Consider the following 1,153,433-nt stretch of genomic DNA (forward strand, 5'->3'; position numbering starts at 1 on the left):
CCCTCGAGAAGATAAAATTCTAATAATCCATTCAGAAGAGACTCAACCGAAGATAATCACCGACCAAACCACATTAACACTATCTACAGTGATTTAACCCATGTAATAATAAGATTACCATCTTAATGGTACATAATATTCACAAAGCGTATTCATTTGTATCATCCTTTCTGATCCTCCTGAAAAGTTTATGAAGTTGGAAGGGCAGGAAATATTATCATTTTTAATATTATGTCACCATCATCCTCTCCATTTTTATCCATAATACTAATTTCTAGTAATTTGCAGGTGGCATGTAGATCTAATGAACAGCGAAAGGAGGATTCAAACCTGGGTATTCCGTTGTTGTTTTTAATCATACAGAAATCTTTTTATTATACAAGGAGTCCACCTTCAGGAAAACAGCAGAAATTGTTGCCTGCATAGGACATTAAACTCCACACTTCACATTTGAAAGCTAATCTGAAGAATGGTCTAAATTGACCCACGGTGGGTATCGCTCTTGCTTTGTGAGCAGATTCTTTAAGCATCACCCACAAAACCTTAGGGAATTTAGATTTTGCAATGAGTGCTCCATTTTCTTCACATTCTAGCTCAACCTGTCCATGCTTGGAAGGTATTTTGCCACCTACCTGCCTAGCATATTTTCCAAGCTTGAGATCACAGTTAAGCATTGTTTTATATGTGTACATGTTCAGAAAATGAAGAAATTAATATACCTGAGCATCTATCAAATTTAGCTATTACTGTTAAGTATTAGCATTTCTCCCTAAGGATACTGTACAATTTAGTCATTCAAGATAAATCAACACATCTCATCTCATTGTGCTAACCTATGTATACATCAAGGAAATGCTTTTATGTCTAAAGACAAAAGAAACCAAAATAATATCCCAACCTCTGAAAGAAACCATTTATAAGAAATACAAAGCAGAAATTCATCACTGATAATGGAATGCAGAAATAAATCCTGCTAACAAAACTCCATTAACTAAAAATACTCAGAACGATATTTATAACTATGATTTTTATACAACTTCTTAATGTCAGGACTGGAGCCTAAAACCTAGAAGAGGAACAGATTAATTAACAAATTAATTAACTCTGCTTAGCTGAAGCTTCCCCTTTATGAGCTGACATTTTATTTTTAATTTTAATCTTTTGGGAATGAGAGCTTCCCAAAATGCGTCCCCACATACTTAAATGGAGTTAGTGATCACAACTGAATTTTTATCAGTGAGTCAGGCCTTATGGTGAATAAGAACTCATCCTGCAATAACAGCTACGTCTTGGAGTCTACCGATGCATCAAGAGTTTGTCCTTGCCCTAAAATTATGCCCAAAGAGGAGAACTTTCTGAATTTCTGTGTCTACTTTCTAGTTTTTCAGTCTCCTGCTCTCATATTTCAGTTGTTGCTGCCTTGCCCGCCATTTTGGGTCTCCCATGATCTGGGCAACTCCATAGATTGCGTTCACTAGGCTTTGGCTTAGTGCCTAGGGAGTTTTGGAAGAAGTGAAGTATTTCAATCTTAAGTAAACTCCATACTGTCTATCTTGGATATTCAGAGGACTCCCCCCCGCTTACTTCCTGCTTCTTTGGCTGTGTTCCAAATACTCACACTTGCCAAGGAAGTGTTCTATGAATAATAAAGTATGATCGAAGATAATACTTGAGAATATAGAGATAGGCAGAGACCTATCTGCTTATGCTGCCAGGATTCTCTGATTGGCTGCAGTTAAAAAAAAAAAAAAAAAAAAGAGCAAGGTGGGGTCTTGCCTGATGGCCCCGGAGTCTTTGGGTGTGCTGACATGCTCAGCTCCCACTCTCTCTGCAGCACCCCCAGCCTCACTGTGGGTGTGGCTGCTGAGGTCACCTTCATCATAGGTTTCAGAAAACTCCATAACATTAACTCTAAAGCCCAGTCTTTGTATTCATTGTGGAGACCACTTGGAATCTCTCTCCGCTCTTGGATTTTTCACCCTCCTCTTCACTTCCTGTTCTGCACCTGACCCAGTGATAGTGCCAAGCACAACCATGTTTTTTTAATTTTTTTTTTTTTTTGCACAACCATATTTTGGACTGAATGGATAGATGATTCCCTAGCAATCGATGCAGCCAACAGGACTCATGACTGTCTCTTTTCCACTAATTTAAGTCCTCATGACCCAGCTTGTTTTTCGGAGCCTGGGCAGCCTTTGGTCAGCACATTAGGCTGGCCAGCCCTAAATGCTGAGTGGACAGTGAAGTCTGTTATTTATAGGACTGAAGAAGGTATTTGCCCCTATTCCCTTAGATCTTTTCCTGTATTCCTAATGGGCTATTTCTGCAACTTTCACTTACTCCTAAACATTTTTCAATCATTATTGGTCAATTCTCACAGAGTATCCTGTAAAACAAGCTTAGGTTTTTCACAAAAATTTTACTCATGTCAATTGTCAATCTCCAAGAAACAGACATCAAGCTTAGTTGGCCACAGGACGTTTTTTGTGTATATGATGTATCCTTCAGAATTAGCATTCCCCAGATTCACTTGGGGAAACAGTGCTTTCGCTTGTGAAGATTGATTCAACACTGAGCAAATACTTATTTAAGGAGACTTTATTTATAAAGCGCTATTCTAGGTGTTTGGAATACACATCAGCTACAGACAAAAATCACTCCCCCAACGGAGCTCACACTTTAGCAGGGGAAGACATAAACAATAAAAAAATATTAGTAAGCCAGAAGATGAGGAGTACATAGAATAAAAGAAAAGTACAGCAGGGTAAACAATGTACATACTCAATAGGGTGGTCAGGGTAGGCTGCACTGAGAAAGTCACGTTTGAACGAAGACTTGAAGGAAGCCAAGGATTTCTGGGCACAGAACATTCCAGAAAGAGGAATTGTCTAGCGCAAAGACCCTAAGACAGGAATAGGCCTGGCAGGATGGAGAAACATCAGTCTGGCTAGGAAGGCTGGAACAGAGTAAGTGAGGGGAGAGAGAAAGCAGATGGGCCAGCAAGGCATTGGGGAATAGGCTATGGGGACCTTGGAGACCATTATAACAATTTCTACAGCTCCTTTGATTGCAATAGGGAGCCACTGCAGGGATTTGAGCACAGGGCTGTCTATACCCTTTAAATAATCACTCCCTTTTTCCCCTCCCTCTAGCCCCTGGTAACCACCATTCTACTTTGCTTCTGCGAATTTGACTACTTTAGATATCCCATATAAGTGCGATCATATGGTTGTGTCTTGTGGTTACTGGCTTATTTCATACTGCGTAATGTCCTCAAGGTACATGCATGTCATAACATGTGACAGGATTTCCTTCCTTTTTAAGGCTGAACAATATTCTATTATATGTATAGACCACATTAGCTTTTCATCCATCAACAGACACCGTTTTGTTATTGTGAATTGTGCTGCTATGAACATGGGTGTGCAAATACTCTTTGAGACCCTGCTTTCAATTCTTTTGTGTATATACCCAGAAATGGAATTGCTGAATCATTTGATACTTCTATGTTTAATTTTTTGAGGAGCCATTATACTGTGTTCCATAGTAACTATGCCATTTTACATTCCCCCCAACAGTGCGCAAGGCTTCCAATTTCTACACATCCTTGCTAACACTTACTATTTTGTGTAATTTTTTTAAACAGTAGTCATCCTAATGGGTGTAATGTGATATCTCTCATTGTGGTTTTGATTTGCATTTCTCTGATGATGAGTGATGTTGAGCATCTTTTCAGGTGCTTGTTGGCTATCTGGATATCTTCTTTAGAGAAATGGCTATTTAGGTCCTCTGCCCATTTTTAAGTCAGGTTGTTTGATTTTTTGTTGTGGAGTTGTAGGCGTTCTTTATATATTCTGGATATTAATCCCTTCCTTATCAGATATTTGATTTGCGATTATTTTCTCCCATTCCATAGGTTGCTTTTCCACTCTGTTGAGACTGTCCTTTGATGAACAAAAGTTTTTAAGTTTGATGTAGTTCCACTTATCTCTTTGTACTTTGCTGTTTATGCATTTGGTACTGTATCCAAGAAAACGTTGCCAAGTTGTTTTGTTTTGTTTTGTTTTTAAAGATTTATTTATTTATTTATTTGAGTGACAGACAGAATGAGCGAGAGAGCATAAGCAGGGGGAGCAGCAGAGGGAGAGGGAGAAGCAGGTTCCCCCCTGAGCAGGGAGTCTGATGCGGGGCTTGATCCCAGGACACTGAGATCATGATCTGAGCCGAAGGCAGACAATTAACCAACTAAGCCACCCAGCAACCCCGTTGCCAAGTTTAATGTCATTAAGTTTTCCCCTGTGTTTCCTTCTAGGAGTTTTTAGTTGTAGGTCTTACGTTTGGGTCTGTAATTCATTTTGAATTAATTTTTGGATATGGTGGAAGATAAGGTCCAATTTCATTCTTTTGCATGTGAACGTCCAGTTTTCCCAACACCATTCATTGAAGAGATGGTCATTTCCCCGTTAAGTGGTCTTGACGCCCATATGGAATATCATTTAACCATGTATGTAACAGTTTATCCAAATTCCTTTATTTTTAATGTAAAACGATTGAACTATCGCTTTGCTTACCAAGTTCTTTAAAATCTATCCCATTAAAGGGCTCATTATTTTCCTACTTAAGACAGTTCTCTCCCTGAGATGAATTGTCCTGCCAGCTATGAAAATTTTACATTTTTCCCAACTGTCACACTGTGTGAACCAGACTAACACCATCTTGGACAAATCTGCTATGATGGCCTTTTTGCGACCTAAAACCTTCTTGAGCACAGCCCCCCACCGCACATTCTTTCGTTTTGTTTAACCACATCCTTAAGTACTCCCTGGTGGCATAACATCCTTGATCTGCCTTGGAGAGAAGACGGTGACCCACACCTATCCTCAAACATTCTCCTCCTGGGTGGTCTCCAGCATGTATTCCCAGCCTCTAGGACTATAAAAGCAGGTCTTAGCCAGAGGTGGAATTGCAAAGATCTATTCCTGTCGCAGCTGTGCAAGACATATTTCGGTCCCTAAGTCCCCCTAATAAACCATTTCTCATCAAGCTAGACTTATTGAACTTTTCCTTCAGTCTTCCAGCTCCTTTGGCCTTTGGAGGTCATTTTGCATATAGATCCCTTTCACGGAACACACGCCTATTGATGCAGGCAGGCCAGGTCCGAGGACCCAGAGGGGGTCCCCCGCAGGACCAACTAAGAGGATCCTTGGCTTCCTCCAGGATGGAAATCAATCCCGAGGCAGCAGGAGGTGAAGGAGTTTATTAAAGGTATAAAGAGAATGCAGGCACAGAGTGTCTGGGAGACTCAGAAAGGAAAGGAGGGAGTCTCATCTTTGTTCAGGGTCTGGAAGTTTTTAGTGAGGACAGTAGTCTGGTGTATGTGGAACAAAGACAAAGGCCCAGGTGTTTTTCCTTGGAGCCATGGGGCCTTCATGTCAAGATGTCCAGTGCACTTGGTCTGGAATATGCACATGATGGCTTTATCCAGTCATTCTCATCTGGTCCTTCCTTAAATGTTATCGGTTTTAAAGAAATCAGTAACTCTTTGTCCCTTACAAGGAGGACAAACCCTATATGCATTATGAGGCTTGTGTAAAGTGGCGTGAGGTGCCGGGCCTAACAAGAATAGAAGAAAAGGAGCAAAAACAGATTTTTATGGAGTCCTTCAGCTTCTCTTTCTCACTATGAACCCAATCTTCCTGAGCTGCCGTTTCCCCTCGTGTGTGTGTGTGTGTGTGTGTGTGTGTGTGTGTGTGTGAGAGAGAGAGAGAGAGAGAAAGAAAGAGAGAGAGAGAAATAAAACTGCCTGCAAACATCATAGATTTTTTAAACTATATTTATAGAAAGATACGTCATATGTATGTGTTATCATATATTTAGTTTAAATAAAAATAGTAAATAGTAATAGTAATTTCAATAAAAATAGTAAAACAGGTATGCATGTTCCCTCAACCCATTTTAAGGAACAGAACATCAGGAATACCATCAATAGTGCTCTTCAAATAGAGACTCACGCTCCCATCCCCAGGTACATAAGGACTTTCTAGGATACATAAGCACCTACCAGTTTTAGGAAGTCTACTGCTAGATACCCAAATTCCGTATATACTCTTCCTAAAGCCATTTTGCCTAAGAACTCTTGAGTTCACAATAATCCTTCCACTTGACCAGAGCAACCCTTGCAAATCTCCCAGTGGACCACCATTCCTGGGGTGTAAACCTTCTCATCTCCAGATGGCCAGGTCTCCTGAAGGATTAAGGGTACAGTAAACCCACAGAGCTTTCTTTGTTTCCCATTTTATATATATTTCTGTTAAGAGTAAAGCATGAGTTTTAGAATCAAACATTTCAGTTCCTGTGGAGATGCTCTGAAATCGGATCGACGGTGATAAGGATGGAGGGGTAGCAATGATGATTTTCACCTCTTCCTTCCCTGGACCATTTTCAAAGAGTGGGGAAAACATCCCAGCAGGCCAAAACAAAGAGAACATGGACAAGAAATATTCAACACTCAAAACTTGGGCTTTTTTCCCCATATCTTAAAAGTAAGCATTTATTTTTAGCTATTCGCAATACTTTCTCCTAGGGTGTGTCATTTGCTGGAAATAAAAACATCTTGATCAGCTAAAGAAGCAGAATGATTCTGATTCGTTTCAATGTAACCGGAATGTTTTCTGGGACTGCCAACATTTTCAGGATAACTTTGGGTAAAACCCAAAGATAAAACTTTTATGTAATTTTGTTCCATTTTGATATGTGGCACTTAATGGAGTAATTAAAACCTATTTTAATGATTATATTATTATTTTTTTGGTAATTACTGAGATTCCTCCTCTTATTTCACCCTATAAAATGCTTATAATTTTCTATCTCCTGGTTTTTTTCTTTTCTTTTCTTTTTTTTTTTTTTTAGCAATCTCTGCACCCAACAGGGGGCTCGAACTCATGACCCTGAGATCAAGAGTCACATGCTCCACTGACTGAGGCATCCGGGTGCCCCTCTAGCTTTTATTTAAATAAACTAACTGCTAGTCCTACCAGTTCTTAACAGTAGAAACTCTTCTCTTCATTAAAGGCATAGAAATAAGATCATGATTCTTATAAAGAGATGTATTTCTAGTAAATTTTACTTTTCATATTATTATTTATCAATATTTATAACATATTTGAGTTTGATCAAGCATTTAGTAATAATTATAAAAGATAACTCCATCTAGAAAAATTTTTTTAATTTTTAAAATATTTTATTTATTTATTTGAGAGAGAGAGCGCAAGCAGGAGGGGGCTGCAGGCTGCAGGCAGAGGGAGAAGCGGGCTCCCTGCTCGGCGAGCCCAACATGGGGCTCGATCCCAGGACCCTGGGATCACGATCTGAGCTGAAGGCAGATGCTTAACCGACTGAGCCACCCAGGCGCCCAAAAGATTTTTTTTTTCTTATAGCCTTATGATGTCAGGAAATTAGATGAATGTCAAGAATTACATTTACATGCATCTTGTTTTGAAAAATTTGAAAGGGTGGGCGCCTGGGTGGCTCAGTTGGTTAAGCGACTGCCTTCGGCTCAGGTCATGATCCTGGAGTCCCTGGATCGAGTCCCGCATCGGGCTCCCTGCTCGGCAGGGAGTCTGCTTCTCCCTCTGACCCTCTCCCCATCTCATGTGCTTTCTCTCTCATTCTCTCTCTCTCTCAAATAAATAAATAAAATCTTTAAAAAAAAAAAGAAAAATTTGAAAGGGTAATCAGTAGAAGACTTTCAAGCATACGTATGTATCAGGACAAAGATTTGTGGAGGAAGTGGAGTAGAAATATGATTCAAAGAGAAAGAGGGAAGATTTACATATTTTTTCACATTAAGAGCTTATTTGTGTGTGTTTTAAATGGTTGGTTGGTGACAGTATCAAATCATTACCGTTTTATATTCTATTAAATACTTTTAAGAGGAAAATATAGCAGTTTTACTTTAAAATGTCAATATTTACAATATGTTGGAAACTACATTCTTTGCAACTTTTTCAACTTATAATGGAATATTTTTGATGTTAACTTTAAAATGTAGGAGCAAATGCATGGTTTTTCAAAATTCTTTTAGGGAAAAAGTAAACACAATATTTGAAAGTCAGTGCCTTAAAAAGCCCTGTGTGCCCTTTCCCAGTGCATCACCGCCTCACAAAGGTAACAGTTATTTGAATTTTTTTTAGTTTTATAGTTTTTTTTATATTTTTAATTTGAGTGTAGTTGACACACAATGCTACATTAGCTTCAGGGGTACAACAGGTGATTCAACAATTCTATATGTTTTCTGTTGCACTTGTAAATTTTTCTTTTTTACCTTACGTGTCCTGTTTGCTGTAATGTACTCTTGAAATTGATTTATCATCTTATACATGGCAACCTTTAATTTTTTATTGTTAGTGTATTTGTATATAGCTTCTTTTAAGTTTTCTACATAGAAAGCCATATCATCTTCCTTTAAAAGTTACAGTTTATTTCCTCCTTTCTCACTGTTCTATTTCCATTTCTTATTCTCATCTTATTGAGCAGGCTAGAACCTCCCAGTACTTTCATACTGAGTTCGGTAAGACATAGTCCTTCTCCAAGAAGTGTTTTTTGGGGGGAAGTTACCCCATCAATATGATACAGTATGAGAGGACATAGGGATAGTTTATATAAAGTATATGGAAACTAAATGAAGCCATAATTCCTCTTTAGTAGACAGAGGTCAAGTCCTGCTATGTGCTTAGCATTGTAGCATAAAAGTATAAATTAATATTTTGCTAATCTAAGTCAATTATATAAATTCACCAAGTCTTAAGACAGGTAGAACTGTGTTTTTGAAGTAACTTTAGAAAGCCAACAATACTTTTATTGATACATTTTTGAATATATATTATAACACTCTTATCCAACATTGTCTCAGACCGTACAGATATAATGATGCACAGACACAGTCTGCTCTCAGTTATTAACTGGAGGATGGGAAGGAACTCTGTTTAAACAGTGAAAACACTTTCATGTCAACTGGTTCTTCCAAGAAAATAACCAACAAATGGGGCTCATATGTAACCCATGATAGACACAGGGGAAAGAGCATACTATCTAAAACTTTTGCTCATATTGAGTTAAAATCTGCCTTTCTGAAACTCTTAACCACTATTCCTAGTTCTGCCAAAGAAAAGAAAATGATAAAATAAATTTTCTTCCAATTGACAGCAGTTAAAAATCTATGTAAAGATCCCTCTTTATTCTAAAGATCCTTTCTTTAACAAACTGAGGGTTCTAGAGGGGAGGGGGTGGGGGGATGGGTTAGCCCGGTGATGGGTATTAAAGAGGGCACGTACTGCATGGAGCGCTGGGTGTTATGCACAAACAATGAATCATGGAACACTACAACAAAAACTAATGATGTAATGTATGGTGATTAACATAACATAATAAAAAAATAGAATAAAATAAAGATCCTGTCCTTATTCTAAGAAAGTGAAGGCTTAGCCTTCCTAAAGGAAGGCTTTAGAAGCCTTCCTTCTAATAAAGGAAGGCTAAACTTTTTTTTAAAAGGTTTATTTATTTTAGGAGGGGAGAGAGAGAGAGCATGCACCTGCTCAAGCAGGGGGGAGGGGCAGAAGGTGAGGGAGAGAAAGTCCCAAGCCGACTCTAAGCTAAGCCTGGAAACCGACGGAGTGGGGCTTGATCTCATGACCCTGAGATCATGACCTGAACTGAAACCGAGAGTCGGTCACTTAACCGACTGAGCACTCCAGGTGCCTAATCTTTTTTTTCTTTTCTTTTCTTTTCTTTTTTTTAGAGAGAGGGAGGTGGGGAGGGGCAGAGGGAGAGGGAGAGAGTCTTAAGCAGGCTCCACACCCAGCACAGAGCCTGACCTGGGGCTTGATCTCAGGAACCTGAGATCATGAGATCATGACCTGAGCCAAAATCAAGTGTTGGATGTTTAACTGACTGAGCCACCCAGGTGCCCCTCTTATCTAAACTTCTATTCCTTCAATAATGGTGTGATTTTAAGATCCTAACCCATCCCAGCCCCCTCCTCCTGAGACCCTATTCTTTATCCCCAGCTCTCTTAAAATCATTTTCACAAAACCGAGAATAATCTTCCAAATGAGAAATGGCCAGCGCAGTGTAGACGGAAACTATCATCAGCTTTTTCTAGAACTTAATAATATCCCTGCCATATAGAAGTAAATTTTCATTATTTCATTTGGTTCCTCAGTATAGAACTGAGACCCAGTACTACCTATTTCACGAAGTCAGATTTCAACTAAATATGAGTTAAGAATTTCTACCAAGATCCTTTTCCACACGAATAGCTATTAGGCCATGTCTCCCAATCCTATACTTATCAACTGGCCTTTTGATCAAGTTTTCATTGTTTCTTTCTGTTGCAAGTGACAGAAATCCCATTTCAAGTATTCTTTTTTTTTTTTTTTTAAAGATTTTATTTATTTGACAGAGAGAGTGAGAGCAGGAACACCAGCAGGGGGCGTGGGAGAGGGAGAAGCAGGCTTCCCGCGGAGCAGGGAGCCCGATGCGGGGCTCCATCCCAGGACCCTGGGACCATGACCTGAGCCGAAGGCAGGCGCTTAACCAACTGAGCCACCCAGGCGCCCTCAAGTATTCTTACCCAACTAAGACAAACAAACAAACAAACAAGACAGAGATTCACTCTCTCACATAACTAATTAGTCGGATAACTGAAAAGCCTAGGAGTAGTCACACTTCAAAGACCTCTAGATCTAGGGTCTCAATGTTTTCAGGACTGGCCTTCCACCATATCTAGGCTTTGTGTTTCTCTAGAACGGCCCCATTCTTGTGCAATGCTCCCCTTAAGATGGCAAGATGGCTGCCTGCAGCTCCAGGCTAAAAGTCCTACCTTCTCAGTAACCTGAATGATTCTGTCCTCTTACCAGAAATCCCAGGGCTGAGTCTCACAGGCCCACCTCAGGATGGGTCACTTGGTCTCCCCGGACCCAAGCAAGGAATGCACCACTCTGATTGGCCAGGCCTGTGCCACATGCTCATCTGCGGAGCGGGGATTGAATTCACTCCATCCACAGTCGGACTGAAAAGAAAAAGGAAAGTGGGGGCGGGGGGAGTAATTTTCCAAGAAAAGATAATAGGGTTCTCTGACCAAAAGAAGGGGCAATGGATATCAGATTTTAATAAAAACAAATGCCCACTCCGGCTCTAAATTTCAGATATATTTATCCCTGTTAAATTGAACCCATTTTTCTCATTCCGATATTGATGTCCTCACCAGCTAGCTGCCCAGGTTTGGTTTACTCAACCCCTTTGAGTTCATTTGCTTTGTAAAATGGAGGAGAAAAGGAGGTGAAAACAAAACTTTCAAATGTATTCTCAAATGAAGGCAATGATAAAATTAAAATTCCTGTAGCTATAAGGTTTATCAAGTATGCTGGCTCCCTGGGAATCCCTAAATTAAATTCTAAAAATCTTCATTGAGTGCCTACTATCAATTAATCAGCAAGTCCTCCTCCAAATGGAAAAAGGCTCTTGGGAAGTATTCAAGACAGGAATTCTGATTTCATAATTGCAAATGGATCACCAAAAGGGTTAGAGGTTGGAGGTAGGGGGTCTAAGGAAATAGTTTCAGTTGCAGGCTCTGTTTAACTTTGATTTTTAAAAAGATATTCAGGAAAGGTGGAAGGAAGGAAGGAAGCAACCAAACACAAATAAAATATGACACTGACCTATAAGAGATAACAGGGAGTCTAAAATCCAGAACGATTTGAGGCCTGCCATGTGAGAAGTGGCGTGGACTAGAGAAGGAAAACACTGGCCTTTGAATGCAGACAGACTTGGATTCAAAGACCATCTCTATACTTACTATTCATTGGTTTCAGGAATTTGAGCAACTTGCAAACCCATCTATGTCCTTATGTGTAAAATGGCTATAATGATTTCTTTCTCAAGAGAATGGGATTATATCAGCTAGCACCAAGAATCACTCGGTAAATTCCCCTTCTTCTTCCAACAGGCCTGACCTTATGAACATTTTTATCAATCACTTGTCCGAAATCACGGAGACATTCATTCGATTTCACAAAGGATACGAAACTAAAGGAATAGGAATTGGATGAAAGTTGGAGGTCAGAAAGGTTTCCCACCACATTGCTCTGCGATCGTTGGCATTTGTTAAACATTTGAATCCGTTTCCCCACTTAATAAAATTAAGATGATCCTATTTACCTCTCTCACAGACTACTGTGAAGAGCAAATTAGATCACTTTTGTGAAAACCTATCTAAATGTAAAGCATTGTATAAATCAGTGGTCGCTCAAGGGTCCCACAATGGGATGTGCAAATGATGCCCAGCCCATAGGGCTGCATTTAAGGGGTACCATTCGCTTCAGAGACACCATGGATCTGTACATCTAGGGCAGCATTTTTCTGACCGGTGGCAACAAAGTGCCTGGTGCTACAAAATTGGTACATTATAACAATTTTCTTTCTTTTTTTTTTTAAAGATTTTATTTATTTATTAGAGAGAGAGAGACAGACAGTGAGAGAGGGAACACAAGCAGGGCCAATGGGAGAGGGAGAAGCAGGCTTCCCGCCAAGCAGGGAGCCCGATGCGGGGCTAGATCCCAGGACCCCGGGATCATGACCTGAGCCGAAGGCAGACACTTAACGACTGAGCCACCCAGGCGCCTTGGTACATTATAACAATTTTCTAACAGAGGAAAGAAAAGGGCCTTGAAAAGAGGTAGTCTCTTTTCTGACTTGCACAAAAGCAATTTAGAGGCTAGCAGTGTCCACGTGGCTGTTTATTCCAATTAACTCCAAAAGACAGAATAAAACTAGTACATAGAAACTGGGGAGAAGAGTGCAATAACAATCAATTAGAAAACAGAAGTAGTGGAGTGAGCTCCCTGTCATTCAGGGTACTCAAGAAAAGGCTGACTCACCATGAATCAAGGATCTATCAGAAACCCCTAGGGGGCGCCTGGGTGGCTTAGTCTGTTCAGGCTCCGTCTCTTCATTTTGGCTCAGGTCATGATCTCAGGGTCTTGAGATCGAGCCCCCATTCGGGCTCCACCCTCTATGGGGAGTCTGCTTCTCTCCTTCTCCCTCTCCCTCTGCCCCTCCCCTCTGCTTATGCTGTTTTCTCTCTCAAATAAATAAATTAATTTAAAAAAAAGAAGAAATGCATAGATCAAGTATAAGTTAGAAATGATCGTTTCTATAGGAAAGAGAATTAACATTCACGAAGCATCAGCTATGTGTTGGTATTGTGCCAGGGGTACATATACAGTTATTTCCCTGAATCCTGATAAAAGTCCTTCAAAGTTTGTGTCATTCTACCTGCTTTGAAGAGGAGGTCATTTAGCCTGCCAAAATTCATATAAAGCTCGAAGGTGGCAGCAAGGAAACTGGCAGACTCTATTAGTTTTCTATTGTGGCGATAACAAATTACCCTAAGCTTTCTGGCTTGAAACATCAGATTTTTTTTTAAAGATTTTATTTATTTATTTGAGAGCGAGAGGGTCAGCGAGAGTCAGAGAGAGCGCAAGCTGGAGCAGGGGAGGAGTAGAGGGAGAGGGTAAATATCAGATACTTTTTATCTTCCAGTTCTGCAGTTCAGAAGTCCAAAATGAGTTTCATTCACCGAGCTGAAACGAAAGTGTCAGCAGGGCGGCATTCCTTTCTGGAGACTCTAGAAAATTTATCCTCTTGCCTTTTCCATCTTCTAGAAGCTGCCCATGATGCGTGGGTCCCCTCTGTCTTCAAAGCCGGCCATAGCTGCTCAGGTCTTTTTCATATTACATCACTTTGTCACTGATTCTTCTGCCTCTGTATTTCAAAGGATCCCCGAGCCCACCAGGGTAATATACTCTCAGGTGAGCTGATGAACAACCTCAATTCCAACTGCAACCTCAATTCACAGGTTCTGGGGATTAGGATGTGGCCAGTCTTTGGGGAGGCCATTATTCTACCCACACAGACTCCAAAGCCCATGCTCTTTTCTTTTATCATCTCTCTTTTTGCTGCATCTCTGACACCCTCCTCAATTTTTTTTTTTTTTTTAAGTAAACTCTACCCCCAATGTGGGGCTCGAACTCACCACCCTGGGATCCAGAGTCGAAAGCTCCACGAACTAAGCCAGTCAGGGGCCCCCATCCTTCTCAATTCTCAATGAAGTTTATGGAAAATGTAGGGAGAAAAAATAGAAGACACAGTCCCTGCTCTTCAGGAGCTTCCAGTGGAGTTGGAGCAAGACTGAGTCACATAAAGTACAACAGTCAGTTTGGGTCTGTGGGTAACAAAGCCCATAACAACACCACAGCTCCGACTCAGTTTACAAACTCTCTGGCTGTGGAAGCCCAGTACAGATGTTTAGTTCTATCACGGCTGTGCTCATAAAAACAGCTTTCTAAATTCCTTGAACACAAGTGAGGAGGCCCTGGAACTGATTCAGGGGCTGGGCAGTGAGGTCCCAAAGGCCGGGGAAGACGGGGTTCGGCTCAGGAAGGGGCAGGGGGAAGCCACAGAGACAGCGAAGGCTGAGACGGGCGGGCAGGGGGGCTGACGGAGAGAGACTGAGGCAGGGGCAGAGAGGCAGCAACCTATATGTCAGGGGAGGAATCATTTCTTAGTAAAGATGCCTCATGGGTCGGCCAGAGCCAGGAAGCTTCCTCATGACATTTCAGACGAGAAGCCAGACCCCAGAATGCTTCTGTCTGTCTCATTCCTTGTGCGGGTAGCAAGTCTAGAAAAGGGGAGCATCCATGGGAACCGAACAGATCATGGTCAGTCACATTCTTGATGAAGTCGGGAGAAGTGAAAAGAGGAGGGTTGTTGTGGCTGCTGACAGAACAGAGAACGTTCTGTGGGAGAAGGCCGCTGAAGAGAGCGGACAGCTAGGAGAGCCTCTCAGTACTGCCTTTGAACTGGTGCACCAACGACGAAGGAGGACATATTGCAACCCATGGCGGAGACTCGAAGCCACAGGATGCTCATGACACCTTGTCACAGTGGGTCACTCTAATACAAGATTTGGGGGGGGGAATTTTTTTAAATAAAATAAAAGATTTGGGAGAAATGCACTGTCAACAGAAGCAAATATAAGTATGTTGTGACTTAAGATGATGTAAACTGCATAAGGACTTGTACATAAAACTTCAAAGAAATTTTGCTTTCCCCAAACATTTTGGTCTACACTACCAGATACCTCATTGTTACATTTCTTTAAAGACAAAACAAAAGAAAACACAGACTTGGGGTCTTTGCGTCAGGCCTTCAGAACGACTGGAGTTGGGAGAACAGGAATCTTCATCGTGAGCAAGGGTCTCCAAGGGCGGGAAAGTGAGGGCTGTGCTGGGAGGTGGCCCAGTTTCCTTCACTGGGAGAGAGAGCACCAGCAGGCAAAGGTAAGGAACTGGGCAAGGGGAAGAAAACGTCAAGAAAAAGACTTCTCTTTCCCGGTTCTGTGACCACTGCAGAAAGCAGCCTCGAGAAATATAAATGTGGTTGCAAATGAACATCCAGCTTCCCCAAACTATCTGTTTTCAGACCCAAACTTTGGTGGTGCCAGCTACCTGGTACGCTGTTGAAGAAGGAAAAGGACTATAATTTGCTCTGAAATGGTATCATCTTAATAACTCTGTCATTTCTATAGCTATGTGTGTATTAATTACAGGGGGTGGATAGAATATGAATAGCATTTAAAGGGAGCAGATATACCCTCAAGCATATATTCACTTAGTCACTAAAGACTGCTCTAAATTATAGGGAAATTGTAAGGAAAATACTAACATTGATGCTCACTGGATATAGAGAAAGAAAGGAAAGAAAGAAAGAAAGAAAGAAAGAAAGAAAGAAAGAAAGAAAGAAAGAGAAAGAAAGAAAGAAAGAAAGAAAGAAAGAAAGAAAGAAAGAAAGAAAAAGAAGAGAGAGAGAGAGAGAGAGAGAGAGAGAAGAAAGAAAGAAAGAAAGAAAGAAAGAAAGAAAGAAAGAAAGAAAGAAAGAAAGAAAGAAAGAAAGAAAGAAAGAAAGAAAGAAAGAAAGAAAGAAAGAAAGAAAGAAAGAAAGAAAGAAAGAAAGAAAGAAGGAAGGTGGGGCACCTGGGTGGATCAGTCAGCTAAGCTCCTGACTTTTGATTTCGGCTCAAGTCATGGTCTTGGGGTCGTGAGATCGAACCCCCCATCACGCTCTGTGCTCAGCACAGAGGCTGCTTCTGTCCCTCTTCCTCTCCGATACCCCTCCCCCCACTCACACACATGCGTGTGTGCTCTCTAAAATAAATAAATGTTAAAAAAAGAAAGAAAATAACAAATATATTACCATATCTGCCGTTATTGGTTTCATTTCAGATAAGCTTCTCAATGTGGCTCAGGATTCAAAATACCTTGTTGAGCTAACCCACCTTTTAAAATCCTTTAAACTTTCAACATTTCTTGTTAACACCATGTTCCTGGAGGAGGAAATGCTTTCACATTCTTATATTGTGCCACACCTGTCTAGAGTATTTTGCCTCCATAGATGTGACCAAGACTGCACCTAAGTCTTTCCTGCGTTCAAGCCAAGTGAGAATTCTGTGGCTGGAGAGCAATTCTTTCCATTCTTTGGAGCTTCATCAAGATTAGTTGAGCAGGGGCCCCTGGGTGGTGCAGTTAGTTAAGCATCAGACTCCTGGTTTTGGCTCAGGTCATATCTCAGGATTGTGAGATCAAGCCCCATGTTGGGCTCTGTGCTCAGCGTGGAGTCTGCTCAAGTTTCTCTCTCCCCACTGCTCACTCTCTCACTCTCTCTAAAATAAACAAATAAATCTAAAAAAAAAAAAAAGATTAGTTAAGCTACTTTTTCAAATGTAGGCTTCCACCTCCTTGGGTGAGCATTTGATAAAGACTACCCAGCCATTAAGAGATTATTTCTCATCTTTCACTTCTTTAAATTTCATTTCATGATCCATTTTTCTTAGAGGATCCCCACCTATTCAAAATTTCAAGCCAACACTTGGGTTACACATTCTCCAGAAACAATTTTTGTTTAGTTGTGTCTAGCTTTAAACCAAAGTTCACAACCTTGGCTATATATCAGAATCATATAGTGTGTGTGTGGGGGGGGGAGGTGGCTTTTATAAATTACTGAGGTCAAGGCTTTGTTGAAGGTCAATTAAATCAAAATGTCCTGAGATGATCCCCAGCAAGACATAGACAAGCTTATTATAAAATTTACATGGAAAGACAAAGAACCTTGAATCACTAAGGCAATTTAGAAAAAGAAGAATAAAGTGGAAGGAATCATTTCTCCCCGATATTAATGTTTATATAGCTACAGTAATCAAGACAGTGTTAGTAATGACAGAGGGATACACAGATCAAGGGAACAGAAAAAAGGACCTAGAAAATAGACCCACATAAATATGCCCAACTGATTCTTGACAAAGATAAAAGAATAATTCAGTTGAGAAAGGATAGCCTTTCCAAGAAATGGTTCTGTAGCAATAGGACATGCATGGGCAAGAAATGAATCTCAGATTAATCTCATACCTTATACAAAAACTAACTCAAGATGGATCACAGATGTAAATATAAAATATGAAACTATAAATCTTTTAGAAAAAAAAAGAATAAGAAAATGTCTTCAGGACCCAGGTCTTGGTGAAGAGTTCTTAGACTTGATGCCAAAAGCATGATCCATAAAGGAAAAATTGAAAAATTGGGTCTCAAAACTTTTACTCTGTGAAAGACACTCAGGAGAATAAAAACACAAGCTACACAGAGAGAGAATATTTGCAAACCATATATCCAGCAATAGAAAATATCTAGAAAATATAAAGAAGTCTCAAAAACTCATGATAAATTTAAAATTTAAATTTAACAATCCAATTTAAAAATGGGCAAAAGTCATGAAGGGACATTTCACCCAAGGGGATATACAGATGGTGAATAAACACCTGAAAATATGTTCACTGTCATTACCGATTAGGGAGTTGCAAATTAAAACCAGGAAATATCACTACACAACTATCAGAATGGCTAATAAAAAAAAAAATAGCGATACCACCAAATGCTGGCAAGGTTGGGGAGAAACTGGGCTACTCATACATTGCTGGTGGGAATGTACAGCCACTCTGGAAAATAGTTTGGCAACTTATCAAACTAAACACACACTTGTCATATGACCCAGCAATTCCACACTTGGTCATTTGTGCCAAAGGAATGAAACTTAAGGTTCACACAAAAACCTGTTACATGAATGTTTGCAGCAGCTTTTATTCATAACAGCCACAAACTGGAAACAACCCAAATATGCCCTCAGTGGGCGGATGGTTAAATAAATTGTGGTACATCCATCCCATGGACTACTAGGGAACAAAGTGTTGATACATGCAATGATTTATATGAATCTCAAGGGAATTATGCTAAGTGAAAAAAGCCAATCTCAAAATGTTACATACTGCATACTGTCTGATCCCATTTACATCACACTCTTGAAATACCAAATTATAGAAATGGAGAACAGATTAGTGGTTGCCAGGTGTTAGAGGGGGGAGGGGGCATGAGCAAGGCTTGGGGGTGGTCACATGAATCTACACATGTGGTAAAATTGCCTAGAAACACACACACACACACACACACACACACACATGTGCAAGCATATGTAAAACTGATGAAATCTGAATAAACTCGGGGCGCCTGGGGGGGTCTCAGTCGGTTAAGCACCTGTCTTCAGCTCAGGTCATGATCCCAGGGTCCTGGGATCGAGTCCTGCATCGGGCTCCCTGCTCGGTGGGAAGCCCGCTTCTCCCTCTGCCTCTGCCTCTCTCTCTCTGTCTCTCATAAATAAAATAAAAATAAAATCTTTTTTGAAAAAACATCTGAATAAACTCAGCAGAGGTTCATTTTCTTGGAATTGATATTGTCCTATGGTTATGCAAGATTATCATGTGGGGAAGCTGGGTGAAGGGTACATGGGACCTCCAGTACTTTATTTTTTGGAATTTCTTGCAAATTTATAATTATTTCAAAGTTTTACTTTGAAGCAAAAAATAAATAAAAATACACTAATAAAATACTGATGCCTGGGCCCTTTTCTAGACCAATTAGATAAAAATCTCCTGGGGCAGGACAGGATGTCAGTAATTTTTTAAACCCTTTCCAGACGATTCCAAGGGGTGTTCAGGGTTGAACCACTGTTTCAAGCAAGCATAGATTTCAAAAAAATATGTAAATTAAAAAGATGATAACTTGCTTTGTAAAGAGTCTTTGCCCTAAAATACAAAATTGATCACAAGCAATCTTTCAAATAGAGAGCCCTGTAAGTCACTCAGGAAGTCCAGTTTATGCATTACCTTTTAGGGATATATATGCATGCTTCGGTCATGTGAGCAGTGATAGGGAAGTACTACCACAAAGAAGAATAAGTAGTTTTTAAATAGATATGCATCTGCAAGTGAGCGTTTTCCTTAGTAGTCATCTTTGGAAGTATTACCATTAGGATGACAGCGCTCAAAAGAGTATTGGAACCTGTTTGTTATAAAGCCCCAGATCCTGCCCACCATTTGCAGAGCCTGGAGCAAGAGTGCAAATTGAGACCCACCTGCCATATGTCTAAATAATTAAGAGTTATAAATGAAACTTACAGTTAAATAAAATATGTCCCATCCTTCTCACTTGACAAATACACCTTCATAATATAAAGGGAAAAAAAAAAAAACCCTGTGTGTAAAGCCTTGGATTTCATATGATTGGAAGTCAGCAATATATCAAAGGCAACGGGGTTTAATTATTATCTCATAAGCTTGGATATTTTGCTGAGGGGTTGGCAAACTCAGATGAGTAAAAAAATGAAAACATAATTTATAAATTATTTATTTCAGAAAATTTCTTTTTTCTTCCTATCAGTAAAAAAAAAAAAAATCACTGGTTATGTTCTACTAACCAAGATTTTCACATCATTTGTGTTCTATTGACGGTAATGATTGGAAAGATTAAAAAATGAAGTGAATTTGTAATCAAAGTATTTATAATTTACATGCACTTTATTTTTAGTGTATGTGTGATATCTGCAGGGCCCCCTAAATCATGGGCCCAGTATTGGGGTTCCCCTTCCCCAGCACTAAGGGCCTTATGGCACTCTTGGCGTCATATAAGGCTCATTTTATTGTTTCTATCTCAATTGTGTGTGTGACCCATATAATTACCAACCCAATTTACCATTCTGGGTTCAAAGTCATTTTCATTCTAAAAAATTAGGTCTAAAAAAAGAAAATAAATAAATAATAAAAATTAGGCCTGCCCACAAACAATGGTCTTTTACCGTTGAAAAGATTTCCAAAGAATATGCCAGAGACTCAAAAGGAGAATCTAAAACAGCTTGAACAAGTGGCAGCATCCTGGAATTTTGGTGTAGATTCTCAATATAAAGCGTTACAGAATTAGAATACTGATTTATTTATTACACACCGCATGGGTCATTTAAAAACCCTATCTTGAAAGCTCATGAGTGCCTGGCTACCACCTTACAAAAGCAAGATGAGGCTCAGAAAGCTTGGGAGGACACAAAGAGATTGGAAGCTTATTATGCAAATTGGGGCTTGAAGATAAAGAGAAGAAAACCGAACTAGGGATCTAGCCAACATACTAAGCCCATGACAAGAGAGGCAGTGCAGAAGTAGGGGAGGGGACCTGTATGGTGGTGGTGGTTGTGGGGGCTTTGGGGGGACCAAGTGCTCTTGTTGTGTGATGGATAAGCAGGTCGGACGGATGGATCACAACCTGCAGTGTCCGAACATGCTGGAAAACAGCCCTCTCCGCGGAAGGCAAGCTCGGGGATAAGAGAGATGAAATCCAAATTGGCAGAGACTAGGGCTGAGCTCGCTGAGAGACTGACGGCTACCCTGGAAAAGACAATTGATTCAGAAGCTGAACTGAAATGCATCACAGAAGGGCCTGTCGAAATGCAGAATGCTGGGCCAGACTTGGCTGGACCCGTGGGGCTCCCTCACTCCAGCGCTCAGCTGCTCCCTGCAGGCGTCACCTGAGCCTATCCCTACCCCAACCTGCCAAAAACTGACCTTTGAACTGAGGCTGCCCTTTACCTGGAAGGCTGCTTTCTTCTCTGCCTCTTGTCCCCAATTGTTTGTCTGTACCGCCCTGTCTTCCCCAGAAATCCCAGCTAGAGTCTGGGCCGAACGCCCCTGGGAAAAACATGTAAGGGAATGTGAGAAGCAGAGAAGTATCTTTAAAACCCTGCGATGCACACTGCAATTACCTTTATTGATGTTGTTTGTAAAATGTTCTAGATCATTCTACGGTTCTTAAGCTGTCTCTAAGCACTTTCTGAATTTAAGAAGGTAACTTTTCCACCTAATGCATGTTGGCCCCTCTCTTCTTATCAGAGCTGAACATAGAAATTCCATTGTCCATACCAAACACCATCCAAACCAGAAGATAATTCCAGAAGGAGTTTGCACGTCTCCAAAAGTAAAACCCCCAGGCTTAAGGCATCTGAGGGCATGTTTTTAAGTTGTTGGTCATCCTCCAGAATGACTGTCACCTCCAAGTGACTCTGCCAAAAGCAATCCCCATAGTCTCAACTTCCTGGAAACTTATTTATTTAGTTTGGGTTCTGTTCACATCACATCAAAGGCCAGGGAATTCTGCCTGCATTATTTAGAAGGGGACAAACCCAGTTTCTGCCAGTGCCCCCGCCAAGAACTCCCTGCCCAGAGCTTCACTGCGTAAGAACAAGAGTCACCAAACTTGGCTGCAAAAATCGTGTCGGGCTCCCGCAGCTGATCTGAACAGATAAAACAAAATAGAACATAAATTTTAATGGTAAAATAGGTTCAGGGGACACTGGGTTAACTCGAGTTTTAAAAATTTCTTTCTTTCTTTTTTTTTTTTTTACCAGATATTGCAATGCTTTTACTATGCTAAGTTATACTGTGACTCTCCAATAAAGAAATAAAATATTCACCACCCCCAGAACTTATTTGACCCTAGCTCTCCCCCCTTTTTCTTTTACAAACATCTCTCCCGATGAATGTTCTCTGGAACTCATTTTAGGAAGTACTACTTAATATGATACGATGGAAACAACACACGCGCATTTTTTTTTTCACATAACTGCTTTTTCATTTTTGCTGTGCCTCAGCTAATTGCAATTACCATTCCCTGTGGAATTTGGGAGCTACCTCTTTCCAGTCTGCTTTTCATCACTGTTCCAATTGTGGTTACTAGTCTCTATGGCTCTGTTCCATGCTGCATCAGCATGATGCCATCCTTTTAAATTTCAATTTTTCCATACAGATCTGCCCCTTAAGATGTTCCTTTTCTTTTTTTTTTTTTTAAAGATTTTCAATGTTACATAAAGTAGCCAAATAAACACATTGCAGGGTTAGATTGTGCATGTAAAAAGCAATTCAAACTAATCCACTGATTAGATAGGTGACGTACTTATGTGTAATATTAGATGACACATACAAGATGCGTGCATTACCACACAACAGTCCCTTATGTGATGCTATGATTCAGGTGAAATGGAGATCTGCCAAAAATGGTGGGCTTGTATTTCATGGGAAGATAGTTTACACTGTTTCAGTTTTTTTTTAAGTTAAAATGAAATAAAATGAAAAATACACTTCCTCAGTTACCCTAGCCTTATGCCAAGTACACAGCACCACATAGGACTAGCAGCTACCATATCGGGTGGTAAAGGGAAACGCAGGGTCCCAGGGACACTTCTCAAAGGATAAGGGAGACCTGCACATATTGTACGCTGAGGGATGCTTGTCTGCTGATGTAGATGGAGAGTACGTTGTACATGATGATGGACAACGTCCCCAAGGAGATATGAGGACATAGGATCTGGAGGGACCGACTTGGAGAGGAGGGACTTCTTACTCCAGCCCTAAAGCTGCCACCAAGCCCTTCTACTGCATCTTCATATACCCCACCCCCGTATCTCCAAAGAAAGAACATAAAGTAAGATTAAAGTCTCCGAAGATGAGCATGAAGAAAGGGGAGGCAGTCTGGGGCATCTTAAGAGAGTGTAACCTGTGACAGATCTGAGTTCCAATCCTGATTCTACTGTGTACCCGGTGACTGTTGTCAGGTTATTTGAACTTCTGAGCCTATTTCCTTATAATCAAAATAGGGAAGAAACTTTGTGTCTTAGAGAATGCTGTGAGACTTAAGTAAAGTAAAATAATGCACACAAGGAAATGCTTAGCAGAGTCATTGGAAGTACCCAGTCTCAGGGTACCAGGGTGGCTCGGTGGGTAAGGCGTCCGACTCTTGATTTAGGTTCTGGTCATGATCTCAGGATTGTGGGAGATCGAGCCCCATGTCAGGGTCTGCACTGGGTTCTGTACTGGACATGCAGCCTGCTAAGTTTCTCTCTCTCTCTCTCTCCCTCTCCCTTTGGCTCTCCCCCACACTCTCTCATCCTCTCCAAAAGAAAAAAATAAGAAGAAGAAGAAAAAGAAGCAGCCAGTTTCTCACATCAGATATTAAGAGCATTCCTCACCTAGTTTACAAATTTGCCTGAAACTCTATGTGATAGCTATGAGGACCCCCAAGCCTAGCCCATCATACATTCCACTCAGCCAACTGTCAAGTCACAGAATACTAGTTTTGGACTGAGAACATCCTGGAAGATTTGGACACTTTCCAAAGTGCTTTCCCTTAATCACCATCCTTTTAAGTAAGGCTGCCCTCAGCTAAATCTTCTGCCTTCACACCAAACCACACTATGAGACAGAAGGAGGCAGGTATCCAATTTGGTATCATACAGGTCTTCCTTCCCTGTTATCTCTGGAAATCTAAACTCAACAAATGTGACATTTCACAGGGTAATTGAGAGGTTCTGTGGGTGGGACACTTTCCCTAGACCCTTGCAAAGGCATTCTTTGGTTCTCTGATAGCCAGATCCCCTCAGAAGGGGCCCAGCAGCACCCAGCAGTGAGAAAACCTGCTCTGAAGGAGGAGGACCTGCATCCCCCCTTGCTCCGCCCCCACCACGCACCTGCCCCCAACACCACCGCCAAGAACAGACAAGTTCTTGCCCCTCCCAATTTTCCACTCCTTCTACCAGATGCTTTCCCTACCTCCACTAACTGGTTGGAAGTTCTAGTCACTTTATACTGTCACTTTTATGGTGTCATTCTCCCAGTGGTGAATCAAAACACCCATGTCAGAGTGGGTGCAGAATGATTGGATGACTTATAAAAATGATTAAGTCTTTCTAAAGCCTGTGGGCAGGTGTTTTATCGTGAGGCATTTCAAACAGACAATAAGGAGGGAGAACAAAATAACAGGTTCTTAGTCACCATCATCCTGATTGTTCTCATCTCCCCCATGTTTACTTGAGATATTTCTAAGGAAATACAATATCACAGATATAGTTAAAGTCCTCCTTATGCCTTTTCTTGAAGTTGCAGTTATTATGAATATTCTTTAACTTTTTTAAAAATTTTTATTTATTTAATTGAGAGAGAGAGAGAGAGAGAGAGAGCACTAGTGGGGGGGGGCAGGAGGGGCAGAAGGAGAGGGAGAAGCAGACTCCCCACTGAGCAGGGAGCCCGATGTGGGGCCCGATCCCAGGACCCTGAATCATGACCTGAGCTGAAGGCAGACACTGAACCGACTGAGCCCCCCAGGCGCTCCTTAACTTTTAACTTAAATAGCAGGTTGTGAGCACAGGAGTAATACATCTGAAGACAGCATTCAAAGGCTGAGTAATAATTTTCTTCTTCTGTTGCTATGGGCTTTAACCTAGTTAGTCTTAGAGCGTGCTTTCCTTCCCATGTATAGTGCATTTCTTTTTCATTTTTCCAAGAATCTCAAAACCAGAATTAGAATTCACCAGACTATTAGGTTGTGAACAAAAAAAGATCTAAATTTGTTTTGAAATTCTTACCTCAGTCTAAGTAATTTAAGTTTAAAATGCCCTAAAACATCATATATATATATATATATCTTAAAGATTTTATTTTTAAGTAATGGCTATACTCAACATGGGGCTCGAACCCAGAACTGTGAGATCAAGAGTCACATGCCCTACTGACTGAGCCAGCAGCGTGCTCCGATTTTATATTTTTCCCCCATAGAATAGCCATGTAGGGTTGCAAATATCCCTGCAAAAATAACTGAGTGTGGGGCGCCTGGGTGGCTCAGATGGTTAAGCATCTGCCTTCGGCTCAGGTCATGATCCTAGGGTCCTGGGATCGAGTCCTGCATCGGGCTCCCTGCTCAGCGGGGAGCCTGCTTCTCCTTCTGCTTCTCTCTCTCTTTCTCTCTCTCTGTCTCTCATGAATAAATAAATAAAATCTTAAAAAAAAATTAACTGAGTGTGGGGCACCTGGGTGGCTCAGCCAGTTAAGTGGCTGCCTTCGGCTCAGATCGTGATCTCAAGGTCCTGAGACTGAGCCCCATGTCGGGCTCCCTGCTCAGCTGGGAGTCTGCTTCACCCTCTCTCTTTCCTTCTGTCCCTTCCCCAGCTCATGCTCTAGCTCTCTCTCTAATAAATAAATAAAAATATTAAATATTAAAAAAAAACTAAGTGTGGCTCTTGCCCTTTTCATCCTATTCAACTGACTTTTTATTCATTTCCACAAAAAATCTGAATGTTTACTTATGTACCAATTCATTCAAATTTATATACCTCAGGGTGAAAGCCCAGCAAATGTAATGACTATATATTTTTAGTTGTTAACTAAATTTTAGTTAGCATAAAATTTTTACATCTTAGAAGCCTGACTGTCTAGAAACCTAGAAGTTTTTTTATTTTCCAGGGATCCATTTGGAAAACCCAAATTTCCTCATCTTCCCCTAAGTTCGTTAATTCAAATAATTCTTCGATAAAGCATTACACTCATTCTCAAAGAAAATCTCCCTGAGCACGTGCCCTCTTTCCCCACCTACAGGCCAAAGAGTGAAACAACTCATAATTTTTGCAAGATATTTTTTCCCCCAGAATGCTTAAACCTTCCACACTGGATCATTGGATAATTATCTTATTTTCCTCCAACACAGGGATGCCTGTAACACTTTGTACTTCTGATAATTTGTTGTTCTATTCTATCTTATACTACAGTTACTTGTGAGTAAGTCCTATATCCCCTATTAGACATAGGATAGCTTAAGGGGCAGGTCTGTATGTTACAGGTTCATCTTTCATAGCACTTGACTCAATGTGTTTACACAGAGAAGAATGAAGGAAGGAACAAAGGACCAAGTAGACAAATATATCAACTTGGAGACAGATTGTCATTCATCCCCATTTGGTCTTGGTTATATAAGAAAAGATGACAACGAGAAGAAAATGCTCCCAGCGGTGTGGGGTATGGAAAAGTGGTGGAAAGTACGGTTGGAGTGTGGGAAGAATGTGACCTTGAGGATCAGATTCTTGCTTGTCCAATCCTGGCTCTGCCACTAGGTAGTCGGGAAATTGTTGGCTAAGTGACATTTTCTCTTAGCCTTGCTTTCTCTGTCTCTAAAAATAATAATGCCTGTCTTACAAAGATGTGGAATATCAGTAGTGCCTTGCTCTCATAATGAATAAATAATAACTATCATGATTGTTCCTGGAGAAAGTGCTTGCACATAGAAAGATGAAAGATCCAGGGGTGCGTGGGTAGCTCAGTGGTTAAGCATCCAACTCTTGGTTTCGGCTCAGGTCATAGTTTCAGGGTCATGAGATCAAGCCCCACATCAGGCTCTGCACTCAGCACAGAGTCTGCTTGAGATTCTCTCTCTCCATCTCCCTCTGCCCCTCCCCCTGCTCATGTGCATGTGTTCTCTCTAATAAATAAATCTTTAAAAAAAGAAAAGAAAAGGAAAGAAAAAGAAAGAAAGAAAGAAAGAAAGAAAGAAAGAAAGAAAGAAAGAAAGAAAGAGAAAGAAAGAAAGAAAGAAAGAAAGAAAGAAAGAAAGAAAAGAAAAGAAAAGAAAGAAAGAAAGAAAAGAAAAGAAAAGAAAAGAAAAGAAAAGAAAAGAAAAGAAAAGAAAAGAAAAGAAAAGAAAAGAAAAAAGAAAAGAAAAGAAAAGAAAGATGGAAGATCCAGACTCAAGGTCTGGCTCTGCCAAGGCTGAGTAAGTCATTCGCCCTAAGACTCCCTTTTCTCATTAATGAAATTGAAAAGTTGTATGTAGCATCTTCGAGGTCTCTCTCAGCTCTGTGACTTAGAAAGTAAATGTTTAACACATCAACTCATTATCATAGTATATCTGGGTTAACAGAACTCCATAATTTCCTTTTTCAAAAAAATAGCAACACAGTTGACAAATTCATAGTAACTACAACTTCTAAGTTTTGTTGCTGCCATGAGAAAAATAAGGATCTGACTTAAAAAAAAAAGTATGCATCTCTCAGAAAAGAGTATTTAATTGCCTTTATATATGACACCATCCACTGAGCATATTTTTGCTTCAACATATTTTTGCTGAATGAATGGATGAATAAGGCCTTTGTGGGTGTTTGCCAAAAGTTCCACGAATAATAATACATATTCACTACTTTATAGACAGCCAGCTTAGCTTTTTTTTTTCCTCTCCCCAAATTGGTTTTGAGTCACTCATGGGATTCATAACTTTAAAAAACAAGTTGAACCTGAAATTTCCCCAGCAGGAAATGAGCTAAGGAGCAGCATACAAGTGGAAGGGAGATGCCCCCTCCAAAAAAAAAAAAAAAAAGATAGTTTTTCATTTTCTAGTTCCCAAGATGAAATGAGAAAATGTCAACAATAGCTTTATTCTCATCTCTCTGATTACATTGGTTGAAGTAGTAAAATCAAATGCGAAGTACAGAGCAACCAAATCTCCAGGATCCATAAGGCACATTTTTTCAGGTAGGGCTGGGCTTCCCTCTCCGCCCCCGGATGAGTCACTTGGTGGGAGGGAGGCAGAGGGGGGTGAATTGACATTCTGTGGGCACAGCAGCACATACCAGGATTCAGGAGATCTAGGTCAAGTCTTGACCCACAAAGAAACTGTTGATGGCAGACAGGGAGATACCGAGGGCAATAGCTAAGAGAACCATGGGACAGAGGTGAAGGGGATGCAGGGAATGTGACAGAGGACCAAGATGTACAGGTGACATGGGGAAGGGGGGCCTGACATAAGAAGTCAATGCATTTGCTTGTTGTAGAAAGTTTGCCATGTTGAAGAAGTATCCAAATGCAAGAGGAGAGTTTCAGTTCCCTGCTCTCAATATCCTCTCTACGGCCCAAACTTCCAGTAATATCTGGAAACTACTTTGGCTATTTTCCCATGAATGATGGCACAGCCTAGTGTTTGTCCAGAAGCCTATAAAAATTGTTCAAAGGAAGTAGACAAGGCACTGTGGGAGAGTATAACACTGTTAAATAGGAGCGGGGTGGTTTCAGCCTTAGTCAAGTGTAAAGAAGTCAAGTGCAAAGAAGTACCTCGGACCCATGTGGGTGAGAGAGGCTCCTCGCCTGTGATGTGGGTGAGAGAGTCTCCTGCCCTGGATCCCATACTTTAGAGAGCTCACTCTTGTTCTTCTCTGGCCATGCCCTCCCTTCATGGCCAAAGGGACACACCCAAGCTGGCACCCATGACCTCTCTCCTAGATCAGATTCCGGGTACCCAAAACCCTGGAATTCCCTTCCCCAATGACCCTGAGCCCTCTTCCAGGGCCTGCACTGGTCTCTTCTCTAGGTCTGGCCCAAGGGTAGACAGAAAAGCTGGAAACCCACTCCTAGACCTGCAGGTGGCCATGGACAACTGTTGGGGAAGTAGTGAGAGGTGGCTAGAGCTTGTATATGCAAGGCTAGGGTGTCCACATGGACCATATTCCACAAGGCCCTGCAGCACAGGATGGAGCTGGTGGTGAGAAGAGGAGAGGGGGTTCCTGGGAGAGGGGACTCGTGGGCATACAACACTAAGCGGTCCAAGAATTCTAAATTTGAGCTTGCCTTCCAATCATGAAAGTACATCTGTTAATATAGAAGGATAGAACATATTCTGGTGAGCAAGTTGTTAGCTTGGTTTATGGCTTTTAGACCTATGGCATGTGAGCATCTCTTTGTATTCTCTACTAGGCCCTGCAAATGTTAGAAGTGGGGCGAGCACAACATGCATTTCAATCCAAGACTGATTAATTTATTGCTTTTATGATGACAAGAGTGGTTTGTATTTGGTCAGTGGGGAAGGGTTGTTTCTTTGATACACATCAATTTTTCAGTCTGTCGAAGAGATTGTTATGCTCTATATCCTAGAGTGATTTTTAACCTCATTCAATAATTCTTGACAATACCAGAAGAGAGGCTATAGTTTTTAGTGCAAAGGAAAATTAAGGTGTCAGATTGGATTACGGATTCAAGAAGTCACTCCACTGACAGCTGCTCATTTTATTTAAATTTCCAAACACTTTTTCCTAAGAGTCTTTGTAAAAGGACCTTGTGAAGTCTGAGTATTCAGCAAACTAAGAATAGTCTGTATTTTGATTTATTTTAGAGAGAGCCCTATCAAAATATTTAAACATCTTTAATTTTATTTTTTTAAGATTTTATTTATTTGAGAGAGAGAGAGAGAGAGAGAGAGAGAGCACACAAGCAGGGACAGAGGGAGAGGGAGAAGCAGACTCCCCTGCTGAGCAGGGAGCCCAAGGTAGGGTCATGACCTGAGCCGAAGGCACACATTTAACCAACTGAGTCACCCAGGCGCCCCTAAACATCTTCAATTTTAAAAAATTTAGGAGATCTCAAAATCTGCACTGGTTATTACTATAGTAACTATGTTGGGCTGTCATGCTCACTTGCCTTGCTGCTTTGCAAATCATAAAAATACCACATAGACACTGAAGTCTTGTAAAATGCATCCTGACACAGCACAGACTTCTGTTTTAGAGTCTGTTTCTAACACTGTTTCATGCACTCCGTTGCCAAGGAACCTTGTAATCACAGGATCTTGCATGTGCTCCCGTCCTAACAGCAAACTTGGGCCAGAGCATCTTTGTAAAATGCCAACGACCACAAATACAGATGTTTTCAAAATGTCTGTAAAAAAAGGGGTAGAATATATTTGACTCTTTCTGGCTCCATCACCATATTGTTTGGGCTTCATGCATTCAATTAATGATTTGAAATAGATATTACATTCCATTGTCTTATTGGCTTGGACATGCAAAGTGTAGCGGTAAAAGAACATCCTGAAAACAATACAAGTTCACTCACTGTCCAGATGAGACCCTATAAGGACAATTCCTTTCCAGCGACAAACATCCACAGCCCAATCCAAAGTCTTCAGAAGACAGGGACAGGTCCTCCTTCATTTCTCCCCTCCCAAAGGAGTGCACGGACCCCAGGTAAATCCTTTCACAAACCCCAGATATTGTTCAGGCTACTTTTCCTTGCCCTCGGGTGCCATGTTGCTTTTATTCTTTCTGCAGCCTCGCTTGAGCTGCTGATAGCCTTGCCTCACCAGTGGGATGGCAAGCTGCTATTTCCTTCCTGATGGATGGAACACAGTCATCGCGGTCCCAGCTAACATGATAGACACTCGGACACACCCCTGACCATGACATTCCTCACCCTGACCCTGCCAGCCATCACTGCTTCTACCACCACTGCCTCTGTTTACTCTCTCACTATATTAGTTACTTGGAGAAGCTGCAAAAAGTAGGGACATCTGGGCTATAGACTCTCCATTGCCCAAGGCAGATCGTTGACATCACTCTTTCCCGGGAGCAGGATAAGTCAAGGCAGCTATCTACACTTCTACACAGATGGGCTGGACATTTATTTCCTCTGATCAGCAGGCTACATATTATCCTCTCCTCCAGGGTGATTTTTTCTTATAAGTCCCTTATCATAAGACCTGTCTGTATCTCCTTGTATTTATTTGTCCACAAGGGCAAGGGACTTGTTACAAGTGTGGGGATTGTATTTGTCTTGCAAACTATTATCTTTAGAGCACCTGGTCCTTTAACTGAACCTCAAAAGTTAAAGCAAAAGCCGTGCAGGCATCTTTCAACACTACAATGTGTGCCTACTGATCTTCTTTCCCCAGGCTTCACCCAACTTCCCAGCCCAATAATCCCAAATTATGATCAAAGAAAAACCCCTTATCACCTGGGTCTTCAGGGCACAGGCAGCTTGTTCTGGGTGGCTAGGTTGCATTTTAGTCTTGGTGGTTGAGATTTTAGAATAACTACTCAAAATTAGGGGGTGTGACTAGGAAAGGAGGGAGAAGTTTCTGTTTGGGTTCCTAAGGGACACAGCATAAACTCCCTGCTGTGGAAGCCACTCTCTCCATTGTAAGGGCTTCAGTCTTTAAACTATGGCCCCACTGCATCTACTCACCTGTCTTGGTTGGGTGGTAAAAATGGAACCAGGAGAGATGGGTACTACAGAAATGGAATAAAAGAACAAGACACAGAAGAGGTATGTTTCCATGTTCATTCTTAACTCTTATTCCAATAAAGCCATAATTAAATAAGCTATAACTTTATTATCCTCTAATGGAGGATTATTCTAACTTTCCTTCTGGCATTTGGCATTTATAGACGATACTACTCAGAACAATTCTTATCTGAGCATAAGGTATGACTATACAGACCAAGGCCAGCCCAGCCATCCTACCACACTGAGGAGATAGTTATTGTTGCTTGTTGGAGGCCACAGCTGCCATTTGCAAAATCATCGTGACTGTTTATAAATCAGCCTCTTTGACAAAGAACCTTTGTGGGTGAAGCTGCCCCCTCCTAATGACCTCAGGCACAGCCTTGTCTATGGTTCTTAGAAACCAACAAGTAGCACTATTTAAAACTTTTCTTCAGAGGATACTTAGTTTGTGTGTGTGTGTGTGTTTCAACTTGATGTGCTACTATAGTTCTCAAGATGGAAAATAATATTTTCTTCCTGACAATTCATTTCAGGATCATTCAGCATTGTGATGACAATAAGAGAATATGGATGAGGTTCTACCAATATCAGATGGAAAGATAGTGACTCTCAATTTATAATTCAACAAGTACCTACAGAATATATGGCAGGACTGATGCTAGGTGGTAAGAATATAAAGTTACATAGAATGGAAGAAGACTTACACCTTGGTCTCCAGGGGCTAATAGTTTAATGTGGGAAAAAGACTCAAGTAAACCAGCAATTACAGCAAGTTTATTTGGCAAATGTTCTGATAGAGCTATATTTGGGTAGGGAAGAATACTTGCAGTACCAAAAAAGCGCATGTAATCAGAGTGGGGGAAGTGGTGTCAGGAAATACTTTCAAGAGTCATGCTTAAACTGAATCTTGAAGGCCAAGGATGATGTGGAAAAGTGAGGCAGGAAGGAGAGAGCAGGGGCATTCTGAGGAGAGGCCCTCATACATGCAAAGGCACAGAGGTCAGAGGTACAGACGCTCAGTATGTCTTCAGAATTGCAAATACGGCTAGAGAAAAGGGCAAGCTGTGGGATGGTGGGAGGTGGGCCTAAGTAAATGTCTGGAACCAGATCATGAAGGACTAGTAGGTTAAGCTCAGTTTAGAGGATCACAGATTGGTTTAAGCTATCCATTGTACTGTAAATGCCAAAAAGGACACGGAACATATCTTTCTTGTACATTTCTGTATCCTCAGTGCCTGGTACATGATAGACTATCAACACAAGTGTGTTGAATAATTAAATTATTTAATTAACTAAACTCTATCACCAGGAAGAAAATACATCTTTATCAATGACAAGGGCAACTTGTATTTATAGGCACATATAGTTACTGAGGAATGAAGAAAAATAATGTAAATTACAAAAGATATATTAAAGATAAACACATTTTTTTAAAGATGAACAAAGTTGACCAACCTTTAGCTAGACACCAAGAAAAAAAAGAGAGAGAACGCAAATAAATAAAATTAGAAATGAAAGAGGGGACATTACAACAGATACCACAGAAATACAAAGGCTCATAAGACACTACTATGAAACAATTATATGCCAACAAATTGGATGACCTAGAAGAAATGGGTAAATATCCAACCTATCAAGACTGAATCATGGGCACCTGGCTGGCTCAGTTGGTTAAGCGTCTGCCTTCAGCTCAGCTCATGATCCCAGGGTCCTGGGATGGAGCCCCGCATCGGGCTCTCTGCTCAGAGGGGAGCCTGCCACTCCCCCTGCTTGAGCTCTCAATCTCTCTCTCTCTGACAAATAAATAAAATCTTTTAAAAAAAAGACTGAATCATGAAGAAATAGAAAATTTGAAGACTCAATTACTAGTTAAGACATTGAATCAGTAATTTAAAAAAAAAAACAAAACAAAACTCCCAACAAACGAAAGTCCAGGACCAAATGCCTTTACTGGTAAATTCTACCATTTAATGAAGGTTGGATACCAACACTTCTCAAACTTTTCCCAAAAACTGAAGAAGAGGGAACACTTCAGGACCCAATTTACAAGACCAGCAGTCTGACCTGAACCAGTCAGTTGGGAAATTGTTTCTTTTTTTCTTTTTTTTTTTTTTAAAGGTTTTATTTATTTTTTTGAGAAAGAGAGAGAATGAGAGAAAGCATGAGAGGGAAGAGGGTCAGAGGGAGGAGCAGACTCCCCGCTGAGCAGGAAGCCCGATGTGGGACTCGATCCTGGGACTCCAGGATCACGACCTGAGCCGAAGGCAGTCGCTTAACCAACTGAGCCACCCAGGCGCCCTGGAAATTGTTTCTTTCCATCACTGCCAATCAGTCTGTCACCTGGGTCCTCTCCATCCCCCAAAGAAAGATGAAGTCATCTGCATGATAAGACACCTTGTTTTTCCCCTAGCAAACAGCTTCCTCTGGAACAATCCTTTCCTTGTACTAATAACTTTCTTGCCCCCACCCCCATCATAAGAAACTTCCATTGTGTATGACTCCTTGGGGTGCCTCTCTACTTTCTAGATGGGGTGCTGTCCAATTCATGAATCATTTAATAAACCAATTAGATTGTCAAATGTACTTGTTTGAGTTCTGAAATTTAACAGAACTGGTGGCAGTGACGGCATTGGAAGCAAACTTCCAACAGCATTTTGGGACAATGAGAAACACAGGCATGGTACCTGCAAACTCTCTGAGTTCACTGGCTTTCTCATAGTTTCCAGGATCTAGGCTTAAGCTCCTCTCAGTCTGGATTGTCTTTTTGCATTTGAGCTCCTGATCTAATTGGCTTTCCTTTACAGAGTGGGTGAGTTTGAACTGGGGGACAGTTATGCCCAAAGCCAGTTGAACTGGCGTATTTGCCAGGAGCCTAACTGAGGGGGCAGAATGGTCTGCCTGGAGCCAAGCTCCTAGCCTTTCAGGTCTCAAGTCCCCGGGTGGAAAACCTCAGCAAGTTTCCACGGGAATTGGTGGTGGTGCACACAGGACCAAGGATGCAGTACTGCTGATATATTAAGGCTCGTGTCTGCTTGTCTTGTTTTGTGGAAATAACAGGCTATGGCGGGTGGGATCTCAGAGGCCACAAAGCACAAAATCAGTGGGCATGGATCAAGCACTGAAAGACTGTTCTGTGCTCGCCACCTCAAGAAGACTCTCATGATAGGATAAATTGGTCATGGAACAAGTTAGATTGACCCTGGGTCACCTGTGAACCTCAAGAAAACTTCCTTGCCACAAGGTACACTGTAAAACACACAATCCCCAACCCCAAGGCACATCCCTTTTAGGTTATGAGTTCAGCTCTGAGAAACCCAAAGCCTTACTTAGCTAATGGGATCTTTAAGTTCTAAAGAGTCAGCACACTGCTCTCCGGCACACCTGCTTATTTTATGTCTAAGCACTTTAGCCCCAGAAGTTAAATGTATCTAGGAATATAAAAGAAATTATTTTAAAAACCTAGAATTACGGTGGCCATTATGGGGACTGTTCTAACTAGACAAGGTTGTTCATTTAAGAAGTGCAGTTGAAAGTAAAGACTCTTAAAAAAATTGGCGGGGCACCTGGGTGGCTCAGTCAGTTAAGCATCCAATTCTTGATTTCAGCTCAGGTCATGATCTCAGGGTTGTGAGATCAAGGCCCACATTGGGCTCCACGCTCAGTGGGGAGCCTGAGATTCTCTGCCTCTCCCTCTGCCCTTCCCCCCACTCATGCCCACACACGCAGGCTCTCTTGCTCTCTCTCAAATAAATAAATAAATCTTTTTTTAAAAAAGTAAAGGCTCTTAAATTAAGTAAACAGAATGGGATGCCTCTTTTAATTGGTATGCAGAAGCTTCCAAAAGACTTCAAGATTCCAAAATAGTCTCATTGAAAGATTCCTAACGAAAAGCTAATGAAAGAATTAAACACGTTCTAGTGCTCGCCACCTCAAGAAGACTCTCATGATAGGATAAATCGGTCATGGAACAAGTTAGATGGACCCTGGGTCACCTGTGAACCTCAAGACAACTTCCTTGAAGTACCTACCAAGAAACCTAGGTAGGTACCTACAACAAAAGGCTATAATATAACACTACAGTAATTCCTACTGCTCCTCTCTGTCCTTCTTACGCGAGTACTCAGTCTACTTTCTGTCTGAACCGCCTTTCCACTTGGAAGAGATGGTTACCTTTTAAAATAAAACCACCCGGGGTTACAGGTGATCCTCCTCAGAGATCTCGCACTCCCTGGTCAAAGACTAACTAAGGGCCACAGTTAATTTCTTAAACCCAGGGAGAGTCCTTAAAAGTTGTTTCAAAAACAGATTACCGCCTGAGCCCAGCTGAGAAGGGGAAATAAAAATTCACGGTGTTCCTTCCTTTCCAAATCCCAAACCACTGGTTATTGATCCTTTTCTCCTGGGAATAGCTGTTTTCTTCTTGATCATCTTGTTTTACATTCTGAGAACAGGGCTTGGCTTCCTGCCTGCCTTGGTTCTTTCTTTGGCTCTCCTGGGGAGTGGCTCTAGATCTTATAAAAATAGTATCTTTTACACCCTCTTTGAGGATGCCTCTTAGGCCCATGAGGTTGTTATATACTGCCAGAAATCTTTACTGTTTGTCCCAGCTAAAACCTAACAAGACATTTTAAAAAGATTTTAAAAAATCTGTAATCAAAAATCTGGCCAAATTAAAAGCTGATATTCAGAGCCCGATAAAAAATTTTTAGGCTTTCTCCCCTAAGCTAAATGTACCCAGAAAAAAAGAAGACTTTCTCATAGGAAGATGGATGTGTGAGTCATTTGATATGTTTTAGGCAACAGTCCAATTCTTTGAGAAACTAAAAACAGCCGTGTTTTACAAATCTAGCAAATCTAGTCTTTATAGGACCAGAGGTATAGTTCCAAAAATAATTCAAAGACCAATCCTCTTTTCTAATTGCAAAATCTTCCATATTTATCTCAAAGAACATATAAGTATTTAAAACTTCCGTCCTCAAGAAAACAAAAGTCCTTCTAGAAAGTGCTTGCTTTTTTCCCCTGTGCCTTCACAATCTAAATATACGATGGTCTGCCTGGTCTTCTGCAGGAATTCTTTATCTAGCCCATCTCTTTAAAATTCAAATTCCAGGGAGCTAAATCTTATCAAGTAAAAACAGGGGAAATGTGATTTAAAACTTGACTTGCCAAGGACAAATACAAATCTTAAGTGTTTTCTCCACAAATACTAAAAAAAAAAAAAAAAAAGAGGCATTAGCCACCTAGATCAATAACTAACTTATTCCATCTACCAGAAAAACAAACTCAGATTTGACTTTCATAATTAGTAAATTCTGTACCTATTTCAAGGCAGTAATTTTAAAACAGAAGCTATCAGGAGCACCTGGCTGGCTCAGTTGGTAGAGCATGCAACTCTTAATCTCGGGTTGTAAGTTCAAGTCTCACACTGGGTATAGAGATTATTTAAAAAATAAAATCTTAAATAAATAAATAAATAATAAAATAGAAGCTATAAAGTCTGCATCTAGCTGCATGTTCATGTGTGTCGATGTGTTGTAAATGTGTTTCTACCTCGTAATTGTATTGCTAAAATTAATTTGTGAAAGAATTCTATTTAGTTGGTTTGAAGACACGTGCATGTAAGGATTGGGCATTCTAAAACTCAAAATGATTAAAACTAACCCAAATGCTTTTCAAGTTCGTGTGACCCGGAAAAATATTTGATATAAAAGCTAGTTTGAGGTTGATGGTTTAATCAAAATGTTGGGGAGGAAGAATTTCATCTGCCCTTCAAGATTCTTCTAGCTGGACTTAGAATCAAATTGACATGAGACAGATTAACAGGAAAAAATAAAATTTAATAGTGTATGTACAAGAAATCCAGGGGCCCCTGGGTGGCTCAGTCGGTTAAGTGTCTGTCTTCGGCTCAGGTCATGATCCCAGAGTTCCGGTGATCAAGCCCCACTTTGGGCTCCCTGCTCAGCGGGGAAGCCTGCTTCCCCCTCTGCCCCTCACCTTGCTCATGCTCTCTCTCTCAAATAAATAAATAAAATTATTTAAAAAAAAAGAAACCCAGACATGAAAATTCCAAAAATAGTCACCAAGCTTATATGAGTTTATATGAGCTAAGGAGAGGGGTAGGGATCTGAGGATAAGAAAGGGAGAAAGACCACTGGCTGGAAGGTGAAAGGACGTATTTGGAAAATACAGGTGCCCCATAATGCAGATAAGTTTCTTAGGTAAAGAGGAATCTCTGTTAATAACATTCTTCCTGGTAAAGCTGGCAGTCAAAGGGGAGGTAAGGAACTTCCGAACTGCTGGGATTTGACTTCTTTTAATTCAAATTAATCTCAAAGTCAATGTGGTCCATTTTGGGGCAGCTTTCCCTTGGCCCCTACAAAAATAAATCAGTCTTTGGAGCTATTGACATTAAATATGAAATTTGTATTCTACCTGAGTTTACTAGCCAAATAAGTTTATGTTATCTCTTCCAAGATTTATACACACACACACACACACACACACACACACACACACACACACACATACACAAAGCTTAGAATAATGACTGATTTTGTCTAATGTTTAATACAGTTTTTGTAAGTAATCTAAACATAGTTATTAAAAGCAAGTAGGTTAGGGGTGCCTGGGTGGTACAGTTGGTTAAGTGGCCAACTCTTGGTTTCAGCTCAGGTTGTGATCTCAAGGGTCATGAGATTGAGCTTCACATCAGGCTCTGTGCTCAGTGTGGAGTCTGCTTAAGTACTCTCTCCCTCTCCCTCTCCCTCTGCCTCTTCCCCCCCACTTGTGTGTTCACTCTCTGTCTCTCTCTCAGATAAATAAACAAAGCTTAAAAAAATAAAAACAAGTAGGTTAAATAAAAAGTTTTAGGTAAATTTTCCAAATAGTGTAGGGGCCAAGGGCAGACCACCCCAAGATGGGGCCACTTAGGCATGAAGATTATTTTGAGTTAAAAGCAGTCAAAACCCAGCAGATTCAGGAAAAGCTTTTTATCCCCTGCTCCCAACCATCAACTGACTGCCTGTACCAGAAAAAGACCTACTAACAGAGATTCCTCTTTATCCAAGAAACTTACCTGCATAGCAGGGCAACCTTTGTTTCCAAACACCTCCTTGCACCTTCCTGCTAACAGTCTTCCTCCCCATTGTATCCCCAGGCTCCTACTCTTCTCTTTAGCTCAAATTGTCATATTAGCCTCATATTGCCTGACCTTAACATTTCATGTCTATGCAGAGTCTCTGCATGTAGGAAACTAAATTTGATTTTCTCCCATAAATCTGTCTCATGTCAATTTGATTCTTAGTCCAGCTAGAGGCCTTAAAGGGAAAATAAAATTTCTTCCTCCCCAACACTAGTTTTCCCCAATCTTTTTGGTAACTTAAAAATCTTAGAAGTTTTGCTAAGTTAAGTAATGAGTTGAGTTAAATTCATTAAATACCTAAATCATTTCCAAGTACGACAAAATATTAGAATACTAATTACTAAATATAGGTTTACCTACTTTGGCTTCTTATTACAGAGAAACTAAAAATATTTAGATATGCTAATGTTATATTAAAATAAATTAAAAAGGCATACACTTCTAAAAATTTTTAAATGCATTCATAAATTTGCAATTTTAAAAAATGTTGATATGACAGATGGTTCACAATTGCTTAGTGTTCACTAGAAACCAAGATTACTAAGGGTTAAAAGTTCTAACTGATATATAAGTAAAACTACTAAAAATACTAAGAGAAACATCTTCATATGCCAAACAATGAGATATGAGATAGGTAAATAATAATAATTTTGTCTTAAAATGAAGCTGGCTTAAAGTGAAAACTGAGGACAAGATGAGAATATGGAAAGAAAATAGAAATTTATAAAAAAATTAAAATTTTAATGTGTGCTCAAGCTAAGATTAAAGTAAGTTTTAATATCCAAAGTAAGTTGGTGCAAATGTTAGCTAGGATGCAACTGGAAGTTACTCAAACCAGAGGGCTGAAAATTATCAGCAGAAAGGAGGAGGAGGAAGGGACAAAAGCAGGGAAAGAATATGTTTTGTCCTGCAAAACCAGCAGTTCCCACCAAGGAGATGCAAAGTTGTTTCATTTGATAGTCCCTTGCTAGGTGTGTCTTGCCTGGTGGCCTCTTATGCAAGCTAGTTTGACCAGGTTTGGACGTGTGCAGAAGCCCCCCTGACTTGTCCTGAAGTTACCTTTAGCTCATTATAATACAAAGATCTCCTTCTATGAGTTGGGTTTCCTGCCATTTTTTTGGACATATGACGTATGCACTAGCATGTTGACACGCTAGACTTGTACCACAGAGCCAAAGTGCCTAAGTGATAGAATATGTGTGAGTTCCTTAATGTATATGCAAGCTCCCTGCCCCTTAATACACTGAATAAAGCTTCCTGTGCTAACTCCACAGGAAGACACTGCTTTGAGAGCTATCTCCCTGTCTCCTTATTTGTAACAAGTAATAAAGGTTCTTTGCTTCCAATACTTCCTTGGGTTGTGTTCAATTTAATGCATCCCAAGCAGCAAACCCCATTCAGTTACACAAAATTAAAATTTGGTCTTCTCTCTGTTCAGAGGACAAAGTTTTCTTGGACTTTGGTCTACTTTTGATAAGGTTACAAAAGTTTCTTGACCTTTTAAATACTAAGTTTTATAACGATCTATGATCCTATTTAGATAAGTGCTTTGCAACCTTTTCTGGTATTTTTGGCAAACTTCCCCAAATCAAATTCTAAAAAAAAAAGTCTTTTGAACCTGGGGTATTCCAAAAGATTTATTAAACTAATTAGGCTTATTTAATATGTAAATTACATGGAAAATATTGTCAAAGAAATAATATTAAGACTTTTTTAGATTATGTTTATAAAATTATGGTACATGTAGATAAAGTCTATTCTGCTTCTGCAAAACCTGTCTTCTCATTGCCAGACTTTTGTTATCCTAATGTCATTGTGACATGGCTACAGTCTGTTTTTGGGGAAAAAAATTAATATAGACAAATAATGGTTGTAAATTCAGTAAACAGTCAGGGCCATGAGAAGTCCAAGATGGTCAGTTGGTTCATTTTAGTTCCCTGACAAACCTCATTTATTGGTTTTCGCATTCCTTCCCTGACCATAGTACATTTAAGATGACTCAAATTATGAATAGACATTGGTGTAGAGAATTCTAAAAAATTTTAACACTGCAATTGAATTTAATTATACTGCCAATTAGTATGAGTTATTAATATATTCTTGTTATTCTATATGTGTTTTCTGGATAGGTTAAAGTCACAAGGCTGATGCCCTCACAGTAAAAAAAAATAATACAAACTTGTTTCCCAATTGGGGTGTACTTTTCACTATCCCCAGTGATCAAGGCATGCACTTCACTGGATAAATCATAGGCCTCTTAACAGAAACCTTGTGAGATTCTTGGAAATTCTACCAGTACGCAACCTTCTACTGATCCCTTGTTGTCTCTTGTTAGTATGAACAGCTACGATGTCTCTAAGGTTTTATGCTCAAGAAGCCTTACTGGATCTTAATTCAAAGGAACCTGTAAGTCAAAGTCTAGAGCCCGGTGACTGGTATTCTAAAGCATCATTAGAGATGCCATTAAAAAGAAGCTTACCAAGTGCTTCTGACCACTGATACTATGGCAAAACTAAAAGATGCTAGAGACCTCCAAATCAAATTGATGAGGAAGAAGTAGCTGACATGGAGGTAGCCCGCTTCTGTGCAGACACCAGATCAAGACCTTATACTTTAAACATAAAAGCTTTTCTCTTTGTTTTCCTTTCCTTTACTCTGACACTGGCCTAGAAGGGTGGCTCCCTCATCTCCCAGGCCACTGCTTAGTAGGGGTAACCTCTTTTATTTCAGGCTGGGGAAAAAAATCTAACCATGCCTCTAACTTTTCACAAGCAAAATAAGACATCTCATTGGTCACTCCCCTAAATTCACATTGTTGAGTTAAAAAGGACACTTCTTTTGGCAGGTCCCTATTTCCCTGGTTAGGGATAAATGTAAATGAGGCTACGATAAAAAAAAACAAAAAAAAACTCCTTAATTCTTGGGGCACCTGGGTGGCTCCGTTCGTTGAGTGTTCAACTCTTGATTTTGCCTCAGATCATGATCTCAGGGTCATGAGATCGAGTCCCACATTGGGCTCCCTGCTCAGTGTGAAGTCTGCTTGTCCCTCTCCCTCTGCTCCTCCCCCTGAGTCTCTCTCTCTCAAATGAATAAATTAATTTCTAAAAACTTCCTTAATTCTTAAAATCATTACAAACTATAGCAATAGCAGCCCAACAAAAATCCTTAGACTCTCTGGCCAAAGTTGTCCTTGGTAATAGAATATCTTTTGATTATCTTTTAGCTGAGCAAGGAGGTATCTGTTCTGTGTCCAACACCACATGCTATGCCTAGATTGATGCTTCTGGGGAAGTTAAAATTCAATTACATAAGAACAAGCTGCTTGGCTTTAAAAAGTGACTCCTTCCATGGGGCCTTTCTTTGACTTATTTGATTTTGAATGATTTAGGTCTTCAGGACCATGGCTCTAAAGTGCACTCCAAATATTAGGAATTATCCTGCTTATAGTAACCGTAATAATCTCCCTGGTGCGTTGTATTCTCTCAAAATCTTTAAGTGCATGTTTTGCAGCGGCTAACCACCAAGCAAGTGATCTCCCCAACACTGGAACATCAAAGGAATGAAAAAAATAACCAATTTGAAGAATGTGAGCCAGAAGCCGTGACCTACGAATATCACAGAGGCTAAGTAAAAACGTTATGATCTGTACATACCACAGAAAGGAGCAACAAAAACTGAACGAGAGTAGTAGCTGAGAGTGGTTTTAATGCCTTAAGATTTGATCTTATCTCTCAGTTAAACTGAGAGTCTGATCAAAAGGAGGGAATTGTTAAAAAAAAAAAGAAAACTATGGGCCCAAATTGGTGTCACTTAGACTGAATTCCCAAACTTGGATTTAATACCCAATGTAATTGCAGTTTCAGGCTCCTCAGAAATGTGGCCTTAACCGGTCAGTCAGGAAATTTGTCTTTCCATCAGCGCCAATGAGTCTGTCAGCTGGGTCCTCTCCATGCCCCAAAGTAAGATGAGGTCATCTGCAAGATAAGACACTTTGCTTTTTCCCTAGCAAACAGCCTCCTCTGGAACAATCCTTTTCTTGTACTACCAACTTTCTTGCCCCTACCCCCTGTCTATAAAAACCTTCCATCGTGTACAACGCTTTGGGGTGCCTCTCTACTTGCTAGATGGGATGCTGCCTGATTCATGAATCATTTAATAAAGCCAATTAGATCTTCAAATTTACTTGGTTGGATTTTGTTATTTAGCAGCTGTTAGACAAGAAAAGAAATAAAAGGCATCAGAATTGGAAAGAGGGAAGTAAAACTGTCTCTACTTGTAGATGACATAATATTTTATATAGAAAAGCCTAAAGATGCCATCAAAAAACTGTTAGAACTAATAAATGAATTCAGTAACATGGCAGGATACAAAATTAACATTCAAAAATCAGTTGCATTTCTATACACTAACAATGAACTATTAGAAAGAGAAGTTAAGAAAAAAAAATCTTATTTATGATTGCACCAAAAAGAATAAAACATTTATTTAACCAAATTTAACCAAAGAGGTGAAAGACCTATACACGGAAAACTGTAGGACATTGATGAAAGAAATTGAAGAAGACACAAATAAATGGAAAGATATTCCATGCTTATGAATTAGAAGGATTAATATTGTTAAGTTATGTCCATACTACTCCAAGCAATCTACAGATTCAATATAATCCCTATGAAAATTCCAATGGCATTTTTCACAGATATAGAACAAACCATGTTAAAGTTTGCACAGAGCCACAAAAGACCCTGAACAGCCAAAGCAATCTTGAGAAAGAAGAACAAAGTTGGAGATGTCAAACATCACACTTCCTGACTTCAAACTATATTATGAAACTATAGTAATCAAAATACTATGGTATTATATGATTTCACTCATAAGTAGAACCTAAAAAAATGAATAAAAAAAAAACAGAAACAGACCTGTAAAAATAAAGAAAACTGATGGTTGCTGGAAGGGAGGGGTGGGAAGATGGGCAAAATGGGTGAAAAGGGCTGGGAGACACAGGCCTCCAGTTATGGAAAGAATAAGTCATGGGAATAAAAGGTACAGCATAGGGAATATAGTCAATGGTATTGTGATAGTGTTGTATGGGGACAGATGGGAGTTACACTTGTGTTGAGCAGAGCATAATGTATAAACTTGCTGAATCACTATGTTATACACCTGGAACTAATGTAACATTGTGAGTCAACTATACTCAAAAAAAATTAGAAAATAAAATAAAGTAAAAAAGAATATTTTTTTAAAATATTTTCTATGAGACTTTAGAAAACAGTCTGGTATTGGCATAAAATAGAAACATAAATCAATGGAACAGAATCAGAAGCCCATAAATAAATCCACGTACATATGGTCAATTAACCTATGACAAAGGAGACGAGAATATACAATGGGGAAATGATAGCCTCCTCAATAACTGTTGGCGGGAAGACTGGACAGCCACATGAAGAGGATAAAACTGGACTGCTTACACTACACACAAAAATTAACTCAAAATTGATTAAAGATTTGAGCATGAGATGTGAAACCATAAAACTCCTAGAAAAAAATATAGCCAATAAGCTCCTTGACATTGTTTTTGGTGATGCTATTTTGGATTTGGGACCAAAGCAAAGGCAACAAAAGCAAAAACAAAAGCAAGTGTGAATACATCAAACTAAAAAGTGCCCAGCAAAGGAAATCATCAATAAAATGAAAAGTTAACTTATGAAATAGCAGAATATATTTGTAAGTCATATTATCTGTTAAGGGGTTAATATCCAAAATATATAAAGAATTCACACAACTCAACAGCAGAAAAATAATCTGTGGGGTGCCTGGGTGGCTCAGTTGGTTAAGCGTCTGCCTTCAGCTCAGGTCATGATCCCAGGGTCCTGGGATGGAGCCCCACGTTGGGCTCCCTGCTTGTCGGAGAGCCTGCTTCTCCCTCTCCCTCTGCCTGCCGCTCTGCCTACTTGTGCTCTCTCTCTGTCTCTCTAATAAAAATCTTTTAAAAAAATTAAATAAATAATCTGTTTTAAAAATGGGCAGAGGATATGAATAAACATTTTTCCAAAGAAGACATATAGATGGCCAACAGGTACATGCAAAGATGATCAACATCACTAATCATCAGAGAAATACAAATCAAAACCACAATGAGATATCACTCTACACCTGTTAAAATGGCTACTATCAGACAAGAAATAATAAATGTTGGCTAAGATGTGGAGAAAAAGAAACTTCTGTGCACTGCTGATGGGCATGTAAATTGGTTTAGCCACTGTGGAAAACAGTATGGAGGTTTCTCACAAAATTAAAAACAGAACTACCATATAATCCAGTGATTTCACTTCTGGGTATTTACCAGAAGAAAAAACACTAACTAGAACCTGCACTCCCATGTTTATTGCAGAAATATTCACAATAGCCAAGATATGGAAGCAACCTAATTGTCCACTGATGGATGAATGGATAAAGATGCGGTTATATATCTGCAATGGAATATTATTTACCCACAAAAAAGAAGAAAGTCTTGCCATTTGAAACAATATGGATGGAACTTGAGGGCATCATGCTAAGTGAAATAAGTCAGAGAGAGAAAAATAAATACCATATGATTTTACTTATATGTAGAATCTAAAAAAAGAAAAACAAAAACAAAACTCAAAATTATAGATACAGAGGAGGGGGGAGTCACCAAATGCGTGAAGGGAATCAAAAGGTACAAACTTTCAGTTCTAAAATAAGTCATGAGGATATAATATACATACAGCATGGAGACTATAGTTAATAATACTGTATTGCATACTTGAAAGTTGCTAGGAGAGTAGATTTTAAAGTTCTCATCACACACACACAAAAGATAACAAATATTTAGTACCTACCACAATGAATATGAAGAGGTTGAAATTTCATCAAGCAGATCTTAGGGATGCATCGAGTTCTAGGGAGTGTAGTCTTTTTCTTGTCTCGTCAGAAACACATCAGAAAATATCTTTGAAGTGTAAAGCACTGTACAAGTGTCCCTTAGAATTCTAATTCCATTTACCACATCCCATGCAATATCCCTTCTATTAAAAAATATTCATTGTCTGAAATTCAACTTTATTTTTTAATTATAATTTTTATTATGCTATGTTAGTCACCATACAGTACATCATTAGTTTTTGATGTAGTGTTCCATGATTCATTGTTTGCATATAATACCCAGTGCTCCATGCAATATGTGCCCTCCTTAATACAAATTCAACTTTAAACCGGATGTCCAGTATTTCTTCTGGCAGTCATTTTATGTGCATACAGATTTGGGAAATTCTGAGTTAAATAACCTAACACAAACATCTTTAATGCTGGTCTTCATGGAGCCACTAGTAAGTTCTGGTATATAAAATTTCTCCAGGAGGAAAATGAAGATGCAGGTTTTCTCAAACTTACTTGAACAAAAATGTTTAAATGAGCATCCCCAAAAAGCTACTCTGAAGGACAATTGCTCAATTATCTCTGTAGATGCAGTGTCTCATTCACTAAGTATTTCTACAATTTCCTATTAGATTCTGATCAAATCAGTTCCCCATGTAATATCATTACATCATTTCTTCCACGAGAAAGTCTGAAATCCCTAGCATGAAACATGGCACCTTCCCAGCATCACTCAGGTTCTCCTCCTGCATGATCCTACCTGTGCATCTCATTGAGCTCCCCTCCAGCTTCTGAACATCTCCACACTTTCAAACCACCATGGTCTTTGCACGATTTCCTTTTCCGGGACTGCCTTTCTCTAGCCCCCAACTTCTCACTGAATCCCTTAAGACTCATGAATGAGGATGTTCCTGACTCCCCACTATACAGTGAGTCATTCCTTGCTTCCCCTTCTCACGACAATTGTCTATTAGTCCTTACTCACTGTATTATTCATTTACAGGTCTGTCTCCCCCAGTAGTACAGCCAACTTTGCAAGGACAAAGCTTTATGGTATTCATCTTTGAGTCTTCAGCTCCTACCATGATATTTGACACATAGCAGATGCTCAACAAACGACTGATGAATTAATGAATGGCTAGTGAATATGATTTTTGAAAAGAAGATTCAGGGTATGGTCCCTTCTCCTTTTTCTCCAATCATCTCTCTTCTGATTCTGCAGACGACCTAGCATGTCATCCAAGAAAATAACTATTTAGCAAATAGGTACGATTTTATAGAAATTGACTCAGCATTCTAATACTCTCTCTGAAAAGAATGAGAGGCAATGTATTTAGGTAAATGTCTGCAAACATAGTATAGTAACTATCTGTGGATCCTTGCCCTCCTAATGATTATGATTCTGATAAATTATTCAAATCATGTCTTTCTCTAGTTACATGGTAACATATTCAAAGAATTTGACTGACATCTAACTTATCTTCCATTCATGAGGTAGGATTATTCTCACCTTAAGAAGCCAGAAAAGTACAGGGCACCTGGCTGGCTCAGTCAGTAGGACATGCAACTCTTGATCTTGGGGTTATAGGTTTAAGCCCCACATTGGGTGTAGAGCTTACTTAAAAAAATAAAATCTTTGGGGCACCTGGGTGGCTCAGTCTTTAAGTGTCTGCCTTCAGCTCGGGTCATGATCCCAGGGTCCTGGGATCGAGCCCCGCATTGAGCCCTGCATCGGGCTCCCTGCTCAGCGGGAAGCCTGCTTCTCTCTCTCCCACTCCCCCTGCTTGTGTTTCCTCTCTTGCTGTGTCTCTCTCTGTCAAATGAATAAATAAAATCTTTTAAAAAATAAAAATAAATAAAATCTTTAAAAAAGAAAAAAGAATACAGGAAAGTGCAAGGAGGTGCATAGTCTTTTGCATTAGTCTGTTCTTAACTGATTTAACTGCCTTCAGCAACTAATTAGAGACCTTAAATGCTATGAGAGATTCATCTGATTCAGATATCTCCCATTAAAAGTATGAAGAATTATTTCAAAACTCAGGACTGTATAAATGCAACAAAAAGATTAGTTGAGAATAATGAATCCATACTATAGAATTCATTAACTACAGACATACAGATAGATAGAGTCAAGTATATAGAATCCCTTCCCAACTGGAATTTGCTCTCACACAAAATTTTAATGCATGGAGATTTACTTAGGAATGTATTTTCAACAACTAAGATAATTTTATTTCAATATTAAAATGTGTATTGAAAGCTGTGATTCCTGACATGAGGAATTCTTAATCTCAGGAAACAAACTGAGGGTTGCTGGAGTGGTGGGGGGTGGGAGGGATGGGGTGGCTGGGTGATGGACATTGGGGAGGGTATGTGCTGTGGTGAGCGCTGTGATTTGTGTAAGACTGTTGAATCACAGACCTGTACCTCTGAAACAAATAATAGATTATATGTTAAAAAAATAAGAAAATAGTAGGAAGAGAAAAATGAAGGGGGGGATTCAGAGGGGGAGACGAACCATGAGAGACTATGGACTCTGAGAAACAAACCGAGGGTTCTAGAGGGGAGAGGGGTGGGGGGGATGGGCTAGCCTGGTGATGGGTATTAAAGAGGGCACGTATTGAATGGAGCACTGGGTGTTATATGCAAACAATGAATCATGGAACTCTACAACAAAAACTAATGATGTCATGTATGGTGATGAACATAATAAAAAAAAACTACTGTATTATTTTTGTTGTAACTGTTCTTTTGATGTTATACAGAATAAATTTAATTCTAACTAAAAAAAAATAAAAGTGATTCCCTCTATCAAGAAATCTTAGAAAGAGAGAATTAAAGGCAGAGAAAAGAAAAAGGAAGTAAAAGGAGTGATATCAAGCACAGTAACTGGTATATAGTAGAATCACAAACAGTATTTGCTGAGTTGAGTTGAACCAAGATTTGAGGAACATAAAGATCTGTGTAATGAAGCAAAGAAAAGCATTTATTTTTTAAAAAAATGAAAAGGCTAAAGGGAAGTAAACATGCTATTAGGCTTTAGAAATGCATTATTAGGAATGAGAAGTCCATGATGGGTAAAAGAGTGTCTGATGACAAATTGATTGACATGAAGCTACCAAGAGCAGGAGAAGCCATTGTTGCAAAGTGGTGGGAGGCTGCTCAGAAATATGTACCTGACCAGGTCAAGTAAGCTAAGCAAAAGTCACACAACTTTGCCTAGCGTGGGCTTTCAAGTGAGGCTTTATCTCTGAGCCCTTACAAGGACTCTACAGTAAAAGTTTATTTATTTGAGATAAGCTGTTTGAGGAATGAGGAAGACACTCACTCAGGGGTGGAAGCTTGGAAAGACATACAGCAGCCTCAGAGCCCCACTGAGCATCTTCTAAGTGAGCAAAAGATGATAAACGGAAAGTAGCTTCACAGACCTTGTGGTCCAAAAAGGGCATGAAGATATCATGAAAAGTGTCCTTATTTTACTAGGTTGTCTTTATGGTTTTATTCCAGTGAACTATATGTTAGTAATAGTGACAACTAAGCATCTGTATTCTGGGTTTGTTCTAAGGGCTTTACATATCAGTCATATAATCCTATTAACAAACCCATAGAGTTGGTACTCATTATTTTCATTTTATAAACAAGGAAACTGAAATATAGAAAGATTTCTTGGCTAGTAAGTGGTAGAGTAGCCATTTGAACATAGTCAGTCTGTCTACATGTGAACACTCACATACTCCAGGGTGGGGTTCTTATAGTAAATATCCATTCCTCCTCCTCAGTGAGGTATTAGGAAGGAATGAAAGTGGTATGCTTATGGAGAACCCGACGTAAGGGCTGTCCAATGCAAACAAATGTATCAGTGGTCATGTCTGTGCTAAGCCACCATCTGGTACAGAAGTTTCTCACTCTTGCCCAAAGAAGGGAACGTGATCCAAGCTGGGTCCATGGAGAGCCCACTTCTCAACCACAGTGACAGTCCAGGAGGTGAGCATCAGAATCCCATCTGGACCGTCTGAGCTCTTTCCTAGGATCTTCCCAACTGAAATCACTTGGGATGTTGTGTTGAGAAGAGATGGGCTGGGACTGACAAAGGCAGGAGCTGGGAGGTCAGGCGGAGGACAGGACATAATCCAGGCACAAGATGGAAGTCACTTTGAAGATCTTGAGAAGTAGTCAGATTGTGGTTATATTGTGAAGGTAGAGCCCATGAAATGGGTTGATGGAGGAGAAAATAATGCATGCATTATTCTTTTTTTTTAAAGATTTTATTTATGTATTCCAGAAAGAGAGAGAGTGGAGGAAGGGGCTGAGGGAGGGGGAGAGAGAGAGAATCCCAAGCAGACTCCCTGCTGAGCACAGGTCCCACACAGGGCTCAATCCCTGGACCCCAAGATCACAACCTGAGCTGAAACCAAGAGTTGGGTGCTTAACCTACTGTGCCACTCAGGAACCCCCATGCATGCATTATTCTATTAAGATAATAACTACTGTGGGGGAGGTTTACAGCATACAGAAGAACCATAAAAGAATTTGTTCCTAGATCTGGTTAACATGTTAAGTTCTCCACTGAAATATAAACTCTATTCAGCACTGTGTCCTAAGCTTCTAGGAAATGGCCCAGTATATAAAACGTGCTCAATATAAATGTATATTGAATTGAATTCATTTGAGGAAGTTAGTAAAGGCCTCACAGAGGAGAACGTTTTTGAGCTGAGACTCAAAGGGTAAAAGAGTTTTCAAGGTGACAAATGGGCCACGGGCTAAGTTTATTAACCATCCTGATACATCTCCCCACCCCCGAAATAAAATGCTCTCTCCTTACATAGTAAAAACTTGGAGAAGGGGCAGAGGATTTAAATCACAGATCTCTAAAAATGAAGATCTGTACATCAGTAAGTATCCAAGAAAGTGCTGAGAGAATATAGGAGAATATATTTTTGACTTCAGGGTTAGGAAGAAGTCCATAAACAAAATCCGAAAGCATAACCATAAAGAAAAAAAACAGATTCAACTCATGGGTATATGAATCAAAATGGCATGACACAGAATGGGAAGATATTTAGACTCTAACTGAAAAGGGATATATAAAGATGTCTAATAAATCATTGAGAAAAAAACAACTTTTTAATATATATATAAAATGAGCAAAGGATAATGCCCTGTTAATACCCAAGAAAAGAATTCTAAATAGAAAAAAAAAAAATAGGAATAGACGCTCGATTATTGGTAATCAGACAGATGCAAAATTATACAATAAGCAGATGCCATTTCTTATCCACCAGATAGACAAAAACTAGTTTGGTGGTACCAAGCTTTGGCAACAATGTCCTGATAATGTGCCACAGGCATTCTGGAGTCCAATTTGGCAATCTCTCATAAAGCTAAACATGTCATCCCTGCACTCCAACAATCTTGCTCTTAGTCATATAACCTAGAGAAATTCCACAAATATTTGCACAAGGAGACAAGACCTATAATGTTTACAATAGGATTAAGAAAAAAATGAATTTGAAATACCCAAAATATCCAATAGTTAAATGTATAAATAAACTATAGAGTTCCTATTTACAGGACTGTAGCTGCCTAGATATTCTAAAAAGTCATCTTGCTGAAAAATGCCCAGATACTAGATTAATTATCAAAAATACTTTGTCGATGCATTGCTAAATTGTGAAACATAAATCCCCAGGGCACTCCCTATCAAAGGAAATAAAATGAAGTTTCTGAACTTGGAGTGGTATGAGAATACAGAAGCTGGGGCTTCCCTGGGGGCAAATGCTAATTCCAGAAATGTAAAGCTTTGAGGATCAATAGCCAGCTGCTGGGGGACCAGGATACTAGGCTATGGTCTCTCAAAAGGTAGCTTGAAGAGTTCTGAACCTGGGACCCTACATGCAAATAAATGGGGGACTTTGAATGGTCCTTGCTCTCTGTGAAAGGGTAGACCAGAAGAAACACTCTGCTTATAGCAAGGCAAGTCAACAAGAAAATCTATTTACTAAGGAAATAAAAAAAAACAACTCCCATGAGAATTTGTATTACTAAGTCTATCTACATGTAGATCTGGGCTTTCAATTTAAATATTTGTGCAGATGCTAAATCACAAGTTGAGGAATTCAATTAAATGGTCCCAGGTTATTAGTACCACCCAAAATCAAGCTAAACAGATGCAAGTCCTCTTTGGAGGAAAACCTCCTATCAGCCTTCCCCAAATTCCCACAGATTAAGTTCTGCCAAATACGAGTTCACAATCAAAATGCATGAGACACTTGAAGGAGGAAACCCCAAAGACAAAAGACTTGGTAGAAACAACAAACAAAAGGCATAGAGTTCCCAATGTCTTCAGAGGTTGGAATTATGAGATATTGTATTATCTGAGTATAAAATAACTGCACACAACGTTTAAAGATGTAAAAGTTGGAATTTTAGAATGTGGAAGGAACAAGGACCATTAAATATGCCTAGGAAGATTTGAAAAAGAACCTCACAGAAATTCTAGAAAAGAGTAGATTAATCATTGAAAGGAGAAACTGAGTAGACATTTAAATAGCAGATAAAGTATAGACAGAAAGACAATTAGCTGGTAGGTAGAGCTGAAGAACTTGCCCGTAATTTAGTACAGAGCAGAAAGCAGTTGAAAAATATGAAAGGTGAAGAGACACGCATTTTAGAGTAAGAGAGCCCACGGTATGTGTAATGAGAGTTCTACAGAAGAGAGTAGAAATGATAGTCTTGTCTCGAAGACAAAATAGCTGAGAATTTCCTATAAATGATAACAGGTATATATTCTCATATTTGGGGAGGGGAAAAAAACAACCCTTGGACACAGGGTAGTAAGACTTCAGAAAATCAAAGATAGGAAAGGTCAAAAAGCACTCATTGCTGGAGGGAATGCAAACTGGTACAGCCACTTTAGGAAACAGTTTGGCACTTTCTTATAGTTAAACATACACTTACTATAACAGCAGCAATCCCTTTCCTATCTATTTATTCAAGAGAAATGAAGATATGTATCTACAAAGGCCCTATATGTAAATATGTATAGCAGTTTTATAATCACCAAAACTGGAAACAGTCTAAAAACTCTTTCGTCAAGTGAACAGATACTGAACTTGTGGTAAACCCACACAATCAAATACTATTTCACAATAAAAAGGAACAAACTAAAAATACAAAAACATGGATAAATCTTAAAACATTATGCTCAATGAAAGAAACAAGACTGAAGGACTACATACAGTATGCTTCCACTTATATGATATCCAGGAAAGAGCAAAACTATAGGGACAGATCAGTGTTTGCAGGGACTGTGAATGATGGGAAGAAATTTGATTACAAAGGGAACTAGGGAACTCTTGGGGACGATGAAAATATTCTATATCTAGATTGTGGTAATGGTTGATGAGTTGTACATATTTGCCAAAATTCATAGAATTTTAAATATATTGCATTTATATTATATTATGTTAAACACAACTTTATTTTTTTTAAATGTTTGTAGAAGGTGGGGAAAACATCCAGAGATAAAAGACAGATCACTGTAAAGGAATTAAAATTATACCGACAGCAGACTTCTCAACAACAGGAAAGTCCAGAAGACAGTGGAAAAATATATGCTGAGAGAAACTATCAACCTAGAATTATGTATCACTCCCTCAAAAAATATATATCATTCACAACTGAGGGTAAAATAATTTTCAGATTAAAAGAGAACTAGAAGGAATTAACCTTTAGTGGGCATTGAGAGGGACACGTGAGGAACTCTGCAGACCCACTCCCCAGCCAGCAAAACTGGACAGTTACAAAACAAACAAACAACTAACCATTTAAAGTCTCTAGAAATGGACCCAAGGATGTACAGCAAATAAAGAAACATTTACTCAAGAAAAGTAAGAACAGTGAGAGTCTGTGCTATTTGAACACAGCCTCCTTACCCTATTCCAACTCGGCAAGATGGAAACTCCACTCCAGACTGGCGCCACCAAGAATGTGGGGCTCACTCTTGCCCCAGCTCCCAGCAGAAGCAGGATGTCAACATTTTTCCTGCTGCCCCCAGCTACCTGTTACTGAGGCAAAGTTCTAGACAAGAATGGCTGAGAGGTGAGGCTCTCTTCCACCCAAACCCCATTTGTGGGGTGGAGGCTCTACCTTCGGTATGGCGCTGCTGATAATACTGCGACCCTGATTGCCCTTGACTCAGCTCTCAGAGCAGCAATTCCATGCTAGGACAAGCTAAGAACACTTGGGGCTACTGCCCCCCCCTCCCACCAAGAATTCAGCTCTCAAATTGAGGGTGTCATGCAGAGAGAGGTATGCCGTTGCCCCCAACCCTTTTATCCAGAGCCAGGCTCAGAGATTTGCAGAGAAGCAGGCCATAACACAGATAGCTCCTAATCTCTTCCTAAAGGTACTGACTTCATTTGCAACAGTGTGGAGAAGTTAAAATACAAATGACATTCTTCACAGAACTAAAAGAAAGAATCCTAAAATTTTTATGGAACCACAAAAGACACTGAATAGCCAAAGCAATCTTGAGAAAGAAGAACAAAGCTGGATGTATCATAATCCCTGATTTCAAACCATATTACAAAGCTATACTAATCAAAACAGACACATAGATCAATAGAATAGAGTATAAAGCCCAAAAATAAACCTATGCGTATACACTCAATTAATCTCGACAAAGGAGGCAAGAATATACAAAGCGGGAAGACAGTTTCTTCAGTAAATGTTGGTGGGGAAACTGGACAGCCACATGCAAAAGAATGAAACAGAACCATTTACACCACACACAAAAATAAATTCAAAATGGATTAAAGATTTGAATGTAAGACCTGAAATATAAAACTCCTAGAAGAAAACATCAGCAGTAAGCATTTTGACATCAGTCTTAGCAATATTTTTTTAGACCAGTCTCCTAGGCAAGGGGTAAGACAAGCTAAAATAAACAAATGAGACTATAGCAAATTGAAAAGCTTTTACACAGAGAAGGAAACAATCAACAAAACAAAAAGGCAACCTGTTGAATGGGAAAAGATAATTGCAAATCATACATCCAATAAGGGGTTAGTATCCAAAGTACACAAAGAATTCACAAAGCAACCCAATTAGAAAATGGACAGAGGACTTAAATAGACATTTTTCCAAAGAAGATACACAGATGGACAACAGAAACATAAAAAGATGCTCACCATTAGGGAAATGCAAATTAAAACCACAGTGAGATATTAGCTCACACCTGTCAGAATGGCTATTATGAAAAAGACAAAAAATAAGCATCAGTGAGTACATGGAGCTAAGGGAACCCTTGTGTGCTGTGGGTGGGAATGTAGATTGGTGCAGCCACTATGGAAAACAGCATGGAGTTTCCTCAAAAAATTAAAAATAGAACTATCACACGAGCCACCAATTCCACTTCTAATATTTATCCAAAGAAAATAAAAACACAAATTCAAAGAGATACATGCACCCCTATGTTCAATGCAGCATTATTTACAATAGCCAAAATATGGAAGCAACCTAAGTGTCCATCCATAGACAGATAAAGATGATCAATAGATAAAGAAGGTTTTGTATATACATACAATGGAATATTACTCAGCCATAAAGGAGAATGAAATCTTGTCATTTGCAACAACAGGGATGGACCTAAGGGTATTGTACTAAGTGAAGTAAAGCAGAGAAAGATGAATATGTGGGATCTAAAAAAACAAAGCAAACAAAACAGAACAGAAACAGACTCATAGATCCAGGAAACAAACCCTTGGCTGCCAGAGTGAGGAGGTGTTGGGGGGTGAACAAAATGGGTGAAGGGGTTAAGAGGTACAAACTTTCAGTTGTAAAATAAATAAGTCATAGGGATGGAAAGCATAGCATAGGGAATATAGTCAGTAATACTGTAATAACTTTGTATGGTGACAGATGGTAATAAAACTTGTTGGGATCATTTCATACTGCATAAAACATTGAGTCACTGTGATATACACCCAAAACTAATGGGGTATTGTATGTCAATTATACTTCAGTTAAAATAAAATAATCTTATATTTGGCAAAGTTGTCATTCAAAGTAAAGGCTAAATAAAGACATTCCCAGATAAACAAAAAATGAGAATATTTGTTGACAACAGACCTGCCTTGCAAGAAGTACTAACGGAAATTTTTCAGGCTGGCAGGAAGTGATTCCAGATGATAATCTGAATTAATGTGAAAAACAAGGAGCACTGAGAAAACTGATTATGTAATTACAAAAGACACTAATAAAAGCATTTTTTCTTTTTATAAACAACTGATTTATAAAGCAATCATCTAAAACAATATTTATATAATGTATTGTTGGGTCTATGACATATGTAAATGTAATATACTTACCAATAAGAGCACAAAAAACGTGAGTGGGAGCAGAGCTGTACTGGGCTAAGAAAATAATTGCAGATGGTAACTCCACAAGAGCAAATGGAGAGAACCAGGAACCAGAAATCATAACTGCTTATGAGAGTACAACAAATGTTAAATAAGCTTAGCATACCAAAAGCTATAAATATGTACTTGCTCTCTTTGTTACTCTCAGCTTTCTTAAAAGACATAAAATATATTATATACTTTGATATTTATTACATAAAATATTATATATTATAGAATGTAATAATTATAACAATGTATTCTTGGTTTTGTAACATTTATAGATGTAATATGTATAACAATAATACCACAAAAAAAGGAGGAAAAGAGAATAGAGCTAAAGAGGATTAGTGTTTCTATATCTCACTGGAATTAAGTCATGTAAATCTGAAGCTGATTCTGATAAGGTCAGAAGTATATGGCAAGCTCTAGAGGAACCAAAATAATAATAATAATAAGAAGAAGAAGAAGAAGAAGAAGGAAAGACAATAAAATGGAAAAAAGCAAAGGCAATTCAATGGAGAAAGGATAGTCTTTTCAACAAATGGTGTTGAAACAACTGGATATCCACAAACAAACAAACAAACAAAAGATTCTAGACACAGACTTCCCACCTGTTACAGAAATTTACTCAAATGGATCACAGACCTAAAGAGTAAAATGCAACTATTAAACTTCTAGAAGATAACAAAGGAGAAAATCTAGATGACCCTACATTTGGTGATGACTTTTTAGGTATAACATCAAAAGGATGACCTATGAAAGAAAAAGTTAATAAGTTGGGTCACAGGAGAAATCAAAAGGGATGGAAGATGGAGATGAATGGAAATGAAGACACAGCAGACCAGAACCTAGGGGATGCTGCTAAAGCAGTGCTTAGAGGGAAATTTATTGTTGCAAATGTATATATTAAAAAAGAACAAAGATCTTAAATCAATGATCTAACTTTCCACCTTAAGATGCTAGAATAAGAATAGAAAACTAAACCTAAAATAAGTAGGAGGGAAAAATAATAATGATCAGAGAAGAAATTAATGAAACAGTTAACAGAGAAACTATAGGGGAAAAAAGCAATGGAAACAAAAGCTGGTTTTTAAAAAAGATCAACAAAATTGACAAACATTAAGCTACACTGACAAAGGCAAAAAGAAGAATCAAAATAGTAGAATCTGAAATGAAAAAGGGAAACTACTACCAATCTTACAGAAAGAAAAAAGAATTATAAAGAAATACTATGACCAATTGTATGTCAATAAATTAGATAACTTAGATGAAATGGACAAATTCGTAGCAAGACACAAACTACTAAAACTGACTTGAGAAGAAATAGACAGGGGCGCCTGGGTGGCTCAGGCAGTTAAGCATCTGCCTTCAGCTGAAGTCATGATCTAAGGGTCCTGGGATCGAGTCCTGCACCTGCCTCTCCCTCTGCCCTTCCCCCCACTTGTGTGCACTTTCTCTCTTTCTCTCTTTTTCAAATAAATAAATAAAATCTTTAAAAAGAAGAAGAAATAGACAATCTGAATAGACACATAACAAATGAAGAGATTGAATTTATAATCAAAACACTATCAACATACACAAAAAAGCCCAGGCTCCAATGGTTTCACCAACTAAATCTATCAAACATTTAAAGAATTAATACCAATTCTTCACATTCTTAAAAAACAAAAGAAGAAGAAGAAGAAAGAAAGGAAAAAAAAGAAAAAGAAAGAAAGAAAGAAAGAAAGAAAGAAAGAAAGAAAGAAAGAAAGAAAGAGAAAGAAGAGAAAAGAAAAGGAGGGAACATTTCCCAATTCATTCTATGAATCCATTATTAACCTGATACCAAAACCAGACAAAACATCACAAAGAAAGAAAACTAAAGACCACAGTGATGTCATGAATATGAATGTAAAAATCCTCAATAAAATACTAGCAAACTAGATCTAGCAATATACAAAAAGAGTGATACACCATGGTCACATAGGATTTTCCTAGGAATATAAGGTTGGTTTAGCATCTAAAAATCAATTACTGTAATACACCATATCAGTTGAATAAAAAGAACAAGATCATCTTACGAGATGCAGGAAAAGCGTATGACAAAATTCAAACACTATATCAGAATTTTTAAAAAACTCAATAAACTAGGACGATAAGAGAATTTCCTCAACCTGTTAAAGGGCATCTATGAAAAACTCACAGCTCTAATTATACTTAATAATGAAAAATTGGAATTTCCTCTCAAAATCAGAAATAAGACAAGGATGTCTGTCCCTCACCACTTCTATGCAACATTGTACTGGAAGTTCTAGTGAGGACAATTAGGCAAGAAAATGAAAAGGCATCCAGATTTGAAAGGAAGAAATAAAACTGTCTCTTTTTGAAAATGGCATGATCTTATATATATAAAATCCTAATGATTCCACTAATAAATTATTAGAACCTAATAAATAAGTTCAGTAATGTGCACAATTCATGATCAATATAAAAGATCAATTGTATGTCTATGTTCTTGCAATGAATAATCTGAAATTTTAATTAAGAAAACAATTCCAGTTATAATAGCATCAAAACGAATAAAACACTCAGGAATAAATACAACAAAAGAAGTGTAATACTATACTCTGAAAACTACAAAATATTGTTGAAAAAAATTTTAAAGATCTAAATAAATGGAAGAACACTTGATGTTCATGGATCAGAAGACATAATATTGTTAAGATGGCAATACTCCTCAAATTGATCTACAGATTCAATGTAATCTCTAATAGAATTCCATCTGACTTGAATTCATAAGTCAATCCTAAAATTTATATGGAACTATAAATCACCCAGAATAGCCAAAACAATCTTGAAAACAACAATGTTGGAAGACTCACACTTCCTGATTTCATAACTTAATGCAAAGCAATGATAATCAATACAATTCTTACAGCATAAAAATAGACATATAGATCAACAGAATAGAACTGAGAGTTCAGCAATAAAACCATGTGTCCATGGCCAAATGATTTTCAACAATTGCACCAAGATCATTCAATGGGGAAAGAATAATCTTTTAAACAATTGATGCTATGACTACTGGAAAACTACATGCAAAGAAATGAAGTTGAATCTTTATCTCACAACATGCATAAAAATTAACTCAAAATGAAGGGCAGACCTAAATGTAAGAGCTATGACTGTAAAATTCTTAGAAAAAAAATATAAGAGTAAGTCCTCATAACCTTGGATTTGTCAATGGATTCTTAGATATGACACCAAAAGCATGAGCAACAAAGAAAAAAATAGATAAATTTGAGTTCATAAAAATTAAAAACATTTGTGCTTCAAAGAACACTATCAAGAAACTAATAAACAACCCACAGACGGTAAAAAATATTTGAAAATCATATTATCTGATAAGGGTCATTTATCTACACTATATAAAGAGCACATATAACTCAACAATAAGAAAGCAAATAAGCCAATTTAAAAATTGGGTAAAAGATCTGAATAGACATTTCTCCAAGGAAGATATACACATGGCCAATAAGTTCATGAAGAGAGGCTCGACATCATTACTCATCAAAGAAATGTAAATCAAAACCACAGTGGATACACTTCATAACCACTAGGATGACTAGAATCCAAAAGTCAGCCACACATGTTCATAAGGCTGTATAGAAATTGGAAGCCTCATTCACTGCTGGTGGGAATGTAAAGTGGTGTAGCTACTTTGGAAAATAATCGGGCAGTTTTTCAAATAATTAAATGTAGAGTCACCATGTGACCCAGTGATTCCACTCCTAAGTATGTACCCAAGAGAAATGAAAATATGTCCACACAAAAAGTTGAACATAAATGTTTAGAGCAGCATTATTCATAATAGCCAAAAAAGTAGAGAGAACCTAAATGTCAATCAACTGATGAATGGATAAGCAAATATGGTCTATCTTTAGAATGGAATATTATTTGGTCATAAAATGGAATGAAGTACTGATAGAGCCTATAACATGCATGACCCTTAAAAACATTAAGTTAAAGAAGCCAGATACAAGATGACACATATTGTGTGATTCCATTCAGATGAAATGTCCAGAAGAGTCCAATCCATAGATAGGGAAAATAGATTAGTGGTGTCCAAGGGCTGAGAGACAAGAACGGGAAGTGTATTCATTTCATAACAAATTACCACAAACTGGAGGGATGAAAACCACAGAAATGGTATTCTCTCACAGTTCTGGAGGCTAGAAGTCAGAAATCTAAGGAGCCATACTCCCTGTGAAGGCTCTAGGGAAGGATACTTCCTTTTCTCTTTCTAGCCTCTGGTGGCTCTGGGCCATCTTGCACATTCCTTGGCTTGTGGCTGCGTCATGCCTTACATGCCAAGAAGGCATGTAATCTGCCTTCTTTTCTGTGTTTTTCTCTGTGTGCCCTCCCCTTTTCTTTTTTATTTTTATTTTTATTAACATATAATGTGTTATTTGTTTCAGGGGTAAAGGTCTGTGATTCAACAGTCTTACACAATTCACGGCACTCCCCATAGCACATACCCTCTCCAATGTCCATCACCCAGCCACCCCATCCCTCCCACCCCCCTCCACTCCAGCAACCCTAAGTCTGTTTCCTGAGATTAATCTCAGTCTCTTATGGGGGCACCTGGGTGGCTCAGTCATTAAGCGTCTGCCTTCGGCTCAGGTCATGATCTCAGGGTCCTGGGATCGAGAACTGCATCGGGCTTCCTGCTCGGCGGGAAGCCTGCTTCTCCCTCTCGCACTCCCTCTGCTTGTGTTCCCTCTCTCGCTGTGTCTCTCCCTGTCAAATAAATAAATAAAATCTTTAAAAAAGAAAAAAAAAAGGAGTCTCATGGCTTGTCTCCCTCTCTGGTTTTGTCTTGTTTCATTTTTCCCTCCCTTCCCCTATGATCCTCTGTCTTGTTTCTCAAATTCCTCATATCAGTGAGATCATGTGATAATTGTCTTTCTCTGATTGAATTATTTTGCTTAGCATAATGCCCTCTAGTTCTATCCACATCGTTGCAAATGGCAAGATTTCATGTTTTGATGGCTGTGTAATATTCCATTGCATATCTGTACCGCATCTTCTTTATCCATTCATCTGTCGATGGACATCTAGGTTCTTTCCATAGTTTGGCTATTGTGGACATAGCTGCTATAAACATTGGGGTGCATGTGCCCCTTCAGATCACTACATTTGTATCTTTGGGGTACATACCCAGTAGCACAATTGCAGGTCATAGGGTAGCTCTATTTTCAACTTTTTGAGGAACCTCCACACTGTTTTCCAGAGTACACATATAATTAGTTCAGATGAGGTCAGACTAAATTAGTATGGTTCCTAAATCCAATGACTACTGCCCTTCTAAGAAAAGGAGAGGGCATCTCATTGAGGTTTTGAAATAAAGATTTTATTTCTAAATATGGTCACATTCTGAGGTTCCAGGTAGACATGAATTTTAAGGGACACCATTCAAGCCACTAGAGGGAGTGACTGCTAACAGGTACAAGTTTTCTTTTTGAAAATGCCCAGAAAATTGACTGTGGTGATAGTTGCACATATGTGTAAGTGTCTTAAAAATCACAGAATTATATATTTTAAGTGGGAGAACTATACAGCCCATGAATTATATCTCAAAAAAAAAACTACCTAAAAAGCAAAAATAATTGATTCAACAAATCTCCAGTAAAGGAACTTCTAAAAGATGTGCAGGAAGAAGGAAAATGATCCCAGGAGGAAGATCTGAGATGTAGGAAGGGACAGTTATCGTGAGCTGGAAGTTAAGTCCCTGAAGATCAGGGACTTTATTTTCTTCACTTCTTGAGTCCCTAGACCTATAGTAAGTCTTCAAAAATATGTGTTAGGGACACCTGGGTGGCTCAGTAGGTTAAGCGTCTGCCTTGGGCTCAAGGATCAAGTCCCACGTCAGGCTCCTTGCAGGGAGCCTGCTTCTCCCTCTAGCTGCTGCTCCCCCTGCTTGTGCTGTCTCTCTCTATGACAAATAAATAAAATCTTAAAAAAAAGAAGCCCACAAAAATATGTGTTAAATATATGCAAATTGGTAAATAGAGATGTAAATCAAAATAAATATGTTCATTAAATAATATCTTATTTTCATGGTGTAAAACAACTAAATAATCAGTTCTGGGAAGATGGCAGAGTAGGAGGATCCTGAACTCACCTCGTCTCATGGACACACTGAGAAACAGCCACATCAGTGCAACTAACTTTGGGAAGATAACCCAAAGACTGGCAGAAGAGACTTTCCACAGTTAACCGTAGAGAGGCCACATCAGAAAAGAGGCAGAGGTGTGGTTAGGAACCAGATCCCCAGTAAGACTAACCACAAACAAGAGGGACACCACAAACACAGAGAAGCAAGAGTATCAAACCCCATACCAGGAACCCCAGGAACAGGGGACCTACACCGGGAAGATGAGTCCACGTAACATTTTGGCTTTGAAAACCATCAGGGCTTCACTTCTTAACTTTGCAAACTTTTATAATCAGTGAGGCTTAACTCCAAGTACTTTTGTTTGTTTGTTTGTTTGTTTGTTTCAGGAGAATTTAGTGATTTATCACTTATATATAAGCTCCAGTGTTCATCACAACAAGTACCCTCCTTAATGCCCATCACCTATTTAGCCCATCCCCCCCCACTTCCCCTCCAGCAGTCCTCAGTTTGTTCCCTATATTTAAGAGTCTCTTATGGTTTGCCTCCCTCTCTGTTTTTATCTTATTTTATTTTTCCTTCCCTTCCCCTCTGTTCATCTGTTTTATTTCTTACATTCCACATAGGAGTGAAATCATATGGTATGTCTTTCTCTGACTGACCTGTTTTGCTTAACATAATACACTCTAGTTCCATCCACATTGTTGCAAAAGGCAAGATTTCATTCTTTTTGATCACCAAGTAATACTCCATTGTGTATATATATGCCACATCTTCTTTATCCATTCATCAGTTGATGGACATTTGGGCTCTTTCTAAAATTTGGCTATTGTTGATAATGCTGCTAGAAACATTGGGGTGCATGTGCCACTTTGAATCAGCATTTTTGTATCCTTTGGATAAATAGTAGTGCAATTGCTGGGTCATAGGGTAGTTCTATTTTTAACTTTTTGAGGAACCTCCATACTGTTTTCCAGAGTGGCTGCATCACTTCACATTCCCATCAACAGTGCAAAAGCGTTCACCTTTCTCTATATCCTCACCAATATCTGTTTTTCCTGAAACTCCAAGTACTTTGAATATCAGTAGGCTTAGTTCCAGGAGAGCTGAAGGCAATAGGAAACTGAGTCTCTGCCCTTAAAGATACAGCATAGAAGCAGCAGTTTGAAAAGCACCTGGGGCATACAAGAAGTGGATTTATTTACTAATCTTAGAACATGTGCTGGAAGAACAAGGATCTTTGGGAGACTTCTCCAATAATAGAAGAGCTGGTGGACACCATTTCTTCCCCTACCCCACCCCCAGCCTAGATAGCTAAACACTTATGTGAACCAGCACAAACACCCTCTACCTATCCTGCTAACACCACATGCCCTGTCCCTGTGTTATCCTGTGGACCTACCCCAGCCAAGCCACCCCACTCTGCAGGTGTCCCCCCAAAGTGGCTCCTGCCTGACATACCTTTTAAGCAATCCCAGCAGGGACCAGTGCCACTCCAAAGTGACTCCTGCCCTGGTGAAATGGAAAGATAACTACACACACCAGTGCACCCGCAGTCCCAGCAGCTAACCTTATAGGTGGCAGTACAGAGAAAGTACCTTAATAATCAGCGTGATTAGAGCCCCATGAGATAAAGACTGGGGGCAGACATCTAGTCTGACTGCCAGCCCTGCTCAACAATGAAAGCTTCTCAGGGGACAAGGTAGGAGAACACCCTGCAGGCCTGTGTGACTGCAGCCCTGCCAGATGGACTAAGGGCAGGCATCTGGTCTGACTGCTAATACCACCTAAGTACAAGCACTGGCCCCAGATAGTTCCCTGAACAGCACAGGGACCAAACCCTGCCTGGCAAGTGAGCCTTTGCAGCTGACTGGACTAAAGGCAAACACAGCTCAGCCACAACAGGAGGGTGCACACAACACACATAGGAAACACCCCTGAAGCACCAGGTTCTGGTGAACAGGGGACATTGTGCTATAAGGCACCACAGGACCTCTTCTTGATAAGGCCACCACTTGGGATGTAGCTGACTTTCCCAGCGCACGGGAGATGCAGCCGACTCTCCCAGCGCACGGGAGATGCAGCCGACTCTCCCAGCGCTCGGGAGATGCAGCCGACTCTCCCAGCGCTCGGGAGATGCAGCCGACTCTCCCAGCGCACGGGAGATGCAGCCGACTCTCCCAGCGCACGGGAGATGCAGCCGACTTTCCTAGCGCACAAACAAACACAGAGAGTCAGACAAAATGAGGAGACAGAGGACTAGGTCCCAAATGAAAGAACAGGACAAAATCACAGCAAAAGAGCTAAATGAAATGGAGATAAGCAATACGCTTGATAAAGAGTTCAAAGCAATGGTCATAAAGATACTCACTGGACTTGAAAAGAGAAGAGGATCTCAGTGGGACCTTCAACAAAGAGATAGATAATACAAAAAAGAACCAGTCAGAGATGAAGAACTCAAAAACTGAAATAAAAAACACAATAGAAGGAGTCAATAGCAGATTAGAGGCTACATAAGAACAGATCAGCAATCTGGAAGACAGGATAATGGAAAGCAATCAAGCTGAACAGCAAAGAGAAAAAAGAATAACAAAAATGAAGAATAGGTTAAGAGAACTCAGAGACACCATCAAGTACAATAATATTTGTATTATAAGGATTCCAAAAGGAGGAGAGAGAGAAAAAGAGCAGAAAGTGTATTTGAAGAAATAATAGCTGAAAAATTCCTTAATCTGGGGAAGGAAACAGACATCTAGATCCAGGAGACACATAGATCCTCCTACAAAAACTAGCCCAACGGGATCCACACCAAGACACATAATAACTAAAATGGCAAAAAGTAATGACAAAGAGAGAACTTTTAAAATAGCAAGAGAAGGGGCACCTGGGTGGCTTAGTCGGTTAAGTGTCAGCCTTCTGCTCAGGTCATGATCCCAGGGGTCTGGAATCGAGCCCACGTTGGGCTGTCCGGTCAGCGGGGAGTCTGCTTCTCCCTCTCCCTCTGCCCCTCCCCTTGCTTGTGCTCTGTCTCTCCGTCTCTTTCTCTCTCTCTCTCAAATGAATAAATCTTAAAAATATTTTAAAAAATAGCAAGAGAGGGGCGCCTGGGTGGCTCAGTTGGTTAAGTGACTGCCTTCAGCTCAGGTCATGATCCTGGAGTCCTGGGATCGAGTCCCGCATCGGGCTCCCTGCTCAGCAGGGAGTCTGCTTCTCCCTCTGCCCCTCCCCCCTCTCATGTGCTCTCTCTCTCTCTCTCATTCTCTCTCTCAAATAAATAAATAAAATCTTTAAAAAAAATAAAATAAAAAAATAGCAAGAGAAAAGAAAACAGTTACATACAAGGGAAACCCCATTAAGCTGTCAGCTGATTTTTCAGCAGACACTTTGCAGGCCATAAGAAAGTGGCATGATATATCCAAAGTGCTGAAAGGAAAAAACCTGCAACCAAGAATACTCTATCCAGCAGAGTTATCATTCAGAATAAGAGAGAGAAAGAATTTCTGAAACAAAAGTTAAAAGTTTATCACCACTAACTCAGCCTTTAAGGAATGTTAAACAGGGGGGGCCTGGGTGGCTCAGTCACTAAGCATCTGCCTTCGGTTCAGGTCATGATCCCAGGGTTCTGGGATCGAGCCCCGCATCGGGCTCCCTACTTGGTGGGAAGCCTGCTTCTCCCTCTCCCACTCCCCCTGCTTGTGTTCTCGCTCTTGCTGTGTCTCTCTCTGTCAAATAAATAAAATCTTAAAAAAAAAAAAAAGAAATGTTAAAGGGAATTCTTAGGGTGGGGAGAAAAGACCATAATCAGGCATAAGAAAATTATGAAGGAAAAAATTCCATAGGTAAATGCAAACATATAATATAAGTAGTATATTAATCACTTAAAAAAACCAGTATGGAGGCTAAAAAACAACAGCAAGAAAATCAATTATATCTACAAAAAAAAAAAAATCTCTCTCAGTCAAGAGATTCACAAAATAAAAGGATGTAAAGTATAACATCAAGTACATAAAACGTGGGGAAGTGAGTAAAAATGTAGTGCTTTTAAAATGGGTCTAAACTTAAACAACCATCAGCTTACTATAGAATACTATGCACATAAAATGTTATATATGAACCTAATGGTAACCACATATCAAAAGCCTATAACAGACAGAGAGAGAAAGGAATCTAATCATAACACGAAGGAAAGCCATCAAACCACAAGGAAAGCGAGCAAGAGGAGAATGAAACAGAGAAGAACTACAAAAACATCTGTAAAACAAGGAACAAAATGGCAATAAGTACATCCCTATCAGTAATTAAGTGCAAATGAACTAAATCAAAAGACATAGTGTGGCTGAATGGATTAAAAAAAAAAGCAAGACCCATTTATATGCTTCCAAAAAGAGACTTAATTCAGACCTAAAGACACTTGCAGATTGAAAGTGAAGGGATAAAAAAGCATTTACCATGCAAATGGAAGCAAAAATAAAGCTGGGGTAGCAATACGTATACTGGAGAAAATAGACCTTAAAACAAAAACTATAACAAGAAACAAAGAAGGACACTACATAATGATAAAGGGAACAATCCTACAAGAAAATATAACAAATGTAAATATTTATGCATCCGACATGGGAGCACCTAAATACATAAAGCAACTATTAACATACGTAAAGGAAGAAACTGATAGTAATACAATAACAGCAGGGGACTTTAACAGCCCACTTATATCAATGGATAGATCATTCAGACAGCAAGTCAACAAGGAAACAGGCTTTGAATGACACATTAGACCGATGGACCTAATAGATATATACAGAACACTGCATCCGAAACCAGCAGAATATATGTTCTTTTCAAGTGCACACGGAACACTCTCTAGAACAAATCACATATTAGGCCACAAAACAAGTCTCAATGAATTAAAAAAGACCAAAATCATATCATGCATCTTTTCTGACCACAGTAGTATAAAACTAGAAATCAATCACAAGAAAATTCTGGAAAGAACACAAATACGTGGAGACCAAATAACATGGTACTAAACAACGAATGGGTCAACCAAGAAATCAAAAAGGAAATCAAAAAATACACGGAGACTAATGAAAATGAAAAGACAATGGTCCAAAATCTTTAGGATGCAGCAAAAGCAGTTCTAGGAGGGAAGTTTATCGCAATACAGGCCTACCTCAAGAAGCAAGAAAATCTCAAAAAACAACCTAACCATACACTTAAAGGAGCTAGAAAAAGAAGAACAAACAAAACCCAAAGATAGTAGAAGGAAGGAAATAATAAACATTAAAGCAGAAATAAATGAAATAGAGACCGGAAAAACAATAAAACAGATCAATGAAACTAGGAGCTGGTTGTTTGAAAAGATCAACAAAATTGCTAAAACTCTAGTCAGATTCATAAAGAAAAAAGAGAGAGAGGACTCAAATAAATCAGAAATGAAAGAGGAGAAACAACCATCAACACCACAGAAATACAAAAGATTATAAGAGAATATTATGAAAACTTACAAGCCAACAAATTAGACAGCCTAGAAAAAAATGGATAAATTCCTAGAAACATATAATCTTCCAAAACTGAATCAAGAAGAAATAGAAATTTTTAACAGACAAATTTCCAGCAATCAAAAAAACTCCCAACAAACAAAAGTCCAGGACCAGATGGTTCACAGGTTAATTCTACCAAACATTTAAAAAAGAATTAATACCTATTCTTCTCAAACTAGTAAATATAGAAGAGGAAGGAAAGCTTCCAAATTCATTCTACAAGGCCAGCATTACTGTAATACCAAAACCAGATAAAGATACTACAAAAAAAAAAAAGAGAACTATAGGCCATTATCTCTGTTGAATATAGATGCAAAAATCGTCAATGAAATATTAGCAAACTGAATTCAACAATACATTTAAAAAAAATCACCCACCATGATCAAGTGGGATTTATTCTAGGGATGGAAGCATGGTTCAATACTCTAAAAGCAATCAACATGATACAACACATTAAAAAGAGAAAGGGTAAAAACCATATGATCACATCAATAGATGCAGAAAAAGCATTTGACAAAGTACAACATCCATTCTTGATAAAAACTCTCAACAAACTAGGTTTAGAGGGAACAAACCTCAACATAACAAAGGCCACACATGAAAAAAAAAAAAAAAACACAGCTAACATCATCCTCAATGGTGAAAAACGGAGCTTTTACTTGAAGATCAGGAGCAAGACAAGGTTGTCCACTCCCACCACTTCTATTCAACATAGTCCTGGAAGTCTTAGCCACAGGATTAGACAACATAAAGAAATAAAAGGCATCAGAATTGGTAAGGAAGAAGTAAAACTTTCAGTATCTGCAGATGGCATGGTACTCTATATAGAAAACCCTACAGACTCAACCAAAAAACTACTAGAACTGATAAATGAATTCGGTAAGTCTCAGGATACAAAATCAATATACAGAAATCTGTTGCATTTCTATATACTAATGATGAAGTAGCAGAAAGAGAAATTAGAAAATAATCCCATTTATAATTGCACTAAAAAGAATAAAACACCTAGAAAGAAATTTAACCAAGGAGGTGAAAGATGTGTACTCTGAAAAATATAAACATTGATGAAAGAAGTTGAAAATGACCCAAACAAATGGAAATATACTCCATGCACATGGATTGGAAGAACAAATAATGCTAAAATGTCCGTACTACCCACAGCAATCTATAGATTTAATGCAATCCCAATCAAAATACCAACAATATTTGTCACAGAACTAGAATAAATAATATTAAAATTTGTATGGAACCACAAAAGACCCCAACTAGCCAGAGCAATCTTGAGAAAGAACAAAGCGGGAGGTATCATAATCCCAGATTTCAAAATACACTACAAAGCTGTAGTAATCAAAACAATATGGTACTGGCACAAAAATACACATATAGGCCAATAGAACAGAATAGAGAGCCCAGAAATAAACCCATGCATATATGGTTAACTAACTTATAACAAAGGAACCAAGAATATACAACAGGAGAAAGACAGTCTCTTCAACAAACGGTGCTGGGAAAACTGGATGGCTACATGCAAAAGAATGAAACAGGACCACTTTCTTACATGAGACACAAAAAAGAACTCAAAATGGATTAAAGACTTAAATGTGCGACCTGAAACCATAAAACTCCTAGAAAGAAAACACAGGCAGTAATTTCTTTTACATCAGCTATAGAAACATTTTTTTAAATAGGTCTCCTCAGGCAGAGGAAACAAAAGCAAAAATAAACTAGTGGGAGTACACCAAAATAAAAAGCTTTTGCACAGTGAAGGAAACCATTAACAGAACAAAAAGGAAACCTACTGAATGGGAGAATATATTTGCAAATAACATATCCAAATGAAGGGCTGGTATCAAAAATATATAAAGAACTAATACAATTCAACACCCCCAAAACAAATAATCCAATTAAAAAATGGGCAGAAGACATGTACAGACATTTCTTTTCTTTTCTTTTTTTTTTAAAGATTTTTATGTATTTATTTGACAGAGAGAGACACAGCGAGAGAGGGAACACAAGCAGGGGGAGTGGGAGAGGGAGAAGCAGGCTTCCCGCGGAGCAGGGAGCCCGATGCGGGGCTCGATCCCAGGACCCTGGGATCACGACCTGAGCCGAAGGCAGACGCTTAACGACTGAGCCACCCAGGCGCCCCATGAACAGACATTTCTCCAAAGAAGACATCCAGATGGCCAACACACAGATGAAAAGATGCTCAATATCACTCATCATCAGGAATCAAAACCAACAATAAGGGCGCCTGGGTGGCTCAGTTGGTTAAGCGACTGCCTTCGGCTCAGGCATGATCCTGGAGTCCCGGGATCGAGTCCCGCATCGGGCTCCCTGCTCAGCAGGGAGTCTGCTTCTCCCTCTGACCCTCCCCCTTCTCATGTGCCCTCTCTCTCTCTAATAAATAAATAAAATCTTTAAAAAAAAACCAACAATAACATATCACCTCATACCTGTGAGAATGGCTAAAATCAAAAACACAAGAAACAACAAGTGTTGGCAAGGATGTGGAGAAAAAGGAACCCTCGTGCACTGTTGGTGGAAATGCAAACTGGTGCAGCCACTGTGGAGAACAGTATGGCATTTCCTCAAAAGGTTAAAAAATAGAACTACTTACGAGCCAATAATAGCACTACTGGGTATTTACCCAAAGAATACAAAAACAGTAATTTGGAAAAGATATATGCACTCCTACATTTATTGCAGCATTATTTACAATAGCCAAATTAGGTAAACAGCCCAAGTGTCCATCGATAGATGAATGGATAAAGAAGATGTGGTATACATACACAATGGAATATTAATTACTCAGCCCTAAAAGAGAATGAGATCTTGCCATTTGTAACAACATGTTGTACGGATCTGAAGGGTATAATGCTAAGTGAAATAAGTCAGTCAGAGAAAGACAAATACCATATGATTTCGCTCAACTGTGGAATTTCAGAAACAAAAAAAATGGAAGAACAAAGAAGAAAAGAGACAAAAAACCAGACTCTTAATTACAGGAACAGACTGTCACCAGAGGGCAGGGGGGTGGGGCGATGGGTGAAATCAGTCAAGGGGGTTAATAGCGTACTTGCTGTGGTGGGCGCTGAGTAATGCACAGAATTGTTGAATCACTCTATCGTACACTTGAAACTAATATAGCATCGTATGCTAATTATGCTTCAATAAGAAAACAAATAAATAAGGAAGATAAAACAGAGTAGGCTGAGAGATTGTTCAGAGTTCAAGCAATGAAATGTTTTGGAATTTTTGAGACATAGGCTAAAGACATTAATTTTGGACTTTGTTAAGGTAAATATGCATGAAATTATTTCAAAAGGAACAATTAAGAGATAAAGAGGGTATAAATTCCTAGCTAACTGAGCAAAAACTTGGAAAAAAGAGAAAGGGACGGTCAATTAACCCAGTAGAATGCTGGAAAGGAGGAAAGTATAGATAATGTGGGACAGTTCGGAAGCAAAGCAAATGAGAGGACAGGAAAGCAATCCGAATACATCAGAAATAGATGTAAACAGACAAAATCTTCCATTTAAAAGACAGATTTTATTACAGTAAGTTGAGCACAAATCCAGCTAAATGCTACTTAAAGATATACATCTAAAACATAAGAACACAGGAAAAAATGCATACATATAACCCAAACTCAAAATGCATATATTACCCAAACCCTAGAACAGAATGTGTTTCCAAATTCAGGTTAATTTTAATTTAAGAAGTTAATATAGGTCACATGTTCTATTTCATGTAACACTCTGATTGGGGTCTGAGGCATCACCTCTCATGATCAAACACAGTAATATTTCTGAAAGAAACATAAATATTCACACGAAGTAGAATAAGACTATAAATAGCTTCACCTCAGCACCGAGCAGATTTTGCTGTCACATAAATTATGAAAAAAACTTTGTTTTTGGAGCTTTATGGTTTTCAGAACTGCAGATACATAATTAGAGACTTAAACCAAGCAAACATTAGCCAAAAGAACTGGCGTACCTGGGGCAATGTCAAACAAAATAGGTTCTGAGGAAACAACATCATGAGGGGTTACCACACAAGGATATTTTTTAAAGCTTCAGTGTACTGGGAAGATGTAACAATTCTAAATTTATACACACCTATTGAGATAGCCTCCAAACATGAAGAGAAATTGATAGTACCACAAGGAAAATGTACACACATCAAATAATTTTCTATTTATTATACCCTGTCTGCCTGTTCAGTATTTTCGTGCGTGTCTTGTCAACCCAACTAGATTATAATAAATCAGCATGGAGTGGGTAAACTTCCAAGTGAAAGGCACTAGGTGAACCCCCTTACAATCATGACCTCCTTTGACCACACAACATGGCAGCTGGTGTCCCCCGGTTGCCATAAGGGAGATGAAGTAATTTAATTTGCTCAAAATCATAGCGCTAAGTATCAGAGTCTGGATTCAAATTTAGTTCTGTTTGACTCCAAAGACCCAGGACCTTCTCAGTGTATCATGAAATAAGCTTAAGACATTGTCCCTTGATTTATTGAAGTTAAAGTAGCAGGAATTATATAGGAGAATTAAAATCAGGACAAGGGAAGGATACCTATTATGTTATCATTTTCCAGGAGGCATATTCTCAAGAATCCATGCATAAGCGACACGTTCCAAAGATCTGCACAATCTTCACCCTCTTGCCTCTCCCCAAATCTTGCCATTTTCTCCCTGACCTTAAGACAGCTTTGAAATGAGATGAACTCCTAATCCCAAGACATTCTGATATTTCCCAGGCTGACACTCATATTATGCTTTTAACACCAAAAGGCGAGGTGTTTGGGTAAAGGACGAGTTTATCATTTAAAATGTGAAGGCTTTTTAAACCTATCTCAAATGGTGTTCTACTCTCATTCACCAATTACCGTCCATAAAATGGAAAAACCAATTATAACTAAAATCGGTCACAGATGGCATACAAATATACAGTGAAAAAGTCTAGAAATAAAAATGGCATATTTGCCCTTATGTTTAAAGCACACCAGAGACCACTCAAGAAGTAAAACCGTACAGGGTGTACTTCCCTCTTCCAGGGATATCAGAAGGTGATCAAGACAGAACTCCACAGCTCACAAAGAACCTTGAAGCTGGATGGAGACTGCAAACTCACTATCCACCGCCAGAGGGCGCTCATCCAAAGGGAGTGAAAGGTCATCCTGCCCTAAATATGCACCGGAAGAGTAAATCCCCGTCCAAGGGGTTAAGAATATTTTTATAACCCGGGGCTGCTGCTAGAATTGGGAAAACAAGGATCCAAATTACGATTCTTCTCCAATACTACTCTTGTGTTGTCAGTCCCATTTCTATAATGAAGTCTTAGAGCTACGAGATGCAGAAAGTTAAATTTGCCTTGTCTGTATGGTAAAAACAGAAACCAAATGAATGGTTCACATGAAGCAACTCCAGTAAGTGCCAGCATTAAGGGAATCTTATTTTGGGTGGACGCTGACAAAAACTGGCGGATAAAAGGGATTCAGCTTGCATTTCCCTTTTAGAAAGGAAGGGAGGGGGAAATGTGAATTTAAACCTTGTAGCCCTTATAAACCACTGAAGAGTGAAAACTTTGGGTTCAAATTCCAGTTTTATTATCTTTCGAAAGTATGTGCAGCAGCTGTCTCAGCCTCTTTGTCTCTCCAGATCACTGGTACAAGGTTTCTTTTGGTTAACTCATTCCTTCAAATGGCTTCCACCGACAAATCCGTCCTGCAGATCTGATCTGTCAACCAGGCATGTGCTGCGCTTCCAAGTGCTTCCCAGTGAAGAGGTGGTGTGAGGGTTCGTGGGCCAGATGCAGGCTTTGGGGTCAGGCTTTTCTGTGTTTGAACTCTACCTCTTGCTAGCTCTATGTACCCTTGGATTAGCCTTGTAATCTGCCTGAGTCTCTGTGTTCTTATCTATAAAAGGGGAATAATAACAGGACCTCCCCCCCCCAGAGAGTGACTGTAAGGATTCAATGAGATACATAATGTAAAGCATTTGGTAAAGCGCTTCGTCCCAGCCTATGCTCCATAAACGTTCATTATCGTAATTCATTTATTTACAGATATTTATGGAACACCTACGGTGTGCCGGGTACTATTCTAGGTGCTTGGGATGCATCCATGAATCAAACTGGGAATGATCCCTGCCATTATGGGCTTGCATGCTAGCAACAAAAGACATACAGCAAACAAGAGGTAGTCTAAGTACATAACAGATGCTAGAAGGCAGGAGATAATAGTGCTAGGAAAAAGAAGATAAGAAAGCAGAATATAGAACTTGAGAAGGCCAGTTGCAGTTAGAAATAGGGTGGTCAGGTAGGCCTCACTTAGAGGTGGGGCTTAAGTAAAGAATTGGAGATGGTGTGGGAGATACCATGTGGGGACCAGGGAGCATTTAAGGCCAATTGAACAGCCAGTTCAAAGGCTCTGCAGCAGAAATGTGCCTGGTTTTTTCCAGAACAGCAAAGGGGCCCAGGGCACCTGGGAAAAGAGAGAACATCTCCAAACCGAATGACCCATTCTCACATAAAACGACACCAGGTCCAAAACAAAACTCAGGATCCTCCTTTCAAGCTTGTCATATTTTCCCTCTTTATTAATGGTACATTCTTCCAAGGTCGAAGTTTAGCTCGATTGTTTCTTAAGAGTCTCCCCCTTCAGTACCTCCCAGCTATAATTTATACAATGCAAAACTTTCTGATTGACCTTTCTAAGATGGTGCGTTCATTAGTCATCTCTCTACTTAAGGACTCTGTAATGACCATTTATTACTTACCAGATAAAGTCTAAATTGCAATGCCTGTCCTCCTAATTATTAACAACTTGAGATCAGAAATCTAGTTTTAAACTTCTGTTGTAGTCCAGGAAATGCTTCGCATGGTGAGTGATACATTACTGAATTGATTAGAAAAGTAAAGAACATTGAAAGAAAAGAAAGAGAAATTTACCTAATGTCAAATTCTTCCAGCTCTGAGGGTCATATTGATTGTTTTTTAAATCAGGTTCCTTGAGGTATGATTTATATACAGTCAGATTTACTCTTTATAGTGTATAATTCTGAGTTTTGATAAATGCATATGGTTATGTAACTACCATCCTAATCAACATACAGAACAGTTAGGGCACTCTGAAACATTCCCTTGTGCACCTTCCACTCAACTCCTCTCTCCGCACCCGGTAATTATTGATCTGTTTCTTGTTCCTATACTTTTTTCATGTCATATAAATGCGATCATCCAGTAGATGAGCTTTTGAGCCTGACTTCTTTCACTTAGCATCATGTAATTGAAATTCATCCATTTTGTTGCATGTATCAATTTGTTCCTTTTTCCATTGTATGGATGGACCAGTTTGTTTACCCACTTATCAGCTGAAGAACATTTAGATTGTTTCCAATTTGGGGCAATTATGAATAAAGCTGCTACAATCATTCATGTATAGGTTTTTGTGCAAACATTTGTGTTCAATTTTCCTTGGATAAATACATAGAAGTGGAATTGTTGCAGCATGTTGATATGCTTAATTTTTATTTTATTCATTTACTTATTTATTTGAGAGAGAGAGAGAGAGCAAGCAGGGAGGGGCAGAGGGAGAGAAAATCTTAAGCAGACTCCATGCCCATTGCAGAGCCCAACACAGAGCTTCATCTCATGACCCTGAGACCATGACCTGAGCTGAAATCAAGAGTCAGACGCTCAACCGACTGAGCCACTCAGGTGCCCCTGCTTGTTTTTAAAGAAACACCTAACTGTTTTCCAACATGGCTGTAACCATCTTCCATTCCCACCAGCAGGGCAGGACTGTTCTAGGTGTTCCGAATCCTCACCAGCACTTAGTAGTGTCAGTTTTTTCTTTTTTATTATTTTTTTACCAATGGGAACAGGTATATTTCATGGCGGTTTTAATTTGCATTTCTCTAATGACAATGTTGAGCATCTTTTCATGTGCTTACTTGCCATCTGTATATTGTCTTTGGTGAAATGTCTGTTCAAATCATTGTTTTTTGGGTGCTTGGTTCTGCTTCTCCCCTCTCCCTCTGCTCTCTCTCTCTCTCTCTGTCAAATAAATAAATAAAATCTTAAAAAAAAATTGTTCATTGTTTTTAACTGCTTTGTTTTCTTATTATTGACTTTTGAGAATTCATAATTCTGGGTACAAGTCTCCTAACAAATACACATTTTGCAAACATTTTCTCCTAGTCTGTAGTTTGTCTCTTTTAAATACTCTGCATACAATAGAATTCACAGTGTATACAATAGAATTCACATTGTGTGTAATCCTATGAGTTTTTTTAAAGATTTTATTTATTTATTTATTTATTTATTTATTTATTTATTTATTTGTCAGAGAGAGAGAGCACACACAAGCAGGGGGAGTGGGAGAGGGAGAAGCAGGCTTCCCGTGGAGCAGAGAGCCTGATGCGGGGCTCGATCCCAGGATCCCAGGATCCCAGGAACCCAGGATCATGACCCGAGCTGAAGGCAGACACTCAGGCGCCCCGAGACTGGCTTCTTTCACTTAGTATAATGCTGAACAGTGGTCTATTCCATGGATATACCACAGTTTATTTACCCATTTGCCCACTAAAGGACATTTAAAGTTGTTTCCAGTTTTTGGTGATAAAAAGTTTTGGAAAATAAATGCAATTCTTATGATGAATAAATACAAAATATCAGACATTGTTGAAGACAGCAGATTTAAGCAACATTGTTAAGTCTGAGAAAGCCAGTGAGGAAGGGTTACCAGCAAAGTGGAAAGACCACCATGGGGCCTGCTCAGTTAGGATAATCCACCCTCAGGGAATGAGAGAAACCCAAAGTGGGCATGAGGAGCATGGTGAGCCAGAAAGGCAACCCAGTCAACACAGGACCTTGGTTTCCAGTTGAATGCAAGAGAATTACTGGTGACATTATGAAGCTACAATTATATAATATTTTACTTACATTTTTATAATTTCTCCTCCCTACTTCTCAGAAAGCATTATAACCAATAAAAAGTGATTTGCACCAGAACAGCTAAAACCTAAATGGGAAAAATTTTTCAGAAGCCTATTAAGGAAGAGAGCAAGGAAAATATCCAGCTGAGAACCTCAAATGACATGCTTTTTCGTTCTCTGAGTTTCCCCTGGATATTCTAGGGGCGGGGAGTAGGGAGATAATTTTTATTCTTTTGGTTGTTAGTTGAAAGAAAATCAGTTTTTCAGGAGAGGAAATTCTCAGATGAAATTGGAGTGCCTGGGTGGTGCGGTTGGTTAAGCGTCTGACTGTTGGTTTCAGCTCAGGTCATGACCTCAGGGTTGTGAGATCAAGCCCTGTATTGGGCTCTCTGCTCAGTGAGGAGTCTGCTTGGGTTTCTTTCTCTCTCTCTCTCATAAATAAATAAATCTTCGAAAAAAAATTTGTCACATCATTTTTATATAAAAGACCCATAAGAAATATTGAATAACATCATGAAAACAGCATTTTTGCAAGAGATGCAAATTTTTCTTCATAGGAAATTGCCTTGCTTTTTAAAAAAAAAATTCATTCATTCATTCATTAAGAAATCTCTATACCCAGCATGACGCTCGAACGCAACCCTGAGATCCAGAGGCGCGGCGCATGCTCTTCCGACTGAGCCAGCCAGGTGCCCCCATAGGAAATTGCCTTGTATCCATCTGCAGCATAATCTATCAGAATATAGCACATAGAAATTTTTGATGTGGGGGGCCTGGGTGGCTCAGTCGTTAAGTGTCTGCCCTCGGCCAGGGTCCTGGGATGGAGCCCCACATCGGGCTCCCCGCTCAGCGGGAAGCCTGCTTCTCCCTCTCCCTCTGCCTGCAGCTCCCCCTGCTTGTACTCTCTTTCTCTCTCTCTCTCTCTCTCTCTGTCAATAAATTTAAAAAAAAAAATTTTTTTAAAGAAATTTTTGATGTGTTCATGTCCAGTTTCTCAGACATGGTCAGTGGTATCACCAGGGGTCAAAATCGCCTAGGGCTACTTGACATGCATGCAAATTCCTAAGCCCTGTCTCAGACCAACTAAATCAAAATGGGGGGGTGGTGGAGCGTAGAACAGGGCCCAGGTATCTGGTACACAAAAGTTTGAGAAATACTTGTATAGAAAAGTATGGCTTCTTGTGGACCATGTAATAATGCAGAAACAAAAATGGAGAGATTTAGGAAAATGAGTAATTAACATGTCCTTTAAACGGCTTCTATGGATATTAATTGCTTCCACTGTGCGTTTTGGCAGCCAATTAAGACCTGAGTCCTTCAGTAAGGTGCCTGGGGTGCACACCTTCTCTTTATTGACTAAATCTTTCTAATTTAAATACTTTGAAGTGTGTTAGCCTGCAAAAGAAGCTGTACGTGGCTCGTCTCTTCAAAAACTCTTGATAAGCATATTAATAAAGAAAAGATGTTGATCACATTTTCGTGTCCATTTGCCCAAACAATCTGCTCGGAGCGCGTTAGTGCTCTGAGTGTTAGTGTCTGCACTGTCCATCACGAATGAGACATAAACACAGACCAGGAGGTCCTTGGCTTGGAAACACCTAGCCCACAGCCCCGGTTTCCATGAGCCTGAAAATCATAAACTGCAGTTCCTAAAAATATTCTCGGGTCTGGATTGTGCTCCCACAGTTAGCAGAGGTTACTGAAGTGTTAGACTATGTTTCATGAATCTCCTTATTCTTTCTTCAGGAAACCATGAGAGGATTTGACAATTCTCTCTTTAAAAGCACCATAAATAGAAGAGGCTAACCAGTGAGAAATAACTGGAAGTTTCAAGTAAAAAAAAAAAAAACCATATTGCATTTATTTTATAATCCTATTTAGGCTTAAATCTAACACTTCCCCAGAGATCTTGATATACATGTACTTCTTACAAGATGTCAGGCCATGTAACAATATCCGAGGTCACTCTCTGTGTCTGGAAGCAAATACCGTTTGTTAGGCCCTTGTGGACACGTGTGAAATGCTGGATGTGTTTACAAAGCCTCTATAAGAGTTTACATTTTAGGAGGAAAAAAATAACACCAGCTTCACATGGAAAGATATGTCTGAATAACTTGGATTTCTAAAACCCAACAGAAAAATAGAAAGAATACGTCCACTGAAAATGACACGCTATGGAACTTTCAATCCATAAAATTAAAACCACCATTGTGCCTCTCGGAATGAAGAGAGAAAATCAATAACCACCACCATTGTTTGCTATGGAAAGATTAGAAAAACAAAACATGTGAACATTATAGTTGACTTACTGGTTAGATTTAACTTTCAATTCTATTTGGGCCAATCCTTTTTGTCTCATGGCGGAAAATTTCTGATTGTAAGCTTCTCATTCAATACGGCCCACCCTTTCTTTTCCCTGCCCCTACCTTCAACTCTCAGGGAATGTTATTTCCTAGAGGAACTTTATGGTCTGTGTTTTCACTTCGGCACTCTACATGGCATTACATATACATAGAAATATATACTTTCTGATGTTTGCTCCTAAAGAACTTTTGTTTGGCCCGTTACCCTAACACTTGGTATGATTCCTTTTTAATCATGCGGTTGATAGTAGCTGGAAGTTCCCTTAGAGTTCCCCAATCTTTAAACATTAAATCCTTTAGATTCGTTCCGGGCCATTTCCTTTTCTAGTCCTTGACTCTTTCTTGAAATGACCCCTTTTAGTTCAGTCAAATGTAAACAAAACCGAATTTCAGCTCTGCTCTTCCAAGAGCCGTGTTTAGACTACGATTTGCTTCAGGCCAATCCTTTTCAAAGGGAAGATGTTGCTCTCTGGAAATCCTTGAAGGTGAAAGATGCCAGGGATCAGGAAGGCAGATTGTAAAATGTATATATTTATCATTCATAACTTAGGTTAGAGGAAAAGAAATAGATTTAGATGCAAGTAAAAAGCATCTAAGCATGGCAGGCCACTTACATAATTCAAAAAGGCAAAATTGTCTTATAACTCATTGATGTATTTATTTATACCCCCATCTTATTTCAAAATGGATGTTATTATATGATTCCATCTATGTGAAAAGTCTAAAATCAGCAAATGCATTGAGACAGAACGTGGATTGGTGGTTGCCTGGGGCCAGGGGTGGGGGTGGGAAGAAATAGGGACTTGGCCGCTAATGCTCACAGGGTTTCCTTTTGGGGTGATGAAAAGGTTCTAAAATTAGACAGTGGTGATAGTTACACAACTCTGGGAATATACGAAACACCACTGGATTGTACACTTTAAAAGGCTAAGTTTTATGGGTATGTGCATAATATCCCAAGAAAGCTGTGAATTTAAAAAGATTTACATAGTTTCCTTCCATCAGGAAGATGATAAACAACCCAGTAGAAAATGGGCAAATGACATCTACCAATTAGGCAAAAGTTTTTATAAAAATTGACCCAATACATTTTTATTTTTTTCTGTTATCAGTTTATAAGCTAATTAGAAAGTTTTGTTTCTCCAAATGTTTATTAAATGCATTCAAAACCCGGGGAGGAGGGGCGGGAAATGGGCCAATGATGTGTCCTGGAAACTCCACATAGGAGGAAACACAATCAGGCAAAGACGTATGGAAACACAGTATCACGAGCGGTTGAGGAAAATGCAAAACAAAACAATGAGACATTTCAGCCCATTCGATTGACGGATGTTATAACGGTTCCCAGTGATGGCGGAAGGCATGAGTGAGACTCTCATACGGAGCTGGTGGGGAAGGAAGTTGGGACAAGAGCGTTGGACGGCAAGTTGGCAACATCTCAAAGAGAAGAACAAGCCTAGGCTACAACCCAGCGGTTCCATTCCTCAGTGCACTCTCAGGCCTGGGGCAAAGACAGACTCACAGGGACAGACATTAACATTGTTGGGAGCAGGGAAAACTGGAAACAACGTAAACGCCTATCAGGAAAGGGATTGAGAATTAAACTCTAGTGTATATATACAGTGGGACAGTATACAGCACCACATAAATACATTCAATTCACAAGGAGAAAAGCACATTTACAAACACATGCCACAGGATTTTTCTTAAGGGAGGAGGACTAGGAAAAAAAGATTCCGCTGAGGGTTTCAGGCACAGAATGAGGTTTGGCTCACTTGCTAGCACTGGGTCACATTTGGCTCTTAACATTTAGACACCCATGCACAAATGAAAATCTGATCAATTACAGAATTAGACTGTGATGTAGGAACCTACAACTATTCCTGACACAAGATCAGAGAGAAATTTCCTCCAGGGTTTTCAGGAAAGGGCCGCCATGTAAAGTGGGTAATAAGCAACATCCTCAAACATCATTGTCTCGTCCATAGAACTGACCATCATTCCTGCACAGGTGAGTCCCCATACTGCAATCCCCAAGTGTCTGGCTTTATCAGAAGATTCATTTTTGAGGGGCACCTGGGTGGCTCAGTCGGTTGGGCATCTGCCTTCGTCTCAGGTCATGATCCCATGGTCCTGGGATAGAGCCCGACATTGGGCTGCCTGCTCGGTGCGGAGTCTGCTTCTCCCTCTCCCCCTGCTCATTCTCCCTCCCTCTCTCTCTCAATAAATGAATAAAATCTTTAAAAAAAAAAAAGATTCATATTTGAGAGTGGGGAATTGAAACGAGGGTGCCAAAGTATTCTGCTCAACCAGCACGGTGTTCAACATTTTTAAATTTGAATGCCTCTGGTTGGGCATACACTCCTTAGAAGAGCCCTATTGAATAGAACTTCTTGCCATGATGAGAATGTTCCATATCTGCCCTGCACAGTGGGGTAGCCAACACTCACATGTGGCTGCCTACTGAGTACTTGAAATGGGGCTAGTGTGGTGAAGGAGCTGACTTTAAGTTTTATTTCATTTTAATTAATTTTCATTTAAATAGTCATGCTTGGCTGGTGATGAGCCTATTGCATAGAACTCTAGAAGAGGAGGTCTGGAGATTCCTCCACCCCCATTCTCCACTTTATTAAACCTCCACCCTCAGCATCACACATCTGGGCTACTAGGCTACTGGAGGTGTTTTCATCTGTAACTCATACTTCAAAGCACTGTGACTCGAGAAATGGACAAGTTGTCATTTTATTATATATCCGCCTTTGTTCATTTATTCAATAAATACTCTTTCTACCTGGAGGTATTAGGTCTGTATCAGACACAGCACTTACCCCCCAAGGGCAACACGGAGCAAGGTAGGACCGCACTCCATGGATAGGCCATGCACATGGTGGAGAAAGCAAGGTCCTCGGGGAGCTCACAGGGTGGTGGCATTAAGAAACCTAACCTGAACTTGGTGGGCAGAGAAGTGCCCCAAAAGCGGAGAACTAAGAAGTCCAAATCAGCTGGGGCTTCCAGGAAATTCTTTTTTTTTTTTAAGATTTTATTTATTTATTTATTTATTTATTTTTTTTAAAGATTTTATTTATTTATTTGAGAGAGAGAATGAGAGATAGAGAGCATGAGAGGGAAGAGGGTCAGAGGGAGAAGCAGACTCCCCGCTGAGCAGGGAGCCCGATGCGGGACTCGATCCTGGGACTCCAGGATCATGACCTGAGCCGAAGGCAGTCGCTTAACCAACTGAGCCACCCAGGCACCCTTAAGATTTTATTTATGAGAGAGAGAGAGAACGAGCGAGCATGAGCAGGGGGAGGGGCAGAGAGAGAGGGAGAAGCAGACTCCCCACTGAGCAGGGAGCCCAATGCAGGACTTGATCCCAGGACCCTGAGATCATGACGCCAGCCAAAGGCAGATGCTTAACCGACTGAGCCACCCACCCCCTTATCTTTTTAAGATTTTATTTATTTATTTCAGAGAGAAAAAGAGAGAGAGTCCTGGGGGCAATTCTCAGAAGAGGAAACAGTGTGGCCGATTCCGGAGATTTGAAGAAATTCACTAGATGGGCCAGGATGAGACCGTATGGAACGTCTGAACCGTGTCCACCCAACTTTGGATTTTGTCCTGATGGCAGAAGGAAATCACTGAAAAATGTTAAGCAGAGCTGTAGGTTCCTACCATATCCACCGTTGAAAATAGACCCACAGGGATTAGCATTTGATCCTGCAATCTCACTTCTGGGCATTTACCCCAAAGAATTAAAAGCCACGCAGTGGCTTGAATAGATGCTGGTCCACCCACATTCACAGAGGTATTATTCACGATGGCAGAAAGGTGGAAACAACCCAAGTGCCCACCAATGGATGAATGGATAAACAAAACGTATGGACCTACGGTGGACTGTTATTCAGCCTTAAAAGGGAAGGAAATCCTGACACCTGCTACACATGAATGAACCCTGAAGACGTTGTTGCTAGGTGAATGAGTCAGAAACAGGAAGACAAATATATGATTCTGCTTATATTAGGTACCTAGAATGGTCAAACTCATAGAGACTGAAAGTAGAATGCTGGGGGGAGGAGGGAGTGGGGAGTTGCTGTTTAATGGGTATTCGTGAGTGATGGGTACTTAATGGGTTCCAGTTTGAGAAGATACAAGCGTTCTGGACCTAGAGGGTGGTGGTGGTGCACAGCAGTGTGAATGTATATAATGCCTTCAACTATACACTTAAAAGTGGTTAAAATAGTAAATTTTATGGGGCGCCTGGGTGGCTCAGTCGGTTAAGCATCTGCCTTCAGCTCAGGTCATGATCCCGGGGTCCTGGGATCAGGCCCCGAGTTGGGCTCCCTGCTCAGCAGGGAGCATGATTCTCCCTCTCCCACTGCCCCCCCCCAACTCGTGCTCTCTCTCTCTTGCTCACTCACTCTCTAATAAATAAATAAAATCTTTTAAAAAATAATAAATTTTGTGTTTATTCTCCCACAATAAAAAAAAATTAAATAAATCCTCCAAAACGATGCAACTGATCTCCTAATTGATCTGTGACCATTCTTGGTCCTTTACAATTTCCTACACAGCAGAGGGGAACTTTGAAATGCGAGTGTGGGCACATCGCTTCCCTACAGCCAGACAGGCCTCTAGTCATTTGGTCCCTTGTCACCTCCATGGCGTCATGTCCACTCTCCCCGTGGTTCCCTCCTCTGCAACTCCACCAACTTCCTTGCTGCTCTTCGAACTCACTAAGCAAGCCCCTCCTCTGGGGCTTTCTCACTCTGGAACATTCTTTGCCCTGATGTTCGCCAAGTTTTCTTCTTCCTTTCATTCTGGTCCATTATCACCCTTCAACGATCTTCCTCGACCACCCTATCTAAAAACACCCTTACCTTGTTTTTCTTCATAGCGCTTCCCCCTCTCCGTCACATTCGTAGATATACATTTGTTCATTTACTTCTCATCTGCCTCTTCTGTGATGTAAGTTCCACAAAGGCAAGGACTTGATTGTGCACGCTATTGAATCCCCAGCGACTGGGACAGGGCTGGCCATGTAGGAAACATTCAGTAAATATTTGTTGAGTGAAAGAATTAGGTTTGTGTTGGAAGGTTGTGTGAATGGCTCGTGGTGCTGGGACAAAATAGTTGGCTGGCTGCTGGGGGCAATCCCACGAGGGGTGGGGTTGGCCAGGATGGTGGCAGTGGGGGCGCAGAGAGGTGGAGGGACATGGATACTTAGAAGAAAGAATCAAGAGGCTGGATGGAGGGTTCATTCACTGAGCTAGGAAACTCAACGGGAGGAGCAGATTTGCAAGAGAAGTCAGCTCTGTTTTAAACTCTTGCCGTGGACCATCCCCTCAGAGACGTTCAGGGGCAGTTACATCGTTCAGCAGAGAGATCTGAGCTAGAAATGTGGTTTCAGCAATTCATAAGTGAAATCTTGGAGAACGTTTGATAACTGTCGAGCAGCGGTAAGTCGGAGGTTATCCTTTTTTGAAGAAGTACTTAAGTGTGCATGTGCAATGTTGCCGATCAGTTTCAGACTCACGTGCTTCAGTCAGCCAAGGTGGTCATGTTGTTAAAACTGTGTATGGAAGGCAGGAAATTTTTTAAAAATCTATTGTTATTTTATTTTTTAAATTTTTAAAATTTATTTGTGAGAAAGAGAGAGCACAAGCAGGGGGAGCGGCAGGAAGAGGAAGAAGCAGACTCCCTGCTGAGCAAGGAGCCCACTGTGGGATTTGATCCCAGGACCCTGGGATCATGACCTGAGTCTGAGGCAGCCGCTTAACCAACTGAGCCACCCAGGTGTCCCTAAAAAACTATTTTTAAAAAGCAAAATAGTGCTTTTCTTTTTTCCTTTTTTTGTGTCACTGTAACTGGGTCGATTTTAATTGATGATATCCAAGCCTTAAGCCATATGGTCTGTAATCCATCTAATTAAATAATTAATTAATGTTCAGCCTTTATGGGAACATCATTTTCCTTTATAGTTACAAGAGCTCTCCTAATCCAGCTTCATCATTTCACATATGTGGACATAAAATCCCAGAGACATTACTTACGTGCTAAGGTCACACAGCTGGACAGTGGGAGAATCTGAACTAGACAGGGTCCCCACTTCTGCATAAGTAGTTCATAATTATGCATTTGTTTTGATGTCTGTTTTTGGTCTATCCTTGGAAGGACTCCTTCAAAACTGCTCATCACGGAAAGACAAAAACCATATGATTTCACGCATATGTGGAATTTAAGAAACAAAACAAATGAACAAAGGAAAAAAGAGACCAAAAAACAGACTCTTAACTATAGAGAACACACTGATCGTCCCCAGCAAGGAGCTGGGTGGGAAGATGGGTAACACAGGTGGCGGGATTAAGAGAACACTTACCAGGATGAGCACTGAATCATGTCTAGAATTGCTAAATCACTTTATCGCACGCCTGAAACTAATATAACATTGTATGTTAATTATACTGGAATTAAATATAAATATATAACATACATACATATATACATAAATGCAATGGAGGCACTTTAAAAAAAATAGCTCATCATGACTGCACTGAAGTTGACCAAGAACAAAGCTATCTGGATGTCTCACAGGTATGCTCTACTCCCCTCAGTGAAGCTATTGCAGACACTGAGTTTTCTCTTTTTTACATTTCAGCACAGTTTACCTCTCTGCTGAATATGTAGTGAACTGCTTGATAATAAAGATTTGACATCCAAGATTCACATTCCTAAAACATGGCCATTGGTGCCTCAAGATTGAAGGTCTAGGCTTTGATACCACTCACAGGCTCCTCTTGGATGAGTTTTTTATTCCAGGGAAAACCATTGTTAGATGGTGTCCCTAAGGACCAGAATTTAACAACCAATTCCTACAATGAAAATCTTATATTAGAGGCAGAATAAAGTATCACCTCTATGGTGATAGTCAACCAGCCGGAGTTGGTCATTTTTCTCACCATCCCAGAAACTAATGGTGGTGGATTCACAGAATGGCTACTCCCAACCCTTCCCAATGTCTTCTTGTCCCCTCCTGCTATACATCCTTCCTTGCAGCCTGGTTCAGACCCAAGAAACATAAGCAGAAGTCTTCCCAGGCAGCTGGCATGCCCTCTCCTCTGTCTCCTTTCCTGCTGATGGGCAGGATGGCACACGATAGCAGTCACCTTGCATTTATGAAGGAAAAGGCCAAGGGAACCACACAGTGTAGACCCTGCCATTGTCTAATCACTGAACCAAATCCGCCAACTCCACATTTCTTATTGTGTGAGAAATTATCCTCTTTTTGTTTAAGCCACTGTAGGTGTATTTTCTGTTTCCCACATCTAAATGCAGTTGCAAAATACTAATGAAATAACTCAAGTTACAAGGGTTGGGGGATGAGATGAGACCTAGCAGAATCTTTGTGGGTAGAACCCAGTTATATATGTAATTTTTATATTTATATATTACATATATAATATTCATGGGTAGAGTCCAGTTTTATATATATAATTTATATGTATATATATAATATTTATGGATGGGGCCAGTTTATATATATATATATAAAATAGTTCCCAACACCTCCTCTTCCAATTAGGAACTACTTGTATAAGGTTTTCTCAATCAGTTCAGTTTTTATACAGCAACAATCAACTATGAAAGAAAACAACAACAACCCCAATACATTCATGATAAAAACCCTCAACAAAGTAGGTTTAGAGGGAACATACTTCAACATAATAAAGGCCATATATGAAAAACCCACAGCTAACATCATACTCGATGGGGAAAATATTTTCCGCTAAGGTCAGGAAAAAGACAAGGATGTCCACTCTCACCACTTTTGTTCAACATAGTTTTGAAAGTCCTAGCCACAACAATCAGACAAGAGAGAGAAATAACAGGTATCTAAAGTACTAAGAAGTAAAACTTCCAGTATTTGCATATAACATGATACTATATATAGAAACCCCTAGAGACTCCACCAAAAAAACTACTAGAACTGATCAATGAATTCAGTAAAGTTGCAGGATACACAATCACTATACAGAAATCTGTTGCATTTCTATATACTAACAATGAAGTAGCTGAAAGAGAAATTAAGAAAAACAATCCCACTTATAATTGCACCAAATAAATAAATAAATAAATAAATAAATAAATAAATAAATAAAATACCTAGAAAGAAACTTAACCAAGGAGGCAAAAGATCTGTACTCTGAAAACTATAAAACATTAGTTAAAAAAATTGAAGATGACACAAAGAAATGGAAAGATATTCCATGGTCACGGACTGGAAGAACAAATATTGTTAAAATGTCTATACTACCCAAAGCCATCTACACATTCAATGCAATTCCTATCAAAATACCAATAAGATTCTTCACAGAGCTAGTACAAATAATCTTAAAATTTGTATGGTAACACAAAAAGGCCCTGAATAGCCAAAGCAATCTTGAAAAAGAAGAAGAAAGCTGGCGGTATCACAATCCCAGATATCAAGATACAGCTGTGGTCATCAAAACAGTATGGTACTGACACAAAAACTGACTCATAGATCAATGGAATAGAAAACCCAAAAATGAACCCACATTTATATGGTCAATAATCTCCGACAAAGCAGGGAAGAATATACAATGGGAAAAAGTCTCTTCAACAAATGGTGTTGGGAAAACTGGACAGCAACATGCAAAAGAATGAAACTGGACCACTTTCTTACACCATACACAAAGATAAACTCAAAATGGATTAAAGAGCTAAATGTGAGACTTAAACCATAAAAACCCTAAAAGAGAACACAGGCAGTAACTTCTTTGACATTAGCTGTAGCAACCTTTTTTCTAGATACGTCTCCTGAGGCAAGGGAAATAAAAGCAAAGATAAACTATTGGGACTACATCAAAATAAAAAGCTTGTGCCCAGAGAAGGAAACGATCAACAAAACTGAAAGGCAACCGAAGGAAAGGGAGAAGGTATTTGCAAATAGCTTATTTGATAAAGGGTTAGTATCCAAAATATATAAAGAAATCATAAAACTCAATGCCCAAAAAACAAATAATCCAATTTAAAAATGGGCATTAGACATGAATAGATATTTCTCCAGAGAAGACATCCAGAAGGGCAAAACATATGAAAAGATGCTCAACATCACTCATTATCAGGAAAATGTAAATCAAAACTATAATAAGATCTTTCCTCACACCTGTCAGAATGGCTAAAATCAAAAACACAGGAAACAAGTGTTGGCGATAATGTGGAGAAAAAGGTATACCCTCTTGCACTGTTGGTGGGAATGCAAGCTGGTGCAGCCACTCTGGAAAACAGTGTGGAGGTTCCTCAAAAAGTTAAAAATAGAGCTACCCTATGATCCACAATTGCACTACTAGGTATTCACCCAAGAAATATGAAAACACTAATTCAAAGGATACATGCACCCCCCCTATGTTTATAGCAGCATTATCTATAATAGTCGAACTATGGAAGCAGCCCAAGTGTCCATGGATAGATGAATGGATAAAGAAGAATGGACTAGTACTCAGGCATAATAAAGAATGAAAACTTGCCATTTGCAGCAACGTGGATGGATCTAGAGAGTATAATTCTGAGCGAAATAAGTCTGTCGGAGAAAGACAAATACCATATGATCTCACTCATATGTGCAATTTAGGAAACAAAACAAAAGAACAGAGACAAACCAAGAAACAGACCCTCAACTCTAGAGAAGACACTGGTGGCCACCAGAGGGGAAGGGGTGGGGGATCGGTGAAATAGGTGATGGGGATTAAGAGTACACTTATTACGATGAGCCCTGAGTCGTATACAGAATTGTTGAATCACTACACTGCACACCCGAATCTAATATAACACTGTAGGTTAACTACACTGGAATTAGGGGGGGAAATCAACATAAAAAAAAAAAAACAACCTAGAACATTGGTATACAAAGACCACTTCCAACCACATGAAAACTTTTCTAATTTGGTAAGCTCTGAATATCACCAAAAGATGACAGAGACTATCCTAGGATCATGAAACCATACAAAACAGTAGAGACGCCCTTTGAGAGTTTGTACAGCTCTCCGGGGCTGTGCCCCCATGACTAAGTGCTGAGGAGATCAGGGGAAATCTGCTTAGCCCAGCCAAGACCGAGGCTCCACTCCTGTCCTCACACGACCCTGGAACAGCCCACCCCCTCGTCCGTGCCGTATGTGAAGGCCTCAGCTGACTGAGCAAGTGCAAGCGCTGGGCTCTGTTGCTATTAAAATAATAAGCGCCTTGGCCACATCGCTGTAAACCATCTGCTGGCTTTGCCTGCCTCCATCATTCTGCAGAGATCACCGTTCAGTCAGGGCTACCACACGGAGGCCAAAGCTCCCCGGGGCGACAATGTGAGTCAATTCAGAAGTCAAGATCTTGCTGACAATGGGGTTGTTTTTTAGATGCTTTGTGGTTTCCTCCCAGCCTCACAAATAAGAGCAGGACTTTGAAACCCAGAGGCATTCCCTTGGTTCCCCAACTTTGCAGGAAATATCAGGGCAGATATGTGAACAATATTTTGTCATCCCTCTTGAATTTACCACCAGCCCAGGAAACACTGTGAAAGGGGTGACGTTGGCTTTCTCTGGCTCTGTCAGAACACCCCTTAGCACCCTCAGGGCTTCCTCTTCTCCAAGCTGCCACCTGGTGATGCTCTGCCCGCCCAGAACCACCCTCAGGAAAGTCTCTCCACATGCAGCCCCAGCCCATCGTCTGCCACCCTGGGGAAGTGGCATGTTTTATTTGTCCTCTTTCTACTATCTGCTACTTCTTGAATCATCTTTTTTGTTAATCACGTAAGTCGGAAAATGGTGTCAATGTTCTCTGTGGTAGAAAACCTAGAAGCTCGCTAAGCCAGTTGACTTGTACTATACCACTGTAACCACCCGCAGGTGAAATTTTGTGTCAAAACAAGCCAGAAAAGCAGCCCATTTGGTCACTTTCCTTCAGATCAGTCCTCTCTCCAGTGGTCACTCAGGGTCATCCAGCTGGTCTCTCGGAGCATGGATTTTCTCTACTATGACCTAGTCTCTATTTTTCTTTCATGAATGAATTTGTCTGCTTGGTCTAATACAAAGGAAAGAACACCTGGTTCTTTTCTCATTGAATGCATCATTAGATTCCCTCACCAATTCTGCAAATTATTATTTTTTCAGTGGTACCTGGAAGCTGGCAGAATAAGCAATCTGTTGAGTATTTGTCCTGTTGCAGTGGCTTATGAAGAGACAAGCCTGACAATGACAAGAGCAATGTTTTGAGTACTTAGAACTGATGCCATAACGAATTTCAAAAAGTCCTTAGAATCACAGTCTCCTCTCGTACCTTCTGCTAGACCTTTTGGGTCCTTTAAAAGAGCCTCTAAAATCATGGGGAAGTGTATTCCAAGTAATTTAAGAAAATAAACTTTACACCTTTGCAAAAATAGCTGCTTGGGAATTACTGGTGTCAATTTCCAACCCCCGCCCCCAAGGACTGCCTGGTGTGAATTTCACCTGTCCCATGTTAGTTCCCTGAGGCTTGATTCAGGGCAGCCCGGAAGTAAACAGGAGACTTGCAGAAATATAATTAGAAGGGGACCCCCTTGTCCTGCAGTATTTTTTCTATTTCTTGCTTGCTCTCTGCAGAATGGACTCCCAGCCTAAAAAATGCTGCCTTTTAAAAGAAGTCTAACAAGGAATGGGCAAATGCACTCTTGTCTTCGTTGCAAAGTAAGCCCATGCTGTTTGTTTTTATGGGATACAAACAAACTGCCATGGAAACAAAATGCATTACCAGGTCTATGAAGTCACGGATGAAAGATTTCATCTTAGAGGCTCTTCTGTCACATGATGGCAGGTGCTCAAACACTTCAGTCCTGCTGTGTACCCTTCTCTCCCCGGGTACTTCCCTGGTGAGGCTTCGGAGGAGGGCTCTGCTCTTCTAGGTGTCAAACAAGCACAATGATAACCTCACACATCAGGTGTGCCAGTGAGGACTGGCCCCAAAGCCATGTCTCCATGTCTGTGTCACGTCCCTGGCTTGTGCCTGCAAGACTCACTTGGAAATTTGCAAGGGGGGCGGTTCTGTTTCTTTCTTTCTCTGTCTTTCTCACAGCCTCTTTTCCTATTCTGCCACCACTGTCTCTCTGGTTCTACCAACTTCCATCTGGCTGCCAATTCCTTCCCACAAAGCCGGATGGAATTACAACCCAACCCTGCACAGTTTGAAGGTGGGTACCTACTTGTCTTAGGCCTCCTCTCTGTACTTTGATGCAATGAGAATCTTTGAACATCATAAAATGATGATTACCTTTCAGTGTTACATGTTCAAAGGTCAAAAGAAATATGGAGGGAGAATCTGACCCAGTTTCCTTTTTAAACTGTATGCTTGCAATCAAACTCATGGGATTATATAGTGACTTTGTTTAAGGGGTAATTTTGCATTTGTTGCCTGCTAATCTGGAAAAAAAATAAGGGGGAATGGTAGTGCTAGAATGCAGCAAATTAGCTCAGGCTTAGCAAGTTTCTGCAATGACTGCTTTGTTAGGTCAAAAATATCCCAGATGCTTTAAGGATCAGAAGAACCTGGTGCTGAAGGACAAAAATGGACCTGTCAAAAACTGCCAACCCCTGTCTGCAGTTTTCTTTTTACTTCTGAAGGGACCTGGACCCAGTATTAATTTCATGACACATTTTTTTAAAAGTTAGGATCAAATCATTGCTGCCCAAAGAATGTTTGAGAAGTAATACAATATATCTAACACGATAATATTTAGATAGAGGCAGCATTGCCTGGTAGAAAGAGCAGAACCTGATGTGGGTTCAAATCTTGCCACTGCCGTTCACCAGCTCTATGAACTTGGACAAATTACGAAGCCTCAGTTTCTTCATCTGCAAAAGAGGAATGAGAGGATTTTTTTTTTTTTGAGATTAAAATGGCTTTATGTATGTAAAAGAGACATAGCATCAACAGTGGAGTCCCTGACTTGGGATCAGGTCCTGGCATCGCTGTTTACAAGTTATGTGACTTTCTGCCAATTGCATAACCTCTCTCAGCTAAAATGATGCTGTGATACATACCTTAGAGTGTTGCTGGTCAGCAAACTTTTTTTAAAAAAGTCATATAGTATATATTTTAGCCTTTAGAGGCCATATGGTCTTTGTCACAACTGCTTAACTCTACCATTGGGACACAAAATGTTTAAAAGAAGGGGTATAGCTATGTTCCCCTAAAATCTTACTCACAAAAACAAGTGATGAGCCAGAGTTTGTCCATAAGCCATTATTTGTTCATTCCTGATGATAATAACACTGTAGTAAGAAACACAATCTTTTTAAAAAAAATGTTTTAAAGTAATCTCTACACCCAATGTGGGCCTTGAACTCACAACCCCGAGATCAAGAGTCACACACTCTACCAACTGAGCCAGTCAGGTGCCCCAGAAACACAATCTTTTTAACTAAGGTAGTTGACACTAAATGAGAGACAAAGGAACGGAGTTGAAGATTCCAATCTTGCCCTCAACATCTGTGTGTTTTTACACAATTACTCCTATTAGATATCCATACAAATTCAATAAGCAATAGTGCAGGTCACTTGCTTCTGACAAAAATCCTTAAAACACACACACAGTTATAATTTCTGGGGAAAGAAAGAAAAATATGGCAACAACAAAAACAAAAAAGACAAGCTTCCAAAACAATAAGCAAGTCTAAATATTTTAATAACAAAAATCGAAAAGAATCACAAAACTGAAGGGGAGAGCAAAATCACAGAAGACAAACTACGCACAATGGTGGGATTGGCGATACTCCCCAAGGATTCCAACGTGAGAAGAAATCAGCTGGTACTAACTAGGCTAGAGAGATAAAGAAGAGAGCGGGACTATAAAATAAAGAACATACCTGGGGCGCCTGGGTGGCTCAGCTGGTTAAGCGTCTGCCTTCAGCTTGGGTCGTGATCCCAGGGTTCTGGGATTGAGTCCCACATCGGGCTCCTTGCTCAGTGGGGAGTCTGCTTCTCCCTCTGCCTGCCGCTCCCCCCTGCTTATGCTTTCTTTCTCTCATTCTCTCTGTGTCTCTGACAAATAGATAAATTAAATCTTAAAAAAAAAAAGAATATACAGCAATACAGAAAGATCTCAATAAATGGGTAAACACTGAAACAACAAAACAACTCCAGGAATTCATAAAGAATAGAACTAATGGAGCATTGGTGGTCCACTTAGAAAACAAAAATCACAGCTAAATAGCACAGCAACTAATAAGAATGAAAAACAAATGGCAAACCGAAAATAAAGAGTAAGAAGATCCAACCTGAGGATAATAAAAACACTAATAGATAAGGCCATAATGGAAACCACTGTGTGCCAGACACTGCTAGTTGCCAATTCAATATCCACTCTTGTGAGCCTTGAGGGAACCATGAGAAAGCCACATGCTGAGGATTGAAGGGAAATAGACAGAGCCTAAGTACATCATAGAGTTGGTAGACCGGCCCAGGACCGCCTGCCTCCATGCTTCTTGACATGTGAGAAAAATAAACTGTATTTGGTTATGCCAGTTGAGTAGTTTCTCTTACATGCAACTGAATATAATCCCTAACTGATGTTCATATATTATCAATTCTAGGATGCTGTAGATTATAAGATGCACCATTATTTTGTGCACAACTTACTAAAAAAAAAAAAAACAAAACATTGCCAGTTATACTATAACACAATGCCATGATAACCCTATTAGATATGCAAGTCAGTCATAATACCTCTCTTTCTTGCTTTGAAATTTCTTTCACTTGCTCTGAAGGATTTTCCAGTCTTTCTAGCTATGCACTCTATTATAGAGGGATGATAAGCAATCCTTTGACACACATCTCAGAGATAACCCAAATGTACTTGTGGGTATCTTCTTTTCTTAGGTCCCACAAAGCACTTGGTTGTTGCTTTACAAGGCCACTGTGTATGGTTGTGTGGTCTTTGCTTTGCACAAAAGTACCTGACCAAGCAGGGCAAAAGAAGTCCTAATCTAGCCCCAACTCTAATATTCTGGCATGTGGCTGCTGATAAAATGAAAGAGAAAAACCTGTTGCCTGGAGAGGGACCTTTTTCTGATTGGCACAGAGGTTCAGTGTCTTCACTGTAGCCCTTGCACTAGAGATATGGTGGACTAAAGGAGACATGTGCTTCCTGACTTCCTAGCTCTTGAAGTCCTGTGAGGCAGAAGGACAGCAAACACTGATGTGTGATAATGGGGGTGAAGGAGAATATCAAGGCTCTGGGAGCACAGGACAAGTGTGCCTAGAATGGGTTCAAACATAAATCACCATCAACTTAATCTAGACTGCTATACACAGAAGAGGTTATATACAAACCTAATGGTAACCACAAATCAAAAGCCACTAATTAATATGCAAAGAGTAAAGAGAAAGAAATCCAAATGTACCGCTAAAGAAAATCAGCAAAACAAGAAACAGACAAACACAAGAAAGGATCAGAGAAAACCTCCAGAAACAACCACAAAACAAGTCATAAGATGGCAATAAATACATATCTATCAATGGTTACTGTGAATGCAAATGGAGTTAACACTCCAATCAAAAGACATAGGATGTCAGAATGGATAAAAAAACAAGACCTATCTATATGCTGCCTGCAAGAGACTCATTTTAGACCTAAAGACACCTGCAGATTCAAAATGAGTGGATGGAGAAACATTTATCATGCGAAGGGATGGCAAAAGAAAGCCAGAGTAGCAATACTTATATCAGACAAACTAGAGTTTAAAACAAAGACTGTAACAAAATACCGAGAAGGGCACTGTATAATAAAAAAGGTGACAATCCAACAAGGAGATTGACAATTGTCAATATTTATGCACCCAACCTGGGAGCACCCAAATATATAAAACAATTAATAACAAACATAAAGAGACTAATTGGTAATAATACAATAATAGTAAGGGACTTTAACACCCCACTTACATCAATGGACAGATGATCTAAATAGAAAAGAAGCAAGGAAACATTGGCTTTGAATGACACACTGGACCAGATGGACTTAACAGATATATTCAGACATTCCATCCTAAAACAGCAGAATACATATTCTTTTCAAGTGCACATGGAACATTCTCCAGAACAGATCACATACTAGGCCACAAAACAGGCCTCAACAAATACAAGAAGACTGAAGTCATACCATACACCTTTTCTGACCACAATGCTATGAAACTAGAAGTCAACCACAAGAAAAAAATCAGGAAAGACCACAAATACATGGAGGTTAAATAACATCCTACTAAACAATTAATGGGTCAATCAGGAAATAAAATAAGAAATAAAAAAGTCAGTAGAGGGCATGTGGCTCTTGATCTCAGGGTTGTGAGTTCAAGCCCAACATGGGCCTATAGAGCCTACTTAAAAAAAAAAAAAAAAGAGGAATAAAAAAATACATGGAAACAACTGAAAATGAAAATATAATGATCCAAAACCTTTGGGATGCAGCAAAGGTGGTCCTAAGAGGGAAGTTTTTAGAATACAGGCCTCAAGAAGTAAGGAAAATCACAAAAAAAACCTAAATGTACACCTAAAGGAGCTGGAAAAAGAACAATAAACAAAGACAAAGGCCAGCAGAAGGAAGGAAATAATAAGATTAGAGCAGAAATAAATGATACAAAAACTTAAAAAAAATAGAACAGATAATAAAACCAGGAGCTGGTTTTTTGAAAAAAAGTTTAAAAAATTGATAAACCTCTAGCCAGACTTATCAAAAAAAAAGAGAGAGAAAGGACCCAAATAAATAAAATCACAAATGAGAGAGGAGAAATAACTAACACCACAGAAATATAAACAATTCTAAGAGAATCATGAAAAACTATACACCAACAAAATTGGGCAACCTAGAAGAAATGGATAAATTCCTAGGAACATATAAACTACCAAAACTGAAACAAGAAGAAATAGAAAATTTGAACAGACTGATTACCAGCAACGAAATTGAATCAGTAATCAAAAAACTCCCAACAAACAAAAGTCCAGGACCAGATGGCTTCACAGGCAAATTCCACCAAACATTTAAAGAAGAGTTAATACCTATTCTTCTCAAACTATTCCAAAAAAAAAAAAAAAGAAGAAGAAGAAAAGGAAGGAAAACCAGATTCATTCTATGTGGGCAGCATTATCCTGATACCAAAACCAGATAAAGATGCCACAAAAAAAGGGGAACTACAGGCCAATATCCCTGATGAACATAGATGCAAAAATCCTCAACAAAATACTAGCAAACCAAATCCAACAATACATTAAAAAAAAAAATCACTCACCATGATCAAGAGGGATTTATTCCAGGGTTGCAAGGGTGGTTCAATATTTGCAAATCAATCAACATGATACATCACATTAATAAAAGAAAGGCTAACCACATGATCCTGCCAATAGATGCAGAAAAAGCATTTGACAAGGTATAGCATCCATTCATGATAAAAACCCTCAACAAAGTAGGTTTAGAGAGAAAATACCTCTACATAATAAAGCCTGTATATGAAAATGCCACAGGTAATATCCTCCATGGGGAAAAACTGAGCTTTTCGTCTACAGTCAGGAACAAGACAGGGATGTCCACTCTCACCATTGTTATTTAAGATAGTACTGGGAATCCTAGTCACAGCAATCAGACAACAAAAAGAAACAAAAGGCATCCAGATAGGCAAGGAAGAACTAAAACTTTTAATATTTACAGATGACATGGTATTCTATATAGACAACCTGAAAGACTCCACCAAGAAATGGTTAGAACTGATACATGAATTAGTAAAGTTGCAGGATACAAAATCAATGTACAGAAATCTGTTACATTTCTATACCTCAATAATGAAGCAGAAGAAAGAGAAATTAAGGAATCAATCCCATTTACAATTGCACCAAAAACAAGATACCTAGGAATAAACCCTAACCAAAAAGGTGAAAGACCTGTACTCTGAAAACTATAAAACACTTATGAAAGAAACTCAAGATGATGCAAAGGAATGGAAAGTCATTCCATGTTCATGGATTAAATATTGTTAAAATGTCTGTACCACCAAAGCAATCTACACATTTAATGCAATCCCTATCAACATACCAACAGCAGTTTTCACAGAACTAGAACAAACAAACTTAAAATTTGTATGGAACCACCAAAGAACCCAAATAGCCAAAGCAATCTTGAGAAAGAAAAGCAAAGCTGGAGGCAACACAATTCTGGACTTCAAGTTATATTACATAGGTGTAGTAATCAAAACAGCACGGTACTGACACAAAAATAGACTCATAGATCAACAGAACAGAATAGAAAACCCAAAAATGAACCCACATTTATATGGTCAATTAATTTTTGACAAGCAGGAAGAATATCCAATGGAAAAAAATACAGTCTCTTCACCAAATGGTGTTGGGAAAACTGGACAGCAACATGCGAAAGAATGAAACTGGACTATTTTCTTACACCATACACAAAAATAAACTCAAAATGGATTAAAGAGATAAATGTGAGACCTGAAGCCTAAAAATCCTAGAAGAGAGCACAGGCAGTAATGTCTCTGACATGGGCCGTAGCAACATTTTTCTAGATACGTCTCCTGAGGCAAGGGAAATAAAAGCAAAGATAAACTATTGGGACTACATCAAAATAAAAAACTTGTGCACAGAGAAGGAAACAATCAACAAAACTAAAAGGCAACCTACAGTATGGGAGAAGATATTGGCAAATAGCATATCTGATAAAGGGTTAGTATACAAAATATATAAAGAACTGATAAAACTCAACACTCAAAGACAAAATAATCCAATTAAATAATGGGCAGAAGACATGAATAGACACTTTTCCAAAGAAGACATCCAGATGGCCAACAGATACATGAAAAGATGCTCAACATCACTCATCATCAGGGAAGCACAAATCAAAACCACAATGAAACATTACCTCACACCTGTCAGAATGGCTAAAAATCAACAACACAAGAAACAACAGGTGTTGGCAAGGACGCAGAGAAAGGGGAACCCTCCTGCACCGTTGGTGGGAATGCAAACTGGTGCAGCCACTCTGGAGAACAGTATGGAGGTGCCTCAAAAAGTTGAAAATAGAACTACCCTATGATCCAGCAATTGCACTACTAGGAATTTACTCAAAGGATACAAAAATACTAATTCAAAGGGATACTTGCACCCCCATGTTTAAAGCAGCATTATTTATAATAGCCAAATTATGAAAGCAGCCCAAGTGTCCATCAACAGATGAATGGATAAAGAAGATGTGGTACATATATGCAATGCAATGTTAGACATAAAAGAGAATGAAATCTTGCCATTTGCAACAACGTGGATGGAACTAGAGAGTATTATACTAAGCAAAATAAGTCAGTCCCAGAGGACAAATACCATATGATTTGTTTTAAGAAACAAAAGAAATGAGCAAAGGAAAAGAGAGAGAGAGAGAAACCAAGAAACAGACTCTTTAGAGAACAAACTGATGGTTACTAGAGGGGAGGGGGTGGGGGATGGTGAAACAGGTGATGGGGATTAAGGAGGGTACTTGTTGTGATGAGCACTGGGTGATGTAGGGAAGGGCTGAAGCACTATATTGTACACCTGAAACTAACATTACACTGTATATTAACTGGAATTTAAATCAAAACTTTAAAACATAATTTACAAAGAAGAGTGCCTAGCAGCAGGGTGGGTGGATGGGTGTCGGGAGAGGCTGAAAGCTGAATGCTGAGTGGGAGGAAGTCCACTGGGTGAAGAGCGTAGGGTGGAAAGGAAGAGGGACCGGCCTGTGTGGTGGCTGGGAGGAAGGTCGCAACGGAAGAAGAGAGGCCTTTATGAGCAGAATGTGTTGAGGGAGATAAAGTTATAGTGAAAAAGGACATGATCATAGGCAGAGGCCAAATGAAGTGGGGTCATGTGGGCCTTGATAAGGGCCTTGATAAGGCTCCATCCTGAGGTAAGTGGAGACCCCATAAAGGGCTTTAAGTAGGAGAAGGGCACACACAGATTTCTGTTTCAGAAGACACTGTGGCTACAGTGTGGGGAACGGATGGGCGATGTTAGTTAGGAATCTGTCGCACAGGCCTGGTATGACGTGATGGTGGTGTAGACAGGATTAATAGCAGCAGGGATGGAGAAAAGTGAATGCATCTGAGAAATATTTAGAAGGTACAGTTGACACAGTAATGCTAGGTTGTCTTCTCGGGAGAAAGGGGCAGAGTGGCGGTCTGACAAGAGAAGTGGGTAGATTGGTCACGTCATCTACCGAACCAGGGAAGAGGAGTAGAATGATATAGAGACAAGGTATTTCCGTGTCATATGTGTTGAGTTTGAGGGAACCGTGATGCTCAGGGGAGACAGCTGCCCACCTCCCGCCATGCTCATCCTACCCACTTGTCCCCCTTCCTTGTTCCCTTTACTCATGAGCCTTATGTCTCCCAGCTTGGTCTTCCTTCAGAGGAAGCACAAAAAAACTTAAAAAGAAAAACAAAGACATAAGAAACAAGAAAGATTAATATTGTAATACTCCCGAGAGAAGACAATTTAACGTCAGAGTCTGAGGCATCTACTTCAGTTGGATTATGTCCCCTGAGCCAGAGATTCTCCAAAATCGTGGTTGGTATTCCTCTTATGAAGGCTGATCAAAATCCATCTCCATTGGGATCTTTCTGAGAGGATGACCAGAAAATCACTGAAAGATGAATTCTAACTTCTTTCCTTAGAGCCACCAGGGGTCCCATTTACCCTGGTAGATATATCACAACATAACTGAATTAGATCCGTGATTTTGACATGGTGTTTAGTTGTGGAACCATTTCATCTAAGGAATCCTTTGGTCTAGAAATGGAACCTGAGATGGAGATTCTTGTGCAAATGATTTGTGGAGGAAAGACTCCTGGAGCGGAGGCACAGGGGAAGCAGGACCCAGCAAGGTTGAAACACTGAATAAGGATGTGGTCTCAGCCCGGCTCTAGCTTCAGCCCCATCCCCAGGGAGTCCAGGAGCCAATCTACACTTCAGAGTCCCTGACCCGCCAGGCAAGGGGCCAGCCTTTTGTATTCTATCAGTTGGCCAGTGGTGGAGGGCTGCTGAGTGGGGTTGTAACTTCCAGGCAGCCCCATGCTGAGGGCAATTCTTTGGACAAGGGGGCAGCCAGGGGTCAGAAGCAGCCTTTGCTCACAGCGGCTGGGGGATGGGTGCACCAGGCCTGGTAAAGGGAATCTAGACAGAGAACCAATCGATCGATGGCTTTCTTCAAACAAAACCTTACCCACAACCCTGATAGATATAAAGGAAAACACACACACACACACACACACACACACAGCTGAGGGATGGCACCTTCACAGAAAACTTTCTGACTTCTTACCACCGCCAGGAGAGAAAGCTCACCAGTTTGTATGGGAAACTTATAGAAGTAAATAATAAACACTCTGTTAAAAAAATTAATATTAAAAAATGTTAGAAAAGTAACCAAATGAGATAAGATCATCATCATCATCATCATCTCAAGAAGATATAGAGTTCCAAGCAGACTTTTTAAAACCCTATGAAAAAAGAATAGTAAAAATAAAGATACACTGTACAAGGAAATGCAAAAAAAAAAAAAAAGAGTATGACTAGCTCAATTATTGGACCCATTGCATATGGAATACTTAATAAAGATTTGTTGAATGGAACAGAATTGAACTGAGTATCCCCCAAAACATCATATACTGAATGTTTCATTTTTAAATTCATATGTTGTAGTCCCAACGCCCAGGACCTTAAATGTGACCTTCTAATCAAAATAAAATGGGGATGAAGATGAACCCTAATCCAATCTGACTGGTGTCCTTATAAAGAGGAGGAATTTGAACACAGAAACACCCAGAGAAGGAAGACAAGAAGAGCCACAGGGGGAAGACAGACACCTACAGGCCAAGGAGAGAGGCATGGAACAGATTCTCCCTACAGCCCTCAGAAGAAACCAACCTTGCCAACACTTTGACCTTGGCCTTAGCCTCCAGAACTGTGAGATAATAAATTTCTGTTGTTTAAGGCATGCATCCTGTTAGGTACTTTGCTATGGCAGGCCTCAGGAAACCAATACATATGCCAAGGAACACTCTTGGAGCAAACACCACGGAAGGAGTTGACAGGCTTTGCCTGTTTGATTATAAGAAAAGTAAGAGTGGTTATCTCACTGTCTGATTCCAAAGTTAAGTGAATAAAGTCATTATATAATAGTAAAAGGTGCAATAGACAACAGAAGCCCGAGGACACCAGAACACCATGCAAGGAAAAAGATAGGCAGAAATTAGAATTGTAATTTGAAATGTCAATGTTCCGCATGACAAATCAGTAGGAACGGGATTTAATGAAGAAAGTATGGAGTTGATTAGTATAATAAATTAGGTGGAATTAACAGACATGTAGAATCATAGAAGAAGTTAATACATTTTTTCCAGTGTAATGGGTCATCAGAAATATCAACCAAGAAGTCACAAAAAATTTCTTTATACGAAGAAAAAAAGAGATTTCTACATACCACATTCCCAAACTAAAAAGGAGTGCAATTTGAAATAAAGAGCAATAGTAGAAGTGATTAAAATTTTAAACTAATCTCTTAAATAATAACCTACATCAGAGACAAAATCTACTACATAATTTCAATATAGATTAAACAATGTATTCATACTGTATAACACACACACACACGATCCACAATATGTAAAGTTGTATATACAGCTGACAGGTAATTATGTAAATGATATGCAAATAAATGCATAAAAAAATCATAGTTGTCTTTGATTTTTGGGACTGAGCCATAATTCTTTTTATTTTATGAATTTTCTAAATTTTCTGCTTTCTAAAAAGGAAAAAAGCATCAAGAGAAACTAAAGAAAAGGAGAGCTAATAAACTAAGCATAAATAAAGTAGGAAAAAGCTGTAAAATCAATAACAGGAGGTCTGTAGGTTTATTGATTGATTGATTGATTGGGTTCCACACCCAGGAAGGAGCCTGACTTGGGGCTTGAACTCACAACCCTGAAATCAAGACCTGAGCTGAGATCAAGAGTCGGAGGCTCAAACAACTGAGCCACCCAGGCACCCCTGTTGACAATTTGTAGAAAGTATTAATCATGGGAATAAGAGGAAAACCCAAACTAGTAATATTCAGTGCAAGAAAAAAGCGATGACAATTTGAACCAAAGTTTTCTGTTTTGCTGAAACGGAGGAACATTATTTTCAATTATATGTTAAAATACTCGATAACCAAAATGAAACAGATGAGTTTTCAAAAACACGAAAAACACACGCAAAAAGAACTAGCAGATATACAGGCTCTTGTTCCCACTGGTGCAGCCTCTATAAGAAGCATTAGCAAGAGGAGATGACTTATAATAATAGACTTATTATGGTTGAGGGGGGAAGAAGCCAACAGAACTAACTACAAAAACTAGGTAAAGCCGTTACACCATAAAGAAAACATAGGAGCAGGAGGAAACAAGACACCTGGCTCTGTAGATCTTTCAAGAAACAAATAATTCTATCACATGGTGTTTCAGAAAACCGGGAAAGACAACACACTTCTGAACTGACTTTATAAGTCATGTGTGTCTCTAGCTGGAGGCCAGTATCAAAGAAGAAAATTGTAACTATTAGCACAGATGCGAAGGAAGAAAGGCAGATAGGAGGAGAGAAAGGGAGGGAGAAGGGATGAGGGAGGTAGGAAGTGAGGAACCAAAGGTAGGAAGGAAGAAAAAATGAGATCATTCCAAGCATCCAAAAACAAATTATCACTGATGACGTCCAGGAGTCATCAAGTGATTCATCAAGATGATTCATTGTATTCACAGGAAAGAGTAAGGATCACATAATGATATGAATAGATACAAATAAAGTATTTGCTTCAATGCAAAATCTTTTCTTGATTGAAAGGAATTTTTCTTAATTTGACAGAGAGTGCGTATTTAAAGCAGATAGTAACTATTTTTTTAAATTTTATTTTATTATGTTATGTTAGTCACCCACCAGACAATACATCATTAGTTTTTGATGTAGTGTTCCATGATTCATTGTTTGTGCATAACACCCAGTGCTCCATGCAGTACGTGCCCTCCTTAATACCCATCACCAGGCTAACCCATCCCCCCTCCCCCCTCCCCTCTAGAACCCTCAGTTTGTTTCTCAGAGTCCATCGTCTCTCATGGTTCGTCTCCCCCTCCGATTTCCCCCCCTTCATTTTTCCCTTCCTTCTCCTAATGTCCTCCATGCTGTTCCTTATGTTCCACAAATAAGTGAAACCATATGAAAACTGGCTTTCTCTGCTTGACTTATTTCACTTAGCATAATCTCCTCCAGTCCCAACCATGTTGATGTAAAAGTTGGGTATGCATCCTTTCTGATGGCTGAGTAATATTCCATTGTGTATATGGACCACATCTTCTTTATCCATCATCTGTTGAAGGGCATCTCGGCTCTTTCCACAGTTTGGCTATTGCGGACATTGCTGCTATGAACACTGGGGTGCATATGGCCCTTCTTTTCACTACATCTGTGTCTTTGGAGTAAATACGCAGTAGTGCAATTGCTGGGTCATAGGATAGCTCTATTTTTAATTTTCTGAGGCACCTCCACACTGTTTTCCAGAGTGGCTGTAACAGCTTGCATTCCCACCAACAGTGTAAGAGGGTTCCCCTTTCTCCACAACCTCTCCAACGTTTGTTGTCTCTTGCCTTGTCAATTTTTGCCATTCTAACTGGTGTAAGGTAGTATCTCAGTGTGGTTTTGATTTGAATTTCCCTGATGGCTAATGATGATGAACATTTTTTCATATGTCTGTTAGCCATTTGTATGTCTTCTTTGGAGAAGTGTCTGTTCATGTCTTCTGCCCATTTTTTGACTTGATTATTTGTTTTTTGGGTGTTGAGTTTGGGAAGTTCTTTATAGATCTTGGACACCAGCCCTTTACCTGTAGTGTCATTTGCAAATATCTTCTCCCATTCTGTGGGTTGCCTCTTTGTTTTGTTGACTGTTTCCCTTGCTGTGCAGAAGCTTTTTATCTTGAAGAAGTCCCAAAAGTTCATTTTTGCTTTTGTTTCACTAGCTTTTGGAGATGTATCTTGAAAGAAGTTGCTGTGGCTGAGGTCAAAGAGGTTACTGCCTATGTTCTCCTCTAGGATGTTGATGGATTCCTGTCTCACATTGAGGTCTTTCATCCATTTTGAGTTTATCTTTGTGTATGGTGTTAGAGAATGGTCAAGTTTCATTCTTCTGCATGTGGCTGTCCAATTTTCCCAGCATCATTTATTGAAGAGACTGTCTGTCTTCCATTGGACATTCTTTCCTGCTTTGTCGAAGATTATTTGACCATAGAGTTGAGGGTCCATATCTGGGCTCTCTATTCTGTTCCATTGGTCTATATGTCTGTTTTTGTGCCAGTACCATGCTGTCTTGGTGATCACTGCTTTGTAATATAGCTTGAAATCGGGCAACGTGATGCCCCCAGCTTTGTTTTTCTTTTTCAACATTTCCTTGATGATTCGGGGTCTTTTCTGATTCCATACAAATTTTAGGATTGTTTGTTCCAGCACTTTGAAAAATGTCATTGGAGTTTTGATCGGGATGGCATTGAAGGTATAGATTGCTCTGGGTAGCATAGACATGCTCATGGATCGGAAGAATAAACATTGTTAAAATGTCTAAAGCAGATAGTAACTATTACACCTAGCACAGAACATTAGAAAAGTTTAGCTTTAATATAGGAACATGTCAAATTTCCCTGTCATTAATCTTACTTAATACTGTACTAGATAAGTTGTCCATTGTTAGTTTATTTTTTTTAAGATTTATTTATTTATTTTAGAGAGCAAGAGGGCACAGGGGGAAGGGTGGCAGAGGGAGAGGGAGAGATAGAATGTCCAGCAGACTCCTCACTCAGCCTGAAGTCCGAGGCGGGTCTCGATCCCACGACCCTGAGATCCTGACTTGAGCAGAAACCAAGAGTCAGATGCTTAACCGACTGAGCCACCCAGGCACCCCATCCCGCATTATTTTAAATAAAATCAAAGAGATACAAACATAGAAAAAGGGAAAAGTAATATATCACTTTTTACAAAATATTATCAATTTCATGAAGAAGCAGGGTATAAGGAAGATCCATGCATTTTAATGAAATTGCCATGAATTAGTGACATAGCTTAAAAACAACCAATGAAATACATGTAGCAGAAGTTTGTTCTAGAAACCAGAAAACAATGATAACTAAAAAGAAGACAAAACAGGAGTCACTATGTAATGAATATGATTGGCATAACTAGATATCAACATTAAGAATTATGTGAATTAATTACCTGTGTTGTACAATGAAAGAAAGTATATTTTAAAAACTTAAGCTATGAGAGTTTTATAGCCACGGAGTGTGGTAGTCACTATTTTCAAGCAATGATAAGATATCAAAAGAGATGAACAAGTAGACTTTAAAAAATGCAGCCAAAAATACATACAAAATTCACAGGCTTACCATTCATTATGGAAATCAAAATTTAAATAACTCTAGGATCCACCTTTTCAATTAGCTAAAATTGATCTATATCATAAAAATCCAATACATCAGAACTGCATGCAGACAGGTGTACTAACAATAGCTGGTAAGCTATCATGTGGTATGTCTTTCCAGAAAGCAATCTGACAATATTTAAAAGCATTATGAAATTGTTTTGCATGTTGACGAAATAGTCATAGCTTGGAGATGCCATGTCCTCAAGCCTCCAAATATTTTCATTTCATTTCATTTATTTTTAGAAAGCAAAACCTCCAAACTAAAAAAAAAAAAAAAATAATAAGAAGAATTTATACAAGAATGTTCGAGGAGCCTGGGTGGTCAGCCCATTAAGCATCTGACTCTTGATTTCGGCTCAGGTCATGATCTCAGGGTCATGAGATCCAGCCCCCAGTCCAGCTCCAAGTTCAGCAAGGATTCTGCTTGAGAGTCTCCCTCTCCCTCTGTCCCTCCCCCTGCTTGAGCACTCTCTCTCTCTCTCTCTCAAATAAATCTTCAAAAAGCAAAAAAAGAATATTCATGGCAGTACTTTTTTTATTATTTTTAAAGATTTTATTTATTCGACAGAGACAGCGTGAGAGGGAACACAAGCAGGGGGAGTGGGAGAGGGAAAAGCAGGCTTCCCGCGGAGCAGGGAGCCTGATGAGGGGCCCGATCCCAGGACCCTGGGATCATGACCTGAGCCGAAGGCAGATGCTTAATGACTGAGCCACCCAGGCGCCCCCATGGCGGCACTTTAACAGTAAGATATTCCAAACAACCTGAGTGCCCGACAATAGGGAGATGTTTAAGTAGATGCTGGTAAATGCCAAGTGCAGCGCCTCTTCTCTCTTGCAAGCTCTTCTCTCCCAGAAGGACAGCACCCACACAGTAACCCAACAGAGAAACCTAAGATTTCTTTCTTTACCTTATTCTAGCCCTTCCCCCATCTAGGAGCCTCCTAACTGGCCTCTGCTTCCAATGCCCTCCTCCTCCTAAAACTTGTTTTCCTCAGTGCTGCCAGCGTGCTAATTCTGAAACTTGAATCTGCTTCCCCCTCTCTGCAATTACCCATAAAATAAAAATCCAAACAGCATGGCATCCAAAGTCCTCCAAGATCTGACCCTACCTATCAGTGTATTCCTTCCCTCACACACACCCCATGCTCTAAACATCTGGACAATTTTCAGTTCAAGTCCATCATGCGGTGGACAACCTTATGCCTTTGCCTAAAATGCCCTCCCCCACCCTCTTGTTCTCCTGACAAACACTCCTCATCTTTTAACCTTAACTCAAGCTTCACTGCCCTATAAGCCTTTCCTGATATCCCAGGAAATGCACGCACTTTAGCTCCGATATGCAAAAATACATTACCACGTTTCTCTTCTCTATATGCTATTACTCCTGCTAATGACAGGAGCAGTGGAGTCAGGATCCCCCACCTTGCCAGTTAAAGGTAATACAATCTCTTTAGGTTGAAAGCTGTCACATTCAGGAAGATAGGGAAGGTTTCAAATCCTCATCAGACAGTTTCTTTCCTTTCAGAGGAACTCACGCGACCCCCAGCACTTCACAAGATGGCACCCGCATGCAAGGAAATATAACGCCTCCTTGCAGTGAGGTGACATGCGTCCATCTCCTCCCTGGCTGTGCTGACACGTCACTTGCCTTATTAAGCTTCTGAACGTACTGAACTCGTAGCTGCTGAGATAATGGCTCGTCCAACTTGGTTTTTTGGACGCTGTGATGATACCAACTGCTGAAATCCATGACCTCTGGCATTGTCCCCACGTTCTGAAGCCTCCTCATTCGGAGCCCAGGGGAACCTTCCCAGTCCCTGGATTTTTGGCCCATTAGCAGCCCTGCTCTGAGGCGTGTGGAGCTTCTGGGCGTCCTCAGTGCCGTGTGCAGGCTTCGGACACCTGCTAACTGCCTCACCCTCATAAATTTAGACCCATCCTCTGCCAGTGCTATTCTGTTGTTCTTGCGTCATACCGGATGTGATTATGTGGTGAATTGCCCCCAGATAACACCCAGAGAAACAAGGAATCTGCCCCAATGTTCATGGTTGCCTCAACCCTGCCTGGCTGTTCCTACACCCTCTGCCAACACTGAAGAGAATTGCCTTTCCTGACTTAGAGGAGTTACTGACACCAGTGCTATTCAAAAGTTGATGTGAGTATAGGGGCACCTGGACGGCGGTTAAGCATCTGCCTTTGGCTCAGGTCATGATCCCAGGGTGCTGGGATCGAGCCCCGCATGGGGCTCCCCGCTCAGAAGGGAGTCTGCTTCTCCCTCTGCCCCTCCCTCCCTGCCCCGCTTGTGCTTTCTCACTCTCATTCAAATAAATACATAAAATCTTTATTTTTTAAAAGTTGATGTGAATATAGATCACCTGAGGATGCTATTAAAATACAGAGTCCAATTCAACAGTTCTGGACCGGGGCCTGAGAGTCAGCATTTCTAACAAGCTCCCAGGTAACGCTAGCCGGGCTTGCCGATGACCACTCTTGGAGAAGCAAGTCTGATCAGTCACTGGATTGTAGGTGCTTCCCCCACACTCCTTCCCTGGCACAATAATAGCAGACAAGGTATAGGGAAAGGAAATAGGTGAGCAATGGGAAAAGATGTCAGAAGCTCAGTGCCCCTGACCGCCACCATCTTTCCCTCTTCCACTCGAACCCCGCGGCTTCTTTGAGATTCATATGCTCTACCAATTAAAGCCATTACTTCTGTATTTGAGTATATGTGTTTCTCCCTAACTATACTATAATTTTCTTGAAAGTGTAGAGTAGAATTCCCAAACTGGTGGTGACAGGCTGCATATGGCCCCACAGATGTTTTGTTTTACCATCACAGTGTTTTTAAAATATATGAGTCGGTTGCCAAATGCAAAGCGCTGATTCTCAACCCTAACTGCACATTACAATCGCCTGGAAAACTTTCCAAAAATGTCAGTGCCTGAGTCCTACCTTCTTAGAGATTCTGCTTTAACTTGTCTGAGAAGGGTCCCAGACGTCAGAATTTATTTTTAATAAACTTTTCATTCTAGGACCGTTTAAGAGTCACGGCATTATTGCAGATAGTACTGAGTATTTTCCTATATCACACGGCCGGATTTCCCTCTTAACATCTCACGTTGTTATGCTACAGTTGTTACAATTAGTGAACCGTATTGATCCAGTATTATTCACTGATGTCCTATTTTATTCAGACTTCCCTCGTCTTTCCCTAGTGATTTTTTTCTGTTCCAGGATCTCATCCAGCTTACCACGTTCCATTCAGCTGTCCTGTCTCCTTAGGTTCCCCTTGGTCATCACAGTTCACTCAGACTTACCTTGGTCTTGGGTCATCTTGATCGTCCTGAGGAATACCGGTCAGGTATTTGTAGAATGTCCCTCCCTTGGGATTTGTTTGATGTTTTTCTCATGATTAGACTGGAGTATTTTTTTTAAAGGTTTCGAGGTTATTCTGAAGTCCAGCTAGTGTTAAAAAAAAAAAAATCCTTGATTTTAAGAATGTGAAGAGTTCTCATGAAAGTTCAAATTCTGGCTTTCCTTGACATGTGAGGAGATGTGCAAACATTGAGACTGTGGTCTTTCCTGGACATGAACGACTGGCCATGAGAAGTGCTTGCCAGCACCTTCCAGGTCTCCACAAGTCACTTCACTAGTGACCCTCAGGTCACCACCAGTGTAGACCGTAACTTCATCTCTTCTGCCTAGCTCCTAGCATGTGCTGGCGCAAAGCATGCACTTGATAATGTTGATTAAGGCAATAAGTAATTGAATGAATGAAGGAGTGCCTAAAGGGAAGGACACGCAGTTCCTGAAAACGGCAAATTCGTGTCTGATATCAGCAGGTTAAATTATTGGGGCAAATATGGCCGGTTGATTTACTCAACATTTGTTCGAACCTACTACATCTGATAGGAAGCTGGGCTTCTTCGTGGGACACTAGTCCTGACACATGCTTTGCCCAACTCGGAAGGAGGAAGGAAGCCACATAAGGAGGAAGCCACGCACAGGGAGAGGACTTTTTTTTTTCTGGCAAGCCCAGTCGTGGAGACATTTGGTGATTCTGAGACCAGCAGCATCCTGATTGGTGCAGAGGCCGCATGGTTTTGGGGGCCTGGAAGCAGCAACCAACTAAGCAGGCCTGTCCTGCAGTGTGCTTCTGGGAGCTGTTCCCCAAGCAGAGCCTCCCCAAGCCTGCGTTTTCATCTGCCCAAGACTTTCTCCATAAATTTACAGGATGGATGAATTCTGTTATCTTCATTTACTCGTCTTGATACAATAATTGGTCAGAGACTGCTAATTGCCTCGCCAGTACTCACTCTGTTCTTCACTCGCTTCTATATTTGGGAAGCATAAATATGTCATGCTTTAAAAACATATGCTCTATCTCCCTGTTCCCTTGCAGAATGAATGGCTGAGGAGTAGAAATGGAAGACTTGGCACAGGGCTTCTGGGAAAGCTCTTGAAAGGGGTCTGCTCAGCTGGCAAGTACTCCCTCGTCCTCTGTCCATCCTCCGACTTGGATGTGATGTTTTTAGCACCCACAGCCTCTTGTGAAGATGGAAGCCACATGCTAAGAATGGCAGAGGAGAAAGCCAGACAGAGGCTGGATATTGAGGCTGCTGTGGTACCATCTTATCGGCCCTTGACCACCTGCCTCCAGCCTTCTTCTTGTTTGAGAGACAAACAAAATTGTCTTGCTTAAGCTACTATGATTTGGGGGTCCCACTTCCTAAGAGTTTAAAGCTCTCCCTTAATAATATAAATATAATGTAACAGGATATCCAGCTGGAAATTAGATGTTTTGAGTGTTTTTAGCTCTAGTAAGCCAACTTAGCCTTTTCACGTGCCCAGTCTAATCTCTTTTGAGACACTGAAGTACATTCCTCCACCTTCAGAGCCAGTTTAAGATCTCCAGATGCTTCTCTGGGTAGCCAAGCAAAGACATGAAGGATAGCTCTATAAGCCGGCAAGGGGATTCCAATCAGCCCTTTTGTGTTTTTCCAGATCCAGAAAGGGAGCCCTGGGGAGACACTGAGGAAGGGAAGGCAGTCAAGCTTCCCTGGATTCAGTTGCTTACACAGTACTTCCTAAATATTCACGGTGTATCTACTTTAAGCCGTGGAACTGTCTAGGCATTGAGAGCAAGCAAGGAATGAAAGATCAGGTCTCTCTCCTCTGGGAGTGTGCACTCTAGTGGGACCTCTGCAAGGAAGCTGAGCTGTGTTACAGAATGTGTTACTCTACTCGTGTGACGAGCAGAGTGTGAGGCACTCAGTCCTGTTCACGCTTTAGGGAGACCATGGGAGTGAGCTACTATTATCTTCATTGTATGAATGAGACCAGTGTTCACAGAAGTTAATTATCTTGATTGGGCATGGTAAGAAATCAAAGTCGATCCATCTGACTCTAAGGTCACATTCTTTCCACTTCACTATTCTGCCTCCTCCATGCCAGCCTGCAGTTCCAGAGACGTTGCCAGTCTTTATCAAGCAAATCTTGCCAATTCACATCACAGCCGTATCAGTCATTTCACGGGCCGAAGGCGGCTGTCCAGCTTGGAGGAGGGCACAACAGCTGTATGAATCCAGGAATTTAGTGGGCTTCAGGAATATCTCCAAGATTCTATCCCACCAGAAGAAATATTTGACAGTGCCATAAGTTGTGGGTTTTTTGTTTGTGGTGGTAATTTACATGACCTGTTCTTGCTCTGGAGGGGGTTTAATGCCAATTACTGCCTCCCTACAGAAAGAAAAAAATATTGTCTCCTGTCATTTTCACCAGCTCAATCTTTGACTTGACCACAGGGTCTTCGGCAATATCTACCAGTCAATGGGAATGCACAGACTAGGGGAAATTGGAGAAGAAAAGGAGTTGCCAGAAATTCTTTCCAGACCACTGGGTCCTCCTAGAACTAATTAGCTTGAGGCATGTAGGAAGAGAGAATGTATGTCTTATGGTCAGTAGGAGTGTGGGCTAATCACCAACTGTGACTCTCCCCAGGCCACGAGAACTTACTCCCTGGTCAGAATCAGTTGTGCCCTCTGCTCTACCCCCCACACTGGGAATGTATCTCTAAATTTGCCCTTCCCACCGTTCTGCAGCCTCGGTATCTTGATGTCTTTTCATCTCTGTCTCTGAATTCTTTCAGTGTTGGTGGCAAAGGACGTAAAAATTAATTCAAATGGGCTTAAGCCAAGGAAGAGAAGAAAGAAAGTAAAGGGAAGGGGAGGGGAGGGGAGGGGAGGGGAGGGAGGGGAGGGGAGGGAAGGGGAGGGAAGGGAAGGGAAGGGAAGGGAAGGGAAGGGAAGGGAAGGGAAGGGAAGGGAAGGAAAGGAAAAAGAGGGAAGGAAGGAAGGAAAGAGAGAAAGAAAGAAAGAAAGAAGAGAAAAGAAAAAACCATTGGCTCATAAAATTGTAAAGTTTAGGGCTAGTGCCAGACTGATTTGGCCTGGATCCAGAGGCTCTAATAATATCTTCAGAATTCCATTTTTCTCCATCTTAGCTCTGCCTCCCACGATGTAAGTTAGGTGCTATGTGGTAGGTCCTGGCAATTCCAGCTCACTTCATTCTTACTGTTAATAATCCCAAGAGAAAGTACTTTTCAGTGCTTCCAGTTTAAATTCTGGCTTTATTCTGATTGGAGGAGCCCGAGTGACTCAGCCATCTCTGAACCCAATCACCAGCTAGGGGGACTCAGTGTGGTGATTGGCCAGCCCTGAGGCACCTGCTGCGTCCCTGGAGCTGGGGGTGGAGACTCTCCAAACCACGTGGGCTGAGCAAGGGTGGTGGGAGTGGTTCCCTAAAAAGAAATTCATGGAGTTATTACCAGAAGAAAAAGTGGATTGGATAGTAAGTGACCAAGAATAACATGGGATCCTCACCGCCCAACACAGCGCTTGGCACATATAGGAGCTTAGAAGTCTTTATTCAACTTATTGTTGAAGGAGGAGGTGCTGCCTGGGGCAGACCTGTGCTTGGAGCAGTGCCCTGCCTCAGGCACCCGGTGGTATGGGTAAGTGATGCCCGTCTTGGATTTCTTTTCCCTTTGGCTCCTCTTCTCTGTGTCCTGACTCCTCAAGCTGCACTTGAGGCTGGATAATTTCTTCTCTCTCACAACACGTCTTCTATTCTCCAATCCTGACCAGTCTATGCTCTTTCCTCTGAGGTAGAGCTCTTTGGAAGGCAACGCCCATGTCCTCCCGGCCTGGTCCACAGAACTCAACTGGACCTGAGCTGTCCTGGGGGAGACACTGATTGCGCCGGGTGCCTTGCTTCACCAGGATGTTGGACGGGAAGGAAAAGAATTCCAGAACTGATACCTTATCTTCTAGGTGCCCCCCTCCATCCTCTTCCCAAGCAGCCCATTGCCTCTTTTCCACAGTGTATCTGGCTGATACCCTGAGAGGAGGACCAGTGGTTTCTTCAAGACGGCAGCTGTTTGTATTTCAACAAGTTACGGCTGCACTGGTGAAGTTTCATCTCAGAGTATTGTACTAATTGACCAGAAAATATTGTGCCTTGGAAGCAGTAAGTCAGTAGCTAAGCTCTGTATAGTATCTGTAAGAAGACACACTTAATTCCATGCTGCTGTGGTTTGGGGGGACCGTGTTCCACTACTCCCCAAAAGAACTGGCAGCTGACTGAATCTTCTTCTATTTTAAAGCTCAGATGCCAAGTTAGCGTAACAGGATGTTGGCAATCCTCTTTGTTTTCCTACAATAATTAATTGTTCCTATCTTCCTAATCAATGCATTCCTTAAAAATTTTACATTGTACATAACAATGATCCATCTTTATCATAGAAAGTGTGCTCCACAAGATAAAATATCCAGTTTCCCATTTTCATCACCCATAGGCTTTTAAATAAACCTGAAATTTAAGACACTAAATGTAGATGTGTATTCCAATTGAGGCATCATACATGAACCTTGGAGTAACTAATAAACTTGTGATTTCTCATGCATTCCAAATAAGAACCTGACAAAGAGGATGGGGAAGTCACTACCCAGGATAGGAAGATTTAAAGAGCACCTGATGATTTGTCTTAGAATATGACTTTCGCACACTCAGAGGAAATTGAAAGTGAAATATAGTGTTGTTTCTAATAACAGAAGTATTCTGTATTTGTGCAGTGCATTTCATCAGAGGATGTTGTAAGCCTTATCTTGGTAATCTTTAAAACCACAAGGGGAGTGGAGTAGGCGGTCAATGACTCCATTTTACAGATAAAGAAATTGAGGCACAGAATAATTGGGTTTCTCAAAGTCACATACATCAGAGAGGACGCTGGGAATCAAGTCCACTTTCAATTCTCAGTCAGTCCAGAATTTCACCTACTCCTATTTTTAGAAGCTGAGACCCACCCAGCTTGGCTATTAACCTTTGTTCTACACGCTGTTGTTCATTGCGTCTTCCTGTTCTCGTTTTCTTCCCGGCTCTTCCTGACACTAGAATTTTTTTGTTCTAATCCTTAGTTGGCTCTCAGTATAAATCGATTTCCCGTTTGTGTTCCTGAAGCTCATGAGTGCATTTATTTTACTAGCTAAAAGACATGAGCCAAGATTCTTGTGACATACATTGAAACGCAGTTGATAAATAGAGCACAAAATGTTGCAAAATCAAAATACAAAGGTTTACGGGTGCCCAGCATACAGGTTTGATGCTGTTCAGCACCGATTTCCAGGAGGCGTATCTGCCCTACCCTGATGGAAGTCTAAGTTTGATAAATTTATTTTTTTTTTAGCCCGTGTTACATAACTATTCATTTCCCAGGAGCATAACTTCCCTTAGGGGTTATAATAAAATGTCTTTGCAATGCCTTGTCACGGTGAGGCTAGAGGAAAGTTGAATCTTTGGGGTTTAGATACACTTTTGACGGCAATAAGTAAAATGTTTGCAACAATTCCTATGGCGTGCACTAAATCCCAGACTCTTTCCTGATCTTATCATTTGTTCTTGGAACATATCACAACTCCCCAGAGGGGAAGCATTTATTTAGCATTAATTACCTTCTAGGACGCATGGTATTCTAGGTGCTGTCTCCCGAATCAGAGAAGTACTGTGAAAACCAAGTCCTGAGAATAAAGAGTCAATATTTGATTAAGCCTTTGATAGGAGGGTAGAGCATGCTGGTTAAGAGAGTGGGCTTCATAGAGATGTGGATTCGGGGCTCAGCTCTGCTGCTTTGAGAGTCATTTGATTTCCTGTAAAACAGTGCTGATGATACCCACTTCCTAGCGTCCAGGTGAAGCCAAAACAAGATGAGGTATGTAAAGTGCTTATTATACTCAATGAATAGCAACTATTTGAAGATATGTTTCAAAATAAATAAGGTTAGGGGTGCCTGGCTGGCTCAGTCGGTAGAGCATGCAACTCTTGATCTGGGGGTTCATAAATTCGAGCCCCACACTGGGTGTAGAGATTACTTAAAACTAAAATCTTAAATAAATAAGGCTACTCATTGCCCCGTGTGTGTGTGTGTGTGTGTGTGTGTGTGTGTGTGTGTGTGTGTGTGTGAGAGAGAGAGAGAGAGAGAGAGTATTCAAGGCAATTTGTCACTAATGATTGGCGATAACTTGACCTCTGCAAAGTGTTCTGTTTATTTTATGTACATTGGCATATGTCAGGCACTAAGTAGCAAGTCACCAGGTGTCCATTTATAATTTGAATGAGTACAGGCAGTCTGGTTCTCTGGTCTGCATGTGGTAGAGCTTTATGCTTCTGTAAGAGGAGAGAATTGATTTCCTATCTACAAAGAGGAGGGAGACAGAGTTCCTTACACCTCCTCCAGGGTCACAGAGAGGGAGTGGTGGATCTTTGAAGATTAGAGAACTTCATTGGTTACGTTTTCTTAGATAGAAAACCTTTGTAAGATGGGATGGAATTGAACTTAACTATTTTTGCAGGTGATCTAATCTGAAGCTCCAGGGTTAGGGCACACAGGAAAAAAAAAAATCTCACTAAAAACTGAAATAGAACTGAAGTTTATTAGGTGTCCTTTGACACCACCGTGACCCTAGGTGGCTGAGCCAGAAGGACTTGGACATGACCTAAACTCAGTTTCTCTTCCATCTCCTCCTCTGTCTGGTGCAGGAAAACCCTGTGACCCATCTGCACTTCTTTACATCCAGCAAGACAGCTGGAATTACTAGCAGCTGTCCCTAGCCTGTCTTAGCCTAGACAGACCAGCATGTGGAACCCATGATTGGAGCTCTGAGCCTCCCTGGCTTCCCTCCAGGCTCACTCGGCTACAGGTGTATAGAGCCCTGCACATTCCCTGCAGATCAGCTTGCTGGTGCTCACAGCATGGAAGGAGCTCGTTAGCAATTCCATTTCCTGTGTGAATGGGGCCAAGGCCACGGTGTTCTATGGGTGGGAGTCAGCTGCAATCAGACCCATAACCAGCCCTAAGTCACTGACCCCGCCCCCAGCCCGCCTGCCTGTGGACAAGCAGCACCATGACACCCCCATCACACGGCCATCACCACCACTGGGAAGCAAGTCAACCGGACTCCTTCCTGTTGGGGGAAAGAGGCACTCCTACTAGAGAAAGACTCTCAAACGATCATTACTGGGAACAGTGATGCCCCATGTGTATTAGGAGTCAGGTAGGAAGAGTGAAGATGTGGAATGATTCGGGAAGAAGGAGTCGAAGAAAAAAATATGAGGTTATGTTGGTTAGCTATGATCATAGTACTTTTTTTTAAAACCACAAAATGTATTTGTGTGTACATGAGGGCCAAAAAAGTCAACTAGTATCTATTAAGCAACACATAATATCACAATATGGAGTTGGATGTGGTTGGAAGTACATTAGAAGTATCTAAATTACGCCCATCTTTTAAGCCCTGACTTAAGTATCCTGGCTTCTAAAAGCCAACGGACGCAAGAAGAATCTCTGCCTCCTCCAATTTTCATTCTATTTATTGTCTATCAAAAGATTCCAAGCTTTGGAAGGCCGCAAAATTTATTGAGGACAAAAATCCAGCAGAAGCCAGTATGGAACGCAGATCTAAGCGGAGGGACTCTGGTAGATAGAAGTGGGGATAGGGTCGCCCTGTCATCCCTCTGTGGACAGCCTGAGAAACACTGCGGTGTTCTAGAACACCATTTGAAAAGTGCTTGCCCGTATCAGTTACTTGGCAGTTAACTGCGTGCATTGTCTGTGGATTCTTGTTTTTTGTTTTTTGTTTTCCTGATTCTTGTATGTTCGTTCCCAGATTACAGATTTCTAAAGGGCAAAGATTCAAATGGAAGAGAAGTGAGGGCTAGGAGTCGGGAGCCTGGCACCGCCACTCACCAGACCTTGCACATAAGCCCACTCAGTGCGCTGAGCCCGCAAAGGCCACACCAGACCATATGTAAGAAGTGTGACAAAATTCCCAGTTTCTCACGATAGTCATGGTTTGCACTTGCTGGAGACATTAACCTCACTGATTATTTTTAGGACCCCTTTCATTCTCAAAAGTCTCCCAATTTGGATGGTCAATCATATGACTTCTCTCTATATAAGGCCACTTTTCTCTCTCTCTCTCTCTCTCTCTCTCTTTTTTTTCCCCACTGCAGGACTTTATTTCCCTCACACAGTGACGCGTTGCCACGGTCCTATTGTTCTCACATGACAGGAGCAAACCCAAATTTGTTTTCATCTCTTAAGGAATTGAGAGTTGTGTACAAAAACCTGACATAAATTAAAAGGGTGAATAAATTTACAGTTGTAAATGCAAACCGTCTTCCAACTCCAGGCAATTAATAACCCACAGTGTGCTGGTGGGAAAACATCAGGTAAGAAAGGAAAGCGGGTCCTAAAGCTGGGACCTTCCCAATCCTGTCAGACCGGAAAGACGGAAATGACAACTGGTTCAGGACTCTTGCTAGCCTCTGGAGAAATTCTGGAACAGGCAGCTCTTACACATTAATACCCTGCACAGAGCAAGAACCTCACAGTCTCGCAGCTTCTCAAACGAACGGATCTCTCTCCCAGACACACGTTCTCCCCCTCAGCCGTGAAGGGACTGAGCTGCATGGACGAAGGGTTTAAATCTAAGGCATGTGCAGGGTATCGAACATACACCAAGGGGACCATTAACCAAGGGATACAGGGTCAAGACCAGCAGCAAGTTCTGCAATCTAGCACTGATACCAGATACAAGCGTCAAGGACCAATTTCTTTTCAAAGGCGTATTCCAGTTATTTTTTTTTTTAAAGATCTTACTTATTTGTTTGAGAGAGAGAGAGCGCACACGCACGAATCGGGGGGAGGGGTGGAGGAAGAGGAAGAAGCAGACTCCCCACTGAGCCTGGAGCCCAACGCGGGACTCGATCCCAGGACCCCCAAGGTCATGACCTGAGCCGAAGGCAGACGCTTCACCGACTGAGCCCCTCAGGTGTCCCCAAAGGCGTCTTCCAGTTATAAGGCCACTTTGTGATTCATGATGCTGTGCTCGTGCCCCCCCCTTACCCACTCACCCCCACCCTAGGATCTAGCAGAGGGCGAAAGACACAAAAGGGCTCGATATCTATTACATTCGTTCAGGATAAGACACGGTTATTAACCCAAAGGAGCTCAAAACCTAATTGAGGAGATGATGTACACGTATGAAGCCTCTTGAAATCAATACAAGCCAGGGTGGGGGGCAGTGGGTACTCCACGAGATGGATGAAAAGAGCCCCAGGCCGGATCCCATGTGCTCTGAGTTGCAGGCAGGCAGTCCCTTCGTGGCAATTAGATTTTAAACATCGGAGCCAGGGAGAGAAGCCAGGTGAGGAACGGGCAGGACCAGACACCAGACAGACCAGCATGTGGAACCCATGATGGGAGCAACAGCGGTTATGAGGTGGTGAGTATCAGGGAGGCAGGGGCTGGGCTTGGGTGGGTGTCCGGGGGTGGGGGGGCGGCATTCAACAGTGATCCAGGCAGGCATTTGGGGTCAGCGAGGTGCCTATGTGGAGGGACCAACGGCAGTGAGGGCTGTGGTAGGAGAGAGCCAGGCGATGGGTCCTGGCAAGGCCACGCAGTCTCTAGCTCTCGGGAAAGGGAGTCCTGAGGTGAGAACAGGGCTCAGCAGTTTAGGCAGAGGCTTTCTGAAAGTCGGGCGGGGGGAGGGGATGCTACGCTTTGGGCTAATTCAGCTCCGGACATGCGAGGATCTCAGCGGGCGGGTGAGCCCTGGAAGAATGAGCTGAAAATTGGCAGTGACCAAGCAAGAGGGATTCATTTGGCTTTGGGCATGGCCCCAAGGAGAGGAGCCAGCTGTCCAAACCACAGACGAGGGTCTGTCATGGGTCGGTGCCAGTGTTCAAATCTGCCAGCAGGAGCCTGATCCCTGCCCCCTCCTCCGAGAGGTAGAAGCCAAGCGAAATCCACTGGGGCAAAATCCCCCAAGTTATGGTAGGTCACCAGGCCCGGCACAGCTTTCCCAGCAGCGATTCCAGTAGGTGAGGTTGAAGGCAGACCTTGGAAGCATGTGAAATCTTAGACAGCAAATCCAACACTGGGTCATAAAACAGGAGTTTGACTGAGACTAGGTTTTGATTTAAGAGCCCCATGGGAGATCATGAAATGAGGCAAAAGGGGTGAAGACTGGAGGGTCAGGGAACACGGGACACATCTCATAGCAACTTCATGACAAAGTGTGAGCCCCCGATGGGGGTCTCACATATAGCAGTCCCAAGCCATTTAAAGGGGAGCGGATGGTACATGGCAATAACCATCTCCAGGTCGAGATCATGAAGGTAGCCAAGCAGGAGGCAGGCACACGGTTCACAAGACTCCATCTAGCATCTGGAGGGAACAGGTGCAGCCCCGGGGGAGAGGAGGTAGGCGAGCCCTGGGCAGGATGCAGGGGTCTCAGCAAAGTCGACTGGGGTCAGGGTGAGCTTCAGTCCCAGGAGTAAAAGTCAGGATCCAGGACAGAAGCACAGCCACAGAGACAAGCCACATGCACGTGAGGTAAGAAGGAAAACTTGAAAGTGCTGGACCTACCCCAGCCCTACCAAATATCGGCCCGGGGAAGCAAGACCGTGTGATGGTGGAATTTGGTTGGTGCTCTGGACTCAGACGAATTGGGGTTTTAATCTTGATCCTACCATTTGCTGGCTGTGAGATCATCAGCTAGTTAATTAATATTTCTGAGTTGTGGTTGCCTCATCTTTAAGATGGGGATAACAACATGTACTTGGCCTGGTTGCATGAATATTAGGTGACGTAATGCGTATGAGGCACCAAGCTCCCCAGTGCCCACCTCCATTATAGATGCTCCATAAACAGAACTATTACTACCATTAAGACTAAATCCAAACCACACCTATGGGAAGGGAGGCAAATGGGACTTTTAATACACGGCCAGGCTGGCCCAAGGTACCCCAGGAAAACAGATGGTGCTCAGCCTGCAGGTTGAAAGCTGGATGATGCTGACACAGGCAGGGACTAAGAGTGGCCTTGGTCCTGTGGAAAAAGCAAGGGCTCGATTTCTAAAAACAGGTGTTCAGGTTCGGAGAAGGACCAGCTGTGAGGTGCTGACTCACTGGCCCTCATTTCTAGCTCAAGGAACACTGAGCCTACAGGCAGGGTCCAAACACCCCTTGCAGAAAGAAGGAAGGAACATGGGATTAGGCAACCGAGCAGCTCATGACAGAGAACGAGTGGACACTGTCATCCAAAAAATATCCCCTCTCCTTAGATTGAGGATCCATGGTACCTAAAATTCCACCATTATATATTCATTCCTTTGAATTAAATATCCTTCTCCCCCAAGCATAACTGTTTAAATGTAAGCATTGCAGGACATGGAACACATTGGCTCACTCACTCATAACTCATGTGTCCAGGCCTCCATCTGCTGAGAGCCTGGAACTCCCCCAGAGGACTCACATGGCTCTTGACCTTCCCCAGATACGGGGCAGCCAGCTCAAGGGAAGGAGAGGAGGCATTTTTAGGACTATGAAGTCTTGGGAAAGAATCAGGAAAAGGTAGACGCTCACACGGTGTTTGTTCTCTTCTTTCTGCTGACATTGGGGTTTCACGGGAGCTAGTTTATACATCCAGTTCTGTTTTGTGGATCCGAGGGTCCTAAGCGTCTAGGGAACTACAGGCATCTGGATATGGAGAAGATGGTCTTAGAAAGGTAGGGAGAGGGACGCTGCATGCACAATTTCCCCTCCCTGGGGCCCCAACCCCCAGGATCTTCTTCCTTTGGTCTCCAGCCTTCCTCTGAAGGAGCTAATACCTATAAACCATGGACATAAAGCTGCTAAGGCAGCTTCGAATTTAGGCACCAACAGTGCATTGGAAATGTATGTGTGTGGCTGGCTTGCCATGTGTTTGACCAGTGGTGGGCAATATATGGTAACCCCTTGCTCCACACGGCTCCTTCGAGCCTTCAAGATGTGGCCAGTCCGAAATGAGATGTGCTGTCTGTGTACAATACACACCAGTTTGAAAGATTGTGACAAAAAGGGAAAAGAATGTGAAATGTCTCTTCCATATTTTGTACGTTGATTACCTGTTGGAATGATCATACTTGGGATGTGTTGGCTTAAATGAAATCTATCATTAACATTAATTCCCCTATTTTTTCTTTACTTTTTGGTGGGACTGCTAAGCATTTTAGATTCCATACCTGATTCACATTAGATTCCTACGGGACAGCACTGTTTTGGGTGAATTGATGAGTCAGTTTTGTTCGAGGGGCCCCAGCTCCTGAGGGACCGGCCACCCCCACTATGATTTGTCAATTGGCTGGTCACAGAGGGGTCAGCTTCTGTGGTGAGAGGGAGGGTGATGGTTCTAGGCAAAGATCACTGAACATTCCCTTTATCCCTTTTTGGATCCGTCAGGGAAGTACTGTCTCTCTTCTCATCAGACACTTACCCTCACTTAGTTAAGAAGCTCTCCGAGTCCTTCCCCTCATCACCACCTTATGGTTCCTCCCTGCGTTGAGAAACGGACTCTTTTTTTTTTTTAAGACTTTATTTATTTGAAAGAGAGAGAGAGCATGAGCAGGGGAGAGGGGCAGAGGGAGGGGGAGAGGGAGAGGGAGAAGCAGGCTCCCCATTGAGCAAGGAGCCTGACGGGACTTGATCCCAGGACCCTGGGATCATGACCTGAGCCGAAGACAGGTGCTGAACCAAGTGAACCCCCCCAGGCACCCTCCCTGAGAAACAGAAACTCTTAACTCCCTACTTTTTCACCAGCTGGCCCTATGGAGGGATAGGGTCTCCATGAAGCATCTTGTGCTTCTCTGTCTTGGTGAGCTCAGAACTCCATATTAAGACCCTCTCATCTCGATCAAAAAACCTGTCCTTGCTCCCCCTCTGAAACTAGAAAGTTAGTCCTTGATTAGATTAATAAGGACACAAGCTTCACCTGATCTCTTTGCACATTTATGTGGCATCTACCATACGCCCAGCAATGAAGAGAAAAGCTAACAAAACAGACACGTGGCTCTGCCCACCACATTCGATGAGCCCATGGCTCCTTCCTTCTTGAAACGCTTGCTTCACATGGCCCCTAGGCATGACTTTACCTTATTTCTTCCTGTTTTACCGCCCAGGCCTTCATCCTCTTAACTAGTTCCTCCTGGCCCTGATCTTTGAATATGGGCATTGCCTCAGTCTTCAGACCTCATCTGTTTAACTGTCACAAAGTCCCCAAGTTATTGCTCTGTTCCAATGGCAAGTACAATCTGGGTGCCGAGAACACTTCATCTTCGTGAACTGGCCTGGTCCCAACCTCTCGCTTGCACCCCAGACTCAGAAATCCATCCCTCTCTCTTCAACATTTCCACTTGGATGTCTCCTAGGCATCTCAAATGTTACATATCCAACGCTAAGTTCTGGTTTCTCCTCCAAAATCTGCTCCAACTTGGAATACTGAGACTGCATCCTCCGGTTAAAAAAAAAAAAAATTGAATCGTCCTTGATTCGTCTTCCTCTCACATCCCACTTCTAATCTGTCAGCAAGTCCTATCAGCTCTCCTTCAAAATATATCCACATTCTGACCATTCTCTCCATCCCAACCTCCACTCCCTTGGGTCAAGCCACTGCACATGGGGGATTTTTATGCTGGTTTCCTACTGAGTCTCCCTGCTGCTATTCTTGCTTTCCCCTGCTGTCTATTCTCAGGTCAAAAGCCAGAGCAAGCATTGAAAAATGTAAGTTGTAGCCTATCATCCCACTGCTCAGAACCCTGCAAAAACCTCCATGCCTCTCCAAGCAAAATCCAAAGTATTTGCTGCGTCTGCCAGGCCTACCGTGCTCTCCGCTTGCTGTCTCCCATGCAGCCACTCCAGCCTCCTTGCTTCCCCTGAGCGCATGAGCCAAACTGCTCCTGTTTCAGAGGCTTTGAATTTGCTCCTGTCTCTATGCAGAAAACGCTTCTCCCAGATATCTGCATGGCTTGCTCCCTTGCTCCCTTCAACTCTTTCTCTGCTCAGATGTCAAAGCAGTACCCCGGGGGCGCCTGGGTGGCTCAGTCAGTTAAGTGTCTGATGTTTGGTTTCTGCTCGGGTCATGATCTCAGGGTCATGAGATCCGGCCTTGTATGGGTCTCTGCGCTCAGCATGGAGTCTGCTTGAGATTCTCTCTTCCCCTCCTTCCCCTTCTGCCCTTCCCCCTGCTCATGCTCTTTCTCTCTAATAAATAAACACAATCTTAAAAAAAATAAATTAAAAAAAAAGCAGCACTCTGCACCAGACTTTTGTATCCCCTAATTCCTGCTGGATTTTTCTTCCTGGCGCTCATCACCATCTGGTAGGTTGTATATTCACGTGCACGTTTATTGCCTGCCTCCCACTGGAATGGGAGTCCTCTGACAACGGGGATGGTGCCTTTTGGTTCACTGCTGTCTCTCAGCATCTGGGACAGCCCCTGACACATTGCAAGTGCTCAAACAACACTTGTTGAGTGCACGATGGCAAAGAAACGGTTTTCCCTCATGAAGAGTATGAAGCAGACACTAACCACATACAAGAATAAATACACACCATTACAAATAGTGCTGTGAGGAAGCTGACTGGCCCAGTGAGGGAGAACCTACTTTAAATATGGTGGCCAGAGGAGATCTCCTGGAAACAATGGCATTTAGGGTAGGATTAGAAGGGTGGGGTACAGCCAGCCCTGCACAGGGTGGGAAGACCGTTTGGAAGGAGAGAAAAAACAAAACAAAACAGCACATTCGAAAATCCTTTAGCAGGAATGAGTTAGACATCTTCGAAGACGGGAAAGGGGGCCAGTGGGGAATGAGAAAAATAGGAATTGCTGTTGAGGAGGCATTCAGAGGCCAAATCATAAAGGACCAGGTGGGCTGTGGTAGGAATTAGATTTTATTCACAGTTTTGTCTAAGACTCCACATGTTAGTAACACGTTGAGAGGAATGTCTGAGGTGGCGCCGGGAGATGGCATTTGGGCATCTGGACCATTAATTTAAGCTTCTGCCTAAAGCTTCTCAGGAAGGGAGTGGCCTTTACAAGGAGAGAGCAGACTGGTCCTCCTACAACAAGGCTTCCAAGACGCCATTTACCATGCAGGAAGCAATAATGTCCTGCCTCTATTGGAAGCAGCCCCCAACTGCTCCGCCCTTATGTTATTTCATCCCTCTTTAATTATGTAGCCAGTCCGAGCACGCACGCTGACAAAGTACACATGACATTTCCAGTGCAGTTGGCCTAGTTCCTGTTCTCTTCCCTACAAGCTCACAGCTGCCCCTGGGCCTTTGCTCATGCTGTTTCCCTGGAAAGAAATAGCCTGTGCCTCATCCACATTGCCCAAACCCAGCTCTAGTCCTAAAATAAACACGAGGTCAGATGTATAAGCTAGGACCATGATTTCAAATTTACTTTGTTTATCACTGCAGTAGGCTGAATGATGCCTTCCCCTCCCCTGCAAAAAAAAAAAAAAAAGTTCAGAGAGGCAAGAATGGATTTTCCCCTCCAGCCTCCGGAGAGAGGGCGGCCCTGTGACACCGATTTTGGATTTCTGGGTCTCCAGAACTGTGACGGAATAAATTTCTGTTGCTGTAAGCTACCAAGCGTACGGTAATTTGCTACAACCGCCACGGCAAATTAATACAATTACCTTGCTCTTTACCTGGGCATCTTGTCCCTCGGGTCACTGCTGCTTCCTGGCTGGCTTTCCTGGGCATTGCTAGGTTCCTCCTGTCCTCGCCTGCTTCTTCATGTCGTACGCACTCACACGGACTGCATACTGTTTCCCAGGTTTGTGGAGCTGTTTTCTGCCTCCTGCCCTCTTCATCCTCGAGCCACATGAGCAAGCCAGCCAGTTGCCAGGCACACATCCCGGGTGACCGTCGGTCTCGGCAAGCCAGGGCTAGCCAGGAGGCCAGTTCTGTGACCCGCAAGCGAGGTGGTGGGTGGGGTGTGGACGAGTGGGCGGCTGGAGCTAGTTAGCTTGTTCGGGTTTTAACTCTGACAACACCAGGTGCTTGGAATTGTGATACGGAGAGGCAAAAAACAAAGGTTCTGGGCATCACTGTACCCAGAGCTCTGGGGACCTGCCATGCAAGGAAGATCTGACAAGACCTAATGGCTAAAAAAAAAAAAAAAAAAAGACCTAATGGCTGATGGCTTGGTGGGGGGCGGTGAAGAAAATACTAACAGCAGGTTTAAAACTTAAATCACGGGGGGAAATCAATAGTAGCGCTATCTACCGAAGTGCAAAAAATTAGGAAGCAATGAAAGGGTTTTTTAAAATATTTTATTTATTTATTTTAGAGATACAGAGAGAGAGCGTGAGCAATGGGGAGGGACAGAGGGAAAGAGAATCTCCAGCAGACTCCCTGCTGAGCCCGGAGCCCGATGTGGGCCTCAGTGTTAGGACCCTGAGATCACAACCTGAGCCAAAATCAAGAGTCGGTTGCTCAACCAACTGAGCCACCCACATGGCCCACAATGAAAGCTTTGGAGAGAAAATTATGAAATGTTGAGTCTTAGGTAGGTGGAAATGACCACTGGGAAGGTTGTCTCTTTTGGAAAGTCCCATCCTCAACTCTCTGGTACTTCCAGAATCCTCTGGTTATGTTTTGTTGTTGTTATTTTTGTTTTTTGTTTTGTTTTGAGAGAGAGAAAGAGAGCAGGGGCAGAGGGAGAGAGAGAATCTTAAGCAGGCTCCACACCCAGCATGGAGGCCAGTGTGGGGCTCAATCTCACGACCCTGGGATCATGACCTGAGCCAAAACCAACAGGTAGGTGCTTAACTGACTGAGCCACCCCCAGGTGCCCCTCTGGCTATGCCCTTATTGTAGCCCTGATAACCCTATATCACATATATGGGCTTTTCTGTCTCAGTCTGCAAGCTCCTTAAGGGAGGAGATCACGTCTTGTTGTATCTCCAGCGCCAAAGAGACTATCTGGCACCTAGTAGATGCTCAGTAAATCAACTTGGAAGGAATCACTGAATGAAATTGAGCTCAGATGAGAGGTTCAGGCTGGGGCTGACAAGCTTGGAGTAGGCAGGCCACTTTGAGGTACGAGTTGATGCCATGATAAATAGCACGACGGAAGGGCGTGGCCACCTGATCTGTCATCAGCCGGATGCCACAAGAATAGGAGGTTCTAGCAAACCTGAGTTCTAGTGAAGCACGCTCTTAAACTTTGACCTAACATTCAGGTGTCAGGGATCATAACGATCAAATAAGGAAGAAGACAGAAGTCTGAGCCATGGTCATCCACCCACGGCTTTCTGAAAATGGAAAGTAATTTTTTATTTGCCAGCTGGTTCAAGGTTCATTCACCCTTATCACGGTTGTCACGCAACATTATAGTAAGCATCCGTCAGGGGCATGAAGATATTCTGCATGTGACGTGTCTGACTTCTGGGTACTGGTAATTATATTTTATGCCATACCCAGGATTTGGTCTACAGGGAATATGCTTTTTTTGTTGAATATTGCTACTCCTAAAAAGCGACCAAAAGCATGGAACATTCTTGAAAATGCATTTCAAGCATTTTAACGCTGCCCCTCAAATTGCCAGCCAGATCCTTGTTTCACTTCCTGCAGGCACCAGGATATGGGGGTCAAGTTCTTCTGCATGCCAAAAGAGAGAGATAATAATCCTGGCCGTTTCAGACACTGCTCTTACCTTTGTAGCGTGGACCTATAATTGAATTTCCCCAGGAATTTTATGATGTATTGATTGAACCTAATTAAGCCAAGGACCTGCTCTCTATTATCTGCCTTAGCAGCCTCTACACAGAACTATTCAATTCAAACAACATTTACTAAGCTACTAAGTACTAAGCCATGTGCGGGGCCTCTGCTAGACACAAAGATAAATAAGACATAATCCCTTGTCCACCACGAGCCCTGTAACCCCCGGTCCTGGAACTATGAAGGTTTATATACTGATACTCTTACACAGGAACACTAAGATAAATACTGTAAAAGAAATGTAGAGAACCATCACGACGTTCACCGTGAATTATTGGGTTGAAATGGTAAAGATCCAAATTATTTGTTTGAAATAGTAATGACTCTACGTATAGATTTTTAAGCCCTTGTTCTTAAAACAGAGCCTACAATATACTGACTCACCTGGTATCAGGTACCTCGCTTACTTCCTTCATGATTAACCCTGACAGGTCCTTCTGGTAACTGTCATCTCGTCACTCCACTTCTGGAGTCCTTGTTTTAACATACCCAGAGTGGGGATTATCTCCGAGGGAAATGCAGAAACCTTTTTAGGATGACCCTGGGTAGCTTTTGTTCCTTTCCTTGGCTCTGCTCCGTAGGACATTCGCTATAGCCCCTTGGCAAAGGCAAGGTGGTGCTGAGTTAATACCCTTCGCAACTCTGTCCCACTCCTTCCTGAGCGAGACTATTGTTCCTACAGGTCTCCACCACTCCCAACGCTAGAAGCCAGGCATTCAAGAATTGGGTGAAACCAAGTCTGCAAACAGACATCACTCTACCCTAACTTTTGAAAGAAAATTATGTTTAAGGAAAATCATAGCTATTTTTCTAGAATATCATTTTACATAATCTTGTCAAATAACTTCAAGGTAAATGGTACTCGGTTTTACATATATTTCTATGTGCGTGTGTGTGTGTGTATCCTAATGCCTCTCTCTCTCTCTCTCTCTCTCTCTATATATATATATATATTCGATGTGTGTATGTAAACTTGTAATTTTAAACTTCGTGGTTATTTTCAGAAACTGCACCGCAATTAGAGCCAACTCCAAGTAGGCAGTAAGTGCTTTGATTGCATCACACAGGCTTCCAGACTTAAACTATATGTGTGGTTAATTTAAAAAGAGATTACCATGCTTTCCTCCACATATTAGCCTGAACCAGTCACTTAGCCTAAATCTGAGATACTTTTACAAAATGGGAATATCTGCCCTTCTGAATTTTCAAAGTGGTTATGAGAAACAAATAGGATGATGTTGGTAAAACCACTTTATAGAAAACAAGGGAGTTAGGATTATTATTATTCAAAAGAATCTTCTAGACCTTTGGGTCCTTTGTTATCTACAAGCCACCAGGCAACTCAGCTATCGTGGAGACTGAAGATGGACTTCTTTCTGTCTTTCCATTGAAACTACAAATAATCTTGGACCCAAAACATCTAAGTCCAGAAGTCATTCTACTCAGGAAATTCTAGAACCTTACGTGTCATTTCTTCAACAAGGGTTGTATTAAATGTTCCCCTGTGCCAGGCAGGGCCATAGACCTTGGAGATGCTAAGACAATAATTCACAGCCTGTGTCTAAAGGGCTTGGAATATAGCCGAAAGAAACAGATAAATAAATGCAGTAAAAATTTTATAGGTGCTATCTAGAAGCCTGTGTGGAGAACAAAGAGCAGAGAGGAGGGAGTGGTTGAAGCTAGAGTGTGGGCGGGAGTGTGACAGACTTTGCTGATCGCCTACCTAACAATCCTCCCTTCCCCTCCCCCACCCCAGCTTCCACTAAATAGACTTGAAAGTTAAATACTCCCTTTCTCACCCTCCCTAGCCACTGAGCACCCACGTGACCTAGATGGGTTCAATGACATTAAAGTGTCACTTGGCTGGTTTCTGGGAAAGTGTTGCTTTCTTAATAAAAGGGTTTCGGGGTCGATTGTATTTTTCAAAGATGGCCACAAAAGCATCTCCCACCGGGGGTGCTCTTCTAACAATGTGATTGTAGAGCTCCTCCCGGTAAGAGGCAGAGTCAATGTCCTCTTCCCTCCACCCTGGAGTCAGGTGTTTTTTTAGTCTTAGCCAACAGAGTGCAGGGTAGAGTGATGCCATAGCTCATACAAATGCCCTGCTAGAGGCTAGCTCATACAAACGCCCTGCATCTCCACCTCTTCTTCTGGCATACTTGCTTCTGGAAGCCAGCGGCCATGCTGTGTGGAAGCCCAAACCAGCCTATGCCAGGAGACCCCGTGGAGAGACCGGGTCTAGATGTTCCCGCCGACAGCACCAACCGCAAAGCCTAGGAGTGCGGACGTGTCTCAGTGATTGCAGCCACCTGACTGGACTTCAAGTCTTCCCAGCGGAGACCCCCGACATGGTGGAGCAGGACCACCTTCCCCCATTGTGCTCTGCACAAACGCCCACGCCACCGAATCTGTGCGCATAATAAAATGGTTGTTTTGATGCCACTTAGCTTTAGGGTGGTTTCTTTTACATCTGGACTGAGGATATGCCTGGCATTACTCCTTCTCTCTGCTTCCAGCCTCGATGCTAGGAGCTGAGCAGGGTGGGAGTGGGGGAAATCTCACAAGCCTGTGGTGAAAGCCTGATGTTGATCTTGACGAGGTCGATCTGTTAAACCGACATCTGCATCTATCTCCAGACCTCCTGGAATGTGAGAAAAATTAACACACTTCTGTTGGTCCATAACACTGAACGCCAGACTATCTGTTACCTGGAATTAGAAGTACCCCTGACTCATACATGCCAGCCCTCCTGGTAAGATTTGGTAGATTTGTGGGGGATAAAATTTGATTTTTAAATGTCTCTGTCTAATCAGAATAAAAGTAGAAATACCCTTGTAGCCTGGTCTTCTGAGAAGTCTGGCTGTGAAGAAAATGAGGGAAATGAATTGGTAACTAAGGGGCAAATTTGCCTATGGACAAGTTTTATAGTCCATGAGGAAATATTCAGTAAAGCCATAGAGATTAAAGCAGGAAAGAGAATAATGTCAGCAATTATTGTTACAACTCAACCCTGCTTTGGCCCTCTCCGTCTTCAGCCAATCTCAAAGACTCTCTTGGGAATTTTTAAAAAAATAGCCAGCTTCATGGGCATACAACCTATCGAGTGGCACAAGGGCCTCATGTTAGAAGGACTCCATGTTTGATTTAATGCTCTCCTGTTTCTGTCTTGAAATTCTTAATAATTTTTAAACAAGGGGCCTCGTTTTTATTTTGCAAATAAAAATGCAAATAACATAGTCAGTCCTGGCTAAAAAGTGTTCTGCTCCCACTATGCATTCATGTGCAGTGTTAAGAAACAACTTGGACTTTTACTACCCATGGATCTTCAAGGGCATTCCATTCTGTTTTTAAGTAACATGGCACGTGTTGTCATATGGACATATCCTCAGATGGCCATCAGGACAGTGGCTCTCTCCATCTGGGGAGTTTTCCAGCCCTGTGGAATGACTGGAACCCAGAGAGACTCCTGCAGATCCTTATTAAAACCGTGCCGTTCGGGTCCATGGGTCCTCTGCCCAGGACCTACACCACGATGGTCAAATGCATTAGCAGAGCTGGGAATCGGTTCCTCAGGAACTATACCACATGTCCCCCAGATGACTTGGCAGTTTAGTGGCCCACCGCTGACTAATACCTTCCATATGACCTGCTGAAATATTCCTTCCACAGTAATTATGGAGTCTCTCGTTCATCCTCTCATCTCCCCCAGAACTACAGTTGTACCCATAGAATAAGCTCCAGGTCAATCTCTGGGACGTACTTTGTGGAGCAAAGCCTTGGTATGAAGTCCCTAAAAAATGCAGCCAGTTAAAAGGGGATCCTCTATAGATGGAATGACCTTGGTTGCCACCCTCTTTTTTAATTTTTAATCTGAATACAGTTGACACCAATGTAACATTAGTTTCAGGTGTACAACATAGTGATTCAACAAGTCTCTGTGTTACACTATGCTTATGACAAGTGTAGCTACCACCTGTCACCTTGCAATGCTGTTACAATATCATTGACTATGTTCCCTATGCTCTGTCTTTCATTCCTGTGACTTACTCATTCCATAACTGGAAGCCTGGATCTCCCACTCCCCTTCACCCATGTTGTCCATCCCCCACCTACCTCCCCTCTGGCAACCATCAGTTTGTTCTCTGTATTTATGGGTCTAATTCTGCTGTTTGTTTATTCATTTGTTTTGGTTTTTTTATTTCCACATGTAAGTGCAATCATGAGGTATTAGTCTTTCTCTGCCTGACTTATTTCACTTAGCATAATACCCTCTAGGTCCACCCATGTTTTCATAAATGGCAAGATATCATTCTTTTTTGTGGCTTTTTTTAGATTCCATTATACATGTGTGATATGTATATATCACATCTTTATCCATTCATCTATCCGTGGACACTTGGGTTGCTTCCATACCTTGGCAAATGCAAATAATGCTGTAATAAACATAGGGGTGCATATATGTTTTTGAATTAATGTTTTTGTTTTCTTTGGGTTGATACCAAGTATTGCATATGATATTTCTATTTTTAATTTTTGGGGGAACTTCCATACTGTTTTCCACAGTGGCTGCACCAGTTTGCATTCCCACCAACAGTGCCCAAGTGTTCCTGCCATACTCTTTATATTTTATCTCTTGAGCTGCCCAGAAGACTTCAGGGTGTCTCCCTGGGGACAGAGATAGCTAAAAATAGTCAAGGAAGGGATTTAATCAACTCTCACTAATGTGGACAAACAAAACACCATTCTTTCTCTCCTTTCTATGTTGAGATTACCAGAACCTGGGACCTCCCTCATTGCTTCTGATCGATACTCCCTGAAGTGGGCCAAAAGGGGCACCAGAATGTTCTGTGAAACTGTCATTTTCAAGCCATCAGGCGTGTGCCAAGCTATAGATCAAGAATTCCAGAGGCAGAGTTCATTCATTTTCTTGAGAGAGTCATGGTGACCAGGTTTCCAACCAGCTGAGTTTCACTCCTACCAAAAATCAAAACCAGGAATGGGGGCAGGAGGTCTGTTGGTGAGGTAGCGGGAGGGCCTGCCGTGGATGCCCAGGAGCGTGTCCACCGTCCCAGCATCCCGGAAACGAGGCAGCAGACTACTACCGAGCTCCCTCATCCTCTCCACCACTGGGTGGTTGGGGAACCGTGGACATACCCCACCTGACCTGACTCTCACTGGCTCAGGGGAAGGCACGTGGTCGCTTCTAGCAGTTGGCGGTATGTGTTGGAGACAGTGAAGGTGGGAAATTACCTCCTCCTCTCCCCTCACCTCTCCGTGTGCTAAGGGAAAAGGACAGGTTGAATTTATGTTTCCGCTCCTATTAGCAAGGCTCCGCAACCATTTAAAAAAAATAAATCTAAGCATTTGTTTTTAACTACAAGTGGAGAAGTACTAGCAGAAAACTGAAAAGCAGAAGATGGATTTTTACCCACCCAGAGGAAAAGCTGGTTAAAAAACAAAAGAACAAAAAGTAAAAAAACAAAAACAAAAACAAAAAAACCCTGGGTGTTTGATATATATCTTCAGGACCCATTTCCATGTCCAGGATAGATCCCACGGTTCAATGCCTGCATTTCATAGCAGCCTGAAATAATTTCAGCCCAAATACCTTGAAGAGGCATATGGCCCACAGGCAGACTTTTCAAAGTCCCTTTTTCTTCTCCCGCTCACTGTCCCACATGCAGCAGCTCACCTCTCCTCACTTCTCAAACTCACTTCTCAAAACCCTTCAGAAAATATCCTCCTAGCCCTAACCAATGTGCCTCACATCTTTCTCCCCCTTTTTCTTTCCTCTCAGTTCTCAAGACAGAGGCCTAAGAAAGCTCATCTGGCAAGACAGGTCCTTCCACCGAGAATGAGGGAGAGAGAGAAACCTGCAGGACTCAGAATTCTTTGCAAGTGCAAAGAGGGAAAAGCTGACATTGTTACATGGGCTATCATTTTCTCATCTTACGTGTGCAGTTAAAAAAAATAGATGTTATTCTACATCAGCAAATATTCTTATATGTAATCATTTTGAATGGCTTCCTAGTATTCCATTGTAAACTATAATAAATTATTATAAATAAAGTATAACTTCTTTAACCAAACCACAAGTAGTTTATTTGCAACTTTCACATAAGATCTGTGATAAATTTCTCTGTTGCTTACATCTTTACACGTATCCTCCATTACTGACTTAGGATAAATCTCCAAAAGTAGAGATTCTGCTGCATTAGTTGGGATATTTTGGCCACACATGTGACATGCTGGGACTTAATTAACATACGTGTATTTATATCTGGGATAAAGTCAGAGCTGGAATGGTGGTTTTTGCTCCATGATATCAAGGACCCAGGCTCTTTCTGTCTTGCCGCTTTGGCATCCCTAGATGATGCTCTTGTCCAAGGGATCTGGATTCCAGACAGCAGGACAAAGAAAAAGGGGGCAAACAAGAGAACTTACTTCTGTCCTTTCACGGCTCAACCTGGAGGTCACCACATCCCTTCTGCTCTCATCCCATTGGCCAGAACTTATTCATGTGCTCATTCTCAGCTGCAAGGGAAGCTGGGAATATCATCTCTATTCTGAGTAGCCCAGCTAAAAATTCTATTACCATGTAAGAAGGGATTAATGAGCATACATGTTTTTAAGGCTTTCTATTTTTTTAATATTATTTTTTTATTTTAAAGGCTTTTGATATCTGCTACATTATTGGTCTACAGAAAGACTGTAGCAATTTATATCACCCTTGCCAGCACAGGACCTTTAAAATATCTCTGGCCAAATTAATAACATAAGAAAATGATCATTGTGCTGTTTTGTGTTGCATTTTCTTAATTTTTGGTAATGTCTGCACCATTTTTTTTCTGTCGAAATACATCTCAGAAGTGGCTTCAGCCACTGATTCTAAATGCAGAGTGAAGTAGGGGAGCCCAGATTTCAAGATTAGAGACTCTCAGAAGGGCACACCAGCTTGCCCACCATCCTCAGGTCTGTTTTGTAACAGACAATTCTAATCCTGGTTCTCAGGGGTGGTCCCTTTTTTTTTTTTCACCCGGTATGGACGTACTGTTGCCAAGTAGGTCTGCCGTTGGGTTTTACTGTTCCAAAGACTTTGATGGCACAGGGAGGCGGCCCCTTTGAAGCGAAGGGGGAATTACTCAACTTGAAAGGACTGTTGCTTCTGGGAATTCCAGCTAGACTAAATTCAGTGTTAACTTTGTTCATTTTTAGTGTTGCAGGCCACTGGGGACGCCCAGTCCCAACTCAGACTAGAGAGCCTGATTCAGGACCACAAAACCTCTTGCCAGGTCTGGGAGATGCCCACTGTATCTGTCAGGAAAGGCTGGGTTCTGCTGAGGTAATAAACACTCTTAAATTTCAGTGGCTTAAAACAACAAAGTTTTTTCATGTTTACATAATCATCTATCTTGGGTCAGTGTCGGGGATTCTGTTCCAAATCACCCTTATCATGGAACCCAGGCTAATAGAGCCTCACTATCTGGAACACGGCCAGTCACTGACATAGAAAACCATGCACTTGTTCATCAAGGCTTTTTCTCAGAAGTGACATATATTACTTCCATTCACATCCTATTGGCCAGAGCAGGTCACCTGGCTGCTCTTAACTTCAAGAGGGAGGGAAATGCAACGGTACCATGTGCTCTAAAGAAGGAGAACTGGAAATATTGGGGAGTAACATTAATGACTACCAGACTCCCACTCCCATGGAAGTGGGGGGTGTGGAAGGGGCTTCAGGTTTGGGGAGTCTCCAGAGTTAACCTGGAGGGATCTAGGTATGTTTCTCATGGTCCTTGTGAACCTGGAGGCTTAAGACAAAGTCTTGTCTTACTTGCTTTCGATCCCCGGCAACTGGTATATCTCTTGGCACTGGCAATTGTTCAACAAATATTTAGTGAATGGGGAATGAGAGAGGGAATACTACCCCTGGAACAGCTTTTATGTAAAAAGTACTAGAGAGCATAGGACTAAATTGCTAGGAAGGGTGGCCCATTGCTTGGGGCAGTCCAAGTCACTACATGAAAGAAGCCAGAAATAATATGTTCATATAATATAACTAGCAGGTGTGGATGAAATGGTGGGTGGCTAGCTAGCATGGAAGAATATCGACCCACCATTCTCACATACCCATGCTTATATGACCTTGACTCACACACTCCCAGCGTGTCTGAGTTCACATAAGTTCAGCGTAAGTTCCAATTATCACATAACACCACGTGTCCTCATGAGCATGCACACACATACACCCAGCACTAGCTGATTACAAATGTCTCGTTCATTCTTAAAAGAAACTTGCTAATAATCACAACCAGCTTGAAAGAAGCAAGAATGAAAAGCCTAAAAAGTTTCCATGACTTAACCATTCATAGGCAAGAGGACAAACCAAATTCATTCTTTACGTTTTATCTTGTTAATCTTTTAAACCAAACAAGTAATAATCGTTGTGTTAGTAAAAATATTTTCATTGCAAACCTCCAAATCAATTCAGACCAAAGACGAAACCAAAGACAAAATGAACAGGGGCGCCTGGCTGGCTCTGTAGGTAGAGCATGCGACTCTTGATCTTGGAGTCATGCATAGGAGCCCCGTGTTGGTCATAGAAATTACTTAAAATAAAATTTAAAAAAAAAAACGTAAAATGAACAGAAGAAACTGCATAACCCTAAAATTGAAGTAACTCCTAAAGCCTCAAGAAAGACAGAAATCAAAGAAGTTCCAAAGATTCTTTTTTTTGACATTGCCAATGGATGATACACCTCCCCAAACCATCCTATGTGTATAGACAGATTCAGATTCCAGGAGAGCATCTGACCTGCCAAGTCCAGATGATATGTAACCACCTTCATGCTGGGTGGGGTGGGGAGGCAGGGAGGTGGGAAGGGAATAATTCTTAGCTCTCAGGACATCCACAATCATATGGGCTAAAAGCAGGGCAGTTACCCAAAGGAAGGGACACTGATTAGAACAAAAGTAATAGATGCTCTTGATAGCTGCTTATATTTTTTTAAGTAGAAAATAAGTATACAGGAAGAAAATGAAAATCACCTGTATTCCCCCCCTACAGTTTATATTTTGGTATATAGCCTTCCAGACATTTCTCTAATCATATATAATATTTTCTTGGCAAAAACTGAGCCTTACTGTACATTCTACATTGCAATTTGCCTTTTTTTCCCCACTGAAAATACCTTGCAAAAACTTTAAATAAATAGCAACAGGATGGAAATATAATTTTTAATTCAGAGTAAGGGGATTCAAATGAATTGTAATCAAAGATAGTGAATAATTAGTCAATGTTAGAGTAGGAATTTTTGAGTCATGATTTCTAGACCTACTTTCCTACCCATGAACAACTACTACCAGGATATTTGAGTTTTTATCTCTCTGTATATCTGTCTACCTACATACACACCTACCCATCAGCTAGTTAGCTACCTATATTACCAGTTATGATGGACTCAGTAATGCTCCAATAACAAACAATCCTGAAATCTCAGTGGCTTCATAAGATGCATTTCTCTATCCCGCCACATGTCTAATACAGGCACTTGGGAACCAGGGTGATAAAAGCTCCATTTCAACCCAGCAGGGGCATAAAATGTGGTAAAGTACACCCCAGTTCCTGAAGCTTCACCCAGAAGTGATACATCTTGTTTCTTGCTACTTCTACTCACAAGTCATCAGCCAATGTAAGTTTCATGGTCAAACTATCACCAAAGCAGGAATCCCGCCATGCACCTTACCATGTCTCCAGAAGAACTAGAATATTTGTGAGTGACAAATAGCAAAGATGATACTTTGTTTGTTTGAGTGTATAAACAATTCAGTCGTTGAAATTGGGTTGGAATAGAGAATAAAATCTTTCCCAATTTGCAAAGCCTTTAAGAGGATCAAATGATTTAACCATATTAGTCAGCGTTTGCATCATAAACCATTTCCCTTTCTATCCTAAACTATATTTTGTCTCTCCCCCTAATCCTCTGTTCATATAATATCAAACAAACCAGAAAGTAAGGATGCCAACAGCTGGTTCTGGTAACTCACACAGAAGACAATTTTGCGTTATGCTAACGCGCCCAACGGTATGAATTCTAGGTGATCTAAAACAAAATATGAGTAATTTTGATTACTTAAACTGTTTTAAAAACTATCCTGAGGAATTTAGTATTAAAATGGGAGCATTATTATCAGTGAGTCTGACCAGGGGACTATTATGAAGATAATACCGGTAATAATATATAGCTTTGGAGCCAGTTTATTTCACGTATTGCCAGCTGAATGTTTTAACTGATTAAATGTTTGAGATCTTTCTAAACAAGTAATATATTATACAGACTATGGGAAAACTATATCTGGAGCTACACGGCGTGGTGGGACTCAGATCTATCCATCTGTTACATTTATTGATGGGTCCCAAGGGGGTGTAGCCTTGGGGAAAGAAAGATGGCATTGGTCATCATGGGAGGTTCACAGGAGCCACTGGGTACCACTGGAACCAAGTGCAGTTGGTCATCATGGGAGGTTCACCCGAGCCCCTGGGTACCACTGGAACCAAGTGCAGTCATCTGCTTGGAGGCTGAGGTGGGAGCAAAGGTAGCCGACTGAGTGCTACTGGAAGCTCCAGATTTCAAGCAGACAGGTACCAGGGATGTCCTCTGATGAGCCTAGACACAAAGGCTCACTTACAACCAATTTCACTGGTAAAGATGCAGCAGGCATGGAGGGAATGAAAAAGAGGTGATAGGTCTCTAGGGCTGGCAGTTTGCAGCTCTTGGAAAGGGGAGCTGAGTAGGTGGTCGGCAGAGCAGAGGACTGCCTGAGGCCCAGGGAGAGGTGTAGCAGGATCCTGGAAAGACCTCTGCACGTGGGGTAGAGAGGAGGATGTGTCCTAGAAAAAAAGCCAGAGAGACTTACTGAAGAACCATAGTTCACTGCAGAGGAAAACTCCTAGCTGGAGCTTGGGGGCTGGGGTTTAGCTTCCTGGTCTTCTGTCTTCTGCTCACTGAACAGATAGGGAGGGTGCAAATGTCCTGTGTCTGACACACACTCTCTTGAGATCTTAGCTACTCTGAGCAGAGAGGAGAACTTTTCTCAGTCCTAAAAATGGAGGGGACAGGGTGAGGAAAGAGGCCTAGACGGGGCTCAACTGGATTCTGAAAAATGCTGCTAATCCTGCGGTATTCAGTTCATCCATCCCCCTTTTGGGTCCCAAAGGGTGTATGCTTGGTGACAGAAATGCAAGTTTGAATCAAGACAGCAAGTATTTTTTCAGTTTAATATAACAAGCATCATGGTTAAGAGTCACTATTTTTTTTAATGCGTCCAATAAATTAGAATTTCTTTTTGTAATTACAAAAGCAATACACGTAAATTGCACAAATTTTTGGAAAAGCAGAAAATGATAAAGAAAAAAACTTAAAGTGCCCATAATCTCACTGCTGGGAGACAGTTACCGTTAATATTTAATATGCTTCCCTCTTGTCTTTGTCTATGCCATTTTTAGCAATTCAGATTTTTTAAAACATTTTAGATTAAATGTTATATACAGAATGAATCCCACATTTATCATTTTAAATTAAAATATGAACACTTCCCCGTGCACTAAATAACTATCACTATTTAGAGGCTTTACATGATCCTTGCGGTGCACCAACATTTATTCTTTTTCTATTGTGAGTCATTAGGTTTATTTCTAATATTTCGTTATTATAAATTATGCTGAAATATATTATTTATGTATACATATATCTATTTACACACAAAACTTTGTTCACATTTTGAATTATTTCATTAAGATAAATTCCTTGAAGTGAAATCACTGGATCAGAAGACATAAATCCTGAGGCAGTTTTGAAAGGAGACCCCCCAAATCCTCTGGCCCTCCTCCCAGAGAGAGCAGGGGTCTATTTCCCCTCTCCTTGGGTCTGGGCAGGCTCGTGACAACTTGAACCAACAGACTGAGCAGAAGGGAGGCTGTGTGACCTCTGAACTTTGATGGTGGGAGCACTCACATCTGGAGCCCCCAGCCACCACATAACGCACCAGACAACCACAAGGCTGCCATGCCATGTCACTGGTGTGACCCAAAGAGTAGTGCCTTACTGGCCCCCCAACCCACACGGGGGCCCAGTAAGGCACTACTCTTTGGGTCACACCAGTCTAGGCACCACACTTGTGAGTAAACATACCACCCGAAGATTCCAGCCCAAGCCAGAGTCACGCCCACCCAGCCCTCAGGTCTTACCTGTTGAGGCCCCACATGCCATGCAATAGACTGTCCATCCCTACCCTTTGAATTCTTGATGTGCAGAAGCTGTGAACTTCATAAAATGGTGTGGGTTTTTGTTTTTGTTCTTGCTTTTTTTTAAATAATAAAACGGTGTTTTAACCCAAGTTTCTGGGTAATTTTTCATGCAGCAATAGTAACTAGAACAAACATTTTTGGGGTTCTGGATACATCCTGTCAGACTGTTTTCCGGACAGCTTGTAGCAATCTGGCTTCCCACACAGATCCTAGGCGAGCTCCCAGCTTGCTGCACTCTATCTACACTGGTACAGTTCAGAGTTTGCCTCTCGTTTTGTTTGTAAATATTTTTTTAAGATTTATTTATTTATTTATTTGACAGAGAGAGAGAGAGCACAAGCAGGGGGAGTGGCAGCAAAGGGAGAAGCAGGCTCCCCGCTGAGCAGGGAGCCCGATGTGGGGCTCGATCCCAGGACCCTGAGATCATGACCTGAGCCGAAGGCAGATGCTTAACTGACTGAGCCACCCAGGCGCCCCTTGTTCGTAAAGTTTTACTATGGACAATGAATACACACAGAAATGAGAAAATAGTATATGAACAAGACACCCATGTGCCTATCACCCACTTTATAATTCCCACTTTCATTTCATCTCTTCCCCTTCCTACTCCTATCTCTATCAGCAGAGCTGTTATATTTTGACATCACTCTTCCTCAATAAAAGTATGTTTGCTCCTCTTGGTCAATGGAGACCAGGACTTGCTGGAAATAGCCAAGTCAGACAATCAACAATGGAATAGAAAAGGAGACCAGAGCTACTACATCCCAAATGGTTACAATGAGCTAGGCACTATTTTATTTTATTTTTAACTTATTTATTTATTTAAGTAATCTCAGCACCCAATGTGGAGCTCAAACTCATGACCTGGAGATGAAGAGTCACATGCTCTTTCCACTGAGCCAGCCAAGAGCCCCATTTTCTTTCTTTCCTTCCCCCCCTTTTTTTTTAAAGCAAGCTCTTTGCTCAATGTGAGCCTTGAACTCATGACCCCAAGATCAAGAGTCACATGCTCTACCGACTGAGCCAGCCAGGCGCCAGAGCTAGGCACTATTTTAAACACATCACCCATAATCACTCATTTAAGCTTCACAGAACTTTAATAGGCAGGTAAGATGAATTACCATCATCCCATTTTACAGATGAGGAAATCGAGACCCAGGAAATGAAGTGACTTGTCCAAGTTTGCACGGCTAGCTACTAAGTGGTAGAGACAGAAGTTGACCCCGAGCAGTGTTTCTCCAAAGCCCACAGTGTCATCTACTACATCACTGCTCTTGAGGGAGACCAACTTCTGTGGCTGGTTATAGCAAATCGGTTTGTATGGCACACTTGAAATGATTCTCTGCTCCACCACGACCCCGGTTACTGGAGAGAGATTTGAAAGCTGGAGATACAGTGCCATTTGACCAGATGACTCATGTCGAAGTGTTGCTGGCTAGTGTGTGGATCCCTGCAAAGAAAAAAGCCAGGTCAGAAAAGAGTCAAATAGGGTATAGCCTGATAAGTTCAGGGTTTCTACTGCCTATGGAATAGGTCCCATTCCTATTAAAAGGGGAAAACACAACTTCTGGATGACTATGGAGCAATGAAGCTGCCTCATAGCTAATTCCTAAGGAAATAATGGAAACAAAGTAAAAGCGAGTCCTCCAGAAATTCCCCAGCGGCAGTCAAATGAGGAAAGACGCACATGCCAATGCCATCAACCTCAAAAAAGTGGTCCAGGAAGAACACAAGACTTGGGAGCTTACCAGGATGGCTTGTTGGCAGGGCTCCCAACCCCATTGCCTTCTCTCAGAGGTCACGAAATGCTAAACATTGTCATCAACCCTCAAATCTGCAAAAAGCCCATCCGTGCAGTTGTCTCTATCTTTCCCGATGGCAGGGAACGACAATTAGGGGAAACATTCAAGGGGAGGGGCGCGGGTGGGAGAGCCTCCAGGGCTGCCCTCCTAATGACAGACGGGATCCGAAGCCTGTGGAAATGTCATCCAGCAGGTGGAATGAACTCTCTGAAATAGAAACAAGGGTAGAGCTCCGGGTTTCTACTGAAGAGTGCACATGGCTGCCCACTGAGCCCCCCTACCATGCCCCGCGGTGCACAGAAAAACAGGAAACACCGCGCCCGCCAGTTACAGCACTTCGGGGAAAACAGACTGGTCTCGGATAAGGTGGGAAGGCAGTCACGAAGTCACCCACACTCCATCAGAGCAAACAGGGGGTTTGACAGAGCTGCCCAAACTTGAGCAACATGAAAAGAGGCACTGGGGCCTGCAGGGCTGGGGGTGGCGTGGGGGTGGAAAGAACAGAGTCTAACAAAAGACAAACACACGGCAGCCTGCGTGAACACTTGACTCAAGGAAAAGAAAGAACCACCCTAAGAGGCTCAAGGACAAGACAGAGCCACCCAGTGATCAGGGCCTTCAAGAGAAGGGATCGAAGAAGAGAAGAGAGCCAGCGAGAGGGTACCCAAGTGAGCCATCCTCTTAAGTCCCAGCTCGGGAGGTCTGCATCCACATTCTTTTGTGCGATTCAAGCAAGTGGTCCAGCTCCAGCCTGAGGACCCTGGCTGAACCCTCCAAAGAGAAGCCAGCTATTTGACTACCACTGTGCTAGGCACCAAGTTTTTTTTTAATGCATTAAATGTATTTTAATTACGTATTTTATTAATTAAAATTAATGTATTTAATGTATTAAGTCATTTAATCCTTACAGCAGTCCTATGAGATAGTCACTATTACCATCCCAGATGATAGGAAAGGAAACTTTGCACAAGAGAAGGAAATTTTGAGCAAAGCGCACAGCCAGTAAATGGTTTGGATCCAGAATCCATCCTCTTATCTATTATACTATTTGCTAGCTTTTGCTTAAAAAAAAAAGAGAGAGAGAACGTTAATTTCCCAGCCTGGGAGAGGAATTCTTTGATTTTTGCTGTCCACTCCTCTCCCCCAGAGAAAGGGGCTTGCCATCTGGTTATATTTTCTTTTTTTAAAGATTTTATTTATTTATTTGATGGAGAGTGACACAGCGAGAGAGGGAACACAAGCAGGGGGAGTGGGAGAGGGAGAAGCAGGCTTTCTGCCGAGCAGGGAGCCCGATGCAAGGCTTGATCCCAGGATCCTGAGATCATGACCTGAGCTGAAGGCAGACGCTTAACACTGAGCCACCCAGGCGCCCCCTGGTTACATCTTCTCTTGTTCACAAACCTTGCTTTACATGTAAATAACCGGTTGAAATTAATCTGATTTCTATTAAGTGTTCAGCTCTTTCTCGTAGGTAAGTGAAAATCCCTTCCAACAGGTTTAGCTTCCCAGGCTGTAGACTACACCCATACATAAAACACCCACACAGGGCACACACGGCTTGCAGCCGTGGCTTAACACAGACAACGATTATGACTCACGAATAAGCATGGCTGGAGCATAAAGCACTCAACCAGAAGTTACATAAGCATGGATGTCATCCATATTCCATTAGAGCGTACTAGCATGACGCATAGTGGACTGGAGATTAAATTAACAGGAGGCAGAAGAGGCCATTTATTGTAATGAATTCCTGAAGGGAGGTATCTGTCTTGTAGTCACTAGTTTACTGGGGGGAGTGTAATATTCTGCCAATTAACAATCAGCTCAATAATAAGCCCCAATATTGCTTCCAGAGAGCCGTCTGGCCTACAACCCAGTGATTTAGAAACTTTCTATTTGGACTCAGTGTCTTGTGTTCTAGAGCTGGTTGCCCTAGAATAATTCCCACATGTGAAGGATGATGGATTTTGAAAGCCCCAAGAAAGCACCTCAATTGTATCAAACTCCCCAAATCACAAATAGGAAAGAGGGGTAAAGCCCCCCCTTCACTGGGGGGAAACATGAAACGTCTACAGCATGCAGGACAGCAAAAGTATTTGGCTCAAATGTCACACTCTCTCTCCCACTTCGCCCCCTCTATCTTATTTGCTCCTTGATCTTTCTCTAAATTTTTAATGTATGCATGTGTGGAAAAGTTCAGAGAATAGGAGGGGTAGAAGTCGATATGGTCCTACCTCCAATGATCTGTTACTTATAAATACTTATTGATCATCATCGTCTTCATCATTATTGCTTTATCTATGGCACACCCACCTGCTGGTACATGTAAGGTGTTAATTGTGAAGAGAGGGGGAGAGTCCTAGTGGCCTCAAATGGAGGAGAGTGGCTGAAAGTTATATTGACACAAAGCTCCCACCCCAAGGCATGTAGGCTTGAGGTGGGAAATGATCTCACACCTTGGGAGCCTCTGGGGCCACCCCTGAGGCAGTCATGAGTGTTTAGATTGGATTTAGAACAAGTCAGTAAGAACTACAATTCGGAAACATGATGGGTCTCTAAGTACTTTAGGTGTGCGCCTGTTTAGAGGGCAGAAGATGGAGGTATGTCATGGGAAGAAAGAAGCAGAGGGACAAAACAAGAAAGACCAGGGGAAAACAAGTTCACAGAAGCCATGACAGTAGAATTGCAAGAAGGAAGGGGAGAGTTAAAAGTGTCCAGATATCAAGCTTCTTGAAACGTATATTCCTTTAGAAAAAAGGTCCCTTTGGACCCCACACATCCCCTCCTCCTCTCTCGCCATCAGTCCCTGCTAGATTCCCAAATCTGTTCCTGCAGTTTAGATTCTTATTTTTCTTCCAATTGCTAAACAATTTCACTTGGATGTCCCATGGAACCAACGGAAGGAACCCTTCCTTCTCCCCTTTATTCAGCAATGCACGGCAGGACTCGCCATCTTCTGACAATTACCCAAGCTGGAAACCCGTGTGTCATCTTTGATAGCTCCTTGCCCTACGACCTGCATTTCTAATCCCTGAGACTTGCCACTCTGGTTCCTCCACGTTCCTCATGTTCATCACCCCTTTTCCAGCCTGGATTCCTGCCGTATCATCTCTCTCTGTCATCACTGTGGTCTTCTGTCATTGCTCTCCCCATCTCTGGTCCTGTCTCCCAAAAATCCATGCTCCCCACAGTCTGAGAGTCACCTGATGGCCAAGATCACCATTTCACTGTCTTGTTGGAAACTATCCATCTGCTGCCCCTCATCCAGGGACACTATGGAAACAACCTAAGAGCCCATCAGTGGATGAATGGGTAAAGAAGATGTGGTATCTACGTACAATGGAATACTACTCAGCCATAAAAAAAGAAGGAAATGTTGCCATTTGCGACAACATGGATGGATCTAGAGGGTATTATGGTAAGTGAAATGTCAGACACAAAAAGATAAATACCATTGATCTCGCTTAGAGGTGGAATCCAAAAAACAAACACAAAAATCAAGCTCATCGATACAGAGAACAGATTGGTGGTTGCCAGAAGGGGGGGGGGAGGGTGGCCAGATGGTGAAGCAGGTCAAAAGGAAGAAACTTTCAATTGTAACATATATAAGTCATGGGGATGTAATGTACAGCATGGTGACTATAGGGACTGCATTGCATTTTTTGAAATTGCTAAGAGAGTAGATCATAAAAGTTCTATCACAAGAAAAAGAATTTGTAGCTAGGTATGGTGATGGATTTAACTAGACTTACATGGCAGTCACTTCACAATCTATACAAATATCCAATCATTATGTTGTACCCCCGAAACTAATATAATGTTACATATCAATTATATCTCAATGAAAAAAAATTGTCCATTTTCTGCCCATCATCCATTGGATAAAATTTATGTGGGCCTTCCATCATCCAACCCTTGCCTCCCTCTTCAATGTGGTCTTAATGCTTCCTTCCCCAAACTCAACAATGAACTTGATGAGATTCTAATCACACTATTTTATTTCTCCCTATCTCTGCTCTTGCTCCCTCCCTAAGCCCAGCCTCACCCAATTATCTCACACTCATACTCTAGGACTCATCTCCACTTTGCTTTCTCCAAAAAACTTATCTGACCCTTCCAGACTAGTTTCCCTCCCAGTACCTTGACATTGTAGGGTTTTTCTTTAGGTCATGCAGAATAGTGCCTGGCATATAGTAATCACACCAGTGTACGCTATACAGCTACTCCATCACATCCCATGTTGTATTATAAGCACCTGTTTTTATTTCTGTTAGATACTGATCTCCTTGAAGATTCACAGGATGCTTTTTATTTGCCTGTCCAGGTCCACTCTTCCCTCCTGCTTCCTGCTCTGCCCCAGGAGGCCCATGTATAGACTGCATCAACTCGCTTCCTCTTCCACCGGCCTCCAGTTGGTTGGGAACGGACACTGCAGGGTGAGGAGAGTGCAGTCAAGGTAATTATTCCCCAGCTCCCTCCTTGCCAGGTTGCCATCAGCTGATGTGCCCTTGACCGAAGGCCACACTGTCAGGAAGCCTCTCTGCAGAGCTTGCTGGTACTTCTTCATTTCCCATGTTCCAGCAGCTATGCCTCCCCTTCTCCCCCCGATTTCAGGCCTAAGGATGGTAATTCCCAGTATTTCTAGGCTAAGGGGACTACTCTATCCCCTGTGGTTTCCCTAAACTCTGTCTACATTCTCCTCAAATGACCCAGTGTGAAGTACCATCTCTCTTCTGCAGGGATTCTAACTGCTACAAGGACAGACAGCCTCTTATCTATCTCTGAAGCCTCGCATCCAGCATAGGGCTTGGCATACAGTAGGTGCTCAATAACGGTCAAACGAATGAATGTGTCATCTTGCTGCCGTTTGCCAAGTCATGCCCAACTATGTCCGAGATAACAGAAAGGAATGAACTCCTTGAACATAGGCCCAAGGGGAGATAGAAAGAGGTGCTTCCAAAAGCACAGGCAGGGGATGAGTCTCAACAGGACGACTCATAATTGGTTAGGACTAGAGGAAAGAGGGAGGGTCCGAATTTTCCTGGTAAATTTAGAATGGAAGTTCACCTTTGGAATGTGAGGAAGGTTGGAGCTATTGATGTGAAAGAAGAGATGTGGAAGATATAGAAAAAAGAAGTGTCAGTTTGCAGGGAAAGTGGAGTTGATGTTAGAATTTTTTTTTTTTTTTTTTGCATCTGCACATATTTATAGTATGTCAGGACAGCAATTTTCTGGCTTGGATGCAGGAACAGAATTCAAATAAACATTGTACTGAACACTCCCACGTGTCAGGCATTGTGGTAGGATCTAGAGTCACAGGCATGAATGAGACAGTTTCTATCCTTATAGAGAGAGGGAGAAAACACATAAACAGATCTTTAAGGCCACCTGGTAAGTATGACAGTCTGTAGAGAGGGCAGACAGATTTAGGAAGGGTTATCCAACCCAGCCTGGAGGAGATAATGTGAAAGATTTCCTGAGGAGGTGAGCTCTGAGAAGCATCTTGAGTCAGCCAGGTGAAGAAGGGTGGCCTAGATTTGGGCATAAGGAGAGTGAGCAGAGAAGATCAAAGGCGTGGGAAACGCAGGACCCACACACCCGACACCAGCCCTGAGATCTAAACACTATGGCCTGAGTGGGAAACTTGTGTTTTATCATTAGTTTTAATTACAAAGATGTCTTTTTTTTTTTTTTTTTTTTTTTGGAGAGAGAGAGCATGAGAGTGGGGAGGGGCAGAGGGAGAGAGAGAATCTTCAGCAAGCTCCACGACCAGCGTGGAACCCGACATGGGGCTCAGTTCCAACACCCTGAGATCACGACCTGAGCTAAAAATCAAGAGTTGGACGCTTAACCAACCGAGCCACCCGTGTGCCCCCAAAATATATCATTAAAATATGTCTATAAATAATAAGCGTCTGCCTTCGGCTCAGGTCATGATCCCAGAGTCCTGGGATCGAGTCCCGCATCGGGCTCCCTGCTCGGCGGGGAGTCTGCTTCTCCCTCTGCCCCTCCCCCCTCTCATGCGCTCTCTCTCTCTCTCTCTCTCTCATTCTCTCTCTCTCAAATAAATAAGTAAATAAAATATTAAAAAAAATAATCTAAAGAAACCAAAAGAGGTTTTCAGAGTGAAAGTGGTCTGCTTTCACCTCACTATCAATTCCCTTCCATTCCTCACAGGTAAATCCCACTAACAGCCAGGAAGATTTCTTGGGTTTTCTTCTATGGGTGGTGAAATAATATTTTGGTATATTTAATCAGTGTGGTTTTGTCCTCAATATTTGTAGTTGTTATTTCTGATGGGTTTTTTTTTTTTATTTGTAATTCTTGGGTTTTTTTGTTTTGTTTTGTTTTGTTTTTACTCTTTTGGTCCGCCTCCGCACATACACACAGCGTTAGAGCAGGACTGTGAGGCTGGGGTATTGCAGGAATCAGGAGGACATGGTCAAAGCTGTGAATCCCCAAAACCTGAAATAAAAGTATTCTCAATTCCCAAATCTTGATGGTATGCATCCAAATCAGAGCCCTGAAATATTTGCAGCACAAACAATGGTTTGGAAATAGAATGCACGAAGAGGCCAACTTTGCCACCAGAGACTGGCTGGGAGGTGCAGAGGTAGAAGGAACAGGACATGATGGGGGCTATGTGTGAGTCAGGGCGAGGGCAGGACACAAAGCCAGCACATCCACACAAGAGGAGACTCCACCTTCCTTCCCTGTGAGTAGCAGAGAGCTCCTGGGGGCCATGGCAACGTCTGTAGAGGATCCAGCAGCCCTCTGAATAAACAGAGCCAACAAACACTCTAGTTGTTCTTCTGGTTGTCCTGTGGCAAGGGCTTTCTATAAACAGCAGCTGGCTGGACAGCCACCAAATGTCCAGCAGATATGGTGGCTGTTCGTGCCTTAGAACTTTGCCCTTTCCAAAGGTTCAGGCCATTTATAGACCTCCAAGATGGAGCCCGGATACATAGGGAGTGGTGATGTGCGAAAGCAAACCCCTGCCTCCGTATGGGGTAGCCTGAGGAGAGCCAGCTTGAGATCTTTACCTACTTGGCGGAGGCGACCACAGCCCAGGAGACCTTCCCACACAGGTGCAGATAATTGTCTAACACGCACGGGTCATACTACATAGACTGTCCCATGGTTTAATAGTTTTAACTTTCAGCACCTGGAACGGTTTGGGCAAACTTAAGTCCTCGATAAGTATTTGTTGAATCAATGGACAATATATGGGTGATCTTTCCCTGTAGAATGGACAGACTTCCATTATATTTTTTAACTGCCGGCACAGTGCTCTCTGATATGATACAATCTACTTAACTTTCCCCCACTGAAGAACATTCCAGCAAGTGTATTTCTGTAGGTTAGATACAAAGTACAACGGCTGAGCCAAAGTACATAGACATTTTGAAAGATATTGCCAAATTGTCCTCCAATAAGGATATACCTATTTATACCCGGCAAAGGTAAATGATATGATAGCCAATGTTGACTGAGAGTTTATTGTACCCAAGGCAACTTCCCAAATATTCTGCCTGGATTGCTTAGTTTATTCCTTAAAACAGCCCTTTGAGATAGGTACTTCTGTCTTCTTTTTACATTTTATTTAGAAATGGAAGCATAAACAAGTCAAACGGCTTGACCAAAGTCATGGATCAGTAAATTGGACTCCAGAGCATATGTCCTTCAGCATGTGTTGGTCCAAGGAAGGCTGCCTGTTTTCCTACATCTTCAATAACAATTGGGGATTGTACTTCTGTCCATCTCTTATGAGATAATGTGGATGAACATTATGAGCTAAATGTGGATGCAAAGGATAAAAGATTAGAAAGTTGATTCCATGTGGCTACTTCACCACTAGCCCCAAATTTTAATATTTTTGTGATGAAACGGAAAGTTCTAATGTTCTTGTTGACAGGGTGAGTGTATCAGTCAGGGATCTGAGTGGCCGACAGCAGAATCCATGCAAGCTAGTTTCAACAGAAATGGATTTATCGTTTGCTATCTGGGTTTATGGAACTTCCAAGCGGGCCAGAAAGAAGTTTGGCAGCCACACAGCCAAGAACACCGCCACTAGGAGAAATACCCAACCACACTAGGAGCCTGTGGGACACCAGGGAACCTCTTGGCTGCTGTGAGGGCATGGGACAGCAGACTCTTGTGTCCGAGGCTCTCGAAACATCCGTCTCCACCACTGGACCACAGCTCCCGATGGGCTGCCATTTCATCCTGTTCATGCCACCCTCCAAGTTTCTGGTGGCAGCTACTTGCTAAGGAGCCTGAGAAATGGATGTTTAGCTTGCTCGCCTCAGAGGTACAATCCAGAAGGGTTTGGAGTACGTCCTACACAAACGGCGGATTCTGCTACAAGCGCACACACTTTTTCTCCCTGGGGATTCAATAAAGTTTTGCCCTCTATGAATAAGGGGCAGAAAAAGATGTGATCTAGAAATATCTTTATTTTTCCTGAATTTTCCCTCTTGCAATTTGTCCTAAACATGAGGGCAGGGTGAGAACTGTAAAGAGAACAAAGCACAGAACGGGACCAGTAAAGATTTCACATTCTCGAAGCAAGATAATTGATCACCTGCTAATATAGATAAGACAACGGTAGATATCAGTGGCATCATCCCCCGCAGACTTGACTTCTCTGCTCCTGAGAAGTGCACTCCCCACCACACCTCCCATCTGCACGGCTACTCTATAGGAGTATTCTCCTTATGATTCTTTCACAACTACATTTCCCCAACCAAATGTGACTTATCTCGGGATGGGCACCTGACCCAAATTAAGACGAGGAGGGCCTTTACTGGCAGCTTTGAGTTCGTGTCTCAGTCTATGGAACCCAGAAGATATGAAACTAAGAAGCTGTTTGTAGCTCTGTGTCTCGCATGCCCAGGAAGCCAGCCTGCAGTGAAAGAAATGCAGCCAATTCAAATGAGGGAAGATGGTTAGACAGAAAGTTCCAGTAGGGTTTGAGCTTCTGGTTCAGGTAGTTCCTGAGACTCAATGGTACTGCAATCTCCTCATGACTTCCCCTCTCTGATAAAGTTTAAGACACTATCAATTAAAAGATGCACCAGTTTGTTAGTATGTATGTTATGTAAATATGCTCACAGTTAAACCATAATGTGCTATCAAATGTTAGACTCATTTTATTGCAGAGATATTTTTAAAAATTGTAAGGCAAATTTTAGAACCAATGAAAGAGTTATTTGACTTCTCCTTGGAGTCTAAGCAAATTCAAGTTGGCTTGAGTTACAATCACAACGAGTATAAGTGAATGCAATGGAAAGACGGGTTCTGACCTGGAAACGGGATAAGGCGAAAAAGACATGGCAGGAAGTATTTCTTTTTTTCGTTTTTAAGAGAGAGAGAAAGAAAGAGAGAAACAGAGGGAGAGGAAGAGAGAATCTCAAGCAAGCTCCATACCCAGCGCTGAGCCTGAGTCGGGGCTCGATCTCACAACCCTGAGATCATGACCCAAGCGGAAATCAAGAGTCGGAGGCTTAACTGACTGAGCCACCCAGGCGCCCCGGCACTATTTCTTAAGGGAAAAATGATATCGTGCAAGAATTATAAGGAACATAAATTACCCTGAAAATAATTGATTTTGCCAATGTCCTCCTTTATTCCTCCAGTGTTACTCAGGAGAACTGTAGCAACCCACCTTGAGGTAAAGGATGACTGACAGGGACAATGTTGTCAAGCAAGTCAATTAAGGTGCTTTCCTATAATTATTATTCCTAAATACAATTTTGGATACTGGTTAATATACACGAGCATCTTCTCAAGCTAGAAGTTAGAAAGTCCTCAGAATCTACCCTCCTAGTGTAATTAAATTGTTTTCTAACTAGTGATGAATGAGTGATTCAAACAGAAGAAAGCTTTGGAAGTCCACCGATAAGCAAATTTTCTTGGTTAAAACAATTTTTCAGAAGCTCAGATTTACCTTTGTCAGTACAGGTAAAGAGCCCTATTGGAAGGCTATGGAAATTTACACACTATTTACAAATGGTTGTCCCACCGAAAAGAATTTCCGGAGCTACATGAGAATTCATTCTTACAGACTCAACTGTCCTGTAGCCCACTTTTACTTTAAATTTGGCTTGTGGTATTGCTTCTGCCGTAGTGTGAGCTATGAACTTACACAGTCTGCCAGATGGCAGTGGGAAGCCCATTAGTTATGCATCACACATCCTGATCAAAACTGAAAGAAATTATGCTCAGATTGAGGAGAGATGCCTGAGCGTAAGGCAATGATTAGAATTTTCTGTGTTTTTACAGAAGATTTCACATAATCATTGTCCATAAATAAACTCATTCTTATGATCCCACAGACCCAAATCTGGGATAACTTCCAAAGGAGCGCCTCTTGTGGTTTGGGTCAAAACATGCACGTTCCCATGATATTCGTTAGAGAATGCCATAGAGCCGAAGCCCTTTCAAGGTTATCTCGAAAAGTCTGAGAATCAGAGTGTGAGCTAACACATTAAATGTTGTGCCTTCTAGAGGTCTGTTCTTTAATAGGTACTGGAGAGGAAATAGAGGAATTCAGTTACAAAGGAAGCTTATTAGAATCTTTGAGAGAACGGGCTTGATGAAAATAAATGGGAAATGCAGTATATAAATACTGCTGATAGGAAAAGTCTAAGTAGTATTTTGAAAGGGCCTGAGGGACCCAAAGTGTATACAATAACATTAGCTGATTGTAAAGTTTATCATCTCTGAAATAAAATATAAGATGGTGTTTGTTGCTGAACAAAATCATGAGATCGTTATCATACCCATTCATTACCAGCTATCTGGGGAGTAGGAGACATTTATATTAGGGCTGATTCTAATGTACTCTTGTGTGAAAAGATCTTCCTTTTTATGGCTTAAGGAGAGCCAATCACTGTAAATATGTCCATGGAAGCCAGTCCAAGCTCTGCTTTGAATTGTCTTGTTGGTAAGGAGTAAACGGATCCATTTTTCTAGTTCTTGGTTTCCCCATCTATAAAATAAGGGAAAGAAATGCTTATCTTTCCCCATCCACTGGGATGCTGTGAATAAAAATGTCAGAAAGAGACATTTTCAAGGGGGAAAGCCCTATCTTGGATGAAGAGAAGAAAAAAAACCTCTCTGCCCTGTCCCCAAATTTTCTGAGAATGCTAGACTACATCAGTAGACATTCGCTGAGTGTCTATGATGACGCTAACAATCCTTGCAACCCAAAATCAGCTCCGAGGGAAGCTTGGAAGACCACAAACCTTCCACTGCAGTAGGACAAGCAGGGAACACAGTGTTGGCACCTCCGGTGAACGTGGTCCTCGAGTTGTGAGGGACACAAGGTGTAGATTCTCTGCTCTCGTGGCGCATCCAGTCTCGTACCCAGGGGAGCCTTGGAGCTGCACCTTCCTAACCTGCCTCCACATCCCCCCAAACACCCAGATCTGCCTCTCCCCAGGTTTAGTGAATTGGAGCGTCTGCAATGAAGAGGGCAGACCGCGAGAGGAGCTTGGATGACATCACTGGACGCCCCACTTGAACTTGCATTCAAGTGTGGCTCTGCCATTATTTATGTTCAGCAAGATGTTGTTTGAAGAGAGAAATCAACATCTAAAACAACAAAACAAAACAACCCTTTGATTTAAAAACTGTGAGTCTAACGGGTTTTCTCACAAGCAGGAAATTGTTTCCAAAGTGTCTTCCGTTCCTTCAACAAATATTTATTGTATGCCTGTTGTGGGCACTAGGGTCTTAGAAGGGTGTACACCCACTTCCAACATGGGGGGAGATGGGGTTCAGTCCCACAAGGCTGCCTCCGCCCCGATGCCCGTCACAAACCCAGGTTGTCCCCTGCGCCTCTGACCAACCAGCTTCTACATTTGAGGTTTCAACAACTTCCTCCCTGGGTCTCATTAATTTGCTAGAGTGGCTCACAAAACTCAGGAAAACATTTTACTTACTTGGATACTGGTTTATTATAAAAGAATGCAACCCAGAAAGAGCCAGATGGAAGAGATGCATGGGGCAAAGTGTGGGGAAAGAGAGCAGAGCTTCCATGCCCTGTCTGGGCCCCCCACTCTCCCCAAATCTCCACGTGCTCACCAACCGGGAATCCCATCCTTTTGGGTTTTTACAGACGCTTCTTTATTTAGTCGTGATTGATTAAATCATTGACCACTGGTGATTGATTCAACCTCCAGCCCAGGGGTGCGCCTAAATAGGAGCTCTGTGCCAGGAACGGGGACAAAGACCAAATACACATTCCTTGTTATAAACCACAAAATCCCAGGTCTCAGCTGTGAAAAAGGACAAAGTCCCAGCTCTTACGAAGCTATCATCAACATAAACTGAACATCCGGGCCCCCAGGTTTTGTTTTTCTAGGTTTTATTCTTTAACTGAACCAGATGTTCCTCCCATAATTCTACACATTCTTTCTTTCTTTCTTTTTTTTAAGATTTTATTTATTTATTTGACAGAGAGAGAGACAGCGAGAGCAGGAACACAGGCAGGGGGAGCGGGAGAGGGAGAAGCAGGCTTCCCGCTGAGCAGGGAGCCCGATGTGGGGACTCGATCCCAGGATCCCGGGATCATGACCTGAGCCGAAGGCAGATGCTTAACGACTGAGCCACCCAGGAGCCCTCCCTACACACTCTTTCTTACTTCACCCCTTTTCCGCCACCCTCTCTTCCCTTCAGAAAGTCATTTCTATTTATTCGCAAACACAGATTTTAACGTTTGCTCATCTGAAGTATATTAGTCCCTACATATCTCTGCCATTGGTTCTGAAGCCGGCGGTGCATAAAACAAGTACGTCTGCATAACACGTGCTTGTTCTCTGGCCTTATTTCCTTCTGTTTTATATTCAACATGACGTGTCAGAAATAGGTCTTCTAAGACCTTGGGTAGATTTGACTTGATGGGCCACACAGACACAATCAATCAATTGACAGATATTTCTGGAGACATGCCTGAATGTATAAATCAAGGTCCTCATTCTCAAGAAGCCTATCCAGCTTCCTGTGAAGGGCAGCTCTGCAAGGATCACAGCGGCCTACCCGTCATCTGAAAAGAGAAGGAAGGATGTTAAAGGTGACAGGCAAATTATCTCCTCCTGTAGTCCACAGCCAAAGTGATGACTACCTCAGAGTGAACAGTTTCGCATTGGGTTCTGTGTGTGTGTGTGTGTGTGTGTGTGTGTGTGTGTGTGTGTGTGTGTGTGTTTCAAGAACAGGACTGGTGGGTACCCAGGGGGATCAACTTTTCACTGTTGCTGGTGGATAGCTTGGCAGCTTTGGGCAGGATGAAAAAGGTTAGCTCTAGATAAAACCAACTAAAGGGAAGGTGGTCCTCGGAGTGTCTTTTTCGCCTTTGTTCTCCTTGTTCCCTCTCTGCTGGGCTTGCTCATCAGCACCAATTGCCACCTTTCTGCTCCTAGAATATCGATACTCAAGGCCCCACTCTGTGTCCTGCCTCCTCACTAGGGCATGAAGGTAGTATTCGTACCCACCCCCACCTCCGTTCTTCAAAGGCGTGGTTCCAACTGCTCCTTGGTGGGTGGACCTTCATTCTTACTTGCTCCAGAACATCACTCCTAAAGCTGGCTAGCCCAAGGGAGAGGATGACCTTCCCAGATAGTGAAGAATCGTTGTTCAAGTAAGAATGTTGTCCAGGTAAGAATGTCATCCATCAAAGGACATCATCCACATAAGGACGTTGTCCGAATAAGGAGCCTACTGGTCTCCCCAGCAATCCTCCATGCTCTTATATTACTGTGCCTTCCCCACCACCCAAATAAGCCTCTCCAATCCAGATTCTTTGACATTGCTGCTAAGTTTTAGCAGATCAAGCAAATTATTCCATGCTCACCAGCCAATGGGACAAGAGCAATGGAAAATCTAAACCCCCGTCTTTTGCCTCTCTCAGGTGTCTGAGCTATCACAATCTCTGAAGACAATGCCCTCACCTTTGTTCTCTGGCCCAAAGAAATGACTCAGAGGGAAGGAATGTTAGGCCAGGGTAGTAAGGAGATATATTAAAACTGGAAGGACCTTCACCACATATTATTACATATAAGTCATCCCCAGCACAAAACTAGCTCAATGAGAAAAATTCAGTGACCTTCTCGCAAGCCCTCTTCTGCATGGAGAGAAAAAAATTAATATATACTTCAAGAAGCATTCACATTTTATAAATTTTCTGCCATCGCTTAAATTGAAAAGGTTCTCATACAACAATAATGCATAAGTATTTCTTTATATGTTTCCAACAAAATAACCTCAGAGTTAAAAAAAAAATTATAATTAAGATGTTGAGAAAAATAACCTCAGGGATTATATATTGACTATTTGCTCTTAAACCAAGGACATATTCTTTTCCTTTGACCTCTTAAATCCTCATTGAGTAACTGAAAGATAAAAATCATAATATCATATTTCTGGCATTTTATGAGCTTTGGTTTTGTTTTGAGGAACTTAAGATATAAACAGAAAATGTCATCCTGACCAAGAGAATATGATCACTTTTTATGAATAAATTGTTAGCAAAGGTTTTTACCTCCATTACGTAGAACTTACCTTTTATAGTGGTGTCTAGGGATGCTGTAACTTTGCAGCTTAAAAACAACAGGAATTTATTGTCTCACAGTTCTGGAGGCTAGAAGTCAGAAATCAAGATGTTGTTGGGACCATGCTCCTCTTTAAAACTGTAGGGAAATCCTTCATTGTCTCTTCTACCTTCCGATAGTTGGCTGGTAATCTTTGGCATTCCTTGGCTTATAGCTACGCACCCCAATCTCTGCCTTCACCATCAGAGGACCTTTTCCCTGTGTCTCTGTGTCTTCATATGGCCATCTTCTTAAAAGGACACCAGTCATGTTGAATTAAGGGCTCACTCTACTCCTGTATGACCTCATCTAATTTAACTAATCGTATCTGCAATGACCCTATTTCCAAATGGAGTCACATTCTGACATGTTGGGTGTTAGAACTTGGATGTATCTTTTTTAGGGGGACACAATTCAACCCGTAACATTTGGGATCTGCGATTTTATTTGAGAATGACTTGGAAACCAGGTATTGCTCTCCGGAGAAGTTGGCTCCTCAAATTAGACCAGTGTTCCATTTTCAGAGCTGTGTCTATAGGCCACTGGGCTCCCCTTTAGAGTGTCACAGCATGTAGAAGGATCACTGAATCAAGAGTAGGAACATCTGAGTCAGAAATTCAGCTTTGCCATCTAGCTTGACATTATAGATGGCATCCTCTGTGTTAGAGAGGGTAAAAAACACCTATGCGTTACACAGGGTAGAACATAGCACATAGCCTCACTGTTTATTGTGAATATATATTTTATATATATAAAAAAATATATATTTTTTAAACTTTGAACAAGAATATCCATATATTACTTGTAAAATTAAAATTTTTTTTAAAGATTTTATTTATTTATTTGAGAGAGAGAAAGCATGAGAGGAGGGAGGGTCAGAGAGAGAAGCAGACTCCCCGCTGAGCAGGGAGCCTGATGTGGGACTCGATCCCGGGACTCCAGGATCATGACCTGAGCCGAAGGCAGTCGCTTAACCAACTGAGCCACCCAGGCGCCCTAAAATTAAAATGTTTTAATGTAAAAGCATAAGGTTTTATCATCTGTAAAGTGCTCCCAAGTTAAGACATTTTATATTTCATAAATCATACCCAATTCCTTAAAAATATTAATATTCCTTCCAAAGTACCTACCGCTCATCTTAGAGATTTCGCTTATGCAAAAAAAAAAATGGCATTTGAGGCAATTGTTCATACAGGTCCACATTCTACCTCTTTCTTTTCTTCCTCTTGCCTTCCATTTTTTGCATTTGCTCTTCTTTTCCTTTCCCTGTTTGTTTCTCTTAGAGTTCCTTCTCCACCCAAGGGCATTCCAAAGAGCACACGAGATGCTCTAATCCACCTGCTCATCTTTGACATTAGGTTCTATGTGTGTATGTGCATACCATATAAGAACAGGACTAGTGAGTACCCAGAGGGATAAACTTCCACTTTTCCTCATGGATATTCTCCCAGGTTGGGGCAGGATGAAAGTTAAGGTCAAATCTAGGCAATACTAAATTAAGGGAAAAGATGGCCCTGTGAGTTTCCAAGTATTTATAAGCAAAGACTAAAAAAGCTTACTGGATAGGCCTGGATCACATTCCTACCCCTAGAGTGCAGATGAAAGGGCTCAGCTTCAACTAAATCTCATGGTTCCTGACAGTGAGGAATAGGGGTCAGCAAACAAAAGCAGCAGATGCTTTCTGATATCTACACGTGAGTGTCACACCCATGTAAATCTACATACACCTATTTCTCCAGCAAACATTTACTAAGCAAGTACAGTGTGCTAAGTACCAAAAGACAAAGGTAGCTGAAGAAAAAATATCTACTCTCAAGATGTTCACGGTTCAGTGGAAGAGAAAAAAGAGAAAATAAGAAATCAATAGATTATCATTTTAAGTCACACACTATGGAAAAGAGGAGACATCTCGATCTGCCTGGGTGGTCTGGTCTAATTCACTACGATGTCTCACTTAGATCAGAGGTTGGCCAACTTCTTCCGTGAAGGGCCAGACAAATATTTTCAGCTTTGTGGGTTAAACTATGTTACAACTATACTCAACTCTGCCCTTGGAGCCCCAAAGCAGCCATAGACAATATGTAAACAAATGGGCTTGGCGCAGCTCTAAGAAAATTTTATTAACAAAAACCAAACTTTGAATTCCATTTAATTTTTCATGTGTCATGGGATATATTCTTTTGATTTTTTTCAACCATTCAAAAATATAAAAAGCTAAAAATCATCCTTCAATTGCAGGGTATATAAAATCAGACCACGGGCCAGATTTGACCTGGAGCCATGGTTTGCTGACCTAGATTATTGCCATAGTCCTGATTCCTCCAATACATTCCCCATACTGAAGACAGAGGAGTCCTTCTTAGACCAGATCTTACCATGTTGCACATTGTCTCAATGACTTGCCCTCAGGATAAACTCCAAATGTCTTGATACTGGTTTATAAAGGTCTTCCACAGTCTCCTGCTGAACGACTTCCATTTCCTGCAAGAAGCCATGCATTCATGTTCCCTGCTTCCATTCTATATTACCTAAATAATTCTTACCCATTTCTCTATTTCCTCCTCCAAGAAGCCTTACATAAATTCTCCCCTAAGCCCAGGTGAAGTATCCTTCTGCAGTGTTTTGATAGTACTATGTATTGCCTCACATCACAGACTTATTATGTATTATCATTATATATGATTATAATTATATCATTATTATTATTCCCTATTAGCTAGCCTCTATCTTCAAGCCTGGAGAAGATACTTTTAAGTCTATCTGTTTCTCACTTACAGCCACTGTTTCTAAATTGGAGTCTGGCACAAAGCAGATGCTTGATAAACATTTATTGGGTGAATGAAAAATATTGGATCTGAGCAGAGGAGATGCTCCCTGAGCTGAGTCTTCAAAGATGAGTAACAATGTATAATTTTGACAGAAAGGGAAAGGCATTTCCAAGCAGACAGCTTTAGCCATCATGGAAGTGGGAGAGAGAGTAGTTTGGAATGGCTGGAGTGCTTGTCACCTATGGGAAAATAATGTAAGGTGAGACGAGAGAGAGAACCTGAAACTTGTAGGCTAAGATAAGAAATACACTCTTGTTTAATTCCTCAGGTAATGGGGAGCCTCAGAAAGACAAAGTTCATTGGATTGACATTTTAGAAACTTCACTTAGATCTCCTTGCTCATGTAGGTAGTCTAGATCCAATTAAAGTGTCTGAGATAAAGTAGACAGGATCATGTTGGCAGTAGAACTGATTGGAGTTTGGTGCCAATTTCACATTAGGAAATAAATTTGGAGGCTGCAGCAAGAGTTCACAAAAGAAGTAAAGACCATGCGAATTAAGGACATGTTAGTGGAACCACAGTGGACGTTTCATACTTAAAACTCGGGAAATATGGCCAGGTGGGAAATAGAGAATTGGGAAAAGCCACAGCCTGGAAGTATATGCTATCTGATTCACCAGCCCATGCACAGCTATTTAAATTAGAATTTAGGGGCGCCTGGGTGGTTCAGATGGTTAGGCGTCCGACTCTTGATCTCAGCTCAGGTCTTGATATCGGGGTCGTGAGTTCAAGCCCTGCATTGGGCTCCATGCTGGGTGTGGAGCCTACTTAAAAAAATAAAATAAAATAAATATAAATAAATAAATAATAAAAATAAATTTGAATTTAAATTCACTAAATGGGTGAAGGGGTTCCAAAGGTACAAATTTCCAGGTATAAAATAAAGTCATGGGGATGCAATGTAGGGCATGGTGACTACCGTTAATAATACTGTGTTGCAAAACAAATAAATAAATATTAAAAAGTCAATTCATTCATCTCACTAGCTACACTTCATGTGGTCATTGGCAATATGTAGCTAATGGCTACTGTATCTGACAGTACAGAATTATAGACCATTTCCATCATTGCAGAAGGTTCTATTGGACAACACCATCTAGTCTGAAGTTGAAGTTACAGTGAAAGTCAAGACTGTCCAGGAAGGCCCCCAAAACTTTAAACAAAGAATGACCACAGGACTCAGAAATTCCACTACTAGGTATGTACCCCCAAAGAACTGAAAGCAGGGACCTGAACAGATATTTGTAGACTAACATCATGGCCACATTATTTACCATCTCTAAAAGGTGGAAGGAATCCAAGTGTCCATCAATAGGAGAATGGATAAACAAACTGTGGTGTATACATCCAATGGAATATTATTTGGCCTATGAAAAGGAATGAAATTTTGGTACCTCTTACAACACGGATACACTTTGAAAACATTATGCTAAGTGAAACAAGCCAGACCCAGGACAAACATTATATAATTCCACTTATATGAGGTACCTATGATAAGGAAAATCTGTGTCCTAAGATGGCCGACTGAGCCAGCAAGAGAGTCCCAGTCCTTGCCCCGGGGCTCTTCTGGGTTCTTCTCCTGCTCTGCTTCCCGCGTGCACCAATCTGGGCTCCTCTCCCTGCCCCGCTTCATGCAGGAGGCAAAAGTGCCAAGTATGCGGAAGTAGAAGTGTATAAATTGCCCCCTTTGTTTGTGCTCAGGGCTCAGACCTTTGGAGACCCACTCTCCCCTGAGCCTGCCGGCATTAAATAAACCTCCTGTCCTCCAAGATCTCCGGGTGCCTCTTGGTTCTTCTGTCAGGTGATCCAGTCCAGGTTCCGTAACACTTGGTTCCCTGAGGGGGAAACCCAACCACGCTGGCCCATTGTTGCCCCCGGTTTGGGGGTGGTGACGGAATGAGGGATCGTAACGGAGAAGGTGTGCCCTGCCTAATTTTTGGCAGTCTACCCCCCTGCCCCCGTCCCAGTTGCCTCGGGCCGGCCCCAAGGAGACTTGGCAGGTGAGGACCTGGTCCTGACATCCCTAGGACCCAGACAGGCCCACCCCCACTGGGGTGGAAGGGGAGCCTGATCACCTCCCAGAGACCTCTTAGAGCTCTCACAGGTAGGGATTCCCAGGGAGCGAATGTAATAACTTCTGGAGTGAATGTGGGAGTGAATGTGCAGTCTGACCTGGCTTGCTCAAGCGGACTGATTCTATGACTCCATGGGCAGGCACCCTTAAGGTCCCCAGAAGCCTATGGAGTCTGAGTGGGCCCGTCTGCGATTCCGTGGTGAACGGCATACAATCTATGGCGGCATCAGAATAGTTTCCGATCATAAGTCACAACGCTGAGACCACTACGGCTAAGCCTCACCTAAGCTCCTTTGGGACATGGCCAGACGGGCATCTGATTGGTCTCCTCACCTCAGGAGGCACCCCCCCCGTCTGTCTCTGCGCCACCGTACACGGAGACATCACCATGGGGTCAGGGCAAAGTAAACCTACGGTTCTAGAGACCATGATCAAAAATTTCAAGAAGGGCTTTTCAGAAGACTATGGAGTCAGAATGAACCCCGGCAAACTGAGAACCCTATATGATTGGAATGGCCCACCTTTGATGTCGGGTGGCCTTCAGAAGGGACATTGGATGTCCCAAAGATTTGTTGAGTATGGCAGGTCATAACAGGAGAACCAGGACACCCTGACCAGTTTCCGTACATTGACTCCTGGCTAGGAATTGCTCAGACCCTTCCCCTCTGGGTGCGATTCACTTGCAATAGGGAGGGACAGGCCAGAATCTTAATCGCCTCATCCAAGCGACCTAAAGAAAATCAGCAAAACCCCAGTCTCCACAAATCCTAGCCAGAGAACCTGAAGATGAACAGACCCTGCCCCCACTGTATGTACCCCCAAGACCGCCTACACCTGGCCCTTCAGCTCCAGACACTCCGCCATCATCGGTTTCACCAGCAGCCCCAGGCCCAGAGGATCCACCAGTGCCCCAAGGACCAAAAGATCCACTTTCTCCAGGACCAGTAGCCAGGCTGCACCCCAGGCTGGGTGCAAGCGCCCTCCAAATGCCAGTACGAGAGATGCGGGAACCCGAGAGGCACGATGAAGATAGGACGTTCCAACCCCGTCATTCCATGAAGTATTATCAGCCCTTCTCCACAACCAAACTCCTCAACTGGAAACATAACACCCCATCCTACTCTGAGAAACCACAGGCTATGGTAGACCTCATAGAATCCCTCTTCCAGACTCATCAGCCAACGTGGGAAGACTGCCAACAGTTACTCCACACCTCGGTTAACACAGAGAATTCCCAACAGTTACTCCGCACCCTGTTTAACACAGAGGAAAGGAGGAGAATAATGAAAGGTGCATGGCAGTACCTGGAAGAGCTCTCACCAGCGGAAGTCATCGACCCTGCTGCCTGGGCTAATACGGCCGCACCCGAAGAGCGCCCAGCATGAGACTTCACCACAACCAAGGGACAGGCCCATATCCACCAGTACCAGGAGGCCCTCCTCCAGGGAATCTGGGCAGGAGCTAAGAAACCCATGAACATGACTAAGGTATCCTTGGTCACTCAACAACCAGGGGAGTCCCCCGGGGACTACTACGAAAGACTATGTGAAGCCTACAGGATATACACTCCATTTGACCCCAAGGCACAGGAAAGCCAACAGATGGTAAACACCTCCTTCGTGGCTCAGACCAGCCCAGACATCAGAAAAAATTTCAGAAGCTAGAGGGTTTTGCTGGGAGGAACATCACCCAACTAATAGAAATTGCCAGTAAGGTCTACAGGAACAGGGAGGTCACAGCCGAATGGGAAGCCGACAAAAAGATGAAAAAGAAAGCTTTCTTGCTGCCACCCTGAAAAAAAGGACAACACAAAGATGGGGAGACCCCAACCACCAAAAGGGGGGAAGTCCAGAACCCCCTTGACAAGGGATCAATGTGCCCACTATAAAGAGAAAGGACGTTGGAAAAACAAATGTCCCAACCGGGGAAAGGCTCAAAAGCCCAGTTGTTACAAGGAAGAGCCCCGAGAGGGGGCCCTCATAGGCCTTGTGGGAATGGACTCAGACAGAGGGACCGGGCTCTTTCCTCCTTGGCCCCCATAAGCCCACGGTCAAAATGAAGGTGGGGGGCCAACCAGTGACTTTTATGGTCAATCCTGGGGCTGAGCACTCTGTTGTCACCTCCCCAGTGGCACTTTTCAGCAAAAGGACTGCAACCATCCTTGGGGCCATCCGGGACGTAGGAGATATAAGAGCCCTTGTGCCAGGCTCACCGGTGCAAACTTGGGGGCCACAAGGTCTGACACGAATTCCTTCATCTGCCTGATGGCCCCATCCCTCTCCTGGGCTGAGACATACTCTCCAAGCTTAGGGTTCAGATCACCTTCGAGCCCACTGGACACACTAGCCTCTGACTGAACCCAAGGCAAGAGGAGATGGGGTCTCTAATACTAGCAGTTACCACGCCAAAGGAAGAAGAATGGAGCTATTCTGTGCCCAGGCCCAACCGAGCGGCCCGCCGGGGTTCAGACTCACCTTGCCTTTGGTATGGGCTGAAAACCACCCACCTGGACTAGCCCGGAATCAGGCCCCTATCATTGTTGAACTGATCCCAAGAGCCCAACCTCAGAGGCAAAGGCAATACCCCCTTCCACAAGAAGCTAAGATCGGCATCCAAGAACATCTGACCAAACTCAAAGAAGCAGGTATTCTAGTCGAGGGCAAGTCAGCCTGGAATACCCCACTCCTGCCAGTCAAGAAGCCAGGAGGGGGACACCGACCTGTTCAAGACCTGCGGGCCATCAACAAGGTGACCATCTCTCTGCACCCACTGGGCCCGAATCCATACTCCCTCCTCGGCCAAATCCCAGGGTCAGCCAGATGGTTCACTTGCCTAGATTTGAAGGATGCCTTCTTCTGCCTCCGCTTAGCTCGCCAGAGCCAGCCACGACTTGCCTTTGAATGTCGGAACCTGATAGAGGGCGCCAGATGCAACTGACTTGGATGTGCCTCCCACAGGGGGTTAAAAACTCACCAACCCTCTTTGGGCAAGCACTGGCCGGGGACCTGGTCAGCTTCCCAAGAGAGGCCACACGATGCGCCCTCCTCCAGTATGTGTATGACCTCCTCCTCACCAGTGACACACAAGAAGACTGACCAAAATGCACAAAGACCCTCCTACAGCTCCTGTCATTCTCGGGATATGGAGCCTCATGGAAGAAGGCACAAATCTAACAACAGGTCCGATACCTTGGTTTCCTCCTCACCCAAGGGAAGAGAGAACTAGGGCCGGAGAGAAAGAAAGTCATCGTCTCCCTGCCATGGCCCCAGGCAAAAAAAGGGGCCTACGAGAATTCCCGGGGGCTGCACGATTCTGCCGCATCTGGATCCCTGGGTTCTTGGCAATAGCAAGACCCCTCTAAGATCTCTTAGGGGGACCAGATCGAGAACCCCCTGCCTGGACTGAGGAAGCAGAAGCCGCTTTCACAGAGATAAAGACCGCCCTGGGGCAGGCTCCAGCCCTGGGCCTACCAGATGTAGAAAAACCCTTAGTTCATTGTACATGAAAGGGAAAAAATAGTGCTCGGGGTAATCACCCAGACTGTTGGACCCTGGCAACGGCCAGTTGCTTCCCTGTCAAAGAAGCTGGACCCTGTGGCAGCGGGATGGCCACCATGCCTCAGGGCGCTGGCAGCCACAGTCCTACTCATCAAGGAGGCGGACAGACTTACCCTCAGGCAAGAACTTAATGTCAAGGTCCCTCATGCTGTTGTGTCCCTCATGAACACACAGGACACCGCTTCCTTTCCAACTCTTGGCTAGCATAATACCAAGGGCTCCTCTGTGAAAACCCACAGGTCACCCTTGAAACAGTAAGGACATTAAATCCAGCAACCTTTCTCCCCATGGAAGAGGGGGGACCAGACCATGACTACTCTGAGATGACTGATGAAGTGTACGCGAGCCGTCCAGATCTGCGGGATCAAGCTGTAAAGAATCCAGAGCTCATGCTGTTCAGCAAAGACAGCAGTTACCTACAAGAGGGTGCCCGGAAAGTGGGTTATGCAGTAACCACAGCCACTGAAGTCTTAGAAGCTAAGACATTACCAGCTGGATGGTCAGCTCAATGGGCTGAATTATATGCCTTAGTCCAAGCCCTCACCCTCGGTGACGGCAAGTGAGTCAACATCCATACTGACTCTTGGTACGCTTTTGCTACTGTACCTATACATGGAGCCATCTACAAGGAAAGGGGCCTCCTAACCACAGCAGGAAAAGCTATCAAGAACAAGGAGGAGATACTGAGACTCCTCAAAGCCGTCTGGCTTCCAAAGGAAGTAGCAATCCTGCCCTGTAAGGGACACCAGAAAGGAGATGACCCCATAGTGCGGGGAAATCATCTGGCAGATGAGGCAGCCAAGACCACAGCCAGTGAGGACATGGATAGAGCCCCTTCCCTCACCATGGCCCTAACACCCCAGAAGAAGTTCCTCCGCCCGGTTACACTAAAAAGGAAAAGGAATGGGCCATGGCTGAGGGAGCCACCCTGATTGAAAAGGGATGGTGGATGATGCCAGATGGGCGCATCTTCGTTCCAACAGCAACTGGAGGGCATCTAGTCAAGGAACACCACCGACTCACTCATCTGGGAAAAACTGCATTAGAGGCCTTCTCAAGAAGCACGACTACATCAGTCAGCTGGCGGCACTGTGCTGAGCAATGAGTGGATGATGCATAACATGTGCTAAAAATAATGCTCGGTTTGTACCATGGTATCCTCCATGTGTCCAGAGGATGGGAGCAACCCCCTTCGAAGATCTAGAGGTAGACTTCACAGATGTGCAGCCAAGCAGGGAGTTCAGATATCTCCTAGTAATAGTATGCACATACTCCGGGTGGTTCAAAGCCTTCCCGACCAGGACGGAGCAAAGTTGGGAAGTAGCTAAAGTCCTTTTGTGGGAGATTGTGCCCCAGTTTGGCCTACCATTAACGATCCATAGTGACAATGGCCCCACATTTGTGGCAGACATTGTACAGGTCTTGATCAAATCTCTCAGCATCACCTGGAGACTCCACACCGCTTACGGGCCCCAAAGTTCAGGGAAAGTGGAGCGAATGAATCGCACCCTCAAGGGAACCTTAGCAAAGTTTTGTCAGGAGTCTAACCTCCCATGGCTGGATCTGCTACCCCTAGCTTTCCTATGTGCTCGCTGCATGCCTGGGACATCAGGTTTCTCCCCATTCAAACTGATATATGGACGGCCTTCCAGGAAACTTGCATCAGGTTGGATATAAAGGGATAAAGGACCAGCTTCACGCCCTGGGGGCCACCCTAAATAAATTACAAAAGTACACCACTGAGAGGGCGCCAATCTCCTTAGGGTCTCAGGTACACTTCTTCCAGACAGGGGACTCAGTTTGGGTCAAAGATTGGAAGAAAGGCCCCCTCAAACCACAGTGGACAGGGCCCCACACTGTTGTTCTAACCATCCCGACTGCCCTCAAGGTCTCAGGTGTCACCCCGTGGGTCCACCACTCCAGAATGAAGAAAGCTCATCATTAGGACCAGGAGCCATGCCAGTGCAGAGTCCAGCCAGATTTCACGAACCCACTCTGGCTTCACCTTCGATGAGACCCCCACCGACTAATGGACACCTGCTCACCGTGGTCCCTGCCTCTCATCAGTGTGATTTCCCTCATCTTGGGAGTCGGACTCTACACTGTTGCCCCTCCTGACTGGACTTTCCCCCAGAGGCTTACTATTGTCATTGCTTATTGGGTGACCCTAGGGTGTACTACTGCACTTACTTGTCCACAGGTTTCATCTGCTGTCGGGTTAGTCATGATGGCTCCCTCTACCTAAGGTCATAGATCCCACTTTTACTGGCCCTCTGCTGTCTACTCCTGAGCGCATTTCACCATAGTTTTCTTTTCTTTTCTTTTTTTTTTAAGATTTTATTTATTTATTTGAGAGAGAGAGCATGAGAAGGAGGAGGGTCAGAGGGAGAAGCAGACTCCCCGCTGAGCAGGGAGCCCGATGCGGGACTCAATCCCAGGGCTCCAGGATCATGACCTGAGCCAAAGGCAATCACTTAACCAACTGAGCCACCCAGGCACCCTCACCATAGTTTTCCTGGCCCCAGTCAGTCCCGGTCTTCTGCTACCTGGTGTGCTGTTCCTCCGCACTGCCTCTAGCTTGCCCAGCCAGGCAAGGGGGGCAAACTCTCATATCACCATTACTGGTAAATGGACTTTCCAGCTTATCCCCCTCAATCCCCACCAGTGCCCCCACTGACCTCTTCCACCTGGGATGGGCACACAGCAAAGGTTAACCTCTATTTTGATGGATGCCAGCTTCTCGACACCTCCTGGGAACCTTATAGACAGTGTTCCTACCATGGCCCTCACTCAGGTTACCAGCTGGTACATATCTACATCTGTGGGGGCCCTATGCCTCAACAGCCAAACACCTGCCCTCAGTTGTAAGCCTGGGGATGTGAGTGATGGGTGGCGACTTGGCTGGGAATGGAACGATGGTTCACCAGGTAGTGACATGTCAAACAGTGCAGTGACATCCGGATTTCCTTGTCACGCAACGCCACCCCACCCTCTTGCTCTAACAATCACTGTATGCCGCTCACCCTCTCAGTCTTAGAACCCAATGCCACATCATGGGTACAGGAATCATTCTCCCGCTGGGCCAATATCACCCGATGGTGACGGACCCCATGGCCAAATTTATGATTAAGTCCATGTTCACTCCAAGCCTTACAGTCAACCCCCAGAGTCAGACAGAAAATAACTTGCCCTGGCGCATCCCCAGGTCCCCCATCCACATGCAGCAAGCATCTATAGTGCAACTGTTAGGTATGATTAACGCCTCCCATCAAGCGCTTAACCACTCGAATCCACCCTAGCGTCTGACTGCTGGATCTGTATAAAGCCCGGTCCCGTCCAATACCTAGGTGTCATCCTCAACCAATCTACCATGTCAGTGTCTATCATGCCACACCTCCCACCTCGGCGCCGGGGACCTCAGATTATCCCTTTCTGGCTCTGGTACCGCTGTATGGCAACTCTTCCTCTCCTGTCACTGGCCACTCTCGGGTCTGTGCACCTAACACCACTTTTCTGGCTTGTGATCAAGTTGTATACATCTGCATCACCCCGCGCGATCAATCATGCACGCCTGTCAGTCTCTTACCCGATCTTTCAGTCTTCCCCAGGAGCGATGCCCCACTCATATGGAGACCCCCTAGCCGCCCTCCATGCTCTCCTGAGGCCATCCCTCTGATCATGAGCCTGCTGGCCGCATCAGGTGTTGCCCTCGGTGCCGCTGGCATTGGGATGTCTCAGGTTCAGTACCAGGGGTTAACTCAACAACTCATGGCAGATTTTCCGCCCTCACTCAGTCGGCCCTGGCCCTGCAGAGCCAACTCAATTCACTGGCCTCACTGGTCCTCCGAAACAGGCGTGGGCTCGACTTGCTCATGGCCACGCAAGGGCGACTCTGCCTCTTCTTACAGGAGGAAAGTTGTTGCTAAGCTAATGGGTCCAGGGTGGTCCACGAAACTCTGACCCAATTACAGGAACGAGTACATCGCTGGTGGGAAACACTCCAGCAGACAACTTGGTGGGATACCCTCTCACAGTGGTTCCCTTGGTTCGCCTCCCTTGTCCGCCCCCTCCTATTGCTTCTCCTCATAGTAGCATTTGGTCCTTGTATTCTTAATGCCCTTACTAGGTCTATGACTACTCAAAATGCTAAAATCAGACTCCAGTTACTCCTTACTCGCTATTGCCCCTTAGAAGATGAAGATGATGCCCTCTAAACTAGGTGTTTAAAGAGGCATCAAAGGGGGTAATGACGAGGAAAATCTGTGTCCTAAGACGGCTGACCGTGCCAGCGGGAGAGTCCCAGTCCTTGCCCCGGGGCTCTTCCGGGGTCTTCTCCCTGCTCTGCTTCTCACACGCACCAATCCGGGCTCCTCTCCCTGCCCCGCTTCGCGCATGCGCCATAAGTGTCAAGTATGTGGAAGTAGAAGTGTATAAATTGCCCCCTTTGTTTGTAGTCGGGGCTCAGACCTTTGGAGACCACTCTCCTCTGAGCCTGCCGGCGTTAAATAAACCTCCTGTCCTCCAAAATCTCCGGGTGCCGCTTGGTTCTTCCATCGGGCGATCCAGAGTAGTCAAATTCACAAAGACCTGGGGATTACCAGGAACTGGTGGACATGGGGGATGGGGAGTTATTATTTAACGGCTACAGAGTTTCTGTTGTATACTTACAAGTGGTTAAAACAATAAATATTGTGTTGTATATATTTTACTATAATAATTGTTAAAAAAATATTGTCTAGGGAGAATGTATAGAAGAGGAGGAGGAGAAGGTTGAAAAGAGATTTTTAAGAGAATAACGAAGAAAAGGAAGCCGTTAAGAAGTTCTGGAAAGTCAGGAGTGTAGAATGGGAAACGAGAGGCAATGCTGTCAAGGAAACCAAGGTGGGAAAGAAAAAGTCATTTTCTACCCACAGACCCACTTGTGATGCTCTGCCAACAACATTCCCTATTTAAAACCCACAAGAAAGAGGTACAACCAGACTACCCAGGGTGGAAAGGTAGCTGTGTCCCCCCACTTCCTCCTATTCTAGATCTCACTGGAGTCACTGCCTAAGTAAAGTTAAGCATCTCGACTCCGCTTCTCTTCCTCAGCTCACTTTTTCAAGTTCTATCTGATAACCTGGAAAGAAAACAGCTTATAATGTTCCTTTCCCTTCACGCTTATGGAAACGTGTGCCGGCATTGCATTGTTTTCATGACAGTCCAATGTGGTGGATTCAAAACAAATTTGATTAAAAGGAAAGGTAAGGGTATGTACCCAAAGAATACCAAAAAAAAACCACCTAATTTAAAGTGATACATGCACCCCTATGTTAGTAGCAGCATTATCCACAATATCCAAACTATGGAAGCAGGCCAAGTGTCCACTGATATGTGAATGGATAAAGAGGATGTGGTATAGGGGCATCTGGGTGGCTCAGTCAGTTTAGCGTCCGACTCTCGACTTCGACTCAGGTCATGATCTCCAGGTCGCAAGATTGAGCCTGTGTCAGGCTCTGTGCTCAGTGTGGAGAGTACTTCTTTCCCTCTCCCTCTGCCCCTCTCCCTGCTCCTGTTCTCTCTCTCTCTCTCTCTCGCTCTCCCAAATAAATAAACCCATCTTTTAAAAAAAGATGCAATATATATATATATATATATTCATATATACATATATATAAGGCATATTATTCAGCCATAAAAAAAAGAATGAAATTTTGCCTCTTGCAACAGCATGGATGGATCTAGAGAACATAAAGCTAAGTGAAATAAGTTGGTCATAGAAAGACAAATACCCTCTGGTTGCATTCATATGTGGAATTTAACAAAACACATGAGCAAAGGGGAAATAGAGATAAATCAAGAAACAGACTCTTAATCATAGAGAACAAACTGGTGGTGACCAGAGGGGAGGGGGTTGGGGGTTGGGTGAAGTAGGTGATGGGGATTGTTGAATCACTATATTGTACACCTGAAACTAATATGACACTGTATGTTAACGAAAATTAAAATATAGACTTAAAAAAAAAAGGAAAGGTAAATCCGAACATGGCAATGAGGCAGCATTGTTCTTCAATCTCTCCCTACCCCCGTATGAAAACAGAAAGGATTTCTAGATAGGAAAACCAGTACCCCATGAGCAATGTTTATGACAAAATTTGGTGACAGAGTAACCCCATGAGTCCCAAAATACAAATGAGAGGGAACAGACCACCAACTACCAGAAAAGCTGCCTGGTATCAGCACCTGTGTCTGGGAAAGAAAGAAAGAACAGGGTAGTGCCATTGGACCTATGATCAGGAGAACCCCCAAAGAGCCAGCGGAGCCTCACAGGGCTGTGAGCAGAGCGGCAGGGGGATGGCAGCTGAAACTGTGGGGGGGTTCTGCCCCCCAGGAGCAGGTGAGAGCAAGGACAGTGGTAGGATGGTCTGGAGGGACAGGAACAGTCTAGCCTTTGCCTCCAAAACCCTCCGGGTTCCCTTTTCAGATGAGGAGACACCAAGCAGGTGGTGCTAGGATAGAATCAGAACTGACCAAGCGAGGGGCGCCTGGGGCGCTCAGTCGGTTAGGCGTCCGACTCTTGATTTCAGCTCAGGTCATGATCTCAGGGTCCTGAAAGTGAGCCCCAAGTCGGGCTCCGCACTGGGCATGGAGCCTGCTTAAAATTCCCTCTCTCTCCCTCTCCCACACCCCTTCCCACCCCGCTCACATGCTCTCTCTCTCTCTAAAAAAACAAAAACAAGAACAAACAAAAACAAAACAAAACAAAAACTGACCAGGACAGGGACAAGGCAGAAGAAGGAAAGGGAAGGTCTACACTAGACTGGAGTAGGGGCGGAGGGGACACAACGTGGAAATCTCAGAAAGTAAGCCTCCATCCTCATGACAACAATGAAAGATGGAGCTCTGGGAAGACAGACAGGCTTACCTGAACCCTTCTCGCTCAAGTCCAAGAAAACAAATTTCACATGCAGAAAAGTATTGAGGACAAATATGGTGGGAAAAAGAAAATAAGGAGCATGAATGATTGCTAAGACCACAGAACAAGGGACAAAATGGTATTGCATGCCTCAGGTTTGCCAAACGAATCAAACCTGAGGCTGGTCCACACCGTGGATCCAGCTGCAAAATCTGCAGGAAATGCAGGAGACAGAGCAGCAGGGTTAACTATACCAGGAGTGTGCCTGCCAAATTCAGGCCATGAGGTTAAAGGGCCCAAATTCTTTGAGTGAGCTCCTGGAGCTGTTATAACAAACAACCACAAACGAGGAGGCTTAAAACAACAGAAATTCTTTCTCTCCCAGTTCTGGAGGCCAGAACTCTGAAATCAAGATGGCGGCAGGGTTGTTTCCTTCTGGAGGCTCCTGAGGGAGAATCTGCTCCATGCCCCTCTCCCAGCTTCCAGTGACTACAGGCAATCCTTGGCATGCCTTGGTTTAGGGACACATCACTTCATTCTCTGCCTCTGCTCCCATTATCTCCTCTATGTTTCTCTTCTTCTCTTCTCTTATAAAATAACTGACATTGGATTCAGGGCTCATCCTAATCCAAGGTCATCTCATCTTGAGATCCTTACCTTAATCATTCTGCAAAGACCATTTTTCTAAATAAGGTCAAAATCAAAGGTCCCAGTGGGCATATCTTGTGGGAGGGGCCACCATTCAACCCACTCCATGCTTCGAGATTAATTGTAAGGAAAATAAAAGGATGAGTGAGGAACCATAGATTAAAAGAGACTTAAAAGGCATATCAACATTTTCTTTAAATGGGCAAAATGAAACTATCATTTCTAAAGATGCATATTTGGGTGATGAAACTTCAAAAAAAAAAATTACAGGGAAGTGAAGACTAAAAATATCGGGCTGATGGTTAACTTTTGGTAGGAGGCCAGGGACTGTGATCAGGATGGAGCATGACGAAAGGTACTTCAGGTCGATGTTAGGTAGTTGCCTAAGAAGCCAGTCTATAGGGCAGAGATTGCTAGGTCATGGATGGACGCCTGCGGATGTTTCTCCAAGTGTGTCCTGTGGACTGCCTGAATCACAATTACCCTGTTTATAATAAGGCACATTCCTGAACTCCAATCAGAGATGCAGATTCAGTGGAAGTGTTTGAGAGCCATGCACTGTGCCAGAAGTTCATCCTAGATTTATTTAAAAACACCAGGGACAGCTGGGTGGCTCCGTCCATTAAGCATCTGACTCTTGGTTTCACCTCATGTCATGACCCCCTGGTTGTGGGGTTAAGCCTAGAGTCGGGCTCTGCACTCAGGGCAGAATTTGCTTCTGATTCTTTCTCCCTCTTCCTCTGCCCCTCCCACTCCCATTCCCACTCTCTCTGTCTCTCCAATGAATAAATAAAATCTTAAATAAATAAATAATAAAAACACAAGAGCTCTATCCAAACAGTACCTTCCTGGACAAAGAGCTGAAGACAAGAAACTCTACTTGGGTATCTAAACCACAATCTGTAATAACTATAATGGTCAATTTTCTAGGATAAGCACCTAGAAATTTCATTATTAGTGTGTGATGTGGTAATGGCTTAAGGACATGCTCTTCCTAACCAGGAAGATAAAACAGAGAATGTTATTTCAATGTGGGCAACTAACTGAATTGCACTACAAAAGCCTTAAATTCTTAAACCAGTCTTCTCCAGACCCTCACATTTTAAAGCTATATACTCTAAATCCAGTGTGCCAACCGGATTTGGCTGAACTGAAATTAGAGGCACAATTTAAACTTTCGTTCTTCCAAAGACTTTCTGGGCTTATGAGCAGTTTCTTTAGTGTCCTGAGCCTACGATTTCTCTGTCTGAAGATTTAATATTGAATTGCCACAAAACTGCTTATGGGTACTGTTTCTTAGGAATTATTTATATTTGTCTGATGGATGTTGGCAAAATTTTATTTTGAAATTGAAAATGAAGACTTTTAGAGAAGATTACAATATCCAGCTTTGTATATATATATATATATATATATATATACGCATGTATATATATATATATATAGTACGTGTGTGTGTGTGTGTGTGTGTGTGTGTGTGTGTGTGTGTGTGTGTACATGCGTGAATAGGAATTCTGAGCTTATTATGTTAACTGGCAGGATAAGAAGGGGCAGGAGGATGAGAAACACCCATCGAGGCATTTAGGCACAGGAGTGGCAACTCCAGCTGGAGCTAGAATAGGAAATAATGCGAAGTCCAGAGTCATACAGCGGACTCTGGCTCTCAGTCTTTAGTGCTTGAAGAAATTAACCTGCAGGGACTTGTTAAATAAAATGCTTGGGCCCTGCCTCAAAGGATTCCGGCTCGTTAGGACTGGGGAGAGCTCAGGAATCTGCATTTTTACAAACTCCTTAGGTAAGTCTGCAACAAGTCATACTTTGAAAAGTCTTCAACAGGGCCTCTAGCCTGGGCTGACAATCAGTGTCATTGGCGTCCAGCAAGGAATGGTCTCTTGGCAACCGCACAAAACCGGTGAGTAGAAGCGGAGAGGTTTGAGATTCAGGTAGGCAGGCCAGCAGACTGAATTAGTCCCCCAGGTCTGCCATAATAAATTACCGCAAACTGGGTAGCTCAAAACAACGGAAATTTATTCTATCACAGGTCTAGAAGCCAGAAGTCCTAGATCTAGGTGTTGGCAGGGCTCTGCTCCCTCCAGAGGCTTTATGGAAGATTCTACTCCATGCCTCTTCTAGCTTCTGGTGGCTGTTGGCATTTCTTGACTTTCAGCTGCTCATTCCAACCCCTGCCTCCATCTTCAACAAAGCCTCTCCTCTGTGTCCTTCCTCTGGGTGTCTAAGGATATTTGTCATTGAATTTAGCTCACCTAGGTAAGTCAGAAGGATCTTATCTTGAGATCCTTGACTTAATTACATCTGCAAAGATCCTTTTTCCAAATAAGTTCACACTATAGGTTCTAGGGATAGGATAAGGACATGTTTTTTTGAGGGACCACCACTCAAACTAACTATACAAGCCCATTTTGTAACAACTAGCTGCCTGGGCCACTGTCAAAGCAAGAGAAAGGAGGTGGTGGTTGGCAAGAGCTATCTGGCTCAAGTGCTAGATCAGTCTAACCTTTAAGGGAATGACAGGAAGGCTCAGAGTCAGGAAGCAGCCAGGAGCCACTAACCCATTAGATGGGAGTGGATGAGCAGCAGCGAGGACTTTATTACCCTGAACTTCTGAGTCAGTTTTCTAGAATCCCTACTAACCAGGACATCACTGTGCTCCTACTCTGGGACAAAGCTAAGCTGCCACAGCAAGTGGACATCCACGGGCAATTGGGAAGATTTGAGGCTGGGAGTCAGATTGGACTACACAGAGCTACAAAGCACAATCACACAAATAAATAGAATCATAAATAGCTACTGCTTATTGAGCACCTGCTATGCTATATGCCTGGCACTTTCCATTTATTATTGCCTCTTTTCATCATGACCTTGTAATATGGGCATTGCAATATGACTTCCCACTGAACATATGAGAAAACAGGCTTTTAAAGATTAAAGTTATATAACTAGCAAGTGGCTCCAAAACCCATTATCTTTCTAGTAAAACATGCTGCCTCTCCACAAATCAATAGCCTACCTCAAATTTTAGCATCTTATTTTCTGTCACAAGACATAAAATGTCAAAACATTTGTTTTCTACCAAATACCCTACATTGAAAATATAACTTGGCTAAAGTAGAATAAGAATGTGACTGTCATATTCATCTTAATGTAAATCACTTGCAGGGAGATCTAGCCAGGATTTTGTACACAGTTCCAAATCCTGGGCTTGTCTCTAGTCTTAAAAATGCAGGTCTCTCACGACTTGGGCACAACCCTCACTGCCACCACCAAAACCATGCTGCCAGTGATGTTCTACAGGTGGTAATATCCAAGGAGTTAACCGAACGAGGGTTCTCAGTAGTGACCCACGGTGGAAAGCAGCATCGATGGAACAAGATCAAAGAAACTGCTTATACAGTATGCCTCTAGTCCAACAAGAATTGATGCCCTCCGAATACCACCTAATCTGCCCTAAAGAGAGTGTCAGTTTTATGATAGAGTGTTTGGGGACTAGGCCATGCGTCCCCAACCAGCTTGCATGCAAGACCAAAACATTCCTGAGCCTGGTGCCAGGTTTAACAGTACTTTTAGCTCGTCCTGTTTCAGACTAGGTTAACAGGACTGAAGTATTAGGGAGTCCGAGCCTCAACTGACATATCTGGCCGGGCCTTTCATAATACTGAGTATACGAATTTTTTGGAAATTATTATTAAAAATAACAATAATAGCAAAGTTTTGCAGCAGGGCATGAAGAATCGCAAGCCTCATCACTCCATGAACACCCGCTTAGCGGCTATTTTGTACAATTCTCGGTGACCGGAATTGTAAATGACGACTGACACGTACACCTTTCCCCACATTCCTTTTCCTGTTCAGTCTCACAGAAGCGATCAATTTTTTTAAGACCCATGAACAGAGTTACATCAATACAGAAGTCGATTTGACAATAATTTAATAGACTTCTGGTGACAATTTCTGGTTTACTAAAAAAAAAAAAAAGTTTAAAATGTTTTGGAATGAGTCTGGATCGTCGCGTTTGCTTTCAGTCGGAGAACTTGGTAGGAAACCGAGACTGAAAAGCGCTGGTTCCTGGGCGTGAAGCGTTTGCTGGGAGCAAGACGTCATCGTGGGAAGCGTGTACTCCTTCGGATTACTGTTTGGTGGATTAGAAACCCGCAGATCAGTCCTAAATCAGCCCAGATTAACTGCCCTGGGTGCTTCTGGCCAGTGTGTGTGTGTGGGGGGGGGTCCGCTGGACTCAAACCAATACTCGTGGTGAGCTTTCGCCCCAAACGTTCCAGAGTTCATTTTTACTTAAACCCCATCCAGGCTAATAATGAAGCTACCAGGAATGATCTGGAAGGCTAACTAAAGTGGTGCCCGCAATCACGTCAGTCGAACCTTCTGCCCCCACGATCCCGTCTGCCCACATGCTTCTGTCTATCAGCCTGGGCCTCCGGATCAGCTCTCGCCGCGGCATTGGTTGGATTTCAGGAAAAGAGAAACCCACGATTTAAAGGGCTCAGGTCCCACCTGCCAGGCATCGTCCGTATGGTCCATCTTGCCTTTGGAGCACATGTGGGAGAATCTCCAGCTCGTGTACCTCTATTACACTGACTGGCCAAAGGAAAGTGAATTCCCGCAAGTGTCCCCTTGGTCACCTTGACAATTTCTAAAAGCGAAACTCGCGCTCCAGACTAGATCGACACTGAGTCCGCCGGCGCTGAGCGCCTGCCCAGGTCAGCAGCCCCCGCCCGGCGTGCGGGCGGGGACCGGGCGGAGCTTGGACAAGGCGTGGTTTTCCGTGGGAGAGAAGGAAAGGCTTTGCCCCACCTCTTAAGAACCCTGCTTTCCCTCAGCCAATCAAGGAGACCTATGCAAATAGAGCCCCCTGTCGCCCCGGTAACCATGATGCACGGTAGCCAATGGAAACCAGCAAGTCGCGGCCCTGCGCCACGATTGGGACTTAAGTAAGGAGGCAGAGGCCCAATGGGCTGTGGGAACGGTCCTCGGCGGGTTGAAGGGCGGGGATATGCAAATATGGTTTGAAAAGCCGGCGGGAAATCTGAGTTTCGCGGGAGGACCTTGGCGCGTAAACCGTATCCCTTCATTCATTGTCAGCAGCAGCTTCCTGGAGCCATTTTTCAGCTGCCGGCCGCAGCACCCGGGCTGCCGCCGCCGCCTCGCAATCCGTTGCATCGGCCGCCCCCGACGCCTCCATCCCCCCTCGGGGCCCGATATCCGTGCGGCCGGGACCCTCCTCTCTCCAGAGCCCCGATTATTTTTGGCCCCCGGGGCCCGTGCGGTGCGGAAAAATAAAAAAGAAAAGAGAGAGAAGGGGCTCGGAAGCGCCGGGCGGGGAGGAGAGAAGGAGAGACTTGGAAACTCCGACTGCAAATAATAAAGAAATTGAAAACAATACATTAAAATACCATAGCAATAAAAAGAGCAGGAGCGAGAGATGAGAAAGGGGATCCAGCCCGCCCTGGAGCAGTACCTGGTGACCGCCGGGGGTGGGGAGGGGGCGGCTGTCGCCGCCGCCGCTGCAGCCTCCATGGACAAAAGGGCACTGCTAGCCAGCCCCGGCTTCCCCGCCGCCGCCGCCGCCGCCGCCGCCGCTGCAGCCCCGGGCGCGTACATCCAGATCCTCACCACGAACACTTCCACCACCTCCTGTTCCTCCTCCCTCCAAAGCGGCGCCGTCGCCGCCGGCCCCCTCCTCCCCAGTGCCCCCGGCGCGGAGCAGACCGCCGGCAGCCTCCTCTACACCACGCCGCACGGACCCTCCAGCAGAGCCGGGCTGCTGCAGCAGCCACCAGCGCTGGGACGCGGCGGCAGCGGCGGCGGCGGCGGCCCTCCGGTAATGCCCTCCCGTTCCCACCGTCCCCAGCCCGGGCGGGAGGTGGGCTCGCACCGCGCGGGGTGGTGGGCGCGCTGAGGGCCGCCCCGGGACAGCGCGGGGCCGAGCGTCGTGGGCCTCGGCAGCTGCCCCTCCGACTGGGCTTTATTGTTAGACTTGTGCACTCCCCCTCACGCCCCTGCGCCCGGAGGGTCGGGGGGCTCCGCCAGGCGCGCGGGGCAGCGGGGCTTGCCTTGGCGCGGACCACTTCAAACACTCTGAAACTTTTCGCGGCCCCCCCTTCTTTTCCTGCACTTTCCCCTACCCCCACCCTCCCCTCCCCTTCAACTCGAAGCTTCCTCTTTCTCGGGCGTAGGAAGGGGTCACGCCCCGGATGGAGAAGGGGGTGGGGGAGGGAGTAGTGAACTGGGGAGTGGGGGACTCTGGGGGCTGGAAACCGGGGGGGGCCTGTTGGGGTGATCACCCCCCGCCGGCCTCGGAGGCCCGTTGGCTGCCGGGGGTCCCTAAGGCGTGCTCGGGGCGCAGGGGCTCTGCCATGCCGCGCTTGACACATTTTGGGATCTGTAACTCCCGGCAACAAAGGGGCCGGGGGAGGCGGAGAGAGGTGGCGGGGAAGGTGGGGCTGGAAGCCGGGTGCGAGCTGGGGCGTGGGCTGTCCGGGGGTGAGGGACTCGCGGGCAGGCGCCCCGGCCTGGGCGCATCCCGGCGGCGGCAGCGGCGGCGCCCGCGTGGCCTGAGCGCCCGGGCCTTTCTCGCCGGGCCCCGGGCCTGCCCTTGACCCGCCTCTCCCCTTGCCCCTTCCTTCCCCGCCCTGTCCCCCTCCCCGCCCCCCGGCGACGGAGGGCGGGGGCAGCCGTGTTCCCGTCCCGCCGCCTGGGTCTGTCCCTCTCCCCGGGACCCGCCGGTGACGTTTCGCACACGTGCGCGGAGGACGCGCCTGTGACTGGGGAGGAGGCGGCGGCGGGAGGGGGCGCTGGAGGGGGAGAGGGGGGCACCCACTTCCTCCTGCTCGCCGGCTCCCTGGCCTGGGACGGTCCCGGCGCCCTCGCACCCGCCCCCGGCACGGCCACCCTCCCTCTGCTCTCCCTAACCCCCCCCCCACCACGGGCGCCCGCCCTCGCCCGGCGCCGCCGGTCTGTTCGGCCCTCCGGGCCCCCTCTCCAGCCGGCCCCCCCACCTCCCCCGGAGCCAGGCTGGTTTCGGAAATGCCCTTACAGCAGCAGGTTAGTGACCGGGACGGCTCGGGGGCTGCCGCCGCCGCGGGGGCACCGGATTCTGTTGGGGGCTGAAGCCGTGGGGGTAGGCGGTTGAGCGGGGTTTTGGAGTGGGAACGGGGGGTTGGGTGCTTGAGGGAAATGAGTAAGCAAGAAAAATCTAACTAAGTAAATGCCCCGGCCTCCGGTTCTACGAACCTCGGGCCGGGAGTGTCCGCCCCAGGGGGTGGGTATGGTGTTTACGTGTATTTTTTTTCTAGGGGGCCGATGGATGGGCGATCGGAAAGCGGAGGGGGGGCTTCTCGCCAATGGCCGAGTTGAGCTCTGTTTTCTGTCTTCCTTCCCTTGTGCTGGAGGGGGAGGGGGGCGGGTCAGAGGGTAGGGTGTCTGTAGGATTCCCAGGCCACCCGCCACCCCCTCCCTTTGTCCCTGTAATTTATAAAGCGCCTTTGAGAGATGATTTAGGTCAGTATGCGGCTTCTCTTTTTGTCGATACTAGAAAGAAGTGTGGCCCGGAGGTCTCTCCCCTTTCTCCTTTTCTCTCCTTCATTCCCTTCCTCCATGGCTCCTGTCTTCACCCTCGTGGTGAGGGTTGGCCCCCACGAGGTTAGAAACGAACGCGAGACAGCTATGGTTGTTGATAATACCAGTCGTTGACCTCACCTTGTCTCAGTTCCAAATGGGTGTATTTTTTGGAGAATCAAGATTTTGCAGGGCTCTTTAAGAAAGTCAGCACCTACGCAGCACTTTGGGAAATGAGATGGGTTTTGGAATAATGAAGATTTTTTTTATTCCCTTACTCTTTCCAATTTCTCCCATGGTTGGATCTTCACTGCTTTCCGGCCCCAGAGATACTTGCTGAGGATGTGTGATACAGTCTCATATAGTCTCAAAGAAGCTCATCGTTTTTAGTGACAAGGGTCTGCCAGCAGGGGGGAGATAGAGTACAGTACCTACTTACACATACTGTATCCAGGATGCTGGATCTCAGGCACAAGAATATTCCATGCTTTTAGCATTAAATACTGTTAACTTCATCTGACCTGAACATGTTTAGAATATTTTTTAAGCATATTGGCCCCTTACATAGTTCTCTTACTGTATCAGAAACCTAATCTGAAACAACCACCTATTGACATAATTCTTGGATTGGATTCAGATTTATGGGAGAGTAGTTTTGATAATGGGAAATTATGAGACCACCAGATTGCTGGGGTTTTTTTGGGTTTTTGTTTTGTTTTGTTTTGTTTTGTTTTTTTGAATCTTAGCCTGCTTGTCGAGCCTCCAAAACTGTCTAGCCAAACTTAGATGTAGTTCATTGTGTTTAAAGTATAAAAATTACCCTGTCTTCCAAGTTATGTCAAAACTTTATCTTTCTTTCCATGAAATTATTCCAAAATCATGAGCATTGAAGATAAAGTTTGATTTTCTCACCAAATTATATTAAACTTCTATTTAAGCCTTGAAATTTTGTTCATCTTCTTCCACTAAGGCAGAAGATGGCTTGGGGACAGCTAAGTGATTGGCTGAGCAGAGTAACCATTTAAACACTGTGTCCAAGAAGAGGTTGAGAACTCTGTTCTGGTGGCCAGATTTGCAGACCCACCTGGTTCCAGTTCTCAAGAACATCTAACAACTTTTTACAGGAAGAGATCCTCAACCTTTTTTTAATGGGAGAAAATATATGAGTACTATTTTACTAGCTATATTGCTGCTGTCATTTACAAGTTTTATGATCTTAGGCAAATAACTTAATTTCTCAAAAGCTTCCCTCTTCTGTAAAATAGGAACAATAGCAGGGTTAAGGTTAAGGTTCTCTTTCTTTTTAAGAGTTCGGTATGATAATGCATGTAAAACTCTTCACACAGTGCCAGGCAAATAGTAGATATCCAACAAAATTAACATTCGGAAATGTTATTTCTTTTATAACTTAGAGAAATAATGTTAAGACTTTGTGCACACTGCCTTGTTTATTTACCTATGAGAGTAAAAGGGTTAAAGGTTTTCTAAGGTGATATGTAATTAATGATACCGAATTAATTTGGGTTTTTAAATCCACAGAACGTGGCTCTTCCAGCAATGGGTAAAATAGGGACATGTCCCTATTTTAGTCCTAGGACTATAGTCCCAGGACTATATAGAGATTGGTGTCAAACTGCCTGTACATGATCTTGTGCCCTGAGTGGTGATAAATTTAGATCAACTCATCCTCACTTTTTCACCTGGGCTCTACCTCTCCCGTGACTCCATGGACCTGCTCCCTTCAGGGTGCCGTCTGTCCTGGCTCTCAATTGTCAGCAAGGCAGAGGCATGCTCTAGGTAAATTCATTTTCAACTGGTGGACTCTTGGAAATGGAAGAGCTGTAGAGGCCCAGAAGTGCTATTTTCTGAAGCAGAAAGGGCTTCATCATTTTCTGCCTCTTCTAAAAAAGAAGGTGAGATTTATTTCATTCTCCTCCTAGAAAATTTGGGATCTATTAACAGGAGAGACAGTGGCCTTTCACATCTGATTTCATTTAATCCAGTCACAGCAGCCTCCTCATTATACTTTGGGAAAGAACCCACAGTGCTCGAAATTTCGGTGTGAGAATGGAGGAGCCATAGATGCTGTAGCTGGGTTTGTTGTTTCCTGTGCGAGTATAAAAGAAAAACGCCGGGTTCCTGTGGTTCTATACTCAATAATCTTGCTTCTGCTGAGATATATAGTTGATGCCAAGTTTAAACTAGGAGAGAATTTTTAGTCACTACATACCCCAAAATGGAAGTTTTAATATAATGCAGTGCCCAGACTCGGGCAGTACAAATAGCTCCTCTATAATCAGTACCCAGGGCGCCACTCTAATCATCCTCTCGAACAAAGCACCCTTAAATGTGGCGCTGCGAGTGGAGGAACCCAAGCTTGCGCACAGGAAAGGATTTTTTTTTTTTTTCCTATAAGTCATCACCTTGTGTAATGCTTGGAAGAGTAGATTCTGAGATTAATGTTGTGCGGTGTAAAGCTAACTTGAAAACAGAAAATAATACTCAAAGCTTAGGCCTGAATAAACAGCAGCACCTGGAGATTTAAAGGCTGAGGGGGAGGGGAGGCGGGGAGTTGCTTTTATTCTCATTTCTCAGAGATCTCATGCAGTAGTTTTCTTTTTAACTCTTCTGTCTTGGGGCGCCTAGGGGGCTCAGTTGGTTGAGCGTCCCACTCTTGATCTCAGCTCAGGTCTTGATCTCAGGGTCATGAGTTCAAGCCCTGTATTGGGCTCCACGCTGGGCCGGGCTAGGAGCCTACTTGAAAAACAAAACAAAACCTCTTCTGTCTTGATTGCCTCCCCAAAGATATACCACCCACACCTTCAGCCCTCTTTCCACAGGACTGGGACCCATTTGGCAAAGCTTCAGATATCCATCCTTAGTTTTCTGATTTCACAGGATTTACCTGTCTTCCATTTGTCCAGTTTACAGCCACTTTGCCAGGCTCACCGGCTCCCATTCCTTTGTAACCACCTCCTTTCTTACTAACGTTTTTAAACCCAGGATGAGAGAAAGCCAGCCATTGACCTGTGCTCAGGATATCGAGTCCTGCCTCGATGCCCATGAAACCACTCCAAAGAGTGCAAGGCACAGAAGTAGATTCAATTCTTATCACGTTCTGTGTTTCAATTTGGTTTTTAGAGAGGGGAACTTTCCTGAATTCTTCGAGGTACTAATAAGCATGTGGTTTAATGCATATTCTCATGCTTGTTAGCAGCTTTAAAATAGTGTTTTAGGGACTGTATTTACAATTGCTAAGAAGCATTTTTTTCTACTAATCATTTTTCATGGGACTAAGAAGGGAAGATAAACTGGGAAAGCAGTAAATATAGGAAACCACTAATGGTATCTTCTTCTGCCTACTCTGATCCACTCTTTGGCTTCACAGAGTGACTTGGAAAATGTATCTTACGCAAAGAAAAGTTAGACAACAGAAGGCTCAGAAAAGCAACAACTGAGGTGAGGACAGGAAACCCGGGAGGGGGGTTCCTATAGAGGGGTAACGCACGTAGCATTGCTCCAGTAAGAAGGAAATTGGTTTATTTTCTGTTGTCATTTTTGCTTCAAACACTCCCCCACCCCCATAAAGCAGTGTGTCTTTAGAACTCAAAGAATGTACAAGTCACAAGAATGCATTCTTAGTCTTCCCCGGACCTCAACTGGGGAGTTAGTCTTGTGGCCATGGTGGAGTATCACTTTGAGCAAGAGGAGATAAAGCCCACTGGGTGCCAGATGGTATCACAAAGCCCATGCACTTTGCTTTGCTGGAGAGAACCTGAGCAAAGCAGACCATTACTTAGATTGGTCAGCTAAAGCAGGGGTTTATGTCCACTGGAGGCCGATAGGGAGAATGAACAGCTGGTGGAATAGGGAAGAGATGAAGAAAAGTACAGGTGACCCTTGAACAGCACGCACACACAACCAAAAATCTGAGTATAGCTTTTGACTCCCCCAAAAACTTAACTACCAACAGCCTACTGTTGAACCTTTCCTGATAACACAGTTAACACAGATTTTGCCTGTGTATTACATACAGTGTTAGAATAAAGTAAGCCTGAGGAAAGAAAGTGTTAAGGTCACAAGGAAGAGAAAATACACTTCTAGTACTACAAAAAATAAATAAATAAAACCCCATAGAAGTGGACCCATGTACTTCAAACCTGTGTTGTTCAAGGGTCAACTATAAGTGACTTTGGCCCAACTGTCTGGGGCTATCTGTAGGGTCCAGGCAGTATTCTTATAACTCGACAGTCCCTAAGAAAAACGCTTTCGGTTAGCATGGGCAACAATCGATGGTTCCTGTGGTCTTCGTTCGACTCCTAACGTTGAGAGCTGTGAAGCAACAGTTATCCTCTGACCAGATCCCTTCATTTTGCAGGTGAAGAAATTCAGCCCCAGTGGAGTTCAGTTACTTGCCCAAGGTCACAAGCTAGCTCATGGCAAAGCCAGGACTGAAATTAGAGACTTGAATTCTTAGAGGAAGCTTCAGTCACCAAGAAAAGGTTAACTATGTCTCAGGTGCCCTATATGGGAAAAATCGGATGTATAGAGTCCATTTTAGATTGCCTTCAGGAGGGGGTGACATTTTTTTTTTGACGTGCACATATGGAAGGAAGTATCCTTTGAACAGTTGGTCTTGGAGTAACAGCTCATTGTCAAATATTCAGAATAAGCGAGTGACTTAGATGTTCAATGAAAGGGAATTTTTCAAAATGGAAGGAATGACTGACTTATAAAAACGTGGCAGTGTTTTTAAAGCTTTGTTACAAGCTTATTCTCTGTGTATATGACATTTCGGATGCTTTTGTTAAAAGGGGAAACATACAGAGAAGAGAACCTAAGAGGACTTTTGAAACTTTTTTCAGTGCAGGGCACCAAATAGCTCCAGTGCTGGAAGTTTTGTCCGGGGCCATCCACGTCTGGAGTTACTGGACAGGTTTTCAGAGGTCCTTGCCGGGTCACACTGGGCTAGAGGCTCTTCCCGCAGGAAAGACTTCTGATCTGACCAAGTGGCTGGTCAGTTAACACTTTCAGAGGAAGTCACCATCCCCTAAAACCCAGAACGCATTTCATTAAAATGTCAGCTTTTACTGGTGGAACTGAGGAAGCTTAAAAATAGAACCACTTCAAGCCCTGGAGCCTAAAAGTGAAACCTAATCTGAGGTGGCTGTAGTTCATCCAGTTGTTAGGGGCTCGGATCTATGGCTTGTGTGTCGCCCACAGACCCGCAAGGGGCTGTGCGAAGCGCCGGCATCTCGGCCAGGGAGCGCTCAGGAGCATGAAGACGGGTTGTGCTTATCAGTGAAACTCGTGTTCCAGAAGATATTTTGGTAAACGGAGTCCGTCTTCCAGGCAGCGAGAAGCCGAGTGCCCTTGGTCCTCCCGGCCAGCTCATGCCTGGCTACCCTGGAGAGCCTTTTGGCTCCTCTGGCATGCTCTAGTTTTCATGACCCCAGTGGTTGTGGCTCCGGACCCTGGGGTCACGGGAAGGGAGCTCAGAGCCCCGAGAGCTTGAGAGCTCACCCTCTCCTTTGCCCGCTGCCATTTCTGATGCTCCAAGGTTCTAGAGCTAGAAAACCAGAGCTGTAACCCTGGGGCCAAGCCCCATCCCCTTTGAGTCCCGCTGGGTCTGGCAGGCCTTAGGAGAGAGGGAGGCCCGTGTGCCAAACGGCACCCTCACCTTGAATTCAGGCGACAAGGGAAGGGCAGCTGGGTATGAGGGTCAGATGATGGAGTCTAGAGCCAGGGCCCCTGGGTTCTTACTCTGGCTCCGCGCACCAGCTATATGACTTGGGGCTTAGCACGCCGAACCTCTTCGTCTCAGTTTCCTAACCGGTAGGATGGGAAGATCACAGTACCTCACCCCCGAACCCCCGGGGTTGGGGGAGGGGGTTAGGAAGATTGCAGGAGTTCGTTCTTATTTGTAAAGTAAGTAGATGAGGCCTGGCACATGGGAGGGGTCATGAGAGTGTTGAGCAGATACCTGGCAGGACCGGGCTCCCCTTCCACGGCCATCTCTTGGGCTGTCCTTTGTGGCCTGTTTTCTTAACTAGCCCCGCCTTCATTTAAACCCAGTCACGCCTCCACAAAAGGTGGTGGCAGGGAGGAGGAGGGACGCAGGGGGCCGTTTTCTCCTGACCTGGTCATTAGGGTGTGTGTCTCTTGATAAGCCGCACACTGACTTGGGAGAAGGAACAGAAGAATAAGCTGCTTATTATAATAGTCCTAGCAGTAGTAATCGCGTCGTGAGGAAAGGCTTTATTTCTGCGATTAAATGCGTTAATAAAGTTGCACTGTTAGCGTGATTTCACTTCTGCACAGTAAACTGTGGCTGAACACTGAATGGCCGGAATCGGGGAGTCTGAGCACGCTGGGCCCCGGCTGGCGCAGAGGCCCCCGTCCATGGAGGGGGCGGGAGGGGAGGACTGCGCTGATCTCCAGAGTCGGGGAGCCTGCCTCCGGGCCTCCCTGGCCCCTTCACCCATCGCCTCTCCCTCCGCCTGGCTTCTAGAACGATGCCAGGATTGCAGCCTTCCCTGGCCGCTCTTGCGACTTACCAAATTAGCTACAACCTTTTCCGCGGCGTTCGAGGTCCGGTGAGATCTCGCCTTTCCCGTTCTGCCTCCCGTTCCTCCTGGCTGGGCTGCTGGCCGGGCACAGCACTTCAGACGGCTGCAGGGTTCCTTCTGACGCCTTCGTTTGCTCGTGGGTTCCCTTTCCTCCCGCTCCACCTCGCTTCTCTTGCTGCCCTCATTCCCACCGGCCCCGAGTCCGCCTCTTCGCCGCCTCATTACTGGCGTTCCTGCAGGCTCCAGGAAACCCGTCTGGGGTGGTTTCATCACGTACTGCCCACAGTGCCTTCTACACCATAAGACCCGGATATTCGAGAGGCGTTTTCATTCGATGTCTCCGGTGTGCTCGGCACCCTGGTTGGTCTGTCGGGGATGGAGAAGAAGTCGGAGGTGTGACCCGCCCTCTCTGGAGTTTACAGTCTGTTTGGGGAGACAGGCTTTAAACACAAGGTGATTTCGCGAGCAAGACTAAACAGGAGTCAGGAGGAAAACAAGACTCATCTAGTCCTCAGTGGTGCAGTGCTGACAAGAGGTGCTGGCTGGGCCAGGAGAGAGGGGAGCTCTCGGGACCATCAGTCTCGGAGCACACGAGGGTGCACATTTGAATTATCTGGGCACTTCCAAAAACATACCAAAAACTCGGGCCCCACCTGGTTTAATTAGAATCCTTGAGGGTGGCATCCAGACATGGGAATTTTTTTCTTTTTTTCAAAGTGTCCCAGATGATTTTGCTGTGCATTCGCAGCTGGAACCATGGAGCTAGATGGAGAAGGAAGATTGAGGAGATTGTTCATGGCTGGGGAAGCATCATGAGGCAAAAGGTAGGGAGAGGAATATAGGTCACAGAAGGAGAGGCCAGTTGGACTGAAGTCAATATGGGGGAATAACAGAACCTAACATTGGATATGTTGGTAGAATAGGGCTTGGCCTTCCTGCGACGGTCAGGCAGGGAGTTAATCCTAAGTGATGTGGGGGACTATGCTTGCTATCAAAGGGGGGCCGTGGGACCCAGCCCTAGGCAATGTCTGCCAGAGGGGAAGGCAGGCCCTGCGTGTTGCCATATCTTCAACCTTCTTAAAATGCCAGAATCTACCAGTTTTAAACTGTTGGCTCGATTAAATAGGAAAATGTGCAGGCCAAACAAAATAGGTCTCTAGGACAGATTTGGCTTAAGGGCTGCCACTCAGCAGTCTCTGGTCTATGGGATAATAATAGCTAATGTTTATTGAGTGCCCGAGTGTGTGGAGGGCGCTAAACTAAGTGCTTTACGCACATTAGCACATTATCCACATAACAACCTATGAAGTGGGTATTATCATCATGCTTGTTCTGCACAGGGAGAAACAGTGAGGGGTTAAGGGGCTGGCTCTGGTCCCTACTGATGAGTGGGGCCGCAGAAATGGAACCCGAAGGGCCTGGCTACAAAGTCTCCGCTCATTCCTGGCTTTTGTCCTCTGTGGTCTCTGACATAGTGTTCATTATATAGGAGAAACTCAAGATGCCTGTCAAAAAGGAATCACCCGGTGTTTTTCCAAGCTTCCCTGATAGTAAGAATTGCCTGTAGCCCTTGTCCCTCTACCCTCTTCAATTAGAGAGAAATACCAAGATCTTCTGATCTTCTGGGATGTGTGACAAACACCGGTGGCTGGAAGGAGTTGAGCACAGGCAAAGGTTCTGGAAGCTGGAACGGCCAGGCGAGGGCTGAAGCTACCTGCAGAACCCATGCACTAGTGTTAGGCTCATCTCAGCTCCTTCCTCAGCCCAGAGGGACTAGCCCAGCAGACCCCGGAAACCTGGGCCAGGTGCGCTGGACCCCAAGCCCGCCCCTGTGGCTCCAACACCCGTATATCCAGGTCATTGCTAAGGCCGACCATCTGAAGGTGGGTTACCCAAAACCCAAAGTGAGCAAAACAAGAAGGGGCTCCCAAAGCACTGAGAACCTCGGCCCAGGAGGTCCAAGTGGGTGTGATTGCCGCATGCCGGGTACCCACACGGGCTGGGAACATACCATATCGTATGACATGCTGGACATCGTGCCCTCAGAGGATTCACTTGACCCTGTAGTAGGAAGGCTTCTCATTCTGTTGGGTCTAGGCCTGCCTGGAACAGGTTACCACGTGAACTCAAAGCCAGGAAATTTCCCTGGGGAGGGAGCCATTTAGGGTATGGGCACCATGGATCTCATGAGTCTGGAAGCAGGATAGCAACAGTGACCATGTGAAAAGGCAGGATGGAAGTGAGGGAAAGGCTGAGAAAAGAGCTAAAAGGACTTCAGACTGCCCCCGTGCTTCGCTCCCGGGACCGTCGGGATGGGTGAGGCCAGGGGTGTTCTCCGTCACTGTGTGCGCTGTGGGGAGTGGATGGCTGTTTGGTAGGAGTTGGTTGTGAGTGACACCACAGGCCATCCAGCTTCCTAAGAGGCTAGGGGCACGCACTGGAAATGTGGCCTTGGCACAGAGGACTCAGTGGGCCTCTTGAAGAACAATGGCGAGCCAAGAACTGGTCTCCCTAACTTAAAAAAAAAAAAGAAAGAAAGAATTAATGTGGTGCCACAAGAAAACCTTTCATTGTTTTCACTTCTTCCCGTGTAATATGAAAACGAGACAGATCCATCAGGTTGATTTGGGGGATCAATACTGTCAGGGCTCACTGAGACGAGCCATCAGATGTTATTTATTATGTGCTTTACCAGGTCCGGGCCTAGCTCCTGGCTGCTTTGAGAAAGCCCACAGTTTGCAACCCCTCGAAGGCGAGAGCCAGCTAGGGAGTATAAAGAAAGGTCACATAATTACGTCTTGAACTAAGATGGCTCTTTGGACCGTAATTTCCTAGGCTCTCTGATTTTGCTGATTAAAAAAAAAAAATCTTGAACTTTCTTAAGCTCTAGCACATTAGCATTTAAAAATGAGTCGTTGAGTACTCCTCTGGAGGAAAGACTCATGTAAACTCTTAAGTATCTTTATAATTAATTTTTAAATATGTAACTTGTACTTAAGCCCATTTCCAGCACTCCACGAACTGACTGATTTTGTGGCTCTATTGGGTAGCAAAACTGGTGATGATCACACTAATCATGTAAAGTTTCCAACCTTTCATGTTGCTGTTTTCCCCGTTAGCATCTCCAGCACCCTAAATCTGGGACTCTAGGGGGCGGGGCTCTGAGCCCTGGTGTCAGGGCAGTGGGTCACTGAAGGAGCACAGGGCTCAGAGATCTGGCCTCAAAAACGGGCTCTGTCACTTACCAGCATGTGACCTTTTACAAATGAGATGTATGAGCTGAAGGTACCTAAAATAGTGTTTCCTGTCTCCTTCAGCGGTTCGTTCGAAGGATTAAAAGAGATAGCATTTATAGGAAATGTGTGTTCCTGATTCAGTGCACACCCCTTCTCCACCTCCACAGTAGAAACTCTTGAGTATTGGTGGGTCTGAATTCTCAGTATTTTTACCCCCTCCAGGGAAAGCCGAGTGTCGGACAGATACTTATCGCACACCCACTTTGTGCAGAATGCAGTTCTCAGTGTTTTGAGGCCTTCAAAGGCGACCAAGACGCTCTTGCCCTCATCAGGAGAAAGGCAAGAAGGAACATGTTCTTCAATCATTAAGACGAGATAGAAGACAGTGAAGGCCGTAAGATGGTGTCAGTGGAGTTTCTTAGGCACCCAAACTTGGGGAAGAGAAGAAAGCTGGAGGGCATTTGAAAATGGAGAAGGACTTCAGGCACCACTGACGTTTTGGGCAGAGACTGCCTCCACTTGATGTCAGTCCCCCCTCCAAGTACAACATCAGCGTGGTCTCTGGACATTGCCAATGTCTCCTGGGGGCAAAATCAACCCCCTTCCCCATTGAGAACTGCTGTACTAGAGCTCGAAGGAAGGGCAGCAACAGGGAATCCCATAGATGCATCTTTAATACAAAGTGTGTATTGACATTCTAAAATATGGTAGAGATTTTCAAAGCAAATGATCTCTCATAGCTTGATTTTAATTTCGGCATGCCTACCCTCCCGTGGAACCCCGGAGCCATGCTCCCACCCTTGGTCAATGATACAAAGAAAACATGCTCTACCTAGCCTGCCGAAGCCCTGGCCCATGTCTGGGCGGGCGTGCTGTGAATCAGCCACTCAAAGCCTCCCCGTAACTTGGAAAAGAAAGGATCAAAGTCTGCAGCTCAGCGAAGGCCGAGGAAGTTTTGCATTTATCATTTACTGACCTGGGTCATTAAGACAGACCTGCTCAGGACCTCCTGTTCAGCGTGGTTGTTCATCCCCGTGCAACCATGCCATACTTCCGACGATTTGGGCACACGATTTCCCCTCTCAGCCCCATCTCCCTCACCCGAATTGGGGTTCCTACATCACGGGGCTGTTGTGAAAGTCGAATGCCATAATGTGTGTCAAGTGCTGGCTCCAGGGCCGGCCACATGCTCAACTCGGGAGCGTTTGCCATCGTTGTCTGTGGGTATCCGAAGTGGTACCGTCGTTAAGTAGAAGCTTCCCTTCCAGCGCAAACCAACTGTTAGCAAATAGGGTGAAGCGGACTGAGAGGTGCAAACTTGCAGTTATAAAATAAGTTAGTCACAAGGGTAAAAAGTACAGCATGGGGAATAGTCCAGTAATATTGTGATAACTTCATACGGTGACGGTGACGGTAACTACACTTAGTGGTGGTGAGCATTTCCTAGCACAGATAATTGTTGAATCACTGTGCTGGACACCTGAAACTAACATCATATGCGTCAACTCTACTTCAGTGAAAAATAAAAATAACGGGGCGCCTAGGTGGCTCCGTTGGTGAGGCGTCTTAACACTTGGTTTCGGCTCAGGTCTCGATCTCAGGGTCATGAGATGGAGCTCCGCCTCAGGCTCTGTGCTCAGCGCGGAGTCTGCTTGGGATTCTCTGCCTCTCCCTCTCCCTCCTCTCTAAAAAAAATTAATAAATAAAAACAAAAATAAATGCTCAGAAGAAAATAATCTTAAATGTGCATATCAAAAAAGAAGTTAGAAAGGTAAAAATCTTTTTAAAAAGAATTGAAGTCTGTAGAGATTTAAGAAACATCTGTTAATGTGTTATTAATAAGCTAGCAGAAGTGAATCAATGTCAACTGAGATATTAATTTGCATCAAATACTTAATAAGAAAAAATGCATAATATACATTTTTCATCATATGTAGTAATTGTGCAATCTAAACATTTTGAAATACATCGGCCAACCAGGAAATTTATACATTGTTGAAGACTAGATTACATTTGTAAATGAAGAGAAAAACCTGGTGGTTTTTTTTTAACGTCATGTTTATTATATTTTGCAAGTGACAGTATTAACTGTGGTACACACAGAAGCAGATGACAGAAATGTCAGCTCCACGTCTCCTTGAAGTGACACAATTTCCCCTTCTAATAAAAAAGAATACTATAGCTCAGCCTTCCATTCAGACTTGCTCACTGAAACACGGAAAATCTGAGTTTCGAGTTTTCAGAATTAGATGCTTTAGCAAGAATATGCATGTCAATTACTTTGCATTCCAAAGGAGTATTGGGCTGCCTGACTAGAAAGACGGGAACATGCCACGAAGAGATCAACTGGGTGCCCGTGGCATGGGCTCTGCACAACATTTAACTGTACCTCCAGGGGTGTGGAGAGCCTCCACCTGCTCAGGAGAGCCGACAGTGCTCATCCCTCCCCAACTCTGCATCCAGTGAATCCACACGGATAGCTTGTAATTGACCATGGTGGAAGGATTTAATTAGGGCTTTTTTTTTTTTTCCTGGAGAGCTGGTTGTGAAATATTTAAAAATGTATTCTGTTGTGACCATGGGAAAAAAAAAACCCAAAAACTGTTAGCAGCCATTCCCTTTGTAGCTGGTGCATATACAACCACTTTCCCTGGTGCACCCCTACCCGTATGGGCCAGTCTCCACCATGGAGTGTACCGATTCATTTGACTTCCCTGCTGGGGTGTGTGGGGCACCTGCTATACGTCAGCCCCTCTTCTAGGTGCTAGGCATACAGCAACAGACAAAATCCCCTGCCTTTGTGTGGCTCAGATCAGAATTGATAAAGATTTTGCCATATCATAAATACCCTGTTCCCATCTTTGATGGATTCTGGTCTATTTTTTTTTTTTTTAAGAACAGTGGTTCTGAGGTGTGTGGTCTCAGACCAGCAGAAGCACTTGGGAGCGTGTTAGAAATGCAGACTTTCCGGTCACACCTGAGACCTACTGAGGCAGAAGCTCTGGGGTGGGAAGCAGCAGTGTAGGGTTAAACTGCACCCCCCCCCCCCCCCGCTCGTCATTCTGGTACACCAAGTTTGGGAAAGGCACTGTTAGAGAAAAGAGCTCTCAGCAAGAAAGGACTGGAGAATGCTAAGGTCTCGCTTGTGCCACAGTGTTGCTCACGTAAGTGCAAGTCTCCTAGCAGCAAAGCTTACAAACCATAGTCTTGGGTGTATCAAGATGGTTTGAAACTGGCAGTACCCCTTGATCTCTCCCTGGACCTGGCATCCCTCCCTGAAACCAGAGGCTCTGGGAGGATCCTGCACGCTGCAGCCCAGAACTCAGTAACAGAAATTCTTAGCCTTCTTTGGGCTTTTCATCATCCGGCAAAACAGGGAAACTGCTTCCCTCCCTTTTCTCCAGAGACTGTTGACATGTTTGCTTGACAAATATTTTCCTCCTTTTAATTCCTTCCCTCTTAATGGTCCCCTTATCTAGCACCATTAAAAATCTTTATAACCAAATTGCCAGCCAGATGTACAGGACTTATCTGGAAATGAAATGGTTGTTCTCCTTCCATGTCTGGTAATTTGGGTATTTAAAGATATTGTGAGGAGCAGATGAAATGAGAGACCACGGGAAAGCGTCCAGCCTGGAGCTGGGCACGGAGTGGCCGGGCACTCGTTTACTGTCTGCAGTTCCTGCCCCATCCCCAGTAAAGGCATTAAACAGATCACACGCTCCTTGCGAAAAGCTTTTGACTACCCACAGTTTGAATGGGTATGAATCACCATCATATAAATAATAATCAAAATGATGGAATCAGAAATTCTGATTAGTTAAACTTACATATATATAAAATTAAACTTAGAAACTAGAAAATAAAGATGTTAACCTGATTTTTTTTCCTTCATGAAGAGGGTTGTAAAAAAAAAAGACCTTTATCAGAGTGGCAGAAATTCTTCTGCACCAGCCCAAACCAGGGTTGGCTTCTTAAGTAACCTCTCTTCAGTTTATAAATGCTAATCGACTGCTACCCGTGTTAAAAGGAGGGTTTGAGATGGAACGATACTTTCTTTTGAGAACGGGCTGTCTTGAAAACGCATGTGAAGGATCATGTGGCTTGGTTATGGCCCAGGTTTGTCTTGGTGGTTCTTTTTCTAAAAAATGCCTCTCTAAGCCATTCAGTGGGCAACTCTGCCCCCTTCCTGCCCACCTTCAGCCAAACCAACTTCTGGTGACAGAGACAGTTTTAAGTTTGACAGTTTTAAGCTTGCCATTTGGGGCTGATGATATTATAGAGGTCGAGAAAACACAGCAGGCACTACTCATTTCTTGCTTCCTGCTTTGCTCGAGAGTGTGAGCATCAGCTTTTCTGAAGCCCTTGACTTCCGACGTTTGCGGCTCGGTGTCATGAGGGTGGCCAAGGTGTGGCCCTTAAATGCCGCCACTTCTGAAGGTCTATCATGACTCAGCTGCTGCCATCTTCCCAAAACCAGGTCCGGGGTGTGGTCCTCCCGTCCTGCCTTGGGGAGTAAAAGAAGTTAGCCGTGCCGTCTACCATAGTTGAGTTTTATAAATATTTTTTAAACGGATCCAGGCGTACGTTGTCACATTTGACAGTTACAGGTTGCCAAGTGGTGAGCTCTTTTGGGTCTTGCTCTACCTTTTGCTGTAATCCAAGAATGAAGGTGTTGAAATGGCCAGCTTGTTGGCTGCCCTTTCTAGGTCAGGAAGGTCTCCTGCTGTGTAGGCCCCCACTTGGCACGATTAGGAACTCGGATCTCTTGCCCTGGGAAACTTCTTTGTGTAAATCAGACTTCTGTAGACTGATAAACTAGTGTGTGAACTTGCTCGTTGACCCTGGGACATCAAACCGCCGGTCGCTGACCTTGCTGTTGCCTTGCATCCCCAATCAGGAGGTTATTAGCGGCGTCAGGTTCAAGTTGAATGATCCTGTTAGTATCCAGCTTTCATAGCTCCTCTCTGGAGCCGACCTGCCAAGGTGCAGCCCGTGCTGGCTGCTGAAGGAACATAAGGGACCCTGTCATTTACTCAGGTGTCCACCCATGACCTCTCTGAAATAGTAACTTTGTTGCCCCCCCCTTTTTTTAAAGAGAAAACGTGTTTTTAGTATGTGCTTGCTTATTTAAAGAAATCAAAGATACTCGTTGGAGTAAAACTTTAAATACCCCATCCTGCTTCCCTTCCTAGACGTAACCACAATAACAGCTTGGCCTTTCCCTTTTTTGTTCATTTGCAAATACATATTTTATACAAAGGAACAAATTGTGGCTTGCAGTCTGTGCTTAGCAAGACCCTAGACACATTTCCACGCGGGGGTTCACCCTTTGCCATTGCTGTGCTGCAGTCCATTATATGGATGAACACAGTGAGCGCTTCCCGTGTAGTCGTGGTTTCTGTTGTTTCTGGGTTTCACTGTCCTCGCGGTTGTGTTTCTGTACGTGTGTGTGTCTCCTCCAGGGAGGTGGAGACGATGCCTGTTTTCCTACCATTTCCAATATTGGGTAACATTAGTCTTTCTGCACTTTTGCTTAGCGATCTCTGATTTTTATTTTGTGTGTTTTCTTAATGAATACTCGTTCACCACCACCTCCACTACCACTATTTATGCAGTGTATTTATGTGCCAGGATTGTGGCACAGGATTGGAATTTACCGATTTAACTTCAGCACCCCTGTGAATTTGCTATGATTATTGTCCTCATTTTACAGATGTAAATTGAAGCATCCCTGACCCGATTTGTATTTCTGTGAGTTGCCTCTTGGAATCCTCTACCATTTTTTTGTTTACAAAGCTATTTATAACTTCCTTCTTGAATTATTGGAATTTTTAATGAGTTGCAGATATTGGACTTTCTCTGGTGTGTGCACCTGTGTGTGTGTAGTAACTATTTTTCCCTATTTGTCATTTTCCTGTTAATTTTACCTTTGAAATATTTCTCTCTACGAAAGTTTTGCTCATTTTTTTTAAACATATAAAACAATAATCTCAACAGTTTATGAGTTTGGTGGCTTGTTTTGGGAAAGTCTTCCCTAATCCCTAAATTATAAGAATATTCTGTATTTTCTTTTCCCAACTTCATAATTGTGTTATTTTGATCTTCGGCCTCCTTGGAAGGGGGCGTGTGTGTGTGTGTGTGTTTCTGTTTGTGTATGTTAGAGACCTAACTTTGTATTTTTCCCAAATGGATAGCCAGTCGTACTAGTGCCCTTTGTTGACCGGCTCAGCCTTTCCTCATGAATTTGAAATGCCACTTCCGGGGTGCCTGGCTGGCTCAGTCAGTAGAGCATGCGACTCTTGATCTCGAGGTTGTGAGTTCAAGCCCCACATTGGGAGTAGAGATTACTTAGGAAAAAAAAAAGAAATGCCACATTTATCATACAGAAGTGTGTGTGTGTGTGTGTGTGTGTGTGTGTGTGTGTGTACATACACGCACATGGATCTGTATTGGTCTGATAAGTGTCTGCCTTATTGAACAGGTTTGTACACCAGCGATGGCCCTGAGCATCTTGTGTATATTACTGCATCTGATAGAGCAGCCCTTCCTCATGTGTAGATGAGCAAAGGGAGGTTCAGGGGTTCAGCACCTTGTCCCCGGCTACGCTTCTAGACGGTGGTAGAAGCAGGATTCCACACCAAGTGATTTCCAGCCTCTTGTTTAACCCTGATGCTAGCCAGACGCAGGGAGTCGCTTCCCGAGGTGTTTCCAGGGCCTTTAGGATGGGTGATTAGGTGGCTCCGTGGGCTATGGGGCAGTCGGTGGTACTTACCGAGCGTTTACTGTGTGCAGTGAAAGAGCCAACGAGAGCCCGCCTAAGGACTCCCACATTGGGGGCAGTAAGGGTTGAAAAATCCATCCTCGCTCAGGGTACTTGTTCGCATCCAGGACGTGGGTCACCGTGGGACCCCCGTGTAACCTAGAGGAAATGGTTTAGCTACATGCTTCTTGGGCCTGGAGTTGTTGAGCTGTCCCTCAGCCCGGAGCGCCCCGTGGTGTGGAATGCACGGTGAGGAGGAGGCAGTCCCGGACATTCCAGGGCATTCTGGAGGGAAAGGTCCTCGACACACACACACAGACACACACCTCGGCGCACACACACACACACACACACACACACACACACACACACCTCGGCGCACACACACACAGAGACACACACCTCGGCGCACACACACACACACACCCCCCCCCCCGGAGCGGCTACCTTTTCAAAAGAAAAGGCAACACGTGTTAGGTCTGGGGTAGGAACAAAGAAAGGTCTTGGCGATCTGGAAACATGTTGCTGGAGAGAATTTAAACTGGGGCATTTTTTTCCTCCGTGTCTAAATCAGTCTACCTGCCAGGCTGAGCCTTCTTTGCAGGCGGTTGCCCCTTGATTCGATTTCTCTTGGGTGCCTCCCGTTCTTAAGGGTGAACATCAGGGAAGTAATTTTCTTTGGAGAACTTTGGAACTGCCTCCTACACAGAAGTCCAGCTGAGCGCCCACTGGGAGCCTTAGAAAAGTAATCCTATTTATTAGTAGGAGTATATTGATTCTGTGTGTAAAACGGACCCAGAGGCCTGTGACAATGAGTCCATCTGAAATTATAATTTAAAATATCTAACAGACTAGCTGTGCTGAAATACTACTCCAGAATATAAATGATTAGGTGCTCAGTGAATTTCTCACGTATGTGTAATAATTAAAGTGGCAATTGGTGGGTCAAGTTTGTTTTCATATCCTAAGTCATTTAATTTACCTTTTCTTCTTCAACCGTCACTGGTAGTAAGGAGAGAGGAATCGCTATTAAATCTTATAGGCCTTTATAAAAATAAATCATTGTGCCTTCGTTGTTCATTTATCTGTTTAATCAGTCCACATTCCCCGATCTTATGTTATAAAACAAAAGGCACCTCATCAAAGAATTCTCCTTTTGACTGCATAACGGCAGTCTTAATTCTGTGGAAGTCTGCAAGGTTTCCCTCGCGATTGAGAGGTGAATGTGTAATCATCTGATTATCTATTTAGCACATGCCATGTGGCCCTGTTTCTTCTGTCTGCACTTGTGGCTGGGACGCCTGCCCGAGCCTTCTCCGTGTCTCTGGAATCTCTCTGGTCACCATCGAGTGTCACTCGGGGTCCGTGGCCCCAGGTGGGCCCACTGGGGTCACACTGGTGGTGAGCCCCGAGCGGCTAAGTGTGGCTTTGCCTCCACCGACCTGGGCTTTCTGTCGCTCCCAGGGTTTAAGCTTCAAGTCTGCCCGCTCAGTTAGCGGTCATTCTCCTCCTTGCCTTCAAAACGGATTTTCACTTCTTCCTCTCCGCCCCCCCCATACAGCCACCCTGGCATCCTGGATTTTTCCATTCTTGACAAATGATCCGTCCACTGTAACTGTAGCTCCCCTGTGCTGATATCCGTTGAAATTAGACCCAGAATCTAAATGTGGCTTCATGAAGCCACGGGTGGGACGTTTTTCTCTTCGGATAGTCTGTGGTCTTCAGGCACCCAAACCACCCAGCTGTACCTTCTCCGCTGTGACGCGTGGGGGGCATGGGGTGACCTGTGTCTGAAAGTTCCACCCAGGGCGCCGTGTTAGCTGTTTTTGCATCTGTAATGAAGTAGAGAGGTGTTCACCACCAGGGCTGCCTGCCTCCCTCGGGTATGGTGAAGTGACTTCAAACTAATTGCCTCTCTGATCATATAAAAGGAATCCAGAACCTCCCTAAGTTTGCTTCCATAGCTGCTCCTCAACCCTAATGAGACTTTGTAACCCAAAGATGAAACGTTTTATTTCGGCTTCCTGGACTGAGTTACCGACATACTTTGTATCTGGTCCTTTTTCTCTTAGAAGTTCAAAACAGTAATTTGGTCCAGAAAATACTGCAAAATAGGTACCTGACAAATGTGACTCTGTTTGGGCTGGAGGTGGGCCAGACTGTGCGGTGATCACTTACAGGGGCAGGGAGGAGGTCCGCCGAGGGCTGTGGGTTTGCCGTGTGGTCAGACTCGGGGGGCCTGGTGTCTGGCAGGGGCCACAGCCTGGATGGACAGGGTCGGTCAGTCCTTACACCTCTAGGCTCCAGTTCCTCATCTGTCAAATGTGGGTGATCTTCAAAGCCTCCTTCTACTTGGACCTTCCATGATTTGTCCACTCAAGCCACAGGCACCTGCCACTGTGGCCCCTGGGTTCTTGGGGGCCTCGGGGAGGTTTCGCCACCCCAGGGGGCCACTCAATCTGCCGCTGTGCATTTGGAGCCCCACTGGAGGTGACTCAGACCTCGTGCAAGGGGGGAGCCCCAGAGTGTGAGTCGCCTCCCTCCCACCACTCGCCACACCCCTCCCCAGCCAGACTTGATGTCTCTGACTTCTCCACTTTTCAAAGTCCTAAGGGTTAATTATGATGTTTACTATTTACATTTGCATTCCTGATAGTGCTCTTTCAAAGTGAGTGGCACTGGTTCATTTTCAAGTCTAAGTAGATCTCAGACTCAGGGCGTGGTTCTCCTGGCCTTTGAGATGGTCCCCACCCCAACGCAGCAAGCCTGGGTGAATGTTACACTCGCCCAGAAATCACTGAATCTCATTGCCTGCTCGTTGCCAGGACTTTGGTCCCTTCTCTCCAACAACCCAGGAAACCACCTCTGGTTTCTAGTGACTTTCTTTTCCCCTCCAAGCTGACATGGGATTAGACTTTGGAATTACTTAGGTTGAAAAATCTCATGAGCCTTGGGGGCTTGGGCAAGCTCTTCCACTTTTCCAGGTCCTCAGTTCCTTCATCCATAACATGGGACAGTTAATGACCGACGGCTCAGGGGGGAGATGGCGGGATGAGGAAGAATGCATGCCTGGAATGTTGAAAGTGATCAGAAAGGTTAGCTCTTACTCTCTAGGGGGAGGAAGTTGGAGAGACAGGCCAAAAACAGGTCTGGGGTCTAAACCTCCCGTGAGCACACCACTCCCCGTGTATACAGAGATTCAGAAGCATCTTTAGGTAGATAGACCTGTTTATTTTAATTAGACCCTACATATATTTAAGAACCATTTCAATCAGCATGGCTTTGGTGCAAATTCTGTTGTAGTTCTCTCTCTCTCTCTCTCTCTCACTCATTCTAAGCTGTCCTGCAATGGTATTTTTTTAAAAATTGCTGGAACTCCGGCGCCTGGGTGGCTCAGTCGTTAAGTGTCTGCCTTCAGCTCAGGTCATGATCCCAGGGTCCTGGGATCGAGCCCCGCATTGGGCTCCCTGCTCGGCGGGAAGCCTGCTTCTCCCTCTCCCACTCCCCCTGCTTGTGTTCCCTCTCTCGCTGTGTCTCTCTGTCAAATAAATAAAATCTTAAAAAGAAAAAATCGCTGGAACTCAGGACGGCGCAGTTGCGGGGGGATGGCGGGGGGAGCCGGGACGCCGAAGGTTCTCCTAGGCCAGTGGTTCTCAGCCGGGGACAGGTCTGCTCCCACGTTTGGTTGTCCTAACTGAGGAGAGGGCAGGCGGGGATGCTGCTGGCATCTCGTGGGTAGAGGCTGTTAAGTGCCCCCCGCCCCCGCCAGAACAGAGAATTATTGGGCCCCAAATGTCCTTAGTGCGGAATTTGCGAAGCCATGCCCTCGGGTGATTCCCTTCCTGTCATAGGCGGGCTTCCCCCTCTTCTACAAAGTCCTCAGTCTTTCCATTTTCTAAGGTATATTGGTTTTCCATATGAAAAATCTTCAAAATCCTAAAACTCTAGGACCATCTCTCAAACTGTAAGGGGAGAAGGAAGCTGGAGAGGAAATGGTTCGGTCCTGTCTTCTAGCTTGAGGTATAGAAGCTCTCAGATCCGCTCAGAAATTCTCGCCACAGCTTGCTTTCTGGTGCTCCCGGCCCTCCCCCACCCGTGTCCGTTGATATTTTAGGTTTTGTGAGCACTAAGTCAACAGTGGCAAGCTATATGAATAAAATGTTCTTCTTATACTGTCAATTACTCTTTCTTATACAAATAATACATGACTTCTTGTTCTTACACACACTGATTTCTAGGGGAACATTAATAATTTGTTTTGAAACTTTTATTTCTTTCAAATTGAATGACCCAATTGTTAGAATGAACCATCAGTTCTAGAATGAGTCCTGACTATGAGAATAGCAGCCTGTTCTAGCTAGTCATGCTTCGAACATTCTGCTGTGTAGCTTATCAAAGTGAAAACAGGAAGTTCGTATTTTAAATAGAAATTCTACTTTAAAATTCTAATTTTGCTGATTTTCCATTCTGGAATATTAAGATTGGTAGGCTTGCCATATAAAACATAGGATGCCAAGTTCAATCTGAAATTCAGATAAACAACAAATGCCTTTTAGTATAAGTATGTCCTATGCAGTATTCGAGATATACTTATACTAAAAATTATTTGTTGTTTGTCTGAAACTATAATTCAGCTGAGGGTTCTGCATTTTTACTTGCTAAATCTGGCAACCCTAAAGATAGGACGCAGGATTGGAGAACACCAGGAAATACCACTCATGTCTGGCATCTCCCTGCATAACTTTATCTTGGATGTTGGACTTTATGAAAGTGTTCAATAATAAATCTCAGGCAATTATTTGCCAAAAAGAAAGAAAGAAATTTCTGAAGGGAATTTAGGAAAGTCGGTTCTGCAGTCACATTTCTTGGTCTTTGAGTGTGGCTCAGATCGTCCTGAGTTAGAAATCTCTTACCTCATGTTCAGAAGGGCCCTGTATTGGACCTAAAAACTGGATTCCAGAGGTGGAACCTAGATGGGAGAGAGAATCCTTGTTCTGGTTTGACTTTCTGAGCATTACCTAAAACGTAAGTGAGATTGTACAATATCTAAGTGCGTTCTGTTCGTCATGGGCAGAACTCATGTTCGAGTTCAAAGGCCGGCTACAACAAAGGGAAGGGGTTGATTGTAAGAGAACTAGATTAGCTCTGGAAAAGAGCGCAAAAGCCCAGCCAGAATTCTCATTAAAAATACAGAATTTGCAAGAGTCTGCTGGAAGGGAGCATGCCCGAGCGAGTATCCGTCCACGTCCCCTCACCATGATCTAGCGACATCCATGTTTACCTTTATGGGAGGGAAACGGCTGTCCCAGACACTAGCACCTTCCCCATCTTTGTGGCCTGGAAGTGGGTCCATCCCAGATCCCTGCCGCCCCCAGCCGCCCTAACGATGTTTCTGCTGTGTCAGTTGTGGTCAGGCACCTGCATGTTCCCGCTGGTCCCGCGGCGCATCGCGGTGGCCTGCCTCTATTTCAGTCACCTCTGAGTGCGTCAGCCAGCCGGTGTCCTTCGAGCTCAGGATCTCCCCCCCCAACCGAGTGTCACTTTCTGCTTTCTCCCAAGGAGCTGCTCTAGGGCCCCGGGCGCACACACTGCAACCCACAAGTCAAGGGCATTACCAGCTCTGGAGGCAACCCTGTGCCCTGTGGGAATGGCAGGAAGCCAGTGGGTCAACGTCCCTGCCTTCCAGAACAATTCCAGGGGGGCCACGGCCGAATCAAGCCCCCATCATCCATAGCCATGACGGGGTTCACACACCCTGAAATAATACACCTGCCTCACACTCCCTGCGCCCTAACTCCTGCTTCCTGGGATGGCTTCCAAATAAACTGCCTGCACCCAAGTCCTTGTCTTGGTCTCTGTTTTCAGAAATATCTAAGTTCAGACACCTGTCACGTGAGTCTGCTAGGGCTGCCATAACAGAATACCACCAACTGGAAACCGGAATCCGAATCCCCACTTCTCCCCCGTAAACTTCTAACTTTATGATCGTATAGCTTGTCTTAAACAAACTTACACTCTTCTCTGCTGATGTACGACTAACTGTCTTGTTTTATTTAGCCTTCCGGCTCCTTCTGGCTAGCATCACCCTTGCCTTGCTTTTTCTCCAGAGTATACAGAGCAGAAGTAGAGACAGGCTGCTAGGTGAATTTAAAGGAAGACAGCCAGCTAATGTAATCATTCCCCTCGAAGCTCACAGATCCACCTCTCCAAAGCCTGAAGACAGAAAAGTTTTGTGCCAACAGCCACAAACTGGGGACCCGTTATGATGGGGTGACCTGTACTCTATAAGTTTTTCTTTCTCACAGGTGTTATGGGCTGAATTTGTCCCCACTTCGAAATTCGTATGTTGAAGCCCTTAACCCCCCAATACCTCACAAAGGGGCTGCATTCAGAGACAGGCTCTTTAAAGAGGGGATGAAGTTGAAATGAGGCTGTTAGTGTGGGCTCAAGTCCAAAGAGACCAGGGTCCTCGCACATGCACAAGGGACCACGTGGAGAGGCAGCTAGAGGGGGGCCATCTGCACGCCAAGGAGGGTGGCCTTGGAGGAAACCAACCCTGTTGGCCTTGGTTAAACCCAACCTGGATCTTGGACTTCCCGGCCACTGAAACTGTGAACAATAAATTTGCTGCTTAAGCCATCCAGTTGGTGGTATTCTGTTATGGCTGAAAGAGTGGTTAGATTATTAGAGGTATGGTTGAATCAGGTGATTTATGGAACCTCTGCCCTGAAACCCTCTGATGTGAGAGATCAGTGTGGCCTGGAGTTTGTGAAAACGTGAGCGATTAAGGGAAGAAGGGAGGGGTCCGAGAGAAATGAACACCACGTCTTCCGGGGTCTTGGAAGAGGCTAGAGGGTTTGTGTGAGGGAGGGGAGGGGGAGGGAATGTTAAACGTGGTATGGTCAGGCGTGTTAAGGAATAGGGAACTTTTTCTATATTTGAGCGAGGGCCCCAGAGCATGGAAGTGCTTAAGGAGGATGGACTGGGCCATGTTGGGCAGGCAGGAACACAGGGCCCAAGAGGAGAGCAGCCCTTCGGAGGACAAGTTCGGAAGTAGGAAAGGCCTGTGTCAAGCTTCTTCCTGCCTCACAGCCTCTGCGCTTGCTGTTCCTTCCTCCTGGAATGACCTTGCCCCACTTCTTCCCACGCGACCTTGGCTCCTGGTCGTCACAGACTCAGCTGAGCCCTCGGAAAGGCCCCTGCCACCATCTAGTCTAAAAACGCCCCTCCCCCGCCCGTCACCCTTTATCCTGTTGCGGTGTTTTATTTTCCGACCAGGAATCACCATCTGAAGTTAGGATCTCGCATCCACGCCACACCTAGAATGCTGCCTGACACTTACTGGGTACTCCGTGAATATTTTGCTGAAGGAACAAAGAGGTTGAAATAGGGTGGCCGTTGGTGGACCGGTTGAGGTTTGGAGTTTGCAAGGTCACCCAGCAGATAAGTCAGACTTATCTACTGACTCGGTGCAAACATTCACTGAGGGTCTGCTTTGTGCCTTGCCTCTCGCTCATTGGATCTCAGGAATCGTGGGTAAGACCTTGTGGGGGTCTTTGTCCAGTGTATGGTTCTTCCCCTGGGTCCCGGAACTGGATTCTAGATCTTCTTTCTATTCCGACCCTCTGACTGAAATGTCGCATTTCCTTCCACGGTGAACGTGGTGGCAGCAAAGTACAGGAGTTTCGGCAGCGCCTATGACTTTGTCACCCTCAGAAATCACAGATCTCTTCATAACACACTTCGTTATCGCTTGTTGGCAGATAATCTCGAAATACTGTGTACACTGTGTATACTCATCACCATTTCAAAATTACAGTAATTTGGGGGCGCCCAGCTGGCTCAGTCAGTGGAGCGAGCGACCCTTGATCTCAGGGTCATGAGTTCAAGCCCCACGTCGGGCGTGGAGCCTGCTTTAAAAAAAAAAAAATTACAGTAGTTTTTGACCTGCTACTGAATCTTTTTATTTAATGTGTTAATTAAAAAGTACATAGATGATTGTATCATAAGTTGCTTTTTAATATTTTGAATAGCTGTATTTCAGTACAGAGTGTTTCCTTTACAATTGTTTTATGTATATAAAAACATTAGTCTGAGAAGGGGTGTGTAGGCTTCACCAGAAGGCCAAGGAGTCTGTGGCACCAAAAAAAAGAAAAAAAAAAAGGTTAGGAGCCCTGGTGGAATTATGTAAAAATAGAGGTCCTATCGCCTTGGCTTACATGGTATTAGTGAAGATTCCTATCGGAAAAGATCCTACCCCTGCTCCGGGCTTACTGATTCCTTTAGAATCTCCTCCTCCTTCTTTTCTCCACCTGCCCCCCAATCTTTTGTAAATTTTGGGACGGACTTTCTGTGAAAGATTCTTTTTTTCATAGTGTGGTTGCAAGAGGCACTCGCCTCGTCAGGACGGTAAGAGAGGGCATTGCAGGCCTTGATGATGAGCAGGAAAATCGCAGGGCAGCGGGTCAAAACAAGCTCATCCTGCTTTGTGGGAGGGACCGAGCTTTCCAAACAATCTTTTGGTGAAGACCTTAATTAAAAACAGCCTCAATTCACTTGTGGCCAGAATTTATTAAAGGAAAATAACCGTGAGCCAATCCCTGTTGTGGTTTAAAGCAAGGAGCGCCGTCGTGGGAGTCGGGAGGCTTGGATTCTGGTGAGCGGGGCACAAAGCAGCCAGGAAACCTCCAACTGGTCTGGCAATTTACGATCCATATAATGAGGGGGTAACTTGGTCACTGAGATCTAAGAATCTCTGAACTTGAAGACACTATGATGTGTGGCATAATTAGGTGCCATTTACACTGTGATATCAAGGTGTCAGAAGGAAATGTACAAGTAATGCATCTGCCTCACTTCTGTGCCCCTGAAATCTTAGACCTGCTGAAAGCATCTGAATGCATCCGTGGGTTTTTCAGCATTACCCAAAGTGAGCTGCTTGCTGTTTCCCTGGGAAGTCTGCAAAGAAACACGGGGTTTCTTCCAGAATGCCTTTATGAAGTTTATTAGCCCTTGTACCTTGGAGCTTCACTTCTTTGTTTAAGACCAGAAGGGGGTCAGGTAGCCGAATATCCCTTTCTTGTCCCAACACCCCGTTCACTGCAGCAAGCTTGGTACTGCTTGTGGTCATCCGTGGTAGGAGTGAGCCCTGGTGACTGACCCACTGAGCAGGGCTGGCTCTGCTCTTCAAAATCAGCAAAGGCACATGCATATAACCAGGGAAGGGAATCGGGAGAGTGACCGGTGCCGGGCGTAGGCGATGGAGGGGCAGGTACAAGAACATGGCGCCAGGGCCAAAGCAATGGGCACCTGCCCTGGGCACTCTGCACAGCACGGGTGGCCACATGGGTGTGGCCTTGGATGAGTGAGGTCGAGATGGACCAATTCAGAGTATTTCCTGGTAGTTTTTAGTTGGTCTTCCCACTTGGAAGTAGTTCAGTGGTGTATTCATCTTACAGAGGAAGAACTCAAGGCCTGGGTTGGTTATAACTTGCCCAAAGTCGTGTATAAAATTAACAGTGAACCCCCAGTAGTTGGTAACTTGAGTATTGCTTGGCCTTCGAATGGATAGTGAGCCCAGACCCCTTGAGTGTGATAAAAATAGAAGTTCACCAAGCCAATTTGTTAACTTAAAAAAAAAGAGAGAGGGAAAACAATGAATATCACTAACCCTCACCGAATTGCTGAATACCGTAATTAAAGAGATACTGGAGGTAGGAAGAATGGGCTCCTTTTGTTATTATAGAGCAATAATACTAATAGCAATTATTATTATTACAGTTCTTCCGCTTGTGCCTCTCAGCCTCCCCTGGGGAAAAAGAGCACTTTACCAAACTAAGATTGTATATTAAAGAATTGTCTTCATGGAAAAGGAATGTTTGAGTTTTTCCTATTATGGTCAAATGGAGATTCTAGCCCTTCCTCTTTATTGGTGCCCGAGACGCTCTCCCTCGCTGGGAGTAGCCCTTTCTCCCCTCCTCTCTCACACAGAAGTACCAGGCAGAAGTGAGAAAGTAGGAAGTTTAGTAAAGGGAACACGCTGCCCATCCTTTAAGCCCTTGAATTCAAGTAAAGCTCAAATACGGACCTACAAGCAAGTGAAACAATTAAGACCATTTAGGGAGTGGGAGAGTCTTCTGTACCTTTGAAAACATCAGAAGTCGATATTCCCAGGTGGGATGTACTCCTGAGAAACAGTAGTCTCTGGCTGGACCTGGCTTCTATGGAAAGTAAAACATGCCATTGCCCATTACAGGCGACTGGTGATTCTGATTCGAATTTATCAGCATTTGAAAGGGCATCCATTTAGAAGGAGTGGTCGTTTGTCTCTAGGGAAGACTGTTCACATTCCAGCCTCCATTACCCTGGATCTATCCGAAGAGTACAAAACCTGGCCAGCACAAATCAAGTTTGGAAGTGCAGCTAACGTAGTCACCTACAGAAGACATTGAAAAATTCTAAACACGTTTGTTCTGTAGTGTTTACTTCTTACGTTGGGCCAAAGTTGGTAAGATGCATTTTAGAACCCTGTTTTCCTGTGGTCAAGGTGGGTCGAGAGCCGTTGACCTGGAGACACGTTTGTGAATCCAGAAGGAGGAAGACCACTGGTTGACACCAAATTCTGAGTAGGCGTGAACAGAAAAAAACCGAAGCCAGTTAATGTTCTTATCAGCTTGCTGTTGAAAGGACTTGGGAGTTTTCTACTCAGCCGTTTTTGTGCTGATGAGGAAACCGAGTCCAGAAGCAGACCGAGCTAGTGGGGAGCAGCCTCCCTGATCCCATCCTCCTGTGCAGTCTGTGTTCTCGAGCGGGGCCTGGTATTAAGATTTCTCTAGTGGCATGTGTTGACTCTCAAGACTCTCCGGGATGGCGAATACCACAGATTTGACCAGGTAACCTGATCGTTTTTATTTGCGTGAACTTGAGCCCTTAGCACGGCGTAATGGAAAGGGCACTCAACTTGGACCCAGAAGGCTTGGGTTCAAGTTTCAACTTCAACATTAGCTCTGCATCAGCAAATCTGAGGACCCTGTTTTCTTAATCCATAAAATGGGAATAACACCAATTCCCCAATTTACCTTACACAGTGGTGAGGATTAATGGTGGAGGACCTGGTTTAAAAAAAAAAAAGACACTAAGTGCTACACAAGTGTGAGACTAATCTCACACTTTGGTGATAAGCGCAAAGGCACATTTCACATTTGGGCTAACTCTCATTTGCATAATCTTGCAAATTCTTTCCCTATTTTTGCTCTTGGTATTTTTTTTTTCCCTCCAGAATTCATGCGAGGCATTCGAGCATCTCTCCTCCTGCAAACTTTTGTCTCCAGGTGTATGCTTGTAAAGCGTTTCCTCCGGTGTAATTTGTCCATCCCGTGGCCTGTTGGAAATTTTTGGTACTTTACTCAGTATAGGATAACTGCATCCTCCAAGGCCATGAGACACTTGAGCAAATGTTCAGGCTTAACATTGAAAATCCAAGCATGCTCCTCACTGGGGAAAAGGGAGGCTTGAGTATGATTTGTGATGTACTCATCCCCTGGGAACAGCCCACCTCTTGACAGCACAGATTGCAAGGAGTCTGGTAATTATGCTCTTTAGTTCTTCTATGAATATAGCCAGTCTGGGCAATTTGGGCACCAGGGTGAATTTTTAGGCCTGGATTATCTGGTTAAGTTAGCCAGATAATCGCCAGCTGTCTCCACTGCTCTCTGCTCTGCAGACCCCGGCCTGACTGTCTTCTATTTACTCGTGCAAGCACGTTGCTTGTTTCCCTTTTCAAAACAAAAACGACCTTACATATTAGGATGGTATTTTAATTGAGCTATTTTTGCTGCTGATTCAAAAATCCTCCACCCCTTGCCAAAGGAGCTGCCCAGATCAGAACCCGTTAATTTAGTTGATTAGGGGGCTTCCCTTGTTGACTTGGGGAAAGACTTAAATAGACTAAAAGAGATTTGGAACTTGATGGTAGGAGGTTTTGTGAAACATTCAAAACTTATCTCAAATTCTGACCATTTTTCTACTAATTTTCCTCACTAAATGGAGACTCCAGCTGTATAAATAATGATTTTTGTTTGGAAATATTTCTTCCCTTGCTTTTAGAACCATCAGGGGAATTAAATTATAAATAAGTAGCAGCAAAGAACTACTTTGTCAATGTGGAACAGAATGCAAAATGGCTCAGATTTTGAACTGAGTTCTAGAATGGAGAGACCACCATTTAGCATGGGTTGACAAAGCAGGCTGCCCTTGGGGGAGGACAAACAGGCTTGCTCTGATGTTCCTTTTTATTTGTGTCTTTATTTTATAAATAAAGACACAAATTTATTCGCCCACTTCTCTCTTGGATCTGATTTTAATACTCTAGTTCCTTCCATATACCCATAACTGATTACAAATGCAGTGACGTGTGCCTCTGCAACCATTACCCCACCATCCCATTTTTCCTTTAAAAAAAAAAAGGGGAAAAACAAACACCAAAAAAAGAGTCCACATTTCATTAACCTCACAAGCAGTGTCTTACTTAAGCATACATAATGGAGATACTTAAACTTCTGACCGGCACTGATACTTTTCTTTCAGTATGTTTGGGTTTGGGTTATCAATTCCTCAGCCTAGCCGGGGTTCACACTACCCCGAATCTCCTGGTCTCCTGACCCCTTCACTGCACTTCCTTGAACCCCCATTCCTACAGATCCGTGATTTATCCATGTTATTATGCTGTGAGCATCATTACATTTTGAACTCATCTTTTGTTTAAGGGAGTCGTTTTATTAATGTCTTTATTCCACAAGTACTTACCCAGGGCATATTTTGTGACAGGAGTATTACTACCAAAGAAATCATCATTGTGTCAATGCGTTATCCAGAAGGGTTATAATAACTTAGGCTAATAGTGTCAACATTATCTTCCATCGGACATTTTTGCAGAATTACTCAGTGGAAACGAATGGCCATTGTGAATTTTTACCTTGGCCCCTGCCTACTTCTGATCAAGGCATTTAGACCCAGCGAAGCACGTCCGTCAGCCCAAAGAAGAGAGGAGGGGGTGCGGCCTCCGAGTTGGGGACAGTGGATGATTCGTGGGAGGCTTGGCCCCTTTTCTGTCTCTCTGGCTTCTTGGTAGGAAGTCAGTGAGAGCAGTAGAAAAATCCCATTTTTCCTACTTAGGATTTGCTCTGTTCTCTGGAACCTACTGGAGAAACTGAAGTTTTCTTTCCAAAATAATCTTAAGTGTTGGTAGTTACCGTGTGTGTGAAAACTCATTAAGAACGATTTCTTTTCCTTTGGAAGGGGAGGTCACAGGCTGGAGCTACCAGGGGAACACGGGACCCAGGATCACAAGCCTCTTGCTTTAACTCTGGTTCTCAGATTTATTGGAGGCTACGCAACTAGGACTAGTTTCAGTGAACAAGGGGAAGGAAGGTGATCGGAAGCAGGGGTGGGAAGACGCAGCGATCCAGTGTGGACAGGCAGGGGTGAGGGAGGACATCCCTTGGGAATCCTTGTTTTGTTTTATTGTGGTAACTTATCATTTTTCGATGTATAATTTGGTGACATTAAGTACATTTATAACGTTGTGCAACCAGTATCCATTTTTAGGTTTTTTTCCCACCATCCCTACCAGACACTCTGCACTCAATAAACCATCACCCTGCATGCCCCTCTCTACCCGGTCCCTGGCCAAGCACTGTTCTGCTTACCGTCTAGCAATTCTCTGAGAAAACTCAGAGGTCTTCCTCTGAGAGGAGTCAGAGTATTTGTCCTTTTGTGTCTGCCTTATTTCACTCAGTATCTTCGAGGTTCATCCGTGTTGTAGCATGTATTAGAATTTCGTTCCTTTTTAATGGCTGAGTACTATTCCATGGTGTGTCTATACCCCCGATAGTTTATCCATTCTTCTCTTTGATGGGTCGTTTCCACCGTCAGGTTACTGTGAAGAAAGCTGCTATGAACACTGGCATCGAAGTATCTGTTTGAGTCCCCGCTTTCAATTCCTTTGAGTATATACCCAGAAGTGAGATTGTTGGACCCGATGCTATGTCTGTGTTTAACTATTTGAGGAGCCTCCCAACTGTCTCCCACAGTGTCTGCGCCATTTCGCGTTCCCACCAGCAGGTGCGCAAGGAGGAGACCCTTGTGTAGACCCGCTCTGACTATCACCTAACCAATGGGCTCGCCAGGCCTCATTCGTCACTGGGTCTCCTGTGAGTGACTGCTTTTTCTTACTGCTGGGTCGGCTTTGACTGGGGGAAAGGGTCATTTTTGTTTTGTCCTTTACTGGTTGAATATGCCCACTTGTTTCTGGGGTGCCCGCAGGCTTCCTGTGGCTGTGGGGTCCAGCGGGGTGCTGCTTTGTGTTCTTCACTTGTAAAGGGAGCCGATGTGGTGAAGTGGGCTCACCCCACCTCCTCCAGAAACAATCTGCCCGTGAGTCTTTTCATTATCCTGGTAACCGGCTTCTTAATAGCTCCTGGTTCATCTAAATGAAAAATTTATCTTGTGCTGCTTACCAAAGGGAAGGCTCCTCACGTGTCACATATTATTTTACCCATTATCTTGGAAACTTCTGCGCTTCTTTTTTTATTTCTTAAAGCTAAGTTTAGAATTATTGGTGTTTCTGTAACATTCAGCTCTTTATACTTTTTTATCACTATGTAGTAACAATAAATCAAGCAGAGTTTCAAAGTATTTGAAAAGCTGTAACACCTTCAATTATGTACATGTTTGTGTATGTGCATATTTATATCTGGTCGTGATTCTTCTCCTTGACCAAGGTAGATAGAGCCTTTAGTAAACATTTAGGTTTCTCGATTAATCATATTTATAGAAACTTCAGTCTGCTTTTTTTTTAACCTTTGAAACATTTGTGTGAAGCAGGTGGCTCATGAACACCATTATCTTCTCTTGGCAGAGAAGGAAACCAATGTGTCTGTCAACAAGGAAAGTGGGACCTGCCCAAGAATTCCCGTCTGGGTGCAGTGGGGGAGGGGCTGTGTAGACTGGACAGCCTCAGAGCTGCCCACAAGGGGAGGGGCACGCGTGGGGACAGAGATGTCTGCACTTCCCTGGTCCTCATTCTTTCTCTCTTCATGGAGTTACTATGTTGGATGTGTACAGGGTTACCCTGCACCCTAACTCAGAGTGTCGCCAGACCTTCAGCTCTGCACAGAACATACACTTTGTTCCTCTGAAATCCCCGGCGTGGTTATTGATCATATTGCTTGTAAACTGTAGTGCTTCAGATCCTGTCTCAGCCCGTGGGAATTCCGGTATCTTGATTGCCTTTGGAAATTATGTGTTAATAGCAATGAACTGTGCCCACTGATATTACATGTCTTCCATCCAGTTAAAAATTAGTTATTTTATTTTATTTATTTTACTTCAATTTCCTATCGCTACTTTATCCTTGTTTAGCTTTTAAAATGATGGGGCAACAGGGCGGCTCAGTCGGTGAAGCGTCTGCCTTCAGCTCAGGTCATGATCCCAGGGTCCTGGGATCGAGCCCCATGTCTGGCTCCCTGCTCAGCGGGGAGCCTGATTCTCCCTCTGCCCCTTCCCCCCCCACCCCCCACTCCTGCTCACTCTCTCTCTCAAATAAATAAAATCTTTTTCAAAAATAAAATAAAAAACATAAATAAAATGATAGAACACCCTCCCCACTAGATTGTTAAGCTTTCTAGAGATAAAAGCTACACATTCGCATCCCCGTGGTGTCTCCAGCATCACAGGTCCACACCATGTACTTACGATTTGATACGGTGCTTTTAGGTAAGATCTGTAATACTAGCTATTCATGATTCATAACAAGTTCAGTCTTTGTGAAATAAACTCACTCAAATCCTTGAGATGTCCATTTTTTTCAGTAGAGTTACACAGTGGACACCTGGGACAGATGAAAGCCTTGCCTGTTTCTTAGTTCCTTCACAAGAGAAGAACATGCAGCATCGAGCACAATCCCTGGTGGGCCCTCCACCTGCACCTGAGGTCAAGTTGTGGCCCTGTTCCTCTGTCTTCCATTGTATGTGAGCTCCTTCCTGCAATGGCGCCCAGACCCCAGTGCAGGCAAGCGGCACACGTGCCCACATCCCCACCCAGAAGCAAGAGCCTTGGAAATGAAAGGTTATGTCAAACAAACACAATGCAGAGAAAACACATTCTCTTAAGCACTCAACACTTTGTTATGTAAGTCTTGGGAAGTGTTGCACAGTGAATCCAAAGTTCACAGGAAGTCTCCTGCATCCCGGGGAGAGGGGGTGGTGGCTGCGGACCTTGGGCGTGAGGACCGCTGGGCTTCTGTGCTGAGGCTCGGTCTGGTCCCCCAAGGCCGGGATTCACACTGAGCACCAGGCGGCTCCTAGTCGTGGTCTCATAGGTGCTCAGTACCTGTCCTCTGAGCCTTCAGCTCATCGCACGTTGGGGTGGACGAGTAGGGAGCACGTCGCAGCAGGTGTCTTCTGTGTGGGCATGAGCACATTTTCTCTATTTTCTGAGACAGACATTTCTTCTTTTCTGTCCTCGTACCATTGAGCTCTCTACGTTTGTTTACCGAACCACGGTACATCTTGCAATCAGTTACTTCTGAGAGCCAAGGACGTTGTTTTCACTTCGCTCTTAGAGGCAAATTAACTATTAGAAAGATGGATTCAAGCCACTCTGCGGCTGACGTTCAGTTTCCTTGTCTGTGACTTGGAAGTTGGGGGAAGATGATGTAATAGTGTCTAACACAGCACTCTGACTCTCAACAGAGGCTCAGCACGTACCACCTATGATCATTTTCCCAAAAGGGCAGGGGCTCCGCTTGAAGGCAGGAGGAGAGGGGGGCCTACTGGACACCTCCACGTGCAGCACTGAAGGTTGGAAGCATTGCTGAGCCCTGACGGAGAATATCCGTTTCTGGACTAGGAAATGGAAAATGAGCTTGGTGATCCACCCTTTGTAGCATTTTTGACTGGACAGACAATACATACAGTTCAAGGGAAACTGGAAAGTTAAAGCAGATAAATCTCAATCACGAAAAAGCGGTTTCATGTAACGTCTCTTTATACTGCCTCTTTATAAAGAAATGCAGCTGCCTTGGACCCAAAGGTGATCGTTTTTTAAATTGTCTTTCTCGGGTAGTATCAGGATGCAGTGTACTAAGTTAGATTAATGTATTAGCTTGTGTCTTCTTGTCAGGCAAAAGAGGTAGGTCCTCAGAGCAGAGAGGACAGAGGATCCTCCCCGTTACCCTGTTTAATGTCATTTTGAAGGGGAATGGTGCCAGGCAATGCCTGGTGGTCTGCAGATTTTGACAGACATGGGGGCAGGGCACTGCCTCTCTTGTGGGGTTTCTTGCCCAAGGGACCAATGAGCTAAGCAATACTGCATTATTGTGTATCTATGGGAGAGAGAAAGACAGAGAGAGACACACACACAGGCAAAGCCAATAAGTCTTGCCGTTTTGCTTTGTCTCTGACAACCCACCCCCAGCCCTCAGCCCAGAAATGTAATCCTAACCCCAAGCTACTGCTTTGTCTGCTTGGGTTTCTAAACTTGAACAGGTCCTGGAGACAACTGACCATTGCACCAGACTGAGAACCACAGCAGTCTTCTGGGATTTGGGGTTTCCCGCCCTCCCCCCCAGAATGTCCATGATTTGCACTGATCCAGTCTCCAAGGATAGGAGACAGGATGAAATAGAGACCTTATTTTTATATTATGTCATCTTGTGCGAAGACTGCTGTATAATCAGTCTAGAAAAGCCAGAAATCTAAAGGATTAGGCTCTGAAGTCACTTTATGCACGCTTTGGGTTACCACACACCCATTCATCTCAAGCAGTCACCAACAGAAGAATCCACAGTCACTGACAGAATTTACCCTTGCCAGTAAATCGGGATTTCAAGTGATGGAGTACACTAGCGGAATGAAGCCACCTAAAGTTCCAGCCTCTGTTCGTGTGGCTGGGAAAAGACCTTCATGAGAGCTCAGGTACCACCCCTGCCTTTTGGGGATGTGCAAACGGAGGCCCAGAGAGGGAAAGTGACTTGCCCAGGGTCACGCACTGAGTCCGGTTGAGGACTGGAAAATTGGCAATTCTGGATGCTCTGTCCTTGGGCCTTCCCACCACTTCCTGGTGACACAACAGCCAGGATTTTACTCACGTGTCATTCCTGAGGTGAATAGGGAAAATTTAGCCCCTGTCCAGGCCCATTCTCTTTTTCCGGGTGGATCACAGGCGGTAACGTGAGAAGCCTCACGAGGGATGCTGAAGAGCTAGTTGTGTAGTGGGCTTTTTTGGTTTGGTTGTCAGGAGTGCTGCTCTCCATGCATTAGCTTAGAAACATCTCCGGAGGGATAATAATCAGCTGTCCCAGGAACGCCGGCAGGACTGGCACATTCCCGGCCCACTGGTATATATGCTCCTGGGAATTCCTGGCGTCCGGAGTCGTCAGTCCAGGGGAGGTCAGCCGACGTGTTTTCCTTCATTGATGAGATGACAGACAGTCCTTGGATTGTAACTCTGGAGCCTTGGCGTGGGCCCAGAGTGAGTTAGATGTGTTTGTCTTTATTTTTAAAAAATTTTACATAACATTTATATAAGATTTATATGAAATTTTTATATAATGTTTATATAAGGTTTATATTAAATTTTTATAAATCTTATATAGAACAGTCTAATTATAGGGAATGACGGGACAGTAGGTTGTTTTAGGGGACTATGTAAAAGCTGTTATCTCTGGGAAACACGGAGGTGGTACCCAAAACCCTCGGTTACTATGACTTACTTGTATACTCCATGTGGTGTACTTTGTACAGTATCTGAAGCTGTTTCCTCATTCTGAGTTAGATAAGCGACAGGCTGGGGAGGTGGGGGGAGGGCAGATCATATTTCTTGTCTGATCTGGGGAATTTTATATTCCTGAAGTCTATAATCAGGCACCGATGTTGATTGCTTATTTATTAAAACAAAGGTTGGTGGGGGGTGGAGGGGGAAGTGCCACAAAGTGAGAAGCATTCTAGGGCTAAGGTCTGAGCTTCACTTAAAAGCATGGGCTCCAGAGAAATGTAAATTCATTGGCTTAATTGGAAGAGAGTATTTATAGAAATTGAATGATCCAGTAAAACGAAAAGCCTGGCTTCTTTCATCTTCAGAAGCCCTCGTAAATGCCATTCTGGAAAGCTCTTGCATGCAGAGTGGACTTTGCCATCCATGTCTGGCCTCCTGGAGGTCAATAACTTTGGCCAAGCCCTATCACTTGACTGGTATTTACTAAGTACTTAGGGGTGTACGTGCGTGTCTGTGTGTGTGGGGGGGTGGGTTTGGCTTTGAATTGTGCTGAAAGCATGTAAAGAAAAAAGATGTTCAGGTACACCAAAGTTTTCTCATTGATGATATAGTTAATTTTATTTCAAGAGCTATTATAAAGGAACTTGATAAGAAGGTACGCTTGAAAATCTTGCTCTCAAGCCTGTTTCCCAACCCCTACCCCAAACTTTCCTTCTGTGCCTTTTATGGGTCATCATTTCCCTTAGTTTGTTGTGAATTCACCCACTGTTTAATGCAAATTTGAAAAATGAAATATTTTTTACTTTCTTTCTTAGAAAAAGATAACTATATGTTCTTTTCCACCTCCTTCTTACATTTAGTGATGCGCTTTAATGAGCTTTCCAGAACATGCAGAACTGCCTGGTATTTTTCATCTTCCATTGTAGGGTTGTGCCATTGTTACTAAATCAATCTCCTGTGAATAGACTGTTGGATTCTGTCAACCGTCGGCTGTTACGAACAGAGCGGCACGTATATCAGGTCCTACAGGCGCAGGCGTATTTGTATGGTCGTTTACTGCAAGATGGATCGGAATTCTGGCCAGATGTATGCACATGAATTTGGGGTGGTGTTGATTCCTTAAGACTGTTTCATTTTGCACTCCTACCAACAACTTAGGAGAGCTTCACCAACAGAGGGGGTCATCCCCCTTTTGTTTTTTTGCCAATCAGATATGCAAAATAGAATATTGATACGGTTTGGATGTGCATGCTTTCTTTTTCAGTATGAGATTGGACATCTGCTATGTGTAAAGACCGCTGGTATTCGTGTATGTGAACTGTGTGTTCCTGTACTTAGCCTTCTATTGGCTTGTTGATCTTTTTCTTACTGATCTGCAGGGCTCTTTATATACTAGGGAGGTTAATTAGCTCTAGGTCCATGATATGATCCCCAAATATTGTTCTCCGTTAGTCATTTTCTTAGTCTTTGAGGTTTTATGTGCCCCATACAGTGATTTTCATGTTAGCAGAGTTTTTCCATTTTGTTTCTTTTATAGCTTCCAGACTTGGAGTCCGTCAGAAAGCACTCTCCACTATGCCCCTCCCACACACACATACAGAAGTTGACCTTTTTTTTTTTTGGCAGAATTTCTGTATTTTTTTTTTTTACATTTAAATGTTTGCACCATTTGAGGTTTATCCTCTACTCTGTAAAATACGATTCAGTATGATTTTTTTTTTTCTAGCTATCTCAGTTGCCCCAACCCCTGAGTTAAAAAGCCCACCGTTGCCTCTCCTTAGATGCCACATTATAAAATAAACATTTTATAAATGAAAAGTAGCCACTATTCCCTTGTGAAACAAACCACGCATGAACATTTTTGGGGAAGAATGTTTAGGTTCTTGTCTTAGGGCAGCTCTCCCATTTTCCCCTCCAAGGTGACGTCTACTCACGAGCGAATGAATGATGTTAACTGAACCCATCTGCTTCTCTCTAGGGGAACGATACAATTTTGCCTCCTGGGCATCTCAAGATTTAACCCAAGACAATGTGTCATTTCACTCAGAGTCATTTGTCTCTTTATCACAAGCCTGAAACAGGGCAGAAACATTTCTTGACACCACTCAAGAATCACACAAAGGTTCTCGAAGGGTGGTTCGCAGAGCAGCAGCCTCAGCGTCACCTGGGAGCTTGTCAGAAAGGCACATTACCATCCTCCCCCTACAGGTCAGAGGGCCTTTCTGGTGGCATCCGACAGTCTGCATGTACCCAGCCCTCCAGGTGATTCTGAGCTGGCCCAGGTTTGAGACCCGTGGCCTTCCAAGTTCTAGTTCATCTCCTGATGGAGACCTACAGCCCTACAGTGCTGCCCTCCTGATGGATGGGGCTGGGTCCTTCTCTTCTTGATATGGAGACATGTAACAACCAGCACCAAACAACTGTCTCTTCTTTGGCCATGGTATTCTTCGAGTAGAAAACTTCTCTGGGTTTTTCCAGAAGTCACAAAGATATCTCACTAGTGCTTTGGACTAGAACATCTTACCTCCGAAATTCTGCGATTGGGTCAGTGATTCCCTTTGTCCTATAATAAAAGAAAAAAAAAAAAAAAAACCAACAGCAAAACTGGTTTCTGTCATATGCTAGAAAGTTTTGTAGCCTCGAAGACGTCTTCCCTCTACAAAAGCGTCATTGTTCCTTGTCATCCTTTGCCCCTCTTCCTTAAAAAATAATTTGATATCTGAACAGAATGCATCTTTGCTTCTGATGACTGTTAGCCACACCATAATTGGGCTTCTATTTGGCAGACGAAGGAGGACTCACCATAAACAGCAGTACCCTCTGGGCCTAATTTCCAACCAGGGTTCAGCCAAGAGCAGCAGTTCGAAACTCTGCGGGACATTAGAATCAGCTGGGTAGCTTTTAGAAACCCTGCCTCCCCGACGACACCCAGGCACCTAAACCAGGATCTCAAGGGTGGGACCCAGGCATCACTTTTAAAAGTTTCCTACTCGATTCCCCTGTGTACCCCTCCCAGCTGGAGAAGCAGGACTCACGCACTTGTCTTAAAGTGGTTTTGGTTGTAACAGCAAGAACTGTAACGGAGCAGACACCGCGTGCCAGAAAGCTGTCCCGAAAATGGCAAATGCGATCAGAACGAGACCTTTGTAGTTGAAATAGCAACTTACTTGAAACTGAAATCACCTCCCTTTTGGATGACTTCCTCACCTTCTGAAGAACCCGTGTTGAGGCAAGCTTTCCTCTCTGCATCCTCTGTATTTCAATATAGTAGTCTTGCCGATTTTGTTAGCTGCAGGGAAAGGGACAGGGGCGCCGGGGGCGGGGGGGGGGGCGGGTGTCAGGACTGGGTTGTCCCACTGGCTGTGCTTTGATGCATTAAGCAGATGGATTCAAACCTTCTCTTGGAAACTTTCGACCCCCAGCAGCTTCTGCTATCTAAGCTGCGAGCCTTGTTAGAACTTTCCCCACCTTTTTTGCTGTCAGATACTGTTTTGTCCACAGCAATAGGGTAACAGTCCTTCCTAGCAGCCCGTGATTCTATTAACCGACCCCTGCTGTACAGGTTTCCTCGTAGCAAGTCATAGTTGGCTGGAAAGGGAGAGGAGGATGGAGTAGAAAATTTTCTAAACATCCTGCTTTCCCTGAAGACAGGGCACTGCTTGTAAAAAAAAAAAAAAAGTGTACTTTCTCAGTGGCCCTGGGGCAAGGGTGTCCCAGCTGCTTTGGCCAGGGTGCCATCTGGTCATAAACACTGTGGTCATAGGGGTGGGGACAGAAAGAAAGTCTGTCGTCTCTTTTACAACCCCGGTCAACTCTAGAACCAGACTCTTAGGGACCCGGAGCTCACGGAAGGACCCAGGGGCGGAGGCGTGCCTCGGCCACACCTCAGGATGAGCTGAGAAGGAGCTTCTGTGTTTGGCTACAAGCTAAGTCACACGTCCAGAGACTTTCAGTATGAGGTTTTTCCTCAGGATTCCATGATAGTTTTTGAAGTAGATTTCCCTTACCTTATGCTGGTAACTAATCAAGTACAGATTTCCGGTGAATTTAACACTTTCCAGGTTCTGGTCGGAACACACTGGGGCAGGGCATCTTGCTCCGAGATGGTAGGCGCACGTGACCAAGAGGTAAACTGTACTGGCGGGCGAGGCTTCCCGAGACTCCCAGGGGTAGGTCTAGTCTTCTGTACACCTGGTACAATGAGGAAGCTCGGGCCCAGGCAGGCGCTGTGTCTTGCCATTCCTCCAGAGCCTGACAGTTGAAAAAAGGGTGGTTTTTTTTTTTAAGTTCTATTTTGCAAACTGACAAAAAGAATTATATAATATGATGGAAATAACACGCATTTTAATGTATCTGTTCCTGTAGTTTCTTATTTTACTCACCTTTATAAACCGCTCAGTATCGTCATAAAGAACGTTCTTCTAAACTGGACGGTAATTCAGACAGTCCTCTTTCCTCCTGATTTTTATGAAGTCACTGCCTACACATGCAGTTTTAGTGAGTAATACAATCAGCGTATGAATACAAACGGAAATAGATTTTGTAAAAGATTGTCAGTCCATTAGTTGAGAAAAGTGCCAAGGTAATTACAAGATTCATTAATCATATGATTAATAAAACTATCAAGGTTTTCTTTTGGATTGCTTAATTTTATTTTATAAGCTGATGTTCTCAGATCAGTAAATGCCAAATGATCTGTAGAGATCTTGGTTTTATTTATCACACGGGTAAGCATTCGTTATTTTTTTTAGTAAGTAGGTACTTACTTTGCATTCATAATGATTAACTGCAAAATAGTTAACACCGGCAAAAGGAAACTCTAGATGGATCCTCAGGTGAGACCTCTGTGGCGCCCTTTGAGGTTCACTTGGGGTCATTCATCAAGAAAGCGGTGCATTTCAGGTTTGTGAACTCACTTTGCCCCCAGGTGAGCTTTCCAGGTGGAGAGCCAGCGGGAGGAGTGGCACCGGGAGGATCTGATGTGTGTGGGGCTTCAGAGATGAAGAGAGTTTCTTGTTGGTGCACTCCCCACCCCTTGCCTACCTCTGGAAATAAGTGTAGGTTAGGGAGAAATTGTTCTCCAAGGTGTCAGGTTCAAGTGGACTGCTTTTGGAGATCCTTAGATCTCGCTTTAGTTTCCCAGTTAACAGGTAGCAATTGAGGTAACATCTGATGCCTGGAATGATTCTAAGGTATATAGGCTGGAGGAGGAAGAGGTAAATGAGCAAGGAAAAAACCCACCTGTAAAAAGGAGGCAGGCCATCAGAGTGGCCACCTCGCTGGACCTGCCACTCAGTCGTGTCCCCCAAGAGAGCCTCATTGTCTCCATGTGCGCTTAAGACCTATTCAGATCAACCGTTTCCTGTAATCATGAGGCTGCCGGATAGACTCAGCTTGATAAACTTTATAGTTTGTTATTGTTTTTTTTTTTAAAGATTGATTGATTGATTTGAGAGAGGGAGAGAGAGAGAGCGAGCATGAGCAGGGGGTGGGGAGAAAGAAAATCCCAAGCAGACTCCCTGCAGAGCATGGAGCCGGACGTGGGGCTCGATCTTCCAACCCTGAGATCATGATCCGAGCTGAAACCAAGAGTCAGACGCTCCACCGACTGAGCCACCCAGGCGCCCCTGTTACTAATTTTTTTATTAGTAAAGGTTAGCATTATCATCATCCCTTTCCTATAGAACACTAGCCTAGCATTTTTTTCAAAACTCGTTTAAAGAACATTTTTCTTTGTCTACATGTTCACTTAATTCATTATTACCCAGTTTGTGTATCTTCAAAGCTACTGTACCACCACCGCTCCATCCTACATCTTTCATAGCATTTATTCCTGGTATGTTTTCAAGGTCTTCTTACGTGCATTTGGAAAATGAACATGATTTCATACACATTCAGTAGCAGTCCCAGCCGTAGACCTTTCTAGTCTGATTTTTCTTCTCTGCCTCAAAGGTAGTGGCTCCTTACAAAGTAGAAAAAAGCCAAGACCTTGGTCTGAACGTTTAGCGTGTAAGTCAGAGGCTCCCCAGGCATGATCTCTATCAGAATGTTGGCCCAGTTAGTCCAACAGGGAGTTAACGTCTGATTCACGTATCAGAACCTGGGGAGTCAAAATTGCGGGATGCAAGTGGAGGGATGTGACTCCTTTCAGAGAGTTGTACTGTTTCTGTTTTGATGGCGGTGTTGTTTTGCTGTGTAGACCAAGAGGATCCATCTTTGAGTTCCCGGGGTTGCGGGGCCTTTAAATCCTAGGTCAACGGGGTGCCTGGGTGGCTCAGTCCTTAAGCGTCTGCCTTCGGCTCAGGTCATGGTCCCAGGGTCCTGGGATCGAGCCCTGCATCGGGCTCCCTGCTCCACGGGAAGCCTGCTTCTCCCTCTCCCACTCCCCCTGCTTGTGTTTCCTCTCGCTGTGTCTTTCTGTCAAATAAATAAAATCTTTAAAAATTGAAGCAGAAGCAGTAGGTACTAGTGCAGGACTCCTGGAAGCTACAGCAGCCCCTCCGCGGCCCTGCCTACCCTCCCAGCCTGGTCTGGCTCCTCTCCACACCCCCCTCCTAGACCATTTCCTCAGCCTCAGAAAGCTCATGGTGGTCCTGTTGGGAGGGAAATTTCTATTCCCTGGTGAATGTTGCTTTTTGACACAAGTTGAATTCTCATCTTAGGGCCAATCCATGTCTTTTCCGTATAACTTTACTCACGTGCCCAGCGTTCCATTCGGTCCTTGAAACTCTAGGAGATTTTTCAAAAATGGTCATCAGCCTGTTGCTAAAACCTGGCCGTGACAAAGAGGCCAAATTTGCTTCTGTGCGTGGCTGGTGCTTTTTTTTTTTTAATATTCTTTTTCCCGGAAACAGGATTCCAGGATGCTTCTCTGGAAGTTATTGGGAACAAAAACAAATAAGACAATGGAGGGTCCGTCATGTACCCCATCCTGGGTGTTGTAGGGTGCTTCGCCCACCTCCAGGATTGCTTAATCCTTTATAGACCATGTGGAGGATCATTTGAATTGGAGTCTAGGTCATATTTTCCAGTTGTTTGCTCTTCAGTGATCTAGCTCGGGAGAGCCCAGTGAGAGGAATGAACCCGCAGGGATTATCTGTGGGGACTAACTGATCCCAGGAACGCCAGCTGTGAAAACCAACTATCACTCATACCAGTAGACGAAGAGACTAGTTTGCAATCCTCCTGTTACCCGTAGACTATGTTAAATACTGCTTCTGAATAGTCAGTGTATCTAAGGTCTGAGGTCACTATGTTAACATTAATTTTTTTTTTTCATCAAAACTTTTCCTCCCCAGTACTTACTTATTTTGTACCTGGAAGTTTATACCTTTTAATCCCCTTCACCTATATACTGATCTTTTTAAATGCAAAGAAATTTTCATCTTACCAAGTTGAAGGTTTGTTAGAGGACCCACTTTTCCTTAATTAAAATAATCTGCAGTTGACCCTGTGCAGGTCCATTAATATGCAGATTTTTCTTCAATAAATACAGTATGGTACTTTTAAGTGTATTTTCTCTTTCTGGTGATTTTTTTCCTTTTCTGGCGCTTTATTGTCAGAGTGTAGTATATAATACACTTGATATACAGACTATGTATTAGCTCTTTATGTTAACAGGCTTCTGGTCAACAGTTGGCTATTAGTAGTTCAGTTTTGGAGGAATCAGAAGTTATATGCAATTTTTGGCTGCGCGACAAGGGGTCGGTGCCCCACCTCTTGTGTTCAAGGGTCAACTGTACATGAAAGTACATGGTATTGGATAAATTTTAGTTTCTTCTCTAAAAATTTGGGAGTTAATTGAATTCTAGGGGAGTGTAGAGAAGTGATGCTATAGAAACGACCACTAATTCTAGAATCTGAAGGCTCCCACCCCCATCCCTTCCTTTCTTGCTGTCATCCATTCATTCTTTGACTGAACTTTGTCCTTTGCTGTTCTCCAGGGAGGCCCCCCGTGCCCTGGCCCCCAGGAGCCCGCCATCTCAGAACTTCTCCTGGCCTGGCTGGCCCCCCCCTCTCCCCACCTTTAACTTCTGGTTCCTCTGATTTCTCATCATTTCTTTGGTGCCTAGGCTGTTACTGTGTTTTTAACATGTGTTCCCTTTTTTATATTCTTTTTTCTTTTAAGATTTATCTATTTATTTATTTTAGTGAGAGAGAGCACACGAGCAGGGGGAGGGGCAGAGGGAGGGGGAGAGACTCTCAAGCAGACTCCCCACTAAGCACAGAGTCTAATGTGGGGCTCGATCTCACCACCCTGGGTTCATGACCTGAGCCAAAATCAAGAGTTGACTGCGTAATGGACGGAGCCACCCAGGTGCCCCTCCCATTGTTTATATTCTACTTTCACCAATTTAAAATGAATGACAGAGATACTGTATTCTTCTTTTTTTTTTTAAGATTTTATTTATTTATCTGACAGGGAGCAAGAGCACAAACCACAAGCAGGGGGAGAGGCAGAGGGAGAGGGAGAAGCAGGCTCCCCGCAGAGCAGGGAGCCCGACGCGGGGCTCCATCCCAGGACCCTGGGATCGTGATGTGAGCCGAAGGCAGATGCATAACCAACTGAGCCAGCCAGGTGCCCTGAGATACGTATTCTTGCACATCATCCATCAGTAGAGGGTACTGACTTCCTCCACCCTTGGCTTCCCTCCTTACGGACAGACTTCCTTCAAGGCCTTCCCTGGTTTTGTCTTTCCATAGGAGATCCTACTGCAAATGCTGTGCTGACTTGCTTTTTTGTCTTACTAGATAAAGCCAAAGATGGGCCTCACCATAGAGTACTGCAGCTACATAGCGTTCTCTGGCACGCTTGTATGATATAGAGTGGTTTACTTAATTATCCTCTTGTTAATGGACAATGGACATTCAGGCTTGCTTTTTTTAACTCCCCCCGTTGAATAGAATGCTGTGACAGACATCCTGTATATGCCTCCCTGTGCACGTTTTTGTAGTGTTTCTCTAGGATAAATTGATTTCCAGAAGTACAATTTTGGGGTCAAAAGGACATGCATGTTTAAAATACTAATATTGCCAGATTGCCCTGCGGTGGTTGGTCACACACCCGTACTTCTCTCTTCCCAGCTGACTCCTACTGGTTTACAATTTTTTCAGAGAATAGCACCATATAATGACATCAACAGTGCAGTTGAAGATTCTTGTTTTCCTCCCCAATTGCTTTTTCTCTTTTCCTCTCTCTTTTCTGTGTTGCTTCTACTTTCCTACCTACGTCTTATGTGCGTATACTCATACTACATATGTAGTACCCTAATTCTATTTAATAAGGTTTTCAACGTTTTAAAATTTTAGGTAAGGATACCATGTCCATTCTCTTGTGGGGGTTTTTGTTGTTACTCAGAATTTGTGTGATCTGTCCATGTTGATAACTATATCCTAGTACAAATTCTTGTTCATGCCTCCTTGGCATGTGTGCAAGAGTTTACGGTGCATACTGAGCAGTTGATGGTTTTCACTGAGTACGGATAAAACTTTTGTCCGGAGGGTTTACAACCCCCACCCCACCCACTAGGAAGGTGTAACAGTTGTGCCTGTTTGCAACACCTGCTATTTTCAGACTTTGCACTTTTTGCCAATCTGTTGAGTGAAAAGATTCTTTTAATTTTACACTTTCCCAATTATATAGTTTAATATTTTGACCACTTAGTACCCTCTTCTGGGACTCACCTGTTCCTGTCTTGTATCAATTTTTCTCTTGGGTTACAGTCCCTTTCCTTACCAGTGTCTACTAAATTCTTCTATCTTTTTGGATTATAATTCTTAAGAGGTTATGGGCATCGCACATATCTTCTAACCGGTGGCTTGACTTCGTTGTGGTCTTTTGATGACCAGAGTTGATTTTATTTCTTTTTAAAGATTTTATTTATTTATTTGACAGAGACGGACAGAGAGGGAACACAAGCAGGGGGAGTGGGAGAGGGAGAAGCAGGCTTCCCGAGGAGCAGGGAGCCCGACACGGGGCTTGATCCCAGGACCCTGGGGCCATGACCTGAGCCGAAGGCAGACGCTTAATGACTGAGCCACCCAGGCGCCCCCGGAGTTAATTTTAATGTAGTTTTTCACATGTATGATCTGTACGTTTCTTTCTTAAGAAAGAAATTGAAGCCAGACATTTCCTTTGTTTCTTCTCATAGCTGTAAAATTTAGTCCCTTCATTAAGATCTGCAGTTGAATTTTGTGTGTGGTTTGAGGTAGGGATTCGGTTTTATTTTTTTTCCTTCTTGGATAAGCAGTTGTCCTGATACCATTTGTTAAGTAGTCATTCTTTGGTAGCTACACTTGTGGTGAGCATAGCAGAACCTAAAGAGCTGTGGACTCACTGTATTGTGCACCTGAAACTAACGTGCTGTGTGTCAACTACTTCAATAAAAAAACAGACATAAGCAAAAAATAGTCATCCTTCCCAACAATCTGCAGTGCCCCATTTGTAATACATGACATTTCCATGTATGTGTGGAATTGCTCCTGGGTTTTCCATTCTATTCTCTTGGTCCGTTTGCCTCTCCCTGCACCAGTTCACATTTCACTAGTGACTGTAGTTTTACAATACAAGTCTGGATACCCGGTAGGGCAGGTCTTTCTACCTTGTTCTTATTTCTTCAAAATTGTCTTGGTTATTCTTGGCTCTTTGTACTTACCCCTACTCATTCTTTAGGTATGCTTAAGATTATACCACTTACCTTATGATGATATAGCTCCATCTCTCCCCTTCTGGTCTTTATGCTAGTATTGTCATGCATTTTACTTACACATATGTTATAAATGCCATAATGTAATTTACTATTTTTGTTTAGATCGTCGTCTTCTACAGAGAAGTATAAGGGGAGAAGTCACACATTTACCTTGTAGTTACCATTTTTGATATTCTTAATTTCTTTGTATAGATCCATATTTCCAGCTGGTATCATTTCCTTCTGCTTGAAGGTCTTCCTTTAATATTTCTTTTATTGTGGATCCACTGGTTAAAAAAAAAAAAAAATCCTTCAGCTTTTGTATCACTGGAAAAGTCTCTACTTGCCTTTGGATTTCGAAAGATATTTTTGCTGGGTATGGAATTCTAGCTTGACAGTTTCTTTTCTTTCACTTATAAAACAATGCTGCTGCACTGTCTTCTGGCTATGTTGTTACAAATGAGAATTCTCAGTTTTTGTTTTTTTGTAACCTATTCCTCCACTCACCCCCACTAGCTTTTGAGATTTTTCTCTTTATTACTGATGATGAGCAATTTGATTGTGATGTGCTTTGTTCTAGTTTTCTCTGTGTTTTCTTGTGTTTGGGATTCACTGAGCTCATTGAACCTGTAGGTTTAAATCACTGTTATCTCCCCTTAATTTTTTGAACATACGGAATACAGTCACATTAACTTTTAACTTTTTTCTGCGTCTTTGTCAACTAAGTCTACCATTTGTGTTGGTTCTAGGTCAGTTTTGATTGATTTTTCTCCTGAATCTGGGTCATATTTTCATGCTTCCTTGGAAGCCAGGTCATCTTTGGTTGAATGATAGTCATTATTGGGTACTGGACATTTTTGTATTTGTGTAAGTGTTCTTCAGTTTTGTTCTGAGATGCCGTTAGGTTTCTTAGAAATAGTTTTATCTTTCAGTTCTTGCTTTGTAGGTTGGGACCAGAGCAGTATTTATTCTAAAGCTAATTTTGCCTCACCAATGCAGCAACACCCTTCTGAGTACTCTACCTGTGTCTCTGCATTATGAGGCTGCCTTTTGTTTTGGTTTTGCTTTTTGGTGTGTTTCCCTGCCCCACCCCCACCCCCACCCCACTCCCACCAGTCTGTCTGTTAGGAACAGTTGTAGGAACAATGTGCCTACAATTTTATAATTCCAGGCCCCATGGGAACTCTAGGCACTCCGTCTTTCTTATTTGTTTCACGCTATATTCTGCTGGATTCTCAAGAGGGACCTTCTGCAGATTCCCAAGATTGTGTCTCTGACCAGTTCTCTCCTTTCAGGGCTCTGTCCAAATTTGAGCTACTTTGACCTCCCTGGATTCTCTGCTCCATCTTCTCAACTCAGGGAGTTCATTGGCCTCCACCCGGGCTCCTCCTTCCCGTGTTACAACCCAGAAACTCCCCAACGCTCAGAGACAGGAATTAAGTTGGCCACTAAATGAAAGTGGAGTGCGTGGGAAAAGTAGCACTCTTTGGTCTTCAGGTCAGTTGTGCAAGTATTGGACGGTAACCTTTTACTACTTTAAGAGGAACTTCTTCAATTCGTTCTTCGTTTCATACATCTTTCAAAAGAGCACTTACCTCTTGGAGTCCGTTTATCATGCTTCTGCACCAGGGGGCGGTTTGTGAAGCTGTGTCCACCAGGACCAAGTGCCCCATCTGTGGGAGCCACGATAATCTTTATTAAACACATGCTCTTTTTCCAAGATTTAAGGTGCTCGCACTGTGCTGCAGGCCATTTTATCAACTACATTCCGAAGTCTGGTTGAGATTCAGAACAGTTACTCTGATGTTTCTACAATAACTCAATGGGAGAAAGTTCGCTGAGAGAAGATTTTTTTTTTTGACACAAGTCATGAAGCAATTAAATTAATATTCTCTGAAATTGATCTGTCAAACCCATAGTAAGAATTTGTTTATAGCTCTTCATTGTGCCTATAAATTATCTCTTTATCCATAAAGGTTGAGGACATAAAAAAAGAGTATCTTCGTGTGTTTAATTATCATTGTTTTCTGTGGATGAGATGAGGTTCAGCTATTCAAACAGATAGCTCAAATGTGCTTGTATTTTTAGTACTTCTTTGAAGTCCTCACATATAACATAAAGCATGACAGTGACAGAATTCCATTACCCAAAAAGATGACTGGCTTTCTTCGTAAAATTTCAGTATTTGGTGTGAGCAATATAAGTATCCTTTAATAAAAACATAAATCAACTTGTAGGAGGGTAATGGTTTATCCGATGAGTCCACAGACTGTGGCCTGTGGGCCAGATCTGGTCTCTGGCTTATTTTGTAAATAAGTTTTATTGGAATACAAGGAAACCCATTTAACAGGGCTGTGTCCCACAAGGTCTAAAATATTTACTACCTGGCCTTACACAGAAAACATCAACTCCTGGTTTATTTCATTGGTGTTGAAGTGAGGTAGAATCGTAAGACCAAAAACCAGGAGTTGGAAAGGAAAGTCGAGATGAACTGAATAGTACTCCGGTGGGAGATTCAAGTACATCTGAGCAGCAGAGCCTATATATACTTCGTAACTGCCCATCACTAAATCTAGTTTAAATTCTTTTTGCCAACGTCCAAACTGGAAATTCAGCTGTCAGAAAAGAAGAATTCTTAAATTCTGTTTTATGGGCAGTAACTACATACTTAAGGTTAGCAATAACTTAAAAGAAAAACACATTATGAATTGGGTGATATGACTGAATTTAAAACTCTCTTTTCAGTTAGTGGTTTAATTGCACAGTGTTCCGTGTTTAGTTTCCTGCAAAAGCATGTGAAGTGTAGACTTCAAAGGGAATAATAAAGCTTGAGCATTGTGTGGGGGGATTAAAAACCTTTTGCCCTCTCTGTAGGTCGAGAGACCACGATGGTTTTGATAGAAAAGGTCATCACAGTATTTCTCATTATTAAAAATATTACTTATTTTCACTTCATTTGCATGACACTAAATCTAACTTATTAATCAGGCCCTTTTCTTAAGCTTCTTATTCATTTAGTATAGATACAGAATTAATCTGTAAAAGGTTTTCAGAGGTTTTTGCTTTTTTATAATCCATATTCAGTTATTAGGGTAGAGACTTAGGAAGGATGTCTGGGTTTCAGCTGCTCTTACATGCAAAAGGAGCCATTCCTTTATCATGGGAGGGCCTAGCTCGGTGCCTTACATACGGTGGTATCATCTGCTGATAAACGAGAATTAAATACATAGACACTTCTGGTTCAGAAAGGCACATCGTCAAACAGAAGTATCTCCTTTCCCTGGAAGCCCGATGAGAATAATAGTAAACAGTTTAAAAAAAAAAATCATTGAAAATGAGAACGGGGTTTTTAGTGGACAAGATCATTCAGCAGATTTCTGGAACTCAGAGAAAGGATGGAGGGGTGGAAGTCAGTAAAGTAGAACGGGGGGCGCCTGGGGGGCTCAGTCGGTTAAGCGTCTGCCTTCGGATCAGGTCATGATCTCAGGGTCCTGGGATCGAGTCCTGCATCGGGCACCCTGCTCAGTGGGGAGCCTGCTTCTCACTCTCCCTCTGCCGCTTGCCCAGCTTGTACTCTCTCTCTCTCTCTCTCTCAAATATATAAATAAAATCTTAAAAAAAAAAAAAAAGAACAGAGGAAGCTAGGGCCAGAGAGAGCGTTGGTCTGCCTTGGAGAAACTGAGATGTGATAAACCAAAGGTAAAAATAGGAGTTTGCAGGAAGGACTTTATGCAGAATCTGGGAATCTTGTCCTCAGCCGGATAGGTTTTGAGAAATCTTCTCAAAATAAATGGATTAGCTCCATTCTGGCATTTAAGGATATCACCTCAATCTGAGTCATACAGCCGCTAGGTGTCACTTAAATAGGGACTAGGCATTTGAAAAAAAAGACTACAACAATTATAGAGTGGGGCCAAGATTTCTTTTTTCTTTAGGTAGGAAAAGAAGACTGGAGAAAATAGATTAAACGGGAAACAAAAGAAAATTTGAAAAGAAAATAATGAGTGGCGAAGGAGAGACTCTCCTATTCATAAAAGAACAAGATGCTGTAAAAATAGATTGATCAGAGAGCAAAAGCAAAACAAATGCTCTTGGATATTAAAAGTCTCAGTGCCCAAACTTAAAAAAAAAAAAAAAAAACGAACAATTTAGTGAATGGAAGCTAAATTTAATGTAAGAACAGCTAAGTAGAACAAAAAGGCAAAGACATGGAAAATAGAAAATTTGAGCTTTAGAGGATCACTCTAAGAGGAATGGGAATTCCAGGGCAATGACAGGGAATGGGAGGGGATGATTTACAACGTAAATATTTCTTGTAGCTGAAGGCCACGCAGGTAGTTTCTAGGATGCCCTCACACAGTGAGTGAGAAAAAATGTACACTTGAATAGATGTTATGAAATGTCACAATAAACGTGAGGCAGGCTGGGAGGCTTTCAGAGAGGTTAGAAACCGAATAGCTTCAGCCAAATGAGAATCAGTGGCTGCAGGTTTCTCATCATCCACACTGGGTTTAAAAAACCACTGGAACAGTGACTTCCAGGTTCTGAGGGCAACCAAAGATCAGCCTTACGTTCTTTACTTAGCCAGCCTATCGAGCGTGAGAATGAAATACACATTTCAGATAAACAAGGACTCGGATTTTCTCTTCCATACTATTCGGGTATGTTCCGGGAAAGCCATCGGTTAACAGCCCTGGCCGACTTAAGCAGAAAAGACCTTTATTGGAGGATATTGAAGATGAGAGAACCAGGCTTGGAGAACAGGCAGGAACAAAGGAAGGATCAGTAGCCAGAACCACAGCCAAAATGTCAAGCCACGGAAGGAGTCCAGCAACACCGGGGATTTCTCCTGGGCTCCAGCAGCCATCACCAAACAGCCTGCTGCTTTGCCAGAGCAACTGCAGATTCCAGATTCCAGGGCGGGTGTGTCTGTCTGTCCCTCGTAGGTAATGGGCCTGGCCCAAGTTCTGATGAAGCTAGGAAAGAGTGCGTGGAGTCTTCAGCTTCTGCAATAGCAAGGCGGCTCCCACCAAGACTGATCAAGTAGGGAGTTTCCTAACCATAGGAGGGAAGGTTCAGAGGCTGGGCAGTCAAATAAAGTGACAGGTGTCCCCCTCAGGCTTCAACACGGTACAGAGAGTGGAAAATCCCAGAATGACAGCTTTGCAACAGGCTTGCAGAACAATCAGTCAAGAGTCTAGACGGCAAGAGGTCCAAGAGTTTCAGGTGGGAGAAAAACTGGGGACTTGATAGCGTACCTGACAGGACGGAGAAAGAGATATGATGGATGTAAACAGGTGAGGTAGTCTTTGGTGGGGTGGTCGTCACCATTGGGTGCTGGACATTTTTGTCCCGAAGTAGCTCTCCAAGCTTATTCCTTAGCGAGGTGACCAGCAGGAGAAAGAGTAAAACTGATTCCCCTGGGGAGGTAGCCACTAGAAGCCGCCCGAACTAGTGGATTTTTAAAAAATCGTGTACATTGATTTTTCTCAAATTTTCTTAAATTATTCTTTTCACTTTTTTAATAGGCTCCGCGCCCAGCGGGGGGCTTGAACTCACAACCCTGAGATCAAAAGCCGCATGCTCTACTAACTGAGCCAGCCTGGTGCCCTGTCTCCCAGTTATTCTTAAAAACAAAACAAATGCCTTTAGAAAGGGATGCAGTCACCAGTTTATAAGTAAATGGCTTCCATCCCAGAAGTTAGGCTTTCTTTTCCTTTGGAAACATTCATGTGTATGTGGTTAGATTCCCAAACCAGTCCATAACATAAGTTATAGTAAAATTAGGATACCCTAGATCTGTAGTTTAAAAATGAAAAGAAGAAAAATGGCCCAGTTTGGGGGCCATTCTAGGTGCCCAGTGGTGGGAGGATTTCGCTGGGGCCGGGAGGCGTGGGGAAGAGAGCGACCTCTGTTCCCCCACTGGTGGTGGTTGGGATGCAGGATCAAAGGGGCAGTCTTCACCGCGGTAAAATGCACACTTGCTACTCCTGTTTCCACATGCATCCGTCGGGGCCTTCTGCATGCCTGTTGGGCTCACCAGGTCTCGGAAAGAATTCGGTTCCTGGTTGGGCTTCTCACCTAATAGCTCATAGAGACACTGCTCTGATTCAATTCTGAACGTGCCCCTGGCTGAGGAAAGCCGGGGAGGACAACCTTCCAGCCCTTCGTCCTAGGTAACCTCAGCGCCAGGAAAAGGGGACATGGAAGGGAGCAAGGATGTGGCTCCTTTTTCACCCTCTGCACCCAAGCCCCTCCCTACCCACCAGCACCCCTCCCTACCCACCAGCACCCCTGAACCGTGGCCCTTCCAAGGCTCTGCGCTTCTGCGCATGCTTGGACCCCCGACTCCCACTCCATTTCGTGCGGGACAACCCCGTTGCCTTCCAGGACATGGTTCAAGCGCTGCCCCCTCTAACCACCCTCTCCAGACCTCCACCCTCTTCTCCATCCAGCCCCCTGCCTGCCTGCCTGCCTGCCCCCCAACCCCCAACCATGGGTTCGTTGCTGTCTTCATCATGCATTTCCCGTTACTGGTTTGCCCACAGCCTCTTTAATAGCAGGGACCACCGTGTCGCCTTTATAATCAATTATCTGCATGTGCGGGGCTTGGTACACAGCAGGCATTTAATAAATATTCGAATGGATTTAAAAATGGTTAGCCAGATGGAGTTACTATGTAGTCCCAACTGGAAGCTGGGTATGCCTTTCTTAAAATCTTCCTGCCCTAACCTGCTGACCTGACAGCCAGAATCCAAGTGAGATTCAGCTGTGGTCTGGTCTGGAGCTGGAGATTCTCACGTTGGGTTATTTCACTAATGAACCTAACCTGGCCCTCATTCTTCTTATCTAATTTCCATCTTCTGTTTCTCTTCTTCCTCTGTTCAAAATGCCCTGTCTCATCTTTGGCCATGAGACAAAATGTATCATAGATCCGGTTCTTTCCCTTGCCCGGATCTCTTATGAACTGGGGTAAAAGGAGTTTATTTTAGGGCTCAGTTTGTGAACTGCAGCAGGCCATGCCTTTTTCTTGATTTAATTTTTTCCTGTCATTCAGTCGAATGGTAGATAAGACCACTTCCCGCCCCATCGTGAGCCTGGGATGCGTTTCCAGTCGCCTATCCATCCCATTTCTGCTGAGAACTCGTACCCATACCTACTGAATGATACATAAGATTTTCAACGGTATAAAAAACAAACCAGGGGCTTTCTTTTGTCTAACCTCAAAGGGCAAATGGAAGTGATTTTTGTCACGTAATGCAAGTATTACCCATGCTCACTTTTAAATGATTTAGAAAGAAGAAAATAAAATCACCGTAATCCTACCACCCTGAGATTAATGCTCTTAAACTATTAGGTCTATATCCTTAGACATCCTTTCTTCCTATGCATATAATTTCCTCACAAAAATAAAATTTTACTACTCACACCTACTTTTCTTTTAAACTTACATATGTAGATTGTTCATCATTAATTGCATAACATTCCGTTATAGAAATGTACAATAACTTTCTGAATTTTTCTCCTGAACTTGGGCATTTGTGTTGGACATATGTGGAAAAATATAAAAATATTCAAGAAACTGGCTGTGCTGTTTTTAATAGACAAACCCTAGAGACAACAATAAATGTTTCTCCTGACATACTCCAAAGAGTTGAATTGCTAGTTTAGAAGGTATAACTTTAATATGTACACATTGCTTTGTAAAATACAGTCAAATATTACAGAGCTATAAACATGAAATCATTACCCTGTATTTAATTTTACTTCTCAGAGATAACCTCCATTAACATTTGATGTGGATCTTTCCAGACTTTGTTCCTCTCTGGATACTTGGAAATTTTTATAACGAAGTTTATATTTTAGAGTTTTTCTTACCCTTATAAAATCACAGGATGTGCATCCTTCTGCAACTTTAATTTTTCCGCTTCGTATTTCTTGAAAACCTTTCCAAATGTGTAGAGATTAATCTGCAGCATGTGTATATGTGTACACACGTGTCTATATATACACACATGGGTTACAACATACACGGCAGCCTTACGGGTGGGTAATGTCAGAGCTTTGTGATTTACCTGCCAAGAGACTTTGGGAATTTTATTCCTTGGATTCATTCAAAATAAATAAGTAAATTCAACTGAGTGCATGCCAAGTGCAAGGCTACCTAAGACCTGAGCTCCTCGTGGTCCGGTGAGGAAACCTGGAGCGTATACCTAAGTAATGATGGCAAAATGATGCCGTGGTGCCCCGGAAGTTGCTATGGCAACAGAGGAGGGACATTTCCATCAGTCCAGGGAAGTCATAGGCTCAAATCTTGGTATCTATGACTTAGTAACTGAGACTTTAGGTAAATCCTTACCTTCTCTGCCTCAGTGCAAGGTGGATATAGTAATAGCTACCCCAAAATGCCATTATGAATGCTTAATGGGAAAATGTAGTAGTTTCTAGAAGAGTGTTGAATGCCATGAATGCTTGGTTAAGTAAACAAATCATGGTGTATTAATTAATCCAATATTCTGTAGCTATGAAAAATAAAGTCATTCTGTGTACTGACAGGTCAAACTTGAAGATGTGTTAATAGAGTATTGTATGGTTTGCTATCATTTGTGTACAATTTTTTTATGGGTTGCACAGGTGTATACCTGTATACATGCTTGTATTTCCATAGTCTGTCTAAAAGGATATCAAAGGGGGAGGGTTGCCTGGGTGACTCAGTTGGTTGAGTGGCTGACTCTTGACTTCAGTTCAGGTCATGACCTCAGGGTCGTGGGATCGAGCCCTGCATCCGAGCCCCGTGTCAGGCTCCCTGCCCAGCGGTGAGTCGGCTTCTCCCTCTCCCTCTGCACCTCCCCCCACCCGTGTGCGCACTCTCTCTCTTTCAAATAAATAAAATCTTTAAAATATAAAAGGATATCAAAGGAACTTAACAGTCTTGCCTTTGAGGAAGGGAACGGGGTCAGGAGAGGGGGGAAAGATTTGCTTTCCTCATAAGCACATCTGCGCTGTTTGAATTTCCATGTTTATTGTGTAAAGGAAAGTTCTTAAAAATTATGAATCAAGTAAAACTCTACGTTTATCATAGAGGAAGATGGCATCAGTTTAATGAAACTTCAAATATTCTTACATGGCGGTTTTTCACAATCATTTTGTAAAGCAGTTGTAAGCATGGACTTGAGTAGGCGTATTTACTGACTGGGATCCTGGAAAAGTTACTTAGGTGCTGTAAACCTTCATCTTTTTCTGTAGGATAGGAAATAATAACTATTTTCTGGGAATGTCGTGAAAATGAGATAGCGTAATGAAATGGAAAGCAATTAACGGTGCATGACACATTGTATGTACTCAGAGGTTCCTTGTGTTCTAGCTAATGCTAGCAGGCTAGCTCTGTCAGGACACTGGGTTGCAAATGGTGGTGATCTAACTCAGTTTTCTTTTACCAAGAAAGGGAATTTGTTGGTTCACACAAATGGAAGTCGTGGGTAGGCCTGCCTTTGGGCGTGGCTCTATCTAGCACTTCCCTTGAAGGCGCTGGGACTCATTCTCTCTCCAGCTTTTTCCTTCCATGTTGGTTCACTGCCCAGGTAGCTCCAGGCTTACGTCCTACTAGCTCCTAGTGAAAAGAACCCACCATTTCTAACCAAAGTCCCAGCACTGGCCGATTCTCCTGCCTTGGTCAGAGGCCCACTAGCCAAGGGACTGGAATACACGATTGGCAGGCCCAGATTACAGTCCTCTCCTTTGAACCCTTGATGGGAAGGGCCAGCCTGAGAGGTTGAGCAATGGCAGGCTTTTTGTGCAACAGGCTTAGAGACAAAGAAACCACCTGAACCAAGAACTGGGGAGAAGTTTCTTCCCCAAAGGGAAAAATAGGGGCCAGGGAGGCAGAAACTGTGGATGTTTTCCCCCTCACAGCCTACTGCTTGGCTGCCTGACAGTTATTCCTATTATTTTTATATATACATTTTCAGAAATTTAACAGTCCCAACTGTTTCATTACAGAGGCACGTCATCTTAGTTTGGGCTGAGGTCCTAAAATTAGTGCAGGGTTCCTTGGTAAGAGAAGCTACCCTTGATAATACCTCGGCAGTGTGAAATGGTCTACACAGCATCACTCCTGTCTAACCTTGACTCTTATTTAGGACCAAATGGCTGGGCCTTCTGCTGAGCACCAGATAGATAAGTTGCTTTACTGGTAGGGGCCCTGTGATGTGAAGGTCTGTTTGTAAACAGAATAACTCACAGTTCGGGGAGATGGTCACGTTAAGAGCCAACAAAAGAGATTTCCATCTGCCCTGGTGTAAGCAGAGACCACCTGTACTGTTTAAAACCTCCCATCTAGTTTTTTGGTTTGTTTTTTTTTTTAACCAAGCGTGCATGCTTGCCTTTGTTAAGGTGAGTATGGAAGTAATGCTGCTCCATCGGAGACCAGAGTTGTTTGGCCCTTTCCCAAAAGAGAGTCCAATTAGTGTGCCCGTCCTCAGGTCTGGGAGGTACAAGTAGTTAAGTACTGTGTGTTTCTCTCAAATCCATTCAGCCCCTGCCACTGCACAATGGAGGGAGGCTCACGGGATAGCCCACCAGAAACATCCATCGGGAGAAGGGAAATGACACAGGGATCGCCTCCCAAAGCACGTCATGTCTCCTGCACAGGAATAAATTCCAGGCCCTGGGAGACTTGGTGGGGACGTGACTGTTGGTGCAGCCGATAGGACTGCCTCGATTCCTACCCTCCAGGAGGATTTGCGGGGCTGACCTTCCTCCACAGCTCATTTCTTGGTGTAGATGTATTGGCTTGGTGATTGATTCCCTTAGAGGCTGAGCTATCATAGACCTTTGTTTTCTGGACTTAAGGATTCTCTAGCAGTAGAATTGCCTTTAAGATTTCTTAGATTTTCTATCTAGTATCTAGATTGGATCAACTATCCAAAGTCACACAACCTGCCTAGTCCTGGTCCTTGAAGTTAGATCTCCGTTTCTTGGCAACAGATCTCTGGGAATTTCCCCAGCCTACAGCTTACGGCTTCCATAGGCCTTTGCCTCAAAGCAATTTGGAACAATAGCCTGGATGGGGAGACAAAAGTAACATGCCCCCAGCGTGCTCGCCAGTGGGTGGTTCTTTCTTGGGAGTGTCCAGGGAGAGTATACAGACTTCCCAACCTAGGGGCCCAAGAGTCCTAGATCCTCAGCTCTTTTCCCATTTGGCTTCCTTCTGGGGACCTTCGCATGGAGGGGACACAGCTCTGTATCTCTTGGATTACTTTCGATGGAAAGAAAAGGCCTCCATAGCAAAGCTGTCCCCCTCTCGACTTTCAGGCAAGCCTCAAATGAAGCTTATCCGCAATAATTTCCTGAAGGCCCCACGAAGTGACCCGCTCACTCTGCCACTCTTGAACGAGGCTTGCCAGCTCCCCATTGCACCAAGGCTCAGCTTGACTCAGCCCGTTCCACAAGCTGTCACTTGCAACACCACACTTCCATTTCCCTAACTCAAAGAGCTTTAAGCAAAAAGGAGATGTTATGGGCTGATGCAACAGAGAAATCTGGGGCAAAGACCAACCGTTGCCCCCAGCGTATGACCTGATTCCGAGTTTTGAAGGACGGCCTCAGACCCTCTCTCTCCATTTCTCCACTCCACTTGCCCCTGTGGACCCTCCATTCTCGGATGGCTTCTGGCTAACGTCAGCCTTCCTGGGAAGGCCCACCCCTTCTTGGCAGTAGCTCCATAAAAATCCCTGGGGTTGGCCTTTGTTTACCCCCCTTTGGTCATAGGCCCCTCACTGCAGCCACTGTGAGGGAGGAGGAGGGTGGAACAAAAGATCAGCCAGGCCCGGGTCACCTAGGGGCACAACGCACTTGGGCTAGCACCTGGGAGCGGTGCTCCCCCAAAAACAAGGAGGGAGCTTTTGCCTCAGGAAGAGGGAATGGTTGCTGGGCCAACTAAAACAACAGGCTCACACAAGGATTTGACAGAATCTTTGGGAGGGGAAAATGAATTTAAGAAAGTTGCCAAATGTCATTCCTAGGCCTTTAGAGTGAAGTACAGCCCAGCATTGCCCAACAGAAAGATCACGTGTGCCACAAATTTAAGCCACATGGTAAAATATATATATATATACATATATACATATATATATATATGGAAACAGGTAAAATAATAATTTTAATACTACCTGATTTAATCACATTTCATAAAGGCAAAATAGTATCATTTTGACATGTAATCTGTGTTTAAAAACTATTGGTGAGATCCTTTACCCTTTTCAGTGCTGAGTTTTCAACCTCCATTGTGTATTTTATACTTGGAGCTCATGTTGATTCAGATGGGCCACATGTGGCTAAAGGGGCTTCTGGAGCGAACAGAGCAAGATTCGCTGATAACTTTTTATAGAGAAGCTGCATGTCTGTCATCAGCTGATAAGTTATTCCTTCTGTTTCTGTGTCATGAGGGGTTACCGTGAAATTGTGTGTCTCCTCATTACAAGAATGTGTCTTCAGATGAGCCTGAAGACACAGGGCCATGCGGGGTGTCTAGTTGGGTGCCATTCCTGTCTGAACACCCATCCCAGCATACAGTTAGTTGGTACACAACAATTACTTAGTTATCTGTCTCCTCTCTTGGACTCTACGCGCTAAGGAGGCAGACACTCTTCCCCATCTTGCTTTACCTCTGTTCCCTAAGCCCAGTCCATAGACACTAAGTAGGTATTTTTTAAGTAAAATTAAATTAAATGAAAAACTTGGATGAAGGGGCACCTGGGTGGCTCAGTCGGTTAAGCGTCCGACTCTTGATTGTGGCTCAGGTTGTGATCTCGGGGTCTCTGAGATCGAGCCCCGAGTTGGGCTCTGCACTGGGCGTGGAGCCTCCTTAAGATTCTCTCCCTCTGCCCCTCTCCCCCTCCAAAAAAAAAAAAAAGGAAGAAGAAGAAACTTGGATGAAGACTTCTCATTTGCCAGGTTTGATGCAAAAATGGAGACAGTGATACTAGTTGAAGCCCAAGATTGAGCATTTACAATATTTGTTGTTCTGATGAATGACCATTTGCAGTCTGTGACTAGCTGCGTTGCTGTTTAATCACTCTTTCGTTGAATATAAATATATAGAGAGCGAGAGTAATTGAATACCTACAGAAAGCCAGGCTCTATGCCAAGCACTAGGTATATAAAGATAAATGGGAAACAGTCCCTGCCTTAAAGGAAATGAGAAACAGATAAGTAAAATAACCCTTCAATCCAATAAGTGTTATCATGCATGTAAACACACAGTGTTTGGGGGGCACAAGGAAAGAGATCCAACCCGGGTCAGAGATGAAGGTAGGCGGCGAAGTGTCCCAAGGGAAAAGCGAATTTACGTTCCATGCTGCCTGCTGTGGTCTGACTGTCTCACCCCATGCCTGGCACATATGTCGAATCAACGAAGGAGTAAACAATGTGGCCCCCAGGCCTGATCCTGCAGGACCAGTGGATGGGGTCCGTCTGAGCCTAGATGGGTAATCCGTGGCAGGTGAAGAGAGTTTCCGCGCCAGCCCAGCCTCCAGATCCAGCATCTGGCCGGAGGGCATGACAGGGGCCCTGAGTGAGGCAGAGCAGAGGTGCCGGGAGTTGGCACGTGCCCGCAGCCTTTGGCAGGGCCAGCCCCCAAACAGCCCCACAGCTTGTGACTGCCCGCGTGGCCAGTGACGACCGATCGTCCTTTCACATTGCAGGCAAAGCGACGGCTGGAGCTAGGAGAAAGCGGTCATCAGTACCTCTCGGATGGCTTAAAAACCCCCAAGGGCAAAGGAAGAGCCGCCCTGCGGAGTCCAGATAGTCCAAAAAGTAAGGATCCCTTCCATCTCGTATTCTCCCCGGTGTGGGCTTCCCCCCATTCAAAGCTCGTGGCTGAGAGAATGCCAAGGTGTGGATAATTGTGGCCTGTTGGGTCCTTTTTCATCTCTTTCTGTTCCTAGCCAGAAAATAAACGCAGTGTCTGCAGACACCCCCCAAAGGGTGTAGAGCCCCTTCGGTGCCTGGATACTGACTCAGGGGGAGGCTTCTTTAAATGTGCGCGGTGTCCTTTTTCACCCAGTGTACAAGCTCTCTGGCACCATTCTGTAATCAAATTTAATTTTAACTTCCCTTAATGGACATTACTTTTGAGACCGGGCTAACTGCACATAGAACTGTGCCAGAGTCGGTCAGGTCTACACCGGCCCCAATCTCTAGCTCCGCCTGAGGCAGTGTCCAAATTGACCGAAACTCCTACATTGCAGCTCGTTTTCCTTCCCACCTTTTGTTTCTTTGGGGAGAGAGAGAGAGAGAGAGAAGTAGGTTGGAAACAGCAGAATAGTCCTTTATGTCTCTGGCATTTAACATAGACGCTAAATTAGACTTTGTTCGCCCCTTTTGTGGAGTTTACGGATCAGGCCTTCCACAAACCCTGTGTGATACACACCCGCACGACAGAATAAATACGGTATTGAATGAGGGCATAACATGCAAGAGGGATGGGGCGAGTCGGTGGAAAGACTGTTTAGGTATTCTTCATCCAAATGAAGCATTCCCTGAAAAGCTGGTGACTAAGTCACAGACACACACAGACCATGGAGCCTGCAAAGCCAGTTGCGAGGGGTCTGTCTGAGCCCCCGTCACGAAACGCAGGAGAGATTCGCAGCCCCGGCCCCATTGGGTTGGGCTCCCCACATGCTGGTGCTCAGAGACCGTAGCATGTTTTCATTCATTCAACAGATAACGTTGAGCACCTACGATGTGTGGGATACCTCACTAGACTCAGGGAGGAGGGTGAGGCAAAGTAGAAACTACTGAGAAATTCACAGGAAAATGCTTTCATCAAACAGGAATTTGTACTGTCCCTTCCTTTTCTAATAAAGCCACTTCATAGCTTTCTGTAACTTACCGAGAACAACAACAGCGGCTTCGCTTGGACGCTAATACTTGGGCTGCAACGGGAAAGAGGGCTTGCCTACCTGCAAAGAAACCCTTCATTTCTTTACCTTTCCCCCTATCCCCCCCCCACCCGCTCGGCTTTTGTTTTTCTTTAAGCTCCAAAATCTCCCTCAGAAAAAACACGGTATGACACATCCCTTGGTCTGCTCACCAAGAAGTTCATTCAGCTCCTGAGCCAGTCCCCTGACGGGGTCTTGGATTTGAACAAGGCGGCGGAGGTGCTAAAGGTGCAAAAGAGGAGAATCTACGACATCACCAACGTGCTGGAAGGCATCCACCTCATTAAGAAGAAGTCGAAAAACAACGTGCAGTGGATGTGAGTACAAGCCACGACCCCCAGCCCCAGATTTCACAATCACGCCCGCACTCCACTTCCGTGATCTCCTCCCTGCTGCCCCTCGGCTCCTCAGCCCAAAGTTCAATGTCTCTTTACCCTCTAGATGCTGTCAGAGACATTTGATTAGCCTCAGTCAAGGAGATCCCGGGATTTCGGGGCAGGGGGGCCCTGCAGATGTCAAGTAGGATGTTATTCATCTGCAGCCGTGAGGCCGTGTGTGTGATCTAAAGGATGCGGGCACATGTTTTCGGCTTGATCCTAACAGGGCTTTGGCAATGAACTCCGGCTGTGTATGAACACATCCGTGTAGGTGCCCCATCACCACGTAGCTTCATCCGTGGCTCTGACGGCAGGTCAGCTCGCTTTCTGGGTAAATGGAGGCAAGACTTAGAGGCCTCAGTTCCTCCTGGAAAGCAGGGATGATAACACGTCACCACACGTGTGATTCAGTGTGTGGTTAATCTCGTTTGTGAATTACGGACGGAGCATCCCAACAGCCAGTATTTTAGAAGGGACCATGAAAGTGTTGTGGGAAAGAACAAGTCTGTTAGAGGGTGGCTTTGAAAACAGACTCCCTCAAACAGGAGATGAGTGCGGGTAACTTTTTGTACTTTTGGGGAATTTTGTGACGATTCAGTGACCCATTTAGGCCTGTGGTTTCTAGAAACCTGTTGGGTATTGGTCTTTGTTCTTGCATACAGCACACACATCTGTTCCCTTAACCTTTTCCTTTTCGGTGGTTGGTAGAAGACCCTCAGAAACTGCCTAGGTCTTTTGTGCCTCCCAAATGATATTTCGTTGAATTTTGAACCACGCTTCATCTTTTCTTTCACACTTTTCTCTCTTTCCATGCCTCTCTATCCTTTTGTATTCCCCCTCTTTCTCTCTCTTTCCTCCCGGGAGGCATGTGACAGGCGGGAACTCCACCTTTCGCCCTTTGAATTTGAGCCTTCTGAAAAAACAACCCTCCTCTGGAGGAAAGAAACCTGAAAATAACAGTGTGGGGGTTTTTTCGGGGTTCCCCTCCACACACTTAAATTTCTATGGTGTGAAAGGTGAAGGACTGTGTAGACAAAAAATATATACAAATGTATAAATGTTCTGATTTTGACGCTTGGCTAACAAGCAGTGTGACCTCCTGTGTCAAGAGAGGACATGTTACTCAAAAGGACCATTTCTCACTGTCCCTCCCTTGCACCCTCGCCCCCTTGGCCCCCCGAGCAGCCACGAAGAGTCTGTGTTTGGGTTTCTAGGGGCTGCAGTCTGTCTGAGGATGGGGGCATGCTGGCCCAGTGTCAAGGCCTGTCCAAGGAAGTGACCGAGCTCAGCCAGGAGGAGAAGAAATTAGATGAACTGATCCAAAGCTGCACCCTGGACCTCAAACTGCTAACCGAAGATTCAGAGAATCAAAGATATCCTTTGTGCACCTGTTCCTTGGGGGTTAGTGCCTTCTAGAACACACCCAGTGTTCACACACTGACGCTTACGCCCAGGTAGAATTTTACTCGGGTTAACGCATGTCATTCACGTGTGGTTTGGGACATGCAGATACACGCAGTGCGTAAGGAAGCACTATTCTAAGATAGGTGAGGTGTCAGCGTTAATATTAATGACATCATCCAGCAGCTCCCTCTCTGTCTCCCCAGATTTTTGGTGGGCGTTCACTGTCACCGTTGGGGTTCTCACATTCTATTTTCTTTTCATCAGATATTGGAGCAATTGGAATTTGTTGAATCTGTCTGAGCTATAGCTGAAGGAATGAAGAGTCTAGAAAAATCATTCTGTAACCTCTACCATGCATTATTGCTGATGGACAACACCAGAAACTGATTTCCGAAGCACCCCCCACCCCCACCGCGGCCCAGGCCTAAGACGTCTCCGTCTATCCATTCATTTACAGACATTGGTCCTTGGAAATAAAAATTTTTAAAAGCCAGTTCTTGTCAACTGGCTGACAGTCTTTTGGCCATCACAGGAAAACTCACTGTTCATCAACTCACTCCCGACAAAAAGGGAGAAAGATGACTTCATTGTGTTGACAAGAAGGTCTTGCAATGTTCTCAGTTATGCATAGAAGACAAAGCCAATATTTTAAGACATCCTATCTCTAATTTGTGTTCCCCACTTCTGATTGTTCCACATTACCTTTTCCCTTGGAGGGTATGGGGACATTCATTTCCCAATTCGGGCAGTTTTTTGAAACTGCGATTGCTCATTTTCTATTGACCACAGGATTGATCTTGTCCGCTGATGATTAGTGAGGTGGAGAAGAGGTGTGGTGATTTGAACCCCAGTGGCAGCCAGCCAGAGTGGGTTTACAGGGGAAGAGACAAGAATAGCTCTAGTCGGGCTGTTTCATTCACTCTTTAGCTGGGAGCCCCATGGAGGACGATTGGCAGCTGTCTGGAACGTGCAGCTTACAGCAGAGTCGCTGACATTAGCTTTCTCTAGGGCCTTTGCTGTGGAAACTGGAAGCTTCCTTGCAGGGAGCTGCTAACCCAAAAAAACAAATTCAGGAGGGAGCCACAGTGGAAGTACTCTAAAGTTTGGAAGATTAGAAAATGTGTTTGCACAATTTTTTTCAATTCGCCATTCAGTTCCGAATGTGGTACAGCTTGTTCACAAATGTGTTGAAATTTTCCTTCCTGCAGCAGGTTGAGTAACTGTAGATGAGTTTTTATTTTAATAAGTTCTTGTCACGTAGCTTTTTGACAGTGGGCTGTGGGGTAAGTACCTGGTTATCACTTTCCCCGTGTTCTCAGTAAAAACTCAGAACTGTCAAGTCTCGTATGAAGGCAACAGTTGGCTTCCTTGATGCGATACATGGTGACCTAAGACCCGGACTCTTGCATGAGCTGTCCTGTCAAGCTCAGCACTGAATTAGCTCTTGTCTCAACCATTAAGATGTAAAGAAGATAGTCTGCAGTAGATGCCCCTAAAAGTATATACATATTTGGCGTGAATGTGCTTTTTTATCTGCACAGTAGGTTCATAGCTTCCTTCAATTTCTAATTAAAAGCCACTGTTCTAAGAGACATCATTTCCTCCTGACTCTCTAGACCCTATTTCTGTATTAAACGTGTTAGATCACAGACTCTATTTGCTAATATTATATTATCTTCAGAAAGGCCTTCATTGAGTCATGTGATTTGCTGTTTTAGCCTAGGCATTTTTTGTGGGCTAACATAAAAAACGCAACAGACTAAAGACATTGTACATTAATTATGTTACCCCGTGTCCCTTACAGAAGAGAGCTACGTGACTCTTATAAGAGAGCTATGTGAGCTCTTTTAGTGCCAAGTAAAAACTTGTCTCTCCAGGCAAGCTTGCATGAATACTTTTTATCATGTAATAAGTACCATATTCTTTCATGATATCCTCTTAGCTTCGGCTGCCAGGGCACTTAAAAGAATCGCTCAGTGCTCAGAAGTCATGACCAAGGGTACTAAAATACTCTTTCACTCTTTTCCCGCTACAGTGTTTCTCAAATTGATTCAGGTTGCAGAGCACTTGGAAGCTGCATTCCCTCCTTGTGAACACTGAAATATTGATAGTAATATACAAAGGCTAATTTTTCTAACAGACAAATAACGACTCTTTTATAGGTAGGCAGTATACAATCACAACCAGCCCAGGTGCCCTTAAGAAAACCAGCTATCTGCCTGACCCATCTTCTGAGTTAGTTCTTCCACCAATATATCTGTTTGCTACGCATGCGTTCATGTGCGTGGCTACTGACATTTGCGAATGGTCAAGCAGCAGATAGAAGTTACTGGAGTTCCAAAAAATATATGAGCAATAGAGCTTACTTTTTTTTTTCTTCTGTAAATTGGGGTCTGCCATCATTCAATTTGAGTGACAGAACACTTCACCAAAGTTCACAGAATGTCCATGCTCCAGAGGAACTTGGCTAGAACCTGACCAAACTGGGTTTTGGTTTTATTTTGATAGTTTAGCTATTCTGTTTCTGTGTTTAACATTTTAAATCGCCATGGACTTTTTTAGAAATGGGTAGGAGAACGCCGTGCATTTGTCTTATTGTTTAGAATATCAACCAGAAAAGAAGATTCACAAGAGATCCCATATATTTAAAGAGTGAGACAGAGAGGGGCGCCTGGATGGCTCGGTCATTAGGCCTCTGCCTTCGGCTCAGATTATGATCCTGGGGTCCTGGGATCGAGCCCCGCGTCGGGCTCCCTGCTCTGCGGGAGGCCTGCTTCTCCCTCTCCCACTCCCCCTGCTTGTGTTCCCTCTCTGGCTGTGTCTCTCTCTGTCAAATAATAAAATCTTAAAACAAAAAAAAATTGAGACAGAGAGACCAGTATATTCTTACAGGTCATAAAATACTTGAAAATGTTTCCATGCATCTGTTCTGTCAGTCTTCTAATGGTTACATTCCTTAACACTCACTACGTTAGCTTACGTTACATATCAAGATATTCGAAAAATTAGTGGCCTTAAAGACCAAACTGTTATAGTTGTCAAAGCCCCTCCAGAAACAAGACTTGAAGTGCCTGACCCAATAGAGGTAAGGAGATAACGTCTTTGTTCACCTGCAGAGATCTTTTTGCAATGCCTGAGTTAAAGAATCATTGACATGTGGTCAAAGCATGTATCCTCCTTAACACTCCATAGTTCTTTCCCATCCATTTTACTTAACCTGAACTTCAAAAACATTTCAACAGTTCAATACGTATTGAGTGTCCCAAAAGTCTAATTTTAACATCATGGGGCATTGAACTCAGGGTATGGTGCCCTGTCCCTCTGGTACTTTTTCTTGCTCACAATTTGGTATCTGGTGGTTCTGATTGATTTGAACCGTTGGGGAATTTTATGTTGATTGCCCTGGATATGATCCCCACTAGGAATAGAGACATAAACGTTTTATTAGAGTATCTCCCTAACTTAAAAAAAAAAAAAGTATCTCCCTAACTTATCTTAGCACACTTTAAGAATTTATCTTTTAGAACATGTTTACTTTTAAGAAATCACATACAACTTTGGCTCAATTGGTAGACTAGAATATTATAAGAAAGGAGGGAATATATTTTTGTGATTGGTTTCCGACAATCTTTGCTAATATAGGCCTGGACCATAGCTATAAGATAAAGAAATGTAGCAAAAAGGAAATGCATAGGAAATAAAAAGTGAGATTTGCAAGCTCCCATCTAGGGTAGAGTTCTCACCTAAATGATAATAATAGCTCTATGACCCAGATGAAGAAGAATTTTAGATGTTAGTGTGCTGCATTCTCTTATTAAACTCTGCTCCTAGCACTTAAGAATACTATTCATCCAGTGGTTATTAAAGTTCACATAAAAACGCCCCGCCGTAAAGGGATAGCAGCATGGAAATACTGCATTTAGAACACTTAAAGGACCTTTTCATAGTTTGCATAGAAGGAATATATTTAAAGAACACAGTTCACCTCCTCTTGGGCAGGGGTCAGCAAACTTTTTCTTTAAAGGACCAGAGAGTAAATATTTTTGGCTTTGTGAGCCATAAGTCTCTGTTGGGACTACTCAACTATACAACAGTTGCCATTAGAGCGTGAGAAGAAAAAAAAAAAACAGCCAGAGGCAATCTGTAAACAGTGGGACCGGGCATGGTTCTATGCCAATAAAACTTTATTTACAAAGCCAGTTGATGGACTGGATTTGGCCCTCAGGCTACTGTTTACTGGCCCCTCCTCTAGAGGATGACAGTCATCTGTTGATGGGGGGGCAGGGGGAGCGGCTACCAGTGAAGAAGCAAAATGAACAATGAAAATTACCCTTCCTGTTTCTAGATGAAAATTACTATAGCTCTCATTTCTTAGTTTGAACTTTTCTCGCTTCTTCTGTTGATAGAGCCTACAAATACATTTGGCAAGTACCCAAGGGCCCATTGAGGTTTATTTGTGTCCAGAAGAGACAGAAACACACAGTCCAATGAAAACAAACAACCAAGACCACAATGGGAATATCCCGAAACCCCCTTCCAAAGGTAAAAATTCCACTTTTGTTATTTGGAAACTGTTTTAAAAATGAAGGTGACCAGAAGGATCCATTGTGGGAACCACATGCCTAGGCAAGAAACAAAAACTTCTGTTATTAAAAGTTATTAAGGTAACTTTTTTTTTTAAGGCATTCTGACTAGTTACAGAATAAAATCATGATTTTGAGCCAATGACTTCTCTGCCCACGAATGGAGCCCCTTAGGCTTTCGCTATGGGCAGAAACTGCTTCCCTTAAAATGTTTTGAAAGCCAGCTAAGGTGCGGACTGAAACTGTGAGCTCTCTGGGTGAATCATCAGCTCCACTTGGCCACACACCTTCTCATGATGCTGCGGAGATCATGCTAGCGAAAGGGAACAAGTTCGGAGCAAAGAGGCTTTTGTCAAAGAAGTTATAACTTAATTTCTGCTCCTTTCCCCAACCCCCCAGGGTGATGGGGACAAGATATGGGAGGAAAAGCCCAGGAATATCTAAGTTCTTCCCCCTTTTTTCGGTTTCAGACTGGGGATATGTATTTAATCTTTCCCCCTACTGTCTCCCAATATAGCAGCAAGAATTAGAGCGATTTAGGTGAATCAGGTCTGATTGGTAATACTGAGCATTTATAATTGCCACAGCACCTCAGATGGGAAAAAGAAAGATCACTTTTTTCACTGTAGACATTCAAAGCGGACATGTCTTATTACGTGCATTTTTAAGAAGTATCTTTAAAAAGTTGTTCAAACAAGACTTAAGTTAAAATCAGTGAGTCCCTACGAGGAAGCCACCTTTTCAGTATGTGTTTTGTTTTGTTTTGTTTTCCTTAAATATTGACTAGCTGATAGCAGAGAGAAGTGTTCGAACTTGTTAGTCTCTAATCTTGGAAACCATTTGTATTCTTGTTTGCTAACAGTAGGCATCTCAAAAGTTGAGTGAGTTAGACCAGAACAGAGAAAAGCTGCCAGTCTCGGTGAACAGTTAGCACAAGACAGGCTGGATCGTAGTGGCATCTGATCATCCTTAGCAGAGGGTACATGCTTTTATAACAGCAGCGTGCATAGTCTTCCAACAAGTTGATTTGATTTTTATCCTAACTTACTTTTTGGTTTCCTCCAATTTTTTTTTTTTTCTTTCTCCTTTCAGACTTGGCTTCAACCAACTCAGGACATAGCGATTGTTCGATTTCTATGGCAAACCTTTCTCCTTTGGCCTCCCCAGCCAACCTCTTACAGCAGACTGAGGACCAAATTCCTTCCAACCTAGAAGGACCATTTGTGAACTTACTGCCTCCCCTGCTCCAAGAAGACTATCTCCTAAGCCTTGGGGAGGAAGAAGGCATCAGCGATCTCTTTGATGCTTATGATTTGGAAAAGCTCCCACTGGTGGAAGACTTCATGTGTAGTTGATTACGCTTTGTGTGACCTCCCCTTATAAACCAATATTTTTTTATTATGGAACCAGAACATCTGTCATGCAGTGTTGTCCCTTCCTACCTTCTTCCTCCGAGATAGTATCATGAAGTAAACTACAAACTTCAGAACAAAGCTGACATTTTAATGAATTAAAAAAAAAATTTTTTTTTTTTTTTTTTTTTTTTTTGTCTAAACGCACAGTCGCAGGCTCCCTTGGGAAAGCCCTGCTATGCCCCAGGCTCCAAAATCTCCTGGATGAGTCAGCAAGTGAGAAAATGTGCAATCAGGTGTCTCTCACCCATATTTTTCTTCCCTCCCTCCCGGACTGGCTTGCTGTGCCTGTCGGATGGGCTGTAGAATGGGGTCTGGCCACCTGGCCCACTCGAAAACAGCAATCTTCCTTAATAGCATTTCAAGCCGTGCCTTCTCCGAGGAATGCATGTCTTTGGGGTCTGCTCATATGGAATGGAACGGCAGGAACTGTAAACTTGAAGTCATGCAAAAGTATGAAATGGATTTCTTCAGCTCTTCTTAGGAATATTTAAATTACTGTCATAATTCAGTGTAAGCTACAGACCTTGTGTACCGCTAGGAGGTCAAGAGAACCTGCACAGCCTTTCGGATGAAGAACCTGTTTTCCAATATTTGTTGCAGATACAGAAGAACGGTAGATCTGCCACTCGAAGCTGTTGTGGATTTTCCTGTCTCCATTAACTACTCCCACTCCCTTGCCCCCAACGTATTTGTAAGTTTAAAGTTGATTTGTAGCAAATGCTTACTTAGGAGTTTTCTGTGGATTGTTTTTGCCTTTTTTTTTTTAAGCTGCCATTTAAGCATTCCTGTGGCACCCAGCACCATTTCAATTTAATTGTTTACTTTGAAACGGTTTTTGCTAATTCATATTATTTAAGCAGAGGTAGAGGACCTCTACTGATCAGAGCATCTAAACGTGTGTGATCTAAGGTTTAACAGCCTCTGCAAGAAGCATTGCCCCATCTTGCTTCCTTTCCCAGGGTGGGGAGCGTGGAGCAAGTCAGTCCTGGGGCTCGCTCGCTCGCTCGCTCACAGACACGGGTGGCCCATTTGAGAGGAGAACCAGGTCAGATGACATAGCAGTCCCAAGGAGCAGCAGGTGTGGATCCCTCCGTCCTTGGGCTTCCTGGCCCTGTGACTGGGGCAAGGGCTCTCTTACTCTGCACTCAGGGAGACCACTTCTCAGGATGGGGGTCGGATGGAGAGGCCTCTGGGGACAAAGACATCCCCACTGTGTCAGTGGCATTTACTTAAAAGCTGGTGAGAACAGGGCGTTCCCCCTGCATCGGGGGCTGCCATCGTCCTGGCCCAGAACCCATTCCCCTTCCTCTATGAAGGAGTAAGTTGGACCAAGGGAAGTCATTACATGGAAGGAGAAGTGATAGAATGCCAGGGCGTGTCCCGCTTTACTCTTCAGGAATGGTGTCCCCCAGCTGGAGGCTTCGTGTCAGCTGCAAATCCTACCAGTTAGGTCCAAGAATGGCTTTCCCATTGGCTCTGGGGAGAGGTACCCTTCTCCCGCTGGGCGTGTGGCATGGTACCTCAGGTCCATTGCTTGGATCCTGAAGACGGCGGGAATGAGGGAGTCCGGTTAAAAAAAAAAAAAAAACCTCCAAACGAAACAGTTAAATTGAAATGCTATGTGCCTGACACAGTAGCACTCGATTTGTGTGTTTAATGGAATCGAAAATATCCCTTAGGAAAAACACAAAACGAAACAAAAACAAAACAAAACAAAAAGAAAACCACGAAAGCCCCAGCCAGTTGATTCAAGGTAGATTTCCACAATATGCAAAGTGGTGGTAGGGTCAAAACCAATGACACCAGCACTTTAAACTATTTGTGTGGGTGTGCGTGGGTGTATGTTTGGGAAGGAAAACAAAGGTGCACATTATCCCTCTTTTTCTTCTTCGGCCTCCGTCCCCAGCCTCCTCCCTCACACACACTGGCTTTGGTACAAACAGCAGTGTGGTCTGTGATGAAGCATTGGGGTGGGGGAGGGAGAGGGGAGCTTTGTGTCAAGTGCCTACTGGAAATGCACTGTGGGGTTTTTTCCTGTACGGGAAACCATTTATGCCAAGCTTTTGCCCATTTCCCATATTTATCTCATCTGGTTGGCTGCCTCTGTTTCCGGCTTTGTCATGATTCTCTTTATCAGCTGCACAAAGCTGATTTTGTTTCCAAAGTCTAAAGACTGAGCGCTCACCTGGCTAGGTGGTTGTGTGTTCTGTTGGCTTTCTCCTTAAGCCTTTTCGTAATGTAATGATGCCGTATTTATTGTTTTGAAAACGAAAGGAATACTAATAAGTCTTAAAAGTTCCTTCATGCATAAGATTTTTCCAGTTAGTGGGCTGAGCTTGGTGTCCCTGAGTTAGCTGTCCATGCTGTGTTCTGCTTGCATTGCCCATTTTTTCTTTCTGACATAGTATCTGGCACACAAAGTGGGTTAGTACTACAGTATTTGTGTTACTTTACGTACTAAGTATGCAGGTTTTCTGGTACCATTGAGTTGCTGCTATTAACGCTCACACATGAAATGGCTAAAAGTTACAAGTGTGCGAATTATGACTGCGTGAGCCTTACAAAATAAAAAGTGTATAAAGGGCAACACATGAGCTGTCAAACAGTGTTAGGTGTGTGTTCATATGTACAGATCTGTGCATAGCGATCGTTTTATTTAAGTTGATTGTAGTCTCCTCCACACTTTCATTATCTAGCGATTTTGTACAAGAAAAAAAAATAGCAATTAATTTGTAAACACTGCCAGAATATTTTCTAGCTGGTTTGTAATTTTTTAAGAGTGTTCTATTTTGTTTCTGTTTATTTGTTGTTGTTGTTGTTGTGGTTGTGGTTCTTATTTCCGTTTTTGTTGTTTTCAAGTGTAGATCTGTAAATAAAACCGCAGTATTTAAAGCTTTAGCTTTCAGGAAGAAAAGAAAGTAAGTAAGAACTCAGATGCGTGCATGACAGCCTGTGTGTGGGGGGATTTGAAGGAACATGGCTTGCAGAGTGAGTCAGGTGGCAATTGTCAGATTGTGGGAATTTCTTTTCCTACGGGGTACGTGATTTTTGTCAAAAGGAAGTATTTCTCCCAAAATTGGGAGTAGGCAAACTACTAATCGGTTTAGCTTTGTGTTGTATGCTAGTTTAAAAAAGAAAATATGTAATATAATGTAAAAAAAAAAAGCTTTTATGATGGATTTTGTAAATAGATTTGTTACAGGGTAACCTGTTCTCTAGTTGTGATCTTACCACTTCAAATGGGTGTAATTTGAATAAATTTTGTATGGTAAAGGATCAATAAAATGATTTTTTTTAAGAGTTCAGACTTGTAAATGGCTTTCCTTCATAGTATCTTACATTTCTGTATTAACTTCATTCTTAAAGACGTGCTTTAACACGGGGAAAGGTGGCCCCAAAGTTCAAGAACATCACATGCCCTGCCCTTTAAATGGGACTTCAGGAACACTGGCCAGATATTTGTCGAGCACCTGTGGTGTACTCGGCACTTTGAGAAGCAGAAGAATTTGCCACGCCTCTGACCAGCGGCAAAAACCACTTTCAGATCTGGAAGGGTTTTTACACCACGTGGCAAGTCCAGTTTTATTTTTCATAATGAGTTATGAAGCCAAAAAATTTTAATTCTCATGATGGGTAAATTACCTCCCTCGTCCTGGGTTCCGTGTTTCTTGTAATGCCACCTCTGAGCAGGTTAGGGGTTTTGAATAGCCATCTCATACTCTTAACTCAGCTCATCATCTAAAATTCCAACGTGTTATGTATTGTACATATACACACAATCATTCAATACACAGGGTATAAAGTACAAAAACAAAGCCACCCCTCGTCCCCCCAACCTATTCACCCCAAAGAAAACCACTATCCTCCTTTATTTATTTATTTGAGAGAGAGAGAGCCCAAGTAGGGGTGGTGGGGAGGGCAGAGACAGAGGCAGACTACCCTCTGAGCAGGGAGCCTGACATGGGACTTGATCCCAGGACCCTGAGATCACGACCTGAGCCAAAGGCAGATGCTTAGCCAACTGAGCCACCCAGGCACTCCTGAGTAATTTTCTATTTGAGAGATTATTGTTCGTTTTGCTATAAAAAATAATATGTAAGCTTTATTGAATGCTTATATTATGCCAGATACTATTTCTTTTTAATACGATAAAATACCCATAACATTAAATTCACCATTAGTGACATTCAGTACATTTAACAATCTTGGCAATGACCACCACTATCTAGTTCCAGAACATTTTCATCATCCCAAAAGGAAACCCCATACCCATTACCAAACCCCATACCCCTCCTCCCAACTCCCAGCAACCGTTAATCTGCTTTCTGACCATATGGATTGGCCTGTTCTGGATATTTCCTATAAATGGAATCATACAATAAATGACCTTTGGTATCTGCCTTTTTTCACTTAGGTCCTCAAGGTTCATCCGTCTTCAAGCATGTATCGGTACTTCCTTCATTTTTTACACTTGAATAATGCTCCACAGTGTGGATAGACCACATTTTGTTTATCCATTCATTAGTTAATGGGCATTTGGGTTGTTTCTACCTTTTGGCTATTGGAATGCCGGGTACCATTTTAAGTGCTTTATACGAGGGCTCTATGTTTTCTTGAAGCATACATCACTAGCTAATATATATGTAGCTGTCATTTCTCTACCTCTAGAATGTCAGCTCAGTGAGAGAGGTACTTCATGGGGCTTGAACTCACAAACCTGAGATCAAGACCTGAGCTGAAATCAAGAGTCAGATGCTTAATCAACTGAGCCACCCAGGCAACCCTAAATATTGTTGTAGAGATGGGTTGTACTTGAGAAAATTCAGAAGTCAGTCTCAGCAATATTAAGAGATAGAAAATAATTGGAAAATTCACTGTACTCACTCATTCAGTGCCCATTAAGAGAAATCATTCATTAATTCATTTAGTCACTGAAGGATACAGCAATTACTATATGCCAGGCACTGTTGTAGTTTCTGGAGTCCAAACAGAAAAAGGCACAGTTCCTATCACCAAGAGGAAGCTTATAGTCTAGTTGGGGGAGAAACAAGTTTTAGCTGGAAGTAAATACTGAGGGCCAGATCTTAAATAAGCAATTTTTCTTTCTGAAGCCGTATTTGAAAGACTTGGAAGGACAGATGATTAGAGGCAGAAACAGAAATGGAGGGGGGATGTAGCCTTACTACTAAAGAGCTTTGCAAAATGGGAGATTCTGATCTGGGGTGGTGTGGGGGCAATTCCCAGTCCTGGACCTGTGCATCCAGGTGCAGGAGTGGGTGCAGGAGATTGCCCAGGTAAGCATGACTCAAAGGTGAATAAACCAATGGATTCATTTTCTAGGATCTCAGGAAGTGGGGAGCCTCCATCTAGACCAGGACTGCAACCCTGATACCATGAAGGAAAACAACAAGCGTAAATGGTAGGTCATGCATTGTGGTATTTAGTGAGAATGCCCACACTGGCTTTTGAGAATGAATCAGCCAGGAGTCAGTCAGAAGTTAAAAGAAGTAATCTTTGTAGCAGCAAGTTGGGGTGATCCATAGAATGCACAGAGAAGGCTTTCCACGACTTGAAGGTGGAAAGACGAACGGAGCACTTTATTAAAATATTCTAAAATATTTCTAACACTAGAAATTACGAGTATGCTTTTCATGTATGTGAAGAGCACTATGAAAAAGTTCCTGAGTTCCTGATGCTGAAGTGTCTGAGAAGTACTATGGGAAACAGAAGGGACAAGGTCCCATGTTCTCAGGAATGTGCCTCAGGAACAACATTAGAAACTCCATTAGTGCTTCTGTGGGGAGACTTTGGGTCTTGGGTATAGATTATATCATGGAACAGGTAGAACTAGGAACTAGGGGAAAGAGGGGTTGTGTCTTCTCTTTGCTACCCCACCTCAGGGACTGCCTGCCTGCAAGTCAGGAACACAGAAACTTGGGAAGTAGAACCAGGGAATTAGGGACAAACAAAGCCAACCATTAATCAAGCCCCTGGTGTTTCAACTCAGACAAAGCCACGTCAACTGGTAATGATCAAATCCCAGAATTCGAGCTGGAAGGCAGCCTCCTAACAAGAAACTGGTTTCATCATGTGACAGTACAGCAATCAATTTTTTTCATCAGGAAAAAAAAAAAGTCTCTAGAATCCTAGACCAAGGCTCCTTCTGCTATGTCCATAAGGTTTAGTTGCCCCACTCTGGCATGCACATCAGAAACCTTCCAAGTTTTAGCCCTGGAACCATAGGCTTGCTGTCATGGTTAATTCATCATTTTGAATCAACATAGCTTCTGGAAGTTCCTCATCCAGATTGTCCACGAGTGCCGTAATTCCTTCTACTCTTCCACACCACCTTTCAGAGGTGCAGGCTTCTAAATAGGATGTTCCATTTCCCCCTTGAAAGACTCAGACAACTCTTCCTGTGCAGACCACTTTGCACCTTCAGGAGGCTTTAGGACTTCTTTTTCTGGACTGTTTTTCTAAATAATCAAAGTCCGGGACATCTGCATCAGCTGAAGCCTAAACTACACTGTGTATCTTATCCCCGAATCATCCTCAGCATTGCACAGGGCTTTCTAGTTTACAAAGTATTTTCATATGCCTCTGTTCATCTGAAGCCGCTCATAACTGATGGCAACCACTGCAGAAGTAACTAATCAATCTAGAAATGACAGAACAATCTATGGGCAGTGATGTAAACCGAGGAAGAAAAGCATTTAGCTTTAAGCCATATTCTGGAGATCCAAAGAGCAAGAAAGAACACTAGTTCCACAGGAGGGACCTGAAATAATGACATCAGCAGATAGAAATTCAACCACGCCAACAGAGAGATCATGTTTAAATGGGTTAGGGCTGACAATAGAGATTGTGTGTGTTTAGAAATGGGAGGAGGCTGGAGACCCAAGATGCTTGAAAAGAGCCACAGCTAAATTCTGTCCTTGGCAAGAAACCAAAGAACGGGTGTTTCTTTGGTCAAAGAGAAGACACCGTCATTGTCGACTCTGAGTTTGGGTATCTGTTAAGGGGATAAAATGAGTGCTGAAGACAAGGGCAGGCACAGGGCTATCACAAAGGAAAGGAGAAGGTAGAAAGTATGGAAATAATTCCCTTACCTGGTCCTGGGAAGGAGCTAAACCAACAAGTGGGGGCCAAAATTAGTCATAAGGGTAGAACAAAGAACTGGATAGGACTCCCACCCTGGCAATATGGCAGATTAGATAGCCAGGAAACCCTCCTGTTATACAACATTGAGATTGCATAGAAAAAAAATTTGCCGAGATTACAGGGAATTCCTAATGGCTAGAAGAATAAAGAAGAAAACTGAGCAGAAAAGAAAATTAGAGGAGCATGCACATGGGAAAGACAGGCATGCCTAAAGACAGTCACCAATTTAATTGCCGATATTGGTGCTGGAATGGAAGGAAAGAAGTCTTGGGTCAACAGAGAAAGACTGAAGCGTTGAACCTCAGACTCCCAGATTAAGCGAGAGAAATTGGAAGAAGGCTCTAATGCTTCAGGTGATAGTCATCTCCCTGGCTTCCAGCAGAGCAAAATCCTCTCTGGACAGGTCCTTAATGTAGGACCATAGACTTGATCTAAGTCTGAGCTCACAATCAAAGATCGTCAAATACATAAAGAAACGATCCAACATCAGTAGCAGAAGTGGCAATATCAGATTTAGACCTTAAGGGATTCAAACAATGGAATTATCAGGTACAGAATATAAAATAAATATATATGAAATGTGTAAAGAAATAAAAGATGGTATCACAAAAATTCCTTACTCAAAGCAATAGAGATGATCAAAACCTGCCACATAGATTAGAAAAAGGATAAAACACAGTGTTAAAAATTTTAAATTGTGGAAGAAAAGGGGAAAAATGATGACTAAATCAGCAGATTAGATATGCTAAGAAGGTCATAATAAACTGGAAAGTAAATTACCAAGAATGTAGCACAAAGAGAAAAGGAGATTATATATATATGTATATATATATATATATATATATATATATATATTTATATACACATAGAAATATTAAGAGATAGGGAGCAGAGTTTTAATTTTTTTTTCATTGTAAAGAACCAGATAATAAATGTTTTAGGCATTGTGGCCTTGAGGTCTCTGTCAAAACTATTCAGCTTGCCTGTGCAGCATGAAAGCATCCATAAATAGCATGTAAATAAGTAAGCATGGCTATATTCCAATAAAACTTAATGATGGATCCTAAAACTTGATATTCATGTATTTTTACCAGTTGTGAAATAATATTCTCTTTTGATTCTTTTCAACCATTTGCAAATGCAAAAATTGTTTTCAGTTCACTGTTGTACAAAAGAAGGTGGTGGGTGGTTTCTGGTCCAATATGTGAAGAGTGTAGAAGTTGCCTCACAGCAAGAATAAAGCTGAACAATGTGAAAATCAACAATTCTCCTTAGATTCATCAGAGAATTGAGCCAGAACAAACCCAGTCTTAGGAGGACCCCTCCCACTTACACCAGTTTTTCCTTCAAGAGCCCCACTAGGTTCTCAGGATGAAGATCTGAGAATATTTCCTTCATGCTTCTAGCAGGGGAAGGGGGAAATTAGCTATTTTGAAATATGCCCAGAGCATTATGGTCTCCTTAACAAAGGCCTGCTCTTGAGGAAAACAGTTTTGCCAGATGTTAACCAACGTGGATTTGGTCAGAGCCTAACTAATGTGGGGAAAAGGGCATACCCAATTCCAGCCACTTCTAGTCTTCCTGTCCCCCCTAAGGGGCAGAAAGAAACTAATGAACAAACACACACACATACACACAACAACAAAAATACCCGAAATTCTTGTGGAGGTCTCGGCCCAGAGGCACTAAAAGAATGAGATCCAACTATAGGGTTATAGGATGCTTTCCATCTCCCACACCTTACTACCACAACATCAGGACTGTGTATAATAATAGGGAACCATAATGGAAAGACCTGTAAGCCTCAGATTCTATTTAAAAGGGAGGAAGTCTCTAGGAAAACCCCAAGACAATAGGAAAGAAAAAACAAGGACACAAGAGGAAATTTTGGCCACTGACTCTAGACAGCTACAGCAAATAACACACACAGCCTAACTCCTAAGCAGATAAACATAAAACCTCACGCCAAAGGCCCATCTACCTCAGTTCCTTTTACCCTATACATAATGTCTGACTTCTGGCAAAAAAAAAATTATGAGGCATGTTAAAAGACAAAAAACAAAGTTTGAAGAGACATAGCAAGCATCAGAACAAGACTCAGGTATGATAGAGGTTTGAGAATTAGGAGACTGAGATTTTAAAATAACTGTGATTAAGATGCTAAGGGCTTTAATGGAAAAAAGTGGGCTTTAAACAAAAATAGAGGAGCAATGTAAGCAGAGACATGGAAACTCTAGGAAAGAATCAAAAGAAAATACTAGAGGGGCACCTGGATGGCTCAGTTGGTTAAGTGTCTGTCCTTGGCTCAGGTCATGATCCCAGGACCGAGCCCTGTTGGGGGCTCCCTGCTCAGCAGAGAGCCTGCTTCTCCCTCTTCCTCTGCCCACCCCCCACACACTCATGCTCTCTCTCAAATAAATATTTTTTTTAAAGGAAATACTAGAAATTGAAAACACTGAAACAAAAGTGAGGTACATCTTTGATGGACTCATTAGTAGGTTGGAAATGGTTGAGGAAAGAATCACTGAGCTTGAAGATATGTCACTAGAGACTTTTTAAGCTGAAAAACAAAAAGAGAATAAGAAACAGACTATCCTAGAACAGTGGGAGAATGTAAAAAGTTTTATCATGTACTCAGTAAGAATACCAGAAGGAGAAGAGAGAATGGAGAAGAAAAATTCTAAGTTATAATGGCTGAAACTAATATAACACTGTACCTTAATTATATGGGAATTCTTTTAATTTAAAAAAATAATGGCTGAGAACTTTCCAAAAGCAATGACAAACACCAAAACACAATCCAGGAAGTTTATAGTTCACCGAAGAGGAAAAGAGATTTATATCTTGGTATATTATAACCAAACTGCAGAAAATCAAAGACAAAGAGGAAATCTTGAAAGAAGCTGGATGCAGGGGACTTTATTTGTAGAAGAGGAAGGCTAAGTATTACACTGGACTTTTCAGAAACCATGCGAGCAAGATGAGAGTAACTTGAAATATTTAAAGTGTTGATAAAATATTGAAAGAAAAAAAAACTAGCAACCTAGAATTCTATATCCAGAGAAATTATCCTTCAAAAGTGAAAAGAAAGAGAAAAAAAAAAACTTTCTCAGACAAATAAACATTGAAAGAAGTTGTTGCAAACAAATCCCAGCAAGTAATTTTGTGGATATCAGGAAAGTGGATATCTAAAGTTCATAGGGAAAGGGGAAATTCCCAGCATAGCCAACACACCACTGAAGAACAAAGTGGGATAATTGAGGCTATCCAGCTTGAAGATTTAACCGTCATGCTATAGTCATCAAGTCAGTACGGTACTGGTGAAAGAATAGACAAATAGATCTGGGGAACAGAATAGAGGGTCCAGAAATGGATCCATGAAAACATAGTCAAGTGATCTTTGACAAAGGACCAAAAGCAACTCAATGAAGAAAGGACAGTTTTTGCAGTCAATGGTGCAAGAATAACTGGACACCCACATGTAAAAAAAAAAAAAAAGAAAAGAAACTAGACACAACCTTCACATCTTTCAGAAAAATTAACTCAAAATGAATCATAGGCCTAAATATATAAAACACAAATCCATAAAATGTGAAGATGACATAGAAGAAAATCTAGGTCACCTGGGGTTTGGTGATGACTCCTGACATGCAACACCAAAAGCATGACCCAGGAAGACAATATCGATCAACTGATCATAGTTTGATGCAACAGTGCTGGTTCTTCATGCTTACTTTAAGCAGTAAATTCACAGATCTCATTTTATTAAGTATCAAAATTTGCATGCTACTATGTATCTTTTTGAATGTAAAATTATTATATCATCTAAAATGTTTTTAAGGTTGGGCCCCAAAATGCCCAAGAAGAAATCAGGTAAGGGATTGACAGGTTCTTTAACAACAAATACCAAATAGAATACCAAATGGGATATTTCATGGCCCATCATATTTACTAATTAATTAGAGAGGAATCACACACTGCAGATTGAAGTCATCTTTTTTTTCTTTAGCTTGCTGTGCGCTGCAATAAAAAGGCTTCTAATAGATAAACATTGAGAATTCAGTAGAATTGAGAGAAAGGCAAAGCTTTACAATTCGTTTTTTATTTTTATTTTATTTTAAAGATTTATTTATTTGACAGAGAGAGAGCGCGCACAAGTAGGCAGAGAGGCAGGCAGAGGGAGAGGGAGAAGCAGGCTCTCCACTGAGCAGGGAGCCCGATGAGGGGCTCAATCCCAGGACCCTGGGATCATGACCTGAGCCGAAGGCAGACGCTTAACCTACTGAGCCACCCAGGCGTCCCTCGTTATTTTTTTAAAGCCAAGAAATAAATCAGAAACATTAAAAAAAAAAAAAAACCCGCAGGAGAGAAGCAAGGAGACAGAAAAATTTAGTTTTACTGCACCAGGCCTATAGAGTGCTATGCCTAGCCCTTCTTTCAATGCTGATTATGTGCAGATAGAATGCCAGGACCTGCCCTTGAGGAAAACTGCTCCAGGCCCCCTGTCCAGTTGTGTTCAGTTACCTTCTCAAAGGCCCCAGGCACCACTTGCTCATGGGTAGGGGAGAGGGGAGAGGTTGATAAGAGCAGGAAGAGTTGAGGAGCAGGGATCTGTGCTGTGTGCCTTGTGCTTTCATAGTAATTTCTTTTTTTTTTTTTTCTGAAGATTTATTTACTTATTTGAGAGAGAGAAACAGAGCACTCGTGCACACATGACGAGGGAGGGGGCAGAGGGAGAGGGAGAAGCAGACTCCCCGTTGAGCATGGAGCTTAACGATGTGGGGTTCATGGACCCTGAGATCATAACCTAAGCCAAAATCAAGAGCGGGCTGCTCAACTGACTAAGCCACCCAGGTGCCCCACTTTCATAGTAATTTTGTTATGGAACCTGGACTGCATCGCCCAACGGAAGAACAAGCAGCACCCGGAGATCTTGGAGGACAGGAGGTTTATTTAACGCCAGCAGGCTCAGGGGAGAGTGGGTCTCCAAAGGTCTGAGCCCTGAGCACAAACAAAGGGGGCAATTTATACACTTCTACTTCCGCATACTTGGCACTTTTGGCTCCTGCGCGAAGCGGGGCAGGGAGAGGAGCCCAGATTGGTGCACGCGGGAAGCAGAGCAGGAGAAGAACCCAGAAGAGCCCCGGGGCAAGGACTGGGACTCTCTCACTGGCTCCGTTAGCCATGGACACAGATTTTCCTGATCAATTTCATGAAAATACCAGGAAGAGGGGAAGCTGGAGCAAGAAAGAACTTTCTGAGCCATTCTTGCTGCTTTACTCCTTCTTGCCTCGGTCTTACCTCCAAATTCCACAGCTTACTTCGTAACATCTTTGCTTTCTCTTACTCCTTCCCTTTCCGAGGCTCCCTGTTTCTCAGCCTGTGTGACCTCGGCTTGGATGCACCTGCCCCACAATGACCATTCCCCAAACCCAAATCCCCTCTGACCACCCAGCATTAGGAGTTGGCATTTTGGTCCTTGCTATTCCCAGTCTGGCTATCACAGCACACACTTCATGGAAGAACCGAGACAATAAAGAAATAATCTATTAAGTATTTGTGAAACTACCCACCCAACTCAGTTTAAAACCTTCTGTGGACTCTGCTGTTTTTCACCCTATTTTTTGCACTTTGGGGGAAAATACAGAGAACCCATATGTAATTTTTTTACCCCATTTATTGTACTTTGGGAGAAAATATATATAGCCCATATATACTTTTCATCTTTTAATTATTTAGCTTCTTAAATTAAAATTACAAAGATACTCTCTTCATGGTAAAATTACCAATATTTTTCTCTCCTATTTCTTTTGGCAATTATTTGGCATAACTGAAATAGATAGTACTAACCTTATAATGGAATTCTACATTATTTATGAAAGCTACTCTTGTTTTAGGATGACTATTTTCCTTACAAGGGCAAGGAGGTGACATAAAAGAAAAGGAAATGGGGATCATCCCCTGGCCTCTTCCTACCACTTAAAGCTGCCACATCCAGGACCGCTTGCAGGATACTACATGAACATAAAACGTGGAAAGCCTCAACTCTCAGAGTTAAGTATAAAAATGAAGTTTCTATTGCTTCAATTATCAAAAATAGAGTGGTTTCAATGCAACCTCCCACACTGAATTCTATAGTGGCCTAATTAAGGAGACTTTCCAGACTGTTCAGGAAAATTCTAACGCCAGCCATGTTTATTGCACAGATTCAGATATTACTGCAAAGACCCTTCTCCTGGCACTGGTTTGGCTCTCAGCAACCATTTCGTACTTTGCCTCACTTGTCAGCTCTGCTACCGCTTGACAAACAGCCTCTTCCAGGAGTCAACGTTTTTGAAGACCTGAGGAAAACAGCCTAAGTTGTTTTTCTTTAAAGATTTTTATTTATTTATTTGAGAGAGAGAGAGAGAGCCTGCACACGTGAGCAGGGGCAGAAGGAGAGGGAGAAGCAGACTCCCCACCAAGTAGGGAGCCCAATGCGGGGCTCAATCCCAGGACCCTGGGGATTATGATCCGAGGCAAAGGCAGACGCTTAACCACCTGAGCCACCCAGGTGCCCCAAGATCATAAATTTTAAGATGGTAGAAGAGCATTTTAAGCTGCTTAAAAAAAAAAATGCCTACAGGTATTTTAACAACATATTGGAGCATTGAACACTTGACTCACATTATGCTTTGAAAGGTAAGAGATTGGTATGTGTTGAGTTTCTTCTAAAACCATAAACAGAAATGCTGGAATGGAAGGGATGTGGGAATCAGATCATATGATGATTCCTAAAAACATATAAACTGCTCATTTCAGAATCACCCAAAATGAAGGAAGTTGGTCTTTGCTCTATGAGAAGTAGATCAAGAATATTGCCAAGTGTTTGCTTCCTTTCCTTACTAATTCATATTCTTTCCACACAGTGCTGTTAGATAAAATAAGCTGAAAAACAAATCAGTGAGGGGAACCCTTTTGCACTGTGGTGGGAATGTAAATTAGTGCGGCTGTTATAGAAAACAGTATGGAGGTTCCTCAAACAATTAAAAATAGAGCTACCCTATGATCCAGCAATTCCGCTTCTAGGTATTTATCTGAAGGAAATGAAATCACTATCTTAAAAATACATATGCATCCCCATGCTCACTGTAGCATTATTCACAATAGCCAAAACATGGAGATACCTAAGAGTCAACCCATTGATAGATAAAGAAAATGTGATACATATTTAACCATAAAAGTTATTCAGCCTTAACAAAGAAGGAAATTCTGCCATTTGCAACAACATGGTTGGAATTTGAGGGCATTATGCTAAGTGAAATGAGTTAGACAGAGAAAGACAAATACAGTATGATCTCACTTGTATGTAGAATCTGAAAAAGAAAACCTCATAGACCCAGAGACAGACTGGTGGTTGCCAGAGGCAGGAGGTGGGGAGGTGGGTGACATGGGTGAATGTGGTTAAAAGGTACAGACTGCCAGTTATAAAGTAAGTAAGTTCTGCGGATATAATGTACAGCATGTTGACTATAGTCAAGTTAAAAAAAAAAACAAACAAAAAAACAAATCAGAGAGGCAATTAAGAAATGAAAAAAGAGACACCTGGCTGGCTCAGTCAGTACAACATGCAGCTCTTGATCTCAAGGTCGTTAGCTCGAGCCCCTCGTTGGGCATAGAGATTATTTAAAAGAAAAAAAGAGGGGCACCTGGGTGGCTCAGTCATTAAGCACTTGCCTTCGGCTCAGGTCATGATCCCAGGGTCCTGGGATCAAGCCCCGCATCGGGCTCCCTGCTCAGCGGGGAGCCTGCTTCTCCCTCTCCCACTCCCCCTGTTTGTGTTCCCTCTCTCGCTGTGTCTCTTTCTGTCAAATAAATCAATAAAACATTTTTTAAAAAATGAAAGAAAGAAAGAAAGAAGAAAGAAAGAAAGAAAGAAAGAAAGAAAGAAAGAAAGAAAGAAAGAAAGAAAGAAAGGAAGGAAGGAAGAAAGAAAGAAAGAAAGAAAAAGAAAGAGGGGCGCCTGGGTGGCTCAGTCGGTTAAGTGTCTTCCTTCGGCTCAGGTCTTGATCCCAGGGTCGTGGGATCAAGCCCCGCATCGGGCTCCATGCTCAGCAGAGAGTCTGCTTCTCCCTCTCCCTCTGCCTGCCTGTCTGCCTACTTGTGATTCCTCTCTCTCTGTCAAATAAATACAATTTTTAAAAAAAGAGTTGTCTTCAAGATAATATGTACATAGTGATGAGATTAGCATGCATGATGCATGTTTGCTAGAAAAGAAACGCTAATTCAACTCCAACATCTTTAGAACCAACACGAAGAGAGAAATCAGTTACATGGTTCAGAGTTGATAGGATCCAACAAACCAGGGCTCAGGAGAAGTCCTAGCTATTCCTTGGTTCTAAGATCCTGAAATCACAGTTTCTCTGAGAATCTTCACAGAAATAATACGGTTTAAATGTCATAAACAACAAAAATTATTCAATTCAGCGAATGTTTATTGAGCTTTGATAATATGTCATTAATTTTATGTGTCAGCTTGGCTGGGCCATGGTGCCCAGATAGGTGGGCAAATAATATTCTGGATGTTTCTGTGAAGATGTTTTTGGATGAGATTGACAGCTAAACCTGTGAACTTTGAGTAAAGCAGATTGCCCTCTGCGATGTGGGTGAGCTTCTTCCTATCAGTTCAAAGTTCAAATAGAGCAAAATACTGATCTGTGTAGACATATATATACACAGACAGAGTCTATTGGTTCTGTTTTCTGGAGAACTCTGATTAATGTAGTAGAAACCTTTTCAGGGTCTGCCCGTCCTCCAACTATCAAAACTTCCTATCAAACCAAAGGGGCCCAGGTAGCACCTCTTCTATTACATGATCCGCATTTCTGAGACTCAGCTGATTGAAACAGTCTCTTGCCCCAGAGTTGGAATTGGAGGTAAGAGAAATTAGTGTCTGTTTCTTGAATGGCGGAGATGTAACCATTCTGGAGCATTGTACAGCCATCCTCCCATGCACTGAGTAGCCGAGAAAGCCACCACAATTAGAGAAGAGAGAGTTCCAGGAGTTCAGAGAAGCAGGGATAGAGACAAAGAGAGCAATGAGTTCCACATGCTTCCTGAAGCTAGCTGCCCAGGAATTCTCCTTACAATAAACTCTTCATTGTTTAATTGGGCTTGAGTTTGTTGTTTCCATTACTTGCTACCCAAAGAGCCTAATGAATATAACCTAGTGTGTCACACAATGCGTCAACCACTAGGGATACAGAGATAAAAAAAAAAAAAAAAAAAAGATATGGTTTCCATGCCACACCCTCACCCCACTAACTCCCCACCAAAAAAAAGACATGGTCCCTTCCTGTAAGAAACCTCCAGTACCCAAGGGAGAGGTACATATGTAAGCAGATAAATTCCATACAGTATAATAAGCGAGGAAATGTTTAGTGTTGCCAGGTTCGGAAAAGAAAAATGAAAACAGGATGCCTGGTTAAATTCGAACTTCAGATCAACAATAGACAATTTTTTAGTAGAAGTATTCCCGAAATATTTTATCTGGCAACCTCAGAGATATACTGTATAGAGATGTCAGAGAAAGGGGGGACTTAACCCAAAGTGAGGTGTCTCAGAAATCTTATTTTATTTATTTAGTTAGTTGGTTCTTTCCCGGAGAAAAGAGTGCTTTGGGTTGAGTTTTTCTTTTTTTCTTAAGATATTATTTATTTATTTGACAGAGAGAGAGAGACAGCAAGAGCGGGAACACAAGCAGGAGGAGTGGGAAAGGCCGAAGCAGGCTTCCCACTGAGCAGGGAGCCTGATGTGGGGCTCAATCCCAGGACCCTGGGATCATGACCTGAACCAAAGGCAGATGCGTAACCAATGAGCCACCCAGGCGCCCCTGAGTTTTGAATAATAAGTAAGAGTTCACCAGATCAAGAAATGTGGTAAGAGTTTTTGAGTGAAAAAGAGAAAACCACTCCACCAAAGGCACAGAAGCATGGCATATCTGTGTGTGTGTAGAAAACTCCAGCATCTTGGTATCGCTAAAGCTCAGGAGCTCCAGGCAATGAGATGAAAAATGTCAGTAAACGTATTGGAATTAAGATGACATGCTAAACACAAACAATGATTTCCCTTCCTGTGCATATGCCTATTGGAATGTCAGGAAAGATATTTTAAAAGCAGTAATTCATGACACTAGAAATCTAGAAGGGCTGTAGGCAGCGGATAAAAGAGTTAAAGAATTCCTGGAAAACAGAACATTGAAAGCATCAGATTAACAAAGAAATAAAGAAATTTTGGCTACAGAAACTGTAGCCAAAACACACACAGGAGAGAGTCACTTCAATGGGGGTAGGTAGAAGGGTAAGAACAGATTTACCTAAGGAAACCCCAAGGTCATTGTCAATAAATAGGAGAAAAGAGAAGAGCCTGGACACATCATTATGATAATTATTGAAAGATCTGGCCTGGAACAGCAGGATCTATTGGATTTCCCTCCCCTCCCCATGTTGCTAACCAACAGTTTGCTTCCAGAATAAAGGGCTGAGGATGTTTTTTCCTAAGCATGGCAGGAAAGGGTCCATGTTAGAAAACAAAGGAGGAGCCATTGGTGACTCTAGACTTTGGCCAAGACTATGGAGGGAGAAAATTCCAAACTAAAGTCATGAGCACTACTCTCTAAAGAGAGGGGATGCCTGGGTGGCTCGGTCAGTTAACCGTCTGCCTTGGGCTCAGGTCATGATCTTGGGGTCCAGGGATCAAGCCCCGAGTTGGGTTCCCTGCTCAGCGGGGAGTCTGCTTCTCCCTCTCCCTCTGCCTTTCCCCACACTGGTGAGTGCTTTCTCCCTCTCAAATAAATAAATAAATAAAATCTTAAAAACAACAACAACAACAAACAACTACTCTTTAAAGAGAGAATTGTGTTTCAGGAGATAGGTAGAGGGCCCCAGATAAGAGTCAGCTGCCTCCATAACCACTCACTCTCTCTCTGCACATATATATATGTATATATATTATCTTTCCACCTTGACAAATACTCCTGAATAACAGAATATTTAAAAAAAAATTTTTTTAAAGATTTATTTATTTATTTGAGAGAAAAAGAGGTGCAGAAGGGCAGAGGGAGAGGGAGAGAGAAACTAAAGCAGACTCCATGCTGAGTGCAGAGCCCAACACGGGGCCAGATTCCACGACCCAGAGATCATGAACTGAGCAGAAACCAGGAGTCGGACGCTCAACCAACTGCACCATCTAGGCGCCCCGAAAACCAAAGTATTTTAAAGTATGCAAAGCCATGGTTTTGCAAAATATCAACAAGGTCTGACTTTAATTAGTATTGCACCTGTCTGGATACTCTGTTGATTGGCTGATTATGTTTAGATGTACGAGGGGGGTGGAAATCTAGAATTCATAAGTTATATTTATTCCCTAACATTTCTTTTTCTTGACCATTTTGGTAAAATCACTAACTATATTGTTACAGTCAAGATTTTTAGGGGCGCTTGGGTGGCTTAGTCATTAAGCGTCTGCCTTCGGCTCAGGTCATGATCCCAGGGTCCTGGGATCAAGCCCCGCATCGGGCTCCCTGCTCGGCGGGAAGCCTGCTTCTCCCTCTCCCACTCCCCCTGCTGGTGTTCCCTCTCTCGCTGTGTCTCTCTCTGTCAAATAAATAAATAAAATCTTTAAAAAAAAAAAAAGATTTTTACATAATTTGTCTGCTATTGAAAGTAACTATCTGAAGGATTAAAAATAAAATGTAGTCTTTAAGATGTACAAAATTTATATTGCATTTATGAAAATGTGTAAATTTAAGTAAATGTGATAATTATTTTTCATAAGTTTTCAAAAATGATATTTTCTTCTAAAATATTTAAAATTTTCAGAATTAAATGACAAACTGCAAATCAAAGTTCATGAGTATTGAATTTTTTAATCAAATTATTTTAGAGATGAAATTTAAATTTAATTTTTATAAATTTTATTTAACCAATATTAATTTTTAAATAAAAGGCACTAAAAGCTAGTTAAAAATTTAATTTTCACTGTCCATCTAGTTGCCAATAGAAAGGATCAGCACCATGTTACATGCTTATTATATTCTAAACATATATATATACAAATTTAAAAGCAATATGATTTATTCAACATTGCAAAATTTTATTCAGCTGTCATGTAGAATTGTTTCAAATATTGAGCTAATTCAAGAGAACCTCCAGATCTACAAAGGCAAGCCAGAAAATGGATGCTCAGGCTTCTTAGAAAATAATTCCTCATTATGTAAGAAACTATTGCATTCAACTTGAGAGGAAGGATTTGTCACAGTAATTAATTTGTATTTTCTCTTCTTTCGATGATTCTGCCTCTCAAATCCTCCATGCTGAAACAATACCTATTTCTGAACTCGATAGGGCACAACTCACAAGCCTTTATGCAGTTTGGACAGGATTGTCTCTTTTTGTTTCAAGGTCACGGACACGAGGCAAGGAAAGGTGTTTCTCTGAGGTTTGAATACAGTTAGCATGAGAGCATATGTTGAGGGATGCAGATCTTACTGTGCCAGGACCAAGGGCCTAGCCTGAGTGGAAAAGGCACTTATGTGTTCTTTAACCATTTATTTTTGTGCAGAGCCTTTTATGTCCAGCTCTCAGAGTGTTGATGCCCCCAACACTTCACCTTTGTCTCATGATTCACCTCTCACCTACAATCATCAGAATCAGTGTTCTGTGATCAAAACTTGAACCCACTGGGGTGCCTGGTAGCTCAGTTGGTTAAGGGTCTGACTCTTGGTTTTGGCTCAGCTCATGGTCTCTGGGTCATGAGATTGAGCCCCACGTCAGGCTCCTGGGCATGGAGCCTGCTTAAGATTCTCTCTCTCCCTCTGCTCTTCCCCATCTCTCTCTCTCTGTCCCTCTATAAATAAACAAAACAAAACAAAAACAAAACTTGAACCCACTGGGATAGGTGACCAGAAAGCCTCATTTGGGCATGGAAATAAGCTGTGGAATCTAGACCCACAAGCAAATATTAACAAGAAAAAAAAAAAAAAGCAAGAACCACCAAACACTTAAGAAAAATCAACACTATGGAAGAGAGACACCAAAGGCAACAAATAAGAGAATTGACACTTGGAAACACAATGTTAATAAGAGGGGAAGCAGGCAATGGCCAGATCCTGACAGGCTTTATTGGTCATGCTGAGGAGATTGGACTTTATGGAGTTGTCGGAGGGCCTGTGGAAGGTTTCCACCAGGGAATGGCTTTATCATATTCGGGTAATAGATAGGTCACTGGTTGCAGTGTGAGAAACAGTTTTGAGAGGAATGAGATTAGATGCAGGAAACAATTTAGGAATCTATTTAATAGTCCAGATGGGAGCTGATGGAGGCCTGAACTAAGGCATGGGATAAAGAAAATAGTCTGAAAGGACTCAGTAGATATAATCATTAGAACATAATGATTGATTGGAGGTAAGGAAGGAGGATAAAAATCAGTCAAGGATAATATCCAGGTTTCTGGTGTTTAGACTGATGGGATCACTGTGTTGCTAATTGATTTTGAAAAATGGGAGCAGAAGCAGATTTGGTTAAAATTAAAATTTAAAAATTAATAGTCATAACAAATAACAGCAAATAGTGATGGGATGGATGACACTTACTGAGCTTCTACTATATGCTATTTATGATTCCGTTTCATTCTTTAAACTAACTACACCTATTATTCCAGTTAATGCTATACACATTTTGAAAAATGGGTACTATTAATTAGTCTCTTTTGACAGGAAAAAAACTGAGGTGTAGCAGGGTCACCTAACTTGCCCGAACTCATAGACAATACCCTTGATAAATAGTGTTATTGTCATTGTAGCAAATAGTGTATTGGGATTGTTTCTTATAATGTCTGCTTTAATTTACTGCTGCATAACAAAAATACCAAAAGGTATTGGTTTAAACCAATAATAAACATTCATCATACCACACCTTTTCTGTGGATCAGGAATTCAGGAGCAGCTTAGTTAGGTAGTCCTCATTTTGGATGTCTCATGGGGTTGTAATCAAGATGTCAGCCAGGGCAATAGTCATCTGAAGGCTTGACTGGGATTGGAGGGTTCACTTCAAGATGCTGCACTCTCATGGTTGGCGCACTGGTGCCATGATTGGCAGGAGGCTTCAGTTCCTTCCCATGTGGACCTCTCCACAGGGCTGGTTGAGTGTCCTCAGGACATGGCGGCTGACTTCTGCAGAGTGAATGATCCAAGAAAGAAAGAGATAGGAGTTACAATATCTTTTATGTCTTAGCCTCAGAAATCACACAGTGTCATTTCCTCACTGTCCAGGTTCAGTGTAGGAGGAGAATAGAGAGAGATGAGCATCATTGGGGTCATCTTGGATACTGGTTGCCACGTGTCCCTTAATTTGGCCATGTGGCATTAAGTCACAGTACCTTCGACAGTGGTCTGGCTCTCAGCTCATCTGACTTAACCGATGGATAGATTTTTGGAGACAAGCGTGTGCTCCATACCCTGAAGGCAATCCTTTATTAATATTGTATCTGTCAATGAAGCTTTAGTCAATGTTAAGCATCAGGAAATTTGACATTGTAATCCCTGACAAGTTCCTTGAGGGCAATAAGCCTCCCCTGATGGTTAGCAATATAGAAGGCCTAGCATAGCTGATCTCTGTCTACATGGAACCCTCATCCCTGGCCACTCTCTGCCCATTCATACATTCCACTGTCACCCTCATTTTCCCCCACCTTGGAGCCTTTGAAGCTGCAGTTGCCTCTGCCTGGAATGCTTTCCCTTGCTTCCTCCCACTCCTTCTCTCCCTTGGCTTCTTATTCTAGACTTCAGCTTACTTGTCATTACCTCAGAGAGAGCATCCCTGCTGACATGGGACTCACATGGAGCTATGGCCTCTCATAATTGGGGTTCCTGAGCTATGTTCTGCCAGGAAGCAGGTGAAAAGAAATCTGTTTTACCTGAGGAAGACAGCTACATTAGCACTCTCATGGGGGGAAGAAAAGGCGCCATTTGTTATGGTTGTCATGAATAATAAAGACAATTATTGCTACCATTTGTCAGTACTTAGATAGCAGTTGTGCCCTTGTCCTCATCTCCTTCAGGAATTTACTTGCATAAACTGATAGTGAATAAAAGGGACTTTACTAAAGATGTCAAGGGAAGAATGAGAAGTAAACAATCTGAAAAAAAAAAATCTCCCTTAGATACCCCTGTTGCTCTGACATAGGGATATTTCTGGGGGGTTTTGAGGGGTAGCCCACTTTTTCTTTTAATTAGGCTCCATGCCCAGTGTGGAGCCCGATGTGGGGCTTGAACTCACCACCCTGAGATCAAGACCTGAGATCAAGAGTCAGATGCTTAACCAATTGAGCCACCCAGGCGCCCTGACATAGGGATATTTCATCCAGTGTCCTGCTGTAAATACTTACTAAGCAGGTGTTTGGAAGGTGGGAAGGGCTCATTTGTACACTTGCCAGGTGCCGTGGTGTAAATATTCTCACCATGGTTAATCGCACACTACCAACACAGTATCACCAAACACAGAACTGGAAGGAGATGCCAACAATCAGCCCTAGGAAGCCAATAGGAGCCACCTCCAGCACATCCTAACACCCATTCAACACCAACGTCTTTAATTCTTTTATTTTCTTCCTCAGATTTATTCCATCTCTCAGCCCCTAACCATCAAACTTTGTCTATCCAGACCCTATTAGGCATTCAGAAAAGCAAAAGGTCTTCAGTTAATGCATTCATCCTTCCTAGAAAGCGGTCAATTTTGATAGCAGAGCTTGAATTTTGGGGTCTTGGGTCAAAGAAGCCCATCAAAGTATTTCTCTTAAACTCATGTGCTAGAGCCAAGAGTAATTCAAGAGAACGTTATTTCCTGTTTTTCTTTATACATGCATCATTTCATTTATAATCTTTGTAACTGTATTGGGTATCATTACCCAATTTTCCATTTAGGAAATTGATGTTGAGGGATTTTTTTTTTCAGTTTTATAACTTTATTTGACAATCAGTGATTAGTTATCATCCACATTAACTGTCTGTAGATTTTTGAAAGTGACTACAGGTACATAGGTAACCAACATATAGAACTTGTTTGGTGAATCTTCATCCTCATTACATTTTCTGGACAACCACACATGGATGTGGTATGGAACATTCTTTATTCCTTTGGCCCAGATGGCTTTGTGGAGCCTGGTGTTGATGTGCACATCTGGAGTTCCCATCTCCTTCATGGCACATTTCTGGATCTCTTTGAGTGCCCGAGGGGCATGCTTCTGGAAACCCACTCCATGGACGTGCTTGTGAATATTGATGATGTATTCTCTGGTCACTACCTCGCTGATGGCAGAACAGCCCTTTTTCTTCTTGCCACCCTTCTTCGTATGAGCGATTCTGCTGGGCCCTGGTTGGAAAAGTTGAAGTTGAGGGATTTTAAGTGACTAGGATTTGCTAGGGCTGACTGATTCTGTGTCTGTGCTCTTCATCCTTACCTTACATTATGCGCACCTGTGCATCTGCGCTGTGTCATAGAGACCTGACTGGAATGCACTGATATAGTTATTTCTCCATCAACCACACGGCCTTCCCAGAATGTTGCTGGAGAATTACAGAATTAACACTATGACTTGAACAAACAAAGTGAGGGTTTTTTTTTAAGATTTTATTTTTAAGTAATCTCTACACCCAACATGGGGCTTGAACTCACAACCCCGAGATCAAGAATCGTATGCTCTACCGACTGAGCCAGCCAGGTGTCCCCAAAGTGATTTGTGTGTGTGTGTGTGTGTGTGTGTGTGTTTTAAGACTTATTTATTTATTTATTTATTTATTTATTTATTTATTTATTTGAGAGAGAGAGAGTGTGTGTGTACACACATGTGGGCGCCGGTCGCATGAGTGGGGGGAGGAAGAGAAAGAGAGAGAATCTCTTAAGCACACTCCACACTGAGCACAGAGCCCAACTCAGGGCTCCATCTTACAACATGGAGATCGTGACCTGAGCAGAAACCAAGAGTCAGACACTCAACCGACTGAGCTACCTAGGTGCCTCCAAAGTGAGTTTTAAATAAAGAAATTCATAAGACTTTTTTTTTAGCATGTGTCAACAATACAGGAAACATGGAGCCAGGTAGAGTTGTGGATATAAACATGGGACCTAAGGCTTTTTGAACATTTGTAGAAAAGCAATGACTAAGTGGCTTAAGGCCAAGTCTCATAGGGTGTTCCATGTGGGGAAAAAACCAGGAGATAATTGTTAACTATACAAGGCCGTAATATGTCAGGTGGGATCCTTAGGAAATAAATTCACATTACTTAAACTCAGTTTTTGGTGGCCAGACTCCATTCACCCTTCTTTTAATAACAGTGCCCATTTTGTTCTGGAATATCTTGCCTCCCAAATTTTCAGTCCAGGTGCTCTAGGTGGTATTCATTCTTTGTTCTTCTTCCAAAGAGTTCATGTGGGGTGAATTTTATGGTATGTAAATTGTATTTCAATAAAGCTGTTATTACAAAAAATAGAATTCATGAGACTCAGTCTGGCTAATTAGAATATTACATTCTCCTGGCCAGAGTGAATTTGTTCAGGGACAGTTATGTAACCCAATCACGCTAATAAAAAGAAATGAGGCTTTTGCTGGGATTGTTGAAAGGCACACCTTAACACATTTTTTTTGTTATTGAATTGATCTGAGAAGATGATTCTAGAGATAGTTCTCTCATAGGGTCAGAGAACAAGCCCAACCTTCTCAAGACAAACATTTAGATGGGATTTCCTGATGACATTTTGTTTAAACTTCCTCCACACCCAGCCTTAATTGAAGCGAGATCTTTCCTTTCTTTTTTTTTTTAAGTTTATTTAGGTAATCTCTGTACCCAATGTGGGCCTCGAACTCATGACCCTGAGATCAAGAGTCACCTGCTCTACTGACAGAGTCAGCCAGGTGGCCTGAAGATCTTAAGACTTTTCAGTACCATAAGCCAATAACTTATCTTTCTTTCCTTAAGCCAATTTGGGTTGTGGTTTTTGTTAATGGCAACTAGAAAGAAGTTCTAAATGATGACACAACTTATACCAAAACTGGAGTGTAAAGGACACTCAACTATAGAATTATCTAAGTTAAGGATAGTTTCCGTAAGAGTGAACACCCTCCTTTCCTAGACTGGAAAGTTGGCCACTCTTATAGCCCTTAATTTGAAGTAGGAAAGAGCTGGTCAGATGACTATCATGTATTTTATCTTGGGACTAGGACTATTTATTGCCAAAGGATGGAATGTTAAAAGATACAGTACAACAATGGAAGAATTTTCGAGTGCGTTGGCTGTTTCTTGTGGCCTATATGATGGTGCTCCTTAAAGGAGGGCTTGGTTGAAAGTGGCTCAATCTGATATCTGAGAGCTAGAATCAATATTTTTAAAAACACTCCTGACCCCACAGGTCCCATCCAACCAGCTCTCCTAATGTACTTCTTTGCCTGACAAAATGGGCAATTACCAATTACAAAAATGTGGCGGAGACACAGGCCTGGAGCAGATTAGCTTCAGCTATGTATCCAAGAACATCATTTTGAATTTTGTAAGACAGATGTAGAGATGAAGCCATTAAGCTAAGAGTTCTAGAAGAACAACAGAGCCCTGGAGTCTGCTGCTAAGAAACAGAAGCCCATAGGTCCAGTTCTAGACTCGACTAGTTGTCTGGCTTTGGCTATTAGCTCAGAGAATTGCATGGACGCAAGAGCTAATGAAACTCCAAGTCTGGCATAAGCACTAGTGATCATTTTACCCCTAAGTCTCTTGTCATACTATTAGTAGCTGAAGAGGTGTAACCTCAGGAAGGGAAACCCTCCCCAATGTCCATCTTAAATGTGGCCTTGGAGGAAAAGGACTCTTTTGGCCAATTACTTCACTTCCAAGATTGGGAACCTTGCTATTCCTATCTAGCAGTATATGATGCATGCTGTGGATTGGAGACAACTCTCTATTTTTTTTCTACTCTTCTTTTTTCCAAAGAAGTATTGATGGGGGCTAGGTAACAAAAAAACAAGATGATGGACAGATCAGAACTCCACTTTTTTTTTTTAAGATTTTTTATTTTTAAGTAATCTCTATATCCAATGTGGGGCCGGAACTTACAATTCCAAGATCAAGAGTCACATGCTCGGGGCACCTGGGTGGCTCAATCAGTTAAGCATCCGACTCTTGATTTCAGCTCAGGTCATGATCTCAGGGTCGTGAGATAGAGCCCAGCATTGCGCTATCCGAGCTCAGCAGGGAATCTGCTTCTCTCCCTCGGCCTCTGCCCACCCCCTGCCCCCTGCTCACATGCTCTCTTTCTCTCTCTCAAATAAATAATAAATCTTAAAAAAAAAAGAGTCACATGCTCCACTGACTGAGTCAGTCAGGTGCCCCTCACTACTCCTCTGTTATTCCTGATTCTGTTCCCCAGGTACTTTGATATTGGGAATACTGTTGTGTCAATTCCAGTCTATTGGAAAGCAGATCCTGATGAAGTTAGAGATGCAAAAAGTTTATTAGGGGGGTGGGGGGAGGACCCACAGGAAAATTGATACTCTAAAAAAATACTCTAAAAGAGAGATTTATCAGGAGTAATGTCTGTAAAGGATAAAGGGGGAACAAGTTGGAGTGGGTAGGCAAAGCCTTCAGTTGGCAACGCAGATCACACAAAGCCTGAGTCAGTGCAACGGAGAGCTCTATAGCAAAATTGCAGTTACAGTAGTCTGCCTTGTATAGAAATGGCTAGATATGAATAAGCCTGTCATGCTTAATCATTGCCTGGGAGGGTTGCCCAGGAAGAGCATGGCCTCAGCTGAGAAGCTGAGTGGGTCCTGAAGGTGCTGCTGACGGAGGCTGTTAGCTGGCTGCCCTCTTCCCAACTGAGCAGCTTGTTCTTTCTTGAGAGCAGACCTGATGGTTGCACTTCCATGGCCAACACAGTTTTTGGTTCTTTTTATTACCATTATTACCATAGCACATTGGGTATGTTGGTGGGTGCTTGTGTTACTTTTATCATTTATATGGATTATATGAAGTCACCCAGAGAACTTCGACAAATATTTCAATGGAGCCACGAGACAGAAATTTGAGTCGTCCTATTTTAAGGTTGGAGTGGTTGTGTTTTGGTTGCATATGGTATTTCAGTATGGAAGTGTGGGCATGTTTTAAAGCATGTGTATGGGAAGAAGGGTATGTGGGAATGTCAAGAAACAAATTGAATAGTGAAAATCCACCTTGCTACCCAGCACACGTTTATCATTCTTCTAGCAAAAGTATCCCAACTTTCCTCTGTGGAACCATTCTGTCCTACACAACCAGTCCTGATGCTTTGGAGAGAAGCAAGCTTATTCCAACCCTGCCTCCAGGGGTAGGCGTGGCTAAGCCTTAGCCAATCACTGTATCGCATTCTCCATGCCAACCTGTAATACCAAGACAGGCACAAGATCCAGTCAGAGCCAATAATATGCAGTGAGACTTTTTTTTTTTTTTTAGGTTGTTGAGTGAAAGGCAAATTTTTTTGTTTTCTTCCGGATGTGAATCTGGAAATTGGCCTTGAAGCTAATGACAGCCATCTTGACACCTTGTAGAGAGTCTGAGAATGTAGATGAAGTCAAGATGAATGATAGAGCCAAGAGGCTGAAAGAGATGGGTGCTGGCTGAAACTCTATGACATGTATGTATATGTACGAAATTATCTTAGGTAAAACACATTCAAATCTTAGGAGGGATCATACATCAGGTAAAAATTTGGTACATATACATACATTGTATATATACACATATATACACATTTATATTTACTTCTATATCTACTGTTATGTATTAACAACAAATTTATACTGAAATCTCCAATTCAAATCCAAAACCACAGGGTTCGTTCTTATTTTCCTATTTTTTTTAAGTCATCTCTGTGCCCAGTGTGGGGCTCAAACTTATGAACCCGAGATCAAGAGTCACATGCTCTACCAACTGAGCCAGTCAGGTGTCCCTTATTTTCCTCTTTCTAATTGTCTTGTTTGCCTCCTGTTATGATGCATATATTAACTTAAATGCTTTATCCTCCTGTATGTAGCTAATCTTTCATTATGGCCACCGTGCCTCTTCCCCTGTCATAAAGCCCTTGTCACCCACTTAGAATCTGACATCCTCCCTGCCTTAGCAGACACTATTCTTAACTCGGCCTGGGCTCTGATACTTTGCACCTGGCTGATACTGGTGCCCTCCTATATCGATATCCTTTTCACGCAACTCTGACTTGGACATCCCACCCTGGGTCACCACTGCTGAGTAGTATCCATAGTATGGATGTACTAGAGTTTGTTTAGTCATTCACATATGGAAGGACATGTGGGTTATTTCCAGTGTGGGGTATTACAGATAAAGCTATTATGAATGGTTGTGTACATGTTTTTGTATGAACACAGGTTTCGTTTTCTGGGATGAAAGTCCAGGAATGGGATTGATGGATCATGCGGTAAGGACATGTTTCATCTTCTAAGAAACGGCCAAGCTTTTTTCCAGAGTGGTTCTGTCACTTTATACTCTCAGTCTAATGGCTTTTTTACTAAGTAGTTCAGGAAGGGCAGAGCAAGGAAGGGAAGACAAAGGGAGAGAAGGGAAGGAAAAGAGGAAAACGAAGAGTTAGTAATAAACTATTACCTATATTGATGTCCATGTGTGGTTCCTCTAATTTTTTTCTTTTGATCTTGCTTTTTGTTTTCATACCATTGACACATTATTTAAATTTCTATTGCTATGTGATACTTTCTTGTAAAAGCACATTTTACCTGTTCTTTTTTTTAAATTTTTTAATTGTTATGTTAATCACCATATATTACATCATTAGTTTTTGATGCAGTGTTCCATGATTCATTGTTTGTGCATAACACCCAGTGCTCCACGCAGAACGTGCCCTCCTTAACACCCATCACCAGGCTAACCCATCCCCCTACCCTCCTCCCCTCTAGAACCCTCCGTTTATTTCTAAGAGTCCATCGTCTCCCATGGTTCGTCTCCCCCTCTGACTTACTCCCCTTCATTCTTCCCCTCCTGCTATCTTCTTCTTTTTCTTTTTTCTTAACATATGTTACATTATTTGTTTCAGAAGTACAGATCTGTGATTCAACAGTCTTGCACAATCCACAGCACTCACCATAGCGCATACCCTCCCCAATGTCTATCACCCAGCCCCCCCATCCCTCCCACCCCCCACCACTCCAGCAACCCTCCGTTTGTTTCCTGAGATTAAGAATTCCTCATATCAGTGAGGTGATATGATACATGTCTTTCTCTGATTGACTTATTTTAGTCAGCATAACACCCTCCAGTTCCATCCATGTCGTTGCAAATGACAAGATCTCATTCCTTTTGATGGCTGCATAATATTCCATTGTGTATATATATACCACATCTTCTTCATCCATTCATCTGTCGATGGACATCTTGGCTCTTTCCACAGTTTGGCTATTGTGGACATTGCTGCTATAAACATTGGGGTGCACGTACCCCTTCGGGTCCCTACATTTGTATCTTTGTGGTAAATACCCAGTAGTGCAATTGCTGGATCGTACGGTAGCTCTATTTTCAACTGTTTGAGGAACCTCCATACTGTTTTCCAGAGGGGTTGCACCAGCTTGCATTCCCACCAACAGTGTAGGAGGGTTCCCCTTTCTCCACATCCCCGCCAACATCTGTCGTTTCCTGACATGTTAATTTCAGCCATTCTGACTGGTGTGAGGTGGTATCTCGTTGAGGTTTTGATTTGGATTTCCCTGATGGCGAGCGATGTTGAGCACTTTTTCATGTGTCTGTTGGCCATTTGGATGTCTTCTTTGGAAAAATGTCTGTTCATGTCTTCTGCCCATTTCTTGATTGGATCATTTGTTCTTTGGGTGTTGAGTTTGATAAGTTCTTTATAGATTTTGGATACTAGCCCTTTATCTGATACGTCATTTGCAAATATTTTCTCCCATTCTGTCGGTTGTCTTTTGGTTTTGTGGACTCTTTCTTTGGTGTGCAGAAGCTTTTTATCTTGATGAAATCCCAATAGTTCATTTTTGCCCTTGCTTCCCTTGCCTTTGGCTATGTTTCTAGGAAGAAGTTGCTGCGGCTGAGGTCGAAGAGGTTGCTACCTGTGTTCTCCTTTAGGATTTTGATGGACTCCTGTCTCACGTTTAGGTCTTTCAACCATTTGGAGTCTATTTTTGTGTGTGGTGTAAGGAAATGGTCCAGTTTCATTCTTCTGCATGTGGCTGTCCAATTTTCCCAACACCATTTGTTGAAGAGCCTGTCTTTTTGCCATTGGACGTTCTTTCCTGCTTTGTCAAAGATGAGTTGACCATAGAGTTGAGGGTCCATTTCTGGGCTCTCGATTCTGTTCCATTGATCTATGTGTCTGTTTTTGTGCCAGTACCATACTGTCTTGATGATGACAGCGTTGTAATAGAGCTGGAAGTCCGGAATTGTGATGCCGCCAGCTTTGCTTTTCTTTTTCAATATTCCTCTGGCTATTCGGGGTCTCTTCTGGGTCCATACAAATTTTAGGATTATTTGTTCCATTTCTTTGAAAAAAGTGGATGGTATTTTGATGGGGATTGCCTTGAATGTGTAGATTGCTCTAGGTAGCATTGACATCTTCACAATGTTTGTTCTTCCAATCCATGAGCATGGAACGTTTTTCCATTTCTTTGTGTCTTCTTCAATTTCTTTCATGAGTATTTTATAGTTTTCTGAGTACAGATCCTTTGCCTCTTTGGTTAAATTTATTCCTAGGTATCTTATGGTTTTGGGTGCAATTGTAAATGGGATTGACTCCTTGATTTGTCTCTCTTCTGTCTTGTTGTTGGTGTATAGGAATGCCACTGATTTCTGTGCATTGATTTTATAGCCTGCTACTTGACTGAATTCCTGTATGAGTTCTAGCAGTTTTAGGGTGGAGTCTTTTGGGTTTTCCCCATACAGTATCATATCATCTGCAAAGAGTGAGAGTTTGACTTCCTCTTTGCCAATTTGGATGCCTTTGATTTCTTTTTGTTGTCTGATTGCTGTGGCTAGGACTTCTAATACTATGTTGAATAGCAGTGGTGAGAGTGGACATCCCTGCCGCGTTCCTGACCTTAGGGGTAAAGCTCTCAGCTTTTCCCCATTGAGAATGATATTCGCTGTAGGTTTTTCATAGATGGCTTTTATGATATTGAGGTATATACCCTCTATCTCTATACTCTGAAGAGTTTTGATCAACAAAGGATGCTGTACTTTGTCAAATGCTTTTTCTGCATCTATTGAGAGGATCATATAATTCTTGTTCTTTCTTTTGTTAATGTATTGTATCACATTGATTGATTTGCAGATGTTGAACCATCCTTGCAGCCCAGGGATAAATCCTACTTGGTCGTGGTGAATAATCCTTTTAATGTACTGTTGGATCCTATTGGCTAGTATTTTGGTGAGAATTTTTGCATCCATGTTCATCAAGGATATTGGTCTGTAATTCTCCTTTTTGATGGGGTCTTTGTCTGGTTTTGGGATCAAGGTAATGCTGGCCTCATAAAACGAGTTTGGAAGTTTTCCTTCCATTTCTATTTTTTGGAACAGTTTCAGGAGAATAGGTATTAATTCTTCTTTAAATGTCTGGTAGAATTCCCCTGGGAAGCCATCTGGCCCTGGGCTTTTGTTTGTTGGGAGATTTTTGATGACTGCTTCAATTTCCTTAGTGGCTATAGGTCTGTTCAGGTTTTCTATTTCTTCCTGGTTCAGATTTGGTAGTTGATACATCTCTAGGAATGCACCCATGTCTTCCAGGTTATCTAATTTGCTGGCATAGAGTTGCTCATAATATGTTCTTATAATTGTTTGTATTTCTTTGGTGTTGGTTGTGATCTCTCCTCTTTCATTCATGATTTTGTTGATTTGGGTCATTTCTCTTTTCTTTTTGATCAGTCTGGCCAGGGGTTTATCAATCTTGTTAATTCTTTCGAAGAACCAGCTCCTAGTTTCGTTGATCTGTTCTACTGTTCTTTTGGTTTCTAGTTCATTGATTTCTGCTCTGATCTTTATGATTTCTCTTCTCCTGCTGGGTTTAGGCTTTATTTGCTGTTCTTTCTCCAGCTCCCTTAGGTGTAGGGTTAGGTTGTGTATTTGAGACCTTTCTTGTTTCTTGAGAAAGGCTTGTATTGCTATATACTTTCCTCTCAGGACTGCCTTTGCTGTATCCGAAAGATTTTGGACAGTTGTGTTTTCATTTTCATTGGTTTCCATGAATTTTTTAAATTCTTCTTTAATGTCCTGGTTGCCCCATTCATTTTTTAGTAGGATGCTCTTTAGCCTCCGTGTATTTGAGTTCTTTCCGACTTTCCTCTTGTGATTGAGTTCTAGTTTCAAAGCACTGTGGTCTGAAAATATGCAGGGAATAATCCCAATCTTTTGGTACCGGTTGAGACCTGATTTGTGACCTACGATGTGATCAATTCTGGAGAATGTTCCATGGGCACTAGAGAAGAATGTGTATTCCGTTGCTTTGGGATGGAATGTTCTGAATATGTCTGTGAAGTCCATTTGGTCCAGTGTGTCATTTAAAGTCTTTATTTCCGTGTTAATCTTTTGCTTAGATGATCTGTCCATTTCAGTCAGGGGGGTGTTAAAGTTCTCCACTATTATTGTATTGTTGTCAATGTGTTTCTTTGCTTTTGTTATTAGTTGCCTTATATAATTGGCTGCTCCCATGTTAGAGGCATAGATATTTACAATTGTTAGATCTTCTTGTTGGATAGACCCTTTAAGTAGGATATAGTGTCCTTCATCTCTTATTACAGTCTTTGATTTAAAATCTAATTTGTCTGATATAAGGATTGCCACCCCAGCTTTCTTTTGGTGTCCATTAGCATGGTAAATGGTTTTCCACCCCCTCACTTTCAATCTGGGGGTGTCTTTGGGTCTAAAATGAGTCTCTTGCAGACAGCATATTGATGGGTCTTGTTTTTTAATCCAATCTGATAGCCTGTGTCTTTTGATTGGGGCATTGAGCCCATTTAAATTCAGGGTAACTATTGAAAGGTATGAATTTAGTGCCATTGTATTGCCTGTAAGGTGACTGTTACTGTGTATTGTCTGTGTTCCTTTTTGATCTATGCTGCTTTTAGGCTCTCTCTTTGCTTAGAGGACCCCTTTCAATATTTCTTGGAGGGCTGGTTTCGTGTTTGCAAATTCCTTTAGTTTTTGTGTGTTCTGGAAGCTTTTTATCTCTCCTCCTATTTTCAATGACAGCCTAGCTGGATATAGTATTCTTGGCTGCATATTTTTCTCGTTTAGTGCTCTGAAGATATCTTGCCAGTCCTTTCTGGCCTGCCAGGTCTCTATGGATAGGTCCATTGCTAATCTAATGTTTCTACCATTGTAGGTTACATATCTCTTCTCCCGAGCTGCTTTCAGGATTTTCTCTTTGTCTCTGAGACTCGTAAGTTTTACCATTAGATGTCGGGGTGCTGACCTATTATTATTGATTTTGAGAGGGGTTTTCTGTGCCTCCTGGATTTTGATGCCTGTTTCCTTCCTCACATTAGGGAAGTTCTCTGCTATTATTTGCTCCAATATACCTTCTGCCCCTCTCTCTCTTTCTTCTTCTTCTGGGATCCCAGGTATTCTAATGTTGTTTCATCTTATTGTATCGCTTATCTCTCGAATTCTGCCCTCGTGATCCTCTATTTGTTTATCTCTCTTTTTCTCAGCCTTTTTATTTTCTATCATTTGGTCTTCTATATCACTGATTCTCTCTTCTGCCTCATTTATCCTAGCAGTTCGTGCCCCCATTTTTAATTGCACCTCATCAATAGCCTTTTTGATTTCAACTTGGTTAGATTTTAGTTCTTTTATCTCTCCAGAAAGGGTTTCTCTAATAACTTTCACGCTTTTTTCAAGTCCAGCCAGTATCTTTAAAGTCATGATTCTGAACTCTAGGTCCGACATCGTAGTAATGTCCGTATTGAGTAGGTCCCTGGCTGACGGTACTACCTCTTGTTCTTTTTGCTGAGGTGATTTTTTTCATCTTGTCATTTTGTCCAGAGGAGAATAGATGAATGAGAGAACAAAATGCTAACAGGTTAACAACGTCCCCAGCAAATATACTGTATACAAATCAGAAAAGACCTGAAACCAGGGGAAAAGAAAGGGAAAGAAGGAAAAAAGAAAGAAAAAAAGATAAAAACAAAAACAGAACAATACAAAAAAAGCAGAATATGATCAAATATGATCAGGCTAGTGCATAGATCAGTGCCACACACTAGATTTTGGGCGTATTTTGGTCTGTTAGAAAAAAGTGCCTCCTAAAATTTTAAAGGAAGAAAGACATATATGTACAAAATAAGGGTTGATACAATGAAGGGATGGAAGATGACTGTAAAGATGAAAATTATAAAAGATTTTATAAAAGGAATTGATAAGATAAGTTGTTTGAAAAAAGAAAGAAGATTTAAAAAAAAAAGAAAAAAGGGAGAGAATGTGATCAGGCAGGAGACAAGAACAAAGCCATACACTAGTGATTTAGGGTATATTTTGATCTGTTAGAAGAAACTGTATCTCAAAATTTTAAAGAGAGAACAACTTATATATATATGCCAAAAATAAGGGTAACTACTATGAAGGGATAAAATATGACTCTAAAAATGAAAAATAAAAAAAATTTTTTTTAAAAAGGGATTGATAAGATGTTGGTTGAAAAAGGGAAAAAGAAAAATTAAAAAAAAACAGTTAAAAAATTAACTTTGATGAACTAATGAATCATGGTAAAAAAAAGCCATGAATTCTATGTGCCGTATTCCCCTAGCTCTGGAGTTCTCCCGTTCTCCTTGATCGGTAAACTTGGTCTTGGCTTGCTGGCTGTTCGTGCTGATCTTCTGGGGGAGGGGCCTGTTGCCGTGGTTCCCAAATGTCTTTGCCGGAGGCGGAATTGCCCCGCCCTTGTCGGTTCGGGGTAAGCAAGTTGCTTGGGTTTGCTCTCAGGAGCTTTTGTTCCCTGTGAGCTCTCGGTACAGCTTTGGAGGACCAGGGCGAAAATGGTGGCCTCCCAATCTCCACCCAGAGGAGCCGAGAACTCGGGGCCCCGCTCCTCAGTGCGCCCCCAGAGAAAAGCAGTCAGTCACTCCCGTCTCCCCGGTCTCCGGCCGCACTCCGTGCTCACCCGACCTGTGACCGAGCATTTCTATCTCTGGCACCTGACCCCGTGTGGAGTCTCCAAACCCAGCAGATCCCTGCGGTGCGCTCCCGCGCCGCTCCTCCCGGGGGAGGAAGGGGAGTCTCCCCAGATCTGCTGCTTGTTGGGTCCCTGCTGGAGGAGCAGTGGCCCGACTGGGCCGCGGATCACAGTTTATGGCCACCCCGAGCTGAGAGCCTGCACCTCGGCTCCGTCTCTGCAGCCGGCTTCCCCGCTCCGATACCCGGGAGCTCTGCCGCACTCAGGCACCCCCGGTCTTTCTGTGACCCCGAGGGTCCTGAGACCACACTGTCCCGTGAGGGTTCCACCCCCAGCTTAGCCACTGCAGCGAGGTCCCTCGCGGAGCCGACTTCTAAAATGTCCGATTTTGTGCTCGAGGCTCGATCACTTCCCAGAAGCGGCCGATGGAGGCCCCCTCCCCCGCCGTCTATCCTCCCGAATATCGCCTCGGATTCACTTCTCTGCATGTCCTACCTTCCAGTAAGTGGTCGCTTCTCTGTTCAGAGAGTTGTTGCTACTCTCTTCTTCGATCTCCTGTTGAGTTCGTAGGTGTTCTTGATCCCTATTCAGCTGAATTCCTGAGACCAGACGAAATCTAGGTCTCCTACTCCCCCACCATCTTGCTCCTTTACCTGTTCTTTTTAGCATTATTCCTTAATTGTTTCTCCATTAAAAATTTTTAAAAGCCATGTTATTCAGGTATTATATGCATACAATACAATTCACCATTTTTAGTGTATAGTTCTTTTTTTAAAGATTTTATTTATTTATTTTAGAGAGAGAGAGAGAGAGAGACAGCAGGAGAGGAGCAGAGGGAGAGGGAGATAATCTCCAGCCGACTTTGCACTGAGCACCAAGCCCGGTGCAGGGCTGGATCCCAGGACCCCGAGATCATGACCTGAGATGGAACCAAGAGTTGGACGCATAACCAACTGAGCCACCCTGGCACCCCATGCATTTTCAATTTCTGTTTACTTACATCTGTCTTGGTTTTACTTCACTCAGGATTTACAAATTTTCTTTCTAAGATCTTAAATTGAATGTTTATTTAGTTGTCTGTTAGTAATAAAATAATTTAAAAGCCTGTATTTTTTCTAAGAGTTTTCCCGCATTTCAAACTTTTGAGAAGTACTTTATTATTATTATTTTCAGTGAATTACATAATAACATTGTGAATAAGTGTTGGAGTAGTTTTAATATTATTTTAAAATAGACTTTTATTGTGTTCTTAATTTTCTCCTTAATAAGTCTATTATTTAGGAAAATTTAAAATTTTTCATGTGATTAAATATTTTGTTTTCTGTTTTTATCACAAGTGATGTCCTAGAGGACATTTTGTATGTCCTGTAAATAGAGGTCTTCAACTTCATTTAATTGATTCCAAATATCAATTAATTCTATATTTGAAGATGTCACAACCCTTAGCACAATACTTCATGCACTCAGTCTCTCATTATTGACACTGGAGAATTAAAATCTCCAATATAATTTTCATTCTGTCAATTGCCTGTATTTCTAACAAACACATATACACCAGGGCTCTGGTTCACGTTCTTCTCTACCTAACTACGGCCACTTTCCTAGGTAAATTGTACGCTCTCTCTCTTACTGGCAGAGTTCCTGACCCTCTCCTCCAACACTTCCCTCCTTTCAACAGCCCCCTCTCCTAGCCACATCCTGGACCTTGTTGCAATTTTGGACTTTTCTACCTTTGGTATCTCACTTTGGGACCACATCCTTCCTCTGCATTCCTGACTCCCAGAAAGCAGCAAACTCATCTAACTCTGCCCTCCAGCTCCCCAGTCTTTCCCTTCTTCTAGTTGGGTTTAGCCCATTTTGGATTCTCTTTCTTCTCAAACCCAAATCCATCCTCATTTTCAGTCTCTTCAACTTTGTTCTCACTGGTACCTCCAGTTTCCTTTTCTGCTTATCCCTCTCTACTCTAACTGTCCTACAAATTCCCAACCCTGGGTTGCTATAGTCATCTGCTTTCTCCTCTACTTACCTTCGTGGGCTGCAGAATTAGAGATTCTTGATTGACAAGGAGAAAGCAAAGAAGCTAGCTTCAAAGAAGGAAACTAACATGAAGATTCTAATGTGTACCTTCAGAGGACCGAGGGTCAAGAATGTAGCCTGGCTGAGGCTCCTGGGTGGCTCAGTCAGTTAAGCATCTGACTCTTGATTTCCGCACAGGTCATGAGCTCAGGGTCATGAGATTGAGTCTTGTGTGAACCTCCACTCTGGGTGTGGAGCCTGCTTAAGATTCTCCTTGGCCCTCTCCCTCTGCCCCTCCCCCTGCTTGCAGGCACATGTGAATTTGCTCTTTGTCTTTACCAAAAAAAAAAAAAAAAAAATGCAGCCTAGCCTCGAGAGGACCAGTATTAGGACTTCTCTTTTCATTTTTCATCTCTGCTTCTCTCTTCCTGACTGCTCCGTTTTTCTAGAAGGCTTTCTGTTCTCCCACAGTCACATGGAAGCACCCTAATATACATTTCCTCTGTTAAAGACGTGTCAAAACTGATACTGGGCCTTCTTAGTCTCAATTTTGAAATCATGGGAAAAGAACTCTGATTGGCCCAGTTTTAGTCAGAAGTCAATTCTAGATCAACTAGGGCCAGAAGTGCATAGTCATATTTTATAAGAATGGCAGGAGGCGATGCATAGCGGTTACCATGTGCTCACCCATGAACTTGGGCCAGGGAGGGTAGGATATGCTGATGGACCTAGCCAGAATTGAATGTCCTCATGAAATCCAGTAACAGGGTCAGAGAAATATGAGGTGCTGATTGAACTGGTCCTCCTCACTTGCCCACTAGTAGAGGCTCAAATAGTCCAGGGCTACCTGAACCGCCCGGAATTAGAGTAGGTTCTTCTGGATAAGGAAAAACAATGACTATCTGACATAGTTGCTAAATGATAGATAAGGAAGGTGACAAATTTCTTGGTGATTAATTAACATCCATTTATTGCAAGTGTAATTTGTGTAGGACCAGCCTATGAGCTAAATGAGGTTTTGCTCAGTATGTTTTCGCTGCTTTATTTGAAGTTTAAAAAAAAATCTTAGAATGTTAAAATTTTCCACACTTATTGCTAAATATTAAACTTTTTTCATAGTCAAATATGAAAGACTTTAGATTATTTTGGGTTAATCACTGCACTGTTTACTTCCTTTAGTTAAGATAATCAACAATCAATTAAGCTCATAAAAAATAAAAATAAATACACTTAAAAAGTAAAAATAAATTTATATGTGTTCTTTGTCTCATAGACATCATAGTTATGTAAAAACAAATCAGCTTCAGGGAGTATAGTTTTGCTTTGAGCAAATTCATTTAGGATATGAATTCTGCCCATATTTATGCATAAAACAATTAAATATGCTTTGAAAATAAATGCTGTAATTATTCACTGAGTGCCTTTTTACTAAACATTTTTTTCTGCCTCCTTACAAATTATTTATTGAGAAATTATAGAGGGTAAATATGAGAACACACAAAAAGTAAGACAAAAAGAATCTTGTTTTCTTTATTTTGTCCTGGCTTAGCTTTTCTTTTTATCTGGCTATTACTCTCCTTGAATGAACAACAACCCCAATGGGGGTATTCGAGAAATTTAGAACAACCAAATATGCCAAAACTGAATAAAATAAAATGGAATACTCCCTCTTCTTCCTCCCCTCCTAGCTGTTTCAACATAAACTTGATCTCTCAGCAGCTTCAGAGAGTAAAATTCTCCTAAAATCAGTTGCTGAAAGGGTTCTGTTCTGTTCTCTGGCAGAATTTCTGAGGAGCAAAAGCTCTCTGTGGCCTTTGTTATTTCTACTATTCACTCTCAGAGAGATTTGTTCTCAGTGGAATTGCAAATCTCTGAATTTCCCCTATAGATTTATCACTTGTAAGAAAATATTTGGAAAGAAGCCAGCGAGAGATGTGGCTAATAGCATCAATGATGCATTTTTCTTTCTTTCTTTTTATTTTTTAACACAAGCCATGAATGTCCTATGGTTAAAAAAGAAAAAAAAAGATTTTCTTTTTTCCACACCTTCCTGGAAGTGACCACATTCTGATACTTGCCAGGGAAATATATTTTCAGCATAATATTTTAATTGACTCTTTTTTTTAAGTTTTATTTATTTATTTAAGTAATCTCTGCACCCAACATGGGGCTCAAACTCAAAATCCTAAGATCAAGAGATCATGTTCTTCTGACTGAGTCAGCCGGGCACCTCTATTTTAGGTGACTTTTTTTTTTAAGTTGATTTATTTATTTATTTTTAAGTAATTTCTCCCCCTACAATGTGGGGCTCAAACCCAGGACTCCGAGATCAAGAGTCACGTGCTCTTCCAACTGAGCTGGCCAGGCACCTAGTTGACTTTTCTTTCTCTCTTTCTTTCTTTCTCTTTCTTTCTTTCTTTCTTTCTTTCTTTCTTTCTTTCTTTCTCTCTTTCTTTCTTTCTTTCTTTCTTTTCTTTCTTTCTTTCTTTTTCTTTCTTTCTTCTTTCCTTCTTTCTTTCTTTTTTTTTTTAAAGACTTATTTGTTTGAGAGAGAGAGTGTGGGCAGGGGGAGGGGCAGAGGAAGAGGGAAAAGGAGAAGCAGACTCCCCACTGAGCATGGAGACAGCAAGGCTCTGATCCCAGGACCCTGAGATCATGACCTGAGCCAAAATCAAGAATCCGACGCTCATCCAACCAAGTCACCCAGCCACCCCATCCCTAGTGGGCTCTTGATGGTCACTGCTAATGTCTCATTAGAAAGCTCTAGCTTTGGGGCACCTGGGTGGCTCAGCCAGTTGGGCGTCTGCCTTTGGCTCAAGTCATGATCCCAGGGTCCTGGGATGGAACCCCACATCAGGCTCCCTGCTCAGTGGGGAGCCTGCTTCTCCCTCTCCCCTCTGCTCGTTCTTTCTCTCTCTCTCTCAAATAAATAAATAAAATCTTAAAAAAAAAAGCTCTAGCTTTGTTTTTTTTAAGTCATATTTTTCAGTTTGACTTTTAAAATGACATCAGCCAAATGTCTTAGATTTTTTAAACTAGGTGAACAACCTCTATTTATTCTCCAAATATTTATATTTCAGGCACTGTGATACAATGCTCAGAAAAGTCACTGTCTCTCCTCAGGAATATCATTTCAGTGGTTTCCACCTCTTTGTACTACATCATCAATTTCTCCATCTCTATGGTGTTGTTCTTATTTAGCATATAACAATCTCTTGTTTTCTCCTATCTTTAAAAAAATAGTCCTTTATTTTTTTAAATTTTATTTTAATTCCAATGTAGTTAACATACAGTGTTATGTAAAACAGTCCTTCTTTATGAACCCACTTTCTCCACCACTACCTATAGTCCAGTATTTCTCCTCTTTGCAGGAAATCTGCAGAGTTTTCTATACCTGCTATCTCTAGCTCTCTTCCGTCCTTCACCCTGGAATCCACTTCATTCAGCTTCTACCCACACCATTCCACCAAAACTGTCCTTCCAAGTTGCTCAATCCAATGTCTAATTCTCAGTCATCTTATTTGACCCATCAGCATCATCTGACACTATTGATCATTCTCTCCTCTGTGATGCATCTTTATCATTTGGCTTTTGGGTTACCATATTCTTAGTTTTCTTCCTACCTCACTGGTTGCTCCTTAGTTTTCTTTACCGGCTCTTCCTCTTCTCCCTCAACTTTAAATTTTTTTATTTCTTAAAAAATTAAAAAAAATTTTTAAGTAATCTCTACACCCAGTGTGGGGCTTGAATTCATGACCCCAAGATCAAGAGTTGTATGCTCTACCAACTAAGCCAGCCAAGTGCCCCATCCCTCATCTTGATATCAGGGTGCACCAGGCCTCAGTCTTTGGTTCTCTTCATTATTTATGTTCATTCCATAGCTAATCTCATCTAGTCTTTTGGTTTTATATGTCAGCTATATGCCAAATGACTCCCAAATTAATGTCTGCAGCCCAAACTTCTCACCTAGACTTCAGAATCATCCATCTAATTTCCAAATTAACAATCCAATTAGATGGCTAAGAGGTATCTCGAGTTTAAGAAATTCAAAACTGAGCTTCTGAAGCAATGATGCCTATTAGGAATGAGCACACTTGGTGCTCACATCTTGGTTTGTGAATATCACTTCTCACTAAAAAGAACCACGACTTATTGAAGAATTGGCAGATTCTGAGGGGCAGCAAAAGTGCAAGATGAGCCTGGAGAATCTTGTGATTCCAAAAAATGAGAATGTGTTTAAAAAAAAAAAAGCAGACTTGTTAGAAGAACACAGAAGCCACCCCAAAGTCCAATGGCCAAATCTGGGATAATTGGAGCATCACAATAATGGTAGTAATGGATGATAAGCCATAGAATAAAATAGACATCTATGAGTTCATATTAATATAAATAAATAATTGAGCAGATAAATAAATGATGGGAAGGAACAGCTCATCTAATAATAAAAGTAGAAGGAATGATGGAAATGGAAAATTATCATTTGGCAAACACCACAGTAATAACTGTTGCTTACAAGAATCATTAAGGGCTACTAAAATTAGTGGATGAATGGATGCTGAGAAACAAGATACTTATATACTCTCAAAGTATCTTCACAGAAGGCACTTACTAATAACAAAGGGGAGGATAGTAACTTTCCACTGGAGAGGTCTAGTGTTCAAAGTGCAACATTGGTAGTGAGACATTCCAACATCATGTGCCTCTTTGATTGTGATGGGCTGAAAGGGGCATGGTATCGATAATTTCTATAGTTGTACTGCCAATATTTCATACCTGAATTTAGTCATGAGGGAACATCAGACCAACTCAAATTGAGGGACATTTTACAAAATAATTGATCAGTATTCCTCAAAAGTGTCAAGATAAAAAAAAAACAACCACAAAGAACAAGGAAGTGTCCCAGACTGGGACAGTTAAGAGTATCATGTCAATATTAATTTCTTGGTGTTGATTGTTGTACTTCCGTTATATAAAATGTTAACATCTGGGGAAGCTGGGTGAAGGTTATGCATAAATTCACTGTACTACTTTTTGCAACTCTTTTTTTTTAAAGATTTTATTTATTTATTTATTTGACAGAGAGAGAGACAGTGAGAGAGGGAACACAAGCGGGGGGAGTGGGAGAGGGAGAAGCAGACTCCCCATCAAGCAGGGAGCCCGATGTGGGGCTCAATCCCAGGACCCTGGGATCATGACCTGAGCCGAAGGCAGCCGCTTAATGACTGACCCACCCAGGCGCCCCTATTTTTTGCAACTTTAAAAAACTTTGAAATTATTTCAAAATAAAAAATGATAATAAAAGGTAAAAAAAAAAACAAAACCTCAAACAAACCCTGAATTCCTGATCTCCCCCTTCAGTAATTAATTCCAAATTATGGTAATTTTATTCTTCTTGTAGTCGAGGCCAAAAACTTGGGAATCATCCTTTATTTCTCTTTTTTTCCCCTCATACTCTAGATCCAACCTACAGGGAATTCTATGGGCTGTGTCCTCAAATGTGTCCAGAATCTAACTACTTATCACCTCTGCTGCTACCTGGCTAGTCCAGGACAGCATCTGCCCTCCCCTGGATTATTAGTTGTCTCCAATTTATGTCCTTGAGCCACTCCTCTCTTCATAACCCTCTAATGGCTCCCATTTCATTTAGAGGAAAAGCCGGAGTTCTGACTATGGCCCATAAAGCTGTACATGATCTGGTTTCATTGACTCTTTGACCTCCTTTCTTATTACTCAGGCATTCACACACTCACTCCATTCAAACCACTCTAATCTTCCTGCTATCTCTTGAACACACCAGGTGTTAGAGCCTTTAGAGCCTTTCCACTGGCAGGTCCCTTTCCCCTTTACACTCTTCCTGGCTAACCTCCTCATCTTCTTCAAGTCTTTGTTTAAACATCTTTTTCTCAATTAGCCTACTCTGACCACCATCTTTAAGAATTGCAGGACTTCACTCTTGGTTATCCTTACTCTGCTATGAACTTTTGGCCATTTTTATCACCATTGAACATATGATTTTTATTTATCTCATATTTACTGTGTATCATCTATCTCTACTTGCTAGCATGTAAACTCTTAAGAGGGCAGAAATTGTGTCTGGTTTTTTTTTTTTTTTAGTCTGAGAATTTCAGGTACACTATATACACTGCAAATCTATTATTCTATGACTTAATAAGTTTATTATATATTGAGTTATATATTACTGAAAGACAGAAAAAACATCCTATGTCTCCCACAGACACAAGTAATCAGGGAGTTAGACAACAGATACAAATTATCTTTTTTTGTTGTTTGTTTTAAATCAAGAGAATATGTAAAACCAAGAAGTTTAGCTAGTACTCTTTCAGTTGCAACTGAAAGAAACCCACTCAAGTTAGCTTAAGAAATAAAAAGGGGGAGTTTACCTATTCATGAAACTAAATAGCTCAGAAGTAAACCTCGCTTCAAGCAAGCTGGATGTAGGGGGGTTGATAGTTGTCCTCAGAACTTACTGATTTATTCCTTCATCATTCAGATCTACTTTCCTGTGAAATAGCTTGGGCCCCAGGCAGGTGTTCTCCACCTGGTAGTTTTAGAAGCTTCTGGCTGCAGGTTCTCCTGGTGGACAAAGAGCCCGGAAATCACCCTGGCCTAGCGTGGGTTACCTGCCCTGAGGCAAGGGGAGGTGTGCCTCTCAGTGCTTTGGCCTGGCCCACAGGCACAGCCCCCAAACCACTCATACTGAGAGTGGAAGAATCAAAACAGAAAATTAATTACAGGATTGAGCCAAATCTATTTGTGCAAACCGACAGAATAGAAAAAGCTGCTATTATTGCAAGTATAGTGCTCTGACCCCTAGTGGTTAGACGACACGGAGAAAATTCAGCATTCATTCAAAAGCCCTCAGCAGGTTAATATATTTCACAACAGGTTTTATATAATCTTTTTTCAGTTTACTTAAGAATATCAGTGTCTTTCCCTTTTATTCTCCCCATTGAAGGCTTCACCTATTTGGGGCAAAGTTTCTTTTGACATACTTTCAACTATCACCATCTTTCTCCTTGGGTTTGTATTTAGATACTGTGATAATGTCCTAAGCTATTTCCTGATCTTCAATTCTTTATGAAAACCAACACCTGAAAAGCCTTCCTAAAAAGCTGCTTTAGTTGTATAGTTTCCAGCTGGGGAGTTTACTCTGACAATCAGATCCAACCAAAAACCCTGGTCTAGCATCAATTTTCATGTGCTCCCTTCATGCTTGTTGCTTATGAAATTACAGTTAGCTTTGAAGCTATCACAAATAACAATACGTTCACATGGTGGCGCCCGGGGGGCTCAGTGGTTAAGCGTCTGCCTTCAGCTCAGGTCATGATCCCAGGGTCCTGGGATCGAGCCCCGCATCAGGGTCCCTGCTCTGCGAGAAGCCTGCTTCTCCCTCTCCCACTCCCCCTGCTTGTGTTTCCTCTCTTGCTGTTTCTCTCTCTCTGTCAAACAAATAAAATTTAAAAAACAAAAAAACAATACGTTCACGTAGTATGTGTTGACCTGCTGAACTTTAAAAATTGAGAACACTCATACTTTTCTGATCTCATATAAGAAATAGATTAATACATTTTAAATTTCATTCTACTAAACTTACCTAATATTCTACACAGAAATTTCATTATACTCCTTAGCATTTTTCAAGGGTGAATTAAGTGCATGATTTATTTCTCGTAAAAAAGACATCGATTGGTACAAATTTATAAGTATACTAACTAAAGGCTAAGATTATAAGCTAAAACTAAAATATATGTGCATAAATGTTTATAATCTTCATGTTTCATTCTTTCTTTCTTGGTTAGTGGCCGAGATAATAAGAATTCGAACTTGATTATTGTCTACATTTTCTCTTCAATTTTCACTATAAAGACAAACATAAAAAATGGAGTCAATCATTCTGAAGGCTTATAGATTTTATTACACATTTCTCTTATTTTTGTTTTTTTCTCTCCAACGTTTTTCTCTATGTGAATATTTGCATTTTTAATGATAGTATACAGTTTGTTTCTTTTGAAGTATTCATATAAAATTGCTAAAAAAGACCAGAGTAGGACTACCTAACCTTCAGTTTCCTTCTCTGTAAAAAGAGGATAAGAGATGTTTGCCTGGGTGGTGCAGTTGGTTAAGTGGCTGACTTTTGGTTTCGGCTCAGGTCACGGTCTCAGGGTTGTGAGATCAAGCCGTGCATCGAGCTCCGTGTGCTCAGCTCGGAGTCTGCTTGAGTTTTTCTCTCCCTGTGCTCCTTACCCCCATGCTCTCTCTCTCTCAAATAAATAAAAAAAATCTTAAAAAGGAGGATAAAATAATAATAATAATAGTACTACTAATTTATAGGATTATTTATAGAGTTATTATGATGGATCCATTTGATAATTCACATGGAGGGCTTACTGTTGTTACTGGCACACACTTATAAGTTCTCAAAAATCTTTACTATTATTTTATAGATTCACTTGCATTTTTAGTGTGTCTCTATACACATAAACTGGTTTGTCTGCCACCAAACATTTATAAAGCATTTAATATTATATTTGTGGGCTGAAGGAACAATAACAAGATAGAGTGTCTATTCGTACGAAGTTTACAATCTAATTGAGAATCAAAGCATAGAAATTTAAAATTTATAAACAAAATGTGATATATACATATAATGGAATATTGTTCAGCTGTAAAAAAGGAAGTTCTGACACATGCAACTACATCAACATGGTTGAAGATATTATGCCAAGAGAAATAAGCTAGTTACAAAAGGACAAATATTGTATGATTCCACTTATATGAGGTACTTAGAGTGATCAAATTCACATGCTCAGAAAGCAGAACTATGGTTGCCAGCAGTGGGGGGAAGAAGGAAAGGGGAGTTACTGAGTGAGTACAGATTAGTTTGGGGGGATGAAAAAATTCTGGCAATTGATGGTGGTATGGCTACATGAAAATGTGAATGTAATCAATGTTACTGAATTGTACATTTAAAAATGGCAAAAATGGTAAATTTTTTTTAAAGATTTTATTTATTTATTTGAGAGAGAGAGAGAATGAGAGATACAGAGCACGAGAAGGAAGAGGGTCAGAAGGAGAAGCAGACTCCCCGCTGAGCGGGGAGCCTGATGCGGGACTCGATCCCGGGACTCCAGGATCATGACCTGAGCCGAAGGCAGTCGCCCAACCAACTGAGCCACCCAGGCGCCCCAAAATGGTAAATTTTATGTTATATATATCTCACCAAAAAAAGATTTAAAGTCTAAATATTAACATAAAGGAAAATCAGAGTTCGATACTACAAAATAATAGATAAACCAGTAAATTATAAATTATCAAGTGCCATTTTAATTTTATTTATAAAATGAATCTTTATTTTTTGAATAAGTAGTACATAGGCTCAGTACAAAAATAACAGTTACGAAAGGGCATAGAGGGAAAAGTAAACCTGTAGCCAATGTATATATTTACATATATATATATTTTCCATAACTATACCAATACACTGTAAACACTACATTGCAACTTCCTTTTTCCACTTAAGAATGTCTTGGGTAGTACATTAAAAGCAACGTTATTCTTTCTTAAGAGCTGTATAGATACCATAAATATATTTAACCATTCCCTATTGAGAAGCCAGAGAGGGTTTCAGTATTTTGTTATTACAAGCAACATTTCAAAGAATAACCTGGCACATATGTCATTTGGTATAACTGTGAACATTTCTGTAAGATAAATTCCTAGAGGTAGGGTCACTGAATTTTCAAATGATTCATATTAAAAGTGTCCTCCCTTTCCATTTCCCCAGTCCTCACAGTCAACAATTCCATTTAGGTTTTCAATATTTATTCATGTTTGAAGTTTTGTCCTCCAACCCAACCTCCTGAAAGAATCATCTGCTCAGACACTTTCATGCTACCTAATACATCCAAGATTATGTCTGATCTAATGTTTATTTTAGCAAATAAGGCTCACCTTCATGTGGTCCCTGCATTTTGCCTCTCTAGCCTTCTCAACCATCACCCCCCTTTACTCTTTTTGCTTTTATAATATACAAGAGTTTATACTTCAGGCCTCCATACATTTGCTCTTACTATCTCCCTGCCTGGAATACCTTCCTCCATTGCTCTTACTTCCCCCATGGGGAGTCTTGACCCCCTTATGTAGAAGGAGAAATCTCCCCTTTGTGCTCCACAGTCCCTGTGCATTCATCTTCCACAACGATTGCTCTTTTCTACCGAAACTATAACCTGGAAATATCCTTCAGGTAGGGAGTTGTCTTTTTTTCCCTTTCTAGCTCTAGCATCCAGCATCATGCTTGAGGTCAAGTGATGTGTACTCAGTAAAATTTCTTTAAGTGAAATCGACTAGATCTTGGCAGGGAAAGGGAGGGGGTCAGTCACTTCATTTAAGGTATGCTTGGCAGGGAAAGGGAGGGGGTCAGTCACTTCATTAAGGTATGCTTATCTTCCATTAAGTGGAAGATTATATGCTAGGCAGTGGGATTACAGTGAAAGATGCGGCAACATAAATGTACAATTCGAATTCAGCTGGGTGAGGACTGCAGTGGACTCTAGGTCACAGAAGGAATTGCACTAGGAATAAAGCTCACGATTTCTGTCTTCTTCATGGCCAGTTGTCTTCATTTTTTAAAGTGGAGATGCTCTTTCAGTAAACAAGGTCAAGCACAGTGTCTTGGGTAAAAAAATAATAAAGTGAGAAAACACATGGAAAGCAACTAGGTCAGAATCAGTATACTCCGTGGAAGTTCTTTCTGCTAAACTGCCTTACAGTTTATCTGCCTTCTAAGCATTAAAAAACAAAACAAAACAAAACAAAACAAAAATGCTTGGTGTTAAATGATCTGTACTGTTTAATCCAACTGTTTTTTTGTCCTTTTCTACTCTCTTCTCCAATATGACCTCTTTTCACAAAAGATTGAGGAAGAAAGTAAAATGTAATGAAAAGAGTAGGTTCTTTCAGAGTTGGGCAAAATTGAATTCAGCACAGAGGACTGTCACAACTAGTATAGTAACTTTAGGCAAGTAAGTACACTCCCTGTCTCCTCTTTGATAAAATAATAATAATAATAAGTTGGGAGATAATGTTTATGTTAAGCGCTTAATATGGTGCCTGACACATAGTAAGAGCTCAGCAGAAGATGGCTATTAATCGATTTTAAGAAACTGAGGTTTTGGTGTCTATTTTCACTCTTGCAAACAAAGGAATTCCAAGTGTAATCTCTACCAAAATAAGTTAGACCTGAACTCGCACTTTCAGCGATGATGCAATTTGACCTCTCCGGGCCACCGTCGCCGAGCATGCGCAAATAGACGTGGCGGGACGTATGTGTCATGGCGAGCTCCATCTGAAGTGTTTCCCGTATCCGCAGAACGGCGTGCGGTTCTCTCACTTCGAACTGGTATGTTATTTCCCGATCTCTGGGTAAGGGTGGCGGGTGGATCAGTGTGGGGCAGAGTGTGGCTAGAGCTTCTTTAATGGTGGAGCCTTGTTTCTCCAGTTTCGGTCTTTCTTGGGCCGTTTGCTGGTTTGTTTCGTAGTTGAAAGGGGACTTGCCAGCTGGGGTCGGGAGATTGGGAGGCGGGTAGCGCTGCCTGAAGTGAGGACAGAGTGGTGGGCGTTAGGTGCTGGAGGGCCGTAAGGAATATTTAAGGGACCTCGTTCCTTATTGTCAAATCTCACTCCATTTGTTCTCCCACTTTCTGTGCTGAATTTGTGGGATGGGACAAGGCTTTCGCAGTTATGTAGCTTTCACAGACTTGTATTTCAAGGATTTAAACAGAAGTTGGCTAGAAGGGCCAATGTCTTGTGGTTTTTCACTTTTGTTCCCTTTTACTCATAAAACCTCTCTCTGAATCTCGGGACGACACGTGTTTTTCTGGTGGAAGGAGATCTGTATACCTACCTCATTGCCTAGTTTCCGTTTTGTAGTTGGTATTTACGCGAGTAACGCGGACGTGTTGTCGTGCTGGGTCCCGGGTAGTGTTCATTACTGTGGCCAGACGCTCGATCACCATCACGGCAAATAATGGTGGATGTAAACGCGCCTGACCCGATCAGTAAGAAGTTGGAGTAGTACGGAACATTATTCACCTTGCTCCATAAAGCAGTCTTTTAAGAAGTCTAATCCCGTTTAGCTAGTTTTAAAGAGTTCTTACTGTGGGTTTGTGAACTTGTTGGGAGCTCGCTTTTTCTAATCAGTTTTTATTTTCCAGACTTTCCAGAGGATTTGAGACTAATTGCGGATAATCAAGGTACTCATTTATTTTCAAACCTTTTACGCTTGAGTGAAGTGTTAACACATTAGAAAGTTCAGAAAGGCAGCCTAGTTTCTTAGTAATGTTGCCACCATCATTCTGTGGAAATATCCTCTCCAGATCATGCTGTAACACTAAATCAATGAGACATTTTCTTTTTTTAAGATTTTATTTATTTACTTGAGAGAGAGCATGAGAGAGAGAGAGCACATGAGAGGGGGGAGGGTCAGAGGGAGAAGCAGACTCCCCGCTGAGCAGGGAGCCCGATGTAGGACTCGATCCCGGGACTCCAGGATCATGACCTGAGCCGAAGGCAGTCGCTTAACCAACTGAGCCACCCAGGCGCCCCTATCATTCACTTTACTTTTTGTCTACATTCAGCAGCACTGACCTTGTTGATCTCTTTGACATGTTCTCTTCCTTTGCCTTCTATCACCTACAGATTTTCTCCTTTTCAGGTTGCTGCTTCTTGGCCTCTCTTATAGGCTGGTTCTCTTCTATTTGGCAGTTAAATTTGGAGTTCCTCAAGGCTTAGTTCTTAATCCTTTTTCTTTCTGGGTGGTCTAATCTACATCGTAGTCAATGCTGTTTTATTTATTTATTATTTAATTAATTTTAGCCATCCTAGTGGGTGTGGAGTGGTATGTCATTGTGGTTTTGATTTGCATTTTCCTTGTAGTTAATGATGTTGACATCTTTTCGATGTGCTTTTTGGCCATTTGTATACCTTTGGAGAAATATGTATTCATATCTTGTCATGTTTTACATTGGGTTATTTGTCTTTATTGTTGACTTGTGTAATTATTGCATTCTGATACTGGATGTTTATCAGACATATGATTTGTAAATGTTTTCTCCCATTGTATGACTTGTCCTTTCACTTTCTTGATGATGTCCTTTGAAACATAAATTTTTTTTATTAAAGATTTTATTTATTTGTCAGAGAGAGAGGGAGAGAGAGCACATGTGCGAGAGCACACAAGCAGGGGGAGGAGCAGGCAGAGGGAGAAGCAGGCTCCCTGACTTGGGACTCGATCCTAGGATCCCAGGATCATGACCTGAGCGGAAGGCAGATGGTTAACCGACTGAGCCACCCAGGTGCCCCTCAGTTGTTTGTAATTTTCAAAAGCTCTTCAGGTGAATACAGTGAGCACTCAAGATTGAGAACCTCTGTCTGGGAGAATGGTGGATCTCAATCAGGGATGTTTAGTGGAATCAGCTGGGTAGGTTTTACGTTAATATCCTTAAATTCCACTCTTGGAGATTCTAATTCAGAATGGGACCTGGGCATTTGATACTATAAAAGCTGTCCTAATAAATCACGCCTGGAAGTAACACTACTGTAGGATGTTTCTTTTTTCATCATTTTTAGTATCTCCCTTTTCACTGGTGATTTTTTGTTTTTTTAAGATTTTATTTATTTATTTGACAGACACAGTGAGAGAAGGAACACAAGCAGGGGGAGTGGGAGAGGGAGAAGCAGGCTTCCCGCTGAGCAGGGAGCCTGATGCGGGCCTCGTTCCCAGGATCCTGGGTTCATGACCTGAGCTGAAGGCAGACGCTTAATGACTGAGCCACCCAGGCACCCCATTCACTGATGATTTTTATTCCCTTTATCAAACTTGAATTCCTCTATCTTTTGAGAAAAAACTTTCATATGATCCTATTGTTACCTTTAAATATTGTGCTTTCTTTTTAGCCTCAAACTTTCATTTCATTATTACTCATTTATAAATGGCTGACGGCTAACAATTCCTTCTACTAGCTTGTTGGAAGTAAAAACTTTATTAATAGTGATGAGTGAGATTGTTTTTTGTTTTGGTTTTTAAAGATTTTATTTGACAGAGAGCGCACACAAGCAGGGGGAGCAGCAGGCTCCCTACTGAGCAGGGAGCCTGATGTGGGGCTCCATCCCAGGACCCTGGGATCATGACCTGAGCCGAAGGCAGTTAACCCACTGAGCCACTCAGGCGCCCGGAGTGAGGTTGTTTTAATGTGCTTATGATATGCAGCCAGATTTACCATCCTCTGCTTTATATTCGTCTCCTTTGTTTCTCTAAGGTGAATTTCTAGAAATGGAATTGCTGGGTCAAAGGATACATATGTTTTAAAGTTTAATAGGTATTGCTAGAAAGCCTTCCAAAAAGGGTATGCCAGTTTTACCATACTTTGAGCCAGCAATAGGGCTTGTCAGTCTTCTTTTTTCTTTTTTTTTTAATCAGTGGGGTAGACAAAAAACTATTTATTGTTTAAACACTTGCTATTATTGTGCCTGAGCAGTATTTCCAGTACTTATTGGCTATTTGTATTTCTTGAGTGCCAGTTTTTCCTTTGTCCCCTTTTTTCCTGGAATGTCTTTATTTCTTAGCATTGCATTAGACTCTTAACATGGTTTGGGCTTTGCCAGTGAGGCAGAGCTATAGCTGGGGGAGCTTGGTGTTGAGCGAAGGCCTGGGTTCTAATTCTAGTTCTATTGGTGTACAAATCCTTTTCTTTCTCTCGACACTGAGAGGCTTAGCAACGTTTTCTTCTTCCCTGTGTGATACTGTATGTCTACTTCAGTGGACCCGTCTCATCTTTCTTTCTCTGTTCTCTTTCCCTTCTTTGGATCCATACACAATGCTGTATAGGATGTCAAAAATGTGATTAAGAAATATGGCTTTTAATGTGTCCTTCAATTCAGAATCCTTCAGTCCTTCTTTAGTAACATTTGAAGGCACTACCTGGTCTTAGCCATTCTCACTCACCTTATTTATTTCACAGACTAATAGTGATAGAAGAAACTCCCAGGGTTATTAGGTATTTGCTTCAACTTCACATCCAGTGTAAGAATTTCCTCCTCTATGTTATAGAAAGACTAGCTAAATTTACCTTAAGCATTTTATTAATTCGTTCATTTGGTCAACAAATACTGTGTGCCTGCTCTATGGTAGGCTTTGTTATAGGTGTCATAGATACAGTGGTAAGAAGGAGGTAATGCCTTTTTTCCTTATGGAGCTTACATTGCAGTGAGAAAGATGGAATTATGTTCTGCAGTTATGTTGTCAGCTTAGAGGTCATTGTGAGTGTGTGTGGATACTTGGTCTCTGTGTGGTTATTTTGTTTTATTTGCCTGAGAGAGGGAGAGTGAGAGCGAGCGAGTGCACGTGCACAAGCAAGGGGAGCAGAGGGAGAGGGAGAAGCAGGCTCCCTGCTGAGTAAGGAGCCCGTTGCCGGCCTCGATCCCAGGACCCTGGGTTAATGACCTGAGCTGAAGGCAGACACTTAACTGACTGAGCCACATAGTCGTCCCTGTGTGGTTATTGTAGATGTGGTGCTTAGGAAGGGCCTCTCTGAGGAGGTGTCATTTGAATAGAGAAGTGGGCAGCAAGCCATACAAATATTTGGGGAATGATATTCCAGGCAGAAAAAAAAAACAAGCGTGAAGACCTCTGAGTCAAAAACTAGTTTGGCATACTCAGAGAATATTTAAAAGGTTTAGTATAGTTGGGACAGAGGGAGTAGCCAGGGGCCATATCTTGTTAGACTGGGTCATCTACAGTAAAAGAAAAAAAAATATTGAGAACCTGCAATGTGCTAGATGTAGTTTTAGGCACTACTTGGGATAAAGCAGTGAACAGAGCACACAAAATCCTTTACCTTCGGGGCGCCTGGGTGCCTCAGTCGGTTAAATGTGTGACTCTTGATGTCAGCCCAGGTCATGGTCTTGGGGTCATGAGATCAGGCCTTGTGTCCAACTCTGTGCTGAGTGTGGAGCCTGCTTGGGATTCTCTGTCCCTCATTCACATGGGCACTTGAATCTTTCTCTCAGTAAAACAACAACAACGACAACAGCAAAGCCTTTACCTTCATGGAGTACATACTCTAGTAGAAAAAGATTAAAGAAGTAATGAAAACCTCTAAGTGGGTAATAAAGTTGTGGTAAGGAGACAAGGCAGGGAAGGGGGAGAGCAAGTGTGTGTACATGCAGTGAGGTGGGAGTTGCTCAGAAAGGTTTCACTGGTGATGTTCAAACAAAGTCCTGAAGGCATCCCAGACAAGACTAAGACCCTGGGATGAGTGTGTACTGGTGGGTATGAGGAAGCCTGTGTGTTGAATGGAAGGAGAAGGGGGATGGTAGGAAAGAGGGTCAGAGAGGTGACAGGAGGCTGATTATATATGTCCTTGCAGATCTTTGCAGTGATTTTGGTTTTTTACTCTGAGATGGAATACCATTGGCAGGTTTTGGTCTGAAGCTTGAGATGAAGTTAGGTTTTAAAGGAATCCCTGGGTCCTGTGCTGAAAATGTCCTTTGGGAATTAAGGGTAGAAGCAGGGAGACTAACTTTGGCAATAATCTATGCAAGAGTTGATGTCTTGATTATTGTAAATAATGCTGCAATAAACACGGGTTCATATATCTTTGAGTTAGTGTTTTGCTTTTCCCTGTGTAAGGACCCCATAGTGGAATTATTAGATCCTATGATATTTGTTTTTAATTTTTTGAGGAACCTCCATACTGTTTTCTGTGGTGGCTGCACTAATTTACATCCCTACCAACAGCGCACAAAGTTCCTTTTTCTTCACATCCTCTCCAGCACTTGTTCATTTTTGTCTCCTTGGTTTTAGACATTCTAACAGGTGTGAGGTGATAGCTCATTGTGGCTTCGATTTGTATTTCCCTATGATTAATGATATCGAGCATCGTTTCATGTGTCTATTGGCCATCTGTCTTTGGAAAAATGTCTATCCAGGTCCTCTGCCCATTTTTTAATAGGATTTTTTTTGGTATTGAGTTGTATGGTTGTTTATATATTTTATATATTACCCCTTATTGGATATATCATTTGCAAATATCTTCCCCATTCAGTAGGTTGCCTTTTTGTTTTGTTAATGGTTTCCTTTGCAAAAGCTATTTATTTGATTTAGTTCCAGTAGTTTGTTTTTTGCTTTTGTTTCTCTTCCTTAGGGGATGTATCTAGAAACATGCAGTCTTCCAAAACTGAACCATATCATCTGCGAATAGTGATAGCTTAACTTCTTTACCAGTATGGATGCCAGTTATGTTCTTCTCTCGTCTGAAAGCTGTGGCGAGGACTTCCAGTACTGTGTTGAATAAAAGTGGCGAGAGTGGACATCCTTGTCTTGTTCCTGACCTTAGAGGGAAAGTTTTCACCACTGAGGATGAGGTTGGCTGTGAGTTTTGCATGTATGGTCTTTATGATGTTTAGGTATGTTCCCTTTAATTCCGTTTTCTGGAGAGTTGTTATCATGAATGGAAGTATACTTTTTTCTATATCTATCGAGGTGGTCATATGAATTTTATCATTTGTTGTGTTGATGTGGTTCATGACGTGGATTGATTTGTGAGTATTGAACCATCCTGGCGTCCTAGGAATAAATCCCATCTGATCGAGGTGAATGATCTTTTTAATGTATTGGTGTATGAGGTTTGCTAATACTTTGTTGAGAATTTTGCATCTGTGTTCATCAGTGATATTGGCCTGTAGTTCTTTTTTTGTGGTGTCTGGTTTTGGTATCAGAGTAATGCTTGCCTCATAGAATGTATTTGGAAACTTTCCTTCCTCTTCTATTTTTTGGAAGAGTTGGAGGAGACTAAGTGTTAATTGTTTAAGTGTCTGGTAGAATTCACTCATAAATCCAGCTGGTCTTGTACTTTTATTTCTTGGTAGTTTTTTGATTACTGATTCAGTTTCATTGCTTGTAATTGGTCTATTAAGATTATCTGTTTCTTCTTGGTTCAGTTTTGGAAGATTATGTATGTTTCTAGGAATATATCTATTTCTTCCAGGTTGTTTATTTTGTTGGCATATAATTTTTCATAGTATTCTCTTACAACCCTTTGTATTTCTGTGGCATCAGTTGTTACTTCTCTCTTGTTTCTCATTTTATTTATTTGGGTCCTTTTGCCTTTTTCTCGATGAGTCTGCCTAAAAGTTTTTCACTTTTATTTTTTCAAAGAACCAGCTCTTGGTTTAGTTGATTTTTTTTTCTATTGTTATTTTAATCTCCATGGCATTTATTTGTGCTCTGATCTTTATTATATCCTTTCTTCTACTCATTTTGAGCGTTGTTCTTTTTTTAGTTCCTTTAGGTGTAAAGTTAGATTGAATTTTTTTCTTGTTTCTTGACATAGGCCTGTATTGATATGCACTTCCCTTTTAGAACTGCTTTTGCTGTGTTGCATAGATTTTGGACTGTGGTCTTTTCATTTTCATTTGTCTTCATGTATTTTTTAAATTTCTTTTTTTTTTTTAAGATTTTATTTGAGAGAGAGCGAGTGAGAGAGAGCGAGCACGAGCAGGGACAGAGGCAGAGGGAGAAGCAGACTCCCTGCTGAGCAGGGAGCCCGATGCGGGGCTCAATCCCAGGACCCTGGGGTCATGACCTGAGCTGAAGGCAGGTGCTTAACTGACTGAACCATCCAGGCGCCCCTAAATTTCTTCTTTGATTACTTTTTTGACCCATTGGTTATTTAGTATCATGTTGTTTAGTCTCCATGTGTTTGTGTTTTTTCCAGTTTTTTTGTGATTTATTTCTAGATTTATACCAATGTAGTTGTAAAAGATGCGTGGTGTCCTTTCAGTCCTCTTAAACTTATTGAGGCTTGTTTTTTGGCCTAATATGTCATCTATTCTGGAGAATGTTCCATGTGCACTTGGAAAGAAAGTGTATTCTGTGATTTTGGGTGTAATATTCTTTTATATCTGTTATGTCCATCTGGTCCAGTGTGTCATGCAGATACATTGTTTCCTTCTTGGTTTTCTGTGGGTGATCTATCCATTGATGTAAGTGGGATGTTAAAGTCCCGTACTGTTATTGTATTACCATTAATTTCTCTCTTTATGTCTGTTAATACTTTATCTATTTAAGTGCTTTGGTGTGGGGTGCATAGTTACAATTGTTATAACCTCTGGTTGGATCGATCCCTTTATCACTATGTAATGCCCTTTGTCTCTTATTACAGTTTTTTTTTTTTTAAGATTTTATTTATTTGACAGAGAGACACAGCGAGAGCAGGAACACAAGCAGGGGGAGCGGGAGAGGGAGAAGCAGGCTTCCTGCGGAGCAGGGAGCCCGATGTGGGGCTCGATCCCAGGACCCTGGGATCATGACCTGAGCCGAAGGCAGACGCTTAACGACTGAGCCACCCAGGCGCCCTCTTATTACAGGTTTTGTTTTGTCTCTTTTGTCTAAGTATTGCTGCCCCAGTTTTTTTTTTTTTTTTGACTTTCATAGGCATGGCAAATGTTTTTCCATCTCTTTGCTTTCAGATCTGAGGTGAGTCTCTTATAGGTGGCATATAGATGGATCTTTTTTTTTTTAAGATTTTATTTATTTGAGGGGAAGGAGCCGAAGGAGAGGGACAAGCAGACTCTGCACCGAGCACAAGGCCTGACATGGGCCCGATCCCAAGACCCCGAGATCCCGATCCAAGCCAAAACCAAGAGCTGGATGTTCAACTGACTGAACCACCCAGGTGCCCCAGATGGGTCTTTTTATTTTAAAATACATTCTCTGTGTCTTTTGATTGGAGCATTTAGGCCATTTGCATTTAAAGTAATTATTGATAGGTGTGTACTTATTGCCATTTAAAAAATTTGTTTTCTTGTTGTTTTTGTAGGTCTTTGTTCCGTTCTTCTCTTACTCTCTTTCTCTGAGATTGATATGTATCTACAGTGTTTTGTTTGGCTTTCTTTCTCTTTAGTTTTTGTGTATCTGTCATAGGTTGGGTTTGTGGTTACCATGAAATTCATATATAACATACTAAGTAAAGAACAGTTTGTATTAATTTGGTGGTCATTTAAGTTCAAACACATTCTAAAAAAAAAAAAAAAAAAAACAGAAAAAAAAAATCCTTTTCCTTTTTCCCCTTCTCTTTTTACTCCCTGCTCCACATTTTGTGTATATGTTGTCATATTTTACATCTTTTTCTTATGTGTAATTATGTCCATTTCTTTTCCACTTAAAGAAGTTCCTTTAACATTTTTCATAAGGCTGGTTTAATGGTGATAAACTCCTTTATCTTTTGTTTGTCTGGGAAACTTTCTGTCTCCTTTAAATCTGATTTATAATCTTGCTGGGTAGAATATTCTTGGTTGTGGGCTTTTTCCCTTCAGCACTTTGTGTATATCATGCCCTGCTCTTCTGGCCTGCAAAATTTCTGCTGAACAATCAGTTGATAGCCTTATGGTGTTTACCTTTTAGATAACTTTTTCTCTCTTGCTGCTTTTGGGATTATGTCTTTATCTTTATTTATTTATTTATTTATTTGAGAGAGAGAATGAGGGATAGAGCACATGAGAGGGAAGAGGGTCAGAGGGAGAAGCAGACTCCCTGCTGAGCAGGGAGCCCGATGGGGGACTCGATCCCAGGACTCCGGGATCATGACCTGAACCGAAGGCAGTTGCTTAACCATCTGAGCCACCTATGTCTTTATCTTTAACCTTTGACATTTTAATTATTATATGCTGAGGTGTGAACCTCCTTGGGTTCTTGTTTGGAACTCTCTGCTTTTTGGACTTGGATGTCTATTTCCCTTGTTAGATTAAGGAAGTTTTCAGTTATTCTTCAAGTAAGTTTTCTGCACCTTTCTTTTTCTCCTGGGACCCATCTCATGTGAATGTTTGGTCACTTGATGTTATCCAAGAGATCTCTTAATCTTTCCTCATTTTATAAGAATTCTTTTCTCATTACTGTTCAGCTTGTGTGCTCTCCATTACCCTGTCTTCCAGAGTGCTGATATGTTCTTCAGATCCTCTAACCTACTGTTGATTCCATCAATGTGTTTTTTTATTTCAGTTGTTGTATTCTTCAGCTTGGATTAGTTCTTTTCAATATTTTCTCTCTCTTTATTGAAGGTTTCACTGAGTTCTTCCACTCTTTTTTTCCCAGCCCAGTGAGTATCTTTATGATCATTACATTAAATTCTTTATCAAGCATGTTGCTTAAGTCTGCTTGATTTAATGCTTTTATTGAGGTTTTTTTGTTTTGTTTTGTTTTTTCTCTTTTGGAGCATATTCCTCTGTCTCCCAGTTTTGCTTGACTTCCATGTTTGTTTCTGTGGATTAGGCAAAAGTGTTACTTCTCCAAAAGTTAAAAGAGCGGTCTTGTGTGTGGTGATCCCTATGCAGACTGTGTGTTCTTGCTGACTTTGGCTGACTGGCTGGAGCTGTGGCTTGTATGTGCTTACTTAGTCTTAAACTGTGGCTTTTTACAGAAAGAATTAAGAAAAAAATTTTGAAAAGAAAAGGAGAAAAGAAAAACAAAATGAGGATAAAAGAGTAAGAGTGGCATCTGGGTGGCTCAGTTTTTTAACTGTCTGCCTTCAGCTCAGGTCACGATCTCAGGGTCCTGGGATCGAGCCCCACATCAGGCTCTCTGCTCAGCAAGGAGTCTGCTTCTGCCTCTCCCCCTGGCTTATGCTCTCTCTTCCTATCTCTCTCTCTCAAATAAATAAATAAAATATTAAAAAAATTCTCAAATCCTAAAGAAAAAGAACAAAACCAAAAAGAAACAATAAGCAAAATAAGTCAAATTTTAAAAAGTTAAACAGTAAAAATTGAAACGCATACATACAGAGCACAAAACTGCAGCTTGTTTGCTTTGTCCCAGCATGACAGCTGGTGTGAGCATGTGACCCTGGGCTCACTGAGATCACAAGCTCTCTGTGATGACTGGACCTACCAATTACGGCATTGAGACCCTACAGTTATGGTGTTGGAATCCACCTCTTAGAGCAGCCAGATCCTTCTTCAGTCTCTTCTTTTGAGGTGGAGAGGGAGAGAGTATTCCTGCAGTTCCTTGGCCCTTTTAAAGATTTTATTCATTTACTTGAAAGAGAGAGACAGAGCACAACCAGGGGGAGAGGCAGAGGGAGAGGGAGAAGCAGACTTCCTGCTGAGCAGGGAGCCCGACATGGGGCTTGATCCCAGGACCCTGGGATTATGACCTGAGCTAAAGAAAGACACTTAACCAACTGAGCCACCCAGGCACCCCTCCTTGGCCTTTTTAAACCCAGGCTTTTTTTTCTGTGCCCCAGCGCATCTAGGGCTGGTATGAGCTTGTGGACCCTGGGCTTGCTGAAGTCACAGTCTCATTGGGAGGATTGGGCCTGCCTGTAATGGTGTCTGGACCCTTTTCTGATCTAGGCTTTTAAGGTGGAGTGGGAGCATCAACTGTAGTTCCCCAGGCCCTCTGACCTGGGGAGCTTTTCCTGCAGCTCCCCTGCTGCTTGGCAGAGTTTTAGTGTTGTCTCTTTTATATGCTAGTTGCTCTTTTTTCTTTTTCTTTTAAGATTTATTTATTTGAGAGAGCATGAGCAGGAGAGGGGCAAAGGGAGAGGGAGAAGCAGACTCCCCACCGAGCAGGGATCCCAAAGCGGTGCTCAATCCCAGGACCCGGGATCATGACCCAAGCCCAAGGCAGACACTAAACCAACTGAGCCACCCAGGTGCCCTTGCTAGTTGCCCTTTTGAACCATGGGTTTATTTTGTTTGTTTGTTTGTTTTTCTGTGCCCAAGGACAGAGGGCTCTGTTCCTGGTCCTTTAGTACTGTGCCTTCCCACTGCAGTTCCCGGTGTTGGAGGTGGGGGTTCCCTCTGTTACTGTGTCTCTGTCTCTTTTGCTGTTCTCTTGCCATTCCGGCTTCAGTTGTTCAGTAGTTGCTCAGTCAGCCCTCTGTTCTTAAGGAGGAGTTGTTCTATTAATAGGTGTAATTTGGTGTGTTCTGTGGAGGAGGTGAGTTCAGTCTTCCTACATCACCATCTTGAATTGGAACTCGCAGGAGTTTTTCTTCTTTTTTTTTTAAAGTTTTTATTTAAATTCCATTTAGTGAACATACAGTGTAATACTCATTTCAGGGGTACAATACAGTGATTCAGCACTTCCGTATAACACCCCGTTCTCATCACAGCAAGTGCCTTTCATAATCCCCATCACCTGTGGCCCCCATCCTGCCGCCCCCCTCCCCTCGGGTAACCATCACTGTGTTCCCTAGAGTTAAGAGTCTCTTTCTTGGTTTGTCTCTTTATCTCTTCTTTTTAACCCCTTTACTTGTTTGTTTTATTTCTTAAATCCCAGGTATGAGTGAAATCTTACGGTATTTGTCTTCCTCAGACTGACTTATTTCCCTTAGTATAATACGCTCTAGCTCCCTGCACCTCATTGCAAATGGACAAGGAGTTCTTCTTTAAGGGAGAGGAATACGATTGAGATAGTAAGGGGAGGGAGTGGGGTCAAGATACAGTTTTTTTTTTTTCAGTGGGAGAAATAACAGCATGTTTATATCTAGATAGTAATGATTCAGTAGGGAGACAGTGATAATGCAGGAAAAGGAGCCGTTGCTGGGCGCCTGTGCTTGAGTAAGTTAGAGTAGAAGGATTGTTTTTGGTGGGGGTGTGGGGGGGCGTACCGTTCATTCACAGGAACAGATTGGTGGGCAGAGTACATGGGCAGAGAACCATTTCCCTGTAAAAGAAGGAAGTCATCCATCTGTGCAGAATGTGGGAAGGGATCTGAGGGTCTGCTTCATGCAGACCTTCTGTTTTTGGTACCGTCTTTAGCCTCATTAAGAGGAGATCTGTGAGAAATCAATTTTCAGAAAATTCCTAAGATAAATGAGTTTTACGTTCTTTACTGCAGTTTTTCACAGTCTTTGCTCTACTAATGAATATTGGGGTTCTCTAAGGAGGCAGAGTTTCCTAAATTTATTTGACACAGAACCATTTTTTCTTTTCACTGATCCTTCAAATTTCAAATAAATAGAACCAGTTTCATAAAGACTAACCTAGTTCATTTCTCCTTCTCTAATTTGCTGAGCTGGCCAGGGCTCTTGTGTGCAAGAGCAGAAAACCCAGTTTAAACTAATTTAAGCCACAAAGGGAACTTACTGGCTCACATGACTGGGCAGAGCAGGGCTTTGATCCTGGTGCTCAAATAATGCCAGTATGGCTCTTTATCTTTCCAGCTCATGTTAGGCTTCATTCCCTAGGTAGTTTCTCCCTATGATGGGCAACATAGCCCCCAGCACCTCAGTTTGACATCCTTCCAACTTAGTCACTTTAGTGAAAGGGAAACCATCTCTCCTGTTAGCTCTGGCATAGAAGTCCTCTTGATCATTTTCATTGGCTGGGCTTGTCATGCCCTTCCCTGAACCAATTGTTGTGGCCAGGAGGATGGTTTACTTTAAAAGCTTGGCTCATGTGCCCCATTCCTGTGTCCAGAGAAGGAGAAGGCCTGTGATTGGCAGCCCCACCACGACTGTTAACTACATTTTAACCAGTCCTTACGAGATTAGATTATTTCTAGTCTTTTGCTCTTACTACCGATGTAAAACTAGCTGAGCTTTGAACACAGGTTTGTCAGATTTACTGGGCATAATTTGTCATGGTTGTAAAGAGTGCATTACAGTAAAGGGCACAAAAGGATCCTGGCTGGAATCTGCTCTGTTAATTGAAAGTTGTTAATGGAAAGATGGGGGTCTGGCTAATGAAGAGAGGGAAAATTCGTCAGAGAGGCTTGAGACCAACAGAGAGTATTAGGATTCTTTTTTTTTTTTTTAAGATTTTATTTATTTATTTGACAGAGAGAGACACAGCGAGAGAGGGAACACAAGCAGGGGGAGTGGGAGAGGGAGAAGCAGGCTTCCCGCCGAGCAGGGAGCCCGATGCAGGGCTTGATCCCAGGACCCTGGGACCATGACCTGAGCTGAAGGCAGATGCTTAATGACTGAGCCACCCAGGCGCCCCAGAGTATTAGGATTCTTAATACTGGTTTGAGCAACCCAGATGAGGATTAGTAGTCATTTGGTGTATCTACATTAAGTAGGTAGTCGAGTGCTGTGCAGCAAATGGCCTTGGGCTCATTTGGCATGGTTGTTGTTCTTTGGGTAAGTTAGCTTCTCTGTGTTTCAGATGGCTCTTTAAAGTGAGGACGGTAACACCACCAAACTCATGGAGTTGTGAATGGTTAATGAATGACTACTTGCTTCATGTCTAAATGTAGTAGTAGTACTCTTAGTTAGTGTACTCAAGTATATATTCCTTTTTCTTTCCAGATAATTTTTTTCTTAATTACTTTATTTTCACATAATTATAGAATCACTTTCAGTAATAAAAATTCCATGGAGATGCTGTAAGTTTTCTCCAGCGGTAACATCTTGCAAAACGGTAATATAGTATCACAGCCAGGATACTGACATTGATAGGGTCAGGATGTAGAACATTTCCATTACTGCAAGGATCTCTCATGTTGCCTTTTGATAGTCACATTCACTTCTCTCCCAGCGGGCCTCTGCTTAATCCCTGGTAATTTCTGTTGTATTCCCCATTTCTGTAATTTTGTTACTTTGGTCTCAAGTAAGTTATATAAATGTAACCACAGAGTATGTAACCTTTTGGTCTTGGCTCTATTCACACTGCATAATTCCCTGGAGATTCATCCAGTGTTGTGTGTATCAATAGTACATGTTTTATTGCTGAGTAGTGTTCTGTGGTAGTCTTCCACCCACTGAGGGGCATCTTTGTAGGTGTTTGTAGGTTTTGACTGTTACAAAGAAAGGTGCTATAAACGTTTGTGTTGAGGCTTTTGTGGAAATACGTAAGCCTTTATTTCTCTTGGATAAACCCTTAGGTGTAATTGTCAGCTTACATGGTAGTTACATGGTTAATTTTTTAAGAAAATGCCCAACTGTTTTCCAGAATGGCTGTGCCATTTTATGTTCCCACTAGGAGTGTGTGAGTGATCCAGTTTCTCTTCTTCCTTGTTGGCATTTAATGTTCTCACTGTTTTTTCCTTTAGCCATTCTGATAGGTGTCTAGTGATACTTTATTGTGGTTTGTTTGTATTTCTCTGATCGTGAGTAATGTTGACTGTCTTTAAATGTGTTTATTTGCCTTCTGTATATCCTCTTAGGTGAAATGACTTTGTGTCTTTTGTCCATTTTCTAACTGGATTTTTTTTTTTTTTTTTTACTGTTGTGTGTGTGTGCGTGTGTGTGTTTTCAGATTTTAATTTTAAGTAATCTCTACACCCAATGTGGGGCTCGAAATCACAACCTCGACATCAAGAGTTGCATGCTCCACCAACTGAGCCAGCCTGGCACCCCTTTACTATTGTGCTTTGAATTCTAGATACCAGTCCTTTGTCAGATATGTGGTTTGCAAAAATTTTCTCCCACTCAGTAGCTTGATTTTTTATCTTCTCAAAGGGTCTTTTGCAGAGCAAAAGTTTAAAATTTTGATGATGTCTGGATTTATTGATTTTTCTTTTTATGGATTGTGCTTTTGGTGTCAGGTCTAAATTCTTCACCTAGCTCTAGGTCTAGAAGATTTTCTCTTACGGTTTTTCCTAAAAGTTTATAGTGTTACGTTTTACATTTAAGTTCGTGATACATTTTGAGTTAATTTTTGTATAAGATATGAAACTTAGATTGAGGTTCATTTTTTGTCTATAAATGTCCCATTGCTCCAGCACTAATAGAAAAGGTTATCTTTCTTTCATTGAATTGCTTTTGTACTTTTGTAAAAAATCACATGGGCATATTTCTGTGGGTCTGTTTCCAGGTCTCTTTTCTGTTCTGTTGATTCATATTTCTATTCTCCCACCAATACCACAGTCTGGATTACTCTCTCTGTATAATAAGTCTGAAAATTGGGCAGCCCACTTCCTCCCACTATTTCTTTTACACACTTGTTTCAGATATATTGATTTTTTTTTTTTTTTTACTTTTCCATATAAATTTTGGAACAGTCTTCTCTATGTCTATGTAACATCTTGCTGGGATTTTGATAGGAATTTGATTTTAAACTTGTATATCAGTTTGGTCTTAACTGACTAGTTGGGGGAGGGCCTGGAGGTTCATTACTGGTTGGTTGACTGGTTTGGACGTCCAGGGTCCCTACCTGCCTTCTCTGGTTCTATCCTGTGGAGTGTTTTGGGGTGCCTCATTACAGCCTCAAAAGTAGAAATTAGGAGGTGGAGCTCTAGTTTTGTGTTTTGTGGGGTTTGTTTTGTTTTGTTTTCTGGAGTAGGATGGTTATTGTCTGAAAATTTTCGGTCTCTGCTAGGCTGCCCCTTTTCTGGTTCTTCGCAAAGAGAACAGGCTTCTGTGGGGGGGGCTTTTATTGCCTGCATCTGTTGGGTTGCTGGCTTTTTCAGCTTTAAGTCTGGGATACAGGAGGCAAAAGAAACCCCAAGGAACTTGCCATAATGTTGTTCCTTGGGTTCCCAGGTCCCTAGCCAGTTTACCTCTTTCTCTCTACCTTTTAAAGTCTTCTGATGTTTATTTTATATATAATGTCCCTAGTTTTAGTTGTATTTAGTGGGATGGTTAGGGAAAAGTATGTCTATTCTATCTTCCTGGAAGCTGTATCCACATTTTCTTAATTATAAACATTTTTTTAAGGATTTATTTATTTATTTGAAAGAGAGAGAATGAGACAGAGAGCACATGAGGCGGGGAGAGTCAGAGGGAGAAGCAGACTCCCTGCCGAGCAGGGAGCCCGATGTGGGACTCGATCCCAGGACTCCAGGATCATGGCCTGAGCCGAAGGCAGTCGCTCAACCAACTGAGCCACCCAGGCGCCCCTAATTATAAACATTTTGAACGTTCAGGAAAGTAGAATAGGATAAGGAACACCAACACACCTATTTCTTAGATTTAAGACTTGTAAATATTTTCCTATATGTCTTACCTATTCTTATTGTTTTAAAGTAAATTATAGGCATAATGATATTTAACCCCTAAATATTTAATATGCATCTCTAAAAAGATTTTCTAAAAATAATAAATAAAAAGTAAAGTGTATACAATGTCAGAAATCAGATTTTTAAACATAAGGACAGTACTTTACATCTAATGATTTGCAGTAGTACCCTAATATTATCTAACACCCACTTCATATTCTGATGTTCCTAGTTGTCTGCAGAATATCTTACAGCTGGTTGGACAAAGTATGATATAATCAAGAACATGAATTACCTTTAGTTGTTACGCTTTTGAGTCTCCTTTAACCATGACCAGTCCCTCTCTTTTTTTTCTCTGTGATACTGGTCTGTTGAGGGGATAGATCCAGTTGAACCTTGGGATGTCCCATTATTAGTAGGATCTGTCTGATTGTTTCCTTGCATTTCTTTATCTTTTGGTGCTTTCTGTAAACCTGAGGTTAAATCTAACAGCTTTATTAGACTAAAGATCAGCAAGAATATTTCATAGGTGATACTCTGTTAAACAGATTTCTGAGGGACTCATGTGTTGCTGTCATTTATAACTTTCTTATATAGTAGAGAAGATGCCTTCTGCGTCCTGTGACACACTACTGGACGACATAGAAGATATTGTGTCACAGGGAGATTTAAAGCCACAAGATAGGCATTCTGCACGAAAGCACGTTGTTCCAAAGGCACGAAAGCGAAACACCCAAAAATATTTGCAAGAGGAAAACAGTCCACCAAGTGACAGGTAAGCTCTTGTTTTGAAATTATAGTCAGTATCCCGCCAGGGAAGATATGTGCGATATGTATATCGCACACTACTGTGTGCGATATACGTAATGTTTCTTTCTGAAAGTCTTTTGAACTTTTGAGAGTAGATATGTAGATTTATTTTTTTATTTGAATAGTTTTAAATTTAGCAAAGTAATTGCTTAAAAAAGAAAAAAAAATGTCAGATGGCATGTTTCTTGAAGACAGGGCCAAGGGCACTATTTGGCACAAGCATAGGATCTCTCCCCTCCACCCCCCCCACCCCGACCTCCACTGCCCCAGGATCTCTGATATTACTGTAGTTGGTATGGAATCTTGTGTTACTTCCAAATTAAAACTTCTACTGGAAGTTTTAATTCTTATGAGACAGTGGTGGTTTGGTGGTTTGGGTATTTCATTTTTCTTAACAAATTTACAGATACTGTTGGATCAGCTAAGGGCACTGGGCACAAATAAATTCATACTGTTTAATCTGTTAGATCTGTAATTGAGTGGAATTCTAAAACAATCTAGCCAGAAAGGATTATGCAGTTGTATAGCTTTAATATGCCTACATTTGTTTAGATAGTAAATTGTTGAAAAGTTTTAATACACTTGGTTATTTTGTTTGGAACAGTAAGCTTTTAAAATCTGTGAGTTTAAACTTTTCTTAATATTTTAATGACTGAACTTTATCAAATTCATTTTGAATATGTCTTTAAGGTAATTTCTATTTAATTTTTAAATTATTAGGCCAGTCCAAATTGAAAGTCCTTTTTTATCCTTCCTAAAAATACTACATTTTTATAACTTTTTATGTACGGAATTTTTTTTTTATATTTTATTTATTTATTTGACAGAGAGACACAGCGAGAGAGGGACCACAAGCAGGGGGAATGGGAGAGGGAGAAGCAGGCTTCCCGCTGAGCAGGGAGCCTGATGCGGGGCTCGATCCCAGGACCCCGGGATCATGACCTGAGCTGAAGGCAGATGCTTAACGACTGAGCCACCCAGGCGCCACGGAATATTTTTAATTATGCTACAGGGTGATAGTTTTTCTGTTTTGATTCAGCTATTTATATCTAAGTTATAAAATAAAGATTGTAACTGTTATATAGGAGTCAGTGAGCAGGTAGAGGTACTTAGTTTTTCTTTATTTTCTTCTGTTGCTAGAACCATTTTCTTTGCTGTTAACTTGTATTTACCTTTCTATGAGTTTAACTTTGTGATAATACATTAGTATTGAATTTAAAATACAATTCTGAGCAAAAGGAGATCTTGTTACGTAGAGAGTCTTAATTTAAAATATAAGTCAGAGAAGGACCCTGGGATCATGACCTGAGCCGAAGGCAGATGCTTAACGACTCAGCCACCCAAGCGTCCCCAAAAAAGGAGATCTTTTTATGTAGAGAGTCTTAACTTAGAATTCTGTGGTTATTTTATCTTGATTATAGACTTAGTATAACAATTGATTGTGGATTAAGTTGGTGCATTTCATGAATAGATTGTGAAGGGTTGCTTTGTGTTTTTGAATAATATGCCCAGAAATCATCTTGTGTTTTCTTGTTCTAAAAATCCCTTGATGAGACTTACTTTTTTTTAATTGATTGTTTAATAGCACTATTCCAGGCATACAGAAAATTTGGATGCGGACATGGGGTTGTTCTCATAATAATTCGGATGGAGAATATATGGCTGGACAACTAGCTGCTTATGGATATGAAATTACAGGTAATGAGATCTGTAATGTATTTTCTTGATTGTTTCAGAGCTAAATTTTTTAGAGATACATATTTTAGTTTCAATAGTTAAAGCATATTTTAACATAATTTAATGATTTTAAGCCAAAACAAAATGATAGCTATTTTATACATTGGGTAATTACAGATATCATATTTTAAAAATACTTCAAAAAACTATTTTGAAATGAATTTATACTTACAGAAAAGTAGTAAAATTACAGTTTGCTTATGTCCATTACCCAGCTTCCCCTAATATTAGCATCTTACATAACTGCACTGTACTTAATAAACTGGGCAGTTGACATTAGAGCAGTCCTTTTACCTAAACTGCATATCTTATTTGAATTATGCCAGTTTTCCCATTTACATTCTCTTCTGTTCCAGGATCCAATCTAGGATCTCACTTTATATTTATTTGTAATGTCTCCTTAGTCTCCTTCAGTCTGTGACAGTTCCTCAATTTTTTTCTTGTTTTTTATGTCTGGACTGCTGAGGAAAACCAATGAGTTACTAGTTATTTTGTAGAATGCCCCTCAGCTTGGGTTTGTCGGATATTTTCTCATGATTAGAGTAAGGTTATGTATGCAGTCATGGCAAGAAGGGGACATTGAGTTCTCATTGCATCGTATCAGGGAGTTTGTCATGAAACAGTATGTCTTATTACCAGTGGACTGTGTCTGCCATATTTCTCTATAGTAAAGTTGCTATTTTTTCTGATTGTAATTAGTAAATATCCTATTTCTCCTCAACCTTTTCTCTGCTAATTTTAATATCTTGATAATTTTAGCATTTGTCCATGGAACTTGTTTTCAGCAGTCATTACTGTACTGTTTGTTGAGTGGTGATTCTCTGTTTTCTTTTCTTCCACACTTATTCATTGGGATTCTTCTGTAAGGAAAGACTATCCTTTCTCCCCTGTTTTATTTATGTGTATCAGTATGGACTTACCTATTGATTTTTCTATTCTGTGGGTTATGGTCCAATACTGTCATTATTAATTCTGCTGCTCATATTGTTCCGGCTTTGGCCATAGGGCCTCATTCAGGCTGGCTCCCGTGTCTTCTCAACATGCCTCCATTCTTTTTGAGCACGTCCTTATTTTCTGACACCACAAGATGTTCTAGTCTCGTATTTTCCCTTTCCCAGCCTTGGAAGCAACCACTTCTCCAGGGAGTTCTGATTCCTTTCATAAGAAGAATGGTGTTTAGAGCAAAATGAGAGCTGTGGACACTAAGTGTGTTCCTCGCTACCATGAAGTGTCCATGCTCCTAGGTGCTCTCAGTGAACTGAGCTGGGAAATACATGTATATAGTAACAGGCATGTATACACATCGGTGTTACTGTATCTATCAGCATGTATATTAAATTGGGCCGTAATTTGAATACTTTGTGACAGGCACTGGCCCAGTGCTTTCTGTTTGTTACCTTACTTAATTTTTGGGAGATGAGGAAATATTGGTATCCGTACTTTACAAGGGAGAATGGAGGGATTGTGTCCTACCTTAAATCTACCAGATAGTGAAGCCTCTGTCACTCCAAAACACTGCTCTTGACCACTATTTTGTAGCTTCTAGTTGCCTCTGTCTGTGTGATTGGCAAAGTCCTAGCCTTAAGATGGCCTGGGAGAGTTTGGGAGGATTAGAAACTTCTTACCTAGCAGTCTGTCTTTCAGTAACTAAATGATCCTAATGTCTTACTCTGTGTTTTTGATTACTTATTCTTTACACAGCGAAATCACCCTTAATAATTTTGTTCTTTAGATAAAAGTATCAAAATGTGCTTTTAGAACTTTTAGAATTATTTCTCTAAAAAAATTATTTTTCTGTATTCATTAGTAATTTTTATTTTTTTATTTTTTCGATTTTATTTATTTGAGAGAGAAAGACAGAGATAGTGAGAGAGCACAAGTGGGGAGGAGAGGAAGAAGCAGGCTCCCCACAGAGCAGGGAGCCCGATGTGGGACTCGATCCCAGGACCCCGGGACCATGACCTGAGCCGAAGGCAGACGCCCAACCGACTGAGCCACCCAGGCGCCCTCATTAGTAATTTTTAGTGTACGTTAGTGTGGGTTTGCCCTAATACATCCTGATGGTGCATTTTGGGTATTCGGACAATAGCCTCTGAGATCATTTCCTAAAACATTACAAAAAACTGAGCTTGACTTTTCTTGGGTGGTGTTAAATATCTAACACGTTTTAATTTAAATTTTAGTCCGTTAGCAATTTGTATTTGGTCTTATTACAGTACCTTTCTAAATAAAGGTAAAACAATAGTCCTGATGTATTTATACAAGAATACTAAGTTTTGGGGCGGCTGGGTGGCTCAGATGGTTAAGCGTCTGCCTTCGGCTCAGGTCATGATCCCGGGGTCCTGGGATCGAGCTCCACATCGGGCTCCTGGCTTGGCGAGGGGCCTGCTTCTCCCTCTCCCTCTGCCTCTCTCCCTGCTCATGCTTTCTCTCTCTCTCTCTCTCTCTATCTCTGTGTCTCAAGTGAATAAATAAAATCTAAAAAAAAAATACTAAGTTTTGTTATGTATACCCAGTTTTAGCTGCTTATTTGGGAATAGTGAAAAGGGAGGATCAAGGGAGCAATCACTTGAACATGAAATTTATTTTTCTTATTAATGTGGTATAGTACTTTTACATAGATGCATTGCCTGTATATATTTGTATTAACATTATGTACTGTTGATTGTCCCCACTTTAGAAATTTATAGTCCGTGTTTATTTTATTTTTTTAATTAATTTTTTTTTTAAGATTTTATTTATTTATTTGACAGAGAGAGACACAGCGAGAGAGGAAACACAAGCAGGGGGAGTGGGAGAGGGAGAAGCAGGCTTCCCGCAGAGCAGGGAGCCCGATGTGGGGCTCAATCCCAGGACCCTGGGATCATGACCTGAGCCGAAGGCAGACGCTTAATGACTGAGCCACCCAGGCACCATATAGTCCGTGTTTAATTCCAGTCTGCCTTGCATGCAGCAGACTGTGGAATCACTTTTCTCACTGGTCAGGTGCTGTAGCCCAGGAAGAATGAACAGTAGTAGCTTCTGTAAGACATTTAAAGGAAATCAGTACAGATTCTATACTTAGGTTAAATATATGAGATGAATGATTTCTGGGTTATCTGTGCCAGTAGTCTCTTCCATTACTGTGGAATGGTGGGAGTTTATAAAAATTATTATTGCTAAATAATTAAAAATATTTTATTGATCAAATGTAGACCTAAAATACTTTCTTTTAACTTTATAATTGATGTGAAATAGGTATAAAATATAGATTATGTGAAATATACACAGATTTTTGGAAACAGTATATAAGAAATTCAAAATTAGCTCTCAGTTACCAATAATAGATATTTTTACTATTTGGGGACAAAAGAGAGATTATGTGGGTATATACTTGAAATTGCTTTTAACTATGTGAATCCAGGAATGTAATTATTCCATAGTGAAATCTCAGAGGCTTACTCTGAGCAATTAGTTCTTTGTCCAGTGCGTCCTTTTTTTTTTTTTTTTTAAGATTTTATTTATCCATTTGAGAGAGAGAGAGCACAAGCAGGGGGAACGGCAGGCAGAGGGAGAAACAGGCTCTGCACTGAGCACGGAGCCCGATGTGGGGCTTGATCCCAGGACCTGAGATCATGACCTGAGCTGAAGGCAGACGCCTAACTGACTGAGCCACCCAGGTGTCCCTGGAGATACTTTAGATAGAGATACATCAGAGGGAGGAGAGATGCTGGAAAGAGGTGTTATGTTTAGTTTGTAGCTCTGCCTGCTGTGAATAAACATAGTATGTGCTTTTTGGTTAGTGGAAAAAAATCCATTGCAAGGCCATTGACTGAGGTTCTAGTTCATAGACATAAGAGAAAAATGTGAATTATATACATGGAATATTTGTGATAAGCTTACGTAGGTTGGAATAGGGCATTAGCTTGGGTGTCCCCAGTTTCAGAGAAATCGTTTTTAAATTGCTGGGCTTTTACAGTTCTTGATAGTTCCTTTGTATATTTGTATATCATTTATTCATTCCACAAGTGCTGTCTGAACTTGATGTGTTACAGGGTATAGTGCTAGGAGGTGGGAAGATGTGAACATGGACTAGCCATGGATTCCAGCAGGTGAAAAGTTGATTGTTTTTTGGCAGAGGAAAAGCTTGCTTATTGTGTGTTACATGTTAGAAGATATTTTGGTAAATGGCCAAGCTGTTAACGTATTCTCTTGTGACACAGTGAAGTAGGACCTGCTTTGTTAAAAGAGCTTTTACAATTTGTATTTTAGAAATGCTTTGTGATAATGTCAAGTCAGAAATAACGTTTTTTTATCATGGTAAGTGTACTCTTTAATCGCCATCATCTTTTTCACCCATCCCCTACCCACCTCCCCTCTGGTAGCCATCAGTGTGTTCTCTAGAGTTAAGAGTCTGTTTCTTGGTTTGTCTCTCTTTCTTTCCTTTGCTCTTTTGTTTCTTAAATTCCACATGTGAGTGAGATCCTATGGTATTTGTCTTTCTCTGACTGAAGTAGTTCTCCTAACATAATACTTTTTAGCTCTATCCACGTTGTTGCAAATGGCAAGATTTCATTCTTTTTTATGGCTGAATAACATTCTTATAGGAATGTATGTGTGTGTGTGTGTGTGTGTGTGTGTGTGTGTGTGTGTGTGTGTGTGTGTATGTATTCCTGTATATAGGAATTCATACACACACACACACACACACCACCTCTTCTTTATCTATTCATCAATTGATGGACACTTGGGCTGCTTCCATAGTTTGGCTGTTGTAGATAATGCTGCTATAAACATAGGGGTGCATGTATCCCTTTGAATTAGGGTTTTCATATTTTTTGGGTAAATACCCAGTAGTGTAATTACTGGATCATAGAGTAGTTCTGTTTTTAATTTTTTTAAAAAAAGATTTTATTTATTTGACAGAGAGAGAGATAGAGCAGGAGCACAAGCAGGGGGAGTGGGAGAGGGGGAAGCAGACTCCCTGCTGAGCAGGGAGCCCGATGTGGGGCTTGATCCCAGGACGCTGGGATCATGACCTGAGCCGAAGGCAGATGCCTAACCATCTGAGCCACCCAGGCGCCCCTCTATTTTTAATTTTTTGAGGAACCTCCATACTGTTCTCCACACTACACCAGTTTACATTCCCACCAACAGTGCAAGAGGTTTCCCCTTTCTCCACATCCTCACCAACACTGGTTGTTTCTTGTGTTTTTGATTTTAGACAGTCTCAGAGGTGTGAGATGATATCTCATTGTAGTTTTGATTTGCATTTCCCTGATGATAAGTGATTTTGAACATCTTTTCATATATTTATTGGCCATCTTTCTGTCGTCTTTGGACAAATGTCTGTTCATGTCTTCTGCCTGTTTTTTAATTGGATTATTTGTTTTTTGGGTGTTGAGTTGTATGTATGAGTTTTTTTTATATTTTGGATACTAACCCTTTATTGGATCTGTCATTGGCAAATATCTTCTTCCATTATGTAGGTTGCCTTTCAGTTTTGTTGATTGTTTCCTTTGCTGTGTAGAAGCTTTTTATTTTGATATAGTTCCAATAGATTATTTTTGCTTTTATTTTCCCTGCCTCAGGAGACCTATCTAGAAAAATAATGCTATTACTGATCTCAGAGAAATTACTGCCTGTGTTCTCTTCAAGGATTTTTATTGTTTCAGGTCTCATATTTAGGTCTTTAATCCATTTTGAGTTTATTTTTGTGTATGGTGTAAGAAAGTGGTCCAGTTTCGTTCTTTTGCATGTTGCTGTCCAGTTTTTGCAATACCATTTGTTGAAGAGACTGTCTTTTCCCCCATTGGATATTCTTCCTTTTTTGAAGATTAATTGACCATATAATTGTGGGTTTATTTTTGGGTTTTCTGTTCTGTTCCATTGGTTTATGTCTGTATATTTATGCCAGTACCATACTGTTTTTCTTTTTTTAAGATTTTATTTATTTATTAGAGAGAGAGAGAGCATGAGCAGGGGAGGAGCAGAGGGAGAGGGACAAGCAAACTCTGTGCTGAATGTGGAGCCTGTTGCGGGACTTGACCCCATGACCCTGAGATCATGCCCTGTGCTGAAACCGAGTCAGATGTTTAACCGATTGAGCCACCCAGGCACCCCAGTACCATACTGTTTTAATTACTACTGCTTTGTAATGTAACTTGAAATCTGGAATTATGATACCTCCAGTTTTATATTTCTTTTTCAAGATTGCCTTGGCTATTCGGGGTCTTTTGTGGTTCCATACAAATTATAGGGTTGTTCTAGTTCTGTGAAAAATGCTGTTGGTATTTTGTTAGGGATTACATTAAATCTGTAGATTGCTTTGCATGGTACAGATATTTTAACAGTATTTGTTCTTCTAACCCATGAGCATGGAATGTCTTTCCATTTCAGTAATCATCTTGAATTTTTTTCATCATTGTTTTATAGGTTTTAGAGTATATGTCTTTTACCTCTTTGGTTAAGTTTATTCCTAGATATATTATTGTCTTTGGTGCAATTGCAAATGGGATTTTCTTCTTAATTTCACTTTCTGCTGCTTCATTATTAGTGTAAAGATATACAACAGATTTCTGTACATTGGTTTTGTATCCTGTCACTTTACTAAATTTATTTATCAGTTCTGGTAGTTTTTTGTTGGAGTCTTTTGGGGTTTTTATGTTTAGTATCATGTCATCTGCAGATAGTGAGAGTTTTACTTCTTCCTTAGCAATTTGGATATTTTTTATTTCTTTTTGTTGTCTGATTGCTCTGACTAGGACTTCCAGTACTGTGTTGATTAAAAGTGGTGAGCATGCACGTTCTTGTCTTGTTCCTGATCTTAGGGGAAACTGTTTTTCACCATTGAGTATGATGGCTGTGGGTTTGTCGTATAATGACTTCATTATGTTGAGGCATGTTCCCTCTAGACCTACTTTGCAGAGGGCTTTTATCATGAGTGGATGCTGTACTTTGTCGAATGCTTTTTCTGCATCTATTGAAATGATCATGTGGTTTTTATCCTTTCTCTTATTGATGTGACTTGTCACGTTGATTGTTGATTGTTTTGTGAATATTGAACCACCCTTGCATCCGGGGAACAAATCCCTCTTGATTGTGGTGTATGATTTTTTTAAATGTATTGTTGGATTTGGTTTGCTAATATTTTGTTGAGGATTTTTGCATCTATCAGAATATAACATTTTATGTTTGAATTAAGAAAATTAACCTCCTTGTAGAAACAAGTACTAGTTTCTATGGTATAGGAGATAATATTATAATTGAATGTCCAAAGTGGAAGCATATTTCCTGGACCTGGCCATTTAATTTGAAATAGCTTTAAATTTTAAGACCGAGATTAATGGGATATATTAGATTGGTATACCCAGATGTTTGTGTAAGGAATACATTCAAGGACTGCACTTATGGGTCAGTAGAATTTTAAGGACATTAAAGCTACATTTTTGTGTTTGAACTTGGATTTTTTGGAAATCACATTTGGACATAATTCAAGTATGAATGCACATAAAGTTTCTTGAGAGAAAAAAACCCACTTTGCCTGCTTTTTAATCTTTTTTTTTTTTTAAAGATTTTATTTATTTATTTGACAGAGAGAGGGAACACAAGCAGGGTTAGTGGGAGAGGGAGAAGCAGGCTTCCTGCAGAGCAGGGAGCCCAATGCGGGGCTCAATCCCAGAAGCCTGGGATCATGACCTGAGCCGAAGGCAGACGCTTAACGACTGAGCCACCAGGCGTCCCTTAATGTTTTTTTTTTTTTTTTAAGGAACTGGTTACCATGACATTTCACATTAATATCTTGAGCTTACCTATATAATAAAAAGATATTAAGATGCGTAGACCAATTCTGTGGGAAGCTGAAAAAGCAGTGGACCTTCACCTTCAAAATGAAACTAAATGAAAAATGTATATTTTGCTTCTCTTAGGTGACACAGTATTTTGTGCCAGCTAATTCTAAGTGAATCAGGTTTTTTGTACACATTTTCCAGGCAAGGGAGTTGAATTAGTTGAAAGTCTACCCTGTTAGGCATTTCACATAAATTATTGCAAGGATCAGATGAAGTAACTTTGGCAGGAGGTTACCGCATATTTTAAGACCAGCAGATTGAGACTGGGAGACGGGAGACACGTGCTTTGCACACCTTCACCCAACTACTCTGTGCTAGAGTGGACATTGACACATGGCTGTCAGCATGACCACTACTCTCTGCTTTATACCGTGTAGTCGCTCTAACTTGATACTTTGAAGGCAGGTCAGTATGGAAACCTAATATTGGGTAGGTTTTATTAGATAGGTTGTGGTTTTTTTTTGTTTGTTTTTTTGTTGCTTTTTATTTATTTATTTTTTTGCTGCCCAACATTTTGAAATTTCTCCTGAAAGACTTCTAGGACTCTGATGTGCAATCCTTATTAGAAGTCCCCCCCTTTTTTTAAATGCTGTTTTGGAGAAGAGAAAGGGGGATACTTACCACTGGAATCCATACCTCAGGAATATGCTCAGTTTCTTAATTTCAGCGCTGTGTTGGGAGTTGGAAATAAGCTGTTACTTTAGTTATAGATAGCATTGTTGGCTGAGAGCTACCTGGTCCATTTCCACCTCCTTTATCATAACTGTAAAGTCATCTCCTGGTGGAACATAAATATAACATCTTTCTTTTTTGCTTTGATCAACAATAATTACCTATGTTCATTTGGGGTTTACCATGTGCTGGGCCTCCATATTCCTTCATTTAATCTTCACAGTAATATGTGAACATTGGTACTCTATTTTTGTTAAAATTTTTTAAAGTTTTAGTTGGCACACCTGTTACATTAGTTTCAGGTGTGCAACATAGTGATTCGGTAGCTCTGTATGTTCTGCTGTTCTCACTACAAGTGTAGCTCCCATCTGTCACCATACAACACTCTTAGAAGACCATTGACTGTGTTCCCTGTCCTGTACCTTTTATTACTGTGACTCACTCATTCCATAACTAGAGGCCTGTATTTCCTGCACTCCTTCACTCATTTGCCCATCTCCCTATCCCCCAAATGAAACATTTTGATTTTTGTATTCGAGAATCTCTAGTGGAATTCAATGAAAGAATCATTAGCTGTCTTAGTGTAGGGCTCCGGCCTTCCACATAGAGCTCTTTAATCTAGCCTTCCTATTCCTAACCATCACTGCTGTTATTTACCTGTGTATAATGTGTTACAGTTCATAAAACACATTCATCTCTGTTGCTAATTTTGTATAGATTGTACCTGAAGATAAAGAGAGAACAAAGACTTTGTTTACCTAGGCTTTTAAAGAATTACTTTAAAAATCCTGACATTTAGGTTTCTGACTTAAATTACATATATTAGTAGTGAGTATTTACGATGAGGTATTAAGTTATGTGCTGAATAGATGTTTTATTAAGTGTAACTCAGAGTTTCCTTGGAGAAATTTTTTATTCTGTAGCTAAAGGTGATGTCTTCTGAAGTCCATCTGGAAATTATAGTGAAAATAAATTCTGTTCTGATGATTTGCAGAGTGTAATATAAGGGGTGGCTATCCACTCATAGATGCAGTTGAGTCTTAGTTTTAAAGCTCAGTGTTAAACAATAGAAAGGGTTTTTTGTTTTGTTTTATTTTTAAAGGAAACAAGGTCTTTTGTACATTGAATGGGAACTATATCTTTTGATCTAACTTTCTTCTTCATGGGGGCATTTCAGGCTAATTTTATAAGCTTTTACTTTTTATATCCTCTGTGCTGGAAAACTATGGGCTTAAGGTAATTATTTAAAAGTACTTCCTGGGGTGCTTGGCTAGCTCAGTCGGTTAAGCGTCTGACTCAGGTTTTTGGGATTGAGCCCCAAGGCGGGCTCCGCTCTCAGTAGAGAGTCGGCTTCCTCTCTCTCCCTCCCTCTGCTTCTCCCCCCCGCTTGTTCTCTCTCTCTCTTTAAAATAAATAAGTAAATCTTTAAAAAAAAATAAAAGTACTTCCAGTACTTCACTTTTTAAAAAAAAAAGATTTTATTATTTATTCATTTGTGTATGGTGGGGGGGGGGCAGTAGAGAGAGATGGACAAGCAGACTGCACTGAACGTGGAGCCCGATCCCACAACCCCGAGATCGTGACCTGAGCCGAAACCAAGAGTTGGATACTAAACCAACTGAGTCACCCAGGTGCCCCTACCAGTAATTCACTTTTACCTTGCTCCCTGGTTCCTATGGCCATATACATATATTAGGTTATTTGCGTGAACCACTAGGAATATTCTTTGTAAATCTTAATAATGGCAAAGATAACAAGAAAAATATTATTTCACATTGAAAGTTGAGAATTTTACTATAAGTAGTATAAGGATTTGACAGCACAGGGGTGGTAGAAGCAAACGTTTTTTTCAGGATGTGATTTAGAAAAAGCAATGGTGATGTACCTGTTACGGGAGAGATGACCGTTGTTATTGGATCACAGAGCTGTATTCTTTCTTCCAAGTCTTTCCAGAAAGTTCAGCTTTCAAGAATAGAAGTCTGTCAGAGGTTTGGTAGTCTTCTTACCCTTTGACAAAAACAAAACAACTCGCAGTATTAAGATTTGATGCGCAAAAGTAATTTGGAGATCTCTGAATGTAAAATGAGACCTGTAGGCACGTTGCATTTTAGTATGTATAATAAACAGCTGGCTCTTCAGTAAAACTAGACAGCCTCTTTTTGACCAGACCTCATGTTACAGGAGGATGAAATTTTGGAATCCTATACTTGGATTTCTGGAATGGCTAGCTTGAGCCAGGAAAAGTCATTTTGTGATTGCAGAAGGAATTGAGTAAAGAAGGTTTGCTTTTGTTAGAAAGTGGATTGGGAATGCTAACAAAGTAAAAGATGCATTGGTTGAAGTTGAGGAAGATGAAGAGCGATCTAAGGGGGTTAAAATAGGATTTTGAAAGTGAGAATAGTTGAGAACAGGTTTGAAGAGAATTAAGAGTGTAAGAAAATTAGTGTTTGTGCATCTTGTATGTATATTAATGAAAGACTCCATCATTTGGAAGGATATGGACAAAGGGAACTGGAAAACCATTTATATATAATTCAGTCTTAGAAATGCTTCAGTTTGGAAGGCCATTGATATATATAATCAATTGCTATATATTATGGATAACTTGCTTTTGTGGTCCCCTTGTAGAAGGTTATGGTCACCTGAAAATGGAGCCCAGTTTGTACACCTCTCAAGGAAAGCATTGTAGTAAAGATACTGTGTAGCTTATGTGGTGTATTGTGATCAATGTTTGTCCTATAAGTTCTTTTTTTTTTTAATTTTAAACAACTGTAATGAAGTATAATTTACATTTTATTTACCCATACAATTTACCCATTTTACCTGGAAGGTCTTGTAAGGAGGTTGTCTTTATTTTAAAATGTGTCCAAGGTGACTGAGAAAGGGAGGAAAATTGCTTTTCATTACATCAGGAATTATATTATGCTTATATTGTAAAAACTGAATGGGATTCTCTAGTTAAGTCCCTAAGATTTAAATTTGATATGCTAACAGTTTTCTTTAAATTTTGTGATGCTTCAGTGGAACATAACATTTTAAAAATGTCTTAATACATTTTAACAGGGTGTTGGGACTCCTCATTACTGCTATATAAAATAGGATGATGCTCATTTTTCTGATCTCTATATTCTAGTTTTCTTTTTCCTTCTTCAAATGGAGCATGGAAATACTTAGTTTCTGTTACTTTTCATCTCGTTGGCCCAAGAGTCTCTCTCTCTTTTTTTTTTTTTTGGAGGGTGTATTTTTTTTTTAATGTGTCTCCTGTTTTTAAAAAATGATTTTGAGAGAGAGTGAGTGAGAGAGAGAGCACGAGCAGGGGCAGAGGGAGAGGGAGAAGCAGACTCCCCGCTGATCAGGGAACAGGACGTGAGGCTCGATCCCAGGACCCTGGGGTCATGACCGGAGCTGAAGGCAAATGCTTAACCGACTGAGCCACCCAGGCGCCCCGCAAGAGTCTCCTTTATCATGTGAAGCACAAAACTACATGTCTTTGAATCTACAGTTTATTAAGTGGCATAATCACTGGTTTTGATTTTGTACCAAATGTTGGGTTATCTGTACAAACTAATTAGTGTCAGCCTTTTTTTTTTTTTTTTTTTTTTTTTTAATCCCAGGCATTATTTCCCTTCTGTTTGGGAGTAAACTTGCATGGTTAATTAGAATCTTCAACTTTTAGGCAGACAAAGAGAAAGTCTAGTTCACGCTTGTGAGTTCTACAATGTGTTGGTTCTAGGTCATAATTTTTCTTAGCCTGGTATTACATCCAAAGTGAAATACCAGTAATAGTTAATGACTTCTGTGGTAATTTATTTTGAAAAAAGTTTTGAACTCTTTCTCTGAGTTTTCTTACCTAGTAGATATGGGAAAGCTTTGTCCTTTTGTCTTTGGGAACTTGAATATCATCTTTCATCCTCTGCCACTTTCGGCCTGACCTGTTTAGGTTACTCAGTTCTTGTTCGTATGTCCGGTACTGTGTAGGTGTTACTAATGGTTCAATTCGTATGTAGTTGTATTTTTGTGAATTAATTGCTGTGGGGTGCTAACTTGTGTGAAGATGACTATTTTTTTTTTTTAAAGATTTTATTTATTTGAGAGAGAATGAGAGAGAGAGAGCACGAGAGGGAAGAGGGTCAGAGGGAGAAGCAGACTCCCCGCTGAGCAGGGAGCCCGACGCGGGACTTGATCCCAGGACTCCAGGATCATGACCTGAGCCGAAGGCAGTCGCGCAACCAGCTGAGCCACCCAGGCACCCCAAAGATGACTATTTTAAAATTGCTGGCATTTTTGTATTGAACAACTTATTTTCCACTTTTAGTATTTTAGACTTTTTAGGAGAGGAAAATCAACATAGGCCCAAAGATTTTCAGAAACTTGATATTTGCTTAATTGCTTAATGATCCAGATTACCTTTTGAGATTTTGTAAAACTTTATTTTGGATAATTTACTTAGAAATAGTCTGTGTTTAAATTTTAATTTTCTTTCTTTAAAGAGTAGATGATAATTACCATGGAAGCTTCACTTAAAAGTCTGTTTTTTGTGTTACTGTCTTTGTTTTTTGGGAAAAACCTTTTTTTGAGATATTGACCCTTGAATGTGTAAAGTAGCATTGGCTCTTTGTGGCCTTTCACTGGGTTTGGATTAAAGATAAGATGTATTTTTAGCTCTCGGACAATAGGTGGCAGTATTCTATTGCATGATCACTGCAGCTGTACTGTGATGAAAAGCGAATTTCATGTTACAAAAGTCTTCCTATAAAATTATTAGAAGTCATTAACTTTGTTGACACCTTATTTTTTCTAATGTACTACTTTTTAAACTTCGTAGTAGTATTTATGTAAGAATTAGACAAGTTGACCTTCTCAGAGGTAGCACAGATTGTGTACAATCTGCTTGCAGCATGTATGCTGGAGACCAGATGTGAAGTTACTCATTCATGGACTCACTGCTCGACACTTCATAGCTCTTGCCCTGCCTGTGTTTGTCCTCGAGTGTGGCGGTTGTCCTCTTGCCCACGGGAGCTTACTCACGTGGGAGTTTTTGAATCTGAGGACAAACATTTATTACTTTTACCATTACATTGCTTGGACACTTTCTAAAAACTAACCTTTGCATAAGATGCATTTTGAGTAGTTCATTAATCTTCAAATCTGTTAACATATGTTAAGGTTAAAGAAGCTTAATACTAAAAGAGAATGCCATAAACTACAGCCCTTTAAAATTTCCCACCATTCCCACTTGACCAATGTGTGTTTGATGGTTAATTTAAGGGGAGGTGATTTGAATATCCAGGCATTTGCAGAGACTTTCCTTTTGGTCCTTTCTTTATTGTAGCTTGGTGATTCTCAAATTTAAGAGTTTCTAAGAATTTTTATAATGTTACAGACATAGATTTGTGTGTGTGTGTGTGTGTGTGTGTGTGAGAGTGAGAGAGAGAGAGAGAAAGAGAGACAGTTGTGACTATACATATTAGATCAGCTAATTTCATCATTTTAGGTCCTGATTCTAAGTGTATAGACTCTGATTGTACATAACTCTGCTTGTGCTGCCACATTCCATTTGTTCCCCTGGCTTCGAGGCAGAGAGGAAGTGGTCCCTCAGTTAGTTGCTGTCTGTTTTACATGTGCTCTCCCAACGTATGTGAGTTCCTTCTACCTTAGTCATCTTTACCTTTGACATCTCAGAGACAAATGTCGTTCAGTTTTCAGGAGGAGACTGTAGCCAGTTATTAACATTAAGCTAGACCGTAAAACCAGCTACTGCCGGGTACTAGCTGTATGACTGGACAGACGACAATATCTCTGTGCCTCAGTATCCTTATTTACTTAATGAAGACAGTAGTAGTTTTTTCTAAAGAGTAAATGTATATGTATATGTAGAGTGTTAAGTGTGTGTTTGGATTATCATCATCAATTATTTTTAAAAAAGATTTTATTCATTCATTTGACACAGAAAGAGAGCACTAGCAGGGGGAGCTGCAGGCGGAGGGGGAGGGAGAACATGGGGCTTGATCCCAGGACCCTGGGATCATGACCTGAGCCAAAGGCAGACACTTAACTAACTGAGCCACCCAGGTGCCCCGTGGATTATCATTATTATTATTAAGCACAGGACCTGGCACAGAGTAGGAATTCAATGTAAGTGCATTAGTGAACCAGTAAAAATGCTATTTTGACTATATCGAAGTAACTTTATTCTTCGTATCTTTATAGCAGAATAAGACATTAAAGTATATTCTAAAGGTTAAGTAAATGTAGGGTGTGCTCGCATGCGTGCCTGCATGTGTGTGAGTCCCTTGAGTTTTCCAGCAGAATCCTGTTTAGGTTTATGTCACATCCAGTCTGTGTAGTCTTGACAGGTCTTGGAAAAGATACTCATACTGTCGCTTTTCCTGACATGGACACTGCAAATTACATTGAATCAGAAATCTAGTTTAATCCATCCTTATTGGATTGTGAGCAGTGATTGCTTTCAATTTAATGGGATTGAATTCAGTACTAGAAATTTTGATGTTTCCTCATACCTCATAAAATTTGGTTATATATATTTCCATATATTTGTGTGTATGCCTGTGCAGTCATGGAGAGAGACAGGTGATCTTAGAGTATTACTTGGACTCAAATGTTGAGTTATTTGTGACAGTTGATAAGGGTGCATAGTATAAGGATGCCAGTGGGAAAGGCATTTACTCATTCTTTTTTCCCTTTCTACCCAGGAACTAAAGCAGGCAGAGCAATAAAACTAAGAGTCTTCAGAATGGGATTTTCAGCCATTCAGAAATAGGGGAAAGCAATGAAGAGTCTCTAGAGAAGATGCAGAATGTTGTTTACTGTTGAGGGTGAGCAGCCAGCCCTTGTAATGATGCGAAAAGAGCTATGGGCTGAAATGAAATCCTTCTAAAAAACTTACTCTTAGCATGTTTTTGCTTGATCCTTCCCACTAAGTCATTTTTAAAAATAGCTCATTTTACCAACTTTCATGTCTTACACTGTGCCTTTTTCTTGAATATGTTATGAATAAGAGGTGAGGCTAATTCATGCACTAAATGCATTTCTGGGTTAAGGTCTAACTGTTGCATGGGATTGTGAGGTGGTGTTTCAGGGAAGAAGTAGGGCCCTTGGCCCCTCCCTCTGGCTCCCTCACTGATTTGACTCTTGCAGTGTTTTCCACAACCATTTTTTAGCCATCATCATATTAGCTTTTTTTTTTGTTGTTGTTGCTGTCTTTTTAATTGAGTTGCTGTGTCATTTAAGATGGAATCATTACATATTAACTGTGATTTTGAAGTCACTGTAAGGAAGGACTCCATGAGTGCAGTTTGAGTAAAATCCATGGTAAAAAGTGAATCAAAGATAAAGATCATTGGGAATATTTTGTGCTCTTTATGTGAGAGCTGAGTTGTTAGCTAGCTTGGAAGAATGAAGGACCTGTGAGGATGTTCTAGAGTACATATGTTATAGGTCTAACAAAACCAGTTAGGAAAGAGCTGCAAGATGTAAAAATGGAAGACATTGAAAATGGTACACAGACTTCTAAATATGAGATCAAATTAAGGCAGAGAAACTTTAGGGGAGAGTATTTGAAGCTTATTTCCATCTCTTTAGTAGCAGTTTTTAGTCTTGTGACTTAGGTGAGTTGCAAATCACGTGCAAGCCATAAATCTCCTGGGGTGGGGCGGAGAAGGTAGTGAGAAGGCTTTCAGTTTCCAGTGAAGGTTTTTCTAATCAGCTTGGAGATAGGAAGAAGACTGTATTGGATGAAGGGTTGTTGGTGGTTGTGTTTGTGATGTGTAAACTGCTCTGAGTGTAGTCCATGTTTGTGTGTCCTTCATGGAGGAATGTAAACATAGACATGTTTCCATTTGCACATGTCTGCAAAAAACATTATAAAAGCAAGAACTATTTTGCAAAATCTTACACAGGGTAGAACTGTGTGCATTAATTGCAACGTAGGATAATTCTAGGATTTGACTTATTCTATAATGTTTTAGGAATTAATGTAGGAATTTAAAATCTAGCAATTTTCAGCCATTGATGGCTCAACCATTCTCACCTGAGGGATGTTTGGATCAGTCATTAAAACTTTCTGGGCCTTGTCAGTTCTTTCTTTTCTTTTGTTTTTTAAATGAGGCGATGTTCAACCAACCTCATGAAATTGAAATGAAAATATGTAAACATGAGGTAGTGTTTTAGTTTTTGAAAATATTTATAACTTGAAAGATAAATAACTAATTTATTTATTAAGCTTTACTGTTATTAAACTGTAAACTGATGGTTTTTTGATTTCTTGCTTTACTCTCTCATCTGTGTTGCATTAAAGATGTTTTGTACAATTTAGAAGCTCAATTCCTTAAATATACCAAAAGGTGGCACTGTTGACCTATGTTTAATATTTTTAATTTGCTTTTTGATGAGAACATGTGTTGGATGTTTTATCTGCAAATGTATTAAATTGAGGTTATATTTTTTACATTTAATTTTCTGTTTTGTAAATGGATCTTTAATTCACGTAGGGTTTACTAGGACCAGGTTTCATTTTTATTTTGAAATGGTTTGGAAATTCAGATATTTAACATTTTGTAGACATAAACTCCTGTGTAATCCAGTATAATTAATGATAAAACCTTGTATTAATGTGACAGCTAATGTTTCATGGAAAACATAGTTGCTTTTGTATAGCAAAGCCATTAATTTTTTTAAGCCTCTAAAAACAGTCCAGTGATTAAAACATAACAGCCGTAAATAAATGATTTGTGTGAGCTTTTAGGTCACACCACGTAGGTTTATCCATTCTGGAATGTTACTTTATGTTAAAAATACCTTTGAAAATTTAGCAAAATCTGTCATTGCTTGAATTTCCTACTGGCAGTAATGTGATGAAAGGAGAATCTAGGTTCTATGAATAGCTTCTCAGGTGAGAAATGCAAAAATTAGGTAACAGGAACGTGACTAGAAGTGAGGGTTATTTATGTAGCAGGATGTGGTGCATATACTTCCCATACAGTTAGGCGAAAACCTCCTGATTGCTCATTCATGGAGCATAATGCAGCCAACATAGTTTATGACCCGAGCAGGAGCATGCAAGTGGGATGTTTTTATGTCCAGTCAAAGCTGTCTGTAGTTGGTTTTCAGTATGAACAGAATTTGTCAATAATTTTTACTGGAAGCAGAAAAGCAGAGGACACCTCTCTTACTACTATTATAAAATGCTTGACTCTTGTCTGAGGGACAAGGTTAAAAAACCTAAGGTAATTGTGAATATGCTTCCACTGTTTCCTTTATTGAAAACTAGAAAATGTGTCAGGTTAATATAACCTGTACTTTTGAGTTTTTGTTAATTTTTCTTAAATACCACTTTCTAAGGTGCAGGCCTTAGAAATAAAGAGTTTACCTCTTTTTCCATGAAAAAGTCATCCTTAGCACTCTGATGTTATTGTTTCAGTTCCTGAATGTATGTAGTTTGGGGGAAGTGAGGACACACATGGCAGTTAGAGGTTTGTTTTATGTTCATTAGAGTGTGTGTGCTTATGTTTAAGTGTTCACTCTTGTTGCTGCCTTTGTTGATGTTAGTAATATGATACATATGTGATTTGTCTGAATTGTTTAAAAATGCATAATTAAAGGAGGATTTGATTATTCAGCAACTGTTCCAGTAGCTAAAGACTATTATTTAGATATTTTCTTCCAGTATTTGACAACTGTTCTATGAGCTATGAATTGTATGGAAAATAGAAGGAATGTATTATGACACTTTAATACCTTAGACCCCATACTCTTAGGATACTATTATTATAGAGAATGTTTTAATTATTTAAAATAGCAAGAAACTGATCTGCTCTTTCCCCTTTGTGTGTCTCTGTGTGTGTGTGTGTAGATGTAAAATTCTGTGGATTTGGTAAATGTTTATTTTCCTAAATGACTTTGTGCTTTCAGATTTTTGTAAGGAAATTAGTTAAATGCATTCAGAATGACTTTTTAAAAACCCTCTATTTCTGCAAAAATGCAAAATGGAGAAAGACAGCCAAGTGTCCTCCAAATGCTTTAAACAGAGTTCCCCTTCTCCACCCTTCCCGCCCCCCCACCGACCCCACACACACTCAGGCTCTCCTTAATTTCAGATTTTCTTCTCAGGGAAGCTGATTTAGTAAAATGTGGTGTTATACAAGCAATACTTTTCCTGCAAATAATACTTGTGATTAAAAGAAATCCAGTCAAATAGCATTATATATTTGTTATGAAAAAAGATCTATCATGGAGATTTTATCTGGCTCCTGTAGATGCCTTATAATAATGTGCTAATTTATGCTGATGATTTTACCTTGTGACACTTCTGTGTGTCCTAGATATGTTAATATGTTACAGCTTTTTAGTTTCAGTAATCTGTGTTGGTTGAATGTGCTTGTTAGTCCATGGTACCCCTCACCAGTCTGTGTCAAGGACTGAAAAAGAACAAGAAAATATATCTCAGAATCCTTTTCTTTAAGCATGCATTAGTAATAGAGGGAATTATAAAATGAACATAATTTTAATAAGACTGTTACATATGAATATTCACTCGGAGTAGTAAGTACTACAGATACTGTCAGCTTTTAATCAGGAAAGAGAGTTGGGTCACTGGTATTATTAAGCAAGTCCTTGTTAACACCTTTCGATTTTTAAAAATTTTTTTAAAATGTCAATGAGAAAATATTACAAGAATGAGAAATAGTCATCATAGGCAGTTTTTAAGAAGTAAATCATTTTATTATAGCCCTTTTTCTATTCTGTACACTTTGAGGGTTATGTGTCTAAAACTCCCCATGGTAGGAAACTGCCATATGTGGTTGAGAATTTCAAGGCCTCATGGTAGAAAAAGGGGTAAGGATGACCAAGGTCTAAAACATATGAAAGAACTAAAATATTTTTTAAAAATTTGAGGGGTGCCTGGGTGGCTCAGTCGTTAAGCGTCTGCCTTCGGCTCAGGTCATGATCCCAGGGTTCTGGGATGGAGCCCCAGATCGGGCTCCCTGCTCAGCGGGAAGCCTGCTTCTCCCTCTCCCACTCCCCATGCTTGTGTTCCTTCTCTCGCTTTGTCTCTCTCTGTCAAATAAATAAATAAAATCTTAAAAAAAATTTTGTTATAATAATTTCATAGAAGGAAAATAAAAATTTGTATTACTTTAATTAATTCACTTATTATTCTTCCCAGAAACTCCTTATAAATTATTTTTATCCTTTCCATAGAAAGTATTTATCCTAGGAAGGATTTTTTTTTTTTTTGCTTCTTATATTTAGGCCTTGATCTGCTCCTTTAGCTTTGCCTTGAAATTGTTGTTTCCCGTTTTTGGGTCTCACTTTGATCTGAAGGACACTGACCAATTCAAATGTCTGAAAAACCTGGAGTAATTTTTAAATTATGAGGCTTGGCGTAACTGAATAAGTTATTTCTCAGACCTCTCTGAGCCTATGATTCCTCGTCTCTAAAATGGGTTACAGGGTTGAGAAAATTAATAAATAGTTGATAAGTGTTAGCTCTTATTAACTATTAATAAAGAAAATTCACTGTTATATAGAAATGTTTCAAATTTGAATCTCTGAAACAAACTGGAACTTTAAACATGTGCTTAATTCATTTTAATCTACTTAGATGGTTTTGTGTTTCTCTTTTGCACATCTCTTTCTCATGGTGAATGTGAATTAGGAAATGAGACTAAATAGGATGTTGAGGTAACATATAATAGATGGCTTCTTTGGGTAACCAGCGAGGCAGAATGGAGGGATTTCACAGGATGAAAAGGGGTTAGGTGTTCGAAGATTTGAGGTTTTGGTTCAAAGATGACATTATTAGTGAACTTCTTTATCTTTTTTCAGTGAACTTATTTCTATTTTATTTTTTTACTTCTCACTTACGGAATAACCCATTTTGACTGTTCCAGAAGTATGAGGGACAGGTCATGTTTTTTCACACACGTTTTCATACTTTGAAAGAGGCAAAGCGCTGTATTAAGAAATGTCAGGTGCAAATCCTTTTTGGACATTTCTAACTCTGCTCCTTCCTCCCTTCTGCCCCTCCCCCAGTCAAGCTCATCTTTAACACACTCATTTCACCAAGATTATCTTTATCTCTGCTTGTGGCACTTATTAGACTCTGTTGGGATTATGTGTTCACAACCCCTTCTCTGTCCTATTAGACTGAACTTGAGTACAGCTTTTCTATTCATATGACCAACCACCATGTTTGGCCTATAATGAGCTCTCAGTGTTTGCTGAATGAATTAATATCCATATTCGTGTCATTCATGAGCAACAAGTAAAATGTCCTGAACAATTATATAGAGTTGGTTTCTCATTTGCGTTGTTCTTCTTTTTACTGTTAGGTGGAAATCACTGATGATTTCTTGCCACCTGAAAGAATTAAATTTAGCATTTTTCTAGTTCAAATAGTTCTTTTATAAGTTTTTGGGACTCTTTTATGAGCCTGCCCACAGTAAATGGCCTTATTTGTGCTTTACAAATGTTGTGATTCATGGGCACTGTGAGTGTAGATTTCATGCTTAAAGCGACTAAATAAAATGGGCACATTGTTCTTTGTTAGTTTCTTCAATTGGTTCTTTTAATTTTCCTGTTCTTACTGGTGATACCTTAAGGCATCTGGCCAGTATTGAGTATTTCTTCCTGACTCATCATTCCTTCCGCCACCTGCCAAAGAAATGCTTTTTTACTTTGGTCAAGAACATTTGGAGTTAGATTTCATTATGGGTATAGGTCATGGGCCATCTGATAAGTCTGAGCATGTCATACTAATTAGCATTGACTGCCAGCCACTTGAATGCTTTAATTCTGGTGCTATGCTGTTTAAACCTAAAGGTATTATGGGGGATGGAGAAATCCTTTATCAGAGTATGAAACTAGTTACCAAATTTGAAGGTTCTTCCTCTACTCCCAGTACAATTTCTCTTTGTGTGAAGTTCCAGTAGATCGTATTAGGTTGATGTTTATGTAACCTTTCAAGGTCATTAGATTTTTTTTCTTAGGTGTATTTAAATCACCCCTTTTTGAGATAATTTAGAAAAGAAGAAATTGAGGGTCGGGAATTCAGGAGGAAGAAAAATGACTGATAGGTCCTATGGTAGAGGTTTTAACCTTTCAGCCTGGAAGACAGAGATAGTTTTGGGCCCTGGTATTTACCATCTTGTATTTGAGAGCCAGAAGAAAGTTGAGATCTGTGTTGAGGTGTCCCTGGGACCTTGTGGGACCCCAGAAATATAGGAATCTATTATAGTAAGAAAGGAATCGATTGGACTTATAAATGTTTTAGATACAGTGAAAGCATCTTAGAATGTATTTTATCTGTTGCAAGTCAAAAAATGTTCTCATGTTTGAATGAGACTGTAGAAGGGAGATCCTGAATTTTCTCAAAAGCAAAGGATAGTTGGCCTTAAAAATGCGGTATTCATCATTATGAACTGTGTAAAATGTCACTTAGTTCTTTTAGTGTGATGTCTTTATTATGTTGTAGCAAGTTAAAACATTTTTGATAGGGGTTCTCATGGGTTCTTCTCTTTCTTTCCTTTTTTTTTTTTAAGTATGTGGGGCCTAAACCCACAACCCTGATAACAAGACCTGAGCTGAGACCAAGAGTCGTATGCCCAACCAACTGAGCCATCCAGGTGCCCATCTGTGGGCTCTTTTTCTAGTTTTGGTCTCTCTGTTCTATCCTTCCCTTAGATCTTAAAATTCCCCCCAAATAGATTCTTCTTTAATAATTTTTTAAAGGATTTTTATTTATTTATTGAGAGAGAGAGATAGCATGAGAGGGAGGAGGGTCCAGGGAGCCCGATGCGGGACTCGATCCCGGGACTCCAGGATCATGACCTGAGCCGAAGACAGTTGCTCAACCAACTGAGCTGCCCAGGCCCCCGCCCCCAAATAGATTCTTTTGCTATGGGAAGTTTTAGAAAATTAGCCCCCTGGTTGGGAAGGTCTTACTTTCCACCTATATTTCTGTAAAGGGGAAACCTATGTAAATCTCTAGAAAGAGGGTTGTGTTGATCTTAAAGAGTAAGTACTGTAGGTGGGAGAACGAATAAGAAAAATGTTCGTGTTGAAAAGTAGTGAGACTCTGCGTGCGGTTGACCGGCCTGCCTTGGGATCGTCGCCAAGCCATTTACTCTTTCTGAGCCTCAGTTTACTTCTGCGTAAAATGAGCGAATTCAACTCCAGTGTTCTCTTGTTCTTTATAAATTCATTAGGTATTTGTTACCTGCTGTTAGGTGCTGTGTATTTGTAGTGAGAAAGACAGGTACAGTCTCATACTTGGTAGAAGATCCCCACTTCTCCTGCCTTTGTTGACCTACCCTTCTCTGCGTTCTTCCCCTTATCTAGGAGTGGGGTGGGTGATGAGGAAATGAAGCAATGCAAAATGATTAATTACGAACTTGGGGACCCTGCCTGCTTTTATGTACAAAGTGAGTCAGCATTTTCTGGAGGAAAAACACACTTGCAAAGACCATAGTTTATGTATGTTAAAAATGTTACTAACATGAAGAATTATCTGTTAGTGGAAATAATTGGGTGACTTGGGAGAGAAAGGAATGAATGTCTGAGCTAGCGAACAGTCTTGTTTCAGTGGACCAGGTATAAACCGGGAAGATTTATCCTTGATGCTGAAAAGTAATTAAAAAGTATTTGAGCTTTTTGGGGGTAGTTGCTCATGCCATTGTATATGCTGAAGGTCAGATGTAGTTTTTTGAATCGGGGGGAAAAACCTGTTTTGTATGTCAGTCTTTAGTCTGGAGAATTGAAATTTATTGTCTCACCAAAGTGGAAAATAATTTGAATAGAGTTAATAAAAATGAAAGGAATAACATTTTACTTCATTAAGAAATACGGTGAGGCATCCAAAATGAAGAAAAGTCCGCATTTGGCTTCACAATTTAAAATGATCCTCCAGTCTGTGTAGGTTGGTTCAAGAGCATTTAACTCTGTCGGAGGCAGCCTGGTTAGTTTCGTATAATTTAAAACTCTGACTCTTCCCAAGATACTGATGAAAGCAACTAAATTTATTGGTTATTAGGTGGTGAGAGTAAGTTCAATTTTCTCCAGACTTGTGACAATTAGAGGTTGGTTCTAGCATATCTAATGCTTAAGTTTCAAGGCTACCTCTATTGGAGAGCTGTTCTGGGGAGATAACCTTGCAACACATACATTTTAATGAGTACATTACTCTGACCACTTGCTGAAGTAGACTCGGAGTGACTGCTGACCTGAAGTGAAGGCCCGTGTTCAATATTAATACGGCACGTCCGCATCCAGACAGCAATCTTTCATTTTGACATGCACCATAGTCAAAGTAAATTAATGTTTAAAACCCGAACACTTTAAGTTCAGCCAGTGTGTGCATTCCATAATAATCCTTCAGAAGCAGTTTACATAGAAATGCTGAGTGCTTTCTTATACTTTATTTATCCTATGTTTGGGTCCACACTGCAGTATTTGTAACAAGATTTATCCAGTGCTGTTTTTGTGACTCACTTGTCTTGTGGTGGCTGAAGAAATTAATTATCTTAGGATTTAGTCTTTGCATGTTTTAAATAAAATTACATACTTTTTATATATTCATGCCTGGCAAGACAGTAGCCTAATTTTGGTTATATTTTAGATATTTTTATTAAGCTAATTCCTTTCTTTATTTCTGCTCAAATAATCACAAGTTTTTGAAAGCATGGTACTAATTTTTAATAAACTAGGTCGGGAAGTAGTGTGTATTTGTGACTATATATGTAATGAGGATATTACTGGAGGATTTTTCTTTTCTTACATACCATTTTCTAAACTTGCTTTTATTGGTTGAAAAAACATTCATGGCAGATGTAGTAATGGGGAAATTATATTAACATTTAAGTATTAAATTAGCTTTTAGCCAGAGTCTCCTACTAATATGATGACATTTAGTGAGTTCAGGATTTTAAGGACCACGTTGCACAACTCATTGTTACACATTTCCTGTTTGCCTTTTTAAGAAAGTATGTTAGATCTGCCTTTTCAGATTGAAAATTTCCATCGTGGATTTCAGTGGTGTTCTTATTTTACTTTGCTTGTCAATGTTGGTTATTGATGTATTAAGAATATGTGTACAGTGACCATAATGAGAATAGTATGCTACTGTTGCTGTGTATAACAAGCCAGTTTTCATTACACTTTTACAGTTTAATTCCAAAGAAAGATCTCAAGTTATATTTATTAACAAACATGTTTCAGCTGGGGGGGTGGTTTCCATTCTCCAAAAGGATGGCAGATGCAAGTGAACCTAATAATATGTTTAAAGAACATGTGCTGTATTTAAGTTCTATGTCCTACGTCAGCATGGTGTTTTTATATTTTGTCCTAGCGTTATCATAAATGCCATACTTTTACTGCAAAACTCAGAATTAGATTCCTTCTGTGTCTGATAGAATTTATTTTCTGTTCAGAAATTAATATTTGGTTTAGGATATAGACCATCAGATAACAACTGTTAGATAATGCTTAATACATTTATAGTTTCCTGAGTCTTGGATATCCCTAACATCAGGAAAATCTGTGCTTTCTTTCCCCATGGTACAGTGGATTTAGACTGGGTTTGGAAACATTGTACAGAGAACACCTATTGTTTCCACTGAATGATGTATGCCCTACAGAGGCGAACTTTTTGACCCACGGCTCTTCCAGTAGTAATGGATTTACCCTGATTTGAGCATAGTCTCTCACTTGGTCCTGTTTTCAGTTCTCATGTGTGATGACTGGCTGGCAAAATTAAACATCTGCTTTGTGGCTGTGGAAGGCAGTATAACTAGCTGGCTCATACTTTAAAATTTACAGTGCAGTCTTGATTAGTGTTATGTTGTCACTACCTGAATTAACTAGCTGTGGATAAATTGTCTGTATCATGTGAACATACTCATTTTTGCTCTGCTGCATGGGGGATTTTTGTACTCCTGTAAGGTTTCATAAAAGCTTATATTAGCTTGGATTAATTAGAAAATCAGCATTTTAACACCACCTCTCCCCTAGTCAGAGACTTTGTGAGTGATTTCTACAAAAAGAGAATATGTGAGAGATTACATGGTTGGGCCTGCTATTTGTGATCTGATTCTAATTTGCTTGCTTTTATAATTCTCCCACCAAACCCAGCCATGTTATACCTCTAGAAAGATCAAGGAGTTTAGCTGGAATGTGTACACATGTAGGTTTTTATGGAGTCATCTGTACAAACACACTATAAAATAAGTGCATTTTGCTGAAGTAATTAGAACGCTTGGAAAGTGAGAGTTACCTTGGAGTCCTCAGAGGTCTTGGGCTGTTTTGATGGAAGCTGTCCCTGTACCTCCACTGATAGAAATACGATGGGGCAGACATTTTCTTTGGTGAAAAGTAGCGCACAGCAGCCTGTGACCTCCACTTCTTGCAGTTTTATGGACTTAGTTCAGAGGGCTGGTTACTGAGAGCAGAATATGTGCATGATTACATATAATCAAGGTTAATTTTTATCAAGGGTCACCATGTTTTTGCTATGGTCTGACAGTCATGACCTACATTAAAAGAGCCCTGTGGGTCTGTCTGGTGTATTTTTGCTTGATGTCTGGGTAGTTTATTTCAGATGCTTGTCAGTTTCATTATATATTATCGTTTGGGGCTCTTGTTGGATTTTCAGGTATACCATAAACACAGTGCTCTTTGCAATTAGATTGTCATGGGGGAGCTTCTGTTTTATGGTGTGTAAACATTCTTTAATCTTGAAGGATGAGTAATTTGGGGGACATTTTCCATTTGGTTTTGTGTTCTATTCAATTGGTGGATTATTTTGAAATAAGATACATTTTAGCCCTACAACCGAGATTCCAGATTTGGTTCAGTTAATTCACTCTTCAGTTAGGTTTTCTTGGGGAAAATATTTTGGAGTTTTTAATTCAAATGCATTTTCCTTGCTTAAAAAAAAATCCAGATGAGTAGTTTATTTCACAACATAGCAACTAAGTAGGATTTATAAGATAGAAATTTACAAATATTTTCCTTTTCTGCTGGTACAAAGGGAATGGTGGGTAGTGTTTAAAAAAACGTGATTTAGGACATTTTGGTAACTCAAAGACAAAACTTAATGGCTGTTAAAACTGGGTATTTGGTTTTATAGTTTTGAAATCATATTTAATTTTGGCCATATCTGTCTTGGTAGTTTAAAGCATAAACAGTTCAAACAGTAAGAAAAAAGCAGTTTGTGTTTTGTCAGTTTTCAACTTTAGATATCAGTAAATCATTGCTGTAGCCTTCTTTATCTTTTGTTTGCACAAAAAACCTGTTAGAATTATGTCTGGGGGGACCATCTGCTGTGGTTCCCAGTCTTGTCTGTGTGATAAGGGATAAGCTGTATAAACAGGGGCACCAGAAAAAAAAAAAAAAAGAGAGAGAGAGATTGAGAGAGAGAAAAGCAGGCTGCTTTTAGGAAGGAAAAAGTCTGATGTGGATTTAATTTTATAATGTAGCCACAGAAAGTCATAGGATTTTGCTCACGTGTCAGGATTGACGCTGTCACGTATTTATTTAGAAACCACAGGTCCATGTTATTTAAAATGGTTTATCTTCACGTTAATATTATACCCTTTTTTTTTTTTTTTAGGGTTCCTGTTTTGGAGGTCGAGCTTTAAAAGTTCTTTGAAAATATATCCGTATAGCACTTGACATTGCAATATTTTCCAGATTCTCTTTAGTTTTTGAATTCTTTTTTCTAGCTATTAATTTTTCTCTCAGTTGAATCCTCAGAAATCATTCTTTTCCTTTTTCATTTGCAATGAGGTCATGGTGCTTCATAAGGAACAAGCCAGTCATTTCCATGGCAACGTACTCTATCAAAACATCACAAATCTGTCTTGTCCCTTACCTTTAAACTCTCAAGTGCGAGAAGTGTGTAAGCAGCACTGTTGTTCTTACAGCATATTGGATTATAGCAGGAGTGCAGAGAGAAGAAAGTCAATTAAAAAAAAAAATCTGAGAAGTACCTAAATTCACTTAGCTGCATATATATGTGTATTTGTGTGTGTGTATACATATAAAATTTATATTGAAATGTTTTATATTAAACAGTTTTCTTAAAATGGAAAAATAAAGATTTCAAAAAATTGATATGAAGAGTGGTCCTTTAGCACCAGTACAGGAATAATAAGAAACTGATTTAGTATGGTGCATATGAACATATTACACAGTTGCTCCAATCACGAGACGTCTACCTTTGCTTTAAGGCTCTACCACATTGCCATCAGTCATTTTGGCTTAAGGCAGTATTATTTCGGTACGATAGTGGCACCTTGAACTTTAAATGAGTTCCAGAATTTCGTTGGTTTTTTTCCCTATTAGGAGGTGCTAGTGAGATGATGTGATTACAGTCAATCCTTGATCAACACGGGTTTGAACTGTGCGGGTCTGCTTATACTCAGCTTTTTTTAAAAATAAATACCGTACAGCACTGTAAGTATATTTTCTCTTTATGATTTTCTTAATAATCTTTTTTCTAGCTTACTTTATTTTAAGAATACAGTATATCACAAAGTATGTTAATTGTCTATATTATTGATAAGGCTTCTAAAGTAGGCTATGAGTAGTTAAGTTTTTGGGGAGTCAGAAGGTAGATGCAGATTTTCAACTGCACAAGGGCTAGGGGGTCTGCGCCCTTAATCTCCGCAGTGTTCAAGGGTCAGCTGAACTTGTTTATAAAATAGGAGAACAAGTGCTGTATCATAATTATTGAGCATTTCATAGTCTTTGAGATCAGCTATTATGGTGTATGATAAAATTTTTAATAATTTTTATAATTTTTTAATAATTAAAAAATTTTTCAAAGTACATTTTACTTCTTTCCCCATATGTATTTTGCAAAATTTCCAAGGCTTATTGGTGTGAGCTGTGAGGATGGTACATACTGCGAGGCTTAGTGCTTGCTGGTTCCCTGTGAGCCCCGTTGCGGGCTGTGTGGTGCGTCTGTGCCCATCCTTGTCGTGGGGGTTGTCGCTCGACCTCCAGAGGCTGGCTCATCTGACTCGCCCCTCCCATGTGACTGTAGGAAGTCTGAAGGCCGCCACCTTCTTGTCTCTGTCTGTCTGTGGCATGGAGCAAGTCCTCAGGAAATGTTTGGTGCAAGAATAGTGGTCAGAATGAATGGAGTTAGTTGTTTGTGATAAACTGTTTCTGTGGCAAAGCTATATTCTGATTTTTTTCCTGTGTGTGTTTAAAAGGAAGTTGGAATATGTTCTACATAACCATTTTGTATCTTTTTTTTATTGCCCAGTATAGTTGGGTATCTTGGGCCCCACCCCCTTGTGCCTGCCCAGGCCTTCTCCTTAGTCATCACAAGAGAACTCCCAAGCCTGTCTCTTCCCGTTTATCTTCATTTCTGATGGCCTAACCTGGCCATTCTAAGCTCTCTGTTGTGGGAGAAGGAGCTGCTGGTGGTAAAGGTCTCCAAAGGCTGCAGACAGTATGTGGTGGATGGCACTACAATTTTTTATTATGAATTATTTGATAGAGAAAGGGATTCAGAGAATAAGATAAGGAACAGCTACACAGCCCCTACCCAAAGTCAGAAATAAAACATTTTGGATACAGCTGAAGCTCCCTTCTGTACGGGGTGGGGAATAGGTGGGAGACACTTTTCGTTCTCCCTTTCTGCCTCTTTGCTCCAGAAAAGCTTCAGCCTTCAAAGGAAATCTTCCTCTCTTCTGTGCTTTCCTCGTACCACCCCAGGCTCATGTGTGTTATTGAACCTGCCAGGGTGTTGTAACCATCTGTTCAGATGTCTGCCACCTCCACCGGGCCGTGCTGCAACTTCGCGTTCCCGACACCACGCACGATGGCTGGGATGGAATAGGTGCTCACTGAGGGCTGGTGGCATGAATAAGTGTATGAATGAATAGGTACTGGTCTTTTCTGATGATCCCCGTTTCAGTGTAGAATTCTGTTGAGCAAAACTATTTCCTTGTCTAGCCCATAGTTCCAGGGCCTTGCTGCTCTCATTTGAACAAATTGAATTAAACATAAAATCCTGTAGAACAGATGCATTTACATGTCCCTGTTCACACAGCTGCTGGTCTCTTTAATAAAAACATTGCTGTTTTGATTGAGCATTCATAGGCCTTCTTTTTGTTAACTCTGTTTGTATCATGCTGTAAGCGGAGGCTACAGACTCCCGGGATGAGTGCAGGAATGAGCCCGTGAAGAGAAGTAAGATGGTAGGAGATGGTGAGATGCAAGGCAAAAGGGCGGATGGGGAGCAGGTTTTGTTCTTAGGTGTGGTTTTCATAAAAAGAATGAATACATATGTGTGTTCTCCCCGGACCGTAACTTGGAAGTCTCTGACTCCGTATTTCTCCGGCAGTTATTTTAATCTTACCTCTCTTCAATCACCCACGTATAACGTTCCTCCTCACAATTACCCAGAACATATATAGATATATTTGCTTTTTAAATTTTTAAAAAATTCTGGCGTGATTTATATCCCATAAAATGTTCAGGTCCTAAGCGTTCTGTTCAGTGACTGTTTCCCCTGTTGTACGCATCCACTCACCCCCCCCTCCTCCCTCCCCCCCCCCCCCCCCCCCCGCTGAGAAGATGGAGATGCTTTCTGCCAGTCTTCTTTTCCCTTTCCCCTCTTCCCCTCTGCCGGCGGCCCCTGTCTGACCCTGCTCCATCTTAGCTGTGGACGCCACGTGAATGGCCTCACACAGTGTGAGCACTTTCCCCTTCGGCCGCTTTCCCTCACAATGTTTTTGAGATTCATCCGTGTTGTTGCATGTGCAAGTTTTATTTGCTTCTAACAATAAAGATGTACACATGAGCAGCCAAATACGAGTTTATTTTTACCTTGAAGCTGAGAAACTGAGGAATGCTTTCTCAGGAGTTTTGTTAATGGAGTTAATGAGAACTCGTATTTATGGAGCGGCAGCCCCTATGCCAGGGGCTCGGCCTGCATCATCTTCGGTTCCTGCCGCGATTATCTGTTTACTTAGTTCTCTGTGGCAGACATACCTGGTGGAAATCTTGACATCGGATGAAGGACTTGGTGTTTGCCCAAAGAAACTGCCTTGTGTTGTGGAATTCCGATTGTTTTCCTCAGGCCTGAGCACTGTGTATGGCAAGTATTGAGGAACTAAGCATGGAACGGCCGGGGAAAGGATGCCTGGCGTAGGAAGAGCCCTGCAGGAGTTGAGCTCAGGTTCCCCTCACGCTGGCTGCAAAGAAATCGCCTTTCTACGTAGGAGGAGTTACGTTAACTTTCTCAGAGATGATTCTAACAATGCGATGCCCTTGTTTGTGTTCAGAATTCTGTTGGCCCAGCTTTGAATTTTTATGTGTTGGTTTGTTTTGCTTGCGCTTCCATAATACCTACTGTGTGCCAGACACTCTCCCAACTGCTTCACATCTGTTAATTCTCGTAATCCTGGAAAGCACGGATTTTTTTCTTTTGAATCTCTTGTTTTGCACATGAGGTCGTGAGGCGCTCAGAGATTATAGGACTGGACCAAAGTTGCATAGGTAGCAAGAGCGGGGCAGTCTGGTTTCAGAGCCTTCCCCATGGCCCTGTGCACCACACGCCCCGTACCTAACCACATTCCTCATTTTTCTTGATCCTGGTGATGATGCTGGGTGAGTATTGGCAGGGCTAGTAGGGACTGACGATATCCAAACAGATGTAATGACTGCAGCTTACTTTTATGACTTGTATGATTCATGAAGTAGGTCTTGACATTGCATAGTTCCTTTTTTTTTTTTTTTTTTTTGGTGCTGGGGAGGATATTTAGGATGGAACTATTTACATTTGGAATCTGTGCAATAATACAGTGAGTGCTTTAAGCCTCAACAAAACTAATCATGCAGCCAACATTGTGCTTATTCAAGCCCGTTTGTGTAGTGGATCGATGCTTCTCAGTGAGTTGTCTGTAGATCCTGCGGGTGGGAGACTCACCAGATTTATTGCAAGGAATGTACTGTGTGTTGTCTTAGTCATTGGCAGTTGAAAGTATGATACTACCATGAGGGGTCCTTGTACTCCGAAGATTGACACACATGCACTAGGTCCTTGATATTTGTGAATTTAGTATTTGGGGTTTCAGTTATTTTTGAGCACCTAGAAAGTCCGTGACATTTAGTAGTTTGTCATGAGAGTATCAGTTTCATATAACTGTGGGGTTATGAGAATTAATAAAAATAATGTAGAAATTAGCCATCAGGACGCTGGAGTATAAATTCTGTCATTTGGTTCATGAATGAACCTAGCAGAGGTTCCCACGTGTCTGTTTCACTTTCTGATACTTGTGAATTTGGGAAGGTGTCCGAATGCATCCATTACTCTGTCCAGGGGGCACTGTTGTTGCCACTCCTGGTCCATGCAGGCCTGTGGGGTTTCTTCCCTGGGCTTGGGCCTTCAGTGTTACTTTGCTCTCTTGTCCTTTATGGAGAGGTTACTGTTTACTTCTGTTTGGTCTTTAAAGATGAAGTTCCTTTATATTGTTGACTCCCCTCTCCAGGCTCTAACATAGGCTATTACTGGCGGTCACCTTTCTTAGCTGTGGGTTAAACATTCTGGGCAGTATTCTTCCCTTTATTGCTGTGCCATCGCCTCTGTGTCTCTCTCCTCAACTCATGGTTAGGGTGGTTTCACTGACACTTTTTCTTCCTTTTACTTTTTTCATCTTAAAATACATTATTAAAATTTCTAGGAGAATCCGAGGTGTTTTTGTAGCTCAGCCTCCAGAGCCTAGGTCATGCATTATGTCTCTTTGCTCCCCACGAACTTGGGACAGTGGATGTTGTGGACAAAAAAAAAAAACCCCAAAACCCCCCCAAAACAAAAAAACCTCGAATGGGGTTATTATCATTCACCCTTATTTTTTAAGTCATACTTCCATTTTACCGTGCTTTACTGTAATTTGAAAAGAATGGGTTATCACATGTTTATATTTTACGAAAGGTGCCATATATCCTTTTGTTGGTGAAGGTTGTTTTAAATACATAGTTCTCTGGTAAAGGAGTGTTTTTCCCATATACTAATTCATAAGATATGCTGTCTGTATGTGATTTAGTAAGAAGCCTTATAATTCTTCTTATTATTCTTAAAATTCTTTGAATATGTTCTTATAATTCTTTGAATTTCAGAAGGAGCCATTTTTATAGGGCCTGTTGAGTGTATACTTAACCATGTAGAAGATACTGAGTTTGATGCTCTGGGGGGACACAGAGATGAAGTTCTGTTCTTCATTCTTATAAAACATTCATCCTTTTAAGTCTCTTGAAGATGTTAAGCTAATGTTTTGGGCAAACCAAATATAATTCCTATTATTAGAGGTTAGGTAAGTATTTGAAAAAAATTTATATACTATATGAAATTCTTAATTTATCGCAACTTTCGTTAATCTTTATTTTTTTAATGCTGTTCCTCATGAAATGTTGATATTAAAGAGATCCAGGTAGTGTGACAGTCATTAATGATGGATGCTTCAGCAGCCTTCAGAATTGAGCAGTGGGAGATTTACACCAACACAAAGTGCCTGTGGTAATTGTTAAAGTATGATTTCCAGATTTGGTATTTTACATATCTGTGATTTATAATAAATATTGTGAAATTGCAGGTTTTGCTTTTTGCAATAAAGTACAAGTCAGTAAATAATGTTATAACTTTAACACCCTAGTTTTTGGCTTAGCAATTCATGGTAATATCTGAAATGTACTTAACTTTTACTGTGTGCTAGGCATTATTCTGCATGCTTACATATATTAACTTCATGCTAAGGATTAAGCATGGTTTTCAAAAATGAATACTAAATCCTTTTGGAAAAATCCAGCAGAGCTGTCTTGCAGACCCTGGGTTTGAAAAGTTCAGTCCCCACCTCCACCCTTCCTTTAAAACCATGTGCATACAGATACACAGATTTAAGTATATTTTCAAAAATAAACATAGCAATTCATAATTACTTTTTGGAGAGGAAGTATTTTCTTCATGTATCTGACCCATAAAATACTTTTTCTTTCACATGACATTTTACAGAGACATTTTCATGTATGTGAAGTAAATATTAACATGTTGCTTAGCTATTCAACATATCTGAGATACAGTGCTATGGGCTGAAAGAAATACATTTAAAAATAAAAAGATTTGGTTTTTGTTTTTATTTTTTCAGTTATTGCAGGTGGCAAAACATGGATGATCCCAATATAAGATGATGCTATATTCTCCCAATGAGAAGATTAAATGAACTGTTTGGATTAACTGGAATATATATTTTTTATATATTTATGTAATTGTCAAATGAAATTGTCAGATATCCGCACATTTAGTTTTATATGCATAGTTAAAATTGCATTATATGGAATAATTTTAAAGTTGTTACTTTTCCGGCTTTTCCTCTCTAGAGTCTCTTTTTTGACTAGTCTGACTCAGTTTTCTAGACTTGATTTCCATTTGACTTGTTTGGAATTCAACGTATTTAGAATCTATCTATGATGTGGTCTCTAGAAATTTCTCCCAGGCGCCTGTTCTTACAATTAAAGAACAGTTGGTTTTGTCTTTCCTCCTGTGGAAGCATATATGTTGATCTCTACAGTGTAACCATTTATTATAATGCTTTTAAAAAATTAATCTTCGAAAGACTTGTTACAGTGAAATCCAATACTTGCCAGTGTGAGGTTATATCCCTAGGAGGTAAATCAGGATTAAATCTCACTGCAGCTGTTTTTACTGATTCTGGGGCTTCTCTAGGCTTCCAGAGATCCTGTTGCTCAGGGTAATGTCTTCAAGGGATAGTCTGTTATTCAAAGTAAGGGAATGGAGAGAGTAAGAAAGAGCTCCTGGTAATAAGAAAGATCTCTGCATGGATTTTATTAGAAATATAAAACAGTTCCATCTTTTCTGAGGGATAATTTTTGGAGGAAAAATAAACTGTGCCTTCTGTTTGAGCATTTGTTTAGTAGCTAGCTAACACGTCTCGGGGAGAATAGATAGGTGATGCTTTAGCCCATTTTCTCCCTTGGTATACTGTCAACGTCGCGTACTGCTTTTTCTTGCCCTGAATTTAACTCTTTTCACCTGTTTCTTCATTTTCACATTTCTGTTTATATTATCTTGTTAGATTTTCCCCTTTTAGTCAGATGAAGAGTATTTATCACCTTTGATGTCTTCAGAATCATAAATATCTGTAACTTATTCAGGGTGTGAGACTAATGTTCTGATGGCTTAGAGTCTACCAAATTGACCTCCAGTACAGACTGATGTATTTCTGGAATGAATGTTTTGGTGATTCTTGCTTGCAGATTAAACTTCAATATTTGATATCAGACCTGTGTAATGTGGAAAGATAAAATACGCTCTTAAAAATATTTGCATGATAATCTAAAGAACAAAAACATTTAGTAGGAGTGGTGGTAGAAGTGTTTTCAGGATCAACACTTGAATGCTGTGGGAGAGCAATTTTTTTTTTTTTAATGGCTGGCAGGTGGCAGAGTTGAAAAACAGGTTTTTATAATGGAAATGCTAAGAGTCTTAGCTATAGTGGTGTGAATGGTATTGTTACAATAGATGTAATAGATGTATTGCATTATCTTATCTAATCAGACACTTTTGTTAGAAAAAGCTCTCCTCCCCATTAGTTTTCAGCATGCTTATTTCAGAGAATGGTTCTTTTGAACAATTTTAGCTACTCACAAAATTTTTGAGAGACTGAGGATATTTTTGTTTTATCTTTGTCAAATTTTACAGATTTAATAAGCCTAAATGTATTTTATTAAAAATACTACTTTAAGCTAAGAAAGTAAGTGTAGGAAACAGCCCAGATGTATTCCACATTAGAGGATATGACTTTGCCCCTTTAATGAGTATCAGTGATGTTGGCAGTGTTCTGCTGGTTTATGTTTTTTTTTTTAAATGTTAGTACTCATATTTCACTTTTGATTTGTTTTCAATATCCTTACTCTTAGAAAGAGGCTCAGGAAATTGAGTTACATTTTGTATATTTAGTTCTAATCTCATTCTTATTTTAAAAATCCTTACAATTTGTAAAGGCTTTTGTAAATAGGGGTCTGTAGTTTCTGTAAGTCTGGGAGGCTAGGGGGGAAATACCACACAGGAGTCGGGTTTGATCACAGTGGGGAAGGTACTCTATAGTAGACTTAAAGGAAAAGGAACTCAATTATATTCCAAGAAAGAGTAGGACCAGTTGGTCTGTTCTGAGTAAACAGACTAATGTGTGAGGAGGTCAGTCAAAACCAAAGTGGATAGTTGCCATTTGGGGACTTTAATCCAGTGGGCAGGAAGCATTTTTTGCACATGTAGGCTGGAAATGGACACATCCTTCCCACCCCGTCCGAGAGCAGCAGGGGATGGGGGGTGGATGGGGGCCGTGGTTGGTGAGAGCTGTGACGCCTTTTCTTCTGTGAAATGTTGAGCATCTGCAGCACAGAACTGGCTAGTAAGTCCTGCACATGTTGAGGCTTAAGCTGAGGTGCCTGGGTAGTTAGGTAGTTCTGAGAATGTATTAGTTCAGTGGAACTCTTGAATAATTTAATGCGTGCCAGCTTGCTAGTGCTAGAAATACAGAGATGACCAAAACACAGCCCGTTCTTCTGAAAAGCTGTCAGTCCACTGAAGCACACAGCTATTTAGAACCATTAGAAGAGAATACCCATACATTCCCAATACCAGATCTCCCTGCCCACATGAATTTGCTTCAGGATCCACTTTGTGGTCCATCCACTGCACTTGATGAGTGGTCCATGCTCTCGAGACAAGCTCTGTCCCCCTTGTGCACTCATCCCCTCTCCCTGCTCCAGGACATTGTTCCTGCAAGTTGGCTCCTTTCTCTGTTGGATTGTTTTCCCTCTTTCCTGGGTCATTCCTATCATCAAACATGCTGTGACATACCCAATCTTAAATAATTTCCTTCCTTGACACCATAGTGCTCTCCAACTTCTACATTTCTTTCTTCCTTTTTGTAGCAGAACTCCTTGTAAATGGTTGTTTATACCTGCTGCTTCCCCTTCTGTCTCCAATTTACTCCAGTCAGGCACCTTTACTAAAATTGCTCTTGCGAGGTTCACCAGTGACCTCTGTATGGCCAAGTACAGCTGTCGCTTCTGAGTCCGTGTCTTAGAGTCTTCATCTGTAAACATTTGACATAGCTGATCTCACTCTTTCCTTCCTGAAATACCTTTACTGGGCTTTCTGGACACAGTTCCTCTTGGTTATTAGTTCTTTTCTCATTTCACTGGCTGCTCCTTCAATCATCCTTGCTGGTTCCTAGAGCCCCCAGGGTACTTCTTCATTTTATTTCTCCACCTATCCTAAGTTGGAATTTTACGGACCTCCATGGCTTTGAAGTACTCTGTATGGAGACACTACCAAAATAGATTATTTCCAAATCAGATCTCTCCTTTGAACCCTGGATTCTCTGCCTGTGTATCATCTGAATTTGAATCTTTAATAGGCGTGTCTATTTAACATGTCTAAAAGTCCTAATCTCCCCCACAGATCTGCTCCTCTGTAGTCTTCCTATCTCAGTAGAAGGAATCTGTGTCCTGTGAGTTGCTTAGGGCAAAAATTTTGGAATCAAGGATAACTACTCTTGTTTTCCTGTCCCACGTTGAATCAGCAAATCCGGCTGGCTCCATCTTTAAGACATATCCGGAGTCCTGTCATTTTTATCACCAGCATTTAGGCTACCACCTTGGTCTAATTCAGCATCGTCTTGCCCAGATTATAATAGTTGCCTAATTTATCTTTCTCCTCCCCCCCCCCCCCCCAATCTCTTTTCTACATAGTGGTCAGATTCTTTGAATACCTAAGCCAGATTATTTCACTCTTCGGCTCAAATTTCCCAGTGCTATCTAATAGAATTTTCTGCAGTGATGGAAATGTTCTGTTTTGTACTATTATGGTAGCTATGGCCCCATGTGGCTGTTAAGCATGTAAAATCCAGTTAGTGCAAGGGGGCAACTGAATTTTATTTTATTTAATTTTAATTAGTTTAAATATAAATAGCTGTGTGCATGAAAGCCAAAATGTTTATTGTGACATGAGAGGTGTTAAGAGAAATGGAACCCCTCTTGCTTCTCTGACTTCATCTCCTGCCAACACCTTTACCTTAATTTTCTTGCTGTTCTTTGAACATACCCAGTCATGTGCTCATACATCCTGTTCCTATACCTGGAATGTTCTTCCTCCAAGGTATCCACTTGTTGTGTTGTGTTCCCTCATTTCAGGTCTGTGCTCAAATGTTACCTTGTCAGAGAGTTCTTCCCTGAGCACCCTATATAAAATAGCACCTTCCCTCACTTTCTGTCTTCAACCTTCTGTATTTCCTTTGAGTACAGATCACCATCCGATGTATTTATTGTTTATGATCGGTTTCTTCCCCACTAGAATGTTAGCTCCAGGAGAGGAGGGGCCTCATGTGGTGATACTGTTGTAGCCCCTGGAGCCGAGAACAGTTGCCAGCCTCTAGTAGGCACTCGGTCAATATTTAGTTAATGAATAGTTATTAGAGTCAAGGTGATGTACTTTTGTTGGTGTATGGATATAGGCTTCTTATAGTTACAGAGGAATTTGTAATGCCTTCAGCTTCAGGACTTGGGAAGACTTCATGGAGGCAATGAAGTTGGAATTAGGCCTTCAACAAGCAATAGAAATGTTTCTAATTTTCGTAGAGAGATTAATATTATGTGATTTACTTTATTTTTAGTTTTACCTTGTTTTAAATGATGGTGACATCTGGTGTATGAGTTCTGTTGTGTGGTGGGGCCTTATGAGGGCCACTGGCAATGCAAAGAATATGATGCATGAGGTGCCCTCACTTCCTTCAGGGAACTCTGGGTACCGTATGTGATAATACAGTGGTGTCCGCTGACTGCGACTAGAGGAAAGTGGTAAAAGGCTCAAGTACAGCTTTATTTCTTCTAGCATTTTAAATGGTATGTTTAATTATTTAATAACGAAGAGATTGATGCGTAAAAAAATGTATCAGTAGAAATGTCTGTTTCCATCAGCACCAGGTTTTTATTGATAGGGACCAAATTTTCTTTTCTACCCCCTCTTCCTCTTTTTCTCATTATGGGATGGGAATTCTACAGAAAGCTGAGACAATAAAATTCATTAATTGTCCTTAAGCTTTCAAAAATTACAAATCTGAATTGTTGAGATTTTCATTTTGAAAGAGAAGCACCAACTAGGATTACATGATAATTTTGGACTGCTACGGAATAGATACTGGGTGAATACCTGATGGGTTTGATGCTGTTAAAATCCAGTAGAAGCAGATTTGACACTGCGTCTTAGTTCCCTTTTCATTACATGTTGTTGTTCATCATTATGTGTTGTGGGTGATGAATGAGATTTTCGAAAATACTCCTTCTTTTCTACAACCCACAGAGTATATTCTTCAAAGCCCCCTTCTACCTCCCTCCCTCATCCCAGAAAGTTCACCTCTCCTCTCAGCCGCCCGTGTCACTCTTATTTCTTTGAGCCCACCTTTGAATTTGGGACTTGTAAAATTATAAACATTTATAAATGTTTGATCTCTGTGTCCGTGGAACGGCTTTAAAAATCTTCTTTAATCTCTGAGATGAGGCAGTCAACAATAAGGCATCTTCGATTACAGAATCTCTTTGAAGTTTTCTTTCTAACTTCAGTTTTTCCCTCTAGCGCTTCTGCTTTCAGTGGCTCAGAGGTGGGTTTTTTTTTTTTTATTAAAATTTTTTTTTCCCTTTTTGCCTAGGTCTTTTTGGCAGTCATTCAAAAGTTCAGAGGCAAAATTAGTAAAATTATACCTTGAGTTTTGTTTATTGTTTTCAAGCTCTGCTTTTCTACCAAGATAGTTGTTGGGGATGGAAGGAGCTCTCCTTTTAAAATATTTTCATCTATTTTACATTTTACTGCTGCTTCTTGTGGATATAATAGTCCTACGCATGACCTGTTATTTGAGTAGACTAGGAAACTTAAATTAATCAAGATGTCTTGAGTATAGTTTAGCTACTATCCATTTTTGTTTTAAAGGATTATGTACTTAAGTTTTGAAATGAAAAATTTGAAATCTTATAATTTTGGACTTTTCTTTTGTGGCTTTACATGAAGCAAAGTCTTAGTTCGGGTGATAATATTAAAAATATCACTACAAAAAGAAGGTATCTTCTTTTTTTGTTCAGGTTGTCCTGTGTGAAATTATCGGTGGCATTTTTGTCTCCCCAAATACCTATTCTGCTACGTTAAGAAATTTGCTTCACCTTTTGTTAAGAGATTCACATACTACGAATGTTCAGGCTAGATAGCATTAGAGCCAATAAAGTACGCGTGTCACAGTATCTTGCATATTTATGCTGGGCTTTTACTTCAGTGATGGCTCCTTTATACTTAATATCGTACACACGCATACACTCACACACTCACTCTAAAGAGAAAGAGTTTCAGATTGCCTCCTATTTGATTTTAGGTGTAATCGAAACTCTTACTGAAAGCCGATGAAATTGAAAGGCCTAACTTTGTAAGTCGAGTTTTTGTTTCTTTAATTCTGTAATTAATAATTATTGTTTCTCAAGTTTCCTTTGGGGAGTATTCTCATGGAACATTCTAGGATCCTGTAATACTTGTTGTTTGATTAGAAAATAATTCATTACTTGCCTTTCAGTCCTTGCCTCCTCATTGACATCAGTGGGATTGAATTTCAGAAGAAGAATATACCATGAAAAACACTTTTTAATTATTCTTTCAGGTAGTTTTTCTTTCTTTTCAATGGAATATTAAGAATAAAGTCCAAATTTATGTTTTCAAGTTTTACAGAGTTATTCATTGACTAGAATTGTATTGCTTTTTTTGAAGCATTGGCGAGGTGTTACAGGGAAGCAGGGAAGAGGGTGTGTGATGGTTCCAGGCTGTGTGATGTGCAAGAGCCATTTCGTGACTTGCTGTGTGACCTTGAGGACATTGTTTACCCTCCTGTACCCAGTTTTCTCATCTGTAAATTAGGAAAAGAGTACCTGTTTTATACGGTTGTTACGATTAAGAAACGAATTTAAATGAAAATATTCAAGATACTTAGCATTGTACTGAGAAGAAACTCAGTATAATAGTAGTAGGCAGCTGCTACTGCTATTGGATTGATGTTGTTTTGTTAGTATCAACAGACAGGTCTGTGTTTGAATGCTTGCTTTGTCATTTTCATAGTTGAGTGACTCTCCCAGTTCACCCGACTTGAAGTCTGATTTTCCATCTTCATAATGACGACTGTGTAATGTGGTACCTAATAAAGTCATCATGAGGATTACAGATAGGGTATGTAAATGGCCTGCTATCAGAGTAGGTGGGGTGCTGTAACTTTACTGATCCTAATGGTAGTTTTTATATTGTTTCCTCTTGGAAACCCTGCCTGATTTATCTGTTTTCCTTTTTCCTTCATCTAACGTTGTAGTATTTAACCGTATCCTGCTAAGTGAGTATCTGGAGAGTTTCTAAAAGGAGGAACTCTTTTGGGATTCTAGGGCTTTAGACATGATGGAAACAAATGTCTTTTAATTGCAGGCTGAGAGAGACATGGTGGGGATCATTAGGGTCCCACTACTGAGTGTCAAAAAAGGATGTTGAGTGCTGAGCCAACATTTTCTTCCTCCTTTACCTCCTATCTGTTATTCCCTTCTCTCTGTGCATTAATATCTGTTTTGAGGTTGTTACGGTAGCTGGAGTCATGGTGCAGACAGGGTAGTGCCTGCGTTAGGAATTGCAGGCCTTTTGTTTTAGACGGATGGCCTGGGGGCCACAGGGTGCTCTGCAGGCATTAATGGATTCAAAGAGCTTCTGAGGCATCGTTGGGAAGATGAAGTTGCATTTCCTTAAACTCTTATATTTGCAGTGGGTCGAGTTACCAAGAGCTCTGGCTGTATTGGGGGCTAGTTTTGTAATAAATTTGCTTTTGCTAATGTCACATACTGATTTTCTTTGCCCCAAAAGGCAAAATTGTTTCTAAACTGAAACCTCAGCTTACTGAGCCTAATATTGATTTTGAAGGCTGTATAGTGATGACAGAAAAATAGGTTAGAGTCATTTTTGAAGAGAGAATACATAATTGAACTTTTACATTAAGTATGGCATGTGCTACATGTCTGACACATCCTGCTAAAGCAAGTCATTAATGACATGACCTCCTGTCATGAGCACAGACGCATGTTTTAAATGCATAAGTGACAGCCTACTGAGAGATGTCTGGTGTGTTCATTACAATATACATATGGAACTGGAGTCACATTAAACATTTCAAATAGCTAATTTTATCAACTCTTAATAATTAATTAGTTTTTAGCACTGAGAATAAAGGTAATTAACATAGATTTACTACATGCTATACTAGATTTCGGCCTCAGGAAGATGAAAAGGGGACGTTTATTTTTCATATACTTAAACATTGGCATTTCTACTTTTATACTCTCGGGGTTTGTATATAACAAAAGAACTTAGTGAATATTTTTATTATTGTAAAACTATGATTATAAAATATACTTAATGCTTTTTAGTCTGCCTCAATTTAATTGCAGCCTGTTGGAATGTTAAAATTCCATCTTTAGCCTCTGCAGTTAAATAAAAAAGTATTTTCTGGTATGTGGTTTATTTTCAAATTATTTTATTTACAGTTTTATTAATTTGATCTTTAGAATGGGTTATATTTTCACATGGTTTAAAGTACCTAGAATGTAAAAAGATTTGTAGGCAGAAGTTTTGTTTGAGTACCTTTAATTTCTCAGTTCTTCTGTGCTTTCCAAGTAAAAACATTTATTAGTTTCTTGTGTATCATTCCATAGTTTGTAAAAATGCAAGCAAATACAGCCATATATCTTTATTTTCTCTCCTTTATTACATTTTATTTTTTTATTTTTCCTTTATTACGTTTTAAAAAGTGAAGTCCAGAGATAATAAGGTAATAGATAGTAAGTGTGAGCTGTTAGATAAGTACTTGGAAAGAACAAAGTCACAGTATTTTTGTACTTGGAAATCCGTTCATTGACTTACGTGTATCCCTCCCTTTCCCTGTTAGTTCAGGTCGAGTGTACATGTTTGCTTCATCTTCAGAAGGGAAAGTTCCTGGAGAAGACCTGCCCTTTCTGGAATTGTTTCTGTTTGACCCATCCTATGCAAACTTACTCACTCATGCAAACACTGGGTGCTTTATACAAATATTACCACCTGTATTTTTTATTTGTGTTTCTCAGAGGAGTTTTTGGTAAAATTTGCATAATGACTTGGCTCATTTAGCTTTGTATATTGTTAAGAGTTCAAATGTGGATATGAAAGATTATAGTGTGTACCAAATATAAAGGTTCTGTGACAGGCGACGTTCTCAGGATAACTCTGTTTTAGGTATTTAAATCTAATTTGCATATTGAATCGACACCTATGATTATTAATCTAACTCCATGTACAGTTGATGAAAATTTGCATAAAATTGGCCTTGATAGCTTAAGGAATGGTGAGCAAACGTTAACTCCTTTATGTAGTAAGCCCAAGTCTCACTGTCACGGTGAAAAATTAATCTAAGCGCATTTGGTATACTGATAATCTTTTCTAGAAATTAACTGTGGTATCATGTCAGAATGTCAGAAACATGTCTGATAGTTTGCCTTTTCATACTGGAAATGGTGGATGGCATGTTTCAAATCCTAGCAGCTGTGCTGTATCAGAATCTCTCTTAAGTGAATCTCATTCTTGGTAGGCCCGTCATTGAGGAGGGGCTTGTGCCTTGTGATTTGTTTGATGATTTTGAAAGAAATTACAGTAATTTTATCCCTTTTCGGTTGGTTCTTGCTCTATTGCAGGCTTTCTTTTCTGGCCTTAACTGGTAACTTCCCAATTATTTGGTCTTTTTTTTTTTTTTTTTTTAATTTGTTGTTCGGGGAAGGTGATTCTTTTTATTAAATACTGTGTGGGTATGCATGTGTAATGGTTTACTGGAGGCAGCGCGGGTACAGATCTCCTTTTCAGACGAAGTTCCTGGCTATTTACAAAGGTTGATTATGTCTTAGAACATTGATTGCCTCAGATTTGCAAAAGCAGAGGAAATCACACCTCTTATTTTAACTTTCTCCATCTGTGGTTAAACCTCCTGTCAATATATTGGTAAGGGTGTTGGGCCATTGACCAGGCCTCTGTATTTGAACAGTTTGATTCTAAGTTTCACTGAAGTCATTATTCTTTGTTAGGACCTCAGGATGATACCACGTTCAGGGTGGTGGCTGAACAAACATCAGTCCTTAAATAATATAGTTTCTATTAAAACTTTTCTTCTTTTATCAGAGGAGTAATCTATGCCTTTTAAAATAAGATTTTAATAAGATGGTAATTAAATAGTACTCAAGATGTTTGATTTTATTTATAAAGTTTTGGTTGCCTTGAGCAAATCTCATGATGTACAAAACCTGGATGGTGAGTATATATATTATACAGTATTTATAAATTATGTCTGGCTAGCAAGCACTCTTAGTGTGTTTAAAGTATTAGATTTGTAAAATTCACCTTATGTACAATATTAGATTAGGATACATGTTATATAAAGTAAGGTATTCCTCCGTGTGGCATATTTTTTCATTGCCAGGTTCTGCGGTGTGCTGCAAGATAAACAGCCATGTCCTTAGTCCCATTGATTCCCAGATCCCCTGAGCAAACTGCTAAATTTTCAGTTTTTCTTTCTGCATTGTTTTCCCTGTGGCCCACACTTTGGTCAGATTACTGAGAAAGTCAGTGTTACTGATAAATGCTTTGTATATAATTCTAAAAGTCTCAGTACCTCTGAGAAAGAGCAGAAGCACATAATTAAATGCAGATGGTGACAACTTGTTTAATTTTGAGTTAATGTAGATTAACCCAGTGTCATTGGTCACTTGGGGTAGCACCACTTGGGAGTCCATAATAAAGATCATAATGATGCTTATTTTTTCTTTTAGGTAAATTAACATTTGAGGATAATAAGTTTTTACTACGTTTTAACAAAAGATCGTTTTGGAGGGAGAAGAGTAAGTCGTGATTAAAGTTTTGAGTTGAATGAATGGAAGGAAAAAAAAATAACCGGTTGATTTAAATTTGTCCTCAGAGAATAAGAGATCAGTGCTCTCAGAGCTGTTTCTCTGGTAGTGAGCTGGTAGTAGATGGGGATGAGGAAGATGAAGATGTGAGCAAAAATCTGGGAGGATCAAGCACTGGCGTACTAATAATGCACACCTTCAAAACTTAACATGGATTGCATTGTGGAATTGTAATGGAGGCAAAAACACTTGATAGCATTTAACTCAAGCATGTCTTATAGCTCACAAAACTGAGGCCCACGTAGAATGGGGCACCTTCCGCTTGTGTCAAGTTCTAGAACTTACTAGTGGCAGCCTGGAATCCAGATCTTATTTATTCAGCCCAGCACCTTTTTCTGCACTATCCTCCTTCCATGTTTATGCACCCCTTCCATGTTTATTGCTTATGCAGAATTTTTACTGGGTTACCGCATGATTAGGTAAGATTGAGAAGGAAGGTGGGAAAACCTAATGCAAAAGTTTATTTCACAGTTCTGCTGCAGACCAAGGCCACTGACAGTCGGTTAAGAATAGTAGCTAATGTAACAGTGAGGGCTTGCTATACAAGAGGCACGTGTACTTTACATGTAATTCTCAAAAGAGATCAATGAGGTGGATAGCATTATTATACTGCTTCGTGGATGCAAAAGTTAAGTCTTAGAGAGGTGAAGTAATGTGCTAAAAATGCATACCTACTGAGTGTGAGAGCACAGATTTGAACTACCATATCCTGTTCAGCTTCCGATGGTATGTCATTCAGCATATAAGGGAAGGCCTTTGAACAAATCCAAAGCCCTTTTCAACTCTTAACACCCTGGGACCACTGGATTTTAACTCTTTCTAAAAAAATTTTTTTCTTTTCAATTATAATATGGCAGGTTAGCTAATTGGATTACACTCTAGCTTCTGAGAGGGGTAGACTCCTTCATGTGGTAGAGTTCATTCAGGAAGGCCTGCCAGCTCTTAGGAAGAATTGAAGTTAGCTTTGCTGTTATTTGGTCCTTAGGGTTTCAGACTTTGCCTCATTGGTTGGTGATGTTTCTTTCTGTAGTGGTTTTAAACCATCTTTAAAATGGTGTAATTATAGTCCTTTGAGGATTGATGGCAAATGGGCAAATTACCCAATTTACCTTAGCTTGGAGAATTGGAATACATGTCTACCTCTTGTGTTTCCATATTCTTTCTCTGGGATTCCTTCGAGATTACTGTTAGATTCTGCAGCTGCACTTGCTTGTCCTGTCATTACGCTGGGATATGAGTTACCTGGGCTGGGTTAGAACAGTGAGACACTTGATTCTTCTTACTCATCTTGGCCTCCGATTCCTTTTAACCATATTTATTGTATTCTTTTGGTCACATCCAGTTTCTTAAGGCAAGGAAGAGAAACTCACTGGTAATCTTTTCTCCGGGTCTCCTTTATTATTTGGGACTAGAGCCCTGTCATACTGATTAAGTCTCAGAGGAGTGTAGATTTAGGGAGTGGCATCCATCTGTTCCCACTGTGTTTAGAAACAAGGAGGATGTTGTGAGCAAAGGTGGTATTCTGTAACTTTTCCCCCTCCTACCTTTTCCTTCTCCCTATTATTTGCCTCTGGCAAGTACCAATAAGAGTCACAGTGCACACCTCAAGGAATTTGAGGCAAATCTATGTCCTCTTCTCAGATAATGATTTTTCTTTTGAGAAACAGCTCCTGGATTGTATTGGGCCTCGTTAGAGACTGAATACCCAATTGTGAGAAATCAGGTGACCATGTGACCTGAGCTTCCCTTCATGAATTAGGTGTTGTCTGACCCATTTTGCCCAGAGTGGGAATGAACAGCAGCACTCTGTTATCAAATGGAGATGGTATATAGCAGGCCAAACTTAGGTGGGTCTGTAAGGTATGGCTAGCTTATATGAGCAGGTGGCTCAGAAACCTTTGAGGCCAACTTCTGTTTCATTGTTTCCTTCAGACCATGCCTGTGGCCCCCTGGGAGTTCCTTATGACCAGTTGGACCAAGAAGAAAAAAACTTGAGCCTGGTTTACAAATGAGTCTTTATGACATGCTGGTACCCCTCAAAAGCAAACATTGCAGCACTAAAGCCCCACTCAAGACTGACCACGAATGACAATGATGAAGGAAAGTCCATCTGGTGGGCAGAACTTTGAGAAGTGTGTGTGTGTGTGTGTGTGTGTGTGTGTGTGTGTGTGTGTGTGTGTGTTTCCTATTATATTTTGAGTAGGTGACCAGAGATAAGCGTCTACATTGATTAATGGGCAGTTTGTAATGTTTTGTCTGGATGGTCAGGGACTTGGAAGGAAAAGGATCTGAAGGCAGGTGACAAGGAAGTGTAGGGAAAAGGTGTGTGGGTGGACCACTCCAAATATCCACAGACTATGAAGATTGTGTCCCTTGTGAATGCCCACGAAAGGGCATGTACTACAAAGGAGACTCTTGCTAATGAGGTGGACAAAATGGTGTGCTTTGTGAATGTCAGTTAGTCTCTTTCTGTAGCTACCTTAGGGCTTGCTCGGTGGGCCCATGAGATAGTGGCTGTGTTGGCAGGGCTGGAAAGTCCATCCTTCAACAATATGGCCTTTCTCTTACAAGGCTGACCTGGATAATGCTATTGCTAAGTGCTTAATCTGCCAACAGAGAGTCCAGCATTGAGTCCCTGATATAGCACCATTCTTCAAGGGAACCAACCAGCTATCTGTTGGTAGTTGACTACAGTGGACCTGTTCCATCATAGAGAGGGCTAAGATTTATCATCACTGGAACAGCTGCATATTCTTCATATGAATTTGCTTTCTCTACCTATAATGCTTCTGCTAGCACCACCATCCATGGATTCACAGAACACTTTATCCACTGTTCTGGCATTCTGTATTGCTTTGCTTCTACTCAGGGAATGAATTCCACAACAAGGAAGGTGTAGAATGGGCTTATGTCCTTGGAATTAATTGGTCTTGCCATGTGCCATGTATCCTGTTACCTGAAAGTGGCTGGAATTGAAAGGTGGAATTGATTACTCAACAATTCATTATAGCATCAGTTGAGAGACAAAATCATGAAAGGATGGGGTTCTGCTTTACAGGATGCAGGATGTACTTTGAATTATACGGTGCTGTCTCTCCCATAGTCAGAATTCATGGTTCTGGGAATCAAGGGTTGGAAGTGAGAGTGGTTTTTCTCACTCTGATACCTAATAATCCATTTGTAGAACTTCAGCTACCTGTCCTGGGAATACTGGATTCTGCTGGTTCAGAGATCTTAGTCTGCAAGGGGAGGATGTTTCCACTAGGGGACGCAACAATGGTACATTGAATTGGAAGATGAGACTGCCACTTTGCCATTTTGGGGTCCTAGTTTCACTGAGCTAATTGGCCAAAAAAAAAAGGCTAATTTACTCACCGGAGTGATTGATCCTGATTACCAAGGGGAAGTTGGGTTACTGTTATATAGTGGAGTCAAGGAGACCAAATCTGGAATTCAGGAGGTTTTCTGGGGGTACTTTTTAGTACTTCCATTCCGAGTAGTAAAGGTTAGTGGGAACCTACAGCAGCTCATAAAGGGCAGAATGATTAATGCCTCAGATCTTTCAAGAGTAAAGTTTAGGGTCATGTTGCCAGGTGAAGAACCCAGAGCAGCTAATAGAGTTTGGTCTTTTGTGCTTCAATTTGGGTCTTTTTTTTTTTTTTAATCTCTCAGGTCTATGCTTAATTTTTTGAACAAAAGTAATTTAGTTGTAATTTTTTTAATGTGTTTGTCTTCTAATTCTAACATCTGTGTTAATTCTGGGTCCATTTTGATTTATTGATTTTTCTCTGCATTATGGGATTTTATTTTCCTTAGTTTTTATATGCTTGGTAATTTCTGATTGGGTGTTTGACATTGTAAATATTACTCTGCTGGATAGTTTTGTATTCCTATAAATATTCTTCATTTTTGTTCTGGGATGTAGTTTGATCCTTTTGAGCCTGAGCAGAACCGTGCTCAGACAAGGCTGCTACTGAGGCAAGACCCTTCTGTGTACTCTACCCAGTATTCCATGAGTGCTGTTTTCCCACCTGACTGGAGAGAACAGACATTACTTCCAGCCCTGCGTGAGCTCTGGGCACTGTTACCTCCATTCTTTTGACATCATTCTTTCCCTAACTTTGGGTAACTTTCTCACTATGCATTGATCAAGACCCAGTGGAGTATTTCACCTTTTGCAGATCTCTAGAATTCTTTTGCATGTGCTCTCTTCTCTCTAGTATTCTGTCCTGCAAATGACAGCATATCTTGGATTCTTAACTCTGTTCTTCTCATCGTGCAGTCCTCTGGACTGTCCTGGTCAACTACAACTCAGACTTGGAAACTCAAGGCAGTAAGCTGGGGCCCCACAGCTTTGTACCCCCCCCCCAGGGGTCACTGTCCATTGTGTGACGTTCAGTGTCTTGAAAACTGTAACCCCCCCCAGGGGTCATTGTCCATCGTGTGACGTTCAGTGTCTTGAAAACTGTTGTTTCATGTATTGGCACATTATTTTGGTTGTTTCAAATGGGAGCTTTTAGTATCATGCTCTAGACGATGTATTCATGTAACATTTAATAAGCTAAGATTAAACAAAAAAAACCCCATGTTGATTATTTAGAAAGTTAAAAGGAAAGCTTTCTGCATAATGAGAACCCATTTTTAGTAATTTATAACCACTTCTTTATCATGACAAGGTAATTTGTTTTTATTGAAGATTGTGTCTCTCCAGACTTTTTCCTTATAAGTTGTAGAACATAGGGAAGAAGAGAGGGCAGGTAAGGCTGACCTGTTGCCTCTGCAGGTTTGTACGCACAGAGAAGCTGAGTGTGTAGAATTTCAAGAAGGTAGTAGAGAAGCCTGGGTGTAGTTTGAGCACCAAAGAATCGTTTGTAAATAAATGCAGAATGAGAAAAGCAAAGAATCAAAAGTAAAGCACAGTATTCCTAAGGTCTTGTCATAAAGATATATTTCTGTGTTTGTTATTTGCTGATTTGAGGTCTGCTTAGTGTGTGTTGGAAAATTTTATCAGTTTGAAGGAGTTGATCCTGAAATGCTACAGAAGAGTTAGATACGAAATGGGGAAGAAAGTTAACTTTCATGAAACTTTTCACAGAATCTGTTTCAGTTCTCGGCAAAAATAAAACTGTGTGTCTCCCACTGAGGTTTTAAAAGGTATGCTGGCTGTATGAGTTTTCTGAAGTGAGGTTTTATATATTTGGCTTCTTTCTGCCTTACTGTATGCCAGTATTACACATATGTTATCTCCTCTCGTCCTCCTGACAAATCCAGTGAGGTATGCGGTGTTAATCTATCCTAAAGATGAAGGTTTGAGGCTTACAGGGTTTAGGTAGCTCACTTAGGGTCAGTGCTAGGCAGTTAAGTGGGGATTGTGCTTAGGATATTGAGTCCTAAGCAGATACTCTTGATACCTCACCAGTGCATGGATTGTGTGTTTGTAGTTGCTTTTTCTGAAGGTAATAGACAGGTACTTCTTTCTTCGGGTAAAGAGTAGAAACTGAACTGAAAATAGTTCTTAGGTTATCAGTTTCTTCTGGTTACCAAATTAACAGAAAAAGGGAAGTAGGGACTGGGCAGCCTGTCTCACCTGGGTTTTGCATTTTCCCTATTACTCCAACATTGTATTTTTGAAATGACTATACCTTTTTGTTGAAATAGCCACATGTGTTTCTAAATAAGATTGTTATATATATTTAAATGCATACTTTAATCAGTTAATTATGCCTTCAGATTAAATGATCCATAGGCAGTCATAGGTTTTATATCAGGTGGCACTTGGAGTCATAACTTCAGTAATGTAGGAGAAAGATTCAGAGCATCTCCTTTCACCAATAAAATCATCTGAGCTCAAAGCACAATTTATATAACACTATAAAAGTAGAGCTGTTAATAGAGGAGGTGGTAGCTACAGGTATTTGGCCCTTTTTTCTTGGGGTCGAGGTGTTTGTAAGACTAGAATAGTGCCTGGATGTGTGGTGCTTGTGTTTTGTTGTTTGTTTCAGTTTGTTGTATTATTAAGAATGTCAAATAATGGTATATTGAGATAGCTCTTCACGGATAGTTCATAGTAGTTAAATCTAGCAGTGTTCTGTTGTCCTGAAATAAATTAACGTGTATAGGAGATTCTAAGATACCACCATTTGGACATAACAGAAGTTTCCTGAGGAAAGGAGAAGTTTAAAGTCGATCTTCTGAGAGGTATTACTTCTAGCGCTGTCAAAAGCCTGTGGCCAAAGTTGAGAAATTTCTTTTACAGGATGCAGGATGTACTTTGAATTATACGGTGCTGTCTCTAATAACTAATAAAAATAATTTGCATTGATGGTGAACTTGGCACTTTGTGTACTTTTGTTTTCTTTGGTATACTCTGTATTCTTTAGGAGGTTGGAAATTTTAAGAATTTGAAGGTCTGCTTCTAGTTTTTAAAAGCACTTTTTAGGTTTGTTCCTGGTTCCAGTGTATACAACTGCATTGTACGATGTTTTTGTCTATCCAAAAATAAACAAGTAAACAAAATCCAGTGTGTTATATCCTTGATAAGAGCACTATTTTGTTGCTGACATATGGTTAGTCATTAGTTGTATTCAGTACTATACTTTCCTCATCTAACAGCACCATCTGTTAAAACTTTGATACCAGTAGAGAGAGGAAGCCAATTATTTTTTAGCTTGTGAGCATGGACTAAATAAATGAGAATGTGCCTGAGGTTGCCTGCAGCCAAGTACTTTACAACTGGTTTAGTCAAACAGTTGGAGCTGGTGCTACCTTGGGAAACCCGATCTGGAGAGAACATGATAATGCTTGTTTAGCGTCTTTATCTAACTCTTAGCAAGGGTAATGTTTTATAAAAAAATAAATAACATAATTAAGTTATTCAGAAAGATTTGCACGATATGCTTTGTTTTTAATGCTATCAAACTACTGGTGTTTGTGGTTTGTGATTGCAGCTAGCATAATGAGAGTTGGAAAAGGTGTTTTCGCAATGAGGCAAACACCTTTACAGGAAAGATTTTTCATAGACTTTTGGATTTGGGATGATTTTGTACTAATAAAATAAAATCTTAAAATTATTAGACATCCGGGTGCCTGGGTGGCTCAGTCATTTAAGTGTCTGACTTCGGCTCAGGTCATGATCTCAGGGTCCTGGATCAAGCCCTGCATCGGGCTCCCCGCTGAGCCGGGCACCTCTCCCTCTGCTCCTCCCCTCCACTCATGCTCTCTCTCTCAAATAAAATCTTAAAAAAAATTAAAATTATTAGACGTTATAATTGATTCCTTTTCATATCTGTGACTTTAACTGTGTTATGAAATAATGTTTTGCAGCATGTATGGGACTCTAGCATAACGACTGGCCCTGCCGGGGGATGAGGGAGGCAGTTCTTCACAGCCTCTGTGCGCGTGTGTGCGCGTGTGCGCACGTGTGTGTGTATGGCAGTGGTGTGTGTGCGTGTGCGCGCGCGTGTGTATGGCAGTGGTGTGTGTGCGTGTGTGAGCCTGTGTGCGTGTATGGCAGTGGTGTGTGCGTGCGCACGCGTGTGCGTGTGTGTGGCAGTGGTGTGCGCGTGTGTGCGTGTGTGTGGCAGTGGTGTGCGTGTGCGGCAGGGTTGTGTGCGCGCGTGTGTGGCAGTGATGTGCGCGTGTGCGTGCGCACGCGTGTGTATGGCAGTGGTGTGCGCATGTGTGCGTGTGCATGCGTGTGTGTATGGCAGTGGTGTCTGCATGTGTGTGTGTGCATGTGCGTGCGCGTGTGTGTGTATGGCAGTGGTGTGTGTGCTGTCACTGTCTTGCTACCTCTGCCTGGGCTCCTGAAACACTTTTATTTTTTTAATAGTTTCCACTTGGGAATTACGTGTGGTCTCCTCTTTACCTACCCTTGCTGCCCAAAACTCATTATAGAACCAATAACTGATTCTCAGATCAGAGTTTTCCTTCCCTCCCTCCCCCCCCCCACCCCGCCTTTCTCCCTTTCTCCCTTCTGTAAGTCTTAGCCACATGATGATAACAAAAATTAGCAAAATATAAAGGGTGGGGAAATACGTCAACAAAATTCAACTTTGGCTTGGTATCTGTCTTGAATAATTGTGTCAGAAAAGATCCGTAGTAGTAAACTCTCTGCTCATGCATGACTGAAAACGTTTCCTATCTTTTGGCATGGGTATAACTTCTTAGGTTGAAATAATTTTTCCTCAGATCTTTGAGGCATTCTTTTCTTTTAGAATTCAGCCTAATAGATATGAAGTCTGATGGCAGTCTGTTCTTCTCTGTAGTATCTTTTTATATTTTTCTCTTTAGAAAATGTATAGGACCTTAACTTTAGCCTCAGTCTGAAATCTCAGAAGGGCATTTCCAGGTGTGGCTGATTTTTCAGTTATCATGTTTAGCAGTGTGTGGGTTATCAGTCAGAAGGTTCACATCTACCTCTAGGAAGTTTCTTTATTTTGTTCTTTATTTTCATGTCTTCTCTCTCTCTCTCCCTCTGGCAATCCTGTTATATATGGTAGCCTTTGTGGGCCGGTCCTCTGTGTCTTATAGATTTTCTCTCATATTTTCTGTTTGTCTTTTTGCTTAACTTTCTGGAATTTCCTTGATAGTGGTACACTAAAATATCCATGGTAGCAGTTAACTTTAGTGCATATTTAAAGATCCATATGTGCGTTGACTGTATCTAAAGAAGTCTGTATTCATAGCATTTCATGCTTTCATGCAGATTATTAATATATTCTTGAATTTTTTATGTATACACATACATAATAATTGTATATATTAGGATGATTGCATTTTTATTTTATCATCAATACCTTTCTGGGCTCATCTTTCATACCTCTTTGAAATTTTCCCACATTTCTCGCTATAGATTGCTTTCTTTTAACCTCTTAACTGCCTTTTACTTTTGTTGCCTCATTTCTGGTGTAGAAATTGCATTAGTTCACATCAACCCACCCTACACTAATTTTCTTCCAGGTGTGATCATTTCATCATTTTACTTTAGTGTAGAGAAAAATTGCTGGCTAACTATTGTTTCTTGATAATCTAGCAAACATAATGGACAGTTGATTGGGCTTTCTACCTCGCTGGGTGTAGGAGGGATTCTGATAGTCTCAGTAAGAGCAAATTAGAGATGAAAGATTATTTTGAAGTGATAATATTTTTGGGAGGCTAATTCATTAGTATATTTTGGATAGGTAAGGCTTTCTCTGTGACTCAGGACCCAACATATTTGTTATGTATTTCAGTTTAAAATTGATGGTGTATGTAATCAAGACTCTGGTGTTTACTATTGCTGTCATTCTTCTGGCTCAAACTAAGAATATTAAAATTTTATTGAGTGGATAATTTATTCACATGGTACAAAATTCTAAAGGAGCCAGAGGGTATACACTGATAAGACTCCATCCATCTGACCCAGCTACCAACTCTTTCTGAAGAAATCCAGTATTATAATTTCTCTTTCTATGAAGAAGGATTTGGATTTATAAGAATAAATGTATATACAGACAATTGTGCTCATGTGCACGCACACGTTTTTTACTTCCTCCATTTGTGTAAAAGGTAGCATGCAGTACATGTGGTTTGGCACCATTTTCATTTAACAGTACGATTTAGTGATCGTTCAGTACCATTTCATTACAAATTTCCTTATTCTGTTTTTTAAAATAGTATTGTATTCTATTGTACAGATGTAGGAGAATTTATTTAACCAGGCCTTGGTTCTAGATACGTATGTTGTTTCTGTTCCTGTCTTTCACATCTGCTACAGGGATACCCCCCTCTCTCTGTGTGTGTATCATTTTGCACATGTGTAGATACATCTATAAAATAAATACCTGAGCTAAAAGGTGTATAAATTTGTAATTTTGATGGATATTGCCAAATTGTTTTCTGTAGAGATTGTACTAATTTATACTTAAAATTATCAATGTCTGAGCTTGCTAGTTTACCCGTTTTTTTTTAATCTTCGCTAGACTGATGAATGAAAAGTGGTATCTCTCTCTTTAAATTTGTATTTCTCATAAGAGCTATTCTTATTTCCTTTTCTGTGACCTAACCATATCCGTTTATCATTTTTCTGTTGGATGATGGATGCTTACTAATTTGTAGGCACTCTCTAATTGGGAAAGTAAACCTTTGTGATACGATTTCCAGATTGTCCTCTCTTTGTTGTATTTGTTTATGGTGGTTTTGGCCACGAGAAAAGTAATTATTTGTTATACAGTTAACACGAATGTTTGGTTTTTACTTCAAGGTGATGATTATAATTCTCTGATTATTTCTGCTGTTACTTTAATGGTTTCATTTTCTTATTCTTAAATTGACCTGTATTCAGTTTATTTTGCTTTATCTGTGATTTATGGACCCAACTCCCCCCTCCCCCATGACTAACCAGTTCTCGTGATATCCCCTTCCCCGCTGATGACTAACCAGTTCTGATACCATTTATTGAGTCATTTACGTTTTTCCTCTGATTTGAAATGCCACCTTTACCATACACTAAATTCCTATATGCATTTGTATTTTCTTTTCATATTTAAGAATTATGTTTATTTTCTTTTCATATTTAAGAGCTAAGCTCAAACATGCAAGTAGAGGGAATAGGTGAGCAAATTCCGCGTACCTATCCACAGATTGAATAATTAAGATTTATCTCCTTCTTTTCTCTTTGTTTTTGCTGAGGAGTTTTAAAGCAATTCCAGGTACTATGTCATTTGACCCTTATATAGCTAACTAATGTATGCAGCTCTAAAAATACAGATATTTTAAAAGATAAGTTAAATATTTGACTTTTTATTCCAAATTCAAGGGAAAACACTTTTGGGGCTACCATTTGGTGTCTTTGCCTTTTTATTAGCAATCAGTTGCTTCAGAAGTTGATATCATCTTAGACTTTCAGCTGGTTAGTGTTGTGTCATTGTAAAGCTTTCTTCCTGCACTTGTTTTTCGGGGGGGCCTGCCTCTGTTTTACATGGGTATTAAAGTGTTTTGTTAGTGTGGCGGTGTCCAGGTGACTTCACTACTGGGTCACATCATGAGCAGTCTGTGTAGGCTGCATGAATAATAAAATTGTAAGTAGTGGTTAAATATAGCCAAACGTATAGATGGGAGCAGGGCTATGATACACAGGCAGTTCACATATCGCTTAATCTGTTTTTGACTGTGTAATAGAAGGCATCATGCTAGAAATTAATGTTTTGATTAAATTAATGTCTGCAGTCTTGAGAATAAGGATGTCAGGGCGTATGTCCCATTTGGTTGTAGTACCATTAGGGCTCAGTTTCACGTTGTCAGTTTCATGTGAGAAAATATACTTCTGTGATGCCAAATGGGCACAATATTTTGCATAACTATACATTTCTATTTAGGTTATATTTGTCAATTAGATTGCATGTTTAGTATGTTTTATTTCAATTTAATCTTCTTAAAGCTGAGCTAACCTCCCAGGACTTGTTCTTGATAATAAGGTTATATCCTTAAATTTGGTCTCCAAAGACAGCTTCAGAAACTTAAAATGTGGTTCACATTTTTGTACATCTATTAAATTCTTTTGAAAATGACAAATTATTTTTATTAAACAGCCATGGTATTCACACCTGGTATTCACTTGCAGTGATATAAATATAGATTTTAGTTACCATTTGCACAATTTATAAAACCAATTTGGAAATTCTTCATTTTTTTGAAAAATTCCCTGATTTTCTCCCATTTCACTGTGTTTATATGTCTGTTACATTATGTTACTGTCTAGTGAGTCCCATAGATATTGGACTGGTTAGGTCTTCTAGAGCCCGGCAGTTCCAAAAAATGATCTGAGGAGGTGCTTTTTTGTTTATCTCATTGGTTTCTACTATCTAGGTAATTTCAGTAGTCTCCATATTCTGCTTCAGCTTTTAAAAATCTCCCTAATTTGCCATAGCAACTTCTTTCTAGTTGGGTCGCCTGAGGCAAAGGAAACAAAAGCAAAAATGAACTATTGGGACTACATCAAAATAAAAATCTTCTGCCCAGTGAAAGAAACAGTCAACAAAACTAAAAGGCAACCGATGGAATGGGAGAAGATATTTGCAAATGACATATCCGATAAAGGGTTAGTACCCCAAATATATAAAGAACTTATAAAACTCAATATTAAAAAATAAATAATCCAATTAAAAAATGGGCAGAAGACATGAATAGACGTTTTTCCAAAGAAGACATACAGGTGGCCAACAGACACATGAAAAGATGCTCACATTAGGGAAATTAAAAAAAAAACACTACAATGAGTACCACCTTAAACCTGTCAGAATGGCTAAAATTAACACAAGAAACAGATGTTGGCAAGGATGTGGAGAAAAGGGAACACTTGCGCATTGTTGGTGGGAATGCAAACTGGTGAGCCACTGTGGAAAACAGTATGGAGTTTCCTTAAAAAATTAAAAATTGAACTACCCTACGATCCACTAATTGCACTACTGGGTATTTACCCCCAAAATACAAAAGCACTAATTCAAAGGGATGTATGCACCCCTTTGTTTATAGCAGCATTATTTACAATAGCCAAATTATGGAAACAGCCCAAGTGCCCATTGATTGAGGAGTGGATTAAGATGTGGGGTGTGTATGTGTATACATATACACATAGATGCATACAGATACAGTGAAATATTATTCAGCCATAAAAAGAATGAAATCTTGCCATTTGCAATGACATGGATAGAGGTAGACAGTATTATGCTAAGTGAAATGAGTCAGTGAAAGAAAGACAAATACCAGATGATTTCACTCATGTGGAATTTAAGAAACAAAACAAATGAGCAAAGGGGAAAGAAAGAGACAAACCAAGAAACAGACTCTTAACTCTAGAAAACAAACTGATGGCTACCAGAGGGGAAGTGGGTGGGGGATGGGGAAACAGGTGAAGGAGATTAAGGAGTGCACTTGAAATGAGCACCGGGTGATGTATGGAAGTATTGAATCACTGTATTGTACACCTGAGACTAATACAACACTGTGTGTTAACTAACTGGAATTTAAATAAAACCTTGAAAAAAATAAATACCGTAAACTGGCTTAAAAAAATAAGTATCTTCCTAACTTCTATGTGTGTTCAACTGACTTGAAAAGATTATAGCACAATCTCTTAATGAGTGATTTAGTAGAAAGCTAGTCACACCTCTCTTCTTTGACTTGAATAAACTATTAAAACATCTCCTTTTCTCCTATGTTCAAAATAAGTAAATTATCCATTGCAAGTGTACTCAGTTTTTCATGTTAGAATTTCTCAGTATCCTTCTGGTAGGTTTTCAGCCCTATTTTTAATTCATATGTGCTGGCTAAATAGGTAAAACAAAGTTTGGGCTGAAAATCTTACCTCTCACATGTTAAAAACCATGGTTTGTATTTGAGGGAAAAAAAACCCCACAAAACTATCTCAATCTGTTGGAGGGAAATGGTAAAATCTGGGACATTATTAACCAGGCAGTGTGTGTTTAACAAGATAGCTTGCAGATGTTCTGATTTATAAATTTAACATCCTTTTAGAACTACTAAATTTAGGGGGCGCCTGGGTGGCTCAGTCGTTAGGCGTCTGCCTTCGGCTCAGGTCATGATCCCAGGGTCCTAGGATCGAGCCCCGCATCGGGCTCCCTGCTCGGCGGGAAGCCTGCTTCTCCCTCTCCCACTCCCCCTGCTTGTGTTTCCTCTCTCGCTGTGTCTCTCTCTGTCAAATAAATAAATAAAATCTTAAAAAAAACCAAACAACTAAATTTAGAACTGTTGAAAATATTTATTCATCCAGATTCTCAAATAATTTTATTTATTTGTTTAATTTTAAAAAAGATTTTGAGTAATCTCTACACCCAGTGTGGGGCTTGAACCTACAACATGGAGATCAAGAGTTGCATGCTCCACTGACTGAGCCAGCCAGGTGCTCCTCTTAAAGAATTTTTAAAGAATTTAAGTACATGTACCAGTGGTTAAGCTTCTACAGTGCTGGTTCTGTCCTAGTGGTAACTTTGCACAGATCATCTTTAATCTTGACAACAAATCCACAAATATTATCCCCACATCATAGATGAAAACAGCAAAGCTCCAGAGGTTAAGGATCTGACAATGTCGCACAGCTAGTATTTTGGTGGAGTGAAGATTTGAGGCTTACTCCCGCCACCAAATGTTCATGGATACTATATTTCCTAAGTTCTTACTCATATGTTTGAAATTCCATTTTTTAAAATAAAAATTGGGTTCCACAATGAGATGTTTATGAATTTTCTTATTTTCCTTTTCATCCTCATAGTCTTGCTTTTGGATTTTGGATGTATAATGCGGGCAAAGGGAGTGAAGAATAGCATTGTGTTGATTATCAAGATATTTTGTTTTCAATTTCATTTGTTTACTGGGCTTCCAGGTGACATTTTTCGGAAGTTTATAGGTTAAGTTTGGCTTCTTACCAGGTTAGAACACTTGTGGTGCTTCTCATTACTAATTTTATTTATTTTTTTTTGTTTACTTCATTGAGATTTGAAAAAGACAGGCTCAGGGGTGCCTTGGCTGGCTTAGTCCGAAGAGCATGCGACCTTTGATCTCAGGGTTGTAGGTTTAAGCCCCACGTTGGGTGTAGAGATTACTTAAAAATAAAAACCTTTAAAAAAAAGAAAGAGAAAGATGGCTTCAGTGTTTCTGTATTCTTCTTTCACTTTGGTTAACACATTTTTCTCCCAAAGTCATTTCCACTGTACCTTACTGCTTCCTCCAATTTACTATTTACATTTAAGTATAATTGTAATATGGAATTAGCTGTTATCTAGTACAACTTTCATTTTATAAAGTAGCTTAGTTGTTATTTGCATTAGAAACTGACACACTTGGGGTGTCTGGCTGGCTTGGTTAGTTAAGCAACTGCCTTTGGCTCAGGTCATGATCCTGGAGTCTCAGGATCAAGTCCCCACTTAAGGCTCCCTGCTCAGCAGGGAGTTTGCTTCTCCCTCTGACCCTCCCCCCTCTCATGCTCTCTCTCTCAAATAAAAATCTTTTATTAAAAAGAAACTGACACACTGATATATATATATGTATACACATATGTGTATATATATATTTTTAGTATTCTGAAGTAAAAAGAGACCAATTGCATTTGCTAGGCTTTTTTCAATAAAATGTTTTTGTGCCTAAGCTTATTTGTGGGGACTAATTATGTTGGTTTTGTATGGACTTTTTGGGGAAGAAAAGTATATTAAAAGGTGGGTTTTTTTGTGTGTGTGTTTGTTTTTTTTAGCAAGGCAATGAAATATAACTCTGTGCATTCCAGGGTAAAGCAGGCACATTACTTATCTTCATGTAAACTGTTGTAGTCAGGTTTCATTTCAGAAAGCCCATTCATTTTTTAGTAACAGAAAGAGATTTTAAAGTTGCAGTGAAATCTGTACCTTTATTTTAGAAGAAGAATTTTTGAAAAAAGTCTTAAATCAGTTTATAAGCTGACTTTGTAAGCAAAGAAAGCAAACTAGTAAGTTTATGCAGTGATCCATTTGGAATATGGGAATGGGACATGATATAACATAGTTTGCTAGCTTAGATTTATTTTATGCACTTCAGTTATTCAGTGTATTAATGGTTTTAAAATGGGATCCTTTACGTTATACTTTCCCAAACTGATGGGGGAAGGTAAATTGCTATGTTGTGTTCAAATCTTTTAAAATAAAGTCTGTTGCTATAGTTTATAGAAGAAGTAGTGCATCAATTCAAAAATTTTTCATTCAGTGCAAGATGTTTGCTATCTATGTTCTACAAAGTAAATCAAGGTGGAGATTAGTTATTTAATAGGAGAGGTTTTGTTGGTTTCTTAACCATGGTGCCTAACATAAAGAAAAATAGTACTATGTAATAGGCCTTTATTTTATTACTGATATATTTTGATGTGCTTTTAAATACATTTGGCAGCAGTCGTGGTTAAGGTTACAGAATCTGTTTACAAATAGCTTCTCCCATTCGGAAGGTTGCCTTTTATTTTTGTTGATTGTTTCCTTTGCTGTGCAGAAGCTTTTTATCTTGATGAAGTCCCAATAGTTTATTTTTGCTTTTGTTTCCCTTGCCTCAGGAGACATATCTAGTAAGAAGTTGCTATAGCCCGTGTCAAATAGGTTACTATCTGTGTTCTCCATATTTGATAAAGGGTTAGTATCCAAAATATGTAAAGAAGTTATAAAACTGAAAACTGAACATGCAAAAACCAAATAAACCAGTTAAAAAATGGGCAGAAGATATGAATAGACATTTTTCCAAAGAAGACATAGAGATGGCCAACAGACACATGAAAAGATGCTCAACATCATTCATCATCAGGGAAATACAAATCAAAACCACAATGAAATACCACCTCACACCTGTCAGATTGGCTAAAATCAACAACACAAGAAACAACAGGTATTGGCAAGGATGTGGAGAAAGGGGAACCCTCCTGCACTGTTGGTAGGAATGCACTTTGGAAAACAGTTTGGAGATGTCTCAAAAAGTTAAAAATAGAACTACCCTATGATTCAGCAATTGCAGTACTGGGTAATTACTTAAAGGATACAAAAATACTTGTTCAAAGGGATACATGGACCCCGATGCTTTAGCAGCATTATCAACAATAGCCATACTATGAAAAGAGCCCAAATGTCCATCGACTGATAATGGATAAAGAAGTGGTGTGTGCGCGCTTGTGTGTGCTCATGCGCACGCGCGCGCACACACACACACACACACACACACACACACACACACACACAAATGGAATATTTCTCGGCCATCAAAAAGGATGAAATCTTGCCATTTGCAATGACATGGATGGAGCTAGAGAGTATTACACTAATGCAAATAAGCCAGTCAGAGAAAGACAAATACCATATGCTTTCACCCCTTGTGGAATTTAAGAAACAAAACAGATGAACATAGAGGGGAATAAAAAGAGAGACAAACCAGGAAACAGACTCTTAACTTTAGAGAGCACACTGATGGTGACCAGAGGAGAGGTGGCTGGGGGGATGGGTTAAATGGGTGATGGGGATTAAGGAGGGCGCTTGTGATGAGTACTGGGTGTTGAATCACTAAATTATACCCCTGAAACTAATATTACACTGTATGTCAACTAACTGGAATTTAAATAAATACTTGAAAGGAAAAAAAAAGTTTGCGGAGCCTATAGCCAGACTGCTAAAGTCAAATTCCTATTTTACCATTTGGTAATGTGTGACCTTGGTCAAGTTTACTTAAGCTTAGGTTCCTTATCTGTAAAATGGAGATAACCTGCCTCATGGAATTATTGTAAGGATTGAATGAATTTATGGAAAGAAAGTTCTATAAGAACTTTAAGAACTATAAGAAGTGGTACAAAGGAACATGCTTAATAAATGGTAGTCGGGATTATATTTATATATATATATATATTTAAGGAATATTGGCTTATTGATGTGCTTTCTTTGGGAGACTGGAGAACCTTTTACATGCTGCCTATTGTGGAATTTTTTTCTTGAGATAAGGTCTTTGTAATTTGGAGAGTTCACTACCAATTCAAGGAGTTTGTTTTCAATTTATAAATAGGTATTTGGTACCACTAAGGCGTGACTACTAAGATGAGGAGCTGGTGGCCAGTGCTCAGCAGGGACCATTTTGTAGGAGTGTTTAGAGCTGAGATCCACGGGGGCAGCTCCTACTGTCCCACAGGCTTTTCGTCCCCATCAGCAGTCAGTTCAGAGAACTTGTTAGAAGAGCTCATAGGTTTTCATTTGTCGGTTTCTGCTAAGACTTTCTTCCCTCCCAAAGAGGTTTCTCGTTGTCATCTGATTCAGGAGCGAGCCAGGCAGATAGATACCAGGGCATCCAGTAGCTGCTCCGTCCTGTATGTACACTACCGACGCAGCTGGATCCCTGCTTCTCTTTACTTCATGCTCCTAACACCTCATACCACTCTGACTCCCACAGACTCATGAAACTGGGCTGAGATCTCACAGATTAGATCTGAGGGCTAGAATTAATTTTATTTTATTTTTTCAAGATTTTATTTATTTGACAGAGAGAGAGAGAGAGAGAGAGAGCAGGAACACAAGTAGGGGGAGTGGGAGAGGGAGAAGCAGGCTTCCCGCTGAGCAGGGAGCCTGATGTGGGGCTCGATCCCAGGACCCTGGGACCATGACCTGAGCCGAAGGCAGACGTTTAACGACTGAGCCACCCAGGCGCCCCTATAATTAATTTTAAAGGCATCCATTTCCACAAGTGAAGAAAGTACTAAGGGAAAAATGAGACACAAAAATTTGAGAAGAATTTCAAATTATAAAATTACTCAGTACAAGTGTATTTTACATCAGCTTTTGTATTTCATTCTATATGGTACCATATTTCTACAGAATGTATGGAAGCCAGTTTTTTGTTTGTTTAATTGAGTTTATTATATTCATATCAACAAGTGGTATTAGAGTAGTTTGTAGAACAGAAACAGTTTTTTTATAATAATGATTTTGTTGGGATGAAATTTTGTCTCATGCTTCTATGCTTTTTGGCATAGATCCTATGATTATGGTTTATAAAATATTCTCACTTCCTCTCTTCCTCTGTTTTCTGAGTAGTAACATGATTTCCCAGAATACTTAACATACTTAATACAAAAAAGACAATATTTGTTTTTGCTCTAGTTGCAAAAAAAAAATACAACTGAAGCATTCTGGATAAAGATCTTACAGATAGTTAATTCCTAGGAAAAATGATTGTATTTCTGTTGGGGAGAAGGTATAGTCTTTTGCAAGAGTAAACCATAGATGAGACTAGTATCTTTTTTTGTAACTGTAATCTAGAAATAGTTACATATTCTGTTCTATTTTAGCAAACTTCTTTTGAATATTAAATTATTTACCTGGGTTCTCTTATCTGTCAAATATAAAAAGAGTCTTTTAGAGAACCATTTATTGGTGAACTAAGTTAAAGTGTTCAGTTTGTATGCATCTGTTTAACTTTTTTTTTTAAGATTATATTTATTTACTTAAGCGAGCGTGCACATGGGGAGGGGAAGAGAGAGAAGGAGAAGCAGACTCCCCGCTGAGCAGGGAGCCTAAAGGAGCTCGATGTGGGGCTCAATGTGGGGCTCAATCCCAGGACCTGAGATTGTGACCTGAGCCGAAGGCAGATGCTTAATCATCTGAGCCACCCAGGTGCCCCTGTTTTGCCTTTTCTGCATTGGTTAGTTGAACAAGAATTCCAGAGGTGAGTGTAGTAGGCTGGTATGTTCCCTTCCCACAGTTCTTACCGGGGAAGTATGTGAAATTCACTAATTGAAAAGTTTTGAATGTCTTTGTGGCTTATGATAAATTCCTGAAAACTAGGGCTTTCTGGGTCCAGTTATATAGGTAGTGTGTAAAAGTCAATATGTTACTATAAGGTACAGTTTAATAAGCCTTTAGACATATTTGGTTCAAATGCGTTCTGTGTATTTTAACCCTCTTAAGTGATTTGTAATATTTAGATCTATTTTCCCTGTGTCATTAAGTAGAAGGAAGGCATGTAGAGTCAATGAATTGCTTCTGGGTAGAGCTCAGCACAAACAGATTTTGCTATAATGAAGATTTTGAAATAGAAGAAAATGTGGACTGTTACGTTCAAAAAATTAAGTCAGATTCTATAAAATTGTAACTGGGGGACTCTATACCCCTTTGACCTATTTAAGCTTATTGTCAGCCTTTCTTCCTGGTTTGGGCTTAAAACAATAGCCCAGTCTCTGAGACCTGCCTTAATTGTGTTCCCCTACCCCCAGCCATTAAAGTCAGATTTAGGATCATTGTTTTCTTTGCTGCTGTTACTTTGGGGGGGCGGTTTGAGGATGTGGATTGAGTATGTTTTTTTCCATACCTCTTTTATTTTGTAATTATTTAACTTTTCAATTCACAGTTATGACTCCCCCCCACCCACTACTTAGACTGACTGACTTAGACTGGTCTCGTTTAGAAGCCGCCTTCCTGGATTCTTCTTTTCTCCCCATACCTGTGTTATACACCAAACCAAGGTTCATTGCCCCTTACATGTTGGTGTTTGGACAGAGCATTTCCTGTCTGTTTCATGTTGCAAGTAAGTTTTTTGCTAGAAAGTCAGCTGGATGGAAGTAGAGGTCTTGACTAAATCTTGATCACTTCTGTTTTCCTGGCTTCTAGAAGCGTGCTTAATAGGTAAGCCACTTAAAAATACATGTTGAATGAGAAAAAGGAACTGAGGTCCTCAGAGGCTAAGTGAAATAATACACGGGAATGTATGTTATAACACATAGTATCAAGTTAATACTCATTATGAAAGTACTCTAAAAGGCTCTAGAAATATTAGGTGCAGTAATATTTGAAATATTAGTGTTCATGTGATAGGAAATCATTCATATTTTAATTATTATAAGGTAACGTAATACCCTGATAATATATTAGGGATGCTTTTCCTTTTTTATTGTAGTTGGCACACGTTGTTATATTAGTTTCAGGTGTGCAACATAGTGATTTCACTTCTCTATACATTATGTGATGCTCATCACAAGTGTAGCTCCCACCTGTCACCATATAATGCTATTTTGTATTATTGACCCATGGTGTGCATCTGTGCTGTGCCTTTTTTTTTTTCATTTTTCATAAAGTTTATTTTCTCTGAGAAATGTATGCCTATTAACAAAACCCAGGTTAATATTAGCACTAGCTCTGAATCAGAAAAAAACCCCAAAAAACCTTTTAAAAAATATAAACTAAATAACTACATCATGAAGTAATTGCATACATCATGAAAGCAATCCTGTTTGTAGTAGGGGCAGGGAAAAAAGGAAAAACTTCCTAATTCAAAGAGAAAAAAGAGAATTGTCAAAATTAAAATACAGTTATAAATAGACAAAAATTATCTCTTCCTGTCATACTCAAACTCTTCCTAATGTCCATTTACCACATTCTGTTCACTTTATCCATCGAAAAAGTCTTGTGAAAGACCAAATTACATAGATGATTTTATTCAGGCTGTTGTAATAGAAGGAATGTTCTTTATTTTACTTTTTTTCCTTTTATTATTAACATGTAATGTATTATTTGTTTCAGGGTACAGGTCTGTGATTCAGCAGTCTCACACAATGCACAGCGCTCACCAGAGCACACGCCCTCCCCAGTGTCCTTTTATGCCTGTGACTTACTCATTCCATAACTGGAAGGCTGGACCTTCCACTCCCTTTCACCCATTTTGCCCAACCCCTCACCTACCTCCCCTCTGGCAACCATAAGTTTGTTCTCTGTGTTTATGGGTTTGTTTTTGCTTTTTGTTCTGTTTTAGATTCCACATATAAATGAAATCATATATAGTATTTGTGTTTCTCTGACTTATTTCACTTAGCATAATACCCTCTAGGTACACACACACACCCCTCCCACATCTTTATCCATTCATCTATGGATGGACACTTGGGCTGCTTCCATGCTTTGGCTATTGTAAATAATGCTGCATTAAACTTAGGGCTGCTTGGGGCGCCTGAGCGGCTCAGTCGTTAAGCGTCTGCCTTCGACTCAGGTCATGATCCCAGGGTCCTGGGATCGAGCCCCGCATCGGGCTCCCTGCTCAGCGGGGAGCCTGCTTCTCCCTCTGTCACTCCTCCTGCTTGTGTTCCCTCTCTCACTGTGTCTCTCTCTGTCAAATAAATAAATAAAATCTTAAAAAAAACAAAAAACAAAAACTTCGGGATGCTATTCACTGCATGAAACAGAACACCTAATCAACAGTGGCTTAAATCACGAGGGTGTATTTTTCTTATGAAAACAAGTTTGGAGGTCAGTACCTGCTGACATTGGCTTAGCAGCTCAGCAGTGTCAGGGCTGTTGTTCTGTAATTCTCTTGGCCTCCTTTGTGGTTGCAAGGTGGTTGCTCCTGCTGGGGGCATTACCTTTCTGTTGGAGGCACCGTGGAGGGGCATGGATTGACAGCAGCATCTCTTCATTTTACCAGGAAGCCAAAAGCTTTCCTAGAACATCTCTACATTACAGCCTTCCTGGAAGCCTTGCAGCACAGCTAACTAACTCCTAAGTGTGAGGGACCACCTGTTTCACTTGGACACCCTTAATTGGAAGGAAGGCTGTGAAAATGGGATTTAGCTTGTTTGGCCTCTAGTAGAGATGGGGGAATGGAGGGGGAGTTTGAACATAGGTGTTGGGTTTGCTAACCAACAGTATCTACAAAATCTACCACTCTGGCTGGCCAAAATCCAAATATATCCTTTTTCTTATGACTGTGTTTTATGGGGATACAGTACCCGTACTGTATCCCTTTCCATGGGAGAGGATACCTGTTCTTCTCCATGACTGCATCTCCCTCTGAATCCCCGCTGTGTGTCTGAGGTACAGCTTTCTCCATCAGGTCCGGTTGTAGCTTGCCCTCTGGTGACCCTACTGCTAAAAGAGAAAGTCTGTGCTCCCAGTACATTGAGCAAAGTACTGTGGATAAAGGAGCAAGGTGACTGTGATAAATCCTCCCACTTAGAAAACGGGTGAAGTAGAAACTCCCCACTAGAAACTGGTCCTCAAACACACCATACAGTGGAAGGTGTGAATGTTGAAGACTTCCTTTTCTGGCAGTGGATTAAATTCCTAGTGAGCCAGTCTACTGTCCCTGTTTATGTTCCCAGGAAGGGTCTCCCCAGGTCACAAAGTGTTGACCACCATAGCTATAGAAGAAGTCTTGAAATCGGGTAGGCTGATTCCTTCCACTTGATTTTTCCTTTTGGCTATTTTTGGAGTGTTTCCCTTGCCATGTAAATTTTGGAATAAATTTGTCTATGTGTGCCAGAAACCTTCCTGGAATTTTGATAGGAATTGTGTTAAAACTTGTAGATCGGGGTGCCTGGGTGGCTCAGTCGTTAAGCGTCTGCCTTCGGCTCAGGTCGTGATCCCAGGGTCCTGGGATCGAGCCTCACATCGGGCTCCCTGCTCCGCGGGGAAGCCTGCTTCTCCCTCTCCAACTCCCTCTGCTTGTGTTCCCTCTCTCGCTATGTCTCTCTCTGTCAAATAAATAAATAAATAAAATCTTAAAAAAAATTAAAAAAAATAAAACTTATAGATCAGTTTGGGGAGAATCAACATTTTACTGACTCTTCCAATCCAAGAACATGGTAAGTCTCTCCAGTGATGGCCTAAATCTTTCATTTCTTTTGACAAATTTTTATACTTTTCAGCCTACAGATCCAGCATGTAGTTTGTTAGATTTATACCTAAGTGTTTCATTTTCTTGGGGCAATTGTAAGTGGTATTGCTTTTTTGATTTTGATTTCACTTGCTGGTTGTTAGTATATACAAATGCAGTTGATTTTTGTTTGTTGATCTTATATTCTGCAACCTTGCAGAATTCACTTATAATTTCTAGGAGTCTTTTTTGCAAATAATGGGATTTTCTGCATACATATTCATATTATCTGCAGAAAGAGAGAGTTTTATTTCTTTCTTTCTGATTGGTACGCATTTTGTTTCCTTTTTTTGCTTCACCATGCCCTCTAGACCTTCCTGTATTATGTTGAATATGAGAGGTGAGATTAGACATCTTTGCTTGGTCCCTGATCTTAGGGGGAAAGAATTCAGTCTTTCACTGTTAGGTATGTCAGCTGTAGGATTTTTGGTAGATGCTCTTTTTGTGTTTGAGGAAAATACTGTTTTTCCCTAGGTACCTAGTTTACCCTGAATATGTGTTGAATGTATATTATGGATACTTAAAAATACTATGAAGGAAACTGGATTATTCTTTTTTAATTGGCAGTAAGGTAGTATGTGAACAGTAAAATGTTAAAGTCTGAATGTTATCTAATACATAACAGTACTAAAGGCACCAAAGAGATTAATTACCTGGGTCTGAATCAACTTATTTCTCTATATAGGGAAAGATTTATGAAAATCATTACATGTGAATATTCTTTTTTTCTCTTGGACTTTTAAAATAAATATTCCTTTAATCTAAATATTAAAGAAACCCACTTTGTCAATATCTTTATTGGTCCTGCTACTGACATTGTTCCCATTAAACTGACCCTTATTTTCTTATCAGGGAAAAAGAAAATACCTCCATGTGGCTAGAGAGTCCTGTTCCTTATTTTATAGCACTTTCCATTCTCATTGCAGTTTTTTTTTGGTGTCATCTATATATTCTTATGTTGCTGAGCAGCCTGCTTCTCCAGTCTCCTTGTTTCAAAAATAAAACTTTTAAAAAGGTGTTTATAGTAAAAGTTACAAGAGCAGTACCGAAAATCTCTTTTTCTGAACCATTTTCTAGGAAGCTGTTTACTCAGAGCCTCATCATCCCCAAATGCTTCAGTGTCTGCAGAGTTTCTGCAAAGTTATTCTCCACAAAACCGCAACATCAACAGCTAGACATCCTTGCTACCTCCTCCACAGGCCATGTTCATGTTATTCCCGTAGTGCCCTTCACAGCAAGGGGACCCACTTTGTAATCCCATTTTGTGCTGACCTGTCATGTCTCTCGAAGGCTCCTTTAATCTGGACGAGTTTTTGTCTCTTGCCTTGCCTTTTTATCTTTGACATGCTTGAGGGGTATAGGCCAGTAATTTGAATGATTGTCCCTTGATTTGTGTTTGTCTGATGTCTCTCATGCGTAGGTTCCAGTTTTGCATCTTTGGCAGGAATATCTTTGAAAGTGATGCTGGTTTCCTCTCCGTACATCCTGAAAAAAGTCGTGTGGCACCTGACTTTGATTTGTCCCATTATTGGTGATAGCAACTTTGATCAATTTGTTAAGGCGATGTCTGCTGAGTTTCGACACTGTAAAGTTACTATTTTCCCTTAATATATATTTTGTGAGAAGGTTTTTGGGGAGTCAGTTTCCTATTCCTCATAAAACTTTGACATCTCTGGAACTCCTGTACTCTTGCACCTTCCTGGGTTTTGACAGGGATGCCTGGTTGTGCCCTCTGGGTTCCAGCACATTCTGCGTATGTCCTTCTAAAACTGTGTGGGGCTACCGGCCTGCACACACACCTACCTCCCTCACCCTGTGTGTGCTCTGACAACAGGCACCGTCCCATGTGTGTGTCCACTTCACCTTCCTTGGGTTTGACACCCCATGCCAGTCTGCCCTTGTGTGCACCTGCGCACCTCCTCAGACAGGAGCCCTGACAGCCCGGGCCGGGCCATGCCCTTCAGGGATGCCCCTCTTGCTCTTCTCAGGCTCCGAGACCCGGGGCTGGGCTGCCTGCCTGGGTGGGTGCACTCACCCTGCTCACACTGTGAGACCTCGTGTCAGACCATCTCCTTTATACCAGCCCCACCCACTTTGTGTCTTGGGCACCGCTACCGCGTGCCGTCATCCTCCTGCACAGGTACCTTCTGCGTTCTGCTTGTGCTCCGACACCCGCCTCCCTGTCAGCGGGCTCTGGTGTTCCGGCTTATGCTGGCTCGCACCGTCCCCCAGCGCCATTGCCTTCCTCGCGCGCCCCCCGCCCCAGGGACTCCGTAGTGAATTAGTGGAGAAGGGTGGAGAGAGCGAGGGGAACTCCCGCTTTCTCTTGGTGGTTAGATTCATCCTCAGCCCCTGTTGTTTGCTTTCTCACCTCTTCTTTCTAGTTCATAGCTCTTTTCGTGAGGACTAGAGGGAAGTTGTAACATTCTACATGTAAAATTTCTCTTCCTTAGGGAAAAATAGGGGAGTATAATGTATGAATAAATGTGCAAAGCTTAGTTGTTTTGGGCGTCATGAGAGAAATAATCCCTGTCCCTGGGAGCGAGGACAACCCACGTGACAGTATGGAAATCAGACGGGAAATCACTAGTGCAGAGTCAAGAGTGCTGCCGTTAACCTTGAGAGCCGCGGTCCATCCCGGCCCTGCCTCCTGCTTTCCCGCTTATGAGGCCTTTTTGCAAGTCACCACATTTTTCTTCTGTTTCCTCATCCATAAGATGGAGATTATAAATACTTACCTCATGGGGCTGTCGGGGAACTGGGATGAGATAATGTTTTTAAAAATGCTTTGCAAGTGGTAAAATGCTATGCAAATGTGGTTCTTTAGCTCTAATTTATTGCACAGTCAAATTGAAATCTGTAGGAAATTAAGTCAAGCATTTTAATTGCACTTGTGACTTGTAGGCAAATTCCCTTTGATTCATAAGGCGGAGGAGAGGTCAGCATAGTGTTTGTTTTGGGCTGCCGAGTTAGGGCCATTGTTCTGTCACCATTGCTCAATCAGGCATACACTCCTGCCCACTCACTATGCCTTTGTCACATCTTTCCATCTTGATGATTTTTACCCCTGCCGTGCAATAGTCCTCCTGACCCTGCTCTCATCCTTTGTGATGTCAGCACCACTGAGCTTAGACAGATGGGTTCCGTCATGCATTCACGGTTGCTCGTGGCATGGCTGCATGGCATGTACACTGGGTAGGCCTCATAAAGTGAACATGGCTCATGCCGAAGCTGCACTCTCCTTCTCTGACCTGCTTCTCCATAGAGCTTCTCCTTGTGTTACTGGTGTCACTCTGGGTCAGCTCTCCAGTTCAGAAACCTGTAATTCCTCCCTCTGTCATTTCCCATATCTAGGCAGCTACGAGTTCTTTTATTTTTACAAAAATCTCTTTCCTAATTGAGCCTTTGTTTTCCCATGATTAACAGTCTACCTTTGGCCCTTATTACTTAATCCCTGAACTATTGAAACAGCCTTCTTCAAGGCCAACATTAGAACATTAGCTTGCCAGGTCTAAGCTTGGGCCGCTGCTGAATAATTGCATGAAGAAGACTTCCGGGGTCTGAGCCAGCTCTCTGAGGAGCCAGCCCTTCCAGAGTATAGATGGTATAGAACATGTCTCTAGAGCCGTGTAAGACCCTCCAGATGGTAGAGATCAGGCTTGGGGAAGATCTGCCTTGTCAGGCCCAGACTTGTGTGGAAGTCTCTAGAATCCAGGAAGACCTGATCTCTAGAACAGGAGTTCCATTATCGAAATATAGCTGCGGTTAACATTTTGGTACGTTTCCTTCTAATCTATTTTTAATGCATAGGGTTTTTGTTTTTTGGTTTTTTTCTTTTACTTTTTTCTATAATTATCACTATACACATAAATTGCATAATATCTGTTGGATGAACAAAGCATTTTCCATGATATTTTTGTAAGCGTAATTTTGTATACAGTGTTCCATAGATTAAAAGGTTGCTGTGGTCTTTGTTCCTTTTAGAACAAGACGCTTTCCTGGGAGAAATACTGGATTTTCTATCAGAGCTTGACACCAGCTTCTGCTGAAAGTATTTTTCTAGTGTTAACTTTTTGATTGCTGACAGGAACTAGTCTGTCTCTCGTTTGGTCTTGATGCTTATTCATTTACATGGCTTTCTGTGTCTTTGATCTGTGCTTGTTTGTTCATTCTTCCTTCCTTTCATCTTTTGTTTTTTTCCTTCCTCCCTCCCTCCCTCCCTCCCTCCCTCCCTCCCTCCCTCCCTCCCATCCATCCATCCATCCATCCATCCAATCCATCCATCCATCCATCCATCCACAGAGAGGACATATTCTCTTCTAATTTCTGAGATCAGCTTTGGGGATTTAGAATGAATGGTCTGTTAAGGGTCACATACTGGGGGAGACATATCTAGGAATATTTTTTATGGTGTGCAGCAGGCTCATCTGTGGGCACAGAGGAAGCAGTGCGTACCTCTTTCTGAAGACGGTAGGGAAGGCCTCTCAGGGGAAGTGACATGTAACCAAGCTGTGAAAGGTTGAGTAGGAGCTTGCTAGGGGCAGAGCAGTGGAAGAAACATTTAGGCAGAGGGCCCAGAAATGGAGAGCAGTGAGGATATGGCTCACGCTTGTCTCTAGTGGGTTTTTTGTCTTTGTGTTTCTTTTTTTATTTTTTAAACAACTGTATTAATATAAGAGTTCCCATATTATACACCATTTAAAGTGTACAGTTCAGTAGCTTTTAGGATATTCACAGAGTTGTGCATCTGTCACCACATTCAATTTAAAACCTATTCATTACCCCAAATAGAAACTCTGCATCTTTCAGCTATCACCCTTAGTGTGCCTAGCCTTCGCAGCCCTAGGCAGCCACCAACCCACTTTCTGTCACTATAAACCTGCCTCTTTTTTTTAAGTGGAATCCAGTGACTTTGTGACTGACCTCTCTTGGTTAGCATGTTGTTGTCAAGGTCTAACACGTGTGAGTGCTTCCTGTCTTTTTATCATCTGCTGATGTTCCATTGTATGGATATACCACATTTTATTCATCCATCAGTTAAGGAACATTTGGCTTTTTCCACTTTTTTGGCTATTAAGAATAATGCTGCAGTGAACATTGATATACAATATGTTTCTGTATGATCATGTTTTCATTTCTCTAGGGTTTATACCCAGGAGAGGAGTTGCTGGATCATAGATTAACCCTGTGTGTACCAACTTAAGGCACTAGACTCTTTTCCAAAGCAGTCATACTATTTTATATTTTAATCAGCAGCAAATGATGGTTACAGTTTCTCTACATCCTTGCCAACACCTGGTATTATCTTTTCAATTTAAATTTTTTTATTATACCCATCCTAGTAGATGTGAAGTGGTACCCCACTGTGATTTTGATTTGCATTTCCATCATGACTAATGATGTCGACCATCTTTTCGTGGGGTTATTGGTTACTTGTTTATCTTTGGAGAAATGTCTAGATCTTGTGCCCATTTTTAGTTGGATTGTTTGTCCTTTTATCATTAAATTGTATTTTTTACATTGTTTCTATTTTTTTGAAACAAAATTGAGGCTAAGGTACATTATTGTTAACTTTGTTAACTAGAAAATGAACCAATTAATCAAAATAAATTTTGAATTACCTAAAATAAATGAAATTTAAATCTGAAAAGTAGATTTGGAGTTAGGGGATATTAACTTTAAAAGGTGGTAACATTAATACACACTACAAATCAAATTCTTGTTAAATTATTTTAGCTGTTTAAGATAATTCTTCCTTCCTATATGCAAGAGTGTCCAATACCTAAATACTCCTCTCCTCAGCAAGTCATTTTCTGTGACAAATGAGTAAGGTTTCTAATAGTTTCTTCTTTCCCAAATAGTTCTTTTCTCTCTTTCTCTCTCTCTCTCTCTTTTCTTTCTTTCTTAAGATTTTATTTATTTGAGAGAGAGAGCACGAGCTGGGGGAGGGGGCAGGGCAGAGGCAGAGGGAGAAGCAGACTCCCTGCTGATTAGGGAGCCTGACTGGACCAGGGGCTCCATCCCAGGACCCCGGGATCATGACCTGAGCTAAAGGCAGACGCTTAACCAGTTGAACCACCCAGCCGCCCCTCCAATAGTTCTTTAAAGCAATATTGTTTCTTAGTTATTACTTATTTTTGGTCTCAAATTGGTAGCCCATATTTGTCATTTTAGAAAGTTTGAAATTGCTTTTTGGGGAATATTATTTATGGGTATCTGTCATCATTCAGTTGAATAATTAATGGATGTCTACTAGGTATACAGCCAGCTTACTTTGTTTCTCTTCAGGGATAGTATTCAGAATATCTCACGGTGGTGTGGTGTGTGGACCCTGACACATCAGAACGGACACTGGCCTTGGAGTACTTGACTCAGTACATTCAGCTTCATTGTTTTATTCAGAGATCTTTGATGTTCTTCTTTGCACTTTGGAGTCTAGTGAACCTAGGCCTCGTCTGTAGCTTTATCTTTGATGTGGATCTTTCCTGTCTTGGCAGTTTCCTATGGGCATTTTTCTTTGGATTACCAAATTGGTAATTGTTTTGATCTGCTAAGTTTGCAAGGTTAAAATCCAGAGGTAGCTCTTGTATTAGAGATGATATTCAGCATATAATCTATACTTCACTTCAAGGAAATACTTCTGTACTTAGAATTTGTCTTGGGAATTGGTCATAGGGGTGAATTGGTCATTCCTAGCAGATGACTCAAGTTATTGATTTGTGCTACACAATTGAGGGTTTGTATATCATTCTGAATGAAAATCAGATGTTTTGCAAATTTACTAGCAATGGTTATGATTTGCTCCTTGGCTGAATAGAACTCTTTTTCAGCATATTAACTTTTAAAATATTTGAATTAGGAAGGAAATTTTTCATAGAATACATGAATTTAAGGTTACGATTGGACTGTTGGGTCTGGAAAGCCATCCTGGCTTAGTCCCCAGGCTGGCTCTTTGCTCTCTGCATCTACCACGTCTAGTGCTGCCTCTGCCAACGCAGGCTCGGGCAGCCCTATCCTCCTAAGCCCCAAACTCTGGTTTCCTTTCCAGTCGGCTGCCGTGGATCCCGGGCGTGCCCCACCACATCAGACGTGGTGGTGGACGCCAGCGCCGAGTTACCACCAAGGACTTAAGGGACAAGAAGGAAGTTGTGGAGGGGGCGGACGGTGGGAGATGGTGTCTGCTAGTGGGGATGCTAATGAGGGGAGTGGGGAGCAGAAGGCCGCCAGGGAGGCAGGCCAAGGAGGGGAGGGCCTTAGGGAGGAGGAGGAAGAGGGGAGAGATGAAGATGAGGCGGAGGTAGACCCCGGCAGACGGGCAGCGGAAGATGACGGTGTCGACACTCGGAAGCAAAGACCCATGAGAATGACTAGACAGCAAAAAAAGGAAAAATTAAACTTAAAAAAAAAAAGGCCCCTATGACCCATTCATGCTCCCCTTCCTGTCTCAGAATCTACACGTGGTCCCATGTGAGTGGAGAGCCTGCCTTGGATGACATCAGCGCCCCAGCCCCCAGCCAGAGCTGCAGAGCGGATTTGCAACAGTTGCGACTTGCAAACTGCCGCAGCCCCGCTGTTTTTCTTAAAAGTACTTTAAAAAGGAAAATTTGCATTTTTAATTTACACTTTATATTTTTGCTCATCTTGTGAGGGGTCAGCCATTTTTAATGACCTGAGATGATCCAGCCAGCCTTGGGGCCTTCTCTGGCCTACTTCTGACTTGATTTGTGCTGTGACCATGTTCATTACAATCTCAAAGGCGAGAAAAATGACAACAGATCTTACCCCCAGCGTTCCAGTAGCTTTTTGTCTGCTTACTTCGCTGTACTGTGAGTAGTTGGTTTTATGAGATGTTTAAAAAAGACCAAAGATAAAAAGTTTTTTTTTTTTATGCAGTTACTGTTTATTTTTTTGGTCTGTTGAAGCGTGAAACATTCAACAATTAACTGGAATTGTATTTTGCTGAGTTCTTACAAAAAAGATACAATTGCATTTTTTAGCAACTCTGTTTTTTGTAAGTACGGAATTATCAATAGTGACTTATTTTTTCCCTTACCAAAATAGGGTTTCAGCTTGCTGTCAGTAGTATGTATCTAATTAACCCAATTTTCAATTATCTGTATGTAGAGATTACCCAAGCCTGTTAAAACAAAAAGCTCTAGCTTTCCTTTGGTTCCTTGATAGTGTTGTTTTTTTTTTTTAAAGACTCTACTTGAGAGAGAGAGCACAAGTGGGGGGAGGTGCAGAGAGAGAGGGAGAAGCAGGCCTCCTGCCAAGCAGGGAGCCTGATGCGGGACTCAGTCCCGGCACCCCGGGATCATGACCTGAGCCGAAGGCAGACGCTTCACCGACTGAGCCACCCAGGCGTTTGGTTCTTTGATGGTTCTGCGTCACGTCACCGCGGCTGTGGGGAGGCAGGGCACCTGCAGTGGTCGGGGGGAGACCTCTTGGCTCAGACATGGGTGGTGGCAGTGGAGTGAAGTAGACGCATTCACATTATGGTGGAGGTGAAACCCTTTGGGAGCGGTTGAATGTGCCGCAGGGGATGGTGATGGCAAAGGAACGGTTACAGAGGACTCCCGGGCCCCTGGTCTCAGCATTCGGTGGGTGTGCCAGTCGGGGGGATGGGAGGACTGGAAGAGGTCACGTACAGTCTTTGCTGGCTCTCAGGCACGGTCCCCTGATGTTCTCTGTCCTGCTCTTTGCTGTGTGGGACTGCTTTTCTTACTCTTCTCCGCCTCTTGGTTTTTGTGGGTAGAACTGGCCAGTGAGAGGGGCTGATGGAAGCCTGGAGGAGAGGCATATGGGGAGAAGGCAGGGCATTTTCCTCCTTCTTGCTTTGCTCTGGGTCATGTCCCCGGACACAGCAGTTTCGTTCCTGTGCCTTCCACTGCTAGCAGCTCTTCCCTCTGCAAGCCCAGCTCCCGTTGGGCAGTTCCTGCCCTCCTTCCAGCCCCTGCCAATGATGGCAGCTTCGGGGCTCCTAGAATCCCGCCTCTTCTGCTGGGCCCCTCCAGCCTTTGGGCTGCTAGTGGTTTCTTGTTGTTACTCATCTCAGGCTTGCTTCACCATGCCCTGGTTGGTGTTGGCTTTTCCATTGCCCCTGTAACAACATTTCTATAGTTTTCTAAAATCTCTAGAGTGGGTTCTTACTAGGACCTGATGAGTGAATGAATACAAGAGTGAAAATTCAAGAGCCCAAATTTCAGAAATGATTTTTGTCAAGTTTAAGATTTCTTGGATGCATTCCAGTGGAGGTGTTACTGGGTGAGTTGAGTAGTGAGCTCCCGTGGTTGTCTGATATGCAAGTATAAATTTGGGTATTGTCTCTCAGCATAATGGTGGTATTCTAGACCAGTGGGATGGTTGGGAACATCTAGAGCACAGCTGAGAAGAGAACCAAGGCCTTGGTCCTCGGGAGCTCTGTTTTGTGGAGAGCAGGGGGTGGATAGAGTAGAGAGGCCGGGGGTTAAGAGGAGGGAAGGAGGGTCATGCCGTTGACCCCAACCGGAAAGGGTGTGGCGTGGTGTCGCGCACCTGCTGTATCCAGCGTGGGCACCCGTTCCCTTGGTGAAAGTGGTTTCAGAGGAAGGGGGAGCGCTTGAGGGGCTTCACCAAAATGAAGTGGTGGGAGAGTGAACGGGAGGTGACGGAAGGTGGGCACAAAGCGACCGTTCTTTCAGATGTTTGACTTACCAAGGGAATAAAGAAATGGGAAGATAGCAGGAAGCTTAAGACAAGCTAGGTTTTTACAATTGCTTTTGTGTTTTGTTTTGAAAAGACTTTATTTTTGAATAGGTTCAAAAATAAAAAATTATACAAGGAAGGAGGTCTTCCTTTTACCTTATCTCCCGTAAGAAAATCCGGTTTCTGCTTCCTCCTCCCAGCTCCAGCCATGCTGTTTATTTCTGATACACATCCTGACACTTTTAATGCAAATAAATGCAAATGTGATGATGTATTCTGGATCTCCTCCTTTGGCCCCAGGGGTAGCCTACTGTATGTGTTTTGTAGCATCTTTTCTTTGGGTAGCTGCCCTGGTGACCTCTCTGTATTAGGATTTAGAGGTTATTCATTCTGTTTCTTCTTTTGTGGGCATGTTTATCTCAATCTTGGTTCCGAACGTACTGAAACGTCTTCCTTCAGTCACCTTGTGCTATTGAAAATAATGTTGCAGGGTGCCTGGGTGGCTCAGTTGGTTAAGCAACTGCCTTCGGCTCGGGCCATGATCCTGGAGTCCCGGGATCGAGTCCCACGTCAGGCTCCCTGCTCAGCGGGGAGTCTGCTTCTCCCTCTGACCCTCCTCCCTCTCATGCTCTCTGTCTCTCATTCTCTCTCTCGCAAATAAATAAAATCTTAAAAAAAAAAAATAATGCTGCAGTGAATGACCTTGCTCAGTGCAAGTATGTTTGTAACTAGGCTAAATCCTTAGAGGTAGGACTTCTTGGTCAGAGGATACACAGTTGCCATTTCGGGAGGGCATAGGTGCTGTTGTAGTTGCCTACTTCCTCACAGCTGTACCAGCGCAGTGGGTTAACAAGCTTTTGGGGTTTTGACACTCTAGTAAGTGAAACATGGTACAGTTGTGTTGTTTTTTTTCTCCCCCTTCGTGAAGTTTTAATTTTCACTTATTTTAAGAATGGGATTGACCATCTTTTTGTACGTCAGGAGCCACATGTGTTTCTTATTTGTGTGAACTCCGAGGTTCATATTCTCTGCCCATTTTTTTTTTTCTTTTAGATTTTGGTCTTCTTAATTTTTACTCATTATTAGGCCTGAGGGCCTAAAAGCTCTGTGTGGCAGGAACGGCAGCATGCAGGATGGGCATGACAGGCTGGGGTTTTGGAGAGAGTGGTGGTGACCAGATTGTGAAGTGCCCTTACGAGTCCATTTGGTTTGTATATTGGCTCCTAGTTTAAAAACCTATTTAACATGTAGAAATAGGTATCCTGTTAGGGATTCCTCAGATGGAGTGACTTCTGAGCTAATTATGTGTCAGGATCAACAGAGCAATTTAATTTGGAATGAGGATGGGGAATATTAGCAGTGTTCTTTTCCACATAGTAAGTAAAAGGTCTGTCTTGCACTCGGAGTTTGATTATGTCCAGCCCTACTTAGCTATGTAATTAATTTTCAATAGTTATTGGTAGACCTTGCCAGCCATTATTTCTCATTTAAAGGAAAAAAAAATGTTCTTTCCCTTCATAAACTAAACAGAGTTCAGGCTGACCCTTGGCTTCATATTATTTCTGTGAAGCACTCAGCAGGACTGTTTTCAAAGAACAAACTTATTATACAAGTAAAATCTGTGGGAATAAGTGCTTCACCGTAGGAGCGCCTATATGCTGCCTCACTCAAACAGACCGAACAGTCACCAGCCCCCGACGGTGGGGCGTCGGTTCTTGCCCTGAGTGTTTCAGACGGGGCACTGGAGATAGGCCTCTCTTTCTTTCGTTTCTCCTCCCTCCTCCCTCCTCCCCTCCTCCCCTCCTCCTCCCTCCTCTTCCTTCTCATTTTATTCTTCCCAGCCTCCTACTCCAACCGTAGCTAGCTAAAGGCAGAGTACTTTCTCATGGACATAGTTTTTAAAGCTTTTATTTATTTATCCGAGGGAGAGAGCACAGGAGTTCGGGGTGGGGGAAGGGAAGGAGGGACAGCGGGAGAGGGAGCCCGACGCGGGGCTCGATCCCAGGACGCCGGGATCACGACCCGAGCCGAAGGCAGACGCTTAACGGCTGAGCCGCCCAGGCGCCCCTCATGCATCATTTTAGTTGCTTTTGTAAAACAGATTTTGATAACATGGTTCCTCCATTCTGCGCGTTACACATTTGCTGTGGAGAACAACGAAAGGGATGCAGAAGGAAAAAATTAACCCATTGACCAGAACTTTTATTTTGCCTTTTATTGGTTTTAAGAAATTATTTTTAAACATGTGCCTTAATGGTGTTTTGAAATTCTCTTACTAGAGCATACTGTGTTCTCTGACTTTGTAGTAGGCATCCAATGATTTGTATCACATAAATAAACTCCCTGGGCATGATTAAGCACAATGGACATTTAAACTGTTTGGACTTGTCTTCCTGGTAAGGAGACTCCCTCAAAATGCTTGTGAGGTTTAAAACAATCAGCGTTTTTCCTCTTCATTTTGTTCTTAGTGATTTTTTTTTTTTTTTTTTTTTTTTGGTATCACCTTGCTTAACTGCCTTACTTAAACCCCCGAATGGGCTCCTCTCCCTGTTGTATGCTGCTCCTCTAGGTGACTTTGCAATGGAACAGTTGTGTAAGATAAATGTTGTGCTCTGAGTAGTGTTGGTATGAACCATGGCCATCTCTTCTGTAATGTGGCCATTATGTGCAAGCCTGCAGGGTGAAGGGAAGATTGGTTGCTGTCAGAGTCAGCCGGTACTTTAGAGTAATGATCCTGTGCTCATTATTAATTCTCTCTTTATTTGCATGTCTCCCACGGATTATAGAAGGCCAAGAGCTGACATGTTCAAGATCTTGGAAATTTTGGAAATAGCCAAACAGTTCCTTTTGAAGCCTGATTATTAGTTGTCTTAGCAATACCATGAGGCAACCTCAAGGCCATGTAATACTTCTTTATTTTGTTTTTAGATACGGTCTATATTATTTTTGATCAGGAGGCAAAGAGCCACTAATGAGACATTCTAATTTCCTTAAGTTTATAGTCTCTGGAGTCAGTTTGTCTGGATTTCTAATCCTGGGCACCCCCCCGCCCCCCGCCCCTTGCTGTGTGATTTTAGGCAAGTTACTTTTCCTTTCTAAGTCTTAGATTCCCTGTCTAAAATTAGAGTAAAAACGAACTTACCTCAAATTGGGAAGATTAAGTGGGGAAAAAAGTAAATATGATATGCTTGGCTCATTGCTGGGTGCATGATATGTACTCAGTGATGCTAGCTATTATCATTATTGCTAATCAGGTTTGTATTACTTTAGATTTAAAGGCAATTTTTCTTGTGTATATAAAGAAATAATTTGGAAAGTAATACATTTTGATTAAAACAAATGGTAGTTTGTTTTTCTCTCCTCACACTCAAAGTAGGTGGTGTGCCAATGACCATCATTTTCTTGGTTCAGTGAGTACAAAAGCTTTTAGCAGTGGGGAAAGAAGTCCCTCAGAAAATGTATATCAGGTCACTGTTTTCATGATGGATCTCAGCAGGGAAATAGCTTTTTATATTCTCACCTTAAAATGAAAGAACACTATTGATTCTAAGCTCTCTGGAAAAGGAAACTTAAAAAAAATTAAAAAGGTTTGGTCAAAAGCAATACATACTTTAAGAAATTCAAGCAATACAGATGGATATAAATGAAATATTAACATGCCCCTTCTCAGGATTACACTTTATCCAGTTATAAAAGTAATGCGCATGCAAGTTTGAAGAGAGAAAAAAGAAAGAATATAAAAGGGGCACATGAACAGCTCAGCCTTCATCTGACTCCCAAGGGCAAACACCTCAGTGTCCCATGTATATGCTTCCAGAAGTTTTCTTTACTTAGAATGGAATTTCCCTTTGTAAAAAACGAATACAAGATCTCCTGTCTTTACCTTGCTTTCATTTACCTGATGATTTAACAATGATTATTATAAATCAGCATTTACAGATTTATCTTGCTTTTTAGACAGCTCAGTGGTATTTTAGCAGTAGTCTCATAATTTATTTAAATGTTTTCCATATAATGGATATGTAGGCTTTCTGGATTTTTTGCTTTGTCAGTAACGTTCACTGAGATTTTAAAAATTGGTCATTGGTCTCTGTATATGTGTATGCCTATATGTGTGTCTATAAATATGCATGTGTGTGGTACAAGTAGCTCTACAAGTAGGTGTTAGAGAAATTCTGATGCACATTTAAATTTTTGAGAGCTGTTTCCATATTGGCATTCCAAAGTGTTTCATGAGTGTAGACTGCCATCAGCAAAGTTACCAGTTTCTCCATTCCTTTACTAGCACTAGATAATATCATACCTTTTAATATTTTCCAATGTGATATGAGAATATAAGATTTTATTTCATTTTGCATTTAAAAAATTGAGTGAGATCAGTGTATATCAGGATCAATTCCTAACAGATCAGAGATCTACATGTAAAACCATATGTGTATTAGGAGAAAACATTGGTAAACTCCTAGTAATCTGGGTATAGAGGAAACTTGCTAATTATGACTCAAAATCCAGAAGCAGTAAGAGAAGACGTTGATGAATTTGATATCCTAGAACTAAAAATATATGAAGAAAGTCTATAAAAAATGTAAAATGACAAACTGGAAAAAAAATGTAATCTATCATAGACAAAGAATTAATATTCCCTGTGTGTGTGTGTGTGTGTGTGTGTGTGTGTGTATTTGTGTTTATTAGTAATTAAAACTTGAGATAAAAATGACTGTTTGACCCGAGGGGGGAAAAACGGGCAAAAGATGTGAACAAATGGAAAACATTAAAAAAAATTGCAAGTAACCCTTAAATATATGAAACAATGTTCAACTCATTCATAATAAGAGACGTGCGTATTAAAACTTCCCTGGATCCAGTTTCTGAGCAGATTGGCTTAAGTGCAGAGATTCGATAACTCCACGGGCAGTCTCGGGCATTGCTCACAGAAGTGCAGGGTGGTACACCCTTTTAGAGAGGGATTTGAGAGGGTAACGGAATGACATATGACAATCCGACCTTTTTGGACTTGATTCCAAAGGTAATCTTGGAGAAATACAAAATGATGTATGCACAGGACTATGCATTATAGCACTGCTTGTCATAGTGGAAGCCTGAAAAGAGTCCAGTCTTGGTGCCCAGATGCCATCTGGCTGGTCCAAAGTTTGTTCCCTTCCAGATCAGTCCTGGTGTCCCAGCTGTGACACTGGCAGTATTTGGCTGGCATGCAGATGATTTTCGGCTGCATATCGGGGGTTATCTGTGCTGGAGGCCGCATCCAAGAAAGGTAGAAATCTTTCTGGGATCCTCTTCAGGCCTCCAAGCCGGGTGTCTTCTGACTGCCTCTCCCTTGCTTGGTTCATTCTAGCCCCTCTGCCTTGTGCTTCTTTCTTAACTGCTCTTCTCTGACTTAACTGCTTCTCTTCCAGTGTCAGGAGAACCTGACATGAGTGCTCTGATTAAAGCAAGACCATAAGGTGTTAACTTTCTCTTTGCAGATATTTAATCTGATAGCCAAGTCATCCACCAATGGTAGTATGCTTGAACGTTTATTTAATTTTGGGTGATGGGGTCCTGGAAAGGCAGGTCTTGTGGCATTTCTTGATTGTTCTAGATGCTAGACATGCTAAACTAGCTTATTCCTGTTTCAGATGCCATTCACTCCTACCTTGTTAATGTTAATATTTGAGGTTGGGATGTACCTTAAAATTGATAAGAACGTGATGCAGTTTTCCACCCCGTCTTGAAGAGCTCTTACTAAGTCGATAGTGTTTCTGATAGGTGTTGGCATCTTAAAACCAAGAAAATGTGTTTGTAGGGGGACAAAACAATAAAGAGCCTGCCTTCTTTATTGGCAAATAGCCATATGCAGTTCCTCCTCTCTCCCCTTGCGTAGTGTTTGCTTTCTGTGTTACTTAGTAAAACAGGGCCTGTGAGTGATTGTGGGTTGGCACAGAGATGCAGATATCATTCTTGAACTTTTAGCATGTAACTTAATTGTTTATTCCTTTTTCGAATACTTTTTCCTCTGGATTTCTGTAACACCATGTTTTCTAATTTTTTTATCCTCTTTTTGTACTGCTCTTTTTCAGTATCCTTTCCCTATCTCACCTTCTCTTCTAGATCTTTGAATGTCCCAGTGTCTGTCTGCTGCTGCTTTCTCGGTCCGATTTTTTTCCCCCTGTAATCCCTCGTTAGGTGAGCTCATCCATTTCCATATATTCAGATGTCTTCTGTAGGCTTTTGATCCTCCCATTTGTTTATCCGGCCTGAAAGAATCCCCTGAGCTTTGGTTTATTTTATACCAGTAGCCAATCAGTATTTCTAGTTGGGTGTTTGATAGGGATCTCAGACAAAGCGTGCACCCCCCCCCCCAAAGCCCTGTTGATTCTCTTGTCCCCAAATCTGTTTCTTTCCAAACCTTTCTCGTTTCAGTAAACAGCACCATAAACAAACCGAGGCTCAGGCCCAGACTCCTTCCGTGTGCTTCCTACTAACTCCTTCTTGCACCGTTCCTATCTAATCTATCGGGGAATTCTCTGGATTCTGCCTCCAAAATAGGCCCCCATTTGCCTTCTTGCTTTTGCCATCGCTCTGACCCCCTTGCAGCTCACCATGCTCTTTCCCATATTCCTCCTTAGACCGATGTGTCAGCTTCCAGCTGGTTTTCTTCTCTTTACTTTTTCCCCATCTCTAGTCTTCATGGCACTTCTAGAATGAGCTTTCCGAAGTAGAAATTAGCTGTTTGAAACCCAATGGTGACTTCCTGTAATTTTTACAATACAGTGTGAAGTTCTTAACTTGCCAAATACTCTGGTTGCTGCCTGCCTCTCCCACCTTTCTATCCCCACTTGCCCTGTGTCTAGTCTCTCTGGTCCTAGAACACGACAAGCTCGCTCTTACTTCATGGCCTTTGTACTTGCTGTTTTTCTCTTGAAATGCTCTTTCTTCTGGTCTTTGCATGGTCTTTTATTACTGGAGTCTCAACTCAGATTTGAACTACTGAGTGAGACCTATTTTGACCTAATTATTCTTTGTCCATTACTCTCTCGTATCATCTTAATAGCATTGACCAGTACCTGAAATTACCTTGTTTTCTGTGGTTTGTTTTTATCAGACTTCCTCCTGAAGACTTAAACTACCTTGAGGGCAGGAACTCTTTCCTCAGCCATATCCCCTGTGCCTGGAATAGAGAGCTTGGTGTATGGTAAATCCTCATTGTGTTATGGTGGTTTACTGCCTGATTTATGCTTATAAATAGTATGTTTTGACAATATTAAGTAAGATGTACCAACACAAAACTGAGTTTGGAAATAATTGGTAAGAAACTCTTGTGTTCATTGGAAGGGACATTTATCTTCTGAGGGGTAGTCAAAAAGTTGTGTGATTTTGTAGGCATTTTGGTATATTCATTGGATTCCTATTGATTGCAGTTAGATCACCAAGCATAGTATTCACTTTATTTTGAAAGTCTGTACATTCCAACATGGACAGCATTTCAGACAAAGTAGAATGATTTGCCTTATTTATTGCTGGAGTTCTCCTTGAGAGGGCTTTTGTTGTAGTATGTATGGTAAGCACTGTCTTCACCCTGAGCAGTGGCTGGATTGAGTAGAAGAATGTGCCAGGACACAAAGCTGGCATCTGGCACAGATCGTTCTGTCTTTAGGTTTTGTGTTTTTTTTTTTTAATTTTAATTTTTTAACTATTTTTATTTTAGAGAGAGAGAGAGAGAGCACATACACGTGTGTGCAGGGAGAGGGGCAGAGGGGGAGAGAGCATCTCAAGCAGATTCTGTGCTGAGCATGGAGCCCGACGTGGGCTCGGTATCACGACCCTAAGATCACGACCTGAGCCAAAACCAAGAGTTGGCCACTTAACTGACTGAGCTATCCAGGCACTCCTATCTGTCTGTCTGTCTATTTATCTATCTATCTATCCATCTATCTATCATCTATCTATCTATCTATCATCTATCTATCCATCCATCTCTCTATCTATCCATCTGTGTATCTCTTTTGAGATTTTATTTATTTGTCAGAGAGAGACACAGCGAGAGAGGGAGCACAAGCAGGGGGAGTGGGAGAGGGAGAAGCAGGCTTCCCGCGGAGCAGGGAGCCCGATGTGGGGCTCGATCCCAGGACCCTGGGATCATGACCTGAGCTGAAGGCAGATGCTTAACAGCTGAGCCCCCCAGATGCCCCCCTATTTGTTTATTTTAAATAAATGCCAAGTCTTTATTTTTTTTATCATTTTTTTTATCAGACATCCATGACTTTTTCTTATCTGTGCAATACATTGCTCATAGTTTAATTTTGTCTTTCAAAATTCAGCATTCACTCAGTACATGTTTAATGGATATCTACCAGGTACCAGGTGCCATATGTAGTAAGTGCTGGGCATACAACTGTGAGGAAGATAAAGTCTCATCCCTAAGTATTTGTTTACCTTGTTTAGTGTGCCAGGGTATTTGAACGTTTATTCTGTGCCCATCAGTGTTTTAGGCCCTGGACGTTCAGAGGGCATCAGATAAAAATGTTGTCTTCAGTATCTCTTAAATAGTAATAAAGACAGGTTGGAAAAAGGAATTATTTTAATACAGAAGGTAAAGTGCTAGAATGGTCTGTTCCCAGTCTGCCATGGAGGCAGCTTCAGACCTCAGGCTGCAGCTGAAGGGTAAGTGGGAGTGAGCCAGGTGGACAGGAAACAAAGGTACTCTAGCCGGCTAGCGTAGTGCAGGCCTTGGGGGTTCCAGGTGGTCTGGTGTGGCTGGAGGGACAGCTGAATGTAGGGAGAGATCAGTACTGAAGTGGGGGAGGGAGCCGGGTCTGGAAAGGCCTCAAATACCACTGGAAATCATCAGAAGATTGATACTGGAGGAACGTCTTCGGGTGGCATTGCGGAGAATGATTGGGAGGGAACTAAGGGAGGTGTGTAAGTAGCCATCATTTCTGAGTTTGAGCAGGGAAGTGACGTGACCAGATTTCTTAAGTGAACGATCACTCTGGCTTTTGGGAGGGCAAATAGCCCATGGGGTGTGGGCGGGGGATAGGGAGGGAACGACTGAGGCCCGTTAGGAGGGATAAATAGTAATAGGCACTGTCCCTTTAATCGATCCAAGAATTTTTTGTTCTTGTCTCTATAAAAATATTTCATCGTTTTTACCACCAAATGTTTGGGAAAAAATTTTTTTGCCAATTTGCCGGAAGCTTTGATGGGCTCACATCCGTTTGGCATAATGCTCTCACTTGAGGTTCCCTTCCCACGTGGAGAGTGTGCACACAGACATGTGTGTGTCCTCCTGCTTCCTCATGTCACTGCACCTTAGCCTCTTACTGCGTTAGTGTATGTGCAGGGTGCTGCAGTTTTCAGTTTTGGTTTTCCTTCATTGTGGTAGTCCTGGTTTAATGAGTGTGTCCCGTTGGGTGACAAGGTAGTTGGAATAGCAGTAAACACTTCAGTCATTTACAAATTCCTTTTGTAAACTGGATGCGTTTGGGTTACTGGTTGCATTCCCAGTGAGTTTATCACAGTATGGTCGTCCCTCTCCCTTATCTGCGGTGTCAGTTACCCGCCGTCCGCCAGAGCCCAGAAGCAGATGGCCCTCCCTGGGACGTAATTTTCAAGGTCAAGTAGTAGCCTACTGCTGCGTCCCAGGGCCTGTGTGTTTCCTCACCTCATCTCCTCACGTAGGCATTTTATCGTCTCACCTCATCCCAAGAAGAGCGGTGAGCGTAGTACAGAGAGAGACCTGTTCACATAAGTTTTTTTTACAGTATGTGGTTATAATTGTTCTATTTTCTTATTAGTTATTGTTATCTTCTTACTGTGCCTAATTTATAAATGAAACTTTGTCACAGATATTGTATGTGTAGGAAAAACTATAGCATCTATCGGGTTCAGGATTATCTGGTTTCAGGCATCCACTGGGGGTCTTGGAATGTGTCCCTGCAGATGGGGGGGGGAACACATACATAACAATATTTGATCAAATTGGTGAGAGGAATGAAAGGCTCACTTTGAGGTAAATCATTAACTTTTTCAGGGAAGACAAATTATATTTTTAATAACTTCTAAGCTATAGAATATTCAGTATCTCATAATATTTATGCTGAAACATGTTGACACAGTCCAAAAGGGGGCAACGAATTTGCATATTCAGAAGGAAGATTAGGCCAGTTCCACTTTACTTTTTGGAAGTTTTAAAATATTCTCAAGTATTGAAAATAAAGGAAGAAAATACTTATTTTCTTTATATTTTAAATGAAAAGATACAGTGCAGGTTATAAATATTTATATTTATTGCTCACGCATATTTCCATATGCTATTTAGCAGTTACCGCTTGTCATGCAGTTATGGGTTTACTTCACTGCCCACTGCCTCTGTCTATGTCAGCGTGAGCTCGTGGGTACTTTGGAATGATTGAATGTGAGACTGAAGTTTCTTTTTTACATTTGTTTTTTTAATAGAAAATGCATCAGACGCTGATTTATGGCTCCTGAATAGTTGTACCGTAAAAAACCCAGCTGAAGACCACTTTAGAAACTCAATTAAGTAAGTGGAAGTTGCTTTTTTCTTTTTCTTTCTTTCTTTCTTTCTTTCTTTCTTTCTTTCTTTCTTTCTTTCTTTCTTTCCTTTTCTTTTCTTTTTTCTTTTCTTTTCTTTTCTTTTCTTTTCTTTTCTTTTCCTTTCTTTTCTTTCTAAGTGAACTTAAGATTTATAAGTGAACTTAAGAAGTTGAGGAAATCCACTTTTAAAAAATTCCCTAATAATATAAATATTTAGTATGTATCAAAAAGAGTAGGAGTTGGACTTATAAGATTATACTGTTTTGACTTTATCTGATAAAGAATGAAACTTTACTGTGGACTTTTTGGATAGGTGATTTGACTCTCTGTGAAGTTAGCTAATTAAAGGTGATGTGAGTATGTGTTGTATCAACCACGTCCTCTTTTCAGGGAACCCAGTCCACACTTTTTGGACTGATTTGAAACAGTCCTTACCTCTTTTCTCTCTTCCTGTCGGTTAGCAGTGTGCTTGATGCTAATAATGCCCGCCCTTCAAGGGAATCACAGTTCATGTGGGAGAAATGCATATGAATCCTTGCTTCTTACTATGTTTCCTCAGGTTCGAGTGAAAGAAGTGTCCTTTTTCACGTGTGCCCTAAACCTTCTCCCACTCACCTTCTCAGAAACCTCGCTTCATAAATTATGTCATTTTCCTGTGTTCCCAACCTCTCTTGACCCCACGGATGCCTTCTGCTGGCACCTGAAGCCTTTTCCAGGGCCCCCATTTAGCTGTTGCCCTGTTTTCCTTCTCGCCTTTCCAGCCGGACTCCTCCTCGTTTCGTGCTCAAGCTCAGCGCCCATGGCTTTTATCATGAAATACGTCAAACCAGATCTATCAAAAGTTTATGAAACTTGTACAGTTTCCATAATAATAATAAACTTAATGCTTCTGTATCTACCACTCAGCCTAAGAAACATAACATTGCCAAGACTTTAGAAACCACCATGCGTCCCTGTTTGAATCATATCCCCACGAAGTCATCTTTACCTTGATTTTCGTGCGTCGTTCCCTAACTTTTATTAGTAAGTTTATCATTTATGAAGAGTATCTCTAAACAACGTGTGGTTTAGTTTTGCCCTGTTTTGGACTTTGTTTATTGAACTTCATGCTCTGTGTGTTCTGAGGTTTGCTTCTTTTCCTCCTTAGGATTTTAGATTTATCCTTTGATGGACGTGAAATAAATGGCCATTCTTACATTTCACTGAATGAATTTGTCACCGTTTACTCATCTTACTACTGATAAGAGTTTTCCCAGCGTTTTGCTTTTATGAACACTGCTGCTGTGAATATTTTGAACGTGTTTTCTGGTGTGCATGCGCAAGAGTTATTTTAGGATATGTACCTAGGAGTTGAATTATTGGATCACAGGTGTGTGTGTGTTCAGACTTTAGTAATGCCAGCCTCTTTTTCCTGAATGGGGCGTACCAGTGTTCACTCTGAGCAGTAAGGGATGTGTGTAGTTGTTCTGCATTCTTGCCAATTCTTCATATAGTCAGATTTCTAAATTTTTGCCAATCTTGTGGTACAGATGACATCTCACTGTGGTTTTAATTTGCATTTCCATGATTCCTAATGATGTTGAGCATCTTTTTGTATGTTTATTGGCCATTTGGATTTATCATTTTTGTGAAACAGCTTTTTAAATATTTTTTCCTGTTGAGTTGTCTTTTTATTATTTGTGGGATTCTATTATATGTATTCTGTCTACTAATCTTTCCATGTTATACAGGTTGCAAACATCAGTTGCGGCTTATCTTTTCACTTTCTTTAATGGTATCTTATGATGAAGAGAAATTCTGGGTTAAAAATTTATCTTTTTCTTTTGGGTCTGTGCTCTTATTATTTAAGATGTGTTTCTTTATCTTGAAGTTAAGATACTCTCCAGTATTGTCTTCTAAATGTCTCATGGTTTTTACTTCTTACATTTAAGTTTATAATCCATCTGGAGTTAGTTTTTGTGATGTGGTACCCGGAAGGAGGTCCACTTTTATTTTATTTCCATGTAATCACTGAATTTTTTCAGTATCATTTCTTGTTTCTTAAAAATCCATTCTTTTTCCTTTTGTCTGTATATTACCCACTCTGTCATGCTGAGTGTCCCTGGATGTTTGGGTCTGTCCCTGGGCTCTTTCTGTGGTTCCATTGACCTCTTTCTTTGTTCTGGCACGATTTTACACAGTGATTAATACAGATTCATATTAAGTCAAAATATTTGTTAATATCAAGAGTGTCTTGGCTTTTCTTGGTCCTTTGTCCTTCCATATAAATTTAATATCAGGTTCCGAGTTCAACAAGGAGAATACCGTTGTGATTCTGGTTGTGATTAGAGCAAATATCTTGATGACTTTGAGGGGAGAATTGGCATCTTTCTACATTTTGTGTCTTCCAGTTCATGAATAAGGTATTTAGGTCTTCTTTGACCCTCCAGGAATGTGTAATTTCTTTGTACAGCATCTGTACATGTTTCAGATCTTTTTTCCTAATGATGCAGGCACAGCTGCATTATTCCAGTACCATTTATTATTATTGTTATTTTTAAATCTGTCCTTTCTTTTACCTGTGCAGTATTTTTTTTTTTTATTGTTATACTACCATTCAAGGTCATTTCAAAGAAATACTCCTTTTCTAGCTGTGTTTGCCCCCTTGGTCTCTCAGGATTAATTCCCGCAGCAGGTGCGAAGGATGGTTGGGCGCACGGAAGAATATAGCTCAGGTCCCATGGCAGGCAAGAGCTGTAGTAGTTGAGGAATTGTTGGCCTCGTTTCACGTGGAGGCGCTTGGATTTGGAAGGAAGGAGTCGACTTAAGGAGGAAGAATTCTTTATAGTTTTGACATTGTCAAGTATGACTCTGAGACCCCTGGCTTGAATGCAGCGGGGAATGCCCGACAGGGAGCTCACTTGGAGGGAAGACGTGTTTTGGTTTTGAACAGGCCGTTTGTTATTTGAAGTCCCAGCTAAATACTCTGATAAAATGATGATTCTATTTGATCCTTATCGAGCCCCTTCTGTGTGCTGGGCGCTGTCCGAAATGCTTTACTTCAGTTGGGTATATCACCCAGCTTAATTCTGGCAGTCTGTCACTGAGTTGTAGGTTACGGTTTTATTCTGCTTATACAGATGAAGCGTCTGTTTTCCAGAGGAAGTTCTCTAAGGCTGTTCAGTTCATAAATGGTGGAGTGGGGTCTTTAACCTAGGCAGTCCGACCAGAGTCACTGAGTTTAATGAACCCTGTTATTCCCGTGCTTCCCAGGTGAAGCCGTCAGGTAAGCAGTTATCAGAGCCCAGGACCTAAGAGATAGGGAGGTGATATTTTTTTGCACAGAAGTGATAGTTGAATGTGATGGCACCCTCAAGTCGGAAACCACAGAAGGAACAGAGAAGAGATCTTGCTGGCACCGTGGTGGGAAGCAGGGGAGGTGGACGTGATGTGGGGTGGGCACGGCGGACTTGGGTCGTGGTCAGGAGGGGGAGGAGGAGTTGTTACAGCGAGCCGAAAATGATGATTACCAGATGCTGCTCATTTCCAAAGAATGCTTTTCATTTTATGAGAAATCTCTCATGTCCCCAGGTTATCTACTCTTTCCCTCGGGGAAAGGTAAATAAGATGTAAAGATATTTTCGTGCTGGTGATACCCCCTGAGCACAGAATCCAGAGAATTTAGTTTCTGTGACTCTCAATTTTGTAATGTAGCTGATGGTTGTGCTGCTAGACTGTTTCTAAAAGTTTATTTAAAACCACAAATGTAACTTGTGTCCGTGGGTTTTGTTATCTGCATGAACCGTGTAGTGAGTGTGGTTCTCAGTAGTGATGTGGTGTTTGAATGATTAAATGAAGTCATCCCATAAGAAAACTGTCATTTGAACACTGCAGAGCTCGTGCTCGCAAGCATAGGTTCCCTTAATGCACTCTTCTGCGTGATTGAAAGAAAGTGTAAGAACAGTACACAGGTGATTAAATGTTTTTTTTTTTTAATGGTTTTCAAGGCTTTTGATAATCACAACTAGTTCTTGTTAATAGGACACCTGTGCTGGCATTTGATTTGCTTCCAGAGTAAATGTAATCCGGTGAAAGACACAATAACGGTTAACACTGAGGTGACGTGTATACCTTCAGGGACATTCAGTGATAGATTGCCTTCCCTTGCCAAGCATCTCGTTTCATTCCGATGCCTTCTTCCTTGTCCTCACCACCCCCTAGCAAAGAAAAAAATGAAGATGGATACTTCGCAAACTCTAGTGTGCCTTACGTCATGCTCCATCCTTTCCCTTCAGCCTCCTCTCTCGTGTGTTTCTTTTTAAAGATAGTGAGACGACATTGAAATTCAAGGAGCGGCTGCTGGACTGTTTCCCTTCTCCTTGTTCTGCTTCAGTTAATCCCTCACGTTCAAATTCAGTGATTCACAAAGATGAGTCTAGATCTCGCCCAAATAATGATGGCTTCACTTTGCCGCTCATTCCTGAGTGTCGTCATTTCTGATCTTCTGCTTTTGTGTCTCTTCCGGTGTATTTCTGGTATTTAATAATTGTTTGTCTTTAATTACTTATCACCTCATTTTTCTCTGTCTTGAGCCACCAGGCAGTCAACCATCTCATTTTAACAGGAATGAAGAAAGACAACTCTAAGGGATTGGCTTTCTTTTATGTGATTAAGATCATTGATATTAAGATTCGTGAATCGTTGATCTCATTGATTAAGATCCATGAATTGTATAATCCTGACAAGATAGCCATACACTGTTCCCCACCCCCCACCCCCCCACCCCCAGTGGTGGCAGCCAAACTTTACAATATATACAATATTGTGGGGAGTGTTATTTAATGTTGGTCAGAGAGAATATTGGCTTAAAGTTATTTGGAAGCCTTCATTTTATAAACTAGTGCTGATAACACAATGTTCGGCTTTAAATAATTCCCTGATCTAGGCAAAGTAATGTACCAATAGGAAAATGGCTGTCTGTATTAATCTGTAGGCTCTACTGCTCTCTTCTAGTTGATCTGATTATGAGGGTTTTTACAGTGTTTGTGCTACTAGTAATTTAGTATTCAGATTGATAAAAGAGTAGGAGTTTTAGTAGCAAAAATGGAGTTGAGTGATTTTTTTAGGGGGGAGGGGCTGCCTTTTGCACTTTGAAATCTTAAATGCTGTTGCCTTCACTAATTTTGAAAAAAGTCGCTAATGAGCCCCATATTTTGTGATGGCAGCCTGTTGGATGTATACTCTTTCTTCTTGAGCCTTTGCTAGTTGCCCTGTCCTTGTTTTATTCATTGCACCAATTTGATTTAAACAATATGGCCTTTAACTTGAGGGGCTCTTGAATAAATGAAAAAGATCAAAAGTTTCAAAAAAATAAAATTTGCTCTTAATGAGAGTATCAAATAAGAAAACTCCTTTGGTTAATGCTTTATAGAAATGTGGGATCTTTTCTCTGCCACCTAAAGGAGGTCATTCAGAGGCTGGTGAAAATAAACACATCTTGTGTGTTCTATATAAATGACAGAAAGAATAGCCAGCTTGCTTTGATCATGGACTGTCAACCTCTGTTTGACCTTGTGCGTTACTCTAACCCAGACGGGCAGTGTGGTTTAGCCATACTGATAGTGGGTAGACGACGATCACTAGTTCTTTGAACCACCTCTGCTGTAGAAACAAATGGTAATGTTGAAGGGATGGTTTAGACGTCTGAGTGAAATTACTTGAAAGAACAATTAGAATATAAGGAGGAGTGAACAAAGAGGAAAAGTTTGTGTTGAGACAGTATTTGCTTTGTATAACATCTTTTGTCTATGGGATAACTCCTTATATAATGTTCTGTTGACAGAGCATAGAAGTTGTTGGACGGTCATTCTTATTATGAAATTGTTTTTTTGCTTTATGGAGATTTAACTTGGAGTTCTTCATTGTGATAGTATTGTTTCAACTTGATTTTGTGAAATGTTTTCAAAAAAGCTAACTTATGAAGAACAGAGAAGTGCTTGGCCTTTCAGTTAGTAATTATCCAGTTTATAAGGAAATAAAAAACTTGACCGATTCTGTTGTTAACCTAGATTCACTAGCAATAGGTTATCTTTTTCTTTTTCTAATAAAAGTAATTGGCACGGAAAGAGAAAAGTAACAGTAGGCTTTAGTTTTGACCTTTTGTAAAACACAGGTCAGATAACACAAGTTGTTCTGTTAAACTTAGTTTTTAATACTGTACATTGTAGATTTTTGTTTTTAACTTGATGTTTTAATTTTGGTTTTTCTAGTTGTATGAGATGGCTTTGGTTCATTGTCCATTTTAGGTCCTTGCTTAAACTGTTCGTGGCAGCCCCAAGTCCCTGTATGATGTTATCACTCACAGCCTGGTGGCTTCAGTTTTCCCTGCTCACCAGGAAGTTTCCCTCCGTACGCAATGTTAGTTCAGAGTTTTGGACTGTTCGACGGCGTATGTGTCACAGACCAGGTGTGGCTCTCTGAACAGTGCTGTGCTGAGCATGAGTTTACATTTCCTCCTACCATTTTTTCTTCCCATCTCCTTCACTTGTTTAGATACTGTCTGTGTGCTGATTACTTGAACATTTCTGTTTCTGACCTTCTTTCCTTGTCCAAGATCCAGACCTGTGCATCCCACTGCTTCCTGGCCTTCTCTGTTCGGATGACTCAGGGCCACGTCGTGCAGAACCCCCGTGCACCAGCCCTCACCTCTTCCCCAGCTGCTGTGTCCCCTCCTGTTGTCTGTCCTGTTTGCTTGCACTGTCCTCTCCCAGATAGTCTGTGAGCTTTCTTTGACTCCTTTACTTCTAAAATACCTTTTCCTGGGACGCCGGGCTGGCTCAGTTGGTTAAGAGTCTGCCTTTGGCTCAGGTCACGGTCCCAGGGTCCTGGGATCGAATCCTGCATCAGGCTCCTTGCTCAGCGGGGAGCCTGCTTCTCTGTCTGCCTGCCGTTCCCTCTGCTTGTATTCTCTCTCTCTCTCTGGCAGATAAATAAATAAAATCTTTAAAAAATAAAAAAAATCTTTTCCTTCCTCCTTTTGAGCCCTCTCCTTTTTTCTTTCCCTCGATGTTATTAGTGTTGTGGTCCTTACTTGGTAATAAATGTTCCTCTTGGAGCTTGCAGTGAACCACTGTGTTCTCATGTTTCCTCAGATTGCCACGAACTAGACACACATCTTCTGACTGTAATCCTTTCTCTCCGTTCCTGTTGTTACTGCTGTGGTTACGGGTCCTCACGTTATCTCTTGCTCTTCATTTCACAGCAGAACTTCGGCTTGTTCTCAGCTGCTTTTCTGGCCTAGTTTGTGCTCTGCCCTCCTTCACACCCAGTGCTGGGTCCTTCCCAGCCACGGGAGGAAGATAAACTTTCTTAGTGTAACAAGGTCTTTGTACAAAATCTCTCTCTTTTTTTTTTTTTAAGATTTATTTGTTTTATTTTCTTGCCTCCCTCTCTAACTTGTTTTCCTGCCACTCCTTCATAGAATTCTCTTTCTCCCTGACATGATATAATTTTGTGTTTGCATATATTCTTCCTTTTCCCTGGAATAGGCTCCCCTCTCTCCCAAATGCATGCATGTGTGCACGTGCATGCACTTGCACCCCCCCCCCCCACACCCATGTAGTCCTGCCTGGCAACCTGTTCATCTTTTGGAACTCGTAACAAAAGTAATATCATCTGTAAGGTCATCTCCCTTCTAATTCCCACCCTTTACCCCCAAGGTCCACAGAGTTAATCACCCTCTATTCTCTGCTACTTCTTGATCCCATACAAACATCTATTGTTGAATATTACATTTTATTGTTTGTTTACATATTTGGCATTCTACTAGATTGTGAGTCTTGAGGTCAGTTTACTGACCTCAGGACATTTCTTTTTTATGGAGTTTTTGACCCTCTGACTCTGACTACTGTGTAATGATCTTCCTTTTCTTGGGAAACAGAAACCATTAATAGACTGCTTGTCAACTCTTCTAAGAATGGTCCCCCAAGGCCCTTGTGAATCCCTTGTGGGAGACAGCCTTTATATTTGTAAAGAGGAGAGACAAAATTCTAATTTTCAGATTATCATATTAAAGGACCCTGTTTTTAAGAAATCATGCTCTTTTCTTTTTATGTTTTACTTATAAACTAGAAGAAACCTGCCCTTTGTCCTAAGTGAGGTAAGAAACTTGTGTTTATCATTGTTACTCTGCATTTTCCTTCTAGAGGGAAGTAGTAAAGGGGGTAAGAAATCTTTTTTTTTTCCCTTCAAATTTTTATTTAAAGTCCAGTTAGTTAACATTTTATGTAGTATTAGTTTCAGGAGTAGAATTTAGTGATTCATCACTTACGTACGACACCTAGTGCTCATCGCAAGTGCCTTAATCTCCATCACGCTTTTAACCCATCCCCCTGCCCACCTCCCCTCCAGCAATCCTCAGTTTGTTCTCTGTAGTTAAGAGTCTGTTTTATGGTTTGCCTTTCTCTCCGCCCCCTCTCAAATTCCATAATGAGTGAAATCATATGGTATTTGTCTTTCTCTGACTTATTTTGCTTAGTGTAATGCACTCTAGCTCCATCCATATCATTGCAAATGGCAAGATTTCATTCATTTTGATGGCTGAGTAATATTCCATTGTATGTATATGTACACACACACACACACACATACACACCCCACGTCTTCTTTATCCATTCACCAGTTGCTGGACATCTGGGCTCTCTCCATAATTTGGCTACTGTTGATAAGGCTGCTATGAACATCAGGATGCATGTGTCCCTTTGAATTAGTAGTTTTGTATCCTTTGGGTAAATACCTAGTTGTGCAGTTGCTGGATCGTAGGGTAGGAATTCTTGTCCCTTCTTGGAGTGGCCACTTGGTCAAGCTGACAGACGTCGAGCTGTGAACGGCAAGACCTTATTCTCCCTGACAAACTAACTAAGCTGGGCCAGCTTCAGGACCTTGACCCTTGGCTCAATTGAAGCATCTCATCCTGAGTCAGAGGAGAGGAAAGAAAGGTGTAGATAAAAACCTGGTAGGATTTGGTTGAGTTTGACACACAATTTTAATTACTCAACACGTTTGTACAGTTAGGTTGAACTGATTCTTCCTTTTTGGGGAAGAGAGTTTAGCATCATTCTGTCTGTGCATCAGCATGTCATTGTGAATGTATTATTCTATGCTAGGTATATAAAATATATAATATAGCTATGTTAATATCATAGCATTTATTTTACATTTGAGTATCAAATTGCTCAGTTTCACCAAATGAGCAAAAAACATCAGCTAAACCATCAAATTAAAAAAAAAAATCAACATGGCTGTTGCAGGGGAGGAAGCAGAAGCATTGGTAAGGTTAACTTGAGAAAGGGTGTTGTGAAGGAGTCAAACAGTAAGATCTCTGCAGACAGTGATACTGTTGAAGACCACATTTCTCTGCAGAAGTTGCTTAGACCTTAGGTCTTCTCATCATACCATGTGTGAAATAGTATTATTCAAGTCTCAAGTCATAGTTGTGTTTAGTCTGTTTTCTCCTGTTGCAGGGACTTTGTATTATTTTTTTCCCCCATCAGCTTGTCTGAGGTTAATAAAGGTGTTGGAGGAACATGTTTTCTGGAAACATAAAAGAAGAGCTCTCTGTTGAAGGGTGAGAGTCCTATAGTTTAGAGCAGATTTTGACTCCTTCCTTGTTACAGGCTTTAGGTTGCTTGTTCCCTAACTGAGGAAAAACAGAGATGAGGGGGGTACAGAGAGATTATTATGTCGTGTACCCCAGTAGAAACTTGACTGGAAATAAAGGAGAAGGTGTATTTTGGGGTTGAACTTCTGGTTGACTTAAATAAAACCGGATGAGGGAATGGTTAAATTCACAGTTGAAGGATTAGTAACTTATTTTGCAAATCAGGAACAGAAAAAGCAGTTCAGATGTAGTAAGTCATTTTAAAATGCAAAACTGAGTTTTGCAGTTATCTAAAATCTTTTTGGTGAATAGTATTTTGCATATCTCATGATGACTGTGTTACATCAACAGTTGCTTTGTTTTTGCCGTTTTAAGCAAGAGAGTAAGTGAAAGAGGTCAGTGTATTGTGTTCTGGCAACAGCTGGCTGATAGCGTTGAATACTTACGTAATTAAATGTACGTGTTGGCCGTTGTCCTAACAACTCTGTAGGTGGAGGCCCCAGAAAGCATGCAGAAACCTGCTTTAGCAGGATTAAAGAAGAAATCAACATGATCGGAGTCTGTGTTCTCAGCCAAGAGTGATTTCCTATTGTTTTGGTTTCAAAGACATTCTACTTGTTCTTGGTGTGTGTGTGTTTATACAACAGAGAAAAAGACTCTTGTGGTTTTTTTTCCCTCTCCCCTTATTGTATGCTCTAAGTGTAAGAAACATACTCTTTCTTAATTTTTAGTCACTCAGTGGTATTGTTTAATAACTGATAATAAATGAAATAAAAAACCATCCGACCTTTAAACCTATAGAACATGATACCAAGATATTACATGTTAACTGTTTCTGTTCCTTGCTGACGGGTGCACTGGGCCAATTTAAAGGGTTACTTCGGTTTTAGACCACATTAGGGCAATGTTGTCTGTGGTCATGGAAAATTGGGTAGTGTGGCTGAGAAGAACAAACAACAATCCACAGGTAAAATGTGACTGCGCTTTTGGCTAATAGCCTTATCTGTGGAGGCAAATCCTATTCAAAGTACCCTATGTTTATTTCTGTTACTGTTTTTATAGCTCAAGGGCTGAGGCCAGTCCTTAAGGCACCTTTGAATACAGGCTTTGGTGACCGGATAGCACCTTTGTGGGTATTAGAAAAAGTTGCCAGTCCTTGTAGACACAGTCCCGCATGGCTGTGTATGGCTGCCCCATATAAATAACCCTGTATTTCACCACCTCTTCGTGTGTCTGTACCCCATTTCAAAGTGGCTGCCCCTCAGGAACTAGCACCTGGTAACAGCAGTTGACCATGATGGTTGAACAAATGAATGAACCAAGTCATATGTTTGCTTTCTCTATTAGTTTATCCTTCTGAGCTCCACCACCCCCTGCCTCTGCCAGAACAAGTGTCTTCCTCTGTAGCTTTTCATAGAACTTCTTCTGTATCCCGGTTTTCTGTTAGATTGCATCATTTAGAAATTAAGTTAGGCTGCATGTCCTAGAAAACTCAAAAAGTAGAGGCTTAAATAAGATGGGGCGTTTATTTTTCTCGTATGACACGAAGTCCATAGTTAGGAAGTTGCCAGCTTTGGTTTACCAATTCGAGGATGTGCTTGCTAGGTCTTTGCAGTTTTATTGATCTTTATGTTACAGTGTAAAGTGAATGTTACTCTCCAGCCATTATATGTATTTTCTAAAAAGGAGGAAGTACCCAATGGGACTGTGCCCCTTGACTTTGTCTCTCCTTTAAAGGAGATTTACAGGAAGTCCCACTCAAAACTGTGTGCGTATATCCCAGTGACTGGAAACATAACATATGACTACTCTCTGAGGGCAGCTAGGAAATATGTTTTTGTTTTGGACCGGTCACATTGTTGCTTCTAACAGAATAGGGGTTCTATTGGTAAGAGAGAACTTTTTCTGGGGGCTAACTTGATGTCTTTGCTATAGATTGTAATCTTTGGAGCAAAATGATGATGATGATGATGATGATGATGATGATGATAAGGAGTAATTGGGATTTTCAATTACTTTCTGCTCCTAAGGCCTGCAGTTAGCATATTTGAAATGGAATCTTTAAGGAAAGTATCTCGTTTTTCCTGAGATTCAGTTTTGTGATACAATAATTATAAACCTGGTTTAGAAACTAGAAATTTTAAAAGAATTTAGATCGAGAACAAAAGTAGAGTTTAAAATGGAGTATCATCGAATTCAATGACCAATTGGAAGAAAGGTTGAGACTTAAATTTGTTCTATAATTAAATGTTAGAAAACACTATTTTACATAATTCTAAAAAGTGTGTTTCAGCTGAGAACAATGCTGTTTGTCACTAAAATGGAAATTTAGTGTTGTACATCTAATGTGAAAGAAATGGAGAATTAGAAATAACCATCGAAAATCTAAACAATGGACGGTGCCTGGGGGGCTCAGTCGGTGAAGCATCTGCCTTCGGCTCAGGTCATGATCCTGGGGTCCTGGGATGGAGCCCCGCATCGGGCTTCCTGGACAGTGGGGAGCCTGCTTCTCCCTCTGCCTCTCCCCCCTGCTCGTGATCTCTCTCTCTCCGATAAATAAATAAAATCTTAAAAAAAAAAAAATCTAACCAATGGGAAGAGTCCTATAAAACTTGCTGTAGATTTTCTGTGGGTTTGTGCCATTGGATATTTTTACAGGAAAGTTAAGGATATCAAATTCTCATTCTGGAATGCACCCTGAGCATTCAGCAACAGTGTCTTTTGTGTTCTTGCAGAGATATACTGTTGAACCATTGTAAGGAGTACCCAGACAAATTTATGTTCTAATGACCCATTCTTTAGTATTTTTCTTCTTTTTTTGAATGTCTGTGTGTGTGCACGCTTGTCTGCTTTTCTCAGTGTAGATGCATCGAGAAAGAAAGTGACAGAGTCACATGACAGAAATTGTTCTGGGAAAAGTACAAATTAATGTGTATGTCAAGGATCTCTTTTACAGTATGTTTTAAAATCAACAGCTCATCGTTTGTGCCAGGCAGTGACGTGTTTTCTAGCTCATAAATTTCTTTTCTGTTACAAGAGGTCAGATAAGGAAAGTTGATGGCAAAACTAAAAAGTTTAATTTGATGCTTTCCTTAAACACATGTCAATATTTTATGATAGTTACTGAGGAGAAAGACTAATTTTTCTTTGAATGAGAAAATGTCAACATATTTTATAGTTTTTTTGGTCATCTGTGGTTGAAGCATAGATTAATTTACTGTTTTGATATTTTACCATTTTAATAAATAGCAAAGAGTTTGGTATACTTGATCAAGTAAATTTTAAAATGGTAATTAAAAAAATTAAAATAGAACTGATGGGTATTCATTGAGCAAATCCTGGGCACATGGCACTTTGAGTTTATATTTCTGATGCCCTCATTGTCCTACTGCCTAAGTAACTTCAGGTAAGTGGTTGAGCCTTAGAACTGGATGTGTGAGGAGAACACTGACATGCCTGAGACTCTTGGGGAGAAGGTTCACTGTTCAGGGGAATGAGAGGAGGAGCCTTATCTGTATTCCTAGTGGGGGAGAGGAAGGTCAAAGACCTGGAATTAAGGAAGTCTTTCCTCTCCTGTAATCCGAGGGCAGTATTTCTGATCCTCGTAGGCTCAGTGATGCTTTTGTGTAACAAGTGCATTGCATTGTACCCTTTATTATTCTGAGATGAAATTCATAAATAATATAATCTACCTGTACACATAATAGCAAATAACACTGCTCTGAATAGAAATAATGTTAGGGGAAAACCCAAAACTTGATAAGGTAGTGTATGTTTCAAGATGTCGATGTTCAGGCATGGATACGGTAGGAAATTAAGGAACGTGTGTATGTAGAAGCACAAAGCACGCTGAGTGTGAGAAGAGTGAAGGGGGTCTCGTGTGTGTGGCCTTAGCAGTTTAAATACCAAGAATGCCCTTGCCCTAGGGATGCGCCTTTCTCTCAAGCAGGTGACAACTCTTGGGAAAGTTCTCAGTGCAACGAAGTGTCATTTTTTTTTCTCCCTCCATTTTCATAAAAGTTGGATTCCTGAAACTGTTTTAAAAATGCATTGTGTTTATATGTGAAAGAGACTTAGATTCTAGATATTGTAAATAATGTTTTTTACCTACATGAATGTTCAATGGGACATTCAAAACTCATACAGGACGTATGGAATTCTCTGTATAGGACAGACCTATGCATTAGAAGAAATCTAGCACCTCTGACTTCTGTCCACTGAATGGCAGTTGCAGTCTCCAGTATCATAATCAAAAAGATGTGATTGATTTAATGATGTAATGGTTTAAATTTCTGTGTGGTCTGAAGAACCCAAATCAATATTTTAAAAAAACACAGATTTTTAAATATATAGAATTTATATGTATGTATGTATGATTTATATTTGTAGGAACATATAAAAATCATATATAAAAATCATATATATATATATGAATGAATGATGCCAAAGAGCTCCTTGAATGAAACAGCTCAACTGGACAATTTCCAAATGCTATGAATAAGCAATTTATAGGGGAGGAAATGCAAGTAAACATGAAGGAGTTTCATCCTTACTGGTGGTCAGAGAAATACAAATTAAAATGAGATATTGTATTTTGCTGAGTATGTTGGATTTTTTTTTTTTTTCCCAGGAGATCCTGTGCTCCTAAGATTGTGGGGAAATGTTTACTCTGATTCATTGCTGGTACATTCAAATATATCTGAACTACTGCCAACTTCTGGGAAAGTAATTTTTTGATAGGTATAAAAATAAAAAAATATGTATGCCCCTTGAGTCAGCAATTCTGTGTTTTATGACCCTCTCCCCTACAGATAGGAAAAGACTTGTCTGCAAGGATAGGGATATAACCACCTATTGCATTGTTGTTGCATATTACTCTTACCTATAATAATGGATCAGAGCTCTTACTCCACTCCCCGCTTCTGTTCCACGCTCTCTTCTCTCTCTCTCTTCCTCCCTCCCTCCCTTCAACTATACAGCTATAGGTGAAACTTCCTTATCCTTTCACTTATGGATTTATAGAATACTTCTTTGTGCCCTTCCTTATTTATAGATTCATAGAAATAGTGTTCTATCTTGTGTACATATTTTATTTAACCACTTCTGATGGACATTTAGGTTTTTTTCTATTAATTGGCTATTATAGATGATATTGTCTATGAGCCTGTTTTGACTGGGACTTTATAGAGCCTTAAAATTTTTTTAACTTGCGGGCGCCTGGGTGGCTCAGATGGTTAAGCGTCTGCCTTCGGCTCAGGTCATGATCCCAGAGTCCTGGGATCGAGTCCCGCATCAGGCTCCCTGCTCTGCGGGGAGCCTGCTTCTCCCTCTGCCTCTCTCTCTCTCTCTCTCTGACTCTCATGAATAAATAAATAAAACATTTAAAAAAAATTTTTTTTAACTTGCATCTTGAAATGATATCATACTTAGAGAAAAGATGCAAGAGTAGTGCAGAGACTTCCTCTAGACCCCTCACTGCAGTTCTGTAATGCTCAGATGTCTTACATCACCATAATGCAATTATCAAAGCAGGAAATGAATGTTGATCTGGTACAGTGAACTATTACACAGATCTTACTCACACATTGTCTTTTTTTCTAGTTCAGGGTCCCATTTTGGATCTCCCGTTGCATTTAGTTGTCATGCCAGTCTCTCAGTGTGGGACAATTTCTCAGTCTGTCTTTGTCTTTTATGACATTGACACTTTTGGAGACTACTGGTCAGTTATGTTGTAAAATGTTGCCTAATTGGAGCTTTTCTGGCATCTCCTCATGATTAGCTTCAGCTGTGCATTTTATCAAACCTACAGAAATGATAGATATGTGTCCTCAGTACATCAGTCATACCAAGGAGATTCTGGGTGTTGTAATATTTCTCTATAGTTAACTTTAACATAGAGTAACTAGTTGTTAAATTTATTTCATTAAGTTGGTGGCTTTTGCCTTTCTCCACTGTAAAGTTATTATCTTCCCCGTTGGAATTAATAAGTATGTGGTGATACTTTGGGATTATACAAATACTCTGTGTCTCATCATGCTTTCACCATAAAATTTAGCCATTGATTATTCTTGCCTGCAACAATAAGACTGTAGTGTTTATCAAGTGGTGATTTTTCTATTTCCATCATGCTGTCTACATTAATTAATTGGAATCTTGCTATATGGAAGAGAGTGGACTCCTGTTTATTTCATTATAGAGTCAAGGTTATTTATTCTGTGGAGCATAATAATCCCTTACTATCATTATTTTATTCCTCAAATTGTTCTGGAGTTGACCAGTGAAAACTCCTATAGGTTGACTCCTTTCTGGGACATGAGATAGTCCAGGCTCATTTTGTCCTCACCTTGCTTCAGTCCTGAAGCCATTTCTCCACAGAGCCTGGTTCCTTTGATTGGTGACTGGTATAAGGACACCTAATCTGAGCACTTGTATGCTCTTTGCTAGTGGGATGTCACTGCTTCTAGTCAATGTTAGTGGATAGAATTAGGAAATGTATATATGTATACAAACATCTCTGTTTATCAGTGTATGTACTGAAAAGCATGAGGTCGTACTACTCTCTCTGATTCTATGTCCGCTGCATGGAATTTATTTCTAGCCTTCCCTCCTTTCTTATATGTAACTCCATTCTGTAGCTGCAAGAAACACACCTCTCATTTCCCACCATGTACAGGTTATTTGTTTAATCCTATTAAGCATATAGAGTAGTTTCAGAATTATTAACCCATTCTCCTGTGAAAAAGACATTTTACTAACTAGAATATAATGTTTAAGTCCTTTTTGTCTTTCATCTTACAATATGTAGCCAAAACGTTGCTTTCCAAAGTTAGATCGAATGTGGTTATGTTATTAATTTGTGATTCAATTAAGTTAATTTGAAGCCACTTGTATTCCATTATGGATTCTGCCCACTTCCTGTCTGGTTTTAATTTTTTTTTTTTTTGTATTTTTGTTTTTTTAGTATGTGAAACATTAGCATGATTTTCAGTGTCAGAACTCTGCTAATAAGTAGTTTACCAAGGGAGGGATCATCGCCCTGTCACCGTCCCCGCCCTGCCCATTACCCTGTGCTTTTCATCCTCACCCCGCCCCCCAGTCTCCCAGTAGCTTCTGGTTTATTCTTCCTTTTTTCCACATACAAGCGCAAGTCAAGTTGTGATTTTCCTATTTCTATCAAGCCTTTTGTATTTATTAATTGGAATTTTACTGTGAAGAATTGTTTGTTTCTCCCTACTTATTTATTCAGTTATTTATATCAGAATGGACTCATGGTTATTTATTCTGTGGGTCATAATCCCACAGAATAAGTTGTACTGAATTCTGGATGCAGAATCCATGTAATTTTTAAAAATTTCCCTTTGTTTTTTACTTAACTGATAGCGTATTTTAGATATTCTTTTATTCTGTAATACAGCCTATGAACTTTGTATCAGGTGGTAAGAGATCATCCTCATTCTTTTGTATGGCTGCACCGTTCTCCACTGTGGCCGTACCAGGGTTTATTCTACTATTTTCCTGTGTGTGGACATTTAAGTTGTTGCCATCGTTTTGTAGTTCCAGATAGTGCTGCAGTAAGTAAACTTTGGCACATAGATTTTTATATTGTTGGAGGTGTGTGTTTAGGATATATTTCTAGCGTGGAGTTTGCTAGGTTGAAAGGTAAGCGTATGTAGAGATGTTACCAAAATACTCTTCAAAAGGGTTGTGCTGATTTGCATTCTTAATGGGCAATGTATGAAAATTGGACATTTCCACAGCCCCTCAAACAGTGTCGTTGTCGTGCTTTATAATTCCACCATTCAGTAGGGGGTATGGCGTCCCAGGGTTGTCACTTTCAGTTCTCTCCTTCTCTGAGTCTTTTTATGTTTGGCCATTTTTATATCTTTGTTAATTGTTCATGTCTTTTTCTTATTTCTTATCAGTTGTCTCAAGTTTTGTAAGTGTTTATGTATTATAGATAATTTGTCTGTAACATATGTTACAACATACACGTTCTCCCAGTTTTTCAGTTGCCTTTGACTGTGCTTATGGTGTTTTAGTGATAGATAAAATACTTCATTAAATTTATAAAATGTTTTCTCCAGTTTCCCTGGATATTGAGTCCTAGTTAAGCCATAGCCTTTTGGACCCTGAAAGTAAAGAGAAGCTCACTCATGGTTTCTTCTAGTACTTGTTTGAGTTCCTTCTTTTGCATTTGCATCCCTGATCCATTTGGAGTGTATGTTTATGTACGGTGTTGCGGTATGGATCTACTTTCATCCTGTCTGAATAGCTCCTTAATTGTCCCAGTGCTCTTTATTCAACATTTTATCTTTGCTCCAGTGTTTCGAGATGTCATCTTTATCATACATTTCCAGATTTACCTACGTCTAGTTTGAGCTTCTTGCTTTATTCCACGGGTCTGTTTGTTTATGTTCCGTCCACTCTGTGTTTATGGAAGTTTTATTTTTGAGTTGTTATCTGGTAGAGTTAATCTCTCCTCGTGGTTTTTCATTTTTCATTTTTTTCTCACTATTCTTGCATGTCAGTTTCTTCAAATGAACTTTACTGTCACCTTTCTAACTCCATGACAAAAGTAGTTGGTACTTTTCCTGGTAAATAAAAATTAATCATAAATTAACTTGGGGAGAACCGACATTTTTATGATGTTGATTCATCCTTTCCAAGAATAGGAGATGGTATGTTTATTCAGGTCTACCTCTCTTACTTTCAGGAGTGTTTTAGCCTTTTTCCCAATATAGATTTGGGATGTAGCTTGTTCAGTTTATCCCTAAGAATTTTATGGTCTTTGTTTGCTATCTTAAATGCTTTCTGTACCTCTGATGAAGATTCTATTTTTTTTTAAAGATTTTATTTATTTATTTGAGAGAGAGAATGAAAGAGAGAGAGAGCACGTGAGAAGGGGGAGGGTCAGAGGGAGAAGCAGGCTCCCCGCTGAGCAGGGAGCCCGATGTGGGACTCGATCCCGTGACTCCAGGATCATGACCTGAGCCGAAGGCAGTCGCTTAACCAACTGAGCCACCCAGGCGCCCGAAGATTCTATTTTTTGTCCTCAGATTGGTTATTGTTTGTGTCTACAAAGGCTGTTGTTACTTTATGTTTATTTTATATTTTAGCTTAATTTTTATTGTTAATTTTTATTAATTTTTGTAGGATTTTCTAGATGCACTATCGTTTCATCTGCAAATAGAGTTTCATTTCTTTACCAATTTGTATCCTTTAATTTATTTCTCTTGCCTACTTACATTGGCAGTAAGCTCATTGGCTTGTGGATAGGGAGACCTTCTTGGAGGATATTCATTGGACAGGAAATAAGTCTCTGTCTTCTGAAAATCACCATTTACTGGAAATGTCTCTCAGCTCCCTTTTTCTGAGGGTTCTTTTGGGATATTTTCCATTTCATATCATCTGGCTCTATTTTAGACTGAAATCTTTCACACTTTCAACTTCTGTTTAGTTTTTATAAGGGTGGCTGCAGCATTATTTCATGCATGGATATTTATAAATTACAATTTTCTTGTCAATTGTGCCTTCAGAATTAAAGTGCTCTTTTCATGTTTAAGTGTTTTGGCTTGGATTCTACTTTGCTGTCTTTTGCTTGTTACCACTTTGTATATCCTTTCAATTTTAGCCATTCTGAACTGTGCCTAAGATGTGTCTCTTATATCTGGAATAGAGTTGGGTCTTGCTTTGTGAGCCAGATTTGAAATCTTGTTGTCTTGTTGATATGACTGATAAATTTGGTCTCAAGTCTGTGGTGATATTTTGTAATTATGAGATTTATTTATTTTTTTTAATTAATGACATGTTGTTTAGGAACATTTGTATTATTCTGTGGTTACCTTTGTCTCTGTACCTTTTAAATGCCTGTAATCCTCTGTTACCCATTTAATCGTTTAGCATCTGTTGTGTTAGAGTTTATTGGTACCTTTTAACTTTTGGCTTTTGCCAACCAAAGAACTTATTTTACCTTCTCACCTCCTTTCCCTTTTCTTCACATTCTTTTTGCATTACTTCTGTTTTGTTACAACATGTAACATTTGCATATTAATCTTCAACTTTCAAAGGTGAATGTCCCCACCTTTATTTTAATCTTAGATTTACAGTTATGTGTATGAATGGCCTTATCATTCTTTTTCCTGTCATTTGTTAGGTGCATTAAGCTAGAGTCTTTGAGAAGGGATAGTGATTCCTCTGTGTTTAAAACTGTTTTTACAAGGCTTTGATATTTGAAGGACAGCTTGGTTGGATATAAAATCCATTATTCATACTTTATTTCATTGACTTTCTAAACAGTGCTGTTCCGTTGTTGCCTTGCGTTGTGTTTTGTTTTAGACAACTCTGACGCCAGTCAGATTTGTTGGCCTTTGTTCATTGTTCTATCTTTTTTTGCCTAGAGGCCTTGAGCTTTTCTTTATATTTGAAGCCTTTAAGTTTTCTAAGATGCATTTGGGAGTTGATTGTTCCAGGTAAATTCTTCCAAGTATTGGTTGGCACTTTCAATATGTAGATTTAGATCTTTTATTTCTGCAAAGTTTTCTTGGATTATAGTTTTAAATATTGATTTTACCCCCCTCTGTGTTTTTGTTTTTGGTTTTTTGCTCTTCCTTTGGGACTCCAGTTTTATAAATGTTATTCCTTCGTTCCTGTTTTCTAATTCTACTACTACTCTCTGACATTATTTTTAACTTCTTTTTATCTCATTTTTATTATCTTGATTGTTTTACTGCATTTCTCCAATACTCCCTATTAAATTTTTATTAAAGTTTTAGAATGGATCTTTTTATTTAGATGGCTTCATTTTTGGGTGGGCTAGTTGGGAAGGCCCTTTGAAGGCATAAGTCTAAATATAGGTCTCAGGTGAGTTCTATATTTATTCATAGTCAGTAAGAGAAGAACATTCCAGACAGAGCAGGAAAACACTAAAAAAAAAAAAAAAAAGTGTTTTTTTTTTTTCTTTTTTCTATTCTTCTACCATTCTGGTTCCACCCTCTTGAAGCAAGACCTAGCTTATTACAAGGAATGTAAATTAGATGTGGGTCGTGTTTTGTTCTGTTTAGAACTAATTGACAAAGGGTTCATTATGATTAGTAGTGGTGGATAGAATGAATGAATGATTTTCCCACTAGTAACTTGTGGATATGAAGTAGAGTGAGAATGAGTGGCACTGTTATCCATGGCATCGGCCACCTCGTCGAATAGACCACCATGTGGGAGATCCTTTTAGCCATTTCTTGAGCAAATGCTGTCACTCATCTCTTTGGTGTTGGACACTGTAAGAGGCACTGGGGACATGGACCCTGCCTGAAAAAGAGCTGAAAATAAGTCTCTTTAGATAAGATCTTTAAATACAGTTCTGTTCTGTGTTGAGTGGCTTATAGACTCCGGTATAATTAAATTTTGTAGTTCCTGAAAGGTGAATGAACATTGCTTTTGAAATTTATTGGAAGGACATCTTTTAGAATACAATTATGTTGAATTTTAAAAACCTTTTATTGTAATAATTCTAGTCTCCCAAGTGTTGATTTTTTAAAAAAATATGACATCAGGGGCATCTGGCTGTGGCTCAGTCGGTAGAGCATGTGACTCTTGATCTCGGGGTCATGAGTTTAAGCCCCACATTGGGCATAGCGATTACTTAATAAAAATGACATTATATTTGAAGTTTGTTTTCTTATAAATGTGTGCCAAATCAAGAAAAACTGAGGATGAATTTCCTGCCAGAAAGCACTGTTAGCAGTGTTTGATTCTTTACATTCATTGCTTAAACCAGGACTGTTCTAGGACTAGTCTTTTTTTAAAGCTGGTTAAAACTAGGGCAGGTTGTCACTTGTCTGGAATTGTTCTTTCAATAAGCAAGACTTTCTGAAGACCGAATGTTGTCTGTCACTGTCTGCATCTGTGATTCTCTTTATTCTGACTGAAAGAAAATCCTTACTTCCTGCAAGTAGCTTTATATAGAAAGCTGGCATCACAGGGCACTTTTGGATTGACTCTTGTGCCTTAAAAACCGTTAGAAGATGTAATTTAACACTGATGTTTCTGTTCAGCAAGGTGAGGCTGTTTGTAACAGGGCAACACTTAAAGCTGTGTTTCTTGTTTGCTAACCTGCGAAGAGACATCTTGTTTTATCATCAGAGTTTTCCAACATCAGGATGTGATTTTAAGAAAATAACAGTTTTTGATCCTGAGGATACCATTTGGTGCCTGAAATGAACAGCAGAGGTGAAAAAGCAGGTTCGGAAGGGTGCATGGCTTCAGTTGTGTTTGTTGCATCACCGTAGTTGGGAATATTTAGCTCAAACGTCTTTCCTGCTGGCCCGCTTCTGAAGCTCAGTTGTTTGGTTGTCATGAATGCATTTACAGTTCCATGAAAACATGGCATCTCGAGGTAGATGAGTCCCTGTAAGGACATCGTAGAACACTGTTAAAGTGTGATCTGGAGTCTGAAATGTTTCTGGGTAGAAACAGTCCTGTGCATGCTGACCTTTAGGAAATCCCAGTTTTTTCCTGCTTCTTATTTGTGTATTTTCTTCCCTCTACCTACTGAACAGGCTTGACCCAGTATCTGCCTGCACATCCCTTAAGAAACTCTGGTTCTAGCTGTACCATTCCATTTGTACTTGGCTGATGTTCCGTTCCTCCTCTGACTGGATAACATTTTTCTATTATCTAGATCTAAAGTCTTCCTTAAACTCCAGCCCCAGTTGCGTTTCCTAACTTGTACTTCTTTAAAGCAGCCTGTACTTAGCATAGCTGTATTGTAACTTTTCTTTGGCTTGTGGTTTTCTTTCCCTGCAAACTGGGAGCTCGTGTTTACTTCAATATACCCACTGTCCCGCAGAACCTCTCAAATGCTTCCTGAATTGATTTAAATCTTCTGTTAATGCTCTTTACTTCTATCTAGTAAACATTGCTTCTGAGGGAAAATAATAGCTATCTTTTACTGAGTAATGTGTGAGATAGTTCTGCATACTCTGTCTTATTTAGCCTTACTTTAAACTCGAGGAAACAGGTACATTTTGAGGGATTAAGTATCTTGCCCCCAGGTTTACGTGGCTAGGACGTGATGGAGTTGTTTTTTGTAAACTTGGGTCTGTCCCACTTCAAAGACCCATACGTGTTCAGAAGATGTTAAAACTTAAATGAGTTTTTATGTTTCTCTCTCTCACTTTTTAAAAATTTGGTATGTTTCTAATGGTTATTTTCATTATAGTTAGCATAGATCCAGTAGAGAGCCCTACAATCCAGTATTTGGTTAAAAATTCCTAGTTGTATTTATACTTAGAGATTTATCTGTTAGCAGAAAGTTGCTTAAGAATAGTGTCTTGTCCTCTTCAAAGTTGGAGTTAATAAAATGGTTCTTTCATCTCTCACAGTTATTTCTAGGGAAAGAAAATCACAGAGGGAAAAACTGTAATGTCCATTTTATGACTATTGTGTAATTCCACCTGGGGATAAATGGTGTTTTCTTTGTCATTGGTTGTTGTTTGTTAAAGGTTTATGTTGTGACACTGATTTTCAAAGTCACGGATGATTTATCTAGAAATCATTCAAAATTGAATGATAAATGTTTTTTTTGTAAAAGCTTATGTTTTATAAAGCTGATCTTAGTGTTTTAAATAGCTCATTTAAAAAAATACCATTGGTTGTTGATCCATAGACCTTTGAAACTATTTTACTTGCCAATTTTAAAATAGTAGCTTGCAGATTTTAGAACATTTGGGAAATACAATTTAAAAGTCACCTGTACCTCCTTATGTAGTGGTTACCAAGGTTAAGATGTTGGCATATGACTTTCCAATCTTTTTTCTGTATTGGTTTCTCTTTTACATAGATGAAATTGTTTTGTAGTATTTTTGTATCCTCCTTGAAAAAAATAGTTGAGTTTAATACATGATATATTAATTTTAAATGGCTGCATAATGTTTCATTTTATAGATCTATTATTTATGTACATTCTTTGGCCAAGTACTTAGGTTTTATCCAGTGTATCACTTACTACAATAAATATATTATAACCATCAAATAAATCAGCATGTTTGGGTATAAGTCTCTGTGTTCATTTCTGGTTATTATATATGAAGCAGATCAGATTCTCAGAGGTGGAACTTGGGGTCAAAGAGTGAGCATTTTAAGAACTCTAGATACATTTTGTCTCATTGTTCTCTAGACAATGTATCCATCAGCCTCCTCAGTGTATGAGAGTGAGGGGGAGACACTTTTCACTCCTGTGCTTTTGGAATTACCATTTTTGTCTTTGCTAATTTAATGGGGGTTGGGATGATAGCTCATTGTTTTAATATATGTTTCTTTGATTACCAATGAAATTAATATTTTCATATTTATTTGGGTTAGTTATCATTTGTATTGTCTTTATTTTAGGCTTCATGTTTTTCAAGTATGCTCATATGAGCTTGTATATTGAGAATCAGCTGTAAGAGAACTTTCAAAGTTAGGACTTCTTTTTCATGCTCATGGAAACTACTAAGAATAAATTTTACTTTCAAATTTTGAGAAAAGGTTTTGTAGATCTAATATGAATTCATTTAATAATATTCCTATGTACCTACCATTGTCTGCTTGAGTACTTTCATGCGTATTAAAAAAAAAAGGAAGTCGAGATTGTGGTATGCTGTAATTATTTTGCTCATAAATAATGACATATATTTTTAAAATAAAATGAAATATTTATCCAGGAAACATAATAATGACTTTCAAATTCTTTAGGAACTACGGGTGGGTTAGTTGCTTTATGACTCCTCCCCTAGAGGTTTTGTGGTTCACATTTGTAAGCTACCATTTGTTGTCCTGTCTCTCATCTTTGGCTCTCTCCAGCTTTTCTTTCTGAATCCTTGGACTAGTTCCTGTGGAAACTGTGAGTTCACAGTGGTGCCCTCCGGGCCAGGGCATCTCTGGGCCAGCAGATCGTGAGCAGCCGCTGCTGCTGAGCGCAGGTGCACGTGCAGATGGCATGGTGGGGCCAGTCTGCCTTCTGCTTGGTGGTGCGGGAGAGGTGATTGATAATACAGCTTACTCCGCATAATGGTAGCAGGAGTACCAGGCTGAGTGAAAGTCCGAACTGACAGAGCAAACACACACACTTAATTTACTCTGTAGTTTTATTAAACTTCCTTATTAATGCTCGTAACCAGTGGCCTCAGCGCTTGGTGGTTTGTCTCCTTGCCTCCTCTCTTGCACTGTATCTTCAGAGGGAGGTGAGAATCATAGATACGGAAAGGGCTTGAAAGCAGCCATCCTGAGTTGGAGCGGGTGTTTAGTCGTCTGTGCTTACATAATGTAGCGCGGACTCCAGGGCAGTGTAAGGGCCGCTCATTATGTGCCTCAGTCTGTTTTTGTTTTCTTTCCTCCTAGTTGTTTCCAAAACGGGAGTACACATCCCTGGAGCAGAAAAGCCAGGGCATTGCTTTTGATTGTTGTTAATACTAGGACACTGGGACATTTACATAAGATTACGGTCTGCTTATTAGGAGTTTTTCCTTTTTTAAAATTTATTTTATTTATTTGTTTTTAAAGATTATTTGAGAGAGAGAGAGAGCGCGCGCGCGCATGAGCAGGGGGAGAGACAAAGGGAGAGGGAGAGAGGATCTCCAGCAGATTCCCCTCTGAGCGCAGAGACTGTCATTGGACTTGATCCCACGACACTGAGATCATGACCTGATCCCAGATCAAGAGTTGGATGCTCAGCTGACCGAGCCACCCAGGTGCCCTGAGTTTTTCCTTTTTTAAAAACTTTCCCTCCAAGTCAGGCTACATAGAGTACATACGAAGACATGAAGTCAACGACAGTTCACACTCTTTCTTTGCTCGGATTTTACTTTGAATTTAAAAATGTCAAAATGACTAAAGACTTCAGAAATGACAAGCGTGGAAGTATTCTCAGTTTGTTATGTAACCTCCGAGTTCACCTGGAGTTTTATAACTGTTTTAGGTAGTTTTCTGTTTGGAGCCCCAAACATCAGGGGATCTTGTGAATTCTGTCTACAACTAATAAATAAGTGTAATTCATCTCTGGTTTTCTTCTAACTTCTTTTAAATGCTTATCTATAATGTTTGAAACCGCTCTGGGCTTTTGATTTGGTATTCCACAGAATTTCTGTCTGGGTCTCAGAGGACTTAGTTTTTGGAACTCTGAAATTTCATTATTCTTATGGTTTGAAAATCATGAAGCCTAAAGTGAAAGCCACTGTAGAAAGCTCACTGCTAGGGAATATAGCTCTGAGACTTTATAATAATTATCATTTTGCATTTTTTTCCCTTAGGACGAGTTACTTTTTGAGGCTTCATTTTTAGGGGGTTGGTGGTGGTGGTGTTTTTAGCAGGCCAGAATGTAAGTCTTTCTTTAACAAACCTTCTGGATAAATTTGGAAAACCAGTATTTTGAGGGGGTCACAATTAAGAGAAGTTGGGAGCTGCCCACAGCGTTAGGAAGTTAAGGGAAAGTCAGAACTTGTTACAGAGCAAAGCATGAGATCTCAGCTGTTATTGGAGGGGGTGGCCCTTTAGGCTCTAAGACAGCCTCTAACTTGTCATCCTCTGTTCTCATTTCCATGACAAATGTTTTAAGTGTGCAAATATTTATGCCTTTTCTGGTTAGTCAGATAGGATTTCTGATAATTTATCCACTTGAGATAAGGTGATTTTTTTTTTTTTTTAAGATTTTATTTATTTATTTGACAGAGAGATACCGAGAGCAGGAACACAAGCAGGGGGAGTGGGAGAGGGAGAAGCAGGCTTCCCGCGAGCAGGGAGCCCAATGTGGGGCTCGATCCCAGGACCCTGGGATCATGACCCAAGCCAAAGGCAGTTGCTTAACAACTGAGCCACCCAGGCGCCCCAGATAAGGTGATTCTTGTTGTTCAGATCAGGTCACTGAAATTCCTGAGTCTAAACTTGTAGAACTCTCGCCTAGCTCTTTGCTGCGTCGACTATGAGAATGAAGACCATTCTCAACAATGAGACTGTTGACATTTCCAGAAAACGTCCACATCACTCTGAAGGGACACACTGTTACTCTGAAGGTCCCCAGAGGAACGCTGTGAAGGGACGTCAGTCACATTGACATAGAACTCAGTCTCCTTGGAAAGAAGAAGAGGCTCCATTGACAAATGGCGGGACTAGAACAGAACTGGCTGTGGTCTGCACTCTCAATAGTCAAGTATAGAACATGGTCAAGGGTGCTGCACTGGGCTTCCGTGCAAGATGAGGCCCATGTGGGCTTGCTTCCCCATCAACGTTGTTATTCAGGGGAATGGTTCTCCTGTTGAAATCTGGAATTTCTTGGGCGAACAATACATCTGCAGGGTTTGGATGAGGCCAGGTGTTGCTTATTCAGTATTGCAAGCCCAGAAAGATGAGTTAATGCTTGAAGGAAATGACATTGAACTTGTATCAAACTCAGCTGCTTTGATTCAGCAAGCCACAACAGTTAAAAACAGGGATATCAAAAATTTTGGATGGTATCTATGTTTCTGAAAAAGGAGCAGTTCAGCAGGCTGATGAGGAAGAACTAAGCTGTCCAGAATCAGCAAGATGCTGGATGATTTTTCACACTTATTTGTGATATTTGAAAGATGCAGTAAAAGCCGTATTGATTTCAGGCTTTTTCTTAAAACAACAACGACAGCAGAACTCTCAGCTATTTGAACTATGTGTTTTATCAAGACAAAGAAGAACAACCACTTCCCTCTTTCTCAGAAACACAGAATGAAGGACAAATGACCAAATTATCTTTCCAGATAGATGTGTTTCTTCCGAGACAGATGTCCTATGTCCTTAATTCTTCTTAGTTAATATGCCTCCTGTTGACATAGACCTAGCACTGCCTGCAATGGCAACCTTACTCTCTTGCCTGTGACTTCCTGAAAGGTCAAGACCATGGACATACTGTTGCCTTCTCTTGTCACGTCCCATCCATTTAATGAGGATGCTTGAAGTCTAAACTAAAAGCTTTTCATTAGAACTAGTTATACTTCAACTTGGAGGTGCTGACCTCAGAACAGTTCCTTGTTTCATTAACTTGTAAATAGTCATGCTTGGCGTGAGTTATTCAGGAGCTGCAGCTACTTTCCTAGGAGTCACAGTTCTTACTCTGGATGCAGGAAGAACGCCTTGTTTTCCACAGAAAGAGAAGAGTGGACCTCTCTACCTGTGCATCAGGATGTCATCCTTGGAGTTGTGCAGAGAAGGTTCTACTCCCACATCGTCTGCGTGTTCTCCATGTTTATATTACTTCTGGGATGCAGCATCAGCTGGGCAGAGGTCATAGGAACCAGGGTTACAGTGATGCCAGGGCTTAGAGATGTCCCTTTGCCCTTTCTCCACATAGCCCATGGAGGTAATGGAAAATGTCCTGACCCCTTGTGGTGAGATACATAAAACCGAGAATGAAGACCTTTTTCAGTGCTTTTCATCTCTAGCGGAAAAGTGGGAAGTCTTTGTAAGTCCCTGTGTAATGCAGAGTTACTTCTTTCCCAACCAGTAATTTTGAAAGCTAGAGACACACAGTATGTGTTTTTAAGGACTGGGGGGAAAACAATCAAGTTGTCCAGTGCCTTCAGAACTGGATGTTCTCATGCTTGTAGACAAAATTTGATACTGTTAGGAATATCCAGAATTATTTCTTAGAAGCTCTCTAGGACATTTGGCCTGCCTTCCAGTGGCCCTTTATCATCTGTTGGCTCTCTTCTCTGTAATGTGCCTTCCTTCTTGTTTCAGCTGGGTGAAGGACTTGCTATCAGAATCATCCTCTAAGACTGCCAAGGTTATAGGTCCATCCAGATGTTCATAAATAGACACCGTTTTCTCTTTTTGAGCTGAGCCCAGTTGTCAGGTGATAGTTGGAGAAAGTGGTATTTCTGTACCACGGGGGCTTTGGGTTCTTCCTGTCTGCCAACTCAGTCGCACCACCTCGTTTCTCCACCGTCGGTCTTGCTCCTTCCATCATTCCTTCTATGCCCTTTTCTCGGCCGTGTAGGTGTACTCTGGATTGCCACCCATTCGGTACGAGGCTGTGTGCAAGCCCTCCTGGTTTCATTGATACTTTCTTGTGGTAAAATACACGTAACATAAAATTTACCATTTTAACCATTTTAAAAAATTCATTAAGTACATTCCCATTGCTGTGCAAGCATTGCAACTACCCATCCCTGGAGCTTTTTCATCTTTCTAGACTGAATCTCCGTCCCCCATTAAACAATAACTTCCCATACCCACCTCCTCCCAGGGCCTGGGAACCCCTGTTCTACTTTCTGTTTTGTCAATTTGACAGTTCCACATACCTCCTATAAGTGGATTCACTGATACCTTAAAAATCGATCTGAAAAATCCACTGCCACATTTCTCGAATTTGTGGCTTACCTCCCCAGTGCACATTTCTTCTTGCAGCTCTGGCCCTGCAGGCATTCCTGGACTGACCAGCCAGGAGTGAGGCAGAAGCACATGGAGAGATCCCAGAAATGATGGGCCTTCCTCCTTTAAATAGAGACTGATCCTGAGGAGTCATCTAAAAATGATACAGCATTTTCCCCAAAGTTGTACAACCCGTGTGGCTCCAGTGTTGTCCTTACAAAAGAGGGAGAATTTCAGGTTACTCAGCCTTTACCTGGGCTCCAAGGCTAGGCTCCAAGAGTTCTTCAGGGTAGACTGGGGATTCTTTAAGGAATCACATAGCTAAAGGCACCTGAAGTTAGTGAAGAAAATAAAACCCATTCTTGAGAAAGCAAAAATTAGAAGTTAGCTGAACAGCAAGGACATTTTCCTCTGGCTGTCTCTAAAACTAGTAGACAGACATTTTTGCTTTGAACTCCTTTTTTATCTCTATCCATCATTTCATGCTTGGATTAAATGAAAAAGAATAGACGTTTTATTTTTGAAAGTGTTTTAAATGTTTTAACAAAATTATTTAAATTTTGACCAGGTAGCTCTAAAATTATCTCTAATGGAAGATCTATGAAGTTGAAAGATATTGTCACGGAATAAGAACTTCTCTATAGCATGTGAGTCAGTGTTGTGTGACCCTCTCACTAGCTTTTGATAACTCATCCATGACCCTGACTGCTGCCCATTTTCTTTCCAGCGTTCCCCAGTTAGGACCTGACTCAACCCGTATGTGCTGAACAATATTTTGTATGATGTGAGGACTCAGCAGCCATTTTTCATAATGTTCATTTGTAATTCATTACAACATTTTCCATGTCTGCTCTTGAGGGTTAAAAACAATTACTGTGTATTGCTTTATCAAAAGATTGACTACTGAGATGGTACTCTAACCTTTAGCAGCATTTCTGGTGACTCTGTAGGATGTTATTTCCTTGTGCCAGGTCATTCAAGATGAAAAAATATTCACCAAAGAGGTACAAAAAGGAAGAAAATGGGTCATTCTTTTCCAGGGCTGGATGAACTGGAAACTACAGTAGCATGAAGATGCTGTAAAAACATGGCTGAAATAATGGACTCTGTTTAAAAAATAAAACAAAACCTAACTGCACTGAGATGTACAAATGATTCACCTCTTTAGGTAAAATGGTTTGACATAAAAAAAGGCACAGTGCATCATTCTGTGCAAATAACAGCTCCTCGAAGAAAGTTTTGGTTTCTACTTTGGGTAAGATGTTTGAAATGTCAAGTGAATTGTATTTCCTGATAGTTACCTTTCAAAAACAGATAAAATTGGCTATGGTATTTAGATGAAACTAGAAGGCTGCTTCTTGTGGGGGGGGGTAGATATAAATTGTGTAATTTAAGGGATTTTTAATAGAAAAAAAACAGTAGTTAGTTGACTGTTGATTACTCAGGGCTATGGTTAATAATTTTTGAGTCACAGACTATTTTAATAATCTGATAAGACCTAAGGACATTCTCTGCCCTACCAAAAAGAAGCCCATTTACAAACATGAAGTTTTCATACAATTTCAGTTACAGTTTTGGAAGGCCACACTTGGATGTTAAGTTTGAACCTGTTTCTGTAAGGCGACTTGACATAAGTGAGCTTTGTCATTTACAACGCTTAGGTTTTGCCAAACAAGTTCAAGGTGGGGGAGGATATTCTCTGCAAGACGCACACCACATTCATCCACACAAAGATGTTTATTAATCATTCATCAGTGAAGCAGGCTCAAAACAATTAATACAGTTTGTTACATAAGCTTGATGAGGGTTCAGATCTCTGTCCTCATAAGTGCCTTGACTACCACTTTGTAGGAAAGGTTCATCCAGGCAGTCCCAGTGACCTTTTAGAAGTAGGGTTCTGTTACCTTTATATTCGACATTAGGCAGCAAACAATCTTCCTAAACCCATGACTGGACACAGGACCTTTTAGAGCTTAAGTTTTGGGAGCTGTCCCCAAGAGTAAAGGCTGCAGGCCTCACTAATTCTTTTTTTTTTTTTTTTTAAAGATTTTACTTATTTGAGAGAGGGAGAGAGAGAGAGAGAGAACAAGCCCAGGGGAGGGCCAGAGGGAGAGGGAGAAGCAGACTTCCTGCCGAGCAGGGAACCCTACCCGGGATTCGATCCCAGGACCCTGAGATCATGACCTGAGCCGAAGGCAGATGTTAACCAACTGAGCCACCCAGGCGCCCCTAGGCCTCACTAATTCTTATGCCATTCACTCAGAAGTGTGTAGTATCTCTGAATAGATTAGTCAGTCTACATTTCTTGAATACTATTACTTTCTTTTTTTTATAATTTTTTATTTTTTTAAAAATTTAAATTTGGTTAATTAACATATATTATTGGTTTCAGAGGTGTAGAGGTCAAAGGTTCATCAGTTGCATATCACACCCAGTGCTTATGACATCACGTGCCCTCCTTAATGCCCATCACCCATTACCCCATACCCCCCACCCCTTCAGCAAGTTACTTTCAATAAGTGGAAATCCATTTTTAGCAAGAATCCTGCCAGCCAACAAGCCACAATTTTTATCAATAAGAACTCATTTCTGACATTTAATAGAGTATTTAGCAAACGTAGACTGTTATTTGAGATATCAATAATGAAGTAATTATATTGGCTGTTTCTGGAATGGGGATTCTTACTAGATTGCCCTGGGCTTTGCATTCTGGAGTAGGGCAACTGAATGCCCTTATTAAAGTTTGAGCTACATAAGCATCTCCTTCTTTATGCTCAAGTATTTTAAAGGAACTGACATTGTGATAGCAGATACTAATTTGTATTCTTTATGTCAGTGAGACGCCCTCTTCCATACACACTGGCTTGTAACCCTTTTCCTATCATTGGTGGGGTTGAGCCTCAGTTTTGTGGTAGTCCAGTGTGTTCGCATCAATCCTGTCTCCTGGTGGGGCCCCCAGTGCATTGTATTGTATGTGGTTGCAGTATAGTGACTGATCAATGGATTTTGGTTGAATGAGTGAATATTCAGAGTCCCCAGTGAACAAATTTTTAGACGGTCTTTTTATTTTTTAGAATATTTTTTATTTTAGAATAATTTTCACTTTTTTAAAGAGAGGTTGCAGAGATCGAATTCATGTGTACACTTCACCCAATTTCCCCTATTGGTACCTTTTCCATCACTACAGTGCATTTTTTGCAAGTGAGAAATTAACACTGGTTACTGTTAACTAAACACCACACTGTTTTCAGATTTCACTGGTTTTCCCTAATGTCCTTTTTCTGCCCCAGGACGTCATCTAGGGTGCTCCATTGCATTTATTTTATTTTTTTTTAAGATTTTATTTTATTTATTTGAGAGAGAGAGAATGAGAGAGAGAGAGCACGAGAGGGAAGAGGGTCAGAGGGAGACGCGGACTCCCGGCTGAGCAGGGAGCCCGATGCAGGACTCGATCCTGGGACTCCAGGATCATGACCTGAGCCGAAGGCAGTCACTTAACCAACTGAGCCACCCCGGCGCCCATTGCATTTAATTATCTTGTCTTCCTAGTGTCCTCTGGTCTGCAGTAGTTTCTCAGACTACCCTTGTTTTTGACAGTTTTGAGGAGCACTGTTTTGTTAGAAGGTCAGCTGTTCTGTAGAATGCCCTTCGATTTGGGTTTGTCTGATGTCTTTCTCCTATTTGGAGTGGGGTCATAGGTTTTTGGGAGGAAGACCACAGAGGTGAAGTGCCACTCTCATTGTATCATATCAGAGGTACATACTAATCAATTTTATTTCTTAAGTTTCAGTCTCAGAATGGAGAGATGGGGGAAAGCAGGAAGGTGGAATTTAAATCCGTCAGTTTTGCCGTGGTAGAAATTGTGGTGAAGACAAGAAAGGGAACTGAATCTAGAAGAAAAATTTAAATTTATCTGGGGGAATTCAGCCCTTGGTATTCCTGTCATGCCTCACTTTGGATGTTTGTGAGATGGTAATATTTACTTTATTTAAATGCTTGACTGATATAAATCAGACAAATGAAAAGGCCAGTGGTTTAAAGATACACATTAAGGCAGAATTGCAATAATTTTTACAAGTCTCTCAAATAACCAGTTTTTTGAAGTGGGAAAAATCCTTAATTGGATTTCTTTTTTCCTTTTCCTCTGCAGCTATGTTTTTTCTTTTCCTGTGTTCTTTTGCATTTGGGTTTATGTTTTTCAAGATGAGTTAATGTTATTGAGAAACATTTCAAAGCATTTGTCACTGGAGTAGTTTATCCCTTAATTAATGGTGAGGTGGTTTTGCAGACAGGTGACACACTTTAATGCATTACAGAGACTAGTCTTGTTAGTTATTGATTACTGATGAATAAATTACTGCCATTTTTAATCACAAAATTTCTTTTGAGGATAATTAATCAGATTCATGCATTTCTTAACCAGCGTAGGATTATCCTCTTTTTTAGTTACAAGAATGAACATGTCTGTCTCTGCCCTAGGTAGATTCAAGAGAGAGGAGACAGGTTTCTAGGTTTGTATTTTGATCTTTACTTTAAGGCAGATGAAAAGTGTACTTGCTTAAAAATTACTTCAAACTGCCTTTCTTGTTGAGTAGGTTTTGAACTACCTGCCTGACAGATGGTGTTGGAAGTAATTACTGAAATCATGTGTTTACCTGTACATGGACATGTGTTCACCAGATGCACCCTGTTTACCCAGTGCTGCTGATTTCTTAAAGAAATACACACCTTCTGGATAGAGTTGCATAACTCCGGAGAAGAGAAGCTCTGCCGGCCGGAGCTGTGTCTCTCTCGGTTGCAGAATCAGCTCTAGTCAGGGTGGTTGGTCAGGAAGGCCAAAGAGGCACTTTCACAACACTATTTACCTTTACCTTTTTTGATTTATTAGTACTTGAATTTTACCTGCCTAGGGATTGACTTAAGAAGTAGCCCCCCAGATTGTATATTTGACAGCAGTAACAGTGATCACTCTTTTATTATGATGGTTATGGTTTGTTATATTGTTGTATTATTTGTACTCGGTTATTTTTAGAAATGTGTTTTCCCGCATATTGAAGAAGTACTCATCCTCTCCATTTCTAAATTCTGATTTTGGAGGTCTGGCTTTTGGATTAAGTGTTGGTTATTTATTTTTTTTTAAGAACTCACGGGTAATTCCTGTACTCATGAAGATTGGAAATAGCTGCTTTATTTTATTTATTAACCATCAAAACCGAATTTATGTTTTCCACCTCACTTCTGTTTTACTTCTGCTAAAAAAAAAAAAAAAGTTAAAAAAAAACCACCCTCAACATAGTGACCCCTTTCGCATGTATGCCTTAAGTGTTCAGTTTTGAAACAGTGCATTTAACTGTCTGTAAACCCTGAGGAACAAGGAAAGTCATTGTTTCAAGATTTTGACAGGTGCAAAACTGTAAATAATTACAGGCCTGGGCAGAAGCTAGAACAGAAGTTGCACAGCAGTTGGCAGGCCTGACCTGTGACAGGTCTGACCTGAGTTAAGTAGCCTAAATTTCATGGCAAGCTCAGATTTGTTTTATAGTCTGAAATTCACCTTCTGCCACAGAACGTTGCTAGTGATTCAGACTAGATACCAGCTGCAAAGGGAGGAATACACGCAGAATATTGGGAAAGAAAAATGCCCATTGAGCTACCTTTTGTATGACTTCGGGGCCAGATGGAACTTGTATAGATGAATTCTAAAATTGATTTACACTCTGACTGAAATAACTCACTCAGCACCAAATGGTATTCCACAGTTACATCTGAGGAGGGTGGTCTGGCTTTTTTTTTTTTTTTTTTAACTTTTTGTGTTACCTATTTCTAAAACATTCAGTTTTTTAGTCTTATGAGCGGATCTGACTTTCGTATGAAGTTATGTCTGGGAACACCTGAGTTGTCATTTTTTTTTAGGTCTTCACAGAGAGAAAAGCAAATTTTTAATGAGATTTTATCACTGTCGGGTTCCATCAGGCAGTTGCCCACCTTAAAAAACACCAGATTCATTGCCGATCCTTCAAGAATCCCGCTCACTACCAGCAACTTCTCCCTCCACACCCCGCGTTTTCAGCCCAGAGAGCTGCGGTTTGGAAAGGACAGGGTTCTGCTAGAGCAGAAATAAGACGCTGATGCCTCGTGGGCCCAGTCGAACCTGTGGACGCGTTGTCTTTGGCTTGCACAGTGTTTTAAAATGTTGACAGATTTGCGGGTTTATTTCTAGCTTCCTCAGAAACGCTGACGATACGGCGAACCTGGGCCTGCATTCCTGCAGTTGGCGGGGCTGGGTAGCGGGTGCCCCTTTTCCGTCCTTATCATCCTCTTGCTTATCCATGTCTGTTACCTACCCACAGACGTTTGAGTTGATGCCTCTTGAACTAGAAGATGTGTGGGGTTACAAGTGGACAAGCCTGAAGAGAAAGGACCACGTTCGGAGAGACGGGTGCAGCGCTGACCCAGTCGGGGTGGTTGGCCTGGCGCTTGGTTCCCGCCACGCTCGTTCCCTTTTATTCCCTGTGGTGCTCGCACTGTTTTCCTCTTCACTGTAAACTGCTGCGAACTTTGAGTTGTGATGTTCCCCCAACCACCCTTAATTAAGGAACTATCCCAGGCATCCAGAGGAGGAGTTTTCTGAATGATTACCAGTCCTTTAATTCAGATGTTAGTATGATTTAGTTTACTCAGCTAGTTTGTCTCCCTGTTTTTAGTGGTGATCAGCTTTATTGAAGGATGAGAGTTAAATTAGAACAGGAACATAGACATTTTTAAAGCTCTGGACATATCGAGAGTTAGGGCAGATCATGGCATAATGCCATGGTGGGTGACGTAAGCGAGACTGACAGCACGGAGACCCTTTACAAAGTGGACAAGAAGAAGTAGAAAGATCCCAGAGATTAAAATTTTCCTAGAAAGGAGAGAAGAAAGGGCCCTTTTCTTCCTTCCTCGTAGCCTTGTACTGTACTATGCTTTCTCCTTTGTTTCTAATTAGTAAGAGAGAGGAGAAGTGGGGAAGAGTTGAGTTTCATTTGTCTAAGAATCTCACTACTAAAATATATGGGAAAAAAAACCCAACCTCTGTGGTAGGTTGACTTGGCACATAGTGAACTCAGAAGCTGGGTTGTTCTGAGCTTTGTTGAGTAAAGTTGGTACAGAAGGAGTGGTGTAGACCAGGAGTTGGGAAACCGTGGACTGCCGACAAATCTAGCTTACTGCCTGTTTTTGTAAATAAAGTTTTATTGGAACATAGTTGCACCCATTAATTTATATACTGTCTGTGGCTGCTTTGATGTTGTAAGGGCACAGTTGAGAAGGTGTGGCAGAGACCATATGGTTTGCCAAATCTAAAGTATTATCTGGCACCTCACAGGAAAAAAAATGTGATGATTTTGGTATAGAAGGTTCTGTCCAAAGAAAGAAAAAAAACCCAGCTCTTTTATGTGGTCTAAGTTATTTTTGTTGAAAACAAAGGGAATTAGATGTGTGATTGATTTTCACAATTTATATGGCTTTTTGATGGTTTTGCAATTATTTTATATAGAGTTATTGTTCCATTTGAATAAAATGAAAATTTTATAATGCCTAGGACTTCAATGGGGCTATGATTTTATTATGTCATTTACAACAGCTGTTTCTGGGGAAGATTATAATAGCTAATGGGAAAACACGAAGTAATATAGTTAGTGAAAACATGATATAATTTTAGCAAAAATTAATAAAATAAAAAATTGGTTATGTTTGGACTATAGCTTTTTTGGAAGGAAGAGTATAATGACAGTAAGTATAAAAACACGGTGTTACTTAATTAGCTTTAAACATAATATTTTCAGGAATATATTTAATGCACAGATGTGCACATATGGTACATTATGGTGTTAATTTAAACTTTGAAAACTGCCAAAAGTTTTAGTTATTAGGGAAATAGTGAACTTTCATCTAATGATCACATTAAACATTAATAACCTTACGTTTTTATTGTTTTCAATTTGGAGAACATTTTAAAAGTAGCAGGCCTGTATTGTGGGATTCATTTAACATGATTATTGAACGTCTCAAGAATAGGCACTGTTCTAGGCCCTGGGATTTAAGCACCGAATAAAATAAAATACTAAATAAACACTTCCCATTGCTGTTGCTGCAGGAGAAAAAACCTCAGAATACTTTTGAGCTTACATGGGCTAGGTAGGGGCTTGGTGGGGGGGCAAATGTTCATCCACTCAGTTATTATGAGCTGTACCAAGTGCTCTTTTAAGTCCTGAGGATGTAATAGTAAAGCAAATTTTTGACTTTTAAAAAGTAGCTTCCATTGGAGTTGGGGAAGAGATGTACTGTGTAAGTCGAGTAACAAATGCCTTGAAGAAAATGAAAGAAAGGTCTTGGGAGAGATGGGGATGTTATTTTGGATAGGTGGTCAGGAAAGATTTGTCTGATAAGGTGATGTATGAGCAGTCACCTGAATGAAATAAGGTAACAGGAAGTGGGGATATTTGAGGGAAGAACATTCCATGCAGAGGTAATAGCAGTGTAAAAGCCCTGGGATAGGTATGTGCTTGATTGTTGAAAGGAAAACAAAGAGCAGCCAATGTGGTTGGTGTCCAAGAAGCCAGAGGGAAATGGTAGGAGATGCATTTGTTTTCTACTTAATGCATGGCTCTGAGTCTGCATCAAAGGTAAAGTCACATGGGACCAAGCTAAATTCTATATGAAGTGACAGCAGTATAAAGGTAGAGAGTAAGGGTCTATGGAAGATGCCCTAGACCAGAAGTCAGAAAATAATAGAGTTAATTTGCTCATTGTTCCTCAAATTAAATCTCACTTCTGTGAATCTCTTTGTGATTTACTCTTTCAAAATGGAATTCTACACGGTATAGTCCAGTGCCCTGAGGCCTGGATAAATTGTTGAATTTATGGTGTGCCAATACCCATTACAGGGTGGCCATCCGGTGAATTTGTAATGAAGAGTATGAGGTTTGGAATAAATGGGTCAGAAAGTCTGACTAAAATGAGAATAACAGTTCACATTCAATTAAAATGTGCATAGCCTGCAAGAATTTTTCATTGTACTAGGGTTAAGGGGAGAGTAGAAGTAGAATGATAATTAGTAGTTGTAAATTTAAAAGTCAGCTTTATTCCAAGTGTTAATTTTTCCTGGAAGTGTTTTACAAAACGGTCAAGTTCCTGAAATTGTAGAAACACTGATCATGGTATTTATAACTATGAGGCATGCTAGGTAGCTGACCTCAAGTGTGAACTAATTAACTTAGGGCTTGTGTAATATGCTTTAGCAAAAATAGATATTTTAAAAAATAATTGACTTGTTTTTTTTCTTCATTTCACAAATGACGGTATTTATGGTGTTTTATTTTAATATTACCGAGCACATTTTTATGGTGATTCTTTCAACTTTAACACAGGTAGGTATCAATCAGTGAAATTTTTTCCTGGCATAATAGGATGATTAAGCTTTTTCACCAAATATATATTTTATAAAGAATACCATCAATCACAGCTACCCTAAGTCTACTGTACTCGAAACAGTATAGGTTTTTGAAACTCAGCAGTTAGTAATGATTATTGAAATGACAATACAAAGACAAGACAAACGTAGCATACGGAGCAGTATTTCACCGGGAAGGCAGGCGCCCACATGGAAGCAGGTTGGGTTAAAAAAGTTCTTTTGCAAAGACTTGCTGGAGTTGAGGATGCATTTTTCCTTAGGAGTAATAATATATATGGTAATTCGATTTTCAGGCAAACCCAAAGTGTATTAGGAATCTCTGTATATTTCATGGGTTTTTAGAGGACTCTGGCCCTGGTTTTCAGCAGATCTAATTTCCAGCAAAAAGCCATGGCTTAGCTTTTCCTCGGTGTATCTTTATCAGCAGCACACTCCTGCTCGAATCTGTTCAGGATTACTGTTCCATTTACTTTCTGTGTTGCTTTACCTGGGTGGTGGGTAAGGTAGTCTGTGTTCACAGAGGAGTTGCTTTATGAGTTGGGTCTACAGGTGAGGCCATTATTGACATCCGCAAACATTTAATTCTGTCACTAGCTCTTCCCAGGGTGGCAGGTCTTACCTGTGGATCTCCATGCCCATGATTATCAGCCACGAGATAAATGAGGTGATGGGGAGGGCATGTCCCTGACCACCCGTTTGTTCCCCATTTTATTGGACAGTAGGAGGCAGTGTAGGCCAGGCACAGTGGGCTGGGACTCGTGGGCCCTCTCTACTTACGGTGGCGTGTCCTCTGAAGAGTCCTTTATTAAGGGATACCCACCCCCCTCAGTAGCCGTGCCTGGTGTGGGGAGGCAAAGCTGTTTGGGCTGGACCTTGGCTGGAATGTTGTGTGGTGGGGGAGAAGGGGAGGGGAAGGAAAAAAAAAAATCATGCAGTCTAACTTCTTTTGCTTTATTATGTTATGCTTTTTTTTTTTTTTTAAACCCCTTTTCTGGTGAATTTGAGGTAGGTTTCAGATGCCCTTACATTGACCCAACCAGCTTCTGCCTACTTTTCACTCTTGCATTTCTATGAAAAATATCCTACTATTCACATTTTGGTGAAACTAGACACACTCTTCTCCTTAGTCCTGACTTTATTTTACATTTGTAAACATTTTACTTTTATTTACTCAGACCTAAGTATTCATTAAATTCAGCCCCTACCCTCAAGAAAATAACTTGTATTTAAATATATGCGTATATCTGTGTTTATGTATATTATTGATATATATTGTACGAAGTAATAAATAATCCAGGAGAACAGCATCTGTCTCCCCTGCTGTTCTCTTTATGATGTGAAGCGATGAGTCACATGAGTAATTGTATTCCTTGTATAAAGTACTTGGAAGACAGTTTCACTTGCATAAGTCCTGTGCTGCATGTCATAAAGATGAAAAGTTTGAGCCATCTGTTACTTAAAAAAAAAAAAAAAAAAAATTACCCTAGTATACCACCTGGTGTTTGACTAGGCCTCGGGATTTGTTCCAGTTACGGCACTGCTTCATTGAACAAATATTGGGGTGAGGAGTGGGTAGGGTTTGATGATTACTCCTGTGACTTGGGAGGGGCCCTTTTCACTGAGTCTTGAACAATGTTATTTGGATCATTGTTATTTCCCATTGTGGCTTGCCTGTCATTAAAAACAATTTTGTCTTAATTTTGAAAATTGGATGTGAGGAGTAACATGACACAAAAACAACATTATACAATGATGGAGATAATGTTCTGTGCAGCATGATTTAATTTGGAGCAGTGGATGGCCACCTGCTAGGGCTTTGTTCTGTGGCAGTCTGGCGAGTGGCCCCGGTGTTTTGGTTCTTTCGTTGGTCACGTGGCTGTTGAGATCCGCCTGGGTTAGTTGCAAGCCATTAATCTGGTAGCACAGAACGATGGAATATTTGCTGGGTTTTTGATTTGAGAAAACAAATCCCTTTTAAAGTTATTATTCAGCAATCACAGAAGGCTTTTAATGTGTTGATATAACATCTGAGTCTTTACATTTTATCTAGGGGTAGCCTCGTCTTATCTGCAACATAAAAAAAAAAATCTAGTAGTATTTGGCATTATGGTAACTAGCTACCATATAGCACCTGTCTGCTTACCTACTGTGGTGGGGTAACCCTGTAATTCAGTGACTAACCTGGGACACTTTTGAGAGTGACAGCCACTAATAATGCTGGGTTAAGAGGCATAGACAAGGACATATGGTCACTCTGTTCATAAGGCATGGTCATTTTTACCATCTTCTGTGATCAAGAATCACCAAATATTCCATATGTATTTAAGGTAATTCCTATAATTAAATTGCATTAATTGTGGCTGATACAGTCTTTTATATAAAGTAGGTGCTCAAATCAGTATTTGCAAATGGAGTAAATGTTTACATATAAAAAAATTAAAACTTCCTGCCAAACATTTTAAAACAGCTTTGGGTTAAAACTCTTCTCTGTTTCCCTGATAATCAGGATCGGTCTCAGGCTTCCCCATCATGATGCTCCCTATTGACCTATGCTTATAACTCTGAAATCATCTTAATATGTGGTGTATTATAAGGGTAGGAAAGCACTTAAAAATTGCAGTTGCCTATCGTTCTGTCTAAAATAATTTAAACTGACTACTAGTAGAAGGGGCCGTCTAGTCACGTGCTTATTATGACTTATCCTGGTAACTTAATTTACTTTTCCTTATTACTTGAAGTTGTTAAGCGATTCATTGGCTAACTAGCAATTCCTTAAATTTCTTCTGAGGAAATCAGGAAGCCAAGTCAATCAATTTAGTTGTCTAATAGTACTTTGAGACTTTCATAGTATGGAAGGGTTGAGACTTTGGAGAATTTTTTATGCTAAGTTTTAATCTTGTGCTTTTTCAGTTTGGAAACTTTCAACGGTTTTCTCTCTCTTCACAAGCCATCATTTATTACACATAAGACACAGAAAAGGATGCAGGAATCTCTCTCCTTTTCTGGCTGAGGTAAGAAAAAGGGTGTTTGTTGCCCATCTGGGCATCTCATGAGACGAGACCCCAGAATGTGGGTTATGGTGTTGGGGGGTTTTGGAAAGTAAGTTGTGGTTTAGAAGGACTCTGTGATGTGGGCTGGGAACTTTGGTGTTTTCTTCTGGTCTGAGGTAGGTGTTTTTAAAAGAGAGGCGTCAGAAGATCTTGGGTTCTAGACCATCCCATTTGTTCCGGTCTCCGTGTTTCTAATAGGAAAGCGTTGAGACAGATGCTCTTTACACCTCCATTTCTTTATCCTTTGTGTGTGCGTGTGTGTCTTGGTGATTCCATAGTCTTGTTCTTTTTGCCTCTTTCCCTTTTGCTTTTCTTCCATTCTGGTCTCGTTTCTTTCTCTCGATCGGTTTTTTCTTCATGTTCTAGGCCTTGCCTGTTTGACATGAGGGAAAGAGTTCATGAAGTCTTCTTGTATCCTAATTGTTCATGATATTCAGATACTGGCCATGAGGGAACTTGCTTGGGTACTTCATGACTTTTATATGGTAGAACGAAATTCATGAGGAAGATATTTATGTACTTGCTAATTGTCTTTCCTTCCCTGTTGCAGGGAAGGTCCGAGGGCGGGCGTTTTGCTTTGTTTACAGCTGTATCCCCAGAACCTGGAAGTATGCTGGGCGCCCAGTAACTTTTTTTTTTTAAAGAATAGGTTAAAATAAATTTTAAAAAAAGGGGGTGGGGAGCACCTGGCTGGCCCAGTCTGTAAAACATGTGACTCATGATCTTGGGGTCGTGAGTTCGAACCCCACGTTAAGGGATAGATTGTACTTAAAATAAAAAAAAATTTTTTTTTTTTAAAAAAGCATAGAAATACCATAGCTTTCTGATAGTTTACCAAATCAGATATTATTTAGGGAGAGTCATGGAGCTACTTTGCTCTAAAGAAAACCTTTTGAACCTTGGCTGGTATTTGAACCATTTAATGAGGGAGGAAGTACTTTGGAGTAATTCTTCTTGTAATAATGTAGGTTTATAGTCTCCTTCCTTTCTAGCACTTATAATCCCTAGACTTGATTTTACTACTTTTATCAGTTAAGATCCTTTTTGTTGCAAGTAACAGGAATCTCAACTGAAACTCACTTAAGCAATAAAGAAGTGGCTTATTCTCACAACGAATCCAGCAAGGCTTCGGAGTGGGTGGGTTGCTCTCAGTATTGTCCTGAGAGACCCAGGTTCGTTTGTTCTTTCTCGTCTTCCCTTTGCTCTCTTGGCTTCATCCTTCCAGCTTGTTCTTTCTGTGATTATGAGGACTGGAGCAACAGTCAAGCCCATATATTTCTTGTTGATATCTTTTGGGAAAAAGAGTGGTTTTCCTTTCCTTGAAGACCTGAGCAGGACTTCTTCATGTACCATTGGTCCAAATTGACTTGGGACTCTCCCCTGAACATTGGCAAAGAAAGTGGAATTGTAGCATTTGGCTTGGGCTAATAATCATCTCAAGTGAAATAGACGTTGGGATCAACTGCACTACTCACTAAAATCCCATGTGAATTAACCTTTATAAGTACATTTTTAAAGACTGTTGATTTCCTGAACTCCAAGATAAGACTTCCCAGAGTAATTAGGTTCATAACCAAGAGGATGCTAGGTGAAGTCAACATTATCATCATAATTACTTCATTAGGGAAATTACAGCATTTAAATAAAAGAAGTGGCAATTTTTGTTCTGTCTTCCCAAGTTTATTAAATAGACATGCTCCATTGTTTTTGTAAAGTAGAAAGTAGATATGTAGAAATTGGTTGGAACTGTGACTCCCCCTTAAGTGTGTTTACACTGATAACAATTGATATGTTTAAATTATTTAAATAAAATGAAATCTTGTTGACGAGGAAAGTGGAGAAAGATAACGAGGACACAGTGGGGCTTCACTTAAGAAACAAGTCAGTGTATAAGGTAATGTGCATCTGTCACCTTAACTTACTAAAAGGTTTCTGATTTACTTGAACATACAGTAATGGATTATTTTGTTTGTTGAAGAATTCTTAGTAAATATTTAATAAGCAGCATGGAAGCATTATGATACTACGAAGAAAGCACTGAATTAGGAACTGAAATCCAAATTTCTCTAATTTTTCCACTGACCAAGTAGGAAAGGATGGTTTCATTCAGGTTAGTATGCTCGTTTGCTCGTTCTGTAGCGTCTGGCCGCTTCCAGGACTCGAGAGTGGTTGAATACTCACGCACTGTACAGTGGAGTGTTCCACCTTGTGAAAATCTCCTGCCTGATCTAACAAAGACCTGAGTGGAGATACTTTTTTGGTTCAGGTTTTAAAGAGAAGTAATCATTTTTTTCCTTCAGGAGGTGGAGATCTTCTATGTACATTCTGTTTTCTGCGAGCACTCCCAAATGCTTCCTTTTGCTTTAAGTAGTAGAGACCAACGTTAACTTGTCTTTTACTTGTGTATTCCATTTTCCAGCTCACTTCTCCGAACCTCATTTTCCTAGTTTGTAAAGTAAGCATCTCTCCTGCAACACTCAGATTCTCCACAAGAACTGATGGCACGAGGCAGCACATGCTGTGTGTGAAGGTTGCTCTGGAAACATCTAAAGCAGAATGTTCTCTAGAAACATGGACAGTTGCACAGGACCACTCCTTAGACTCCTGTCTGTCATCTTACAGAGACCTTTGTTTCTTTTTTCTTTCCTTTTTGTTCGTTTGGTTTGGGTTTTTTCCCCCCGTTAGAGGCTTACTTGTAGTGAGCTGGGTATTCAGGACCCTGATGGGGGGGCGGCGTTGAAATCTGAACACTACAAACTGGAGGTAAAAGAAAAGAAAGCTGAATGTATTGCCTGTTTTTTAATGGTTTATTATTCTAACCTGTAAACACCACAAGCTTTCCCTCTCATCATAGTTTTACAGGTGAATGTGTGAATGTACCAGAATTTAAAATATTACAATAAAACTTTTTTCTCACACTTTTTATTTGCTAATTTTCAAATCTACTAAAGAAAGTTTTTTCTTGTATCAGCTGGATGTAAAAAACTGCACATAGATTGCAGCTTTTGGGGGGAGTTTTCAAAGAAACTTTACGTTTTTCTAATAAAAAAAAAGTAAATATTTGGAAAAGAAAATAATTCCTAATGGCGTCATTTGCTACTGTGGTATTTTGTATTAGCCTTGTTGAATTTCGCTGGGAAGTACTACTTTTGGGGACAAATATTCCCTGTCATAATCGTAGATATTTTAGTGCTAGAATCAGCCTCCGAGTTGATCTTCTTTTCCCCTTTCCATGTATATGTGAGAAAATAAGGCTTGGCGAGGAAGATTTGTCCTACTGTGCGTTCATGGCACAGCCAGGACCCGGGTTCAGGTCTCTGGGCCGTCAGTGTGGGGTGCTCCTCCTTGGACCTTTGGGAGCTTAGACTTGTGCCCTCAGAAAGTACCAGTGAAGCCGCACATACACGGTGCAGCAGAGCAGACAGACGTGCGTTATGCTTTTAACTTTCCTGTCCTTTCTGGGGTAAAGATGTTCACCACTCTCCACAGAATACAGAAAATGCACATGTTCTCTTTGCAATCTCCTCCTGAATAATTCAGAATTATTTGTTCTTTTCTTTGTCACTCCAGTGACCTCTGATGAGGATGGTCAGAGGCCAGAATGCAGTTTTGTTTCTACCAGTGTACGTCGGGGTTCTTCCAGCTAACTGTGACATCCTGTTTACACCCCCTGGGTTAAAACCACTTTCAGGTGGCTTCTGAGATATATTGGAAGGTTCAAAAGACTTTAGAGACAGCTACCACAGTGTAACTTCTCTTCCCCTTTTTGTTGACTGGGAAATTTCTGGTTATTCAGTTCTAGAGTATTTTATTTTTTATTAGATATTCATTTTATTTTTAACTCCTTTATAAAATACAGTAAGAGATTTAAAACTCACAGACACGTATAGAGGTTAGTGAATTACTTTCAGGCAGAGCTCCCTGTGGCCCCCAGCCAGGGTAAGAAGGAGCCCGTTGCTGAGCCGCACTGGTCACCCTGCCGTGTGTCCACAGGCGCGGCCCTCTGCCGGCCTCCGCAAGGGACCGAGCACTGTCTTGGCTTCTGTAGTCATCAGGTCTATGGCTTTGTCACCCACAGTTTCTTTTTAGACAGTCAAGTTCAATCCTGCCCATGCTTAAAAACCTGACCTGTGTTTTACATCCCTCTTAATCTGCATCTGTCTTACTCAGTTTGCCTGTTGAAGAACCTGGGCCAGTTGACGTGTGGGCTTGGCCTAGTCTGGATTGTGCTGATGGTGTATTCAGAGTGTAGCCCACCGAGGTCCTCTGTCCTCTCTCCTTCCTGCAGCCTGGCAGCGGGCAGTGAGGTCTGGGCGGGGGGCTGCAGGCTGTACTGTGTTCTGTCCTTGTGTGTTTGTTTCTGGTTCCTTGATGCGACCAGCCATAGGTGTTTAATGTCCACATTCATTCTTTCTTTGGGGTTTGGAAAATGGTGATATTTTATTTTATCACCTTGTGGCCATAAATTGGCTGTAATAATTTTATAAGATGGTTCCCCCTCGTCTGCTGTCTATTCATCAGTACAGTTCACAGGGAAGGGCACAATACATGTTAGAGTCTTTTATTTACCCGGTTTTCAAGATAATGAATTAGTTTCCTGTCATTCTCAGAAGGTGACTGGTAACTGCCTTTTTTTTTTTTTTTTAAATATATGATTAGAAACTCATGAGTCGGGCTTCAGTTAATTGCAGTTCTTCTCCAGGTTCAAATTGTCCCATCTTTGGCACCGTGCCCCTTTCAGGTTGGCTTTTGAGTCCTTTTGACATGACCCTGGTACTCTTTGATAGCTCCCTTGTTCTCGGGTGGTATGATAAGATGTGCCAAGCTCATCATGTACATTGCCCGTCCTGGACCTGGGATCAGCAGTTTCTCTAAGAAGCCCTGGTTTCTTTGATGGAAAATGGTATTTCGTAACCACACCTGGGTGCTTTGCTTCTTGTGTTAATCTTTGTTTCTAGGCTTGAAAAAATGGAGACACACACACACACACAGAGTCACACATAGATTTTAAGATAAAATACCTCATGAGTGCATATTGATATTTCCAATTTACATTCAAGACCACAGGATTTTGCTTTGTTTTGTTTTAATCTCCTTCCTTCTTGATCAAGAATTGTAGTTCTTAAGGACATCGGGGATGATAGAATTGGAATTATCCTGTAGTCCTCATGAGTTTTACCCCACTTTACACACACAGTTTCAGAATAATAATACATGTACTTATGCCACAATTATGATTACTGAAAAAGTTGAAAAGACTTCTTTCACAAATCCTCATTCTCCCCCTAAATATTTATAATGGGTGTTCTGTATCTACATTGTCAAATCATATAGTCATTACATACTCACTCTTCTCTCTTAACCCTTATTTGGTATTTATTCCATAAATAACCATATATTTGTGCTTGCCACTAGACAATATGTAGATATCCTTATGTAAATATCCTTTTAGTGAATTTCTTGGTTGTTTGAAGTGCATTCCTTGTAGGTTCTTCAGGAAGGGTGTCTGGGAACAACAGTCCCTTAGTTTGGCATGTTGATGATAGTGCTCTTTATACTTGAAAGTCAGTTTTGCTGGATATAAAATCCTTGGGTCACATTTTCTTTCTGGCATAGTACACTCCTTTCAAAGTCCAGTGGCAGTCTAATATTTTTCCCTCTTAAAAGTTGTGCTCTTTTGGGCGCCTGGGTGGCTCAGTTGGTTGGGCGACTGCCTTCAGCTCAGGTCATGATCCTGGAGTCCCTGGATCGAGTCCCACATCCGGCTCCCTGCTCAGCGGGGAGTCTGCTTCTCCCTCTGACCCTCCCCCCCCCATGTGCTTTCTCTCTCTCTCTCTCAAATAAATAAATAAATAAATCTTTAAAAAAAAAAAAAAAAGTCGTGCTCTTTTTACCTAGTTGCTCAAAGGAGTTTTTTCTTTTTCTTCAGGGTCCAATGATTTTATTAGAATTTGTCTTGATGTTGGTTGTTCTCGGGCCATATTCTCAGGTACATAGTATGATCTTATAGTGAAATTTCTTAAATCTCTTAAAATCTCTTTTAATTTTTCTGTATAAGTGAAATCTCTTAAAATTTTCTATGTAAGTTTTCTTGAATTACAATTTTTAGTATTCTTTGCCTTAGGTTTTTGTTTTTGTTTTTTTCTTTTCTCTCTAGGCACTTTTGTTATTCATACGATGGCTTGTCTTTGCCCATCTTCAATAATTGCTACTTTCTCCCGAATCCTGTGGTCTTGCCAAACTAACTTACAAGGTCTAGTAGCTTTTTAGTAAATTCCTTTAGAATTTTATATATACTCGATCATTTCATTTGTGAAGAAGCTCTTTTAATGCCCCTCCACCTCCCTTCCCGGATTGTATCCCTTTTCTTTCCTTATTGTGCTAGCCAGGGCCCCTAGGACAGTATTGAATACAAGTGGTAAGAATGGGCATCCTTGCCTTGTTTCTCATTTTAGGGAGAAAACCTGTTAGCTGTTGGTTTATTACAGATACTCTCTATCAAGTTGAGGAAATACTCCTCTGATTTTAGTTTGCAGAGTATTTTTCATGAATGGATGTGAAATTTTGTCAGATGCTTTTTCTGCTTGTATTGAGATGATAATTTGATTTTTCTTTGTCAGTATGCTAATATGGTAAATGTGGTTCTATTTTAGGAGCTTTGACTCTGGTTGTTTAGGGGGTGATAGAAGTGATGATAGGATCATGAGTGGCTTCCTTTTGGGAAGGGGGAGATGCTGGTCTTTTAAGTGTGGTGATTTGGGGGCCCTGTGGTGGCTTGAAGTCCTTTGGTCACACATTTCTGCTTGGTTGCAGTGCTAATAACGGGCCCACCTCTAAGAGCTACTTTATATGGAAAGCTGTGCTGTGGCCTTACCTTCTAGTTCACTCTGGAAACCAGTCGCTGTGAGGGCAGGGGGACTTAAATCATTGTTTGTGCACCTTTTATTAGGGAGGTTAGCTTTTCTCAGCTGCTTTCACCTTTGACTTCCAGATTTTCTTTGGAAAAGTTGCCTTGTCTTTTTGAAGTTTTTATACAGTTTGCTCCACGATTGGGGTTGCTCACTGTCCCTTTCCCCGGTTTTCCATCAATGCTGTGGATTTGCGTGTGTGTGTGTGTGTGTGTGTGTGTGTGTGTGTGTGTGTGTGTGTGTATTTTTCTCTTCTCTGTAGAATTTTGCGAGAAGGTGCTTCTGTTCATTTGGTTATCTCAACCCTGGGATCAAACTACATAATTTGGCTTTATCTTTTAGAAAGACTCAGAAGATAGTAACTCATAGCCCTCTTCACAGCAGCTGCTGTTCCCGTTAGAACTTGCTTTTCTGCCGTCAACCTGAGTATAATTTTCTTATTTTTTTTTCAGGTCCCATTTCTTTTGTTTCTAACTTCAAGTTAACAAATTTTATTTCACCATAACAATCTAATTTTCTGTATGTGCAAAAATACAGATAATATGTAGTACCTTGCTTATTCTGAGATTGAAAGGAGGTGACCTCAGTGTAGGACAGTGTTGGTTTTATATATATGTATATATATATATATATATATATATGTGTATGTATATATATGTGTATATATATGTATATAATGTAAATGTTCACTTCTCTGCATCAGTAAAATATGCAGCTACCTAAAGGAGAAATTAATTGACTAATTTCAGTAGAATTCCGAGAAAAATCTCCAGAGGGATATGGAACTTCAAAATTAACCACAGATGTTGTGTCTGGCCTTAATAATTAAAAAAGCATCCTAAGAACTGACATGCTTTGTTTGTACAGGTAAAGTGAAATGGATAATTAATGGGATTATGCAGTTAAAGTAAACCAGATCTTTTCATCCTCAGCATATATAACTTTGCATCCCAAATATTTCGTGCTTGCTACATTGTGATTGTTCAATAACTATTAGTTGACTGTATAAAAACTTAATTGTGGCAGTTCTATGTATTGTTTTGTTGTATACATTCAGCCTTTTTATTGTTATTGCTGTTCCTCCTAGTGACATTGAACATAGAAGAGGCAGTCTGAACCTGTTCTTTTCTCTTAATGAAGAAAACCTATTTTTTTTTTGTTGTATATTGTGGTATGTTTTCATTTTTTTAAGTCATGCTGCTAAATGGTGAGTGCCATTTGCTTGGTCATTTCAGTTGATAATTTGAATGGATGTCAGTGTGAGTGCTGTGACGTTTGTCTTTTGGCTGGCATTGCAAACAGTGGAAGCTCGGGGCAGGGGGGGCGCCCCCCAGTGACATTCCATCCTTTTACATCGGTGTTAGGGCATTTGCACGTACAAGAGAGGGCAGTGTCGGCTTCACTGAAACTGCTTTGCTTTCTGGAACTAGAAGTGAGCCAGTCACCCCAAGATTTGTCTGTGACCAGCTATGACATCAGGTGCTCCTGTAAAAAGAAATTGTTTTTTCCTCGTGAAGTTAAAATAAATAGTTGTATTTGTTATCAGTAGCTTTCTTATCTGAGGTCAGATTAATGACAAGCAATAACTGTATTACTTTTCTGAAGATGTAAAATAAATAGAATTTTTTTTTTTTTTAAGAAGGAGTGTTGGGGGGGACAAAGAGTTAAGGGGAAAATCGTGCTGCTTATAAACGCTAAGAAAATAATTCTTAAGAATATGATAGTAATTCTTATAAACTGTTTATTTGATCTGTGAGAGTGAAAATCCTGCTAGGATTTACCATAAAATTCAAATTTAGTTAAATGATGTTGACACTAATCACATGTTGTTAGTTTATCTCATTGGATCATCTGTTTCTGATGATGAAAAAGATAGATTCCTGTTTAATGGTGGCTTTATTAAGTTATAAGAGACCTGGGGGCGCCTGGGTGGCTCAGTCGGTGCAGCATCTGCCTTCGGCTCAGGTCATGATCCCAGGGTCCTGGGATGGAGTCTCGCATTAGGCTCCCTGCTCAGTGGGGAGCCTGCTTCTCCCTCTCCCTCTGCTGCTCCCCTTGCTTGTTCTCTCCCTCTTTCAGATAAATAAAATCTTTAAAAAAATGAAAAAGAAAGAAAGAGACCATAGCATGGCTTGTTAATCACAACTTTAGTTAATGATTGACCCTAGCATTATTTCCTAGTCTTAGCTTTTCTTTCATTTATTAAATTTTAAGAAGTCTTCTGAAAATGTATTCTGAGGTGTGTAATGTGAATCACATCCTGGCGTTGCCCTCAAGGAGCTCATCATAGTCTGCATAGGGAGATGTGTCTGTTGTAAGAACTACAGTACAGTCGATCAGTGCTGAACGTTATGAATCGTTTGTCAAAGGAACAGGACAGAGAATTTAGGACAGCGATTTTTCTGAATTAGGTAGTTTACCTAGAATATGTTAAAAATGAATTGTTGATAGTGCCCTGAGATATTCATATTCTTTGCCTCTTGCCCCTCCAGTGAAACTTCTTGATCATGCCAGAGTTAAAGCTTGCCAAAGCCCAGTTAAGGCAGTTTCGAAGGAAGTTTGTTGCCTCATCCTGTAGGCGGGGATTCCATGACTGTAGGAGACAACTCTTACTTTTCCTTGGGCGCCCTTTTTATTGTATGATTTTAAATAACAAAGTGCTTTTCTGTTACCCCCTCCAGGGGATCAGCTTTTATATTAATGTCTCTTTGGAAGAGTGGCTTTGAAAAAGGCATAAAGAACTTGGAAATCTTGTTTAAGAACTGTTTATAAGTTTCTAATAACTTTTTATTCAGACCGTATAAGCCAATTCTAAATGCAGGTGGGTCTCCCCCAGAAACCAGGATGGGATCTAATGGTACTCCTGCTCAAGGGGCATTTAGGATGGATTAGAAATAAAGCCAACTGCGCATTTTCCTTCCAAACTTTGATCCCTTTAATTCAGTTTGTAGTTGGAACCTGAAGTATGTATTTCCCTCGTTCCTTCCTCAAAATATGTAGATTCTGGTTGTAATTTAATTTTAGTCTTTCTTGGTAAATGTGATAATTAAAGTACAGTGAGATGTGCAAATTGGACAGTGAATTGAATAAATATAAGAGCTGATCAGGGTGTCTCTTCTTAATGTCACTTTATTAAGGTCTTCTGATATATTCATAGACTCTTGAGATTCCTTTCTTAACCTTTTTCGTTCCTCTGTTTCTTTGCTCCGTCCAAGGATATTACCTTCTAAAGTGTTTGCTATGAAGAGAGTGTCAGGATATTGATCTTGGGGGGGGGGTGAACTAATTACAGATTTGCTTTTCATTTTATGAAATGAATTCTCCATAATAGGAATATATCTGTCAGAACCTTAGGTTATTTTTTGTGTTAATCCTTTTAAGAAAGGAGTGTTTTACTTACTTTCATTAGCCTAGGACGAAGGAAATGAGTGATCTAAATGGTAAGTGCTGGGCAAGTCTTACACGCGGTTTTAAAGGTGGTGAGGTGTCCTCCGTCCAGTGGTCAGATTTGCATGGGCCTCACGCCTCTTACTTTTCCTTGGATACAAAAGTTACACAGAAGTTACACAGAACCTTAAACTTCATAATATAGGGGAGGGAAAAAAAAAATCCCCTCATTGTGTTTACCGTCTTAGGTTCATTGACTAGCGCCTGGGAATCAATCTGATAAAAGATGCATTAACAGGGGAAAAAAAACAGATTTAGGTATCCACGGTTATTCATAAAGAAATATGACTCAAGCAGGAGGCTGGAATTTGGAGATAATATACCATCTTAACAAAGGTGATAAGGAGTAGAGAAGAGTTTGGATAAAGGCGAAAGGGTTTGGGGTATCTTGGGGAGAGGGAGATGAATGGTAACGTGATTAGGAAATGCATGGTAAGTCAGGGTTGTGTAGTGGGGTTGGTGATGCGTGAAGGGTCAGGCGGTCTGAGTTGTCTCTGGAGTACTTCTCTCTTCCTGGTGGGGCGTGGGGTGGGGAAATGCCTTTACAAGTGGAAATTTATATCCTTCTCTTAGCCTAATTGGAGAGGGGGTCTCTTTTCCTTAGCCTGCTGTTTATTAATTTCCTTCACCTCAAAATAATCTTCCTACCAAAGTGCTATATTTTGTGGTGGCATATTCTGGTCCTCTTCAGGGACTAAAGGTTCTAGGTGACTGTTAGCATTACACCAGAGTTTAGGAGACTTGCTAATCCTTTATTTGAGCCTGCAGTAATTTCTCCCTGTTTGAACTTAGAACACTAATTTTCTTCTGCAGTAATTCATTACAGAAATCTCAATATTATGTTATGTTTTATAATGTATACAACATATTAGTATAGTACTACATGTGTATGATTTATATACAATTGTATATATGCATCTGGAATATCCCCCCCCCTTTTCAATTGGTGATTTCTTTGATTAAAAATTTTGGTGGCCACTTTTTTAAGATTATAAAAAGTCTGTAAATTTATTTGTACTTATTAATATACCAGCCTTGTACTTAAATGTCTGTCTGTATTTCTGTTCAGTTTGCATATTTCAGGGTTTTTTTTTTTGTTCTTTTCAACTTCATGTGTATTTCTTGAAACAGAAATTCCTCTTGATATCTGACAAGCTTCTAAGCATATACTGTACACATAATAGGCACAAAATATTTCACTAATGAATTTGTGAAAATCATGTATAAAAAGAGGTTGTTGATTGGTCCTCATTTACTCTAGAAGTTTCATAAATTCATTGCATGACAGTTAGAAGTGGTGGTGGGAGAGTTGAGTAGACAAGTTAGAAATGACATGTTGAGAGGTAAGAGCCGACGAAAGAGAAGAATCCATCTGTATGGCTTCCTGAGGTTATTTATTATGGGGCCACACAGCCTTACAGATCTTGGTAACCCCTGGTACGGACATCATTATGTTGAAGTAAAGGGCAGTGATGGATGACTGTCAGTCCTGTCTTTACTTTGACCTTGGGCAAGCTATTTCATCTTTCTTTCTTTCTTTTTTAAAGATTTTATTTATTTATTTGACAGAGAGGGGAACACAAGCAGGGGGAGTGGGAGAGGGGGAAGCAGACTTCCCACTGAGCAGGGAGCCCAAGACGGGGCTCGATCCCAAGACCCTGGGATCATGACTTGAGCCTAAGGCAGATGCTTAACCGACTGAGCCACCCAGGCGCCCCACTATTTCATCTTTCTGATCCTCCATTTTCTCTTTTACAAAATGAAATCACAGGGCTAGAAAGTTTTGGGTGTCTCTTACAGATGTGAAAATTCTGTATCTGCAGTGGTTAAGGGAATCAACTACAGGTTCAATTAGATGCACCATATTTTGTGAAATAGGAAATGTGAGCCTGCCATACAAATATTTTAGAGACATTTCCTTTACAACGGTTACATATTGTTTTGACCAAACATGGTTTGGGATGTAGGCCAGTGTAGGGGATAAGGCTTTGAGGGCAAATTTGGGCGAATAAGTAGAAGCTATCTCGAGGTGAACTTTACCAATAAGAACTAATGGGGGGCACCTGGGTGGCTCAGTCGGTTAAGTGTCTGCCTTCGGCTCAGGTCATGATCCCAGGGTCCTGGGATCGAGCCCCGCATCGGGCTCCCTGCTCGGCGGGGAGCCTGCTTCTCCCTCTGTCACTCCTCCTGCTTGTGTTCCCTCTCTCACTGTGTCTCTCTCTGTCAAATAAATAAATAAAATCTTAAAAAAAAAACGAATGGGCAAAAACAAGTGTCAGTGATTACACAGGAAACTGTGAAGTACTGAGCTCCCTGTTTCTGGGGAAGTAAAGCAGAAACCGTATCACCACTTGTGATACTCTAGGAAATGTGGACCATTTGGGTAAAATCTGTTTTACTGGGCAGTTGTCCCGTGTAGGAGGAGCTCTACAAATGTTGGGGAGCTCTTTGAGGGGACCCAGGGCAAGTTAGGAAAGTGTGTAATGAGGAACACGCCGCGAATGGCCTCCTCGACAGGCATTCATCCTGGGATGACGCCTTCGCAGGAGCTGGTCCGGATGCTGGGCAGTTCTTCCCCTGCCCTGTTGTAGTGGCAAGCTTTTAACACAGTCTTTGTTTTCTTCATTCCTTCTCCAACAGAGGTGGTTGTTGTTTACCGGTTAGGACATTTCCTTTCAGGATTTATTCTGTGCGTATGCCTTCTTAATCTTCTCTGTATAAGTGGGACATATTTTCCATCCTGTTCTCTTAAGTTGGTGTTTCTCATAACCGTGTAATGTCGCCATCTGTCCACGTCAGGCCTGGTAGATCTTCATAATGCTCTCAGATAAGAGTGAGTGTTTATAACTTTCTTACTGTGTGCCAGCACTTTCTAAAGTGCTTTTCATTTAAGTCTAACAACTTCATGAGGTAAGAACTTCTATAACAAGTGAAGAAACTATAGCTCAGAGAGGTTAAGTAATTCACATGCAGTTACACAGTAAACAGAGGCAGCATTAGAACCTAGGCCGTCTGGCTTCAGAGTCTGGGCTCTCGGTCACTTTGCTACTGTGTTTCTCAGGTGACTGTGCTGTTCCTTTATACGCCTCTGTCAGAGTGGTTGGACTGCTCCGTGGCTGGACTTCTAGTGCCTCCCCTCTTCTTGCTACTACAATATACCAGGTTCTGTTGTTGTTGTTGTCCTTCTTCTTCTTCTTCCTCCTTTTTTTTTTTTTTTTAAGATTTAGTTAATTTGTCAGAGAGAGAGCAGGAGAGCACAAGTGGGCGGGGCGGCAGGCAGAGGGAGAAGCAGTTTCCCCGCTGAGCAAGGAGCCTGATGCGGGGCTCGATCCCAGGACCCTGGGATCATGACCTGAGCCGAAGGCAGACGCTTAACCAACTGAGTCACCCAGGCGTCCCTACCAGGTTCTGTTCTAAGTCTGGAAATACTTCTTTAAGAAAAATACACCCAAATCCCTGTCTTATGACAGTCACACTTTGTGGAGGGGCATATAGGGGAACACACTATTTAAAAAATAGGAGAAGGTGAGAGGTGATGTGAGGAGGCAAGCAGTGAAGGGAGCAGTGGTGGTGCTGTGGTGGGCCACAGGGTTGGTGAAGGTGAAGGACCTGGCGGAGCAAGGGAGGACCACGTGGGCTTCTGCACAGCAGTGGAAGACTCGGGAGGCCTGCGTGGCTGGAACAGAGCAAGTGGGGAAAGGGTAGTAGACATCACAGGGGAGAGGGGAGGAGGGCTGTGGGGGGGCAGAGCCTTGTCGGCCATTTTGAAGAACTTTGCCTTTTAATCCTTGTGAGATAATGAGCCACAGGAAAATTCTGAGGAGAGGGGTGCTTTGTTCTGGCTTACATTTTACAGAGATCCCTCTGACTGTAGTGTTGAGAGTAAATGATCAGGGGACAAAGGTAGAAGGACGCAGGGGAGAAATGTTGCTGGCTTCGAGCAGGGTGATAGGCGTGAGGTGGTGAAAAGTGGTTGGAACCTGGGCCTCCTCCTGAGGTCCAGTGAGCGGGGTTTGCCCGCGGCCCGAGGATAAGAGAACAGGATGTAGTAAGAATAATTCTAGGAGTTTTGGAAAAGCATCTGGGAGGATGGACTTGTTATTCATTGATTTACCATTAACTTGCCCAAGTGTCTTGATGCTGAATTTCTGAGTCAGAGAACAACCTGTGGCTTTCAGTTCTTCTGATGATAACCTTCAAGCCACTAGCTTTAGAAACCAGATAGTATGTATGGCTGCTTAATTGCCTTGTGGGATTGAGGTTTCAGTTTTAGAGCAATGGAAAAATATGTCATGTCAAGCTGCCTTTCCATGTGGCATAACTAGGCGTTATCATTGTATTTCAGGGTATGATCCTTAGTTTTGCAGATACAGAAACTTGCTTTTTGTGGACTGACCTAGAGTTAGATGGGCCCGGGGACCGAATTCATAATAACCAGTCTCACTAATTCAGCTTCTTATGTAGGCCTATCTAACCATGGTCAAGAGCAGAATTAGAAGGACTTCCCCTGGGACCCCCCATTTCTGAGGAAATGCTAATTTCCTGACTTGCAGAGAGAGTGACTTTTAGCAGCTACCCTGGCAGGATTCAGAGAGAAACCTCTTGACTCCGTTTGGCGCCATGAGGCTCGTTAGGCCTACCTGGCGCTTTCTTCCTGTGCTCTTTCTTGGCCTCTGCCCAGTGTGTGAGCACATCACGCATTTTCTGATTTCCTTCTGCTTCCTCCCATCGCTCCTGTCTTTGGTCTCACCCTCTACCCGCTATCACTTTTCTCTTGCAGCTTCTTTTTAAAACTTGTTTACACTTCTATTGAAATTCCATTTTTCTGTAATGATCCAACTTTCTTTATACCTTTAGCTTCTTAACAAAAGTCCGTGCCCTTGGTAGTTATACCTCAGTGGAGCTGAGAAAAAGTCTGTGTCCTATGCTCACCTTTTTTCCCCCTTAATTTAAAGTCACAGAATCCTTTCTTCAAACAAAATCTTTCACAGATCTTTGATACACGAAGCACATTCAAGCACACTAACAGGTGGTAGTGGACGAGAAGGAGGAAGACCTCAGTCCCCTTTGCTCAGCCTCCTCTGTATCCCTGACCGTGTCCCTCGGACCTCGTGGGGTGTCAGGCTTACACAGCGCTGCTTGCAGAGAAGGCCGTCTGTCCTTCACAGCCAGGCCCCTGGAGTCTTCGCAGGGATGCGTGCTGATGCTCCCACAGGGCTCCTCGCGGCTCTCCTTGCCACCCCCAGACCTCCGGGCTTCCCCTTCGTGCAAAAGAACCTGGGCTCTCAAGCCCATTTCCTCCTCTTCTCACTAGACGGTGAACCGCTGGAGATCAGGGACTATCGTTTTATCTTTCTTTTTCCTTGTGTCTGGCATGTGGTGAGTGAAGGAGTGATAGAATGAAGAAACAAAATGCTGAATTACTGACTTTATCGACAGACAAAAGTTCTTAGCAGTGAACCCAGGAACTTGTACTGGCAGTAAGCATAATAAAGGAAACTCACTGGACCTGAACTCAAGTGGGAATTTCTTGACTGGTTTTGTATGGCCAGTTCATCGGGGTGTGGTAGTTTGTTGTGCCTGGATTCACTATGAAGAAATGACTGCTCTGTCTGTGATCATCTGCCTCGGGTACCTACTCTGCTTGTCACTGTTACAGATGGTGAGAAATGTTTATTTACCCTTTGGACTCCTCTGGGTGTAGTGAGGACTACTCCCCTTTCAGTAACATTCTTTCTCATGGGGCATAAAATGTGCAATTATGTTCTAGTTTTTTTTTTTTTTTAATTTTATTTATTTATTTGAGAGAGGGAATGAGAGATAGAAAGCACGAGAGGGAAGAGGGTCGGAGGGAGAAGCAGACTCCCCGCCGAGCAGGGAGCCCGATGCGGCACTCCAGGATCATGACCCGAGCAGAAGGCAGTCGCTTAACCAACTGAGCCACCCAGGCGCCCTGTTCCAGTTTTTGTTTAGTGAAAATACAATTGGGTCTTGAGATCCTGATATTATACCCCAGTTACTTTGGATTTGAATGTCGGCAGATATCCCCAGTTACATATTTGAATACATGTTTGGATGGTTTTCTTCAGATTGATAAATCCCATCAAGTCTTAGAGTAACTTTATTTTCAGCTTTTGGCAGCCTCTAGCCCAGCTGTCCAAGTCCTGACAGTAGTTACGTAGGTAGACAGTGGCATTGCTACAGATTACGGCTTCCTCAGCTGCTTGTTTCAAAATTAGAAAAGGCGTTGTGTTATTGAAGTTTATCACACACATAGATCCTTAGTTGCTGAGATATTTTTATGTGATTCACCTAACCGTTGCCTAACTGTGAACACTTAAAATAGATATTCTCTTCCTTGAATATTTAAGCACAGAGAATACTCACAGGCAGAGTAGTGAAGACTGGGCTTGCTTTGTACAGAAACAGATTAATTTGGCTCTCTTTTTAGTGCTGTTGTGAGGAGGGGTTTTTATGATTATATCAGTATGCATTTAGAAATGTAAAAATTAAGGACACCTGGGTGGCTCAGTGGGTTAAGCGTCCAACTCTTCATTTAGGCTCAGGTCCTGATCTCAGAGTCCTGAGCTCGAGCCCTATTTCGGGCTCTGTGCTGGGCATGGATCCTGCTTAAGATTCTCCCTCCCTCTCCCCTTCTCTTTCTGCCTCTTCCCCCCACCAAAAGGAATGTAAAAATCAGATATATATTTAAGAAATACTTTTTCATGAAAGAAAACTTTGGGTGAAGACCTACTCATTATTATGAATGTTTTTATATTGATTAAGCATCAAGTTGCAGGAAGGATGTAAGGAATAGGAGAAAAGAACATGGAGAGAGAAGCAACATTTGCTCCCAACCCACTACTTGTTAGAGAACTGTGTTTTTCTTGATATATACAGGAGTTTATTACTCCGCTCTTAGACTGTGCACAAAACTCAGGAAAACAGGAACTGTCAAATACTGTGTTTCGACTTTGAAGATATTCGATATATTGTAGTCCCTATAAATTTCTGTGTGGTTTTAATCAAGAAATGTTTGTTCTCATTTTTATTACACGATCAAAACCCAAGTTTGATTTATGTGCTGAGATCTGATCTTCAAGGAACAGAGAATCTTGGTTGTCCATCCCAGCTCCAGCACTAACTCAAAGTGTGGACTTTGGGCCACAATTACTATATCTTCTTGAATCTCAATTTTCTCTCTCTCTCTTTTTTAAGATTTTATTTATTTATTTGAGAGAGAGAGTACAAGTGAGATGGGGAGGAGCAGAGGGAGAGGGAGGAGCAGACTCCCTGCTGAGCAGGGAGCCCTATGTGGGGCTCGATCCCAGGACCCCAAAATCATGACCTGAGCCGAAGGCAGATGCTTAACCAACTGAGCCACCCAGGTGCTCCTCAACTTTCTCTTTTGTGAAATAAAGCAAATGATATTATATCATCTTTATTTTCTATGCTTCTGTGAATTTTAAGATTCTGTACAAATTATTTCTTTGTATTTAGTAGTTGGCAGAAAAGAGAGAAAGGTTTCTTTATATTTTCCGCATTACTAGTTAGTCCTCTAGTCAAGGGTGTGTCTCTAATTTAGAAATATGTTTCAAGAAAATAAGAATGATTATATTGAATTAACTTTACATGTAATTTTTGTTTTAATTAACATTTCAAGGCTATCTAAAATGAGGACATAGAAATTCATGCTACTTTAAAGTTTCTTAAGGTATTTTTGTTACCAGCATTCATATTTTGAAGGATAAAGCTTTTAAAAATATGTCTGTGCTGGGTTTTTTTCTAAAGAAATTGTTTTACAGGCTTTTATTAACCTGAACAAAGCTCACTAGACAAAAAGAACAGGATGTAAGAGGGGAATGTTTGGAACCAGAGGGACTTGGAGAGTTGGTGTTAAAACTTGTGCTACTTTCTTTGATCACATATAAAACGTGGCATTAGTATTCCACAACGAGGCTGTGATTCTTGCTTTGATTATAGTTCTGATCTACCCTAGCATTTTAAATCCAAATTCAGTAAAAGTATGAAATAGTATTCTAAATAAGTTACTTACTCAAGCATCTCTATTTCCAACTTTTCCTCTTAATTTTCTGGTGTTCTGCTTACTGCCTTAAAATCAGTCTTGGACTGTTTTATGACCTGATTTAGTGTTTATAATGTCACCAGAACATTTTCCCTGGATTGTTACACATATTGGCTGCACTGTTTTCAAATATAGCTAACAATGCAATGGTTAACTTGATGAAGTGCTGTGTAAGTGCTAACCATGGTTGTTGTTAAAGTATGGTTGTCGGTGGTGATATTAGCTCCTTTTTGTTTTCCACACTAACATTTTTATTCTGTGGCAGTGTTTCTACATCTCTAAAGGGCCTTAAAGTTTTGTACTCAATTGGATTGTCTCCACACCTTTACGGTCTGTTCTGTCTACTGTTTTCAACTGTCACATTAGAATGCATTTCGAAAATCTCCCCCCAGCTTCATTCCCAGCTGGTGACTTGAATGTCCAGAAACTTGATGGGCATTAGTGGAACCTCAGGTTTAGTGTGTCCTTTGTGAATTTGTTGCCTTCTATCTCAGTACTCAGCCAGCTGCTGCTTTGAGCCAAATGTGACCTGCTGCCTGTTTTTGTAAATGAAGCTTTATTGGAACACACACACACACACACGTGAGTATGATGTATGATTGATTTTGCATTAAAGTGGCAGAGTTAAGACTCTTCCAGCAGAGGACCTCTGAGTAGCAAAGCCTAAGCTGTTTAGTATGTAGCTCTTTAAATAAGATGTTTGCTGGTCCCTCTCAGACCTTTGATTACTCCTTGGGGTTTTCCCTCAGGTATATTCTAGCAAGAAAACTAATTTCCTTTCCTTTAATCTTTCTTTTTTTTGGATATTCCACATGCATTCAGTCATCACATCCTTTTGCCTAGAGTATTAATTTCCTCACCTCTTGATTTCTTTTCCCCTTGTGTTTCATTTTATATCTTGCCACCAATGTCATATCCTTGAAATTTGGTTCTACTCTATGTCCACACTGCCACCAAACACTTCCCCATCGCCCCGAACCTAAATAGAAACTCGCTAGCCTCTTTCTTAAGTCTCCTTCCATAATAGCAGCTTTACTGGCCCCTAAACAGGAATTCTGTGCTGCAGTACGTTCCTCCCCTCCCTTCTTGTCTTTGTTCATTGCTGCAGTAGCTGCCTGGGGCTTTCTCTGCCCCTGAGTTCCACCTTGTAGGAGTTTGTTTGGAAGCCTTGTACTGTCTTTTTCTGTCTGCATATTCCTTTCTTCTCCCTGATATATATGTTGCCTGTGTATCTTTCTGTCACTAGCGGCATTTTATGCTGTGTTGTTGATGTTCTTTTACATCTCATCCATTATAAACCATAAGCTTGTTGGGTACAAGGTGCATGTCTTCTTCTTTACTGTGTTCCCTTAAGCTCTCAACATCATGTCTTAGATGTGCTTAATAATTAAGTAATTGAGTCACATTATAGGAGGCAGGCCTTTAATTTGAATGTAATTATTGGTGACTTTACAGACTCCCTTGGATGTTTACTGTGATTGTAGGTGTTATAGCTAAAATTCTTGAGGAAACCGGATGTTACTTCCTCATACAGACTGTTAATGTAAATGGAAAAATTTTTGTTGTTGTTGTCTGATAAGGTATTTCACATTTGCCAAAAGAAAGCTATTTGTGTGCAATGATGTGCACGGCACTGATAAAAAAGTAAAACCAGGTGGCAGAGCCAGGCAGTAGTTCTCTTGGATATGTTAAGCAATCTATCAAACTCAGATCTTTTTTTTTTTATTCCATTAACAAGTTTTTTTTCCCCAGGATTCCAAATGGAAAAATTATACCAAAGCTCTCTAATAAGTTATTGAAATGATGTTAAAATAGTATTTTATTCTCTACTTACGGATGATGTTAAGAGAATATTTTATTCTCTACTTATTCATTTAGTCACTCTCTGCATACTTTCCAGAAGGTTTTGATGTGGCTGTCGGTCACAAATAGCTAGTTCTGTTAATCCCAGGGGTTTTTTTGGCCTCCAGTTCTGAGTTCGTACTCTTGAAAAGGTTGCAGAAACAAGAGTGCCAGTTGTAGAGACTTCTTACTTCATAGTGGTGTGTTCTAAAAGTTACATGTCCTGAAACCGGGCTGCTGATACCCTTAACTTCCTCAATTGATTTTGGAAAGGTAAAGATTCCCAATGGGGCCAGGAACACAGTTGGTGCATAAAGCCTAGTACCGAGTATCCAGAAAAACAAACAAAAAAGGAAACAAAGCATGACACTACCCCAAAACCTGTATACTTGAAAAAGAATTGAAGACTTGAAAATTTCATTTTAAAATGGGCAAAGGATGTGAATAGTTTCTAGAAAAAGATATCAGCTCTGCTTGGTTGACCACTGTCTTCTAGCATGGAGTCAGTGTTTACTGTATACATGTATGCCAGATGAATGAGTAGTGCCTAAAATATATCCCAACCCCTCCTAAGTAAAGACATGCTAAATAACCAGACCTGTATACCTTTGAATCAGCATTTCTACTTCTTAGCGTTTATCTAGGGAAATAATTAGACATCTTAGCATAGATTTCACATCTAGGTTTCCATAATCCAGAAACACTTTATCAAATGCTCAAAGATATCTGTCCATCCACATATATATGTACATATGTATATATTTATACATACATGTATATGTTGTATGTATATGCATGCTCATTGTAAAATCATCTGTAATAGTGAAAGATTGGAAACAACCTAAATGCTGATTAGAACAAGAATAGTTAAGGGCGCCTGGGTGGCTCAGTCGTTAAGCGTCTGCCTTCGGCTCAGGTCATGATCCCAGGTCCTGGGATCGAGCCCCGCATCGGGCTCCCTGCTCGGCAGGAAGCCTGCTTCTCCCTCTCCCACTCCCCCTGCTTGTGTTCCTGCTCTCGCTGTGTCTCTCTCTGTCAAATAAATAAATAAAATCTTAAAAAAAAAAAAAGAACAAGAAAAGTTATAGTATATCCACATTGTAATGGGTAAAAAGGATGAGATTGATCTTTAGGTAAAGATGTGAAAGAAAAGATACAAGTTGTGTTTGTAAAACAAGATGTAGTTTCATCTTTATAAGTACTGAACACAGGTCTAGTTACACAATATACTTGCACATGTGAGGGCTGGGCTGGAAGTTAGCATAAGCACCCTATAAGCTTAAGCATAAGTTTCTGGGGAGCAAAACTGGGGAGATGGGTGAATTCCCAGGATAGAGGGGTATTTATTATACCTTCTATTTTTTAAACTTTGTTCAGTTTTTTTTTTTTTTTTAAGTATATTTTACTTTTATGTTGGTCAGAACACTGGGAAGTCATAGAATGAGTTTTAGGTACATTTTCATTAATATTTAAAATAACGTATTTGAATGGCTAACTTGTCTGTCTAGAAAGTGGCTTTTTTTTTTTATTATGTTCAGTTAGCCAACATATAATACATCATTAGTTTTTGATGTAGTGTTCAACGGTTCATTAGTTGCATATAACACCCAGTGCTCATCACCACCCGTGCCCTCCTTAATACCCATCACCCTGTTACCCCGTGCCCCACCCCCTCCCTTCAGCAACCCTCAGTTTGTTTCCCGGAGTCCAGAGTGTCTCATGGTTTGTCTCCTCTGATTTCTTCCCGTTCAGTTTTCCCTCCCTTTCCCTGTGGTCCTCCACTCTATTCCTTATGTTCCACAAATAAGTGAAACCATATGATAATTGACTTTCTCTGCTTGACTTATTTCACTTAGCCTAATCCCCTCCAGTTCCATCTTGATGCAAATGGTAGCTATTCATCCTTTCTGATGGCTGATTAATATTCCATTGTATGTATGAACCACATATTCTTTATCCCCAGTAGCCAAACTGTGGAAGGAGCCAAGATGTCCTTCAATAGAAAGTGGCTTTTAAGCATAATTTATGTCCTTGAGAATTCTGTATAAGCAAGTTTTTTGGTTTTGTAATGGGACAATAACAAAAGACATGATCAGGTTGGACGGCTGTTGTATTCTCTAATGGTATGACCAATAGATGCGCAGTGCAGGAGTCTTATTATAATAGGTTTTCTTTCAGCAGTCGTAAGAAAATCCAGTTTCATAGTAGAAGGGCTTGTTAGGATTTGAATGCTTTACATGTATTAACATCAGTTTCCAAGGGTATACTTGCGAGCAAAAGAATCACACTGTTTTCTCTTCAATCTTTCAGAAAAGCTCAAGAGGAGAACAAGAAGATAGTGCTCGCTGGCTGTGTTCCTCAAGCCCAGCCTCGGCAGGACTACCTTAAAGGACTGAGTATCATAGGGGTAAGCTCGTACAAAAGAACATCTTTGGCTGCTGAAACATATACTTGGTCCACATTTGATTCGCTCTTTCTGTGTTACTTACAAGCTGTGTTACACTTCTGACTATCTCTCCTCAACATTCTGGACCCATTGCTGCTGAAATTTCGTCATGTCTCTGTAACTTTTCACCTTAGTGCAAAAGATATGTCCTTGATTCTCTTGTTAAAAAGAAAAAATACCAAACACAATAAAAAGCCATACAGAATTGAAGTCCCTTCCTAATACCTGGACTTTGTCTGCCTGTCCAGCACCATTTCTTGCCATATCATTGTAATTTTCCCATCCCCCTGAACTGCTTGTCATCCCCCCAGTACACAGATGCCTTTTTTTGGAACGCGCCCCTTCCCGTACACTCATCCCCCACGTCGCTCCGCCGTTACCCGCTCCACCGTTACCCGCTCTGTAAAGCCTCCTCTGACCACTCAGTGTGGTCTTCCCGTCATCCCTGGCCTCGGTTCCCTTTGCCGACTGTGCTTACCTGTCATCTGCCCTCTCAGCACCTCACAGGGTTGTGATTTTACAATCACTTATCTCATTTTTTGATGAAGGCCACCTTTCTACTTAAATTACTAACTTCACAGTGACCGATTTTCAATCTTTTTTTAAGCTGACCATGTTTCTCCAACCTTTCCCGTGATGCCTGACACACAGGAGGCACTCAGTAAGTGTTCGGTGACTGACTGAATGAAAGAATCTTCCTGCTTTTAGCATCGTGAAGTCAGGAGACGTGCTGTCTGTTATCGGTCTTATTCTTTGTGGCCATCACTATTCACAAAATGCCCAAGGGTCGTTGGCATTCATTGACCACATGGTGGTGCTTCATCCTTCCCACCATTCTTCTAGGGCTGTACTCAATATGCTCAGGAATCCTCTTTAAAAAAAGACTTTATTAATTTAAGAAAAAAATAATATATATATAAAAATAGAGTCCACTCATAGAAAAATTATATGAATAATTGGCATCTGGAATGAGATTTATTGGATTTTTCCTTATTTGATGTACAACAGTACTGTTGACAACTTTTTTTTTTTAAGATTTTTTTTTTTAAAGTAGTCTCTGTATCCAACGTGGGGCTTGAACTTACAACCCCGAGATCAAGCATCATATGCTCTACCAACTGAACCAGCGAGGTGCCCTGCTATTGACAACTTCTAATACTGTATTCTCAGTGTAATGAACTTGTTTTCTGCTGTCAAATCCTTGCCCCACTAGCAAATTTAATAATCTTTGAACAAACATTCTAGTGTTAAACAGAACTTCAGTGTTTGAGAAGTTTAGTTTGTTTTCACCATTTGTCTGTTTACTTTTTGATTTCTCTTGGTTTAAGGAATGACATGAATATGGACTCCTGAGTTATCTATTCATGTGAGACTAACTTTCTCCATAAACATAGTCCTGCTGTGTTAGGGAAAGAGGAAACTCGTTAGAATTCTGTTTTAGGATGGAATGTGGCAAAAGCATAGGATTCATCTTAAATTTCATTTCTAGGAGTTAAGTTACTGGAATAGGATAATTTCTTTAGTATGACAAAACCTCTTCTTTGTGTACATTATGGTAATATTTCGCTGAACTCCACTGTGTGTAGTGAAGAGCTCAGTATATGTTGGGATGTAGGAGAGATTCTAAGGGAGCATGCCCAGTGCTGCTAATGGGGAAGATGATTTTCTGGGATGATAGAAACTTGTGGCTTTGGCAAATAACATCTCCCCCCCTCCCCATTTAGTCTAGTACCCTTTTTGTTCTGTCATCGAATCTCACTTGATTACCACTAAAATTCTTTAGACGTATGTATTTTGTTTCTTTATAATTAGAGAAATAACTTAAGATCACATATTTAAAAATGGAAACAATATTCATAATTCCATCACTGAAACATGATAATTATAACTTTGCTTATTCCCTTTAGACTTTTTTTTTCCCCCAATGTGGGGTTTTTTGTTTTTTTTTTAATGTAATCTTTACACCCAATATGGGGCTTGAACTCACAGCCCTGAGACCAAGAGTCACAAGCTCTTCCAGCTGAGTCAGACAGGTGCCCCCCACAAAGGGCTTTTTATTTTAATTTCAAATCAGTATGTTGTGAAAAGTTTCCAAAAGTGAAATCACACTATTAGTAACAGTATTTAAGTTGTAATCTGTCTTCAGCAGTTAGTGTTATTATTAAAATATAGGATTATTCTTTGTAAACATCATTTTATAGAGCAGTTCTTTCTTTGGCAGCTATATGACATTTATCATAACTGACTATGTATAAAAGTTATGTCCACAGAACGTAAAATTAAAAAAATCTGAAATAGGAAACCAAAATCATCTATAATTGGTGTCTGAAAAGACCTGTTTCTGAAGATAATTGTTAGAATTGCTACAAAAACAGAAACCTGAAGAATAGTGAATTTAACTGAAATAAAGAAATGAATTATATTGATTTAGACAAGAAAAAAATTCTGAAGTGTGAAAAAAATACGAAGATATTTAAATTCATTGACTTAGGAAACTAGTGTTAGGGATTGTACTGCAGTTTTTTTTTTTTTTTTTTTTTTACATACGGAGTGAAAACTGTTATTTCCTCACGCAGTTCCGCTCATAGAGTAACTGTGACTCAGGGCTTTAATAGAGGTGGAAGAAAGAGCCCATGTAACTGCATTCTGTGCTTCTCCCGTCTGCTAGGATTTGTCTGTGTCCCCCCACGGTACAGGGAGGCTGTGTCGATTCTTTGGACCAAGTGATAGAAATAAAAAGGTAGTGCACACCTGAATTAAAAAGTCCCCATGTGTGCAGGTCCTCATGGAGTAAGTGTTTAATAAAGAAGATTCTTGGGCACCTGGGTGGCTCAGTTGGTTAGGCGACTGCCTTCCGCTCAGGTCATGATCCTGGAGTCCCGGGATCGAGTCCCGCATCGGGCTCCCTGCTCGGCAGGGAGTCTGCTTCTCCCTCTGACCCTCTTCCCTCTCGTGCTCTCTATCTCTCATTCTCTCTCTCTCAAATAAATAAATAAAATCTTAAAAAAAAAAAAACAAAAAACCCCTGAAGATTCTTAATAATTAAGGATATTACTACCATTGTCAGGTGAAGTTTCATCGATATCAGCCTTTAGAAAGGGGATGTCCAGTTTGTTTTCATAATCAGAGCAGCGTAGTGAGGGTACGCAGAAATCAGTTGTCAGACCCCTGGGCATTTTATTATCTTCTCTCTGACTGTCTCCTGGAACTATCTAGTTGTAATTAATATTATTTGTGTGGTGCTGGATGAAAAGAAAATAACAGAATATCAAAACCTACCAACCTCTGGGTCCAGAAGAACTGGCTTTGGTGGCCATAACCTCTACACTTTTCCCATTCTGGAGCACAAAAATGTCTAATTTTTTTTTACATTGGGAGAAGAGGGAGAAAAGATTTAAAAACATCCATGTCTTTGATAGAAAGACCTTTTTGTAACCGCAACTTCTTTCTTAGAATGATTAAATGAAATTTTATTTAATATATAGGACATATGTATTTATAGGTAACCTGTACAGAATCAGGATCTTTTTAATTTTTTTCAGGATCTTGAAACATTTTACCTCACAGTGAAAAATGTCATCATGTCTCTTGGGGCAGATAGTTACGGTTAACCATCCCCCTTGGAAGGTGTTTTCATGCAGTGTCATTTTTTAAAGTCACTGCTGTTATTTATTTACTTTGGTTACTCTGTGTCTGGCTGTAGGTGGTTCCAAGATCTTGTGAGTATACTTTTGAATGTTCCTTTCCTTCTCTTCAGCTCATTTGTTGGCAGGAGAGTTTTGTTTAGATTAGTCAACCAGAAAGCATAATGTTCTCTGTTGAAGTCTGGTAGAAAAAATGAAGAGTAGACTTCAGGACTCAAAAGCCTGACTTCAAATCCCTGGGCTGCCACATCATTTTCCCTTTAGTAAGTACTTACTGGAGGCCTGTTACGTGGTAGCTGCTAGGTGCGAGGCACGTGGCAGTGTATCAGATCAGCCAAGATCGCTGTTCTCACCATTCCGGTTCTTAGTCATATCTGATTCAAGCCTAGAACATCCCTTGTCCTAGAGAATGTGGTGGGATGGGTCCCTAAGACCAAGGGAAGATTGGCTAGTTGGGAATCTCTCTTGAGGCTGAGATATACTTTGAGAAAATATACTTCCTGTCCATCATTAGAAGTTGTGTTGGGGATAGGTGGGTGAGACGGTACTGATTTGCTTCAGTTCTTCTTAAGGTAGGGTTATTTCTCCATGATTGCAGGAGTCATTATTAATATGTGTGACATTTATTGGGAAGGTTGGTTTGTACTCTGTTAAGGAAAGCATGTTTACAAAATTGTACATTTTGTGTTGATTTTCTGTGCTAATTACTGAACATGGACTGCATTTGAACTTGATCTTGTTATCTTTGTGATTGTATACTCTAGAAATCCTAAATAAATTGCGTTAATACACAGGTTATAACAGAAAACATGCAGTTCACAGCAGAATATATAATTTGATGTCAGAAACTTTGTAAATGACAGAACTTCCTGATTTGTTAGGTGTGAGCCCTATGGGCAGGTGCACAGCTCTTTGGAGAGCTGAATGAAAATGCTGCTTACCACAGGCACCCACTTATTTCAGGGACTCTGAACCACGTTGATTGGCGGTGGTTTAAACGTCTTTTCAGGCAGGCTGACCTAATACTAAAAAGTCACACAGCGTGGTATTTCAAATGTGGACACTTTAATTTTGAAAATTACTTGTATAAATAAAGTAGCACTTGAAAGAGGCTATATTTGAGAATATTTCTGTCATATATTGCAAAAGGTAAATGGAACAGTGTCACGGTAATCGCGGCATTGATATCGAGGGCAAAGCTTGAGAAATTGTGTCTTCCTGTTTGTCTCTACCTCATGGCTTCCTGTATGTCATCTTGTTATAGTACCTTTTTTTTTAACCTGTAATTGTCAAAAAGGCACTATCTTACCAGAATGACATGTAAATTTAAAAGCCCACTGATGTTTGTACCTTCTTAGATCTGTTGGGTTTTTTTTGCGTGTGTGCTTTAAAAAACGCTATTGCTTTATTAACTACCAGCAGGACTGGCTTGCACAGGGGGTGGTGGACGCTCTAGGCTCCGGGTCCGTGGAGGATGTGAGGAGGATGTGATGATTGGGAGGCCGTTTTGAAGGAAAGAGGTGGTCTGGAGGCCAAGGCCCAAGAGCCCCTCTGATTTACTTCTGGAAATGGGTAGACCTTGTAAAGGAGTCATGGCAAGCTACGGCCATGCCACCAATAAGATTAAGAAATTCTTGGAAATCTAGCTGCCCGTCAGTGTTGAGGTCCAGTTTCTTCATCATGCGATCAGGGTCCTTCTGGTTCTTTGTGAAGGCAGCCAATTCTGTATTCATGAAGGTTAGGAACTCTGTCTTGGAGAGTGTGCAGTTGTTACCCGCCTTTCCAGCAAACTTCTGGAAAACAGCAGTCAGAGACTCAATGCACTGCTTGGTCTCAGTAGGGCTAGACATTTTTGCCATGTGTTCGTGGAACGGGCGAGGACCGTGCGTCCGGCGACGGAGGTGCTGCCAGATCTGTTGTTTTTATTTCTTTTATGGCCTTTTCTAATTTTACCTGTATGTGTACACATTCTTCAATTATTCAAATACAAAAATAGTAAAAAGTAGTGTATCATAGTAGTTAAGAGCATGGATTCGGGAGCTAGATTACATAGATTCATATCCCTGAGGCACCATGTATTAGCTGTGTGACCTTGTACAAGTCCCTTAACCTCTCTCTGCCTCAGTTTCTTCCTCTTTGGATGGGCGATAATAATAGAATCTAACTGAGTTAAATCAGTTAATACCTGTCACATGGTTAGCATGGTGCCTGGCATATAGTAAGTGCTCTCTCTGTATTAGCTTTATTATTATTATTATTTTAATTTTTATTTCATTCACTTGCTAGTAGAATGAGCATTGAGCACACCTCTGTACCTGAAACAAGAACTATTTGCTAGAGACACAGAGCTGAATGAAATGTGTTTTCCCTAAAAACAGTGAAATCTGAAGAGAGCCACAAATAATCATGATAAATGTGCAGAGGGATAAAGTCCTGTGGGCACACAGTGGATGAAGCCGTCCTTGACTTGGGCTTGAAAGCCTGAGTAGTGGTTTGATGGAGAGAGGATGAAAGGCTTTCAGCAGAGCAACAATGTATCTAAAGAAAAGCATGTGTGCGTCAGGGCACCTGAAAGGGAGAGGAATGGCGAGTAGTGTGTTCTGACCTGAGTGTAATTTGGGGGAGGGGTAAGTTTAAGAGGTGTAGTTTGGAGCAATGCAGATAAGTGATAAATAGGCTAGGGTGAGGGGAGAGCAGGAGTTTGCAGTGCATGGAATGCTTACGTCAGACCCAGTAGGACAGGGTGAAAGACTGTGGGGAGTCATATAGCCCGGAAAAGTGATGATTAGAAGCAGTGTGATCTGTGCCCTGTATTCATTATTTGTTAATTATTTTCTTGTATGTTATTTATATTGATCTTTTTTCTTTAAGTCAGATTTAATGAGGCATAATTAACAAAGAAATTTATCTTTGATGAATTTTGGCAAATGTACACTGTTGTATAAGCACGATAAGAATTAAGATACAGAACATTTCCATTGCTCCAGAAAGTTCCCTTGTGTACTTTTGTAGTTGAGCGCCCCCCCCCCAATTCCCACCCCACCAAATACACATACCCACAGTCCTTGGCAATTGTTGTTCTGATTTCTGTCCTTACAGTTTTGCCATTTTCAGAATGTCATAGAAATGAAATTTTATGTTACTTCTTGATTTTTTTCACTTAGCCTAACGCATTCAGTTTTCATCCATGTTGTGATTATTAATAGTTCGTTACTGTTTATTGCCTAGAATTATTTCACTTTAGGGATGGGCCACAGTTTATCTGTTCACCAGTTGATAGAAATTTGTGTTGCTTACAGTCTTGGGCTCTTAAGAATCAAGCTCCTATAAGCATTCATGCGTAGATCTTCATGTGGATATGTGTTTGCGCTCTCTTGGGTCAATACCCAGGAGTGGTATTGCCTCTAGTCATATGGTAAACATCTGCTCAACCTTTTAAGAAACTGCCAGAGTATTTTCCAGAACTGCTATCCCATTTCGTTTTGTACCAGCTGTTCCATTTGCTTCACACCCTCATTGAAAGTTGGTACGGCCAGTATTTTAATCTCAGCAATTTTACTAGCTTGTGTCGTGATATCTCTTTGTGGTTTTTAATTTGCTTTTCTCTCTTGACTGGTGATGTTCAGTGTATTTTCATGTGATTATTTGCCATTGGTAGATCTTTGGTAAAGTGTTCGACTCTTTTGCCACCTTCCCCTCTCTTTTGGTGATGTTGAGTTAGGAAACTATTTCTTAGGAGACCGCACGCATACACACTCAACTGTTTCTTAGGACATGAAAGAAAAGAAGTTGATAAATTGGACTTCATCAAAATTAAATATTTTTGCTTCTCAAAAGAAACTATTAAGGAAATGAAAAGGCAAGCCACAGACTGGGGGAAAAGAGTTGCAAAATACCTTATCTTCTAAACAGTTTATATCCAGAATATGTAAAGGACTCCTACAACCAAACAGTAGGAAATCAACCTATTTTAACATGGGGGAAAGATTTGTCTGTCTTTCTATCATTTTTCATTGAGTTTTACAATTTTGATATATTAGAAACTCGGAAATTTGGGGTAGGGGAAGTGATGAATCAGCAATGAAATTCTTCTTTGGTTTCCAAACTTAAAATTTATATTCCCAGGAACTCGGGACAGGTCTGATAAAGAATGCATTGCTCTCTTTCTGTTTTAAACCTTTTCTTTTAAAGTATGAAAAGGATTTATTCAACTTTCCAGTTTATTTGCACTTTACTCTGATGGACAAAGCCAGGGACTTTGTTTATTATTATTTTATATTTTTAGATATTTTACATTACTTTCAGTGCTTACTTAGTATGGTGTCTGGCTCAATAAATATTTGTTGAGTGACTGTTAAAGATAAGGTATGCATTTAACTAAATTTTTTCCATGTTGTTCTGTTTTTCCCACAGCATTTGTTTTTAAATTTTTCTTTTCCTGTTTCATGAGGCTGACGCTATCATATGTTGGTTTCTTAATTAATGCATCAGTTTTGTACACCATATATATAACGAATTGCCACAAATATAGTTGTTTATACACAATACACAATAAATACACAGCGTGTATTTATTATTTTACGGTTCTGGAGACCAGGAGTTGGACATGGGTTTTATTGGACTAAAATCAAGGTGTTGACAGGGGATTTGTTTTTTTCTGGAGGCTCTGTGAGAGGGTCTTATTGCCTTTTGCAGCTTTTTGGGACCACACACATTCTGTGACGGGGGGCCCAGTCTTCCATGGTCCAAGCCAGCAGTGCTCTCTCTGACCTTTTTATCAATGTCTGTATCTCTGTCCCAGGCAGGGAAGACTCACCTTGTAAGGACTCAGGAGAGTAGATTGGGCCCATCTAGAGAATCCAGGTTAATCTCATCACATTGGTGAGGTCTGTTTGCCAGGGAGGGGAACGTATTCATAGATTCTAGGGCTTAGGACTTGATCATCTTGCCTGAGACAGACAGCATGATTTATTACTTGATATTTCACATCTCTCATGTGCGTTTGTGTTTTGGTTCTGTTATTACTCTCTTTTTAACTTTAATAGCACTTTAAAACTATTTTTTTTTACTTTGAAGTACTGTCCTGTTATTTAATATGATTATAATATTTTAATGTCCCAAATAGTGTGTCTCTGTACAATTGTGCTTAGCATGTTGAGTTTTGTTGTAATTGCTGAAAGAGTTGGTTTTTTTTTCCTGCTACAGAAAGTTTTATAGGTATTTTAATTGGATTTAAGAGGAAGAAGTTTCTGGTACAGATACTCATTTTTCTTGGCATCCATCTAGCCTGGCCTTATTTGTCAATTAGGAAATTTTATCTCTTACTGAGTGTTAGTCACTCACTGGTACCATTTAGGTAGCAAATAAGCTTTTAGTGATGTGTGGAATGTGTGCCATATAATTTTTGTTGAAAAGGCTGTTTCTACCATTGGGGAAGAATTTTTCTCAGTGAAGAGATGAAAGAAGATAAAACTGTATTGGGAAATGAGGTTTTGTTCAAGAAGTTAAACCACATGTAGCATCCAATATTCTTTTGTGTACCTCATGAGCAAACTTGTGCACAGGCTTGTGAATTCAGTGGTTTTTTTTTTCTAGTTGGATTAGCTTAGTGACTGCTATGGACTTCCCCAAATTTTAGAGATTGGGACGTTGAGCTCTCTCACAACACCATGTATAGAAGCTGGGACTTTCCTTCACAGCTTGGAGAAAAATTTTTAGAAAGAAAAATGTTTTTTTTTTTTTTTTTTTTTTTTTTTTTTTACAGAGAAGTCAGTATTGAACTTTAACCTATCAGATGCTGATTATTGAATTAAACATTATGGTAAAAGTGAAAAGTTCGGACTTTGATGGAAAGACTTTATATAGTTTAGTTCTTAACAGAGATAGAAAGGCATTTCTTTTTAAAGGTTGTTAGGTGGTTTTGAGGTTTTGCTCTGATATTTCTTAATTAGAATGGTAATAACAGGTTGTTCTATTTACATACAATCAAAATTAAGAGAGCCCATGAGAGAATTCCTTTGGATCTGTGTTCAATGTCTACCTATAACGTATTAACCTCTCTTCTAAAAGGATTTGAGGTCTTGGGATGAAGTCTAGAAATAGTAAAACCCCAGCCAGATCTGTGCAAATAGAAAAAGACTTACACGAAATAATAGAGAAATGCAGGTGAACAGTAGTCTTTGTACGATTTCAATAGAATTACCCTGAGCGATGCTTTTGAAATAGTTCTATTAACCCCACAGTGACTTCCTTGTGCAGGTAGAATAGGATCTAAACTGCATAGCATGAGGTACAGTGTCTCACCTAACCTTCCTCCTCCAATTATCTGATCTCCTCTCCTGTCGCTCTGCCCCTCATTCACCATCACTTCTGTCTCAGCTCCTGGAGGTTCACGTTGATGCTCCTGTCTTAGGGTTCAGGTCCCAGGATTAATGCTACCTGTCCAGAGGTTCACATGGATCACTGTAGCGAAGTTGCGCTCTCTACCTCTGGCCACTCCCAGACTCGATTTTCTTCATAGCATCTGTTATGACAAGAAATGAACATTTTCAGTTGTTTCCATGGTTTGCCCCCCGCCCCCATTAGAATGTAAGGCCCATGAAGCAGGGACTTTGTATTTTCCACCATTATATCCCCAGAACAGTGCTTCGTGCTTTGTTGGTGCTTAATAGATATTTGTCAAGGGAATGCATGCATGCCAGTGGTGATTTGTGGGGGAAGGTTTGGGGGAGTAGTTGTTACCGGGGTCTCTTGAAAGTCCAGGTTTAGTTGGATAGCATTCTGTGATCATTTAGTAATGACCTCCATGTGTATAGGAAAAAGAAAATTCATGAAATGTGCCACCCATGTGCCATTCCTTGATAAGATCTACGAAAAATCCTTTGCAAGACTTTAGCTGGATATCCTTGTGCCCCGGTTCCCTTAGCCTCAGAAATAACAATAGTATCTACTTCCTGGGAATGTCGTGAGGATTAAATGTAATAATGCAGGTGACGTGTTAGCACAGAGCCTGGGACATAGTAATTGCTCAGGAAATGTTAGCTATCACTGCGTTACTACTAGTTATTAATGTATCTAGCTGCTCGTTGTTCAAAAAAAAAAAAAAAAGATACTTCCAGATGCATCCTAAAGCAGAACCCCTGGCTGCAGAACAGTATCCGCTTGCTCCCTGACTGGACTTTTTTTTTAGCCTAGTTGGCCAAATTGTGTCTGAGGTGTGCGTAAGTTTCCTAGACCTGCCCTAACAGATTGCCACAGCCTGGGTGGCCACAGGCTGGGTGGGCTGTCTTAGTGCACTTCCTTTTATGGTTGCCAGTAGCCGCATGTGACTGTTTAAATTAATTAAAATTAAAAGTTCGCTTCTTGGTCACAGTAGCCACATTTCAAGTACGCAGCAGCTACATGGGACCCATGGCTGCCATGTTGGACGGCACAGCATATGAACATTTCTATCATTGCAGGAAGTTCTGTTGGATAGCACTGCTCTAAACAAATAGGAAATTTCAGAAGAGCACTTTTATTTGCTTTAGGTGACTTGGTATAGGTTTGTTTCTTCAATATGTGTTCCGTTTTAAATTTGGAGTAGTTCATAATAGCCGAATAAAATATTTTTATGGATTTCTTTTAAAAGTTCTGTAGCAGAGTGACTCATTAATGTTATTTATGAATCGTTTGTTCACTACTTTCTTCCTTGTCGAGAACATATGGAGTCAGTAATAGAACATACTGCATGTCTTTTTTTTTTCCTGTGTATTTATAACTAAGTGCCTGAAGGACACAAGATACTGTTTTATTTATTTTATTTGAATTATATGCCAGAAACTAAGCTCTTGTGTATTCAGGGCTACAATTTATAGTATTAATTAAGAACAGCTTTCCTTTTCTCTCCAGAATGAATTCAGTATATTCTTCATCACCGTGTGTGAATCTTGAGTTTGTTCTCTCGTGATTGTTTTCCCTTTTCTCCCTGCCTCCCAGGTGTGTTCTTTTTTTCGCCTCCTAACTCCACTCTTCCTCCAACTCCCTCTCTCCTGACTCTTCTCTCCCTTCCTGCTCTGCTTCCCTTCCTTTCTTTTTCTCCCACCACTTCCTCCAATATCCTCTTCATGAGAAATGGACACAGCACAGTATTTTCTTTAAGTCATTCACTGAACTTCCCCTTGTGTGTTTGTAATCAAATGCTGTTTTTTTCTTTGTCGTAGTATTTGGTAGGCCCTTCTTTTTAAAGTCCTAGAGGTCCTCCACACCACCATCCAGCGATTAAATTATGTATAGGGAACATCGATTTTTCTTCCATAAAGCAAATGTAATTGAGTACTTAAAAAATCAGAGAATATTCTGCATACATTCTGCATACATTCAAGCAAATTCCATGTGACCATCAGTGCAAAAGAAGATCTCTATTTCTTCGACACATACACACACACACATACACATATTTTTAAGCTTCTATTTTGACGTAATTTCACAGTCACAGGAAAGTTACAAACAAAAGGAATTACCATATACCCTTTACCCTGATTCCTCAGATGTTAGTATTTTACAAAATTTGCTTATAACTCATATATATATATGTATGTATACACACACACACGTACATACATTTCTTTCTGAGCATTTGGAGAGTAAGATGCAAATAGATGCCCCTTTACTTCTGAATATGCATGCATTTCAAAAACAAGGATATTTTCATATACTACTATAGTATATATATAAAAATCAGGAAATTAGCATAGCTACACTACTATAAGTTAGCATGCAGACCTTACTCAGCTTTTGCCAGTTGTCCTAATACTGTCCTTTATTTTTTTTTTTTTTTTAAGATTTTATTTATTTATTCATGAGAGACAGAGGGAGAGAGAGAGAGAGAGAGAGAGAGAGAGAGAAGCAGAGGGAGAAGCAGGCTCCCAAAGAGCAGGGAGCCCGATGCGGGACTCGATCCCACGACCCTGGGATCATGACCTGAGCCGAAGGCAGACGCTTAACCGTCTGAGCCACCCAGGCGCCCTAATACTGTCCTTTAGAGGAAAAGAAAGAACCCAGAGGCAAAGTTGAATTCAGTTGTCAGGTTTCTTTAGGCTCCTTTAATTTGGAATATTTCCTCAGTTTTTCCTTGAGTTTCATGACCTCCAGCATTAGAACATTTGACTACCCTCAACTTGTATTATTATTATTGTTTTTAAAAGATTTATTTATTTTAGAGAGAGAGAGTGCGCATGGTGGGGGGTAGAAGGAGTCATAAGCAGACTCTGAGCTGAGCGCAGAGCCTGACATGGGGCTCTATCTCACGACTCTGAGATCGGGACCTGAGTTGAAACCGAGAGTCGGAGGCTTAACTGACTGCGCCACCTAGGTGGCCTGTATTATTATTTTAGTAATAACAGCTTTTTTGAGCTGTAATTCACACATTATACAGTGCTCTCATATAATGTGTGTAATTTAATGGTTTTTAATATACTCATTATACAGTGCTCTCATATAATGTGTGTAATTTAATGGTTTTTAATATATTCAGAATTCTGCCACAATCACCACAATCAATTGTAGAATTTTTTCATCCCTCCAAAAAGAAACTCAGCACTCCCTGGCAGTTTCTCTCATTTCTTTTACTGGCACCCATAGGCAGTCATGAATCTACTTTGTTGCTGGCCATTTCATATACATGGAATCATACAATATTTGACTTTTTTTTGGTCTGGCTTCTTTCAGTTAGCATACTGTTTTAGCATATAGTAGCCCCCCCCTTATCTGTTAGTGATGTGTTCCAAGATCCCCAGTGCACACTAGAAACCGTGGATTGTACTGAGCCTTATATACACTGTGTTTTTTTTCCTATACGTATATACCTATGCTGAAGTTTACTTTATAAATTGGTGAAGCAAGAGATTAACGATTACTGCTAATAAAATAGAACAATTATAATGATGTACTATAATAAAAGTATAATGCAAGTTATCGTATTTACATAATGTAATATGTGATGTGATCTGTTGCTCGAAATACCTTCATGTACTATAGTCATCCTACTGTACTCATCCTTCTTGTTGGGATGACATGAGATGATAAAATGCCTACGTGATGAGATGAAATGAGGTGAGTGATGTAGGCATGTGACCCAGCCCTAGTTAGGTTCCTGTTGACCTTCTGAGGATATGTCGGAGGGAGGACCATCTGGTTCTGGATTGCAGGTAAATGAAACCGTGGATAAGGGGAGGACTACTGTATATCATGTTCCCCTTTATGGTGTAATGATATTTCGTTGTATGGATATACCACCTTTTGTTTATCAGTTGATGAGAAATGAGTAGGTTCCACCTTTTGCTTATTTTGAATAATGCTGCTATGAACATTTGTGTCTAAGGTTTTGTGTAGATATGTTTTTATTTCTCTTGGGTGTCTACTTAGAACTGGAATTGCTGGATCATATTGTAACTCTGTTGAACTATTTGAGGCCGCACCAGACTCCTTTCCAAAGCCACTCTACCATTTTACTGCATTCCTACTAACAATGTAGGATGGTTCCAGTTTCTCTGTCTCTTTGCCTATGCTTGTTGTTGTCTGTCCTTTTGATTGTAGCCATCCTGGTGGGTATGAAGTAGTATCTCATTATGGTAAAATATATATAACATAAAAGTTGCTCCTTTGATTAATTTTAGGTGTGTTTCAGTGGCTTTAAGTGCTTTCACACTGTTGTGCAACCATCACCACCATTCACTTCCAGGATGTCTTCATTTTTTAACAAACTGAAAATCTAGACCCATTAAACAATAGCTCCCTATTCCTCCATTGCGATTTTGATTTGCATTCCCTGGTTGGCTAATGATATTGAACATTTTTTTTTCATAGGCTTATTGGCCGTTTGTATATCTTCCTTGGCAAAGTGTCTATTCAGATAGACTGCCCATTTTAATTTCTTTTGACAATTTCATTTATTTATTTTAGAGACAGAGAGAGAGAGCAGGAGAAGGGGCAGAGGGAGAGGGAGAGAGACAGAGTCTCAAGCAGACTCTGTGCTGAGCCTGGATCCTGATGCGGGGCTTGATCCCACAACCCTGAGATCATGACCTGAGCCAAAATCAAGAGTTATATGCTTAACTGACTGAACCACCCAGGCGCCCCTGCCCATTTTAATTTTTATTTTATCATTTTTTTAAATAGGCTCCATGCCCAGTATGGAGCCCAGTGCAGGGCTTGAACTTACAACCTTGAGATTAAGACCTGAGCTGAAATCAAGAGTCGGACACTTAACCGACTGAACCACTCATTTTTGCCCATTTTTAAATGATTTGTCTTTTTATTATTGAGTTGAGGGAGCTTCTATGTATTTTGGATACAAATCTGAATCATACCATGTTTATGATTTGCAAAAATGTTCTCCCATTTTCTGTTTTGTCTTGTTACTTTCTCAGTGGTGTCCTTTGATGTATCAGGAGGTTTTAATTTTGATGATGTTCAGTTTACCTTTTTCCTTTTGTTGTTCATGTTTTTGATGTAATATCTAAAACATCACCGTCTAACCTAAAGGTTAACCTAAGGTTCATCTACATTTATGACTGTTTTCTTCTAAGAATGTTATAGTTTTAGCTTACCCTCAATTTTGTAATTTTTTAACTGCTCCTCCTACAAGTAATTCTGACTCTTCTTTAAGAATACTGCTTCTTTCTCAGTCCATGTGCTATAAGACTGGATGCAGTGATCCCTTTGAGCTATTAGGTCTCCAGCTGCATAGGAACACTTTGATGTTTTCATTCCACCATTGGATTTTCTCATATTGTATTACTATTATTCTCCGTCTTGTATCCTCAGCTGATATCTTGGTCATTCATCCCCATTCACTGGGAAATTTGGCCAAGTCTTCTTTCCTTGTCCTACCCATGTCTCCTTTCTACCCATCTGTCTGTAAGAGTAGTCTCTATTTGTTGTGTTTTCTTAGTTATGATGCATTACTATGAACTCACTGCTTCCCCTAAGTTCATTGACTCCCTCATTGTTAAATCAGGCGTATATATTCCAGTCTTTATGTTAACTTATTATCTCTGTAGCGTCTGACCCTATTGGGTACCTTCCTCCTCTTTGAACTCTGTTATTCTGGCTTTGATCATATTCTGTAAGGAAGCCATACGAATTCTCTTCGTAAAACCAGAACCTAGTGGTTCCAGTGGTTCCAGTGAGGTAGGTTTGTTTGGGACCTAAGATGCAACAGAGATTTACTTTGCCTTTGGCAGTTTCTCAATAGTTAGTGCAACTACTACCATTATGTTGGGATGAGTGGTCAGAGGCAGAGCCGAGTCCAAGTGTGTTCTCACAAGTCTTTCCTTGCTTCCCATAACACACTGAGGCCAAAGGAATATTTAAAAGCGATTTGCCACTGCACTCTTTAAAAGGTTCTTACTCAGTTGAGTTCATTGCCGCATCATTATATAATAATGAAAGATTAAAAATAACATAAGGGTCCATCAGTTGGGGAATGGGAAAATGCATTATGGTGTATCTATACATGAGATACTAGACAGCTAGTAAAATAAATGAAGTAGACCTATATGTACTGATGATGTATAGAAAAAAATTAAAAAGGCAGATCTGTTATTTTCTCTCTCATCTATCTGTCTACCTATTTATCTCATAATTCGTAAGAAGGACAGACCAGAGCTATATATAAATGTTCTGCATTGGAAAATGTCTTGGTATCTACTTATTAAGCGATTATGAATGATATTATCTTAGGAGTGGAAGTAGAGGATGTTGCATAATCCGGGTTACTTTATTTCCTTTTTATATTTCTAATTTGTTTGAATTTTTTCAATGAGCATGTATTTCTTCTATGATAAAGCAGTGATTTGAAGATTTTTAAGGCATAAGTAGTATCAGCTTATGACTCATTGTGTTTTGACTTTCTCTCTTCCCTTAGCTTCTTACCTACTGTATCTTCGCTTTTCTCATTTTCCTTCTGCACCCTAGCCGCTCTCACTCCGTCTCCTTAGTGGGTTTCTCCTGTCTTAATCTGGTTTATCCCTCGATTCACCTTTGGTTCCCTGAGAAGCATTCCTGGATCACTCAGTCACAATTCATTACCTTTCCTCTGTGTTTCCACTGCAGCCCAGGGACTGTCCCTTAGTCACTGGTGTCTAGGGTAGGAGCTGTTACTGTTTGACTTTCTATCCCATCGATGTGAGCATAGTGCCCAGCACACAGTAGACATCCATTAGAAAGGGGCTTCTGTGTTAGAATAATAAAGCCTAGAATTTGGGGTAGATCTCCTTAAGACCAGCATGTCCTTTTGTGTAGGTTGTCATTTCGTGCCATTTTTCTTGAAGAATGAAAAGAAGAGAATGTGTGTGTGAAGAGGCATGTTTTAATTAAACGTCAGTTTAATATCTCAGGATGTGTTGAGTTTATGTTGATAGGCTATGCTAACAGAACCCCAGGCAGTTTATTTAAATGTATTATGATCTCTTCAGTTATCATTGGAGGACAGGAGAGTGGTAATTTCATACTTCACTGTAACACAAAACATTAATACAGAATATTTTTTATAATATCTCCCAGTGCATTAATTAAAGAAAACCTACATTCGTGTGCTTAGGAAATGTGATACACTGACTCAAGCAGAAGGGTAAACACAAATTAATGTTTCTTATCCATGTAAATTGCTTGTCTAACAATTTGTTTTCTTTTCAGGTTCAACAGATAGATCGAGTGGTAGAAGTTGTGGAGGAAACAATTAAAGGTAATTGTTGAAAGTGGGATAAGCAGACGTATATGGTGGTCCCCCTTTCCCCATCTCCACCTTTGCTTTCTGGATACAGTTAGCCACAGTCAGCCGACGTCCAGAAGCAGATGATCCTCCTTCTACCTTACCATCAGAAGGTCAGTAGTGGCCTGAGCCTACATCAAAAATGCCTATCTCAGTCACCTCACGTCCCCTCATATCATCCCAAGAAGGGTGAATACAGGACAATAAGACACTATGAGAGAGAGACCCCATGCCCATAACTTTTATTGCAGTCTATTGTTGTAATTTTTCTAGTTTATTGTTAGTTATTGCTATTAATCTCTTACTGGGCCTAATTTATAAATTAAACTTCATCATAGCTATGTATGTGTAGGGAAAAACACAATACAAATAGGGTTGGTACAATCTGTGCATAGTTTCAGGCATCCCCTGGGCGTCTTGGACCGTATCCCCTGGCTGGTAAGAAGGGGGAAGTACTGTATTGTTTGAACTATATCATAAAAATATCAGTTAACATTTATTTACATAAAAAATTACAACATTTTGTCCTTGACTCATTCATGCATTGACCAATCCAATACAGGAGGCAGATATTTGATTGGCTTATAAATGAGTCAGGTCATAGTCCTTTTTTTTTTTTTTAATCTCATTTTTATTTTTGCATGAAATAGATTTTATTTGAGTTTTGGATCAGGAAGACATAATTGAATCAGTTTTAAAATAAGGAAATGAGGGATGCCCTGGTAACTCAGCTGGTTAAGTGTCCAATTCTTCGTATTAGCTCGGGTCTTGATCTCATGGTTGTGAGTTTGAACCTCTTGTTGGGTTGCAGCTGACATTAAATAAATAAATAAGTAAATGGAAATGATTATATTTATGTGGGTTTTTTGTAACTTTATTGAGATACATTTGACATTATGTGCATGTTTTTTAATCACCTAATTAGTTGCAGTTACCCTTTTTAAGAGTACTTTTTACAAAAAAATTTTTTTAAGTAATCTGTATACCGAGCATGGGGCTCAAACTCACACAAACCTGAGATCAGGAGTTGCGTGCTTTTCCGACTGAGTCACCCAGGTGCCCCTACAAGTACTTTTAAAAGTAGTATTCAGTTTTGATATTCTGCTGAATATAATTTTTGTAGTTACACTAGAAAATAGAACTATGCTTTGTTTCATTAGCCATGGTTCGAACCAGATTCTTATTGAAGTCACTGAGAAATAAATTATCCTCAGTTCTGTGGTTTAATTTTTAAATACTCATAGTTCGTTTTCCTCTCTTAGATTAGTACAAATAAAAACCAATAATGTAATTTTACACGAATTGAGCTTCTCACTTAAAATTTTCATTGTTTTGTTTTAAATGGGAATTGTGTGTTTTTAAAAAAGAAAATGGACTACTGTCACCACGTTGAGATTTTTTTTTTTTAAGATTTTATTTATTTGACAGAGAGAGACACAGAGAGAGAGGGAACACAAGCAGGGGGAGTGGGAGAGGGAGAAGCAGGCTTCCCGCGGAGCAGGGAGCCCGATGTGGGGCTCGATCCCAGGACCCTGGGATTATGACCTGAGCCGAAGGCAGATGCTTAACGACTGAGCCACCCAGGCAGCCTCCCACGTTGAGATTTTAACCATGCACTTTTCCTGCTAGCTTGTGTCTGCCACCTTCCACATGCTCTTCATTTATTTTGATTCCTTGATTTATTGGATGACCATAGAACGTGAGAATTAGCCTATACCTTAATCTTCTTTGAAATTTCAAAATGAGATGACCTACAATGATTAAAAATGTAAAGCAGTGATCATTTTGAATAGTTTGTCAAACGGTGCACCTGAGTCCCCATCTGGGACAGTGTACAAGTGCCGGCATTTCTTGTGCAGTCCTGGTGTGATTGGGCGTGATGCCGAGCCGTTCACCAAGATGACATCGTTTAATCTTCACAGCAGCACTGTGAAGTGAAGTGGGTGTAAATAGTTTCCTCATGTTCCAGACGAGGAAGCTGAGACACAGGGGCACATGGCTAGTGAGTGGCAGGGTTGGGACTGGCATCCAGGCAGGCCTGCTCCCGGGCCTGTGCTCGTGAGTCTGATGCCACATTCATGCAGCTGTACTGGGACTTCTCTCATCTCTCCCACCCGAGAGTCACTGTGTTAGTGGGTGACTGAGTTTCTGTAAGTAGTGCTTCAGGATGCTTGAGGGTTTTGCTGCCTTATTCATCTTCTGTCTTAAGGACCAGCCCCATCATGGCCCCTCAGTATGTCCATATATAGTCAATTAATGGTGATGAGGTTAGCAGAGGAGACAATCTAGGCAACCTGGGGTATGGTGATGACTTTTTAGAGGCAACACTAAAGGCTTGATCTATAAAAGAGATAGTTGACAAGGTGGACTTACTAAAATTAAAAACTTCTCCTCTGCAAAAGACACTGTCAAGACAGTGAGAAGATAAGCCACCGACTGGGAGAAAATATTGGCAAAAGATGTATCTGATGAAGGACCATTATCCAAAATATATAAAGAACTCTTAAAACTCAACAATAAGAAAATAAATAACCCAATTAAAAAATGGACCAAATACCTCATCAGACACCTCACCAAAAAAGATACATAGATATAAGCATATGAAAGGATGCTCCACCTCATATGTCATCAAGGAAATGCAGTTAAAACAAGATACCACTACACACTTATTTGTATGGCTAAAATCTGGATCACTGACAACCCCAAATGCTGGTGAGGGTATGGAGTAACAGGAACTCTCATTCATTGCTGGTAGTAGTTCAAAATGGTACAGCCATTTTGGAAAACAGTTTGGCAGTTTCTTACAGGACTAATGTACTTTTACCATGTGATCCAGCAACCATGCTCCTTGGCATATACCCAGAGGAGTTGGAAATTTGTGTCCGCACAAAAACCTGCACATGGGTGTTTATTCAATAATTGCCAAAAGTTGGAAGCAACCAAGATGTCCCTCAGTAGGTGAATGGATAAACTGTGGAACAATGGAATATTGTTCAGTGCTGAAAAGAAATGAGCTATCAGGTCATGAGGAGACATAAAGGAAACTTAAGTGCACATTACTAAGTGAAAGAAGCCAATCAGAAATGGCTACACGCTGTGTGATTCCAACTCTGTGACTTCTGCAAAACGCAAAGCCAGTAAAAGGATCAGTGCTGCCAGTGTTGGGGCAAGGGGAGAAAGATGAATGGGCAGAGTACAAAGGAATGTTTTAGGGCAGTGATAGTATTCTATGGGATACTGTAATGGTGGATACATGTCCTTATATATTTTCCCAAACGCATAGAATGTTCAACACCATGAGTGAATTGTAATGTGGTCTTTTGGTGATTGTGATGTGTCAGCGTGGGTTCACTGATGTAACAAATGTACCACTCTGGAGGAGGATGTTGGTAATAGGGACGACTGGGGGGGGTATATGGGAACTCTGTACTTTTCTGCTCAATTTTGCTGTGAACCTAAAACTGATCTAAAAAATAAAGTCTAATAAAAAACAGCAAATAGTAATATTGTGGTCTGAAGGCTGCCAAATGGCTTGCAGAGATATAATTTCTATAGGAAATCATAGAAGGTAAAGCTAAACTGTGTTTTTCTGTACTGACAGTACTTCTGGCACCAAATGTGTAGGTTTTCTATACCAAGCAATTTTTAAATTTAAACATCACAAATAAGATTTTTTATTTGTCACCATTAGATGTGTGAATTTTAACAGATTCTTGGACTAGTGGCTCATACCCATCAGTTCGTTCAACTTTACACTGGTCTCATCCCCAGTAGCATTTCCAGATCTACTACCTTCACCATGAAGCTTCATGAACATTCCTTTTCCAGTTCAAACCTGGGATTCTTCAGCATTTTTACTCTTCTAACAAAGACATCATGGAGTGGATAAATAGATGGGCAGGCCTTTTCTGTGTCTTTTCCGATGTTGCCTGGAATCAATTTATTGAGCACTCCTTTCAAGTCATTTGTCTGCACATCTCAGGTCATGATTTCCATCATCTTTTTCTGAATTTGGCAGACCTGTTGGTGCTGCATTTTTAAGTAAAATCAACACAAAATAGATGAAGCAAATAACCATCGGTAGTCTTGACATCAACCTGAGCTTCAATCCAGGTCTGTCATTTTTTGACCATGGAACACATTTTGTCCCTGGTAAGATCCATGCCATGCTAATTCGTCAGGGAGGTTTTGCCCTGAATGTCCTCAGCAATTAGCTTGAATTTTCTAAATGCAACTTCTTCATTGTGCAGATCAGCAAGGCTCACTGCGAAAACACAACCCTTGAGGCCAGCAGATGCAATTTTGCTTCCTTGAGTTCTCGTGACTAGTGTTTTTTCCAGTATTTCTTATACTGAACGTAGGTCAGTATACGTAGGTGCTTTCACATCATACCAGTCTTTCTTAGAAAATGGATCAACCACTTTCTTCTTGCCTCCCTTTTTGCTGCCTTTCGTAAGGTGTTTGTTCTTCCCACCTGCCGTGGTGCTGCTCAGGGAGCCAAAGGGGCTATCCCAAGCAATTCTGACCTTAACTGTCTGGAGTTACTGCAGACCTCACTGGTTGAAGGCTCAGTTCCATGCGACTACCTACCACTGCGGATGCCAATTGCAAGTCCAGACTGTCACCTGTACTTCTGACAGACCAACTATAAATTGGGTTCTCATGACCCCCTACTTAGGTTTGATAATTAGCTAGAGTAGCTCGTAGAACTCAGGAAAAGTGGAACTGGAAGAAATGCACAAGGCAAGCTATGTGGTAATGGAAATGGAGCTTCCATACCCTCCCAGCACCTTAGTACGTTCACCAACCTGGAAGCTTCCCAAACCCCATCGTTAGGGTTTTTTTAATGGAGTCTACATTACATAGGCCTGAGTGATAAAATCATTGACCATTGGTGATTGAACTCCCAGAGGTTGGGGTTGGGGCTGAAAGATCCAACCCTCCAATTACATTGTTGGTTCCTTTGGCAGCCAGCCCCCATTCTCTAATTCAACCTCATTAGCATAAATCCAAATATGGTTGAAAGGGGCTTATGATGAGTAACCAAAAATGATCCTTTCACCCTTAGCAATCAGGGAATTAAATGAGTTTTAGGGGCCCTGTATTAGGAACTGAGGATGAAGACCAAATATGTATTTCCTGTTATATCACAATATCACAGAAGGCTTGTCACCTCCAGGTTGAGTTGATTGGGGATGGCTTCTCACTGAAGAGTTTTTGCTTGAGTGGATTTATTGGGGAGATTGAAATTGGATTTAATTTGAGAGTCCACGAGGATTAAATGGATATGACTTTTGAGATACCTGGGACATACTACAGGATCAGCTTTTGTTACTGTTTATTTCTTACTACCTCCTTAATACCCAGACTGCTGGAATCATCTAACTGTTGGAAGCAACTCCCCTCCCTGTCTGAGGCCGCTGCTACCATCATCCCGGGGTTATTTACACTCCTGCGTGTGTACCTTCAGTGGTTGCCAGTTACCTGCTGAATGGAAGTGTGACTTCTTAGTGTGAACCTCATGGTCTTTTCCTCCGTCCTCTTCTTTTTCTCACTTTTTCTTCCACTGATTCCATACGTACACCCTTCGCTCCAGCCCCGTGTGCTGTTTGATGGCGTATTTGCAGCTTGCTTCATGTTTCCCTGAGGGTCCTGCCCGTGAGTGGATGCATTCTGTCGCCCCTTACAGACCCTTTCTCCACCCTGACATGTGTCGCTGGAGGCTGACCTGTGTGTATGGCGTCAGTAGGACCCTTGCTATTTGGTGTCTAGGTGGATTTTTCCAGCTGGAGGTTGGAGGTGTGACTCGAGTGTGAGACAGGAGTATTTGTTACGCTTTCTCACTCTCTCCTTCCCTGCTTCTACTGATTTTGTGCCTCCCTGAGCGGCGGCCACAGATCCTGTCAGGTGGTCCACTCTATTCATCTCTTTCTCCAGGTTCTTCTAACTGTTCCCTTCCTTTGCTTTTTCAGGCCCAGGGGTGGAAGTAGCACCCCATTGTTGCTAGCCTGAGAGTATTGCATTGTCTCTTGTTGGTGTTCCTGACCTTGCCAAACCTTAGTAAATAGTCCCTTTATTAAAACCTCTTCAATTATGCAGTGTGCCATCTGCTTTGCTGGGATCCTGATTGATAAATGCTCCTTGGAGAAACGAGTCTTTGCCCAGAAGGGCCAGATGGAATACAGCCCGACAAGAGGATTTTGCCACAACTGTCTTGTTTCCACATTTGATTCCTGTTGGGCTCTCTTCATATGTCTTCCTTGAAGGGGGTTTGGACGTACAGCTTCTGCCACAGCCTGTTTGCATGTTTCTTGTTATACCAAGCGATGTTTTAAAAATGTATTAAGAAGCTACATTGATGCCCAAAGCATGTAACTATTGTGATTAACATAAAACCATATAAAGCATATTCCATTTGTGTCTGTCTCGGTTGCAACAAAATGGAAAGTTCCAAGTTACTCTGAATGAATCCTCCCTATTTTAATAGTGGCCTGAAAATTCCATCCATTTATAGCATTTGCTTTAGGAGAAAACAGATTATAATGAATTTAGGATTTTCTTCTGTATCATTTTGATAATTCAGCAAGGCATATAACCGATTCTGAGGGAAGATGTATAGAGTTTAAAGGATTTACATTTATTTCTTTCTTTTAAGATATTCATGTACCTTAGTCTTGGTTTACATGGTCACTAAAACTTTTTTTTTTTTTGTATGAAAACTCTGAAGGGAATATAAATTTGTATTTCTTCTGATATGTGTACATTATATCCTCCAAACCAAAAAAAAAAAAAAAAATCCTTTAAAAAAATTCTTGTCTTTGCGAAAATAGTCTACTGGATAACTTAAGACAAATGATTGCAAGTAAATATTGCCTGTTGAAATTAGAAAAATGTTTTTACCATTAAGTCATATTTCTTCCCCAGTCAACCTCTAATCAAAGAGGTCTCCATTTTTATTAATATGTTTGCTGGTATTTCATTCAGTCTAATTCCAGATGCCTCCAGTGTCGGTAATTCAAGACTTTCCCAATATGGCACAATCTGCAAGTTTAATTGATTTTCCGTTTCCCTTAACTTCTCAGTAATTGATGCAATCTTGGATTAGACTGACCTAAATTCCCAGGGTACTTCACCAAATAGCTCTTTCTTATTTAACACATTGCTGTTCATCTTCACTCTGTCAGATTTTGTGCTTTGCATTTGGTACGAATTCAGAGTATAAACTTTTTGTGAATTGAGACTGGAAGGCAAAACCCTATCAAGCGGTTTTTGTAAGTGTTAATAACTGAGCAACCATCCAAATGTCCCATGGAGATTTACTTGAGGATGCTTTCCAAACTTAATGAGTAAGTGAACTGAGCTTGGATATGTAACATGGTCCATCTGGGATGGTATTGGACCATATATGCACATCTACTTTCTCAGGATTTGTTTTTCAATAAAATAATTTTATTGATTTTCAAAGTATGCTTTGAAGGGACACTTCTGCATTCTCTCAATATGTGTAATTGCTGACACAGTTATTATATAGTCTGGATATGCTGGAAAGTATTGCACATTGGTTTAATATTGGGACTACTTCCCAGTCTCATTGGTGTAATTAAATAAGTGATAACTTCTATCTTGTAATAACTAAAGAAGCCAGGAATTTATGGCTGTGGTTGATTTAGTTTTTTTTCAATGAACCTGTTTGTTTTAAGTTTATGTACCATGTTAATACATGATTACAGTGTCGCAGACGTTGCATTTTGCCACCTTCTTAAATGTGTCAGTTTGTCTTTTCCTCTCCTTTTGCTTCACTCTCCCCTCCTGCTGGTTACCCCAGATTAGCAATAGGATTCTAACTTTACTTATATGCCCCCTATACTTCAGTATACATTATTTCTAGAATGAATTTTTTTTATCCATTGTTATCTTTCATTTTGTCTAATATTTTTCTTCCTTTAAAGCTTTTAAAACGAAAATAAACACTTAAGTGTTTATCCCCCAGGTGGATTCTGTTGCTTCATGATTCAGAATTGTTTTATGTGTTTTTGGCTTGTCTTTAATTACACTGCTTTAGTATGTTCATCACTTACATTTCCTTTTCTGTTCAAAGATGCATTTTCTCACAGGTTTGAACCACCTTTTATTATTAATGGAATTAATTTTTATGAAGTCTTGGGTCTTTCATTAACTTCTGCTTCTTCATTCTGTGGTGGGGCTACAAGGGAGGGTACATGGTGTTGAATAGTTAGTTTGGCAGTCTTAACTAGAGTTTTCACATAACACACTGTTACAATGGTTCACTGGATTTGATTGTTCAAAACAAGGAAAGGAAATTGCTTTCAGCTTGAACCTCTCAGGCTTCCCATGACCCAACCCTCCTATTAGTGGTCCCACCGATCTGTCTGGAAATGTAGCCCCATCCTTCCTTGTTTAAATATTAACAAGGAGTCACCTACTGTGAAAATTGGATGTTCATGTTAACTCTTGCAAATTTTCTTTTTTTTTTTTAAACAGGTGGGACCATGTCCCTCCTTTACTCTGACTTACGTGGTACACCCTCCTCCAAACACCCCGCCCCCCCCCCCCAGAATAAAAGGCAAACTTGTATAGTGGCCTCTAGGGGTCAGTGTGAACTGCTTCCCCTGCAATTTCACTCCTCTCCTCTCCTCTCCTTCAACTCTGCCCCCTTTTCATTCTGTTTTGGATGCATTGATCTCTTTGATGTTTCTCTCCCCTCCAGTTTTATGGAGAAATAATTGACGTACATCACTGTCTAAGTTGAAGACGTACAGCACTCTGGTTAGATTTCTATATATTGTGAAATGATTACCAAAGTAGGTTCGGCTAACCTGTACCTTGTCATATAGGAAAAATCGAAAGAAGGAAGAAAATTTCCTCTCTGTGATGGGAACTCTTAGGATTAACTCTGCTAACAGCTTTCCTGGGGGGGTACAGCACTGCTAGCTGTTCTCATCAGGTTGTACACTACATCCCTAGCGCCCACTTATCTTATAACTGGAAGTTTGTGCCTTTTGACCACCTTCCTCCAATTCTCTCTTCTCTCCTCCACTGACCCCCTGCCTATGGTAACCACAAATCTGATCTCTTTTACTATGAGTTTGGTTTTTCTTTCCTCCTCCTCCTCTTCTCCATCCCTCATATAAGTCAGGTCATGCAGTATTTGTCTTTCTTAGTTCACTTAGCAGAGCCTTCAAGGTCCACCCATGTTATTGCAAATGGTAGGATTTCTTTATTTTTGTGTGTGGCTACATAGTAGTCCATTGTGAATATATACCACAACTTCTTACATTCATCCACTGATGGACACTTAGGTAGTTCTTGTATCTTAGCTCTTATAAATAATACTGCTTTAAAGATGGGAGTGCAGATATCTTTGTGAGTTAGTGTTTTTAATCGCCTTCGTATATATTTTTAGAAGTGGAATTGCTAGATCATATGGTAGTTCTAGTTTTAATTTTTTGAGGATCCTCCATAATGTTTTCCGTAGTGGTTGTATCAATTTACAATCCTGTGAGCAGTGCACAGGGCTTCCCTTTTCTCCACATGCATACCATCATTTATCTCTTGTGTAGTTTGATGATGGTCATTCTAACAGGCATGAGGTGGTATCTCATTGTGGCTTTAATTTGCATCTCCCTAATGACTAGCGATGAAGGTAGTGTACACATTTTAACAATACTTGTTCTACCAGACCATGAGCATGGAATGTCTTTCCATTTCTTTGTGTCATTTTGAATTTCTTTCATCAGTGCTTTATGGTTTTCAGAGTATAGATCTTTCACCTCTTTGACTAAGTTTATTTCTAGATATTTTATTGTTTTTGGTGCGAATATAAATGGGATTGTTTCTTTCTTTTTTTTTTTTTTTTTTTAGTGGGTTCAGGATTGTCTTTCATTTTCAGAGCCTGAAACAGTTGGTCAGCAATGCTAGCTAAGCTGGTACAGACTGAAGGCCATCCCACTTTCCTTTCCTGGTGTTCACCAACAGAATCCCTACAAACAAGGTTAGAGACCAGTTGAGATGTATCTCAGTGTTGGTGAGAGGGAGAAAAGGCCTTCCTCTCTCCTCCTGTTCCCCTTCCCCCCACTTTTTCTAACAAGATTGTTTTATGGCTAAATGCAGCTCAAACCCATAACAACAGCAACCAGCCATCTTCAATACCACTGCTTCCAGAGTAGGAAGCAAAGTAAGAGAAGAATGGGATTGTTTTCTTAATTTCACTTTGTGATGCTTCATTATTAGTGTATAGGAATGCAGCAAATTTCTGTACATTGATTTTGTATCCTGATACTTGACTGAATTCATTTATCAGTTCTAGTAGTTTCTTGGTAGAGGTTTTGTGGTTTTCTATATCTAGTATCATATTATCTGTGAACAGTGAGAGTTTTACTTCTTCCTTAACCAGCTTTTAGATGCCTTTTATTTCTTATGCTTTCTAATGGCTGTGGCTAGGACTTCTAGGTCTATGTTGAATGAAATTAGTAAGAGTAGACATTCTTATCTTGTTCCTGACCTTAAGGGTAAAGCTGCATCTTCATCACTGTGTACGGTGTTGGCTGTGGGTTTGTTATATGAGGCCTTTATTAGGTTGAGATATGTTCCCTCTAGACCTGCCTTGCAGAGAGTTTCTATCATGAATGGATACTGTCTTTTGTCGAATGCTTTTTGTGCATCTGTGGAAATGATCATATGGTTTTTAACCTTTCTCTTATTGATGTGATGTATTCATGTTGATTCTTTTGAAAATATTAAACCACTTTTGCATCTGGGAATAAATCTCAATATATCATGGTATATGATTTTTTAAATATATTGTTGGTTTTGGCTTGCTAATATTTTGCTGATGATTTTTGCATCCATATACTGGCCTCATAGGATGAATTTGGAAGCTTTCCTTTCTCTTCTGTTTTTTTGGAACAGTTTGAGAAGAATAGCTATTAAAATAGCTATTTCTTCTTGAAGTATTTGCTAGAATTTGCCTGTGAAACTCGTCCTGAACTATTGCTTTTTGGGAGTTTATTACTTACTGGCTCAGTTTCATTGCTGGTGATTGATTGGTCTGTTCAAATTTTCTATTTTTTCCTGCTTTAGTTTTGGTAGATTGTATGTTTCTAGGAATTTATCCATTTCTTCTAGGTTGTCCAGTTTGTTGGCATATAGATTTTCATAATATTCTGTTACAGTTGTTTGTGTTTCTCCTCTGTAGTAATTTTGTTTATTTGGTCCTTTCTCTCTCATTTTTTTAATGAGTCTTGCTAGAGGTTTATCAATTTTGTTGATCTTTTCAGAGAACCAGCTCCTTGTTTCATTGATCTGTTCTGTTTTTTTAGTTTCTGTATTATTTATTTCTGCTCTAATCTTTATTGTTTCCTTCCTTTTGATGGGTTTGAATTTTGTTTGTTCTTCTTCTAGCTCCTTGAGGTATAAGGTTAGGTCGTTTGAGATTTTTCTTGCTTCTTTAAGTAGGCCTGTGTTGCTATAAACTCTTAGAATGACTTTTGTTGCATCCCAAAGATTTTGGACCATTTTGTTTTCATGTAATTTTTGATTTCTTGATTAACCTATTTGCTGTTTAATAGCATGTTCTTTAACCTCCATGTATTGTGCTCTTCCAGATTTTTTCTTAGAGTTGATTTCTAGTTTCATAGTGTTGTGGTCAAAAAGATGCATGGTATTCAATCTTTGAATTTGTTGAGACTTGTTTTTTGGTCTAATATGTGATCTAGTCTGGAAAATGTTCCATGTGCACTTGCAAAGAATGTACATTCTGCTGTTTTATGATCGAGTGTTCTGAATATATCTGTTATATCCATTTGGTCCAGTGTGTGTTTCAAAGCCACTGTCCTTGTTGATTTTCTGTTTGGGTGATCTGTACATTGAGTTAAGTGGAGTGTTAAAAGTCCTCTACTGTTATTGTATTATTATTGATCAGTTCTTTTATGTTTGTTATTAGCTGTTTTATATATTTGGGTGCTCCCACGTTGGGTGCACAAATATTTGCAATTGTTATATCCTCTTGTTGGATGGTCCCCTTTATGATTATATAGTGACCTTCTTTGTCTCTTGTTATAGTCTGTTTTAAAGTCTGTTTTGTTTGATAGAAGTATTGCTGTCTTGTTTTCTTGTGATGATAAATGTTTCTCCATCCCCTCACTTTCAATCTTCAGGTGTTTTTCAGTCTGAGACGAGTCTCTGTTAGGCAGCATATAGGTGGATTATGGTTTTTTTAATCTACTCTGTCACCCTATGCCTTTTGATTGGAGCATTTAGTTCATTTACATTCAGAGTAATTATTGATAGATATTTATTGCCATTTTGGTACTTGTTTTGTGGTTGTTTCTGTAGATTTTCTCTGATCCTTCTCTTGCTCTGTTTCATGATTTGTTAGCTTTCTTTAGTGACATATTTGGGTACTTTATATTTTTTGCATATCTCTTGCTGTTTTTTGATTTGTAGTTAGCATTGGTTTGTATATAACATCTGCATGTAGAAGTCTGTATTAAGTTGATGGTCCCTTAAGTTTGAACCCATTCTTTACTCTTCTCCCCACCCCCACCCCTGCATTTTAGGTCTATGGTATCATATTTTACATACTTTTATTTTATGAATCCCTGTGATTTTTATAGAAATATTTATTTTTACTGCTCTCATGGTTTCTTTTTCTTTCTTTTTTTTTTTTTTTTACTTTTTATACTCTCACTTATGGCCTTCCTTTCGACTCAGAGAGTCCCCTTTAATATTTCCTGTAGAGCTGGTTTAGTGGTCATGAACTCCTTCAGTTTTTGTTTGTCTGAGAAACAATTTATCTCTCCTTCAATTCTGAATGGTAGCCTTGTTGTATAGAGCATTTTTGGTTGTAGATTTTTCCCCTTTAACATTTTGGATTTATCATTCCACTCCCTAATGATCTATAAGATTTCTGCTGAAAAACTGCTGATAGGCTTATGTGGTTTCCCTTTTATGTAACTGTCTTCTTTTCTCTTGTTGCTTTTAAAATTTTTTTCTTTATTACTACTTTTCCATTTAATTACTGTGTGTCTTTGTGTGGACCTCCTTGTGTGAATTTGGGGGGATATCTCTGTGCCTCCTGGATCTGGATATCTGTTTCCTTCCCCACATTGGAGAGGTTTTCAGCTATTATTTCTTCAAAAAAATTTTCTGCCCCCTTATCTTTCTCTCTTCTTTTGAGGTCCGTATAATGTGGATGTTATTACATTTGATGGAGCCACTGGGTTCCCTAAGACTATTTTCAATTTTCATAATTTTCTGTCCTCTCATTTGCTCAGTTTGGTTTCTTTTCATTACTCTGTCTTCCAGGTCATTAATTATGTGCTTCCATCTAGCCTGCTATTTATTCCATGAAGTGTATTTTTAACTCCATTTTATTGTGTTCTTGATCTCTGATTGATTCTTCTTTTTATCTCTGTGTTAAGAGTCTCGCTAATGTCCTCCACTCTTTTCTTCAGTATCTTTATGATGACTACTTGAAGTTCTCAGTCACATATATTACTTATATTCATTTCACTTTGGTCTCTTGCCGTGGCTTGGTCCTGTTCTTTCATTTGGGAGATGTTTCTGTCTCCTCACTTTGCCTTTCTGTGTCTGTTTCTGTGTGTTAGGAAAGTCAGCTACTTCTCTTGCTCTCAATGATAACAGGCTTATAGAGAAGAGAAGGGGTCCCATAGTACAGTGTCCCCTGTTCCCTAGGGCCTGGCTCTACAGAGAGCGTCTCCTATGTGTGTTGCGTGTGCCTTGCTGTTGAGTCTTCGGCCTCTTTTTCCTTCGGTCCAGTTGTCTGTAGATGCTCTCTTTGCCTGTTGTGCAGTGGTCTGCTTGTGAAATGAGACAGAGGTCCTGCAAAATGCACAGGTCGGGAGACGTGATGCTGGCAGGGTTTGCGCCAGTCTTCTGGAGGAGGGACCTGTTGTGCTGGAACTAACTGGACGGTGACTGGGAAGGGTGGACCATCGAAGTGGTGCAGATGGGAGATACTTTTTGCAAGCACGTTAGGTAAGAACCAATGTTCTGTACTGCTTCCTGCAGGTGGCCCTTGTTTATATGCTGATGAGGCTGCGTTGGGAAATGGCTCCTGCCAGCTCCTTTGTTCCTCAAGGGGTCTCCATGCCATGCTCTGAGATGAGCAAATCCTTCCTCCTCCCATGTGCTCCCACCCCCTACCCCCAACGTTTTTCAAATTGCTAGCTCCATGCTCTATGTGCTCAGGCTGTTTGCTGTGCTGTCTCTTTTAAAGGTGGGACCTCTCTTCCTAAAGTCCTCCAGACTCTACCAGAGCCGAGCCCACCGATTTTTAAAATTCCAGGTTTTAAGTCCCACTGGTTTTAAGAACTCATGCTATTCAGCCCCTCTCTCTTTGAAGGAAAGATGTTACAGAGACGCGTCCTTCCCATTCCTGGGCTTCTGTGTGAGAGTCTGTTTTCTGCCCTTCTTCAAGCCCCACCAGTCCCCTCCCTGTCATGGATGGTCACATTCCCTTTTGCTCCCAGACCACAGTCTTTGCCCTTCTTACCCTCTTTGATGTGGCCGCTTCCCTGCCTTTAGTTGTGGAGTTCATTCTGTCATCTTTGGGTCCTTTCCTGAATTATTTACATTGATATGGGTGTTATCTAGTTGTGTCAGTGGGATGAGGTAAGCTTAGGGTCCTCCTACACCATCTTCTCAGCTGACCTTCTGAAATAATTGTTGACAGGTAAGTATGCACTATTGTCATTCTGTTCATTGTTTTCTGGTTGCTTTGTAGACCTTTTGTTTCTTATTCTGCTGTCCTTTTTTGTGTGCTTTGATGTCTTTTGGTGTTAGTATGCTTTGGCTTGTATATCACGTTTTTTGTGTGTAATTCAGTTTTCCCTTGTGGTTACTGTGAAGCTTATATAAAATATTTTAAACTTTTAATACTTCGTCTTAACTGATAATGACTTACCGTCCATACTTACAGATTTCCTTTGGCAGAGATAGTTCTTTACCAGTCAGCTCAGTTTGGGTTTCTGGGTGTGTTTGTTGATAATGTCTTTAGCAGTTGTGGGGCCCGCTATTATGATCTTTTGTAGATGAGGCAGCTCTGAGGATGGGGATGGGGGTGTGTGCCCTGCTGAGAACAATTGGGTAGGACTGCTGCCTTGGTTATGTACCCATGTGAGGCATCTGTAGGATGGGTTCTGTTGTTGCCTCAGTCTCCAGTAAGTCTTCCTCCATGGTCTGGACCTGGAACTATATTCAGTAATAGGTGGGGCTATGAATTAGCTTCTCTGCTCTGGCAGAGGGCAGAGAAGGGCCTAGGAGCTATATAGCTTATTGTTTGGGGGCCTGGGTCAGGCCCGAGTGTGCACTGAATTTGCTGGTCTGGTAGGCCCACAAGTTTTGCTCTGCAGGTGGGGAAAGCCGCGTGCTGCATTGTGTATGTGAGTGCCATCTTATGTAGGACCGTTGAATGGGCTCCCCAGCTTCCTGTGTGGCCTGGGTAGTTTCCGTGGTTGGATAGGCTGAAGCTGTATTCAGCCATGAGCAGGGCTCTGAATTAGATTCCCTGCCCAGGCACAGCAGGAGAAGCAGCTCTAAAAAACGGTAAAGCTCTTTGTTTTTTGTCTTCATTCAAGCTGACTCTCAGGTTCCCTGGCTGAGCAGGGCACTGGCTCTGCCCCGCAGTCTGTCAGCTCTTCTTAGCCTACTTCTGGCTCACGTGCTACTGGCCATGTAGCTTCCAGGCCTTGTCACCAGCCCTTCTGTTCCGATGGGACTGGAAGACACTTCATACTGAGTGGGGCTTTGAGTCAGTACCTTGCCTGGGCATGGGTCAGCCTGGCTCTAGGGCCAGCAGAACTCCTCATTTGAGGATGAGAATCAGGCACATCTACACCCAACCTAGTTCCCTTGCATCGTGTGCTGCCGACTTGTTCTGCAGGTGAGCGTAGGTGCTTTTTGGGATTACTACTTGGGCACTGCGTGTGCTGGTTGTTGCAAGCCCTTCCCCCACCTTCTCTGTCATAGTCAAGATTCCCAGTGACTGGGCCCCACAGATTGTTCGGCAACCCCTGTGGTGTGAGATCAGAGTAGGGGCTCCCACAAATGACCCACGATATGGGGGAGGTGGATTGACCCCTCTGGGGTTTTCTTTTCCCCCTGGAGAGACCAGTGGCTCGGGAAATCTCTCCTCTTGGTGCTGCACTGACTGGGGGAGGGTCAGTGCCATCAACATGCAGCTACTTCCCCTATATGCAGTCTGACTTGGTCTTGGAAGTGCAGTGGGGTGCTTCATCCTCACCCATGTTCTAGGATTGTCTCCGTGATTTCTTGTTCTTGAATAGTTGTTGTTCTTGTGAGAGGAAGTGAAGTCAGGACTGACCTGTCGCCATCTTGGTGACATCCCGTTCCCACTCTCACAGATCTTAGCATGTCTTAGCAGATTGCAAGAAGGTGAGACTACAGATATTGCCGAGTTCCTCTAAAAGTGTATATAGTATTGTAGTCTAGATTTTGTGAAACTATTAATGTAAAACAATTTTTAAGTTTGAACATCCTGATTTTTAAGTTTGAATATCATTTTCATTTCAGCTACTTGGTATTGTTAGGTATACCAGTTTCTGAATCCCAAGGTTCTGATTTATATTTACTGTGATAGGATTATTTAGCAAAATATGCCAAGTGGATGAGTTAATCTTCTTTTGAAGCTCTCATAGAAACAATGAAAATGAATATGATTTTTAAAAAACTTTAATATATGTAAAAAAATTTTCTTCATGCAATCTTCTTCCTTTATTGACTACCTTTGAAGAGAATCAGCATGTGGTACGCTGCTTTTATACCCTATGCGCGTGTCATGTACGTGCTTTATATTCAGGAGAAGTTTTAATCTTCATTTAAAGAATGCAATTTTTGTTTGGCAAAATGTAGTGAGAATCGTTGAGACCATAAACTTAAATAATACTAGCAGCTGCATTACACTTTTCAAATAGAGGGTGAAGTTGTAGGTTAATTGTGCTATTTTTCTATTTTCCTAACACAATAGTGAATTGTATTGGCAATTCTCCATTAGTACTTTATAGCTGGCTTCCATAAAAACAGAGTTAGAAAGTGGAAACCAGTAGAAATATAAAGTGAAAGCTAGGTCATGTTAAAGGTGTACTAGAACTTCAATATCAAAGTAAAATATGCATAAAAATCATGATCATCCTTGAGGAATATATTAAAAACAAGTATTTTTTTTGCCAGTTAAATCATGTATTATATCATAGCCACATGAAAAAACTGACAATATAGAGTAAGTTGACAAGTCAGAGTACATAAAAAATTTAAATCTGATTTTCTCTTTTTCTTGAAAATTTTGTTTGACAGGAAAATTTATTTAATCAGACAGTTGTAGGATATTGTTTATTAGGTAATGCTATCAGCCTTTCCTTAGAAAACCTAATATTGATAATAATTGGCATAGAGAAAGAGTGCTTCTTGATTTTAACATTTTGTATATAATGTTTGGGGATACACAGTTTTCTTTTAAAAGTTCATTCTGTAACACTCTACAAAGCATCTAGCATATACATAACAATTCTGAGACTGAGAGAATGAATTATCAGTTTTCCTGTAATTATTATTTCAAGGGGAGGGGAACTCATTTGCAAAATCTCCAGTTAGAATATCAACTGTGGATGAATTTTTAAGTAGAAGTTCATCAGAACTACTGTTTTATAGCAAAACATACATTTTATAGAATAGTAAAGATGTAGTAATTGAGATGTCTTTCTAAGGTAGTTTCTAACACATGAGATCTTTATTGTAACTCCCAACATTTAAATGCACCATTTCTTTAAACTGTGCCGAACTCTGCTGCTATGAGGGGTAAGAATCCTGGATTCAGAGTATGAAGAGCCACGTGGAAATACCTGGTTCTTCTTTTAACAATGTCGTGTTCAGCAACCCATACGACCTCATCGGTTCTGTTGCTAGAGTTGTAAATTGTATGACATGGAAGGTCCTTTCAGCTCTGGAATTCCAGAAGTGTTTGAGTCTGCAATGTAACACTGACTTTCAGCGTCTGTCATTAGAATGAGATGTTGACATTTTGGACAGTGATCTCTAGCCAAAGTTATTAGAATGGGAGAAGCTTTTTCTCACATCCTAATCTCCTTCTGCCGGATTTTACTTTTTCTTTCCCTATGCCTTCCTCCTTAAAAAATGAGGTTGAAAATGTTTGTAAAGGACATACCATGTGTTTTTCTTTTGTATATTTCTGTATTCTCCAGTGAAGAGGGTCTTGAAGTCATAAAGCGGCTGTTCTGTGACTTATTTGCCTTTACTTCATTCAGTTATAATGCCATCCTGGGTGCTGATGGGCAGTGTACTTCCTGGTGTTGCTTAAGAGTTTTATGCTTCTTTGAAGCAACTTTCATTACTGCCCTGGGGCATGTTTATTTTTGGGACTTTGAGACAGGCCATTTTCGTCTTGGTGACTAGGATTGCTGGAGAAAAAAAGCAACTTGAGAGGATTTAATGTAAGGTGAGAACATTTCCTGGAGCAGAGACTCTCAAGTGTGTTGGTGGAGAGAGGAATGGTAGCTCAGAGGGGCTCCTAGCCAGAAAGGGAGTTGGCAGAGTGGTTTATCAGAACTTGGGGAAACTGAGGTTTGGGGCTGCCATGTGGCCCTTCACCTAGATTCATTGCCATGGGGGCAACTGTTGCAGCCTGGTAAGGATCCTGTCACTCAGGTGTCCTGCGTTGGGGAAACAGCCACTGACCCCCAGGCATGGATGCTTAGACTTACCCAGGATCCTGTGTGGTTCCTGGCCTACTGTTTATGCTTTCTTACTCTTCCCTCATATTCAAGAAATTGTATCAGGATGCAAGTGAGTGATTTAATAGGAATGACCTTGAGTCTACTTTAATTTATATATTTAAAAAATCATTCACAAATTTGATCATCATCATTGCAATTATTTGTGACCTATTTCTTAGCCCTCCAGAGCTTAAAACAATAAATGGGATCTGACTTTAACTTCTAGTATTTGAAAGTTTTGAAAATCTTTCCTCCTTGCTTTTGAAAAACGTCATTAGCTCTATAGATCTTGATAGGATTACAATTGCATTAATTATAGTAGCAACTGTAATTAACTTCTGTCTAGCTCTTTGTAGCTCACCCTTTCCGTATACATTAATTCATTTGTACTCCACAGGAACCCTGGTATTACTGATTACACAGTGAGGTAGCAGTGTGTTATAATTTGAAACCTAGCCCTCTAATCTCATGTTCTTTACTCTCTGTTAAGCTGCTTACCTTGACTGGAGGGGAGGAAGAAAGGCTGTTCATTATTCCTTTTGCCCATGCCTGTTGTTGAATGTCACTGCTCTCCCATTTCTATTCCCTTCGTATCCTGGCTTACACATTTCCTCCCTTCACATTTCTCGTTTCCTCTGTGATCTGTTTTCCTCCTCTCCTACCTCAGTTTTACTAGCCATCCCCATTTTGTGCCAAAGTAATTTTTTGTAAGGAGTCAGTAAAGATTTGTTTCATTAAAAAAAAAAAAAAATTGTGAATAGAATATTTGAGTCTTACCTCACTGTAAAGGTGTTTAATTTAGGAAATGAGAGAATGAAAGTCTACCTTAACTGTAAGCAACCCATAAAGAGCTGATCTAACCAATAAAAAGCTAATGAAAAGGTTTTACAGAGAAAATTCTCTTGGGTGTGTGTATTAGGGGTAATTTTCGAAGGTTTTTATTTGAAATACACTTTATATAGGTTTTACTCTCAAATGGGTAGGTCAGGAAAATCCTTCCATATTTTTTAAGGATATGGACTATGTTTTCTATCTCAATTTTGTATTTAGACTACATAAATAATGAAGCTGTAAGGAGAAGGATTTTGATGTAGATGACTTTCTGTCTTTAGCATTTCATAATGGACATTAACTAATTTCTCAAAATTAAGTTTTAAAAATAATGCTTGATCACTTTGGATTAGACTTCATTCATCTCAAGCCCACATAATTTCTACTTCATAAACCATATTTAGAAATATTGTCATTTTTGAAGGTGTGGTTTTTCAAGTGGGGCTCTTTCATGCCAAGTCTTAATAAATCTTTTCGGTGAAATCTGGTTTTCAAGATAGGCTCTTAACTAGATTGGTTTTAAGAAGTGGAAAATGAGCAACAAGCGGGAATTCTAGCAAAGATTTCTGCTTGCTGTGTTAGTCATGTTGTGTCCAAATGTACTGTGAAATACATATAATCGTGTATTTAAATTGTATCCTGCTTGCCCAGCAGGGTCAGCTCTCTGTGAAGCCTTCCCTGATCTTTCCCAGGAGAGTTGACCCCTCTCTCATGGTGTCCCACTGTTCCTAGAAACATTGATCAGATCGTCTCTGACGCTTCATTCCAGTTATTTGTTTACAAGTCTGTTTTCCTTGAGATCTTACATGGCTTTAGGACAGAAGTCAATGGTTGTGGTGGTGACTCAGGACAGTATAGGTTGGGAAGTCTTTATGTTGTATTTCAATATTGATAAAATAATATTTCATACATCATTTTTAAAGCTCGTCTATAATACCATGGAACTTTTGTTCCTGTTATGCATATACGTTACTGTATTATGTTATGATATAAAATGCATATCTTTGTTTTCCTTACATTTCTATGCTTAGCCCATTATCATCATTTTATAGAAAGGCAGTGATAACACCTGTCACAGGGTTGAGGACTAAGAAAGGGTGAATTTAAAGCCAGCAAGTATGCCCCAGGTGCCCTGGTTCCTACCTCCTCCCATATCGATTGTCTTCAGACAGCCTCAGTACAAGTATGTTCAGCTCATGATGAGAGAGGAAGTGCAGTGCAGACAAGGTATGTTTCAAGGTCCATAGATGGAACACCTCTCCAACTTTCTCCACTTCCTGTCTCTCTTCTGTCATACTTCATGCGGGCTTGGGTTGAATAATAACAGGAGGAAATTTGAAATCTTCATTCGTTATTGAAAGTGGGAATTTGAACTTCAGTTTTTAAACGTTCAGTTTGTGGAAGTTCATACGGAGCTCGTGGCTTACAGGTTCCTTAGGTCTGTATTTTACGGTTCTCATGTCCTAGCAGCCTGAATGCCGTGTTTTGTAAGGTCTGTTATTTCTGCTTTCATCACCTCGTGCAGTATTTTCTGAATGTAGGTTTGAGCATGAGCAATGATTAAGTTCTGTGTTGTGGCCGTGGATGCTCTACATACTGAAACTGAAGCAGACATCGCTTTATTGCTGTAAACACTAAAGCCTTGGAGCTATTTTGCAAATTTATAATTCAGAAGAGCCTATTACAGCAAGACAGCCAGTGACTTAAGGAGTTCTTTTAAGGGTCCTGCTAATGTGGAGTTATTGACATGGGACTGCCTTTAACTCTTGAATGTTTCGGCCTACGCTTGATTTACATTTGGAAAAATAAATCGGCACCACACAAATCTCCCACTGTCATGAAAGGTACATCCGCTTGTAAAAGATGTCATTAAAACACAAAATTCAGCGCTTATAGTAACTTGTCCCCTGAAGGTGTCTCCTTTCGGGTAAGAAGACATTTTGCTTATGTGGATTATTTCTTATGTGTGTCTTTTGTTTAATGTGATGATCTTCAACTGATCGTCGTTATCAGTTGTCTCAGCAACGCTCTGCAAATGGAAGAAAATATTGTCTTAAAAAATGTTCCATTGCCCCAAATGCTTTCATCTTTCTGTCTTCCACGGTTTTGGGGCTTATGTAAATTTCACATCCTTATAATTACAGTGTAGGTACCCTTTTTGTGCAACAAGAGTTTTGATGTTAAATAATCCTCAAAGTGCTAGGGATTTAAACTTTGTCTTATGACCTCATCTTAGCTTCCTCTCCAGCTCAGCTGCCCATCAGCTAAGGTGTCGGCTTCCCTCACACTTTGTTGACCTCTGGAGATACACATCCATAATGTCAGCACCTCCGCAGGGCTCTCTCCACTTGCACTTGGATTCACGCTTCTGATCTCTTTGAGCAGCTGAGTCTGACTGTTCTTTCCTTACTTTAGTATCTTTTCCTAGGTGTCATTGTTCTAGTTCACATTTAAAGTCTTCATACTTGTTTGAAGTCTTAAAAGCTGAAATTGATGCCTGAATTGGAACAATTTTGTGTGTTCAAGTCTGTTCTGGCCCTTTGTGTAGAGCGTTCTGGCTTCGACTTGTGGCAAAGCTGCTACTCCCACTTAATCCAACCTCCTAGTTTTACTTAGCTTTCTCCTTTTAAAATGAAGTTGTTACACGGGAAGGTCACACTTGTGTGACTATCGGAGAATTCTTTCTTGCTTGGGAAGTGCCTGCCTATGAGGAATGACATTGGATTGAGCAGAGACACATTTTTGGCCACATTTTTGTTTTTCTTCGTAATTAAGCATTTAAAAGTGCCTGTGGAGGATATGTCATGTAATAACTCCAAACATTTTATGGAAGAACAGAATAAATTGAGCATTCCTGGGGCGCCTGGGTGGCTCAGTCAGTTAAGTGTCTGCCTTCGGCTCAGGTCCTGGGATCAAGTCCCACATCGGGCTCCCTGCTCAGCGGGGAGTCTGCTTCTCTCTCTCCCTCTGCCCTTCCATCTGCTTTTGCTCTCTCTCTCTCATGAATAAGTAAAATCTTAAAAAAAAATAAATTGAGCATTCCTTTCTAATATTCTTAAGTAATATTCAAATTGATGTGACTACATTTACTAAGTGAGAATTGGTGACTGCAGTACATTTCTCCTTTTTTCTTTTTTCTTGAATTTTCTGCCAGTCTCTTGCCCTCTGCCCCTTGCATCTTGTTGGGTTGCTTCACGAGGAAGTTTTCCAGTAGCCTGACCCAGAGCTTGGGGTTCAGACAGGTCTGTTGAATGTGCAGCTAATAGGACTGAGTTTGTGTGCAGTAAGAGCAGTTGGTAAGATATCAAGAAAACTTGGCATGAGAGGTCTCCGTTGCTGGTGGAGGGTGGGTGGTCACATATTAAGGAAACAATGACCTTTGAAATTCGGTGGGATGACTAAAGTATTCAAGCGAAGTCTGGCTGTTTAAAGAGCCTTTAGAAGAACAGGAAAAATTAAAGAGGGGAAAATAAACAACAGGAGTCCAGGTTCCCAGATCACTGGTACTTCTGTGATGTGTAGTGATATTCTGAAGCTAATTTGTACAACCCACTTTAGCTATGAGAACCAAAGGAGGGAAGATTGGTTTGTGAGTTGAAACATAATTAATAAATACATATTTTGTAGGTAATCCTGTTTCTATCACTCAGTTAACATGTGTGCTTATATTCCAGAGGTTGATTCTTCGCTGTTTGTGAATGACTATTGTAATTGCCTTCCTGACATGTTGATAGACTGTCTTTCTAGTAGACATGGGTGGCATGTTTCCCCTTGATTTCAATAATGTTGTCAACATTTAGCACTGTGGGATTTGGAAAAGATATTTTGCTCTCGAAGATCCATAAACAGCATTGAATATTGATTCAGCTAATAGAGCGATTACTGTACAAAATAGGCCCATTTTTTTTCCACATAGATTTTTTTCAGTATTATGAATTTACAAATATGCATATGACAGTGGATTATATTTAAAAATTAGATTCTGGTTCAAAATTTTGTAATACATAATAATTTTAGCTCATAAAATGGTTTAGTAACATTCCTTAGTGTATTGGATCAAACGTAAAAACCAGCACAGAATCAAGGTTTTGTAGCTGATTGAAAAATAAACTGCTGAAAGCCTCAGGCTTGAAATTAAATTTGGTTTTAACAGGGCTGAATTTTATGTGACATTGGTAAGTAACAACTTAGGGAGATGTTTATTAAAGGTGGTTAAGAAACCCACCGAGACACATAAGACCATTACTTATAGGAGATGAAACATAAGTTTACATTTAAAATGGAAAAGATAGGGGCGCCTGGGTGGCTCAGTCATTAAGCGTCTGCCTTCGGCTCAGGTCATGGTCCCAGGGTCCTGGGATCGAGCCCCACGTTGGGCTCCCTGCTCAGAGGGGAGCCTGCTTCTCCCTCTCCCACTCCCCCTGCTTGTGTTCCCTCTCTCGCTGTCTCTCTCTGTCAAATCAATAAAATCTTTTAAAAAAATAAAATGGAAAAGATAAAAGATCTCAGAAATACTATGTTTGAGTGTGTCCCATTCTGCATATTAAGGCAATCTACTTTTTTTTTTTAAATCTTCATATTAAAATTCCTTATCTCTGTTTTAATCACTTTACATCTTTATCACTGTCTCCTCAGTGGTCTCCTGTTACTATCAGTTGGTTTGGTCACACTGAGCATCGTTCTTCCCATTTGTTCCTATTAATACTCACTCCTCTAATTTCTTTCTCTGTGTAATTGAAATGATGTCAGAACTGGTATTTTCATTCTGTTTTTCTTTCAGACTCTGTTCCGATTCTGTTTCTCTCCCTTTCTCTTCAGTCTGGCCATGAAGGATGATGAAATTCACAGTAGTCACAACATAAATCAGGGCTCCTTGAGCTGCGTGCGTTCCCCATCGTGGGGCGAGGCACCAGTGGGCAGAAGGGAGCAGACAAAGAAGCAGTTGTGAGTGTGTAATTGTGCTCCTTGCTTCATGGTCCCTTCGTAAGCATGGCATGTTCATTTGCAGCACAAATTGCTCCCCAAATTTCCCTTTTTACTTTTCACATCTTTATTCCCTGAACATGCTTCCCTCTTCCAACGTCCTTGTTTCCTCTCCTTTCCTTCCCAAAGACATCATCTCACTTTTAGCCTTTAGCCTGTCAAGTTTCAGTTTGTTTTAGATGGTTATAGTATTGATAACTGCACACAGAAGAGGTAATGATTTGCAGTGTATGTTTTTATTCTGTGGTCTGTACATTTAAGGAATTAATTTGAAACAGCAGTCTGTTTGCACAAGGATTCTTTAAAGAGTTGGTTTATAGGAAATAAAAGTTTCATTCCTCTAGTCCATTAGAAAAAAAAAAAAACTGCTCTGTGGTTGAATTTTCTTCTTTTCATCTTTGGCCAGATATAATGAGGGACTTTTATGTTATTTCCTACTTTGTCTTCAATGTACTATATTTTTCAATTAAAAAAAAAAACAGGCTATTGTTAGTTCTCCTGCTCTTTAATGAATCATTGGATTGGAAAATAACTCATTATATCATCAGGCAGAGATATGTTCCTTTATTTGCATGTAGATAGTGAAGATGAATAATTTATCAAATGTTATTAGTGCAGGCTGCATATTACTGGAATCTCAGCAGGATATAATGAAATTTGTCTCATGCTAGTGTGAAGATAGCATGCCTTTGCATAGTCATTATTGAACTTTTGGCATCTCTCAGAGAACTATTATGTTAGCATGCTAGTCTTGCTCGCCTCTTCATTAACTGGACTTTTGATTGAAGAGTTGAACTTATCTTGAAGATCTGTGAAATCTCGTGTGCCAAATGCTTGCTTGACTCTAGCTGTTTCTACAGCAGAGCAAGTATTTTCAGAACGAATGAAGGACTTAATGTTTCTTTTTTTTAAATTTTATTTATTTATTTGACAGAGAGAGAGGGAAAGCAGGCAGGGGGAGTGGGAGAGGGAGAAGCGGGCCTCCTGCAGAGCGGGGAGCCTGACGCGGAGCTCGATCCCAGGACCCTGGGATCATGACCTGAGCCGAAGGCAGACACTTAACAACTGAGCCACCCAGGCGCCCCGGACTTAATGTTTCTTATTAGAGTGATTAGTGCAAAAATGCTATCACTGATGGTTTTATTACTTCTGGTCATGAAAAGCTGTCTGTATGAGAGAGACATGGAAGCAATATATCTTTCTGAAACAAAGGTTGATGAAACATGTATATAATTGTCTTAGAATCTTATGCTTGTACTAATTATTTGAAGTTATTTTAAATAATTGCTTTGAAAAAGTTGGCTTTGATTTGCTTATGGCATGAGTGTGTGAGGAGGTCAACAGATCTCCTCACGAGCAGCAGTAAAGCTGGACACTCAAAAACAAGCAGCTCAGTTGATTTGAAGAACTGTCCATTAAAGTGGAGATTTTGATGGCAAGTGACAGGAAGGGTCTGTGGCTTTACCTGCTTGAAATTGTGGGACTGTTGGGCATGAAGAGTGGACAGGCAGACTAGCCAGGGATTGAACAGGGACTTCCTGAAGGTGAGGCAGTGACAGGAGGCTTGCTAAGTCTCCATAGACCTTTAGTTGACTGGAGGTTGTGCACACGCACAGCAGAGTCTGGAGTGGGCCCAAGCCACCCACACTCACCTGCCTGATGGAGCCTGCACGCACATCTTGGGAAGGTGGGGCAGATTCGAAAATGGCCCTAACTCCAAGTGACCTCACTGGCTCATACACGGTTCCATCAGCAGATAGAAATCTTATTGGCTTGTGGTGTTTGAACAAATGTGTGACCAGTCTTTCCTCAATAAAAAACTGTGCTGATACAGAGTTGATCTCTAGGAAGTCATGCTTGCTGGTGGGGGGTGGGGATGGAGAACTGAGAAGGGACATCGACTACCTTTCATTGTAGAGAGACAGACTTCATAGATTTAGTCCAGGTAAGCTAGTAAAGAAAAACAACAACAGCCTTTGGTGGGGGCAATCTGAATTGAGAGTTGCTACAATATATTATCTCCAGTGTTCTGTATTGAACAAACTATGATACATGCAAAGAAACCCAAGTATACCCATATGCAGGAAGAAAAACAAACGAGCCAGTATAGATTGTCTTTGACCAAAAATGTTGGAGTTAGCAAAGTACTAACTATAACCAAGTACTAACTAAAACCATGTTAAAGCCTTTAAGGAAAGGATGATGGCAGTGACTTGAATACAGAATGACAAAAAGATAGAAATGATAAAAAAAGAACCAAGGGGAAATCTATAGTTGAAAAGTACAGTAACTGAAATGAAATGTTCATTCAAGGGGCTCAGTTGCAGGTTTGAGATGGCAGAAGAAAATAAAATCAGTAAATTTGAGGACAGACCAATAGAAATGATCCACTCTGAATAATAAGAAAAATCAGCAGGTACTCAGAGACCTGTGGGACAGCATCTAGCCCACCAAGTGTGTCATGGAGCCACAGAAGAAGATGCAGAAAAAGTGCTCCCCCTCAGTGTTTTTTTTTTTTTTTTTGTAAGTACTGTATGAAGACTTCCCAAACTTGGTTAAAAAAACAAAACAGAACAACTTTATGGAGCCAAAAAGCTACATGAACCTCATGCAGGAAAATCACAGAGATCCACACTTATGAGAAAATCTGGAAAGCATAAGAGAGAAGTGACACATTATATACAAGGGGAACAACATGAAGATCAATAATTGATTTCTCATCAGAAGCAACAGAGTCAAAGGTGGTGACCTTTGACAGTTGACCCTTGAACGACATGGTTTTTGAACTGTGTGGTCCCCTTCTCCGTGGATTTGTTTACAATTCAGTGTTGTAAGTATATTTTCCTCTAGCTTGTCTTAACATTTTCTTTAACTTATTTTATTGTAAGAAGTGTGTAATAATACATATGACATATAAAATATTTGTTAATCAACTGTGTATGTTATTGGTAAACAGTGTAAGCTATTACTAGGTAAGTTTTTGAGGAGTCCAAAAAGTTATATGTGGATTTTCAACTGTATGCGGGTTGGTGCTGCTCACCTCTGCAATGTTCAGGGATCAGCTGTACTCAGTGCTCAAAGAAAAAATCTGTCAACTAGTAATTCTGTATCCAGCAAAGGTATCTTTCACAAATTAAACAAAATGAAGACTCTCTCTAAATAAGCAAAGAATTTGTTGCTAGCAGATTTCCTTTACAAGAAATAGTAAAGAAAGCTCTTCAGGCAGAAAGGAAGTAGTATCAAATGATAAGTTGAATTCTCAGGAGGGAATGAGTGTTAGAAATGGTTAAATATGCAGGTAAATATAAAGTCCTCTGTAAATGTGTGTTTTTCCTCTTTTTAAAAACTGTAGCTGTGGGGCATCTGGGTGGTTCAGTCAGTTAAACGTCTGACTCTTGGTTTTGGCTCAGGTCATGATCTCAGGGTCATGAGGTTGAACCCTGTGTTGGGCTCTGTGCTGGATGTGGAGCCTGCTTAAGACTCTCTCTCTCCCTCCGCCTCCTCCCCCACAAACAACAACAGCAACAACAAAAATTATACAGTTGTACAGAACAGTAATTATGGCACTATGTTTTTGGGGTTTATGCAGCTGTCTGTTAATATGTGTGACAACAATAGCACAAAGAGGGAGGTGGGAAAAGAAATGGCACTTGGACGATTGAATAGCCATGTGCAAAAAGTGAACTTAGACCCTTATACACAAAAAGTAACAAAGTGGATTCTAGATCTAAAGATAAGACCTAAAACAGTAAGACTTTGAGAAGAAAATACAGGAGGAATTTCTGTGCCCTTGGGCTAGGCAAAGAGTTCTTAGCTAGAATAGCAAACGCATGAGCTATAAAAGAAAAAATTGAGAAAGTGCACTTCATTAAATTGAAAAACATTTACTTTTAAAAAGATACTATCACAAAAGTGAAACTGTAAGCTGCAGACTGCGAGAAAATATTTACAAATCACATACCTGAAGAAGGTTTTGTAAGCAGAATAAAGGGTTCTTATAACTCTATAAGGCAGTTACTCCAGTTAAAATACTGGCACACTCCTGGAGTAGACATTTTTATTAGTGAGGGTTCTCCAAAGAAAGAGCCAACAGAGTGTGTGTGTGGGGTGTGTGTGGGTGTGTGTGTGGGTGTGTATTTGTGGGTGTGTGTGGGGGGGTGTGGGTGTGTGTGGGTGTTGAAAAGAAATTTATGGTAAGGAATTGGTTCACACCATTATAGAGACATTATGGAGATTGAGAATTCCCAAGACTGCAGTCTGCAAGCTAAAGATCCAAGGGAGCTGATGTGTAGGTCCAGTCCAAGTCCAAAGACCCGAGAATCACTGGAGCTGATGGTGTACGCTTTAGTCTGCAACTGGGCAGAAACAAGACCCAGGAAGAGCGTGTATCCCAGTCAGAATCTGCAGGCTGGAAAAGAGCAGTGACCCAGCTCCACAGTCAGACAGGAGTTGTTTCCTCTTAGCTTCTTCCTTCTCCTTAGGTCTTTGATTGATTGGATAAAACCCACTAGTGTTAATCAGTCTCCTGATTCAGATGTCTTATCCAGAAACACCATGGCAGAAACACCCAAGATAATGTTTGGTTAAATGTCTGGGCACCCTGTGCCTTAGTTAAGTTGACACATAAAAATTAACCATCACAACATTTTACCAAACAAAACATGCAGATGGCTAATAAACACATGGAAAGATGCTCAACATCATTAGTCATTATGGAAATGCATGTTCACTCAAACCACAGTAATATATTACTTCTCACTAGAATGGCTGTTGTCGAAAAAGTTACAACATGAGGTCTTCATTGACAATATGGGGAAACTCAACCGTCATACGTGGCTGGTGGGATATAAAATGGTACCACCACTTTGGAAAACAGTTGTTTCTTATAAAGTTAAATATAAATTGACCCTATGACCCAGCAATTCCATTCCTAGGAGTCTTTCCAAGAGAAATAAAAACATATGTCCACATGAAGACTTGTATGTGAATATTTATAGAAGCAAGCATTATTCTAATAGGTATTAATTGGAAACAATCCAAACATGCATCAGCTGGTCAACAGACGAACAAAATGTGATATATTTTGGAATGGGAGCAAGGGGGGAGTATAAATAAGCTTGAGGGAATTGTTAGAGTGATGGAAATGTTCTAAAATTGGGTTATTGTGATGATTGTAGAACTGCCTGTGCTTACTTCAAATCATTAAATTGGGGGCACCTGGGTGGTACAGTCAGTTAAGCATCTGCCTTCGGCTCAGGTTATGATCCCAGGGTCCTGGGATTGAGCCCCGGGTCGGGCTCCCTGCTCAGCGGGGAGCCTACTTTTCCCTATCCCTCTGCTGTTCCCCCTGCTTGTGCTCTCTCTCTCTCTCTATCAAATAAATAAGTCTTTTAAAACATCATTAAATAATATACTTGAAAGGAGTGAATCTTACAGGATGTACCTCAGTAAAGTTATAAAAAAAATACTATGTATATAATGAGCAAAGGACGGAGTAAACATGGAAAAAATAATTGGAGAATCTGAAAGGGATTGGAAGTCTTAGTACTGTTCTTCCATATTTTCTACCATTGCAATGCCTAATGTCAAAATTATAAAAATTTTTATGGCTCTGAGAAATAGTCTGATTTTCTTTTGTAATAGTTTTAAAAACTAAGTTTAAAAACTTTTGTTTTTAAAAATCTGACCCTAAAGTGTCATCTTATCCCAGCTTTTTAATTCTTTATTTCTTTTTTTATTATGTTAATCACCATATATTATATCATTAGTTTTTGATGTAGTGTTCCATGATTCATTGTTTGCATATAACACCCAGTGCTCCATGCAGAACGTGCCCTCCTTAATACCCATCACTGGGCTAACCCATCCCCCCACCCTCCCGAGAACCCTCATTTAGTTTCTCGGAATCCATAGTTTCTAATGCTTTGTCTCCCCCTCTGATTCCCCCCCTCTTCTTTTTTCCCTTCCTGCTATCTTCTTCTTCTTCTTTTTTTTTTTTTTTAAACATATAACGTATTATTTGTTTCAGAGGTACAGGTCTGTGATTCAACAGTCTTACACAATTCACAGTGCTCACCATAGCACATACCCTCCCCAATGTCTGTCACCCAGCCACCCCATCCCTCCCACCCCCGACCACTCCAGCAACCCTCAGTTTGTTTCCTGACATTAAGAATTCCTGATATCAGTGAGGTCATATGATACATGTCTTCCTCTGATTGACTTATTTCACTCAGCATAATATCCTCCAGTTCCATCCACATCATTGCAAATGGCAAGATTTCAATCCTTTTGATGGCTGCATAATATTCCATTGAATATATATACTACAGCTTCTTTATCCATTCATCTGTCGATGGACATCTTGGCTCTTTCCATAGTTTGGCTCTTGTGGACCTTGCCATAAGTATCGGGGTGCATGTACCCCTTCGGATCCCTACATTTGTATCTTTGGGGTAAATACCCAGTAGTGCAATTGCTGGGTCGTATGGTAGCTCTATTTTCAACTTTTTGAGGAACCTCCATACTGTTTCCAGAGTGGCTGCACCAGCTTGCATTCCCACGAACAGTGTAGGAGGGTTCCCCTTTCTCCAATCCCCACCAACATCTGTCGTTTCCTGAGTTGTTAATTTTAGCCATTCTGACTGGTGTGAGGTGGTATCTCATTGAGGTTTTGATTTGGATTTCCGTGATGCCGAGCGATGTTGAGCACTTTTTCATGTGTCTGTTGGCCATATGGATGTCTTCCTTGGAAAAATGTCTGTTCATGTCTTCTGGCCATTTCTTGATTGGATCATTTGTTCTTTGGGTGTTGAGTTTAATAAGTGCTTTATACATTTTGGATACTAGCCCTTTATCTGATATGTCATTTGCAAATATTTTCTCCCATTCTGTCAGTTGTCTTCTGGTTTTGTTGACTGTTTCTTTGGCTTTTTATCTTGATGAAGTCCCAGTAGTTCGTTTTTGCCCTTGCTTCCCTTGCCTTTGGTGATGTTTCTAGGAAGAAGTTGCTGCAGCTGAGGTCGAAGAGGTTGCTGCCTGTGTTCTCCTTTAGGATTTTGATGGACTCCTGTCTCACATTTAGGTCTTTCAACCATTTTGAGTCTATTTTTGTGTGTGGTGTAAGGAAATGGTCCAGTTTCATTCTTCTGCATGTGGCTGTCTAATTTTCCCAACACCATTTGTCGAAGAGACTTTTTTCCATTGGACATTCTTTCCTGCTTTGTCAAAGATGAATTGACCGTAGAGGTGAGGGTCCATTTCTGGGTTCTCTGTTCTGTTCCATTGATCTATGTGTGTGTTTTTGTGCCAGTACCGTACTGTCTTGATGATGACAGCTTTGTAATAGAGCTTGAAGTCCAGAATTTTGATGCCACCAGCTTGCTTTTCTTTTTCAACATTCCTCTGGCTATTCGGGGTCTTTTCTGGTTCCATACAAATTTTAGCGTTATTTATTCCATTTCTTTGAAAAAAGTGGATGGTACTTTGATAGGGATTGCATTGAATGTGTAGATTGCTCTAGGTAGCATTGACATCTTTCACAATATTTGTTCTTCCAATCCGTGAGCATGGAATGTTTTTCCATTTCTCTGTGTCTTCCTCACATTCTTTCGTGAGTATTTTATAGTTTTCTGAGTACAGATTCTTTGCCTCTTTGGTTAGATTTATTCCTAGGTATCTTATGATTTTGGGTGCAATTGTAAATGGGATCGACTCCTTAATTTCTCTTTCTTCTGTCTTGGTGGTGGTGTATAGGAATGCCACTGATTTCTGTGCACTGATTTTATATCCTGCCACTTTACTGAATTCCTGTATCAGTTCTAGCACTTTTGGGGTGGAGTCTTTTGGGTTTTCCACATAACGTATCATATCATCTGCAAAGAGTGAGAGTTTGAACTTCTTCTTTGCTGATTTGGATGCCTTTTATTTCTTTTTGTTGTCTGATTGCTATGGCTAGGACTTCTAGTACTATGTTGAATAGCAGTGGTGATAGTGGACATCCCTGCCACGTTCCTGACCTTAGGGGGAAAGCTCTCAGTTTTTCCCCATTGAGAATGATATTCGCTGGGTTTTTCATAGATGTCTTTTATGATATTGAGGTAGGTACCCTCTATCCCTATACTCTGAAGAGTTTTGATCAAGAAAGGATGCTGTACTTTGTCAAATGCTTTCTCTGCCTCTCTTGAGAGGATCATATGATTCTTGTTCTTTCTTTTATTAATATATTGTATCACAATGATTGATTTGCTGATGTTGAACCAACCTTGCAGCCCAGGGATAAATCCCACTTGGTCATGGTGAATAATTCTTTTAATGTACTGTTGGATCCTATTGGTTAGTATTTTGGTGAGAATTTTTGAATCCATGTTCATCAAGGATATTGGTTTGTAGTTCTCCTTTTTGATGGGGTCTTTGTCTGGTTTTGGGATCAAGGTAATGCTGGCCTCATAAAACGAGTTTGGAAGTTTTCCTTCCTTCTATTTTTTGGAACAGTTTTAGAAGAATAGGTATTAATTCTTCTTTAAATGTTTGGTAGAATTCCCCTGGGAGGCCATCTGGCCCTGGGCTTTTGTTTGTTGGGAGATTTTTGATGACTGCTTCAATTTCCTTGGTGGTTATAGGTCTGTTCAGGTTTTCTATTTCTTCCTGGTTCAGATTTGGTAGTTTATACATCTCTAGGAATGCATCCATTTCTTCCAGATTATCTAATTTGCTGACATATAGTTGCTCATAATATGTTCTTATAATTGTTTGTATTTCTTTGGTGTTGGTTGTGATCTCTCCTCTTTCATTCATGGTTTTATTTATTTGGGTCATTTCTCTTTTCTTTTTGATAAGTCTGGCCAGGGGTTTATCAATCTTGTTAATTCTTTCAAAGAGCCAGCTCCTTTTTTCGTTGATCTGTTCTACTGTTCTTTTGGTTTCTAGTTCATTGATTTCTGCTCTGATCTTTATTATTTCTTATTATTTCTGTTCTTCTGCTGGGTTTAGGCTTTATTTGCTGTTCTTTCTCCAGCTCCTTTAGGTGTAGGGTTAGGTTGTGTATTTGAGACCTTTCTTTTTTCTTGAGAAAGGCTTGTATTGATATATACTTTTCTCTTAGGACTGCCTTTGCTGCATCCCAAAGATTTTGAATAGTTGTGTTTTCATTTTCATTGGTTTCCATGAATTTTTTTAATTCTTCTTTAATTTCCTGGTTGACCCATTCATTCTTTAGTAGGATGCTCTTTAGCCTCCGTGTATTTGAGTTCTTTCTGACTTTCCTCTTGTGATTGAGTTCTAGTTTCAAAGCCTTGTGGTCTGAAAATATGCAGGGAATGATACCAATATTTTGGTACCAGTTGAGACCTGATTTGTGACCTAGGATGTGATCTATTCTAGAAAATGTGCCATGGGCACTAGAGAAGAATGTTGCTTTGGGATGGAATGTTCTGAATATATCTGTGAAGTCTCTTTGATCCAGTGTGTCGTTTAAAGTCTTTAGTTCCTTGTTGATCTTTGGCTTAGATGATCTGTCCATTTCAGTGAGGGGGGTGTTAAAGTCCCCCACTATTATGGTACTGTTGATGCTCCCGTGTTACGGGTATAGATATTTGTAATTGTTAGATCTTCTTTTTGGATAGACCCTTTAATATGATATAGTGTCCTTCCTCATTTCTTATTATAGTCTTTGGTTTAAAATCTAATTTGTTTGATATAAGGATTGCCACCCCAGCTTTTTTTTGGTGTCCATTAGCATGGTAAATGGTTTTCCACCCCCTCACTTTCAATCTGGGGGTGTCTTTGGGTCTAATATGAGTCTCTTGCAGAGAGCATATCGATAGGTCTTGTTTTTTTATCCAATCTGATACCCGGTGTCTTTTGATTGGGACATTCAGCCCATTTACATTCAGGGTAACTATTGAAAGATATGAATTTAGTGCCATTGTAATGCCTGTAAGGTGACAGTTACAGTATATTGTCTGTTTTCCTTTCTGGTCTATGTTACTTTTAGGCTCTCTCTTTGCTTAGAGGACCCCTTTCAATATTTCTTGTAGGGCTGGTTTCGTGTTTGCAAATTCCTTTAGCTTTTGTTTGTCATAGAAGCTTTTTATCTCTCCTTTTATTTTCAATGACAGCCTGTCTGGATATAGTATTCTTGGCTGCGTATTTTTCTCATTTAGTGCTCTGAATATATCATGCCAGCCCTTTTTGGCCTGCCTGGTCTCTGTGGATAGATAGGTCTGCTGCCAATCTAATGTTTCTACCATTATAGGTTACAGATTCTTATCCCGAGCTGCTTTCAGGATTTTCTCTTTGTCTCTGAGACTCGTAAGTTTTACTATTAGATGTTGGGGTGTTGACGAATTTTTATTGATTTTGAGGGGGGTTCTCTGTGTCTCCTGGATTTTGATGCCTGTTTCCTTCCCCACATTAGGGAAGTTCTGTGCTATAGTTCGCTCTAATATACCTTCTGCCCCTCTCTTTCTTCTTCCTCTGGGATCCCGATTATTCTAATATTGTTTTGTCTTATTGTATCACTTGTCTCTTGAATTCTCCCCTCGTGATCTAGTAGTTGTTTATCTCTCTTTTTCTCAGCTTCTTTATTTTCCATCATTTGGTCTTCTATATCACTAATTCTCTCTTCTGCCTCATTTATCCTAGCAGTTAGAGCCTCCATTTTTGATTGCACCTCATTAATAGCCTTTTTGGTTTTGATTTGGTTAGATTTTAGTTCTTTTATTTCTCCAGAAATGGTTTCTCTAATATCTTCCATGCTTTTTTCAAGCCCAGCTAGTGTCTTTAAAAACGTCATTCTGAACTCTAGTTCCGACATTTTACTAATGTCCGTATTGATTAGTTCCCTGGCAGTCGGTACTGCCTCTTGTTCTTTTTTTTTGAGGTGATTTTTCCATCTTGTCATTTTTTTCCAGAGGAGAATAGATGAATGAGAGAACAAAATGCTAACAGGGTAACAACGACCCCACAAAAATATACACTAAACAAATCAGAAGAGGCCTGAAACCAGGGGAAAAGAAAGGGAAAGAAAGAAAAAAGAAAAAAAAAGAAAAAGATAAAGATAAAAGAAATAAACAACAACAACAACAACAACAAAACAGAATATGGTCAGGTTGGTGCATAGATCGTGCCACAAACTAGATTTTGGGTGTATTTTGGTCTTTTAGAAGAAAGTGCCTCCCAAAATTTTGAAGAAAGAAAAACTTATATATGAGCAAAAATAAGGGTAAATATGATGAAGGGATGGAATATTAATGTAAAGTTGAGAAGTATAAAAGATTTTATAAAAGGAATTGATAAGAAGTTGGTTGAAAAAAGAAAGAAGAGGATTAAAAAAAAAGGGAGAGAATGTGATCAGGCAGGAGACTAGAACAAAGCCATACAGTAGAGATTTAGGGTATATTTTGGTGTGTTAGAAGAAGGTGTAACCCAAAATTTCAAAAAGAGAACAACATATATATATATGTGTATATATATATATATATATATATACACATATATATATGTGTATACACACACACACACACACACACACATACACACACCAAAAATCAGGGTGACTGCTATGAAGGGATAGAATATGACTCAAAAAATGAAAAATAAAAAAGATTTTTTTAAAAAAGGGATTGATAAGATGTTGGTTGAAAAAGGGAAAAAGAAAAGTTCAAGAAAAAGAAATTAAAAGAAAATGTAACTTTGAAAGACTAAAGAATCATGGTAAAAAAGCCGTGAATTCTATGTACTGTATTCCCGTAGCTCTGGAGTTCTGCCGTTCTCACTGATGGGTAAACTTGATATTGGCTCGCTGTTCGTGCTGATCTTCTGGATCAAAGATCCAGAGGCCTTTGGAGGGGCCTGTTGCCGTGGTTCCCAAATGTCTTTGCTGGGAGGCGGAATTGCCCCGCCCTTGTCGGTCTGGGCTAAGGAAGCTGCTCGGGTTTGCTTTCGGGAGCTTTTGTTCCCTGCAAGCTCTCGGTACAGCCCTGGAGGACCAGAGTGAAAATGGCGGCCTCCCAATCTCCGCCCAGCAGGAGCTGAGAACTTGGGGCCCCGCTCTTCTGTGCGCCCCCAGAGAAAATCAGTCAATCACTCCCATGTCCCTGGTCTCTGGCCACACGCCGTGCTCACCCGGCCTGTGACCGAGCGTTTCTATCTCTGGCACCCGACCCCGTGTGGAGTCTCCAAACCCAGCAGATCCCTGCGGTGTGCTCCCGCGCCGCCCCCCCCCGGGGGAGGAAGGGGAGTCTCCCCGGATCTGCCGCTTGCTGGGTCCCTGCTGGAGGAGCAGTGGCCCGACTGGGCCGCGGATCACAGTTTATGGCCACCCCGAGCTGAGAGCCCGCGCCTCGGCTCCGTCTCTGCAGCCGGCTTCCCCGCCCCGATCCCTGGGAGCTCTGCCGCACTCAGGCATCCCCGGTCTTTCTGTGACCCTGAGGGTCCTGAGACCACACTGTCCCGCAAGGGTTCCACCCCCGCTTAGCCACTGGAATGACGTCCCTCGGCGGAGCCAACTTCTAAAAGTTCTGATTTTGTGCTCCGCGGCTCTAGCACTTGCCAGAAGCGGCCGAGGGATGCCCCCTCCCCCGCCGTCTGTTCTCCCGAATATCGCCTCGGATTCACTTCTCCGCACATCCTACCTTCCAGAAAGTGGTCGCTATTCTGTTCAGAGAGTTGCTGCTATTCTTCTCTTTGGTCTCCTGTTGAGTTCGTAGGTGTTCAGAATGGTTTGATCCCTATCCAGGTGAATTCCTGAGACCAGACGAAATCCAGGTCTTCTACTTCTCCGCCATTTTGCTCCTCCTATCTAATCCTTTATTTCTTTGATTTGCTGCTTGCTTTGAGCAGATAGTCTCCTTTTGCATTTTTTTTTTTAATCCCCCAGCAGTGAGTTGGTTGGCAGGCCCAGTGCCCAGGTGAACACTTCCTGTTTCATATACGTACCTGGTCAGTGCTCGAGAGCATGCATACCTTACGGAATGACATTCTAAGGATATTTCTGTTTCTGTCATCTGTACAGTAGAAATGTGCAAATATTATAAGCAAAGCACTTTTGACTGCAGGACGCGCACATAGCTGTTTGTCCCTTTGGCAGTATTTCTTAGGTTAATGGTCACATCTTTTATATATATATATTTTGTTGTTTGTTTCATAAAAGAAGAAGGTAAATGAAAATATTAACACATTTGTTGAGAGCAGTACATTAAAGTGAGGTTCTGTGGCTGATGCTAATGTGTATTTATATGGTTTATTTGAAGGTCACTCTGTGAGACTGCTGGGTCAGAAAAAGGATAATGGAAAGCGCTTGGGTGGAGCACGATTGGATTTGCCAAAGATCAGGAAGAATCCACTGATAGAAATCATTTCCATCAATACTGGGTAAGTGTCTCTCAAGCTTACTCATAAAATATTCAGTATACTCCATGAATTCAGGTTTTCCCTCTGGACATGTGACAGAGTAAAGCACTTGAACATTTTCATGGGAAAGAAAAATCAAAAAGCTCTAAATCACATGAATATAGTTCTCTGTTAAATGTTTCCTGTGTACAAATTACCTGTTTATTTGCAGCAAGGTTTTAGGTCTTTGATTAATATTATTCCAATGTCTTATTGGTAATAAACATGGATTTCATTTTCCAGCCAAACCTTTTGATTAAAATATTTTTAAAAAGAGTTTTGTTTTTGGAATGATTAACGTACCCATCATCTTTGTTTTTTCAATAGAGTTATAGTAAATAATGCCCGAGGTACTAACCATGTTTTGATTATTAACTATCTGAAATACATGTTTAAAATGTTGCCCTTGGGGCGCCTGGGTGGCTCAGTCGGTTAAGCATCTGCCTTCAGCTCAGGTGATGATCTCAGGGTCCTGGGATCAAGCCCTGAGTTGGGCTTCCTGCTGAATGGGGAGTCTGCTTCTCCCTGTCTCTCTGCTCCTCCCCCTGCTTGTGCACGTGCTCTCTCTCTCTCAAATAAATGAATACAATCTTAAAAAAAAATAAAAATAAAATGTTGCTGCTATGAGCTTTGAAGTAAAAATAAGCATCATTAACTGAATATTAAGCACTCTTATTTTCACATCTTAGTTTGAAGTTCCTGACCCTTAGTTTTGACTCTTGGTGTGCTTATTCGTACTTTGTTTTATTTGCATTAATGGACTTTGTCGTCAATATTAGTGTAGTCTGAAAATCTGATGAGGCCAAGGCCTTCTGTTCTTTAAATCATGGGAGTTCTTCCAATCACAGAACTGCCTTGAACAGACATAAGCTATCCTGCTTTTTTTTCCCCCCAAGATTTTATTTAGGAGGGAGAGAGGGCGCATGAGTTGGGGGGCGGGGTGGATTTAGAGATAGAGGGAGAAGGAGAGATTCTCAGGCGGACTCCACTCTGAGCATGGAGCCCAGTGTGGGGCTCGATCTCACAATCCTGAGATCATGACCTGAGCTGAAATTAAGCGTTAGATGCTCAACTGACTGAGCCACCCAGGCGCTCCTGTCCTGCTTCTTTTTGATTTCAGCTTCCTTTCCTCGTTTCTGGAATTGTTTTCCTTTGTCCTTTGCTTCCATCATGCTGTTTCCTGTGGAGAGTGGGTGAACTTGCCTTTCTCCTTCTCCAGCACTGTTCTACATCTCTAAGCCATGCCTCCATTTCCTCCTGCACGGTCCCAGCTCTTTTGTCACTGGCCGTCTTTTCTCAAGTTTTATCACCTTCTGGTTAATCCTCACCGCTGCCAAAGATCAGGGAAGGTTGAAGAAGTCATTTGGTTTTTCCCTAAAAGCTGCCTGGGGTGACTTTCCTTTGCCTTGGTGAATTTACCTGGCACCAACATCTGGTCTTCAGCGTTGAAGATTCAGAAACCTGCACTCATCAAGCTCAGAGGCTAGTGAATAAATCAGAGTATAGCAGTGAGAAATGTCATTATCACATTGACTGGAGCATCTAATATATTCTCTCTTTTGAGCCTGAGCCAAATTAGAAGCATAAGGCTGTTTGTTTCTCCCTCCGTCTCCATTCTCCTCCTTTCTTCAGATACTGCAGTTGTTCTTTTTACTCCCAGTTTCCTACCTAAAATTGCCATATCCCTACATTCCCCATCCTCCCTATTTGCCTTATTTTCTTCTGTAACACTTCTCATTATTGAAGTATATATGAGTTCATTTCTATTTTAATCGTCTCTTCTCATTGGCATGTAGTAAGCTCCAAAATGACAGGGAATTTCGACTCTCTTGCCTACCACCGTATCCTTAGAATATGGAAGAATGTACACAGCAGGGATTTAATAAATATTTACTTACTTACTGAATGAATGATTGATTTTTATAATTTGAAAGTTTAATGGGTTTATGCTAAATTGTCTTCACAGTACAGATTGCCTTACCAGTTGGACAGTAATACGTTGAGATTGGCTAAGCATGCTTTCTCCTGAACAATGCCTTTAGGAGGGCGAAGTCAAGTGTTTCTGAGAATCTCTCTCTCTCTTTTTTTTTCCAATATAGGATTGATCATCCCTTTTTCGCCAAGATACATTTCTTTAAGCATGTTAATATTTCAAGGTCTGTCAAACAGTATTATATTTAGATCCATTTGGTTTCTTCAGTGTGACTTTGAAGCTCTTGTTGACCTCTGGAGTGTTGCTTTTAACTATTGGTTTTCAAAGATGCTTTATTTTTCTAGTTTCTCTGCACTTCTGCATGTGGTCACTCCCTGGGTTCAGTCACACTGAACGACTTGAGATCCCCAAACTCAAGGTTCTCCTCTGTCCTGACTGCAGGCCCCTGGGCACACTGTCAGGTGTCCCTGGCACATCTTATCCTTGCCCCATTCACTGTGTTGGTAATCCTTCCCTGTGCAGTTATATGCTCTTTTTAGGTGGTACGTGAAAAATATTCAGGAATTTTATTTGGGTTTCCTTTCTTTTGGATTTAGTGTTTCTTAAAATGAGGCTACACTATAAACTTTTTATTCTTTTAATTTTTTAAAAAAGATTTATTTATTTTAGAGAGAGAGGGCATGCGCGCCCGTGAGCGTGAGCATGGGGTTTGGGGCACCGGGAGAGGGAGAGAGACAGTCTTCAAGCAGACTCCTTGCTGAGTGTGGAGCCCGACACGGGGCTCAGTCTCATGACCCGGAGATCATGACCTGAGCTGAAATCAAGCGTTGGACACTTAACTGATTGAGCCACCCAGTTGCCCCTACATATAAGCCTTTTAAAGCTCACTGGATATTTGCCATCACTCTCTCATATTACCATATAGAACTGTCCCTTACTAAGTAAATTAGCAAATATGCTTTTGATGTTAAGAGAATTTAGTCCATTCTCTCTCTAATTGAGATCGGTGTTTCTAACCTTCTCTGACTACTAATTACTTTCCTGAATCATTTGTAGCCTTATCATTTGCTCTCAGGTGAGAGCATCCCTGTAAGCATTTGTCACGGTATCACTCTTCACATCTTAGCTTGGATTTTATTCTCTGGTGGAGCTCATTTTTTTTTTTTTTTTTTTTAAACTTACATTCAAATGTTTTAAAAGAAGTATATCCATAATTATTTCTTTCAAGAGAAAATTATCCTTTCCATCAAAGTCTTGACAAAATTGTATTGCTTTCAAATTAAAAATGGACATCTTAAATTTCATATAAATTTTCCATTCTCCATTTGGGAAAAGGCTCACATTTGCAGCAAGTTTTACTGTGTATGTTAGTAAATTGTTGAAGTTACTATTAGAGTCTACAAAGTTGTTACGCTTTGTTACATTTCTAAAGGAGTATAAGGAGTGTATTAATTGCTTTAGCAATGAAGAAGTTAAAAATTTCAGGTCATGCTAGATTCTGGAGGAGCTGAGAGAATTATGTATTTGATCATAGTGTCTATAATGAGTGTGCCTTTTATTTCTTAAATAACATTTATCTTTTCTCCTAAAATCTGTCTCTCGCATTCAGCTATCCATCTTTGTTTCTGTTTGCTGTATTGAGTATATAAATTTTGGTCCACTTGATTCATTGCTCCAGTTTCCAGTGCTCTTCTTGTCTTCTGAGGCGAGCTTTTTGAGGTTGGCTGCCGGTCACCTAGTGCAGCTCCTGTTTCTAGACTGTCTCTCGTGTGGCAGAGACGCCCTGCAGAGGGAGCGTGGGGAGGCACATGTCTGGTACGCTGATAAGACAGTGATGTGGCTTTGACTCTGAAAAACAAGTGAGAGTTTATTATGATAGCTAAGGTGAACTAAATGCCTACTGGGTGCCAGACACAGTTCTTGGAAATGTATATTCTTTCCTATATTTAATCCTTACAACAGCCTCATGAGATTTTTTTTTTTTAAGATTTTATTTATTTATTTGACAGAGACACAGCGAGAGAGGGAACACAAGCAGAGGGAGTGTGAGAGGGAGAAGCAGGCTTCCCGTGGAGCAGGGAGCCCGATGCGGGGCTCGATCCCATGACCCTGGGATCATGACCCGAGCTGAAGGCAGACGCTTAACGACTGAGCCACCCAGGCGCCCATGAGATTGTTTTTTAATAGGTGACGAAAGTAAAGTGCAGAGAGGTTAAGAGACTTCACGGGGTTGTGTAGTTGGTAAGCGGCTAAGACCGAGAATTACCTATTAGTCCATCAGATACTTTTGTGGGTTCAGAGGAGCAAGGAAGCCTCTCTAGTGTGGTTGGCAGAGAGGGATCTCGTGGGAGCCGAATAACCTTTGCATTATAGAGACTTTTGAAATGGGCCCCGAAAGATAGGTAGAGTTGTGATAATTACGTATGGGGGTATATTCAGTTTCAGATGACCACTAACTGGGTGGCTTAAAACTACACAAATTTATTACGTTACAGTTCCAGAAGTCAGAAGTCTAACACAGGTCTTGCAATGGTAACATGGTATAGGCAGGGCTGTGTTCTGTAGGCTGTTGGGGAGAATCTGTTTACTTCCTTTCTTCAGCCTGGAAAGGCCACCCACATTCCTTGTGTACAATCCCCTTCTTCCATCTCCAAGGCCTGCAAGATCATATTTCTCCTCCGACTCTCTCTCTCTCCCACTTTTAAGTGATTACATTGGAGCCACCTGGATAATCCAGGATACTGTCTCTATTTTAATGTCAGCTGATTAGCATCCTTCATATCATCTGTAGCTTTAATTCCCGTCTGGCCTGCATGGTTCCGGAGAGTCAGATAGGTATGATCAGAACACTGTAGGTAGAGAGAAGAACGAGCGAAGGCGTGTGAGCGGGCCACGTGGGTTGTTTGTGAAGAAGATAACTTTCTCTGGGCAGTCTGGTGTTTCTGATGTATGCAAGGAAAAGTGCGATAAATCATCTTTTGTGTGAAGAATGTAATTGCCTCAGGGTGAGAAATTACACTTAATTTATTTAGTGAAGGACAAGGAGAGCCGCTGAAGTCTGGAACAGAGGTGAGAAATAATCGTAGCTGGGCAGTAGGGAGATTATTCTGGTACCAGGTTGTAATGTGCGTTGGTGTTGGAAGATAGTTACAGGGAGATCATTTATGAGGCCATTACAGTAACCCTGTCAGGAAGCACTAGGCCCCGAGTGGTAGTTCGGGGAACGAATAGTAAGGATGGCAGAATTGTCACGGTTAAGAAAATGGGCTTTGGCATATGCCAGTGGAGTTACTTGTAACCATTGATTTGGAAGTTCCAAGGAATGGCGGGGGATGGAAATACAAGCCACAAAGAAGCTTTAGTTGGAGAGGCGTGAGTGAGTGAGGTCATGGAAGGTGCTCACTGCCTGCGCATGGGAAATAGGAGGAGTCATCTATGAACTAGACGTAGTCAGAGACGAAGGTGTGTGAATAGGGAGAGTCATCCCATCCATTGCTTTCGACCCCTTCAAGAGAAATAATGCTAGGGTAGGTGAACCATTTCAGGAGAGTGGGAAGATTCAAAATTAGTAAGTTTTGCTCCAGGAAGATTACTCTTTGGAGGAGTTTAACTATAAAGGAAGAGAAGTGGTCTCTAGAGAACGGAAAGATGCTTCTGTCTGAGCCTTTTTAGAGGCAGGGGGTAAGGAGTAGAAATACATTGACAGAAGGAACTGTTTCAGTAGGATTGTGTATACAGATGGAAAAGTAAGCCTTGGCAAGGAAGAAGGACACTTTTGTGCCTCTTTAGGTATAGGAGTAAAGGACGTTGGTAAGCCCAAGTGTAGGACTTAGTTCTTTTTCTTAAAGGTCTTAAACAATTGAGTGTACAGAACGTGGTTCCATTCTTTTGTGCTAGCAATAGAGGGTATTGTTTCTGTGTTTTGTCCCTTTATGTTTTAGTTAATATACTGTGATCTTTTGATGGCCCTGACTCGAGATAGGGCGAGCTCTTGATTGGAATACCAGCCTCCCTCCCCAGGATTCGTCAGCACTCCTTTCTCCTCTCTTCCTCCCGTTGGTATTGGTGTTCAGTTGTTGTTGTTGTTTTTGGTAATGTGAATTTTTTTTCTCTTTTATTATTATGTTATGTTAATCACCATACATTACATCATTAGTTCTTGATGTAGTGTTCCATGATTCATTGTTTGTGCATAACACCCAGTGCTCCACGCAGAACGTGCCCTCCTTAATACCCATCACCAGGCTAACCCATCCCCCCACCCCCCTCCCCTCTAGAACCCTCAGTTTGTTTCTCAGAGTCCATCGTCTCTCATGGTTCGTCTCCCCCTCCGATTCCTCCCTTCATTCTTTCCCTCCTGCTATGCTATACTACATATTTTCTATAAACTGGAAGTGACGTCACATGTTAGATTCGAATTAAGTATCTAGCCAGAAAAGAGCTAGTCTCTGAGGTAAAGATAGAAATTTGATTCATGCCAAAGTGTTTCATTTTTCTCATTAAATTGGGGTTATAGTTCTGAAGTAGATTATATGTGGGTGTTTATGTAGATTTAAAAAAAGGATCCATCCAACACTGTGGTCCGCATAATAAGGAGTCATCCTGTGCGTAGAGAAAAGAAGTGCACTGAGGTTGGAAAGCTTAGGTTTTGTTAGGGGCCCCATGTGTGTGATTGCCTTGTTTTTTTTCTAGTAGTGGAGACAGAAGGTCCTAGGTAGTGTAGAGACAAAAAGTGAAAAGTTGGAAATTGGACCATAAAGAAAATCTGTGCCTCATTCTTGCCTTCTCTGTCACTATTAAAGTCATCAATTTTGACAATCTCTTGGCAATTTTTGTTCTTCCAAAGCCAAGAGTTGGATGCTGCTTAGCCGTTCTGATAGAAGTTGTATCGCTTTTAGGTCTTACTATCAGATTATCCCTTGTTTGAAGGGATATTACTCCCTTGGGCTGAGCACATCTAAGAAAATACTGTCTGACCCTGTAATATTTTACTAATACTTTCTCTTTTAAGATTTATCTCGTTTTTCTTGTTACTTGCCATCTGTCAGACATAAAATGATGGTATATGGGAACCTTTAAAGGGAAATCTAATTTTCTTTGAGATTATGTACTTGAATTTATTATCATTTTTTAAAGTATCTGTTACTTTTTCCACCTGTAACATCATGTCTTTGTGGAAAAAAGCTAACTTGGATGTTTTCACTTTCTTTCTATAATGTTCAGAATTTACCATCTCTTTCCAGTGCTGGATTCATAGGTGCTCTCTAAACATTTGAATGAATGAATGAATGAAAGAACGATAATTTATTTTATATAAGTGGAGTTGTTTTTGGAGAAATATAATCACAACTGATAACATTTTGTTATCTTTCTGGTTCTAATGATTACAACATGAAATAGTTATTAACTAGACATAATCACAGTACATTTGAAAATACAATTATTATGTGCTTACACATTACCAGGTATTGTGTTAGGTATTATGATATATGCAAAGGTAAACATTTCGCAAGTCAACAGGTAACTAACATGGAATGAACTAATCCAAAACACGCAGCTCTAAACTCAGACTTAATTGCAGCTCCTGGATGGGGAGGATTTGGGTCTCTTTCTCTTCTGTATTCTGGGGAATGCTTTTAGATTGCAAGATGACTATCTTTCTAGGGGCTAAGGGTGCACAGACCTCGAATTTGAGAGCTGTTGAGATACTCAGACACTTTCTTACTGCCCTTCTGTGGGACACAGTGGCAGCCACACAGTAAAATGGTTTCCCTGACCTCCGACATCACACAGGACAACTGCCATCATCAGTACACGTGCGGAAAATAGAAGCCTCAAATGCCATCTTTTTCTGTTACTCTTAAGTTAGAGCTTTCAGAAAATTACATTGTATAAAAAAACATTTTAAGAGGTATTTTAATTAGAAGCACTCTAAAAAGCTTTTAATTAAGGCTCCAAGGAAAGTCTGTTAGAAGGTTGAATATATGTGGGATCACACTCATACTAGGGTGAATCCTTTTAATATTGTGCGAGGACAAAGTTTGGAAAAGCCTATAATGTCTTTGAAATGACTGCATATTTTGATATATTCAATAACGACTTACTGAGTTTTTGTATCTTAGCATCATGTGAAGAAATTAAGATTTTTTTTCTTTAGTTCATGCTAGACTGTTGTTCCCGTGTCCTGATGATATAAATCATGGCCATCTTTTGAATATGCTCTCTTGAGAATAGCTCCTTCAGCTTCTGTGCCATCCTTAGACACAGCTGTTAGAAGGTCATAATACCCCTCTCTAAGAGGCAGAATCTCAAGATAAAACATTTCCCAGAAAGGATTTGGCAGACTATATAGTCATTCTCTTATTCAAAAATTATGGGTCAGTCTTGGCTTTTTATATATCAGGCACTGATGACTGCAAATTAACCCAAGCCAATTTCGTTATGTACAACTAACTCTTAGGGGTTCTTTGGATAGATGGTAGTCACTACCAATGGGGATTAGTTGCTTCCTTCCAACCCAGCTGTCAGGTTATAATGAAAGCAAGTCCCAGTCCACAATCTGAAATAAGAACTTACTAAGCAAGCCGGCACAGTCCACCTGTTTTTGTAATCCCGGTGAAGTCTGAATTCTTTCTCCTTTTGGGTGATTAAATCACACCTTGCATTAAAAGGTTCACTTGAGCCCAGTGAGACGGTGTGGTCAGCCTCAGTCGACCGGAATCCTCTACCAGTGTCTGGAGTGATGGCCCAGTAGGGACCAAGCCAGAAGAAGATCCTTAGTGTGCAAGCCAGGGCTGCCCGAAGTGTGGTTCATTGACCAGTGCTGGGTCATTAATTGCTGACGACTGCTCTGTGACAAGGGGAGAAATAGACAGCAAACATTTGAGAAACTTTTAAGATAGTTTACCACTGCTGCAATAGCTTGGAATTAATTTTCATTGTATTTTATAAAAATGATGATTTACAAGAGGTTGGATTCAAAATCCTGGTCCGTCACTATAGGTTGAGAAACACTGGTCTCAGCTAGGTGTGTTAACAGATCCTTTACCCTACTGTGGAGACTATTTTAGCCAGTGCACTTATCTGGAGTGCCACTGATTTATCTGCTTGGATCGTGTTTCTACTACGTTTTATGCAACGAGTTACCCACTTGTCCTTTGTAGCTAGCTGCTGCTTTCACAAGTGAAAACCTATTTCTGTCATCTGTTATGCTAATTTGCAAAGCTTCTGCTGTTGACCAAAGGTAATCTTTGGAAGGTGGTCTTCCTGATTAATTACTAGAAGAGAGAGACTGTTCTTTAGAGTTGTAGCTTAAAAGGACTTGCACATTTTATATTATGCTCTCTACATTAAATTCTTTCAAAAGTAAACTACAAAAGTCCTAACATGGCTAATGCAAAGCCTGACTCGAGAGGTTGTAACCATTCTTGTAGCACGTCCCTAAGATGAGCAGACAGCTGTTATTATTCTCGTTCTTCTATAAACTTCTGGAGGCCAAGAACCTTATCTCCTCCTGGAGGCCATGAGCCTGGAGCGTGACATCGGCTTATTCCTGGAAAAGACACTGGAGTCTGTGGTTCATTGGAGAGAGCTCTCCGTTTGGGTTTGGAGTCACGACACTGTTGTCTTCTGGCTTGGTGACTCAGATAAATTAGATCCCTCTTAGAGCTAATCTCTTTTTGGACGTAGACACGTGCTACCTATATTATATGTGTCACCTCACACAGTATGAGTACTTTAATAAGTGTTTTCCTTAGAATTTTGATGTTGCTGTATCCTCCACTCTACCAATATTCTCCGAGACTCCCCCCCCCCCTTTCTTTCTCTTCATCCTTTGTACTATCTAGGCAAGGAAGTTGCTGGTTCCACAATTTGAAGTTAGGAGTTCATTCAGTTCATCATCAGCTTATCAGTCTCCCATTTCACTTGTTCAGTGTTAAGTGAATGACAAACTTAAAAAAAATTAATCTTAGTTTCCCCCATAGCTTTTGGTACAGTGTCTTGCTCACAGTATTCACTTCATAAATATTTTAGTATTTTAAGGACAGCAGTGTTACTCAAATGCAGAAAATTCTTTCTGGCTGCACTGGAGTGTAATTGTAATATTTCTCTCTTGCTCCAGTCATTTGTTTTGTAGAAAAAGAGAATATGATAATTTGGATTATGAATGAAGTGAAACTTATCTCAAACAATTAAATGTGTGAAATTGAAGTATTTATAGCGATTTCGAACTTGTTACATTTTTACTTTTATCTAAAAACTAGTTGTCCTGAAATTTGCTGCTTTTTTGATATCTTCAATGAAATCCCCAAATACCTTATTTTCATTTAAATACTGTTGACATGAAATTTTAAAGTAATCTTATTTTTAGTGCCTTATAAAGCTGGATTTGGGAAAGATCATTCATAAGAACAGTGGATGGCACTATTGGTTCATACCTGTGAAGTAATTATCATTTAGTAGGACATTTAAATGCTGGTGTAATAAATGCCTTTGAATAAGAGGCCCAGCTAGAAATTTTAGGCAGAATTAGGATGGGGGTTTAATCTTAAATTTTGTAAATTCTTCTTTATGTATTCATTGTTTTATATAAACTTTGAAATGAATATATAACTGTCTTAGTAACTATATATAAAGAAATGGTTTTAAAAAAGCATTTCAAATGCTAGCATGTTAGAGGATATACCATTGCTCTAACTAAAAAGTGTACCTTGCTTACTACTTTTCTAATTAAACAAAACTATGTAGTTTGAGGAAGGGATTAAAAAAAAAACCTGGAAATTTAAAGATACTCAAATTTGGGTATAACATTAAGGAGACCTTAGGTTATGGTTAATTGAGTAGAATGGTTAACACTTTCTTCAAGTTAGTTCATAGATTGTATGGTGAGGAGGTACATTAAATATAAATAGTTACAGATGTATTTACAGTTTAGAAAGTTCTTTTAATTTTATTGCATGTGTAGAAGTCTTTTATGCTTGTTCATTAAGAAAACCAAAGAGCCCCCCGTCTGGACATTTATTTACTCAACAAATGTGGTGGAACATATGTTAAGTGCTGAGGACAGATAGATGTGTCCATCAGGTGTTGGTGTCTGCCCTTAAGAATCCCACAGGAGAGTGAACCAAGCACAAAACAATTATAACATTGTCAATACAACAGTACAGGAGTAGACAGAGTTATATTAGGACCCGGTGTTAGGGAGGGCTTCCATAGAAAGTGGATATTTAGACTTTGTCTCAAAGTTTATCTCCTAGTTGGGTTTAGAGGCGACTTAAACAGGTGGGAAAACACACGCACGAACAGTGGTGTTGACTTGTACATATAGGGAACGTATACAGGCTGTGCCCTACACAGGGGATGATGAGTCTGTAGGTGTGGTAGTGTTTTGAATAGGGAATGAGAGAAGAAAGAAAGAGGTGGCTTGAGATTGCTTAGGTTCAGACCTTGGCCTCCTCATTTCATCATTTGCTGTGTGACATTGTATAAATTATTCAACCCCTCCATCAGGCTCAGTTCTCTTATTTGTACAGTGGGGATAATCATACTATTGTGAGAATTGAAAGGTCATCTGTTAAAAGTAATTAACACACTGCCTGGCATATAGCATCCGTTCAATGTGGTTATTATTAAGTTTACTACTTTCACAACTATACAGAAGAGAAATCTGAGACTTAATTAGGTTGTAGTTTGCTGAGGACTCCGGGGCAGTAAGTGGCAGGGTTGTGACTTGAACCCCTTCATCTGACCAGTTCTTTTTCCAGTAAACCCCAAGGTCGGTGGTCTCTAGCTCAGTTTTTTATCCTTTCATTCCATCTGTAGTTGTTGAGTTAATTGAAAGGCATGCCAGTGTGAGCTAAAGTTTGAGAGTAAAGTGGGGGATATCGTACTAAACCTGGGGGTGATACTGTGGGCCCCAGATTTTTAAAAAGAGAATGGGCTGTCAAAGGGAGGTGGGCGAGGATACTTGTCAGGTGCCTCTGAAGGTGCATTCAGTCACCCAGTGGAATGAGTTCCCTATTTTGATGTTTAGCGCTGGGGACTACCAAATCATACAGATTTAGAGATAGAGGCTTCCTGGATCTTCCTGTCTTTTCTTTTCTTTTCTTTCCTTTTTTTTTTTTTCTTTTTACTTTTTTAACTAGAGCTTGAGTTAGGGTGCATGAAAATGAGTTGCACTGGGAAGGGCACGTTGGGAGTGGATGACTGGCTATACCCAAAGAGCTTCCATCTGTCAATTTTCCTGTTGCTTCAAGAAAACTTATTTTCTAATCCTTATCAGGAAGGAAAAAACCCTCCAAAACTTGTCTAGCGCAACTTTAATTAAGGATAATTGGATTACACATACGATTGTGGATAAAGTCTTGTCAGGTTTTTTTTAACACAAAAATAGTACATATCTCATATTTATTTCAGAAACCACTTAAAAAAATTTTTTTTCTACATCTCAGCATGGTAGCACCAGTTGTTTTATTTTTTGTAACCCTGACAAAGCAGAATGTTTTGTTTGGCTTTTTGAAAAGGCAATAGTACATGTAGTTACGACCTCATTTACTTTATCTGATGAAGCAGTCTGTGAGGAATGTCTGTTTTTTTGTAAATTCACGAAAGAACCTGGGTTTAAGGCAAGGTCATTTTTTAAAATCCTGCTCTATGTTTTCAAACAACATATGTAGCTTTGTGATTTGTAATGTCTATTTTATGGTTCTTTTGAGGTTCTCCTTGAAATAGCTATTAATTGTGGGAGGTAATACGGATTTAGGAAGATCTTTCCACCCTGTAAAGTACCTTTTATGTATTGTTCCATTACAGTTCTTGAGGAAAACGTAAACTCTCTGAACCGGGATTTTAAGTCTCTTCTCTTCCTCTGCCACCCCCTTTCCCCTTCTCTGTTGTTCTTTCCCCCCACATGCCTCTACAAATTTATGAGAATGGTATGTAAGGATGGATTTATGTATTTAGGACCGGTAGCACCTTGTGCGTGGAAGAGCTCAAGTTTGGTGGTCTGCTTTATTCATTGGTTTGTCTACTTATTCATTTGTTCTGTACTCCTTCACTCATTTATTCAACAAATATTTGCAGGCTCTCTGTATGTATCAGGTACCCCAGGTGCAGTGAAAGAAACAAGGCTTGCCTAGTTTATCCCTGCCTCCCGAGAGTCCCAGTCTAGCATAGTTAACTGGTAAATAATTCTATTTTAGTCTTCATGGAGTATAATAATCATCAGTTCTTTTTATGTGTCTGTGACTTAGGGTTGTGTACCTAGAAGTGACCACAAATATAGAAAAAAATAACATAGGAGGCCAAAAATGGGCTTGTCCAATCATAGTGTTCACCATGTGGAACGTGCGAGCTTGTGGGACCCTCTTTGCTAGTTGATTACCTTTGAGAATTCATCCACTGCAGTCACATACTGTTCTCACTCTGGAGTTTGGGCAATCCATGATCCTTTGAATGTTGATTCTCTGTTTACTCTCTTAAACTAAGTGCCTCTGATTTTATTTCCAATGGTTGAAACTGTTAAGGCCCCTTTCCACATACCCCAGCTTCTTCCTCATTCTTATTTCTGCAATTAGGTTTATTTTTTTATTTTCCTACCTTAATTTTACAATTATTTGCAAAGTAAGAAGCAGAGCAATAAAGACAAAGACACTGTGTCAACAGCAGTGCTGATGTTGACATGTGGAACTGATTTTTGGAAGAGACGTCTGTCTGCGTCAGATGTCCACGAGGAGAGAATGGGGCTCTGGGTGCGGCCACCAGCATGAGGGACAGTGGCGTTCAGTGACACCACCTAGTAGAGGCTCCTTGGAGACATAATGTGACTCCGTTTAATTCTAGTGGTAAATTATCATAAGTGGATGATGGGGGAGAGAATAGTACAGGCGTTTCCGGGTTTGTTTTGTGTTTGATTTTGAAGTTACTGCCCTAATTCAGAATTCAGCACTTGCAACACGACTGTCCTATGACTCGTACGTAGGATATTTTCCTTGTACCGCTCCGCAGTGCTTGTTGGAGGCAGCATTGCCATGGCTTGCTGCATTTCTCAGCTCCCTTTCTTTAACCAGCACTGCCTTGCTTTATCGTAATGGTTCCTGGACCACTTTGGTTGACTGGTCCTGCCATAGCCCTCTTTTCTGATTTCTCTTACAGTCTCTTCATCTTCTCTGAATTATTGCTTAGTTCCCTTGCCATTCTTCCATCTTTGTGTATCCTGTCCACCCACGAGGGGCCATTACCATTAAGATATTTTGGTTGCTTAGACAGTTATTTTTTTCTTCAGTACCACCCATGTGCTGTTTTCTTCTTTACATCTAATATAGAATGATTAGTTGTGTTTTTTTTTTTTTCTTTTTAAGAGTGGACATTTGGAAGAGCTTTCTCCCTGAATTTAGATATATTGATAACAGCCAAAAAGTAACTTTAATAAAGCTAGAGTATCCATTTTTTTTAAGAATACAGTACTTCATAAATTTACCTTTGCCTTTTTATTTTCTTTCTTTTCTGATTGTTTTAACTGCAATTAACTTTAGCATGTTTAACATGTACTACAGTTAACCCTTGAATAATACAGGTTTGAACCACACAAGTCCACTTACATCTGGATTTTTTAAGTAAGTATTCGTACAGCTGCAGAAATGTATTTTCTCTTCCTAATGATTTTCTTAATAACCTTTTCTTTTTTTCTAGCTTACTTTATTGTAATAATATAGTATATAATACATATAACAAGCAAAATATGTTTTTATTGACTGTTTATGTTACTAGTAAGCTTCTCTGGTCAACAGTAGTTAAGGTAAGGCTCCCAGTCAACAGTAGTTAAATTTTGGGGGAAGTCAAAAGTGTTATGTGGATTTTTGACTGTGCAGGGGGTTAGCACCCCTAATCCTCTGTGTTGTTCAAGGGTAAACTCTACTACGTAACTAAGAAGCATAGATTTTCAAATATATTTAATTAGGATGAGTTAACAAGTAGAATTATGTCAAAGTTAGGAATCCTTTTGTGGGTCTTGGAATATAAGCTCAAAGCACTTTCTACAGGCATTTTATTTTTTTTTTTTTTAAGTAGGCTCCAAGGCCAGCATGGGGCTTGAACTCACAACCCTGAGATCAACAGTCACAGGCTCTACTGATGGAGCCAGCCAGGCGCCCCTCAAATTGCTTTCTAAAACATTGCCATTTACAGTGCTAACAATTATTCCACTATAAAGTCTTCATGATTATCCCCGTTTTAGGGAAACTGAAGTCGAAGAGATTAAATAATGTGCCCAGAGCTACCATCTTAGCATAAATGTAGCTAAGTTGAGGGTCATATAGCGAATGTGAGGGGCTGTTTGGCATAGTGTAAGGAGCATAATTCTGGAGCTGAACTGCTTGGGTCTAAATCCTGGCTCCAGTGCTCACTGGGTAAGTCTGAGCAGGTTTGTTTGTGCATCAGTCTCTTCATCTCTAAAGTGGGAACATTCATAATATAATATCTATTTCATAGGCTTCTCATGAGGAGTAAGTATATCTGTGCATAGTTTAGAATATCATCTGGCAAATAGTAATTACTGTATAGGTGATTGCTATCATCATCATCATCATCATCAATTAGATTGTGTTCTCTTTATATTTTCTTTAACCCTGTGTTTGTTTATTCCTTCTTTCTAAAACAACATAGGCATTTGGGATAATCTGGTTACTGAACCATCCAGACATTTGTGTGAGTGAGTGAGTGAGTGAGTGAATGGATGAAATAATGCCTGGAACCCACATCTTTGACTTTTATATCATTAGGATGTTTTATTAAAAACCGCCTTGTTTTGGGGTGCCTGGGTGACTCAGTCAGTTGGGCGTCCTACTCTTGATTATGGCTCACGTGGTGATCTCAGGGTCCTGGGATTGAGCCCTGCATGGGGCTTTGTGCTCGGTGAGGGGTCTGCTTGGGATTTCTCTCTCTCTCTTTCCCTCTCCCCCCACTACCTCTCCTGCTTGTGCGCGTGCACACACGCATGCTTTTTCTCCAAAATAAATAAAAAATCTAAAAAAACCCCACAAAACCTTTTTGTTTTGGTGCATTAGGTGAGAAAGAACTAGTTGAATTTAAATATGTCCATTGAAAATATATGAGTGTGTCCTTTGTAACATGTCTTTACTGAATGTTTACATGGATAGTAGAAAAACACGACAGTTTGCATAGTGAGCAGCAGGTTGATTTAAACTCTTTATTAATGGGTTATACTGCCTGAGATCTCTTGCCAACTAATGAGAATGGTCTGAGGCCTTTCTTACAAAAGATGAGGGGAAAAACCCCTTTTAATTAGGGATAAACTTTGCAAACTATTTAATAAGTTCCTTTATTATTTGTAACCCTGTGGCCAAATACCAACTGCCCACACACCTTTCTAATACACTCTATCCTTGGATGATTAAAAACCCTTTTGGCAGATTCATATATTCAGAGACTGTGAGAGCCAGAAAGGATTTTAGAGATTAAAATTTTTCATTTCATTGATAATGAAACAGGCCCACTGGACCGCACAGCCCACAGTTTGGCAGCCCTGCACATTGCACCCACTCGTAGGAGAACTTGGCTCATGACAGACAGAAGAGGCTACTGCGACGGGTGGTACACCTTCACCTTCAGGATTTTAGAGCTTGGGGAAGGAGTAGAAGCTTTTGTTATCTGCAAGACATCGTAAAGTTGGTATTTTATGTTAGCTTGTATTGAAGTGTGTATAGGTCGAAACACCAGGAAGTGGTATCACCTTGGCCATTAATGTTTGGTGAATGAACAGTGGAACACAGTGAAGTTATCTTTCTATTAAGTGAATTGAATTAAATGGGATAAAGAGGCTATTGAGACTCAGGGCTTCTCTTCTGATATGCGAGAACCTCCACAAGAACTCCAGACTTTGCATCTCCTTGGATTCATCTTCTGTTCACTCATTATTTGCCTTTCCCGTCTGTATTTCTGATTCTACACTTTATCTTCCTTTTTTCCCTTATAGGTTTGTGTGTTTGTATCCCTAGCACCTAATAGTGACTAGTATATGGAAGCTCTCAAAAAAGTTTTTATGACTCAGTTTCTAAATGCCAGTGGTATTCTAAAGTCTCTCTTGCTATTTGCTTCCTCAGTATGTATTTCAGTCTTAGGGTGTGATCTGTGAGAGAATGAAGCCTGAACCTAAGACCTGAATGTTCTACGGCATTCGCTGTGTAAAATGAATTAACTTCTTTCCTAGACTTCTAGATCGGTAAATATCTGTGTACCATCCTTGGGAGAATTTAGAAAATAATCACTCATTATTTTCTGTAGTACTTAATTATCTTGGAACACTGGATGAGAAAGTCTGATTTATTCTTTTTGTCAGACTTCCCTTCTTAAAGCTTACTTTTGTAAGAAGCATCATCACCAATTGACCTCATTTTGATGTTGGTTGTTTTTTTCACTCCACATTTCCTTACGTTGCATTGACTTATTTTTTACTATGGGTTGTTGCTAAGTTTGCATTTTGCTGCATAAGTTACAGTTAATTTGGCTCATTCTTTAAAGAGAAACACAAGGAATAAGTGTATAACAGAATTCTGACAGTGCTCTGTTTTTCTTATGTCAAGCACCTGTTACTTGAATATCAAACTGGTCATTGTTTGGGTGGGTTTGTATGTGAGACCTGCTAGCACCATGACCACACAGTTCCAAGGGCAAAGGATGGGGACTGGAACTCTAGTAGATCAGAGGATGGTTAACACTGACTTGGCCACCACAGCTGACCCTCGAGAGTCAGCCTTGTTTTTAGCATGGGCTCTAAAACTGGCAACTATCTGAGTTCTTACTTCCAAAGGAGTCAATATTAGATGTGTTAGGGCACAGTTTTAGAAAATCCCATGGAATTTACAGTAAACCTCCTAGAACTCATGAGTGAGTTGAACAAGAATGCAACATAAACCCACAAAAAGCAATCACATTTCTACATACTAGCAATGTACAATTGGAAACTGAAATTTTAAGAAATTACTTTACACAGAAGTTCCAAGAAAAATTACTTATGTATAAATACTTAGGTATAGATGTAACAAATCAAATTAAGAGCTGCATGTTGAAAACTATGCAATGGAGGAAATCAAAGAAGACCTAAAAAAATATATAGACATATGATGTTGTGAATCGGAACACTCAATGTGGTAAAGGTTATCACTTCTTCCCATATTGATCTATAGATTTAAAGTAATTTCAATACAAATTACAATTGGATTTTTTCTTTTTTTGCAGTTATGGACAAGCTGACCCTAGATTTTATAAGGAAAGGCAAAGGAACTAGAGCCACCTAAAATAGTTTTCAAAAAGAATAAAATTGGAAGAATCACACCACCCTAACTTAAAACCTATTCTAAAGCAGCTGCAGTCAAGGGAGTGTGGTAGTGATGAAGGGATAGACACACAAGTCATTGGGAACAGAACAGCAAGTCCAGAAAGAGACCCCCACAGAATGGCCAGGTGATTTTTGATAAAGGTGCCAAGTCTGTCCAACAGGAAAGCAGTGAAAACATCAAATTTTGCTGGAACGATAGTTATCCATATGGAAAAAGAAAAAAAAAATCCTTTGACTTAAACCTCACAGATAATGACAATTTGCCCTGGTATTAACCATCAAATGTAAAATTTTGAATTGTAGAATTCTAGAAGAAAACATAGGAGAACATTCTTGTGATCTGTGGTGAGGCAAAGAGTTCTTTGACATGTTACCCAAAGCATGATCTAGAGAATGAAAAAAGATGGACTTCATCAGAATGAAGGTATTTTGCTCTGTGAATGATACTATAAAGAGTAAGCTGCAGACCGGGAGAAATAAGTTACACACCATACCCAAGCATAGAAGTAATATCCAGAAGAACTCTCAGAACTAAGTATGAAAACCAGAAGCTCATTTAAAAAATGGGCAAGAGGTGTGAACAGACACTAAGCCAATGAAGATATTCCAGCGGCAAATAGGCACATAGAAGGTTTTCGGCATCATTACTATGCTAATTTACATATTAGCCTAGGTAAAATTAAGAAATCCTGACAGGATCAGGTGAGGTTTGGGAACAACTAGACCTCTTACACATTGTTGGTGGGGATATAAAATATACAGCCACTTTGTAAAGAAGTTGCAGTTTCCCAAAAAATGTAACACCAACTTACCGTGTGACCATTAATCCCACTTGTGGGGATGAGAAATGGAGATTTCATAGGAAAACCTGTACACAAGTATTTATAGCAGCTCCCTTCCAAATTGTCCAAAACCAAAAACATTTCATATGTCTCTCAGGGAGTGAATGGGTAAATAAATTATGTTACATCCATTCAGTGGGTGGTGAGCAATGAAAACATGAATGAATGATTGATACCCTTAGCATCCTGGATGAGTCTCAAAAACATTGTGCCGAGTGAACAAAGCCAGTTTAAAAAGGTTATATACTGTATGATTTATTTATATGACATTCAAGAAAAGAGAAAATGGTAATGATGGAGAAGAGATCAGTGATTTCCAGTGCTTAGAGGTGGGGGGAGAGGGGGGGAGACAAAAGGGAGAGCAGGAAGGAGTGTGTTAGGGTGATGGAACTCTGCCATATTTTTATTGCTGTGGTGGTTCCATATATCTCTGCATGTGCTAAAATTCGTAGAACTGAACTATATTCTCTCTAAGAAATTAGTTACAGAAATTACCATATGACAGTTTTTTTAAAAAAATTAATTGATCCTGCAAATAAAAAAAAATATATTAAGAAATGTTTAGGTGGAAAACCGAAGTAGGAGATTGAAATTTTTGAAAAAAGGTTTATACCTCACCTATGTAGGAAGCAAAGTCATCTGGACAAAGAGGGAGGTAGGTTTGGGTTTGTATATTTGAGAATAACTTAGTTTTGGAACAGCTTCTGAGGGTAAATGAAGTCTTACTGAATTTGTCCTCAGTGGTGAGTGGAATATTGTCACCTCAAGGTAATTTGAGATGATTAACAAGACAGTTAAATGGCAGGATTGTGTCATGATTTGATTTATTAAATAAAATTTTTTAATTACCTGCTGTCATTTCCCATTAAAGAAGACTCTCTTTCAATTTGGCAGTTCCTGCCGTTGCCATTTGTTGACTGGAAGACAGCTTTCAGAGGTATTCTGTTGTTGCTGGAGGTGGGAATGGGCAAGGGTAGAATTTGATTAGGACACAAATGTCACAGTCACAGAAGAAAGGGTTTGGCTCACAATTAAGCCAATGCCTGTATGTTCGTGTTACGTGTATGCACACATGCAAACCCATCTTGAAGTTTTTCTTGCTACTCTTTGCATAAAGAAAGGAGTTATTGCTTTGGAACTTGTGCCTATAAAAATTGCCAAGGTTGGGACACCTGGCTGGGGCAGTGGGAAGAGCATGCGATTTTTGATCACAGGGTTGTGAGTTCGAGCTCCATGTTGGGGATAGAGATTACTTACATATATACATACATACATAAATACTTTTTTAAAAATTGCAAAAAGTTCAGTATATAGCTACTTTGTCATAATGACTTGTTTAAATTTGAATTTTTTTGTCTGAGTAGATACTACAAAATCAGGTCCTCATATTCAAGCGTGTAATCATCTTAATCATATATATGGAAGAATTGCAATCTCCTTTTTGGAGGGGCTGTAAAAATATGTATTGGTGGAAAACCCAACAGCATGGAGAATTCAGTATTCAGAGTCAACAATATCTAGGAGCATTCAGCTCTGCTGGATCTGTTGGACCAGCATGTACATACCAAACTGTTGCTGCTGCATTTTTTTTTTAATCAAATGATCATAGAAACATATGTAATAACCAAAAACTAGAATCAACTCACTGTCCATCACCAGATGAAAGGACAAATTATGACACAGGCATACAATAGACTACCTACCAAAATAAAGGAATTAGCTTTCGATACACGCAAAAGCATGGATGAAACTCAGAATAACTGTGCAGAAGAACTCAGACAAAACCATTACACACTGCATTATACCATCCACATAAAATTAGAGAAAATGCAGACAAATCTATAAAGTGGTGGTTCCCGGAGCAGTGGTTTCTGGAGGCGAGAGGGTCCTGCGGGGAGGGGAGAGGACACACAGGAACACACAGAAACTCTATCTTTATTGCAGTGATGTTTTCTTAAATATGTGAAACACTTCTCAAACTATCATGACCAGCCTCTTTAATTCTTGTAATACTTGATAGGAATTGAAACATGTTTTAATGATACCACTTTTTTTCTTCCCTTTTCCCCTAAAAAATTTTTCTGTGCTCTCCAAGCATCTTAGTATCAGCCTGAAAATACAAAGGAAAGAAAAATCAGAAGGGAGAAAAAAAGGGAAGAAAACAAGGAGAGAGAGTATAAGCCAGATTCCATTTTGCTAGTAACAGGCTACCAGAGAACACCTTTTTTTGCTTTCCTTTTTTTCCGCTCTGTGTGTGTGTGTGTGTGTGTGTGTGTGTGTGTGTGTGTGTGGGTGGGTGTGGGTGCGCGCGCGCGCGCGCCTGCGCTCTTGAGCTTTGTGTATCCAAACGTCTTGGCAGTTATTGCCACATGATAGGCACTTAGGGCTAATACCTCTGACTGTTGTGAATCACCTATAACTTCACACGTTACCTGACTCTTCATAAAACAGTTAGTGCTCTTTAATGTTTTGTCATATGGTATATAAGTAAGAGAATGGAAGATACAATGTGAAAAATTACTGTGACAGGCAGTTCAGCCCAACTGGTTTATCAATAGGGAGTTACTAGTGTCATCCTTATAAATAGCGGATTATGTAATAAACTTATATCTGTGAATACAGTTCAGTCAGTGTTTTGTTTTTTTTTGCCAGTTTTAACTGACATCTGGTGATTGCTGTGGACCCCTTCATCGGGGTGAAAAAAAGGACACATGTACGTGCCTCTTTAAGTGTTTTTGTATAGTTTGATGGGGTTCACAGAATCCTTGAAGTCCGCATATATATCCTTAGAGATTCAGGGACTCTTACTAATAACTGGCCTAGGAGGTGGCATTTAGGATGTCCTTGCTGTTCCACCTGTTCCTTCTATCCTTTGGCCAGAGTTAGAAGCCCACAGATTGCCCAGACTTTCCCTTCTGAGGGATTGGTTCCCCGGGGGTGGGTGGGTGTTGCCTCTGAAGAGTCCTTAGGGTTTCCTGCTAATTTTCACCACCAGACTTGGTGATACAAAAGGTTCAGTAGAGAGTCCTCAAGCCTCCATTCCCCATAGCAGCCCCGTCTCTGTGATGTGAGCACTCAGTGCCCTCAGCCACACCAACCCCCTTCTCCACTCATTCCCCAGAAGCATCGGAGACTAGGCTTGGCTTTCAGTTTAGTGGACATACTACCATGACCCCTCGTGGAGTGATCCTTTACAGATATTAACTCTTCCATGTTAATTCAGACTCATGGGGACTTTAAATAAAAAAACCGAAACCAAACAAAACAAAAACCCAGTTGAAGTGGGTCGTCATTAGGTGTAATTGTGCGAACCACTGCCCCACCCCTATCTTGCGGTGTCCAGGTCTTCGTTTTTGGCAGTGACTGGAGGACAGGCCTTGTCTTGCAAAATAGGCCTTTAGGCTTTGTAAAGAGGATCTGCAGACGGCACCCTAGCAGACTTGTTTACATTTTCCCAAAATTTTATTATGAAAAATGTCAAATAACTAGCAATGTTGCAAGAATTTCATAGTGAAGAGTCTCTCATTAACATTTTATTACCCTTTATGTATCAAATATTTACTCATCTCTCCATTTCTAACTATCTATCGATCCAGCTGTTTTTAACACATTTCACATTAAATTGCAGACATTCAAACACTTCTCTCTAAATGCCTCATCAGACATGTCATTAACTAGAGGTCAGTATTTGTTTACAGTTTTTATGTAAAATTTAGAAGCAATGGGATATGAATATCTTAAGAGCACATTTCCTGAGTTTTGACATACGTATACCTGTGTAACTCATATCTATTACAAAACTGTGACTTAGATATTATTCACATAATATTCATAATGCAAATATAGTAACAACCTTGATTTATTGGGAAATGTTCCCTATAAATTTATATAAATATAAAGTGTTGGTAAATATTCTGTATTTGTTAAGGAAAAAAAGCTATGAATTCTCTCCATGGAATGATGGAAATGATAGATTAGCTAGTTTTGTGGTGTCTTTCTTAACTGTGTTATGTATTTTTAAGTGTGCTGTTATACAACATACCTGGTAAGATATTTTCTTTAAAGATATTTTCTTACCGCTGCAATACTTGCTGTCAACCCTTAAAAAGTATGAGTGAGTTATTTTTCTTTAGCAAATAATTTTCTTCATCTTATTTTAAAATACTGAAAACATATTCATGTTTTATACATGGCATTCTCTACATCCTATACAACAAATAACCAACCAAGTAAGTAGATAGAAAAAGGAAAAAAAATTACTTCCAGAAAAACTGTCATGGGGAAGACAGGAGTTTTATATTCAGGAGAAATAACTGTTGGAGAATGAGAAAACCAACTGAGAAGCAAGGCTCTTTTCTTTCTTTTTTTTTTTTTAAAGATTTTATTTATTTATTTGACAGAGAGAGACACAACGAGAGAGGGAACACAAGCCGGGGAGTGGGAGAGGAAGAAGCAGGCTTCCCACTGAGCAGGGAGCCTGATGCGGGGCTCGATCCCAGGAGCATCAGGGGCGCTCAGCAGATGCTTAATGACTGAGCTACCCAGACTCCCTGAGCAAGGCTCTTTAGTAGAATAAGTTCCTGGTACATGTGGGATCAAGAACATTGGTGAAAGTACTGAGAAGGATAATCTATCACCTCTACCTCAAAGGCAGGAGGGGACTAGAAGAAGATGAATGAATTTCAATTTTTCAGTCCTTTTTAGGGGGGAAAAACATGACATGTGATATTTAATCATTTGTGTGACATTTTCCCAAGATCATATTTTTTATTCTGTTTACGTTTATTGTATTCTGTTAAATCTTTGACTAGAACTACACTATACCATTGTATAACAACCACATATTTGGAAAATACCTTGAAAAGTTTAGGAATCGTAATACAGTCATTGAGTAAGATTATCCTGAATGCATATTATGTATCAGCTACAGGGCTAGGTAGAAGAATGCGGTGCTGAGTAAGAAGTTATGAGTGAATTTTAACAATTCAGGAAAGAAATATGGTCGTATGAACTCAGAGAGAGGCAGAAGGTGAGTGGCAAGAATAATTGGGTTTAAGGACACAGGTGATTGGTTAGTTCAGAGATGGGACAGTTACAGTTCAGAGATGGCCAGAGCTGTCCTGCAGGTCAGATGCAGCCACTAGCTTTGTTGGTACAGCCCGTGATCCAAGAATAAGAGTGTTTTTCACATTTTTAAAGAGCTTGGAAAAATCATAAGCATATTTCATGACATGAAAGTTATGTGATATTCAAATTTCAACCCACATAAATAAATTTTTATTGGTATATGTGCTAATGAAACAAGCACTAAATAAAGTTTTATTGGGAAACAGCCATAATTACTCCAGTTTTGTTGTTTGTGCTATGCTGGCTGAGTTGAGCAGTTATGCCAGAGAATATATGTGGTGCTGTGCAGAAAAGAGCGAATGTAGGAGGTCTTGGGATGCCTCGCTGGGGGTGAGGGGGATGGAAAGTGGGGTTGACCCTTTTCTGGCACCAGGTTTTAGAATAAACTGGAAGTCTGTAGTTTTGATAGTTGTGACTTGTCTGTGACCAGCCCAAAGTACAAATTCTGCCGTCTGTGTCTCCAGTGGGCTGTCCTAGGCTGAAATCTTGTACATGTGTGTTACTACGTCTCGCTGCTGGAGAAAGGAGTGCATTCTGTATGGCCTTTCTGGAGAGGAAAAGCGTAAGAAGCCTGTGCATGATCCCTCCAGTCGTCATTGATATGTCCTTGTGTCTTGCCGATTGCTGAGAGAAGCTATAGCCCTGAGGGCAGCAGTCTCCTGAGGACTGTGAGTCCTTCTAGTAAATTGCCAAATAGGTGGGTGGTCTCAGGTCCCCTGAAACAAAGGAGCTCTCAGCCATTGCGCTGCTGCTCCGCACATGACAGACTGCAGTTACAACTCACACAACAGTGTTTTGAGTAGATGCATAGTGCTGTTTTTAAAATTTTATTTTTTATTAACATCATTCCAAAACCAAAGAAAACAAAAGTACGCTTTGAATGTCTCACTTTTAAGGCACAGTGGAGTGTGGATTATTTTGTTATCAAATTAGAAGGCAAAGCATTGTTTGTTTTATGCAGTGGCACTCCATGCAAGAGAAATACGGTCTGCCTTGCCATCATAAGACCAAGCACTCATCACAGTATTCCCGGTTCAAAGAAAAGCAGCAGTTAGAAAAATTGGACCGTTTAAAATGGGATACCTGTTTACAGCAGAATTGCTTTACAAAAGTAACAAATGAGAATGAGGCTGCAACCCAGTTGTGTCTGATTGGTGCTTTTGTGAGCTGAGCAGGGAGAGCCCCTGGTCAGTAGTGATTTCACGGGAGCGGCTGGAGACATGTGTCCAGTGGATTTCAGGTGGGTTTCTTTGGCTCTTGGTTAGTCATCAGCGGTCAGTGATGAATGTGAAGTGGCGGAAGGATTAGCTTCTCTGAACAGCCCCGGGTGGGGCAGTTACAGGTGAGGATACTTATAAGAAAATGAAGAAGACACTGAGTCAGTACAAGCTGAAGCGGAATCTGCTACGATGTGTTGCAACTGGTGATGGTAAAAATACACGTGTGGGAGGAGAAGTCTTAGATTCACAAACTGGGAAAATGTAGGGTGTTTAAAATGTAGAGTCATTTATTATTCATCAGCAGACACTGGAAGGAAAATACCTGAATCTGTTGTGTATTGAACCAGAACTGCAGTGGTGAATTTCCTTTTTTCTTTTTTCTTACAGATTTACCTTTTGTTAGTTCCATGAATTTTTGTCAAGAGACTAAAGCTAAAAGTCTTGACTTGCCCTACGACACAGCAGTTGGTGATTCAGTAGGGACAGAGTTTTACTGTGATTTTTCTAAGGTTGTTGGGGCTGCAATTGAACTTTTGCTGAATGAGAAGAACCACTCTCAACTGTTGTTACTGAACACAAAGTGGCTTTGGATTAGGTTTGGCTAAAGATTTGATAATATTTCTTAATGAAGTTAATCTAAAATGAAAAGTTGGGGGCCCCTGGCAGGCTCAGTCGGCAGAGCATGTGACTCTTGGTCTCAGGGTGGTGAGTTCAAGCCCCATGCTGGGTGTGTAGCCTAGTTTAAAAAAAAAAAAAAATGAAAAGTTGAAATGGAACTTACAAGTGAAACTCCTAGTATAGTGAAATCATTTTGATAGCAACTAATGTTTGCATCACAAGTAATGTTGGGCTACTCTCCATACTTCATGTGCTGTCCAAACTCCAACCAAGAAGCAAGCACTCCATTCCCACCCAGATTTGTAGCAGATAAATTTTCTGAGCTCAAACTACAGTTCTAGCAGCATGTTTTGGACCTTAATGCCAGAACCAAAGAAACTTCCGTACTTAATCTATTTAAGTGTATAGAGTGAACTCCCACCTGCCTTCCTTGGAAGTGATTAATCTGCATTGTAATGATGTGCTCAAACGCAAATATCAAGAGTAGAATTGGGTGGATGCCGTCCAAGTGATGAATTTGCTCAATTAAAATCATATGCCATGTGTTGCTATCAGTATCTGCCATTACCCATCTGTGTGAAAAGACATTTTCAAAGATGAAATTAGTAATATCTCTTCACATATCAGTATTAACAGATGAGTGCTTATAACCAACTTTGATGATGGGGGACATTAACTTCGAACCCAAATTAAGTAAAATGTTTTACCCACAAGGAAAGAATTCCATTCTACTCCTTAGGAGATCTGTATTACAAAAATATTGTACTCTGTTATTAATACATTTTGAATTTTGTTGATTAAAAGCTTAGGGAAATTTGTTGTTTCTCATTATAAAGTACATACCTAATAACCTTGATACTGCCTTTTGCCTTGGAAAGCTTGGCCTGAAAAAATATTTACTCTCTGTCCCTTCACAGAAAAAAAAATTGCCACACCTTTGTTAGTTGATTGAATGTGGAAAGAGGGTGGTGATGGAAACAGAGAGACATGTTGCCCACAGTTTCTGGCCGGGACATTTTGGCACTCTTCTTGCAGACAGTGAGTTCAAATGAGAACAGGTTTGGTGGTGAGGCAAAGATGAGTAGTTCAATTTTGGAATGTGTATGTGTGAGATGACTGGGAGATTTTGAGCAGCCAGTTGAAAATTTGGATCTGGGTTTCAGGAGGGAAATGGGCTAGACTTGCTGTCAGTAGTCTAAGATGGTAATAGAAACCATGGGTGTGGTTTTTAATGTAGTCTGTATTCCTTCAGAACATAAATGCATTTTTCTCCTGTGTTTTCTATTAGGAAGCAAGGCTAATTTTTCATGGAGTTGGTGAAATACACACTTGGTCACTAAGTAACTAATGTTCTTTGATTTTTATACTGAGGGAGATATTTCACATTTCTCTTCTTGACTGCATGATAAAATTCTCTTTCACTGTGTATAACTTTAATTCTCAGCTACAGTACTTGCAGTAGAATCTAGACGATCTTTTTTGAAGGCTAAAAGCATACATGCATTTTGGCTCCATCAATGTTGCTTGCAGAAACCACAGTGTTTTTATCAGGGAGAAAGCAAAAACTTGTTTACAGTGGAAAGCATAACAAAATCTGTGATCTTTTTGCCTGAAGACTCTTTCCAAAACAACTTACTGTAACAGACATCTAAGGTCAGTATTTCCTAATTAAGACTATTCAGCTGGACCTGGAGCCAGCTCCCACCCCAAGCCATCACTCATAGGGCTCTTCCTTCCACACACGCGTGTGCGCGGGCGCGCGCACACACACACACACACACACACACACACACACACACACTCTTGCTCTCTCTCTCTCTCTTCCTCCCCGTCCTTAATACTCTGTGCCTTTTAAGTTACTAGTTAGTATCAGGGGCCATGCCTTCTTTAGCTTAAACTAATATGAGAGAGAAAGATGTTTTATTTCATATCACTAATGACGTTTAATTTTTTTTGCCCTTTTCTGAAACCAAATTTAGAAATCCAACATGATGAATAGATATATCTCTTTGTTAGCCAACTGTGAGCAGGGAATTTAATGTACTGGTATTTTAGCATATTAGTAATAATGTTGTATCTGGAGTTTGTGGTGATGAAGTGCTGGCCCAAGGAGGCGACATACTTCTCTCCTTTCTGCTCTTGCTTGTTCTCATCAGAGGGCCTCATTCTAGTGAATGCTTGGTAAATATTTGTTCATTTGAACTCAATTAAATGAGCTAATTAGAAGGGTAACAGTTGAAGAATAAATAAATTTAGAAAGGAAGAGCCACTTCAAGATGAGTTGCTCTAGTTCTTGAAGAGTGTATCAAGTGACAGAAAATTGGGGATTGATTGGACTCATCCTTTTTATTTTTTTTTAAGATTTTATTTATTTATTTGAGAGAGAGATAGCAAGAGAGAGCACGAGTGGGGGAGACGGAGAAGCAAACTCCCCCGCTGAGCAGGGAGCCCTATATGGGGATTGATCCCAGGACCCTGGGATCACGACCTGAGCCAAAGGCAGATGCTTAATCAACTGAGCCACCCAAGCGCCCCTCTTCTTTTTTATTGTATTCTTAGCTGATTTTTTCTTTTTAAATATAACTCCCTGAAGAGAGATATTTTTAATTTTGAGTTCTTCTGATAGAAATTACTCAGGAATATACACTGTTTCATATCCCAATTTTATAATATGAAAAAAAGTTAATATGGAAAAGGAAGCAGCAAATCAGTTTGAAGACGTACATAAAGTTACAGGTGGACATATCCTTTATTTTGTATTCTATTTTTTTCCTTCTATTCTTTCACATTTCCTTTATTTTTTTGATTATGGAAAACTTCAAACAGAAAAGAGGGTGGTATAAGGAACCCTCAAGTATTCACCAGGCTGCAGTAATTATCAACTAATGGGTAATCCATATTATTTTATCTGTCTTACACCATCCCCTGCCCCTTCCTTGTACCAGCACAACTGGATTGTTTTGAAGCAAATTCCAGACATTGTATTATTTAATTGGTAAATACAATAGTCATCTATCTCTAAGGAACAAATCTTACTCTTTTTTTTAAAGATTGATTTATTTATGAGAGCGAGAGTGTGTGTGTGAGCATGGGGGGGAGGGGCAGAGGGAGAGGGAGACAGAATCTGATGTAGCCTCTGCACTCAGTGCAAAGCCTGATGCAGGGCTCGATCTCACAACCCTAAGATCATGCCCTGAGCCAAAATCAAGAGTCACATGCTTAACCGAGCCACCCAGATGCGCCTTTCCTTTTCTTTGTGGGCTAAGAGAAAAAGAAAGAGTAAAAGAGAAACCAACCCAAATACCATTGTCATACCTAAAATAAAATTAATAGATTTTCAACGAAGACCTTGTCAGTCTGAAAACTTTCAGAGTTGATGCTCTTTTTTTTTTTCCCCTCCCTCTCCTGCTCCTCCCCACCATCTTTACAATTGGTTCCTCTGACTCAGGACCCAAAGGGAACCACACATTACTTTTGGCTGACCTGTCTGCACCACAGCACTAGTGATGTGTCCAAGTTGTCCATCAGACTTACAAGACTCAGATGACTTTAATACTGCTTTTATTTTGATGCATAGAAAGAACAAGGGCCGGAGGCATAGCAGTTCCAGCATCTTCACGTCATCGGGAAGCCTAACCTATGTACCCTAATACACAGCTTCTTCTAGCCCTCACCTGGAATGAACCTTCTAACTTCCATGGTCCACAGCCAAGACGTGTGGTTGCCATCTTGACACAGTGAAGACCCAGCCTTGATTTGTCATTATTTTTTAGACCATTCTATTAAGTTAGGACTGAGGCCTGCACACCATTTCGGTGAAGCAGACATGTTCTGTGTTTATCTGAACCCCGGTGTTTCGAAGGAAACAAGGCTGACAAGAGGGACACAGGTCACTCCCAGGGAGGTCTGCATCAGCTCAGGCCAGTGCTAACTATTCACATGGCCTCTTAAGTATTTTTTCACCTGTTGTTTGTTTTTTCTCTTTCTTTTCTTTTTTTAAAAATTGATTTTAGGAGACCATTCACCTGCCCTAGAACTTCTCATATTCCACGTTTTGCGTATTGCATCCTCACAGTGTTATTTAATATGTTTCTTTATCCTGAGTTTCTGCTGTAAAGTGGAAATTAGACCCAGAGTTCAGAATTTTGGCAAGAATACTTCCTAGCAGGTGGTGTGTACTGCTTGTTGCAACATATCAGAATGCTCGTGTCTAGTTATCTTACTTCTGTTAACCTGTGCTATTTGAGTTCATTTGGACTGCTGTAATAAAATAGCACAGACTGTCTGGTTTATACACAACGGAAATTTATTGCTCACAGCTCACGAGGCTGGGAAGTCCAAGGTCAAGGCACCAGCCAGCATGGTCACCTAGTGGTGGGGGCCTTCCTCCCGGTTCACAGCCACTGGCTTCTCTCTATGTCCTCACACGGTGGAGAGGGCAGAGGGATCTCTCAGGAGCCTCAGAATTATCAGACTGATTTCAATCATGTGGGCTTTCATTTCCCCTTAGGTAAATATCTAGGAGTGGAATGGGCTGAGCCGATTGTACCGTTTTATATTTCCACTGACATTTGTGATAGGTCCAGTTGCTCTTTATTGTTGCCAGCACTTCATATAGTCAGTTAGCTATTGTAGCAGGTATATAATTATATCTCAGTGTGGTTTTAATTTTTATTTCTCTAGTGACTGGTGATGTTGAACATGTATATATCTTTTTTTTTTTCTTATTAGCTTATATGGCATACCGTTTAGTTGTTTATATATATATAAAGTTGGAGGGGCCCCTGGGTGGCTCGGTTGGTTAAGGGTCCAACTCTTGATTTCGGCTCAGGTCATGATCCCAGAATTGTGAGACTGGACCCTGAGTTGGGCTCTGCACTGGGCACAGAGCCTACTTAGGATTCTCTCTCTCCCTCTGCCCCTCCCCTACTGCTCTTTCTCTCTCTCTCTAAAAATAAAAAAAAAAAGTTGGAGACAATTCTTTATTGGATATGTATTTTGCAAATATTTTTTACGTTGTATGACTTGTCTTTTTATTTTCTTAACCTTGTTTTTTGAAAAGCAATAGTTTTAAATTTTGATAAAGCCTTTATCATATTTTAAAATGTAATTTATACTTTTTTATGTTCTACTTAAGAAATCTGTGTCCAGTTTGAGGCTGCTAACATTTTCTCTTTTCCCCTAGAAATTCCGTAATTAATTAATTCGTCTTTACATTTAGGTCTACTGTGTATGCATTTTTGGTTCATTTTTCCATGTTGTATGAGGCAAGGGTCGAGGTTCATTCTCTTGGATGTACAGTTGTTCCAGCAGCCTTTGTTGAAGAAGAGACCTTTCCCCTTGTCTTGGAACCTTTGTCAGTGATCACTTGATAGTGTATGCATATGTCTGTTTCTGGATTACCTATTCTGCGTCACTGATCTATGTGTCTACCCTAGTATCAGTCCTCCATTGTGTTCATTAGTGTTGCTTGAAATCTCATAGCTTGTCTCCCAGCGTCATTCTTCTTTGGACAACTTAGTTATGCCATTCTAGATCATTTGCATTTCTATAAAATTTAGAATCATTTTTCAGCTTTTACCAGAAAAAAGACCTCTTTTATGATTTTCAAATTTATAAGTTTATAGATAATTTTTGGGAACATTGACATCTTTAAATATTGAGTGTTTCAATCCATGATCATGGTATATTTTTCTGTTTAATTAGATCTTTAATGCTATAGTGTTTTGTAGTTTTTATTAACAGGTGTTACACATCTTTTGTTAAATTTTACCTTTAAGGTTTTTTTGGGGGGTGTTACTATAAATGGTATTTTTAAAAAATTTCAATTTCTAAATGCTCATTACTATTATATAAAAGTTTAACTGATTTTTGTATACATCCTACCATCTTGTTAAACCTACTTATTAGGTCTGGTAGTGTTTTGTAGATTTCTTGGAATTTTTTACATAGTCATGTTATCAAATAAGATGATTTTACTTCTTTATGATCTCTATGCCTTTAGACTTTTTTTCTTGGCTTATCGCGCTGGCCGAGACTTCCAGCCTAATGTGGAGTAGGAGGATAAGAATGTTCCTGATGTCAGGTGGAAAGTCCCAGTCTTTTACCATTCAGAGTAGTGTCAATTGTGGGTTTTATGGTGGCTGAGGAAGCTTGGTTCCATTTCTAATTTGCTAAGAATTTTTTTTAAAGATTTTATTTATTTATTTGTCAGAGAGAGAGAGAGTGAGAGAGAGAGCACAAGCAGGGGGCGCGGCGGGCAGAGGGAGAAGCAGGCTCCCTGTGGAGCAAGGAGCCCGATGCGGGACTCGATCCCCAGGACCCTGGGATCATGACCTGACTGAGCCGAAGACAGACGCTTAACCAACTGAGCCACCCAGGCGTCCCATAATTTGCTAAGAATTTTAATCACAAATGGGTGTTTAGTTTTTTCAAATGCTTTCTCTGCATTAACTGAGATGATCATATGCATATTTCTTCATTTTTAGTCTTCTGCATTTTATATAGTGAATTACATCAATAGTTTTTTTTTTTTTTTTTTTTTTTTTTTTTTTTAAGTAGACTCCACACCCATTGTGGAGCCCAACGCAGGGTTTGAATTTGTGACCCTGGGATCAAGACCTGAACTGAGATCAAGAGTCAGACGCTTAACTGACTCACATCAATAGATTTTTAAGTGTTAAACCACCTTTGCTTTACTGGTATAAATCCCACTTGGTTTTGGTGTACTGTTTATCATGCATTTTTGGATTCAATGTGCTAAAATTTTGCAAAGAATTTTTAAATTTGTGTTCAAGAGAAATTTTAGTCTGTAGGTTTCTTGAAATTTACCTTTTATATCAGGGAAATGCTGACCTCATCTTTTTATTGGTGTGTTTATGTTGTTTATATTTAACACACTTATTGATGTGTTGGATTTAATTGCCCCATTTTGCTATTTTCTGTTCATGCCATGTGTTTTTGGTTTCTATTTTTACTGGTCTCCTGCCCTCTTTTACATGAAATGTGAATTTTTATTATTCTGTCTATTTTGGTCCAATTTTCTTGGTAGCTGCTCTATAGTTTACAGTATTTATATTTAAATTCTACATCTTCATTCCAAGTTATATCACTCCAGATTTGTTTAAGAACCTCATAAGCCGTATACCGTTACATCCCCCTTCTTGATTCATTGTCATCCTACAGTTTATTTTTTTCTGTAAACCATATTAATACATATGGTTTCCTGTCACTCCATCTTGTCCAGAAGCAAAAGTCTTTTTTGCCAGTGTTTTATTTAGCATTTTTTTGCATTGATATTCCTGAGAATGGTTATAGTTTCCTTTTTTGGATTCTTTGTGAAGTTTTGGAACTATTGTCATGTTTGCTTAATAAGCAAAGTATTGGATAATTATCTTGTTTCTCTGTTTTTAAGAATAGTTTACATAGCACTTGTACCATCTGATTTTTTTTTTTTTAAGATTTTATTCATTTGTTTGAGAGAGAGAGAGAGGGCACATGAGATGGGGGAGGGGCAGAGGGAGAAGCAGACTCCCTGCTGAGCAGGGAGCCTCATGCGGGACTCGATCCTGGGACTCCAGGATCATGACCTGAGCCGAAGGCAGTCGCTTAACCAACTGAGCCACCCAGGCGCTCTGTACCATCTGATTTCTTAAAGGCTCAGTAGAGGAAAGAGTACTTTAGATTCTCTATTTCTGCTCTAGTAAATGGATTTTTTTTTGTCTTCCTGTCTTTTCTGGGGTCAGTTTTGCTAACTTGTATTTTTCTAGAACATTATCCATTTCATTGAGATTATCAAAATCATTTACGTAAATTTGTGCAAAGTTTCTTATTTTTAAAGTTGTTCTCTGTTTTGATGGTTATTTCTTCCTTACCCTTTCTAATTTTGTTTTTTTCTTTACGCCTTGCTACATGATTAGTTTTGTTTTGTGTAGTTTTTTATAGCCATCTTTATTGGCTTTTATTCTGATTTTAAAAGTAAACATGCTTATTGAAAAAAGGCTTAGAATATTTGGATGAAGCACAAATAATAGGATGAAAATCAGTGTGAGTCCACCACCCAGAGATAGGCATTGTTAACAATTTGGTCACATTTCATATGTTGCTGTGCATATAATTGCCTGTTAATCTAATACAATCGAAATCAGTGTTCTGTGCACATACTTATATTAGTTTCTTAGGGCCTCCATAATAACGTGACCACAAACTGGGTGGCCAAAAATAAGAGAAATGCATTCTCTCACAGTTCCAAAGGCTAGAAATCCACAATCAAGGTGTACATAGGGCCATGTTTCTTCTTTGTACTGTCATTTCTTTTTTTTTTTTTTAAAGATTTTATGTATTTACTTGACAGAGACACAGCAAGAGAGGGAACACAAGCAGGGGGAGTGGGAGAGGGAGAAGCAGGCTTCCCACTGAGCAGGGAGCCTGATGCGGGGCTCAATCCCAGGACCCTGGGATCATGACCTGAGCCGAAGGCAGATGCTTAACGACTGAGCCACCCAGGTGCCCCAGTACTGTCATTTCTATAGGGGAATTTTAGGGTCTGCTGCTGGGCAAAATGATTACCAGAGGGTATCAGCATTCTGATGTGCTAGCAGCCAGCAACACGTATGGTTTACCCATCAACACAAATTTCCATCATTACCTAACAAAGCATCATCATTGAGAAGAGAAGCAGAGCTCATTAAATTTCTTCAGAGCTTATTTCTCGGTTAATTTTAGAAGATGAGAATGTTCTTACACTGTTCTTCAAAATTATTTAATTTCATCATAAATAAATGAATAGAATGAAAGTGATGTTTTTCAGACCAAAAATTAAGAATCATGAAAAAGCAGGTAGAGTTAATCAAATGCTATCATCAGAACACTAAAAAGAAAAGAGCAGTGGCTTGAATGTTTTGTTGGTGGTGGCGGTTAGTCTGGTCAGCAAGCCGTTCAGGACCTGGTTCTCATATGTCTCATGGTACGCTCTAGTCATAATCCATGTTTCCTTAACAAATGTTGTTCTGTCATCCCTGTTGCTGCCCTTGTATATCAAGAGTCAGTGGCTATTCTTTTTTTTTTTTTTTTAAGATGTATTTATGTATTTGAGAGAGAGAGAGCAGGGCAAGGGGCAGAGGGAAAGAATCTCAAGCGGACTCCCTGCTGAGAGGAGCTAGACACGGGGCTCGATCTCACAACCCCAAGATCATGAGTCAGATCATGACCCCAAATCAAGAGTCGGACGCTTAGCCGACTGAGACCCTAGGAGCCCCATCAATAGCTTTTCTTTATTATGATGAATTCATAATTCCATATGGCCATGGCTGTTTGACACTTTGCATTTTAATTGGTCTAGTTAGGGGATGGTGGAGGGCAGGGTGTGGGCAAGGACCCAACAGTCTTTGGGGACATTATGTGTGATGCACTGTGTGATGCTTTATATGTTATTTTTGTTTAATCCCTCAAACTGTCTGAAAGGTTAAGTATTTTATATCAGAAGGTATTTATATCAGAAGGTAAGTACTTAATTATCAGAAAAATTGGTATACTTAGAACTAGAATTCAGGTCTAATTTCCATGATTTTGCTTACAGCTCTAGTTCTTTTTATTAATATATGTACTTGCAGACTCCACTGTAAAGACACGTATAAATGTCCTCTATTAAGTCTTGTGTAAGGCAACCCATTTTTAAGAGTTGATGTGGAATTCTTCTTAGTTTTTTCCCTTTAATTATTTAAATTCTCATGTCATACACAATCTATTCATAGTAATTAAAGGTATAAAAAAGTTCTCTATTTGTCAGAGGGTCAGAGAAGGTAGATGTCATGCTCGTTCTCAAACTGGTTTTATTTAATACTCCTTATTTGTTTTATGTTATTGGATTAAATAATAATGGGTCTAGCTAAAAAGAATTGATTAGTTGTTGTTATTTGAAGGGCAGTAGTGATAAAAAGTTGCCTTTTATCTCCAGCGAGGACACAGACCCACTCTTTTTCTAGTCAACTTGGTATGACCCAAGAAAGCACAGATTTATTATTATTTATTATCAAGACTATAATATTAAGGGTTTTTATGCTTTACATCAACAAGGAACTTAGCCATAGGTTTTTTGCGAAAATACTGCTTTTTTGAAAATAATGGAAGACCAGATGAACATGATTATCACGTAAAGTGCCTGGCTTTCGAGGAAGTTTCCTGTTCCCAAAGAAAAGGTCTTCTTACTCTTTTTTCCGAGCCTTGCAGATAACGTTAACTTTGCTTCATACTCTCCATCCCCATAAATCCTCTTTACCAAGGAGTCATTGACGTTATTGTTCATATTGTGGTGTCAGCTTTTCCCAAACGTGCTCTCCTCAAACTCGTGAGTCATTTCTGTGATGATGGCTTATTTCAGAATCTTTTCACAATCTCCTTTTTGGTCCTGTGGGACCAAATGTCATGCTGTCACAATCAAGGGTTAGATTCTGGTTTCTGATAACATGTATCAGACTGGAGTTAACAATTTCTTCACTTGAGGAATGTTTCTGAATTGAATCCTGTAAACTGTTCTATGATAATAATGTCATCTGTCATTACATTTGTACCTTAGTCATTACTCACATACGATTGAGCAATAAACTCAAATGATCTTCACATTATCAGATCGTTGGCATTATAAAGAGCAGTCCGGTGTCAACTGGTTATCTTTTTTTTTGCCTGAGTGTTTTGTATGTAAGAAAAGTGATAAGGTTTTCTTCTCATTAAAATTGAACTAATGCTAGTTTTCTATCTCCTGTAATTGAAATCAATTACTTAAAAACAATTATAGATCTATATTATGTCCCCTCAAAGGAAGCACCATTACAGAATTCTCCATTCAGGGCATTGACTTCGTAAGGCTTCATTCAGAATGGAAGGGTAGGCTTTGTTAGAACAGGTGCCTTAAACTTACAGAAACTTCGAAGAATTCATAGTAAAATTCTTATAAGTATGTTATGCTATTCCAGTATAGGACATACATATCTTGAAATGTCACTGTTGTTGTGAAGTCACAGTGAAATGGTGCCTACCCGAGGGAGTAGTGAGAGAGGTATTTCACTCACCCTCTTGTGACATATTTTGCTTATTGCATATGCTTAGAATTTCGGTTTTATAGAATGCTTTAAAAATCTCTTCATCCTCTCTCTGCTATTAACTGACACAGGAGTATGTGTTTCTTCAGTTCGTGAATGATGCACATGCTTGGTTGGTTTATGCTTCATATTAAAACAGTCATTCGGTTGAATGAGTGTTTGATTTGTGTTTACAAGTTACTCACTTAATCTTGTTGTTAAGAGCCATTTCTGATAGTAGTGTTTTCAAGTGGTGTTTTCTGTTTTTCCCCTTCTGTGTAGCTAGCATACGTTGTAGCAAAACTTTGATTTATAGATGTTTGCTGTCTTATTTTCCCATGTTTTGTATGCTTCAATGTTTAGAATACATATTTCTGTTTTTACCTATATTGATGGATAGTTTGGCCAAGATGATAGCTATACTAAAAAGTTTGAGGTAGGTTATAAGGAAACATCTCTTTTAATTTGATAGGCAAAAGAATTAGAGTATAATTTTTGTGTCTGATAGGTGTACCTTGACTCCAAGTCTCTATGAATATAATGGTTTTTAATTTTTTAAAGAAGTGGCTGTCTATTAGTTGATTGGCAAATACACTTTTGATTTTATTCATTTAAGACTCTGTCTCCTGTATTCCTAATGGTGAAACTGATGATGTAAACTTTGCTTCATACATTTAGTGACAGAAAACACCAGCTAACTAGATATTATCCTAAGGTGACCAGCTATTCAGGCATGAAGTACTGTAAAAATCACGACACACATTCATCTTAATGCTGTACTGAAAGTTTTGATCACTAAACAAAGGAGACTCTTCTATATTTGAAAATGCAGTGTGAAGATTTTTAAAATGTGAATATTTTTTCTTTATATTCTGCTTTACAAGTGGATTTTTATTATAGAAACAGGAAGATAGCAGTAAATACCATGCTGAAAAATTTTAGTTATCCTTTTCATTCAGTATTGAAGAAGGAATCTCATGGGTCACTCGCTCAGGCCTCACGTGCCCCTTTCAGTGGTGCGCAGATACGGAGGCTGCTTAGTTTTCCTCATCACTGCCGCCCACCCCCCCCCCCGAAGAGCTTTCTCTCCCTGGGGGACACCACTGTATGGGGCTGAAGTCTGGTGTGTAGCTTGTCATGGGGCCAGTGGTTCCCTTTAAGAGTTTGGGCTTGCTTTCTCTCGGTGCTCCCCAGAAGTCCTGAAAGTGAGCATAACGTCACACTTCCTTGTGCTGCCTGTGGTTACATCAGTATCTTTAATCTGGTTGAAGTCAGGTTTTCATGCCTAGAAGCCATTCTACTCTTTAGTAATGATGGTGGTGATGGTGGTGGTGGTGGTGGTGGTAGAGGAGGAGGGACCCTCATGCACTGTTGGTGGGAATGTAACTTGGTGCAGCCACAGTGGAAAACAGAATGGAGATTCCTCAATAAGTTAAAAATGGAGCTACGATCCAGCAATTTCACTTTTGGACATACATTCCCGTGTTCATCACAGCCTTACTGACAATAGCCAAGATATGGAAACAGTCTAGCATTCATGGATGAATGGATAAAGAAATTGTCGTAGAGATCTACAATAGAATATGATTCAGCCATTAAAAAGGGTGAAATCTTGCCATTTGCAAAGACATGGATAGGTCTTGAGGGCATTATACTAAGTGAAATAAGTCAGACAAATACCGTGTGATCTCTCTTATATGTAGAATTAAGGGAAAAAAAAGCTCATAAATGCAGAGAACAGATTGGTCGTTGCCAGAGGGGGAGGGAGTTTGGGAGTGGTGGGAGAAATGGGTGAAGGGAGCATAAATTTATTTCACAATAAAATAAATAATAATGAGTATACCTACACTGCTCCAGGCCTTTGCTAAGGATGTTACAGATTATTCTTCCCACCAGCATTGTGAGGTAAAGTGACTTGGCGCCATCTACATGTGTAGATTTAGTGTTGACCTCTCTATCTCCGGTCCCCCCAGGATATGCCTTAAGAGCTGCTGGTGAGGAGTGTGGGCTTTGGTCTCCAACCATCTTAGACTCAAGTTCTGGCTTGGTTGCTCTTTCAGTGTGTGCTTGGGAAAGCTCTGACTTCTCTTTTGCAAAGTAGTCCCCCGTTCTTGCATTTATTCCAAGATGTTGTTGATAGTCCCCTCAGTGCCAAACACTGTTTGAAGGGTTAGGAATGTCATACTGGGGACAGAGTCCCTGTCTTCATAAGAGTTTAGTTTCTAGTGAAAGAAACAGGTAAACAAAAGACTATATAAGATTATCAGAGAATAAACAAGTTAATACTGTAATTTCCTTAGAAAAGGCTTGGAACATTGTAGGTACACTTATTATTATTGATTTATTTTGTTGTAGAATAAGTGTAATGAGAAAATCAGCACAGGCTGTGGAGATGCTAAGACAGAGGGGGCTGTTTTGGAAAGAGGAGTTTTAGGGGCAGCCTTTGAGGTGGTGCTCTTTAATATGAGAGGAAGAAAGTGAGAGCGAACCATGTGGGTTATCTGGGGAAGAGCATCTCAGGCAGAGGCAGAAGGCCTTGGATGGAATGTGCATGGCATAGAACCTCAAGGAGGCCAGTGTGGGGAGACAGAGTGGTAGGAGATGAGATTGGGCATCACCAGTACCAGATCAGGCTTTGGCTTTTCTTCACTCACTGTGGGAATTGGCCTGGGCAGGGGATTGGCATGACCCAGTGGGCATTTCAGAAACATTTCTGGAGTGGAGCCAGGTGGAAGAAGAGAGAAGAGAGAACCAGAAGGTTGCTGTAATGGTCCAGGAGAGAGATGATGGAAGTGACCCGCCTAGCGTGAGCTCCTCCTGGAAGATTACCATCACTGACCACACTGTTTGAAATTGCCACTCTCTCTCTGCCCTGACATCCCCACCCCTGCTCCCCCTCTCCTCCCTTCTCTCTTCTCCATTGTACGTCTCACTTTCTAATATACTGTATCCTTTACTAATTTGTTAAGGTCGTTATTTATTGATACTCATCACTTGCCAAAATATAAGCTCCTCAAGGGCAGGGACTTTTCTCGGTTTTACTCTGTAACCTGACACAGTGTGTCTTGCTTGCTGCCTGGAGGGATGGATGGGTCGAGTAGTGATAGCTGAGAAGATACTGGATTTTTGTGGATTTCTGTCCAAGACAGAGCTGACAGAATTTTCTTCTGGATGATTGCATGTGTTTCTGGAAGTTACTCTGATAGACTGGAGGTCACGAACTGAGTTTGGTACCTGACAGGCAATACAACATCAGTAAGATTGATATAATTATATCATTTAATTCCAATGTGCAGAAAGGGTTACATTTTACCCCTTTGTGTGAAAGTAACTTAATGAAAGGAGATACAGATTCAGGTCAGCATCCATGGCCTCAGCATCCATGGCCCCTGGGGCAAGCCCGGCCTGCTGTCTGTGTAAATGCAGTTCAGTTACAGCGCAGCCACCTCACTGACTTGCAGAAAGTCTGGCTCCCTTCGCTGTGCAGCAGTAGTCGGACAGTTGAGACAGAGACTTAGAGGGCCCTCAACGCCAAAAATATTTACTCTCTGGCTCGTCACAGGAAGTTTGCCAACTCCTGTCACAGAGCGTTACAGTTTATGGTGTTCCACGTTTTATGGCATAGATCATACGGCATTTTAAGAGTTGTCACAGGGAAGCAATATTGGTGAAAGCAAGTAGCAAATGAATCAATATTGACCTGTCTCCACAAAATTGATTTCTTTACCAAATATCAAAAGGCAGAATGGAGAAGGAAGTTCTACAAGCGATTGAGGGAGCGGGACTACACTTAATATTTTAGGTCAGTGTTCAGTTCCACTGTCTGTAATCAGAAGATGCTTCAAGAAGGGTCTAGCCTAGGGATGCCTTTCAGGCAACAGTTCTAGAATCACAGAACCCCAGGCTAAAAGGCAAAGAGTATCACTTTCTCGGACACAGTGTGCTTGAAATTTTGCTGTGCATTTCTGATAAATATAAGCTTCTCAACGTGGTGTTCAGTCTTCTGCCCAGCCTGCCTCTGTCTTAACAACGCCCGCTCTCCTATACACTCACACACTCACACTCTCATTCCCCGCCCCTTCCACGCCGCCTGCTGTCTCTCTAGGCACTTTGCTGTTACCTCCTTCTGGAGACGGGGTGTCATTCCTCTCCCTAACCCCTGCTATACACTTGTGAAATCCTACCGTTTTACTCCTGGCCTGCCTAACATGCGGTCTCCTTCATGAAGGTTTCCTGGTTCCCCACTCCACCTGTGGTTGTGTCCTTCCTGGATTTGGCCATTCTGCTATTCCTTGTTGTATTGTTCTTTATAGTTACTTGTGCATTTGTCTCCTTCCTCCCATTAGACTCCTCTGATGACACAGTGTTTTATACAGAATACGTCCTCAATAATTATAGAATTGATTTGATTTGACCTAACACATGTTACCTGTGATACAATCTAATATTTTCTGCTCTATTTTAATAATTAAAATAAATGCTGATCACAACCCACAGTTTGGAAAACTGTGCTCTAAGTATTTTTGTGGCTGGCCGAGATTGGTGGTTATGATGTTAAGTTTTGAGATTGCCTCGGAGTCTACTAGTGGATTCCAGTGTGGAATAGATTTACCAAATGGGTTAGTTATGTCCACTGCTGCTAGTGCTCTGGGTTGTATAGTTTGTAATGTAGGTAAAGGTATGTGAAGCCTCTTGATCCTCTGTCAGAAGGACCATGTTCTTCTGACTCTCAAGTGATCATATAAATAGATGGCTTGATCATTCTAAAGGCCCTGTATTAGGGCTGAGTTCTCACTGGAAGATTTGATCGGGGAAAGGCCCTCTTACAAACTCACATATTTGTCGAGAGCATTTGGTTCCTTATAGGCTGTTGGATTGAGGGCCTCAATTTCTTGCAGGCTATCAGTCAGAGGCCACCTTCAGTTCCTTGCCATGTAGCCATCTCCAAACATCACCTTACAACATGGCAGCTTCCCTCTTCAGAGCCATCAAAAGAGAGAGTCTCCTCGCTAGACAGGTGTTATTTAACATAATCATTCAAGTGACATCTTAACATCTTTGCCATATTTTATTGATTAGAAGCAAGTTAGAGATCCTGCTCAGCCTTAAGGGGAAGACATTTCACGGGGGCATGAATACTGGAAGGCGGGGATTATGGGGGCCACTTTACTACCTGTTAGCAGGAGGCCCATACAGATGTAACACATTTTTACTGGAGCCACCCATTAGGAAGGTGTGATATGGTTTGCTTATCTCTATTTAAAAGAATCTTGACTGTTGGGTGCCTGGCTGACTCAGTTGGTAGAGCATGCAGCTCTTGATCTCGGGGTTGTAAGTTTGAGCCCCACCTTGGGGGTAGAGATTATTTAAAAATGAAATCTCAAAAAAAAGTTATAAAAATAAAAAAAAATCTTGACTGTTAAAATGCTATGGATATTTGGTAATTAGTAAAAAGACGCAAGATTTTTAGCTCTTCTAGGAGATAAATTGTAACTGATTAGTAATTCTAGCTGAATTTATTTTTATATTTCTCTCTCCCAACAGTTGTCTCATGGGTAGGGTGGAGAGAGATGGATCAGATCTTGACCTCTGGATCACATGTGAAATTGTTCCTCCTTCCACCTTACATCCTGTTTTCCTTAGCCTCCAAGTAGGCCCTCTTCTGGTTCTGCTCCTTTCTTCTCCTTCATTCCTTGCCATTTTCCTCTCCTGGATCATTTTCTGTTTTGCTATTGTAGCTTGATCACTTTTATATGCTCAGTAAGTGTCTGTTGACTATGTCACTTAAAAGGCAGGATGCTAAGTTCGAACTTTGTAAGGCAGAGGTTTCAAAGCTGGGTTCTGGTCACACTGCAGGATCCTCAGGGGCTCTAGGTGGGAAGGCAAGTAGAAGAGCTAGAGTTGGAAGGTGGTGCTGCTTTGTGAAGGATCTGTTACCATTCTCAGACCACATACATACAGAAATAGAGAGTCCGTGCTTAGACGCTTTGGATGGGTTTTTGTTTGTTTGTTTGTTTTTCTAGTTTTAGTACTTTAGTTGTAAGTAATATTACATCATGTCACACTCTATGCTTTTATGACAGCTCTCATGAACTTTTAAAGTATGGCTTAATTCTTCTTGGCAGGACTTGTGACATGAAAGCAGATCTCTAGTGACAGGCTGTATTTACTGTAAATACTATAAAAACTGTTACTGACAATTCAAGGCTAATTAATGAATTTTAAGATGGTCCCAGTTTACTGATACTCAAGTTGATTATTAGTTGTGACTAATGAAAGTATTGCCAAATTCCAAATATGGCCAGGCAGACTATACAGACAGGCTCCCTACGCCCCTGCAGTCTATTTTTATGAGATTTCTTTGTTGGATTTATATCTCCTCTCCATTCTATTTTTTTTTTTTTTTTTGGACCCTTTTTGGAAGATTAGTACATGGCATTACATTTTGGAGAGATTGAACTCCTTTCTTTTTACTCACAGATAGACCTGAATTTGGTTTTGGAAGGCATGTTCCTGCTACATGTAATTATGTAATGTTCTCTTCAAACAGACTACATTGAAATAGATGTAGCAATCTTCAATCTGTCTGTAGTGTTTCTCCTTTGAGATAGAAACCAGAGTTTGTTTGTTTGTTTTTTAAAGATTTTATTTATTTATTCAGGAGAGACAGAGGGGGGGAGAGAGAGAGAGAGAGAGAGAGGGAGAAGCAGGCTCCAAAGGAGCAGGGAGCCCGATGCGGGACTCGATCCCAGGACCCTGGGATCATGACCTGAGCCGAAGGCAGACGCTTAACCATCTGAGCCACCCAGGCGCCCCGAAACCAGAGTTTTGAGTAAGAATTTCTGTAGATTGAAGCCAGTCCCCTATACCAGTGGACTCAACCTAGTCAGCCTGAGGAGAGAGCCATTGGCCTCCTTGAGTTCTTGTAAATAAATACAGGGAGGAGGGGAGGAAACCTGCCGAATGAATGCAGCCAGTGTGACAAAAAGCTCTTATTCTTTTTCTCCCTAAATATAGTAGTTTCTTACTGTAAGATATTTTATCCTCTGGCTCATAAAACTTCCTTTTTGTTTTTTTTTTCCTTGCTTCTTTTGTGAAACTTGCTATTTTCAGGTGTTTTGATTTTGGGGGGAAGTTATAAATGGACTTGTGTATTTCAGAGAAGGTCAGGTTTAGAAGTCATCACTCATCACATGCCTATCTCTCCTTTTTATTTTTAAACGGCACACGAGTGTCTGACTTGCACGTGGTATTGCTTGCTTGGAAGACTGGTGCCAGACTCAGTGTCCTTTGTTTTCAAGAGATAACCGTCTGGTGGTTTTTGTTTTGCTGTGAGACACATGTGAGTCATAGTTAGCATGAACTAAGTCTAAGTCCTTCCTCCAAACCTCTAATTATTTTGGACAACTTACCTAGACTTCAACATCTAGAAGTTAATATATTAAAAACTTCAACTGCGTGTCTGTTTATGAAAGTTTGATTAGTCATCTACACTTTCCCTTTATGGATTGATGTAATTATTTCTTGGTTGTGGAACCACCAGTCCTGTTGGCACTGACGTTGTTTTTGTGCTTGGATATTGATTGCAAAGTTAGAAAAAGATTAAAATAAAGAAGTAGGCCTCAGTCTCTGTGACTTCCTTCCTTCTTGGGCATGGACAGTTCCAAAAATCTAGATTTCACTAGTGTGTTTAATCCTGTGAATTATACTCTCTAGTGTAGTAGTTAGTAGTTTTTTAAGAAAGCAAACAATACTGTGATCAAAGAGACAACTGAAATATTTTGTATTTTGTTACTAAAGAACTTGTTCAGTGTTATCAAAATCATCTTTATTTTCTCCATATATTATGACAGATGCTATGTGTGATGGTTAAGAGAAGGCGTGTCAGAGCTGGACTGTCTGGGCTTATATATTAGCTCTACCATTTAATTGGTTCCATGATGTTTGTGATATTTGTCAAATAACTGGATCTTTCCAGGCCTCAGTTTTGTCTTTGTAAAATAGGGAATAATAGTAGTGCTACTTCACAAGGTTGTTTTCAGGACTAAATTAACGTATATAAAGTGTATCTATGGGGCGTCTGCCTTTAGCTCAGGTCATGATCCCAGGGTCCTGGGATTGAGCCCGACATGGGGCTCCCTGCTCAGCGGGGGGCCTGTTTCTCCATTTCCCTCTTCCCCTCCCCCCTGCTTGTGCTCTCTCTTGCTCTCTCTCTCTTTCTCAAATAAATAAATAAAATCTTTAAAAAAAAAAGTGTATATATGCACAGGGCCTGGCACTGCCTGGTAGGTACGTATGAGTCTTAGCTGTCATTGGTCACCTTTATGATTGTCTAATTTTACAAAGTTTTGTTAATAACAACGAAAATTTATTTATCATATATTAAAAGCGTGTACTAAGATTTAAGTTTTCAAAACTAAAAATTTCCAGTTAGAAACCACTTTTCATCTGTAACTCTTAAGAAATGAACGGTTGAAGCAAAACACTTCATTATCAAGGGCCATGTGTAAAACATTAAAAACAAACTAAAAACAAAAAGGTTGTCCATGGAGTTGTATGGAAGACTCAGTAACGGAGTTCTGCATTTTTTGGAATTGTGTTCTTTTTAACATATCCTAAGTTCCTGATTGAAAAAATAAAGACAGGTGATTTTCAACCAAGTAGCTACCAAGTCTTCTATGTCTTATCTCTGCAACTTTAGTTTTCATTGGATTACCACTTAAGTTTTCTTGACTGTGGATACACTTCCATATTATTGTTTTAGTCTTTTTTTTTTTTATTGGGAACATTTCCTTGAACATTCACATAGAGTATCAAAAGAAGTTTTTGTTTGTGGTTGGAAAAATGTCTCTAACCTGCCAACAGAACTTAAAATTGCATAAGGAAACGGGTGTTGATGCTGAGAAATGGTGTGTAGGCAGCAGATCTCTTGTTCTGTCTGAAAACAGTGATGAAACACAAACAACAAATGTGGATTGCCGTTGCTCTATTTTAGTGTGGGAAAGACAACTTCAGGGCAGGAGAAAAACTTCTGCTGTTTTAATCAACTTTCATTATATTTTAGGCATGGGATTTTGTTGGCAGTCATTGCAGGGATCACAGAAAGCTAATGTCTATAAAAAGCACTATGGTGCCTGTTTCATTATATTTGTGTTGAACTTTAGTAGGAATTTATAACTTGGGATTCGTTTTTGATCTTTAAGTGATTTGTGGACTCTTGAAATTATTTATAGAATTTTACTTTTTTTTGAAGCTTTTATGATGCATTGTTGTCATGAACCAATCTTTTACTCTTTTTGTTTTGTTTTTGTATTGAAATAAAGTACACATAACATAAAATTTACCATTTTAACTATTTTTAGGTGTCTGGTTCAGTGGCATTAAGTACATTCATATTTTTGTGCATCCATCACCACCAACCACCTCTAGAACTTTTTCATCATCCCAGCCTGAAAATCTGTACCCATTAAACGGTAACCCCCCATGCCCCAATGCCCTGGCAACCTCTTTTCAACTCTCCGTTTTTATGAACTTGACTCCTTGCTGGGAATGGCCAGCAATCCCTGTACCAATGGATGAAAGTTTACTCCAGACTTTGCTGTGAAAGGGGAAGGCAGGGGGGGGTCCATGCTCAGAGACGAGGACCCTTTGCTCTTCTTTGCTTTCACCTTTATTCGTGCTTCAAGATAATCATAAATCTTTATTACTCTGTTTCTCAAGTAAGTGATATGTGGCAAGAGTCTGATGATGGGAAAGATACAATGTGCTGATCAGCTTGTTCTACGAGTTCTGCTAAGCATAGCTTTAGGGGACAATGCATACATCTCTTAGATCACAGGGCAGCTGTTTGGGCTAACAAAGCTTCGGGGAAGGTGACCCCCCGTGGCATTCCTACGGCAGAGTGGTTGCGCTGGGACTCGGCATTCCAAAGGCCTGCGTCCTCCTCCGAAACCTTCCCTCGCCCCCAGAGGCCTCCGTGTTATATTTTAGCAAGCCAGGTATTATCGATGATTTCATGCTCTACATTAACCTCAACAACTGCTCTACCTTATGTAAGTGGAATCGTGCAATATGTGTCCTTCTGATTTATCCATGTTGTAGCATGTATCAGAATTTCATTTCTTAAGGCTGAGTAAACAGTCCATTGTATTTACATACCACATTTTGTTTATATGTTCTCCCATTGATGGACAATTGGGTTGTTCTACCTTTTGACTCTCATGACTAATACTGCTACAAACATTGGTGTGCAAAATCTAAGTCCCTGCTTTCATTTCTTTTGTGTATATACTTGGAATTGTTGGATTACGTAGTAATTCCATGTTTAATATTTTGAGAGACCAGCAAGCATACCATTGTCCACAGTGGCTATACCATGTTATACTCCTGCTGTCCGTAGAATTTTGTGTTGTGTACATTCTTTTTTTTAAGAATCAGTCATTAGATTTCATCAAAATCTCAAAGTTATCTATTATATTTAGTCTTCAACAAATTCACTTTAATTCCTGCATACTTGATAGAGTATGTAGTGTGTTGTAGAGATGAGTTATGTTAGGCCTATCCACTTGCTTCCTCATTCCACCAGAACCTCTCTGCATAGATGAAATGCAAGGCGTTACCCTTCAAGTTTAGTTCTCTGGGTTAACACTGATGTTCAAGTGGTCTTGAAAAAGAGTATTATTTTTCAGGCTCACAAGAAGACTGAGATGACAAAACACAAAAAGTAGCATTAAATTCTGTACTGAGAGTATGGTAGCAGGTTGGCACTGATAATTTTTATTTCTCATCTGTGTGGAGGAGACTTTGCTTATAGGCCAACAGACTCTACTGTGTGTGTACCTTTAGGTACTTGAACAAACTATTTTCAATGTGAATATGATCATGGATTTCTTTTATGTAAATAGATTTTTAAAATAGGTTTGTTCTTTAAAATGAATTATTATCAACCAATGACATTATCATAGCTGGAATTTTTTTCACCTAACTTTAGAATGATAACTAGCAAAAATTAATAAATTAATTGATAGTAGAAATATGACTTCCTTTTTACTTCCTTCAAATAAATAAAATAAACCTAATGACAAAGAGAAGTTAAACATTATCTTTTGGCCTATATCCCCATAACACTTGAAAATTACATGAAGTTGAACACAGTGATTAGAAATACTATCTAAGATTCTACTCTTTATATTTTATTTCCTTTTTTTTTTTTTTAAGATTTTATTCATTTATTAGAGAGAGAATGAGCAGTGGGGAGGGGCAGAGGGAGAGATAGAGGGAGAGAAGCAGACTCCCTGCTGAGCAGGAAGCCCAATGCAGGGCATCTATGCAGGGCTTGATCCCAGAACCCAGAGATCATGACCTGAGTGGAATGCAGAAGCTTCACCGACTGAGCTATGAGCCACCCAGGTGCCCCTTTATATTTTATTTCTTAAGGCAGAGAATTTGTGCCATAAAGAATTTTTTATTAAATGAATTTTAGAGTCCTGTATTTTAGGACCAAATTTAAAAATCCAAAACAAACTAAGGAAAATTGCATGTAACTCTATGTAGTAAGGCTACAATAAAAGAAGTTGTCCCTTCCAGATTGAGTGGTGCTATGGCACCCCACCTTTCTCCTCCTCCTCCTCCCATTCAGGATCACCATTGTTGGTGGGACTGGGGCATAGCTCAGCACTGTCTCTGGGCAGGAGAAAAGGTGGAGAACAACCAGTACTGAAGTATTAAGTTACATTTTAGAAAACTTGATTTTCGCTTATTCAGTTAATTAGCTGAATCACTTGGTCTCCATTTCTTATTTGTAAAATGTTAGGATTGAACTAGAGGATGTACTTTTTAAGGGGATTTTTTTTTTTTTGAGGGGATGTTGGGGACGTGTATGATTCCTGAGTCTTAGCAATACCCCAAATTCAGAAACCTAGCCAATTGCTCTAACAGCCTTTATAGAGCTTCTATAATATCCTAACCCTGTAATTCTTTCCTAATTTGAAGGTAAGGACTGTCCATCTTGTAAACTTCAAAATCTCTCAATACAAGGCATTACTCACAGTTGGCACCTAGAAAGAATACAAATGCAAAGAAAATGGTTCAGATTAAGGAAGGTACAAAACTGTTGTGCAAACAGTATTTAATTGGTTCTTCAATGCTCTTAATGGGTTTTGGTGGCTATTATTGGTTATTTGGATCCATACATCTCAACTGCAGATTGCAGGTATCCTTCTGATAATGAAATATAATGACTTGCATCACTCAAATTTAAGAGATAACACCCTAATCCAGTGGCTTTGTCTGCATTTCTCTGGGATTTCTTTGGCTATACCTTCTTCTGGCTTTTAGCCTCAGGGTCAGATGGTCTTTAGTTCACTCTCTAAAAGAAAGGGGCCGTATTTTAAGAGCAAAACAATGCTTTCTCCAAACTCTCAGTGCATTTCATTGAATTTTACCCTTGTACATATATGAGCTAATTCCAGGTTCCATGAGAAGGCCATGTGCTGATTGGCTTAGCTGAGTTCTTGGACTAACCATTTATTAGAAGAGGAAAAGGGACTTCCTTTGATTAATCATGCCCTTGAAAACTCTAGAATTGGTGCTGTAGCTAGTTTGTCTTGAGCTTCATGGATGACAAAACCAGTATTCTTTCAGGATGGGGATGGGACTAAGTCCAGGGCAGGGATCTAACAGCCCGCCCTGTAGCTCACCCTTTCAATCCCAAACATCCAAATACATTCTTCCTCTTATGCGTGTCCTTAATGAAACTTTGCCTATACATGAAATACTCTCACTACCTCCCCAGAGAAGGACATTTCAGCGGCTCATCTAGTTCCAAAACCAAGATCTTTAGGTGACGCATAGTCTTCTTTCTCAGATCTGATGGAGCGCCTCATGGTTCTGCAGCCCTATGGCGAAAGAATAACAGGTCTGTTCCTAGTGCTCAAGCAGGAGCAAGGTGGTCGTAATACGAGTTTCCATTTGTAAAGGAGGGTAATGGAAAAGGATGCGCAATGATCAACGATCACTCTTTCCTAGTCCAGGAGTGATGAGTACCCCTGTATGGCAGGAGGTTCATTTCTTAGCGTATTTGACAGCAAGTGATTTTTATCTCTGAGAGTGTCTCCTTTTCCCTTGTCTTTATGGCACATCGGTGGTGGCCTTTGAGAAGGACCGACCATGAACTTCTAATAACTCTCTCGCCTTCCCCATGGGATTGGAAGGGAGGGACCTCAGGTTGTGTCAGAGGAGTGGTTCTCAGTGTGGTCTCAGGACCAGCAGCTTAGCAAATCTGGGGTGTCACCCCAGACCTAATGCACTGTCCTCCCGGAGCATCAGATGCACTTTCTAGTTTAAGAACCATCGACGTAGACGTTTAGCAGGGTTTTGTGGTTTCTTTGGCAAATCAGCTCCCTTAAAAACTAAGTGGACTGCTAGTTGGTTTAGGGTCAGTTCAGGGTCAGTTCCATTTGCAGTAACCGTAGTCAGAGTTGCCTGGTCATCGGCTCTAAGCCTGTCAGAGCATGAAGTCTCCTCTCCACCCATCCCCTGGGTTCTTAATTTAAAGGCTACTGCCCTATCTTGGCCTCTGCTTGTTCCTTGCCTTTAGGCTGCATCTTAACTGTTTTTTTCCACAATGAAGTGTATTGTCTTCTTTGTTAGGCAAGGGTATGCCTATTAGCGGAGGTGCTGGGGAAAGGACCCTGGTGGGGGGGGGGAGGGTTAGGTGTCCTTCCAGCTCCATTCTCATCTCCCCGGGAACCTCCTACTTCACAGCGTCTGCTTTTGCAAGCCTTAGCTTGGCTTCCATAACTTGGCTTTTTGGTTGGTTGGTTGATTTGTGTTTTAACCATACTGGAGTCCACATTACTGAAATTTTAGCTTTTTTGGGTTTTTTGTTTTTGTTTTCTCCCCTCTCTGCTTTTAGCCTAAGTTTATCTTTAGGCTACAGGAAGCAGGCAACACATTTCTTCATTCTTAATTTTTGTACCACTTACTTTTCTTTTTCTTGAAGCAGCCATAATAAATGCTTTTAGTAATGATGAAATTTAAGGTATTCGCTTTTTGGTTAAGAGTGCTGATGTTAAACTCTAAAGTTTTGGGGTCAGAAACTGGTGCCTCTAACAGACAGGAAGCAAATAGGAAAAAGCAATTCTTTTCTCTTGTCCAGGCTTTCTGTCTCCCTCTTTTGACCCCTGCCCTCATGGCCTCATGAGGAGAAGTTGGCAAAACAAGGAATCCATGGAATAATACTCAGGAATCAAAAGCAGTGCACTGCTGATACACTCTATGAGATGGATGAAAGAAGTCACCCAACAAAGAGTATATACCCTATGATTCCATTTATATAAAATTCTACAAAACTAAGTTATCATGAATACGGATAGGGAGAGAAAGGACAGCTGCTGGGTCCGGGGGTGGAGAGGTGACGGAGGGACTGGAGGGGAAGATGACAAGCGACACAGGAAACCTTCGGGGTTCATGATTTCACAGGTGTAGTCCTATAGCAACTGTTACCAAAGTATACATTTATTTTTTTAAGATTTATTTATTTATTAGAGAGAGCATGAGCGAGCGGGGGGGGGGGGCAGGCAGAGGGAGAGAGTGTCTCAAGCAGACTCCCCACTGAGCGTGGAGCCCAACCGGGGGGCTCGATCTCATGACCCTGAGATCAGCAGCTGAGCTGAAACCAGGAGTCGGACGCTTAACCGACTAAGCCCCCCAGGTGCCCCTGTAATGATGAAATTTCAGTGCCTTCCGATTGACATTTGGTCGCGGATATCAGGACATATCTGTGGGGGCAGTGTGTGTTCGTGTAGCACATTTTGACTTTGTATATTAAAGTAGCATGACCTAGAGCTTCTGAGTTTCCCCAAATCCCAGCCTCACCACTCATCAGTAGCCTTTAATAAATTACTTAGTCTCATTCTGCCTCAGTTTCTTCATCTGTAAAAGAAGGGCAATAAAAACACAGACCTCATGAGGTTGATGTAAGGATTAAAAGTGCTTTCATATATGTAAAGTGCTTAAGACAAGGACTTTCACACAGTAAGCATTGCGCAACTGTTAGCTATTATTTCAAGCAGCAAGCATTGCACAACTATTAACTGACTATTACTCTGCAGCCAAAGAGTGTTTTATTTTTAGGACTGGGTTCTTGGAAAGATTTTTTTTTTATACAGTGTATACAAATTGAACATTTAAACATGAATGTTTATTAGATTGGAAATAGGGGGGAATATTGGGGAAAATACAGTAAGGGTTTTAACACTTGTTAACCAGGTTCTGAAGAGAAGAGCTAAACCAGTTCTCATGCCTGTTGGCAATCAGGGAGCCTACCGAGAATGGAATTATGAAGTCAAACTAGAATGTTTTTCTCTTGAAAAATCTTAAAATGAACCAGTTTCCCTCTTTAATTTAGAAAATAAAAAAGTCAAATAGGATAGGAGATATAAGAAAGGATTTTCCTATACGATCTATTGAAAAACAGGAAAATAAACATTTTCAGGTGGGCAGAGAATCTACACTGGGAAATGCTAATAAACAGCATTTCCTGTTATTTATTTTGTACTGTCTGGGAGCTGTGGGCACTTAGATACCTAGCCTGATCTATAATATTTGAATAAACAGTCTTAACTGTGTTGCCTTGGTTGATTCTTTTAAACAAAGGAAACATTCCATACCTTTGTCTGCCTGTGTGACTCGGCCTGCTGGGGAGCCAGAGGAGGCTTAAGATTTCCTTTTGCCTCCTTCAGAGGAGGTAGCTTCCTTGGGGTTTTACCCCATGCATACCGCCACCTCTTGGGGAGGAAGTTTTCAGCTGACATATTGCTCATCTCAGAAACATTCTTTTTTTTTTTTTTAAAGATTTTATTTTATTTATTTGTGAGAGCGAGAATAGAGAGAGAGAGAGAGCACATGAGAGGGGGAAGGGTCAGAGGGAGAAGCAGACTCCCTGCTGAGCAGGGAGCCTGATGCGGGACTCGATCCCAGGACTCCAGGATCATGACCTGAGCCGAAGGCAGTCGCTTAACCAACTGAGCCACCCAGGCGCCCTCAGAAACATTATTCTTTGGTGTTCCTATTCTAGTTCTTACATTTACACTATTCCCTTCATCTGAGATACAAAATCCCTTTTCTGTCCTCATGTTTTTGAAAGCAGCATAATAGTTCCTTAAAAAGGATTGCCTTCTCTATTTAAAGGGGGTACTTAAAGGGGGTACTTTTTATCACTCCCTCTTCTTGTCTCAATAAGGAAAAAGAGTTGTTGCTGAATCGAGAGGGAATAGTACAGTCTTTCGAGGAAATAAGGTGCAGTATGCATGAAGGTTAACGGGCACTAGGGTCCCAGTGGGAAGAGCTTTCCTCCCAGGAGGTTTGGATAGGGTAGGCAGCTCGGCTGCCAGTGCCTAACCATTTAAGGACCTGCAGGTTCCCTCATCTTATCTCTGATAACTGGTATTTGTCTTGGCCCTGCTTCAGTTTGTAAGCTCCAAAAGCTAGAGATAGGCAGTTGAATTTTACTTCAACTATTTTAATGCTAATTAGAATTGAAATATTCAAATTTGGAGAATTTGTTGGAAAAAATGGTGGGTAATTGCATAAATGCTTAGGCATTACTTTTCCATTTCAATTTAAAACACCTCCTCTCTCTTCATTATATAATTACTCACACCATTATTTGACCCAAACAATTTGTTATTTTCCCACACAGTTTAGACAATTATCTGAATTTAGCTTTCTAGTTTCAACACAGTTGAAATATAAGATTTTTTTTTCTTTACCCAGGATGTTTTGACCCGTGTTAAAACAATACCTTTTATCCCAGGCGCCAAAATGTGGTACCTGTTAATACGTTATGGAATTAGCTTTGGCTAGTGTTTCCTGTGAGATTTCACCCCGGCAGACGTCAGCCTCCAGGGCCACTGAGGAAGCAAGAACAATAAGCTCTCCTTGCTGATATGCCTTTACTTTTTAATGTATTCTGAGGTCTATTAATCACAGTTTGTTGTTGTTGATACACTTAGTGTGTGTGTGGGTGGCGAAGCCTTCAGGAGATTAACCCCCCCAGGTCAGTCGTTGCTGCAGGTCACTTCCCCTGTGTTGTCCTTTAGAATATTTGGAAGTGAAGTTTTATTGTTCCTTAGTTTAATAGCAGGTAAGTGTTAACTGTTGAGCCACAGGAAGTAAATAAATGGTATTTCTGATATCATCATGTAAATTTGGCTTCAGCTCAGGTGGATTAGTACCATTGTTTACAAATACAGATTCCTTGGTTCCGTGTTTGTAGGTCCTGATTCAGTAAGTTTGGTAAGGGGGCCAGGTATTTGTACCTAAAAAGAAGCAGCCCAAACGAGGAACCAAATCCAAACCAAAACAAAGCAATAATAACAAAAAAACCCCTCCAAGATGTAGAGGACATTTAGAGGTGGAAGGGGGGAAACTGTGTGTGTGTGTGTGCTTAATATAGAAATATACATCTACTTGGTTATATTTTTTAAAAAGAGTATGTGTTACTGCTTTTTCACTTTAGGGTATATTGGGAATATGTCCTATATGGCAGAATTATATTTTAAGAGGGTAAGTCATATATATTTATTTCTTACAAATACATATGCCTTGATGTGATCACACACGGCTATACATGACTTATACATACAGTGCGTAAATAAAGTCTCCTGTGGTAGGAGATAAATATTTGCCTTCAGGGGCCCTGTTTTTGTTTTTGTTTTTTTTTTCCAGCATGGATATTCATAAGTTAATTCAAGTCTGTAGCAGAGTTACTTTGTATGGGCCTCCCAGCTCTAATGGTCCAGCTGTCTTTGCTTCACTAACAAATACAATTTGGTGGCTGTAGGTATCTTCAGTGGTCTCTTTGAATGGTGCAGATAATAGCTTAATGTTAATCTTTTGTAGTGCTATCATTGTTTTATAAAACTAAAAATAGCCTTGTAGGTGGAATAGAAGAAAAGTTTTGGAAAACTATGTGCTTTATGGTTGACAGAATTTCATCATCTTCCACCATGCTATTTTAGTAAACACATTCAGAAAACAGTTGTTGCTATTATGGGTGTGGGACTTTGTCTCCCAGGGACTAAACCACTAGCTACAAATAGAACACACTGAAAATCTAACTGGAATTATTGTTACTTATTATATTTCTTCTGTGTATCAATTGGTATGTCATCTAACCCAGGCTAATATTCAGTGAAACCTTTCTTTCTTTCTTTCTTTTTTTTTTTTGCTATTTTTTATCTGTATATCTCCAATTCTAAAGATTATCATAGAAATGTAAGAAAACTTAGATGACATAGAATCATCTGCAGCAGTGGTTTCTGTAGACCTTGATGGATTTTTGCTGGTCTCTAGTGAAATGAGAAATATAAGGAAAATATAGTGAATTTTTCCTGAAGCTAAATATTTGATCCTTCATCACGATATTCCTCCTATTTTGGTGTTAAAATGGGCTCTTTTTAAATAAAATAATGACAGTACAGGGTAGTTTGAATTTTTTTTTCTTTTTTATGTCTTTACTTGGAAAAATGAAAAGTTGGCACCCAATTTGGTAGGGCAGATGTAATAAGTGTGTGCATTTTAAAGTTGATGTCTCTGTGATATCTCAAGGTCTGGGAACTACTGATGGAAAATGTACAGACAGGTACATTGAAAATGGATGGTCTTTGATGAATACTTTGGCCCTTTGATTTCTCTTACTGGGTTGTGTATTTGGCATTGTGTAGACGTTGTATTGTGTTTATATCCTGTGTATGGTCTCTGGCCTTATAGTTCTAGTCCCTGAGCTTCCGTTTCCCGTTCCCAGCTGCCTGACCTTGAAGACTAGAGAGTGGCTCATCCTTTTGTCTGGCAAGATCCATAAGATCCATATCGTCTCCTTGCGTCTTCTCCATTCCTGAATTCCCTTTCCCTGCCTGATTGTATCTTACTGGATTTGTTTCCAAGAAGATCCAGTTATAAAGGCCAGCCGACCTTTGAGCTTAGCACTGCCCCTGGCTCTGTAACCAGGTACTGACTTGACAGCTGGTCTGGTTTATTATGAAATCACCAGTAGCTTTGGGTATGGATACTCTAGTGGTGTACACGGCTCTGTGTAGGACGTTACAACACCCAGTAAAATGAGTAAAATATATGCCTGTTCTCTAAGTTGTCAACTACTAAGAGTATTAAACCACACAATCATGTATTTTTTTTTCTTTTTTTTTGTGGTAAAATACACATAACAAATTTTACCATCTTAACTTTTTAAGTGTACAGTTCAGTGTTATGAAATACATTTGCATTTTTTGTGCAGTCATCACAACACCCATTCCCATAATTCTTTTCATGTGGTAAAACTGAAACTCTGGACCCCTTAAACAGTAACTCCACATTCTCTGCTCCCCCACAGCCACTGTCAGTGTGGTTCAGCTTCCTGCCTCGAATTTGGCTACTTTGAGTACCTCATACAAGTGGACTCCAAAGAGCATTTGTCTTTTTGTGACTGGCTTATTTCATTTAGTATATTGTCTTCAAAACTCACACATATTGTAGCATATTGCAGAATTTTCATTCCTTCTAAGGGTGAATAATAATAGTCCAGTGTATTTTCCTTAGCCATTCATCTGTCAGTGGACATTGGGTTAATTCCACATTTTGGCTATTTTAAGTAATGCTGCTGCTATGAATACGGGTGTATAAGTATCTCTTTGAGACTTGCTTTCAGTTCTTTGGCATATATGCCTAGAAGTGGAATTGCTGGGAAATTCTACTTTTTTAATTTTTTGAGGAACTGCCGTATTGTTTTCCATGGTGGCTGCACCATTTTACATTCTTACCAGCAGTGCATGGGGGTTCCAGTTTCTCTATATATTTGCCAGCACTTATGTTTCCCATTTTGTTTTGTTTTTTGGGTTTTTTTTGATAACCAGTCTAATGGGTGTGAGATGGTATTTTATTGTAGCTTTGATTTGCATTTCCCTAATGATTAGTCATGTTAGGTATCTTTTCATGTGCTTGTTGTACATTTGCATATCTTTGGAGAAATGTCTGTTCAAGTCTTTTGCCCATTTTTGAATTGGGTTGTTTGTTTTGTTGTTGAATTTTAGGAGTTCTCTGTAATTCTCTTAATCTCTTATCAGATATATGATTTGTTTTTTTTTTTTCTGATTCTGTGGGTTACCTTTTTACTGTGTTGAAAGTGTCTTTTGGAGAAAAAAATTAATTTTTCTTAAATCCAGTTTGTCTGTTTTTTTCTTTTGTTACCTGTGCCTTTGGTGTCATATCCAAGCAATTACTGCCAAATCCAAGGTCATGAAGCTTTTATCTTATGTTTTCTTCTAAGAGTTTCATGGTTTTAGGTCTCACATTTAGCTTTTTGATGCATTTTTGAGTTAATTTTTTTTATATGATGTCGGGTAAGGGCCCAACTTCATCATTTTGCATGTGGTATCCAGTTTTCTCAGGATCATTTGTTGAAAAGACTGTCCTTATCTCATCGAATGGCTTGGCACCCTAGAGAAAATCATTTGACCATGTATGTGTGGGTTTATTTCTGGGTCTCCGTTTTATCCCACTGGCCTATAAGTCTGTGTTGTGCTAATACCAAACTGTTTTTGATAACTATAACTTTGCAATAAGTTTTGAAATCAGTAGTGTGAACCCTATAGTTTTATTCTTTCGCAAGATTGTTTTGGCTATTTGGTGTCCCTTGAGATTCCATTTGAATTTCAAGATGTTCCCTCCTTCCCCGCCCCGGGCAAAAAGCATCATTGGGGATTTTGATAGGGATTGCATTGAATCCGTATACCACTTTGGGCAGTATTGACATTTTAACAATATTCATCCAATCTATGATCATGCAATGTGTTTCCGTTATGTCTTTTTCAGTTTCTTTCAGCAGTGTTTTGTAGTTTTTATTGTGTGAGTAACTTTCACTTTGATTAAGTTAGTTCCTAAATATTTTATTCTTTCTGATGTGGTTGTAAATGAAGTTGTTTTTGTAATTTCCTTTTCAGATTTTTCATTGTTTATGTATAGAAATGCAGCTGATTTTTATATATTGACTCTTGTTCATGATACTTTGCTGGATTCATTTATTCTGGTGTTGGGGGGGTATATTTAGGATTTCCTACATAGAAGATCATATCATCTGTAGACAGATAATTTTACTTCTTCCTTTCCAATTTGGATGCCTTTTGTTTCTTTAACTTGCCTAATTGCTCAGGCTAGAACTTCCAGAACTATGTTGAATAGGTAAAAATGAGCATCCTTGCCTTGTTCCTGATTGTAAAGGAAAAGCTTTCAGTTTTTATTTTGAGTGTGATCCTCACTGTTTTTCACATACGACTTTTATTGTGCTGAGGAAGTTTTCTTCTATTCCTAGTTTATTGTTTTCATCAGGAAAGATGTTGAATTTTGTCAAGTGCTTTTTCTGCATCAATTGAGATGATCATGTGTTGTTTTTTCTCCTTAATTCTGTTGATATGGCATATTACATGGATTGATTTTTTTTAAAAAAGATTTTATTAGAGCATGCAAGTGAGAGCACATGTGCAAGAGAAAATGAGTGGGGGGAGGGGCAGAAGGAGAGGGAGAAAGAGGCTCCCCACTGAGCAGGAAGCCTGACTCTCTGGCTGGGTCCCAACATCCTAGGACCTGAGCTGAAGGCAGACACTTAACCACCTGAGCCACCGAGGCACCCCTACATGGATGGATTTTTGTATGCTGAACTATCCTTGCATTCCAAGAATAAATCCTACACGATTATAATGTATAATCCTTTTAACATGCTAATGAGTTGTGTTTGCTAGTATTTTGTTGAGGATTTTTGCATTCATGTTCATAAGGGATATTGGTCTGTAATTTTTCTTGTGGTGTCATGGCCTGGCTTTAGTATCAAGGTAATGCTGCCCTTGTAGAATAAGTTAGGAAGTGTTCCCTTCTCTTCAGGTTTTGGAAAAGTTTGAGAAGGATTGGTATTGCTTCTTAAGTGTTAGGTAGAATTCACCAATGAAGCCGTCAGGTTCCAGGCTTTTCTTTGTTAGGAGACTTTTGATTACTGATTTAAGCTTTTTAGTGGTTATAGACCTATTTAGATTCCCTATTGCTTCATGACTTGCTTTTAGTAGGTTTTGTGTGTTCAGGAATATATCCAGTTTAACTAGGTTATCCGATTTGTTGGTATACAGTTGTTCATGGTACGTCTCTTATAATCCTGTATATTTCTTTAGAATTGTTAGTAATGTCCCACTTTCATTTCTGATTATAGTAATTTGAGTGTTTTTTTCTTAGTCCATGTAGCTAAAGGTTTGTCAATTTTGTGGATCTTCCTAGAACCAGCTTTTTTGTTGATTTTCTCAGGTGTTTTTCTGTTCTCTGTTTCATTCATCTCTTCTCAAATCTTTATTATTTCCTTCTGCTAGCTTTGGTTTTAGTTTATTCTTCTTTTTCTCTTTTCCTAAGTTATAAAGTTGGGTGTTGATATGAGATCTTTCTTTGAAAAAGAAAAAAGTGTTTATAGCTATAAATTTTCTCCTTAGTACGGCTTTGTCTGCATCCCATAAGTTTTGGTGTGTGGTATTTTTGTTTTCCTTCATCAGTAAGTATGTTCTCCTTTGATCCATTGGTTGTTTAAAAGTATATAGTTTAATTTCCACAACTTTGTGTATTTTTGTGTTCTGATTTCCGACTTCGTTCGTTGGGTTCAGAGAAGATACTTTTATATCTGTGGAGACTTAATTTGTGTCCTGACCTATGGTCTGTCCTGGAATATGTGCCATGTGTGTTCTGTTGCTGTAGAATGTTCTGTTAGATCTAGATGGTTCATTGTATTGCTTAGGTTCTCTGTGCCTACTTTCCTTCTGTCTGGTTGTTCTGTTCCTTATTGAGAGTGGACATTAAAGTAACTACTATTGCAGAACTATTTCTTTTTTGAATTCTATCAGTTTTTGCTTCATATTTTGATGGTGTGTCATTACTGTGTAAATGTTTATACTTGTTATATCTTCTTGCAGTATTGAATCTTGTATCAACTTATAATGCACTTCTTTGTTTTCATTACATTTTTTTATTTAATGCCTGTTGTGTGTCATATTAGCATAGCAACCCTTGCTTTCTTTTGGTAATTAAGTGCTGGGAATATCTTGTTCCATCCTTTTATTTTCAACCTCTTTGTGTCTTTGGATCTAAAGTGAGTCTTATGGACAACATATAGTTGGATCTTGTGTTTTTATCCATTCTGCCAACCTCTGTCTTTTGATTGGAGAGTTTAATTCATTTGCATTTAATTACTAATAAGGAGGGACTGACTTCTCTCTTTGTGCTGTGTTCTGTATGCCTTATAAAGCTTTAGCCCCTAATTTACTGCATTATTGTTTTCCTTTGCATTTATATTTTATTTTTTATTTTTTTAAGATTTTATTTATTTGACAGAGAGAGAGAGACAGTGAGAGAGGGAACACAAGCAGGAGGAGTGGGAGAGGGAGAGGCAGGCTTCCCGCCAAGCAAGGAGCCCGATGCAGGGCTTGATCCCAGGAACCTGGAACCATGACCTGAGCTGAAGACAGACGCTTAATGACTGAGCCACCCAGACGCCCCTGTTTTCCTGTGCATTTAGTTGATTTTTTATAGTGAAAGTTTTAAGTAACTTTCTCATTTCCTTGTGTTTATATTTTGTAGCTGTTTTCATTATGGTTACCATGGGGATTATATTTAACATTCTAAAGTTACAACACTAATTTGAATGTATACCAGCTTAATGTCAACAACAATAAAATCTGTGCTCCTTTTCAGCTCATCCCCATGTCTTTTGGTTGTTGATGCCGAATCTCTCTAGTGAATTCCTCATTTTGCTTCTTGTAGTTCTCAGCTCCAGAATTTCTTTTTTTTTTATGCTTTCTGTTCTTTTATTTCCATTTTTTCATTCATTGTTCTCTTGATTTTTGCACACTTTTTGTTCTTTGAACATCTCTAAGAGAGTTGTTTTAGAAGACAAAACCAGAGAGGGAGACAAACCATAAGAGACTCTTAATCTCTCAGGAGACAAACTGAGGGTTGCTGGAGGGGAGGGGGGTCGGAGGGATGGGGTGGCTGGGTGATGGATATCGGGGAGGGTATGTGCTATGGTGAGCGCTGTGAATTGTGCAAGACTGATGAATCACAGACCTGTACCCCTGAAACAAATGATACATTATATGTTAATTAAAAAAAAAACTGGAAAAAGCCAGTTGTCTTATTTTTTTCTCTTTCCTTTTTTCTTTTTTATTATTATGTTAATCACCATATGTTACATCATTAGTTTTTGATGTAGTGTTCAATGATTCATTGTTTGTATATAACACCCAGTGCTCCATGCAGAACATGCCCTCTTTAATACCCATCACCAGGCTAACCCATCCCCCCACCCACCTCCACTCCAGAACCCTCAGTTTGTTTCTCAGAGTCCATAGTCTGTCATGGTTCATCTCTCCCTCAGATTTCCCCCTCTTCATTCTTCCCCTCCTGCTATTTTTAACATATAACGTATTATTTGTTTCAGAGGTACAGGTCTGTGATTCAACGATCTTACACAATTCACAGTGCTCACCATAGCACATACCTCCCCAATGTCTATCACCCAGCCACCCCATCCCTCTCACCCCCCGACCACTCCAGCAACCCTCGGTTTGTTTCCTGAGATTAAGAATTCCTCATGTCAGTGAGGTCATATGATACATGTCTTTCTCTGATTGACTTATTTCACTCAGCATTGTTGAAAAAGATAAGAAAAGCCAGTTGTTTTAAAGTCTTTGTCTAGTATATCTGCCATAGGACTTTCTTGGGGACAGTTTTTGTTGACATATCTTTTTCCTTTGAATGAGCCATACTTTCCTGTTTCTTTGTATGTCTTGTGATTTTTTTTTTTCCAACACCTGACATTTATCTGATAATGTGGTAACTCGGGAAATCAGATTCTCGCCCTGCGCAGGTTTTGCTGGGTTTTGTTATTGTTTATTTTTTAATTGTTGTACACTTTGTTTGTGGTGAGGGTCAGCCTGAGGAATGAACTTAAGATCTTCTCAGGTCTTTTCTGATCCTTTTTCTGGGCATGTGTGGTCACTTTCTAATTTTGCTCATATGTGCAGTTGTTTTTTGAGTGTCCTAATCTTTAATATCTGGGCTCCCCAAAGGAAAACAAGTGAAAAATGAAGGGAGAGGAGGGATGCTGGCCCTTTAAATCTTCTGACAGTCACTTCAGCTAGAGAGGTAGAGACTTTTAACAATGTGGGGAGGTGCTACAGTGGCTGTCACCTCTTTATCTTGAGCCTCTGTGCTAAGAAGTGGCAATCAGAGCATCATTCCTGATAATTTGGGGGCAGGGTCCTTTTTACGCACCCTAGCACCCACATGCTGTGCGTAAGCTGCTCTCAGAACATATCTATAGCTGCCTTTTAAAACCAAGATGAGGGCTCAAAATAGGCTATATTTAACAGCCAAGTCTGGCACAACCCACCCTGTGTGGTGAACCTTTTGTTTCCTGAGGTTTTTTTGTTTGTTTGTTTTGTTTTGTTTGTTTTGGTTTGCTTCATTTTACTTCAGTTATGGAAGAATGTGGCTGACCGACAGCATGATTTTTGTAAGGTTTAGCGCTGTAAAGGGCTTACTATTTTGTAAGGTTGTTGAAGCTTTGAGGAGTATTGTACTTTGTCAATTGATTAAAAGTAAATAAGGATTGAATTATGTGAATGAAACTGAATATGCTATTTGAAGTGTTAATGTCTGAGTCCACAATAGTTTTTTTGCATATTTAAATTTAGTTTTGACCCTAAAACACAGAGAGAAAGGAAATTCTGAGTCACATAGGCTTTTTCTCCTCCCCCATAAAAAAAAGATATCAGTATGGGTGAATTTTTAAAAGTATAACTCTGATTTTTAAATTATTTCAGAACTTGTGATATTTAAAGATGCTCTTTAAAAGAAAAAAACTGAATATGTTGAAACTTTTAGTTTTCATTTGCTTTCTGTGGCTTAGGTATTAAATTTGACATTTTGTTATGCATTTGAGCCCTTTGAAATATTTTAATTTGTGAAAATTGTTATTTCATCTCTTTGGTTTCCGTAACTTAAAAATATTCTGCCACAGATGCTTTTTAAGACTTTAGAGTTGTACTGCTAAATCGAATGCTGAATCTGTCTTTGCTTTTGAGGTGTTTAGTTCCTTCTTGGCCTGTGGCCATATGACACCCTTACACAGAGCAGTAGGTGTGGTGTGCTCGCTTTATTATTCTGTCAGGACAGTTGAGGGCTCTTCAGGATTTTCCATCTTCCTTGGAGTTTCACAGGCATCTCTTTTTGGTTTTGGCTTTCAACAGTCAGCCTTCAAAGATCTTTTGTTTTCTGACGGTTGAAGAAATAGCCTTGTTGTTCTTAACTCCCAAACAATTATTTAATTGTTTACAGATAACTGAAAGTATCTAGTAAAGGTTTCTATGATGAATCCCTTTATTTTATTGGAAGCTTGTCATGTCGAAATTGAGAAAATTGTTTTTAACCTAAATATCATCAAAAACTCATTCTTTTCTGATTTTGTTGTACATATCTTATGTATTATAACAAATCTTTCTCTTTTTTAAGTGTAAGGCATAGCAGATTTAATGCTTGAGATAGTGCTGTTGTAACATGTTTGAAGAAATACGCTTTATAGAAATTTTCACTATCAAAATAACATATTTTGATTACCGCAGATAAGGATGAACCTATCTTATACAATAAAGAGTTTAGAACTTCAAAAACATATCACATCAGCCACCCTAATTAACCCCAGGGGAGCAGTTTAGTGAAGAATATTTTGAATTCTTAATGTAATATTTATACTTACTGGCTTATTTTGATTATTATAAATGTTTCCAAATATCACCTTGTTTTATTAAAATGTTCTAGTGGATTTTCATGAGTGAGTTTTCCATGGGGTTACATTTCCACCTTTATTAAGTGAGCCAGTAGGAAAATATGATTTGGTTTCCACAATTGGTTTAAGCCAACCCATCAGCAGCACATCTGTTCCATAAAGTTAGGTACATCTGGAACATGATAATGCATAATTATTTCTTTACAGAATTGTTTAGAACAGTCACATTAAACAACCAGTGGCCAACAGTTACCAATCACTTACTAGGTACGGATGCTATTCTAAATACTTCACATGTGTTTATTCGTTCATGTTATAAATGTTTCACATACATGTTTACTTCTTCTGTTTTCTTTCCCCTTCTTCAGGCTGATGTCCCTCAAGACAGTTACTTTTAAGAAATAACCCAAGTCAGAAATAGTAGTAGCTTTTATTAAGATTGTCCACTTAATTTATGGAATTCTCCATTGGTAATAGAAATAAGAGAAAGGGGTCAAGAGACGTGAAGTAGTTTCAGGAGGCAAAGAGAGCAGATTCTCTGCAAGAGTGCTGATTTACCCAGAGTGAGCCCATCATAAGGGGATATCACAGGTAAAGGAATGGTAGGGCTTGCTGCATTGAACATTACCGTGGTGCCACTTGAGAAGGGCAGCGAGAACCTGAGCAGTAGAATTTAAAAAGACACGGCATATCAAATGACATAACACATTTTGCCCCAATGCCAGCAAGAAGATGAAAAACAATTTGTAAAGAAGGATGGAATAACTGGTTTGGGCTGGTGGATGGAAAAGAAGTCTTAGATTTCCAAAGAATGAAAGAGAGAAACACATGTTTTAGACAACTAACTTCATATACAGGATGATAAGTACTGGCCATATCTTTGAATCCATATGCTACATTACTTGTATCTCTTGTCAGATGATTGACTAGTTTATTATTTGCATCTGTGTGTAGCTAGGATGTTTGACACACATTTATTCTGGGGAGTCAGATTGGTATGAAACAGCGTGAAGTTTGAAATTTGTCAGGCCTAGATTTGAATCATAGCTACGTGTCTTGAGCAAGCTACTTACTAGACTTCTCCCCCCTCCTGCCCATTTTTTTTTTTTAAGATTTTATTTATTTATTTGAGAGAGAGAGAGAATGAGAGATAGAGAGCATGAGAGGGAAGAGGTTCAGAGGGAGAAGCAGACTCCCTGCTCAGCAGGCAGCCCGATGTGGGACTCGATCCAGGGACTCCAGGATCATGACCTGAGCCCAAGGCAGTCGCTTAACCAACTGAGCCACCCAGGCGCCCCCTCCTGCCCATTTTTACTGAGATATTATTGACATATCACATTGTATAAGTTCAGAGTATATACAGCATAATGATTTGATATATGTCTATATTGTGAAATGCTTACCACAGTAAGTTTAGTTAACAGATTTCCCTGCTAACCACATGGTTAACATTTTTTTCTTGTGATAAGAACTTTTAAGATCTAGCTCTCAGAAATTTTCCAATATAAGGTAGAGTACTGATAATTATAATTACCATGCTGTACATTACATCCCCAGACTTAATTTTGCTTGTAACTAGAAGTTTCTACCTTTAGATCACCTTCACCCATTTCCCACCCCCACTCCCCACTTCTGGCAAACACCATTCTCTTCTCTGTTTCTATGAGTTTGTTTGTAGATTCCACCTATAAGTGAGGTCATACACACTTTGTATTTCTCTGTCTGACTTATTTCACGTAGCATAATAAAACCCTCAGTATTCATCCATGTTGTTTGAAATGGCAGAATTTCCTCCTTTTTTATGGATGAATAATGTTCCATTGTGTATGTGTATATACGTATACACATACCATGTGTTTTATTCATCTGTTTATCTGTTGGACAAACTTCAGTTGTTTCTATGTCTCGGCTATTGTAAATAATGGAATGACAATGAGGATGCAGACATCTGAGATCGTGATTCCCTTTCTTTTGGATATATACTCAGAAGTGGAATTGTTGGATCATATGCTTGTTGTATTTTTAACTTTTGGGGAACCTCCATACTGTTCTTTATAGTGATTGCACCAATTTACATCCCCTCCAACAGTGGCCAGATGTTCCCTTTCTTTTCTGTACATCCTTACCAACACTTATTATCTTTTGTCTTTTTGATGATTGCCTTCCTAACAGGTGTGAAGTGATACCTCATTATGGTTCTGAGTTGCATTTCCTTGATGGCTGGTGATGTTGAGCCCCTTTTCATGTACCTGTTGGACATTTGTATGTCTTCTTTGGAAATGTCTATTCAGATTCTTTGGCCATTTTAAATTGGATTATTTGTTTGCTTGTTTTCGCTATTGAGTTCCTTCTATATTTTGGATATAAAGCCCTTATTGGATATTAGGATTTCTTATTATGGAATAATAATCAAATGTTTGAATCACTTATTATATTACGAATTAGATGTGTGGTTTGAAAATATTTTCTCCCAATCCGTAGTTTGCCTTTTCATTTTGCTGATCACTTCTTTTGCTGTGAAGAAGCTTTTTAGTTTGATGTAGTCCCACTTGTTTATTTTTGATTTTGTTGCTGAGCTTTAAGGTGTCACATCTGAAAAATCATTGCTAAGACCCATGTCAAGGAAGTTTCTTCATGTTTTCTTCTAAAACTTTTATGGGTTTTGGTCTTAAATATAAATCTTTAATCCATTTCAAATTAATTCTTGTGAGTGGTATAAGACAGTGGTCTAGTTTCATTGTTTTGCAAGAGAACATCCAGTTTTCCTGGCAACATTTATTGAATAGACTAACCTTTTCTCCATTGAATATCCTTGGCTCCTTTGTCAAATATTAGTTGAGTGTATATGCATGGGCTTATTTCTGGGCTCTTAATTCTCTTCCATTTGTCTATTTGTCTGTTTTTATGTCAGTACCATAATGTCTTGATCACTGTAGCTTTGTAATATTGTGTGAAATTAGGAAATGTGATGCTTCCTAGCTGTGTTCTTCTTTCTCAGGACTGTTTTAGCTACTATTAAGAGTCTTTTGTAGTTCCAGACAAATTGTAAGATTATTTTCTCTATTTCTGTAAAAAATGCCATGGAAAATCTTGGTAGGGATTGTAGTGAGTCTATAGACATCTTTGAGCAGTATGGACATTTTAACAGTATTAAATCTTCCAATCCATGAGCATGGACTGTTTCTCCCAATTATTTGTATCTTCTTCAGTTTCTTTCATCATTGTCTTATTATTTTCAGTGTATAGGTTTTTTACCTACTTGGTTAAATTTGTTCCTATGTATTTTATTGTTTTTGGTGTTACTGTAAATTGGATTATTTTATTTCTTTTTCAGATACATTGTTAGTGTATAGAAATGCTGCTGTTTTTTTGTATGTTGATTTGGTATCCTCTAACTTTACTACCTTCATTGATTAGATCTAACAGGTTTTTGGTGGAGTTTTTAGGATTTTTTAATGGTTAAGACCATGTTATCAACAGGGGCACCTGAGTGGCTTAATCTGTTAAGCATCTGCCTTGGGCTCAGGTCATGACTCAGAGTCCTGGGATTGAGCCCTGAGTCGGACTCCCTGCTCATCAGGGAGCCTGCTTCTCCCTCTCCCCCACTGCTTGTGCTCACTCTCTCTCTCTGTCTCTCTCTCTCTCTCTCTCTGTCTCTGTCTCTCTCTCAAATAAATAAAATCTTAAAAAAAAATCATGTCATCTGCAAACATAATTTTACTTCTCTGATTAAGATGCCTTTTATTTATTTTTCTTGTCTAATTACCCTGGCTAGGACTTACATGACTGTGTTGAATAGGAATGGGAAGAGTGGATGCCTTTGTTTTTGACCTTGGAGGAAAAGCTTTGACCCTTTCACCACTGAGTATGATGTAAACTGTGGGTTTGTCATGTATGGTTTTATCATCTTGTAGTACAGTATTCTATACCCAGTTTGTTGAACGTTCTTATTATGACTGGATGTTGAATTTTGTCAGACAGTTTTTCTGTATCTGTTGAGATGAATGTATGATTTTTATCCTCAGTTCTATTAATGTGTTGTATCACATTTCTTCATTTGTGTGTGTTGAACCATCCTTGTTTCTGAGGGATGAATTCCACTTGATCGTGGGGTGTGATTCTTTTAGTATGCTGTTGAATTTGGTTTGCTAGTATTCTGTTGAGATTTTTTTCATCTGTATTCGTGAAGGATATTCACTTGTAGTTTTCTTGTCTTAAAATGTCCTTATCCGGCTTTGATATCAGGATAGTAATAACCTCAAAAAATGAGTTCGAGAGTGTTCCCTCCTCTTCTGCTTTTTGGAAGAGTTTGAAAGGATTAGTATTCGTTCTTTTTTAAATGTTTGACAAAATTTATCAGTGAAACTATCTAGTCCTGTGCTTTTCTTTGGTGGGATATGATTCAATCTCTTTACTCATTATTAATCTATTCAGATTTTCTGTTTCTTCATGACTTAATCTTTGTAGTTTGTATGTTTCTAGGAATTGGTGCATTTCTTCTAGATTGTCCATTTCTTCTAGATTTCTTCAGATTGTCTGCTATGAACAACCATATAGCATATATATATATGTATATTATGTCTCATTGTATTTCTGTGGTATCAGGTGATTATCAGACATTTTTGAAGTAGATTCTTCATCTATAAGATGGGGTTCGTAACACTGAACTCTACAATGATGAATGAGATAATGTGTATAAAACATCCAAAAAAGTGTGTGATGCTCAGTCAAGACTAAACAAAAGTGAGTTACTCTCCCAGGGAGAGCCAGCAACAGTTTTTCTTTTCCCTTCTTATGGAACAGATGGAAATTGAAAAGAGAAGACCGATAACAACTCGGAGACTAGAATTTGTGCTCATAAGAGAGAGGCCACAATCTGTGTTTTATCTAAAAAAAAAAAAAAAAGTAAATGGTTAAGGAAGAAAAGAATGGTGGTTTTTTAAGATTATGTGGTTGGATAAACAGTAAAAATCATTTCTAAATATATGTGCTACTTAAGAGTGCCTTGCAAAAATTATCAGAAATGAAGCATTGCAGGCCACATGGGTGCCTCAGTCTGTTAAGCGTCTGCCTTCAGGCTCTGGTCATTATCTCAGGGTCCTGGGATCGAGTTCCATATTGGGCTCCCTGCTCAGCGGGATGTCTGCTTCTCCCTCTGCCTCTCCTCTTGCTCATGCTCTCTCTCTCTCTCTCTCTCTCTCGCTCTCTCTCGCGCGCGTGCACTCTCATCCTCTCTTTCTCTCAAATGAATAAATAAAATCTTGTAAAAAAAAAGAAATTAAGCATTGCATATTTGGGTGCTGAGTACAGTGATTCATATGTATCTCATAGTGAAATATTAACAAAATTACACATTGGTTAGGTTCAATTATTAAAAGTTCATTTTTTTCTCATTTTGAAATTTTAAAGCATTTGTATTATGATGGTGTTTTTCTGTTCATTTTAGCAGTTGAATCAATGAAGAGTTATTTTCTTGTTTTGTTCAGTGTTGTTGAACCTTTTTGGTGTAGGACTGTTCTATTATGTTGTAACTATTTCTTTTATAATAACAAAATTTATTTAAACTATATTTAAAAATTACGAGAGTAGAGCCAGTGTTTTAGTTTTTCAAAGATAACTCTTTATCATGTCTACAGACTATTGGGAAATCTATTTTTTTATTTTTCAAAACTAATGTCATTCTCCTTATTTACTTTCTCTAATATAATCCTAGGGAGTATTCATTGGACTTGTTTTAATATATATTTTCTGACTTCAGGAGTGAAAAATGATATCTGAAAATTTCTAAGGGTGTGTTTTTTTATGAGAATGCTATGTTGCCTATTTATTCTGATATCATTAGTTAAAAGTTAAATGAATATGCTTTATTATTTCTAAATAATACAATATACATAAGCAGTACTAAATTTCTACTTTTACAATGGCCAAGCAATGTCACAGGTTTAAAAAAAAATGTGGATCTTAAGTTTCTTTTGATCACTTAATCATTGTAAGCATTTATAAACTTTGTTCCTCATCAGTATGTTCGTTTGGAAGATAATCCTGTGTGATTTGTGCATTTTTGGATAGTTGAAACTTAAAAAAATTGCAAATTGTTAATTTCTGTGCCTTGTGGAAATTAAATAAGTATGAAGTATGATAGGTATTGGTTTTTTAGTATTTTTCATATAAAGTGGCACATGTTACTAAAATAACATCTTGGTGTATGTTTTAGGTCTTTTTCCATGTTAAGTGTGTACTGTCTTTTTTAAAAATTTGAGCCTCATTTATTGCTATCATTTGAACAGGTGTCTCAATGCTTGTACCTACTGCAAAACCAAACACGCCAGAGGAAATTTGGCCAGTTACCCAATTGATGAACTAGTAGAAAGAGCCAGACAGTCTTTTCAAGGTAAGAGTTTCTAGAATTATGTGCGATTTTAGCCTTCTTAATAAATTATAATAGTCTTCTAAATAACCCTTCCCTTTAAATACATGCTTCTTTAGCTTTCTGAAGAGTTTATAAATATTTTAGTAGATATGGCAGAAATGTTCCCAGATCACTCAACCAGGTTCTAGTATTCACATTACTCTTCTTTTACCACTCTTCCATTTTCTTATGATGTGTTTTGAACTTTATCACCCACTTTCACTTCACAGAAAAGACAAAAATAAAAAAAAAATGAAATCCATGACCATCTGATGTGTGTTAAGACTTTTGTGGACTGAGAGAAATACTTTTCAAGATTTCCGACTCTTTCTTTGGTACTTTTTGGACATTTGGAATGTAGAGTGAATAAGTGTTTCCAGGAGTCTTGAAAAAGGTAGATTTTACTATCAGTCAATAAAGATAACCCTCTTTATCTGCAGAACTTTGGACCAGCAAAGAGTGGTACGGGTAGAGAGTCCTAATGAGAATAATTCCTTGTGTGGGTGGCCAGCTACTTCCGAATCATCACTTGCTAGAAAATGTGATTGTTTAGGTATCTCTCAGCATATAATAAGACTTATCTTTAACATGAGTCACAGTTGTGTTGACACATAACTGCTTAAACCATAAACTTCCTCTTTTGTCTTTGTTTATAGTATGTGTGTATAACATTGGTGTGTCTTTACATCCAATATGATATAATCTATTGTCTCATAATCTTGTAGGTTAATAGTTATTGGCAATGTACTTTTCCTTTTAGCAGGTAAGTTGGAGTGCTACTTTCAGTACTTCACACCCTAGAAGTGAAAGCATGAGTTCCGAACGCATTTCTTTATTTAATCTATAAATAATCTATAAATAAAAAAAATAATCTATAAATAAAGCTTTTATCAACATGAATTTGGAATGCTCTTTATAATAGAGAGAAAAGTACCCTTGATTGATTTATTAACACCTCCCAACAATTTTTTTCTATTTTTACATTCTTAGTTCAGTCCCTTCCTTCATTCACATTCAACTTATATTGAACAAGAAATAAAAGGCAACTCATTGACTCCTGCCAGTGTTCTGTTTTAGAGCCAGGTAATTATCTAATCTGAAAAACAGTCTGAGTGATTGTCTTTTGTACACATGACTATGTTAAGGCGTGTTCAGAAAGGGCATAAATTTGCACAGAAACCTAATCTATTTGAAAAATGATGCCTTTGCTGGCATTCTAAATTGGTGTTTATTTTTCCATATATTTGTCAGAAAATGGGGATATTAAAACTCTATGATCTATCCACCAAACACTCAAATTGGTAGGAGTATGAATTAGTTCTTTCAAAGTACTTTTCCAACATTATGCATTTCTATCCACAGCTAAATATAACTCTTAAATAAATTTTCTCACTTTACTCTGAAAATTTATTTTAAAGATCTAAAACTGATAAATCACCATCTAGGACATGAACGTATTCTCTTCGCTCCCTTATAATCTATCTTCACCTATAACCTATCCTAACATTTTGATGTGATTGCTTCATGACTTAGTATGGACACATTGATCGATTGATTGATTTTTATTTAAATTCAATTAATTAATATATAGTGTATTATTAATTCCAGAGGTAGAGGTCAGTGATTGATCAGTCTTATATAACACCCAGTGCTCATTACATCACATGCCCTCCTTAATTGGACACATGTATGTATTACATTTGACTTGAGGTAAAAACCAGAAAGGAATAATCATAGTTTTTATAAACTAATCATAGAATTTTTCTGAAGATATCCAACTTAGTTCTCTGATTTATCTTACTTATCTTCGGAAATGCCCTCTGAGCAATGGAAGTACAGGGTGTGACTTCGGTCAGACTTTATTGTCATTTAGCATCATCATAGCCTCGTGGTTTGGGCCAGTTAAGGTGAATGTTACAAAGAATATATCAGAGGTTAGCAGTGATGTAGTGTTTATTCACAGAGGAAGCATTCAAAGAGATTTATTTAGTATTGCTTCCATCATCATGAGTGTGTGTTTAGGTATGCGTGTGTAGGTGTATTGCCTTTTTATTCCCAGCCATGGAATGCTGGCCATGTAACATCTTTCTGGTGTCTTGTTATCTGTATTTTAGAGCTGAAACTGAGTGCTACTTTTTGGACTGGTGAGCTCATTTGATTGATGTATGATAGTGTTACTAAAATATTGAGGTCATAACTTCCTAGGCAAGCCAGAGTGGTTAGGAAAACTTTTAAGTTGTCAGGTATTAGATGCTCTTTGCCACAGGATAGTTTGAATTTGAAACAGTGTTCTGCTGCTGACCAGCCACTGTGGTCCGAAGAAGGTATGTGGCCCCCTCCAGCCCATGGTTTTCTCATTACTGTGACAGTTAGTATTGTTTGTTGTTAGGATTCGAGATAACTTACAGGAAGTAATTGGCTGTGTTCTTCTTATGAAGAAGACATGTTACTTAAACTGAAGGAATTTAAAGTGAATCCAAGAAGTCTAATTTTGAGTGAGAATATTGAAACATCTGTAACAGACATTAATGACTGGAGTCAAATGACAGATTTTCTTTTGCTGCTAAAACATGTTTTAGGAAAAATGCCTCTATAGATAGAGGCTATTTGGTGTGACTGTTACCTTTCATTCTCTTAATTTGAGAAAAGGAAATTCATGCTGAGAATGGCCTTATACTCTTTTTCCCACTATAGGAAGTACCTGTTGATAGCTCACATTTTAAAGGCCTTAGTTAGTTCATTATCTTTTTTTCTGCAAAAGACTTTGGGATATTACTGATCTTACAGATTTCCTATATGTGAGCTTTAAAATTGTGAGGAATAATTATTGAGGTAAGTATAATAGAAGAAATTCTCTCTCACCTCTGTGACTTTTGCATATTTGTTCTTTAATAATTCAGGTGTTAGGAATATTCTTTGAGCTAGAACCCCTTAAATTCTGCATGACACCATTATTATTAAATGGCCCTATAATTAATAATAAACAATATGGTTCTTTGAAAGGATACTTTAAGATGAAAACCCTAACTATGCTGCCAATAAGTTTTAGTAGTATGAAAGCCACTCTGTCAGTGGAAGTTAAATTTCCCATCCTGAAAAGTACATTTCCTTTCTTTTTCTTAAAGTTTTTGATGACTGTGTGTCAGAAATACCAAATGACTTTTAAAAACTCTGAACTAGTTGTAGAATAGGGATAGAACCCAGATTGCCTGTCCTATGATACAATAAGAGCACAATTTCTTTCTGAATAGCATATTTATGAAACATTTTATATTCATAAAAATTTATTTCTTAGTAGTCTAATGAATGAAGAGACTAAGGGCTGACCCAAAGACAAGGGAGCATTCAGAAGAGATTCTGAAATAATCATGAAATCATTCTGAATGTACAGTGGATTCCCAAAGCACCAAAAATACACTGACTATACATTCAGCTGCCAAAAAAAGTGAGAAAGAGAGCTCATTAAATTTTGAATGGATAGCATTAAAGTCAAAATTATTTATATTTTTAAATAAAAACTTTAGTTTGCTTTTTCCAAAAAAATACACACACACACACACACACACACACACACGTATGTATTTAGTTTATATTTGGTTGGTGTCCTAGCTTTTTTTTTTTCCTCCTTTTTTCTCTTTTTCTCTCAACCCAGTCCCCTTGACATTTTCACCTTCTCAACGTGTTTATCATTTTTGTGGCCAGTTCTGAATATGAGTATAAGATTTATCAAGTAACTTGAGCTTCTCCTCTCATTGTTCTAACAGCCTGTGGGGAAAACTTTCCCCTCACCTCCTCACCTCTGCTGAGATTTAGGTTTTAAAACTTCCTGGGCATCGTGATGTTTGGGGACTGGGATTTGACATGGTTGCATTTTACATATCTAGAAAAACATGTCAAGCTATGACCAGGACTTTGTTGGGGCCAGAATGAATTTACAAGCTAGTGTTTTCTAGGATATTTGTATTGATTTTTCTCTAGCAGCTAATCAATCAGTTTCAGCTGTATAAGTGATGGAGCAAACCTTTTTAAGTGTGCTGGGTGAGTGGTGTGGAAACAACACCTTTCACTGCTGTCTCTGGAATCAAAATGTAGAGATGATGGATGAGCTATTTTTTATAGCGGTTGTGTGCTTTTCTAGATCTCATTTGTGTGTTGCTACCTTTTCTCTCCCTCATAAACCTGAAAATCCCTCTCAGGATAAGTGGCATAAACCGGTTATGGAAAGGTAAATAAATTAAGATGAAGTATTCAAAGCAGGGAGAAAATTTCTTCGTGTTCAGTGATTTTAGTATTAATGTTGAAATTTAAAAAAATGAATCCTGTTTTGAGACTTGCAAAGATACTGTCCATCGTGTGTTAGATTAATTATGAGATGCAACTGGAAAACATTACCTCCTGACCTTTTAGGGAGGAAAGGACATGAGCAGTATTTGATTTTCGGTTGTATGAACTTAGATTGTTGAGTTTTACAGTTTCTATCAAGCCACATTTGACTCATCACCATTAGCAGTGATTGCTATATATTGATTCTGGTCTGAGATCAGAAAAGAGACCAATAATTGCATCCTGTTAATTTATATGGCAGTTATTTAAATATCTTGTTTATTCCTTTATCTTTTCATTTGTGCTGTGTTGACATAGAGAAATTTTTTTCTTCTATAGGATTAATAATGTTAATTTACGTGTTTATTATACACTGTCAATTTCCAAGGAGGATTTTAGGCAGCTTACATTAAAGGATTGTGCATGTAATGGACCCTGAAAATAAAGGTTGTATAAAATGTTGTATTGTGTTTGCAAAGAGGGAAGATAATTTTACAAACTGGTCAATCCTGGCTCTACAGAAGAATAAGGAAATACAGTGATATATATACTTTGATAGGAGTGTGTAAAAGGAAGCATATAGGTTATAATGAGGCAGGTACGTGTTTCGAGGCTGTAGACTCTAAGAAGAATTATTTTCTTTTCATAAGAGACACTGAATAATATAATAAAGTGCTTTTAGCTGGTTGTATGTAGAAATTCAAGATATAGTCTCTACATGGCCTTTTCTTCTGTTGATTCTTTAAAAAAATCCCAAAATATAATGTTATTTTTATTTTTTAAAGATTTTGTTTATTTGACAGAGAGACAGACAGCGAGAGAGGGAACACAAGCAGGGGAAGTGGGAGAGGGAGAAGCAGGCTTCCCGCTGAGCAGGGAGCCTGATGCGGGGCTCGATCCCAGGAGCCTGATGCGGGGCTCGATCCCAGGACCCTGGGATCATGACCTGAGTCGAAGGCAGACGCTTAACCACGGAGCCACCCAGGCACCCCACAAAATATAATATTAAATTGTAACTTTTCCAAAAAATTTTAATAGAGCTAAATAAATGTGATGTGCATAATACATGTAACTTGATAAGGCAGACATGATGCTTAAATAGGTGTCAGATACTCAATTTAAATAAGTTAAGATTAATCACTTTGATTTCAGAGAACGCTAGTTAAGTCTGTCCTTGGCAAAGTGGAGTATAATTTACCTGGCCTTTGCCTATTCAGGTCTCTGAGTTTCTAAGACAGTGGTGTTCAAGTCTTTTTTTTTTTAAGCAATAAAGAAAATCCTTTCTTCAATTGAAATTTGAAAAGTAAAAGCTGAGCCACCACGGTTTTAGTAGAGGTGAGGCCCTGTTCAATGAGCCCCTTCCCTCAGAGGCCTGGCCTCAGAACCTTTAGAACCCAGCCTGAATTGGCCGGCTTACATTGGTAGTTCTCTGGCGCACAGGTTTTCCCTGCTCTGCGCAAGGAGAGCATGCCCACGAAATACTTTGTAAGCCAAAGCGGGATGAAGCAAAGAAGCAATTACCATTAATTTATATGGAAAAAATCTTGAGTATTTCCCAGACCCCAGAAATAACCCCTCTTAGGCTTTACTGATATCTTAGGACAGGCACATCTTGCCGATGGATCCACAAAATCAGCGGGGCTGAACACAGATGCTCACAGACAGTTCAGCGCTGGGGGGCGAGGCCGAGTGTGCTTTCCTGGGGAGGAGCTCTGAGGGGCCACTCGCTGCTCAGGGTGCATCATGCTGCCTCCTTTCGTGGCTAGCTGCAAAACAAATGCTAAATGCTGTTTTCACTCCCCCCCCCTTTTTTTTGGTAAAAACGAGAATCCTCTTTGGATTTCTTGCAGTTAGCAGAAAACAGGTAGTAACGTAGGTCTTTCATAAAAGCAAAGTGGCCTCACATGAACCTTCGGACAATGGGAGTTTCCTGTATTCCTTAACACACCGGTCCAGGGGCGGCAGATGTTTTCTTGAAAGGACCGGGTAGTGAGTTTTTTAGGCTTGATGAACCCTAAGGCCTCTGTCACAGCTGTTCATTTCTGCCCCTGAAGCATGAAAGCAGCCACAGACAATACAGAAATGAATGGGTGTGACCGTGTTCCATTAAAGCGTATTTATAACAGGAAATTATGGATGAAAGTGTTCATTGGTCACCTTTGGGGAAAGCTGACTTGAACAAATTAGAGAAGACTTTCTGGCAGAACTTCCCGTTGTTTCTAATATGCTAATATAGGTCATCAGTCCTTAAGAGAAGGAGAGTGTGGTCTTTAGGGCCTAATGTTGATCTAGAAGAGATCTGTGCTCTCAGTCTGGCTGTTCATTTTAGTCACTTGGCGGTTGTAAGACCAAAGCCAGACTAACATCTGTGTCCTGTTCCTGACTGTCACACCACACTTTCTGTGGACGGGGAGCCCCGTGCTTTCTAGAATACAGGTGAGTCTAGTGTACTGCTGGAGCTGAGAACTAGCACTGAGAACCACTCGCTGAGAGAACTTTTGGTGGAAGCTGTAAAATGAGCTGACCCTTTCCCCCTCTACTGAGAGGGGTCTCGGAGAGGAAACCCTGGTGATGAGTAAGGAATGAGCTGACTTAGGGATATGGGAGGGGCACCAGATGTGTTATCAGTTTCCCCGACACTGTCCCCCTCCAAGAGTCAGCGGAGGGTTTCAGAATGCAAAGGTGCTTATTTAAGGTAAAAGGGGCAATGATTTTTGTTGTCCCTAAGGTATCACAAAAGGGTCAACGACACGGAGTATTTACTGTGCTGTCTGGGAACTAAAAAGATGAAAAACAAAACAACGAATACATGGGTCTTGTCATTGAGGAGCGACTCCTAGTTGAGAAGGACGGGATGGCAAGTTGGGCTAATGAGAACTCAAGTCCCCAAAACCAGGAAGCAGGTAACAGAAATCACTGAACCTATTAACATGTGTAAGCACCTGGATTTCCAGAACGTCTATTATGTACCTGGGGCGGTGTCCACAAATCGACCACACTTGGGTTACCTCTCCACCTTCCCTAACTCTGGGTCCCTGTTACCAATCAACCAGGGCTTCTCCTCACAATCTTTCTCCACAGAGTTCTTGTCAGCCACCGCCATTGGAGCATACTTAGTGTGCTGAGTAGAGTCTACTTGTCGTTCTGAATCTTGGGGTTTCTGTGATGCTAGCGGTCTGTGAGAGACACTGGGCAGTGACTCCTTCACTGAAGTAGCTATTGCAACTATATAGTTATTTTTCCATTCATTCGATAAGTATTTATTGAGCATTTGTCAGAAACAGTTCATGTTTCTGCTAATAGGCACGCGCTTTAGAAAAGGGGGGATAACGATACATTATTATAATCAGCCTTTGATTACTTCTGCTGATAAGATAGGGAGGCCACTGGGTAAGGTTTGCTGGCCCTTGAGCAGACAGCTGACCTTCCATGTGGGAAACAAGGATGCAGTCCTGAGGCTGTTCAGCGGAATGGAGTCTGTTCCTAGTTCTCTGAATTTTCCTAGTTCAGAGAACATAAAATCCAAAGTACAGAAACCTTGGAGCTTCCGGGAATACCTTTTTGTATCCATCCATAGGAAATCTAGAGTGTCATCTGTCCTCCACTGTTATTGGAGTTGTATTTTTTGGCTCCATTGTGTTCTGCAAAACAGCTTGCCAACACACAGGTATAGAATTATATTTAAAATAGCGAGACCCTGGGAAAAGAGGGGAGAATAGAAAAGTCAAGAGTTGATGGAGAATTGCACACTGAAGGTAGGCCATCGTCACAGACGCAGTGTAGACTCTGAACTTCTGGAAAACTTGTTGTCTATAAGGAAAAAAACCCAGCTTGGCGTTCAATTTGAAAGATTTTCACGTGTGAGTTCGAATAGAGAGTACTGAGAGATGTAGTGCTTCTCAACAGCATTCCTTTAACGCTGAAATTTACATTCTGCTTTCTTAAAGTTGCATATTTTGGCATTCCTTGTTAAAACTTGTAGCCGAACCCTGAAAAGCGTAACACTCTGAAAGGCTTTCTGGAGAGTCTAAAACAATACATTCTAACTGGCTGTGACTTTGTAGCGACCTGGTCCCACTTCGAAGCCCTCGGGCACCACAGAGGAATCCCACAGTAGAGACTGAGAACGGGGTTTATACACCCTGGGTTATCCTGTAAGATGATGCATCCCAGTGTGGGAAGAAGATAGTAACGTTTGTGTTTATTTGTATTTTCTCATTCTTGAAATTTTTCTTTTGCATATATTTTATACTGTACATAATACATTAGTACAAAAATGCATGAGTATAATTAATGATTTGCATCTCTGGGGATGCATTCTTAAATTTTTTGGCTGATTCGAGACAGTGATTTTTCAAAATGCAGAGACCACTGATTTAGAGGAACACATGGCCCAATTCCCACTATCAGTGCAGCGCTTTCAGCCAGGCATTTGGTCTGAGTAGGGCAGCGGAGTTCTTTGCTCTCTTTTATGGTCCGAAGGTGCCCGTATTCTCTTTTGCTTGAGTGCAAATCCTTTTGCTTTTGAGATCAAATAAGCAAAGAAGTTTATGTCTTTTGGAGGAAAACTAAAGCACTTAATGAAGACTCTTGCCATGCATCTCTGCCCAGAGATGGAGACCCTTTGTCCTCAGTGGCACGTTTCCCCTTTCCTTCCATCTGTGGTTTAGGCTGGAAGACTGAGCCAGGAGGGCATGGGGTCAGGCATATGCGGCAGTGTGCATATTGGTTTAGTAGGTGCTCAATAAATGTTGAATGAGTTGCTAATCCTGAGTTGATGGGGCCTGATGAAATTCCATATGCGACTTGGAACCTGTAATGAAAATATAGCCTGGAAAAGCTAAATTTTAAAGTGGGCAAGAGATATTGCTTAGTTTCAGCTGTTCTTCAGGCACAACTGAGTACGGTATCTTATAACACTGGCTTGATTTTATGATATTTCGTGGTGGTGGCTTTCCAAGATTTGCAACAGAAATAATTTACTTTTGGAAACTATTTCCTCATAGTTAATGGGTATCTATCATTTTCACTAAGTGGGTACATCGCACTTAGGTCCACATGTATAGTTATAAATAAATACATATTTGCTTTGATTTTTTTTTCTTTACTAAACAGAATTCTGCAAAAGATTTTTTGGTGACGGGGGACAGAAGTTAACCAAAGGTTTGCTTTCAGCGTCTAAAACTGAGGCTGATCTGTCTCCAGGATCATTTTGGTGAACTTTAAAGGCTGCAAGTTAGTTTTGGAAGGTTGTTTAATGGAATTTTAATAGCCCTGGAAAGATGTGAAAGTGATACTGCTACCTGGTGGTTTGTAAACCTGACCTTTGTGAGATGTTTTCTGGGCAAAAGTACTACTTTGTGGTACCAGCAGCTTTTATTGATTCTGTGGAGTCTGCAGTTTTCTGCCACTGGCTGTCAATTCATTCCAGCTGAAAAATTATTAAATCTCTTCTGCTTGTGTGGGTATTAAATTGCAGTAAACATACTTGCACAATGTCAGGTATGGCGAGCATAATTTTCTGCATGAAAAAAATATTTGTTAGTGGGACCTCGGCTGTTCAGCAGAGATTATAAATTTCTGTACTTCTTTTTATTTGTTGCTCTCCGTTAATATATTTTTTTTTATTTCTCTTGGTGAGTTCCAACACATTTCTTGTTATTTGTAATGTAAGAAAGAAAAAGTTTGATTTAGACTGCTGCCTTTAAAGAATAAGTGCCCCCTTTAGTTCATCATTTCTGGTGTCAGCAAAAGAAGGATTAGAACCTGGGGGTAAGAGGGTTTAACCTGTAAAAATGTAATTGGGGAAGAATGAGCAAGATCTGATGAAAGAATGAATTGAATGAATCAGGGAAGGAACGAATTAGATGACCATACACTCCACATAGATCTTTTTGATTTGTTCCATTTTAGTTAAGGAAGGTGAAGGGTGGTGCAATAATCATCATCTATAGAAGTGGATCTTAACCTTTACTGTCTCTGTGAATAACCCCTGCACCTTTGGGGTATGTATTTAAAATTGCACTTCCTCTCCCCCTGCCCCTCCCCTCTTTTGCACTCTCTCTTTCTCTGTAAAATAAAGCTTTTTTTTTTTTTTTTTTTAAAGGGTAGGGGTGCCTGGGTGGCTCTGACAGTGTTGAGCAGTGTTGAGCATTGTACTCTAGATTTCGGCTCAGATCATGATCTCAGGGTTCTCAGATCAAGCCCTGCGTTTGGGTCTGCGCTCAGCAAGGAGTCTGCTCTGCCCCTCCCCTCTCTTGCACTCTCTCTCTCTCTCTCAAATAAATAAATAAATCGGAAAAAAAAAAAAAAGCAGACATGCGGCCAGATTCCTAATTCAGTAGGTCTGCCTTAGGTCCAGGGATTTGCATTTTCAAATGAATCACTCCAGATGACTTAGATGCATGTGGTAAGGACCACTTCTAGAAACTTTTGTCTAGAAAACTTTCCTCATTAAATAAATACACTGAGTCATGTAATCAAAATATTCAGTGGAAGTGGAGAAGAAACACACCATTGATGTGAGGCGATAAACTAAAACTCTGAGCCTGTTTTTCCCACATAATAGCTGCCGTGTGGCCACGGGTTCCATTCGTCCCACACCTGGCCTCTCAGCGGATTTGTGGGCGGAGTTTCAAATACAGGTTCCGAGGCTCCACCTCAAAAGATTCTCGTTCTGTGAGCTAGACTAAGCCGAGGAATGTTTATTTTAAAAGCTGCACAGGTTTGAGAATCACCAGCCTAGATTTTGTTTTTCTTTTTTTGTAGTTTGGTTCTTTTTGATGTATAAATTTGTATTGATTTTTCTCTCTTTAAATACCACTTTTCGGGCTCAGTTTGAGTTGAGCCTTTCAAGCATAACATCACACTGTCATAATTAGAAGCACAAAGGAGCATTTCTCTCTCAAATGTATTTTATAAAACAAATATATGTATATTGTGGAAATAATTCCCTACTGTGTACCAACATGATTGAAGTAATTAATTAGCTAATTTGTTTTTATAGGTGTAGAAAGAATATGTCCATTTGTGTAGTTTGTAAAATATCTTTATTTCCTTGAGATAAGGTGTGCCTTTGCTTATTTTTCTTTATTTGAGAAGAATAAATTTAAGAAATGCTAAATCGATATTGGTAGCTGAAATCCACAGTTCTCTAGTTCGGAAAGCACTTAATTTTGATTATATTTGCATGATGGAGTGTCACACAGCTTTGAGTATTAGTGTTTACAAAGTTTATAATAACCTGGAAAGTGTTGTTTCATAATTGGGTTAAAAATATGCTGTAAAATCATATGTACTTTACAATCACAACTATTTTTAATAAGCAAGCAAAAATAACTAAGCACAAAGAGAGGAGAAATTAAGCCAATAGGTTACTTTTGTTGGAGGGACAAAAAGCATATTAATATTTTTTGCTTTTAATATTTTCTAAATTTTCTAAAAGTTCATATCCTTTTAGATGGCATAAACACAGTCATCTGCATATTTTAAATTATCAGAGTTTTCCGATTTAGAAAATTAAATCACACATTTGAAATAGAGCCACTTTTTATTTCTTGACTGAGATACGGGAAACAGAAATGGGACCATTTGGAACACTTGATAACCTGAAAGTTATTTGTACCTAACTTTGGAATTGGTGGATTTGGATTGAGCATAGAATAGCCTGATATTCTGAGAATTTACTCTTTGCAAATGATAATATAGAATGAAGACTTCTTCAGGAGAAATCTGGAAGCCCCCTGGCTTCACCGATTCTGCTTCCTGTCCAGCTCTGTGGTTGAAATGGCAGTTCTGTGAATAAATCAAAGAAGAGCCGGCTGGTGGGAAACCTTTGCAGTTGTCTTTTGCCCTTCATTTTCAGATGAGGAACATGGAGCCCGAGGTCAGGAGACTTCCCTAAGCTCCCGCTCACTCCCGCAGTTCCCTCACCACTGGCCTCAGCTGCTTCCACTCCGTGGAATAGCATTCAGAACGTCTTCTTTGAAAGACAGTTCAGAAGGTATGGGGGGAAAAAAGACACGGGGGTAGGAGAAGCTTAGGGAAAGAAAAGTTGTGGGCCGGAAGACTAAGTGGTAGCTTCTTAGAAGAGCAGAGACTTGCTGGAGTCCATGCAAGGTGGTTTGCATTTGGAGGAAGATACAGTTGAACTTGGCAGCGGAGCCCAGGAGGCGCCCTGTGATCGGGCTGCACGTTCTCCATTCCATACTCCTCGTTGCCCCACTGTCTCTCTAACCCGTTATCATCCAACCCTTTTTCCTTAGTTCCTTGAACATAGCACTGGCTTTTCCCCTTTCTTTGAAAGGATTTACCTGTGGTCTTTGCACAACTGTCTCTTTGATGAGTAAGTATCAACTTCAATGTCCCCTCTTCATGGGGCCCTTCTTTGACAGCCCTACTTAAGGGAATCCTTTCCTTCTTATTCTCCAGCATATCACACGTTTCCTCCGAAGCACTTATGATTTGTACTTCATACCCATTTGTTTGTTCATTTCTTGATTTAAAAAAAGTTCTGAAAAAGTGGTCAGACTGCCTGTTCCATTCATCCCTGGGTTTTTAGAGCTTGGTATAGTGCAGGGCATACAGTAGGTCTGTAGTAAATACTTGTTGAATGGAGGCATGAATACAAATTATAACAAATTAATGGAATTCTATTTAGATCTATCTAAAAAATCTTCTTAGGTATGCTCTTTTCTTTTTAGGGTAAGACATAAGCAACAGAAGCTATATATGTGGTTGTCTGCATTCTTGTTAGGAAAACCTATTTGCTTTCTCTGAATACCTTCCCAGTGGGTGTGAAGTGACAGGCTTCAGTGGTGGGGTTAGGTTCATGAATCATGTCCATATGGGATTTGTGCGTGCACGTGTGCAGCTGATACGCAGAATAGTCATGGCCAGAAATACGGTGGGAACCAAAAGTTCAAACCTGAAGGGTAGCCCAGAAAAGCATCAAAACAAAATGATCAGAGTCAGAGATCAAAGCCACCAATTCTCAGCATTCTGTACCACATTGTTATTCAGTCACAGAATTTTTTCTTCATACATCCATGACAGTGCTTGCCAGGTTGAGTTGAAGTGGTTTGTTTTAATGTTGGTGTCCTCCACTTTCCCTCCTCTGGGATGGGGACTGCCTGAGTCTTACTTCTCTTTACATCACAGTTAATGTTCAGTAACTGAGTTCTGCATGCATGCACGCACACCCTTACAGTTCTTGTTACTGTAGCCTGGAAACTTCATGTTTTGCCTTACCAAGTGGAAGTAGCAAATGCTCTCAGAGTGAACCTTTTAAATGTCTGGCCATGGATGCTGGAGTTTGAAGTACTAGTCAGCCAGGGCCCTTGATTGGTAATGAGAGAAAGATGGATTGTTCACAGATGTGAGGTAATTTAAGAGGATAATGTGAATTGGGCACAGTTAAAACTATTCTTTTTTGGTGAATATTAACGTACACCCGTCCTATATTATATTAACAAATAATGGCAAACTGGGTAATATTTAAAATAAAAGTGAGTGCTTTACATAAGAAATGTTGAAGAAAACTGGAACCAAAAAGATAGTATCTGTTTTCTTTGAAAAAGCAGGTTGCTACATATTGTATACAAGTGAATTCATTTCTGTTTTTACATCTGTGTTTACTCTGGTTACATCTAGGCTCTATTTTTCAGACTTGAGATAATTTATATGTAGCAGTCTGACCTTCATTTACAGTTGTACTGACTTGAAGATATAATTTACTGTGTAATTAGTTTTGGTAAAAAACGGGGGGGGGAGATAGGAGAAACTTGGAACTATGTTAAGTAGAGAATAAATTGAATAAATTTTAAAAATAATTTCCTTCAGTGTGTTAGCCCAGCATTTCAATGTTTCCAGCAATATGATTTCTGCAGCTAAGTTTTCAGGTAGTAAGTGCTCTTTATAAATTCATAAATGCCGCAATTACATGAAAATTATACCACCTATGAATTTTGGAAATCTGTAATGTTTTTGCTGAGATTCACTGATGTTTTGCATTTTATTGTATATTTTTTCACTTAAAATAATAACATTTAAAATAGCTTACTTTGAGTAAATACAAGAGATTGGTTGAGTTTTTTTTCCCTAGCTATTGGAAGGTTAGTGTGCAATTTAATCTTAATTGTTGTTAGTATTATTTATTTAACAAACATCTGTCAAGTACCTATTAAGTGGAGGATTTGTGACAGTGAAATGCTGTATACATTTCACGTTTTCCGTAGTGAATGTTGGATCATTAAAAGAAGCAATTTGTAATTTGTAAGAATGGCTTGATAAGTTATAAAACAAATATGTGTTTTTCTTCACTGAAACACAACTTGCTGGATTATAAGGTGCTACTTAAAGTTGAGTGGCTTGTTCAGATTAATTTAGATAAAAGGAGAAGTAAGAAGAATCTTGGGCCAATGTATTTTAGGTAACACACGGTATTTCTCAAATTGGGTACCAGCTCATTGTTGACATCTAATCATGTGTTCAGCCACCATATTGCTAATCATTCTTAAACATGGACTCCAGGAAGCAGAATGGCTATCACCAAGAAAATAAAAGTTTATTTTATATGCTGCAAAATATTTATTGTATTCTACCACCAGAAACATAAAATGGACTCTTCACACATCAGTGGTTTTATTGTCTTACTGCTTTTATTTTCATTCTTATTTGTGACAGTGATTTTTTTTTTTGATGAATTCAAGCATGATTATGAAGATAATTCAGATGTTATGCTGTTTTGTGGGCCCTTCTCTTAATAAAGCTGTCTAAGAAGTGGACATCAAATCATTTTCTTTACACTTTTACATCTGACTCTTCATCATTACGTTCACCCAGTGAATTACAGGTGCTGGCGTTCTCGTCCCTGTTCTAGGGAAGCACAGAGAGGTTACATCGCTGGTCTGAGCAGCAGTCCTGACACAGACGCTTTCTGAGTGATGGTCAGCACCCTTTGCACCGTGGCATGTGCACCGCGGCATGTGCACCGCAGGGAAGGCATTGTACTCAGGTCCTCAGTGTTGCAAATGCAGCGCTCGCGATAGCGCAGTGTCCTTTATTACGATAACTGGGGCCATCTCATCCGATGTGATCATTTTGAGAGAAGCCTTTAGTGGCGATGCAGCCATGATGTTCTTGGATGGTGGCACTGACTCACTTCACAGGTCTTTAGTTTCATTGGCCGTTAACCGTTTCAAAGGATTAGAAACCTGTTAAAGACGACAGAATGCTGAAAATCAGATCCAAGCACTCATTTTAGGCTGTAGGAACCTTACCATACTAAGAGAAAATGTTTTAATATCTGTTTGTAAATAAGACTCCATTTAAGTATGTTCACTAAGTAGTTCGTTAAGGTACGTTTAAAACTAACTCTGCTTAATTTGTAAAAATACTTAACTTTTCAAGTTTGGAGATTAAAAATGTTCAAAATAAAGGAAAATTCTGGGGCGCCTGGCTGGCTCAGGCGAAGGAGCAATGCAACTCTTGACCTCGGGGTTGTGAGTTGCAACCCCACGTTGGGGGTAGAGTTTAGTTAATTAAAAAAAATAATAATTAAAAAAAAGAAAATTCACTATTTCATATTTTAGAAATGTACCTAAAATGGGTATAGTAATGATGTTAATGGTACACAAGAGATCTCTTCCGCCACATGTAATAAATACTAACTTGAGGTTGGGGTCAATGAAGATACTTAAAGTTTCCAATATACCCATCAGAGTAGCTTGATTGCCTAAAATCTGTGTTTTCCTCATGCCACAGACTGTCATTAGGTGTACTGCGCATGTGAATTTGAAATGTATTTGCAAACCAATTCCTATTTAAAAAGAAAATGGATTCATAGCCAAAGCGGGTACCTCAGAAATGCTGAGTAAATCCCATTTTTCTTCAGTTGCCGGTCGCGCCTGTTTTTAATTTTAAGCAAATTGCATTTGTACCAGCTCTTGTTTTGCTTTACTTTCTGAGAACCAGTGCTCCAAAGAAAGAAAAAATCAACCCACTTTTGTTCCTAGTTTATTTGCAAACCAGGTCAGACGCCCTTGATTAGCTCTCAGTTGGAGGATAATTTGAACCTTGACAGATTGAACCCAAACAGCAGGGTTTCTCTAGTCTGGCCAAGAGATAGAAAAAGTAAAATAAAAGCTAATTCCAGTTCACAAGCCGTACAACAGGACTGAATAAATGTGCAACTGTTAATGAATAGCTATTTCAAATATTTACAAAAGGCTCAAGAAAAAAGAAAAGATTAGCATCTTAGGCAGCTGTTCTAAGGGAAGCCTATTAAAAATAAACATGATAAATGATGCTTGAGAGCTAATATATCTGTCAAATATCAAATACACTCAAAGGGGGAAAAAAAAAAAACACTGTTTCAGGAAAGAAAAAAAAAAACCCTGAAGACTGAGGCATAGCTATCTTGCCTTGTGGTCGACACCCGAATTTTGCTCTTATTCTTTTTTAAATTTATCTTTTCTAATCCTGGAATATTCACGCAGATAGTATTTTATAGATTGTAAGGTCATGGGTAAGTGAATGGAATCATTTGAGTTGTGTCTGTTGTGATTAAATTGGTTAGAAACTTTAAAATTCACCTATATATCATTTGAATGAAGACATACTGTTAATTGTTATTTTATGGGATTGCAGATGATATAATGGTTTGAATATGATCGTAATAACATTTTAGCATGATGGCAATTGTGCTAGGAAATGCTACATAAAAATGGAAATTATTAACAGAGGCAGTGAACTGTTGGTTCCCAGCACTGATTACAAGTATAGTTACTATTGCCTTCAGTTTTGGTACCCGTCCACCTTAGCCTCATCATGGGAGACACTCTTTTTCTTTTTGCTTTAGCTAAAATTAAAGCAAACTGCATTTGCCACCTATTACGGACTTGTATAGTAGTAGACCTTTGGCATTCAGGACTTACCATTTGTGTTTTTAACTGTTTCTTGATAACCTGAAAATCTGTGGAAAGAAGCAATTTGAATTTTCTGAGGCTCGAATTTGTATTTGAATAGCTGTATTGTGAGTTTGGAGTGGAGGATCCAGTCATGTGTCTGCTCAGTGAGTGTAGCCAGCACTTAGAATTCCTATCTCAGTGTAATGGAGAGTGAGTCTCTTGTGGTTTTTTAGTTGAAAATTACTAAATCTTTGTTTTGTGTCCAAGATGTCACCTAAAGGAAAGCCAATTATTAATGTATAACCCTTGTCAATTTGGAGATTTGTGGATGGTAAGGACCTACTGTATTAATAATAGAATATTTGAAGTTTAACAAATACTTAGTTATTTTGATTTGAGGTCGTTTCTCATTTGTAAAAGTGTGATTCTTTACCCGAGAGTGTGGGTCATTCTGTGAAAGTTCAGAAAGGGCGTTCATTGGTGGAGTGTGTTCTATGTGGGGAGGGGTGTCTGTGGGGCAAAGAGAAAGCAGTTTGGTCGCACCGTCAACTACAAGTCAAGCAGATTGGGCATTCTGACGTGTTCGTAGGCCCACTGTACGTTTCAGGCCAGTCTCAGGACCAGCGCAGGAGTGTGGCCATCCAGAGCCCCTTCTGGGAAGGATACATATTATTAGGGAGACCGTGGGGAAGACTGATGGTGATGTGGGGCCGGGGGGTCGGGCCCGAGCCCCTTGCTCTCCCCTCACATCCCACTCCTCGCCAGGGGCACACTTGGCCTCAGCAGTCTCTTCATTGATCAGTTTCCCCTGTCCCCACCCAAATGGGCATGATTGAGCACTCCATAATTACCTATCACCTGCACTAGCCTTTAATCACCATTAATTCATTTCTGCCCACTAATGGAAAGGTTAGAAAGTGGAAGGGAAATGACTAAAAACATAAAACTGATATATAGAGGGGGCATGAATAAGTAAGTAGTAAGGGGATAAGGAAGAAAGCCAGCCACATCAGCCTTTTCTTTTTAAGCCACGTGTTGCTCTGTGTAATGGACAGTGTTATGGCTGTATTTCTGTTTAATGCTTTGAAATACGCGCACACACACACACAACACGAGGGGAATTGCATTATGGTTTATCCTTTTGGAAGGGCAGCATCAGCACTGTTGATATTTGCAAGGATGACTTTCTATTTCTGCGGTGTTGAAAGAGCCCTACGAAATATCACCCCCCTCCCCCCGTTCTAAAAGTGGTTTTAGTGAGACCTGAAAGGGTCTATTTCTTATTTAGAAAATGCTTTTGGTTCAGACTCCACTGATGCCGCTGAATTTTCATGCTGTTCTGCAGTTCTATTAGACCCTTAAACTTAGACTCTCTTTGTACTTCATCATTGTAATTTATACACTGGGTTGGTCCATTCTCTTCAAGACACTTTGTCTTGGGCCCCCAGCTGCTGCCCAGGAGCCGTGGTGCTGAATAAGCACTTACTTCAGTGTGTCCTTGATACAATTACCACAGGCATCTGCACAAGCCGCGGGCCGCGGCAGCAGCTGCGGTGCTTATGGAAGCCAACTTCTGCCTAGCATTGTGATAAAAGAAATAGTTTTGAGCTGGAAGCTAATGTTGGCTTATTTTTAGCATAAAAAGAGTTGCACCTGCCAGGGCTAGCAGAGGACTGAGGTTTGTTGATTACACGTTCTTGTTAGTGCCATTGTTACTGGTAAAATGGGGATGATGTCATCCTTATCAAACTGAATTGGCACCCTGTAGAGTGACAAATAATTTACCCTCTGTGGTTTTATCAGCATGGGCCGCATGTTAGAAGCTAGTGGAGTGCTGAGTTTTCACAGTTGAATGCTATGGAACTGCATAGGTGTATGAAAATGAAAAGGGATTGATACTTGTAATCAGTGCGCATAGTAATGGCCAAGGTGTAATGAAACATAAGTGCACATTTAGGGTAATTATGCTGCTACCAGGTGGGGCCCTGGGGCTTTGCATGTATAGAAGCTGCTTGAGGTGGCGGATGTGCGGCGGGGAATCCTGCAGCACCATCTGGTAGATTCTCATTTTCTCATTAATTCTTCTGTCCCCTAAGTCTGGGCTACACTGACTTTGAACAGCACTTCATCTGTTCGGTATCTCATCTCGTTTTAGTTGGGAGTTGCTTTCAACAGTGGTACTGATATGATGTAACTCACAATCTCAGCTGTGTGTAATATATTAAACCCTCAAGCTGGTTTGTTTGTTTGTTTTTTTTTCCTTTTTGGAGTAAAGCTGACAGGCCTTAGTAATGTCCACATGACCATCTGATTCTAAATGAGTCACCACTTACGTTGTTATTTTTAAGCAAAATAGTCTGAGTAGCTGTTCGATTTGGCCAAATGGACCTTGTCCTCCAAAATAATTTATAAAGAACAGTATGATGTATGTCCAAAAGAGTAAGTGGTTACAAAAGTGCATTTTCTTTGGTAATTTTTTAAAAATTGCATGTTTTATTTCTATAGGCTGATTTAGTTTTTGCCTCAGAACAGAAACATATTTTTCAGTCAAGCTGGAGAATATGAAATTGTGGTGAGGATTGCACAGCGATATGAACATACCTAATGCCACTGAACCTATACACACTTAAGAATGGTTACAGTGGTTTCTAGAAAAAAGATTCGGAAAATGACAATCAAGGCTGTATATTTTGTAGCAAAGTAAAATGCTTTAACCCTGCTAAATTAATTTTTTACGAATACTTTCACATAAATTAGGAACATATTTAAGGTACCTAGCGTGATGTGTGCAATTCACACATGGCTGCTTTCCTTATTAATATGACTTAATATCATGGAAAAAAAATTTTTTAAGATGTTTAATTTTTTATTAGAGAGCACAAGTGGGGGGAGTGGCAGACAGAGGGAGAGGGAGAAGCAGGCTCCCCGCTGAGCAGGGAGCCTGATGCGGGGCTTGATCCCAGGACCCTGGGACCATGACCTGAGCCAAAGGCAGACGCTTAACCATCTGAGCCACCCAGGCGCCCCAATATTAATATCATGAAAATTTTTGATGGAATCTATAGTATATATTTGTATAACACAAATAGTAATAATAAAGTGACATCCGATGGCCAACTTTTTTATCCTATGCCTTTTGTAATAGAGTACAGTGTATCAAAATAATTTGGGCAATCTTCTGGAGCCTGTGGTTGCATTTGGTTGACATTAGGTTAGTGATTTCACAATCTCTTTAATAAATACAAAATAATATTTGTACAGTCTGAGTGGTTCTTTAAGAGCTTTGTATAAACAGTAAAAATACCCCTATTAAAATTTCCCACCAAGAGAATCCCCATGCATTTTGTCATTTTACTTCCATGAATTTTCCTAAAATGGAAATTAAGAGGAAAAAAAAACCATATGAGCTTCTTCCACAAACTCCATGAATGCTCGCAGGGCTGTCCCTGCAGGCCGTACTGGTCGGGGTGGTGGCACAGAGGCTCACAGAACTTTTCTGTTGACGACTGGGCTGCCCTCTGACAACCTGGCGTCCACATACCTCTAGCTCCAGGACGGGGGAGAGTAATAAGCAATTTGGTGCTTTAAAATGCCCATAAATTTTTTCTCGCATTTACCTTGAATACGGTTCCTTATTAAAAGATTAATAAGATGCATCTCATCTTCCCCTCCTTTCTGTTTATATAAGTTCATTTAGGGCAGCAAATGAGAAGAGGCTGAAAACTCCAAAATTATTTCTTGGGAGATTACTTGATTATTATTTAATATAGTGCACTGGTGGACAGAAAGTATGCCAGCAGTACTTTATTTCTCTCCTGAAGTTTACTTGTATGTGTTCAGAGCATTTAAATATCGGGATTTTTTTTTTTCCCTCATACATTTCAACAGACATTCATGAGATTACCTATTTTCTGGGCTGTGAGCTTAGTACAGGCCTGGGCAGTGAGGTCATACAGTTTGAATCCTGACTTGGCTGTGAGCCGGGTGTGTGACTTTGAGCAAGTAATTGAACCTTTCCAAGCCTCAGTCTTCTCCTCTGGAAACTGAAAATGCTAATTCTTTGCCTTGCATGCAATGTGAGAATTCACGAGAACGTATTCCTAGCGCAGGGCCTATGCAGAGGCCCTCAGTGGATGCCTGCTTCTGTCGTGGTTTGTTTTGACCCACAAAAATGGTCAACAACCTGTGCTTTACTACTTCGTTCACAGAAACCATTACACAGGAAAACACAAGAGTAAGTCATGACCCTGTATCTACTAGTCCCCAGATCCCTCAAAGGCAAGCAGGGATGGGTGTATACCTACACAGTTCGAAGATGGTTAATAGACAAGAAGTGCCAAATGAAAGACGTTAATGAATTAGGAAAAATATCTTTGTATCGCTTCTCATGATGATTTTTTTAAAATATTTTTACAAGTTTTTATTTATTCAGGGATGCCCATGTGGCTCAGTCGTTTGGGCATCTGCCTTCAGCTCAGGTCATGATCTCAGGGTCCTGGGATTGAGCCCCGCATCGGGCTCCCTGCTCAGCGTGGAGTCTGCTTCTCCCTCTGCCTGCCGCTCCCCCTGCTTGTGCTCTCCTGCTCTCTCACTCTCTGACAAATAAATAAAATCTTAAAAAAAAAAAAAAAAAGAATCCTTGGTGAGGTATAGATAACTTTCACCTAGGTCTTCTTGATGAAGAAAAAGATATAAACACCAACAATGGCAGAAGCTAATAAACACACTTACCAGCACCAACAAAATACTCCAAAAAAGATTCAGACCAGCAGGTTTGTGTTATGTTGACCCTTGACCAAGACCCCTAGTTGGTGGGCCCTTCAGTTCTGCCTCTGTTGATCTCCTACAAGATTAGCTATGTCTTAAAGTTTTATACAAAGTAGTTTCTTGTCACTTGATTATGATTGCAAATATACTTCATGTTTTATTTGAATTAGAATATGAACTTTCCATGAATTAACATTATTTCCTCTTAAGTCTACTGTGTCATGGGTCTATAATACTCATTTTACAGTCAGTGGATCTGTCCCTTTCCCTGTGAGCAAAGAGTGCTGTTTGGAGTTCTTGGATGAAGTAGCCCGAGATGCAGTAGATGTCCAAATTAAAATCTAGAAAATTTATTTTGCCTAAGCAAGGAGCAAGAGGAAAGACCCAAGCATATTCCTTACAGATTATGGTGGCGTTGTTTTATATATCTTTAATTATAGAAGGGAGGAGTCACAAAAATATATGTTTTCAAGAACATACTCAACATCTTGTATTATTGAAAATATTTTAATTTAAAATGTATATTTTCGAGCAGCAACACATTACTTTTTTTGTGCTCTGAAAAAGCTTACTTTTCCTACTATGCACTTTTCCTGATTGTCTTTCCAAAGGCTAAATCATCACTATAGTTTTGTTTACCAAAATTGTCCTCAGAACTAAGTAAAAATACCAATTAGCAAAAATCAACAGCGTGTAGAGGAAGATGACTTTTTGGCTTTCAAGATGGTGCTGGGTTATAGAGAAAGTGGTACCTTTAAGCTGCGGTTGGAAGGACATGTAGGATTTGGTAGATGGTAATGTGGCAAAGGACATTCCCATTCTAGGCTGGAGAAATAACTTTAGAAAATACTGAAAGAGATGGACTTGCATGTTTTAGTCAGGAACACCACACGGTCTGAATCACCAGTAGGCCATGGCAGCATGTGATGGATTTTATAAAGGCAGAATTGTGGAAGCCTTATGTCCACAACTAAGAAGCTTCACCATTATTTTGTAATTACTGGAAAGAAATCAAGGGTATTTTAGAATATGGATTATGAAAAATTGGAGAATGAGGGAAACACACACACACACACACACACACACACACACACAGTCCAAATGACTGAGATTTGTAACCTGAATGCCTGGAAAAGGTTGTGTCAGTAATGGAAATTGAGATCAAAACAGGAGCAGCTTGCTTTAGAGGAAAGGGTAATTTTAGGCTTGGGCTCGGTGTAGTGTTGGAAGTCTTTGCAGAAAAATACAGCTGACCATTCGAAATTATCATCTGAGACTCTTTTAAAAAGTTCAAGGTTAGGGGTGCCTGGCTGGCTCAGCCCATAGGGCAAGCGACTCCTGTGGTCTAGGGGTTGTACATTCAAGCCCTATGCTGGGTGTAGAAATTACTTAAAATATATATATATATAAAAGTTCAAGTTTAAATGAAGAATTTGGGAATCAGACATTGGAGCAGTGAAGCTGAAGAGGTGTCAGCTGGTTTGCAGAGGTTGTGTAGGATTAAGAAAGTATCACTGAGGGGTGCCTGGGTGGCTCAGTCGTTAAGCATCTCATGGTCCCAGGGTCCTGGGATAGAGCCCCACATCGGGCTCCCTGCCCAGCGGGAAGCCTGCTTCTCCCTCTCCCACTCCCCCTGCTTGTGTTCCCTCTCTCGCTGTGTCTCTCTCTGTCAAATAAATAAATAAAATCTTAAAAAAAAAAAGTATCACTGATGTGACAGGAGCTCACCGATTGTCCTAAGAGAACAGTTTCATCACGGCAGGCGTTTCCACACGTTAGTGTAAATGACAGTGGCCTGGGAAGCCTCTCAAAAATGCAGACGTGGGAACTCTTATCACAGGTGTCTAGGCCCAGGGCAGGGCCTAGAGGTCCGCTTCTGTAAGCACTGAGATGCTGAGATGATGGTGGTAATGATAATGGTAATTGAGGTATGTATCAGCAGGAGTAGAGGGAGGGAGGAGAGGAGGGGGAGAGGAGAACTTCCTATAAGTCAGGCACAGTTTTAAGTCCATTATGTTTATAACCATGGTCTCATAAGAACCCTGTGAAGTATATACTGTAATTTTTCTATTTTACAAATGAGAAAACTGAATTGGAAGGATGTTAAATAACTTGCCCAATTCATGTAGCCAGGAAATTGCTGCTGTGCGGCCCACGACCTCCATCACTGCGTTCTTCCCAGTGGGTGCCGAGAATCAGTGCCTTAGAGCAGGGCCCATCAGAGGTAGGCCCAGGAGGACCACCGACCCAGCCTCACATCTACCAAGGCCCTTAGTCATTATATTTATTTCCGTAGATGTTTTAAAAGGCATTGCTTTGTTTCACGTTACAATTCTTGTAACATCGTTTTGACCTTGCTTAATTTTTAATGCTGTTGGAGCCTTAAAAAATGTAAGTAAGTGACCAAGATTCTCTTAACGTCCAAGAGGCCATTGGTGAGTGATTGCAGGGGAAGTTGGATTGCAGTGACATGAGTAGCTAAGGGGAGGTGAGAAAATCAAAGTGGCTAAGGTTTAGAGGTTAGGGAGTAGTGGCTGGTCCAGAATTCTATGGAGAAGGGGCTTAAGGGGTGGCAGTCCCAGGTGGGGGAGCTGTGGTTCTAAAATTAAATACACTGATTTCACTCAGAGTTATGTTTATTTGTACTGCCTTGAAGGGCATTGGACCCAAGATGCAGAAGGAAATAATTGGGGTTTGGAGTGGCGTCAGGGGGAGGCTGCCAAAGCCGTATAAACGCCACCCTTTGGTGCCCCCAGCCATGGAAAGGAGAACAGATATGGTGTGGTAAATGATGAAATCACATGGCAGGAACAGTATTTTTACACTGGGGGCTCTTTGTGCATATTTCTAGATGACAAGGAAAAAGGAAGTAGAAAGAGTTTAATCTTATTGGAGAGATGGATCTCGTATGATGGGAGTGTGGTTTCAAGGCAGGTGGGAAAGGACTGTCAGGTTAGACACGCCGTAGGCAGAACACTTCCTGCTCTCACACAAAAGGGGAAAGGAGAATAACGGAGAAATTCTGAAGTGATGGGAGGAAGGTTAAAGGCTCAGAATGAGTGTTCCCTAGCCCCTGTAATAAGTAGGTAGCAGGGTCATTGCCCAGGAAGCACTGGGGATTTGAGGAGAACCCTGGTGTATCACCTGATAATTATATGTCTTTGTAGACCTTTGAAATTGATAAGAGAAAGGAATAATAGAGGCTCTTAGAATATGTTTCAGTATTTAGATTTGATATTCCATCCCCACTGTTGTTTCCGAGTTGGGGTGGGGGGTTGGAAGACTGTTTCCAGGAGGGGGCAGCAGTGCTATGAGCATTTTATTTGGGTATTTCCTTTCTCTGTTCACTTGGCTTTTAAAAAATCAAGTAATAATGTGTTTTCTGCCTCTGTTACCTTAACTAATGAAAAAAAAGAAACAGGGTTTATGAAACTATTTAATAATGTTACAATTTATTAATTTATTAGTCTCACGTTACTAAACATAGCAATTGTGGAAAATACAAAGTTACTGAAAATTATGTATAACAGTAATATTTGAAAAATTTTGGTTTGATTTGGCCTAATTTTGTGCCATCTCTGTGTGTGGCTTGTATAATAAATTCAAAAAAGGCTTACCAGCTTAAATAGCTTTTTAAAATATAAACTGTGGGACTATAGGACTAATTGGGCTTGTTGAAAGAATTTTTAACATATAAACATTAATTTTTATTGAGCACAGGCTGAATTGAAAAGGCTAAACTTACATGTTAAAATAATTTGGCAATCTAACTGCAGCTTCAAAATTTCTGAAAATGTAAATAAATGAAAATGTAGGCAGTGTTTTGCCATCTGTACTGAATTAGCATTCCATTTTACCAGCTGCTGCTGGGGTTTTTGACGCTGACTCAGGATCTAAACACACTGGTGGGTAGCTGCCGATAAATATAAGGAACCTGGAGTTTCAACCCACAGGGCTGCACTGGTGGTTAGAAGAGTCCTTGCAGTTTCAAGCAGCAGAGATTCTTCCACGTGGGGCAGGAAGTAGGGATGTATTTTGTGTACAGGTGTTGCCAGTACAAATGAGGAGGATTTGCTTGCTGCTAAGGGGTCAGAACACTGAGGATGCCACCGCTCACCAGCGTGGGGGTCATCCTTGGGAGGAAAAATGAGCCATCATTGTCTCTTATCCAGCATACATAGTTTTAGGCACAATAACAGTATTTGTACATTGCTGGGAAATTTTGGGCTCTAGATTAATATTTTTTTCTCCTTGTATTTCATTCCCAAGGCTTTTATTTTTGAGCACAGAGGAGATAGTAATTTCTTGGAAAGAATTTGAACTTGGAAGTCAGACAACCCTAGATACGAATTTAGACTCTGTCACTTGGTAGGTGTGTGATCTTGTCCAACAGATGGCCTCAACTTTCTGAGATTTCCTCATCTGTAAAGGAGGGATAATATCTACCTGGTAGAATTGTTAAGATAATCCTTACTCCATGGAAAGCCACCTCAGTCTGATACTGTTTGTCTAGCTTGGGAGATGTGTACATAAAGGGAGGAATACAATGTATTTCTGCAGGTGATCTGTTGATTTCCCATACTATGTTAAGATTTGTGATACTTTGAATAGCAACTAAGAAATAGATGTGAAGGTTTACCATTTGCTCTGTAATACTGCATCGAAATGGTAGTGTATTCATTTTGTAGGTAGGAAATGATTTTTTCTGGTTAGTACGCTTTTAGTATTATTTTTTTCCCTTGGTGTAGACTTATCAAAAGGAAAAATTTTTAGTGAAAGTTTTTTGTTTTCTTCGGAGCTGAGCATTTTGGCATCCTTACATTGTCAGGATCATACAAACTCAATATATTCTGATTCTATAAGTAGTAACAAAGAGATCTGGAATATCTGTGTGTGTGTGTGCACGCGCGCGCGTGCATGTTCCTCTAACCTCTTTATTGTCAGTCTTCTTATAAATTAGACTTCCAGATATTAAAAATTTACATACTAGCCAGATCCAGCTAAAAGTCAATATACATATTCAGTCAGCACACTTATTTAGTCTATAGTATGTGCTAGCTATTGGAAGACATAGTGGTGACAGTTCTGGCTTCATTGAGCTGACATTCTGATGGGGTTGGAAGGGGGTTGGTGTGGACTGCTGTGAATTCAGAATGAACAAGCCTGACTTTGTGATATGGTCTGTGCTGTGATAGGGAAAACTTGTGTGGTTAGGCAAGCTTTCCTGCAGGCAATGATACAAAATACAGAACGCTTTACCAAAAAAATATTTGTAACAGCAGTTATGACTCAGGGATATGAACATGCCTCAGGTGTTAAATGAGCATAGCGATTTTGACTCTGACAGATTTGTGCATGCCACTCAGAAACCCTTGCAATCTGAGACCTGACCAAACTTAAGGAATTTTTACTCAAATATGGTGAAAGTATCCTGGGAGTTTTCAGATCTCTCTGTGTCTAAAATTGCTGTCCTGCTCTCACCATCACAGAATTCCCAGGGGTCCTCACAGGCTGCCCAGGACAGAGATGTACCTATCCGGCCATTATCCAGGCCAGCCTGAGCTCACTCCCTTAGGGCTAAGACCTGTGTCATTGATCTGCTAGTGACTCACTAAGTATTCCTCCAACTGGCCCTGACTCTGCTTCCTCAGCTGTAGATCAGTGTGAACTCAGAGAACCTGCTTGTGACCCTAAATTGGTTCTGTGTGCATTTCTTAGTGTTACTCATCCACCCATGACTCACGGCTCGGTTCTCATTTTCAGTGTGTGCATTGGGGTCACTCTTAATTGAGCCTTCCTTCTCTTAGAAGCAGAAACTCTTAGGTTGTTTTGACTCAGCCCAGGAGTATTTGAAATGTCTGTGTTTGATTTTGTTTGATTACAACCCTAACTCCTTAGCCTGGAGATTTATGCCATCCGCGGTCCTCTTTCCCAGCCTTAGCCCTAACCCCGTCACTTCCCGCTGTTCCTGTCAAACTCACCTACGTATACTTTTCCATATGTGTTTCAGACTTCTCTACCAAGATGATGGATCTTTGTTGCCCTGGCTTCCTTCATTTCTTCAGGCCAAGCTCAAAATTGCCACATTGGTTTTGGATCTTGCAGTGATTTCTCCTCCTAGAAATAATTTCTCCCCAGTTGACACTATTTCACTTTGCATTGTAGTTCCTAGTGTTATGTCTTGTCACTCCTTCTAGACTGTTCGATGTTGTTGTCAGGATCCCATATAGTGTCTTACTCATTTAGGTTCTAAGTAAAGTTTTGCTAGTGGAATGCAGTTGGGGCTCAGACTTCAGAGAGTAACTGAGAACAGCAAGGTTGAATGCCCTTTTTATCTGTTTGTCCCTAAAAGCTTCTCTCCCTGTTCCCCTGCAGACTTTGTTCTGCAGCAGCCCTTTCTATGCCGACCGACCACAGAACCTACCCTGCCCCTGTTCCTACATTACGACAGCTCTTCCACTAGTGTCTGGGACTCCTTCAGTGTTAGAGCAATAAATCTTTAAAGCCAACCACAACAACCCTATCTATTGACTTATTTTTAAATAAATCTCTCCCATCAGTGATGGTTTCACTGCTAAGGGGATAGAGAACTATATGCATAGTCTTTAGACTCATGTTCAGCTGGGCTCTCTTCCCATTTCTGTGGAGCCGGAGAGCGTCTAGTACCACTGACAATGCAGGGCTCCCTAAAAGCAGTGAAGAACACTTTGGTAGGAGGAGGAGGGTGTAGTAAGAGTTTCCAGTTGGTTTTAAGTATCGGTACACCATCGTTAGTCGGTACGCCATGGTTAGGAAGAACAGACTAATACACCTCTTGGTTGAAAACTGCTCATATATGCTAAAAAAAAAAAAACAAACTCTCGATAAATAATATGTCCTGTCTGTTGTGTATCAGGTGCTTTAACAGTTAGTAGGACATTTAACCTTCAAAACAATTTGGGTAGACATTATTCCTACTTTTATGGATGAAGAACCTGAGATTCAAAGATTCATGTGGGAAGCACGAATGTATCTCATGGGGGTAGGTTTACTCTTGTCTCTGCTGGGGGTTTTGAAGTTTAAACTTCATTCTCCTTCAGTGCTGGATACCAGCACATTCCTTCCTATCCTTCGTGGATTTCCTGCACTTCTCACTCCTGACCTCCGCCGACTTCTCTTACCTCTCTGGCTCTAAAAGCCATCCCTAAGAACCTGGACTTACGGTTCCCAATCTGTTCAGTGGTCCCTGCTGTTTGCTGCCCGCGTCCTGGAGTCCTGTTTGGTAAGAGTCCCGCCTACACATACCAAGAGGACCACCGGGTCTTTATAGAGCCTTGTTCTCACACTCAATTAAAAGGTTTACCCTGACTGTCCTTTTTTGAATTCAGCATGAAAATTTGATCCTGATTATCTTTTTTTGTATTTCCACCCTTTCTTAATATTTTGTTTCCTGAATTTTAAATCCACCTGCCTCTTGTCTTCCTCAGCTTCAGGCCTCTGTGGGTGTTATGAGCAGGGTTGTCTACCGTGTTCTTGCCATTATCTTCCTGTCAGAAGACATTGTTTGGTGCACCAAGGTAGTAGTTTTAATTATTTCATAGGTTGTGACTTTAATAGTTGAGATATATATACACACAAATTCTGTGTCTCACATACCACACAAAGAAGTATTCAGACATATTTTATTATATTGGCATTTCTGTAAGTAATTCCCTTATGCATCAACATGAAGAAGCTTGCTAGGGCTCTAGAATACTTAGAGTGGGAATATGAAGTAATAGTAAGTAGTTTTACATGTTTTTTTTTAACCCTATCAAAGAAACTAAATTCTTCTAGTTTTTACAACATTTTAATATAAAATCGAGATGGCAAAATCTATCGTAATACTGGTTTTTCTGTTATTTATACATTTCTCTGTGACCTGTAACTTATGCAGTATACATTAAGCCCCTGGATTCATATATAATGTGGGTCCGAAAACATATTTGAAAGTTTATTATTCATTAAATGGACTAGTGGTTGGTTCTCCATCCAAGTGTGATCCCAATCCAACAACATCAGCATCTTGGTTCTCAATCACCAGGAGGGCTTGTTAAAAACACAGGTTGCTGGGCCCCATCCCCAGAGTTTATGAGTTAGTGGGTCTGGAGTAAAGCTTGAGTATTTGCATTTCTTTCAAGTTCCCAGATGATAATGATGCTGCTGGTCTGGGATTATACTTCAAGAAACACTGACAAGAGACCTTTTCTCCATTGGCATATGATTCCTTCTTTACTTATATATTTATAAGCATATATTATGTGTATATAATATATAAATCTGTGAACCTTCATTTTTGATTCTCTATCCTGTACATTTTTTACTAAGAGTTTTATTGTTAGCATATTCTTCTTCTTGTGAATGGACTCTCTTTTTCTGTTATATTTTCTGACTTTATCACATGTAGATGGGCAGGCTATTGATTTTGCTATATTTATCTAGACATTTGATTGAACTTTCTCATTAATTATTAACCCTGTAGCTTTTTAGTTGATTCTTTTGGGCTTTCTAGGTAAACAACCATATTATTTCTATTTTTCTCTTTGAACTCCACTTATTCCTAAAATGGCTCTCCATGAAATGTTTTTCCTCTCTGCTAGCATGTTGCTGTTATTTTATTGTTGTTGTTATGGTTTTATTTCTTAAATGTGTCTTCCATTCATTTGTATGTAATCTCAAATCTCTGGTTTCTGCCTCCAAAGTAGTTAAATATTTTTTTTTTTAATTTACACACTTGAAAATTCATTCTTTTTGGAAATTGTAACTGCCACTACAATTAAGATACCAAATGGCTGTATCCTCTGCAAAAATGCCCTCCTGTCTCTTTGTAGTCAAACCCTCTTGTCACTGCAAGCCTTGGCAACCACAAATTTGTTTTCTGTTCTTACAGTTTTGTCTTTTCCAGAATGTCCTGTAACTGGAGTCATATAGTGTTTAGCCCTGTGAGTCTGGCTTCTTTTACTTGGCATAATGTGTTTGAGATTCATCCGTACTGTGGCCTCTTTGTTCCTTTTTATCGATGACTGGTATTCTACTGTATGAATGTACCACAATATGCTTATCTGATCACCAGATAAATGAAGGATCTTTGGATTGTTTCCAGGGTTTGTCAATTATGAATAAAGCCACTATAAACATTCACATACAGATTTGTGAAAACATTTCCAAGGTAGTTTCTGATTTTCTTCATCGGTTTTTCATTTTCATGTAGTCTGCATTTATTGTGCTATATTTTCTTTTCATAATGGCTTCCTCTGATTTCTAGAATTAGTGTCCTTTTCTGTGTTGTTATTAAGAACAAGTTTCAGAACTGAAAAAAATGTTTTTTTGATTTACATTTCATATTGTGAGAATTAGTCTCTTCTTTCACATTTTGATTTTTCTCTTTTCCTGCTGAATTTTTATAGGCTGTGTGTTTTCCTTACTCCTTCTTTGTAGTAGAAAAGTCTACAGTCATTTGTGAGGTATAGACGAAAAGAGCTAACTCAAATACTATGAGTTCTGACACAAATTGGTATATGGCCCCACTGACGATTCTTCCAAAAAAACCTTCCCAAATCCATGCTGAAGGAAACAACAAAACCGAACTCTCAGTAGGTGGCTGGATGAGAAATGGAGCAGTGAGGAATTGGATTGGAGCTACAGGCATGTGCCTCTTCTCATATTTCTCTGAATCTTTTTTTTTTTTTTACCAGTTGTTGGATTTTAGTCAAGATAAGTATGACTAATTCCAGTCATCTGTCCCACATGTGGCAGGCAGAATTGAAATGTGGTCCCCAAGATTCTCACCCTCTGCTCTACATAACTTATGTGATCCCCTCCCCTTGGATGTGGACAGAATCTGTGAATATGATAACATATTCCTCCAGTGTTTTTGTAGCCATTGGCCACATGTGGCTATTGAACACTGAAGCATGGCTAATGCAACTGAACAAATGAATGTTTTATTTTTTTATTTTTAATTAACTTAAAGATAAATAGCCACATGTAGCTAGTGGCAGTTCAAGTTGATAATAAACTTGCTGAAATATTTGGTGTGAAGTGTACTGATGTCTGCATCATACTTTGAAATTCATAAATAAGTAAAATGTTGATCACAGAATCTAGGTGGTGGTTATATGGGATTCTTTGTAAAATTATTTCAACTTTTTCTGTATATTTGAAAAGTTGTGTAATAGCATGATGGGAGGAAATCTTTCAAAGGATTTTACTAAAAAATTAATTATATCCTATGAAGAAAAATCCAAGTCCAGATGACTTCACTGGTGAATTTTACCAAACAGTTAAGGAAAAATTAACACCAGTCCTTCTCAAACTCTTTTAAAAAGTAGAAGAGAGAACTTCTCTAATTCATTCTCTGAGGTCAGCATTACCCTGATATCAAAACCAGACAAAGACATTAGTAGAAATTACACACCAATTTTACAGAAGAATATAGTGGCAAAATCACCAGCAAAAATACTAGGAGATCAAATTCCATAGCATATTCAAAGGGTTATACACCACCACTAACTGGGACTTACCCCAGGAATGCAGGGATGGTTAAACATAGAAAATTCATCAGTATAATACACCTATGTATTATAAAATACCTAAGAATAAACTTAGCCAAAGAAGTTAAGGACTTGTACTCTGAAAACTATAAAACATCAACTAAAGAAATGTAGCATGGGGCGCCTGGGTGGCTCAATCGGTTAAGTGTCTGCCTTCAGCTCAGGTCATGATCTCGAGTCCTGGGATTGAGCCCTGCATTGGGCTCCTTGCTCCAAAGGGAGCCTGCTTCTACCTCTTCCTGCCCCTCCCCCTGCGTGCTCTCTCTCTCTGTCAAATAAATAAAATTGTTAAAATGGGGTGCCTGGTTGGCTGATATGGTTAAGCATCTGCCTTCGGCTCAGGTCGTGATCTCTGGGCCCTGGGATCGAGCCCTGCATCGGGCTTCCTGCTCAGCGGGGAGTCTGCTTCTCTCTCTCTCTCTCCCTCTCCCCCCGCCCCTCCCCACTGCTCGTTCTCTCGCTCTCAAATAAATAAAGTCTTTTAAATAAATAAAGTCTTAAAAAAAATCAAGCATGACACAGACAAAAGGAAGGATATCCCATGCTTATGGATTAGAAGAACCAGTATTGTTAAAATATCCATACTACCTAAAGCAATCTACAAATTTAATGCAATCCCTCTGAAAATACCATCAACATTTTTCACAGAACTAGAACAAATAATACTCAAGTTTGTATGGAACCGCAAAAGATCCTGAGTAGCCAAAGCAGTTTTGAGAAAGAACAAAGCTGGAGGTATCACAATCCGAGATTTCAAGATATACTATAAAGCTGTAGTAATTAAAGCACTGTGGTACTGGCACAGAAATACACACAGAGATCAGTGGAACAGAATGGAAAGCCCAGAAATAAACCCACACATATATAGTCAATTAATTTATAACAAAGGAGGCAAGAGTATACAGTGGGACAAAGGTAGTCTCTTCAACAAATGGTGCTGGGAAAACTGGATGGCAACTAGATGCAAAACAATGAAACTGGACCACTTTCTTATACTATACCCAAAAAGAAGCTCAAAATGGATTAAAGACCTAAATGTGAGACCTGAAATCATAAAATTCCTAGGAGAAAATACAGGCAGTAATTTCTTAGACATTGGCCATTGAAATATCTTTCTAAATATGTCTCCTCAGGCAAGAGAAACAAAAGCGAAATTAAACCATTGGAACTACACCAAAGTTAAAAGCTTTTGCAGAGCAAAGGAAACCATCAGCAAAATGACAAGGCAGCCTACTGAATGAAAGAAGATATTTGCAAATGACATATTCGACAACGGGTTAATACCCAAAATATATAAAGAACTCAAAACACCAAAAAACTCAAATAATCTAATTAAAAATCAGCAGAGAACCTGAATAGACATTTTTTGAAAGAAGACATAACAAATTGTCAACAGACACATGAAAAAATGTTCAGTCATCACTAATCATCAGGGAAAGGCAAATCAAAACCACAGTGAGATCATCTCACACCTGTCAGAATGGCTAAAATAAAAAAGACAAGAAATAACAGGTGTTGGGGATATGGAGAAAATGGAACCCTCGTGCACTGTTGGTGGGAATGCAAACTGGTGCAACCACTGTGGAGAACAATATGGAGGTTCCTTAAAAAAATAAAAATAGAACTACCCTACGATCCAGCAATTCCAGTACTAGATATTTACCCAGACAAAACCAAAACCCTAACTCAAAAAGATATATGCATTTCTATGTTTATCGCAGCATTATTTATAATGGCCAAGATATGGAAGCAACTCAAGTGTCCTGGAATAGATGAATGGATAAAGAAGTGATAACACACGCACGCGTGCGCACGCGCGCGCACACACACACACGCACACACACACACACAGTGTTAGGTTACTTAGCCACAAAAAAGATGAGATCTTGCCACTTGCAACAACCTGGATGGATTGAGAGGATATAATACTAAATGAAATAAGTCAGAGAAAGACAAATGCCATATGATTTCACATGTGTAATTTCAGAAACAAAACAAAGAAAAAAGAGACAAACACAAAAACCGACTCTTAAATACAGAGAACAAACTGGTAGTTGCCAGAGGGGAGGTGGGGGGGGGGTGTGAGTGAAACAGATAAAGGAGATAAAGAGTACACTTACTGTGATGAGCAATGACTAATGTATAGAATTGTTGAACCATTGTACACCTGAAACTAATATAATTTTGTATGTTACTTGTACTGCAATTAAAAAAATACATTAAATAATGAAGGAAAAAAACACATGATCATCTCAACTGATGCCGAAAAGGCATTTGACAAAAATCCAACACCTCTTTATGATCAAAAACACTAAAAAAAACCCAAAAAACAAAATACCATGCAAATAGGAAGGAACTTCCTCAAGATGATAAAGGTCATTTATGAAAACCCACAACTAACATCATATTAAATGATGAAAGACTGAAAGCTTTCCCCCTCAGATTAGGAACAAGACAAAGATCCCTACTTCCACCACTGCTGTTTAATATTATACTGGAAGTTCTAGCCAGAGCAATTAGGTGAAAAGAAAAATGTAAAATGCATCAAAATTAGAAAGGAAGAAATAAAACTTTCTTTATTCACAGATGAAATTGTTGTATATACAGAATAGCTCAGAATCTTTAAGAAAGCAACTAAAGCTAAAAATGTTGTAGGTTACAAGGTAAACACATAAAAACCAGTTGTTTTTCTGTGCACTAGCAGTGAACAATCCAAAAATGAAATTAAGAAAGCAATTTCATTTACAGTAGCATCTAAAAGAACAAAACATTCGGGAATAAATTTATCCAGGGAAGTGAAAGAATTATACACTGAAAACCTAAAACATTACTGAAAGAAACTAAAGAAGACTTTAATGGGAAGATATTTGTGTTTATGTATAGTCAGACTTAGTATTAAGATGTCAGTATTGTTCAAAGCAACCTACAGATTCAACACAGTCCCCATCAGTATTCTGATAGCTGTTTTTGCAGAAATGGAAAAGCGGATTCTCAAATTCATGTGGAATTGCAGAAACAAAACAAAACAAAAAAATACAAACTCCAGATAGCTGAAACAATCTTTGAAAAGAATGCATTTGGAAAACTTACACTTGCCAATTTTGAAAGTTGTTCTAGAGTTACAGTGATCAAAAATGTGGTATCTCCCTAGGTCTAGACATATAGATCAATGTAATAGAATTGGCATTCCAGAAATCCATACCTTTATGGCCAGCTAATTTTTAACAAGGATACCAAGTCCATTCAATGGGGAAAGGATAGTTTCTTCACCAAATGGTACTGGGACAACTGGATTTCCACATGCAAAGAATGAAGTTAGACCCTTGCCTCACTCCATATATAAAAAGAGTTAAAATGGTAAGACTCTTAAAAAAAAAAACCACAAAGATAAATCTCCTTTACCTTGGATTTATCAATGGAATTTAGATATATCACCAAAACGCAAGCAGCAAAAGAATGGATAAATTGTACTTCATCAAAATTTGAAACTTTATGCATCAAAGGACATTATCAAGAAACTGAAAAGATAGTCCTCAGAATGGGAGAAAATATTTATGTCATAAATTTGATGAGTTAAATATCCAGAATATATAAAGAACTCCTACAATTCAACAAAAAGACAACCCAATTAGAAAATGGGCAAAAGATACGAATAGACATTTCTTTGAAGAAGATAAGCCCGTGAAAAGCTGCTTAAAAGCAATCATTAGAAAACTGCAAACTAAAACCACATTGAGAGATATCATTTCACACCTGCTAAGATGTCTGTCGTTTATAAAATGGAAAATTGAAAGTGTTGGTGAGGACACGGAGAACTTGTAACACTCATATATTGCTAGTGCAAATGTAAAACGTGGCTCTTCCTCAAAAAGTTAAATGTAGAATTACCATATGATGTAGCAGTTTCATCCCTCAATCTTTACCTGAAAGAATTAGAAACAGGTACTCAGATACTTGTTTCCCTATTTACTGCAGCATTATTCACAATTGCCAAAAGGTGGAAACAACCTAAATGTCTGTCAGCATACGAGTGGATAAAGAAAATGTGGTATATACATACAATTTAATATTATTTAGCCATAAAAAGGGATGGAGTTCTGATACAAGGTACAGCAAGAACATTATGCTGTGTGAGAACATTATGCTGTGTGAAATAAGCTAAGTACAAAAGACCAACACTGTATGAGTCTATTTATATCCAGTATCTTCAGTAGACTTATGCATAAAGACAGTAAGTAGGTTAGAGGTTAGCAGGGACTGAGGCAAGGAGGGATAAGGAGTTTTCGCTTTGGATACGGAGTTTTTGTTTGGGGTGATACAAAGTTTTGGACATTGATAGTGGTAATAGTTGCACAATGTTGTGATTGTAATAAATGTCACTGAAATGTAAAATAAAAATTCAAAGCTAATGAAATGAATAGTCAAGCCAGATACTAGGAGAAAATATTTACAAGATATTTATTTGGGGGCACCCGGGTCACTTAGTCATTAAGCGGCCGGCTCTTGATTTTGACTCAGGTCATGATCCTGGGCTCCATGCTCAGTGGAGAGTCTGCTTCCTCTCTCTCTCTCAAAAATAAATAACCTTAAAAAAAAAGACATTTATTTGACAAAGGATTGATATCCAATATTATAAAGACAACTGAATTTTAAAATAGGCAGAAAATTTGAACAGATACTTCACAAAAGAAGACATACAAATGACTAGTAAGTCCACTTAAAAGTGTTCAATATCGTGAGTCATCAGGGAAAGGCAAATTCAAATGACAATAAGGTACTGCTGTACCTTCAGTACAATAGCCTGAATTTAAAGGATTGACAACACTAAGTGTTGGAAAGGATGTGGAGCAACTGGACTTTCATACATTATTGCTGGGAATTGGGGTTCCCAACCAGTTAAGAAGAGGTCTGCCAGTTTCTTACAAAAGTAAGCATGTACTTGTCCTCAAGATCCAGCATTTCTAGCCATTTTACCTAAGAGAAATGGAAAACAAATGGTCACAAAGGACTTAACAGGAATGTTTGTAGCCATTTTATTCATAATAGCTAGAAAATTTGGAAATGGTGCATGTGTCCATCAGTAGAGGAATGGATAAACAAAATGTAGTTTTGTTTCACACATGGAGTGTGATTATTTTTTTAAAAGATTTATTTACTGGGGCGCCTGGGTGACTCAGTGGTTAGGCGTCTGCCTTCGGCTCAGGTCATGGCCCCAGGGTCCTGGGATCGAGCCCCGCATCAGGCTCCCTGCTCGGCGGGAAGCCTGCTTCTCCCTCTCCCACTCCCCCTGCTTATGTTTCCTCTCTCGCTGTCTCTCTCTCTGTCAAATAAATAAATAAAATCCTTTTAAAAAAAGATTTATTTACTTATTTGAGAGAGAGAGCAAGAGAGCATGAGCATGGTGGGAGAGGGGCGGGGGGGGGTTGGAAAGAAGCCAACTCCCTGATGAGCAGGGATCCTGACACGGGGCTCGATTCCAGGACCCCAAGATCATGACCTGAGCTGAAGGCAGAAGCACAACTGACTGAGCCACCCTCCCCAGGTGCCCCTCAATGGAATATTATTTAGCAATTAAAAGGAATGAATAAAGAATAACAGGGATTTATCTCAAAAGCATACTAGATGAAAGAAGCATTACACAAAAAGTACAGAGGGCTTGATTCCATTTATATGAATCTCTAGAACAGGCAAAAATAATCCATGATGGAGAAATTTTCAGTGTATTTGTTGCCTCTGGGATATGGACGGAGAGGGAGTAGTAGAGATTGATTAGGTACATAGGTTCAGGTTTCAGAGGAGTGCTAATGTTCTGTATCTTGAGAGGAGTTTGGGTTATATTTGCCAAAACTCATTTAGATCTGCACATTTCATTTTATGTAAATTGCATCAAATAAAAAACTCTAGTTCATGGTATAAAGAAAAAATAATTCTGGGCTTTGATGACAGTCACGCAGTGACATGTTTTATGGGGCTGTCATCCCTGGCCTGGGGCAGTTACAGCCCAATGCTGTACCGCGTACTCACCGTGTATGTGAATAACATGTGCTTGAAGCTACATCTTGCTTGATTATCAGTTTGTAGACTCTAAGCAAGATGTGCAAATGGTGTTTAAGGAAGCTTTTCTTTCTCCAGAATGTCCTCTCTGATGACAAAATTGTTGGTGCCCAGATTTGAACAGTTGTTAAAAAAAAAAAAGGCTCAGCAAGATAAATGGAAGAAATAGTGTGCAATAGATAATCTGATATGTTTTTCAGGAATGAAAGAGTATGCATAAAATCACATTTTTCTCTTGATGTCCGTTGTAACTTCAAACAATCTTGATGGAAAATATAGTCGTATTCAGAACCTTCTGGGGACGTCCAAATTTTTCTTTCCTAAGTGCTCCAGTGTTTCTTTTATATTGCTTCAAATAAGGATCACCTGCAGTGTTGGTTCAAAATGCGTATTTCCTACGCTCTTCTCCTGGAGAGTCTGCCTCAGTGGGGGAGTGATGGGGGTCATGAAATTTGTCCTTTCAACAAGTACATCAAGTAAATTGTATCAAATTGTTTGGGAAATGTTGCTTTCAGATTGTCAGTAAAGGCACTGGAAAGAAAATACTCTTATAATCCTTAGTGGTGAAAAACAATGTACGATATTATTGAATATCAGTTACTGTCTTCCATTCACTCTTCTAAAATGCTTTGGTTGTGTTACTTGTCTAAGCCTCCCCAAAGCTGGAGGTGCTGTTACTATCTCATATTACGGAGAAGGAAACCCTTTCAGAGAGGACAAATAATTCACCCTCGGTCACAAAGATAGGCAGGGACAGGGTCAGGCTTTAAACCCAGAGATTCTGGCTACAGAGCCCACACCTTGGCTGGGAACGTGCTCGGCTGCAGTCTGGGTTCTCAGAAGAGTGGCTTTCCCTGCAGGGCTGGCAGGTGTCTCCTGCAGTAGGGAGGTGTGGTAGTAGCCCCGTGCCTCCGTCTTCCGTACCTGCTCGCCAGCCGTGCAGCACTAGCGATCCTGAATGGCGCGCCGGTTGGAAGGCTCTGGCTTGGTGGCCCATTCACAGCAGGCCCGCGGGCGTGCTGCAGCTCGTCCTCACCACGGGGCAGTGAGTCTGCCGTAACGAAGGCGATGCCGGTTGGGGTGTCAGGCATCCTCCGCTCCTTCCCACCTCACCCCGTGCCACCCGTCCTGCTGACTTCCACGGTGCTTATGGGGCTCGTCCCCTTTTTGACGATTGTGTTTTCCTTGTTAAAATTGATCCTCAACCTCCAGAGAGTTTTTTCCCCTCAGTTCTGCTTTCACTGACTGTATCCTTCAAGTTTGTTGTTTTGTGTCTTTCTTCTTTTTTAGCACTTTTGTGACTTCTGTTTCTTGGGTATCTTTGTTAAAAAGAGTTGTTTCCAGGGACACCTGGGTGGCTCAGTCAGTTAAGCAACTGCCGTCGGCTCAGGTCATGATCCCGGGGTCCTGGGATGGAGGCCCGCGTCGGGCTCCCTGCTCCTCCCTGCTCTGCGGGGAGTGTGCTTCTCCCTCTGCCTCTGCCTGCCGTCCCCCTGCTTGCGCGCTCTCTCTCTCTCTCAAATAAATAAAATTAAAAAAAAAAAAAGTTTCCACATCACCACCCATGAGGAAACCTTACCAAAAAGTTGAACTCAAATTTGATTAAGGTAATGCAGAAGACGCGGGGCCATCCTAAACTACGCTTGAGGAATGCTCTTAGTAAAGTCCAGACATGAGAAACTTGACAGGAGCAAAGATACAGTTTCTTCATAAAGAAGAGGTGGGTGGGGTCGGGGGAGGGAGAGGGGAGGGAGAGGGAGAGATGGAAGGACAACCTCAGCGATGACACGATGTAAGAGAAGATTGCCCTGTGTATAGATCCTATATGGATCCTTACTCAGACAGACTGTGTAAAAAATAGACAATTAAAAAACTGAATGCTGATGAGGTGTGGTAATAATGAAATATTTACAGATGAAATGACATAATCTGTGACTAGCCTCAAAAATCTGTGGCCGGCGGGGGGCGGGGGATGGAGTGTGCGGGAGGACCTATGGATGGGTGGCCCTGGGTTTTAGTTCTTGAACTGGTTCCTCAGTACGTGAGGATGCATTACCCTGTACTGTCTACTTGGGTATATATTTGAAGTTTTCTTCTCTAATAAAAAGTCACAGTGTATGCTTATAACCCTTCTTCATCTGCACAAACCTCCAGAATTAATAAAGTAGTTCTTACATTAAAATTGATGTAAGGAGTTTTCATTTCCCTCATCCTAACTCTCCGTGTCTTCCTTGGCCTGCTAAGATTTTGTGCCCATATTTTCTGACAGGGTCTTTCTAGGCGAACCAAACTTTCAGGAATCAGTTGCCTTAAGCATCTGCATTAATAGAGTCTGATCAAATTGGGTAATTTGAGTGAAGTATAACGGAGGCAAAGTCAAGTGGATGAGAATCTCCAGGTCTTCCACTAAACATCCGCTCTTGGTGACAGGCTCACAAAGGTCAGTTTTACTGATTTACCTGAGTTGAATTTGAGGGAGCAGGTGCAGTCGCTTGCTGCTATTGTCCTGCACCTGCCTCACCTCAGGTGAGGAAAAACAGCTGTTCAGTGTGGAATAGCATTACCCTGTAGGTGGGTCTGGAATGATCCCAACTATGCAGCTCTTTGTGCAGCCTCATTTTTAATAGCTGATATTTTTGACTTGGCATCACAAAAGAAGAACATTAGGACATCTTAATCAGGTACTAAATTCTTTGGGATTTTGACTAGAGTCGGTAAGATAAGCATGATTCATTCAAGTTGCTGCACTGAATGCAGTTCATAGCTTACTGCCAACGAGGTGTTTGCTGGCCTTTTGCTTGCCTCGGAGCAAAAGAACAATAGGGTTCAACGCACCTGCCTCCACACGGTATATCTAAATGGTTCTTGGCATATTCAATTTAGATCTCATGCCTGTAGCAACTGTTTTTCAATAATTACGATAAAGAGTAAAGGATATATGGAATGTGGAGGTTAGATTATTTGAGCGGGGAGGGCCTGACCCTGGGGGAACATAATGTCAGTTTTGAAGTGTATTTGCCATATTGCATAATTTTCTGTTGTGTATGTAGCTGCATTTATCTGTATTGTTTCCAGGCTTTTCTCTTTGGTCGTATGTAGAACGTGTAATGGTTCCAAGTACTTCTGCAGTCGGATGAATCACTGTTCTCCTATTTGCTGAATCTGTGTGACTTTGGATGAGTTATTTAATACCTCTCTTCTCAGTTGCCTGTCTGCAAAATGAGGATAATGACCGAACTAACTTCATGGAGCCATAGTAGGAATCAAATGAAAAGATGTATGGAGGGGCGCCTGGGTGGCTCAGTCAGTTGAGTGTCTGCCTTCGGCTCAGGTCATGATCTCAGGGATCGAGTCCCGTATCAGGCTCCCTGCTCGGTAGGGAGCCTGCTTCTTCTGCGTCCTGCTCCCCCTGCTTGTGCTCTCTCTCTCTCACTCTTTTTTTTTTTTAAGATTTTACTTATTTGAGAGAGAGAATGTGAGAGAGAGAGCACATGAGAGCGGGGAGGGGCAGAGGGAGAAGCCGACTCCCTGCTGAGCAGGGAGCCCGACGCGGGACTCCATCCCGGGACTCCAGGATCATGACCTGAGCCGAAGGCATTCGCTCAACCAACTGAGCCACCCAGGCGCCCTAAATAAAATCTTAAAAAAAAAGATGTATGGAAAGGGCTTAGCAACAGGCTAAGTGCTTCAGAACTGATGATAATGCTGGTGAAGAAGAACAGGAGGAGGGGAGGGAGAGAAGCACTAACACAGTAGTGTGTAAGCAAAAAGATTGGGTATATAACTTTGAACATTTCTTACTAGAACAGAAATGGACATTATTTCATGCTAACAATACAGTCCTTGTCAAAGCATTCAGGTGGTGTGATTGTAAATGAAATGTAAATACATAGAAAGGAAACGTGTTTCAAACTTCTTGACATGTAATTGTGTACTAAGTACATTTTTTTTAAAGACTTATTTATTTTGAGAGAGAGAGAGAGAGGGAGAGAGAGCACATGAGAGGGGGGAGGGCCAGAGGGAGAAGCAGTCTCCTCGCTGAGCCGGGAGCCCGATGCGGGACTCGATCGTGGGACTCCAGGATCATGACTTGAGCCGAAGGCAGTCGCTTAACCAACTGAGCCACCCAGGCACCCTGTACTAAGTACATTTTAATCAAGAGGAGAATGGAATTGTTGTCAAGGACCTTGGTAGTTCGTTTGCTTATTGGCTGTGTACTGAGTATCTAAAATGGTATTTTGGAGTTAATCTGATGAGTAATTTCTAGTTCAGGGTATTATTGACCTCACCTATTTGATTCCTTAAAAAATCAGCTTAACTACTTCTTAGTTAGGTATTGGTTTCTAAATCAGTGTATATATTTAACAAAAATTCTTCTATTCCTACCGTACCATTCAGATGGTCTTCTTCCATTAACAGTGATAAATTGAGTAGCATTAGAAATTGGGAGAATTAATCTCTGATTTTACATTTTATACTTTTTTTCTTCTTAATTTTTCCTTTTTTTGCTGTGCTTTCAAACATATAGTACATAATTCTTCAAGTAGTAACGGGGAAAACACATTAATGCCTTAAATTTTTAAAAAGTCTTAAGTTTAAGCTGTTTTTTTTTAAGAATTTTGCATAATGACTTTCTTTGTAGTAAATTGAATGTAAAAGTTAAAAAAAAAAGGCTACTCTTTCAAATCAGAGATTTTCCACTTAGGAAAGTTTGAAGGTCTTTTATTTCATATTTGAGTGTTACACATGTCATAACTGACTCCACATTTATAGAGATAAACCATTGATTTATAGAGATGACCATTATTTTTATTTTTACACTAATTATGTACTTTCTAATTTTAGTTATGACAAAAATAACACAAAAAATACATAATGTAATAGAGCAATACTGATGTACTTTCCACAGAAAATGATTACATGTTAGTATTGCCACATGCTCTTTAGGTTTTTTTATTTTTAAGAAATAAAATATTAGTGATAAATGTGAAATTCCCTGTCATCTCCTGTCAGGTTTTATTCTCCTGCTTCTCTACCAAAAGTAATTGCTGTTAAGAATTCGGTGTTTATCTTTTGTGTGTGTGTGTCTGTGTATCTCTTGCAAGTTTCTAACGTTAAAAAACGGTTTCATGCTTTCAAATATTTTTCAAATTTTTTCTTCTCAAAATTTTGTATTATAGAGCTATTCGTGTTGGTCCATCTCTTTTTTTACGAATTTTAATAGCTCTATAGTACTCCATTAAATAAATTTACACTTCATTCATTGACATGATGATGGACATTTGGATTATTTCCAGTCACAAACAGTGGAATTCCAACGAGTGTTGCAATCGTACTTGTTTCCTTGCATAAGCATGTGGGGGTTACTTCAGGGTGTATGTTCTCTGGGTTAATGAATATGCTTATTTTCAGCTTTGCTGGATATTACTCAAATCCTCTCATACACTCCTTCCAGCAGTGTGTATCCATTTCCCCACATTCTTACTCAGCTATTCGTTTTTAGAATTTAGATTTATAAAATGTGTATCAGGAGGATGACCTTGAAGACCTTCTCTATCATTGTGTGTGAGATGATAGATACATTGATAACTAGATGGACAGACAGGTGGCGATGCATTTGTTCAAGTAGGTATTTAGCATCACTGGGTTGATCATCTCCTTTAGGCTATTTCAGAGTTTTCTAGTAACATCTAACATTGGCAATTGTGGGTGGTCTGTCAAGTCTCTTTCTCTTTAGCTTTGTTGAACTGCCACTGTTTATAATCATTCCTGGAAAGAAAGGGAATGGTTTTCCATAATAACCTACCCTAATTCAAGCACTGCAGGACCCAAATACACACTCAGATGCACGACTGCCCTGTGGAAATATGCGTATTTTGATAGTCACTCCTTAAAATTGTCTTCCTCTCCTTTCTTTACCCAGTGGCCCTTTGGAGGAAGCTACAAGGCTTATTTCCCTGTTTTCACTACAGCTTCTGATAGGCTGCCGCTTAGAGCCTGGTCTCCAGTATCGCTGCGCTCCGTCAAAGGAGAATCAGCATTCTGGGCAGCCACTGAAAGGGAACACTGACAGATCAAAATTAAGAGATTGGGACTTGGAAGTAACCTTCTTTTCTTTTGAAATCATTTTATGAAATTTAACAATGGGTTGTGGGAGAATCGGTAATGAAGTCTTGGTAAAAATAGCAAGTAAAATATTTACATTATGTCCATTTGATATAAAATGCATATTTTCACAATTGCTTAGATGAGTGTTTTCCACTGTTAAAGGGTAGAGAATACCGTAAGTCCGTAATGAAAGCCATGGGTTGGGTTTTGTGGTTGAGAAATAAATGTATATAGTTGAGTTTGATTTGTGAGCTCATCAAATTAACGTGGTTCTTTTAATTTTTCAGTTAGCATTTCAATGTAGTTTAGGCTTTTGTACCTCATGGTTGGAGCCTGAGACTCCTAGATGTTACCAAGTTGGGTATGGAGTGTGGGGAGAGAGGAATCGCCAGGATGATGATTCCCTACCTTTCTCAAAATAAACCCCTCTTCTCAGAGAACTGTGGCCTTGGGAGTATCAATTATGTTCAACTCAATCAGGTTAAAATAAATGTTCCTGAGTTCAGAGGCTGGGTCTCAGAACTTATTTTTTACTCAGACCTGCTACCTCTAAAGGAAAATAAATAGGACTTTATACTTGGAACTTCTATTGGTAGTAGTGAATTTTTTTAAAAAAAATTCTGTTTAAAACTGACATTTACTTTTTTTTAAAGGTTTATTTATTTTAGAGAGAGAGTGCATGCGAGCTGGTGGCGTGGGGTGGGCAGGGAGAAGGGGCAGAGGGAGAGAAGCAGACTCCCCTCTGTGCGTGGAGCCCATTGTGGGACTTGATCTCATGACAATGAGATCGTGACCTGAGCTGAAATCAAGAGTGGAGGCTTAACCGATTGAGCCACCCAGGCTCCCCCCGAAACTGACATTTAAAAGATGGATGAGTATGTGATACGACCTGCTAGGCAGAGTACTGAGAAGTATGGCTGTCTTGGCTAAATGTATCTCATAATTTGGGAACTGATTTTTAAGTTCTGCTGTTTTCAGGATTGCTACAATAATTGCGTTGATTTGAAATGGTCCCAGACGATTAAAGTGTTAGACAGCCAGCTTCCATGGGAGACATGATTCTGTTTATGGAAATGATGACCTTCTTAAACCAAAACTAACTGTATCTTAATTTTGTATCTCTTTCCTACCAAATCTTCAGTTTTATATTCAGATGATAAGTCAAATTTTACTGTAAGGGACTAACAACCTTATACCAATTATTTAGGGAAAAATGGTGTCTCTGTGTGTATATATATAAAAAAAAAGACTGGATTGAAATAAAATATCTAAGTGGTTATCTCTCAGTAGTGGGATTTAGTTATTTTAATTTTATATTGTATGGACTTTTTATAGTGAGTGTCCATATTTTTTTTCTTACAATTAACATGAATAGTTCCTCCTCCCTCCCTGTGATAAAATAATTTTAAAAAATACCTAGTTAAAGCACTTGGTGGTTTTAATGCTACACAGTAGGAGGATATGTTGGTGGCTGTTATTTTTTCTGTGGCTTATTTATTTATTTTTCGGTTAAATGGCTTCATAACTAATACATCAGTCTGTTGAAGATTGGATTATATGACTCGGTCAAGGTCTGATGAATTGATGAAATTAAGTTTCTGAATCTACAGAGAATTCCATGAAAATGTAGCTGCTGTGTAGGGCATAGTCTTGTTAATCAACAGATTTTTCCTCATTTTCTTCCAGGTGGGAAAGAATAGCCCAGTTCCTCTTGGATATATTTTAGTTTGTGACACCTGGATTCTGCAGTGGGTGACTACATGGGCTCTTTTTACTCTTTTTACTTAGTCTGGGTTTTGTTTCTTTTGCTTCTGCATGTCTCTGCCTTTGTCTCTTGTTGATTTGTACACGTCTTCCTGTTTGTCTTTCTCTGTATCTCTAGATATTGTCTTGGTCCTTCATGGTGCATGCTCTGTGCTCATATTTCTGTCTCTGTTCTCTCTCTCTCTTTTTTTTTTCCTGCCTCTCCTGCTGTCCATCTCTAGTGGGATACTCTGAATGAGATTTTAGGCAGATTAGACAATAATGACTAGAGCAGATTGACCTAAATGTGACGCATTCTGAGAGTGGTCTCCTGCTTAGGCTTCCCTAGGTTCTTCTCAGGAGTGAACTCATTTTGATAGAAATACTGGAATTGTTCTAAAGTGGCCTACTCCTGACTAATGACTGTTTGTCTTGGCATCTGAGATCTAAGACTTGGAAACCCAATGTCTCTTTCTAAGTACATTGGATTCAGTAGGATTAGGAACACTCACTGGGAGTCCTGATAAACTAAACAGTATTTAAATAATATCATCATGAAAATTATTGAATATTTTGTAAAATCCTAAATATTTGTAAATACCTAAATATTTTCTTATTCTCATAAACGATAGATTCTGTATTTAGAATAATCCTGTGATGAAACTTTTTTTATAAAACAATTTCCTCCTAATATGTGTTTACTCAGAGTGACTTATACTAAGATTAAATACGAATCCCAGAACTCCCCCTATACAAACTACTAGGGCCAAGGAGTATTTCGGACATCGTCTTACTAAATTCCACATTTTATTTGTATGGAAATTGAGAGCAAGAGGGGCCCAGTGACTTGCACAGGTTCTAGAACTAGTTTTAGTGAACATGACACAAACAAGACACAGTCTGCTGGAACCCTCCTTGTCCAGTTCTTTAGCTGCCTCACCACACCACCTCCTCTTCGTGGGGTGTCCTTTTCAGGGCAGAGTCTATCTAGTGCCTGGCAGTGGATCTTGTGAACAGGATGCTGCTGCTTTTAAAAACCATTTACTGGGGATGTAGTATTTACCAGGTATTGTGCCCTAAGTTTTTGACATTACACTAATTTCAATTTTACTCTCACCATGACTCTTTGGAGTTGTTAACTAACATCAGCATTTGTGGATGGAGAAACGGAAGCAGAGGGGTTCTGGGAGACATGCCCAACGTACCATGTTTGCTTTTTATGACCGTGCCATGTTAGCTTTAAGCACTGATAAAATGCTTAGTGACTAGAGATGCCACCCGGACCCTCTGCTCTTAATACCCTAGGGAACAGCTGAAGTTATACTTGACCTTCCCAGTAATCTAGGCCTTAAATTTTACCTGCAAGAACTTTTGTTTATAGAAGCTTACGATTTAACGGCCCTTCCCCCTTCAGTTTATACCCACTGAGAATTTGGGGAGTGTTTGGCCCAATACTCATGAAAAGTGGTAAGTAAACACATACCTAGAATCACACTAATGGCAGTTTTCCAAGACAACTAGGTAAAATGGTGTTATGACAATTTTTTTATATCTCCTACTATTTAAAAGATAGTCTCTAAGCTGTTGTCGTAATACACTTCTGTGCTGATCTCGCTTCTTCAGTAAATTGTGAGAAGCTCAAGGCTTATATCTAATCAGCCCTTGTCACATGGCCTCCCATGTTTTCACTTTAAATATTGCATGCTCTGATGCAATATGCAAATTAAAGCACCAGTCCGGTAAGTAGATCTTGCTAGTGGCACATCATCCATAGGCTACTTGGGTGCAAAAGGCTGCTGATAAGTTTAATGATGAGGCTGAGTGTCATTAACTGTATGCTTATTCAAAGAGCTTTCCCTCTCAACATCTGCTCCCTTATCAGAACTGTCACTTTTCAATAACACCTGTAGGGTAGAGTCCTTTCCAACTTTCTCTTCATGTAATCACCTTGCTTTTCCTAATGGATTTCTTGGTAAAAGAGGGAAACACAGAAACTATTTCAAAATCTTACTATTGCATCTCTGCTCAAGTAATGTGATGTAAAATGTTAAGAAAAGGGACAGCATTCTTTGAGGAAATCTTTTATGAACATGTGATAGAATATCTTATCATTTATGTAGTAGTTTTTTCCTGGACGTTAAATTTTAAAATTAAATGAAAAAGCATTATCCTGAAAGGCTTGTGTAATCTACAGTAGTCTCAGTCTCAGGCATGTGCTGAAAAATCAACGGGCTGTCCTCCATATTCATGACGAGGTTATGTCCATTTGGACTCATGTATTAAAATAGGAATATTTAGGTTGCCTTTGAAATGCAGAGATGACAACCTCACTAGTGCTAGCTTGGTGTGGGTGGGCATGAGGGAAGGGGGGAGAGAAAAAGGGAGGACCAGTGTGTGAAGGAACAGACGGTGGTCTGAAAGATACGCATGTTAAGTAGCACTTATATTTGTTGCACAGATATGAAGGTGGGGTTTTTATTCGTGACTGTTACCTTTATTTGCAAAGTCTGAGTTTTATTTTCCCCCCTCTGGGATTCTTGTTTAATATTTTTATTCGTGGAACATATATACCAAAAAATGCACAAATCTTAAGGGTACAAGTTTCTTGATTTTTACAAACTGAAACCAAGAAACAGGAAACACGGAACCAGCACCCAGATTAAGAAACTGCATTCCCAGCAGCTCGGAAACCAGTTTCTTACACTTGGGTCATCTACTGAGAGTAACCTCTCCCCTTACTTCTACCACTGTGGATTAGTTTTACCTTTATAAATGATAACAGATTAAGGATTTTGGCCTTTATCCTAAGAACAGTGGGAAGTTTTATCAAAAGCCTCCAGGCAGTGAGATGACATCATCTGATTTGCATTTCTAAAAGATCTGTAGCTGCAGTGTGGAGAACACTTTGTTGGTGTCCAGAGTTTAAGTGGAGGGATCAGATAAGAGGTTATTTGATGAAATCATGTGGTTGTTAGACCTAGTGGGATGGCAGTGAAGTTGGAGAAAAATGTACAGATTCAGGATACACATACACACATGCGCACATACCCCTTTAATGCTGAGTATCTTAATTTTTATTTCAAAGCTGAGGGTAATGTTAGTCTTTGAAACACTATCTCCTTTAATCTTCCCAAGCATCATTACTTGGAGATGTGTTCTTGAATAAAGTGCTGCTGGAATTGGTAAATGCATGCTCATTACTTTACTCAGCCTGAGTTCCTTTGAGATTTTATAATTGGGCATTAGTAATACGCATCATTTTAGAAGTCTTCAGAGATTGGTCTTGATGTTCCCTCTTTTAGCTTTGCTGCTTTTTTAGTGCCCTCATATATTTATTGAAAAAGATGAGATGATTTTCTACTCCTATATGCTTTAGTTTGATTGCTTAATCATGATTGTATTTTCCATATACTTGTGCGCAGTAACAGAGAAGGGGAGAAAATTCTGATAACAAAGGTGGTGCTTCTAAATAAAAAATGGCTTATTTGAAAGTGCTTATAACCACCCCCAAGAGACACATGAAACTCTAAAGTCCCTGTGGATTCACATCACAGGGCAGGTTGGGCTTGCTTTATTTTGTCATGAAAATATAAACCCTTTTGTGTTTGGAAAAAGTAGTCTTAGAAGTGACTATGAAGACAAAAATAGTACCTGGGGAAAAATCCTAGGCTAATCCTCTCACAATTGTGGTCTAGTCAGTATCTGCATCAGTCAAGGGTCAGGCAAGGGAACTGGAACCTCTGTGAGTTAAGGGATAAGGGATTCATTTTGGGAATTAGAGCTTCCATGGTGTAGTGTGGGGGGAGTTACGGTGGGGGGTTGGTGGTTGGGGTCCAGCAGGGAGTAAGAGACACAGTGAGTCAGAAGCCAAGCACGGTGGCTGGTGAAGGGGAAGGTCGCCTCTGTGGGTTTGCTGCCACACATTTGGTGGTGGGCCTGGGGAGCCTGTTGGTCAACAGTAGGGTCAGCTTGTAGAGAGTCGCTAGAAGCAGCATGGAGGAGAGTGAGGATAGCCCGGTACTGGCTGGCATCTCTGTGCCTTCCGTTCCCCCTTCTAATCATGACCTTCGTTCAGAGAGGGGTGCTGCTTCACATACGCTTCCAGAGCTCATGTGCATTCCTCCCTGGGCTTTAACCCAGAACCATGCTGGGGAGAGCCTTCTGAGGATTCCAGCTGAGCCATTTGAGACAGAACAAACTACCACTTATGGAATCTGAATAACAGACCTCCTAAAAGTTGACATTTTTTTTCCACCACTTCACATACTAGAATTATTGAATGGAGACAAAAGAAAGGTTAATGTATTTTTCACTAGAAGACAAATGACAGACCTGATTATGTAAGATCAATTTAATAAGAATTGAGTACTGACTATATTTATTAGATTTGGATGGGTCTAAGTATAACTACTTGAAAATATTTAGTATCGATTAAAAATGTCCTATTTTCTTTAAGATACATAGGAATTATAAATACAAATTTAATTGAATGATTACAATAGATTCCTTCTTGAATCTTCATTGGTAGGCAAATGAAAAGGCACACCAGACTAAACATCACTCAGTCTAGATTTTCGTACTGGCTGTGTCATAAACCAGCTATGTGACTTTATATAAATATGTAATTTTCCCATCCTTACATTCTGTATTTATGAAGACTAAAGGAAATAATGTATGTGAAAACTAAGAAGCATTCTACAATCTTCAGATATTACCATGTCCTTAGGGAAAAAGGTGTCCTCCAATTAGTGAGAAGTTAACTTATAAACATTTTTATCCCGAGTAACAGTCTTCTAATGAATAGATTCCGTGCGTTACATATCAAGTCTGAAGTCTGTCTCAGTGCAATTATTTTTTTTTTAAAGATTTTTTATTTATTTATTTGAGAGAGAATGAAAGATAGAGAGCACAAGAGGGAAGAGGGTCAGAGGGAGAAGCAGACTCCCTGCTGAGCAGGGAGCCCGATGTGGGACTGGATCCCGGGACTCCAGGATCACGACCTGAGCCGAAGGCAGTCGCTTAACCAACTGAGCCACCCAGGCGCCCTGTCTCAGTGCAATTATAATGTGACAGAATATTTTTATTAAAATTTAAATACTCTTAGTTCTTGGTTATTTTTCTGAAAGGAATCTTCATTTACATTTTTGGTGATAGTGCTGGTTTAGCTGTAGTTATAATATGATTCATTTTTGTCATAGAAATTATATCCTTGGCTGTCTTGCTACAATATATCTGAATGAGTATTAGATACTGGATCTGTTTTAATAAATTTTCAAACTTTCTGGTTGTTTCTCCTTTGTTGTTGCTGCATCCTTTTCTAACAAACAAAAGTATATTAAATAAAAGGTCAGACACTGTAAATTAAAATCTGAAAGCTAAAATTAGCTGTAGTGTGATGAAAATGTGTGTGTCTGTATCTTGTGTGTGATTTGTGTGTATGATGTGATATATATAATGCTCTTGTTGAATTTAAGCCTCTCTGGGACAGAGTTCAAATTACACAGAGCTCAGAAATCATTCCCAAATATCTAATACAAGAAGAAAATTGGGATTAGGTAATCAGAATTGATGAAGGGATCAAAGAATATGTCATCGTTCAGCACCTTTTAGAGTTAAACAAATCTTATTCACTATAATTAGGTTTTGTAGACCAATGATACTTTTCTTAAAAAGGCCTGTAGTCACATCTAAACTATTACTGCGTGTGTTGTCATTGAGATATATTTAAATGCTTTAGGTGCTTCATTAAATCAACTTAAAACACAGATTGTATTTTAAGGTGGCATTTGCCCTGGTTTTTACTTGTTATTTTTTTTCTCCCTGTTTGAAATATGTTTCAGTACTTTGAGCTGCACCCAGACCACCCACAAACTCGGTACCGTTCTGCCCTCAGATCCTCCACTTGTAGGGAGAAAGAGAATTTCCCAGTGCCAGGGAGGTTAGGAATCTGGAGGCAGTTGGGTACACACTCCCAGGCAGGCCCCTCCTGGGACAGAACAGCAGCTCCTGATTTCCACCAAGAGGCGGCTCGGTTGTTGGGAAGTCTGAGTTAAGCAGGTTTATACCTGGCAGAAAACGCCCTGGAGAACACCGTCTGACTCAGACGGTTATCATACCCACTCGGAGCTCCCCAGGGGGCAAGCATTAATGATTTGTGGTTACCTACTTCTATTTCCTGCATTCTCATGTTCAAAATTAGAAGACTGTTCATTATTCTCAGCTGTTTATTTCTAGATTTTGTTTTTATTTTATCATTCTTCCTTGTAGCTCTTCTACTAACAGCTCCTCAGCTGTTTTTTGTCCTCATCAGGTCCAGAGTTTCCCACATGTCTTTGGTGATAAGAATCACCTTGGCTACAGCTTAAACCCATAGATTTCTAGACTCCTTCCATGGAAGGTCTTGGATCTCTGGGTCTGGGATGGGGCCTGGGAATCCGTGTGTATAACAAGCACCATAGGTAATTCTCATCAGCAAAGTCTAGGCGATGCTGCCTGACCTTGATGGGCTAGCTCAGTGTGGCAGTCCACCAAGCGGCCCACCAGTGGGTGCCAGCGTTAGCAAGTGAAAATACAAGGGGATCACGGCACATACCTATGCTGAAAAGTTACTCGTTGTTTATCTGAAATTCAAATGTAATTGGATGTTCTATCTGGCAATCCTGCCCGCGGAGAAAATAGACTTATGTTGCAGAGACAAATATTTGGACTTGCACAGGGGTCTAGGAATTAGAATTCTCTTGGACCAAAATGTAGGTGCCAGTTCAAACTCTCTCTGTGTTCCCTGATTTCCTAACTCTTTTGATGAAGCATGGTATTATGGGGTTAAATTGCATCATGTTGAAGTCCTAAGTCCCGGTACCCCAAAGTGTGACAGATTTGGTGATAGTATCTTTATAGAAGTAATCAGGTTAAAACAAAGTCATCAGAATGGGCGTTAATCCGGTATGCCTGCTGTTCTTCTAAAAAAAGGGATTTTTGTTGACAGACACATGGCAAGAATGCTTTGTGAGGATGGAGGCAGCTATTGGGGTGATGCCTTATAAACCACAGAACCCCAAAGATTGCCAGCAACCCACCAGAAGCTAGGAGAAGTGGCATCATATTTTTCCTCACAGCTCTGGGAGGGAACCCACCCAGCCAACTTCTTGGTCTTCGAGCTCTAGCCTCCAGAACAGGACCTTCTGTTGTTTAAGCCAGGTGGTGCTTTGAGGTAGTCTCTTAAAGTAACCCTTCCAAACTAATGAATAAAGCCATATGGAAACTGGGCTGATGAACTCTCTCATTTGTGTGGGAAATCTGTAGAACGTAGGCTGGATAAGTAGCACAATGTCTGTTTTACAGATGAAGAAGCTGAAGCTTAGAGTGTTTTAAATGATTTACCCAAGTCACTGATTAAGAAGTTAACATCTACCAACATGTATTACCATATAAATAGAGAATATATGGAACATAAATATGGAATATGCATGTGTATATATTTGTAATAATCCTCCTTGTAGAGGGATTGCCATGTGCCAAATAACTGTATGTGCATTATCTATGATTTAATCTCCAAGATAACCAGTAAGTTGGGTCCTATCGATCAACTCCATTTTATGAATGAAAACTGAAGCTCAGTAAGAGAAAATGTCTTGGCAGAGTCAAATAGTAGCTTCTAAGTGGTGGAACCAAAAATCAAGGCCAAGTCATCTGGTTCCAAGCACTGTTCTTTACGACCAGACAAAAGAGATGCTAACCAGTTGTATAACTCCACAAAGAACTAGATGAGAGGAAGGTGACTGCTTATTTTGTTGGGCTATTTTTTTTTTTTTTTGCTCTAGAATGATATATTTTGGTTTAAGTGCTAATTTTGCATATGTGCCTATGAATCAGTAATCTTTTATGTGTACATGGTCACCCAGAATGTCTTTGTTCATGAGTTTTACCAAGAATTGAAAGAATTTGATACAAGGAAGGTTTTCACATTATTACAGATGTTTTTAATTATGCTTTTTGTTTTGCCCTTAGACCAGAACAGACATAGTCAAATTTAGTTTCTGGGTTTTATATTCTTATTAATGCTTGCCAGTTTCTCGGAAGGACTGGCAATACAGTCTTTCTGATGCATGGAATAGTAGCTTCTACCTTCCTCTTCTTCCACTTGCTCTATCTTTTCCGACCCCTGAGATTTGTGGTGCGGACTTGTATCCCTTTGGGTTTTCAGTATAGTGTTTCTAGTCCTGCATTCGAACAGTTAATGTTTGCTTAGTGCACTGGAAAAGAGAATTTCTCACCAGAGGTGATTTCTGGCCTGCAGAGTGTGTGGCTTCTGAGATTTATTATTTTTATGGGGTGGAGAAGTTTCTCCAGGCTATTTCTGTGAATGAGAGATCAAAGTCAGATGGATCTGACAACTTTCCTTTGAGAAGGACCACCCAATAGTTAGATAGTTCTTGTATTTTTCTACCACATGGTGGTTGATGTACCCATGATCCACTGCCATTTTGTTTTGAGTGGAGGTGAATGAAGAAGCTCCTGTTTCTGCTGGTTTTTTTTTTTTTTTAACCAGGAAACTGTTGGGCAGTTATTATTATAATTATAATTATTATTATTATTTCATTCAAATGCATAAAAATTTCAGGGCTCTTCTTCCCCCAACCCTCAACTTCCATTTCATGGGTATTTATTTCCTTTGCCTTCATCTAAAGTGGAGTTCATTTAAACCTATTTGACTTTCCTGGCCTAGGTGGAGAAGTAGCAGGCTTTTCTGGACTGAGTCCTTAGGTAAAGGGTCAAGCTCTTCTTGGGGTGAAGTTGGTCTCCTCGCTTCAGCAGGTGAGTTGTTTTATGAGGGTAGTGGTCTGTTGGTCAGGTCTTTTGTTCCTAGACAAGGGTCGGGCATGCAGGAGTCCAGCCCCATGAGGAGTGCAGAGGATGTCCTCCCTGAGGGACGGCTGAATGAGGCAGGTGTTCCCGAATTAAGTCAGAGGCACCTTATGAAAACCAGAGAGCCCCATACGCAGGAGATAAGTTGGAGGCTCAAGTGGTCAAGTAGGGGAACGGAGGGTCAACCTCCCTAGAAGGATTCTGAGGCTCTCTCTTTCCATCTTCCCATCTGGGAGGTGACTCCTGGCTTTACAGAGTCTTAGTTTCCCCTAAATGTCACCTTCTCAGGGACATCTTCCCTGTCCATCCTACTACGACCTGTGCTCCCATCTTTTCATTTCTTACCTCGTGTTACTTTTCTTCATAAGAATTTACCACAATCTTATTTAGTATATGTTGTTCATTTTTCCCCTTCACGCCAGCCAAACGCAGTGTAGACTCCATGAGAGTTTGGATTGGATATTTTCTTTTTTTTAAGAAAAGATTTTATTTATTTATTTGAGAGAGAGCACACAAGCATAGGGAGAAGCAGATTCCCTCCCAAGCAGGGAGCCGGACGTGGGACCCGATCCCGGAACTCTGGGATTACCACCGGCGCCAAAGGCAGATGCTCAACCAACTGAGCCACCCAGGTGCCCTGCACTGGATATTTTCTTTAGTGCTGTATCTTTAATGCCTAGACCTTAACCGATACTCAGTAGAAATTTGTTCTTCTGTTGAATGACTGTTTTCTTGGCAGAGATATTAACACTACCTGTCTAGTCCTGCATTATTTTCTAAAACATTGTTATTTAAGGCATGTTCTAAAAATACTCTGCTACTACTGCATAGAACATAATAAGCTTTTTGTAGGTTCATGTAGCCTCCTGAAAAAGTCTGCAGTGGTCAGTTTTCTCACCTTTTTCATGTGTAGATTTTCTCATAGCTCTTGTACTACTTTGACAACATTTGCAGGCCACGTATATTGAAGGTATCGTTCACCTCCAAACTCACATAATACACCTTTTCTTAGTTTACCATGGCGAGTAAAATTGGAGATAGGATAGTCTGCTTTACTCCTGCTTGCAGAATTTACTTGCTGAAATACTAATGGACTTTATAGTAAGATGTTCTTACACCATATTTACTGGATCTCTGTCAAATTCTTAATTCTAAGCTAGCCAATATGCAGATATCTGAGAAATACTCATTATAAATTGATTTATATTTTGAAGATCACAGATTATTAACTAAGGGGAAAAATTAAAAGGAAGTGATGAGGACAGACATCCCTGCCTACTTCCCAGTCTTAGGATCCTGTCTTAGAATTCTAAGAAATAGAACCGGTTACACACATGCACTCATATATAGACACAGGCGTGCACACACATATGCTGATTGATTGATTGATTGATTGATTGATTGTTTCTAAGGGATTGCCTCACACAATTGTGGAGAATGGCAGGTCAGAAATCTGCAGGGCGGTCTGGAAATTCCAGCAGGAGTCCATGTTGTGGTCTTGAGTCTGAAGGCAGTCTGGAGACACAATTTCTTCCTCTTCTGGGAACCTTGGTCTTTGTCTTAAGGCTTTCAGATTGGAAGAGACCCACCCACATGATTAAGGATAAGTTGCTTTACTCAAATTATACTGATTTAAATATTAATCACATCTGAAAAATATCTTCACAGCAACATCTAGACTGGTGTTTGACCAGACAGGTGTGAACCATAACCTCACTATGTTGACACATAAAAATTAACCACCATAGGTAACATATGACCCAGCATTCCCACTCTGGATATTTACCTTAGAGAAGTGAAAATTTAAGTTTACACCAAAATCTCTACTGTTCATAGCAACTTTATTTACAATAGTTCCAAACTGGAAACAACCAAAATGTCTTTAAGCAAGTGAATAGACAAACAAAAGGTGGTATATCCATACAGTGGAATACTGCTCAGCAATAAAAAGGAACAAAGTATTGATATATGAAACGATCTCAAGAGCATTATGTTGAGTTAAAAAAAAAAACTCAAATGATTCCATACTGTGAGAGTCTATGTAGAATATTCCTGAAATGACAGAATTATAGAAATGGAGAACAGGATTGCCAGGAGTTAAGGGTAGGAGGAGTAATGCTTATAAATGGATAGCATGAGGGAGTTTTTTGGGGGTGATGAAACAGTTCTATATGCTGACTGTGGTGGTGGTTACATGAATCTGGACATGCAATAATATTTATAAGACCCGTCCCCCCCTACCCCTTCCCCATAAGTTCATGGAAAAACTGGTGGAATCCAAATAAGGCCCTATAGTTGAGTTAGCGGAATTGTAGTAACATCAGTTTCCTAGTTTTGATCATTGATACTACGGTTGTAGAAGATGATATTCAGGGAACCTGGGTGAAGGGTACAAGGGAACTCTACTCTTTTTGTAACTTCTATGTGAATCAAAAACTATTTCAAAATTACAAGTTGTCTAAAAGGCAGAAGGAAGTGAAAGATCTTTAGGTATTAGAGAAGTCACTGAAAATGGCAGATTGGTGGGCTGGGAGGCAGAAGGAATCACAGCAGAGCCCTGAGGTTGTAGGCAACATGGTGGAGGTGAAGGGCAGTGAGGAGGAAGGCTAATGAAAGAGAATTGTTTGTGGGGAAGTAGTAGGGCAGGGGCACCCCCCAGCCCCGGTACAGCGGGCAGGGATCACTGTAGAAGCCATTTGCCTGAGGCATTTGATACCTCATCTCCAAAGGAGGAAATAGGGAGCTTCCACAGATTTTTCAGGAAGTCAAAATTAAGTGGAATTTTAAAGGACATTTATGTTTTAGGTCTGAAAAATGGGAACATCAAGAAGCAGTGATACTGTGCTTATCTGTAAGGGTATCACTCGACTATTCTAAGAGTGTTAGTCCCTTTGTATCTTTTTAAAAAAATATGCTTTCTGCATACCTTTGCCCTAACATAGGTTTACACGTACTAACATTTTTTGGAAGGGAGGACTTCTGGTAATAATTAATACAGTGGCACAAGCAATATAACCAAATGCCTTTGAAGTGGTAGGCTTTAGTACACATTTATGGAACTAAGGAGTAAAATTTACAGTACCGTGTATATTCGCTATATGACTGCTCATTTTTACTGCACATATTTTAAAGTTTTAATACTTTTGTGACTTAAGCAACAGAAATTTACTTCTCACAGTTCTGGAGGCTAGAGGTCCAAGATCAAAGTTAGCCTCGGTTGCTTTGGAGGTCTTTCTACTTGGCTTGCAGATGGCACTTTCTTCCGTGTGTTTCCACACCATTGATGTCTCTCTGTCTTGATTTCCTGTTATAAGGACCACAGTCAGGTTGCATTAGGTCCCAGCCTAAAGACCTCACAGTGGCTCAATCAGCTTTTCAAATGCCCTCTCTCCAGGTGTGCTGGGGGCTAGGACTTCAGCATATGAATGGGGGGAAGGTGGGAGAGGCAGACACAATTCAGCCCGTAACAATTGTCATGTTGTCTGCAAATAAATGCCTTGTTCTTCCTTCTCTCCAATATGTGTGCCTTTTGTTTCTTTTTCTGCCTTACCTTTCAGGTAGGACTACCGGTGAAATGTTAAATAGAAGTGGATTGAACACATATCCTTGACTTGTTCACAATCTCTTAGGTAAAAAAGTATTCGGCTGTTCCCATTAAATATGATGCTATAATTTTTTTGTAAGAAAATTTACTTCCATTCCTAATTTGCTGAGAGTTTTGATCATGTTTGTGGAATGCGTCCCCCCCCCCCCCCCCGCAAATGCTTTTCCTGTATCATAATCTCTGGTAATACACTTTTTCTGAAATCTGGTTTTTTCGGAACACTTGCCCTCACACATACACCCGCTCCCATATCAGCATCCCCACCAGAGTGGTACATTTGTTAGAATTGATGAACCTCCACTGACACATCCGCTGAAAGTCCATAGTTTACATTATCGTTTACTGTTGGTGTTGTACATTCCATGGATTTGGACAAATTATAATAACATGTATCCATCATTATGGTATCATAGGAGTATTTTCACTGTTCTAAAATCCTCTTTGCTCTGCCTGTTCATCCCTTCCCCTTCTTTGCCCTCGCCCCTGGCAACCACTTATTTTTTTTGCTGTCTCCATAGTTTTGCCTTTTCCAGAATGTCATATGGTTGGAATCATCCTTTTGAGATTGGCTTCTTCCACTTAGTAATATGCATTGAAGTTTCCCCCATGTCTTTTTATTTTTTTTATTTTTTTATTTTTTTAAAGATTTTATTTATTTATTCATGAGAGACAGAGGGAGAGAGAGAGAGACAAGCAGACTCCCAAGGAGCAGGGAGCCTGATGCAGGACTCGATCCCAGGACCCTGGGATCATGACCTGAGCCGGAGGCAGACGCTTAACCATCTGAGCCACCCAGGCGCCCTCCCCCATGTCTTTTTATAACTTGATAGCTCGTTTTTTTGTGTTTTTTGTGCTAAATAGCCTTCCATTGTCTGATGTACCACAGTTTGTTTATCTGTTCACCTACTGAAGGACATCTTAGTTGCTTTCTGGTTTGGGCATTTATTAATAAAGCTTCTATAAGTGTCTGTGTGCAGGTTTTTGTGTGGACACAAATTTCAACTCTTTTGGGCACATACCAAGGAGCACCATTGCTGATAAACGTATATTTATTTTGTAAGAAACTGCCAAACTGACTTTCAAAGTGGCTGTACTATTTTGCATTCCCACCAGCAGTGTATGAGAGCTCCTATTTTTCCACACCCTCACCAGCATTTTGTGTTACCGTGTTCCAGATTTTGGCCGTGCTAATAGGTATGTAGTGGTATCTCATTTGTTGTTTTAATTTGCATTTCGCTGATGACATAGGATGTGGAGCATCCTTTCATATGCTTATTTTCCATCTTTGTATCTTTTTTGGTGAAGTATTTGATAAGGTATTTGGTCCATTTTTTAATTTGGTTTATTTTCTTATTGTTGGACGTTGAATTCTTCATATATTTTAGATCATAGTCCTTTATCAGATACACCTTGTGCAAATATTTTCTCCCAGTCTGTGCCTTCTCATTCTCTTGACAGTGCCTTTCAGAGAGCAGAAGTTTTTAATTTTAATTAAGTCCAGTTTATCCGTGGTTTCTTTCATGTTGTATCTAAAAAGCCATTGCCATATGCCAGGTCGCCTAGGTTTTCTCTTTATCTCCTGGGAGTTTCATACTTTTGCATTTTATATTTAGGTTTGTGATCCATTTTGAGTTAATTTTTGGATAGAATGTAATGACTGTATCTAAAAACATTTTTGTTTTGCTATGGATGTCCAGTTCTAGCACCATGTGTTGACAAGACTATCTTTTCCCCTTTGTACTGCCTTTGTTCCTTTGTCAAAAATTAGCTGACTAATTAATGTGGGTCTAGGGCTCTGTGTTCTTTTTTTATTGATCTTTTTTAATCTCTTACCAATACTGCACCATCTTGACCACTGTCGCTTCATAGTAAGACTTGAAGTCCTCTAACTTTGCTGTTCTCCTTTAGTATTGTGCTGGCTATTCATCTTTTGCCTCTCCATATAAACTTTAGAAACAGTTCATGGATAACTTGCTGGGATTTTAGTTGAGACTGTAATGAATTCATAGATCAAGTTGGGAAGAACGAACATGTGGATAATATTGAGCCTTCCTATCCATGAATATAGAATATCTATTTATTTAGTTCTTTGACTTCATTCATCAGACTTTTATAGTTTTCCTATTATAGGTCTTATACATATTTTGTTATATTTATACCCAAATATTTTTTTTTGGTTAGTGATATAAATGGATTTATGTTTTTAATTTCAAATTTTACTTATTCATTGCTGTTATATAGGAAAGAAATTAACTTTTTTTAACCTTGTGTCCTAAAGCATAGCTATGATCATTTATTAGTTTCAAGAGGGTTTTTTTGTTGTTGTTGATACTTTTGGATTTTCGACGTAGATGATCACGTCATCTCTGAACAAAGGCAATTTTATGTTTTCTTTCCTAATCTATATGCCTTTTATTTCCTTATTGCATTAACTAGTAATTTTAATATGATACTGAAAAGGAATGATGAGAGAGTTTGCCTTAGTCCTGACAACACATATTTTAAAAGAGACTGATTGTGCCATTAAAATATCATAAGCTTTTGCCTGATTTAAAACTTTCTTCAGGAAACATACTTGCAAAAGGGTTACTTTTAAAATGAGAGTCATAATCTTTTTTTTTCCTTTTCAAATTTTTATTTAAATTCTATTTAGTGAACATACAGTGCAAAGTTGGTTTCAGAAGCAGAGTTCAGTGATTCATCACTTACATACAGCACCCAGTGCTCATGATATCAAGTGCCCTCCTTAATCCCCATCACCACCTAGCCCATTTCCCCATCCACATCCCTCCATCACCCTTCAGTTTGTTCTCTAAGGGACTCTTATGGTTTGTTTCCTCTCTCTTTTTCTTTTTGTCCAGCCTCCCATATGTTCATCTGTTTTGCTCCTTAAATTCCACATATGAATGAAATCATATGGTATTTGTCTTTCTCTGACTGACTTATTTCACTTAGCATTATACCCTCTAGCTCCATCCACGTTATTGCAAATGGCAAGATGACATCCTTTCTGATGACTGAGTAATATTCCATTGTGCATATATACCACACCTTCTTTATCCATGAGAGTCATGAACTTGATTGAATTAATTTTGGGGGTAAGATATGATTATGGGTTATAGTTGGGGACTATACTCCAATAAACAAGTCTGCCTGTTTTCCTACCTAACATGCTCTTTCTTGCACATCAAAAAAAAAAAAAAAGGTGCAAAGAACAATCAAATGTGCTTATTCTACAATTTTACCTAGCTGTAAGGCACTGTGAAATTTTGGGTATGTCTTCATCTTTTTTAAGGCATAAGAATGCATATTTTTTGTTTCGGACTTTAACTTGCAAGTGATCATTCTCTTACTTCCACTTCTTGGTCTCTTTACTTACTCATATTTCTGTCCCTGCATGTAGTTTGCATAAGGAAAGCTACATAAAGTCATGCTGTGTTATGGGGCATGAAGAAACAGCGATCAGCCCATCTTCATTGTGTTTATCCTTATGTGATGCTGATGTAAGCAAGAATGCCAGTGCTTAGTTTTCATGAGCATTCCTACACTCTAGTATTGGCCAGTAGCGATGTTGTATATATATCAGATCCTGGAATTCACTTCCTGAGTCAGAGCAAAGTGTTCATAGTATAAAAGTGCTTTTACTTAAACACAAATGCTTATTGATGGCAGTGCTGTTCTGTGAGAACTCAGCAAAAACAAAAATGTCCGTAATCACTGAGTAGCTGAAGGTAAAAGGAAAGGGAGGAAGAACGGGGGCAGAAGTAGCCAAAATGTGGCAGAAGTCATTATAGGGGTCTGAAGCGTCGGCTTTGTCTCTATGACTGACTTGGCAAGGTTAAGGACAACTAAAAGGTACTGGAAATGTTGGCACTAGGCAGTTAAAAATACTGTAGAGTTTTCGCCTCCATTGTTCATGGTAGACTGAAATCATGATTAGAGACATTGCTGGGGCCAAACCATGTTGGTTTGCAGTATTTATGATTTAATTATTTGCTTTAAAACATGTCTCTTTTCCAGGATGAAGGGATAAAGACTCTTCATTTTCTTTATGTGGGTGTTTACTTGGTTTTGGCAGTTTATAACCCTGTACAGTTGGCATTAGTTGTATTTCCTGGCTGCCCAGCACTTTTTGAACACTCTTGGAATAATCTAGCATGGTTCCAACCTTACAGAAACCACCTCCTCCAGACGGAGCTCAGAAAACTAACCTCCTTCACTGGAGAGCATAGAAATGTGACCTAGATTCCACCCACACACTAAATTTGAAAGTGAGCAACTTGAGGATGGAGGGTCCAACTCTAATCCCTTTCTTGCTAGCAGAAGGAGCAGTGTCTCCGCTCTCAGAGGTGGCAGTGTGGACAGGCTCTCGTGTTCGGTGCCACAGAAAAATGGAGTGTTTTCTTACTAGAGCTTCTTTTGCTTTGTATTATACATTGTTCCTGGAAGCTTAATATTGAGGCTCATTCTCAGTGTCCTTTTAATAAACTCGTGTTCTGTGTGATCACTCAGAATCAGCTGCTATTGCTTACAGCGAAGTAGTTGAAGGCTATCAATTCTCATTTGGCACCGTGGAGCATCTCATCAGGGTACCCAGACTGAATTTGGTCTGGCTGTGTTTCAGTGACAGGTTGGGGCAGAGAACAAGATCTAGGCCCAACACCTGAATGAATGATAACATTTTTAGGACTAGCCCTAGAAGGTAGGCCTGTAACTGAGGAGTGGAGACTGAGCTCAAGATAAAGGTTTGAGCCCACTACGGGAAAAGCTGAACTCCAAAATGGGCTGAGGATACAGATCATAGTCAGTGAAGTGACTAGAATGGGTTAGACTTAGACCGGATTGACAAGTTAAAGTATATGTAATTTTTGTCTTGGTTTTAGAAAAGTTTAGGTTTCAATACCATTTTTTTTTTTATTCCGGCTGCCTTTGTCCTATTTCTAAGACTGTAAGTCTTAAAAAGTTTTAGAGAATCAGGTTCTTTGTCTACTATATACAGAAGTAACTAAATCAAAATTATTCTTACTGTTCTTAGGGTTGGGTACTCCTGTCCACAATTCCATTTAGTTAGTATTAAAACAATGATGCTAATTTTCTAATAGTTATAAGAAAGCACTTATAATGAAAATATGTTTCCGGAAACTATGTACCTATGAAATTATTATTCAGATACTCTTAGTTTAGCAGATTTATTCTCATATTGAGAGTCTCACTTACCCTTTATGTAGAGAATCACTGACCCGGTGATTTAGGAGTGTGACAATCAGGAGGCAATGTTATTTTAATAATAGGGTCCAAACTGCTGAGATTCAGATGGTTCTCTTTTTCTTTTTCTTTAAAGATTTTATTTATTTGACAGAGAGAGAGAGAGAGAGCACAAGCAGGTAGAGCCACAGGCAGAGGCAGAGGGAGAAGCAGACTTCCCACTGAGCAGGGAGCCCCATGTGGGACTCGATCCCAGCACCCTGGGATCATGACCTGAGCCGAAGGCAGACACTTAACCGACTGAGCCACCCAGGCGCCCTCAGATGGTCTCTTAGTTAAAGCCTCTCTCATATATAACTGAAAGTTTCTTCCTTAAAATTTCTTATTAAAAAATAAGATAATCCTAATAATAGCTTTCATTTATTTAGTGCTGAGTCCAGTCATTGTGTTAGATGTTTTGCATACCTGATTTTTGAGCCACACAACACGCAGCAAGACCCGTTTTTACCCATATCTTTTAAAGAAAATAGGGCTCTGAGAGGTCACTTGACTAGCTCATGGCTATCCAGGTCTATTTTAAGTTGATGTGTCAGAAAAATTTTAAATGAAATCAAAGGAGCCTGAGGTTCTTTTCTTAGGAATCATTAATTGTTACTTATCCTGAACCTGATAGAGTCTAAGTAGAATAGCCCTGTGGCCCATCCTCACTTAGCTCTTCAGAGAATTTTTCTTAAGCCCTGGACCAGCTTCGTGGCTTGATTTCACAGACTGTTGAAGTTCCAGCAGCTGGTAGTGACTACTTCAAATCACTTCATTTCACTTCCGATTGGGGAAGTCTTTTTTCATAGATTCGAGTTTTACTTTCTCTGGTTTCCATTCTTCACGCTTGGCCAAAATGGCCAAGGACTAAGAGAATGCCCTGTGGAGAATTTAAACCCTCCTTGACTAGTTTCTCAATAATTGCAGATATCTCTACAATTTTCTTGTTTTAGGAAGGAGGAATACGTCAAACTTTTCAGCGTTTCCTCTCATACTGGGAGATGCTGGGCCTGATTTGCGGCTACTTGAGAAGCCCTAATACGTTTGCGTGCTGTAACTGTGAATGACATGCTTCAGATAGATTTTCCAGAGCTGTGTACATAAAAGCACAGAATATTTTGAATAAAGCATAACAGGATATTTGAACATAATTCAAACTGGTTTTGTGATAAAGGCATAGATTCTGAGGCAGTGCCAGAGAGAAGAGTGATATCAAGCTTATTTAAATCCTCTGGTGCTATTTGAGGAACAGACTTTGTTTTCGAATAAATCATTGCCCCACCAGCATTCAAAGGGTTTGCTGTACTTGCCATAATTAATCACATATTCAAAATGCAGACACAAAAGGAAGCACTGTAAAAACCTTTTCCTCTTTGAAGCTACAAAGAAATCCTGATTTTGAAGTTTTTCTTTCTTTACCCTTTTACACCATCCCCGCTTGCTGGGAAGTTCGTGTGGGGTTGAGGGAGGAACTGAAACCCGTGACCTCACCTGAGAAATACAGGTGATGAGGGGGCAGGGTCTGAATGAAGACTCTGAGTCTTCATACATGTAGTAGCGTGTGTGTATGCACGTGCACACTGTTCTAGGGAAAAGGGCAGAGGCCTTTACAAGGCTAAACTGAGGGCTGCATCCATATCGGGCTGTGATCGTTTGAGTCAAACACCTCCATGCTTTAGCACCCAGAACAGCGGTCTGCAGTCTCTAAGATTTGACTTGACAGTGGCGTGATTATAGAGAAATAGGGCTTGAAGCTCTGGGCTTCACTTTATTCAGCCAATAACTCTCGTGTAGGCAGCCTTTGTTCATTATGAAAATCGGCTGTTGTAGTGAATCTAAATAATGCACAGACATTTCCAGCATTTACCAGATGGTTTGTAGTTGAAACTGCATCTGGATATCATTTGAATTTATCTAGTGAAATGAAGGAATAGCATTCACTTACGTTTGAGGTATATGTCTTAGGTTGAGCGCTAGGCATTAAGAATATTATTAGGTAGAGGGGTATTTGACTTAAAAATGTTTTATTAAGGCAGATTAGCAGTTATAAATGAAGACAAAGTGGTTTTAAAAGATATTTGAGGGGGAAAGCATGTACTCTTAGGGATTTAAGATTTCAAACTTCTGATAGAGAAAATTGGTTAACATACTTGTTATGTTCAGTAGTTAACTCTCTAGGTTACATTATCAGTACTACATTAGTGATGTTCAGAAATGTACTTAATATCGGATATAATGTAAGGGCAAAATACCGTAATACCTTGTTTAATAAATTTTAGGGTGCACTGATTTTCACACTTAAATGAGGATACTTTTACATCCAAATGAGGATGCATCTAATAACTGAGGGAATTTTATAATTATCTGAAAGTATTTTGTGGTTTTTTTCCCCCTTTAGAAGTACATTTTATAAAGTATATTTTATTTTATTTTTTCCAGATTTATTGTATAATTGACCTATAACAAAAAAGGTTCATTTTACACTGTTGATGTCTTAGGTTCCATTATATACAGTAATCATCTTTTAAGTAGACATTATCTATAAATCATATAATGGTAAGAATCGGGAAGATACTAGTAACACAACCACTTGTCAAAACACCAAGCCAATGCTGTTGGTCAGGAAGTACTATGACACTTTGAAGAATAATGCCAATCAAATAAATTTTATTTCTCTCTTTTATGATGGAGTGATGGCCTACCTGAAAATGGGGAAAAAAGTTCACATTAACTTCCTTGACATAAATGAAAAACTTGACAGTTTCCAGTATATTTTTACCAGAAGAATTTTAGGAAATTGAGTGCACACACGTTGAAAGATACCCTTATAGAGTTCCATTAATAGCCCGAGGGTGGTTTTCTATAGGTAATATCATTAGCCTGGAACAATACTGCAGTTTACTTAGTAATTGGAATGAAAAATATATAAGGGGATAAATTGGTGGTGTCAAAAGAATAAAAGATTCTAAATTAACTGTGGGTGGTTTTGTCAAAACATCAATAGATACATAGTATGTTGGACCATAGAGTTGTTTATGTAAAGAATTGAGGCTTGGCATTAACCCCTCAGGGAAAAAAATCTGGGCGGCACTTCCCAGAAAAATTAAAAGAAATCAAAATTGATTTAAATAGAAGAATCTCGACACTAGGAGTTATGAGGAGAAGAGGTACCAGCTTTTCTCCCATTTCTGTTAACAGAGAGTAAGAACAAATGAATATTAATGAGAGCAGAAAATATGCAGTTTGGTTGTTGTAATAGTACCAGAAAGGAAAGGAGCATCTTTTTTTAGAAATTTTGAATGCGGTATATAATTGCATCTGATAAGAATGGTATAATAGTCTCCATGAAGGATATACTCCAAGATCCCCACTAGTCCCCTGAAACTGTGGATAGTACCAAACCCTATATGCACTATGTTTCTCCTAGGATAAAGTTTAATTTACGTATTAGTCAGAGCAAGGGATTAACAACAGGAATAAAATAAAACAACTATAACAGTATACCGTAATAAAAGCTACATGAATGTGGTCTCTCTCTCTCTCAAAATGCCTTACTGTACTGTTCCTCACTCTTGTGCTTATGATGATGGGAGAGACGAGAATGCCTGTATGATGGGACGAAGGGAGGTGAGTGATATAGGCGCCATGACATAGTGTTCAGCTACTCGGGACTCTCTGACAATATGTTACAAGAAGAACCGTCTTCTTCTAGACCACAGCTGACAATGGGCCACTGAAACCACAGAGAAAGTACAGAAAGCGAACCTTTTGTGTGAACTCATTTGGTAAATATGTGTTAAATGTCTTCCATAGATGAGGCTAACGGTAGGTGCGAATTCCTGTTTGAGTACAAGAGACTACTCCAGGGAGTAGATGTAAGGTGCCCCTCCTGCTTCTGGGATGTTCAGGGAAGTGGCTAGCAGGCTAAGTGAAACTTCCCGAGAAATGGAAAACCAAAAGGGGGGGTAATGTACCAAGATGTTACATACAGGGTCAAGAGTAGAATGACTCTATAAACTTAGTCACCCTTTGATGTCAATTAAACTGACCTTCATATCAAGTACCTTTTGAATATTCCTTACGAAATGTCCAGAGAAGCAAGAGGAGGTTAGCAATGCTGCTCATATTTTCTTTGTCATTATTTACAGTGTATTATGTACACAGTGTAATCCGTCAGCCAACTTTAATTTCATAAGCTATTCATTGTGTTTAAACAGTGCCTTTCTTATATTAAATATTTATGGCAGTCTTTGAGAAGAATACATTAAAATGGCAGATGCGGGTCATTTTAAACATTTCCTTGATTGAAAGAAAGGGACCCCCTTGTGAATTTAGTCTGCTTTCAAAGAAGTTCACAATGCCTGATAACCCAAGGAGGCAAGAATTCCACCAATTCCCAGCACTGTGATTTCAAAAAGCAGTGGCTGCTAACAATCTTCATGCTTCAGCACCCCCCATTTTAAAGCTGTTTGCAAGGGCACTGAAGAATGGTGAACAAAAACATTTACAGTTGTATTGCCTATTAATAATTCAATAGGAGTACACCACTTTTGCATTAATATTACCTTTTCATCGATTTTTAACCATACTAGCAAAAATAAAGGGAGAAATCCAATTTTTGACAGGAAGATCTATCCTAGACTCTAGAATTCTAGAACTTGGGAGCTCCGTTTGGAACCCTATCCTAGGTGTCTGGAAGGAGGGATGTGCTTTTTTGCTTTCCTGATTGCTGTTTGCCTTGGTAATGAATAAGCCCAAATCCAGGAACGATAGCAATTTTTTCCCTTTTGTGTCTTCTGGTTAAACTTAGAAGAACTGTACATCTTTAGTTACATTATCTTCTTTGGTAGTCATCGTAAAAGCTACTCTCTTTAATAGCTACTCTCTTTTCCTGAATATAAAAATTAAATCTGCAAATTTTTTTTAAATTCTTGGAAGATTATTTATTAATCTTCATTGTATCATTTGACTGTTGAGAGTTGCGATGGTTCTTTCTTAACCAGTCCTATTCGGTTTTTTTCTGAGTGAATGGTCTGTATTTGATGGAAAAGGGAGACGATTGTCTCTGAAAGTACTGTTTCAGAGACAGTTACCGTGCCCCCCCCCCCGCTTTTTCAGCATAGTTCTCTTTTTTTATTAAATTTTTTCTTTTAATTCCAGTATTATTAACATACAGTGTAATATTATTTCAGGTATATAATTACAAATATAACTTGAGGTGTACAAGGTAGTGATTCAGCTCTTCCCTACGTCACCCCGTGCTCATCACAATAGGTGCCCTCCTTCATCCCCGTCATCTATTTCCCCCCGTCGCGCAGCCCTTCCCCTCTCGTGACCATCAGTTTGTTCTCTAGAGTTAAGAGTCTGTTTCTTGGTTTGTCAGACAGTTGCTTTAAGCATCTGTTTCCTTCATGTTTGGGAAGAGCTTTGAAATCCTCAAGCCAGAGGAATTGTGGCTCTTAGAGCACTTACATCACTTGCCAATCAATAGTGACCATCCTTGGCTGACAGAGTAATTATTTTACAATTATATGAAATGTATGGGTATGTGTGACTGCTGTGGGCAACCCAATAATTTCAGAGTCCCTTTAAACTGGTATTTCTCAAGTAATTGTTCAGCAGTTATTAAGTGGGGATGCGAAGAAACTGATTTTCTAGTAGTAAAAATTATAGATCTTTATTTTTCAAAAATGGCTTGTTATGGGGGTGCCTGGGTGGTTCAGTTGGTTGAGCGTTTGACTCTTGCTTCAGTTCAGGTCATGATCTCAGGGTCCTGAGATCGAGCCCCGTGTGGAGTCTGCTTGAGATTCTCCCCCTCTCCCTTACCCTCTGCCCCTCTCCCTGCTCACACTCTCTAAATTAATTAATTAATTAATTAATTAAAGAAAAGAAAAGGCTTGTTATGTGCACTGACTGTTAGCATCACATTTGAAAATGTAGTTCAGGAATTTTTCCACAGATGTGCTTCTAAGAATCTGTGAAACACCTGAACTGTCAAGGAATATGTTGTATTTGGCTTGCTTTCAGAAGGGGATCCTTAACTTCTCTCAGTGTCAAAGGGGATCTTTAATGCAGACAAGCTGAACTAACTAGCCTGGTGTAGTATCTCCTTATTTTCCAGATGAAGAAACTGAGAGCCCGCAAAATCACATGACTTACTTAAAGTGAGGCAGTATTGGAAGGGCTACGGTTAACATCCTTTCCCTTACTATGGACTGTCCCCGAGGTTTCCAGTACTCTTTTAGAATTTAGACGTTCTGAACCTGGAATTGAAAAAAAATTTATGAACCTTTTCCATACAAAAATTTATTCAACCTGAAGTACATATGAGCTAGTGTCCCAGATTCAAAATGTCTAGGGCATATTGTCTTATCTTGAAGATAATATCTACAGAAGTCAGCCAATATTCATTACATCTGGTAAGTGAAAGTGATGCCTCCTCCCCCACCTAATTTTAATCCTATACAGCAGAGATGTAGCCTCTCCTTATTCTAGCATTTGTCAGAATAAATCCTGGCAGTTCCAGAAAACGTGGAGGGTTCCCAGGAGACGTTGAGTGGATCCTCACTTAAGGTCAGAACTTAATAGGATGACTTTCCTTAGCATAGTAACAACAGATGTCTTGAATGTATGCAGCCACTCATCTGCTGGTTTTCTTTGGGGAGGGGTCACGTAGAGGTATCCTGTTCTTCCTGGTGATAAAGGCTAGCCTTTGGAGGAAGGATACTGGTCTACAGAGCAGTACAATGTAGGAGAAAATGGAAGGGAGAACCCAGAAGAGCAGAGATGGTCCCCAGCAAGAGGAGAAGTAGGAAAAGTAAGATTTACTCAAGAAGGCAGTGAGATAGGGATATTCTAACAAGGGCAGTTATTCCTGAGGAAGGAATGGTGGCAGTTTGGATGTTTCCTGTGAATCTTAACCTTGTTTCACCTTTTAATAATCTTTTTGTATTTTGCTATTAGTAGCAGTGATTTTTGCTTTTTATTTGGCTTATTCTTTTATTTCCATAATCATCAAAGTAGGGTGTTTTTGTTTTTGCTTATTTTTGTAGCAGGCATGGCATAGGCTAATTCATTATTTTTGTCTTTAATGTTTGCTGGCAAACACCAGCCCTGAAGATCTGCCCATGTCCACCTCAGAGGTCAGTAGCAAGTGTGTTCTCCTCCATTGGAGATGGGCTTTGAGGCCCCTAGCCGCACCTACATGGCATCCAAGCACCAACTCACGTCATGTCTACTCTCCAGACCCCAAGAATACAAGGAAAAAAGGCTCTGATTTGGCACATTTGTTTTCAGGGTGTCAGCTCCTGGCTTATGATTTCAGTACGTATTTAAATACTGTGAAACTGTATTTTCTTTTTTCCTTTTTTTTGATCTATCTTCATAAAGTTGGTTTAGAAGAAAATTTCTATATCAAGTTGTTTGGATTTTCTGAATCAAAAGTGTAAGTGATTTCTGGACTTCTTTCTTGACATAAAGTGCCAAGAAAAGCTGCATTAAAACAAAAAATCTAATTTTTAAAACACTTAATGAGTTAAAAAGCAGACCCAAACCAAACTAATGAAAGCTATTTAGTTCTCGAGAAGTCAGTTGAAGTGGTTTTAAGCATTTATTTCATTGCTTTTTTAACTCCTTGACTGTTAACACTATAAATGTGAATCTGAGAAAAATTAACTTGTTTTTGAACTCTATAAAAAGTATTTTTTTTCTTTTAATTAACTTTATTGTTTTTAAAGCCCTGTATCAAGTTCTATTTCTGTGCTTGGGTAGTTCTCATTTGCAAATGGGGCAGTTTCTGCGTACAGGTCTGAATAGGCTATGCCACAATTATCCTTTTTATTGTAACTTTACTGTCAAAGAAGTAGTTTTCTTCTCCAAATGGAAATTCCAGAGTAACTCAAATGCCTTAGTAAACATACTGTCATTTCCAATTTCCAAAGGCAATGGCCCCTGGTCAGCAAACAAAACCTGTGTTGAGACCTGGAATGGGCCCACATCCCCTCATTATTACTTTGGTATCTCACATAATAGTAACAGTTGCTAGCATTTGTTGTTTACTCTGTGCCTGGTGCATGGGGATTGTTTTGTATGGATTATTATCTCATTTAATCTTTACGGCAACCCTGTGAGGTGTGGGTATAATTTTCTTCGTCTCGCAGCTGAGGAAATCTAAGCTCAGAGCCATGTAGTTGACCTACTCAAGGCTGCCTAGCTAGTAAATGGTAGGGCCAGAATTCTAACCCAGGCTGACTCTAACATGAGTCACTGTGCTATACTAATACATAGGGATATACATTTGTTGAGATGTATGTAATGTTTTCCAGTTGTAAGTAATTTTTTAAAAGATTTATCCATGAGAGGAGAGAGAGGGAGATAGAGAGAAAGCAGGGGGAGGGGCAGAGTGCAGGGGAAAGAATCTCAAGCAGACTGCCGCTGAGTGTGGAGCCCCACGTGGGGCTCAATCCTGCGACCTACAATATCATGACCTGAGCAGAAGCCAAGAGCCAGATGCTTAATGGACTGAGCCACCCAGGTGTGCCCCTAGTTACAACTCATTTTGAAGCCGCTTCAGCTTGGAGGAGAAATGATAATAATTGGCCTTGCTTCAGGTATCAGGTCCTGTGCAACCTAGAAAATTTTGCTGGAAATCTTACTGGAAAATCTGCTGTCATTGAATTGTAACAATCCCAAGTCATTATGCCCATTTTACAGACAAGACGTAGGAGATAGTAATATGCTCGTTGTCACTGGCAGATAAGGTGTCCGCCAGGGGGTTGTGAGCCTGGTCTGGCAGCTGGCTGCCTCCCACCAAAGCTATTCTACCATAGCTGGGTGAGAACTACTCAGACAGGCCACACAGAGATTAGAGTGCAGTTCAGTTCTTTTTAAAAAGGTGTGCTGGTATTTTTCTCTGTGGTATCTGACTATCTTTAGAACACTTTCTAGGGATTTCCTACCCACAGACATAGGAAAAAAAATTTGTTTTAAAATTTGCTGTTGCCTAGAAAGTTACATATGTGAAGTATTTCCCTCCTTTCTTACCCATCACTTTCCTTCGATTAGCAAATCTTAGTTAAGTACTTAACATGTGTGGTAGTCATTGTGTGAAGAGCTGAGAGCACCTAGATGAATACAACACACACCCTTACCTGAAAGAACCTCGAAATGTTTTTTTGCATAATTGCCGTGTACAGTTTGCTTCGACGTTCACAGATGAGTAAAAATTCACAAAATCTTCAGGGGATTGATTTTACAGTACAGATTGTCTCCATGTATTTAATAGGCATCTCAAACGTTGAGTTCTGTCTCTCTGCTTTAGTACTCACAGACCCATAGAATCTTCCATCACTGCGTCACGTACTTAGCTCTTCCAGTTCTGTGTCTTTTGACTGTTGCGGAATGCCTGTATAGCATGGGATCACACAGACCATTTGCAGACTCTTTTTAAGAATCTGGAGCCTGGGGCACCTGGGTGGCTTGGTCTGTTGAGTGTCCAACTCTTCACTTCAGCTTAGGTCGTGATCCTGAGGGTTGTGAGATCCAGCCCCACGTTGGCCTCCACGCTCAGTGCAGAGTCTGCTTGTCCCTCTCCCTCCCCACACTTGCATGTTCTCTCTTTTCCTCTCAAATAAATAAATAAATAAATAAATAAATAAATAAGTAAGTAAATAAAATCTTGTTTTTTTTTAATCTGGAGCTTATATTCCTTTTGGGGATTAATAATTGGGAAGTGTGAAATCATAGTATAAGTGTTAACTAAATTCAAGGAGGGAGTTTTAAAAGTCTTGTAAAGGTGTGAAATTTTTTTTTTTCTTTTTTAGGATTCTGTAACTAAATATATTTAAGTTGTTGCTGTATACTCTCATGACCCCTGACCTAGCATTTCTCTAAGTGTGGTGATCAGGATTGCCAGGGTACATGGTCTTGGACATCTCAGACATCTCAGACCTACTTCATTAGAATCTTGCCCACCTTTCTCCCTTGATTTTTTAACGTGCTTTGGGGGATTCTTAAACAGTAGCAACTGAGACCTATTTTCTTGTCGATTTTGTCTGTATTTAAGCAGAAGCAGAAGAAACTCTGGTTTGGGGTAAAAAAGAAATTGCAGAGGGATTCCTGATGCCTTGTGAGCCCTAGAGGAAGCTTCCATAGATCTCTGTAAATTGAGTTGATGCAGTGCCATTTGGCCCGACAACTTACCTGCCTTCCTTAACTAGCGGGAGTTTCTTCAGTGGCTTTAAGTAGGATCAGGTTGGACTCCCCTAAATCCAAATTCCAGTCTTGAGGACTCTCACTTCTTAGAGAACCTAACTTCCCAACCAACACTCAAAAATGTTCCCTTAAAAATGGTGGGAGAGTATTTCTACTTAGTTCCAAAGAGACCCCTTGTTTTGATGAATTCTTGTAATCTTCACAAGCTCCTCTTGGGGGAAACTAGCCAACAGTGTTAACTTTTATTACATATACACTTGCTGTGAGCCAGACCCTCTACTAGATATTTTTTGTGTTACTGAATTTAAATTCTTACTGACTTTAACAGTTACGTGGAAGGGTTATTATTTATCCTCAGGTCAACTTGCCCAAAGACATCGAGTCAAAGGAGCTAGGAATCAAACTTTGGTTGGCTAAATTCAAAACCGAATAAATGGAAGACTATGCTTCCCACTCTGAATCACAAAAAAATCCATCCCATGAAGCCACCACCTTTCCAAACTTATAATCAGCAGAGTAGCACTGAATGAAAGGACTGTCTTCATCTCTCTTGAAAGAGGGTCACCTCCTTTCTGAATTTAAGTGTATCCCTTACCCAGGAGAATATAGTACCATTTGCCTCAGGGCAATAAGATAATTGTTTGGTCTTTCCTTCTGGCTCTTACAGGATTAGAATAAACAAAGGTGATGTTTATGTCAATAACGTTATTTAGCCAAAAGGTGACACTGTCAATGTGAAGGAATGGCTTGATGCTAGTTGACTCTAAGAAAGCGATGAGATATTTATGAACTAAAACTGGAGACTCAAAATTAAGAATGCCTCTGTAACTGTAACTTTAGCACATTTGCCTGAATGTTATAATGTATTCACTGTAAAGTCTAGAAGCCTTATAAATACATGACTGGCAGTCGCCTCAGGCAGAAATCTTTTACTGATGCAATGAGATAAAAGTAATTAAGCTACATGTAGACTGATGGGTAATTAAATCCATGTGAAGCATTTTGTAACTAATTGCTATGTTCTAATCACAGATTGCTTTCTATTTGTCAAGGTAAGTGTATATAATTACACAGTCCTTATTTTCTTTAATCTGAAATCATCCCAGTTGGGTGAATATTTTTAAGCACTCTGAGTCTTAGAATATTTGGTGCATTTCTTGCATAAAGGTAATTTGCATATTTTATAATTTGAGGGCCTTTTATAGTAAAATAGCTTTTAGTGTCACAGCAGTTCTGTGGTCAATAACAATTTCTACAGTCTAGGTTCATTGTTCAATTTTTAATTTATTTTTTAATAGTAAGGCCAGTTTGTTATTTACTGAATGCCAGTAATGTTCAGAGCTTTCCATGGACTGTGGTACTAATCACAGTAGCTTGAAAAGACCAAGGATCAGTAAGTAGATTTAAAATAGAATATTTCAAATGACTCCAGTAAAATAAATAAATAGCTTTGGGGTGGGAGAGTCTCTGGATGGGAGCTCAGCACGGGCCCAAGATAGGACTGTAACTACTCTCGAGGCGGTTTCTGGAAACAGGCCTGGAGGGGATTTCCTCTCCTGGTGGGAGCAGAATTTTGGATGTGGACACCCACTCAAAGTTTGTTTTTGTTGTTGTTGTTTGTGTTTTTGTTTTTTTTAATACAAGTTGCCTCTGCTGCTACATGACACTAGACAGTGTGCTTCTGGGACGCAGGACCTGTGTCTTACTCATCTTTGTGTTCTAGGCATGGTGCCTGGCAAACGGATCTCACTTGGTTAATATTTGTGGAATGACTATGAGGAATATGTTGACCAAGAGGGAATCCACGATCATTTTCTGCCGGTCATCTTCCTTTGTGAACTTCCCTTTCTCATTCTCTACGTGGGGAGATCTTTAAGGCATATTATAAAGTCATTGCATTAAAAAAAAAAAAACCTGTATTTAATTCACTTTTTATACATGCTTTTTATTAGATTAACTGTGTAACGTCTTTCTTTTTATTTTTAATGACTTTTAATAGCCTGCAGTTTGTAATGAATATTCCTTAACTTTAGTCTTCTCTAAGTGATAACTGTTATGAGGAAGTATGGTTTCCTAAGGCGACATTGCAATGTAATTATTAGGGGGCCAGACACTTCCCCCCTCTTCCTTCCCACTGTCTTTCCTCCAGCTGTTAAAGCTGTCCCGTATGGTGTACAGAGCTGGGAGTCTTCAAGCTGCACCCCAGACCTGCTTCCCTGCCCTCTAACCTGGAAGAGCTTATTGACAACCTGCCAGCGATTTGATTCTTTTTCAGATATAAATGCTGTGTTGATTCCTTTACACCACTGTACCTCATCCCATAGTTTCTTTTCGTATTAATGCATATAACAATAAGTATAAGTGTAATATATTTTATCTTTGTTCCGTCTAAGTTTAATACCTCAAGAGTACAGAATATTCTTAGCCATTGCTAAGGCTTCTCATATATAGGTTCTTGTCCTGGTAACCAGTTCCTTGCCTCGATGTTTTTGCTTTTTAACTTTTACTTTGAAATAATCCAGACTTACAGTAATGTTGCAAAAATAGTACAGAGAGTTAGCATTCACCCTCATCCACCCTGCTCAAATGTGAATTATCTTCCCTGACCCTAGTACAATGATCAATACCAGAAAACTAACAGTGATCCCGTTGTCCCACTAAACTCCTTCTTCTGGTCCAGCATCCAGTTGGGGAGGCCATCCGACGTGTAGTCATTATGTCCCCACGGTCTCCTAACCCCCATCTGGGGCAGTACCTTGTCCTTCCTCAACTTTTACAACACTGATATTTTTGAAGGGTGTGTACTGGCCATTTATTTTACAGAGCCTCTCTCAATTTGGGTTTGTGTGATGCTTTTGCATGATTAAATTCAGATTATGTATTTTTGGCAAGAGTACCACTGAATGATACTGGGCACTCTTCAGGTCATCCAGGTACATGATGTTGAGATGTCTCACTACAGGGGGGTTCATTTTTATTACTCAGTTAAGATGGTGTCTGCCAGGTTTCTCCCCTATGAAGTTCATTTTTTTCCTCAATAAGTACCTTGCAGGGATGAACTTCAAGACAATGCAGTTACCTTGTCTCTCTTCAACTCTTGCCCACCAACTTTAACATGCATTGATGATTCTGACCTCCCAACGATCATTACCATGGTGTTTGCCAAATGGTGATTTTTCTATCTTTTCTCTTACATTTAGTAATTGGAATTATATTATCAGGAAGATCTGTGCTTTTTCCTTTACTTATTTATGTAATTGTGGACTCATGGATATTTATTTTATTCTGTGCTTCAAATTTCATTACTATCATTATTTATATTACTGCTCAAATTGTCCCAGATTGGCCATTTGGCAGTGTCTCAGGCACTTACAGGAGATACATCAGTGAACAAGACAGATGAAAATCTGTCGCTTTCATTCTAGTTGGTGGGGTGGAGAGACAATATTCAATAAACATAATTAGAAATCAATTATATAGTATGTTAGAACAAGCCACTTTTCTCCATTTTTCCTTCTGCCTCCTCCCCCTTGCGGCTATCTATATTCACTGAGTAATTTTCTCTGAATGGATACTGTTGGTCATCTTTAAAATAAACAATGAATGAAAGAGACCCTCTCTGGGACCTCACCTTCATCCATCACCAGCTGAAGTCAGATGAAATAACACAAAAGAATGAGGAAATTTCCAATTGAAAATAATTTTTTTTTTTATGAGGGTTTTGTAGAATATTTAAGTGAACTCAGGTTTGAAGTATCAAAATGGTGTTCCCTGGAAGAGATTATCAGACTTGGTAGAAGTAAATTGAAGCATTTAAAAAACTTAACCAATATACTTATAAAAAAATAACAATAATTTTGCTGTAATGGGCTGAGTTTGGGCCAGGGCAGTTACCGCAAGTACTCTGTTTTCTTCTTAAATCATTTCTCCATAGTTGGACAATACCACAGTGATAGGTAGGTTGCAGGAATGGAGGGAAAGGTGGAGAGTTTCCTTGTAACGGTTTCATGGAGGGCTACTGGGGGGTAGTAAATGTTAGTTTTTATTAAGTTAGTATGAGTGGTTTGGTTATGATATTTCCTTTTTTCTCAGAGAAGAGTTGTGTTAATCAGACTTGTAAATTGGGAGCTTTTAAAAAGTTTCCTATTCAAGTCATGCCCTGATTAAGAATAGATGGGTTACATATCTTACCCATTTTCTATGTTTGTTTTCTCATTTTAAAGTTATAAGATAAATAATGGTTTACTCTTGGAGGCAATTTGTAGATCTTTGAATATCTCATGCTTGGGAATGCTATTTGTGTAAAAACTACATTATTGAACATATATTTTGGTAGTGAGAATTAAGGATTCAGGGAATTTTTAACTAAAGCTTTTGGTGTGTTTGTTTTTGAAGTAGGCTCCACACCCAGCGTGGAGCCCAGTGCGGGGCTTGAACTCACAACCCTGAGCTCAAGACCTGAGATGGAAACTTAACCAAAGGAGCTGCACAGGTGCCCCTAAGTATAGGTTTTTTTTTTTTTTTAAGATTTTATTTATTTATTAGAGAGAATGAGAGAGAGAGAGCACATGGGGGGGGTGGTTCAGAGGGAGAAGCAGGCTTCCCGCAGAGCAGGGAGCACGATGCGGGGCTCGATCCCAGGACCCTGAGATCATGACCTGAGCCGAGGCCAGATGCTTAACGACTGAGCCACCAGGTGCCCCTCCCCTAAGTATAGTTTTCAATAGATTAATGATCTTGGTATGTTTTTTTTAATATTGTGAACTATTTAAAATGTGCAAGTCAAAGATGACTTCAAACATAACACAAAATGGTTGTAGAATTGAGAGTTTCTTAATGTCATTTTTTATTTATTAACTTTAATATTTTGCAGTTTTCTTAAAATACAGCAACACAATCAAGTAGATAGAAACAAGCATATGTAAATGAAGTATAAAATATATAAGGTATAGCATCTTATATCTATCAGGTTATTTAACTGAAGAATTTTTAGTTTTTCTTGATTATTTTGGAGAAAGTATAATTTATTAATAAAGTTCATATTCTTTCAGTTCTTCACTGCAGACAGTTCTATAGTCTATATAACAGTGCTGTCCAATCAAAATGTAATGTGAGCCATGCATATAATTTAAAACTTTCTGGTAGCCATGTGAAGAAAAGTTGAAAGATAGAGGTTAAATTTATTTTAGAAGATACTTTAACCCAGTGCATGCGTATGTAACCATTTCAACTTATAATCAATATGAAAATTCTTAATACTGACATTCTTTTTTCATACTGCGTCTTCAGCATTTGTGCACTTACAGCACGGGTCAGTCTGGACTAATTTATATTTTAAGCGCTCCTTACCCACATACACTGCTGGTTATCATATTGGATAGTGTGGGCTTATACTCCTAATGCGTCTCGTTATGTTATTTATGCATTGTTTTGGTTTTCTTCAGCCATTTCTCATTTCTAATGCTGCTAAAGCTTTCTTTCTTTTGAGATTTTAGTTGGTACTTGTCACGTTGCCACAATTACAGTCAAAGTTGTATAGAGGTTGTCTTTGAGTCACTGAATTGACATAAAAAGTATTATGTTCGAGTTCCTTCCTTGGAAGTTAAGAGATTAATTCTTATTCCTGCCCCGCTACTGGTTATTGTATAACTTTGGGTAAGTCCACTTAATCTTTCTGATCTTCAGAGTCTTTGTTTATAAAATAAAGTGGATAAAGTCTTGCATTTCCTAACTAGACAGTTGTGATTTTTACAATTATCTTTGTGTTTTTTACTCAAATACATTGATTAATTACCCTGATATGCATTGTGTTAGGCATACTACCCAAAACAAAAAAGACCTAATGGAATCTGTTTTCAGTGAATCATGGTGAGTGGCCAGTTGATAGATCATGAAGAGAGAGAAAAATGACCTTAATTCACTCTGAAGTATAGAATTACTAAAGTCTTACATCATATCTGGATATAAACTGGAGAGCCCTGAATTGGAATAATTGGGGCAAGGAAAAAGATGAGGTCATTGGAGTATTGCTTTGTTGTTCTCCTCAGTGTCACCAAACAACTGTATTTTATCTTTCTTTGAAAAGTGGAAAAATAAGAAATAATTTTTACCCCTGTGAGGTAGTTATCTTTAAATGGCATTCACATTTTCTCCTTAGGCTAGAGGAGAGTTAACATTCTATTTTTAAATACTGAATATTAGCTATATAAATTAGCCTCACATAGTAGAATTTAATAAAGGTCATTGCTCTTAATTATGCTTATATAATCACTTAAATTAAAACACACTGACTTCGTTGGTTGATTTAGCTTCTTTCAAGTGTTCTATGAAACAGAAAAAAAGGATGGACTTTACTAATATTTAATCACAGGGACTAATACTTCTCGTTCACATTTTAAATTATAAAACATTTCCAAAATATATAAAACTAACACAATTAATTAGAAGCTAACACAGTTTAAAAAATTACTAGCTGTACCAAATTTTAATATTTTATCATATTCAATTCAGACTTTTAAAATAAAAAAAATAATTAAAGATAATATTGAAGCCTGCTGTGTGTATCTTTCCATGATTCCATCAATAGTTCATTATAATTCCCATCATTTCTTCTTTCTATTTTTCCTGTCTTCTCCTGGATTGCGTATTCCATTTTATCTCCACTAATGCCTTGTAAGTGATATCTCTGTTTGATTGATTGATTGATCGTGGGTTGCTCAAGGGTTCAGATATACACATTTAACTTATCCCAGTCAACCTTTAAACAATGTGTCACTCTTTCACTATAGCATAAGAACCTTATAACTGTACACTTCCGTTTCCTCCTTCCTTCTCCTTTTTGTATTATTGTCTTTTTTTTTTTTTTTTTTTTTTGCTTATAGACCCCACAATATATTGGTGTTATTTTTGCTTTAAACAGTCCAATTGTATTTTGAACTGATAAAAAGTGAGAAAAACAGCTTTTCTGTGTACCCACAAATTTACCAATTTCTGGTACTGTTCTTTCCTTTGTGTATTTTCTGGTGCTTTTCTTTCCATCTGGAATCATTTCTTTTCTGCTTAAAGATCTTTTTTTCTTACTCTTTAGACTAATGGTCTGCTGGTAATGAATTCCCTCAGCTTTGTCTGCAGTCTTTATTTTGCCCTCATATTAATAGCTATTTTTTTTGTTGTATTTTCATCAAATACAAAATCCTAGGGTAGTTTTTCAGAGTTTTGAGGATGTCTCTCCATTGCATTCTGGTTTGCACATTGGTGACAAGAAGTTTTCTGTCCTATGTCTGTGCCTCTGTGCAGTGTCTTCCTCACCCCCTTCACCCCCAACAGCTTTTAAATTTTCTGTATATTGCTCCTTTTTTTTTTAAGCAGTTTGTTTATAATGAACTTTGGTGTGCTTCTCTTTATGTTTATTTTACTGCGATTGAGTTTCTTGAATTTGTGGCTTATACTTTTCACCAAATTTGGAAATAATTCAGCCATTATTTCAGGGAATCCAATTATGTGTGTTGTGTGATTTGGTTTGGTGTGGTTCTGCTCTGTTCATTCTTACTCTCCGTTCTTCCTCTCTGTGCTTCATTTTGGATAGTTTATGTCACTGGGTCTTCAACTTCATCTCTAGAAGTTTCAATAGGGTCTTTTTCTCGTATCTTCTATTTCTTTTCTTATCACGTTAACATTTTGAGCATATGGACCACATTTACAATAGCTGTTGTAGTGTCCTTGTCTGCTAATTTCATCATCTCTCTCATTTATGACTGTTCCTATTGATTGGTGTTTTTCCTGATTTTAAACATAGTCAGTGTTTTCTTTCCTGTCTGCATGGCTGATAATTTTTGTTTGGATGCTAGACATTTTAAATTTCATGTTGTTGAACATTGGATTTTGTTGTTTTCCTTTAAAACATTTTGGACTTTGTTCTTTCACAGAGTTAAGTTATTTGAAATTACTTTGATCTTTTGAGGCTTTCTTTTAAGGTCTGTTAGTATAGGTCCAGAGCAGGTTCTAATTTAACACAAATTTTTCTCAACTATTAAGGCAAAATAGCCTTCTAAGGACTCTACCCAGTCAGTCATGTATTCTAAGATCTTTCTGTTGGCTTCTAGGAACACAAATCATTCCTGGTCCTCCGTGACTTCTAAGACTTGTGTGGCACACTGCTTTGCTATGATTGTTTCAAACCAGCCTTGGGATTTAGTTTCCTCTTATGCATGTCCAGATAGTACTTAGCCAAAAACTTGAGGGGAGCCCTCAGCTGATCTTTGGATCTCCATCTCTGTGCAACTCTTTCTTCTATAATATTTAACCCAGTGTACTGCAGCTTTTTGAGTTTCAGTCGCTTCCTTCTCAACTCAGCAAGATCACTGGGCTCTGTTTGCTTTCCCCTTTTCCACACTGTGGCTTAGAAAATGCCTTTAGGAAGTAAGATGGTTAATCTATAGGACTAACCTTGTCTGCTTCTTTCAAAAATCACAGGCCTGCACTACCTGTTATTACTCGTCTGATGATTGTTATTTCATACACGTTGTCAAATTTTCTAGTTGTTTATCGCATTGAGGCAATTCCTGTAACAGTTAATCCTTTGTGTGTAGAAATGGAAGTCCTCACTGTGTTTCCTTTTAATTAAAATTTTGTGTTGTCATCAGTATGACCAGAGTCCACAATTTATACCGGATATTATACATTCCTCCACTGAAACACCATTGGTAGATCTAATTTTGATTAGCATAGCTTGGTCAAGTTATAGAGTTGGTTATTGGTATATATGTTATTTTACTATAATGGATGGTAAAATCACCTTTCATTTATACCACCTGCAAGTGTTTATAGTGCTTTCTTTTTAGAAATTTTAAATTGAAGAGATAGCTGATCATTAAAATCTCTGATATGTGGGGTATGTATCAGACCTTCCTATCTGATTATTCTTTCTTCCTTAAGGCACAACTACCTGCTTCTCCATAGAACTTCCAAACTTTTAAATATTTTTTCGTCTTAGAGTTGCACCTTATTCTTTCATTATGTAGGAACAGTGCTCACCACCTGACCCCCCCTTTTTTTTTTACTTTTTATTCACCAGAAAAAAATATATCTTCAGATTTCCATAACATCAGACCTGGAAAGGGCACACTTAAACATTTACAGGACTACTTTAACCCATTTTGTGGTCAGTTGCCAAAGTATAGTAGCTAAAAAGAGCCAACCTGACCTGAATTATGCTATTTATCACTATAGTTACTTGGTGTGTGGGTAGTAGATTCTTGAGGGTGAGACTATTTTTTTCTTTAATGAAGGAAAAACGAATTTTTCCTTTCCTTTTCCTGCCTCATAAGAAAGGATTTTTTTTAACTTGTTCTTATTTGTCCTTCCTTCTGAAATTGTAGCAGTGGTTCAAACTCTGAAGATTGTCTCAGTTTGTGGCAAATGTTGGTTTGTTGGATGTCTACTTAAATGATGTGAAGTGAGAAGCTGGGGGCTCCTTAGGAATCCTTAGGCTCTGTTGAAGGGAGAAGAAATAGAGTAGATAAAAGCTCACCACCACCTCCTTTCCCTCCTTTCCCTCCTTTCCCTCTAGGTGCTACCAGCTAGATGGCATAAATGTGTTACTGGCCTCAGGTTCCTTTTACTTGTTTCTGTTTAATTTTGAGTCTGATTTCAGGCATTTTGGTCAATTATAAAAAATTGTCCCTCCAAAAAAGCAAAAGAAAGTAATTTTTTTAGACAGACTGGACATTGACATTATCTGTTACTCCTTTTCCTGTTTCTACTTATATAACAAATATAGTGATTTGAGAATTCTGAAATGGCACCGAATATTCATGAGCTTAAACATGAAAATATCTTAAAGCACAGTTATTGATAGCTTTCACTAGCAAGTATAATATACATGTTGCATATTCATTGCCTGTGACAGTGAATAGGTTATCAGCATGTAATTTTTGTTCCCTTGGCTCTGCTTGGTGAGCTTGAACCTCTTGCAACCACTTATGCCCCCACTGGCTCCCATCTTATAATTCTTTTTCACCACAAATTCCTCTCTTCCACCACTTCACCCCAACCACACTGACCTCGTTGTGGTTGCTTGGGAACGATAAACATGCTGATGCTGGATCTTACATTTCCTCTGCTGCAAGTGCCCTGCCTGCAGCTAAATGCACATGGTGCACTTACCGCCTTGGTTCATTCAGGGTTCGTGTCATCCCGAGTCTTCCTCAGCTACTCCTCGTCAAAAATAACAACGTCCTGACCCAACTGCTTTATCATTCATTCTTTATCCTTCTTTTAAACATCTTATAGCACTTACTTATACTTGACAGTATATTATTAAGTTTATTGTATCCCTTGCATGAATAAATTTCATTTAAGATCTAGCACAGTGTCTGGCACATTATAATACTCAACAGATACTTGCCAGATGAAGAATGAGCGATGAATGGATGGATGGATGTTGCTTTATTTGTATTAGGACACCTAAGCCGTCCACCTGCTGCACCTTCAAACTGAATATAAGAATGTGATAGAAAGTGAAAAACTGTATCTGCTGTTTAAGCACTTGAAATTATTCATTTATAAGTTTTATATTCAAAGTTGAATTTCCCTAGTGGTAACTACAGAATTTCTGGTCCTATTTGACTATAGATTTGGTGGAGTTCACTTTTGAGAAAGACCTTTAGGACCATAAAACATCAGTCATAAAGATATTCCGTCCTTTTAAAATTTAAGTTCTATTTGTCCTTCATTCTGTAATTGGGTTCATTGGCCCAAGTAATACAAAACGCTTTGCTTCTTTAGTTTCCTTTATGCTCTAGACTATTCTGTAAGTCTTTAACTTAGTCTTGGAATCTAGAGCAATTTTTATCCATCCCCATGATCACCGGATACTAATCTTTTTCTGCACACAAGGTGCTGTGTTGTAGGCATCTTGTTCCTTTCTTTTTTCCCTCTTCCGACTTCCTTTTGTATCTGTAATATTTGGACTTCTGGAAGTTGAGGCTGTTGTGATTTTTTTAAAGACAATATGACATCTTTCCACATATCCTGTTAAAATACCACAGGGCCCATTCATAGACATTGCTGTCTGTATCCTCTCTAGGGGTATTAGAGAAGACCATATATGGCTTAAAACACACTGTGGGATTAAGAGGATGAACTTAATCTGCCTCGTTGAGGTTTATTGCTGATTTTGGAGCCTTAGGAGTCAGATGCCTTGTTTTCAGAAAGTATGTCATCCTTTTGTGGTGTTTAGTTTGTTTTTAGCTTTCCGTTATTTCCAGATTCTTGTAGAAGTGTGAAAATAAACAGTATTCTCTCTGATTATGACCTTTCGAAAGAAATAAACAGGTTGCTTTTGTTTAGTGACAACATGATCAGTTTATGTCAACCACTCTTTTCCGTGTAGTGCTGTGATCACAGAGGACAGGATGCTCTGCAAATACTCTGCTAACTCTTGCTATTAAAGCAATAAAAACGGTAATTTTAAAGTTTAATTGTCTTGTGGATAATTGACCTATCCGAACTTACCTATAAGTGGAAAATCTTACTTTTAAGTAAAAGAAAAAAAAGTTTGTATTCACTTGCTCTGCTCTCCAGCTATCACTATCGGGTAATAGGGAACTTTAAGCAAGACTGATAATCTTACGGAGAATGTAAGAGCCCATGCAACACACTTGGCCACATTCAAGCTGCATTTCCATTTCCATATTGTCCGAAGAAAATTTAATTTGTTATTTCCTTGCTGCCTAATACAGAACCTAGTATACTCCTGTCCACACACTATGTACATCCGTATGTATATGGAACCAAAATTTATTGAGTGCTTCCTATGTGTTATGCAGTGTAGTAATCCTTAGGCATATATGTATTAGTAAGGTTTTGGCACCTGCCTGGAGATGCTTATATCCCATCAGGGGAAAGAAACAAATCACTAACTATAATGCTTTGTGATACAAAATATTACACAAGATGCTTGGGAGCACAGAAGAGGAGCATCTAAATTAGTCTGGGTGGTCAAGAAAATTTCCCTTAAGATTGTATTCATGATGCAAAGAACAGTGGAAGGCATTTTAGAGGGAAGAGCACATGCTAAAGCACAGAGTCCTGAGCTGCAGGACTTGCAGAAGGAAATTCAGTTTGGCTACAGTGAGAGTGATGTCCAGTGTTAGGTTTGCCAAGAGCAGTGATTGTATTGTGATTATGAGAGAGAATGTTCTTGGTCTTGGGAGGTACATGCTGACATAGCTAGATTTAAAGTGTCACAATGTCTGCAACTAATTCTCAGGGAAGAAAACAAAAAAACCAATCATGTGTGTTTATCCGTACAGAGAGAGAAAGAGAGAGTGAGTGCACTCACAAATGTGACAAACTGTTGTTCCGGAGTCTGAGTGAAGGAGATGTGTGTATTAGGTGTACTACTGTTGAAATTTTTCTATAAATGTAACATTGTTCAAAATAAATGTTAGCAAAAAAACACCTTCGTGCCTCTGATAACTTTTGTTAGTTTGCAAAAATAGTATAAACGATATAGTTGAAGAATTAGGTAATTGATACTTGTCTTTATTGGTGGTATGTCATTGTTCTATCCAGGATAGCCATGGTTGGTCCTGTTATGATGCTATCTTTAATAATATTGTCACTTCAGGGTTGTTTTTTTTTTATTGGAAAGAGTTTTTTATAAAACTCTTGCGCATCCAATAATAGGATTAGGAGGGACCGAAGAAGATATGTCTAATTCCCTATTAAGTGAATAGATTAATTAGGTGGAGGACTGTCTATATATATTATTACTTAAAAACATCACCATTGATGAAATTTTCATGACCCTTCAAATGCGTAAAAAGAGTCATAGTTATTTGTGAATTTTCTAAGTGGTTTTTTTTTTTTAAGAAAAAACAAAAACCCATAAAAATCTAATTAATGTGCCCTTGTCACCCTTAAAAGAGAGCTTCAGGAATTAAGAGCAGAGAATTGAATGCGTATTAAGTAAATACAACATAATGTATGTTTAATTCATACTCCTTATTGGCCTTCGAGGAGGCTGGAGATCGAGTGCTGGAATGGGATGGTGGAGAAAGCGGACGAAGGGGAGGGTAAGGGCAGGGATGAAGGGAGCCAGAGAGAGAGGAGAGCAAGCATGTTCTGAGGAAGAAACACTTGGCAGATTTTGAGGTGACTTTTTTATTCTGTGTCACGGGTAAAGATTTTCTGGCTCTCTGGTGCTCTTTAACTTTCGATCCCATTAATCACTGTTTACAGTTTTCCTGTTTTTGTAATCCTTACTTTTAGAGGCTCTACTCCCAGTGGAATAAATGAATCACCTTAGTATGGTAGAAATTTTCCAAATGATAAAGCAAGAGCCACTGAAGGAAAAAGTCAGTTCTCTGATTAGATGAAATCAGTCTTTGCCCATATTTTCATCTGTTAAAGGGAAGCCCCTACATAGGACAAGTTACAGTGAGTCCTGAGCTTTTGAAATTGAGTTTTGGCAAAGTTTGATTTTTCAAAAAGGATTTTCTTTGTTGTGAGACTCTTTTATTTGAGGATATTATCTTTCTGTCCTCTGTCATCTCAAATTACTGTGGAGCAGAGATCAGAATCCAGCTGTGGAGGTTGTTCTCCGTTCGGGGAGAAATACCGTGTGTTTCAACTATAGGCTGATCCGTAATTACTTGGGTAAAATGATAATGGATTCTAATAACTGAACTTTTTAGAGGATTTTCCCTGGTGAGATGCATTTCATTCCTTCCTAGTATTTGCTCATCTTTTCACCAGAATTAACAACAACAAAAGGGAGGTAGATGATTTGATGAAACTTACGTTCATTAGAAAGGGCAAAATGAACAATTTCAGGAAAACAAACAAAAATCAGATGGATGAAAAAAATCAGATCAGATGGAAAAAGTGAAATCTCTCCTCCGATGCTTATAAAAAGCTAATTTCTGTCTCCCACTTTTCCACCTCCTACTTTCTTTTTTTGCACGTATTTATTTTTACAGGCCTGGGAGTTTTTACTGGGCATTCACTACTCTTATCTCAGTTCTTCCTGCTTGCGTCTCTTTTTTATTTTTGTGTGTTTGTTTTTCTGACATGTGTTCATCAAAGTCCACGTTGGAGCGCAGTCTGGGCCTATCTCATTGTAGCTGACATCATCCTCACTCTGAGCCAGCCCAGCTCGCCTCTCATTCTGGTTTCTGAGGCTGTGTTCTCCAGTCCCTACCCACTCCGCCTCCACCACTGATAGGGATGTATGTGAGGTTCCCAGGGTGTCTGTTAATGTCCCCTTGCCAGCTCCTGGATAATGGCCAGTGTTAGCTCACGGAAGCTTAATGATGAATCCATATCTGTCATGAGCTGGAATTGATGCAGGGCACATAGTAGGTAAGGGCTTAATAAATGTTTGATAGACCAATAAAGAAATGAATGTGCAAAGGAGTATAGCTCATAACTGAAGTCCTTAAGGAGTGAAGCTGTTTAGGCAAGCCCTTCTGTCCATAAGTATAGCCAATTAAGTGTGCAGCTAGAAGCATGCATGTGTCCCAGGCTCCATTAGTGATCACAGACTGCAGCCTTCGCTCTCCCTGGTGAATTCATATGCGAGCTGACCTGACAGGAACTGCTTGCACAGTGAGTAATCACAGGACTTCCCAGAGAAAAGGATGTCAGGGTGGGGATTCTGCATTTAGCTTCACTGTTTGTATGAAATGACTTTCTATAGCCTAACGATTTGAAGGATCAGAACTCATTGGAATTCTTGAGATAGAACCTTGCAAAATCTGACTTTCTCACGTTGATTAAGAGCAAAACCATCTCTGACAAATCAGGGGATAGAATTGGCAAGGCCCAATTCTCCGAAAGTCCTGGGGGTTCACATTTTGCACATGTGCTCTCATTTCATTGTGTTTTAACCCAGGTTGCTATTATATAGAGCATTTTAGCAGCCTTGATCTTGGAGACATCAAGACCATTATTCCTGTTGTTGCTGATTTAGTGTTACAGCTGCTTCCTCTTTATGTGATTTAATTTGGAGTTTCAGCCCACCAGGGGCCATCGGTCCCCACCTTTCCATGCTTTTCTGCAGGGATGTTATCTCCGTTCCTATCCATAGCGATCTTCCCCCTTCTATGTTCATCGAGCAACAGCAAGGCACTGTTCCAGGAGCTCGCGCTCCCTACATAAGGCGTAATATGGAACCATTTGGATGGAAAAATTATAAATTAAAATTATTCTGTTCATTTAAAAATATTCATATTGTGTTGCTCAAGTGCCAGTAACTGGAAAATCATGGATAATGTCCTGTTTTTATAACCTCCTTCCGAGTGTTTTAAAATCCATATGTTGTTACTTTAGTCATCTCTTTTCCTGGAGTGGATTTTGTGATAAGATTAAAAACAACCCCCCCCCCCCAAAAAAGGTTGTAGGAGTCCACTGTCTGATGGTATATGTAATATTCAAATAAAGATGGTACCACTAATTGCAACCCTTCTTTATTTTAATAGAAAAATATTTACTCCATGTATGGAGAGTATTTATAAAACTGTCAGGCTACAAAGGTAACCTATGAACATGGCAGACTATTTCTTTTGAAGAGAAAACTTTTTATTAAATGATTAAAGCTAAGCAAATTTTTATTGATTTCTGGAACTACACGTTTAATTGAAATAAAGAAAACCCATATATTCGTAGCACTACTGATTTGCAGATACTGGAAACATCTTCAACTTTTTAAATAGGGCTGTTTTTTGTTTTTTTTTTAATACCTCCAGTTCTCTATGTGAAGTTATTCATTCTTTAATTTCAGGAAACTAAAATTTTATTTCTATCCTTGTATTTTCTGTGTTGTATGGGTGTGTGTGAGGATGTGCATGTCTCAGAAAGATAGACCCGTAGGGAAAAGTGAAACATGTTGTTATGTGGTTTGGCTGGTTTTTGGTAAAGTAAATATATCTCTTATTCTAGAGGAAAGAATAGTTATTGGAGATCTCAGCTTCATGTATATTTTTCCACCTCTGTGGAAGGCATTAAAGAGAGTAAAGGTCTTTACTTTTCTCTTCTCTTTTCTGTAAGTTTTTAAGTTCACATTCACACAAAAGCCACATGTTTTATTTGTTGTCTCTCTTGGCTAAGAATATTTAAATGTATTTTTAAAATTCTTCTCTTCCATCAACTGAAGACAATTTAAAATTATAATTTGAAGACTCTTTCTAGAAATGTATACTTTTGGGTCAGGCTGTTGTCTTTGTGGGCCTGATGTGTGTGCTGAGGTTCTTCTGAAGCAACAAATCACTTTAGCATGAACAAATTTCACAGGGCTATTTGATTGTTGGTCTTAGCTTTGTGTGAATCATTTGGCCTTTTAAAACAGGCTAATCCTTTAATCGAATACTGCTTTCAGAAAGGTTCTGAAAACCTGGGTGGCTCTTGCTAACTCTGTTTTATTCATTTTAAATAATACTAGGTTATCCAGACGTATTTCTTTCTGATTTTTGGAAGGATGTTATTGCAGGCCGTAATATTTGAAGTCAGGATTCTTTATAATAACAATAACAACAAAACGTACAGACATTCTCCTAAAGTCTGATTGATGGAAAATAGGACGCAAGCTGTCAGTAAACAGGTTCTTGGACACAAATAAGTAGTTTATACAGCAACCAACTTCCTTGAGTGCAGCAATACAGAGCATCTACTCTTAATTGAATAAAGAAAACAAATAAGAATAGTTACTGCAGGAGAAATGGGTACCTCATAATTAATAATTTGTGAGTTAAACCTTAACTACACTTGACATTTTTCTTTGGGTTGGTGACAGACTGATTAGTGAGTTAACTCCTGATAGTACCTATTCTGTTCAGTCACTGTTTCAGTTCCAAGGCTTACGGTATTCAATAAAATAGGTATTCATTGTGATGGGATTGTCGCTTTAGTCCTGATCAAAGTGCTTTGGAGGAAGCACGGTTGAACTGATTGGCTGTGAATGTTAATCACTCCATAGGACGCACCGATAATTTACAGCATTGTTGTAACTCTCTGGTGTTCATAAAATGAACTTAATAACCCAGCGCCACCATGGGATAAGCTGCTTTTTCTCTGCAATTGAATACCCAGACTGCCTGCATAATGGTGTTGAGTAATACTGCATTAAAAAGAGTGAGCAGCTGTATGATGAGGGAAACAGCTCTGCAACAGATTTGTTAATTATCTCCTTTGATTCACAGAGGGTGTTTGTGAGATATGGTTGACCAGTGAAGACACAGGGGCTTACGGCAGGGACATTGGCACCAATCTCCCCACACTGCTGTGGAAACTGGTTGAAGTGATTCCTGAGGGAGCAATGCTGAGGCTTGGCATGACAAACCCACCCTATATTTTAGAGCATCTGGAGGTAAGGAAAAGAACCCCATTTCCCTGCTGACACAGACACGAACCAGTCCAAGACAATGTGGCAGCCTCAGCATCAGCACACGGGTTACATTTAAAATCTCTTGCACTTTATTTATTTATTTATTGTGGTCCCATGTTACTAAGAATAAGCGGAGAATTTCAAATCCTCTTCTCGTCAGTCTGCACATCTTGTTTTTGCTTGCTCTCCATTAATTAACGTTGCTTGGATTTTCCAGCGCATGCCATCTCATCACAGTTCTTTGTTTCTTCTTTGCAGCTCCTCAGACTCCCTTTGCATAAATTTGCCTCGGTTCCTTTACTCAGTACCTGGTCTAGTCTAGTTCAGGCGTGCTAAGACATTGCATTAATTTTGCAACCGGTCGTGAGCACGTTATCCAAACTGCTGTGAGCCCAGTCGGTAAGGATACTGGGCTGTAAGTTTGAGGAAATTTTAAATCTCCTCCCTTTGTCTGGAGATAGTTAGGGATGAAGTACAGTCCTAGAGAGACAGAGCTTGATATTCCTCTCCTTGATTCTCTTGCGGTCACTGTGAACACGGAGGGGTTGTGGCAATGGGAGATGCCTGGTCTCATTTGTATCCCTTCCCCGGGTCAGGCACTTACCCTCAAGGAGCTTACTGTGAAACTAGAAAAATGGGCATGTGTACAAGTATCTGGCATTGGATGACAATTGCCACAGTAAATATGAGCAAGAAATAGGGGTATTTAAATGAAAAGTGCTTGCCAAGATCCATGACAGCTATTTGAGGAATAAAATAATTACATTGGGCCCATAGTTATGGATGAGAAATCTAATAACTGCTGTTGGAAAATCATGTGCAAAGTATAGAAGGAGGCACTTATATTTTTATCAGTGTGTTCTTTACAGTTACTTTGTGCAGGAAAAAAAAAGCATTCCCAAATCTAAAAGCAAGCATAGCTGCTAAAATTTAATGCACAAATCCCAACGAAAAGTCAACAATTGCAAAGATTGTTTCTGTTGATTTGATTTGAGGCCTATACTTGTTGAAGTTGTGCTGAAAAGCCTCCCTCATATCAGCAACGTATTTTAGAAATTCTGAAAACAGATTAGGTAGCAGTCTGATTGTTAATTATAAATATACAGTGAAGAAATTCAGCACTTTCAATTTTGTTTTTCACATATTCTCTAGCCAGATCTTTTTAGTAAAGGTATATGATTGATAGGTTAACTTTAGTACTTTGGACAGTGGGGACAGTTAAGATTTACTATTGAAAAATAAGTTGCAGGTGTGTCAATTTATATGTAACCCTTTGACCCAACACTTGAAAAAAGCAAGTGACTTCTCTGTAAAAATCAAATATGGTAAGTCCTGCTGCATTTGAAGTAAAGGTGGGCATCCACCAGGTGATATGCTAGATGTGTGGTTTGAAATAAATCTCGTCGAGGACCAAGGGAACCATAGTACTAGAATCAGCAAAGTTCAAGTAGGGAGTAAACCTAAGGGGGAAAATCATGCATAGGCTCTGAGATGACTGAATAAAGTACCTCTTGGAATAAATTCAGCACTTCAGTTAATTGCAAGGTTACAGAAACGAATGCTGCATTTATAGCAAGTCCTGCTGCTGAGTATCTAAAGTAGTGCTAGAGTTGTTGACCTCCAAACGCAAGCTCCAGGAGAGCTTCTGAAAATCAACAGAAGTTGCTAAACATAGCTTTACACTTTACCTGGAAAAACACCAGATGTTTAGTTCATAGATTGTGGTTGGAGTGATAACAAGTTCTGATTGTCATGACATTACCCTTTTAAAACTCTCGCTGTCAGATATCTGTAATGTTGGCCTTCCCTCCTCCATTGTCATCTTTACAAGGCAAGGACCTTGTCATTTCCATCTCTGGTTGTACCCCACCCAGTGGCTCTTGAGTAAATGAGTGAATCAGGAATGGATAAAGGAAGGGCCTTCTTCAAAAAGTAAATTATAGAGCCCACTCTATAGCCTTGACCTTCCAAGTCTTAACGTTCTGGTCAGGAGAGGCTGTAGAAGATAACAAACTAAATGAACTTCAAGGGTGAGAGTTTGCCCCAAAGGAAGGCACTCACTTCTCTGCTGTACACAAGCTGGGAATCATCCAGCCCTGTTGTACCACACCAAGGGAGAAAGCAATCCAAAGGAGAACAGAGCAAATGAAAGAAAGAAGCCAAGGTACGCAAGAGGAGAAGACCCGTGCCATCTGAAAGGAAGAGCTTGAAGAGTCTTCCTTTGACGCTTGGACAAGACCTTCGTACCTTGGCCTTGGTGGTTCTTCGCATTCTCCTCTGAGCGGGAGAGCCCAGAGCTTGCCATGTTCCCCAGACACACCATTCATTGTGTAACAGGAAAGGGAACTGAGCTGCAGAGGCTTCCCTAGCTCCCCTGTGTGAAACAGGACATCAGGGAAGGGAGCTCAACCCTGTTGAGCCTCAGCCCGTGCCCACCAATACATTGTACTTCCCCATTTTCCTCTCACTAAGCCTAGGGCACTCTACTGAAATTACCTGACTTATCTAAAGAGTGCTGGAGAGAGTTCACCAATAAGAAGAAAAAAGAAAACAGGAGAAAAAAATCAAAACAAAACAAAAATAACACCGGTGAATGACAGATGGTGATGTCTTTTAAACTGTGGGGACAGAAGGAACCCACTCTTGCAATAACTACTCTGATGCTTTAATACCCTCAACAGTGAGGGTTCCTTGGGAATTGTATTGGTAGGACCATGCCTTCTTAGGTTTCTGGAAGATGCTTCATGTTTCAGACTTTAATTAGAGAGCACTTCTCTGGGCTCTTTTCCTTCCGTTTCTTTTCTTTATTCTGTTTACTTCACATTCACCTGACTCCTGCAATCTTTCTTAAAACCCTTTTACCAGCTTGCTTGCTTGTTTATGTGTGTATGTATTTAATTGGACAGCTTAAAGGGGAAATTTTTTTTTTTTTTTTTTTTTTTTTTTTGAGAATGAGCAAGAGAGAGAAAAAGAGTGGCGGGGGCCACAGAGGGAGAGAGAGAATCTTAAGCAGGCTCCACACCCAGGCTGGAGCCCGACACGGGACTCGATCTCACAACTCTGAGATCATGACCTGAGCTGAAGTCAGGAGTCAGATGCTTAGCCCATTGAGCCACCCAGGTACCCCACAAAGAGGAAATCATTTAAAGGAAAATATCAAAGTTTCTGTCATTATTTAAAAGTACAATGTGGAAAAATAGATCTGTTGATACTACTTTTTATTAAATCTCCATAGGAACAGAAGATGCATATTATAGTTAACATAGGATGTACTTTTAAGGTTTTATCATGCGTCTAGGGGCTCCTGGCTGGCTCAGTCAGTGGAGCATGTCACTCTTGATCTCAGGGTCATGAGTTCAAGCTCCGCACTGGGCATGGAGCCTACTTAAAGAGTCTAGCATTATGTGTGGCACTTTATGTAGTAGAGGTTAAATAAATGTGTAGTGAATAAAAGGGAGGGAGGGAGAATTCTTAATCCTTAAAAGGCAGGCAAGTAGTCAAGTGTTGTTTGGAACATCTACAAACCCTAATTTTAACATACTGCTGCCTTAAAAAAATAATCTGAGATTCATTTTAAGTGGTGAGATAGCTGACAAAGAGATATCTCAAACATTTGTACTTACGTATATGTATCTTGGGAAAGCATCCTAGGATTGCAGAAACATAAGTATAACCTTATGCAGTACTTATTAAATATGGACATGAGGTCGAAACAATAGATAAAACAATGGATTAAAACCTATCTTAGCTCATCTTAAAGACCTCAGCACCTGTCCGTTACCCACAGGAAGAAGATACACTCTTTAGCTTGGCATACGGCAGCCTTACGATGCCTTCATCCAGTGCATGCCCGTGTTCTCATCCCCCTAGTACTCTGCGATGCCACCTGTATATTGCAGGTTTTTCATACTCCTGAAATTTCTACTTTAACTTTTTCTCTTTTCATTCTTACCACGCAATGACCGTCGATAATAATGAGTGAGCCAGACGTACTGCCATTTGCTACTACATGTGTTGACTAATATATGGCCCCTATCATGGCAGATAAGAGAGATTTTCGCTCTGTGTTTGCTCTCCTATTGATATTACTAAGGTAATAACCCTGGCCCTGTTCCTCCTGAGTGAACTCTGACCTTTACAGAAGGTGGTGTGGCTGGTGAACTTGACCACTCTTGAACTGCATTGCTTAGTGTTGCCCTCCTAGTTGTAGGTAGCCCACAGCTAAGGTATTAATTCAGACAATATGATACCCGTGAACCACACAAGGCGTCTTGAGACCAGTGGCAGTGACACAGTGGCTACCCATCCTAAGCACCAGAGATCACCGGTACCTTTTTTCAAGACTGCATCTGCATAATAATATCAGTACAGTTTATCAACTGCTCCTTATTTTCAAGAAACCACGCTGATTGCTTTCCACACATTATCTCTTTTCCTTCTTAAAATAAGCTACCTATAGAGATATTATTCTTCTCATTTTATTGATTTAGAAGCCACATCTTAGAACGCTTTAGTTATTGGTCAAATTACATAACTGGTTAGCACCCCGACTGGTTTCTTATCTTGTCTGATTCTACAACGCTTTCTACTGCACTGCGTCTTTCACAGAGCCTTCCCGAATGCTCCCAGATTGCCTCTGTGCTCTGTCAGACTCTGTCCAGCATATCTCTGGGCGCTCATCACCATGCTCTGTGATCACTTGTTTATGTGTAAACCAAACAGAACTGTTGCCATCTTTTAGGGAGAGACTGTCTTGGTCACATCTTTGCATTTCAGGGCCTGTGATGACATGCCTAATGAATGTGTAACAGAATGATGTGATTTCTCTGAAGTTTAGCTATTTCTTGACTGCATGTCTCATATACATTGAAGTAGCTTCATATCTGTGCTGAGTATCTAGTTTTGGAAGACTTTGTGGATGGTTGTCACGTGTGTTTCTCACTTATGAGTCACACTTCTGTGAAGAGGTATGAGATGGTGAGGGAAGATCCATCTAAGGGATGCGTTTTACTTATTTTCCCTGCTAAAATATCATAATGATAGATAGTATCTTTAGAACTACCTGGAGCAAATGAGCTCACTGTATGATTACTTAATTTATAGATTATCTAGGGTCTTAGCTTCTTTCTTCTCCTTCCCACTCCTTAGTTTTCACTGTTTTGTTTTATTTTGATTTTTATAATCTCCCATCAGAGGAGTCAGCAGTGGATGGTCAAGGAGGAGAAATTAAAATCAGGCAATTTGTCTTGTTTTTCATTTTATGGGTTGGCTGGTAAGGAGAAGATATTAAAGCTGTTGACCAGTAAGAGATATAGGAAGTATCTATGGATTTTATTTATCTAAGCTATTCTGGTTCTCCCTGTGTTATGAATAATTTAAAATAACTGTTATCTCCCTTAAGATTCCTGTATGTCTTAAAATTGTATTCAAATTTTAGTACATCACTAACAGCCTGGTCCAGAGAGGGCACGTTGATTAATCTGGAGCACAAATGCTTGTTATTAAGAATTTAACTACATTCAGCGTTATGAACAAATCAAATTACTTTTCAATTTATACTACTCTGTAAAATATCACTAAAAATCCTATTCACATTGATAATATACTGCATTTTATTTAGCTTCAGGTAAAATGTATAGGTTTTTTTTACAAGATTTACATTTAGTATATTTATGTTATATTATGTAAGATTGATCATAAATAGTGATATTTAAAATGTTGCATTTGTTTTTGGTTGAGAAATCTTGTAATGACTAACAGTTTTCTGCTACCCTTGATTTTTGTATATTTACTTCCACTTAAATGATCTTATGTTCTAACCTAATTGGATATTTATCAAAATTAATTTATCTGGTAAAAGACAATAAATATGCCACATGGTAATGTATGAGCATTAATAATATGTTTGGCTTGGCAGACTTCTAAAAGCTGCCTCATAGTTTCAAAATAATAGTCAATTCAGGACTTGCTGTATTTCTGTTGTGTCAACGCAATACAGAATTTCCAAACTCAAGTCAGTAATTCACATGGGGGCCCTTAAAATTATCTTTCTTTATGGCTTATACTTTTCAGAATAACAGAGAAATATGCAAATAGACTTTGCTGTTGTATACAAAATATTTCCCCCTTTTGATAAATGGAAGGACATGTTAGATGATTTATTTTAAGCAAGGAAGTGGAGAGGAGAAATCTTCTATTTCTGCCATCCGTATTTAGCTTTGGGACTTCAGTATATGATTTGATCTGACTGTTGGCACCCATTTTCTGGCCAGTTTTACTCCTTAGCACTTCATTCTGAACCTGGCATTTGTGAATTTCAAGAGGTCCCTGACACATCTGAAAGTGGAAGCCAAAGTTTGCGCCTATCTGAAAATGGAGGGGGGGAGGGGAGCCTGCATCGAATACTAAAAGGTTTCATATCCATAATAAAAAGTGTATCAGGCTTTCCTGGGAGCCTAATGCTGAGTGCTGGGAGCAGCCCTTCTGGAAGGGAAGGGAAGGATGGAGGGGAGGCCCCAGCTGTGTTTGCCAAATGACTTGACTACTTGTGATGAAAGATGAAACTAAAATGCTTCTCCACATAAGCATGATTGCAGGCTCCTCCCCACATTACAGTTCTGTAGCCTCGGATGGGCCTGGGCCTGCGCATCAGCAAAGCTTCAGTAGGGCCTTCTTAGACGCTTTCATCTCTGCTCGGTCATTCCTGGGATCTCCCTTGATCCCTTGTCACCTTCCAGCCTCTGAGTTCCGGCCCGCTCAAGAAGCCCAAGCTTTTCTCAAACCCAGCAGCCCCTCAGAAAAACTTCCATAGGAAGCTTATTGCTTCTTACTCTAGTTTCAGTTTGTCATATTCCGTCTGGGTGATGGAGCCTCGTGCTTCCATGCAGACCCAAGGACCCAGAAAAGAAATTAACTCAGAAACAGACGTGATCTCAGCAAATGACTCTTTGTTGCTGCGCTCACAGCCAACAGACACAAAAGGTTTCATTGGGAATTTTATTTATGCTTATTGTCCCAAGTTTTCAGGGGAAAATGAACTATTTTATGGATGAATGTTCCTCATGTTGAAAATATTGGGTTACCTCTGTCTTCCTGGGAAGCGCAATGGAAAATGCATTGTTTAAAAATTCTATTTATATGGCCATCAATAATTTATAGAGACCTACATGGTGGACTTCACTGCTGTTCTCAGTTCCCACTTCTGAATTACCAGGTAGCATAGGTGGGAGTCTAGACCCAGTGTGGGAATATAAATCATTAAATCATTTTTGGTTACCAGAAGATGCTTTAATCCACTTTGTAGTAAAAGCTGTCTGTATTTCTCAATTTCTTTTTTTTTTTTTAAGATTTTATTTATTTATTCATGAGAGACAGAGAGAGAGAGAGAGGCAGAGGGAGAAGCAGGCTCCCAAGGAGTAGGGAGCCCGATGCGGGACTCAATCCCAGGGCCCTGGGATCATGACCTGAGCCGAAGGCAGACGCTTAACCATCTGAGCCACCCAGGCGCCCTGTATTTCTCAATTTCTAATATCATTTTCCCCCCTTGCCATTGGCCTAAAATTTTGAATATTGCTCGTGAAATCCAATGACATGTGGATATTTATTCTATTGGGAATAAATATCCTGAGAGAGTATTTCCTGAAAGGAAAAGTATGTAGGGATAAAACAAGTGTCAAGATGATCAAAGGCCCCAGCAAATGCTTTATAAAGAAACTGACACCATGGTCAAATATATGGAACCATGTCTGTCTGTATAGATATCTTTTAACAAAGCAAAATACTTTTGTGTATATATATGAACATATATATTAAATTATATAATATATGTTAAATATTTATAATATATATTAAATATATAATATAGTATATATGAGATATATTAAGAATTGTATATAATGGAAATTATATATATGAAATACTTTATAGAATACTTCTAAAATATTCTAGAATACTTGAAAAGCCTGGAAATTTACATATTTCAGTTGTGGCATACAAATGTTCCTATTCCATCTTTTAGTATTCCTGTGTATATTTCCGTTTATAAAGGAGGGCATTAGATATGTGTGTGGTTTAATTTGCATCTTAAAAGGCATTTCACATTGCCATTCCCCTGAATCCTTAATTTCACAGGAGTAGCTGAGAAGGCTTCCATGTCACCTGTCAAAATTAGTATAGTTCAAACTCCACAATACACCATCTGTGGGCTTTATCTTACTCATTAATTTAGGAAGTCACTTATGCTCAAACCATTGAGAAAAGCTGCCTTTGACTTTCCTTCATAAGCACAGAGAGCACCTAACACACAAGGCAATCAACGGTCATTCCTTTACACTTTTCTTTTGATTCTAGGATCATTTCTCTATTGATTGCTTTGCTTTGATAGCCTATGAAAGACTACCTTAGGCACTTGCTAATTCAGCATTTAGTAAAATGAAATCCTCATATTTTATATCAGGTGGGTAATGGAATTTTCAGATGATTCATGGTGTAGAACAGAAAGGTTGGTAATGAAGTTAATGGTTCATAGAATAGTAGAGTGACATTCTGCATATTTTTCAGAAAGTAATGTGCAGTTTCTTCGTTTGCTTCTATTTATGTCTAATCTACTAAATTGTTTGTTGCTTCTAGGTCCAGAATGTTTCTATTCTTTTTCCCATATCTTCCTTTGCGTACCACAATAATAATCAGCATGAAAATGTTAAGGTTTCAAAATTCTGTAATGTCATTTAATAGTAAATAATGATTGTGCCCTAGATTGGAAACATAAGGGTTTTTAAATTATTATTATTGTTAATAACTCCTTTATTTGCATGTCATGTAGCCAGACTGTCAGGTAGATTAAATGGGCATGAAGAGTCCATGTGTAATCAGTCGTTTTCAGTATCAGAGTTGCTGCATGTGGTCCAGACAAAATCAAACCGTAATGTTGAAAGTAATTTTGAAAAAATTGTTCGTTAATTTAGGGGGGAATGTCTATTCTGTTTTTTTTTTATAGCATGTATTTTTGTGTGTTTTTAAAAATCACTGGAAAATTTGCTACATGTAAAGCAGTGTTTGATTACAGAAAAATACTGTGAATAAGTCTGTATCTAATACACGGCAACAAAGAAGGAACTTCCTAATTACATGTTAAAATATATCTAAAAAGCAAGCTTTATATCAACTCTTCTTATCCAGTGTCATATGGAATATCAGCCTCCATTGTGATCAGTTGAAACTTCAGACGTTAATCTTCTGATTAATGTATTACTATATTTTTCAGCCTTCGTTTTTTTTTCCTACCTCAACAAATCCGTGTTTTGTTCCTCTCTTCTTCCATGATTGCCTGTGTGTCAGTTTCCTAAGGTTAACGTAACAAAGTACCACAGACTAGGCTGCTTAAAATAACACATATTTATTCTCTCCCAGTTTTGGAGGCCAAAGGTCCACAGTCAGAGGGTTGGCAGGCTTAGTTCCTTTCTGAAGGCTCTGAATTGAGGATCTGTCCCATTTCTCTCTGGGAGCTTCTGGTGGCTACTGGCCAACTTGGGCACTCCTTGGCCAGTAGACACGTCACCGCAATTTCTCTGTCAGTCTTCATGTGGTGTTCTCCTCTCTGTCTCTGTGTCCAAACTTCTCTTCTTATAGGGAGACCAGTCATTGAGTTAGGGCCCACCTTACTTAAGTTTGACCTCATTTAAACTTGATGATACCCACGAAGACCCTGTTTCCAACTGATCGTATTTACACATACTGGGGATGATGACTGTAATATATCTTTTTTGAGACACAGTGCAACCCACAACAGCCTTGTTTTGTGGGAAACAGACATTCTCTAGTGTGCCATTTTAATTCCCTTGTTCTGTCTGTATAAATGTCCGTGTGTGTGTGTAGTTATTTTCTTAGTGGATGCCTTAGAGATTACAGTTAATATCTCATTTCCTAGCAGTCTACTTTGAATTAATACCAACTTTATACTAGTATACAGAAACTTTGCTTTATGTATACCCCAGTTCCCTCTCCCCTTCTGTGCTGTTGTTGTCATACCAATTATATTTTTATACAACATATGCCCATCAACACATTTCTTTTTCTTTTACTTTTTTCCTTAGAGCGAGCGAAAGGGAGCGTGAACAGGGGGCAGGAGACAGAGGGAGAGGGAGAAAGAGACTCTTAAGCAGGTTCCACACTCAGCACAGAGCCTGACATGGGACTCCATCTCACGACCGTGAGATCACGACCCTGAGATCAGGACCTGAGCCAAAATCAAGAGTCGGATAGATGCTTAACTGACTGAGCCACCCAGGTGCCCCTCATCAACACATTTCTAATTAGTAGCTTATGCCGTTGTCTTTTAAATTAGATAAGATGAAAAACAAGTGTTACAAACAGAAACCACATTTATACTGTCTTTTCTATTTATCTGTATAGTTTTTGTTACTGGTGCTCTGTATTTTCTCATGTGGATTTTAGTCACTGTCTAGGGTCCTTTCATTTCAGCCTGAAGAACTTCATTTAGTATTTTTAACATAGGACTGCTAGCAACATATTCTCTCAGTTTTTGTTTATCTGAGAATGTCTTAATTTTTTTCTTCTTTTTTGGGGGGGATGACTTCTCTGGATTTAGAATTCTTGATTAACAGTCTTTTTCTTTCAGCCCCTTTTATGTCATGCCATTGCCTTCTGGCCTCCATGATTTCTGATGAAAAATCAGCTGTTAATCTTATTGGGCATCCCTGGTTCATGGCGAGTTGCTCCTCTCTTGCTGCTATCAGGATTCTCTCTTTGTCTTTCAACAGGTTGATTATGAAACACCTGGGGTAGATCTCTTTGAGTTTATCCTACCTAGAGTGCCTAGAATGTGTACTGTTTTTCTTTAAAGTTGTGAGGGTTTTTTGCCATTATTTTTTCAGATAATCTTTCTGCCTTTTTTCCCCTGCCTCCTTCTGGAATTCACATTATGTGTGTGTTGGTATGCTCGATGGTATCCCACAGATTTCTGAGGCACTGTTCATTTTTATTTGTTCTTTTTTCTTTCTCTTCTTGAGACCAAGTAAGCTCAACTGACCTGTCTTCAGGTTTGCTGACTTCTTCTTCTGCCTGCTCAGATCTCCCACTGAGCCTCTCAAGTGAATTTTTTATTTCCATTCTTATATGTTTCTTACCAGAATTTCTATCTGGCTCTTTTTTATAATTTCTTTCTCAGTACTGATATTCTTTATTTGGTAAGACATTATTCTCATGCTTTCTTTTAGTTCTTTAAACATATACATTTTTCTTCTTTGAACATATTTAAAATGATGATTTTAAAGTCATTGTCTGGTAAGTACAGTCTGGGCTTTTGCCAGGACAGTTTCTATTGGCTGCTTTTTTCCCTGTGTGTTTTGCATGTTTTATATTTTTTTGTTGAGAACTAGATATTTAAATGTGGTGTGGAAGCTCTGGAAATCAAATAGTCCTCACTCGCCCATGGTATGTTGTTGTTACTGTTATTTTTGTTGTCTGTTTAGTGACTTTTCTTAGTAAATTAAGTAAAGTAAAGTCTGTATTTTGTTATGTGTAGATAGTGAAGTCTCTGTCTGATTAGCTTGGTGGTCAGCTGATGGGTAGAGATTTTCTTAAGTGCCTAGAACTGTAAGTCTCTCCCTCTCCACAGAGGAACATAGTGGAGCATGTCTTAAATGCTCAGTCAGGGTGCTTGTCTTTATGTCTTTACCTTTATTTCCTGTTTGTGTAAAACTTCAGGTTGAGCCAGAGGTGAGAGCTAAGGGCCTTCTTGGGTCTTTAGTGAGCACATGTACAACTTCCACACACACAGTCTTGTATGCTTGTGGCCTGTAGATTCCCCACAGTATGTCAAGGGTTTTCAAAGCCCTCTGGACATCACATTCCCTAGTTTTTCCTGTTAAGCTTTTTGGTTTGTTTATCATTTGCCCCAACTAATTCACAGCCCCAGGCAGCCCTGATGTTGAACAATTGCAGCTGATTATTTTTGACAAATGCCCCTGGGAAAAAGGCCGTTTTCACTGTGTGAGTGCCAGGTCAGGTTAAATAAGCAAGCTGAGTGAGTAGAATCTTCCACAGAACCACTAGACAGGTCAGATAATGACAGTTTTCTTGGAATAGGGCTTTGAAGGAGCTCTGACCCTCTTTTGTCCCCTCCAGTGGCTGCCCAGCTGCTGGTTTTCACTATGATTGAAGGCTGTTGGTTTTCAAGGCTACTGCAGAACTGGGGAGTGGGAGGAGAGGAAAGGGCAGGTTTAAAATGCCTCATAGCTCACGATTCTTACCAGGATCCCTCCATTTTCTTTGAATAAAGGCTACCCAGATTGCTATAAGCCTTTAGTTAATTTTCAGAATTCTGAAAAAGTTGATTTTGACCATTTTGTCACTATCTTCATTGCTTTTATGGAGGAGAGGATTTTCAGAGGTCTTTACTCTGCCATTCCTTCTGATGTCAGTAAATATTATTTATGCCTTGAAATGGGCTGCCTATATATCTGTCAGGCCATTAGCGTGTTGGGTTAGTCAATTTTCTTGCCTAATTTTTGTGTTCCATGTCAAAGGTGCCATCAATCACTTATGGTGCCATCTGCCCTCCTAACGCTTTTGAGGAGGAGCTCATGTCATTAGTAGGTTATTGACAGCAAAAGATCACTATTAATTGAGTCTCTCAGTGGCCTGTAACAAACATCACCCTTACAGAAGGCACAGAGATAAAATGTATACCTCATTAGATACTCATAGCTCTGGGCACCACATAAGAGGTAATGTGGCATACATAGGCTGAATCTTGACTATATGAGTTGGTTGCTTCTCTCTCTCTCTTTTTAATTGATTCTCTTATGAAAAACCCATTATCAAATAGTATTTTGTTATTTCTATTCTAATAGATATTTCAACTTCTACAATCACTGTCTTTTATGTTGCTGAAGTTTCTGTTTGTCTTGATTCGTAAAAATGCTTTGTTTTCTTGATAATGATGTCCCCTTCACAAGGCTGTGTTCCATCATCTGTGTAGTCTTCCAGAAAGCTTTGCACATCAATTGATTAGGCATTTGTTAATCAAAAGAAGATGTTTGCGTTGATGTCAGTTTACTAAACTAAAAAGATACCAAATTGGCAACCAGTAGTTATAAACTTTAGGATTTACATTAAACCACTGGAAAATACTGGTAATTTAGAGATATTTAATTCCAGAGATTAATGAGTCATTTTGAAATGTGCAGTACATTGTTTTACCGTCATGGAAGTAAACAAAGATTTTAAAGCGCCTCGGTTTTATTACCAACATTTTTGTTAAAATATCGTTAGGATGTTTTTATTCTTCTATCTTGAATGAGTCATGATTGTATTGAAGTGTTCACGCAAGTAGAAAACCTAAGTCTGAATCAGTTTTGTCTTTAATCTGGCTGTTTAATTGAGTCTTGATCACTTCATTCACATCTGAGTCTTTCTGAAAAGGGAGCACCATTTTGGAGGGATTTCACTGAAAGAGACATTTAAAATTTTCCATTTGATTTCTAATTCTGAGCCTTCTGAAATCTTTTCAGACTCATTTTACTTGATATGAGTTAGAACTTAAAAGGAAAAAAAGTAGCATTTTAAAAAAATGTTGAGCCATTTCATTATCTGGCATTTGGTGTGAACTGATCATCTTAACACTTGCTTTCAGGGTTGTATCCTATTTATAGAAACCTTGGTCCATGAGACTTGAGCCTCATGGACTCCATGAGCACCAGGAGTTTCTGTAATGAGTGTGAGGAATCAATTCCTTGACTTGCATCCTCCATCCAAAACCTGAGAAAGAAACATTCTTTTGGATAGCATGGCTCTCCATACTTTCAGGTGCTTTTCATATTGCAAATAATGCGGTATAAAAGTGAAATTTGCAGAAAACCATATCACAAAGATCTCTCTATTGCTCAAGATATGATTGCTCTGCAGATGGACTCTGTTCCCTGCCTATGGCCCTGGAGAGGAATTGGGGATCATTTTGGTGGCTGGCTCCGTGAGTCTTCAGACACACCCCCTCTAGCATTCACTCCCAGTCACACTGGGCTTGGGGTGCTCTGCACACTCTTAGTGAGCCTTTGTAAGTCTCCCAGGGCACCAGCTCCTCTTTTGTTTACTCTCAGATTTACCAGTGGAAGCCTATAAGTTTCTTTATATGTCTCTCCATCTCTTACTATTTCTGGAAAGGAGTTGTCAAAGGAAAACAAGATAAACATTAACCTACTGCTGTTCTCTTACCACCAACTTAGCCCACCTTCACCTCTGTTCATTTCCTCAGTTGCAGGTACCTTTCCTGCTTGGAACATGTGTTATCGGTGAGTTCATACTGGGACCTCAGTGTGGAGTGTCTCATGAGCCTCTGTTATCTTAAGCAAGGGTCTTTGATTTTAGAACTCAGAGGGTATCCATAAAAACAGAACTGAGTGTTGGTGATTGGCAGGTGTCAGGGCCATTCTTTGATACTGTCCTGGATGTGCTGTTGATTTGGGTGGGGCAGTGGACAGATTTTCACATTTCTCCAGGTTTTAATGTTTTCAGATATCAACTGGGGCATAATAGCAGTACCCTGTAGAAAGAATATTAAATAATGTATCAACAGTGCTTTGTGGAATACTATGTAAGTTTAGTATTTTGTTTTAGCCTGGAATAGAGTAACATCGGTAGAACAACGAATTAATGTATGTAGAATGCTTAGGATAGTATCTGACACATAGAAAGTGCTCAGTAGTTATCAGCTGGTATTATTATTGTTCTCTTACAGGAATTTTGGAATTTTACCTTAAAACCGTGCATCAGATATGAAAGTACAGAATTTGGTTCTTATTTTCTTGAACAAAGGTGTTTTTTGGATCAGGTATTTGTAACTCCTAAGTATTTTCTCCTCAGAAATCTCATGATGGACACAGAGCGAACTGAATTCTGAAGTCCTTCTAGGGAAGGAGAAAGCTGTCCAGGGAGGGAGTGAAGCAGGACTCATGAAGGATTTCTGGATTTCAGTTATTATGAAGAAAGCTTACATGAACATTAAATGTGTCCTTTGGTGAACATATGTACTCATTTCTCTTGGGTATATACCTAGGAGCTGAATTGCTGGGTCACAGACTACGCTTATGTTTGGCCTTAATGAAATTGCCAGCCATGTATGAGACTTGCCACTATTCTTTTAAATAGATTTTGAATGGGACATAATAAAGACCCTTCAACAGATGACCCAGTATTTAATCCCCCACAAATGGGGAAGTGTTTGGGATTGGTTGTGAGTTGGTTTTTCCCAGTGTAGTAATGCCTATTCAAGAGAATGAAAAAATTTAGAATGTAGAGGTTTTATTAATACTAAATATATTTATGTGATGGCAGACTCAGTAAGTCACATACACTGTTAGAATACATTTTTGTGTACTTTGGTTAAATCTGTAATAAAAGTGTTTTATTATGAAACCTATCATAAATTTTAACTTGTAAGAGTTGCATTTAAGAAGGTACTCACTGTTCTGAAAATCTGAAGACCTTGGTTCTAACCCTTTTATTCTAACCCTGTTTAACTGTGTGGCCTTAGACAAGTCATATGACCTCTTTGAAAAATTTTTATCTTTGCCTGGAAGTTGTAGCGGGAGAGCAGTTTGATCTCTCTCTTAGGTTCTTCCCAGTTTTCTCATCCTAATGACTTTTTAGTAAGTCACCTAAAGTTATTTAATATGTTTTTCCTTACATATATATTAAATAGATTAATAATCTAATAAATTAATCTGTACTAACTCAAGGAAGAGAAAATAGTTCCAGACTCAAAGACATGGAAGTGAGTCTAAAATTTTAAACTATTAAGACAGTGTAGGTTTTACTAAACCAAAAATGTATGTTCTTAAAAGATGAAATACTAAAAACTTTACTGGCAACTACTTTGGTTTTGTAATGTATCACAGATGTGTCTACTCAGCTACTACGTAATCAGAATCCTAAAGGACATTCCACATATAATGTTGCAAAGGTTCAACTTTGGACTGGGTTTTTGTAAAGTCAGCTTGAAACTGATTCAACCAGTCTGTGGCTCTTCAGATCCCCCAGTGATTCAGAGTTTCACATGTGGCTAGTGTTTTTCTTAACAGTTATTAGTAGGTGCCACAGTGTAGGAAAAAGGGCAATCAGCTGTCTCTGTTATGATTAAAGGTAGAATTTTCCTTTCACAGTTCTGCCGTTTCAAAATTTGATTCCTTTATTATATCCAGATGGGACTAAAGGAGGCCTTATATTGTACTTTTTCATTCTGCAGAATATATAATTATATCTAGTAATACAAAATGCTTTGTGTAAAATACAAGCAGGAAATAAATGTTAAATTAGACATACAAATAACTATAAAGTTGAGCTGTATTTGAAACTAGCAGGTTTTCATATTCTCTTTGGGCTACAAGTTAATAGTTTAGTACTTAGTGATGCAATATGGTGCTTTCTTTTTTGAAGTGGGCTGTGGGAATTTCTCTATCATGTTGCACATTTTAAAGTTCAGTAAGAAATTAAAATGAATTTAATCATTTTATTATTGGTTGTTGATTTAGAGACCTGAATAGTAAAGTGTGCAAAATAGGGAATGTGGATTTTTTTTTTTTTCTGGAGTGTGGAGTTTTCATTTGTGTAAAATACCTCTTCTTTTGGACAGCAAAATTAAGATCTGATTCGACAGTAGCATAGCATTTTAGCAGTATCCTCTGCTCTTCAACTGATTTGACTTGTCATGTGAACTCCTTATATCTTGATTATCTTAAAAAAAGAGTTATAGGGGGCGCCTGGGTGGCTCAGTCAGTTAAGTGGCTGCCTTCGGCTCAGGTCATGATTTCAGGGTCCTGGGATTGAGCCCCATGTCAGGCTCCCTGCTCGGCGGGGAATCTCCTTCTCCCTCTGCCTCTGCCTCTCCCCCTGCTTGTGCTCTCTCTCTGTCAAATAAAGAAATAAAATCTTTTAAAAAAAAAGTTTTAGGCACCTAAAATTTAGTAGTAGTCATAATTAGTCTTTTCATATTTGAAATGATGACAAATTATTTTTGGTTAGCTATTCATTAAAAATTCTCCTGTATAAAAAGTAAGATATTTATGGATGAATGAATGGATAAAGAAAATGTGGTGTTGATAGATACAGTGGAATTTTGTTCAGTCATAAAAAAAGAAAATCCTGCCACTGGCAACAATCTGGGTGGACTTTAAGGACATTATACTAAATCAAATAAGCCCAACAGAGAAAGACAAATACTATATGATCTCACTTAGATGTGGAATTAAAAAAAAAAAAGAAACAAACAAGCTCATGGTTATAGAGAACAGATTGGTGGTTGCGAGAGTGGGGTGGGGATGGATGAAGGAGTGGGTGAAATGGGTGAAGGTAGATAAAAGGTACAGACTTTCAAGTATAAAATAAGGCATGAGGATATACTGTACAGTGTCATACAGCATGTGGCTGTAGTTAACAATACTGGATTGTATGTAAGAAAGTTGCTGAGAGGGAGCCTGGGTGGCTCAGTCGGTTAAGCGTCTGCCTTCAGCTCAGGTCATGATCCCAGGGTCCTGGGATCGAGCCCCGCATCGGGCTCCCTGCTCGGTGGGAAGCTTGCTTCTCCCTCTCCCATTCCCCCTGCTTGTGTTCCCTCTTTCACTGTGTCTATCTCAAATAAATAAATAAAATCTTTTTCATAAAAAAAAAGGAAAGTTGCTGAGAGCATAGATCTTGAAAGTTCTCATCATAAGAAAAAAGTCTGTAATTATGTCTGATGAGGCATGTTAACTAGATTTATTGTGGTGATTATTTCACAATATACATAAATATCAAATCATTATGTTGTACACCTGAAACTAATATGTTATATGTCAATTATATCTCAGTTTTAAAAATGAGCTCAGTATTTCCTTGCCAAAGAATTACAACCTTTTCCTGCAGTTTCAAAATCAGTGAATTTCTCACACTCATCCACTATCCTCCAGTAGTTGCTGTGTGTTTCTTGTATTACTCAACCCTTAGAAGTCTCTGATATTTTGCCATAGCTCCCTCCCGCACATTACTTTGCACTGTGCAGGTCACACGCTTCTTCCTAACAAACCAGAGTGTAAGTGTGCATCTTCCAATGAGCGTAGTGTATCCCTAGAGGGAAACAAACTACCAGGCAAGGATCTTCAAAAATGAGCCCGTTTCCAGGTCCTCATTTTCCATCTGTACTCTTTCCTACAACTGGTTTATCTGTAGAGAAGGCTTCCTGCTGGGTCTCCTGCCATCCCTCCCTCTCACTTGTACCAAACGCCTTCCAGTCACCAAAGCACTTGTGCGGCCCCTTTGCCACGACAACACACAGTTCCCAGGCCGGCCGCCCTCACCAGTAAAGACGGAACTTATAATAAATTTTTACATTTATGCTTAGTAAATATTTATGCTCTTTTGATGAATTGTGTACTAGTAATTTAACGACAATTCAATTTAAAAAAAAGTGTCCCTTAAAAATACTTAGAGCCTTGTGGTCACAATAATGTTTTTATTTTAACATACACACATACAGAGAAGGATGGTTAGAATCATCAATAGACTTTCAAGCTTAAAAATATATAGATAAAATTCTGTGGAGGGAGTAGAAAGGAAATTGAAATTGAAAGAAAAAGGATGTCCGTTTTCTTATATTTCAGTGAATACATTTAAGAGGGTGATGTAACAGTTTTATTTTACAGTTCCACATTTGAACTTTGCAACTTATTGTGAAAAAAAATTTCGGTGTCAATTAAAAAATGCGTAAAGTGGCACATGGTTTTTAAAAAATTATTTTGGAGTAATACCAAGCAACAGTTCCAATACCACTCATTTGTCTGCAAAACAAAATCCCACACCTTAGGCTGGCACTCTACCCTGCCTTCCCCATCTCATTTTCCAGTGATGACTTTCCTCCTTCCCTCTACCATATACCAACTTTGAAGTAACATACTTCCACTGAAAACAGACCTGCTGCTTTGCCCAGAACGTGCTCTTGGCTTTTCGCCCTTGTCAAATGTCACCCTTGGTCTAGAATGTGACTCCCCATCTCCAAGCTACTCCTGCTTACTAACAATCCATCCATACTTCAATTATCAATTCCCCTGTCTTTCCCAATGTACACAAAGAATTATTTCTTTTCAGTTCTTACTTAGAACACTGTGTACCTCTACTAGACAATTACTATTCCACATTTTAATTAACCACCGCCCCCCCATTCACCCTCCATCTCATATATAAAAAATATTTGGCATCTTTTGTTGAATTGAGTTGATAGCACCTAATTTTACCAAGCAGCAATGTATTTAAGTGATTTGATATTCACAGTTCTTATTTTGGCTTTTTCAATGACCTGGTATATGCCTCCAAGTAAACTTCAACTTTAAATCATTTATACCTAAATTTCTGCATCTTAAGCTTAAAGATTATACTCTTTTAAGTGTACAGTTTGATGATATTTTTTTAGTAAATTTGTATACTTGTACAACCATCATCACAATCCAATTAGCAAAATCATTTTTAAAATTGAGATATAATTGACATATAACATATTAGTTTCATGCATTCAACATAATGATTCAATATTTGTATATAAAGTGAAATAACCCCAGTAAGTCTAGTTAACAACCCTTACCACACATAGTTACAATTATTTTTTTCTTATGATGAGAACTTTTAAGATCTGGCTTATTTTAGTTAGCATAATGCTCTCGAGGTCCATTCAGATTATTGGAAGTAGCAGGATTTCCTTTTTTTTTTTTAATGGCTGAATAGGTTCCTCTGCGTGTGTGTGTGTGTGTGTGTGTGTGTGTGTGTGTGTACAACACAGTATATACCACATTTCCTTTATCCATTCTTCTATACAAACTTCATTTTTAAACTTCATTTATATAACCAGAGATTGTGGAAAGTCATTCAATAGTTTGTTAAGGAAAAAATAAAATTAAACACCCATTTGGGTTTTAGCTTCGAATGAGTAGTTTTAACGTGTAACCCTTAAACCTCTAAGGGGTTGGATTTTCCTTTCTTCATTTCACTCAGAAGACATTCCAGAGTGTTAATTTCACTCAGGGGCTACTTGGGATAAATTTCGTCTGGAATGTATTCTTCCAGTTCTTGACACCTTTCAGAGTAATTCCCATTTCTTCCTAGATATCCTCTGAACTGTGGCCGCTGGGTAGTTCTGTGGAGAGATTGGAGTCCTGTGAGAATGGGACCAGAGAAATGATCCAACATTATATAGAAGACTCTTGATGATGACCATTACCCTCCATCCTGGGTTGTTTCAGCATATTACGCATTTTGTTAGGCTTATCTGTGACATAGTTCTTTCCTTTTCTTTCTGTTTCATATCTATATTCTCAATCTCCAGCTAATTTTGAAATACTAAAAAAAAGGGCAGAGTACTTGATTTGGAAATCATTTTTCTCACCTAAGACAGAAGGAAATTCTTAGCCTGTAGTGTGGGCCGTTGTGTCTCTTTAATCATTGTTACTTAGACCCACATTTGTCCGGTTCTGAAGGCGGGTAAACATAGTTATTAATAATCTATATTCATGACACCTCTGATCATTGGCCAGATGAGGTGCAGAGCCTGCTGTACTGTCTTTTTTTTTAAAGTAATTTAATCCTGTAAAAATGGCAAAATTTAAGATCTGAAAATACTTTTGTATCAAACGATTGCTTCTATTATCATTAACCAGAAACTTGCAATCAAGGTGCAGCAGATTTTTATATCTGTAGAGGCCACAGGTTTTGACAGAAACGAAGATGATAAAAATCTTCATTTTCCTTGCTCATTTGAAGAAATCTATTTCAGTTGCATAGAATTTTAATTTCCATTTGATTAAAAAATAACAAAACATTAAAAAATTAGCACAAGTATTAAAGGGTAAATTTGGTTCGTCAAATGGAAGTTTTTCCTGATCTTCCTTTATGTGCTGTATGATCCTGTAACTTTGGAGCCATGGTACTTAAAAAAGCAGCAGGCTAGAATATCAAAATATTCTGACAAGGTGTTCTTAGATAAGCCAGCCTACCCTATAGTAACTGGAAATGCTTTCATTTCAGCTCCAATTAAAGAACTGACGTGTGAAGCCAATTTTACCAGGTGAAAACAATTAAAGTAGATCAAGGAGGAAATATGCCCTGCCTTGTTGCCTTATAAAAATGATATACCCATACCCATTTATCAGTTTGAATTCAAATTTCATACTGTCCAGTGGCAAAAGATTACAAAGATACTGTTTTTTACCATCTAATTTCAAGTAATATAATAAGACCTGTTTAATTTATACGTTTTGAGACATTTGAAAAAAATCCATACATTTCTAATAAATTTGATATAAAGAAAGTTTTGCAACTTAACAAAATTTAAATCACCTTTGATTTATCTATATAGATATTGATCTATCCCTCTCTATTTTACATTGTTTAAAGAGGCTGTTCTTGGGGCGCCTGGGTGGCTCAGTCGGTTAAGCCACTGCCTTCGGCTCAGGTGATCCTGGAGTCCCGGGATCGAGTCCCACATTGGGCTCCCTGCTGAGCGGGGATCTGCTTCTCCCTCTGATCCTCCCCCCTCATGCTCTCTCTTTCTCTTTCATTCTCTCTCTCAAATAAATAAATAAAATTAAAAAAAAAAAAAAGAGGCTGCTCTTCACTGCTTCTTTCTAACCCTGCTTATGGAGATGATTGTTAACATCTTCACGTGAATTGGTTTGTGCTAGTCCTCAAGAATAGTTTTAGGTTTAGGGGCGACCAGACATTGGTCTGCAGGAGTGATGCCTTTGTGAGACACCTTTGATGGAACAGTGTCTAGGGGAGGAAAAAATCTTTTCTTCTCCCCATCTTAGGTTCTCTAGTTGGGCTTCTATAAGTTAGACTGGCCAAAGGCAGATTAATAAGAGTAAAACAGAATTGATTCACGTGTGCGTCACTCATGTATGCATGGAAGCTCCCAGCAATCAGCAACCGAAATGGGTGTTTAGGACTTTGTGTTTATATGCCATCCTATGGTAAAACAAAAGAAAAGGGATTTGGGGCTTCAAGGGTGGGGGAGACAAATTAAGAGAAGGTGACCAAGAAAAGTATGATTAACAAGGATTTGTTAGTAAGGTTTGCAATGCAGATCTAAGGTTGGCTTTTCATCATTGGTAAGAGGTGTTAAAAATTCTCCTTTTCCTAGTCTGGAATGTCTGTATTTACATCTTTTTCTTTTTTCCAAATTTCCATCTTTAAAAATGGAAATTTCCTTTATAAATAGAAATTTCCTTTGCAAAAGGAAAAAACAAAGGCCCTGGTTTTTAGAGTTTTTCCTGGGTCTGCTGATTCTTAATTGCCTTTAACTCAGAAGAATTCATGCACCCAAGAGGTGTATTTTGGGGTGGCGTATTCTGGTACCTTTCAAGGGTCAGCGTGCCCATGTGTAACATTCCAGCTCTACCCTTGTCCCCTGGGCGAGGTAGTTAACGTCTCTCAGTCTTAGATTGAGTAAAACTACTTCCGAAGTTTGTCCAGAAGTTTAAATGCAATGAGTGTGACTCAGCACAGCGTCTAGCACATGAGGATGCTAACTGTTACCTTTTTATCATCATCCTCATCACCACCACCCCTGCTGCGACACTACTCGTAGCATTGTGATTTGGAGAGGGCCAAGAACGTTTTTGGTTCTGCTTATAATCATTCCAATTAAATGACTGCTTATGGTCCATGTTTTTAAGACCAAAGGTCTCAAAGGCCTTTTAAGGTGAATTTGGGAGTGGGGAAAGAATTACCTGTCCCTCTTCTCTCCTTTTACTTTCCCATTTTTATGTTCTTCTTGAACAAAGAAATTTCTTTCATGTCTATTTATTTTTTTCACTCTCTTATCGTAGCTCCAGGGACAACATTGCTCTAATGGTAATAACTTCTTCAGGAATGATTCTAAGATGTTTTGCTGATTCTTATCTCCGATTCTCCTTTGTTTGTTGTTTTCATATTCAGATTTCTTCCTCCTGTTATGCTAATGTGCAGCATTATGAGCCCCTGGAGTATAAGCGCCTGGGTGATTTGGACCCTGCTTAGAAGAAAGGTTTTCTTCTTTCATTATTGAAGAAATTGAGCTTGCAGGAATGATGTATTGTTAAGAAATATTATTAAGCTTAATATTTTGGTCTTTGAAAAATCATTTCAGTTTTTCCAAACCCACTGGGTAATAATACCAGATATAATTTTATAATTTAATTGTTTCAAGATGATAATAAGAGCAATGTTTTTCTTTTAACAGTGATTGCTGTAACTATGGTTAACTTTTCCCGTTCTGTTTTCCAAAATCTCAAAAATGAATATAAATTAGTTTTATAATACAGAAAAACATTAATTTTTTTACATTCATTTTTGAAAAGAAGTGGTTTTTTTATGTTTATGCTAATTACTTTATGCATTTTTTTCCCAAAGGTGTGTATCAGGTTCAGCTTCATAAGATCTATAAGCCCAACCCCTCAAATGCACAATTCTCTCTTTAAAATGATTTCAGGAAAGCATGTCACAATTGGTATATTTGATAAAAGAGTAAATAGGTAGAGGAACATTAAGTGGTCCCCAAGTGTTATTTTTCCCAAATGTACTCTAAAGGATATAATTGATATTATTAGGCTAAAAAAAGCAGGTTGCTGGGTTATTGTACAAAATACACAGCTGTGTATCTCAAGACACTGGGATATGTTATATGTTGCCTGTTATGGTTTGCCTGGAAAATTTTTGTTTATCATTGAGAATTGAACTCCATTTGGGATGAAATCGTCTGTTGCCTATGTTAATAGTTACTTTCTTCCTCCCCTGTTCTCTCTTTGTAATTGATACATACTTCCATTCTGGTGTTCATTGAAAATTGGTTCAGAAAAAGGACTTTGCAGTCTGACGGCATAGGTCCTGAGTGCCATTATTCCACTTACGACTTTTCGTTGTGAACGTATTATTTTAAATGTCTCCGAATGTTTGTTTCCTTCATCCATAAAATGACAGCATGGCAGTGGGATGCATTAGGTTATGCTGTATGACTAATGATCTCAAAAAAATGGCAGTGTCTTATAATGACAAAAATGTATTTCCTTGCTCATGTTAAATATCTGTCATGGATTGACTGAAGCTCTGCTCAGGGTGTCTCTGCTTCAGAACTTAGACCGTAGAAGAAGGGAAAAATGAGAGCCATTGAGAACGCCTGTCCTGAAGCCTTCTGCCCAGAAGTAGCACCTGTCATTTCTGCCCACGTTTCACTGGCCACCAAGTCACACAGCTGGTCCTGAGTTCCCACAGGGAGGGGAAACCAGGATATTTGGCAAATAGCGACACAGTCTACCACAGAAATAATAAAAATACCCGCATCTTGAGATGAGGGCACACATGAGATTCATACAAACTGCTCAGCAGAGCGCCCGGCACAGGCACCGTGCTCCTTCATAGGAGGACGCAGTTCTGTATTTCCACGTATATAAATGCAGAGGGGCTTACTGTCTTCTCTGCACCCCCAGTCTCAGAAATGTAGTTTGATGTTTAATGAATACTTGCGTAGCTGCATCCTTTACCTACCAAGCAGTTCTGACCGAAGCAGTTAAATCACTAGAACATTCTTTTTACTGTATACCACCTAACACTTGAAACAAAAGTTCTCCAAAGTTAGCCTCATTTTGAATAATTAGACCATAAATAAATGAGTTAAATATTTAAAAATAAGTCTTTGTTTTTTTAAAAGATTTTTTTTATTTTTTAAAAGATTTTATTTTATTTATTTGACAGAGAGAGAGACAGTGAGAGAGGGAACACAAGCAGGGGGAGTGGGAGAGGGAGAAGCAGGCTTCCCACTGGGCGGGAAGCCCTATGCGGGGCTGGATCCCAGGACCCTGGGATCATGACCTGAGCTGAAGGCAGACACTTAAGGACCGAGCCACCCAGGCGCCCCTAAAAATAAGTCCTTAAATATTTAAAAATAAGTCTTTCTGGGGGCGCCTGGGTGGCTCAGTCAGTTAAGCATCTGCCTTTGGCTCAAATCATGAGCCCCGAGTCCTGGGATTGAGCCCCACATGGGACTCCCTGCTCAGTGGGGGAGTCTACTTCTCCCTCTGCCCCTCCCCCTGCTTGTGCTCTCTCTGTCTCTCAAATAAATAAATGAAATCTTTAAAAAAAATAACATCTGCCTTTCCATTGTATTCCTTAATTATTTATATCAGGTTTAAGAGAAGCCAATAGAATTGTCTTCACTGAGTGCTCAGTCTAATTGGGATGCACTTTCCCCATTAAATTGATCAGGTATTGATTTGTTCTTTTAGTGGTTAGTAGACTCTTTTTTTTTTTTTTAATAGAAAAAAGGCAACTATATGTATATTATACATTTGCCTTTTAGGGTATACCTGTCCATACTATATAGCATTTAAAACACAACAGACTTTACTGTGAATATTCCTCTTTGGTATTTTGTCTTAAAACTAATACAGTAAAATTGACTTAATGGTGTGTGTTCAGGTTTCATGAATTCTCATTTACACAGAGATTCATGTAACCATCACCACGGTCAGGATACAAACACTCTTTTGATTTCTTTGAGATAGCAGAGCAGAATCATAATTATAAAATAGAATAATGATAATATCAATTGAAAATAAATGTGTATAATTACAACTCTTAACATTCTGACATTAGTATTAATGTATATTTTTATCTTTGTAATGTAAAGTCTGATTATTGACTATGACACTTAGATGAAGTGGTAATGGTAAAGGAGCATTGAAGTCCTTTTAACATTTCTGTGAAGGCTAATTAGAACAGATATTTGTCTCAACTTCTTTTAACACAAATACTGAATATGTTAACTCTTTGCAGTGTAGAAGTGAATTCCCTCTTATAATTAAGTTATGGATCAAATGTGAATTAGAATCTGTTCACACTATCTAACCCTCTTCACTTAGGACATAAGGATTGGGAATATTCTCTTCTTAGGCTCCCTCATTCACTTTCTGATGCTATTAAATGATAATTTATTTTTAGATTGCTGAGTAAATGTAGGTGCTGGTAATTCACTTAGTGGCTGTTACAGTGTCATTAATGAAGCAATGGATGAAATAGGACTCTGGTCTTATTTTATCTTGACTTACATGACTTTCGGAGTGTCGAAGGTGACTCCAGAAATAGGAGCTCCTAGAATACAGGCATCGCTGTTTGACCTTTAGCTAGAAGTCTTTGTAGGACTTACTGTAATATAACCATGTTAACTAATTAATTGGGTCATTCAATCATTCATTCATTCAACTGTAACTTAAGTATTTAAGGGCCAGGCATTAGCAAGGAAATTGGGAGATGCAGATAAATAAGATCTGTCGTTGGGGTGTGAGCATGTACGGTAAAATTACGGGACAGGAAAACAAGTGCTAATAGCAGCCTCTACGGTGTCCCCTGGCACTGAGAGTAGAAAACACCCAAGTGCCTGTAAAGGAGATATTTAGAATAACATAATACTGCTACAGCAGGGGTGAACTTTGAAAACGTAATGCTAAGTGAAATGAGCCAGGCACAAAAGGACAAATATTGTAGGATTTCCCTTATATGAGGTGCCTAGAATAGTCACATTCATGTAGACAGAAACCAGTACGAAAGGCGGGGGGAAGGGGGGCATGGGGCATCATGGGGCATTATTGTTTAATAGGTATAGAGTTTCAGTTTGGGATGATGAAGAAGTTCTGGAGACGGATGGTGGTGATGGTTGCACAACATTGTGCAGGTACTTAATGTCATGGAGTCGTATACTCAAAAATGGTCCAAATGGGAAATTTTATGTCATATATATTTTACCACAATAAAGCAAAAAGCAATGGGAACCAAAAAAATGATCATTTATAGGCCCCACGCCCAGTTCTTCTCTTTTTAAGGGAAGTTTTTTAAAAAGAATTTTTGTAACATCACCCCACCTTTTGTAGTATCTGTTACAGCTTTTCCTAGTAAGATCCTGTATTTAACAGCTCATCTGTGTTAGATTTATGCCAGTAGATTGTGTTGTTAAAGTCCATAAGTATAGACCAAACTTGCTTTACTACCTCAGTCAAGCTAATAATATTCAGAACATTTGAGATACTTTTGCATGAAGTGGCATATTTAATAAATTCTAAATTCCTATATTTTACTTAATTGAAAAAAATACCTATATACTTCAACATGGATGATCCTTGAGAACATTATAAGTGAAAGAAGCCAGTTACAAAAGACTAATGATTTTGTTTCTATGAAATGTGTGGAATAGGCAGTTTATAGAGTTAGAAAGTAGACTGCTAGCTGTTTCAGGCTGGGGGAAAGGGGTTATGGAATGGGGATAATGGGAAGAGACTGCTAGTGGGTAGAGGATTTGTTTTAGGGGGAATGAAAACATTCTAAAATTAGAATTTGGTGATGGTGCACCATCCTGTGAATATACTAAAAAGCATTTAATTGCATACTTTTTTTTTTATAGGTCGGTTGTGTGGCATTTGAATTATATCTCACATAAGCTCTTTACAATGCTTAAAGGTAATGGTGTAATTTGTCTTTTTTTGTAAAGAATCTTTTTGCTTCATCATATGTCTTAGTTTAGTTGAAAACATAGCATAGTGAAGGTTAGCATTTTAAATATGCATATAACTGGGGCACCTGGGTGGCTTGGTCGTTTAGCATCTGCCTTCAGCTCAGGTCATGATCCCCGGGTCCTGGGATCGAGTCCCACATCGAGCCCCACATCGGGCTCCCTGCTCCGCGGGAAGCCTGCTTCTCCCTCTCCCACTTGCCCTGCTTGTGTTCCCTCTCTCGCTGTGTCTCTCTCTGTCAAATAAATAAATAAAATCTTAAAAAAATAAATAAATATGCACATACTTTCTAACAAAAGTATAATCTGAGAGGGCTTTTGGACAGATAACTATCAAAATGAATGCACGGGCATCTGAATACAAGTATTAATATATTTTACACATCCACACACTGAGTGACCTTGTTAAGCTGGTAGAATACATGTTCAGACCCAGGTAGAATATGATGATTAATTTGATGACTGCAGAGCAACAAAAATTAAACTGAACATTTCTTTTAAAAATGTACCCATATAAGGACCTGGGTGGCTCAGTCAGTTGGGCATCCAGCTCTTGGTTTTGGCTCAGGTCATGGTCTTGGGGTTGTCAGATTAAGCCCTACATCAGGCTCTCCATTGAACATGGAGCCTGCTTGAGATTCTCTCTTTCTACCCTTTCCCTGTCACCGCCCCCCCCCCCCCCCCGCTCATGCACGTATGGGCATTCTCTCTCTTTCAAAAATAAAATAAAAAATAAAAATGTACCCATACATAGTATTGCTTTTTTAAAAATTACGTCTGTTTTCTTCAGCTCGTTAGCTTTTCTTTGCTTTAAAGATCATAAAAAAATAACATTGAGATATTATTTAACATTAAGATGATTACAGGTTCATGAAAGGAGAAGTCCATATAAAAGCACTGGATGGAAGTACTGATTTGTGGATTTGGTTAGCCATTCTGTAGTCCCTCTGCCTATAAAGTGGTCAGGTCTAGATGCTAAGCTGCCTTGATACATTCGCCCTTAAACTACAAATGACCTTATATTAAAAGAGATACCGTTTCCATGCTAGTTGCTACCAGAGCCACACACACACACACACACACGCGCGCGCAAGCACACAGCCCTTGTGTGTACCTTTGCCAACTAGCATACTTGCCTGACTACTCAGACTCTCTCAACCAGCTCAGAGCTCAGGGTTGCTCATGGCTGCCATCCTTTTGTTAGCCACATTTTGAACTAAGTGCTCTTTTTTTTCTTCAGTTAACCAGGACCCCACATGTAATTTATAAATTACTTGCATAAGAAAATACATTGTGATTCCAATATAAAGCTTAAGCAGACTTTTAGAAATATAACCCATGGGGGAGGTAGCTACCAATGAAATGTCTGATTTTTATTTTGTATTTACCTCTGTATTAACCTATGATTTTTCACTTCCAAAAAATTAAGGCAGGCCAATCATGTTTGTTCACCTGCTTGAATATGTGTTAACCTGCCTTAGTCAAACTGAACTGTTACTAATTGAAAATTTGTCTTCCTTTCAAATAGCACTTATATTTTAAATCTCTTTGTATGTATGTTTATGTGGTTGTAACCCAGATATATGTATGGTTTGGTGGTATACTTAGTACAGTACTAGCCATTGTGGGGATCCAGTGAGAGGAGTAAACCATATTCCCTGCTCCTATAGAGCCTCCGTCTTAGAGACTGAACCTCATGTTGCAAGGCAGAACCAAGAATGCACTCAGTGATTGCAGCTACATTGGGGAGGGTATGTGCTATGGTAGGCACTGTGAATTGTGCAAGACTGTTGAATCACAGACCTGTACCCCTGAAATAAATAATACATTATATGTTAAAAAAAAAAAAAGATAGTAGGAAGGGAAAAATGAAGGGGGGGGAATCGGAGGGGGAGACGAACCATGAGAGACTATGGACTCTGAGAAACAAACTGAGGGTTCTAGAGGGGAGGGGGGTGGGGGGACGGGTTAGCCTGGTGATGGGTATTAAAGAGGGCACGTACTGCATGGAGCACTGGGTGTTATACGCAAACAATGCGTCATGGAACACTACATCAACAACTAATGTAATGTATGGTGATTAACATAACACAATAAAATAAAATGAAAAAAGAAAAAAAAGAATGCACTCGGATAACACCAGGAACAGTTGCTGAGGAATCAGAGAGGAAGTACTCTCTGCCACCAGAGAACCTGTAACTAGAAGCTAAACCTTTATGAAAAAAAAAAAAAAGAATTTTGAAGGGTGAAGAAACCAAAAGGTCTTCAGCCAACATGTTGAGCTCTCAAGAAGAGGACTAGAACTAAAAACAGAACCAAAAATATGCGCTTTGTCTCTTTGGGACACATTAATCTATGTTAAGTCATAACTCCTTTAGTAGGAGAAATATAGGCTTTAATTAAGGGGCAAGGCTATTTTTATTTTGTTTCTGGTGCCCACCATCTAAAATTGCAAAGTCTTTAGTATGAAGCTGAAGGTCATTACTAGTGGTAAGTCTTATTTGAGAGCCAAAGGGAAAGCCCACCAAATTTATCCTACTTGTTTACTATTAAATTTTAATTTATAAATTGTCATACTGTAACAGGGCAGTACCCCGTCCAGTGCAGTGTCCTGCATGTAGTAATAATAGTCGTCGTCGTCGTCGTCGCTCTGAGTTTTTCTGGGACAAACTGCACTCTCCTTCCTGGCCCAGGGTCCTGGTTGCTGGGAACCCCATTCCAGTCTGTTGTATAAAAATTAGCACAAGTAAACCCTCCTTCACTTACTAGCTGAGGGAACTAGCTCATTGCAAAGCTGTTCTTTTTAGGTTCCCTTAGGTTCCCATTAATCTGTATAAACATGTGTGACCATGAACTTCAGATACTTTGCAAGGAAGAAGAATATTGGATAACTTGTCTATTGAGGGCTTACAGATAAGCACATACGGAATTATTTTATTTTCCCTATAGCCCAGTAGCCCTAGGAGGTGGGTACTACCACTGTCTCGGTTTCACAGATAAGGAAACCAAGGCACAGAGGAGGAGTGTGGGATTTCATTTCCCAGACTGTTTTTTGCTAAGGGGTCATCTTTTATCACCGTAGGTATGTTGAAAGTTAGCGAATGCAGAGTCCTGCCCCTTTAGAAAACAAGGACTTTTCTTCTTATACTGTTTATGAATCCTGATATTCAGGCATGAAAGCCCCGAAAGGTACAGAAGCATAGCGGAAAGCCAGCATTATTTACTGTCGGGTGCGTAATGCTAAGTGTTGCCTGCACAGCCTCAGACACGGCGGTTTAATGCCTACCGTGTAGGGGTAGGAAGAGCCTCCTGGCTAAAAACCCAGCCAAGAAATGTAACAGTTTTGTGAACAGATAATACGTTAACCAGTTATTTTTCTATTAAATAAGAAGCTCTTCAACTCCATTTCTAATGGGTATGTCCATATGTATCTGTCTGTCCATATATATATATATATATATATATATATACATACCTATATATATATATAAAATAAGGCATATATACCTATTGATCTCTAATGAAGTATGGATAAAACATATCCATGAGTAATATTATTGGGCTATTGAATTTCTTAGTCGGAAGGGATTTTTTAAAACAACTAAGGCGCTAGTGAGAAGGTGACAGGTCTGAGTTAATTGCTCTTTTCTTCCACGTGCGTAAAAGCCCTCATGGTCGCAGTGGGTAGCAGGGCGTGGTTGATCCATATGTGTGACTGACCCCTGAATAACTAGGGGGTGACTCTTTGGAATTAGCTGGCTCTCTGATTCCACATAAGATCCTCAAAATACTGTTCTAAGGATGGAAATGAAGTAACAGATGTGAAAACACGGTCCTTTAAAAACCAAAAATCACTAGTCTCGTGCACGTTACCCCAGAGCAGCCCCCTTCTCAACACTCTTACTTTTGGTCTCCTTGTAGGCGTCCTCTCGCTGCCACTGCCCCCCCTTCTCGTTCCTCCCTCTCCTCTCCTCCCCCTTCCCCAGCCCTCCAGTGGGTGAGCCCAGAGCGCGGCAGCAGAGAAGGGCTAAATCAGTGTGTTTTCTTACTGCTTTCATAAATGCTCACGTTACCACAGCGCTCCTTCTGTTGTTCTCCCTGCCCGCCGTTGTATCCTCTGAGGAATTTTATAAAACACCCTCTGCTTTGTTTCCCTCTGGTTTGCTCTGACTTCACCAGCGACGTTCCCCTTCCTGTTCTTCCTCTTCCCTCCTCTGCATCTGGATGTCAGCAGGTGACCTGTGGCCAACAGGCTGGCTTCGTTGTGTGATGCTGTCTCTTTTGCATCATAGATGCTCAAAAAATACATGTTCACCAACTAACTGAGAAAGAAACAGGTTATACATTCCTTCTCCTTCGGTATTTAAAAAAAAAAAAAAAATTGTTGGGACGCCTGGGTGGCTCAGATGGTTAAGCATCTGCCTTCGGCTCAGGTCATGGTCGCAGGGTCCTGGGATCAAGCCCCACATGGGGGGGGGGGGGCGGTCCCTGCTCAGCGGGGAGCCTGCTTCTCCTTCCGCTTCCTGCTTCCCTGCTTGTGCGCGCTCGCTCGCTCGCTCTCTCTGACAAATACATAAAATCTTTTTTTTTTTTTAAAGTGTTGACTGGCCTTAAGTCTGGAGATTTTATTCAAGTACACAGGATTATAGAGCCTTAACTGTTTAACTATTGCTGTTTCTCCTGCTAACTAACGTAGCGAGGCAGAATATAAAACTGCCTCGGGAGTTTTAAAAGGGAGGAGTGGTGTTTATTTTGAAGTACTCAAAAATCTTGCTCTTTAGGCATTCCGTGAGTTTACCTTCGTTTTGTCACCTAAGAGAGACGATGAGCGTGAGGAGATAAGTCTTGTGTGGAATCCTCCGAAAGTCATGCTGAATTTCCAAATGTCATCATAGAGTATTACCTGTTAACGTTTGCTCGAAGGGCCCGGTGATGGGTCTGTTTTCAGCTATGTTTATTTGCTTGCCCCTGTGGATGTTGATCTGAAGGAAACCATTACCTAATTCCTTAAAAGGATTAATGTTTTCTCCTTCCATTTTTTTTTTTTTTTATAAAGGAAATGGCAAAAATCCTTAATCATCCCCGAGTCTACGCTTTTCTGCACATCCCGGTCCAGTCTGCCTCTGACACTGTCCTCATGGAAATGAAACGAGAATACTGCGTGGCTGACTTCAAAAGAGTAGTGGATTTTCTGAAAGAGAAGTAAGTCTGTTAGTACTTAAAAAAATAACCGTTCCTTTTTTTCTTCCAAAGCATGTGGCAAAAATGCACTTATTGTAGCCACAATTAAAGGTACCAGAGAGAAGGCGAGAGTTTTGAAGCTTTCTGAGCCTTTAAGTTTCTTTAGGGACCCTTGATGTGGTGTCTTCTTATATCTACCTCCCATCTGTGCACGACACACCATTAATTTGTGTAAGCTTGCCAGTCTCTGTAAGGTAATGTGCATTGTGATCATTTTTATACCTGACCTAGTAGATGAAAACAACTTTGGTTTTGCTTAAATCCCCTTTAATGTGGCTTCTTGAGGTGGGGAGCTAGTTCTGACGTGGAGATAGGCCAAATCATGTCACTACAAAATAGATAATTTTCTACCGAGTAGCATGTTTTGAAGAGTATCTGGAACATCTTTGCTTTTACACGCTTATCCCTGAAGATCATTTGAAGAATTGTGATTTATAAGGAGGTTTTAGGATTCTGTTTTTTAAGGTTGAAATTGCTGTTGACCAAAATTAAGGCATATTTACACAATCTTAGACATGAATGATCATTTTGTTTCCATAGAAAACACTTGCAGCCCATAATTATATTCTTCAAAATCCTACTTCTCATCATCACCAAACATTGACTGCCTTCTGTGATTATACAAGGCAGGAAATAGTAGGGCTGGCCAAGGTCACACAAAACCTTCTCAAGTCTAGGGCACTGTTCTCCCCTCTGGGGATATGTCATTTATCTTGGCATATTTGTGGCATGGGTCTTCCTACTTTCCATAATTTTTTTCCATAATTTTTTTCCTCTGTTGTTTTTCTTAATTAAGATACAACTTTTTATTTCCATCTTCTTGTTTATAATTATGTACCTTTGTACCATGTCAAAGTAGTACATGGATATGATTGCTTTATACAAATTGTAAGCAATTATTTTTTCCACCTTCAATTAGTGACTTATCCTGACTACATAGAAATCTTTTAAAATCTTTTTCTATTTACTTTCTCCTTCCTTCCTCATCTTTCCTGTATGTCTTTCTAATTTTTTTTTTCACCTCTAGGCATTTCTTGATTATCCTAACCACTAGAAATAAAGACGTTTGTGTGCATTCAGACAAACACAGCTAATTGTTCAAATATTCAAATCAGTGAATAGAAGGCATATTTATTCTAGGATTTCATAATTATAATCATTAAGTATATACAGTCTTCAAAGCAGAAAACAGAATAATGACAGATCTCTACCATCTATAATACTTTCTGCTCTTAAAGAAAACTGAGGTCAAGGCTAAAGAATAAGAATTTTTATGTTAGATGTCTGTTAAGTTGCCCAGTATCCCTCCTTTGCATTTATTCTAGCTTATTGTAGGTAAACTTGTGTCATGTGAGAGAGTTCTTTTGGGCACGTTGGCACTGGTGAATGGAATGTTTTTCAAAATTGCAAACATTGTTGCACCTGTGAAATTTCTTGCCTCTTGCTTGTAACTAGGGCAGTAGCAAATAATGTGCACAATTCATACCTGTTGCACAAGATTTTGCCAAGTGTAGACATGCATCCTGTTGTGCAGAATAGACTAGAACACTTTCCAAGTGCTTTGTTGCATTAATGTGATTCAGTGAGGTAAGGAATCAACACCTCTCTTTCTCCTCCACTTGGGTGAGTGCTGACTCAGTTGTTTGGGGGAATTACTGTGGCTACCTAACTGGGCAACAATTTCACAATAAGTTCTAGCCTTTTATGTTGTTCCAAAGATGGACCTTTTAAATCTGTTGCATCTCGAACAGTTTCAACAGCATCCATGAGGTAGAGAGAGGTCAAAAGATGATCACATCAAAGTGTTAGATAGTCTCTTGCCTTTATTCATGGGTTAAACTCATTGTCCTTTCTTTGGATTCTGAGTTACCCTAAGGCATCTGTGTAGCATTTCTAGAACTATTCTACTGTCTGGAGGATCCCAGAACCAAGTACTCTACCCGAGGATCTCCAATATTTCCAGCACTGGAAATACCAGGGATCCCTGGAAGGATATTGGAGATCTCTGGAGAAGACACCCCATCCCATAACCTGTCCATCCACAATGTCAGTGTCAGGTGGTATGATTCACTGCGTGGTGGAGTATGAGTCTAGATAGCATCTCGAAGCATCCCTTACTCTTTATTGGCTATGCACAGTGAGGGTGAAAGCAACCTCAGTATACAGTTCCATACTTAGATTATAATTTACAGGATGTATTGGAAAAACGTAGAAGGCAGACAACATGATATTCCTGATAAAAGTTACAGGGACTCTTTGGAAAACAAGAGAAATGAAATTATGACCACTAATAAGGTGATCCTTGCGTGGTTTTAGAGAGTTCATCAGGACCGTAAAGTTCTGTCTCTTGTCCGGGCTGTCCTGTTGCTTGCAGGAATAGTACAGCGCTTGCTAGCTCACCCCACGTGGACAATACAACCCACCTTTGCTCTTCAGTGAAAAAGTGTTCCTGTCCTTTCGGGGAAGTCCACCCATCCAGGGAGGAATTTCCAACTGCAACAAACATTTAGAAATAAATGAAGTCTTTTTAGCAGGCTTCCGCTCTCATAGTTTGCTTACTTTTCCTATAAAAAAACAGCACAGCTTTATGCCAAATAGATTAGCACTTATAGGAAACACTAAAGTTTCAGAGATTTCTATAGTAGAACCACTAGTCTGGATAACTGATCCAGCACAAAGTTGTTTTTAGCCAGCGTTTTATCAAAATTCAGTAAAATACTGTCTTTTTTAGAAAGAGGGCCTCATATTGTCATTTTGCTTTTGTGCATTCGTAAATCAACCCTGATTTCAAATGGTTGATTTGGTGCTCTCCTCTTATATCTGCTTTTTAAGCTCCGGTACTAATGTCTTGTTTCCTCTGAAGCTTTTGAAGATCTGTTGCGTCTTTTTCTTTTTTCCTAGTGAGCCTTTAACAACTAAGAATCTTGATTTTTTTTTTTTTCCCTCCACCAATAGGAGACTTATATATTCATGTTATGAATTAGGGATGGGGCATTTCCTAACCCGTTTCACCAGAAAATCCAATTTTGAAAACAACCTATCGCATTGAACACTGACCTCCAAACTGTGCGCTGCAGGCTTTTAAACTACCAATTCAGCGATGTTCGTGATGCCGTATCTATGAGACACTGGAGGTGAAATCTTTTTAATTAATTTTCTTTACAGTTGAAACTGGCCCATGTTTTAGCTGGGAGCAACAGAAGTTTACTTACAAGCCAACTTGAAGTTGATTCATTATTCTCTTCATTTGTTCGAAAGTTGGCAGCGATTACCATACCAGCAGCTGGATTGAAGATAACCTAGCGGTGCTGGCCCATGCTGGGGCCTATGGGAATTTATTAACTCACGCAACCTTTGCAAAGAAAAGTGTCTGAATTACTTAACATACTAATTTAAAACAGCTGGTCATGAGCAGACAATCATATGACTTAAATTATTCTATTCCGATTGATTAATCCAGTTGGAAAATTAACTAAGTTGATGTTTTCGTATGAACAGAGAAGATAGTTTCTTGAACTATATACTGCAAGCGGCAGGGATACGGAAGGAAGCCACCTTTGCAAAGGTTTCAGGAAGATTTTTAATCAGTACCCTCATAAGTGTAACTGCTTTTATTGATTATCCCTGAACTGGTTTTTCTGTTATCTTTTTAAGCTATTAGTGGGATTTTTTAAAGAAGTATGAAACTTGAATCGTTTATTTTTATTTTTTCATGTAATTTTTTTTAAAGAGTTCTTCCCAATGAGAGGATTTTTCACTTTGCTGTTTTGAGGGTAATTAGGGTTTCTAGGGTCTTGGGACCTTGGCCGTAGACTTTAATTGGGCCCTCCTCATTTGAGCAGCATTGAATTTACACAGTCACTCCCCAACATAAAACCATACATTCACATAAATTCAAAAAATGACAACATGCAGAGTTGTTCTCTCAGGCATATGTTCTCATGTTAAGTAAAAGAAACTCTGAGTCCTCAAATTCACACATTAAAGTGTGAAAGAACTACATAAGAATGTCCTATTGATAGATACATTTTAAGACATGAAACAGTTTATATATTAAAAGATCTGTTTGTTTTTGGAGATTATTTTGTTGGAAGTCCAGTGGCCTTTTGGTTTATGCTAACCAGACCTTAAACTTGGGAGACAAGATCCATCCCCCTCACTCGATAAATACATTTTGAATGAACTAATGACCAGTTACATTTTTACCTGCAAGTTGCATAGATCTTAAGTTGTGCCTTACTGTGGCATCTTTGTGTGGACTTCTAATGCCATAATATTATACACCTCAGAATTTGCCATTATCATCTGTCAACGTGCTGTGTAATTCTGGATTAGTTTATCACATTGCCTATAGAATATTAACCCTTGAGCATCATGATATCCATGCACACCCCCAAGCTTCCTGCACCCGGAGATTGCCCCCGTGAAATGCCACAACCAGTAACTAAGGAGCACTCAGGGGGAAAGGGAACTTTTAGCGGGGAGAACTCACTGGAGGGGCGGTGGCAGCCTTGCAGAGAAAGTTCTGTCCTCCGATCTCTCCACTGTATACTCAGGCAGTGAAGGGGCACAAGGGCCCAAAGTCGGGAGATGGCTTTGGCAGGGTGGTTTCTGTCAGTGAGTCTCAGAGTTACCTCATACCGCCCAGCCTATCGTATGACTTTTCCAGTCTGTCGGGGGTGGGGGGAATGGGGAATGCTAACTCATTAACATCCTGAGTTCTTTTTCTTCTTTTTATGAGTTTCCAGTCATCTACATGTCCATACTGGAACACAATCTGATAAAAGACCAAATTGTGCTAAATTTGTATTTTATTCCATTTTTTATATCTAGTTTTATTCCTAGTGGCTTGGAAACACAAGCAACAATTGTCAGAACAGAAGAAAAGAAATTGCAAAAACAAAACAAAAAAATGATTCGGCAAGGATTAGGTAATTAAGTTTCCTTCCAGAGGCATTCCCAGATGTGTTTCTGCTCACTGAATAACCACCTCCTAGATAATTTAGGCAAAATACTTCCCTCAAAGTTGTTTTCTGGCTTCATCTCATCATTTCTAATATCTTTAACTAGGTCGTTAGTTTGGGTGTCCCTATTTTCTCTCTTGTCAGATATCTTCTGAAGTAGTGACGTTTTCTTCTCTTTCTCCATCTCCCTTGTTACTTTGACATTTATTTCAAGAAAATGAACGTGCATCATTTGAGCTGTTATGTAGCAAGAAAAACATTTACATTTTCTTTTTTACCATGGTATTATATCTATATTTGGAAGATACTGACATCATGTGCTAAACACCATATTATTTTGGGATTACCCTAAATGTGATTCATTGGTTTGAAGGTAATTACATTTTCTATTGATTTAGCTTTACGTTTTCCATCTAGCCCGGTCAAGAGAGAAATCTCATCATTCCTAATCTCTTTCTACCTTATATCTTTCCTTTATGTTACGATTGTGTTATTCCCTTCAGAAACAGAGAAGCTACCTTCCCTTAATCCTTTGTACATTTTCTCTACGTCTTATTGTAAACATAAGGGTCAAATCACATATTGTGAAATCATATACTGATAGTCTTTCTCCTTTCATTGATAGAGTGCTTTTCATATTCCACAGGGCTCACGTATTATGTCATGATGTTGTCACAGAAACCCAGCCAAGTATGTAGGATAGGTATTTTTAATCTGCACTTTTTAAAGTGAACATCAGGGTTCACACTGGTTAAAAAGACTTGGTGAGAGCCCACAGTGATTTAATGCATAATAGAACTAGATCTTCGGTTTCTGCCGTGTAGCACTCTTCCTACTGATTCTAATGATATTGATTTAATCACTCTTTTTTTTATTTATCAGTTTTGTGCTCAGCACCATAATAAATGCAATAATACCAATACCAATAGTAACAGTAATAAAACCAGTAGCTAATATTTTTAAGTTTTACTTTTGTGCCAAGCACTGCTATGAGGACAGTGGGATAGGTTAGTTTATTCAGTCCTTAAGTTCCAAGGATGCTAAGTAATTTTCCCATGGTCAGGTGGTCAGTGATGGAACCTTGCTGAAAACTGAGGCCTTGTGATTTCTGAGCCAGAACTCAGTCATCGTGCTGTACCCGTGTTCCAGTCTAAGGCATGTCACTCTAGCAATGGAGACAGTGAGGTGGACTCAACAAATATTGGTGAGGTAAATTACAGTGTGTGATTAGGAGGGAGGATGAGGAACGTACCCATGAGTGTCAAGGATGGCTTTTGCTATTTTATCCCAAGATGTAGTAGAAGATGGTATGGTTAACCAAGAGGGGAAATGAGAAGAAGGAGGAATTTGAGTAGAAGACATGAGTTTGGTTTGGGACATACTGAATTTGAAATGCAATTTAAAGTAGAAATGAATTTGAAAAGAAAATCCAGGCGAGAGCCCCCTGCAGGCTATACAAAATACAGGCCAAGAGCCCAGGAGGGAGATGAGGATCTAGAGCTAAATGTTTGGGAGTAATTAGCTTTTAAGTGGTAGATGAAGCTGTGGGTGATGAGATCATCCAGGAGATAGAAAATGGAAGGCTAGGAACGGGGACTAGGGGACACCAGTATCTGAGCGATAGTAAAGGTGAGAGGATCCTGTGACAGAGGTTGAAAGGCTGGGGTCAGGCCAGGGTAGGAGGAGACACAGGAGGAAATGACACCACAGAAGCCAAGGGACATAGCAGTTTTAGGAAAATGAAAATGGTAAGGGTCAGCTGTCAACTAGAGTTGCCTCTTGTAAGCAGGCACTGGCCCAGGAGCTCTGGAGGGGAAACAAAGTATTTTTAGATTGTTTCCCCAATACCGTAAGCGTTGAAGAGCTGTTGAGATGTAGTATTGTCTCCTGTCCGAGCGGTCCTTGTGGACCTTTGTTGACTGCATTCCCGGTTCCTAGCACAGTGCTCACTTTGTCCTCCTACACCCCCTGTTTGCTACCCTATTGCTACCCAGCATCTGGGGGCAGGAGAGCAGGAAGCAGGCACACTATGTATTCACCCGACAAGCAGTATGCACTCTGGAACCAGTGAGATTAAGGCTTAGAGTAGTATTTCTCAGTCTGGTTTAATTAAAGTTCTCTCTTCATAAACAAGAAAATGCCTTGCTCTTTGCAGAGAAACGGATATATTCCCTTTAGCAGAACGTCATCCTCTGCATTCGTAGAGATTCTGTGTTCTGGGAACTGCTGGCTAATAGCTAACAGTAATTATAAGGCAGTATTTATTGAGTGTATAATATGTTGGAAGCAATGTGCTAAGTACTTTATGTAGATTAGCTCATTTAATTTTCACAGTGGCTCACAACAGATAGAAAATATTATTACCCCATTTGACAGGTGACCAACTTAAGGCACACAGTGACTTTGCCCAAAGTTACGGTGCTAATTACTTGTAGAATTCAGACTCACGCGCCAGCCTGTGAACCTCCAAACTTTTTTTCACTGCTACTATGGGATCTAGCCTTTCCAGGCTTATTAGAAATGTTAGGGATGATCATAATTTTCTAATTAAGGATTGTACTATATTATTAGAAAATTTTAAATTATACATACCTTCTTCCAAAAATTTACTCTTTCTGTAGTCAGTATCCCCTCCTTTTTGCTTTCACTCCCCATCCAGGTGGAAAGTCACTAAGCAAGGGGATGATAAAGAAGCTGTGTTTGATGGTCAACACAGGGAAACAAACTACAAGTGGATAATGACTGGTTTATCTGTAACAACATCTTTAACCAAAAACTGCAGAGTGTCTTCATGAAGTGTGTGTACAAGTAAAATAAAATGCTGGTACTAACGGTTACATGTTGCAGAGCTACTGTCCTAGGTAGTCTGCTGTGTTGCAAAAACTTTCTAAGGCCTCATTTCTACGTCCTTTTATCCTTCCTTCCTGGACCAAATATATTCAATATCCAGCTCAAACTCCCTCCCCTCAGCAGCCTTAGTTCCTCACACTGATCCATTCATCACTTGCTGCTGACACAAGGCGAGTCTGTCATTGGCCACTCTTACCTCCCATACTCATCCCTATCATCGTTCTCTGATGGACGTTTCCTGAGGCCTCCTGATTATCTAGGACCTTATGTCCTTATCAAAAACCAGGACAAAATCAAGGGAGCATATTCAGTGCATGTAGTTTGGAATGTTGTACGAGACTTTGCAGTAATATCTGAAAGGCACCATAATGAAGTCAGCAGCAAACAATAGGAAAAAGACTGGGTAATATAACCCATCATTGTTTTTAAAGATTGAATTTTGGATTATTAGGATCTGACCAATTTAAATTCTGGAAATAGGGCCAAAAAATTATTGTGAATTAATATGAATTTCAAAGGAGCCGAAGTCTTGCATTTATTCAACTAATACTTACTGGATATAGACTATATGTCAAGCACTTGTTAGGTGTAGAATATTAAGAGCTAAGTAGAACTTTATGACTGTCTTCTGGGCACTGACATTCTTAAATCATGGTTCATATTATACAAATACTTGTAGCCATAATGTTTGGTAAGTGTAGTAAAACCCCAATATTAACTCTAGTATTGGGGGGCAGAGTGTAAATGTGTCTTATAGGCTTTCCAGGGACAAGAGGAAAATACTGAATTACAGGTCTTACAGAAAACCAGTCTCCTTTCTTTAGACAATTATACTTTATTGATCTGATTTTGTTTATGATATAAAATCTACTGTAGGGAAAGGCTTTACCTCGATTACACACACGTATGTGTATGTATGTATGTATATTTGTGTGTATAAAAGTTATAGTTTGGTTTGTCTCAAAGTGACAGAAAAAAAGTAATGGCATAAGAAAGTAGAAGTTTTTCAGTCATGTAAATAAAGTCCACAGCTGGCTGTAAAGCTGTAATAAGGCTCCAGCATATCAGGGATGCAGGATACAGCTTTCATTTCATGGTCCAAGATGGTTACTTCAGCTCCAACCATCAAATTTGCATTCCGGTCTATAGAAAGGAGAGGGAGGAAAAAGGATATGTGTTCTTCCCCTTTAAACCCTGTTTAAAAGTTAACATGTCACTTTGATTTTATCTAATTGGTCAGAACCTAGTCACATGTCTATACTTAGTAGAAAGAAAGGCTAAGCGATGGAGTCTTTGATTGAAGTGGCCTTTTGCCCATCTGAGAACCCGGGGCTCTGTTGGAAATAAGGGGAGGTGAGATTGGAAAACAGAAGTCTGCCACAGCCTCACCCTTTTGACCACCCTTATTACTACATACAGAGTTTACCCTTTGTGTAAGAGAGAAAACCTGAGCCCCATCTAGTTACCCTGGCCTTTTGTACATGCATGGTCTGTGGTCGATGCTCTGTCCTTTTCAGAAGGTCCAAAGTCCCCATTTAAAGTGGAGTAGAAAGTAGAACATAATTTTTAAAAGTCCCATTTAAAAATGGGGGAATGGGACTGACAGATGAATGGATAAAGAAGATTGGCCTCAATCTTATGCGCTTCCACCCCGACTCGGAATTGAGCGATGACTTCCTGGAGGCCATCTGAAACACTCTTAATCCCAGTGCTGCCAGGAAACTGGGTCAGTATATGATGGGGCACCTAATCTATCTTAGATAGCGGTGGCATTGTAGTTAATGCTTATAATTGCTTTGCTTGGCTTTTGCAAACTTGCACACCTCAAAATCACAGGATTCTCAGCCAAATTAGATTGTGACTCACAGACACAGAGAGATTTTTCTTAAATCTCAGCTTGCAACTGGCTACTCCTGGTCTGAGTTCTTTGTTGCTAAGAGCAGTAAGAAGGAGCAGGCTAATATTTAACATTCTGGATTTTTTTCTAGCACTTCTGCCTCTGTGGACTTAGTTAACACTTGGTCTGGCTACCGAGGTTCAGCAGTTGACAGTTTGACCAAACGTTTTGCCCGACATATAACGTTAATTAGCTTTGCTGTCCGCAGTACGAGTATTTGGTACCTGCTGCGCAGCTAAACCAATGCCACTCTTTTAGATCCTGTCCCTTGTATCACCTTCAGATGGATTTGGTTTGGGCTCTGAGTGACCAGAAACATAAAATATCTCCAACAGAGTAGGTGGAAAACCCCAGAACATTTAGTAGGTAGTCGTCTTGTACTTGGTGGGATGGTCCGCAGTAGCGCAGACCCAGGATTCTTTCTTGTTGCCTCGCTGTCCGTGAGTTCCTGGGTCCTGGCCCACGGTGACTGCTTGCGGTGCATCCCTCAGGTGGGCATAGCAAACAGGAGGAAGAGAAAGGGGCACCTCTCTTCCTCCTACCCTTATACTTCCTGTCTTGGAGTTGCACGGGACACTTCCACTTACTGTCTCTTCGAGTAGAAAATGGCCATCTCTAGGTGCCAGGGAAACCGGGAAATACTAGTGTCTCCCAGACGTCTGTGTATCTGGCTGAAAATCTATTTCTGTGGGAGAATAAGGGAAGGAATGGAGGGGCCTCCTACAGTCTCTACCACTGCATGTGCTTTTTAAAAATGCTCTCTTGTTACAGTTTGAGGACTGCCCCTAAAAGGAATTGAATCTATTTGGATCAATGAAACCAGCTGTGTCTTATTAATAATAGACTTGAAAATGAACAGATTTCTCTTCCCTTATTATTTGGAGCAAGATGGTTTTAGTCCAACCATGTAAATAAGACCAAGCATTAAACTTTTTTTTTTTTTTTTAGAAAATACCATTTTAGTTGAACTGTGCAATAATGACTCCTTTTCATATACTTTTTCCTAATTTATTGTGATTCAGTCTTTTAATTGTGTGATTAGAAAAATACATTATTCTTTTGAGGTTTTTTTTCTGGAAAAAAAATGTCATTGTCCTGTTCTAACTCTTATCAACTGTTCCAGTTGGGTTTTATTCTTTTTTCTCCCTTTTATTCTTTTTTTAGAATTTATTTATTTATTTTTGTGGGGGAAGGGGGCAGAGGGAGAGGGAGAATCCTCAGGCAGACCCCCCATAGCCAGAGCCCGCCGCGGGGCTCAATCCCAGGGCTCTGGGATCGTGACCTGAGACAAAGGTGGATGACTGAGCCCCCCAGGCACCCCTTCTCCCTTTTAAATAAGTTGTACTTTCAAGAATCATGATATAATTAAATTTTGAAGACCATTTTTCTACTTAGAAAAAAGTCAGATTGCATCTTAAAAAGTTTTATAGTATAATTCCCTGAATTGTACTTAAAATGGATAAAAGAAACTAAATTTAATGGAAAACTCTTGAGAACTTAAGAATCCTGGTACATTGGAGAGCTTAAAAAAAACAGCTATTGATTAAATTTTAATGATTTTTAAAACTGTTTTTGTACATAAAAGACATAATATTTCCCATTTTCCTCGGTTAAAATCTGTTTTTCCAAAAAATAAATAAATAAAAATACACAAATTAACAGCACTAGCATAAAAATATTTACCTTTAGAGCCACGACTTTGTGTGTGTGGGTATATGTACATATACCCACACACACAAATGCTCATTCCTTTCAAATAATTATATTAATTTCTAATACTGAGCATTTAAAATATTCCAAATAAATAAATAATAAAACGTTCCATATCAGATTGGCTGGTATGTAGGAAGTCATCGAATCCTTACAACCCCCCGAGAGAGGTGTTACTGAGCTCCGCATTTCAGATGAGGAAACAGCAAGCATGAAGGTGTATAGGCAGTGGGTGGTCGAGAAGAATTTGCGTCCCGGTTGCCTAGTACTAGAGTTGGCGTCTTTCACTGCCATGCTCTCCAATCATACATGCGATATGCTCTGACAAGTGCTGCACAAAAAATTGCTCATCGGCCAGTGCCCGTCTGCAAACTTATCATCGATGTACAAGGTTATTACTGAAATCAAAAGTAAGCACTTTCCCAGTAATTTAGCATTTGCAAGACATCAAATTTATGACATGTTTTCTAGTAACTCACTTTTGTCGCTGTGCTTTTAAAATGTATCAGTCCATAATGAATTGGAGGGAAGACTGGTTATTAACCACAAATAATTCAAGAAGCACTACTCTGAGTGCCTTTTATGGGGTGTTAGGTTCTTTGAAATTTGTAATTTCATTTAGCTTGCCCAATAACCTTGCAAAGTATGTGGTGCTATTTTTATGTCTTAGGTTGAGAAACTAAAGATCAGAGAAGGTATATATGTGGTATATCTGGAATTCAAAGCCTAATCTTTATTCTGTAAAATATACAAACTATATTCTCCTGTCCCTAGTGACATTCATATTAGAACATTTTTTTAAGATTAAAAAAAAATTTTTAAGTAATCTCTATCCCCAACGTGGGGGTTAGACACACAACCCCGACATCAAGAGTCACACGCTCCACAGACTGACCCAGCCAGGCGCCTCCGTACTGGAACATTTCATTACCTACGTAAATCGGTTAAAACTTTTCAAGACATTTTTTTTCTTGTTTTCCAGTTATCTTTAAAAAAGGGAACTTAGATTGAGTAAGTAAATTTAAAAATTTTGAAGACTCCTTAACCCTAAAGAGAAAAATACAACTTGGTCATTTATTAATCCTTTGTTAAGCTATTTTTTTCCTTGTGACTTATTAGAGGCAATTTTTTAAATGTTTATTGGCAACCCTAGTTAGTATATATTACTTAGGATGGACAATCCAGATCTTTTTGCTGCTATTTCTAATTGTAACGGCAGGATGTGAATTAGCATTCCTTCAGTTTCCTTGTCTGTAAGATAAAAAAGATGAGCTAAATGATTTTAAATTCCAGTCTAACTCAAAAATTCTGTGGTTTTTTACCTTTTCTTAGCTTACTCCTGATGAGTTTTATTCTTTTCTACTTTGCGGTTACTGCCGTTCCGCAGAAACCCCTCACCGAGCCTGTGTTTACCTCTGTTACCTCGCTGTCCTGTATTTTTGCTCACGACCCACTTTCTGTGCAGAAGGATCTCCCCTGCTGCCTGCCTCCGCTTTTCCCATTGTCCTTCCACTCCTTGATCCTCTGGGCTGGTTTCTCCTCACGCTCCTTCATTATAGCTGCTCTGCTTAAATTCCGAACTGCGGACTCCAGCAGGCAGCCTTCCATCTTTCTTTTTCTTCTCTCTTATGTTGGCCAACCCTCTCCTCCTTGAATCGCTTTGGGTCCCAGACCCTCCCTCCCAGCATCCCTCTGGCCCTCCGTCCCTGTCTTCCCTCCATCACATCCATCCATCCGTCTATCTGACTGGCTTCTGAATGAGAACTTTCCATTTGGGTCTCCACCTTTCATACTACTCTTTCTGCCATGCTGTTTATCTTAGTAAAAGTCCCCGTTATTCACCCAGCCAAATCAGAGGCACTTTTTTGCTCTTTGGACTTGCCTTTTGCCTTCTCCCACCCAGTCTAGTCTGCCACCGGCTCCCACGAATTGGGTCTGCCCAGTGACTCACGTCTGCCTCCCCATCCCCATTGTCGGCGGCTCAGGGAGAAAGTTCTTTTGAATTGTGTTGCCTCCCAAATCCCTTCCTCCACTCCAGGCTCACTCCCTACAATCCACTCTCCTTCCCTTCATTGCCAGAAATGTTCTTTCTGAAATACAAACCCTGTATTTCTTTTACAAAACTTCTTCCATGGCTCCCACATTGCCTTCAGTGTAAGAAAGATTAACAGCAGCAGTTACACCCCCTACCACTGACTGATCTCTACTGCCCGCCATTTTGCGAAGTATTTTACATACATAATCTCCTCATAGTTCACTGCTGTTATGGTACTTACCACGCTGTGCATGGGTGCATGGGTCTCCCCACTAGGGACCCGCCCCATGTACCTTGATGAGGCTTTTCGTGTGTGCGTATCTTCAGCACCTATAACAGTGCTGACAAATATAAACCCATTACATCTTTGTTGAATGAGTTCTGTTGTTGTCATCATGGGGGGCTCGCTTGTAGGATGGGGGGGCGTCTTGTAGAGTCTTATAGTAGAAAAGCCTACAGGAAGCAGGCTGGCTTGGGAAGAATATAGTCCCAGGTCAGGTCAAGGGAACCAAAGATCCCGTTACCCATCACAGCCACCTCTCTCCAGTCCTTAGGATGGCATCATCACCTGAATATAGCAGGACTCAGGAATGGGCAGAAATGCCTGCCTCTGTGGTCTGGTTCAGTGCAGAGAGCCTACTACTAGCAGCCTTACACCCACGTGCGCCATATTTTCAGGCAAAATAATTGTATTGTACAGAAAATAGTCTTGGAGAGTCAATTGCCTTCCATGCTCTGGTTTGTCTAATTCTTCACCGCTGACCCTTTACTGAAAGACGGTGATTCTTTCGTTATTGTCGTAAGACAGCTTGCTTTTCCAAGCCGTCTGTATTTCTTAAATTATCAACCTTCACACAGCATGGTATCCTGTGTTTAGCAGCAAAAACTATTCTTTTTAAATCCCTTTCTTGGGTGTTTAGTTTAAAACATATAAAATTTAATTTAGTCCCTCCACTTCTGAGATGTTTTAAAGGGTGTAAACTGAGGTTACAAACACTTTTGGGTCAGGTTACCGATAGGAATTTGACATTTATATGAATAAGAATAATACCGAGAGTTACAAAAGCTAACATAGAATTGCAGGGGCTATCAAGCTCTGTGCTTGAGGCCATAAATTGATTGCCAGCAGGGGTCAAACAGGAGTCTCTGCTTTCTCTGTACAGTCTCCCTTGGGGAAACCATTGCGGCATTTGGTGCACCAGCAGAAAGGGCAGAGTGAATTTACACCTTCTTCAGATAAATTGCCGGAATATTCACTGCTTAAGAGATATGTGGATTAATAGAACTTCTTATTTAGACAGCTCAACATAGGGCCCACGATTATTTTTCTAGAAATAATATCAGCCAAGAGAACTAAACCTAATAATTTCGTCAAGCAGTGCAGACAGTCTCTGTTTGGTCCATACCGTGTGTTTTAAGATAGGGTTTCAGAGTTCTGGTTTTTTTGCTGTAAGAGCTGATGAGAAAAATAAAGAAAAGATGATTCCAAGTGAACTGATTTGCTGCTAATTACCTAAAACAAAGTGCTAAAACCAAAGTTGATCCTTAAAGTATAAATATCTATATGTTGCAGTTTTGCTCATGGCTGTTTATTTTATGTTGCCTTAAAAGAATGTTTTCTTATAAAAATGAAATCCTGAATGGAAGCACTGGAATAAGTTTCTAAAAAAATGGAAGTTATATTTAAATATAAAATAGAAGGATTGACTACCTTTTTGCAAAGATTATGACACTAGATGCTTTTGGTGAAGATTAACTCTTAGGTCAAGCAAACCTTTAAGGGACTAAAATTACACAATAAGCTTTTTCATTTTTATTTTGTTTTCAGGCGTTACTTTTTATTCCTTATTATGGTGAGTCTTTTCTTCATGAAGGTAGGATATGAAGTCTTTTTGTTCAGTGCTGCCTCGTAGGTCATTTAAATGAAGTCCGATCCTCATATAAACTAGGCGATTGTTCTTAGTGGCCAAAGGGAGGTTATATCCAGCCTGCTTTATTTTCTCTCTTTTGTTCTGTCATCTGTATGTTTGATAGTTGTTGTTTTTATGTTTTGTTCTGTTTTATTTTTAACTAACTGGTGTCTGTTGTCATCATCCAGTTACTCCCTTTATTTTCTCTTCTCTCTCTTACTTTTAAGAGAAACTGTTTATCCGGGTGCCTGTTTGTTACGGCACTGTGAATGCATTACATTCTTCTCCCCGTGGAGCTCCATGTGGTCACTCTTTCTGCCGCCTTGTCAGGTACTGTGTATACAATTAGAGTTCCTAAAGGAGTGTGGTTCTGCATTAGAAGAACAGACTGGAGGCTAGATAGCATAAATATTACTGATTTGGGCCATGATTACATATAGGAAATTTAAATAACGCCTCGGCCAGGAGCCTCCGAAGCCCCTCGCTTGTAGCTCGGCCTATGGCTCTGCTGTTGTGAGTGATGAACTGCTGTCTGGTGTGCATTATGGAGAGCTTAAAAAAATATTTTTGTCTTAATTAGATATAGGAATCATTATCCGTACAACAGGAAGTGGAATATAAGCTGTTAAAGCCGATGTTCAAAATGGTTCATATGCCAGGAGGGCCACTAGGAGATGCTAAATAACAGTACGGCCCATTTAATTTACTTGTTTCAACCTGCACTGAGGAGAGAAGCTTTTATAAGTTGCTTCTAGCTTAATTTTTACCTTCTTTCAAAGGGTTGTATTTAAAATGGCCATTATCTCATTTTTTCCTTCTTTACCCAATAAATGTTTTATCTCCACAGTAAAAATAGCTCCTCTAACCCCAATATCCTAAATGATACTGTCTCAACGTTTTAGAAGCTATGGTGCTGCTAGCCTTATCAGAAACAAATGTTTTTTTCCTCTTTTCTTCTTTCATTCTTTCCTCCAGAAAGCAAACAAGCAAGCAGGAAGGGAGGGAGGGAGGGAGGCAGGAAAACAAATTAAGGGAGATGAGATATGAGAAAAAAAATTAAAGGATGAGAATTTAATTAATATGATCATAACACATGGAATTAGAAGACAGCTTAAAAATCATAGCCCTGCCTTCCATCATTTTTACCCAAAGCCCAGAAAAGTTAATTTTTTTCCCCACATAAATTTAATGGCCACATTGGTCTCTGGTTTTCCTTGGCACCACCCAGCTGCCATGAAAGGCTCATGCTCTCAAAATGTCAGACATAAATATATAAGTTGCTTCTCTTAAAATGTCAGACAGAATTATATAAGTTGGTTGTTTTGGAGATAACCCCACATCTTCAACTAATTTCTGCAATTTTTGACAGAAAGGAACTCTAGCAAATTCAAAGGTACTATGATGTCTTTAAAAAAAAAAAAAAAGGAGAAAGAGAAGAATGCTCATGCTTAAGTGTTTTGTGAACTCAGCCACTTTGGTAGAGATATTAAGTACAGAGATAATTTTCCTGCCAGCCAGAACTTTTGTGTGGGAGTAATCAAAGTCAGAGCACTGATGATAGAGATTTTAATTTAGCCCAGTAATTGAGAGCACAGGTGTAGGGTCAGATAAACTAAGTTTAAATCCTCTCTAGTTTTGTGATATTGACCTGTTACTTAACCTCTCTGACCTTGGTTTTCTTATCTGTAGAATGAGGATAATAATACCCTTCTCGTTAAGGCAGGTGAGATATTTAAATGAGATAATATGCATTAAAGTAGACAGGACAGTGCTTGGCACTCATTACATTAAACGGTTGCTGCTATTTTTTCCCCAATAATAATAACAACAAAACACTCCTACAACACAGAACACAGTCATTGAGCGATACTTAAAAAATAAAGAGATTTGATATGTTTTAGGTAGAAGCCAGTGCACATGGCTTATATTTAATCTAAAATATATAAAAGATCAGTGCGGAGGAAGAAAAACACACTGAAAACATTTTTCTATTTTATTTTCTTTCTCACAGATTTTTATAAAATCTCTCCTTAGGTTAAAAGTATAGTTCATTTGGCAGAACTCATCCAGAAGATTGGGAGAGCAGAATGAATATGCAACAGTTACACATTAGATTTATTTATTTATTTGAGAGAGAGAATGTGTGCATTTGCACAAGCGGGGCGGTGGGGGGCGGGGAGAGACTTTCAAGCTTACTCCCCGCTGAGGGCAGAGCCCAACACAGGGCTGGATCCCACAACCCTGAGATCATGACCTGAGCCTAAATCAAGAGTCGGAAGTTTAACGAACTGAGCCCCCCAGGAGCCCCTGCAACAGTTACATATTAGTCAAGGTTCACTAATGTCTCCAAGAGTGATGCTATCAATTGGGGTGTCAGGGTTGAAATTAGACACTTTTTTTCTGGACCTGAGTTCTCATCACTGTTTTCTAGTCCTTTCTTTCTTTATTCACTCCACACCCTAATTCAATCTCCAGTAGTGCCATTCTTCCAAACATTTTAGTTCAGTCTTTCCTCTTCCTTGTAAACCTTTGCTTTCCTGGAATTTCTCACAGTCCTTGTCACTGGTGCTTAATCCTGCATGAAGTCATTTCTGTTGGAGAGTCCTTGGGTGATCATGCCTGTCAGCTTCTTTCCTAAATAAAATTAGCATTCAGCTGGGGTCTTGTGATATCTTAAAGGAAAAGAAAGCATAACAAAGAATAGGTTAGGGACTCTGAAGGGCCAGTGGCCAAGACAGTTTGTGCAGAAAGAAATTTCAGCCCCTGTTGCCCCTGAGCAGAAGTTGCATGTTTTCATAAGGACCCACCAACACATTTTAGAAGAGCTGCCAGTGTATGGAATGGTTCTGACTCCCAGCACTGCCTCCCCTTTTCTAGGTCCCTACATACGACATTTTGTTGCACGGAAAATCAGAATTTATTTTCTAATCTCTGGAATGGTGTAAAACATTATCTTGTTACACAATTTGTTGAAGAATAAATACATCAAAATATCGTCTGGAGTTGTTCCACAGGTTCGTGCCTGTTGCCAGAGTTAATTTTGAGCATGATTTACAGGGGGTAAATGATCTTTGAGACTCTTACGATCTGGCCACTGCCCAGAGTCCGGGGAGATGTAATCAGTTTCAGTTCATTCTAAACAATAGCTGGTGGCGAGAACTCAGGTAAGTGCTGGGTTGACTGCGCCCAAACTGTTGACTTAAGTTGTCAAGAGAGCTTGACTCATAGTTGGACCTGCCACCAGTTTGGGTCGGCTGGCCTAGCTGTAAACCATTACCAGTAAACTAGGCTTCTTGCGTGTGCAAGGAGGGGGAGGATAATCCCCTCCTGCTCACGGCAGCCTCCACAGCCTGGCTCATGCGCTCTCTGACTCCTGCTGTGCGGGGGCTTCAACGTCTTCCTAGCGCGCGCTCATGTGCAGCCCTGGTTACCCAGCCGCGTACCTGTGGGAATGCCCGCAACTGTGCGCTTTCCAGTCTTTCCTAACTTGTGTTGGTGGTCTTTAGCTCTACAGCATTTCATGATTTTCACGGGGAACTCACATCTGTCCAGTATATTTTAGGCTAGAGCAGAGCAGGAATTACATTGCATCAACATTAATCATCCTTGTTACCTTCTGATTAGATCATTCAGGTTAAATACTGGTTGAGAGTGATCTAAGGTTGAAAGCATGAGGATAAACGTGGGCAAAGTATTAGCAGTTTGTTTAATGTGAGTTTTTTTTTTTTAAGTTTGAAGGTGTTTCTCAATTCGTAATTCAATTTTTTTTCTACCTTTAGCCTTTGAAAATAAGTAGTAGCAATTTAAAATCTAGACTCACACACAAATGAAAATTTGTTACCCCTTGGATACCAGTTTAAATGTGTTTACTCTGAGGTGATTTAAAGCCCTAGACAGGTATGTTTGTTTCAGTCGGTCCGATCAAACAATACCTTAATTTAATGGTGAAGTGCTATGAGGAACTGAATCTCAGGGCGCTCCAAGGCGGTTGTAACCTCACACCCTCCTGTTCCTACCTGGCTGAGTCTCAGGAAACCTTGAGCGTCTGAGTTCTGACATGGACAGGCTTTGTGTTCTTTCTGTAAATTAGTTTTTGGTATGGAAAGCCAGAAAGCTCAAGCCTTTTAAATACATACTTCAAGTTGATTTTCTTCTTTCATTTCCTTATCAAACTTCATAGCCTTGTCTCTTCCCTGTTATGACTTTGAAAGTCTTTAAGTCACTTCAGTGATGTGCTTCTCAGTTATGGATGGTTCCATTTTCTGATGACTGGAATGTTGTTATCAAGAGAATGTCTGCTAAACATTTCCCTGCTTCTTATTTTACTTTCCAGTAGTTTAATTTTCATTTGTCTTCGAGCAGAGGGCAAATTTTCATGAGAATAGGAACAATAAACAGAATGGCATAATATATTTTATTTACAATGGGTCAATACCCATTTCGCTTTTCCATGGCAAAATGGGAACAGATCCATCATGACTCATTCATTCTCCCCCATGTCATTCATGTAAACGGGATAGGTTAGTTACATGGTGTGGTGTGGGAAAGGAAAGTTACAGTTGTTTTTCTTTGTTTTACATGGTATCTTCAAATGAGGGAAACTGTCTTCAGTTGAAGAATGTTTCATGAATTTTAGTCTGTGGCATTTCCTTTTATGTTAATATGTAAATAAAAAATAACTTGACAGTTATATTTTAACCAAGAAAGTAATTATATATTTTTTCTTGTATTTATACTTGCTGGGTTTCACTTGACTTTGTGAGATGAGAATAAATTTGAGAGATGAGCCATTAAAAAGTATAAACATTAGAAGTAGTTTTCTTTTCCTGGGTCAGTGTATGGAGCACTTGGATACGTGACATGAGTCTGTGATTTTAACTATGAACACAACTCATTTATTTATTCCTGCACTCAGGTATTGGGTAGTTTGTAGACAAATGGGCAAACTGCAGGATTTTTAAAAATGCATTTGAAGAAATTAAGAGAAAGAAAATTGAAGTAGAAAAAATAAGATGATGCCAACGGTGAAATTATTATCTAAACCACATGTCCTCTAGTCATATAAGCCTGTCTGACTGGCACTGAATATTTGACAACAGGCTTTGTAGAAGCCAGTGCAAACACAGAAATACTATCAGTTACACGATTTACACAAACTGTGGAGGATTAAAAAGTCTGCGCTCAGGAACGTAGCTGTTCCTAATATTGAGACTGCCCAAAAATTCTGCTATGGCACTTCTCCTAACACGCCATGTCCTTGTCGGCGGCCTGTGGAAGCTCTCTGCCTCTTTTTTATTCACTGTAGGTGAGAGAATGTCAGTCACAGTTCAGAAAAAGTCCACGTACAAAGTCTTCTCACTGTCTGGTTTCATACGAGGAGAAACTGAGACCATGCTTCAGCCGGTGCTCTGCCATTACTCACAGCTGTGTTATCGATAAATCGTGGATTGCAGAAAGTTTAATATGGCATTATCTGAAGAATAGATAGATGTATTTTGAATAAAGATGTATTTTGTTGCCCCTTAAAGATGGATCAACAAGCTTTAAAAGCCCACTTCTCTGATAGAACTTTACTCCTTATAAAGTTGATGTGAAAGAACATTTTAAATCACTTTACAATTGGTTCTGGTTAATTGCCAGTTGTACAGTTAGTCACCCGATTCTTTCCCCTCCCCAAAACTCTTTTTGCTTTTTGGATTATAAAGCTGGGCTAAGATAATATCTTTTATCATTGTAATTAATAGATACGCTTTTTCTGATTAAGCAAACTCTTAATCTAGATGCTTTTCTATGTATTCTCAGTTCAGTTTTTCTTTTCTTTCTTTTTTTTTTTTCTTCCCAGTTCAGTTTTTCTTGAGGTCATACTGGTCTGCTTTAGTTTTTTTGTTTTGGTTTGGTTTGGTTTGGTTTGGTTTTACTGGTTTTATTATAAATTTCAGTAAGTTTTAAAGAAATGCAAAGGTGGATGAATATTCTTACTCTTCTTCCTCTAAAACTTTCAGGCCACCCCCTCTGACTTCTTTTTCCATTTGGAGACACAGAGAGTTTGGTTTCTTTGTTTATTTGGGTGATAGGAGGGTAATGAGCAATGAAATGAAGATGAACAAAAAGAATTCAAAGGAGTCTTTTCTCAAGGGCCTGGAAACTAAAGTTTTTAGGGCATTCTTTGAATACTTAAGTGCTCTAATCATTCTCTTTAAAATAAACAAATAGTAAAATGATTTTATAAACCCCTGCTCCTATTTCCAGCTGCAAAGAAATTTATCAAGAGAAAGAAAGCTTTATTCAAACTTTCCTAACAGCTTGCTCATTTATCTGCTTGCCTCTTGTTGGTTTATATTACGGACATGGAACAACTTTATAGAAAAAAAAATATATACAATGAAGGTTAAGTTTCAGCTGTTTATATTGTTCTCTGAATTTGCTGCAGAACACCTATTAATTTATATTCATTTTCGTCATTATTCCGAATACACATTTCTGTGATTCTCTGTTGTCCATGTATTTATCATTTTTAGAGCTTATATAGTATTTCATGAAGTTTACATTCCCTTCTTTGCTCATTGTTAAACATTTGGATTGTTTTCAATTTCTATCATGTAAAGAGTTGGCTAAGAATTCCTTTTCCTTTTTTTGAAGTGGAGACTGTAGCAGCAAGGTAAGATTCGTTATAGCTGTTTGTAGCTAATATTTTAATGTTAGATAATACAAAACTGTGATCCAGTCCTGTGGCATTTTTTTCTGTTCTGTAGATTCACTGTAAGTAAATTGGATATCCTATGTTCACAGTATCCTGTACAATGGATCACCTCATGGGATTCTTTTGAAATCGGCTGTGCAAACATTTATGTGATTGGGCATCAGGAAATAAGTTTGTTGTTATAGTTTTGAGTCTCATCTTTTGAAGGAGCGGAAGAGACTACACAAACTCGAATGTTCACTTTTACTCCAAAATTCTTCATTGTGATAATCTGGAACAGTTTTACTGTTTTAAATGATTATACATGTTTATTATTGTGTCTTTGCTTTTATGATTTATTTTTGGTCTTATCTGTAATTAATGCCAAGTCACAACCAGGAGGGTAACAACCCGTGGTTTTATTGTTCTTATGAAAAAAGGGAGACTTTTATGATGCATTCTCTAGGAATTCATTTTGGAGGAAAGTGGAGACTGCCCATATATGAAACCAGACATATAGGCAGTCATAATTAAGATGTTATCAGAGAAAATGGTTTCATTTCTGGACACTTCGAAATCTGTCGTTGGACATGATTTTATGCATTGTTTTGTCCATTTACAGTGAGTGCTGGCTGCCAGATGGTGAACCATAACTCTTCAGGGAATTTCAGCCCTTTCCTGTTCTCTCCTCCTGTTTTCCATGCTCCTCATGAATGACCATCACTTATTTCTCCCAATTCTCAAGTCGTCTGGCTTCCACCGGGCCTGGGTTTAAGGGGTGTCTTCTGATAATAGCTTTGGTGTCCCTTTACTTCTAGTCCTACCCAGCCCCCAGCGTTGGCCCTGCCGCTAGCACCCTCTCTCCCCACCTCCATTGCTGTATATGCCTCTAGAAGCCTGGTCTAAACCTGACTAAAGGCATCCTGTTATTGGATCTCTGTTGAGCCCTCTGGGGTGCCCATGTGTCTATTTTCTTTTTCAGACTGTTTCTCCATATTCACAGTAGCCGATGCCAGTTGTTTTCATCCATCTCAAAGATAGTCCCCCAACTTAACATAACCTGTTCAGCAGCAAGATGGGACGTCCCAACGAGGGCCACCTCCTCACCCCTCTCTCCATGCTTGGAGTGTGGTTATATACTGGCCATTTTCCACAGCCTTCCTGCCTGAGGATGTGTCTCTCGTCCTCAGGCAGGAACCCTACCAGTCAGAGAAGGGAGAGGAGTGCCAGGTTCCATATCGATTGTGTTCTGGAAAACACAGTCAGTGGGGCAAGGGCCTGAGCAGAGTCAGCCGAAGGCTCATGAGTCTGAGGTGGAGATCACCAGGCCTGGGGCGCCAAGCTGGGCTGGAGACGTAGAAATACAAGTGGGCTGCACACAGGCACTGAGGATGAATTGGGGAGTCCACGAAAGAAGCAGGTGGGCCCAGAGAGGAGGGCGTCTGAAGGAAGTGGGGCAATAGGGCAGAGTGGCATCACTGTGAAGAAGATAAGAACCCGTGGGGTATGTCAATAAAATATCTTGTCTGGACTATTGAAAGAACTTTCCTGACTCTGACTCACCTCCCCCATTTCCAACAATTGTGATAGTTGCCATGTAAGGGTTGGCTCAGTGCCAGGCCGTATCTTAGTACTGTGTATTTGTTAGTCTCATTTCACCTTCCCCGCATACAGCCAGTCAGCTATTCTTCTCAACGTGTAGACTAGAGCACAGAGGCTTCAAGAGGCTTCAGGAGGCTTCAGGTCACACAGCTGGGTGCCGAGTACCTGCTAGACTCTTTAACCTGGATGTCCCATTGACACTTCAAGTTCAGCTTATGACCGAAGTCGTATAATTCCCTTCCCCAAGCCAGCCTCACTGCCCTCAGGCTCTGGTATTTCATCTCATCGTACTTCTGCTTTCAGAGTTACTACGACTCAAGATGTGTTGATACCCAACACAATGCTGTTCTTGCTCCCTGCATCCAGTGTCCAACTCCTTGCCACAAACTCTTTTTTTTCTCTCATGTTGATCACTCTCTGAATGAACAAGAGAGAAAAAGGAGACAAGATGAAAGTAAAAGTAGGGAGACAGTGCTGGGAGTCAGAGTGTTGGAGGTGTCCTGGAGAAGCCCCGTTTCCTTGGAGATTTTCTTGGTTTAGGAATTCCTGCAGGATACGTCGGATGGGTACAATGTGCAGGTTAATTGCCTCACTCCATGGTCGTACGTGGGTGTAAGCCTCAGCTTTCTGTGGAATTCCTCCTTTTGATTCTTTCCTTAAAACATTTGCTGATAGGTCACGATGATTTTTATTTTTATTTATTTCATAATAGGGAACATGGGGGAAACTGAGGCACAAAGGGGCTACATTGGAAAGTAAGCCTTAGCCTGGCCACTTGGTTCCTTCTCCTCCGGGGTGTTCTTAACTGGGGGGAAGAGTTGATTTCATGACTCCTTTGGCACATTCTCTTTGCTTTGAAGCTGACAGAGGTAGATGCAAAACTGCTTCCCTCATTCTATTCTCTGTGTGTTCATTTTCTATTACCGTGTAACGAATTACCACAGACTAAATGACTCAAAATAACACAAATTTGTTGTCTCACAGTTTCTGTAGATCTGAAGTCTGGTGCGGGCTCTCAGCCGCTGAAATTCAGGGTTTGGGTGTGTTCTTGTCTGGGGCTCGGGGTCCTCTCCAAGCCTTACTGGTTCCTGACCGACTTCATTTCCCTGCCGCTGTATGACTGAGCTCTCTGTGTTCCTGCTGTCTGTCGTCTGGGTACTGTTCTCAGCTCTTAGAGCTTGCTCACAGTTCCCTGCTGTGTGGTCCCCAGAGATGGCGCATACCGTGGACAATGGCAAAAAAAAAATCTCTTGGTTTTTATTAAAATGTACCGGATTAGGTCAGGCCCATTGGGATAGTCTCCTTATTTTAAGGTCAACTGATTGAGACCTTAATTACATCTGCAAGATCTTTTCCCACCAACAGCTAGTTTAGTGTTTGGTTGCAAAACTAGGAGCGGCTACCCACACACCAGGGGCTGGGGAATTTGGGGACCATGTTAGAATTCTGCCTACCATGCTCTAGTTTATGCCTTATGTTGGGTTATGACGGCTGGGTTGGCCAGGAGGTAAGATGGAAAAATACATCTTAGGGGGTAGAAGTCAGGATTGGAGGTGGGTGAAACCCAGTGAAAGTGATTGTTTCCATGACTGAGTCCACTCTGTGCTATAGAGATCAAACAACCCCTTTATTTCCTGTGCTTTTATACCAAGGCCTAATCTCTTTCAGTGCGTTATTTGCATAACTTTTGAATACTATTTGAATAGTTCAGTGTCCCAAGGTTTCCTGATGGTGTGGAGTCAGCTGGCCCTTTTTTCCTCCAATACTTGGGGTCACCTTTTTCTTTGTTTGCCCAGGACTGTCCTGGTTTATGCCTGCTGTCCTGGCGTATTTATTAATAGCACCTCACTTTCACTCGACAGGGTCTGTGTTTGGAGGATAAATGTAGACCCACTATCCATACCATTTAGGTTCCTGCAAGTTCTATCTTTCTCAACTGCTTCTTTCTATCATCCTAAGGCCATGTATACACTGACAACCCATGGACCTTAAGCTCACCCCATCACATCATTTGTCAAATGAACAATGAAAGAAAGGATGATTAAGAGTGTCAAATACAGTAAGTAGGTCAAGTGGAATTAGGACAGAAAATAACATTCATGGATTTGCCAGTGATGAGATAATTTCATCACTGTGTTGGGGCAGGAGCCAAGTTACAGAGGGTTTATCAGGAAGTTAATAGTGTAGAAGCAGCAATGATAGACTGTTTTTCCGGAAGTCTGGAAGGGAAAGGAAGAAGGGAAAATATTTGGAAGCAGGTAGGGGAAGGGGAGGGAGGAGTTAGGCAGGACAAGCTGGTTGAATTGTTCCTTGGTGGAGGTGAGCCCTGGCATGGGGAAGAATATGGTAATGCTAGAGAAAGGGGTAAGCATGAAGGATAAGAAAGCCCAGCAGGGGTTCTAGAAGAATGAAATGTAGAGCACAGTGATAAAGAAAGCAGCAAATGTGTTCCTCAGAATCTGGGAGGAGGATACAGAAAATTAAACCAAACCACAGTGAGATATGTGGATGCAGACAAAGTTCTGGTGCTCCCAGACGGTCTCCACTTTCTGTGTCATCTTCTGTAACTACTCGTTGGCTCTGCAACTCTTACTCCTAATTGTGAGCTCCCCAGCTTTCCCTCTGAGCCATCACTGTCTTATCTCTGGAGGTTTTTACATCCTTGATATGTTTTTAATAAAATATATTTATAAAATAAAAGTAACTGTTTGGAATCACACCTGTTTGATTTAAAATAAGTGGTCATTTAAAGCAGCTCGTGGACGAGCTAATCTGATAGGCTTTGTTTTACAGAGATGAATACAGTTTGTTAAAGAACACACGTAGCTGGATCCCAAGGCGGGTCTGTATCTAATAAAGCTAGCAAAATCACTAAGGAAAACATCTGTTTCGTTATCAGGCCAAGACAAACTGCCTACAAGTTCAGCACATGAAAGACTTGTTCGTGTGTACATAGAATTGGTTGAGTACAACTGTTCGTTCATCCAAGCAAAAAATGGATAATCTAATCTTAGGAAATTATATTTGTTGTTGTTTTTAAAATAACCAATTTTGGTTCAACTTGATAAACATAAAGAAATCAAATATGAGCAATTCATGAATGACATTTTCCCTATCTATACAAAAGGCACAAGGGCACAAAATTTCATTTTAAGAACTTTATTTGTGAATTGTACACTCAATTACTTTCTAAATCTTTTAATCTATAAATTTTTCAATTTGTTGGATTGTCTATACATCACATGTAAATACGTAATGTCTTTTACTGGTGCTCATTTTGATGAAATAGAACAAAATTGAAATAGCATATTAAGAACTTTTCATACTGAAATATTCTGTTATTGTTTGTGCATTTGATGTTTGTGCTTGAGATTCAATACAGATTTTATTTCAGCATCTTTCTATCAACATCAATTTTAGGCAATCACAGGAACATATAATCACAGGAATATATCATACTTAGTTAACATTAAATATTGCCTCAAGAGTTCTCAATAAGCAAAATTCTGAGACCCATGATTGGAGCTTGGGCTTGTTGAAAATCCACTGGAATTCTCTTTATAGAATTATTAAGAGTGAAGACTCACACCCTGCTGGGAATCACCTGTACTCTAATGCATTTCTTTACTATTAAAAAAAATACAGCAGCCATAGATTTTGTTTTGAGCATAACTCATATTTTAAAGGAAACCTTTACTTTTATCTATCTTTTAAACTTTTCAGAGTCATTAAAGAAGTATCTAGTCTAGGAATCAGTCAGCTTTATTGGTAAAGGGCCAGATAATATTTTCGACTTTGTAGACCAAGACACAAAATGAAGAATAAACTATCTGTCCATCTATCTACCATCTATCTATAAGGAAAACAAGTTTTCCACAAATTTTTTATTGATAAAAATATAATAATGTAGTCTAACGCTTAAAATACAGACCTACTGGTAAGAAGAATGGAATTACTTTATTTGGACAACACTTCGCTTATTGAGGTTCATGGTTTAATATTCCCTAGTGTCAAAACCAATTGCTAGTGTTCCCTCGTGAATGTTGATGTATAGTGAGATTTATGTATTTTTTTGAAAATGTCTTTTCACCCAGATACGAATGCCAAATATTGGTATCCATTCATGATATCAGTTTATCGTGGTTTTAATTGAACATATTTGTCACTTGAAAAGGATTTATAGAATTGCATTAGATCCTTTTCTTGATATTTGCCTTTTATCAGATCAGTCACTTCCAGCTGAACGTTAAGTCAAAGCTCCTCAATCACGCAGTTAAATGGACTTTTAAATATAGACATTTCCTTTGCACTCATATTGAGACCTGAAAAACGCTGCTGGTACTGTGGTTTGAGCTCAGAAAAATGAATCCACCATAGATTTGTGCAGAAATGGAGAGTAAGTATGCTTAACACTTTAAGTTTTGATAGCATGCAATATATACAAAACTCCTTAACATTGCTTGTGACTTAAACAACTTAATTGTTAAAAATGACCTTACTGAAGTATAAGTTTTGCCTGAAAACATTATTTGCCATGTAATATCAGGTTGAATTCGTTACGAAACATTATCACATCTATAACAAAAGCTAATTTTCAAGACCCTTCAAACCTATATAGGTTAAGTCCAGAAGAGTGAATGAAACTCCCTGTTGACACTCTTGGCTCCGTGTCATGTAGAGTTCAGATATTTCCTGAGTATCTGCAGAATTAATGTCCTAGGCTTTCATTTGCCAAAGCTCGTCAGTCTTCTAAGCCTTTGTGTGTGTGTTTCACACATAGCTTTAGCTGCTGTTGGTTGTAACACATCGTAGCAGATTCCATTTCAGGTTGTAACGAAATAGTGTTTCTTCAATTTGTTTGACAATGTTCCTGCTGTGAGTGGCTCCATGCAGACTATTCTTAGAGGCTAATTTTTGGTCACTTCAGTTTTGGCATTGACTCCACAAATACAAATAACTTACCAGTATTATAATGTCTCTTGATTCGTCAGAGCCAAAGATTCCTGCTCAAAGTCATTTGCTTTGTTTTCTTTTTTTTTTTTTTTTTAAGATTTTGTTTATTTATTTGAGAGAGAGACAGAGATAGCGAGAAGGAAGCATGAGCGGGAAGGAGGGGGAGAAGCAGGCTTCCTGCGGAGCAGGGAGCCCGATGTGGGACTCGATCCCAGGACCCTGGGATCATGACCTGAGCCCAAGGCAGACGCTTAATCAACTGAGCCACCCAGGCGCCCCTGCTTTGTTTTCTAATTGACTGTTATTATTGGTCCTAGTGACGTCAGCTCAGTATGGCTGGAACACTAGTGGGAGGGGAGCAGAGGAGTTAGGTTATGATGGGCTTGCCATTCATAAAGGCTGGAGATGTATCTTCCAGGACACTGGTTGGTTTATTGTTTATTTTTTGTTTTGGGGTTTTTTTTTTTTTTTTTTTTACTTTTATTAAGTTTTTGTGTTTAACCTCACAGTCCTTTATTGAAAAAAAAATAATTTCAAATGGAAACTCAATCTGTAACAGTTCAGTCTGAAGTTGCTTCCGTTGAAAAGTCAGGAGGTGGGAGACCCAGCGCCCCACAGGCCTGAGGTGCCACTCAGGCCCTGCCCCCTTGGCCTGTTTTGTGCAGAACAGTCTAAAACCACTGTTATTAGCACAACTGGGGAACCTGTGGTACAACGTACTCTGAGCAAAGGTAGAAGCCTGCATGATCACCTGTTAGGTATCAAACACTGAGCTAAGTCTTTTTAAATATCTTGTTTCATCCTCACAGCAACGTGATCAGTATCATTGCCATTTTATAAAACAAAGAAAAGATTCAGATATATAGTGTTTCTTGAGTACTGTTATTTATAGGATCTCAACTTTCTAGAACAGTACAGTAGAACTTCCTACAGTGATGGAAATGTTCTGTACCTGTGCCGTTGAATATGGTAGAAAGTGGCCATATGTGTTATTGAACACCTGAAAGGTGGCTAGTGTAAATGAGGAACTGAATTTTAACTTTTATTTGTTTTTAATTCATTTTCATTTTAATAGCCACAGTAGATAGCATTTACTGTATTGGAAAGTTCATGTCTAGATAACAGTCTCCAAGTGATCCTGGAGTGTATTTGTTCTCTAGTGATTCTGTCTTTGCCACTTGCTTTGGAAGATTGTTCTGTAGTTTATATTTATCTTAGAATATTTTGTTGAATGTATCAACATTTAAGTTCACCCATTTCAGATACGAAGTTGACAATCAGGTCTCCATAAAAATTTTATATGGGATTTGACTTTTCCTTTAAAGGGAACTGATGAGTCTTTCATTGACTCATTAATATTTATTAAGTACCTACTTTATGGCAAGCACTGCACTGGACCCTGGGAATGCAGCACACAAGGCAGACGTGGCCACTGTCCTCCAGGAACTCCATAGTCCCAGTGGAGAAAACTTAGAAACAACCAGCAAGTCTAATAGAATATTAGGAAATTTGGTGTTTGGGAGCTCAGAAAAAGCTCTAAATACAGCTTAAGTTCAGGGAATGTTCCCTAGAGGAAGTGCTCTTTTAAGTAGAGGCCTAAATGGTGAGTGGGACTTAGCTCTGCCCAACGGGTTTGGAGAGGCAATGGGGAGAATGTTGTAGATGTCGATGACTTCAGGCTAGAGCACGTTGGGGCTTCAGAGAAGGGACCAGCAGTTCAGTGGGGCTGGACTATACTGTGTGAGCCGTGGAGCCTGCATGAGGTACCCTATCGGGGTCACCCTCTGGGGCACGCAGTAGGGCAGAGAGGGCACGAATGGCTGGCTGGGGTGGGGAGGCTGTGGGGGAACAGTGGAAGAATTAGCACAAATTGTAAACCTAGAAGATATTTAGGAGTTTAATAAAAAGAAAAAAAAAGTTTTTCACAGTGATATCACTACACTTCCTACTAGGCGTGCTTACTTTCATTACTATCCCTTGGTGAATTGATTCAGACTTCAGAGAATTCTCTGAATCGATCAGGAAGAACAGCTCTTCGTCTACACCTTTAAGATGCGCTCTGAAAAAGCTGATTTCCTTTTGCATTTCAGAGATCTCTTTGTACAGATCTGAAATTCCTTTTGAAACAGTCATTCCTTTTTTTTCTTTTTTTTTCTTAAACTGCCCGCCCATATTATAGAGCCTTAAGAATTTATTTGAAAGATGGCCAGTATGTAAAGCTTTTACATGTAATCCTTACTTTCCTTATAAATAAAATATAAATAAATATAAATAAAGAAAATATAAAGAAACTCGTAATTCCCTAGTATATTTAGCACTGGTTTGGGCAGTAGTACTATCTGAGAAAGAATATTCACAAAGGTGTGGTACACTTTTATTCTCACATTCAACTTCCTCGTTGAGAGCTGAGTCTGCAGAAGCTGCTGTGTAAAATAGTATCAATCAGTTTGATGTTTGTTACCGATGCTGGTAACTAGGTATTTCACTCAGCAATTCGTCTTCTTTATGCTGATCACCTTATGGGGCATGGGCCCTACTCTCAGCAGCTCACCATGAAGCTTTATATTGATAGTTTTTGAAAAGCCAGCATGGGAATTAGCACCTGGTGGAATACGGAGAACATTTAAGATCTGTACCTTCACACTTGCATTCCTCTGTGTTTAATTTCTTGCTAAACATGGATGGACTTCATAATACCGAAAGGATTTAATTAATTGTAGTTTTTGAAAGCATATCTGTAAAAAATGGGATCAGAACAGTATTATGCCTACAGAAATCGCTCAGATGTTTTTTCTTAGAGAAATGCAAAGTCTGGTTGAAACATGGGGGACTGAGCCATATGAACCAATGTCAGTCAATAGACGTGCCATATAATTTTCTCTATTTTGATGTCTACTTTTGCATTTTTTCTGTCCATGCATGACAATTTTAATGTTTTACATAGAGGAGTTATAAAAAATTAGTTTCAGTGGCTGATTTTGTGCAGCAAACATTAAGTCAGTTCCCATGAACAGCCCCCTGGTGCAACCCTTAATAAATGCAAACTTTATTTTTAGTAATGACCTTTCGTAATGTGAGCCTTGATCCATTGAGATGCTGTTCACTTTTGATGCATCTCCAAATCCCTTTTTTTATGCATTTTAAATCAACACACGCTTGCTCTGAATTTATGCATGTGGATAGACGGAGATGTAATTTAAACACATCTGTTCAAATATGCATTTCAGATCAACTTGGTGCCGGTTCTCGTAATACGATGGAGTTTTTGACGGGTATTATATCCCTAAAGTACACAACAGATGGTATTTATTAGAGAATGAATAGAAATGAAGTTTAAGGATGTTGAGCTTTTTGTCTTAAGTCACTCATTTTTTAGCCATAAAACAATAATAGTCTGAAGTCCTGTGCCCCTTATGTGATAAAGCGTTGTGTGAGACTGTTTTCTTTCAGATGAGAGTCTCTCAGTCAAACTGAGATTAAAAATATCTTTTTGTTGAGTAGTCACCATCGTTGAGAAAATTCAGTGAGAAAGAGATAGGGTAAATAATAGGCATTAACAATGAGAAACTAGCTACAAATTAATACTTTATAAGTCATACAAATAATGGATTTTAAAAGATGGAGTAGCTTCGCTAAAAATCTTCATTCACTTTAGGAATATGTCAATGAATAGTTTCATATTTCTTAAAAGTTATTTCTGTACACTGGGGGCATTATTTCACTGCCTAAAATAAGATTTCTTTACTCACCTTCAAAGCTAACTCCCCCCCCATACTTGTACTAAGAATGGATGATATATCTATAATAAAGTGACCTAAAATTAATATTCATCGCCTTTCAGATTTACTGTTTTCAATTATGAGCTACACTTAAATGATTATCATTTGAACAAATACAGAAAAATATGACAAAAACATGCATTCCTCGTACCCCCCTCCTCCACTCTTTCAAGCATTGCACCTTCATGTACTTTTCCGCCCACACCTGCACGTAGGAAGCTGACAAGACCATCAGTTGCCCTTGTAATGATGAGCCCTTGATGGGAGACTAGTGACTATTGCGCAGTGTTCAGAATTACAATAACTAGCTTTTAACACTTCTTTCTCCTGAATTTATAACACTGGGAACCATTTCCAAAGAGCTGGATCAAGGATAAGAAACAAAATCTATATATGCATGCCTTTCTCTTGCATTTGATAGAAGCTATATTCTCACATCCACAATCAGATGCAAGGAAACCAGACTGAGATTACTTGTGAGCTATTATTGACTTCTGCAAACAACACCACAAATAAGTCTTTTTCTCAGAGATTTAGACAGAGGGAGTACAAAAAGAAAGCGATGATTTGTGAGGGGACCTGCAGTTATGTTAGTCAGTAATAGAAAACATTTTAAAATATTTGAAATAATATAATTGCTTTGCACCGAGAACACGTACATGAATAAAAGATGTTAGCAGGTGTCCTGCTAGTATGGAATCTCATGCTGTTGTACTTATTGGAAATATGCACACCATCAGCAGATTTAAATTTGTAAAAAGTAATCGAAACAGAAGGCTTGAGTAAAAACTCAGGCTTAAAAATCATGTAACTCCTTTAAACTGAATTTCTAATTTAATAAAATACAGGTTTTGCATCAAATTACCTTTCTATCTTAGATTTTTTCACTGTAACTCTGAAAATCATGTTTTTCTTGGTATTTCAGATTTTTTTGCTTTAAAATACTATAACGGACAACATATAATACCCGCCTCTAATATTTGACTTGCCCATTGCATGATTTGATAAAGATTTTTGTAGCATTTAAACTTTTGATTAATAGGGTCTCAATGTTTAATGTATCTCCGGGTTATCATTTTTATGGTTAGTAGCACACAGATTTGTAAACATCCCATTATTATAGTCAATGTACAAAGACACATTTCCTTATTGTTTCGTGTTCATCAGTGAAATTGATTTTAATACGACCAATTGCATGGGTAACAGTTTCAACTTTAAATAAGGGCATAGTCACCTAGAATGCAATTTGCTTTTCAGTGAAAGTCTTTTCCCTCCTTCTGTTTTTGTTTATTTCTTTCTTTTACACTCTTTTTATCCCTTTAATGTTTTTCACTACCAGGGAAAATTTAATCCAAGTGTTCAAGTCTTAATCCATTTTGAGTCTGCTGTAGCTTCCTCCCCAACATTTCTTATAACTTGGTCATCTTGCTTATCTTTTAACCGTAAATTTATTTCCTACCCACCCTGCTCTACTCGCACCACCACCACATTCACCCCTATCCCTGCTCCTCTAATAAAGAACACACTTTTAGAACCTCATGATGCATCAAGCCCTAGGGATATAAAAACCAGCTACAACCTGGCCCCAGCCCTCACCACACGTGAGTCCATCGGTTACACCACGAGCACCATTCTCGTGGTGCTGGGTACTCTGCTCGGTGTCTGAATTAATAGCCTTATTCTCCTTCATTCACCCCGGGGCCTCACACTTCGCGTCCCACTGCCTCCCATTTTTAGCGTCTCTGCTCTCCTCCACCCACTCCTCCCAGAAGCCTTTGGTGGTGCCTTTTCGCCACACTTGAACCTGGTGGTCCTAACCTCCTTTTTAAAAGCTAGTGGTTCCTGTACTCTTCATGCTTGCCACATCCTATGGCGTTCGCTGTTCATTTCTTTTTTGCCTGAATGCCTTTGCTCTTGCTTCTTCCTTCGGGGGAGAGTGCTTCTTCACCTTCTCTGTGTACGCTGTCCAGGATAGGAGCCAGGTGTGTCTGGCTCCTGAGCAGGAGGAATGTAGCAAGTCCAAGCGGAAAAGACACACCAGCTTCCAAAGACTGAGTATGACCAAAGAATCTAAATATATCTCATTAATTTTTATATTGATTGCATGTTCAGATGACCATATTTTATGTATTTGGGGTTACATATTTTTAATTTCACCTGTTTCCTTAAGTTGATGATTAGAAAACTTAAAATTACGTATGTCACTTGCATTCTGTTGCTGTCGGACATTGCCGCCCTCTGCTCTCTGAGCCACGTTCCTGAAGGCTTCTTGCATTTCTCTGCCCTCTGCATCGTATTACTGTAGCATTTCCTTACAGTGCCCGCGTAGCACTTAAGCACTGTGCCCCAAATTATAGTTATTTATGAAGAAAGAGTGTGGCAGTGAGTAAAGAGCCCAGACTTTGAAATGAAGATGCCTGCGATGCATGTCACACTTCTGTCCTTTCCTAACTTCATGTCCTGGGGGCTGGGAAGGGGGGGGTCATGCACCCTACTGAGCCTCAGTTTCCTCTCTGTACAATCGCGATGACATTAGCACCTACCTCACAGGATTACCAAGGGATTAAATGAGTTAATACATGGAGAGCACTTAGAGCAGTGCCTGGCGCAAAATGCACTGTAAACCTTGTCCGTTACTAACACTCACTGCCACTGCTTCTCTGGGTGCGCCTGACTGTGGTCTGAGAACTTCCCAGGCCGGCACGGCACCTCCCTGTGTACAGCACAGGGCTAGGGTATGGCAGGGCCTCCTTTTGTGACGTTGCTTAAATTGACTACTGATGACATTTATTGTCAAACAAATCGATGCTATCGCTGGAATTGAATTTCCTTGAGAAGCCATCAAAACCCAAAGTGATTCCTCTGCCAACATTAAAAAAAAAATAATGTGGGGGCGCCTGGGTGGCTCAGTCGGTTCAGCGTCTGCCTTGGGCTCAGGTCATGATCCCAGGGTCCCGGGATCAAGTCCCGAGTCAGGCTCCCTGCTCAGCGGGGAGTCTGCTTCTCCCTCTGCCCCTCCCACCCCCTGCTCATGCTCGTGCTCTCTCTCGCTCTCTCTCTCAAATAAATAAAATCTTTTTTAAAAAAAACGATTTTACTAGAGAGGTGAACTCCATGAACATTTAATGTTCTTTCAGCCGCCCAAATATGTGTGATAATGGTTCTTTATTCATCCTATTTTACTGTCCTCGGGCATATTTCCTAGGTAGAACTACTCTAAGACCGCCCTTCCTTCCTTCCATGAAGCACTTTGGACTCACTTCAGAGTATGTCGTGTCTGAATGTGCTCTCGTATCTCTGGGAATTACTCTGTCCCCCCATCCCGATTTTAATGCCCGTACCTGCATTTTGCTCTCAGTGTCATTCTCTTGTGATTTTCTGTTATAGTCAACTTGTTTATGTGTGCATTTTGTGAAAATATCATCATGTAACTGGAGACGATTCTTATTCAGGGCACTTGGAGAATGTGACCCTGTCTTGAGGAGGAGAGGGCTCTGTGCAGGGAGCCTGGGTCTCAGACACAGCTGTGACGAGAGCGTCGTTGGCTGTCTTTTACCATCTGGGGTCTCTTCATTTACTGCTTTGATCAGAAATTGATTTTGTTAAAGCTGTTTGCTCAAGGAACTGTTTCTGTCATTGGAGCCACATACACAGATTGAGGTGGAATAAAAAAGCTAATGATATCACACTTTGTTTCAGTTCATCTCGGGGGATTCTGCCATCAGGAGGTGGCAGTCCGGGGCTGCTCGTGCCCACAGACCTCTGCATTTTTCCCTTGTTGCTCCTGCCTCCTGCGCTGCGCACACCCCCACCCCCCCGCTGTTCCTTCTTTAAATCTCATAATCCCGTTTACTCCACCTCCCACCCTTGTCCCACACGGTTGTGTTGTATTGAGCTTGACGCCGTCAGCCCTGTCACCTCTGCTGGTGGCTGGGAATGGTGCACAGACCTCTAGGGGACTCTGCTTCTGTTCTCTGGGCCCTTTACTGGTAGGTATTCAGTTAGTGTTAGTGATGGAATGAAACCATCTTTAAATCAGGCTTCCGTCTACTAGACCTTAAGGCCCTGGCCCCTACTAGGCAGCGTCACACCTGGGGTTAACATTGGTGGTCACAGACAAAACTTTTCCCCTCTACGGGTCTCTCTGACAGTATAGCACCAAGATCTTTTGCATGCGCTGTCATTCCTGAAAATTATTCAGTTTAGCAGATTGGAGGGGCTGTAGTTAGTGTTCAAAGCCTCTGTGATTCCTCTGTGCAAATACTTCACCTCCCTGAACCTCTGCAAAGTAAACGTATCCCTCCTTCCTCCTCAGAGCGTTGTTTCGCTGTCTGTGACATAACATAGAAAAGGAGTATCATCAGCATGTGACCCTTCTTGGGTCTTCATAGCCATTGGTTGGATCTGAATTATATGAAAGACAGAGATCCTTTGGCTTCCGTGCCAGGCTCTGAACCTTTCAGGACTTGGTATCAGGCACCAATGTAGCTGTCTAAATATTCCTCAGATTCTCTTGCCAAAGATGATGTCATCAAACAACTTTCTAGACCCTGCATGGCTTGGGACATGGTGCAAAGTGTTAAAAATTAACAGGATTCCTAGTTTTCTCACTGCCTCTCAGAGCCAAAGGCTAGTTATGTCTATTAATGTTTCTCGTCTCATGGGGCCCCATCTCTTTCTCTCATTTTGGCACCACTGAAAATGTGTGTGATAAAATCTGAGCTGTCATGAATCTTTTTATTGGCTGCTGGAGGCGCAGATAGGAGATCTGGTAAGGTTATTTTTTTCTACATTTCTTCTCACCGGCTAAAAGGATGAGTACATGTGTACTTTTTTAACATGGGAGTAATAAGTGAATAACTGAGGAATGAATGAGAAGATAATGCTAAGAGGGTATTTTTGTGGGTTGGTAGTTGTGAGATCATCTGATCGCACTCGTGCTTCTACATGAGAGTCTCAAACAACTTACTGTATGCGGACACCTGATAGTTACTATTTCTGAGAAAGGAGGCCTTTTGGAATAAATGTATCCGGCACTTTCCATATTCACTGCCCAACGTCAGTAGGAGGCAGTTTATCATTCAAGATCCCAGACTCTGAAAACAGACAGTTACTTAATTTGTGCTTCCATTGCCACGTCTATAAAATGGGGGCTATATTACCTATCTCATGAACTGCTTTGAGGACCAAAGGAGTCAATATTATGAAAAACACTTAAATGAGTGCCTGGCAGCATGCTCACTAAGGGTCAGGGAGGCTGGTGTCAAAAATGCCACCGTATCAGTCTGATACTGAGCTAGTTCGTGTGTGTGTAGTTCACGGATTTTTTTTTTTCCTCTAAACGATCACTTTGGGGATTGTTGTAGTGTCCTGGTGGTCCCTAATGTAGTGGCTTTGTTCTTGGGTTTTTCAGCCGTTTCCTGGTTTGGGATCAGCTGCCGCCAGCATCACAGCGATGCCCGGGATCCCAATGCCACTGACCCGGTGTTGTAAGAGGCAGGCTGCCCCCAGCGAGCTGTTGTGGCAAGAACTGAGTAGTAGGGTTACGCACCATCAGGACGAGGCTTGGAGTGTGTTCAGGACTGCTGCGGCGCGTCCCGGGCAGGGCTGTGTGGCTGCGCCGGGCTAGGGGCTACTGCCGCTGACCAGCCAGCCAGCTGTGGCGTGGGACTGAGCAGAACTGCCCTTTCGGAGGCGGAGATTTGGGCCACGTGGGGATCCAGCAGGCCGTGTCATAGAATGTGGCAGGCCCTCCGCACCAAAGCTGCGGTGCCTAACGACCAGACACATCTCCTGTGCGTTTCGTAAGGAAGGAACTCGTGACCACCTGCTGTCTCCCTGCTGCAGAAGCCCTTGTGGATCTTGACGGCCCAGAACTTGGCCAGGAACATAGCATTCAGTAAACGGATGATGTTTGAATGATGGGATATGTTACCTTCAAAAGCAGAGGACAGCAGCGGTGACATGGCAGTAGAATGAAGACTCCTCTTCCAAGTCTCACAGGTCTCCAGCTCCTGGGATTCCAGCACGCACCCCTTTCCACACAGTTTTAAATCAAAAGTTGCAAATAAACTCAGGTCGTTTTTTTTTAAAGATTTTATTTATTTATTTGAGAGAGAGAATGAGAGATAGCACGAGAGGGAAGAGAGTCAGAGGGAGAAGCAGACTCCCCGCTGAGCAGGGAGCCCGATGCGGGACTCGATGCCGGGACTCCGGGATCATGACCCGAGCCGAAGGCCGTCGCTCAACCAGCTGAGCCACCCAGGCGCCCTAAACTCAGGTCATTTATAATAAGCATCAGTCCCATCAGTATTTTAGTTATTTCTAGGAATAGAAATTTAAGGTGAAACAACTATTAGCTAACTAATAATTTTTTTTTAAGTACTCATTTGAGAAAAATGCCTTCCCTGCAAGCAGGACAGGCTGTTTACCCCAGGGAGAGGGCTGCTGCTTGTGAAGCCCTCTGAATTTTCCTCTTCTCTTCTCCTGCCAGATAGATAAAGGCTAGAAGCTCACCGTGAGGACCTTACAGTGAGATACCAAGACTGATACTAGATAAAATGGGGATTAATCAGTAGTAGGTATGAGTAAAGCCTGTTCCTTGTTGAGTTCATTTATTCATCTCCTTATCTTTTTGCCGTGTTCTCCCTTCCCCATCCCCTTTAAGTCATGGGGCACCACGAACTCTGTGTTCTGCCTCATTACTGCAGAGTAGAAGAATATGAACACGACCCCATCCTTGACCAGCAGATGCTTATGGTTTACTTGGAGGCGTAAGACAAGGATTGAAATGTGAAAGGTACCAGGCAGGTCATAACAGGGCCGTCAGGGATATAGGAAGGAGTGTGACTGCATTGAGATGCAGAGAGAAAACCAGGGAAGACTTCATCTGAGCCGTGGGCTGTAGAGATGACTCATATGAATAGGTGCTCATAGGTGATGGACCAGGATCGCTCAGGGAGGAAATGCGGATTTGAATTGTATAAGTGCATATTTGGTGACAGGGGAAAAGGTTAACTGGGGCTATATTTTGGAGAGCATCATATGCCCGCTGTCCTCTCAAACTCACCCTGGAGTGTCTCTGGCAGTACTCAACAAAAATCAGCGTCGTGGGCCTGGTTGGCTACAATCTCTGCAGACAATATATAGTTTTGGCTTTGTGCATCGTATGGTCTCAGTTACAGCTGTCACAATCACTCCGTTCTCCTCTTGTAGCCAAAGCAGCTTTAGACAACCCGTAAATGAGTGGGCGTGGCTGTATGCCAATAAAACTTTATTTACAAAAACATTCAGTGGTTGAATTTGATCCTTGAGCCATAGTTTGTCAACTCTTGATAATGATATTTAGTGTAGACTGAATTTAAACCAAACAAAATGAGAGTTCAACTAATAAGTAATAAAGAATATAATTGTGACTAATGCTCTACCGTGTTTTGATTTGATGGCTTCTGTCCTATGTGTGTACACTCTCTCTCTCTCTCCCTCTCTCTATGTATTTTTTCTACTATTATTTATGATGCTACTATAAAAATTGCATTTTAGGATGGCAGAGGACTTGAAATGTAATATCTCTGAGTACCATTTCTTGAAGATGACAACACTTCCATTAAAAGCAAAAATTTTGCCTGATTTCTTACTTATAATGGGCGGGATATTAGAGGCAACTGCATTATGACCATATAATTTTAGAAATTGTTCTTCCCGAGACCTGATGTTTAACCACCTTTCAGCCATGCTTTCCTATTAAAGAATACTATGATCTGGGTTTGAGTCTCTAAAATCTCAATAAGTGGGTTTTTTTTTTCAAAGTTTAATTTTAAAAGATTTAAGAAACTTGCCTAACTTTATAGTTTTTGCCTTGTCCTGATATTCGTTTAATTGGTTCTGCTAATGTGAATGCCCTTTCAAATATGAAAAAAAAAAATAAAGCAAGAAGGAAAAGTTGATTATTTCTGTAATTGGATTTTCTCTTGAATAAAATGATTTCACCCACGTTATCTTTCTGGCTTAAGGGATGGGGGTGGGGGGACCAGTTTTCTTTCGCATTGTCATCAGAAGCAGACAGAAGAAGGTATAGTCTGTTCCAAGGTATCAGAATACCATATTGGTTTTGGTTGTAATTAATTACTGATGCTGAATATACCCTGGCCCCTGCTTTCATTCCCAAATCTAAATTTCCACTGTGTGCAAAATAATTCCATCCAGGAAGAATTCTAATTACTTTAGTAATTATCATCTTATCTCTAAATGGAATTCAGACATTTGCTGCAGTTTATGAATGTTGGAAATGTTTCATTTCCTTTTCACCTTGAATAACAGAAAAATACACATTACTGAATCTGGCTTCATTGAACCTTATAATTCATGTTACCATAGAAACAGAAAAACTCATATAAGAATTGTGTTAACAGTACCATAGATAGTAAATACCTTCACTTCCACCAGCAATATCATAAAATGATTTTAATAACAGATGTGTAAAAATTCTTTGAGATTTAATATGATTCCTTTTAAATATTATAACAATATTATCCAGTATGCTTACTTACACTTTTTAAAGCAATATCTTTGCTCTTATGTAAGGCTTTGTGCTTATTCCAAAATATTTGCTGTGGAATGCAAGCGTAGTGTTATGGGATAAAAAACTTACTTTACACAGTGTTTATTTAATTTTTAGTTAACAGTGATGATTCATTTGTTTTTTACTTGAAGCCAAACTGTATATTCATGATTTATGCTGGGTTTAGTAATGTAATGGATGACACTAAATTCTTTGGTGTCACGTGCATCTGTGTGGCCCCCTCTCCCTTTTTTGGCCTTCGTGACTGTCAGTTTTCTTTTTGAGTTTCAGAAGCACTTTCCCACATACTTGATCACTTTTTACTACCGATATTTAATAATTTATTTTTTACCATGTTAAATTCTGATTTCTCAGGATATCCAAAGATTTGCAGAGCATTAACAAGTCATTTGTCCTTTTATTCATATACTTTTTCCTTTTCCTGTCTTAGACATACTACCTTTTTTTATTCCAAAAACTAAAAATGTACCGCATTTAAACAAAATAAGCCATCTGGATTATTTTTTTAGCATATTGAAAGTAGTTTTATTACTTTTAAAGAGAGGTAGTGATTTTTTTAAAAACCTAATTGCTACCCCCCTTCAATAAAGCAATACACTGTTAAAATAAATAAATAAATAAATAAAAAATAAAAACCTAATTGCTACTACATTTTTCTCAGCGAGAGGCCTTAAAAGGCTGTCTTTGATTATAAATATCACTTATAATTAATATGTGAATTACCTGTAGATTTTGGCTAATATTTGAAAACAGTTTCTTTGACCAAATAGATGTAAGCTTTTCTCTAAAGGTCACAAATTTTATGTGTTCTAGTTTGAAGATCACAGATACTCATTTACAGGAATACATTTATATTCTTTGTATTCAGTTTCCAAACAAATAGCATCGAGGTTTTACTGACCCTATTTTTTTTACCATTTATTTCCAGTCTATTAATTTATCCCAAGACAGTGTGGTCTGTGTCACTGTCACTTCATCAAGGTCACAGAACATGGGCATTGTTGAGTTTGATGTTTTTGGTCTAGGTCCATTCAGGAAGAAAAACTATGCCAGCTATATCTACCAGAGGATATTTAATGCAGGAAATTTACGGCACAGAAGTTAGAAGATTGGCAAAGTAAAGAGAACCAGAGAGGACTAAGCACCGAAAACAGTCACTGCATGGAAGACCAGGGAAACAGAAAGGAAGAGTTAGTGTCCCTGGAACCTGGGAGCACCGACCCAGGGGTTGCTGCCTCCCCAGCAGCGAGGGACCACGTTCAGAGACTCGGAAGCTTGTTCCTGCTCCCAGCCTCTGACCTGTCATGCCTTCTTTCTCAAGGCCTAACAGGAGGCCACAACTGCCCCAGGAACCAAATGTACTTTTCGGACGTAGAGCCCCAGTAATACCAGTAAGAATATACGAGTCTTAGGCTAAGAGATGGTAGGAGTAATACCGATTCTCATCATGTCCAAAGTAATACAGTATCTGACAGAGTGGGACCCATTTTATATCACGGACTTTCTATGAGGTTAAACTTCATGAAATTGACAACATCCTGACCATTTTTTATTTGTACACAGAACAAACAAAACAGCAATATGTAACTCAGCTTCCAGATGATACTAAATCTACCACTGCAAAGATGATGATTTCACTCAGATTAGTCAGATGAACCTTTCTGTTTGGGGAAAGAAAAAAAAAAAGTCTAATGCACACTGTCATTAGGTCAGAGGTTACCTATTATCTTTTTTTTTTTTCCCTAATATTTTTTGGTGGGTCCAAAAGCATTCACAGAAGAATCTCCTAATTGTGTTTGGGTCACAGAAGACTTTAAGAATCAGAAGGAATCTGTAGGCCTTTCCCCCTGGAATATCTACATACAATTTTGCATGCAATTTTAAGGAGTCCACAGACTCCAAGAGAAGAAACCCTAGAATGACATAAAGAAAGGCCTGTACTGGTGTTGGCATTTCTTTTATTTTGTGTTTCTTTAACTCTTATTCATTGTAAGCAAGGCTACCTGAAATGCATACTGTAGATACACACCACCCTCTTATGAGTTTCCAGTAGGAGAGTGATCCTAGGTACTTAAATGGGGAATACCATAGAGAGAGAAATAAATGGATAGATGGGTGGATGGACAAATGGATGCACAGGTACACAGATATTTATTCATTTGAGCAGACTTCACCAAAAAGAAAATTATATACAAAACTGCTAAGCCAACTACTCAGTAAAAACTTACCTGCGCTCTTTTTATTTATTTATACTTAGTTTTAAGTTTTCAACTGTTAACCAGTTTTCATTTGTACAGTTTTAACCTGATTAAAATTCCAGAAACAAACTAAGTACTAGTATAATTCCTTCGTTAGATATTTTAGGAATTTTGTCAGGTTGCACTACAGCCAGAATATTATTCATATCTAGAGCATTTGGGGATTTTTTTTTTTATACTTTACACATAAATCAGTTCACCAAATGTTGGTGTCTTCTGATTTTTTTCCGTGATAAAGAATATCAAACCGATTGTGTTATGTGAACTCTGTTTGTCTCTCATATGCTGATCTTACACTTCTTATATTATTTTCCACTAGTACTTACCCACAGCACAAAACACAAAAGCAATGCGAGTGGGAATATGGGCCATGGGGTAGTAGGACGTGAAGGAGTCCAGGTTCAAGGTGTTTGGTGTGGTGGTGTTTCTCACTGCTGCTATTGTTAATGCTTTATATTCATTACTTCACTTGATCTCACAACAGTCCAGGAAGGGATGTGTCGTTATCCCCATTGTGTAGAAGAGAGGGGCGTGAGGCTCCAAACAGTAACATAACTTGTGATACCTGGCTAGAAACTGGGGGCTCAAATCTGTCTGCATGTAAAAATCTGATTTCTTTCTACTGTTACTATTGCTGTTTCCTCTCTCTGAGCCGTCTGGAAGTAGGAATAATTTCATCTACCTGTTTCTTGATGAGTGATGATAATGATAAAAACAAGATGTCTTATGAAGAATAAATTTAGCACATAACCATTTAGGTTTTAAATGCCTCTATATTCACCAGGGTAGATTCTTGGGAAGAGCACCAACCAGGTGGAAAGGTTTGGGTTTGAATTATGATCCCTACAGCAGTAGCTTGGTGACCTTTGATAAATCATTTAACCTTTTGAGACCACAATTACCCTCTCTTTAAAACGCAATTCCAAAGATACAGGCAAGTTTTACTTACTGTAGTAAATTGCTTTGCAAATATTATTATTATGGAATATTTTTAATGTAGACTTATGATCAGCCAATGCTTATGGGACCACAGTTCAATGAGCACTTCAGTAACATGCGTAGAGATAAGACTGCCTTATTATCATTTAGTGATTCTGCAATTAGGGGCAATTTACCTCTCAGTCTTACTTCCCTGATGGTACTTTCCCTATGTCTCAGAGAGATGAAAATAGAATCTGCCATATTGGGAGGTTGTACTAAAGAACATCTAAGTTGCTAACACATCGCCTGGCACTTAGTATTATATAAGAGGTGTCAGTTATTTCTTTGACAGTGTTAAACTAATAATAGCTAAAACATTTCGGGCACTGTGTGGCAGGCATCGTCCGGAGCAGTCCGTATATGTACTAACTTTTACTAGCCCAGTTTTAGAGAAAAGGAAACCAAAGCGTAGTAAGGCTAAGTAATTTGCCTTAGAGCATGCAACTCATTAGTAACAGAGCCTCTTAGTTGTGTATTCAAGAGAACATCTTCTCTTGCATATAAAAAGCCATGTTAAAAGATGAGGGATGATCCGTAGCCAACGCTAGTCTTTAGTTGTCTTAGTGACTCATTCTGGCTTTTCACCTCTCATCCTAATGTTTAGGTGCTTTTTCTCTTTCAGCTCAGGTCCTTTAAGAATTGTTTTTCATGGGGCACCTAGATGGCTCAGTCAGTTAAGCATCTGACTCTTGATTTCAGCTCAGATCATGATCTCAGTGTTGTGGGATCAAGCCCCGCATGGGGCTCCACCCGGGGCTCCACACTGAGTGCAGAGTCTGCTTAAGACTCTCTCTCTGCCCTCCCCCTGCTCACACGCACTCTCTTTCTAAAATAAACCTTAAAAAAAAAAGAATTGGTTTTCATAAAGGCATGATGATAATTTTAAAGCTGCTGAGAATTTTCTCAAATTTACTTGAAGATGGCAGGTTGTTTCTCCTTCAAGTTTCCTCTCTCAGGATGAACAGAATGATTCCTTGTTGTCATCTGTTGGTAGCTGGGACACAGTCCTTCATGATGTCCTATTCTGAATAATTTCCTTTCCACCTTAACCTCGTCTTTTATTATCTCTGCCCTTCCCTCCTATTTGGCTATATTTAATTCTTTGACTACATCCTGTCAAAAGTTCAGCTATTAGGATTTTTTTGAAGAGCATTTTTAATGGGGGATTCCTGCTATCTCTCCGTCTTCAGAAAGGGTTTTTTTTCCCCTCACTTTTAACAGGTTTATTGTGGGGATGGCTTAGATACCATATCATATGCACCCAAGGTAAGTGTATACTTAGAAGATTCTTAGTAAATTAAGAATTTCTGCAACCGTCATCACAGTGCAGTTAGTTATGAGAAAAAGTCTCTAAATGCCTATTTTCTGTTTCTGTAGTTTTGCTTCTCATAGAAATTTCATATAAATAGAATCAAACAATAAGTAATCCTTTGTGTCTTCCTTCTTTTACCTAAGAATGTTTTTCAAGGCTCATCTGTGTGGTGCGTGTATCCATAGCTGGTTCTCTTTCCTTTGGAGGTAAAATTTTCATTGTATGGACACACCACATTTTGTTGATCCATTTACTGCTTGACAGGCTTTTGGACTGTTTCCGGTTTGGAGCTATTATGAGGAAAGCCACCATAAAAATCCACATAAAAGCCTTTTGTGGACATACGTTTTAATTTTCTTGGGTAGATAACTAGGAAGTGAACTTTCTTACTCACAGTAAGAATATGTTTCACATTTTAAGAAACTGCCACACTGTTTTCCAAAGTGACTGCAACGTTTTGAATTCCCACCTACAGTGAAACAGGGTTTCAGTTTCTTGAGCTGCACATCAGTGTCTGTTATTTTTCCAGTCTTTTTTCAATATAGCCATTCTCCTGGATGTGTGGCATCTTACATGGTTTTAACTTGCATTAACCCTGATAACAAATGATGTTGAGCCAACTTTTCATCGTCCTATTAGCTACTCATATATCTTCCTTAGTGAAGTGTTGGTTAAAATCCTTTGCCCATTGTACAGTTGTGTTGTTTGTCTTCCTATTAGTGAGCCAAAAGTGTTCTTCATGTATTTTGGATACAGATATTTTTATCAGATACACGGTTTGCAAATATTTTCTTCCAGTCTATGGCTTATCTTTTTATCTTCTTTATGGTGTTTTTCCAGTAAGTCCAGTTTATCCAATTTTTTTTTTTTTTATTGTGCTTTTGGTGTTGGTGTTGTAACTAAGAAGTCTTTGCCTAGGGGCACCTGGGTGGCTCAGTCAGTTGGACGACTGCCTTCGGCTCAGGTCATGATCTCAGGGTCCTGGGATGGAGCCTGCATCGGGCTCCTTGCTCAGCGGGGAGCCTGCTTCTCCCTCTGCCTGCTGCTCCCCCTGCTTGTGCTCTCTCTCTCGCTCTCTCTCTCTCTCTGACAAATAAATAAAATCTTAAAAAAAAAAAGAGAAAAAAATCTTTGCCTGACTTCATTGAGGTCACAAAGATTTTTTCCCATATTTCTTTTGGAAACTTAGTCATTCTAGCTCTTACATTTAGATCTGAGATTGATATTGAAGTGCTTTTTGTGTAAGGTAAGGGTCCAGTAAGTTCCTTTGTTTGTTTGTTTACTTTTGCATATGACATCCATTTGCTCTAGCATGATTTATTGAAAACATTGTCTCTTGATCTTGTTGAATTGCTTTGGCAATTTTATTAAAATTAAGTAACCATAAATGTATAAATGTATGGGTATATTTTTGGACTTTGTTCTTCCATCCCATTAATCGGTCCTTATACTAATACCACACTGTTGTGATTACTGTAGCTTTATAGTAAGTCTTTAAGTCAGATTCATCCATTCTGCCAACTTTGTTCTTTTTCAAAATTGCTTTGGCCACTCTAAGTTCTTTGCATTTCCATATAAATCTTAGAATCATCTTGTCAATTTCTACAGAAAAATATGCTGGTATTTTGATAGCAGTTGAATTGAATCTGTGTATCAATTTGAGGACACAGGCAATCTTAACAGCAGTAAAATCCTCCAATCTGTGAAAATTAGATATTTTTCCATTTATTTAGATATTACTTATTTATTTTTAAAATCTTATTTGAGAGAGAGAGACAGCACATGAGAGAGGGAGCACGAGTGGTGTGGGGGTGGTGGCAGAGAGAGAGGGAGAAGCATGCTCCCCGCTGAGCAGGGATTCCCAACACAGGGCTTTGGATCCCAGGACCCCGGGATCATGACCTGAGCCAAAGGCAGATGCTTAACCAACTGAGCCACCCAAGCATCCGTAGATACTTTTTAATTTCAGTAAATTTTAAGAAAATCTCCTTAAGTTCTCTGTTTCTCGAGTATAGGTCTTCCACTTTCCAAATTTATTCTAAGTATTTTTTATGCTATTGTGAATGGAATTCTTTCCTTGATTGCATTTTCTAATTGTTTATTACTAATGTAAAAAGTACACTAGACTTTTATATATTAATCTTTAGCTCTGCTAAACTTGCTTATTCTAGTAGGTTTATTAGATTACTTCGAGTTTCCACATACAAGATCATAGGACCTGCAAAAAAGAAGTTTACTTTTGCTCTTTCAACTTATATGCCTCTAATATCTTCTTGCCTTTCTTGCACTGACTAGAACTTTCATTATATATTGAGTTGTAGAAATAAGAACATAAATCCTTGCCTTGTTACTAATCTGAGTGGAAAGGTATCCAGTCTTTCACCAATAACTGTGAGAATAGCTGTAGACTCTTTATCAGGTTGAGATAGTTTTCCTTGTTTACAGAGAGTTTTTATCATGAATAGGTGTTGGATTTGTCAACTGAGTTTTCTGCATGTACTGAGATCACCACGGAGGTTTTATCCTTTTAATATGGCTTACTGCATTAATTAAGATTTGTTTGTCAAACCAACCTTGCATTCCTGGGATTAAAATTTGATCATGATAAATAATTCTTTTTATATGTTTTTGGGCTGTTTGCTAATATTTTGTTAAGTGTCTCTATATTCATAAAAGATATTGGTCTAGGGGTGCCTGCGTGGCTCAGTCAGTTGAGTGTCCAACTGCTGGTTTCGGCTCAGGTCATGATCTCGGGGCCGTGGGATTATGCAGTCCGCTGGAGATTATCTCCCTCCCCCTCTGCTCCTCCCCCTGCTTGAGTGCATGCATGCACTCTCTTTATCTCTCTTTCTCTAAAATAAATAAATAAAATCTTAAAAAAAGATTTTGGTCTGGAGTTTATTTCTGATGTCTTTCTCTGGTTTTTATATTGGCTTTTGCTGGACTTATACAATGAGTTCCTTTCCCATTTATCTTGAAATACTTTCTATGGAATTGGTTTTATTCTTTCTTAAATGTTTGATATAATTCACCAGTGAAGCCATCTGGGTCTGGGTTGTTTTGTATTCTTTTGATGGCAAGATTTTTAATTACAAATTCAGTTTTTGTAATAGATAAAAGACTGTTTTGATTTTCTGTTTCTTCTTGAGTCAGTTTTTGTAATTTATGTCTTTTAAAGAATATGCCCATTTCAGTTTAAATTTTTAATTTATTGGCATAAAATTGTAATAAATATACCCTTAGTATTTCTTTAATATTGATAGCATCTGTGGTGCTGCCTCCTCCCTCATGCCTGAAGTTGGTCGTTTGTGTCTTCTTTTTTCTTCTCAGTCTAGCTAAGTTTAGTAATTACATTGTTTTTCTCAAAAACACACCTCTACTTTTATTGATTTTTTTTCTCTATTTTCTATTTTGTTGATTTATTTTTTAACCTTTATTTAGTAATTTATTTTTTGTCCTACTTTGATTTGCTCCGCTTTTTTAGCTTCTTGAGGTGGAAGCTGAGGTTGAGTTTACCTCTTTTTAACACAGACATTTAAATCCATTAATTTCTCTCTAAGCACTTCTTTAAGCTGCATCCCATAGATTGAGATATGTTTTTACTTTCATTCAGAACTAAAAAAAGTTTCTTTTAATCATATGTTTATGCCTAATCATTTTAATGGATTTGATTCTTTTTCTGATTATTTTTATTTCTTTCTTTTGAGGTAAATAGCACATATATAAGCATTAATTTTTTCACATGTGGAATTTGCAGCTCATTTATCATTCTAAGCATGAGTAGAATCATCCTTTTCTCATTTTTTGCCAGTAAAACACCAAATTGCAAGTGAAAGTCTTGAGATGATTAAAGTACAGCATGTTAAGTAGTTAAGTAGGTGTATGTATGTGTTTATTTGTATTCATGGTAAATAATAAAGTCTTGAAATATTTGGGGCTCTCTTAAATCCTAGCCTAGGGCCAGCTAAGAGGTCGTACTCTCCTGATACCCTCCTGATAGATTTGCATAACTGATCATAGCACCACCTTTGCCAGAGTAGATGCATAATTGAAATCTTTCTCATCAGTGCTATTCCCAAGTTACTTAATGAACCCATTTTGCCAGTAAAAAGCTTGTATACCTCAGAAAAAATATTGGGTCCGAATGCATATGTTTAAGCTAATTGAACATTTTCATTTTCATCTTCTTTCAGAATTATTCTCCAGCACTGCTATGAAAACATAAATAGAGAAGGTCTTTTAAATTTTAAAAACATAGAATACCTGGTAATTATATTCATTAGACTCACAGCTTCAATGCACATGTGGAAATGATCATTTGAAAAAATTTTAGTATTTTGAAAATTCATTGCTTCTCAAAAACAGCTTTTACTCACAATTAGCATATTAAATATTTGGATTAATGTTCTATTTTACACTCTTTATAATTTCTTCATAGCCACTTAAATTATATACTATTAATTTAGAATTGGGTCCACTTCACACTTCCTTGATTTTCTTATGAACTGAGGAGAATTATTTACTTTGGCAAATTAACAGTGTAAATATGAGTTTTTTTTAGTTGGTTCACCTAAGAAGCCAAATTACTTTTAAGAAGCATCATTTGCATATATAAAATTAATGTATAGATGAGCCTCATCTAACATTAAAGTGTAGTCTTTACTTTGAAGACATTTTATAGGCAATCAGTTTATATTCTTACATACTTTGAAACCAGTTAAACTGCTTTTACTTTTAAATCCTGGCTGACCTAGGTCTTTCACAAATTCATAGTTTACCTACCCTCTCCCTTGTTATCAGTCAGCTTTTTGCGTAGATTATCAGATATATTCACACACTGAACATCCCCTTTTTTAACATTTAAGATGACTTCTGTAAAGTTTTGCCTTTTCTCACTGGTGACCTTCCTGCCAAAGTAAGCAGGTCTTGCATAATACTGAGCTCAGCTATCCTGGATCAAGGAGGATTGGGGGGAGGCGAATCAGTAAGGTACTTTCCTTTGGGAATACCCTGTAATCTAGTGCCAAGTTCATTGCAATTCATAGCCTAGGACAATAACCAATTGTCTTGGTTTCTATAATATTTCACAGGCAGTTTCGAAGATTTTTTTTTTTTTTTTAATTTCCTAGGGGAGCTGGACTCTTCTGTCACTTCTGCTATGATCTATTACTTATACTTTTAGTTGTGGATTTCTTTTGTTCAGGAGTGGTTATAAGTCAAGTGTAAACATTTGCTAATTAAAATTATTGACGTACTTTTTCTGTTCCTCCTTAGGTAAGTCTAGAAAATGGTCTTTTTATCTACTGCTTACTGCAAAGACATGTTTTTCATGACTTTCAAATGTAATTTTGATAATCACCCTTGAAGGAGAAAGAATGTTTTTGTATCAGAATAAAAAGTAAAGTTTTTTTTTCAAATACAGTTTCATTTTTCTCTTATGCATATTACCTCTTTTTTGCTATTTACCATCACAGAGAAAAGCTCCAGCCTTTGGAACTTATCTCACTAATTCAAGGTCAGCCAAATTAATAGCTGGATGAGACTAAGTAGAAATCAAGAAAGAAATATTTTTTAGAATAAATGTCATTCTCCTTTCACACAGGCATTAAAGTATTATCCAAACCTGATGTGGAAAAGCTGTTGTTTTTATGATGCTATTTGTATTAGGCAGCCAATAATTTGACTACCCTTTGTCACATTCTTTGTTCTCTTTTATGCCCCCAAATATCTAACATATTTAAGTGAGATAAACTGTTTTATTCATCCATATAGAACCACATTTAGGAGATAGAAAAATTGATATAGGCAGGTATCCTATGGTTTGTGATGTGTGAGGCTATTTTTCCTATTGTTTATGGGTTGAGAATAATACTGGAGTTGTGAATACTATACATGTTATTTTGTTATTGTTACACTGTTAATACACAGTAGAATATTGTAGCATACTGATGGAGAAACTCCCTGGCCACAGAGAAAAGACATCCAAGATGCTAACATGTGGGCTTATCAAAAACAAAGGCAGCTTGTTACCCAATCAATCTATGATGAGAAGCTTTCGACGATTTATTCTTTAACATTAAAGGGCAGAGTTGCTATTTATTGATGGCAAGCATCAGCCATGAATGAGAGGGACCAACATACGAGAACCTGGAGGAAATGGGCACAGTTGCAGTGAGCAGAGGAAAACTTGTACAAAAATTTTAATTGGTATCTTTAGGACGATGAGAAAAGATGTCGCATCTCTAAAACAAATGATTAAATGGTAACCTAAGAAAATGTGCTAGACCTGAAGACCATGAGTGTCCAGGTTGTGCTCTGTACAAAGATTTATATGCCTAATCCAAGGCCTATTATCATGAAATATAAAAACATTGAGAATAAAATTAATATCCTAAAAGCTTTCAAAAAGAGAGTGGAGCACGTAGAAAGAAGTTTGTATGAGTGAATCTGGACATCTCATCAGAACCTTGCCAGCTTGAAAAAAAAAAAAGAGAATACGAAATTCTGATGGCCAATATTTTTCACTTTGGAGTGCTGTGCACAGCCACACTATCAGTCAGTGGTATGGATTAAGACATGTTCAGATATGCTAAGACAATAACAACAGAATTTCCCTGGCATTCTTTTTGGTGAAGTTTCTGAAAGAATGCTTCAGCAGAATTAAGCAGAATAATCAAGAAATAAGAATACATAGCATTCAGGAAAAAGGAAAATGAAAAAAAAAAAAAAAGAAGAAGAAGAAGAAAGAAAGAAACCAAAGAACAACATAGAAAGATGACACCCAGTTTGTTATGAAAGCAGCACACACTTTAAGAAAGTAGTAGTGGCATTTCCAGCAGAAAAAAATAGAATCCGTGAATTATGTATATAGTACATTGAGTGTTTGGAAAACAGTATTGGTTTTTGATGGATCTTGTGGAGCTTCTAGAAAACGTGAACATAGGTACCTAGAATATGAGGCAAAAAATTATTTAAAAGAGACTGTTATTAACTCTTGGAAAAATTAAACATTGTAGCAAAAGAAAACTTGATGGTAAGTATACCAGTTGGCTCTGCAGTGAACAATATCTTTGCAGTTATACTAATGGAAATGCGATTAATTTTTAAAACTGTGCAGTGATGGGGCGCCTGGATGGCTCAGTTGTTAAGCGTCTGCCTTCAGCTCAGGTCATGATCCCGGGGTCCTGGGATCCAGCCCCACATCTGGCTCCCTGCTCAGCGGGAAGCCTGCTTCTCCCTCTCCCACTCCCCCTGCTTGTGTTCTTGCTCTCGCTGTGTCTCTCTCTGTCAAATAAATAAATAAAATCTTAAAAAAAAACAACAACTGTGCATTGATTATGTTGCGAGGGGAGAGAGAGAGTTAAGGGGCTAAATCCTCATTTACCATAGTAGAGAAGTTAGTAAATATTGCCTAAAAATCAGTAAGTCTGGAAATAGCAGAATAAGCATGGGTTTTAAAATATAGAAAAAAAGAACAAAGAAACATTCAAAAGAATTAAAAATGAGTGTCCCTTGAGGATGACAGGGGCCACTGTTGCCCATAAACTTTTTTAGTATTTAGGACTCTATAAATACTCTTTGCAAATGTCCCTTTCCTAATAAACAAAATTTAGTTTTAAAAGGAATTATGGCATTTAAAATGTCAGAGAAATAGAATAATTGTGGATTGTATTCAGCTTTCTACATTTTTGTCGTGTTGTTTTCTAGAGTTCCTGGAATAACTCTTGCTACAGATATTATCTGTGGTTTTCCTGGAGAAGCAGATCAAGATTTTCAAGAAACAGTGAAGCTTGTGGAAGAGTACAAATTTCCAAGCCTCTTTATTAACCAGTTTTACCCAAGACCAGGAACTCCTGCTGCAAAAATGGCACAAATTCCAGCACAAGTGGTAAGATATTTCTCTTGCAAAGTATTAGATTCATCAGTCAGTAGCTACAAAAAGGCAGCTCTCTTGCTTCCCTTAACACAACTGGTTCATGGGCGCCTGGCTGGCTCAGATGGTTAAGCATCTGCCTTCGGCTCAGGTCATGATCCCAGGGTCCTGGGATGGAGCCCCGCATCGGGCTCCCTGCTCAGTGGGGAGCCTGCTTCTCCCTCTCCCTTTGTTACTCCCGCTGCTTGTGCTCTCTCTCTCTCAAAGAAATAAACACAACTGGCTCATAGTATCACTTTTAAGTTAAACAATATAGAGAGTTTTTCAAGACGGGGGCAGGGGCAGGGGAATATTGGATGACTTGAATAACTTTAGGCAGCTAAAATATCACCTTTTTTTCTTTTGAGGCGTGAGATTCAGATGACACTGGGGGAAAATAATAATCTGGTATCACCTGTGTTGGTAAGAGAAATCTTGGACATTTGAAAAGAAGGCAGCATTTAGACATCTGTGAGCAAAAGAAGCTTCATGTTTACCTGAGTTCCGTAATTTGTTACTTACTGGGGGCCCCACGTCTTCCCTTCTTTTCCATGGAATAGATTTGATGCTTGCCATCTATCCGTCTATTTCAGATTTGTGTTGCTTTCACACAAATGAACCTCAACTTAATTTCATCCTTACATGTTCAGAAATGTATTAGAATAAGGTAATTTAAAATGAATGTGAAAAAGTTTGAGATCCAATAAAGGCAACCTGTTTTCCAGAATGCCTCAGAAATTAATGTTCTTAAAGTAATTTAGTTTCTAGATTTGTTGGCTAAAGATGAAAAAATGTTAATAAGCTTTAAGAGGAAGTCATATGTTTTAACTGAAATTTTTGTTTTGTTTCAAATAACTAAAAGAAATTATGCTCTACCATTAATTTTCCTCAAGGCTTACATGAATAAATACTAAAAGGAATAACCCAGAGCTTGTTACTTTTTTCTATTATGCCATATGTGAATATATCAATCATAAAACATACAGATTTTTTATTTCAACATTTGGTTGAAAAACCAAATATATTTTTTATTTGTATATATAGATATAATATATTTTAAAGTCTGTTTTCCCCAATAAAACTGAAGTGAATATCATTCTTTGTTTTCTCAAAAATTTTGACATTTTTACTTGACAAGTTTCTGTGTGTACAAAGGTAAGAAAACGTTTCGCAGGTAGACTGTTTAATTTTAATTTCTAATTTAATCCATGAAGAAAGCAGATTATTGCACCATGGACAGTCAACGTTGCACAAACACAGAAATAAGTCAAATTAATTCCCTGTTTTTATATCTAAGTTGCAATTGCTTTTATTGCATGTGGCAAAATTCCCTTTTTTGGTCTGCGGTTCCTTGAATTTCGGCAGACGCCCCGCTCGTGTAGCTGCTCCCACAGTCGGGGCCGGAACGGTGCCAGCCGCGCTCCAGAGTGTCCTTTTTACTTTCTTGTAGCTCCTCCCCACATCCTGGAAACTACTGACCTCTTGCCCTTAGAGTTCAGTCCATTCTTACTTAGACTTTACTTCTTTAATAAGAAAGGTTTTTGATCTGTCACACACCTACGGAAACATGTACATGTACATTTTTCTAAAGTGAGTGCTCCTGTGTGCCCCGCCCCCCGGCCGGGGAGAAGCAGGAAACGTTGCCAGTAGCCGGAGCTCCCCACCCTCCCCTTCCCGTCTCCTACCAGACACCACTACCCCTTATGTTAACCCCAGACCTTCATTTGCCCTGTTGTTAAACTTGATATAAATGGAAGAATTCATTAGTGTTTGAATGTCTGGCTTTTGGTGTGTTTAATGTGCTAATTCTTTTTATTGTCCTTGCATTTCAGTAAAATTAATATTTGCCACACAGTTCTGGCCTGAAGTCTTAAGTTCACTCTTCAGGGTTAACAGGGAATGGCTTTTTCTGCTGAATTTTATAAAACATTTACCTTGGTCAATAAATAATTTTTCATCCTTTTCTTCATTGCTTATTATTATACTGCTTTTGAGGATAATACAGCTTTCCTAAGATTCCGCATCTGAAACATCTGTATGTCTCTGTGCCCAGAGTTGAACCTGTTGCTTACTGGGATTGTGAGTATTTATTTCAGGCATTGTGACAGTCCTTCTGATCTGTCCTGAAATAGTCAGGCACCAGGTGTCCTGGAGCATCTCCCGCCAGCCCCCGGGTTTTTTTTGTTTGTTTGTTTGTTTTTATCAATACTATGTTGGTGAGACTAGTCTGTTTTTTTTTTTTTTTAATTTTTTATTGTTATGTTAATCACCATATATTACATCATTTGTTTTGGTGCAGTGTTCCATGATTCATTGTTTGTTCATAACACCCAGTGCTCCATGCAGAATGTGCCCTCTTTAATACCCATCACCAGGCTAACCCATCCCCCCACCCCCCTCCCCTCTAGAAACCTCAGTTTGTTTTTCAGAGTCCATCATCTCTCCTGGTTCGTCTCCCCCTCTGACTTACTCCCCTTCATTCTTCCTCTCCTGCTATCTTCTTCTTTTTCTTTTTTCTTAAAATATGTTGCGTTATTTGTTTCAGATCTGTGATTCAACAGTCTTACACAATTCACAGCGCTCACCGTAGCACATATCTTCCCCAATGTCCATCACCCAGCCACCCCCTCCCTCCCACCCCCCACCACTCCAGCAACCCTCAGTTTGTTCCTGAGATTAAGAATTCCTCCTATCAGTGAGGTCATATGATAAATGTCTTTCTCTGATTGACTTATTTCACTCAGCATAACACCCTCCAGTTCCATCCACGTCGTTGCAAATGGCAAGATCTCATTCCTTTTGATGGCTGCATAATATTCCATTGTCTATATATACCACCTCTTCTTTATCCATTCATCTGTCGATGGACATCTTGGCTCTTTCCACAGTTTGGCTATCGTGGACATTGCTGCTATAAACATTGGGGTGCACGTACCCCTTCGGGGCCCTACATTTGTATCTTTGGGGTAAATACCCAGTAGTGCAATTGCTGGATCGAATGGTAGCTCTAATTTCAACTGTTTGAGGAACCTCCATACTGTTTTCCAGAGGGGTTGCACCAGCTTGCATTCCCACCAACAGTGTAGGAGGGTTCCCCTTTCTCCACATCCCCGCCAACATCTGTCGTTCCCTGACTTGTTAATTTTAGCCATTCTGACAGGTGTGAGGTGGTATCTCATTGAGGTTTTGATTTGGATTTCCCTGATGCCGAGCGATGTTGAGCACTTTTTCATGTGCTGTTGGCCATTTGGATGTCTTCTTTGGAAAAATGTCTGTTCATGTCTTCTGCCCATTTCTTGATTGGATTATTTGTTCTTTGGGTGTTGAGTTTGATAAGTTCTTTATAGATTTTGGATACTAGCCCTTTATCTGATACGTCATTTGCAAATATTTTCTCCCATTCTGTCGGTTGTCTTTTGGTTTTGTGGACTGTTTCTTTTGCTATGCAAAAGCTTTTTATCTTGATGAAATCCCAATAGTTCATTTTTGCCCTGCCTTCCTGTGCCTTTGGTGATGTTTCTAGGAAGAAGTTGCTGCGGCTGAGGTCGAAGAGGTTGCTACCTGTGTTCTCCTTTAGGATTTGGATAGACTCCTGTCTCACGTTTAGGTCTTTCAACCATTTGGAGTCTATTTTTGTGTGTGGTGTAAGGAAATGGTCCAGTTTCATTCTTCTGCCTGTGGCTGTCCAATTTTCCCAACACCATTTGTTGAAGAGACTGTCTTTTTTCCACTGGACATTCTTTCCTGCTTTGTCAAAGATAAGTTGACCATAGAGTTGAGGGTCCATTTCTGGGCTCTCGATTCTGTTCCATTGATCTAGGTGTCTGTTTTTGTGCCAGTACCATACTGTCTCGATGATGACAGCTTTGTACTAGAGCTGGAAGTCCGGAATTGTGATGCCGCCAGCTTTGCTTTTCTTTTTCAAGATTCCTCTGGCTATTCGGGGTCTCTTCTGGTTCCATACAAATTTTAGGATTATTTGTTCCATTTCTTTGAAAAAAGTGGATGGTATTTTGATGGGGATTGCATTGAATGTGTAGATTGCTCTAGGTAGCATTGACATCTTCACAATGTTGGTTCTCCCAATCCATGAGCATGGAACGTTTTTCCATTTCTTTGTGTCTTCTTCAATTTCTTTCCTGAGTATTTTATAGTTTTCTGAGTACAGATCCTTTGCCTCTTTGGTTAAATTTATTCCTAGGTATCTTATGGTTTTGGGTGCAATTGTGAATGGGATCGACTCCTTGATTTGTCTCTCTTCTGTCTTGTTGTTGGTGTATAGGAATGCCACTGATTTCTGTGCGTTGATTTTATAGCCTGCTACTTTACTGAATTCCTGTATGAGTTCTAGCAGTTTTGGGGTGGAGTCTTTTGGGTTTTCCACATAAAGTATCATATCATCTGCAAAGAGTGAGAGTTTGACTTCCTCTTTGCCGATTTGGATGCCTTTGATTTCTTTTTGTTGTCTGATTGCTGTGGCTAGGACTTCTAATACTATGTTGAATAGCAATGGTGAGAGTGGACATCCCTGCCGCGTTCCTGACCTTAGGGGAAAAGCTCTCAGCTTTTCCCCATTGAGAATGATATTCGCTGTAGGTTTTTCGTAGATGGCTTTTATGATATTGAGGTATGTACCCTCTATCCCTATACTCTGAAGAGTTTTGATCAAGAAAGGATGCTGTACTTTGTCAAATGCTTTTTCTGCATCTATTGAGAGGATCATATGATTCTTGTTCTTTCTTTTGTTAATGTATTGTATCACGTTGATTGATTTACGGATGTTGAACCAGCCTTGCAGCCCAGGGGTAAATCCCACTTGGTCGTGGTGAATAATCCTTTTAATGTACTGTTGGATCCTATTGGCTAGTATTTTGGTGAGAATTTTTGCATCCATGTTCATCAAGGATATTGGTCTGTAATTCTCCTTTTTGATGGGATCTTTGTCTGGTTTTGGGATCAAGGTAATGGTGGCCTCATAAAATGAATTTGGAAGTTTTCCTTCCATTTCTATTTTTTGGAACAGTTTCAGGAGAATAGGTATTAATTCTTCTTTAAATGTCTGATAGAATTCCCCTGGGAAGCCATCTGGCCCTGGGCTTTTGTTTCTTGGGAGATTTTTGATGACTGCTTCAATTTCCTTAGTGGTTATAGGTCTGTTCAGGTTTTCTATTTCTTCCTGGTTCAGTTTTGGTAGTTGATACTTCTCTAGAAATGCACCCATTTCTTCCAGGTTATCTAATTTGCTGGCATAGAGTTGCTCGTAATATGTTCTTATAATTGTTTGTATTTCTTTGGTGTTGGTTGTGATCTCTCCTCTTTCATTCATGATTTTGTTGATTTGGGTCATTTCTCTTTTCTTTTTGATCAGTCTGGCCAGGGGTTTATCAATCTTGTTAATTCTTTCGAAGAACCAGCTCCTAGTTTCGTTGATCTGTTCTACTGTTCTTTTGGTTTCTAGTTCATTGATTTCTGCTCTGATCTTTATGATTTCTCTTTTCCTGCTGGGTTTAGGCTTTATTTGCTGTTCTTTCTCCAGCTCCTTTAGGTGTAGGGTTAGATTGTGTATTTGAGACCTTTCTTGTTTCTTGAGAAAGGCTTGTATTGCTATATACTTTCCTCTCAGGACTGCCTTTGCTGTATCCCAAAGATTTTGGACAGTTGTGTTTTCATTTTCATTGGTTTCCATGAATTTTTTTAATTCTTCTTCAATTTCCTGGTTGACCCATTCATTCTTTAGTAGGATGCTCTTTAGCCTCCATGTATTTGAGTTCCTTCCGACTTTCCTCTTGTGATTGAGTTCTAGTTTCAAGGCATTGTGGTCTGAAAATATGCAGGGAATGATCCCAATCTTTTGGTACCGGTTGAGACCTGATTTGTGACCTAGGATGTGATCAATTCTGGAGAGTGTTCCATGGGCACTAGAGAAGAATGTGTATTCCGTTGCTTTGGAATGGAATGTTCTGAATATGTCTGTGAAGTCCATTTGGTCCAGTGTGTCATTTAAAGTCTTTATTTCCTTGTTTATCTTTTGCTTAGATGATCTGTCCATTTCAGTGAGGGGGGTGTTAAAGTCCCCCACTATTATTGTATTGTTGTCAATGTGTTTCTTTGCTTTTGTTATTAATTGCCTTATATAATTGGCTACTCCCATGTTCGGGGCATAGATATTTACAATTGTTAGATCTTCTTGTTGGATAGACCCTTTAAGTAGGATATAGTGTCCTTCCTCATCTCTTATTACAGTCTTTGTTTTGAAATCTAGTTTGTCTGATATAAGGATTGCCACCCCAGCTTTCTTTTGGTGTCCATTAGCATGGTAAATGGTTTTCCACCCCCTCACTTTCAATCTGGGGGTGTCTTTGGGTCTAAAATGAGTCTCCTGCAGACAGCATATGGATGGGTCTTGTTTTTTAATCCAATCTGATAGCCTGTGTCTTTTGATTGGGGCATTGAGCCCATTTACATTCAGGGTAACTATTGAAAGGTATGAATTTAGTGCCATTGTATTGCCTGTAAGGTGACTGTTACTGTGTGTTGTCTGTGTTCCTTTCTGATCTTTGCTGCTTTTAGGCTCTCTCTTTGCTTAGAAGACCCCTTTCAATATTTCTTGGAGGGCTGGTTTCCTGTTTGCAAATTCCTTTAGTTTTTGTTTGTCCTGGAAGCTTTTTATCTCTCCTTCTATTTTCAATGCCAGCCTAGCTGGATATAGTATTCTTGGCTGCATATTTTTCTCGTTTAGTGCTCTGAAGATATCTTGCCAGTCCTTTCTGGCCTGCCAGGTCTCTGTGGATAGGTCTGTTGCCAATCTAATATTTTTACCATTGTAGGTTACATATCTCTTCTCCCGAACTGCTTTCAGGATTTTCTCTTTGTCTCTGAGACTCATAAGTTTTACTATTAGATGTCGGGGTGTTGACCTATTTTTATTGGTTTTGAGAGGGGTTCTCTGTGCCTCCTGGATTTTGATGCCTGTTTCCTTCCTCACATTAGGGAAGTTCTCTGCTATTATTTGCTCCAATATACCCTCTGCCCCTCTCTCTCTTTCTTCTTCTTCTGGGATCCCAATTATTCTAATGTTGTTTCGTCTTATCGAATCACTTATCTCTCAAATTCTGCCCTCGTGATCCTGTAGTTGTTTCTCCCTCTTTTTCTCAGCTTCTTTACTTTCCATCATTTGGTCTTCTATATCACTGATTCTCTCTTCTGCCTCATTTATCCTAGCAGTTAGTGCCCCCATTTTTGATTGCACCTCATCAATAGCCTTTTTGATTTCGACTTGGTTAGATTTTAGTTCTTTTATTTCTCCAGAAAGGGTTTCTCTAATAACTTCCACGCTTTTTTCAAGCCCGAGACTAGTCTGTTTTTGCAAGTGGCTATGGTTCATCCACTGTCGTTGCTATATAGTATTCCTTTGCACGCACATTTATCCATCCTAATGTGAAAAGAGAGTTGGGTATGTCCAAGCTTCCTGCTAGTATAGCAACTGATGCTGCTGTCCGTGTTGTTTAGACCTTTTGTCTGATACATCTACACAAACATGTCTGCTGGGTGTGTAGCAAGGAGTGTGATCTCTGGGTCATAGGAAATGCAGTGGAGCTGCTTTGTATTGCCAAAGAGTTTTCCCAAATACTTGAGTAAATTTACATTTCCCTCAGTGATATATAAACATGCTAGTAGCTCTGTATTCTTGCCAACACTTGTCATCGTTATGTTTCTGTTACTAGCCATTTTGATGGGAATGTACTATAATCTAACTATGGTTTTATAGTTCCCTGTTCACTAATGATATCGAATGCTTCTTTTATGTTGATTGGATATTTGGATATAATTTTTCATGAAGTCTCTATTCAAACCTTTTGCCCATTTATCTGTTGGTTTACCTCTTTGCTTTGTCCCCCACCCCCAGTGCCCTTCCTCTGATTTGCAGGAATTTGTGCATTTGGAGTTCAAGTCCCTTGTTAGTCATGGTAATTTAAATATCTTCTTCCTTCTGTAACCAGTCTTTTCACTTTCTTACTGGTGTCTTTTGAAGACCAGACATTGTCCATTTTAATATGGTAGAATTTATCAGTATTTTTCCTTTTGTTTTGGTGCTTTTGGGTCCTGTTTCAGGTTACTTCCCCACACCACCATGAATACACCCCTCAGTGTACTCATCCAGAAATTTTATTATTTTGCTTTTTACCTTTAGATCTTTAATCCACCTAGAATGTATCTGTGTTTCACCATGAGGTGTGGAGGTCAAGAGTTTTGCTCTGTTTTGTTTTGTTTTCTATGGGGATATCCACTTGCATTAAGGCCACTTATGGAATCTCATCCTTGCCCCACTCTCTTCCTGGTCCCCTTTATCATAAATCAGGGGTCTGTCTAATATGTGTGCATCTCTTCTGGAACTTTACTCTGGTCTTTTGATCTGTTTGTCCATCTTTCTACCAGATCACAATGTTAGTTATCATAGTTTTATAATAGCTGTTGACACTGCTGTATACGCCTCTCAACTCTCTTTTGCTGGAACATTGTCCTAACTACTCTTGGCCCTTTGCCTTTCTTATTTTGTCAACTTACACCAAAATATTTTGCTGGCATTTTGATTGAGATGGTTTTGATTCTATAGATCACTTGGGGGCAAATTGACATTGTAATAATATCTGGTTACCCATCTTTGAATAAAGTATCTCTTCTTTATTTTAATCTTCTCTAATTTCTCTCAGTAATGTTTTATAGTTTTCTGTATACGAGCCTTGCACATCATTTATCAGTTCTGTTCCTGCATGCTTGTTCCCTGGCTACTATTGGAATGACTGATTTTCATTTTTTTTATTGTTATTGCTATTTAAAAATGTGGTTGATTTTAGTATGTTTATCTTTCACCTGTCAACTTTGCTAATTTCACTTAGTAATTCTAATAATTTCTCTATAGATTTTTCTTCAGAGTTTTCTATGTATACAATTACATCATCTGCTGATTTGCAGTTCTGATCTTCATAACTTTTATTTCTTCTCTTACTGCACTGGCTGGGACTTACAGTACGCTGTTGAATTGAATTGGCCATTTATCTCTTCTTCCCAAACCCAGAGGAAGAGTCTTCAGAATTTCTCCATTCAGTATAAAAGTTGACTATGGTTTTGGGATTAGGGAAGTTTCTTTCTATTCCTAATTTACCCAGAATTTGTGTGTGTGCGTTGTGTGTGTGAGCATGTGAGCATGTGTGTATGTGTGCGTGTGCATGCTTGTGTGTGCCCATGCGTGTGCTTGTGTGTATGCTTGTGTGTGCCCGTGCACATGCATGTGTGCATATGTGTGTGTGCATGCTTGTGTGTGCCCATGCATGTGCATGTGTGTGTGCATGCTTGTGTGTGCCCATGCATGTGCATGTGTGTGTATGCTTGTGTGTGCCCATGCATGTGCATGTGTGTGTGCATGCTTGTGTGTGCGTGTGCATGCTTGTGTGTGCCCACACATGTGCATGTGTGTGTGTGCATGCTTGTGTGTGCATGTGCATGCTTGTGTGTGCCCACGCATGTGCATGTGTGTGTGTTTTAATCATGAATGGAATTGAACTTCATCACTTTCTCTTCAACTTCTGAAATAATCATGTAGTTTTTGTGTTAAATCTGTTAATACTGTGAACTATACTGAATGGTTTCAGATGTTTCAATCAACCTTGCATTCCTGGGAGAAACTTCATTTGGTCATATGTATTGCTTTTGATATACTGTTTCAGTTAATTTGCTAAAATTTTGTGAAGAACTTTTGCATCTTTGTTTGTGGAGGATTTGATCTGTAGTTTTCTTGTGATGTCTTCTTAATTTTGGTATGAGAGTAAAGTTGGCCTCATAGAATGAACTGGAAAGTATTTCTTTCTCTACATTTTTCTGGAAGAATTTGTATAGAATTTGTATTATTTCTTCCTTAAATGTTTGACAGAATTGCCTAATATGGTAAGTAGAACTCCAAGATGGCCCCACAAACTCCCTTAACCCCTCAGCCCCAACCAGGGTACAGACTCTAAATAAGCCCTGGGACTGTTAATTTGATAAATGCTCTGCCCTTTGGTTTCTTCGTTCTACTGCTGAGTCATCTTTGCTTTTTTCATGGAGGGTAGCACAATTTTCTCAAAAACTTTGTGAGTCTTTCCTAGATTTCCCTAGAGTTGGTTCTGTTAGACCAAAGCCACATCTATAGATCTTTATGATCCAAGCCCTTCTCTCCTGTAGCCCCCTGCTGGGTACTTTTCTTTGTATGTATTGTACTTGGAAGTCTTGGGGCTTCTTTACTTCACCCCAGTCTCCTTCATCAACTTTGCAAAATGTCAGCCATTCTCTCTTCAGGTGTTCCTTTGGCTCCATTCTCTATCCCTTCTGGGATTTCAATTATATATGTTAGATATTTTCATTATGTTCCCCAATGTCTACTTTTCATTCTTTGTTCCCTTTGGGTTTCTAGGTTTTTTTTCTCTTTGCCTGTTTTTTAGTTCCTGATATTCACAGCAGTCACTGGGCCAACAACAGCAGAAGTAACATGCCATGGTCCCTGGAAGAGGGACACTGCTGTCACCACGGGGCCGCCACCCCAGACCTTCTCGGTCAGGGTCTGCGTCTCCAGGCAATTTGTGTGAGCATTAATATTTGTGAGGTGCTCTTCTAGTTCACCAAGCCTCTCTTCATCTGTGTTCAATCAGCTGTCCAACCCATCTATGGAATTTCTAATTTTTAGTTAATTTATTTCTTCTTCTTCTAGCAGTACGATTTGACTTTTTTCTTCATGGATTCTAGTGTTCTAATAAAATTCCTCATATTTTCCTTTGTATTTTTTGAACATATTCCTCAGTTATCTTAAAGCTCATTCTGAATTCTCCAGTATCTGTTGTCTTTTTTTTTTTTTCTTGATTTGATCATTTGTCTTTTCTTTCCATGTACCTGATCATTTTTGTTAAATGGTGACCATTGTTTGTTTAAAAAACAAAATGAAACGATAGGTTCTAGACAGTAATGTATCTTCCTCCAGGAGGATTTCATTGTGCTTCTGCTAGGCTCTCAGGTAAGGATTGATTATTTTAATTGGTCTGAGATTGATTTTTGAATCTGTTTCTCAGCCTTTCTGAGGATTGGTTTATTTCTGGTTTGCCCTTCCTTTTTGAATGCAGCCGGTGGTGTGCTGGGTATTGAATGACCGACTCTCAGTGGGAAGGCTTCTTCCTTGTAGCATTTGCTCATTTCCTTAATGTAAATACATCTACTGCTGCCAGTTTCCGACTACCTGTGTGGCACACGTGAACATGGAATTGGGAAGAGATGCCCATAGTCCGCTCTTGTGAGCTGGTAGAAAGCCACATCCAGTATACCGTCCAGTGTACCTCTTCAGGGCCTCATCTGACATTCTGTGGTGCTTACAGGGAATTTTTGTCTCCCCAGGCTCGTGAGAATGCCAAAGGCTCTGCAGAGTCTCTAAGTCTCTTAGCTTCTGCTTGGCTCCTCAGCCTCCCGGCCACTGCTTACAAACTGATAAACACATAGAAGGGAAAAGTGGCTCCAAGTGTTAAGCTCATGGACTTCCCTTCTCTCGAGGTCCTCACTGTCTTGCTAGTTTTTGAGGTTGAAACAGAACATATTATACATTTTTATTCACCTTTTCTAATTGTTCTTGGCAAGATCACTGGTCTGATACAAGCTCGTTTGCCTTAGCCAGAAGCAAGACTAACTGCATAAAATCAGCTTTTAGATGCTTTTGCTTTTCCTCTTATCTTTTACCTTTTAAACATAGCCCCTTAACATCTTCTTTACATTTTTAGATCTTAATAACCCAGTCCTGGTATGGCAGCACCTCTTTTACTGTTTTAGACTTTATCCTTTAGAGCAGTTTTAGGTTTATAGCAAAATTGCGTGGGAAGTACACAGACTTCCCATGCACTCCCTGCCCACACATGTACAGCCTCCCCCAGTGTCAACATCCCACCCCATTTGTTAACACTGATGAACCTACACTGACACATCATTATCACCCGGACTCCGTAGCTTACATTACATTCTGTTCTCGGTGTTACACATTCTATGGGTTTGGACAATGTGCAGTTACATGCATCAGGCTGACTAGTTTCACTGCTCTTCCCTGCTCTGTGTTCCACCTGGTCATCCCTCCCTTCTCCCTAACACCTGGCAACCGTTGATGCTTCCTGTCGCCATTGTTTTGCCTTTTCCAGAATGTCACAGAGTTGCAGTCATACAATATGTAGCCTTTTTGGATTGGCTCATTTCACTTAGTAACATGCATTTAAGTTTGCTCCATGTCTTTCCATGGCTTTCATTTTAACACAACAGACATTTATTGCCTCACAGTTATAGAAATGAGAAGTCGAAAGCAGGCCGCCTGCTCCCTCCGGACCATGTATTAGAATCTTTCCTTCTTAGCTCTACGCAGGTTGCTGGTAATCGCTTTCCTCCACTTGCAGATGCATAATTTCAGTCTCTTCTCCATTGTCACATGGTGTCCCTGTGTAGCTGTCTCCCCATGACTGTCTCCTTATAAGGACCCCTGTTGGATTTGATTAGGGGCCCACCCTACTCCTCATCTTAATTAGGTACCTCTGCAGTGACCCTCTTTTCAGATAAAGTCACATGCTGGGGTGTCAGGGGTGAAGTACTTCCACATATCTTTTCTGGGGTCGGGGGCAGATACAAGGCGGTCTACAACACTTCTCTGCCTTCTGTAATTATGCTCCAGGTAAAAACTGCAGCCCAGAAGAGGTTCACCTTATAACATTCAGAGCCTTGAATAAGGGGAATTAAGCATTAATGATGAGACTTCAGAGATCTGCAATCCAGGAGAGAATATATGATGTGCACTGACTCTTCATGGTTCTCTTAAATTTACCAAAAATTAATAATTGCCTATTTCTCTCAGGTACTTGATGAAACTACTTAACAACCAGACTTCACTGAAGTAAGACATAGCTGCAAATCATACCCTAATTTATTTCCCGTATTCCTGCCCCCAAAAAATCAGCAGTAAAGGTAGAATCTAATCCATTATTGAAAGAAAGCACAATTGCTTTGTTTTCAAGTAACGGCTTTTTATCCTGGCTTTAGAATGCCTCTTAGTGACAGTGTCTTGTTTTATTAGACATACTTTATTTGCGCTAAAATTAAGCCCCAGAAATGTTCTCGGTCTGCCATAAATGATGTAAAATAGAGAAGTTCAGTGTAAATTCCCCCTTTTGTGTAACTACCTTTACATGAATACTAGTATTAATATAAATAAATTCCAGTTTTTAATGTTTTCTAGTAGAGCTCTGATAAATGAACCAAATTATGTGTATTTCTTAGTCATTTAAATCACCAAATGGATAAAGCCCAACTGAGTTTTGATTTTGCATAGGTGGGAGGGGAGGATTTTTCTCCAATCTTTGATTGCCTGCTGAAAAAAGAGTATAACTCTGTTAAATTTATAATGAAAATCAATTAGACGATGTATTTTCATGAACAAGATAAACTAAAATTTATTTTTTCTTAGCATTTGCAAGATTATTAATGTATAAGAGATTTAATAGTAAGATCACCTAAGCCAAACAAGAGTGACCTGAAACTTTTAGATGAAAGGTCAAATGTGCATGTTTATATTTTCTTTTCGATTGAGTCTTCCTTCATTAGTCTTCATTAATCTTAAGTAACTCTAATTGTATTTTCAAATTGTTGCTGAGATTCTTAGTCTGCCTAGAAAAGGTCACTTAAGTTTAAAAAGTCTTTGGATCCTTAGCTATCAATTCCAGAGTTTCTTTTTAAGAAAATCTTGATGAAAAATAATGCAGTTGGGATGAAATCTTTAAGAGGCCTGTGACTTGAAAAAAAAAAAATTCTTTAGGTGACAAGAGTGGCTGTTGGAATGTTCGTATTGGTTTAAAATGTTAAATTGTGATACTAAATCCACCTGCTTGCTTGTCTCACATCTTGGAACCAGAGAGTAAGATCATGTCTTTAGGTACATGTGAACATAAAAAGAACCATAACTTTTTAGCTGCAGTTTCTAGAATATTTACCCTAAGGATAACAAGGCCTTGGTACTCTTCTTGACTCAGCCCTAAGGAGTCTGGGTATGTGTTCCTGAGAGATCTAGAAGGGCCACCCTTGGGGTCGACAGAGGCAGCTTCTCTGGAAGTGTCCACGGTAGTTTTCCCTGTGAGGGACTGAGTTTTTGCTGGAGGTGTTCAAACCAAGGCAAGGTGACCATTTGGAACAGATGCTGAATAAGGAATTGTTCTTAAATCATATACAGAGCTTATTCGATGACATATAATGGCTCTCCCAAATCCAGCTGCATATGAGTCTAGGACATACTTTATTTTAAAAAGCAAAACAGAAATATAGCATACAGAAAGAGCTTTGTCACTTTTTCTAGATGTCCCTAAAATTCTTTGTCCAAGTACATCAAGTTGCTTTAATGGAAGAACACTTTTATATCCTAGCTCTTCTGCCTTACTGGATAAGATAACTGCATTGTTTACACATTCTCCTATTTTCAAACTAAGCTTTTTTCTTTGGGGGAGAGGTAAAAATATTTTCAGGAATCTTTATACTCTAGATTGTCTAGTACTCTTTATTCTAAAGTGATTCCCAAACACACCTGGAGGGACATTCCTTTTCTCAAGATCCTTTTCATTTTAACTTCATTTTTTTTTTTTAGGAGGAATATCTCGGGATTCTTCTGCAATTAATTGTATTTGATCCCTCCAAATGCAGTTAATCTTTTAAGTTCTTCTTTTCTGGACATATTGTTTCTCTTTTTGCTTCCATTTTGGGTAGAGTTTTTAGGCTGACCATAGTTTTGTTGTGTATAGACTTCAGCAGATCACTTAATAGTCTCCCATGAAGACTCTGTAGTAACAGCAGTAAAGAATGATCTATATTCTAATCCAGAGAGGTGGTTGGGAATCTCCTACCTTGTGTGAGTTTTTATTGAAATGCTATTCATTTAACAAATAGAAAATTGAATTTAATGATCTCTAAGGCCCCTTGAAATTCTTATTAATCTTTGATTCTTTATCATGTGGTTATAAGGCCACCTTTCAAACCATATTTTAAAAGTCTGCTTTCTTTTTCTAGATCATTGGCCTAAGTGTGTAATCTGCATTTTCCAGTTCTTTTATCTTCTACTTTGTAATGAATCTGAAAACTTTTTGCCTGTATAATCAATTAATTGACTAGGAATACTAAAACACAATAATTAAGTCGGTTGTGTGTGAGGGCTCAGAATGGTGGCAGTGGGACCAGCTGTGCTGGGGGGAGCCGTGGCCCCCCGGAAGGCAGCCACATTCTAATCCCCAAACCCGTGAGGGTGTTACCACAGTCGTAAAAAGGTCTTCGGGAATGGGATTACGTTAATGCGTTGAAATGGCAGATCGTTGTGGGTTATCTGGATGGGCCCAGTGTAGTCCAAGGGTTCTTAGAAGGGGAAGGCAGGAGGGTTCAAGTTCCAGGGAGGAGATGTGAGGACACAAGCAGAGGATCAGAGTAATGGGCTCTGGAGATCAGGGCACAGGACAAGGCGTTAAGGAACGTGGGCTGCCTCTAGAAGGTGGAAAAGACAAGGAACAGATATCCCCTGAGGCTCTCCTGAAGGACTACAGCTCTGTTAATACCTCGATTTTAGCCCATAAGACCCATTTTGGACTTCTCACTTCCCAAACCATAAGATAATAAATTTGTGTTGTTTCAAGACACTAAGTTTGATAATTTGTTACTGTAGCAATAGGAAATTAATATGCCGACAGTGGGATAGTTTGAACTGAGGACATTGTCTAGCTTTTTGAGACAGATAAACGAATTGCTTTCGGCTCTTTATGCTACCCGGGTTGTGCTGTATCACTGGGTGACACATGCTTGTTCCGAGGTCTGTGAAAACTAACCCTTGTTGCTACCCAACAGGCACAGTCATCTCTAGGCCTAATCACAATAATGCCAGAACAAAAATAATGGTAAGAATTAACATTCATTTAGCAATCAGCATATGTCCAACATTGCTCTGAGCCCTTTGTGCGTATTACCTAATTTCATTCTCACAGATTATTAGAGTCATTTTGCAAATGAGGAAACCCAGGCACAGAGTAATGACCTGAAGTACCTAAGATTACACACAGAAGCTCCCACCTCCCTCTCCACTCTTGGGTCTTGTAATTCCTTCCAACACACTTTGTGCTCTCACAGTGCCCGGCGGCTTGGAGTTCCCAGCGTGCGCCCATGCTCATCTCCTCTGCTCCAAACTCCCTAGAGGGAGCTGCACATGAAGAGCCCTGGGAATACAGAAAACATGGATCATTTGTTGAGCATAACATGCATGATATTTAGGAGAGTAAACTGTGTTGCAGTTTTCTGTTTGTTTTTCAGGGGGTGGAGAGCTGCCCGAGAGTGTAAGGTTAGTATTGTCAGTGACTGAGCCAGGTGCTACAGGCAAGCCTTAGACTAGATGGCCTTATCAGCCATGTGCCATGGCCTCAGGCTGTCCTGTGGGTGGGCGGGAGCTACCGAATACCGGTGATCCTGTGTTTGTTTTTGAAAAGCTCGTTCTAGGTGCAGTGGACAAAGAATAAAAGAGTCAGAAAGCCTAATTAGGAAATTGCACAAGTCAGGTTTGGAGCCTTAACAGGTGAGTTTTAAAGAAGTCTCTAGGACCTGTTCCTGAGACCTTCAATAAATATTTTTCCTCTGGACTTAGTAGTTCCAGATCTTAGACTTAGCTACATGTCAGCAAAGTTATTTTGTGTTCAGTGGAGAATATTAATTTGCTGTACAGAAGGTCACTTATTTGGCTTTTGATTGATTCCAGGCTCACAGACAAATACTGGTAGGCCAGAACATTTTACAAGGACCCTTGAACAGGCCAGAAATTTAGGGCATCACATCTTGTTTCTGCCTTCGTTCTTGCAGGCCCTGTTGGTGTTCTGTTTCTGACTTAGCCACGAGATTGCTCACTAGACCAAGCCTTGGCCTCTTCTACTCAGAAGGAGAAATGCCAGACCCTCCAGACCCCTGCCCTTGTCTGTTCTTTATCCCTCCCCCCAACATGGTTTTATCTCTTCCCATACTGTTTCTACACGGCAGATACGGGATTGGCTTTTTCCTTGTAGCCTCTTTTATCTTTTTTGTGTGTGTTTTTGTTCTAAGTGCTGTAAGATAAGCTTATCAACTGTGTGTGTATGAGTGTGTGTGTGCGTGTTTTGAACCTGTAGAAAACTGAATTTGGGAGCGTTTGAAGACGCTGGCGCTCTGATGGGATCATTCTTTTTTAAATCCTTTTAAAACTGAGTACTTTCCTTTTATCCCACTCTCACACTAAAAGAGTGAAGGAAAACAGGGTGGTAATGTTTGGAGCTTTGAAGAATGTGAAAATAACAAGAATTGTTCAGCCTCAGTTGTGTAGAGGGAAGTCGGCCAATGTCGACAATCCCTTGGCCTTGCCAGTACTCTTAAGCCCTTTGGTTGTCTACCATCATGAAACAGAAGTGTTAGAAAATTTAACAAGTATGATTAATTTGGAATAAATAAAAGCAGAATGTTGTGTCAAGATCTCATGAAAGAAAATAAGTGCTATTTCTAAGAAGAAAGTATTCTTGGGGGTATAAAAAGTGTACATGGCTATTGGCTGATGCAGTAACTCACCATCCAGGAACCTGGCCAGGGGACCCAGCAAAACAGCTCAGGGGAGAGATCACTGGTGATGTCTTTATTACTTTTCCTGCCACAAGTGATTTTTTTTAAAACATCATGATCCTGGATCATTCTTTCGGAAAACGCCAACGTTCTCTCCATGTACACTCACTGCTCCCCCAAATTCTCTGCCCTCTAAATCTGACCTCTTGCCTGCCTACCACAGAGCACTGCCTGACTTTTTATTTAGTCCTGACTGACAGTGATGAACAGACTTTCATTATCATGCACGTCAGCTTCATGTAGTCAGACCCACAGGACTAGACCTGTACTAGACATGCGTAGACGATAACCCCAGGACGGAGCCATGTTTCTGTGGAATTGTTTTGTTTAGGATGGTAAAGATAAGAAAAGAAAGATACCCATTTTTGTTGATACCTAAAGTCCTTTCATATGACTTCTGTTAATTACAAGACATTGTAAGAAAAAAAAAATCAGTGATGACTCTGTCTTGAACCATGGTTTGTATAAATCAACTTTAGGACAACAAAGAGTCCAGTATGATTTGAGAGCCTTGAGTTTGATGATAGCAATCTTTTTGTACTTTGTAGTCAGCTTATAGAAAATCATTTAAAAAAATAAACTTCTATAGAAAAAATACACTCAACTTCTTTCTTATGGTTGTTTAATTTTTTGTTTTCCTGTTGGCATTTATTTTTATCTTGCTTCTTTTGTGAATTTATAATTACCACAAAACATTAGGGAGATAGATGGTTGTAAGGTTTTCTCTCAGATGCTGAATGGTGGTAGGTATCAGGGTTGAGATGCACTGAGTGAATTTATATTAAATCAAGTGAATATAAATTCTATCCTTTGGAAAGTCATCTTTATTATATTTTAGTCTAACTTTTTTTTGATGGTGATTACATACCTTGTTTTGTGTAAGTTTCAGAAAAATTGCAAGGATCTACATAATTCTTTTATGCCTTTTTATATGAACTTGATTTATTAAAATCGTAGTATTCAATTTGAATTCACTTTTTATTAGCAACTTTAGAAGTGAGTAGACTCTTTGGAGTAACTTCTAAAGATAACCTTACAATGATCTATCTTATTTTTTGATTTTATATTATTATTTTTCTGTGATAACTATGGTCCATTAGTAACTTCATGTTTATAACTTTCCAAAGGGCCTATTAAGTATAGTTCCCAGTAATAGAGCTAATATTAAATGTGTATGTAGGTCAACAAAATATATTTGGCAATTTAACATGACATGCTTTTCTAACTCCTGCCTCTTAGAACCATGTTTATTTCATAATTAAGGACGAAGATATCAAATATGAGCAGATAAGCATTCAAATGGATAAAATATACTGTGCTAATTATGTTCTGATAGCTTATAATCTAAGATAAATGTCCTGACGCTTTCTTTTTGCTACTCATAATAAAGTACCTCTATAGAAGTGGTCTATAAGATTAGAAGTTATATGGGCAGGGAAAAGAAGCTTCCATTGTTTGAATGTTAGTATGTGCCAGAAAGAAACATAGTCTTTGCTTTTCATGTACTTTGTCTCATGTTATTCTTCCAACCATACTTTTACGTATCTGGTATTATTATTATTATTATTATTTACTTTACAGACAAGCTGGGTGAGGCTCAAAGAAAAGTAAATTTGCCCCAGGTTTTATAACAATTAAGTGAAAATGCCCGAGACATAGGCTCTTCTTTCTGACTTTTTGGGGCCATGCACTTATAAACCATAAAATAAACATTTGTCCCAGAAATTCAAAATAATTTTAGAACATTTTGACCAGAAAAGTTCTGGTTTCCACAGTTTTATTTTTCTATTATAGCAGTGAGTTTTTATTTATAGACCCTAGAAAAATTGTAAACTCCTTAAAATGATTTTAAACTTAACAGAAGTTGTAGGAATAGCACATCTCCAGTGTACCCTTTGCCAAGCTCCAACATTTTGCTAAATTTGCTTTCTCTCGAGAGTTGGCTAGATAGACACACAGACAGACTGGCTCACATTTTTTCCCCTGGACAATTTCAGAGTAGATTACGATATCGTGCCCCTTTACTGCTTACTATTTAGTGAGTGTTTCCTAAGAACGAGAATCTTCCGTAATCACAGTATTGTTCTCCAAATCAGGAAATTTAACATGGGTACAAGACTTGAGCCTGTGGTTTCTATTCCAGTCTGTCAGGAGTCCCAGCAACGTCCTCTGCAGCTGTCATTTTCCCATCTAGGACTCAGTTCAGGATCGGGTCTTAACTTAGTTGTCACGTCTCTAGGTCTTCTTGAACTGAGAGGCTTCCTTAGTTTTTTTTTTTTTTTTTTATCTTTCATGATACATTGACATTTAAGAATACTGGCCAGGTACTTGACAGAATGTCCCTCAATTTGGGTTTCGTTTCTCTCATGATTAGATTCCTGTTTAACTGAGTAAATGATGTTCTGTCCTTCTCAGAATGTCACATCTGGAGGCGCGTGGTGTCCTTTCGTCCTTATTGGTGCTGCTAACTTTGATCACTTGGTTAAGGTGTTGTCTGGCGTCTCCACTGTGTCGTTATCCATTCTTAGCATAAGAGTTTTTAACCCCAAGTGTGTAATAGAATCATAGAGGAAAGAAAAAAGTTGGCCCTGAGAACTCAGAAATCTTAGTGCAGTTCACACTTTCCATTTTATACTGGGTGGACCTCCACAGTTCTGTAGTCTGAAAGACTTCATTCCTAAGTTTTCATTCAGTCTAAATCTTGGAATTATTTCTAACAGTTTTTAATGCTTAGACTGTTCTCTTTTTAAGCAAGGTACTTGAAGTTGAGTGTGCAGTGACAGGGAGGGAAAAGTAAACTTGGAAAGGCAGAAATTTACTTCTTTGAAGTATCTGTATATTTACACAGCAGGTACATAGAGAGTTTTCATCCTTAGAACCTGTGCAGATCAAAAACTTGTGTGAGCCAAGAGGCGCCAAGAGGAGGAAAATTAATGGATGAAGTATCTTTAATTTTTAGGGGGAATTCGTGGGCCACAAGTGAAATGTTACTCTTGAAAAGGCTAAGATACTTACTGAGTAGCTCTCTCTCTGAATATTACTGAGTGTCAGAGACATTCTGTTGGAATCAGAAATACTTTCCATGTATGCTGTATCCCTTTACTGCCTTTCCTCTCAACCTTTGTTATCTACGAAATCACAGAGTATCCTCTCCAGCCACTTTCTGGGTGCTGCTTTGAACTTGTTTTGTTAGGACAATCAAATGTAAAAAGGTAACGGAAGAATTCTACAAGTAAATTCCAGTTGGTTCTGTAATCAAGCACAAAAACGTGGAGTGGTTCTTTCAGAGTTAATGCAAAGCAGGGCCATTCAGAGTTAATGCAAAGCAGTAACTGATGGTTCTCTTCCCAACTAACTTGATATTAATTCTTAACAGAGGGCCCCAGAGAACAGCCCTCTTCATTCTTCTTAAGAAGTTAACCCAGAATCACTCAAATGCTATTAAAATGAAAATCAGTGTGTTCTCCAAAGTTTTATTTTATTTTTTTTTAAGATTTTATTTATTTATTTGACAGAGAGACACAGTGAGAGAGGGAACACAAGCAGGGGGAGTGGGAGAGGGGGAAGCAGGCCTCCCACAGAGCAGGGAGCCCGATGCAGGGCTCGATCCCAGGACCCCGGGATCACCACCTGGGCTGAAGGCAGATTCTTAATGACTGAGCCACCCAGGTGCCCCTCTCCCAAAGTCTTAAAAAGGTTATCCAAATGAATAATGTGTCAGGTACCCGAAATCCTATCCCAGTGAAGAACGTAAAGACCACTGTGAAAAATTTTAATTTGATTTTGTCTTCTGTTAGCAGCCAGAGTTTTGCAAGGGCAGATGGGAGGTGGAAGGAGGGCTCTCTGCAGCGCTCCTCACCCCTGAACAGTGACTACAGCTGTCCCATTGACCATCATGACCCAAAACGTGGCTTTGGGGAATGTTTTAGTTTCTTGATCACTTTGGCAATCAGAACTGCTGGTATTTTATTAAAAATTATAGTGAAAACTGCAGTTGGGATAACACTAATTAATTTACCTAATGTCACATAAACTTCTACATCAAGGGGCTGGGCTGAGTGCTACAGCACATGTCAAGATGACTTCTGGGCAGTTCCTTAGTCTCAAGCAGCATATAATCCAGAAAGGTGGAGAAGGATGACATAAAGGGTGGTAATACAAGGCAATGTGTCTCAACTGCTGTCATGATACAAAGGGCAGTTAAAACTCAGAGCCTTACGAGTGGAATGAGCAAAGTCACTGTCAGGAAAAAAGGAACTTTTAAGCTGAGGTACCAGGAGTGAGGTACCAGGTGTTTCTAGAAAATGATGAGAAGTTTAGTCCTTCTAGAATGCAAGGTTTGCAATGAATGAGAAGGATCCTTTTGGGAGGTGGCTTGGGGCCAGTGAAGGGGACTTTGACTCTGTAATCACACACAACCTTGTTAGCCCTTGAGAATGTTCCTGGATAATGATCTCAAGCTTGAGCTACCAGGAGCACATCACCTGTAGTCCACAGGCAGGATCCACTGCGTGTAAGTAGAGGAGTGGCACAATTTCCGTAGTGTTGGAAGAAATGAAACTAGAAACCACATGCCGGACACATCAAAATGGAGAAAGGCTGCAGGCGAGAATGGAGCAGGTGAGGAAATAGTGCTGCTGTGAGGTCAGAGAGGTTGGCGGTGGATCTAAGAATAGGCAGAAAGAAGGAACAAGAGAGGCTTTGAAGGAAGAACCCCCCTGACCTGTGAACTGGACGATGCTAGTGGCTTCCACCTTGAGTAGTCCAGGCGGTCTTGGTGCTTTACCTAGATTGATGCCTTTAATCTTCGCAATAACCCTAGGTAATGACTGCTCTTATCCCCCATTTTACACTTGAGGAAATTGAGGCATGGAGAGTAAAAGTAACTTGTTCAGACTCACACAGCTACTGGTGGAGTTGGGATTTTAAACCAAGCAATTTGGGCTCTGTCCTCTGCTTCCTAACCACTTTGTCTAGAAGAAATTATAGTGGCCAGGGAGAAAGAAAAACAGGGCCTAAAATAAAGCTCTAAGAGACTTAATTAAAATACAGAATCCTTGATTTTCTATTTTAAATACAGAATTTTGGAGCCAAAATCTTACTCATTTAAAGGCAAAATGCGTTAACCAGCATGGCAACCTTAAAGATATAGGCATCTCTGCTCCCTGAGGCTTGGTGAGGGACAGCGATGACCCAGTGCCTCCTCCAGGCTAAGGGCAAGATGCGTGAATGGACAGGGGGCCGTAGGCCGACACTAGTATTGTTCCGGCTGTCTGCGGGGTATCTGCGTGTGCTGAGGGTCGGGCTCTGGCATGGAGTCTCATCTCTAACCTCTCTGGGCCTCCCCACTGATTGCATGTTTTCTTTCACCCCGAGACCAGCTTCAGGTGAGATCCAGGGTGTAAGCTCTCCCTTGCTGTGCCCAAATTCCTTTTACACTTGGACCTTTGTGTTAGTCTCTGTGGAAAACAGGAGAAAAACAGAATGAAAATTTTGAGGAAACTTAAAAGTTAAAAACCATCATAGTCCCTTATCTTCAGTTCTTACCCATTTCATTAGATCTAGATGGTCATGGTCAAAAAAAAAAAAACTGTTTTTCAGGAAACAAAATATTGTTGTACCAAGCACTGATTAGGATGGCTTCCTGTGGCCTACTGACTCTCTTGCTTTTTATCTCTTGGTGTTCTGTAATGTGACCATATCTGTCCGCTTATCCTTCGGTAGGTCTTGTGGACTCTTCTTTTCAGCATTTAGGCCTCACAAAGCAAAATGGTATAAACTGCATGGAATTATGGGCAAATTATGCACCTGGTATTCTAGCAAAGACTGAGTGAGTGGTGCCAAACATCCCTGGAAATAGAATGAGGTGGGGGAAGCAGTTTTTTATTGAAACTCTTCTGAGGGAGTTGGACTACATGTGGGTTGTAACTGAAACTTTGAGAAGCCCCCCGAAATGGCACTTCAGACTCCCAAAGGATATGCTTGTATAACTGCCTTCTAAAGAGGGAGAGCCGGGCTTACTTCAGGTCTTCTGACTCGTCAGGTGCAGTGAACAAGCTCCGACATCTCTCCCTGTGTCACTGTCCTCTGCTCCTTCCCGGTAGTGCCCAGATGGTCCTTTGAGAACATCAGATGTCTGAAGAACATTGGCTTCCAGGGTCACCAAATGACTAGTTCGTAAGAGACCTTCAGCAATCCCTAATTCTAGGCCAATGGTTCTTAACATTTTTGGAGAATCTGATTATATGTAGTATTTGCCATACACACACTAAGCACACACATGTACCTACACACTGTTCCCAGAAAAAAGCAGATTTGCCCAAAAATGTTAATATATTTTTGGCGTACACAGATGAAACCATCCATGGGCTTTCAGAGCACTGTGCACAGTGGTTTGTGTTATCTGACTGACTTGTTCCTGCCTCAGTTTATTCCCTGCCTACCCCCGCAGAACAGCTACCGTAGGACATTGTTTCATACATGGAATACACCAACAGTGAATATTTGTTGAATGAATGATGAAGTGTAGGCTGACCACGTAATTGCTAATAAGGCTGGATAAAGACACGAACCTAAAGAAATAGGCTCATTCATGAGAACAACATACTTGAGCATCTGGCCAGTAAATACTCTTCATGTAAATCTTCTAGAGAAAATCAGATCCGAAACAAAGACAGTCGCTTCAGAATCTGGGACAGAGCCAGAGACAGACCACGATGAGATTAGTTCAGTATGGCCTGATACTGGAAGAACATTCACAGAAGCAGGTTATAAGTGGTACTTAAGTATAGTTGAAACAAGGTAAATGCTCTGCAGGTTAAATAATTGTCTGGGTTGTTTGTTGCCATTGCTGTTATTGTTTTGGGTTTTGCAGGCATGGAAGTTCTACCAGAATATAATCACCATTTATAATGGAAAAAGTACGGCCCGATTCCAAACGAACAAGTTAATAAAGTTATAGGGTACCACTCCTTTAAAAGTTAAGAACTGTGTTTTTTACTAATTGCTTTTATTAGCCTGGCTCAGTGTTTTTGTCTTCAACTTGAAACTTTGTTACTAAGAGTCTTGCAAATCAATAAGATGTAAAGAGTGCTAAGTGATACCTATGCATTGTCATCTGTGGATACAAAGTCATCAACACGCAGCTTTACGGTATTTTGTGTTTCCGGGAATTAAAAGTGTAGCATTTACTTTTCTTGATTTTTAAAATAGAAAACAAAAAAGATAAGCTGGCATTCTTGATGAGGTTAGTAGGTGGTAAGATGAATATTCTAAAATTCCTATTCCTTAAGGAGATTCTAGAGGGAGTTAAAAACACACAGGAGTTTCTTGACCTCATAGGCTTCAGAGGGTCTGGGAACCACAGTTGTGTAGAATAATCTAAGCGTCTATACATATTTTTCCCCCCTCAGGGAGGGACTCATTGATTTTCATCAGATTCTTAAAGGGATCCTTATCCCACAAAAGGTTAAGAACCAATTAAATGGCATTAATGTCTTCAGTTTAAGAAAACAAATAAAAGGGTACATAGCTGGTTCAGTTGGTAGAGCATGCTACTCTTGATCTTGGGGTCATGAGTTCGAACCCCAAGTTGGGTGCAGAGATTGCTTTAAAAAAAACGAGAGAGAGACCTATTCACCAGCAACAACTAATGGTGGCAGGGGGAGAAAACAAAAATAGGGTGTGTGTGTGTATCTACAAAACCTGTGTTAAAAAACAAAAGTCACCTGGGTCAATTCTAAAGATCTTAATGGCTTTAGTCAACAGTTCATGAATGGGGCAGCATCCAATCCAGCAGATAGAAAGGAGCTCTGAGGAGCTGTACAAAATGAGAGACTTATAGGCAGAAGGGAGTGGGAATGTAGCTTGGTCGTACCGCAAGGTTACTTTCCTTTAGGGGAAGGCATGAATCTTACCAGACAGATCACCCTAACCGGTGCTGATCAAGTGATTCCTGACTGACTGGCTTAAGAGTGCATTTCTGGGAGCGCCAGAACTATAATTAGGTCTTGGTTTGATAATGTAGGGCTTAGCGTAAGTGACTCTACTGGGGGCCTGTTGTCTTGTTTTGAACACCTGTTTAATTGTTAAAATCATCAATGCTTAGTACTCTTTTAATCTTGGCCCGGAAAATTAACAGTTTAAAAAATGAACCAAAAGTAACATTTAAAAATAAACTTTTACTTTCTGTTTATTAGGAAAAATAAAATCTCATTACCTTAAAAACTGTGTTTTCAGGCCCAGTATTCTTTGGTAGACCCCATGTCAAAGACTCTCCAAGCCTGATATTAGGGACCCAAGAAACTATACATAAGGACTTGGAAACTTAATTGTCTCCCCTATTTTTTAAATGTGGGTTTAAAGGTTTTTTGCCAAACCTATATAATCATGAGGACTGCCTTTATTATCTTTTTTTCCCCCTATTCATTCAGCAGATATTTATCGAAAGCTACTGTGTGCCTGACCCTGCAGTGTGGGCAACGTTGGTAAGGATTCTCTTCTCATGAAGCTTATATTCTAGCCAGGGAGGAAAACAGCAAACAAAAATCAGCAAAATACCAGAGGGTGTGTTGCAAATTAGAAGATTAATATAATAAAGACAGGGTGGATTCATTGTGTTGATCAGCAGAGACCTCTCTGTAGAGGTGATGTGTGGACTCTGATCAGAATCAGGAGCCAGCCAGCCTTGGGCTTTCACACAGAGACCTTCAGAACAGATGAGCATGGAGAAGCCAAAGGGAAGCATCATGTCTCAAGTCTCGTGGGTGAGGGAGAGACACTTGCAGGAAACGCAGTAAGGCACGATGCATGAGGGTCAGAGCAGGTCAGACTTCATAAGCCAGAATAAGGGACATGGAGCAGAATAAGCCATAAAGGCAATACTAATTCTGGAAGGTAAGATCAGAGGATGCTGGAGTTATTTTTTGCTTTTGAAATTTTGAAAATGTATAGATACAGCCAACTGAAATGGAAATTTCCATATGAACTGAAGCATTGGTTAGAAAACAACAACCTGATGATGTTTTCGGATGTTGCTGTACAGCATGTCAGCATGAGAGCCGCCATCATTCCTTGACTTCATCGAAACACACATCTGGTCGTTTATGAAGAAAGTTTATGAGGGTCCCATCTCTGTAACTGTGGCTGAATAGACATCTGTTAAATCTTAGCTCTCAATGAGATAATGAATACAAGTGATATTATTATTGAACTATTACAGTTAGTTCATGGCAGCCCTACAAAGGGTGGCATATATATTACAGCTGTAGGTTAAGCCTGACCATAAGTGCCCACTGGGCCAAAAGGGTAGGCTCGACTTTAACACCTTTTCATAGCCAGAGCACACTTCCTTCTGTCTTTGAACATAGTCTTCAGAAAACACAGAATCTGTTGTGTTTGGGAAAATACAAACAAAAAAAGAGTTGTAAATGCCACTTTCACAGGTGCCTTTTGCTGATAGAGACTGATCTTGTAAATAATGGGATTATTTACTCTTACAGAGCCTCTAGAACCAACGGATGCTACGTGTGTGTGTGTGTGTGTGTGTGCGCGTGTATGTATCTCTTAAAGATGCATAAACAGAATACATAAAAATAACTTCTAGTGTATCCCAAACTTCTTCACTCTTATATCAGGGTTTCTAATATTAGATCATCACTTACTTTGTTCTTTAAAGTGATTCTTTTGAAAGAGAAACTTACAAATTCCAGATGTGTAATATGTGAACTAAGTGAATTAAAATTTTTTTTGAGAGTACTAACAGTTTGTCCAAGAATAAGTTTGGCTTCAGGTTTGAAAAGAAAGTTCTAGATAGATGAAATTTCATTCTCTTCCAAATCCTTCTAAAACTACAGTGCAGAGGCTTTTATTACAGGTATTATTAACCCACAAGGCTAAAGAAAACAGGAGAGGAAACAACAACAAAACTGTGGAGTGGTAAGAAAATAGATGGACAGTTGACAGCTAGCCTCACCACCCTAGAGAATCCTAAATACCAACCTGGCAGCACAGAAAAGCCAAAACCCAAACCGAGCAGCAGCCTAATGTATATACCACAGAATCCTTACATGGCCCAAGGATTGGCTGGCACCTCTAGAAGGAGAACAAGGCAAGAAGGGAGGGGACTAAAATTAGGAAAATTGTTCAGAAGCTGTGTAGGAAGCAGTTAGATTTCTCCCATCATCTCCCCGGCTCAGGCTTCCAGGTGATAGCCCCTTGCCCTCCCTGGCAGGACTGGAGGCTTGTTCTCTGAAGGGAAAATGTACCAGAGCTCTTCAGAGAAAGTGGACCAGTAGGATATGTGTACACACACACACACACACACACAGAGAGAGAGAGAGAGAGAGAGAGAGAGAGAGAGGTGCTGAGAAGTCCCGGGATCTGCTGTCAGGAAGCTGGAGACCCAGGAGAGCCCACATGTCATTCTATACCATGTCCAAAGGCCTGACACCCAGGGAAGCCAGCAGTATAAATGACAGTCCTAAAGCTAACAGCTCTAGACCCAAAAAGAGCCAGGGGCACAGTTTGAGTCCAGAAGTCAGAAAAGACCTGTGCCCCAGCTCAATCCATCCCTCAGGAGGACTTCTCCTTACTCAGCTTTCTTGTTCTGTTTGAGCCTTGAGCAGATGAGCTGAAGCTCACTTCCATTAGGGAGTAACATCTGCCTTATTCAGTCTACCAGTTTAAATGTTAATCTCATCCAGAAATGTGCTCACCCAGAATAATATTTGGCCCAATGCCTGGGGACCCCGTGGCGGAATCAAATTGCCACATAAAATTAACTCACGGGAATATAGAAGGTCCCTGGATGGGAAGCTGCACAGTTGAGGGCAAAGTTTGGTCCATGTGTATATGGAGATGTCCTGCTTGTTAGTTCATGCAGCTAGGATTCCAGCACTCAAGCACACCTTTACCTTCCTGTCAAGGGTTTGGAAGAGTTTCTTTGGGAAACCTGACCAGTCCAACACTGAAAAGATGTCGGCATCAGAGGTTCCAGAATTAAACAGTCCAGCCAGGTCACTCCATAGTAAGGCTCATACTGACAAGCCCAGCCACAGAATTTTCAGTCCGTGTTTTAGTCCCTACATTATTCTCCTGGGGTGGCCACAACAAAATACCACAGACTCGGTGGCTTCCACACCAGAATCTATTTCTCACCGTTCTGGAATCTGAAGATCCAAGATCAGGATTCTGGCAGGGTTGGTTTCTGGTGAGACCCTTCTTGCTGGCTTGTAGGTGGCCTCTTTTTCGCCGTGTGTCCTCTCATGGCCTTTACTCTCCTGAGTGCACAGAGGGAGAGAAAGGACTCTGGTCTCCCTTCTTTTCCAGTCCTATTATTGTATTTAAGGCCCCACTCTTATACCTCATTACCCTTCGTTACCGCCTCCTTTTTTTTTTTTTTTAAGTTGGCTTTTACACTCACAACGTGGGGCTTGAACTCACCACCCTGAGATCGAGTTGCATGCCCTACTGACTGAACCAGCCAGGCGCGCCCCCCTTAATTACTTCCTCAAAGGCCCTATGTGTCCCATTGGGAGTTAGGGCTTCATCCTAGGAGTTGTGGGGAGACACAGTTTAGTCCGAAACAGTCCCTTACCCACCCCTTTTTTAAAAGATAGATTTATTTATTTTTTAAAGAGAGAGACCATGAGCAGGGGCAAGAGCAGAGGGAGAGAGAATCTCAAGTAGACTCAGCACTGAGCGCAGAGCCCAACATGGGGCTCAGTCCCCCAGCCCTGAGATCACCACCTGAGCTGAAACCAAGAGTCAGGCACTTAACTGAATGAACGGCCCCATCAGGGATCTCCAGATGTCTGGGGAAAGCCACCAACTAATAAGAAGGACAGGGCCAAAACAGAAGAGTAGGGCGAGAGGGGAAACAGAAACAGGACTGTTCTGGGAGAAGAAAAGTTTAAAAAATACGTATCTTTGACATTCTCAGAGAAATGAGTAAAGGTATTGTATTCATGACACAAGATCAGGATGCCATTAAAAAAGAGAGAGAGAGAGAACAAAAGCAATACTTAGAGATTAAAAACATAGTAGCAAATTTAAAGATTCAGGGGAGCTATGAGATAAAGTAGAGGAAATCTCCAGGAAACAGAACAAAAAGAAATGAGGTAGAAATAGTAGAGAAAGAAGGGGAAATAAAGGACCAACCCAGGAGAGCCCAACACTGAAACAGTAGGAATTCCAGAAAGAGTGAACAGGGAAGGAAGAAGCTGTCAGTGAACTAATTCAAGGGCATTTCCTATGACTGAGAGACATGACGGGCCGCACTGAAAGCAGTCACCCTAGATCCAGCATCGTGGACGAGAGATAGACCTAGGTCAAGACAAGAGAGCGACACCAGTCACATTCGAAGGACCAGGAATCAGAATGGCTTCAAATGTCTTAAAAGCACCCAAGTGACAAATGAGTGATGCCTTCTCGATTCTGGGGGAGAAAAAGAAAAAAAGTGCTTTCCATCTTAGAATTTGATATGCCACCAAAGCATCAATCAGCATATCCCCTGCTCAGGAAACTTCATCAAAACTGGAGAGGACCCTCAGAAGGAAGATAGAAGAGAAAGGAAACGGAAAACGACACAGAGGAGAGCAGAATCGCCAGGATGATGGGGAAAGCGAGAGCCCTTCATCAGAGCTTAGGAGCAGCCAGACTAAGTCAAAGCAGGCTTGAAAACTCTGGGAGAAACTTCTTCAAGAAAATGAAAAGGATAAATATTTAGTGGGAATTACATTCTTGAAGTCTGATTTAGGTATGTGGTGGAGAATTTGAGGTTGAATTAGTGATACACGCATAGACAAGCAAATAGAAAATGAGGGTTTTTTTTTTTTTTTAACTCCCAGCAAAATAAAATATACAAGAAAGTGTATGTAATCATAGTTATTCTACAGCTGAATTCCGAACGGCATGTCTGTGATGTATTGGGAAGTGGGGGTGGGGAACATGGGTAACTGGAGCGGGCAGGGGAGAAAAGGAAAACCAGTGGAAAGTGTCTAGTCCTAAAAAATTCAGAGTCACCATGGAGACACGTTCTTTGGCAATCAACTGGGAGAGTCGAAGGGGGGCTGTTTCTAAGGAAGCAGACAGGGGAAAGGGAGGTTGGGGACTGTTAAGCAGGTTGACCCTTTCAGATTTTATTCATGCATCCCTGATTGTGGAAAACAACTGAAAAAAATAAGCAAATGCCTATTCAGAGGAGAGGGGTGGTTTGGATTAAGTTACTAAAACTGAGCAACATAAACCCACAAAGGACCCCAAGACAAACACCAAGGCCTGCTCTCCAACCCAGAAATACGTTTTAGGTGCACGTGAGTATAAAGAGCAAAGGAAGATGCTGACCTTTGAAAAAGAAAAAAGAAGTAAAAAGAACATAGAGCAATTTCCCTACAGTTAATAGTTTGATAATGTCCAACAATGCTCTGAAATAAAACAAGAAAGGAAGGAGTTTATGGTTCTTGGCTCCTGGTGATGGAGGAAGCCAGTTGGTCCAGGCACTGCGTGAAGGAAGGAGGGTAATTGCTGATAAAAATGAACAGAGCAGACATTCAGTAAATCTTTGAGTACATGAGTGCTTATTAAAATATAGTTGGGAGCACTCTGAAAATAGAAAGTACTGTATAAATGTCCAAAATATGTTTGGACGTTGGGATTGATTAAAGTTACTTCAAGCAGAACTCCTTTATAATCCTCACAGTCGGGTAGTCGATTGAGCTTTTTCCAAGGTACTGTTGTCCTTTTGCATCCCAAACATGTGCACATGCTAAACCTATAGATCTTTTTTAGAAAAACAGCAACAGGGGCACCTGGGTGGGTCAATCGTTGAACGTCTGCCTTCGGCTCAGGTCATGATCTCAGGGTCCTGGGATCCAGCCCTGCATCATGCTCCCTGCTCAGTGGCGAGTCTGCTTCTCCCTACTCCTCTGTAATCTCTCTTGCTTTCACTCTTAAATAAATAAAATCTTTTTTAAAAATGAAAATAACAACAAAAAAAAACACCTTAGGATCCTCTCCCAATGAAAAAGCAGAAAGCATAGGATATATGCAATAAGTAGATCGTGAGGCCCTTTCAACTTCCTAGCTCTCCCTCTCTGAAGAGGGAAGGAAACAGGGACAGCGACGGGGGGCGGTACCCTGCGGCTGAGTGGACAGGCCTGCGCATACCCCGTGGATGTGCTCAGGTGGTGGACACAGGCCCCCTAAGGATGGAGAGCCTGGCTGATGGGACAGCAGGGCTTTAGTCCCCAGAGTCTGTGGTGGTGGACAGAGTAAGCATCCCGTTCTGACTGTCTTCTCGTGACTTAAAACGGTCAGCCCAGTCATTTGGTACCTACCCTGTCTGGGCAGCTTTTCCCTATTTGTGTGAATACGGGTTAATTTCATGGAAGCTGATCTACAACGTGGATTATAAATAACGAGGGTTGTTCACGGTGTTGGAATGGGCTCGAGGGAAACCTCATACTTTATGTTCCTCCTGCCTTGCCCTTGTTCTCATTTCCTAAGCCCTCAGCCAACATCCCTCCCCGGCCCCGGCCCCAGCCCCGGCCCCTTCGCATGCACACCTGTACCCTTTCCTGCGGGCATGGCACCAGCCCCAGCAGTGTTCACCCCCAGCTATCTGTGCAGTAACCTTGCTCCACAGGATAAAAAAGAATCCCCTGATTTCTCAAGTGGCATGAGGACGAAAGACTGGAGATGGAACTGTATATTAAATTGTCTTCTGGTCATCAAATAAAGGCTCTTTGATCATAAAGGCCAAAGATAAAAAAGAAAATGTGTTTGTTTAATATACGGAACAAAAATCAGTCTATTTTTGACATAGGACTCAAGGAGGAGACAGGTCAAAAAGCCCAGCCACCCCTGAAATGAATTTTAGACTCTTCTTATTGGTGTGACGGGGCAGGGAGAGAGATCGGTGGTGGCACATCGCTGATAGAAATGATTTTTTACAGTAGGTGCTAAATTAGATGGAGAAAGTAGGAGAGTCATCACCCCTGCATTGTCATGTCTGACCTGCCTTGTCCGAGCCCCGGAATCATAATCAAAATGAGTTGTGGGCTTATCTGAAGATGCAGCAATAACTGGTACAGAACAGTTTTCGGGCTTCTCTTCAAATGGGGTGACACCAGGGGTTAGGCGGGGTCATGAAGGAGATACATTGGTTTTGATCAATTTTTAGAACTGGGTAGCAGCTTATCTGTAGGTCAGAAAAATTTAGTTTCCTCCATTCTTTTTTTCATCATTTTCCCCCCTGGGTGCTCTGTGGATTAGCCTCTAGAAGCTGGTATGAGGCTCGGAGTGTTAATAGAGTTCGTGCAGATCCAGACTGCCCAACTCTGTATTTCATGGTGTTGGGCTCCCAGGCGCATCCTCATGGAATGTTAGAGTCAGTAAAGGCACGTTACCATCTCTCCGCTAATAAAAGGAAGAGAGATGTGTGATGACAATACAGAAGTACAGAGACCTCCAGGGCACTCATTAGAAAAATCCACCTTGTGTGTATTAAAGACACCTGCAAAATATTACCCTCTCACAGTCACATCTTTAATAAGGCTTCCTATTTTTGCTTTTTGTTTAATTGTATGGTTTGTCCCTACTTAAAATAATTTACACATACCAGACATTATTATTAAGCAGGTAGGAAAAAGTTAAATAAAACCATTTGTCCCCCTAGCCTCTCCATAATTTCAAATGATTGATAACCTAGTAAAACTTTGAAGACAAAAATAAAAACAGTGTAGTACGTAGAAGCAGATTTGTTGCCCACAATATTTGCTGGGTTGTGATGGTGGGAGGGGCTTCCAGAGTTTCAACATTGTAACTGCTGATTCTTCTAAAATATGGCTTTGAGAAAAGTTATCTTGTCCTATGTTAAAAGACTGTTTTAAATTTTAAAAATAACAGGGAAACCTCCTCACGCATGGGTAATCTTTATACCTATGAATTGGTCTAGAAATACTAAAATTGTGTGAAAGAACATTTAACAGGAATTAGATTAAAACCTATTTTCTTTGCTTGTCAAACTACGTAGATTCAAAGTAACCAAAAGGAGGCGGAGTTTGGTGGGGAGATAGTAATTATCCTTGTGTTAGCAGGTATGTGGAGATGTTACAGATGTAGTGGCTAATACACAGACAACAAATCAATTATCTGGCTACATTCTGAAATTTATTGGTTGTTATATTTACTCATTTCTTTTTAAAGGGAAGGGTAATCCATGATATAGAGCTGTTAATTTTGTCCTTTCCTGATATTTTTCTACCCAAAAAAAGATACTGGAAGTTGCCATTCCCTGATTCCTATATATAACTTTTCAGAGAAAGGATTGAGCTTTATAAGACACCAAATATGTTTAAAAAAAAATGTGTGTGCATAAAATATAAATGAACTGAAAGGCAGAGTCTCGGAAACAAATTTCAGATTCTGGAGTTTTTATGATTATTGTCTGGAACTACCATTTATAGTCATAAAAATAATTCCATCATGGAGTAAATTTGCCTTTGATCTAATAATCTATGTAAGAATCATAAACAGATCATTCATCGGCACAGCCACTGGGTGCGAGCAGTGTGAATGCCAAATAGTACCCTGATTTTTTTTTTAATTCATTCAGCAAACATTGATGTACCTGCTGTGTGCTTGGTTACTGGTTAAGTGTGGTAATTGTTTATTTCTCCCCTCTAGCTTATTGAGTCCAGGGGCCTGGTCTGGCTTGCTTTCTGTCTGATCAGGCCCTAGTATGGTCCCTGCAGCATGAGGGGCATGCGGTGAATGTGTCCAGTGAATGAGTAAGTCATTCAATTAGTAACTTAAGTTTTAGAGCTGGGAGAATGTCTTTTAGAGATAGAGGATGAGAAGAGAGACAGAAAAACTGGTTGGGACGCTCTTAGGAGGAATGGGAAGAGCAGAAGACTGTCCACTCACAGAGGAATGGCCAAGGAGTGGTGTGAGGCCTCAGTCCACAGGTGGTCTCTGAATTGCTCCGGGCGGAAGTGAGTGGTTTCGTCAGTGTGAGGTGGAGAGCGAGTCTGTAGGGAGAACGGACCACAGAGGATGGGGGAACAGAGGTGAGTGCAGGTGAACTGTTAGGTCATGAATTGAAATCCTGGAGGGAAGAGGGGACCTGAGTGTTTAGTATGAGGGACTAGAAGACTCAACGGAGGTAAAATCCAAATGTTGCGGGACCAAGGGGATGGTGGCATTTGCTGGACCACTCCCATGAGCAAGGCACTCTGATAAGGTTCTGTGGACAGGGAGAGGCCTCCCGGAAGACCAAGGCATGGTATACCTATGCCGTGCCCCAGATCAGTTCAGTCAGAATCCATGGCAAGGGGACCCAGACATCAGTATTATTTCAATCCCCAGCCAATTCGACTCTGCGGCTGGGGTCGGACACCAGTGATTTACAGCAGGGTTGGCAAACTTTCTGTAAAGAGCCAGATAGTAAATGTGTTTGGGTACAGGTCTTGCATAGGTTTCTGTGCCACGGAGCACAGAATCAGCCACAAACAATGCAGGAGCGGTTGACCGTGCTCCTGTCTGTGAAGGTTGGTGGGGATTTGAATTTCATATCATCTTCACGTGTTACCAGTATTCTTCTTTGGAGGTTTTTCTTTCCCCCCAGCTACTTAAAATTGTAAAAACAAATCACAGACTGTACAAAAATCAGTGATCAGCTGAATTTTTGCCAGCTCTTGATTTGGAGGGTGAAACTTGGACCCAGAGAGTCTAGGAAAGAAAATAGTACTACAGTAATCCAGATAAAAAGTAAAGTTAGCTCTCTTTTGTGGTCGGTTAGAAGGTCAGAGTGAGGATAAGTGATATTGAATTGATATTTATAGCAACTCCTGTTCTTGCTACTTTTGAGCACCAGAAGTTACCATACAAAGGAACTTTGAATGAACCATTGTGTGGTAGGTAGTACTTAGTACCCTTTGACTTTGTCTTTTTAACTTTAAGGGGATTTGTTTTATGTTGAAAGGTGGTTTCTTTTTAACTGCTTCTAATGGCTACTCATTTTGGCAACACCTCCCAGGGAAGAATAGTTCAGACTCCTTCCTTTCTCCTGTGCTGGGTCATGCCTTTGTCGCCAAAGAATGACCTTTCCTTGCAAACAAACATTCTCTTTAGAAAATAAGGTAAACTTGATATAAGAAGATATGGCTACTTACGCTTTATATTATCAGCGGAATTAATGTAGAGTTCCCTATTTATACTTTCCTCCAGCATTTGTTGCCCAGTCAAGGACCTGCTAGGGCAAATGGTGCCCCTATGCCTCTGCCACACCCATGATGAAAATGAGGGACTGAGTATTGCACCTACAATTCCCCTAAGGTTATTTTAGAAACCATAAAGCCAAAAAAGAAAGGAGGGGGGAGGGAGGGAGAGAGAGAGAGAGAAAGAAAGAAAAGAAAAAGAAAAACTGCTCCCACTGATACCTGCTGTGCTTGAGAATCAATGGTGCATTTCCACATTTGCCTGGTTGGGGTTTTTTTTAATACCGTTAACAATGGGTGAGCAAAATCACTCGTCCCTTTGCTAACGTCCGCTCTTAGAATTCTGCTGTTTTCGCGTCCTCTGGGACATGCTTACATGGTGCGCCCCGCTATGGTGGAAATTCCAAACACTAAAGAACCTGAAACACTTGTTGAATTTGCTGTAACTGGAGGGAGAGAAGGAAACTTAAGAGGATGGTCCAAGTCGGCACCATTTGATGGTCATGTCCATTGCCGGATTCCAGATCTTACTAGAAAGAAGAGGTGGAAAATGTAGGTAGACTTAGAACCACCTATTTTTCTTTATTTTCCCTTCTCTCCTCGCAGTACCATTTCTCACAGAACACAAAAGTATTACAGGTGTGCCTTATGAAGGAAAAGCAGGTGAGATTTTTGAAGTTTGTTTTGCTGAGTACTTGGGGTATTTTTGACCACTAAACATACTTCACATCACTGATTTTTTTTTCACTCATTTCTGAATTTTGAGCTTCCTTGTTTTAGATGCCAGGGACCTGTTCTTTCTTCTTAGGGATCTTGAGTGATTATTATCCTCTTAGGGACACCATCCAAATATGTCCAGTATAAAAGTGAGATTGTGATTGAGTGCTGATAATGTCAAGTGCTTTTAATTAAGTTTCTGATGTTTTTATACATTGATAACAATATAAAGGTTCAGGTTTATTGAATTAGCTTTCCATTAATCTTTCAGAAGCACTCACCAAGTAGAGAACTAAATATATATCAGCCTGTTCTCTGCAGCCAAAGCCTCAGTGTGCCCCAGAGGAATTCCCACATAGAGTTAATTTTTAAGTAAAGGAAGAGGTTAGGAAATGAGGCAAAGCTGCAGACATAATATGGAGATTAAGAATGAAAATGCTTGATAGAATGTAGAACCCAGAGAGGCGAAAGCTGAAAGACAGTGGAAGACGGAGGCTAACAGCTGGGAGAGACCTCAGGGATCGTATTGGCTAGTGGTTCTCAACTTTGGCAGCACATTGGAAAACCCAAGAGTTTTTAAGTAATACCCTTGCCTACATCATACCATGCCAATTAGCTCAGTGCCACTGGGGATCAAGAACAGAGCGCTCGTATATTTTAAAGGTTCCTCATTAGCTCCAACCTGCAACGAGGCTTGAGAACTACTGGCCTGAGTCACCTCCCTCATATCGGACTCCTTGCCGCCCAAGGTCAGAGAGCTGTGATTTGCTGGGATATTAACCTCAGTCTTTTCTCATCTTCTTGCCTCCTTTGTTCTGTATGCTCCCCCTCTCCTGCTTTAAATTGGATCAGCAGGCTCATGACTCCCAAATCTGTGGCCCCCATCTCTCCTCCAGCACCATGCCCTTATATCTAACTTCCTCTCATTATCTCCCCAAATGTCTCATGGCCAGCCACTCAAACGCATTCTCTTCAAACCTGATTCACCCCCCTGAAACTTAACTTTTTGTCTGGATTCCTTATATTGGTGCAGGACACTTCTCTTCCCTTGGTTATCTGAGCCCCAAATCTTAGAGTCTCCACTGTTCTTCCCTTGCTTGTACTCCTTCTCTAGTGGGTCATCAAGCGCTGTCCATCCTGCCTCTGCTCTTCCTCTCTCCAGCCCTAACTGAATCTGGGATGGGGTGTTGGCATTTTCTCTGGAGCATTGCCACAACCTCTCACACCACCTTCAGCCTCTAGCGTTGCACCCTTGCTCCATCTCTAACACCATGAGGAGGCGCTTTCTGAACCGCCAATGGGATTGTTGTCGCATTTCTTAGATTATGCGCTCTAACTACTTAGGCATCTCTCTGCTTTCACAGGGCTACCTCCTTCCTCGCTCTGGGCTCCTACACTCAGCCTACTTTCCTACAGTTTATAAAAGGCATCATCTATCTGTAGACTCAGTTCTTTTATTTCTGCTTTTATCAAAAATTGACCTCTCCAGTAAGCTATAATATTTTCCCTCTCCAACCAAATGCTGTCACGTTACAGGCCGAGTTTAATAAGCTCAGCGTCGCCTACCCCCTGACAACGGAAACCTGCCCCTGCAAGAAGTATAATCGAAGATCCCAAGGCAAACATCAGACCTACCTTATGGTCAGACCACAGTTTTGATAGTTAACACCTTCACTTACCTCCTAAGGTTTCCTGGCTACTTCATTTCTTATCCCTGCCTTTAGTGTCTCATTCCTTCTTGCTAAGCCCTGTCCTCACTGCAATTCCCCTAGTTCCTGACTAGTCTCACCAAGGACCCCTGAACCCCCGAGTCATTAGTTTTTATCTTGTACCTGTGCTGTTTTGGCCCTTCTGCCTCAGGATACGGTTCTCTGACTTCCCCACTAAATGCGTGTCCCTGGCAGGTAGTAACTGACCAGTTCTTGTTCCCTGGTGTTTATTTCCTAGAATTTTGACTCTGGCCTCTTTTTGGAATTTGTTTAGAACCTGACTCTCCTAGACACCACCTCCCTCCCCATCATTGATTGCCTTGTTGTCTTAAGTGCCCCTGCATGACACAAAGATCACCTATTCAGAACCTGCTTGTCCAGTTAATGAGTTGTCTTGGCTTCTTATCTTTTCACTCTTACTTTCCGCTGCTACTTGCCAGTCGATTGGTTAACCACTTCTCAGGCTCCCCGCCAACAAGGGGACAAGAAAAAAATAGGTGGCTTGAAACTCTCTTTTCTTAGCATATCAGTTATACTTTTATATTTAACCTGGGTTAGTGGTTGCCCTAGAGTTTGCAATATACAGTTCCAATCAATCCAAGCAAAAAAAAAAAAAATCCACTTTCATGTAACCACTCAACTTACGGGTAGTGTGAGTACCTTATAATAATAACACAATCATCTTTTAATTTTTTAAAAATTTTTAAAGATTTCATTTATTTATTAGAGCGCGCAAGCTGGGGGTGGGGGGGAGGCAGAGGAAGAGGGAAAAGCAGACGCCTTGCTTATCAGGGAACCCGACACAGGGCTCGATCCGAGGACCCTGGGATCATGACCTGAGCCACCAGGCACCCGAATAACACAATTGTCTTAATTTCTTTCTCCCATCCCAGTGTCATTGTCATTCATTTCACATATACATAAACATGCATAATTGAATACATTTTTGCTATTATTGTTTTGAATAAATTGTTACCTGTTAGATCAATTAAGAATAAGAGAAATAGGGGGCCCCTGGGTGGCTCAGTCGTTAAGCATCTGCCTTCACGGTTCAGGTCGTGATCCGAGGGTCCTGGGATCCAGCCCTGCATCCGGCTCCCTCTTCAGTGAGAAGCCTGCTTCTCTCTCTCCTACTCTCCTTGCTTGTGTTTCCCCTCTTGCTGTGTCTCTTTCTGTCAACTTAATAAATAAAATCCTTAAAAAAAAGGAAATAAGAAAAATAAAACTTCTTTTACCTGCACTTACTCTTCTCTACTTATTCAGTACTCTTCCTTCTGATTCAGATTTCTGACCTATATAATTTTCCTTCTCTCCAAAGAATTCTTTTAATGTTTCTTACAAACAAGGTCTGCTGGAAGTAAATTCCCTCAGTTGTTTCTCTGAGGAGGTTTTTAATCTATTCATTTTGAAAGGATAAGTTTTCAGGGTACCGAATTCTAAGTTGGTGGTTTTTTCTCTCAACACTTTGAATATTTCTCTCTCTTCTTGCCAGTATGGTTTCTGAGAAATCAGATATGGTTCTTATCTTTGTTCCTCTATAGATAAGGGATTCCTCCCCCCTTTGGTTTCTTTCAGGAATTTTTCTTTATCTTTGATTTACTATAATTTGAAAATAATAAGCCAAAGAATAGTGTTCCTTGGCATTTGTCGTGCTTGGTGTTGTCTGAGCTTCCTAGATCTGTGGTTTGGGGTCTGACATTAATTTGGAGAAATTCCAGTCATGATTGTTTCAAATATTTCATGTGTTCCTTTCTCTCTTCTCCTTCTGATGTCCCCATTATGCATATTTTACACCTTTTGTAGCTGTCCCACAGTCCTTGGATATTCTATTCTTTTTTTCAGTCTTTGTTCTCTCTTCTTTTTGATTTTTGAGGATTCTGTTGATATAGCTCTAGCTCGGAGATTCCTTCCTCATCCATGTCCAGTCTAGTACTTGGCCTGTCAAAGACATTCTTCATTTCCATTATAGCATTTGGGGAGGGAAGTTTGGGGGAGGTTCACTCTTTGATTTCCATCTCTCTGCTTACATTTTTCATCTGTTCTTGCATACTGTCTATATTATCCATTAGAACCCTCAACATATTTTCAATTCCCAGTCTGGTAATTCTAGCACTCTGCCATGTCCGGTTCTGAAGCTTGGCCTGTCTCTTCAAATTGCGTTTTTGCCTTTTGGTATGTCTTGTAATTTTTCTTGATAGCCGGACGTGACATACTGGGTAAAAGGAACTGCCGCAGATAAGTCTTTAGTAATGTGGTGGTGAGGTGCAAGGACAGGGGAAGCATTCTAGAGTCCTATGATTAGATCTCAGTCTTTTAGTGATTCTGCCTCTGTACTGTAAACAGGTTTTCTCAGTGTTTTTCCTCCCTCCTTGGGTGGAACAGGATGGCTTGGGCTGAAGTTGGGTATTTCCCTTGTCAGGTTAGCTGGTCTCTGATAATACCCCAGCAGGTTAGGCTCTGGTTAACTAGTTCCCCCTGAGGGCAGGCCTTGTTAAGAACAGAATACTCTGGTGTATTTCCAAATGTTTCTTTTTCCCCTCCCCTTACCAGAAGCCACAGCGGAGTTTTCTCCCATATTTATTATGGGAACCTGGTTGAGCTCCTGGAGATAAATCTCACAGTGTTGTAGACTTCCCACTCCTGCCCCATGACTGGATCCCCCTGAAGTTCTTAACAGATTTGTCTGCACCAAGCCTCCAGCAATGTATCCATTACCGGTCAGGTTTTCCTACTTACGCTCCAGAATGCTCCAGAAGCCGCATTCCCTATATTGGTTTATTGGTCTCTCCCAGTTCTGGGGGCAGCAGTGTTTTCTGTCTTTCCCTCCCTTATGCATCCAAAAAAGAGTTGACTCTCATCTGTTCAGCTTGTTACTTGTTAGGCTGGAGCAGTGACTTCCAAGCTCCTTATGTGGGGAACTGGGAATAGGAAGTTAGTACATTGAAACTGAAACCTGTTCTTTTGCTTCTTACCACAGAGTATCCTGAAACATTTATATTGTATTATCTACAAGTAGAGAATGAACACAGAAAGCTTTGAATTCTCTTGGGAAGCCCAGGAAAAGTTAAACTGGTGGATATTGTTACGATTTAATTGATTATACAACCTCACCTTCAAAATACAGATTTTCATTGCATGTGAGCCTCTTTCAGATCTAACTCCTTGTATCCCTTTGATAAAAATTGAAATGATTCCATTGTCTGCAAACCCGAACTGTTAAAAATGCTCCATCGGGGCCTTTAGTTTTGTTTGGTTTTGTCTGAAAAGGAGTTTAAACTTGGATCTTAGAAGGGGTCGTCAGTGTTTTCTGTTCTTGGAGTGTGAAATATAAAAGCAGTTTAGGAAACACCTCTAGGATGGAGATTTCTCTGAAATCTCAAAGTTTGACCAAATTTTCAGGCTGCCTCATCTTCTAAACCCAGTTGCACCCCACATAGACTGCAGGACTCGGCCTGTGGTTCCTTTGTAATCACCTCTCATCTCTGCAGCCTGTACCCTGAGATTCATGATGAAGGGGACTCGAAGGTCCCTCGTCCAGCTCTGAGAGAGATGTTTGCCATGCTCACTGTACTTTGGCCACCTTTGTTCCAAGTTCATCACACACCTTGTTCAACATGTTTACTTTTTAAACACTCAGAGAATTAATAGGTGGTTGCATGACTGAGATGTTTGTTTTAACAGGCTAAAAAGTGGGAGGTAGTTTAGAAACGCACTATGATGCAATAGGAAAGTATCTAATTATTCCAATTTTGGCTCAGCTTTTAGTTTCAGTTAAAACTGCTGATAGCAAGGCTCAACAAGTTTTGTAGCCTAGGACTCTTAGCACTGTCTGCCTATTGGAAACTGGCTCACTAGCAATAATGGCCATTCTTCTGTCCCTTGTACATGAAAGCTTCTCCTCGGCTTTAGTGCTAGAATTCAGTTAAAGAATTTCAGCATTTCTGTCGTCAGCAGTTACAGTGTGAATGCAGAAGGCTCTGAAAGTCCCATGTCTACTTCAGCGTGCTCTGCAAACCGACTCATAATATTCTCTGTCTGAACATTGAATGCCGAAAAGTAAAATCCTGGAAGCAAGACAGCTAATGGTTCTTTGGCCCGATATGTTCATCCCGACGTGTTTGGGTATAGGTTATGATCAGTCCTTGAACTGTCTTCATTGAGTAGAAGGAGCAAGGAATTTTGCCGAATAGTTATTTATTTGGTTTGGGGTCAGGGAACTATTGCCAGAAGTAGACGTGGTCCAAGATAGAGATTCGAGATCTGGGATGGCTAACTATTTCTGTAAAGGGCCAGAGAGTAAATACTTTAGGGTTAATGGGCCACAGGATCTCTGTCGGCACCACACAACTCTGCTGTTGTAGTACAGAAGTGGTCTTAGATACACGTAAACAAATGTGTGTGGCTGTGTCTCAGTAAAATGTTACTTACAAAAACAGGCGATAGGCTAGGTTGGTCCATGGGCCATCATTTGTCAATCTCTGGATCCCTGAACATACAGTACTGAGCCATATGATTCTGACCTCACGGGAAAAACAGCAGTAATTTCCAGTTAACTGAACTAATACATATAACCTTCAGGATTCCTAGCCAAGACTTCCCCGTATTTATATCTAATAGATTTGTTGTCAGAAAGAAGAGCATTTTTTTTCCACGCTGGCTTCTTTTGGGTGCTAATCCAAATTGTGTTATTTACTTGTCATTTATACCCCACTTCCTTCCCGAAATAATTTGAAGTAGCTTACAGTAAAAAGCATGTATAGGTTTTAGCTGTCAAAATAGAGATATAAAACCAAAACCACATGAAAATGTCACACCAAACAACCTCTGAATATTCCGTTTCCACTGGCCAACTCAAGCTGGTACCTCAACCTTTTTGGGACTGAACAGTCTTTTGGACACCTCCTAAACTGAATACTGACATGCTCTGTATTTTATCTTTCCTAGCATAATTTCCTTTCTGAAAAAAATTTTACCCCATGTTTAATAGTGAGTCTTCTACCAAAGGAAACATTAGTATCCGTCATTTTTCTTCTGATTGAAGTGTAAGCCAAGAACCGTTATACAACTAAGAGGGTACCTGGAAAGGAAAGAGAAAATTATAAGCTAACAAAAACTTTGGTGAGCCAGTGACCTGTTCAGAAGAGATTTCAGGGCTCTTGCAGAGTCAGGGGACTGTTTCCAGTCAGTCGGAGGCTCATCCCTGCTCTCGGGGGAAAAGGAGTGTTACGTTACTTTAGCATTGGGATGGTCAGAAGCCCACTTTCGAGGTGGACGGAGGAGGCGGCTGGGATTTTGGCTGGTAGCCGGGAGGGATGATGTTTAGTGGGTGATGTAGAAACAAAGCCAAGTGACTTGAAGCCCTGCCAGCTCCAAAGACCATCCTGAAATAGGAAAACTGATCTATGGGACAACAGTGAGTGTGTACAAATGACTCGAATATAAAATCCTAGTTAACACTAGATTCAACTGCTTAGCCATGTGGCTGCCGAAGGTCACGTAGAGCCCAGGCTAGGGGGCCTGCTTGGATCCCTGGCCCTGGGGGAGGTGGGACCGATGTGTGCAGGCAGACACTGGAGTTTAAAGGGAGGAAGTACGGAAATACTTCCCTAGGAAACCTGAATACCAGGCAAGGATTTTTTCACAAGTGAAGACAGAAGCCGCTCAGCTACCTGGTGGTTGGATTAACAAGAGCAGAGTGGGGCCAGAAGCCAGATGGGGGCAGTATTAAGGGCAAAGACCACTCTCAAGCCAGAATTGCAGGATACGGTCTCGGGCTAACTCGACGATGTCGAAGAAATCAGTTCCGTAACTGGCACCTGGGAAGATGTTCGATATCTGTTTTAAAGATGTTCCATCTGCTCGGTGAATTGAGAAACGTTCTAACCTGTAAATGGAAAAGAGAAATGAAGAATTTCTGACTTAGCTGCAGTCCCTTCTCTCATTCGCTCTTGGAGGGAAGGCAAATCGGGGTAGGGTTTGGAGGGAGGAGGCACTTTGGCATCATCCGTCAAGGTAATCAGTGTGGCGTGCTATTTGATTTTGCATCTGCACTTGTACAATTTATCATTTCTGAAAAAAATGCACACTGTCAATCTGGCAAAGATCATTTTATGAAAAAATGGAAATGAAATGCCAAAAAAAAGTTCAGATTGCAGAAGTTTTTGGATTTCAGCACTCCATATAAGGGATTGCGGATCTGGTTATACAAGTCTTTAAGTTTGGCAAGGTTCAGTTGTGAAGTGGAAAAAGTCAGTTTTAGGACAGAGTATACAGAATGATCCCCTTTCTTTGAAAGTAATAATTGTATGTGAAAATATGTACACAGAAGATCTAGAGCCACGCACAAAATTTCCTGTGGTGGTTATAGTGAGTGGACAGATCTCCATGTACGAGAAAACAAGCTGCCTCTTCCAGTCACCCGGAAGAGAACCCCACCCTTCACTGTCACAGACATCCGGGGGGGAGGGGGGCAGGAGGTAGAGATGGTTCTCAAGTGGCAGGGTCAGCTTGAGAAAAACATCATTAGCAGTGAAAAGAGGCTTCTCTTTTCCTCACGATTTATGAGGCTTATGTCATCATTATAGATATGCCCGTCTATGTCAGGTAAATTCCGTTATTCCTTAAGCAACTATGCATCAAGTGCATGTGAGACACCGTGCAAGGCCCTTGGGCTACACAGCAGGGACAGAACAAAGGTAGCCTCAGGCAGACAGACCCGAGCTGTGACTAGGAAGCCAGGTGAAGGTGTATTGTTTAACTGGACGCACGTCAGTGCCCAGGTCAGAGTAATAGCAGTTGGTATTACAATGAAATTGCAAGTGTCCTAAGCGTGTTTGAGTTTTCTTTCTCTTCAGTTTAGTCTCTGAGTTATGTGTTTGAAAATAGGATTTTTGAGGATGATTAGTGTTTCAACTATGAAACCTCTAGGAAAAGGTCTCCTGGTTGGTCTGTGACAACGACCCACAAAGCCATCAAGTGGCTTTGATTTCCAGTTGCAACCATGTATCCCAGATTGGCACCGTAGCCCCTCACTTTGCACAAGGAAGAATCTCGAAACAATATCTTAATGTGGGTGGGTAGGTAGACAGAGATATAGAAAGATAGATAGATAGATGGATAGACAGACATTTAGATACTGATGCACCTGCATATTTTTGCCACCCCTCAACTCACATGTTTGCATTTTCTTCCACAGAAAAAGCAAAGAACGAAAGATCTTTCCCGGGTATTCCATTCCTACAATCCGTATGATCACAAGGTAAGAGAAGCATATTATTCGTGTGTTGGATAGAAGTCTTTCTGAATGCAGGGCACAGTTCTCACCAGCAGACAGTGATTTTGAAGTATATTTTCCAATTACATTTATATTTCCATTTTAATTTGTCAGCTGTTTATCTCTTCTAAAGAAGTCAGAAAATCTTTATTTCTGAACTAAAATAATTATATCTTATTCACATTAAAACCCAGTTACACATTGTCACTGAAATCTCAAAGATGAGGTAAAGACAGATTTGCGGGTGTTGTTTACTTGGTTGGCTTTTTCTTTCCAAACACTGAAGTGATGAACTTGACTTTTGAATTCGTAAAGACAGTTGAGCTAGTAATTGCCAGCTCTTTGGTTTTCCATTGCTCCTGACAGAGTTATTTTCTCTAAATAAAATCCCTAACATTAGTATCTGAAATATCCACTGCCAAAAGTTTTGTCCCACGGAAGACCAAATAGTGCCATGACTCCCACATATTTTTCCCCCAGCTTTATAGACCCATGGCCAGGGTTGCTTCCTTTATACCCCACGTTCTTCACTGCCTGTGTTTGAAGAATTCCCAGACATCTTCTTACTTATAAGCATTCCACCATATATTTGTTAAAGATAAGAGCTCTTTAAAAAAAAAAAAACACACACACACACTTCTGTTTTTAAAGAAAATGCTCAACACCACATCATCATAGGGAAATATATTACAAGATTCCCAAGATTTGTGCACAACTTCTGTATCACGTAAGGTTCCAGTAAATCTGTTAATTCGAGGTGATTTCAGAAGCGAACAAAAAATGTGCACACTTGAAATGCTAATATAAACTTAAATCTTGATCTGTGAATTTACAAGGAGACATGTGGTGGGGATTTTTTAACTAGCCAAGATAAGTAGTGTGAAAACTATTTTCCTCAGTTGAGAATTACGGAGATGTCTGGATTCAGGAGGGAAAAACTGTGCCAGCTGTTCATAGAAGTTGAAAGATTTTCAATAGCTTCTAGTGTTTCTATAGTGACCAGTTGACTTTAAGCACCAACAATCTGTGAAAGAGGTGTTTGTGCATCGTGTGACCATGGCAATATACAGTACTAAAAATGATACCATTTCACGTTGCATTTTTCAAGTTAAACCAGTCCCCTTGCAGAATATGGCAATTTTTTTGAAAGAGATCGGGAAAGCCAGTAATGTCTGACAGTAGAGAGACTGGCAGGTAGATAAGTAATATGCCAGCAAAGGGAAGGAGATGGGCTGGATTCCTGATAGGAGAGTTGCAGTTTTTCAGATGAAGCCATTTAATTAACATAAATGCAGCAGTGGCTAAAGTTAACACTCGGGAACAACAAAACGCTGTGACAAATCAAAGGTTTTGCCTGACTTGTCTAAATCTTGCCCACTTCTAACATTTTTATTCACAGTTAAGGGAAATTCCATTATTCTTTTATTAGAACTCTTAATGGAACTTAGCCATTTGCCGCTTCTACGGGCTTCCTCTTCATATCCTCTGTGGCATTGTATCAAAGTTACCTCGGATTATTTTGGCTTCCCTTGTGAAGACTTCATTCCTTTGCAAATTAGTCACTGGGCAATGAGGAATTGAATATAAGTGCTAGATGGAGTTCCTTTTGATCTTTGCTTTAAGATCGGTAATAAATTATTGTAAAGAGCTAGACTGCTTGATGAGTGATTTTTGAAGTTCCAAAGGTTTGGCCTGTTGGCCTTCTGCTTCATTCTGCATGTGTCGGGACGGAAAAGGGGAAAGTTTCCAGGCAGCTACTGCCCCTTTCTCCAGCTCCATCCAGACACGTCTCACTGGGTCACTTTCAACCTTTTCTCCTGTTGATCAGTGTCCACGAAGACTAGCATCCCAGGGGCTGAGGAACGGACATTGCTTTCTCATTCTTAGAATATTCCTTTTATTCCCCCATAAATAAAATACAAGGGGGTTGTGATTCAACTTTGTCATTTTAAGTACCCAATTATATTCAAACAAATTAGCTTTCTAAGCAGATAGGTTTTAACATAGAATGTTTTGTAAGATGTGGTTAGAGCTGGCTTAAACATCTCATGCTCAGTGAGATTTCTGTAGTGATCTTTAGATTAAATATATACATACATTATAAATGAAAGCTTATATAAGGTAAAATATAGGCTGTCTGCAACTTGCTTTAAAAAAAGAATGCAAGGCAGGGAGTGGGTACGATACAGTAAAATCAGACTGGCCATGTGTCGACGATTATTGAAACTGGATGATGAGTTTATGGGGGTTCATCATGCTATTCTGCATATTTTCTTTTCTTTTCTTTTTTTTTTTAACATGATGGAAATGTTCCTGGGAGTGAATGTTGTGGTATTCTTTTCCTCTCTAGCTAGATTCCTTTTACTGTTAATTTTTCCCTTGACGTAAATTTATACCAAAGAGGGAACACTCAGCATTTCAGTGGGTTCGTCATGCTGAGTAAACTCAGAAATGCAGCTCCTCTTCCAAAGTTGGCATAATTTCCTGGGACTTCATCCCAAATTATAGTGGGTCACTTAAATGATAGCCTGGCCTGCTAGAAACTGTTAAAATGGTGGTAATTACAAAGGATAGTACACCCGTTCTTTTCTCAGTGAGTCAGTTATGTTTGCTCTTCTCTCCTCCCCAACTCCCCCAACCCAGCCAAGATTGCTCCTGCCTGATCCCAGGCACCTGAGAGTCACCAGGTTAAACAAACGTGTTGTTTGAGTGAGGCCAGGTGCGTTTCTTAATCGTACTCTGAAGCCATTGTTTACGTTGTAAATGGTCAGTTGGACTTCTCTTAAATGCTGTTGCAGAAAGCAAATAAAGCTTAGAGCAGAATGTGCACTCAGAATGAGTCTTAAGGAAAATACCTGATTTATTTTTTATACTCTAAGACAAATTTTGCTGGAGATGGGAAGAATTTCATTTTGGAGTGTTATCTCTGGTTCCATGACCATTAAAAAAAAAAAACTGTTTTCAGTTCTTATGATACAGACTTATAGAGAATGGCTTGACCAAAGCCAATTCCCATTTTTCTGTCCTAATAAAAGGGAACATTGGTAAAGAGAATCCAAAGCAGCAGGTAATTTGATTTTATTTTGTCACTGTATGCTGTCCTCTGTTATTTTAATTAAACACATAATAAACATAGCTTGTAATTTCTGAAAACACATCATACTAACTACCAGGAAAGGTTATAGGTCCAGAGGTCTTCCATGTCACTAAAGTTGAATTTTTTCTTTGGATAAGTTATGGGTAAGTAGAGTAGGCTATAATTAGAACACTTTTTATTAAAACTCTGCTTATTAGCATGTGCTTTCTGTCTTTGGCCTGAAAGAAGTATTGCCATGCATATAAAAGATGTCTCTCTCTCCCCCCCGTCTCTGTTTCCTTCCTTCCCCCCTTTTTTTCTTTCTTGTTAGATTTTTATCAGAGTTACGTGTTCAAGGGGGGGAAATCTCAGTTTATTGGCTAAATACAGATGTTTATAATCTGCTAACGTAGAAAGCTATTATAAAATATGAAAATGCTTGGAAGGAAAAAGTACACAATTCTGTTTCGGTCTGTAGTGGTCTTTAACATCTGCGTAGTTCCGTCTCTAAACACAGTTAATCTGCGTAACTTTATATATATTCCACCTTTAAAAGTGAGCCTTTAAAGGATTACTATTACAGGTTCTCTATTTTATGAAGTGGGCATCTCACGTTCTTTAGTGACTATTATTATTTCAATAATTTCCATTCATGGACATAAATGAATGGACACACGTGAGAAGAAACGTTATTGTGAAACCATGTTGGTGGAATAAGCTTTTTTCCTGTCTTTTTTTTTTTTTTTTGGTGACTAGTGTTATTTTAAGAATTTTTCTACAGACACAGACATACATCAGCTAAACTATAAACAAATTCATATGTGCCCCCCCCAAAACGCCTGTGTATGGATATGCTTGATGAGTCAGCATAGGAGCAGAGTGAAAACAAACATTAGTGCTTTACACAGCCAGAGGCCCTTTGTGCAGGAGTTCCTGCCGTCTGGTACCTGGCTCGGAGTCCGCCAGCCAGCCAGCCCGCCAGTCAGGACCCAGCCTGTCCACTTCCTCGTTTCATTCTCTCTCCCCACAGCGTTACTTCTTCAAGGCCCCCATCCACATGCAGTCCACTTTTAAAAAGACTGTTTCTAACAAACAGACGTGTCTGGTTTCCCAAAAAAACAGTCAACCCTAGCAGCAGTTACAGAGAGGGTGGTTATGGCTTCAAGAAGCCAGAGATCCATTAAAAAGTGGCGGCATACTAAAATGAAGGCAAGGACGAAGCCATAAGGGCAGTAAGTCATTAACAAAGGAACTGCCCAAGTGCAGCTGGCCCAGGACCACTTAATTTGGACCCAAATACCCAGAGATCCCTACACATTTTAGTAGTCCCGGAGTAAAATAATTGGGCCTAAATTACAGCAAGAAGCAGATGTTTTAGAATAGTAGAGACCGTCTATGGTCTGTTTTTAGAAATATTGCTATTTTAGGGATAGATGTTATTTATCTTGAAAAACTCTTAGGAATAGCTGGTTTTTTAAGGTTGGATGCATGAAGTGTCGTTATAGAACGTGGTTTAATAACAGAGAAAGAGTAAGAGTGCTTGAGCATGTGCTGGTAGTTGGGTAAAGGACCCAAAAAATGTGTGCGAGCAGAAAAAAAATGAGGAGAGAATCCATATTCCCCCAAATTACTTATTTATATAATTAGATACGGTAAAAATAATAACGTATATGATATTTTTATCTTAAAGAGTACACTAGGCATAACTTGAGTAGAAGAATTGGAAGTGATGTATCAGTACAGTGCATTTTTAAGTGCAATATTAAATATACAAAAAATGCTGATATGTATTTGCATAACCTACACTTCCTAAGACTACCTTAAGCACTGCTATTAATACAAACACATCTGGGAATTCATGCCTACCAGTGCACAGTGAAATATGATTTAATAAAAAAATGTAAAAAATACTGTCTGTGGCTTCATGTGGACAGAAGCACACAGCAAAAGTTTATTTTAAAAGTCTCAGGGAAGGGGCTTCTGGGTGGCTCAGTCATTAAGCGTCTGCCTCTGGCTCAGGTCATGGTTCCAGGGTCCTGGGATCGAGCCCCACATTGGGCTCCCTGCTCCGCCGGGAATCTGCTTCTCCCTCTCTCTCTGCTGTTCCCAGTGCTTGTGTTCTCTCGCTCTGTCAAATAAATAAATAAAATCTTTTAAAAAAATCTAAAAAAAAAAGTCTTGGGGGAAAAAAAGTCTTGGGTTATACCACCATCCTTCCTTCCCTGAGAGACCGTTCGTCCCTGTAGCATCAGGTTTCGTAAATACATAGGTCCTACCTGGAGCGAAAGGGGCCATTTCACCTTAGAAATATGGTATTGATATACGTTTCTCCATTAATCAGATTTGTCTAGTGATTTAAGATAACACAAGTCACTTTGCCTGGCATTTTCTGTTTGAAGAGTAATGGCCATGTGACTCTGTCCCAGGGCAGCCACGGTTTTGTCAAGCCTTCATTATCCCCTGTGCTTTGGGGAACATAATGTCGCAACAGAGTGCTTTGAGTGGTTCTTCTCGAGAGGGAGATTGAATTTGGATCCCTGCCTGCTGGCCCTATTGAGCTTCGAGCTATCTGCTGTCTGGAAATAGCATATTCGGTTTTTAATGGATACAGCACTCTATGATAGCCAGATTTGCACGGCACGTGTGGATAAAGAAACAAGTTACTGATTTGGCATGTTTATGCCATGCTTGACGCAGTTCCCCACAGCAGCCCGTCCAAAGCCATTTGTGCACCTCACTCCATTCCCCATCTTTGGCAAAGACTAAAAAATGTTTAAAAAGTAATTTTAGGGATGTTGCTAAATATCAGGAACAATTGGATAAATGTCCTCTTGATTGAGTTGCCTTATTGTTGTAACACATGTCATCCTAAAACCACACTCAGGGTATGGCCTCAAAGCACGGGGAAGTGAGTACTTCTGTAAATAGTAAACCCGTGTTCACGGGCCCCATGAACTCTAAAAGCCAAATGACTAACTCAGCCTCAAAATAAAGGACGTGACTAAAGCGCTCCCTTCGCATAAAATCTGTGCTCACATTTGTTAAAATGTTTTTCCTCTCAAGGTGATCATATAATTATTACCAAAGATGCAGACATGGTTCAGCTGTGTTTTACTTCAATAGCAAATGTGTCTAGCTACCCTTTTGCTTCCTGATCTGTGCCAACCTGACCCAAAGGCATTTTCTTCATTTTTAACCCTCCTCAGCTGGTGATTCAGGTGGACTAACTCATCATGTTTCCTTGAGCCTACCTTTGCCACTGTATCTATGTATTTTTCTCTTTTCCTTCTAAAATGGCATTGATCTAAAACCCAAACATTTTTTTTACACGTTAATATTGTGACTGTAACTGCAAGGATGGGGGTATGGAAGCATGCGGAAATGGCACAGATAGATACCCCAGAGCCTGGTGGATACCAGCATTCTGCTTTGCCAGTCACCCTGAGGACTGACAAAGACAATGGAATCTGAGTGGACCTATCATTATCATCATCATTATTATTATTATTATTATTATTCAGCTATTTGGTGCACACCATGTAACTGGCACTATCCTCAAAGCTTGACATAAGTGCATAACTCATTTACTCTTCACACTGACCCTGTGAGAACTCGGATTATCCCCTGTTTTGCAGATGAGCAAACGGACACGGAGAGATTCTGTGACTGCTCAGGGTCACACAGCTAGTAAGTTACAGAGCAGTTTCGCTCCAGAGTCCAGGCTCATCAGCCCCGTGCCACGAGTCGCTAAAAAGCCACAGTGTAAGATGCTCTAATAAAAGGTGGGTTGACAGCTTAAGCTCAGGGTCGAAGTGGACCTCTTCCCCCGCCTCTCTCTCCCCCACTTCCGAGTCAAAATTTACGTAGGTAAACTCTAGGTGGAAAGAGGTGTGAGAAGGAATAAAAGGGGCAGAAGACAGAAGTAGGGGAAGAGCGTCGAGGACTCCATTGAATGGCCTCCTGGTAAAGCAGACAATAAAGCAGCCAAGCGGACCCTAAAAACCACCACCCTCACCTCCTTTCTCCCCGTCCTTGCTGACTGATTCACCATCAGCCTGGGGCGAAGATATCTTGAATAAAGCCGGATGTCGGGGCAAATATCAAATATCAGGCTGGTCCAGCGCTCTGTTCATCAGAGAGCCCTGTCCAACTTGCTCTCTTCCTGGACTCCTCCCTGGGGGCTGGGGGCCGGGCGGGTTAGAGCCACAGCCCAGGGCTTCCCGCCAAAGGATTGGAATTCTTTAGGACCGACACAGTAGGAGGTGTCCAAGCCAGAGAAATAGGGTAAGTCAGGGTCTAAGTCACTGGGAAAGGTTGAGGAGAAAATCATCTGAAACCATGACACATGGACATAGGAAAAGGCCAGCAGGGCAGCTTAGAAGCAGGTAGGGTGACGTCCTGTGCGGGTTATCTGGACCCCAGCCAGCACTTGTGACTTCCTGTTATGGGTAGGCGGGGTCATGATGCAGAAAATGGGAAGTTTCCCAGATCCCAGTGTAAGAATGTCGCATTTAGTAGATTACTGTCTCCCCTCCACCTCTCCACCCAAGCGCTCTCAGGAATCTTAGTAATAGGGGAAGAAACAAAGTTCATAATGAAATCCTTTGCCAACATGCAGCATATAAAAGTACTGATAAAAAATAATCAAAAGAAAGTCTACATAGGTATGGCAGTTACTGTGTTCAGGTTATTTATCAAACCTAAAGGAATCACCGTTTTTGCTGCCATTGGTTGTACGCTCCCTCCACGAAATTCACCAGCGTCGGGAAGAAGTGAGCCAAGGGCAGGGAGAGGGACGGCCCCCAAGTGCTCAAGCGCGACTACAGCCGCCCCAGGCTTGCCCACCACTCTTCCACCAGTCTCCCCGCTTGTGCTCCGCCATCAGTCTCTGCACCCTGTCCCAACCCTGTCCATGTCTCATCACTGCTGTGCACGACCACTTACCAGCCTTTCCCGCCCCCACTGGGACACGATCCACTTGATATGTTAGGGTTGCCAGGATTAACAAATAAAAATACAGCATACCCAGTTAAATTTGAATTTCAGATAAACAGCATTTTTTTAATATAGATTGTGTCCCATGCAGTAAGTGGAACATAGTTATACTAAAAATTTATTCATCAAAAATTCATATACAACTAGGTGTTCTCTTTTTATCTGGCAACCCAGGCTGCACGGGGATGACATATTTCACTTTGGCAAATTGAGACAGAAAGGTGAAAAGAAAAGAAAATCCAAAATGGAATGAAATCTTTAAAAATTATTTTAAAACCTCCCCTGCATTTGGTGCGAAGGACGTAAGAATGTTTGTTCCTATCCCTCATCTCATCCCTATTTCTATAACGTGCCTGGCCTCTTCTCAAAGGCTGACACATATGTCAGATATTTTAATTAGGAAGATAGATTGGGGCGCCTGGGTGGCTCGGTCGTTAAGCGTCTGCCTTCGGCTCAGGTCATGATCTCGAGCCCCGCGTCAGGCTCCCTGCTCGGCGGGGAGCCTGCTTCTCCCTCTGCCTCTGCCTCTCCTCCCTGCTCATTTTCTCTTTCTCTCTCTCTCCCCCAAATAAATAAATAAAATCTTTAAAAAAAAAGTAGAACCTACCAGAGGGGAGCTGGGTGGGGGATGGGAGAAATAGGTGATGGGGACTAAGGAGGGTACTTATGATGAGCACCGGTGATATTGGCAAGTGTTGAGTCACTATACCTGAAGCTAGTATTACAGTGTATGTTATCCAACTGAAATTTAAATAAACACTTAAATAAAAAAAGGATAAGGGGCACCTGGGTGGCTCAGTCGTTGAGCGTCTGCCTTCGGCCCAGGTCATGGCCCCAGGGTCCTGGGATTGAGCCCCGCATCGGGCTCCCTGCTCCTTGGGAAGCCTGCTGCTCCCTCTCCCGCTCCCCCTGCTTGTGTTCCCTCTCTCGCTGTGTCTCTCTGTGAAATAAATAAAATCTTAAAAGAAAAAAGAAGATAAAACAACTTGCTCATTTGACCCTAGTTCTCTAAAACCTTATAACAACATTTTACCCTGGGAAATCTGTCTGGAAAATTGCTTGGAAGACACAAACAGAAGTTAAATTAAAACCTACCAATACCTTATTTTCAAGGAATAAGAATTTTCATTTCCCCTCTGAAAAGCACACTTTGTTTCTCGGCAATATATTTTATCATAAAATATAATTAATGACTTCTTCGTAGCCGAAGTTATTTCTATTGAGATGTGCCGAGAAACATTAATGCTAGTGATGCTCACAGCAAGTAATGTAGGCAGTCACTAGAGAAATGAGGAAGCTAGTTCTGCTTTTTTTTTTTTCCTCTCTCTCTCTCTTTAGCTCTACTGCTCAAGTTTTAAGACTGTCAAGAGTCCTGTGATTGGTGGAGTGTGGGTTGATGCTGTTTGCGGAATGGGCTCCCCAGGCCTGGCCTGTGTCTTCCTCAGCACGTTATTAACAATGGCTGAAGGGCCCCAGTCTGTGCGCCCCCTCCTGTAATTACCAGCCTGCCATACAGAGTCTGACTTGCACAATTTCCAGATTTCTGTTGACCAAAAATAGTGAAGTGCAAGTATTTCCACGGGCCAATAATTCATTCTCTCGAGGGTTTTTGCGCAAGATTAAGAAGCTGGGATTACAGATAGCATCTGTGGTGCTTTTTTAGCGTACACGTTAACGCTTTTCTCTTGAAATTGGAAAACTGGAATTTTAGCATCTGGAGAAAAAAAAAGTTAACTAGCTTCTTCTAATGACTGTTAATATTTTCCGTTATTCAACACTACCTTTGGGTGCCTTTCAGAATTCCGGAGATATTTTAAATGCACACGCGTCGAATAGAAATAAAAGAGTTTTAAAAACTCAAGTTCTTTTTAATTTAGCTCCGTTAATATGTGGAACACACATGGGTAAGAAAGGAGACCATCCCATTTTTAATTACTGTAAAGTATAATAATCCAGCTACTGTGCATAAAACAAATCTCTAATTCACTTTAAGATATTTTCTTTTGAAGGGGGATGATTTTCAAGCTGCCTTGTTTCTCTTTACTCCTCACTTTTTATTTCTTATCAACGCTTTCCTTTTCCGATTTGATTTAAAATTTTAAGTTGTTGCCGGTTAAGGTTTCATTTGACCTTTGCCCCCACCCCCACCCCCAGGCGTTCTTACACTCTCCTGTTGTTTTCAGATGTCTCTAGGTGCAAGCTGATTATCTTCCCCTATCTATTCTGTGCATTCGTATTTTCTTACTATTCCACTTTTGCATTTCTCCACCCAGTTTCTTAGATATTCTTACCTTTTGCCCTCCATAATGTTTCCCCTTGGGACCTGCAGCATGGTGCGTCCTGGTACTTTCCTTCTGACACCTCAACAACCGCTGTCCGCCCCCCACCATACTGTCTTAGACCACAGAGCTGGGAACATCGCCAGAGCTCGTGCAATCCCACCCTGCCCCCAGCCCATCTCTACTGTGTAGGTGAGGAACAGCTTCCTTTGTCCTGTTGAGTTCATCCTTTAGAACCCAGTTTAATTTCCCCTTCTTTGCATCTTCTCTGACACCCACAAAAAACTGTTCTCACACTACCACTCTGACGTGCAAATGCCTTTATTACTTGCCTTGTCATGCTCTTAGAATTCCGTTCTACTCAGTAAACGCAAGTTGTTCCCTGGGGGACAGGCGCAGTAATGGGGATAAGAGGCTCCTAATCCAATGGGGCGGTAGAGGGAGACAGCAGCAAATACTGCATTTAATTATGTTGCTCTGGTAGGTATTTATGATTGGCATGACTATCCCACCCTACTACACTGTGGGTGTTTTTAGGACAGAGATCATATCTTGGCTTTTTTTCCCCCTCTTCAAGAAAAGACCCTGAATTATGGACTAGAATTTAATGTGTTGTGTATATGAAGTGTATTTTACTTTTCTTTTGATCTGCGTACCATAACTATACAAAAGCACTTTTCCATCAGCCCACAGAAAATACAGGGTTAAAACCCAGTCTCTTAATTCCCCGTTTGTAGCTCTGCCCACATCAGTGCACGTTGGAATGTTCCAGGAGTAATGGCCAAGCTGTGGGAGCAGGTACTAAGTTTGTTCTTGGTTTTTAATTATAAAGTCAGTAACGGGATGCTTAATACTGTATTCAGAGAAAGCCTCCTCCTAACCCTTACAGACCCTTGTTCACTTCTCCAGAAGCAACCACTGTTTCTAGTTTTATGTGTAGATTTCTAGGGTTATTTTTACCTATATAAGCACGTACCTACCTCTGTGGTTTTATTTAGACACTTGCTTTTTTAATTCAAATGTTAACATAGCTACAAATTCTTACGTTTCTTTTTTCATATGATAGCATATCTTGGAGATAATTTCAACCCATACATAAAGAGCTACCTCGTTCCTTTTTAAAAAGTAAATGGATATATTCTGTACCAGATGTTGACCATATCTAACTAGACTCTTACTGATGGATCTTCGGGTGGCTTCTGATCTTTTAATCCTACAGGTAGTGCTACAGGTAGTGCTGCATAATCTCAGAAATGGGTCCTTTCATGTGTGTATAAGTATCAACTGTATGATAAATTTCTAGAAGTAGAATGGCTGTATCATAGGTGACTGCATTTTAAATCCTAAGGATCGCAAGTTACCCACTAAACAAGGTGTTTCAGAGGTAAAACAGGGTTTCCTCACACCCTCCCCTACACACTATGTCAACTAAGTTTTAATATCCTCTCCTCTGAGTCACAAACAAAGAATAATTTGGTCTTTGATTTTATATCGCTACCTCGACCTTGCCTTGCTGTGTGACCTTGCCAAGATACTTAACGTTTTCTTTACTTCTGTTTCCTCTGTAAAATGAGAATAATGCTGTATTTCATAGACTCTAAAACACTATTAATTACAAGTCTTGCCATTAATTTGTGTAACACTAAGGAACGAAAGAGCATTACTCATTATAATGTTGAGACACTGTTGATTAGAAGACACTTCTCAAACTGAGAGATGCTAAAATGTCTAGAAATGTGCATTTTAGAATTAGCGAAATTTGCTAGTACCTGCTTTATAGGACCATCATAAGGGTGAAATGGAAGGCTTCTAGAAGAGTATCCAGTGCATAATAAGTGCTCAGTGAAATGACCATTCTTGTTCTTATAGTAGAATTACAGTAATTAAGACAGCCTCACCACTAGTATCCAGCACATAGTACATCCTCAGTAACTGATCCTGTTATCATTATTATTAATGCAAATTTATAGTTATTAGGAAACAAGTGGGATTTTTGTCTGTTTTATTGAATACTTTTTCTTCAACACCTAAAACAGGGCTTGGCATATGGAAAGCGCTCTATAAATATTTGTTGATTGAAGAAATTAATCTAGTTCTTCCTCCAAAACTTCAGTAGAAGTATATGTAGAAATCTTAATTTTTCCTGAGTAGCAGGTGCAGTGGCTGCTGATCTCAGGGTTCTGTGGTCTTTAACTTTCCTCTCCTTGCCCCGTACTCACCCAGACTTCCAGACCTCATCGCAAACCACATGATTTCATATTAAAAAAAAAAAAAAACCTAGTCCTATGGAGCTCGGTGTAAACATTTAAAAACCAAAATTTTGGGCGCCTGGGTGGCTCAGTTGGTTAAGCTTTAGCCTTCAGCTCAGGTCATGATCAGCTCAGGTCATGATCCCAGGGTCCTTGGATGGAGTCCTGCATCGGGCTCCCTGCTCAGTGGGGAGCCTGCTTCTCCCTCTGACCCTACCCCATCTCATGTGCTCTCTCTGTCTCTCATTCTGTCTCTCTCAAATAAATAAATAAAATCTTTTAAAAAATAAAAAAAATAAAAACCAATCTTTTATTTATAAAATCAAAAACTTTGAATAGAAGGGAATCTTCAGGATATTATTGGTATAATTTTTTTTCCTAAACCCTAGTCAAAGTGCATTTCATAATCTGTACAGGTTCCTAATGAGCATCGATAAGATTTGTGTAAGTCCTGCATTTTAGAGTTTGCCTTTTAAAAATACAATACAGAAGCTCTGTCCGGCATTTTGGATCCACTTTTATCGGTCCTTACGGTTGCTTGTCAGACCCCAGCCGCCAAAATGGTAAAGCAGATTGAGAGCGAGTATGCTTTTCAGGAAGCCTTGAACAGTGCAGGGGAGAAACTTGTACTAGTTGACTTCTCAGCCACGTGGTGTGGGCCTTGAAAAATGATCAAGCCTTTCTTTCATTCCCTCTCTGAGAGGTATTCCAACGTGGTGTTTCTTGAAGTAGACGTGGATGACTGTCAGGATGTTGCGTCAGAGTGTGAAGTCAAATGCATGCCGACCTTCCAGTTTTTTAAAAAGGGACAGAAGGTGGGTGAATTTTCTGGAGCTAATAAGGAAAAACTTGAAGCCACCATAAATGAATTAATCTAATTATGTTTTCTGAAAATATAACCAGCCCTTGGCCTTTGAAAACTTGTATTTTTTTTTATTTACAAAAAGGAAAGATCAAGTATGAAGACTCTATACCCAACTTCCACTGATTATAAGTGACAATAAAATATTAATTCTACCCTTTTTAAAAAAAATACAATATATTCTTTTTACAACTGATCTATCCAACACTAGATTAGAAATATGAAGAAGTAGAAATAGAAGAATGCACATTTCTTTATGCATTCACTACAGAAAGAATAAAGAAGTAAGACCTTTTATTTTGAAAGTACCATATATTTTTTTAGTTGAACCATATATTTTTTAGTTGAACCTGAGCTCTTATGGGAAGCCTTTTCTTCTTCTTCCTGGCTACACAGATGTGGACTTTATAGTAAAGTCTTCAGTGTTACATGAAGTATATATCCTTTACATTCTGCTTTTTGAATTTTAGTATTTTCTCATTTCAGACTGATTGATTCGATAGACTTTGCCTTATTTAACTTACAGGTATTAGAATATTTTCATGCAGCATAGGTCTGTTTTGACCTTCCAGAATTTAAAATGTAATATTGATTTAGTAACTAAAAAGGAAGATGTGAAATACAGACTTTGAGTATGTGTTCTAATAAGTACTTGTATGTACATATATGTGTATTATATAAAAGTATGCAGATAGAGATGCACACTGTAACTAAAATATAATCAGCTAATACCAAGATTAGCTGGCATAACCTAATTCTCCACAAATAGCCCATGTTTTCTGGCTGATGTTATTTTCCCAACCTTCTTACTAGCCTTAAAATTCTTTGAATGGTTTCAAGTGTACTCAGAAATTAAATGTGAATGCTTTTACCTTGCATTTAGTTGATAGTGTTCGAGTCAGAGTCTTGTTGAAAACTCAACCTAGGTGCTAAATCAATATAGCACATCCCTGCTCTGGGGCCCGCTGTGGAAGGAAGCGAAGCCCTCTTGCTCTCGTGCAAGCATCGTTATGTGGGGGAAGGTCACTCCCACACGTTCTAGAAGTCCACTTTTATCACAGACCCATCTGCTGATGTGTTTATTCTGAGCTCACAGTCGCTCACCTTTCACTTACTTGAAGAAGATAAGGTCAAAACCTGAAAATTTGCTCAAAGAAAAACAGAGGCAAACATAATCTCTCCTACTGGAATACTGTCACAATCTGCAGTGAGGTTTAGAACCACAGACTAAAATTGCTGCTGAGCGATCACCAAGTGTGTGCCCCCGAAAGGTCAGCAGCTGCTGACACTCAGGTCTATCAGTGATAGATAGACCTCTGCCTCTCTCTGCCTCATTGGTGACTCAGCATCCCCTTTTGGCACTTGAAAGGCTTGAGCGTTCACCAGTTTTCACTTTCGTTATAACACGCAGAAGCACTCCTTTTTAAATAAAGACAAATGGTTTTAACTCATGCATGAAAAAACTTTTTCAAATGAAGTATTCATAATAACAGATCTTGAATATGTAACAGACATGCATTTAAAGCTTCCCTCAGGGATGGCGGAAACACTTACCTGGGTATATTTATTTCATAATATTCAGAGAGTAAGTTCATGCGGTAATAATGCATCTTAGAGTATTGATCTCCACCGGGCCTTTTCTTCACCTTCTTGGCCTCTCCCTCCAGACTTCCTTGCATTGCTCTTTCCTCGAGCCCATGCACCCCAGGGTTCTGTTCCTTGAGCACGCCCCGCTGCCCCCATGCACCCAGGCATACGTGCCCCAGACTCCGGGGCGTTTCCTTTCTGGTGGTGCCTCAGCCGTGTGGACTATGTGCAGGGCTGACCTGATCCTCTCTCTCTCTACGTGCTCTGTGTTTACTACCTTGACGTACATTAACGCATCTTTCCGCCTACTTAGCCACAAACCGCAGTGGCATCCTAGACTTCTCCCTCTCCCTTCACCCACTACTCTTGGCTGGTCACGTTTTTCCACATCCGCGCTGTGATTCGTCGAGGTAAGACCTCATCCCCTTTGCTCTTGCCTCTGGGCAGGCCTTTGGCAGTTGGCTGCTGGATTTCTTCATCTACCTCAGACCGACTTCCCCCTTTCCACCCTCACTGTCCTCCCAAACCCCAGTCCCTTCTCTCCCTGCTCTCCTGGGAATATTTATAAAATGCCAAGCACGTCGTGTTAAGCCCGTGTGTAAAGTACTTTCCAAGCCGTCAGTCACTTACAGAAGAAAAGCCCCAGCACGATGCATGAGGCCCTTGATGGCTGGTAGCTCCTTCCCTTGTACCTTGTACTCCAGCCTTACCAAGTGATATGCCTTCCCCAAATACCCCACACTCAGAGGCTCTATTTTCCGTGTCTGTGTTCGGGCTGCTTCCTCGCTCTCGAACCTGCTGTTACTTCCCTCACCTGCCTCATCTCTTCCCTTCAGAACGCAAAGCCAGCCGTGTCCATAGGAAGCCCTCCCTGTCGCCTCCTCCCCGCCTGCCCCAGGGTGAGGCGTCCCTTCAGTGTGCTCCCCCAGCCTCCTTGTCCACCTGTCTCCCCTGGACGACTGTGGACCTTTGGAGGACAGGCATTGTGTTAGTAGGGTCTGAGGCCCTGAAGGACCAGTGTGGTGGCTGACACATAGTAGGTATTCAAGAAAAGGTAATTTAAAGAAGGTGGTATTTTTCCAAGGTCTGATTGCCTCTCACACAGGTCCTCTGGAATATGCATTCCTGAAGCATCTTCAGTATTCCGTGCACACAGGGTAAATTAGAAAGCTTCTGTGAACAAGCAGTGGTTCCACTGGATTTCCATATTTCATATTTAAAAGACATCTTCTCTATTCCCAGTTATGTTCCATTTATATAAAATGAAGGAGAATGCTTTGAAAGCAGGATGTGCTTTCTGCTGCAGCTATATGAGGAATGTGTACAAGCTCCTCATAATGGAGCGATGCCCCGTCTAATACCACAGGTTCACAAACTTAATGGCACATTAGGATCACCTGGGGTGCTTTAAAATATACGAATGCTTGGGTCCCACATGTCTGCACAACTTGTGTATGTGTGTGTGTGCGCCCATGTGACGTTGCTTCCAAATGCTCTAAATGAGATTATGCTAATTGGCGTCATTATAAAGTCGTGCATTGCCATCTCAGCTGAGCCCTCGATCATAATCCGTTTTGCATCTGCACTCAGCTCCTTTTCCCATTTCTCCTGGCACTTGCTCTAAACATTTATCACTCTCCTACCACATCCCCACCTGTACTGTGTGTGCGTGTGTGCCCCCTGTGAATTGGTCTTCTGTTTATATAGCTCAAACAGCAGACCTGAGTATATATACCCTTCTGAAATTCTAGTTTTCCCCACATTGTACTTAATCTGATAATGTGACATAGCACTAAGGATCCTAATTGACTTATTGGATATTTTATTTAGAGCTATGTTGTGAATAACGCAACTCATGCTGGCTTCAACAGAGAGATAATTTATAATTTATTGGCTTCCTTAATTAAAATGTCGAGAGATAGATTTTGCATTAAACAAGGCTTGATTCAGAACTCAGAGGGAGTCACCGCCAGCAATCTTTGCTATATCACTTGGCAGTCTGATCTATCAGCTATTCTCAGGCTCACCTCCTTAGAGTTAGCAAAGTGGCTGCTGTAGCACCGTGCATCGCACCTCATGCCACCAAGGATAGAGGAGAGAGCAGGCCACTGTCCTGGGAGATCCAACTAAAGTCCCATCGGCCTGACTGATTTGCGTTGTGTGCACATCCCTGAGTTTGGAGTTAATGTGTTGGTTGATTTAAGCCAGCCAGGATTCTCACCCCAGTAACCAGGGGTGCAATTAACCACTTAAGCCACATTGACCACACACGTGAAGGAGGAAGGGGCAGGAGCGAATTCCCCAAGGAGAGAAGAATGAATACAGAAAAGGCAACAATGAATCTTCACAGGAATATAAATTATAATATCTATCCCTAAGGGTTTCATCAACATTTGAACAAGATACTTTTAATCTGAAGTGTCATGCATACATGTATAGTGAAGTTGTTCGGTCATATCGGACCATTTTGAATTTCTAGTGAAGTGAATGCAAAAATACAGTTATATGTTTTTTAAGCAACATATTTTTATAAACAATGTAAGAAATCACTCTTTGTCATTGACTTTGTGAATTTATTTATTTATTTTTTTTACAAGAATAAAACTCCACTAAATATTAGAAGTATGGTAAATAGAGTCTGAAGAATTGACTTCCAGTTGACGTTTTGTCACTTGACTTTGGAGAAATTATTTTCTCTAATCACTAGTTTTGTTATCTGCCAGTTGCAGATATAAGTAATACCTGTCTTATCTGACAGTCATTGTATCAAATGCGATAATGTATGTTAAAGCATGTAATAAAAAGGCACAGCACAGTTAATTGTTATCTATTATTTCACTATCTCACCAGGTTGACTTTACCTGGCCAAAGAAAATATCATTATAATCAAAATGTAATTCTGTTTTACTAACACATTGCCTTTATTACTGAAAACCTGTTTTGTTTTTATTTTTGTTCTTGTCCTAAGCCTCCGAGTAGTTTATAAAAGCATATAATACTATATCTTCGGGCAAAATAGGAAGAACGGTGTTGTTCACCCACAAAATCTGAGTCATTGCTGCAGTTGAGAATAAAAGCCAGGGCTTCTGGGGAGCAAAAGCGAAGAGATAAACAGCCAAGTGCACAGCTTTCGTTTTGTAATAACGGAAAGTGTATCATTCAAGAGGAGTGACAACCTTTTCTTAAGGCAAATTTCTAAATAGAATGTGTCCCATCCATCTTGCTGTTAAGGGGCATTGAACAGCATAATGGACCACCGGTCCATAAAATTTACAAAACCCAGTAAGCTCTGAAGCTGTCTTGGACAGTTTTCAATAGAGAAGCACTCCAGCCTGGGTTTCAATCTGCCATTTATTCACTATGTAACGTAGACAATTTGCTTCACTTCTTTGAGCTAATCTCTAAAGTGGAGATTTTAAAAAGTAGTACCTACCCTGTGGGGTTATTAGAAGGAAGGAAAAAAGAGAATGTATGTGGGAGAGATGGGTATAGTGCTCTGAATGTAGTAAGTGCTTAATAAATTTTAGTGCTATAATTATCTTTACAACCTCCATCAGTAAACATTTGTTGTTATCATTAGATATAAAAGACTCTTAGCAGTGAAGTGACTTTATTGTAATTAAAGCATGCCCGTGATCGGATACGAGAACGTCCCACCAGGGTCCCTCAACTGGATAAGAATCTAACCGGCCGGAAATCTAAAGGAGAAAGATGAAAATCTTGTCCGGGTTCTCTCTGTGAGCTGATTAACTTGAAAGTCATTTTAGAACAGCACTGAGGCAGTTTAAGATACCATTAACAGGGAGAAGCCTGTGGTGGGAAGGGTCAGAAAGCTAACTAACGTGTGTGAACCCAAAGTGAACCCTATAATTCACACTTTCACTGACAAGACCTGCGCCTTACGATCTGCTCAGGTGTGTGTCGTCTCGTCAGTGTCCCATAGCCCAACTGACAGGGCCCGGCATCCCCGTACGGCCCCAGTGATGTCCTGCGGGATGCCGTCTCTCAGCTGTGCCTCTCACTCACCTCCCTCCCTCCAACACCTCCCCCCAAATAAGAAAGGACAGGGAAAAAACACAGAACGATAGTACTGATCACTCTAGATATAACCCCAAATAAGATGACCTGATGTGTGCCAATATATTGGTAATAGGTGGAGTTTTATGTTTGTCCCTTAAATAGTCAAAGTAATAGGGTATATGTTTAGAACCACTGAATGTTAGCACCGGGAGGAATTGTAAGGTCAGCTTAATACAGTGCTGCCTTTTTTTCTTCCTTCCTCATTGAGATATGGAAACCAAGGCCCACAGGAGTTAAATAGCATAGGCAGCTGTCTAATAATAAAACTGTACCTTAAAATCCGATTTGCTCCTTCCTCATCTCCTAGGCTTTTCACTTCACCGCAAGATGTTTCTTTGGGTTTTTGATCATTGTTGTTTGTTTTTGTTTGTGGCTAGTGTTGATTTTCAATATTTGCATTCTGCAGAATGAAGCTCCTTTTATTTCCAGTTATTCTGCAATTCAGAACTCCAGTGCATTCCATCTGTTGGCAAACTGGACTTAACATTTGAAGCCCCTGAGGTTGATTTAAACTGGATTTGCTCAATGAAATGTGCATTTCTAGCTTACTTGGCTTTTATCAGAGGCCAGGCGTCCAGATCAGAGAAGTTAAAGTGGTTTAGTATAAGACCACTACTCTTGGGTTATATAGACCTATTGTGGGTTTATATAAAAGAAAGCAACTGTAGCTTTTCCCGTTTCACTTTTCTGCTGGCAAAAAGCCACAGAATGGGCCAGGCTAATGGTAATTCCTCTACTCCCTGGCAGACCTCCCATAGCCAGCCAGCACCCAAGGAATACATTGGCGAAGGTTGGAAAACCAGGGTAGCAAGACGAAGATATGGCAGAAATCACCGATGCCAGGACGAGAAAGACCTGCCAGTTCAGAACTGTCTTTGACTTTTTTATCCTAGTGCCGTAAGTCGCTTTCCCCTCTGCACTAGCTGCCGCAGTGGAATTTAAGAAAGTGTGTGCCCAAAGACTCCTTAACAGTACAGGGTAGTGCTTCTGAGACACCAGAGTTCAATAAGCAGCTACACAACAGTATATTCAGTCTGATGCCAACATTATGTATATGTGCTTCTGAATCATCTACTTTTTATATTAGGATTTACTATGCTGAAGAATAAAAGGAGTAAATATTCCTTCCTTTTAAAAAGGCTGTGACTGGGCCAAAGGAAATTTGGATGACTCTGGATTTTTTCAAAATCTGGTTGACTATAATAATTTTAAATGTATTCTCTGTTTTAAATATATCACTGGGGTGCCCGACTGGCTCGGTCGGTAGAGCATGGGACTCTGGATCTCAGGGCTGTGAGTTCAAGCTCCATGTTGGGTGTAGAGATGAGTTAAAAATAAAATCTTTAAAAAAAAAAAAAAAATCAGTCAGTCACTGAATTTTGGAACTACCAGTTCTTCATGACAGGTAATGCCTTTAGGGTGTTTATTCAGTTACATCTAGTTCTAGAAAGAAACATAGTTTCTGTATCAGTTTAATTTTGACTCTCTTGTTGAACCATTTAATGGTATGTTCTTCTATGTTTTGATCACACTACTTTTCTTTCATACTGTGCATCTTCATTACGTTGGTGAGGTCCGTATCATTATATGTCTTTCAGGAAATCAACATGAGCAAGTCAAGAACTTGATACTGGCCACCCCATGTTCAGGTTTTAGGATAAGTAGACCAGACCCAAATTGCATGAGAGGGAGTCACTCAAAAGACAGCTGTCATTTTAGCATTCCCAACACTGGAAACAAACAAACATAAAAACTCGATGGTTACTCTAAAATGCTATTGATCCATTCAGAGCATTTAGTTATTTATGTTAAATTTTCACTGATTTGAACGAGTGTTGAGGGAGACCTGAAACTCCCATTAATCACATCCTGAACTAAGAAGGCGCAGACCTGTCTACCTAATGTGTGCCCATAATGAACGTAATATTAGTTGTTCGTTCAGCTTGCAAATCAGAGTCATACATTATGTATGCAAAGTCTGAATTAAGGAAAAATACTTTTAAGTATTTTAAAGGAGTACAGTTCATTACTTTCAAGTAATTAAACAAATTCAGTATTCCAAGGAGGAGTACGTTGTGATTCTTTTCATGAGTAGATAAAAATGATACGTTTTCTAAGACATCAGTAAGACTTTAAAAAGGAAAGTAGTTGTTAACCACAGAAAAATTCTTAACCTAGCTGGTAATTAAAATAGTACAAATTTAATTCACAATGAAGTGTTATTTTCACCTATAAGATTACTAAGGATTTTTAAATTTAGACTACCGAGTACTGGATGAGAATATAAATTTAAGAAAGAGCCTCAAAGTTCATATCGCTTAGCTCAGCAATTCAGCTTCTGAACATCTGTTCTAATGAAATAATCTTAAAGACCAAAATGCCACCTTTCACAGTAATGTCTACTGTCTTATTAAATAATAGGAGAGAGAGAGAGCAAAAACTTAAACATCCACCATTGAGGAGACTAGCTATATGAGTCAATCATAGTGTGTATGTGCCGTGGAATAATATCCAACCAGTAAATATTATTTATACAGAATTTATTACAGCGTGGGAAATGCTCATATTTTTAGGGGAAAGATAGTAACAAAATTTCACATAAGTTAGGGTGTCAGTCCTATATTAAAACAATGAAAATAGAAAAAAATAGCCCAATTTTTAATATCTCAAGCTCAACCATTCCACTTATGGTCTTGTTTATATTAATATGCATAGTCATTCCTGTTTACATTATTGCTACAAAGGTAAAAGCAGGCTGTTCTCTTTCCAGATTATCTCACATGTCAAGTTATGCAGGCCGTGATATAATTTTTATGGTAAAGCAGAAACATCTTTGGATTTTCCAAATATCTTCACTCCTATTAGCCTTTTATATTTGTGAGTTTTAATGTATTGTTTATCTCATTTTGCTACATAACTCTTCTGGAAGAAGTTTGTGTTCCTTGGCAATTTCTCCTTGCCTGCTTATCTGTCTCCCTCCCAAAACTGCCCAAAATCAGAATTCCAATTGGTATTTCAGTGACTAGTAGGAATTGGAACCCATATATTGGTTTTGATTTTTTTTTTTTTTTCCTTTTCGGGCCCCACAGCGCATGGGGATTATTTAACATTTTCTAAGCACACAGGATCCCTTTACAAAGACAAAGCACTTTGTGTTCCTATAGTTATTTTTATGTAAAGCTATTAAAGGAACAGGAAGCATCTTCTTTCGGCCACCTTTCCCCCTACAACTTCCCCCAGAACAGTCATTAGCATTAAACATAACAGAGTTGAAACTTGTCTCCCACAGATTCCGCGGAGAAAGGCTGCAAAGTAACACTAAAGCATTTGGGGTTATTTGTACTAAAGTGCATACAAGGGCAACAGGGTGCCAACTCACGTGCTGGGCAGACATTGGTATCTGTGTTGTCACTCTGTGGCGTGTCCCATCCTAAATCATACGGGGAGTGGGTCCTGTTTGACAGATACTGTCATCAGTTCACACATTATTCAAATAATTTAAAAGCTTCTAATTTTTTTTTTTTTTTTTTAATTTTAAGGACCGGCTGTTTGGTTTGCCCGGGCTTTCTCAGCTCGGCTGCTCAGGGCTCCAGCAAGGAATGTTCCTGTGCCAGACTGTTTATCTAGCCAAGCCTGAGCTACGGCTTTTTTATCCCAGTGGGACACTGCAGCTATGTTCTTGGCGTTTTCTGCCTATTACCAGTTAGGGTCTGTGAACAGGATCTCCATTTGTGAGAACCTCATTGTGGATGGCACGCAGTGGTCTTTTCATTTTGATTGATGGTTCTGGTTCTGCACCATCTGGCTTCTGATAGGCTGCATTAATCATATCCTGAACTAAGAAAGTGTAGACATGTCTGTTTAATATGTACCCATACATAATGTAATATTAGTTATTCATTCAGCTTGCAAAACAGCCATAATGTATGCAAGGTCTTTATATAGTAAAACATAAATATTAATATGCGACCCATTAATGCTGTTTTTACTTGTACTAACCTCCCACTAGTACATTTGTTGATGAAGATTGAGGAATTAAGAGAAAGAAGACCATGTGTATATCTACGTGAACATATATAATCTTGCTGATGTTTTAAATGAATTTAGAGTGATATATGCCTGTAATACTTATCTTACCCATATTTAGTTTATGTATCTGATTGCCTCTTAAAATGCAGGTTAAATGCAAGCTGCAACACAGATTCCCTTTTTCTCATGTGAACTGCCTGCATCCAATGTAGGTCATCTGTTTGCTGAGGTCACTGGGGGCTGTACGTGGCCCTGCTCTTTTGTGCTGCTCCCCCGGCTGGGCCTACTTTTGACACATTCTGGCCCCTGCTGTGTAATAACATCCAGAAAAGAGAGAGAAAGAGAGAGAGAGAGAGAGAGAGAGAGAGAGACCAGGAGAGGCAGGATAGGAATTCACAAGTCAAACAAAGTTTGCTCCAGATTTAGGACCATCATACTTATCAGTAGCTTAAATTTGGTTTCAGAAATTTGCTAGGACCTTTTCCAGTTAAGAGAGATTTAGTGTGCATTAATCATAATCCTTTCAGTACCTAGTGGAGGGAGGGTAAGGGGATTTAAATTCTCATGGGAAGTTACCTTGTGCAAAATTGCTAAAGCATATTTCTTGAGGTAGCAAATTAAAACCATAACTTCATAAAACACATTCTATGTTTTATTAATTATGTTTTGTTGTAACAGCACTATATTCCTCTGTGGTTACATCTTCTTGTATGTGCCCCAGATTCAAAGTATGTATTTTAATGAATTATACTATTGAAGAATGAGTGAAGATTAATGCTCGTGTGTTGCAGAATGCAAAATACGAACCACACTGTAACAGTAATCAATCATGGAATAATGCATGGGAAACAAGGCAGATGATCATAGTTTTCGCTGACAAATAAGTAAACTGCAGCTTCTGTGTGACACGTAATTTCAGTGAGGCTTAATTAGTCACATGAGCACGATGAGCAATACCCACGGATGCTCCATAAAATGAAACACGGGTACAAACTGACATTTTAACAGTTGAAGATATTAAGATAGCCTATATAAAATGGAAAAAAAAATCACTTTAGGAGTACAATCAGTAAAATTAAACATTCAGTTCATCCATTTCTTATTTTAAAGGTATTTTTAGCTGTTTCATCCAATACTTTAGATCCCATCATTGCTTAATTCATCCTATTAATTTTTTTTTTTAATACATTCACTGCTGAGAACACTGCATTGACAAACTGGAGAACAGAAAATCCATAATAAACAGGCCGATGACCATGAGAACATTGATGTAGTTCTAGGAATTTGTAAAAAGCCCCAATTTTGCTGTGAGAAGGCAGGGGTTACGCCTCGGCTCTGTCACTTGACTAGTTGGATGATGTTGGAAATGGGTTCAGGTTGACTGGCCTGTCTCCAGATTAGCCCTCCTTCTAAGATATAATAGTCTTAGTGAACCTTTTATCTAAAAGAAGGACCATCTTGAAGAACCTCAGACCTGATTTCTCATCTAAAAAATGGAGATCATCCCTGCTTCTGTCCACCTTTAGTGCTCACGAGGGTCAAATGAGTTCGCTGCATGCGTTATAAACTGTGAGATGCTATGAAAATATAGGTACTGTCATTTTTGTTCACTGAACTTCCCTGCATCTCCTGTGTTCTGTTCATGAGAGTTTGCACTGGGATCCATCTTCCTCCTGTCACAGTAAATCCGAGAGGCGGTGTGATGGTGAACCTATGTGTTTCCTGGTGCTTAAGGTCCTCTTCTTGTATGAGTTCCCTCCAGAGTTTACAGCAGAAGCTAAACACTCATTTTTCCCCTGTAAAAGGAGAAATACAGCATAACTTAATTTCCTTCTTCGGGCACATAGAAACTATTGGACTATGTTTCCTTAAAATTAAGGACATTCATTCTGAAGCTCGAACTGGACTGAAATGGGGGGGCAGGGGGAGCGCGGACTTTTAAACCAAAACATTTTATTAGTTCGGGGAGGCAGTGCCAAAATGACAGCTCTCAAAGGCCAGTGCACCACTTCCTCGTCGGAGAACAGGGGCCACGTGTTGTTGGGGGGCGGCGGGCAGGGACAGATGGACAAGTTAGCTCCCCTCTTCCACATGTTGTGGTCATTAGACTTCCATGCAAAACGCAGCAAATCCCCAGAATGACAAATACACCTCTTTCAAATACAGAGATAGCAAGACACAAGTCGTTTTTAAATGTGTAACGTTTTAATCAATCTATGCTGTTGTGTTTTTGCATTATCCTGAATAGATGGACATTTACATTACCGTTGAATCTGAAGCATTTGTTAATGTTCCCGGCTTGTGGGAAGGACACCTGGACATATGTATGGTTCTCCAGATCTGGGAAAGATGACTTCCATTCTGGGCTCTCTTTTGTGTACCCTTTGACTTTAGGTGGAATCAGGTATCCTCTGTACGCTGTACCTAGTATCCCAGAGCAGATTTCGATGTCTGGAAACGGTGTAACTCGTGCCCTGAAGTCAACATTGTCAGTGGCACTCACTCGTCATTGTATGAAATTTGACAACGAGTGTTCATTTGTTTGTTTAGCCAGTGCAGGCGGGACACGGAGAGCGCGGAGAGAAAGTGTCCCGTGGTCCCATGTATCAACACACAGCATGTTGAGGAGAACAGAGGCGAACACAGCTAATTTTACTTCACACAGTCCTGTACAATACCACGAATACCACTGTTATTAATTACTGTAGTATTACTAATAGTGTTAACAACAAAGCGTAAGTATCTTCTAAAGGAACCCCATTATAAAAGTTTAACTGACGGTCATTTAAAGCTTGGAAAGCACAAGGAACTCAGTACTATCATCACACCTGAAAAGTTGTGGGGACTGAGACTAATTAATTATTTGATTCAGATACATTTATTCCTCATTCCCCTAAGACCTAAAAATGCCCATGTGTTTTCCCCTAAGACCTATATGCAGAGGTGTGTCTACTGATTCTCCGAGGACATAATGGTCCCAACTTACCTTTTTGGGTTTCACATCTGTCTTAAATTAGAGCCCAAAAACTGAGCACATACCTGTCCAAATAACCGTCCAGAGCTTTTTCCTTAATAACACTGCGTTCTTGTATATTATTTCTTTTGACTCGATTTCAAATCATAAAGATAATTATGAGGAACTACTTCCTAGCTATCTCTCCTATGTTATAATAAATTATTTGCCCTCTACTTTTTCAGAAGCCTCCAAGGTTATTGACAGTCCAGACTGATGGCTACCGTTGCCATCTCCTCACCACCCCACCCCTCCTAATGTGTCCTGTCCCGTCTCCACAACCATTGAATACAGTGATTGGAATAAAAGCAGGAAGCTACTGGAAGGGGCTGGAGGGTGGGACAGTCATGCATTATGCAGAGTTTGTCAGCATTAATGTGAACAAAAGGTCACCAAGGCTCATCACATTTATAATGGGGAGGGAACATTTGCTTTCTAGAATTCCTTGTCTCATAGTTAACCTAGGATGCTGCAGTGATTTCTTTTCAAGTTGAAGATAGTGTTCTTGCTATATATATATATATATATAAAAGCTATTTATTTTTAGTAACAGTTGATCAACCTGTGTACTACCGGTTACGAGTTATTTCAGTTATTTACCAGCTGCACTTGACCTTCACTGCCAAAGGCGGATCCACCTTTCTTAACTTTCTTTTCCACAGCCTGTTACAGTTTTCAAATGGTAGTTAAAGCATGAAAAAGCCTTGAAATGATAAATATATGAGATATTCTAAGTATATGAGATACTTATCTTTTGAAAGAGTCTTTATTTTTATGATGTGGGGTTTTTTTAATGAAGCACATATAAAAATGTGAATTGGTTTTCTTTTCTAAAGCAATAATTTCATTATAATTCTTCATGAAGAGAACCTATTTGCGGGGTGAAATGACAGCACGATTGCTGTTTAAGCGCATTATTTTCAGATGGCAGAGACATAGGACCATGAAAGGAGAGTCTCTTAAATGGCTAATGTAACTAAATGTTGGACGAGATGGGGAGATGCTTGTCAGAGTCCAGGGACTTATAGCCGTGGGTGTCCATATTCTTCCCAGGAGCAGAAAGTCTCAGTATCACAGCTATTCAACTTCCATTGCCCTTGTATTGTTTATAAACATCTCTAGAACCGTTCTCTAGGTAACACATACACGTGCCTGGTCCTCCGTGTTTCCTCCTTCTTTCTGTCTCATTTCCGTTTTATTCTGGGTGTTTTATTCATTTTCCCCTCCCTCCCTTGAACAGTAACATAGCGGTTCACCCTCATGTGTATTACCGGAGTCATATTTTTGTTTCAAGTGATGCTTGTAGCCCTCAACCCTAAAAGATCTGGGTAAATAAGTTTTTAGCCATCTACATCTTTTCATGCAAAAGAACACAGTTCCTCCAAATAAATTCGGGAGCTCAGCCATAGCAACCAACATTATCAGGGTGTGCGCATGCGTGTGAGTTCGGGGGAAACGATTGTTTTGTCATTTCAGCCACAGACAGCCACAACCCAAAGCTTTTTAAACACCCATTCTGTCATGGACATAGTTTTATTTCTAACATTTCTATAATCCACATTTGCTAAATCATCTAGGCAGCATGGTGTCTGTCAGTTCAAGTGAACCTAGCCTGGAATGGGCATTCTCTCACTTACCAGCTGTAAAACTTTGGGCACATTTCCTAATCTGTCCGATCCTCACATTTGTCATCTGTAAAACAGGGAAAATTCTGTCTACTTTTTGTGAGAAATAAATCTCTGAGAACAACTGATTCATTGTAAGTACTCATAAAATCTCTTACCCATTTCCTTTCCCTTCCTTCTAAACAATTACTATTTAATATGCTCAGTAGTCTAGACACTTGGAAATACTGAATTATTAAATATTTTCATGTTTTATTTCTCACATCGTTCCATGGCAGTTGAGAAAAATACATTATAATGAAAACATACACACATCATGGATTAGCTCAGGCAAGCCCATTTTTATACATCAATTCAAAGTCAGATCCAACCCTGGAGAAAATTGTGAAATAAAGTTTGCCTCTTCCAGCCATTGGTGTCTCCTTTACCCTTTGTGTGACCTTTTCATTGCCTGTGACCGCCACAACCTCTTGCTGTCTCCAGTCACCCACGGTCAAGACTGCTTTCAGGAAAGAATGTGATAAACACTTCCATTACGAGATATAAATTATTGAAAAGGGTCAATATGAGAATCTCCCTGGCTCTTTTCATGTTAACATAAGAGGAAAGGATTTAAGCCCAAGCATTAACTACTAATTGTTGATTCTCGCGTATTAATGAACTTTCCTGTTTTCTAACAGACTTTCTGGAACTTGTCAGTTATAAGTGTCCCTGAAAATTATAACTTTGAATTGGCTTTTTCCCCTCTCAGAGGTTACTTTTGATGACTTGTGACCCCAGCAAAGAGATCCACAAATCACTGGAAACCGTTCCCTTTGGGCAGAAGCCCATTATATTTTGTGACCGGGTAGTCCGGTCAAACGCATAGTGTCATCAAGGAAGGGCATTGGGAACAGAGCAGAGAATGGACTTACAGCACAGTTACTAGATGTGGGTATTTCTGGCCGTCAGCATCTCCTAAGAAAGACCTAATAGGGCTGGGAAAAGCAGAGAAAAATAAGTTCTGCCTTCGTTGCAAGATCAGTGTTATCGTGCCTTTCCTTAAAATCTTCACTTATGGAAAACACGTGAAAGTGAATGAAAATCTCCTCAATGACTAGGATATATGTTACAGACAAGAATATTTTGTTTCTCCCAGATAAGTTAGAATAGTATTTTTCTCCAGAATCCATAATAAGGGGAACACTGGGAAGACTCACTAATTGTCAGGAATCTCAGCTCTCTGCCAAATTTCTGTGTCTTTCTGTATTGTCCTCTTCTGAGAGAGGATATGGGTCAGATACGAAAGATCAAGAAGCAGGAATAAAGAGGAAGCCAGTCAATTGCTAAATGTTCCCATGAAACATATGGATAATACACTGTCGAACACTGGGTTATATACTGTCGTGTGTGTTTACATAATTATGTCTAAGCAGCTAGACTGTAAATTTCTCATGGGTAGAGATGCCGTCTTATATTTTCAAATTCCCTGAAAGGAAACTCGCTAGTAGTTGACATTTCATAGGTTTGAAATAAGTACTTGCTGAGTGGAATTGAATTTATGGTGAAGTTCCTTGCAAATTACTCGTGTAGATGCCAGATATAAACCCTAGAGGAGTTCAGTGTGATTTTCTTTGGAAATCCCTTGGGCGTGACTGATGGAGTTTTCCTCGGACATACCTTTAGAACAACATTTTATTTAATTCAGGCAAATTGGTACCACTGCATCTTCCTAAGAGACTTGTCCAGTTTTTGACCAAATCATCCATCTACCCAAGGTTCTCAACCAGGGCTGACGTCACCAGCACAGTACCCTGGCATTCCGTGCCCAGGGACCAGGGATGCTAAATATCTTGAACGTGGCACATCACAGCCCTTCACAGCAAAAAATTGTTTGCTCACAATGCCAATACACCTCACTAAGAAACACTGGATTCCTTATAGCTTTTGCCCTTCCTACTATTCAGACCTCATATTCCCACTCCCTCCTTGTACTCTACATTTAAGCTTTCACTGAGATACTTCTTGATCATACCAAGCTCTGTCTACTTCTTCATCTTTGCAGATTTTGTTTCTTCTGCTTTTGTCCTACTTTCTCTTCCAGTGAATGTCTTCTAATCCCTCAGGACTCAGCTCAGGCACCATCTCCTCCAGTAAGCTTTTGCTGGTTACAAACCCGGACTGGGATAAGAGGCACTCTTAGGTGCTTTCGAAGCACGCCGTGACATTTAAACCAGTGAATTATGGTTGTCTGTTTACTTTCTGCCTTTCCCTGGACTGGAATCTATTCAAGAACAAGTGGGATGTCCTAGGAACTTACCCAGTGCCTGACACACACTGAGCACTTAATGAATAATGTTTTGAATGAATGAATGAATCAGTGACATATTCAGACAAGGATTAGTTCATTCAGCAAATATTAACCATGCATTTTTTGTAACTTGGAAGCGTCCTGACACGGGGCATGCTAGGATATTGGCAACACTGGGTTTGTGGGTGGGGAGGAAGCCTTGTGCAAAGGTAGGGAAGCAGTAAGAGGAAGGGCTAGAAGATTCTCCGTACCGTGGGTCTGGCTCAGACTGGATACCCCTGGGGGCGGGGCTCAGCCGTTAAGCGTCTGCCTTCGGCTCCGGTCATGGTCCCAGGGTCCTGGGATCGAGCCCCACATCGGGCTCCTTGCTCAGCAGCGGGGAGCTGCTTCTCCCTCTCCCTCTCCCCCTGCTTGTGTTCCCTCTCTCCCTGTGTCTCTCTCTGTCAAATAAATAAATAAAATCTTAAAAAAAAAAAAAAAAGAAGCCTGGATACCCTCAGTAGCTCCAAGACCATGAGTGGGACATGACAACAGGTGAGCCCTGTGCAGGGCTGTTTGGAACATGGTCAAAGAAGGCAAGTGCAGAAGCTGGAGTAAGATCTAGGGGTTTTATAGAATAATTTTAGATCTCTTGAATCTTAATAAAAACGCTTTTTGACTTTACTTTTCTAGCCACTAATTTTTATTGTATTTTAGATGTAAATCAGTTCCTGAGGCATCTGAAATATTTTTCAAAAAGGAAAAGAAGAACAAAAGGAGAGAAGTTTTTTTTTAAGATTTTATTTATTTATTTGAGAATGCGCAAAAGGAGGGGGAGGGACAGAGGGAGAGAATCTCAAGCGGACTCCCCACTGAGCGTGGAGCCCGACATGGGGCTCGATCCCAGGGCCCTGAGATCAGGACCTGAGCCTTAATCAAGAGTCAGATGCTTAAGCAACGGAGCCACCCACGCACTCCCAACATTCTTTTCCGAAGCTGGTCTTCACCACAGGCCATTTGAGCATCAGTGGTCCAGTAGAGTGATGACTTTCTCACCAGGTTCTGTATTGGGTGCCGAAGAAGCAGAAACTTACTGCCAATTCTCTCCTTCCTTTCTTCGGCTCCTGGGAAGGGAATTGCTAACTTCAGAGAAGAGCAAGTGGTGAGGATTAGGGTCCCCTCTGACTGTCTAGAGTTCTGGATAAGACGGTAGCACCTGACCAGAGCTGCAGTACCAAGGGGAAAACCAAAAATAAAGTCTACCTGTGTGGCTCAAGCCTGCCCATCAGGAACGTCAGGAGGAGCTCCACAGAAATTGGGGTGTCCAGTCTTCACTTCTAGCAGCAGGGTGTGTGGTAGCACGGCTAATTCCAACACCTGCCTCCCGGGGAGCCCGTGGCCACCACCGATGTACCAACCACCCTGGCAGAGATTGGCTCAAGAACTGAGTGAGGCCGGCCGGCTTCGTAGGCTCTGGAGCTTCCTCGGCAACAGCTGAACAGGTCTTGGGAGGCTGTCGCTGACATGCCCAGGATGTGAGGAGCATCGTGCCAGGTATGACGAAGACTCAGAGATGAGCAGTTCCATTGAGCATTGGAACCAGAAGTTTAGGCAGGAATACAACTGGACCGCTTGAGGAGGAAAGGGAAGTAGACTTGGTAGTAAAGCCATCTTAAAGCATAAATATGAACTAGTTTGTGTGCAAATTTGAGCAAGGAAGTGTTTTTTTTACAGAATTATTACAAGAAGTTAGACACAATAATGGCAGTAGTGCCCTTATTGACTGTTAAATAAGAAAGAGAATGACCCTCAGAAAGATTGTTGATGTACAGCAGGCCTGAAGTGCCCAGTGATCAAACTCATAAGCTTTCCTGGCTAGAGTTCTAACTAGTGTAGAAACAATTCCTGCCAGACAGCATGTCTGCTTTGTTTGGAATAGAAGCATAAATATCTAATTTGCCTTGTTACAGAGAAGAATGCATGATCTATGCTGCATGTAGCCAAATAATCATTCCATCAGGCTCAAAAGGTAAAAAGGTAGTTAATTTGCTGATTCGGCCTATTCCTCATTCTCAGATGGTGAAACCAATCTGTAAGTTCATATTTTATTTAGTCATATTTTATTTCTTGAAGCCGAAAACACAAGTTTGCTAGAAGATCAAAAATAAAAGCAACCAATAGTATATATAGGTCAGTATACCATGATTTGGAAATTGAAAAAACACACACAGTGATAAATTTCTAAAAGTTTGTTTTTCCCTCAGCTTATCTCTATTTGGTAGGCTGTTTTTTTTTTCTTTCTACCTAAGTGTTATATCATCAAAGCGAGTGTGTCTGTCATGATAAATGTGTCTCATGAATGCAAGGTAGAACCATATAAACCTTTAATATTTTCCATCACAAAAGCTCTTCTGTTAATTTCCTTGCTGGGCAAAAATGAAGATGACAGCCTCAAACAAAAGTTTTTTTGTTTGTTTTTAAGCAAAGTTGGCTTGATGTTATTTAAGTTAGAAATTGATATTTTGTCTTTTTTAATATACTGGGCTTTTATTTTTTAGCTGGTGTTGTCTTGCCAGCCAACTGCCATTCTGTGTGAGATGTTTCAGTTTCCTGATGTGTTTGTCATAAACAAAAGCAAATACATTTTTATTAAACCATAAAAATGATCAACTGTGCACTCTACAGAGAATGCTTGTGGGCAGCCTAATTGTTGAATACTGTTTTCTTTCCACATTAAGTCAACCCGAAAGACTATTGATTGCACCAAACACTGTTTCTTAATGCCATAATTCTCCAGACCCGTGTCTCCAGGGACCCCAGGCAGGAGAGTAATTGTGTAGCTTGCTGCTCTGTGTTGAACGCCCAGTGATAGCCTGTCTGGAATAGCTCAGGTCATAGAACAGCGTATCTCACTATGGCTGAACCGCCTGCTATTCCTGGATAAAGCGGAGAGCATTTCCTTATTTATAGCTCACGGAAGAGGGAGTTTGAAGGTGAAAAAAAAAAAAAACCACCAAAATTTTAGTAGGCACATCATATTCGGAAAGACACTAAAATACTCTTCTCTGTGAATTTTAAATTTTGCCTTCATGCATGGAGATGTGCCCCAATCCTATTAACTACTTTGATTTGTATAGTGTTTCACACAAAGCACTTTACCTAAGAATCTTCTCAACACCACACCGTATTCTCTTGAACAATTAACATGATCCTCAGTTTTGTGATGGGTGAAAATGGGCATAAAATTGCAAGTTGTCCCATCAGTCCCATGGTGGGGGAGGTCAGATGACACAGAGCTTCCTCAAGCAAGTGTTTGGTATTTTTCCCTCACTAGCGTGGATACAAGGCCCGTGTATTCCATTAACAGCTATTTCTAAAACAACTACCATGTGGCAGGTTCCGTGCTGTGCGCCAGGAGCCCCATGTCACACACGCGGAACGGATTCTGCAAAGGGGCAGTTCGGACTGATGCACCTGTTCTCAAACATGAAGGAAGGGAGACCATGCAGGCTGGGGCTGCGGTGAGGAGGAAGACAAGGAGAGAGCCGTGGCTTCACCTGTTTTCAAAGATTTCCTGTTTTAAGTATTCTTATTTGATTGAAACCAGAGATTTACACAAAGTGGCTTCAACTTCATCAGGTGTCCAAAATTCGTTATGTTGCTGGGCTTGAGTGCTAGGTGGTCATGTCCCCTTAGGTTACCTGGAGCCTTAAGGATTTAACGTCCTCCACAGGCTTCTGTGAGGTCTGCAGAGCCCGGAGGCGTGGAACTCATTTGCATGCACAGGAGTCACAGCCTCGGTTTCCAGGCAGGCGCATTTTCCTTCCCCGAACAATGTCCAAAGTGTGCAGATTTTCATGTTTGTTCTTAATGATGAAGAGCAGAAGGTCTATAAAAATGTTAAAGTAATAATGTAAATGTCTTCATTTACTGAGCTGATCTTTTCACATTGAGAATAAATATCTCCCCTGTAGTACCTCCTTAAAAAGAAAGGGGAAAAAAGATTCCAAAAGCTTTGTAAAGTTATTACTAGAAAGGATATATATTTTTTTCCTCCTGTGAAACTGTGTTAGCAACATCCCAGAAAACTGGAATTCTCTATTAACCCCTAGGTCAAGCATCCATCTCGACACACATCTCTTTTATTCCACCTCATTTATAGAGGAGCAGTTTATTCTTAATTCCTAGCTTCTTTTTAGGGAGCGTTCAAAGTTAATCTCACCAAAGAATAGTAAATCAGACTTTGCAATCTGTGGTATTAGGGAATAGAATGAAATCAAGTAATTTTAGTATTAGAAGGAATCATGGAGCTCATCTTATCTAACCACTTCATTTTGCTCTGAGGTTGCCCTGGCTCAGAGAAACTGTCTCTCTAAAATCACGTGGCTAATTTGTGGCTGATCCTATAGCTCGAGGCAACACAGTGGTATTTTCTAAAAGTTATGGAGGACGAGAATGTAACATTTCTTTTATTATTTATTTATTTATTTGACAGAGAGAGACACAGCAAGAGAGGGAACAAAAGCAGGGGGAGTGGGAGAGGGAGAAGCAGGCTTCCCACGGAGCAGGGAGCCCGATGCAGGGCTCGATCCCAGGACCCTGAGATCATGACCAGAGCCAAAGTCGGACAAGTAACGACTGAGCCACCCAGGTGCCCCTAAAATGTAACATTTCTTATTAAAATAAATGCATATGAAAAGTGGCTTGGAGATTCTGCACTTCTAAACTCCTCGTATCCAGAGTTGCACCTTTCTACTTAATGGGAGTGGACGATGTGTAATACGGTTGCCTAGTAAGAGAAAATTTATCATCAAATATCCCTTTGGGAGTCAGGGACCAGGCATTTGCCAGAGCTCCAACATGCACCTTCTGGGTCTTGGGTTTCTACCTACTCTGAAATTAGAATAATAAGGGGGCTGCCATGATCGATTGACAGCTCCATGGAGCACCATTCTTCCATTAAAATTCCCCAAAATATTGCAGTTTATATCCCTTAGCCCAGAGGAAAAAAAGCATTTTTGATCTCTGACTCTAACCTTTCTAATCTGTCCTACAAATTCCAAAGACGGTTGAGCTCAAAATAAATGTGGCAAGACCCACCTGGAGCCCGTTGCCTTCACTCTTAGCCTTATGAGTTTTGGAATGAGAGTATGTGGGATCTTCTGGAGCCTCTACTGTTATTCCTGGGAGAGACTGGTCCCTCTGATGTATTCTCAAACTTACCTTCCTGTCCAAGGTTCCTTTAAGTCTCTGCTGTGGTCCAGCGATCAAAATAAACCTCCTGTCTCCTGCACCTTCCCATCTGATAATCCTGATCCCGATCTACAGTTGCGGGAGCCTGAAGTCGCCCATGGCCCATAAGCAGTAATAGCTGTGGGTGCCATGATCCAAGGCCCTTTCAGCAGGCGCAGGCAGTGAATTGATTGGGGGAAATGTCAGTGCCCCACAACCTGCTGTCCAACAAATAGTTTTTTGCTATGAGTGTATCATACGATCCAGGTGAGGACCAACTTGGGTTATTTTTAATACATGAAGACATTTTACTGAGATACTTCTTTTTTTCTTCACCTTGGTAGTTATTCAATATTTATGTTCATACTCTTTAGTTAACCACATGACAGTTGACTCTATATGCATGCTACTATTGACCAAAATGCGGAATAAAAATCTATAGACAGTCCCCAAATTACAGTGGTTTGACTTATAATTTGGGTTTTTTTTTTTTTTTTCAAGTTTTTATTTAAATTCCAATTAGTTAGCAAACAATGCAGTATTAGTTTCAGGTGCATAACCTACTGATTTGTCATTTAAATACAAAACCCAATGCTCATCACAAGTGCCCTCCTTAATACCCATCGCTCATTTAACCCATCCCCACACTCACCTCCCCTCCAATAATCCTCAGTTTGTTCTCTATGGTTAAGAGTCTGTTTTATGGTCTGCCTCTGTCTTTTTACCCCCTATGTTCATCTATTTTGTTACTTAAATTGCACATATGAGTGAAATCCTGTGGTATTTGTCTTTCTCTGACCGACAAGTATTCTCTTAGCATAACTCTCTAGCTCCGTCCACATCGTTGCAAATGGCAAGATGTCATTCTTTTTTTATGGCTGAGTAATATTCCATTGTGTGTGTGTGTGTGTGTGTGTGTGTGTGTGTGTGTGTGTGTGTGTGTATATACACATACCTTTTCTTTATCCATTCATCTGTCAGTGGACATTTGGGCTATTTCCATAGTTTGGCTGTTGTAGATAATGCTGCTATAAACATCGGGATGCTTCTTGACATAGAAGAAAGACTAACTTCATTTAATTCAGAGAATGTTCAACAAGATGAAAGTCTAGAAAGCTTGGGTCCTCAACTTTATAGTATATTATCTTTTACTTGTTTAAAATGATTTTAGGCTTTCATCGTGTGAAAAGGAGCACCACCACACGTAAAACTAACTCTCATACCAGATTGGCAAATAGAGTGTGCTGGGGACCTCTGGCGTTAGGAGGCCATTCCGGGGTCCCTGAGAGAGCAGGCCAGCACACAAGGGCTTAGATGTTAGAATAGTAAGAATAACAAAGCCTAACTTACAACTCTGTTTCCACTGTCCATTCACGGGAGCCTTGAAAGTTATATTAAACCAAGCTTTTCAGTTAGCGCAGCCAAGACCACCCTCTCTTCCTTTGGTCATGTTGGATTCTGTCTCTACTTTGATTTGAGAGGAAGCTAATTATGGGTTGATTTTTGGAAAGAATGATTAATAATCACTTCCATTTGGTGGAGTGTAATCTGTGGAGCCAACATTAATGTTTTTATGACCTTATGAACAACATAAGGAAGAAGGAAAAAAAGAAAACCCTGTATACTCTTGCAACAAGCTATAAAATATTATTTAATCTTGAATAATTAAACAAAAACATTTTTACTCACATAATGTTACAATCATACTGCTAATACCAGCTTAATACTTACTTTTAAACTAATTCATTTTCTCATTTGTGGCAATCGAGAAAGGTTTATTAAATCTAATGACTGTTTTAGGATTATGTAGGGGAGAAGCATGTTCTAATTACAGGGATGGATAAAAGCAAATTAATTAACCAAAAACGTGTATTTCCTTCCTCATAGAAGTCTGGTCAGCTATATCCGAGATGAACTTGGGTTACCTAGCTCCTGAGTTTTTTAATCATGTTCTTAGATTGCATTTTTTACACCATCTGTACCATTAACATGACTGTAATTTCTGTCACAGTTGGAAGCTTCGGTTAATAAATGTTTTGTTTTGGAGGGGGTTGGGAAGGCACACAAGAAGATGGGAGTGTTTGTGAATGAACCAAAGAAGGAGACTCTGCCTTCACTGAGGGGCCATGAAGGGAAATGTTGGACTTCCACAGCTGGGAACTTCCCTGCCCCATCTCATAGCTACAATTACTTGGGAAAATAGTCTTAATTCATCCTTAAAAAAAAAAAAAAAAAAAATCTGATCTAATAGAAAGCACAGCCATCAGCTGGTCAAAAATCTAAGTAGCCTCCTTCATATACAATAGAATATTTACAGAAGAGTATATCATTATTTTATAAAACTCATACATTTATTTTTCAATGTTTTGTAGGTCTTCAACAGAGCACAGATCATGGAAATAGCTTTTAGTTCCAAATAAATTGTTTTATCCTTTTAAAAAAAAATACAGGTTTTCAGGATATGCTTTCCTTTTTTTTGCTAGTAGCCACTGCTGTAGGCTTTTTAAAAGCATACTGATTATGTTTTCAAGTTTTGAGAGAATGATCAGCATTTTTAAAGCATCTGATTGTAATTTCAAAAGAGTTGTGGTATCCTGATAAAAAGCCCATAGGCGTAGATAATAAAATGGGGTGGGGGGGTGGTGAGCAGGCAGGACACAATGCTAGCTGCAAACTATTAACCAAAAAAACCATACACATACTTTTCAGAAAGAAAAAAAAATTATTCATGACTAAAAAAATTAAAAACTATATGAGGTGAAGACTGAATTTTTAGTAAAGTCCCAGGATCCTAGGATGAGCTTCTGCATCTGGAATCATGAGACACTTTGGCTTTAGTGTCATGAAGGGAATATCAGTATATATGTGCCTCTGCTGTATGCTGGGTGCTTAGAGATACAAATGATTAAGACAGATTAATCTTGAGATAAAAGAGTAAGCCTCCCTCAAAGAATTGAGGCATCAGTAAGCATGTGGGGGACGAGGAGTTGCAGCAAAATAGAAAAGGTAGAAATAGAAAACATTTTCTAAAAGGGGAACTCCTATAAGAAAATTGCTTTAGTAGACAATGGAAATAGGACTCCACTTGTCTGCTTGCAATAAGTTGTATCTAGTGGTCTTTTGACATTTGCTGGCCCTAAAGCCTTTGTAAAACCTCAAATTCCCACACAACCTTATGGCTTATAGTGCTAGCCCTAAATTATGCTAATCAAAGGAACTGAGCATTTAGAGTGGCACCTTCCAGCCTTTCTGAAGGTGACTGTGAACACAGAGAGTAAAGAAGCCATGTGAAGATGTAAATAAACACTGGGAAGTTGGCTAAATTCACTCTTTAAATGGGTCCATCCTGGGGCGCCTGGGGGGCTCAGTCAGTTAAGCGTCTGCCTTGGGCTCAGGTCATGATCCTGGAGTCCCGGGATCGAGTCCCGAGTTGGGCTCCCTGCTCAGCGGGGAGTCTGCTTCTCCCTCTCCCTCTGTCCCTCAACCCTGCTTGTGCTCTCTCTTGCCTCTCTCTCTCTGCCAAATAAATAAAATCTTTAAAAATAAATAAATGGGTCTATCCCACCCACCAATCCTGAAGTCATTTGGGAATTCCAAACTGTGCATCTCTAAAATAGCAAACAGACATAGGCCCTGAACACCCCAGTTCAAGTGAGTAGCAAGAATCTAAAGAATTTCTGCATTTGCCTCACATTTACCAAACAGCACACACTTCCAGGAGCAAGAAAGAAATGGGTGTGCGGTGTTTTTAGCAAGGTGTACCTTACTTGCCGTGCTGTAGGTGCCGGTGATTCCTGAGAGAGTGCCTGGGACAAGCTTGCTCTCCTGGCCTCTGGTTCAGGACCGTGCTTTTGGCAGCACGGTCTTTTTTACACAATTCCACCACCAAAGAGAACAGTTCACATACAAAGTTCACTGTACTGAACGTTCTGCTATATTATAACTAAGTCTTCACCTTGGGAACAAAACCTAGTCAGGGTCGTGAGGGTAAGTATGGCCCAAGCCTCCACAAAATTTGCTTGAATTAGCCCGGCCCTCTTATCAGTAAAACCAGTGACCTTGGAATTGATCAGATTAAGCATTCAAGTCCACTTAATATTTAAAGCACTTTCCGATAATTGCCACAAAGTCTTATTAAATACAGCAAGGTTGTCCTATCAGCTCCTTCCTGACAGGCTTTCCACATTCCACTGCGGCTTTTTAACTTACTCTTCACCAGACTGAAATCAGAGTAATGAAAACAGTCAAACTGCTCATAAAATGTCACATTACTATGAGAGCACACATTATTTCTACAGATATTTTCTGTCAGTCACTAGATCTCTACTCGAATGACAGCCGAGCCTGCCTGGAACATGCTTTCAAAATGACAATCCTGTACTGTAAAGACTACTTCAGCAGTAAAATTTACTGATCTGTCCCTTTGATCTCAGCCCACAAAAGATACCAAATGTTACTCAGGAATAAATAAAACATTTATAGAAAAGGGGAGAAAAGGTTATATGCTTCATTTTGCTTATCAATGTCATTTCCAAGCCAACAATTTTATTAGGGGTAGGGTGGCATGCTATTTTTAGTTTGTGGGGGAGAAATGTGACATTTAGAACAAATGTCATAGCATTTCTTCAATAAAAATCCATGCTGTCACCCGCCTAGCTCTGGAGAATTGCAGAAAAGCTGTGTTGAATCACAAGAGAAGCAACAATCACTTGACTTGTAGTTTAACCCCCTCAGACCCAGCCTCGGCGGGGATGGACAGCAGGAACCGTGGTTGTTGGTCGCGTAGCTCCAGGAAGCGGCCTGTATTTGCACAGAGTAGTTCTTAAAGTAACCCATCCCGTCCACCTAAGAAATGACCCGGTGCTCAGCCAAGGCTCCGTGACCTGTTTTGTTCGGTGAACCTCTCAGAGAAATGGTTTCTTCACAAACAAGAGAAGAACTCCCAATACTTACTAAACATAACTCTTCCACTATGAAGGCCAGAAAATGACTTTATTGACTAGAAGCCACGAAAGAAACACTAAAAAACAGTAGCAGGGAGAATGATTAGAATGGAGTGGAGGAAGAAATAACGCGCTATGAATATGGTTCTTGTTGTGGGACGTTTGGCCCTTATCTGCCCCACTTGGTTTGGCGTCCGTTCACACTCTACCATGAAATCTCCTGGGGTTGTTATTTAACTTTTCAGGGACAAGAGCCGTATCTTAACATTTCTCCCAATTCCCCACGGTGCCTAGCACAGTTCTTGATAAAACGACTGAACAATTAAAGCATTGGTTTGGGAAATACGGTTCATATCTTCTTTTTTTTCCTTAACTTTCTAGCCCTCCCCAGCATGCCACCCCCAGCCCAGAAACACCCGAGGATTCTTTGCAGCCTTGGCCTTTTTCTAGGCTGCATCCGCTCACTCCACCCTTACTCCGATGGAGTAGTGGTAACGGTCTGCTGGCAATTAGTGCTGGCCAGCCCCATGCACTTCCAGATGGGGATGGCCATTTTTGTTCAGGGAGAAGATGAAGACATCTGTGACCTTTCCCTTTTGAAGTTCTTTCCTTCCCCCTTGCGTACACGTGGGGTGCTCCACGCATGACCTTTCTCTTTCCTTCCTTTCTCGGAAAAGGTTCCTGTCTTCCTTGACAAAGCTCTTGTCTCTCTTTCTGGGGGCTCCTTCCTTTTGGCTTCCAGATGAGCAGTCATAGCCTCCAGTTTAACCTGCTGCCTTCTCTAATTCCCACTAAATTGCTATATAGGAACGGAGCACTCAGTAGGTACCAGGCATTGAGCCAGGTCAGAAGGGTATACGGTTGAATAAGAGTCCGTCCTCTTAAACAGCTCACAACTGGGGCGCCTGGGTGGCTCAGATGGTTAAGCGTCTGCCTTTGGCTCAGGTCATGATGCCAGGGTCCTGGGATTGAGTCCCGCATCGGGCTCCCTGCTCCTTGGGAGCCTGCTTCTCCCCCTGCTTCCCTCTCTCTCTCTCTCCCTCTCCCCACCTCTGTCGCTCATGAATAAATAAATAAAATCTTTAAAAAAAAAAAAAAAGCAGCTCACAACTGCATACTCAACCACAGACGTTCATCCCGCAAGCACTGCCTGAGTAAATTCAAGGGACACGGTGACTACTGATGGCAGGCCTTGCTCTTGGGGAGCACCTGGGGTACACTGTTCCTCGAGCCTATACCTGCAGTACCTCTCATTTTGGACTTGTACTCATTTCCTGCTCAAAATTACGAAGTAGTTTTTATATATATATATAAAACGCTTAATGCAATTTTTCTTCACTCACTGTGAAACCATTTTGGAGGCAAAGACCGTCTCTCAAAAACTGAATTACTTTTTATATCTCGTGGTCATTGCCCAACACAGTGCCCTAAACACAGGGCATCTCGTGCAGCCACCCAGGCTGGGTGCTGCTCAGCTCCGAGGGGTATCAATCACATCTCAATCCAGGTGGCCTTGCACTGGTGCTCAAGAAGTATTTTTGTTTGAGTCTTATGATACCAGCAATTTGAGAAACATCGTTTCATTTTCTGAAATTTATTTTTAACCCCATACTGCTACTCTTTTGAATCCCTTCTAGTACATAAAGCCATGTGAATAATTCAGAGGTCGGTTCAGAAGTAGGTGATGTTTTGAAAATTCATTTTCATATGAATTAAATACATATGATTTAGTAATTTGTATATGCCCCCAATTATATTGCTAACCCGTTTTTTCTAATAGTGTTTAGACATGACTTTTTAACATTTGTTAAGTATATTGACAACCTCATTGGCAGGGTGGAGGTATGTGATTTCTTTTTATCGTCAAGCATTGTCATTTCTAACCACGGAGTCTCAAATACAAAGAAAAATAATTGCTCCCATATGGATTTATTTAAGACTTTAATGAATTAACCTGATGTCATTTGAACTTGGATTGCCTCTGTCTGTATTCTGATAAGTCAGTGAACATATGCCAGATTTGTTCTATTATGCCAGCTGCGTAATCATCAATAGCAATATTTTCTGCTAACCAGAATATAGGATGTCTCACCTCCATCCTTGTGTGCACGTATGGGGGGAGGGGTATCATTCATTCTCTCAGCTGCCAGCACAATTCCTCTTAGGCAAGGAAGCCGCCTAGTTTAGGAAACCGTCTTGATAAACAGTTTAATGGACACAGTGAGAACCTGAGGCTGAGTTAGAAGGAAGTGAGAGCTAACTGCTCTTCAGTAGAAAACTACAGGGACTCTTTCTCTCATTGTAAATGAGAGAAAGTGACAAAAGAGGAAGAAATAGTGGGGGAAGAACTAATATTCAGTTTGAGGGCATTTTTTTCTCCCGTGTGCACTTCCCCACAAAACTAAGGCAGAGGACCAGAAATCGGGAGCTAGATATGACCTTGAGAATACAAGTCCCCTTCCCCTTGATGTTTGAAGTCATTTGGGGAAGGGCACTGAGCTTTTTGCATAAGACAAAGTGCAGGAGGTTGGAGCCTAGATCTAACAGGGCAGTGGGACCCCAGATGCCATCTGAGTTTCATGCATATTCATGTCTAGGTTTAATTCCCAGCTCTGCCTTTTACTAGCTAAATACTTTTGGAAACGATACTTAATTTTTCTGCGTCTAAGTTTCCTCATCCATAAAAGAGAAATAATAAAAATACATTTTTCCACTGGGTTCTCTTAATGATGAAACTAATACATGTGAAGAGATAGAGAAATACCTTCCATGGTAAGCACGGATCAATGGCCTATGTATCACCCACGCTCGTGCAGACACGCGTGTGATGGAAGACTTGGGTTTGCTTTTTATGTTTTAAAGTTAGTTACAAAGAAGTTACCACATATAAAACCATTGTAAGGGATCACGTATGATTCAATATCCCCTCTCTCTAAGCCCTACAATTCTCCTTTAACTTTGCGAAGTGTCTTATACCTCAAACAAATCAAATGGTGAGTGATTTATTATCTTTGTACCAATATGATCGTGTATTTAAAAAGACCAGAATATTCTCAGAGTCTTGATATATTTTCCAGTCCTAATACATTTGCTCTTTGAGAGAAAAAGTTGTGCTCTGTTTCTAAAGCAGTGGTGTACCCAGGACTCATTGGACGTCGTCTTTAAAGTTTTAATTGTTTGGCTCTTATCTACATGAAATGGAAAAGCAGTGTGCTTCGTAGAAGTTGTTAGCTTCAGTGGTTGCTAAATGCTATGCGTGTAAAATATTAAAATGCAGGAATCATGAAGTTATTTTGAGACTATAATTACTGTGTGCTCTGCCTGCTTCCTTTTAAAACCTTTAGGCTATTTGCTGCTGACCAGTTTGGTTAGCCGCTTATGTTCATGAGCATTGTTTGCCGTATTGATTACAATGTATCTAGAAACTTAGTTCTAAATAAAACGATAATTCAGATCTACATAATCTTCTAGAAAAACACTTTCCCCCAAGTAATTTGCCTTTTGTGGTCTACTTTTTCTCCAGAATTATCCTGTTTTTAATCAGTGTATATGTCGGGGGGTGGGATGCAGGAGTTAAGAAGCTGTTATATTTAGTAGCGATTTCTTTTATAGTTGTGGGGGGACTTTGGAAATAAAATATTTTGTTTTACCTCAGCTCATGCTAGAAATAAAAACAGAAAGCATGGGGAGATGAGGGGGATAGTTGTGGCGGCAGGAAGGGTGAGGAACTTGGTTTGAGGAGCTGCTGAGAAGCCTGACCCCGCCCAGGACACCCCGTCCATCCCAAGACTTTGAGTTCCTCCGCCGCTCACCTTCCCAATCCAGCCCTTCTCCATTTTCATGACCTCCCACTTTTGTACTTTTTATAGTTTACTGTTACTCCTTCCTTCATTTTCTATCCTGATATGTTGAAAGCTGTCTGAGACCAAGGATGGTGTCTATTTGCTGCATCCCCAGCACTTAGAACATTTAGAAGGCTAATGCACATTTGGTGAATGGATTAGTTGATTCACTTATAAGTCACTTTGCAAGTGGCGATTATTCATTATGTTCAAGATATCCATTTCCCGTGCATTAGTACTTAATACATAAAATCTGTAAGGAGGGCAACTGGATGGTATCTGAGCGTTCCAAAGGGACAGAGGAATATATTATAAAGAAACAATCACGAGTCTCGGTAAATATAAATCTGTGAGGATGTTCATCGCAGAACTGTTTATAATAATAAAATATTATAAACAACCTAAATATCCAATACTGGGTGATGAGTTAAGTATGCTGTGTTCATGTGATATAATGTCACGCAGTCACTGAAAATCACGTTGAAAAAGAATATTGAATGATGGGGGAAATGTTCATTGATATGTCAAAAATTGAAAAAGTGTTGGGGCACCTGGGTGGCTCAGTCATTAAGCGTCTGCCTTCGGCTCAGGTCATGGTCCCAGGGTCCTGGGATCGAGCCCCCGCATCGAGCTCCCTGCTCGGCGGGAAGCCTGCTTCTCCCTCTCCCTCTCCCCCTGCTTGTGTTCCCTCTCTCGCTGTGTGTCTCTCTGTCAAATAAGTAAAATCTTTAAAAAAAAAAATTGAAAAAGTGTTACAAGATAACATATATACATGATAGCAATTTTATAAAATAATAATTATTATACATTTATTTATACATACATTATTATACACCACAATGTTAACAGTAGTTATCTGTAAGTGGCATTTTATTTCTGTGTGTGCACCCTTCTATATATTTTTTTTAATTTCTAAAACATTGAAGGCTGTTGTAAACAAGTGAAGAAGAAATGGAAGTTTCCAGTGCCATTTGTAGAGTGGTGGGACAAGCCCGTGAGGAAGGAATGTGTGGGAAGGAAGAGAGAGAGAGGTCAGCAAGAGGAGGAGCCACTAAGGCATCTGTGGGGTGGGAGTGATAGAACTCAAACCGCTGGAAAGGCTCAGAGCGATCACGTGACCCCGGGGGCCAAGATTGGTATGCCCGCCATTGTACCAAGCTGTTTGCCGTCAGTAGGAGACAGAACCCTGCATGCCCGGTAAGCTTGGACAAGGGCAAGGGTCTACTGTCTGCCTGGGTTGGTTTTTCGCCTAGGATTGAAACACATTTTAGCCGTGCATTAATTTGGCTCTTAGTATGTGTTTATTGATTTCTTTTTCTGCACCTTGTTCTTTGTTTCTGCAGTGATATTTTGAAAGATGGTGGGTGGAGTGGAAAGAGATGGGCTCTTGATGTTGGCGGAATTCGGCAGCTAGGAGTTTGATCCCTGCTCTGGCACTTAAAAGCTCTGAGACGTTGGACAAATTTGCTTTGATGCTCTGAGACAGAAGTTGAAAATGAGACTAGTGACAGTCCCCTTGCAGGGTTTTAAACAAAATAAATGTGTAATAAAGTCACTAATTCAATACCTTTCACAGTAAGGCAATAGACAGCCAATCAATGTTTGCTGTGTTCTTAAGATGATCTTTTCTCATCGTTCCTGATTACACAGGCCCGGTGTATCTTATAATTACAAAACCATATGCTTCTGTTGATGTCTTGTTTTTGTTTCTGTAAATTTTTTTACTTAAGTAATGCAAAGAAAAACGAAGTCAAGAGCTTCACCAGTAAAAAACAAGCTGCTTTGTTGGTTCTGAGTCATCCTGACCCAAATCAGGAGTTTGGTGGTACTTTTATTTCATTATGACATCTACCAGTCACCTAAACTGGCCTTATTGAAACAAAACAGTCTTTGAAAATGTGAGCACATCACTCAGCCTTGTTACGGGAAACTGGCAGACACCTGGCTGTGCCCAGAGGGACTGTGATTGCACTTCTCACTCCAGAAGCAACATCCTTCTGTCGTGAATTAAATCTTCACAGTCAAAATCTGTGTCTGCATGTGCTTGTTTATTTGGAAAAGAAATGTTATTCAGAAGCATCTTATTTGTAATAGTTGTGGAGCCGTAGGATATTAAGTGAGCCTAACCGTCGGCGTAGTATGATTTCCCCGGGAAGAGCCCTCGTGAGCATTTGTTTCTTTCTGTTTTTACCATTGTTCCGGAGGCCAGCCGACGAGTCCTCCTGTGTACCTGTGTATAAATACGGTGTTTTACGTGTGTGTGTAGCACATAAGAATATTGCACCCATTCTATGTGTGGGTTGATGCAGGTTTCTGAGGCTATGCATGGGGGTGAACCAGCTTCTGTATATACAAGGAGGTTTCTTTTTTCTGGTTTCACCCAACCCGACATTATTCAGGAGTGAAATGCCCTTCTCTTATCTCACATCCCAAGCTGAGTTCAGCATCTGGAGAAGCTTAAGGACCCAGTACATCAAATTAGCCTGCTCAAACTGTTGTTTATTGTAGCCCATTTTGTCCTGTCAGCTCAGTGACAGAATGTCAAAGCTTTTCTTTCTGTTGCCTTCAGCTTTCAGCATCTGCAAGGATCTGATATGCTACTCTTGCTTTCCTGGGGTGGGCGGACTCACATGATGGTGATGAAGACTACAGGCCAGATATCTGCAGGCACTGGTTAACTTCTTTACTAAAGCTTGGGATGGGTTTCTGCCCTGCCGTTTCCCTTCCTGGAGCACAAACATACAGTCTGTTTTATGGATATGTGTTAGTTCCTTATCTATTTCCATGTTTCTTCTGTTGAGACTTGAGTAATCACAAGCAAATCATGTATGATGGTATTCATAGAAGTATTGACAGTTTAAGTCTGGAAACATAGTGTGAATTTCATCGCTAACTACAAATAACGTGGTCTATAATCTGAGTGATTCAATTTAGGTAAATAGAAATATTGCATCCTTTAAAACTCAGTCCAGAATAACTAAACATGCACATGAATTTCCCATTTAACTGTTTAAATCTTCAACCTCTAACCTTTATTTTTTCCAGTGAGAAACATAACGTGTACCTACTTATGTATTTTTAGCTTTCTATAATTATAGTCATATATATAATTGCATATGATTTTCTCTTTCCAGGATAAAGTTTCATTGTGCCAAAAGATGCTCTCATTTTTAAGATACAGCACAACATCTCTTATCCAGATAAAGGACAATCCACCAATGAAAAACACCCTCTCCAACAACAGATAGCCACTCTTAACAGTGACACCTAATCTACTTAGTTACCACACAGTTGAGGTCCTGCCTCCTTTGTTTTGTGTCTGCAGTGTAGACCCCTGCCCCAGGCCGGAGGTGGAAATTCAAAAATTTCCCTGTAGTTCCACCGAGCATGGATTGGGTTTGAGGTTATGTTTACATATACACAAGAGAGGGAGACCAGTGACTTCCTAGCTACTCCTAAATAAAACATCTTTGCAGTGAGGCCTGATTATTTTCCTGCCAGTGTACTTCTAGAGCAAGAAATGTAAAAACAAACAAACAAAACAAACAAAAAAACACTGTGATGCCACATGTATAGGATTTGTTCTTTGTGATTTGGGGTTACTGTTTGCTTTTGTCCAGTTGGGACAGTTTTCTGAGGAAGACTTTGCTTGTTTCAGTGGTATGTATGTAGCATATTCGTGGCCTATACGTATTTCGACAGATCCACTTGAAACCAAATATACCCAGGTTGAAAGTGAAGGATCTCGAGGAACCTTTTGGCTTTCAAATGGTGTGTGAGCCTCCTACCTTTTTGTCTTCATTCTCTCTTTTGCTTTTTTGAAAGGGAAGATGATTTTTTATTCACTACAATTTTTGGACACATATATATTTTCACTTAAACAAAGGCTAATTCAGTCAAGAAAATAGCTACTGGAAATTTAGAAAATGCAAATTAAAGGACAGGAAGAGTCGGTTTCGATACAGGAAGCCCCCTTTGTTGTCTGGCCGGGGGAGGTGCGGTGAAGGTAGGCTCAAGGTGTAAAGGGAGGATGACCTGGTGACACCAGCCCAATATTGCCTGTCAGCGGGGAGTAATTACCCTGCTCCTCAGAGTTAAAGACATTGTGGAAACCTTATATTATATGGGCCCATCTTCCTCAGGTACTTGACAAGGCTGTATTCCACCCCCCCAAAGATACCGTATAAGATTGACATTATCAGAATGAAAATACTCTTGCTTGCAATATTTTCATAAACAGCGGCAGATAAGCAAAACCCATTTTCTAAGTAACAGTGACTTCCTGCTTCATTAAAAGATTATTTATATTCTGTAGTAAAACAGTATTGAGACTTTAGTTCCAACAAGCAAATTATATCTCTTTCCTATCAGTGTAACAGATAAACTGTTGGCAATAGTAAGGAGATGCCCACTGAACTGGGAATATACTGTTTTGAGAAAAAGAACTTTGTGGTGGGTTTTAATCACTTTTTGCCTTCCAAGAGAACTTGCACTTAATATATTTATAGGCGCGATCTGTGTTTTAGATTTACAATGTTTCTGAATATATGTTTTTAAATGTATACATAGAAATTAAATTTAGAGGAAAGAGTCTCAAAAATCACTCTTCTGTAAAGCTAACATATAAACTCTGCTTCTACATTGCTTTCTGTATGGGCTTAGAGTAATTAAGCAGACATAATGTAACACATAAAGGAATTTATTAGGCCTTTATTAAGGCTTGATAATTTGAGTTTCAGATTTTGAATCTCAAAGGGCTCATAATTGTCATTTTCTACTAAAAGCTACATTTAGAAAGAAGTTAAGCAATGGTGCTAGGGAAAGATGTGTTCAAATGGAAAGTACAGAGTGCTATTTTCATTAATTCAGCCCTTGAATTCAAATGTCTGTGTGCCTCGTGTGAGGCTTTTAATAAGTAATACAAGACACAGCTTCCACAAGTCAATTTATGCTGGTATTTTCTTGAAACAGTGTTAATTACAGGAAGGAGAGGTTTGAGATTGAGAGATGCCTTGATAGGAAGGGAAAGATTGGTTTCAAACACCAAAAATGTGAGTGACTAATTTGCCAAACCAATTTAAATCTTAGAAAGGTTTTCAGTTTGATTACTGACTCAAAAAACACACTGGGACAGTTCCGGGACCCGGCAGGGTGAATTCTGGAATGGTTTGTAATACCAAATAGCTGTCTTCTGGTCAGACACATGCCCTTTCAGTTTTGATCTTTGTTTTTAAAATTCTGTCTGAAATGTATTAGTAAGTATGGCATCTTTGATTCTTAAGGTTTTTTTTTTTTTCTAAATACTAATTTGTTTGGTAATGAAATTCTATCTATGGAGACTGCAAGGTTTTGAACTTTCCTGACCCCACAAAATTTCTTCAAATTTTGCCTTAAAAGTAATCCTGATAATCAGGGAACATTAAGTTACAGTTCTAGAGTCTACAGAACATCTAGAAGCGTTGCCTGGTTGTCAAGACAACAGATAGGACACACCTCCCATCTTTTCTCCACATTGACTCCTAATTCCCCAGAAGGGTTCGTCTTGTGGGGGGGTCATGAAAATGAACGTTTCTCCAACAGAGGCAACATTTTAGAATAGACCCCAGAACTGAAAACTGTGCCTTTGATTGAAAAAGAGCAGATGGGGCTCCGAACTGTAAGACTCATTCCACCTGTAAGACTCATTTTTTCCCTGAAGGTAGCTTTGGCCCCATGACTGGAGTTAGAGGAAATCCCACTCAGTAGAGATGTTGCCTTAATATTGAAAATAAGCACCAAAACCACCTGACTCAGTCAGGCTTAATCCCATGTGTAGCTTCCCTGCCCCTTGCTTACTCTCAAGGCCCTGGAACGAGACTGTCTTGGGCTCCCCCTTGTACGGATGTCACCCGAGCGCATCTGCTGTAACACATCAGGGCTGGAGGCACGGACACCGAATCCGGCCACGGATCCACGCCTGCTCTCTGAGGCCGCGCTCGCCCTCCTCAGCCCTGCTTGGTGCATGAGTCCCTTCTCTGGAGCCGGCAGAAGATGTGGTGGTCGTTTATGGGCTCCGGGTGCGTGGGCCCCCTGCCTGGGGTTCTGTTCGTCGTCTGCTCACCTGCTCTGCTCCACACCTGTCTGCATGGGGCGGGGGGGGGGGGGGGAGGGGGGGAGCGGTGCTGGGGGGGCTTCACACACAGCGCTAGCTGCATCAAGCTGGACCCCAGCCTCCTGGCTTTCCCAGTAACACAAAACACCAGCCTGGGGCCGGGAGAGAACTGGCGGCAGCCTGCGGAGGGAGTAGCTGGAGCGTCCTGACTGGAGAGAACTGGGGGCAGCCTGCGGAGGGAGTAGCTGGAGCCTCCTGACTTCAAGGCACCGCCCTCCCCTCCTGGCTTATGCCTCCTTCCCACCCCTGTAACCTCCCTTCCCCTCAACAGTTCTCTAACCAATCAGCCCACATTCTCCTTCTCTGGAGGCTCCCAGGCCCCAGGCGTTTGCTTGAGGAAACTCAGAAAAAAGGTAGATGCAGGTGAGTTCTAAAGCAGATAAATCTTATCTTCAACTTTGTGGTCTGAAAATGATGCTGTCTTTTGTAATGATTATTTGGGCACCCCTGCCCCGAGCCTTGCCTCTCTACCCCTGTCTGAATTATAGGCCCAGAAAGATCTGACCCTGTGCTCCTCACTTTTGGACTCGTAAATCCTGGTCCAGGATGATGTTTCATCAATCTGACATAAGAAAAATAAGGATCATACAATACAGTCAGTTTAAATTCACTATTTAAATACTCTCCTTTCAAATCCCTTTTTACTATGAAATACTAATATTTCATGTGGTCATCGATACTAAAGTTTCAACAAAGTTATGTCCCTACTCGTAAAATAAAAAGTATTTAACCTTATATAAATAAAATACGCCTTTAAAATAAAATAAAAAAATAAAATAAATAAATAAAAACGCCTTTCACCTCCCCCCAACACATACAATTTTACTAGCATTTAGAATCCAAAAGAGTAAGAATCATAGATCTAGCCGGAACACAAATTTAACCATGTCACTGCCATGCCTCATACCCGACAGCACCAACTATGGTGTACCAAATCAAGTCCATGGGGTGCTTGAACACAGGACTCAAAGGCCTGGACTGGCCCTGGTCTACCTGCCATCTTCCGCTCCCACCATCTCCTGTCCTAAAACGACATGGGCTTGGTGGCACTGATCCATCAAAGGACTAGCCAGGTAGAAACCCATCGGTAATGATACAGTCTAAATTGAGAAGCTTCCCTTCATAAATACAGAGTCGGAGAACTCTTAACCGTCTTAAGATAAGAATGCCCTCTCCTCTTTCATGGCCTTTTCCTGTCTTGAACCAGCCTTCCCAGCCTGACACACCTCAGTACCTTTTACCCATTCTTGAAACGACTCCCTGCTTCACATCAGCATACCAGCCCCCGTGGTCTGTCCCTGCTGCTTTTATCGACAGCATGAGCACACGCACTGCATTGCATCTAGTTTTGCATTGCATCTAAGCTGGAAGGTTCCTCGAGGTAAGGGATCTGGCTTTTTGGTCTTTGTGACCTCAGCTAGCACACCCTCTAAAGACTTTTTGAACAGAAAGGAACGGAACAGACCCCTAAGATGTGGTTAATTGGTATGGAGGCAAAAACTCTTTCTTCTTTCCCAAGTGTCTCTGCAGAAAACGAACCTCCTCCCCGACTAAAACCTTATTGCAAAGTGACTGACCACAGCTTTGGCCTCAGCAAAGACAACCTTCCAATATCCCCTTCCTCACATTTTCTGGCTCCTTAGAGGAAAGACCATCTTGTCTTTATTTAAATTTTAACTAGCCTTTCCTAAGAGTTTCTGAGCAGTTATGCCACTCCTAAAATCAGCTGCTTTTTTCCCCAACTCACCTAAACTGGGATGCCGAAATTTTCCTGTGCTACAGTAAAAATATATATATATTTTTTAATTTAATCTTATTAAAAAATTATTATCGGGTTTTAAGGTCAGACTATGAAGAGCCAAAAAACAGTTGAAAGATAACTGAAATATCAGATTATTTTTATTTACTCAGACTAGTTCTGAAACAATATAACATGTTAATAGATTCTTTTATTTACATTTTGGGGTTTTAAAGAACTACTTATTTATAAACCCATTTTCTTTGTTTTGCTTCATGGGGAAGGAAATATTGAAGTTAAACACTCTGGTTTGAGAACCGTCAGAGGAACATAGATTAGTAAAGTTTTGTGGTGACATATTGTTCTCATTTTGTTTTATTTTATGTTTTAAAGCTTTTTATTTATTTAAGTAATCTCTAAACCCCATGTGGAACTCAAACTCACAACACCAAGATTAAGAGTCACATGCTCTTCTGACTGAGCCAGACTTGTTCTCATTTTAATAAGATTTTTCATTTTATTCAATCAAAAGGTATTTATTTAGTATTGACTATGCCCAAGCATGTGGCCGATGCTAAGGCTAGAGGATAAAGAGAAAACTGATCACTGCTCTAGACAGAGAGGTTAGTGGGGGGTCAGTATTGTGCATTATAGAAAATTACGGGGCATCTGGGTGACTCGGTCGGTTAAGTGTCCGGTTCTTCATTTTGGTTCAGGTTGTGATCTCAGCGTCCTGGGATCGAGTCCCGCATCGGGCTCCACACTCAGGAGAGAGTCTGCCTGAGATTCTCTCCCTCTCCTTCCACCCCTCCCTCCTCAATTCCTCACTTTCTCTCTCAAATAAATAAATCTTTAAAAAAATAAAATCTTCACAAAAGAAAATTACAGAACAGTGGGTGGCGTGCTGTCAGTATGATAATGGAGAAGAGGGGGTGACTCACCTCCCTGAGGATGGGGATGACTTAAGTTTCACAGAGGAAGTGAAGCCTGAGCTGAACTTTTTTAAAAGACAAGTTCAGTGTTAGGGCGCCTGGGTGGCTCAGTCGGTTGAGCGTCCGACTCTTGATCTCAGCTCAGGTCTGGGTCTCAGGGTGGTGAGTTCAAGCCCCATGTTGGGCTCCACGCTGGGCATGGAGCCTGCTTAAAAACAAGCAAACGAACAAAAAACGACTAGTTCCGTACTTAGGGAATTCTAGAAGCAGATTGCCCTGATTCATATCCTGCTCTTCCATTGATGACCCCTGTGACCTTCCCAAAGGAACTTCACCTGCCTGTGCTAGTAGTTTCCTCCTCATTAAATGGAAGACAAAAGCAGGACTTACTTCGTAGAGTCTTTGTAAGTATCATCCACTTTTAGTGACACATTAACATACTCAGAACAGTGCCTGCCCCAGAATTAGCTTTTATTACTAGCGCGAGTTGACCTGACCATTGAATTAGGAAGAGAGGAGTCAATGTCAGGGTGCAGATATATGAGGAAGCATATCATGTTCAGAGAACTTCGTGTAGCTTTTCAGCATTGCCAGCAGTTCTAAAAAGGAGGTTTTACACCCAAGAGTGAAGTGAGGTGAAAAGTGTGCGGGTGGGCGGGATTTGAACTTGATGCTGAGGTGATGAGACCCACTCACAAGTTGCAGATACTTCGATTTGGACTTTGTAAAGAACATCCTCCTACCAGTTTTGAAGGCTAGGAAAGGGACAGATAGGGAGAGACTGAGGGTAACAGAAAGTGGCTGGTGGACCGAGCCGGGCACCAAGTGACTCAGACCTGCAGGGGTGCTGGGGAGAGCCTCGTTGCTTTAAGACCTTCCTGATGGGCCAGGTCCTTCGGTGCACCAGCCTCCAACCAAACCAAATGTCGGTACGCACCTATCGTCCTCATCTTGACTCTGAACAGTGAAAACACTTTAGATGGATAAGGCTTAGCTTTTAATAGATTAATCATAGATGAGCAGGGAGCCTGACGTGAGGCGATCCCAGGACCCTGGGATCATGACCTGAACAGAAGGCAGACGCTTCACCAACTGAGCCTCCCAGGTGCCCCAGTTTTAGTGAAATTTGTGAGCCAGGTGAGAAGGAATTGGAGTTGCAATGCTGTTACATTTTAATTTTCGAGTTGCCTTTCCAAAGTATTCCTGCCAAATGTACTGTCAAAGCTGACAGTTGATCGACTTAATTATTTCTCATGAAAGTGCTACCAAAAGTAACCGTCACCTAGTCACAGGAACCGTGGAAGGACTATTTAGTAAATATCAAAAAAAAAATATTTAATTCATAGAAACAAAGACAGCAACTAATTTAAAATAGAAGGAGGATCTTATCTCACAATGGCTTCTCAACTCCCAAGTTTGTCATTTGGCCTGTGTCACCAAAAGTATCGAATAATTTTAGACCTTATTGTGCTCAAGAATATACACTCTGTTCACATCAAATTTATGGAAAGTGCGAGAGCCTCTCTATTCTATTCTGTGACCTTCCTTAGACACAATGAGAACGCCTACTCTCCGGTGACCACTGCAACGCTTGTAAACTGACCAAGTGACCAAAATTCAAAGTATGTTATAAATGGATGGCCAGTTGACGCTTTTTGTCTAACATATTCTTCATTGCCAGTGAAGTAAATTAAGATTGTCATAGATTCCATTCAATTTAATAAAATTCATTTAACATGGGTCTTCGGAAGCATTACTCACGGTGACACAGGACCTGCGGGCCAATATCAGAATATCTGTCTGAGCTTCTGAGGCCTTCTTTTTTTTTTTTTTTTAAAGATTTTATTTTTATTTATTTGACAGAGAGAGCACAAGCAGGGGCAACGGCAGGCAGAGGGAGAAGCAGACTCCCCGGTGAGTAGGGAGCCCAGTGCGGAGCTCGATCCCAGGACCCTGGGATCATGACCTGAGCCGAAGGCAGTTGCTTAACCAACTGAGCCACCCAGGCGCCCCCCTGAGGCCTTCTTTCATCTCATTCTACAAAAGCCCTTGAAACTGTTGTGTGCTGATAAATAGACTCTAGATGAGCATATCCAAGAAGGCAACCAGATTCCAGCAGCTTTGCGGAATTGGCAGAGCATGATTGTTTGACAGGAAGCCGGAGGAATGGTGGGTGAGGTTCCAGGCTGCATTTGGGACACCCTGTATGTAGCCTGAGATTGCAGTTGACCACAGGGGACCACGATGACTCGTGACATGAATATAAAAGCAGAAAACAAAATCAGGTCAGTCGGTGTGTTCTTTGAGAAGGTGAGAGACAGTTTGTGACTCCAATGAACTCAGCCTTCTACTCCTGGTGAGAAGCAGATTCCACACAGGTTACATCCAGGTGCTCGAGCCGGTTCGTCAGTGTTCTTAGGAAGGGCACTGGAGATTAAAGCAAGATGGGATCATTATCAGGGTCCCAAAATGTCAACCAGCCTGGAAAGACAACTCATTTGAGCAGATGCTCTACAAGTAACGTATGGAAGCTACGGAGACATTAATTTTGATTCACTCTTGGGAAGAAACTTTAATCCTTAACTGACATAGCCACACACGAGGGAAATTTTTTTTGTGTAATTATACATTTCCTTGGATTCAGAGCTATTGTCTCACAAATCAGAAAGTAATACACCACAATTGGGAAAAGTTGATGGGGTAATTTCAAAAGAAAAAGCATACCATCTGTTTCTGCAGGCTAAAGGGAATATTCTAAAAATCAGTGTAGTTTTGAAGAACTATAAAAACAATTGCTAATGTACACATAGCCTGTGTAAAACGGGGTTTTAGCAGTTTTCTTGTAGTTAGTACATTTACCCCCAAACCAACAGTGCTCGATGTTGTTCTGTATCTCCATCTTGCTTCTAATACCTGCTGCTTATCCCTCTCTCTTTCTTCTTTCTTCCTCCTTATAAATATCCTCCTTCACCAAAACATAAATATGTAAGTGCCAAGGCAGCCGATTTAATGTAGATAGACCCCCTGGGCTATGAGACAGAGTTCCAGGTCAGTGAAGACTTGTGAGAAATTCATGTGAGAAGCAATGAAGAAATTACTTATTTAGAGAAAGGAGGAACCTATGCAGGATCATTTTTATCAGATGAAAGGAATGCCAGAAGAAGCAAAATAAGATGGTCTACAACTTGGACATTAAAAATAAATATACAATTAGAATATTTTACAAAAGCCACCCCCTGACAGTAACAGGGATGAGCAGATATTACAAATGCTGTGCACCTGTGTCCCCACTGAAAACCGGTGTAATTTAAAAAGTGATATTTACCGACTAGCGTAACCCTCGGTGGATTTGTCAGTTTTCTGACAGGAGGGAGAAAAAAATGATAGAAAAGCCATCAAATGTTTGATGAATGTAGATGAATTCATACCTACCAGTGAGAGAAGCAAAGTACCAGCGAAGACAGCTGATAATCTGTGAAGCATACAAGTGAGGTTTAGTGTCTGCTTGCTGTCTGCAGCTTTGTCTCAGAGCACGCCTAAAAGCATGCCACTGAGGGGGTCACCAGGACCATGTTGTAGGTTAGAAAAGATGGACCGGTTGACCGGAAAAACATAGGAGTTAGGAAAGAAGATTGCAAAAGTAGTCTTATTTATCATCTTATTCCATATGTATTACCTACTCAAGGTAGGTCTCCTTAGTTTGCAGGTCTCCTTTCTTTATAAAGTATGGAGGGGAAAATCATGACACCGATTCTAAGACGTTACTGATGCCGTGAACATCTTTCACTGATATATTATTTTTTAAAAAAGATGTATTTATTTGAGAGAGAGAGCACGTGTGAGCAGGGGGACAGGCAGAGGGAGAGGGAGAGAGAATCTTCAGTCAGACTCCTTGCTGAGCATGGAGCCCGATGCGGGGCTCGGTCTCACGACCCTGAGATCATGTCCTGAGCTGAAATCAAGAGTCAGAAGCTTAACCGACTGAGCCACCCAGGTGCTCTCGTTGATATTTTCATATGTAGGGTAGGGAAAACCTCACACCGTTTATAGAAGCTGAGAAAGATAGTACCCTGAATTACCAAAACTGATTACATTGCTTTTAGCCAACACTCTTCAGCTATTTATAAGACCCGTCAAGTAAAAGTCTGTTTGCAGCTCTCTCATTAATTCTCAGAATTCTTAAATTCTCTTAATGATAAATAGAAAGCTGAAATATTATTATAAGCAAAAATCACAACATGAGGAACATTTGATTATACACCTTTATTAGTAGGATATTTGATGATCCATTTGATTCTACACCTTTATTAGTAGGATATTTTCAGATACCTTTTTTTTTAAGATTTTATTTTTTAAGTAATCGCTACACCCAATGTGGGGCTTAAACCTGTAACCCCAAGATTAAGAGTTGCTTGCTCCAGCAATGTCCACAATAGCCAAACTATGGAAAGAGCCAAGATGTCCATCGACAGATGAATGGATAAAGAAGATGTGGTGTATACACACACACACGCACACACACATATACACACAATGGAATATTATGCAGCCATGAAAAAAAAACGAAATCTTCCCATTTGTAACAACGTGGCTGGAACTGGAGGGTGTTATGCTGAGTGAAATAAGTCAGAGAAAGACATGTATCATATCTCACTGATAGGAGGAATTCTTAATCTCAGGAAACAAACTGAGGGTTGCTGGAGTGGGGGTGGGTGGGAGGGATGGGGTGGCTGGGTGACAGACATTGGGGAGGGTATGTGCTATGCTGAGCGCTGTGAATTGTGTAAGACTGTTGAATCACAGATCTGTACTTCTGAAACAAATAATGCAACATATGTTAAGAAAAAAAAAAAAAGAAAGCAGGAGGGGAAGAATGAAGGGGGGGAAATCGGAGGGGGAGATGAACCATGAGAGACGATGGACTCTGAGAAACAAACTGAGGGTTTTAGAGGGGAAGGGGATGGGGGGATGGGTTAGCCCGGTGATGGGTATTAAGGAGGGCACATACTGCATGGAGCATTGGGTGTTATACGAAAACAATGAATCGTGGATCACTACATCAAAAACTAATGTATTGTATGGTGACTAACATAACATAATAAAAAAAATTAAAAAAAAAAAAAGAGTTGCTTCTCCACCAACTGAGCCAGCCAGGCACCCCCTTAAATAGCCTTTTTTTTTTAGGGGGGGAGGGGCAGAGGGAGAGATAGAATCTCAAGCAAGCTCCATGCCCAGCACAGAGCCCGACACAGGGCTTAGTCTCACAACCCTGAGATCATGACCTGAGCCGAAGTCAAGAGTCAGATGCTTAACCAACTGAGCCACCCTGGTGCCCCTGAAATAGCTTTTATATGATTGTTATTAAAATGTTTATTATAGGGGCAGTTGGCTGGCTTGGTTAGTGGAGCTTGTGACTCTTGATCTTGGAGTCATTAATTAGCCCAAGCCCTATGTTGGGTATAGAGATTACTTAGATAAATAAACTTCAAAATAATAAAATGCTTATTATAGAATATCTGGAAAATTTTTTAAAAAGAAAAAATATTAATCATCCATAATCCCACCACCCAGAGTTAACCATTAAGACCTTTTTGGTATATTTCCTTCCTTTAGACTATGTTCATTTATTTTATTTTATGATGCTGGCTACTTAACTTATTTTTTAAAATCATATTTTGAGCATTGTTTTGCGTTACTAAAGTTCTCAAAACCCTTTTTTTAAGTGGCTACAGAATACACCATTGAATGGATGCATCTGTTTATTAACTGTTCCTCTATTGTTGGACAGATTGTTTCTAATGTTTTGTTATTAAAAATTACCCCGTGATACACATCTATAGACACATTTTTTGGTTTCAGTGGCCTTTTCATTTAGATGCATTCCTGGAAGCACAATTATTAGGTTGAAGAGTACAGATACTATCAGGTTAAAGAGCTTTTGCTAGATACTACCAAATTGTTTTCTAGAAAAGCTGTCCCATATACACTACCCCAGAGTAGCCTTCAGTTTCAAAGATTAATATTTTTTTGTATTGATGAGTGGTTCTTTTAATGTGCTGTTGTATTTATTTTGCTTATATTGTATCCATATTTTTGTTCTGCATCAATACGCAGAAGAAAGATTCATGTAAGTGGGTCTTAAATTGAGCAGGAGGATGGGGAGATGATTCATTTAGGAATCTCATCAAAACCATGAACCTTCCTCTCAGAAAATGAACATACTGACAGGATGCAAATTCTTACATATTTTAAGGGGACCCTATAAAATATTGTTGCCCACACGATACTAAGTGCTCCAGATGGATTCTTTCATTTTACCCTTACAATCCGGGGCATCATGGAAGAAAGTACCTCACTCAAAGGGGCAAAGCTAGTAAATGGTAAAGCTGGGATTCAAAATGCAGGACCTATTGTTTTTAACCATGTTTTTTTTACTATCTTGAGGTCTTAACCTTTGTCTTTATTATTCTTCATGTTTCTTTTTTCACTTGTTTCCAGTCATAGTGATGCTGGCTTCCTAAAACCTAATAGGGTAATCAGCGATATTTTTTCTGTGCTCTGAATTTGTTTCCTGTAGGATTAGGTTATCAGTTTCTTAAAAGTTTAAGAGTTCATGGCTCAGAAACATTTTTGCCCAGAGTCTTTGAAGAACAAATTGTTTTATAACCTTTTCAATTGCTTGTATGCATATTGGGCTTTCTTTTTTTCTTTTTCTTTTTCAGTCAGTTTCTCTAATACATTCCTATAATAACTACACATTACATCAATTTTCTTTTTCACATTTTTTAGCATACAGTAGTATATCATATTCTCTTGATTATTAGCATGGCCTCTTCATTCCCCCATTTTGTCTTTTATGGTTTTTTACCCATGATTGGATTTGCTAAAGTTTTGTCTGCTTCAGTATTGATTTGTTGTTGTGTTTTGTTTTTGTGAGACTCCCCACGAACACACACATTTATACATATACAGATATGCTTGCATGGTTAATTGTCCATATTTTTGAATTTTCTATTTCTGTTTTTAATTGAATTCCTTCCGCCTACATTTCTTGGGGTATGGCTGTTCTTGGGATGTTCTTATTTTTCTAATTTCTGAAGTGGAATATTTGTTACTTGTTTTATTCTTCCAAATCTTGTTCTTCCATATCTAGTATATAGTGTTTTGATCTTTTTTATTTTCAAGTTGACTTATTTGGAGTTTTTCTTTCCTCCTTTATTCAGTGATTATTTAGAAAAGTGTATGTCATTTTCATAGGTGTTATTTTCATAGGTTAATTAAGTTTTTGGAGAGTTAAAATCCTAAGTTAATTCCTTCAAGAAGTTTGACAATTGTAGGGAGACATGAACATGAATTGACACCCATATAGGAGAAGAAAAGCCTGAATTTACATGTTAAATTCAATTCAGCAAATATTTATTAACTGTCTACTGTGTGCCAAGAGCTGTGCTAAGGAGTAGGAACACAGTAGTGTAAAAGGGTAGAAATAGTTTCTACTGTCATGAAAATCTTATTCTAGTAGAAAACATAAGTATACAATTACAGGAAATAAAATGGAATTAATTGAAAAACTAAGAAGACAATTGAGTATAAGCCAAGATCCCATCAAAACCAAAATTAACATAATAGGACAATTTTAAAGGACATATAGGTCCGTGGGACAGATTAGAGAACCCAGAAATAAACCTTATGCATATATGGTCAAGTAACTTACAACAAAGGAGCCAAGAATATGCAATGGGGAAAGAACAGCCTGTTCAATAAATCGTGTTGGGAAGGGGCGCCTGGGGGGCTCAGTCGGTTAAGCGTCTGCCTTCAGTTCAGGTCATGATCCCAGGGTCCTGGGATCGAGCCCCGTATTGGGCTCCCTGCTCGGCGGGAAGTCTGCTTCTCCCTCTCCCTCTGCTGCTCCCCCTGCTTGTGCTCTCTCTCTCAAAGAAATAAAAGTCTTTAAAAAGAATGTTTACAAAAAATGGGATTGGGAAAACTGAACAGCAACGTGCAAAAGAATGAAAATGGACCATTGTCTTATACCACACACCAAAACTAACTCAAAGTGGATTAAAGACTTGAACATAAGACCTGAAACCATAGAACTCCTAGAAGAAAATATAGGTGGTAAGCTGCTTAACATAGATCTTGGGGATGATTTTTTAAATCTGACACCCAAAAGCAATTAAAGCAAAAACAAACAAGTATGACTACATCAAACTTGAAAAGCTTCTGTACAGTGAAGGAAACCAACAAAAACAACCAAATGAATGGGAAAAAATGTTTGCAAATCATATAGGTGATAATGGGCTAATAGCCAAAATATGTAATGAACTTCTACAACGTAACAGTAAAAAGACAAAGAATTCAATTTAAAAATGGGAAGAAGATATGTTTTTCCAATGAAGACATGCAAATGGCCAACAGGTACATGAAAAGATGTTTCACAGTATTAATCATCAGGGAAATGCAAATCAAAACCATATTGAGATATCACCTCACACCTGTTATAATGGTTATTATCAAGAAGACAAGAAATAACAAATGTTGGCAAGTATGTAGAGAAAAAGGAGCCCTTGTATGGTTTTGGGGGGAATGCAAACCAGTGCAGCCACTCTGGAGAACAGAATGGAAGTTCCTCAAAAGTTAAAAATAGAATTACCCTACGATCCAGCAATTCCACTTCTAGGTGTTTATCTGCAGAAGATGTGAACACTAACTCAAAAAGCGGTCGCATCCCTATATTCATGACAACGTTATTTATAATAGCCAAGATATGGGAACAACCTAAATGTCCATCAGTGGATGAACAGATAAAGAAGTGTGTGTGTGTGTGTGTGTGTGTGTGTGTGTGTGTGTGTGTGTGTGTGTACGTACGTACATACATACTACATACACATACAATGTAATTTTATGCCGCAATAAAAAAGAATGAAATTTTGACATTTGCAACAACATGAATGGACCTTGAAAACATTATGCAAAGCAAAATAAGTCAGAGAAAGATCCCATAAGCTCTCTCTCATATGGCGAATCTTAAAAAATACACACACAGGCTCATAGGGACAGAAAACAAATTGGTGTTTCAAGGGAGGAAGATGAACGGCGTCAAAAGGTAAAAAGAAATCTGGGGAGGTAACAGGTTAGTAATATGTGAAACAAGACGTGTCTTGAGTTAATTGGTGAAGCTGAGTGATGATAAATTGGGTTCATTATACATTCTTAAACCAGAAAAACAACTACAGAAGTCCCTCCCTCGTATCTGCAGGGGATGCATTCCAGAGTCCCCACTGGATGCCTGACACCACAGATAGTACCAACTTATATATGAAGCTTTTTCCCATATATACGTACCTGTGATAAAGCTTAACTTACCAATTAGGCACCATAAGAGATTAAGAACAATAACTAGTGATAGAACAGTCTGTTCCATACTAACCTGGCAATTAAGGAAAGCTGTGGAACCACTTGTCTTTTTTAAGAGTCTACAAAATACACAGGTGACTTAAGTATGAAGTTAGACCTGGAAACACCCTCAGGTGACTTTCCGGGAGACTGTTTTCTCTAAAAAATAGTCTTTTTCTGGAATTTTTAAAATCAAAATTATAAATTAGTTTCTCTTAACTCTAGTTTCTCTTCTTACCTCGTCAGTGTAATGCTTTAGTAATCAAAAAATCAAAAGCATTTCTAACTTGGCTGTCTTCCACCATCACTCACTGATTCTTTAATACATGATACATTTGTTTGCCTGCCTGAGAGATACTTAAACAAGTTGGAAGGAAGGGAGGGAGGGAGGGAGAGAGAGAGAGACAAGATAAAGGAAAGGAAAGGAAAGAAAGGAAGGAAGGAAGAATAGAAAAAGACCTCATTCACAAAAGAAACCTAAGCAAATAGATAATTTCCTATAGGTAAACCTAACAAGAAATGTACGAGAGCTTCATGATGAAAACTAATGTTGTTTCAAAGAATATAGTCTATTTCATTCATATTTCAAAAAATTGTCTCAAAAATCTAAAATATATTTAAGTTATGAAACCTAACACATTCCTGGATAGGGCAATTTAAAATAAGGATAATGTCACCTCTCCCCATATTATTCTATAGAGCCAATATAATTTTTTTTTAAGATTTTATTTATTTATTTGACAGAGACACAGCCAGAGAGGGAACACAAGCAGGGACGGGGAGTGAGAGAGGGAGAAGCAGGCTTCCTGCGGAGCAGGGAGCCCGATGCAGGGCTCGATCCCAGGACCCTGGTGTCATGACCTGAGCTGAAGGCAGACACTTAACAACTAAGCCACCCAGACACCTCGAGCCAATATAATTTTAATCAAAGGCCCACCAGGGTTTCTTGATAGATTTACCTACAAAGCAGTAAATGCTTCTATATAACGAATGACATGATAAAGGATAAGATGGTAACTACACTTAATCATGGTGTGCGTGTTGTAATGTACGTAACTGTCCAATCAGTGTGTTGTACACCTGAAACTAATATAATATTGTACTTCAACTCTACTTCAATTAAAAATAAAATTTTTTTGAAAGTTAAAAGGTAAGCAGCAAACCAGGAAAAAAATATTTGCAATAATTGTAATTCAGTAATTATGACTCAACAGAAAAATGGGCAAGGAGTTCAAGAATACATACGAAAGGTGTTTGTTCTGTTTCACTGGCAACTAGGAAAATGAAAATCACAACAAAAATATTTGTTCACCTTATATGCTGGCAAAGTTGTTTTGTTCTTTTAATTGATAATAGACAATGTGCGGGGGGTGGGAAAGAAAGTACTCATATACAGAGTGGGAACGTAGAAATTGATAAAGCCATTTGCGGGCCAATTTAGTTGTATATATGAAAATCGTAAGTTTAAACGTTCTTTCTTCAACCTAGTAATTCTACTTCTAGAGAAACGCTCACCGGTGTGTCCAAGGAGGCATGTGTTGTTGCTGGTAATAGCCAGAAATTGGAAACAAGCCAAACATCTATTAATAGGAAAGTAGTTAAATAAATTATGACATCTTCATTATATGGCCTCCTGTGCACTAATTTAAAAAAATTAAGTAGGGCTTTATGTGGTAACTTTCTCCTGAGAGCAGTGGGCGCCATTGTAGGGTTTTAAGTGGAGACGTGACATGACCAGACTTGAGTGTTTAAAATATTCTCTCTAGGTGGATTATGGGGAATGGATCCTAGAGCTGGAAGATAGAGGCCAAGTTCCCATTACAAGGCAGTTAATCTAGTCACACGTTAATGGTGGCCCCGTGATGTGGCAGAGCTGAAACTGTTGTCACACAGCCGAAAATATTCTTATGTCGCAGTACATTTTTGGCTTCTATTTTAATGTACATTTGTGGAGCAGCTCCTTTGTACAAAGTACTTTCCTAGGCAAGGAGTACAGAGAATACACAAGGAGTACATTAAATGGGTTTCCTGACTATAAAATCTATTTACTAATAGGTTAAAAGTATAAATCTATGGGCTTTATTAAGTTTGCTTTCCGAATGAGGCCACGGCCCCCCTGTTTGGAAACAGTGGAGCTCACCTTAGTGAGCATTCTAGTCTTTGGTTTTGATTGTCAGGAAGCTCAGAGACAAATTCAGTGCTCAGCTGCAGTGACCTTAGAGCTTAGGTTTAGGGTATAATTAGCTTCCACTTTTACCTCCACAGATTTAATCTGTTATTTTCACTTCCAAAGGCTGCATGGTGATGTCTATCTTTTATTATACACTGATTATCCATTTAAAATAACCAGACCTGTTTAAATTACTAATAAATAAATGAGCATTAAAGTCACCATTTTAGCTGCAGAGTCCTTTTGATCCCTTGGTGACTTGAAAGCCATCATTTGACTTTTATCTCCTAAGGTTGTGAATATTCTATCTTGGTTCAGCAAAGCCCTTTTAATAAGAAGGGGACCACTTTCACTCCAGAGCAGGCCACACTGTGGTTAATTCAGCATCAGTAAAATCATTTTAAAATTGTAACTTGACTTGGGGCGCCTGGGTGGCTCAGTCGGTTAAGCGTCTGCCTTCGGCTCAGGTCATGATCCCGGGGTCCTGGGATCGAGTCCCGCGTCGGGCTCCCTGCTCGGCGGGGAGCCTGCTTCTCCCTCTCCCTCTGTCACTCTCCCTGCTTGTGCTCTCTGTCTCTTTCACTCTGACAAATAAATAAAATCTTTTTAAAAAAAATTGTAACTTGACTTTAAAATTGAAGAAGTAGCAGAGCACCTGGGTGGCTTAGTCGGTTAGGTGTCCGACACTGGATTTCAGCTCAGGTCATAATCTCAGGGTTGTGAGATCAAGCCCTGTGTTGGACTCCACACTGGTTGTGGATCCTGCTTAAGATTTTCTCCCTCTCCCTCTCCTTCTGTCCACTCTCTTAAAAAAAAATGGAAGAGGTAGCATAACATGGTAGTTACAAGCTCAGACTCTGGAGCCAGACCTCCAGGTTTGAACACAGGCTGTATCTGTCACTTAACAGCAAGGGACTTGCTTCCTCTGGGCCTCAGATGCCGCATGAGGAAGTCCCTGCAGCACGAGGCTGTTTCCAGCATTGAACTTAGCTAACATTTGTAAAGTACTTGCTATAGGTATTTATTAAGAAAAAAGAAAAACGAAATGAAGATTCTTTTCTAGCAGACATCTTCAGATGGAATAGACATTTACTTTATTTAAGACTGTGTGATAAAAGAAGATAAAAGTCTGAAAGCTTTGGTTTTGGTTTCTCATGTGACTTTACATCTGAAAGAAAATAACCTTTCTCTATACCTTAACCAGTGGAAAACCATAGATTGTTTACGAGCGTTCATGCTGATTAATTTAGTGTGACTGTTGCAGGGCCAAACCAAAACACAAAGAAGTGAAAGGCTGTTCTCTAAGTGTTGTGTAAGGAAGGCAGGTGGGTGTGCTGAACACATATCTCATCTCCCCAGTGGGGAAACGTTTGATCTACTTGGGGGGTGTTTTGTAATTACAGCCTACAATAAAGAAGTCAAAAATACTGCTTTGAATTCACGTGTACAGGTAGCCGCCCATAAAGGAATGAAGGGTGACACGTATGTGCTAGAAGGTGACATCTTAGGAAGCACGGGACAGCTGAGGCAAAGGATCTCCCTGCCCCCCCGTAGTCTGAAGTTGTCTCCACAGGATGAGGTTCACTTTAGAAAAGCAATCCTCACTGTCCCCTGCCTATTAGAGAAGAATTGTGATTTTAAAATCCACAACTCTGCTGTTCATTTGAATTATTTACATAAGCAAGGCTTCTCCTTCTTAAATTAAAATCATACTGAAATATGCTATTTTAGACTTTTGGGTATTCTCAGTTAATTTAAGCAGGCTTGAACAGAATGCAAATCTATAAAACACTGCATTGCTTTTAAAGCTAGGCCTATTCCCTTTTACTTTAGAAGGCTTTCCCCCCTGCCCTCAACTTTAATACACTGGCTTATTTCCATTTTTATGATACTTAGTTTTTATATATCATGGTAATTATTGTTTTGATAAATTGAACATCACCCCCCCCACCCGCACACACACCTCATTTTGTAGAGGGCATATCTGTTATCAAATATAAGGAAGACCTAGTTCTAGTTTGTAATGGTTACGAATTTTTCATAGATTTGATTTAACTGCCTAATTCTGTTTGGAAACTTCATGTGATTTTTTTTCCTACCCTCTTTTCATTAAGTACCAAAAAGGATACATGAGAAAAAGTAGGTGTTCTGAACAAAACCAGAACACTTGATTTACAAAACCAAAGGCTTGATTTAAAGAGTGTGATATGATCTTTAACCTGGGTAGGTATCATTTAAGGTTTTCATCTGATCTTTTTTTTTTTTTTGTAGCAGGGAGATACATTATCTCAAAAATGACTACTGAATCTATTCAAACATTTATTCTATAAGGAAATTGAAGAATCATCACTTACTGATCCTGTTTGATGATTTCCCAAAAAGATAATGAAAGCAAACACATAAGTAATAGTTTATTTTTGATAAAAATGTTCTCAAAGCCTAACAACCGACCCAGAAATGTTGAATAAATCAGTAGGAGAAGTGAGATTTGTATTCTGTTGTGTTTTCACTGATGTTTTCATGTGCTTTTTAATTCAAAGATAGTTAGATTCAAGCTTTCCCCATTTTGTAGATGGCAAAGATGAATCACTTGTCCAAACGAAAGTCAGAATCTCACTTGAACTCAGCCTGTTTTATCATCCCTTGATGCTTTGGTCAGTCAGCTAAACAAGAAAACATGATTTAAAAAAGAAAAGAGCAGCCAGTGTTGCAAGCATTGGGCAGTGATGATGAGAGATGGAGATGCAAGGGGCAATCACATAGGGTCCAAGGCAAGGGCGATACTAGGGAGGGGGTACGGTGGGAGAGAAAAGGAAACAGTCATGAAATTACACTTCTTACCATCACTCTAAGCTGGATGGCAGGGGCTGTATATTTAAGGATCTTTATAAGACAAAATTATTTCACAAAGCCAGTGCTCATTGTTTCTCTGTAAAGGCTTCACCATTTATGTGGTAATCGCACTGATACATATGTGGCCAAAACATGGGCGTGCTGTTAATACGATGTGTGCCCTATGTAATTCTGAACTCGGATATAGAAGGGGAGGCCCTGTTTTTTAGCCTTTTTTTTTTTTAAGAAACTTGTTTTTTAATGTTAATTTTCACTTGTACATAAGGCTTTTCAATTGTAGGAAAGGAGGGATCACCTTGTGAAAGATGATCTTGTTAAAGTCATTCTGAAAGGAATTAATTTGATTGAAAATGGTGCTGAGGGAAGTTTCCAGACAATACCTTAGTCGGGTGGACAGTCCCTGGGCCTCTGCAGTTGTGTCTCCGACGGCCTGTGTTCCTGTCACAGCTGTCCGGGTCTCGAGGGGTGGCGCCTGCTCTCCTGTGTTCAGTGAGCCAGGACCCAGGAGGACTCTCCGCACGCACACACACACACAAACACACACACACACTCACGCACGAGAGCCCAAAGCCCGGTTTTCAGCCTGCGTGCGCGCCATGGTCGCCATGTTCACCTTGTTCTTGGTGGGGCACTGTGGTTGTTCACTAGCAGAGCACACAGCGTAGGGAAGGATTCCAGCCTGCCACATTCCTCTTACTCTTATTATTATTATTTTTTTTAACCAAACATATTGACTCTAAAACTAGGACAGGATTACTGCCACAGTTCGTGTTCCAAGTTTAGAAACTCCCATTTGTCAGGATCCCTGTTCTCTTTTAACCCGGGGCAACAGCCAGTGATAGACTCATTAGGAGGGGAGTAATTCGTCTGCTGTGAGCCTGGCACTGCTGGTCTCCCCTTACCTCTTCTCACGGGGAGGGAGATGGGAATGCCTTTGCAAAGAAGGTCTGGGATTCTCTGAGAGGGAAGAGGGTTCAGGGAGCCTGCATTGGTTGGCGGGGAGGCCATGGAGACGCTGAGGGAGGGAGGAGAATGAGGGACAATGAGAGCAGAATAGAAACATTACCTGAAATAGGTTTATAAAAGGAATGGCCCCGAATCAACAATCCATTAGCATGGGTTTACTTCTTTTTTTTTTTTTTTAAAGATTTGATTTATTTATTTGAGAGAAAGAGAGAATGAGAGATAGAGAGCACGAGAGGGAAGAGGGTCAGAGGGAGAAGCAGACTCCCCGCTGAGCAGGGAGCCCGATGCGGGACTCGATCGCGGGACTCCAGGATCATGACCTGAGCCGAAGGCAGTCGCCCAACCAACTGAGCCACCCAGGCGCCCCATGGGTTTACTTCTTAATAATGAGATGCTTCCTTCATTTATCAGCCTGGGCCTTATGTAACCTCAGGACTCATGCTCAACAGAGTCAGGTGCTGAAGGTGAAGTTGCTCAGTTAGGGGTGAGCAAGTAGGTCCTCAGGGGGCATGTCCCCTGTGTTTTCTAGGAAATGCAGGGGTGCAAGGGGGTGAAGAATTAGCATGAAATCCGCTTAATTTGTGTGTGTGTGTGTGTGTGTGTGTGCGTGCGCGCCTACTAGCTTTCTGGCAAGCTGCAGAATTTGAAAGTCATCATTTATTTATAATGTATCTTTGTATTTTTTAAAATTAGGAATAAAATTTTTATGGTGGAGTATTTTAAGCTATTAACTTTCACCTTCATACAACATTTTTATTTGCTGTATAATTATGTTTATGTATACTCCAAGTAACAGATTACTATCACTTTGAATTTTAGAACATTCAAAAAAAAAAAAATCATTCAACTTCACCATTATAAACCCTGACTTCAGCTAAGAACATCAAAGGGCTCTAGTTTCCTGATCTATAGAGTGAGGATATTCGGTGAAGAAATAAGGGAAAGCACCTCAGCACTGGAATGGAAGTAGTGGTAGGGATGATATCTGTGCTTATAATCGTGGTGGTGAGCAGAAGTAAGGAGTCGAATGAGATTGTCCTCCTCTGATTGCTTCAACTTTATCATGAATCCTTCCTACCTCCCTCCCTAACCGCCCCCACCATTATTCAAAATAGTAAATCTGAGACCTTCAAGTTTTATATCACCTGCCAGTCCTCATGATCCCAAAGAATATATCAACAGTAATACACCAGTGGGCTTGGTAAAATCCACTATTATAGCTCCAGGCATTTTTAGAACCCCTCAGCCGATCTGAAATAACCGTTAAGGAAAGTGGATTAACATTTTTGAATTTAAAAACTTCTACCCAAGTTACTTCTTTGCCTAGGTGTGAATGATCCGTGGGGCTACCAATTTGCCTTACTAATTTGTACTCGTCTTGTACATCCCCTAAAAAAAGGGGGAACGAGTACATCCTCTGAAGAATCTTTTGTGGTTTTGTCTTCTGCTTATGACCTGCTATGGGAGAAATTCCCCCATCTGACTTTCCTTTTCCCCACATCTCCCGTCTCTGGTGAAAGTCCATTGCATCTTCATTTTTTTTTGTTTGTTTGTTTAAGAGTTTATTTTTAAGTAATCTCTACACCCATTGTGGAGCTTGAACTCACAGGCCCGAGATCTAGGGTCGCATATTCTATGGACAGAGCCAGCCAGGCGCCCAGTGCATCTTCATCTTGAAGTCAGTCCTTAAAGACAGTTTTCTTGGTGTGCATTTTGACATTAGCAGTTCTATATTTGATACGTTGTAACCAAAGCAGGGAACTCTTGGTGACTGTCTTGAGAAAATATTTCAATTGTGTTCCATCTTTCTCTATGGAGGGAATGATGGCGAAAATTACTTTTCCATTTCCCATCTTTTTCTGCCTTACTGTGTTGTGTGTACTTATTATAGTACCTCTTTTTTTTTTTTTTTAAGAGTTTTTGTGTGTGTGTGCTTTGTTCTGGACACAAAATATGTAGCAAAGAGAGGGTGTAGCCTGGTGTACTTGAGAAAACACTGGGTCTGGAAGGTGGCTCATGGGAGCTGAAGCTCACAAAGTAGCCTTGAGCAAGTTACTTAATTTCTCTGTGTTTCTTCATTTATGAGTTGGAAACAACAAAAGTAGACCTGAGGATGAAAAATAAGGGACTGTTGTCGACATCCCTCCCCAGAGCGGTAACCCTTGTTATAGTGAGCACATCGACATGGACACATCAGTTGGGGGGGCTGTGCCTATCGGGGCAGGGAGATGCTGGGAAATCTCCCGTACCCTCCTCTCAGTTTTGCTCTAAAAAAATTCTTTAATAAAAACAAATGAGGAACTATGTGAAATAAGATTATTACAGCTGTTATTTGTTATGAAGGCAGTAACTAAGAAATGCATTTCTTCCATGGCCCTTCAAATATATTACAGAATTAAATCCCTTGAGAATAACCTCACAGATGATCTGATTGCAGTTTAGCAGTGTTATAAAAAAAAGTATCAGCCCATGACCATATAACTGCAAAAATATAACTATATACTCCTTAAGAGAGCTGGCTCTTTCATTCATTCATTCACGAAATATTTAATGAGAACCTGCTATGAACCAGGCATGGATATGGCCGCCAATAAAAGAAACAAAATCTCCAATCTCATAACATTTAGAATCTTGTGAGCTTTCACCAAGGTCATTTATTTCCCTTAAAATTTTTTAACTGATCAGCGTGCTCAAGGCAAGGAGGATATTTTGCCCTGCTGTAATGCCGTATGTATGTACTGTTCTTAAACTTCACACTGTTCTGTGTGCTGTTTTGTAGCAGAGAATTGTTTATTATTATGATTCTGATATGTTAATGAAGAGGTACTCATTTGCAAATAACTGTTTAATCTGTAATTAAAATCTGGCAGCTCTCTTAAAAATAAAGACAGTTAAAATGCATAGTCACTGGCCTGCTATATTGAATATGCAATTGCAAAACATTAAGAAAAGCATATCCTATTTATCACTTTTAATGAATCTTTCACCCCAGTCCCACTGTAAGCCCTTGATGGTATTCCTGTCATCCCATCCATATGCTTCGGAGAACATTAACTATTCTCAGGTCTGTGCATGCCTAAGTATAAAATCAAAATCTCTAGGTTTTTTTGGATCACATATAAGCAAGCCATAAAAAAAAAAAACCCACCCAACACATTATCATTACCATATCCTCATTAAGATGATGGGCCTCTGACCATATCCTAATGTTTGCTTAGCAATCTGAAATTCATGTATGCAAAAGGAATTTTTCTTATCCTTTTGAAAGAAGAATGATAAATATTTATACAGCCTTAACTCTTTCAGGCAGGCATAGGATCATGTTTTAGAAATGACAAGAAGCTGCTTGGGATCTTTTTCAGCATAATTCATCTTTCCAATAGCTCCTGAGAAATGAATTGTAGATTTATCAATATTGGACAGTTTTCTTCCTCTCTCCCCATTAAATATGCTTTGTCTTCCTTCTCTGAAATCCTTTTGAGTCCTGGCTTTGAAAAGGGTTATCTCTGCTTTTCAGGCAAGATTGCTCCCGGGGGATGCAGGAGGCCCATCAGGACTGCTGACCTATGGTGCTCAAGGCTGGGATCCTGATGGTCCTGCAGCCTCTGCCTCGTTAGCAGGCTTAGCAGCCGTCTCGACTCTCAATAGTCATATATCCGAAGTGTTGCTTTCTAAAAGTTATTCCTGTTCTAAAGCAGTAATTGGATAGAGCCGCAAGACATTTCTCTACTTGAAATTAAAATTGTCTCCCAACTGCTTGAATCAACATCTCTAGTAGTAATGGTGAACTGAGGAACGTGTCTCAGCTCACAGAGCTAGCTTCTTACAGTAAAGGGAAGATGCAGGAAATTTTCTAATTTACTCCTGGCTGTAGCAGGAATGCTATCAGCTGTGTTACCAAGAGTAATCATACTTCTCCAGCGTATACACTGACTCCCAGAAGCTGGGTTATTAATCTGAAAACTCAAGGCTCGAGCCAGGTAATAGTCTTAATTATTTCTTTCATGTAGGTGATCCGCATCCCCAAATTGTTAACTCCTATTCATTCTTCATTCACCCTTGCGCTTTGGCAAATATGAAGCCCAGACTGTGTATCAGCTCTGGAAGAGAAATGAAGGAGCAGGGGTGCTGAGGCAGTCTGCGCTCTCAGGCTAGGGCCGGCCGCTGGTCCCCGCCGTGGGTGCTCCTGTCCTCGCCGCTGCCCGGGCCACCACCACCGCCCCGGCCAAAAGCTTCTTCTGTCCACGGTGGGGGGAGGGGGAGCCCCCACATCACTGCAGGACTCCTTGGGTCCTGCCTTCTCCGTGGAACTCCTAATTTAGAAACACAGGATATGTGAGCCAGAAAGGGCCTTACAGATCACTGATTTCAAATCCCCCTGCTTTGTTTTTAGATGGGGAAACTGAGGCCCCCAAGGGAAATGACTTGTTCAAACAGCTAGTTAGTGGCAGAGGTAAAACACAAGGCGTCCTGACTCCCTGATTAGTACTCCTCAAGCTCTTTTCCTATTGGCTAGAGTCCGTTGTAAAAGGGAAGAAGATTGTACCAAGGTACCCAGAAACCTTTGGTGAGATGCATGGCCCTAGACTGGGGACTATGGTTGTAAGGAGAAATCTAGTCACTGGGGATTAAAATACACAATGATTGTGCTTTAAAAGATAAGGCAGTATAGAATTTATAATAATGCATTACATTTGCGTGCCACTTTAAGGTGGAAATAGACAAGAAGTGGAAAATAAAATACAATGTGATCTGTGAAACAGGAGAAATTTAGTGGGAGAGAGGATGTTTAAAAAATCCACTCTACCTGTAGGACAGACGATGGAAACCAGCTCGTGAATGCTGAGTAGTTCGCCACATAGAGAAAGGCCTTCTGGATTTAAGTGATATCCCGAGGTTTATTTTAACTGTATGTAGGCTGCCACGTGCAGAATATGTGTAGCATTAAAATGTCTTACCCCAGGTCAGCAGTCTGCGCAGCTGTTAATGGCTTGACTCTTCAAGGTCTCTCGGTTCCTGCAATACAGGAACTTTGCATAGTTTGAAAGATCCGAAGAGACCGAATAAGTTCAGTGGGCTTTTCTCAGCTACTCGGCGAGTTGGCTTGGTTTGTGCTGCGTAGTCTTGGTAGCGATCGTCTACTTATGTGATAAACAGCTTTTTCTAGAGCCCGGCACAAACCTGGCAATGCTCCGGTTTCAGGAGCCTCTCTAATATTGTGTTTGGCAGGAGAGGCCATTAAAAAAGAAATCAAAGCAGCCCTCAGAACTAGATTCCTCTTTGAAAGGTGTTCCTGATCAAAAAATAAAGCTCAGAATTGGAAATTGTGTGGATTAAGTCACTGTGTCCCTTTCTCTCTTCTCCCCACTCAGACCTGCCCCCACAGCGGCTTCATGGGAAAGAGTGCATAGGATTACTGGAAGCTTTTATCTTTCTTGGTGGAAGGATATTTTTTTGTTCTTGGTTTACATAGACTCTTTTATTTGCGGTTTAAATTTTATATAAAAACTACCAACCTGCTATACAAAAGCTACCATGTTCATATGTAACCTCAGTTTTTTCGGGCTGGGTTTTATACATATTTTCCCAGTTGTCTTATCATCGAGAGGAGATAGGCGCCCGGAATAGTTTTGAACCATTTAAATTCCCCGACGCGCCCGACGCGTGCATGCAGGCGTGTGCGTACGCGCATGCTCACAGCTAACCACCGGTTGCAATAAAATTGGGTAGAATTTCAGTTTAGCGTCATTAACTGTGAGACAGCGAAGTAATATTGAAGGGGGAAAACAGACTAGGTGAAGAGAAACAAATCAATTTTCTTTAAGTAAAGACATTTTAGGGGGAACTAGTATCCATTTTTTTTAGGTTATCATTGCCATTCCTCAATATTATGTACCTATAAACTGCATAGCAGGACTTGTATGTGCTTGAAGAAGCTACATGTTCATGGCAGGGGAGGAAATCAGAATAAATCACTGAGATGCAGGTGCACAGTAATACAAGTAGGCCCTTTCCCCTGCAGCCTGAATTCCTGGCCAATAAAGCAGAAGCGCTGGGGCTGAGCTCTCCCGGAGCTAAACCAAGAAGGGGCGGGGGGGCAGGAGAGAAGAATTGTTATTCAGTCTTCTTTAATGAGATGTATTGCCCACTGCTGAAAGATTGTGGCAGCGTCTTTTGTTATGCTAATTAGACACCATTAGAGCTTGGCTGTCTTTGATTTCTGCTTAATCCTTTCTGCTTGCCTCAGCCTCAGTCCTGGCTGGCAAATGGTTGAAAGATGGTGGGGTGTAGTGCATGTGTTATTTATTGCTCACATCTATGCTGAGTTCTTTGGTAAAATAGGGTTGGTAAGGAAAAGATGTCTCTTACCAAAGGTGGTATGTATGTGGGACGTTCATTTTTGGCTTTTTTACAAATGAATTTGAGAATAGCTCGATCTCTGCCTTTTTAGTCCTAACACCGTTGTTTGTTTGTTTGATATGGCTGCTTTTGCAGCCACACAAAATGGGAAAGGACAGAGTGGACAGTTTAGACGGCCTCCCCTTGGTTGCCTGGATTTCCCTAAAAGCAACAACAAGCAAGTTGATCATGCCTTAGCTTTTGGGGAGACTGTGATCGACCAGAAAAAATGGAAGCAAAAATAATGCAAAGGTCAAAAAGAGGAATTTACCACTTCAGAATTCCCACCTTTATAATTTATAGATATGTGTGCGTTCTTTCCTAACATTGAATTGTTGTATTTATATGATTACCGAAATTATGAATGTTTGTGGTGAGTTAGAAAAAAAAATTTTTTTTTGAAAAATGACCAGGATGGGCCTTTATGAAATAGTAAAATGGAGGAATTCTGTGAAATCCTTAAAAACAAGGTAATACTGGTCTAAAGCAGCCTTGTCCAAGAAAAATGTCCTATGAACCACAGATATTATTTTAAATTTTCTGGTAGCAACACTAAAAAAGAAAAAAAAAACAGATGAAGTTAATTTTAGTAATATCTTTAACTCAATATGTCAAAAATATTTCAGCATATAATCAATATAAAATTCATGAAAATAGTTTACATTCTTTTATTCATGTTAAATTTTTGAAATCTTGTGATTGTGTTGTACTGGTATGTATTTTATAGCACCTCTCTCTTGGGATTTGCCACATTTTAAGGGCTCAACAGCCTTGGCCTGGTAGCCACTGTACTGGATGGTGTAGGCTCAGTGTAATTCTGTAATTCACTTGCCTAAAAACAATCGTCAGGATGAAATCCATTTTTTATGTTATGGGTAAATATTAGGAGCTGTATGACTTTGGCCGTGACACTTAGTCTCTAATGAGCCCTAGTTTTCTCATCTGTAAAATGATGTATTTGTACTGAATGATCTGTTAATTCTTCCAGCCATGCCAGCTCTGAAATTCATGATTCCAAGAATTCACATCTAGAGTCTGGGTATACTAGAACTTATCCATCCTTTCCTCTTATTTAGTATTTGAAAAAAAGCCTTCTTTCACCACAGAGAAAATTGGAAGGTGTCCTGCGTACCATACCCATACCTTTCTACCTCCAGATGTCTGGACCTTTCTTTGAATTCTTTGGAGGTTTATACTGTTTTAATAAAGTGTTTGGTAATCTTTAGGCTCTCAGCAGTCTTCACTCGGTACTTTTGGAATGAGGTTTTTGAGCAAAGATGTGATGGAGATTAGCAAGTAATTACTGCGCATTAGTAGAGTTACATAAACACCAAATCTCTAAAACCCAGTGGTCTTCTTTCTTTCTTTCTTTCTTTCTTTCTTTCTTTCTTTCTTTCTTTCTTTCTCTTTGTAATCTAGCTGATTTACTGTGTCATCAGTGAAACACAAATCCTAAAGACACTTTCCAGGAAGGTTATCTGTTCCAACATCCTGAGCTGTAAATGTGGTCACTTTCTGTGCCTTTAAGAGAAGCCCATCAAAGAAGAGTGGCCCATCAAAGAAGAGTGGCCCAGACATGCTAAGTCATGATTGGCAGAAACCAATGTGAAAAGATCGGAAAGGTGGAAGTGCGTGGAGAAATCATTCAATCTTAGAATCAAACTGTTAATAAAAAAGGGTTCCACACAGGTATCTTGTATTGGTCCCCTTTAGTCATCCCATTAATAAGATCTCATGGATACATTATTACTGGCAACATCTGGCTTTAGGAATTGAGATAATTTTAAATATTGAGCACCTCCCTACACTGCCTGGGCATTGTCGAGCTTACCTGGTGTGGGAAAAATAGATCTAACATACTTTGTGCCAGTTCTATGATAAGAAAGGGCAATTCATTTGGTTTGTTAAGAGAGTAGATCTCATGTTCTGTGTTCTTAACACAGTTTAAAAAAAAATTCCACAAAAGCATTGTAGGTAACACCTTAGAATGTTCTAGAATACTGAAAATGTACAGGCAGGGGGTTAAAACTTGATTGTTTTTTGAATTGGCAGTTCAGCAAGCACCCAGGTATACATTTCTAATGCTGAAAAGGGATCAGGTTAGCATTTGTGATGTACCTGTTTGCTGTTGAGAATTATTTAAACCAGATCAATAAAGTACGGTTACTGTTGGCTCTCAACCAGCCAATGAAAATAGCCCTGTTACTAAGAATGGGATTTTAGGGCACCTTTGGTGGCTCAGTTGGTTAAGCGACTGCCTTTGGCTCAGGTCATGATCCTGGAGTCCCAGGATGAAGTCCCGCATCGGGCTCCCTGCTCAGCTTCGCCCTCTGACCCTCCCCCCTCTCATGCTCTCGCTCACTCTCTCATTCTCTCTCTCCAGTAAATAAATAAAATCTTAAAAAAAAAAAAAAAAAAAGTGGGATTTTACCTCTAAGTGGGAAGAGACTCTCTTTTCTCTTGCTGGAGTGGGCACATGACTGGAAGAAAACCAGCCAGTGATTGAAGAAGACAGGACACAGGGCTGTTGTTAGAAGAAATGTCATAGAGTGGTTTGATTCCAGAGATACCTTGCATCTGGTCTTTGTATATTGCATCACTGCTTTTGCAAAAAGCCAGTTTGTTTGTTTGTTTTCAGTTTCCTTCTTGTTTCTTCTGAAATGTGAGGAAGGAATAATAGGACCACTAAGGCACTCACGGCGGTAACAGGCATAGGTCAACTACTTCAGGGTATGGATATTCTACCTCAAAGGAACATTCTTTCCCTTTTGAATATATTTATTCCTGTTAATAAAGAATATTTGTTTTTTCACCCAGAAGATACTGCTTTTAAAAAGTCTGATAAAACGTATTTTCAGTCATTGTCTAAGAGTCAGATACGAATCATCCCCTCTGAGACTAAACCGTCCAACATCTCTCAAGAATCTTTAAGTAGACCAACAAACTGACAGCAAGCATTTTGAATACGATGGACTTTGAGTCTCATTACTTGTTTTCTGCGCCATCATCATTTTTGACACACATTCCCGTGTCATGGCCCTTTCATTACAGAATGGAATTGTCGAGTAAGGATGATATTAAATTTTAATGTTATTGCTATTATTACTGTTGACTGTTTTTAGCATTAGTATGCCTGGTTCTTTCATTCCAGCTTCTGTAGAAAACAGAAGTGTGCATAAACAGTCAGGAAAATTACCGTATACCCTGGAGACCCAGCATCGCATGCTCTGCCTGTTGTGAATGATGAATCCAAATGGAAAGGTTATCATTTTCATTAGCTAGGAAAGAACAAGACCATACTTTTCTCCAAGTGTAATTACAGTGGTTCACTAGCAACATTACACTGCAGTAATTAGTCTAAAGGTGTATGTGAGGGCGGGCTTTTGCACAGACACTAGAAATATTATTTCAGAGTTTAAGGTCACAGACTTGTGTTTAACATGTTCCAGGCAGCTTAGGGAAAAAAAACAAACTAATTTGACTGGAGCTAAAGAAAGACATTTGACATTTCCCAGAGTCATGCATTCAGAAACCAGTCAGGTAGAAAAATTGTATTTTAGTATCTACAAAAACCAAGAAAACAAAGAAAAACAATAAAAGAAAAGATACCCTCAACAACTTAGCTGCAGAAATTGCATGTCAGAATATTTTGTAGGCTAAACCAAGATAATATTCAAGTTTATTAGGAATGTGATATAAATAATTATGAGTGCTTTTGATATATGTGTTTTAATCTCCTTTTTTTCCCCTAAGGCAATTGGACAGAAAAATTAATTTCTAGAAACTCTTCAGGGGAAGCAAAATAATTTCTTCACCTTCCTATAACTGTTGCAAGAAATAAATATTTCTCTTAACACTGGTACTCAAATATATATCTGTCCTTTGTGAATGTTTTTTGGACACTGAGCCGTTAAACTGAGATACCGAGATCTTTCTAACCTAACCCTCCAATAGAGATTGTTTTGGAATTTTTTTTTCCAAAGCCTTATCTCAGGCTCCCTGTGTAAGTAAAACAGAAGTGAAAAGTGGCAAGGTGGGGGTGGGGTGGGGTGGGGTGTGGACTAATAAAGAAAAAATAAACTTTATGAGAAGTTTATATTTAAAGTCATATATAGGAGTTTAAAAGAAACCTTCTACTTCTTCTAGTGCAAGGAGTCTTATACAAGTAACATTTCTTTCCGAGATAAAGGTAAAGGCCACATACTCTGATGTCTTTGGTTAATGTTGTGTTGTGTGCCTGCCTGCCTTAAAGCAATTCTGTTCAGTGTCTCTCTTCCAGTCCTTACACAGCCAGGTAGGAACTTTCTGAGGACAAATGGAGAAATAGAGTATACTCGAATGAGCATTCATTCAGCAACCAAATTCTGCTGGAAACCACTGCTTTGTTAATGCAAGAGTGTTTGATGTGTGTTATCTGGCCATATGGTTAGAACTGATGTTTCTCACAACTTTGGGCACTTGGGAAATTTTAAGCAGAGACGTGACACAAATAACACAGCTAGCTGATTATGTAATGTACTGAAAATTCTACCCAAAACCTGAATTTAAAAACATTCCTTTTTGTTTGTCGCAGATGTTTCTGTACTCAAGGAAAAGTCATGCACGGCAGAATCAGATCTATGATGTTGTATGTTCTCCAGCTAGCACTCAGATAGGAGGCACCAGGTAGTGGGAATGGTTTCAAGACTTCCTCCTCATCCTTCTGCCCGTGCCCCTGAGCAAATCACCATGTCTTCCTGGGCCTCAGTTTCCTCTGTGAAACCTGAGATTGCCAAACCCCCTTCAGCTGCTCACTTCCTGGTCGGTTTATGGGACTCCTGCCTTTATTTCCAGCCTTTATGGATAAATGAATAGATAGCTAACCCTGAGACACTTTCTCCTATCTTTCCAACAAGGCCTGGAAAAATTGTACCAGGTGTGTTCTTTTGTATCCAGCTCCGTGAGGTCACCAGTAATGCAGGATCTCATGAGTCCTTTTTTCCTACACTTTGTCTCACTTTGGTGACGCAGTGTGTGAAATGGAAGAAGAATGGTTTTACAGGACTGTTTTTATAATTCATTTTTCATAAAACATCCTTTTTTTAAAGTTTCATTTATTTAAGAGAACTTTACTACGCCCAGCGTGGGCCTCCAACACACGACCCCAAGATCAAGAGTCACATGCTCTTCCAACTGAGCCAGCCAGGTGCCCTTCACAAAACATCTTTTTAAAGCTAGGTTAAAATGGACTAACTGAAGTTCTGCTTGCCCTAGGAAAAACAGCTTTCGCCATGGACGTTTGATGAATAAATGACGAAGTAGGCCTACCTTGTGAGAGCAAGACTGCCACTTGCAGAAGTCCTGACCAATGTCCGAAAGGTCAGACTTCGTAAAAGGAAACTGGGTTTCCCCCAGAAATTCTTAACTTCCCAACCCAAGTTCCTAAACCCAAAAATGTTGAAGAAACTGAGTGAGCATTTTAGTTAACCACCTATAAATTATATACCTGTAAAACAAATTGGAAAGAAAAGGGTTATCTTTCTTAGGATTATAAAACAAGGACTTTGTGGGGAAGATTTTGACCGGCATCTTTAGGTTCAGCTCGACAGCCTTTTGAGAGACTTTTTAAACATTTCCTTGGTGCATATGAGAGATCACATTACTTTTAAGTGCAGCAAGAAAGTAGCCGTAATTTGCAGAGGGCTCGAAGCATATATTGACTTTAAGGAAAGTGAGCCTGGATTTAGAGTACGTATTTCCTTCATCTGGAAGCTTGGGGGCATACCAGCCCTGAGCCTACCGATCTCCCACGAGGGATGACCTAGAACTTTGAAACTGAGAGGTCCTTTAAATATTATAACCCACTTCATCTTCAGCCCGACTCTCCCATGTCCTGCTGCATCCACTGAGGAATGTGAAGGCCCAAAAAGTACTCGCGTCTCTTTTATCTTAAAAATAACCTACTCAGACCCTGTCACCTCCCACCTCCTTCCAACATGTGGCGGCTGGTGCTGTTAAATAACCTCCTTGAGTCTCCTCTCTCCCAGCTTCAGCTGGGATTCCTCACCTCTGCTTCTGTGCTTCTGACCGTCCCTCCCCGGTCCGAGCGCCCCCTTCCCTCCTATCCTGGATGTCCTAGACCATTCTTTGCGTTCACGATTCCACTAGCATCCTAATTTGTGCTACTAGTCACAGTCTTTATGAAGCACTTCGCTGTCAGCCTCTTACGTATTCTTAGGAGTTTGTCCGTTTCTTAAATTACATAAGCCATCTCTGTGTTGACTTTTTCTGCAAAGGGCTTGTCTAAAGCCAGTGATGTCACCTTGCGCTCTGGTCAGAGAAGAATATCAGAATGTCAGATGACTGTAGATGTCGCAGAATATCAAATGAGACATAGCATGCTCTCCAGCATTCTCCGTCAGTAAGACAAACTGACCCCAACTAGTGGATTCTCTCTGCCTTTAGCACAATAGATAGCTGGGCGGTGGTTGTCCTCTCTTTGTAGGACAACCTCTGTCCCCCTGTAGGTTTGCCCTTTTTCTCCACATGCCCTGCGTTTTCCTTTCAGACCGGGACATCCTTGCTGGTTAGCAGAGGCATTCTTAGGCAAACCAGGATGATTACCCTAAATCTTGTTAGTTATATGTGGGCCATTAACCATGCTGGGTTATCCCTGTGAGGTCCGGGAGAAAACAGTTGGAAAGTATAAGGGCGAGATGGCTCATTTAGAAAAAGATGTGAGGCTTATACGCAAACCCTTGGCCCCTGAGGCCCCTTACTGTCACCAAGGCAGAGTTGCTCCCCTCCCCGCCCCCAGTTCCACCTGAACCCTCCCTTCCTTAATGTCATCTGTATTTTTAAGGTTACTGGAAATAGTCGATTCTCTTAAAGATTGTATTTGATAGTCACTTCGTTGCAACTTTATTCTTTAAAAAAAAAATATTCAGAAGGGCACTTATTATTGGTTTTTGTTGGTTTTTTAAGGGGATTGGAACAGATTGCAGCAGCTTTTGATCAAAGTCCTAGCTTCCTTTTGCTCATTTTTGCTTCGTGTCTTTCGAAGGAACTTTAAGGGCCTCACCAGTGAGACGGAATGCAATGCACGGCTGAGGGAACAGAAGAGGTGACGGGAGAGATGTTTGCCACCATAAATCACCGCACATAGCCATTTTCCTGCATCCCTGTGGCAAATAATAGTTAAATACTCACCTACAAATAGTTCTCTGGTGGTTGATCAAAAGCCCCGCCCCCTACCATGCAACCGCAGCAAGGCCCTCGAACTCTGTGTCTGTGAGCTCTCCGTGGCCATTACTCCGGGTGAGCCAGGACAGCCCAGCAGTGCTCACTACAGCTGTCCACTTTCATCTGAACAAGACGGAAGAAGCAGCCTACCTTTTCAGTGGCTCTACAATCTCATATTGTTGCTAGATTCGTTTCCCGAAAACTTAATGTGAGATGAAGTGTAATTGCAGATTTCCTTAAGAACCATCGGCAGATACTTATCCTAGGTTATAAGCAACTCACACTGTGTAATGTGTACAAACATGCTAAGTTTTCCTCCAGAAGAATATACTTCAATAAAAAACCAATATTCATCAGTCTTTTTAAATAAACAGAGCCGTTCCCGTTCAAAGGAGAAGCTGGGGAGACATTCTTTGGTTGCTACTCGATTTTTAAAAGGGATGAATGTTGCAGGAACGTTCATTAGTTTCCAGGGAGTGAAGGAAGTCTCTGGTAGGTATCATCCTAGTAGAACCCTTACGACCTTTGGCTAAAGGGGCTACATTTTGAACAAGATAGTAAAAAAAGATAGTAAATTATGGTGTGTTTAGGTATTGGCATCATATGATGGAGAGGGGAGTTTGGTGTTTTGTTTTGTTTTTGTTAGGTGGTCTGTTTAGTGCAGCTGTGTGTACATTTCCTAAATGCTAACTGCCTGAACATGGTGACAAGTCCCTATATATGAGAATAGGGACTGCTTTTTTGAAATCTTCTTGTCAAAGTGCTTTAATACAGAAAGCTGTATTTATCAAGTGGTGAAGGCAAAAATAATTCTAGGCACAATCATTCAGTACAGCTAGTTGCTACTCCAGACATTTTGACAACCTTGTTAAAAAGAAGTAATTGGTACTTTAAATGTTGCATTTCACAGTGGACAAAACTTGGAAATGGTAGAATTTTTTTGACTCGTCACATTTCTTTAACCAGTGTTTGGTTGACTTAACTTCTTGGTTATTAAAGATGTGTGCTTAGACCATAATGTAGATCGATCTTGTAGAGAATTAACAGTCTCATATCTTTGCTGTCTTTCTTCTTAAAAAAAAGAAAATGAACAAAGAAGAGACAGTTGCTTATGAGAGAGTAAATGTATATAATAAGTAAATAGCTGTAGGAATTAATTCGTAATTTCAGAGTTATATGCAATGTGTGAAATGTTAAATGCAAGGACTTAATGACTAGTTTTTGAGGCATTTTCTTTAGTGTTACATCCCTCATAACTCAAATTAATGTTTATTATTACTCTTTCCTATTGCCAAAATATTTTCATGAATTTGGATTAGAAGCAGGCTGTTCTGGCTTGTTTCGCAACATTGCTTCAAGAAACCAAGTGATACTTAGAAGATTTTTGTATGTCTTAGAAGCCTTAATTATCTTACTTATGTTGAAGGAGGAAGATAAGTTTTGTTTCATAGTTATGGAAGAAAATAAGATTTCATGCTAGGCTCATTTTCTACTAGTGCACAGATAATAATGTCTTTCAGGAACTTTGAATTAGTGGTTCTTATATTAGCTGCTCAGTAACTGACCATCAAGAGTCTACTTTAAATCCAAGAGGACGCTGCATACTGATCCAAGACTGTTTGGGCTGGCATTTTTGTTTTGGGTTCTCAGGTGTTTACCTTTACCTTTCCTTTTTTCTCCCCTTCTCTCCACAGATTGGTGAAAGACAACAAGTGTTAGTGACAGAAGAATCTTTTGATTCCAAGTTTTATGTTGCCCACAATCGATTCTACGAGCAGGTGAGAGGCACTTGTGCGTTCTTGCGCTTTCTCCAAAGTGAGAAAGGGCTGTGAAGTAAATCACTTTAAGCAAAAGGAACCGAAAGGAGGGGAGGGTTGTAGAGTCTTGTCACAGCAAGGCTGTCTTATAGCTTCAAGCCAGCTAGACGAACAGGGGGCTTATCTTTGTGGCCTAGGCTACAGAGCATCCTATACAAAGGAGTAAGTGTGTTTTAGTCCTCTTTAGTCTTTGCTGGGACCAGCCTTTGGCTTTGGGAGTGTTGAGCAGGTCGTTAGCACTGTCAGAATTCCCACAGCCTGGCAGAGGAGAGGGGAAAGTCCTGTCCAGGGAACAGGAAGGACGTGTGCGACATCAGTGTGCAAGGGCGGGCCTTTCCTCTCGCTGTCCTGGCGCTCGCTCGCGCTCGGTCGGCCAGTTGTTTTTTTAGTTCTGTTTAGTTGTAGGCTTTTTTTTTTTTTTTTTTTAACTTCCACCTTGAAAAGAATACTGGGGGCAAAGGGAAAGAGAGTTGATTCCGTGGATTCAACTCAAATCATGTGACCAACTGTGGAGACCAGCATGAGGATGAAAACCCCTTCACTCTGAGCGTCTTCCTCACGGGCCCAGCGAGCCGGCGCAAAGGGCCCCCCACTCACCAGCTGCCATACCACTAGCCAGCCCGGCTTCTCTTTCAACATTGGGGATTCCACTTCCCCAAGATGGGAAGCAGTTCAGAAGCAACCGAAGAAAACAGAGCGCCTCCTTCAGGGGCCATGGCCCTGGAAAAGGCCGAGGAGGAGATGGGCTCTCCCCTCCTCGATAGGAGGCTCTCCCATAGGCGTAGGGATTTCGAGGTCACTCTGGACTCTATTAACTCTTCTTTTTTAGATTTTATTTATTTGAGAGCGAGAGTGAGAGAGAGAGAGCACAAGCAGGGGAAGCGGCAGGGGGTGAGGGAGAAGCCGACTTCGCTGAGCAGGGAGCCTGATGCGGGGGACTCGATCCCAGGACCCTGGGATCATGACCTGAGCTGAAGGCAGGTGCTTCACTGACTGAGCCACCCAGGCGCCCCTCTATTAACTTTTCTTAATACCAAACGTGTTTTCCTACTTTTTTGTTCCTTTCTCATCAAATGAGAAGTGATTTTTTTTTTCCCCCTATGGGTGAAATTAGAGCTTGGGAAGCGTCTTCAGGGCAGTGTGGGCAAGTCAGGGCAGGGGAGGGCAAGGGAAGCCCCCTGCCTGTATCGGAGAGCGGGGAAGGCGTAGCTGGAGAGACCTCCCGCACTGGTGATCCCTGGGGAATAACCCTAAAGTGGGCTCTGGGTCTTCAGGAAACGTGGGAGGGGCTTCGCAAGGCCCAGACTACACATGCCCTATTCCGTACCCAGCAGAAACGACAGCTGAGGAAGGGTTCCCAAAGCTCCACGCTGGAGCTGAGTTTCTTCTGCATTTTCCATCTCATTAGTTGGCTCCAGAGAGCCATTTTCCTATTCAGGCCAACCTGCTCAGCCCTGGGGAGGAACTCGATTGTATTTTGGTCGCCTCTTCCCTCTTTTCTCTACCATCTGGGTTTCTGCCTCAGCGGGGAACTTGTTTCCCCTTCATTTTAAAGGCAATGGCATGCCTCATTAGCTGTTTCTTCCAATTTAAAGCAGTCGGGCTTTTTCCAATTATTAAAACTGGAGGGGGAAAATAACACTGAGCCCTTCATTGAGATCAAGGCAGCAGATCAAGGAGAGTTATTTTTCCCCAGAATAGTACCACATCTCCCAGGGACAGTTTACTCTAGAGATTTTCTTGTTTTATAAAAACCGATTTAAAAGGGCTTTCATATTCTGATACTAAAGCTCTTTTAGTCCGTGTGTTGCTGTGAGTAATTCACCACCCAGCTGACCTTTTTCCTATACTTTGAGGCCGTGGACTCAGTGGTCATAAAAAAAAAAAAAAAAACAATCAAACCCAGAAAGACCAAGATCTAACTTCGCCTCCCAGAGAAATCGGCCGTGGCACTCTGGCTCTCATCTGACTTGTTTGTCTCTACAATGAAGCATATCAAAGATTTCAGAGGAAAGATTTTTCTAAAATAAGATGAGTTCCAGAAGTGAAGATTGTATCTAGATATCAAAGTATTACTGGATTGGAATTAGTCTATTTGTTTTGGATCCTAACTTGAAAAGGACTGGCGAGCGGCTGAGGTACTGAAATAGAAACATGAGGGAGGCACACGGCGTGCAAACCTCCTCCGGGTCCCCAAGGAGGGGAACATTTGCTTGAGGTAAACAAGTGCTTTTATCAGAAATCTCGAGTGGAGAGAGACCGTCTGACAGTTTCCTGTGAACTAGCCAAAGTAGCCTTCAGAGCCGCCGATCCTAGGTGGAGGTAGACGTAACAAGCGTATGCATTTCATAGCAGAGTGAAAGAAGTGAACAGGAGCCGTAAGTTAAAGGAGTCATTTAGCTCCAAACACCAGTCTTTGGGCCATTAAAAAGGTCGCTTTTAAATGTTCTTCCTCTCCACCCCCCAAATCACACGCCTGTGCTCGCTCTCTCTCTCTCTCTCTCACACACACACACACACACACACACACGCGCGCGCTCATATACACACAAACATACAGGCCTTTATTTGAAATGTCTACTCAAACCATGATTCTGATGGCTGACTTGGCAGGTATTAAAAATATAAAGCTTTCGTCAGTGTTGTCTCAGTTTTCTTCATTGCATGGGACAGCCAAGAAGAGCAGAATATCAAAGGCCTGTCCAGAAGTGACTGGCTGGTTGCTGGGGGCTCTCCCGGGTCTGCCTGCCACATGCCTTAAGACGGCAGGTGTCCCGCAGTGAAGGGGCATTGTCTCCAGTCTGGAAGCTCCTCCCACACGTGCCTTCCTTGCCAACAAGACCTCCAGATCCTTGAGCCAGCTAGAAGATGGAGCCTACTCGGGATAGCATCTCGGGGCAGAAGAAAAGATATTTGGGGGCAGCTGGGGAAACCTGAATCAAGGATGGACTTCGGTGAATAGTAATACACCAGTATTGGTTCATTCATTGTGACAAATGTATCGTACTTGTGGTAGGATATTCGTAATAGGAATGCGGGATGAGGTATCCAGGAATCCTCTGCTTTCTTTGCAGTCGTTCTGTAAATCTAAAACTGTGTTCTAAAATTGAAAGTTTATTTTTTTAAACAAAATTAAGCCTTCTGAAATTTTCTTTAAAGGTTTTAGTGCCAAAGAACCCCACATTCATGGGAAAAATGATCGAAGTGGACATTTATGAATCAGGCAAACATTTTATGAAAGGGCAGCCGGTGTCAGACGCCAAAGTATACACGCCATCCATCAACAAACCATTAGCAAAGGGAGAAGTCTCAGGTTTAACAGAGGTGAGTAAAAGACGCTTTTCTCTCTAACTTGCTGGTAAAACAGCAGCTGTGGAAGCACAGCGATTCCAGACCGTGTTTCTGTTATCATTTATGGTTCCCTTTTTATGTATGCATGAGGCTTTCATCCTTCCTGACAGACTGAAATCTGACTTAGAAAGATGCGTTTTCACTGAGGCCTTTAGCTTTGTTTCTCCTGTAGAGGGAATGTTCCCGCTTCTAGGGCAGACGCAGAGGGCAAAAGGCCTTCTTTTCAAGTGGAAGGTGGAACGCTGAAGATCCTCTGATCCAGTGTCTTTCTGTGTCAGTGGATCCCAAGTGGAAGGGAGTGAGGAGCTCCCTATCAACAGCTTTACAGAGCTGTTGATAATACAGTAAAAGCTTACCCTTAAACAGGCACTAAAGCGTGTCTGTGTGTGTGGTGAGGGTGCCTTTCTCGAGGGTGTTCGTTGAATATCTGCTTTGGTCATGTGGAGTGAAAATTAAACAATTTTTTTTCCTTTCCATAAAAAAGTAACCTGACCCCTCTTTTATACCTTGGTGTAAATCTGGCTGTTTGCCAATCTCTCTCTCTCACATTTCATTGAGCTACAGTTGTAAAAGCTGATGGGGTGTGAAATGAAAATGTGTATCACATTTCTAAGCATCATTTGATGTCCTTTCTCCAACACAATCGTTAAGCACTCCAAAAAAAGCATGCAGCAGTGACTTCACATACAGAAAAATGAGAAGCAATATTTATCTGGCCATCGAGTTCCATGATTGTTTGAATATATGTATTATCTTTCCCCTCAAAATAAATTGCCAGGGCATGTTAATTAAGCATCAAGCGTAGTGACAAGGAGGGTCCTGTTATCTATATTCTCACTCACTGTGGTGATGAACTCTGGTGTCCAAACATGAGCGAAGCCTCTCGGGAGCCTGACAGGTGCATGTGAAGAATCAGCACGCACAGCCATCTGACTGATAATGGAGTGATGCAGGCTCGCCTTTGTCAGGGCCCTGCCAACTCTGTGTCATCCTGCTCAACCAGGACTGAACCCTAGTACTTGATAAGCATAGCCATTAATGGTTGCTGTTGTTTAAAAAAAAAAAAAATCCTTGGGGTTTGGGATGGATGACCAGGAAGGAACAGTAGAATTCAAAATTTAAATTCTCTTGCTTAGAAATTTGGCTTCTGATGTGTTAGTGAATACTTGAGAGATTTTTTAAGGAAGTTGGCTTTTTGTTGTTGTTGTTGTTGTTGTTTGTTTTTCTACAGAGTATGTATTACAAGGTTGACTTTAAATTACCACCATGGAAAGGATTTCGCAGCAAATGGTAGTAGTGGGCAAATGATTGTTTCACAGATTTAATTCCTTCAATGTACGTCTATTGAAAAGGATTACATTTTGAAACATTATCCTAAACAAAGAAAGTAATACCCTTTTGTTAGTTCTTTGACCATCCTGTTACTTGTTTCAAGGGCAGTGCCATTTAAATTCGGGGGGGGCAGCCTTTTCCTGTCCCCCCCCTTCCTCCGTCCCTCCAGCCTAGAAGACGTGTTGTCATCTCTTCTACCAACGGCCCTTCTCCGCACCAGGCTGTCCCAGCTCCTAGGTGAGATGAGGAAAAGGTCACTTGTGTATTGGCCCTCCTCGGTTTCTGGGAAGGGGCAAGGCCACATGCATGAGGCCGAAGGGTTAGGACTGTCGATTCGGATATTTGCATCAAGGGAAAATCAGGCAAGTCTTCCATCACCATTTGTGACTTCCTGTACGTTAACGAGTGTAGCTTTACACTTCATTACTTGTCAGCTCTTAAAGATATGCCAAGCTCGGAGTCAAAAAGCCTTCTTCAGTGAATTTGCCCTGATGTTAGAAATGTTTTTGCTGATAATATAAACCAAAATAAATTAAGCAGGAAGAGAACAGCTTCTTCCACTTTTATAGAATAGAGAAGTAGATGGTAGAAGTTGGAATCATGTCAGACACTTTGAGCTCTTTGAGCACCGATGAAGGTGCTGGAACTCTTGAATGAAAGAACCAGCTTACCTTGTCCGTGGATGAAGCATTGCCCTCGGGTCCAAAGACCTGAGTTTGCATCTGGACTTGCCGGTCTACCCTAGCCATGCAGCTGCTGAGCTTCATTTGGCCTTAATTATGATGGGAATACTAATGTCTAGCTCATAGGGTCATTGGAAGGAGTCCATTTGGTAGTGTATGTAAGCCACCCACTACTATTCCTGGAACATAGTGAACAGCCACCAAAGGGTTGTTTCCCCTTTCCCTTAAATCTAGTTGTCTCTAGAAAGAACAAACTCTGAAGAGGACCTAGTACTACTACTTACTGTGTTCCTTGTTTTCGCCCTCACCGTACAGTACATGCTGTACGGGGGTAAGCGAGGGGGCTGGATTTCTGTGTTAGGATAATCTGTTCAGGGCCAGAGGACCCATCCCATAGGAATGTGTTTCTGCATTTTGTAGGCGTTTCCTTAGTTTTTCTAGAATGGTGACCTCACCTGTACACTTTGTAAAGAAATCTGAAAAGGTCAGAGCATCTAAAGCAAAATATTGTCTTACAAAACTATTGTCCATAGTAAATGCATTTGCCCTTGTTTGAGAATTTTATGATTCTTCTCTAAGTATTGAGCCTGATGCTACTTTAGAGTTATTTTGTCTCACTTTAGGCTCTGTTGGCATCTTCTGATAAAACTGATGAGAGGTAGAACAGACTGGGGGAAGAAGCACAGACTGGGCGGGCATCATGAGATCCAGATGATAGCATTCTGGCATTTGCTATAACAGACTTTGTGACCTTTTGTATGTCACTTAGGTTCTCTGGACCTCAGTTGTCTCTGTGATTCTGTGATTGAAATATTCTATTTGACAAAAATGGATTGGCTGCCTACCCTGTGTCAGGGCTTTAAATTCTATAAATATTAATAGACATCAGGCCTTGTTATCTTCAGATAATAATAAATAAATACCCATAACATGATGGAAAAGGAAAGCAATAACAAAGTCAAAAGGTTACTGTCCTCTAAGAAATTATATGCTAGTGGAAACAGCATAATAGTAACATCTTTTTATGATTATTCCTGTCTTTCCCTTCAGTTTGGTTAGAGGAATAGAGAATTAGAAGGTGAGGGCGATAGGAAAGAACCAAAATTAGTCTGGATGTTTTTAGGGAAGATGGAAGAAAACTGCTACCTATAACCTAATAAGGAACATTTTTGAGTAAGTACAATTTTAAGGATAATCAATTTCAGAAAAAGGTTATATAATAATTAAACAGTGGAAGGCATCATGGAGTTCAAAGGGATAAATATAAATCAAAGAAAGGGGAGATCGTGAACTTTTATATGGAAAGTATCAGGGGGCTTTGTTCTAAGGAGGAAGCAAGGGATACATACGTTTTCATAGATGTTCTCGGATAATAATTCTCAAGTGTGGTCTCCAGACTTGCAGCATCAGCAAATCTTAGAACGTGTTAAAAAGGCACAACCAGACCTGAATCAGAAACTCTGAGAGCAAGGCCCAGTAACTTGTTTTCTTAATAAGCTCTCTGGGTAATCCTGATGCATGCTCAAGTTTGAAAACCACTCTTCTAAGAAAATGATTCACAAGTGGGAAAGAATATTTGCTATTTATAAAAGCAGTTTTAATATTGTTATGTAGTAATGCCAAATTTCCACACTTCCAACTTCAGAAGACAGTGTGGGACAGCATTCCCTTGGATGGTGGAAACCGTCTCATCTATGTATTAATAATTCTTCAGAAGTGGGTTGTAAAAATGATTGTGGGGACATGCAAAAGTCTCATGCATGTGGGGAGGGGATATTTAGTGGGAGGGGCCGGAGGCATAGGAACCATGAGAAAAAGCACAGTTTTAAGATGTTGAAGAGCAGTGATATTTTTGCCATGCTTCCTCACAGAGCCTAAAATTGTAGTAACATATCCTGTTCAATGTGATGATCGTTTTATACAGTTGAAGTTTCCTTAGAAAATTGCTCTGCCATTCAGTCATGTCACCTGAAGAAAACCTGCAGGGAAACAGGGCCTACTATCACCTGCACCAAATTCCTGACCATTTGATAATACAAAAAATTACCCGAGAGCCATCATCAAAGACTGGGATCGAGGAGTTGTTTTGTTTTAACTCAGTTATGGAAAATTTGTACGATAGCAAATTTCAAGCGTAATACAAAAGCAGAGAGAATAGCCTAATCATCTCACATACCCATCATCCACCTTTAATATGTGTAACTTCTTTCTTCCACACTGAAAATCCCAGCTCCCGATCACCAACGTAAGTGCTCATGTGCTTTATCCTGTAATACTCATGTGACTGTCCAGTAATGACCATACCAGCGCCATCACCAACAATGTGATTACTGAGCACAGAGTTTAGTGGTGGTGGTGGTGGTGGTGGTGGTGGTGGTTTTACAGGTTTCTATTGCTGGGTATTTCCCTTAAGGGACATCCATGCAGATAGTGGTTGCCAAAATCACTCCTCTCTGCACGGCTCTTACCAGCCGATGAATACTCTGCTAGGAGCATCTGTTCCACTTTGTTTTCAGTTTTTTTGGAATTTTAAAAATTTAATTTTGTTTCAGAATTATGTAAAATATTTAACAAAATCAAATCTACGGAAGTATGTTCTGAGAAGTTCACCTTCTGTCTTCTCCACCCTGTTTCTTCTCTTACCTATTTAAGGAATTTGTTTTAGTTTTGGGCTTATTCTTCCAATGGTTTGCTTTAACAATACAAACAAATACATGTACATGTTTTTGTCACTTCCTTCCTAGATAAATTGTAGACACTTTTGCTATTTTTCATTTGACAGTGTATCTTGACAGTTGCTGTATAGCAGTATATAAAAATTCAATGAATGTTTTTAATGATTTTTGTTAGGCTCTTAAACAAAATACATGAGAGTGCATTGTTCTAGTATCTAAGTTGAATAATATTACAGTGTACGAAGCCCAACATCTTTTTGGTCAAAGATAGGCGGGATTACCTCAGAGTATTAGGTGGCCAGAGAAACAGTAGGCCAGTCAGAGGTTAGGAGTGGTCAGCCACGAAAGCACAACACGGTCTAGAAGCCAGCAGTGGCCGTGAGCACCTGCATCCAGAAGAGAGGATGCTTTGGCCATGGGAGTTCAAAAACTCTAAAGACCGTCCCTATTTGGAAGTGAATGCAGCTAGTTACCTTAGCCTGGTACCATTATACATTTGATTCATTTACTTCCCTTTGTTGAGTCTGTGCTTATGAGTCAACCTTGTGATTATAATTTGCCTTCCTATGCATATCTGCCAACAGGAAGAAAATAGATTTATTCAGCCTTTATAAGTACACTGTTAATAAATTGGCATTCTGGTCTCCTTTGTTCTGTCTTTGTGGTCTTTTCTGTAAGTGAAAGACAGTTTCTGAGCTTTCAGGGTTGTGAGCCAAAAGCCCTGGGCCCTGTGAAATTCCCCAAGGTCACAAACGCCACCTCATGTGACCTCTCAAGAGGCAGCAAGGGATTTTTCCTCTCTTAGGTCCCACTCTGCCATTAGCTAAACATCCCATGCCTATTGCTATGACTCAAAGCCAGCACTCATGGCATGCTCATTATAGGCCAAGTACTATGCCAGATATCTTACACACATTCACTCCTAACCCTGTGTGGAAGGTACTGTTATTATTCCTCTTTCATAGATAAGGGGTCTGAGCCTCAGCAACTCAATAAAGAACCGAAGTCACAAAATTAAGAGGTGGGAGAGTCAAGCCAGGATTGATAGGCAGTTCTTACCAACTTTCAAGCCTATGTTCTTGTTTTTGAATTGTGGTAGAACATACATGTATATAAATCTTATCATCTTCACCATTTTTAAGTGTCTAATTCAGAAGCGTTATGTACTGTACATTCACCCTGATGAGCAACAAATCTCCATGACTTCTTTCATCTTGTAAAACAGAAACTCCATTCCCTTTAAGTAGCTCTCCATCCACCCCTCCCCCCCACCCTTAGCAAGCACTGTTCTATTTTCTGTCTCAGTGAATTTGACTACACTGGGTACCTTATTTAGCAGGACTCATACAGTATTTGTCTTTTTCTGACTGGCTTACTTCACCCAGCAGAGAGTCCTCAAGGTTCTTCCACATCGTACCATATGTCAGTGTTTGCTTCCTTTTGAAGGCTGAACAATATTCCATTCTATGTGTCTGCCACATTTTGTCGATCCAGTTATCTGTCAGTGAATAGTGCGGTTGTGTCCACGTTTTGGCTGCTGTGAATAATGCTGGGACAAATATGGTTGTACAAACACTTCTTTGAGACCTTGCTTTTTCTTCTTTTAAGTATATACCCAGAAGTGGACCTACCATGGCCTATAGGAGTTCTATTTTTAATATTTTTAGGAATCATCAGACTGTTTTCCTCAGCAGCTGCACCATTTTACGTTCCCACCAACAATGTAGGCTTCCCATTTCGCCACATCCTCACCAACACGTGGTATTTTCTGTTTTTTTTTGTTTTTTTGTTTTTGTTTTTGTTTTGTTTTTGTAGTGGCCGTCCTGATGGGTATGAGGTCAGGCCTGGATTTTTCAGTCCAGGCTCATACCACCTTTCTCTTTGGAGTTGCAAGAGTCTTACTGACAACTTTTTTCTATATACTAGTGTGGGCTTAACACTGGATGCAGAGAGAGAAAATGATGAGAAAATGGACAGTATTAACCATCTTCTCTGTGTTCTGTGGAAAGTGGTATTCGAGTTATCAGCCTGTGTTAGGAAGACAGGAGAATATGAACCCTGCCACTGCTTGATCAAGGCTAACTAGTTTTACTCCTGATGTTCTTTTTTCTTTTGTGGCCCATGTTCTAACAAATCACTTGAATCCTACCATTTCTAAGATCGATAAGAAGTCAGAGCTATGGGCACGTGGGTGGCTCAGTTGGTTGAGCGGCTGCCTTCGGCTCGGGTCATGATCCTGGAGTCCCGGGATCAAGTCCCACATCGGGCTCCCTGCTCGGCGGGGGGCCTGCTTCTCCCTCTAACCCTCCCCGCTCTCATGTACTCTCTCTCTCTCATTCTCACTCTCTCAAAAAAATAAATAAATCTTAAAAAAAAAAAAGTCAGAGCCATTTTGTGCCTGAATCACAAGAAAATTCTCTCTGATTCCGAACTTAAGTAGTGAGTTTTATTCTAATGATTTTCTCTTTTTGAGTTTATTCCTAGTAGGAAAGAATTGCTTTAAAGAAAGAAGAGGGAGGGGGGCTTTGTGAAAAGAGCTTGAGATTTGGAGACTCTCGTGTTTGGGTTCAAATTGAAATTACACGCTACTTTGCTTCTGTACAACTTCCTTGATCACAGTTTCTTCATTTGTAAAATGGACACATTTGATCCACAGAGGACTAAATTAGATAATGTGGACAAAGTGCCTGGTGTATCACAGGTATATTAATATTTGATAAAGGGATTCACTAAGTATAGCTTTAAAAATCAGTGATTTCCTGGGTCTTGATTTTTTTTACTTCAATTTTTTTTTTTAAATGTACTTTACTTCCATTGGCTTTCACTCTACAGTACTGTACAGTCAGTTAAGAACACTGACGCTGGATTCTGATTACGTGGGTCTGAATCTTTGTTTCACCACTTACAAGGAGGATGACCTTGGGTAAACTACTCTTCCTCTCTCCACCTCCACTCTCTCCGCTGTAAACGTGGTTAACAATAGTACCTGCTTCATGGGATTACATGGAAATGGCTTAACAGTCAATGAAGGTTGGCCACTCTTCATATTATCATTATTAATTTGTGATACATTCCAAGCAATGAAGCAGAGAAGGTAAAAATTGCCCAACCTTTTATCATTTCAAAAGTTGTCATCGGGGTGTCTGAGTGGCTCAGTCAGTTGAGCGTCTGACTCTTGGTTTGGGCTCAGGTCATGATTTCAGGGTCGTGAGATCGAGCCCTGCATCAGGCTCTGTGCTCAGCATGGAGTCGGCTTGAGACTCACTCTCCCTTTCCCTCTGTCCCTCCACCCTGTGCACTCTCTCTCTCTCAAATAAATCTTAAAAAAAAAAAAAAGTAATCCTCAGCTGTTGACTTCCTACAAAATGGCAGATGAAAACAGACAAACTTGGAAAAGCTCCTCCCCATGAGAACAACACATTAGCAGAAAGAGACTCCATAGCAATTTAATAGCATTGCCTGTTCTTCCTGACAGACATTTCTCTCTCTTTATGCATCTTTCTAAAGGAGAATATTCTAGAATGGAGAACTGGACCTACCATTCTGTTTCTCAGAAGTGATGGGAAGGCTGCCCCCAGGGTGCCTGGCTGCCACCTGTTTCTCATCTGCTGAGACTTTGATCCCTATAATGGATTCACTTGAGCAGCTAGATAGCTCAGCACCAACACAGCCGACTGCACATGGAAAGGAAGCAGAATTTTAAAGGGTGGCATGGTTTGCCTTCATTACCAGACAAAGGACCAGCAGGATATTCAGGTGTACTGAGTTTTATGTACAAACCATACTATATTTTCGGAGCTCTGACCCTTACAAAAGCACCATTAAAGTGCTTTCCTCTTCATCTAACATTCATTTCCAAAACCACTGAAGTGAAAGGGTCTATTAGTTCAGGGCCAGATTTGAAAGCACATGAAAACTGCATTCATGAGGTTAAGAAATGGCTTAATAATTAAGTTAAAACAGTTGAAAGTGGATCTAATTTCAAACAGATCAGCTAACCGTGTTAGAAGCAAATGATGATGTGTTCCTTCCTATTTTCTTTCTACCCCTAAGATACCGGCTCCAACCCCACACGGTTTTTCTCATTTCTTTTTTTTTTTCTTTTTAAACCTTATATAAGATTGACTTCTTCATTGCCTGTATGTTAAATTGGTGTCACACACCATGAAAAACATAGTACATTTGATATTTAGTCCATTTCTTTCATACTGAACCCAATTAGTGTCTTTTGCCCACCTGTTGGGACATAGTTGGGTGTATCTGGACGCCATCTAGATACATAGATTTTATTCTGTACTGCTGAGCTATATATTTTATTGGGCATTACAGCTGAACTCAGGTGATTATGTCAGTTCAGGATGCACTTAGTATGTTTGCAGTACCTTTTGTGTACGTGCTTGTTTACCATCCAAAGTATCATCCAAGCAACCCGCCACTCAACAATTAGCTTTATTTTTTTAAAAAGATTTTATTTATTTATTTATTTGACAGAGAGAGACACAGCAAGAGAAGGAACACAAGCAGGGGGAGTGGGAGAGGGAGAAGCAGGCTTCTGGCCAAGCAGGGAGCCCGATGTGGGACTCGATCCCAGGACCCCAGGATCATGACCTGAGCCGAAGGCAGACGTTTAACAACTGAGCCACCCAGGCGCCCCAACAAGTAGCTTTCATTCCTCTTGCATCACTACTTGTGCAGCCACTGACGATAATTTCCTCCTCCTGAGGCTTGGCACTGGGGCATGGTGAGGGGAACTGCATGCATCGAGAAACTAATTGCACCTCCATAGTAATAATAGCTCCCAGTCAGTGTGCCTCTCCTATGTGTGCGACGTTAAGGCTTTTTACCTGTGTTACCTCTTTACCTGTGTTACCTCGCTGTATTCTTGTAGCCTCGGCCAGGGCAGCTAGAGCACAGGATCTAGAACACAAGAGCCCTGCTGTGCTCGCTCACAAAGAGGCATCAGAGGGGGGACTGGGGCAGGTGCTGTCCCTCCCTCTGGACCCGTTGTCCACACTGCAGGAGGGAGTAGAAGGCACAGCGAGCTGGAGGTCAGAGGCAGGGGCAGACTCCCAGAGCAAGGAAGGAAAAAGACTAGGCCCCCTGCGACTGGATTGTTCACACATGCGTCATGCGTGTTGTGCCTGGCGTCTTATGGTGGGTTTCAACATTTACCAACCATAATGTTACCTAGGCACTGGCCCAAATATTGGCGGTAGAAATAACAGATGTGATCTGGCCTTTGAGGAGGTTTTAGTCTGGGTGTTGTTCTGGTAATACTGCTCTTCATCGGGACCCTGGTAGGCCGGGGTTGAGGTGAGGGAGGGGGTCTTACGTAGGTACATTAGCTTCCCCATGCAACATAATGGCTCTCGGGGTGAAAGTTTTATGGGCGATTTTTATCAAGTCTAAAATGAATTCATTAAGAGCAAAAGGTATTCTTCATCATAGAAGCACCAAATAGAAAAAGCTTTCTTAGAAAAACCAAAGTGGTATCTCAGCAACACCCAAACATGAAAGGTCAGGTAGGCCCAGTCTCCTATCCCCACGGATGGGAGGAGGGAGACTCCAGGAGAGGATTTTCTCCTGTGATGATCTAAACTCATGTGTCCTGAACTGCACTTTCGTGCTCTTGCTGTGACTACATTACTCTTCCTTCAGATGTCTTTCCCATTTTCCTCCGTCGGCAGTGACCCGTGCTAGCATGGCCGTGTGCCTCGTTTGCCTGGGACAGTCTTGCTTTACACCTGTTGTCCTGATGTCATTAATCACGGTGCCCCTCTATTCACTCCCCACCACATCCTGGTTCGGAAGATGAATTACGCGGCCATCCCATCAATTTCTAAAGCAGACCCATCACTTTGCTAAGCACTGCTTGGGACCCAGAAGTCTAGGATGTGGTCCTTGCCTCAGGGAAAAGAAAGTGTAGTTGGGAAGAGAAGATAATATGTGTTTGAAACAAAATATGTAACATAGCAAGTACTCAATAAGAAATTGGAAGCTAGGAATCTCTGAAGGTTGGAGGTATCAGGGGTTGTGTGGGTCAGGGTTCTTTGTAGACAACAGAAGAGCGTTCATCTAATTTAAACAGGAAGGGAGGGATACAGTTTGCAGAATTGTTGGAAGTGCTGGCGAGTAGACTCTGCTAGAGCAACAGAAACAACACCCAGAACCACATAGAAGCTGCTGATAAGAAGTGTTCCCTCTGCCCCCACCCTGCACCTCAACGCAGAGCTCCCAAGCCCCGTCTGCCTCCTCACGAAGCTCACTCCACAATCAGGGCCTCACGGCATGGCCTCGGAGTGTGGAACCTGGGTCTCAAGCTTGTGCCCAGGGACAAAGGAGGATGGGAGACGGTCCTTGGAATCTGTAGTGGTAAGAATGCTCCGTGTGGAGACCTGGCAGCGTGACGAGGTTGTTGGAACAGTTTCCACTGCAGAGGGTGTCATGCATGTGCTGGGGTTAGAACCGGGCTTGGAGGGTGGAAAGGGCCGAGTCAAGCAAGTGAAGAAGGACATTGTTCTTGGTGTGAAAGGAGCACAAGTCAAGGGACAGAAAGCACAGGAACAGAGGTGGCGTCATGTGGGCATCCATACGCAGACGTGGGCCGGTGGGAGGCCGTGGGAAGTGTTGGCTGTGAAGGGGGAGACCGTTGGGTTCTGAAGGCAAATAGCATGAGACAGAAGTTAGGCTTTGCTGCATGAACGCATGAACTCTGGAACCTCGGGCTTCACCTAACAGAGTTCTATTTCCTGCACACACTGCAACGCATCTAGTACCTTGTGGTGGGCAGTTTGGAATCAGGATGGTCTGTTCCACACAGCCCCTCAGGGACGACCCAGGCTGACGGCAAGCGGAGAATTGCTGGAGAGCCAGGCTCTTCCCTCCCTCAGCCCTGGAGCAGCAGATGACGTTTCTGTTCACAGCCCTTGATCAGAATATTCACATGGCCCCACCTACTTCAAACGTTTGGGAAATACTTATGAATAAGTAAGGAGAAGATGTGGGTAAATGCTAGAAGCGTCTGCTGTGGCCCGTTGGAAAGTTTTTGAACATGAGCATAACCATGACAGTCACCTGTGGGAAGAAAAACTCAGGAGCACCGGGCCACCCTGTCTGTCCTGCTCACCACCAGCTCCCCAGGCCCAGCACAGCGCCCGGCTTCTAGTTGGTGCTCGGGACATATTTGTTAAATGAACTTGGCTCTCAGTGACATGCAGGGTAGAATGGATAGTTTCTCGACCACAGGCAGAGAAGTTGAAAATAAATCTATTACTTCAATTTGGGATATTAGTATATTCTTCCACGACTAATAAAGAAAAATCATAGTCAAGCTACACAACCTGTTCTTGGAAGTCATTTGACGTCCTGATAAGCAGATTGCAAAAGCCCCGTTTTAAATTGATAATAATCTTGCAAATTTAAATTCTTTTCATGGAAACTGTAAGGATGAGTACTTTAGACCTGGGATGCTTCTAACCATAAATTTGTGTTTTCTTCCCTTTTCCTTTCTAATGATGAATCTGACAGCCTGTTTCTCCCATCATACTCACAGTATTGACTTTGAGATGTGCCTCAAATAACAGAACTATGGATATTTCTGTTTTCTAACGTAGTTTGCAGTGTTTTAAATTTAAAGGGTTTTGGAGAAACAAATTTTCTCCTGCCCGCTGTCTCCCCAGTGCAATTCTATAAAATTACTGGGAAACATAAATATTCAAGCCATATGTCAAGTCAACAGTTATCTGTTAGGAAGTCAACCTATAAAAATGGAATGCATTGCCCTTCAGATTTGCCACCACTTGAGAAAGCTAAAGGACCACAAAAGCAAAGAACCATTGCAGATGTACTTTATCAAGATTAGCATTTTCCTTCCAGAAGCTCCTGGCTCCCAGGGCTTGTCTCTCTTGCAGATATCCGTTCTGAAAGAGAGTATCTCTTCAGCACATGAGCTTTGGAGTCATACTGTGTGGATTTGGACTTTTGGCTCTCTTATTAACTGTATGATCCTTGGCTGATCACTTACCCTCTCTAGGTATGTTTCCTCTCTTATAAATTGGGAGTAATAGAATCTGACAGGGTGATTTTGACGAATGAGCTAATGCATGGGAAGCACTCAGAGCATTACCTGGCATGTAGGAAGTGATCAATGAATATGTGGTGTGAAATTGGGGGCGTGGTGATAGTCAGTGAAGATTTATCTGGGCTCAGTTAATCAAGATGCTAATGATAATTGTGTCCATGGGCCATGGGTGATGTTTTGCCCGAATCACATACATACTATGAGAAGAGGACTTGGTCATTTGTTTTTTCAGGTGCATATATCACCAGCGAGAGCATTTGTAAAGTCTAGTTGCCTAAAATAAATATTCACGATCGTGATTTAAGTTCCCCTTTCTCACTGACTTTGCGTGTCTATTTCTTTTGTCTGATACCCTTAGATGAGGTCAGTTCCTTTGAACAATCGCAAAACATCTATGGTAGAGGATAGTGTTATTTGCTACAGATCTTTTTCTTTTAGATTTTCTTGTAGGAGGTAATTTCCTCTTCTGTGTTGTACTATATTATCTGAAAATAAACACAGTCTGCCTAATTGGTCTCCCTGTTTCTACCCTCTATATAAATCAGATCGTGTCTCCCTTATGTTTAAAACCATCAAGGATTCCATATGACCCAGCATATGTACCCAAAAACTGAAAGCAGACACTTAAGCCAATACTTGTACACCAGTATTCATAGCAGCATTATTCACAATAATCAAAAAGGGGAAAGAACCCAAGTGTCAACCGGCAAATGAATGGATACACAAAATGTGATATATACATACAATGGAACTTGACTCATCCATAAGAAGAAATGAATTTTTGACACAAACTGCCATATGAATGAACCTTGAAAACATTGTGCTAAGTGAAATAAGCCAGGCACAAAAGGAGAAATATCATATGATTCCACTTATATGAAAGATCTAGAATAGGCAAATTTTATAGAAGCAGAAAGTGGATTAGAGGTTACCTGGGGCTAGAGGTAGAGATGGGGAGTTATTTCTTACTGGTTACAGAGTCTCTGGAGTGGTGAAAAAGTTTTAGAAATAGTGGTGATGGTTGTACAACATGACGAATATAATTAGTGCCAGTGAATTGTGCACTTGAGAATGATTAAAATAGTGAATTTTATGTTATATATATCTTACCATAATAAAAAAAAGTTTTTTAAATGTTCAGTTTCCTCATGCTCACAGTGGAAACAAAAGTCCCAGCCTATAAGGCCTAGTGTCTTGGCCCCGCCATTGCCCCTGTGATGTCATCATTGACCTTTCTAGCCCTTGAATGTGCCAAACCAGCCACACTGGTCTCCATGCTGTTCCTTGAATGTGAACACACCAGCCATTCTCCCTCAGGAGGGCCTTTCCACCTCCCAGTCCCTCTGCTTAGAACCTGCTTCTCTTAGATGCCTAGGTGACACATCTGTCATCTCCTTCATTCAAGTATCTGCTGAAATTCTGCCTTATCAGTGAGTCCTTCCTGAGCAGCTCTCTATAAAACAACCACCCCCACCACAACCTAGAACCACCCCTATCCTTACCCCATTTTTCTCCATGAAAAATCTCCCTGTCAGACACACCACATATTTACGTGTTTCTTCGTCTCCATTTACTAAAATGGAAACTCCATCCATAAGTGCTGGGATATTTTGCTTCATTCCTTTCTTTGTCTTTAATGTCTAGAACAGTGCCTGGTACGGCAGAGCACATGCTTAGGAAATGTCTGTTGAGTGAATGAATGAATGAATGTATTTGTGTTAGAGATAGAAATAGACAGATAGGTAATCCCTGATTAAAAGGATTGCAAGACCCAATATCTGGTCATCTTATATATCAGTTAACTCTTGCCACTATAAATGCCTTGTGACACAATCACAAAACTTAAGAGCAGTCCAGCTAATCTCAACTGTTGGATGGTTTTACCTTTTGACAACACGGTGTCTGTGAATTGGTGTCTCATTGTGCTCTCTAATTACAAATGAGGTTGGCATATGTGTATACATTTGTTGAATTTCTTTGATCTATTTATTTAGATTTCCTCTTTGATAAAGAGTCTATGTAAGTCTGTTGCCCATTTCCTTCTGTTGAGTTGATACCTTTTTGATTTTTAGGATTTCTTTATATTATAAAAGTCTGCAGTCTGCTGTATGTGAAGCACGTGTCTTCTCTGTTTGTGGCTTGTCTTTTAACCTCTCATTGGCGCCTTTAGAATTTCATGTATTTTTGTGATTTAAGAATGGTTTCCCTGCCTTATGGGTTAGAAAGGTTTTCTGCCCACATTACCTAAAATTTTTCCAGTTCTGCCTTTCCCAGGTAAATAATCAATCTACCGGGAATTAATTTTTAAGGATGGTGGGTAGGAGTCAAATTTCATTGTTTTATGTGTGTATAATGAATTGTTCCAGAAAATTTTATTGGAAGTCCATCTTTCCTAGCAGTCCAAAATGCCTCTGTTATAAAAATCACGTCTCAGTATATATGTGAATCAGTTTCCAGCCCTCTACCTGTCATCTTTTTATATTAGTTGTCTATTGCTGTGTAACAAATGACCTCAAAATTTAGCAGCTTGAAACAAAAAAAATTCATTATCTCAGAGCGTCTGTGGGTCAGAAATCTGGGCAAGCGCAGCTAGGGTGCCTCTGGCCCCGTGCCTGTTGGGAGGCTGCAGTCGGGCTGTTGACCAGGCGTGTAGCCTTACTTGGAAGGTCAACTGGGGGAAGAGCTGCCTCTAAGTTCCCTTGTGTGGGGGTGGTGGGATTCCATTTCCCATGGGTTGTGGCAGTGAGGTCTTGATCCTTCGTGGCCACTGGGCAGAGGTCTCCTTCAGTCTCTTCTCATGTGGGCTTTAGCGTAGGACACCTCACAACAAGGCAGCTGGCTTTCCTCAGAGCAACAAGCAGAGAGAGTGAGAAACAGGGAAGCTACGAGGTGTTTTTTTTTTTTTTGTGACCTAATTTCAGAAGTGGCATCCCATCATTTATGTTGAGTGTTATTAATTAGAGGCAAGGCCGATCAGCTCATAGTCAGGGGAAGAGGGAAGTTGTTACAGCAGGATGTGAATACTGGAAGGCAAAGATCACTGGGAGCCATCTTGGAGATTGCCTGCCACACTTTTATGGTGATATAAATAATTAAATCTCCCTGTATTAATCTTCTCTATTATTTTCAGTGACATTTGGTAGGGTTGTTTATTTTTTACTTTTTAAGAACTATCCATATTCAAAATAGAAATAGAAAGGGGAAATGAGCATGCCTTGGGATGGAGTTTTAGAAGAACACATAATGGAATTTTGGAAGTGAGGGGGAAATACAGATGTGAACCTGCTTCAAACAGCCGATTTTAATGTAATCATGGTAAGTGCATACCATGTAATCTTTCTTAACTGGTTCATCTGAATTTTTCCTAGCTGAATAACTATCACAGTGATCTGTAGGAAACATTTTACATGTTAGCTCATCATTTATGAGATTCTTTGGACAGAACAAAGCACCTGCCATCTCCTTTATTCATTTTATACAGTTCATGGAGCTCAGTAATGCTAGAACCATATTCCCAGTGTCATTGAAAATGATGCTTAGAACAGGGTGGGAGGGTTGCATTGTAATAGTGGTTAGCATCACACATGGCTTCTTTTTCATTTAAAACACAAACATCTGCCAACACACTCTCATGGTTACCTAGTGGGAAGAAATACTTGGGCGTAATTATTTTGAGTTGAATTGCTTGCTTCAAGATTAACTTTCGTACACCTGATTGTTCCGTTTGTCGACATCTTAGTTCACAGCTTCCTGTATATACTCCATGGAATGAGGGTGGTTTCAGTTGGAGCTTAAGAGATTATCGAAAAGACTTCATCATCAGGAAAGCATCTGGATCCAATTCACCTTAATTTTTTTCAGCTTTGCCACACTGGTGGGGCCACATTAGCTTGTACAGATGCATACTTCCAGCCAATGTTTCAGGTTAGAGGAGTTCATTTCTGCCATCATCATGAACATGGTGATTACTGACTTCATAGTTCTCAGGGAGCCTTTTGGTTCCTTCTTTATTTCCAGTCCTGTTTGTGTGTGTGTGTGTGTGTGTGTGTGTGTGTGTGTGTGTGTGTGTGTGTGTATTTGTATTTGTGTATACATCTGTGGCTGAAAAAGAGACCTACATATACATTCTAGAGTAGTTTCCAAATTTTGACATAGTAAATAAATAGCTTGGATTTTAAGGGCAGCTAGTAAAATTTAAATCACAATGAATAAGAAGTAAAAATGAATGCATCTCCAGCTAAGATGCCAGACCTTTGGTAACATACCTTTCGGCAAAGCTCGCAACCCCTTGGTTTTTGTAGAACTAAAGAGGTTACGTATAAACAAATGACAACACCCCACTGTGCGCAAAGATATTTATGTGTGTTATTAATTCTAGACCCCCTTCTACCCTGCACTCCATGCACTTATTTGGTAAATGTAACAAGCCAAGAACTAGGCCAGTGTCAGGCATTTGAATGGACACATGGTGCTAAGTTAGAGAAAGATGAGGAACTTTCAAGAAAACGACAGAATTCAGGTAGAAGACCACAACTGGAGGGTTGAGGAGGCCTTACAAAGACTGGACCGCCACCATTGTTCATTCCCAATTATCAGGGACTGAGGCAACAGTTTCCATTAGAGATACTTATATTAAGAGGTGCTTCCTTAAGTGTATATTTTGGGAATTAAAATGCAATTATGATAGAGATAACTTTCAGATATGAAGATGATTTTGTATTTAAAGCAGACTCTACAGAGTCAGGAGATTTTGAGGGTCTTTTCTGATAGCATACTGCACTGCGTAATGTATATTTTAACATAATTTCCTTGCATTGATCACATATTTGGTGTTGATAGATTTTCTGCATAGGCCATATGTGCAGGCTCAGCTAAAAAAAAACAAGAAGGTGGTGCTGAACTCTAACTTGAGTTATGAGCTATCAGACATATTTTTCTTCATCTCTAGTAGCTTTCCCTTAAAGCTCTAACAATGCCTTTGAGCCATGAGAAAAATTTACACATAATATTTTGAATCCATTAAAAGAAGTTCAGAGCTTAAGAGTTGTTTTTGTATCTCTTGAGTCGGATGAATTACGACGTGACAGAAAACAATAATTAGGTGATGTGTCGACGCCGAGCTTTGATTTTTGGTATGATTATCTCTTTCTTTCATTTGGCTCAGTTGAAGTCAGAGGATCGGGCATCCTGAAAGAGGGGTCGCCCAGACCACGTCCTGAAAGAGAGGGTTACCCAGACCACACAGAGGCACATCAGAGCTCTTCCTTTGGTGAATGTCAAGGCAGAATTACTCAGAATATAATCTGAAATGCATTTGATCATACGGCAGATAGTTTAATAATTTATTTTTGGCCTTATTAGCAAAGCCTTGTATTTACTCTGCTGTCACCAAAACAAGGTATAAAACAAGATCATAGTGATTTTGTGTGTGCAGTGTGTTCTGGCTTGAAATTTTTTTTCTTTGCAATTTTAATGACCTGATAGCAATTACACATTTGAGGTGAGAGGATGTAGGGGAAATTACATGCGGATAATGCCGAATTTAGAATTGCCTGTGCCCAAAAGTGATACAGAAAGGCTGACAGGACTGTGCCCTCATCATGTAACTCTGTGACAGAGGTTTTATCATGTAAATATTTTCCCCAAATAAATGAAAAGATGTAGCTGATTCCAGGTTTAATTTGTGGAGTTCGTTACATGCCAGTGTACCTACAAAGCTGATGGACAGCGCATAGAACATTCTTCGCAGAGTCTTCAAGAACTAGAAACAACTAAGATCTTTGGTTCAGAGAGAATCGGGCATTCCTAATTATATGATATTAAGATGCTCCCAGTTTGAGGAATTGTCTGGAAGAGTAGTGGAGAAAGGTAGCACGGCACCCTCCGTCCCTGTCTGACCCTGGAGCGCGGGGACAGGGTGTCTGTCAATCCGAGGAAGGCAGCTTGCAACGCCTGCAGGTGTCAGGGACAGAAGAACTCATTTAGACGCTGCACGGCGAGATGGGAAGACAGGTGGCGACTCTCTTCCAGGGGTATCTTTTATTTGAGCAGAACCAGCCCAACTCTTCCTCATTAAAACACATTTTGCAACATGTTCTAATGTGAGCAGATCGTGTGTGTGTGTGTGTGTGTGTTCAGAGAAAACGCAGCAGTGTGCCTTCTCTGGGTCCCATTTACAAAGTCTCGGCATGGTTCAGAACTGCAGGTCAGGTGGGGTGCAGCGTCCCTGCAGGACCTGACCTGGCTTTTCCCAGAATGGCCTTTCTGTAGAGAAACGCAAAACACCACCATTGCGTCCGTGAGCTGCAGTAGCAAGTAAAGGGGATAAAGTCGGCTTAGAAGGAATCTCGATCCTGATAGTCATTTGATACGCTGTGCCTTGATTTTTCTCATTTCTCTGTATGGCGTTAGAAACGTACCTCTGATGTGTTATTACCAAGGCTGAAGCGAAGCCTCTCATCGGCTTCACCATGGATACCTGCTCCCCATCAATAGGGCAAGTTGGGATTAAGTCATGTTAACAGCTTCCCTGGGAATTTGGAGGGAATGAAAGAATGCATATAGAGTACTTAGAGTCGTGCTGGGCACGTGGTGACCAGTGCATAAATGCTTCGTGTCTACTTAGTGTTTTTATATAGAGGCTGTCGTCCACATGTCCTCCTGGATCCTTAGGCTTCTGGTTCTGTGGCCATATCACATAATGCAAGTTATAAATATTTGGGGGGAGGAGGCACTGCATGAGAGGCCTGTGAACGGCATGACTTTCCATTGGAAGGCCAAACCCAACCAAGAAAAGGATAAGATGTTTGCACCTGTACAACAATATAAATGTAGAAGGCAAAGGAACACATAGAAGTACAAATACCCCTGCAGAGAAGGTTCTGTTCATTGACCACCTCCTTCAGGTCCTTATCTCTTTCAGCCGAAAAAGCCATGAGTAGGACAAGCATGGTGGCTCAGCAGGTCTGTGTGAGCAGAGGCTGAGCCCTGGGGACCCCATCTTCCTCCACCAGGAGGCTTCACAGCCAGCCAGCAGTACAGTCACTGGGAGGTGCCCTGCACCCCTTTTCCCTGTAATGTGGAGAACGTCAGGCTTCTGTTGGAGTGCATTCTCTCCTGCAGCTGGTTCAGCTCTGCCTGAATTGAGCACACCTTCTGGTGGGACAGTGAGAACACAGGGAAGTCACATATGCCAAGAATGGTAAGCACAATAATGTGTTCACTCACACACACACACACACACACACACACAAGATAACCCACGTCCTGATCCCAGCAACCTGTGAATGTGCTGCCTTACATGGCCAAAGGGAACTTCAGGTGTATGATTCAATTAAAGGTCGAGATGGAGAAATTGTCCTGGGTTTATTCCCATGGGCCCAGCGTAAATCACAAGGATCCTCATTGAAAAGTCTGTACTACTGGCTTTGAACCCGGAGAGAAAAGGCCACAAGCCAACGGATACAGGCAGCCTCTAGAAGCTAGATAAAGAGCAAGGAGACCAATTCTCCCCTAGAACTGCCAGAAAGAATGCAGCTTTGCCAACACCTTGATTTTAGAATTTTCAACCTCCAGAATTGCAAGCGAATGAATTTGTATTAAAACCTGAGGTTTACGGTAATTTATTAAAGTAACAATAGAAAACTAATGTACCATGCTACTTCTCTGCTGGCAAGTTTTTCCCTGTTGGTACTATTGTATTTTTATACTGTGTTGTATCAATGATGTTTGACCCTCTGTTCCAACTACCCCACAATCTAATAAGAAAGCCAAGAATAGGTAAATGTCAATTTATATGGAAAGACTATGTGCGCCTGTATAAAATGTGTGTCTCTAGTACTAAGGAGCAGGTAGAAAGGCAAATATCCTTTCAGCCAGCACTGCCCACCCCCATCGGTGCTGGGCCCTGGGCATGCACTGGCGAGGCTCCTCCCGAGGAGTGCTCATAGGATCTTGCAGGAGTAGACAGGTCATTTACTACCACCGACAAGGGCCATGATGAAGGCCGGCCAGCAGGATGCCCAGCCCCACGGAGGGGGAACACCTCCTTCCTCTGGGGCTGTGCGCTGGTTGAGAGAGTTTTTCCTGCAGGAGGTCCCGTCTGACTGAGCCCTGGGAAAACAATCTCAAGAGGAAGCAGGGGGCAGGCAGAGAGTGGAGGAGGGGAGCTGGCTAGTTCAGGCTAGGCACAGAACCTAAAACCTTTGTGGAATCGAGAGTGACCTGTTTCCTTTCCTTTTTAGTTTCCTTGAAAAAAGATGTTATAACAAAACTAAATATCAAAGGAAAAAGCAGATATAAAAATGAGCCTCTGGCACGTGTGACTGGTGAACCCTTCTTCATAAATTGTGGGTCCAAGTTTCCCTTCACATATGAGATGGTTTTAGTTAAGAGCCGTTCAAGAAGGCTCACTCCACAGAGAGAGGCAGAGCTTCTCCATCGTGGGTTAGCGCTTGTGAGGGTAGTACCCAGGACGGGACATCTTTGTCTCAGTGCTAGTGCTAAGTGCTGTGGGGAGCTCTGGGCTTCCCCACGTTCCGGGTCACACTCCTGGGATGTAATACAATAGCCCTTCATGTAGACCTTCTGCATTCCAGACACCCCACCCGGGCACTGGGCGTATTACTTCAAACCCTCTTGACATCATCTTATGGTACATATTGATATCTCTGCTTCATAGAAGAGGTAACTAGGCTTCGGGGGTTTAAACCACTTGTCCAGGGTCATACAGCTGCCAGATGTCTGACCCTGGATTCAGTTTCTGCCCTGCCAGAATTTGAAACCCATGCTCATTCATTATATACCGTGTGTCCCCTGCTGATGCAGAAGGGACAAAAATAGCCTAAATCAGTTAATCATATTTGAGAAGCAAATAAAATAGCAACTTTATGATTTTACAAGAAGAATATCTGAGACAGTTTGCCAGTTCCATTAGAACCACAAAACACCAGGGAATGTGTTAATCTTGAGTTTTACATGCTCAAAAAACTTAATATGCACATCTCACTCGATCCTCCTAACAGCATCTCCATTTCTTAGGTGATTTTATGTGGAAACAGAGAAGATAAATCGTTTGCTCCCAAATCCTAACATGGAGGTGGGATTAGAGGCCAGAACCAAGGCCCTTCGTGCCCCCAGCACTGGTCCCATGTGACCTCGGTGCCCTGCATGTGCTCGGGTGTAGGCAAGCTCCTCTTTCTTCTTCCCAGCCATGCACGGGTAGCTGCTTAAGAAAGACATAATTCAAGATGGACTGTTGTTACCCCCCAGCCAGACTGCGTTCTTTTTTCCGAAGTCTTCATTTATCTGCACCTGATTGAAATCTGATCCGTAGACTTCCTGAACATCAAAGTGGTTTTTGTTTGGTTTTGTTTTCAGTGTAGGTACTTGGTTCTACTTTACCAGATTTATTACTTTAATAGGATTTGATAAGCTGTACTTTTGAAAATTAATAGGATGCTTTAAAAATTAGCAAGAATGTTTAGAAATTAATCAAGGAAGCAGTGAGATTTACAAAGCAGGGGGATAGCCCATGTGAATCAAAGTGAACACTTTCTCAGTGTTGTCCTTAATTTACTATAACTGGATAAATACAGGGATCTTTTTGATTGAACAGAGGTCCTATCCTGCCTCGTTTCAAATTTCTTGTCTGTTTTGAAAAAGGCATTTGTCAGTGGAGTTTGATTTCTTAAAAAGTGTAAGTTTGAGAGTTGGTGTTTGCTTAGTCTTAGCAAGCAATAACATTTCTCATATGGGGTGTGTTACCGTTTGAGAGATGGAAGTGCATCTTGAATTTCAAGAATGAATAATCTTTGGTAATGTTTAAGAAGTTTAAGGAAGGTTTGAGCCTTCTGTTTACTTCCCAGAACTATTGGCCATACTAAGTTTTTCTCTAAGTCTGTTATATACATTGTTCTCTGTGTGTGTGTATGTGTGTGTGTATGTGTGTGTGTGTGTGTGTGTGTTGTGTCGGTGTGCACATGTAACCTTTTACCTTAGCATTGGTGATTTATCATCACCTCCCCTAAAAGCACTTTGTGTCTAAATTGGGTCTTAGAAGTACTACATTCTTTCCTATTCGCTTCTAACTATATAGAGGTCTGCCATAGTTGTATGTTTAGATGTTGGAGTGTCTTGGACTTTAGGAGAAAGTCCTTCTGTTTTCCTATATTTTTTTAAAAGATTTTATTTATTTATCTGACAGAGAGACAGCACAAACAGGGGGAGCTGCAGGCAGAGGGAGAAGCAGGCTCCCCGCTGAGCAGGGAGCCCGATGTGGGACTCAATCCTAGGACCCCAGGGCTCATGACCTGAGCTGAAGGTAGACGCTTAGCCACTGAGCCACCCAGGCGTCCCTCCTATATTTTTAAGTTACTTTTCCTTCAGTATCACAGTGGTGGTGACAATTGAAATGTACAAAGCTAGCTTCCTACTGATTACTGTCAGCTGAGAAGCCTTTTTCTCAATCTTATATTTAAAAATATGTCATCAAACTCTTTTAATCACGATCTTGGATCACTAAAAGGTGAAGATATAAAAGAAGCCCAGTATGGTAGAGACAGGCTACCTTTTCCCTCTTGTGCTGCGTTGTTTGTCAAGTGCCCACCTTGATCTTAGGGAGAGCAGCAGGCCAGGTGGGCGCGGCCGCCCGAGCACGCTCCTGCTGTCCATGAGATTCTGTGATGCAGACTTGGTATGCTGGAAATGGGGGGGGGGTCCATTACGGTCAGACGGATTAGGTGTTTGCCGGGAGAGGTGGGGGGCAGGGACAGGGGCGTGGAAGTGAATAAAGTAATACCCAAGGAAGAACACAACTATGGGTAATCCACTATGGTAATTCAATAAGTAACTTTCATATTTGGAGCATAATTTTATGGCAAATGAGTTAGAAGAAGGAGACGAAATTTTGTGGAATAGTCATCGAAAGTCAAGGGTTTTTTTCAGGCCAAGAACACAAACACATTAGCTACACTGCAGCTTTGTGAAGTAGAAGGTATTATAAACTCAACCAGATGCTTAATGCTTGAAGACGTGGCCTAGTACTGCCCAGGTCAGCCTGACCCCAGGCCTGGCACCAGTGATCACCAAGTGACAGCTTGGAATGGCAGGTGTAGAACCAGGGCCCAGCATTCGGAATGATGGGTGGAACAGAGGTGGATTCTCCCTGAAGCCAGGAGTGATTGCGTTTCCCTGGCTCACTCTTGGAGGGGCCCCTTCCAAGGCCCTGTACTTAAGTTTGTATTTGCACTTTCTCCTAAAAAGAAAGCTCCAGCTCCCATGCTATCTGGATCTACTCCTTGGTGAGGATGTCTGTGAACTTCCTAAAGTCATACATGGAAGCATGAGTAGCGCTGTGTGCCTGTGGGCATGGGCACCTCCACATTTTTCTGGGGAACAGTCTATAGTCTTCACTGGCTTCTCAAAGCCTTGTGTGACTCAAAAATGTCAAACTCGGGCCAAGGAGACATCAATCAGCCTCTTAGTTATGGTCTCGTAAACCCAAATTTAAGAAGTGATGCTTTATTTAATCTCTAGAGGCAGCAACTTAGGATTCATGTAGATTCATATCCTGATTCCATCACAGGACACGTGGGTCACAAGGGACATGGAGAGGCACGTGTTCGATCGTTTGTACCTCCTCTGGAACACACACCCCCATTTACTCACTTAGTCACATCTGAACACTTCCCAGGTACCCGCTCTACCCCTGCAGATGTGCAGGTCCAAGAACCCGGAGGGGAAGTAGCCTCGTTGCACTTGAAGAACTCACATCACTTATGTCATTGTAGCGAAGGACTGCATTCTCTCTCCGGGCTGCCCGGTCCAGATGAGTGCTGTCCTTGAGATATGAAGACTACTTTAGGCAAACTAAAAGTTTGTCAACATATTCTTAGCTCCAAAATATCACACGGAAAGCCAGTCTCACAAGAGAATGGTCTCCTGGGGCAGGGGCAGCTTTGGGTGCACCTCTGAGCTCTGGTCATGCCCCCCCCCCCCCCACTGCAGGAAAGAAAGCTCATCTGTTCCACTGCATGCCCCCTTGTCGAGGGACGGACACCAGCAGGGTGTCGGTCCAAACACCTGTGAGCGCAGAAGTGAATCATGATTCGACTGCCATTGGGTTGAGAGATTTATCCTTGAGGTTAGCAGTTTTTCTTTTCTTTTTTTTTTAACTTTGCCATTAGTCTCCTAGAGTCAAAGCAGGAATTCTTGCACGTCTATCACATGGAAGCATTAGCTGGTGGAAACTGGATTCTAAAAGTTATTTTCATTTCCCCATTCCTATTCTTTTTTTTTTTTTTTTTTTTTTTGCCAAACAAAACCTAGTTATATTTTAAGTGTCATTCTATTCCTTTGGACAGGGTTCTAGAAAGCAACTTTTATTTTGGGCCAAAGAAAACTTTGTTAAGTTTTGGAAAGAACTAGAAAAACTGTTAGTCAATTTACCCTGAGATCTGAAGGTCCTATCTGCACACAAGCATTGGTCATCATTATGGTTTTGTAGGAGATACAAACCCTAGAAAACCCAATTCCAGCTTCTAGCTTTTTCCAAATTCTATGCTAAATACATTTCAGACTAGAATCTTCAGCATTTCATCTTTGAACATTAATGCACAGGGATACATAAATCCTGACAAATGCTTTTTAGATTCCAAACCACTTTCATGTGTAAAAGCCCTGGTGTGTTTAACATTCAGCCTGATGGGCCCCATCTCAAGATTCTGGAATGGTATGGTAAATAATGGGGGTGTCAAGGAGGAAAAACTTTAGGTTCAGGAATTACATCCTTCACAATCACTTTAATCCTATCACTCTGTCCACTCTTTAGAATGTGCCCCATCAAAACTGAGTTCCCTTTCAGGGTGCCCGACTGGCGCAGTTGGTAGAGCAAGTAACTCTTAATCTCAGGGTCATGAGTTCAAGCCCCATCCCCATTCCTATTCTTCATACCTCTCGTTACTCACTCATCTGAACTCAAATCCTGTGGGTTCTCCATCAAAAGTCTGTTGTCCCTCCTTCCCCAGCCTTCTGCCATCATCCCAACATAGGTGCTCATCATCTCCCACCTCAACTCGCCACTGGATCACCTACTCCCATTCTCTTCCCTCCCTTCAGTCTACCCTGCACATTCCCGCCATGGTTTCATTCTGGAGAGTACGGTTTCCGCATGTCTACCGTGCGTGGTGAGTTGCAACTCTCAGTTTCCACACAGAGGACGCAGGTGTCAACAAGAGATTCTTAGGGAGCTTGGAAGGGAAGAAAAAGCGAAGTAAAATGTTGTTGAAACACATTTTGTGCTGCTGTGGATTTCTTGTTCTTCCACAGACATGCCTGATATTTTCCTGCCTCTGGGTTGCCCCCTTGGCCCCCCACATTGTTCTTCCCATCCGTGTTCCCCTGCCCCCCCCACCTCCGTCTCTCAAAGTGGTGTTTTGGGTCCCAGTAGGGGAGGCACCAACTCTAAAGCCTGTACATAAGATGGAGATCTTCTATAATAGAATTAAAGTTATACTTTGAAAGGCTAGAACCGTCTAGAGAGCAGCCAGGTTCTCCCTCCCCACTAGTGATCACAGCTAGACAGCATACCGGAGGGAGCTGAATTGGCTGTCCCTCTGGCCACCCAGACCCTTCAGCTTCCTCTTCAAGTTTGGGGCAGCCAGGAATCTCCACCTGGAGGGATATGTTTGTGGAATGAAATGACATCCATAAAAAACTATGTCATTCGGTTTTTTTTGTTTTTTTTTTTTTGCTGAGTAGATGTGGTTGCATCCCTAAAAGGTACATTTTTGATAGGATTCCACTCTACATAAATGTTATGCTTCATGAATTCTGCCTTAATTCTCCATAAACTAACTCTCTCTCCTCCCCTCTCATATGTTTTGCGTGTAATCTAGAAAATCATGAACTTGGCCTGACACTTCAAAGAAAGGAAATATGATTTATCCATACCTAACTTGGGGCCACATGGCCCATGGTGGGTGTTTGAATGTGTCTGTGCTGAAGGAGTAAATAAGTGATCGCTTCTTCTTACATCAGACTAAAAAGCTTCTACACAGCAAAGAAAACCATCAACAAAACAAAAAGGCAGCCTGCTTGAATGGAGAAAATATTTACAAATCCTATATCTGATATCTGATAAGTAATATCCTAAATATATAAGGAACTCCTATAACTCACTAGCAAAAAAACAATCTGATTAAAAAATGAGCAGAGGATCTTGAGTAGATAGTTTTCCAAAGAAGACATACAGATGGCCAACAGGTACATGAAAGATGCTAAACATCACTCATCATCAGGGAAATGCAAATCAAAACGGCAGTGAGCTATCACCTCCCACCTATCAGAATGGCTGTTTTCAAAAAAACAAGAAATAAGTGTTGGCAGAGATGTAGAGAAACGGGCACTGTTGTGAGAGAATGTAACTTGGTGCAGCCACTGTGGAAAACAGTATGGAGGTGCCTCAATAAGTTAAAAACAGAAATACCATACGATCCAGCAATTCCTCTTCTGTGTATTTATCTGAAGAAAACAAAAACACTCACCCCTGTGTTCATTGTAGCATGATTTACAGTAACCAAAATATGGAAACAGCCTAAGTGTCCAGTGTCTTTATCCAAAGATGTGGGATATATATCCTGTGTGTGTATGTGTGTGTATATGTGAATATTACTCAGCCATAAAAAAGAGGAAAATCCTACCATTTGCAACAACATGGATGGACCTTTAGGTAATTATGCTAAGTGAATTAAGTCCAAGAAGGACAAATGCCATATGGGCTCAATTATATGTGAAATCTAAAAAAAAAAAAAAAAATTGAGCTCATAGATCCAGAGAACAGATTGGTGGTTGCCAGAGGTGGGGGTCGGGAGGTGGGCAAGATGGGTGAAAGGGGTCAAAAGTGGAAACTTCCAGTTACAGCACGAGTAAGCCCAGGGGGTGTCATGCACAGCACGGTGACTGGGATTAACAACACTGTGTTGCATATTTGAAAAGTTGCCAAGAGAGGAGATCCTAAAATTTCTCATCACAAGAAAAACAAAAACAAAAACTGTATGCTTGGCAGTGGATGTTAAGTAGACTTACTGTGGTAGTCATTTTGGAGTACATAAAACACGGACTCGTTATGCTGCACACCTGAACTATTAACAATGTTATGTGTCAATTACATCTCAATAAAGAAAAATAAAAGACAGCTTCTTCTAGGGACTCATTACTTGACAGATAGTCACAGTAGGGCTGTTTTGTATCTTAAAATCATTTTTTTCCCCTCTATGTTTCCATCTTCACAGGACTTCAGAAATAGACTTGGGAATCACCTGAGCTTGGTGCCCCACACTTCTGTGGTTCGGCGGGACCCCACGAGCTCCAGAATGGCACTCCGCTTGCAAAGACTCCATCAAGACTGTGCGCTGAGGGCGTCTGTGGGCCTGGCTCTGTTTGCTCTCCTTCTGGCTTTTTTGGTCAAAATCTATAATTAAAGCACAACTAAAGGAAGCATTTGTGAAGAAGACTAAATTTCTCATTAAAATCTGCAACGAACAGAAAAGCAACCACATCAGTCCTCCCAAGAGCCGGAATTTATACTGGTCGCACTGCCCCCGCGTGCTTTTTAATGAGGCTTACCGTGTCTCCCATTGAGTTGGGCCATCGGTTATTTGACCTAACTCCTACTGACTGTTGCCATAGCATATCTTTTGAATTAAGCTCCTTTTGGTTTATTTGCAGCAGGAAATGCAAGTGGTTGCATTTTCTTTAAACCTCCAGTCTTCAAGTCAGAACTTAATTGTACGGCGGATCCAGTCATCTTTTCCTGATGTGGGAAGAATTTTGAGTCTTCAATAAACATCTAAAAATGTATCTTTCTCTTTATGCTTTGTTTAGAGTAAAATGCCACAAAAATCTTATTTTTCACAGCAGATGTGTTGCTGGAAAGTTTATTATGGAAACCTGTGTTTGAAACAAGACTTCTTTTGGAATGCACAGGCAGAGTCGCCAAGTAAAGGACTCTCGGTGACATTTTTGAGAAGTGTGAGGAATCACCCACTTCTTCGGCACACACAGACTTTCAAAAACTGGATCTGTCTAAAACCAGCTGTGCCCCTTCTCTGACAGTTTTGACCGATGACATCAAATGTTTATTTCTACCTGACATCATTGGCCTTTACTAAGTACAATGGCTTATTTCACAGTAGAAGGACTCAATGTACTAAGTGATCCTATGAACATCAGAGTTTAGATGTTACTTGGATCGTATAGGCCCAGGGAAATCAGGTGTCCTCTGGTTACCGTAGGACATTTCATCTTTAAACCCACACCCCTGTTCAGCTCCTCCTTTTATGTGTCTTTTAAGGAATCCGAATTAAAATTTATTTTTGTCATCAGGTGGTGAGCTAACAAAACGGAAAAGCAAAACAAAACTCGTGTTAGTACATTTCTCCAGAACCTGGTCTGTGCTTCTAAGAGGAAATCCCATTTCCAGTGCAGAGGACCTGCCTGGGCCCTCCCAGAGCCCCCCAGGGGAACATTCATTTGGGATGCTAGTGAGTCACACTGTGTGGGACGTAGGAAGAGCTCTGTACCCCTCCCTGACCGGAGATGAGCAGGGTGTTTGTAGTCCCCAGCTCGCCCCTCCCTCACTCTTTCCCTCTTACCCCGCCCCTGTTTCTTTCCTCCCCTCCTGCTCTGAGCTGTTCTTACCTCCACTCTGCTCCCTTCCATTGTCCTTCCCATGAACAAAGTGCACACCCAGCCATCCAGCAGCCCCACTGCCCCTCCCCCGCTGTGGTGGGGGTTCTCAAGGATTGTTTCCGCCGCACGGGGTCACCCCACTCCACCTCTCCTCTTTCTGACCCCAAGTTGGGCCACAACGTCATTTTGCTCAGAGGTTTGGGAAGTATCAAAGCACCGTCCTGGTGAGCACTTGCCTGGATGGGTGGCTATGGTCTGAAGACCCAGCTTGCTTTTTTCCATGACCTCCTGCCGGAGGGAGAGACGAGGGAAGGGTGTGGTGGTTGCTGACAGCACAGTCCTCTGGTGGACAGGATGGGCAGGGGAGTCCTCGGAGCAAGTTCAGTCTCAGGAGAGCCATCCCCCTTTCCCGCTCCTCTCCTTCCTGGCCACAGTGCTCCTGCACATCTCCCACCCCGCTGGAGCTGGGCCTGGCCTCATGACCTGCGTCGGCCAATGCAATGGGAGTGGAAGGGACCGATCTCCGAGGCACAGCCACCACATGCTCTTCCCGCCATGAGGGTGATGATGGGCACACACGTCAGGATGAAGTTTTCCTCGGCCCGAGTCCCCCAGGGAGTGCGTCGAGCACGTGCTGGACATGGGTAAAACAAAAAAGGAACTTCTGTTGTGTGAAGCCACTGAGATGGGGAGCTGTCAGCATAGGATGACGTAGACCATTCTGACTCAGACTGAGTCAGCCATGAGAGGACGGTTGACTTGCTGTTTGTGAATGCAGCTGCTGATGTGCCTCTGTTTTCTTTTCATGTTTTCCCTTAGTGCCCAAGTCTTTTCCTTCCTTCCTTCCTTCCTTCCTTTTTCTTTCTTTCTTTCTTTCTTCTTTTTCTTTCTTTTTTTCTTTCTTTCTCCTTTCTTTTCTTTTTTCTTTTTCTTTTCTTTCTCTCTTTTTCTTTCTTTTTCTCTTTCTTTCTTTCTTTGTTTTTCTTTCCTTCCTTCCTTCCTCCTTCTTTTTCTTTCTTTCATTTTCTTTCTTTTTCTTTCTTTTTCTTTCTATTTCTTTCTTTTTTCTTTCTTTCTTTCTTTCTTTCCTTCTTTCTTTTTCTTTCTTTCTTTTTCTTTCTTTTTCTTTCTTTTTTCTTTCTTTTTCTTCTCTTTCTTTTCTTTTCTTTCTTTCCTTCCTTCTTTCTTTCTTTTTCTTTCTTTTTCTTTCTTTTTCTTCTCTTCCTTTTTTCTTTCTTTCTTTCTTTCTTTCTTTCTTTCTTTCTTTCTTTCTTTCCTTCCTTCCTTCCTTCCTTCCTTCCTTCCTTCCTTCCTTTTTTCTTTCTTTCTTTCTTTCTTTCTTTCTTTCTTTCTTTCTTTCTTTCTTTCTTTCTTTCTTTTCTTTCTTTTCTTTCTTTTCTCTTTTCTTTCCTTTTTCTTTTCTTTCTTTCACTCTTCCTGCTGAAAAGGAAGCTATGAAGAGACCTGTCTTGGTGCACTCAGGCTGCCATAACAGCACCATCAGCCGGGTGGCTTACAACCAGCAGAAATCTATTTCTCATAGTTCTGGAGACTAGACAGTTCAAGGTCAAGGCACTGGCATATTTAGTGTCTTGTGAGGACTCCCTGCTTCACAGGTGGCCGTCTGCCTGTGCATCTCAGGAGGCAGCAGGAGGGTGCTCTCCACGTCTCATGAGGGCACTGATCCTGTTGCTGAGGGCCCCATCCTCGTGACTAGTCACCTCTCAGGCCCCCTCCTATCATCACGTTTTTAAATAAAGATTTATTAATCCAGTGTCTTTTCTCTCTTCCTCCCTCCCTCACCCTCTCCCTCTCTTTCATTCTGTCTTCCTCAGTTCATCAAGTGTGAGATAGTCAGTTGGATAATGTAAAAAAATTCTTTGGTGAAAACTTTGCTTTGTTGCTAGGGAAATGTGTCTGAACATCAGATTTCCATATGTCTTTTAGTCAAAACATATGTTTGCCTGTTGACTTCAGTCCAGGTTGAAGATTTCAGTCACAGGGAGAGAATTGGAGTTACAAATGAACCTCGAGAAGTTTTATCATTATAACACGAGTGTAGAGGGAAGGAAAGGAAGGGCAAGAGGGTGGGGAGGGAGGAAAAGAGAGAAAGATAGAAGAGAAAGAGGAAAGAGAAAAAAAGATATTCTTAAGATTTGCCTGGCCCCTGAGGCACCCCAGGATGTTTTAAATGTTTGAGGGAAATAGTGACATCTGTCAGATGCCATGCAAACCAGTTGCTCAAAGTGGTTCCATTTCAACACTGGAATGCACACTTTTCCATGATGCCATGTCAAAGACTGGATTTTAGGCAGTCGCTGTAACAAAAAAGCAAGTATCAAGTGAAAATGTGGAACAGGAACTGAAGACAATCTTATTTCACGGTTTGAGAAGTTGTGCAGTACCCAACGGATGCACGTGTTCCATTAATAAGTAATTACAGTCATTTGAGAATAAAATAATATATTTATTTCAACTGACTCGTATTACTTTTTTCACACATATTTTGTAAGATATTTAAGACACAAGTATTTAGGGGCACCTGGGTGGCTCAGTTGTTAAGCGTCTGCCTTCGGCTCAGGTCATGATCCCAGGGTCCTGGGATCGAGCCCTGCATCGGGCTCCCTGCCCCGTGGGAGGCCTGCTTCTCCCTCTCCCACTCCCCCTGCTTGTGTTCCCTCTCTCGCTGTGTCTCTTTCTGTCAAATAAATAAATAAAATCTTTAAAAAAAAAAAAAGACAAGTATTTATTAAGTTGTTAGTACCTAGCTACTTAGGAAACAGGATGGTCAGCTGTTTCTGTTGGCCTAGGAGTGCCATGAATTGAGAAAGCTTGAGAACCTCAGCTCTGTGGCGCAACCTATGTAGAGGATCCATGCCAAATTTATATTCAACCTGGGGTCCTAATTATTTCTTGAAAGATTTTTTTTAGTTTTTTAATTTATTAATAGCATGTGTTTAATAAATTTGCACCTGCCTAACTATTGAGCTAGAATTTATGGTGTTGAAACTGTAAAACTTGGGGCGCCTGGGTGGCTCATTCAGTTGAGCATCCAGCTCTTGGTTTCAGCTCAAGTCATGATCTTGGGGTTCTGGGATCGAGCCCCATGTTGGGCTCCATGCTCGGTGGGGAGTCTGCTTGGGATTCTCTCTCTCCCTCTTTCTCTTCCTCTCCCCCTTTCTGCTTGCTCATGCGTGCACACTCTCTCTCTCAAATAAATGAATAAATCTTAAAAACAAAAAAAGAAAATAAAATGAGTTAAGGAACCGTAAAGGAGTCAAGGTTCTGAACCAACTGGATTCCGACCTCAGCAGTTTCCTCAGACCTCAGTACAAACTGGAGGCAGATAGTTTAGGGAAAAAGCATGAGGTTTTTGACATCAGCAAAAGTTTGATTTAAGTTTTAGCCAGGCCACTTTCTGAGCCTCATCTGTAAAACAGAGAGACATGTCTACTTCAGGGTCGTTGAAAGATGAAATGGGATCACATATATCAAGTAGTATGTTCTTGGCACACGTAATTGTTTCCCCTTTGGTGATTTACTTTAGCCACTTAAACATGAAGACCAATTTTATAAATAAGGTTAGGTGGTTTTAAATTCTGATATTAACACACGACCACCCAAAAGAATTATATATGGAATAAAAAGATTCCTGCCTCAAGGGACTTAGAGTCTAATTCTAACAAATGCAACAAAGGAAGAAAAATTCAAAGAAAATGAATTGCAGCTGTATTTGAGGAGATCAAATTAATGAATGGTGTGGGGCACAGATTTGGGTGGCCAATCTAAGATCAAGAAGGAGATTTTCCATGGCCTACGATGAAAAGAGCAAGCAGATTAATAGGAAACCTAGAAGTCATGCCCTCCCCCACCCTGCCTTGGGGATAAAAGGAAATGCAGATACTATTTTTCTTCATTAGTTTTCTGTCAATTATTTCCCACTAGTACAGCTTCTTGGTTCCATAGCCAAAATATCCCAACTGTGTAGAGGTTGAAGCAGAGAGTTTCATTTGGTCTCTTATGGTCTTCCTAGTTAATAGACATCTGAACACTTATGAATGGCAGAAAAAAAATAATTTAACAAATATATTTATGTAAATATACATATTTATATATTTCATATATATATCTTTAAAAACCCAACCTTGGATCAAGGTAAGAGAAAACTTTGAAATTCAGAAAAGCTTAAGAACTAGAAATTTTAACTCTTAGGTTTATCTAATCTGCTTTTACTATGCCTACTTAATCATAGGAACTACAGACGTTATTCCAGGCTGTCTGATTCCAGGGTCCAGGCTTTTAACTTCTGTTTTTACCCACAGTTTACATAAAGAGGAATAAAACGTGTGGTTTTTAAATAGACCTAGAGATTTTCAAATAGATATAAAGCATGTTGTTGACTTGTTATACTTGGGTCCAATCTTTGTGAACTAAAGCATACATACCATCCACATACTGTATGCATAAGTAATGAGGCTAGTTACAAACAACAGCTTACTTTTAAATTGAGTTTTATCTCCTTTGAAAAGTCACTTTGGAATGACTCTGATGACAGTTCTGAATGTAGTTCCCGGTGCTATCTTCTGAGTCTCTGCCCCTGGCAGGAGGAATTTCTGTGATATCTTTGCTCTTACCGGTGTGATCTGTTTTGAAATAGCCAGAAGTAATTTAAACATATCTGGCAAGGGGCGCCTGGGTGGCTCAGTCCGTTAAGCATCTGCCTTCAGCTCAGGTCATGGTCTCAGGGTCCTGGGATCAAGTCCCACGTCAGGGAACCTGCTTCTCCTCTCCCTCTGCCCCTCCCCCACCTTATGCACACATTCTCTCTCTCTCTCTCTCAAATAAATAAATAAAATCTTAAAAAAATTAAACATATCTGGTGAGTGAAGACTCGATTGAACTGATTGTGCTGGTAGGGGTCGCTGGGAAAATTCTTTTGTGGACCTTGGCCCTCTTAAGAAAATGCCTTGCAGTAAGACTTTCTTCCCTTAAACACTAGACTTTCCCTGAATAGCATGAACAAAGAAAAGTTCAGGAGCAAATGGCTTCACAAACATATAAAGAATAATTAACATCAGTCCTTTTCATACACTTTCAAAAAATGAAAAAGGAAGGAACACTTTCTAACTCATTCTATGAGGCCAGCATTACCTTGATATTAGAGCCAAATAAAGGTACCACAAGAAAAGAAAATGGAAAACCAATGTCCCTTATGAACACAAATGCAAAAATATTTAACAAAGTATTAGCAAGTTGATTTCAACAGCATATTAAAAGGATTATTTACCATGACCTAGTGGGATTTATCACAGGAATGCAAGGGTGGTTCAACTTAAAATCAATCAACATTACATACCACACTTATAAATTAAAGGGGAAATAAAAAACATTTGATCATCTCAACTGACACAGCAAAAGCATTTGGCAAAATCCAACACCCTTTCATGACAAAAATTTCTTAGAAAACTAGGAATGGAAGAGAAATTCCTCAATGTGTTAAATGGTATTTATGAAAGCCCACAGCTCACACCATACTCAGTTGTAAAAGACTTTTAAGATCTGGAACAAGACAAGGATGCTCACTTTCACTGGCTGCTATAAAGCACTGTACTGGAGGTTCCAGTGAGAGCTATTTGCCAAGAAAAATAAATAAAAGGCACCCAAATTGGAAAGAAAGAAGTAAAACTATATTTGTAGATGACATAATCCTGTGTATAGAAAATACCAAAGAATTCATAAGAAAGCTGTTAGACCTAATAAACAAATTCGGCATAGTTGTAGATTATAAGATCAACACACACAAATCAGTTGTGTTTCTATATACTGGAAATGAACCATTAAAAAAAGAAGGCAGTTCCATTTATGATAACACCTAGAGAATTAAATACTGAAGAATAAATTTAACAAGGGTAGAAAAGACTTGTGTGCTGAAAACTATAAACCATTGGTGAAAGAAATTTTTAAGTATTTAAATAAATGTAAAGATATCCCATGTTCACTGAAAAGAAGACTTAACATTGTTTTGTTTTGTTTTTTTAAAGATTTTATTTATCTATTTGACAGAGACACAGCGAGAGAGGGAACACAAGTAGGGGGAGTGGGCAAGGGAGAAGCAGGCTTCCCACTGAGCAGGGAGCCCGATGCGGGGCTCGAACCCAGGACCTTGGGATCATGACCTGAGCCAAAGGCAGACACTTAACAACTGAGCCACCCAGGCACCCCAGAAGACTTAACATTGTTAGAACACTACCTAATGCAAGCTACAGATTCAATGCAATACCTATCAAAACAGCCTTTATTTTTTTTTTTTTGCATAAATGGAAAAGCCAACCCTCAAATTCATATGGAATTGCAAGTGGTCCCTAATTGCCAAAACAATCTTGAAAAAGAATAACAAAGTTCGGGGCGCCTGGGTGGCTCAGTAGGTTGGGCGTCCAATTCTTGATTTCAGCTCAGGTCGTGATCTCAGGGTCATGAGATTGAGCCCCACATCGGGCTCTGTGCTCAGTGTGGAGTCTGCTTGGAATTCTCTCTCTCCCTCTGCTCCTCCCCTGACTTGCACACACTCTCTCTCTGCCGGAATAAATAAAATCTTTATAAAGTTTAAAGACTGACAAATACTGCTCAACATCAAAACTCATAACTCAAAACTCTCAATATCAAAACTCATTAAACCAATATGGTACTGGCATAAGAACAGACATATAGACCAATAGAATAGAGCAGAAATCCCAGAAAAAAATATTTCATATGTATGGTCAACTGATTTTTGAAAAGAGAGCCAAAATCATTCAATAAAAAAGAACAGTCTTTTCAACAGATGGTATTGGAAAACTGGATATCTACATACAAAAGAATAAAGTTGGACTTTTACCTTGATCCATATATGAAAATGAACTCAAAATGGGTAAAAGACCAAAATAAACTTAAAAGCTAAATTTACAGAACTTCTAGAAGAAAACAAAACATTGGGGAAAATTTTCATGACTTCAGATTTGGTAATAATTTCACAGAGGTGATATGAAAATATAGGAAACAAAAGAAAAATTTTGGACTTCATCAAAATTAAGAACTTTTGTACATCAAAAGACACTATCAAGAATGCAAAAAGACAACCTACAGAATGGGAGAAAATATTTGCAAATCCTGTCTCTGGCAAGAGAGTAATATCCAGAATATATAGAGAAGTCCTATAACTCAATAACCCACAATTGAACAACCCAATTAAAAAAAAAATGTGTAGGGGCGCCTGAGTGGCTCATTTAGTTGAGCGTCCAACTCTTGGTTTTGGCTTAGGTCATGATCTCCTGGGTCATGGGATCAAGCCCAGAGTCAGGCTCCACACTCAGCAAGTAGTCTGCTTGAAAATTCCTCCTCCCACTGACACAGGTGCTATAAGTTTAAAAAAAAAAAAAATGTGTAAGGGACTTAAGTAGACATTTCTCCAAAGAAGATACACACATGGCCAATAAGCACATGAAAATATGTTCAATATCATTAGTCATTTGGAAAATGCAAATCGGGGCACCTGGGTGGCTCATTTGGTTAAATGGCTGACTCTTGATTTCAGCTCAGGTCATGATTTCAGGGTCCTGGGATGAAGCCTTGTATCAGGCTCTGTGCTCAGTGGGGAATCTGCTTGAGATTCTCTCTCCCTCCCTTTCCCTCTGCCCCCCCAAATAGATAATCTTTTTTTAAAAGATGTTATTTATTTATTTGACAGAGAGAGACACAGTGAGAGAGGGAACACAGGAGGGGGAGTGGGAGAGGGAGAAGCAGGCACCCCACGAAGCAGGGAGCCCGATGTGGGGCTCGATCCCAGGACCCTGGGACCATGACCTGAGCTGAAGGCAGATGCTTAATGACTGAGCCATCCAAGCACCCAATAAATAAATCTTTTTTTTTAAAAGGAAAATACAAATCAAAATCACAGTGAGTTATTACTCCACACCCATTAAAATGGCTGCCATCAACAGGAAAAATATTGTTGACAGTATAGAGAAATTGGAACCCTCATATATTACTGGTGAAAATTTAAAATAGGTCAGCCATGGTGGGAAATAGCTTGGTAGTTCTTCAAAATTTAAACCTAGGATTACCATATGACCCAGCAATTCTATTCTCTCTCTCTCACTCTCTCTCTCTCTCTCTCTATATATATATTCCCAAAGAATTGAACATAGGGACTCTAACAGATACCTATATACCTGTATGTTCATGGCAACATTATTCACAATAGGCAACAGGTGGAAACAACCCAAATGTCCACTGATAGATGAATGCATAAACAAAATGTGGTAAACAATGCAATATCAGCCTTAAAAAGAAGTTAAATTCTGATAACATGCTACAACACGGATGAACCTTAAAGACATTATGCTTAGTGAAATAAGCCAGACACAGGAGGACAAATATCGTATGACACCACTTATAGGACCTATAGGTACACAGACCAGACAGATACATAGACACAGAAAGTGGGATGGAAGTTACCAGGAGCTGAGGGGAGGAAGGAAGAGTGAGTTATAGTTTAATGGGTACAGAGTTTATGTTGGGTATGATGAGACAGTTTTATAAATAGATAATGTTGATGGTTATACATACAACACTGTAGATTTATTTAATGCCACCGAAGTTACAATTAGTTACAATAATAACAGTTCTGTCATGCATATTTCACCAAAATTAGAAAGGCACTGAAGTATAAAAGTGCTTGGTGAATTTGAGACAGTGTAGCTAGAGCAAAAGATATACAAGGGAAGCAACTGGAAATTAACTGAGAAATAAGTTCAGGTCACATGTGTGAAGCGTTTTGACGCCACTTTTGATGGAATCTAGACCTAATCCGATAGTCAAGGAAGAGCCACTCCAGGCTTCTAAACAGAGTTCTAAACTCTGCAGGCTCCAAAGAGATCCCTGTTTGGATAGATAAGCATTGACGATGTGTAGGATGGCTGGTTCCTCTTAACCTGACCCTAGATGACACTTTTGGAAACGTACAAAGTAATAACCACTTTTTCTGGACCATGAAGCAAGGCTTAGGTAGTTAAATCTCTGTACTTCATCTTGAGTTTTTCACCTGCTGCTAAGCCTCTAAATTTGTCCATTTCCAGGAGAACTTCGAGCAGACCTCACCTTAGCCAGTTAATTGTCAATGGTTCTTGCCATTGCTGTTACTGATACTGGTGTTGCTGATACCAGGGGTTGCTTTGTTCTAGAACTGTTGCTGTAACACCCAATATATAACCTGGTGTGTGGATCCCATCATTATTTTAATGAAGAAAATGCCTCATTAAGAGTCAAGCTCCTGTCTTTGTAGTTGAGCATCTTTGATCCTTAATCTTTGCTTTGGCATCCACCCTGAATTGCGTCTGGGGATCTAGCAATCCTCTATCCCTCCAGCACCTGCTACCTTCTCCGGGTATCCACTGCAATTCAAGTAAGTGACTCCAGCTCTCTGGTTTTGATCTCCTGTATCTCAGATTCTGTTAGTACACCTGTTCAGTTAAGAATTCATATGCTCTCTTCTCAAGAAATGGATGTGAAGACTTCACCAAAAAGCCACCTGTGACAACCATCTCAGGCTGTGATCCTTAGAGATCAAATGCTCTGGGCTTTTTGTCTCATTTTTTGGTTTTTAGCCAGCAGGACTTCTGCCGTCTCACTTGGCGTCATTTGAGATGTAAAGAGAGGGCTTCCGCTGCCCAGAGACACCAAGTCATGGCCCACTACCCTCGATTCCAACCTTCACAGGAAAAGTCTAAATTCCTCATTATTAGCCCATTGACATATTAAAACTTGTCACATCTCTAAGGCCAGAAAAACTAGACTGTAATTTGGTCTCCACTCCCTGTTTTGGGTGTAAGTAAACCTGACTCTAGCCCAGTCTCTCACCCAGGAAACAGTGGTGAATGGTCAATCTCATGTCTCATTTGGTTCCAAGAGTGAAATCAAAAGTCAAATGGAAAACGAGCCAGGAGACCAAGCTTAGAGAGTCTGGGTCCCATCTGCGGGAAGTAAAGGATCTTCTGAAATTTACTTTTACATTTTTACATGGAGAAACATTCAGGATAGGTTGGGTTTTGTCTAAGTTAAGAGAATGATCTGCAAACCTTCGGAGGAAGGTCTGTCGTGTCTGTTGTCCTTGACCACTCCCTGCCTTTCCTGTTTTTATATCATTTTTTGGTCTCTGATTCTCCAATAGTTTTTCTACTCATATATTCCTTCCATGTGGAAGCACTCTAACCCCATCTGTGCAAAATAAGATTCTAACGTCTCCAATTAAGATCCCTCTTCTCTCCTTCCCTCTTAACACAGCATCCTCCTAGATTCCTGAAGTTAGAAAGGTCAGAAGTTCCAAAGCAATCTTACAAAAAGCAGGAGTTGGTTGGATAGCAGTCTAAAAAATGTAATCTCATCAAACCAGATTGCCTTGGGTGATCAGAATTATACAAGCTACAAGAAAATTCAATAGCTAAAAATGTTGTATTTCAGATTGAAGAATATTTGTAATGCCTTTAGACATACAAATCAAAAGGAGAGTAGGGAGGGGAGCAATTTAACACCAGCTTTTCCTCATGCTCTGTGGCAAAGTCAAGGGGTCTATCTAGGAGCTGCAGTAACTTCAATTAATATTAAAAGCAATACCTGTGGCCAACCCAATACTGAAGTCACAAATAGGAACTCCCAGAAAGTCACTACTAGCTGCCTTCGGCTAATACAGTTAGCCGAGGTTTCTCTGTTTCTCCCTAATGCATCAGGGAGTTAAACTTTCTTACAGAAATGTTTGAAATTTGAGTTGAGATTTGAATAGGTTGCATAGAAAGACTGCTTTTTCTCAACGCTTCACAGAAAGGGATCAATGTGCTGCTGTCTGCTTCACCTACGATCTGGTTGTGCTTGAAAAGGCAGGGGTGGTAACCCTACAGATCAACCTAGAATAAGAGCAAGAGGGGCTCATGGAAACCATGGAGTTGGACCCCCTTATTTTACAGATGGACAGACTTAAGTTTAGAACGAGTTAAGTGACTTGTCTATGCCGTCCCACTAGTTGGGAGCATTTCTAAACAGGGATCTGAAGTGTTCTCTTTGGTGCCGGGATGCTTTGGGGTAGAACTCTAGACCTACCTATGTCCAGACATGTACCCTAACTGAGCTCATCTCTTGAGGCTCTGCTCACAGCTAAGAAAATATCTATGCAGCACAGTGTCAGCTTAAGCCAGAGGTGTCCCCTACAATTGTTTCCATCCCCCGAGTTCTTAGTCCCAAACCCAGAGAGAAGGCAGTGGGAAGAGTTTGGTGGGGGTTGGGGGAGCTGTGCTCAATTGACCCAGATTGACTTTTGCCTCTCCACTGGAATGGGGTTATAAAAAGTTGAGTTGTATGGGGCACCTGGGTGGCTCGGTCAGTTAAAGCATCTGATTTCAGCTCAGGTCGTGATCTTGGGGTCCTGGGATTGGACTGTATCAGGCTGCGTGCTCAGCAGGGAGTCTGCTTCTCCCTCTCCTTCAGCGCCTCCCCACTGCTTGTGCTCTCTCTCTCTCTCTCAAATAAATAAATGAAATATTTTTTTAAAAGTTGAGTTATAAAAAGAAACTTGAGTGGAGTTATAAAAAGAATTCATATTCATTATACTCTGAGTTTATAGACTCGGTTACAACTGTGTTATATTTTACATTATACTGATCACTATTCTTTTATTTTTTATTTATTTATTTATTTATTAGTGCTTCAGAGAAATAAGTCAATCAGAGAAAGACATGTATCATATTATCTCACTGATATGAGGAATTCTTAACCTCAGGAAACATACTGATCACTGTTCTTGATTTTCGGCACCAGATCTGAAATGTCTGCCTTCTCCACACCCAGAGCAGGGCAGACCTTCGCCTTCTCTTCCTAAAACTGATCCAATGGCCACACTTACTCTCTACCAGGTTTGGTATCTTTGACTGGGCCAGATTCCCTGCAGCAGCTTGTAACTCTTCAGTGCACCCAGGTTATAGACCATCCGCTGAAGTCGCTTACCACCCATGGTCCCAGGACGACCCAGTGTCAGGGGTCCATGACTCTTACCATAAGCACTGCCTTTCACTGTGTACAACTTTAAGAGGGAAAACATTCTAACACCCTCTATCAGGAGGGAGATTTCTCGGTACTTAGTCGTTGGGTTATGAATCATAGCTTTTGTGACCAGAGCTAGGGAGCGCTCTCCGAGGGAATGACACAGTGAGCCCAAACCATAGTCGTCAGAGTTTTGGTACTACTGTTGGAGTAGAAACAGGAAGCCAGTGCAGAAATCCAGGAATGGACATGGCAGGAAGACCTGGAATGGAACAGAAATAAGGAGATGGGTCCTGGGTGACCACTTGGGAGGAAGCGGAAGTCACTGAAATTTGCCACTGTTGGTTTCAGAAATCATGTTCAAGGCTTGGTTGGCACAGGAGTCGAGGCAAATAGAAGCAATAGCCAAAAATACCCTTGATGCCTGTCGCAGTCACAGTAACATCCCCCTTCTCCCCCTCCTCCTCTTCATCATCATAATAGTAGCTACCATTCATATAGAGCCAGGCCCTTTCCCAAGCACCGTAAATATATTCCCATGTTTAATCCTTGTGGCCCCCCTGAAGAAGGAGCAATGATTCTAGACGAGGAAACTGAGGCACAGAGAGTTGACTTGTCAGGGTCATTAGCTGGTAAATGGTGGAGCCAGGGTTGTAAACCAGGCAGGCAGTCTGGTTCTAGAGTCCTGTTGCTAACCAGTGTGTTTTGCCGCTCTCAAGCTGGAGTCTGTGGGGCTGCCGTGTGCATCAGGTGGTGGTAGCGGGGTGGGTGGGGCACAAGGTGCGCTGAGACCATGCACACAGGTGGCTCAGAGTTAGGTGCTTAAGGTAAAGTGAGGACACAGGGATAAAAGGAATCCCTTCTGGACTTCTGAGGGGGAAAGACCACTTGGCACCTGTATGGTGAGTACTTGGTCTATGCCAGGAGCTGTGCTTGGCATGGGAACAAAAGCCGTGACACTGTCCGTACCTTTGTGAAGCGTGGAGGCAGTCGTGATCCAGCCACTCGAGGCAGAAAATACAGGGGATTGTCCGAGCACAGGAGGGCCATCTAAGCCAGGCTGGGGAGATCCCCAAAGGCTCTCTCCATGAAGATGGAGGCAAAGAATGCTAAGTACATCAAAAGGGGCAGGGGCAGGTGCCTTGAAATGAGGGGACAAGGAAGGAGTATGTAAGCAGCTTGCTGCAGAGGGTTGATTTAACCAGGCAGAGGCAGGTAGAGTTTTGCAGAGACAGGAGTGCAGGAGTGGGGGAGACAAGACTGGGGGGTGGGGGCCGTCTTTAAGAGGAGATATCCACGTGGAAGGACCTCCTGAGGGCAAATTTTCTCTAATTGGGAAAGTAAAATCGAGTACATGAAATTTGCCCTAAAAACCATGAAATGAGGAAAAGTAAAGCCTAAGTGTGAATTTGCTGTCGTGACTGAAACAAAAAAGCAACAACACCACAGACCGTATCTGTTTCCCCAAGCAATTATATTCGGCCCCCTTTTACCCCCCTCTCTGACCCTCAGGAGAAAAAAGAAAAAATTAATTTCAAAACGGCTTCAGAACTTGCCTTATCTTCAGAGGTGGCAGGGAACAAGTCCTTCCCTTTGCAGATAATTTTCTCCATCTCTAAGTGTTTTGTAATCAGATGTGGTGGCTCCGAATTTTCTTTACTCCAAACATAGCCAGGAAGCAATTTCTCAGACAGTTTAACTTTGATGGCAGGTAATTTTCATCCATTGCGAACATCAACCTGACACGGACTTGCTATCTTCATTATTTTAATTACTCTTTGGGGCCACTTCCCCCCACCCCACCACACCCCACTCTTTCCACGAAGGAGTGACCAGAAATTGGCAGCTTTAATCTTATCACGCCGCTGCGGCCCAGCTCATTTTTTGCTTAACAATGACATCATTTAGCCGCACACCTTAAGTAATGAAATTTGTTTGCGGAACTCTTTATCTTCCCCAAAAGAAGGGAGGAAAGTTACCTTTTTTTGATGGGAGGTCACCCACCTCTGTCACGCAGCTGTCTGTGATGTTCTAAACAGGTGACAGTTTCCGTTAATTTACTTTCGCTCCCCAGTTCGACTTCCCATATGGAAAGCTCGAGTGAATTTTGAATACCAGCAAGTAATATCTGATGTGGCAGCAACTGACAACTCTTGACATTGAGCTTGGCTGTGGCCATTACCCAGGGTTCCCTGCTTCTCCTTGAGAAGCAATTACAATTTCACAGGCTGGAATTAAAACTCCCCGCGGTATGCGGTGGAGACACTGATCGCTGTCAAAGAGATTTCAAGCTGCTAATCTCTTGCTGGGGTAGCAGTGAAAATAGAGTTCCTCCCCGTGGAAGCCGAGGTCCGACAACTCGAAAACTCAGAATCTCCGATGGGTTTTAATTCGCACCCAGGTCAGTGGGCCCTGCCCGCTCCCGGCAGAACGCGTCACAGCACAAGATTGTGGAAGATGGGTGTTTTCATAACGACGGAGCTGAAGTTCAAGGGTACTGGGGAGAAAAGAGAAGTGTTCAGCCTGGGAACGAAGGGGGAAAAAAATGAAAAAGGGCCCCAGCTCCCACATGAGCCAAATGGGGAGAGTAGGAAGTAGGGGACAGCTTCTGAGATGGAAACTGGGGAAGGACAGGGGGCAGGTGCCCTTCATGGTGGCTCCCCGGGAGGCCTTCTCACAGATCACAGGGGACAGCCCTCACTGTGCAAGGAGGAACCCAGGAGCAGGGAGTTAAAACTGGTTTTTAAGCAAGCTCTGAGCCCAGCGTGGGGCTTGAACTCACTACCCCAAGATCAAGAGTCACCTGCTCCACCGACTGAGCCAGCTAGGCGCCCCTGAGAGGTATAACTTTTTTATAGAGCTTTGGTCAGTACCCCGGGTTCAGATTTTGGCTTCTCTTACTACGTCATCTTACACAGTGAAATTTAACCTCATGGACTCAACTTCCTTCTGTCCTTTGGGGCTCATAATACCTACCTCGCTGGGTTGTTAGGGGGCCAGGTGTGAAAAGTGCTCTTCACAGTGGCCTACCCATCGTGGACGCTGAATATTAGCTGTCATCAGCAAATCAAAGGCTTTGTCCGATCTAGAACCCTCAGGAGTTTGTCAGAGCCAAGAACCATCGGCAGAATTGTTTACTCAGTAGTTTGCCTTGAGTCAATTACTTTGGAAACTTAAATTTGTCTATTTTATGTATTTATCTATTTATGTATCTATTTTTTTAAAGATTTTATTTATTTATTTGAGAAAAAGAGAGAGCGCACAAGCATGGGGAGAGGCAGTGGGAGAGGGAGAAGCAGATTCCCCACTGAGCAGGGAGCCCGACGTGGGGCTCGATCCCAGGACCCCAGGATCATGACCTGAGCACAAGGCAGACGCTTAACTGACTGAGCCACCCGGGTGCCCCTATGTATCTATTTTAAAGGAAAACTTTTAGGGCATTGGCTAGCTCAGTCAGTGGAGCATGCAACTCTCAATCTCAGTGTCATGAGTTCAAGCCCCATGTTGGGTGTAGAGATAATATAAAAATAAAATCTTTAAAATAAATGAAGGAGGGGCATCTGGGTGGCTCAGTCAGTTAAGCATTGACTCTTGATTTCAGCTCAGGTCATGATCTCAGGGTCATGAAATAGAGCCCCAAGTTGCTCAGCTAGGAGTCTGCTTGAGATTCACTCCCTCACCCTCTTCCCCTCCCCCGTTCGCACTCTCTCTTGCACGATGCTCTTTCTCAAATAAATAAATAAATATTAAAAAAGAAAACAATGAAAAAGTGTCAAATTCTACTTAGCATTGCTTGGCAAAGACTGTGGACTGAGGCTTGCAGTGGTCAGTTAAAAAAAAACAAAAAAGAGGAGAGAGAATCGATGGAAAGGTGTCAAGGCCACACCTGTCCAGGGTAAGCCTTCCTCTCCAGTTGTGCCCCGCCCCCCATCCTTAGGGACCTGGTCAGTTTCAGTGAGGACACTTATTCTGTTTCCTGGAGCCTCACTCTTGCATTTGAAAATAGGGAAAGAAGTATCCAGCGGAGAAATTCATCAACCTCTCCGAGTTTTTCTTTCACTTCATTCCCTGGACTCTGATACGAGCTTACAAATGAAAACACATGAGTAAAGCTCATTTTCTTTGTTTCTGATGAAGAAATGTGCGGCCCCTATGAATGAGAGTTGGTAGTCACGCAGCAACACCTGTTTCACTCCTGAATTTCTCCGTGGGTGGAGCTGGGAGACGTTTCTCCCAGGCCCCCCGGTGTCCTCCCCTTTCCTGTGTGCCCAGCTCTGCGATCCAGGCAGGAGCACTGAACTTTCTCATTCATCTTCTCCTTGTTCCTTTTGCTCTGGCCAATTTGGGGAGGAAAATTATGAAGCAGGACTTTACATTTACCAAATCCCACTGTGTGAGTTTATCAACCTCTAGTTTAATCTTTTAAAAGAATTCTTCCCACTGTTCCCTGCTCAGCACGCATCCAATCTGGGAGTAATGAGTCCTGTTCCAGCTACATTTTATAAAAACTCTAATGAAATGATCATCTATAGGTGAAAGTCCAAGGCCAGCGCGAGCTTGCTACATCAGTATTCTTGGGACAAAAGAGAATTCAGATGATGAGAAATTTAAATTTCTACTGCAGCCTCTGTGTCTCTCACCCACCCATCACCTCTTGAATACCCCAGCAGCTCCCACGCCCCAGGTTACCAGCCGATGCCCACCCCTCAGAGAGCACCATCTGCTCATTCCAGTCCACAGTCCGACCCCAAAGTGAACCCAGGAGGAGATCATCATGCAAAGGGATCAACATATTTATGACGTGGAATAAAAATTAGTTTTAGGATGAGAAGAAGAGATAATGAGATTTCCTGCAAGAAGGTGTGCAAAGAGAAAGAAGTTACTGAGATTAAGTAGGAAGTGAAACATAATCCTTGGATTCATCTTCTACGTAGAATGATCACTTTACCATCAGGTGGTGTCTTGGGCCCAGTGGTTTCAATAAGTACAGAGGTAGAACACCTTTTATTTTTCAACCTTTTTTTTCCCTTGGACTAACTTGGTGTCGAGACACTCTCCGGACTTCGAAGAAGGCTTCTCTGTATCAGGGAAGGTATTTATGCTGACAGTTATTTCTACCTTTATTCCACCATCGGACTGATCTAATTGTTAACCAGAATAATGATGTCATGATGATCTAGAATGTATTAAAATTCAGTCTGAGTCTGTGGATTTAATTCAATTAAACCTTAACAGTTTTTCCTAAGTAAGGACTCCAGGCCCGAGTGAATATAATCACACGAAAAATTCCCCTCCAAGGAATCAAAGAAGTGAATGTCAGTAACATGTCGTGTAGGCTTTATAAAATATAGTGTCCTGGAAACACTAGGGGTCATTTGTTACATTATCCCTTGATCACACATCATTTCCTTCGGTCACGGAGAAAATGGCTAAATGTAGCGCTGCCGTTTGCTGATGCTCGCAGGAGGTCGTGCCAGGGACTCGACCTTGCCCTCCAGAATCCTTCCTCCTGATGGTCACAATCCCACCTCGTATTTTTAAATTGAGGTGAAAGTCACATAACATAAAATTAACCATTTTTAAGGTGAGCGTTTCAGTGGCATTTAGTGTATCCACACGCTCTGCAGCCTCCACTCTATTTCCAAAATGTCTTCATCCCAGAGACAGAAACTGTACCCATGAAACAGTAACTCTTTACTCTCTCTTCCCCCCAGCCCCTGGCAACCTCTATTCAACTTTCTGTCTCTGTGGATTTTTCCATTCTACATGCCTCCTATATGTGGAATCATGCAATATTTGTCCTTTCTGTGTCTGGCTTAGCTCACCTGGAGTAATGATTGTCACATGTGTCAGAACTTCCTAACTTTTGTAGCTGAATAATTCTCAAGTGAGTGTGTGTGTGTGTGTGTGTGTGTGTGTGTGTGTGTGTGGCCATTTTGTTTACCCATTCATTCCATCATCTCATGGATATTTGGGCTGTGTCTCTCTTTTGGCTACTGTGACTAGTGCTGCTAAAAACGTGCATGTACATGTATTTGGTGGAGTCTCTGTTTTCAGTTCTTCGGGGTTTGTATATAGCGTGGAATCGCTGGGTCGTATGGTAATTCTATGTTTAACTTTCTGAGGAGCCGCCAAAGTGTTTTCCTAGAAGTCCATCTTTGGCAACTCGTCCCGTTGGATTATGCATTCCTGTTTCTTTAGATGTTTTAACAATTTACTATAAAAATCTCCAAACATATCTGGAACTGTGGAGTACAACAAATCCCATGTATCTACTACTCATCTGCAGCAGCCATCAACCATGTGGGCCATACCTGTTTTCGTCTATTTCCCCTACCCACTGCCTCACTTTTACATTTAGTCAGGGCATTTTTTATTAATTTAATTTAATTTAATTTAATTTAATTTAATTTAATTTTATTTTATTTTATTTTATTTTATTAGAGAGAGGAAGGGGCAGAAGGAGAGAGAGAATCTCAAGCAGGCTCCACACCCAGCACAGAGCCCAACATGGGGCTCGATCCAGCAACCCCAAGATCACGACCTGAGCTGAAATCAAGAGTCAGCACTCAACTGACTGCACCACCCAGGAGCCCCTGCCAGAGCATTTTAAAACACATACTAGACATCATGTAATTCACCCCCAAGAAACTTAAGTATACTAGTAAAAATAAGGAGCAGTATCTTCTTACATAACCACCACAACAAAATTAACACTAAGCCTTTAATATCAACCAATACATAGCCTATATTTACATTTCCCTCATAGTCTTAAAATACTGCCTTGCTTTTGATTTGTTTGAATCAGAATCCAAACAAGATCCACTGCATTTGATTAGTTTATGTCTGAAGTGTCCGCTAAGTTGATTTTAATCACTTTCCTTTTTATCTATGTCACTGACTTGTGAAAGAAACCAGGCTAGGTGTCTTATGGAATGTCCCCATCCTGAAATGCGCTGATTTCTTCCTTGTGGTGGTGTTTACATCCTCTCTCAAAGTAAACATTCTATTTCTGCAGTAGTGGTATGGTTGAGTCCTATAGATGTCATTCTCAAGCGTTAATACCAAATGTAGGAATCACCTCATGTACTTTTTTAAAAAAAGATTTTATTTATCTGAGAGAGAGAGAGAGTGCAAGACAGAGAGCATGAGCCAGGGCAGGGAAAGGGAGAAGCAGACTCCCCGCTGAGCAGGGAGCCTGATGCGGGACTCGATCCCAGGACCCTGGGATCATGACCTGAGCCAAAGGCAGATGCTTAATGTACTGAGCCACCCAGGTGCCCCCACCTCATGTACTTTTTTAAAGATAGAAATTCCTGGGGCACCCGGGTGGCTAGGTTGGTTAAGCGGCTGCCTTCAGCTCAGGTCATGATCCTAGAGTCCCAGGACTGAGTCCTGCGTCGGGCTCCCTGCTCAGCAGGGAGTCTCCTTCTCCCTCTGACCCTCCCACCCTTGTGCTCTCTCTCTCTCTCTCTCAAATAAATAAATAAAATTAAAAAAAAAAGAAATTCCTGGCTCTTGTACCACTCACTCTTTCCCAACCTCCCGTTCTCCCACCCCCTTCAACCCAAGAGTCTGACTGAAAAAGTCTGGGCTGCAACCCAGAAATGTGTGTCTTTAGCAAACTCCTCAGGCAATTTGGAACTACAAGGTAGAAGCACCACCCTATGGTGATGGAGTTTTATTAGATCAGCTTTGCTCCACAAAGAGACAAACAGCTCTTTTCTTCTGAAAGACGTCCCAAAACGTGTCCTGGGGCTCAGTAGAGAAGACGAAAAGAGATTTCACCCTCTTCATAATTCGGCCAACTTTGGCCAACTCAGCCAGGAATCGTTCTGATGATGCGTTAACCAGCTAGGAGCCTGCCACCTCTGGGAGGAAGGCCCTCTAGAAGGAAGTCCCTATGTGCAGCCCACACTTCAGGAATGGGGGGAGTCATGTTCCCACTGCCTGAGAGCAGAGTATCTACATGAATAAGTTGGAATTCTTCTGGAATTATTTCTTCCCCATTTATTTATTTATTCAGTCATTTATTTATATCAGTCATGGGCTCATGGATACTTATTTTATACTTTGGGCTATAATACAATACAATTTTATTTATTTTGTTGCTCAAAGCTTTAACCATTAGGAACGCTTCCCATTGACTCCTGAGTGCCTTTGATATATCCCCATCAATGTGGTGGGGTTTTGTTTTGTTTTGTTTGTTTGTTTGTTTTGAGCACTTCCTCACTTCATGGCAATATAATATGCTCCAGGGTTATCTTTTCTATTTCCTGCCCTGATCCTAGAATCAGCCATTTCTCCAAGAAGCCCTGGTTCCTTTGATTAGGGAATGGGATTAGAAACCAAGATCTGAATGCTAGGTGTGCTCATTGTTATGGGGGTGTCATGGCTTTAAGGCCCCCTCATTGACAAGAGCAAGGGAATGTGTGTGTTGACCAGTAAACTCTATATTTAGAAATTTCTATAAATATTTCCATATGTAACCATTGGTATGTATATTAAGCTAAAAAATATGATTTCATTCTGATGTCTTCAACTGTAAATTATTACCAAATATGTCATTCTGGCCTCCTCTCCTTGCTTATCTGTAAACTGTTGCTCCAACAGGGAGAAACCTGGCTCCCACCATTCACTGTCCATTAGCTTAATTGATCTGTTCCAGAATACATCTATAGCATTATCACCTGAATCCCTGCAGAAGGCCACTTTATCAACCAGAGTATACTTTAGAAGCCACTTTAGAAACCAGAGTTTCTTTGGAAACTCTACCGAAGAGTTTTATTTTTAAATATTTTATTTATTTATCTGAGAGAGAGAGAGAGTGTGTGTGAGACAGAGAGCATGAGCCAGGGGAGGATTTCCATAGTCTTTAATTTTACAAACTCTATTTATTTCCAAAGTAATTAGGTAGATACCTATTAATTACTCCACTATCCACTTCAATGACATTGTTTCATACATTTAGGATACATTCAGATTCTTTTGCCATATTTTGCATTTCTTCCTGGGATCCTCTGACCTCTGAATGATTTTTTTAAATTTGCATACATTAAGGTCTTACTCTTTGTGCTGTTTCTTTCTACAGGTTTGGATGGTGCATAATGTCTTACATTCGTCATTACAGTATCATACAGAATACTTTTACTGACCTAAAAAAATCCCTGGGTTCGCCCATTCAGCCCTGTCCTCCATCTCCTGATTCCCTGGCAACACTGATCTGTTTGTCATCTCTATGGTTTTGACTCTTCTGGAATGTTATACAGTTGGAATCATATACTTTGTAGCCTTTTCAGACTGGCTTCTCTCACTTTGCAATATGCATTTATAATTCATCCATGTCTCTTTTGGTTTGATAGCTCAGTTCTTTTTAATATTTTCCATTGTATGGATATACCACAGTTTATCAATTTACTTATTAAAGAACATCTTGATTGCTTCCAGGTTTTGGCAATCACATACAAAGCTGCTATAAACATTTGCATGTAGGTTTTAACATGGACTTAAGTTTTCAGCTTATTTGGGTGAATACCAAGAAGCACAACTGTTGGAATGTATTATAAGACTATGTTTAGTTTTATAAGAAACTGCCAAACTATATTCTAAAGTGGCTACACCATTTTGCACTTCTACCAGCAATGAAAGTTCTTGCTGCTGTACATTCTCACCAGCAATGGGTATTATCGGGGTTTTTTTTTTTGTTTTTTGTTTTTTGGGTTTTTTTTGCATTTTAATAGTTATATAGTGCCATCTCATTCCTGTTTATAGATTTTTTTCTTTTCTTTTCTTTTCTTTTCTTTTCTTTTCTTTTCAAGAAACAACATAGAATTGTTTCCTGTTTCATAGAGCACATCATAGTTCATGATTTCTGGAAACTGAATCAATATGAATGTGACCCCCCTCCCCAACCCTCTTTCTCTCACGTTTTATTAGTAAATACCAGAATAACCAAAGGAAGAAAATAGTCCTATATCACAGACCACACCAGACTCACAGGAGAGCCACCCCCCCCCACTGCGTGGCCCCTTTAGCCTAACAATTCCCGTTAAAAGTCTCTTGTGCTGTGATGAGCAACAAACCACAAAGAAAAGCTATTGGAAAATGTTGAACCATTCTGCAAACAGCCACTGTTCTCTCAACCCTGCACAATTTTCTCCAGAGTGTGTACCCTCTGAGCAGTTACAGTACAGATCATTCTATCATCTGCACACTGTGAAACATGTAAACATCAAAGGAGAAGGAAACATGTAGAAGACAATGTCCACAAACAATAAGCACCATCAATGAGAACATACATATCCAAACTAGGAAGTTCAGGAGATGCTTTCGCAGCAAGCCATGACTTAGGGGACACCCCTGACCAGCTCTCCTTCCCTTGGAAGCCATGAAAGGGCTCTGGGAACTTCTGTGTACTACACTGGGACTTCTATTCCCAAGAGGTGGGTAGGTTGTTCCCAAAATGACATTTTACTTACCATAGCTCTGTAATTTATTTAAATCATATTATGAATGTGAAATGTGAGTTTGAAGAGGAGACCTGTGGTCATGATTTCATTGGAAACTATGTTGAAAGCTTTGTAAAGACGTGATATATGTAAGTGACGAGATACATAGGTGACTAATAGAAATGGTGAGTATGATACCTGGAATCCAGGGGGAAACTGGGCAGGGGCAGGAGGACCTTGCACCCAGATTTCTTCACCAGTGACCAGTTTCTCACTCATCTTCGAACAAACAGAAACTGGACATGGAAGGTGGTGCTTATGGATGTGGCTTGTCCAAGAGGAGGTGATTCCAGTCAGTAGGCTCATCATCAAAGAAAATGCTCTGGTTCTACAGGAAAAGAATCAAATGAACAGACATTTATAGATTTCAAAGTCATTTTTTGTATTCCTCAACTTTAACAAGTAGCAACCAGGACAGGCCTGGGATAGAAGCACGGGCTTCCCTGGCTTCTCAGGATACCCCCTAAGCCATACCAATATTGTCACTGTGTTTGTTTCTGTCGTCTTTGCATGTGTCAGTGTGAAATCAGTCAGAAAGCACTGGAAAGGGTGCCAAATGCACAGGTGCCTGAGCAAGGTTGCTAACATGTTCACCCTCATTCCTCATTAGAAGAAATTGTAGTCCATAGATAGGTTATGTTAATCAGTGTGGACAACGGATGCCTTATTTTGGACATTGATACATAGTCTGTGTTCCTGTCTGAGTGTTCATAACTAGCAAGGGTAAGAGTCCAGTGGTTTAGGGGAGTGTTATATCTTTGGTTAGCAGTGTGATGTATTTTTACATCTTTGGTTAGCAATGTAATGTATACAGTTGACCCCTGAACGATGAGGGAGTCAGGGACTGACCTCCCATGTAGTTGAAAATTGGGTTTCACTTTTTTTTTAAGATTTCTTTTATTTATTTACTTATTTGAGAGAGAGAGAGAGAGAGAGAATGCAAGTAAGCGAGCACAAGTGGGGGGGAGGGGCAGACAGGGAGAGAGAGAATCTCAAGTAGACACCGTGCTGGGCACAGAGCCTGTTGCAGGTCTCAATCTCACAACCCTGAGATCATGACCTGAACCAAGATCAAGAGTCAGACACTTAACTGACTCAGCCACCCAGGTGCCCCTGAAAATTGGGTATAACTTTTAAGGCCCCAAAGACTAACCTACTAATAGCCTACTGTGGACCAGAAGCCCTCCTGATAAATAGGCAGTAGATTAACACATACTTCTTGTGTTATATATATTACATATTGTATTCTTACAATAAAGTAAGTTAGAGAAAAGAAAATGTTATTAAGAAAGTCATAAGGAAGAGAAAATACATTTACAAGATTAGTGTATCTATTGAAAATAATCCATGTGTAAGTGGACCCATGCAGCTCAAATCTGTGTTGTTTAAGGGTCAATTGTAGTTTTATGACATTATTTGGAGTATCTTAAAACCATATTCATTATTATATAGCTGTAGTGTTAATTGCCTAGCAACTATTGTTCCTTTCTTAATTTATTAAATCATTGCCTCATCCTAAATTACCCAGTCAAATAATTTTACTTAACAAACACCAATCTTATTTTTCATATTCGGCGAATGAATGCAAGTATTTGAACTAATGAAAGCTTTAAAATCGCTTTGGGGATAACTTTCAAATTACCAGTGGAGATTTGCTTTGAATTGCGATTCACTTCTCTGGGCAGAAAATTTATTTTGATAAGCTCTTAAAATTAATCAGATTCTCTAAAGTAAGTTTCCTTAGACATTGGTATTTGTATTTTGTATTTATGTAGAAAAAGACCTAGGTTAGCATTAGCTATTACTGTCCAACTGTGGATTTTGAGAGGAGAATTATCTGTGAGATCATTTAATTTATTTAAGAGTAATTCTTCTACCTACTTCCTACAAGGATCTGAGGTTCTTGGGTCTTCATATCCTTCCAGGCATTTACAAAATAATGGATTTACTTCTCTTTATCATCAACTTTTTCCTAAGAGGTTTCAATATCAGCACATTTCTAATGTCATGAGCTATAAAACATTAATTAAGAGAAAACGAGGCTGTAAGTTCACTGTCTATTCACATGAGCAAAGCGCAGGAGGGTGAGACCCAGGCTCACTGTCATTCAGGAAATCACACCAGGACTGTCCCCCCCCCCCCCCACACACACACACTGTCAGCCACCCACTTCTCCCTACGCTGTCACTTACTATAACTGGTCATCTTGTTGTCAGAAAGGTTTAGAGAAAAGGAAAAGACTGGAGGTCAGGAGGGGGGAAAGGAAAATATTGGAAAATTGGAAAAATTCCAATTTGTTATTCAAGTTCAACAATCGCTCTTGATAGTTTTTCAAAGCATTTGAAATAACACATGGCAAGAATAGCAGAGTATCTTAAAATGTCTCAATCCTTGTCGCTAACTAGAACCAACACTTAATAACACTACTCCAGAGGACATGTGGTTGTTCTTAATCAAAGGAAGGAGGAAAGAAACCAACATATGATTTTTCGTTTCCCAGGCACGAGAGTAGGCACTTTATGTGAGTCATCTCACCAAACATAATTAATGGTCTGTAGAGTTATCAAAATTTGGAAATAATTTGCTATGCAAAGTTGAGACAGGACCTGCTAATATTGAGACAAAGAAAATTGAAGATGGCCATATTTTCTTTGAGGAAATCTGGGAGTGGGAGTGGCCCTGGTTACGGGGCCTACCACTCCCTCAGGAGGCCAAGTCAGGTCAGGTGCAGGACAGACAGCGTTGCCTGGTGGTTAAGGATGCTGCTCTGTGGCTGAGACCCCCCCTTGGCCTTGAATCCAGCTCCATTGTTGGCTGCACACCTGACCTAGGGTGCAGGTGTCTCCTTCTCAAACACCGTTTCCTGTCTCTAAAGTGGGGATGGTTGTAACCTTCTTAGGACGCCTGTGAGAGCAGATGATGCATTCCAAGGCACTTAGCACAGGGCTTGGCATACGGTAGGTGCTCAATAAAGCTCCCTGTGTAGTCCCTGCCGGAGGAGGGTTAGGCTTGTGCGTGGACACTGAGGCAGAGCCCATCCCCACTGAGGCAGGGGTCCTTCTCACCCCCCAAGACAGCAGCCCCGGGGCCCCAGGCAGGTGCCCGGAGTCCCACCTGCTCCCCTCTGGTTGCTGTGCAGGTCAGCCAGCTGGCAGGATGCTTGATAAAGATTGGAAAGGAAACCTAGAAGTGGAGAGGAATTGAACTCCACAGTAAATCATACTATTTCCAAAGAGCCCACATTTAAAATGCCCCATATGTAATAAATCATTTTATGCACAGTCTGAGTAACAAGACTGCCTTAAGCCCACTTCACGGCCTAGTGGCTAGCACAAGAAGTTGTTTACAAACTGTTCTTCATTAAAATGTCCCCCCAAGGAAGGGTTCCTGTCCCCTCCTGACATATCTATCATTTCTCCTTCCTTTCTTCCGTTTAATGATATCTGTTATGTGCTAAGCTCTGCTAAGTAATGGGACTATGAGATGAAAGAGGCACAGTCTCATCCGTAAGGAGCTAACAGTCTTTAGCAGGAAAGAAATCCATTTAAACTATAAAAAAAGGAAAGAAAAGAAAAGAAAAGAAACCCATGTGAACATATCATTGGGATGTGGGGGCAGGGTAAAGGAATGTTCTGTGTTTAAATGCTAGAAAAACAATAATTTTACTTTGTTTTAAATATACATATTTTTATATATATAAACGTATTCTAGAAAAGAATATATGCATGTCTATGATATAATTATATATAAATATATAAATACATACAATATATAAATACATATTTCACATATGTATTTCATTATATATATACGGGGAGCTTTCCAGAATCTCCTCACTCTATGACTTCTACTTATATCTCCTTGGTCAGAGATCTATCACATGTCTGCTCCTATTTTCAAGAAGCTGGGGAAGGTCGTGTTTTAAGCTGGGGTTATTGTCGCCAGAACAACACTGGTGTTCTGTTAGTAAAGAAAGGGAGTGAACACGGCTGTTGTATAGACAGCTAGCCGTGAATGCCAGCAGTGTGTTCACCCGATGTCACGTTGGTCACCAAGGAGAACTCTCTCTACTTTGCAGTATGGCTTCCTACAAGTGTGTCTTTTTTTTTAAGATGTTATTTATTTATTTGAGAGAGAGAGAGAGAGAGAAACATCATGAGAGGGGAGAGGGCCAGAGGGAGAAGCAGGCTCCCCGCTGGACCAGCAGCCCAATGTGGGGCTCGATCCCAGGACCCCAGGATCATGACCTGAGCTGAAGGCAGACACTGAACGACTGAGCCACCCAGGCGCCCCTGCCTTGCCTGTTGTTAACATCTGGAACTTTGAAGTCCTTGTCACTTGGGCCTGTAGACAGACTTCAGATAAGAAGCTGTTCAGACACGGTACCTAAGAAAGAGAAATAATTCCATCTCTACAGGCTTGTAAAACACCAGTAATTGACATATAGATCTGTGAAGGACCAGTATGGGATTTTCTGTCCTTGGACATTTTTACAGCTTCCATCCCTTTTCACCCGACAGGTAGGTGGGTGAGATGTCACCTTTTAACTGAGGGGGCTTGGCTAGGAGGAGGGGGCAGCTCTCCTGGGTTCAGTCAGTTTTCTTCCTGAGCTGGGGCTGGCCTGTGAGTTGTTCATAGTCATGGGGGGGTTTTGTCTTCAGTGACTCCTTGTCTGTGCTCATGCTATGTCCTGCTTATTCTGGGAGGGTGAAGAGAGTGTGTCGTGCTCATGATCTGCCTGCTTTGAATTTAAAAAGAGGTCAGAGCCAACATGAGATTATTTTTTCCACTCATTTATAATTAATAGCAATTAATAATTTAACATGATTGCTTCATTTATGTTTGAACTGGATGGTCTCACCTATGGCAGAATATATCATTTCAGAGGACTTGTTAGGGATTTTTAAAATGCTTTTAAAGCATTTCCAGAGCTCAACCATTGACCCAGAAGCTTGCTTATGGATAGGCTAAGCTAAGGCCACTTTGGGAAGCACAACGAGTTTTATGGCAAGGACGAAAGAGGTAAGACTAGAGACTCTGATAATCACTATGAAAGGAAGTTCTGAAATTGAGAACCTCGATCTGACCGTCAGAGTTCAGTGGAACCAAATGCAAGGAGGGAGTTCTCTAGATAATCCCTCACTTGTCACCTGGACACATTCTGTATCCTCTGGTCCTTCTTGGAATTCATCCAGAAGCTTTGGAGATTGGAACGTCCAAAGGAGTTTGTTATAATAATAGGTACTGTGTATTAAGCACTTGTTTTGTAACAGGTGCTGTTCTTGGCCCTTTGTGCACATTATCTTATGTCATCCTTACAACAGCCCATTTTACAGAAAAGTAATTGAGGCTTGGAGGAGTAAACTGATTTGACTGAAGTCATATGGCTGGTAAGTGACAGAGCTGGGACTTGAAACCAGGTCTCACACTAGGGGTTCCTTTAACTGCATTCTTTCTCTGAAGAAAGAGGCGGAGGAGGAGAAGAAATCTGAGAAAGTGTCACAGAAACGCGCAACCATCTGTGCCTAATATTTCAAAATATCTTTTAAAATATTTATTTGAGAGAGAGAGAGAGCATGCAGGGGGAGGGGCAGATGAGCACAGAGCCTGATGTGGGGCTCGACCCCAGGACCCTGGGTCGGAAGTGAATGCGTGACTGTCGCTTCTGCGCAGTCCCCTCAGCTACGAGGTGAGAGCCGGGGGGCCAGAGCAGACGTGCTCAACCCTGGGTCGCCCCAGGTGCTCAGCCTTCACAGTGATGACGAAGGCATCGGCAGCACCTGGAAGCAGAGTTGTTTGTTTTTTTAAAGATTTTATTTATTTATTTATTTGACAGAGAGAGAGAGAGAGAGAGCACAAGCAGGGGGAGCGGCAGGCAGAGGGAGAGGGAGAAGCTGGCTCTCTGCAGAGCAGGGAGCTGGATGCGGGACTCCATCCCAGGACCCTGGGACCATGACCTGAGCCGAAGGCAGACGCTTCACCGACTGAGCCACCCAGGCGCCCTCAAAGTTGTTCTTTTTGAGGAAAATAGCTTCTCTTTGTGTCATTGCAGGGCCTCCTGTCTTTGGTGGAATGAGCAATGGCAGCTGAGATTTGGAAAAGTGGTAAATGTGGCCTCATCGTTTCTTTTTGTGGTTCTTCCCTTCTGACTCTCTGAACTCGTATTCAGTGGGAACATATTTAGTGCCTCCTGTGTGTCCAGTGTTATCCTGGGCATTGTGCATATCCTGACCATAATTTTCAAGCCAGAAATTTATTCTAAGTGTATTTCTATTAAAAAAAAATCTTAGGGGCGCCCTGGTGACTCAGTCAGTTAAGTGTCTGCCTTCGGCTCAGGTCATGATCTCAGGGTCCTGGGATGGAGCCCCGCATCGGGCTCCCTGCTCAGTGGGGAGTCTGCTTCTCCCTCTGCCTCTGCCCCTCCCCCTGCTTGTGCTCTCTCTCTCTCGCTCTCTCTGTCAAATAAATGAATAAAATCTTTAAAAAAAATCTTGGAGCTAAAGGTGGTTTTATGAATCACTACTGGTTGCTGGTTGCTGAGCACATAATGTCTAAAGCCCTCTGCTTAGCATTCAGAGTTCTCACTACATGCTGCCAATCTTCTTGCCAAACTAATAATCCTTTGCCAGTCATCTCCGTGTAAACTCATTCCAGCTCCTCTGAGAGTTTCATTATTTTCTAGGTCAAAGTTGGACGACTAATGATTCTATGCCTTTGCACATATATTGGCTTCTGCTCAGAATACATTTTACTCTAATCTACGTGAGGCACTCCTGTTCATCCTTTAAAACCCTACTCACATTTACCCCCTACCCCACCTCACCCCCCCAGGCCTTCCTGATGCTCTCAGGTGAAGTGAGATGCTCTGTCTTCTGTTTTTACAACTTTGTTCACACTTCAATGAAAGTATTTCCTACCGGAGCTTCTCTCCCAATGGAATTTGAAATCCTCAAAGGCTGGGACTGTGTTCCTTTTATCTTTGTCTCTTTGCGCTTGCCTGTTGTGGGAGTTTAGTAGTAGTTTTGCTGAATAAGTTAATAAAATTACACAAGATTAAAGCTGTGTCAGATAACCTGGGTAGTGAGGGTGTTTCTAAGGGGCAGGAGAGATGTAGGAAAAAAAATACCATTTCTAAACATGTAACTTTTAACAGATTTGGAGAGAAATGGTGAATCTGAAGGATGATAACTAGTGTATTTAAACATATTTAAAATGAGTATGTTACATAGCATTTATAAACATAAGGAAATTCTAAGTAGAGATGTGGTATCTATTGACTTGAAAGTATTTCTGGAGGCTTCACAGAGGATGTCAATTTGAAACCCATGCTTGAGAGATGGGAAGAAAGAGTCTCTTTAGTTGTTGGAGAAATGGACACAGAAAGCCATTTGCACTGAGGAAAAAGCGTGAGTTTAAAAATGTGGCTAAGCTGAGTGCCTGGCCATTGACAGGTCCTCAGTAAATGCATGATGTTGCTGGAGTGTTCGAAGTGTCCACCACACATCCCTCATCTACTATGACGTTCCACTGATTAAAACACTATGGGTCAAATGAGGAACAGAAATAACAGCTTCCCTACTGAAAGCATGCCTTTCCTGAAAAACTGGGGGCCATGTGCCCTCCACTTCCTAAACCAAAGACTAACCCCAAATGGACTTCCTGCTCCCTAAGCTTCAAAGATGGAGGCTGGTCCCCTCTGTTGGAGACCTGGGTCTGCAGCAGAGGTTCTCAGCCAGCAGAGAGTCAGAGTCACCCTCGGAGCCCTGTCCATGGCACATCGCAACAAGCCAGAGAGTAGAGGACAGAACTCTGGGCTCCCGAGGCTGCTTCTAGACCCCAGACCCAGGGCCCTGCACTAGAGGGAGAACCACACAGCCTGGTTCTCTGCCATCCTCGCAGTTGTTGTGGGAGGACTTGGGGTAATGAGAGGAGAGGGACATATGATACAAATTTGGGAGGGATTTGGGAATCCCATGTAACATTGCCACAGGTCCTCCCATATTAGCAGAATTATAGTGGTAAGAGCTGTAAGGGACTCAGAGACCAACTATCCCAACCCTCTTATTTGACAGATGAGAAAACAGAAGCTAAGAGGGATTCCATATCGGCCTTACGGTTTGATTACACTCACCGAAAACACATCTCCACATGTGTTCGGTGATGATGCTCAAAAAGGCTAGCCTTGTCATTTTCTAAAGATGTCAGGTTTCAGACATGGGACACAAACCTTTGATTTACAAGCACACCTCTTCATGTTACAACCCTCTTTTGGGTTCATCACTGGCTATGGACAATTTAAGATCACCCTAGTGTGCAGGAGGTGCTAAACTCTACAGTTAATGGAAGGAGGTTGTGCAGAATGGAGTATCTACGAGCGGCTTTATGAGCCATAAGAGTTGGTCTCTTTCTTTCATGACCTTGAAAGGCTGTTTACATAAAAGATAAGAGAAGGTCCTTTGAGAATTAGTGGGAGGGTCTAGCAGGAAGGAATAATGGGAAGGGGGGCAGACTGTTGAAACGAGGGGCCTACAGACAAAAGATTTAGCACTCTATTTCTTCTGGAACTAACTCATTAACGCTAATGTGGGACTGGGCTGAAGATGGAGGAGACAGTGAGGAAAGGCTGTCATGGCTGGCACCTCTTTCTTTCTTAAGCCTGTGTGGTTTCACAAATAGCCTTCCCAACTCCAGGTGGTTTCCACAGACTGGCACCATCAACTCTCAGACAAAACTGCAAAACCAGCCAGTTCCTATGACCCACAAATTTTCAGGGTCTTCATTAAGCTCTCCATGTTTCTGGCCTTGCTCCCTGCTTTGGTTTGAATGGAACTCATATGTTGAGTCTTTACCCCCAAAGGTGATGGTCTCTGCAGGTAGGGCTCCGCCCTCATGAATGGGATTAGTGGGTTTTTTAAATAGTTTTACTGAGATGTGATTGACACAGAACATTGTATAAGCTTAAGGTATACAGTGTGATTATTTGATACGTGTCTGTGTTACAAAGTGTTGACCACAGTAAGGTTAGTTAACACAATCTTCATCTCACATAATTACCATTTTGTTGTTTTTGTTATGGTGAGAACACTAAAATTATACTTTCATAGCAGCTGTCATGTATACAATATAGTATTCAACTTACAACTGAAAGTTTGTATCCTTTGCCCAACATCTCCCCATTTCCTTCACTCCATGAACCCATTCTACTCTGTTTCTATGAGTTCAATGCATTTAGATTCCGCATCTAAGTGATTTCACACAGTATCTGTCTTTTTCTGACTTACTTCCCTTAGTATAATGCCCTCAGATCCATCCACCTTGTCACAAGTAGCAAGATTTCACTCCTTTTTTATGGCTGAATAATAGCCCATTGTATGTGTACACTTTTTCTTCATCCATTCATCCACTGATAGATGTTTGGGTTGTTTCCATGACTTGGCTATTGTGAATAACGCTGCAATTGAATACGAGAATAAAGATACCTCTTTAAGATAGTGATTTCATTTCTTTCAGATATATACCCAGAGTGGGATTGCTAGATCAGATGGTAGTTCTACTTTTAATTTTGTGAGGAACCTCCATATGTTTTCCACAGTGGCTGCACTGATTTGCATTCCCACCAGCAGTGCATGAGGGTTCCTTTTCTCTGCTTCCTCACCAACACTAGTTATTTCTTGTCTTTTTGATGATAGCCCTCCTAACCCCTGCGAGGTGATATCTCACTGTGGTTCTGATTTGCATTGCCCTGATGATTAATGACACCGAGCACCTTTTTATGTATCTGCTGGCTATCTGTTTGTCTTCTTTGGTAAAATGTCTATTCAAGTCCTCTGCCTATTTTTTTAATTGATTGGTTTTTTTGTTGGTTTTTTGCTATTGAGTTGTATGAGATCTTTATATATCTTGAACATTAACCCTTTATTAGATATATAATTTTTGAATATTATTATAGTAAATAAATATTATAATATATATAATATTTGAATATTATTTCCCTTTTGAAAGCTTACCTTTTACTACTATGTTTTCTTCTCAGAGTTTTATTGTTTCAGGTCTTATGTGCAGGTCTTTAATACATTTTGAGTTAATTTTTGTGTATGGTATGAGACAGTTTCATTCTTTTCAATGTGGCTGTTCAGTTTTCCCAACATTTATTGAAGAGACTATCCTTTCCTCATTATATATTCTCATCTCCTTTGTTGTAAATCAGTTGACCATATAGGCATAGGTTTATTCCTGGGCTCTCCATTCTGTTCTATTGGACTGTGTGTGTGTTTTTATGATCAAACCCTACTGTTGATTAATATAGCTTTGTTTTTTTGTTTGTTTGTTTGTTTTTAAAGATTTTATTTATTTATTCATAAGAGACAGAGAGAGAGAGAGGCAGAGGGAGAAGCAGGCTCCCCACTGAGCAGGGAGCCCGATGCGGGACTCGATCCCAGGACCCTGGGATCATGACCTGAGCTGAAGGCAGACGCTTAACCATCTGAGACAGCCAGGCACCGATTAGTATAGCTTTGTAATATAGTTTGAAATAAGGAGGTGTGATGATTCCAATTTCATTCTTTCTAAGGATTGCCTTGGCTATTTGGGGTCTTTTGTGGTTCCAAGCAAATTTTAGGATTGTTTGTTCTGTTTCTGTGAAGAACTGAAGAACACCGTTGGAATTGTGATAGGGATTGCATTGAATCCATAGATGGTTTTGGGCAGTATAGACATTTTAACAATATTAACTCTTCTGATCCATGAACATGGGATATGTTTCTGTTTATTTATGTCTTCTTTAATTTCTTTTATCAGTATCTTATAGTTTTTAGTGTACAGGTCTTTAACTTCCTTGGTTAAATTTATCCCTAAATATTTTATTGTTTTTGATGCTACTATAAAGGGGATTGCTTTATTTCTTTATCAGATAGTTTACTGTTAGCGCATAAAAAAGGCTAATGATATTTGTTTGTTTATTTATTTTTTATTAGAGAGAGAGGGAGGGGCAGAAGGAGAGGGAGAGAGGGAATTCCAAGCAGGCTTCATACCCAGTGCAGAGCCTGATGCAGGGCTTGATCTCACAACCCTGAACCAAAATCAAGAATCAGACACGTAACCGACTGAGCCACCCAGGTGCCCCACAACTGATAATTGTATATTGATTTTATATACTGCAACTTTACTAAATTTGTTTATTAGTTCAACAGTTTTGTTTTTGTTTTTGTTTTCTTCTTTTTTTGCTGGAGCATTTAGGATTTTCATATTTAAGACCATGTCATCAGCAAACAAAGGCAATTTTACTTCTTTCTTTCCTATGTGGATACCTTTTATTTCTATTTATTGCCTAGTTGCTCTGGCTAGAACTCCCAGTACTATGTTGAATAGAAGTGATGAGAGTAGCAAACGTGTTTTGTTCCTGATCTTAAAGAGGAAGCTTTCAACCTTTCACCATTGAGTATGATGTTAGCTGTGGGCTTGTCATATATGGCCTTTATGATGTTGAAGTATGTTTCTTCTATATCCAATTTGTTGAGTTTTTATCAAGAATGGATGTTAAATTTTGTCAAATGCTTTTTCTGCATCTGTTGAGATGATTGTATTATTTCTTGACCATGGTATATGATCTTTTAAATATGCTGTTGAATTCTGTTTGCTGGCATTTTGTTGACGAATTTTGTACCTGTATTTATCAGGGATATTGGCTGTAGTTTTCCTTTCTGGTAGTTTCCTTCTCTGACTTTAGTATCAGTAATGCTGACCTTGTAATGCTGACTTTGGTAATGTTCCTTCCTCTTCAATTTCTTTGAAAGAATTTGAGAAGAACTGGTATTACTCCTTTAAATGTTTGGTAGGATTCACCCATGAAACCATCTGTTTTGGGTTTTTTTGTTGTTGTTTGGAGGTTTTTTAATTACTGACTCAGTCCTCTAACTTGTTATTCATCTATTCAGATTTTCTATTTCTTCAGGATTCAGATTTAGTAGTTTGCCTATTTCTAGGAATTCATCCATTTCTTCCAGGTTGCTCAGTTTGTTGATGCATAATTTTTCATAGCAGTCTCTTATGTATTTCTATTTATTTATCTATTTTAAAGATTTATTTATTTTAGAGAGAGAGAGAGCGTTGTGCAAGCGGGGGGGCGGGGCACAAGGGGAAGGAGAGAGAGAATCCCAAGCAGACTCCCCACTGAGCATGGAGCCTGACGCAGGACTCCATACCATGACACCAAGATCGTGACCTGATCCAAAACCAAGAGTCAGATGCTCAACCGACTGAGCCACCCAGGTGCCCCTGATCCTTTGTATTTCTATGCTAGCAGTTGTAATGTGTCCTCTTGCATTTATAATTATATTTATTAGAGTCTTCTCTCTTTTTTCTTGGTAAGTTCAGCTAAAGGTTTGTCAATTTTGATCTTGTCAAAAAGCAACTCTTAGGTTTGTTGATCTTTTTGATTATTTTTCTATTCTCTAGTTCTTTTATTTCTGCTCTGGTCTTTGTTATCTCCCTCCTTCTGTTAACTTTAGGCTTAGTTTTATTCTTGTTTTCCTAGTCCCTTGATCAAGGTATAAAGTCAGCTTGTTTATGTGAGATCTTTGTTTTGTCTTAATCTAGGCACACATTGGTCACTCTATATTTCCCCTTTAGCACTGCTTTTGCTGCATCCTGTAAGTTTTGGTATATTGTGTTTCCATTTTCGTTTGTTTCAAGATACTTTTTTATTTCTCTTTTGATTTTATCTTTGATCCATTTGTTGTTCAAAAATGTGTTGCTTAATTTTCACATGCCTGTGAATTTTCCAGTTTTCCTCTTGTTAGTGATTTCTAGTTTGATATCATTGTGCTTGGAAAAGATACTTGGTGTGATTTCAGTCTTTTGAATTTTGCTGAGACTTGTTTCATGACCTTACATATGATTTATCCTAAAGAATGTTTTTGTACACATGAGAAGAATTACATTCTGCTTGCTGTTGGATGGAATGTTTCATATACATCTAAAAGTTCCTTTTGGTCTAAAGTACAGTTCAAACCCAGTATTTTCTTATTGATTTTCTGTCTGGATGATCTATCCACTGTTGAAAGTGGTGTATTGATATTTCCTATTATTATTGTATTGTCATCCTTTACTCCCTTCAGATCTGTTAGTTTTTGCTTAATATATTTAGGTGCTCCGATATTGGGTGCATATATATTTACAATTGTTATACTCTCTTGATGAACTGACCCCTTTGTCAATATATAAGGACCTTCATTGTCTTTTTTTTTTTTTAAGATTTATTTATTTATTTGGGGGGGGTTGTGAAGCAGAGAGAAAAGGAGACAAGCAGACTCCCCACTGAGCAGGGAGCCTGATGTGGGGCTCAGTCATAGGACCCTGAGATCATGACCTGAGCCACCCAGGTACCCCGACCTTTGTTGTCTCTTGTTAAAGTTTTTGACTTAGGTCTATTTGTCTGATACAAATATAGCTACCCCTGCTTTCTTTGGTTTCCATTTTTGTAGGGTATCTCTTCCCATCCCTTCCATTTTAGCCTGTGTATGTCATTGAAGCCAAAGTGAGTCCTCTATAGATAGCATAGAGTTAGGTTTTGTTTTTTATCCATTCAGCTGCTCTGGCCTTTTGATTGGAGAAATTAATCCACTTACATTTTAGATAGTTGTTGATAGGTTAGAACTTACAGTTTGTTGCCTTCTTTTTTAGAATAATTATTTATTTTTTTAAAATTCCAATATAATTAGCATACAGTATTAATATTTCAGGTGTACAATACAGTGATTCAGTAATTCTGTATATTACTCAGTGCTCATCATGATAAGTGTACTCTTAATCCCCTTCATCTGTTTCACCATTCCCCTACCCCCTCCCAACTATCGCCTTCTTGTTCATTGTTTTCTGGCTGTTTTGTAGTTTCTTTGTTTCTTTCTTCCTCTCTTGCTATCTTCCTTTGTGAGCTGATAGTGGTATACTTTGATTGCCTTCTCTTTATTTTATGTGATCCACTGTAGGTTGTGGTTGCCCCATGACTTACTTAAAACATCTTATAGATAAACAGCCTGTTTTAAATTGATAACAATTTAACTGTGATCACATATAAAAATGCTACCCTTCTACTTCCCTGCCCCACATTTATGTTTTTAATGTCATGATTTGTATCTTTTTAAATTGTATACCCATTGTGGAATTACTGTAGCTAGAGCTGCTTTTAATATTTTTGTCCTTTCATCTTTTTGCTAGAGTTATGTGGCTAGCACATCTCCATATTACAGTATTAGAGTGTTCTGAATCTGACTGTATACTCAACTTTTCCAGTGTATTATCTATTGGTATTGCATTTCTAAATATGTTTTCAAGTTACTAGCTAGTGCCCTTTTGTTTCAGCTTGAAGAACTCCTTTTCAGCATTTCTTATAAGGCAAGTCTGGCTGGGATAACTCCCTCAGCTTTTGGTTATTAGGGAATGCCCTTATCTCTCCTTCATTTCTGGAAGACATCTTTTCTGGGTAAAGTGTTCTTGGTTGCCAGGGTTTTTTTTTTCCCCTTTAGCACTTTAAATGTATCATCCCATTCTTTCTTGGCCTGCAAAGATTTCTGCTGAGAATTCTGCTGATGGTGTTATGGGTTTCTGTTATGTCAGAGAAGTATTTTTCTCTTCTGTTTTACAATTTTTCTTTGCCTTTGATTTTAGACAGTTTTATTATAATGTGTCTTGTTAAAAAAGAAAAAAAGAAAAAGAAATTCTAAGTGGTAGTGCCTCTGTAGAACAAAGTTTCTCCAAATTTAAATCGCTAAAAAGCTATTTACAACTAAAATGACTCAAGAAATGTTGTACTATAAATGAAAAATTGTGTGCACATTTTGATTATAAGAATATAATAATTTTGCTGAGATAAAGGCAATAAAAATTTAAAAGAAAGAAAATCATTTTATATTGAAATTTTGGGGTGACCTTTCAGCTGCACATAGTTGGGTATCCAAATCTCCCAGGTTTGAGAAGTTCTCAGCCATTATTTCTTATTCTTAATTTTTTTAATTTTTGTTTATTTATATTTTTCGGTAATCTCTACACCCAACGTGGGGCTCAAACTCACAACCCTGAGGTCAAGAGTCCCATGCTCTTCTGACTGAGCTAGCAGGTGCCTCAGCCATTATTTCTCTTTAAATAAGCTTTTTACTCTTTTCTCCTTCTCTTATTTTGGGACTCCTGTGATACATAGTTTCTCTTAATAGTATCCAATAAGTTCCATAGGTTTTCTTCATTCCTGTTCTTTTTTTTTTCTTCTTCTTCTTTTTGCTTCTCTGATTAGTTAATTTCAAATGATCTGTCTTTGAGCTCACTGGTGTCTTCTGCTTGGTACAGTCTGTTGTTGAAGCTCTCTGTTGAGTTCTTCTGTTCAGTCACTGTACTCTTCAGCTCCAAAATTTCGATTTGGCTCTTTTTAATGTTTTCTATCTCTGTTGAACTTCTCATTTTGTTCCTGTGTTGTTTTCCTGATTTCATTAAATTGTTTATCTACATTCTCCTATATTTCTCTGAACATCTTTAGAAAAATTATTTTGGATTCTTTGTTGGACAATTCCTGTATCTCCATTTCTCTGGGGTCAGTTACTGACTGACTGGGGGAAGTTCATAATGTTCTTTTGATGAAGTCATGTTTTTCTGATTCTTCATGATTCTGTAGCCTTGAGTAGGTGTCTGCACATTTGAAGAAACAGACACCTCTAACAGACTTTATGGACTAACTTTATGCATTAAGATATCTGTTTACCTGTGGGTGGCAGCTTGGTGGAACGTGCCATAACACAGGTTCTAATGGGTCAAGGCACCAAGTGCAGGGATATATGGCGGCTCTGGGTCTAGAGGGTGTGGTACCTCATCAGCTCAGGCCACTGGGGTCCATAGCATTGACAACTGCCTTGTCCTTGATGAGTGCTGGGAGGCTCCAAAGAGGCTGCAAAGACTATTCAGGTCCTCAGCAACACCTTCAGCTCCAACAGCTAGAGATCAGAGCAGGCAGCAGTGGTGGCCCGAGCTGACAGTGTGCATACACTTGGCTGTGGGCGTCAGCCATGGGTGCCTGGGTGTGGCAGGGGCTGGTGTACAGACACAAACATAGTCGCAGGCAGCAGGGGCACAATGGTGGCTGTGGGGGTGACCCTGGGTGTCAGCATATACTCCTATGGCTGCTGGTTCTTGCCACAGGTGCACAGCAGTAGGGGCCAATATTGGGAGTCAAGCCAGAAGCATGCAGATACACAGCTAGCAGGACTAGTTGCAAGTAAGCCCAATGGTACAGGCCTGTGACAGAAAACAGGCTAGAACTGGGCCCATAAGCTGCTGCAGGGGCCCTGGCTCTCAGTATTTCCTCCTGGGGCTACATGGTCTCCCCATGGGTATGCACATGGCAGTGGAACCCAGTGACAGAGGTTGGGTCAAGGGTGTGCAAGTGGTGGCTTGGGGATGGGGGGAGGGTATCTAGTTGCATTTGAGCCAGTGGTATAGGCCAGTGACAGGAAAGAGTCTGGGCCCACAAGCAGTTCAAGGGGCCTTGGCTATTGGCGTGCAATTCTATGGCTGTAAGATGTTGCCAGGAGTGCACGCATGAGAGTGGAGGCTGGTGAGAGGAGTCAGGCTGGTGGAGTGCAAGTGCAGAGTTGGAGGGGTGAGCCCCAGCATGCACATGGTGGTGGAGATCAGCCATGGGGATCGGGGTTGGCGTCTTGCACTTCTGCAACTGCAGAGGCCTGAGCTGGCTGCGGGTCCTCAATGGCTCTGGTGGGAACAGTGGGGATGGTAGGGAGCAAGGAGGAACTCAGGGGGCTGGTGTCAGCCAAAGCAAAAACCCATGGGGTGAAAACCAATGAAATCTGTGGAGTGTTCTCACTGGGTAATTAGGGAAGGGGGAAGAAGTGAGAAGGGAAAAGATAGGAGATTGGCTCTAATCCAGTCCAAAGTAGTAACCTAATAATAAAATGACAGCTAACATATGCTGAGAACTAAGTATGTACAAGACACTCTTCTAAGCATTTCACAAATGTCAACTCATTTAATAATTGTAACACAGTGATGTAGGTACCACTATTAACCCCTTATTGCAAATGAGGAAACTGAGGCACAGAGCAGTTATGGGGTGAGCCAAGGTGGTGCATCAAGTAATTAGTGGAGTGGGAACCTCTTTGATGACACAGAGAAGTGATCACTCCTTGATAGTTCCAACCCTCCCCCTTGCTCTTTTCAAATGTGACATCCAGGAAGATCTAGGGCAGGGCTGTCAGGGCAGAGAAGGGACTGGTTCCTATATTCCTGTGGTGGTCTCTGTGTTCTCCTTGGTCTCTGCAGTGGCGTGGTTGGTCTGAGATGTTACCTGACCTGGGACCACCTGCCTGGCATAAAAATGCACTTTAGACTTTCAGCAGAAATTAAGGACTGTCTTTAAAAAATTAAGATGACATGCAAGCATTATAATGCTCATAATATCTGTAGAATCTGTTTGGGGGAAATGTGGACCCCCAAATCTCTATTTCAAGCCATGCTTAGGTAATAGAGGACTTTTCATCTGTAATTTAAGGGTGAGGAATATAGCCTTCCTGTTGTAGATTGCACCATAAGAGACATGCCATTAGCAATCCATTAGAACCTGAGGGATTGAAAGTTCCGGGGAACAATGTCATAGCATACTGAAGTATTTGCCAATGAGTGTCTTCCAGTAGAATATGGAAATCAATTTCAGTTCAGGCATGTAATTAACAAGACCCCTTGGCAAAGAGGCTACATGCATTCTTCATGACCAAACAAGAATACGACTGCTAAAAATTGTTGCATCAATGTGCAGTAGGGTTCCTTTGGGTGAATTTTTGGATAAAAGAGGAACCCCTTGAGAAAGATTGGTTTACACCTCCAGGAATCTCTTCAGGGTCGTTCACAACTACCAACGACATTGTGTATTTAGTTGTAAATGAGATATGAAAATATTCAAAGAAAGGCACTAGAATTTTAGCCACAAAAGAAGATGTAAACAGATTTAGTTAATTTGTGCATGTACAGGTAGAAGCAACCCAAATATCTGTCATCAGATAAATGGATAAACAAAAGGGGGTCTGTCCATGCAATGGAATATTATTCAGCCTTAAAAAGGAAGGTAATCCTGTCACATGCTATAACATGGATGAACCTCAGAGATACTATGCTAAGGTGAAGAAGCCAGACACAAAAGGACAAATACTGTGTGATTCCATTTATATGAGTTGCCTAGAGCAAATTCACTGTGACAGAAAGTTGAATGGTGATGGCCAGGGTGGGAGGGAGGGGAGAAGAGGGAGGTGGCAACAGAGTTTCAGTTTTACAACATGAAAACATTCTGGAGACAGGTTGCACATCACTGCGGATACAGTAACGCTACCAAACTTTACACTTAAAAATGGTTAAGATGGCAAATTTTATGTTATGTGTATTTTACCACAATTAAAAATAAAAACAGGGGTGCCTGGGTGGCACAGTAGGTTAAGCATCTGACTCTTGGTTTCAGCTCAGGTTGTGATTTTAAGGTCATGGGATGGAGCCCTGCATCAGACTCTGTGCTCAGCGTGGAGTCTGCTTAAGATTCTCTCCCTCTGCCACTCCTCACCATGCTCACATTCTCTCTCTCTTTCTAAAATAAATGAATAAATCTTTTTTAAAATTTTTAAAAAAGGGATACCTGGGTGGCTCAGTTGGTTAAGCATCTGCCTTCAGCTCAGGTCATGATCTCAGGGTCCTGGGATCGAGCCCCACATCGGGCTCCCTGCTCAGCAGGGAGTTTGCTTCTCCTTCTCCCTCTGGCCCTCCCCTTCCTCAAGCTCTCTCTCTCTCTCTCAAATAAATAAAATCTTTAAAAATTTTTTTAAATAAAACACTTAACCCATCAGAACTGAAATGTGCAGTTAGAATTGTAATAACTTGTTTCTATGTGAAGGAAAATACCTCCTAGAGCACTTCTGTAGCTCCCCTTTTTAAAACCACTTACATTCACTTAAACTGTATAGTGTGTCTGATTCCTCTCAACGTTCTCTCCCAAGAACTTAACAACAAAAAACTATTCTACCTGAATGAAGTTCTGTGTGGAAGTTCTTTTGATCCTGGCACAGAGAAGTAGTGAATTCAGTAACGAAAGTAGTGAATTCAGTAACGAAAACCTCAAGGGTATTTTAAATTAGTAATCATCTCAGCTTTCTTGACCAATTGACCATTTTTTGTTGCATCTTTGTACTGCAGTCTCTCTCTCTCTCTCTCTCTCTCTCTCTCTCTCTCTCTCACCCCCCCCCCTTGGCTTGCTGGTCAACCAATTAGCTTCAGGTTATTCTGGGGCTACACCCATCCCTCTCCTTACTTCTGCATACCTGCCATTCTTTTGTAAATCATGGCATGGGTCACTGGGCAGTTGGGTGGGTGTGTGGGGCGGCCAGCCCACTGTCAGGGCTCAGAATGCACTTGTCCTATGAATGAGTCAGAGAATGAACGAGACCTGAGGATGAAGGGCACACCCTATGTGAAGGATGGGAAGTATCACTGGCGCAAGGAGGCCTGCCATGTCAGGGAGTGTATGCGGGCATGTGCTGGTTGAGCACCACAGTCTCACCCACAAGCACTCACACTAAAAATGACCAGTGCCGACAACTTCTCATTGGCCATTCTGTGCTGTCAGCCTACCTTGTCTTCTCTCCGCAAGTGCTTGTGGAAGAGGCGTCTCCTCCAGGCCACATCACCAAACAGCTTGAAGGACCTCTACCACTTGGGTGTTACCTCAGAGTTGAATTAAATCAGTGAATTATCTTCTTTCTAGGAATAGCCTGGCTTTCAATAGGGTTAGACAGATATATTACTGCCCCCTGCTCATGTTTAAATCTTGGAGCTGGTTTAGACGAACATCTTTGAGACCCCAAGGTGGGTAAGGAAGTATTTTTAAAGAGATGCTAGACTACTTTGTTCACAGGGGTGTTGTTAGAGCTGCTCTAACAAATTACTCCAAATTGTGTGACTTAAAACAACAGAAACTTAGTCCCTTTCAGTTCTGGTGGCCAGAAGTCTGAAGTCAAGGTGTTAACAGACCTGCACCCCCTCTGAAGTCTCTATGGGGGACCATTCCATGCCTCTCCCAACTTCAGGTGACTCCAGGTATCTCTGACTGGGAGCTGCAGAATCCAGTCTCTGCCTTCTCTTCACGTGGCCTCCCTGTGTGTCCGAGTTCCCAATCCTCCCTCTGCATTTCTTTTGTAAGGACACTTGTTATTGGATTTAGGGCCCACCCCAAATCCAGAATGATCCGATCTTGAGATCCTTAATTACAAAGCAAATATCTTTCTTCCAAACAAGATCACATTCACAGGTTCTGATGCTCAGGACTTGGACATTCTTCAACCCACTTCTGATGGAAATATTTCAGTCGTGAGGGTGGGTGAAAAGCTAAAACCTCTTTAGAGCAGTGCTGGCCACATCCTGTTCTGCATGTCTCCATTCTTGGGCCCTGGGTCCGCCCAGCCTAGGCCCAGAAACCCAGGAACCAAATCTCATCCCTTCCCACCGCCCCTCCACCCAGTCTCCCGCCTCCCTCCTCTCCCCTCCAACCTAAAAACACACTTTGAAACACATGGGCCCAAGGGAGAATGAAGCATTCTGTCAAGGTTATACATCCAGTTAGCAGAGGCAGTTCAGAGTTCCCGATTCCTCATCCAATGTCCTTTCTGAAATGGTTCTTTTCAAATCCTATGGCTACAGTTATAATGCCTGGGGAGTAGAGCTGTTGAATCAGAACATGAAGCTTTCCTGCATTCCTGGCAGGCTTTCTAGGCTGTTTCCAAAGAAACTTATCGGCCTGTCAACATTCTCACCAGCCCTCTTACGTTCCGAGTGCCACAGGCCCGGCAAAGTGCAGGCAGACGCGCTTCTCACAACCTCCTCAGCCAGTAGGTATCTAGGCGATTTTTCATGTCTCGTCTCCAAGGCGGATGATGGCAGTGACTTCCAGGCAGCTGAGCCACACACCAGCTCTGTGAACTGTGCTGTCAATTTTTATTTTAATCCTCCTTTATTCACAGTTTGATTTCATTTAGGATTGGCCCCACATCCTGTTCAAATGCCAGGCCTACGGCCCCACACTAACTGGCAGAGCTATCTAGTCGTCACTACAAAGAAAGAACTCTGCCCCTCAACTCTCCAAGGGGAGTTTGGCTTCTGTGTTCCGTCAGCCTCCCTGGGCAGCTCCCAGACCTGGAGTAACAGTCAGGAGAGAGCGACAAGGAATTCCTTCTTCACTCTCTGTTTCTTGGAACCATACCAGCTTGGAAATGGTGGTTTGGGTTTTTTTCCCTTCTAATAGCCAGTTTGCTTTCTCATGTTCTTGAGGAGTAGGAATAAACAGACCACATTGTTGATCTTTGAAAAGGTTTTAAAAGGAAGATGAATAAAGTATTCTGGATCTGGCGTTTGAGTGCTTATGACATCGGGAAACACATTCTTTGGTAAAAGGATTCATCTGAAGGCTGGGAGCTGCTCCCTGAGCAAACACTAAGTAGAAATAGAGTGTAGAAAACCAAAAAGGGGAAAGAGGAACTCACTTCCGTTACATGTTCAGGTGGGCTTCTGCGGTGCCCAGCCCGAGCTCTGCCTCAGCGAGGAAGGGCCAGGGTGCGGCTTTGGCGCTGCCACCTAAGTGAACACCCCTGCAGGCCGTTCCTTGTGTCTAGCCTGTGTTCACTGATCGACTTGACCTAAACCCACTTTAAATGCCTGCCTCTTGGTAAAGATCACTGATGGTTGGCTTTTGTTGCCATCATCATCCACGTAATCTTCTAAATCAAGGAGGTCAAAGCCTAAGAAAAGGAGATACAAACCTGAGATCAAATTTGAGCCCACTCGAAAGCCCAGATTTCAGCCACAGCAAGAGAATAAGGTGAGCTGGACACACAGCAATCAACACAGGCTCTGGACAGCAGAGCCGGGGTCGGAGCCAGGTTGGAACCAAGCAAGCATGAAATGAAGCTTGGAGCAGGTCCAAAAGCAAAACTGGTGTTCAGATCTTCTGCTTCCCGACAGGGGACGGGAAGCCAGAGTAAGCTGCACCTATGTGTATATTCAGATTTAGATCTGGCGGGTCCCGTAAAAAGGAGGGCATATAGATTTCTAAAGTATCCCACCACTTTTCAAGCCCAAATACTATCTTCTCAAAGGCTTCCTCACCATTTATTCCAAACCAGCAGCTTCTGGGGTGCCTGGGTGGCTCAGTTGGTTGAGTGTCTGACTCTTGATTTTGACTCAGGTCATGATCTCAGGGTCCTGGGATCGAGCCCCTCATAGGACTCCACGCTCAGTGCAGAGTCTGCTTGTCCCTCTCCCTCCCCCTCTGCTCCTCCCCCCAACTCGTGCACGCACACGCGTGCACTCCCTCTCTTTCTCAAATAAATAAACAAATCTTTAAGGAACAACAACAACAAAAAAAGACATTATTGCTAAAGGTCCACAGCTAGGAAGACTCAAAGCCAGGACTCAAAACAAGTAATTCTGACTCTAGCCAGTGTCTTTTCTGTTTGGGGGAAGATAAGTAAACATTTTAAGTACATAGAGTTTGAGTTGCCAACATGGCACCTATTTGGGGATACATAATAGGTAACAATGAGTCAAGCCGAAGAGAAAAGTCTAGGCTAGAAATGTCAACTTGGTAGTCATTTGCTTGAAAGTTATGAGGCTTTAAAAAAAGAAAGAAAGAAAGAAAAGTTATGAGGCTGACGTGAATGTTCAAGGCGAGAATATTGAGGGAAGCAAAAACATGGGATGATAAGCCCCCAAAGAATCCCCCAATTTGGGGAGTGAAGGACAAAATGTGGGCAGGCAAAGGAGATAAAAGGAGCAGACAGAGAGGCGGGCCAAGAACCAAGAAAGGCCAGTTCTGTAGACCCTGAGTTAAGACGGGGTCATTAGAAGGAAGTGGTGGTGAAGAGAATTTAATTGGAGATACGAGTTTGCAGGGGATAAGACCCAAGAAGCATCCTTTGAATTAAAGTTAAAGATCTGGACCTTTTTTGGAGTTCCACACTTGTACATTGACGTGTTTACTTGACTTCCCAAAAGTACCTCAAATCATAGATTCAGAGGTCCTGAACTTCTGTCTTCCTCCCTCACTCCAGTCCCCAAATCTGATGCTCTTCCATCACTCATTTTTCAGTGAATGTGTCTATCATCTATTCTGTTGTCCCAAAGTAGCGACTGGCAGTGACTTCCTCACCTACTGCATACAATCCAACATCCTCCTAGCTGTAAGGGAGGCCGGGACATTGGCCGGGGTTGGCTTTGACCAGGGCTTGGGAAATGTTTCCTTTCCAGGGCCAGGTGGTAAATATTGGAGGCTTTGCAGGTTATATGTTTTCTGTTGCAGCCACTGAAATCCTTGGAATGTGAAAACAGTTATAAGCTCTAAGTAAATGAATGGGCATGTCTGCGTTCTAGTAGTTTTATTTATAAAACCAGGTGGTGGGCTGGATTTGGCCCAGGGGTAGTTTGCCAACCTCTGGCTTAGATGAAACACAGCCTACTTCTAAGAGATGGGCACCCTGTCACTCCAAACAGTCCTCATTCCATAAGCAAGAAGTTTGGGGGGGGCCATTAACGGTGTCCACCATACTCACTGCCATTCCCGATGACTCACAGCTACAAACTATTGGAAGTCTTTGTTGAATTATGGAAGTTGTATTTTTTGGTTTTTAATAAAGAGTGCAGTTGAATGTTTTTTTTCCCCTGACTATTGTCATAGACAGTCACTGATCAGAGACTTTGGCAAAGGGATTCACTAATTCTACAGAACACCAAATTATGAAATTTCTAAGCTGATGCTCTGGCTCTTGAAACTTGATGGAAGGAAAGTAGGGTTGAAGTAGCTGGGGGGAGTTGTGAGGCCAAAGCCCCTGTGCTCGGGTGTATGTTAATTTGTTTGGAAATATTTATCTATGCATACATAGATGGCGCACTTGATGAGTAACTATATTTATGCTGTACTTACGTGCTTTTTCTCCGCCTTTAATGCAATCAGTGCACATTATGGAGGCATGAATATGCAAATGTTGAATAAAGCTTGAATTTTTTAATTAAAAAAGCTAAATCAGGGGAATTATAAGCACCCAATTTAACATTTTTAAATATGAAATGAAATATTCTCCTTCATTCCCATTCATTGCCATGGATTTTGTTGATATTCAGCACGGAACTTGATTATTTTATGCCTATCTGTTTTTAAAGGAGTTGGCTTGGATTTGGGTGAGATCAAGGAGTGTGGGGGAAGGGCACAAGTGAGAGGAAAATGATTGAAGAATGACTTTGTTTCCTGTCCTGGTTGGTGTTGCTGACGCATGAAGCAGCTTATGGCTTGTGTATTTTCAAAGAGTATCAGCATATAAATACTCAGTCGGGAATTACATTTCCAAAAGGAAGCATTTTCCCCACTCAATCGCCTCTTAATTCAGAAAAATTACTTTTAAATTGATGTAACGCAGCAGTTTATAGCAGTTACATTATTCTCCCCCAGGAACAAATGTAGACTTCTTTCTGCTCCCTGTTCAAACTGGCAAACAAATGCTTTCTCTTCCGGCTTCATTCTTCCTGAGAAGGAAAGGTACCCTCTCTACTGGCTTGGGATGAGAGCCCACATTGCGATCAGTGGATTATTTTTTAAACACTTCCTCGTGTGGGATTCAGAACTGTCCATAATTAAATTACAAAGACTCATGCCAAGCTCCTTGGCATTTAGAATCTTCCACGGTCAAACAGCTGGGTGATCTTGGCCAAGTGGCTGGTCATGATATCAATAGTAATTATACCTTATAATTATGCCACAGTTGATTCAAAGGACTTCTGCTTCTGTGCCCTCGTTTCATTTGAAAACTACCTCTGGGCCTCAAGAGAAGAGTGGGTCAGGCCATTTTCAAGACCCTTTTGGAACTACCATTTTAAATTCCATAAGGTGTTTAAGTGGGATAAAAAAAGAAAGGGCTAGACTAATGATAACTGCACCAAATTTAACCCTAATTGATCTGCTAGCATGAACAAGTAACCGAAAATCTAGTATGTGGTGACAAAACAATGCTTGGTCCATACTTGCGCATAAACAACCTCTCAGACTTTGTAAAGCTTTGCACTTAGGTTTCCTGGTTTGGTCATTCTATAGGAGAAATTCCTCTGGCAGTTTATTTTATCCCTAGTATTTTATACCAATTCTGCCTTCACAGTTCCAGGCATGCAGTCTGGAATTCTCCAAAGAATATGAAATTCTTCAAAGACTGAGGTTCTTTCTACAACAGTGGAGGGAATGAAGTGCTCAGGGAGTGATTGAAACATCTAATGAGTACTGACATCAAGCTCGTGGCTACAGCAAAATTTGAACTCATGTCTCTTTCTTACCTTGTCTTTTCTGATGGAGGTGTAGCAAGATGCTACTTTGTAATACATAGTTTAAACTATATGTTGCTTTTATTTATACCCAATGGGGGGAAATATATATATGTATGTATGTATATACACACAGACACACGCAGACACATACACATATGTATTTTATTTATATAGATTATGTTTTTAACATAATATATATATAAATGGTTTTAAATAAATGTTTTATTTTGAAACAATTCTAGATTTATAGAAAAGTTGCAAAGGTAACACAGAGAGTCCCACTACACCCTTCACCCAGTTCCCCCTAATGTTAACATCTTCCATTATCATGATACATTTGTCAAACCTAAGAAACCTTCATTGATACATTACTGTTATTTATTTTTTTAAATATTTATTTGAGAGAGAAAGAGCAGGAGCTGGGGGAGGGGCAGAGGGAGAGGGAGAAGCCAACTCCCTGCTGAGCAGAGAGCCCAAGGTGGGACTTGATCCCAGGACACTGGGATCATGACCTGAGCTGAAGGCAGCCGCTTAACTGACTGAGCCATCCAGGTGCCCTGATATATTACTTTCAGCTAAACTCCAGACTTTATTTGGATCTCACCAGTTTTAGGAAAATATTTCTAGGTCCCAGATGTCTGAGTTTGTGTTTAGCGTCAGCTCAGCTATTTCCAATTCTATGAACCTGAGTTTATGGGATCAGTGCTATTGGATCACAGAATGGCATATTAGTTAAGAATTTCAGGATCCACATAGTGCTAACACATTTTTATAAATAAAGCAAATAAGCCCTTTGGGGAAACTAACATCACACGGGGCCAACATAACTTCAGTTGCCCACATGTTCTCCCCAAAGGCTCCAAAGAGCGGTCACTTGAGCTTGGCTGCGCTTTTCTTAGATTCTTTCTTAGAGAAAAGAATTCTGCATACACCAACATACACTCATGCCATATGGAAATGAAAAGTTGTAATGTGTAGAAAGATCCCAATTCTCATTGTCTTTTTAATCTAGGAAAGGAGGCATTTTATGGCATAAGCCATTGCAGAACCCATAGGTGGACTTTCAGAAAGGGGGATGATTGAAGTATATTTCCAGTGGGAAACGCTAGAGCGGAGAAATGAGTCATCCCCAAACCATCCGAGTTTCCTGGGGGTAGACATTTTATTTGGGCTGTCTGTGTGGCTATGGGTTAATCCCAGGTACGTGTAAGGTGGTGTGTTCTTGCGTGTCAACACAGCGAGGAGTGCAGGAAACACTCTGTCAACACGCATAACCATTAGTCTATCTGCAGCTGATGCCTTTGAGCCATCTTATTGAGAATCAGGGCACCCCGAATACATTTCTCTCTAGCAGTACAGATGGATACCAGGAAACCGAGCAGATGCATTGTGGCTAATCAGGCAAAGGCGCAGCAGGGTAACTAAGAGCTAGGATTCACATGCCTTCGTGAGCCTTAATTAAAGAGCTTGGTGCCTCCTTTTGTTTTATCTGTTGCCAGTGTTTGGTCTCCTATGGTGACAGTTTTGGGGTGTTTTTTTTTTTAAGTAACCATCAATTTGCTGTTAGAATCTGATGGGGAGACAGAAAGTGCAGGCTTGCTGTGGCTACCCAAGAGTTAAGGAGATGCTGCTCTTGCAGCTGCAAACTAGCCCTTGTAAGAGCCACGCACAGAGGGGGCAGGAGAGAGGGTAGGAGGAATGCAGGATACCTCCGAGTTCATCCCGCACCGTCTTATGCTACAGCCAACAGAAACCAAACGTACTCAAGGGAGAGAGAGTTAAATTATTGAGTAGGCTCTTAACAGCAGGTGAGTGGAAAAGACATCTGCAGATTTGTGTTTCACGCCCCAGTAATAAATACAGTGTTGAGAGAAGAAATCTGTCCTAGCAAATGCATGGGGTTGGGGACAGACTGCTAACAGGCTGGCTCTTCCATCTTGACAAGGTCTGAGGCAAAGGTTGTTGGCTGGGTCCGTTGCCCTTCTGTGTGAGCTGGAGGAGGGAAAGGAGGGAGAAGTGATACCTAAGCTTGGAAATAATGAGGTGTCCTATGGTTGAGAGATTAACCCCATGGCAGTTCAAGAGAAGCCAAGAAAAAGCTGGATCTGGTGGGGAATGTGTCTCTGAGCAGGGTCTGGATGAAGGGGTGACCCTTCAGAGAAAGCCTCTTGAGGGCAAGAACAATCTCAATAACTGTTTCTTGGGCCTAGTTTTATAGATGCTTCTAAATGGCACCGTGTCACATATGTTGCTGCAAGGCCTCGGAAAGAAGTATATCCTCCTGATAATTTGCACATAAGGATCGTTGAGTACACTTGGAAAGGGCATCGAGTTAGGAATCAGAAGTCCTGAGGTCTGTCTGCAGTCCACCTTTTTTTTTTTTAAGATTTTATTTATTTATTTGAGAGGGAGAGAGAATGAGAGATAGAGAGCACGAGAGGGAAGAGAGTCAGAGGGAGAAGCAGACTCCCTGCTAAGCGGGGAGCCCGATGTGGGACTCGATCCCGGGACTCCAGGATCGTGACCTGAGCCGAAGGCAGTCGCTTAACCAACTGAGCCACCCAGGCGCCCTGCAGTCCACCTTTTAAATTCAGAAGACCCTTGGCGAAGGCACTTAACCTTTCCCTGTGCCCATTTCTCAGGAAAATTCTATTTGATGGTGACAAAGGATGACAATGCGCTAGTCAAACTGCTAGAGACTGTGTTGCCTCTGCATCTTCATCATGCCTACACATGGAGAAATTTATATTTTTAGAAAACTGTCTCATGCCATCACTCCCCTTCCCTCGTCCCCTGAAGCAATGAGCTCCAATTATGGAGATTAGACCAGAGGCATCCAGAAATGAAGGTATTCAGATGGTTTGGGCAGTGGGCCTATGTAAGTGTGAGATCAGCCCTGTTTAGAAAACCCCCAATGCAGTACTTCTTCGGAGGGATTGTGCTCACTCACTTATCACTAAGAGCATACGTCACAGTGACCCAGGCTCAGTGACCTCGTTCCTGCCTCCTGCAGCGCCTGCTTGACCTCAGATCCCTGCTCCTGGCCCCAGGCTCTCGGACCATCTGGCTTCCTATTCTGGGTCAGGATATCGACCTGAGGTCTGCTATGTTCTGGTGACCCACTGGACCCTTCCCGGCTTGCTTCTCTGTAGTATACAATAGACCCAAAATGCTGATAGAAATGAGTCTTGACATGTGTGGGTTGAAGCCTGGTGTTTAGTCAATTATAATTAGTAAGTTATTAAGTCAGGCCAGAAACGGAAGCCTGGAGTGGTCTTCTTGTAATCCCCAGTCTCACCAAGAGGCCAGCCCAAAGACCGTGTGGGAGATTGATGGAGCCCACGTTTGGAGAAGCCCACCCTGCATTTTCTTCTACTAGAAAAAGATTGGGGAAGACACCATTCCATGGCCCCCTTCTCCTCATCTGGTAACAGGTTTTTCTTTAAAGCACTTACCGTTCTCAAAAGTACAAACTGCCACATGAGCCTTAGCTTAGTTACCTGTGAACCACTGAGTGTGATGTTCCTAAAAGAAACACTGACATTGTAACGGGTGAAGATTGATCAGTTGTAGATCGGACTGGTAGAAGGCACTTTTCGTTTTCCTTTAAATTAAATCTCGAAACATAGAATTCCCTGTTCTTGGTTTTTTGACCTGTATTCCAGGCCTGCAATACACCGTGGAAAGTATGGATGTAGATTGCTCATTTTGACTGGAGATACCTAGTTGACTGGCCTGGAGGCTCTTTGGATTCTGCAAGCCTCATTCTCTAGCTCACGTGTCTATTTAGGTTTATCGTGCAAGTTGGGGTTCACGTTTGTTCTATCCCTGCATACAACATCACTGATGTATCTCTAAAGGGCCAACGGCGACTGGTTCTCAGCAGAATACCTTGGAGAAGTGCACCTGTGCGCTCTCCTCAGCTCTGTGAGGGTGATCCTTACATTGGTTGGGATTTGTGTTCATCCTGTGATGACTCAGCATCTGAGGCTGAATGAGCACCTTGAACTTGCTCCAGGGCATTTTGAGAAGCACTAGAGTTAGTGTTAAAGGTGCAGCCCTTGTACGTTTTGCTTCTCGTCCTTATGATTCAGCCAGACAGAAATTGAACGCCCTACTGGGTGGGTGCCGATGATCATCTAGGAGACTGTGGACAGCCACATGGAGAGGTCGTTGTTCATTTTTGAGAAGAATTGCAAAGAGAGAAGCTAAAAAGTGAAAGTGACAGAAGCAAGTCAGCACACTCACCACCAACGATCTTACCATTGTACTCATTGGAAATAATCTTCCCAGCAGATTGATTCAGGGGCATCTTCCCTGCAGCTTTCCATTGGCAGCCATGTCTGTCTGACTCACTTGGCATTCTGGTTCATTAGATGGTTGGTTTTTTTTTGTTTTGTTTTGTTTTAAGTTGGTGAGTTCGATTTTAGCTATAAACACTCTAAGTTCGTGAATAATGTTACTATTCCCCAGTTTAGGCCTCAGGATGCAGTCACGGAACTTTAGACAACACGAAGGTGGTAGGGCCAGGAACAGACTCCTGATGCATTTCCCTCTGCTTCTCCCTCTCCCACCCACCCCATCCAGATCCCACATGTGTTCCTTACTTTAAATGTGGCCTTCTGGCATTATGGCAAAAAGGATGACTGTAACCATTGAAACGGGGTGAACGGAACCAACCAGGGCACGGGCCCCTGACCCCTCTTGCCCTTCCTACTTGCCTATCTCCAGGCCACATTTGTGCCTGTCTAACCCTTTCTGACCAGACACAACCCAGTCTCTTGGGAAATCAAGACCTCTGAGGCTTTTAATGTGACTGTATCCTCGGGGTGATCGTCCTTTGGCTCTTTTTTTTTTTCCTGATTGATTGGAAGGCCTTTCCCACTTATCGCCAGAGCTGTCTCACTGCCCCCAGCCCTTTTACAGATTGCTCTGGGATGCTTCAGAACCCAGGCAACTGTCCTTGGCAACCATGCCTTTGAATCTTGATAAGGAAAGCACAGTCCAGAGTTGTTTTAAACATCCCCTAATAGCTTTAAGGACAAGTAGACAAAACCGTATGCATCTCCAAAATGATTTGGAAAACCCAGGATGGGGCTGATTAGGGGACCTTGGCCAAGGGGTGGTCATGGTTTTTGGCTTTCCCTTACATAGCTGGCGTGTAATACCTATGATGCTTGAGCTTGCCCTAAGTAGAGTATTAAAACTTCCCCTTATGATAACTACACTATTGCACTTCCCAGATCTTGTCACATGAGCAGAGTTTCCATTTCTAAACATTCCCTTTATACATATCTTGCATTCAAGGGTCTCATAAGAGTTTCTGGGTATTTAACAGAATCTCATGGATTCAAACAGTAGTACTTGTGCCAGTCATGAGAACTGCTTAAGTAGTTAGGGTTCTGAAATAACTGTGAGTTTGCTCTTCATGGCAGAAATAGTTAAAGCAGAAGCCAGCGAGGCATCTCTGGAGAAAATAAAAATGTTTAATGGGCATAGGTGGCCGGCAGCCTCTGAGATGGCCCCCAGTGACCCCCACCTCCTGGTATTCGGGCCCTTGTGTAATCGCCCCTCTTAAGTGTGAGTTAGACCTAGTGATTTGCTTCTAATAAACAGAAGACGTAATGGGATATCACTTCTGATATTAGTTTGCAAAAGATTGTGACCTCTGGCTTGTTTGTTCTCTCTGTTGTTTGCTCGATGAAGTCAGCCACCATATTGTGAGCTGCCATATGGAGAAACTCACATGGGGAGGAACAGAGTGAGGGCCCTGGCCAACAGTTCATGAGGAGCTGACTCCTGCCAACAATTGCTGGAGTGGATTTGGATGCAGATCCTTCCCCGGTCCAGCCTTCAGATGACTATGGCCCCTGTCAACACCAGGATTGCAGCCTGTCAGCACCTCAGAGGCAGAAAACCCAGGTAAGCTGTACCCAGATTCCTGAAGGTTAGAAACTGTGGGAATCAATGTTATTGTTTCAAGACACTAAATTTTGGAGTAATATGTCATGTGGCAGTAGATAATGAATCCAGCATGTTGAATAGTTGACTTCTGGTATCCCTCCAAGACCTAGGATTTTTCGAGTTTTCAGGGGTTAAAAAAATGAGACTCACAGGTATCAACTGTATTGATGTCGAAGCTGTTCTTTCTTTTTCTTTCTCCTCTCTTCTTATTAAGCCCAATAAATAGTTGTGCTTATCCATTGGGATTCATTTTTCCCTGTATTTCAGGCTTGTCAGCTAGCTGAAATCTTATTAGGCTGGCCAGAGAAAGTGAACTAATTCAGGCAAGAGTCTCTGGGAATTCTAGGAAGTCCACCAGGAAAAGGAAGATACCATCTGGTTGCTAATGTAGTGTGCTTTGCATGTGAAATAGGAGTGATCCCCGCTCAAGTAAGCAATTCTGAGGTGTCATTGATTGCTTGGGGTCTCAGCAGTTCTTTCTAATCTAAGCTATTATTTTCACCTTTAGGACCAGGGCCCATCAGCCCTGGTACTGAATGGTTCCTTCGGCCATCTATTTGAGGAGCTGCCACAATTGCTTTCTGCATAGATATGTTTGTGACTTAAGTGCTCTTGGCTCAATGAAAGAGCTACAGTCTTCACTGTGACTTGAGGAAGCCCAGGCAGGGTTTTGCCACTGCAGTTCCAAAGACCTATTACTCTGCCGGACCTGCCCACTGAGTTAATGTTTTGTATTAAGATTTGTAGTCTTCATTCCTAGGAACGGAGAGTCAAGGGGCACGCTAACGCTTGATGCTGTTGAAAGAAATAAAAGATGTAGCTTGAAATTTAAGTAATTTACATGAAAGGAAAATCTCAGCACGGTGAACCGAATTGCCCTTCTTTTCCTCACCAGGCACATGGGCAGACTTCACAATGCTCAAGCAGTGGTATATTTTAAACCAACAAAATGATCTAGAAGACAGACCCTAAGGAGTTCAATTGTGTGAAAAAATTGTCTTGTGCTCTCAGCATATCAAGTACCTAGAATACATTAGGAACATGCACTACTGCCTGTTTATGCTTCTAAATAGTGTTCTGATTGTAAATTGTGACTAGCAATTTATCTTAGGAGCAGTTTTGCTCCAGGGGAATAAGGGGAGTTGCAGGGATTGCCATGTGTGGGGAGTACAGTTCTCACCTGTACCATCTCATCCCAGTGGCCTGGTGTCATGAACAATGTCGGCCACTAAATGGTCCTGGAATGTCACTTACATGTCAGCATGGTGGTTCTTGAATTCCACTTATGTAGATTTTTCACAAGATGGTGTATCTATTTCCTATAACATACCAAAGAAAATGGATCAGTGAATGTAGCTCAGGAAATGGAAACCGAGAGGTTAAATCCTTTTCTTAAAAAAATTCTCATAGAAGCACCTGGGTGGCACAGTCGGTTGAGCATCCGACTCTTGGTTTTGGCTCAGGTCGTGATCTCAGGGTCGTGAGGTCGAGCCTCATGTTGTGTCAGGTTCCGTGCTCAGCGGGGAGTCTGCTTGAGATTGTCTCTCCCTTTGCCCCTCCTACTTGTGCCCTCTCTAAAATAAATAAGTAAATACCATAAAATATACATAACATAAAGTTGACTTCCTGTGACCATCTTAAAGTGTGCAATTTAGCAGCCTTAAGTACGCTCACAATGTTGTGTATCCGTTAACACCATCTAGTTTCAGAACTTTTCATCACCCCAAAAGGAAACCACTTACCTATTAAATAAGGGCTCCCTGTCTTCTCTCCCCTTCACTCCTGGTAACCACTAATCTGCTGTCTCTCCAGATTTGCCTATTTTGTATATTTCGTATAAATGGGATCATAGAACATGTGGCTTTTATGTCTGCTTCTATCAGTGTTTAATCCCTTTTATGGCTTTTATCCATTGCATGGATATACCACATTTTGGTTATCCATTCATCAGTTGATGGACACAGGTTGAATGCTTTTAACATTAACTGGCAGCAACATGAACTAAAACTACTTTAAGTATCTACAACCACTTACTAGGTGACTGTATTGGTAGTAATCATTTAGGACTAAACTTCAGAAATGGACTATTTTTTTAGCCAGCAGATCCAGGAATGGACTCCTTTTTCTGAAAGCAAGATTCGTGATTCATCTTTATCCTTTAAAAGGCTGACAGGCAGAAAAGTATTTGAAAGATGTGATTATCTTGAGGAAACTGATCTGCTGAATGCTGGAGGACTTTTTTTTTACGGGTTCTGGCATTTGTAGGCTGGAGTTATTATGGGAAAAAGTTGGTCCCACTGGCATGGTTGTAGAGAACTTTCAGGAAGGTTCTAGGAGGGAGGTCCAGGAGCTGTCTCCTGGGTGATGTGTGTATGTGGAGGCGCTTTTCCTCAGCCTTTCTGGCTAGAGTTTTGTCAATGCTAAGAATGATTCTACCTCAGGCATGCACACGATCATCTCCTATCAAAGACACTTCATGGGGTTGGGGTTTCTGTTACTCCAGCATTTCCCTGTTACTCCGAGTGTTACTGCTGCACATGGCAGTGTTGAGCTTGGAGGCTGGGATGGAATATAGAACAGGAGACCCCCACAGCCATAGAGCCGGTCAGTGGGTCTGACATGAAGAGACTGGGTTTTCGTGGATAGAGGCATCTCTAACCCATATTCACATCGGTAACCAGTAACCTGTGTTTGAAACTGAGCTGGTTTAGAAACTGCTGAGGGTTGGTAGGTGTCACAGACGAGAGGAATGGGGGCACATTTAGTTCTATAGTTTACACAGGTCTTGACCAGTTTTAATCAACTCCGCCTTATGTATTTGGAGACTTACCTCAGAGTCTTCTTTCAAGATACTTCTTAAACTCTAGTAGTTCCATCATAGGAGAAAAAAAAGTGCCAGCTTCTTAAACTGGGGATATGGGAACATAGGTGTTAGTTGTTACATGATAGTCTTTATGCCTTCTATAGATTTTATTAAAAACTCATATGTCTCTTCTGATTTTATAACAGATTCTTAAAATATTCTACACAAGCTAAGTGGTTACAATTAAAATGGATAATAATTGCTTTTCCTTTAAAAAAAATTAGCCCATACCCTTAATTAGATCGCTGTGTATACCACAGCATCTGTTTGTGCGGTGCTTGCCGGAAAGTCTAAATGAGCGACACTGAATAATAATGTCCTGCATCCTCTTCTGCTGCAGATCACAGATGTGGTCTGCCACTTCCACTCCAATTGCTGGTATTGGAACTTCTCCCTGGCCCACCTCTGCAGTTATTAGGACAAGATCCCAAATTGGTTCATGTCTGCAAGTGAACATCGTATGGGTCAAAGTTGAAGTGATTCACGAACCATGAACATGACTTATCTACCTATGCAGGATGGGTTTTGAGGAAAGGGTATTATTATAGTACCATAGTCACACTAATGCAGCACATCCTAGAGTAACTGCACATGACTCTAAGTGTAAAAGGAAACTAACATAGAATTTGGAACATGGTTAGTGCTCAATACATGATCGTTCCTTTGAAAGCATTGGCAAAAGTCTATGTCAGGAGGCCTAGAATATTTTCCATGTGGAAAAGATAGAAACAACTAAGGTATATTCCAGACTTTTTGGCACAACCTGCAAAGCATTTTTATTCTTGACTGAGACGTGATCAAAATGATTCCATGTGATTCCGTGTGGATTCTGGATACCTCTTGTGGGGGAGCTTCTGGATGGAGGCATTGCATTTGGTGAGATGCTTCAAGGTGTTTTCTAGAGTCCAGATCTTCTTATAGAAAACTACATTTTTTTTCACTATCTCTGCTGAGTGGGCATCCCGTCTGTGTTTGGACATCTTCACCAGCATAATCTCGCTACTCTTATTTCTAAACATGAAACACATGCCTCATTTGTACTTTGTGCACAGGAAACTCACCAGCTGCCATCAGTCCTTAATTCTCACCCAGACCAATTGCACGCTGGATCGGCTGCATTAATTACAAGTTGTTGGAGGAAAATTGCCAAAAGTCTCCTACCACTTGTATTGGGCTGCCATAACAAAGTCTCACAAACTTTAAACAACAGACATATGTTTTCTTACAGTTCTAGAGGTTAGACATCTGAATCAAGGTCTTGGAAAGGCCATAGTCTGTCCGCAGGCTCTAGGGGAGGATTCTTCCCTGGCTTCTGGTCGGCCCTAGCGTCCCTTGGCTTACAGACGTATCACTTCAATCTCTGCCTTTAACATCACATGTCTTTCTTGCTTTTTGTGTCTGTATCTCTTCTTACAGGGACACTGGTCATATTGGATTAAGGGCCCATGCTACCCCAGTATGACTTTCTCCTGCCCTGACTAATTCTATTGTCAACAACTCTATTTTCAAAGATTTTCTATTCTCAGGTACCAGGGATTAGGACTTCAACATATCTTTTGGGAGGACACAATTCAACCCATAACCCCACTAATCTGTTTCTATGTTCAAAAAAGGAACTCAGCCCTGCTGAGTCTCTAGAGAAAAGATGTCTCAAGACTTGTTAAGCACGAGAGAGCTATAAGAGTGTCACCTGGAGTTCTTATCTGATACCCAGTGGTATTACAGAAGATTTTGCAAAAAGACACAACATTGCTGATAAATGATTGCTCACTGAGTGTTCTGATTTTATTCCCTATGAATTCTTATTAGGTTTTCTTTTGTTCAATTTAGTTGCAATGCTGCCGTGTTTCTCAGCCTTTTTAAACTCATTAATACTTTCTTACTTTATCCTCTGTGCATCCCCACCAGCTAAACCAACGTTATTGAACTTGGCTTTGGGAGTTTTTGTCAATGAACATTAGATCAATGAAATGTGCTTTGCCAACTTACACACATTTGGCTGCTATTCTGATGCCTTCTCCTGAGAGGGGACGTACCCTTCCCCACCACGTTGAGACTCGCTGAAGTAAATATATGTTGCTGTGATGTAGAGAGCTCCAGTGCAGAGCTCGTGAAGGACTGCCTACTGCCCACACTGCCTTTCTGTACCCCAACACAGCATTCCATCCCATGCGTGAGGCCAGATGCACCTCTACAAGTTCAGTTAAGGTTGCTGCTTTGGAAGAGATGAATGGTGGTGGGAGAGGAAGAGGGGGAGTTAGGCAGGAAAGGGGGCGAGGAGAGCGGTAGACTGCCTCAGTCATCAGGATTATCTGGATGATTCCTGGAGGCCCCTGAGATGAGAGACATGGATCACTTCTGCATCCCGATCACCTGAGTTATCTGCCAGTCCGTTCCCTGGTAAGATTCCAGGTGGAGCACAAAGAGTCCCAAGTGGGGGTGGCAGGGGTTGCTGGCGAGGGAGAAGGTCTAGAGCAAAGATATTCTTCGTTTGGTGGTTCAGAAGCTTTAGAGTAACACTGATGATGGTATATCCACCTCCCTTGTTTGTGGGAGAAAAAGCACCACTTCTAGTTGACTTCAGGCTTATCAGTTATTGTCTACACCATTTACTTTCCTTTCTTAATGGAAATGGTTCATTTTTAAAAACAATTTTGTGAGTTAATGAGTCATATCTGTGGTTACTGGAATAGTCTCAGCTAATGCTGGCGAGGGAAAAAATTAAAACAAATTGACGATTACTACTGTAGTTCCACAGTTTTATCGCCTCCTGGGAACATCTGCTGCCCTTAAGAGGGCTCTGCCCACACACTTCTCAGCCCTACCCTGAGAGGTGGTTCATCCACTGCTTGGAGAGTCAGGTGTCTCCCTCTTTCAGGGACATGAGTTTTTTGCTATGAGGAGAAGGAACTGAAGAGGAGGAATGAGGGAAGCAGAAACGCCAGGTGAACTGAGATATACTTTTCTCCTTCGGAAAATCCATTTAAATCTTGGGGAGAAAACATTGCCCAAACCCCTAGAGTCCCCAGAACAGAGTAAGTTTGCATCAGAAGAATTTGCTATGTTCTAAACACACTTTCCAGTCTTGGAAGTGATGCACCATAGGGTGGATGGACATGGTGGGCAGCCTAATGCAGGATAAGCTGCAAAGCCCCAGGATGGATCCCTACCCTGTCCACTGCATTGCTTTTGACTGCAACTTTCTTTGCTTTTGTGATTAGCAAGATTTGGAGCATTCCATTTCTCATCTACTAGAAGAAGAGAGTGTGCTAGATAAAACTGTGAATTCAGAGTTTATCTGCTGCATTAAAATATAGGAACCAACATGTCAAATTCTCTAAGAGCTAATGAAAGGAAAATTATCATAATGTGGTCTCCAAATAAAAAAAATGTATGCATATGTATAGTACAAAAGCAAACAATGCTTATTGCAGAATATTTAGAACATGTACAAAGGCCCTAAAAAGAAAATAAACTATTTCTACTCCTACCATCTAGTGATAACTATTGGCATTTTGACGTAGATCATTCACAAATATAAACATACTCCCAATTTGGACTGTATTGCTCATACTGCTTTGTTACATTTTCCCCTAAACAATATTGTCAATGATTTCTTAAGATGTTAATTATTCTCCTAGAACTCATTTTAAATGACTAAATAATATTTCTTCGGATGGCTGCGATGTAATTTATCTAGCTAATGTTCTAATTATTGGTCATTTAACTTGTCTGCAGCTTTTCACTGTGGCAAGTGGTGCTACAGTAAGCATCTTGTGTGAAACTGTTAGTGCACATCCTTATCAGATAATTGCTTTGTTGTGTTCTTTTTGGTATTTTTGCTACTTTCTTCGTATGTATGTGTTCACTTACCAATAGCAATTTCAGGTTGTGTTCATGTATTATATTAAGGAAGCTCTTGTTTTATTTGCTCCCACCCATGAAGCAAGAGTCTTTTCCTTTTAAATGTACTTCTTGGGGTGCCTGGGTGGGTCAGTCGGTTAAGCATCTGCCTTTGGCTCAGGTCATGATCTCGGGGTACTGGGATTGAGCCCCACATGGGGCTCCCTGCTCAGCGGGGAACCTGCTTCTTCCTTTCCCTCTGCTCCTCTCTGACGCTTGTGCTCTCTTCTCTCCTCTCTCTCTCCAATAAATAAATAAAATCTTTTTAAAAATGTACTTCTTAAATTCAAATAATTAGAATGAACTTAAAAAAATGTTATATTCGGGGCGCCTGGGTGGCTCAGTTGTTAAGCGTCTGCCTTCGGCTCAGGTCATGATCCCAGGGTCCTGGGATCGAGCCCCACATCGGGCTCCCTGCTCGGTGGGAAGCCTGCTTCTCCCTCCCCCACTCCCCCTGTTTGTGTTCCCTCTCTCGCTGTGTCTCTCTCTGTCAAATAAATAAAAAACAAAATCTTTAAAAAAAATTGTTATATTCATCTACAAAAGATGCCAGCACATGGGACTGTGTATTAGTCTGCTCAGGCTGCTGTAACAAAATACCCCAGACTGTGCAGCTTAAAGAACAGGTATTTATTTCCTCATAGTTCTGGAGGCTAGAAGTTGAAGATCAAGGTTCTAGCCCTTTCACATTCTGGCAAGAGCTCTCTTGCTGGCTTGCAGGCAGCCTCATTCTCCCTGTGTCCTCACGTGGCCTTTTCTTGGTGCACACACCCTCATGGGGAGGAGGGAGCTCTATGCTGTTTCCTCTTATAAGGACTCTACTCCTGTTGGATCAGCGCCCCACTGTTATAACCTCGCTTAACCTTAATTATTTCCTTAGTAACTCCATCTCCAAATAGAGTCACACTGAGGGTTAGGGCTTCAACCTGTGAATTGTGGGGGGCACAAGGATTCAGGCCATAGCATTCTGCCTCTGGGTCCCCCCAAGTTCATGTCCATCCCGACAGCCCCCAGAGTCTTATTGATTACTGATTGATTACTGATCGCTTATTGATTACTGATTCCAGGGTCACGTCTCAAATCTAAAACCCAAAGTGTCATCTAAATATCACTTAAATCAGATATGGGTGAGACTGGAGGTAAGATTGGTCCTGAGGCAGATCTCCTCTGCTGCTGTGAACCTGTGAAACCAAAGTTATGTGCCTCCAGACTACAATGGTGGCACAGGAATGGGAGAGACATTCCCATTCCCAAAGGGAGAAATCTGAAGGAAGAAAGGGGTGACAAGCCCCAAGAGAGTCTAAAACCTAGATAGGCAAATTCCATTAGATCTTAAGGTTCAAAAATGATCCTCCCTGGTTCAGCACTGTGCCCCCCAGGCCCTCTAGGCTCTTCAGGGTAGCCTGTACCTTCCCTCCTTTCCTGACTCTCTGCCAGCACCCCACCTACACACACAGCTCTTTCTGGCCCCCTGAAACTGAAGAGGGGGCCTAATCCTCTGAAACTGAGGGGAAGTGGTGTTGCCTTCTGGGACAGTGGTGGGAATGGCAGCCCTGAGAATCTCTGAATCACCTCTGGGGTCATTCTTCTTTTGTCTTGAATGATAATGCATGTTTGCAGCCTTCCTTCATTCTGTTCCTTTCTTTTCTGTTTTTTTGTTTCTTGTTTTTTTTTTTTTGTCCCAGCCAACAGTATTTCTGCTGGTATAACCCTGGCTTCTTCTGAGATGGCTGAGTAAATGTGTGGTTCACACCCATCCTAATAGCTTCATCACATGGTTGTTCAGCCACATTCTTAGTGTTTTCAGAACATGCTTCCCTCAAGTTTTACAACGTCGGTAGGCTTAGAATTTATAAATCTTCAAGTTCTGATGCCTTTTTTTTTAAACAATTCCTTCAGTGTATCTCTCTCTCCTTGCATTTTTTCTGAAAGGAGTAAGGAGAAACCAAGCCACTTCTACAATACTTTGCATAGCTGTCCCCCCAGATAAATATCTGGTTTGTTCATTTGCAGTTTCTACCTTCCACAAAGCACTAGGGCACAATTCAGCAAAGTTCTTTGCCACCTTGTAACAAAGATCACCTTTCCTCCAGTTACCTATGACCTATTACTCATTTATATCTGAGATCTCTTCAGAATGGCCTCAAATGTCCCTATTTCTCCTACTCTTTAGTTTATGATGATGACGTATTATTCAGGAAGATGGTGGCTTTCTGTGTTTTCTCCTCTTTTCTTTCTGCATCCTGACCAGAGTCACCTCTAACAGCTGTATTTCTAGCAGTTGTCCCTTCATAGTAATCTAGGCTTGTTCTGGCATGCACCTCAACGCCCTTCTAACCACCACTCATTACCCAGTTCCAAAACCACCTCCACATTTTTAGGTGTTTGTTATAGCAGCCTGCTTCTTGGTACCAAATTCTGCATTAGTCTGCTGGGGTTGCTATAACAAAAGACCATAGATCGGGTGGCTTAAACAGAGATTTATCTTCTCACAGGTCTGGAGGCTGGAAGTCCAGGATCAAGGTACCAGCTGGTTCATTCTCTGGTGAGGACTCTCTTTCTGGCTCACAGACCCTCATCTTCTAACTCTGCCCTCACATGGACTTTCTTCAGTGTGTGCACAAGAAGAGGGAGAGAGAGAGGGTATACTAGCAAGCCCTCTGGTGTCGCTTCTCTTGGGACACTAATCCTATTGGATCAGGACCCCTCCTTTATGACCACCCTTAAACTTAATTACTTCTGCAGAGGCTCCGTCTCCAAATACAGTCGCACCGGAGGTTGGGGTTTCAACATATGAATGTTTTGGAGGAACACAAATATTTGGTTAATAACAGACTGAGATTTTGAAACTTAATTATAAGTCCTTATCTTTATACAGTACTTTTTAATTTTTAAGCACTTTTACATATATTATCCCATTTATTTGAAAAGCATCCTATAATCTTCAAATTTCCCTCAGGTTAGCATCTGTGAAAATGAGTGTTTTTTTTCAAAGTAATACATGGATATAGTTTTCAAAGTCAAATAATAATAATAAAAGCCTTATGACAACAATAACTGAAATAGTCCCTCTCTACCAACCAGCCACCCCACCCCACCCTTCTTGGGTCCAGCATTTCAAAGGTAACCATAATAATGCCTTTTGGCCCATTTCTTCATATTTCTAAATACTATGCCTGTGTATTAATTATTCTGCATAAAAAGTTGCTGCAAACTTAGTGGCTTAACATAATACACATTTCTTGGCTCATCATTTCTGTAGGTCAGGAGTTCAAACACAACTTCATGGTGTCCCCTACTCAGGGTCTCACAGAACTGCAACCAGGATGTCCGCTGAGCTGTGTTACATTCCTGAGCTCAGAATCTTCTTCCAACCTCACATGCTTGCTGGCAGAAGTTGTAGGACCAAGATCCTTGTATTCCTGCTAGCTGTTAGCTGTGGCCTGTCCTCAGCTCCTCAGAGGCCACCCAATGTTCTCTGCCACCTGGGCCTCTCACTTCTCGCAGCAAAAAAAATCTCTTTTTAAAGACTTTCACCTGATTAATTCAGGTCTGGCAAGGATAATCTCCCTTTCATTTACCTTGAAATCAACTGATTTGGGACCTTGATTGCACCTGCAGAATCTGTTCACCTTTGCCATATTCTGTTGGCTGGAAACAAGTCAGCTTCCACTTTCACTTAAGGGAAGGAGGTATCCAAGGGCATCACACATTGGGGTCACCATAGAGTATCTCTGCCATGGCCTATAATGCTATCTGACCAGTCAATTTTAGATAGCAATGAGTTTCTTTTTTGATCCATAGTATTTTAGCTCTTATACCTCCCTTCTTCTCCTTTCTCTTCCCCTCTCAATTTAGTTATATCACTTTTTAAAAAATTAAATCCATATATGAAACTTTAGTTACTGTATCATGTAAATTGTTGGTGGACATTTGTCATATTTTGTACCTGCAGGGTCTCCTTTGAACATTGCTGCTGTTTTTGAGGAATTATCTGCCTAATGATTCCACCCCTTGCCCTGCCCCTTGCATTTGTCCATTATCTTCTAGCTTTTTTTTTTTTTTTAAGATTTTATTTATTTATTAGAGAAAGAGAAAGAGCACAGGTGGGGAGAGAGGCAAAGGGAAAGGGAGAAGCAGACTCCCCACCGAGCAGGGAGCCCAACATGGGGCTCAATCCCAGGACCTTGGGACCATGACCTGAGCCGAAGGCAGACGCTTCACCAACTGAGCCACCTAGGTGTCCCCTCTTCTAGCTTCTAATGTTGCTGTGGAGATGCCTGCTATGGACTAAATTGTCCAAAATTCATATGTGGAAGCCCTAACCCCCAATGTGACTATATTTGGAGATATGGCTTTCAGGGTGTAATTAAGATTAAAGGAGGTCATAAAGATGGAGTCCTAATCTTATAGGATTGGTGTCCTAATAAGAAGAGGAAGAGAGGGATCTCCTTCTTTCTCTACATGTACAGAAGGACATGAGGGCACTGCAAGAAGGTGGCCATCCACAAGCCAGGAAGAGAGGTGTCACCAGAACCTGACTATGCTCCCACCCCAATCTTGGACTTCTGGCCTCCAGAACTGTGACAAAATAAATTTCTGTTGTTTAAACCACCCAGTCAACGCTATTTTCTTATGGCAGCCTAAGCAGACTAACACAATGACCCATGCTGCCCTGACTCCTGCTCTTCTATATGTAACCTAGGTTCCCTTTCTAGAAGTGTTTAGGATCTGTTCTTTGCTTCTAGAGCTCTGAAATATGATCATGTATCTTGATGTGTGTCATTTAAAAAAGTATTCACTCCATGGACATTTTCAGTTTGGAGATGAAGCTTCACTTATTTTAGTTGTAGGTTGTTTTTTCTTATATTATAATTATTATGTTTTCCCCAAATGTTTGCTCTGTTTGTTCTTTCTGAGACTTTTGTTATTTGGTTGTTGGACATTCTCATCTAACCTTTAATTTTCTTGCATTTTTTCTTCTATTGTCCGTCTTTATCATTTTTTTAAAGTCTGCTTTATCTTCCAGTTGCTTTATTAAACTTGCAAGTTTGGCTCTCATATTTTTAACTTCTGGGAGCTCTTAAATGCTGACTATTACTATTATTATTATTATTAAGTAGTATCATCTTTTCGTTTCATGAAGGCAAAATCTTGAAGTTTTCTTCTGCTTTCTGCATTGTCTTAATTTCCTCTGAGTTTTTTGGGGGGAAGTGTGTTTATCTATAGTTTTCTCAATTTTGGAAGATTTCCTCAATAAAGGTTAAGAAGGGGACCAGGGTCAACTTGTTTCCTTTACAGAATTCCAAACAGTTCCCTGTGTTTATCTCCTATCGCACAGTACCTCCTTCATGCTGAAAATGGTCCAGTACCTTTTCTGGATTTCTGAGATAGAGAATGGCTTATTTCTCAGCATTGCCATCCTAACAACACTTAAGTTTGAACTTTGCCTCCTCTGCAGTATTCACCATTTCCCTGTTTTCTTTCTGTCTTTATGTGTTATTGTTTCAGTTAAGATAATCTTCTGGATTCATTAAACATAGACTTTGTATTCCCACATCTTTGTTGTTTTGGGGTGTTTCTAGGGATTACTCTCAAGAGAAAGGGGCCACAAATACATTTACTCTACCATCTTGAATCCCAGAGCACCCAAGATCATTTTAGAATGTTTTTTCTACTTCTTTGGTAAGGGGCAGGTATTTTGAGTCTCTTGTCAAGATGACAGAATTTGAAGCCAGGAGAGGGATGTTGCATGTCACACATCAGGTCAATGGATATAGAAGAAAACTGGAAAAACTCAAATCCCATCAAAGATTCTTCTGAAATGCAAAAAATAGATAAATGGTCTATTTGGATTATGGAATTTCCTGTTTGATAATGCCCATTGCCTATAACTAGTTGGTCAAAATTAGATTTCACAGAAACATAATGTTTTGATTACAGTGTTAGAATTCTACAGCAAGACATACCATGTGATTCAAAGTCCTCAAACTCCCTGTCAGACTGAATTTTTTGTAAGCCATACTTGTTCAGCCTTCAGAAAAACTGAGAACTTGGCAATGTGCTACTGGCCAGGACAGAGCAGAGCGAGAATGACCACATCAGATTTAAACTGGAGATGGTAGAACACTGCCACTTTTCTCAAAACAATCCAGGTGAAGGCTAGCGTTAGCCAGTGACCAAAGGGAAAGATCTGGAAGTTGGCCTTGGGCTTCTCCAGCATTCAAAATGGTGTTCTGGTTCCTCTCCCAAGGTTACCAAAGGAAAAAACTATCTTTAAAAAGGCTTAGTCATTTTGTGTTTGCTATTTATTGAACTCAAAACAGTATGGTTTGCATTAGCAGGACTTCTGCACATAAAATTGTGTGGAAGGGATTTAAAACAATTCTCTGGCTTGTATGAAAAATGAGCCCACAATTCCTGGCCCCTCAGAGTTCCTTGTGGGAGTCCTGGTGTCAAGTGATCTTCTACATGCCGGGATGGAACTGTGAGCCAAGCAACATCTGCATTTTTTTTAAAACAAACATTTGCATGTAGAACTGAAAATTTCTTCTTCAGCCTTTTTTTTTAAGTGCTAAATAGATTGATTCATCATATATGCGCACTAGTACTTAGAGAGGAATTGTCAACAGATTTTAAATACATATTTGAGGAGAGTCTGTGGTGATTTCTGTGTAACTATTTTGGAGCCAGGGTTCTTCACTTTCCTTCCAAACATTGTTTTGTGTTCAAGGAAAATTTCCACTAGCCTGGCTTACAGGTGCATATGGACAAGACAGCTTTTTCCTACAGGCAGGACCCTCTGGTATGATTTTAGGCACTCAGAAAATGTCCCTACCTCTCCAAATAGATCTTTGACAGTATTACTCCCTGATAAAGCCTTTTATTCTACATCTAGAGATAAATTCTATACGTTAGCAGCTTTGGGAGAGGTAGCACATTGATACAAATTTCCAAAGGTACAGATGTCCTAGACCCAATTGTGAATCTGCGCCTTAGCACGGCAGTGACAGAGAGAAGCTGAAGATGTCAATAAAGAGGAGGAAAGAGGTTGGTTGAAAGGAGGATTTTATGGCGAGACAGGCAATATGATTTGAAAACCACAAAGTACTTAGCTGTCAGACTCAATTTTTAGAAGCCCAAAGCCAGGAAGAGACTAATGAAGGCAAACTTTTCCCACTTTTCAGTTTTGCTGAGGGCAGTCCCTACAGGAAACTCTCCCATCATGCATAGTGAAAAGGCAGAATGACAGAGTAGCAAACCAGACCCTGATGTCTGGTTTCCCAGAACACTAGGTGAATGCTGGGTTAGACTGGGTAACTCTCCTTTCTCCTCTGTCTGCCCAGAACAAGTTCCTGGGCATACTCAGACCTATGAACGGGATTCCTCATCTCGACAACGTGGCTCCAATAGGGAAGAATGGGAGTTACATTCCTGGAAGTATGTGCTCACAAAGAGTTTCTAACAGTGAAGAAATATATTTCTTTTAGAGGGTATAAGGGACAGAAAAAAAGTCTTACTTTCTTCCAAAGTAAGGATGGTTGTTGAAAATAATACTTTATAAACAGAATCCCAACTTCTTTATAATCCGGGAGAAAAGATTCTGGGTCATGACATTCTCCAGCTTAACTCCCTCTTATCTACAACAGTGGTTCTTTACCTACATGATAATTGTTTTTTTTTTTTTTTTTCAAAAAAAGCTCTTTCTAAGAAAATGTGTGAGTGCATACATGCATCTTTACTTATAAATTTCAGGAGCCTTAATTTTCATATGAAGAAACTTAACCTGTAGGAAAATCCAGTTCCATAAGCTTGCATTCTAGATCTTCCATAATTTGGTCCCCAGTGTATTTCTCCATTAAGGAATTATTTCTTTGAGATAAGATTGTGCCTGGATAGTATGCTGAGATCTAAGCCAAAATGATGTGTAATTTTCTACAGAAACTGTGTAAGGGAAGATATCATGGGGTAGCATGCAAAGCACTGACATGGGCGTTAAGTTTTGTAACTTAACTAGTTTTGTAACTCCCAATGGTATAACCTTGGAGAGAAAATATCATTTAGTCTTTTGGGGTTTCAATTTCCTCATCTGCATGATACCTCTGAGTTCCTAGACTTTATGATTCCAGGCTATCACCAACTCATGTGGGGCCAGTCCCACTTCCAGGAATCACTTATTAGCCTCCTTATGATGGGAGGGCATTACAGAGGATCCAAAGCTATAGAGCATAGGACCCTGGCCTTTAGGGAGGCCGATCCAGGATGTATCTGCAGCCCGGTTCTGAGTACAGAGCAACTTCTGCCCCAAGTCAATGTCTGTCTCCAATTCTCCCCTTTTCTGGTTCTCTCTCTCCATCTCTGAGCTCTTGGCCAAAGAGTCCCCAGTGACTTATCACCAGGTAGACCCAGCATTTGCATACTCCCTGCTGCATTTGATTCCTTTCAAGAGTGGAGTTCCTGCCTCGGACTCATTTATCTACCCGGCCCTTCCAGTCACAAGCACTCTTGCCAGAGATGTCTTGCCTGCCTGACTCACATTGCCCTGTTCCTCTTGGCTGCTGGCTCCAATGACCACCCATACATATTTCAGTGTGCCACAGAGATGTGGCCTAAGGGCAACCATCCCTTCATAAGGCCATCTCCCTTTCTCAATCGGCTTGGACTGCCATAACCAAATACCATAGACTGGGTGACTTAAACAACAGACATTTACTTCTCATAGTTCTACAGTCTGGAAGTCTGAGATCAGGGTGCCAGCATGGCTGGGTTCTGGTGAGAACTCTCTTCCTGGCTCTTCCTTTTTTTTTTTTTTTTTAGTAAGACTACTACTCCCGTCATGGGAACACACCCTCATAGTCTCATCTAAATGTAGTTTAATCCAAACACCATCAAATTGGGGGTTAGGGCTTCAACATGCAAAACTGAAAAGACACAAACATTTAGTCCATAACACTCTCCTCTCTGGCCATAGACTGAAAGGGGGTAAGAAGTGACTTCCATAGAAAAAGAGAATTTGGGGCAGGGGTAGGAGATGAGGAGCAGTAAGGAGCCCAATTATCTTTAGATCTGCATTCACCTAATATTTAAACTGCTTCTGATTTTAGCTTTAGAGAACCTTTTGTGACCCTCATCCAAGCACCCTAGTAAACATACAACATTCATCGTGCAGCATCGTCTAAGTTGAGAGGGGGGCTTTTCTGGGGGAAATGTTGGGCTTCATTTTGAAACAAATGGAGTGGATGTGGTGGCAGTAACTGAAAGAGAAATGCTTACATAATCCTTCTCCAGGTTCCGTAGACCTTCTTTTTTCTCAAAGAATCACATTAGGATTTCATGCATCCTCTGGCAATAATCTGGCTGGAGACAAGAGTCTGTCATAAATGACAAGAATGGGCGCCTGGGTGGCTCAGTCGTTAAGTGTCTGCCTTCGGCTCAGGTCATGATCCCAGGGTCCTGGGATCGAGCCCCGCATCAGGCTCCCTGCTCGGGGGGGAACCTGCTTCTCCCTCTCCCACTCCCCTGCTTGTGTTCCCTCTCTCGCTGTGTCTCTCCCTGTAAAATAAATAAATAAAATCTTAAAAAAAAAAAAGAATGTAATCTCTAAATAATTTTATCCTTGGCCTCAACGGAGCACAGTGTTTCCATGTGGTCGCCTTTTTGACGAAGGTCAAGATGAGCAGAGACCACCAAGCACATTTCAAGAAGGATATTAGATTTCACTGGGGCCAGGAGCTCAGAAGTGAGTTATTAGGGTTTTGTTTACGATACCCTCTGGCTCTATCCTTAATTAGGTGGAACTGATAAGCTTGATAAATTTTGAACTATTGCTTTCTGTTTGCCAATAACAAAATATTACTGTGTAGGATGTTAGTTATTTTCCGCATCAAACCCTTTCTATTTTCCTGAAGATATCACTAGTTTCCATTTCAATGGGCCTTTTGTTTAGAGGGAGAAGAATGTCCTTTTTACCTTTTTTAATTAAAGCATGTTGGTGACTAATATACAATTTCTTTAGACTTTCCTCTGAAACTCATTCTCCATTCTTCCTTCTTTTCAGAGCTCCAAGGTTTTGCTCTCTCAGGTAATAATTAGATCAAGCAAAGGATTCAGGCACAGATGACTTCTTCCCAATTCTCACCAGCATTTCTTAGCTTATAGTTTCTTTTTCTTTCTTTTTTTTTTCTTCTTCCATTTTTTTCCCTTTCAACTGAATTAAGCAGACCCTACTACTGTCGGGGACCTCATATCTACAAGCCTTATATTCCTATTTTGAAATGGTGAGCTCTGTTGGCAATATTTTAACCACCAGCAGGAACAGCAAGAACAACAACAACAAAATAGAAAGCAAATATGTATTTATGTTTACAAAGCAATTGTATACATAGGTTTATACATACAATCAAACAGATATGACATGTTGGAATATTTCCTTAGTGATGTCCTGAAACTGTAATTATATCTTAATGAAATATTTAGTCTAGTCTTAATAGGTCCAAGAATAATTATTTTACTGTTCTTTTGGGAATGCAGACTTAGAAGTCTAAGAGTTCTAATTATCCTGGAGTTGAAAAGTTGAAACAGTTTGCATGTAGATGGATTTCTTTTTTCCAGGGTGGTATTTAATATAGATTTAAGTCTGAGTTCAGTTGCTGCAGGTCAAAAAGATATCCTCCTGCTAACCCCCTGTTTCAAAAATACCGAGGAAGACTATTCCAAGTAATCACACCAAGGAAGTGAACCAGCTCATTGAAAAGTAAAGGGAAACACCTGGATTTTAGAACTGTACAGCAAATGAGATTGCAAGGAATATCTGTGGGAAGGGATAAATCAGCAACTATTCAAGGATGAGGTTTGTGAGTTGTAGTAAGTTACCTTCAAAACAGAAGAATGTGAAACAATAGGCTGAAATACTCTTGTTTTAGACAGGAAGATTCCCTCTAAGAGGCTATTTAAGAAGATGGCACTTGACTCATTTCTGGAAAAGTTTCTTCCTTTCAGAATTTATCTCAGAAATCTGACTTCTGGACAGTGTTTAGTTTCAGGATGTTTTCTGTGATTATCACCGTGTTTTCCTATGGCTGGGCCACTCCGTGGGAAGTAAAAGAGAAGGTTGAGGTAGAGAACATATGGGAAGAAAATAAAACCAAGGGTTAGAAGGGCGCCTGGGTGGCTCAGTCAGTTAAGCCTCTGACTCTTGATTTCAGCTCAGGTCATGATCTCAGGGTCTTGAGATCAAGCTCTGTGTTAGGCTCCACTCTGAGCATGGATCCTGCTCCATGTGTAAGATTCCAGTGTAAGATTCTCTCCCTCTCCTTCTGCCCCTCCACTCACGGTCTCTCTAAAACAAAAACAAAAACAAAACAAAAAACCCCAAGGGTTAGAAATAGCAAATGTATGGATAAAAATAAAAGACTAAATAAATTAATTATTATTTTCTCTTAAGTTCCTTAAAAGGCATTTAAAATCGTGTGGGTTTATGACATATACACATGTGATATGTGTGGCAATAATAACATAAAGTAGGAGGGGGGAAATGGAACTATATTGAAGTCAAATTTCTGTATTTTACTAGAATTTGGTCAGAATCAAACTGGAGTAGATTGTTATAACTTGAGATGCATACTGTGATCCCTAGAGTAGCCACTAAGAAAATAGTCCAAAAAGAGAGTTAAAAAATTTAAAAAGGGATTAAGTGGCACAGGAGAAAATAACTACTTAACACAAAATAAAGTAGTCAAAGAGAAACAAACACAAGAAGACTTGAGACATTGAAAACAAATAGCAAAATGGCAAATGTAAACCCAATAAATGATTTCATTAAACGTGAGTGAACTAAACTGCCCGATCAAAAGGCAGAGATTGACAGAATGGATAAATAATCAAGGTCTAACAATATACTGTGTACAATAAATCAAAGGCACAAATAGATTAAATGTAAAAAATGTAGAAAAAGATATACCATGCAAATAGTAACCTTAAGAAAGCTTGAGTAGTTATATTAATATTAGACAAAATAGACTTTAGTCCAAAATTATTAGTATGTAGAAGACAATGATAAGAGAGTTATAAATGATAAAACAATGAGAAAATGAGAAAACAATCAATATGTGAAGCTGATATGACTGTTGATAAATGTATACATATATAACAACAGTGCCTCAAAATCCATGAACCAAAAACTGACAGAAGGAAAGAAGAAATGTCAAATTCAACAACCAGAGTTAGAGATTTCAATACTCCCATTTCAATAATTGATGGAATAGCTAAACAGACTCAGCAAAGATATAGAAAACTTGAACAACACTATCAAACTTGACCTAAATGATCTAAAACAGCATTTATGGAACATTCCACCCAATAGCAGCACAATATATATTCCTTTCAAGTGCAAAAGGAATATTTTCCAGATAGACCATATGCTATGTCAGAAGGCGAGTTTATTAAATTTAAAAGGATTGAAACCATTCAACCATAACAGACTTAAAGTAGAAATCTATAGCAGAAAGAAATTTAGGAATACCCCCAAATTATTGGGAATTAACACAATTATAAATAATACTATGGATCTAAGAAGATATCAAAAGGGCAACTAGAAAATATTTGAACTGAGTGAAAATGAGAACACAACATACCAAAAAAATCGTGGATGCAACCTGGAGTCGTACTTAAAGGAAAATTTGTAGGTTTAAATAACTATGTTAAAAAAAAGTTTCTCAAATCAATAAGCTAAGCTTCCAGTGTAAACCAGCAAAAAATTTTAAAAAAAGACCAAATTAAATCCAAAGCAAGGAAAATGAAGGAAATAGAAAGAGTAGAAATCAATGAAATAGGAAGCAAAAACATAGTAAAGAAAATCAAGTCAAAGTTGATTCTTTGAAGAGATGAAGAAAATTGCTAAAACTTTAGCTAGACTGACCAAGAAATAAAGACAGAGATACAAATCATTGAAGTCGGGAATGAAAGAAGGGATATCACTGACCCAACATAAATAAAAATTATAAATGGAATATTATATAATCTCATGCCAAGAAATTAGACAACTTAGCTAATACAGACAAATTCTCAGACAGGCATTAATTATCAAAATTAACTTAAGAAAACAGTAGAATATCTGAATAGAAATATAGCAAGGAAGGAGATTGAAACAGTAACAAAAATTCTCCCACAAAGAAAATCCCAGTCCCAAATGGCTTCACTAGTGAATTTTATTAACACTTTAAAAATGAAATAATAATTATAGACATATTCTTTCATAACATGGAATAGAAAGGAATACTTCCCAACACATTCTTTGAGGCCACTATTGCCCTGATATCAAAGTCAACAAAGACAGTACAAGAAAAGGAAAACACAGGTCAGTATTCACTGTAAACATAGTTACAAAAATCTTTTAAAAAAATGTTAGCAAGGGCGCCTGGGTGGCTCAGATGGTTAAGCGTCTGCCTTCGGCTCAGGTCATGATCCCAGGGTCCTGGGATCGAGTCCCGCATCGGGCTCCCTGCTCCTTGGGAGCCTGCTTCTCCCTCTGCTTCTCTCTCTCTCTCTCTCCCTCTCTCTCTCATGAATAAATAAATAAAATAAAATAAAATATTAGCAAAGTGAATCTAGCAACACCAAAAAAAAATATATATATATATATATACAGCATGATCAAGTGAGATTCATCCCCAAAATGCAAGGTTGGTTTAACATCCAAAAACCAAGCAATGTTAACATACCATATTAATACAATAAAGGACAAAAAAACCCCTCATAGTTAATTATAATATCATTAAATGCAGAAAAAGCATTTGACAAAATTGACCACCCACTTATTATAAAAACTCATATTAAGCAAGGAATAAAAGGGAACTTCCTCAACCTGACAAATGGCAGGTATGAAAAATTTACAGTTGACAATATACTTGATAGTAAATTAATGCTTTTACCACTTCCGTTTAACATCATATGGGAGTTCGAGCTAGTGAAATAAAGCAAGAAAAAGAAATTAAAGTTATCTGGAATGGAAAGGAAGGAGTAAGTCTTTGTTTACAGACAATATGATTATGTATAGAAAATACTAAGGAAATTACAAAAAAGTTACCAAAAATTAGTAAGAGTGTTTAGCAAGGTTCCAGGATAAAAGATCATTATACACAAATCAATTATTTTTCTATGTATTAGCAACAAACAATCCCAAAATGAAATTGAGAAATAATTATAGTAACTTCCAAAAGAATAAGATACTTAAGGAAAAAAATAATAAAAGAAGAGCAAATCTTTTATGCTGAAAATTTGAAAAACACTGCTGGCAGAAATGTAAGAAGATCTAAGTAAAGGGAGAGACATTCCATGAACAACTCAATATTGTTAAGATGACAGTTCTTCCCAATTGATCTATAGATTCAACACTGTCCATATCAAAATCTCAACAGGTTTTGTTTTTGTGTTTGTGTTTTTGGTAGGAACTGGTAAACTGATCCTAAATGTATGTGAAGTGCAAAGGACCTAGAATGGTCAAAATAATTTTGAAAAAGAACAAAGTTGCACACTACCCAATTTTAAAACTCACTATAAAGATATAGCAACTAAGACTATACAGTTGGCATAGGAAGCACATATAGACCAATGAAACAAAATTTAGTATCCAGAAATAATCTCTTACATGTATTATCTACTGATTTTGACAAGAGTACAAAAGCAGGTCAGTGGGAGAAAAGACAGCCTTTTCAACAAAGGATGCTAGAACAATTGGCAATTTTTTTCCGTGAGGAAAAAAAGAAACCTCCACCTAAACCTTACACCGTACACAAAAATGAACTTAAAATAGATGATAGGCTTAAATTTAAGATTTAAACCTCTAAAACTTCTAGAAAAAGTAGGAAAAGGTATTTTTGACCTTGGGTTAGCCCGTGTTTCTTAGATAAACACCAAAATTACCTTCCATAAGAAAAACTGATAAATTAGACTTCATCAAAATTAAAAATCTTTGGAGGCACCTGGGTGGCTCAGTCAGGTAAGCATCTGCCTTTGGCTCAAGTCATGATCCCAGAGTCCTGGGATTTGAGCCCCACATTGGGCTCCCTGCTCAGCGGGAAGCCTGCTTCTCCTTCTCCCACTCCCCCTGCTTGTGTTCCCTCTCTCACTGTCTCTCTCTCTCTGTCAAATAAATAAAATCTTTAAATCTTTGCTCTTCAAAACACGCTTTTGAGAAAATTAAAAGACAAGCCACAGATGTGAAAATATCTGCAAATCTGATAGAGCACACAGAGGGTATTTAGTCTATATAATCTTAGTGCAAATCCTGTATTTGCAAATCTGATCAAGAGCTTTTATATGGAATATGTATTTTAAAACTCTTTTACAGCCAAATACTAAACCCAATTAAAAATCGGCAAATTTAAGTAGTCATGCACCAGAGAAGATATATCCTTGTGCACTACTGTTGATGAGAATATAAGCTAGTTCATCCACTATGGCAAAGAATTTGGAGGTTCCTCAAAAAATTAAAAATAGATCTACCATATGATCCAACAGTTCCACTAATGGGCATATATCCCAAGGAAATGAGGGGTGCCTGGGTGGCCCGGATGGTTAAGCATCTGCCTTCAGCTCAGGTCATGATCCCAGGGTCCTGGGATGGAGCCCCAGGTTGGGCTCCTGGCTCAGCGGGGAGCCTGCTTCTCCCTCTGCCTCTGCCTCTCCCCCTGCTCATGCTCTCTCTCTCTCTGTATCTCTGTGTCTCAAATGAATAAATAAAATCTTTAAAAAAAAAAAACAAAGGAAATGAAAACAGAATCTTGAAGAGATATCTGTACTTCTGTGTTCACTGCAGCATTGTTTACAATAGCCAAGATATGGGGGAAAAATGTAAGTATCTGTCAATAGATGAATGATAAAGATAACGTGGCACACACACACACACACACACACAAACACACATACACACACACACACACAGGAATATTATTCAATCATGAGAAAGAAGGAAATCCTGCCATTTGCAACAACATGGATGGACCTTGAGGACATGATACAAAGTGAAATAACTCAGCCAAGAAAGGCAAATATGGTGTGATCTCACTTAAATGTGGACTCTAAAAAAAGCTGAACTCATAGAGACAAGAGTATAGTGGCGGTTACCAGGAGGTTTTTTGTTTGGGTTTTGTTTTTGTTTGGGTGGGGGTGAGGATGGGAAGATGTTGGTCAAGAGGTACAAAACTTCCCGTTCTAAGATGAATACATTGTGAGGATCTAATGTACAGCGTGGTGATTATAGTTAATAATATTGTGTTGGATACTGGAAAGTTGCTGAGAGTAGATCTTAAATGGTCTCACCACAAAAAAGAAGGGGTAATTATGTGATGTGATGGAGGTGTTAGCTAATGCTGTGGTGGTAATCATTTTGTAATACATATCAAATCAACACATTGTACACCTCAAACTAACACAGTGTTGTATGTTAGTTATATCTCGGTAAAGCTGGAAAAAAGAAATCTCTTGGTTGGTGTTTAAAATGCTTGAACATATCTGAGGTTTGTTCTGGCATCAACCCTTATCCTGAAGTAAGAGGTATATCCGGCCAACAGTGTTTCAAAATGTATTGTGTAATTGGGTAATTGGTACTGACGCTGATGAAATACATTTAGTTCCAACAGTAAATTTTCTTACAGGATATTTATCATGTCCCCCCAATATTTTATGAATTTCACTGCAGACTTTTAGAAATGACCTTTTGCAACTTTGCGGGAGAATATATTGAGTGGAGAATAGGAGAATTAGCTCTGTAGACTGTAACTGTTGTCTTGTCCTTCTCTGAACTGGTTGAAGCCAATGTGGGCTAGCCAGGAAGAGATGTGTTGTCAGAAACAAAAGTAATTGGCCTTCCTCAGTGACTGTTTAATGGGATCTTGCATAAATGTGTATTAGCGTATCCAAATTAGTGTCATTTTTTTAAGCAGCAGAAGTTTAGAAACCAAACCAAAGGAATTCTATTACTTCCTTTGTTTTGTAAAAGTGAAACTGAACAGAATGGTTGATTATAATATAGCTAGTTCGCATGTGTTGTAATTACATTTTGTTTGGCCTATCTCAAGAATAATGAGATTCTTGGAGTATTCCATTAGAATCTCGACAATGCCTCTAATGTATGAAATATATACATATATTCTCTGCCTTGTCTTCTGGCACTCCAATGCATACCAATATATGATACAAAATCTTAAATCTGATTTTTAAAAAAGTACACATGCTAGAAATTATATCCCGGTGAACTCTCCCACCTCATCACTTTCTGAGACTATAAGCTTATTAAAACTACGTTGCCTAAACATTTCTATTGCTCAAACCAGTTTTGACTTTTTAAAATAAATGCTGTCAGGACCTATCTCAGGATTTTTTTTTTTTTTTTTTGTAGTAAAATTGACAAATCTTTGCCCTAAGAGGGATGATTTGATGTTCAGAAACAATTGGGAGTCTTTCAGGGTCAAATTTGATGACTAAGATGGTTTATCAGGTTGGAAAATATAATTTTTAATTAAAAACAGAAATCCTAATTAAGTATTGAGATTTTTACTTACGTGATTTAATGAACGGCAGTATCTGTAGATATCAGAGCACTGTGTTCTTCCATGGAGATGGGTATTCTAGTGACGTTGAATGGGAGAAACCTTTTAGTCTAGCAATTAGTTACCATGCAGTTCTTTGAAATCATAAAAATCATATTGTCAAACTGAATTGAAATTTAGACACCCCGAGGAGTTTTTCAGAATTCTTGGTGAGTTGGAGAGGGTCAGAGCGCTCCATCTACGTGGAGCTGAAGCTCCAGCTTTTCTCGCCTGCAATCCATTTTCTGTTTGGCATCAAGAGTGATCTTTTAAAATGGTATGTTAGTGTATTCCCACTTTGAAATTTTCATTGGTTCCCTCAAGTCTAAAAGCTTATGCCTGTTGCTTTCTGAAGTTGAGTCTTCAGTAGGGTCATTTTTCCAAGTGTTTCCAGTCTTCCATTTCTCCCCATCATCGGCCGGCAGAAGATGTCTTCATGTGGCCCCAGCCCTACCACTCTGCCTTCCTCCCTTCTAGCTGTGACCCTCTCCTGGTCAGCCCTGTCTCTGTTGACATCTCCAGGTCTCTGCAAAGGGCTGTCAGGGCTCAGCTTCACTCCCCATTACTGAGGACATTATGCAAAGTGAAATAAGTCAGCCAAGAAAGGCAAATACGGTGTGATCTCATTTAAATGTGGACTCTAAAAAAAGCTGAACTCAAATACCATTTGTCTCTCATCTCTGGCCCTCAGTCTCCTTCTCTCACTGAAAGTGCCTGTCTCTTTGAGAGGAAAGGGCCACTGCAGAGGGACCAGGCCCTAAGTGAGAAAATTTTGCCACTTTTCCTTAAGGCCTCTTCCCCTCCATGGTGCCCAGGTACTCTGGGAGAGGTGGGGATGGGTGCAATATGAACCCTATGCTGGATTCTGACCTTCTCCACCTTTTGTCACGCAAGATCAGCCACGTGCTTTCGCCCATTCTTCCAGGTTTATTCTTGGCTTGGTGATTTCCAGTCAGTGGCTGTCTGTCCCTGAGTCATCTTCCAGCTCCATCCGTGACCCATCCCCCTGCCAGGGTCCAGCAATCATGTTAGTGGGTGTTGATCCCCAGTTGTGGACAAGATTTGGGTCCTTTCTCATGGGGCTCCTTTGTTCCCTTATAAAGCAGAGCCTGTGACTACTTTCGCATTCAGTTGCCTCTAAATATTCTGTAGCAATTGGGGAAACGTTGACCGGAATGCACAGCAGATGCCAGGTGTGGTGGGGTGAGTATCAACTCTGCTCAGCCACAAGATTATTGGCAGATCGGACGCTTTGGTCCTGCTCTTTATGTTCTGCTCAAGTGAGATGCTTTATGTCCTGACTCCTGTCTACCTCTCCAGGCCCCTCCCTTTCCATCCTCCTTGAACTACCTGCCAACCTGAACTACCTGCATTTCTCTAATAGGTCACGCACTCTGCTCTCATTCATTCATCCAGAATAATATTCGAGCATCTACTGTGTTCTGAGCTCAAGAGACAGAATGTGACAGATACATGTTGTGGAAGTAGAATGGAGGAGCTTACATTCCAGGAGGGAAGCACAGAAATAAACCATGACATAAGCAAGAATCTACTAGGTGGTGACGGATACTATGAAGAAAATAAGGCACATTTTCTGGTGAGCTCTTTACACTGGGGACCAGGGAAAGCCTCTGTGAGGAAATGACATTTAATCTGAAATCAGAAGGACTTCAGCTCACCTGGAGCACCTCTTGAACCAGGATAAGGAGTTTGTATTTTATTCTAAATATAGGGGACGCCGCTGGAAGTTTTTAAACAGGGTGGTGGTGTGGTATGGTTTAGCTGCTAGACAGTGGATTTTAGAGGCCTGAGTGGAAGCAGAAGACAGCAGGTGTGTTAGTCTGCTCAGGTGGCGATAAGGAGATACACAGACTGAGGGGCATAAACAACAGAAACGTATATCTCACGGTTCTGGGGGCTGGTAGTCCAAGATCAAGATGCCCACAGGGTTCGTTTCTCCTGAGGTCCCTCCCTGGCTTGGAGATGGCCGCCTTCTCCCTGAGTCTTCACATGATCTTTCCTATCCCCTGGTGTCTCTTTGTACATCTTAATCTCTTCTTGTGAAGACACCGGTCAGATTGGAGAGGGGCCCCCTAAATGGCCTCGTTTAACTTCATCACTTAATTAAGGCTTTATCTCTAAATGTGGTTACATTCTGATGTATGGGGGGGGAGTTAGGGTTCCAATATATGAATTGGGGCAGGGGACACAATTCAGCCCCGAACAAGTTAGGAGGCCGTTGCAGGGTCCAGAGGAGAAAGGACGGGGCTTCTGCTAGGAAGTAGCACGAAGAAGGAACTAGATGGATTTGGGACATATTTTGGAGTAAAAGTTTGAGTAGATGTGGGCATGAGGGAAAGAAAGGGATCAAGGGTGACTGCAGGGTTTTAGCTTGAGCCACTGGGTGGACTGTCATGCCTTTTGTTGAAAAGTGGACTTTGCCTAGTGTCTTCCCTAGGTGGGAATTCCCATCGGGGCACACCCACAGCCTACCCACCCCCACACCCACTCAGACATCCCCCCTTCCTCCTCGTTTGGGCCAACTCCTTTTCCTTCTGCAAAACTTCCACTCAAGAGTTACCTCCTCCGAGAACTCTTATGACCCCTTCTCCCACCCAGAGACCTAGTGGGTGTGGGTCGCTCCTCCACGACCCCTCCGCCCTCCGCGGTGATGCCTGCACAGCCGCTCCATGGCGGGTTTGCTGGTCTGGCTCCTCCAGCTGACCCTGAGCACAGCAACCGGTGTGGCTTCTTCACCAGCGTCTGCACGCGGTCCACAGTGAATGTTTGTCAAGATGAAATGAAGCTGCGTGTGAGGTTTTAGTGGTCTCTGTTATGGCTCCCACCTGCCTCTCCGCAAGGGCAAATTCTGACATTTGGAGACTTTCTTCCCCTTACATCTTTCAAATCCACCATGACTGTGCTTTTCAAGGTGCTGGTGATGTGCGTTTCAAGTGTGCTTATTGGGGGCGCCTGGGTGGCTCAGTCGGTGAAGCATCTGCCTTCGGCTCAGGTCATGATCCCAGGGTCCTGGGACCGAGTCCCGCGTCGGGCTCCTTGCTCAGCGGTGACCCTGCTTCTCCCTCTGCCTGCCCCCTCCCCCGCACGTGCTCTCTCACTCCCAAATAAATAAATAAAATCTTAAAATAAATAAATGAGGTGCGCTTACTGAGGACCGCAACACCAAGGAGGTTGGAATGCGAAGAACGCACTGTGGTTACTGCCAGGCCTTGGAGGCTTCCCGCGCTTCTCAGGTCCTCATGTTAGCCGTACTGATCCAGCCATCTTTCCTCCCACCATTTCCTCAGCCTGATTGCGATTTCGCAAACACATCACTCTGATTTGTTTTCCCAGGTACCTTCGGTACAACTTAAGAAATGCTCGTGGGATTCCTTTCCAAACAGTGTCTCTCTTAACTTCCCCTAAACGATGCTGTGTTAGGACGCTAAGGGCCTGCGGGGTGAGGCAGCCGGCACAGAGGCGCGAACCTTCCGGTGGCCCGCTCGGCTTTGGCGCATGGACGGTACTGATCCGGGCACCGCAGTGGAACTTTGGCCCGCGCGGCTTTGGCGCATGGACGGTATTGATCCGGGCACCGCGGTGGAGAACTTTGGCCCGCGTGGCTTTGGCGAATGGATCATACCGATCTGGGCACTGCAGTAGGGATCTAGCAGCGCTCAGGTCGACCTGGCGCGTCCGGGAGTGAGACTTTACACCAGACAGTCCGCGCTCGGGTACCAGAAGGCTGATCAGGAGCTGTCAAATGCGCCCCTGCTGTACTAGGAGACCACAGAGGCCTCTCTAGGGGGGGCCTCTGTCCTTGATGCTCACCCTTCCCTCTCCTTGCCCCCCGCGCACTCTCACCTCCTTGCCTTTTCTCACCTCACTACCTCTCATCAGTTCCTGTCAGGGGGAAAAAATGGAGGAAATCATTGCTTTCCATATAATATATTATACATCACATACCTATATGTCGTGTGTATGTATGTGCAAAGTGTATGGATGCGTTCATTGTGTGGCGCAAAACTTCGTACTTCTAGTTTTCCATTCCAGAATGGAAATATTTTATAGTTCTCTCTCAAGAGCCTTTTTTTCCCTTTAATGTGTTTTTAATTTACATGTGAGTCTTTCTTATTTATTTTTCTTTCTAGGAAGCAATCCCTTCCCCCACCCCCATCCCCACCTCACACTCCTGCTTCAGGCTGAGCAAGAAGAGGGGATAGGCAGAGATGCCTGTCCTGTGGTGGGCAGGGGTGGGGGGTGAAGGGGCAGGGAAGCCCGCCCTTGGTGACCTGGCTTCCCCTTCACCTTTGCACTTCTCCCAGCTAGAGCTTTGGACCAAAAGCTTTATTTAAAACAGGAGCTTGCGTTTTCCTCAATAAACACAGAAAGCCATCTTTCCCGTGAGGTGCTTTGCTGTCACCCAGAGTCTCATTTTTCAGTGGCCGCTTGAGTTGCCAGCTCAGGGCTCAGCGCCGGGGGAGCCCTCCCGGAGCCTCCCTCTCTTGTCACTGCAAATGAACCAGAAAATTATCTGAAGCGACAGGACCGGCAGATAGAGGCTTGATTTCTTTTGTGTGCACATGTGTATTATGCATAAGAAATCATTATATTTCCTTAGATGCGGGTCATTTTCTTCCCTCTTTTTACCACAGACCTATAAATTTAATTATTTGGTCACTGCTGCTTTAATTAAAAAGTCTTCCTTATCTTTAGAGGTTTCCTTTTTAAATTCCTAGAGATTAGGATTATCCACAGCATGTCAGCTCTTTTTATGTCCATCTACTATACGGTTTCTTAAAATGATATAAAAATGAATTACCGAGATACTAGAAGCTAATCATATTCTGCATTTCTCCCCTAATAATCCCAGATTACATTAATCATAAATGTCAGCAGCGTCTCTAGATGACTTCTTGACTTTTGACAAAAAGCCTTCATCTTGGCCCTTTAAATTCCAAGGTCAAGGGGAATGTAACATTCAGAATAATTATCAGCATTATTTTACCTTGACATTTCATCCCTGCTTCCAGTTTAACATTCCACCCAGGCAATGAAGACGAATGTCATCTTTCGATTCACTGGAGGGAATTGTCCCAATTAAAGCTGACTTAAAGGCTATTGGAAATGCTGTATTAATTTGCTGTTCTCCTTTAAAATAGAAAATATTTCATGAAGGAGAAGAATTTTCATTAAAAGCATTAAGGATTTACCATGACATGAACAAGCAATTTTTGAATTGACTTTTTTCTCCCCAGGCTGGAATAATAATCAGTGCGCCTCGGCCCAACCAGGGTCTCCCTGTCAGTGGGCATTCTGTCGGGATGGGCCTCCTTCTCCTCTCAGGTCAAAGGTCATCGTTAGAGTTCTGTCACATCAAGATCGATTAGAAGTATCTTTTGGAAATCCTGGCCTTTCCGTGTAGCAGGACCTCCTGCCTTACAACCTCTCGATTACACTCCCTCCCTCACACTCCGCTCCTCCCCCCACTTAAAAAAAAAATGTCAGGCCAAGGTTATTGGGGCATGTTCTAAAAAAGCCTCTAATCCTGCATTTGCTACTTAAGGTGGGGGTGGTCCTCGACTTTCGAGAGCGTAAGTGCCGTGAACACAGAGACCTTACCTGACTTCCTCAGTGCCGGACCTCCAGCCTGACATGCAGTCAGGCACGTATTTGTAATGTGAATGAGAGGAGACCACGAAACACAGGGAACAAGATGGCGAGGTCTGGATCGGACAGACCGGGACTGGGTCCCTGTTGTGTCGTCTACTGGCCTTGGGTCACCAGCAAGCCCTGTCATAGGCCTCAGCATCTTCATCTATAAAATGGAAATAACAGTACCACCTTGGTGAGGTTGTTGTAAGATGGAGTGAGATCATGCTTGTCGCATGCCTACCTCCAGGCCTGGAAAACATTCACTCTTCCAAGTTAGGCAGACAGGGGTCAAGGCTAAGACCCCGCCCTCCCCCGTAACGCCTGTCTTCTCTGGATTGCAGGGAGAACTAAACGCCCAGATGCCCGTTGTCTGGGGGCCTCTGCTAAATTATAGTCATTCGCTTCCCAAGCTTCAGTTGTGAGGTTGTAGGATTTTCCCTCTAGAATTCTACGGCAAAATTTCTAATCCAGTCCTGGTCCCCAGAACAGAGTTCCTGGTCCTGCACCAGTCCTAGCTTCCTGCCTGCAGCATGTTGGAGTCTTGGGTGCTTCTCTATTTGGATGGCTGTTCTGGACCTGGCTCACCTGGATGTCACCTTCGGCTACAGGGCAGCTTCGCCTCCCTCACTGACCTTGGCAGTGGTGCCTGGATTTCACCTGTGTGAACCTGCCCCATGCCCCACCCCCTGTGACTCGAGGCCTGACGTGGGACATGTCCACCCTCCTGCCGTCTGGCCTGGATCTTGGTTTCAAGCCCTTACATTTGTCCCTGCAAGTTGTCTTCACCTGCACAAAGTTGATTTTGCCTTGTACTTGAGCTCGCCCCAATGTCCTGCTCCTCCCAGCAATGGACACTTCTTCCCCAACGCTACTTTCTCAAACAAATAAACACTTAGAAACATTTCAGGGGCCCCTGGGTGGCTCGGTCGATTAAGCATCTGCCCCTTGATTTCAGCTCAGGTCATGATCTCAGGGTTGTGAGATCAAGCCCCACGTCAGGGTCTCTGCTGGGCATGGAGCCTGCTTGGGATTCTCTCTCTCTCCCTCTCCCTCTGCCCCTCCCCACCCCTCCACTTGCACTCACTCTCTGTCTCTCTAAAAAAGTTAGGTAAATCTTGAAATATTTCAGATGTGCAAAAAAACACAGAGAATAAAATAATACCCCCATTGACATTTAGCAAATGTTAATGTTGAACTGTATTTGCTTCGTATTATAAAAGAACTGAATGGTGCAGATACAGTCAAATCCCCTTTCCAGATCCCTCATAGGTACCATTTCCTTCTTTTTCTCCCTCCTTGGAAGGAAGCACTATGCTGAAGTTGGTCATTTTTCTCCTATACGTGTTTTTATACTTTTGCTAAGCACTTATATGCCCATAACTGCATTGCTTTGTATTTCAAAATTTGTATATCGTTTCAAATTTTACATATTACACTGGTTATATCCATTAAGGGTTGAATTTTGTCCCCCTAAATTCATATGTTGAAGTACTAACCCTCAGTTGCTCACAGTGTGACCTTCTTTGAAAAGAGGGTCATTGTTGGTGTAGTTAGTTGTCACAAGGCTGTCATACTGGAGTGGGGTGAGTCCCCATGACTGGTGTCCTTATAAAAAGAAGGCCCTTTAGGTGTTTAGAAACACCAAAAGAGGGAAGATGATGTAAAGGCAGAGGGGGAGTATCTCCAGGAAGCCAAGGGACACCCGAGGTACCAGGGGCTGCGAGAGAGGCCTGGAACAAATTCTCCCTCACAGCCCTCCCAAGGAAACAACTCTGCCGACACCTTGATCTTGGACTTCCAGCCTCCAAAAATCTGAGATAGTACCTTTCTGTCACTGAAGCCCACCAGCCTGTGGGACTTTGTTAGGGCAGCCCTAGCAGACCCTATAGGATCCTTCTGCAAAGTGAGCTTTCTTTGCCCCACGACGTGCTCTTTGGATTTGGCCATGTTGAAGGTAGGAGCCCACCACCTCTATTTTATTTATTTATTTATTTTTTAAATTTTATTTATTTATTTGATGGAGAAGAGAGCACAAGCAGGGGGAGCAGCAGACGGAGAAGGAGAAGCAGACTCCCCGCTGAGCAGGGAGCCCAATACAGGGTTTAATCTCAGGACCCCGGGATCATGACCTGAGCCGAAGGCAGACGCTTAACTGACTGAGCCACCCAGGCCCCCCCACCACCCCTATTTTAAATGTAAAATGTAGGTTTCGAGGGTTTGTTTTGTAATGAACATAGCCCAGTTATACCTGTTGGCTCTCGTTTATTCTGTCATTCGATCAAAATGTACCTAGTACCCACCATGCGCCAAGCCTTGAGGAGAGCACGGGCAGGGCTAGTGATGGGGGATGTCCCTCTAGGAATGAAGGCAAGTGACCTGGGCTTTACACATATGCCGACAGGGTAAGGCCAGGGACAGTGTGTGCGGCGGCATGAATGTCTAGGCTGGTGGCTTCCAGGGAGAAGGTGGGACTGTCCGAGGAGCCATGTTCTGCAGCTGCTGGGATGCCCATTCCTCTATGTCAGTACATCCCACACTCAGAATCCCCCAGAGGACTTGTGAAAATACAGATTTCTGGGCCCCGCTGCAAAGTTCTCATTCAGCAGGTCTGTCTTATGGAAATCATCAGGAGGGATATGGATCAAATCGGATGCCAGAAAGTGTTAAAAGGATTTAAGAACGTAATATAAGACTTGCATTTCTAACAAGTTCTAAGGTGATGCAATGCTGCGGGTCCAGGGAACATACTTAGAGAACCATTGGTCTATTGCATTTGATGCAGTGTGAGGACTCGTATTTTCTTTATGTGGTTTACACACACACACACACACACATATATATGTATATATATGTGCATTTGTTTTCAGCAATATTTGTCAAATGTGTGTCCTCTCCTGACTTGTAAAAATTTTGCCTGAATTCGTTGTTTTGGGGTGGGTTTTTTTAAGTTTCTGGTGGGATTCTAGAAACTTCAATGCCCCTGGGCCAGCATTTTTTGGTAGTTTCTTAGTTTCCTATTCCCATACCATGTGGGGGCGATAGGTTCAGGGCCCACACCTGTACCTACAAAAGCTTGGGCTTTTCTTTCTTACGGGCGATCTGTTCCCCTTCCTATCAAAGGCCCTGGTAAATGGCAAGCTTTCTTAAGCTTTCTTCCTGCATTTCTGAGCCCACACATAGAGCTTTGTCAGCCCCTGTTATGGACTCAGTTCTGTCGCCCAGAATTCACATGTTGAAACCCTAACCCCCGACTGCCCCACAATATGACTGAGTATGTTTGGAGAGAAGGCCTCACAGAGTCGCAAGGGTGGGACCCTAATCCAATAGGAGTGGTGTCCATATAAGAAGAGACACCAGGGATGCAAGCACACGGAGGAGAGGCCGTGAGGACACGGGAGAGCGGCCTTGGGCGACACCAAATCTGCCAGTACCTTGATCTCCGACTCTCAGCCCCCAGAACTACGAGAAAATAAATTTCCCATAAGCCACCCAGTCTGTGGTATTTCATAACGGCAGCTTTGGGCAAACGAATACAGCCCTTTTTTTTTTTTTTTTTTTTTAATGGCAGGGGTGGCTCTTTACTCGGGATGTGGTCCTCTCGTCACCATGCTCACCTTCTGGAGGCAGAGGCCCTCACTCTTACCTCGTGGCCCTGGAAACCCCAGGGTCTGCGTCTCCTTGGCCCACCCTAACTCCCCGGGCTCTGCTTTCTTTCATCTCTGGCACCCAACGGTTTCCCTCCCTTCCCTCTGCATTTTTAGATGTTCTATTTTATCCACCGTTTGGGTGTGTTTGTCACTGGAGGAATCCAGGCGACATCAGGTTCATCTGCTATGCCACCCCAAAGTTTGATATTATGTTCTTAAAATCCTTCTAACACTCCCTTGCATCCAATTTGATCCAAATCCCTCCTGATGGTTTCCATAAGACGCTATCATCACCCTCAGGTGACAGATGGAAAACTGAAGGTTGGAGAGTTTGAGTGATTTTCCCCATGTTGCATAGCTAATCAATAACGGAACTGGTCCTGGGACCTCCCACAGCTGCGTCCACTCCACTCCGGCACCTACGACAGCCCAAGTGGAACAGTTGCATATTTTTTACAAAGCCTACAAGTCATATTCTGGTCCTATAGAATATAGCTTTACATAAAAAAAAAAAAAAGCACCATAGACTATAATTGAAAATCCTCCAAATTTCAGAAAACATTGCTAACATTTCTCCAAGTAAAGCTGTGAGATGCTGTCAGGAACATCCACTTTTGACTGTTTCTCTTCCGTGGATCTAAAAGCATCTTTCGAGAATCCGAGAAAACCTTCTCTCCACACCATCCCTGCCATCCATCCTAAGAGACAGATTTTCATCGCTGTTTATGCCTAAAATTTAGCAGACATTTTCTTTATTTTCTTCTAGTAGGTTCCAGTGCCAGCATCCAAAGGACTTTCCCCTTTAGGATATAATCTTGGAAGGCTTTAAAGTTGTGATGTGTAGCATGGAATGAGGAATACAGAAGTATAAGTTATACGTTGGGATATGGGTTCTGGGCACTCAGCTTAGAAGTAGATTTTAGGGTGAGGTTTTCCTCTTACAACCCCTGGCTTGGGTGAAAAGTGGGTCCTTTCTGGACAGGAGCTTCCCCACATTGACAGCATTCTATCCTGACCTCGCTCTGAGTTAGCTCACTGTTGGCTGCTCCAGAGTCTGTAACTAGGATCTTTTGTTCTGTCTTCATCCCTCACCCCCAGCCTGGGTCAAACACCTTGCATGCTGTCTTTCCACTCATGAAATCTAGAAGGATCCTCTGGTTTCGTTTAGGTTTCTCTCCACTCCCACCGCGGGTTCTTCCCATTTCCATTCACCTCCAACCTGTCTGGTCTGAATCTCGTGTACACCCCTCGCCCACACCCCTTTGTCACTGCCCTTTCCTAAAACTCATTTCCTGGCTGGTCTCAAGAGAGCAGCCTTTCTCTCTTCACGTCGGTTGCTGGGGGGCCGTTAGGGAGGTCTGTGGCCTGATCCTTGCAATGCACTGAGCCTCCCCACAGGTCCTGTAAGCACTCAAGTTACAGACCTCATTCTCCTGTTGCCTGCGCTCATGTAAGTCTGTTCTGATGTCCTCACCAGCCTCTCTGGTCCGTCAAAAGGAATTGTCAGGTTAGTAAGTAACATGACTCCAAGTCAAAAGCTCTCTTCGATCACGATATGTATTTAAGGCTAGAGCATTCTTTGGACCTACACGCAATATGATGCTTCTTCTTTGTCAACTGTTCAGCACCTCAAAGTAACCCTGTCTAGCAGATGTCAATACTCAGGGGCCTGATGGCTTCTTTGTTCTCCTTGGTGCCTGGACGATCACATTCCAGGAGCACCCGCTGTCTGTGTTCTCAGGCACCCGCTATGCTGTGGAAAAGAACATGCGTGTCTTTGAAGCAGTGTCCTCTCGCTCTGTTTTCTCCTTTATTAAATGTGAGAAAACAGGGGTGGGGTCAAAGCCCACGTGGTCTTGTCAGCACAAAAGGAATTTCTCCACAAAACAGTGCTGGAAGCATCATGCTGGCAGGAGTCGCGGGGACGTTGTCAACATTCCCTGGAGATGCCGGGGGGGGGGGGGGGGGGAAGAAAAGGCTGTTTCCACCTCCCACACGTGTTCCTGTCATTGCCCCTGGCACCACTCTGTTGCTTGCATGAGACCCGCACACGCAGATGGCCTGAGCAAAGCCAGGGATCTGTTTCATTGTCTAACATGATTGAAAGCTTCTCAGGAGATTCAAGTGATTTCAAATGGCAGGAATTTCTTTTAAACGGGTTGGAGGTGGGGCGGGGGGCGGGATTCAAAAATCAGAAACATCACAACTGTTGAATCGGTTTTGAAATGCAGCAATTTTTGTTTTCTGCCTGAGACCAAAATACTCTTGGCAAAGCCCGCCCCTGACATGATAAATATCTGAAGTCATCGAGTCCAAGAGAAGGCAGGGGGCCAAGTGCTCTCAGAAGTAATGCGCAGGGAAACAGGAATCCAAACTTGAATCTCCACCTGTGACTGCCAGGCTGGGACAAAATAAAACCCCAGATGTGTCCTGGGACCCCCCACACCTCACAGGGTAATGCTGGGCCCCAGCCGCGGCTCTGGAAACCCGCGTGAGAAGTCCTGGAGGTCCTTTGCATCTGCAAATTAAATGTTCCAGGGGTTTTCTCTGAACGCAGAGACAACACTGTGCGGATGATTGCTATGGAGGGATTCTGCTTCTCAGGTGGACTTTGAAATTCTGTCAGCTAAGCATGGGTTCCCGACTCTCCATCCCTGCTGGTGTGTGTCAGAGGGGCAGTCAGCCAAAGGAGCTACTAGCCTCATCATGCATTTTTCATGGCTACCTCCTCCCTCCCTTATGCCTGTCTGATGAGTCCTTGAAAAGTTCTAGCACCTACATGTCTTCAAGTAGCCAGCCACACTTGAACCCTGAAACTAGTGTGTTAAGCCTTCGGGTTTGTTGTGGGAGGGGGAGGTGTATTTGTTTTGTAATCAGTTTTAATCCATTCTGTGTCCTCAAGTATTAAAAAATAGGTATTAATGGAAAATACATTGGGCCAGGCATGATTTTAAATAAATTATTAACTCCTATTGTAAGTCCTTCCATAGGCTTGGTCCTGGTCCCCCAGAGAAGCAAACAGAGGTGCAGGGAGGCTGGGGAGGCCCCGGTGTTTTCCAGGCATCGAGTGGGCGAGGTGGGAGGGGACCCAGGCCTCCCCTTGCCCGACACCTGCGAATGTTTTAACAACCCGTTCTCAAGCAACCCCCAAAAGAGCCCTCGTTGTGAGCAGCGAATATTGCTGATTTCCATGGTTCGGTGCTCTCTCTCTGGCAGGTCTCAGACTGCCAAACGGGAACTCAGCCAGCTCCCAAACTCACCGGAGAGCTGAATCGTGGGCTTTCGTGAGCCGATGTGAGCCGGCTCCAGACAGAACCTCTGTATTTTCTTGTGCAGCCCCTGAGGGGGGTTCTGTGTGCTGCGTGCAGCCCCCTTGGCAGATCTCCCCCGTGGCTGGGCCGGCTGCTGTGCCCCGGCCTCCGGCCTTCCACCTCGTCCTCCCTTCCTGACTTCTGGTACCTGGTGATAGTGCTGTGCCCAGAGAGTCAGGACCAGGTGAGGCCCACTCTTGGGTCAGGTGTAGAAGGACAGATGGCGGCTTGCTTAGGCAAATGAACACACATGGGGTGAGGAACAGAGTCTTTTTGGAGGAAGGGTAGAGAGAGAAGGGCTCAGCCACTAAGGAGAAGAGAGGACAGCCCTTCAGAGCTCGTGGAGACGGGACACCGGCGTGGCTCCTCCCCTCTTCTCCAGGTGAAGACCTGCCTCTATGGGGATAATGGCCTATGTCGAGGGAGCTATAGTTAGTTTGGGGCACATCCAGGTCTCTTGAGAAAAGGAAATTTATTTTCAGAATATTAATGAGGACATGTATGAATACCTTCACCCCCAGGCTGATTTTCATTTGCACCTGACATAGGTCACGGAAGGGGCGGGTGGTAGCTTGGTGTTGAACCAGCAGGAGGGGTTGGTGGGCCCCAGTGACTGAGAGTCCACGGAGGAAGACATGGTTTGGCCAGTTTCCATATTTATGTTACGGCTTTTACTTTGATTCTCTGGGGACTGACCTGTGGCTTTTGCACTGTGTCTCCGTACAGGCTTCCTTGAGCCTCTGGACTGGGCCCGGGCTTTGCTTCATGTCCACAGGGTCCATAGAAATAGCTTCAGCCAACGGAAATGAAACCACCCCATGAGTATTCTGGGGGCAGGGAGTGCGAAGACTTCCACTGAGGTCACTGATACACAGAGAGGGAATTTGGGGTGAAATATTTGAGAGAACCAGACAGAGTAGGCATTTTTTTTTTTAGTTTCTGATTTATTTATCTGTTTGGGTTTTGGGTGTTTTTGCCACTACAGGGAAAGATTCCTTGTGTTTTCTTGTCCATTGCTTCATTGTTTTCATGTTCTACCACTCACTCTGCCACGTTTCAAGGCTTCTGTCTGGATCCCAGCCTTGATTTCCACCGGGAGGAAAACCTCATTCAGTTTCATGTGACACGAGGGGCTGGAACTGCCTTCGAGGGTGTGAGTGGGGTGGGCGGGTGTCTCACCTGCAGCGCAGGCCAGTGAGGCAGGAAATGACCCTCTCCATCATTACTTTCATGTCTGTGTCCGGTTCCATCCCAGCCGCTGGGCACCTTCATCACTGCTGCTGAGCCTGTTACCCATCTCCCTGTTTCCAGAGGGTTCTCTCTGAGCTCCACACAGAATGATTAATGGCCCTTTGGGCCAACCCTAAAAGACTGAGGAGACAAATATACCTCATTCATGGGGAAGTAAGCCCCGGGACATATATTATCTAGGAAAAATGAGATGGCCAATGAGCTATTTCATTGGGTGTTTATCAGCTTTGGGTTTTTATTATAGGACTTTGTTTGGTTTTATATCCATATATATTTATATATATATGAGAGGTCTCTGTGTATATATAGATACATTTAGAATATATATATTTTATTATATGTAATATATATACTTTATTCATTTATATATACTTATATATAATAAAGTGTATTACATATATGTACACATATACATACATCTACTTTATTAAAAAGAATAAGAAGAAAGCTCTATATACTAGAATATTATTAAGAGAAAGCTTTTTTTACATGCTTTTTCTTGTTATAAGAGGTGGAGAAGCCTTAGATAAAAGTCGATACAGGCAAAAAAAAATACAATCCGTAATTTTTTAATCACACAAATAAGTGCTGTCAACAGTGGTATGTATCTTCCAGTTATTTATGCATACAGAAACATTTCTTTAAACAATTAGGATTTTATTGTGAATGCAGTGTTTTAATAGCTTTTTAAAATGTAATATATTGTGAAGATTAAGCAGGATAAATTATTAAAAAAAAAAACTTTGGGGGCGCCTGGGTGGCTCAGTCGTTAAGCGTCTACCTTCGGCTCAGGTCATGATCCCAGGGTCCTGGGATCGAGCCCCGCATTGAGCTCCCTGCTCAGCGGGAAGCCTGCTTCTCCCTCTCCTACTCCCCCTGCTTGTGTTCCCTCTCTCGCTGTCTCTCCCTGTCAAATAAATAAATAACATCTTAAAAAAAAAACTTTTAACACACTACCTAAGAGTTTCCACTAAATAAAAGTTATCGTCATAATTACTTTCCTTCTGTATCAAAGATCATGACTTATTTTATTTCCAGTGATAAACAGTCCTATAGCCTATTTTCTTGGGCATAGTCTTATATATAGACATTATTATTCCTATATTGGTCCTAGGAGAAGAAATGCTAGGTTGAAGGATACTCTCTTACTCTTTATTTTGTGTTTACTGTTTGCCAGGAGCTAGGAAGAACCATCAGAATAAGAAGACATACTTGGTACCTGCTCTAGTAGAGCTTATACCCCCCGGGAGAGAGGGAAAACAAACCATTAGAAGGAACTCAGAGAAAGCAAATGCGCTTGGTCAATAAACATGTGAAAAGATGCTCAGTCTTCCTGAGTAGGGAACAAAAGGCGAATTAAAATAACAATGAGGTGCCACTGTACATCTGTGAGATTGACAGAAGGAAGGGACACCCACCAAAAGCCAGCCAGGATGTGGAAGAGATGGGTGCTCATGGATTCACACTGCTGTGTGAACGGTGAATTATTGCTACCATCTTTTTGGAAAGTGATCTGGCCACATCTATAAAAAATACACATACACTTTTCACTCAGCACTCTGGGGAATGTATCCCACAGAAATACTATTTAAGAACATATATATGAAGAGGATCAGAGTATGCCACCCCAAAAATATGCCTCTTCAGCAGAAGGATAATTTTGAGTTGGAGGAGCCATAGGAGGGACCCCGGCCTCCCCTTTTCTGCCTAGCAGAAACAGGGCACTTGTTCCCTTTGTAAAGGTCTCCCCACTGCCCCCTCTCAAAGCAGGAGGAGATGACTTGTCACCAGAGACCGCATTTACTTGATTCTGCATAGATAAGCCTAGCCTAACCATGGTCTTCCACTAGTCTCTACAGATCTGTACCTTCCTACCACTGATTACTCCTAGAAGCCCAAACCCCTTTTCCTTTGTCTTGTCATTTTTCCACACTTCATCACCCTTTGTTAAAATAGTATATACACTCTCAGGCCTCAGCGCTCTCTGGGGTCTCACTTCTTTCCCATAAAAACTCCTGTGTGTATGTGAAGTAAACTTCTCCTGTTAATCTGTCTTTTGTCAGCTTTATCAGCAGGCCTCAGTAACAGAACCCAAGTGGGTAGAGGAAAAGTTTGGGCTTTTATTCCTCCCCTACACTTTCAACAGTCTTTATCACAGCTTTGCACATAGTGGCAAAAACCAGAAACAGATCAAAAGGGGAGTTATGGTATAGCCACTAACGGGAATTTTTGGTATTCTCATTACTTCTCGTATGATATCCCATTGTGTATACGTATGTGTGTGTCTGTGTATGTATAATTAGGGAAGAATGAGATTTAGGAATATCCATGAGATATTATTCACCAAAAAAAAAAAAAAGATGAAGAAGAAGAAAGAAAAAAGAAGAGTTTTACAATAATGAAAAAGGTATGAGTCTCTTTCAGTGAAAGACAAGCCAGCAAACTCAAATAGGAGTATAAGTTTGTGCATGTATATGATCAAGGAGAAATGTGTATACAGAGACCTAGCACAGCATTAATATTGGCCACTGTGGGAAGATGGGACTGGGTAGATGATTAGCTTTCCTCTTTTATACCTTATATTGTATTACTTCTGTACAATACTAAATATAGAGAACTTTAACACGAGCAGTTTTATTACTAATAAAATACTACGGAGAAGATTGAGGGTGTCCTAGGAGCTCAGAGAAGCCCCTGGCTCCTGCAACATGGAGAAGTATTATCCACCCAATGGGCTGGACAGAGGCCAGTTTCTTGTCCAGGAATAAAGAGGCCACGAATGGGCATAAGTAGCAAGTTGTGGTCATTGTGTTTAAGTTGAAGATGAAGGCACATCTGTGCCAGTAAGATATTATTCCTTTGTACAGGTGCCACTTCTTAGGCTCACCGTAGTTAGTGGAAGAATTTTAACTGAGGCACAGAATTTAAAACAGATTATATGTAGTACAGAAAAGGGTGAGCTTTCAACCCTCGGGCGTTCCACTCTCTGATCCTCAATTTTTTTTGTCTGCCTGGTGGGTACCTTCCCTTGGCCTGCCTCGTAGGATCCTCGGCAGGATCACGTGAGATAGAATGCATGAAAATGCATCGCACAGAACCTGGCACAAGGTAGACTTTGCAAACGTGTCCCTTGATCTGAGCGTGCCCATGCCGTCTTACAGAGCTCTCCTAAAGAACAGAGGAGGAACAGATGTGAGGGCACCCTGGAAAGTGTGAGGCATGATACAAAAAAAAGTGAGGCAATAAGAAAGGCCGTGCTAGGGCCAGTGTTAGAACCCCAGGACCTTGGCACCCACTTCAGATCTTGGATGTGCTCCTTGCACCCTGTCACTGCAAAAAGTTTAACCAAGTTCAAAACGTGGGTTGCTTGTCTAATGGCTGGGAGAAGGGGGAACTGGCTGAGGTGAAGTGCTGCAAAGGAATGTCTGGCACAGAGTCCTTATTTCCAGAACTTTCCAGCACTGGCAGGTGTGAGATTGTGCCGTCACTGAGAGCCTTGCCAGGGAGATTCAGCGCTAACTGCTGAACGCGGAGGGGAAAGTCCCTTGGTGGGCTGTGTGTGCTATTAAAAGAAAGTCACAGAAGAGGGTACAATAAATAGTTCCAGAAACACTTTGCAGGCATTGAGACTTGGCCAGAGTGTTCTGGCCAGCTCTGAAGTGTGGGGGGAAAAAAGCAATGAGACAAAGCTTGTCTCCTAGCATTCTCTTTATAATGCTCCGTGTGTAAAAGTGTCTCGTAGCACAGGGTGAAAATATTTGAAAAGAAAAGGAAAAAAGAAAAAGTACTGGTTTATATTCATGAAATTGAAGCCTTGGAGTATTATCTCTATCCCCTTGTATCCACCTAAAACACGGTAAGCCTTCCAGCCTTCTTTAAAACCCAGCTTTAATTTTACCATGTAGTAAAAAAATTTTTTTTTTTTTTTTTTTTTTTTTTGCATGCTTCGACCTTGAGGTAGATATCTGCACACAAACATTTCCCAGTCCTGGTCCTTCTTAGAGAAGAAGTGGAGCCGCTCTGGTGGGTGGACACCTCCGGCCCGGGTGCCCCAGCTGTGGAAGGGGGACGAGGCGAGGACACCCTTGGGGCTGTAGGTAGATCGGGCTCAAAGGACAGAGGTCAAAAGGGTGAGACTGTGACCAAACATATATACCGGAAGTCTGAGTTCTGAGGCCAAAGTCGGCTCCTGGTCGGCCTCTCAGCCCTCTTTAATCTGCCCCTTCCTGGCTTGATGACCTAATTATGTCAAGTGAGGTCAGGGTGGAAATCCTGTGAAATCACCAAGCTCAGACAGAGTCCCCTCCTGTTCTTACATCCTGTGGTCAGCAGCGGTGGGTGGAGAGAGTCATTAATTAACCTTTCAGGGCAGGCTGTCTCTGTTGGTCGCCGGCGCACCGCAAAGGCTTTGGTATAAAAACAGCAACCACTAATCGCGGCTCAATAGTTTCCTGGGTTTATGGGAACAGACCTCCAGAAAAAGTGAGGGGACTGTGTATTCAATGGCGTTTTTGGGGAAAAAAAAAAATCAGTCCCAACATTGCTATCGGTAGAGAGTCTGCTCTTTGGGGCGCGTCTAGGCCTGCTTCTGCGCTGTTTGTGGGGACAAGCAGCTTCCTTTCTCGGGGCCTCCTCTTTCACATACATGAAATGAGACCGAGTTGGAGGATCCCCGTGGTGCCTCTACCAGATTTAGCAACCTTGGGACAGACTTACTCTAAAAACACTGTTGTTTATCTGAAACTCGGATGTAACCGGGGGTCCCATATTGTATCTGGTAACCCTGCAACAGTTCAAATATTGTGGGGAAGGCGGCGGCTAACCCGGGCTCCACGGCATTGTGGGCGGCACGGGGACACCGACCGAAGGTTCCCCTGGGCACGCGGCTCCCTTCCACCCCCGTCTCCCTGGCTCACCCTGGCTGCAGCGCAGGAAAGGGCCCCACTGTCCCACTCAGCTTGTCTCTGATCAGGGACACTGCAAACTACAATTCTCTCCAGTTCTTTTTAGGCAGAAATCTCAAACTCATGTTTGATTTGGCTTCATTTCCAACCTGTATTGTTGTTTAAAAAAAAAACAAAACTCCCTTTCACGAGGAGGAGACCAATTTTTTTTTCTTTCTCTATGGTATTAAATTCTCACACGTGACCAAGGAGGTAGGTCACTTCCTCAGCAGAGCATTGGACTAATATTCACTCCGGGAGGGTGACATGACCAGCACCTCAGTGAAAATAAAGAGTACTCTGAGAAGCAGGATTTGCCTTACAAAAGGGGTGGGAGGGAATGACATCTGTACGGCATTTGGTCGCTTATAAATTTTCTTTCTGACACCCTTTAACTCTTACAGATAACCCCATGAAAGAGTTAATTTATTAGTTCCGTTTTACAGGTAAGGAAGTTGGCCTGGAAATGTTAAGTTTCTTACCCCAATCACCCAGCTAGGACATAGTGATGGACCTGAATGACCCAGCTAGTCAGGGGGAGAGCCCAGCCGTTGACCAGTCACCTTGCCCTCTCCACTCCGCTGCCCTGCTGTGTGAGGTCTCTTCAGGAATGGACTCACACATTTAGAGGGCCCCTGTGGACTTTAGAAAGTTCTGGTGCCCCCCAATGCTTCTGGCAGCATGGTAATACACCAGTCTCTACTCAGGCCCCTTTTTGCTTCCCTGCTCTGCTAGCTTCTCCCTCAAGCCACGACACAGAGGCTGTGAGAGCTGGCTGGTAAAAACCAACCAGTTTGATTAGTTAGTTGAGCACAGGAGGAGACAGTGGCTCTGATTGTTGAAATTAGACCCTAGACATTCAGGCAAGCCCTTGCTCTCTTCTCCCTCCAGCAATTAGGTTGTGCTCTGCCCAGGCTGCTGGAGAAACACTCCGAAAAGCTCAAATTCAGGGTAGGTAATGAGGAGCACACACTTTTCTCTCTCTCTCTCCTGTTGCTGATATGGGAACGTACCCTGTGCGTGTTTGATCCGTGACCAGCGATACTTCAACTGCCATTGATCAAATTCACTTCTGTGGTCAGTCTCTGGCCGGATAGACTAGGTTGGGTTCCAGGGTCGGTTTGTGCCCGCAAACTAGAAAACTGACCAGGACTCCTATGATACCAGCAAGCTTTGCCATCCTGCTCTGCAATAGATCAGCTAGTTTTAGGGTTTTGAATACTAAAGAGCATTGTTAACTTTTTTAAAATTTTTTATTGTTATGTTAATCACCATATATTACATCATTTGTTTTTGATGTAGTGTTCCATGATTCATTGTTTGTTCATAACACCCAGTGCTCCACGCAGAATGTGCCCTCTTTAATACCCATCACCAGGCTAACCCATCCCCCCACCCTCCTCCCCTCTAGAACCCTCAGTTTGTTTCTCAGAGTTCATAGTCTCTCATGGTTCGTCTCCCCCTCTGACTTACTCCCCTTCATTCTTCCTCTCCTGCTATCTTCTTCTTTTTCTTTTTTCTTAAAATATGTTGCGTTATTTGTTTCAGAAGTACAGATCTGTGATTCAACAGTCTTGCACAATTCACAGCGCTCACCATAGCACATACCCTCCCCAATGTCTATCACCCAGCCACCCCATCCCTCCCACCCCCAACCACTCCAGTAACACTCAGTTTGTTCCTGAGATTAAGAATTCCTCATATCAGTGAGGTCATATGATACATGCCTTTCTCTGATTGACTTATTTCACTCAGCGTACACCCCTCCAGTTCCATCCACGTCGTTGCAAATGGCAAGATCTCATTCCTTTTTTTTTATTTTTTATTGTTATGTTAATCACCATATATTACGTCATTAGTTTTTGATGCAGTGTTCCATGATTCATTGTTTGTTCATAACACCCAGTGCTCCATGCAGAACGTGCCCTCCTCAATACCCATCACCAGGCTAACCCATCCCCCTACCCCCCTCCCCTCTAGAACCCTCAGTTTGTTTTTCAGAGTCCATCATCTCTCATGGTTCGTCTCCCCCTCTGACATACTCCCCTTTTCTTCCTCTCCTGTTATCTTCTTCTTTTTCTTTTTTCTTAAAATATGTTGCGTTATTTGTTTCAGAAGTACAGATCTGTGATTCAACAGTCGTGCACAATTCACAATGCTCACCGTAGCACATACCCCCCCAATGTCTATCACCCAGCCACCCCATCCCTCCCACCCCCCACCACTCCAGTAACACTCAGTTTGTTTCCTGAGATTAAGAATTCCTCATATCAGTGAGGTCATATGATACATGTCTTTCTCTGACTGACTTATTTCACTCAGCATAACACCCTCCAGTTCCATCCACGTCGTTGCAAATGGCAAGATCTCATTCCTTTTGATGGCTGCATAATATTCCATTGTGTATATATACCACATCTTCTTTATCCATTCATCTGTTGATGGACATCTTGGCTCTTTCCACAGTTTGGCTATTGTGGACATTGCTGCTATAAACATCGGGGTGCACGTACCCCTTCAGATCCCTACATTTGTATCATTGGGGTAAATACCCAGTAGTGCAATTGCTGGATCGAATGGTAGCTCTAATTTCAACTGTTTGAGGAACCTCCATACTGTTTTCCAGAGTGGTTGCACCAGCTTGCATTCCCACCAACAGTGTAGGAGGGTTTCCCTTTCTCCACATCCCCGCCAACATCTGTCGTTTCCTGACTTGTTAATTTTAGCCATTCTGACTGGTGTGAGGTGGTATCTCATTGAGGTTTTGATTTGGATTTCCCTGATGCCGAGCAATGTTGAGCACTTTTTCATGTGTCTGTTGGCCATTTGGATGTCTTCTTTGGAAAAATGTCTGTTCATGTCTTCTGCCCATTTCTTGATTGGATTATTTGTTCTTTGGGTGTTGAGTTTGATAAGTTCTTTATAGATTTTGGATACTAGCCCTTTATCCGATATGTCATTTGCAAATATTTTCTCCCATTCTGTCAGTTGTCTTTTGGTTTTGTGGACTGTTCTTTTGCTGTGCAAAAAAGCTTTTTATCTTGATGAAATCCCAATAGTTCATTTTGCCCTGGCTTCAGGTGCCTTTGGTGATGTTTCTAGGAAGAAATTGCTGCGGCTAAGGTCGAAGAGGTTGCTACCTGTGTTCTCCTTTAGGATTTTGATGGACTCCTGTCTCACGTTTAGGTCTTTCAACCATTTGGAGTCTATTTTTGTGTGTGGTGTAAGGAAATGGTCCAGTTTCATTCTTCTGCATGTGGCTGTCCAATTTTCCCAACACCATTTGTTGAAGGGACTGTCTTTTTTCCATTGGACATTCTTTCCTGCTTTGTCAAAGATAAGTTGACCATAGAGTTGAGGGTCCATTTCTGGGCTCTCGATTCTGTTCCATTGATCTATGTGTCTGTTTTTGTGCCAGTACCATACTGTCTTGATGATGACAGCTTTGTAATAGAGCTGGAAGTCCGGAATTGTGATGCCGCCAGCTTTGCTTTTCTTTGTCAACATTCCTCTGGCTATTCAGGGTCTCTTCTGGTTCCATACAAATTTTAGGATTATTTGTTCCATTTCTTTGAAAAAAGTGGATGGTATTTTGATGGGGATTGCCTTGAATGTGTAGATTGCTCTAGGTAGCATTGACGTCTTTACAATGTTGGTTCTCCCAATCCATGAGCATGGAATGTTTTTCCATTTCTTTGTGTCTTCTTCGATTTCTTTCCTGAGTATTTTATAGTTTTCTGAGTACAGATCCTTTGCCTCTTTGGTTAAATTTATTCCTAGGTATCTTACAGTTTTGGGTGCAATTGTGAATGGGATCGACTCCTTGATTTGTCTCTCTTCTGTCTTGTTGTTGGTGTATAGGAATGCCACTGATTTCTGTGCATTGATTTTATAGCCTGCTACTTGACTGAATTCCTGTATGAGTTCTAGCAGTTTTGGGGTGGAGTCTTTTGGGTTTTCCACATACAGTATCATATCATCTGCAAAGAGTGAGAGTTTGACTTCCTCTTTGCCGATTTGGATGCCTTTGATTTCTTTTTGTTGTCTGATTGCTGTGGCTAGGACTTCTAATACTATGTTGAATAGCAGTGGTGAGAGTGGACATCCCTGCCGCGTTCCTGACCTTAGGGGAAAAGCTCTCAGCTTTTCCCCATTGAGAATGATATTTGCTGTAGGTTTTTCGTAGATGGCTTTTATGATATTGAGGTATGTACCCTCTATCCCTATACTCTGAAGAGTTTTGATCAAGAAAGGATGCTATACTTTGTCAAATGCTTTTTCTGCATCTATTGAGAGGATCATATGATTCTTGTTCTTTCTTTTGTTAATGTATTGTATCACGTTGATTGATTTGCGGATGTTGAACCAGCCTTGCAGCCCAGGGATAAATCCCACTTGGTCGTGGTGAATAATCCTTTTAATGTACTGTTGGATCCTATTGGCTAGTATTTTGGTGAGAATTTTTGCATCCATGTTCATCAAGGATATTGGTCTGTAATTCTCCTTTTTGATGGGATCTTTGTCTGGTTTTGGGATCAAGGTAATGGTGGCCTCATAAAATGAATTTGGAAGTTTTCCTTCCATTTCTATTTTTTGGAACAGTTTCAGGAGAATAGGTATTAATTCTTCTTTAAATGTCTGATAGAATTCCCCTGGGAAGCCATCTGGCCCTGGGCTTTTGTTTGTTGGGAGATTTTTGATGACTGCTTCAATTTCCTTAGTGGTTATAGGTCTGTTCAGGTTTTCTATTTCTTCCTGGTTCAGTTTTGGTAGTTGATACTTCTCTAGAAATGCACCCATTTCTTCCAGGTTATCTAATTTGCTGGCATAGAGTTGCTCGTAATATGTTCTTATAATTGTTTGTATTTCTTTGGTGTTGGTTGTGATCTCTCCTCTTTCATTCATGATTTTGTTGATTTGGGTCATTTCTCTTTTCTTTTTGATCAGTCTGGCCAGGGGTTTATCAATCTTGTTAATTCTTTCAAAGAACCAGCTCCTAGTTTCGTTGATCTGTTCTACTGTTCTTTTGGTTTCTAGTTCATTGATTTCTGCTCTGATCTTTATAATTTCTCTTCTCCTGCTGGGTTTAGGCTTTATTTGCTGTTCTTTCTCCAGCTCCTTTAGGTGTAGGGTTAGGTTGTGTATTTGAGACCTTTCTTGTTTCTTGATAAAGGCTTGTATTGCTATATACTTTCCTCTCAGGACTGCCTTTGCTGTATCCCAAAGATTTTGGACAGTTGTATTTCCATTTTCATTGGTTTCCATGAATTTTTTTAATTCTTCTTTAATTTCCTGGTTGACCCATTCATTCTTTAGTAGGATGCTCTTTAGCCTCCATGTATTTGAGTTCTTTCCGATTTTCCTCTTGTGATTGAGTTCTAGTTTCAAAGCTTTGTGGTCTGAAAATATGCAGGGAATGATCCCAATCTTTTGGTACCGGTTGAGACCTGATTTGTGACCTAGGATGTGATCAATTCTGGAAAATGTTCCATGGGCACTAGAGAAGAATGTGTATTCCGTTGCTTTGGGATGGAATGTTCTGAATATGTCTGTGAAGTCCATTTGGTCCAGTGTGTCATTTAAAGTCTTTATTTCCTTGTTGATCTTTGGCTTAGATGATCTGTCCATTTCAGTCAGGGGGGTGTTAAAGTCCCCCACTATTATTGTATTGTTGTCAATGTGTTTCTTTGCTTTTGTTTTAATTGCCTTATATAAGTGGCTGCTCCCATGTTAGGGGCATAGATATTTACAAATGTTAGATCTTCTTGTTGGATAGACCCTTTAAGTAGGATATAGTGTCCTTCCTCATCTCTTATTACAGTCTTTGTTTTGAAATCTAGTTTGTCTGATATAAGGATTGCCACCCCAGCTTTCTTTTGGTGTCCATTAGCATGGTAAATGGTTTTCCACCCCCTCACTTTCAATCTGGGGGTGTCTTTGGGTCTAAAATGAGTCTCTTGCTGACAGCATATAGATGGGTCTTGTTTTTTAATCCAATCTGAAAGCCTGTGTCTTTTGATTGGGGCATTTAGCCCATTTATATTCAGGGTAACTATTGAAAGGTATGAATTTAGTGCCATTGTATTGCCTGTAAGGTGACTGTTACTGTATGTTGTCTGTGTTCCTTTCTGATCCTTGCTGCTTTTAGGCTCTCTCTTTGCTTAGAGGACCGCTTTCAATATTTCTTGGAGGGCTGGTTTCGTGTTTGCAAATTCCTTTAGTTTTTGTGTGTTCTGGAAGCTTTTTATCTCTCCTTCTATTTTCAATGACAGCCTAGCTGGATATAGTATTCTTGGCTGCATATTTTTCTCGTTTAGTGCTCTGAAGATATCTTGCCAGTCCTTTCTGGCCTGCCAGGTCTCTGTGGATAGGTCTGTTGCCAATCTAATATTTTTACCATTGTAGGTTACATATCTCTTCTCCCGAGCTGCTTTCAGGATTTTCTCTTTGTCTCTGAGACTCGTAAGTTTTACTATTAGATGTCAGGGTGTTGACCTATTATTATTGATTTTGAGAGGGGTTCTCTGTGCCTCCTGGATTTTGATGCCTGTTTCCTTCCTCACATTAGGGAAGTTCTCTGCTATTATTTGCTCCAATATACCTTCTGCCCGTCTCTCTCTTTCTTCTTCTTCTGGGATCCCAATTATTCTAATGTTGTTTCGTCTTATCGTATCACTTATCTCTCGAATTCTGCCCTCGTGATCCTGTAGTTGTTTCTCTCTCTTTTTCTCAGCCTCTTTATTTTCCATCATTTGGTCTTCTATATCACTGATTCTCTCTTCTGCCTCATTTATCCTAGCAGTTAGTGCCCCCATTTTTGATTGCACCTCATCAATAGCCTTTTTGATTTCGACTTGGTTAGATTTTAGTTCTTTTATTTCTCCAGAAAGGGTTTCTCTAATAACTTCCACGCTTTTTTCAAGCCCAGCTAGTATCTTTAAAGTCATGATTCTGAACTCTAGGTCCGACATCGTACTAATGTCCGTATTGAGTAGGTCCCTGGCTGACGGTACTACCTCTTGTTCTTTTTGCTGAGGTGATTTTTTTCGTCTTGTCATTTTGTCCAGAGGAGAATAGATGAATGAGAGAACAAAATGCTAACAGGTTTACAATGTCCCCAGCAAATATACTGTATACAAATCAGAAAAGACCTGAAACCAGGGGAAAAGAAAGGAAAGAAAGAAAAAAAGAAAGAGAAAAAAAAGAAAAAAAAGATAAAAACAAAAGCAGAACAATACAAAAAAAGCAGAATATGATCAAATATGATCAGGCTAGTGCATAGATCAGTGCCACACACTAGATTTTGGGCATATTTTGGTCTGTTAGAAAAAAGTGCCTCCTAAAATTCTAAAGGAAGAAAGACATATATGTACAAAATAAGGGTTGATACAATGAAGGGATGGAAGATGACTGTAAAGATGAAAATTATAAAAGATTTTATAAAAGGACTTGATAAGATAAGAAGTTGTTTGAAAAAAGAAAGAAGAAGGAAAAAAAAAAAGAAAAAAGGGAGAGAATGTGATCAGGCAGGAGACTAGAACAGAGCCATACACTAGTGATTTAGGGTATATTTTGATCTGTTAGAAGAAACTGTATCTCAAAATTTTAAAGAGAGAACAACTTATATATGTATGCCAAAAATAAGGCTAACTACTATGAAGGGATAAAATATGACTCTAAAAATGAAAAATAAAAAATGTTTTTTTTTAAAAAAAGAGATTGATAAGATGTTGGTTGAAAAAGGGAAAAAGAAAAATAAAAAAAAACAGTTAACAAAAATTAACTTTGATGAACTAATGAATCATGGTAAAAAAAAGCCATGAATTCTATGTGCAGTATTCCCCTAGCGCTGGAGTTCTCCCGTTCTCCTTGATCGGTAAACTTGGTCTTGGCTTGCTGGCTGTTCGTGCTGATCTTCTGGGGGAGGGGCCTGTTGCTGTGGTTTCCAAATGTCTTTGCCGGAGGCTGAATTGCCCCACCCTTGTTGGTCCGGGCTAAGCAAGCTGCTTGGGTTTGATCTCAGGAGCTTTTGTTTCCTGCAAGCTCTCGGTACAGCTCTGGAGGACCAGGGCAAAAATGGTGGCCTCCCAATCTCCACCCCGGAGGAGCTGAGAACTTGGGGCCCCGCTCCTCAGTGCGCCCCCAGAGAAAAGCAGTCAGTCCCGTGTCCCCGGTCTCCGGCCACACTCCGTGCTCACCCGGCCTGTGACCGAGCGTTTCTATCTCTGGCACCCGACCCTGTGTGGAGTCTCCAAACCCAGCAGATCCCTGCGGTGCGCTCCTGTGCCGCTCCTCCCGGGGGAGGAAGGGGAGTCTCCCCAGCTCTGCCGCTTGTTGGGTCCCTGCTGGAGGAGCAGTGGCCCGACTGGGCCGCGGATCACAGTTTATGGCAACCCGAGCTGAGAGCCCGCGCCTCTGCTCCGTCTCTGCAGCCGGCTTCCCCGCCCCGATCCCTGGGAGCTCTGCCGCACTCAGGCTCCCCCGGTCTTTCTGTGACCCCGAGGGTCCTGAGACCACACTGTCCCGGGAGGATTCCAGCCCCCGCTTAGCCACTGCAGCGACGTCCCTCAGCAGAGCCGACTTCTAAAAGGTCCGATTTTGTGCTCCGCGGCTCTAGCACTTGCCAGAAGCGGCCGACGGAGGCCCCTCCCCCGCCGTCTATCCTCCCGAATATCACCTCGGATTCACTTCTCCGCAGGTCCTACCTTCCAGTAAGTGGTCGCTTCTCTGTTCAGAGAGTTGTTGCTACTCTCCTCTTTGATCTCCTGTTGAGTTCGTAGGTGTTCAGAATGGTTTGATCCCTATTCAGCTGAATTCCTGAGACCAGACGAAATCTAGGTCTCCTACTCCTCCGCCATCTTGCTCTGCCTCCGCATTGTTAACTTTTATATGGATAGCCCCCAAGGCTTTCCTGTTGCATTCCAAAGAATGTGCTCCTGGTTTATCATATTTAACTTTATTTTTTTATTTTATCACGTTAATGTTAATCACCATACATTACATCATTAGTTTTTGGTGTAGTGTTCCATGATTCATTGTTTGCGTATAACACCCAGTGCTTCATTCAATATGTGCCCTCTTTAATACCCATCACCAGGCTAACCCATCCCCCCACCCCCCTCCCCTCTAGAACCCTGTTTGTTTCTCAGAGTCCATAGTCTCTCATGGTTCATCTCCTCCTCCGATTTCCCCCCCTTCATTTTTCCCTTCCTACTATCTTCTTTTTTTTTCTTTTTTTTAACATATAATGTATTATTTGTTTCAGAGGTATAGGTCTGTGATTTATCAGTCTTACACAATTCACAGCACTTACCATAGCACATACCCTCCCCAATGTCTATCATCCAAAGACCCCATCCCTACCACCCCACCCCCACTCCAGCAACCCTCAGTTTGTTTCCTGAGATTAAGAATTCCTCATATCAGTGAGACCATATAATATCTTTCTCAGATTGACTTGTTTCGCTTAGCATAATACCCTCCAGTTCCATCCATGTCATTGCAAATGGCAAGATTTTGTTTTTTTGATGGCTGCATAATATTCCACTGTATATATATATACACACCACATCTTCTTTATCCATTCATCTGTCGATGGGCATCTTGGCTCTTTCCATAGTTTGGCTACTGTGGACATTGCTGCTATAAACATCGGGGTGCACGTACCCCTTCGGATCCCTACATTTGTATCTTTGGGGTAAATACCCAGTAGTGCAATTGCTGGGTCATATGGTAGCTCTATTTTCAACTGTTTGAGGAACCTCCATACTGTTTTCCAGAGTGGCTGCACCAGCTTGCATTACCACCAACAGTGTAGAAGGGCTCCCCTTTCTCCACATCCCCGCCAACATTTGTCATTTCTGACTTGTTAATTTTAGCCATTCTGACTGGTGTGAGGTGGTATCTCATTGAGGTTTTGATTTGGATTTCCCTGATGCCGAGCGATGTTGAGCACTTTTTCATGTGTCTGTTGGCCATTTGGATGTCTTCTTTGGAAAATGCCTGTTCATGTCTTCTGCCTGTTTCTTGATTGGATTATTTGTTCTTTGGGTGTTGAGTTTGATAAGTTCTTTATAGATTTTGGATCCTAGCCCTTTATCTGATATGTCATTTGCAAATATCCTCTCCCATTCTGTCGGTTGTCTTTTGGTTTTGTTGACCGTTTCCTTTGCTGTGCAAAAGCTTTTTATCTTGATGAAGTCCCAATAGTTCATTTTTGCCCTTGCTTCCCTTGCCTTTGGCGATGTTTCTAGGAAGAAGTTGCTGTGGCTGAGGTCGAAGAGGTTGCTGCCTATGTTCTCCTCTAGGATGTTGATGGACTCCTGTCTCACATTTAGGTCTTTCATCCATTTTGAGTCTATTTTTGTGTGTGGTGTAAGGAAATGGTCCAGTTTCATTCTTCTGCATGTGGCTGTCCAATTTTCCCAACACCATTTGTTGAAGGGACTGTCTTTTTTCCATGGACATTCTTTCCTGCTTTGTCAAAGATTAGTTGATCATAGAGGTGAGGGTCCATTTCTGGGTTCTCTATTCTGTTCCATTGGTCCGTGTGTCTGTTTTTGTGCCAGTACCATACTGTCTTGATGATGACAGCTTTGTAATAGAGCTGGAAGTCTGGAATTGTGATGCCACCAGCTTTGCTTTTCTTTGTCAACATTCCTCTGGCTATTCGGGGTCTTTTCTGGTTCCATACAAATTTTAGGATTGTTTGTTCCATTTCTTTGAAAAAAGTGGATGGTATTTTGATGGGGATTGCATTGACTGTGTAGATTGCTCTAGGTAGCATTGACATCTTCACAATATTTGTTCTTCCAATCCATGAGCATGGAACGTTTTTCCATTTCTTTGTGTCTTCCTCAATTTCTTTCATGAGTATTTTACAGTTTTCTGAGTACAGATTCTTTGCCTCTTTGGTTAAATTTATTCCTAGGTATCTTATGGTTTTGGGTGCAATTGTAAATGGGATCGACTCCTTAATTTCTCTCTCTTCTGTCTTGTTGTTGGTGTGTAGAAATGCAACTGATTTCTGTGCATTGATTTTATATCCTACCAATTTACTGAATTCCTGTATGAGTTCTAGAAGTTTTGGGGTGGAGTCTCTTGGGTTTTCCACATAAAGTATCATATCATCTGCAAAGAGTGAGAGTTTGACTTCTTTGCCGATTCAGATGCCTTTGATTTCTTTTTGTTGTCTGATTGCTGTGGCTAGGACTTCTAGTACTATGTTGAATAGCAGTGGTGAGAGTGGACATCCCTGCCGTGTTCCTGACCTTAGGGGGAAAGCTCTCAGGTATTCCCCATTGAGAATGATATTCGCTGTGGGTTTTTCATAGATGGCTTTTATAATATTGAGGTATATGCCCTCTGTCCCTACACTGTGAAGAGTTTTGATCAAGAAAGGTTGCTGTACTTTGTCAAATGCTTTCTCTGGGGGCGCCTGGGTGGCTCAGTTGGTTAAGCAACTGCCTTTGGCTCAGGTCATGATCTCAGGGTCCTGGGATCGAGCCCCGCATCGGGCTCCCTGCCTGGCAGGAAGCCTGCTTCTCCCTCTCCCATTCCCCCTGCTTGTGTTCCCTCTCTCGCTGTCTCTCTCTACATCAAATAAATAAATAAAATCTTTTTAAAAAATGCTTTCTCTGTATCTATTGAGAGGATCATGTGGTTCTTGTTCTTTCTTTTGTTAATGTATTTGTATCACACTGATTGATTTGCAAATGTTGAACCAACCTTGTGACCCAGGAATAAATCCCATTTGGTTGTGGTGAATAATCCTTTTAATGTACTGTTGGATCCTATTGGGTAGTATTTTGGTGAAAATTTTTATCATATTTAACTTTAATTTCTAAAATTCATTTATTTATTTAGCCCCCTAAAATTAATTATTATTTATTTATTTAGTCATCCCCTGTGTTCTGTGTATAGAACGTTTGATTCATTCATTTATCCATTCATTTATATTTTTTATATATTTATATTGTTTTCGATCACCTATGAGGAAGAAGAAATAAAACCACTGAAAGCACATTGGACGAATGACTTTAAGCAAATGCCCACTCGCCAAGCTTATGAGTCGTTTTATAATTTTTTTTGAAAAAAGAAATAAAGTCGAAAAAATCCTTAACAGAGAGGAAACCCTCCTTACCCAAGCCACCATCTACAAACTCATCTCTCCCACTGCCTACAGGTCTCCTCTCTTTCTGGCTGTTGACAAACAACACACATTAGCATAATTGAGATAATTAAGGGCAATGCCAGGTACTGTTATCATACAGGCTTCTGTGGTTAGGGGACTGCCAATATCCGCTCCCTCGTAACAGCCTGAAGGCATGGAGATTAACACCTACAAAGTGTGGTGGCTTGAATATAGATGAGGGGAGGGAGACAGGCTGTTTCCTTTGATTAAAACATTACAAGAATAATTATTACAATAGCGAAATGGCTTCAGCCTTCTGTTCAGTTTACTTTGTATCTCTGAAACTTTTTTTCATTCCTCCATATGGCTGACGACTGTCATTGACAATCTTACAGTACTTCAAGTGGAGAACATTTTGTATGGATTGAGTTAGTGGTCCCCAGGACGGCGTGATTTTCCTTGGTGCTGAGGAGAGGAGAATTTTACTTTGGGAGACCCAGCCAGTGTTTTATTAAACAATTGTACCAGCTGGAAACGCATTATTGCCCTTTATTCGAAACTACCATTTAGAAGTCGTATGCTTTCGTTTCAGTGGGATGTGAGCATCGGGACCAGCTAGGGTTCTCAGGTTGGTGGATTTCTTAGCAGGACACCCTGAACCCAAATCGGGACCAACGCTGAGGCAACTAGCCTGCTGTTTTTACATCCAGGCTACCATTGCTTTTAACTTAGAAACCAATTCCACTGTCCCTCTTTTCTCTGGCTAAGAGTCCGGAATATTTATGATTGGTGGAATCTCATCTGGCATAAATCAAGGGACACACGCATATTGGGCAAAATCCAAATATGGTATTAATGCACCCCTTCTTCAGCTGTGATTCCTTCAAAACAATTATGTGTGGCCTCTCGCTGTGGCCTCTTGGGTCCCATCTGTGGTATGCTAGAAGTGACAGGCCCCATGGTTTTGTGAAAAACAGGGAAATACTGGCCATAATCTCTAAAGGCCCTGTGATCCAGAACCTGGTTGTGCTCTTGGAAAAAACAACAACAACAACATACATGTTCTGCTAAAAGTAGGATAGACCACGTTATCAGCTAATATCTCCATTCTGTATATTTAGTGGGAAAATAAAGTATATCAGGACAGTGTAATTTAGAAGGGTGGAGAGAGCCACATAATTTCCAGGGCAGGGAAAAGAGTGCTCGTTGGTGCATTTTTGGTGGAACTGATCTGTTTTGGCAGTAACTTCCAGTTTCCTTTTCTTTTTTCTATGCATAGTATTTTTTTTTTTTTTTGGTAATGGAAAAATACAGCACCAGACCCTAAAAAGTTGAAAAGTGGTGAGAACACTGCCTATTGCTTTCTGCCTAGAATTTGCTTATCTTCTTGCTGGATACCTGTTTATTAGAAAAATTAAGTGCCTTTCTGTCCAAAACTTAATTGAAATGGGCTTATTCAAATCCTGGGGGAGAGAGCCTTTTGGTCATTTCATTCCTTCAAAATCTGCTATGCCTTTTGACCCTAACTGATTAAAACAAAAAAGCCTTCCATGTAATTGTGCAAATCGGGAACCCAGATAATTTTCTCCGCTCAACCATCCTCCTGGGTGCTCCCCCAGGCTCTACCCTCGCCCTTGTAGTTTCTCACAGGAGGCAAAAATCAACTCGGGGTAAACAGTGAACCAAGACCAAATTATTAAAACACTGTCCTAGATTGAATGGGAGAGAGGATAAGGAGGTTTGCACTATAGATTGCAGACCCAGGAAGTCAGCCAGGTGGAATCCCATTTCAGTAGCTCAGAAACGAGCTGTCAAAGAAGTGTCCCCACTGTTCTGAGCAGAGTGAGAGGGTGGATCTGGGTTTGGTGGCATTACCTTCATTTTTTCTCTGAAACACAAGTCAAGTCCCTGGTGAAAGTTTGTGACCACCTCCAGCTCCATTTGTTGGTCCGATGAGAAGGTTCCTGTCCTCTCCACTTGCAGTCCCTCCCCCCTGCCTAAACAGTGTTCCACTCTGTAACCAAGGGGGATGCCTCTTGCCTGTTCCAGAACCAAGAGAGAAACTGAGACCAGGTCTGTGTGATGGGCCACCTATGAGGTCTTGGTACTTGGAGGTATGGACTTGCAGAAGCTCAGTATGAGTGACCATATCTCTGTGTGTGTGTGTATGTGTGTGTGCGTGCGTGCGTGCACGTGCACGCACGCATACACATGCACATTTGAAATTTAACAAAAAAGTACATTTAAAAAATGAGTACCTTTATTCCTTTCCTGCGGCTGCTGTAACAAATTACAACACTCTGGAGACTTAAAACCACAGAAATTCATTCTTTCATAGTTCTGGAGACTTGAATCCAAAAGCAAGGACAGTGCTCCTCTCCAAGGCTCTAGCTTCCGGGCCTGCAGGAGTGCCTTGGTTGGAGCCACGTCACTCTCATCTCTGCCCTGATCTTCACCCCACCTTTTCGTCTGTGTGTCTTCACTGAGAACACTTGTCATTGGATTTAGGAACTGCTTGGATCATCCATAACCATCTCCTCATCTCAAGATCCACTACTTACTTCTATCTGCAAAGACCCTTTTTTCAAATAAGATCACAGGTTCTAGAGATTAGGACTTGGACATCTCTTTGAGGGGCCACCATCTAGCCCACTGCAGTACCCAAAACTGTTTGATTGCTCACAGGAAAATGTTTGGAAACAGGCGCGTCATTACAAATTGGTGGACTGGATTGACATATGTATTTCTTTCTTTTGTAAACTTGACTTTGCTCCAGAGAAGTTTTAAGATAGATGCATGAGATCACATTACTTATGAAGAGAAAGAGTTTGTATTCTAGATCTGTGTGTTTCTTGCAGGTATACCCTGTGATCTCTGGGACTTGCAAGCCCTTCTCGGGTGCTTCCAAGCATGAGGAGCACCCATTCACAAAAGGAGGGGGAGGATGGTTTTGCTACTCTCTTGCCCATGTTCTATCAAGGACCTTGGCGTCCCAGGTTTGCCTCACCTCCTGGCAAGTTTCTCCCGCACTCTTTCAGAGGCAGTGACCCTCTGCCTCCTTGCAATTATAGACACTCATCGACTGCTTGTTGAATCATGCTCCTTAAGAACTTAAGGGGAGAAGTGTCTTCAACATCTCAGAACACTCCCTGGTGAGGTGACCAGAGATAAAGAGACAGAGGACGTCGAGTGACAAGCATTAACTTCTTTGACTTGCAATAGGCAGTGCAGCCGGTGAGCTTCAGTGGGACTTGGGGCCTAGGGTGTAACACAAAAGCCATACTCTGCTTTTCCGTGTCTTCTTGTCCCTGTCCTGTGAAGCTCACAAGCTTCTCCTCTCTAGCACATCTTCTTTCACTACGTACAGCATCATTAGTAAACTGAGGCAGGATCCCGGTTAGGGCCCTGCCATATCTGAAACTCTAGCTCCTCACAAACACGTCCGAGTGTGCAGAGCCTTCATGTAGGCCTTGAGCCTCATCTGTGGGCTCCAGTCCTGGTTTGATCAGAGGAAGCCTGTGTTGGGGATTTGGGAGCATTCATGCCCTGATTAAGAATATGAATTTGGATTCTTCTCCTGTTGTTGTTCCTTTAGTTCACTCCTTCCAGAATCCTGGAGCGTGATGGGGTGTTTGCAGATGGGGTTCAGACATTCCTGAGTTTCTAGTCAAAATGCCTTTAAAATATCATGGAAACCTTTCTCAGGGGACACGCACATCTATGATTGGCTCGATGAAATATTGTATTCACTGTCACTGGCATCTGGCATCATAAAAAGGAGCACTTCTGTAGAAACTATGGACTATAACCAAACTCCAGGCTGCATCTTGGCTAGGGCCTGTGCCCTCCACTCACGAGAGTGCAAGGGACAGAGGCCCAGTCATCAACTTGGATTGTGACTAATCAGATTAGTAATTCCTCTCAGCAAGGAGAAGAAGTAGAGGCACATATGGTGTGGGCAAAGCAAAATGCATTTCCCTCCTCAAGTTTTTTGGTTACCTGTCTTGCATTGAGCTTGGGTCGAGGGTCCAGTGGTCCCTGTTCCATTCAGTTATCACTCTGCTGTGCCAAGGTCTGATCAAAATGCACAGTCTGTCTTAAGTGGGCTTCATGGGGCCTCAACCTGTCTGACTTCCCAGTCTGACATTTCTTCTCCATAGCTTGCATTTATGCTTCGCAGAGGATTTCCTAGACTCTGATCCAAGAAGCATGGGGTCCTGAAAGCTGCTTTGACAGGAAAATAAAAGGGGTTTGGTGTCTAATATGTTTAGAAAACTCAGCATGCTGTAATCCCCACTTGGAAATTCATAGTAAACATTAAAAACCTCCTTAACCTCGGCTAGTGTGGAGTGTCCCAAACTTATGTGACTCTGGAACTCCTCTTTCATGTAATTCCTATTAATAGGGAGAGACACATTCTGGAAAACACTGGCGTGGTGGAAGACATACTGGGACTTTGAAACAATAGGCCTGGGTCTGCATCTGCACTCTGTGATCTTCTAACTGTTGGCATCAGATAAATTATTAGGGAGCCTCAACTGCCTTATATGTAAAATGGGTACACACAACCCTGGCCTCCCTGCCTGTTAGGGTCAGGAGAAACAAAGATGTCCATGAATGTGCTTCTAAAATTATAACAGGCTGCTCAAACGACTTATGTATATGTACTTCTGTCACAGGAGCATGGCCCACAGTCTAAATCTGTCGCACGGCCCTTTGTAAGTAAAGTTTTATTGGGACACAGCCATATTCATTTGTTTCTATGTCTGTGGCTGCTATTGCATTCTGATGGGAAACTCAGTAGTGAGACAGACTGGGAGGCTCACAAAGCCTGAAATGTTTATTATTTGACCCTTTACAGAAAAGAAGTTTGCTGACCCCTTTTCTATAATTAACCATCTCTATTCAAGGGCAATTATGTCTGTGGGAGGAGAGATGACAGATATGTTTCTGCTTCCCCCTTGGGAAACTGGGAAGTGGCAGTCGGGCGAGGCCCCAGCCTGGATTCTTGTCCCGGTCTCTGGGCGCCCAGGTGGCTCCGCCGGGCCTCACCAGGTAGATCAAATGGCAAAGTCTCCAGACCTAGCAGGAAGGGGACAAAAAAACTACATACAGACTGTCTCCAGATAACCACTCGGGTGATGAACCTGTCTGGACACTGGCTGCCAATCCTGGAAGACTGCCCAGTCCACCCCGAGTAGAAGGAAGGGCAAAGGGCATGCAGCTTGGCACAGATGCATCATTGCAAGCTGCAGCCGAGGGCAGAGTGTTTCCAAAATCCTTAGGGACCAGAGACAGGTACTCACTTGCAAGAGCAATTCCCAAAAGCTTAACAGAGCCCTGCAACCTCTTGGTGACACTTCCAAGCATTTCACCCTGAGGTCTCACTGGTGTAGAAGCTAGTATTGAGGACCACTGGGTCTCCACCCGTAGATGGTCTGGAACATTCAGTGAGACCAGCATTCCACAAGGCCATCTCAATGACTTTCTGGAGCTCGGCACCCTCAACTCAGCTGTCCGGCATCCACGGACCAAGCATACAAACGGCAAAGCACAAAAGCAGGGAGCCATTCCTGGGAAGAAGAATGTTCCCCCACTTAGTAGGTGGGTACATGTGATAGGAGCCTGACCACCGGGAACCTGGATTATGGTGGTATCGCAAAGGCCCCTGCTTCTGGTCTTCACGGTCTCAAGCTGCTAACAGCATCTGGCATCCACAGCTCTTGGCCGAGGAATGCTCGCAGGGCTATTTGTGGAGCCTGTCTCTGAGAGCACACTTGAGACACCCCATACATTCCCAGCCTTGCCACCCCGTGTGGCCGGGTAGGCTGTGATTCTGTTTGTGGCAGGGAGGGATGAAATGTTTTGGAGAGTCACCGTGACATTTCAGTGCCCTGTTAATCTTCTGAGAATTGCTCTTGCAAGTGAATACTTACATCTAGTCCCTAAGGATTTTAGAAACTCATAGAAATAGAGAGTTGAAAAAATCACAACTCAGGGTCAGACTAGCTAATTATCATTCTGCCCATTTTACTCTGTGGAGCCTTCAACTTCCCTTAGCAATTTAAAGGCATATGGACTCCCCCCCCCCCCCCCCCCCCCCCCCGCTTAGATTTCGAGGCCCTCTGCAATCTTGGGAACATTTTGTTGTTCACGACTCTCTGGTCTTCCACTGCAGGCAGGCAGATGCATGACTCCCCGCTCCACCAGGCTGTTGCCTTCCTGCTCCTCAAGCCCATCTGCATGGAGCCCCTCCTGGCATCTCGGGGCCCTGTTCTCAGAACCTAATCTCTGCACTGCATTTCACTTTGAATTAGATGCTATTAGTTAGAGCCCATTTAAAACATGTAATACATATATATATATACACACTCTCTTCTCTCTAGCAAGAACTTCAGCTTCTCGAAGGCCGAGACCATCTACTTCATTTGAACCTCTCCCATTGAGCCGAAATAGTAGTTGGTATACAATAGTTTGTCAGTAAATGCTTGTTGAAAATGAGAATTTTAGGGGCACCTGGGTGGCTCAGTCGGTTGAGCGTCGGACTCTTGGTTTCAGCTCAGGTCATGATCTCGCAGTGGTGGGATGGAGCCCGGTGTGGGGTTTGACACTCAGTATGGAGTCTGTTTCAGGTACTTTCTCCCTCCCCCTCTACCTCTCCCCACTCACGTTGTTTCTTTCTCTCTCTCAAAGAAATAAAATCTTTATTAAAAAAAGAAAGAAAATGAAAATTATAGGGGCGCCTCTATGTGGCGTGACTCAGTCAGTTGAGCGTCGGACTCTTGGTTTCAGCTCAGGTCATGATCTCAGGGGTCATCAGATCGAGCCCCGTGTCGGGCTCCCTGCTCAGCGCAGAGTCTGCTCGGCCCTCTCCCTCTGCTCCTCCCCCTGCTTGTCCTCTCTCTCTTAAATAAATGAATAAATAAACTCTTTTAAAAAAAAGAAAATGAGAATTTCGAAGATAGGTTTTGAGATGGCCTTTCTGTCTACAGCATTCAGGGAATAAAAGACATGTTTCCGAGAAAAAGAGCAGAAGCTCCAGCTGAAGAGGGTGAGCTGTGTTCATTGTAGGAGTCAGGTGTAACTGGAAGACCAGGGGTGGTCCCACCAAGACCCGTTTGCATTTAAGGAGTCTCTGGGAAGGAGCTCGCCCTCAGGGAACAGAGAGTAAAGGGTCATGATTTTCGGACAAAGCCTGAGGGCCAGGGAAGGACAGAGGGCTTCCTTCGTCTCCCGGGGCTGCCTATAGCAAAGGATCACAAACGGCTTGCTGTGAAAACAACAGAAATTGGTTCTCTCACCGCCAAAAGTCCAAAACCAAGATGTCGGCAGGTCTGTGCTCCCTCCGAATCCTCTTGGGGAGGATCCTTCCTTGCTTCTTCTAGCTTCTGGTAGCCCCGGGCATTCTCAGCTTGAGGCTGCATTACTCCCACCTCTGCCCCTGTCTTCACATGGCCACCGTCCGCCGCCTTGTGTCTGTGTCTTCACACGTCCTTCCCTCTCTTACAAACACACCAGTAATGTTGGATTGAGGGCCCAGCCTAATGACCTCATCTTAACTCCGTTACATCCACAAAGACCCTATTTCCAAATAAGGTCACATTCTCAAGTATGGGCATTAGGACTTCAGTACATCTTTTTGAGGAACACAATTCAACCCATAACAAGAGGCATCTTTAATAGAGAGTTAAGTGTTAGTCTTCAATATCATTCCTTTCTTTAGGGGCTCAGCTAAATAAAGCCCTTGAGGAGAGAAGTCAGTAAAAATAGATTGTTTTTAAGATTATTTGAGAGAGAGACCCGCACACGTGTGGGGTGGGCGGTGAGGGAAGGGCAGAGGGAGAGAATCTCAATCAGACTCTGAGTTGAGTGCAGAGCTGGTCACGGGCCTCGATCCCACGACCACGAGACCATGACCCCAGTGGAAACCAAGAGGCAGACGCTCAACCAACTGAGCTACCCAGGTGCCCCAGTAAAAAAATTTTTATAAGACCATTGGCTTATATGCTTTTATTGTATATATATATTTAGATATATTTATTATCTATATGGGATTCTAACACTGTCTTGGGGCTGTACATGAAGTACAAGGAGGTGACAAGGATTTTCTCCCCTGGAGCCTGGAGCTTGGGAGCCTGACTGGCAGCCGGGTCTGAGCAGAGGTAGACCCCTCACACCTGGGGCAGGAGCACGGCAGGAGTGGGGGCTTGAACAGGGGAAGGAGGCCAAGGGAACTATCCCTAAGTGCACAGATGGGAAGTCGGACCTCCCCAGGGGCCATAAGGAACTCTCCCCTCCCTTCCTACCTGTTTCAGGGCTCTCCTCCCACCCCCAAACCCCTAGCACTTTCTTCTGTGGAGCAACCCCTTGGTGCCTCATGTATCCCACCCCATCTGTGCTTCCCGGTCACCCCTTCTTCCTCATTCCAGGAGCTGGTCAAGTCATTTTATTTAAGGGGGGAAAAAGGATTTTCCCCTTTAGAGAGTGTCATCTATGGATTTATAGTTCTACTGACTCAGTCTTTAATGATGCACCTTCTCTCTCTCTCTTCTCTCGCTCTCTCTCTCTCTCTTTTTTTTTTTTTCTGAGATGGGGAGAGAGTGGGGTAGGGGCAGAGAGAGAGGGAAAGAGAGAATCTTAAGCAGGCTCCATGCCCAGCATGGAGCCCAACACAGGCTCAGTCTCACGACCCTGAGATCATGACCTGAGTCGAAATCAAGAGCCAGACGCTTAACGGACTGTGCCACCCAGGTGTCCCTACATCGTGCAACCCTTAAGGAGAGTACCTTTGCCTCTAAAAATGAAGCACCATTGTGTGTGCTTGGAGATGGACCTCTGCAGGGTGCATGGCTCTTCTCCCCTCCATATTCAAGGTGTTCTGGAATCTGCCCTCCCCCTCTGCCCCCTGGCTATGGAGGGCGTCTTGTTGTAGCTTTAGGTGACCTCCTGCCCTCTCGCTCTCCCCCTCCCACTAATGGGCAGAGGGTGGAGATTCTAAGATGCTTCCAGGTAGCACAGATGCCCTCTGGCTTTAACAGCTGTGAACCCCTGCCCAGAACTGTGTGGAGTAGAGCCAGAGGCACCCACCACTGACCCAGCGGACTTGTCAATATTCCCACTGAGCAGTCTCATCCCTTTTTTATTTGGCATGGACATCATCTTTTCTGACATAAAATAGGAATTAGACTAATATCTGCCTCTCGGTCTTGGTAAAAACTGGGGTGGAAGGCGGTCTGTGATGACTTGGACCAGCCGATCGATCCTGGGGCGTCTGCCCGGGATGGGGAGGGGGCGGTGCTCCTGAGGAAGGTCACATGGGCAAGACTGCATCAGTAGCAAGCACAGCCCTGGCAGATCAGGCAGAGCCCGGCCTCTGGGGATCTTCTGACTGGCCAGACGGCCTTCACTGGCCTCATAGCCTTCTCCTGAGGGGCAGAGGGAGCAGGAAGCAGGAAGCAATGAGCTCACGCTCTCCCTCCCCAGCCAGCCTGCCTCTGTGCTGTGCCCTTGCTTACTCCTTGTCACCCAGGCCCTCAGCAGGCTGTGCTGACAGGATAGAAGGACACTGCGGTCACGGGCCTGCCAGCCAGACCCCACTTGATGCTTTTGCAGCGTGTGTGATCAGGGCGCTAGAGGGAACTAGACCAATGGAAAGAACAAAGAAAAGTCCTGAGATTTGGGCCAATTTCTCAGAACTGAAAAGTCTTTATTAACATGAGAGTGTCTGTGGATGATACGTTCTTGCATATGTTTGTGCTTACATATTTACTTACAGAGGCTTAATCATTAAATCATGTTACCCCCTAAAGATGCTCTCAGCAGCAACAAATCTCTTGGCATGACACATCATGACAATAAAAACTACTCATGACGGGCAGGATGCTTCTGGAGTACGTAAAAGAAATTTTAAAAACTAGGTTAAAACAGTAGGAGGCATGATAGTCAAGCAGGAATAAAAATGACAATCTGAGATTGTCAAATCTAGATCTTCTTTTCCCGAATAATCGATGAATTGTTTTTAGCTCTTATTTTGTTAGTGTGTAAAAGTGATGATAACATTGCCTTTTCTCCCAGTTCCTGCCCAGAGCCTCCCCGTCGTTCAAGAAATTGGAATCAGAATGAATGATAGGAACGTGGGAAGAGGAAGGGGCGAACTTGAGGGGTATAATGCATGGTTTCATCTCCTCAGAGTTTCTTGTCACATGACATCAGCTACAATTTTTCAGCCTGATGTCAGCGAGTCAAGATTAATAAAAATATTAAAAATTTGCGTGCCTGGGTGGCTCAGTTGGAGGAGCATCTGACTCTTGGTTTCGGCTCAGGTCATGATCTCAGGGTCGTGAGATCGAGCCCCGCATCAGACTCCGTGCTCAGCGTGGAGTCCGCTTGAGATTCTCTGCTTCTCCCTCTCCCTTTGCCCCTCCCTCCACTCGTGCACTCTCTCCCCCTCTCTAAAATAAATAAAGAAATCTTAAAAAGTATTTAAAAATTTTGAGTGGCCTGCAATGTCTATGCCACAATGTCTGTGTCTACCACCAGCACAGTAGAGGCTCTTTTTCATTTACTACTCGATCACACCATCTCGTCTTATAGATGAGGAAACGAGAGGCTCCAAAGAGTAGATGACTGGACTAAGGTCAATGACCGGCAGCTGTGGACGTGACCGGGATACCATGAAATGAGCTGACGCAGACATCACGTATCTTAATGCTGACGTTCAGCCCTAGGTGTTCTGTGGGCTGCTCCACTCTCTTCTGTCTTCACCACCGCCCTCCCTGGAGTAACCTGCCAAAGCAGGGTAGTGTGGTCCTCTGGCCAGGAACACCCGCCCAGAGGTGGTTCGCTGCCATTGGTAGTCCTCTGTCCCCCATCTCAACGTAGCTCCTTCAAGACTTCACTTCTTGGCTGTCTCCAGCAACGGCTCTGCGACCTAGCATAGGAGACGTGAGAACGCGTTTGTCATAGTCAAGCCGAGTGGTGTTCAAGATGCACGGGTTGGCTGGGAACGGTCTTCTGACCTCTCTCTGCTCATGCAGATGGGGTTTAAGGATGCAGCAAGCCTGGTCACTTGCGTTCCTCGGAATGCCATCATGTTTGGCTCTGATTCTGTTACCTGACTGCCACTGGAAAGTAAGTCGAATTCTGCTGCTAGGGTTTGGGAATATGTGCCTCAAATGAGTCTTTCTCAGAAAGCACCTGTTGGAGTGCCTAGAAGGGCAGAAACCTGGGACTTGACTTACCTTCCAAGAACATGTGCTGTATGCATGCCTGTTTGCTTTGCAGTCTGAGATGTACTTGCATTATAGCACATGCCTGGTGGTGAGCGTGTGTGCCTGTGTGTGCACCTGCCGTCCCAGTACTATGCTAGAGTGCACACTAGCCCGTAGGCGCTCAGAAGAGGTCAGCACACACCTTGCTCCCCAACTCTGCCTTCATGACATCACAAAGTAGCTTGAAATCCACCATAAAAATAAACAGTACCGCACATCGGGGCTTTTTTCCTTCCCGTGAGAAAGCTAGTCATTACACATGTATTCACACATCACTGCTCCAGCTACTGGGGGTGTGCAGGGAATGGCCAGATGGGTCTAAGGTAGTTTGCTCTATCATTAAAATAAGTCAACCTACTTACCCCTATTTTTAGTCCATAATGATGCTCAAGAAAGGATTTAATTTGTCTTGTAAGAACCCTAGGGTTTTTCCAATATATATTTATTTACAAACAAAGTTTAAACATGATAAAAAGCAACACATATTTATTATGGGATATTAAGACACTACAGAGAAGTAAAAACGCTGAAAGTTATCACCCTTAGTGTTACCCTCCAAAGAGGATAATTTTTAAAATAGAATTTTACAAAGTTTAAGTTGCTTGACCAAGCTTGATTTTTAAGGAAGCAAGCCCCAGGGGCACCTGGGTGGCTCAGTAGTTGAGCGGCTGACTCTTGGTTTCAGCTCAGGTCGTGAGCTTGGTGTGGTGAGAATGAGCCCTGCGTTGGGCTCCATGCTTAGCACAGAGTCAGCTGGGATTCTCTCTCCCTCTGCCACCCATCCCCGTGCTCTCTCTCTAAAATAAATAAAGAAATGTTTAAAAGAAAGGAAGGAAGGAGAGAAGGAAGGCAGGCAAGCCACAAAAGGGAAGCACTGCTCTTGATTATGTTAAAGTGACCCTTCTTCATTGTGGGAAAGGCCAATTGGAAAGGTTAATTTTCATTCTTTCATGAGCACTTCAATTTGCCATGATTCCAGAAAAAAAAAAAAAAGGCTGCTTTTCCACCAACTGAGAACAAGTGCCGGTTGCGCTCCTCTTGTCCTGTATTCCAAGGTCCAAAAAATTATGATTATTTTCTGACTTCATGTGTTAGCGGGAATCTTAAGGGTTACAGGATAAGACGCTACCCTGTCCTCACAGTTCTCCAGTTTTTATATCTGAGCTCCCTGAGAAAGTATCCTCTTACGTGAGTTCAGTCTCTGGCGTCATTTACAAACAAAGACCCCTTCCAGTTGCACAACTGGAAAGTGAACGGTGACCGTGGTGTGTTCGAGGACCCACAACGTGCGGCTCTTGGGGCCTGGCCGGGTTAAGAGGCACACATCAGGGCACGTTCGCTGAGATGTGTTTGCTTTGGAACTAAAAGTGCGCATATGTGGGGCAGAGGATATGTAGGAACTTTCTGTGCTTTCCGCTTAATATTGCTGTGAACTCCTCTAAAAAACAGTCTATTTTTTTTAAAAAGGTATCCATGGAAGTCATTCCCAGGGTGGGAAAAGTCGACTCCCAGAGTCGACTGTGACATTTCTGACAGGTACCATGAAAGCCAGACTCTGAGTGTGGATTTGGGGAGGCTCTGGACCTTGAGTGATTAGAAATGAGGGGTTTTTCTTAAAGGTAAGAAAGAAAGAAAAATGTATTTGAAAGACTTTGTTTCCAATAAACACATCAAATATTGATTTGTAAAAGTTTCGGATAAAGGTGATGAGAGGGAGAAACTGCATTTCATTACGGTTCCTTGGAGAACATTGTTTTGGGAAGATTTCATTCATTCTTTTCAGCATGGCGCAGTAGGGAAGGAGAATAAAGGCTGAGCAAGGGAGGTAGTCAGAGGCCGAGTGGTCTGCAATGTGACTCCTTCCCGCAAATCCACAAATCTCCAGTAACATCTATAAAGAAAAAGAAATCATACATGCAGCTTTGAGTGGCTTTCTTAAAGTAATGGGAGAGCAGGCTGAGTTTTGTGTTCTGGGTGTCTTTGGGTATCACAGGGATAACTCTTGAGAGTTTAAGAGAGTAAAAGCAAGAGGGAAGCATGAAAGAGAATATGATTGTCATAGGAAAAATAATTCTATTAGTGCTGGTCTTCTTAACTGCAGTGGTCAATTTTGGGAATATTGTTACAGCCAGAAGGATCCCTCTGGTGGATATATTATACCCCCTACCCTAGGGTGGCCCTACCCTAGAAATTGCTGACATCAACACTAAGAACAGATGGTGGTTTCTAAATTGGTTTCATAATAGAACCCAGAGTTATCACACAAAAGAACTTCAGCCACTAAGTTGGTTTACTTCAAATGATGCTAAGAAGGTATGATGATAAAAGCCAACATAGTTCCAGTTATGTAGGAAAGTACTCATATTCTGTTAATCCTGGAAGATTATTATAAAATAGAGAAATCACTTGGGAATTGACTGTGTTTATTATTAAAAGGTAGATTGAGGGGCACCCAGGAGGCTCAGTTGGTTGAGCATCTGACTCTTGATTTTGGCTCAAGTCATGACCTTGAGGTCCTGGGATGGAGCCCCGGGTTGAGCTCCCTGCTCAGCAAGGAGTCTGCTTGTCTTCCTCTCCCTCTGCCCCTCCCCCTGCTCACACTTTTCACTCTCTCTCGCTCTCTAAAATAAATAAATCTTAAAAAAAAAAAAAAAGAAGAAGGTACATTGAGCCACCCTAGGAGGAAGTCATGACATCTTTGAACTTGGCCAGAAACTCATGTATCTCTTCTCACTGACTGACTTCTTCAAGACGGCTTTGATAGGATGCAGTACTTTTCAGTGTATGCGTAATCAGACAAGAAAGTGACAAGATTTTAATGCAATGCTCAAAGATACTTTGGAAGAAACATATGTGTGGTAACTTTCTTTCCTGCCAGGTATGGAGCAGATCTGAAACATCTTTGTGTTGGATCCGTGGAGACTGGGAAGGATCATGGGGGAATGCTAGGTACTTCTGGGGCTGGATAATTGAGCTCACACACATTCAGGGCCTCTGAGGTGGCAGGACCTCAGGAGAGTGGGGGTTTAATTGGAGACTACAGTACCATGATCCTGATTGATAAACCTGGCACTGAGGGAGTGGAGCCAACAACAGGGCCACTTGACTTTGAAGCGATTATATATATGTAGACCTGGGAAATGATAGCAAGATGACTACCACAGACTGAGGATCAGTCCCTCTTTTATGTTCCTGGGCCCAGACATGTTTTCTAACCAGGCTAGTTACAGCTGTCTGAGCATCTGTATCTGGTTCCACTTTTATCTGCCTGCTCCCACTCCATTTCCAGCCAGGTGTGATCTATTCCTGGCCTCACCCAGGATTAAGCTGTTATTTTTTTTTAATATTTTATTTATTTGAGAGAGAGAGAGCACGAGAGAGAGCACGAGCAGGCGGGAGGGGAAGAGGGAGAAGCAGACTGTCTGCTGAGCAGGGAGCCCGATGCGGGGCTCGATCCCAGGACCCTGAGATCATGACCTGAGCCAAAGGCAGACATTTAACCAGCTAAGCCACACAGGTGCCCCAGGATTAAGCTCTTATTGTCCACGATATGAGACCACTATCTGCCCCAGCTTGACTTTTTAAGAAATCTTTAGCATAGTGCTTCTCCATTCTACCTGTTTTAAACATAAAAATACCCATGTTCCAAATGTAGACTCAGTTGGTATGGAGAGTGGTTGGGTATTGAGTTTGGATTGACACATAGCCCAGTTGATTCTAACGTTAAGCCGGAGCTGAGAACCATTGTTCAGCTGAATCTCCATCTGGGTTCCATGTAGGGTTTATCTTATGCTTTTATTGTACTGACTTCCATAGAGTTGGCCATGCATTGTCTCTCCAGTCTGCCTGGGTTCTAAACTTTGGTGACTTTTTGTCTTGTGTCCCAACCTAATGCCTACCTGACCTCTGAAACCTACATTTTCCTATGCAGGCCTTCTTGAATATGGCTTTTCCTAGAGAAAAACCCAGTCGTGTCAAAAGCATTTTAGTGGAACCTTTGATTCTAATGACCAGAACATGATTTTCTGGTTCCTTCTTCAGTGTCTGGCTGTGAGACATTAAACTAAGAGGACATGTAGTCATGGGAGCATCTGGGATCACAGCTCCTAGGCTATAAAAACATGTCTTTAGCGTTCTTGCCATCTTTGTGGCTTCTTGAGCTCCAGACCCAAGAGGAAGCTGGAAGCTGGTGTTTGTATGGTGTCTCCAACTCAGAGACATCGCTCCAGTTGTAGAACTTTATGCACCTTGGAACAGGTGGCTAGATGGTGTGCTCAAAGTTCACACTTTGCCTTAAATGTACTTCCGTATGAGGTGAATTTTCTATATGAGGCGAGAAATACCTAGCCTCTACCATGGGACTCCTGTGTGTTATCTAAAATCCTCATTTGACTATTGAGAAAACAGAAAGGACAATGTATGGCTTCCAGAATTTGGAAATCAGGTAGAATGCTTATAAACTTTTATTAGGCCTTATGAATACCTTCCCCACTTTGTGTCTATCATGCTAAGGCACAGGTCATCCAGTGTGGCCATAAAAAAAAGAGGGAGAACTTTCCACATCTCAGCAGCTTTGGTTAAAACCTCCAGGAGTCCTGGTCTCTTGCAAGTGAGAGGTTAAAAAAAAAAAAAGTTTGGAAGTTCTGAGCCTTTCCTTTGAAATTCTTATTTGCCTTTGAACCTACTCTTTTGCCTTAAAGAGGAGAGTCACCTATATCACCCAAAGCCAGAGCTGACTGGAAGAGATTTTCAGTTCTGCAAAGCTGACTCGTTGTTTCATAGGATTATTTCTTCTTTCTTAAGTAATTTTTCGATGTGATGGTTTTCCCAAGCTCAGATTCTATGATCTGATGCACCCCCTCTGTATCTGCAATATAGCTTTAAAAACTAGCACACGTATGGTGGTATTTAAAACAAAACCCAGATCCCAAGTAGACTTATAAGTTGTCCTCAAGAGGTACTAAATCATATATTTGCTACATTAGGCAGGATATTGTTTAAAGCAGCTTTATTCATTACATTACTCTTTGTTCCTTATGTGAAGGCCCCATACAATTTAACAACAGTTTTCTGAGGCTTGCCCCCCTTTGTAGTTATGTACAGGTAGTGGTGCTAATTTTTCAAGAAACTGGAATGAGGATTTAAAATAAAATATGGGTGTAGGCTGCCTAGCAAAACTCAATGAAGTCAAGAGGAAGCTCCTAGATTTGCATTCTTAGCATTGGCACTAAGGGGGTGTCAACACATGGACATTTCCCAGCAATGAAACTTCAAGAGGGGTTTCTTCATGGGAGATAATCAACTGCACGGCACATTTAATGAACTCTGATTCTGAAATGCAAACCAAATCCGATATCCCACAGAAAATTAACCTAGCCAATAATCTAATTTGAAGTGTTAAGCCATGAGAACAATCCACGGCGCTGACCAATCTGCCTCTTCAGAGCCCTCACCCCATGGAGCTGACCGTTCTTCTCAGGGGTCCCTGCCTGTCATACTGTTGGCTAAATGCCACCACTCTTATCCTGAAGGAGGGTGCTCTCGGACTTCCAGTCACCACCCATGAAATGTCAGCCTCCATAAGACTTTATGGAAAGAACAAAACAAAACGAAAACTCACCCGTCCTCATCCATAGAAAAGAAGGGACAAAAAGGTCCTTCTCAGTGAGACTCAGCCCCAGTTCAGTGCAGACGATGCATCCTCTCCTCTGCCGAACGGCCCCCTCTCTCTCCCTCAGTCCTCTATCAAGCCTTGGGGGAGCTTCTCTCTCTTTCCTGGAACCACAGAGACTCTCCCTTGGCCCCTCTGTTTCAGAAAATGGGGCTTTGCCCTGCATCTACCCTTCAAAGTGGAACTCCCTTCCACTAGTCCATGGCCTTTTATCCTTCAAAGGGCCCCTGGAGGAGGCCACCTGCAGAGCATTCTTCTTTCCCTGCATAAAACCACTTCCTGTGATTATAGGGTGCTTCATCTCTGTCATGCTTTTTTAGGAATGGCCTGCGAACCGTGGGTGCAAGATGTTTTTCTGGCTCTTTTGATGAGACACCCTGGTGCCAGGTGGGGCAGGCAATGGAATATGTGTAGGTCTGGAACTTGGGAAAGAGATCACAGCTGGAGAGGGGTTTTGGAGCTATGAGCTGACATCATGGCAGAGGGTAAGATTGTGAGCCGAGGAGATGGAAAAAAATGGAAACAAAATTCCACAGCACCCTGAATACCTCTGGAAGGTGTGGGCCAGCTCCTACATATGAGAGAAAGAGAAAGGGGAAAAAAAAAAAAAACCAGAGGGGAAAAAAGTATAGCAATTGGGAAGCTACACCATGTAGAGAATGATTATGGCACAGAAAAAGGATGCTGTGCAATTTTGTGCAGCTTTTCCCCTTAAGTTAATGAGGAATACAGGTTATTAAGCCTCTTGAAGCATATTTTGGAGGGAAACAAAGCCTTCTGTAGAAGTTATAGACTCAGTACTGAACAACCATACTTAGAGTAAATGCATAAGGGAGTTGAAGACTTAGCAATAAGGGCCACCAGAGCCCAGCTGGTGTGACTTGTGGTCCACAAACCACATGTGGTATATACAGTGGCACGAAGACCTGAGATCCAGAGAGACTGTTTCCGAAGCCACATTAGGGTAGAGGTTATCCCCTCCCCACCCCCAGTTCCTTGGAGAAAAAAGAATTGGAGGCATGCCCGAAGCCCACGGCGTAAACTTCATAGTTCATTTTGCACAAGTAATCGCAGTATGCATTGTGCACTGAATCCAGGTCACCAGATTTAGCAAATAAACATACAGGATGCCTAGCTAAAGTTGAGTTTCAGATACACCATGAATAATTGTCCCACGCAATATCTATCCTGTATTTTACAGGACAGTCATAAGGTGAATCTAATTCTCATTAGAGAGTCATTGTATCCAGTGTTCTCAACAAACCTGCTGTTGTCCTCAGAAGAACTTGAGTTGGAGGCCCTTCCACATATCGCTCTTGTCCTCAGAACTGATGTGTTGTCCTCAATGGCCTCACCACATGTCTCTCCAATTCCCTTGAATACCAAAGGCTTCAAGAAACACTCCAGATTCTCGCCTTCCACACCCACTGTCTTTCGTGTGGTTTTCTATTCTTAACCATTTCTTCTAGTTTTTTCTCTTCCTTCTACCCACTTTCCCACCCTTTGGCTTTTCAGATGGTTTCTTGCACCCTGAGGCGACCCCCTCCTCTCATCTGTAGGTTCCCCCCCACTTCACACCCCACCGCTGGGAGCCAGTCTTGCCCCCTTCCAAGTAGCAGCTGGCTTAGGGTTGTGGTCCAGACGGTTCTCTTCTTACTGTTCCCACCCCAAATAGCAGGATAGATCGGAGAGAGCCTCCCTAAAGTATCAAGTCAAGAATTTCTGCCCACAGTGGCCAAGACGGAGAGAAGTCCCTCTTACAGAACGCCATCTCTTTAAGGCTGAATTCTGCAGGGCTTTCAGTGATGGATGTTTGGACAGGCCCTGCGGGGAGTGAAGAGCCAGCTCTTAGCAATCATGTGGTTAAGGCTGGGGCACATCTGAGAGCATTTTTACACTGTTTTATGTCATCATACAGTACTAGGATTGGGGGGGAGGGGTGTCACATAATTTCCTTAGGCTCTCTAGACTCTAGCTCAAAGCCTAATTTTAAAGAACAGTTTCATATTTATTCACCCTGAAATAAAAAGATTTTAATTCGAGCTGACAATCTCGACATTTCATTAGCACTGAAATCATGTAAAATCAATTCATGTCACCAGGATTGTTTATTACAGAGAATATATATATATATATAACTGTATATATGAATGTATATATATGTATATGTATATACAGAGAATATATATACACACACATATATATATTATATATATATATATATATAACTGAACAGTGGCCAATTTCACCCAATGGTTATGGAAAGAAGATGCCTTTCTTTGCTTACAGATGTACTTGATTCCAAGTCCTCTGAAACTGGGCTCCCTGGTTATATCTCTTTGGTGACATCTGAGCCTTTCTTGTGACCCTAGAGCCCTAAGAGTTCTCTTCTTGGTCCTCGGAGGCGTCTTTACCCCAGCCTGGGCTGGCATTGATAAATGCCATGTCTCTTTCTACCAGAGGTCATTTCTACCAGCGTCCTGCTGAACGAGCCCTACCAGCCCAGTACCTGAGGACAGTCTCTGCAGTGACCCAGGGTGCATTGGATCTGAGCAGAATTGGGGGCAAGCTCCAGGAACCACTCCCAGCTAGTTAAAACATTATTTCCATGTGAGCTCATGCCATTCCTGCAGCTTTTTATGGAAACAGCTCAGCACTATCTAGCAACATCTGGAATGATTCTCTCTCTCTCTCTCTCTCTCTCTCTCTCTCTTCCCCTCAAAACACAAACACTCTCAGAGACTTTTATTTCACGGGACAATTTGCCCCGTACACGTGATTGTTGTCCACCTGGACAAAATGAGTTGGTACACGTAAAAATCTTTGAGGCTGAAGCCAAGCAAGGTCCCTTTCAGAAACACAGACCTTGGCTACCTTTGGCTGCTCCTAGCTAAAGTGGCCCGAGAGTGTGGAGCTTTGGGAACGAGCCAGATATGTCGGGTGTGTCTGTGTAACCTCGAAGATCTTTGGGGGGGAAAAGCAGCGAAAGAAAACAATTTTCCTCCTTTCCTCGGTTTCCGAGTACTCCTGTTAATCTGCATCATGTATGTGCGTGGTAGGCTAAGCTGTTTTACATTTTGGGGAGTAGACTGTACTTGAATACTCTTTGTGATCTTGCTTTTGGGTCCCTCCAGAGCCGTTTATTCTCCTGCCAAATCGCTGACCTGTCTAACCCTCTGTTGCAGGGATCAACCCTGACCTTCATGGAAATTCCGACCAAACTCAGGAAAGGAAAATTTTAGCTCCAGCCAGGCCTAGAATCTTGCAATGAAGGGAAGCTGGAATGAGATTTTTATTTGAAATAAGGCACTGTCGAATGGTTGTGACTCAAAAATGGTCATTTTAAAGAATGTCTTTTGTTAAAAAGATTGGCCCTGGCGTTATTGTTTGAGATATATAGCTTTAGATGGTGCCTGGAAGTTAGACTATTAAAAAAATTAAAATAATAATAAACTATGGTTTTCATACTTGATTCGTATCCTGAATTCAAACCCTAAAACTTTATAACAATGACTATAGTTCTTATATCGCCAATAAGAAAACTACTTCTTGAATTTTTGAGTCATTTTTCCTATCTTCCCATATCCTCCCCCCAATTCTGAAGGGTGTTTTCAGTCACCGAGTACATTGTGATATTGCTTTTCCAAACTTTTAATTCCATTGCCTATGGAGAGTTAATGAAAATGAGGGTCATTCCAAGTACCACTGACAAAGTATTCTCTTTCTCTGATGGGGCTGGGGCGGGGGGTGGTGGGCAGCATCAAGCCATACTGTTACACTTACTTGACCAAGTGTTTGATTTCTAGAAAGAATTTCCTGTTCGTCTGAGGTCAGGATGTCCTTAGCCAATATGAAAAGTGACATAGAAGTTTATGGTACTTAAGTTCAGACGAAAGTTCAGGTTCAGGGTAGAGTTGTCTGCTACCGGTCCAGGGACAGTAAAGAGCAAAATGGGATCATCCTTCCATCCAAAGGCTGAGGGGCTCTGGAAAACGGAGTAGGAATCACCATGAGCTGGCTGATTAAATGAGAGTCAACAGGTGAAATGCTACTAGCCTGAGGCCCTTCTCCTGCCCGTTCTTTTACTGGCATTTCATGACTGACCCCTCTCCTCGCCATCAAAAGCAGGGGAAACAGGGAGGCACCTATCCATATGGAGCATCTCGCAGATGCTGTGAGATATTTCAGAATGGGAAGACGGGGCTCTTGCCTTCCACCCAGCCTTGCCAGACAACTAAGGCACTTTCTTAGCCTGGCAGGAACACGTCTGCCTTCCAATGAGAGGTTTGTGATATTTCTGCTCTGGAACAGGACATCACAACTGTGATAAGTCTCCTGGGGAGCCTGTTCCAAATGCAGACGATGCGCACGTTGCCCCCCGAGATTCTGATTTGGTTAGTGGGATACCGGGCCCAGGAATCAGCGTGTTCACGAGCACCCGTGGTTTCTGGATGCAACCGGTCAAAGCTGTCCTCGTGTATACCAGGCTTCATCTATTCAAAAACTGTTAGGCAGGAGGGGCGACCGGGTGGTTCAGTCAGCTGAGTGTCCCACTCTTGGTCTCAGCTCAGGTTGGGATCTCAGGTCGTGGGATCAAGCCCCACGTCGAGCCCCACATTGGGCTCTGCACTGCCTGTGGAGTCTGCTTGGGATTCTCTCTCTCTCCTCCCCCTCTGCCCCTCCCCCTGCTCATGCACACGTGTGCTCTCTCTCTCTCAAATAAATAAATAAATCTTTTTCAAAAAAATGTTAGGTAGGAGAGATGGGCCCCCGCTAAGAAGATTTTCTCATACTCCATGCCCTGAAAGATAGCCTCGAGGATTAATATATTATATATAATTATACTATTTGTATATAATATAATTGTATGTACCTTATTTTTACATTTTAAGTGTGTGTGTGTGTGTGTGTGTGTGTGTAAAATTAAGGTATGCACAGACCCAGCTTTCACTTAAGGCTGGAAAATATTAATGCTCCTTAGTAAAGAGATGTATTTTTGTATCACATGAGAATTATTTTGGGGGAAAAAAATGCAGCATGGGGCTGTTCCACAAACTCTTTTAGCTGGATTCCAAAATTCACTCAAATCTGTTGTGAAGTCTCCTTGTGGCGGGACGTCCCCGTGTTATTATGTAAAGCAGTTGTGCGTGGGTGGGGGGAATATTCGTTGTACGCCTCTAAGGGAGAGGAGAGGGAGCAGAGCCCTGAATAGTTTTAATTTGGCCATTCATTCCTCCAGCAGTGCACAAAGTACAGTTGTTATAACCAAATGTGGGAAGAAGTTCAGACCTCTGAAAGAGAGGCGTCACATTCGTGACACCAACAGCTCATTTCAAAAGCACAGTGACAGAACTATTTTCAGAATTTCTAAACCGGCACTGATTTGAGGGGCCAGCTAGTTAGAGAAGAGAGAATATATGAATAGACTCAGGTGGTGTGACCCAAAGGCAGTGTGACTTTACCATTATAAATAAGACCCCTGGTTTCCAAAATGTATTCCCCACACCCCCATCTCCAGCCTCCCATACCCTGCATACTAACTGGTCCTAAATCCCCAAGTTCCCATAGTTGAGAATAGTGCCTTTCACCAAAAAACCCCTGAGGTTTGTTAGCACATGGACTGAAATGCATGCTAAGCCCAAGAAACAGACCTCAGACAGTTCTCCCTAATTGTCTGATTCCGTGCATCTGGGTGAGGCCAGGGGTTTGCACCATAACAAGCACCCACCCCAGGGCTTCCCAGTGGGAATTCACTTGGACTCTAGTTGGAGCCATTCTGCATTGAGGTGTGTGTGCCCGAAGTCGGATCCTTTCTCCAGAAGACGAGGGGTGCTGGGCAGGTGCATCGTGAGAAGGACATGAAGTGCGGGCCAAGCCACCCCCTCCTTCACTCTTTCTTTGAGGATTAGCCCCTGAGAGTCATCGGTACGAGGGAGACGTTTAAAATACAGAAACAAATGACAAGGAATAGAAAAAGCTCTTTGCCTTCTTAAGGACAGCGTAGGTGAGATCATATTCTGGGACGGCTTTTTACGGGGCAAGAGGGTTCAAAACCTTTACACTTGCAGTTAGGTGAGCAAATAGCAGCAGCATTTGATCTGGAGAATGTTCCCCCACCAACCTGCAGGAAAGCTGGGGTGGGGCACACACCCTCTCATCCATTCTTCCTCAGGAGCATGCACCCTGGGAGGTCTGCAGGCACAGACGCTCCACTGTGAGAAGAGTGGGCCTGAAGATGTGGCCCAGAGTTTGGGAAGTCAGCGGAGGAGACTGGGAACCAGATGTATACTCCATCAGGCTTTCCAGGAGCGGTGGGGGCCTCGGAAAGACTGAGTCTGTGCAAATGGGGAGGCCTGGGAACAGGGCCTCCCTGGCCAAGTTGAGGTGCCCAGGAAAACCTGAACGCTGACTGATCTCCAGTGAGGAGTCCCCTGGGAGAAGACGGGGGGGGGGCCTTCCCTGAAAAGCAGAGGGGGCATCTCAGCCAAGGGCCATGCGCCCTGCACAGGAAGCCTCTCTGATCTGCATGGGACCTGGGCTGATACTCATAAATGTTCCTAGCTCCCTGATGAGGTGCTCAAGTTGAGTAAAATCCACTCCCAACCCTGAATGCCAATGGTTTGCATACTTAGGTTACAGCTGTAGTCCCGTCTGCATGTAAAAATCTCTGTGCACATCACCTATTTATTTATTTATTTATTTATTTATTTATTTATTTATTTTTAGGAAGGGAGACAGTGTGAGTGGAGGGAGGGGGAGAGCAAGAGGGAGAGAGAGAGAGAATCCCCAAGCAGACTCCCCGCTGAGCACAGAGGCTGCACATGACTTGATCTCACGACCCCGAGATCATGACCTGAGCTGAAATCAAGAGTCGGACACTTAACGGACTGCGCCACCCAGGCATCCCTATACCTTATTTTAGAGCACATATTTGATTATATGTTTGAAATCAGAGTTGTGGCCAGTTATAAAAAAAAAAAATGGGGGGAAAAATACAGTTCTCCTTTTGAAAAAAGTTGTCACTTCCCGGAAGTAACTTTTTTTTTTTTTTAGGAAGTAAACACCATTACTGGTGAAAACAGTTAACTTCTTCTGTAAAGGGCAGGCATTGCCTTAGGTGTTGGGAGACACAGGAGTTAAAAGGTCTTCTTAATCGGGGGGTCTGGGTGACTCAGTCGTTAAGTGTCTGCCTTCGGCTCAGGTCATGATCCCGGGGTCCTGGGATTGAGCCCCGCTTCGGGCTCCCTGCTCAGCGGGAAGCCTGCTTCTCCCTCTGCCCCTCCCCCTGCTCATATTCCACCCCCTCTCAAATAAATAAATCTTACAATAAATAAATATACATATATATATATATATAGGCATCCATTCGTTCGTTCATTCATTCATTCACATTAATGTTGGAAGGATAGGCCTTGGCACGGGCGAGGCCCCATGTCCCTTCAGAGACAGCGTGGAAGCTGCTGATGGTGGCACAGAGGAGAGAAGTTAACAGAAAGGATGGTGTTTAGCGGGTACAGCGGGTGGGGGTTGCGCAAGACGGGGTGTGTACTTAATGCCACTGGACTGTCCAGTTCGGTATGGCGGAAAGGTCAAATTGTGTGTTGGTCTGCTTTACCACGACGAGAGAAAGAGAGAATGACAGTCTTCCAGCCACGTCGACGCGGAGGCGGAGTGCTAGGAGGGACCTGAGGGGGGCCTCTGAGGGTGAAGCTTTACCCACCGAGGCAGGACCAGCAGAAGCCCACGGGACCGGGTGCCAAAAAGGTCCTGTTTCAGGGGATGGTGTGAGAGAATCTTGGTAAATCTGAATCCTCTCACGTCCCTTCTCTACTTAAAATCTGTCCGGGCTTCCCCATTTCTCCGAGGATAAAATTCTGAGTGTGCTGGGACCTCCAGGCCTGGCGTGAGCTGAACCCGGCGTGCCTCCCTAACGTGTGCCATAGCTCTCCTCTCCTCCCCTTCCTCAGCCCCACCACGCAGGCCTCCTCGGGTCCCCTGGAGCTCCAGGCACATTCCCTCTGAGCGCATCCTTCAGGTTTCAGCCTGAACGTCCCTCCTGAGGAAGGCTTTCGTGGGCCACTGTGGTGAAGTGGTCTCCCTTGTCCTCTGCTACCCTCAGTCACAGCATCCGGCCATTTCCTCCGTAGCCCTGTCACATTGTGGAAGGACCCATTCACCATCTCCCACTAGTCCGTGAGTGTGGGGGGTGTGAGGGCCACCAGGGCTGTCCTGGCCCCCCCACACACACACAAAGCAGCCTCCACATGGAGAAGGAGCTCAGTAAACATGCGTTGAATGGATGAAGGATCCATCTCTTGACTTTTTGCAACAGTGCCCGGCAGCCTGGGTTTGAGAGAAAGACAGCAGAGGCTGATGGTGCCATAGGACTGGGAATGGCATTTGGGAACGTGCATGAGAAGCTGCGGGCAGCAGGGGAACCACCAGCTCGGAGGGAAATGCACGTGTGAATCCACTAGGACATTGAACAGACCGCCTGCGACGGAAGTCCCCAAACAAGGAAGAGATGCAAATACTCATGCTCAGGTCCTATTTGCACCCCGCAAGGCAAATTGAGAGGGGTCGGGCCAAAGAGCCCATTTACACCCCCACCCCCATTTCCCGTGTGCCCAGCACAGTCTGAAACATGGCGGCCTAAACGCTACCACCGGGCACTCGCTCCCAATCAGCGCTTGCATTTTACACACTAGCTCATTTGACCCTCACAGCAACCCTCTAGAATAGGTAATTTCCTGAAGATCGGGCAGTGAGCAAGGTGGCAGAGCCCCCGTTAGACCCGGGCCTCTCTCTCCTTGCGGACGCCGGGCTCTCCTCACTTCCACACTGCTCCGAGCATCTGCTTCGCATTCACCAGGAATAACTCCAAAGCAGTCGCAGAGGATCAAAACTCAGGCGAAACGCTCGGAAGGTTTATCTTCTGCGTGCCCGTGGGAGACAAATTGTTGGTCCCTCGTACAGTGTTTAATTGCCAAATCACTTCCATTTGGGCCTAGAATCTTCTCTTTTTGCAAAGGACTGCTTAAAATGACCTTGCCCAGAAATCCACCCCTTCTGTGATGATGACTCGGTTGGAAAGCGCCCATGGATGCACCACATATTGGATCCCGTTTGGGGTCATCCTTTCTCTCCTTTTAAGCACCAAATGCTATCTTTGGCACTTTGCAGACTGGACATAAGGTGTTGCCTTCAGGGGCACAGAGGGAAAGCCATAATTTTCTGCCCTGCTTAATGCTCTACTCAACTTCAGTTTTTGCTGTTTATAAAAATTATTAGGACCGGCCTTATAGGGAGCCGCTGTTGGGGTGGTTTTGTTGAAATTCCAGCTTGGGAGCTTGGAAGGAAAAAGCCAGATCAAAGTGAGGTAATTCGAGGAAAAGGAAATATAAGGAAACAGGCTAGAGAGGATAATGAAGTGCCAGCCCCCCGTTCACGGCATATTTCCAAGAAGAAACGTATTTCCATGACCGGCTCACATGTCAGTAGTCAACCGGATGGATTATTTTGGCAAGAGTGAGTTCAGAAAATCTGCTTGATAATATTCACCCAACCTGTATGGCCTTCCTGTTGATGTCAGTGTTTCCCAACAGAAGCGAGCGCCCCTGGGTCACAAGGAGGGGGCGACCCCAGGCAGGAAACCTTCCCAAACTGGCCTACTTTGGGTAACATCGAGGAGGTTCCATTTGGGATCTGCTGCCATGGTGTTCAGTCCTGGCAATTGCGATCACAAAACCCAAAGAAATCAGTTGGTGCTTTGAAAGATTTCTGCTTCCTTTCTGGACTCCTGCTGAGCCCTTGGGAACTGGTCCTATTGTGGGGTCCTTTGTACCACAGCCCGAGAGAACTCAATACGTCCTTGTATTTATAGATTTTAATATACTGAAGGGTTGGATGCAGAATGCATGGCAGAGGGAATGTTGATGTCAAGGCCCCAGGAATTATTTTTCCTTAGCTCCAGATACATCTGCATTGCCCTTAGAGTGGTGGCAGCACGTGTGGGACAGAGTAAAGTGACACAAAGAGTATAGTGAGGTGGTTTTATAGCAAATGCTAGAAATAGTGGTAAGGGTCCCTCCTGTCTTCATCAGACCACAGCTGCGGAACTAAATTAACCTGGAAACTAAATTAACCTGCTAATAACCTCATGTGGACAAGACTTACCCAGGGGTGAACGACTGAAAAACAACACATTTCGCTTTTAATCATAAGGAAGATCCCTGTTCATATGATGAGAACCTCACACGCCACCCCGCAGATACAAAGCTGGTTGTGAATCCTTCAGGAAGCTGTCTGCAGTGGACGTGCGTACCCACACTCCCCACACACTTCATGATCGGGGGGCCCTGTTTATATAGATCACAGCATTTTTAAATACAAGGCCGTATTGAGTTCTCTAGGGCTGTGGTACAAAGGACCCCACAGACTGGGGGGCTTACACAGCAGAAATGTATTGTCCCAGTTCTGGAGGCTGGAAGTCCAAGATCAAGGTGTCAGTAGGGTTGGTTCCTTCTGAGGTCGGAAGGGAGAGAACCTGTCCCGGGCCTCTCCTCTAGCTTCTGGTGGTTGTAGGATTTCTTGGCTGTTCCTTGGTTTTGAGGAGCACCACCCTGACCCCGGCCTTTATGTTCACACCACGTTCTCCTGTGTGCATGTGTCTGGGTCCAAATTTCTCCTTTTATAAGGACACCAGTCATACTGGATGAGGGCCCACTCTACTCCAGTGACTAATTACCTTTACAATGACCCTATTTCTACATAAGGCCACAGTCTGAGGTGCTGTGGGTTAGAACTTCAGCCTATGAATTGGGGGGTGGGGGGGCATAATTCAAGCCATAGCAAAAAGAGTTGGTCCCTTAACTTAGGAGGTTATTAACTGGTTTATAGACAATATGGGCTCTTCACTCCTCTTTTCTACATTTTTGTTGTTGTTTTGTGTGGTTTTTTTTGCTTCCCAGCTTCTTATAATAAAAGTTACTAAAGAAAGAGGCTGGGGCGCCTGGTTGGCTCAGTGGGTTAAGCATCTGCCTTCTGCTCACGTGATGATCCCAGGATCTTGGGATCGAGCCCTGAGTCGGGCTCCCTGCTCGGTGGGGAGCCTGCTTCCGCCTCTGTCCCCCCTCCCCTGCTCATTCTCTCACGTTCCCTCCCTCTTTCTCAAATAAATAAAATTTTTTAAAAAAGAGGGGAAAAAAATAAAGTTCAAGCCAATGTATCTCACTCTGTTGCACTAAAGCTTTGGTAACAGGTCGGGGGTCAAAACAAGGTTTTAGTTCATAGTGGGTGTAGGTGGCTTCCCATGACAGTGATAAATAACAGGGCGGTGGCCGAGGTCAGAAGGGCCAGAACTAATTATAAAGGACAATGATGAAGTAAGGACTGTCATCCAGTTTGAAGTCAGGAGGCACAGCGTCCGTGTGTCTTGTTCTAACGATGCTCTCTGCCGTGGGATTTGTGTCTTTGACACCTGCAGGGATGTACAGGTGGCAGCTTCCACTCCAGGGTGACCCGAGGGTGCCCGGACCACAGAGCAGAGTTGGGGCCTCCCTGTCTGCTCGCCCAGGACCCAGGATGGTGCTGACATGTGGTCCGTGCTTGAGACATGCTCTGGGGCACTGAGCAGGCGGGGGCAGAGCTGGTGGCCTTTCCCACCCACAAACAGGCCTGTTTGTGGGTCAAAACATGATGCAGCTCTCATTTTAAAAAACCTCTTCTTTCCCCTCCTGATCTGCCTCATTTTCCTTTGAACCCATTCCCAAGACTTCATGTGAGACATGCTGTTTTGCCCCATCTTTCCATCTTATTAACCGATTTTTAGGGGAAAGGGTTTTAACAGCTTTCTCCTAGGGCAATTACCCCGGCATTTCGACCACCAGAGTTTTTCCAGAACATCTCAGACCTCAGCGGAGAGTTTTTAAGGTATCCAGGAGAAGATGTTTAGAAAACAAAATTTCATTTTACTAATTACCATGCTGCCCAGCTTTTAGAGGGCTGTGGTTAGGATTACGGGAGAAAGGCACCAGAGTGGATTACAACACAGTGCTGACCTTTTACCACCCAGCCGAAGCTCCAAAAACAAAACCAAATCCCATCTTACTAAACCGTACCTGCGTCTTTTCTGGGAAATGCCCCAGAATACAAACTTGTTTGTTTTTTAAGATGGTTTTCCTTGCCTCGGAGAACAATCCTGAAACTTAAGTCAATAAGTTTCTCTGAGTACAGAAGCATTTTGCCTCCTCGGGTTGAGCTTGGGGCTTCCCCCCCCCTTCCTTTTTTTAACGCACATCAAATGCCTTACATCACAGTTTGTCCGGGCCAGGTTATGCAATCTTAATCTTATAAATATGAAAATTAAAAGACGTAATTAGAGCTAAAACGGGACACTTTATTTTTAAACCAAAGGAAGCAAAAACAGCAGTAGAGAAAGAAAGAGTCTAATTAGGGCTGTCTCTGGGGCCAACGCACACGTTAGCCCCAGTTCCTTCTGCTTTCCCTCGGTGCCCTTAGCCTCCTCTCCCGTCCCCTGCTGTAGCCCTCAGCTTCTCATTCCATCCCAGCTCCTTCCACTGAAATATTGAACCTTCAGAAACAAATTTAATCTGTCTTTGTAACAATGCACTCTTCCCTCTCCAGAATAAAGGGGGGTTTGGGGACGAGGAGATGCTCACCCCAGGGAATGAATGGCTGGTGTTGGGTAAGGTTGGCCCTAGGTGGCACAGGTGTCTTTGTCTACTGGTATAAACCCGAAAAATAATGGCTCATAGTCATTAAACAGGTATTATGCGGGCGCCTGGGGGGCTCAGTCGGTTAAGCATCTGCCTTCAGGTCAGGTCATGAGCTCAGGGTCCTGGGATCGAGCCCCACGTCAGGTTCCCTGCTCAGTTGGGGGTCTGCTTCTCTCTCTGCCCCTCCCCTCCGCTCATGCATGCCCCCTCTCTCTCTCAAATAAATAAATAAAAACCTATAAAAAATAAACATGTATTATGCACTTAGACATTAACTCGTTTGTGTTTTATAACAACCTGTGATGGAATGTGCCGTGATTTCATTTTACAAGTGAAGAATATGAGGATGAAAGAAATCACAAGTTACCCAGCAGTCCTGGCAAAGCAGGGATAGGAACCCGGGTTTTTCTGACCAAAACTTGAACTGTAACTATGTAATAACCAGGGGGAAAGAACCAGGAGAACATTGAGGCAGAGATCACGGAGTGTTGTTGAAAGCAGAGTTACTCAAGATTCAGGAGTTGAGAGGGCCAGGGAAAGTCACGGAGTTCCAGTATTTTCCATCTTCTCTTCGCCACAGGGAAGACTGGGTGTGTTCCTGGCCGCAGATGAGGCCTGGGGAAAGGCTAAAACTGGTTAAAAGAGCAAATGTGTGCGTACAATGGAATATCATTCAGCCTTTGAGAAAAGGACGACGTCCTGCCCTATGTGACAATATGGCTGAACCTCAAGGATGTTATGCTAAATGGAATAAGCTGGTCACCGAGAAACAACCACTGCATGATTCCAGTGGTTCTAAAATCGTCAAACTCCTAGAAACAGGAGGCCGTTGCCGGGCCTGGGGGGAGGGGAGGAGGGAGAGACGCCGTTCGAAAGACGTGAAACTTCAGAGTTAATGTAAGATGACTGTGTCCCAGAGATCTGCTCTGTAACACTGTGTCTCCAGTAACAGTATGGTGTCATGCGCTTAGATGTCTGCTCAAAGGGATGGAGATTGGTGGGGTGAAGGGTCAGGGGAGGACACAGCGAATGGAGGGATGTCGGTCCCAGACAGGGAGATGAGGGAACCAGGGCGCGGTGTCTTTTCCTGAATCTCTCGCCCTTCCCGTCTTGCTGGCTGTAGCATGGTTCTCACCTCCAGCTGACTTGCCTGCTTTCAGGTGAGAAGGAGTTCGGAAGGTGTCCGGCGCATCTGTCCCCTTCTCTCAGGATAACACCCCCAGCGGTTGTGGGCTTGTATCTCGCTAACTCGGGGACACCCTGGGCTGAAAAGGAGGCTGGAAAAACAAGTCATCAGGCGGAATTATAGCTCCAAGAGGCAAGAGCATGGTGAGCAAGTAACTGTGTCCGAGACTGCTGGTGCTGTTCACACTTCAGGGGGACTGACCGACCCGTGTGCTTCTCACCTGAAGTCAGTTATGCTGGGAGAAAGGAATTGGGAGAGGTACACAGACTGGAAGGAGACCCAAGGTGAGGAAAAGGAAGGATCGTTTCAACGGACTGTGGGCTTTAAGGAAACAGGTTTCTGAGGAGTTCAAAGTACAGATTGCTGTGTAGACAGAAAACAGCCCGACAATCGGGGGGCCCAAGGTGAACGCAGGGCCCCAGGATCCAACGGGGAGGGGGGGAAGGGAAGCAAGAAGGGATGGCAGCAAAGATGAACCCGATTTATTTTGTAATTTTCCCAGCATTGACAGTTTTTCTGGTGCACTATTTGCTAAACATCTTCTCCAGTGCCTTTCTTTGCTGTGCAAGCGGAACCTCACAGATATCTGCTCTAAGAAACACACACCCAGGACCCTCGCCAGGTGACCAAGAAGGATGCTCGCCACCTGCAGCTCGGGGCCGGGGCTGCAGGGGGAGGAGCCTAAGAACGGGCTGCCCTCCCCGCCCCGCCCCCGGGGCTTCTGGCCCTGGTTCCCCCTGGGAGGCCGCCTGGTCCTCACCGCAGCTGCAGGGCCCGGGATGAAGCCACCATACACCCTGGATGCTGCCTTCACTCCACCAAAGACCGTCAGGGCCGGTCTTGAATTCCTTTACCAGGAACACGACCAATCATGAATGAATGCAGTGCAAGGAGCCAAAAGGAGAGGAGATCCTAATCATCTCACCGGATTTCTTTTCCCCCATTTTTTTTCCCAGTTAATTTTATTTCGGCTTCATCTGGACGTTCCCCGGGCTGCAAAGGCGTGGGTTCCCTCCACCTGCCGCCCCGGGATGAGGTCAAGGCGCGGGGCTTGGGAAGGATTCTTATGGTGTCAGTCTCCCGATGGACAGAGCTGCAGGCAGCCCTCAAAGGCAGACCGTGATTCTTTGTGGGCACCGCAGTGGGTGACTCACCAGGGTCATCTGTGGAGCCAGAGGAAAGCTGCCGTCCTTCTTGGGACTTCCAGCTGAACTCACAGGCAGCAGGACACCCAGAGAAGGGTTTGCCCTTCAGTGTAAAGTCCCTCATGTCCACCTTACCCTCTGGCATCAAATTGCTGAAAGACGATTTTCCAAACTTGCCTTATTTAAAGAGGTTCTGTTGACTTACCGTTCTACTGCATTTTCCCCATAGGCGCGTGAGGGTGATCTCCGGAAATGTGTTCGTCCCCTAGAGCTGCGGGTCTTGAACGTTGGTGTTCTTGTCCTCCTGTCTACTCAGCAGTGAGCTCTCATGGCTGCCATCACCCATTTGCCTTGCTAAAGTCAAGCTCTCCCGAGAGGCCAGGTTTCTGTACCTGATAACTGGATGGTACTCTGTCACCTTTGTTTACCACAAGCAAAAGAACATTTTTTAAAAAATCCAGTAAGGGGCGCCTGGGTGGCTCAGTCGTTAAGCGTCTGCCTTCGGTTCAGGTCATGATCCCAGGGTCCTGGGATCGAGCCCCACATCGGGCTCCCCGCTCGGCGGGAAGCCTGCTTCTCCCTCTCCCACTCCCCCTGCTTGTGTTCCCTGTCTCGCTGTGTCTCTCTCTGTCAAGTAAATAAAGAAAATCTTTTAATAAAAAAATCAAATAAAATATTAGTTATTTGGGGAAAGTCAGATAATGAAGACTGTTCTATTTATTTTAGAATTTGGACAGCCTAGTGAAATTAATAGTCTAAAACAGTTTAATTAATCTTCTCAATTACCAAAATATATTTATCAAGTGTCAGTGTTAAAGAGGCTCCGTGAGGCATTGTATAAAGAAAAAAAAAAAACCCGTAATCTTCTGGGAAGTCATTTTCAATCTAGGGAATGAATTAATATTTTCTATTCATGTCCACAAATTAATTGCAATGCGATTTGAAAATTAATTGCTGTACAACTGACTGTTTTTAGGTTCAACTTTCTTTTCTGTGTGGCCTCACAAGTCTTTGTAGATCCTTCCACTGTTTTGTGTGCTACGTTGAATTCCAACTCTCCATTTATTTGCTTGTCTCCTCTACCAGCCGGGAAGCTCCAAAATTATTTGGGGTGAATAAATAGATGTCTGGCCATCGGGAGGAGAGTAAAACTAAATGGTCAGCACTGAGTTAAAGCAGGTGTATAAAGGGTGGTAATTACTGGAACAGAAATGCTCAGGTGAAGGCACATACTTACTCAGCAGCATAAAAACACACAGAAAGATGTGCATCTTCTACTGGGGATTTACCCCAAAGATACAAATGGAGGGATCCGAAGGGGCCCCTGCACCCCAATGTTTACAGCAGCAATGTCCACAGTAGCCAAACTATGGAAAGAGCCCAGATGTCCATCAACAGCTGAATCGATAAAGAAGATGTGGTATTTACATGCAATGGAATATTATGCAGCCATCAAAAAATGAGATCTTGCCATTTGCCACGACATGGATGGAACGAGAGGGTATTATGCTAAGCAAAATAAGTCAACCAGAGAAAGACAAGTATCATATGATCTCACTGATATGTGGAATTTGAGAAACAAGGCAGAGGATCATAGGGGAAGGGAGGGAAAAATGAAACAAGACGAAACCAGAGAGGGAGACAAACTGTAAGAGACTTTTTTTTTTTTTTTTAGAGACTCTTATTAACCTCAGGAAACAACCTGAAGGTTGCTGGAGTGGTGGGGGTGGGAAGGATGGGGGGGCTGGGTGATAGACATCGGGGAGGGTATGTACTATGGTGAGCGCTGTGAATTGTGTAAGACTGATGAATCACAGACCTATATCCCTGAAACAAATATATGTTAATAAATTTAAAAAAAGAAATATGTGCATCTTAGTCCCCCAAACTTAGCTAGGATCCTTCTGCAGTGGAGACGAGCAGGAGCGGATGTGAAGGGTTTGGTTTTCAGACCTTCAGTCTTTGCTTCTTCATCCAACTCCGACGGCCCCAACCCTCATTCACACCCTTGACCCCCAGTGGGTCCTAGTGCAACAGCCTGAGTTTGACACCCCTGACCCCACCAAATCGTCGGCCTGAATGGCATCCCTTCCCTAAAGACCACCCAGTGCCTCATCATCATCTTAAAAGAAAAGACACCAAGCACCTCATTGCGATCTGCCTGCTGGGCTCCCTCCCTCCCCCACTCACTCTCCACCTGCCACCGAGTTCACTGTATAGGATAAGTCATGATACATTTCTTGCGGCTCTTGAACTTGCATGCTGTTCCATCTGCACGGACTGTCCCTCCTCCCTTTGTCTTCCTGCAACCCCATCTTCAGCGGTTCAAACTCAGCCCAAGGGCTAAGCCCATCAAAAAAATGCCCTTCCTCTACTCTCTTCCTTTGTGACGGACTTTCTCTGCTTCTAGGATAATACCTCTCATTCCATCTTCATCACTTTGGTTCCGTGATGGTCTCCCGTGCGCTAGCAGAAACTGGGTCTCATTCCTCTGCGCGCCCTGAGGTTCCACATAATATCTGCTACATTGTGGGTGCCTGAGTCATATCTGTGGGGATGACTGAGTGAAGGAATGGGTGTGGACTTCATGGAAGAGGGAGGACTGCAGGGGACTTCCAACAGGTGGGGATGACAGGTATAGAATGGCCTTGAATTCCAACGTGTACGTGGATTTAAGCGCAAATACTGTTTCCAGGTTTCCCCCACTATCTGAAAGTAGATCGTTCCCGTGAAACCTCTTGTAAGCTGAAAATGGTGTAAAACAAAGAAGCAATTACCATTAATTTATAAGGAAAGGTGGTTGTTTTTTGTTTTGTTTTGTTTTGTTTTGAGCATTCTCAGACCTACCTCTGTTAGGCGTTTCTGATACCTTAGGACACTCGCTAACAGATGCACAAAATAAACAGAGATAAAACACAGATGCTCACAGACACGGTTCAGAGCTCTAGGGGCCTGATGCTGAGTGTGGTTCTCTGGGGAAGGAGCTCCATGGGGATTTCTCACTTCTTGGGGTGCACTTCTTCTATGAGGGCTCGCTGCAAAACACACACCGAACACAATTTTCACTTTTTGCCTTTTTGCATAAAAGCGAAAATCCCCTTAGGGTTTCTTTCAATTTGTGAAGACAGGGAGGAATGTAGGTCCTAACGTAAAAGCGAAGTGATGTAATGCACACTTGTGAAGGGTGCAGTGTACCTGTATTTTTTTTGTCCTAGAACAGTGGTTTTCAAAGGAGGACCCCCAGACCAGCAGCATCAGAGTTACCTGCAAACGTGTCAGAAATGTCAATTCCTGGGCCTCCTCCTGGACCTACTGAGGCCGCAGCTCTGGGGCCTGGACCCAGCAATTAGTGTTTCACAAGCCCTCCAGGTGATTCTGAAGCACACTTAAATGTGAGAACTACTGCCCTAGGGAATAAGGAAGTCAGGATTTCACAATATGCGGGTGTCCTAGCTTAAAGTCAGTACAGATTAATGAGTTTACACAGGCTTACCGGAGTGAGGAAGATCTCTGGTGACTGTCTTCCATTTACTTAAGTACCTAAGGTCCCCCCTTCAGATCCACTTATCTCTCTTACCTGGGATTTCCCACACCCCTCGGTTTCTAATGCCAGGACAGAGAGTTCTAGAGGATAAGATCTAGAACTTTTGATTAACATGAAAAGATATATCTGGAATGAAAAAAAAAAGCCTGTTTATGTTGAAACAAGTCCATTAGCCTCAGGGTCTATCGCGCCTTAATGGGGAGAGAGAAGGAGACTGTAGCAAATAGGTCACAGATTTGAAGTTAGGGATGCCTGGGTTAGAATCGTGCCTGCAATAATTTGAGCTGACAAACCCCTTGACCCTCGTGGGCTTTAGTTCCATCAAAGTCAAAGGGGAATAGCAGTCCCTGTCCTTTGGGGGTGTTGAGGGGATCACATGGGACCCAGTGTATACAGGTGCTCAGCAAATGCAGCCCCTTTCCTTTCCTCCACCGCCCGGTGAAAGGCCTCTCCTGGTCACACTCACGAGAAGGTATCAGGGTGGCAAAAATCAATCTTTGTTGCACTCTGAAGCCAGGCTACCCTGAGACGTTCTAGCAAGGTTTGGTGACAGAGGGACCCTAGTACGTTTGCCAGACAAAATAGAGGGCATTCAGTTAAATTTGAATTTCAGTTAAAGGAGGAATAGTTTTTTAGTTACTATTAAATGTGTCCCATGCAATATTTAGGACATACTCATGCTAAAAAAAAAAATTCATCATTTATCTGAAATTCAAATTTAGCTGGCTGTCTTCAATTTTTATTTGCTAAACCTGGCAACCTAGGATTATCTTATGGTAGGAGCAAGTTCCATGGTATGGCTTTTCTCCTTCCTCCCTAATGTTTCATTAAAGGCCATTTTTTAAAAAAGATTTATTTATATATTTATGAGAGAGAGAGGGAGTGAGCAGTAGGGAGGGGCCAGAGGGAAAAGGAGAGACAGCCTGAAGCACAAGCCTCTATGAGCGTGGAGCCTGACCCGGGGCTTGAACTCAGGACGCTGAGATCATGAGCTGAGAATAAAGGCCATTTCTGAGCTGCACATGCTGGGTACAACTGGTGAGGACACCCAGCACCCAAAGACACTGGATGATGTGGGGCCCAATGGGGGAGGCCCGTGTACTTGTCTTGGGGATTTGGGGGAGGGAAGAAAGGCAGGGCGAGGACTGACGTGATGGGGGATGCACCTCAGATTCTTGCCTCTACTAGCAGAAGGACCAGGAACCACCTTTTGCCCTTCCTGCCACACCAGGCACTCTGGAAGTGAGGTTGTGATCACCCCATTTCTGTGCACTTGCTGCACAGCTGGGAGTCAGATAAGGTATTAAAAGCGATAACCATCCTCTTCTAGGATTCTGCAGTGCTTATTTTTATTCTCCAATCTGGTGTTGGTACGGTAACAAGGCTTTCCTAAATCTAGCAAACGAGTTGGATCTTAAAGCACTTGCTTATTTCCACCCCTTTGAAAATGTTTAGCAGTTGAATTATTTAAACTAGAAAAAGATGAGGGAGTTAGAAGGGAGGGCTGCCTGCCCCAGGCGCAGCCAGGGGAGGGTGCTAAATGTGGTTATCAAGAGATCAAAGAACCAAGGAGAGACTCCTTTGATCTGATGCTTGTCAGAGTTGCAATTAGATCTTTGAGACTCTGCATTTGTCCACACCCCACACCCCACTCCCCCCCCCACCCCCGCCCTTTGCTTCACTTTTCTTCTCTTTCATGGACACCTGGAAGTGTTAGACCAAGGCGTGCCCTAGAAACAGCCCGTGTGGCTATGGGAAATGAGTGTGCCCTAGGACACGAGAGACATAATCTCTCCTGGAGGAAAACCCCTTCTCTAAATACAGTTGCTTTCATTCATTATTTTTGAGGGGAAAAGAGGTAAATGTGGAATCCCCCCCCACCCCCCACCCCCCGTTAGACCTGCAGATGCATGTTCCAGTGTGTGAGCTGATATTAATCATCCTGTGGTTTCAATGCTTTTCCTTTGATACAAACAGGAAAGGTACCAATTGGCTGGGACTATCTTTTGGTTGCCTGGATTTTCCAAATGTTTGGGGCAGGGGGTCCCCAGGGGAGGTCTGTCAAATCTGAGCAAAGGCCACTGCATACCCAAGCCGGATTCTACCTCTTTTGATTTCTGTGACCTTTATTTTCCAAATAACATAGGACTATACAACTGTATTTAGAGCCTTGCCCTGTCTCCCCTTCACCCCGAAAAGCTGCTTATCGGGGGCTTTAAGATCTTATTTCTGGCAGTCCTCTCAGCAACCTCGGTTTCATTCTGAGAATTTTTTACACAACTTGTACTCATCGAGAAAGTACAAAAATAATGGGGTACATCTCTACAGATGAGTCAAACACTTTGTCCCTATCAGCCCATGCAAGATATAGAATGTCTGTGGGTTTAACATTTGTTTCCTTAATGGACAAGATTTGATATGTGTGTTTCCTAATCCTGAGCAGTTGAAATATTGATTCTCATCCTGACCTGGCCTCCTGGGAACGGGGCCAGTGTATCTGCATCTCTGCGCTCCACATTTAGACTGTCTTCCTGCTGGCCTAGCCTGTGAACACCAGGATGAGATTAGATTTGTTTGGGGTGGAGAATCTAAATCCCAGTGACACGGCTGTCTGGGCTCACTTCTGTTTGACAGAATGGGGCAGCCATTCCCAGCATTTTTGGCCAGTGTCATCATGTGTTTACCCCAATATCCTCTTTGCTCCTTTTCCCCCTGTTTGATTTAAATGTATGTAGGCTGTGCAGTGAAAATAAGAAAAGAAATCCTAGTTAAAGATAACTTTGAACTACTGAATAGGATTGTCTGAAAAATGTAAGATGTCTTAGCAGGAATTCCAGAAAGGTGAATAATTCACACCAGGTCAAAAATGTTTCCTGACATGGAAGATATTAGAAGCCCATCCATTACTTTCATGCTCTTTGAATGTAGATCAAAGGTGGTTTGGAATCATGCCATCACAACCTGGTGCTGGGCACAGTGTCTGATCGGCAGTAAGTCCATTCCATTTGAAGATGGAGGGATGGAGAATGTGTGTGTGCCAAGTGACTGTTTATTATCATCGGCTCAACCGCTTTGCATCATGGCAATATTCAGGAAACAGAACAAAGGTGAACCCTGAGCTTCAGGACTTCCCATAACATGTTTAATGTCTTCCAAACCCTGCTTGAGGGTGACTGGGTGGCTCAGTCGGTGAAGCATCTGTCTTCAGCTCAGGTCGTGATCTCAGGGTCCTGGGATCGAGCCCCACATCGGGCTCATGCTCTCACATTCTCTCTCTCTCTCTCTCTCTCAAATAAATAAATAAAATCTTTAAAAAAAATAAATAAACCCTGCTTGACTTCCTTCCTCGTTCCTGTCCCTTCCACCATGTTCTCGGTTTGGACCCACAGAGTCATTCACCTGAACCAAGGATGATGGCTTTCTACCGGACCTCCCCTCTCTCAGTCTCATGGCTTCCAATATTCATCCTCCACACTATTGCCAGACTGAGGTTTTAAAAATACCTGCTTGTTGGGGCACCTGGGTGGCTTAGTTGGTTAAGCGTCCGAGTCTCAATTTTAGCTCAGATCATGATCTCAGGGTTGTGGGAGCGAGCTCCGCATCAGGCTCCTTGCTGAGCGTGGACTGAGATTCTCTCTCTCCCTCTCCCTCCTCCCCACCCCCGCTCACACTTGCTGTAAATAAATAAATAAGTAAATAAGAATATCTACTAGTTTACAATCCTCTAGAGGCTCCCTATCACCTAGTCTCATGCCCCTTTCCTAACGGACATGGTCACTGTGATCTGACCCACCTCCCCCTGCAGACTTGGCTTCCATGTTTGCCTTTGCCCCTGTGCTTCAGCCCCAGGTCCATTCCTTTCTCTTTCCCCAACTTTCCCTCTTAGAGAGTCCCCTCAGGAATCCTTCCACGTTTCCCGTCTCTCCATCCATCAGCTACCCTTCCTCATGCTTCCTTAGCAGTACCCGCCATCACCACGTTTACCGGGTTTTTTGGTCCATCCATTTCCTTGACTATACCGTAAACTCCTTGAGAGTGTGAGCACCCCTTCCTCAACTTTGTATCCACAGTGACCTACTCAGTGGTGGAGCAGAGACAGGGTTCATGAGGGTTTTTTGAACTAAATTTAGGACAGGCTGCTGAAAATATAAACAGGAACAGTAAAGGCACAAAGAAAGGAGCACCAATACCATTTTGATTCTAGTAACAACCCTCTGAGGAAGGATTATCATTTCCATTTTGCTGAAGAGGAAAGCAAGGGTCACAGAGATTAAGTTTGGGATTCATCTCTTGAGATGAAGCTGAAGAGATGGTTTGAGCAGGAACACCTAGAACAGTTCCAGGAAAGGATCCCTAAGGATCAATAACCATTTGTGGAATTGAAGCAGTTGCTAGCCTGTCTGCAGGCATTACTCTTGAGTAATCATCGTCATCTCACATGTGGGAAGAGGGTCTTTTTTTAAGATTCATTTATTTGAGAGAAAGAGAGAGACAGCACGTCGGGAAAGGGAGAGAAGCAGACTCCGCTAAGCACAGAGCCCAATGCAGGGCTTGATCTCATAACCCCAAGATCACAGCCTAAGCCTAAATCAAGAGTTGGACGCTTAACTGACTGAGCCACCCAGCTGCCCCGGAAAGAGGTTCTTTACAGACCATCTTTGTTGCTTCTTTCTGTAGGGTTTTACCTTAACAGTACCAAATTTGATATAGTAAAATGAGTCTCCTGGATTTGAAATATTCATTCACTAGTTCCTTTAGCAAGTATTTATCAAAGGCTTAATATATGCCAGGCACTGAGCTAACACAAAGGAGTATGATTTAGGGCAAGAAAAACTGCCCCATGGAAGTTTTCTGCAAAATAGTCTGCCTGGAAAAACCTCTCTAATAACATGGAATGAATTAACCATTGACTCACCAGTGGATGAAATATTTTATCAGCCAGACTCCTATAAATCATGCAACTGGTAGACCCAAATCCTTGAAGCCAGAAGCATTTATGAATCACCAAAGAGTTATGGATGTTTGGGGCTTGTTAGTTGCAACAGAAAAGACTATAAGCAGAGAAGGAATTTATTGAAAAGATGAGTTGGCTCAGAGAACCACTAGAACAGCTAGAGGACCAAATTTGGGAATTGGACGGAAACAGAGGGAGGTAATCACTCAGACCCTTGGCTACCGTCTGTCAGCAGACTGTGCCAGTGGAGACACTGCTCCAGACCCCCTCCCTCTGCCCCTAGGTCACTGTGGTCCATGTGGTTGCTGGTGCTGAACTCTGATGCTGCTGGTACCATGACTGCCACCAGAGAAGAATCATCCTCTTGTTTCCATGGGTACATGTAATGAGTGGGCCCTGTGCACACGTAAGTCTGTGCCCTGGGCGGAAGGGATGTTAAGAATGTGAGCAGCCCACCTCTGCAGCTACTGTGGACAGTCCAGGGCTCTGTCTCCCTAAAAGACTTCTACACAGGGCAATTCTCCAAACATAGGAAGGGCATCGGGACAGCCAAAAACATGACCAATGTCCGCTATAGTCACTAAGATTCATTTTAAATCTTAAGATTGAGGTATCTCGAGGCACTTAGGTGGCTCAGTCAGTTAAGTATCCGACTCTTGATTTTGGCTCGGGTCATAATCAAGTCATGATCAGGTCATGAGATCAAGCCTCACATCAGGCTCCACACTGAGTATGGAACCTACTTGAGATTTTCTCTCTCCCTCTCTCTCTACCCCTCTCTCCACGTGCACCCTCTCTCTCTCTCTCTCAAAAAAGACAAAAACCAAAAACCAAAAGATTGAGGTATCTCACCAGTGGCCACATAGTACAATATGAAAATGAATATTTATCTTTTCTTTTTTCCCCCTTTGTGTTTTTTTATTATTATTATTATGTTCGTCACCATACAGTACATCATTAGTTTCTAATGCTACTATTTGAATTCCTGAACTGCCTTGGGTAATTAGCTTCAGTGTATTATAAAAATAGTGGTCCAAGTTTTACCACATGCCTTTTTTCTGGAAATAAAAAAATGGAACGGTATTATATTGTGACATATGTTTTTCTCCCTCCCTCCCTTCCCTCCTTCCTTACTTTCTCCTTTCTGAAAACACTGTCAAGTGCCTATTATATGCCAGGAACTGTGCTTGGTCCTAGAAAATCAGTGATAAATAAGATAGGCTCTTTACCATCAAGTTGTCCCCAACATCCTGGGGGAGAGACACATGGAATGAATAATGGCCTGCAGTGTTAGAGGTGCCAGGATAGACATTGAAACAGGACTCAGTCAGAACACACAAGGTAGAGCGTTCATCTTACCCCTGTGGTACTGAGAGGTTAGAAAAAGTTCCACAGAGATGATGACACCTGAATTGAGTCTTCAAAGATGTAAATGGTCACCAGGCTAAAAGGGAGAGGGACATTCCCAGGTTGGGGGGAACTCGCTGTGAGAGAATGGGGCCATGAAAAAGACGGCCAGAGGAGCTCGGAGAGCTTGGAGTGGGCCAGGACATGGCGTCTTGGGCAGACGGTAAAGGGGGAGGCTGGGGGACCAGGCAGAAGAAGGCTTAGATGAAATAAAGTGGAAGGCGCGTCGTGAGGGCCCTCGGCGCACGCAAAGGGGTTTGGAGCTTATCTTAATGGATTGCAAAGCCATGGAAAGAATAACACAATCAGACTTCGGTTTGTGAAAAACCGCTTTGGTGGCAGTAAGGGAAAAGATCTGGAATGGGATCAAAACCCAGGGGACCAGTAGATATTACCACAGTCCAGGTGGAGGATGGTTAGATCCTACTAAGTACCGCAGCAGCTGTGGGAATGGAAAAGGGGAAATAGAATCACTTTTGAGGAGCTGAAACGTGTGGGACTTTGTATGGCTGAAGGTGAAAACTGGAGGGTGCTGTTCTCTAAACAGAGAACTCAGGAAGAGGAACGGATTTTATTTGGGGGAGAAGGAGCTGGTGGGGTGGCGCTTAACATACACATTAGGCTTTAACCAAACTAATGATCTAGACGGTTGCCTATCAAGGACCGGGGCTTCAGGATTAGAGTAAAAAATAAGAGGTTCATGTCTATAGTTACCAACAAACCTCTAGGCCATCCTAGTGACTAGAGGAAACCTAATAACATCTGTACTGTTATGCAAAACTGGAAAAATCAGTCGTCTCTAAATTCCAAAGTAGGAGCTAAATTTGCACCCTCCTGAATCTCAGGTATACTGCATTTAGGGAGAGTTACAAGTTTGACCATGGAAATGACCCTGGGGTGGCAGTCAGCTCTGTGTCTTCTATACAGATTCTGCCCATTAATTGCTTTGTGTTGGGGTATGTGGATCTGCACTTGGTCAGTTCTTCTCTGCAAAATGAGAATTCAGTGATCTCTGTGGTCCCTTTTGGTTCTAAATTAGCCTGAATGATTGTTGGAGTCCCACCTTGAGTGCCTATAAAGCCACATCCTTTTGTCTTTCTAATTAAATCTAACTTGGGTCTCCAGAGGTTGGCAGGATAGCCAGTCCCTCTGTCTACATGATCCAGATTACTCAGTTCTGGAAATAAACCCCTTTTGGAGAGAGAACTGCCATGGATGACCACTCCACTAGGTAGCCCACTTGTGGTTGCTTTGGCTCTGTCCCTGCTTCACTATAGACCCATAGAGTCACACCTCAATGCCCCCATCCTCTCCTGTGACAAAACCATTGCTGGCCCAGATCTTTGTGCTGAGTGGGTCTTCAAGGCAGGATGATGACCACACTGTCAAGGTCCACAGCTCTTGATTTGCATTTCCGTGCTCATTTGTACACTCCCTGCACCTCAGCACACCCACCTTGTCCCCCCGACACCAGAACCACCTCTTCATCATTCCCTGATTGTGGAGTTGGTGTTACATTTCTAGACCTTTCCTTTGCCACCATGGTGAGTCCCCCTTGGTGGCCCCTTGGTGTTTTATTTCTTGCCAGTAGATCTCAGTCAGTCTACTTCGATCCACAAGAGACTCATGTGTAGACTTACCCATTTACATTAAACTTATTCTCAGAGCAAGGGGACCCCCAAGAGGACTTGCCATCTCTAGGATAGAGAAGTGGTTGGCAAATTTTAAATAACTACCTACTTTCATTGAAAAATTAACATTAACAATTCCGATTAACCAGGCACCCATGTACCATTATATGTCTCTATAAATGATGAACAAGAGTAAGAGAGGGAGTCATAAAAGGAGGGACCAGGAAAGAACTCTGAGAAGTGAAACTTTTGTCAGTCAGCATCTCATTAAGGAGATACAGTCACTGGTTGGAACTCATCTGCCAGGATCCAGCTTTTCAACTGAGGCTGTGGGAAATTTTCGTGGTGTGTGTGTTGGGGGGGGTGTCCATCATCACGACAGAAAGGGTGGGTAGTGCACCACCACCCACCCGGCCATGAGCCCTCCACATATGGGGGCCACATGCTGTGAACCGCCCTTCCTGCTTCTCCCAATTTGGATATGACAGTGAGGGGGGCGGAGGTCGGGCTAGGGGGTGAGAAGGCTCCCCCCGACACACAGCATTACGGAAGAGTGGGTGGGGCTACGCCAGCAAGCGGAGGGCCTCTGGGACTGCCGAGTGATTTTCAAGAGAAAGGTCAGCTTTGCAGGGCAGCACGGGGACATGCAAGCTGGATTGGTGCATCGGGAGGCAAAAACAAACTGGAAAAACATCACCATCTCTTGCACAATCAACCACTGAATATGTGTCATCAAACACGAGATCATCCTTACCTGGCAATAACGCAGCTGAAACAGATCATTTAAGTAGTTTCTCGTTGTTACTGAACCCAACATGGCTTTTGCCCGATAACCATCCCATAACAAGAATACTGGCATAAGGGCGCCTGGGTGGCTCAGTTGGTTAAGCGACTGCCTTCGGCTCAGGTCATGATCCTGGAGTCCCAGGATCGAGTCCCGCATCGGGCTCCCTGCTCAGCGGGGAGTCTGCTTCTCCCTCTGACCCTACCGCCTCTTGTGCTCTCTCTCTCACTCTCTCTCTCTCTCAAATAAATAAATCAAATCTTAAAAAAAAAGAAAGAAAGAATACTGGCATAATAGCCTGAAGTGCTATTGTTTTATTTTGTTTTTATTTAAGTGTTTATTTTCTTCATAATCAGATGAAAATGTAGGTACAGAGCCAGAGAACGGGCTTGTATTGGATGTGTTTTGGTGCCTTTGAGTTAAACAGCTATATATATATATTTTTTTTTAAACAATAACCGCACAATCCTAGTAAACTTTTTGAGATGAAATGAAGGCTTTGGGTTCTATTGGGAAATCTGCATTCATCTTAAAGATGGTACACGATATCCTCAACTTTGTTATTCTCTAAAGATGAGTTCTCTGAGAATCAGGATCCTGGTTGGGCTTCATACTCATCCCGTGGGCCAGGCAAATCTCCAAGACCGAACCCAGCAGACTGGCTTCAGCCGCAACAGGCTGATGTACAGAGCATGAAACATGCCATGTGTCGAGTTCCGGGACCCTGCATCCCATCTGATGAGAACCCAGGAAAGTGACTTGCTGATCCCTGGTTTCATAATTAGAAGTCTGCAGGAACAGACCAAGTCAAGAGAAAAGGTACACTTTTATAACTAGTGGTTGCTCTAATTAAAATTATTAGTTAAGGAAGGGCTGTTACTCGGGGCAAAACAATCAGAAGGAAGTTTGAGCAATTAAATCAAATTCACTGTGGTTGTAAGGATTTTTCCCCCTGCTTTCTTTCTTTTCGTAAAACAAAACAACCTCAGGCTAGTGTTCTGTGCTTCTTAGAGAGCATCTTGACTCTATAGTGGCTGGAGAGCAAACAGCAGTGAGCTGTGCTATTGACTCTATCAGCAGGTTAATTAAGAAAGCTGTTAGGGATGATAAAAAAGCCGGCACATTTTCAGTTTGTATTGACAAAATCCATGACCTAGGCAGAACTGATGTTTGTTCAATACTAGGAAGACATGCTAGAGGCATTTAGAAGAAGAGCCTGGCAAAGAACACGTAAAGCTCAGTACAGGATGTCCCTTATTTATACTGTGAGCGGAGCTGATCGTTTGAAATCCCACCTACTTTTTCCTTTCATATAAATTATGTAAGCAGAAGTGTTCAGGGCCTCAGATGTGCCCTGGAAAGCCCAGTTCGTTCCTAAAGGAGTAATTCCAAGGGAGTGCTGCGTTCTACTCCTGGAACTTCTGTGCCATGTGATTTGGGACAATGGGTTTGACTCTCGGGGTTTCCATTTCTAGACTGTGTTTCACTCCCTGCTCCCTTCCTCCCTTAGGGAAAACACCACCTGTGAGTTCCCACTGGAGACTGGCCCAGGGCAGGAGCCACTAGAGAAAGAGAATGCATGACAGAGGGGACTTCTACATGTCTCTAAGATGTAAGGGAGACAGAACTGACAAAGCTTGGACTGCAAATAGGAAAGCCAGATGCACTCAAAATATTACTTGAACAGTTACCACCTCAAAGAGAAGTTACCAACATCATTTCTTGAGGGTTTCTGTCTGTTAATATTTGAGCATCTTTAGTGACCTGAGCTCTAAATTTTATTTATTTTGGACCCTTTTAAAGTCTGATGATAATAAAATGAAAATATTGGGGCGCCTGGGTGGCTCCCTCAGTTAAGTGTCTGACCCTTGAGTTCGGCTCGGGTCATGATCTCAGGGTCATGAGATGGAGCCCCGCTCGCGAGGAGGCCGCTTCTCCCTCTCCTCCTGCCCCGCCCCCTAGCTTGTGTGCTCTCTCTCAGATAAATAAATAATCTTTTTTAAAAGGAGGTAAAAATACATTTAAATAACCTCATTCCCTCTGGTGCATGGGAGCAAGGATGTTGTGTGTCTGGATGCAGTGGCAAGACGGCATACAGAAAACCCCAAATGAAAAGAAGGGGAGAGGGGCGCCTGGGTGGCTCAGTTGTTAAGCATCTGCCTTCAGCTCAGGTCATGGTCCCAGGGTCCTGGGACTGAGCCCCACGTCAGGCTCCCTGCTCCGCAGGAAGCCTGCTTCTCCCTCTCCCACCCCCCTTGCTTGTGTTCCCTTTCTTGCTGTGTCTCTCTCTGTCAAATAAATAAATAAAATCTTAAAAAAAAAAAAAAGAAAGAAAGAAAGAAAAGAAGGGGAGAGACCTTACACAGTGGGACCACAGACCATCCCTGAGAAAGTCTTAATGGCAAGAGTAGAAGAAGTGGGTGACAAGAACTGGAGCGAATGACACAGTTGGATGAGCTGAGCTCAGAAACTACAGAGGGACACGGAAGCTGAACTCGGGGGAGCTGAAGACACCATGAAGTAGATAAAAGCAGAATCTCAGAACCAGAATCTATGCCAGAGGCACAGAAAGGTACTGGTTTTGCTGGGAAACAGTGCCAATCAGAGTAGCATGGGACTTCATTGGTTATTATTCCATTCCGTCCTGTATGCCCCCGGCATTTGCTTCATACGTCGGGAAAGCTGAACGTGCAGAGCTGGATGGACCACATGCCAGACGGAGGGGTGCAGGAGGGGGGTGCTCCTTAAAATGGAGAGTAAAGAAAGCTTGTGAAAGTTAGACATCAGATTTTTGACAAGGAGCTGTACAACATCTGGGTACATGGGCATTTTCTCCATCTTCACAAATTCTTTCTTCTTCATCTCTAACTAGCATCCTCCGGTTATATCACTTCCCTGCTCAAAATCCTGTAAGTCATTTCATGTCCTTGGAATGATGGCTAGATATCTTAGCCTGGCCCTTAGAAAAGCTCTTCATGATCTAGATCCACACATGAGTTAAACTAAAATGTATAGCAAGCCCCGTGCCTGTACAAAGAAGGCATGTGACAACTATTGGTCCCCATACTGGATATTACTGGTTTCCATCCAAATTCCATCTTTTCCTCCTTCTTTTATCCTAAGAGAACGCTTATTTCGCTCAGATCTCCCACTTAGCCACACTTAGGGATGTATCTCAGGAGAAGAGGGAGGCCCTGATTGGTCTAAGAATAATCGCTTTTGCAATGCATTGGTATCTCAGTTCCGGCCAATGAGATGTGAGCAGAAGTCTGTTGGAAGCCTCTGGAACAGATTTCCTTGCTTATCAGAGAGTGTCAGGGAGAGGGGCAAAGTCTGTCTTTGGATGTTGCATGTTTGGCTCTGATTCCTGGAAATAAGCCAACCCCAAGGATGGAAGAGCACAGAGATGGAAAGAACCTGGGTCCTTAACGCATTCCCAAGTTGCTGAAGCAAGTAACTCCTAAGTTTGCTCTGCCTCTGGAGATCCTGTGACATGATTTGATATGATGGTATGATATGATATATTATATGATACGATATAACTTTTCATCTTAAATCAGAGTCAGCATTTCAACTACTTATTGCTAAGAGCATTGCACACAATCTTGTTCTGCTCTCATTTTCTGTTCTAGCTTAATTCCAACCTGGATCTTTACACCTCAGGACCCCCAGCCAGAGGATACTTCTCTATCCATGTCCCCCCATAACTCCCTCTGTCCACCTAGCTCCTGAAATCCTGGCTCTTAAAAACCTTATTGAAATGTCTTTCTTGATAAACCACACTTTCCTTCCCAGGTGCCAGAAAGTTTTCGGTCCTTTGAATTCCAAAAGCCCTTTACTTGTCCATTTCTTCAGGCATTTCTCACATTCAGACATTCTAGTTATTTGTGTGAACCACGTATTTTTTCTAACGGGAAAGTCCTGGAGAACAGTGGCCAGATCATCCTTACCTTGTATTCACCTCCCACATGGAACGGAATCTGTGTGTAACCAAAAGCACTGAGACTTGTTGAAGAAATCCGATATTGCTACACTGATTTACTACCCACCCTCTGAGAACTCAACAAACACTAATTGGCGTAGTAATAAAGTAGGAACACTAATTACGCAGGTGATTTTTTTTTTTTTAAATGTCACCTCCATGTGAGAAATGTACAAAAATGAAGTCTTAAGGATACAGTCCCTCCGGTAGGTCTGACTGAGTGAAATTTAATGATAACAATTGAATGGCATTGTAAACAATAGTATCAATTCACTTGGAAAGCTCTTTGCATTTAAAATGCAGTGTACATCACCTAGAGGGCTTGGTTTTGGTTTTCCAGTTGAGTGAGACAATCAAATGCCCAAATTTCCAGAGCAAATTGACAGCAAAACACAAAAGACAGGGCAGAAATCGTTTTACCAACCCATCTGATGTAAACCTTGGCTCATAAGATTTATAATACTATAATAAACCTAACAAATTAGGAAATTGCCATCTTGGGTAGAGACAAAGGTTATATTCCATACTGTGAAGTGGCAATAGAAAAATGACTCTTTACTTGCAGAAATCATGGGTCACGAAGCTTGAATTTCTCTTTTCTGGGTCTTTTAAAACAATGGCATCATTTGCTCATCTCTGACTCAAGCCTCACTATAAACATACAACTAACGTTAGAGAGACATTTTAAACTTCATCACATTGTATTTATTTTCATTTAATTTGAAATATTTTACACATGCAGAAAATTCACAGAAGATGAAATTTAGACACCCCACATACCCAGCATCCTGACATAACATTTTGCCACATTTGCAGTATTTTACATCCCATCCTTTTGTGTGATACTCAGGATAAAATTTCTGCTCAAGCTCTGAATTCACTAAATCATTATGATTTTTTGAGTTTGATTTTTAATGTAGGCAAAATTTATAGAGAGTGAAATGTACAATCAATGAGTGCAAGTCCAGTGGCTTCTGACAGACATATACACCTGTGTAAACAACATGCCAATAGAAACGTACATTTTCCTCACCCTATAAAGTTTGTTTGTGCCCTGTTGCAATCAATCGCCCTTCGAAAAGCAAATCCTGTTCTATCACAATAGATTATTTTTGCGTGTTCTTAAATGTCATTTAAATGAATTCATATGGTGTGCAGTGATTTCTGTCTGACAACATAATGGGTTTAAGATTTATCCATGTTGTTGCATGTTAGTAGTGTTCTTTATGTTGCTTACTAGTACTCAATTGTATGACTGTGACACAACCACTTTACCCATTCTCCTGTTGGTGGACTATAGAATTGTTTCCAGCTTGGGATTGTTATGAATAAAGTTGTAGTGAACATTCTTATGCGAGTCTTTCTGTGGATATATATTTTTTTCATTTTTTTTTATTTAAGTGTAATTGGCACACAGCGTTACATTAGTTTCAGGTGTACAAGTTAGGCATTTGACAAGTGTATACGTTAGGCTGTGTTCACGCAAGTGTAACCACCATCTGTCCTGTTACATCACTATGACAATATCTTTGACCGTATTCCTTATGCTGTGCCTTTTATTCCTGTGACTTATTCATTCCATAACTGGAAGCCTGTATCACCCACTCCCTTTCAGCCCTTTTGCCCAACCCTCTGGCCCCCTCCCCTCTGGCAGCCATTAGTTTGTTCTCTGTATTGATAGGTCTGATTCTGTTTTTTGCTTCCTAATTTGTTTTGTTTTGTATTAGATTCCATTTATGAATGGAATCATATGGTATTTGTCCTTCTTAGTTTGATTTATTTCACTTAGCATAACCCTCCGGGTTCATCCGTGTTGTCTCAAATGGCAGGATCTCACCCTTTTTTATGGCTATATTCTGTAATATTCCAGTGTGTGTGTCACATTTTCCTTATCCATTCGTCTACTGATGGACACTTAGGTTGCTTCCATGTCTTGGCTATTATAAACAATGCTGCAGTAAACGTAGGGTTGCATATATCTTTTCAAAAGAGTGTTTTCATTTTCTCTGGGTAAATATCCAGTAATGGAATTATTGGATCATATGGTATTTCTATTTTTAGTTTTTTGAGGAACCTCCATACTGTTTTGCACAGTGGCTGCACCAATTTACATTCCCATCAACAGGGAATGAGAGTTCCTTTTTCTCCACATCCTCACCCACACTTGTTATTTCTTGTCATTTTGATTTTAGCCATTCTAACTGGTGTAAGGTGATATCTCACTGTGGTTTTGATTTGCATTTCCCTGATGATGAGTGATGTTGAGCATCTTTTCATGTATCTATTGGCCATCTGGATGTCTTCTTTGGAGAAATGTCTATTCAGGTTCTCTGCCCATTTTTAAATCAGAATGTTCAGTTTTTTTTGGTGTTGAGTTGTATAAGCTCTTTATGTGTTTTGGATATTAATTCATTACCAGATATACCATTTGCAAATATCTTCTCCCATTTGGTAGGTTGCCTTTTTGTTTTGTTTTGTTTTAAGATTTTATTTATTTATTTTGACAGAGAGAGAGAGACACACACACAGCAAGAGAGGGAACACACGCAGGGGGAGTGGGAGAGGGAGAAGCAGGCTTCCCGCTGAGCAGGGAGCCCGATGCGGGACTTGGTCCCAGGACCCCGGGATCATGACCTGAGCCAAAGGCAGATGTTTAATGACTGAGCCACCCAGGCACCCCGGCCTTTTATTTTGTTGATGGTCCCTTCACTGTGCAAAAGCTTTTATTTTGGTGTAGTCCTAGTAGTTTATTTTTGCTTTTGTTTTGCTTTCCTGAGAAGATATATCTAGAAAAATGTTGCTAAGGCCAACGTCAAAGAAATTACTGGGGTGCCTGGGTGGCTCAGTCAGTTAAGCCTCTGACTCCTGGTTTTGGCTCAGGTCATGATCTCAGGTTCCTGGGATCGCCCTGCGTCAGGCAGGCTCCGTGCTTAGCAGAGAGTCTGCTTCCCTGCCCCTCTCTCTCTCTCCCTCTGCTCCTCCCCCTGCTCTCTCTCTCTCTCTCAAATAAATAAATAAATAAATATTTTTTTTAAAAGAAATTACTGCTTATGTTTTCTTCCAAGGGTTTTATGGTTTCAGTTTCACATTGATTCCTTAATCCATTTTGAGCTTATTTTTGTGTATGGTGTTAGAAAGTGGTCCAGTTTTATTCTTCTACAGGTAGCCGTCCAGTTTTCCTAGCACCATGTATTAAAAAGACTGTCTTTTTCCCAGTGTATATTCTTACCTCCCTGCCTCCACCTGTGTTCTTCTTTCTCAGGATTGCTTTGGCTATCTGGGGACTTCTGTGGTCCCATACACATTTGAGTATTATTTGTTCTAGCTTTGCAGAAAATGCTGTTGGTATTTTGATAGAGACTGCATTGAATCTGTAGATTGCTTTGAACACTTTAACAAGATTAATTCTTCCAACTCATGAGCATGGAATATCTTTCCATTTGTTTGTCATCTTCAATTTCTTTCATCAGTGTTTTGTGGTTTTTGGAATATAGGTCTTTCACCTCTTTGGTTAGACTTATTCCTAGGTTATTTCATTCTTTTTCGTGTAATTGTAAATGGTGTTGTTTTCTTAAATTCTCTTTCTGCTACTTCATAATTAGTGTATAGAAATACTACAAATTTCTGGGCATTAATTTTTTATCCTGACACTTTACTGAGTTTGTTTTTTACCTCTAGTATTTTTTTGGTGGAGTCTTTCAGGTTCTCTATGTATAGTATCATGTCATCTACAGATAGTGACAGTTTAACTTCTTCTTTACCAATATGGATGCCTCTTATTTCTTTTTATTGTCTGATTGCTGTGACTAGGACTTCCATGGTGAGAGTGGATGTCCTTGTCTTGTTCCTGACCTTAGAGGGAAACTTCTAAGTTTTTTACCATTGAGTATGATGTTAGCTGTGGGTTTGTCATATATGGCTTTTCTTATGGTGAGGTATGTTCCCTGTTTTGATCATGAACAGGTATTGAATCTTGTCAAATGCTTTTTCTGCACCTGTTGAGATGAGCATATGATTTTTATCCTGTTTTGTTGATGTGGTTCATGAACTTGATTGACTTGCAAATATTGAACCGTCCTCGTATCCTCAGAATAAATCCCAAATGATTGAGGTGAATGATCTCTTTAATGTGTTGTTGTATGAAGTTTCCTAATATTTTGTTGATGGTTTTTGCATCTATAAGCATCAAGGATATTGGCCTGTAGTTTTCTTTTTTGCAGTGTCTTTGATTTTGGTATCAGGGTAATGCTGTCCTTGTTGAATGTATTTGGAAGCTTTCCATCCTCTTCTATTTTTTGGAATGGTTTGAGGAGAATAGGTATTAACTCTTCTTTAAATGTCTGGTAGAATTCACCTGTGAATCCACGTGGTCCTGGACTTTGGTTTTTTGGTAGTTTTTTGATTACTAATTCAATTTTGTTACTTGTAAATGGTCTATTCGGATTTCCTATTTCTTCCTGGTTCAGTTTTTGAAGATTGCATGTTTCTAGGAATTTATCCATTTCGTCTAGGTTGTCCAGTTTGTTGGCATATAAGTTTTTGTAGTATTCTCTTATAACCCTCTGTATCTCTGTGGTGTTGGTTGTTACTTCTTTCTCATTTCTGATTTTATCTATTTGGGTTCTTTCTCTTTTTTCCTTGATGAGTCTGGCTAAGGGTTTTTCAATTTTGTTTATCTTTTCAATGAACTGGCTCTTAGTTTCACTGATTTTTTTTTTTTTTGTCTCTATGTCATTTATTTCTGCTCTGATCTTTATTATTTCCTTTCTTCTACTCACCTTGGGCTGTGTTCTTCTCTTTCTGGTTCCTTTAGGTATAAGGTTAGATTGTTTATTTGAGCTTTTTCTTGTTTCTTGAGGTAGGCCTGTACTGCTATACACTTTCCTCTTAGAACGGCTTTCACTGTGTCCCAAAGATTTTGGACCATTGTGTTTTCATTTTAATTCACCTCCATGTATTTTTTTTTATTTCTTCTCTGATTGCTTTTTTGACCCAGTGGTTGTTAAGTATCATTTTGTTTAGTCTCCATGTGTTTGTGTTTTTTCCACTTTTTTTCTTGTGATTCATTTCTCGTTTCATACTATTAACATAAGAAAAGATGCATGGTATGATTCCCAACTTCGTACATGTATTGAGGCTTGTTTTATGGCCTAATATAGATGTATTCTGGAGACTGTTCCACATGTACTTGAAAAGATTTTGTATTCTGTTGCTTTGGACAGAATGTTTTGTATATATCTGTTATGTCCTTCGGATCCAATGTGTCATTCAAAGACATTGTTTCCTTATTGATTTTCTCTCTGGATGATCTATCCACTGATGTAAGTGAGGTGTTAAAGTCCCCTACGATTACTGTATTACCATCAATTTCTCTCTTCATGTCTATTAATATTTGCTTTATGTATTTAAGTGCTCCAGTGTTGGGAATATAGATATGTACAATTGCTATATCCTCTTGTTGGGCTGATCCCTTTATCATTATGTAATGCCTTCCTTTGTCTCTTGTTGCAGTCTTTGTTTTAAAGTCTATTGTGTGATATAAACATTGCTACCCTAGCTTTTTTTCACTTCCATTTGCATCGTGAATGTTTTTCCATCTCTTCACTTTCAGTCTGTATGTGTCTTTAGGTCCAAGGTGAATCTCTTGTAGGCAGCAGATAAATGAGTCTTGTTTTTTAATGCATTCTGCCACCCTATGTTATTTGGCTAGAGCATTTAGGCCACTTACATTTAATGTAATTATTGATAGGTATGTACTAATTACCGTTAAAAATTTTTTTCTGGTTGTTTTTGTGGTTCTTCTTTGTTCCTTTCTCCCCTTCTCTTGCTCTCTTTCTTTGTGATTGATGAGTTTCTATAGTGTTATGTTTGACTCTCTTTCTCTTTATTTTTTGTGTATTTGTCATAGTTTTGGGTTTGTGGTTACCATGATGTTCATACAGCATCCTAAATAAAGAGAAGTCTATATTAATTTCCTGATCATTTAAGTTCAGAGACATTCTTTAAAAAAAGAGAGAGAAAAGACGTCTTTCTTTTTCTTTTTCCCCTTCTCTTCCCTTTTTTACTCCTCCAGATTTTATGTGTATGTTGTCATATTTTACATCTTTTTATTCATAATTTTCTTATATCTAATTATGGCCATTGCTTTTCCACTTGAAGAAGTCCCTTTAACATTTCATGTAAGGCTGGTTTAGTGGTGATAAACTCCTTTATCTTTTGTTTGTTTAGGAAACTCTTTACCTCTCCTTTAAATCCAAATGATAATCTTGCCAGGTAGAATATTCTTGGTTGTAGGTTTCTTTCCTTTCAGCACTTTGAATGTATCATGCCCTGTCCTTCTAGCTTACAAAATTTCTGCTAAAAATCAGCCTTATGGGGTTTCCCTCTTAGGTAACGTTTTGTTTCTCTTGCTACTTTTAGGATTCTCTCTTTATCTTTAACCTTTGACATTTTAATTATTATGTGCTGTGGTGTGGGTCTGCTTGTGTTCCTCTCGTTTGGAACTCTCTGTGCCTCCTGGACTTGGATGTATATTTCCTTCCCTACTTTAGGGAAGTTTTTAATCATTATTTCTTCAAATAAGTTTTCTACACCTTTCTCTCTCTTCTTCTTCTTCTGGGACCCCTATAACATGAATATTTGTTTGCTTGGCATTGTCCAAAAGATCTCTTAATCTATCCTTCTTTTTCTTTTCTCCATTTTCTGTTCAGTTTGCGTGCTGTACATTACCTTGTCTTCTAGACTGCTGATACATTCTTCAGTATCATATATTCCTCTAGAGTGTTTTTTATTTCAGTTATTGTATTTTTCAACTCTGATTGGCTCTTTCTAATATTTTCTATCTCTTTTTTGAAGGCCTCATTGAGTTCTTCCACTCTCTAGTCCAGTGAGTACCCTTATAATCATTACTTTAAATTCTTTATCGGGCATATTGCTTATCTCTGTTTCATTTAGTTCCTTTTCTGATTTTTTTTCTTATTCTTTCTTTTGGTGCATATTTCTGTCTCCCCACTTTGCTTGACTTTCTGTGTTTGTTTCTATGGATTAGGCAGAATGGCTACTTCTCCTAAATTGAAGGAATGATCTTGTGTATGGTGTCCCCTATGTAGACAATGTATGCTTAGGGACTTTCGCTGGCTGGCTAGAGTTGTGGATGTACATGCTAGTCACTCTTCTAAACCACAGTTGTTGTTATTCTAATAATAACTAATAATGCTAATACAATACTAATACCAATAATAATACTACTAATAATACTAGTAACACTACTCATAATACTAATAATAGAAAAAAACGGAAGAAGAAGGGAAAAAAGAGAAAAGAAAAGAAAAGGGGACAAAGACAAAAACCAAAAAGAACAAAATAAAACAAGACAAGACAAATTAAGAAAATTTTAAAAATTAAGTTAAAAAAATTTAAGTCTTTTAAAATAAAAAAAGAGGGGCAGCTTATTTTCTGTGTCCCAGCACCCCTAGGGCTGGTGTGGGCTGGCAAACCCTGGGCTTGCTGAGGCCACAAGCTCACTGAGAAGACCAGACCCACCTGTTGTGGTATCCAGATCCTGCTCTGGTCTAGACTTTAACATGGGGTGGGAGCATTAACTGTGTGGTTCCCTAGTCCCTCTGAAGAGTTCTCCTGCAACTCCTCTGTTGCTTAGCAGAGTTCTAGTGTTATCTCTTTTATATGCTAGTTGCTCTTTTAAACTATGGCTTTTTTTTTTTTTCCTGTGCCCAAGGACAGAGGAATCCACTCCCAGTCCCTCAGTACTATCCATCCTGACTAAAGTTCATGGTGTTGGAAATGAGGGTTCCCTTTGTCACTGTATCTCCATCTCTCTTGCTGTTCTATCTTTGGGCATTCAGAAGCTGTTCAGTCAGCTCTCAGTTCTTCTTCTGGAGGAATTGTTCTATTAATAGGTATAATTTGGTGTGTTCTGTGGAGGAGGTGAATTCAGAGTCTTTAACCTTGCCATCTTGGAAAAGAGCTGTGGATTTATATTTTTGTGGCGTTTTTTTTTTGTTTTTCATTTTTTGAGTTTGTTTGTTTGTTGTTGGTTTTAGTTAAATACGTAGAATGGAATTGCTGAGTCATAGGGAGGTACGCTTTTAACTTTATAAGATACCAACAGATGCTTACTGGCACCTCGTTGTGGTTTTAATTTGCATTTCTCTAATGACTAAGATTGAGCATTTTTAAAAATCTACTTATTTTCCATCTGTATATCTTCTTTAGTGATGTGAATGTTCAAATTTTGACCATTTAAGAAAATCAGGTTGTTGTTTTCTTATTGAAATCCATATTGAATTTTGAATATTTGAATTTGAATTCTTATTGAATTTGTATTCTTATTGAATTTGTATTTTCTGGACACTGGTCTTTTGTCAGATATATGATTTGCAAGTGCTTTCTCCCAAGTTGTAGCTAGTCTTTTTAGCCTCTTCTTTTGCTTCTTGTAAATGGCAGAAGTTTCTAATTCTGATTAAGTCTAATTTATCAGTTTGTTCTTTTATGGGTCTTGCTTTTAGTGTCTTAAGAAACCCTTGCCTTATTCAGGGCACAGAAATTTTCCTCCTGTTTTCTTCTATAAGTTTTAGAGCTTTTGGTTTTATATTTAAGTCTGTGATCCACTTTGAGTTAATTCTGTGTATGTGTGAGGTACTGATTGAAGTTCATTTTTTTGCATATGGATATCCAATAGCAAAAGCAACATTTATTGAGCATGTTAATATTTTAGATATTCCTCTCTGTATTTTTTTTTTAAAAATTGTTGTCCTAGTGTTCGTATTATGCGTTCTTAATTTATCACAGTCCACTTAAATTAATGTTATACCACTTCATGTAAACTATGAGAATCTTGCAATAATGTAACTCCATACACCCCATTCCATCCTTTATGAATTGCCATATATTTTACTTCTATATTCACAATCCAACGTTATTATAAAGAGTCCATTTTCTTTTAAAGAACTTTTTAAATTTCCAAAAGGCAGTTTGTTTGTTTTTTTTAACTTACATATTTACTCTGCCTGGTAGTATTGATTTCTCTCTGTGTAACTAAGTTTCTATCTGTTATCATTTCCCTTTAGTCTGAAGAACTTCCTTTAGCATTTCTTGGAGTGAAGATCTGCTGGTTATGAATTCTCTCAGCTTTCTTTTTTCTAGCAATTTTTTAAACCTCATTTATGAAAGGCTATTTTCACTGGCTGTAGAATTCTAGGTTGCCAGTTTTCCCTCTGTGTTTTATAGATCTCATTCCATTGTTTTCTGACTTCAGTTGTTTTCTAGGAGTAGTAGTCATACATAATTCTTATCTCTGTCCCCTGATAGACAATGTGTCTTCTTTCCCTTCTGAATGCTTTACAGCTTTATCTTTGATTTTTAGTTCTTTGACTATGATATACCTAGGTCTGATTTTCTTGATGATTGATGTCTTTTATCAGTTTTCAAAAATTCTCAGCTGCTATTGCTTTTTTTCCCCCTATTCTCTCCCCTCTCCTGCTATATCTTCATTTGCACTATGTTAGATGACTTTCTATTGTCCCACAGGTCACTGAAGCTTTGCTTATTTTTATGTCAATCTTCTTTCTCTGTTCATCAATTTGGAAATTTTCTCTTGAGCTTTCTTCAAGGTGATTGGCACTTTTTTCTGTAGTGTCCAATCTGCTATTAAGCTTATCCCAGGGGTCTTTTATTTCAGATGTTATATTTTTCAGCTTAGTATTTCCATTGACTCTTTTTTTATAGTTTTTATATCTTGACTGAGATTCCCCATCTCTTACTTCACATTTATTCATGTTTTATTTCACATCCTTGAGAATATTAAAATAGGTTTTTTTAAATCCGCTTCCTAATCCTTACATCTGAGTCATTTTAGGATGTTCCCATTTTTTCCCCTTGATTATAGATCATACCATCTACTTCCTTGCAAGTCTAGTAATCTTTGATTGCATGCTAGACATTCTTAGGGTGGTCTATTGCTATTTTTGTTCTGTGTCCTAGAGTATGGCTGTTAGTCTAGGATATAGATTTTACTCATAAGATATGGCTTTTGTAGGGTCTTGATCTAATGCCTTCTGTTTTCATGAGGATTCTCCACTCTGACTAGGCCACAATCCCAATGTCTTCAAGCTCTGTGTGATCTCTGATATCTCTTTTCAGCCCTCAGCCTCTCACCAGCAGGATTCGCAGAGTCAAGACCAGTCCATGCAACTTTCAGGGGAATCTCCATGCAGATTTTTGGGCCCCAGCTCTGTGTAGCTCCCTCCTTTCTTTGACTGTGCCCCTACCAATTCTAGCTGCCTCCAAAACACTTTTTGAATAATACAGTGGTAATATTGGGTAACTCTTTCTTGTTTCTGATTTTAATGAGGATTTTGTTAATATTTCATTATTTGTTATTTTCCAATAAATACTCTATCTTGTTTAGGAATTCCCTTCCATTTTTATTTTACTTAGAGACTTTACTATAAATGCCTACTGAACTGTATCAATTATTCTCCTATCATGCAATGGTATAATCCTATATTTTCCCCTTATCTTATTAATGGAATATGTTATGTTGGTAGAAGTCCTAATGCTCAGTCATTCCTTGATTTCTGTAATAAATTCTTATTTTATATACTATTAGGTATGCTTTTCAAATGTTCAGGCCCTTAGCATTCAGCTTGTTGAAGTAGAATAATAAGCTTTAAAATTTAGGATGCTTTTAGGGGTGCCTTAGTGGCTCAATCGGTTAAGCATCAGACTCTTGATCTCAGCTCAGGTCTTGATCTCAGGGTCATGAGTTCAAGACCCATGTTCAGTTCCATGCTGGGTGTGGAACCTCCTTAATATATATGTTTTTTTATATTCTTTAAAAAAAAAGAAAAATACTCATTAAGTTTTATTCACTTTGTTTTACTTAAATGTACAAAGGCAAGTGGATTATTAACAGTGAAAAGAAGTTTGTACTGCATTTCTGTACTTGTGCTTTTAAGGCAATTGCATACTTGTTTCAGCTTTATTGAAGCATAATGGATGCCAACTGCACATTAGAGACTGAGCTGATACTGTGCAGTGATCAGCTTTTAGAATCCTAAGCTCTGCCACTTATGAACCAAGTGACCTTATTTGAGTCATTGCTTCAGTTACCTTCTTTGTGAAAGGGAGGCGAAATCATATCTACCCTGCAAGATTATGGTTATTGTACAATGTTAGTGACTTCTTTTTTTCAGAATTGCTCCATTATATTTCTTCCCTCGCCCCTTTTTTTCCTTCTTTGAAAAATTAAGATTATAATTTTTGGTAAAGCAGTTTAAGGTTCACTGAAAAGTTGAGAAAAAGGTACAGAGATTTCCCATATGCCCCCTGTCCCCACACATGCACAGCCTTCCCCATTGTCATCATCCCCCACTGGAGTGGTTCATTTGTTACAACTGATGAACCTTCACTGACACATCATAACCACCCAAAGTCCATAGTTTACATTAGGGTTCATTCATGGTGTGGTACATTCTGTGAATTTGGACAAATGTTTAATGGCATGTATCCACCATTATGATATCATACAGAGTATTTTTACTGCTCTCTGCTCTGTCTTTTCATCCCTTCCTCTCCCAAACCCCTGACAACCACTGGTCTTTTTACTCTCTCCATAATTTGCCATGGCTGTCCTTTATTATGAGTGGTCCCTAAAGCTTACACAGCTGACATCAGACATTCCCTCTTTAGGAATGGGCTGTGGGAAGATTCTCTCTTGACCCTGTTGTCACTGTTCACTATTGGATTCACTGTTCTGGCTGCTAGGCAGTATCCCCTGAGGGTCCTATTGTTATTTGAGGAGACATGAACGGGAAGAAGAAATCCACTCTACTTCCCTGGGAAAGAGTTAAAAAGGAAAAGGGGAGAGAGAACTCATCTGTCCTTGAGTGGAAAAGGAGAAGAGAAATATAAAAGGAAATTCAACTCTGGAGACTGGAACTATTTTTAGGGCAGAGTTCTCACCCTGCTTTCAAAATTCATTAGGACTAGCTCATTGTTTATCCCAAAGAAACAATTGGAAATGATTTTAACACTCCAATTCACCTGCCTTAAAGTTTAACTAAATTTTCAGAGGACTGACCTAGAAACCTACCTACCTAAAGAATTCCGTTCTGCAGAAAAAGCAAATGCATTCTGGATTTAAAACAAAAACAGAAAAAAACCTTATGAAGATATTTCTACCCAGATCCTTTATATACATCTCATTAGCTCAAGCACAAAATGCCTAAACACATGACAGCAATACTTATGATGGGCTTTATGTGGAAAGGGAGCTTTCAAATGGCTGAAAAATGATGAGCAAACCTCAAGATACATAGCAGAAGAAAGCATCCATTCTGTTTTAGAAAGCCATGGAAATACTTTGGCATGGTCTTTTAGGAATGGTCACTGAACCTCCAGGTGGGTGTTAAATAGTCAAAGCTTCCCTGACACCAGACAGTATGAATAATGGAAAGTTGCAAGCAATTTCAGAGAGTTGAGGGCGCCTTTAAAGAAAATCCCAATAAGCCTGTTCTTGGCTAAGTGGCCAAAGTTTTACGTGCACCCAGACATAGTAATTAAACAAATGTGCACATATGCCCTCAACTTGTGATTCTGGACAATAGAACAATTAAGTTGCAATATTAAGACTTAAGTACATTCACTTGAACTCATTTAACTTCTGTTTCAGATAATGGGGCAGCCAAGTTCCTGGAATTCGCCTCTCCTTATTATTATTTTTCTTTCTTCTGAATTTAAATCCCAGTTCACCTAGAGGTTTCAGTATTCTGGGAGCTCGGATTTGCCTTAAAAAAGAGGTCACGAGAAGCTCTCTCTAATTATACCAGAAAGAGCATGTTCAGTAGTGAGAGAAATATCCCCATACGGTTCAGCTCTAAAGCTCCAATAGCAGATAAAAGAGAAGTTGGTGGCATGATGCACTTAGCAGATCTGCTTTGCATTTGTAATATTATCTGTTTGGTTGGTAGCCTAGTTTGTGGTTTTTCAGGAAAAATACTGCAAAGATTAATATCTGCTTCCATCTTGCTATTCCTTCGGTTTCTACAATCCAGGATATAGGCCGGCCTGCTTTTCCATTTGTCTCCTTTGGGAGACTCAGAATGGATTTATTAAGTTGGACTAGCCTGGATTGATGCAAAGAGATGTCAAAGACTACTCAAAAATCATGGTAGAAAAGGGAATAAAGAAACAAGTCAACCAAAATAGTGGGAGAAAAGAAAAAAAAAATAAGGAAGGAGGGAAAATGATGATTAATGTCAATGCAGTTTTAACGGAGAATTTTAAAGGCTACAAAACATTGAGAATGCAAAATAATGACCTAGAAGATAAACTCAGATTAAGAAATGTCAGATTGGGGCGCCTGAGTGGCTCAGTTGGTTAAGCAACTGCCTTCAGCTCAGGTCACGATCCCAGGGTCCCAGGATCCAGTCCCGCATCGGGCTCCCTGCTCAGTGGGAAGTTGCCTCTCCCTCTGTTCCTCTCCCCTCTCATGCTCTGTCTCACTCTCTCTCTCAAATAAATAAATAAAATCTTAAAAAAAAAAAAGAAATGTCAGTTGGAGGATAATTTTGATGGGGTGGAAGTAAGAGAAACAGTGACCTTCCACCCCCCTCCCCACCCCCCTCCACATAGAGCATTGCAAATTCTTTAGATAAATACTTTTTTTAAAGATTTTATTTATTTATTAGAGAAAGAGAGCACAGCAGGGGGAGGGGCAGAGGCAGAGGAAGAAGCAGGCTCCCCACTGAGCAGGGATCCCGATGCCGGGCTCGATCCCAGGACCCCGATTATGACCTGAGCCGAAGGCAGATGCTTAACCAACTGAGATACCCAGGTGCCCTGGATAAATACTTTTTAATTCCTTCCACAAGCCATATCTTAATTTCCTTAAAGCTTGAGGCATTGATGGTAATCAGCTCTATTTTATATGTAAGATGAGAAATTCTTGCAGGAAAAAGACAAATGTCTTAACTTCCTCTGGCCTCTGACGATTTTTTGTTTCTGTGGAGAAGCTGACAGAGCCACCACTTCGATGGCTTTCAATTACATAGGACATAGGACTTAAACCAAAGTTGTTAAGAGTTCCAAACATTACAAGTCAAATGCTTATCTGGCTGGCTCCGGTTATCATATTTAAAGAATACACTAACTTGAACTATTATCTTGATAAGTATCTTTTCAAGACTGCTGAATCAAAAGAATTTTTTATTCATAAAGAGGAAAAGTCCTTGGAGAAGAAATTTGCTGCAAGAACATTTTCTTTGTGATCTTACTTGGAGATTCCCAGAATCGTCCTTAGTTACAGTGGGTGAATGGCCTTCTATTAATGGGATCATTCGTGGACTATTTATATCACGTGAATAACAGATAACAGTATTGAGCATTTGTTCAAATTGAGCATTTGTTCCATGCCGGACACCATTCTGAGTGCTTCATATCGAATTCAATTAGTCTTCACTACAAATCAAAGGTGGAGGTATTATTATCCCTGTTTTAAAGATGAGAAAAGCAAGGTTATGTCATTGCCTGAGGTCACTTGGCTCTTATAAGAGAGGCGGGATTCATATCTGAGTAATAATCCACACTTACAACCACAACACTGTAGTGTTCCCATTATATAAAGACACTGAGGGTTGTTTTTTTTTTAAAGATTTTATTTATCTATTTGAGAGAGAGAGAGAGCATGTGTGCACGAGTGGGGGTGGAAGGGGCAGCGAGAGAGGGAGAGGGAATCTCAAGCAGACACCCCACCCCGCCAAGTGCAGAGCCCGATGCAGGGCTGGATCCAGGACCCTGAGATCATGACCTGAGCCAAAACCATGAGTCGGACGTTCAACCAACTGAGCCACCCAGACGCCCCTGGACACTGAGGTTTTTTAAATAATCTATTTCTGGCCATTGATGGGAAGATATGTTCATTTATCCTGGGAGTAGTTGGCAGGAGGAAGTCTCTTTTCTGTGACCCATTCATTTCATAAAATGAGTTTAAATACAAAATAAGTCCGAGTCTTCCCACTGCCAGAAAGATGACAGGAAGGTGTGGAGAGAATATGGGAGACAAGCCCGAGTTCAAAAGAGATCACTACTATCTCCCTGGCCTGATGGGTGTCAAGTATGATTAGTTCCTTTTAAGAAAAAAAAAGGGGGGGGAGACAAAACTCAAAGAACTGACTTTTTTTTAAAATACATTTTCTTTCCTTTGACATAACGGCTGGTTTAAGTTGCCCAGCAGCAGGGAGTGATAAGAGAAATGCTGTAATTAAGAGCGCAGAAGAAACATGTTTTGAACCATGAAGTCAGAAGGTGTGAGAAGCTCCTTTTTACCAAGGGCAAGCTGCTCCTGGAAGAGAACAGGCTGGTTGCCGCCCTCGTCAGAGCAAGAGGAAGCCCAAGTATCTCTTGACATGATGGATGTCTCAGCACCACAGGATTAGAAGTAGCATCTGCTTCTTCCACCCAACGAATAATTTATACAACCTCTCAACATGGTTGAAGTGGCTGCAAGCTGGCCAGGTTTCCTGGAAGGGTAGAGAGGGCATGTGGGGCAACCTAGAGAGGATGTTGAAGCCAAGTGGAAGAGATGAGCCCCCCAAATAAAGTGGAGGGTTGTACAGAATCAGGAACTCAAGAAAGGGATGAAAGGAGAAGCCCAGGGCTGGTCGCTTCCAACCCAACTACTATCAACACTCATCCCATTTCTCTTCTTGCTTTGCAAGGTATGATGTTGGCCACAAAAATGGAATAAAATGCCCTTGTGAGTCGGAAAGCTCTAACTGGTGAGGGGGAAGGCACCTAAAGGAACAGCGGTAAGAACTGAGAAAAAAAAATATTAAAAGCCACGGAAATTCCATAAAAACTCAATAGCAATAGGTGTGCATCTCGGATACCGTCGCTTAGGGTCCAAGGAAAGCTTAGCTTAGGTCTCTACTCTCTACATGGATATTAGGGGAAAGTATGTTTTTTTCTCTTTTTACAATATTTCCTGGCTATGTGAGAAAAGCTCCTCACAATTTTGCATGCAGACTTCAGTGTGCTTGCCATTTTATTAATTTATTTATTTCTGAGGTCCCAGGTTAAGCCCATATTTGCTGAGAATCCTGAGAGAGGAAAATAGGGCCGGGCCATGATTTAATAATACAGTGGGCTAAGAATCCAGAATGTGTACTTGGAGACATGGGCACAGCCGGCACAAGGTCTCTCCACAGATATTTCTGTTGGTGAAATGGAAGTACATTTGCGGACACTTCCCAGTAGTGGGGATTCCTGAGACAGCGGTGTTGAACGTTCCTTCAGCACCAACACAGCACCAGGCTTGACAGCCTGTGCCTAGAGTTTCGAGACTTCTAGAGTCTGCAAAGTGCAAGCCATTATTATCCCTTGTCATTTTTTTAAATTATGGAATTACATATAGCAGCCCTTGTTGCATATTGCACATGAAGCCTCTCAAAGGCATTTTACTTCATGCTTTATTACGTGGTACAATTATGATCCACTCTGCAAATCCGAAGGAAGAGAACTGTTTCATGTGAGACATGAGGTTGCCTCCCATTTCTGTTAAAGCTGATACAATGCCAACGTACTACAGGGGGTGAAGAATTAAAATTCTACTAAAGATCTCTATTCTTGCAAAGTACGCTCTGTCTGTAGTTTCCAAAATTATGCATTTTATGATTTTATAAAATTAACACCCATGCGTTAAAATATAGGGGAAAAAATAGAAAAAAAAATAGAACTCTCTCTTAAAGAGTCAAGGACCTCAACCAGTTCCACAAGTAGTCAGAGGTGGAAGCCAAGTTAGAAATCCAAAGGCTCTTATTTCAAAGCTAGTGTCATTTTTACTACATCACAGTTTAGAGTTTAGCTATTTTACTATTTTGCTTTTTTTCACTTAACATTGTGCCAAAAGGATATTTGATGTCACACTTTCTTAGAGGGAGGCATAACATTCTATTGAGTGCTTCAGAAGTGTTTTTTGAACATTTAAAAATCATATTCTGTGGAACGTCATTGTCGAGGGTGAAGATCAAGGATGCAGGGAACCCTGTACTGTGGCATCTGGACACTGCTGGAAACACAGCTTTGGTGCAAGGACCTGCTCTCCACCTGGGCTGGGGTTTTGCAGAGTCAGTAGGAGGGGCAGTGACCACACCTGTCTTTATTTCTAGGAAGTCAGAGGGTTAGCAGGTCTTGGTTGGGAGGGAGACAGCATTCTTGAAGGAATGTTTAAATAATAAGAGAAAGAAATGGAAACTCGTTTCCTTGGGGATCTCCAAAGAAAGACAGGAGAAAGTCTCAGCCATCTAGCAAGGTTGACGTGCGTCTTTGCTTTAAGAAAAGTAGAGAAAGCAAAGAGGGTAACTCAGTGTAATACTCTGAAGAGCCAAAGTTGAGTAACACTAGCACCAGGAGTATTCTGGGACACTGATTTTAGGGTGGCAGGATTGGAAACCCTCCATCCCTCCTAGGCATCCGTCCACCACAGCCTCCACCTCCTTCTTGGACGGACATCTTCCCCTCCTGGTGCTTTGCTCTCCCCCAGGAAGCTGTTGGCTGTTCCTTCATCCCCTGTTTCTGGACTCCTCAGTTTCCTTCCAGGAAAGCACTCCACGCCAGCAAAGAGACACGTGTTCCTTGTCATGGATACACCTCATATGTAGATTCGCTTGATGGTTACCGAAGTAGCGGACTCATTTTACAGTTCGTAAATTAATTTCAAATTCAGTCTCAGCGTCTCCGGCAAAGCTTCTGCAGCCAAGAATTGCCGCTCAGTGCATGTGCCCAAGTAGCCCCCACCTCTGCGCCCGTCAGCCAGATCTGTTTTCTCTACAGAAGCACATGCATTGCCCCATGCTGGCAGGCCCTTGTTTTAGCACTGGCTAATCACCAGTATGTTCTGGTAAGTGAGATTCACAGATGCTGATTGCATTTATTGCATAAATTACTTCATTATTAAAATCAGGTCATTTGAGCCCCCAAACCATTAACATGAAGGTTATTAACATAATTTCATAAGCTAATAAATCAAGCACAGGAAAGGAATTAAAGGGTTCTTAGTGATAAGTGTTTCTTCAGAGATTAAGGAACACAATTTTCTTATGCATATATTAACATTTTATGAGTGGATTCATGCAAGAGCAGTTTTTCCTCTCTGCACACATGACTCACACTTCGTCTTCATGCTCGCCCTCTGAAGCTCATTTTCAAAATTAAGGGGTTTTTTTTTTCCTTTTCAAATAAATGTAAAGCAGTTTTCGACGGAATCCGGTAGCCTTCTGTAGTATGCACCACCTATAAAATTCTTCTCTTTTCACACTCCTTAGACTGCAAAATCTTTGGAGTCGGGGGAGGAGGCAAGGTAAAGGCGGAAGGAAAAAGACCTCGGATTGGTCTTAGATAATGCAGTTTTCATTCTAGGTGAATTTCAGATGTGTTCCTAGTCTTAAAAGGTTCTAGTGAAGTTCTAATTATCTCTCTAATTACAACACATACTGAGGTTAAGTGTTCTTATCAAATGGTGCATTAACAATGGGCTTTATTCCCAGGCTGGATCTAATAGGTTGAGATACCGGCCTGAACACACAGAAATTGGTTCCCTCGTTCATCCCACTTACCAGATTGTGAAAGATTCTGAGGGTCGGAGCCATCATTATCCAGTGCAACGGTGTTGCCTAGAAACGGAGCTAAGTTCCAATGTAAATTAGACTGTAACAACTTTATCCTTGGTGCAATTTGTGTAATGTTTTTAGCAAATAGCGACTGATGGGTCATAATTGAAATACGTGAAATGTTAGCAAGCATTGAGTGTGATTTTACCAGGAGAATTTGGGAAATGGGCGGGACTTGGCAGTTCCTTCTAAGAACAAATGTAGCGACCACACCATACTTTTCCTCTAAATCTTCAGTGACTGCGAATATTCCCTTGAACAAGGTACAGACTTCCCCAGACCTCCTCCTACCTGCCTGCTTTTAACCACCTCATCACTCTTAGGGGAGAAAAACATTTCTCAGCATGGTTTACAAGCTCCATTGGTCTGGCCTGCCCAGCCTATTGGTCCAGTCTTGCATCACAGCTCGCTTGCTTTGACTTTTTCCTAAGCACCACTGCCTTCCCGCCACCAGGCCTTTGAACAGGCTTCCCTCTCCGATTACAGTGCTCTTCTCTGCTCATTGAACCCACCGACTCCTATTCATTCTTCAGATCTCAACTCAATAGTCACTTCCTCCAGGAAGCCTTCCCTGACCTCTCTGATTAGGACAAATCTTTCCTGGCTGTGACTATACCATGAATGTCTCATTGAAGTATTTGTCACAGTTGATATTTTTAATTAAAACATTTTTTAATTGTGATCATGTCTTCATGGTTAAAAAAATTAAAATGAAGTAAAAAGTTAGATACTATGCTGTCTAGCCTTGATTCCCATTCTCATATATTCCATTATGTCTCCCGCTAGAGACATACTTTTTTTTTATTGGTTTCTCATTTATCTTTCCAGTATATTTTTTGCAAGGACATATGCAAATATATATCCTAAATATATATCTTGTTTGCCCCCTTTTTAACGCAAAAGATAACATACCTTATACATGGTCTACATCATGCTTTTTCCTCCCTGACAAGATACTCTGGAGCTTATTCTGTATTGAGGCATAAAGAACCTTTCTCCTTCTTTCTATAGCTGCATACAGTTCCACTGTGTAAACTCTTCCATTGTCTATGGAACCAGTTCCTTATACTGGCAGTTAAATTGCTTTCAGCCTTTTACTGTTACAAGCAATGCTGCAATTAATAACCCCATGTGTGCATGCGTGTCTCTCTCTCTGTTACTGATGCATGTGCAGGTTATTTGTAGAGCAAAGGCCCACAAGTAGGAGTTGTGGGTCAAAGAATGAATGAATGCATCAGCAATTTTGGTAGATGTCGCCAGACTACCCTCCCTGCAAGCTATATCATCTTGCAGCTTTATTAGCAAAACATGACTGTCCATTTCCCCCCGGCTTCACAGTGGTGTCGTCCAGCTTTGTGACTGGGAGGTGACAAATGGTCCTCGGTGCGGTTTAAATGTGCATCTTTCTTATTTTGATTAAGGCTGACTCTCTTTTCATGGAGAGACCGTTTGTAGTTTTTGTGTGTATAAAGTGTATGTCATATTCCTCGCCCACTTTCTATTGAGTGCTTAATCTCTTCCTCCCTGTTATCTGGATGCTTTTTATTACAGAGATTAACCATTTATCTGTGATATGTATTGCAGATATTTCCCCCAGTCTGTCATTCTTACGACTTTCCATATGGTGATTTTGGATAGTCAGTATCTATTGCTCCTGCTAAGACACTAAAAAATACTAGGGAGGGCAAGTCCCACATCTCTTTTGGAGCTGCTATGGTCCCAAAACCTTGTTTTTTTTTTTTCAATGTAAAAAAAGGTGAGCCATGTTGTAGATGGTCTCCAGGGCCCCCTCATCTCTGAAAGTCTAGAGTACTATTTTCTTACCCACCGGTTTATTAAGTTTCCCTCCACCTCTCTAAGTTCAGGCTCTAAGGGGACACATATCATTGGGAAACATGGAAACTAACATGATGTCACTTGGGAAGTGCCTGGAAAAGCTCCCTCCCCGAAGGATTCAACCTAATTTTCATTTGAAATTTCACCATCAGTGATACATCCTGTCTTAATTCCCACTGACTTTGTTCTAGTCCTTGTTACCTCTTGTCTGGACTTAAGCCCGTCTCGACGTTTGTCTGCCTGGATCCTGTCTCTTCAACCTCCAGCCTATATGCTGCCTCCAGATGACATTTCTTATAGAATAGTCTTGATCAGGCCACTTTCCCATCCAACTTTCTTGCATTTCCCATTTCGTTCAATATTAAGCTTTCTGGTCCCCTCCTGATAAGGTCTCAAACAACGTGTTCAGCGGCATGTCTCATTAATGCTCTCGCTGGTACCTTCTGTTCCCTCATGTGGGCTCCTTGCCTCATCCACCTCAATGCCCTTCTCAGGCTGCTCCTTCCACCTGGCATGCCCTCCCTTTATCCAGTCTAATTCTGCCTACAAAGTATTTCCCATTTCTCACCATCCCCCCCCCCCCCCCCGCCGAAGCTGGGCTGGAGCTCTGTTTTCCCAGGGCCCTCACAATGCTTTAAAACGATAAAAGATCAGGCGTTCCTGGATGGCTCAGTCGGTTGAGCATCCGACTCTTGATTTTGGCTCAGGTCGTGATCTGAGGGTCCTGAGATCGAGCCCCAAGCTCAGCATGGAGCCTGCTTTGGATTCTCTCTCCCCCTCTGACCCTCCCCCACTGCTCACATGCATGTGCTCTCTCTCTTAAAAAAAATAAAAGATAGATCATATTCTGTGTTTTTCTTGGAAGGTATGTGCATGGCTCTCTGTCTACCAGAGTATGATCTCTTTGAGGGCAGAAATGTATTCCTTTCCATCCTCATAGGGTTCTGTAAGAAGTAGTGTCTGAGGCATTCATTGACCAGAATCGAAGCAACACTCACTTCTAGTACTTTAATTTTAAATTAATTTGCACAGTACTCCTGCAATGGATAGCAACTTAAGACTTACATAGATAAAATAGAGCTACCTTACGACCCAGCAATTGCACTACTGGGTATTTATCCCGAAGATACAAATGTAGTGATCCGAAGAGGCACATGTACCCCAATGTTTATAGAAGCAATGTCCACAGTAGCCAAATTATGGAAAGAGTCTAGATGTCCATCGACCGATGAATGGATAAAGAAAAGGTGGTATATATATATATATATATATATACAATGGAATATTATGTAGCCATCAAAAAAATGAAACCTTGCCATTTGCAACGAACTAGAGGGTATTATGCTAAGTGAAATAAGTCAATCAAAGAAAGACAATTATCATATGATCTCATTGATATGAGGAATATATCAAACCATAAGAGACTCTTAATCTCAGGAAACAAACTGAGGGTTGCTGGAGCGGAGGGGGGTGGGAGGGATGGGGTGGCTGGGTGATGGACACTGGGGAGGGTATGTGCTCTGTTGGGCGCTGTGAATTGTGTAAGACTGATGAATCACAGACCTGTACCCCTGAAACAAATAATGCATTATATGTTAATTTAAAAAAAAGACTTACATAGGTAAGAGTTAGTTTAGCAGAGTTGTTTTTTTTCTTAAATTATGATTCATGAAAACATCAGTGTGCACGTGTGTGTGTGTGTGTGAGAGAGAAAGAGAGAGAGAGAAAGAACATGTTCATAAGAGGGAATGGTGTTGAGATGGGGGAAAAGTATGTGTAGAGGTTAGCACCGAAGGGCACTGAGGAGAACGTCTACTTTGCATTGTGCCAAAGAGCACCTCTGCTCATTCCTGAAGTAGCCTGTCTCATTGTTGTACCAAAGTATATCCTTCCCATCTTTTTGACTTTGGATGAAATTTATCCACGAAAACTTTTCTAGTTAACTCGCAACCATCAGCCACCTTGATAGGTTAATCAACCATCGCAACCTCCGATAGGTTAATACATTCCGCATGCGCATGTCAAGACATTATTGACACACTCTAATGTATCTTGAGGCTGTCCTTTGCCCGTCTTATCTCCTCTGTGGAGTGTCCTTCCTGATAGTATTTCCTATTTAATCTTGTAGCCCTTCTAGAGAAATAGCTCAGGAATACTTGATAGTGGAAGAATTCTTCAGGATTTGTGAGTGGGTCAGAGCCAGCCTCCCCCATGACTGCCCAGAACAGAGATACGTTTTCCTAGGCTCCCTTGCATCTCGGTGTGGCCATGTGACTGAGTTCTGGTCAATGAGCTATAACTAAAATTTTTGGCATAACCAAAAATGCCACATCTAACTTCCAGAACTGGCTTTTGAAGTAAGAAGTCTCCCCCTTTGGGATCCTTTCTCCTTCCAGCTGAGAGGGATGCCAAGGTAATGAGTGAAGCTTGAGCAACCATCTTAGACTCTGAGGGGCAACCCCTAATGCTAAAAATAGCAGTGTAGCAAGATACAAAGAGGCTGCATCTGTGATGACTTTCTGAAGATGCGCTTCAAGACTGCCTACCTCCCGACTTCTTATACATGAGAAATAAGGTTTCTGTCCTGTATAGGTCTTCCTGATTTAGGGTTTCACTGTTCACAGCCAAACCTAATCCCAATCTCATATGGTCATAGGAAAAAGCAGAACATGGAGATTTACAAGGAGCCCTCAAGCAAGACCCAAACTGGTGCTCTGCCTGGATAATAATAATTTACAAATCATTAAGAGAGAGAGGAAGAAGATCAAAATTGGACGCTTAAAGGGCATGTTCCCTTCCCCTGGGTAAAAGCAGAGAATGTGCACATAATGCAGGTCAAATGCTGTGGAAGGGCAAGGAGTACCAGTACCCTGAAGTGTGAGCAAAAGGAAAACCACAGAGGTTAAGGAAGCTAGAATGTAATGCGTACTGGCCTTTTAGGCTACCAGCAGCTGGCTTCAAAATGTATGAGATGTAGAATTTAGTCATATAGTATCTTCATTCCTCCACTACGGAACAAAATTTTGTTTATCGCAACTAACATACTAAAATAAAATTGTAGTAATAATACTTCTCCTTATTTAAGCTATTCCCAGGAATTTGAAAGAAGAGTATCCCAGTCTGGTGTTATTCCACAGAGCAAACTACCCAAGGAAATTCTTGCCAACAATGCAGTGACATGGGCATCACATTCCAGGAGAGAAACCAGGGTCCAGAAAGAAAAGTGATTCACCCTAAACCCCCCCACCTCCTTAGTTCATCACAGGATTAGGCTTTGAACTCCCCCTTGAGGCTCCTAGGCTAGTTCTCTCTCCTCAGCACCATATTGTCCGCCCCCTTCCTCTCCCATCCATCAGGGACATCAGTTGTGCCACGGAAAAGTGGGGGGAAGCAGGATGGAATATTTATCTCTGCCCTAGGGTAATGGGTGACCAAACATGGAGTTCACATCTGCCACCCACAAAAGAGAACTTTAGCTTTCAAAATGCTTGTAAAGAAACATCCTTTCACATTGTGTGTCTCTCTGACCGTAAGAAATGGATTTTGCATGAGATAACGAGGAAAGAGTGCCAGCAACACCAATGTCTTTCCAGGGGGTCTGGAAATCTCCAAGTCTGGAGCTGACAGGTGGGCTAGTCACAGTGACAGTTTCCAAAAGTTGTGCTTGGGATAATGAAGTGAACAAAATAAATATGAGAGGCGCCTGGGTGGCTCAGTGGGTTGAGCATCTGACTCTTGGTTTCGGCTCAGGTCACGATCTTGGGGTTGTGAGATCGAGCCCCACGTCGGGCTCCACACTCAGCAGGGAGTCTGCTTGAGACTCTCTCCCCCTCTCTGTCTGCCCCTCCCTCCCTCTCAAATAAAGAAATAAATCTTAAAAAAAAAGGAAAAAGAAATATGACTAACATGTCCTTGGGACTAGATGGCAATTTCCCAAAGCACAGAGCTCTTCAAACAATAATATTGCTATTAAAAAAAAAAACACACATTGTCCCTAGAACTAACCCTTTCAGGGTATGTCTTACTCGTTACAAATTTCTGACACCTGTATGTGTATAAGGGTGCTAAATCCGAGTTGGCTCTAACAAATCCTGATGTAATGCGAGATGTGCTTTTTCACAGGTTCTCTTCGGGGAAAGTGGCCCAGCTTAGAATCTCGGGTTTTTAACATTGAAAGAAACCTCTTAGTTCAATATATAAGTAATCCAGTCCCCTCATTTATAAATCCAAGAATTTGAGGTCTCAAGAGAAGCAAGATTGTGCCCAAGGTCACAAAGCTAGTTGAGGTTTTAGTAAGTATCTCTTCCATTCCTTTCATATCTCTGCAGAACGATTAAAAAAATATTTGTTCCTCCCTTCTGTTTTCTCAGCCACCAGCATTCCAGCTGAGGCCTCACGTTTGGAATCATAAATATGGCACAACAAAGCACTACTATATACAGTTTATCAAATGATGATGGTTATTTTTTTATACTCTGGGGGAACAAAATGTATCATCACCACTCACTCTCACTTTCGTTAGCTTTTTAGGCATGGGTTGAACTGGTTGTTCTTTGCACTGAGGTGTGTGTGTGAGGATGTCATGTGTTAACAGCTAATTAGTAGCATTGCCGAGCAGAAGGAGACCTTGCTAACACAACCGAGTCTCTGTGTCACGGTGGTGCTGGTTGCAGCTGTGGTTCTTAGATGTCAGCAAACCCCAGCACAACAGAGACATTACCCAGGGCTAGGGAGAAGCCGACGACCTCATTTGGAGCCTGCCAAGTAGCTGTGTTGGCCATTGGTCTGAGCAAAGTGCTAGATGCCTACAGGGCCCTGGTAACCCAGCACTAGCTCCCCACTCCTCTTCTAGATAGTCACATGGAGCAAACTGCTTGTGCCAAAAGAAACTGCACATACTTGTGAAAAGAGCCACAGTGCTAAGAGAAAAACTGAACTGTAGCCACCACTCTACCTCCAGCTGGGTGAGGTTAGGTTCCCAACCCCATCCACTTGCACGGTCAGCGGTCAGCGTTGGATTTGGCCAAGCTTTCATTTCCCGGGACAGAAGTTATCAGAAATCACATGCTTTCGCGGGGAGAAGGAGAGAGAATGCCCTTTGAATGGAAGATAACTAGGAGGTGGTAAAATCCACATCTTGTATACCTAACTTCTCTGATCTCCTGCAGATAGCATCACTAGGACCTAAAATAGCAACGTTCTCGTTATGACTCCAGGGAATTCGGTATTTTACCTTCATTGAAACTGATTCGGATGTGGTGCTTTTGCGTTTCATTTTAGACATCTGGAATGGGAAGGGAGCTTGCTTTCCCAGCTTTGACTTGGGAAAACAACTAATGAATTCACCAAGTATTTATTCAGCACCAGCTCAACAGGCACGGGCCTGTGCCCAGAGACTGGGATGAAAGCTCGGGCCGGCACAATTCTGGGAGTATAGTGAAGGCATCATGCAAGTCATGCAAATGCCCCATTGGGTACCAACTCTGGCCCGGGCAGAGAAGGCTGTTTTGACATTCCTATTTTGCGATTGCCACATGGTAATTGCCACCGTCACTGCATTATTTTTTTTTTCCCTTCACAGGGAATACAAAAATTTCTGAACTCTTGTCACTAGTGTTTAACGAAAACTAACAGAAACTGACTGTCATGCAGAACACAAAGAATATAATTGGTTTCACAATTACTTAATGCTCCTAAAACAACAACAACAACCAAACCATAGGGACTTCTGGTTAAACATGGCAGATTTAAAAAAAAAAAAATGACTGTACCTCCAGTCCCTCTCAAGCTCCCACTAAGATGACAGGAAGAGAAAGGAAAAGCACCCATCAATAAGGACTTTGAGAACAAAAGAGGAAATAGCAATATTTTGAAAGCCAGAGAGCAGATGGATGGGCAGTCACTGACTTAGTAGGACAAAAGAAAGCTGAATGGCAAGCGCCTAGGAGAAGTGAAGCCAACAACCAGGATGAATGGGGCCACAGAAGTCTGGAGAGTCTGGGAGGTAGGGGCACCCGCCGCCCCTCCTGGGGCGGGGGCAGGACTGGAACCGGGAGGAGTAGTTCAAAGTCTGTTGAAGTGGTATCTCCTACAGCATCCCTTCCCTCCCTAGTACAAGACAGGAGGTTTATTCTCAAAAGAGATTGAGCAAGAAGATCCTGGACTAGGGACCACTGGGCACAGCTGAGGGCACTGTGACATACGGCAGCCAGGGAGACTAAGGAGGGGGGTGCGTCTGCACACCCAGCCATGCCACCAGCAGCACCACTGTAGTCTCGCTCCTAGAATCCTGGCAACCAGGCTCGCAAATGCACCGGCAGAACGGAGGCTTCCTTGGTAAACTGATCTGCCCAAGAGAAAGTATCCACAGATACTGCAGCAACTGCGATTAGCAGAATAGTGTCCATGTACTAATCCCTGCAATCTGTGCCTATGTTAGATTACACGGCAAAGCAGAGTGACGGGGCAGATGGAATGGAGATTGCTCATCAGCTACCCTTGACATAGGGAGAGTGTCCTGGGTCATCCAGGCGGACCCAACGTGATCACCAGGGTTCTCAACGGTAGCAGAGGGCGGCTGAGTCAGAGGTCAGAGTGATGTGCCATGAAAGGAGCTGACCCACTGCTGATGGCCCTAAAGATGGAGGAAGGGAGCCAAAACCCAAAGAGGAGGAGTGGCTTCTAGAAGCCAGGAAAAGGAAGAAAACAGATCCTTCCTCAGAGGCTCCAGAAAGGAATGCAGTCCTCCCAACACCCTAGTTTTAGCCCAGCGAGACTGTGCCAAACTTCTGACCTCTAGAACTGGAAGATAAATAAAATGTGTTGTTTTGAGGGGCCAAGGCTGTGGTCATATGTTGCTGCTGAGATATAAACCTATGCAGATACTATGCGGGGGACCCGACTCCTGATCAGTGAATCCCATCCGTTGCAAATCCCACCCATACTCTCCGGGCTGCCGTCAGCGTTTTACAGCATCCAAGGAATAACAGGTATTTGAAGGAAATAACTAACATAAAAGGCAAAGTTCAAAATTAATAAACATCACAGAGGGAAGAGACCATGAAGGGACCAGAAGAAAATGTAAAGAAAAAGTAAGGAAACAAACCAACCAACCAACCCTCAGAGAAATAAGAGAGAATATCGTATCCATGAAAGCAGAACAAGAACGGAGTGCCCTTAAAAAGGAACATTTTAAAAAAAAGGAACATTTAGCAGATTTAAAGAGCTCCTTGAATTTAAAAATATAATAGAATAAATACTAAATTAGAAATGCAGAGAAATAAGTTTAAAAACCTGCGAAAAAGAGGTCTATGGCAAGCCGTGGACATGGGTCCCTGTTAAAGATATCAAGAATAAGTCCTACTTTGGGATGCCTGGGTGGCTCAGTCAGTTAAGCATCTGCCTTCAGCTCAGGTCATGATCCCAGGGTCCTGGAATCGAGTCCCACATCGGGCTCCTTGCTCAGTGGGGAGCCTGCTTCACCCTCTGTCTGCTTCTCCCTCTGCTTCTGCTCTCTCTCTCTCTGGCAAATAAATAAAATCTTTAAAAAAAAAAAAAAGAAGTCTTACTTTAAGAGATACAAAGGAATTTAGACGAAAACAAGAGGATAAAACTGATTACTATGCTCAGAAACACTTATTAATCCAGGACAAAAATAGGTACCATATACCCAAAACAGTCCATGTAACCCACAGAGAGGTTAATTGTCAGATTGCTCATGCCCATACAGAAGGGGATATGGTAGTCTGCACAGTGAAGGCTCATAAGCTTCCAGAGTATGGTGTGAAGACTGGCCTGACAAAGCATGCTGCCCCACATGGTACCGACCTGCTGCTGGCCTGCAGGCTTCTCAGTGGGTTTGGCAGAGACAAGATCTCCGGAGGCCAAATGGGGGTGACAAGAGACAGATATAAGGAGGAAAGCATTGGTTGTCAACCGGGTGCTTCCACCTGCTGTTTGAATGCAGGCCTTGCCTGACTACCACTGGAACTTTGGAGGCCCTTACAGTACCACGCGATTCCCTGGTTGTGATTCCGAAAGCAGGGAATCCAATGCAGACATACACTGGAGGCACACCGTGGGTCAGATCATTGCAGATGATGCGTGTTACCTAATGGAAGGGAGGAAAGATGCTTACCAGAAACAATATGCTCACTCCATAAAGAACAACATAAACTCCAGACCTGACGGAAGAAATGTCCAAGAAAACTCATACTGCTATATGGGAGAAGCCAGTCTATAAGAAGAAGCCTAAGAAAGAACTTCAAAAGAAGGGGCAGAACTGTTCCAGAATATCTCTTGCTCAGAAGAGAGCTCATGTAACTCAGAAGAAGGCAAACTTCCTCAGAGCTCAGGAGCCAGCTCCTGAGGGCTAAGCCAAACCACAATTTTCTGTGAAGGTTTTTCAGATAAAGACAAGCTTATTGGCCAGCCAGTTAAGGAAAGGGAAGGGAAGAGAAGGGAAGGGAAGGGGAAGGGTGGAGGGAGGGAGAAAGAAAAGAAAAGAAAAGAAAAGAAAAGAAAAGAAAAGAAAAGAAAAGAAAAGAAAAGAAAAGAAAGAAGGAAGGAAGGAAGGAAGGAAGAAAGAAAGAGAAAGAAAGAAAAAAAGAAAGAAAGAAAGAAAGAAAGAAAAAGAAAAAGAAAAAGAAAGAGGGAGGCAGGGAGGGAAGGGAAGCCTTCATAAAAGTAAAACAAAACAAATAGTTTTAAAATAAGAGAAAAATGATAAAATAAGAATCTCTATAAAGGATACCCAATAGGTGTCCCAGAACAAGATGGAAAGGTTACTGGACCCAGAATCAAGAAGCCTACAGCAGGGATGGAAGAAGACCCCCAATGAGATACATCATTGTGTTTTTTCAGAAGTCCGGTAACAGAGGTGATTCTTTTTTTTTTTTTTTTAAAGATTTTATTTATTCATGAGAGACAGAGGGAGAGAGAGTGGGAGAGAGAGAGAGAGAGAGAGAGAAGCAGAGGGAGAAGCAGGCTCCCAAGGAGCAGGGAGCCCGATGCAGGACTCGATCCCAGGACCCTGGGATCATGACCTGAGCTGAAGGCAGATGCTTAACCATCCCCAGGTGCCCAACAGAGGTGATTCTTAAAGAAACTTCTAGAGAAGAAAACCTGATTATGGACAAAGGGCCAGGCATCAGAATGATATCTGAGGCTTTAAAAGTAATACTGGGAGGTAGAAGAACAGTGCCTGAACAACTCTGGAGAAAGTAGTCTCCCCCATAGAATTTCTAAGCAAGCAAACAAGTCTGCAAGTGGGATAGCATCTGCAGCCATTCAAAGTCTCAAAAAGTTGCCTCCCATGCACTGTTTTTCAGGAATTTACTAGAGGTTATGTTCCTCCAAAAGGAGGAGAAAACTCAGAGAGAAGATGCTCTTAGCCAAGAAACAGGGCGTCCTACAGAAGAAAGCAGCCAAGAGAACCTCAGAGTGATTACTCTGTAACAGGTCCAAAGAACAGCCCGTACAGATTGGAATAGAAGGACAGAGGGTTCAGAAGGGATGAATCCAAGGCGTGGGGGAAGCAACTGACAATTCACCTGTTGCATTGGTCCTTAGGAAATGCACGCTTACTGCAGAGAGCTTCATTGGAGCTGAGTGAATGGTGAGTACATTTGAAAAACTAAGCAAACCATTCAAAGTAAGACAGTTATTTACTCTGAGGATGGGAGCCGAAATCCGTATATATAAAAGACAATATAATCCTAATCCGGTATGAGCTCTAGTTAACATAAGTGTCCATCACTATCACAGGGCAAATGCTAATGCTGACTTAACTCCCATTGATGATCTAGGGTATGTTTAGGGCTGTATGAAGAGAACGGTGGTGAGGAGTGCAGACGTGTGTATATACCATTTGTTGTGATGGATCGCAGAAGTGGCCACAATCCTCTTCCCCCTGTATCCTTCACAAAGTGAAGCACAGCATCTCCCATCAGGATGTGGAGTTTGATTTTCCTCCCTTTGACCCAACTGGACTTCTGCAAGAACACAGTGGGAGTACCAGAGAGCCGGTTCTGACCCTGGTCCTCCAGAAGCTTCATGTGCTCCCACTTGCGCCAGGAACCCTGACCATCTCCCTGTGTGCGTGAGCCCAGCGCAGCCTGCTGGAGGATGAAAGGATCCATGGAGTGTGGACACCTGGGTGGCTCTGTTGGAGCCCGGAATCCCAGAATCGAGTCCCATGAAAGGATCCATGGAGTGTGGACACCTGGGTGGCTCTGTTGGAGCCCGGAATCCCAGAATTGAGTCCCGAGTTGGGCTCCCTGCTCAGTGGGGAGTCTACTTCTCCCTCTGCCCCTCCCCTGCTTGTGCGTGCACTCTCTCTCTCTCAAATAAATAAATAAAATCTTGAAAAAAAAAAAGAATCCATGGAGTGTGGAAGAGCCACCCCAGCTGAGGCCACTTAGTCTGGCCAGCCCCCAGCCAACCCAGTAACCGACCACAGCTGCATGAATGAGCAGAAATCCAGGACTGCCCAGCCCAGCCCAGCTCAGTTCAACTGCTGATGCACAGAATTGTGAGTAAATAAACAGATGCTTCAAGCCAATATGTTTTGAAATGCTTGGTTACACAGTAAAAACTAATTGATACTATGTGTTATGTGCATGTGTGTCCGCAAGAAGATGTTCATGCAAACACTAAGTTTTTGTGTCCTATCATGGGGAATCAAGACATCTACCTAAGTGTGGAAAAATCAAGCAATACGGTAGAAGCAGGTTATTTAGAAACATGGGGACAAAACAGCAAATAGATTTTAAAGTGGAGATCCGTGGAGTGTAAATCAGGGGTCAGGAGGCACAGGCTGGAGGACTGGGCTTTTTCTCATTAGAGGCTTTTTTAGAATTGTTTGTTTGATTTTTTTTTTAAGTCATGGACACATTTTGCTTTGATAAAATTGCAAATTAAGTGGAAAGAAAAAAGAAAAATAACTAACCTTCCGAGTTATTGATAGTCAGCTGGTGTAGGGCGCTTGCCACTGCCAGCAAGTCATGTGTCCAACACATGCCCTGGGCTGGAGGAGTTTCCCACTAAGACATCGCCATGGCCAACCCCGTTTTCCCTTTTGATTAGCATTCAGTCTTCGTGCTCGCATACTTGTGGTTAGCACACAGCGGGAGAATTGAAAACAGCACATGGAAAAGCTGGATGCAGGGTCTCAGACACCGCAGGTGTTCTCCAAGCTGGTAGTCTCCATGCTAATGGAGTCAACTAAGGACCGCAAACACCCAAAATAATGGAACGCTGGCTCCCGCCAAAATCAGGGCATGGAAAAAATGGGTTATTAGAAATTATTCTGTGGTAAAAAAAATTTTATTCTGTGGTAACACTGTTGAATTGGCATGAATAAAAAGTGAAGCAAATCACCCATTATTCAACAGGGTGCAGTGGCACTGTAAAAACCACACACACAGACACACACACACACACACACACGATGGCAGGAGAAATGGCTATTGTCAGATGATCACTCTCTTCCCTGACTACGACTCTGCTTTACACGTATTTTTCTATTTGTAATTATCATTTTCATGTGTTTATTAAATTCCCTCTCCTGTGTGAGGTTGGGAAGAAGCAAGCGATATTAGAAAAGGCACAGGGGCACCTGTGGGTGCTCAGGCAGTTAGGCATCTGCCTTCAGATCAGGTCATGATCCCAGGGTCCTGGGATCGAGCCCCACATTGGGCTCCCTGCTCAGAGGGGAGCCTGCTTCTCCCTCTCCCTCTGCCTGCCACTCCCCCTGCTTGTGCTGTCTGTCAAATAAATAAAATCTTAAAAAAAAAAAAAAAAGGTGCCGAAGGTAAAAGCAAGGTACTAGATCCTAAGCTGATGTGTTTATCCATCAGAGGTTAGGGAATGCCATAGCAACAAACAGCCCCAAATCTCTGTGACTTCGCCTCTCAGGCTACATATCCCTCGTTGAGTCTCCAGGCGAGTGTGGTTATCCAAGTCACTCAAAGATCCCGGCCGACACATGCTGCCCTCCCTCACGTCCCCCCGGCGCTAACCGGAAGTGACGCTCATCCTTTCGCATGGCTCTGTCTGTATTCAGAAGGGTGGGAAAATGCCATGCCGCTGTGTACCCAGAAGGGGAACTGGCCAACTCAGTCTGGTGATCTCCCTGCCATTCACCATTGTTGTACATCACCTAGAATATAAATGAGCTGCGTTTATTTTTATCTTTTCCTAGACATGTTCTACTCCCGAAAATTATTGCGCTTTAAAGGCAGATTCTGAATCTGGCTAAAGAGGGAGAGCCTGGGAGGTTATATGAGGTACGAAAGTTATGTAAAGTAATGTGGTTTCCTTTTTTTTCCTTCCTGCGGTTTAATGGTACAGCACAGCATTTGCAGACCCATGGTTTCTGTAACAAGATAATTTTATTTCACCTAATCATTAACCAGTTTATTTTTGCTTCCAAGTAGAAACTTGTTTTTGCCTAAATTTTGAAGACTGTGAATTTAAGCGAACACCACTTTCGGCCTGTTGAGGAAATGACCCAAGGTGGCCTGGAAACAGCCATGCTGATGCGTAAATGAGAAAATTTCATTTATGTAAATCTCATTGCAACAGTTGTGCTGTGAGAAGAGGTTAAGGTGAGCAGGGCCTGTAGATGTGGACGATCAAAATACAGTTTTCAGGTAAAACATATGGCATGGGGAAGGAGCAGAGTAGGTTTCCATCTCTGGGGACCAAGGAAGGAAACGTATTTTCCTGCATTTATTTGTGAAGAACTTCAGTGATAAGCACTGGGCTTTTCTCCTGCAGAAAGATGGAAACAGAGAAGCAGGGTTTCCAAATTTTTAGCCAAAGTCCCCAAACCCTTTGATCCTGCAGCTTCTAATGTGTCAGGCATCGCATCCAAGGCTGGTTATACCTCCTTGCTGCAATCCAAACAAGCAGAAGGCTGAAATACTCAGAACTCTTTGTTGCATTGGAGTAAGAAAAAACACATGGCAAGGAAACCAGTTGAAGTCAGGCACACCTGCAAAAGAAAAGCAGGGCCAGAATGTTACAGGGTTAGGGCCGATTTCATCCCATTTCTTAACTTCTCTAAAACACATGGCACACTGAGGCAGGAATAAATTTCACTAGGATGAACCACTTACCTAATAACTTTGCTCATTTTGAAATCTAAAATCCTTATTTATAGAAGGTTCCAACTGGTCTGAATTATAAGTAATGTGGTCTTCAACATGGGACCAAATGAGACCTGTTGTGGGTATTTGTTGTGAATATTCATACCTGTGAGTATATGCCATAAGCTTCACACCATCTATTGCGGGTCGTGAGAGCACTCTCCAGTTCTTCCTAACTAACTTGCTGGTGACATAGGACAACCAATCGGGTCAGAAGGAGTAATGTGAGCTGGTCTCTTCTTTTGTCCCATGCCACATGCATGGGTTGCTTCTGGCCTTAGGGCCCCCCTTTTTTTAATTAGTTTATTTATTTGATTTTTAAGTTTTTGAATTTTATTTTAATTCCAGTGTAGTTAACATACAGTGTTGTAATAGTTTCAGGTGTACAATATAGTGATTCAGCAAGTGTTCAAGGTAAGTGTACTCTTAAACCCCTTCACCGATTTCACCCATCCCCCACACACCTTCCCTCTGGGAACCATCTGTTTGTTCTCTATAGTTAAGATACTTCTGGCCACAGGCCCTTTGTATTGCAAATGGTCATAAACTGGTTGTAGATTACTGTATCATATGTATTCCATCATATAGATATAGATTTGTAGATGTTTCACTTGTTCACTTTAAGTTCCTTTTATACTCTGTTAATTGATTTTTCTAGATCAGGGTTTGTCAACCTTGGTGCTAGACATTTTGGATGGGTAATTCTTTGTTATTGGGGGGGAGGCTGTCCTGTGAGTTTATAAGATGTTGAGCAGTGTCCCAGGCCTCTACCAGGTAGATGTCAATAGCACCTAAACCCTCCAGTTGTGACAAAAATGTCTCTGGACATTGCCGACGTCCCTTGGAGGCCAAAATCACTCCCATTTGGGAACCAGACTGACCACTTCTGTTTAACAGAAACATAATGCAATTCACAAGTGTGAGCCTCAGGAGTAATTTTAAATTTTCTAGTAGTTACATTAAATAAAAGTAAAAAGAAATTAGCAAAATAAATTGTGATGATTTTTAACTTAACCATATATACTCAAAGGGTTATTTTAACATGTAACAAGATAGAAATTATTCATGAGATATTTTCAGTAGTGGTTTTGCTTTTATTTTAACTCTGGTGTGTATTTTGCACTCACATCACATCTCAACTTGGACAAGGCTCAGTTGCCACACGTGGCCAGTGGCCACCTTGTTGGACAGCACAAGACTAGTAGACTGGGAGTTTGTGTCCCTCCAAAATTCATATGTTGAAGAGGCAGTTCAAGATGGCAGCATAGGAAGATCCCCAACTCACTTCCTCCCATGGACACAACACATCTACAGCTACATATGGAACATTTCCTTCTGAAAAGAACCTGAGAACTAGCCAAACAGCTACTCCACAACAAGGATAAAAGGGCTACCTTGAGACCAGTAGGAGAGGCAGAGATGTAGTTTTACCAAAAACCCAACCCCTAGTATGGCAACCCACCATCAGAGGGGACTTATAAATACAGAACTCCCACTCGAGGAGTGATGGGTTTGTGCCCCAGAGCAAGCATCTCCAACCCTTGGGACATGCACTAGAGAGGCATACCCCCAAAGTCTGGCTTTGAAGACCAATGGGGCTTATATCCAGGAGAACCACAGGGCTACAGGAAATGATGAGTCCACTCTTAGCTCACATGCAGATTCATTTGTCCCAGGACCCAGTGCAAAGGCAGCAGTTTGAAAGGAGCCCAGACCATATGTGAAGGAGATTCACTGATAATCATAAAGCATCTACGAGGGGAGAAAAAGCCTGTTGGAAGTCGCTTCAGGGTTGGATGGCTGGCAGGAACCACTTTCACATTCTCTCTCTAACTTGCTAGTGCCTGTGCTGGTGGGCACAATTTTCTCACTCTCACTCTAATTTGCTAGCACCTGCTCATCAGAGGTGGTAGGTGAGTGCCCCCCTCTTGCACTGCTGCCCAGGCCCCCGGAGGTGGTGGGCAAGCAGCCCACCTTCTCAGAGCCAGCAGGCACATGCAGCCCACACACAGGATGCCTCTTGATCATGAGAATCTGGCAGCCATGGGGGATTGTGTTTCTGGGCCCCATAGGTCTGAAACAAATGGGGGGACAGTCAAGAACTAGGGCAAGGTTAAATGATAAGATTCATCACCTATACAGGGGCACCCCTCTAAGACTGGGAAACATAGGGTGCCTGGGTGGCTCAGTCATTTAAGTGTCTGCCTTCAGCTCAGGTCATGATCCTGGGATCCTGGGATTGAGTCCCACATTGAGCTTCCTGCTTTTCCCTCTGCCTCTGCCTGCCACTCCCCCTGCTTGTGCTCTCTCTCTCTCTCTCTGTGTCAAATTAATAAATAAAATCTTAAAAAAAAAAAAAAGCCTGGGAAAGATAGCTGTTTTGCCTAACACATACAAATAAGCATGGAGTGTCAAGCAAAATGAGGAAACAAAGGAATACATTCCAAATGAAAGAATAAGATAAAACCTCGGAGTGGGGGGAATTTTGATGAAACAGAGATAAATAATTTACCTGACAAAGACTACAAATAATAGTCATGAAGATGCTTACTGAATTGGGGAAAAGAATGGACGGACACAGAGAGAACTTCAACAAAGGGATAGAAAATATAAGAAAGTACCAAAGAGCTGAAGAATACAATAACTGAACTGAAATATACACTAGAGGAGTTCAACAGCAAACTAGATGAAACAGAAGAAAGAATCAATGATCTGAAAGACAAGGCAGTGGAACTCACCCAAATAAAGCAACAACAACAAAAGAATTTTTAAAAGTTCAGATAGCTTAAAGGACCTTCAGGAAAACATCAAGCAGGGTAACATTTGCATTATAGAAGTACCAGAGAAGAAGAGGGGGTGGGCAGAAAACATATTTGAAGAAATAATGGCTGAAAACTTCCCTGAACTGGGGAAGGAAACAGACATTCAGATTGAGGAATCTCAGAGAGTTCCAAGCAAGATGAACCCCAAAAGACCCACACCAAGACATATTACAATTAAAATGTCCAAAGATAGGGGCGCCTGGGTGACTCAGTCAGTTGGGTGTCTGACTGATCAGCTCAGGTCATGATCTCATGGGTCATGAGATCCAGCCCCACCTCCGGCTCCCCAGTTAGTAGGGAGTCTGCTTGAGATTCTCCCCCTCTGCCACAACCCCACTCACTCTCTCTCTCTCTCTGTCAAATAGATAAATACATCTTTAAAAAATAAAATAAAATGTACAAAGATAAAGAGAAAATCTTAAAAGCAAGAGAAAAACAACTTATTAGATACAAGGGTACCCCATTAGAATATCAGTAGATTTTTCAGCAGAAACTTTGCAGGCCAAAAGAGAGTGGCATGATATATTTAAAGTGCTGAAAGGAAAAAACTTCAAGAGAACTCTACCTGGCAAGTTTATCATTCAGAATTGAAGGAGAAATAAAGAATTTTCCAGACAAGCAGAAGCTAAAGGAGTTCATCACCACTAAACCAGGCTCCCAAGAAATGTTAAAAGGACTTCTTTCAGCTGAAAATAAAGGTCACTAGTTGGTAATTAGAAAACATATGTGAAAATCTCATTGGTAAATGTAAATATATAGTGAGTAAATTAATCACTTACAAAGTGACTATGAACGTTAAAGGACAAAGTAGTAAAAATAACAATAACTATAGTTATTGATGAGGGATACACAAAATAAAAAAGATGGAAAATGTGAAATCAAAAACATAGAATGTGGGATGGAGAGAGTAAAAACGCAGAGTTTTAAAATGCATTCAAACTTAACTTGCTATCAACTTAAAATAGACTGGTCTATCTATATATATTACATATATACAGATATATGTAAATATGCTTATATATAAATATAAGTAAACATATATATATAAGCTGTTATATGTGAGCCTCATGGTAATCACAAAGCCAAGACCTATAATAATACACAAAAAATAAGGAGAAAGGAACCTAAGCATAACACTATAGAAAGTCATCAAACCACAAAGGAAGAAAGCAAGAGAAGAAAAAAGGAACAGAGTAGAACTACAAAATAGCCAGAAAACCACTAACAAAATGGCAATAAGTACATACTTATCAATAATTATTTTAAATGTAAATGGACTAAATTCTCCAATCAAAATGTTCGAGTGGCTAAATAGAAAAAAAATACTAGACCCATCTATATTTTGTCTACAAAGAGATTCACATCAGATGGAAGGACACACAGGCTGAAAGTGAAGGGATGGAAAAAGATATTTCATGCAAATGGAAACCAAAAGAAAGCTGGGGTAACTAAACTTAGACATAATAGACTTTAAAATGAAGGCTATAACAAAAGACAAAGATGGGCATTACTTAACAAAAAGGGGTTAATTCAACAAGAAGATATAACATTTGTAAACTTATTTATCCAACACAGGAGCCTATAAGCAGGTATTAACAGATCTAAAGGAAAAAATGGACAGCAATACAATAATAGTAGGAGACTTTAATTCCCCACTTACATTAATGTATAGATCACCCAAATAGGAAATGGGAAATCAGTAAGGAAACATCAGCCTTAAATGACACATTAGACCAGATGGACTTAATAGATATATGTAAAACATTCCATCCAAATCAGCAGAATACACATTCTTCTCAAGTGTACATGGAATGTTCTCCAGGATAGATCATATGCTGGGCCACAAAACAAGTCTCAATAAATTTAAGAAGACTGAAATTATATTAAGCATCTTTTCTGACCACGGTGGTATGAAACTAGAAATCAATCAAAAGAAGAAAACTGGAAAAATCATGAATGTGTGGAGTTTAAACAACATGATACTGAGCAATCTGTAGGTCAACCAAGAAATCAGAGGAGAAAAAAAAAACCTTGAGACAAATGAAAATGGGAATATAACATACCAAAATCTATGAGGTAAAGTAAAAGCAATTCTAAGAGGAAAGTTCATAGTGATATAGGCCTACCTCAAGAAACAAGAGAAATCTCAAAGAAGTGATCTAACTTTACACCTAAAGGAATTAGAAAAAGAAAAATAAATGAATGCCCATGCTAGTAGAAGGAAGGAAATAATAAAGATCAGAGTGGAAATAAATGAAATAGAGACTAAAAAGACAATTAAAAAGATCAATGAAACTAAGAGCTGAGAAGATAAACAAAATTGGAAAACCTTTGCCAGACTCACTAAGAAAAAGGGAGAAGCCTCAAATAAAATCAGAAATGAAAGAGGAGAAATTATAACTGATACGGCTGAAGTACAAAAGATCATAAGAGACATATGAATTATAGGCCAACAAATTGGACAACCTAGAAGAAATGGATAAATTTCTAGAAACATACAATCCTCCAAGACTGAATCATGAAAAAATAGAAAATCTAAATAGACCAATTACCAGTAAGGAGATTGAATCTGTAATCAATGTACTCTCAACAAACGAAAGTCCAGGACCAAGACACTTCACCAGTGAATTCTACCAAATATTCAAAGAAAGTTAATACCTATCCTTCTGAAACTCTTCTAAAAAACTGAAGAGGTAGGAATGCTCCCAAACTCATTTTATGAGGCCAGCATTACATGGATACCAAAACCAGACAAGGACACCACAATAAGAAAAGATCAAAGACCAATACCCCTTAGAAACAGAGATATAAAAATCCTCAACAAAATATTAGCAAACCAAATTCAACAATATATTAGAAGGATTGTACACCATGACTAAATCTGATTTATTCCAGGGATGCAAGGATGGTTCAACATCTGCAAATCAATCAACATGCTACACCGCATTAGCAAAATAAAGGATAAAAATTCTAGGATCATCTCAATCGATGCATAAAATTCATATGTTGAAACTCTAACCCACAATATGAGTGCAGGTGAGTTTGGGAGGTAATTATGTTTAAATGAGGTCATGAGGATAGAGGTCCCATATTGGGATTAGTGTCCTCACAGAAAGAGACTGGAGCTTGCTCGCTCAGCCATGTGAAGATACAACCAGAAGAGTGCTATTTGCAAACCAGGAAGAATGCTCCTACCAGACATCAGATCTGCCAAAACCTTAATCTTGGGCTTCAGCCTGCAGAACTGTGAGAAATAGATGTTTATTGTTTAAACCACCCAATGGCTTAAACGAATATGTGTGCACCTATGCACCCATGCATGACACCTTCTCCCTGTTGACCGTGTCTTCTTGCATGTTGTGGTGATGGAAAAGCAGAGAGAACACAGACATTCCCGTTTAGTCACATCATGCCCATGTTGTGTGGGTGCATTTGCTCCCAAAGAATTGCACAATGAGAACTAAAGTTATGACTGATCATCCACCATGCTCTTTGGTTTATCATAAAACATTATATTCAGGAGATGTTTACTGTTAAATACATTATATGAAATGGTAAACATCCTAATTACAGTGTATCACAATGCTGGATTAATTAAAATTCTCTACCAAGCATTTGAGTTTGTAATTTTGTTGGTTTCGTTGCATTCGGTTTTTGGATGAATCCTGTTATAACATTGGTTAATAGAACTGTGTGCAGCAAAGAGGATAAAAGAAACTTCACTGATGGCCATTCTTCCCTGTAGAGAGTGTTTGTTTGTTTGTTTGTTTTCATTCAAGACTGCCATTTAGAGAATTAAAACTGGTCTCAGAGTAAGACTTGAATATTGAGCTAGTGTAGCTGGGTCTGTTTCTTCCTGGGTAAGAATGATTTCCTCCTCTTTGTATATATTTCCCTTTGTGTTGTTTCATTCACGAATCTTCTGGGCCTGACAACCATCTACAGAAATGCTGCCAAGATGATGAGTAAGACACCCTCAGCCCAAATTATTTCCCTTTAATTTTTTCATCCTAAAACTGAATGTTCTTGAGATCTTCTAATACTGTCTGCCTTCCAAACCTGCAAGATTATCAAAATCCTTTTGGGGGAGCTTTTTAAAAGACTAAGGGCCCAGAAAATATAGAAAATGGAAATGACAAAAAAAATAAAGAGGATTATGAGAATCAGGACATTTCCAAACAGGAAATAAAAAGCAATACGGAAGTGTGTTAGGCAGTTGATTAATAAACATATGTTATTTTTCTGGAAAAAAGAAGTCTCAAAAGACTCCACCTCCAGAGATTTTATTTTATTAGCTCTGGTGTGGGTCCTGACTGTTGCATGTTTTTAAGCCTCATGGGTGATTTTAATGATCAACCATATTTGAGAACCAGTGGTTTAATTTCCTGTATGAATTAAAAGAGGCTAAATGCTAGGGAGACTTATCCTAAGATCTTTTGTTTTCCTTTTGTGAACCCTTCTCTGGGCTAAGATCCTGTCCAATGGTAAGCATACATAAATGAGGTTAATGAGAAGTACTTTGAGCTTAAAGTGAAGACAGCCTGATCTGATTTTATCTGTTACTAATGGTCTGTCTTCAACCAAGTCATTTATTCTTGCAATCAGTTTTTTCTACCTGCAAAGTGGATTTTGTAAGCAATGACCCTTACTTTATGTTTGTTGAAAATGTGATTTGAAATGTATTTATGCTGCAGCAGGTACATTAATTAAAGCTGCTATGATTACGCATTGGCATATAAAACAAAAGATCAAACTTGCTTCTCAATATTTTCCCCCAAACATTTTTTTGCCTACTTGATTCATTGGTAGAAGTTCCCTTTTATTGTTCACATAAGAAATCATCCTAAGACTCAGTCTGATGGAGATATAGACAAATGCAGTAGGCTACAGATATATAATAAAATATAATAATATAATATAATATAATATAATATAATATAATATAATATAATATAATATAATATAATATAATTAATATAATATAATAAACAATAAAGATAGGCACAGGGGCACCTGGGTGGCTCAGTCGGTTAAGTGTCTGCCTTCAGCTCAGGTCATGATCCCAGAGTCCCAGGATCAAGCCCCGTGTCAGGCTTCCTGCTCAGCCTGCTTCTCGCTCTGACCTTCCCCTGTCTCATGCTCTCTCTCTCTCTCTCTCTCAAATAAATAAATAAAATCTAAAAAAAAAGATAGGCACAAATACACATGGTTTCTCTCATCTCAAGTAAAATCTCAAATTAACATAAAATATGTTCCATAAAATTATTTCTTATTGTTTTCAAATATGTCTTTTTTTCTTATTTGGATAATATTTCATATTTAATGCATAGATATTTAAAACCTATAAAGCATTCTTTTGTTAATATTTTCTAAATAATAGGGCTAATTTCAATGAGACATAAAAAGAAAAGTGTGACTAATAACTAAGTATGAAAACATGGCTAGTTAGAATTTATCTGCATATGTAAACTTAATTAACATTTATTTTATTCAAATCGAGTGATGTGCATAAAATTTGAAGGGTATTTATTTTATGGCATGTTTTCATTTTGTGAAAGCTCAGATACTTTATGAATATCACAATGGCTTCAAATAACTTCAAACAGTTATTCTGAGATAATCAGGATGTTAAAATGATCGCTCAATTTTTGTGGTGAATTTATTTTCACGGATAGCCATTATTCTGTAATCCATCAAGTGTGTGTTGGTTTGGTCTTCAGAGACAGCTTTTCTATCTATACAAAATCTTGATGATCTAGAAAGATGGGAGGTGGTATCACCCAGCATTGAGCTGTTTTGCCAAGAGGATACTTCTTGGATGAGTTCCTTATCTATCATGAGAAGTGGCACACATGTGGAAACCATCTCAGATCTAAACCAGCGCCATATGCATCTCGTAAAATACCACCCCCTGAGGCAGTGGAGAAAAACTCTCTCGTCCCATCTCCACCCTGTTTCCTGCAACTTCTGTGAAGTCACAGAACTTGGGGAAATAGTGGTGCTTCCTGGCCTAGATTTATCACCATCTGGGAGCCAGAATGAGATGCCTGGTGATGCCACCACCACTTTCATCTGCCACATTCTCGGAAATTCACCACCCACGAGGTCATTCTGGACAAGGCAAGTCACCTCATCCACTGGGAAGAGGAAGAGAAAGAATGGGGAAGGAGTCCTGCTTGAAAACCTCCCAGCCTGCTTCTATTTGCTACCACATCCTGTGTTAAAATTCCTGAGGCTGACTTCCAAGGCCATTGCTGATTCGGCCCCACCCTGCCAGTTTCTCTCCCGAGCCAAACTGGCCTCCATGATCCACAAACAGACTCATCTCAGCCTCTGTCTTCACTGCAATTGCTGCTCTTCCTCGTGATCCTTCCAGGCAGCAGCCCAAGTCTCAAATCTCATAGAAATCTTCCCTGATACCTCCAGCTCATACTACTGTTCCTCCCCTCTGACCTCACAACTTCCTCTGTAACAAGTAATGTAGAACCTCATTATGGGCTAGCATAGACTGTCCTTTGATTGTTTCATGTGTTAACTTTAATTCCCCAATTAAATTGTAAGCTCCTTAGGATAACTTTTGTGACTAATGTCTATTTGCTAAACTCTCCCCACTATACTTTTCCTCCAGTAACCATCAGACTGCTAAGTCCCCTAATAGGTGTTCAATAATTTATAGAATCTTAGAGTTGGAACTTTTAAATCCAGCTAATAGATGGGCAAATAAACTCTGCTATATAAGAGAGAGAACCACTTTCACAGCCCTTCCTTCCTTTCTTCCTTCCTTCCTTCCTTCCTCGTTTCCCTTCCCTTCCCTTCCTTCCCCTACTCCTTCCTCTTTCCCATCCTCTCCCTCTTCCTCCATTCATTCTTTTCTTCCTCTCTTCCCCCTTCCCTCCCTCCATTCCTCCTTCCTTCCCTCACTTCCATATTCATGGAGAGTTGAAATCTCTTCACCGAAGACAGTGATACAAAGTGCAAAGATTATGCTGGGGAAAAATTTTAAAGTACTGAGAGAGCACCTGTCTCCCTCTGAAGGTCACAACTTTGCAGTCCCATGAGGTCAAAGCAGATTGTTACTAAGGCTTATCTATCATTGATTCAATTGTGATGAATTGCTACACATTCTTAGGAAGAAAATGACTAAGGTTGACTTAAAATCATACAGGGAGCTTGCAAATTATACCACTTATGTCCTAATGGCTCATTGCTAAGAATATTCTTTGGAACTTTGGGACACCTTTTTCTAATTCAAGCAGTTTTGCACAGTGATTATGTCCCCGGGCTAACACATGGAAGCCTGTTATATCTACTATGTACCTAAGGTTTAGCACAGCATAATATTAATGCTATAAAAACAAACCAGATGTAAATGGATTTTTTTTCAGAAAGCAGTGGAGCTCCAAATCTGCACATTGGGACCATGGCAACATGCCCCCTCCCACCTGCTTCTCTGTGCTCCCCTACCCTACCATTCAAGAAGGAGGGGACACCTTCTTTCCCTATTCCCTCCATGCAAACTCATTGGGATAAGTAATCATCTCGCCTGTCCCGTGGTAACTGGGAGTGAAGTTTCAAGGAAGAGCAAGGAGAACATGGGGGAAGGTAAGAGAGCTCTGTGTACCATAGCCACATTTTCTCATTTTGAAATGGGGATAAGTCGTGCAACAAAAGGTTTTTGGATCATTCTCTTGGTAGGAGAGATGATGTTTTGTCACCAACTTCTGGAATTTCTCAGACATTCTACCCCTTCCTGGGTTGTTGAGAGGATTAGAGATATTGGAGCACCTGGGTAGCTCAATTGGTTAAGTTTCCGACTCTTGGTTTTGGCTCAGGTCATGATCTCAGGGTTGTGAGCTCGAGCCCTGCACTGGGCTCTGTGCTGGGTATGGAGCCTGCTCAAGATTCTATCTCCCTCTCCCTCTGCCCCCCATACTCTCTCTCTCTCTCAAATAAATAAAATAAAATCTTTAAAAAGAGAGAGAGAGTGTGTCAAGTATCTCCTTATGTAGTAATGACAATTATGAGTAAAATTAGTATTTATTGAGAGCTTACTATTACTATGAGAGACTAATTAGATACTATTTGATATTAGCATAGATGGATACTATGCTAAGCTGTTTCTTCTATTGTCACTTTTAACTCTCACAGCAACCCAGTGGGCTGTTCTGGCCAATTTATGGATGAGTCATGAAATGGAGACAGAAGGTTAAGGAAGGCCACTCAGTAATTAAGTGACAAAGCTGATATTCAGAACCCTCCAGTCTGATGTCACAGCCCAGCACCCTGGCTTTCCCTGTGACTGCTTGTAGGGCCAGGAGAACAGACACTTAGGACAGAGACTGTCTCAGGAAGTTCTGGACACATGCTCTGGTAGTTTCCAGTGGGTGCGGGAAGGAGAGGGAACAGAGGATCACGTGTGAAAGTGTATGGAGTGGGGAGGAAGGAATGGGAGAGCCCACATGTCTGTAGTCTGCTCACCCCCACCAACCTACTCACACACCTGCTGGGAGCCACGTGAGCTCCGAGGCAGCTCCTTCTCTCCTGCCCCAGCGACCTGTTCTCTGACTTCCGGTTTTCACTTGCACGCCTTTTAGAAGCCGGGACTCCTGTCTGCCTTGTTCCCACAGTTCTCCTGCTTTACCGTCCGCATAGCAGACACATCAGCAGCTTGGGGCTCCACATCCTTCCCCTTCGTCTTCAGCTTCAACCAGGGACAGAGATAGATGCACGAGATCATCAAAGCCAACAGCAGGCTATTCCCAAACACCCTTGTCCACAGTAAAAATTCCTGTTTTAGTAAAATCCCAGCCTCAGAGCACCATTGAGGACTGGTTTCTAGAACAGAGAAAAAGAAGCAGCAGGGGCTTTTGGAAAGTGAGGCTGTGGGGTGGGTGCTGGGTAAAGCTGAGGAGGCCATCACAGGTGGGGTGGAAGAGAAAGGAGCGTTCTCTCTCTCTCTCTCTCTCTCTCTCTCTCCCTCTCTCTCTCCCCTGCCCCTTTGCCACATACCTGTGGGGATGTAAGGGGCATGCCTGAGAGTAGCTGTGAGGGGAAGGGGCTGGAGCAGGGGCTCTAGGTCTGCTTATATGTGAGGAATAGATATAAACCCCCAGTGAACTGCATTTCACAAAATTCAAATGCCCCATTGAACTTTTGAAAATTAGGCACACAATGCAGAATCACCACAGGAAAAGCAGGATGACTGTTAATCTGGAAGGCACTTCTTCTAATCTCTTTTTATCCCATCCAAATAATGGGATCTGTGGTCATCTCAGCTGCCCACTGCTCATTTGTGGTTTTATGATAACTTCATATTTGAGGGATCATCTTAGATTTAGATTGCTCTGGGTTCATGAATATAAAGAACCTCAGTAACTCCTCTACTTCTAGGCCAGAAACCGTAAGTAGAATAAAATCTGTAAAAATGAAAATAATAAGGCAAGACAAGCTTTAAGAACGAGCATTTTAATATTTCCAATTCAGTGTATCCACAGGCCAGTTTCTTTCTTTCCTTCCTACCCTCCTTCCTTCCATCCCTCCCTCTTTCTCCCTCTCTCCTTCTCTTTCTTTGTCTTTCTTTCTTTCTTTTTCTTTCTTTTTCTTTCTTTTTCTTTCTTTCTTTCTTTCTTTCTTTCTTTCTTTCTTTCTTTCTTTCTTTCTTTCTTTCTTTCTTTTCTCTTTTTCTTTCTCTCTTTCTTTCTTTCTCTTTCTTTCTTTCTTTTCTTTCTCTCTTTCTTTTTCTTTCTTTCTATCTTTCTTTCTTTCCTTCCATCCTTCCTTCCTTCCTTCCTTCCTTCCTTCCTTCCTTCCTTCCTTCCTTCCTTCTCTCCGCCCCCCTCCTCTCTGTCTTTCTTGTGGGCAGTGATTTTGCCAATCTGTAGAGAGAGATAAACTGAAATAAGTTATCACAGAAACATTAAATATTATAACTGATAACAGTGAAAAATGAACAGGGAATTGGGGCAGAATTTTATACAGCTGAAAAATAATTCCATTGAGGGCTAGATAACATTAAGACAGGAATTCTGGAGTGATAATGGGAATTGTTTTCAGGTAACCTTCAACTCCCAGAGAGCATACTGCAAAGAGAATGTGAAGTTGATGACCGCCTTTTGTGTGGAGAGGATTGATTTACTGCACAAGAATTACTCACTCCCTGGCTGGCCATTGGGCAGAGTTTTGGGGCACAAGACACCTCAGGACTGAGGTTTTGGGGATTACACATCCCACATCTATAAAAGGTGGGCAAGAGTTTGAAAAGCATTATGTAAATAAGAATCAAAGGCCTCCCTCCCCTTACCTGGAAAGGTGTGTGACCTGTGGGAGCAAGTTTTGATCCCTTTCCTGCTTAGGAAGTTTGCTGGCTGTGGTGTGGAACACAGAGATGCTCTAGATTTGTCCATACACATACAGTGTATTAACAGGGATTTCAAAGCAATATCTAAAACCAAATAGTGAAAACTGTAGAATCCCTGCAATAAACATATGTATTTTCTTCAACTGGTATTTACTCTCGAGCTGTTCCATTGTGCTGGGTGCCACAGCAAATAGAAAATGGAGCTTGCCTACTTCTTGAGGAATCACAAAGTGTCTCCTGGCTCTTGGTTTGCCAAGTAAATGTGTAGGACTGTGTCCCGTGGATGTGAAGACAGGGAGGGATATCAACAAGGAACCTAAACACTAAGCCCCAAGGAAATGATCTTCCTAGAGGGAAACACTCTGTCATTGAAACCAAACCAACGGCAAGCCTGTACTTTGCTTCTTGACTAATGGCAACCTTTTTTAAAAATAAGATAATTAATGGAAGCTGAATGGCACAAAATCAACAATCACAGGGACCACTTTCTGGGAAACTTCCTCCCCAGGCTCCTTGATTTGTGTATTCCACAGCTGCTTTCCCACTGCCCAAAAGGTAATTAAGAGGTGATAATGATATGTATCTTCCCTTATCAAAGTCATTAACACGTTATTATTGTTGTAAGGAGGCTAGCTATTGCCTGGTTGTGGAGATGGCGCTTGAGGCAAAAAGTCTTCATTAGTCTACCAGGGATTTCTGCTGTGATGAAGAAATTGCAGTTTGGGAATGAATTAGCAGGTTATATTCTCTGTGACTCTTGAGTGTCTTATTTCCCCAAACGTTGCAGGTTTCTGAGAACCCCCCCCCCCACCACCACCCATGGCCATTGTGACTCTTGATTTTGACCTACAACTTTACTCCTTTCCAAGCTGTTCTATTCGAATCAGGGACACAACTGTCTCCTATTCATCAAATTGCACATCTATTATACTTGAAGATTTGGCTCAGACCCCATCTATCCGTGGTGCCTTCTCTGAACTTATACTCAGATAAAAAGACACCACAAATTCTCCCAACATCAATTGGTTTCTCTGCCTTGGTTAGCAAGTGGTATGGTGCACAAACGTTCACTCCAGATTGTGGGGAAGGTTTTGCAATTAATCTCTTAACATCTTGGGAAAATATGGGAGTACCTACTCATGCAACTAAGGATTTCTACAGATGGACGAAGAGAGGAAGGAACAAATGCATTCCGACTAAAATCTCCTAGGCTTCTTTTTCTTTGAAGATTTTATTTATTTATTTGACAGAGAGAGAGACAGTGAGAGAGCGAACACAAGCAGGGGAAGTGGGAGAGGGAGAAGCAGGCCTCCCGCGGAGCAGGGAGACCAGTGCGGGCTCGATCCCAGGACCCTGAGATCATGACCTGAGCTGAAGGCAGACACTTAACAACTGAGCCACCCAGGCGCCCTCCTAGGCTTCTTTAGGTTAGAAAATAGTCTATATGATTTTTCTGAGGTTTCTGTTTAAATTGTATGATCCGTGAGGGCAAAAATATATCTAATTTGTTGACCATAAGCCTCATTAGAATCATGGCAGCTTATTGTTTTTAAAAACCATCCAAATAAATATATACATTTTAAGAATCAAATATTACTAAAAGGCTTTTTAAAATAAAGGGAAAAACCCACAGCAATTCCCCTGTTCTACCCCCTTCAACCATCAGTTCCTGTAGTCAGCTACTTTTAATTAATTTTAGTAGTTCTTCTGGTATTTACCTACATATTTCTAAGTAATACAAATGTTCTACTAGATCATTATTTAGTGACTGACAGTTGGGGAGGATTTAAGTCTGCTGCCCCATAACACTACTTCCTCTTGTTCCCCTTTTTGTTAAATCAATATTCAGGGTTTGTATTATTATTACTGTATATGTAATGTGCTCTACTGAGCTAACACTACACTATAATTACCTTTCCTTTCTTGTACAGCTTTTTGTTTTTCTTGGAGTTAATAATTGCCTTGTTTTCATCAGCCTGGCTTTGTATATAACTATCCTTAAGTTTTGCCACAACTTCCAAGTCTCCACAAAAGTTTCCACATAGTAATATAGAACAGATAATCTATTAGAATCTAAACACCTCCTTCTTGGGGCCCTTTTCTTCCTTTTTCTAACCTGGACCAGTGTTTCTTTTGGGCTACTGTATCACTGTTATCCCAGAACTTCTCTCTGTCATCATCTCGGTGATTCTCCCCACCTCCTTCTTGTGTTGGAACTTTCCTTCCTGGTTTTCGTGTTTTCCTCTTTCTTGCTTTCCTCCCTCATTTTGGTGGCACACCCTTCCTGAGAAAGGGTGCATGTGAGGTAAATTTACTGAAAACTTTCCTGCCTGAAAACTTCTTTATTCTACCCTTGCATTTTTTTTGTTTTTTTGTGGGTTTCTTTGGTAGTTTGGCTGAAAATTGAATTCTAGGGTAAAAATAATTCTCGTTCTGAATTTGAAAGATCAGTGATATTTTTTGGTTGAGTCTTTTCTTACTTATTGTGTTGGGCATTAAGTGGTCCCTTTAATCTAAAGATTCATATCCTTTTGGTCTATGAAATTTTCCTGTATTGTCTCTCCCGTAGTTTGTTTTCTTCTCGCTTCCCCAACACCAGTTTCTCTTCTAGAACTTGTATTGGGCAACTATTGACTCCTCTGGATTAATCTCACATTTTCTTTCTCTCCTAATACCTGTGTTATCATTTTGTTTTACTTTCGGGAAGATTTTATCTACTTTGACTCCCAAACTTTCTATTGATTTTTTTAAATGCCAGAGCTCATATTTTTAATTTCCAAAGAATCTTTCATGTTCTAAGATTGCTATTACAAGGATGCAATATGTTTTTTAACTTCTCTGTGAAAATTCTTATTATTTTATTGGAAGTATTCTTCTAATCCGTGTATTGTCTTTCTTCCCTCTGATTTCTTTTTTTCTGTTTCTTGTTTTATCTCTGTCTTTCATGCTGGAGGCTGTCCCTCAAATCTTGTGATCTTTGTGAGGGAATCACATGCTAAATGAATGTTCTGTGTGTATGTGTAAGGCTCACTGCCTAAGGGGTTCACTATAGAATTATCGGGCAGTGAGCAAACATTTTTATTAGAATACCCTTGAATTCTACAGGGTTTTCCCTTAGTACCCTTTAATTTCTCCACAGAAGGATCTTCTAACTTTCTCCCTAGGGGTTACAAGCCTGGCTATGGCCTTCTGGGTAGTAGGTGGAAAAAGTAGACTAAAAGAGTTTGACGATCAGACTTTTGCTAGTAGCCCCTATTGCTCTGTCTTCTCTGCCTTGGGTCCCTGGTCCTGAGCCTGTCTTGTTTAGAATAAGTCTACTGTCTTTGGGGGTTGGAGATGATGATGACAGATAAACCTAAGGAGCTAACTGCTTTACATGGACTTTCAATCCACTGCTGACTTCATGCCAGTGCCTTCTGTGGGCCCCAAGCCTCCAGTTCCTGAGCCCTCCAAGTTCTGAAGGATGACTGGCTTGTTTCTTACTGGTTGCCTCTATGGACGCATAGAATCCAGCCTTTTGTGTTCTCCTTAAACTGTTATCATTACTCTAAAAGCTTGCATAAGGTAGGCATTTGTTGACATTCTTGTCCACTGTTGTCCTCTTTGCTGTTCTGTTTATCTTGTAGGTTTATACTTTTGCATTCTTTTTTTTTTTAAGATTTTATTTTTTAACTAATCTCTACACCCAATATGGGGCTTGAACTCATGACCCTGAGATCCAGGGTCATACACTATTTGACTGAGCCAGTCAAGCGCCCCCTGCATTCTTTTCCTGACACTTAAGTGGGTTTCCAGGAGAGAGTGGAGCTGAATAAGTATATGAAATGAACATGAACTTTGTCGTTTAACTGATGATTATTTCTGAGTAACTGCTTTTTTTTATTAAGTAGGCTTCATGCCCAGAGTGGAGCCCAATGTGGGGCCTGAACTCAAGACCCTAAGATCAAGAGTCAGATGCTTAACCAACTGAGCCATCCAGGCACCCCAAGTTATAGTTTATTTTTTAAGGAATGTTGGACAGTAACGTGTTGATAAATAAAATCATATTACTATATCATTTATTCCAGTATTGATACCTGCAAGGACTGAGTCTTCCCTTTTTTTTTTTTATTTAAAGATTTTATTTATTTATTTGAGAGAGAGAATGAGATAGAGAAAGCATGAGAGGGGGGAGGGTCAGAGGGAGAAGCAGACTCCCCGCTGAGCAGGGAGCCCGATGCGGGACTCGATCCCGGGACTCCAGGATCATGACCTGAGCTGAAGGCAGTCGCTTAACCAACTGAGCCACCCAGGCGCCCCCTGAGTCTTCCCTTTTAAATCAAACTAATAATATGCTAAAGTTGGATGTGCTAACCAGGCTAAGACCAGGGCCAGGGTTGGTCTTATTCACTTTTGTGTTGAGCATTCTCCTAGGATTCAGCACATACTTTTGCAAAGAAACTTAAAAACAAAAGCAACAACAAAACAGGGAATCAAAAGAGTTGCAGTTTTCTTTTTTCTTTCATTAAACATGTTAATGGTCACCTGCTAAGTGTAGTGAAGATCTGCATAAGCTGGAGATATGGTGAATGGGACAGAGTCTTTAGCCTGAAGAGCTTCACAGTCTAGTGAGAGAGACTAACAGGAAAACAGGTAAGTACTAGGCAATGTAATTTGTCTTGGTTTAGAAATATGTACCCAGTGCAGTGGGAGCACCATTTCCCTGAAAGTGATAAAATACCTAGCTTATATTCTCTTGATGCTCTTCCTATAGGAATCCAAGGCTCTGGCTAGTGTGAAAGTTAGAAATCAGTCCATATACCCGTGTGCTATATCTTAGATATCCAGCTATATGCTATAGCTAGATTCATAGAGAGACAGCTAGATGCTGTATTTTAGCAGGCCCTGTACCTTCCAGAAGCATCACCAGAGATAGACAGAAGCTCTAAATACGTCTTCTTCTCAGGGGACTCCACAAGCTTTCCCCTTCAGAGCTGATCCAGTCGCATGTCTGGGTTCAAAAATGCTTCTCAATGCTGAAAGAGTCCTGGGTAAGCCTTGAATGTGATTCCATTATTACTGTAGTCATGTTGTTATTGTTTGTAAACATGTCTGCATAATCTTTGAGGGCAGGTTGAAGGTCTTTTTCATTTCAAGGAGGTCGTGTGGTGCATCGCAAAGAGCATGAACTTTGAAGTCTGGGGAGCTAGGTTTGAATTCCCCGTATTAGCTGCGTGACTTCTGTCAAGTTACCTGATCTTGCTATACCTAAATCTCCTACTCTGTCAGACTGAGCTAGTACATAATTCACAGATTTGTTGTATTAAATAAGCAAAACCAGACAAAGGGCCAAGGGCAGTTCTTCATGGGAAATAGGTGCAGAATAAATGGTAGATCTTATTTTTTTTCTTCGTTCCCCACCAGACAGTGATCCTCTCAAATGCAGAGAACATATGCTATTCTTATGTGTAATCCCAACGTTCATGCAATGCCGGGCATGAAGTTGGCACTTAATGCATATTTATTCAACGAGTGAAAAAATAAAAGGATGTTTGGATTCCACAGGCTGAGGTATTTTCCTGCTCTGTGAATCATTATTTGCCACTTTCTTCCTTTAGACTGCACTTCCTTCACTATTTGCTGATCCTAATAAACCACCATTCTTTTCTGAGCTCCTGGATTACGTGTTCTGTGGTGCTGCAGATACAGGTAAGGAACACTAACATGATTTTTAAACACCCAAGCACACTTGAAATCCAATCCTGCTTATGTACACTGTGGTACAGAATACAAAGGGGTACTCTGAAACAAAAGAGGTGTCTGAAGCAACAGATTGTCTCCATTCCTAGTTTGAAAGGCCATTTGGCAATCACGTCACCTGGCAGCCCCACAAATAAGAGAGCCTTTGGCGGTGAGGCTCTGCAACGAGAGGAAAAGGCGGGAGGAGATGGTGAGGTGAGGAGTTCACGTGGGCTTCACGTGTTTGCAGCTTTCCTCCACAGAGCTGGGGGGGCTGGGGGGGTGGCACTTTCTGCTCACTCCTAGTCATGAAAGCGGGAGCAGGGTTTGGCTAAACCATCCTTCGCCACTTTCTAGAGGGGGCAGTTATATCATACCAGGGCTATTTGTAAAAACAAAAACCAAAAAGCAAAAAAAACAAAAACAAAAACAAAACAAAAACCACAAGTCCCAGCCTCAGCGGCATCCTTACTGTGAGCAGTATGAGCAGCCCGCACCTCTGTTCCCTGTGGGGTCAAAGCCCCATTGGCGGCAGACACCTTGGGCCCGCACAGAACGCCCCCTGCTACCGTCATCAGCATCGTGCAGTTTAGCCCGGAGTTCTAATACCACTGTTCCGGTCAGGCTTGTCCTCCTCTCCTTCCACATGCTGGAAGTCCGCTGTGTGCTGAGACCATGCCTTCCTCACTTCTGGGCACACACCTTGCTCGGAAGGGACCTGCCCGTCAAAGGGCTCCTGTCTGATAGTGTCTCCTGAGCTCTCGGCCACACCGCAGTCTCAGAAACCTCTTTGGATTATACTCTCCTATGAGGGTTTCTTGGAGCTTATTCTACCTTTTTTGATTCTCCTTCACATTCTCCAATATTACTGCTGATCATGTCTTTTTTTTTTCATCCCCTCCCCCTCCCCCCGGACTAGATGACATCTCATCTAGTCCCAGGGCTCCAGCGAAGTCTGACTTCTATGCTAATGACAGCCAATCTGCACACTCATTTCCACCTCTTAGGAAATTCATAATCAATAGCCCTAAAAGGAAATTTATTATCTTTTTGCACAAATCGGCTTTTGGCTTTTTTTTTTTTTTAATTCTATCTTGTATTTGTTCTTTTGGTATGTTCCTCTTGGTTTTATTTTATTTTTTTAAGACTTTATATATATGTCAGAGCGAGTGAGAGAGCACAAGTAGGCAGAGCGGCAGGCAGAAGGAGAAGCAGGCTTCCCGCTGAGTAGGGAGCCCGATTCAAGACTCGATCCAGGACCCTGGGATCACGACCTGAGCCGAAGGCAGACGCTTCACCAGCTGAGCCACCCAGGCGCCCCATGTTTCTCTTGATTTTAAACTAACTATACCTATAAATCTAAATATATATCGATGTTGATATCTCTGTGTGTATTTATACCTATACTCCCCTATCACTTGGCCTGTGGAGGTGCCTAAAAATGAATGACAGTTAATCTTGAGTCACTGTTTCGGCCTTTACAATTAAAATCAGGTTGGGAGGGCAATGCTTTCAGCTGATGGTCCCTTCAGTCCCAAAGGAACGGATCCAGTGTGTTCTCCAGAGATGATAGGGCTCAAGACAAAACAAATGCAAAATAAAATTTTAAGGACATAAATACGCAATATTTAAAAGTTGATTTTGGGGGCACCTGGGTGGCTTAGACGGTTAAGCGTCTGCTTTCCTTTGGCTCAGGTCACGATCCCGGGGCCATGGGATCAAGCCTCGCATCAGGCTCCCTGCTCAGCGGGGAGCCTGATTCTCCCTCTCCCTCTGCCTGCCACTCCCCCTGCTTGTGCTCTCTCTAATAAAAAATACAAAAATCTCTTTAAAAAATAAATAAAAATAAAAAAATAAAAGTTGATTTTGTAAGGGAAAATACCAGGCCATTACATCACCGTAATCAGCTTAAGTGAAGTGTCTAAATTAGCTCAAGTTTGGATTTTTGAGGCATCCGGTGCAGAGATCTTAACAATTCTGTGCAGTTAAATCATAAAGCATGAGTTAAATCATCTCTTTCAGAACAGCCTTGAAGAATGCAAGTTTTCACTACTTCTAAGAGATTTCAGGTGTTGGCTCTTGAAACCCGAGCCTAGATGAGGCCTTTTCAGCTCAAGAGTTATACAGACTCCCATTATCAGATGCACCGGGTGACAAGACCACAGAGCACATCATCTTTGGGGGGCTGCTGTCAGTCCCCCGCCTGGATCAGACCAGGAAAGTCTGCCCAACTGGCTGGGCAGAGGCCAAGTGGCCAGTAACGCAGAACCTTCCCGGCGAATCTCTCCTCTGGCCTGCGCCTCAGCTTTACCAGTGTTGTACAACAATGCCCAAACATCCCAACCATGCAGACTTACGAGGGAGGGAACTGGAATCCGCCGTTTCAGCTCTGAGGTGTCTCCCTGGAGCCACTGATCGGGTCTTTCTTTAGACCGGGCCTGGAAAAGCCAAATGTGGTGCTTTTTCTCCACTGGACCCCGGGGAAAGGGGCAGTGAGATTTACAGCGCAGTTCAGAGCATGGCAAGGATATTTGAAAACGGGGTTTGTAGTGTTCAAGCAGGCCGATTAGCCCGCAGGGATTTCTGCAGATGGTCCTCAGGATATCGGGTTGAGACTAGCTGGCTACATGGCTTTGTTTGGGGTTTTAAAGTGGTCCCGTTTCTCAGGCCACGTGATTGCAGACTTCACTGCATTTTCAAACAATGCACGTAATAAACGACTTTTCCAAGAACCACTTCGAGTCCTACTTGGATCCCCCCCTCCTTGTCTTGCACTCAGTAATCGCTGCTTACATTTCAAAGTCTCCTGGAGACTGTTTTTCATCTCGCTTACTAGACGGAGGCCGCCTTTTCACGAGGAATTGGGTTGTGGAAGTGACTGTAATTCTTCTTCCAAAAATCCTGGCCCCCGGAATCCATTGATGAAGGTACACGTTTTGGCTGGGTGACTCTGGCTGGCCCTCTTTATGGTGCTGGGTTTGGGCTGAAGTCTCAGGCCAGAGCCCAGACATTCACATGCCCCGCACCGCCCCCCCTGCCGTGCTATTTATTAAACTGGCATTTCTATCTGCAAAGTCTCTGGTGAGTCCCAGAATATTTAATTTAGTCCAGAGAGGACACACAACACAACTTTACAGATGACACTGACATCGGGGCATATTAAGATTCTAGTCTTCTGGTGGCAATTCTGAAAACAGCCCCACCTGTGGTTTCAGTAGAAAGGCTGATGGGCGTCTAGATCTTCTGAGCTCAGCGCAGAGAGCTGGTCTCCGCTTCTTGGAGACTCGGGCTGTCTGTACCCAGACATAATTAAAAGATTAAAGAGACATTTGGAAATGGGAAGCCGGTCACTTTTTAATCAGGGAGATTGATTTTCCCATCCCAGTGCGAAGGTGGAACTTTAAATAATTTACAGGGCAGCAATCAGTGGCTTGTCCCAACTTGGCCGAAGGAATATAAGCCAGGGGAAAAGGGGGACTCAATTTTTTTCTTCTTCTTCTTCTTCTTCTCTAAGTGTCTTAATGGAAAGGAGCATAAAAGGGAGCAAGCCATGGCCGGTTGTTACAGAGATGTTTCTCAGCCTCTGTATCTCTGCTGGAAGAATGAAGATTAGTTTGGTTCCCTCATGCCCCCCCCCCCCTTCCCCTTGTCCCTCTGGCTGGAGGCCTGGACATATTCTCTTCACTACTCAGCAACATTTCTCTTTTATCCTGCAGATACCAGTCAGGTTCCAATCAGGTTAAAACCAGAGCCTCCTGAAAAGGGATCCTGGCTGCAGAAAATGATGCTTCCATTAGCCAAGAGGGTGCATTCCAGGGACTCGATTATCAGAATGCACCTAATCAGAGTCAGAATACAGGAGGGCTGACGGCGGGCTCCGCAATGCTTCTGGCACCAAAGGAGAAACAGCCTTCCAGTGTTAATGGAGGTTCCAGCAGCTGTGTGCAAGAAGATATAAAATAGGGGTCTCGAAGCCTCGATGTGAAGGGGAAGAATCGACTGATTGACAGAAACCAGAGAAAAACCTGCAGGGAGAGGGTTTCCAGCTGAGGCTGTTTTTTTTGTTTGTTTGTTTTTTGTTTTTTAAGGGCATGTTTGGTTTGGGGTCAGGAAACACTGCAACACATTTCTTCTATTCCCAGGTCGGCCAAGTTGGCAGGTACCCCCTGAGTCAGAGAGTATCGGGTGACAGAGGCTCACTACGCTGGGTCCCTCCTGAGCAGGAGCCTCCAAACACCTCTCCCCTTTCCCAGGTAAGCTTTCAGGACTGACAGAGACTCACCTTCCGACAAAGCAGCACGCTTAGTGAAATTTCCAGACTGGGTTTGCGCCCTCACCCAAGAGCTCCCTTTTAATGTCTGGAGTGGCTTTGCCATCGTGGAGGGAGGAATGGAGAAACCCTTTTAATTCCACAAACATCCTATGAGGTCTTGCGTTTCCCGAGGAAGAGTTGCCAGGCAAGTGTCTCAATCAATAGAGGGAAGGCAGTGGCTTGGGAGGGAGGGCGTGGGAGGGAGGAGGTGAACAGCAGAGGGCTGAGAGTGGACACTGCCACAGAGGAGGGTGGGGCAGGGGAGATGGCCTCCCTGGAGCACCTGTCCGGCTGTGAATTGGGCTGGGACAATTAGAAGCAGGAACTACAGCATTTTTGCCACTCTTGAGGATGCGTCGACCGAGGGATCTATTTATAGGACATTTTCTCCCATGAAACTCACTGATTAGAGATAGCACTGTAACAGGGGCCCAGCGCCTCCCAAAAGGAGTGGGCTCAGATTCACAGCCTTCTGGCTACTGAAATGGTGACGAATAATCAACTGTGGGGACCGAAAACCAACTCTCAAATAGCAGATCATGGGGCCGAACATAACGACAGCGTTTCAAAGGGCCGTTGTTTGCATTCATGCTTCACGTCCGTGTACTGTTCCTCTATAAGAAATAACCAGAAGAGCACTTTTTCATGTGTCTGTTGGCCATTTGGATGTCTTTAAAAAAGAGAGAGAGAAAGAACCGGGAGATACTACATTACGGTCCTATCATTTCCACAACCCTGGCTACTTGCCTATAACCCTAAAGCAGGGGTTCCAGACATTTGGGGGTAGAGAGTTCTTCTCTGGGAGAGGCTATCCTGCATATTGTAGGATGTTCAGCAGCATCCATGGTCCGCACCCACCTGTTGCCTGCAGCACCTCCCTCCCGCCGATCGTGACAACCAGAAATACCTCCAGTTATTGACAATAACCCCTGGGAAAGCGGGGCAGGACTGACCGCAGTTAAGAGTCACTCTCGTAAAGAAACGTATCGTTTATATTGAATCAGTAGGGTCAACTACAAATCAGGTTGAATCAGCACTTACTTATTAAGCTTCCTATAAATAACTAATAAGACCACCTTTGGCACAAGCCTGTAGGTTTGAGCCACACCAGCATCAGTCTCTCATAATTGTTACCTACTCTGTTTGCACTGATGTTGCAACGCAGTCCTGAATAAAACTCTCAGCACACCAAGTCTTATGTTACCACCTTTATTTGGGTTCTCTTCCTTTTTCCTCTCCTTGCTGTCTCCCCCCACCACCCCTTTGATCACCAACTGACTTAAATATGATACCTCTTTGAAGAACGTTTTCCAGAAGGCAATGCTTAGTGCAGAGACATGATTCACTAGTGGTGGAGTCTCAGGTAACTGGGCTCAGGTGGTCCGGGAGAGAATTCTGCAAGGGAGCCTCTCCACTGTCCTTAAATCATACCAAGCAGAGGCTACCAAATGCCTCCATTTGTATGCCTGGCTCTGTCAGAGCAGATCGCGTTATTAGAATCCACTAACAACTGGCAGTAAGAGTCAGAATTTTGGGTAGCTTTGCTGGGAAACAGATCTGGTTCTGTTTCTGTTTCTGTTTCTGAAGACAAGGATCTTGTCTCAAAGGAAATGGAAACTTTTTGCCCCAGGAAAGGAATAAATGCAATCAACGGGTCTTACAGAGCTCTTTGCCCAAGTGATTTTGGTCAGGTTAAGTGTGTCAGCAAATTGAACCAAGTGTTACCATCATAGATTATGAAATGCAGAGCCTAACTTTAATAAGGTTACCAGTAAATGTGGGAGTTCTGGGTCAGTAATGGGGAATTGGAGTGAGTGAGAGCCAAAGAAAAAGTAGCAAGACAAACAGATCAACAATAACCTGTAGGGTAAACATAAAGAGCTATTGCACACTTTATGAGAAGAGGAAGTGAAATTTCTGTCTGCATTAGCATGGTGTTCCAAATGTGTGTTGGGTCATCAGGTGCATTTTAGAGGGGACCTCTGTCCTAAGGGTCTTCTGGTATCCAGGTAGCTAGAGGAGGGAAAGAGCCTTTGGGGACATTGATACCTATGTCTGTCTGAAGATCGAGTCCTGTATAAAAACCAGTCCCTCCAATAGCAAAAGTTGGTCTCTTCCATACCATTCTGCTAGTTGAAAAGAGTGAAAAAGAAATGATCTTGTTGGTTGAAAATTCTCATGCTATGTATTCTGAAAAGTTTCTTCCACGGTCCTACTAGAAATACAAGTGTTTATTCCAAATAAGAAAATGAAATGGAGCAAATGGAACAAATTCATAGGCAATCCATTCTGTGCTTCCAGCTTTCCTGAGCTGGGATACTGTTCCTGTGAAGTACCCAATTTCCCTGAAATCTGTAGAGCAGAGTAGGCAGTACAACAAACAAGCTGTGATCAGTGACTGTCAGGCCTCTCCCTTTTAAATCAGCTCCTATCTCTCTTTGGAGACATGGCGTCTTTCCTGTCTGTACATATGTGTTGACTCTCCTTCCTGAACCATTTCTGAGATGTCTGGTGAGCAGCTTTGTAATGACTGCTTCCCTCCCCACATAAATGATCTGCTTAGTGTAAGACTTGGGGCTGTCTGTTTTTTAGTTGACTTTCAAGCATTGGGTAACTCGCGGCTAAGGTGATCTCATTCAGTTTCCTGGCTTCAATGCCATCTGCTTGCTGATGTCTCTCAGTCCAGACTTCTACATGAACTCCTGCTTCTCGTTCAGTAGCACCACTCCGACAGCCCACAGGCATCTCAGACCCAACGAGTCCAGAACCTTAATTCCTGGTTCCCGTCCAGCAAGCCTGTCCTTCCGGCAGTCTCCCACATCTCAGCAAATGTCAACTGCACCCCCCCACCCCATTCAATGGGGCCCCAAACCTTGGTGTCATCCCACCTCTGTCTAAGTACAGCCAGTCCATCAGCACAACGGTTGGTTCCAACTTTAAAGACCATCTATCCAGAATCTAATTATTTCTTACTACCGGTGTGTCTGTATCTGGCCTAAACCACCCTTTGTCTCTTGCCCAGTTAAATGCAACAGCTTCTTTTTCTTTCTTTTCTTTTTTTCTTTTATAGACCTTACCCTTAAGTAATCTCTACACCCAACGTGGGGCTCAAACTCACAGCCCCGAGATCAAGAGCCGCATGCTCCACTGACTGAGCCCGCCAGGCGCCCCTACACGCAACACCTCCTTAACTCACCATATTCTCGGCAGGGGAGCTAGAGGAGTCCCTTTAAAATTGCTGCTCTGCTTCAAATTGTCCAGTCTTCCCATCTTAGAGTCAAACCAATATCCTATGGACAAGAAGGCCACAGAGACCCTCCCAAGAGCATTTCCCGTCGCCTTCCCATCTCTGACGGGGTTCCAAGCCCTCCTGGTTTTTGCCATGAGCCTGCCAAGAGTTCTGCATCCGGGTCTTGCACTCGCTCTGACCTGCTCACACCGCCCTTTCTCAGGTAGCAACCTGGCTTCCTCCCTCACTCACTTTGGATTTCTGCTCAGATGTCAGCTTGCCGGTGAGGGAGGCCTTGCCCCAACTGTCTAGCAGCATGTGGACCTTTCTTCCCCACACACAACTCTCCATTCTGCCTTCCCTGTATCATTTTTCTCCCAGGCGTTTATCAGGTATACTGTTCTACTTACTTGTTTCCTTTTGTCTCTCACACAGGGATGTAAGGCTTAGGAGGGAAAAGACTTCGTTTTGTTCACTGCTGTATCCCTAGGGCCTGTATCAAGGACGGATGCATTCTGGGTGCTTAGTACACATTTGTGACTTTATAGCCCATTTAAATGCTACTGTTGTAGGAAACCTTCCCCGATCCTCTAAATCTGGGTTAAACACCCCTTCCACAGCTGTCTGTATGTCCCTGTTATGGTGCCTCTCACACTCCATGATGATTTCATGGCTAATTTATAAAAACTCCACAAGGACTGGAGTAAAGTTTTTCTTTCTCACTGATGAATCTCCAGTAGTTGCAAAGTGGTCGGCACATTGTCCACACTCAAATATTTGTTAAATTGAATACACACACACACACACACACACACACACACACACACACACAAGACAGGGTTATAATTTAGTGAGTTAAAATTCACATAATAGAGAATTACCTATGTTAAAATATATATAGTTCAGTGGCATTTTGAACATCCATAATAGTGTGAAATCATCACCTCTTTCCAGTTTCCAAGCATTTTTTTCGACCCAGAAGGAAACCCCGTCCCCATTAAGCAGGCACCCCATTCCCCAGCTCACCCCTGCCCCTGGCAACCATGAATCCACTTTCCATCTCTCTGGACTCACCTATTCTTGGTGGTTCACGTAAATGGAATCCTATGCTGTGGGACCTTTTTGGTCAATGAGGTTTTCATGTATGTGACTTAGAAAGGTTTTATCATAGCGAGACTGTTTTTAATCCGATTGGCATGTGTAGCAATAGGTTGAACCTGCATTTCGTTCAAGGGCATACCACTCAAAAAGGCCAAATCACTTCATGTGAAGAACTTTCTCCTGAGTTACCACTGGTAATTTACCAGAAGCCTTTTCTTGTGCTATGGCCCATCCCTCCGGCCTCCGGCCTCCCCCTCAGCCCCCCAGCAAGGGTCTCCCTTTCCACCTCCGCTCACAGTTTATCATACCCCCCACCTCTTTCTGGAAGCTTGCTGGGATGAAAGTATTGGCAATAAAAGACCACAGCTGAGGGGCACTGCTGAAAGTCCATAAAATCATGAAAGGTAGGGGAAAATCTGTGTAAGAACTTGTTCCCCAAATCCGGGAATCTTTTTGAAGCTTAAAGGAGTCAGCTTAAGGGAAAAGTAAAAAGTTTTATGTAGTAGATGAGATACACACACAACTTGTTACCCTGGTGAAAAGATAAATAGCTTTAGGGTTTAGACAAATATACAGACAATAAATCAATACCAGGCTGCTGAGAGGAAGGGAACAGGAGTTAACATCCGAGGGCAATTACTGTTCTCTGGCACAAACACCTCCGGTTGGGCCGGGCATTGGGCTGCCTGGCAAGGGTGGGCCCATGGTGACAAGCTATCCATGAACTTGCCCTCGGGTGGAGCATTATTCACATGTTCCTGACTTTGGCTATTTCAGAACCTGGAGGTAACAGGATGGTGGGGGGGGGGAGGGTAAGGCATGGAGACCAGTACATTCCTTCCCTTGTTAGCAAAAACAGACTTGAATTTTATCCTGGAGGGGGCAAAAAGTAAAGTTTTGGATGACTTCAGGTTCTCAATAGCCCAGTCAATGAACAAGGACTGTTTGAGAATTAGCTGAATAGTTTCAAAACTTTAGGTTAGA

The 1,153,433-nt window shown here is 41.0% G+C and overlaps 3 protein-coding genes, 1 long non-coding RNA gene and 3 pseudogenes across 14 annotated transcripts; 5 read left to right on the top strand and 2 right to left on the bottom strand.

Annotated features, from left to right (window-relative positions):
- Positions 1 to 112,121: 112,121 nt before the first annotated feature.
- LOC114212541 (uncharacterized) lies at positions 112,122 to 128,969 on the top strand. 9 transcript variants are annotated; one of them, XR_015768394.1, is made up of 5 exons: positions 112,122 to 112,882; positions 116,575 to 118,194; positions 125,088 to 125,557; positions 127,206 to 127,374; positions 128,696 to 128,969. It is a non-coding gene; the product is annotated as an uncharacterized LOC114212541 (long non-coding RNA). The 9 variants fall into 9 exon arrangements; XR_015768392.1 differs by lacking the exon at positions 112,122 to 112,882 and having other exon boundaries at positions 114,842 to 118,194; positions 125,088 to 125,306; positions 125,433 to 125,557; XR_015768395.1 differs by lacking the exon at positions 112,122 to 112,882 and having other exon boundaries at positions 114,842 to 117,139; positions 118,058 to 118,194.
- A 46,221-nt stretch (positions 128,970 to 175,190) lies between these two features.
- LOC148164168 (uncharacterized) lies at positions 175,191 to 176,608 on the bottom strand. Its single transcript, XM_088024139.1, is given in 4 exon segments — positions 175,191 to 175,999; positions 176,002 to 176,046; positions 176,049 to 176,109; positions 176,111 to 176,608. Coding segments are annotated over 4 exon segments (537 nt in total). The 5' UTR covers positions 176,420 to 176,608; the 3' UTR covers positions 175,191 to 175,877.
- A 73-nt stretch (positions 176,609 to 176,681) lies between these two features.
- On the top strand, positions 176,682 to 250,872 carry E2F3 (E2F transcription factor 3). Of its 3 annotated transcripts, none has more exons than XM_088024137.1 (7): positions 176,682 to 177,080; positions 238,550 to 238,661; positions 239,886 to 240,105; positions 241,380 to 241,538; positions 244,540 to 244,654; positions 245,976 to 246,111; positions 247,245 to 250,872. In XM_088024137.1, the coding sequence occupies exons 1-7, from the start codon at positions 176,682 to 176,684 to the stop codon at positions 247,505 to 247,507; spliced, it is 1,404 nt and encodes a 467-aa protein (XP_087880263.1). In that variant the 3' UTR covers positions 247,508 to 250,872. The 3 variants fall into 3 exon arrangements, with proteins under 3 accessions (XP_087880263.1, XP_027963180.1, XP_087880264.1); XM_028107379.2 differs by lacking the exon at positions 176,682 to 177,080 and adding an exon at positions 178,125 to 178,303; XM_088024138.1 differs by lacking the exon at positions 176,682 to 177,080 and adding an exon at positions 185,788 to 186,209.
- Positions 250,873 to 296,278: 45,406 nt separating this feature from the next.
- Positions 296,279 to 933,655, top strand: CDKAL1 (CDKAL1 threonylcarbamoyladenosine tRNA methylthiotransferase). The gene is made up of 16 exons (XM_028107487.2): positions 296,279 to 296,362; positions 297,177 to 297,215; positions 313,502 to 313,679; positions 315,300 to 315,412; positions 403,369 to 403,453; positions 467,570 to 467,666; positions 485,027 to 485,075; positions 522,961 to 523,081; positions 593,425 to 593,528; positions 685,147 to 685,313; positions 717,956 to 718,101; positions 771,359 to 771,539; positions 817,103 to 817,165; positions 900,782 to 900,865; positions 904,064 to 904,228; positions 932,316 to 933,655. Exons 3-16 carry the CDS (start codon positions 313,510 to 313,512, stop codon positions 932,502 to 932,504), a joined length of 1,734 nt encoding a protein of 577 aa, XP_027963288.1. The 5' UTR covers positions 296,279 to 296,362; positions 297,177 to 297,215; positions 313,502 to 313,509; the 3' UTR covers positions 932,505 to 933,655.
- Positions 472,852 to 473,209, bottom strand: LOC114212571 (protein S100-A11 pseudogene; annotated as a pseudogene).
- On the top strand, positions 830,340 to 830,659 carry LOC114212570 (thioredoxin pseudogene; annotated as a pseudogene).
- Positions 933,656 to 1,119,496: 185,841 nt separating the features above from the next.
- LOC114212508 (large ribosomal subunit protein uL18 pseudogene) lies at positions 1,119,497 to 1,120,134 on the top strand (annotated as a pseudogene).
- Positions 1,120,135 to 1,153,433: the final 33,299 nt, after the last annotated feature.

Source organism: Eumetopias jubatus, unplaced genomic scaffold (assembly GCF_037043125.1).
Source record: "Eumetopias jubatus isolate StellerSeaLion01/CBP00866 unplaced genomic scaffold, mEumJub1_p1.0 scaffold_6, whole genome shotgun sequence".
NCBI classification, from domain to species: Eukaryota; Metazoa; Chordata; class Mammalia; order Carnivora; family Otariidae; genus Eumetopias; species Eumetopias jubatus.

Coding starts and splice junctions, on each gene's coding strand:
- E2F3 (XM_088024137.1), top strand. CDS start 176,682: ATGAGAAAGGGGATCCAGCCCGCCCTGGAGCAGTACCTGGTGACCGCC. Junction 177,081..238,549: donor GCGGCGGCGGCGGCCCTCCG/GTAATGCCCTCC, acceptor TTCACATTGCAG/GCAAAGCGACGGCTGGAGCT. Junction 240,106..241,379: donor AAAAACAACGTGCAGTGGAT/GTGAGTACAAGC, acceptor TTGGGTTTCTAG/GGGCTGCAGTCTGTCTGAGG.
- CDKAL1 (XM_028107487.2), top strand. CDS start 313,510: ATGCCTTCTGCGTCCTGTGACACACTACTGGACGACATAGAAGATATT. Junction 467,667..485,026: donor AAGGACTGAGTATCATAGGG/GTAAGCTCGTAC, acceptor TTTTCTTTTCAG/GTTCAACAGATAGATCGAGT. Junction 485,076..522,960: donor TGTGGAGGAAACAATTAAAG/GTAATTGTTGAA, acceptor GTTTATTTGAAG/GTCACTCTGTGAGACTGCTG.